The sequence below is a fragment of the Bufo gargarizans genome, chromosome 7 (assembly GCF_014858855.1).
Source record: "Bufo gargarizans isolate SCDJY-AF-19 chromosome 7, ASM1485885v1, whole genome shotgun sequence".
NCBI lineage: Eukaryota > Metazoa > Chordata > Amphibia > Anura > Bufonidae > Bufo > Bufo gargarizans.
Window position 1 is genome coordinate 57,441,888 of NC_058086.1, and position 1,153,433 is coordinate 58,595,320.

A 1,153,433-nucleotide genomic window follows, 5' to 3' on the forward strand; every position below is an offset into this window, starting at 1 on the left:
ATCCAACTCTGAACTGGATCTGAAAAGGTATTCCTTTTACAGCATTATTACTCTATAGGCTAAAAATTACTCCAGGGTGACTAGGTAATTGGGTGGCAATCTATTTTTGGCAAAAAAAATGGTCTTGTCAAGATGACAGTACCTGTGTATGCACAGATTTGTTATCCTCTGGGTTCAAAAAGAGCCTCAACATCTCCCATTGCCAGCACTGTCCCCGTAGAGTAGAGCTGTGGTCAACACTAGAAACATGACAGAGGAGAAGATTCCCTCCAGTATCATCACTCAAGGAACTGGCAGCCGTCCTGCTGGAGCAATCTGAAGCATTCCTCTTACAAATGCTCAGGATTTATTTTAGGCTGTTTTAGGACTCCCTTGTGCTCCTCACTTTCTATTATAATTTGCTCTGTATTCTGTTATGTGCAAGTATAAAGAATGGCCAATCAGTGACAATGATGAAGGTCCTAGTGGAGGGACCTTCAGCAGTTTAGCTGTCTTCTTAAATGATATCTTTAAAATGTTTGAGACTTTTCTACTGATGACCTATCCTCTGGAAAGGTCATAAGTATCTGATCTGTGGGGGTCTGACTCCCAAGACCCCCCGCCGATCATCTGTTTGAGAAGCCACCAGCACTTGCCGTAGCACCGCAGCCTTCTCCCTGCTCACCAAACACAGTGCTGTCCATTTGATAGCGGCTGTGCTTGGTATCAGAGCGCAGCCTGAATAACTTCAATGGGAATGAGCTTAATGAGCAGGGAGAAGGCTGTGGTGCTACGGCAAGTGCTGGTGGCTTCTCAAACAGCTGATCGGCAGGGTTACCAGGTGTCGGACCCCCACGATCAGACACTAATGTCCTATCCAGAGGATAGGTAATCGGTAATCAAGTCTTGGAAAACCCATTTAAGGCCTCTTTCACACTACAGTTTTTTGCGTTCCGTATACGGTCCGTTTTTTGCGTTCCGTATACGGTCCGTATACGGAACCATTCATTTCAATGGTTCCGCAAAAAAACTGAATGTGTTCCGTATGCATTCCGTTTCCGTATTTCCGTTTTTCCGTTCCGTTGAAAAGATAGAACATGTCCTATATTTGGCCGAGAATCACAGTCCGTGGCTCTATTCAAGTCAATGGGGCCGCAAAAAAAACGGAACACATACGGAAATGCATCCGTATGTCTTCCGTATCCGTTCCGTTTTTTGCGGAACCATCAATTGAAAATGTTATGCCCAGCCCAATTTTTAATATGAAATTACTGTATACTGTATTTGCCATACGGAAAAACGGAACGGAACAACGGAACGGAAACGGAACCACAACGGAAGCAAAAAACGGAACAACGGATCCGTGAAAAACGGAACGCAAAACACTGAATGCAACATACTGTAGTGTGAAAGAGGCCTAAGGGTGAGTTCACAGTGAGTACTTACAGATTTTCAGCTCTGTCATTCGCACTGAAATTCTTTGACAAAATAGAGTACAGTGGTAGTGAATGCGGCATTTCTGCCCTCTCCGTTGCAGAAATGCCACTATTTTCATAGCAGACTTTCATTCATTGCCATGAAATGAGTGAAATCCATGGCTCAATCCACACCAAAATCCACAATTAAATAAACATTTGAATGGGTTTTCTGAGATTCTGATATTGATTGGCCTATCCTCAGTATAGCTCATCAATATCAGATTGGCCAGGGTCTGACTCCGGGCACCACTGCAGATTATCTGTTTTAAGAGGCCAGTGAGGGCTGAGCCCTCTTCCGAGGCATCGACTTCATCGCTGACGTGGCCTAGGAATCACAGTCCTATTCAAGCGAAGGGGGCTCAGTTGCAAAACCAAACACAGCTGCTATACAATGTACGGCACTGTGCTTTGTAAGCTGTGAGGAGGCCACAGAGCTAACCGGAGCACTGCAACCTCTTCAAAGAGTTGATCGGCGGGGTGGCAGGTGTTGGAACCCCACCAATTCGATGTTGAAGACCTATCTTGAGGATTGGTTATCAATATCAAAATCAGAGCTGTGGAGTCGGAGTCGAGGAGTCGGAGCCAATTTTGGGTACCTGGAGTCTGAGTCGGCAAAAATGAACCGACTCCGACTCCTACAAAATTTAAATTGGAATAAAAAAAAAGCAAGTTTAAATGTCCCAATTCACAAAAAGTTATAATGAATTACTTCTCTACTGTAAGAATAAAGGCCAATGCATGCAGTGCGTCACGTTACCGCAAAACGAACACGTTAAGTGACCGTGAAGAAGCGTGCTTTTCATATGCTTCACTATATGGCACGCAACGCACAGTTAAGGAGAGCCAATACTTATACTTTCCATTGTGTTGTGTTCCGCTGTTACAGGGAACGCAACGCCCATGGTTAACCTAGCCTCACTGATAACTGATTAAGTAAATATGTTTTTTGCAGGACTAGACACTTGTATAAGACTGAAGCTGTAAACCATTTGAAAAACTGCTGTCATTCAGCTAAGGCTAAACTTGTAAACTCAGTTTGTTAGCTTAGACCCACACGTTCGCATTTTGCCTAACGGGATTGCGGACCCATTTATTTCCGGGTCAGCAATTCCGTTCCCGAAAAAAATAGAACATGTCCTATTCTTGTCCGCAATTGCGGACAAGAATAGGCATATTCTATTAGTACCGGCAATGTGCGGTCCGCAAAATGCGGAACGCACATTGCCGCTGTCTGTGTTTTGCGGATGTCTGAATGGACCCTTAAACTTTAAACATGACTATGGGATTCTATTAGGGAAATCATGTTTTACAATAAATGCCCCTTCCCCTGCCCCTTCCTGGATCCTCCCACTGCCCGATCTTCAGCAGAAGATCAGCACAGAAAGGAGAAGGCAGCAGCAGCAGCAGTACCATTTTTGAACTGGTAAAGTTCCTGTTCCTGATGTTTATGCCTGCTGCCAGGGCCGGCGCTTCCATAGAGGCAAGGGGGGCAATTGCCCCCGGGCCCCCGAGTCCTTAGGGGCCCCCCGCGCTGGCCCGCAACTAACTTTAGGCAGGGCCGGCGCTTCCATAGAGGCAAGGGGGGCTCTCTCCCTCCCCCCTGTGCTGCTGCTGCCGCCGCCTCCGCCAATAAGAAGAGGGATAGGAGGGGAGGGGCTGTGGCCACTGCGCCACCAATGAAGAAAACTGACCTGTAATACAAATACAGGAGGCGGGTGCCGGAATCAAATAGCCGACACCTCTATGACAGGGAGCGGCACCTGAGGGGTTAACTGCCGCTGATCGCAGCCCCCTATCATAGAGGTCGGGTGCCGGCTATTTCATTCTGGCACCCGCCTCCTGTATTTGTATTAACATTGTGTGCCCCCCCCCCAGTATAATAAACATTGAGTGCAACCCCCCCCCCCCAGTATAATAAACATTGGAGGAGCAGTGGGAAGTGCCAATGAGGGTTAAAAAAATATATATATATATTAACTCACCTCCTCCAATTGATCGCGCAGCTGCCGGTCTTCTGTTCTTTCTTCAGGACCTGTGGTGACGTCACTGAGCTAATCACATGGTCCATTACCATGGTGATGGATCATATGATGTACCATGTGATGACCACAGTGATGTCACCACAGGTCCTTTGACAGGTCCTAAAGAAAGAACAGGAGACCGGCATCTACGCGATCAATTGGAGGAGGTGAGTTAATTTTTTTTTTAACCCTCATTGGCACTGCCCACTGCACCACCACTGTTTATTATACTGGGGGGGGGGGGGGGTGCACTCAATGTTTGATATACTGGGGGGGGGGGGTGCTCTCAATGTTTGATATACTGGGGGGGTGCTCTCAATGTTTGATATACTGGGGGGGGGGGTGCTCTCAATGTTTGATATACTGTGGGGGGGTGCTCTCAATGTTTGATATACTGGGGGGGGCGCTCTCAATGTTTGATATACTGGGGGGGGGGGCGCTCTCAATGTTTGATATACTGGGGGGGCTCTCAATGTTTATTATACTGGGGGGGCGCTCTCAATGTTTATTATACTGGGGGGGCGCACTCAATGTTTGATATACTGGGGGGGCGCTCTCAATGTTTGATATACTGGGGGGGGGGCGCTCTCAATGTTTATTATACTGGGGGGCGCTCTCAATGTTTATTATACGGGGGGCGCATTCAATGTTTATTATACTGGGGGGCGCACTCACTGTTTATTATACTGGGGGGCGCACTCAATGTTTATTATACTGGGGGGGCGCACTCAATGTTTATTATACTGGGGGGCGCACTCAATGTTTATTATACTGGGGGGCGCACTCAATGTTTATTATACTGGGGGGGCGCACTCAATGTTTATTATACTGGGGGGGCGCACTCAATGTTTATTATACTGGGGGGCGCACTCAATGTTTATTATACTGGGGGGGCACACTCAGTGTTTGATATACTGGGGGGGGCGCTCTCAATGTTTATTATACTGGGGGGGGCGCTCTCAATGTTTATTATACTGGGGGGGCGTTCTCAATGTTTATTATACTGGGGGGCGCACTCAATGTTTATTATACTGGGGGGCGCACTCAATGTTTATTATACTGGGGGGGCGCACTCAATGTTTATTATACTGGGGGGCGCACTCAATGTTTATTATACTGGGGGGGCGCACTCAATGTTTATTATACTGGGGGGGCGCACTCAATGTTTATTATACTGGGGGGGCGCACTCAATGTTTATTATACTGGGGGGCGCACTCAATGTTTATTATACTGGGGGCGCGCACTCAATGTTTGATATACTGGGGGGGGGGCGCTCTCAATGTTTATTATACTGGGGGGGCGCTCTCAATGTTTATTATACTGGGGGGGGCGCTCTCAATGTTTATTATACTGGGGGGGGCGCTCTCAATGTTTATTATACTGGGGGGGCGCTCTCAATGTTTATTATACTGGGGGGGCGCTCTCAATGTTTATTATACTGGGGGGGCGCTCTCAATGTTTATTATACTGGGGGGGCGCACTCAATGTTTATTATACTGGGGGGCGCACTCAATGTTTATTATACTGGGGGGGCGCACTCAATGTTTATTATATTGACCTTCTACTTAGCATTCTGTATTCAGAATGCTATTATTTTCCCTTATAATCATGTTATAAGGGAAAATAACACAGTGAATAGACTTTCATCTTAGCAACCAAGCGTGAAAATCGCACCGCATCCGAACTTGCTTGCGGATACAGTGCGATTTTCATGCACTTCTATGGGGCCTGCGTTGCATGCAAACGCACAACATAGAGCATGTTGCGATTTTCACGCAACGCACAAGTGATGCGTGAAAATCACCGCTCATCTGCACAGCCCCATAGAAGTAAATGGGTCCGGATTCAGTGCGGGTGCAATGCGTTCACCTCACGCATTGCACCCGCGCAGAAATCTCACCCATGTGAAAGGGGCCTAAGCGTGAATAGGACAAGGGTTCCAGCCCCTAAGGGGGCTAATAGTAAGTAAAAATAAAACACAAACACTAAGGCTACTTTCACACTTGCGGCAGTGTGATCGGGCAAGCAGTTCCGTCGTCGTAACTGCCCGTTGGAGCCACCGATCTGGATGTGACTGAAAGCATTTATGAGATGCATCCGGATGCGGATCCGTCTCACAAATGCATTGCAAGAATGAATCCATCTCTCTGCTTGTCATGCGGACAGACGGATCCGTCTTGTATCGTTTTACACATTTTTACCGGCATGCACAGACCGGAAGGACTGATCCTGCATTCCGGTATTTTGAATGCCGGATCTGGCACTAATACATTCCTATGGGGAAAAATGCCGGATCCGTCCTTCAGGTAAGTCTTCAGTTTTTTTCGCCGGAGATAAAACCGTAGCATGCTGCGGTTTTATCTTTTGCCTGATCAGTCAAAATGACTGAACTGAAGACATCCTGATGCATCCTGAATGCATGGGGATATGACGGATCAGTTCTTTTCCGGTATAGAGCCCCTGTGACGGAACTCTATGCCGAAAAAGAAAAACGCTAGTGTGAAAGTACTCTAAAATATTACGTTTAAATCCCCCCTTTCCCAATTTTACATATAAAAATATATACAATAAATAAACATATTACATAGCGCTGCGTCCGAAAAGTCCAAACTATTAAATTATTAAAAAATATCTCCTATGCGGTGAGCATTCGCCATTTTTTAGTCACCTTGTCACCCCAAAAAATAGGATAGGACTGTTCAATTACGGGCCGAACGTTTCATAAAATGCAAAATGCACGTGGCTTTTTTGCGTGGTATTGAGTATCGCAATACTTTTTTATGGTGACGAAAGCGAATCAAAATTTTGGTATTGAAACAACCCTACACCGATCTGATCGGCGTAGCGTTGTCACGATACCAAAATTTTCATTCGGTTTCGATTTGGCGACTAAAAATTTTATTTGGCTCCTAAATATACAGTATACCTCTACACTGTGCCCCAAAATATACAGTATACCACTACACTGTGCCCCAAAATATACAGTATACCTCTACACTGTGCCCCACAATATACAGTATACCTCTACACTGTGCCCCACAATATACAGTATACCTCTACACTGTGCCACTCAATATACAGTATACCTCTACACTGTGCCACACAATATACAGTATACCTCTACACTGTGCCACACAATATACAGTATACCGCTACACTGTGCCACACAATATACAGTATACCTCTACACTGTGCCCCACAATATACAGAATACCGCTACACTGTGCCCCAAAATATACAGTATACCGCTACACTGTGCCCCAAAATATACAGTATACCGCTACACTGTGCCCCAAAATATACAGTTTCTTCTGTAAAAGTCATCGAGTGTCATGGGGAGGGGGGGCCCTTATTGTTTTTCGCCCCAGGGCCCCATTTCACCTAGAACCGGCCCTGCCTGCTGCTACTATCCAGCCACTTGATAAAAAAAATAAAAAAAAAACTTTTGTTTTCATTGTGTTTGTCTTTTGCTTAAACTGTTCAATACAGTACACTGTTGGCTTCCTAGCCAGTAGTTCTGTGGTAATGACATGTATGTTGCCTTTCTTTCCTTCAAGGAATGTATAAAAAACATTTGCATATTAAATACAGAGGAGTCGGAAGTACCAAAAACTTAGGAGTCGGAGTCAGAGTCGGAGTCGGAGCATTTATCTACCGACTCCACAGCCCTGATCAAAATCTCACAAAACCCCTTTAACAAAAGAGGCCTTTATTATGGATTTTGGTGCAGATTTTCATGAATGGGTCCGCAAATCCGGAGATGCGGAACGGAACCACGGAACAGAAGCACTACGGAGTCCTTTCGTGGGGTTTCGTTCCGTAAAAAGATAGAACTTGTCCTATCTTTTTGCAGAACGGACAGATCGCGGACCCTATTCAATTGAATGGGGTCGCGATCCGCATGTGGCTGGCCCACGGTCGGTGCCTGTGCACGAGCAGCACATGTTTGTGTGCAAGAGGCCTTAAAAAGGTTTTCAGGAATCCACAGAGATACCTTAGTTACAGAGAACACACCTGTAGGAGAAAATATGTAATATACCTGCCTTTCTGATGTTGTACAGATCATCCTCCCGTTCATGTGAAGCCCCCTCAATATCACATCCTGTAACAGGTTTCAGACCTGGACCATGCACGTTACATCACTTCAAGTGATATCCGGTCCATTCACTTCTGCTGTGGAAGAGCCCAGAACTATGCGCAGATGAGGTGGATTGAGGAGTTTGCGCATGCGCCAGAGACGGGAATAGTTCTGCCCCTATCCACAGAAGTGATGCCCCATCCATAGTCCATGCCAGAAACTTGGTAAAGAATATGATGATGGTGAAATTTCACAAGAGGAGCTTTACTTGACTGGGTTCCCGGGAGGACAATCCATGCAGTTGCAGAATGGTTAGTATATTACACATTTTCTCCTACAGGTATGTTCTGTGTAACCAACGTGGGTCCCAGAAAACCCCTTTAATATTCCATTTAGTTATTTTTGAGTTATTGAATAAAAGATTTGGGTGGCATCCACTAATGTCACCATTACCAGGTGAGAACAGTTCCAGTCGGTAATATTGATTACATGATGCAGTTGCTATTATTTCTGTTTCATGACAAGATGCAGCTGCTTACTTGGACTTCGGTGGAGAGAGCGTCACTCAAGAGCAGCCACATCTCTACTGACATCTATGGGGGAAAGCAGCCACGGTGAATGGAGATATGGAATGTGAACTGGGGCCAAAGTACTGGAAGCATGTTCCAAGGAAGCATGTCCATGGATTCCATAAAAGAACCTAGGGGTACAGGGAAACTCTTGTATACTACCGTACAATTGCAAGTGCCAGCAATGTCTTAGTGCAGTGTCCCACTACCCACGTGGGTACTGCAAAGTCGTAGTGTTATGTTTTGTATGCTTTATATAACCTGTTTTATGCTGCAGTGCATCTTTATGCATAATCCCTGCCTACAGATGTGTTAGATTCTATTACACTGAGCCTACCACTAGGGGGAGACAACACATCCCATATGTATAGCCCAGCTCAGGCCTAGTTAGGCAGTTCAGTTCAGTTTAGTCTTAGCTCTCAGTCTGGAGTCTTCAGCCCTGAGCTGAAGTGGTCCACATACTCAGAAGGATATTAATTCAGAAAGCACTAGAGAAATAGACACCCAAAGGGTTACGGCCATCGCTATACGTGACTTAGCACCTTTGGAGTTAAAAGTGAAGGATTTACCGGCCTCCGGCAGCCTCACTAACCTGCACTGAGATAACAGGGACCAGCGTAGAAGTCCTCTACCAGTAAGCATAAAACCTATATCATTAATAGCCTTAGAGACAGACATCATGTAACAGGTTGCCGAAGGCGCACTCGGTCTCCCATCAGCCGCAGATCTACTGCTTAGCTTCGGGAGCGAGGATCTGTGTTTGACCTCATTCCCAGGGCGGCTTTGCTAGCTGGGAGGCTCCCTGCTCCTAGGTCTGCCTTGAGCGCCGAGCTGATCACTCGGTGCTCGACTGGTCGGTCTGTCGGTCATGTGACGCTGGCCACGCCACATGATCCTCACTCCCCACTATAAATTCAGGCAGCCTGCTGGCCACAGGTTGCCTGTTAATTTAGGTTCATGGCAGTTGTTGGATACCTGTGTACTTACCTGATCCTGTTCCCTGACGATCCTTTGCCTGCTCCTCCTGTACTGCGCATCCTTCCTGGTATATTGACCTCGGCTTCCACCTGACTATTCTTTGCGGACTCCTTTGGTACCTTTCGACTCTCCTGGTATTTATGACCCCGGCTTCGCTGGACCTTTCTTTGCTTATCCCTCTGTACTGCGTTGTCCTCTTGGTTTTGACCCGGTCCGTTCACTATCCGTTATTTGTCTTGTCTGTCCTTCCCGCACGTATCCTAAGTTAGGGACTGCCGTCCAGTTGTCCCCTGTCATCAGGACTCGTGAGACAAGTAGGCGGGGCCAGGGGTGAGGTGGAACGCAGTGGTCACTATCCTCCCCCCTGTGTGTGTGTGTACGTGACCGTTACACATCACACCTGTAAGCAGTGGACCTCTTGCAGCTTTACCTCTGTCCATCTTAAAGAGACTGTATTTCCTATCTGGTTGTTCTATTAGAGACTGTTTATTACTTGGATGTAACCGTTATCAGGAGCAACGTTCAGTAAAAGTTATAAACTGGATTGCACCATCCTGGTCTTAGTCTCCAATTCCTCAGTTAACACTATAGTAAAAGGTTGTACCACCATAAAAGGTACTGGCGTCACGACTACAAGGGACCTTGCCATAGTACAAACCATCAAGGGCACCTCAAACCACCGGCTGGCCTGTGTTCCTTACACCAGAGTGTGCCCCAGAGAATCCTTGTGCTGTTCTCCTTTTCACTTATGCGAGCCTGCCCAGGGACGACATAGCTGTGAGTAACCAGAACTGTATTTACCTCAGCCCACCTAATGCTCACACCGTGACCTCACATATAATTCCCCTGTCGGTCTGGCATACTGCATAAAATAAATTGGCGTAGTCACAAACAGGATCCATTCCTTTGTTCCTTTAATGAACTGTGTGAACAGGATTTGCAAACCCCTGCGCCATTATAGACTGCCTATTGTGAATGAGCCCCGACTGTTGGACTGCTTTTCTTGGGCCAAAGAGCTGTTTAGGCTGATTAGAGACTGTCTGCATGTATTGCGCTACACTTCTACTACAAAACCGCATCTTTAAAACTGCCAAATTGTGGATTTTTCAAAAGTCAATAGCGCTGCTTGTGTAACATCCCAGAGTTATGTTATGAAACTCTTTTACCCCGCTACAACCTGTTAAGGGCATTAACATTGTCATCTTATGTAATTTCCTTACAGATTGTGCATTCAAATCCTTGTTAAATGTATATTGCTGTAATTTTCATGTTCACCAGCAGGTGGCAGCAATGTGTTCAGCAAGGACTTCGCTACAGTTTAGTGTTTCTGAACTGTAATAGTTCATTCCAGTTCAGCTCCCCCTCTATGAGCAGAAGTGGGCTGGCCCATGTCCTGCCTCATGGGGAGGAAAGGAAGTTAAGTTAGTGTGCCAGCCACCCCGGCTAGAGGAGGGCTGTGCGAGTAGGAGCTCCCAGATATAGGGATCCAAAGCCAGGATCTTGTCTCAGCTGAGACATTGATCATCATCCCAAGCCTGAGCCCTTCAGCCTCAGCTGGTAGAAGCAAGCAGACAAACTCCAGAACTCCAGGAAGAAGCATACTCTGTGAAGATTACTGTGAGTAGAGACCAGAGACCCCAGGAGAAGCCACATTCCTCCTCAGCTAGTCAGTCCCCAAGACAGCAGAAGATAGTCAGTGCAGATGCCAAATTCCTGCCACATTTTAGAGCTAACAAGCAGATGTCCTTTTCTTCTGCAAAAAGCTCCAGGCACATGATAGAGCAGAAGATATATTCCTGCCACACATTGCCAATACCTGCTGGGACCAAAGACTAATGCTGTATCTCGCTTGGATTAAAACTGCAACTAGTAAAGACGAGTTTGAACTTTACTCAAAGTCTGGATCTCAATTATTGCTGCAAATTCCTCAATTACTCCTACTAGCATCACACAAATTTTATTGCAAGTGAGCCAGGATCCAGGAGTCCAGCCGTACCCAGGTAGGAGACACCGTTGACACTATTGCCATTACCACACAGAGACATTACGCCACTCTGGCATTCCTAACCTGGTAAGTGAGTTATAACACCTTAAAGTGCCCTGTGACAGTACCCTGCGCACGCTGCAATTGGCTTCACGAACAAACAATAGATTATTATGCACATATCCTGACCCACTGCATAATTTGGCATCCGTGTAACCATACCACGGTCCTGCTCATTGCACTTGCTCTATTTGAATAGACTGTTTTGCTCTTAAAATGGCTGCCTAAAGGACTTGTAGTTTGCTGCGCCATCACAGAGCAGCCTGGCGGGAAAAACTAAGTTACACCCCCTCTCAGAGCAGAAAGATTTAGTGCACCGCCCCATATGAAAAAGAATGCCAGTCAGAGTGCCGCCTACTACTCCTGTAGCAGTCCGGAGAGGCCGAGCTGTATGCAAAGTGTAGCACCGCCCCTTCTGGCTGTGGATCGCGTTAAAGAGAGGTGCTGCACACGGGACGTGTGTGTGACGTACGCTCGCGGATCACGAGATCTGGCATGCATGCCTATAACAACCCCATTCAAAAACTGTATAAAGTCAAATTTAGCCTGCAGCATTTAAATAAACTGTCATTGCCATGTCTGCTCAGGAAGAAGCCGCGCAACCTGAAATCAGCAGATCCCCTGCAGCAGCCGCAGCTGGCTCTAGTGCACCACCAGCCGCTGCAGCAGCCAGCATGATGCCACTAACCATGCCCTACTACTTTGGGGCTCCTTGGTTCCCTCGATACTCTGGGGAAGCTCACACCCTAAGAGACTTTAAAGAGAAAATGTGTGCCTTGTTCAGGTTGTACCCTGTCTCTACAGAGCAGCAAATGGAAATACTCCTAGCGCAACTAGAGGGAGCCGCTCTCTGGGAGGTGAAGTCCTGGCCCAGCTCTGAAAGGAGAACACTGGGCCAGATATTCCAGAGACTCTACACCACCTTCGAACCCAAGACCGTGTACAAAGTCAAAATGAGGTTCTTCAGCAAGAAACAACAATCCGGTGGTTCACTCAGAGACTTTGCATTGTCTTTACAAGAAGCCCTTAGAGCTGTGGTTCAGGTAGGACCCCGTGAGGCAGAGAACCAAGACAAAACTTTGAAAGAACAATTCATTGAAGGTGTTAGCACTGACAACCTTAAAAGCCAGTTGAGAATATTAGCTGCACAACACCCTAGTGTCACCTTCCTGGATTTTAAAGAGCTAACCATTAGCATTCTGGAAAGAGTCCGCAGCCAGAACCTGCTAAAGTTGCAGAAACTCCTGTCCATACGCCTGCTACCGCTTCCAAATGTTGTCCGGCAGCCAGTCAGGCAGCTCAAACTCCGGTCCCTGATGCCGTAGCAGCCTTGACAGAACAGGTTAACTTCTTGACAAAAAGCCTGGAGAAGGTGTGTCAGAAATTAGAACAGTGGGAGAAGCCTTTATTATTGGAGGATGAGACACCCGTACAAAGAGAACTTTTCCCTCCTCACTACAAAGATATATATACCAGAGGTCCTGGCGGGCGCCCAAATGACCACTCCAACGCCCGCAGGCGACCTATTTGCACCTACTGTCATGTCAGGGCATATGGAAACAATGTGCTGGTGGTTAAAAGAGAAACCCTCGAGGCTAAGGACCGCCTCTCCAGATGTAAACCAGTAGGTTCACAAGATCCCAACTGGATGCCCAGATATGTAGGATCTCGTCTAGAAGTGGCAATCTGATTTAACGGAGTTTCCTTTGTCGCCCTACTGGACACCAGGTCTCAGGTCACTACCATCCAACGGCCTGCATTTGAAAAATACTGGGACCAGATTAGAACATCATTTTTTGGGGGGCGGAGCCTACAGCCGTGCTAAATGGCTGTGTGAAGACAGAGCTCCGTTGTAAAAGTGCCCTTACAGCCTGGATTTCAGCGTGATTTGGCCTAATCATGGTAAAGATCGGAGGATCTAAAGCAGGGGAAGCCGCTGCGCAAGCGAAACCTGCAATAACAAGCGGCGATATGGACAAGTTTATAAAAAAAGCTGCCGCTACCTACGCCAGCAGAGAAGCTAAGATGGCGCCGGCGTCTCCACATGCGGCCAGCAGAAGACAAGGAGAAGCCCTCCTCGGCGCTCAAGGAGGTGAGGATGACTCTGACACCCTCCCGATCTCCCGCTCTTACCTCAGAGACACTCTGACTGCTTCGCTGGCATCCGCGCTAGAACCACTCAGCAATGATATCGGCGCGATAAAACAAGATGTTCGTCATATAGGCCGCAGAGTGGAAGCTCTGGAAGAGACACAAACAGCCCTGTTAGACCATCAAACGGCAGTAGCACAAAAGTTGCAAGCGGTACAAATGAATCTGAACACAATCTATAGCTCCTTAGAAGATCAGGAGAACAGAGGCCGCCGCAACAACCTCCGCTTCAGAGGGATACCTGAAACGGTTGCCCAGAGAGATATCCCTAACACTATTGTACAGATATGCTCTTCCTTGTTGGGTCCTGATTCAGTTCATGAGATTTTGCTAGAAAGGGCTCACAGAGCCTTGAAACCCAAGCCTGTCCCCCCAGCACCTCCGAGAGATGTCATCTGCAAATTTTTGAGCTTCCTAGTAAAAGAAGCGGTACTAAATAAAGCCAGAGATATGCAAGCGGTGCAGTGGGATGGCCACGAGATCCTTGTCTTTCAGGACTTAGCCCAATCTACACTGAGGAAAAGGAGATCCCTTAAACCATTAACAGATTGGCTCAGGAGGAACAACACCATGTATAGATGGACTTTTCCCTTTGGCCTCACGTTTGTTTATGATGGCCGCAGGATGTCTATTTCTTCTTATCTGGATCTAGATGCAGTCTATGAACATCTGAACATTGCTCCACTGGATATCCAGCACTGGGACCCAGTTCAAGATTTATGCGGACTACCTGCTCTCCCTTCTATTGAAGCTTGGGACAAACAACATACACCCAAACAGCAAAGAAACAGAAGAGGAAACCAGAAAACCACCCCGAGAAGACTTCCTATTGGAGATTAGCAATCCACAAATATGCTGATGGTCATGAGGTTTCGTATTACTCGGACTCTCTCCACCTACTGTAATATCTCCCCTTCAGTATTTTCACCTATGTTCTATTTTCCTCCTTCTTGCTACTGATCTCTACGCTCCCTCCTTGGTCTGACCGGACCACTCTCTTGATATAAGGGCACTGAAACTAAAATGTTTTCTCCCCCCTACTTTACCTTTCCATCAGATTATTATTTCATTTTACTACCTTTATCCTACAGTTATGTTTCATTTTTTCTCTATTCCACCTGGTTATTATTTCTTTACCACATGATCTCTATGCTAAATGTGAAGCAGAAGAGAATGCGGTATTATTGTTACCGGTTACTAATGTTTATACTGTATATGTTGTCTTTATAGGTAGAGATTTTACTGACATTCCTATTATACCATATCATTATAGGATGATAGAAGGGATACTGATAACTTCATCCGGGAGGGCACATCTATACCCCTGGCTCCTAAGACTACTAGAACATATCAATAGAACTGGCATTCCTACATTTGAGGTAAATAGATGGCGGACTTAAATGTGGTCTCTTATAATGTCAAAGGATTTAATGCGCCCTCCAAGAGATGCCAGATTCTCTCCCTACTTAAAAAAAAAGATTGCTCAATCCTGTTGCTGCAGGAAACACATTTTAAATTCGACCGTTATCCTAATTTATCCCATTCAAAATTCCCGCTATGGTTCCACTGTGGTTCCAACTCCTCAGCGTCCAGGGGAGTTAGTGTGGGAATCAGGGGAGATGTGCCTTTCCAATTATGCTCTCAATTACATGACCCAGAAGGGCGTTACATTTTGGTTAAGGGCTATATTTCAAACCAAATCTACACGTTTATTAATATTTATGCCCCAAATACTAATCAACAGCAATGGTTTAAAAGTCTTGTCCCAATAATAGAGCCCTTTAAAGAAGGTATCACTGTATTGGGCGGAGACTTTAATCTGACCCTAGACCCCTTGATAGATACATCCTCCCATAAATCTGCCCTCTCCCACAAGGCTTTAGTTTCCATTAAAAAACAATTTCATAATTAGGACCTCATTGATGTCTGGAGAACCCTTAATCCAGAATCTAGGGATTACACCTTTTTCTCCCAGGTCCATGGCTCATATCACAGACTAGACCATATTATGATTTCCAGGTAACATATCCATCTGTGCTCTAAAGCGTGGATTGACTCTATTCACTTATCCGATCACTCCCCTATTCTAGTTAACATCTCCACACCTCAATTGTCTCCAAGGGCTTTTATATGGAGACTTAATGAACAACTCCTATCATCTAAAGAACAAATTCTAGGTATTCAGAAATACATGGAGGAATTTTTCACGCTTAACGCGCTTCCTGAAACTTCCCCCCATGTAGTCTGGGACACCCACAAGGCCTTCATAAGAGGTCAGTTCATCAAGGCAGGCTCGATACTTAAGAAGAAAAGGAAGGCACATATGGACTACCTCATGTTAGAAATCCGCAAATTAGAAACTCTTCATAAAAAGTCTTTGCAGGATTCCCAGCTCACCAGACTTAGCGAACTGAGAGCAGAACTGAAAAACTACCTAAACGCACAATCTGCTAAGCTTTTCTTACATTCTCAGTATAAATTCTTTGCTCATGGTGATAAAACATCTAGATTCATGATGAGTAGAATCAAAAAAAGAAGAGCCCACAACTATATACACAAAATTGTTAAGGCCGGAGGTGACCAAGCTTTGACTACTAAGGAGATAGCCCATCAATTCCATGAATACTATAAAGCCCTCTATAATATCCCTCAAACAAGCGGTGATACAGAATCCGTATCACCCCCTCCCTCAATTCAGCAATTCCTAGGTCAAATCCCCCTTCCTAGACTTAATGACTCCCAAAGAGGTAAACTTAGTTCTCCATTCACCTCGGAAGAGCTTTTGCTTACTATCAAACAGCTTCCCAAGAACAAAGCCCCTGGCCCAGATGGCCTCCCTGCCCTCTACTATCACACCTTTGGTGGAATTTTAGCCCCCCATCTGCTAAAGATTTGTAATTTGTCTTTGAAAGGCCTCCCTTTGTCCCCCGAAATGTCCACAGCGCATATCACCATTATCCCCAAAGAAGGATAAGACCCCTCCTCTTGCGCTAATTACCGCCCCATATCTCTCCTGAATCTGGACCTAAAATTATTAGCAAAAATGTTGGCCAACCGTTTATCCCCTCTACTTCCCTTGCTGGTACATAGAGACCAGACTGGCGTTGTTACTGGAAGAGAGGGCAAAGATAACTCAGCTAGATTGCTAAATGCTCTGTTTCACGCTAAGAAACACTCTACCCCCCTAGTCTTTCTCAGCACTGATGCTGAGAAAGCATTTGACCGGGTCAAATGGGATTATATGACTCTTACTTTAGGAAAATTTGGACTACCCCCAGAATTCGTTGACGCAATCCACTCAATGTACACCAGGGCCTCAGCAGCAGTGATAGTTAACAACTCCCTCTCCCTTCCCTTTCCTATTAAGAACGGAACGAGACAGGGCTGTCCCCTTTCCCCCTTTTTATTTGTTTTAGTTATGGAGCCCCTCCTACAGACTATCTGCCAGGAAAAGAAGATAGAAGGTATTAAGTTAGGGGGACAGGACCATAAGGTTGCCGCTTTTGCGGATGACCTTATGATTACTACAACAAACCCAGAGATATCTTTACCCATTATCTATAAGATACTGGAAACCTTCAGTCCGATCTCAAATTTTAAGATTAACTTAAAAAAATCCAATGTCTTAGCCGTTGGCATAAAACCATCAGTTAAATTAAAACTTGCTAGAATCTCCCCCTTCAACTGGGACACACCTTTTCTCACCTACATTGGCATCAAAATTTCCGATGATTTGGACAAGCTATTCTCCCTTAACTATACTCCTCTTCTTAAATCAATACAGGACCAATTAGCCACTTTACACTCTCCCTTTTTATCCTGGTTTGGCCGTAAGAATATGGTAATGTCCCTGGTCCTCCCCAGACTTAACTACCTACAACAGGTCCTCCCTGTTCCTATCCCAACAAACTATTATTCTACCCTCTCTAAGGCAATTAGAGTGTTTATTTGGAATAAAAAGAAACCAAGGATCTCGTTACCAACTCTTCAGAGACATAGATCAGATGGTGGAATAGGCCTCCCAAATCCGCTTATGTATAACAGAGCTATTCTCCTGACGAGAGTCCTTGATTGGTTCAGGCAACCTCCTCAAAAATCGTGGGTGGGCATGGAAGTTTCCCAATCTGGATACTCCTTTAGAAGCCTTTTAGTAGACACCTCTAGCTTCCCTTTTAAAAATATAATTGCTAGCCCCTCAGCTAAAGCTACTTTGGAAGCATGGAAATGGTTTCAAGCTTCCAATTTGGGCATTCCCATCCCCTCACCGATGGTACAGATAAGAGATGTACTTGACCTTGCCTCCAAGGATTTGAAACAACATATTCCAACGGCCCTCCGCCTTTCAACTACTCCCATCATCTCTCTATACACTGAATCAGGGATCCTATTGGAGGGAGATGCGTTCTATTCGGCTTTAAATGTCCCTCATACCAACCCTCTCATTATTTCGTTTTTGAAGAATAATATCAATAGACTCATACCTTATCACTCTCTATTAAGACCTCTTACGTGGTTTGAACATATGATCCAGACTCAATCCCCCCCTATCAAGCCTATCTCGCAAATTTACAAAAGGCTTAACTCACCTATTATGCCACTAAAACCAGCTTTCATAAACCTTTGGGAAAGAGACCTTGATTGCAGCTTTTCCTCGAAGGAATTAACTCGCATATTCATGACCCCCCCCACTCCTCCTCCCGTTGCGTAAGAATACAAGAGAACGGTTACAAAGTATTAACCAGGTGGTATAAGACCCCAGACATAACTTCCAGATATGGAGAGGGAAACTCGGACATCTGCTGGCGCTGTGGCCAAGCCAGAGGCACCTTCTACCATGTTTGGTGGTTATGCCCTAATATCTATAAATGGTGGGAAACAATATTCAAGAAATCTAATTTGATTTGTGGCTCAAAAGTTCCGCTGTCTCCCCTAGTTGCCCTCTTGGGTAACCCTGAAGGTGACAAACCCATCAAAATTCCCTTCCTCTTCAACAAGTTAATTATGGCTGCGCATCTGTTGGTTCCGCAGCTTTGGCTATCCCCAGATACCCCATCGGAGACCTCATGGATTACCAAAGTAGATGCTATTTACCGTTTTGAGGAGATTGCATCATGGGAAAACAGATCCCATCCTAGATTTAAAACCAATTGGGCGCAATGGGAAAGATATAGAAAATTTTAATTATTTGCCTTCTTGTCATTGAAACAATTCTTGTATCATCCTTTTATTATTTCAACAATTCCTTCCTGTCAGTAACTGCATACATGCATTCAATGTATGTGATATCTACCTATAATTGTATTTTGTAATTGTTTTTGTTTGACCTTGGTCGACTAATGTCCTATATTATACATATTGCTATGTATCACATTTTATTCATCAATAAAAAAGTTTTATAAATGAAAAAAAATAAAAATAAAAAAAATACTGGGACCAGAGCCAACTTATGCAACCACCAGAATCCTGGTTGGATCTTACAGCCAGCAACAGGAAACCCATGTCAATACATTGTTATTGGGAGCCAACTCTGCAAGTAGGAGAAACCACCCTACCTCGACAATGTATTATTGTTGTACAAGACAAAGGTGTTGTACAAGACAAAGGTGGCTCTTCAGTAGTCCTAGGAATGAATGTCCTTAGGAATTGTTACACCGAAATGCTTGAGGCATTACGTTAATCTATGCCTACTACTTCACCTGCCTCCAAAAGGGTCATACAACAGACCATCCGTGTGTTAAGCGCACAACAAAAATTCGCCAATGAGAAAGGGGAAATCTGCTGCGTCCGCATCCGAGGTAACCAACCTGTGCTCCTTAAACCAAATTCCGAGACACTCATATGGTGCCGTGATGCCCTGGGAATTCAAGGTCAAGACTACCAAGCCATGGTAGAGCCCTTTGCGCTAGATGATCATCCTCTAGTCAGAGCCGCAAGGAGCTTAGTGACTGTTTCCAAAGGTAAAGTGCCTGTCCGTCTCCTAAACTTGAATGATCACCACATTACCCTCACTAAACACTATCCTGTTACTCAGTTATTGCAAATTTCTTTCCAGGATGTCATCAGCGAGCGTGCAATTAAAGTAGAACAATCTGCGCAGCAGTACTCCCGAACATGCTCCGTCTGCATCTTGGTGGGAGGAACTCAACGTGGGAGACAGCTCTACGCCCAAAAACCAAATTGAAGGAGTTTTGAACATCGTGAAGGAACATCACCAAGCCTTCAGTAAGCACTCTACTGATTATGGGGAAGTCCGTGGAATTAAACACACTATCCCTACCAGATCTCACCCTCCAATAAAAGAAAGGTACCAGCCTATACCACCAACGATGTACCAATCTGTGAAACAAATGATCCGAGAGATAAAGGATTCCAATATTATCCAAGACAGCCATAGTCCATGGGCTGCGCCACTAGTTCTTGTCCGGAAAAAGGATGGTAACATCAGGTTCTGTGTGGACTACAGACAAATTAATCAAATCACCCACAAGGATGCCTATCCCTTGCCCAGAATTGAAGAATCCCTGACAGCACTGGGGTCATCAGCCTATTTCTCTACCCTTGATCTGACCAGTGGATACTGGCAGGTACCCATGGCTCCTGAAGACAGAGAGAAAACAGTTTTTTCCACCCCCATGGACCTATTCGAGTTTAATTAGATGCCCTTTGGACTTTGTAATGCACCAGGAACGTTTCAACGACTAATGGAACGCTGTTTAGGCCATAGAAACTTCGAGACTGTCCTACTCTGTCTGGATGATGTCATTATTTATTCCAAATCCTACAAAGACCACTTGAAACACCTTGCAGAAGTCTTCCAAGTCCTCATTAAACATGGACTTAAGATCAAAGCATCTAAGTGCCACCTGCTGAAGCCAGAAGTCAAGTACCTGGGACATGTTGTCAGTGTAGAAGGTGTTAAACCAGATCCGGAAAAGTTAGCCGCAGTCCAGAATTGGCCTACTCCTAAAGAAGGTGAGAAGTTTCCTTAGTTTTGCAGGGTACTACAGACGCTTCATCCCTCACTTCGCCCAGATTGCTGAGCCAATTCAGGAACTCCTAAGAGGACATCCAAAGAAGTATCAGAAGACTCAGATACCTGTGGAGTGGAATGAAGACAAGGAAATTGCCTTCCAACTCCTGAAAAAGAATCTGACCGAACCACCTGTCTTGGGATATCCAGATTACCAACAGCCATTCCATCTCTACAATGATGCCATCCAGAAAGGCCTGGGAGCTATTCTATCCCAAATGCAAGAAGGACGCGAAAGAGTGATTGCTTACGCTAGTAGATCCCAGAGAGGAGCTGAAAAGAATGACCGGAGCTACAGCTCTTTCAAGTTAGAGTTCCTCGCACTTGTGTGGGATGTCACCGAAAAATTTAAGGACTACCTAGCAGCAACTCCCTTCATAGCTTTCACAGATAACAACCCACTGGCGCATCTCAATATAGCCAAGCTAGGTGCCTTAGGACAAAGATGGGCCTCTAACTACAACTTCACAGTAAAATACAGAACGGGCAAGTCCAACGATAACGGGGATGCCTTATCTCGTCTGCCTACCAAGGAAGATCCTACTGCACACATAGATGTCTGGGAAGAAGTGGAGATGCCTAATTTCTACAAAAACTTAGCCCAACAAGACATCCTCTCCATCAGAAACAAAAGAGTCCTAAATCCCCATCTAGAGAACAATCTTAGAATCTCAAATTAAAAAGGAGAGATGGATCAAACTTCAGTCATAAAGTAGAGTAATCGGAGAGCTAAATGACTTCCTCACCAGTGGAAGAACACCTGAGAGAATCCGCAGGAGTGCAGACCCAGAACTGTTGAAGCTGTGGAGACACCGGAAATAACTCTTTCTGCAGAAGGGCCTACCATCGAGAAGAAGCCTGGATTCCGTTACCTATGACAGGGTATACCAAATCTGAATATCCCGCCGGGATGCAAGCATCATTCTTGAGATGTACCATGACAAATCAGGTCCGTAGACGATTCTATTGGATTGGAATGCAAGGAGACATTGAGAAGTGGTGTCGAGAGTGTTCCGCCCGTGCTGTTGGATGAGGTGAAAAGCATGACCAAAGAGCACCCTTACATTCTATTGTAAGCCTGACACCATTGGAGATCGTTGCAATTGACCACGTGAAGCTGGAACCAAGTCGCTCAGGCTACACATACGCTATGACCATCATTGACCACTACACCAAATTCGTTGCAGCCGTACCTGTTAAGGACTCAACCGCTAAAACAACTGCAGATGCCTTCTGGAAACATTTCCTGTTACAATACGGATGTCCAGAAAAAATTCTTACAGATCAGGGATCTGCATTTAAATCTCAACTCTTTAAAAAACTGTGTTCACTTCATTTTTGCTAGAAAATCAGAACGACAGCTTACCATCCCCAAGGTAATGGACTTTGTGAAAAGATGAACCAGACCCTAATAGAAATGCTTAGAGCTGTGCCACCTGCTACTAGGAATGATAGGTATACATCAACTGAGGTAGAAGAGTAGGCCAATCATAATACCATTCACTGTTCCACTGGGTATACACCTTACTACCTCATGTTTGGTCGATAAGGTGAACTTCCTGCTGATCATACTTTGGAGGTACAAGTGCCTAATGCCATCAATCTATTGCCAAAAACTGATTAGGTGAGCGAGCACCAAAGACGTCTAGTTGATGCACAAGAAATTGTTCACCACCGCCTGGAACATGCTCACAAAAGGCAGCAAAAAGATTATGACCAATCTGCCAAAGCAGAGCCTCTTGTAAATTGGTGATTATGTGTGGGTAAAGAACAATCATTGCACCAGCAAGTTGGACAGTAAGTGGGAAAGTGTCATGGAACCATGAACCAGACGTACAACAAGAGATAAGTGGAAATAAGAAGGCTTTATTGAAAATCAAGCTGTAAGCAAAAGTCCAAACGGATGGCTAAACCGAAGCAGGGTCTTGCGTAGACAGAGGTCAGGAACCAGAAGGGTAGTCAGACGAAGCCTGGATCAGGAACCAGCAGGGTAGTCAGACGAAGCCAGGATCAGGAACCAACGGGGTAGTCAGACGAGGCCAGGATCAGGAACCAGCAGGGTAGTCAGACGAAGCCAGGATCAGGAACCAACGGGGTAGTCAGACGAGGCCAGGATCAGGAACCAGAAGCAGCAGCAGTCTTAGAAGCATGTGAACACAGGAGGACCAAGCAAGGAACTGAAGCCACAGACCTCCTATATATATGAGCTAGACATCCAGCTCCTCCCAGTGGGAAGGAGAAGCCGCAGGGTGGGAGGCTACAAGAAACCCAGAAACCAGATGGCCGCCAGCACATGTCAAACGAAGGAGAACAGTAAGAAGGTAAGACCATGACAGTACCTCCCCCTCAAGGGCCCCTCCTCTGCGGAGTAAGGAACGGTTTCTGAGGGAAGCGTGCGTGGAAGGCTCGGAGCAAAGCAGGAGCATGGACATCTGCGGAGGGAACCCAGGAACGCTCCTCTGGACCATAACCACGCCAATGGACCAAAAACTGCAACCGACCGCGGACCAGGCGTGAGTCCAGGATATTGCTCACCTCATATTCCTCACGATTGCCCACTTGGACCGGACGGGGCCGAGGAACCGAGGAAGTGAAACGATTACACACCAATGGCTTCAACAGGGAGACATGAAACACGTTGGAGATCCGCATGCCAGGAGGAAGCGCAAGGGCATAGGCTACCGGGTTTACCCTGCGAAGCACTCGGAAGGGACCAACAAAGCGAGGCGCCAGCTTGGGACTGGGCACTCGAAGGTTGAGGTTGCGGGTGGACAACCATACACGGTCTCCGACCTGGTAGGAAGGAGCGGGCGCTCGTCTGCGATCAGCCTGGAGTCTCTGGCGCTGCGCAGAGACCTCAAGGGACCTCTGGATCTGTACCCAAGAAGCACGTAGGACGGAAAGGTGATCCTCCACAGCCGGAATATCCTGGGGAGAGAATACCTCCGGTAACACGGCAGGTTGGAACCCATAATTGGCCATGAAGGGAGACGTCCCAGAGGAAGAGTTCACCGCCGTGTTCCTGGCAAACTCAGCCCAAGGCAGGAGGTCAACCCAATTGTCTTGGTGATCGGAGACATAGCAACGAAGGAATTGCTCCAAGGCCTGATTGGATCGTTCTGCGGCCCCATTGGACTGAGGGTGGTAGGCCGAGGAGAAAGAGAGATGAATCCCCAACTGGGAGCAAACTGACTCCCCCGATCCGACACAATCTCCTTGGGCAAACCGTGCAACCGGAAGACCTCCCTGGCGAAAATCGTGGCCAACTCTTGTGCAGAGGGTAACTTCTTGAGAGGAACACAGTGGCACATTTTGGAAAACCGATCCACAATCATGAGAATGACCGTATGGCCTCGGGATGCAGGGAGGTCCACAATGAAATCCATCCCCAGGTGTGACCATGGGCGCTCCCCGGTGGCTATGGGTTGCAAAAGGCCCAACGGAAGGTGCCGAGGGGACTTACTCTGGGCACAAACGGAGCATGCCGCTACATATGCGGCGATGTCGGAACGTAGAGAAGGCCACCAGAACAGACGTGAAACAGCCCAGGACAGCTGATTCTTTCCAGGATGCCCCGCGGCCTTGGAGTTATGGTAGGTTCGCAACAACCGAATGCGCAACTCCTCAGGCACAAAACACCTGCCGTTGGGTCTCCCAGAGGGAGCACCAGATTGAGCCGCCAAAATCTGCTCACCCAGGGGAGAGGTCAGGCTGGTGCGAATGGCGGCCAGGATCTGATTCGGAGGTATGACCGAAGTCGGAATCGACTCCTCCCCGGACAGCTCGGAGTACTGCCGTGATAAGGCATCCGCTCTGATGTTCTTGGAACCGGGTAGGTAGGAGACCACGTAATTAAAACGTGACAAGAACAGAGCCCATCTGGCCTGACGTGGTGTCAATCTCTTGGCCTCAGAAAGGTAGGTCAGATTCTTGTGGTCCGTCAGGATGAGAACCGGAACCACCGAACCCTCGAGCAAGTGCCTCCATTCTTTAAGGGCCTGCACGATGGCCAATAACTCCCTGTCACCAATCTGATAGTTGCACTCCGCGGAAGACAGTTTCCGGGAGTAAAACCCAAAAGGAAGCAGAGGACCCTCTGGTGTTCTACGCTGAGACAGAAGGGCGCCTACTCCCGTCTCAGACGCATCCACCTCGAGGACAAAGGGCAACCCAGGGTTGGGATGCGACAGAATCGGAGCCAACACAAAGGCGGACTTTAGAGCCTCAAAAGCTCGGATGGCCTCGAGCGGCCAGACCTGGAAATTACTGCCCTTCCTGGTCAGATCCGTGAGAGGCTTGGCTAGCATAGAAAAGTCCCTGATGAACTTCCGATAATAATTGGCGAAGCCCAAAAAGCGCTGCAGGGCACGGAGACCACTGGGCTGGGGCCACTGTAAGACAGCCGAAACCTTCTCAGGATCCATGGAGAACCCCTCAGCGGAAATGATGTAACCTAAGAAGGTTACCTGGGATCGGTGAAATTCGCATTTCTCAAGCTTACCGAACAGCCTGTTCTCTCGTAACCGTTGCAACACTCGTCTGACATCCATAATGTGGGCCTCCATGGATTCAGAATATACCAAGATGTCATCCAAATAGACCACCACACACTGCTGCAACAGGTCACGGAAAACATCGTTGATGAATTCCTGGAAGACTGCGGGCGCATTGCACAACCCAAAGGGCATAACCAAGGATTCATAATGACCGGTCCTGGTGTTAAACGCGGTCTTCCACTCATCGCCCGCCTTGATCCTTACCAGGTTATATGCCGCCCTCAGGTCGAGTTTGGTAAAGACCGTGGCCCCTTTGAGGCGATCGAACAGCTCGGAAATCAAGGGTATCGGGTAAGCGTTCTTGATCGTGATGCGATTGAGACCCCTGTAATCGATGCAAGGCCTCAACTCACCGCCCTTCTTTTTCACAAAGAAAAATCCAGCCCCTGCCGGGGACGAGGATTTGCGAATGTGTCCGCGTGAAAGCGCCTCCCTCACGTACTCCTCCATGGCCTCATTCTCCGCTACCGACAGTGGATAGACTTTGCCACGAGGAGGAACGGCACCAGATTGTAACTCTATGGCACAATCGTATGGGCGGTGCGGAGGTAGGGCAACCGCGCGCACCTTATCGAATACATCCCGGTACTCTTCGTATTCAGGAGGCAACAGAGAGTCCGAGGAAGTACACAGCAACTTGACAGGCCCATGGATGCAACTAGCCCCACACTGCGGTGACCACGAGAGGATCTCGGCCGATCTCCAATCGAAAGTCGGATTATGCTTCTGGAGCCAGGGGTACCCCAAGACCACCGAGTAGTGTGGAGACGAAATCACCTGGAGACAGACCGACTCTCTGTGAACGGCACCAATGGCTATCCCCACTGGAAGGGTCTCATGAGTCACGTGTGGCGGCAGAAGGGGTCTGCCGTCTATCGCCTCAAGAGCCAGTGGGGAACCTCGAGGCTGCAGAGGAATGGAATTGGCGGCAGCAAACACACTATCAATGAACAAACCACCAGCACCAGAGTCCACCAACGCCTGGGTCGTCACCGAGCCCCCGACCCAGGAGAGGACAACAGTGATCAGTGGTTTGTCAACACGGGAAACCGGGGACGAGGAGACTCCACCCAAGATCTGCCCCCGACAGGATCTCAGGTGCGAGCGTTTCCCGGACGGTTCGGACATGCCAACCGAAAATGCCCACCGAGACCACAGTACATGCATCGGCCCTCGCGTCTCCGGAGTACCCTCTCCCCCTCGGACAGGCGAACAAACCCCAGCTGCATGGGTTCACCCCCAGACAAGTCATCCCCAGGAGGCGTGGGAGGAGAGGGAGGCACGGGTGGGACAGCAAACGTAGGCGCCAATCTGTTAGAAGACCTCCGCAGACTCTCCTTAAAGGAAGGTCTCTCCCTGAGTCTGGTGTCAATCAAAATCAGGAAAGAAATAAGAGACTCGAGCTCCACTGGTAGGTCCTTAGCTGCAACCTCATCCTTCAAGGCATCCGAGAGACCATGAGAGAAAGCAGCGACCAGAGCCTCATTATTCCAGCCCACCTCTGCTGCCAGGGTACGAAACTCAATGGCGTATTCAGCTACGGATCGTGAACCCTGTCTGATGGACATAAGGAGCTTCGCAGCAGAGGCAGCACGAGCCGGCACATCGAATACCTTCCGAAGAGAAGCAACAAAACCGGAAAACTCGGCAACCACCGGATTGTTGTTCTCCCATAAAGGGCTGGCCCAGGCCAAGGCCTTGTTCGAGAGCAGCGAGATCAAGAAGCCCACCTTTGATCTCTCAGTAGGAAAGGCATGTGGCAGCAACTCGAAATAAATGCCCACCTGGTTAAGGAAACCTCGGCACTGAGTTGGCTCTCCCCCAAAGCGCTGTGGAAGGGGGGCAGAACCGGTCATACCCCGAGACACCGCAGGCGCAGCAACAGGTGTCGGGGTAGACTCTGGCGCAACAACCGGAGCGGCAGTAGGAGCGGGCCCAGGAGCGACAACCGACCCATCGGCAACGGAAGCGAAATGAGCCGTGCGTTCAAGCAGGGTTTACAACGCCACAGCGAACCGACCCAACAGGTGATCCTGCTGATCAAGTCTGGCAACCAGCGTAGGTAGCGAGGATGGCCCTGTACCGTCAGAATTCATGGCTTGGTCCTAATGTAATGGAACCATGAACCAGACGTACAACAAGAGATAAGTGGAAATAAGAAGGCTTTATTGAAAATCAAGCTGTAAGCAAAAGTCCAAACGGATGGCTAAACCGAAGCAGGGTCTTGCGTAGACAGAGGTCAGGAACCAGAAGGGTAGTCAGACGAAGCCTGGATCAGGAACCAGCAGGGTAGTCAGACGAAGCCAGGATCAGGAACCAACGGGGTAGTCAGACGAGGCCAGGATCAGGAACCAGCAGGGTAGTCAGACGAAGCCAGGATCAGGAACCAACGGGGTAGTCAGACGAGGCCAGGATCAGGAACCAGAAGCAGCAGCAGTCTTAGAAGCATGTGAACACAGGAGGACCAAGCAAGGAACTGAAGCCACAGACCTCCTATATATATGAGCTAGACATCCAGCTCCTCCCAGTGGGAAGGAGAAGCCGCAGGGTGGGAGGCTACAAGAAACCCAGAAACCAGATGGCCGCCAGCACATGTCAAACGAAGGAGAACAGTAAGAAGGTAAGACCATGACAGAAAGAGACCCCTACATCGTTTGAGCTTTCCCCAATCCAGCAACTGACACCTATGAGATCACCAGAGAAAACAAATCGCCTCAAATAGTACATCGCAATCACTTGAAACTGTGTAACAAGGAGAACGATACTCCAGGAGGAATCCTTCCAGACGAGACTGTTGCAGAAGAACATTAGCCTCCAATTCAAGTGCCTGAACTACCAGTTAAGTATGTAAAACCTATGCAAACTGTTGAAAAACTAATGGCAGAAACAGATCCTCTAAAATGGTTTCTTACACCATGGTTAAACATTGCTGTGCCTGCTCCAGTCAGTCCAGTGTCACGTCAGCCAGTGGAACCACCTCAAGAAGAAGTTTTAGTAGTGCAAGAAACTACAGAAGTACCAAGTCCCCTTGAGCCAAGGCCAGAAGAAGGAACACCACTTTGCAGATTCAGTCGGATTACCAAGGGACAACCACCTGCCCGTTATAGGGAGTGTCTACTGCAAACCCAGAGGAGAATGCTTCCAGCCATCCCAGTTTAATGTGGATTACAATTTCGCTTCTTAGTGAAACTACAGAGCCAGAGTAAGAAACTTCTTGACTATGATTATTTTGCATTATGTGCCTGCCATACCCAATTTTATGCGCTATCTCAAAGACAATCCCTACAATTTGAGATTTACTTATTCGCAGGATAGGTTTCCGATAAATTTTCTCGATTTGACTCTCACGGGCATTCCCTGTTCGAATATACATACAACTACTTATCGAAAACCAGTCTCTGGGAATGCGATTCTGAGAGCCAATAGCCACCATCCCTTACATACTATTAAGTCTATTCCAGTAGGAGAGATGTTGCGTGCTAGAAGAAACTTGGATGATCAAGAGAGCTGAAAAAATAGTACAGACGAAAAGTCGTAAGACATTACTTTTTGGGGGAAATGTTAGAGCAGGGAAGAAAGGAAACAAAGCAGGAGCAAAAGATCGCACCAATCCACCTACTCTGGTTCTTACCTACAGTAATCAATTTCAGCAGGTCAAACGGGTAGTATCGGAATTCATATCGATTCTATATGACGATGATATTTTACATGGTTTCCTGCAGGATGGCTACAGGGTGGTAGCCAGATGGTCTCTCATGCTGGCTTCATCCCTGTCACCTTCATTATTCAAAACAGCTTTGAAAAGAACCCAGACCAATACATGGCTGAAATACACCGGGTTTACATGGTGGGGCAGTCATCTCTGTAAAACTTGCGGTTATGTTGTGCCCACCAAAATCTTCGAGGACCCAGAACATATTTTAACCTTTTCCATTAAATCCTATATAAATTGTAATACCACTGGGGTAATTTATGTTATCAGATGTACCTCCTTTATGTGGGAAGCAGCACAAGAAGGTTGAAGAATAGAATCCTCGAACATTTGAATTATGTCACAAATTCTTCCTATGTTAATATTTTGAATGCTGCCAGACACTTTGTTTCGATGCATAGTAGGAGCTTATGAACTTTTTCTGCCTTTGGAATCGAGCAAGTTTTTCCCTCTATTCGAGGGGGAGATTTCCAAAGGCGATTAATACAAAGGGAAGCCTTCTGGATTTTACGATAAAAAACAAGACATCCGAATGGTTTGAACTTAAGAAAGGAACTCATGTATCTCTATTAGGATTGGGTCCATTCCTGGTGTGCTTCTTCATATATATATATATATATATATATATATATATATCATATATTTAATTCCCATTGTGTTGTTTCACCCAGATCAGCAGTTATGAGGATACTTTTGCCATGCTTAATTTGCATTTTTCTGTTTTTAACATTGTGAATCACTATTCAGACCATGCGTTTTTTTCAGGAATTCGCATATTTTTTGTGTTTTTCATTAATGTCCCGTCCATTACTTAATTTTTCGGAGACTGGCACATTTTGATATTCCTGATATAGGAGTCTGAATAGTATATATCTCATGTGCACTCACTTGGTTTTAAAGATGTTAAACTTGCACTAATGTTAATTTCAGTTGTTCCTATTGGCTGTGTTTTGGGCGTGCTGCAATCAGCTCCTCCTAGCTCTCACCTGGAGGTGGGAGGAGAGATAGCAGCTAGCCTATATAAACATGGTGTCACGGACGGTGTACAGGAAACAAGGCAAAGCAACATGTATAAATGACTCGCTGGATCCAAAAGCTAAGGAACCAAGGGAGACCCCTGCAGAAGACCTGGCACTTTCCCTGGCTGCTCAGCCTATGCAAAGATCCTAATGGTGGAGGTTTGCATATCCACGAACCTTGACTATAAAGCCCTGAGCACCCTACAATAGTGAGGGGACACGACCACCGGCTCCCTACACAAGATACGGAGGGAGTCAGGGTCACCTGGGATCCAGCAAACAGAAAATAACAGATAAAGGTACAACACTTAGCTTTGTAGCAGACAGGAGAACAAGGTCAGCATGCACACACACTCCAGGAAGAAGTATAAGCCGCCCAGAAAAGCATTCTGGGGAGGAATATAAAGGGAAGCAATTAGTCCAACACATGACAGCTGAAAGAGGCTAACGAGAGGAGGAACTGAATACCACAACACAGAAACTCAAGGAGGAGGTTCTGAAAAGCCTCTGTCAGAGCTTCTCAGCTGTCTGGTTGTGACAGTACCCCTCCCTCTACGAGTGTACTCCGGACACTCAGAACCCACCTTCTCAGGATGGGACCTATGGAAAGCCCTGATGAGACGAGAGGCCTTAATGTCCGTCACTGGGACCCACATCCTCTCCTCAGGACCATACCCCTCCCAATGAACAAGGTACTGAAGAGAACCGCGGACAAGACGAGAATCCACAATCCTAGAGACCTGAAATTCAAGATTCCCATCAACCATAATCAGAGGAGGAGGCAAAGGCGAGGGTACAATGGGTTGAACATAAGGTTTCAATAAGGACTTATGAAAAACATTATGGATCTTCCAAGTCTGAGGAAGATCAAGACGGTATGCAACAGGATTGATGACAGACAGGATTTTGTAAGGCCCAATAAACCTAGGACCCAACTTCCAGGAGGGAACCTTCAATTTGATATTCTTGGTAGACAACCACACCAGATCACCAACATTCAGGTCCGGACCAAGCACACGTCTCTTATCTGCCACACGCTTATATCTCTCACTCATGCTCTTTAGATTATCCTGAATCTTTTGCCAAATAGATGACAAAGACGAGGAGAATCTGTCCTCATCAGGTAAACCAGAAGACCCCTCTCCCGAGAAAGTCCCAAACTGCGGATGAAACCCATATGCACCAAAAAATGGTGACTTATCAGAGGACTCCTGACGACGGTTATTGAAAGCAAACTCAGCAAGGGACAAAAAAGAACACCAATCCTCTTGATTCTCCGCCACAAAACAGCGCAGATATGTCTCCAGATTCTGATTGATGCGCTCTGTCTGGCCATTCGACTGCGGGTGGAAAGCAGAAGAGAATGACAACCGAACCCCCAAGCGAGAACAGAAAGCCTTCCAGAATCTGGAAACAAACTGCGTGCCCCTATCAGAGACTATGTCTGAAGGAATACCGTGCAATTTGACAATGTGATCAATAAATGCCTGCGCCAGCGTCTTAGCATTGGGCAAACCAGGAAAAGGGATGAAATGCACCATTTTGCTAAAACGGTCCACCACCACCAAAATCACAGTCTTCCCCGAGGAACGAGGCAGGTCCGTTATGAAGTCCATGGACAGATGTGTCCAAGGACGGGAAGGAATAGGTAAGGGAAGGAGAGGACCTGATGGCCGTGAATGAGGGACTTTGGCACGAGCGCAAGTCTCGCAGGCTGCCACAAAACCCTCAACCGACTTACGAAGCGCAGGCCACCAGAATCTCAGAGCGATGAGATCCAGTGTGGCTCTTACCCCCGGGTGCCCAGCAAGGACCGTATCGTGGTGTTCTTTAAAAATCTTGTGTCTTAAAGCGAGAGGCACAAACAACCTCCCAGGAGGACAAAGATCAGGAGCCTCTGACTGGGCTGCCTGCACCTCTGCCTCCAATTCAGGAAAAAGAGCAGAGACCACCACACCTTCAGCCAAAATGGGACCCGGGTCTTCAAAATTCCCGCCTCCCGGAAAACAACGTGACAGGGCATCTGCCTTCACATTCTTAACTCCAGGGCGGAACGTGACAACAAAATTAAACCTAGAAAAGAACAAAGACCATCTGGCCTGTCTCGGGTTCAGACGCTTGGCTGACTCCAAGTAGGCCAGATTTTTATGGTCAGTAAATACGGTAATAGGGTGTCTGGCTCCCTCTAGCCAATGGCGCCATTCCTCAAAAGCCAACTTGATGGCCAACAATTCCCTATCTCCCACATCGTAATTTCTCTCTGCGGAGGAGAGTTTTCTTGAGAAAAAGGCACACGGTCGCCAATTGGCAGGAGAGGAACCCTGAGACAAGACCGCCCCCACACCCACCTCAGAAGCATTAATCTCAACTATGAAGGGTAAAGAAACATCAGGTTGCACCAAGATGGGAGCGGAAGCAAAACTCTCCTTGATATCAGAAAAAGCCTTACGCGCCTCTACTGACCAAGAAGAAAAATCTACCCCCTCTCTGGTCATATCAGTGAGTGGTTTAACAATAGAAGAATAATTCAAAATGAACTTCCTGTAATAATTGGCAAAGCCCAAAAAACGTATCAGCGCCTTCTGATTCTCAGGAAGCTCCCACTCAAGCACAGCGCGGACCTTCTCGGGGTCCATGCGAAAACCAGAAGCGGAGAGAAGAAACCCCAGAAATTGAATTTCTGGAACCGCAAACACACATTTTTCCAGTTTCGCATATAATTTATTCTCCCGCAGGATGAGCAAGACCTGACGTAAATGTTCCTTATGAGTTTTGAAATCGGGAGAAAAAATCTAAATGTCATCCAAATACACCAATACAAATTTTTCCATCAAATGATAAAAAATGCTGTTCACGAAATGCTGAAAAACGGCTGGGGCATTCATCAAACCAAAAGGCATAACCAAATTTTCAAAATGGCCCTCAGGGGTTGTTGAGGAAGGGTTGAGACGTATGCATATATATCCATGCATGCCTGCAAACACGTGCGGGCATGTATGGTATATATGTGCATACATTAACCACAGCATCATGGGACGATGTGCGCAGATGTGCCCAGCATCTGCGCACGTCTGCCCATGGTGATCCCCAGGGGCTCATGGTGGCCCCTGTGGGAAATATGTGGTCCCTGGAAGCTGTGCCCCCTTATAATCCCCCTTATATTAGTATATATGTGTCCCCTTATAGTTAGTATATATTTCCTGTATGACCGTGTATATATTGGCCATGTATGGCAAGTGGGGACATATGCATGTCCCCTGTATGTGATGCCCCAGATATATGCGAGGGTGTGTGTATATATAGATATGTGTGTATGTATTTGCACACGTGTCTATGTATATACACTTATGTCAGTATGACAGTATGTATGTATGCTTATTGCTGCCCATTCATACCCCCGGTTCAATTCCAACTGTTATCAACAGAGTTGTTTAGAGTAAAACTTGTGCTGATAGCCTGTAGGATAACAGCTGATTAGCATCTAGTCCCCTTTTGTTCAGGCCTAAAGCAATCAGACACTTTGGCACCATTTGTGAGGGGACCTTCTAACCAGAGACATCAAAAACCACACTATGATGTCACATGCCTGAGGAAGGAGGAGGGGGCTGTTTTGGGGCTATAATAACCCAAACCGAACAGAGGCCTGGCTCCTTTTGCAACCAGACTAGATTCAGAGACACATGGGAGAGAGCGGCTCCATGATGACGGTCTGGAAGAGGCCTACTAACGCTGGAAGGATTAAGTATATCCCCTGACCCCCGACCGCTATATCTCTCACCCCTGGTCCTGTAACCCCTATATTTGTGTCCCTGATGTGCACCTTGGGCCCTGCCTTATAACCCTTGCCCCTTATGTGTACCCTGGGCCCTGATTACTGGACACCCTGACCCCCCAAACCCTTGCCTTATTGTATCCTTGTTTGTACCCCTGATCCCACTGGTCCCCCCCCCTCACTGTACACTTGCAGGGTATTTATCCCCTGCATTGCTGTACAATTATCCCCATTGTTAATACCCCAGCTCTCCTGCTGGTATTAACCTCAGCACTCACTGGCAAATAACCCTTGCAGTGCTGAATCTATACCCTCTTGGAACCCCGTAGGGACAGTATAGAGCTAGGCGGGTGGGTTGTTATACTTGTATGTGTGTATTGTATAGTTAGTTTGTGGGTGGAATTTGGGAACGTGTAGCGTAGTTTGAGTATTGTATATGTGGAGTACTGTGTATTTAGTGTTGTGTAATTACTGTATTGCGTGCTTGGTGTATTAAATACCGTTATATTTGTACCCTTTGTGTAGTGTATACTTGTTAGCGGTAGTGAGTAAGGACCATGCAGCTAGAATAGTAATCAGTGTAAAGCATAGCGAAAGTATTGTAATTGTTATCATATAAAGGTATAAATAGGTGGAGTCATCACTAGACGGCTCCTCCTATTTAGGAATATTAATTATCGATATTCGCATAATGTTGGTGATTAATATTCCCCCTTTACAGGGGTATTGAAGGCCGTCTTCCATTCGTCCCCTTCTCTGACCCTGACCAGGTTGTATGCCCCTCTTAGATCTAATTTGGAAAAGACTTTAGCCCCAACAACCTGGTTAAACAGGTCCGGGATCAGAGGAAGCGGATAAGGGTCACGAATTGTGATATTGTTCAGCTCCCTGAAATCCAGACAAGGTCTTAAAGAACCATCTTTTTTCTTAACAAAGAAAAAACCAGCGGCAACAGGTGACTTCGAGGGTCGTATGTGTCCCTTTCTCAGACTCTCAGAGATATAAGCACGCATAGCGATCCTCTCAGGTTGGGAAAGATTGTATAAACGAGATTTAGGCAGCTTGGCGTCTGAGATGAGATTAATAGGGCAATCGTACTCCCTGTGCGGGGGCAAATCCTGAACTCCACTCTCAGAGAAGACATCCGAAAATTCAGAGAGAAAAGATGGTACAGTCTTAGTAGCAACCTCAGAAACAGATGTCATGAGGCAATTCTCTCTGCAAAAGTCACTCCAACCATTTATTTGCCTCGCTTGCCAATCAATGGTGGGGTTATGCTTAGTGAGCCAGGGCAGCCCCAACACCAGAGGGGTAGGTAAACCTCTAAGGACGAAGCATGACACATCCTCAACATGAGCATCACTCACAATTAAACGGATATTGTGAACTATGCCCTTTAATGATTTTTGAGAAAGTGGAGCGGAATCGATGGCAAAAACAGGAATATCCTTTCCCAAAGTGCGCTCCTGGAAACCATGAGTTATCGCAAATTGATTATCAATGAGATTGACCGCTGCTCCACTATCCACAAAAATCTCACAAAAAATGTTCTTGCTCTCTAGCGCCACCCTAGCCGGCAGGACAAAACGGGAACTACAAGCAAATGGAAACCCTTCAATTTTCCGCCTCAACCCTGCCAATAGTAACAGACGGAACATTTTTAAAAGATTTTTTCCTGTTTGTTTCTTTATTACTCCCAGAAAACTGCCTGAATCTCCTAGAGGGACAAATATTTGCCAAATGATTTATACCTCCACAACAAAAACAAACCCTCCCATGCGAGCTAAATCTTCTATTGTCAGAAGCAATCAACCCCAGCTGCATGGGCTCCTGCTCAGAAGGGGCTGACGGCGACTGAGACCCCTGCGCACAGAATGGGACCGCTGCACTGTCCTGGGACTGAGTATGACAGGAAGGGGACATCTCTCCTCTCTCTCTAAGACGCCTGTCAATACGAATGGCCTGAGACATGGCAGAGTCCAAAGAAATAGGCCTCTCATGAAAGGCAAATGCATCTTTCAATCCCTCTGAAAGACCATGGCAAAATTGACTTCGGAGTGCAGCATCATTCCAACCAGTATCAACTGCCCATCTCCGAAATTCTGAGCAGTATATTTCTGCGGATTGTTTACCCTGGCATAATAGACGTAGTTTAGACTCAGCCAGAGCAATACGATCCGGATCATCATATATCTGACCCAGGGCTAAAAAGAATTCATCCACTGAACGGAGAGGCTGTGCCCCCTCCGGCAGCGAAAAGGCCCAGGACTGAGCGTTACCTCTGAGCAGCGATATAATGATCCCCACCCTCCGTTCCTCATCACCAGAGGAGTGGGGAAGAAGGCAAAAATGGAGTTTGCAAGCCTCTCTAAAACGCACAAAATTCTCACTACCCCCGGAGAACGTATCCGGGAGCGAGATCTTAGGCTCAGAACAAACTCCATGAACGCAAGCTGAACCGGTCGCTTGAAGCTGAGAAAAAGTCTTACGGAGATCAGCTACCTCCAATGAAAGACCCTGGAAGCGTTCAGCCAAAAGTGAAACCGGATCCATGCTTGAGACGGTTATGGCGGCTTATAATGTCACGGACGGTGTACAGGAAACATGGCAAAGCAACATGTATAAATGACTCGCTGGATCCAAAAGCTAAGGAACCAAGGGAGACCCCTGCAGAAGACCTGGCACTTTCCCTGGCTGCTCAGCCTATGCAAAGATCCTAATGGTGGAGGTTTGCATATCCACGAACCTTGACTATAAAGCCCTGAGCACCCTACAATAGTGAGGGGACACGACCACCGGCTCCCTACACAAGATACTGAGGGAGTCAGGGTCACCTGGGATCCAGCAAACAGAAAATAACAGATAAAGGTACAACACTTAGCTTTGTAGCAGACAGGAGAACAAGGTCAGCATGCACACACACTCTAGGAAGACGTATAAGCCGCCCAGAAAAGCATTCTGGGGAGGAATATAAAGGGAAGCAATTAGTCCAACACATGACAGCTGAAAGAGGCTAACGAGAGGAGGAACTGAATACCACAACACAGAAACTCAAGGAGGAGGTTCTGAAAAGCCTCTGTCAGAGCTTCTCAGCTGTCTGGTTGTGACACATGGGCAGTTTGATATCTGATCGGTTACGACTAAGAACATGTTTGTTCGAAATGCGTAGACGTTCATTTGGAACACTGAGGTGATGCTGTCACTGTATGGATTCGTACTATACTGAATAAAAGAACCCACGATATTTTCTAACTTCGATGCTGGATCCATTGCTTCATTTTTACTCCAATGACTCTCTACAGTTTTCTTTGTTTTGTTGTTGCAACGTTCAAGCCTGTGCCCAGAGAAAGACTCAAACGTACCTGAGCCTCTGTGTTGTTCATCATCTTTAAATCTCCTATGCTCAGGGAACTGACTCATGCTCTGTGAGCCTCCTGACTTTCATCTCTGTTTATTATTTCCCCATTACGGACTATCCTGGTTTATTACTATTCCGCTGTGCCATGTCAGCGCCCCTGTTCATCAGTTTCCAGAGGGAAGAAACAACGCCCCTTTTCACTTGTTTACTACCATTCTTGATGTTTGCCTGATATTTACATTTGTGCCTAACCAATTGCCTTTCAGTCTCAAGAAAAAAGTATTGTTATGGGTTATGGTACTGTTCTTCATGCCTACAGGATTGTTCTCTTTTTGTATCTTTCAGGAGACCTTTATCTTCGCGTCGAGGACGACATGGTTTAAACATGGGAGTATGCAGTGTCCCACTACCCACGTCGGTACTGCAAAGTCATAGTGTTATGTTTTGTATTCTTTATATAACCTGTTTTATGCTACAGTAAATATTTATGCATAATCCCTGCCTACAGATGTGTTAGATTCCATTGACCCAGTCTGGAGTCTTCAGCCCTGAGCTGAAGTGGTCCACATACTCAGAAGGATATTAATTCAGAAAGCACCAAAGAAATAGACACCCATAGGGCTATGGCCATCGCTATACGTGCCTTAGGACCTTTGGAGTTAAAAGTGAAGGATTTATCGGCCTCCGGCAGCCTCACTAACCTGCACTGGGATAACAGGCACCAGCGTAGAAGTCCTCTATCAGTAAGCATAATACTTATATAATTAATAGCCTGAGACACAGACATTACACCTGTAAGAAGTGGACCTCTTGCAGCCTTACCTCTGTCCATCTTAAAGAGACTGTATTTCCTATCTGGATGTACTAGAGACTGTTTTATACTTAGATGTTACCGTTATCAGGAGCAACGTTCAGTAAAAGTTATAAACTGGATTGCACCATCCTGGTCTCAGTCTCCAATTCCTCAGTTAACACTACAGTAAAAGGTTGTACCACCATAAAAGGTACTGATGTCACGACTACAAGGGACTGTGCCATAGGCACATTAATACAGACCATCAAGGGCACCTCGAACCACCATCTGGCCTGTGTCCTTTACACCAGAGTCTGCCCCAGAGAATTCCTGTGCCGTTCTCCTTTTCACTTATGCAGGCCTGCCCAGGGATGACATAACCGTGAGTAACCAGAACTGTATTTACCTCGGCCCCACCTAATGCTCACACTATGACCTCACGTATAACTCCCCTGTCGGGATGGCATACTGCATTAGGTGTTGCTTAGGTTTTTAAAGAAAGTCCATCACCACCAAGTTCACTTTCAATCTATGCACAATGCTTAGTAATGCTAGCTTCCCCATATTATGCCAATACCTTTAGCAGCCAGAAAACATTCCACAATCTTGAGAAAACTGGCTTTTAATTCATATGCAAATTCGCTCTCAAGAGTGCAAGGTTGGGCCTGAGCAGGATTCCAGTCCTTTTACCCTCCCAGGACTTCCCCTCTCTTGTTTGATTGACAGGGCCAGGTGTGATGACACCAGGGACACCTGGTTCTGTCAATTAAGCAAGAGAAATTGGTGCTGGAGGGGAAAAGGGCAGAACTATGGTACACCCAACCGCTCAGGCCTGTCTTTGGTGTCCTTGAGAGCTAATTTGCATTTGAATTGAAAGACATTTTTCTTAAGATCGCAGGATCTTTTCTGGCTTACTAAATTTAGGGGTATAATATGGGTGTAGTGGTTGGGTTTGGGGTGGCCCCAATACTACTCTGGGTCCTTCGGACACCACTGCGGTGTCACCACGTGTTCTTGCTCTCCGGAAGGGATGGTAAGACATAGTTCACCCCAATAATCCAGAGAGTCAAGGTTTGCAGTAAACCAGTGTGCTTCTTTACTGGAGAAACTCAAGTGCAAAACAATACAGACAAGACACTGAGCTGGCTTCTCCAGTTTCCTCCCTGGCAGAAGGTTTCGTGCTGAGGCCTGAGCTAGCTGTCCCTCTTTCTCTCTCAGAAGGCTGGTACCCTGATCAAAGGCTGGTGACCCAGGACCTTTGGCAGAGTATCACCATGTCAGCGTCTTCTTCTGGCTCATGTAGTTGCCTCCAGGTCATTTAACCTTCCTTATTTATAGTTGCTTCTCCCACTATGCTGTGCGGTTTATAGCTTCTGTGCTTGTGGATTGTCTGTGGTTGGATCTCGGCTGAGTTCCTGGTGCTTCCATAGCCTATTTGAAGTTGAGTCTGTCCTTTCCCTTTTGTATTTTGTTTGGGTTCTGTGTGTTGCATTTCCCTATTGTTTGTATTAGGCCTGAAGGAGACTCCTGTTCGTCCTTCCTTTTGGAGGGACAGGTAGTCTCATCCCTGCCATTAGTACCAGAGTCCTATAGAGCTAGATAGAACTCTAGGTATTCCTGCGTATGAACTCATCTACCTTTGGGGTCTGTTCATACTGATAGCCAACACCTCTCCTTCCAGGCACTGGATAGTGCCATTTCACATAGGTGTTACCTTCTAATTTAGGACACTGCGACTCTTTCATCCCAACTGCATCACAGTGTCTGATTAGGGCCTGCGAGCCGAAAACATTCACACACTGCTGATTAAATGAATGTACCGAGCAATAAACATACTGAGTAATAAAAGACAAAATCAAAGAACAAAAAAAATCTGCTGTGATTTATGTCCACTAGTGATTGGGGTATGAACCCTATACACAGCATACCAGATGGAAAGCGACAAAGTCTGTAATTAAGTATCATCCATACTGATAGTCAGGATTTTGGTTAGGGTTTTAACTAGGAGGTGTCCATCTTCCTTCCCTAGTTCTCACGTCTGATTTCCTGTTTCTCCCTTCCCTTCTATGCTTGGTGTGGTGTTTCCCTCCCACACCGAAGCGTGACATTATAAACCGCCTTAATCGTAATTTTTTGTTTGTTTGTGTGCAGCCATGGATCCTGTTGCTGCACTGGCAGGTCAGCTGCAAGGGCTGTCTTTGGAGGTAGCTGACATCCGCACGACCGTCTCGCAGATGCAGAGATCACAGACTGTTGGTCCTGGTGATAGTGGTGATGACCAGGCCTATCTGGAGCCTAAAGTTGCCCTCCCAGACAGATTCTCTGGGGGACGTCATAATTTCATTTTGTTTAGGGAGGCGTGCAAACTGTATTTTAGGCTACGTCCACACTCATCTGGGGATGAGAAACAGCGAGTTGGTGTGGTTATTTCCTTGCTTAAGGGGGATGCACAGTCATGGGCTTTTTCTCTGACGACAGGCTCGCAGTCTCTCTGGACGGTAGATAAATTTTTCAAAGCTTTGGGTCTTATCTATGAGGATCCAGATCGGACCTCTCTAGCCGAAACCAAGCTGTGCGGCCTTCGTAAGGGTGATTATTCCTCTGAGATTTATTACTCTGAGTTTAGGAGGTGGGCTACGGATACAGAGTGTAATGATCCTGCCCTCTGTAGCCAGTTTTGTCAAGGGTTATCAGAGAGGCTGAAGGACGCTTTGGCCTTTCATTAAACCCCCGTGTCTCTGGAGGCTGCTACGTCTCTGGCTATATGCATTGATAGATGCCTGATAGAGAGATCTAGGGGCCCCCACTTTCAGGACATACTATCACATGATGTGTCTTCCTCCTCTGACACTTTGGGTGAAGCTACTCGTGGGTTTATATCTGGGGACGAACCCATGTAATTAGAGGGAGCTACTCCTGGATCCTCTTTTAAGCATACTGGTAATAAGAAGGGAGTGTGTTTTTTAGCGGACAGAAGGAACATTTTAGCAGAGGATTTCCATACATTCCCACAGCAAAAAGAAAAAAGAGGGACATTTAATTCCCATCTGACTCTTGGAGGGGTGAGAGGAGAGTCAGAAAATGTGCATTTGTCTTTGACTGGTAGTACCCGATTTCTCCTGACTGCTGAGGTGGCGCTAGAGTAAAAAAAAACTGTCAGGACTGAGGTGTTTATCAACAGCGGGGTCGGGGTGAACCTGATTGATGCTCAGTTCGTCCGTATGCACGGATTGTCACTGAGTGCATTAGAAAAAAACATTTCCATTTTTGCTATTGATTCTGCACCTCTAACTCAGAAGTGTTTATCTCAAGTGGTGCATGATAAGAGTGGGTGACTTTCATCAAGAATTTATCTTGTGTTTTGTGTTGGAGGGTCTCCCTGCTCTGGTGGTTCTGGGTTTACCGTCGTTAAGCGAGCACAATTCCAACCATCGATTGGCAAGCTAGACAGATTCTGGAGTGAATTGCTTTGACAATTGTCTTAATACATATTTTTCTGTTTTAACTGCTAAGACATTACCCTCTTTTATATCTGATTTTGATTATGTATTTTCTGAGAGTGGATGCCAGGATTTACCTCCGCATCGGGAATATGATTGTCCTATCAACCTTATTCCCGGAGCTAAGTTGCCAAAATCTAGATTGTATAACCTTTCTGGACCTGAAAGACTGGCCATAAGAGAGTATATTGCCGAGAGTTTGTCTAAAGGACACATAGGACCTTCCAAGTTTCCAGTGGAAGCGGGGTTCTTTTTTGTTAAAATAAAGGATGGAGGTCTTCAGCCATGTCTGGATTTCCATGAACTCATTCGGATTACTGTCTGTGATCTTTACCCTCTTCCTTTGATTCCTGATTTGTTTAACCAGATTGTTAGTGCCAAGGTGTTCTCCAAGTTGGACTTAAGGGGGGCATATAATCTGATTAGGATCAAGGAAGGGGATGAATGGTAGATGGCTTTTAATACTCCTGAGGGGCACTTTGAGCACCAGGTCATGCCTTTTGTGTTGACCAATGCTCCTGCAGTTTTCCAGCATTTTGTGAATTACATTTTTCATAACCTTGTGGGGAGGTTTGTTGTCATGTATTTGAGTGAAATTCTAATTAATTCTCCAGATGTGGAGATACATCAGGATCACGTTAGACAGATGTTACAGATCCTAGAGATAAAAAATTGTACGCAAAATTAGAGAAGTGCGATTTTGCTGTCCACAGTATTGCAGGTTTTGGGCTACCTGCTGTCATCTTCGGGTTTTCTAATGGATCCAGAGAAAGTCTGTGCTGTATTGGACTGGGATCGACCCGAAAATCTGAAGGCTCTTATGCGGTTTTTGTGGTTCAAAAATTTATTCAGAACTATTTGACTAAGAAAGGGACAGGTGTTTCAGTGTGGTCTGATTCGGCGTTGCGAGCCTTTTCTGCGATTAAGAAATGCTTCTCTTCTGCCCCTATATTGATGCAGCCGGATGTATCATAACCTTTCATTGTGAAGTGTACGCATCCGAGTTAGGGGGAGGAGCAGTTTTATCGCAGGGCCCGTCACCTGGTAAATGGCGTCCATGTTTCTTTTTCTCTAAAAAAACTCTCTTCTGCAGAGAGAAATTATGATGTAGATAACAGAGTTATAAGTTGGCTTTTGAGGAATGGTGTCATTGGTTGGAAGGGGCGATTCATCTGATCACAGTGTTCACTGATGACTGAACCCGAGGCAGGCCAGATGGTCTTTGTTTTTCAGCATATTCAATTTCACTGTCACCTATCGTCCTGGTGTTAAGAACGTCAAGGCAGATGCCTTGTCACATAGTTTTCCTGGAGGTGGTGATTTTGAAAATTCGAGTCCTATACTGTCGGAAGAGGTGGTGATATCCGCTCTTTACCCTGACCTAGAGGTGAAGGTGTTAGAGGCCCAGGGAGATGCACCGGCTTCTTGTCCCTCTGGGAAACTGTTTGTGCCATCAGAATTGTATCAAAAGGTATTTGAGGAACATCACTGTACGGTTCTTACAGGAGACCCTGTGAGCAGATCCACTGCCGACCTCATCTCTCGTAGATTCTGGTGGCCAGGGTTGAGTAAGTGTGTTGAGGACTATGTGTCAGCCTGTAGTACCTGTACACATGCTAAGGTCACACATACTCGACCTTCCGGATCTCTACTTACGTTGCCCATCTCGTCCAGACCATGGACTCACTTATCCATGGATTTTATCACCGATCTACCTAATTCTTCAGGAAAGACAGTGATTCTGGTAGTAGTTGATCGCTTTAGTATAATGGTGCAATTTATAGCATTGCCGGGCCTACCTAATGCTAAAACATTTGCACAACTGTTTGTTGACAACATTGTGAAACTCCATGGCATTCCTTCTGACGTCGTCTCGGATCGTGGGGCAACTGTCCTTTTCTTTGGCTTTTCATCCTTAGTCGAATGGACAGAGCGCACTAATCAGAGTCTAGAGACTTACTTGAGATGTTTTGTCGCTGAGAACCAGGAGGAGTGGTCTTCATTTTTGTCTTTAGCAGAGTTTTCCATAAATAATCGTAGACAGGAGTCCACTGGGAAGTCACCGTTTTTTGGGGCATATGGGTCTCACCCGCAGTTTGGCCACATTTTCTGGTTCAGATATTTCTGAAATCCCTGAGAATGAAAGTTTTTCTTCATCATTGTCATCTATATGGCGGAAAATTCAAGATAACTTGATGAATATGGGCAACAAGTATAAACGTATGGCTGACAGCAAAACGTAAGAATGGTTCGGACCTAAGAGTGGGTGATTCTGTGTGGCTGTCCACAAGAAACATTAAGTTGAAGGTACCTTTTTGGAAGTTGGGTCCAAGGTTTATTGGTCCATATAAGATCACTGCCATTATTAATCCTGTAGCTTTTCGTCTTGAACTTCCTCAGGCCCTGAAAATTCATAATGTGTGGTAGTTTCGAATTCGTGATCGCCAAGATAATTGACTCTCGAGTTCTCTGTAGATCTCTTCAGTATGTTGTTTACTGGAAGGGTTATGGATCAGAGGAGAGGGTGTGGGTACAGGCATCTGATGTGAATGCCAGTCGTTTGGTGAAAGCTTTTCACATGTCTCACCCGGAGAAGGTCGGTCCTGGGTGCCTGGAGGTCACCCGTAGAAGGGGGGGTACTGTCACGGACGTACCGAGACATATGGACGTCCCGGCGACAGTGAGTGGCAGGAGATCTGTGAGACTGGCAACAAGTGGTTTGATCTGACAGGTTTTCCTTGTGGATCAATAGGTGTCTGTGTTGTTTCTGATAATGGCCACACCCCTTGCCTCCAGGTCTTGCTTATGTGGTCATTTAACCTTCCTTATTTATAGCTGCTTCTCTGAAAATGCTGTGCAGTTTATAGTTTCTGTGCTTGTGGATTGTTTGTGGTTGCATCTTGGCTGAGTTCTAGGTGCTTTCATAGCCTCTTTGAAGTTAAGTCTGTCCTTTCCCTTTTGTATTTTGTTTGGGTTCTGTGTGTTGCATTTCCCTATTGTTTGTATTAGGCCTGAAGGAGACTCCTGTTCGTCTTTTCTTTTGGAGGAACAGATAGTCTCGTCCCTGCCATTAGTACCAGGGTCCTAAAGGGCTAGATAGGACTCTAGGTATTCCTGCGTATGAACTCACCTACCTTTGGGGTCTGTTCATACTGGTAGTCAGTCAGGATTTTGGTTAGGGTTCTCACTAGGAGGTGCCCATATTCCTTCCCTAATTCTCAGGCCTGATTCCCTGTTTCCCCCTTCCCTCTTATGCTCGGTGTGGTGTTTCCCTCCCACACCGAAGCGTGACATACAATGTCTGACTATCCTAGACTTGTATAGAGCTTTAAGGCAAGCCTATGGTAATGCAGTTTTTCCAGACATAAACAAGTATTCAGACAAACAACAGAGCTAAACCAGACAGAAGGTCAGTGTGTCTGTTTGTTTTTCCTCCAAAACTTTGCATAATTAGAAAGACATAAAGTCTTTCAGTATTAGGCTAGGGGGACGGATCTATTTTCTATTGTGCCCGAGAAAACGTATCCGGCAACATTGACTTGCTATTGTGTGTCATGCCGGATCCATTTTACTCGCATACCATGATGGAAAGCTGCGGTTTGCTCTCTGGTATGGGAATGTAACCATATGGAACGGAGTGCATTTTGGAGCATTCAGTTCTGTCCAGTTCAGTTTTGTCCCCATTAACAATGAATGAGGACAATCCAAACGGAAGCATTTTTCTCCGGTATTGAGATCCCTAATACCGGAAAAGTTAAACGCAAGTGTGAAAGTAGCCTTAGCTGCCTGTGCAGTAAGCCTTTCCACAGTGGAGTGCAGCTAGAGTGTAATAACAATGCAAATGAAAAGAATATATTACAATAAACATGGAAATGCTCTTCAATATGAAACAGTATAATTGTAAACCATGCTCCTGTGCACTCCTACAAGGCCAGAACTGAGGATCAAGCTTCTACACGCAGCGTGATTCCCGTAATGGACTCGTTCATGTGAAACAACCCTTAATTGCTGAATGGTCTTTGTTTGCCCATCTTCTCTTTGAAGAAAAGTAAATGAACTACTAATTAGTAGCTATGTATTGTATCTGCCTTGAAAAAAAGTAAATGCTCCTCACAGATTGCAGTGCACTTGGACTTTATATGGACAGTCTAAAAAGAACCTTTACAGAAATACATATACTGTATACCAAATGTGAGTTCAGTGAGGAAGTATGTGGGATTTCCTTTAGGCCTCTCGAACTTCAACATTCCAAGCTTTTTACTCACCAGTTGTCTTAGAAACAGGTCCCTAAAGGTGTACGCTGGAGACCAGCAGCAAAATGCTTCATATCTTCGCTTTACCCTGCCAAGCTACCCATAGGAAGCCAGGCACAAGCATTCGCCATTAAAGGTCTGTAACTCTGACAGCGCTGTGTCCTTTAATGGCAAAACTGTTCAGACCACAAGTTATAAATCATTATGAGTCAGTGATATGTTACATCCAACCTTTGGAAGCTGCAAACACATATATACACCCAGGAACATGATACATTATATCAGCTATGTAACTGCAGCCGTGGATGAAGAAGGATACTGACAATTCTAGAAGCTAATGGTGGAGTAATTCTTAAAGGGAGTCTGTCACCAGGAAATGTCAATGCCTTATAGGGTAAGCTTAGCTGAATGTAATGATAGCGATCTGTTGCTTTCAGGGGCGGATGGGAATTTAAAGTGGCCCTGGAAAAAAGCAAAAAGTGGCCGCAACGTTGAGGGTGGGTCAAAATCGACAGAAGGTGGTTTCTCAGAATACCATCCCACAGAAGCAAATACACCAATGCGGCACAAAACACCTCTCCAGAAGCTGTCACTCTGTGGTGGCCAGCAATAGCTGCCACGGTCTGTCCTATCTTCCATTTGTCTCTAATATGGATATGGAGCAGGCTGCTTGGGAGGTGAGATGTTGGCCACAACACCAGGCCAGCCCTACCTTCAGCATGCTACTTGGACTTCCTCTAATAATGCCCCCTATTGTTCCCTTGTAGCATGTGCCCGGCCAACAGCAGTGAGGAGGGCTAGGGTAGCCCTATGGGCATCAGTCCACCGGGAAAATTCCCTGTAGGGTCTATGGCGGGTCCGCCTCTGGTTGCTGCATTCTACAGGATGGACCATTTATATGGATACACCTTAATATAATGGGAATGGTTGGTGATATTAACTTCCTGTTTGTGGCACATTAGTATATGTGAGGGGGGAAACTTTTCAAGATGGGTGGTGACCATGGTGGCCATTTTGAAGTTGGCCATTTTGAATCCAACTTTAGTTTTTTCAATAGGAAGAGGGTCATGTGACACATAAAACTTATTGGGAATTTCACAAGAAAAACAATGGTGTGCTTGGTTTTACCGTAACTTTATTATTTCATGAGTTATTTACAAGTTTCTGACCACTTATAAAATGTGTTCAATGTGCTGCCCATTGTGTTGGATTGTCAATGCAACCCTCTTCTCCCACTCTTCACACACTGATAGCAACACCGCAGGAGAAATGCTAGCACAGGCTTCCAGTATCCGTAGTTCCAGGTGCTGCATATGCTGTGAAGATACGAGATGTGCAGTACCTGAAACTACTGGATACTGGAAGCCATGTGCTAGCATTTCTCCTGCGGTGTTGCTATCAGTGTGTGAAGAGTGGGAGAAGAGGGTTGCATTGACAATCCAACACAATGGGCAGCACATTGAACACATTTTATAAGTGGTCAGAAACTTGTAAATAACTCATGAAAGAATAAAGTTACGTTAAAACCAGCACACTATTGTTTTATCTTGTGAAATTCCCAATAGTTTGATGTGTCACATGACCCTCTTCCTATTGAAAAAACAAAAGTTGGATTCAAAATGGCCGACTTCAAAATGGCCACCATGGTCACCACCAATCTTGAAAAGTTTCCCCCCTCACATATACTAATGTGCCACAAACAGAAAGTTAATATCACCAACCATTCCCATTTTATTAAGGTGTATCCATATAAATGGCCCACCCTGTAGAGAAAAAGGTATTATTAATCCATTTGCAAATGAGCATCTAAGTGCACTGAGGGCAGGCTCAAGCCACTCTGTGCACCCTTGCTTCTCCTGCTTTGTCTTTTAGCCAATCCCACCCCTTCTTGATTGACCTAGGCCAGAGTCCTGCAAAGTTATCTTGCCTGGCCCTGCTAAGACAACCTTCTAAATAGACAACACCGCACAAAATTCTAAAACATACAAGTGAATCTCGAAAAATTAGATTATCGTGCAAAAGTTAATTTATTTCAGTAATGCAACTTAAAAGGTGAAACTAATATATGAGATAGACTCATTACATGCAAGATATTTCAAGCCTTTATTTGTTATAATTTGGATGATAATGGCTCACAGTTTATGAAAACCCCAAATTCACAATCTCAGAAAATTAGAATATTGTGAAAAGCTAATTAATCCATAACACCTGCAAAGGGTTCCTGAGCCTTTAAATTGTCTCTCAGTCTGGTTCAGTAGAAATCACAATCATGGGAAAGACTGCTGACCTGACAGTTGTGCAGAAAACCATCATTGACACCCTCCATAAGGAGGGAAAGCCTCAAAAGGTAATTGCAAAAGAAGTTGGATGTTCCCAAAGTGCTGTATCAAAGCACATTAATAGAACGTTATGTGGAAGGGACAAGTGTGGAAGACAAAGGTGCACAAGCAGCAGGGGTGACCGCAACCTGAAGAGGATTGTCAGGAAAAGGCCATTCAAAAGTGTTGGGGACTTTCAACAAGGAGTGGACTGAGGCTGGAGTTAGTGCATCAAGAGCCACCGCACACAGACGGATCCTGGACATGGGCTTCAAATGTCGTCCACTGTGCTTCATTAAGTTCAGACTCTACGCAGCCAGTCTATTTTGGAGCACTTCATGATTCCTTCCGCAGATGAGCTTTATGGAGATGGTGACTTCATTTTCCAGCAGGACTTTGCACCTGCCCACACTGCCAAAAGTATGAAAACCTGGCTCAATGACCATGGGATTACTATGCTTGATTGGCTAGCAAACTCGCCTGACCCGAACCCCATAGAGAATCTATAGGGAATTACCAAGAGAAAAATGAGAGACATGAGATCCGAACAATGCAGAAGAGCTGAAGGCTGCTATTGAAGCATCCTGGTCTTCCATAACACCTCAGCAGTGCCATAGGCTGATAGCATCCACGCCATGCCGCATTAAGGCAGTAATTGATGCAAAAGGGGCCCAAACCAAGTACTAAGTACATATGCATAATTATACTTTTCAGAGGTCCTACATTTTTCTATTTAACATCCTTTTTTTTTTATTGATTTCATGTAATATTCTAATTTTCTGAGATTGTGAATTTGGGGTTTTCATAAACTGTAAGCCATAATCATCCAAATTATAACAAATAAAGGCTTGAAATATCTCAATTTGGATGTAATGAGTCTCATATATTATCTTCACCTTTTAAGTTGCATTACTGAAATAAATAAACTTTTGCACGATATTCTAATTTTTCGAGTTTCATCTCTATAGTCATCTTCCTTATTTCATGATTAAAATGCACAATATATTAAACTAGACCCATAATCACATAAATGTAGGAGAACACGTGGAAATAACGGTTTGCATCAAAATTTACATCTATTATATAATGCAATGGAAACCTGTCATAAACCTCAAAGTCAGGATACCAAAGTGTATAGAATGTAATCGGCAATGTAAAAATCGCATAATGCGAATTCGTAACGCGAAATACAGGCGTGGGTCACTTTGGCTACATTTTTCAAGCTGGTATAAGTTTCCTGAGACTGGAGAAAATGGTTGGCATGGCAGAACATTAGAATAGGTTTATATGCAGATAGAGTCAAGTGCTCCAATATATTCACGATTGCGCTAATCGGCAGGGATTAGAATATTTTTACGTGCAACTTCACATTTTAGCAGGTCTGACTACAGATTACTGATTGGTGCACTAAGTAATGTTGTGAACTTGACATTGCTTCCTTCTCATTGGCCCATAAGCAAGAAGCAGAGAGGAATCATGTGTTCAGATGGAAAAAAAATGCTGAATATTCGATATAACGAATATATAGCACTATATTCTAAATATTTGCGAATCCTCGAAGTGGCGATATTCGCGATAAAAATTTGCTATTCGAATATTACGTGCTCAACACTAATGGCAAACTGAGTGGGGCAGGGGTCCCACACAAAATTTTGCTATGGGATCCTATGAGATTTGTGCTCACCCCTGTTTCCAGTCAATGACTTCCCAAAAATGTCACTCATTTATTATCTGCATCGTATTTTATACATTGCTAACGATCTAGTGATGCTTGGTCAGCGTACAACAGTTTGACTGCAGACTTCCCTCCTGCTCTCCTTTATGCATCTACTGAATTACCATACATAAAACTAATTATCCCGAGATGTACTTCACGTATGCCCCGACTTCCCATTATTTCAGCCTTGCTCTTTGATGCCCGCATTCAACTGTCCTGCATGTGTCTCTTACGTCATCCAGTGTTTTATGTCTTCCTGACCAGCATTCTACATTTTTACGATTCCTGCCATTAGTCGGGCTTCAGCCTTAGCCTTTTCACTCTCTGTCCTCACATGCCCACTACCATTATAATAACTCCTACCCACCGACTCAATACTGTTCATAAAATAAGGGAGAAATCAATTAAACACGCCTGGTCACTTTACTTCGATGATGAAATTAATATTTTATTATATTCGTTAAAAGGCAAGTTACAGCATGTAATTGTCTCCTGTATAAATGTATATTATTAATGTAAAAACTGCCGTTCTACTCTATTGTCTTACATAGATTTATTTTTATTTTTTTACTATTATTTCTATGCTCGTCCTGTTGTGGAGGACCCCATTTTAATGCGTATAGATCTGCATTATTGTTGTTACGAAACTTGTTTAATAGTGATTACTAATATGCGGCCTCCTTGTTAGAAGAGGGATTGGACTCTAACAAAATTAAAGGGCATCTGTTAGCAAATATGTACCTATGACTGGCCCTTTAAAGCACTGTCAGTAGTTTCCATGCTAAACTTCTGACAGCACTAGCTAGAGGTTGGGGAGAGCAGAACAAACAAACCTTTTGTGGAGCTTTTATTATCAGGAGTAGTGGGAAGATGAAGTTTTATTCTGCCAGATTCTGCTCCTGCAAGTGCTCAGGACAAGGCTTCTAGAAGTGCTGTTTGCACTGAGCTGCTTCACATCTGGTCTCCTCTGCTCTGGTTGACAGCTATATCTTCCAACCAGGAGACCACTACAGGCATCATTCAGAGCAGAGAGGAGGGGCTGTGAAGCAGCTCAGGGCAGAGAAGACATCATAGCGAAGCTCTTTCTGAGGACTTGTAGGAGCAGCACGTGTCAGAATAAAATCTCATATTCACACTACTCCTGATATTAAAAGCTCCACAAAAGGTATGTTTGTACCGCCCTTTCCCCAGCCCCTGTCTAGTGCTGTCAGTAGTCTATCATAGTCAAAACTGGTTATAAATTGCCTCTATTACTGACAGTTTAAAAAAAAATATTTGGGAGCAGACAGGCTTATAAAAGAAAGAAAAAAGTGTAGCTCCCATTCTAAAGGTCGTCTGTTGCAGCACTGTTGGACTGGAAGTGATGACATCACATCCATTGTTCACGCGTCTGCTCCGCCAATCATTGGCCTTAGAAGTTACAAGACGTTCATACACAACTAACTGGATAAACAGTCACGTAGATGATGGACGTGACATATGTAACACCCTAAACCCAACCCTTTTTATCCAGACCTCAGATTTGAAATGTAGCCTAGACATAATATTACACTTAATTATGGTAGAAATTGCAGAGTTAAAAAGTTGCATGTAAAGTTTGTACCATGGTGGTCCAAAATAGTCCCAATTCTCTCTGTCATCTTAAATTTCATTGGAGTAAAATACGCAATTATTAGTAAATGTTAACATCCACGAAATGTTCCAAATAACAACAGGAATGGAAGCCTTGATGCAGGAACAGGAGCTTTCAAAAGGTGTTTCCTAGTTGTAACCTTTTTTGTTTTTCTGCATCTTCCTGTATCTTCAGTTACTGATCAGCACTGGATAAGACAAGTAGATCCGAGATGCCTGTTTAGTAGGGGGCTGGGGATTCAGGAGCAGCAAAGCTGAAGCAAACAGCATATATTAGATACTAGAGTTGAGCGAACACCTGGATGTTCGGGTTCGAGAAGTTCGGCCGAACTTCCCGAAAATGTTCGGGTTCGGGATCCGAACCCGATCCGAACTTCGTCCCGAACCCCATTGAAGTCAATGGGGACCCGAACTTTTCGGCACTAAAACGGCTGTAAAACAGCCCAGGAAAGGGCTAGAGGGCTGCAAAAGGCAGCAAAATGTAGGTAGATCCCCTGCAAACAAATGTGGATAGGGAAATGAATTAAAATAAAAATTAAATAAATAAAAATTAACCAAAATCAATTGGAGAGAGGTCCCATAGCAGAGAATCTGGCTTCCCGTCACCCACCACTGGAACAGTCCATTCTCAGATATTTAGGCCCCGGCACCCAGGCAGAGGAGAGAGGTCCCGTAACAGACAATCTGGCTTCATGTCAGCAGAGAATCAGTCTTCATGTCATAGCAGAGAATCAGGCTTCACGTCACCCACCACTGCAACAGTCCATTTTCATAAATTTAGGCCCAGCACCCAGGCAGATGAGAGAGGTCCCGTAACAGAGGATCTGGCTTCATGTCAGCAGAGAATCAGTCTTCATATCATAGCAGAGAATCAGGCTTCACGTCACCCACCACTGCAACAGTCCATTTTCATAAATTTAGGCCCAGCACCCAGGCAGAGGAGAGAGGTCCCGTAACAGACAATCTGGCTTCATGTCAGCAGAGAATCAGTCTTCATGTCATAGCAGAGAATCAGGCTTCACGTCACCCACCACTGTAAGAGTCCATTTTCATAAATTTAGGCCCAGCACCCAGGCAGAGGAGAGAGGTCCCGTAACAGACAATCTGGCTTCATGTCAGAAGAGAATTAGTCTGCATGTCATAGCAGAGAATCAGGCTTCACGTCAGCCACCAATGCAACAGTCCATTGTCAGATATTTAGGCCCAGCACCCAGGCAGAGGAGAGAGGTCTCGTAACAGAGGATCTGGCTTCATGTCAGCAGAGAATCAGTCTTCATATCATAGCAGAGAATCAGGCTTCACGTCACCCACCACTGCAACAGTCCATTTTCATAAATTTAGGCCCAGCACCCAGGCAGAGGAGAGAGGTCCCGTAACAGAGGATCTGGCTTCATGTCAGCAGAGAATCAGTCTGCACGTCATAGCAGAGAATCAGGCTTCACGTCACCCACCACTGCAACAGTCCATTGTCATAAATTTAGGCCCAGCACCCAGGCAGAGGAGAGAGGTCCCGTAACAGACAATCTGGCTTCATGTCAGCAGAGAATCAGTCTTCATGTCATAGCAGTGAATCAGTCTTCATGTCATAGCAGAGAATCAGGCTTCACGTCACCCACCACTGTAAGAGTCCATTTTCTTAAATTTAGGCCCAGCACCCAGGCAGAGGAGAGAGGTCCCGTAACAGACAATCTGGCTTCATGTCAGCAGAGAATCAGTCTTCATATCATAGCAGAGAATCAGGCTTCACGTCACCCACCACTGCAACAGTCCATTGGAATATATTGAGGCCCAGCACACAGGCAGAGGAGAGAGGTCCCGTAACAGAGGATCTGGCTTCATGTCAGCAGAGAATCAGTCTGCATGTCATAGCAGAAAATCAGGCTTCACGTCAGCCACCACTGCAACTCTAGGCTAGCTCTGGCCACGTGGACAATTTAGAGACCCAGAAGTTGAATGGGGCCGAACCATCAGTCAGTACGTGGAGGGGTGTGCACACGTACTGTTCCACCATGTTAGTGAAATGTTGCCTCCTGCTAACACGTTGTGTATCAGGTGGTGGTGCAGTTAGCTGTGGCGTGTTGACAAAAGTTTTCCACATCTCTGCCATGCTAACCCTGCCCTCAGAGGAGCTGGCCGTGACACAGCTGCCTTGGCGACCTCTTGCTCCTCCTCTGCCTTGGCCTTGGGCTTCCACTTGTTCCCCTGTGACATTTGGGAATGCTCTCAGTAGCGCGTCTACCAACGTGCGCTTGTACTCGCGCATCTTCCTATCACGCTCCAGTGCAGGAAGTAAGGGGGGCACATTGTCTTTGTAGCGTGGATCCAGCAGGGTGGCAACCCAGTAGTCCGCACAGGTTAAAATGTGGGCAACTCTGCTGTTGTTGCGCAGGCACTGCAGCATGTAGTTGCTCATGTGTGCCAGGCTGCCCAGGGGTAAGGACAAGCTGTCCTCTGTGGGAGGCGTATCGTCATTGTCCTGCCTTTCCCCCCAGCCACGCACCAGTGATGGACCCGAGCTGCGTTGGGTGCCACCCCGCTGTGACCATGCTTCATCCTCATCCACCTCCTCCTCATCCTCGTCCTCCTCGTCCTCCAGTAGTGGGCCCTGTCTGGCCACATTTGTACCTGGCCTCTGCTGTTGCCAAAAACCTCCCTCTGAGTCACTTCGAAGAGACTGGCCTGAAAGTGCTAAAAATGACCCCTCTTCCTCCTCCTCCTCCTCCTCCTCCTCCTGGGCTACCTCCTCTTCCATCATCGCCCTAAGTGTTTTCTCAAGGAGACATAGAAGTGGTATTGTAACGCTGATAACGGCGTCATCGCCACTGGCCATGTTGGTGGAGTACTCGAAACAGCGCAACAGGGCACACAGGTCTCGCATGGAGGCCCAGTCATTGGTAGTAAAGTGGTGCTGTTCTGTAGTGCGACTGACCCGTGCGTGCTGCAGCTGAAACTCCACTATGGCCTGCTGCTGCTCGCACAGTCTGTCCAGCATGTGCAAGGTGGAGTTCCACCTGGTGGGCACGTCGCATATGAGGCGGTGAGCGGGAAGGCCGAAGTTACGCTGTAGCGCAGACAGGCGAGCAGCGGCAGGATGTGAACGCCGGAAGCGCGAACAGACGGCCCGCACTTTATGCAGCAGCTCTGACATGTCGGGGTAGTTGTGAATGAACTTCTGCACCACCAAATTCAGCACATGCGCCAAGCAAGGGATGTGCGTCAAATTGGCTAGTCCCAGAGCTGCAACGAGATTTCGCCCATTATCACACACCACCAGGCCGGGCTTGAGGCTCACCGGCAGCAACCACTCGTCGGTCTGTTGTTCTATACCCCGCCACAACTCCTGTGCGGTGTGGGGCCTGTCCCCCAAACATATGAGTTTCAGAATGGCCTGCTGACGTTTACCCCGGGCTGTGCTGAAGTTGGTGGTGAAGGTGTGTGGCTGACTGGATGAGCAGGTGGAAGAAGAGGAGGAGGAAGCCGAGAAGGAGGAGGTGGCAACAGGAGGCAAAGAATGTTGCCCTGCGATCCTTGGCGGCGGAAGGACGTGCGCTAAACAGCTCTCCGCCTGGGGCCCAGCTGCCACTACATTTACCCAGTGTGCAGTTAGGGAGATATAGCGTCCCTGGCCGTGCTTACTGGTCCACGTATCTGTGGTTAGGTGGACCTTGCTACAGATGGCGTTGCACAGTGCACACTTGATTTTATCGGATACTTGGTTGTGCAGGGAAGGCACGGCTCTCTTGGAGAAGTAGTGGCGGCTGGGAACAACATACTGTGGGACAGCAAGCGACATGAGCTGTTTGAAGCTGTCTGTGTCCACCAGCCTAAATGACAGCATTTCATAGGCCAGTAGTTTAGAAATGCTGGCATTCAGGGCCAGGGATCGAGGGTGGCTAGGTGGGAATTTACGCTTTCTCTCAAATGTTTGTGAGATGGAGAGCTGAACGCTGCCGTGTGACATGGTTGAGGCGCTTGGTGACGGAGGTGGTGGTGGTGTTGGTGGTACATCCCCTGTTTGCTGGGCGGCAGGTGCCAACGTTCCTCCAGAGGCAGAGGAAGAGGCCGAGGCGGCAGCAGCAGAAGAGGCCGAGGCGGCAGCATCAGAAGAGGTAGCAGGGGGAGCCTGAGTGACTTCCTTGGTTTTAAGGTGTTTACTCCACTGCAGTTCATGCTTTGCATGCAGGTGCCTGGTCATGCAGGTTGTGCTCAGGTTCAGAACGTTAATGCCTCGCTTCAGGCTCTGATGGCACAGCGTGCAAACCACTCGGGTCTTGTCGTCAGCACATTGTTTGAAGAAGTGCCATGCCAGGGAACTCCTTGAAGCTACCTTTGGGGTGCTCGGTCCCAGATGGTGGCGGTCAGTAGCAGGCGGAGTCTCTTGGCGGCGGGTGTTCTGCTTTTGCCCACTGCTCCCTCTTTTTCTACGCTGTTGGCTCGGTCTCACCACTGCCTCTTCCTCCGAACTGTGAAAGTCAGTGGCACGACCTTCATTCCATGTGGGGTCTACGACCTCATCGTCCCCTGCATCGTCTTCCACCCAGTCTTGATCCCTGACCTCCTGTTCAGTCTGCACACTGCAGAAAGACGCAGCAGTTGGCACCTGTGTTTCGTCATCATCAGAGACATGCTGAGGTGGTATTCCCATGTCCTCATCATCAGGAAACATAAGTGGTTGTGCGTCAGTGCATTCTATGTCTTTCACCGCTGGGGAAGGGCTAGGTGGATGCCCTTGGGAAACCCTGCCAGCGGAGTCTTCAAACAGCATAAGAGACTGCTGCATAACTTGAGGCTGAGACAGTTTCCCTGGTATGCATGGGGGTGATGTGACAGACTGATGGGGTTGGTTTTCAGGCGCCATCTGTGCGCTTTCTGCAGAAGACTGGGTGGGAGATAATGTGAACGTGCTGGATCCACTGTCGGCCACCCAATTGACTAATGCCTGTACCTGCTCAGGCCTTACCATCCTTAGAACGGCATTGGGCCCCAACATATATCGCTGTAAATTCTGGCGGCTACTGGGACCTGAGGTAGTTGGTACACTAGGACGTGTGGATGTGGCAGAACGGCAACGTCCTCTCCCAGCACCAGAGGGTCCACTAACACCACCACGACCATGTCCACGTCCGCATCCCTTACTAGATGTTTTCCTCATTGTTATGGTTCACCACAACAACAAAAATATTATTTGGCCCAATGTATTGTATTAAAATTCAGCGGGATATAAATTTGAGGCCTAGTATTTAGGCGCTGGGTGACCGGTATGGATTTAGTGACAAAATTAGACTTGGAAATGCACAGTAGCGTGTGTGTGAAGTTATTCTGAATGACCCTATGTGCACCTTGAATATTATATACCCTTTTAGGGATAGATTTCAAATAGCTCTGATATAGCAGAAACCACTAAATTATGAAATTGCTAAATTGGGAATTGTATTTCAACCCAGAACAAAAAATATGCTTTGACGGACACTAAATAACTTGCCCAGCCACAACAGTACAGCGGTAACGACAGATGTAGCGGGATATAAATTTGAGGCCTAGTATTTAGGCGCTGGGTGACCGGTATGGATTTACTAACAGAATTAGACTTGGAAATGCACAGTAGCGTGTGTGTGAAGTTATTCTGAATGACCCTATGTGCACCTTGAATATTATATACCCTTTTAGGGATAGATTTCAAATAGCTCTGATATAGCAGAAACCACTAAATTATGAAATTGCTAAATTGGGAATTGTATTTCAACCCAGAACAAAAAATGTGCTTTGACGGACACTAAATAACTTGCCCATCCACAACAGGACAGCGGTAACGACAGATTTAGCGGGATATAAATTTGAGGCCTAGTATTTAGGCGCTGGGTGACCGGTATGGATTTAGTGACAGAATTAGACTTGGAAATGCACAGTAGCGTGTGTGTGAAGTTATTCTGAATGACCCTATGTGCACCTTGAATATTATATACCCTTTTAGGGATAGATTTCAAATAGCTCTGATATAGCAGAAACCACTAATTATGAAATTGCTAAATTGGGAATTGTATTTCAACCCTGAACAAAAAATGTGCTTTAACGGACACTAAATAACTTGCCCAGCCACAACAGTACAGCGGTAACGACAGATGTAGCGGGATATAAATTTGAGGCCTAGTATTTAGGCGCTGGGTGACCGGTATGGATTTACTAACAGAATTAGACTTGGAAATGCACAGTAGCGTGTGTGTGAAGTTATTCTGAATGACCCTATGTGCACCTTGAATATTATATACCCTTTTAGGGATAGATTTCAAATAGCTCTGATATAGCAGAAACCACTAAATTATGAAATTGCTAAATTGGGAATTGTATTTCAACCCAGAACAAAAAATGTGCTTTGACGGACACTAAATAACTTGCCCATCCACAACAGGACAGCGGTAACGACAGATTTAGCGGGATATAAATTTGAGGCCTAGTATTTAGGCGCTGGGTGACCGGTATGGATTTAGTGACAGAATTACACTTGGAAATGCACAGTAGCGTGTGTGTGAAGTTATTCTGAATGACCCTATGTGCACCTTGAATATTATATACCCTTTTAGGGATAGATTTCAAATAGCTCTGATATAGCAGAAACCACTAAATTATGAAATTGCTAAATTGGGAATTGTATTTCAACCCAGAACAAAAAATGTGCTTTGACGGACACTAAATAACTTGCCCATCCACAACAGTACAGCGGTAACGACAGATTTAGCGGGATATAAATTTGAGGCCTAGTATTTAGGCGCTGGGTGACCGGTATGGATTTAGTGACAGAATTAGACTTGGAAATGCACAGTAGCGTGTATGTGAAGTTATTCTGAATGACCCTATGTGCACCTTGAATATTATATACCCTTTTAGGGATAGATTTCAAATAGCTCTGATATAGCAGAAACCACTAAATTATGAAATTGCTAAATTGGGAATTGTATTTCAACCCTGAACAAAAAATGTGCTTTAACGGACACTAAATAACTTGCCCAGCCACAACAGTACAGCGGTAACGACAGATTTAGCGGGATATAAATTTGAGGCCTAGTATTTAGGCGCTGGGTGACCGGTATGGATTTAGTGACAGAATTAGACTTGGAAATGCACAGTAGCGTGTGTGTGAAGTTATTCTGAATGACCCTATGTGCACCTTGAATATTATATACCCTTTTAGGGATAGATTTCAAATAGCTCTGATATAGCAGAAACCACTAAATTATGAAATTGCTAAATTGGGAATTGTATTTCAACCCTGAACAAAAAATGTGCTTTAACGGACACTAAATAACTTGCCCATCCACAACAGGACAGCGGTAACGACAGATTTAGCGGGATAAAAATTTGAGGCCTAGTATTTAGGCGCTGGGTGACCGGTATGGATTTAGTGACAGAATTACACTTGGAAATGCACAGTAGCGTGTGTGTGAAGTTATTCTGAATGACCCTATGTGCACCTTGAATATTATATACCCTTTTAGGGATAGATTTCAAATAGCTCTGATATAGCAGAAACCACTAAATTATGAAATTGCTAAATTGGGAATTGTATTTCAACCCAGAACAAAAAATGTGCTTTGACGGACACTAAATAACTTGCCCATCCACAACAGTACAGCGGTAACGACAGATTTAGCGGGATATAAATTTGAGGCCTAGTATTTAGGCGCTGGGTGACCGGTATGGATTTAGTGACAGAATTAGACTTGGAAATGCACAGTAGCGTGTATGTGAAGTTATTCTGAATGACCCTATGTGCACCTTGAATATTATATACCCTTTTAGGGATAGATTTCAAATAGCTCTGATATAGCAGAAACCACTAAATTATGAAATTGCTAAATTGGGAATTGTATTTCAACCCTGAACAAAAAATGTGCTTTAACGGACACTAAATAACTTGCCCAGCCACAACAGTACAGCGGTAACGACAGATTTAGCGGGATATAAATTTGAGGCCTAGTATTTAGGCGCTGGGTGACCGGTATGGATTTAGTGACAGAATTAGACTTGGAAATGCACAGTAGCGTGTGTGAAGTTATTCTGAATGACCCTATGTGCACCTTGAATATTATATACCCTTTTAGGGATAGATTTCAAATAGCTCTGATATAGCAGAAACCACTAAATTATGAAATTGCTAAATTGGGAATTGTATTTCAACCCTGAACAAAAAATGTGCTTTAACGGACACTAAATAACTTGCCCAGCCACAACAGTACAGCGGTAATGACAGATTTAGCGGGATATAAATTTGAGGCCTAGTATTTAGGCGCTGGGTGACCGGTATGGATTTACTAACAGAATTAGACTTGGAAATGCACAGTAGCGTGTGTGTGAAGTTATTCTGAATGACCCTATGTGCACCTTGAATATTATATACCCTTTTAGGGATAGATTTCAAATAGCTCTGATATAGCAGAAACCACTAAATTATGAAATTGCTAAATTGGGAATTGTATTTCAACCCTGAACAAAAAATGTGCTATGACGGACACTAAATAACTTTCCCAGCCACAACAGTACAGCGGTAACGACAGATTTAGCGGGATATAAATTTGAGGCCTAGTATTTAGGCGCTGGATGACCGGTATGGATTTAGTGACAGAATTAGACTGGGATATGGCCAAAAAATAACCACACTATTGCTGGTTAAATGCACTTGGTGTGACAGCTTGACCAACCACACTACTGAGGGTTAAATGCACTTGGTGACGGGCGCAGCTTGCCCCTGATGTAGTATATGGCCAAAAAATTAACAGACTATTGCTGGTTAAATGCACTTGGTGTGATAGCTTGACCAACCACACTACTGAGGGTTAAATGCACTTGGTGACGGGCGCAGCTTGCCCCTGATGTAGTATATGGCCAAAAAATGAACAGACTATTGCTGGTTAAATGCACTTGGTGACGGGCGCAGCTTGCCCCTGATTTAGTATATGGCCAAAAAATTAACAGACTATTGCTGGTTAAATGCACTTGGTGTGACAGCTTCACCCTGATGTAGGCTTTAGCCAAAAAACAACCACACCATTGAGGGTTAAATGCACTTGGTGACAGGCGCAGCTTGCCCCTGATGTAGTATATGGCCAAAAATGAACAGACTATTGCTGGTTAAATGCACTTGGTGACGGGCGCAGCTTGCCCCTGATTTAGTATATGGCCAAAAAATTAACAGACTATTGCTGGTTAAATGCACTTGGTGTGACAGCTTCACCCTGATGTAGGCTTTAGCCAAAAAACAACCACACCATTGAGGGTTAAATGCACTTGGTGACAGGCGCAGCTTGCCCCTGATGTAGTATATGGCCAAAAAATGAACAGACTATTGCTGGTTAAATGCACTTGGTGACGGGCGCAGCTTGCCCCTGATTTAGTATATGGCCAAAAAATTAACAGACTATTGCTGGTTAAATGCACTTGGTGTGACAGCTTCACCCTGATGTAGGCTTTAGCCAAAAAACAACCACACCATTGAGGGTTAAATGCACTTGGTCGCAGCTTGGATGCACTTGGTCGCAGCACCGCACAAGACACAAAATGGCCGCCGATCACCCCAGAAAAAAGTGACTGACAAACGGTCTGGGCAGCCTAAAAACAGTGAGCAATTGAATTTCAGCAGCTCAGTGATGCACAGCTGCAGATCGATCGATTAATCAAGTCCTTTGGAGGAGTTAATCTGCCTAATCTCGCCCTACTGTCGCAGCCGCAACCTCTCCCTACGCTAATCAGAGCAGAGTGACGGGCGGCGCTATGTGACTCCAGCTTAAACACCGAACACCGAACCCGAACCCGGACTTTTACGAAAATGTCCGGGTTCGGGTCCGTGTCACGGACACCCCAAAATTCGGTACGAACCCGAACTATACAGTTCGAGTTCGCTCATCCCTATTAGATACCCCAATATTAATTTAAAAGGGATGTCTATTTAGAATGCGTCACCCAATCAGCTGGGGCGATCTGCTGCTTAAGTGACGCTCTCATCAACCCCAGCACGCAGCTGGTAGATGCTGAGTCTGGTCAGGCGTTTGTAGTATTACAGGGCAGCTGCTCATACATAATAGGACAGCATTTTATATCATATTAATATAATTCAGCCTGAAAAACTAGTTACTTTTGTAATATACTTTATGTCAAAGGTATCGCTAAAGGCTCATGGGTCCTGGTGCAAAAGTTCAGCTTGGCCACCCCTTCCCTCAGTGCTTTGTGGCAAGGGGCCGGGAAGCACATAGCCCTCCTGCAGCCTGAGGCAAAAATTTAAATGGAACCCCCCATGCTAAATTCTTGACCTAACCCCTTCCGTCCAACCAGAGGTGTAAATTGAAGATTCTGGGCCCCATTGCTAAATCTATAACAGAGGCCTCCCAGCATGTACTTTCTATAATACTGATGTCTTCTTATAAGGCACAAGGGTCTTTGGGCCCCCTCAGGCTCCTGGGCCCGGTAGCGACTCCTACCTCTGCACCCCCTATAGCTACGCCTCTGCTTTCTGTTAAAAAGAAGTGATATATTCTCTATGCTTTATTATAAAGGTCACTTTATAAAATATAAATAAATGTTCTCCGTTACGTTGTTCTTGACTTAATACTTGGCGCTGCTCCTCTCCGTGTGAAGTGGGCTCTATTCACATTAATCGTCAGTTTCTCTGTAAAGGTGATCGCTCTGCCGTACTCAACAAATATATCCGAAAATCATCAGACTATTGCAGCTTTTTTGATGCAGCTAAACATCAGAGTATCCAACCGGGATAGTCTTTCTCAAAACGATCCCTCTGGGGAAGTTAGAGGATTGCGCACATAGTGAAATACCACCTTATACAGTTGCAAGAACAAGTATGTGAACCCTTTGGAATGATATGGATTTCTGCACAAATTGGTCATAAAATGTGATCTGATCTTCATCTAAGTCACAACAATAGACAATCACAGTCTGCTTAAACTAATAACACACAAATAATTAAATGTTATCGTTTTTTTATTGAACACATCATGTAAACATTCACTGTGCAGGTGGAGAAAGTATGTGAACCCCTAGACTAATGACATCTCCAAGAGCTAATTGGAGTGAGGTGTCAGCCAACTGGAGTCCAATCAATGAGATGAGATTGGAGGTGTTGGTTAGGGCTGCCCTGCCCTATAAAAAGCACACACCAGTTCTGGGTTTGCTTTTCACAAGAAGCATTGCCTGATGTGAATGATGCCTCGCACAAAAGAGCTCTCAGAAGACCTACATCTAAGAATTGTTGACTTGCATAAAGCTGGAAAGGGTTATAAAAGTATCTCCAAAAGCCTTGCTGTTCATCAGTCCATGGAAAGACAAATTGTCTATAAATGGAGAAAGTTCAGAACTGCTGCTACTCTCCCTAGGAGTGGCCGTCCTGTAAAGATGACTGCAAGAGCACAGCGCAGACTGCTCAATGAGGTGAAGAAGAATCCTAGAGTGTCAGCTAAAGACTTACAAAAGTCTCTGGCATATGCTAACATCCCTGTTAGCGAATCTACGATACGTAAAACACTAAACAAGAATGGATTTCATGGGAGGATACCACAGAGGAAGCTACTGCTGTCCAAAAAAACCATTGCTGCACATTTACAGTTTGCACAAGAGCACCTGGATGTTCCACAGCAGTACTGGCAAAATATTCTGTGGACAGATGAAACCAAAGTTGAGTTGTTTGGAAGAAACACACAACACTATGTGTGGAGAAAAAGAGGCACAGCACACCAACATCAAAACCTCATCCCAACTGTGAAGTATGGTGGTGGGGGCATCATGGTTTGGGGCTGCTTTGCTGCGTCAGGGCCTAGACGGATTGCTATCATCAAAGGAAAAAGGAATTCCCAAGTTTATCAAGACATTTTGCAGGAGAACTTAAGGCCATCTGTCCACCAGCTGAAGCTCAACAGAAGATGGATGTTGCAACAGGACAATGACCCAAAGCATAGAAGTAAATCAACAACAGAATGGCTTAAACAGAAGAAAATACGCCTTCTGGAGTGGCCCAGTCAGAGTCCTGACCTCAACCCGATTGAGATGCTGTGGCATGACCTCAAGAGAGCGATTCACACCAGACATCCCAAGAATATTAGGGTTCACATACTTTTTCCACCTGCACTGTGAATGTTTACATGGTGTGTTAAAACATGGTAACATTTAATTCTTTGTGTGTTATTAGTTTAAGCAGACTGTGATTGTCTATTGTTGTGACTTAGATGAAGATCAGATCACATTTTATGACCAATTTGTGCAGAAATCCATATCATTTCAAAGGGTTCACATAATTTTTCTTGCGACTGTATATGGTCATAAAAAGGTTTATTATACTCACAAAGGAAGTATATCAACAAGCATTGAAATAAAATACATCCAGCCGTATAGATCTGCCCGACCTAGGTTTCACCTATTTGCTTCTTCAGGGGCGAGTATCCTGCCCTTCAAAGGGCATATATTTTATAGGTGTAGGACTTAACAGCTCCTCCCTGCATTTGTTGAGTATGGCAGCGCGATCACCTTTACAGAGAAACTGTTATTATAAAGGTGCCCCCTGGTGTTTAATCTATATAGTAATGTGCACATCCACCTACTGAGGTGGTCGCACATGCTCGTTTCCATCCATATCTAACGTTAGATGCTGTGACAATTACAGAAAGAGAGCTGCAGTTGAAAGAAAATGCCCCTAAGATAGGGAGAGCCGAAACAGACAGGACACACCCACTGAGAAAAGGCATGCCTCCTGAGAAAGTATACACCCCCGAAATGCCAGCCATCAGAGAATCTAGTGGAGCAATCAAAGCAATGAATGGGTAGTTTTCTGGATCCATGTGAGGTACAGGGCTGGTCCAAGCTTTGTTAGAACAGATTATTATGTGATCTTGTCTTATTTTTTAATTTTTTACATCAATCATGGCATAACCCCTTTAAGTTGGAAAGAATGGGAGAGTGGTTATTTTTTTCTGGATTATACAAATGGATACTAAGGGGGAAGGGGGGGGGGGGGTTGTGCACCTCTGGGATGTCAATTAGGACATATTGGCAGGGGTTGTGGTTGGCCTTTATGAGTCAACCTCTTTAATAATATCAGTAAACTTATGGATGGCTGAATTAGCGCCACCCCTGTTTTCTGTATCTCCTATAGGGTTTTATAAAGTGTAACTACGCACATATGGCCATTCTGGGCAGTCTTGTTTTGGGGATCTGTGAGGGTCCCAGTGGGTGGAATAAAGCATTGATGGCATAATATTCAGGGAACCATTGTGAGAATGTCCCTCGATTTACTGAACACAGTAGTTCGTTATCACCTTTTTCTTCACGCGGGTTTTATGGTGCCATTGGATCTGTTTCTGCGGCCTGTGACATATTAATAAAGCATGCTGCATTATTTGCCAGCGGGATCATAATATATAATATATTTATCATGATTGTCCTGGAACTCAGTAACAACAAGGCTTACTTGGCTAAAAACAACACTTGAGGATTGAGTTTAAGTGGATCAGGTCCTACAATGCAATGCTGTCTCCGGCCAGGTACACCTCCCCTGCTGCCAGCTCCCCCGGCCAATCACAATAAATATTGTGGCACGGCACATAGTTCGAGTCCAAGTGCTTCCAAGCTCAATACAATTAAACACATTTGCAAAATAAAACAAGAAATATTACAAAACGTTATATTGTGAAATATGAATATGCAAACCACACAGTATTGTTAATTTACGTACTGAGCCGGCTTTATAGCTGAGCACAGACCCCATTTAAAATGTATGCTTAACCCCGTAAGGACTCAGCCCTATTTCACCTTAAGGACTTGGCCATTTTTGGCAAATCTGACCAGTATCACTTTAAGTGCTGATAACTTTAAAACGCTTTGACTTACCCAGGCCGTTCTGAGACAGTTTTATCGTCACATATTGTACTTCATGACACTGCTAAAATTGGGTCAAAAAAATTCATTTTTATTTATAAAAAAATACCAAATTTGCCAAAAATTGCAAATTTCCAAGTTTCAATTTCTCTACTTCTATAATACATAGTAATACCTCCAATAATTGTTATTACTTTACATTCCCCATATGTCTACTTCATGTTTGGATCATTTAGGGAATGATATTTTATTTTTTGGGGATGTTACAAGGCTTAGAAGTTTAGAAGCAAATCTTGAAATTTTTCTGAAATTTTCAAAAACCCAATTTTTAGGGACCAGTTCAGGTCGGAAGTCACTTTGCGAGGCTTGGATAAAATAAACCACCCAAAAATGACCCCATTCTATAAACTACATCCCTCAAGGTATTCAAAACTGATTTTACAAACGTCGTTAACCCTTTAGGTGTTCCACAAGAATTAATGGAAAATAGAGATACAATTTCAAAATTTCACTTTTTTGGCAGATTTTCCATTTTTATAATTTTTTTCCAGTTACAAATCAAGGGTTAACAGCCAAACCAAACTCAATATTTATGGCCCTGATTCTGTAGTTTACAGAAACACCCCATATGTGGTCGTAAACTACTGAACGGGCACACGGCAGGGCGCAGAAGGAAAGGAATGCCATACGGTTTTTGGAAGGCAGATTTTGCTGGACTGTTTTTTTTTACACCATGTCCCATTTGAAGCCCCCCTGATGCAACCCTAGAGTAGAAACTCTATAAAAGTGCCCCCTCTAATAAACTACACCCCTCAAGGTATTCAAAACAGATTTTACAAACATTGTTAACCCTTTAGGTGTTCCACAAGAGTTATTGGCAAATTGAGATGAAATTTCAGAATTTAAATTTTTGGGCAAATTTTCCATTTTAATCCATTTTTCCCAGTAACAAAGCAAGGGTTAACAGCCAAACAAAACTCAATATTTATGGCCCTGATTCTGTAGTTTACAGAAACACCCCATATGTGGTTGTAAACTACTGAACGGGCACACGGCAGGTCGCAGAAGGAAAGGAATGCCATACGGTTTTTGGAAGGCAGATTTTCCTGGACTGGTTTTTGGGACACCATGTCCCATTTGAAGCCCCCCTGATGCACCCCTAGAGTAGAAACTCCAAAAAAGTGGCCCCATTTTAGAAACTATGGGATAGGGTGGCAGTATTGTTGGTATCTAGTTTAGGGTACATATGATTTTTGGTTGCTCTATATTACACTTTTTGTGAGGCAAGATAACAACAAGAAATAGCTGTTTTGGCACCGTTTTTATTTTTTGTTATTTACAACATTTATCTTACAGGTTAGATCATGTGATATATTTATAGACCTGGTTGTCACGGATGCGGCGATACCTAATATGTATCCTTTTTTTTTATTTATGTAAGTTTTACACAATGATTTTATTTTTGAAGCAAAAAAATCATGTTTTAGTGTTTCCATAGTCTGAGAGCCATAATTTTTTCAGTTTTTGGGTGATTACCTTGGTTGGGTATGATTTTTGTGGGATGAGATGACGGTTTTATTGGCACTATTTTGAGGTGCGTGTGACTTTTTGTTCTCTTGATATTACACTTTTTGTGATGTAAGGTGACAAAAAATTGTTTATTTAGCACAGTTTTTTTTTTTTTTTACGGTGTTCATATGAGGGGTTAGGTCATGTGATATTTTTATATATCCGGTCGATACGGACGCGGCGATACTCTAATATGTATACTTTTTTTTTATGTACGTTTTACACAATGATTTCATTTTTGAAGCAAAAAAAATCATGTTTTAGTGTTTCCATAGTCTGAGAGCCATAATTTTTTCTATTTTTGGGCGATTACCTTGGGTATGGTATGATTTTTGAGGGATGAGATGACGGTTTTATTGGCACTATTTTGGGGTGCATATGACTTTTTGATCGCTTGCTATTACACTTTTTGTGATGTAAGGTGACAAAAAATGGTTTATTTAGCACAGTTTTTATTTTTTATGGTGTTCATCTGAGGGGTTAGGTCATGTGATATTTTTATAGAGACGGTCGATACGGACGCGGCGATACCTAATATGTATACTTTTCTTTTAATTTATGTAAGTTTTACACAATAACAGCTTTTTTAAAACAAAAAAATGATGTTTTAGTGTCTCCATATTCTGAGCCATATATATTATTTTTTTTGGGCGATTGTCTCAGGTAGGGGCTCATTTTTTGCGGGATAAGGTGACGGTTAGATTGGCACTATTTTGGTGGGTAAACGCCTTTTTGATCGCTTGCTGTTGTACTTTTTGTGATGTAAGGTGACAAAAAAATGGTTTATTTAGCAGAGTTTTTATTTTTTAGGGTGTTCATCTGAGGGGTTAGGTCATGTGATATGTTTATAGAGCCGGTCGATACGGACGCGGCGATACCTAATATGTATACTTTCTTTTTTTTCCACTATTTTTGACCATTTTTTATAAACTTTATTTGGGGAAAATGACGTTTTTGTTTATTTTTACTTGAAACTTTTAATTTTTTGGGGGGAAAACTTTATTTTTTCAACTTTTTTTTCCCTTTATTTTTTGTCCCACTTTGGGACTTGAACTTTTGGGGGTCTAATCTTTTACAATGCATTCCAATACTTCTGTATTGGAATGCATTGGCTGTATGAGAAATACTGTGTGCATTACTCATACAGCTTCCGGGCTGTGAGATCCAGGGGGCTGGATCTCACAGGCTCGTCACCGGAAGGCAGCGCGATGCCTTCCTTAGACATCGCGCTGCCTTCCATGCCATCGGGTCCCCCCTACAGCCGCATGGGGACCCGATGGCACGCCCGATTGCCGCCGCAAACCGCAGGTAAAGCCGCAAACCGCAGATCTGAGTTGACCTGCGGTTTGCGGCGATCGCCGATACGGGGGAGTCACATGCCCCCCCGGCGTTGTGACAGAATGCCCGCTGAATGATTTCAGCGGGCATCCTGTCAAAATTAACCCCTGCCGCGCCACAATATTTTTTTAAACTTAGGATGTACGTCCTGAGTCCTTAAGGACTCGGGAAACAGGGCGTACCGGTACGCCCTAAGTCCTTAAGGGGTTAAAGGGGTTGGCCACTTTTTGTTTGTGGCAGGGGGTAGCTGTTACTCACAAGCCCCAGATCCAGCATGGTGGGCTGCTTCACACAAAACAAGCCCTGATGCAGCTATGTGAAGGTCCATAATGTTAAGTTGTTTTACGTGTTTCCTATAAATCTGTTGTACTGAAACATCTGTTTCTTACCCAGGAACCCTTCTTACTGGCTAAGCACCAGACCCCATTACACAGGCCATTAAAAAATTTTGTGTTAGAATACTAAGGCCGGATTCATATGGTGCAGAGCTGCTGCATTTTGCTACATACCTGTATTATGGAACATCTGTGGCGTGCGGCCCCCCCAGAGCCGAGCGGGTTCCAATGTTTAGGAATGCTGAGTGCTATGTTGTGTCTAATGTGTGTCACGGTGATCCCACCTGGACACTGTCACTCCCCAGGGTTAATCTCTGCAGAAACAAAGGAGTTGTAGTTGGTGGAATAAGTAGAGTCCAGGTAACGTTCAATGGTTTTACTTGAATAAACTTGTGTCATCCAAACAATACTTGATCTTTCTTTTGGCTCCAGCAGGCTAAGGGTAAACTGGCAGGTAAACTTGAATACTTTGCTTTATCACTCTGCTGTACTAATCTCTGGCTTCAGTTTGGTTACTGGACTTTCTAGCAGTTCTGATACCTTTGAGTGGGGTGCCTTTGGTTATTGACCCCCTCGTAATACTCTGTGAACTGCCTAGAGCCGGAGTGCTCTGCAAGATGCTTCCCTGGGGCTCCTGCAGCAGGAGTGGGAAACGCTCCTTTCACTGCACCATGTTTGGTCCCTTTTGACTCCAAAACTTAATTCCTGTTCTTACTGCAACTCCTCCTCTGGTAGTAAGTAAGACTAGCCATCTCTGCCAAAAGGGGGGAGAATGGAATGGTAAGTTCCACTCTATCTAAAGAGCTCTCTGCCAGATACACTGCCACCTGCTAGTCAACCAGGCACAGTGCATGAAATACAATACATAACAGTTACATAGCAATATTATTAATGCACAGTATCAGAGGACCTGAAATAAATACACAGATGACATTCCGTGCTAACCATTAGAGACAGTAGCTATGTGTAAGAATGGTAGTGCCCCCTCCTGGGTACTACATACCCAGACTCTGTGTGTTTCCTATTTTGTGCGTACGTTTTTACAGTATCAGGGATGCTCTGATTCTTTGATCTCTTGGACAGTGCCTAAGCTCCCATTGACAAAAGGGGGCCCAAATCCCAAAGGTTTGGATGGGTGTTACGGTTGGGGCTGTATCCGTGCACAGTCGGACACTGGCTGCACTGATTGGATGACATCCCCCAACTGATAACAACCTTCTGGACCTTCATTACAAACTGCTAGCAATTCATTCATAACCTTTAGCGGGAATAATAAAGGAAATACACAACATAGAGTTATAAGAATAGATGCTCCAGAATTATTTTACTAGTGTTGATCGAGCACCAAAGTGCTAGGGTGCTCTGGTAGAACACTTTGGGATGCTCGGGTGCTCTACAGAGCACCCGAGCACAATGGAAGTCAATGGGAGAACCCGAGCATTAAACCAGGCGCCCCCTGCTCTGAAGAGGGGAGGGTGCCGGGTCCCACTGAGGTCTATGCAGAAGATTGTTGTACAGTGGGGGAATCCCCCAGTGTGAGTCCGTGCTTAGGAGTCCCTGCTCTGACTCCATATATAGCTATGTCCATATATGGAGTCAGTGCTTGGGGAAACCCAGTGTAATTACTACAAACTACTATAAAGCTGAATGATAAACTGTGTTAGAAAAACCTCATAGTAGTTTCTATTATTCCTATACAGAAGAAGTATAATTTTATACTTAACTGTAGGTTAACATGCAGCTCTATAACGTAGTGGTTAAGATTCATGGCTCTAATGTAGAAGGATGTGAGTTAAAATACTGGCAGAAACTTTTCTAATTTAAATATATATATATGTTTTTAGCCTTAATATATTTACATATATTATTATATATTTAGAATATATAATATATTATAATATATGTAAATATATTATGGATAAATACATCAGTAGTAGTTTCCCACATATTATGCATTCATATATATCAGAAGTTTGAGTTATCTATCTATATATCTATATATATATATATATGTAGTAAAAAAAATAAATAAAAATATATATATATATATATATATAGAGAGAGAGAGAAAGACAATGCAACAGAACCCTGCAAATCAGATAAAGTACAATAATGCCATAATCACAAAAAATATTATAGTGCTAATGCTACGCTTATTTATAAAGTGAGATGCTTTGCAAATGCATTTTGTACAAAACCATCTGAGCCCGTCTGCCGTACGTCAAGGCGATCTCTGTAAGATGGGTCCTAACACTAAATACTACCTGTTATGCACCACAATGGTCGCCATAAAGTTCCGAAAGTGTTGGATCCACATGCATGGGTCCACTCTGCCTTTTACCATTTTTGGTGCCATAATGGACTCCATTACTCACAAGGGATGCAGGTACCAACATGCATGCCGAGCCCACTCCATACCTTTCCTTGTGCCAGACAGCTTCCAATGAATGTAGTAAGAGCAGGCTACAGCTTTATACTGAAACTAATTAAAATCAGCCTATGGGGCAGACAGGCTAATGGAGTATACTTTGAAAAACTGTCAAGGTAGGGAGGCTCAACACTTGAATGGACGGATAGCGGTGGGTTCACTGCTGACTGGGTCACCCACCCAGTTGGGAGTAAATAATGGATAAGAGAAAATAGCAGGCAACACCACCTTCTGGAAGAATGTGAAACACTGAAATGAAAATTCAACACTTTATTAGTGCAAGATATCACACAATATAAAACCATATATAAAATCACTTAGTATATAAAAATACAATATATGCAAATAAAGTCCATACAAATGAAGTAAAAAAAGGTGCATAAACTAAAATGTCACTAAAAAACCAAAGTTGGAGGTATTCAACGGTGGCACTCTCAATTAGTGCAGATTCTGATATATACAGTTTCCTGAGTTATGTTGCAGTAGTTGTATAGCAATATTCAGCTGTGATAGATAATAGAACATAGAAAAAAACAATCCACTTCTCTCATAAGTTGCCCATTAGCGTCTGCATAAATGGCTGCCAAACTGAATCAAGAGACTCTTACCACTCCGTGATGTTGGCTGCGTTGGTATATCAGCAAATTCGCTGGATGTTATACTTGCATGGAGCGGTGAACAGTGTGGTCACCAAGACGCTGGACGCTAGATGAGTGTGGTTTCGAGCGCACAACTTCCTTGCTTGAGGGGCGTGTTTCAAGTCAGGTGATCCTGATAAACAGGTCAGGTGGTTAGATCAGCTGATGTACTCGCCCAATCACGTGGTACACAGGTCCTTATACCATAGTAGGTATTACGAGTGTCCAGGTCCTATGTTGCAATATACTACTGCCGTAGGTATCTGTATTGACCAATAATTCTTTCTCCGCAGAAGTCCTTCTGTACTTTGGGTCCGGACCAGTACTGGATGTGGAAATTGTGTAGTCCGCTAGATGCGTTTCGAGGCTGCCTGCCTCTTCCTCAGTAGCTACAATAATCTGTATGCAGCAAAAATCTGTTTCCCAGATGGTGAGGTATAGAAGTTGGCACAGTGGCCAGGATAATACGAGTACCACCACACACAAACAGGGATAGTGCAGCCCTAAACTTCTCAGACCCACTATCCTTACCTACTTACATGGTCACCCTAGGCAGAAACCCCACAACTGGGTGGCAATACCTATGCTGAATTACATCAGTGGACAAGGAAGCACCAAAAATGGTAGAAGCAAACAAGAAAACCAAGACGCCAAACAGTCAGAAACCAAGAGATCAATACAATACTAAATCTGGCATAGTCAAAACCAGTCCAGATATTCACAAGCCAGAGGAGTCTTCAGCAATGCAACAAGGGAACAGCGGGGGAGTCAGAGGACAAGAAAGTCAATGGCATCTGCACACTCAGGAGCTGGCCTTTTATAGAGCACTGTTAATCACTAGCTGCTGGCTTCCCTGCAGGTCAGGCAGAGCTGAAAGTTGAGGATGATGATGCTCTGAAGCCCCAACATGCCCCTTCATCAGCCCAGAATTCTGACTCTAATCTGGGTCCCCGGCATCCGGATGCTGCTTCCATGCCAAGTCAGTGTGACACCTATCTTGCTAAAGTCTCTCCCAATAGAATCTCTTGCCGATAACTGTAATGGCAGTTATGGCTATAGTTACCACTGCAGGTACCTTAGAGGCACATCTAACCAGGTGACAGGTGTATTAACTGTATTCCCTCACAAGCAGCAAAGTCTGTATCGCTGTGGTTGAAGCTTACTTTGCTGACTCCTATGCTTGGCCATGTAGATTCTCAAAGTTCTTCTTTCTTTACCTCTTTTATGCTATATCAGAAGCAATAACTTGGACAGAGATCAGTTAGTCTATGTATGAGGCATGAGGAGAAGGAGCACATGAACTTGTTTCGCAGCATGCTCTATTTTGTGCGTTTTTCATGCAACACAGGCCCCACAGAAGTGAATGGGGCTGCGTGAAAATCGCAAGCATCCGCAACAAGTGTGGATGCGGTGCGATTTTCACACATAGTTGCTAGGAGATGATCGGGATGGGGACCCGATCATTATTATTTTCCCTTATAACATGGTTATAAGGGAAAATAATAGCATTCTTAATGCAGAATGCTTAGTAAAATAGGGTTGGAGGGGTTAAAAAAATAATAATAATAATTAAACTCACCTTAATCCACTTGTTTGCGCAGCCCAGCTTCTCTTATTTCTTCTTCTTTGCTGTGCAGGAGGAAAAGGACCTGTGGTGACATCACTGTGCTCATCACATGGTCCGTCACATGATCAGTGTAGTGATGTCATCAAAGGTCCTTTACCCAGGTCCTGAAGAAATAAAACAGACGAGAAACCGGGCTGCGCCAACAAGTTGATTAAGGTGAGTTCAAGTATTATTATTATTTTTTTTTTAACCCCTCCAGTGCTATATTATTAAGAATTCTGTATTAAGAATGCTATTATTTTCCCTCATAACCATGTTATAAGGGAAAATAATTACATCTACACAACCTTGAACCCAAACCTGAACTTCAGTGAAGAAGTTCGGGTCTGGGTACCACATTCAGTTTTATAATAAAAACTGAACAACGGAACGCAATCGCTGTCAAAACTGACTGAAATTGCGTACTTACTCGCGCGGGTTTGCCGCAATGCACCCGGGACGCATCCTGAGCCAAAACGTGATGCCCGTGTGAAAGAAGTCTAATGGCTGGCAATTCATCAGCATCAGCAGCCACCATAATACACTGCTCATTTAAGCTCTGGCTTACAGATTAGGGTCCTGAGTAGTAGACCCATGCTTTATGCTGTCCACATGTCTTAATAGTAGTCACAATTGTAGAATTTAATAACAATAGATTTTTTATGAAATATTTATGATCTGAACCATCTGCAAGGGCAAAGTCTTTTCCAAATATTTTTCCCTATTTGTGTTTTTAAGAAGATGGCTGAAATAATTCTCCCATGGCCAACTAAAGTAGAAAATCCATATATTACAAATGTTAGAACTTTTTCATAAGATCGTCTTTGAACAGATATTAACCATATTGCAAAATATCTTTATATTTCTTTTACTTGTTCTCCTAGATCCTAAAAAATTCTATTTCATAAAGCAAACATTAACCATTAAAATTAAATTATTCAATTCTAGCAACTGAACCCCCATTTTTAAACAGAAATCATCGACTCATCATTTCCATAATTCAAGTATCGCTCCAAGCACTTTAAAATCCAGTAAGCATGGGAGTCTCTTCCCACAGACATAAATTAGATTATCATTAAGGATTATAGAGTAAGTGAAAACAGTTAGCTGCCTCGACAGGGGATCTGATTGACAGGGAGGGGAAAACTCGTTGGCTTTTAAATCCTGGAAAAATAAAATTGGCTGCAGTTTATGTGACACCAATAATTGGACTTAATGCTATAGATGCTGTAAAGAAAAGTGGGTTTTAGAAAACCTTGTTGGTATTTTTTTAAGGTGTACTGAGTTGGAAAATAAGGAAGAAATGACTAAAGTCAAAAGAGTGATCTATTCCTCTAAATGTCTCAATAGATAAAGCAACAAAGTACATGATTGGGCCGACAGATAAGCTACAAATTCTCCGAGCTCGGGAGGATTTTGTCAGGTGGTTGAAAAATGATGGCCACAGGCAAGGAAAAAAGGCGTATGACAGTGTGTATGTCAATGAACATATCCTTTACATTGTCATATTTTTTGAGATTTGTCATCCTTCGAAGTTACAGGATCGGTAATGTCATCGCTACTTACAAAGTTACAGCCCCTACGGTGACAGATTTGCAGAATTTGCCATAATTTATCAGCTTTGGAGAACACAGTTCAGTATCATTAGGGATGACCCTGAACTACTCTTCACACCAGAGGTGAGATGCTGTTAATTTTACAGGAATCTGGTCTATTCATCAAAGATAGAGAGGTAATAGAGAAAATGTGACATTAATTCAAGATGCATACGCTTTTTCTTTAAATATGCCTTGGTAGGCTGGAAACTATTCTCCGTGATAACGGTACAGGTAATTTTAGGAAATTTTGCAACCCTAGGGCCGTGAGGTTGGTGTTAGGAGTATTCATTTTTCTTAAGTACGTCTTTGTCTTCGGGAATAGCAGATAGAAGTATTAGGTTGCTTCTCAGAATGATGTGTCGGGTTAAGTAGTAAAGTAGTAAGGTCAAGAACAGATGGAAAGATTTTGCAGGCAGCAATCATTTTCTCTGGACTGGTTATTGAATGGACATTGTGCTCTTTTATTTTATTCCTCTGTCAATATGACATATGGTATAAGTGAGACCAAGATAATAAGTATATCTCTTAATGGGTTATTTGGTTATGCATCCACAGGCCTACCTGAAATATATAACCACGAGTGGCCCAAAAGACTGTAATAAGCTGATTTCATGACATCATTTGCATAAACAACATATTTTCTGAGAAATGAATATCCCATTATTGTCTGAGTAAAAAGAGAATAAATTAGACCAATAATAATAATAGAATAAGGAACAAATATTAAAAAGATAGAGACAGGGTGGTGGAGAGATTGCAAGAATGAGTGCTCACCAAGGGCTGATGAGGTACCATATTTTTCACCCTATAAGACGCACCAGCCCATAAGACGCACCTAGGTTTTTGAGGAGGAATATAAGAAAAAAATATTTTGAACCAAAAGGTGTGCTTTTGGTGGGTTTTGAACTAATGGTGCTTTTTGGATGACACTATTATGGGGAATCTGTGGATGACACTGGTATGGGGTAAATATGTGAATGAGACAGTGTTATAGGGGCATCTGTGGATGGCACTGTTATGGGGGCATCTGTGGATGGCACTGTTATGGGAGCATCTGTGGATGACATGACACTGCTTTGGGGGATCTGTGGATGACACATATATAACATCTTATGCTATATGTCGTCCACAGATTCCCCCCCCCCCCCATAACAGTGTCCCTGTGTAGTGAATGACTCCCAAAACATGGGCCATCATCTGGTGCTGTAATGGCAGCGGGGCCCGTGCAGTCAATGTATTTTATTACACCGGGCCCCGCTCACTGTAGTAATCATATCTAACGTGTAGGCAATGTTAAAGTATAGAAATCCTCTGAAATCTAGCATGTAGCACTTACTAAACTCCCGTAGCAGGCAGGAGGCCGGGCGGCGGCAGCGTAACTCACTACGTCACGTGCCTGCTCCTCCCACTTTATGAATGAAGCCCGCTGATACACCGCCGACTGCGCTGTGCAGCAATGAGGACCATCTTCAGCAGTGTCCCAAAGCAGCACATGAAACAGCAGTGAAAGTAGTTGTCTGACCACTAAAACACATTTTAGTGGGGCCAGGAAAGTGGTTAAAAGCACTTGACCATAAAGCCTCTGCTGCTTGGAGCATTCACTTGAGTGTATGTGTAGTAACAGCATCCCCAGCGATAACAGCTGATCATAGTGGGTTTCTAAAGCTGGACCAGTGGTGGTGGTGGTGGGGGGGGGGGGGGGGGGGGTTGCAAACTAATTGCTCTCTACTCTAGTTCATGGAGTGAATATGAAAAAGTTGAGACAACTCCTTTAATTTTTTTCTCAGATATCTTACACAAGACATTGCATCAATCTGATTTGACATCAATTTTGTTTGACAAAATGTACAGTAAATTGTTTAGCATGAAGTCAGATGTGCTCCTTTATTGTTGCGTGAAGCGAAGCATCTGAAGCGGAATTCTGCCCAAAGTTTAGGAAAATTTTAATTCTAAACTAATCCTAATTTTCTTTGCGCTTCGCGGTAACAAATTAGTTTTCCCAAAATGGTGGCTGCACGTGAAAGTGAAAGTAAGTGTAGAAGAGACAAGCCCCGGAACGCTAGATCACCTATAATGCTGTGCAGCCACCCAATCTGCAGGTAGCCGCCCCCCTGTGATGTCACAGCTCGGCATAGCCCTATAAAACCTTGATCCTGCGTGGTCACTGGTATTTTCCTGTGAGCTGAGCATAGGGAAAGACGTGACAAGATGCTCGATCACTAGGGATAGTGTTGCTGCAAACTGCTAATTAACACAGAGTGTAGGACAATATTGGAGAGTTAGAGTGCAGGGACAGTGGAGGGAGAGCGTAACAGACTGCAGGCTTTGCTACAATTTATTACCATGTACATAACTGTGCAGTGCACCACAAGTCATGGCTAATCCTTTCTGTTAGCTGTATAGTTACTGTGCCATCAGTATTACAGGCCGGTCTAATTAATCACCATGTACGTAAGTGTGCCCTGCAGTGCACCAAGATTCATAGCTAATCTGTTGTGTTAGCTGTAGAGTTACTGCGTGTCTGTATTACAGGCAGGACTAATTTAATGTCGTGTACATAACTGTGCAGTGCACCAAAATTCATCATAGCTAATCCGTTCTGTTAGCTGTAGAGTTACTGTGCGTTAGTATCACATGCAGGTCTAATTTGTCGATGTGTACATACAGTGTCAGACTGGGGTGCCTAGGGCCCACCAGTAAAATTAATCTTTGGGGGCCCACCATATGGATACATTCACATATTACCTGCTCACACAGTAGCAGACAGCAGCAAGACGCTACCAGAGGATTGATTATGGAGGTCCTTGCAGGGACTTTGAGAAGGTGGGTCCTTGGCAAAAGAGGATACTGGCTGGCAGCCTCTGATCATGTTAATAAACTGGGTAGTTTCCTAAATAATCTACCCAGTTTTTTTTATATGAACATAGGCTGACTGACGTGCTGTACACTGCCTATCTATATGTAGTGCAGTAAGTCTACTGCATTATGTGCCAATTTTGCATGGGATGGGAAACTAGGGGCCCACCTTACTCAGGGGCCCACTGGGGGATTCAACTGTACCCCTGTGGACCAGTCCGAGCCTGTGTACATAAATATTCATAGATAATCTGTACAGTTACTGTGTGTCAGTATTACTGGCGGGTCTAATTTACCGCCGTGTACATAAATGTGCAATGCAACAAGAGTCATCATTAATCCGTTCTGTTAGTGATACTGTTGTTATACACTATGGCAAACAGACAGTTGCCTGGGCCCTCAAAAGGAACGAGCGGAGGCAAAAAAGTTGCTGTATCCATCAGAAGTAGCAGCGGAAGAAGTAGTGGTGGTAGCAGCTGCAGCAACAACCTAGAGCTGCCACTGTCATCCTGCAGTCGTGTTTCGACCAACAATCCAGCTGTACTGGAATGGTTGATTTGCTCTTCACAATCAGCTCAAGCTACAACAAATACACACAGCCAGGAATCGGCGGGTTCCTTTGACACCACGCTTAGTTGGCATGGCCCAGGAACTACCTCTATACTCTCACCTGTCCCGAAAGTGCCTCTTGCCTTTGCTGCTCCTTCTGTAAGGATATCCGCTCTGCTTTTCAGAGATGATGAGCTTTGTGTGGACAGTCAGCAGTTACAGGCCAGCACAGACTTGGAGGAGGGCTCCTTTAGGCGTGCAACTACTGAAGATGACAGTCGGGTGGGAGCACATGTTGTGGGAGGTCAGCGATGTGCACAAGAGAAAGGTGAGGGTAATAACAAGTGACTTGCAAACATATGTAGATGATGATGTAGCCAATCGCACGTAGGGCCAAGTGAAAAGGGGGCGAGGGTGGCAGTGTGCCCATGACACAGCCCATGAGACAGCAGGGTGGAAGCGTGTCTGGGAGACACCAGGGTGGAAGCAGTGGGAGATCTGGAGCCAAACGCAGGAGGGGTACATTGCCTGCTACACAGGAGACTACCTGTGAGGAACACACTGGCAGTGCATGGGTTCATAAAAGCAGTGGCAAACAGGCATCACGCATTGGTGGAGGGAAAATGCGATACTCGGCAGTGTGGAAATATTTCGCACACTCACTGTGCGATGTTAGCGTGGCACTATGCAGGATGTGTGGGCAGAAGGGATGCACGGCCAGGATGCTAATATTGGCACAACAGCCCTGCATCAACACATGCAGCGTCACCATAAAGTGACATGGGAAAACTGTGGCACTCATTTAGTCTTACAGCCTGATGCAGCAACTGCTGCAGCTCCCATCGGCCTGCACCCCCTCTGCAGCAGTCAGGGCTTGTCAATGTCAGCAGAAGGAAACTGTTGTTCCTTCCCATTGATTTCAATGTCCTCTATTGCTCCTGATGCCTCTCCTCCTACTCGTTACTTGTTTCGACAGCAATCGATCACTGAGGCCAATTCAAAAGAGATAACAGTATGCGTGCACTCATCCACTGGCGAAGATGCTCAACTTGCACCTGGCCAAGTTGCTGGTACTAAAGCCCCTCCTTTTCCATGTAATTAACTCAGCCTACATTACTTTTCCAAAAAAGCTGTACCAGCCCTGCACTCCTACATTGAGCAGAAGGTGGGACAGTCCTTGGGCCACTCTGTGTCTAGTGGAGTTCACTCCAGCGCTGACGTATGGATTTGTAACTATGGTCAAGGAAAATATATGTTGTTCCAGCCCAGTCACACCAGCAACATGGCCAGGTGACAGCAATGCCGCCTCTGCGTTGCAATTCTGGGATTTCTGCGCCAATGTCCTCCTCTGCCTCCTCATCCTCCACCTTGCCCTCACCTTCTCCTCTAGGCACAGTTCACAGTGGTCTTCTAACATATCACCTATGCAAAGCTAGGCGTTGTCATGCAGTTCTGCACCTGGTCAGCCTTGGCGAACTAAGCCACACTGTGGAGGAACTGCTCAACATCATCAATAAAGAAATCAAATGCTTTCTGTCTCCTCTCCAACTGGAGATAATAACCATGGTTACTAATAACTGCTGAATCAGGGAGGGTTGACCCATGCTCCTTGCATGGTGCCTGTCTTCAATCTCCTTGTCACCCGGTTGCTTAAGTCTTTCACTGGACTGCAAGAGCTGGTAAAAATATCCAGGAAACTGTGCATGTACTTCAGCCACTCTGATGCTCTTCCCCAACATCGCTTGATATGCAACGTTTCCACCCTTTGGAACTCTATGTTCCATATGTTAGACCACCTATAAGAGCAGAGGAAAGCAGTCAATGATTTTTTTATGCAGCAGACAGTTTTACTCCCAGTGTAATTTCCATCTTAGCCAGTGGCAGCTCATGTGTGACACGTGCCGTTTGCTCAGGCCCTTTGAGGAGGCCACTTTATTTGTCAGTCGGCAGAACTACAGGATGAATTATGTCATTCTAACCCTTCACATCCTGGAGAGGATGCTGAGAAATATGATTGGCGAGGAGACAGAAGACATGGCGCCTACATCTCATGGCCACCTAAACCCTGTGAAGGATGAACAGGCAGAGGAGGAGGACATAAATGCCCAGGAATTTTATACACATTTAGGTGGTTTATCTGTCCAAGGGACAGGAGAGAAGCAGGAGAAGCATGAGGAGCTGGAAGAAGACAATGCAGATGATCCTAACAAACCGTGGCAGTATGCAGTGGAGATGCAGGAAGAGAGGCCCTCCGAGTCCCTTGCGCAAATGGCCAGGGATGACTACTGACTATCCACATTGTTAGACCCTTGCTACAGGTCAAAAATCGGTGCATTTTTAGATCTTCTGAGAGGGGTGGACTACTTCAGAGACATGCTCTGTAGTTGGTTGGTCACTGCCTACTAGAGCCATCAGGTCTGACTTGGGGGACCCTCTGCGCTCACACTCCACTGCCATGACTGGTGGTTGTTGGGGGGGGGGCAGGAGCAACACCAGCTTCATAAGCAGCAAGTTGAGTCTGGAGTCTCTGATGACCATTCTTCAGATGCCTTCTGAAGAAACCACCCAGCAGCAGCATCCAGCAGAACCTCAACCTGGCCCGGCCAGTAGTGTGGCATCAGAGCAGGGGTACAGTTATCCCTAAGAGAACTCTCCTTTCCTCCCAAAATGTTGAGAAACTAACCTTCATAAGGATGAATCAGGCGTGGATCAACCAGGATTTCTAGACACCAGTGCCTGATGCAACAGAATAGATCAGGCATGCTCAACCTGTGGCCCTCCAGCTGTTGTAAAACTACAACTCCCAGCATGCCCGAACAGCCTACAGCTATCATCCTACAGCAGGGCATTGTGGGAGTTGTAGTTTTACAACAGCTGGAGGGCAGCAGGTTGAGCATGCCTGGAATAGATAATTCTACCACTAATGATCATACTGTAGTGTGCTGGAATATTGTGCAAAATGGGACATTACTTCTGGCCAAATGCTACTGCTACCATTGTGATGCTGCCAACAGTCTGCTGCCTCTACTGCCATTCCTACAATGGGGCTTCTTGGTCAACTAATATCTACAAGTTAAATTTTTAAAAGGATAGGCATGCCACCAGGCATCGGTATTACAGCTGTTTTTAGGTTTTGCTACTACTGTGATCTGCCACCATCTTGTGCTGTATGCCACTGCAGCTGCCCCACTCTGTCACGGGTCTATGACTGTCACTGCTACTGCCACTACTGCTGCTGCCACCCTCCCCACTCTGTCATGGGGCCACTATTGTTACAGATACTGCCACTACTGCTGTTGCCTCCACTCTGTCATGGGGCCACTACTTTATACAGTACTACTTTTTATGGAAATTTATTGGACACTTGGCCAGCAAACTAAGATTTGGCCCCCAAATTAGTTAAAAATACTGCATTATGCAGCTGTAACTTCCATTCATTCCCACTGAAATTAGGCCACCAAGTTGGAAGAATATGCTTTAGGGTGGGTTCACACCGGCGTTCCACTGGTTTTCAGCCCTGTGTCCTACAGATCTGCCTGCCTGATTAAAATGAAAACAAATGTTTCAGTTTTATTTAACCTACACTTCAATAGAGGACGGACGTCATTGTATTGACATCTGTTTGCTCCATTTCTGTTTGAAATCCGTTTTTGTGTCCCGAATGTAAAAAAAAACGCTGCTTTTAGGCAGATTGGCCTGGGTATACCTGATTTATAGTGATTCATGATGAATTAATTTGTAACAAATTGAATTTCTTGTTGAACTTTGGTGAAGCTGCCAAATCGATTTTTTCAAAATTTCAATAATCTCTACGTTCCTCAAAGCCAACCAAGGCCATTCTGCAGTTAAAACTCTCATATTTTCAGCTTGACTTCAAAGACAGAAATATAACTCATGTTCACACATACACACATCCGTATTTTCTCATGACATCAGGCACTGGAGAAGAATCAAACAGCTTCCATTGACCTAGGTCATCTAATATACTGTCAACTTCCATGTATGTTGGCTGTATCAGCCTTATAATAAGAGTAAAAGCCTCTTTACACAAGCCAACTCAGCAGTCAATTATCAGGAATTAATTAATTTAAAATAATTGCCTGCTAGTTACAGGAGGTGAGAGCTGCATTTACAAGCAGCAAGCATTGTTATGCCAGTAACAGTGTAGGCCCACTGTGCCAACCAACCGGTTGGACTTTGGGCTAGTCCTGAGGGCATTATCCTGGCAATCCCCTGGTTTTAACTTACCCTTATACAGGGATTTGTTCTTTACTACAGAGGAGCCACCATGGTGCTACCTCTTTGAATAGTCCTGGTGTACTTGGCTACTGACCTACGGGGATCAGAAACACTGATGTGTTGCACAGAGGGATCAGGCATTACATGTAGTCGGGAAATAGGCAGAGGTCAGTACTAGGATAGTTCATGCAAATCTGTGAAACAATGCAAAGATCAGAGCAGGTAGCACAGGATAAGTAGGGTAAACATGAATTTAAATAAGAGAAGAAAAGACACACAGAGGTGGTTTAATAGAGCAGGATCTCCACAACAATGGCCTGACAAAGTTTCTATTCCATTGATGCAACACATTGCCAAATAAAGCCTAATTTTTTTCACTGATCGATATGTGTACCATTGGATTTTACCCTCAGCTTGCAAGCACCCCTGCTTCTGTTTTCTAACTTAAGTAAGATGAACATGCACAGGTCAGGTCAGGTAGCAGAGAATCAGGATCCAGGATTAAGGCAGAGGTCGGTACATAGGCAGACACATGGATTATAGCTCTTTACAAACCCTAGAAAGCTAGAGAGACCTAACAAGATCTGTAGAGACCATTTGCTCAGGCAAGAAATGAAACAAACAGAACAGAATATATATCCCAGGCTGATTAGCAGTTGGTAACAGCCTTGCAGCAGCTCATGGAGCAAGAGGAGGTTAGCCCTTGCAGTTCTGCAACTGAGGTGAGATACAATGAACAATAGCCCTAATTCACACACAGGGAACAGGTGCCTGTATGCATGGGTCAGCTGTGGTCATGAACCACCAATGTACCAAGCAGGTTGTAATTACAGGGTTCATCTCTAGACTGTGGAGTTGGGATAACTGGATGTGTTAACAGTAAGGAAACATATTTCTTCTTCTCAGGAATGGTTAGACCCTTGTTTGTAAATCACTGACAATGCCATCTACAGAAAGCGATCTGTAAATGTGTGAATTTAGGCTTCCTTCCCGATTGTCAATAGACACAACTGGAGCCTGGAGCCCGATAAATAAAGCCCACAAAGACTATTACTCATGAAGACATTTAGCACAATCTTGACTGGAAGCCATCAACAAATCCTCGCTTTACAGATGACAAAACATCTACAAGACTTGCAATAGTTGAAGAAGATTGAATAGAGTTTTCTTGTCTATATGAGGATTTGTTTTCTTGTCTATATGAGGATTACGAATCCTGCAGCATATTATAGAGCAGGAGGAGCTGAGCAGATTGATATAAAGTTTTGTGGGAAACGATTCAGTATAACTTGTAATTTATTAATTTTAAATTCTTGTAATGAAGGATTTAGGAGTCCAGTGGGTGGAGTTATATAGCAATTGACAGCTATATGTGTGCTCACACAGGGAAGGCTATTAGTTGCTGAGTGACTCCACCTACTGGACTCATAGTCACAGAGTTGAAGGGATTTAAAGTAATATATTGTAAGTTTTATGGTATCTTTTCCCTCAAATGATATATTCAGCTCCTCCTGCTTTATAAACTGCTGCCTGCAGACCAGTTCAACATGATTAGAGTTGCAAGCAAAGATGATGAATGGTTGACCTTAAGACACCCATGGACATTAGCATATTTTCAGCTCTGACAGTCTAATGTGTAGGGAGAGCTCCTGACTATCCCCCGACAGATGATATCGAGGAGGAGAAGGATGGATTACCTGTCTGGGCTCCAGAGGTGCGATCCTCAGCCTCGTTTTCCCTACAGTGGGTGTGTGCTGAGGGAGATTAGCAGTGGGCTGATTGCTCAGCTGCTATATTACTGTGTGCTAGTGTTTCTGACTAATGGAGCTCTGAGTCATGGACCTATCAGGTTCTGATCCAGGGACTCTGTGCTCTATTTAAACCCCTTCCTGGCCATACACCAGTACCAGTGATATTCTCTGACTCACTAGCTATGTTCCTGGTTCCTTGTTCCTGTGATTATTGGATTGCTCGTTCCTCTGAAAACTCTCTGTTTTTCGTTTGGTACTGCGTTATCCATCTGGTTCTGATCTTGGCTTGTATTCTGACCACTCTCTGTCTCTCATTTGGTTCTGCATAGATTGTCTGGTTCTGACCCATTTACGTACGGCCCTGGTATTGTGTTTGTTTGTCTTTGTTGTTTGTCCGTCTCTGCAGTTAAATATCATAGGGACTGTCGACCAGTTGTGGTCTAGCTATCTAGGTCTTGCACTGGAAGTAGGTAGGGAAAGAGGGCTGGGTTCTAGCCTTAGGGCTCACTGTCCTTGTCTGTCCCTACCTACAGTAGTAACATTATCACTGGCCCAAAAAAAGACTTGGTATCTGCACTACTATGGACACCATGGCAGCTTTAGCCTCACAGATTGAGGGCATTGTTAAGTTGATGCAGGATTTAGCTGAGAGGGTCAAACAGCAGGAGTCTCGTGAGACCAGTCCCTTGCTTCTGCAACCCCATCACCGATGGATCCTAAGATTAAGCTCCCTGACCACTTCCCTGGCGATAGTAAGGGTTTTGCAACTTTTAAGGAAAGTTGCAAACTGTATTTTCTGTTGAGACCTCACTCCTTGGGAATCAAGGCACAGAGAGTCGGTATCATCATGTCTGTATTGCAAGGTGACCCCCAAGAGTGGGCATTTGAACTCCCACCTAATTCCCCTAAGCAGTATTCTGTAGACTGTTTTTTTTTCTGCCCCCGGTCTTCTGTATGATGAGTCTGACATGGCAACCTAAGCTGAAAGTCAGCTCCTCTCTTTTTGCCAAGGCAGACGACCTGTTGAAGAGCATTGGTCTGACTTTTACAGGTGGTGTGCTGCATCTGGCTGGAATGATCTGGTCCTTAGATCACAGTTCAGACTGGGCCTCTCATACACTCTGAGGGATCTGTTAGTTAGTCATCCAACCCCAGGGTCCTTAGATGAGGCGATGTCTCTAGCTATTCAACAAGATTATTGTTTAAGGGAACATACAATGTTCTGTCTCTGTCTGTCCTTTTCCCTTCCCTTCTGTCTCTCGTGTGGTGAAGGCTCCAGTGGAGTTCAAAGAGCCCATGCAAGTGGGTACCATGTCTTACCAGCAAAGGATGGAACACTGCTTCAAAAAGGGCCATTTCTTCTACTGCGGCAGTCCTACACATCTACTGTAATCCTGTCCAACTAAGCCGGAGGCGGAAAACTTAATGCGTCTGAGTGATAATCGGGGAGGTCAATCAGATGCACAGGTACCTATTTCCTGAAAAAATTGACAGGGTTCTATTGCCTGTAAATCTTTCTTCACAAGGAAGATTTGTTTCTGGCTAAGCTTGTGTGGATTTGCTTTGTAAATTATGATTTTGTGATTGCTTTGGTTCTTAAATTACTTAGGTGATCTGAACCAATTCCAGTATATGGGGTGGACACTACTCCTTTGACCGGAGGATTTATTGAGTATAGGATTCCAGATTTAGTAATTAAGGTTGGTTCTATTCATTCTGAGAGGTGTGCCTTATATGTCATGAAAGATTTGTCTGCTGATGTCGTCCTGGGATTACTGTGGTTGAGGTTACAAAGTCATGTCTTCAATTGGAGTACTGGAGAATTCGTAAAATGAATCAGAACCAGACAAGCAATGCGGTACTAAACGATACACAGAGAGTGGTCAGAAGACAACCTGAGATCAGAACCAGAGGGACAAAGCAGTACCAAACAAGAGACAGAGAGTGGTCAGAAGACAAACCGGGGTAAGAGGAACAAGCAATCCAATAAGCACAGGAACAAAGAACCAGGAACACAGCTAGTGAGTCAGAGACTATTATTGGCACTGGTGTATGGCCAGGAAGGGGTTTAAATAGATCGCCGAGTCCCTGGATCAGAACCTGATAGGTCCAAGTCTTGGTGTTCCATTAGTCAGAAACACTAGCACACAGTAATAGAGCAACTGAGCAATCAGCCTACTGCTTATCTTCACCAGCACACGCCCCCTGCAGGGAGAAACAGAGCATTACATCCTGCTGCTAAGGAAGTTGTTGCGTCACCAGGGCGCGTGGCTCCTTAGCTATCCGAGGATCGCACCGCTGGAGCCCAGACAGGTACGTTTCTTACGGTATTACAACTTAGCCACATGATGCAGTCCAGGAGTGCTGCTGTTTAGCGCATCTAGGTTTTTTACACTTTTCCTTTAACATGCCTGGCAAGGAGGTGGGACTTAGTGGAAAGTGAACAGATAAGTGTCCATCGCTGTACCACATTTATGATCCAGCCTGAGCCCTTTTATAAATCCTGTCTAAGCACCAGAACCAAACTCAGTACATATATACATTACCAGAATCAAACTAAGTACATATACAGTCATGTGAAAAAATTAGGACACCCTTTGAAAGCATGTGGTTTTTTGTAACATTTTTAATAAAAGGTTATTTCATCTCCGTTTCAACAATACAGAGAGATTAAAGTAATCCGACTAAACAAAGAAAACTGAAGAAAAGTCTTTTCAAGATCTTCTGTAAATGTCATTCTACAAAAATGCCTATTCTAACTGAGGAAAAAGATAGGACACCCTTGCCCCTAATAGCGAGTGTTACCTCCTTTGGCTGAAATAACTGCAGTGAGACGGTTCTTGTAGCCATCTACCAGTCTTCGACATCGGTCTGAGGAAATTTTACCCCACTCCTCAATGCAGAACTTTTTCAGCTGTGAGATGTTTGAGGGGTTTCTTGCACGTACAGCCCTTTTCAAGTCACCCCACAGCATCTCAATGGGATTCAAATCTGGACTTTGACTTGGCCATTCCAGGACTCTCCATTTCTTCTTTTTCAGCCAATCTTTGGTTGATTTACTAGTATGTTTTGGGTAATTGTCATGTTGCATGGTCCAGTTCCGCTTCAGCTTTAATTTTCTAACTGATGGTCTCACATGTTCTTCAAGCACCTTCTGATACACAGTAGAATTCATCGTGGATTCTATGATGGTGAGCTGACCAGGTCCTGCTGCAGCAAAGCAGCCCCAAACCATGACACTTCCACCTCCATGCTTCACAGTTGGTATGAGGTTCTTTTCTTGGAATGCTGTGTTTGGTTTACGCCAAACATGTCCTCTGCTGTTGTGTCCAAATAATTCAATTTTGGACTCATCTGTCCAAAGAACATTATTCCAGAAGTCCTGGTCTTTGTCAACTTTATCTCTGGCAAATGTCAGTCTGGCCTCAATGTTTCTCTTGGAAAGCAAAGGTTTCCTCCTTGCACACCTCCCATGCAAGTTAAACTTGTACAGTCTCTTTCTGATTGTAGAGGCATGTACTTCTACATCAACAGTAGCCAGAGCCTGCTGTAGTTCTCGAGATGACACTTTAGGGTTTTTGGAGACCTCTTTTAGCATCTTGCGGTCTGCTCTTGGGGTGAACTTGCTGGGGCGACCAGTCCTGGGCATGTTGGCAGTTGTTTTGAAAGCCCTCCACTTGTAGACTATCTTCCGGACAGTGGAATGGCTGATTTCAAAATCTTTTGAGATCTTTTTAAATCCCTTCCCAGACTCATAGGCTGCTACAATCTTTTTTCTGAAGTCCTCTGACAGCTCTTTTGCTCTCACCATGGTGCTCACTCTCACTTCAACAGTCAGGAGCACACCAAACTAAATGTCTGAGGTTTAAATAGGGCAAGCCTCATTCAACATGCAGAGTAACGATCTACTAATTATGTGCACCTGGTGTGATATACCTGTGTGAGATCTGAGCCAATTTAAGAGGGAATACATGTGAGGGTGTCCTATCTTTTTCCTCAGTTAGAATAGGCATTTTTGTAGAATGACATTTACAGAAGATCTTGAAAAGACTTTTCTTCAGTTTTCTTTGTTTAGTTGGATTACTTTAATCTCTCTGTATTGTTGAAACGGAGATGAAATAACCTTTTATTAAAAATGTTACAAAAAACCACATGCTTTCAAAGGGTGTCCTAATTTTTTCACATGACTGTATACAGTGCCAGAACCAAGCATACTACATATATGCAGCACCAGAACCAAGCTCATTACATAAGTACAGCACCAGAACCAAGCACAGCACATATATACAGCATCTGCTCAAAAACAACTTAATACAGCTATCATTTGCAAAGTCATGGTTTTAGTCCTTCCCATATCAATATGTAAAGTGTGACACTACAGGTCACAGTATGAACTGAACAGGTGTAAAGGTATACTGGGAGTCTGTAGTTTCACAAAAGAGAATGCTACCACCCATCATCACACTGTAGACCATACAAGTCACCCATCAGAGTTAGTGGATGAATAAACATTCACATTTAGTGACTTACAAGTGACGTCTTAGGAGTTATTCTCTTTCCTTTTCTTTCCATCTGGTTCAGACCATCATGTTGACTTCTCCTTGCCATGACTTGTCTCTGCAGAGTTTGCTGCCCGGATGCCTTCATCTTCTTGCTTTACCAACACATCTGCACCCTATATACTAACATAAATTTCTCTTAGTGCCACATGCTTATAACAACATACAATGTGCCGCCGAATGGTCATGTCACATACTATGCCCTCTGAAAATAAAGCACCACACACACAATGAGGATGCAGATACAACTGAAATTGACACATACTCAGGACGGGTCAAGGTATTTTGGTGCCCTAGGCAGATTAGACAAATTAATTTAACACTACCTTACTTGCTAAAAAAATATATTTTAAAACATTTTAATAGGTGCAGACACAGAATACAAAATATTTACTCCAGTCACTAACAACTGATGTTTCTCTGACTGGAGACATTCCCTTTGTTTCTCTCTTCCATTCGCCCCAGAATGCAATGAAATGTTCTCCCAAGGACTGCAGGGGTTAAGAGGCAGTAGTCACATCTGAGCCTATTGGCCCAAAGAACTCTGTTTGACGGAGGTCATGAGGCAGCTGCAGCCAGTCATTTCATAACATGACGGATGGGTGACATGTCACCGCTACGGCCAGTCATTGGCTGCAGTGGCCCAGTGACTTGTAAATCAGAAGTTGACACTAAGAACCCCGGGACCTGTAAAGCTGGTGGGGGAGTGATGGAACCAGAATTCAGAGGTGGGGATCAAGTAAGTAAAATTCCCACCGACTACTCAGAGGAGTCTGCAGAGGAGTCTGCAGAGAAGATCCCAAGGGGTGTTAAGAGATCCTAGTTGTAACCTTACATCACCACCTTGTCACTTTATAGTACCTGGACCACCACAGAGTTTCAGGTTAAGGTTGCAGGTAGCAACCTGTTGAGCTGAGTACTGCAGAGGTTAGAGGAAGCAGTGCTGGATGAAAATACTTGCAAATATCCATTCTGCCATGTTTATAATTAGTGTTGAGCACGGATATATGAATAGCGAATTTTTATCGCGAATATCGCCACTTTGGGAATTCACGAATGATTAGAGTATAGTGGTATATATTAGTTATATCGAAAATTAGCATTTTTTTTCCATATGAACACATAGAAACAAAGAAGCATAGAATGTGTCGGCAGATAAGAACCATTTGGCCCATCGAGTCTGCCCAATATACTGAATACTATGGATAGCCCCTGGCCCTATCTTATATGAAGGATGGCCTTATGCCTATCCCATGCACATGCTTAAACTCCTTCACTGTATTTGCAGCTACCACTTCTGCAGGAAGGCTATTCCATGCATCCACTACTCTCTCAGTAAAGTAATACTTCCTGAAATTACTTTTAAACCTTTGCCCCTCTAATTTAAAACTATGTCCTCTTGTAGCAGTTTTTCTTCTTTTAAATATTCTCTCCTCTTTTACCTTGTTGATTCCCTTTATGTATTTAAAAGTTTCTATCATATCCCCTCTGTCTCGTCTTTCTTCCAAGCTATACATGTTAAGGTCCTTTAATCTTTCCTGGTAAGTTTTATCCTGCAATCCATGTACTAGTTTAGTAGCTCTTCTCTGTACTCTCTCCAAAGTATCAATATCCTTCTGGAGATATGGTCTCCAGTACTGAGCACAATACTCCAAATGAGGTCTCACTAGTGCTCTGTAGAGCGGCATGAGCACCTCCCTCTTGCCAGATTTTTGACCATTCCTCTAGTTTTCCTAAATCCTTTTCCATTTGGTGTATCCCTCCAGGAACATCAACCCTGTTACAAATCTTTGTGTCATCAGCAAAAAGACACACCTTACCATCGAGGCCTTCCGCAATTTCGCTGATAAAGATATTAAACAATACGGGTCCCAGAACAGATCCCTGAGGTAACCACTGGTAACAAGTCCCCATGGTCTGAATATACTCCATTGACTACAACCCTCTGTTGTCTGTCCCTCAACCACTGCCTAATCCATTCAACAATATGGGAGTCCACACACAAAGAATGCAATTTATTGATAAGCCTTCTATGTGGGACAGTATCAAAAGCCTTACTAAAGTCTAGATAAGCGATGTCTACTGCACCTCCTCCATCTATTATTTTAGTCACCCAATCAAAAAAATCTATAAGATTAGTTTGAAATGATCTCCCTGAAGTAAACCCATGCTGTTTTTCATCTTTCAATCCATGGGATTTTAGATGTTCCACTATCCTCTCCTTAAAGGGAATCTGTCACTAGTTTTATGGTGTCCTAACTAAGGGCAACATAAATAAGTGACTGATTCGCTTAGCAAAATGCTGGGTCACTTTCTTTAATTGACCCAGTCAATCTGCCAACATCTTGTATTAAAAAGCTCCAGCTGATAATGATGAGTCCTGAATATTCATGAGCTTCTGACTCTCCCCGCCCACCTGCTGCTGAGTGACAGTATGTTTCCATAGGAATCAGCAGCAGGGGAGGGCAGGCGAGTAGCTGTAGCTCTGAATTAAATATACGCTGGACTCAATGACATCACACTGGACTCAAATCAGCTCATTAGCATGCGGCATCTTTGTGTGTATATTATGAGGTAACCATCGGTCACACCAGTAAGTGAATACATCTAAGGTACTTTTTAGTAGTTAATGATTGTATATAATTCGTTAGATTATAATCAAGTATACACATGACAGGTTCCCTTTAAGTATGGTTTCCATTAATTTCCCCACTATTGATGTCAGGCTTACTGGCCTATAGTTGCCCGATTCCTCCCTACTACCTTTCGTGTGAATGGGCAGAACATTTATTCATTTACAATCTTCTGGGACGACTCCTGTCACCAGTGATTGGTTAAATAAATCTATTAATGGTTTTTCTAGTTCACCACTGTGCTCTTTTAACATGATTCCTAACATAGTAACATAGTAACATAGTACATAAGGCCGAAAAAAGACATTTGTCCATCCAGTTCGGCCTGTTATCCTGCAAGTTGATCCAGAGGAAGGCAAAAAAAATAAAAACCCTGTGAGGTAGAAGCCAATTTTCTCCACTTTAGGGGAACATAAACTTCCTTCCCGACTCCAATCAGGCAATCAGAATTACTCCCTGGATCAACGACCCCTCTCTAGTAGCTGTAGCCTGTAATATTATTAAGCTCCAGAAATACGTCCAGGCCCCTCTTGAATTCCTTTATTGTACTCACCATCACCACCTTCTCAGACAGAGAGTTCCATAGTCTCACTGCTCTTACCGTAAAGAATCCTTTTCTATGTTTGTGTACAAACCTTCTTTCCTCCAGACGCAGAGGATGTCCCCTCGTCACAGTCACAGTCCTGGGGATAAATAGCTGATGGGAGTGATCTCTGTACTGACCCCTGATATATTTATACATATTAATTAGATCTCCCCTCAGTCGTCTTTTTTCTAAAGTGAATAACCCTAATTTTGATAATCTTTCAGGGTACTGTAGTTGCCCCATTCCAGTTATTACTTTAGATGCCCTCCTCTGGACCTTCTCCAGCTCTGCTATGTCTGCCTTGTTTACAGGAGCCCAGAACTGTACACAGTACTCCATGTGTGGTCTGACTAGCGATTTGTAAAGTGGTAGGACTATGTTCTTATCACGGGAATCTATGCCCCTTCTGATGCAACCCATTATCTTGTTGGCCTTGGCAGCAGCTGCCTGACACTGTTTTTTGCAGCTTAGTTTGCTGTTTATTAAAATTCCTAGATCCTTTTCCATGTCAGTGTTACCGAGTGTTTTACCATTTAGTATGTACGGGTGACTTGCATTTTTCCTTCCCATGTGCATAACTTTACATTTATCAGTGTTAAACCTCTCTGCTTCTTGCTTGTGGGCCAATGAGAAAGAAGCAATGTAAGTTCACAACAATACTTAATGCACCAATCAGTAATCTGTAGTCAGACCTGCTAAAATGTGAAGTTGCACGTAGTGCGAAAAAATATTCTAATCACTGCCGATTAGCGCAATCGCGAATATATTGGAGCACTCTATCTGCATATAAAGCTATTGTAATGTTCTGCCTTGCCAACCATTTTCTCCAGTCTCAGGAAACTTATACCAGCTTGAAAAATGTAGCCAAAGTGACCGACGCCTGTATTTCGCATTTCGAATTTGCATTATGCGATGTTTACATTGCCGATTTTTTACATTCAATAAAATAATCTCGAAATTTGAGAATATATGACGAATATTCTACAAAATATTCATGAAAAATCGCAAATTCAAATATAGCCCCTGCCGCTCACCACTATTTATAATTATGAGTATAATTGTATCAGTTTATTTTAGGTTTACTAGGTACAAGGCATGGTTTTCTCTGGGGCAAATCCAAGGTCATAAATCTCTGTACAAGCATGGAATTATGTTAGCAATGGGATCCTCATGACATCACACCTATACTTGTACTTTGCACAGTTCAATCATAAAGTAGTCCATTTAACCGGCTGCAATAAAGAGTCCATTAACTCATTAACTGTTCCTTTTTTGCCGACATGTTTATGTTGGATTGTCATGAAGACAATAGGCGGCAGCCCACAAATCAGCAGCAGCGGTTGCAAAAACTCGTTTGTCCAAATAATTTGCAAAAAAAAATCATGTCTTATCTGCAAGCAACATTGCACGTTCTATTTTTACTTCCATCACTATACTATTCTTTAATGTTTAGATCCGGACTTTGCACACAATGTTCAGCTACAAATATTACTTTACAACAAAAAAATACAGCGTTTCTAGCATCTTTTGTCTAGTGTATAAATATCCATGTTTTTCTAGGGTCACTTATCTCCCATGTAAGCTATTAGCTATGTCGTGACTCTTTTAAGAGCTTTGTGTACCTGCAATGATGAATAAAAGCTGGCAGAGTGCGTAGAGGAAGAAAAAGTGCCTGTATGTACAGCGGAGGATGCCGGCTCTGTTTATGATGCCTATGTTTCAAGAAATGTCTAAGGGAGAGTTCACATTACTTTTATTTTTTCGTTCTTCCGATCCATCTGAATAACAGGAAAAAAAATCCTGTGCATCAGTTATGTATGCACACTTGGCATCTGACCTCAGATGAAAATGACTAAAACAGACAAAATGTGGCCCTGGGCAAAATCAAAAGTGGGGCCACAGATCTTGTAAAAATGTACTAACAACACAGTTACATTCTGTCGATTCCGGCTCTCCTGTCACAGATTTACACCCCATAAAGCTCCTCACACAGATCTGCACCCTCATGGCCCCAGAATACGCCATATACCCCCTACTCTCAGAGGAATAAGTTCCCCTCCCTCACAAAATGCTACAGCAATGGAGTGGGTCATCATACAGCATGCACCCCAGGACTGCGCTGTACCTCCCTCACGCGGCCGCTCACAGGCATACATAGCCCCTCTCTCCCAAAGTACCCCCACGAGCTCCAGTGTCCGTGCAGAAAGAAGGCTCTGTCCTATACACATTTGGTCATGTGACCATTAACCCCTTTCCGACATCCGCCATAAATGTACGGCGCATGCCGGGTCTTTAAAGATGGTGCCTGCTCTGGAGGCCAATTTCCACAATCTGCAGTAATGCTGACCTGGACATTTAACCACTCAGATGCCGCTGTCAAATGTCCCCACAGCATCTGAGAGTGTTAGAAACCAGAAGCGAGGGCTTACTGTTCAGGCATTCTTTCCCCCAGTGGAGGTCGGAACAAAAAAAAAAGTGGAAAAAAAAAGGAAAAAAGTTTTAAAAATATATTAAAAAAATGACTAATTTGCATATTACAAAAAGCGAAAATGAAAGACAGAAACGAAGAATGAAGGGTACATCAAGAAAGAAGGTATTTTATTGTACATGGCAAAAGTTTTACTTTCATATTGGTAATCCATATGACAGATTTCCTTCAAAGGGTAACTGTCATATTTTTTTTATTTGCTAGCTTATTAGAGCTAGGCGTGTATACCTGAGTTAGTCTGTCAATGATTGTCAAAAGATCTGTAATTACCTTATAATAACTGCTATCATTAATATCCTCTGTCCCTTTCCTCTACTCCCATAAAAGACCGTTGCTAGGGCTTGTCTGTCTTCCTTTTAGTATAAACATAAGACCTGGCGGTCCTCCACACTGCATGGCTGCATTAGGCTTCGAAGGCGTTTCTCTCAGTAATCCAATTTGATTGGCTGGCAGGATGCTGCTGGCTACAGCAAGTGTGTATGGGAAGTGAGGGAAAGCAGTTTTGGCCTCAGAGAACTGGCAGAGGAACCATCTTGAGAAGGTCCTCATATTGTAAATGTTTAAACAGCCGTAACTAAGGGAAAAACACAAGTAAAACAGTGGTATGTGAAGAAACTAAAGATTGCTTTATGCATAATGCTGCTGCATATGCTAAAATAGATTTTTTGATTAAAACATGACAGTTACCCTTTAAGCATTTCTTACTGTTTTTCTTTGTAAAATGCATTATGCTGCCTTTTCCATTAACAAAGTGGGTGGGGGACATTCATGAACTTGGAATGGGGCTCTTTAAATTCTAGCTTTGCCCCCATTGGTATGGTCTATATCTTGTGCTGATGTACATTGTAGCCAAATCACTGAGGGAAAGTGTAGTCATCTTGAACAAATGGCTGACCAGTAGATATTTCTGTAAATAAGTATATGTCAGGGCAGGGACAAGGGATAGATAAAATGCTTGGCCGCCATTGATGAGGGAGAGAAATTTATTGGATACAAAGATTCAAGCTTTTAAAATCTTCACAATCAACTAGATGATGCGTCTGAATTTCTGATGACTCTGTAGGTATGGGTTCATCTTAAGTTTATTGCCAAGACAAATAATGATTGTCCATCTGATAACTGATCTTCAGGGACTGAGGTGTGGGAGTCCTTTTAAAACCTTGCCATGGGTACCAAGGAAAATATCCCCTGGCCTATCTTATTATGCAAAGAAATCAATATGTCCAAAGATTCAACCCCCTCAAATTTCTCCAAAGAAGAGATACATAAGGTTGTTCTGAGGTAGATCTGTGAGCCTGGAAAATAAATCCATCTTATATTGAATTTTGGAAGAAACATGTTGCTGCCAGTATTTATGAAGCTTTTAATCACCATCTGAAAATGTTATACTCACCATGATTGATGTTAATATCTAATTTCTGTTCTGCGTCATTCAAAGACCCTCTGTTCAGTAACAGCCTGAGGTCTCCTGCACACGGCCGTTGCCCGGCTGTGGCCGTATTGCGGCCCACAAACAGCGGGTCCGCAATATGCGGGCACCAGCCACGTGCTCCCCGCATCATGGATGCAGACCCATTCACTTGAATGGGTCCGCAATCTGGAGCTGTGATGCGGCACGGAGGCACGGAACCCCACGGAAGCACTACGGAGTGCTTCCGTGGGGTTTCTCTCCGTGTTTCCGCACCGCAAAAAATAGAACATGTTCTATTTTTTTTGCGGTGCGGACGGATCACGGACCCATTCCAGTTGAATTGATCAAGTTGCGGTTTCCCAATGCACTGAACGGCCTCTCAAAGGCCGTGTGCATGAGGCCTAAACTTGTTTTCTTTTATTTAAAAGGATTGCACAGAATTAGAAAAAATGTGGTAAAGGGGTAATGTTATTCATTCCAAACTACCCGCCCAAACCAGCACTGTTGGCTGCCGCCCCCGCTATGTCATTTAGGCGATGTAACTCTGCCCACATATGTCTCCTACAATGCCCCACATATGCCTCATCCAACACCGAGAAATCTAGCACAGGCACAGTACCGCGGATTGTCTGCGCGATGCATATGCTCCGAAAGGGAAACAGCTTCAAATGTGTCACTGGGCATGCACCGAGCCCAGTGATGTTTTTAGTAAGCTGTTCGCATCCGGCTGAGGGAGGAGGAGCGCGCTACTTGTAGACAGCTTGAGCCAGCAGCGTTGGATGAGGCATATGTGGAGCGTTGTAGGAGACATATGTGGGCGGAGTTACATTGCCTTAATTACGTAGTGGGGGGTGGTGGCAAACAGTGCTGGTGTGGGCGGGTAGTTCGGCCTTGGAGAGGCATGCTTGGGCTCTGATGGAAGGCGGACTGGGCACTGGAGGAGGGTGTTCCTGGGCACCGTAGAAAAATAATAACGCCCCTCTGGGCACCTAACTGAGTAATTTGCATCATTCAAAGAGTGGATTTACTTGAAAATTAAAAACAGAAGCGAAGAATGAAGGGTACATCAAGAAAGAAGGTATTTTATTGTACATGGCAATAGTTTTACTTTCATATTGGTAATCCATGTGACAGATTTCCTTTAAAATGTCCTTCTGGTTTGGCATATTCCTTGCAGTGTTGATTCAGAGAAGTCAAGAGAGAGAGAGAGAGAGTAAAAAAAATTTAAAAATAAAAATTCTAAATGGACACAGAGAGAATAGTGTAAGTCTATGAACCCTCAGAGTATCATACAGAAATTGTCAGGCTAATTGGAGGACTTTTGAATCAGGTACAATAAAATTGGGCCCCAACAAATCGGTTGACCAATTCAGCCGAATAAAACCAGAAGTGAATTTAGGAGATTCACTCATCTCTGCTCATGAAGTATTAACCAATGAACTGATTTCTTAGGGGAAAACATCCCTCCAAACTCAGTATGGCAATCAGAATAAATCCCTGGATTCTGGATCAATGACCTATCGGTATAAATTATTGGGCAGAGAGTTTTGTTATTGTGGGATGAATAACAGTACCATAGAGCAGTATCTTCTGGATAAAGGAGAAGCCATATAGTCGTCTTAGATAGTATAAAGCCATCACCATTGACTTTTCCACAAGTGATTATACCATCATAAATGTAAGTGGGCCTCCTCAGGTTTTGGACCCTATAGCAACTGCTATGGCCTCTCCAGCTATTGTGACGTCCATGACTACTAAGTGCCCTGTTTAGGTATTCTGTGGTTCAAATTCATTGGCTTTTAGAAGCATGTTAGTAATGGTAGATGAATGTCAGCTGAAGAGCCATGGATTTTTATGGTCTAATCTGTAGTATGCGCTAAGCCTGAGCTCATCCATGCAGCTGACCTCTAACTATTATGTGATATGTTTCAAGATAGGGTAGACAAATGGGATTTAAAGCACTCTGCACTTCAGACACCAGAGGTAGATGGACCATTTTAGTGTTTCATTTTATTGTTTCATCCAAACCAAAGAGTTATATAAGTTGCCCCATGTGGGCACAATTTCTACCCATGAGAACGAGAACTGAGTGAAGTTTAAATCTGCTTTATAAAAGCTCCTTTCTCTCCATCAATTAATTCTTCAGGGTTCTGTATAAATATGTTTCTTCCTCTTAAGTGCTCCGGAAACCTTTAATGGAAACTGCTAACTGCACAGTTTCACGTTAACTCTTGGATGGTTGGTCATACCTCCCTGGCATGAGATGAAATTAAGGACTTTAGTCACATAACGTCTTTCATTATGAATATTCATTGTAATGTATCTAGGAGCATCCCTCATCAATTAATGTGTAATTTTTAGAAGATTATTTTGGCAGGGAAGGAGTTGACGGAATTTTATGCCTTCTTCATTAAGTCTTTTAAAACATTTGATTAAAAGTATTCGCATTGAAGACATTTATCAAACTATCAGAACGGGTACTGGCCCTTTAGTGACATTGAAAATGTCACTTTGAATTTTTTCTCGGTGCCCTTTCTTCTCCCTGTTTAATGTGTCTTTGAGCTAATGGTATTGAAGGTTCTATGTTCTGTGAAGGAACAAGATAAATTAGGGGAGTGATTACATCACTCACATTAAGAAGGACATTTATCAAAGTTTCCTGCCTGCCAAACCAGACCAAAGAGATGTTCCTGAAACAAAGATTTGTCCTTTTGTCAAATCTGCCTTATACTTTGGTTTATTACATACCAAAAAGTCTAGTAATAATTGTCTTTTTCATCACTAGCCAACTCTGTTGAGAACTGTTTTCATGAAGTGGCTAAATTATTGATGTATGCTATCTTTAAATGGGAATTCAGGTTAAAATATAATAATTTATACTAAAGTTCATATGAAAATTGACGATGGCCATTGTCCTAACTCCATAAACCTTTGTCAATTGTCCTAACTACATTAACTTTGGTTGCATAGAGCTGTACATCTAGCACAGTATCTAGGATAAGACTAGCCCACCAGTACCTGAAGTCCCAAAGGTTCAGCAGAAGACTGCATTTGCAGAAGATCACTTGCTGCATAAGTCTATTTCTAATGAGTTGGTTTCCAATAGTAACAACTATACTTCAAGGCAATTCAATGTTGACTTACAGATGTTTGTGGAGAGTGAGCATTGGTACAGTTTTATTCTGGTGGTCCTGATTTACCCCAGTCAAAACTTGACAATACCTGACCTGTAGGTAGAATATGGTAAACCAATCAAAAAAACATTTTCCATATAGAAATATCTGTGACCAACCTCCTCATTAATCATCAATACTGATTTTTTTTATTTATTACCGTAATGGTTCTAAGCTTACTTTTTAAGATTTTATCCCAAATTCTCCATTTAAGAGAAAAAGACTTTTCACTGACTAAGTAGTCCTGCAAAGCATCTTGAACTTATAATTATTTTACATAACAGATACCAATTTCTGCTTGGAGAAGACATGGACCAACAATGTCACTAATGGATTTTTCTAAACCAGGGAACAGAGTCTAAAGGATTGTGCCTTCTTCATCTTCCTGCTAAAAGGTATGCACTTTCCCACAGGGAATCCACAGGTAACTAGTCCTGGGGTAATCTCCATTAGTAAGGTTGACGTATAGATAAGCAGGAGTTCCCAAATCATGGCATCAAGTCAGTAGGCAGGAATTGCAGCAATGGTGGAGGCAGGTGGAGTTCAGTCATAAACAGAGATTAGACAGAGTTCAGGTTAGCAGGCAAGAAAACAAGGGAAACAAGAAAGAAAGCTTGAGTCATAGCCAAAACAGCAGGAACAAACTCACACCGACACAGACTGGAAGAATATGGACCTTATTGTTCAGGTCCAAAGTGGTAGGGAGAAGATGGTTATAAGGTCTGGGACACACAGACATTGGTTGAAGTTGGGTGTCTGTGCATATCAGTGATTCAGGAACAAAGTGGTGCAGCATAGGAGGAGAGCGGAAAACCAAAGCAGAACTCGGAGAAGTGTTTTACATAAATAATGTGTAATAAATACAGAAATACCTTAAAAGAAATGAAGGATATACATGGATTCCCTTATCTCTTCAAGATAATCAGTATCTGATGAGTAGGATTCAATTTATGACACCCCTGCTGATCAGCTGCTGAAGAGGTTGTGATGCTCACTGGCCTGCTGTCATGCCCTGCCCTGTGAGTGATCTGAGAAGATCTGTCAGACTTGCGGCATGAGAGCCTATCTGACAAATTGCTTTGTTGTGGTGTTGGGCAGGATCCCATCTCCTCACAGGTTCTGCTCATTTGTTAGTTAGTGATGCTATTTATCTCCGCCTCTCACTATAGCCCTTGCGGTTTATAGTTTCTTCTGGATTTCTCTGCTGGTGCTTGGTGGATCTCCTGCTCCCAGTCCATCTTGAGATAAGTCCTCTTTTCTTGCCTTTTGTTGTATTTCCTGGCTAGGCCTCAGGAAGACACTGGTTTCTTCATCTCGTGCAAGGAACCGGTTGTCTTATCGCCTTCTCCCTAGCCAAGGGTTTGTTTCAGTTACAGCAGGTATTAGGTTCCAGTACATGAACACTTCTACCATTGGGATTTGTTCATGTGGTTGGCAGACAGGGAAAGGCTTAGGGTTTGTCAGATGGTGACCTTTCCCTGTTCCTTAGCTGTGGGGCCTAGCCGGGTGTTTTGTTACCTGTTGTTGTGTTTGGTTTGCTTTCCTTCCCTCACCTTCTGTGACAACTGCTTGCATCTTATCAAGCATAATGTTGTACACTATATAGTAGCTGCTCTTGGTATTGCAGCCCAAGCCTATTCACTTGAAAGGATCTAAGGTCCACATAGACCTTGAGAATGATGAACGTGGCATCAATAGCCCAGAAAAAGGCCACAGCACTCACTGGAACACTGCTGTCTCTTCAAACAGCTGATTGGTAGAGGTGCCAGGAGTAAGAACCCCCCCAATCTGATACTGATGAACTATCCCGAGGATAGTTCACCAGTATCAAACACTTGGAAAACTTATTTTAAAAAACGTTAAAAATTATATACATATGCAACAGGCTGTTCCCCCAGAGTGTTTAGGAATACCGAGTAGTATATTGTGGCCCTAATAGTTTGTGTCACAGTGCTCCTACCTGGATACTGTCGCTCCCCAGGGTTAAGCTAAGTGAGAAATGAGAGTGAAGTATCCTGTGACCCATTTTGCTGAGTAGGGTGTCTTCCCTCTCAGAGGCACTAAGTAATTTTATATATGAGGAGTTCGCTGTTCTCTAAGCTACTTTCCCAAAGCTCCTGCAGCAGTGAGGGGAAAACGCTCCCTCAACACACCATTCTGCTTCACTCTCTCGCTCCAACTCTCAACTCCGCCTCTCAACTCTCTCTCTTCCTGCAACTCTTCCTGGTAAGTTCCATTCTATATAAAGGTACACTGCCACCTGCTGGACAACCAGGCACATTACATAACTATAACAGTTTTTGCATATAGCAAAATAACACTTTGCTTGTGGTGGTACAGTTGGAGGTGCAAACCAATACAATGGCGACAAATAGGCTAGCAATAGGAATGTAGGAGTGGTAGTGTGCTTCTGGGCCACTACACACATATATATATATACACATATATCAGTAGTGAAAAGTCATAACTAGTGATGAGTGAAGTATTGAAAAATTAGATTTGACTGCTTTGCAAAAAAAATTGATTTGTGATTAATTACTTCCTCACGAAGCACATTTCTTTGTAAGTAGTGGGTGCAAGCTATTAGAAGCACTTTGGGAGTCTTTATCAATAATGGGGAACTACTGGAGGCACTTTGAGGGGAATTTTACTGCTGGGTCACTATGAGAGGGTTATCATTGTTACTATGGGGGACTTTATTACTACTACCAGGGAAAGCTATTGGGGGCTGTTAGAATTATTTGGCTCAATTTGGAGGGAACTACTGCTAACAGGGGCACTTGGGGGAGCTTTATTACTATTGGGGCACTATTACTAATGAGGGCACTCTGGGTGATAATCACTAGTGATAGTGGGACTTTGGTGAGCTGTTACTATAGGGGGCTATCCATATGGCACAGTTTTTTTTTTTTTTTTACAGTATAGAATTTGGCACAGTATTGAGGGTAGCAGCAGGATAACACTGTTGAGGCACCAGCAGCAGGAGGAGGATCATAGAAAAGTGAGGAACTTCAAATTTCTGTATGGCAAACTCTACAGAGAGAAGATGTGGCTGAAGGAATGTGGCTTTTTGAGGGCGTGGAATAGGGCCATGGTCTCTAAAAAGGGGTAGGGTCCGCAATTTTTTTGGGCTGTCTGATTTTTGTTACAGTTGTCCAGAACATTTTAAAAAGAAGGTTGGCAACCCTAATGCATGTGCTCTGTTCCTCCTGAACTATTTTGGTCTACTTGTTGTATATACTGCCTGTAAAGATGTGGGGATACAATCTAGAAAATAATGAAGTGGCTACACTTTGTGTATAAGCCTTGGACAGAGATTTACAGCCTACAAAGAACTATACACCACTTCAGAGAGATCCACTGTCCATGGTACTGAACAGCAGAGATCACAGCAGTGACCTGTGTGCAAGACATTTGAAGGCATGAAATCTTATATAACTTACCCCAAACCACAGACATAACTGGAGAAAAGTAATAAGGCTTCTGCTGTTTATGTGATAAGACCCCAAACAATGAGGATCTAGCCCATATGACCTGTGCTCTAACTGATAAGAAAAAAACCAACATGACGCTTATAATAATTGTCTCATGTTACCCTAAATAGACTGTAGCTATGTCTTGGTAACCCCTAATTAAGCCTTGGATCTCCAATGTAAATCTTAATATAAGATCTCAAAACTTGAAAATGCTACCAGAAGACCAGAAACTAGAAGATATTTCTTTAGACATTAAAGCGGGCTTTCCCCATCTGAGATGGCATGTCCATAAGAAATGTCATATATTTTTTTAAGTTGGAGTTCTGCTTTTTGGGATCCACATGTAACGGTAGAACATAGGTCCCCTGTACCCTGTATAGATACGCATGTGCTCAATAGTGTTGGGCATAAATATTCCAATCGCAAATTTTAATCGCGATTATCGCCACTTCGAGAATTCGCAAAGATTTAAAATATAGTGCTATATATTCATATTTGCGAATATTCTAGATTTTTTTCATCTGAACCCATGATCCCTCCCTGCTTCTTGCTTGTGGGCCAATGAGAAGGAAGCAATGTCTTTGTCTGAGCTTAGCAACATCCCTAAGAACCTCCCCAGCAGCCATTTTTTGCAGTTTTTTGCAGTTCTGAGAGAGACAGCAGTGTTATTACTGTGCTCTGTGCTTTACTGTTTAATTACATTAGATAGTTAGTTAGCTTATATAATACAGATAGTTAGTAGGAGATAGTCCGTGTAGGTTAGATAGTGATATAGTGGAGCTGTTCCAGTGCAGGGTGTTAGGCAGTGTGATAGGTTCTGCTGTCCATACATACATGCTACAGACATAGTGCTGTGATGTCTCAAGTTTATTACGATACATAGTGCACCAATCAGTAATATGTAGTCAGACCTGCTAAAATGTGAAGTTGCATGTATTGCACCAAAATATGCGCATCATTAATTGCCGATTTGCACAATCACGAATATATTGGAGCACTCTATTTGCATATAAAGCTATTGTAATGTTGTGCCGTGCCAACCATTTTCTCCAGTCTCAGGAAACTTCTAGCAGCTTGAAAAATATAGAAAAAGTGACCCACGCCTGTATTGTGCTCGCAATACTCGCATATTACATTGCCAATTTTCGCAATCAAGAAAATAATGGCGAATTCGCGAATTTAAGACAAATATTCGCCCAAATATTCACAAAATATCGCAAATTCTAATATTGCCCCTGCCGCTCATCACTACTGCTCAATTGGCAAGTATTAGACAAGGGTACAAATTATATGGATGCATTTAAAGGGGAATATTATAAGAAAATGACCTATTGTTTAAATCTCATTTTTATGCTAATCACATTTTGGGGGCTTTTTTGTGTTTTTTTTTTGTTTTCCTATCTATATATTTTTTTTTATTCTAAAATTGTACAATTTTTGCACTGGCCACTAGGCCTAAAAATATCTGGAGGCTTCCTGTAGCCATGTCATTATCATCACAGGCATAATTATAATGACAGATATCACCTCTTTATAAATAGCACAGGATCCACCATTCACGATAGATGATATTACAGCTTATCTACACCTCTGGACAGGTATCAGAGCATACCTAAAAAAAATTCCCCAAATTCCCCATAGAAGTCAAAATGGTCCACTGTAGTCTATTGTGTCTATGGCCTATCAGGCTGCCTTCAAAGAATAAAGAGTCTTCACATTATAGGCCTAGCGGCCAGTCTGAATATTGCATGATTTTAAGAATGTTTTAAAAATGCAGACAGGGAGATGGAGAATATTAAAATAAATCACCCAAAATTGTAAAAAAAAAAAAAACAATAGGACATTTTCTGATGACACATCCCCTTTTATTATTTCAAACAGTCTAAATATACAGTAATCTCACTCAACTTGGACACTAACATGAGAAGCAAACTGGAAGAAGATAATGAAGGATTCAAAGCTGGTGGTAAAAACTCTTTGACATGATCATAACTTGAAGGGGTTGTACTTTCTTAGTCCAGCATGGGTCAAGCTTCTCCAAATCCTGTCTATCAGCTGCCATCATATTGTAATTTTCACATATATAGGTGGGAATATTCCTGACTCTGAGGCAGCTCCCAGAAATAATGAACACAGAGATTTTGCAAAACTAAATTTGTCTTGTGTCTGTTTTTCATGTCACTGAGTTTCCCCACAAAGTTATAGTTTATTCCTATTGTTAGTCTAAATACTGACAAGCTCAACGAACACTAGAAGGTCCCTTTTTCTCTGCACAGTAGTGTAACTAAACCAGGCTCTGAGTCTGTGCATTCATGTGAATGGGGCAGCATTACCGCAGCTGCTGGTATTTCGTGTCCCGCTGTCCCCTTCTTACCGGTGGGTCCGGCTACCTCGTCTGCTCTGTCCCGCCACACATGTTGTTCCCTCTCTGCCGGCAAGTACTTTCCACCTGTATCGGTAGGGCGAGGTCAAAGGCACAGAACAGATGCAGATCTTTCCATTATACCTTACCTCTATGTAGGCTTCAATACTAGTTTTGGATCACCATAACTGATGGAAATAACTGATCAAGTAACTGAAGTGAGAACTTGGCCTAATATGAAAGTAGTTAGTAATCCTGCATTTATACTTCAATGCATTTTGCCCTCATGATATGTCCAGCTCATCACCTTGGTTAAATAGCAGATACCCCCAATAGTCAACTCTTATTAACGAGGAAACTGTGGGGAGACTGCATATTTCTCTCTTGAAATGTAGCATTACATGGTTTTGTTTTACATTGATCATGAAATACATGGTTACATTGAGTTGTCCACAGTGGGAGATGCTATTTGCAGTTGCTCTTTACTGTGACGAATAGAGAGGAGTCCCGAATGATGTCCACATATGTCCATATGTCTCTCCTAACAGAGCATACTTACCTAGTCCCCATGTTCTGGTCCTGCACCTTAGCTTCATTTCCACCATCTAGTATTCCCTGACTTGTTTTCTTTAAGCCGGGTATGGACATGGTCATATGCATCTGCAGCCAATTACTGGCTTCAGCGGTGATGTGTCCTCAAGTGGCACATTACTGCTTAACCAACATTAATTGTAAAATGGTAGTGGGTGTGGATCCACTGTACCAACTAACCAGTTTGACTTTGGGCTAGTCCTAAGGGTGTTATCCTGGCAATCCCCTTGTTTTCACCCTTTAACTCATATATATGGATCTGGCCTTCACTGCAGGGGGAGCCTTTAGACAGCTACCTCTTGGAATAGACCTGGCATAGTTGGCAGCTGACCTACCAGAGTCTGAGACACTGTTGCGAAGCACCAATGGGTCAGGCAATACTTGTAGTCTGTAAACAGTCAGAGGTCAGGGCAGGCAGAGCTTCTGCAATTCCGTATAAGTAATTTGAGATCAGGGCTGGCAGCTAAGAGTCAGTACAGTAGAAAGCCTAAGGTCAGGGCAGGCAGCGGAGTATCAGACTCGGTAAACAGGCACAAGTTGGGTACACAGGCAAACAATAAGAATATAATTTTTCAAATTCCAGCATTTTTAGCAGATTGGTTTGCAACTGCACACAGAGCAAGGGGAAGAGGGGAGTGGTGGTGATGGCAAAAATGGGAGTAGTAGTTCAATAAATAATGTTCCTAATAGAAGTAGCAGGGCACAGATGGACACAGGCCACTGATGTAAAAGTATCCCCACCATTATACACTATTTGATCCGGAAGACTTTAAGAACTTCTTTAACAGAATAAATATATTCAGCAGGTTTCGATGACCTTTCTTTGGGGCCAAAACCTTTTCATTGAACAAGGTAATATTACTTGTCCCTTACTTTCTTCATGTTCAATATACTGCTGACCTCAAACTCATTCTCAGCACTGACAGGAACAAGAGAATAAACAGAGGGTTCAGAGTAACAGTTCAGTACAAGAGGTCTGAGGAGGGACACATGAAAGGTATGGGGATGCAGAGAGATGGCAGTAGGCGGAGCGTGTAACAGACAGTGTTAAGACTTCAAAGGGCCCTAAGAACTGAGGAGTAGAGTTGAGCGAACACCTGGATGTTCGGGTTCGAGAAGTTCGGCCGAACATCCCGGAAATGTTCGGGTTCGGGATCCGAACCCGATCCGAACTTCGTCCCGAACCCGAACCCCATTGAAGTCAATGGGGACCCGAACTTTTCGGCACTAAAACGGCTGTAAAACAGCCCAGGAAAGGGCTAGAGGGCTGCAAAAGGCAGCAACATGTAGGTAAATCCCCTGCAAACAAATGTGGATAGGGAAATTAATTAAAATAAAAATTAAATAAATAAAAATTAACCAAAATCAATTGGAGAGAGGTTCCATAGCAGAGAATCTGGCTTCCCGTCACCCACCACTGGAACAGTCCATTCTCAGATATTTAGGCCCCGGCACCCAGGCAGAGGAGAGAGGTCCCGTAACAGAGAATCTGTCTTCATGTCAGCAGAGAATTAGTCTGCATGTCATAGCAGAGAATGAGGCTTCACGTCAGCCACCACTGCAACAGTCCATTGGCATATATTTAGGCCCAGCACACACACAGGCAGAGGAGAGAGGTCCCGTAACAGAGAATCTGGCTTCATGTCAGCAGAGAATCAGTCTGCATGTCATAGCAGAGAATGAGGCTTCACGTCAGCCACCACTGCAACAGTCCATTGGCATATATTTAGGCCCAGCACACACACAGGCAGAGGAGAGAGGTCCCGTAACAGAGAATCTGTCTTCATGTCAGCAGAGAATTAGTCTGCATGTCATAGCAGAGAATGAGGCTTCACGTCACCCACCACTGCAACAGTCCATTGGCATATATTTAGGCCTAGCACACAGGCAGAGCAGAGAGGTCCCGTAACAGACAATCTGGCTTCATGACAGCAGAGAATCAGTCTGCATGTCATAGCAGAGAATGAGGCTTCACGTCACCCACCACTGCAACAGTCCATTGGCATATATTTAGGCCTAGCACACAGGCAGAGCAGAGAGGTCCCGTAACAGACAATCTGGCTTCATGTCAGCAGAGAATCAGTCTGCATGTCATAGCAGAGAATGAGGCTTCACGTCACCCACCACTGCAACAGTCCATTGGCATATATTTAGGCCTAGCACACAGGCAGAGCAGAGAGGTCCCGTAACAGACAATCTGGCTTCATGACAGCAGAGAATCAGTCTGCATGTCATAGCAGAGAATGAGGCTTCACGTCACCCACCACTGCAACAGTCCATTGGCATATATTTAGGCCTAGCACACAGGCAGAGCAGAGAGGTCCCGTAACAGACAATCTGGCTTCATGTCAGCAGAGAATCAGTCTGCATGTCATAGCAGAGAATGAGGCTTCACGTCACCCACCACTGCAACAGTCCATTGGCATATATTTAGGCCTAGCACACAGGCAGAGCAGAGAGGTCCCGTAACAGACGATCTGGCTTCATGTCAGCAGAGAATCAGTCTGCATGTCATAGCAGAGAATCAGGCTTCACGTCAGCCACCACTGCAACAGTCCATTGTCATAAATTTAGGCCCAGCACCCAGGCAGAGGAGAGAGGTCCCGTAACAGACAATCTGGCTTCATGTCAGCAGAGAATCAGTCTGCATGTCATAGCAGAGAATGAGGCTTCACGTCACCCACCACTGCAACAGTCCATTGGCATATATTTAGGCCTAGCACACAGGCAGAGCAGAGAGGTCCCGTAACAGACGATCTGGCTTCATGTCAGCAGAGAATCAGTCTGCATGTCATAGCAGAGAATCAGGCTTCACGTCAGCCACCACTGCAACAGTCCATTGTCATAAATTTAGGCCCAGCACCCAGGCAGAGGAGAGAGGTCCCGTAACAGACAATCTGGCTTCATGTCAGCAGAGAATTAGTCTGCATGTCATAGCAGAGAATCAGGCTTCATGTCAGCCACCACTGCAACAGTCCATTGGCATATATTTAGGCCTAGCACACAGGCAGAGGAGAGGTTCATTCAACTTTGGGTAGCATCGCAATATAATGGTAAAATGAAAATAAAAATAGGATTGAATGAGGAAGTGCCCTGGAGTCCAATAATATATGGTTATGGGGAGGTAGTTAATGTCTAATCTGGACAAGGGACGGACAGGTCCTGTGGGATCCATGCCTGGTTCATTTTTATGAACGTCAGCTTGTCCACATTGGCTGTAGACAGGCGGCTGCGTTTGTCTGTAATGACGCCCCCTGCCGTGCTGAATACACGTTCAGACAAAACGCTGGCTGCCGGGCAGGCCAGCACCTCCAAGGCATAAAAGGCTAGCTCTGGCCACGTGGACAATTTAGAGACCCAGAAGTTGAATGGGGCCGAACCATCAGTCAGTACGTGGAGGGGTGTGCACACGTACTGTTCCACCATGTTAGTGAAATGTTGCCTCCTGCTAACACGTTGCGTATCAGGTGGTGGTGCAGTTAGCTGTGGCGTGTTGACAAAAGTTTTCCACATCTCTGCCATGCTAACCCTGCCCTCAGAGGAGCTGGCCGTGACACAGCTGCCTTGGCGACCTCTTGCTCCTCCTCTGCCTTGGCCTTGGGCTTCCACTTGTTCCCCTGTGACATTTGGGAATGCTCTCAGTAGCGCGTCTACCAACGTGCGCTTGTACTCGCGCATCTTCCTATCACGCTCCAGTGCAGGAAGTAAGGTGGGCACATTGTCTTTGTAGCGTGGATCCAGCAGGGTGGCAACCCAGTAGTCCGCACAGGTTAAAATGTGGGCAACTCTGCTGTCGTTGCGCAGGCACTGCAGCATGTAGTCGCTCATGTGTGCCAGGCTGCCCAGGGGTAAGGACAAGCTGTCCTCTGTGGGAGGCGTATCGTCATCGTCCTGCCTTTCCCCCCAGCCACGCACCAGTGATGGACCCGAGCTGCGTTGGGTGCCACCCCGCTGTGACCATGCTTCATCCTCATCCTCCTCCACCTCCTCCTCATCCTCGTCCTCCTCGTCCTCCAGTAGTGGGCCCTGGCTGGCCACATTTGTACCTGGCCTCTGCTGTTGCAAAAAACCTCCCTCTGAGTCACTTCGAAGAGACTGGCCTGAAAGTGCTAAAAATGACCCCTCTTCCTCATCCTCCTCCTCCTCCTCCTGGGCCACCTCCTGTTCCATCATCGCCCTAAGTGTTTTCTCAAGGAGACATAGAAGTGGTATTGTAACGCTGATAACGGTGTCATCGCCACTGGCCATGTTGGTGGAGTACTCGAAACAGCGCAACAGGGCACACAGGTCTCGCATGGAGGCCCAGTCATTGGTGGTGAAGTGGTGCTGTTCTGTAGTGCGACTGACCCGTGCGTGCTGCAGCTGAAACTCCACTATGGCCTGCTGCTGCTCGCACAGTCTGTCCAGCATGTGCAAGGTGGAGTTCCACCTGGTGGGCACGTCGCATATGAGGCGGTGAGCGGGAAGGCCGAAGTTACGCTGTAGCGCAGACAGGCGAGCAGCGGCAGGATGTGAACGCCGGAAGCGCGAACAGACGGCCCGCACTTTATGCAGCAGCTCTGACATGTCGGGGTAGTTGTGAATGAACTTCTGCACCACCAAATTCAGCACATGCGCCAAGCAAGGGATGTGCGTCAAATTGGCTAGTCCCAGAGCTGCAACGAGATTTCGCCCATTATCACACACCACCAGGCCGGGCTTGAGGCTCACCGGCAGCAACCACTCGTCGGTCTGTTGTTCAATACCCCGCCACAACTCCTGTGCGGTGTGGGGCCTGTCCCCCAAACATATGAGTTTCAGAATGGCCTGCTGACGTTTACCCCGGGCTGTGCTGAAGTTGGTGGTGAAGGTGTGTGGCTGACTGGATGAGCAGGTGGAAGAAGAGGAGGAGGAAGCCGAGAAGGAGGAGGTGGCAACAGGAGGCAAAGAATGTTGCCCTGCGATCCTTGGCGGCGGCAGGACGTGCGCCAAACAGCTCTCCGCCTGGGGCCCAGCTGCCACTACATTTACCCAGTGTGCAGTTAGGGAGATATAGCGTCCCTGGCCGTGCTTACTGGTCCACGTATCTGTGGTTAGGTGGACCTTGCTACAGATGGCGTTGCGCAGTGCACACTTGATTTTATCGGATACTTGGTTGTGCAGGGAAGGCACGGCTCTCTTGGAGAAGTAGTGCCGGCTGGGAACAACATACTGTGGGACAGCAAGCGACATGAGCTGTTTGAAGCTGTCTGTGTCCACCAGCCTAAATGACAGCATTTCATAGGCCAGTAGTTTAGAAATGCTGGCATTCAGGGCCAGGGATCGAGGGTGGCTAGGTGGGAATTTACGCTTTCTATCAAATGTTTGTGAGATGGAGAGCTGAACGCTGGCGTGTGACATGGTTGAGACGCTTGGTGACGGAGGTGGTGGTGGTGGTGTTGGTGGTACATCCCCTGTTTGCTGGGCGGCAGGTGCCAACGTTCCTCCAGAGGCGGAGGAAGAGGCCGAGGCGGCAGCAGCAGAATAGGCCGAGGCGGCAGCAGCAGAAGAGGTAGCAGGGGGAGCCTGAGTGACTTCCTTGGTTTTAAGGTGTTTACTCCACTGCAGTTCATGCTTTGCATGCAGGTGCCTGGTCATGCAGGTTGTGCTCAGGTTCAGAACGTTAATGCCTCGCTTCAGGCTCTGATGGCACAGCGTGCAAACCACTCGGGTCTTGTCGTCAGCACATTGTTTGAAGAAGTGCCATGCCAGGGAACTCCTTGAAGCTGCCTTTGGGGTGCTCGGTCCCAGATGGCGGCGGTCAGTAGCAGGCGGAGTCTCTTGGCGGCGGGTGTTCTGCTTTTGCCCACTGCTCCCTCTTTTGCTACGCTGTTGGCTCGGTCTCACCACTGCCTCTTCCTCCGAACTGTGAAAGTCAGTGGCACGACCTTCATTCCATGTGGGGTCTAGGACCTCATCGTCCCCTGCATCGTCTTCCACCCAGTCTTGATCCCTGACCTCCTGTTCAGTCTGCACACTGCAGAAAGACGCAGCAGTTGGCACCTGTGTTTCGTCATCATCAGAGACATGCTGAGGTGGTATTCCCATGTCCTCATCATCAGGAAACATAAGTGGTTGTGCGTCAGTGCATTCTATGTCTTTCACCGCTGGGGAAGGGCTAGGTGGATGCCCTTGGGAAACCCTGCCAGCGGAGTCTTCAAACAGCATAAGAGACTGCTGCATAACTTGAGGCTGAGACAGTTTCCCTGGTATGCATGGGGGTGATGTGACAGACTGATGGGGTTGGTTTTCAGGCGCCATCTGTGCGCTTTCTGCAGAAGACTGGGTGGGAGATAATGTGAACGTGCTGGATCCACTGTCGGCCACCCAATTGACTAATGCCTGTACCTGCTCAGGCCTTACCATCCTTAGAACGGCATTGGGCCCCACCATATATCGCTGTAAATTCTGGCGGCTACTGGGACCTGAGGTAGTTGGTACACTAGGACGTGTGGATGTGGCAGAACGGCCACGTCCTCTCCCAGCACCAGAGGGTCCACTAACACCACCACGACCATGTCCACGTCCGCGTCCCTTACTAGATGTTTTTCTCATTGTTATGGTTCACCACAACAACAAATATATTATTTGGCCCAATGTATTGTATTCAAATTCAGCGGGATATAAATTTGAGGCCTAGTATTTAGGCGCTGGGTGACCGGTATGGATTTAGTGACAGAATTAGACTTGGAAATGCACAGAAGCGTGTGTGTGAAGTTATTCTGAATGACCCAATGTGCACCTTGAATATTATATACCCTTTTTGGGATAGATTTCAAATAGCTCTGATATAGCAGGAACCACTAAATTATGAAATTGCTAAATTGGGAATTGTACTTCAACCCAGAACAAAAAATGTGCTTTGACGGGCACTAAATAACTTTCCCAGCTACAACAGTACAGCGGTAACGAGAGATTTAGAGGGATTTAAATTTGAGGCCTAGTATTTAGGCGCTGGGTGACAGGTATGGGTTTAGTGACAGAATTAGACTTGGAAATACACAGTAGCGGGTGTGTGTGAAGTTATTCTGAATGACCCAATGTGCACCTTCAATATTATATACCCTTTTTGGGATAGATTTCAAATAGCTCTGATATAGCAGAAACCACTAAATTATGAAATTGCTAAATTGGGAATTGTACTTCAACCCAGAACAAAAAATGTGCTTTGACGGACACTAAATATCTTGCCCAGCAACAACAGTACAGCGGTGGGTAACGAGAGATTTAGAGGGATTTAAATTTGAGGCCTAGTATTTAGGCGCTGGGTGACAGGTATGGGTTTAGTGACAGAATTAGACTTGGAAATACACAGTAGCGGGTGTGTGTGAAGTTATTCTGAATGACCCAATGTGCACCTTCAATATTATATACCCTTTTTGGGATAGATTTCAAATAGCTCTGATATAGCAGGAACCACTAAATTATGAAATTGCTAAATTGGGAATTGTACTTCAACCCAGAACAAAAAATGTGCTTTGACGGACACTAAATATCTTGCCCAGCAACAACAGTACAGTGGTGGGTAACGAGAGATTTAGAGGGATTTAAATTTGAGGCCTAGTATTTAGGCGCTGGGTCACCGGTATGGATTTAGTGACAGAATTAGACTTGGAAATGCACAGAAGCGTGTGTGTGAAGTTATTCTGAATGACCCTATGTGCACCTTCAATATTATATACCCTTTTAGGGATAGATTTCAAATAGCTCTGATATAGCAGAAACCACTAAATTATGAAATTGCTAAATTGGGAATTGTACTTCAACCCAGAACAAAAAATGTGCTTTGACGGACACTAAATATCTTGCCCAGCAACAACAGTACAGCGGTGGGTAACGAGAGATTTAGAGGGATTTAAATTTGAGGCCTAGTATTTAGGCGCTGGGTGACAGGTATGGGTTTAGTGACAGAATTAGACTTGGAAATACACAGTAGCGGGTGTGTGTGAAGTTATTCTGAATGACCCAATGTGCACCTTCAATATTATATACCCTTTTTGGGATAGATTTCAAATAGCTCTGATATAGCAGGAACCACTAAATTATGAAATTGCTAAATTGGGAATTGTACTTCAACCCAGAACAAAAAATGTGCTTTGACGGACACTAAATATCTTGCCCAGCAACAACAGTACAGCGGTGGGTAACGAGAGATTTAGAGGGATTTAAATTTGAGGCCTAGTATTTAGGCGCTGGGTCACCGGTATGGATTTAGTGACAGAATTAGACTTGGAAATGCACAGAAGCGTGTGTGTGAAGTTATTCTGAATGACCCTATGTGCACCTTCAATATTATATACCCTTTTAGGGATAGATTTCAAATAGCTCTGATATAGCAGAAACCACTAAATTATGAAATTGCTAAATTGGGAATTGTACTTCAACCCAGAACAAAAAATGTGCTTTGACGGACACTAAATATCTTGCCCAGCAACAACAGTACAGCGGTGGGTAACGAGAGATTTAGAGGGATTTAAATTTGAGGCCTAGTATTTAGGCGCTGGGTCACCGGTATGGATTTAGTGACAGAATTAGACTTGGAAATGCACAGAAGCGTGTGTGTGAAGTTATTCTGAATGACCCTATGTGCACCTTCAATATTATATACCCTTTTAGGGATAGATTTCAAATAGCTCTGATATAGCAGAAACCACTAAATTATGAAATTGCTAAATTGGGAATTGTACTTCAACCCAGAACAAAAAATGTGCTTTGACGGACACTAAATATCTTGCCCAGCAACAACAGTACAGTGGTGGGTAACGAGAGATTTAGAGGGATTTAAATTTGAGGCCTAGTATTTAGGCGCTGGGTCACCGGTATGGATTTAGTGACAGAATTAGACTTGGAAATGCACAGAAGCGTGTGTGTGAAGTTATTCTGAATGACCCTATGTGCACCTTCAATATTATATACCCTTTTAGGGATAGATTTCAAATAGCTCTGATATAGCAGAAACCACTAAATTATGAAATTGCTAAATTGGGAATTGTACTTCAACCCAGAACAAAAAATGTGCTTTGACGGACACTAAATATCTTGCCCAGCAACAACAGTACAGCGGTGGGTAACGAGAGATTTAGAGGGATTTAAATTTGAGGCCTAGTATTTAGGCGCTGGGTGACAGGTATGGGTTTAGTGACAGAATTAGACTTGGAAATACACAGTAGCGGGTGTGTGTGAAGTTATTCTGAATGACCCAATGTGCACCTTCAATATTATATACCCTTTTTGGGATAGATTTCAAATAGCTCTGATATAGCAGGAACCACTAAATTATGAAATTGCTAAATTGGGAATTGTATTTCAACCCAGAACAAGAAATGTGCTTGAACGGACACTAAATAACTCGCCCAGCTACAGCACTAGGGACAGATTTAGCTGGATATAAATTTGAGGCCTAGTATTTAGGCGCTGGGTGACCGGTATGGATTTAGTGACAGAATTAGACTGGGATATGGCCAAAAAATGAACAGACTATTGCTGGTTAAATGCACTTGGTGTGACAGCTTCACCCTGATGTAGGCTTTAGCCAAAAAACAACCACACCATTGAGGGTTAAATGCACTTGGTCGCAGCTTGTGCTGGCGCACCACAAGACACAAAATGGCCGCCGATCACCCCAGAAAAATGAGACTGACAAACGGTCTGGGCAGCCTAAAAACAGTGAGCAATTGAGGATCAGCAGCTCAATGATCCACAGCTGCAGATCGATCAGTTAATCAAGTCCTTTGGAGGAGTTAATCTGCCTAATCTCGCCCTACTGTCGCAGCCGCAACCTCTCCCTACGCTAATCAGAGCAGAGTGACGGGCGGCGCTATGTGACTCCAGCTTAAATAGAGGCTGGGTCACATGGTGCTCTGGCCAATCACAGCCATGCCAATAGTAGGCATGGCTGTGATGGCCTCTTGGGGCAAGTAGTATGACGCTTGTTGATTGGCTGCTTTGCAGCCTTTCAAAAAGCGCCAAGAAAGCGTCACAAAAGCGCGAAGAAAGCGACGAACACCGAACCCGAACCCGGACTTTTACGAAAATGTCCGGGTTCGGGTCCGTGTCACGGACACCCCAAAATTCGGTACGAACCCGAACTATACAGTTCGAGTTCGCTCATCCCTACTGAGGAGTGAATTGGAAAGTTGGCACCTTCAGATGGATATTTCTTGAGGATGACAAACCCTGTCTCCAGGAGAAAATTTTTTGAGGAACGCTTAGTTTCTTGTCTGCAAATCTGTTCATGAATGCAGAACCCTGGGTCAGGGAAGCTTTGGTTTCTTGGTCATGGCCAGTGGCGTAGCTATAGAGGGTGCAGAGGTAGCAGTCACTACCAGGCCCAGGAGCCTCAGGGGGACCCTTGTACTGCATAAGAAGACACTGGTATTATAAAAGTGCATGCTGGTCAAGTTACATGTCATGGCGAGGTGTGGGTAGATAACTCCACACTGACCACAAGAGGGAAGGAAAAAGGTACTAGGCCTGGAAACTAGGGGAAGGGAAAAAGGTCACCACCTTCCCAGCTTGAAAATAGTTAAAACTGGAAGTAGGCCAAGTAGGCCTAAAAAAAAAATTAAAAAAACTGTATCCACCATTCCTGGTAGTGGAAAACTGTCAGAAAATAACTCTGCTAAGGATTATCCCTCTACATAGTAACATAGTACATAAGGCCGAAAAAAGACATTTGTCCATCCAGTTCGGCCTGTTATCCTGCAAGTTGATCCAGAGGAAGGAAAAAAAAAAAACTGTGAGGTAGAAGCCAATTTTCCCCACTTTAGGGGAATAAAAAATTCCTTCCCGACTCCAATCAGGTGAGAAGAAAATAAATAAATCTGGAATATATACAGAAGATGTCACAGTGCAGTGTGGGTAGATAACTCCACACTGACCACAAGAGGGAAGGGAAAAGGTACTAGGCCTGGAAACTAGGGAAAGGGGAAAAGGTCACCACTTAGTGAATCTCTAAACCGAGCCCTGACTACTATAAGTATGAACAGACCTTGTTGGTAGGAATGTTCATGCGCTGGAACCTAGGGCCCTATCTGACCCTTAAGGGCCCTGGAAATAGTGTCAGGACAAGAGATGACCTGTTCCTTCCCAGCTGAAGGAACAGGAGACTCCCTTATGCCTAATACCAAAAGGTTGGGAAAACCACGAACAAGAAATAAGGAAAAGACACTTAACTCCAAAGTATACAGATGAGCAGGAACTCAGAGGAGAACCAGACACCAGCTCTTCACAACCAGGAAGGAGCTATCAACCGCATAGCATGATGGGTGAGGCCAGACTAAATAGAGGAGTTGGAATGACCACTTAAGCTACACCTGAGACCAAAGGTGTGGTCATACCCAGCAACAACACAGAAACAAGTGAACCCAGAGAGGCTGTCAGATCACATCACGTGCAGCTAGTCTCTTAGATCTTATGACCCTGTCACTGGAGAGACCGTGACAGTACCCCCCCTTCTACGGGTGGCCTCCTGACACCTAGGACCGACTTTATACAGATAAGCTCTGTGAAAGGCTTTTACCAGACGACTAGCATTAACGTCGGTCACTGGAACCCACATCCTCTCCTCTGGTCCGTAACCCCTCCAATAAACGAGATACTGGAGGGATCTACGGAGAATTCGGGAGTCAACTATCCTGGAGATCTGAAATTCCAGATTACCGTCCACCATGACAGGAGCAGAAGGCAAGGAGGACGGTTCAACAGGTTCGACACATCTTTTCAACAACGACTTATGGAAAACATTATGAATCTTCAAAGCCTGAGGAAGTTCAAGACGAAAGGCTATCGGGTAATAATGGCAGTGATCTTATATGGACCATAAACCTTGGACCCAACTTCCAAGAAGGTACTTTCAACTTAATTTTTCTTGTGGACAGCCACACAGAATCACCCACTCTCAGGTCTGGACCATTCATACGTCTCTTGTCAGCCATATGTTTATACTTGTTACCCTTTTTTTTTTGATTATTTTTGATTTTCTGCCAAATAGATAAAGAAGAGGAAAATCATTCCTCTTCAGGTATACCAGAAGTTTCAGTACCAGAAAATGTGCCAAATTGCAGGTGGAACCCATATGCCCCAAAAAACAGCGAATTATCAGTGGACTCCTGTGTACGGTTATTTATGGTAAACTTGGCTAAAGACAAAATTGAGGACCACTCCTCCTGGTTCTCCGAGACAAAACATCTCAAATATGTCTCCAGATTCTGGTTAGTACGTTCAGTCTGTCCACTCGACTGAGGATGAAAGGCCGAAGAGAAGGACAATTGTACTCCCAGACGAGTACAGAACGCCTTCCAGAATTTGGAAACAAACTGAGTCCCCCTATCAGACACCACATCAGAAGTAATACCATGTAATTTCACGATGTTATCGACAAACACTTGTGCCAGAGTTTTAGCATTAGGTAGACCTGGCAATGCTATAAAGTGTGCCATCTTACTAAAGCGATGAACAACCATCAAAATCACAGTTTTTCCTGAAGAATTAGGTAAATCTGTGATAAAATCCATGGATAAATGAGCCCAAGGTCGGGATGGGATTGGCAACGGAGGTAAAGATTCAGAAAGTCGAGTATGTGTCACCTTATCACGTGCACAAGTACTGCAAGCAGACACATAGTACTCAACACACCTATGCAACCCTGGCCACCAGAATCTACAAGAGATGAGATTGACAGTGGATCTGCTCCCAGGGTGTCCTGTGAGAACCGTACAGAGATGTTCCTCGAACACCTTGTGACGTAATTCATAAGGAACAAGCAACTTCCCCGGAGGACAAGAATCCGGTGCATGTCCCTGGGCCTCCAACACCTATGCCTCAAAGCATCAGCCTTGACGTTCTTAACCCCAGGGCGATAGGTGACAATGAAATTAAATCTGGTAAAAAACAACAACCATCTGGCCTGCCTTAAGATCAGTTGTTTAGCTGACTCCAGGTAAGCCAGATTTTTGTGATCAGTAAGCACAGTAATAGGATGAATTGCTCCTTTCAACCAATGACGCCACTCCTCAAAAGCCAACTTAATGGCCAGCAACTCTCTATTACCCACGTCATCATCTCTTTCTGCAGCCGAGAGTTTCTTAGAGAAGAATGCTCATGGGCACCATTTACTAGGTGAAGGACCCTGCGACAAGACTGCTCCTACCCCTATCTTGGATGCGTCAACTTCCACAATGAATGGCTGTGACACATCCAGTTGTACCAGTATAGGAGCAGAAGCAAAACATTTGTTCACCGCAGAAAAAGCTTGTAATGCCGCATCAGACCAGACTGGGACATCCAAACCTTTCCTAGTCATGTCCATTAAAGGTTTAACCACAGTCGAGTTAGTTCAAAATAATTTACGGTAGTAGTTGGTGAACCCCAAAAACCGCATAAGCGCTTTCAGATTTTTGGGTTGATTCCAGTCCAACAAAGCACAGATCTTCCCTGGATCCATACGAAAACCTGAAGATGAGAGTAGGTAACCCAGGAATTGCACTTCTTGAACTGCAAATACACACTTCTCCATCTTAGCATACAAAATTTAGGAAGAAGAAGGAGGAGACACTAGCTTTTCAAATGTAGGAGCCAATTTAAGAGATTTCTTCTCACAAACTGCCTCTTTGGCATGCTCCTGGAACTTAAGGAAGAGAGACCAAGGCCCTTAAAGTGGAAGGTATGTCTCAACCAGCCAGTCCTTCCTTTTTTTTACCATGACAATCCCTCCCAAAAGGCTGCTCCTAATGCTTAATTATACCAGGACAACTCTGAGACTAGGGTTTGGAACTGGATGGCATTTTGACCAACTGTGAGACTACTCTGACAGAGTTGCAGTAGAGAGGAGGCAGCAGATCAAGTTTGCCTAAGTTCCTACAAAAAACTCCTGGGATATCTTCAGGAATACTTGCAAATTACTAATGACCGGATTACCCCTCTCCTATAACGGGTTAGCCCAGGCTAGGGCTTCACCAGTCAGATGAGAGATCAAAAATGTCACCGCACTCATCTGCAAGTCAGGGCTGTAAAAAAAAGGTCAGTACGGTAGACAGCCTAAGGTCAGGGCAGGTAGTGGAGTATCAGAGTCGGTTAACAAGCAGAAGTTCGGTACACAGGCAGACTGTCATGGTCTTACCTTCTCACTGTTCTCCTTCGTTTGACATGTGCTGGCGGCCATCTTGGTTTCTGGGTTTCTTGTAGCCTCCCACCCTGCGGCTCCTCCTTCCCACTGGGAGGAGCTGGATGCCTAGCTCATATATATAGAAGGTCTGTGGCTTCAGTTCCTTGCTTGGTCCTCCTGTGTGCACATGCTTCAAAGACTGCTGCTGCTTCTGGTTCCTGATCCTGGCCTCGTCTGACTACCCCGTTGGTTCCCGATCCTGGCTTCGTCTGACTACCCCGTTGGTTCCTGATCCTGGCTACGTCTGACTACCCTCCTGGTTCCTGACCTCCGTCTACGCAAGACCCTGCTTCAGTTTAGCCATCCGTTTGGACTTTAGCTACGGCTTGATTTTCAATAAAGCCTTCTTATTCCACCTATCTCTGTTGTACGTCTGGTTCATGGTTCCATGACATTAGGACCAAGCCATGAATTCTGACGGTACAGGGCCATCCTCGCTACCTACGCTGGTTGCCAGACTTGATCAGCAGGATCACCTGTTGGGTCGGTTCGCTGTGGCGTTACAAACCCTGCTTGAACGCACGGCTCATTTAGCTTCCGTTGCCGATGGGTCGGTTGTCGCTCCTGGGCCCGCTCCTACTGCCGCTCCGGTTGTTGCGCCAGAGTCTACCCCGACACCTGTTGCTGCACCTGCGGTGTTTCGGGGTATGACCGGTTCTGCCCCCCTTCCACAGCGCTTTGGGGGAGAGCCAACTCAGTGCCGAGGTTTCCTTAACCAGGTGGCCATTTATTTCGAGTTGCTGCCACATGCCTTTCCTACTGAGAGATCAAAGGTGGGCTTCTTGATCTCGCTGCTCTCGGACAAGGCCTTGGCCTGGGCCAGCCCTTTATGGGAGAACAACAATCCGGTGGTTGCCGAGTTTTCCGGTTTTGTTGCTTCTCTTCGGAAGGTATTCGATGTGCCGGCTCGTGCTGCCTCTGCTGCGAAGCTCCTTATGTCCATCAGACAGGGTTCACGATCCGTAGCTGAATACGCCATTGAGTTTCGTACCCTGGCAGCAGAGGTGGGCTGGAATAATGAGGCTCTGGTCGCTGCTTTCTCTCATGGTCTCTCGGATGCCTTGAAGGATGAGATTGCAGCCAAGGACCTACCAGTGGAGCTCGAGTCCCTTATTTCTTTCCTGATTTTGATTGACACCAGACTCAGGGAGAGACCTTCCTTTAAGGAGAGCCTGCGGAGGCCTTCTAACAGATTGGCGCCTACGTTTGCTGTCCCACCCGTGCCTCCCTCTCCTCCCACGCCTCCTGGGGATGACTGGTCTGGGGGTCAACCCATGCAGCTGGGGGTTGCTCGCCTGTCCGAGGGGGAGAGGGTACTCCGGAGACGCGAGGGCCGATGCATGTACTGTGGTCTCGGTGGGCATTTTCGGTTGGCATGCCCGAACCGTCCGGGAAACGCTCGCACCTGAGATCCTGTCGGGGGCAGATCTTGGGTGGAGTCTCCTCGTCCCCGGTTTCCCGTGTTGACAAACCACTGATTACTGTTGTCCTCTCCTGGGTCGGGGGCTCGGTGACGACCCAGGCGTTGGTGGACTCTGGTGCTGGTGGCTTGTTCATTGATAGTGTGTTCGCCGCCGCCAATTCCATTCCTCTGCAGCCTCGAGGTTCCCCACTGGCTCTTGAGGCGATAGACGGCAGACCCCTTCTGCCGCCACACGTGACTCAGGAGACCCTTCCAGTGGGGATGGCCATTGGTGCCGTTCACAGAGAGTCGGTCTGTCTCCAGGTTATTTCGTCTCCACACTACTCGGTGGTCTTGGGGTACCCCTGGCTCCAGAAGCATAATCCGACTTTCGATTGGAGATCGGCCGAGATCCTCTCGTGGTCACCGCAGTGTGGGGCTAGTTGCATCCATGGGCCTGTCAAGTTGCTGTGTACTTCCTCGGACTCTCTGTTGCCTCCTGAATACGAGGAGTACCGGGATGTATTCGATAAGGTGCGTGCGGTTGCCCTACCTCCGCACCGCCCATACGATTGTGCCATAGAGTTACAATCTGGTGCCGTTCCTCCTCGTGGCAAAGTCTATCCACTGTCGGTAGCGGAGAATGAGGCCATGGAGGAGTACGTGAGGGAGGCGCTTTCACGCGGACACATTCGCAAATCCTCGTCCCCGGCAGGGGCTGGATTTTTCTTTGTGAAAAAGAAGGGCGGTGAGTTGAGGCCTTGCATCGACTACAGGGGTCTCAATCGCATCACGATCAAGAACGCTTACCCGATACCCTTGATTTCCGAGCTGTTCGATCGCCTCAAAGGGGCCACGGTCTTTACCAAACTCGACCTGAGGGCGGCATATAACCTGGTAAGGATCAAGGCGGGCGATGAGTGGAAGACCGCGTTTAACACCAGGACCGGTCATTATGAATCCTTGGTTATGCCCTTTGGGTTGTGCAATGCGCCCGCAGTCTTCCAGGAATTCATCAACGATGTTTTCCGTGACCTGTTGCAGCAGTGTGTGGTGGTCTATTTGGATGACATCTTGGTATATTCTGCATCCATGGAGGCCCACATTCTGGATGTCAGACGAGTGTTGCAACGCTTACGAGAGAACAAGCTGTTCGGTAAGCTTGAGAAATGCGAATTTCACCGATCCCAGGTAACCTTCTTAGGTTACATCATTTCCGCTGAGGGGTTCTCCATGGATCCTGAGAAGGTTTCGGCTGTCTTACAGTGGCCCCAGCCCAGTGGGCTTCGTGCCCTGCAGCGCTTTTTGGGCTTCGCCAATTATTATCGGAAGTTCATCAGGGACTTTTCCATGCTAGCCAAGCCTCTCACGGATCTGACCAGGAAGGGCAGTAATCCTCAGGTCTGGCCGCTCGAGGCCATCCGAGCTTTTGAGGCTCTAAAGTCCGCCTTTGTGTCGGCTCCGATTCTGTCGCATCCCAACCCTGGGTTGCCTTTTGTCCTCGAGGTGGACGCGTCTGAGACGGGAGTAGGCGCCCTCCTGTCTCAGCGTAGAACACCAGAGGGTCCTCTGCTTCCTTGTGGGTTTTACTCCCGGAAACTGTCTTCCGCGGAGTGCAACTATCAGATTGGTGACAGGGAGTTATTGGCCATCGTGCAGGCCCTTAAAGAATGGAGGCACTTGCTCGAGGGCTCGGTGGTTCCGGTTCTCATCCTGACGGACCACAAGAATCTGACCTACCTCTCTGAGGCCAAGAGATTGACACCACGTCAGGCCAGATGGGCTCTGTTCTTGTCACGTTTTAATTACGTGGTCTCCTACCTACCCGGCTCCAAGAACATCAGAGCGGATGCCTTATCACGGCAGTACTCCGAGCTGTCCGGGGAGGAGTCGATTCCGACTACGGTCATACCCCCGAATCAGATCCTGGCTGCTATTCGCACCAGCCTGACCTCTCCTCTGGGTGAGCAGATTTTGGCGGCTCAATCTGGTGCTCCCTCTGGGAGACCCAACGGCAGATGTTTTGTGCCTGAGGAGTTGCGCACTCGGTTGTTGCGAACCTACCATAACTCCAAGGCCGCGGGGCACCCTGGAAAGAATCAGCTGTCCTGGGCGGTTTCACGTCTGTTCTGGTGGCCTTCTCTACGTTCCGACATCGCCGCATATGTAGCGGCATGCTCCGTTTGTGCCCAGAGTAAGTCCCCTCGGCACCTTCCGTTGGGCCTTTTGCAACCCATAGCCACCGGGGAGCGTCCATGGTCACACCTGGGGATGGATTTCATTGTGGACCTTCCTGCATCCCGAGGCCATACGGTCATTCTCATGATTGTGGATCGGTTTTCCAAAATGTGCCACTGTGTTCCTCTCAAGAAGTTACCCTCTGCACAAGAGTTGGCCTCGATTTTTGCCAGGGAGGTCTTCCGGTTGCACGGTTTGCCCAAGGAGATTGTGTCGGATCGGGGGAGTCAGTTTGTGTCCAGGTTCTGGCGCGCCTTTTGCTCCCAGTTGGGGATTCATCTCTCTTTCTCCTCGGCCTACCACCCTCAGTCCAATGGGGCCGCAGAACGATCCAATCAGGCCTTGGAGCAATTCCTTCGTTGCTATGTCTCCGATCACCAAGACAATTGGGTTGACCTCCTGCCTTGGGCTGAGTTTGCCAGGAACACGGCGGTGAACTCTTCCTCTGGGACGTCTCCCTTCATGGCCAATTATGGGTTCCAACCTGCCGTGTTACCGGAGGTATTCTCTCCCCAGGATACTCCGGCTGTGGAGGATCACCTTTCCGTCCTACGTACTTCTTGGGTACAGATCCAGAGGTCCCTTGAGGTCTCTGCGCAACGCCAGAGACTCCAGGCTGATCGCAGACGAGCGCCCGCTCCTTCCTACCAGGTCGGAGACCGTGTATGGTTGTCCACCCGCAACCTCAACCTTCGAGTGCCCACTCCCAAGCTGGCGCCTCGCTTTGTTGGTCCCTTCCGAGTGCTTCACAGGGTAAACCCGGTAGCCTATGCCCTTGCGCTTCCTCCTGGCATGCGGATCTCCAACGTGTTTCATGTCTCCCTGTTGAAGCCATTGGTGTGTAATCGTTTCACTTCCTCGGTTCCTCGGCCCCGTCCGGTCCAAGTGGGCAATCGTGAGGAATATGAGGTGAGCAATATCCTGGACTCACGCCTGGTCCGCGGTCGGTTGCAGTTTTTGGTCCATTGGCGTGGTTATGGTCCAGAGGAGCGTTCCTGGGTTCCCTCCACAGATGTCCATGCTCCTGCGTTGCTCCGAGCCTTCCACGCACGCTTCCCTCTGAAACCGTTCCTTACTCCGCGGAGGAGGGGCCCTTGAGGGGGAGGTACTGTCATGGTCTTACCTTCTCACTGTTCTCCTTCGTTTGACATGTGCTGGCGGCCATCTTGGTTTCTGGGTTTCTTGTAGCCTCCCACCCTGCGGCTCCTCCTTCCCACTGGGAGGAGCTGGATGCCTAGCTCATATATATAGAAGGTCTGTGGCTTCAGTTCCTTGCTTGGTCCTCCTGTGTGCACATGCTTCAAAGACTGCTGCTGCTTCTGGTTCCTGATCCTGGCCTCGTCTGACTACCCCGTTGGTTCCCGATCCTGGCTTCGTCTGACTACCCCGTTGGTTCCTGATCCTGGCTACGTCTGACTACCCTCCTGGTTCCTGACCTCCGTCTACGCAAGACCCTGCTTCAGTTTAGCCATCCGTTTGGACTTTAGCTACGGCTTGATTTTCAATAAAGCCTTCTTATTCCACCTATCTCTGTTGTACGTCTGGTTCATGGTTCCATGACACAGACATTCAGATCAGTACACCTTCTCTGTTTAAACTAGTAAACTAGGACCCTAACCACAAGCAAGGAGTGAGATGCGAGTCCAACATTTATAGTAGATTAACAATTTGAAGCAGGCTGGAAACTGCACTGAGAACAAGGAAAGGAGGAGAGTGGTGGTAGTTGTAGTAGGTCAATAAATAATGTTCCTAATAGAAGTAGCAGGGCAGTGAGGGACACTGGCCACCGCTGTAACACATTGGCTGCAGTGGCACAGGTGACCATATCCATACCTGGCTGGAAGACAGCAAGCTGAGGTCCTAAAATGGTTGAACAGGACCCAAGGCACAGAACCAGACCATGGGAAGCAGGTAAGTATGGGTCTTTCACTAGATAATAAATGCCAGGGGGGGCAAAATCAAATTGTTTAAAAAAATCCCTTCTATATAATGTATATTTGTTTTATCTTCAAGGGCAACAAACAAAAGTATAAAAAAAAGACCGCAGAACAAATTGCTGAATCTACAACTGAAGCAATATAATATTTCCTTAATATGAAGCAGAGGGAGACGCAGCTCTTAGTAAATAACCCTAATATTTGACTCTGTTAGTCTTGGCTCAGGCTGTAGGGGTATCATAAAGAAACAAACCCCAGTAATTTTGTGGTTTTCAATTCACATTCTGAGGATATTTAGGGAGTACGGAGCTGATGTGCTTTTATACTGGGCTCGAACAGAGCAGTTCGTATTTCATGCGATGACAAAAGGGCTGCACAGATGAAAGCACAAAAGTCAATGTGGGTGCAATAACGGTAGCTGTCCAGGGTGCTAAAAAGTTCACCCATTGTCATCTGCAGTAAGCGAGAAGTAGGAAAGAATTGGATTCAATTTTACTAAGGAACCTTAATAACAGCAATGTAAGCCTGTTATAGTTCTTGTCAATGTTCAGGCACGAAAAGGTTAAGTTCCATCGTCTATTCCACCCCCACGTTCTCTCGAGGACGTTAACCTTGAATTCTTGATTATAACATTTGTGCCAAACCTTTGTTTTCTTTCTCCTGCAATTTTGCATTCTCTCTCTATTCTTTCTGTCTTGAGTTTATCCTGCAGGATATTGCCAAATCTGTGCCATATTTAATTTCATATTTGTTTTCTACATTCAGCTCCTTCCCTGGTTTAGAGCCATAAGAAAAAAAAAAAATCACCAATCCTGCCAAGCAACATTGTTTTCTGAAAGAAAAAAACCCTGGCTACGAAGACACCTCTCAGTTTTCCACCAATTCAGTGTTCTTGTTCTATAATTTTACATTTTGTAAAAAGCAGGAAAATATCATCTTTATTGAAATTAAGCCCATTGAGGAAATTTCAGGCAATATGCACTTCCCAAAGGTATAAAACTGACACTTTCTCTTGGTTGCCCTGTAGGTCGGGACAGATCCAAAAATGAAATGCGTGCTGTGTATTTTGCTTTATCTGGTCATAACCCTTGCAGCACCCTATGTAAACCACACCGCCAGCACAAGAAGGGAAATAAAAGTGGAAGACAGAAACCTTATTACATGATCAAGAACAGGTGTCACTTTTTCAGTCAGTTGGTCAGATACCAATTGGAAAAATCCAATAGATAGCAGCCAATTAAACAGATCAGGGCATTGTTTCAAAATCCACCCCTGCTGTAGGTCAATTCCTCAAAGTCATTTTATATTGATGGCTGATCCTCTGGATAGGCGATCAATATCTGATCCAACACCCCGCATCCACACTGATCAGTTGTTCTGCAGTGCAGAAGTTGGCACCAGGAGTGCACAGCGCCTTCCATTGTGTAATGGATGGAACTCTTGACTCTGCCAAGCATGCATAAGTTCTGAATGGAGAGAGAGGAGTAAGCCACTGATGGACACCTCTAACAGTGATTCATCTTCGTTGAGAGCAAAGGAATGGGACCTATTGAAACAAACCATGCCTGACCCTTCTTTTCACGGACATCTGCTGTTGGGGATGTTGGAACACCACCATACACATTAGATGGTCACCTAGTCTTGCCAAAATCAATGTTTCAACTGACGTTCAATTAACGTGTTTTTCTAGCTTTAGACCTCCTTCACAAATCCTTTTTTTCTGGTTGTTTTTAAATTATTTTTAACATTTTTGGCTCAATTTTTTTGCTATGGTTCTCAGCTTTTTATACATGAGTTTTTATGTTTTTTTATTTATACATCTGTAAGAATTTTTTTGTTTTGTTGTTTTTTTCTCTATACAGAAAAGTATGTAAATACGTAGGAAAAAATGACCGTTGCCGCCATAGGGGTCTTTTATTAAGACCGGCATTTTCCACACTGATTCTGCCTGCCCCACCGGAGGATGTGCCAGATTTATGTAGAGGCGCAAGCCTATCATTGATTTGGCGCATTCATCTGCCGGCCGTGCGACAGTGGCAGCCTCCTAGCTGCCGTGGATTTCTCTCTTTATTCACACTAGAAAGCTGGTGTGAAAAAAGATAAATGTGTCGAACCTGCTGCGATGCCCCCTTCCTGCCCTCTCCATGCCCCCTAATACACCAAAAATGCACAGCAAATAAGAATCATAAATGCAAAAATTGGCATAAGCGCCTTTATAAAAAAACTTTGTGTGCGCACAATCTTAGACCTCATGCACACGATCGTTATTTTGGTCCGCATCCGAGCCGCAGTTTTTGCGGCTTGGATGCGGACCCATTGACTTCAATAGGGCGGCAAAAGATGCGGACAGCACTCCGTGTGTTGTCCGCATCCGTTGCTCCGTTCCGTGGTCCGCAAAAAAAAATATAACCTTGTCCTATTCTTGTCCGTTTTTTGCAAATGGCGGAACGCACACGGACGCCATCCGTCTTTTTTAGGACCGAAAAACACACAACGGTCGTGTGCATGAGGCCTTAGACAGTTTTTCAGGCATTTTCAACTCTTGTAAAGATGCCTAAGGGAAAAATGGCTAAAAAAGTCATACCTGGAGCATGCTGTGTGTTGCCGAAAATAACAATCCTGATGATGCCACGATAAAAAACGGCTACTTCTGTAGTGAATTTAATAATTCACTATAGACTTAACATCAGATCTACTGAAAAAATGCTGTAAAAGAAAAAATGTTGCAAAAAATGCCCCCAAAAACTCAGCAAAAATGCCCTAAAAACAACTAATGGTGACACCAGCCTTATACATACCTTTTCTTCCTATGGATATTATTAAGCCTTGTGTGATCAGACACAAATCCAGTTTTATTTTGTCATCTGGGGATTTGTTTTTTGCTTTTGTGCCCTTTTTCATCATTATTTTCTTTTCCGCCTCCTTTACGTTTCTCTCCGTCTGTTCTCTGGACATTTTTTTTCTTTACATCTGCATTCATTGGTTTTCCCATCACCCAACCTCTCGTCCTACAGACTTGGCTTTCTTTTTTTTCCCGTTACTTTCACTGGCCCCCTCTCATTTATGTCCATGATTTGTTCTGCATAGCTCGGAGCCCAAAGAGACTTTATGGCTTCTGAGGTGGAGTCTGGGGTTTCAGATGTATTGAGCTGCCATGTTTTGCTATATTTTGTCCAATGCCTGGACTAAGTACTAAGCGATCATTAACTAAAACAGTCAACGTGATCCAGCCAAATAATAACTGTCCAAACACACAGGGCTCAGAATAGCTTTGAGGCGATAGTGAGGGTTTGACTGAGATTGAAATCGGCTGATAGTGTTTCTGTCACAACACAGGCAAAGCATACATTAACGTTTTGTAAAAATTCAGGCAACCTTCCTACTGAGGTCGACTGTTGACAGCACAGGGGGCTAAACACAGTAAAAATAGTATATTGCATTTATAAAATATCAACATAGTACAACCAAGTAAAATAATTCTACAGAAGGAACAAAAGGCTCTTTGTAGTGCCCTGGAGACAGGATACTGGAATATGGATGTTTGTGGGCATTCGCTCATATTGCTACTACGCAAACCCATCAAATTCCTACTTTATTGCAGTTTGAGGGGTTAACTTGCATTGTGATTTATGCTGTTGTGTGCACTTATACTTTTTTATATAGTTGAACTGCATTTTCTATGCTTATTATCATATATTCTGTTTGTTTGCGCTTCTATTGCACTATATCTATACTGCATGTGGAATGGGTTACTTGCACAGCCATCTAATACTGAGAGACTTAGGGACTTTCTTCCTATGCACTGAGAAGTTAGAAATCTTCCACAGTTACTATAAGAGACTATGCAAGGTGTTGAAGGGAAACATAGAGACACTGACATTTAGACTGTCTAGTTTAGCTGTGTTCTTTACGTCTTAAGACTTGTATTTACCTGGAAAAACTGCTTAGGGTGGGTTCACATCACATTTTAAGCCTCCCCCAAAAAAGGATACAAGAACGTAGCACACTACATTCTTGTAATCTGCACAGTACAGTAAAAAAAAAAAAAACTGTATATTTTTTTTTTTACAATGGAACTCTATGGTGAATGGATGCCACTGTATGGCATCAGTCTGAGGCATCTGTTTAACATATAAGTTTTTTTTTATACGTTAAAAGGATAGGAAAAATGTGATGTGAACCTACCCTTAGTCATTCCCGCGCTGACCATCCACATAAAACACTGAGGGAGATTTATCAAAACAGATGCTCTGGGAAATGTGCATTTTTGGTATAGCAGATGTATGATATTACTAGAATGGATGCCTTAATGCGGGCTATAAAACTTGAAAAGTGATGGCCTCCTTTATCTTATCTTCTATCCACGGCGTGCATAGCATGGGTCCAACACGGGGGTTTCAGCACACAGTGCTGCATTCGATTTACATTCAATGGTACAAGATGCAAAAGGTCCTTGTTGACAATGTTATCAGGTGCTGGAAGGAATCGGTGGGAATAGGTCCGTAGGTCTCTATTATCCATGATCTTTGAAAGATCCTATTCCAACAGTCAGTCCTCCCCCACCTAAGGCAGCTGCGGTCCTCGAGATTTGGGGACTACGTTTTCATGCATATATCACCTTCATATTAAAATTCCTCCTTCTATGGGATCTGACATTACCAATACAAGTCCAGCCGGCTCAGCCGGCTTCAACCCCCAATGATGTACCCACTGGGCCCGGACCAACACATTCACCCCCAGTCTTGCCAAAATCTCACCCTTTACTTTTTAGTAGTCAGCTGCTTGATCGTCCGGCAAGTCGAAATATACCAGCTGGGAATCGGATGCCAAGAATGGAGCGACGACCTCAGCCCACTGGTCACGGGGTAGCTTTTCCTTGATGGCAGCTTTCTCGTACATCGCCAGGTAGGTGTGAATGTAGTCTGCAGAGATCATCTTAGGACTGCTGTCCAGGCATCGTGGACGCTCCAGGTTGCTCCTGCTGTCTGCAAAGCAATCACGTGTTGTAGCAGCAACTGGTTAGTCTCCTGCTGCTGCTTATTAGCCTTGCATTGCTGCAGGTTTATCTCTCGCTGCTGCAGCTTAGCCTCCATGAGGGCCTTCACAACAGCCTCCATTTTGTTGTGGGGCACTGGTTATAATACAACTGGTTTAATGTACGACATACAACCGTGCCTGAAAAATGCAGAAACCAAAAATATCAGCATTCACGCCAGCCTCACTGCTCTTGCCCGCATCCTCCACCAATTGTGGGGACTCGCTCTGGTAGACAGGATTAGCGGACGCAGTATAGAGGCAAAAACAAGTTCTTTAGATCAAACTGTTCAGTGTTTAATTCACACTTTAGGCAAGTGACAAAACAAGCAGTCATATTCAAACAAAAAGTCACCTTGCGGTGTTGGTGATAGTTCACACCAGGCGCCAATTCTGCCTCAAAAATTCCTTGCTGATAGCAGCACCAACCTGTTTTCACGCCAAACAGGTAGCAAACCTTCATCCAGACACAAGGCTCCCAGATCCCAACACAGAGACATGACTTTTGAGCCCAGCTGCCTATGTAAGGACAGCCAGGTGCTGCCAAAACCCGAACCGGCATTTAAAATCCGGTCTGTTATTTGACCTCACCTGGCTGTAAATCAGCCCAGCAGCACATGCTGGGAGGAAAATACCTGTTTTCCCAGACCAAACCTCTCACTATGTCACAATAGTAATTAGATCTCCCCTCAGTCATCTTTTTTCTAAAGTGAATAACCCTAATGTTGATAATCTTTCAGGGTACTGTAGTCCCCACATTCCAGTTATTACTTTAGTTGCCCTCTTTCTGTACCCTCTCCAGCTCTACTATGTCTGCCTTGTTCACAGGAGCCCAGAACTGTACACAGTACTCCATGTGTGGTCTGACTAGTGATTTTTAAAGTGGTAGGACTACCCATTATCTAATTGGCCTTGGCAGCAGCTACCTGACACTGGTTTTTACAGCTTAGTTTGCTGTTCACTAAATTTCCTAGGTCCTTTTCCATGTCAGTGTTATCCAGTGTTTTACCATTTAGTATGTACGGGTGACTTGCAGTATTCCTTCCCATGTGCATAACCTTACATTTGTCAGTGTTAAACCTCATCTGCCACTTATCTGTCCAATCTATCCAGATCCATCTGTAGCAGTATACTGTCCTCTTCACTGTCAATTACTTAACACGGTTTAGTGTCATCTGCAAAAAAAAATATTTTACTGTGCAAGCCTTCTACAAGATCATTAATAAATATATTGAAGAGAATAGGGCCCAATACTGACCCCTGAGGTACTCCACTAGTGACAGTGACCCAATCTGAGTGTGTACCATTAATAACCACCCTCTGTTTTCTATCATTGAGCCAGTTACTTACCCACATACAGACATTTTCTCCCAGTCCAAGCATTCTCATTTTATATACTACCCTTTTATGCAGTACAGTGTCAAATGCTTTGGAGAAGTCCAGATATACGACATCCATTGATTCTAGAAGTCTAGAACTTACCTCCTCATAGAAACTGATTAAATTAGTTTGACATGACCGATCCCTCACGAAGCCATGCTGATATGGCGTTATTTGTTTATTTTCCTTGAGGTACTCCAAGTTTGCATCTCTTAGAAAACCTTCAAACAGTTTACCCACGAAAGATGTTAAATTTACCGGCCTATAGTTTCCGGGCTCTGTTTTTGGACCCTTTTTGAATATTGGCACTACATTTGCTATGCACCAATTCTGTGAAATACGACCTGTCAGTATAGAGTCCTTAAATATCCAAAATAAGGGTCTGGCTATGACATTACTTAATTATCTTAGGATACGGGGGTGTATGCCATCTGGTCCTGGAGATTTGTCTATTTTAATCTTTTTAAGATGCCGCTGAACTTCTTCCTGGATCAGACAGGTCACTTTTAATGGGGAATTTACTTTTACATTCTGCATTTCATCTGTTTATTTTCTTCAGTGAATACAGTGGAGAAAAAAATATTTTATAGCTTTCTTTCTCCTCATCTCTCTCTGAACTTTTTACCATTTATATAATTGAAAAACATTTAGGGTTAGTTTTTCTCTCTTTGGCAATTAATCTCTCGGTCTCTTGTTTGGCTGCTTTTATTAGTTTTTTACATATTCTATTTTTTTCCTTATAGTTTTTCAGTGCTTCCTCGCTACCCTCCTGTTTTAATGATTTAAATGCTTTCTTTTTGTCATTTATTGCTTTCTTTACAGTTCTATTTATCCACATTGTTTTTTTCTTGTTCCTTAACCTTTTATTCCCATAAGGTATGTACGTCTCACAATTAGATTTTAGGATGCTTTTAAAAATATAAAAATATCCAATTTTTGGCTGTATTTTTTATTTTTGAGGACTTTGTCCCAGTTAGTTAGGCCTGTGGCCTCTCTTAGTTGGCTAAATTGAGCTTTTTTGAAGTTTGGTATTTTTGTTCCTCCCTGAAGAAACGCTCTTTTGAATGATAATTGGAAGGTTATTACTTTATGGTCACTATTTCCCAGGTGTCCCCCTACCTGCATATCTGTTGTTCTGTCAGGTCTATTGGTTAATACTAAGTCCAGGATGGCCGTCCCTCTAGTCAGGTCCTGAACCAGTTGGGAAAGGTAATTGTCTTTGGTTATTGCCAAGAACCTGTTTCCTTTATGAGATATACAAGTTTCATATTCCCAGTCTATATCTGGGTAGTTGAAGTCCCCCATAATAACCACCTCATTATGATTTGCTGTCTCGTCCATCTCGTTTAGTAGCAGATATTTTGTGATTGTCCATATTGCCTCCTTTGCTGGCTGGATTCATTTCTATGCCTCTATGGTGCTGCTGAGATGGCTGTGTTTGTACACTATAGGAAAAATTACTATCCTATGTATCTAAAGTGGAGAAAATTGCCTTCCTCTGGATCAACTTGCGGGATAACAGGCCAAACTGGATGGACAAATGTCTTTTTTCGGCCTTATGTACTATGTTACTATGTTACTATCTGCACTCCATAGCCCCAGCCACCAGAGAGGCGGGTGCTTTTTCTTATAGTGTGCAAGCACGACCACCGCCGCTAGATTGCAGGCTGGTTGAAACCATGAAAATGAGCAGCGTATAATGTGATGGAAAAATGAATCCAGCCAGCAAAGGAGGCAATATGGACAATCACAATACATTAGTAAGTGCCTTGTATTAACTTTCTATACATGATAAATGCCATTTGCTGAAGTGATGCAACCAATTTACTAATCTCCCCTTCACAGCATTGTGACTGAATTGTTGGCTGATCTGTTCTTATAATGTTCCAAGCAATTGCTGTAGCTTTAAACAGGGTTTTCCGGAATTCGTATATTGATGACCTATCCTCAGGATAGATCATTAACATTTGATTGGTGGGGGGGTCTGACTCCTGGCGCCTCCATCAATCAACTGTTTAAAGAGGCTCTGGTGAGGGCTGAGACCCCTTCCTAGGCCAGTGATGTCACATTCATTGGTTACATGGCCTATGTGCAGCTCAGTAGCATTCAAGTGAATGGGCCTTGGCTGCAGTATCAAGAACGACCACTATACAATGTCACGGCAATGTGCTTGATATGCTGTAAGGAGGCTGCAGAGCTCACCTGAGCATCACAGCCTCCTCAAACAGCTGATCAGAGGCAGTGGCGGGAGCTAGCCCACCCACTAGATATTGGTGACCTATCCTGTGGATAGGTCATCAATATTGTACTCTTGGAAAACCCCTTCAAATAGTGCTCTGAGCAATACAAGATCCACCTAGACTCGGTAGTCTATCGTTTAAAGACTGTAAATCCATGTAATACCACAGACTTGGTCTCCCATATGCATGTCAACCCGTTTTCACCAAAGGGCAGAGTTATTACAGGGGGAAAGTTCTTTGAAGATGATGTCATGATTGTCGTTGTAAATTTCATAATGAGGCCCGGACACAAAAAGTGATTCTTCATACTTCTGATTCCAGACATGTTCCCGTCTTTTGCACATTACTGTTCAAAGCCTTCTCCCTGTCCCTTCAAACAGATTGATTAGTAATTAGCCCCTTGCTACACTCGAAAAAGCTTTTAGTCATGACAAGCCTGCATCGATCACCCACTTTGCATTTCCAAAGGGACACTTTGAACAAGGAGGACATACTGTACGTTGTCAGAGTGCTGTCAGAGACCCCATATATCAACGGCAAGAGAGCTTCTGCCGTACGTGAGCACACGCCACGCAGACCTTTCTTCGTCTTTGAACCTTATCGCCTTCAAAGAGTTTTTTTTTTACGATGGGGAAAGCATGACTTTAGTATGAATTGTAAAATGTCACCAATGGTGTTGAGCGAATCGAAGTCCACAAAGCGGACATCGATCCATATTTCAAGGAAAATACGTGAGCACACGCCACAGAGACTTTTCTTCGTCTTTGAACCTTATCGCCTTCGAAGAGTTTTTTTTTTATTGATGGGAAAGTGTGACTTTAGTATGAATTATGAAATGTCACTAATAGTGTTGAGCGAATCTAAGTCCACAAAGTGGCCCTCGATCCGAATTTCAGGAAAAATTTGATTTGCCGTAAAGCTTCGTGTTTGCGAATAGATTTTCCCTGAATAGCGGATACTTCTCTTAGCCATTTGAGTGCAAAGAGCCGACCGCTGCTATCTTGATTGTAGATCTCAAATTAAATTCTGTGAGCGGCGATGTATGACATCACCATGCTAGCCGACGGGCCGAGCGAGATTTCGCGCTAGATCTTCAATGAAGATGGAGACGACTGACTCTTCTCGATCAAATGGATGAGGTATGATTTAATTTATAATTTTTATTTTATTTTACACTGTGTTATTACTGTCAGATGCCGCAATCAGCTAAGAACGTGGCATCTGAGGGGTGCAATCGGCGCTCCCTGTCAATGCATCCACTACTTACAAAGTAATTCGTCACAAAGCAAATTTTTTTGTAAAATTCACCGAACCAGCTGAATCAAATTTTTTAATACTTTGCTCTTCTCTAGTCACTAACCTGGATTCATGGTGTTTACTAGCAGTTTGCAATGACTATGGATTAATGGCGTTTTTTTAAGCAGGTTATCTTTAAGTTGTGGGCTAAGGCTTACAAGGTCTCAACCAAATTTAACCCTCTTGTGACAGTCCTATACAATAAACAGGAAAGGTTGATCCACTGCAATGATGCACATTCACCCAAATTGTGCTGATCCCATCATTATTGGTACAAACCTGTGTCGCAGTCTCATTGCGTTGCTCGAAGTATATAATTCAATGGGGTCTTCCTGTCCAGCAGGGACAGATTGGCCATAGACCTTACAGGGAAATTTCACGGTGGACCAATGCCCAGGGGGGCCACTTGGGCTCTCCTTACGGCTGGCCAGTGGAAGTTCTTGAGGATGTGTTTTGTGCTGCTGCTGGCAGTATTTTGTGATGGACTGTGGTATTTGGCTCTGTTGGGGTGGTATTTGTGCCACAATATGGCATTGCTGGCTCTGTCTACTTGTGTTGATCCTGCCTTCTATCAATTTAGACCCGACTACAAAATGGGGCCACTTTTCGTATTTTTTCTAGGGCCACTTTAAGTTTCCAGTCCGCCCCTGCTGTCGAGGGCACTATACATCAGGTCATTCCACAGTCCTGAATAATGAGTCATTCTTTTCAGTGGCTTTCCCCCTTGAAGATGTCTACAGTATATACCAGGTGCGTAGCTAAAGGCTCATGGGCCCTGGTGCAAGAGTTCAGCTTGGGCCCCCATTCCCTCAGTGAATTGTGGCCAGGGGCAGGAAAGCACATAGCCAAATTTTTGACCTAACCCCTTCCCTCCAGCCAGAAGTGTAACTTGATTAGCATACACCCCCTATAGCTACACCCCTGGTATATACCCTAATGAGACTTATGGTCTTGGGTAGGTCTAATGGTACAAAGCCTTTTACCTTTTGCCCCAACTACAACTGTCATCAATGTCTACTCCTGTAGGATTACTTTTAGTGCACTCTTGCTTATATAATAGGGCACCACATTCCCATATACATGCAATAAGGAAAGTAGACCTGACAGCTCAGGGTGTTAGAAAAAAAAATTATGTATGATGTTAAGAAAATGTTTTTATGCTCTTTATATTTATTGCAGCTATGGGTGTCCTGGGTACCTGTGTGATTTGTGTGTGTGCTGTGTCCTTAATGTTTGTGTGGACATCAGTACTTGTGCACGGGTTCCAGTCAGCGTGTCTGTGGCAGGTAGGTGTAGTACTGGTTTAACTCACCTGCCATATCCATATGCTGTATATGTTTCCCCTCTCCTTGCTCCTTGGCCAGTGGAGACTCCTGTTCGTCCGTGTCTAGGAGGAACAGGTCGTCTTACCCTGCTCCTAGTCCAGGGATTTCCTGAGGGCTAGTAGGGACCCTAGGTTCCGGAGTATGAGCCCTCCTACCATCTGTGTTGGCTCATATGGTTAGGAGTCAGGGTCAGAATTAGGGACGCGCTAGGAGGTGATCTGCTCCCTGATCCTGTCGTCCTGGCCTAGCAGCTACCCTTATCCTATTGACATCGCAAGGTTGAGGGTTTCCCCCACTCTCACCCGTGACAATATTCTGTGGACAGATGAAACCAAAGTTGAGTTGTTTGGAAGAAACACACAACACTATGTGTGGAGAAAAAGAGGCACAACACACCAACATCAAATCCTCATCCCGACTGTGAAGTATGGTGGTGGGGGCATCATGGTTTGGGACAGCTTTGCTGCTTCAGGGCCTGGACGGATTGCTATCATCGAAGGAAAAATTAATTCCCAAGTTTATCGAGACATTTTGCAGGAGAACTTAAGGCCATCTGTCCACCAGCTGAAGCTCAACAGAAGATGGGTGTTGCAACAGGGCAACGACCCAAAGCATAGAAGTAAATCAACAACAGAATGGCTTAAACAGAAGAAAATATGTCTTCTGGAGTGGCTCAGTCAGAGTCCTTACCTCAACCCGATTGAGATGCTGTGGCATGACCTCAAGAAAGTGATTCACACCAGACATCCCAAGAATATTGCTGAACTGAAACAGTTCTGTAAAGAGGAATGGTCAAGAATTACTCCTGACTGTTGTGCACGTCTGATCTGCAACTACAGGAAACGTTTGGTTGAAGTTATTGCTGCCAAAAGAGGTTCAACCAGTTATTAAATCCAAGGGTTCACATACTTTTTCCACCTGCACTGTGAATGTTTACATGGTGTGTTCAATAAAAACATGGTAACATTTAACTCTTTGTGTGTTATTAGTTTAAGCAGACTGTGATTGTCTATTGTTGTGAATTAGATGAAGATCAGATCACATTTTATGACCAATTTGTGCAGCAATCCATATCATTCCAAAGGGTTCACATACATTTTCTTGCAACTGTATAGAGAAACTGGTATTTTGGCAAGTCCCTAATGACTCCATCTGTTCAGCAAGCAATGGGAGCAACTGGGCCAGCCGAAAATGGCATACAAGAGGAGACTAAATGGATAACTGGAACAGCAGTACCCCAGATATGGGGGTATCTGCAAACTTTGGGTTTGTATGGTAATTATGGTTTGTAATGTTTTTAACATGCTATGCATTGTTGCACCAGCAGATGGCGAATGAGTGGCACTGGGAATGCAGCTAACCACTCCAATCCCCCCTCTAAATAGGAGTTGACTGGTTCCTGTCAGGAGGTGGAGGAGTTAGCTTGGAGTGAGGGAACTTGTCCATCTGCTCCCGCTCCAAGGGCCCTAGGGACTAGAGATCCAGCTCATCTGTGAGGATCACTAGTCCAGGGAAACTGCAGGGTCCCAGGCTACAGAATACAAGCTACAGCATTTACAGTCAGCAGAGTGATCAGCACTACAGCTATACAGACTCTGCTGCAGGTGATGGGAAATGTGTTAAGACACCCATCACCACAGTTTGGGGCACACTAACAAGCCTGCATTTTACAAGTGGACACATATAGCCACAAGTGTCATCTTATTGCTGTTTGCAGGAGAATCAGGAGAGACAGAGAGACTTTTGGCGGCTAGTATACTCAGAGTGCCATCATTAGCCTCCATACCTCATCATCTGGGTAGAGAAAAGGGTACAAACTACTGCTCTATGTACTGTTGCTGTAATCTTGCAATTAGTAAAGAGAGATTTTTGTTCTTTTACCTGATTCTTTGCACCATCTTTTCACTGCACTGATTTCCAGGGAGTGACCGTCTTGACACAGCATCTCATCAGGGCCTCTACCACTCCTATCCTCAGCTTTGGCTCCCCCAGGGGCTCGCTGTAGAACTCCTTCCATCAAAGTCTAAAGGAGTCTTTTTTTACACTTGAACATGTGGGCACATCTCCATTTATGCAGCTGCTGTGGCTTTCACAACAGAAATCAGATGATCCCAATTTTCTTCAGAGGCAGGGCTCCCACCTATCAGACATGTATGATACCTCCTGTGGATTTGCCGCAACTGTCTAAGGGTAAGGCCACACGGTTAGGTTTTCTGAAGATGTTTTTGGAAGCTAAAACCAGGAGTGAATTGAAAAAAGAGGAGAAGTCCTTTATACTTTCTCTCCTTTTATGATCCACTCCTGGTTTTGGCTTCCAAAACTGCATCAGGAAACCTGATCATTTGGCCGTACCCTAAAATGGGAAACAGCCTTTAACCCATTTCAGCTTCTAATTCCTAGAGAGATTGCTCATTCCATATTAGATATTATTCCGTGTATTTCCATTTTATTGTGCCCTGAGAATATTTTACATAGTACAGAGTATGTGCGTCATGGCGTTTAAGTCACGTCAGATTGATTGGAGAGGGTTTTGCTTGATTTGTTGCAAAGCACGGCCTGTTTTAGATAAGTTTGGAATGTCTCATGGCCGATACTGTGTGTTATTCTTAGGAACTCCTGTTTGTTCAACTGCTAGTTCACAGGGGGATTGGAGTTTCCAGTGTACCTACTAGCTGGCGAAATCCCAGTATGATGTTTACGGAGCCCACATTAAAATCTAGTGAACTTCATAGAAGAAACAGCTGTGAGGTAGGAATTCTTCACATTCTTATATTATGTGAAGATCGGGGTTCAGGAAGAATGGGGGAAAATGGTTATATCTAGGGATGAGTGAATTTCATATTTTGAACTCCGAACTAGTTTGTGTTGTGGTATAAGCTGAATTGCGTTATGGATTCCGTTACCACGGACCATAACGCAATTCCATGACGGAATGCATAACGGAATGCCTTTAGAGGCATTCCGTTATTCATTCCGTCATAATAGAAATCTATGGCCTGCATAATGGATCCGTCCGGTTTCCGTCATGCAGGAGAGGCTGCCACCTACATAGAAATAGATTATGAATGCACATTGTACAGGACCTGGAAATAAATACATAGAATGACATTAGGTTAGCACGTTAGAGACAGTGGCGGGGTGCAAAGGTGATAATGCACTTCTGGGGAGTTACACACTGCGCACTGCGCAAACGCGACCACCATTCTATTTATGGGGCTGATGCTCGACTATTTTCAGCATTTCATTAGAAATAAATGGAGGGGGCCACACAAGCGCGGTCCGCTCTCCTTCACTTTCCAGATGCAGTTTTAGAAATAGCTGAGGTGGGATCCGCAGCTATCAGACAAGGGTGGCATATCCTAGCACTATGCCCCCAATGCTTGAGATGATACAACCCCTCTAACGACACAAGTTCAATGCGATAAAGAAGAGTACATCTATTGCTCCCTGCCACCGGGGAGAGGCAGCGTTCCTCAATGGAATTACTACCATTAACTCTAGAAGAGAATCTGCCCCATGGTTACATCACTTTGGTTCTGAGAACCTCTAGAAACATTTCTATGCATACGTGTGAATGACATTAGCAGAGCATTAGATATATATATATACCGCCTGTATTATTGGCATAGCAGCGCACGGCAGAACATGGAGAAAGGAGTTGTCGGCAATGATGGTATAGTACTTGCTTCACCTCTCCTGAAAAGATTATAATATCTAGTGTTGATCGAGCACCATAGTGCTCGGGGGCTTGGCCCGAACACATCGTGATGATCAGGTGCTCTCCCGAGCACCCAAGCACATTGGAAGTCAATGTGAGAACCCGAGCATTAAACCAGGCACCCCCTGCTCTGGAGGGTGCCTGGTTCATAGGAAAAGGTCAGAAATTGATGAAAACACCACCTAAATGGTTCGGAAACAGCATGGGGAGGATTTCTGGATGCATCTTGGACTCCCAGGTCGCTGCTAGGAACGATGTTGTCCGAGTAGTACGCCACTTTTACAGACTGACAATAATACGCACAAAACTGAAGATAAAATCAATTCTAGATGTAAAATTGTTAGGAAACATTCTTTCCTATATATTTACTTGTATATAAAGTGCAAGTAATGCCAGAAATTACAAGGAAGAGGCACTCCGATACAACCTGTATATCACATAAAGGAGGGCCTCGTTCACATTGTGATATAATTGTTCATGTAGTGGGACTCCTATACTCATAAAGCCTATGCACTAAGTGAAAGGGCTGCCCAAATTAACAAGGAATCGGCACTACAATACACCCTTTGTTACACATAAAGGAGGGCATCATACACAGTCTTAAAAAAGCCTCTAAAAGGTTGTAGGTGAGGGCCTGCAGGTGAGCTGACCCTCTAAAACATTATATGCGAGGGCCTCCAGGTGAGCTGACCCTGTAAAAGATTTTAGGTGCGGGCCTGCTGATGAGCTGACCCTGTATAAGATTTTAGATGTGGGCCTGCTGGTTAGCTGACCCTGTAAAAGATTTTAGGTGCGGGCCTGATGGTGAACTGACACTCTAAAAGGTTGTAGGTGGGGGCCTGCAGGTAAGCTGACCCTCTAAAACATTATATGCGGGGGCCTTCAGGTAAGCTGACCCTGTAAAAGATTGTAGGTGAAGGCCTGCTGGTGAGCTGACCCTCTAAAAAATTATATGCGAGGGCCTGCAGGTGAGCTGACCCTGTAAAACATTATATGTGAGGGCCTGCTGGTGAGCAGACCCTCTAAAAATTTATATGCAAGGACCTGCTGGTGAGCTGACCCTGTAAAACATTATATGCAAGGGCCTGCTGGTGAGCTGACCCTTTAAAAAATTATAGGCGAGGGCCTGCAGTTGAGCTGACCCTGTAAAAAATTATATGCGATTTTGCGAAGGGCATATATGTTAGGGCATTATATGCGATGAATAAGCATGTGTTGATATGATGGAAGAGGAGAAGGAGGATGAGAAAAGGAAGATTCAACCATATACCCTTGTTTGTGGTGTAAGGGGTGCATGGAAATACAGTATATTCAGTACATTATAAGCAACATATTTAAAATTCATTTATGTTCATCAGCTTTCCTCTGGTGGAGTCATGGTCAATCCAGGCCTTGTTCATTTTTATAAGAGTCAACCTGTCAGCATTTTCAGTTGACAGGCGGATACGCTTATCTGTTATAATGCCACCAGCAGCACTAAATACCTGCTCAGACAAAACGCTGGCGGCAGGGCAGGCCAGCACCTCAAAGGCGTAGAGTGCCAGTTTGTGCCACGTGTCCAGCTTGGACAGCCAGTAGTTGTAAGGCACTGAGGGATCATTGAGGACGCTGAACACGGTCTGCTATGTACTCCACCATCTTCCAAAATGTTTCCCTCCTTGTGACACTAGGCCACGCATCAGGGTGAGGGTGATGGCCGGGTTTTATGAAACTGTCCAAGGCTTTGGAGAGTGTCACCCTGCCTTTGTTGGAACTGCTGTGTGTTCCCCTTGTCTCCCCTCCTCGGTTGGCCAAGGAACGTGAGCGTTGTCAGATGGAAATTTTTGGAGCAATTTTTCAACAAGGATCTTCTGGTTTTGCACCGTTTTGCTCGTCCTCTCCACCAGAGGAATGAGAGATGAGAAGTTCTCTTTGTAGCGGAGGTCGAGAAGGGTGAACAACCAGTAATTCGTGTTGTCTAAAATGTGTATAACGCGCGGGTCACGGGAAAGGCAGCCTAACATGAAGTCAGTCCAAACAATAAATGTATTAGTCCAGTTCACCCAATTCTTCTGTGCACGGATCAAGCGAAGGCCGGCTCTTCACATAGGCAGAACAAGAAAAAGAAAAAGAAAAGGTTCCAGCACTGGGTAGATCAAACGTTATTGCGTTTTTATTCCAGTGTTCACATGACAGGTAAGACGCAGTGGACCTCACCTCCCTCCACCTCCCATCAGATCAACATGATCACCATGATCATAATTAAGAACCAGGAGGTTCAAAACATGTTGATCTGATAGGAGGTGGAGGGAGGTGAAGTCCACTAAGTCTTATTTGTCATTTGAACACTGGAATAAAGACGCAATAACGTTTGATCTACCCCGTGCTGGAACCTTTTCTTTTTTTTGCTATGCCCATGTCACGATCAGTTGGGGGGGGGGGGGGACTCCACACTGAACCCAGGAGGGAACAGTAACTGGGCCTGGAAACTAGGGAAGAAACAGGTCACCTCCTAGACAATCCTAATCCGGGCCCTGACTACCTATCAATATGAATAGGCCTTAAAGGTAGGAATATTCATAAGCAGGATACCTAAGCCCTGATTTCCCTATAAGGCCCTGGAATAAGTTTAGGACCAGAGACAACCCATTTCTCCCCAGATGGACGAATGGAAGTCTCTGTCTCAGGCCCAGATACAACAACAGGGAATATAACAAATAAAAACAGACGCGACACTTAACTTCTGTAGAGATGGAAGAACAGGAACACCAGAGAGGATCTCACACCAGCTCAGCCAAACCCAAATGAAACTATCAACTGCATAGTCAGAAGGGTGGGGTGAGACTATAAACGGTAGAAGTGATGACCACTGAGCAACAGCTGAGAAAAGGGGAGTGGTCATTAACCCTATCAACACTGAATTTAAGAGAAATCAAGGAGGCTGTTAGATTCCTCCACGCTCAGCCAATCTCCTTGATTTCCTTACATCAGTCACCTGAGGGATCGCAACAGCCTAACATGAAGTCAGCCATGTGTGCCAGAGTACCAACAGGCAAGACTTTGCTGTCATAATCAGGAGGATCACTCTCAATCTCCTCATCCTCTTCCTCCTCTTCTGCCCACCCATGCTGAATAGATGGAATTAAACTTCAATGGTTACTACCCTCTGTAGCGGAGGCAACCGTCTAACTCTTCCTCATCGTCCAATTCGCGTTGAGAAGATGAAATGAGGGTGGTCTGGCTATCACCCTGTCTAATGTCTTCCCCCATTTCCACCTCTTCCACATGCAAAGCATCGTCCGTAATTGTGAGCAGCAAGCGTTTAAGTAGACACAGAAGTGGGATGGTTACGCTGATAATAGCGTTATCGCCGCTCACCATCTGTGTTGATTCCTCAAAGTTTCTTAAAACCTCACAGAGGTCAGACATCCATGCCCACTCCTCTCGTGTGAATAGCGGAAGCTGACTGGAAAGGTGACGACCATGTTGCAGCTGGTATTCCACTACTGCCCTCTGCTGCTCACAAAGCCAGGCCAACATGTGGAACGTCGAGTTTCAGCTCGTGCTTACGGAGCACAACAGCCGGTGAGCTGGCAATTTCAAGCGCTGCTGCAGCGTTGACAGACCGGCTGAAGCTGTCGATGACTTGCGGAAATGTGCACACACGCGGCGCACCTTCACCAATAGCTCAGGCAAATTGGGGTAGGTTTTGAGAAACCACTGAACCACAAGTTTGAACACGTGGGCTAGGCTTGGGATGTGTCTGAGCTAGCCGAGCTCCAAAGCCGCCACCAAGTTACGGCCATTATCAGACACAACCATGCCTGGTTTTAGGTTGAGTGGCGAGAGCCACAGCTCAGTCTGGTCTCTTATCCCCTGCCACAGCTCTGCAGCGGTGTGCTGTTTGTCCCCTAAGCATATCAGCTTCAGCTCGGCCTGTTGCCGCTTCCCCAGGTGGAAGTGAAGGAGGAGGCAGAGGAGAAGTAGGGTTTGGAGCCACTAACGTAGGTGCTGGCGGAAACCCTGATTGATGTAGGGCCTGCAATGCTTGGTGTCGATAGCACCTGTGCCATCCCAGGGTACGACTCGCTCCCGGCCTCCACAACATATACCCAGTGTGCCGTCAGGGAAATGTAGCGTCCCTGGCCGAATGCACCTGTCCATGTGTCCGTGGTTAAGTGGACCTTCCCAGTAACTGCGTTGGTCAGGGCATGTGTAATGTGACGGGACACATGTTGGGGTAAGGCGGGCAAGCACACCTTGAAAAATAGTGGCGGCTGGGGACTGCTTATCGCGGGGCGGCCGCCGACATCAGGCTGTGAAAGTCCTCAGTGTCCATAAGCCTAAATTGCAACATTTCCAGGGCCAGTAATTTTGAAAGCTGCAAATTTAGTGCTATGGCCTGTGGGTGGCTGGGTATTTTTGCTTTCGTTCAAAGGCCTGGGGTAAGGACATTTAGATGCTGCGCTGGGACACAGAAGTGGATGTGGTCGCTGATGGTGCTTGCGAAGGTCCAGGTGCAGGGTGGGAGGCATCCGGGCCTACGTCTTGGACAGGGGATTGGCCAGCACGTAACACCAGGGAGGGGGAGGCAGTGGTGTGACCCGCAGACCCAGATTGTGGATCCAGGCGTTCGGCCACCTATTATGGTGCTTTGGTGCCATGCTCACTCCCCTGCTCATTTTTGTATGGCACAGGTTGCAAATTATAATTATTTTGTCGTCTGCACTTTCCTCAAAAAAGCGCCATACTGCGGAACACCTACCCCTTGGAAAAGGAGATTTCCGCAAGAGGGTGCTCCGTGGAACAATTGTGGGCCTGTTTGGTGTGGTCAGCCTTCTCCCTTTTGCCACACCACTGCCTCTTCCAGCCTGTTGCGGTGGTGCAGATCCCTCCCCCTCTGTACTGCTGTCCTCGCTCGGCTTTCCACCTTCCCAGGTTTGGTCAGTGACTTCATCGTCCACACCTCCTCTTCCACTTCCTCATTCTGATCATCCTCCTGATTTGTTGACCTAACCACAACCTCAGTGATTGCCAACTGTGTTTCATCTTCTTCATCAACCTTTTGAGACAGTAATTGCGGTTGACTCATTGGAAACTGTGTCTCATCATCATCTTCCTCATTAAACACCAATTGCCGTTCCCCACCGTCATGTTCTTGTGACTGTGGATGCTCAAGAGGTTAGGAATCAGGGCACAAGATCTCATGTCCCTCTTCAAGCGTGCTTGGCGAGAGGGCCATATCAAGTAATGGCGATGAAAAGAGGTCCTCGGAATATCCGAGTGTGGGATCACTTGTTTTGCCAGACTGTACATGGTGGGAGGAAGGAGGATCAGGGTGAGGATTGTGTTGACCAGACCCCTGGCTACTGAGACTGGACTTGGTGGAAGACAGGGTGGTGCTTAACCGACTAGAAGCATTATCTGCTGCAATCCAACCGACCACCTGCTCGCACTGGTCTGACTTCAAGAGTGGTGTCCTGCACCGCCCTGCAAACTGGGACATGAAGCTAGGTATCATTGATGATTGTTTTTCTTGTGTTTTGGCAGCAGGCACTGTTTCTCCGCGCCCAGGGCCATGGCCTCTGCGTGCATCATCAGCATCACGACCACTTCCCCGTCCCTTACTGCTCGCCTTCTTCATTTTAAAAAAAAAATTAAAAAAGGTATTTGTGATTATGAAACGTTTTACAGGACAGGTACCAGAGGTAATGTCACTGTACGCAGTGTCTACGGAAAAAAGCACACTGGATGTCACTGATATTTTAGAGATGCGCACACTTTAAACAGGAGATTTGGCGTGAATAATTTAACTGTCCGCAGCGGCCTATTACACAGTATTTAGTGCAGGATAGAGCTAAAAATATATATTGCTGCTGTCACACACAATAGTCCTTAAAAGGACTTTTGGGTCTCAGAAAAGTTTTTTGTATAAAAATCTTCCTATTACACTCCCTACACTGTCTATCCCTTCCTATGCACAGCTCTCCCTAACACTGAGCAATTTAGAGCTAAAAACATATATTGCTGCTGTCACACACAATAGTCCTTACAAGGACTTTTGGGTCTCTGAAACATTTTGGTACCAAAAAAATATTCAATTACACTCCCTACACTCTCTGTCTCTTCCTATGCTCGGCTCTCCCTGACTACAAATGAGCCGAACATGCGTCATCGAGTGCTATATAGCACCCGATGATGCGTTCCGGACAGCCAATCACTGTAATGCCAGTAGTCAACATGGCTACTGGCATTACAGTGAGGGCAGTACTTACCTGCACGTTTATTGGCTGCCTAGTCGCCTGTCACGGGTTAGTGTTTGATGAAGACAAGTAGATGTGAGTATGGCTCCTCGAGTGGAGTCATTTCTATTTCCTGTTCAGTGCAGCTCATTACAAGAGAGTACTATGAAGAGCAGGAATCAACGGTGCCAGCACGATGCTGGGCTTCAGCCTGTCTCACCTCAGATGGTTTCCTCAGTGACTCGGGCACCTAGAGAGGAGAGTCAACCAGCAGGCTCTAATACATTATAGTAATGAAATATACTGTACTGAACAGATGGATGAGGTTAGGGTTTTCTCCTGGATTTAGAAATGTATGACCAAATAGACACCACTTTTTAGTGTATATTTGGCGCAGATTTCGCTGCAAAAGTGATTTGCGGCAAAATCTGTGACTTCTTTCCCTTCCACGCCACGTACGCCAGTTCTACAAAAAGGGGCGCGGGTCGGGCGTTTCATTTATCAGTTTCTACGTCAGAAAATTATCTAAATCTACGCTAGCAAGGTACCTGCTGTAGATTTAAGGCTGTTGTACGCCGGCTGTGGACGTGCCTAAGTTATGTAGAGGCCGGCGCAGGGTCTAAAACGCCGGTCTTAATAAATGACCCCATATGTGCTTTACTTGAAGGTAAAACTATTGCTTAATGGCTAGGGCATTTCTGATGAAGTATCATTGCAAAATGCATGTAAAAAAAGTATTACACTTTCTACGTACATCATATTTTCCTCTCTTGTAGCTCCCCCTGCTGGCCAAAATTTTGGTCCACCTCTTACATTCAGTGGTGGACAAACATGCTCAGTGTCTTCCTTTTTCTCTTCTTCCTCACAGGTGAAGGGGTCCTGACACCTTTCATTGATATATCACTACTTCTAATCTAAATTCATAGAAATGAATAGCTATCTCTCTCTCTAGACCAGGCATCCTCAAACTGCGGCCCTCCAGCTGTTGTAAAACTACAACTGATACCTGTAGGCTGTCCGGGCATGCTGGGAGTTGTAGTTTTGCAACAGCTGGGGGCCGCAGTTTGAGGATGCCTGGTCTAGACAGTGGAGAAGGACATTTTGGGGTAAGCATGACATACTGTACTATAGCGCTATTTATTAGTGAAATCTCTGGGGCTGTTTGTGAAGCACTACTGTATTTTCTAAGGAAGGGGTTAATGAGTGGACTGCAGTGCACTTTTGGAAGATGCAGGTGCTTGACTGTCACATGGGAGCTGCTACACACCCACAGAAAGTGAAGAGACTGGGACTACAGATGGATGAGTAAAGATGCTAAAATAGGTGAAAATTACAGTGGAGAGCAGCTTTTTTGCACTGATATTGTCAAAATAATTCTGTGCTTTTCAAGATATAGGTTTATTTCTAGTGGATCTACATACATGTACATACAATTCATTCAGGAAATTCTTTCAAGGCTCCTTTTGTCATCTAAGAACAGATAATATCGGATTTTATTAAGTTAAAGGGGTTGTCCCATGAAAAAAAATATTCTACAGTTTTCAAACTGTTTGCTTGCGTAGAGGCCATCTTGATTGAAGATACTGCGTGAAATCTCGGTTGGTGATGTGATGATGTCATCGTGGCATCATACATCACCCTGTGGGATATTTTGCGTGGTTTCTGCCTTCAAGATTGCCGCGACGGCCTCTTTGTGCGCAAATGAATGAAGTGTGTATTTATTAACATTTTTACCGCCATTTCAGGAAAAATAAATTCGTTACCACGAAGAGCAAGGAGATTCGGCTTTGTTGGGAATTAAATTCTTCCTTAAATTCGGATTGAAGTCAATTAGTTTGGCTTCTATTCGCTCAACGCTAGTGTTTATCATACAAAAAGAAAGCCACTCACCGATTCTCCGTTCTAGCGATGAGGGTCCAGTCTCTTCTGCTTCTGGTCCCCTATGAACCGAATGTGCGATGTCTTCTCTGATGTCACTGCTGCAGCCGTTCCTTTGCCGGTGAATGGGCTTTTGGGAAAGGCACCAGCACTCAGGGAAAATGAAAAATGTTACTTTATTGCCAACATATTAAAAACATGAGTACGCACATCCCAAAGAACTGCATGAGCATTTTCACCCATGAATGGATTGTTAATCCGAGTTTGAATGCTGCGATTAAGATCCATTTATGGTTCAAAACGCGTGTCCAGGTTGCATGGAACTAAATGGCAAATGTCTACGGGATCAGTTTTAGGTTCGATGTCTGTTCTATTCATATCTACTTTAGTAAATACTTGTATTCCTCATAGGCTAATAATTCATCTTTTCTCATAACTTCGCAATGTGCCATTTCTCTGTTATTCCTCCTGGTAGGTGTTACCATTCCCCTTGTCCCTGAAACGGTCACCTCTCTTTTGACACTGTAGGAACGCGCCCTCAGTTGTCAATTTATTCACAGATTTCTTGGAGGAATAAGAGAGGGATGGGAAACCAACCCAAATTTCTATAAAAAGTCTGCGAGTATTTATTAAAATGGACAGGTTAGAAGAGCTTTTGGGCCCCCTGTAACCTCCCTCACACACATCTGAACCCTGCAGGTGAATGAGTCAATGGTTCCTCGGGCCAAGGCAAATTCTTTTCTGAATTTCTTTCTCCTTTCTGCGTTGCACATCCGCTCACAGACCTCAGAGCTCCAAGTGTCCAGCACGCCGTTCTGTGCGCGGTCTTCAGAGCCAAGTATATTCACCGCACTGCATTACACGCTGGCTGCTTCCACTTCACCACAATGAGAGGTGATCCCGGCCAATACAAGGCAGAAATATATCAGGGTTTTGTCACGGCCAAAACCTGCGCTCCTTCACAGCCGCGGAATTGTGCATTTCATTGCTTCAGAGAGTCACTGACAGCCGCATTGGCACTGAATCAGTTAAAGGATACATGTTATTATAGGTGCTTAGTAAGTACATAGCACACGGTCAATTACGGCCATGGACACCCGAACGGAGACCTTTCCGGTGTATTAGTCCATGGGCACAAGCTTCTTTTTCTAATGCCTAAAACCACTACTGCCCATGACCCCCACCTCCTCTATTCGAATCCTATCCAGATACGTTTCCCAGTGGTCTGGAGTCCTCCCCTCTATCCAGCCTGTGCTGGTGGAAGATCTGAGCCAGTACCCTGCAATGGGCCCCTAGCACTTGTTGGCAGAAATGAGTTGCTCTGATCAGCACAGATAGTACTTCAGAGAAAGAGAGAAAAAAAAAAAAATTGGTTGGGAGGGAGAAAGGGAAGAGTGAAAAGTGAGGGAGAGGAAAGAAAGGCATATATGTGAGCGAGAAGTAAGACAGTGAGAAGCGAAGCGAGGTGCCGTCACCAGCCAAGGATAGCAGAAAATGTAAGAGGGCGGATAAGCACAGGGGGAGAAGAATGGGCAATAACTGCAGAAGGTAAAGTGTCAGGGGAGTCAACAGTAAAGGTTACCGCACGGGAGAATGGGAGTAGTGAGTCTGATCATATGCACAATCGGGGCATGTTCCCACCTAACAGATACCCTGCCTGGCAGGAAAATCAGCAGCGTATTGCAGTAGTAAATAATCTCATCCACATGCTGCAGAGAGCAGGAATTGACAGGCGGTATGAATTTGAAATACACAGCGTGTCAATTTTTATGAAAACTTACTGGTTTTGCAGCTGATTTTTTCAGCAAATTCCACATCGACTGCAACTTACACTATATGGCGTCATGCACACGACCGTGGATCTGCAAAAAACGGAAGCCGCCCGTGTGTCTTCCGCAATTAGCGGAACGGGCGGCCCATTGTAGAAATGCCTATTCTTGTCCGCAAAACAGACAAGAATAGGACATGTTACATTTTTTTTACGGAACAGAGCAACAGAGGCGGACAGCACACGGAGTGCTGTCCGCATCTTTTGCGGCCCCATTGAAGTTAATGGGTCCGCATCCGAGACGCAAAAACTGCGGCTCGGATGCGGACCAAAACAACGGTCGTGTGCATGAGGCCAATGCCTGACAGCTATGCACCTGCCAGATGTCTTCATCACCTGTGTATCATTAGGTTCTCTTGATATCACCCCTAGGACATACAGTGGAGGTAAATATTAGGAATAAAACCCAAAATAACACCCAGCAACAAAAAATAAATAAATCATCTTACCCTCATGTTTATGTTTTTGGAAGGTTTTAAGCAAAGGATGCTGCAGGCGGTATACGTTTGGTAAATGCTGAGATAAGTTTAGGACTCTGTCCACATTAGTCATTTATATGTCCTGCTAGGGGTTCCGTTTTTATTGACGACAAGAATTGTGTCAAAAAATATCGGAGCCCTGATAGAAAACTATCATTAGGAGGCAATGGGATCTGCGGTAATACAAAAAACTGATCCTGTCGCTTTCAAGGATCGGAAGCCATGATGCTATTGATTGGGTTAGGGAATGTTTTTTGCTTGTTTCTTCACAAATATACAAATGTATGTTGTATTCCTATTGCTGGTACACATGTGCATACATCCGATTCTGACTCTCATGGTAAAAAAATTAAATAAATGATACCGTATTGTATACTACATTGTATATATTTTTTCCAAGATCCCATTATATTAAAAAGTTCATCTATCTATCTATCTATCTAACTATATACAGTATTTATCCACGGCAGCTACACCACGGGGTCTGTACAATCCACGAGTGGTATGGAGCTGTGATACTGGGCCAGATGGGACCCCACTGTGCATCCATATGCCTCAAATGGTATAAAAAGGTTTTATTCTGTATAGCTCTAACAAACAGAATTGTGATATGTTCCATTGGATGACATATTATAAGGCTACTGTACTGCCTACTCCCACTCTTCAGGCAGCACCGCCGGCGTCCGGTTGTCAGGGCTGACAGGCCGGGTGCTCGCTGTGCAGGAGCACCAGCATGTATGACGCACGCACTTCACTTCGCCAGGCCCGGCAGGTGAACAGGCAACGCAGCCTATTTAAACAGGCAACCTGCTGGCCACAGGTTGCCTGTGATTGATGTTCTTCTCCTGGATCCACTCACTATCCTTGCTTCTATGTATTTGACTACTGGATTCTTGACCTCTGATTTGGATCCTGACCTTGACCCTTGCCTGATGAGTTGGACCCTGACATTTCTCCTGATTTTGACCCTGGCTTGGTATCATATCTGATTTTCCTATTTCTAGTGTTCCTTGTCTGTTCTCAGGGTTCACTGCTCTCTACTGTGACAGGTACTCTCTCCTTGCAGTGTTGCTTCACAGGGCAATATCTCTGTAATACTGCACCATATGGAGCACCATACAGTGGAACATGGAGCGCCTATAGGTCTTGATGCTGAGTGCATCAAAGCTGTACAGTGCCTATAAAGACCCCATTCAATTCCAGATGTGCTCTATTGTGACTTCATACCAGGCAGTGCGGAGTTTCCATAATGGCATGTGTGAACTCCTGAGTTCCCTTTTACTTACACACTGCTGCTGGATGTGAACGAGGTCTATAGGGCAAGCTAATAAAACCGTAAAATGCTTTGAAGAAAAAGAACACATCAGATAACAAGTCCTTCCTAAAATCCACTCTGTCTTGTCAGCAGGCACTTGTCAGCTGGTGGCTCTAATCCAGTCAGGTTTTTATCACCTGGATGATTGATGTTTGCTATAGATCCATGTCTTAGATTATTGACTAGCACCAGACTTTAGAGGCGTAAATTGGATTTATGTTAAAAAAAGGATATATACGGTTGGCTTTGAGTGTTGGATAGCTTTATAGCCTCTACATTTTATTGACAACTCCACTAAAATCTTATTTCTCCTGGATTTCAAAATGGTCCATGTATTTTAGAAATAAAGATCTCAAAGGACAACCACCTACGACGTCTACATCCTCCAGCAAGAGCTTGGCTTGGCCAAGAATGCATTTGTTCTCAAAATGGAAAGAAAAGTAGGCCGCTTTCAGACATCTTTGGTGGTGACTTATGGGACATAAGAGAACAAAAGGATGGGTCATGTTAAAATCGAACTGCCTGATTATCTCCTTCGACCTCTGCCTTCAGTAAAAGTCGGGAAGCCCCTATACACATTAGATGTGCAGCATGCCAGACAAGGGAGGTATGGTGGAGTTTGTTTGGAGAGGATAGGAGTGGCGGCAGTAGCAGTGAGCATAGTTGTAGTCATCACAGTGGCTAATCACTCACCCGCACATGCAGTGGTTGGAGGGGCACAAGCCTTCTTACCCTCGGGGTACACCATGGGCTCTTGGGTGGTGGCTGGGGTTTCCCTAATATTAGGTGGATAATGTTAGGTGGATGCAAGGGCCGGCGGAAAGATTGTGGAGTCAATGACCAAAAATAACCATAGGCATGCAATATCTCTATCTATATTTTCTACATTGCCTTGTCTGTGGGATACAGTCCGAGATTTATATGGCTAGTCCATTTCAGAAGTGTGGCAGGTGCTGGAGGCAATCAACCCTTTCAACATGCAATAAAGTCTATTGCCATAAACAGCGTGGTTACCTTACTGTCTATCCAACAAAATTCTTCTCAGCCTTCTGTATGTATTCCAGACTTTCTTTCTTCACGAATTATCATCACAGTAAACATTTTAAAGTTGTGAACCTGAACTATAATGGTTATGTACACCTTTGGAGGCATTTTTTTCATGATTACGTTTTACTCATTTTGGGCTTAAAGCCATTTTTTTCAATGGATCTTTATTCAAAATATTCAGCCTTTCTGTCACAAAGGGTTAACAGTTTGTCTAGCTGTGTGACTGGTACTTTCACTTTGTGCTGGTCATCTAATAAACCTTATCTCTAAATTACTAATAGAGCATAAGCACTTATTTAAGCCACATTCTTATTAGTAACATAATAATTGATCTAAAATGAATGTTTAGGAGGTCAGATATCAGAGATAAGGAGCAGTAAGCTGAGCTGCCTGGCGGAGTGAAAATTTAGAGCCTGCTACTAGAAAATCCCAAGGCTGTACAGAGACAGGGGTTCAATTTTTTTTATAAAAAAAATAAAAAAATAACATTTGTAGCTCAAAATTATTACAATGCAAGAATTGCCCCCCCCCCCGCCCCCCCCCCCCCAGGTGTAAATAGCATTCAAAGTTTTTTTTTGAGACTTTAATACCGATGAGCTATCCTTGGTAAGCACGGAGAAGGCTGCGGCGCTCATAGGAGTGTCGGTACCTTCTCAAACAGCACAGACACTGCTTAGTTCACAGAGTATAGTCTCCTGGATAATATCAGTATCTCATCTTTGTATGCAAAGTTTTATGTAGGGGCTTTTAGCGTTTTAGTGATCCAGAGCCTTTTCATTCACTGAAAGCATACAGAGATCTTGCAAATGCTAAGGAATTGAATCAATAGAGGGACTGTATCATGCCCTGGCACTCTACAATTCTGTCTTCGCAAAGTTACAAAATAGGGCTTTTGTAAAATTTTGAGGAAACTTGCACAACATTTTTGTGACATTTTTCATTTTTACACCATTCAGTCCAGTTGTGAAAAGTGAGTGAGAAAGTAGGATCTCGCCATTCATTGCTCCAATTGCTCTGCTAGATTTATATCAAGCTGACTGCTCAGGGGGCTTATCCTTTCTGATGCAGGTCTCTCCTTATCACAGCTTAGGAGGTAGTTGAAGGATGGCACTGAGCATGTGTGTCCACCTCAGCAAGGAGGAACAGAGCTATAAGGAAAAGAATAAACAGCAGGTGGCGCTATACAGATCCATTTAATTGAATAACTCAGTGGCTATTCAAAATTTTTAATTACATGCAAATATAGTTGTATTCAGATCCCAGGTGCTGGCTAAAAATGTAGAATATTTTTCCTGGGACAACCTCTTTAATTTAACCCTTTCATGAGGCCTGAATGTCCAGGCAACTTTTAGTAATTTTGTGCATGTGGTGGTTTAGTGACCCTAGCTTTTTTTATTTGTTTGACTACCAAAATCATTTTTGCAATTTTTTTTTACTTGACTTTTTATTAGGATTTCTTTCCTTTTTTAGGTTTAATTTGGAGGAAAACTGATAACTATTATTATAAAGTATATATTTTTTTATTATAGCTTTTTATTTCTTAAATATTAAAACTGACACAAAAATTAATTGTTGCACTTTATTCTCTATTTTGTGACGATCGTTTTCATATATAACATGTATAAGTTTGAGCGAACGGGTTGACGTATCTGTTAGCGACTGCATGTTATTTATTTATTTTGAATTTTTTTGTATTTATTATTATTATTATTTATTTATTTATATATTTTTTTACTTATATGTAAAATTTTTTTTTGGGCACATAATATGTCCCCCAGGAGGTCATTAAATGACCTCTGGAGGACACTGCCTTTTTTTTCCCACTGTAACTGGGGCATCCACAGGAGTCCCAGTTATAGGCGAAAACAGCCTCCTTAAACCCTGTAGCTCTGCTCCTGCCCCTGCCCCAGACACCTCCGGCAGTCACGTGACTCCTGGGACTAACAGGAGTCACGTGCTCTCCCCCATGCACTCGTGCAGGTCTCTTCTGCACAGGAGAAGCGGTAATAAACCTCTCCTGTCCTCTTCTCAGGGTCCCTGCTGTGTATCACAGCCGGGACCCGATCTGCTCCTGCTAGAGTGCAGGAGCAGGAGCTTTAATCCAGCGCTAATCAGCCCTGAGATTAAAGCGCTGTCTGAACATTTATATACCTGCTATCTGCATAGGGCATGTGCAGATAGGACGTATATACCCAGTGGGCAGTAGGAAGGGGTTAAAAAAGATCCCCATTGCCATATATTAAGACTTTTCATAAGCAGAAATTCTCATATATTCTATTCAAAGCCTGTTCATCGGTTGCCTCTCGAAGATATATTTAGCTAGAGAACAAAATGTTCAGCCGTTTCTGAGCAACAAGGGTTACAAATCAGTCTGTTTGCAAGCTTTCACGGTCTGTTTCCTTTGAATCCTGTCATCTGAGGGCTCATTATAGCTCAATTCTTACCTAACTATGATAAGAGTACGGTTTAAATAAGTGTTTCTGAGGTCAGGAGATCAGAGATAGGAGCAACACAAGAGCCGTCAGATGACGGGATTCAAAGAGAACAGACTGTAAAGCTTGCAGACTGATGTTTAACCCTTGTAGCTCAGAAACAAACATTTAAAAAAATATTTTTTTAGCCCAAAAACTAGTAAAACGTGATCATAAAAATATTGCCCTGAAGGTGTCCATAGCCTTTAAGCCTGTGTGCCTGCAGACATAGGGAAATGTATATGCTGCGTGTATAGGAAATATCTGCCATTACTAGTCAATGGGCAGTTAGATGAATACTTGGGGAGAATTTCCTGGTGTGGACTGTGAACCTCACCTTGATCTTCTCCTAGGCATTATTTACTGGTGGTAATGCTCTCAGTAACAAATGCGTAAGCGGGATATCTACGCACGGGAGCTGTGGGAAAGGGGTTACATAAACTTATTGCAACATTTGGCATTTTGATTCTGGGAATGGAGGGTTATCAGATAAAAAGTGCTATTGGCAATCCATTATTGGCTGCTGGAACATGAACTTGGGATAGATAGAAAAGAAGTTTTCTGAATGATGTAATAATATTATATTGATAAAATGCTAAATAATAACTCCATAGTGGAAGGATAGTTTCCTGCTGACCAACGGTGTAACCATATTTCATAGGGCCCCATAGAAAAATAAGAAAATTAAGAAGAAAATTAAAACAGCAGCATACGTTGCAAGAATTAAAGGCATGTATAATAGCACGCTATATCTGAAAACTCACATCTTAGCAAAAAGTCACCATACTGTTATTCCACACAAGAAGTTATTGCATCTGATAGCCAGGATCCATGTTTTGCAGATCCATGATTTGAGGTCTTGTGCATGAGCCCTTATTCTGTAGCATGAAATTAACCCTTGCAGTGATCCACTGGATCACTGCAGGTGCGCTTACCATATCTATGAAATACTGTACCAGCGCTCTACTCTTGTTCTATCAACTCGTTCCAAACGCAAAGAAAATTTGTTTAAGAGTCATACGATAGTTGCATCCATAAGCAAGGGCTTGAACATAAACAGATTGACATGAATCAATGCAGTTTTGGATGAATTTATTCAATGCTTTTGACTCGCTGAAGTTCATTTTAAAGCTGCTTAGAGCTCTCAACCTTGTTAATTTTAAATAGAGATGATTAGGGATGGTATAGAAATACGAGGGGCTGGGGGTAGTATAACGGGTCATCCGTGAAAGTTAAGGATTTAAGTTCATTTTTTTTTAATTGCGATCAGATTTGTTGCAGAAATATATCCCATATATTGGAATGGGGCCGTTTCTGAGACGTATAGGTAGGTTTGTGATTTAAAAAAACTAAAACAAATTAAGATATATGGAATGATGTAGGACTTTCTGGAACTGAAATCTGCCATTGTGAACATACCCTGACATAAGTCCGAGCAACTGGACTGAAGATGTTTCCGCTAGTCATCTGGCAGGCTTTCTCAATTAGAATGACATCTAATTTAATTTTTACAAAAAATAAATAAATAAGGCAAAATGTACAGAAGAGTTTAATTTGGCTTTGCCCCATTGATGGTATATCCACATGCCCTGCCTTGCCTGGTGTAATGGGAGTTTTTGGACCCCTTTCTTCCCACCTATCAGATACAGATGTTTAAAGTTGGAAACCTTTATTAAAGGGGTTGTCCGAGCTTTTTCTATTGATGACCTATCCTCGGGGTAGGTCATCAATATCAGATCGGCGGGTGTCTGACTCCCGGGAACCCCCACCGATCAGCTGTATGAGGAGACGGCGTGCGTAGTGTGCGACTGCCGTCTCCCTTCTCTCTTCCTGTCCGCTGCTGCTGTCTATGGTCTTTGCCATAGACAACAGTGGAAAACAGAAAGAAAGAAGGGAGACGGTACGTGCGCACTACGCACGCTGTCTCATCATACAGCTGATCGGCGGGGGTGCCGGGTGTCGGACCCCCACTGATCTGATATTGATGACCTACCCCGAGGATAGGTCATCAATATTAACAGCCTGGAGAGCCCCTTTAAGGTTGGGTTCACACGGGCGAGATTTCCGCGCGGGTGCAATGCGGGAGGTGAACGCATTGCACCCGCACTAAATCCGGACCCATTCACTTCTATAGGGCTGTGCACATGAGCGGTAATTTTTACGCATCACGTGCGTTGCGTGAAAATCGCAGCATGCTCTATATTGTGCTTTTATCACGTAACGCAGGCCTCATAGAAGTGAATGGGGCTGCGTGAAAATCGCAAGCATCCGCAAGCAAGTGCGGATGCGATGCGATTTTCACGCATGGTTGCTAGGTAACAGTCTATTCACTGTATTATTTTCCCTTATAACATGGTTATAATGGAAAATAATAGCATTCTTTAATACAGAATGCTTAGTAGAAGGTCAATTGAGGGTTAAAAAATTAAAAAAAATTACTCACCTCCTCCTCTTGATCGCGTAATTGCCAATCTCTTCTTACTTCTTTAATCATGAGCTGCCGGCTAAAGGACCTGTGGTGATGTCACATCACATGGTCCAATCACACGGTGATGTACCATATGATTGGACCATGTGATGAGCTCAGTGACGTCACCACAGGTCCTGAAGAAAGAACAGGAGACCCGCAGCTACGCCGGTCTCCTCAATTGGAGGAGGTGAGTTAATTTTTTATTTTTTTTAACCCTCAATTGACCTTCTACTATTAAAGAATGCTATTATTTTCCCTTATAACCTTGTTATAAGGGAAAATAATTACATCTACACAAAATTGGTCCCAAACCTGAACTTCAGTGAAAAAGTTTGGGTCTGGGTACCACATTCAGTTTTTTATCACGCGCGTGCAAAACGCATTGCACCCGCGCGAGCGCGATAAAAACTGAACATCGGAATGCAATCGCAGTCAAAACTGACTGCAATTGGTTACCTACTCGCGTGGGTTTGCCGCAGTGCACCCTGGACGCATCCTGAGCCAAAAGGTGACGCCCGTGTGAACCCAGCCTGAGTCTTTATAATGGAAGGCCTCACAATGAACACAGTGTTGCTCCAGACAAAAGGAAAATGATGCTTCTTGTTGCAGAAGGATCATGTGTCTCTATGGTCTTTCCTTAAAATGACCCATAATTTAAAGAGGTTGTGTCACAATTATATTCTACATTTTTCAAACCAGCAACTGGATCTGAATACTTTTGTAATTGCATTTAAAGGGTTTCTACCACTTCAGTATGACCAAATTAGCTTTCAGACACTAGCGATCTGCTAGTGTCTGATCTCCATAACCATGCAATTCTTAGACCTTTGTGTGGAGCCGTTTCATTAAAAAACTAACTTTTATTCCTATGCAAATGAGCCTCTAGGTGCTATGGGGGCGTCTTTTCAGCACCTAGAGGCTCGGTCTACTCACACTGTATGCCCGCCCATCTCGTCTTGAATGCCTGCCTCCATCACAGCCATCGGACGAATTCTCGCGCCTGCGCCGTTCACTTCTGTCATCGGCGCAGGCGCAGTAAGTAAATGATACGCTCCTGGTGCCGGATTCTTCACTGCGCCTGCGCCGACTACGTCACAGTGAGGAAGCCGGCATCAGGAGAGCGGCCTTCACTCACTGCGCCTGTGCCGAAGACAGAAGTGAACGGCGCAGGCGCGTGAATTCGTCCGATGGCTGTGATGGAGGCAGGCATTCAAGACGAGATGGGCGGGCATACAGTGTGAGTAGACCGAGCCTCTAGGTGCTGAAAAGACGCCCCCATAGCACCTAGAGGCTCATTTGCATAGGAATAAAAGTTAGTTTTTTAATGAAACGGCTCCACACAAAGCTCTAAGAATTGCATGGTTATGGAGATCAGACACTAGCAGATCGCTAGTGTCTGAAAGCTAATTTGGTCATACTGAAGTGGTAGAAACCCTTTAATTAAAAATGTATTATAGCCAGTGAGCTATTCAATAAAATGTATCTGTATAGCGCCACCTGCTGTTTGTTCTTTTCCTTATTTTTTTGTCCGTCTCACTAAGCTGGCCGCACGTGCTCAGTTTAAATCTTTAACTGCCACCAGTCATATGTTATGTTAGCAGCTGTGGCAGTGACAGGGAGAGAGCTGCAGCAGAAAGGACATGCCTCCTGAGCTGCCAGGCTGAAGATTATCTAGCAGAGCAATCTGAGGAATGAATAGGGAGATCTTTGGATCTATGTGAGGTACAAGGCAGGTTCTAGCTTTGTTAGAAAGGTATTGCCATGTACTATTTTTGTGATGGCTAACCTCCGGCCAGGGGCGTAGCTATAGGGGGTGCAGAGGTAGCAGTCGCTACCGGGCCCAGGAGGCTGAGGGGGCCCAAAGACCCTTGTGCTGCATAAGAAGACACACAAAGCACTGAGGGAAGGGGGGCCCAAGCCTAAGTCTTGCACCAGGGCCCATGAGCCTTTAGCTACGCCGCTGCCTCCGGCACTCCAGCTGTGATAAAACTACAACTCCCAAGATCTACACTTGCTTGGCTTAGAACTCCATAGAAAATAATGGAGCATACTGAGAGTCGCAGTTTCACCACAGCTGGAGTGCTGGAGATTAGCCGTCACTGTACTATATGATCTCTCATTTTTATTTTTTACATCAAGTATGGCATAACCCCTTTAAGACTTCCAAGATTTAAAATGAGTATTTAGCAAGTTAAAGTGTACCTGTTAATTTTAATTTTATACGACTTTTAAGAATAAGCTGTTGTGTGTGTACATGAGGAATAACACTATTTCTGGCTATTATATGACTTGTACTTGGCATTCTTCACCAGTTTACCTCTCTGCTGACTGCATCCCTAATGGTCAGTTTTTCCTGAGCTCACCTCTAGAGGGTTGTAGACTTGCTGCTATAATGTGTCTCCCATATACCGCACACAGTGAAAAGGAGTTCCCGATCACCTGTCTCTCTGTAGCAGACCCTCAGGAGCAGCATGGACTGATGTTATTCAGCAGTACTAATTTTCCTTGGGGAGAAAGCACCTTAATCAGCGTGAGGAGGCTTATAGACTTATAGGCCATACAAGCTCTGCCTCTAATGCCACCAGATTTAAGGCAGCTATCCTATAAGTCAATATTCGACCCTTTAAATAGGCCCAGAGACATAACTTGGATCATAACTAAGCCAGCACCTCATCTGCAGACAGCTGTTTTGGGGTGATTGCCCCTCATCAGTGCAGAGCAGAGACTACTGGCTTAACTGGGTGAGAGGCCAGGTCAGGATTTGGGGTACCATCTCTCCTTGGGGACAAAGTGCCTTAATCAAGCCAGTATTGCTCTGCACTGATGAGAGGTGATCACAATGAAACAGCTGTCTGCAGATAAGGTGCTGGCTTATTTAATATCTGAGTCAAGTCTCAAGGCCTATTTAAAGGGTTGAAAATTAAGGTTTAGGATAGCTGCCTTACATATGGTGGCATTAGAGGCAGAGCTTGTAAAGAGCTCATTTGCACCTCTTTTTACTCTGCAGTACTAAGTAGTGATGAGCGGCATAGGCAATATTCGTTTTTGCAATATTTTGTGAATTTTTCTGCATAATATTCGCAATAAATTAGCAAATTCTAGAATTTGTGATCTCCAGTCATTATTTTCTCGATTGCGCAAATCTGCACTAAATTTTTGCGCAATACATGCAACTTCACATTTTATCAGGTCTGAGTAGATATTACTGATTGGTGCACTAAGTATTGTTGTGACATCACAGCACTATGTCTGTAGCATGTATGCATGAACAGCATAGAAACAGTAATTCCTATCACACTGCCTAACACCCTGCACTGGAACCTATCAGCTCTAACTATCTGTATTATATATATATGAGCAAACTAACTATATAATGTAATTGGATAAGAAATAGGACCCAGATGAAAGCACAGAGCACAGCAATGTCACTGCTCTCTCTCTCTCAGAACTGCAAAGAACAGCAGAAAATTGCTGCTAGGGAGGTTCTTATAGAGTAAGGGGTAGGCAACTTTCCTATTGGTTGCTAAGCTCTGACAAAGACATTGCAGCCTTCTCATTGGCCCACGAGCAAGAAGGGAGGTTACTGATGAAAAAAAATCTGTATATTCTACATCTTCGCAAATCCTCGTAGTGACGATATTCGCAATCAAAATTCACGATTAGAATATTCGCGATCAACACTAGTACTAAGCAATATAGCTGCGAATTCAGCCCTGGGCTGAGATAGTAAAACACCTGTTGGAAACTGCAGCATCTATTACTCTCTTTCTCTCTCTGTCTATCCTTCTCTCACTGCAGCTCCCCCCCCTTCCTCTATAGACTTCTGTGACCAGCAGCTGTAACCTGATGCCTCAGTGAATATGACAATCCGTCTTATCTCTGCCCCTCTCATGATGGATTTTACCAGCTTTGACAGTGAATAATCAATGCAGGAGGCTGGGGTATTTAGAAGTGGCCGATAAATGGAGGACAAGTAATTTTTCTCTTGTAAGATATATTACAAAGTTTCTTATAGTCTCTTGTACTACAGATTTATGCAAATATTTCTGAATAAAAAAAAATATGGAAAAATGAAGACCAGGTAACTGTTTATCAATGTCTATAAGGAGATTTAGGAATTCAGCACAATCTAGACCCTTTATGTTTTGCAAAAAAATGCACTGCTCTCCCCCAACACATTACACTGAAAGCCTAGCATTGAGATGGCGGTCATCTTGCTGTTATACAGGCTATCTATCATCTATTGTGTTGATGTCTGGATTACTTTCTATTGTCCGCTCCTTAAGAAACGAAGGTTATAAGGTCAATTATCTCATTGGAGAAATGAGGCAACCAAAAGCACTTGATCTTTAGGACCCTAGTTAAACATATTTCAAGGAAGCGGTCCTAGGTTAATGGCCGTATGACTGTCCTACGTCTGTTGACACTGCACAGTCTGCGACCGAACTCCAGGAATCCAGGAATAAGAGTTCCACACCAAGAAAAGTAACATCACCACGACATTTTGGCCTCCATCACCGGTGATGTAAGTACCTGGAAATCCTCCCATCAAAACGCAATTTAAGCAAATATTTGTTGAGTCCTTCGATGCGCCAGCGTCCTGCTAATCTAAATAGTGGTGAGCGAGAACCAGCTAATTGTTCATTTCGATATAATCCATTTTGAACATTGAAGGGCCAGACGTTAATAATCAAATAAATTCTGCATCTGCGGGAAGAAAGCAAAAAAGAATTTCCGAGATTGCACGACATCCGTCATCAACTAATATTTTATGAATGAACGTGGCGTTGATAGCTCCCATAAATAACGACCCGTTCATGGTGGTAAAAGGAGAGAAGGACGGGTCAGGGCGAGGGGAGGAAAGGGTGGATGGAGGAAGGGAAAAGAAAAGATAGGAGCTCGGAGGAGCAGAATGGGGATGTCAAAACGGAATTGCGAGATGGGAAAAACACTGAGATGTTTGAACATTTTTTGTTGTTCACTTTAAGCTGCCAAAATTTAAAGTGGAGAGTGGTGAGCTTGGGAATGAAAGAGAGAAAGGGGTGGAGAGTACGAGAGAGAGGGAGAGAGGGAGAGTGGAAGAGACAAGAGACTAAACAGCCTGTGATCTTGATGTGGAAATGATCAAACTTGTTATGAATGGATTAGTAGGAACAGCAGGAGAAGCTTTGCAGGAGGATAACCCTGTGCCAATCTAGGTAATATAAGCAACTGCAAGCCTAGGTAAGAGCATGCTGCTGCTGCTGCTTTTATGAATGAGGTGATGTCCTCCCACGCACGGCTGACTGTCTGTGTCTGTGAACTGATGACCCTGCATCTCTGTCCTAGCTAGTGCCCACCACCTTCTTCTGCTCTGCAACTCCTTTCGTAACACCCCCTTCCGACTTTGCGTCTCTATTCTTACCCTCGATGATTTGAGGGGCAGACTACAAGAACAAGTGTGGTCATGCCTCCCCTTTAGATTTATATTAGAGTGTGAGCTCTTTCACAAGACATGGTCCCTACTTCTCTGAGAAACCCGGCGCATAATCAATCACTTCTGAACTTCTGCGCCAAGATGGAATGGGCAAGCCTATGTGAATTGGCACCGGCTACAAAGCCAGATCTTAATCTTTATTCCACAAATATGAAGTGACCACTGTGTTTATCCTCTATTTTATTTCCATCAAACACATAATTGCTTTGCTTGAATATACTTTTTCTTCTCCTCTCTGTTTGTTTTAGCAACACCTCCATGTGTCTGTCTTTTCCACTATCTTTTTTTTTTCTCTCTCTTGCTCGTGTTTCTATATTTTTTTTCTTCTTCTTCTTCTTCTTCTTCTTCTCCAGCCGAATGAATAAAGTAGTACAGTATGTGCAAATGTAAATCAGAGCCCGGTGTGGGGGTCTGGAGAGGGGCATGGAGATTTTATTTTTGTACTTAACTGTGGTTTGTACTTAACTGTGGTTTGTTGCTCACAGGACAGGCAGGTGTGAAAACAGACATGTTCTCAGGGATTTCCACAAAAAAAAAGAAAAAAATTGCTATCATCAAAACAAGTCGTGAGTGAACGTAGTTTAATGTAGACTGAAGGAGAGAGGATTAGATCATCCTGATATGAAAAGCCCACCTGAATAGGGACCTGCTTCAGAGAGAGGGGGGTTTTATAGCGAGTAGGGAGGAGTCTGAAATTAAAAAAACAAAAGAAAAAAAAAATAGGAGATCCTATGAATAGGAGGAAGGGGAACAGAAAAAGGGGCTCCGGGAGGGGGCAGAGGGGAACACAAGAGAAAAAATGAGATAAAAGGACAGAAGGATCTGGTCGTAGAGGAGACAGGAGACCAAAACGAGAGAGCTTGCAAGACCAACCTAGCAGAAGTCTTCAGGTAGGTCACTTGCGTGCAGTAGGATGCTGTAACTAATACAAGCCCAGCAAAATGAGATGCATTGACTACTGAGTCATTTTCCAGATCAAGGCAAACAAGTATTGCTTATTCATTTGTATTCTGTCTGTACTGAGCTCATGGGTGTTCAGCAAACTGAAGGTGTTGAGAGTTTATCAATCAACTGAAAGAGACGTCTGAGAAATTCTGATGAAGGGTATGTAGAGAATATTCTTCAGTGATATGATCTTAGGATAATTAGTCATGTGTCATAGTTGTCTAGGATAAATGATAGATAAAGGGGAGGAGGGGAGATGTCTCTCACTGCTGGGCCCTGCTGAATGGATTTGACTTGAACTGCTTCTTTATCGGAGGACAGGTTGGGGAAATTGAGCTTCCGGACAGGACTTAGATAATATTAGATGCTTACCCTGCTCTACTCTAGTAAATAGATATAGGCTACCTGTCTTTACTTGGAAGACAATGTAGTAGAAAGTGCGCGGACAGGATCAGGCAAGTGACTTATAAGTTACCTGAGATGTTTTTAAGACTTTATTTAGTAGGCACCATAGGAGATGTAAGTAATTGTAAGATGTCTTTAAGACTTCTTTATCTAGGAGACACCACAGAGGACACATAGATGTAAGTGACTTATGTGATGTATTTTAGACTTTATTTATGAGGCACCATAGACGACAGGTGTATATAAGTGACATATAAGTTACCTGAAATGTCTTTAAGACTTTATCTAGGAACCACCATGAGGACAGGTGGATCTAAGTGACTTATAATTTACCTGAGATGCCTTTAAGACTTGATCTAGAAGGTATCAAAGAGGGCAGCTGGATCTCAGTGACTGGTAACCCATTCTGCTGTACAATAGTGACTTTGAGATCTCTGTGAGGACTTCTATGATATCATTTGTGGCTCCGCTCTGAACTAGTGAATTTGATAAAGTTGCCTGAGTACACGCTTCTTTACAGAGGAGAGGAGACAACATATTCATGGAATAGATGACATGGTGATTGAAGTAACTTTTCAGCAGGACAAATCATACAGTAATATATGGTAAGCTGTCCTGATTTATTCTTCTCACTGATGGTGTGGGAATCCCCTGAGATGTGCTTAGGAGTCTCTACTCAGGAAACAACATTATAGTGATGGCAGAGGGGACGGGTTTGATGTTGGTAACCTCAAAGCAAAGACATAGAGAGTATCGTAATATGTATTTTTATTATCTGACATGATCTTCAGCGTGTTTCTTAGCAGACCACCAGATTAGGAAATGCAGGATATACAGTTGCTGTGACCTGGAAAAATAGACATGTGTTCCACATTGCAGCGACTAAGGTTCTGTTCACCTCTGCAATGTTCATTTCGCTTACGAAAATGAGATGTCCCACGACAGACACCAAAGGCACCTGTCGGACCCCACTGACGTTGGACTGTTTTGTCCAGCATTCTTAATAGAATCTTCAATGGAGGCTCCTTTGCAAAGTCTTCCTGAGCTGAATTTTAAGAGTCTTATTTTCTTAATAAGGTTATCCTATGAAAAGTTTTTATCACATGTGCATAGAATTGGGCATAAATATCCCCAAGTTCTTGAGATCGTTGGGGGTACCAGCAGTTGGGCCCCGATCACCTATCCTGTTGGTAACCCCTTTAAGTGTAGATCTATGAATGTAATATGTAAGTGACTGTTATATATCAAATATGTGATATACTGTATAGGGGAACCCTAGCATAGACAATGTTAGAAGATGTATTTGTCCAGAACAGGGATCAGCAACCTCCTGCACTCCAGCTGTTGTGAAACTACAACTCCCATAATTCTTCATTCACTTTTATGGGTGTCCCGAATACACTAGGTGTGCGTGCTGGGAACTGGAGTGCAGAAGGATACTGACCCCTTGGTTACCAAACAGAACAGTTACTCTAGAGATGTGTTCTATAACCTGTGGTCTCCAGCTGCCAGTGCATGCTGGGAGCTGTAGTTTCATAACAGCCACAGGTTGGAGACCTCTGCTGTAAAGGATAGGACAATGCTACTGCATGTATTATAGCATGGGCACTAACTTATATGACGTTAGTGGAGAGGATACCAAAATTAATGCAGCAAATGAGTGCAGTGAACAGCTGTGAAATCATTCAGTAAAGTGTGAAGCAAATAGAAAAGCAATTATATAAGTAACAAGCAAGTTACATGAATACAAACAAAAACTGAGGATTGCCGATGAAACTGCTCAGAGTTTTATCTCAACTGCTGGAGCATCACAGCTCATGTCAGCTTCTCAGAGTTAGGGCTCATGCACAGAAACATATTTTTTTTCTGTCTGTTCTTTTTTTTGCGGTCCGTATGCGGAACCTATTCACTTCAATAGGGTCTGCAGAAAAAAAAACAAAAATACGGAAATGACTCCTTGTGCATTCTGTTTAGGTATGTCTGCATGAGTGTTCCTCCAAAAAGATAGGACTTTTGTCCGTTTTGCGGAGAAGGATAGGCATTGTTACAATGGGTCTGCAAAAAAAAATAACGCAGTATGGATGTAACACGGACGTCATGAGTATTTCTCCGGATGCGTGTTTTGCGGACTGCAAAATACATACAGTCATGTGAATGAGTCCTTAAAGGGACCCTGTCACCATGAAAATGCAGTGCAAGCTGCAGGCGGCATGTGTTATAGCGCAGGAGGACCTGAGCAGATTGATAGTAAAACTTGTATTTTCTTCATCTAAATCTCTGCTGCTTCTATGTTTAATAGTCTAATGGGTGGTCCTTCTGCACTGTATCTGGAGATAGCTGAGTGGGGACCGCCCACTGGACTCCTAAACCTAGAAAGGGCAGATATCAAGATTAAGAAAATACATGCTGTACTGAATCGTTTACCATAAACACACATATATACAGTACAGACCAAAAGTTTGGACACACCTTCTCATTCAAAGAGTTTTCTTTATTTTCATGACTATGAAAATTGTAGATTCACACTGAAGGCATCAAACTATGAATTAACACATGTGGAATTATATACATAACAAAAAAGTGTGAAACAACTGAAAATATGTCATATTCTAGGTTCTTCAAAGTAGCCACCTTTTGCTTTGATTACTGCTTTGCACACTCTTGGCATTCTCTTGATGAGCTTCAAGAGGTAGTCACCTGAAATGGTTTTCACTTCACAGGTGTGCCCTGTCAGGTTTAATAAGTGGGATTTCTTGCCTTATAAATGGGGTTGGGACCATCAGTTGCATTGAGGAGAAGTCAGGTGGATACACAGCTGATAGTCCTACTGAATAGACTGTTAGAATTTGTATTATGGCAAGAAAAAAGCAGCTAAGTAAAGAAAAACGAGTGGCCATCATTACTTTAATGTCAGTCAGTCAGTCCGAAAAATTGGGAAAACTTTGAAAGTAAGGGCTATTTGACCATGAAGGAGAGTGATGGGGTGCTGCGCCAGATGACCTGGCCTCCACAGTCACCGGACCTGAACCCATTCGAGATGGTTTGGGGTGAGCTGGACCGCAGAGTGAAGGCAAAAGGGCCAACAAGTGCTAAGCATCTCTGGGAACTCCTTCAAGACTGTTGGAAGACCATTTCAGGTGACTACCTCTTGAAGCTCATCAAGAGAATGCCAAAGCAGTAATCAAAGCAAAAGGTGGCTACTTTGAAGAACCTAGAATATTACATATTTTCAGTTGTTTCACATTTTTTGTTATGTATATAATTCCACATGTGTTAATTCATAGTTTTGATGCCTTCATAGTCATGAAAATAAAGAAAACTCTTTGAATGAGAAGGTGTGTCCAAACTTTTGGTCTGTACTGTATATATATATATATCTGCTCAGCTCTTCCTGCTCTGTAACATGCTGCCTACAGATTTGACTGCATTTTTATGGTGACAGGTTCCTCTTAAAGAATGGTTGATTTTAATGATAACATTAAGATGACTTTTGTTTTTAGGTATGTTATATATCATATCAGCAGCATGCCTTGGCTCTTATTTTCCTCTGCTTTTTATTGCAGTCTCAGTGCTCAATCACAAAAATAGATGTGCAATACAGTTTTTATTTTTAATAATTTGTTCCATTTTTGTTTCTGTTTTGTATTTGTTCTTGCTGTGTATTGTGCCCTGAGTTCAGTTTTTTTAAGAATTGGTAGGATTAAAGGGGTTGTCTCACTTCAGCAAACGGCGTTTATCATGTAGACAAAGTTAATACAAGCCACTTACTAATGTACTGTGATTCTCCATATTGCCTCTTTTCCTGGCTTCATTAATTTTTTCCATCTCGTTATAGACTTTTGGTTTTCTTGGTAACGACCACCCTGTAATCCAGAGGCGGTGATTGAGCTTGCACACCAGGGGTGTTGCTAGAGTCTCAAAAGATCCGGGGCCCAAGCCCCAATGTATATGGCCCAACTCTCTAAGTCAACCAACTGCCCCCCATCCTCCCCCACAAACACTAGCACTGAGGACATTTTACTCTACTTGCTATATAGCTATACAGCAGCACATACCTCTCACATCCCGTGACTCTCAGGTGACGTCTCCTCTGATGTAGATCTTCTCTGTCATCATCTTCTCCATTTAGTCCAGACACTTCTCTCAGCCGCCTCGTCTCTGCAGAGTGTGACACACAGACATCTTTAGCTTCCTCACTTTTCTGTACCCTCAAATACTATCTTGAAGAAAAATGAGTGCCATACAGATAATCTTCCCATAGTAATAGTGCTCCTCATAGTCACACTAATAGTAATTCCCTTCTAGAATGCCCTCATTAGTAATACTGCCCCCTACAGATCCTCCAACTGTGATAATGCTCCCAAGAGTGTCTCCAATTAGTAGAAGAGCCCTCCGGTATTAATAATGTCCTGTACAGATTTCCCAGTAGAAATAAGGCCCCTATATTGTTCCCCCAGTGGTAATAATGCTCTCTACAGACCCCTCACTAGTAATAAGGCGTCCCATAGAACTCTTAGTAGAAGTCATGTGGATCTATAACTCCCTCCTATAGAGTCCCCAGTAGTAATAAGAATGCTTAATGTCCCCTGGATTTAAAATGCCCCTACAGTCCCCCAGTATTTATATTGCCCACCTACTGTTATAATGCCTCTACAGTGCCCCCAGTATTTATATTGCCCCCTACTGTTATAATGCTCACCCTGAAGTGCCCCTAGTATTTATATTGCTCACTACTGTTATAATGCTCACCCTGAAGCACTCCCAGTATTTATACTATGCCGCTGTAGTTATATTTCCTCAGCCCCTCCACCATACAGTCTAATGTAAATAACATTATTTCCCTTCTCCACCATAAAGTGCCATGTAAATACCATCACACCATCTCTCCAAACCCCTCCAATATACAGTCCCATGTAAATAACATCCCTCTCTATCTACAGCCCCCTACAAAATACAGTCCCATGTAAATAACATTACACCATCTCTCCTGACAACTCCAATGTACAGTCCCACATAAATAACATTAACCCCTCAAATTTCAGTCCCATGTAAATAACATCACCCCCTCCCCAGCCGCCATCAACATACAGTCCCATGTAAATAACGTTACCCCCTCAAATTTCAGTCCCATGTAAATAACATCACTCTATACCCCAGACACCTTCAACATACAGTCCCATATAAATAAAATCACCCCAGCCACCTCCAACATGCAGTCCCATGTAAATAACAGAACCCCTCAACATTCAATCCCATGTAAATAATATCACTCCCTCCAACAGCCACCTTCAATATATAATCCTATGTAAATAACATCACCCTGCCCCAGCCACCTCCAACATGCATTCCCATGTAAATAACACCACCTTCTCAACTTTTAGTACCATGTAAATATCATCACTCCACCACACTGTCCAGTGTAAATAACTTCTTTCCCTTCAGCCCTAACATACAGTCCCAGGTAAATAACTTCAATGCCAAACATTGCTGTGCCTCTCACACTGAGTAATCAACCCCTTCACTTACCTCTCCTCATGTAGCAGACCTAACCACAGCTTCTTCCCAGGAATTCTCTTCACTGCTGAGCCGTCCTCTCCTGCACTGGTCACATTATGGTGACATCATGGCAGGTCCTTTTCAGCTACTGCATTTAGAACTGATCACATGGACTGTGATGTCATCACAGGTCCTTCTGCTTTTGCAGGGCATTAGATTCAATTGTTGTGGCAGGCGCAGCACTATGAAGTGCCTTTTGCGCTGTGGCATTAGAAGAATTCTGATATCTCTGACTTTTAGTCTAACCAGACTGTTTGTTACTCTGTAATTCCTCTGGCGCCGTTCTATGGAAACAGTAGGTTTAAAGAGCACACCAAATGCTTGAAATAACTTCTTTATTAACTTAAACTTTTCTTCATATAACACTGCCATCTCCGCAGCAGATAGTCCATGTACAAAACACGTGTTGCATAAAGATTCATAAAATGGTAGTATGCATAAGATGGTGGTTCAACTGTTCAATCTTGTCATTCAACATAAAATGGTGGATATATTTATCTCTTCCGTATTTGTACTCTCACTTTAAGTTATTTAAGCACTTTATGATTTCTATGAGAGGTATATCTGAGGTCTAACTAATAGCTCTACTTGTTCAACTTGGTTTGCAGTTTGCAGTATGCAGTTGCTTTGAGCAGTTTGTATGCAATTTGCAATTTGGTCGCAATTTGTTTGGATTGTATGATTGTATGGCTCAGTAGTTTGTTTGTATGCAATTGGTGGAACTGTAAGTAAACACACATATAGCTGGTTCAGTATACAGTTCTAATCACTATATTAACAGTATGAACATTATATAACTGTGTTAAATACCTATTTTGGCCTCTCTGCATCCAAAAAACACAACTCTTAGTGGAGTGAATCTCTGTTCAGCTTCTCTCCTCTGGTGTAATAGTTCCAGCAGCTCCTGCTAGGGGAATTTCCCACACAGGCTGTGTGTGAGACTGGCTGTGATTGGTCAAAACTCCTGCTGTGTGTGAGGCTGACTGTGATTGGTCTAGACTCCTGCCCAGCAACAACAGTTTAACTCTATGCTTTCTCTTGTTTCTGCTGTGTCATTGAGCTTACCTCACATCCATATAATGAATCTTAAGGCATACTATGTTTTCTGCTTCTGTGAATACAAAATATAACTATTATATGACATCCAAACATGAATTCACTGTAAATAACTCTGCTTTTGTCTTTAAAACACAAAGATAGGAACTGTATTAGGGTTATTGGCAGGTCTAGCTGTATAAACAGACAAGCTATATTAGCAACCTAGGACAGGTCTTAGCTGGCCAGCTACAATTGTATTGCCTTCCTGGGGACGGCAATACAATTGTATCTAGCTGACAGGCAGGACATTCGGGGCCTGGGACAAAACATTAGGGGCCCAGGCCCCGAATGTTTTAACCTAGCAACGCCCCTGTTGCACACTATAGGAAAAAGTGCCTTCCTCTCTGGTGACCGAGACTGAGGGAGCGAGCATAGGCACGCATGCGCAGCAGCTTCTGTCCTGCCCACCTTATATCTGCGCTGCAGCGGTAGTCGTAACCCCTGGAAACAAGCAGCTTGTAATGTGATGGAAAAATGAATCGACCAGCAAAGCAGGCAATATGGACAATTACAATACATTAGTAAGTGCCTTGTATTTGTCTATGAAATAAATGCCATTTGCTTAAGAGAGACATCCCCTTTAACTTCCCAGGTGCTTTTCTTTACAAATAAGTGTGCCAATCATATTGCAGCAAGCTGGAGCGAGGGCGAGGATAGGAGGAGTGTTAGTGGCTATGATGGCGGTAGTAGTACTCACAGTTCACGGTGTTAATATTCCCTCTGGCACTCCCTGGGCCATACACTTTCCTGAGGACACTCCCTGACCTTCTGGGGCTCTTGCCTGGTGGTAGTTAGAGTGCCCTTAATGGTAGGTAGTTGGTAGGGTGCAAGGAAGGAGGTCGGTGGACGGATGTGGAGTCAATAACCAGGCCCGTTGGTTGCAATAAATAGAGCCTGTCTTTGCTGAGTAGATGATAAGAGTTACATTACAATTAACAGCAATTGGCATAGTCCTGAGGTATATCACAGAGCTTACTTTTCCCCAATGTCTGTGTATGGCCTGCGGAAATGATAGCAGTAGTAGTCCCTAGGTCTCACTCTAAACACACTTTACCACTTTCCAAGATCACCACAGGCATGTTATTCCGTTCCCATAAACTCTCTCTGTAATTCCCAGGCTGAGGATTGCAGATCTTAAATCCCAGTGTCCAGTCCTTTTCAAAGTGTGGTGGTTGCAAGAGGCCTTTCCACAGCAGTAAAGTCTTTGTGCCTTAAACAAGCAGTACATTACTGCCTTTATCCTGCATGGCTTTGGGGTTCTACACCTTATATGAGTAGTCTGTTCTCTTTCTCTCAGCTGTAGTCTCTTGGTTAAGTAAATCCATGGCAGCTTTTCAGTCTGATGAATGGAGTCTTCCAGAGGAGGCTTCTCTCTGGGCCTACTTTGCAGGAGCTTGCACTTGTAGGTCTTATCTCTTGCTCTTCTCAGCTAAGACTATCTAACTAACCTGGGGGCGGACCAAGTCCATCGCCCTGGTAACCCAACCAGGTCTGCCAGTTAGTTAACCATTTTTTTTCCATACATTTCCATTATCTATACATGGTGCAAAAAAGTGCTGATGTGAGACAACCCCTTTAACCATTTGAGGTGCTCCTCTGGGACACTGCAATACTCCTGCTGTTACCATAGTCAATGAATGCAGTGGAGTGTGGATTAACATGTGGCTCTCCAGCTGTTCCTAAAAAATAACTCCCAGCATTCCCTGACTGCCGCAGACTGCATACTGGAATTTATTGTAGGTTTTTAGGCCTTTTTCTGTGTGTCTTTTTTAATGGCATTTTAATGCATTTTATAAATGTTTGCTCTTCTTCTTGTCATCGCGCTGCCTCAATGCCAGTGATCGTTATCTTCATTACTTCCCTCTCCACATTCCTTTCTTACCTTTTACCTATTATAACATGTTGGCAATTAAATGTATAACTGTCTTTCATTGAAGGAGAAGAAGAATGACGAAAAATTGAGAGGCCGTTCTCAAATTACCACAATATGTGCTTTAATAATTGTGATCACTGATTTATACACTAGATTATTGTCACACCTTCTCAGCATCACTTGGGAAGCGCTTAATGGGGTTGTACAGAAAAAAACATGGCTGTTTCCTTTCAGCGCCACACACATCCACAGGGTGTATCTGGTAGTGCAACTCAAATGTTAAAATAAAGGAAAATGTGGTTTAATGTACAGTAAAATCCCTTTAAACCAACATTAAAGGATGTTCTGTTTTATTTACAAATGAAAAGAACATACTGTACATATTATATATATATATATATATACAGTACAGACCAAAAGTTTGGACACACCTTCTCATTCAAAGAGTTTTCTTTATTTTCATGACTATGAAAATTGTAGATTCACACGGAAGGCATCAAAACTATGAATTAACACATGTGGAATTATATACATAACAAAAAAGTGTGAAACAACTGAAAATATGTCATATTCTAGGTTCTTCAAAGTAGCCACCTTTTGCTTTGATTACTGCTTTGCACACTCTTGGCATTCTCTTGATGAGTTTCAAGAGGTAGTCACCTGAAATGGTCTTCCAACAGTCTTGAAGGAGTTCCCAGAGATGCTTAACACTTGTTGGCCCTTTTGCCTTCACTCTGCGGTCAAGCTCACCCCAAGCCATCTCGATTGGGTTCAGTTCCGGTGACTGTGGAGGCCAGGTCATCTGGCGCAGCACCCCATCACTCTCCTTCATGGTCAAATAGCCCTTACACAGCCTGGAGGTGTGTTTGGGGTCATTGTCCTGTTGAAAAATAAATGATGGTCCAACTAAACGCAAACTGGATGGAATAGCCTGCCGCTGCAAGATGCTGTGGTAGCCATACTGGTTCAGTATGCCTTCACCTTTTCTGCGTCGCACAAAGACACGTGGTTGGAACCAAAGATCTCAAATTTGGACCTATCAGACCAAAGCACAGATTCCCACTGGTCTAATGTCCATTCCTTGTGTTCTTTAGCCCAAACAAGTCTCTTCTGCTTGTTGCCTGTCCTTAGCAGTGGTTTCCTAGCAGATATTCTACCATGAAGGCCTGATTCACACAGTCTCCTCTTAACAGTTGTTCTAGAGATGTGTCTGCTGCTAGAACTCTGTGTGGCATTGACCTGGTCTCTAATCTGAGCTGCTGTTAACCTGCGATTTCTGAGGCTGGTGACTCGGATGAACTTATCCTCCGCAGTAGAGGTGACTCTTGGTCTTCCTTTCCTGGGGCGGTCCGCATGTGAGCCAGTTTCTTTGTAGCGCTTGATGGTTTTTGTGACTGCACTTGGGGACACTTTCAAAGTTTTCCCAATTTTTCGGACTGACTGACCTTCATTTCTTAAAGTAATGATGGCCACTCATTTTTCTTTACTTAGCTGCTTTTTTCTTGCCATAATACAAATTCTAACAGTCTATTCAGTAGGACTATCAGCTGTGTATCCACCTGACTTCTCCACAACGCAACTGATGGTCCCAACCCCATTTATAAGGCAAGAAATGCCACTTATTAAACCTGACAGGGCACACCTGTGAAGTGAAAACCATTTCAGGTGACTACCTCTTGAAGCTCATCAATGAGTCATGAGAATGAGAAGGTGTGTCCTCTTACTTTGCCAAGGCCAGGAACCTCGTTGACACATACCTTCTGTCAACGACTGACCCTTGCGCCTTTCTACATACCTCTCCCCTTTGTTCAACCCTGAGGGGGTGAACATTTGTCAGACAGTGTATCTGGGACAGGGCATCCGTGTTTTCCTGTAAGCGGCCTGCCCTTTGTTCCACTGGGAACTTGAAGTTCTGTAATGACAAGAACCATCTGGTGACCCGAGCATTCCTCTCTTTGGCCTGGCTCATTCACTTGAGAGAGGAGTGGTCGGTGACCAGACGGAACTTTCTCCCCAACAGATAATAGCGGAGAGACTCGAGTGCCCATTTGATGGCCAGGCACTCTCTCTGCACTATACGGTACCTAGTCTCGGCTGGGGTGAATTTGCGGCTCAGGAAAACAATGGGATGTTACTCCCCATTGATTTCCGGAGAGAGTACAGCTCTGAGGCCTACTTCAGAGGCATCGGTCCACAAACTCCCTCTTGAAGTTGGGCGTCACCAAAACCGGTGACCCGCACAGGACCAACTTCAACGCGGAAAAAGCCTCTTCGGCTTGTCCATTCCAGTGGACCATCACCGACTTCTGTCCCTTCAAGAGCCCTGTCAACAGAGCCGCTAAAGTGGCAAAGTGGGGAACGAACCTCATATAATAGCCCACCATTCCCTGGAAGGACTTTACTTGCGTAGTAGTGACAGGTCTGGGCCAATTCCGGATCGCCTCTATTTTATTAACCTTGTGGTTTGATAACTCCCCGTCTAATGGTGTACCCCAGGTACTTAGTCTCCTTGAATCCGTATCGCGCATTTCTTTGGGTTAGCGGTCAGTCCAGCCTTCTTAAGGAAGTCCACTACAGCCTGAACTTTGGGTAGATGACTTTCCCAGTCGGTACTGTGTATGATGAAATCGTCCAGGTAACCCGACACGTACCGATGATGTGGACGAGGTACAATGTCCATAAGTCGTTGGAACGTGGCGGGAGCACCGTGCAGACTAAAGGGTAACACTTTATACTGATACAGCCCTTCAGATGTGACAAAGGCAGTTTTCTCTTTGGCGACCTCCGTTAAGGGCAGCTGCCAGTAGCCCTTCGTGAGGTCCAAAACAAAAAAAATATTGGGCTTGTCCTAACCTCTCGGTAAGCACATCTACCCGGGGCATGGGATATGCATCGAACTTGGAGATTTCATTTAGTTTGCAAAAATAGTTACAGAACCGTAACATTCCGTCCGGCTTAGGTATTAAGATTATCGGACTGGCCCTATTCACTTTTGGACCCCTCAATGACGTCTAGTTGTAGCATTAGCCGTACTTTGTCCGCGATGGCTTGTCGCCAAGCCTCAGGTACCCAGTATGGCTTTAACCAGACTTTTTCCTGAGGGTCAGTGACAATGTCATGCTGGATTATGGAAGTGCGTCCAGGGAGGTCCGAGAACACATCTGTGTTCCGACTAACTCCCTGGCTTCCTGAGCCTGTTTAGAGTAGAGGCTGTCAGCAATTTTCACTGTGGCAAATGCTGCTCTTGCATCAGACTGAGGAGCCTGAACCTTTTCTCCTACAAAACCTGGCCATGGGCTGTCTTCAGTAGAGGACTCCCTATCTTTCCATGGTTTTAGTAAATTCACATGGTACACCTATCCGGCTTTCGCTGCCCTGGCTGATGTATCTTGTAGTTTACCTCTCCCACTTTCTCGAGTACATAGTAGGGCCCCTGCCACCTAATTAGGAACTTACTGTCTACGGTTGGTACCAGAACCAAAACCCGATCACCTGGGTTAAAATTCCGGACCCGAGTCTGCCGATTATAGACTCTACTCTGGGCTCACTGTGCTGTCTCCATATGCTCCCTGACCAGAGGCAACACTGTCTCCATCCGTCCTTGCATCTGGGTGACGTACTCAATAACACTTTTGTGTGGTGTGGGTTGTTGTTCCCATGCTTCCTTGGCTATGTCCAACAGACCGCGAGGGTGTTTGCCATATAGCAGTTCGACGGGAGAGAACCCAGTAGAGGCCTGGGGAAACTCTTGCACTGCGAACATGAGATAGGGCAGAAGAACGTCCCAGTCCCTCCCATCCTTAGACACCACTCTTTTAAAAAATAATAATGTTTGATTAAATCTCTCTACCAGGCCATCCTGTTTATGGATGATACACGGATGTCCGTAGCTGTTTTATGTAGAGCAACTTACATAGTTTTCTCATCACCTTGGACATAAAAGGGGTCCCTTGGTCAGTCAGAACCTCTTTAGGTACACCCACTCGGGAAAACATCTCCATTAACTCCTTAGCTATGAGTTTGGCCGATGTATGTCGCAGGGACACCGCCTCCAGGTACCGAGTGGCATAGTCTAGGACGACGAAGATGTGTTGGGGCCCTCTAGTGGAATTTGGTACTGGGCCTATGAGATCCATAGCGATTCGCTCGAACGGAACCTCGATAATCGGGAGAGGTACCAGGGGACTACGGAATTGTGGCTGGGGCTATTTATCTGGCAGGTTGGGCAAGATTTACAAAACTCTTCTACCTCTCTGAACACACTGGGCCAGTAAAACTGCTGTAGTATCCGGTCCTGCGTTTTCTGCCACCCTAGATGACCCCAAAGAACATGTTGGTGGGCAAGCTCTAATACGAGCTTGCGATACGCCTTGGGCACCACCAGCTGTTCAATATGCTCACCCTGTAGTTGGTTTACCCGATACAGCATTTCCTGGTGACCGACAAAATGGGGAAACATCGACTCGGCCCCAGGTTTTTGTGGTTCACCATAAATTATTACTACATTCTCCCAGGCCCGGAATAATGTTGGGTCCCGGTGTTGTGCGGTTCTGAAATTTTCACTGGAGACATTGAGGTCTGCAAATTTAGGACCCAGTGACAAATACTCCACATCTCCCACCATTACACTCAGCAGGGTTGTCTCCCCCTCTTCCACCGAAGTGGTGGTCACCCCTACCGCTGGCCCTTCTGTCTCAGGTTCCCAGGGTTCTGGTTTCCCCCTTGAGTAAGGTCACTCTGCTGGGGTTACACCTGTCTCACGGGTATTGGTAACTTTCATATCAGGCCACAGTGCCGGGAAACCTGGGAAGTCTCTCCCAATTATAAGTTCATAATGTAAATTGGTAGCGACGGCCACCTTGTGAGTCCATACGCCGGCTACCGTGGACAGAGACACCAGGGCAGTGGGATAGTCCTTTAAGTCTCCATGGATGCACACGACCCTGACTTTTTGGCCAGTATACTCGGCGGGCAGCGCCAGGGCAGCTCTTATCAGGGACACCAGACTCCCTGAGTCCAGCAGAGCTACCGCAAGAGTGTCTCCCACTTCCACCTGGCACAGGTGGCTATTGTCTATACTTTCCGGGGTACCTGTTGCACACAGCTTCCTGGCATACAATGAGCGGCGGTAGCCATAGTTAGTATCCATGGGTTCGCCCCGATGGGGACAGTCGGCCCTTATGTGGCCAGGCTCCTGACACAACCAGCAGACCATTGGAGCTGGGTCTTCAGGGGGTACATCCCGGGCGGGTTTTCCTGGCACCAGCCGCCAGGTCTGGGGTGTAGATTTCTGGGGTTTGACTGCCCCCTCCCAAAAGAACCCCCCTTTAGATTCCTGGTAGCCTCATAGTGCTCCACCAGGTTGACCATCTCAAGATCATTACCAGGAGACACCTGGCCGATCCAGTGCTGGAGAGGGTATGGCAAAGCCCACCAGAAGACATGAGCCAACAGACAGTCCAGCATAGCAGTGGAACTCAGCACGTCAGGCTATAGCCATTTTTGCAACCGGTGTAACAGATCAAAATACTGAGGTCTCGCAGGTTCAGCTGGGTTAAACTCCCACTGATGCACCCACTGGGCCCGGAGCAACACATTTACCCCCAGTTTTGCCAGAATCTCACCCTTTACTGTCAGGTAATCGGCCACTTGATCATCCGGTAAATCGAAAAACAGCTGCTGGGGTCCGGATGCCAGGAACGGAGCGACGACCTCAGCCCATTGATCTTGGGGTAGCTTCTCCCTCACGGCCACCTTTTTGAACACTGCCAGATAGGTCTCGACGTCATCAGAGGGGGTAATCTTAGGGATGAATAATAAATGTCCCCATTCATCCTATCCTTAATACAGTGCAGTAGTCCTGTCCACTTCACAGAAAAGCACCCCCAAGCATGATGTTACCACCCCCATGCTTCACAGTAGGGATGGTGTTCTTGGGATGCAACTCAACCTTCTTATTCCTCCAAACACGACGAGTGAGGTTTAGACCAAAAAGTTCTACTTTGGTCTCATCTGACCACATTACTTTCTCACATGCCTCCTCTGGATCATCCAGATGGTCATTGGCAAACTTCAGACAGGCCTGGACGTGTGATGACTTGAGCAGGGGAAGCTTTCGTGCAATGCATGATTTGAAATCATGACGATGTACTGTTCTACCGACAGTGACCTTTGAAACTGGGGTCCCAGCTCTTCATGTCATTGACCAGCTCCTCCCTTGTAGTTCTGGGCTGATTCCTCACCTTTACCTTTCTTATCATCAGTGAAACCCCACGAGTTAAGATCTTGCATGGAGCCCCAGTCCAAGGGAGACTGACAGTCGTCTTTAGCCTCTTCCATTTTCTAACAATTGCTCCAACAGTTGATCTATTTTCACCAAGCTGCTTGGCAATTGCCCCATAGCCCTTTCCAGCATTGTGGAAGTCCACAATTTTGTCTCTGGTGTCTTTTGACAGCTCTTTGGTCTTGCCCATGGTAGTAGTTGGCGTCTGACTGTGGGGTGGACAGGGGTCTTTAACGTTAGATTAATGAGTGGAGTAGAGGTGGACTTTTTAAAGGCACAGTAACAGGTCTTTGGGAGCCAGAATTCTTGCTGTTTCTCAGGTGTTCAAATACTTATGTTCAGCAGTGCAAGACAAATAAAATACAATGTGATTTCCTGATTTTTTAAAAAAAATTCTGTCCCATTCAGTGGGAATGCACCTACGATGTGAATTTCAGACCCCTCCATGATTTCTAAGTGGGAGAACTTGCAAAATTGCAGGGTGTTCAAATACTTATGTTCCTCACTGTATATATATACAGTATATAGTTAAAAAAAAATATATATAAATATATGTACCATATTTTTGGACTTCAAGACGCCCCGGACTATAAGACGCTACTAGGATTTGGAGAAGGAAAATAAGCAAAAAATATTTTTCATCAGACCTCAGATCAGATTCCCAATCCTCACCAAACCCCCAAATCAAACCCCCATTCTTCATCAGACCCTAATATCAGACCCCTATTCTTCATCAGACCCCAAAATCAGACCTTCATTCTTCATCAGACCTCAGATCAGACCCTTATCAGACCCCCAAGCTCCATCAGCCTCAGATCAAACACTCAGACTCCCAGCTCATCTGCCTCAGATTAGACCCCCAAGCTCCATCAGCCTCAGATCAGACCCTCAGACCGCCCAAGATCCATCAGCCACAGATCAGACTCCCCAGCCTCCATCAGCCTCGAATCAGCCCCCCATCATACCCCCCAGCCTCCAATAGCCTCAGATCAGACCTCCATCAACATCACCTGCTCCGGATGGCACTGCCACTCACTCACCGATCCCTGGTCTTCTTCCGGACTGCACTGTGACCGGACATTGCACAGTGTCATGTCATAGTGCGAGCCTACGTGCACAACATCCTAATGCTGTACTGTCATCAGGACACAGTACAGAGCGGGGCCCAGAAGATGACCAGGGAGGGTGATTAGAGCCAGCGCAGGGCAGTGCTTCCTTCGCTGGTCCCCATGCCTCCCGCATGCTGAAAATGTATAATAGTAGAGGTCATTAGCATTTGGACTATAGGATGCACTACCACTTTTCCATCACTTTTTTTTTGGGGGGGGGGGGGGAGTGCGTCTTATAGTTTGAAAAATATGGCATTTTATATATATATATATATATAGAGAGAGAGAGAGTTTTTGTTGCATTGCATAACTTGCAATACCCAAACTTAACACAACAGGGCAGCAAGGAGAATTGCAAAATGTTTTTTCCCTAAAACACCAGCAGTTTTCAGCAGGTGTTAGCCTGTATTTTGTTCCTATTAGAAGTCGGCTGCCATAAACAGTAGTTCGCTGCAATCATCAAAATTCACTGCTGGCTAGGGCTGACCATGCAAGTTTAGTTGATTAAGGCAGGAACAGACAATTATCTAATGTGTATGTATTAACTCTGCTCAAGAGCAGATGTCGGAGGTCTGCTGTTCGTTTTAGTTCTTAGTGGTTACAAACCACTAGAAGAGTTTTCTGGCAGAGGCATAGTCCCCTCTCCCCTCACTGAACACACTTGAAAGCTCAGCTAAGTCAAGTGCATGTGTGTGTGGGGATTTAGGAAAGATGTAATGCATATGGTCACCCGCACTGAATCCGAACCCATTCACTTCTATGGGGCTGTGCACATGAGCGGTGATTTTCACGCATCACTTATGCGTTGCGTGAAAATCGCAGCATGCTCTATATTGTGCATTTTTCACGCAACGCAGGCCCCTTAGAAGTGAATGGGGCTGAGTGAAAATCGCAAGCATCCAAGGTGAGTTAATTATTATTTCGTTTTTAACCCTCAATTGACCCTCAATTCTGTATTAAAGAATGCTATTATTTTCCCTTATAACCATGTTATAAGGGAAAATAATAACATCTACACAGCACCAATCCCAAACCTGAACTTCAGTGAAGAAGTTCGGGTCTGGGTACCACAGTCGGTTTTTTATCATGCGCGTGCAAAACACATTGCACCCACGCGGATAAAAACTGAACAATGGAACGCAATCGCAGTCAAAACTGACTGCAATTGGGTACCTACTCGCTCGGGTTTGCCGCAGTACACCCGGAACGCATCCTGAACAAATCCGTCACGCCCGTGTGAACTCAGCCTAAGAGTTTTAGAGCATGCTTGTATAATGAATCCGTATTGTGCAAATCCCTAATATAGCACCCAAAGAAATGTGTGGGCCAATACTATGCCTCCAGTTTCATACAAAGACATGTAGGTTTTCCACTATGAATTCATGAGGACAGAAATGGCCCATCGCATGCCATATCCAAAGTATTCTTTCCTAGAGAGGCAAAATGTTGTGTAGCGCAGTGATACCATACTCATAGGAACTCTATGTTGGCATATAGACATTGTGCACATTTTCTTGATAAATTTAGCAGACTGAAAGAGATGTTCTTTATTATCATCATTTATTATTGCTAATACATAAGTGCTGATGCTACAGATAGTGATCGAGATAGAGTGATCATTTGTTTCTATTACAGCATTTTATGCATTAATTCCATTTCCTTACTAGATTTTCTCTTTTCATTTCCTATAGGAATTTGGAGCATAACAGGTTCATGAGAATATGGGAATCTGAAAAAAGTCTGAGGAAACGTAACATCCTGCAGGACCACCCACCCCACAGTCATCAGTACTGGTGCATTACTCCTAGCATCTTTCGCCTTTGACGGTTTTATAGCACTTGGCAAAAAGACCACCCACCTGCCCCACATTCATATGCAAGATCCCTATGCAAAATTTATCTATACTCTACTATATCACAGGCACTAAGTTAGCTGTCATCTTTGTCGCTATGCACAACACAGTGCTTTAGTACTTTTTGTTATGCATAACGTGTTAATTACCTGCTGTGTGTACATTGTGCATTTTATTGTATATAACTATCTCAGGTAAGGACTTTATCTTATTTTTCCTAGGAGTATTTATTATATGAGAACATTGAACCTTACCTTTAGTCCTACTGTGAATTTTGTCGTTGCTGCTTGTTTCGCTCAAGCTGCCGCTTGCTTTACATCCCCTTTAATCCCATTAGGCCTGTCTCATTTGCTTCTCTTTTTTGCACACACAAAAGAGAAAAGAGAAGAAGAAAACAATTACATAAATACATGGATCAGAGGTAGAGGAAGCGAAATTTTGCAAGAGAGCTGTATGTGAAGTTTGAATGGGGGAGAAATATGGATGTGGATAACATGTGTTAAACATATGTTAGCTACACGTGTCCACTCAACATCTGGCCCAGGAACATATGTTAGGAATCCATCAGGGGCTGTAACATCACATCTACATCAGGCTAAAATTTTCATCCCATAGCTCCTGCCCTACGCAAAAAAACTACTAGCTGCTGGAGCGAGAAAATGTCAAGACGAAACATGAGGAGAAGATGAAATGAAGGGTGAACATTGGACAATCACCAAACAGTTTATAATGAAGCCAAGGCATGAATGTCCAGCACAACAGAGGAACCAAGACCAGATTCTGCAACATGGAAGACATTCATGCTTTTATTGATACCGGCGAAGAAAAACACCAGAACCTAATAAAAGAGGCAGACATTGTGTAAACACATATGCACATTCCTATTCATTGAGGTTTTCGGTGGTCCTTGTGTGTTCCTCCATTGTAGTAGAGGTGTTTGGGTGGTGAGGACCAAGATGCGATGCTTGGAGATACTTTCTTTGACCTTTTTTTTATTGACTTGTTGGGGAAGGCCGCATAGAGAAGACCCCATTCTTAAATACAAGCGAGAACTGGTTTTAAGAGCTGAGCAATTGAGGTTACTGTCTATGAAAGATTCTTGTAGACTTGGTCAAGAAAGAAGAACCTTAGTTAATCTCCAGCTCCATCCTCATGAAGTGTACCCTAAACGAGAGTACCAGTTCAGGACAGTAGAGAAGAGTGTTGAATGCCTATCAGAAGATGGACCAGAGGACTGTAGCATAAAAAAGCAAAACAGAGGTGAAAGCAGAGGTACAATCACAGACACATCAGCTACATTAGAGGCCACCAATGACTGGAACATGATCCGCAATAACAAATACAGACACCTTTCAAAAAGGTCCAGCCGACTGTCCCCCAGGAGAAGCACTAAAAATACGCAGGAACATTTTGCTCCACTAAAATAAACAGAAGATATCCTAGAGATACAGAGTTAAGTAATATGCAAAGGATATTACCAAATTACTCTGCACCCTTTTCACTTCAAAAGAACAATCCTGTTGAAGGCTCCATTTACTTTTCTGGTGCACACAGCCGGTTGGTGTTAAATCCAGAAGCCGAGCAGCAAATACCTCGTGAAACTTTCACTGTAGAACTATGGGTGAAGCCAGAAGGAGGTCAAAATGGTCCAGCAGTCATAGCAAGTAAGATGTAATTCTTGTTTTAATAGTAATTAGTCTTTGCATGCAGTTTGGTTACCCTTCGATATTTGTACAAAGTCAAATATATATAGATGAAGTCCTATATTTTTCTCTATGTAGTCATAGATTGGACGAAGGAATTCCAGGACTGTTATCATAAACTGGGTGGGAATATTGCATTTTTTTAAGAAACTGAAGCCTATCTGTACATAGGTTGGTACTAGTATTGTAGATCATTGCAGGGGTATCCCAATCATATTAAAGGGGTTATCCAAGATTAAACTTCAGAGTCCAAACCTCTTCAGAGTGGCTGGACCCGCAGTGGATATTTTGGCTGCATCACTATACTGCTGCCTCGGAAGGTCGTGGGTCTCTGGGAATCAACATTCTGTTAACGGGTGTTGCATGACAGATGCAGCCAATCACCATCAAAGCAGTACCTGTCACCTGAGCCAGTAACTTGGTTGACAGGTCATCACTGCAGTCAGTGATTGGCTGCAGCAGTCACGTGATGACTGTCAATGGGATGTTGTTGATCCCTAGAGACCTTCGACCTGCGAAAGTGGCCATGGAGCAATGCCACCCGAAACCAGTGGCAGAGACTAGGTAAGTATGAAGCCTGCCATGTGTACAGTCACTCTGAAGAGGTCTGTTAAAAAACATTTTGATAAACTGTTTAAGTTGTCCCCTATCTACAGGGTAGGGGATAATTATTAGAACGGTAGGGTTCCTACCACTAGAACCCCCACCGTTCATGAGAATGAAACAAACGGAAATGAGTTGAACGGTTGGTCAGAAATGCACTCAGCCGCTCCATTCATTTCTAGAGAGTTCCAGAGATAGCTGAACACAGAGCTCGGTCCCCTCCTGTCCATTTTGTCTATGGCCCTAGTGATGCCTCTCACAGAACATGAAGTCTTGATATATTTTAGGCATAGCAAAGATATTTTTAATATATATTATATATAGTGACTTTGAAAATTATAAAGAAATCACCAAAAATGGTATCCTTTGGACAGGGGATAACTTTTTAACATGGCAAATCCCATTTAAGATGGTAAAATCCTCTAAATAGGCATTGCACGTTCAACAAACTTTGCATATATCAATCGTACAAGTAAATATAGGACATTTTGTATTACATCTTATTACAGAAAATGCCTTTTTCTCTAATTATGAGCCACTTCTTTCTCTATTTCCTGCCTCCCACACCAATAATTCAACCTCAATTTGAAGATGAAATCTGTCTTGAGACAACATGGACTCAATGAGGTCACAGAATAATCAGGTTACATGCTGTCCATTGAAGTATATGGGGAGGGGGAGGAGTAGGAGTGACATATTTAAGGAAGACAGAGGCACAAATGCACAAAAATTTTGCTGTTGTATGTAATAAGTGTTTTACTGTTTCACCCCAGTGATGGATTTACAGCTACACTGCTCATTACAGTATAATGTTTCAAATGCTGCTGCTTCTGATGATGAGGGGATAAGGCTCTCTTCTCTGTATGTTGTGTTTGGCAGACACCATAGCAGCTAGCCTACATGCACTAGCTCAGTTAAAACTGACAATTAGGGATAAAACCTACAAATGGGGAAACTGGTGAAACCTGTAAAAATCAAGTCATATCATGGTCAGATATAGTGTTAATCCTCATGTACAGCCACAACAGCTTATTTTGAAAAGTCACCTAAAACAAGGGGTATTTTTTTAACTCCAATGAAAAATTGCCCAGTTGTTACTTCCCAGATTGAATCACTGGTAGCTGGTATTTTGGAGGCACCAGAGGAGGAAATCCAAGTGACAGAAGCTGCTAGAGGCCTCCATAAGGTATGTGATCCCAAAAATTGATGCACGTGAACTTAATGCCACCAAAACTTGACCTATACGGATGTCAAAAACTCCATATACCATTTCTGCATTATCAGACAGATTCCACCATTCATTTATTTTTATTTGTGACAACTATTGTTTCTTTTCAGATTTGTTGTCACAGTTCTTCCCCAATACTATATACTGTTAGTACTGTATGAACATGATGGGATTTTGATGCAAAATACTTTTTCATGCACATTACTATGTGAAAATAATTATCTAATGGTAATCGGTGAAAAAAATCTATTTTTGATTATTATTATTAGTAGTATTAGCAATACTGTCACAGAAATTGACATTCTGTAAAAATAAAAATTTTAGCGCAAAGAGAGGCTCCAGCTCTAGATCACAGGGGTTTCAGATGCTTGATGAGGCATTTGAGTCCTGCTTCCCCCATCCACGGAAGTGATTGACAGTTCTCGCTCATATACAAACTCGTACAAGGGTGGTTATAACTAGAAGTTTTTAAATTCCTTTATGTATATTGGTCATTTTCAGTCAGAACATTTTTATTGAAATTTTTGGGTGGTTGTCTCAAAAAGGTTTTGTAAATGTTTTGTTTAGTGCCTGGTGTATAGAACGTCAAAAGATAATTTACTCATCATTACATCTTTGCTATACATGAAACAAAATGTAAAATTAGGTAAAGGATACCTGAAGAAGGAAAAAGCCCACATTCATTAAAGGGGTTGTGCAGTGGTATAATACTATCCTCAGGATAGGTCATTAATTTCAGATCAGCAGAGGTCTGATTCCTGGGACCCCTGATGATCAGCTGTTTGAAGGGGTCGCAGTGCTCATGCGAGTGTTACAGACTATTTAATTACACGCTGTTGTAGTTACACTGTACCTACTCTACAAGGGAGACGGTGTGCAGTTAAACTTTGACGAGGACACAGCACTTGCACGAGCGAGGGCAAGGGGCATAACTAGAAAAGACTGGGCCCCATAGCAAGTTTTTGAATGGGCCCAATCCCAAAACCACCACAACGCTCCCCCTGCCATGGCTATTCAAGACCGCTAACTCAGTAGTGATGTCCCCTTAGTACCACATTCCACCACTGAACGAAGCACATCCCGCTATTCCCAGCAGTGACTTCATAGGCAAAGGAGCTTATAGACTAAGGACAGGCCAGGGAATGATCCTCAACCCGTGTGCTTTTCTATTCAGCCTAGCAGGCGCAAAAACCTCCCAGGCTGTGAGCTCTGCGCTGCGATTGGACAGCGCTACAGCCAGGGAGAAGGAACGCCCAGGGTGAAACAGCGTAGACTCCTCCCTGGTTTACCGATAGTAGCAATTATCATACTGCGCGGGAGAAGGTAACGGGGCCATAGCGGGCGAACGGAGAGGCGCCCAGGGATAATAGTAAGTGCAGTGAGATCCCTGGTCTACATGTCCAGATAGTTATCTTACAATGTTCGGACTCATAAAAAAGGTCCTCTTTAAGTATGATGTTTTATGCGTCATTAAAAAAAAGTTTGTTGGAATGAATTGCATCAAATTTATAAAAAGGCACATTTCTCTTAATAAATTTGCCATATTTTGGACTGTCCTAAAGTCAGAAATGTAACCAAAATTGTGCAGTTTTCTAACTTTTCTATTGTTAAATATGTGAAAAAGTTTGAGACTCAGACCATCCCCAGTAATTCGCATTCAATTTTCATAACACATTTAAAAACTAATAAGTGTCAAGAAAAGTCGCACATTTTTGTACAAATATGGTGAGCCCCATGGTCTGTGACTTTTTAAAGCCCCAAAACAGGAAAAGCGATTTATAAATCCCCATAGTCTTTTCTTTTTATGCAAAAAAGAAACCTCCCAGTTACATGTATTATTCACCTTTATTCCACAAATTTACACTGAAAAGATTTTGATAATTTAAATTACTTTTTACATTGCTGTTGAGAAAGTTCTGGTATTTGCTTGGTCTTCAGATTTTCCTTAATAAGCTGCTGCCAGATCATCTTCATTGAGTTTAAGACAGAACTCTGATTAAAATATTTAATCAATCATGTTTCTCCATAGCAATTAGGATATAGACTTTTCTCAGAGCCTGAAGAGCCAGAGAGGTAACTTTAAGTATCCTCTGGCAAGAGCTCCATAGTCTCACTGCTCTTACAGTAAAGAATCTTATTTTATGCTGATAGTGAAACCTTCTATCCTATAGATGTTGACAATGTCCCCTTGTCATAGTTACTGGCCTAGTTATCTAACAAGAGCATTGGATAGATCTCTGTACGGTCCATTCATAAATCTGTACATTTTAATTAGATCTCCAAACACTAATTTTAGAGACCAAGAAATGTCTCCGTAATCCTAACGCTCAACAATTCTCAGATCTGAAATGTCGTTTTTCAAAGGTTAGTGCCCTTGTAGATATCTGTAGATATGACCAAATTGTCAAATTTGGAAATTCCACCACATTTTTCAAAAAGTTCTGTTTGTACCAAACCTGAATTTTGTGTGAGTCTATTCAGGGAATCAAGGAGAAAAAGACTTTTCTAGGTAATCACAACACTTTTGATTTGGGTTCTTCCTCAGAATATAATGGGGAAGGTTCACTGCCATTCCCTGGAAACCTCAGAGTATTATACATGAATTTTCAGGGCAATTGGGGCACTGTAGATTTGGACTGAATTAAATCTGATGGCTGATTCGATCGAATCCAATCCAACAAATTTGGGGAAATTGACTCATCTCTATAGGGTTTATAAAATAGTTTTTCCATACTGGATTTTGGATTGTATTACATGTAGACTTTACCCCCGATGCTGCATTAGAAGTCGAATGCTGATAGTGTCCTTGTATAGATGTGCACTTTATGGCGGATGTTCCAGCACTGACAAGCAAAGAGGAATGATTCATGTAAATTGCCCCATTCCCTCTATTATGGAAATTTTTGATGGGTAAAACACAAGTTAAATGTGTAAGGAATATATTCCTGATTTTCGGATGAGATGTGTTAAAAGGTGAGACAGCCATTGCCATCATCAGTCTCATCTGAGATCACACAAATGAGTTCCTTGGTACATCATTTTTATTCCAATTAGCTCTTTTACCTATTCTATGCATCATGTGGGCTTATAATTTATTTTTTTAGGACTTCTGCTGATTAAAACAAGGACATATCCATTGCTTCACAATGAATAATTCAGTAGCTATTGATCAAACTGCAAATGTTTCTGAGACATTTAATTCATAGGCTCGTGTACTTTCTTGCATGAAAGCTCTAGAGCAGCCGCATACAGCGCTTCGCATAGGTGGTAAGATGGTACTGCAGGCAAGGAATGCCTTTCCATCACTTTTGTTAAATGTACAGAGAGACTTTGATTAGACTGTGATAGGAAACTGCATCTCCCCATAGGGATAATGTCTGGGCAGGAGGTACATCTTCCAAATCCCATTTCAGTAAGCACGAAGGATAAGATGTGAGTTTTCTTTAGGGCTGTCACAAAATTATTATTATTTATAGGCACACTAAATTAGCTTTGGTCAAACCCCTGATTTTGGCAGGAATGGCCATCCATCTAATGTCTATGGTGGTGTCCCCAAAGGCAGATGTTGGGGAAAGAGGTTTGGTCATCATGAATATTTGCATACCTGATTATTCATGTCTTTGTTCTCGAGAGATAAAACTGTTTCCCTTACTCTTTAAGAACATGTACACACTCAGCCAACTCAAGCCATGCACCTGTATGGGGGGGAAGGGGGAGTCAGGAGGAATATCTGTCAGCCACATGAGTGTGTCTAATGTCAGTGTGTAATGTCAGTCTAATGTGTGTGGACCCCTCAAAGCCATGTTCATCACTGATCGCCACATCTGAGATGACTATTAAGGGCTGTCGGGGGTTAATCTGTTAAAAATAATTAAAAATACTCATCTTACCCATTTGATCATGAAGAGTCCGCCACGGCCATGTTGAATAAAGATCCAGCGTAAAATCTCGTGTGGTGCGTGATGATGGTGAGATTTCGCGTGGGATCTATAATCCAGATGGCCATGGCGTGAGTTGAGTATACATTTTTTTAAACCACCATTTTAGGGAAAATTGATTCACTACCACGAAACATGAGGAAATTTGGCTTTGCGGCGAATCTAATTTTCCCTGAAATTCAGATCGAAGTCCACTTTGTCAACTTCAATTCGCTCAACACTACTTGGGGGCCATGTTACAGATTTTGCGTTGGAGCCTAGGAGCATCAAGTTATGACTCTGCCCAAATAATTGTTGCTATAGGACATTCTCTTTCCCCCTGATTTCTCTCGATGCAAACCCAGACTCATGTTTGCCTGACTCTTCTTCTAAACTTTTTTTCTTCTAAAATGTCATATAGGCTTGTTGAGAGATCATATGGGAGGATGATTTGTGAGCCTTTGGAACTGTTTGGAAAAACCTACCACATAACACTCCTGATAGAGATCCTTTACAAGAAGTGGTGATTAAGCTCAAGCATGTCCCCTCTTGCTTATACATAAGCCACATGAACGTTTGGCACACTATCATAATAATGTAGTGAGGCAAACATTTGTAGGCTGTTCGAAGAATGGAGGGCGCTCTCGGTAAATGGTGTAGGTGTGCCAAACCAATTCTGCTGCAATTTTTTTTTTATGTCTTTGTATGTTAGAGGCTACTGAATACTATTGGATGGTATTGCAGTATCTGAAAAAAGTATTGGGACCACTTGGCATGCTCGTCGGTGCTTGTTGTGTTAGCTAAGGACGGGTTTGTGTTTGCCACTTGGAGCCCTGCTCTGTATTTCTATGCACTCTCTGCAAATTCCAAACCATAACATAAGGACCACAAATTGCTGAATGATACACATTCCACATATTTGTGAAAATATGTGTAAAAAATATTAGACTGTACTATTGTTATGAGGGTGATTATCTGCAAAAGTTCTGGCAATTTCAAGCCCAGGCTGCTGAGTCATAGGGGCTGCGGGCTGCAGTAAACCCATAATTTTCTGTAGGTAGGTTGTAGGGCTTCAAAACATTAAGAAACCTCAAGGCAGGTGCTAATTGACTTTGGAGATCGGTCAAACTGATTAGATGGCAAAATACTACAAGTTCAGCGATTTCTTTTCAGTTGTGGTCATTTGTACTCAGGCGGATCAGGTTGTAACGTAATATTTTTCAGTCTATTTCTATGTACAAGGAAAATTCTGATACCTAAGGCTGGGTTGACAAGTTGCGATTTTTATGCAAAGCAATTCACTCCAATCGTCTCTATGTATAATCACTGCGTATAAATGACTCACTATCTAATAAGTGCTGCCATTGGAATTAAAATCGGAGACAGTGGATTTGAAATATTCGTGTGGTCAGAAAAAACTCAAATGATGGCGATCACAGAACATTGGCATAGTAATGAATGTCCATAATACCGTATACTGTATTGTCTGCATTTTATTACTGCTGCTTCACCTAGACTGAAGACAGTTCAAGTTCTGTTGATGATACAAGTTCAATTTAATAGAGTTCTAGGAGATCTAAGTGACTTTAGGTAGCCCTAAAATGCATCCATATTACAGTCCTGTAAAACCTGTGTAGGATAAAGTAATATAGTTCAATGGAGATTTAGCGGTTGTCTGCTACAAGGAAAGCAACCTGTAGAATAGGGCACCTTACAGTGTCATTATGAGCTGCCTGCTCTGTAAGGTAGGATGCCACCAGATATAGTCACTATAAGATCAGAGGGTGCACAGATAGCATGTACACTCCATAGGGCTCTAAGTCCTCTCTTCCCAGATAAGGCTAGTTTCAGACTAACATCTGAGAGCTCTGGCAGGCTGTTCCGGTGGGGAACAGCCTGCCGGAGCTCTCTGGATCCAGCATTCCTGGAAGCTGTCTTAATGCCCGCCAGCCCCATTAAATATAATTGGGACCAGCGTAGATCCAGCAGCAACCTGGAAAATATGCCAAGAATTGGTCGGACTTAAACTACTGTTGGAACTGCCTGCCAGAACTCTCAAACGCTTGTGTGAGCCTAGCCTTAGACACATGGAAGATAGTAGGTTGCAGATCTTGCATTGGGATCTAGCTGATCGAATCCTAGCTGTTCAGCTGTGCATACAAAGTTGAGGAAAGAGCGTTCCTCTGTTCTAAAACTCTCTTTGTCTTCTATGGACATGCGCACTCAGTTTGGTCGAGCACGATTGTAGTAGGAATAGGGAAAAGAAAGAAAGATGCTGCCAGATACCTCTTGATTTTTTCTGAGGACAAAAGGATCGGGTATGTTGAAGCTGTCAGGGGCCATTTTTGAGGCCGGTCCTGCTAAAATTGGTGAGTTAGCCCAACATTTATCTGACGTATATGGTCAGCTGATGTGATGGTGCTACTTCCCTATAAGAAAAAGTGCAACACTAACATTATCTGTTGGAAGAGATTCAGGAGGCCAACAGAGACATTAGCCAACCCCACTGAAATGTGTTTCTAGTGTGAACCCCACTGAAATGTGTTTCTAGTGTGAACCCCACTGAAATGTGTTTCTAGTTTCTAGTGTGTTCTGCAGAGACATACATAAATTTTTTTGTAGACCAGAGCCTTGCCTCCTGAAGACCTCTATTGTGGACCACTGAAATAAACCTTAAAGCTGTGCTTTCTGAAGAAAAAATGGCCAACATGCTCCAAAGAGGTTCATCACATTATCATTTACATTACAGTGCCCATTGCATCTGTGAATTTGTTATCAAAGAGGTTTTCTGGGACTAGAATATTGATGTCCTATTCTCAAGATAGGTCCTCAATCTGATCGACGAGGATCCAATCCCCTGCACCCCATGATTAGCTGTTTGAAGAAGCGGCGATGCTCTGGTGAACTGTATGCATCTTCTGGAGCCAGTGACTTTGTCTTCTTCTGTCACAAGCAGGGCCGGCCTTAGGTGTTCAGGCGCCCTGTGCGAGCTAACCTTGTGGCGCCCCCCCCCCCCCAAAAAAAAAAACACTGCTTGTTGCTGGCATCATGGCATAGGCTGGCTGATAGGGATGAGCGAACTCGAACTGTATAGTTCGGGTTCGTACCGAATTTTGGGGTGTCCGTGACACGGACCCGAACCCGGACATTTTCGTAAAAGTCCGGGTTCGGGTTCGGTGTTCGTCGCTTTCTTCGCGCTTTTGTGACGCTTTCTTGGCGCTTTTTGAAAGGCTGCAAAGCAGCCAATCAACAAGCGTCATACTACTTGCCCCAAGAGGCCATCACAGCCATGCCTACTATTGGCATGGCTGTGATTGGCCAGAGCACCATGTGACCCAGCCTCTATTTAAGCTGGAGTCACATAGCGCCGCCCGTCACTCTGCTCTGATTAGCGTAGGGAGAGGTTGCGGCTGCGACAGTAGGGCGAGATTAGGCAGATTAACTCCTCCAAAGGACTTGATTAACTGATCGATCTGCAGCTGTGGATCATTGAGCTGCTGATCCTCAATTGCTCACTGTTTTTAGGCTGCACAGACCGTTTGTCAGTCTCATTTTTCTGGGGTGATCGGCGGCCATTTTGTGTCTTGTGGTGCGCCAGCACAAGCTGCGACCAAGTGCATTTAACCCTCAATGGTGTGGTTGTTTTTTGGCTAAAGCCTACATCAGGGTGAAGCTGTCACACCAAGTGCATTTAACCAGCAATAGTCTGTTCATTTTTTGGCCATATACAAAATCAGGGGCAAGCTGCGCCTGTCACCAAGTGCATTTAACCCTCAATGGTGTGGTTGTTTTTTGGCTAAAGCCTACATCAGGGTGAAGCTGTCACACCAAGTGCATTTAACCAGCAATAGTCTGTTCATTTTTTGGCCATATACAAAATCAGGGGCAAGCTGCGCCTGTCACCAAGTGCATTTAACCCTCAATGGTGTGGTTGTTTTTTGGCTAAAGCCTACATCAGGGTGAAGCTGTCACACCAAGTGCATTTAACCAGCAATAGTCTGTTCATTTTTTGGCCATATACAAAATCAGGGGCAAGCTGCGCCTGTCACCAAGTGCATTTAACCCTCAATGGTGTGGTTGTTTTTTGGCTAAAGCCTACATCAGGGTGAAGCTGTCACACCAAGTGCATTTTAACCAGCAATAGTCTGTTTATTTTTTGGCCATATCCCAGTCTAATTCTGTCACTAAATCAATACCGGTCACCCAGCGCCTAAATACTAGGCCTCAAATTTATATCCCGCTAAATCTGTCCTTAGTGCTGTAGCTGGGCGAGTTATTTAGTGTCCGTTCAAGCACATTTCTTGTTCTGGGTTGAAATACAATTCCCAATTTAGCAATTTCATAATTTAGTGGTTCCTGCTATATCAGAGCTATTTGAAATCTATCCCAAAAAGGGTATATAATATTGAAGGTGCACATTGGGTCATTCAGAATAACTTCACACACACCCGCTACTGTGTATTTCCAAGTCTAATTCTGTCACTAAACCCATACCTGTCACCCAGCGCCTAAATACTAGGCCTCAAATTTAAATCCCTCTAAATCTCTCGTTACCGCTGTACTGTTGTTGCTGGGCAAGATATTTAGTGTCCGTCAAAGCACATTTTTTGTTCTGGGTTGAAGTACAATTCCCAATTTAGCAATTTCATAATTTAGTGGTTTCTGCTATATCAGAGCTATTTGAAATCTATCCCTAAAAGGGTATATAATATTGAAGGTGCACATAGGGTCATTCAGAATAACTTCACACACACCGCTACTGTGCATTTCCAAGTCTAATTCTGTCACTAAATCCATACCGGTGACCCAGCGCCTAAATACTAGGCCTCAAATTTAAATCCCTCTAAATCTCTCGTTACCCACCGCTGTACTGTTGTTGCTGGGCAAGATATTTAGTGTCCGTCAAAGCACATTTTTTGTTCTGGGTTGAAGTACAATTCCCAATTTAGCAATTTCATAATTTAGTGGTTTCTGCTATATCAGAGCTATTTGAAATCTATCCCTAAAAGGGTATATAATATTGAAGGTGCACATAGGGTCATTCAGAATAACTTCACACACACGCTTCTGTGCATTTCCAAGTCTAATTCTGTCACTAAATCCATACCGGTGACCCAGCGCCTAAATACTAGGCCTCAAATTTAAATCCCTCTAAATCTCTCGTTACCCACCGCTGTACTGTTGTTGCTGGGCAAGATATTTAGTGTCCGTCAAAGCACATTTTTTGTTCTGGGTTGAAGTACAATTCCCAATTTAGCAATTTCATAATTTAGTGGTTTCTGCTATATCAGAGCTATTTGAAATCTATCCCTAAAAGGGTATATAATATTGAAGGTGCACATAGGGTCATTCAGAATAACTTCACACACACGCTTCTGTGCATTTCCAAGTCTAATTCTGTCACTAAATCCATACCGGTGACCCAGCGCCTAAATACTAGGCCTCAAATTTAAATCCCTCTAAATCTCTCGTTACCCACCGCTGTACTGTTGTTGCTGGGCAAGATATTTAGTGTCCGTCAAAGCACATTTTTTGTTCTGGGTTGAAGTACAATTCCCAATTTAGCAATTTCATAATTTAGTGGTTTCTGCTATATCAGAGCTATTTGAAATCTATCCCTAAAAGGGTATATAATATTGAAGGTGCACATAGGGTCATTCAGAATAACTTCACACACACCGCTTCTGTGCATTTCCAAGTCTAATTCTGTCACTAAATCCATACCGGTGACCCAGCGCCTAAATACTAGGCCTCAAATTTAAATCCCTCTAAATCTCTCGTTACCCACCGCTGTACTGTTGTTGCTGGGCAAGATATTTAGTGTCCGTCAAAGCACATTTTTTGTTCTGGGTTGAAGTACAATTCCCAATTTAGCAATTTCATAATTTAGTGGTTTCTGCTATATCAGAGCTATTTGAAATCTATCCCTAAAAGGGTATATAATATTGAAGGTGCACATAGGGTCATTCAGAATAACTTCACACACACGCTTCTGTGCATTTCCAAGTCTAATTCTGTCACTAAATCCATACCGGTGACCCAGCGCCTAAATACTAGGCCTCAAATTTAAATCCCTCTAAATCTCTCGTTACCCACCGCTGTACTGTTGTTGCTGGGCAAGATATTTAGTGTCCGTCAAAGCACATTTTTTGTTCTGGGTTGAAGTACAATTCCCAATTTAGCAATTTCATAATTTAGTGGTTTCTGCTATATCAGAGCTATTTGAAATCTATCCCTAAAAGGGTATATAATATTGAAGGTGCACATAGGGTCATTCAGAATAACTTCACACACACCGCTTCTGTGCATTTCCAAGTCTAATTCTGTCACTAAATCCATACCGGTGACCCAGCGCCTAAATACTAGGCCTCAAATTTAAATCCCTCTAAATCTCTCGTTACCCACCGCTGTACTGTTGTTGCTGGGCAAGATATTTAGTGTCCGTCAAAGCACATTTTTTGTTCTGGGTTGAAGTACAATTCCCAATTTAGCAATTTCATAATTTAGTGGTTTCTGCTATATCAGAGCTATTTGAAATCTATCCCTAAAAGGGTATATAATATTGAAGGTGCACATAGGGTCATTCAGAATAACTTCACACACACGCTTCTGTGCATTTCCAAGTCTAATTCTGTCACTAAATCCATACCGGTGACCCAGCGCCTAAATACTAGGCCTCAAATTTAAATCCCTCTAAATCTCTCGTTACCCACCGCTGTACTGTTGTTGCTGGGCAAGATATTTAGTGTCCGTCAAAGCACATTTTTTGTTCTGGGTTGAAGTACAATTCCCAATTTAGCAATTTCATAATTTAGTGGTTTCTGCTATATCAGAGCTATTTGAAATCTATCCCTAAAAGGGTATATAATATTGAAGGTGCACATAGGGTCATTCAGAATAACTTCACACACACCCGCTACTGTGTATTTCCAAGTCTAATTCTGTCACTAAACCCATACCTGTCACCCAGCGCCTAAATACTAGGCCTCAAATTTAAATCCCTCTAAATCTCTCGTTACCGCTGTCCTGTTGTAGCTGGGAAAGTTATTTAGTGCCCGTCAAAGCACATTTTTTGTTCTGGGTTGAAGTACAATTCCCAATTTAGCAATTTCATAATTTAGTGGTTCCTGCTATATCAGAGCTATTTGAAATCTATCCCAAAAAGGGTATATAATATTCAAGGTGCACATTGGGTCATTCAGAATAACTTCACACACACGCTTCTGTGCATTTCCAAGTCTAATTCTGTCACTAAATCCATACCGGTCACCCAGCGCCTAAATACTAGGCCTCAAATTTATATCCCGCTGAATTTGAATACAATACATTGGGCCAAATAATATATTTGTTGTTGTGGTGAACCATAACAATGAGAAAAACATCTAGTAAGGGACGCGGACGTGGACATGGTCGTGGTGGTGTTAGTGGACCCTCTGGTGCTGGGAGAGGACGTGGCCGTTCTGCCACATCCACACGTCCTAGTGTACCAACTACCTCAGGTCCCAGTAGCCGCCAGAATTTACAGCGATATATGGTGGGGCCCAATGCCGTTCTAAGGATGGTAAGGCCTGAGCAGGTACAGGCATTAGTCAATTGGGTGGCCGACAGTGGATCCAGCACGTTCACATTATCTCCCACCCAGTCTTCTGCAGAAAGCGCACAGATGGCGCCTGAAAACCAACCCCATCAGTCTGTCACATCACCCCCATGCATACCAGGGAAACTGTCTCAGCCTCAAGTTATGCAGCAGTCTCTTATGCTGTTTGAAGACTCCGCTGGCAGGGTTTCCCAAGGGCATCCACCTAGCCCTTCCCCAGCGGTGAAAGACATAGAATGCACTGACGCACAACCACTTATGTTTCCTGATGATGAGGACATGGGAATACCACCTCAGCATGTCTCTGATGATGACGAAACACAGGTGCCAACTGCTGCGTCTTTCTGCAGTGTGCAGACTGAACAGGAGGTCAGGGATCAAGACTGGGTGGAAGACGATGCAGGGGACGATGAGGTCCTAGACCCCACATGGAATGAAGGTCGTGCCACTGACTTTCACAGTTCGGAGGAAGAGGCAGTGGTGAGACCGAGCCAACAGCGTAGCAAAAGAGGGAGCAGTGGGCAAAAGCAGAACACCCGCCGCCAAGAGACTCCGCCTGCTACTGACCGCCGCCATCTGGGACCGAGCACCCCAAAGGCAGCTTCAAGGAGTTCCCTGGCATGGCACTTCTTCAAACAATGTGCTGACGACAAGACCCGAGTGGTTTGCACGCTGTGCCATCAGAGCCTGAAGCGAGGCATTAACGTTCTGAACCTGAGCACAACCTGCATGACCAGGCACCTGCATGCAAAGCATGAACTGCAGTGGAGTAAACACCTTAAAACCAAGGAAGTCACTCAGGCTCCCCCTGCTACCTCTTCTGCTGCTGCCGCCTCGGCCTATTCTGCTGCTGCCGCCTCGGCCTCTTCCTCCGCCTCTGGAGGAACGTTGGCACCTGCCGCCCAGCAAACAGGGGATGTACCACCAACACCACCACCACCACCTCCGTCACCAAGCGTCTCAACCATGTCACACGCCAGCGTTCAGCTCTCCATCTCACAAACATTTGATAGAAAGCGTAAATTCCCACCTAGCCACCCTCGATCCCTGGCCCTGAATGCCAGCATTTCTAAACTACTGGCCTATGAAATGCTGTCATTTAGGCTGGTGGACACAGACAGCTTCAAACAGCTCATGTCGCTTGCTGTCCCACAGTATGTTGTTCCCAGCCGGCACTACTTCTCCAAGAGAGCCGTGCCTTCCCTGCACAACCAAGTATCCGATAAAATCAAGTGTGCACTGCGCAACGCCATCTGTAGGCAAGGTCCACCTAACCACAGATACGTGGACCAGTAAGCACGGCCAGGGACGCTATATCTCCCTAACTGCACACTGGGTAAATGTAGTGGCAGCTGGGCCCCAGGCGGAGAGCTGTTTGGCGCACGTCCTTCCGCCGCCAAGGATCGCAGGGCAACATTCTTTGCCTCCTGTTGCCACCTCCTCCTTCTCGGCTTCCTCCTCCTCTTCTTCCACCTGCTCATCCAGTCAGCCACACACCTTCACCACCAACTTCAGCACAGCCCGGGGTAAACGTCAGCAGGCCATTCTGAAACTCATATGTTTGGGGGACAGGCCCCACACCGCACAGGAGTTGTGGCGGGGTATTGAACAACAGACCGACGAGTGGTTGCTGCCGGTGAGCCTCAAGCCCGGCCTGGTGGTGTGTGATAATGGGCGAAATCTCGTTGCAGCTCTGGGACTAGCCAATTTGACGCACATCCCTTGCTTGGCGCATGTGCTGAATTTGGTGGTGCAGAAGTTCATTCACAACTACCCCGACATGTCAGAGCTGCTGCATAAAGTGCGGGCCGTCTGTTCGCGCTTCCGGCGTTCACATCCTGCTGCTGCTCGCCTGTCTGCGCTACAGCGTAACTTCGGCCTTCCCGCTCACCGCCTCATATGCGACGTGCCCACCAGGTGGAACTCCACCTTGCACATGCTGGACAGACTGTGCGAGCAGCAGCAGGCCATAGTGGAGTTTCAGCTGCAGCACGCACGGGTCAGTCGCACTACAGAACAGCACCACTTCACCACCAATGACTGGGCCTCCATGCGAGACCTGTGTGCCCTGTTGCGCTGTTTCGAGTACTCCACCAACATGGCCAGTGGCGATGACACCGTTATCAGCGTTACAATACCACTTCTATGTCTCCTTGAGAAAACACTTAGGGCGATGATGGAAGAGGAGGTGGCCCAGGAGGAGGAGGAGGAGGAGGAGGAAGAGGGGTCATTTTTAGCACTTTCAGGCCAGTCTCTTCGAAGTGACTCAGAGGGAGGTTTTTGGCAACAGCAGAGGCCAGGTACAAATGTGGCCAGCCAGGGCCCACTACTGGAGGACGAGGAGGACGAGGATGAGGAGGAGGTGGAGGAGGATGAGGATGAAGCATGGTCACAGCGGGGTGGCACCCAACGCAGCTCGGGTCCATCACTGGTGCGTGGCTGGGGGGAAAGGCAGGACGATGACGATACGCCTCCCACAGAGGACAGCTTGTCCTTACCCCTGGGCAGCCTGGCACACATGAGCGACTACATGCTGCAGTGCCTGCGCAACGACAGCAGAGTTGCCCACATTTTAACCTGTGCGGACTACTGGGTTGCCACCCTGCTGGATCCACGCTACAAAGACAATGTGCCCACCTTACTTCCTGCACTGGAGCGTGATAGGAAGATGCGCGAGTACAAGCGCACGTTGGTAGACGCGCTACTGAGAGCATTCCCAAATGTCACAGGGGAACAAGTGGAAGCCCAAGGCCAAGGCAGAGGAGGAGCAAGAGGTCGCCAAGGCAGCTGTGTCACGGCCAGCTCCTCTGAGGGCAGGGTTAGCATGGCAGAGATGTGGAAAACTTTTGTCAACACGCCACAGCTAACTGCACCACCACCTGATACGCAACGTGTTAGCAGGAGGCAACATTTCACTAACATGGTGGAACAGTACGTGTGCACACCCCTCCACGTACTGACTGATGGTTCGGCCCCATTCAACTTCTGGGTCTCTAAATTGTCCACGTGGCCAGAGCTAGCCTTTTATGCCTTGGAGGTGCTGGCCTGCCCGGCAGCCAGCGTTTTGTCTGAACGTGTATTCAGCACGGCAGGGGGCGTCATTACAGACAAACGCAGCCGCCTGTCTACAGCCAATGTGGACAAGCTGACGTTCATAAAAATGAACCAGGCATGGATCCCACAGGACCTGTCCGTCCCTTGTCCAGATTAGACATTAACTACCTCCCCATAACCATATATTATTGGACTCCAGGGCACTTCCTCATTCAATCCTATTTTTATTTTCATTTTACCATTATATTGCGAGGCTACCCAAAGTTGAATGAACCTCTCCTCTGCCTGTGTGCTAGGCCTAAATATATGCCAATGGACTGTTGCAGTGGTGGCTGACATGAAGCCTGATTCTCTGCTATGACATGCAGACTAATTCTCTGCTGACATGAAGCCAGATTGTCTGTTACGGGACCTCTCTCCTCTGCCTGGGTGCTGGGCCTAAATTTATGACAATGGACTGTTGCAGTGGTGGCTGACGTGAAGCCTGATTCTCTGCTATGACATGCAGACTGATTCTCTGCTGACATGAAGCCAGATTGTCTGTTACGGGACCTCTCTGCTCTGCCTGTGTGCTAGGCCTAAATATATGCCAATGGACTGTTGCAGTGGTGGGTGACGTGAAGCCTCATTCTCTGCTATGACATGCAGACTGATTCTCTGCTGTCATGAAGCCAGATTGTCTGTTACGGGACCTCTCTGCTCTGCCTGTGTGCTAGGCCTAAATATATGCCAATGGACTGTTGCAGTGGTGGCTGACGTGAAGCCTCATTCTCTGCTATGACATGCAGACTGATTCTCTGCTGACATGAAGCCAGATTCTCTGTTACGGGACCTCTCTCCTCTGCCTGTGTGTGTGCTGGGCCTAAATATATGCCAATGGACTGTTGCAGTGGTGGCTGACGTGAAGCCTCATTCTCTGCTATGACATGCAGACTAATTCTCTGCTGACATGAAGACAGATTCTCTGTTACGGGACCTCTCTCCTCTGCCTGTGTGTGCTGGGCCTAAATATATGCCAATGGACTGTTGCAGTGGTGGCTGACGTGAAGCCTCATTCTCTGCTATGACATGCAGACTAATTCTCTGCTGACATGAAGACAGATTCTCTGTTACGGGACCTCTCTCCTCTGCCTGTGTGTGCTGGGCCTAAATATATGCCAATGGACTGTTGCAGTGGTGGGTGACGTGAAGCCTCATTCTCTGCTATGACATGCAGACTGATTCTCTGCTGACATGAAGCCAGATTCTCTGTTACGGGACCTCTCTCCTCTGCCTGTGTGTGTGCTGGGCCTAAATATATGCCAATGGACTGTTGCAGTGGTGGCTGACGTGAAGCCTCATTCTCTGCTATGACATGCAGACTAATTCTCTGCTGACATGAAGACAGATTCTCTGTTACGGGACCTCCCTCCTCTGCCTGGGTGCTGGGCCTAAATATATGCCAATGGACTGTTGCAGTGGTGGCTGACGTGAAGCCTCATTCTCTGCTATGACATGCAGACTAATTCTCTGCTGACATGAAGACAGATTCTCTGTTACGGGACCTCCCTCCTCTGCCTGGGTGCTGGGCCTAAATATATGCCAATGGACTGTTGCAGTGGTGGCTGACGTGAAGCCTCATTCTCTGCTATGACATGCAGACTGATTCTCTGCTGACATGAAGCCAGATTGTCTGTTACGGGACCTCTCTCCTCTGCCTGGGTGCTGGGTAGTGTTGAGCGCGAATATTCGAAAAGCAAATTTTTTTCGCGAATATCGCAACTTCGCGATTTCGCGAATATTTCGAATATAGTGCTATATATTCGTAAAAACGAATATTCGTTTTTTGTTTTTTCCCCCCCCCCCCACAAAATTACAGTACACATATAATTGATTGTTTCCCAAAGGTCCAACAGCTCAGATCTTACTCACATTGCCTAGAAAGTGATTGAGGCGCGAATCTTCGTAAGGCGATTTTATTAGCGCACATGCGAATATCGGCACGTCCCAGAACAGAGGCAAAGGGCTTTGCATTCATACATTAGTGAATTGAGTTGCGAATCTTCGTAAGGCGATTTTATTAGCGCACATGCGAATATCTACACTTGTCCCAGAACAGAGGCAAAGGGCTTTGCATTCATACATTAGTGATTGAATTGAGCTGCGAATCTTCGTAAGGCGATTTTATTAACGCAAATGCAAATATCTACACTTGTCCCCAGAACAGAGAGGCAAAGGCCTGTGCATTCATATAGTATAGCACCATATTCGCGAATACGTAGAACTTCGTAAAATTCGATTTACGAATATTCGTATTTTTTATTTTACTTTCCACCTTACAGATTACATTGATCTGTACTCTGTCAACTACTGTCATCACCCCCCACTGTATCTCGATTGATTCCCAAAAGTCTCACATTCCCTAGAAAGTGATTGAGGTGCGAATCTTCGTAAGGCGATTTTATTAGCGCACATGCGAATATCTACACTTGTCCCAGAACAGAGGCAAAGGGCATTGCATTCATACATTAGTGATTGAATTGAGTTGCGAATCTTCGTAAGGCGATTTCATTAGCGCACATGTGAATTTTGCATAGCATATGTATTATGCGATGCGAAAATTCGAATTATCGCATATGCGAAATAATAACGAATTTGAATAATCGCGAATATTTTACGAATATTCTTTCGAATATTCACAAAATTTCGCGAATTCGAATATGGGACATGCCGCTCAACACTAGTGCTGGGCCTAAATTTATGACAATGGACTGTTGCAGTGGTGGGTGACGTGAAGCCTGATTCTCTGCTATGACATGCAGACTGATTCTCTGCTGACATGAAGCCAGATTGTCTGTTACGGGACCTCTCTCCTCTGCCTGGGTGCTGGGCCTAAATATATGCCAATGGACTGTTGCAGTGGTGGCTGACGTGAAGCCTCATTCTCTGCTATGACATGCAGACTAATTCTCTGCTGACATGAAGACAGATTCTCTGTTACGGGACCTCTCTCCTCTGCCTGGGTGCCGGGGCCTAAATATCTGAGAATGGACTGTTCCAGTGGTGGGTGACGGGAAGCCAGATTCTCTGCTATGGAACCTCTCTCCAATTGATTTTGGTTAATTTTTATTTATTTAATTTTTATTTTAATTCATTTCCCTATCCACATTTGTTTGCAGGGGATTTACCTACATGTTGCTGCCTTTTGCAGCCCTCTAGCTCTTTCCTGGGCTGTTTTACAGCCTTTTTAGTGCCGAAAAGTTCGGGTCCCCATTGACTTCAATGGGGTTCGGGTTCGGGACGAAGTTCGGATCGGGTTCGGATCCCGAACCCGAACATTTCCGGGATGTTCGGCCGAACTTCTCGAACCCGAACATCCAGGTGTTCGCTCAACTCTACTGGCTGACTATCCAACCAAGTAGTTACCAGCCCGCACACCCCAAAGGCCGGTGTAATGTTATACTTCCCTACTTCGTGAGATCTCCCTACCCTCGTCACTTCCGGTCGCACCGGACATGACGTGAGGAGGTGTGCAGCGCCACGCAGGCGCACAACGACAGGTTAGGAAAATTTCACAGCAGAGTGCGCATGTGCCAGGAGCCTCGCCGGCGGTTAGGGTAGGGAAAAACTATGGGCCAGTGCGCAGGCGCAGTGATCGGATGGATGTTCTCAGCTGGACACCGGCCGACACTGCGCATGCACCGGGAGCCTCACCAGCGGTTAGGGAAGGGAAAAATTACGTACGGGCCAGTGCTTTTTCCCTACCCTAACCGCTGGTGAGGCTCCCAGCGCATGCGCAGTGTCGGCCGGTGTCCAGCTGAGAACATCCATCCGATCACCGCACCTGTGCACTGGCCCATAATTTTTCCCTACCCTAACCGCCGGCGAGGCTCCCAGCGCATGCGCACTCTGCTGTGAAATTTCCCTAACCCGTCGTTGTGCGCAGTGCGCCCCCCCCCAATATAATAAACATTGGTGGCGCAGTGCGCCCCTCCCAACACCCCAGTATGATAAACATTGGTGGCGCAGTGCGTCACCCCAACACCCCAGTATAATAAACATTGGTGGCGCAGTGCGCCCCCCCAACACCCCAGTATAATAAACATTGGTGGCGCAGTGCGCCCCCCCAATATAATAAACATTGGCGCAGTGCGCCCCCCCAATATAGCAAACATGAGCGCAGTGCGCCCCCCAATATAACAAACATGAGCGCAGTGCGCCCCCCCAATATAACAAACATGAGCGCAGTGCGCCCCCCAATATAATAAACATTGGTGGTTCATTCGGCCCCCCCAACACCCCAGTATAATAAACATTGGTGGCGCAGTGCGCCCCCCCCAATATAATAAACATTGGCGCAGTGCGCCCCCCCCAATATAGAAAACATGAGCGCAGTGCGCCCCCCAATATAACAAACATGAGCGCAGTGCGCCCCCCCAATATAACAAACATGAGCGCAGTGCGCCCCCCAATATAATAAACATTGGTGGTTCAATGTGCCCCCCCAACACCCCAGTATAATAAACATTGGTGGCGCAGTGCACCCCCCATATAATAAACATTGGTGGCGCAGTGGGCAGTGCCAATGAGGGTTAAAAAATAAAAAAATAATTAACTCACCTCCTCCAATTGATCGTCTCCTGTTCTTTCTTCAGAACCTGTCAAAGGACCTGTGGTGACATCACTGTGCTCATCACATGATGCATCACATGATCCATCACATGATCCATCACCATGGTAATGGGCCATGTGATGAGCTCAGTGACGTCACCACAGGTCCTGAAGAAACAGGAGACCGGCAGCTACCCGATCAACTGGAGGAGGTGAGTTAATTTTTTAAATTATTTTTTAACCCTCATTGGCACTTCCCACTGTGCCACCAACGTTTCTTATACTGGGGTGTTGGGGGGGGAGGGGGCCGCACTGTGCCACCAATGTTTCTTATACTGGGGTGTTGAGGGGGGGGGGGCGCACTATACCACCAACGTTTCTTATACAAATACAGGAGGCGGGTGCCGGAATCAAATAGCCGGCACCCGACCTCTGTGACAGGGAGCTGCGATCAGCTGCAGTTGAGTTAACCCTTCAGGTGCGGTACCTGAGGGGTTAACTGCCCTCAGGTACCGCACCTGAAGGGTTAACTCAACTGCAGCTGATCGCAGCTCCCTGTCACAGAGGTCGGGTGCCGGCTATTTGATTCCGGCACCCGCCTCCTGTATTTGTATTACAGGTCAGTTATCTTCATTGGTGGCGCAGTGGCCTCAGCCCCTCCCCTCCTCCTCCCATCTCTCTTCTTATTGGCAGCTGCGGGGGCAGCAGGCAGGTCAGACACAGGGGAGGAGGAACGAATCAGGTCAGACAGGGGAGGGCGAGATGGAGGGAGCGCCCCGAGGGAGAACACAAGTGCAGCCTCGCATGCCGCATATTACATTGCGAGCTGTCGGCCGCCCAGCGCCCCTGTTGCTATGGCGCCCTGTGCGGCCGCACAGCCCGCACACCCCAAAGGCCGGCCCTGGTCACAAGGCCCAGGTGCAGCTCAGGCCCCTTCAAGTAAATGGATCCGGGCTGAAATACCAAGCACAACCACTATACAATGAATGACGCTGAACCCTATTCAAACAGCTGATCGGTGGCAGTATTGGGGGTTGGAATCCCCCCAATCCGATATCAATATTTTACTCCCGGAAGACACCTTCTGCAGCACGCATGAACTACAGGTTGGTTAGTTCACCTTTTTTCATCATAAGAAAGGCTTTGGCTGTGAATGTGTCTCTGGTCGGTACAAACCGTCTCAGAACAGCTCTAAATATATAAAAGGCTTTTCTGCTCAATAGCACATAACACGCTAATAGCTGCCGAGGAGACTCCGGTTGGAGGTATCAAGTGTTTGCATGTCATAAAGTGGCTGCAGTTTGTCATTAACTCATTGAGCTATGTGGAAACAGCTCATCCTAATTCCCACTATCACAGAGCGAAGGCTATCTCAATGGCAGAACACAAGTTCTATCAATGACTTATTATTTCCGAATAAGGAAGCCTGAGATATGATCTAGGAACAATTTTTGAGCATGAGGGTCCATTGTTTAGGGTCTGTAGGTGTCCTCATTTTTTCAACATTGTAAGCCTGGTTATCCAGATTTGGAAAAACATTGCTGCTTTCTTCCAAAAACAGCAGCACAACTGTCCATGGCTTGTGCCTGGTGTTGCAGCTCAGCTCTGTTGAGTGATCGGTGCTGAGATGCATTACCATGCACAGCCTGTGGACAGGTTTGGTGCTATTTTTGAAAAAATAAAATAAATAAAATGTGGTCAATCCCTTTAAATTGGTTTGGAAAACTTCTTTGGAACAAACCTGTCTTAATCCAGTAATACAGTAACTACTGATTTCTGGTCATATTCAATTCTAAGCTTTTAATAGTGACTACTGTTTTCATACTTACCAATGGTTTAGTAAAATTGGGCCATATAAACCAAACCCTTGGGAATGTCGGCTAATGGGCGGGGTTACATTAGCCCATTTTTAACCTGGGACAGCCTGAATTTGCCAAGACTATCTCTGAAAATCAGGGAAAGTCCTGCCAAGAACCTTTGCGCCCCACAATCTGTGACTTTTCCCCGCACACATCAGGTCTAAAAAGTGTGCGTGATGTGAGCGGGGAAAGGGTGACGGACCGTCAGGCCCATCTCAGATACCATTTTCTATGCCTGGTTTAGGTGTAGCAAATGGTCTAAATGTAAAACTGCTCGGAAGCTGCCTGACATTGAGAAGCTGTGGTGGATCCGCCGAAGTTATGAAGAGGCCGGCGCCTGTTCATAACTCTGGCAGATCCACTGCCAGCTATAGGGGATATTAAGACCGCCATCTAAAATGCTGGTCTTAATAAATGACCCCTCGTGTATTTTACATTATATCGACATGTCAAAAGCTTTGATTTGTGGGTGTCAGGGAGTTGAGACCCCCTCTGATCACTCAAAACAAAGGAGCACAAGAAATCACCTTAGAGCTGTTCCCATTCAGCTTTGCTCAGCTTTGCTTTCTATGAATACATATAAAGCACTCTTGGCTCACCAAGATGCTGGGCGGACTGGAAACTTAAAGTGGCCCTGGGAAAAATCTAAAAGTGGCCTCAAAAGTGGCTTGTCCAAATTTACAGAAGGAGGGACAACACAAGTAGGCAGGGACAACAGAAGTAGGTGGGGCTAGCAATACCATAGTTCATTAAAAAATACCACCCTGGCAGCACCAAATACTACAGTGCAGCACAAAAGTCAATGGGTCTGCACTGCGATGCGGGGTGCGCATGGTCAGTGTCTGTATTTTGCAGGTCCATGGTTTTCAGGCCACAAAATGGACATGGCCATGTGAATACACCCTTAAAGGGCATCTGTCAGTGGATTTGTACCTATGACACTGGCTGACCTGTTACATGTGCGGTTGGCAGCTGAGGACATCTATGTTGGTCCCATGTTCATATGTGTCCGCATTGCTGAGAAAAATGATGTTTTAATATATGCAAATGAGCCTCTAGGAGCAACGGGGGCGTTACTATTACACCCAGAGGCACTGCTCCCTCTACAGCTGCTGCTAGTGATGAGCAAAGTTTTCAAAAATTCTATTCAGCTGCTGGTAACTCAATATTACCTAGTTTGTTTTGTTTTTCTTATTGCTAAATGACTATCTTGTATATACTGTAGTCGTAGTTTAACGAAAAAAGAAATGTTTAATATTCTTCAAAATATAGATCATCAGAAGTGCTCAGTATTCCCCCTGGACTGCCTGATTGTTGGACATGATGGACTAAATAAACTGCACTCTCTTTGGCTAGCTTTAACTTCTATTCTCCGAAGTTCTCCTCATTTGACCCAACTAATCTTTGTAGCTAATTCAAAACCCTGTTGGCCCTGGAATTATCAAGCGGTCCACAAGCAAAAGCACTTTAGTGGCCATCCAGAATACACTAGCTAATACGACTGGGCAAATCCTAAAACTAGGGCAGCCAGGAAACCTAAATATGACAGCTAGCCCCTAAACTTTCTGTTGTCCATACAGTGTCACCTGAATGATGTTTTTTGTCTACCCTATCTGTAGCATCAACTCTCATAAATGAGGCCCATTGTGGGTTGGCAGAAAATGCACTTCAACTGAAGTGATCTGAGCTTTTTACGCAAAATTCTAATTTTACTTTACAGCAGAAACATTTGGAGCAAAAGCACAATATTTGTCTAGTAATATTGCACGTTTGTTGACTCTGGATTGGCTGTTTTTTGCCAAAATTACATGAAAAAGTTGGATGACTTTGCAGTATTCTTGGACAGATAAATATGGAAACAGAGAATTTTGACAGCAGTGGTGATCCTATAATAAGGCGGACCGTGGTACTTGTCTCAGGTAGCAGCAAATTGTAGGGAATTAGCTTTAAGTACTTTTTCTTTTATTATTTGAACTAGCATTTTCCTCTTCGTAAATGGATAATTGATGGCACAACATGAAAATTGTGTTCTACACTGTAATGACGAGAAGCAATGGTCAGATTAGGCAGCGTTATAGCTTACAAACACACGCAGAACTCTTCAGGTCTACCACCCAACACTTTGCACTGTTAGAGAGGGGCACTTAGAGGTGTTGCCTACTTTGAACAACTTCTTACCATGGTGCCCATCATGCCCTGGTAAGACATTTGAAGGGAGAATGCATGTTCCATGACCACAAGGCTGATTCTTTGGCTCCGTTGAGGTCCCAGAGGCTAGAACCCCCACGGTCATTTTAAGAGATGCCCTATTGATAAGAAACTTTCATGGAAATCCACTTCAATATTTAATGCTTATCCTCAGGAAAGGTGATATTAGATTAGTGGTAGTTTAAGCACTGAGAGACCCTCACCAATTGGAGTTACAGGTGACCTAAGTCCCTTGTTCCTCTCCACTAGGGATGAGCTGGAAAAGGATATACTTAAGTCTGGTCTGTTCTTCCTCAATGTTTTGTGACTTCCTTGGATAATTGTCACAGTGACCTTGAATTAGTTGTGGCACAATGGTCATGCCAAGGAAGAGTTACCCCTGTTCTATGTCCTTGTGAGGCAACCCCTTCAAATGATATGTAGTAAACAGCCCCAAATAGTTGTGATCTCTACAGAAGGAATATTAGTATTTTCTGATAATGTCTTATCAGAAAATTATTTTGATAATGCTTTAATCAAGATTTTTATGTAAAAAATAAATAAGATTTTTTGATGATTTTTTTATTTTATGTCAATGTCACCATCTATATCTGCAGGGAACCTGTTATGTAACCGTCATCTAATATACTGCCATTATGTTACAGAAAAGAAGAATCTGGGCAAATCAATATTTTTGTGTAAAAAGATTCAGCTTTTAGTTTGCAACTGATTGAGAAATAAGGAAATGAACTAACAGCAGGTGGCGCTATACAGATACATTTTATTGAAAAGCTCAGTGGCAATATATAACACCTTTGTTTAAATAACGCAGAGTCTACCATTCTCACTGATCACAGCTCGCCTCCTCCCCCTCCCTGCACAATGACTGTGCAGGTCACTGCTACACTGCCCCATAGATGTCAATGATTGCCTATGGACTATGTGTCTACTGTAAAGCATATACATTTTAACAGCAGTTCTTGCAAGATGGCTACCACAAGTACGGGAAATGGAATTACAAAAGTTACAATCAGAAAATAAGAACAGATTAGAAAAAATGGAATATGCATCCCCATCTGGTTCTAATTAGTATTAAAAGTATTTTCTGAAATTCATAATCACTATTTTATCTCAGTTCTGAACACTGAGGCCTCTTTCACATGTCAGTGAATCACTGATGTGTGCTGTCTGTGTTCTCCATGGACAGCACACACCAACTATTGACTTTAATGTGTTTATTTACTCAGTCAGCGATTTTCAAAACCATTAAGAAGTGCACTGCTTTGGTCCGTGATGAGGACTGAACATATCCATTAACCACTATAGGTCCGTGAAGACCAGTGACACAACACGGAGGACATCAGTGTTCTGTCAGTGATTTTCACAGACCACTGATTGGAGATCTCTGGAAATTAATTTTCAGCCTTGCAGTTTATTAGAGATGAGCAATAAACAAAAAATGATTATTGAAAAAAGAAAATTAGCGAAGTTTTGAAAAATTCGATTCTGCAGCTTTGCCAAAGTTTGACAAGAAATTAGATTAGATTAGTTAAGAATTAATTTGTCACAAATTGCTAGATTAAAACCCCATTCAGCCGATGAATCAGTGGGACAGTTTTTAGTGACCACGTAAACAGAAGTGCACCCGACGTTAAAAACAGTAATACGCTAGTACCATATGGCCTTTTGGGTTTAAAAAATAAAATAAATCACTCACCTCATCCACTTGCTCGCGCAGAAGCAGTCCACTCCTCTCTTGATTGAAAAAGACCTGCGCTGAGTGTGATGACGTCACTGCGCGCTCCCAGCATGATCACGTGTTGACATCATCACGCTCAGTGCAGGTCCTTCAGCAGGTCTTTTTCAATGAAGAGAGGAACGGACTGCCTCTGTGCAAGCAAGTGGATAAGGTATTCCCCCCCCCTTCTTTCTAAGACAACTCCAAAAGCCATTTTAGTAAAAATGGTTTGTTACCACGAAGCACGAGGAAATTTGGCTTCGTACCAAATTCCACTTCGGATGCTTCGCTTCGCTCAGCCCTACAGTTTATATTGAAAACGGATGACACACGGAGGGCAAAAAATGGACACGCGGTCCAAACACGGATCCTTCACGGACATTAGGGATGAGAAAAGCTTACAAAACTTTGATTTGGCTGCTTCGTCGAATTTCATAAAGAAATTCTCTTTGTGACTAGGAGAGCATTTATTTGTAAGTAGCAGGCACATTGACAGGGAACGACGATTACGCCCCCCCCCCCCCCCCTGGTCATTGAACCCCTCAGATGCCGCGTTCATCACTGATGGCAGCATCTGAGATAAAACAAATTGGGCTTTCAGGGGTTAATCGGATAAAAACAACAACAATACTCATCTTATTATTTTGAGTGTGAAGAGGCCGCCGCAGCCATCTGGATTGAAGATCCTGCACCACCGGCCGGCGTTGCTGACGTCATACGTCACCGCGCACGAGATTTTGCAAAGGATTTTCAACCAAGACTGTCGCGGCTACCTCTTCACGCTCAAATGGATGAGGTGAGTATTTTTCTTTTTTTTACCGCCAATTCAGGAAAAAAATGTTTTGTCACCTCGAAACACAAGGACATTCGGCTTCGAGGTAACAAATCAATTTTCCCTGAAATTCGTATCGAAGTCCACTTTGGATACTTCTATTCGCTCAACACTAACGGACACCTTCAACGATGAACCACTGACCATCTCGTTACGGACGTGTAAAAGAGGCCGAACATAACACGGCTCTATGTATCTAAGTTCTAGTGCTGTTTAACCCTTAATTTCATAGCAGTACCCAACTTTAACCACTAGAGGGAATGATTGCTTTAAACATTTCTGTCTGAGAAATTAATATTTCCAGAAATTACCGTACATTTTTTTTTATGAAGAGGAAGCTCATATCGCCAGTAATGAAGCACAGTCTGCATTCTGGGACACTGGTATCTATTGCTTTGCTATGACCTTTTCACCAGTTCTAATTATGCATGAAAATTGACACAAGTCCCTAGCTTGTTAAGACATCACATTACTGCAGCTGCCAGCCGGCTCCTGTGGGTTTCCTGGTCTGAGGAAGTGGACATTTGGGGGAAGCTCTTGAAGATCTTGACATATTGTGACTTTCATTGTACAGGCAGTAATATTTGTCATTGTCTAACCTGTTCCAGGCTCATCAATAGGTGATGCTGCTATTTCAATATAGACCTCCAGGGGGCAGTATGAGTATTCTTTTTATTTTGTATTGATTGTATTTAGTGTTTTAAGGGTTTCTGCTGCTGAAGAGGAACTGTGACTTATGTCTGATGGGTATTAGGGCTCAGGATTTTCAATCAGGTCTGTAAGATACACAGTTTGTGTTGTGGTCATATGTGGCGTGCTGGGGAACCACTCAAAACACATTTTTTTAAGTAAATCACCAGATGAATGGAAAGCACAGTCTGAGAGGATGTCCCAGGTGGAGAGGGACAATGGGAGTCTCCTGTACCCAGCATGTATAGACTATAAAGCACCATAGGAGCCCAGGGAGGAATTCTAACCCAGGTTTTGGATACAAAATGTTACCCCATGGACATGACAGAGCTGTATGCAGGCAGAGGGCGCGCCTATAGTGCCTCATACAGTGCATTATGGAGATATTCTCCCCTAAAAGCAATGCCTCTAATGTGCAATACCTCTGTAATGAAGTATCTGGTGGAACATCTATCTATCTATCTATCTATCTATCTATCTATCATCTATCTATCTATCTGTCTATCATCTATCTATCTATCTATCTATCTATCGATCTATCTATTATCTATCTATCTATCTATCTATCTATCTATCTATCGTCTATCTATTATCTATCTATCTATCTATCGTCTATCTCCAGTATCTATCTATTATTGATCTGTTAATCTATCTATCTGTCTATTGATTTATCTCCTATCAATCTATCTGTCTAATATTTATTAGTAATCTATCTATCTAATATAGATCTATTTATCTCTCTCTCTCTTTCTCTCTCTCTCTATATATATATATATTATTTATCTATTCATTTATCCACTATCTGTCTATCTATTATCTATCTATCTATCTATTATATATCTGTCATATATATCAATATCTACCTGAAAAAATTACCTTTATTTCACGTAATGCAGGGTGACAACCAAATTTGGCTGCACAATCCAGCTCCGGGGAGTGTTGTCACCCAGCTTTCCCAGACTCCTAGGCCGATCTATGGAGAGACAGCCTTTGCTGTTGCAAGCGATTGTACTCCACAGGATTGAGATTACACATTGTAACACCGCCAGCACTTTGCGCAGTGTAAATATCATCCATAATAGATTAATAGGCTGGCTGGGATGAGCAATTTATTGGGCAGCTGACGCAGAATAAATTTTAACACCCAAATATTTAATTTATATTTTTGAGCTGAAGGAATTTGCAGCTGCCAGGGTGTGTTCTCTGCATGGCGGATACATTTTGTTTTCAAGAGGATAAATAGCTTACACCCCATGACTTCTATTCTCATGATATAGGTGTAATGTGGAGGAGGATCTGATCCCAGTCATGTGTGTGTCCTACTGCTAAACCATGTCCCAAACCACACCGCTCCCTTTAGATATCTATCTATCTATCTATCTATCTATCTATCTATCTATCTATCTATCTATCTATCTATCATCTATCTATCATCTATCTATCTATCTATCTATCTATCTATCTATCTATCTATCTATATTCCTAACTTCTATCTATCTATCTATCTATCTATATTCCTAACTTCTATCTATCTAGACAAAAGTAAGGAGTTAGCAGCACTTTGAAATGCCAGGTGCAAAGTCCTTGTATAGGATTCTGGATGAACAAATCCGCCAATTGCAGTAAAAGTAAGCACAGGGCAGCAGTCTGGACTTGGGTGGAGAAAAGTGGATCCTTTATTACACCAAATACAATGTTTCAGCTCACCTCAAGCCCTGACAAAGGCTCCATTGAGGTGAGCTGAAACATTTTTGGTGAAATAAAGGATCCACTTTTCTTCACCCAAGTCCAGACTGCTGCCCTGTGCTTACTATATCTATCTATGAAAAAAGACCGCAGCACTTCCAATTAGTGAAAAAATGTGAAATCCTTTATTCACCCACCCGTGGAAGTGCTGCATTTTTTTTTTTCATTTTAGTGATGGAACAGTGTACTGCTGGCACTCCTTCTCTTTATACTAAGGTGTGCTGCCCTGGGTGTGTTTGTGTATCTATCTATCTATCTATCTATCTATCTATCTATCATCTGTCTCTATCTATCTATCTATCTATCTATCTATCTATTATCTATCTATCTATCTATCTATCTATCTATCTATCTATCTACCATCTGTCTATTATCTATCTCTCTATCTATCTATCTATCATCTGTCTATCTACAGGTATCTATCTATCTATCTATCATCTGTCTATCTATCTATTATCTATCATCTGTCTATCTATCTATCTATCTATCTATCTATCTATCTATCTATCTATCTATCTATCTATTATCTATCATCTGTCTATCTATTATCTATCTATCTATCTATCTACCATCTGTCTATCTATCTATCTATCTATCTATCTATCTATCTATCTATCTATCTATCATATGTCTATCTATCTATTATCTATCATCTGTCTACCTATCTATCTATCTATCTATCTATCTAGCATCTATCTATCTATTATCTATCTATCTATCTATCTATCTATCTATCTACCATCTGTCTATCTATCTATCTATCTATCTATCTATCTAGCATCTATCTATCTATTATCTATCTATCTATCTAGCATCTATCTATCTATTATCTATCTATCTATCTATCTATCTATCTATCTACCATCTGTCTATCTATCTATCTATCTATCTATCTATCTATCTATCTATCTATTATCTATCTACCATCTGTCTATCTATCTATCTATCTATCTATCATCTGTCTATCTCTCTATCTTTTGTAGTTTGTATTTATCTGACTAAAGAATGCCTTGTGATCTCAGGTCTTAGATGCTTGAGATCAGTTTGAAAAATATAACTTGTGAAGTAAACGCCTGTGAACTATTTCCTTTCAGAATTTTTTTTTTCCTTTTGTTGTAGAAACATTCTGACAATATGTGTAATGATACATGATGATTCTATTCCTTGAGTCACTTGACTCCACACTGCCCCCTGTGCCCTACTGGTGTCTCCTTCACCATCTCATACCCAGCTCTATTTGACTGGTTGCTTCAGTGTTTGCTGCCCCCAGGTCAAATGATCCCTCCTCCCTGACATCAACATGTTTTCATGTCAGGAACGAAAGAAGGAGATTAGTGATACACCCAACCCCACCTCAAAAGTGGTCAGCCTTCATAAATGATACGTCACTAGTTGGAACACACATTGGCTAGTTCAGCCTCATCTAATGCCAATAAACACCTTTAAGGACATTTTATACAATACCCTGGAAATGTTGCTTATAAATAATGCCTAATTGGTATTAAAGGGGGCGTGCCACCATCAAATGATATAGTAATATAATTCCATACAAAAAAAACTAGTTAACTTTGTAATTTTCTTTCTGTTATAAAAATGCTCCAGTTGTGAGATATTTTGTTTACTTAATTTTAATGGCGCCCCCTGGTGTTTAATCTGTATAGTAATGTGCATGTCCAACTACCGAGGTGGTCGCACATGCTCAGTTCCATCCTTTAGCCGCCACTAGCTGCTGTGACAGTTACAGGGGAAGAGCACCAAAGGAAAAGGACATGGCCCCTGGGCTGTGATAGGGAGAGAGCTGCGGCCCCCCCAAGCTGCCCACCTGAAGAAAATGTAGCAGATCAAATGGCACAATGAAAGGGGAGATCTCTGCATCCATGTGAGGCACAGGGCTGGATCTAGCTTTGTTACAAAGATATTGTCATATACTATATGATGTCCGTTTTTCATTTGCTTTACATCAGTCGTGGCATAAATAGGAACAAGAAGACATTCCCAGTCTAATACACCTGACCAGCCAGAACTATTGGCACAGGAGGGATATTGCCCCAGTCTGGCCATTCCTTACCGACGTCTCATATTTACAAGTTGATAGGAGTAGTTTACTGACTGTTGACCATAATGTTCTTTACAGTTTTCTATTTTTCTTAAAATACATTCATGTACTTTATGACAGCTCCTAACACTACCATATGCATGGTTTAGCAAAAATCAAGATTCATCAGACCACGCAACATTTTTGACCTTCAGTTCTCCAATTTTGGTGAGCATCTTCCCACTGTTTCTGTTCCGAGCTGTCAGAAGTGGAATCCATTGAAGTCCACTACATCTGCACACTTATTCTGCATGGCAATATCATCACCCATAGTTAATTAAGCTGGCACATCCATCAGGTCAGCCTGACTGTGGATCTGGCATTCTCTCAGGTTTCACTACTTTCACACTCGCGTTTGGTGCGGATCCGTCATGGATCTGCACAAACGCATCCGTTCAGATAATACAACCACATGCATCCGTTTGTATTATCTTTAACATAGCCAAGACGGATCCGTCTTGAACACCATTGAAAGTCAATGGAGGACGGATCCGTTTTCTATTGTGTCATAGAAAACGGATCCGTCCCCATTGACTTACGTTGTGTGCCAGGACGGATCCATTTTGCTCAGTTTCGTCAGACGGACACCAAAACACTGCAAGCAGCCTCCAGAGCGGAATGGAGACGGAACGAAGGCAAACTGATGCATTCTGAGCGGATCCTTTTCCATTCAGAATGCATTAGGGCAAAACTGATCCGTGTTGGGCCGCTTTTGAGAGCCCTGAACGGATCTCACAAACGGAAAGCCAAAACGCCAGTCTGACAGTAGCCTAATTTATACTTGGCAGATTAGTGCTTTTTGCTGAGCTAGGATCTGTTTCTGTAGGCTTTCTGTCATGATCTGCTAAAAATTGATCTATTAGAAAGATCAGGATAAGAGGGCGTCATGACAGCAGAAATGTAAGCAATAGAAAATACCGTAAGTAAAATTATTTTAATCAAGACTTCCCCAGATCTTTTGGCTTGCAAGACATAAGCAAAATAGAGATGACTCTAATCATGAGAGTAGACCTCAGAGATTACAGATTTTCTAAATGTTTTAGCCTGTACCCCTTCTAGCCTTAGTTTCCTGTTCTTATATGGGGTTTTCCCATATGGGACATTTAATAGAAAACAATAGGGTATGCCATATATGTGAACGGAGAGCACACCGTGCTTGTTTGGCATTTTCTCCATTCACTGCTATGGAGCCCATTTTCAGAAGTCCTATAGTGATCAATGGATAGGTGGTGATAACGAACGTGGCTTTTGTCTTCGTTTAATGCCATGGGACTTCCAAAAATCAGCTATTTCCGGAAGTTCCATAGCAGTGAATGGAGAAGATGCAGCGCATGTACAGTGTGCTCTCTGTTTACTTCAGGGCCCTCGTTCTTGAGATAGGAAAAAATCCCAGAGGTAGGAACTGAATCTCTTGGATATTTATAACTTGTTCCATAAATGACCCAGACAGGACAAACGCTTAACCTAGAAATGAGTGCTTTCACTTTAAGCCTCTCTCTCTACTATTACTGCAGCCTACCCTCTGGCAGTGGATTGACTAGGTAATGGTGGTGATTTGATCTAACGTTCTTTATTATCAAAATATCTTTGCTATCTCAGAGTTCCTTAGATCCACCACCAGAAATCATTCTGAGGACCACTCTCCACTATCCAGAACGGTACATATGCTTTTTTACTTGCCTTACAATCTTTGATATTATATTAGCACACACGGAACATATCATCAATATGGTCTAACAAGCCATTTATGAGTTGGCTTCAAATTAAGGTCCAAATAGGGTTGTCTTCTACTGGTTCTTGGGGCAGGGCTGCTCAAACCAAAGGGAAAACTATGGCAGAATTAGCATAAAGTAATCCTGCTGGCTTGACCATGTAGCATCAATGTAGGCCGATGTCCACAGTTGCTAAATGGAGCTGATAGAGGTAGAGTGCCTATTACTTTAGAGAAGCATTATAGTATTACAATGCTCTAGATGTTACTGCTCCTGTCTTGTGAGGTTCCTGCTCTTTTCATCCCTGATGCCCTGCGAGCAGTGACCCATCCTCCTGTCTGGCAGCGCTCACAAGCTGCTCATCTGTAGATCCTTCAATCAGGTGTGATCTACCCCTGGAAGGTCCTGCACATAAGATAAGCCGGCAGCTAATGTGTGAATGTCCATGTCCTCTACACTGTCAGTAGTAAGGTTGTGTTTGCTGCCCATCTTCTTCGGTTTTGTAATTATCGTGTATATTAATCAGTGTGAAGTCAGTGGGAAGAGCTTGTACTATACTTAAGAGAAAAACATCTAATTAGTGGGAAGGTGATGTTCTATTACTTAGCCACAAAATGTATCACCCTCAAATTAGCTTTATTAATTTTCATAATTTCTGTACAATGACAGGGTTTTAGCTGTTCATGTCTTTAAGGATTAATAAAGAATGCGGCCGTTTTCCATGAATGGCTGTAAAAAATGCAAATATTCTCGTCTAATTACAGAGGATGTAGAACAGTGGTAGAAACATGGAAAGTATAACCTGGTTATGGTGGTCATACAGTCCTGCAACCCATAAAAGACATGTCCCGCCACATGTTCTATTTACAACAGATTTTTGTTTTAGGACACACTGTGGCATTTGTTATAGGACAAAAGATTACAGGCTTTGGATTGCGGGTTCACCATCCTTCCAATGACGGTGGAGACTATGCCATTGTGTTCTTTATTTTGTTGGGGTGACTGACTGTGAACATCTGTTAGACCTCCTTCTTTTCCTCTGAATAAATGTTACTGTGTAGTGCTGTAATGGCTCCAGATGGGGTGGGTGAGTGATTGAGATAAAATGACATGGCGGTGTTTTTGGCAAGTGTTGTGCATAGTAGCAGAGAGTGGCCATTGTTACTTACCCCTGGAACTGGGCGTCCTGCCAGGGAGGAAATAGAGATCCCTAATGAGCAACCCGAGGAAAGTGGTGGAGACGTCCAGTTGACCAAGCTTGAAGAGTAAGGAGTCCTCGGTAAATTGTGTAGTGAATGGGGTATGAGGTGTAAGGTCAAGGAAATGTTCCTGGAGAGGGATGGCACTGATGCGAACTACAGTGTATCTTGATAGGTGCCCCAACCTGTACCATTGACCCCAATCAGGTTATGCAGAGGGACAGACAAAGTGAAAGAGCTGCGACTGATAAAAGATGCTAGAGCACCTAATAACAAGCGCTATAGCCCAAGAAGGAGAGATGTTTAACGGTAGCGTTATTGGAAATTATAAGAAGACTGTATTGTTTATTTTAATGTTAGTAGCCTCCCACTTGGAAAGAATAAAACTATTTAAAGAAGTGTTCTGCAATATTCTTATAGGGTGCTCTTGCAGGTGACCTCCTCACCTACCACTTCTGAAGCTAACATAACATAATTATTGACCTTACCTAATTATGCCAGCAACACCCTCTAACAGAGCAGCACTATTTTTCACCAAAAAAGTGAACATTGTTCTGAGTTTCTTACTGGAGTTGGTGCTGTTCTAATGGCAGTTTTTCTTTTTGTTATATGTGATTTTTTTTAATGAAAATTTGCCAAATAGGAAGGTCAGACAGAACTTTCCTTGTGGACACTTTTGGTAGGATCGACTTCCTCTGTTTCCATTTTCAGGACTTCAGCATATCTGATCCTTAATTCCCATGGAACAAATGATCAACTTATTAGCCTCTCTCCAAAGAAATAAACATGTCTGTTCATCTATCTATCCACTCGCCTACCCATCCATCTACTGTATCTATGACTATATATAACATAGGAAGTCATAATGGAGTTTCAAGGGGCATGTAGGTGGATGTTAAAATATGCAAGTCTTTCAGGTAACAAACACCAATCTGAAGTGATAACACAAGCAAATAAATATTTCAGAATCTTATCTTTGCTTGTAAATTATCTCCGTTTTTTTTATATTTTCTTTTTCCCCACTTAATTTGTGAATTGCACTTGTCTGCCTATCCTAAGGTTGCGAAAACTTGTGTTTCTGTTTAATTATAAAGGGGTGGTGGTGTAGAATTGAAAAAAAAAAACACATTTAAAAAGTCAATCGTCATGCTGTAGTGATTGTCAAAATCAGCAAATTGAATAGCTTTTTTTTTTCCCCTGTTAATCGGGAAATGCACTTTTTACAATGTGTTGATTAGGTCCTTGAGAAACTAATGATACTATGAATCCTGGAGACTACCTGCAAGTTTATGATAATTACAATTCACAGTAAAGAAATCTCTTTTTCTTCAGTCATTGGGAGAATAATCAAAATGACTTTATTACCCTGCCTTCTCTTACTGGCCTTTTTAATACATTTTTGGGTGATGTTTTTAAATGTAAAATATAATCCTGAAACATTGTAGTTTTCACCCTCAATAGGCTAATGCTTACTGTTTTAGAGATCACTTCTCAGTAAACATCTCATTATTATCACAGGCTGGATTTCAATGGCAGACAACACCTTTATTTTAAAACTGGAAGCAGGTAACACAGTATTCAACATGGACAGCAGATAATGAACATAGCTCACCTCCTCCCCCTCCCTGCACAATGACCTCAGCACAGGTCACAGAGCATGCTCACAACATCCTCACAGGAGGTGTCTCCAAACTATGGCTTCCTATGTCCATTTAGCTGCTGTAAAATAAATCTTACTAATATTAGTGTCGATCGCAAATATTCTAATCGCTAATTTTTATTGCGAATATTGACACTTTGAGAATTTGCGAATATCTAGAATATAGTGCTATATCTTCGTAATCGCAAATATTCTAGTACCCATGATTAGGGATGAGCGAACTCGAACTGTATAGTTCGGGTTCGTACCGAATTTTGGGGTGTCCGTGACACGGACCCGAACCCGGACATTTTCGTAAAAGTCCGGGTTCGGGTTCGGTGTTCGTCGCTTTCTTGGCGCTTTTGTGACGCTTTCTTGGCGCTTTTTGAAAGGCTGCAAAGCAGCCAATCAACAAGCGTCATACTACTTGCCCCAAGAGGCCATCACAGCCATGCCTACTATTGGCATGGCTGTGATTGGCCAGAGCACCATGTGACCCAGCCTCTATTTAAGCTGGAGTCACATAGCGCCGCCCGTCACTCTGCTCTGATTAGCGTAGGGAGAGGTTGCGGCTGCGACAGTAGGGCGAGATTAGGCAGATTAACTCCTCCAAAGGACTTGATTAACTGATCGATCTGCAGCTGTGGATCATTGAGCTGCTGATCCTCAATTGCTCACTGTTTTTAGGCTGCCCAGACCGTTTGTCAGTCACATTTTTCTGGGGTGATCGGCGGCCATTTTGTGTCTTGTGGTGCGCCAGCACAAGCTGCGACCAAGTGCATTTAACCCTCAATGGTGTGGTTGTTTTTTGGCTAAAGCCTACATCAGGGTGAAGCTGTCACACCAAGTGCATTTAACCAGCAATAGTCTGTTCATTTTTTGGCCATATACAAAATCAGGGGCAAGCTGCGCCTGTCACCAAGTGCATTTAACCCTCAATGGTGTGGTTGTTTTCTGGCTAAAGCCTACATCAGGGTGAAGCTGTCACACCAAGTGCATTTAACCAGCAATAGTCTGTTTATTTTTTGGCCATATACTACATCAGGGGCAAGCTGCGCCCGTCACCAAGTGCATTTAACCCTCAGTAGTGTGGTTGGTCAAGCTGTGACACCAAGTGCATTTAACCAGCAATAGTCTGTTCATTTTTTGGCCATATACTACATCAGGGGCAAGCTGCGCCCGTCACCAAGTGCATTTAACCAGCAATAGTGTGGTTATTTTTTGGCCATATCCCAGTCTAATTCTGTCACTAAATCCATACCGGTCACCCAGCGCCTAAATACTAGGCCTCAAATTTATATCCCGCTAAATCTCTCGTTACCGCTGTCCTGTTGTAGCTGGGAAAGTTATTTAGTGTCCGTCAAAGCACATTTTTTGTTCTGGGTTGAAGTACAATTCCCAATTTAGCAATTTCATAATTTAGTGGTTTCTGCTATATCAGAGCTATTTGAAATCTATCCCTAAAAGGGTATATAATATTCAAGGTGCACATTGGGTCATTCAGAATAACTTCACACACACCCGCTACTGTGTATTTCCAAGTCTAATTCTGTCACTAAACCCATACCTGTCACCCAGCGCCTAAATACTAGGCCTCAAATTTATATCCTGCTAAATCTCTCGTTACCGCTGTACTGTTGTTGCTTGGAAAGATATTTAGTGTCCGTCAAAGCACATTTTTTGTTCTGGGTTGAAGTACAATTCCCAATTTAGCAATTTCATAATTTAGTGGTTTCTGCTATATCAGAGCTATTTGAAATCTATCCCTAAAAGGGTATATAATATTCAAGGTGCACATTGGGTCATTCAGAATAACTTCACACACACCCGCTACTGTGTATTTCCAAGTCTAATTCTGGCACTAAACCCATACCTGTCACCCAGCGCCTAAATACTAGGCCTCAAATTTATATCCCGCTAAATCTGTCCTTAGTGCTGTAGCTGGGCGAGTTATTTAGTGTCCGTTCAAGCACATTTCTTGTTCTGGGTTGAAATACAATTCCCAATTTAGCAATTTCATAATTTAGTGGTTTCTGCTATATCAGAGCTATTTGAAATCTATCCCTAAAAGGGTATATAATATTCAAGGTGCACATAGGGTCATTCAGAATAACTTCACACACCCGCTACTGTGCATTTCCAAATCTAATTCTGTCACTAAACCCATAGCTGTCACCCAGCGCCTAAATACTAGGCCTCAAATTTATATCCCGCTAAATCTCTCGTTACCGCTGTCCTGTTGTGGCTGGGAAAGTTATTTAGTGTCCGTCAAAGCACATTTTTTGTTCTGGGTTGAAATACAATTCCCAATTTAGCAATTTCATAATTTAGTCGTTTCTGCTATATCAGAGCTATTTGAAATCTATCCCTAAAAGGGTAGATCATATTGAAGGTGCACATAGGGTCATTCAGAATAACTTCACACACACGCTTCTGTGCATTTCCAAGTCTAATTCTGTCACTAAATCCATACCGGTCACCCAGCGCCTAAATACTAGGCCTCAAATTTATATCCCGCTGAATTTGAATACAATACATTGGGCCAAATAATATATTTGTTGTTGTGGTGAACCATAACAATGAGAAAAACATCTAGTAAGGGACGCGGACGTGGACATGGTCGTGGTGGTGTTAGTGGACCCTCTGGTGCTGGGAGAGGACGTGGCCGTTCTGCCACATCCACACGTCCTAGTGTACCAACTACCTCAGGTCCCAGTAGCCGCCAGAATTTACAGCGATATATGGTGGGGCCCAATGCCGTTCTAAGGATGGTAAGGCCTGAGCAGGTACAGGCATTAGTCAATTGGGTGGCCGACAGTGGATCCAGCACGTTCACATTATCTCCCACCCAGTCTTCTGCAGAAAGCGCACAGATGGCGCCTGAAAACCAACCCCATCAGTCTGTCACATCACCCCCATGCATACCAGGGAAACTGTCTCAGCCTCAAGTTATGCAGCAGTCTCTTATGCTGTTTGAAGACTCCGCTGGCAGGGTTTCCCAAGGGCATCCACCTAGCCCTTCCCCAGCGGTGAAAGACATAGAATGCACGGCAGGGGGCGTCATTACAGACAAACGCAGCCGCCTGTCTACAGCCAATGTGGACAAGCTGACGTTCATAAAAATGAACCAGGCATGGATCCCACAGGACCTGTCCGTCCCTTGTCCAGATTAGACATTAACTACCTCCCCATAACCATATATTATTGGACTCCAGGGCACTTCCTCATTCAATCCTATTTTTATTTTCATTTTACCATTATATTGCGATGCTACCCAAAGTTGAATGAACCTCTCCTCTGCCTGTGTGCTAGGCCTAAATATATGCCAATGGACTGTTGCAGTGGTGGCTGACATGAAGCCTGATTCTCTGCTATGACATGCAGACTAATTCTCTGCTGACATGAAGCCAGATTGTCTGTTACGGGACCTCTCTCCTCTGCCTGGGTGCTGGGCCTAAATTTATGACAATGGACTGTTGCAGTGGTGGCTGACGTGAAGCCTCATTCTCTGCTATGACATGCAGACTGATTCTCTGCTGTCATGAAGCCAGATTGTCTGTTACGGGACCTCTCTGCTCTGCCTGTGTGCTAGGCCTAAATATATGCCAATGGACTGTTGCAGTGGTGGGTGACGTGAAGCCTCATTCTCTGCTATGACATGCAGACTGATTCTCTGCTGACATGAAGCCAGATTGTCTGTTACGGGACCTCTCTGCTCTGCCTGTGTGCTAGGCCTAAATATATGCCAATGGACTGTTGCAGTGGTGGGTGACGTGAAGCCTCATTCTCTGCTATGACATGCAGACTGATTCTCTGCTGACATGAAGCCAGATTGTCTGTTACGGGACCTCTCTCCTCTGCCTGTGTGCTAGGCCTAAATATATGCCAATGGACTGTTGCAGTGGTGGGTGACGTGAAGCCTGATTCTCTGCTATGATATGAAGACTGATTCTCTGCTGACATGAAGCCAGATTGTCTGTTACGGGACCTTTCTCCTCTGCCTGGGTTCTGGGCCTAAATTTATGAAAATTGACTCTTACAGTGGTGGGTGACGTGAAGCCTGATTCTCTGCTATGATATGAAGACTGATTCTCTGCTGACATGAAGCCAGATTGTCTGTTACGGGACCTTTCTCCTCTGCCTGGGTTCTGGGCCTAAATTTATGAAAATTGACTCTTACAGTGGTGGGTGACGTGAAGCCTGAATATCTGCTATGATATGAAGACTGATTCTCTGCTGACATGAAGCCAGATTCTCTGTTACGGGACCTCTCTCCTCTGCCTGGGTGCTGGGCCTAAATTTATGACAATGGACTGTTGCAGTGGTGGCTGACGTGAAGCCTGATTCTCTGCTATGACATGCAGACTGATTCTCTGCTGACATGAAGCCAGATCCTCTGTTACGGGACCTCTCTCCTCTGCCTGTGTGTGTGCTGGGCATAAATATATGCCAATGGACTGTTGCAGTGGTGGCTGACGTGAAGCCTCATTCTCTGCTATGACATGCAGACTAATTCTCTGCTGACATGAAGCCAGATTGTCTGTTACGGGACCTTTCTCCTCTGCCTGGGTTCTGGGCCTAAATTTATGAAAATTGACTCTTACAGTGGTGGGTGACGTGAAGCCTGATTCTCTGCTATGATATGAAGACTGATTCTCTGCTGACATGAAGCCAGATTGTCTGTTACGGGACCTTTCTCCTCTGCCTGGGTTCTGGGCCTAAATTTATGAAAATTGACTCTTACAGTGGTGGGTGACGTGAAGCCTGAATATCTGCTATGATATGAAGACTGATTCTCTGCTGACATGAAGCCAGATTCTCTGTTACGGGACCTCTCTCCTCTGCCTGGGTGCTGGGCCTAAATTTATGACAATGGACTGTTGCAGTGGTGGCTGACGTGAAGCCTGATTCTCTGCTATGACATGCAGACTGATTCTCTGCTGACATGAAGCCAGATCCTCTGTTACGGGACCTCTCTCCTCTGCCTGTGTGTGTGCTGGGCATAAATATATGCCAATGGACTGTTGCAGTGGTGGCTGACGTGAAGCCTCATTCTCTGCTATGACATGCAGACTAATTCTCTGCTGACATGAAGCCAGATTCTCTGTTACGGGACCTCTCTCCTCTGCCTGTGTGTGTGCTGGGCCTAAATATATGCCAATGGACTGTTGCAGTGGTGGCTGACGTGAAGCCTCATTCTCTGCTATGACATGCAGACTGATTCTCTGCTGACATGAAGCCAGATTCTCTGTTACGGGACCTCTCTCCTCTGCCTGGGTGCTGGGTAGTGTTGAGCGCGAATATTCGAAAAGCAAATTTTTTTCGCGAATATCGCAACTTCGCGATTTCGCAAATATTTCGAATATAGTGCTATATATTCGTAAAAACGAATATTCGTTTTTTGTTTTTTCCCCCCCCCCCACAAAATTACAGTACACATATAATTGATTGTTTCCCAAAGGTCCAACAGCTCAGATCTTACTCACATTGCCTAGAAAGTGATTGAGGCGCGAATCTTCGTAAGGCGATTTTATTAGCGCACATGCGAATATCGGCACGTCCCAGAACAGAGGCAAAGGGCTTTGCATTCATACATTAGTGAATTGAGTTGCGAATCTTCGTAAGGCGATTTTATTAGCGCACATGCGAATATCTACACTTGTCCCAGAACAGAGGCAAAGGGCTTTGCATTCATACATTAGTGATTGAATTGAGCTGCGAATCTTCGTAAGGCGATTTTATTAACGCAAATGCAAATATCTACACTTGTCCCCAGAACAGAGAGGCAAAGGCCTGTGCATTCATATAGTATAGCACCATATTCGCGAATACGTAGAACTTCGTAAAATTCGATTTACGAATATTCGTATTTTTTATTTTACTTTCCACCTTACAGATTACATTGATCTGTACTCTGTCAACTACTGTCATCACCCCCCACTGTATCTCGATTGATTCCCAAAAGTCTCACATTCCCTAGAAAGTGATTGAGGTGCGAATCTTCGTAAGGCGATTTTATTAGCGCACATGCGAATATCTACACTTGTCCCAGAACAGAGGCAAAGGGCATTGCATTCATACATTAGTGATTGAATTGAGTTGCGAATCTTCGTAAGGCGATTTCATTAGCGCACATGTGAATTTTGCATAGCATATGTATTATGCGATGCGAAAATTCAAATTATCGCATATGCGAAATAATAACGAATTTGAATAATCGCGAATATTTTACGAATATTCTTTCGAATATTCACAAAATTTCGCGAATTCGAATATGGGACATACCGCTCAACACTAGTGCTGGGCCTAAATTTATGACAATGGACTGTTGCAGTGGTGGGTGACGTGAAGCCTGATTCTCTGCTATGACATGCAGACTGATTCTCTGCTGACATGAAGCCAGATTCTCTGTTACGGGACCTCTCTCCTCTGCCTGTGTGTGTGCTGGGCCTAAATATATGCCAATGGACTGTTGCAGTGGTGGCTGACGTGAAGCCTCATTCTCTGCTATGACATGCAGACTGATTCTCCGCTGACATGAAGCCAGATTCTCTGTTACGGGACCTCTCTCCTCTGCCTGTGTGTGTGCTGGGCCTAAATATATGCCAATGGACTGTTGCAGTGGTGGCTGACGTGAAGCCTCATTCTCTGCTATGACATGCAGACTAATTCTCTGCTGACATGAAGACAGATTCTCTGTTACGGGACCTCCCTCCTCTGCCTGGGTGCTGGGCCTAAATATATGCCAATGGACTGTTGCAGTGGTGGCTGACGTGAAGCCTCATTCTCTGCTATGACATGCAGACTAATTCTCTGCTGACATGAAGACAGATTCTCTGTTACGGGACCTCTCTCCTCTGCCTGGGTGCCGGGGCCTAAATATCTGAGAATGGACTGTTCCAGTGGTGGGTGACGGGAAGCCAGATTCTCTGCTATGGAACCTCTCTCCAATTGATTTTGGTTAATTTTTATTTATTTAATTTTTATTTTAATTCATTTCCCTATCCACATTTGTTTGCAGGGGATTTACCTACATGTTGCTGCCTTTTGCAGCCCTCTAGCTCTTTCCTGGGCTGTTTTACAGCCTTTTTAGTGCCGAAAAGTTCGGGTCCCCATTGACTTCAATGGGGTTCGGGTTCGGGACGAAGTTCGGATCGGGTTCGGATCCCGAACCCGAACATTTCCGGGATGTTCGGCCGAACTTCTCGAACCCGAACATCCAGGTGTTCGCTCAACTCTACCCATGATCCCTCACTGCTTCTTGCTTGTGGGCCAAGGAGAAGGCTGCAATATCTTTGACTTTAGGAGTAGTGTTGAATACGAATTTTCATATCGCAAATTTTCATTGCAAATTTTCCAATTGCCAATTTTCGCAATCAAGAAAATAATGACTGGAGATCACGAATTCTCTAATTCCCGAATATATGATGAATATTCCCCCAAATATTCGCGAAATATCGCAAATTCGAATATTGCCCCTGCCGCTCATCACTGACTATTAAAAGAACAGAGATGCGTCTCATGCAAGATGGCTACCCCATGATCATGTACAGAAAATAAAATTTTAAAAATTATGCATTCATAAAAATAGTAATCCTCAGTTTAAATAAGTAAAACCATAGGTGATACATTCCCTTTAACATGAATTTTAGTTCTTTACCAGTTCTCTCTTTTATTTCTTCTACAGGCATGTTTGACAATTGCTCACATGTGGCCAGTGACCGTGGCTGGTCTATTGGGATTCGCCCAGCTGTAGCAGATCTGAAGAGAGATGCACGTTTCTACTTTTCACTTCGAACTGACCGCTCTCAGAGTGCCACAGTATTGATGTCTCCACATCGCTACAAGCCTTGTACTTGGACTCATCTTGCTGCAATTTATGATGGACAACAGATTTTACTCTACATTGATGGAGCTCAGGTTTCCAGGGCCAAAGGTCTATTGGGTCCCCTCCATAGTCCCTTTATTTCCTTATGTAGATCCCTTATGCTTGGTGGAGACAACTCAGAAACTGGTAACTACTATCGGGGTCATCTTTTCTCCTTACGCCTGTGGTCCGAGGTTAGAACTCAACATCAGTTAAGATCAGAAGCTTTGAGAAGAACCTCTCAAACTTTTCCCCTAATTCAAAGTCACTCAATATTGTCCAGTCATATATGGAGTGTGTATAAGGATGGAGTTCATCCTGAAGTTATACCAGGGCTTATGCCAGAAAAAGAAACTATTTCCACAATTTCACTCCCTCCTTGTGGTAGAACAATTTGTGATTTGCCTGAAGTGATTACCGGGTATAGCAGGTCAGGAGTAAAATGGGAAAAAGTGGTCCATTACCGGGTGGTAAATGTGTGTGAAGATGATGGATCAAGACCATTGGTAAGCACTGATCAGATTCAGAGACAACATGAGGCCTTGTCCAATGCTTACAGTCCACATGGCATCCATTGGCAACTTAATGTAGTAGAGATTCGTAATTCCAGCTTGCGGAATCGAGTAGTATTGCCTGGATGTGAACCACGCAGAGTGGGCAATGATCATTGTGACTCTGAATGTAAACACCCACTTACTGGCTATGATGGTGGAGACTGTGGTTTCTTCAGGCCTTGTAGTTCCAGTAAGAAGGGTGATGGGGTGTGCCACCTTGAATGCAACACAGCAAGGGATGACTATGATGATGGAGACTGTTGTCCAAGCAAAGAATCTGGAAATAGTACAAAGACATGCTTTGATCCTGATTCAAGGGGAAGGTAAGGAATAATTATGAATTGTTACTCACAATGTATGCTCAAATAATTGGTCCAAAAATTACACAAAAGTACACAGAAATTATCTTAGCCATGGTAAGATAAAGACTTTGACGATCACAAGATCTAACTTCCAGATTTTAACTCAAACATTTGGTTGATATACTCATCTTAAATATATAGGATAAACCATTCATATGCATAAGGACGAGTGGAGAGGTAAAGCTGGCACAATGCCTTGTTAGGGGTAGCTCTGCTGAATGCAATTACAGTGAGAAACAGAAGTATTTGAACACCCTGCAATTTTGCAAGTTCTCCCAATCAGAAATCACGGAGTGGTCTGAAATTCACATTGTAGGTGCATTTCCACTCTGAAAGACAGGAGACAGTGGAAAGGGACAGGAGACATTAATGAAAGCTGTTATTATAAGGTAATTACAGATCTTTTGAAAATCATTGACAGACTAACTCAGGTATACATGCCTAGCTCTAATAAACTAGCAAATAAATAAAAAAAATATGACAGCTATCCTTTAAGTGCATAAATAGATGAACTATAGACCGTCCTGGATCACACTAGAACTGGGTGTGATTGTTGTATCACCTACTCAAACAGATCCTAAGACTGTGTACACACAGAGGGAGCAGGCTGTGTGTCTGGAGATCAGCGGGGTATGCGTATGGCGATAAATGCTCGACTAATCCCCCACACACAATACTCCAGCACTCAACGAAGTTGACAGGGTGTAGATGTCTAAGAAAAAAGACACTATCACTGAACCCTGAGCTGCTGCCCTAGGTACACCTATTTTTTGGATAATTTTTTGGGAGAAAATCTTTAAATAATAATACAAACAATAATTAACAATTTAAGATTTAAATGGGTTGTCTGGTCTTTTAATATTCATGACCTATCCTCGGGACAGGTCATCAATATCAGATCGGCGGGGGTCCAACACCCAGTACCCCCACCAATAAGCTCTACGAGGAGACGACACATGTAGTGCGCACGTGCCGTCTCCCGTTTCTCTTCCTATTCGCCGCTGCCTTGACATAGACAACATGTGGTGAGCAGGAAGAGTGAAGGGAGATGGCACGCGTGCACTGCGCGTGCTGTCTCCTCATAGAGCTTATTGGTGGGGGTACTGGGTGTTGGACCCCCGCCAATCTGATATAGATTACCTTTTAAAAGCCTGGACAACTCCTTTAAGAAAATTAAAACATACTGTATATGTACTTGTCCCTCACTTGTAGGACATTTTAGATAAAAAAATAAATAATCCTGCCATTGTCCTCTGTGTCAGATATTGATTGAAAGTCGTAGTGGAATGCCGTTACTTGATATGTTGCATTAGTAACGCAGCCCGTTCTTTGTTCCTGCCATACAGATAAAGATAAACATATACGCATAAAAGAGATATAAACAAACAATTTGAATTGCTAATTTACACATATTTTAACCGAATCTCAATCTTGCATGAAATGAATATACACTATATGACAAATACGCTGACGGTTAGTATTTTTTTCCTTTTGCCGGATGCTATTTCACTGATTTTTCCCATTTATTAAATTTAAGGCATTTATTAATTCAGCTGAACCAAGAAATAAATTAATCAAGTCAGCAATAGTTTTCGAGCCATTTGCAGTGAATTCAACAAGTTTGGAATAACAATGAGCCCATTGACTAGAAATGAGTTTAGGCAACCCATCGACTGGCAAATTGTTGATTTGTAATATTTTGGATCCTGGCAGCAGAATATACATTTATTAAAAATGTAATACTGGATCTTAATGGGGCTCTCTAAAAAATATCAAAATAGCTAGGAGACCATAAGTCCAGTGTTCTAATCTACTCAGTGTTAAGATATTTCTCTTCCATATGGACAAAGTAGCTACCTATGGTAGATTCCTACGGAAGGTTCTTGACAATATGTTAATAAACTAATATCCACACAGACGTCAGAGCCAAATTCCTCTGGTTCATCTTGCTAACGTCTTCTTCATGGTCACCGTGGCCCATGTATTTCTTGGCTGGTATGTTAACTACAAGTCCTAGCAACAAATTTAGCCTTCTTTACCTTTATTTGAAATATCTCATAATGAATGGCACAAGATGACAGCACAACACAGTAGCTCAGAAGTTCTTTTTTATAAGCTGGTCATCTCCTGCATTCATTTTGAAATCTCTTGGCCAAGCAGAAATGTGAGGAAGAACACATCTATTTATCAAGTTTTATCCACAGTCACAACCAATACCATCTTGCCATACAGCAGTTGTGGCCACCATGTAGGTACAAGTGTCAGTATCTCTTCCACCACTCTATGTTTTACAAAATTCTCACCTGCAGTGTATAGTTTGGGGTATTTTATATGGGTTCTGGAGACAGAACATGACACTTTTTAATTTCTCTGCCTGCTACAAAAGATGGTATCACAGAAAAGTATGGGTCAACCTCCCATATAGCTATACAAAGTATGGGTTTCCTGTATCTAGTAGAGAAAATTATTTTAAGGACTCATCTTCCATGTGAAATTTTAATTGTACCCACTGGTTTAAGAAAAAAATTATTGGGGAGCAAAGCACCTACATGATGCCCTCATTTTCATCTTTTTAGCTACAGATGTGTCAGTCCCTAGACTCTTCCACTGCCTTCCAAGATGGCTGCAACAGTTCTCAGACTGTCTGATGCACACTGTGCATGTTGTAGACCCCAACACTCACCGTCTTAAAAAAAAATGTGAAGGTTTATTCACCAGCCAACATGCTTGAGAAAGACTCTGTATAGTTGAAATGTTGAATAGTTAGTGAATAAACCTTCACATTTTTGAAGAGAGTGAGTGATGCGGTCAAGCCGGTCATCTATTCACTTCAAAGTTCGGCAGGAGCCAGTCAGACTTGACCTCAACACCGCTGGCACCGCCACCATATGAAACAATCTTAGTGAAGATTTGTGAGTAGTGCTGTCTATCCTTATCACTATAAAGTTACTTGGTAGCCCCTAGGCACTATCCACTGCCATTGGATTGACCAGCATTGCTCAAGTAAACAGTGCAGTTCTGGACAAGTAGGAAATGTCTTGGGCTATCAATTCCTTTTGTACATCAGATCTGGGAAGTGGTCTGGTCATCTTGGATGGCAGAAGAGGTGCCTGAGAATTAGGGAATCTCCAACTAGATAGATGAAACTCACATTGTAAGTTTTTGCTCATTCCCCTCGTTAATATGATTTTTAAATTAAACCAGAGGCATGTCTTTACACTCCGCTATAGTCTTTGCTACATACAATGTGACTAAGTCTAATAGGAGATTTTTTGAAAGCCATTAATAACAGATCCCAGTAGCAAATGGATGTTTCCAAAGTCAGCTCCAAGTGGGGTTGTCTTCTGCTGGCCTATAGTTATGTTAGAACCCAACAGAGACCCTCTTGTTAACTGGTGGACTGGCCTGACCATGAATTTTGGGGTCCTCATATGGATAAGGGACACATGTTTGAGCCTAATAGGACTATTTGAATCAGTAAAAGTAATAGAAAATTAGACATATCTATGCAGAAACTATCACTGAACAGTTAAACTCAGATCTTTCTCTTTTACATTTGTACAATCTGCTGCAAAGAGCTTCCAATATTTTATGGATATAATTAAAAATAAGGCTCTTTCCTACAGACATGAATTAATAATCTAGCGATAGAGCAGAGGCGGAATCCATGTAACTAAAGTACGCAGAGCTGAATTGATTTAAAGAACAGCTATGCTATTCTGAAATGTTTCTTTTGTTTGAAAATGCTATTTGAAATCCCATCTATGTGTTATAATTCTTATCCAACATCCTGGTAATGTCACAAGTATGCATCTAGTACTCAGTTTTCCAGGCTGGCAAAGGTGGCTCCATGAATAAAGTCTGCTGTTTGGTCCACAGGGTTGTGGTAAGATTAGGGTTTGGGTATGGTCCCAGCGCTCTCTCTTTCAATTCCCTGTAAGGAGCAAAACCAGCATCCAAAGGAATTTTGTAAAATAAAAAGAGTAATGAAAATCTGACCAAATACTAAAACCATTACAGTTCTTCTGACCCTATAGCAGACCTCCTGGAGCCACCTCACCTGGCATAGTCTTTAGGATAAAGCCAAGCAATGTGAAATGCTAAGCATTAAAAAGAAAACCCAAAGCCCCAAACCCAACATTAGGCAAACGGCCATTGTGATGTGTAATATATTGCTATTTTGTAACATGAATTTGGATAAATATTTAAACATTATGTAACACAATGGTAGGAATATGCAACGATAATGTTCTGCAAATTGAATCCAGTCCACAAAAGAAAGATATCTTTAGAACAATTGCTTATAAATCAAATACCTCTTTTCAAGGTCCAAAATTCTGAAAAGAAAACTACTTTCTAAGAAAAATAAGTTCCAGTTGAAGAATCTAGCAGTTTTGTTTTAGTTGTGTTCAATGGGTCATTCCCCATAGTGGATATGCCATAGTGGACATTCCATCAGTATAATATATTTCGGAGCTGCATTCACAATTCTGACAGGCTTCCACGTAAAAATCTTGAAATTCCTTTCTCACTGTCTTCCTGAAGATGCTTTGAAGATTTGTGCTCTGTCAATGCAGCTCTTGAATGTAATACAGATGGCAATTCAATGCAATCATTAAGTCAAAGCAAAAAAGGTAAAGCATTGTATCTACAAAGTTGTTCATTTTTTTTGTGTACATAATAGTTATATGCAAGGCTTTGTTCACGTCTGTGTTTGACATTCCATATTTGTGTTGCATAGGAACAGAAAATACAATTCAAGCCAGAGATGAATCATGATGGATATTAGGGAAAAAAGCAGTGCCCGATGGACTCCATTGACTTTAATAGGGTCCATCGGATGCCTGCCACTTTACTGGACAATATATATTTTACTATAAATGTGCAATGGATGCTCCTAATGGAACCTCTAATGCCTATGTGAATGAAAACTAAACTGTAAAACAAACCTGCCAGACGATTTCTGCTGTCCTACCAGAGGACAGGATATGATGGTTTATAACAGGGGTCAGCAGCCTCCGGCACTCCTGGTGTTGTGAAGCTACATCTCCTATCATGCACACTTTTGTGGCTGTTCTCTGAAAGGTAAAAGGAGCATGCTGGGAGTGGTAGTTTCACAACAGCTGGAGTGCGGAAGGTTGCTGATCCCTAGTTTATATCGTATTTATATGGCGGTTTTATTTGGTTTGGATCAGGATTTCTGAGAAAAAGGCAGATTAAAGGGGTTGTCTGAGTTATTTTTTTGTTCTTTCTATGTTCCTAACTAAGCAAATGTAACAGCTTTCCAATTAACTCACTTTATCTCCAGTGGCTGGTTTCTCAGATTTCACTGAGGGTCACATGACCTGTGATGTCAGCTTCTCTCCCTGCTCTGATAATGTTCAGTTTACAAGCCTGTAAACTAGAAGTCACTGTGCTGACCACGCCCCCTTCACTGTCGCCTGCTCTATCCTAGGATTCTTAACCCCTTCAGCTGCACACACTGGGTATCTGCAGCAGTGACAATTCTGGGCACAGGAGCTGACAGACTAGAGCGTTGCACAAGAAGGTAGGGGGAAGATCCTGTGTGTATTAGCAGTGTCATTATACAGCTGGGACTTGTAGTCCTACACATACAACATGCTGCTGATTCTCCCAGCAGGCAGACAGGTCACTCAGGGCAGCTCTTGTATTCACTTCCTTAGCAGTGTCATTATACAGCTGGGACTTGTAGTCCTATACATACAACAGGCAGACAGGTCACTCAGGGCAGCTCTTGTATCCACTCCCTTAGCAGTGTCATTATACAGCTGGGACTTGTAGTCCTACACATACAACATGCTGCTGATTCTCCCAGCAGGCAGACAGGTCACTCAGGACAGCTCTTGTATTCACTCCTTTAGCAGTGTCATTATACAGCTGGGACTTGTAGTCCTACACATACAACATGCTGCAGAGTCTTCCAGCAGGCAGACATGTCACTCAGGGCAGCTCTTGTATCCACTCCCTTAGCAGAGCAGGGGGAGGGAGGGGCAGAGATTGTTCTTATTGCATGTAAACAAAGGGCCACAAAAGAACCAGGGAAATGAGGAAATATATATATATTTTTTTTTGCATAAAACTTGCTTAGCTTAGTTATATATTGCTGCCCATCAGATTTTCAGTGCTATAAAAAAAAAATTCATAACTCGGACAACTCCTTTAAGGGTGCATTCAGACGACCGTATAAATAGGTCCGCATCCGTTCTGCAGTTTTGCGGAATAGTTGCAAGCCCATTCATTTCAATAAGCTTCAAAAGATGCGGATAGCACACCGTGGGCTGTCCATATCCATTGTTCCATTCCACGGCCCCGCAGAAAATATGGAGCATGTCCTATTCTTGTCTGCAACCGCTGACAAGAATAGGCATTCTCTATATAGTGCCGGCCATGTGCGGTCCGCAAAACACTTACAGTCATGTGAATGAACCCTAATCCTGACAGGACTCTTATGAGAGACAGCTAGAGTCCTGACAACCCCACCTCCAACAAGATGATTGACAGCTCTCCCTCTATCAATGTGTTTGTGCACAAAGGATGTCAATTATCCTTTGTGAGTGGGGTAATCTCACAGTCTTTCCTAGAAGTCCTGTCAAGATTATATCTACCTATATATCATAAAGCTCACCCGCTCCCCCCTCTGTAATATGCTGCTCTCCGATTGGGCAGCAAAAATAGCATGATAGGTTCACTTTAAGTTTACTAGTAGCTGATTTCTAAACCCCTTTTTTACAGTTCTATCTCAAAGCTGTGCCTCAATGGCTGCCATAAAACTGCCCATGTCCATTAAATGGAATCTGTACAGGGAGTGCAGAATTATTAGGCAAATGAGTATTTTGACCACATCATCCTCTTTATGCATGTTGTCTTACTCCAAGCTGTATAGGCTCGAAAGCCTACTACCAATTAAGCATATTAGGTGATGTGCATCTCTGTAATGAGAAGGGGTGTGGTCTAATGACATCAACACCCTATATCAGGTGTGCATAATTATTAGGCAACTTCCTTTCCTTTGGCAAAATGGGTCAAAAGAAGGACTTGACAGGCTCAGAAAAGTCAAAAATAGTGAGATATCTTGCAGAGGGATGCAGCACTCTTAAAATTGCAAAGCTTCTGAAGCGTGATCATCGAACAATCAAGCGTTTCATTCAAAATAGTCAACAGGGTCGCAAGAAGCGTGTGGAAAAACCAAGGCGCAAAATAACTGCCCATGAACTGAGAAAAGTCAAGCGTGCAGCTGCCAAGATGTCACTTGCCACCAGTTTGGCCATATTTCAGAGCTGCAACATCACTGGAGTGCCCAAAAGCACAAGGTGTGCAATACTCAGAGACATGGCCAAGGTAAGAAAGGCTGAAAGACGACCACCACTGAACAAGACACACAAGCTGAAACGTCAAGACTGGGCCAAGAAATATCTCAAGACTGATTTTTCTAAGGTTTTATGGACTGATGAAATGAGAGTGAGTCTTGATGGGCCAGATGGATGGGCCCGTGGCTGGATTGGTAAAGGGCAGAGAGCTCCAGTCCGACTCAGACGCCAGCAAGGTGGAGGTGGAGTACTGGTTTGGGCTGGTATCATCAAAGATGAGCTTGTGGGGCCTTTTCGGGTTGAGGATGGAGTCAAGCTCAACTCCCAGTCCTACTGCCAGTTTCTGGAAGACACCTTCTTCAAGCAGTGGTACAGGAAGAAGTCTGCATCCTTCAAGAAAAACATGATTTTCATGCAGGACAATGCTCCATCACACGCGTCCAAGTACTCCACAGCGTGGCTGGCAAGAAAGGGTATAAAAGAAGAAAAACTAATGACATGGCCTCCTTGTTCACCTGATCTGAACCCCATTTAGAACCTGTGGTCCATCATCAAATGTGAGATTTACAAGGAGGGAAAACAGTACACCTCTCTGAACAGTGTCTGGGAGGCTGTGGTTGCTGCTGCACGCAATGTTGATGGTGAACAGATCAAAACACTGACAGAATCCATGGATGGCAGGCTTTTGAGTGTCCTTGCAAAGAAAGGTGGCTATATTGGTCACTGATTTGTTTTTGTTTTGTTTTTGAATGTCAGAAATGTATATTTGTGAATGTTGAGATGTTATATTGGTTTCACTGGTAAAAATAAATAATTGAAATGGGTATATATTTGTTTTTTGTTAAGTTGCCTAATAATTATGCACAGTAATAGTCACCTGCACACACAGATATCCCCCTAAAATAGCTAAACTAAAAACAAACTAAAAACTACTTCCAGAAATATTCAGCTTTGATATTAATGAGTTTTTTGGGTTCATTGAGAACATGGTTGTTGTCCAATAATAAAATTAATCCTCAAAAATACAACTTGCCTAATAATTCTGCACTCCCTGTAGTAATACATGAGTAGTACAGAGTACAGATAAAGAGTCCAGATCACTATTTTTATTTTCCTGTTGCTGTCAGAACTTAAAGCTGCAGTGAAATACACAGTCCGGACTGCTGTGCTAACTATAATGGAGAGGACTCATGTGCGCATGCACAGCAGTCCTGACAATGTATTTCAGTGCAGCTCTGCGCGCTGACGGTGAGGGAACGGGGACAGTAGAAAAAAAAAAAATAGTAATCTGGACTCTTTATCTGCAGTACTACACATGTACTACTGCGGATAATGGTCCACAATCATGGTGACAGATTCCCTTTAAAGCGGTCTGTACTGCATAAGGAGGTCTTCAGTTTTTTTTGAACATGCAGTTTCACTGACGTGAGGAATTCCATCAACATTATATTACAGTTTCTGTTAATGCTGTTCTGTAATAATATATTCTGTACAGTAGTTCCAGAGATGGACTTCTCATTAAACCAAAGCATTGATCCAGAAAAATGCTTAATTTCAATTTTTTAAGGGTACAATTCTTCAGCCCCTCTAGGGGGTTCTACAATTTGGATCATGGGATGTAAATGAGCATTTTGATTAAATAACGCTTTCTGTAATGGTTACTCAATAGTGAACAGACCTTCATTCCAGCACTCAGCCTTCCGTTCCCTGGATGGCTGTATATGTCCTAATTGCATTGCTTTTCGCATCACATCACGGCATTCCTTTTGCTCTAATGCTTTCTTTTTAGCATATTTATTATTGAAAAATGACACTATATTGACTGTTCTGCTGGCTAACGTTGTTATCGCAATGACTTGATTTTATTTGAGAGATTGCCACTAGATCTTGTGATACTAATAAACAAGTTTCTTAATTGCAGACTAAATAAAACTGTTCTGTAGAGACAAGTTTTGTTTAATGATCGTTTGCTTCATCTTCTCTTTTGCATCCTAATAGGGCATATATGAGTGTAAAGGAACTGAGAGATGCCTTGCAGTTGAACAGCACTTTGTTCCTGAATATTTTCTTTGCTGGTTCTGCAGGGGAGGAGTTAGCTGGAGTTGCAACTTGGCCATGGGACAAAGATGCCCTTGGTGTTCAAGGCAAGTAATGCTCGTAATATCTACAAGCGGTTGAGAGTGATCTTTGCAAGTTTACTTTTAGTTGCATTGTACAATTTGCGGTTTTCATTGCACACAAAGAGCATACCATGAATAACATCACCTACTTTATTTCTGAGTCAACCGATATGAACTAGATCCTGCAAGTCATTGGCTTCAAATGGATTTTTCTTGTGCTGGAACTTTAGGATTTATTATTGTGTTGGAGCTTAAGTTCTCTGGAGGATCCTTTGCTTGGCCATCCCACTTGTAATAGAGCTAATCAAAAATTACCATCAGTCAATGGTCTGTGATGAGACAAGGCTGGCAACTCCATGTAACTTACTGTAGAACTAAAAAGCTGTCGGTAATTCAGTTAGAGGGGCATCACTACAATAAAGCAACTAGACCAGGCATGGCCAACCTGAGGCTCTCCAGCTGTTGTAAAACTACAACTCCCACCATGCCCTGCTGTACGCTGATAGCTGTAGACTGTCCGGGCATGATGGGAATTGTAGTTTTGTAACAGCTGGAGGGACTCAGGTTGGCCATCCCTGAACTAGACATTTGCACTTGATCATTTGAAGATGCTTCAGGTCAATTTTACTGGTGCCTTTTAAGTTCTCGGGGTATTAGGGTTTGGTATATTTTTCTTTGCTACTGACACATTTAGGGCATTTATTTTACTTAAAGCGGTTATGCACCTTTTAGATATTGATGACCTATCCTCTGGATAGATCATGAATATTAGATCATTGGGGATCTGACACCGGCTCCTCCACTGATGAGCTTTGTTTGGCAAGCTGGCATCAGTGGAAACACAACTGTGGATGAAGCTAGAAGCAGAAGACTCCATCCACTGTGTAGTGGGCATGTGAGCATACTCCAGTTCAACCCCTTTTCTGGTTCTGTCCACTTTTTCTTTTTTTTTCTTTTCTTTTTTTTTTTTTAACTGTCTACTTTTTTGTTACCAGTGCTATTGGATGGAGTCTTCTGGATAGAGTCTTCTGCCTCCAGCTCTGTCCATAGTTTTGTTTCCAATGCCGCCAGCTGCCACAAGCAACTTAGCAGTGGGGCTGCAAGGTATCGGATCCCCCACTGATCTCACACTGATGACCTTTCTGAAGAATAGGTCTTTAGTATGTAAAAGGTAGATAATTACATAAAATGCACATATTTGTGCCTGGAAAAAAATAAAAAAAGTTTATTTTTATCAAAAATGTTGTTCCATTTGTTTTCCTGCAACCTGTGCATAGTCTCCTACATTGCAGGCTGCTTAATCCTGTGTGAAATCTGTCTGTTGAGCACTCCGCTGGCTCAATTTGTAGCTGCTCTCTCAGAAGAGCAGAGAGAGAGGGACTATAGTTTGAGCCATCAGAAGGCTTGTTTCACAAGGTTACACACTGAACAGTACTGAGAAGCCTGTAATGTATGTGAATACAGTGTTGGCTGCAGAAGACAAATGGCTCAAAAATTTTAATGAAGCCAAATTATTTTTGGCCATAAAAATATGCATTTCTGTAAAAACAATGCCCCAAATGTAAGAAACCGCCTGGACCTTTTCCATATTGTGCATTCTTATGGTTGAGCTCATGCCATATGGTTTGTAATATTAAATGAAATGACAATTTAATCATAGTGTTTAAAGGCTATTTTTGTTCACACAAATAGAGCCTCCATTGTCTTCGTTACCAGTTATATATATTTGTTTGCTTTAAATCATGGTTTTGCTGGCTTCACGTCAGTGTATATATCAGTTTGCTAGTCTGGTGTGCATTACCAAGCCTTTCATCAGATGTTAATTTCGTTGGGCTCCTTCTTTTAAGTGCCAGACATATTAATTACATAGCAATCGCTTTATGCAACTTTGTTCCCTCTTATTTTAAATAAAAAGTAACAGAAACTTCTTGGCAGGAAAGATAACAGCCAAAACAAAACGCTGTTTCTTTAAGTAATGGGTAAATTTCATCCTATAATAAGTAATGGTTTTCTAAGTGCCTGCTGATTTATTTCTTTGTATTATTCAGTCTTCTTTTGGAAATGTCCCTATTTAAATTATAGACACGCTATTTAATTTCACACTTCTAAAAAAAAAGAAAAAGAAAAAGTAAAAAACACAGAGTCTTCTGTAATTACAGCTGGAAGGGAAGTTACTGGAATATGACCAGATCAGTGGACAATGTAGAGCCAATTTAATTACATCAAGAGGGATGGATGCTCGAGACATTAAGCATTTCATTGTGGTTAAAAGTCGCTTTGTATTGCACTAAATGACCATCAGGATGCTTCAAGTTTAAAGCGCATGAAGCTTCAATGTCATATGTAGTGTCCCTATCTATATTTATTAGAATACTGGTCAGTTCTAGCTTGCTCTGCAATTTGTGACTGTACTGTCAAGGGAAGAAGTTGCATACAGATTTTCTCATGGAGCTTTGTTCGTCTTCTGCTCTACTTTTTCTACTAAAAGTATCTTTTCATTTGTTTGTCATCTTTAGGATTTTCTTTTATAATGTGAATCCTTTCAAAAAGTTTTTGAGCGTAAAAAACCCCAATACGGTTGATTTGTTGATGGAATTTTTACACGTTTAGAGGGCAGTTTTAGAGGTTCATCGTTTACACGGACTACTCAAAGGAGTTGTCTCATTTCTGAAATTGATATCATATCGCTAAGATAGACCATGAATGTCGAATATGTGCGAGTCCCACCTCTGGGACCTAGTTCTGTCTTCAGAATGGGGCCCTCAAAGCAAACGTAGAGTTGCAAAGCACGCACCCGCCGTTCACTGCTTTGGGAGTACTAAAAACAGCAAAGACCCAGCCATCCCACAACTGTGAATGGAGAGGTGCCTGCGCTTGTGCACAGCTCTCTCCATTCACCGCTATGGGACTTTCAAAAATAGCTGAGCATGCTATTTCGAAACTCTGAAACATCCTATAGTGATGAATGGAGAGCATGCTGCACATGCTTGATATGCTCTCCTTGTTCTGGAGTTAGGAGCTGGTCCAAGAGGCGGGACCCGCTCCTATGTAACATTGATGGCATATCCAAGCGATATGTCACCAATGTGTGACATGAGACTTGCCCACTAGAGTAACAAAGGATCCTTCGTTGAAACTAGGAAGTGATACAGCAATGCTAAAAGCAAAAAGTCTAGCAGAAGACAATCGCATTTGTAGCAAATGGATTCATTCACATATAACTTATTATACCTTATTGATGATATGACCTGTGTGTAAAATGATAACAACAAAGGTTATAATGCAGTTAAATGGAGGTGCACATGTTCTTTATAGATGGAGGTGTGGCCACATTTTATGTGTTGTGCCTAAAGATTCCCAGTCTGACCCTGTGACCACCTATGTTTTTGGTCAGAATTGAAGGGAAATTGGATACATATTGATTCCATGTACAGGAACTCTTTATGGTATTGGCTGCCTTGGATAAAGCAGCGTGGGACAAACAGATCTTGTAACCATGTGGAGCTAATAAAAAAAAATGCACAGAAGCAAGTACATTTCTACTTGAACTTTCTCCATTCCAAAATTTGCCATTTGGACTTTACTTTCATGAAATATCTGAAAATTCAGCAGCTTGCCATTCAGAGACAGAGGACATATCACACTGAGCATTAACAGCATTATTCCAGTAAGCCTATGAACAGCAAAAGGGCAGAAGAAGGCTCCAAACCTGGAATAATGCAGAGTCTCTCGATAGACCACCATTTTGATGGAGAGACTGTGGTGGAGATTCATGGACTTCAAACTCTAGAACATTGTTTTGTAGCTAAAATCCATATCTCAGGAACTTGCAAATATGCAATGTTTATGTAATAATTTATATAATTTCTTTTTGCAGGGGGGATAGTCTTGAACCCATTTTATTACGGAATGCCAGGCCATAGCAACACAATGATTCACGAGGTGGGTCATGCCCTGGGCCTGTACCATGTGTTTAAAGGAGTCAGTGAACGTGAATCTTGTGATGACCCTTGCAGTGAAACTGAACCTTCCATGGTTACCGGAGACCTATGTGCGGACACAGCGCCAACACCAAAAAACAACTTTTGCCGAGATCCTGACCCAACAAATGACACCTGCGGACCAATGTCTTACACTGGAACTCCTTATAACAACTATATGAGCTACACGGGTGAGACTAGTGTCAATTTTTATTTCTCAGTATATTTGATGATATATGTGCACATTATGTAGATACTTCAGAGTCTAGTTTGGTGTTCATAGGTGAACATCATGATTGCTTCCTCTGCACTCCTATAGCCACAACCCTGTCTTGAGGACTCAGTTAAAGCATAGCTGCTTATTCATTTACAACATTTTTCCTACAGGTGCCTGCATCATCGCCTCTGGAAGGGGGCTCCAGTAATAGCCAATCCACATTGGCTTCCATTTACAGAAGAGGTTGTCAAGATTAAATATTCCCATCTTGACATCTAAGTTATAGCTGCAGAATATACCATAAATCTCCAGTAGGTGCGGGTCCCACCTTTTGGGCCACCAGGAATGAAGAGGTGATGATGATGCATGTCATCTCCATTCACTTTTGTGGGAGTTCTTTAAATATTTGAGAGCACTTTCACTCCTATAAAAGTGAATTGAGAGAGCCGTGCGTCCGTGATCACCTCTTCATTCCTAAAGCCCAAGAGGTGAAACCCGCACCTACTAGACATTTATTGGTGGAATATCATTAGGATACTCCAACAATGTCAGATAGGTACGTGTCCCACCTCTGGGACCCACATTTATCTCTAGAACAGGAGCCACATTTATTTATAGAATAGGACCCACAAAGGAAGTGGAGAGCAGCCTCCATTCATCTCTAAGGTACTGCCAAAAATAGCCGAGCACTGGTTTGGCTATCTCTGGCGGTCCCAGCGCTTGCGCTGTGTGCTCTCTATTTCGGTTCTATGGGATTTACGAAAATAAAAGTGAATGGAGAGCATGCCTCACATATGTGGTGCTCTGTCCTTCACATTTGGGGGCTCGTTCTGGAGATAGGTGCTGGTCCAAGACGGGACCCGCACCTATCTTACATTTGTGGCATATCCTAACGATATGTCAACAATGTCTAAGATGAGACAAACCCTTTAAGGCTCCATAGGAAAAAAGAAAGCCGCTACATTTTTCCAAGGTCACAGTTTCAGTTTCTTTTTCTTTAAACGAAATCCATAAGTGAAACATTCAAAATGTATAGGATGGTTAAAACGAATAGAGCTGACACTTTTATATAGTATATCATTGAACTATATGCCATTTTCATAGATTCAGTGACACATTATGTAATAAAAATGCTTTTATTACAGATTCCCATTAGTGATACACAACAAGCAATAATAGTTTTCATTACCTCACTGAGCTGTTTTAATTTGCCATGCTGTGTTATTTAGATTTTACTGAATCCAGGCTTTCTGCCACCCTAGTTTCTCTCCCTAAGTCTTATTTTTTGGGGCCAGAACAGTGTCCCTGCTGCGTTTTAGAATTGTATTTTGCATGGATGTATTCAATCAACGCTGTCGTTACGTGATGGAGGCCTTATATATGAAATATGTCAACATTATGGTCATGGCGTGAGCTCTATAAAAATGAAGCCATGAAATATAGACTTTGGAGCGTTGCACAGAAAAAAGCCTTGGGTTCCACATATGGTGTGCACACCACCAACTGTTCCTCCATGTCATATCATAATTCTTATCATCTACCTGCATGGTTGGTGGAAATGAACACATCATGGACATATTTCATGTGCTGACTGACCTAGTTAATATGAGTGAATTTGCTATAAATTTTTATGTTTTCCACATGCTCAAGGGAATCTATTATTTAAAAGGGTTTGTTGTGCACTAAACAATAAGGCCAATTGCTGCTGAGTTCTGAAACTTTGTAATGTACTCTCCAGGTCAGTTCAACTCCTGTAGCCAAGATCTTGGCATCTTCACTGCATGTGTGCTTGCTTATGCTAGCAAGTCTATACAGTGATGTCATGGACAAGCTGCTTGTGGGATCGGTGTTATCCCACTGGAAATAACGTGGGGGTTATAAACAAAGCAGGTTTACTTATGGGTCTTTCCTCTCTTGGACAAGCATTCACTGATCAGTAACTGTTCTCACAATAGCAATAATATTTCAGTCCTTAATTTCTCCATGTCAAGAGGACCAAATGCCCTCTAATGGGATTTGGAAAGTCGCCCATGCACTGCATCTGTTGGGAAGGGATTCCCAGACCATACATGGTGGCCCAGTTATGTGCAAAATCTACATAGGAACCATTACCATCTGGAAACAACAGTCTCTAATTCACATGTTTGGCACTACTTTTTCTCTAGGATGGAGTTTTGATGGCACAATACCCAGTCCCCATCTATTCTACCACTTTACAGACATTAGCATCTCACTTTCCCCAATGGAGCTCACAATCTAAGTTCACTATCAGTATGTCTTTTGGAGTGTAGGAGTGACCGGAGGAAACCCTTGCAAATGCAGAGAGAACAGACAAACTCCATGCCCTTGGTCGGATTCGAACCTTGGACCTCAGTGCGGCAAGGCACTAGTGCTAACCACCGAGCCACCGCGATGCACCATGTTTCCTATAAAAGGATACAAGGGTACTCCCCTGTGTGAAACCCAACAAAATTATGGTATCCACACCACAAGCATAAAGGCTTACCAGAAAGGGTTTTGCATCCCTGGGCACAACTCCAGACAACACATGTAGCTTCAAACCGGGGACAGCTGCCGCTCCACTCCTTGGAATTCAGTCGAATCCCACCAACAAATGCAGAGATAATGAGGGTAAAAATGCAGATAAAAATTAGCTCTTCTGTGTTAGCGAAAAAAAAAACACCATAAAACAATTAAAGCCATGTGCATGAGGAGATAAATAAATAGATAACAGTGCAACTCGTTCCAGTAGCGTACAGTTCTTTTCTCAAGCACATAAAACAGTATAAAAACTTCTGCAATAAATACCTCCAAGCAGGAAACAACATACTGAGATTAAAGGCAAGATAGGCACACCGATTAGCAAATCAAATGACATGAGATTTGTTCTGTGATGGACAGAATGGCCAATGAATCAAACTTGAAATGACATGCTAGAGTTGATGCCAATGTAGGCATGGGCACAGTCTATACCCGCTCACTTTATATGGTTATTGATAGGACATCTTATCACACAAAAGTAAAGGAATGCTCCCAGCTGCTGCACACTGTCCTGCATGCTGCAAAATTACAACACATTTTGGAACTGTAACAGAAATTGAAAGTGATGGCGAGCACTCAACACCTGGAACCAGTTAGTGATGCATAAAATTATTTATTAAATCACCATATAACAATATGACATATAACATATAAATGGACCATATAAACTAAAATACAATAAAGATGCCACTTAGGGAATGGTTAAATAGTAACAGTCTCTTCTGTTCAAGGCTGATAATTTAGCAAATGAGTTACACCGATGTGTTACAATGTCCCATGCGCATATAGCAACAGTCAATGAATTTAGCTGGCTCTTATGTACTGCTCCAATAACAGCCCAACAATAATGCAGATGGATTCAGCAATGTCCGCTACCACATAAGTAGGACTTGATATCCTTAGATGCCAATAATTTTATAGATATGCACCTTCCGTTGGTAAGCCTCACCGCATGAGGTATGAACTGATAGTGTTCCTACCTTCCTCTGGTTTCGAGGACGTCCAGCCGGACGTGTGCGGTGGATGGGCTGCGAGCGACTGTTCCGGCGTCTAGCTCGTGGTATCTGTGATCAGCTGTTCCCAGGTCTCGCGGGATTTCGTAAGTAGTATGTCCCTGGACTGTACAGCAGTAGTTGGAAGTTCTGTACTTAGCGTCTCAGGGATCTTGCTTCTTCCGCTAGTTAGATTGTTTGCATGGCCATGCGTCTGTTGCGGAGATGCTTCTGATACAGGTGTGCGGCCCAGACGCGTTTCGGGAACTCCTTCCCTTCGTCAGTGGTCATTTTGGAACTGGACCTGTTCTTTTGTCAGGTAATACATCTGATGGAAGAGGTCTGGCTCCAAAATACGCTGTAATTTCACACAATAAGGGCTCTTTCACGCGAATTATCAATCATGTTAATGCTCTGTGTCCGGAGCGGGATTTTGCATTCTTTCACGCAGCGGATTCCATGCACAGAACCAAGCATCTCAGGTGTTAGATCCTAAGGAATGCTTTGTTTCAGCAGCACCGCCTCGATGTCTGAAATGGTTCTCTACAATCTGTGAGGCCGTGCTATGGCAGCTGTCCTAACTTACACATTTTTTCTGGAGGAGCCGGACCTGTCACATAATGTTACATCATACTAAAACTTCTCTTCCCTAAGGTGCCAAAACATGGACATATCTAGACACCTTCTAAATCCCTCCCAAAGAGAGGCACAATGCTTTGCACCTAATATCTCTTGTGATATCAGCACAAGATTCCCAGGCAATGGTCCCTGAAATTGACATTGCCTCTTGTGAGCTGTTAACCACTTCAGCCCCGCTAGCTGAAACTCCCTTCAAGACAAGAGCACTTTTTACACTTCGGCACTACACTACTTTCACCGTTTATCGCTCGGTCATGCAACTTACCACCCAAATGAATTTTACCTCCTTTTCTTCTCACTAATAGAGCTTTCATTTGGTGGTATTTTATTGCTGCTGACATTTTTACTTTTTTTGTTATTAATCGAAATGTAACTGAATGAAATTTTTGCCCAGACAGTAGAAAAACCCCACAAATGACCCCATTTCGGAAAGTAGACACCCTAAGGTATTCCGTGAGGGGCACGGCGAGTTCCTAGAATTTTTTATTTTTTGTCACAAGTTAGCGGAAAATGATGATGATTTTTTATTTTTATTTTTTTCTTACAAAGTCTCATATTCCACTAACTTGCGACAAAAAATAAAAAATTCTAGGAACTCGCCATGCCCCTCACGGAATACCTTGGGGTGTCTTCTTTCCAAAATTGGGTCACTTGTGGCGTAGTTATACTGCCCTGGCAATTTAGGGGCCCAAATGTGTAAGAAGTACCTTGCAATCAAAATGTGTAAAAAATGGCCTGCGAAATCCGAAAGGTGCACTTTGGAATATGTGCCCCTTTGCCCACCTTGGCTGCAAAAAAGTGTCACACATCTGGTATCGCCGTACTCAGGAGAAGTTGGGGAATGTGTTTTGGGGTGTCATTTTACATATACCCATGCTGGGTGAGAGAAATATCTTGGCAAAAGACAACTTTTCCAATTTTTTTATACAAAGTTGGCATTTGACCAAGATATTTTTCTCACCCAGCATGGGTATATGTAAAATGACACCACAAAACACATTCCCCAACTTCTCCTGAGTACGGCGATACCAGATGTGTGACACTTTTTTGCAGCCAAGGTGGGTAAAGGGGCACATATTCCAAAGTGCACCTTTCGGATTTCGCAGGCCATTTTTTACACATTTTGATTGCAAGGTACTTCTTACACATTTGGGCCCCTAAATTGCCAGGGCAGTATAACTACGCCACAAGTGACCCCATTTTGGAAAGAAGACACCCCAAGGTATTCCGTGAGGGGCACGGCGAGTTCCTAGAATTTTTTATTTTTTGTCGCAAGTTAGTGGAATATGAGACTTTGTAAGGAAAAAAGAAAAAAAAAGAAAAATCATCATTTTCCGCTAACTTGTGACAAAAAATAAAAAATTCTAGGAACTCGCCGTGCCCCTCACGGAATACCTTGGGGTGTCTTCTTTCCAAAATGAGGTCACTTGTGGCGTAGTTATACTGCCCTGGCAATTTAGGGGCCCAAATGTGTAAGAAGTACCTTGCAATCAAAATGTGTAAAAAATGGCCTGCGAAATCCGAAAGGTGCACTTTGGAATATGTGCCCCTTTGCCCACCTTGGCTGCAAAAAAGTGTCACACATCTGGTATCGCCGTACTCAGGAGAAGTTGGGGAATGTGTTTTGGGGTGTCATTTTACATATAACCATGCTGGGTGAGAGAAATATCTTGGCAAAAGATAACTTTTCCCATTTTTTATACAAAGTTGGCAATTGACCAAGATATTTTTCTCACCCAGCATGGGTATATGTAAAATGACACCCCAAAACACATTGCCCAAATTCTCCTGAGTACGGCGATACCAGATGTGTCACACTTTTTTGCAGCCTAGATGCGCAAAGGGGCCCAAATTCCTTTTAGGAGGGCATTTTTAGACATTTGGATCCCAGACTTCTTCTCACACTTTCGGGCCCCTAAAAAGCCAGGGCAGTATAAATACCCCACATGTGACCCACTTTGGAAAGAAGACACCCCAAGGTATTCAATGAGGGGCCTGGCGAGTTCCTAGAATTTTTTATTTTTTGCATAAGTTAGCGGATATTGATTTTTTTTGTTTTTTTCTCACAAAGTCTCACTTTCGGCTAACTTAGGACAAAAATTTCAATCTTTCATGGACTCGCCATGCCCCTCACGAAATACCTTGGGGTGTCTTCTTTCCGACATGGGGTCACATGTGGGGTATTTATACTGCCCTGGCTTTTTAGGGGCCCTAAAGCGTGAGAAGAAGTCTGGAATATAAATGTTTACGCATTTGGATACCGTGAGGGGTATGGTGAGTTCATGTGAGATTTTATTTTTTGACACAAGTTAGTGGAATATGAGACTTAGTAAGAAAAAACAAAAACAAAAACAAACAAAAAATTTCCGCTAACTTGTGCCAAAAAAATGTCTGAATGGAGCCTTACAGGGGGGGGGGGGGGGGGTGATCAATGACAGCGGGGTGATCAATGACAGGGGGATGATCAATGACAGGGGGGTGATCACCCATATAGACTCCCGGATCACCCCCCTGTCATTGATCACCCCCCTGGTAAGGCTCCATTCAGACGTCCGTATAATTTTTACGGATCCATGGATCGGATCCGCAAAACACATGCGGACGTCTGAATGGAGCCTTACAGGGGGGTGATCAATGACAGGGGGGTGATCAATGACAGGGGGGTGATCACCCATATAGACTCCCTGATCACCCCCCTGTCATTGATCACCCCCCTGTAAGGCTCCATTCAGACGTCCGTATAATTTTTACGGATCCATGGATCGGATCCACAAAACACATGCGGACGTCTGAATGGAGCCTTACAGGGGGGTTATCAATGACAGGGGGTGATCAGGGTGATCACCCCCCTGTCACTGATCACCCCCCCTGTAAGGCTCCATTCAGACGTCCGTATGATTTTTACGGATCCATGGATACATGGATCGGATCCGCAAAACACATGCGGACGTCTGAATGGAGCCTTACAGGGGGGTTATCAATGACAGGGGGGTGATCAGGGAGTGTATATGGGTGATCACCCGCCTGTCATTGATCACCCCCCTGTAAGGCTCCATTCAGACGTCCGCATGTGTTTTGCGGATCCGATCCATGTATCCATGGATCCGTAAAAATCATGCGGACGTCTGAATGGAGCCTTACAGGGGGGTGATCAATGACAGGGGGGTGATCAATGACAGGGGGTGATCAGGGAGTGTATATGGGTGATCACCCGCCTGTCATTGATCACCCCCCTGTAAGGCTCCATTCAGACGTCCGCATGTGTTTTGCGGATCCGATCCATGTATCCATGGATCCGTAAAAATCATGCGGACGTCTGAATGGAGCCTTACAGGGGGGTGATCAATGACAGGGGGTGATCAGGGAGTGTATATGGGTGATCACCCGCCTGTCATTGATCACCCCCCTGTAAGGCTCCATTCAGACGTCCGCATGTGTTTTGCGGATCCGATCCATGTATCCATGGATCCGTAAAAATCATACGGATGTCTGAATGGAGCCTTACAGGGGGGTGATCAATGACAGGGGGGTGATCAATGACAGGGGGTGATCAGGGAGTGTATATGGGTGATCACCCGCCTGTCATTGATCACCCCCCTGTAAGGCTCCATTCAGACGTCCGCATGTGTTTTGCGGATCCGATCCATGTATCCGTGGATCCGTAAAAATCATACGGACGTCTGAACGGAGCCTGACAGGGGGGTGATCAATGACAGGGGGGTGATCAGGGAGTTTATATGGGGTGATCATGGGTGATCAGGGGTTCATAAAGGGTTAATAAGTGACCGGGGGGGGGGGTGTAGTGTAGTGTAGTGTTTGGTGCGACTTTACTGACCTACCTGTGTCCTCTGGTGGTCGATCCTAACAAAAGGGACCACCAGAGGACCAGGTAGGAGGTATATTAGACGCTGTTATGAAAACAGCGTCTAATATACCTGTTAGCGGTTAAAAAATTCGGATCTCCAGCCTGCCAGCGAGCGATCGCCGCTGGCAGGCTGGAGATCCACTCGCTTACCTTCAGTTCCTGTGAGCGCGCGCGCCTGTGTGCGCGCGTTCACAGGAAATCCCGGCCCTCGCGAGATGACGCATATATGCGTGACTCTGCGCAGGGCTGCCACCTCTGGACCGCACATCTGCGTTAGGCGGTCCGGAGGTGGTTAAACAGAATGGTGTGCTGGTTGTCACCCTAGCAACTACCAACAGGAGGTTTGTGTCAGGTGTAGCACCTGCAGGGTATGAATGCCACATATTGTCAAGGTGCAGTTCACCGTGCCGTGTGTTGCAGTGCAGGCTGCCTGCACGTCTTTTGCGTACTTGCTGCAGGTGATTCTGTGCAGGCTGGTTGCTTTTGGCTGTGTGCTGGCTGCGGTATCTGGTGTGAACATGCCCGTGTATGTGTGTACCCCTTTGACTGTGACTGTAGTTCTGTTCAGTGTTCCTTGTTGCCATGGGCAATGCCCATTTCTGTATCCCGTGTATGCCGGTTGCCATGGGCAATGCCAGGTTCTGTTCTTGTGTGTCCTGTTCTGAGCTCTGGTGCTGATGGGGTTAACTCCCATGTCTGCTGTGCCTTGGTGTGGTTTTGCAGGTGGACTTGTTCAGCACCTATTTCTCCCTGTGTTTCCTGTTCCTGGGGTTATTTCTGGTTTAGTTGTTCTGTCTATCAGTTTATCCTGTTCCGTTCTTGGTGTTGCTCCTTGCTGCTGACCCAAGGGGTCTTTCTATCAGTCCGTTTATATGGTTCCCCCTAAGTTTTCATTGTTGTATTCTGTTCCTTGTTTTGCCATGTCCTGTTCTGTCTGTATCTGCCCTGTATTTTGTTATTTGTTCCTTGCTAGCCTGTGCTAGCAGTGCTTAACTGCATCAGTTGTCATGTCTGTATTCCTGTAGAGCCTAGCAGAGCTTATCTGCGTCTGAGAGCCTCTGGAAGGGGGTCCCTGACTTCCCCGGATGGGGAACCACCATCCATGTGCAGCTCTGCCTGGGGCTGCTTAGTTTCTATCGCTTGTGGCGCAGGTAACTGCTTCTGCCTTTGTTATACCTTGCCTGTCTGTACCTGCATCTGTATCTGTATCGCTGTCTGTCTCTGCTGGTACCTTTGTTGGTATCTTCTGGTCTGCTGGTACCATTGTTGGTATCTTCTGGTCTGCTCGACCAGCTGCCGCTGACTCGGTTTACGCTCTGGAGTAGCCCCTGGCAACTACCGTGGCTCAAGTCTATCCTCACCACCAGAGGCTCTAGTGAAGACTTGATGTTGCTTAGTTATGCCCCTCCTCAGTATTGCCAGTCAGTGGCACAGTGGGTATATACCCGATGGTTCATTACACATATTACATGTATATTAATATAACTATAGGGTGGGCAGAAACTTTGTTGACCATGGTGCATCCTCTTGCACTTACATAGAGATGTATTCAGCTCACCCATGGAATACTGCTTGTAAGCTCTTGGCTCCAGGAGTGAATTGACTTAAGTAAAATATTACAGTGTTTATGTAATTAATCTAATTGGGTGTTGTTATCTCCACTTTTTGCCTTCACTACATTCCATAAATGAGACCTAGAATGATCCAGCAAACCTTTGGCTTATAGACACAGTGTAGATCAACAGATAAAACAGAATTGTGTTAAGATTTGTTGGTTATTGTTTTAAATGTTCTGCAAAATGTAAAGTTAATTCTAGAATTTAGACTTATGGTAATACTGGCTGTGTAACTTCATTATCTCTTCTATTTTCAATATCAGATGATGATTGTGCCAACAGCTTTACTCCAAATCAGGTAGCCCGCATGCGCTGTTACCTTGATCTCAAATATCAAGGATGGACTAGGTTGCCCAAGCCTTCACCTGTTCCTTTGGCCCCAAAAGTAATTAAACAGGGTCCAGACTTTCTCACCATTCAGTGGATGCCTCCTGTAAGTGGAGAACTGTATGAAAGGTAATTGAAATTCTACATAAGCCTCTTGCCAGTGGTATGGAACTTCTTCTCCAGCTGTCAGCAATCTTGCATTGTCCATAGGTCGTTTTCAGTATGATAGCTGTATTTACTTATCACCTTATATGTGATACATTGTATTACATAACCTCGGTTTTAGACAAGTTTTCTTTGTATTTGTATTAGTTTCTAGGCATTTTACTACAGTGTAATTTACTGCACTTCACATTAACACAAAGCACATAATAAAATGCACAGTCATTCAGTATGCATTAAATCATGGTTGGCACAGCTTGGGCAAAATAATGGCCTAGAATATAGAAAGAGGTAGCAGGACAAAGTCAAAATTATTTGTATAGAAAGATAACCTGTATGACAGATTCATTTATGATATATCACTAGAGGAAGGCTACTATTCCTTTTTGGATCTCTTACAATTATGGCAAAAATCCTGCATAATGGCATTAGTGAGGCCCAAGTATTTGAATGAAAGGGGAGCATGGCAACAAAGATGTTCCAAAATACATTGATGGCCACAGAATGAACAGGGACCCAATAGCAATGATCAAAGTAGGCTCTCCATTATAGGTTTTGTCACCCAGGACAATTATGGTTTTTGTTGCCTACTTAGCCTTTTCATGAACTCTGGGCGAAGTCCCAAGCATGTATCAATGCAGTTCACTTTGAGAAAGGAGACCTACACAAGTTCTTACTATCAATAGCAAAGGCAATGGGACCAACCAAGGCTGGGTCTTCTCTCTCCATTGGGTTCTTCCAAAGACAGCCACATGATCTGCCTATATGCTACAACAGGAGGCACAATGATAGTCACCTACCAAATCCTGTTCAATTGTCCCAACTTTGAACAGAAATAATGAATAATGGAGATAAGAATTTCATTTAGTGGCCTAATGTTAGTGCCATAAAGATCTAGTTTTAGCCTTTTTTAAGTTCTCAATTCTTTACACTTTACTTAATGGAGAATTTCTATTTTTTACAGGGACTCAAGATCTATTTGTGAGTTTTGCACAGTCGATGGATCTTTCTTACAATATGCACATCATGCCATTTCGCCACGTACCTGTGACATTTCTGGGTACTGGACTCCAGAAGAGGCAGTGGGTATGTATTCTGTACACTTTTACTATGCCACATTTCCAGTTCTAAATATGTGTCTATACAGTCATAGTAAGATCTTCTCTGAATAGAATTCATCATACCAATGTAGGGAAGCATAAAAAAATTGTGAATTCTAACATCTTACTACAGTAAGTTATTTTGACCCACTGTTACCCAACTCCATAATTTATTTGGGGGGTAATTTCATGAACAACCAAATGTGTAGCAGTATATAGTAGTGTGTAGAGAAGAGAGTTTAGCCTTGGAGGTGTCACATTGTTAAAAAAAAAATAAGAAGGAACAGATGGTTCTTACATAAGAATTGATTTCAGCCTTCTACTAAAACTGTACATTAAGTTATGGGCCATTATAAACTATCTCAACTTTCTGGCCTTAATTTTAGGATAGAAATTGTTGACAACCAGAAGCCGTTATGACACTGTGGTCTGCCAACTGTAGAAGCATTGGTCCACCTCATTTATAGTGGTCATCAACTTATCTTGTTGCTTGCCACTCTTGCAGGGTGATTGAACCATACAAAAACATTATTTTTAAGTAGCAGCAGATTATTTTCAAACAGCAGATGTAAAAAGACCCTTTTTGGCTCTTGGTTCAATCTTACTTTACTTGTTTTTTTCCTGAGTAAAGGGTGTTCTAATATTTCATACCAAGAACTTAGGGGATTACCCAAGGTACTATATCCTTTATACATCTTATGAAAACTGTTAGGTTATATCTCCAAGTCACCAAATGGAATACTTTGAGGGCTAAAGGTTTTCCCATACCTCAATACAAACAAGGGAATAATATTCTGTTAAATTTAATAGGATAGATTTCGAGGAATCCTGACTCATTGGGTGGCATGCAGACCAGTATACTTGATTCCCAATAAAATTTCCATTAAATATCACATTCGTTAGTATTCTGGTATTTCATGCTGCTTCGATCCTCTATTGTAGCTCATTTAGAGGATGACTGTTATTCTTAGTGTAATACTGGTGAGATAGGGTTCAATATAGATATAGAAGGCAGCTTGCCTCTCATCCAAAACTTGAGTACTGAGGTCAAGCAATGTACATAGAATGGCTGTGCAAAAACAGCGCGTGGACCCACTTCTGTCAACATACCTACGACTTATGTTTAAAGTAAAAAAAAAATATATTCTGTCTCTCTAGAAAATGGCCAGATAGTTTTAATTTATTTCCAAGCTAAAGACAGAATCCCTGGTGGTCTAATGGAAGTGAAAGAACGAATGGTAGTACCCATGGTGGTCTTGGGCAATGAATAGGTTAATGATAACATCCCTGGTGGTCTTGTAGTGAAGAGGTTAAAACTCACTGTAGCCAGTGTGCTGCCTTGCCCCTTACAGTCAGGGCTACATCAACTCTGATGGGAAGTAACCTTGGGGTAGTGAATGCATGTTTCTTTTTACAGCATAGTTGGCCATATTGTGGGTTTACAAAAGTCAGTTAGACCTCTCAGAATTGACCATCATCGATATAAACCTGGAAGACAATGAGCACCTCTGCATGTCTACAGCCCATGTGCCACCAGTGTATTTGCATTCTGAAGGTATCTCCAAGTGATAAATACAGCTAAATCAGACAAATGGCTTGCAGAGTAATGAGGGTAAAAGAAATACTGAGTTTGGTAGATATCTTTGCCTCAGTTCTTCTGTACCAAGGTAAATGATTTCAAATATTAGTTTAGATCAGCTAAAAAGTCCAATGTGCATACTATGGGTCTGAGATGTTTAAATAGGAGACTTATGTTCACAGAATTTTGTATTTTTTGTCCAGGCCCTCCTGATGTGGACCAGCCTTGCCAGCCAAGCCTACAGGCATGGAGTCCCGAAATTCATTTGCTTACCAATATGTCAGTTCCCTGTACTGAGCCTGATGGATGTATGCTGGAGCTCCATTTCTTAAAACCTGTTCGACCTCAGGCCCTCACAATATGGATAACGTACCTGTCCCCTAACTTACCTAACCCACTCTCAGACATTGAATTGGTAACAGAACAAAATGAATCTTTACACCTGGGTACTATGGAAGCCTTTTGTGATACTCCATTGACCATTAGACTGACCACTGATCAAAAAGTTTCAAGAGTCCGTGTATATACATTTGATGCAAGAATGGACATAGATGCAGTCCTCCTTGTGTCCATGCCTCATGATCCTCTTTGCTCATCCTGCAGACCTGTGAAATACAAAATAGTCAGAAACCCTCCTTTCCCAAGAGAGTCCCAAGTTAGACAGATCCAAACCCAGCTCGCCTTCACAGACAGGTGAGTAGAACTTATCTCTTAAATATAAATTGTTTGAATTTGTAAGGAGGAATACGGTATGCACTACATACTAAGAGAAGACGAGTATAATGAGTTGGGTCTTGTTGACATGTAAGGAAACAATTACTACTGCTACCATTATTTTTATCAGGTTTTTGCCTGCACAGTACAGACATAACAGGACATATGTACATAAGGACATATGTGCCATAGACTTATCTCGTTATGTGTACATGTTCGACATATACACTGGGGAAGCTCCCTGCATATATGCCAAATGTAGCCATAGGTCTCCTTTGACCCAGCAGAGGCCAAAAGAGTATCCCTTTGGCCTTCCCCAAGTTGGTATGTGCAGGCAAATATCTTGAAAAGAGGAGGAATGTTCCTGATTGATCTTATCCTCATATGTATGGATGGTGAAAACTGGACACAGACGTGCAGTCTGAACAGGTACCACAATGTTAGAAAACAAGGAACCAGTGGCAAATGTACTCAAACCGAGTCAAGCCGCACCTAAGCGGGGCCTCATTTTTATTCTTGCTATCGGATCCCACCCTCTATGTAAAAATAAACACATAGCAGTGACAACTCTATTCTTGTAGAATCATATTTTTGGGAATATTCATGCCTGCAGATGCCCTATTCCACCTCTAGTTAAATTTTTCACGTTGGCCACCATTTTCTTTGGTCATGTTGCCACTCGTCATTTGAGCTTCCAGTTAGACTTGCCTCTCCTACTTCAAATGTAATGCACAGGCATGCAAAGTTAATCTGTGCTGAAATACTCTGCCCTTTTGTTGATTTAGCTAAAATAGTTCATGCTGCTGTTCATTATTTCATTTTGGGCACAGTTTTAGCTACTTGATCTGCTGTACATCCATATGTGAACAGGTATGAAGGATGGTTGCATTAGGGGTCTGACCCAAGACATCCTTAGCCACTGAGGGTTAGCACATCAGACACTGTACGAAATGTAGAACATATAACAGTGATAAATGCCAGCCCATTATCAGACTGATGTGAGTGACTAATGCGTCTGTGAGTGAGGAATAGTGTAGGACACAGTGGGTGGGGATCTGTGATGAAGATAATAAGTCATTATCCTTGAAACTAATGAACCATACTGAATGTGGGTGGTATATTTTTTAAAATAAATGTTGTGATTGATTTCACTTTAAACTAGTGATTACATTTATTCCTAAATAATGTTCGAGCTGCAGACTGCAGATTGTATCTCCTAAAACAGAGCTCAATAAGACACCTTTTGGAAGTTAATGAAAATATATGTCAGTGGGTCAACTTTTAACGAAGCTTAAAGTTAAGGTTTACTTGTGGGGAACCAACAAGAATAGGTTGCATAAATATCAGTTCTCTGATGTGGTGGTAAAATAGGAACCACTCATTTTAGATGTGAGTTTGTTAAACTGACCATACCCTAGAGATTTTGGGTGTCAGAAAAGGCCAAGTTAGACAATTTTTTTTCCCAAATATTGGCGCCTTTTCATGACATAAATGTGTTTGACATATGCTGACCAATGGCAGATATCTGTCAAAAAGTGGATCTGTTATGTTGGATTTTTTCATTTGGTTCCTGTAGCAGAAAGGTCATACATGCCAAACAACAGATCTTCATCCCATCAGTTGTAGACTAGACTAAGCCAAAGATCACATCAGAGATCAATCAGTTTCCGTGAATTTCCTTTCAACTTTGTCATAAGTTAAAACTAAATTCATGAATCGATCTATGCAGTGATCTGTGGCTTAGTCTATGACATTGTTGTCATAGCTTAAGCCACAGATCACAGCAGATTGTTGCCCCAAACGTTAGCCATCACAACACTAACGATTTACGACAAGTCATTCAGTAAATGACCATTTGGAATCTCTAAAGTACAGTATGGCTGCCTTTAGTAGACGCAGTTCAGATCCTTATCCATCAGTAGGATGCAGGCTGACAATAATGGTAGTCAGTATTCTGTGAACAAATTACTGCAAACTGTATGGCTTGGAAACCGTGACAAGCTGGAACTCTCATGGCCAGTAGAGATGAGCGAATCAAATCCCACGAAGTGGAATTAGATCCGAATTTCAGGATAAAGTTGATTCATCTGGAAGCCGAATTTCCTTGTGCTTTTTGTTAGCAAATCAATTTAACCTGAAATAGTGTAAAAAACAAAAGAAACATACTTACCTCCTCCATTTGCTCGCGACGGACCGGCAGCCGCCATCTTGATTGAATACCTCGGCCCAAATCCCGTGCATAGTGACGAATGACATCACCGCCCCGGCCGGCATGATGACATAATCTTGCGCCGTGTGAGATTATGCGCCAGATCTTCAAGCAAGATATCAGCAAATGGAGGTGGTAAGTTTGATTAAAAAAAAAATTCTATGTTAATTTTACACAGTTTTTACACTCAGATGCTGCGATAAAGTATGAACGCAGCATCTGAGGGGTACAATGACAGGGAGCGGCGCTATCGCAGCTCCCTGTCATTGCACCCGCTACTTACAAAAAATGCAGTTCGTGACAAAGTAATTTCTCACAAATAGGGATGAGCGAACTCGAACTGTATAGTTCGGGTTCGTACCGAATTTTGGGGTGTCCGTGACACGGACCCGAACCCGGACATTTTCGTAAAAGTCCGGGTTCGGGTTCGGTGTTCGTCGCTTTCTTCGCGCTTTTGTGACGCTTTCTTGGCGCTTTTTGAAAGGCTGCAAAGCAGCCAATCAACAAGCGTCATACTACTTGCCCCAAGAGGCCATCACAGCCATGCCTACTATTGGCATGGCTGTGATTGGCCAGAGCACCATGTGACCCAGCCTCTATTTAAGCTGGAGTCACATAGCGCCGCCCGTCACTCTGCTCTGATTAGCGTAGGGAGAGGTTGCGGCTGCGACAGTAGGGCGAGATTAGGCAGATTAACTCCTCCAAAGGACTTGATTAACTGATCGATCTGCAGCTGTGGATCATTGAGCTGCTGATCCTCAATTGCTCACTGTTTTTAGGCTGCACAGACCGTTTGTCAGTCTCATTTTTCTGGGGTGATCGGCGGCCATTTTGTGTCTTGTGGTGCGCCAGCACAAGCTGCGACCAAGTGCATTTAACCCTCAATGGTGTGGTTGTTTTTTGGCTAAAGCCTACATCAGGGTGAAGCTGTCACACCAAGTGCATTTAACCAGCAATAGTCTGTTCATTTTTTGGCCATATACAAAATCAGGGGCAAGCTGCGCCTGTCACCAAGTGCATTTAACCCTCAATGGTGTGGTTGTTTTTTGGCTAAAGCCTACATCAGGGTGAAGCTGTCACACCAAGTGCATTTAACCAGCAATAGTCTGTTCATTTTTTGGCCATATACAAAATCAGGGGCAAGCTGCGCCTGTCACCAAGTGCATTTAACCCTCAATGGTGTGGTTGTTTTTTGGCTAAAGCCTACATCAGGGTGAAGCTGTCACACCAAGTGCATTTAACCAGCAATAGTCTGTTCATTTTTTGGCCATATACAAAATCAGGGGCAAGCTGCGCCTGTCACCAAGTGCATTTAACCCTCAATGGTGTGGTTGTTTTTTGGCTAAAGCCTACATCAGGGTGAAGCTGTCACACCAAGTGCATTTAACCAGCAATAGTCTGTTTATTTTTTGGCCATATCCCAGTCTAATTCTGTCACTAAATCCATACCGGTCACCCAGCGCCTAAATACTAGGCCTCAAATTTATATCCAGCTAAATCTGTCCCTAGTGCTGTAGCTGGGCGAGTTATTTAGTGTCCGTTCAAGCACATTTCTTGTTCTGGGTTGAAATACAATTCCCAATTTAGCAATTTCATAATTTAGTGGTTCCTGCTATATCAGAGCTATTTGAAATCTATCCCAAAAAGGGTATATAATATTGAAGGTGCACATTGGGTCATTCAGAATAACTTCACACACACCCGCTACTGTGTATTTCCAAGTCTAATTCTGTCACTAAACCCATACCTGTCACCCAGCGCCTAAATACTAGGCCTCAAATTTAAATCCCTCTAAATCTCTCGTTACCCACCGCTGTACTGTTGTTGCTGGGCAAGATATTTAGTGTCCGTCAAAGCACATTTTTTGTTCTGGGTTGAAGTACAATTCCCAATTTAGCAATTTCATAATTTAGTGGTTTCTGCTATATCAGAGCTATTTGAAATCTATCCCTAAAAGGGTATATAATATTGAAGGTGCACATAGGGTCATTCAGAATAACTTCACACACACGCTTCTGTGCATTTCCAAGTCTAATTCTGTCACTAAATCCATACCGGTGACCCAGCGCCTAAATACTAGGCCTCAAATTTAAATCCCTCTAAATCTCTCGTTACCCACCGCTGTACTGTTGATGCTGGGCAAGATATTTAGTGTCTGTCAAAGCACATTTTTTGTTCTGGGTTGAAGTACAATTCCCAATTTAGCAATTTCATAATTTAGTGGTTTCTGCTATATCAGAGCTATTTGAAATCTATCCCTAAAAGGGTATATAATATTGAAGGTGCACATAGGGTCATTCAGAATAACTTCACACACACGCTTCTGTGCATTTCCAAGTCTAATTCTGTCACTAAATCCATACCGGTGACCCAGCGCCTAAATACTAGGCCTCAAATTTAAATCCCTCTAAATCTCTCGTTACCCACCGCTGTACTGTTGTTGCTGGGCAAGATATTTAGTGTCCGTCAAAGCACATTTTTTGTTCTGGGTTGAAGTACAATTCCCAATTTAGCAATTTCATAATTTAGTGGTTTCTGCTATATCAGAGCTATTTGAAATCTATCCCTAAAAGGGTATATAATATTGAAGGTGCACATAGGGTCATTCAGAATAACTTCACACACACCCGCTACTGTGTATTTCCAAGTCTAATTCTGTCACTAAATCCATACCGGTGACCCAGCGCCTAAATACTAGGCCTCAAATTTAATTCCCTCTAAATCTCTCGTTACCCACCGCTGTACTGTTGTTGCTGGGCAAGATATTTAGTGTCCGTCAAAGCACATTTTTTGTTCTGGGTTGAAGTACAATTCCCAATTTAGCAATTTCATAATTTAGTGGTTTCTGCTATATCAGAGCTATTTGAAATCTATCCCTAAAAGGGTATATAATATTGAAGGTGCACATAGGGTCATTCAGAATAACTTCACACACACGCTTCTGTGCATTTCCAAGTCTAATTCTGTCACTAAATCCATACCGGTGACCCAGCGCCTAAATACTAGGCCTCAAATTTAAATCCCTCTAAATCTCTCGTTACCCACCGCTGTACTGTTGTTGCTGGGCAAGATATTTAGTGTCCGTCAAAGCACATTTTTTGTTCTGGGTTGAAGTACAATTCCCAATTTAGCAATTTCATAATTTAGTGGTTTCTGCTATATCAGAGCTATTTGAAATCTATCCCTAAAAGGGTATATAATATTGAAGGTGCACATAGGGTCATTCAGAATAACTTCACACACACCCGCTACTGTGTATTTCCAAGTCTAATTCTGTCACTAAATCCATACCGGTGACCCAGCGCCTAAATACTAGGCCTCAAATTTAATTCCCTCTAAATCTCTCGTTACCCACCGCTGTACTGTTGTTGCTGGGCAAGATATTTAGTGTCCGTCAAAGCACATTTTTTGTTCTGGGTTGAAGTACAATTCCCAATTTAGCAATTTCATAATTTAGTGGTTTCTGCTATATCAGAGCTATTTGAAATCTATCCCTAAAAGGGTATATAATATTGAAGGTGCACATAGGGTCATTCAGAATAACTTCACACACACCCGCTACTGTGTATTTCCAAGTCTAATTCTGTCACTAAATCCATACCGGTGACCCAGCGCCTAAATACTAGGCCTCAAATTTAAATCCCTCTAAATCTCTCGTTACCCACCGCTGTACTGTTGTTGCTGGGCAAGATATTTAGTGTCCGTCAAAGCACATTTTTTGTTCTGGGTTGAAGTACAATTCCCAATTTAGCAATTTCATAATTTAGTGGTTTCTGCTATATCAGAGCTATTTGAAATCTATCCCTAAAAGGGTATATAATATTGAAGGTGCACATAGGGTCATTCAGAATAACTTCACACACACCCGCTACTGTGTATTTCCAAGTCTAATTCTGTCACTAAATCCATACCGGTGACCCAGCGCCTAAATACTAGGCCTCAAATTTAATTCCCTCTAAATCTCTCGTTACCCACCGCTGTACTGTTGTTGCTGGGCAAGATATTTAGTGTCCGTCAAAGCACATTTTTTGTTCTGGGTTGAAGTACAATTCCCAATTTAGCAATTTCATAATTTAGTGGTTTCTGCTATATCAGAGCTATTTGAAATCTATCCCTAAAAGGGTATATAATATTGAAGGTGCACATAGGGTCATTCAGAATAACTTCACACACACGCTTCTGTGCATTTCCAAGTCTAATTCTGTCACTAAATCCATACCGGTGACCCAGCGCCTAAATACTAGGCCTCAAATTTAAATCCCTCTAAATCTCTCGTTACCCACCGCTGTACTGTTGTTGCTGGGCAAGATATTTAGTGTCCGTCAAAGCACATTTTTTGTTCTGGGTTGAAGTACAATTCCCAATTTAGCAATTTCATAATTTAGTGGTTTCTGCTATATCAGAGCTATTTGAAATCTATCCCTAAAAGGGTATATAATATTGAAGGTGCACATAGGGTCATTCAGAATAACTTCACACACACCCGCTACTGTGTATTTCCAAGTCTAATTCTGTCACTAAATCCATACCGGTGACCCAGCGCCTAAATACTAGGCCTCAAATTTAATTCCCTCTAAATCTCTCGTTACCCACCGCTGTACTGTTGTTGCTGGGCAAGATATTTAGTGTCCGTCAAAGCACATTTTTTGTTCTGGGTTGAAGTACAATTCCCAATTTAGCAATTTCATAATTTAGTGGTTTCTGCTATATCAGAGCTATTTGAAATCTATCCCTAAAAGGGTATATAATATTGAAGGTGCACATAGGGTCATTCAGAATAACTTCACACACACCCGCTACTGTGTATTTCCAAGTCTAATTCTGTCACTAAACCCATACCTGTCACCCAGCGCCTAAATACTAGGCCTCAAATTTAAATCCCTCTAAATCTCTCGTTACCGTTGTCCTGTTGTAGCTGGGAAAGTTATTTAGTGCCCGTCAAAGCACATTTTTTGTTCTGGGTTGAAGTACAATTCCCAATTTAGCAATTTCATAATTTAGTGGTTCCTGCTATATCAGAGCTATTTGAAATCTATCCCAAAAAGGGTATATAATATTCAAGGTGCACATTGGGTCATTCAGAATAACTTCACACACACGCTTCTGTGCATTTCCAAGTCTAATTCTGTCACTAAATCCATACCGGTCACCCAGCGCCTAAATACTAGGCCTCAAATTTATATCCCGCTGAATTTGAATACAATACATTGGGCCAAATAATATATTTGTTGTTGTGGTGAACCATAACAATGAGAAAAACATCTAGTAAGGGACGCGGACGTGGACATGGTCGTGGTGGTGTTAGTGGACCCTCTGGTGCTGGGAGAGGACGTGGCCGTTCTGCCACATCCACACGTCCTAGTGTACCAACTACCTCAGGTCCCAGTAGCCGCCAGAATTTACAGCGATATATGGTGGGGCCCAATGCCGTTCTAAGGATGGTAAGGCCTGAGCAGGTACAGGCATTAGTCAATTGGGTGGCCGACAGTGGATCCAGCACGTTCACATTATCTCCCACCCAGTCTTCTGCAGAAAGCGCACAGATGGCGCCTGAAAACCAACCCCATCAGTCTGTCACATCACCCCCATGCATACCAGGGAAACTGTCTCAGCCTCAAGTTATGCAGCAGTCTCTTATGCTGTTTGAAGACTCCGCTGGCAGGGTTTCCCAAGGGCATCCACCTAGCCCTTCCCCAGCGGTGAAAGACATAGAATGCACTGACGCACAACCACTTATGTTTCCTGATGATGAGGACATGGGAATACCACCTCAGCATGTCTCTGATGATGACGAAACACAGGTGCCAACTGCTGCGTCTTTCTGCAGTGTGCAGACTGAACAGGAGGTCAGGGATCAAGACTGGGTGGAAGACGATGCAGGGGACGATGAGGTCCTAGACCCCACATGGAATGAAGGTCGTGCCACTGACTTTCACAGTTCGGAGGAAGAGGCAGTGGTGAGACCGAGCCAACAGCGTAGCAAAAGAGGGAGCAGTGGGCAAAAGCAGAACACCCGCCGCCAAGAGACTCCGCCTGCTACTGACCGCCGCCATCTGGGACCGAGCACCCCAAAGGCAGCTTCAAGGAGTTCCCTGGCATGGCACTTCTTCAAACAATGTGCTGACGACAAGACCCGAGTGGTTTGCACGCTGTGCCATCAGAGCCTGAAGCGAGGCATTAACGTTCTGAACCTGAGCACAACCTGCATGACCAGGCACCTGCATGCAAAGCATGAACTGCAGTGGAGTAAACACCTTAAAACCAAGGAAGTCACTCAGGCTCCCCCTGCTACCTCTTCTGCTGCTGCCGCCTCGGCCTCTTCCTCCGCCTCTGGAGGAACGTTGGCACCTGCCGCCCAGCAAACAGGGGATGTACCACCAACACCACCACCACCACCTCCGTCACCAAGCGTCTCAACCATGTCACACGCCAGCGTTCAGCTCTCCATCTCACAAACATTTGATAGAAAGCGTAAATTCCCACCTAGCCACCCTCGATCCCTGGCCCTGAATGCCAGCATTTCTAAACTACTGGCCTATGAAATGCTGTCATTTAGGCTGGTGGACACAGACAGCTTCAAACAGCTCATGTCGCTTGCTGTCCCACAGTATGTTGTTCCCAGCCGCCACTACTTCTCCAAGAGAGCCGTGCCTTCCCTGCACAACCAAGTATCCGATAAAATCAAGTGTGCACTGCGCAACGCCATCTGTGGCAAGGTCCACCTAACCACAGATACGTGGACCAGTAAGCACGGCCAGGGACGCTATATCTCCCTAACTGCACACTGGGTAAATGTAGTGGCAGCTGGGCCCCAGGCGGAGAGCTGTTTGGCGCACGTCCTTCCGCCGCCAAGGATCGCAGGGCAACATTCTTTGCCTCCTGTTGCCACCTCCTCCTTCTCGGCTTCCTCCTCCTCTTCTTCCACCTGCTCATCCAGTCAGCCACACACCTTCACCACCAACTTCAGCACAGCCCGGGGTAAACGTCAGCAGGCCATTCTGAAACTCATATGTTTGGGGGACAGGCCCCACACCGCACAGGAGTTGTGGCGGGGTATTGAACAACAGACCGACGAGTGGTTGCTGCCGGTGAGCCTCAAGCCCGGCCTGGTGGTGTGTGATAATGGGCGAAATCTCGTTGCAGCTCTGGGACTAGCCGGTTTGACGCACATCCCTTGCTTGGCGCATGTGCTGAATTTGGTGGTGCAGAAGTTCATTCACAACTACCCCGACATGTCAGAGCTGCTGCATAAAGTGCGGGCCGTCTGTTCGCGCTTCCGGCGTTCACATCCTGCCGCTGCTCGCCTGTCTGCGCTACAGCGTAACTTCGGCCTTCCCGCTCACCGCCTCATATGCGACGTGCCCACCAGGTGGAACTCCACCTTGCACATGCTGGACAGACTGTGCGAGCAGCAGCAGGCCATAGTGGAGTTTCAGCTGCAGCACGCACGGGTCAGTCGCACTACAGAACAGCACCACTTCACCACCAATGACTGGGCCTCCATGCGAGACCTGTGTGCCCTGTTGCGCTGTTTCGAGTACTCCACCAACATGGCCAGTGGCGATGACACCGTTATCAGCGTTACAATACCACTTCTATGTCTCCTTGAGAAAACACTTAGGGCGATGATGGAACAGGAGGTGGCCCAGGAGGAGGAGGAGGAGGATGAGGAAGAGGGGTCATTTTTAGCACTTTCAGGCCAGTCTCTTCGAAGTGACTCAGAGGGAGGTTTTTTGCAACAGCAGAGGCCAGGTACAAATGTGGCCAGCCAGGGCCCACTACTGGAGGACGAGGAGGACGAGGATGAGGAGGAGGTGGAGGAGGATGAGGATGAAGCATGGTCACAGCGGGGTGGCACCCAACGCAGCTCGGGTCCATCACTGGTGCGTGGCTGGGGGGAAAGGCAGGACGATGACGATACGCCTCCCACAGAGGACAGCTTGTCCTTACCCCTGGGCAGCCTGGCACACATGAGCGACTACATGCTGCAGTGCCTGCGCAACGACAGCAGAGTTGCCCACATTTTAACCTGTGCGGACTACTGGGTTGCCACCCTGCTGGATCCACGCTACAAAGACAATGTGCCCACCTTACTTCCTGCACTGGAGCGTGATAGGAAGATGCGCGAGTACAAGCGCACGTTGGTAGACGCGCTACTGAGAGCATTCCCAAATGTCACAGGGGAACAAGTGGAAGCCCAAGGCCAAGGCAGAGGAGGAGCAAGAGGTCGCCAAGGCAGCTGTGTCACGGCCAGCTCCTCTGAGGGCAGGGTTAGCATGGCAGAGATGTGGAAAACTTTTGTCAACACGCCACAGCTAACTGCACCACCACCTGATACGCAACGTGTTAGCAGGAGGCAACATTTCACTAACATGGTGGAACAGTACGTGTGCACACCCCTCCACGTACTGACTGATGGTTCGGCCCCATTCAACTTCTGGGTCTCTAAATTGTCCACGTGGCCAGAGCTAGCCTTTTATGCCTTGGAGGTGCTGGCCTGCCCGGCAGCCAGCGTTTTGTCTGAACGTGTATTCAGCACGGCAGGGGGCGTCATTACAGACAAACGCAGCCGCCTGTCTACAGCCAATGTGGACAAGCTGACGTTCATAAAAATGAACCAGGCATGGATCCCACAGGACCTGTCCGTCCCTTGTCCAGATTAGACATTAACTACCTCCCCATAACCATATATTATTGGACTCCAGGGCACTTCCTCATTCAATCCTATTTTTATTTTCATTTTACCATTATATTGCGATGCTACCCAAAGTTGAATGAACCTCTCCTCTGCCTGTGTGCTAGGCCTAAATATATGCCAATGGACTGTTGCAGTGGTGGCTGACATGAAGCCTGATTCTCTGCTATGACATGCAGACTAATTCTCTGCTGACATGAAGCCAGATTGTCTGTTACGGGACCTCTCTCCTCTGCCTGGGTGCTGGGCCTAAATTTATGACAATGGACTGTTGCAGTGGTGGCTGACGTGAAGCCTGATTCTCTGCTATGACATGCAGACTGATTCTCTGCTGACATGAAGCCAGATCCTCTGTTACGGGACCTCTCTCCTCTGCCTGGGTGCTGGGCCTAAATTTATGAAAATGGACTGTTGCAGTGGTGGGTGACGTGAAGCCTGATTCTCTGCTATGATATGAAGACTGATTCTCTGCTGACATGAAGCCAGATTGTCTGTTACGGGACCTTTCTCCTCTGCCTGGGTTCTGGGCCTAAATTTATGAAAATTGACTCTTACAGTGGTGGGTGACGTGAAGCCTGATTCTCTGCTATGATATGAAGACTGATTCTCTGCTGACATGAAGCCAGATTGTCTGTTACGGGACCTTTCTCCTCTGCCTGGGTTCTGGGCCTAAATTTATGAAAATTGACTCTTACAGTGGTGGGTGACGTGAAGCCTGATTCTCTGCTATGATATGAAGACTGATTCTCTGCTGACATGAAGCCAGATTGTCTGTTACGGGACCTTTCTCCTCTGCCTGGGTTCTGGGCCTAAATTTATGAAAATTGACTCTTACAGTGGTGGGTGACGTGAAGCCTGATTCTCTGCTATGATATGAAGACTGATTCTCTGCTGACATGAAGCCAGATTGTCTGTTACGGGACCTTTCTCCTCTGCCTGGGTTCTGGGCCTAAATTTATGAAAATTGACTCTTACAGTGGTGGGTGACGTGAAGCCTGATTCTCTGCTATGATATGAAGACTGATTCTCTGCTGACATGAAGCCAGATTGTCTGTTACGGGACCTTTCTCCTCTGCCTGGGTTCTGGGCCTAAATTTATGAAAATTGACTCTTACAGTGGTGGGTGACGTGAAGCCTGATTCTCTGCTATGATATGAAGACTGATTCTCTGCTGACATGAAGCCAGATTCTCTGTTACGGGACCTCCCTCCTCTGCCTGGGTGCTGGGCCTAAATATATGCCAATGGACTGTTGCAGTGGTGGCTGACGTGAAGCCTCATTCTCTGCTATGACATGCAGACTAATTCTCTGCTGACATGAAGCCAGATTGTCTGTTACGGGACCTCCCTCCTCTGCCTGGGTGCTGGGCCTAAATATATGCCAATGGACTGTTGCAGTGGTGGCTGACGTGAAGCCTCATTCTCTGCTATGACATGCAGACTGATTCTCTGCTGACATGAAGCCAGATTCTCTGTTACGGGACCTCTCTCCTCTGCCTGTGTGTGTGCTGGGCCTAAATATATGCCAATGGACTGTTGCAGTGGTGGCTGACGTGAAGCCTCATTCTCTGCTATGACATGCAGACTAATTCTCTGCTGACATGAAGCCAGATTCTCTGTTACGGGACCTCTCTCCTCTGCCTGTGTGTGTGCTGGGCCTAAATATATGCCAATGGACTGTTGCAGTGGTGGCTGACGTGAAGCCTCATTCTCTGCTATGACATGCAGACTAATTCTCTGCTGACATGAAGACAGATTCTCTGTTACGGGACCTCCCTCCTCTGCCTGGGTGCTGGGCCTAAATATATGCCAATGGACTGTTGCAGTGGTGGCTGACGTGAAGCCTCATTCTCTGCTATGACATGCAGACTAATTCTCTGCTGACATGAAGACAGATTCTCTGTTACGGGACCTCCCTCCTCTGCCTGGGTGCTGGGCCTAAATATATGCCAATGGACTGTTGCAGTGGTGGCTGACGTGAAGCCTCATTCTCTGCTATGACATGCAGACTGATTCTCTGCTGACATGAAGCCAGATTGTCTGTTACGGGACCTCTCTCCTCTGCCTGGGTGCTGGGCCTAAATATATGCCAATGGACTGTTGCAGTGGTGGCTGACGTGAAGCCTCATTCTCTGCTATGACATGCAGACTAATTCTCTGCTGACATGAAGCCAGATTGTCTGTTACGGGACCTCTCTCCTCTGCCTGGGTGCCGGGGCCTAAATATCTGAGAATGGACTGTTCCAGTGGTGGGTGACGGGAAGCCAGATTCTCTGCTATGGAACCTCTCTCCAATTGATTTTGGTTAATTTTTATTTATTTAATTTTTATTTTAATTCATTTCCCTATCCACATTTGTTTGCAGGGGATTTACCTACATGTTGCTGCCTTTTGCAGCCCTCTAGCTCTTTCCTGGGCTGTTTTACAGCCTTTTTAGTGCCGAAAAGTTCGGGTCCCCATTGACTTCAATGGGGTTCGGGTTCGGGACGAAGTTCGGATCGGGTTCGGATCCCGAACCCGAACATTTCCGGGATGTTCGGCCGAACTTCTCGAACCCGAACATCCAGGTGTTCGCTCAACTCTACTCACAAAGCAAAATCAGCTGAATCAAACTTTTCAAAAATTCACTCATCTCTAATGGCCAGGCTGAAATTGGGCTACCAGAGGATCCTCTGTCTGTGTAGTCGGTGCACAGTGAAGGGTCCCAAAGATCCAGTAGAAGACAACCATATTTGGAGGTGATGCTGGAACCGGACACTTACGTCTAGGGTTCTTATAGGTTGAACATAACCTGTTAGATCTTGATAATATGACCTAAAGTGGACATGTAAATGTTCTGTTTAGATGGAGGAAGAGCCCTTAGAATCTTTTACTTGAATGATTTATTTTGCTATGAGAGTCTATAGGTGATGCATTACAACGTATGACTGGACAGTGGCATACATCTCTGATTTCCATCAGAGGTATGTTGGAAAATGCTTCCGAGATAAACCTCTGTTTGAAGGCTTAAACATGATGAGAATAGAGCCTTTGGATGTTTTGGAGTTTGGTTATTAGATTAATTGAATTTTGGCATGATGTTCCTTAAAAACGATGTACACCGTTGAAGGCAATTTTGGTTTTTGATTGAATTTTACAAATTTTTGGCTACAAATCATATTTTCAATTGGCCTTTATAAAAAATATTGAGCTGTTCTGTCACAAAAGTTTAACAGTTTTTGTAACTGTGTGAGTGGTACTTTCACTTTGTGTCGGTCATCTATTAAACCTTATCTCTAAACTACTATAAGGTCATAAACACATATTTAAGGCTTCGTTCACAATACCGTTCTGCCTTTCTGTTCTCCTGCTCCGTTTAGGAGCACAAGAACGGAAAGGACGGAGAAGGCACATAACTGAGCTGAACGGAGCCTAAGGACCCCATAGACCATAATGGGGTCCGTTATGTTTCCGTTCAGAAGATGATTTTGGAGCGGAGACAAAAGTTGTGCATGCTGGACTTTTGTCTCTGCTTCAAAATCATCTTCTGAGCGGAAACATAACGGACCCCATTATAGCCTATGGGGTCCTAAGGGCTCCGTTAGGCTCAGTTATGTGTCCTTTTCCGTCCTTTCCGTTATCCTGCTCCTAAACAGAGCAGGAGAACGGAACGAATGAACGGTGATGTGAACGAAGCCTAAGCCATATTCTTATTAATAAGATGAGAACTGAGCTATAATAAGTGTTTATAATGTCAGAGAACAGAGATACGAAGCCTGTCAGCTACCCAACTGACGAAAAGGAAAGAAAATCCAGAGGCTGCTACTAGAGCATCACAGCTCTGTACAGGAAAAAGGGCTCCATATTTTTTATAAAGACCATTTTTTGCTCAAAATGAGTATAATGCATTAGTAAAATAAATTGCCCACAAAGGTGTATATAACCTTTAAAGCAATGTCTTTCTGTTAACCAACATGTTCCTGTCCTCTTTCCAGGGAAGTGAAACTGGGTCAAAAATATCAATACCAGGTTCATGTGGTCGGCGAGACCTCAACAGGAGAGCCTTCTCCTGCACTGACACACATACATGGGGCTCCATTTTGTGGCGATGGCGATGTTAATGAGTAAGTAGTTTTATTATAACCTGACTGGTTTTAAGACGTGTATGTGCAAACAATAATACACCTCCATATACATACCTCTGAGGGCTGAGCTGTAAGGGTACAACCACACGGCTCAGTCGTGAGCTGTTTGGGGTCTGGCTGGCTGTGGTTGAGTACCACGTGGCCAATTAGATCTCTGCTGCTGCTTAGGCCACAGCTGCCTCTTATTTAACTAATAAAAACTTCACTTTAAACCAAAGGTGGCCATGCCCCGAACTACACACAATCGCGCTGTGTGGTCTCACTCTAGGAATATATTTTAAAACAATTCCAGCAAAACGTTTGTTCCTAAAAATTTTGTTTAACCTTTCCGGCTCCGAGTATAATTTAGAGATCATGACTGCAACCAATTTATCATGTACATTCTAATACATAAAATATGCAGACAGTTTTTTATATTGTATCTATATTAGTATTTTAAGCAGGCAATTAATAAAAAGGTTTTTAGCAGATTCATTGCAGTAGAGCTGCACACCTATTCATATTTGTCTAATCCTTCTGCAAGTCATTTACCTCTTGGCATTGAAGAGCAGCCAAACCTTTCGCATTCTCTTCAATTATTAGGCAGCATTAAAGAGTAGCATGACAATAAAGGATGTAGTGGCCTGACCTTCCTTTATTGCTGTTTTACTGGCAGAATTTATGTTACTGTATGCCTATAAATGCCTCAATAAACATATGCCAGAACTCTGTCTTCAAAAAGTCTCAAAATAGGGCTTTTGTGATGTTTTGAGGTCACTTGTCCAGTGGGATTAAAAGTGGGCGGAAAAGTGGGCATGATTACCCCTTAGCTATGTTAAGGAGAGTTCACATCTCCATTACATTTTTTATTCTTTTGATCCGTCAGAAGGAAACAGTATTTCTAGACGAAAGTGTTAGGTTTAAAGATGGGCCAAATTTAACAAACAACATTCGCCGCCCAAGGAAGACTCAACGAAAACTGACTCTAAATATTGCCCTCATCATAAGTTTCCCCTATAGTTAACAAATAATATATGCCATAGGGGAAAGTTAACTCCTATATTTATGGGGCCTCTATGGCCCTGTAAGAGGGCCAGAAACTTATGTGTGTGGCATATGACCATAACCCACTTGGTGGCAGGGCTGGCTGGGTCAGTCTATGCTTATCAACTAAATGCAGGGTATCTGGCTGAGGCCTACCAAAGTTACAGTCTATAGGCTGGACATGGTCCACCTAGTGCAGTCTCTTCTCCTGAAGTGAGCGCTCACACTAAAAGTCCTAAATATTGACAACAGTCAAGATCAGATCCACAGCATAGGCTGATCTTGGATCACTACTCTTCTTAGCAGCCTCAACTCAATCACAGAAGCTTCTCACTGCTCACTAGCTCAGGACAGGTGCACTATAGCTCTGCAGGCTTCAGTTAAACACTTGGATGAAGGGGTATCTTGAATTCCTCCCACCACACGGGTCACTTCTGGTCATTAAGCACTCTCCCCCTGGCAGACACAAGCTCACAGCAGTCCAGTTCAGGATGGGGGTTCAACTATTTGCAGAAGACACAAGGTCACTGCTTCCCTGTTGCCGTCAGGGCTATCAAAGTTCCATTGTACAAAACTATAGACGCGTCACTCTACTTTTCACACTACAAGGCCATTGTGTATCTCTTTCTACAGTCAATACAGTCACTCATGGGCTATTTCAGCTGGGCACCCTCTTCTCTGGGCTCAGCAGCAGCTCACCGGAGCCTTAAAGGCTCTCTCACTGCATCTGCAGGTATTCAGACTCGTGTATAGTCTCCTCATAGCTTGGTCTCCTCAGCTGCACATGCCCTGGCCTCCGACCCAAGCATACAACCAAACTCTCACTTCATGTGGCTTCAGCTACATAAAATTCTCTCTGCTGCAAATCCTTATATACAATGACAGAGTGACACCTAGTGTCCGGAGTGAGTAGTACTACAACAGACATTGAATTACATGTAAACAGGATAAAGCACAGCCTATTTTTTTTACCTAATACTCTACGTTATATATAATAAAAGGCACAGTATCTACATAAAAAATGCAAAGCAATAGTACATTCAGTATGCACACCATAACATGGCATGACATGACATTAGCCGCCAATTACTTTATTGTTGTATCTCAGTTCAAGGGAATAGTCTGTGTGTGTGTGGTTAATCAGTCCCTGTCAAATCACCCCCTTACAGACTGTCTCATAATTTCTGTTTTCGTCCATATTATGACTTTAGGGAGCTTGGAGAAGAATGTGATGATGGCGCGCTGCAAAATGGTGATGGCTGTTCTCAAAAGTGTCAACTGGAAGAAAATTATATTTGCAGAGGTGAGCACTGTGCGTACTTGCAGACAAACATTTTGTAAGTGCTAACTGCAATTATTTACATGGTGCTTTGTATCGGCAGGAAATCCGAGTCTTTGTTATGTACCCAATGAAGGTGGCGAGTTTCTTGATGACGGAATAGAAATGTCTGCTGATTGTGATGAGGTCACATCACAGGGATACAGTGGGCAGTGGGCTTCTCAGGCTGCTGCTTCCCATGAAGACCTGAATAATTGTCCAGTTTCTGCAGTGATTGGAAAACCCATCCAAAAGGTGACACTCCCTGCTGTAGAGTAAAATTACCTTAATCAGGGATATATTAGTCGAGAGTAGGTGTACAGAAGTACTTTTTTGTTAGGGTCCACTTACTTGGTTCTTCTATTGGGGAAACTCTGGCTGACTAAGGTAAGTCTAAAACCAGGCATGTGGGTTTAAAATGAGGCAACTGGGGTTCCTAATGGGATGACTTTACTTACTGTTGTTGTGAGGCACAAGGGGTTATTAAATTAATAGCCCCATGTGCCTCACAGTATAATGGTAAGCAGCCACATTAACTTTGCATTATTAACTGGCTATTTCGAGTCCCATGGGTATGATTCAGTGTTAGACTAGGGTTACATGGGCCCACCAGAGGAAATTATTCTTGAGGCCCAACCCCTAAATCATTATTAATGTCTAACAGGGTTTGAATAGTCACTAATGGGAAATCAAGAGGAAACTCCAAATTTTTTATTTTTTTTCCTGGACCTTCGTGTGGCCCACACTTCTGGTAATCTGGTGGACCAGTTTGACCCTGGGATGATGAGAGGCAGTCAATTGAGATGTATTTGGGTTACTAATGTGAGGCACGAGGGGTTACTAAATTAATGATGCCATATACTTTACATAGGTATTACTAATGAAGCCGATGAGGTTGCTAATGTGAAACACATGGAGGCACTAAATTAGTAACCCCAAGTATGTAAGAGTGTATCAGTTGATTTTAAACCATAGTAACTGCCCACGATTTGCTGCTCATTGTTGTGTTTCACCTGTATTTGTAATTTGGATGTGGTTACCAAGGTTCCGATAACGAATTCCCAGGAACTCCCGGTGAGCCGACTGTATCCACTCCTGCTCTGTGTAGGGGTCCCCGGCCTAAGGGTCCATTCACATATCCATAGTTTATTGCTGATCCGCAAATTGCGGATCCCCAATACACCCGGCCGGCACCCCCCATAGAACTGCCTATTCTTGTCCGCAATTGCGGAAAAGAATAGAACATGTTCTATTTTTTTGTGGAGCCGCGGCCCAGAAGTTCGGGGCCGCGCTCCGGAAATGTGGATGCGGAGTGTGCTCTCTGCATCCATTCCTGCCCCATTGAGAATGAATGGGTCCGCACCCGTTCCCAATATTGCGGAACGGATGCGGACCAATTTGCGGATGTGTGAATGGACCCTAACTCCATATATAGCTATTTGCATATTTAGAGTCATCCTTGGGTATCCCAAAACCCTGTTAGCATTCTGGAACACATGAAACAATAAATTGAGGCATACTCTACCATATTCAATATCGTGGAGGCACCGTATAGTGGCACACAGTGCCACAGTGCCTACCACTTCATAATACATGCCAGTGGGTCCTTCATGCTCTACCATACAGAGTTCTTGAATCTGGAAAATCCTGGCAGAAGCCATCACCCAGGAATTGCCCAATAACAAAATTTTCATGGACCTTAATCCATTTGTTCATTCATCTTAATATTGGGTTGGAATCACAGAATGTATTTTGCTTAAATTCTGGGTTTTGGCATTAATGTAGACACACCAAGCGGCACATAAAAGTTTGGCAAAAAGACGGCGGTAGAGGGTTGCTAATAAAGCCTTGAATCATCCAATGGCAAGAATGTTCATGACCTTAGGAAAATGGTCCAAACATCTGGTACGGTTGAAACCATACCATATATTACCAAAATTTTGCTGGACATAAATTTTTTTTGAAAATTGGAGAAAATAGTGCAGTATGATATGCATCACATTGGTCTTCACCATGCATGCTATGTAATGTAAAGGATCTTTTACACCTCAGTGAATTGCAGAGATATGCTGTCCGTGGTTTCCATGGACTGCTCATGTATCCATTTACTATATTGTATGTATTCACACATCACTGGTGTTCCATGGACCATGGGTCTGTGGTGACACTACGGAAGCATTCCCTATTTTTGTTGATTACAGATGCCTCGTGCAAATTATAGTCTATGAAAACCATGGACACCATTCAAATGCTAAAAATGTTTGATCCATGGTTTTCATGGATCATTGCTAGGAGATGCTCTGGAAATAAATTTTTGTAGTCTATTAGTGTCCATGAAACAAAGATGATACAAGGAGGGCAAAAAAGAGACACACGAGCCAAACACGGATCCTTCATGGACATGTTCACAGATGAACCACTGGCAAACTTGTCACAGATGTCATCAAGGAATTGAACTTAAGATTTTAAGGTCTAATGCTCAAGAGCCAAATTAAAAGATAAAATCCATACACCAGTGAGAAGGATTTAAATTAGTACAATATTTATCCTTAAAGTTACACAGCTTCCATGGAAAATATTTTCAAGCTGTCACAGGATGTAGAATCTTTCATCTTGTCCGAGATATTGGAATTGAATACGTTTCAGCATTCTGGTTCATTTGTGTAGGTTACCCATGGTGATGTTACTACTGCGATCTATAACATCTTTTATCAAATTACAGTAAATCCATTGGTGCCCAGCTGGGAGCTTCGAATGCTTTCATGTGTCCGCCAAACTTTCTTCATAGTCTGTGTTTTGTGACACGATTGATTTAATAGAACCATATTTGCTGCATACACTATATTGACCTCCAGGAGACATTTTCGACAGCTGCGGGTAAATGAAGCAATAATACCACTGATCGCGAAAAACTAAAGTGAAATAAATGAGTAGACACTGTGTAGATGCTGATTCTCCAAATCCAGACGTGCTGGCTTGTTTTTTATTAGTTAGACTGGTTCACTTTCAAGCTGTGTGTGTGCTAACAATTTATTTAGCGGCCATGCAGCATTTTTAGAGTTGTACTTTTCAAGGGCAGACAAAAGGATTATGTTCTACTTTCTATTGTAAAGGATATTAGTAGCAAATGATAAGGCAGGGCAGGAGCATAGCTATAGGGTGTATAGAGGTAAGAGTTGCACCCAGTTCCTGGTGCAACATAAGAACTAAATGGTACGACTGTAGAAGATCTGGCCAACAACTGTGGCTGGAAAAAAACAAAAAATTATAGCTTTTTGTGGTGTTATTGCTGTAGGCCCTCCGTTTCCATAACCTTTGCATTGCAAAAGTTGAAAGGAAAGTGGCAAAACTTGCAGTATAAATTGATTATTGAAATTAAATTCATGTTGTCAATAGCCTGCTTCATTTTTGTGTAGTACAGCATGGTGGCTAGTACATCTGGCTTGCAGCACTTGGGTCCTGGCTTTGAATCCCACTATGGGCAAAATCCATAAAGAATTTGCATGTTCTCCTTGTGTTTGCTTGGATTATCCTTCTGGTGCTTTGATTTCCTCCCACACTCTTAAAAACATACTGAGAGATGAATTTTGATTGTGTGCCTCTTATTTTATATTGAAGATGTAGCATGTAGAGTACTTTTTCTCACAGATTCATGCATAATTGTATATTCTTTTACTTGCCATAGGATAGAAGAACAGTATTTTCTTCTAGAATGTTTGCTTATAGGGGAGAATATGGTGCATCGTGTAGACGCCATATGGGTGAACACAATATTTGAACCTCAAGTGAAAGCCATAGACTAATCTAGCTTTAATTTCTGTTGGTCAATTAAAATAACAGTGTTTTGTGCTATTCTCTTTTAATTTAAAGGCCGTGGACACCTTTGCTTTGAATTTTTGTAATTGCTCATTTCCTTCCTGAAAACAAACTTAATTAACTTTCTATATTGTCTAAATTAAAAATGCCCTACATTTTGTTGCTGTAGTGTCTCTGTAACTGATTGTCCTGCTGCTTCTGGCAGAGCTACAACACACTGCTCCTGGCCATGTCAGCTCTCCCAGCTTTCCCCCTAACTTAACCCCTTAACACATAATGCTGTAAATGTACGGCATTATGCACAAGGGCTTGTACGCAATACTTTCCGACTGAATCTGGTGCTCTGAACGGCTACCATGACAGCTTGGGGCCTGCTGAAAGTTCCCAGGCCTATCATGGTATTCTGCCTGCAAATCTGTGTACCAGGCACAGATCAACAGGCAGAACAGCAGAATCCCATTCACCATAATAGATCTCTGTTATGGTGCACGGGTCAAGGGATCAAAAGATCCCAGTTACTACCCCCCTAAAGGGGATAAAAGTTATGTAAAAAAAATAAAAAAAATCACCCCTTTCATATTTTAGCATACCAAAATATACAAACAATAAAAAAAATTACATAACAGGTATCGCCGCGTCCAAAAATGTCTGAACTATTGCATAGTGAACACCGTAATGGAAAAAAAAACAATAAAACATGTGATTCACAACTTTCTAGTCACATTGTCCCCCCCCAAATACTTTCCGACTGAAGACCCTGCAGTGAAATCTGGTGCTCTGAACGGCTACCATGACAGCTTGGGGCCTGCTGAAAGTTCCCAGGCCTATCATGGTATTCTGCCTGAAAATCTGTACACCAGGCACAGCTCAACAGGCAGAACAGCAGAATCCCATTCACCATAATAGATCTCTTTTATGGTGCACGGGTCAAGGGATCAAAAGATCCCAGTTACTAGCCCCCTAAAGGGGCTAAAACCTATGTAAAAAAAAAAAACTTTCCTATTTTAGCATACAAAAATATACAAACAATAAAAAAATTTACATAACAGGTATCGCCGCGTCCAAAAATGTCTGAACTATTGCATAGTAAACACCGTAATGGAAAAAACAATAAAACATGCGATTCACAACTTTTTAGTCACATTGTCCCCCCCAAAAATTGAATAATAGTGATCAAAAAGTTGTATGCACCCCAAAAATACAAATAAAAACTACATTTCATCCCCCAAAAAACAAGCCCTCATACAGCTCAGTAGACAGGAATATAAAAAAGTTATAGTTGTATTTTTTTCAAAGATTTTTTTTATGTGATAAAACAAAATACGAACTATACAAAGTTGGTATCACTATAATTGTATTGACCCACAGAATAAGGCTGCCATGTCATTTTTAATTAATGTTGTAGTATCCAACCCAAAAATACAATGTGGAATTGTGTGTTGCTGTTTTTTCAATTTTACCTCACAAAGAATTGTTTTCCAGTTTTCCAATACAAGATTTGGCAAATGAAATAGTGACATTAAAATGTACATCTTGTCCTGCAAAAAATAAGCCCTCCTATGGCTATGTGATTGTAAAAAGTTTTGGGTATTGGAAATTGGGGAGGAAAAAAAACAAAGATGCAAAAACGAAAAAAAGCCCAGTCCCTAAGGCTATACACTCTATACATTTTTCGGTTGAACGTGCTGACACACTAACTTGTGCTGGACAAGGGAATGGGTTGGTGTATGAGGAAACCAGAAGGGGGATGGGAGAGATAGTCGACAGTTATTGAATGTGTATGGACAGCTTTTTCTCTTTACAGACAGCAGCAGGGATTGGGAGAGAATTTACATAAGCAGATCAAAGTGTGGAGAGGGAATAAAGCATCCAAGTCTTCACAGTAAAGATATAGAGAAACGCGCACACAAAGCAGTCTGCAGAGGGAGGGAAGGGGAAATCATTCACTCCTCAACACCAATTAGCATAAGGGAGAAAATATTTCACATGGGCAGTAGAAGGAGAAATCAGTTCAGGAATAAATCTGTGCTGATATATGAGAGCTAGTTGAGACAGCATCATCCTGAACATACAGACCTCTCCTCCACCACGTATAGTATTAGGCCTCATGCACACGACCATTCTGTTTTTTGCGGTCCGCAAAACATGGAAGCCGCTCTTGTGCCTTCCGCAATTTGCCGAACGGAACAGGCGGCCCATTGTAGAAATGCCTATTCTTGTCCGCAAAACGGACAAGAATAGGACATGTTATTATTTTTTTTGCGGAGCTACATAACGGAGCAACGGATGTGGACAGCACACGGAGTGAATGGGTCCGCATCCGAGCGGCAAAAACTGCGGCTCGGATGCGGACCAGAACAACGGTCATGTGCATGAGGACTTACTGAGAGGAACACGTTCATGTAAGGAGAAGAAGTTTTAAATATAAGTTAAATTATTTTTGGTTCTCTTGTCCATGAGATTTCTAAACGCCTCTGAGTTGTTTGTCTCTTTGGAAACCCACATGAAGGTAATTTACGAGCCTAAACAAAAACGACAAAAAAAAATTAAAAATCACAGATAAAGCATAACAACCGCTTATTACACACGACTTGTATATGTGACAGCTCTTAGTTTCTGTCAAAGGTTTTTCCATGTTTGCAGCACGTCTCCTCACTACATTTTAATGTGACTTCACAGTACATTGATTGAGTTCTTCTGAGGCAACCCACAGTTCGCAATGTTCTGTACAGCACCACAGACTGTCACTTTGTAGGCCATTAAATGGTGTATTTGCACAGGTACCCAAGGACCCAGGTGGAGAAATTATGTTGGATTAGGCTTCATGCATCATGACCGTATTTTGGGTCCGATCCACAATTTATGCATACTGCACACAAACCCACTCATTTGCAGATGATTGGCTACATATTTCTATGTAGAAGATGCAACATTTATGGCTTACATTCCATATATTGTAGAGGTCTATGTATAAGATTACATAGTATAAACTTTTACATTTCATTAACAGTGCATGTGCGAGATTATCATGGCCTTGCGAGATATGTGGCCATGTTTATCTGCCGACACATTAGGGAAATGTCTGTAGAAGGATGCTCCCTCACAGATGTAAATTTTTTCTGATGAACGATGAATCGATTTGCTCATCTCTAGTCCTCTGTTTGCAGTTGCCTCTGTTTCTGCATCTGTAGAACCTATCAATATTTTCAGATTTTTAGCAGCTTCATAAACATCCCCAAGTTGTCTAAAATTTGTGCTAGAAATGTTGCAAAATATATTTTTCTAATTCACACTGGCTCAAGTTGTATTATTCTAGTTATTTGGGTTTAGTAAATGAATATTTATTCTACGGAATCATTTAAAATACAAAATAACTCTGGTTGGTAAACATGTTTTGATGGATAATTTAGCACACTATGGTCCATCACTACATAATACAGCTCATTATGTGTTTAGATACTTTTGAAGTGTCCCCGAAAAAAAAAAAAAATGGAAACTATTGGCAACCGAGGTGGAAAAAAAGGAAGATTATTTTTCTAGACGTGTCTTGTATTTTGTTTGTAGAGTTGCCTGACGTTCGGTGAGATACCTGGAAATAAGAGGCTTTCATGGAATCCCTGCCATGTGCTTCCTGGACAGAATGTATGGTTGAAGGTAATATAACTATTCTAAATTGGAGTGAAAATTGTGTAATTTTTTTAAATGTGGATCTCATGTTTATATTTATAAAGTTACTAGCTGAAGGACCCGGCTTCGCTCAGGTATATTTAATCTATTTCATTTAATGTTTGTGTGTGTCATTAAAAGATATCGACAGTATCCACTATAACAGTGACATCTACAGCACCCCACCGCCTTAAAAGTGACCTCCACAGCCCCCCACCCCTTAACACTGACCCCCCCACAGTGCCCTGTCTCATTAAAATGGGACCTCCACATCAGCCCACCCCCTTAACTGAGACCTCCACGGCAGCATGCCCCTAGGGTGGCCAGAGGTCCAGTTTTAGGCTTTCAGACTCCCTGTCTTCAGTCTGGCACAGGGCCTGGACGGACACAGGGATGTCCTTTTGAACAGCTCACTCTCAGACAGCAGCACTGAACCTAGAAGTTGGTTTTTAACTTCATTTTTCAATCCCTGTCCGCTGAGGAGTGGGAGGATGTGTGGCCTAACTGCATCGGGGGCATGTTCTTTTGAACAGCTCACTCTAAGACAGCAGCACTGGGCTGTCATAAGTGTGAGCTGCAGGGAGAAAGTCACCCTCCTCCCCACCTCTGCAGCTGACAGAAGTTGATTTTCAACTTCATTTTTTCAATCCCTGTCAGCTGAGTTGGAGGGGGCGTTGCAAAACCAAATCAGAGGAGTGACTTAGTGGGACCTGGGGGCGGAGTTTTAAGTCCATCTTTTCAGGGTGGCCTGAATGGCCTCCTTACCTGCTCCTTGAACTGTGACCTCCACAGCACTCCGCTCCCTTAACAGTGTCATCCACAGTTATTAAAGAGGACCTTTCATGCGATTTTATTAGGAGAGATATACAGTACAGACCAAAAGTTTGGACACACCTTCTCATTCAAAGGGTTTTCTTTATTTTCATGACTATGAAAATTGTAGATTCACACTGAAGGCATCAAAACTATGAATTAACACATGTGGAATTATATACATAACAAAAAATTGTGAAGCAACTCAAAATATGTCATATTCTAGGTTCTTCAAAGTAGCCACCTTTTGCTTTGATTACTGCTTTGCACACTCTTGGCATTCTCTTGATGAGCTTCAAGAGGTAGTCACCTGAAATGGTCTTCCAACAGTCTTGAAGGAGTTCCCAGAGATGCTTAGCACTTGTTGGCCCTTTTGCCTTCACTCTGCGGTCCAGTTCACCCCAAACCATCTCGATTGGGTTAAGGTCCGGTGACTGTGGAGGCCAGGTCAGCTGGCGCAGCACCCCATCACTCTCCTTCATGGTCAAATAGCCCTTACACAGCCTGGAGGTGTGTTTGGGGTCATTGTCCTGTTGAAAAATAAATGATGGTCCAACTAAACGCAAACCGGATGGAATAGCATGCCGCTGCAAGATGCTGTGGTAGCCATGCTGGCTCAGTATGCCTTCAATTTTGAATAAATCTCCAACAGTGTCACCAGCAAAGCACCCCCACACCATCACACCTCCTCCTCCATGCTTCACGGTGGGAACCAGGCATGTAGAGTCCATCCATTCACCTTTTCTGCGTCGCACAAAGACACGGTGGTTGGAACCAAAGATCTCAAATTTGGACTCATCAGACCAAAGCACAGATTTCCACTGGTCTAATGTCCATTCCTTGTGTTCTTTAGCCCAAACAAGTCTCTTCTGCTTGTTGCCTGTCCTTAGCAGTGGTTTCCTAGAAGATATTCTACCATGAAGGCCTGATTCACACAGTCTCCTCTTAACAGTTGTTCTAGAGATGTGTCTGCTGCTAGAACTCTGTGTGGCATTGACCTGGTCTCTAATCTGAGCTGCTGTTAACCTGCGATTTCTGAGGCTGGTGACTCGGATGAACTTATCCTCTGCAGCAGAGGTGACTCTTGGTCTTCCTTTCCTGGGGAGGTCCGCATGTGAGCCAGTTTCTTTGTAGCGCTTGATGGTTTTTGTGACTGCACTTGGGGACACTTTCAAAGTTTTCCCCATTTTTCGGACTGACTGACCTTCATTTCTTAAAGTAATGATGGCCACTCGTTTTCCTTTACTTAGCTGCTTTTTTTCTTGCCATAATACAAATTCTAACAGTCTATTCAGTAGGGCTATCAGCTGTGTATCCACCTGACTTCTCCACAACGCAACTGATGGTCCCAACCCCATTTATAAGGCAAGAAATCCCACTTATTAAACCTGGCAGGGCACACCTGTGAAGTGAAAACCATTTCAGGTGACTACCTCTTGAAGCTCATCAAGAGAATGCCAAGAGTGTGCAAAGCAGTAATCAAAGCCAAAGGTGGCTACTTTGAAGAACCTAGAATATGACATATTTTCAGTTGTTTCACACTTTTTGTTATGTAAATAATTCCACATGTGTTAATTCATAGTTTTGATGCCTTCAGTGTGAATCTACAATTTTCATAGTCATGAAAATAAAGAAAACTCTTTGAATGAGAAGGTGTGTCCAAACTTTTGGTCTGTACTGTATATTAGTATGCTAATATAGGTTTTCTCTCCCTGGATGTGACACGCTGCACTGCGATAGGACAGCGCTACAGCCAGGGAGAAGGAGACACCCACGGAGAGTCAGTCTCCTCCTCATTGCTCCAATGCTCAGTATTAGCATACTGAGCAGGAGAAATCCGGCAGGGCACAGCGGGGCATAGGAGGCATATTTTAAAAAATCAAGCAGGGTGGCAGCAAGTACAGGTATATATCTACCTTAATAAAATTGCATGAAAGGTCCTCTTTAAGCCATGGCTTTACTTCGATAGCGATTATCCTGGTGACAGATTTCCTTTAAAGCTCTCCTACAGCAGTGAAGAAAAATGGCTGGGTTGTTATGGAAACCTGGAGTTAAACTGTGTATGTGGAGGCTAATGGCCTGCAAGCTTCTATTGGCTGATACAGGTCATGTGACCAAGCTTCTATTGGTTAATGTATTTTTGGGGGATATCTCAGGAACGGTATGTCCTAGAGAGCTGAGACCTGGTCTAAAATGTTCCCGGACACCTGATGTCCCTGTGTGCCAAATTTCGTGCTGATTCCTTTAGCGGACACACATACACACACACACACACACACACATACACTCAGCTTTATATATTAGATAGAATCTGGCTGAGCTATCCTTAGGATAGGTCATCAACAGTGATGCTTCGCTGAATTAAAAGAAAAAAAAAACACATTGTGACGAATTACTTTGTCACGAAGTACATTTCTTTGTAAGTATTGGGTGCATTGACAGAGAGCAGAGGTTGTGCATCTCCGTCATTGTACCCCTCAGATGCCGCATTCATACATGATCATGGCATCTGATATTAATAACAGAGTGTAAAATTAAAAAAATCAGACCACCACCGATCTGCTATTGATGACTAGTGACGAGCTAATCTTTGTGAACTTCAATCCGAATCTCAGGATAAATTTGATTCACCTCAAAGCCAAATTTCCCTGTGCTTTGCGATAGCAAATTGATTTAAACTGAAATAGTGTAAAAAAGATTAAAAAAATACTTACCTGATCCATTCGCTTGTGAGGGGCCGACCGCCGCCATCTTGCTAGGAGATCTGGTGCAAAATCTTGTGCGGCCCGCGATGACGTCATCACGCCGAATGGACGGGATGTCACCATGCACGGGATGTTGGTCGAGATCTTTAAGCAAGATGGCAGTGATCGGCCCATCGCGAGCAAATGGATCAGGTAAGTATTTTTTTTTGGGCTTTTTACACTTTTTCAGTTTGAATCAATTTGCTACTGCAAAGCACAGGGAAATATGGCTTTGCGGCAAATCAAATTTATCCTGAAGTTCGGATGCGAAGAGATTCACGTGTTTCTTGCAGTATGACAGATGGCACTTAACCTGGTATATGAATAGATTGTGATTTTACATGTGTTAACCATTACCATCTCACGCTCATATGTACTCACTCAGGTTAGCTTCGACAAACCCAGTCTTGCTGATTCATTCCTCGTTTACCTGTCTTCTGATGGCAACCTTCTTAACACTGCCCTGAAGGCCTCAGTCACTGCTCATATGACAGATGTGACAGGACAGAACCATTCACTTGGTAAGTAAAGTGAATAGACAGAATTATAATTTTTTTCAACAATGCAAAGCATAGGAGAAAATATGTTGTAAATTGAAATAAGGTAATTGATATTCAGTAAGAGTCTATTCACACGTTCCGCACATCGCCCGTACTCTCATGGAAAATGCCTTTTCTTGAATAGGACATTCTATTTTTTTGCAGAATGTAAGTGCGGATCAGCAAATGTGGATCCGGACAGCACATTCCAGCCCCGTTGAGAATGAATGGGTCTGCACCTGTTCTGCAAAATTTCGCAATTGATGCTGACTCATTTTGCGGATGTGTGAATGGACCCTAAGGCTAAGAATGGGATTCAGGTTGTCCATACCAATTTTTGAACCTTTTTCTGGCTTTAGTATTAATAAATAGTGTTGATCACGAATATTCGAATTGCGAATTTTAATCGCGAATATTGGCACTTCGAGAATTCACGAATATTTCGAATATCGCAAAATATATTCCTAATTGCGAATATTCGATTTTTGGGAAAATACCAGTTCATGCGATTTTTATATGCGAAAATTTGTATTTTCGCAATCAAGAAAATAATGCCTGGAGATCATGAATTCGCGAATTCTCGAATATATGACGAATATTCGCCCAAATATTCACGAAATATCGCGAATTCGAATATTGCCCCTGCTGCTCATCACTATTAATAAATCTGTCTAAAAGTTATATATTGCCCCACTTCAGATAGACCATTCAAACTTTTTCAACTTTTGGCAAGCAAAGATTAAAAAGGTAATTTTTTGTGCAGTATATTTTATTGTACTATTTTAAACCCTATGAAACTTCTTTTGCTCCATTTGCGACTTTTAAATGCCCAAAACAGACATGTAAGCATCCTTATAACTTTCCTTTCTTCAATGATCACTATTGTTTGCCATTAATGGCCACATCAGAGTTTGCAGGAGGGTTGGAGAGCACCTACTGCCATCATATATACTACAGAGATACCCAAGACCAACACCAGTTGTCATGGCGTGGGGCATCAATAGCTACCATGGCCATTTCCATGTAGTAATTGTGGATGGAACTTTGACCAGCGTTTGGTATGTCCATTGTGGAACCAGTCTCGCTGCCTTTTTTTTACTCATTTAGGAGAGCTGGTGTTCCAGTAAGATAATGTTTGCCCACACACTGCCTGAGCTACACAATGTTCTCTTCAGGGTATCTAACACCTACCCTGGCCAACTTCTCCAGAACTCTCCCCATCAAGAATGTCTGGGACTGCATGGGAATGACTGATCCTTAATGCAACAACCACCTTAACTGATCTCAGCTTCCATGTTGAGAGCTTGGAATGACACACCACAGGAGGACATGCATACATCCAGCATCTGTATGACCAGTATTATTGTGACCCTGTCTCAACATTTACCTTGCTGCAGAACCCAAAGTAAATGTTGCACCACTTGAGTTGTGTGGTCATTGAGCAAACACCACTAGCAGTTCATATTTTGTCATTCTCAACTAAATCACAACTTTTCAGGTGTTTTTTTTCTTCTTTTTTTTTTCACTTTACAATAATGTAGCGAGGATAAGTGAGTTTGAGTTATGAGACTCGCAGGATTTCCAGAATGAAAGGTGTGATTCTGGTTTTTCATGCACACACATGGTCCTGTCCATATGAAGTGCAGAAAACTAGCTAAAAGTACCTTAGAACCTTTCTTCCCTGGGTCAGTGGAGGTCCCAGTAGTTGCCTTCTGCCCTCGATCATAATATTTTGATATTTTATAACAATATACCTGTGACAGTTAGTGAGTGTGGAACCACTGCACCAACCAGGTTTGACTTTGGGCAGTCCCCTGGGATTACCCTTTAACCCCTATACAAGGATCTGGACTTCACTGCAGGGGAGCCACCATGCTGGTACCTCTTGGAGTAGTCCTGTGTGTGGTTGGCTGCAGACCCATAGGGGTCATAAACACTGGAGTAAAGCACCAAGGGATCAAGCATAACTAATTAGTAACAGGCCAAGATCAGGGCAGGCAGAATTCGTGTGAATCTGTGAAACAGTCGAAAGCTCATGACAGGCAGCACAGGGTCAGTATGGTGATCAGGCACAAGTCAGACAGAGGGTCAAAATTCGAGAATCAAGCAGAGCTCGGAACACAAGAAGACAAGCAGATTTATAGCACTTTTGCAGAATCTAGCAAGCTAGTAAACCTATTGCTCAGACACCCTCCCACAAGGGAGGATGCCTTAATTACTCTAGGTGGCTAGCTATTGGCTGATAAAGATTAGAGGGTGTGGCCCTTTAAGAGATGGGGAGCATGCATACCCTACTGACAGACATGAGAGGGGAGTCTAGCAAGCGCAGAACGCTGCGTGCGCGACAAAGAGGTGCATTGGACTTTGGAGGCTGGGTCCACTACAGGTGGGTACAGGAGGGTAAAGCTTTTGAAATGTCTGAACCACAAAATAACAAGAACTAGCTGGGTACGTAAAGCAGCACCCATGCCCGCCCAGGTGAGCGGAACAGCACGGGCCTCTGACATGACAATACCATTACAATTAGGTAAGTTAAGAATTAGTTAGGTTAAGGTACTCTAATTAATACCAGAATCAGCAAGTTATCCACTGGAAAAGGCATGACTGTTATGTCTTCCAGGTGATAATGTCCAAGTGCAGTAAAATTCTTGACCTTACATGGGATGCCTATTGTTGAAGTATGTTACAAAAGAAAGCACTCGCCTCACAGGAACACATTGTTCAAGTTCTTCCTTTGGCAGCAGCCTCTTCTCAGTGTCTTCTAAGAATGATAGTATAACAGACATTTAAGAACGCAGAATTCTTAGAAATTGTAGATGTTATGAGCATGAACAATCTGAACTAGAAGCCGAATGCTTTATTTAGCTATGCTTAGCTTATTATTGCAAACACAGTGAATTATAGGGATGATTTGGGCCACAGAAGTTTCTGCAGGTGCTAATATATAGTTAAATGTTCCTAAATAACCTTTTGTACTTGTATTCCCCATGAGATAACAATCTTGGAGCATCTTTTCTTATAACTCTTAATTGTGCTGTTCCTCTCCAAATCCTCCTGACTATAATTGACAAAGAGATATGAGCAATGAGCCCATGAGGAGTCAGAGAGGAGGATGGGAGTGGTAGTGTCTCTGGATGTCAACCAATCACAGCGGATGTCCTCACACTGTTGTTCCATAGAGCTGTGCAGTAAAAGAAGGGGGAACCTTTTCTTCCCTTGGGGCACACCGGAATTATGGGGCTCCTGCTTGATGGTGGTTTAGTTGCTCCCTAATGTTAGCTGTCTGGATAAGTGCAAGGCATGGTGTGGGAAGTGCAATGGCCGGTGTGTGGGATAAGGGTGCATTCACGCGACCGTAAGTGTTTTGTGGTTCGCAAATTGCATATCCGCAAAACACGGATAACGGCCGTGTGCGTTCCGCATTTGCGGACCCCACATGGCCAGCGCTATATAGAGAATGCCTATTCTTGTCCGCAACCGCAACCGCATTCATTGAAATGAAGTGAAGTGAACGCATTGCACCCGCACTGAATCCAGACCCATTCATTTCTATGGGGCTGTGCACATGAGCAGTGATTTTCACGTATCACTTGTGCGTTGCGTGAAAATCGCAGCAAGCTCTATTTGAAGTGAATGGCGCTGCGTGAAAATCGCAAGCATCCGCAAGCAAGTGCGGATGCGGTGCGATTTTCACGCACGGTTGCTAGGAGATGATCGGGATGGAGACCCGATCATTATTATTTTCCCTTATAACATGGTTATAAGGGAAAATAATAGCATTCTGAATACAGAATGCATAGTACAATAGGGCTGGAGGGGTTAAAAAAAAAAAAATAATTTAACTCACCTTAATCCACTTGGTCGCGCAGCCCGCCTTCTCTTCTGTCTTCATCTTTGCTGTGCACAGGAAAAGGACCTGTGATGACGTCACAGCGCTCATCACATGGTCCGTCACATGATCCATCACCATGGTAAAAGATCATGTGATGGACCATGTGATGAGTGCAGTGACGTCATCAAAGGTCCTATTCCTCAAAGAAGAAGACAGAAGAGATGCCGGCTGCGCGATCAAGTGGACTAAGGTGAGTTAAATTTTTTAACATTTTTTTTTAACCCCTCCAGCCCTATTGTACTGTGCATTCTGTATTCAGAATGCTATTATTTTCCCTTATAACCATGTTATAAGGGGAAATAATACAACCTACACAACCTTGAACCCAAACCTGAACTTCTGTGAAGAAGTTCGGGTCTGGGTACCACATTCTGTTTTTTATCACGCACGTGCAAAACACATTGCACCTGCGCGATAAAAACTGAACAACGGAACGTAATCGCAGTCAAAACTGACTGCAATTGGGTACGTACTAGCGCGGGTTTGCCGCAACGCATCCGGACCTTATCCGGACACGCTCATGTGAAAGAGGCCTTAGAGTTAGAAAACAAGGCCAGAGATAGAATAAATATCTGTCTTTAATATAGTGCAAAATGAGAGTTGTAGTACATCCATCTATAGCAGTTACAATTCCAACTGTACACAGATCAATTCTCTCCCACATAACAATGTATCGGTTTAGGCAAGGATGTGAGTTATGGCCCTCTTCCTTTCTTCTATCCTTGCTAAAGTATCTCTCAGTAGAATCTATAGTGACAATGTAGTGTCCCACTTCAGGTGAATGGGAACTCTCCAAAATTGTTTGTGCCATCCTATGTCATTTTGCACCATTTATTGTATTTTCCTTTGTCAATGCTGTTAAATTTCCATTTCAGGCTGGTTCAATTCATTACACATATCCACCTCTAGGTGTCACTTTAACACCATTTATATAGGTCAGACACAGGAGGTTAGGAGGAGACTAGGAATGAGGAGTTAGGAGGAGAGGAGACAGACTTGTCTCTGTCCTGTTCCTAGCCCAGGGGACCATACTACTGCAACTTTTGTAGTCCAAGACTAGGACATTAATCCTTTACTGTAATACCCCTTCCAGGGACCCTTCCGGGGTTTAAGAGAATAATTGCTGTATCTTGTGCAACCTTTTCAAATAATGGAGCAGAGAGTTTGCCTGCCATATTTTTGACAAAGTGCTGCTATACTTATTGCAAGGCTACAATTTACAAGTTTGGTTCAACTACTGCCTCTCTCATCATTCAACTCTAACTCCTAATTGCACCTTGCGGTGCTGGCATCACGAACACAGGGGCCCAGCCACCAAAGCATCCTAAGCATACCCATTACCATCAAGGGCACCTCAACTCTCACTCACTCACTACACCCCTGTGGCCCGGTCGTCGCAACAACAGTACTCTGGCAATCATGGCTAAAATGTCCACTGAAGGATATAGGGTTTTGAAGGCACGCCTGGTCAGGACATGTTCAAGTGTGAAGGGTGTCTTAACAGTGTAAAATATAAGAGTGAAACTGGATTGCACATCCTCAATACTATGCTTTTATCTAGTAACTGCTTCTCAGCATAATTAACATCGCTTCTCAGCGCAATTTATCGTATACCTACCCCTATGTTGCATGCTGTACATGAAGCATTAGTATACAATTTGATCAAAAAGAATAGGCCCACTCGCCACGACAAGGTGTCTTAACAGTGTCTGAATGGCTGTAGCAGCAGATAACTTTACTGACTCCTATGCTTAGCCATGCAGATTCCAAGTTTTCTGTCCTTTATCTTTCTCTCCTTTTCTTTCTGTAGATCTTGCAGAGATCTTTTAGTCTCGGTAGCTTTCTTGGGCTTCAAAAGAGGGAGCATAAGCAGCTTCCATCCTCTCTGAACTTTGTCAAATAAATGGAGTACCAGGGTGCACATGACAGCTGCCAATTTATTAATTCTCTATGGGATTGCTGCATATAGTTGCAGGGCCGGTGCAAGGATTTTTGCCGCCCTAGGCAAGATAAAATTTGCCGCCCCCCGCCTTATCAGATGATCTGCCCATGTTCCACCCCTTTCTCAGCTTTCAAATTAAAAGAACTGCTATGTTTCCCTTAGGGTTAATCCAGCTTCTTGTAGCTGTCTCTTTTTGCGGAACGGAATTGCGGACCCATACATTTCTATGGGGCCGCACGAGGTGCGGCCCCAATCCGGAATTGCGGACCCGGATCCGCAATTCCGATCCTGAAAAAATAGAACATGTCCTATTCTTGTCCGCAATAGCGGACAAGAATAGGCATATTCTTAGTGCCGGCAATGTGCGGTCCGCAAAATGCGGAACGCACATCGCCGCTGTCCGTGTTTTGTGCATCCGCAAAACACACACGGATGTGTGAATGGACCCTAAATGTGAGGTAAATTAGTTTCCAATGTAGTATTAATAACTAAACAATTACATAATAAACATATTGCATTGTCTACTTACCACCAGGACAATAAGATGAGCTGGTCTCTGGCTGCAGTCTGGCTCTTGGTCTGGCTCTGCGGACTCCCTTGTCACTCTCTTCTCCCCCCCCCCCCCTTCTCACTCTCTTCTCCCTCCCTCCCTTGTCACTCTCTTCTCCCCCCCTCCCTTGTCACTCTGTTCTCCCCCCCTCCCTTGTCACTCCCCCCCCTCCCTTGTCACTCTGTTCTTCCCCCCAACCTTGTCACCCTCTTCCCCCCACTCCCTCCTTTGTCACTCTCTCCCCCCTCCCTCCTTTGTCACTCTCTCCCCCCTGCTTGTCACTCTCATTCCCCCCTCCCTTGTCACTCTCATTATTCCCCCCTCCCTTGTCACTCTCATTATTCCCCCCCTCCCTTGTCACTCTCATTATCCCCCCCTTGTCACTCTCATTATTCCCCCCCTCCCTTGTCACTCTCATTATTCCCCCTCTCCCTTGTCACTCTCATTATCCCCCCCTCCCTTGTCACTCTCATTATTCCACCCCCCCTTGTCATTCTCATTATTCCACCCCCCCTTGTCATTCTCATTATTCCACCCCCCCTCTCTTGTCACTCTCATTATTTCCCCCCTCCCTTGTCACTCTCATTATTCCCCCCCTCCCTTGTCACTCTCATTATTTCCCCCCCTCCCTTGTCACTCTCATTATTCCCCCCTCCCTTGTCACTCTCATTATTCCACCCCCCTTGTCATTCTCATTATTCCACCCCCTCCCTTGTCACTCTCATTATTCCCCTCCTCTCTTGTCACTCTCATTATTCCACCCCCCTCCCTTGTCACTCTCATTATCCCCCCCTTGTCACTCTCATTATTCCCCCCCTTGTCACTCTCATTATTCCACCCCCCCCTACCTTGTCACTCTCATTATTCCCCCCTCCCTTGTCACTCTCATTATTCCACCACCCCCTCCCTTGTCACTCTCATTATTCCCCCCCTCCCTTGTCACTCTCATTATTCCACCCCCCCTTTGTCACTCTTATTATTCCACCCCCCTTTGTCACTCTCATTATTTCCCCCCCCCCCCCCCGTCACTCTCATTCTACCCCCACCTCTAGTGTAGCGTGGCCGAGCTCTGTTCGGTCCGCGGTACAGGAGCATTTGTTTCCTGTACCCGGCCGGACTGAAAGGAAGTGCACACTAAGTGAGCACTTCCTGTCAGTCCAGCCGGGTACAGGAAACAAAAGCTCCTGTACCACGGACCAGACAGAGCTCGGCCACGCTACATTAACAACAGCACAGAGCAGACACAGCAGGCAGGATTCTTTAGAGCGGCAAGTGCTCAGCTTCAGCCGATCAGGCGGCGCAGCATGAGGGACGCCGCCGGCCAGCCGGCCGAACTTATATAACCAACTTTTTTTTTTCTTTTTAACCCCTTAGTGACCAAGCCTGTTTGGGCCTTTATGACCAAGCGTTTTTCTTCCTTTTTTCATGGTCTCGTTCCAAGAGCTATAACTTTAAAAAAAAATTGTCTATATAGCTTTATGAGGGCTTGTTTTTTACGGGACAAGTTGTAGTTTTTAATGGCACCATTTTTGGGTACACATAACTTTTTGATTAACTTTTATTAACTCTTTCTGGGAGGGGGATGGGGAAAAATAGAAATACTGCCACTGCGTTTTTACATTATAAATTTTACGGCCTTCATTTTTCGGTATAAATAACATAATATCTTTATTCTCTGGGTCAGTACGATTACATTGATACTAAATACTTATAATTTTTTTTACGTTTTACTACTTTTCTTCCAATAAACCCCTTTTATTAACCAAAAAATGATTTTGCATTGCCACTTCACGAGACCCATAACTTTTTTTATTTTTTATATGGAGTTGTGTGAGGGCTTGATTTTTGAGGGACAACTTGTATTTTTCATTGGTATCATTTTGGAGTAAATGCCGCTTTTTGATCGCTTGTTATTACGTTTTTTTTCGGTGGAAACTAAGAATAAATTAGAAATTCTGTCTTTTTTTTTTTTTACGGCGTTCACCATAGGGGATAATTTATGTAATATTTATGTAGTCTGGGTCGTTACGGACGCGGCAATACCAAACATATGGGGGATATTTTCTTCTTGCAATTTTTTTCATTGAAAAGCGTATTTTCAATGGAAAAAAAAGCATATTTTTTTATTTTATGGAATTTTTTTATTTAATAAATGTGTTTTTTTTTCTATTTTTTTTACTACTTAAACGTCCCACAAGGGGACTATAATATACAGTATTTTGATTGCTTTTAAAATGTAATGCATTACATTTCAATAGCAATGCTATTCAAAGATTGACCAGCAGGCTGCGCCAAAGAGGTACAGCCTGCTGGAGATAACTGAAGACAGGCTCGGGGCCCTGATCTGAAGTGAGGTAAGCTTCACAACACATCAGCACCCCGCGATCGCATTTTCGGGGTGCTGATGGGAGACAAAGGGAGTCCGCTCCCTCTGTCACCACTTTACATTCAGCGGGCGCCATTGCGCCTGACATGTAAAGGGTTAAACAGCCCGGATCGGCACTTCTGCCGGTGAGGGCTGTGAGAGCCGGGTCCGCGCTCTCCGCTGCACGGGGGAGCCGTGCAGCGCTTAGACTGGGCCGCCGTAAAAACGCGGCGGCCCAGCCTAAGGCTCCTTAGTGACCGCCGTAAAAAGGCGTATGGGTGGTCACTAAGGGGTTAAACCGCAACGGGCGCCCCCTGCTAAATAGCGCCCTAGGCGACTGCCTAAGTCGCCTTACTGGTGGCGCCGGCCCTGTATAGTTGAGAACTGTACAAATAATGATTGAAAACTGAAGCAGGAGTTCTCCCTTATTGTATGGATGTTCACACAGTCTCTTGGCTGAACAGATAATATTACTAGCAAAGTGACAATAGGACAACTCATTGTCCACAGGATGGAACCGGAAGGCAGGTTCTTTTATCTCCCTTATAATTAGTTCTGTCTCACTCAGGCTGTATTTGCCACCATTTTCACAGGCACTCAGCAGTTCTGGATGCCGTGTTGCTTGACGGCCCCTCACTCTGTACTGATGTCCCAAGTTGACTATCTTCCCTCCGATTGCACAGTAGTCTCCCATCAGCTGTATCAGAAAGCAGCTTCTCAGAGGGCAGCACCTTTTCACTCTACTCACATGTGGACCAGGTCATAGCACACTATCCACCCCCTTTTGGTCCAGGCTAATTCTCATTTCCTGAGTGTAGGTGCATATGAACTCAGTCAGCATCCATGCTGTGCATTACAAGCATATCTTAAATTAGTATTTCCCAAATTTGTCGTAAGAAAACCCAATCGTTCATGTTTTGAGAATTTCTTCAGTGTTGCAAAAACATTTAATTAGTTTTACTTCATTAATAATTAGCACATGTGTTTTATCTTTGGGGAATCCTCTGGATATGGCCTGTTGGGGTTCCTTGAGGACAGGGATGGAAAAAAGTCTTCTAAATAAATAGTTATACTCAATGTTGATACAACTGATGATGGCACTTATGTATATTATGACTAGTGGTATGCCTACCATAAAAGAAGATCCTGCACTTCTTTGGGGTTGGAGCGTACTGAACTATTACTATTGTTTTCTTTGACAATAAATACAGTTAGGTCCATAAATATTGGGACATCGACACAATTCTAACATTTTTGGCTCTATACACCACCACAATGGATTTAAAATTAAAATAACTAGATGTGCTGTAACTGCAGACTGTCAGCTTTAATTTGAGGGTATTTACATCCAAATCAGGTGAATTACAACAGTTTGCATATGTGCCTCCTACTTGTTAAAGGGAGTCTTTCACCTAATCTGAGCGTTTTAGACCGCTCAGATCAGGTTATAGACTCTTTAACCCTCATTACGATCATACCTTTGTCTTATGTGTCCCTCGCCCAGATAATGAAAATAATACTTTTTAAACTTATGCAAATTACCTTCTGAAGGTGCCCAGGGGCGGTGTTACTGGGCGATGTGCCCAGAAAAACACACCTCCAGCCGGCGGACGTCACGAGCGGCACCAGAGGACGGCGGGCTGGGAACTGGCCCGCACCTGCGCACTGCTCTGCCCATTATGGGCAGAGGAACATCCTTTCATATTGCGCATGCGCCGGCCGGCTGTCTTTAGTTGGCCGGCGCATGCGCAATATGAAAAGCTGTTCATCTGCCCATAATGGGCAGAGCAGTGCGCAGGTGCGGGCCAGTTCCCAGCCCGCCGTCCTCTGGTGCCGCTCGTGACGTCCGCCGGCTGGAGGTGTGTTTTTCTGGGCACATCGCCCAGTAACGCCGCCCCTGGGTACCTTCAGAAGGTAATTTGCAAAAGTTTAAAAAGTATTATTTTCATTATCTGGGCGAGGGACACATAAGAGAAAGGTATGATCGTAATGAGGGTTAAAGAGTCTATAACCTGATCTGAGCGGTCTAAAACGCTCAGATTAGGTGAAAGACTCCCTTTAAGGGTCCAAAAGTAATGGGACAGAATAATAATCATAAATCAAACTTTCACTTTTTAATACTTGGTTGCAAATCCTTTGCAGTCAATTACAGCCTGAAGTCTGGAACGCATAGACATCCCCAGACGCTGGGTTTCATCCCTGGTGATGCTCTGCCAGGACCCTACTGCAACTGTCTTCAGTTCCTGCTTGTTCTTGGGGCATTTTCCCTTCAGTTTTGTCTTCAGCAAGTGAAATGCAGCTCAATCGGATTCAGATCAGGTGATTGACTTGGCCATTGCATAACATTCCACTTCTTTCCATTAAAAAAACTCTTTGGTTGCTTTTGCAGTATGCTCTGGGTCATTCTGAAGCATTTGGCTGAATAAAAAACTTTTGGTCCTTTAACAAGTGAGAGGCACATATGCCAACTGTTGTAATTCCTGCACCGTTCACCTGATTTGGATGTAAATACCCTCATATTAAAGCTGACAGTCTGCAGGTAAAGCACATCTTGTTTGTTTCATTTCAAATCCATTGTGGTGGTGTATAGAGCCCAAAATGTTAGAATTGTGTCGATGTCCCAATATTTATGGACCTGACTGTATGTGTTTACCCACAGTCGCCATTAGGGGGAGCTCACTGCATACTTATATACACAGTTTCCATTGAGTTTAAAGTGGTTGAGGTGAGTGGTTGACTACAGATTTTATGTGGATGGACTTCACTGTAGGAAAGTAAACTAAGAGTGGCAGGAACCACTGTAGAGACATCACTAGAGCAGCAGGGGATGTAACAGGTCAGTATTTTATTTTTGCATATTTCCTGCCATCAGACATTAACAGAATAAACCCATATGCAGTTAGCTCCCCCTAGTGGTGACTGCACACAGTCAGTATCTAATAATTTGTTAAATCAGAAAGACATTTCCCCTGTTCCTCTATAAAGATATATTATGAAATGGTGGGCATTAAAATGGGTCTATATGCTGTTTCTGTTATAGTAGCTCAGTCCTAAAATTACTACAATACAGTGCACATTTTACAAGAGGTTATTGGTTCCAGTGCAGTTAAATGGTTTCCTAACTGCTTATATTTCTAAATGTTAAGGCTGAGGATGTGCTCAGAAATACTGGAGTCAGTTCTGCTCTTCTCTGACCCGTCCATCATATCTAGTCTCCCTGTCCTGTGCGTGCAATTATTTATAATTTTTGCCTCTTGATGTCACACTGTCTTACATTACGGAAATGAAATCAATATCATGAGATTAAACTATCAATCATAGCGTAGCAGCATTTACTGAGCAGATGACATTATTTTTTATCATGTGCCTGATTCACCCAAATAAAGAATTAGAAATACAGAAATGGGATGAATGCTGGAAATGCAGGATGTATCCTTACAAAGTGAATCAATGACGATGATGATGCCCAGTTGTGAAAAGCCAGTTATATGGCTTGTTCTGGGAGACTTTCAAATTTGCAGTTTGACAGATAGGAACTGTTTTCTGAATGCAAGCTGTGTACAGTGATATTTTAGTATCTGGCAAACTAATAATTCAGAAGAGTCGAATAACCTGGAAATTTGTTTTACCAAATAGCAGTCATTTTTGCAGTAAAATTCCAAAAATTGCGGCAAAGATGCCACATGTGAGCATAACATGATAATCCCTAAACACAAAAAATGGGGGCAAACCTATCAAGTATCACAGAGTGCTGGCCCTGGTATCAATATGGAATAAGTATCCCAGCAAAAGAAGAAAGAAATGCCACACAGATGGGCCGCACATCTAATAAATATATAATTTATTGAAAAAGCACAAATTGTATACAATCATATTACCCACGTGCGGACCATGAATCTGTCCAGCACATAAACCTACACACTCCACATCTCCAATATAGATGTAAAAATATCGCCAAAATAAGGTGCAAAGTACATAAATATATCCTCAAAAGACGTATATGCACTGTCCTAATCCAATTAATAATGATGGTGTGCAGGAAGGAATTATCCCAATAAATGAGTCTACACATTCCATATAATAAAGGGTACTATGACATCAAAGAATATACATGCACCAAATACTTATCTATTGAAGAGTTAGGTGATCATAGTGTGCAGGAAGGGAAGTATCCCAACATGATAATCCCTGCTATAATCCATCCTGTCCTAATGGGCGTTGTCCGCAGGTCACCGCTTTTAGTTCTTAATAAAATAAATGCTACAGTGAAATTTCTTTAATTGGCATCAGTAGTCTTCAAATTTTTGCAGCACAAAGCTATGAAATTTTATAAAATCATAAAAAAAGACAGACATAACCAATAAAAAAATCACTATAATTAATAATTAAAAAAAGGTGTGTAAGAAATATCAGGATTAGTGATGAGCTAATTTGACTCGATTCAATTTGAACCAAATAAATTGGACCCAAAATGAATGTGCTTCAAATGCCACTAAAAGATTTGTCTCTCTCTCTAAAAATTCTCCTGAATCCAATCAGCAAAAATTCTGATACCATAGGGCAGGCATGTCCAAACTGCGGCCCTCCAGCTGTTGCAAAACTACAACTCCCAGCATGCACTAATAGCTGTAAGCTATCCAGGCATGCTGGGAGTTGTAGTTTTGCAACAGCTGGAGGGCCGCAGTTTGGACATGCCTGCCATAGGGCATTCTTCAGAATCAACTCGCTCATCTCTAATCAGGATGGTAGGGTGACAGAATTATGACAAAACTTAAAAACTTATGTAATGCATCATTTCACCTCTGGGGGCACTGTAGGGAAACTGGACGCTTACTGCAAATTTCCCCCACAGATTACAGGGAGCACTTCATGATCAGTTTATTGCCAAGGCACATTTCATAAACAAAAAGTGGACAATCCATTTAAAGGTCTTATAATGTTGGCGCTAACATCGATTTACATTATTGTACTGGTTGTATAATAAATGAGGATCAAACGAGGGAAAATGTAGCTGAAAAATTGGTGTTTCAAAAGTAATGGCAATTTATAGAGAGGTCTGTAGGATGTTCAATGCATATATTGAAAATGATCACTCAAAGCACTTCCCAAAGGTGGTGAAAGGGAGTGAATGCTCTGCAGGTATGCGAAAGTGCTCATACAGCATCACCGGAACAAAGGGACACGCTCTGCATGGAGGCCCTATTTCTGCCGCTGTAAAATGACCCTTTAGATTCAGAGATCGCCTACCGAGAGAAAATAACAGATTTATACATAAAACATAATAAGTTGCAAGGCAAAAGCTTCAATTACGGTATATGCATTCTGTTTTTCAAGCTTTTCATATTTTTTCCCATTGATGGCAATATTAATCTCAGCCTCATGTATCCTAAAGCTTCCTCCATTCAGATATAAACCTCAGCATGCATATTCCGTCACTTTGAAATCTGTGTATCAGATAGAACTACCGACTAAAGCCGTTATGGCGTCTGTGTTTTCCTAGGAACGCACCAACTTTCGTGTCAGGATAATCCTGTGGTTTTGAGATGTCCTAAAAACCCAATGTACAGAGTGACGTCGCTTACGTTGAAGTTCTCCTCCCCGCTCATCGGGGTGTATGGAGTGGCCCTTAGGTCTCCAGCTAGCCTTAGCGACCCACCTGGGGGGAGCAATCAGCAACCTAAAAGAAAGGATTGCAGGTAATTTGATGATTTATATGTTTATATATATATATATATATATATATATATATATATATATACAGTCATGTGAAAAAATTAGGACACCCTTTGAAAGCATGTGGTTTTTTGTAACATTTTTAATAAAAGGTTATTTCATCTCCGTTTCAACAATACAGAGAGATTAAAGTAATCCAACTAAACAAAGAAAACTGAAGAAAAGTCTTTTCAAGATCTTCTGTAAATGTCATTCTACAAAAATGCCTATTCTAACTGAGGAAAAAGATAGGACACCCTCACATGTATTCCCTCTTAAATTGGCTCAGATCTCACACAGGTATATCACACCAGGTGCACATAATTAGTAGATCGTTACTCTGCATGTTGAATGAGGCTTGCCCTATTTAAACCTCAGACATTTAGTTTGGTGTGCTCGTGACTGTTGAAGTGAGAGTGAGCACCATGGTGAGAGCAAAAGAGCTGTCAGAGGACTTCAGAAAAAAGATTGTAGCAGCCTATGAGTCTGGGAAGGGATTTAAAAAGATCTCAAAAGATTTTGAAATCAGCCATTCCACTGTCCGGAAGATAGTCTACAAGTGGAGGGCTTTCAAAACAACTGCCAACATGCCCAGGACTGGTCGCCCCAGCAAGTTCACCCCAAGAGCAGACCGCAAGATGCTAAAAGAGGTCTCCAAAAACCCTAAAGTGTCATCTCGAGAACTACAGCAGGCTCTGGCTACTGTTGATGTAGAAGTACATGCCTCTACAATCAGAAAGAGACTGTACAAGTTTAACTTGCATGGGAGGTGTGCAAGGAGGAAACCTTTGCTTTCCAAGAGAAACATCGAGGCCAGACTGACATCTGCCAGAGATAAAGTTGACAAAGACCAGGACTTCTGGAATAATGTTCTTTGGACAGATGAGTCCAAAATTGAATTATTTGGACACAACAGCAGAGGACATGTTTGGCGTAAACCAAACACAGCATTCCAAGAAAAGAACCTCATACCAACTGTGAAGCATGGAGGTGGAAGTGTCATGGTTTGGGGCTGCTTTGCTGCAGCAGGACCTGGTCAGCTCACCATCATAGAATCCACGATGAATTCTACTGTGTATCAGAAGGTGCTTGAAGAACATGTGAGACCATCAGTTAGAAAATTAAAGCTGAAGCGGAACTGGACCATGCAACATGACAATGACCCAAAACATACTAGTAAATCAACCAAAGATTGGCTGAAAAAGAAGAAATGGAGAGTCCTGGAATGGCCAAGTCAAAGTCCAGATTTGAATCCCATTGAGATGCTGTGGGGTGACTTGAAAAGGGCTGTACGTGCAAGAAACCCCTCAAACATCTCACAGCTGAAAAAGTTCTGCATTGAGGAGTGGGGTAAAATTTCCTCAGACCGATGTCGAAGACTGGTAGATGGCTACAAGAACCGTCTCACTGCAGTTATTTCAGCCAAAGGAGGTAACACTCGCTATTAGGGGCAAGGGTGTCCTATCTTTTTCCTCAGTTAGAATAGGCATTTTTGTAGAATGACATTTACAGAAGATCTTGAAAAGACTTTTCTTCAGTTTTCTTTGTTTAGTCGGATTACTTTAATCTCTCTGTATTGTTGAAACGGAGATGAAATAACCTTTTATTAAAAATGTTACAAAAAACCACATGCTTTCAAAGGGTGTCCTAATTTTTTCACATGACTGTATATATAAAACTCTGTTCATACTAGTGACGTCTTCTTAGAGGGTCTCTTTTAATTAAGCAATAACAAAATAATTTAGATCCAGGTTCTGGTTTGAAAAATTTGGAATATGTTTCATAACATAGATTAGTTATTAGGAATAAAATACCTTAGTCATGTCATTTATGGTGTCCATTTCTTTCACTAGCTCTTGCCTTGCTCTGCATGTGCGGCATGGGACCACCCAATGTTCCACAGATCTGGATGGAGAGACCCTGTGTTCAGTGATGTGTGATGAAGGCTATGTTCTTCATACAGTCAGTAAGACAGGACATAAAATCTTGAAGGTAAGAGAGAACCTCAGCCATGGTTCACTTGCAAGATGCAAAATATGACATTTGATAACTACTAGATTTCCATTAATGGGTAATTTGGGAAAATTTACTTTTTTATTCCTGAGGTCTATGGTGAAGCAGAGCATCAGCTTTTTGGTCCATTAATTATACTTCTTATCCATTTGTGTTGGCAACTCAATTTTATCCTTGGGACCCTGGACCTCATAGCAACCTTTAAAATTTGATCAGAGACTGGATCCAATGGAAAATGCTTCACAATGGTTTCTGAGATGCTGAGGCAAGACTTTAAATGGGGTGACCCAGTTTAAACAACAGCTATACCCAGGAGAAAGCTATAGGAAAAATGTTACATTACTAGGCGCCCGTCCAATTAAGTGAGTGACTATGTAATATCAGGTTTCACCAAGGTCTGAGGAGCAGGAGATGCTATTTTCACTGGAATTAATATGGCATAAGCAAATGGGTTTTTAGGATAGGGCAAAACATTGAAACAAGTTCTTCATGCACAAGTCATAATATAGATGGTCCAGCAAAGAGGAATGAACAAAAACTTCTCAACAGAAACTTCAAAGACTGATAGCATTGTGTTTGGTTGCAAGGTGGAATGATTGTTTAAAGAGACTCCAGTCAAGGGAATGTCTTTTCGGCTAGAGCTCTTTCTCTATCACAGCTCAGGAGGCAGCTCTGGTTACAAAAAACATACTTTTTTTTTTACAGTGGAACTCAGACTGTATGACATCAGTCTGAGGCATCCATTTAACGTATATATATTTTGTATGCGTTAAACGGATGAGAAAAACTTGACGTGAACCCAGCCTTAGAAGAATTGCTGCACCTCTGTGATTTCCGCAAAGGTTTAGGTTCCCTTAATATATCTTTATATTAAAAAGCTCAATGAAGCAGAGCTCCAAAGAAAAATTAAGTTAAACTGCTTGCACCTACTGTTAGATGAGAATTTGCAAATGCACTGTATACTGTTTATAAGTTGAATTTACTATACAAATTTAGTATTACAGGTTAAAGGTTAGCTTAAAGGTTATGAACCCCTTTAGGGACAATTTTTTTTATGATTATTTAACTCACTGTAGGTTAAAAAAAACCCATATTTATTGGTCTGGGTCAACAGTTTTTGTTCTACATGGTTAATTTTCAGTCTATCTGCAGAATATGTTGCTTTCAGTTTCACACTCTGATGACTCATTGTTTAGCCCTTCTTGTTTAGGGCATCTGTCAGCAGTTTTGTACCTATGAAACTGGATGACCTGTTACATGTGCACTTGGCAGCTGAAGGCATCTGTGTTGGTCCCATGTTTTGTGAAGTTTACATGTAATTAAGCCTCTAGAGACTCCCCTTTTCCTGCAACTGCCACACCCTCCCCACTTTGATTGACAGGGCCAGGTATGATCAACATTTTTACTGCCTGGCCTATCAATCAAAGTACAGAGGATGCAGCAGTTGCAGATAAAGCAGCGCCTCTAGGTGTGACGACAACGCCCCCGTTGCTCCTACAGGATCATTTGCATATATTTAACTTTCATTTTTCTCAGCAATGCGGGCACATATGAACATGGGACCAACACAGATGCCGTCAGTTGCCAAGCGCACATGCAACAGGTCAGCCAGTGTCATAGGTACAAAACTGCTGACAGATGCCCTTTAACTCAGAATGTTTTTTTAGATAAAGACCAGTGAAATGCAATCATTAATAAATTGCCCCCAAAGGTGTTTATACCCTTTAAATTTACCATGTAGGTAGATAAATATTTAAATATATGAAGTTTTCATAAACCATATTAGAAGCACTTATTGTTACATACATGTTCTCTCATTTAAATATTTCAATCAGGATGCTTCCTTAAAGTGCTTGGCCGGGGACTGGAATCTAAGTGTGACATGTGAGTTTTTGGATTGTGGACCTCCTCCTCCATCATTGGTATTCCATGCCAGTTTCTTCTGTCCAGATGGAACAGGCCTAGGAAATCGCTGCTTCTTCACTTGCCTTCCTCCTGGTAAATTCCAAGGTACATACCAATGGTTGCATTACATTAGTTCTAGTAATTAATTCTTGGGATGAGGGTGTAAACTGCCCGATTACATACACTAATCCAAGATTTTTCTAGGACTTAGTTAGCGGGTAAATTTGGTGAGCTGATGGAGTGGGGCTTAGTTTGGTGGTGGGGTAGAACTCAGTGGTGCCATGGGGTAAAGCTTAAGCAATGGAGGTCTCTGGGCATATCCCGGTTGAGGCCCCAGAAATACCAAATCCGCCTCTGTCTCCACCTAACCATCAGCGGAGACATTATAGTATTGGGGCAGAGTGAGGCACATGCCCACATGTACATGAAGCTTAAGGCAGCACAATTGTTTGAGGCTCTTCTATTTGTATAGTCCTATTTTTTCCTGGAATGGTCCTATTATTGACTCCCTGTATGGCCTTGGTATTTGAACCCTATGAACTTGATACTTTGTTCAATATCTTTTCAAGATAATATTATTGATAAGATATATTACCAATTTTGCTATTTTTATTTTATTTTGTAGTGAAAAGAAATATACATTTTGGGCTTTATTTTTTTAAGGGTCCCATTTCATTTTGTACATTCATTTTTGACTCTTCGACACAAATGTGACTTTAAAAAGCTCTAGAGAAGGGTCCATTGGATGTAATCTGGAGCTATGGTTACAACATCATTTTGCAGCCTGTGGATGGTACTTTTGTTATTAGTGTGTAAAAATATTTGATTGCTTTTTGAAAAATCTCTCCAGTGACAGTAATGGAATGCAGCATATAGTAGATGTTATGACAATATACTGCATCTAATCATTCACATTTCTGCAAAAACAATGGCAATTTATTTTACGAGATTCAAAACAACTATTTTCAGCCCTGGAGTTCTTGCCTTGTAATGATCACAAAGATCGGAATTACGCAGGTGACATTATCGTTAAGAATAATTTCCAGTAAACTCCAGGAGCACTAAATGTTGTTATTAGAGATGAGCGAATTTCAAAAAAATTACATTCGACCAGTTTGCCGAATTTTCCAAAAAAATTCAGTTTGATCGTAATTTATTTGTGGCAAATCGCGTTAGAAAACGGCTATTTCCTTGGCTCCAGAAAGCCTATATAGTGGTGTAGAACACTGTGCCTTGCAGTAACACACATAGGGAGTGCTGTGGTAGTGAAATAATACTGTGAGTCAGTATGACATGCAGATGACAGGAGTCGCTCTTAAAATCACTGCACACTTCACTTATTTGGGCAGTCACGGGGCCAAATAACTCAAGTATCAACTCAGCTTTACAGGTCAATGTTAGCGCCAGGTATAAAGAACAGCGCAGAGGCCCAAGATCCTACTATAGAGCTAAAGATTGCACTCCTTTTACACCAAATCACTGATTCCACATAGATTTCTACAGAACTTGTTCTATTAAATGCTTATATAAGTAGAGCCCCCCTAACAGAGTGGAGAGGGTGTCAGCAGTAAGTTTGTGTTGACGTCACTGATTATTTTGCCCTTCCTGTGATCCGTCAGAACAATAAACCCCAAAAAAAATTATCCTGTCTGTGGAGCATCCGCCTTCACTCAGTATTGCTAAAGCAAAAAAAACAAAAAAAAACAGGAGTGGGTCCAAAACAGAGATGACACATGAAAGGAATATTTGCATGTCTGAAGTTTTTTCTACCCACTCCTGCTTTTGGCTATCAAATCATAAGCCAATTCTGATGCAGAATTGGGACCATGTCATGCAGGCCTTACAGCTGTTACATAGACAGGATCCGTTGTGTGCCTCATTTTTCCTTCCTTCAGACAGATCAGAAGGGTCAAATAAATAATGATGTCAGCTAGGCCGAAAGGCAAAATAGTGGGCTAGTCATGAAGTTGGAAGGGTGGGAACAGCATGAGAAGTCCACAGAGTGGCCCTATGACATAGTGGTGAGGTGGAAGCATCAGGAGGAGGCCACAGAGTGGCACAATGACAGTGTGGAGGTGGCAGCAGCATCAGGAGGCCACAGAGTGGCACAATGACAAAGTGTGGAGGTGGTGGCAGCAGTAGCATCAGGAGGAGGCCACATGGTGACACAATGACAGTGTGTAGGTGGCAGCAGCAGCATCAGGAGGCCACAGAGTGGCACAATGACAGAGTTTGGAGGCGGCAGCAGAAGCATCAGGCCACAGGGTGGCACAATGACAGTGTGGAGTTGGCAGCAGCATCATGAGACCTGAGTGGTGAGGTGGCAGCAGCATCAGAAGACCACAGAGTGAACCGTTGACAGAGTGGGGAGGTGGTGGGTGGCAATCCTGGCTGAACCACACCTGATTCATCTTGACAAAGGTCAGTTTCTCAACATTTTTGGTGGACAGGTGAGTTCTTGGGGTAACTATGGCCCCCACCGTAATAAACACCGGCTCTGATGCCACACTACTGGCCAGACAGAACAGCTTTTCCAGGGCAAACTCTGCCAGTCGCGGCCACAATTCCAGTTTGGCTGCCCAGTAGTGTTGGACGAGCATCGCGTGTGCTCGAGCGCACGATGCTCGAGTCAGTGTATTTAAATCTAATTTAGCCTCTATTTATGAAAAGTTTCTGGCAGGATTCAAACTCACAACCTTCTACATTACAGCCAATAATGTTAACCATTACACTATATAGCTGCATATCCAGATACTTTAAAAAAAAAAAAGACTTCTGCAATTTTTTTTATAAATTGTAAAAAAAAATTAATTACTAATATATATATATTAGTAATTACAAATACATAATCATACTTCTGATATACAGTCCTGATCAAAAGTTTAAGACCACTTGAAAAATGGCAAAAAATCATGTTTAGTATGGCTGGATCTTAACAAGGTTCCAAGTAGAGCTTCAACATGCAACAAGAAAAAATGGGAGTGAGACAAAACATTGTTGGAGCATTCAATTTAATGAAAACAACAAATAAACTCAAAAAGGCAGTTTTTCAGCTGATCAAAAGTTTAGGACCACACCTCCCAAAAAAAAAATTAACCCCCCCAAAACAGAAATCCAGCTTCCAAACATGAACTCAGTAATGAGTAACTCCGCCGTTATTGTTTATCACTTCAAAAATTAGTTTCGTCATGCTTGATGCAAGCGTTTCCATGAGGTGAGTGGGAACATTTCTCCAAGTGGTGAAGACGGCCGCACAAAGGCCATCTACTGTCTGAAACTGTTGTCCATTTTTGTAAACTTCCCTTGCCATCCATCCCCAAAGGTTCTCAATTGGATTTAGATCAGAAGAACACGCAGGATGGGCCAAAAGAGTGATGTTATTCTCCTGGAAGAAGTCCCTTGTCCTGCGGGCATTGTGTACTGTAGCGTTGTCCAGTTGAAAAACCCAGTCGTTACCACACAGACGAGGGCCCTCAGTCATGAGGAATGCTCTCTGCAACATCTGGACATAGCCAGCAGCCGTTTGATGCCCCCTGCACTTCCTAAAGCTCCATTGTTCCACTTAAGGAAAAAGCACCCCAGACCATTATGGCGCCCCCTCTACTGTGGCGCGTAGAAAACATCTCAGGTTGGATCTGCTTGTCATGCCAGTAACATTGGAAACCATCAGGACCATCAAGGTTAATTTTTTTCTCATCAGAGAATAAAAATTTCTTCCACCTTTGAATGTCCCATGTTTGGTGCTCTCTTGCAAAGTCCAAACGAGCAGTTCTGTGGTGTTCAAGGAGACGAGGTCTTTGAAGACGTTTTTTGTTTTTGAAGCCCTTCAGTCTCAGATGCCGTCTGATGGTTATGGGGCTGCAGTCAGCACCAGTAAGGGCCTTAATTTGGGTCGAGGATCGTCCAGTGTCTTGACGGACAGCCAATTGGATCCTCCAGCTCAGTGCTGATAAAAATTTTTGGGGTCTTCCACTTGACTTTTTTGTTCCATAACCCTCAGGATCATTTCAGAAATTCCAAATGACTGTCTTACTGCGTCCCACCTCAGCAGCGATGGCGCACTGTGAGAGACCCTGCTTATGCAGTTAAACAACCCAACCACGTTCAAAAAGGGAGATTTTTTTTTGCCTTTGCCATCACAACGTGTGACTACCTGACAGAAAATGACAATGAATCCACATCTTTGCACAGATTTGGCCTTTTAAAGGCATGTGGTCCTAAAATTTGGATCAGCTGAAAAACAGCCAGTTTAATGGTTATTTTCAATTAATTGAATGCTCAAAAAATGTTTTGTCTCACTCTCATTTCTTCTTGTTGCATGTTGAAGCTCTACTTGAACCTTGTTAAGATCCAACAATGTAAAATATGATTTTTTTGCCATTTTTCAAGTGGTCTTAAACTTTTAATCAGGACTGTATATGAATGCATAATATGTGGGAAACTACTGCTGATGTTTTAGCCATAATATATTTACATATATTATAATATATTATATATTCAAAATATATAATAATATATGGAAATATATTGTGGCTAAAAATGTATATATATGTTTAAATTAAATTTAGCATCTATTTCTGGACAGATTCTAACTCACAACCTTCTACATTACAGCCCAGAATGTTAGCCACTACACTATAGAGCTGCATTGGCAGTTACTTAAAAAAAATATATATTATATATAACTTCTGCTCAATAGAAATACTTGCAACTTTTCTTTTTTTTTTTTTTTTTAAAGGTAACTAGCCATGCAGCTCTATAGTGTAGAAACTTTTCAGAAATAGAGGCTAAACTAGATTTAAATGCAATGGGTGTCCCCAAGCACTGACTCCATATATGGATATAGCTGTATATGGAGTCAGAGCAGAGACTCCTAAGCCGAACTAGAGTCCCAACACCCTCCCCTCTTCAGAGTAGGGGGTGCCTGGTTTAATTGACTTCCATTGTGCTCGGGTGCTCTACTCGAGCACCAGAGCACACAAGCACTTTGGTGCTCGACCATCACTACTGCCCAGTAGTCCAGTGAACCTTCAATGTGGAGTGGCAGGGTGCTGTTCAAGTATGCCACCACCTGCTGGTTCAGGTTCTGCTCCAGGTCTAGCTGCTGCTGCTGGTGAGTAGTTTCTTCACTAGGAGGGTGAAGAAAGCTGCTCATCAGCAACTCTAGACTCAGTTGCTGCTGATGGAGCTGGAACTGCTCTGACCCCCCCCACCCTACCACAGCAGCCATGGCAGAGGAATGTGAGTGCAGAGGGCCCCCCTGGTCAGACCTGTGAGAGGATGGACGATGGCGCAGATAGGCAGCGGCCAACTAACTACATAGGATGTCTCTATAGTAGTTCAGTGTGTCCTCCCTTTCAGTGGGTGTAAAAAAGGCCCCCATTTTGGACCGGTAGCGAGGGTCCAACAAGGTGGAGAGACAGAATTAGAATATTTGTTAGTAGTGTTGATTGCGAATTTTCGTAATGAGAATCAATGAAATCGTGAAAACTCAGATCCGAAGGTATATTGTAACCCTCAGCTGTTCCCATGGTCATGGGGACGCTTGTCGGGGAGGAGTAAGGAGTATGCCAAAGTGGAACAACTGTACAGATTTTAAAAAAAAGACGAATATTTTTTAAAACGAATATATTCGTTTTTTCGAATATTCGGAATATATTCAAAAACAAGAATATATAGTAGAACAACAAAGAGAATGGAGCTCAAAGTACCAAATAGTAAATGTTAAATTTGATTGTAGTATAACAAAACATGATTAAAATTACATACATGTGATGCCAGAGGACAGGAAAAAAAGCGAGCAGGGAAAGGGAAAGAACGGTGCCACCCTGGGAGGAACACACCGGTCAACAATACATAAATATATGGAGGTCAACGGGATGTACATGGTACAGTGACCAGCCCATGAGCCAAGTGTATATACATAATAGAAGGTGAGTCAGGGTCAGCTGCAAAAACCAAACACGGGCATGAAAAAAATATATGAAGCAAAGGGCTGTAAAGTAAGGGAAAAGTAAAAGATAAAAAGTAAACAGCATGCCACAATGAATCAAAGCCTGACGTGTAGAAAGAGTCCAGGTCAGAGAAGACCATAGGAGTGGGATTGCAGCCGAGACTCACCTAGAACAGACCAGGAGTGAAACAACCAGGGTGGCGCTACCCCAAGAATATATAGCAATATAGTGAATATATAAAAAAAACAAATATAGAGCAATTTAGCTGATATAGTGCTATAATCTTCTTTGTCTAATAGTTGTAATTTTTTTATCATCTGAAGTTCAGATTAGAATTAAATTACAACTATAAAAAAAAAGATAATAGCACTATATTAGCTAAATTGTTCTACATTAGTTTTTTTTCGAATATTCGCTATATTGCTATATATTCTTGTTTTAGAATATTATGAATATTTGAAAAAACAAATATATAGCACTATATCAAATATATTTGTTTTTTAGAATATTCGTCTTTTTTGACATCTGAAGTCATGATTCCTCCCTGCTTAAGTTACTTAGTTTTTTTCCAATCTGAACCTCAAATGAGAAAAAAATTACAACTATTAGACAAAGAAGATTATAGCACTATATTAGCTAAATTTCTCTATATTAGTTTTTTTTTTATATTCGCTATATTGCTATATATTGTTGTTTTTGAATATTACGAATATTCCAAAAAATGAATATATTAGTTTTTTAGAATATTTCGTCTTTTTTTAAAATCTGTACAGTTGTTCCACTTTGGCATACTCATCCCCAACAAGAGTTCCCGTCACCAAGAGAATGTCTAGGGGTTAGAATATACCATCGGATTTGAGTTTTCACGATCTTATTGATTCTCATTATGAAAATTCGCATTACAAAAATTCTCATTATGAAAATTTGCAATCAACACTACTCCTAAAGTCAAAGCTATTGCAGCCTTCTCATTGGCCCACAAGCAGGGAGGGATCATGTGTACTGATTAAAATAAAATCTCGAATATTCGAAATTACGAATATATATCACTATATTCTAAATGTTCGCGAATTCTCGAAGTGCCGATATTTGCGATAAAAATTTGCAATTTGAATATTCGTGATCAACACCGTGAGATCTAGGTGCAACGTCTCCAGTCCCCTAACCAGCTAGATTTACCATAATTTGTTTCAGGACGTGAAGCAGTGGAATGACGTTGTTCATCCCGTAGTCCTGGCGACTGACAAATAATGTGGCCTCCCCAAAGGGCCTGAGCACACAGCAGGTGTCACGCATGAGCTGCCACTGGCTGACATCGAAGTTACACAGGGGAGTACTCCTGTCCACTTGAATCATCAAGAAATCGTTTATGGCCTTTTTCTGTTCGCATAGTCAGTCCAACATATGGAGGGTGGAATTCCAACGGGTAAAAATATCGCATATCAGCCTATGTTGGGGGATGCTGTTCTGCCACTGCAGCTCAAGGAGGGTGTGCTTTGCGGTGTACGAGTGCCAAAAGTGCAGGAAACCACTTGACAACCAGATTAAACATGTGTGCAATGAAGGGCGCATGGCTCAGCCCTCCTTGTCGCAGCACCAAGACCATGTTCTTCTTGTTGTTGGTCACCATGGTTGCGATTTTGAGTTGTCATGGCGAAAGCCAGGATTCAATTTCTTGATGAAGGACACAGAGCAGTTCCTCCCCTGTGTGACTCCGTTCTCTCAGGCAAACGAGGTGCAGAACAGCGTGACACCGCCATGCCCTTCACATGTGGTATGCTGGAGGGGCACTGTGAATTGTCCCTGCAGTGAAAGCTGAGTACACGGTGGAGGATGAGTAGGCAGAGATGGACATTGTCTCATGACCAACAGCGTGAGAAGGTGGAGGCAGAAGCGGCGTCACCTGGCCAAGTTGCTGGTTTGGCTGTGCAGGAACCACATTTACCCAGTGGACCATAAAGGACATGTATTGTCCCTGACCGTAGTTACAGCTCCACAGGTCGGCTCTGCCGTGCACTTTGGCAGACACTGACAGGCTCAAGGACTGGCCCACCTTCTGTTCTACATATGTGTGCAGGGCTGGTACTGCCTTTTGACAAATAAATGATGGCTTGGGACGCTCCACCTCAGCTCGGCACAAGCCATCAGTTTTCTGAAAGGTGCAGAATCCACCACTTGGAAAGGTAGGGACTGCAACACCAGCAGCTTGGACAGGAGCACATTCAGCTTCTGTGCCGTTGGATGAGTGCACGCATACTGTTGTCTCTTGGCAATCGCTTCAGTGATCGACTGCTGACGAAATCACTGACGAGGAGTAGGAGGAGCAGCAGGAGCATCAGGACCAGCAGATGATGGGAAGGACAGACAGCTCCCTTCAGCTGAGGTGGTGGAGCCTTGACTGCCTGAAATCGGGTGCATGCCACTAGGTCATGCAGCGGTTGCTGCGGCAGGTTGAACCACCACATAGGAGCCACGGTTCTCCCAGGCCACTTTATGGTGACGCTGCATATGTTGACGCAGGGCCGTGGTGCTAACATTGGCACCCTGGTCAAACTTGACCTTCTGCCCACAAATTCTACAAATGTCCATATTCAACTCCTCCAGCGGCATACCAAAAAGTAGGTCATTTTACCCCAGAGTAGGTGATTTTACCCCCATCACTCCTCACTGACTGACTGCTACTGCCGCTGCTTCCATGAACCCCTGCACCAATACATTCCGGGCAGGTAGGCTCCTGCGAAGCGGGTGGTCTACCCCGGTCACGTTTGGCTCCCGACCTCCCACTGCTGCCACCCTGCTGACATCCGGCTATGCTAGCGACTTGCTGGCTCCACCGCTGCCTCATGAGCAAGCTGCTACCCTCTTCTTCCGATGATGATGAAGCCCCTAATTCACCCGGCTCCCAAGTGCGATGAGATACATCATCGAGTACTGTCTGCACATCACTGATGTCCTCCTCAACGGAGCCTGACCGATCGCAATACCAGCTCCCATGTCACTCTCCTCATGACTACTTGCCCGCCTACCGGAGGAAGCAGCGGATGTCTCCTCCAGATCTTGCTTGGGCAGTAGCTGCTGACTGTCCTCTAGTAGCTCGTCCTCGCTGTATAGTGGAGCTGAGCCCACAGCATATAATACTTCTGTGGCTGAGGAAACAGAAAAGGACAGAGGCAGGCTGAGGACAGATGAGGGCACAGGGCCTTCTCCCGGGCCATGCCAACTAAGGGTAGTGTCTGACGAATCCACCTACTCTTGGCTGGTGGTGTCTGATGTCACTTGGGACAAAGTGGATAACCGAGTCAACCATTCAAGAACCGCTGGGTTGCTGGTCAAGACACGACTGCTAGATGACGCTCAGGCTTCTCGCTGCATCTCCTGTTGCCACTCCCCCTTACTCTGCTGCGACTTCTGCCTGCGCCAGAAACATTTAGGCCTCTGCCACTCCCCTGGCACTTCTTTGTCTGACATACTGTTAGATCAAATAAATAAATAAAAAGGAAATTAAAACACCCAAAAAAGTTTGTAAGTTTCTCACTTCACCACACAACAGCTAATAAGCCCTTTTTTTCCACAAATACACACCAAAGAAGGCTTTAGAACATATAACTGCACAGCTGAACGGCAAATATATTTTTTTGTGCCACTAATACATGCCAAAAAGGGCTGTATTTTTCTCACTTTACCACACAACAGCTAATAAGCTCTTTTTCCCCCCACTAATACAGGCCAAAAAATGCTTTAGAACATATAACTTCACCGCACAAGGGCAAATAAGACATAGAAATATTTCCTTGTAATAAACCCTGTTAATGGCTGTATCAAACAGCACTTACACCCCAATAACAAGAACGGTTTGCTGGAATTACAGAGCTGTATATTCGCAATTTGGATCCGCAGTCAGTGCAGCAAGGTGTAATAGGATTGTTCCTATTACCCAGGCTGTAACCTCCCCTACTGAACCCTGTTCTGCTTCAATACTGTGGAATGATTCCTCCCTATCCTTTCCCTGAACTTCTATACAGCAAAATAAAAGTTTTAAAGTCTTTCCTTTCACTGTCCCTAGCGCCTGCTGACATCTCTCCCTGCACTAAGTACACTGGAAAATGGCTGAATCCAAGATGGCTGAGGCTATTTATAGGGCTGTGACATCACAGGGCTGGCTGCTAATTGGCTGCATGCATGGCATTGTGGATGATCCCTCGTTCCCAGAGTTTCTTGCTCCATGTCCTAACACATGCAGCAGCCATTTTAGTTTTCACGAAGCGTGAGGAAAGTCGGATACGGTGCGAATCGAAATTTTCCTGAAATTCGGATCGAATTCCACTTCGTGAACTTCGATTCGCTCATCTCTAGTTGTTATGCTTATTTTAATATAACTCACACATAAAAAAGAATTATTCAACTGCCTCTTCTAGAACCATGTAGGATGATTTAGAAAAAGACATCCAAGACACCACTGCTTCTATCTGGGTAATTTTTGGGGTCTTCCTCCTACTTTCCATATTGTTTATAGATCTACTGCTCTTAATAATTCTTAAAGGCTAAATCCGCCTTCACAACTAATTTACTTTTATTATTCCATTACACATACAATAAAAATTAAGCTATTTCGCCATAGTTAAAGGTTTATTATTGTTTCTACAGCTCCTTTGTAAAATTCTGTGTCCCTATGGTAACAGACAACCAACAAACCCTGTGTAGTCTGATCCTGAAATCATGCTTTTAATTAAAATTTAATGCAAAGTTACATTTTTTGTTGTAAATGGGCTATGCAATGAAAACTGTTTTATCATTTGTCCACAGGATAGGTAAGATATTGGATCATGGGGGGTCTGAATACTACCATCCATTCACTTCTGTGGAACTGATGGACCGCTTTCTCCATCAGCCACATAGAAGTGAATGAAATGGTGGACCAACATGCACACTGGGAAATTGGGAAGCCCTCATTGTTGGGAAGGCTGAGGACTCCAGTGGTCAGACAGGCTGCAATCCAATTTACAACATATCCTGTTGATAGAAACCCATGGGAGAAAAAGTTCTCCACGCAAAACTTTTTCTCCTATCTAAAATAAATGATCACTGACGGAACTGAGAAAAACAGATGCAAAATAAGCACAGTGGATGCTCAAAATGAGGGATCAGTAGAACAGAAAGCTAATGGGTGATCTGAATGTGGCCTTAGTCTATTATGGCATCACTGAACAAAAAAAAAAATAGTTTCTGTAACTGAATGAACAACTAATTGCACTTCTCTGGGTTGTAGGCGTGAGCCAATGGGTGACGTGCATGTGGGACGGCCATTGGTCTCTTCCCGAGGGCTACTGCAAGATTGAATGTGATGCTCCACCACCCATAGCCAATGGTAGACTGCTCACACCACGCTGCCATCTGGGTAACCATGATGTGGGGTCAATGTGCAGGTACAGATGTAAGCTGGGCTACCACGTAGCAGAAGTTTCAGAGAGACGGCCTAGGAGGTTTGTGATGAAACCGGTGCATAATTCTTTCATTTTTATGCTACTGTATTAGCAATTGCAATATGCGAATTACTGTCACAAATTATGAAATTGTATTCCTATGCTAAATATCTCTCACCTTCAGCTATCACATCAACACTCTTTGTTACAGCAATAGCTCCCGGTTCTTATCTTCTGTACCACCAACTGTTAGGACTCATGACAGAGAACACATTAACACGTACAGCATGAATATTTCTAAATCAGAACTTCCACTATATACTGATCTAAATAATTCATCATGTCCCCACCTCTCTAGCCTACATATGGTGTGTGATTTTTAGATCTACAGTAATTTATGCAGAATGTGGATTAAAATTGATGTGGATAGGTTATGTGTCCGATTGGTGAGGGTCTGACCGATGGGTCACAGTTGTGACGTATCGTTCAAGACGAAGACTGATGTGTCAAGGGACCAAGTTGCTTCCTGGTCCAGGGACTGGAAGCTGCTGGGAATGAAGCAGTAGTGGGACCAAGGACAGGCGAGAAGTGCTGTTTTTGTTAAGGGGCACAGGTTAGGACTATAGTTTTCTCAAAAGGCTGAACAACCCCTTTAAAGGCTATGGAGTTGGATACTTTTGGGGGGGCAATTTTTTTAAATCATTGCATTCTACTCATTTTGGACTAAAGAAAATTTTTATAATTGGTTTTTATTAAAAAGTTTCAACAGAGTTTCCTCTTTTTACCTTTACTACATCTGCTGACTGTTGCCTTCTGCTTCACAGTGAATCCATCAGAGAGTTGCTCTGACAGCTTATGAACACTCATTACTATAGCAAAATCAGTTTGGTCATAATTAAGAATAAATATTTCAGTGGCAAGGGTTTAGCCATCAGAACAGATCCCTGACAGATTCACTAGGAAGAATAAAGCAGCAACCTGCAGATGCAGTGAAAGCTATAGATGAAAAACTGTTAAAAACATTTAAAAACCAATTGAAAAACTGATTTGTGGACCAGAATGAGTAAAAAGCAATAATAGCTTTCACTTTCACTGCATCTGCAGGCTGTTCTTTTTTGCTTCACAGTAAATATGTCAAGGAGCTGCTCTGATGGCAGGATGGCAGGACCTGTAGCCATTATCTATGAACTCCTTATGGACATGCATATCAGCTTAATTATGAATAGAGATGGCCTTGCGGTTTGCCCGGCGGTCGTTTCACAGCGAACTTTGCGCTTTCACGATTCGCCGAACATGCGAATATATGGCGTTGTCCGCTGCGCCATATTCTTTTGCATTGCGCCAAACTTTGACACATGACACATCCATCAGATGGGACAGGACAGCCAATTGAGATGCTTCAGCACATAAACACACCCCCACCCTACCCGATCTGGCAGCCATTATGCATTCTGTGTTTTGCCAGTGTTGGGAGAGGTTGCTTTGTGGAGCAGGGACAGGCTGTTAGGGACACCAAATGCTAGCTAATAGGGCCACAAAAGTCTTTTTAAGGACTGGTATAGGTGTGCTATCGATAGGTGTGATATACTGAGGGGTGTGATATACTTCTAATATACTTTCTAACATACAAAGTATATTATACATTATAGTGCATTTCTATTGTGCAGCAGTTGTGTTTGGTTCTCTTGCAATACCACAGCTATATAGAGGGACAAGCACTATTGGAACAATTATTTGCAACGGGTGTGATATATCTTTTGCCCCCCAAAAAAGTGATTGAGGGGTGTGATATACCTGCTTCCACAAAATAGTGATTGACGGCTGCGATATACCTGTTGCCCGAAATAAAGAGGGTGGTGTGATATAACTGTTGTGGCAAAAATAATAATTGAGGGGTGTGATATACCTGTTTCCACAAAATACTGATTAAGGGGTTCGATATACTTGCTTCTACCAAATATTTGTACGAGGAGGTCACTGGATAATTTTTTTTACTGAAGGCTAGTACAGGCCCCAAACATTAGGCATTAACCTGACAGAAAAGAACTTGTGATTATGTGGCTGGAGGTACATTAGGCGGCCACTGGCAGTCACAAATATTTGTACTAGGAGGTCACTGGATACATTTTTTTACTGAAGGCTAGTACAGGCCCCAAATTCCAGGCATTAACTTGACAGAAAAGTACTTGTAATTATGTGGCTGGAGGTACATTAGGCAGTCACTGGATAAAATTTTACTGTATTCCAGTACAGGCCTCATAAATTCAGCATTCACCAGACAGAAAAGAACTTGTGATTATTTGGCTGGAGGTACATTAGGCAGTCACTGGATAAAAATTATACTGTAGGCCACTGGAGTACAGGCCCCAAAAATTAGGCATTCAATTGACAGAAAAGGCCTTTTATGCCGCTGTATATACATAACACAAGGACCATTCTTTGTTCTGGGTGGTGGAGGATATGTGTGGGTTGGCATGAAGAAATTCAATTACACGTGGTCGTTACAGGTGTTGTATTCCTCAGAGATCCATGCCTCATTAATTTTTATTCATGAGCTAGGCGAGTGCGCGTATGGGTCATGATCCCCCAGTACCAACACTAAATGGAGGGCATGAGGGTTAGCAGAATGCAGAATTTCCAGGACTTGGTGTGAGAGATGCTGCATTCTGCTGTTGTGGGCCCTGGCAGAGGAATTTCCACCCACAGCGAAACAGGTGCAGGTACCAATCCTACCACGCCTGCAAGAAGAGGGCGGTTTGTAGATGTGTTGGTCACTTCGGATATGAGATCATTTTTGCAGCCAACCCATCAACATCCGCCCTCTGGATCCAGCCTCAGAGAACGCCTAGACCGACAGGCGTCCTACTACATCGGGTTAACGGAATCCCTGGACTACTGGGTGTGCCGCCTTGACCTGTGGCCTAAGCTGGCACAATTTTCCATGGAACTCTTGGCTTGCCCCTCGTCGAGTGTCCTGTCCGAAAGGACGTTCAGCGCAGCAGGGGGGATCGTGACCGATACGCGCACTCGCCTAGCTCATGAATAAAAATGAATGAGGCATGGATCTCTGAGGAATACAACAACTGTGACGACCACATGTAATTGAATTTCCTCATGCCAGCCCTCACATATCCTCTACCACCCAGAACAAAGAATGGTTCTTGTGTTATGTATATACAGCGGCATAAAAGGCCTTTTCTGTCAATTGAATGCCAAATTTTTGGGGCTTCTACTCCAGTGGCCTACAGCAAATTTTTTATCCAGTGACTGCCTAATGTACCTCCAGCCACATAATCACAAGTTCATTTCTGGCAGGTGAATGCCTAATTTTTGGGACCTGTACTCCAGTGGTCAACAGTAAAAATTTTATCCCGTGACCGCCTAATGTACCTCCAGCCACATCATCACAAGTTCTTTTTTGTCAGGTGAATGCTGAATTTTTGGGGCCTGTACTGGTGGCCTACAGTATAATTTTATCCAGTGACCGCCTAATGTACCTCCAGCCACATAATCACAAGTTCTTTTCTGTCAGGTGAATGCCTAAATTTTGGGGCCTGTACTCTCTTGGCCAAACATAAAATCTTTCTAGGTTTCAGCAGGGCACATTTTTGAGAGTTTCCCTTTAAGATGCATAAAAATGTCCCCTGATTAAAATACATATTTTTTGTGGGAATTTTTGTCAATGTTCCCGATCTGGTATGTCACTGTACATGTTGTAGGACTATTTGTGCACTTCTAGTAAGTATTTGGTGGCTGCAAATATGACTCTGAAGGTTTTTCAGGTTCTCCTGGGATTATGACCAAACAGAGTTTGCTATAATATTGAGTGCTTATGAGCTGTTAGGAAAGTATAGATAAGAGATGCATATCAAGCTGTTGGAGCAACTCCCTGACGGATTCACTGTGAAGCAGAAGGCAACAGTCTGCAGAGGCAGTGAAAGAGAAAGCTATAGAGGAAAAACTGTTGAAAAGTTTTAATAAAAAATTGAAAATGTCTTTATTTTAGCCCCAAATCAGTAAGAATGGAATAATAAAAAAAAATGCCCCAAAGGTGATCATAGCCTTTAAGTATCTTATATCTCCTTTTTGTCTGCAAAGCTTCTCATGACATTTTCTATCATAAATACTTATCGTATTAAGAGATCTGCGGTCCTTCCTGTAATAAATATAATAAAAATTTTATTTCTACAGCCACAATACAAAGGTAAAAATCCATAATGAGTAGAGTCCTGGGAGTTACTTTCCACAATTTGGAACTTTAAGTGTTGTATTGTGGCTGGATGAAGGAGTGCAATACTTACTGTTTTATAGTATTTTATGTTGTTATTAGTAGAATACTGACTGCTTTAATGGAGATTTAGCAAAGCATTTTCAATCAGGGATGGTTTAAAATGTAGAACTTTAAAGACTTGAGGACCATTCTCACATTTTAGGCTGTTTTTACACAGTCAATATTTGATGAGTGATTTTCATCAGTGATTGTGAGCCAAAACCGGGAGTGGATCCTACACAAAAATAAGGTAAGGTTCTGAGTTTTTGACCCAAACCTGGTTTTGGCTCGAAATCACTTTTGGAAATAACTGAACAAACACTGACTGTGTCAAAAGCTACTTGCAGTTCATTCCTGGTTTCAGAGTTATATTTTTTAAGTCAAATACAGTAGCAGCAGACCCAGTTAGTAGAAAGAAAGTAAACATTTCTAAATGGTGGCAACATGAATTTTCCATTACTTGGCTAAGAGTTTTTTTTTCAGAGTGGGTTAAAAAATAAAGAAACCATACTTACCCTCACTGATCCCCCACCACTCCCGTTCCCACATCAGATTCTGGTGCACTAAGCTTATTAAATCTCCCCCTATTTTTTACAGCAGTGTTTTAGAGCAAACATAGGGGCAGATTTATTACTATTGGCTTAAAGAAAGATGATGCAAATGTCATTGATGTGAATGCTGTTTGATTTGGCACATCTTGATGCAAGTTAGATAGTTTTCTCTTCACGCTGCCTCTTGAGTGGTTTACTTTAGCTAGAATTTTGCGCAAAGAAATAGTACGACTTGAAAAACCATTCCCCCTTTGATAAACACTTTTGAAAAACATCTAGCAAGGTGCAAAAAGTGTCTAAAACATATAATAAATGTGTTATAAGGTATTTGTGCCAGTTTTTTAGCTGATTACAAAAATTCTGGCCTTAGACATTCTGCTGCATGGTTTTAAAATGACCTAGGTATGGGGGAAGTGTCTATTAGGCAGCCTCCCTCTGACTTTTTTCTGCTTGACTTCATTGACTGTCCGCTCTTTAAGGCCTCTCTCACACGACCGTGATGACATCTATCACAAGATAGTCAGTGGTTCATCCATGAAGATATCCGTGAATGTTCCCTGTTTGGTCAGTGTATCCATCTTTGCCCTCTGTGTGTCATCTTTATTGGACACTGCTAAGCTAAAAATTGGTTTCTAGAGCGTCCCCTACCAATGATCCAGTGAAAACCACAGATCAAACATGGGATGGCATCCTTGTTGTGTCTGTAATTTTGATGGACCCATAGAATATAATGTGAGTGAGGGATCAGTAATCACAGACAAAATAGGGCTTGCTTCCGTGGTGTCCATGAATACCCACTGATGTGTGAATGCACACATTAAGTCAATGGATACATGAGCGGTCCATTGAGACACTGATGCTTAAAAGAGGCCTTAGGCAGCATAAAACTGCTGACAGATTCTGCTGTGGTCAGGTTGTGCCCATTAGATAAAGGCTGGTTCTGTCAACAGTCTAATGTTTATGTCAGCAGTCTTACTGTCTCCTGATGTCTATAGAGGAAACAATGAAAGTCACGTGAGATGTCAAACTGGCCAATACTCCCTCCCCAAGAAAAGGGACAGGTAGCTCCTGACCATGTGTGGACTGGCCATAGATCCTACCAAGAATTTTACCGGTAGACTGATGCACAGAGGGCCACTCAAGCCCTCCTTTTGGCCACCAGCCAGGTACATAAATATCTAAAGCTCTGAGCATTAGTTAATGCAGGCAGTAGGTTCTGCTGTGGCAGTATTTTATGCTGCTCTGGGGTTTTTGGTTCTGCTGAGGCGATATTTTGTGCTGCACTATGGTATTGCTGGACCCACCTACTTCTGTTGTCCTACCTTCTGACAATTTGGACCCTCCTACAACATGGGGCCACTTTTAGGTTATTTTCATGGCCACTTTAAGTTCCCATTAGTGTTGAGCAAGCATGCTCGGCTGAACAGCAGTTCTGCTCGAGCATCGCTATGCTCGGCACATCACAGTGTTCGGCTAGATACTTTGTATGCTCGAGCACAATTGAACACAATGAAAATCAATGGGAGACATGAGCATTAACCAGGCATCCTCTGCTCTAAAGAAGAGAGGGTGTCTGGTTCACAGAAAAAGGTTAGAAATTGATGGACACACCACCGAAATGGTTTGGAAACAGCATGGGAAGGATGTCTGGATGCATCTTGGACTCCCATTACCTATGACATACAAAAGGCAACCACACAAAGGCTATATGCCAAAAGCCGGGTATGTGCAAGCCTATGACAAGACTATGAAACCAATAGATGGTGCTGTTCATGAGTAGTGTTGATCGCGAATATTGTAATTGCGAAATTTGTATTGCAAATTTTCCATGCAAATGGTGTTTCGGATGAAAAACAAGCAGATTCAGCTAATTTGCATATGCCCACAATTATGTAAATAAGTTTACATGACAAAACTGTATAGAACGGTTATTGAATATTATGTTAGGACGATCAGAAAACTTTTTGTCATCCCAATAATAATGTTCTAGGTGCGCAGGTCCACCCAAGCCATCCAACAGATATGAAGCAGAAGCAACTTTGAGGCTTACTGGCTCTCAGTCAGATAAGAGCTGGTTTTGAACGTCTCATAGTGCACAAGGACTGCCATTGTAAGGTGTGCTGACTGTATCTGTCTCATGGCATAGAATGTTGGCTTGCACATACCCAGCTTTGGGCATATAGCCTTTGTGTGGTTGTCTATTGTATGTCATAGGTAATAGGAATCAAATATGCATTCCAGATGTCCTCTCCATGCTGTTTCCAAACCATTTTGGTGGTGTTTCCATCAATTTCTAACCTTTTCTGCAAACCAGACCTCCTCTTCAGAGCAGGGGATGCCTGGTTTAATGCTCGGGTTCTCCCATTGTCTTACATTATACTAGAATATATATTCTACCGAGCACCCGAGTATCGCAATGTGTTCGGCCCTGAGCACTTTGGTGCTCGATCAACACTAGTTCCCAGTCCACCCCTGCTCCTGATTGACCGCTTTGGTGTATTGCACTACAGAATTACTTTGGGGCTACACTTCTGAATGATTTTTATATTGACTTCACAGGAAGTTCCTGAAAATTCACTGTCTGCAGACTGGACTCTGGGCAACTGGTCGATGTATTCCTGTCATGTGTGAACAATTGCCCCTAATCCTACGGGGAATGTATAACTGTACCCGTGGTGTGGAGGTGGACAGCAAGTGTACGTTGTACTGCAGATCTTACACAGTAAGGGTCACCAGATTTTTTTTGCCACTATATTTGTCAATGTATATACTGTCTGACTAAACAGAGTGTTCGTCCTCTGTAGGCCAGACATGGAAAGATACCGTTGTAATGCATCAACATTTTAGCAAAATTAGGGATTTGCACAGGACAACTAATAATTTATTTAGCCTGGTGCTGATTCTAATGAGCTTCTATCATTTCCAAGTTGCATATGCTAATACCTGATGATTATATTCAAAACCTCTGTGCCACTGATTTAAGCAGAACATAGAGACACCCACATGGTATCTCATTGGCATAGATATATTCTCACCACAAAGTGGCTGAAAATTCTTCTTCAAGCATGGATACACATATTATGACTTAAAGGGGTTGTGCAATAAAAAAAAGTTATACGACTAAAAATGTTTTTGAATAAAACAGGCAACATGCTAAATGTTCTCCCCTTTCTATTTGGGCCTCGACTCCCCTTTCTGTGCGATGGTCCTGTAAGATGAAGATTCTGCCACTCTTCATGTGACTTCTCCTGTCTGACAGAGCATCCTGGCATGCAGGGAGTTTAAAGGAGTTATCTGGGAGCAGGGGCATAACTACCATTACATCTTTGCCCTTACTTCTCTATGTATGCCACTGTCTTGGAGTAGAATTTTGACGACCTATCCTCTGGGTAGGTTATAAATATCTGATCGAATGAGGTCTGACACGTGCCATCCCCGCTGATCAGCTGTTTGAAGAGGCCGCGGTGCTCTTTAGAGTGCTGCGGCCTCCTCACAGCTTACCAAGCACAGCACCATGAAGTACTGTGGCTGTGCTTGGTATTTCAGTCAAGGCCGATTCACTGAGCTGCAAATAGGCTATGTGACGGATAAACAAAATGTCATCAGGAAAGGTCATCAGTATTCTACTCCTGGGAAAACTTTACCTCTAAGGGAAACAGAGTGGGGAATTCATGTGATCGGCAAACAAGATGTCTTACCGCAACATTGAAAGCTGGAATCTTCTTATCAAGTGATCGCTTGGCAGAAAGGGAAGTCTCCTTTGAAAAGAGAGAGTATTAAGTGAGTCACTTTTCTTATGAGGACTGTTTTAAAGCTGTATTTTTTTTATTAACTGCACAAAGCATTTAAGACTGATTGTGTTTTTGAGGAAATTTTGTAACACAGTCTGATTTATTTGAAACTAAACTCTCTTATACCAGATAATATACTGCATTAATATTTGGAGTGTATGGCACAGTTTTGTGCTCAATATGTGACAGAACTTATGTTGGCCACTATAGACCAGTATTACGTGGACACATTGCCTGGCTGTATTATTTGAACACTATATGAAAGTGTTATTTGGGTAGCATTGTGACAGTTCAAACTTTCTACCCTATATACCCTATTTACAGATGAGCAAAGTTCTCAAAAATTAGATTTGTCTGCGTCCCCAAATTTCACAAAGAAATTCGATTTTCTTTGTGAGTAGCGGGCGCAATGATCACGGCATATTTTAGGGGTTGATCTGTTAAAAGAAAAACTTAAAAATACTCACCTTATCCATTTGATTGTAAAGTGTCCGCCATGGCCATCTTGATTGAAGATCCAGCACGAAATCTTGCGTTGTGTGTGATGATGTCATCACACTGGCCAGCGTGGTGACATCATATGCCACTGTGCACAAGATTTTGCATGGGATCTTTAATCAAGATGGCTGTGGTGGACTTCAACCGGAAATGGATGAGGTGTGTATGATTTTTTTTTAAAATCACATTTTAGGGAAAATTGATTCGTTACCGTGCAGCACAAGGAAATTCAACTTCACGGCAAATCGAATTTTCCCTGAAATCAAATCAAATTCCTCTTTGTGAACTTCGATTTGCTCAACACTAACCCTAGTGCATCCCCTGCAAAGAGTTGTGGTAAAGTTGTCTATACGTCCTCTTACTGATGATGTAAGCACATTGTGATATTTATAATTTTTTTCACCTTTCACATTCAAAGTAAAAGTTAAATCTGCTGGTTCCATCTTGGAATCTATATGCACCTTATCTGCACTATATCTCTGGCCTAACAGCTTTATTCTGACTGCGTAAAAATAATTTGTTGAGCACTTGAAGAACCTAAGAATGAAGTGATGTAAATTGGTTTGTACATTCAGGACCTTAGACCAAAATGCTTAATGTGTTGTATAGTGAACTATTGTCAAGGCACGGCCACACATTCAAGTTTCTTGATGTGGTTTTGGAACCCGGAATCAGGAGTGTCTCATAAAAACATAGAAAGTATAAAGGACAGATATGACTTATCTTTTTTTAAATTCACTCCTGGTTTTGGCTTCCAAAACGGCATTAAAAAAACTTGACTGTGCGGCCGTAACCTTAGCCTTTGCACTATTTTAATCCAAAGGCAGAAGTGTGCCCAAATGGAAGGAAAAGTTTAACTAAAAAGATATATATTTTTTCTTTTGTATTCACCCCTGTGTTGGCTTTATAAAATTGCATGAATAACACTAAGGGTATGGCTACATGGTTGGTTTTCTGATGCAGTTTTGGAAGTCAAAATCAGGAGTTTTCATAAAACCAGGAGTGGATCATAAAAGTAGAGAAAGTATAAAGGACAGATATTAATTTACTCCTTGTTTTAGCTTCCACTGGCTGTGCCCTAGAAAAAACAAGTGGTCCTGTATTCATTGAGCATCTTTACGATTCTGGTTTGGGCAACCACTAAAAGCCCTAGTATTATCTTCTCAGTTGCTTGGCCAAACATGACCATGTGGTCTCATCAGAGGTACAGTACCTAAAGAGCTAATTAGACATAAGCGAATAGATTCTAAACTAATTGAATTTGACCTGAATTTTGTTAAAATTTTAGATGCATCTAAAAATTTGAGATGCATTTTCAGTGATTTGATTTGGAGAGAGAAAAATAATTAGAAAAAAATGAGTCCTAGGAAACCTCATAGTGTCATACACAAGTTTTCAGACTAATAGGACAATTTTCGATTTGGGCAGAATCAATTCCTACCTTGATCGAATCATGGATTAAACCAAATGAAACCCAAATCGAATTTTGAGTAATTCGCTCATTTCTATAGCTAATTTACCTTTTCTTTTGGTAAGACTCATGGTCCAATACATTATCCCATATAAATTAGCTGTCAAAGTCGACTCTGTAATATCTTTATATCTCTAGTAAAATTTATAGGATTTACAGGGGTCATTCCTAACCTTGAAGTTCAGTGTCAGGTGTGTGCAGTACAGCACAGCTATAATGTTATCCTTTTGCTGAGAAAACAACTTAGCTCTAATACACTGACACTATAACCCCAACCACGCAGCTAACTTAATATTCTCTGCTGTCTCTCGAGCAGTTTACGTTAAATAGGGCTGAGTTCTATGGCCCCTGGGTTTTTGCAATTCTGCAGGTGCGGAAAATAGAATAATACAAAACGTGTTATTTTCCCAAATTGCTCATCCAGCACAAACTATTCCATTTTTTTTCTTATTTGGAGAAGGGTACTTTGATCGAGTCTTCCATGTGCAGCATAATTTAAAAAATACCGGTGGCAAAAATGCAAGAGTGATATTTTGGTGCTCGGGTAATAGAACTAATTTTGATTGTGTGCAGATATAGTCACATTTCATTTTAACAGTGAAACATAATTAACACCTAATTAAGTTGATTATCTGTGACAGTGATGAGAGTGCTGGAATAAATTTGTTTTTCACACCTTTGCTAGAAGTGCTTAGTTCACAATGTGCTGAACGAGATTTTTAATTGAACTTTGTGTCCCTTGTCTGTTTTAAAACGATCAGTCATTTAAATCTTTTAAATTGCATTACAAGAGGTACGGATTCACAAAGGGAAGTCTATCACACGATTCAGCATATGGACCTTTCTTTTCTTTTTTTTTCATCAACTTGCAAACTAGCTTTTACTTTAGATCTTTTTCCTTTTATTTTTTCATGAAAGCAGTGGTTCACCTTACAATGACCTTCAACTACTGGCTAGTATGTTCACCACGACAACTTCTTGCTCAATGCATTTAATTCCATTGCCTCTTCACTTTAATGTTTGTTAAAGAGGATCTGTCATCAGGATAGATGAGAGAATGACAGTAAACAAATCAAATTCAACCCAAACTTTCCAAAGATTCAGGCAATATCCAAATCAGAATTTTTGGTGGTTCGATTAGGGTGAATGTCTTAAAATGGCATCAGCCATTTTTTAGATCAGAAGTGTAAGAAGGTACCTGGAATCATTGTGGATGGAAGGTATGTGTCACCAAGGTTCCTGGCCTCGGTGAAGTAAGAGCCGGTATTTTATGTGTCAACAGCAGCTATTGCTAATTGACACCTTGAGATTTAGCATGGCTGTCATAGCTGATCCAGGATGGCTCTTACTGGGAGTAGTCAAAGTGCTGGGTGGGTGACTACTCCCCATGTTTCAGGCTAGGTTTTGCAAGGCATAAGAACCAGCCAGCACTGCCAAGTGTGTGGATTTACCTCCCTCTGACAGTGGAGCTCAGGAGTCTGGGACTAGAGGTTTGAGCCGGGCTAGAGGACTCAGGGCCCTCTAAAGGTGAACAGGCCACCTATGGACTTGATAAGACTGAACTGCTAACAGAGTGTGAATCAAGGAGAAAAGGTGACTGTTATTGTTTAGGGACTTTCCTTGTGTGTGAGCAAACAGCAAGCCACCTGCGTTTTGTGATACACCTTATCTGCATTTTGTTATACACCAATGTGTGAAAAAACACTGCTGTTTGATTCAAGATCTGTGTACTTTGCCTCTATACTGCATCCGCTACTCCTAACTACTAGAGCGAATCCCCACAATTGGCGGAGGATGCGGGCAAACGCAGTGAGGCTGGCGTAAAGAATGATATGTTTTTGGGTTTGCATTTTTGGGCACAGTTGTATGTCGTATATCAAACCAGCTGTATTTAAACCTGTGCCCCACAACAAAATGGAGGCTGTTGTGAAGGCCCTCATGGAGGCTAATTTTCAGCAGCGAGAGACTAACCTGTACCAACCGGAGGCTAATAAGCAGCAGCAAGAGACGAACCAGTTGCTGCTACAACACGTGATGGCTTTGCAGACAGCAGGAGCAACCCCAAGCGTCCACGATGCCTGGAAAGCAGCCCGTGAGCGATCCCTAAGATGACGCCCGCAGACGACATCGAAACCTACCTGGCGATGTACAAGAAAGTGGCCACCAGGGAAAAGCTGCCCCAAGACCAGTGGGCTGAGGTTGTCGCTACTTTCCTGGCATCAGAGTCCCAGCGGGTTTATTTCGATTTGCTGGACGATCAAGTGGCCGACTGCCCAAAGGTAAAAGGTGGGATTTTGGAAAGGCTGGGGGTGAATGTGTTGGGCCGGGCCTAGCGGGTACATCAGTGGGGGTTTAACCCGGCTGAGCCTGTGAGACCCCAGTATTATGACTTACTCCACCTGTTGAAAAAATGCAGCCTGATGTGTTGAGTCCCATGGCTATGCTGGATAGACTATTGGCTGACATATTCTGGAGGGCGCTGACACACACTCTCCAGCACCAGATTGGCCAGGTATCTCCTGGAATTGCCTGGAAATGGTGGACCTGGTGGAACACTATGAGGCCATCAAGAATCTCAAGGTGGTTCTTTTGGGAGGAGGGCAGGCAAACTCCAGAATTTGCCACCCCAGGCCCTCCGATATGAGCCAATGAAACCCACCCGAGAGGTTCCCTCTATGGGCCGGACCCAGTTAATCTGCTGACGGTGTCAGGAACCTAGCCACACCAGGGCTGAGTGTCCTCATTGAGTTAAGCCCATGGACACTAATTGTGGTTACTGACAATCGCTATATGCTAGAAAACAGTGTGCCACAGCTACCCTGGAGGCTCTAGACCACTTGCCAGGTGGAAGTGGGAGACATTCAAGCGGAGGCGCTGCTGTTAATGGCTACCCTGGTGCGGTCCGCTGGGTATACTGGCCTGAAAGTTGGGGAGATGTAAATTCATGGAGACTTGAAAGACTATCCCACCGCTCTGGTGTCTCTAACCATGGTGGCCAGCAGGTGGACCCACGAAATGGCAGTCGCCACAAATATCCACTATGAACTCATAATAGGGAGAGAATTTCCAGGTTTCCCTGCCCTATGGCTGGTTGTGAGAGTTAAGGATACCCCTGAGACAGGAATAAGCCCAGGAGATTGGCCTTGTTCAGGGGGATGGCCATAACCCCGGGAACCTGAGGCCGAAGGGCCAGCAGTAGGGGTGACCGCCACTTCGGTGGAAGAGGGGGAGACAACCATGCATAGGGTAATGGTGGGAGATGTCGAGGAGTTGCCACCAGAATTTCGGTACAGCCCAACGCCGAGACCTAACCCTATCCTGGGCCTGGGGGAATGTGGTAATACTTGATGGCGTAGCCGAGTCGATGTTTCCCAGTTTTGTGGTCCACCAGAAAATGCAATATCTGGTAAACCAGCTGCGGAGTGAACGTATTGAATAGTTGGTGGTGCCCAGGGCCTATCAAAAACTCCTGTTAGAGTTAGCCCACCAACATGTTCTCGGGGGTCATCTGGGACTGCAGAAGACACAGGACTGGATACTACAATGGTTTTACTGGCCCAGTGTCTTTAGAGAGATGGATAACTTTTGTAAGTCTTGCCCGACCTGCCAAACCACTAGCCACCAGCACCTGTTCCGCAGTCGCTTAGTGCCACTCCCGATTATCGAGGTACCATTTTAGAGAATCGCTATGGATCTCGTAGGCCCAGTACCGAAGTCCGGTACTGGGCCCACGGGGCACCAACACATCTTGTTCATCCTGGACTACGCCACTCGGTACCCAGAGGCAGTGCCACTGCGACATACATCGGCCAAACTCATAGCAAAAGAGTTAATGGAGATGTTTTCCCGAGTGGGGATACCCAAAGAGGTTCTGTCTGACCAGGTGACTCCTTTTATGTCCAAGGTCATGTGGGAGCTCTGTAAGTTGCTTAATATCAAACAGATATGGACATCCGTCTATCACCTGCAAACTGACGGCCTAGTAGAAAGGTTTAATAAAACGTTAAAAACTATGTTAAAACGAGTAGTAGCTAAGGATGGAAAGGACTGGGACCTCCTTCTGCCCTATCTTATATTCGCAGTGCGAGATGTGCCCCCTGGCCTCTACTCGGTTCTTGCTGTCACGGTCCCTCAGGTGACTGATGTCAGGAAATCAAGGAACTTGGCTGAGAGTGGAGAAATCTAACAGCCTCCTTGATTTTTCTTGATTCAGGGTTGATACGGTTATTGACTACTTCCCTTTTCTCAGCTGTTGCTCAGTGGTCATCACTTCTACCCTTTATAGTCTGACTCTACCCTTCTGACTATGCGGTAGATAGCTTCATTTGGGTTTGGCTGAACTGGTGTGAGCTTGTCTCTGGTGTTCCTGCTCGTCCGTCTCTACAGAAGTTAAGCGTTGTGTTTGTTTGTGTTTGTTATATTCCCTGTTGTTTGTATGTGGGCCTGAGACAGAGATTTCCATTCATCCATCTGGGGAGAAATGGGTTGTCTCTGGTTCTAACCTTTTCCGGGGCGTATTAGGGATATAAAGGCCTAGGTATCCTGCACCTGCATATGAATATTCCTACCTTCAGGGTCTATTCATATTGATAGATAGTTAGGGCCCAGATTAGGGTTGTCTAGGAGGTGACCTGTTTCTTCCCTAGTTTCCAGGCCCAGTTACTGTTCCCCTTTCCTCCTGTGTTCAGTGTGGAGTTCCCCACCCCCACACTGATCCTGACACTTGCCCTTCGAAGTACTATATGGCAGACATTCACGTGGTCTGTTGGGCATAGCCAAAGAGGCGTGGGAGCAACAACCCACACCATATAAAAGTGTTGTTGAATACGTCACCTAGATGCAGGAACGTATGGAAACCATGTTGCCGCTGGTAAAGGAACATACGGAGGCAGCTCAGTGAGCTCAAAGTCGGGTGTATAATTGGACATTGTCACTGAGCCTCAGACCAAAATCCAGTTCAAACCATACTGGGTACCTGAGGCTCGGCGACAGGCCATCTCTGAGGAAGTACAACTAATGCTACAACTAGACGTTATTGAGCAGTCTAGAAGTGAGTGGGCCAGCCCTATAGTACTGATACCAAAACCAGACTGAACGTTGCAGTTTTGTAACGATTTTCGAAAATTAAACGAGGTATCTAAGTTAGATGCGTAACCCAAGCCCTGGATAGACCAGCTGATTGAGAGGTTAGGATAAGCCCGGTATTTTTCTGTTTTGGACCTCACCAAAGGATACTGGCAGGTACCCTTAACGGAGGCTACCAAAGAGAAAACGGCCTTCATCACACCGGAGGGGCTGTACCAGTATAAGATTTTACCCTTTGGTCTGCATAGCTACCCTGCCACTTTCCAAAGGCTAATGGAAATTGTGCTGCGACCACATCGTAGGTACGCTTCGGCTTACCTGGATGATATTGTCATCCACAGTACCGACTGGTAAAGTCACCTGCCCAAAATGCAGGCTGTCATAGACTCCCTTTGAAAAGCTGGACTTACTGCTAACAGGGTGTGAATTAACACCAAGGAGAAAAGGTGACTTTATTGTTTATGGACTTTCTTTGTGTGTGGGCAAACACCAAGCCACCTGCGTTTTGTGATACACCTTATCTGCATTTTGTTATACACCAATGTGTAAGTAAATACTGCTGTTTGATTAAAGAACTGTGTACTTTGCCTCTATACTGCATCCGCCAGTCCTAACTACCAGAGCAAATCCCCACAGAAGATAGGAAAGATGACTAAGGAGGATCCTATACTGTTTATATAGATAATATTATTCATCTGTAATATTACAACTAACCAATGGCTATGCAAGAAGTAAGGGACCTATTAGCAAAGCTATTTACTCAAAGTGGTCAACATTTAAAACTTAGTTGTTAAACCTATCAGTAGGCAATCAATATTACATTGCCTATGAGCAGTTTAGGGAAGCTGTGGCACTCACCTCGCAGCTTACCAAGCATAGCACCATCCATTGGATACCAGCTGTGCTTGGTATTGTAGCTCATCCCCAAACACCTGAATGGGACTGAGCTGGACCTAGGCCACGTGATCGATGAACGTGACATCACTTACCTAGGAATAGTTTATGGGAGCACCCCAATCTGAAAACCTAGAGAATAGGTCATTAATGTAAAAATTTCAGACAACCACTTTAACTTTTAATCTTATACTTAAAAAGTATTAGTGGTATACTAGTAGCAAGAGGAACACCCATGAAACAACATTTGGTAAATAATGAATGATAGACAAGGGGCAATGTTCAGGTGGTCACATAATCAATGAAAAAAAATATTTGAACCAAATCCCTTACCACCTTAGGCTTCTTCTGCCATGTAGTTGTTTGCAGGGGTGGATTGGGAAATTAAAGTGGCCCTGGTAAAAACTAAAAGTGGCCCCATATTGTAGGCTTGTCTAAATTGACGGAAGGCAGGGCCAACTTAATTAGGCCGGACCAGCAATACCATATTACAGCACAAAATACCACCTCTGCAGAGCCAAATATCACAGCGCAGCTTGATATACTGCTCTGGCAGAACCAAATACCACAATGCATCACAAAATAATGCCCAAGCAGCAAAAAAAATACCTCCCCAGAAGCTGCCCCTCTGTGGTGGACAGTGCTAGTTGCCATGTTCAGTTCTCCTACTGCAGTTACCTCAGGATGGCAACACGGTTGAATTCAAAAGCCAAGAGTGTCCCTGCGACCGCCAGCCAGGTGCAAAGTGCTTGACCCTGCTAGCATTAATTATTATTGCTTACCTGGTTGGGGGCCATGAGAAGGGCTCAGGTGGCCAACTGGGCATCTATGTAGGGTCTACAATCAGTCCAACTCTGCTTTTCAGTAATTTTCTTAATCCAGAATTCCAGATGTTCTGACAATGCTGTGGGGAAAGGCAGGTCCCTGTAAAGACCCTAGTTCTCTCTTTAAAAAAAACTGAGCACTCCCCACAGTAACTGCCTCTAGAATGCCCTATAACTTTAGTGCTCTGGGTTCGTAATCCATACAAAGGCCGTATGCCCTGGCACATGTTTACCTTGGCTATGGGTGAAATCTCCCTATGTAACGTCTCTGTGTCTTTCAGTCACCATTCATGGCCACCTCCTCAGGGGTCAAAAACACCTTGCTAACATAAGTAATAGAAATGGCAAGAGAACAATGGTGAGATACTGTAACAATGTCAAGTATTGTGCCTTGAACACATTTTCGAGAACACTATATACTCTGGACCATTTTTTACCATTTTCATAGAGTTCCAACCATTTTGTATGCTGGCATTATTTCTATGTTTCTGCTTTCTCTAAGTCTCTTATTGGAGTTTTTTTTTTAACTTTATTTTTTTCCACCTTCTGTTCCCAAAGTAATTACGTTTATTACACTATTGTAGCTCGACAGATTGACAATGCTGAGTGCTCTCTACATTAGATGAGATTCTGCGTATTATACTAAGATAATTAGATTCATGTTTCCTACATTCACTGGCAACCTTGATCTTTCATTTTCTAAGCTATTATAAATTGTCGTAGTCTAATATCTTAATCAAAGAATCAATTAATCAATGTGTTTTTAGTAACAGGACCACTGGCTAGCTTCCTTTAATCTACCTATTCGGCCCTGTCATATGCTGAGTGCCATCCTGTTATCCATAATGTATGTCATTGTCCTGTATTTGCAAGCACTTCTAGTATTTTTGCAGATCCTGTGGTTTTATTTTCCATGTCTATTATCAACACAAGCAGTGCAATGTACAGTACCAAGAGGGTGAATTACTCATGTAATCTGCTCTTTGGGTGTTACATTGCAGTGTAGAGGAAAGACGTCTCAATGTCCACTTGAGGGCACTTCAACATACAATATGGTGTAGAGTGCGCTGCTCAGTTGCAATTTAATTTTTTTATAATTAGAGCACAAAAATCAGCGAAACTCACGGTTGGTCTTTGCACAAATAGACAGTGTTAATACAAGAAATTATAATGGGACCAATTAAACACAGGACACAACCAAACTGATTTCACCTCTCAGTCTGTGTATCCCTCCGGCAGGGCATTGATTCCTGGCTACGTGTTTGGAATCCAGTAGGGATGCATTTAAACGATGTTCTATTTTATGTATTTACATCTTCATTGTGCGGTAGAAGAGAAGAGCGCTGTGCAGGGGAGGTGGTTAGATCATTCCAGGTATGTGAGTAAAATCCATAGAATATTGATGAGTGACAGATCACTGCGGAGTCATGTGGACTTTACACATCTATTTGTGCAGGAAGTGAAATTGCTTCCTGTTGCGAAAGTGTTTTTAATAAAACTTTCAAGCTGCCAGGAACCGCGTTCCCCTCGTATGGCTTATCATGCCATATTGATATTTGGCAGCTACACTGCCGAGTCTACTGAATGCCGCTGCTCGGCTCAATCGTCTCACTAAATGCTCTTCTCTGCCAGTTCTTGTAAGGCACATAGGAGATTAGCACCCTCAATGCACACCCTTAAAGGGGTTGTCCCACTTCAGCAAGTGGCATTTATCATGTAGCCAAAGTTAAATGTATTGTTACTGTCCATATTTCTTCCTTTGCTTCTGGCTTGATTCATTTTTCCATCACATTATACAATATCCAGGGGTTAGGACCACCCAGCAATCCAGGGGGGAAATGCGACTTTGTGTCATGCATAGCATGACACAGGGATTTTATCTAAAAGCGGTTATTCAGGATTTTGATATTGATGGTTTATCCTCGGGATACAGTGGTGCTTGAAAGTTTGCAAACCCTTCAGAATTATATATATATATACTGTATATATATATATATATATATATATATATACTGTATATATATATATATATATATATATGTAACATTTTCACACAAGTCCAAAAAGTTGATAAAGATAACCAAATCAAACAAATGAGCAATATATATTCGACTTCATTTACTAATTGAGGAAAATGTGAATGGCAAAATTGTGACCCTTTGCTTTCAGTATCTAATGTGACCTTCTTGTGCAGCAGTAACTGCAACTAAATGTTTCCAATAATTCTGGATTAGTCCTACCCTACACAATGGCTTAGAGGAATTTTAGCCCATTCCTTGGTGCAAAACAGCTTCAACTCTCTTATGTTGGTGGGATTTCTTCCACAAATTGCTTGCTTAAGGTCCTTCCACAACATTTCTATTGGATTAAGGTCGAGACTAGAGATGAGCAAAGTTCTTAAAAATTAGATTTGGCTACATAACCGAATTTTGCAAACAAATTGGCTTTGTGTGGCCTCTTCCCTTCCCCCCAGCTGACTGCTTTTCAGAGCAGCAACTATTTCCTTGCAATCCTGCCAAGCACACCGTTGTTGTTTAGTATTCTTCTGATGGTCATGAACATTAACATTAACTAATGTGCTAAAGGCCTTTAGGAACTTTATTGGTCAACCACTCCTGGTGAGGATAATAAAGGTCTTGAATTTCCTCCATTTGTACATATGTCTGACTGATTCTTTACAGATGGTTTTGTAACCTTTTCTAGTCTGATGAGCATCAACAACTCTTCTTCTGAGTTCCTCAGAAATCTCCTTTGTATGTGCAATTATACACTCCCACAAACATGTGTTGTGAAGATCAGAATTTGATAGATCCTAGTTATTTTAATATTACAGGTCACCCAACACACCTGATTGTTGCCCCATTGATTTAAAATACCTGACCCTAATTTCACCTTCAAAATATCCTCACATACTGTACTTTTACCACTCTTAGACATGGGACATTGGATAATTTTCCTCAATAAATAATCAAGTCTAATATTTTAAACTTATTTGTTTGATTTGGTTATCTTTATCTACTTTTGGGAGTTGTGTGAAAATCTGATGTAGTTTTAGGTCAAATGTATGCAGAAATATAGAAAATTCTGAAGGGTTTGCAAACTTTCAAACACCACTGTATCCTGTGGATAAGCCATCGATATCAAATTCCTGGATAACCCCTTTTGGATCGAATCCCTCTGTCATGCTCTGCCCCCACAGCCAGTAGTTATGACTAGTGATGAGCGGATCGAAGTCCACAAAGTGGACTTTGATCTGAATTTCAGAATAAATTTGATTCGCCGCAAAGCCGAATTCCCTCGTGTTTAGCATGTAGCAAATCGATTTAACCAGAAATATTGTAAAAAACTAACAAAAATAATACTTACCTAATCCATTTGTTTGCGATGGACAGCCTGGCACCATCTTGCTTGAAGATCTTAGCCGAAATCACATATGCGGTGATGTATGATGTCACCACGCCAGCTGGCGTAATGACCTCATCTTGGGCTGCACGCCAGACCTTCAAGCAAGGTAAGGCCTCATGCACACGTATTTTGCGGAACTAAACAGCTGGCCCCTAATAGAACAGTCCTATCCTTGTCCGTAATGTGGACAATAATAGGACATGTTCTATTTTTTTGCGGAACGGAAATACGGACATATGGAAACGGAATGCACACGGAGTAATGTTTTTTTTGCGGACCCATTTAAATGAATGGTTCCGGATACGGTCCGCCAAAAAAATGGAACGGACACGGAAATAAAATACGTTCGTGTGCATGAGGCCTTAAGGAAGCCAAATCAAATGTAATTTGGGTATTTTATTTTATTTTTTTCTGGAAAAACAATGATACACTTTCTAAATGAGGATGACCTGCTAATTGGAAGCTAATTTTCCTGAAGGTTGCATTTTGATCTTCTCGTGACAGGAAAGCAGTAGGTGGTTTGCGAAAGTGTAACAGCTTCAGATCACACTTCATTCAATGAGTCATTAAAAAAGCTTCGAGGTGGCAGTTTTAATCTCATGATGTAAATTATAAATAAGCATTATTGATATAAAATGATTGTAATGGAAATATAAACAGACATATTGGCCGAGCAATGAAGGTCAGCAGGAGGCTGGTGTATGCAGCGGGGCACGGTGATCTGCATCTCTCCGCTGTCTGACTGTCACATCTAGTGATGGCGTGTCTCTGACATGGACCACTTAATAACAGCAGGAGGGAGGTGTTCAAAAGGATATGATTTTAATATAACAGTTTTAGCACTCAAGTGTCACCACTGCTTGACATATCTGAACTGTGGGATAATTTAGTGCTGTTTTATCATCCTGTCAGCTGTAGGAAGTGGAGAGTCCTAGGAAACGATATTGATGTTTATACAGTTCAGCTTCTAGCGTTTGGCTTCGTAAATGATATTACGGGATAGAGGACATGGCAGCGGCGTAGTAGACTGCAATTTGGAGTCACATTTATACTTAGAATGCATAAGATGTATTAGTCAAGTGTAGGATTAAATATTCATATGGTGTGAAGATGGAAGTCACAATAAAGTAATACCGCCACACAGTGCATCACCGTACAATACTTAAATAATACTAGAATGCAAACCAAAGCTAATGCCGTTATAGAGTGCTAAAATAAAACAGATAAATAGGGCGATTAGTGCATGGAGTGCTCATAGAAATAATCGGGCACATTTATTAAGAATAGCATTTTAGACACCGGTCTTAATAAAGGCCCGTATATGGCGGTGGTCCGCCAAAGTTATGAAGAGGCGCCGGCCTCTCCATAACTTCGGCGCATCCAATGCCAGTTCTAAATGTAAGACAACTTTATTTTTCCATTTTGCAGTTGGTTGCGGACCAAAACAACGGTCGTGTGCATAAGTCCTAAGATGACTGTGTTTCAGAATGATAGCAATGAGGTAACTCAAGGGTTCCCTCTGGTCAGGGTCCTCATCTGTTGGCCCCAGTCAATTGCAGATAGCATCTCTTAAGCAACTTTCACATCAGTGTTTTCCTTTCTGATATTGAGATCCATCATAGGAACTTAAAATCGGAGGAAAACTTTTTAGTTTTGTCCCCATTCATTGTCAATGCGGACAAAGCTGAACTGAACGGAGTGCTCCAGAATGCATTCTGTTCCGTCTCATTGCGTTCCCATGACGTACAAAAAAGTGCTGCAAGCAGCGTTTTTGAGTGCGTCATGGGGTGCAGAGCAAGATGCATCCGGCATGACTCACAATGTAAGTCAATAATGCTGGATCTTGTTTCTCGGACACAAAAGAAAACGGATACGGCGCCCATTGAAATTATTACTGGCTTTCCTTACAGCCGATCATCGGGGGTCTATGAAAGGGGGACATTTTGTAATCTGCTTATTATCAAGGGACTCTTCCAACAAGTGGGAATTGCACTTGGGTTGGCCCATCTCAGACCATGATGGCATATTATTAGGATATTCTACTCCTCACAAGAAAGTGTAGAGGGTTGGCACTGCCCCAGACACTATTAGAGTCCAGATTAGCAAGGGCGCACACGATGGGGGGTCCTCAGCGGAGGAAAATAATATAGAGAAAGTCCAAACCATAAATATATAATCCATGGCACTCACCCCGTTCAATAGAAATTCCCTTGGAATTTCTAATGAATGGGGTGAGTGCCGTGGATTTTATCTTTATGGTTTGGATATTATTGGGATATGCCATCAATGTCAGATAGATGTGAGTCCCATTTCTAGGACTCATTCCTGTCTCCAGAACAGGGCCCTTAAAGTGAAAAGAGAGCAGCCACAAATGCACAGCCACCCTGTTCACTGCTATGGGAGTTCCGAAAATAGCCAAGGGCCAGCTCGCCTATTTCTGGCGGTCCCATAGCAGTGAATGGAGCGGGGGCTGCACTTGCATGGTCTGCTCTCTGTTCAAACCTTTGGGATTTCCAAAAAACAGCTGAGCGTGCTCGATAGCAATGAATGGGGAGCACGCTGTGTGCTTTCTTTCACTTCAGGGGCCCTGTTCTGGAGATAAGAGCAGGTCCCAGAGGTGGGACCCACACGTTTCTGACATTGATGACATATCCTAGCCCTCCAGTCTGCTGCAGTCATCCACAGATTTATTACCGCTGAGGAAGGTCCTACAGGGACCGAAACATCCAGAGTATATCTGAATCCTACAAAGCAATTTACATGGATCATATATTTGGATGTTTTATATTCACAATAAATTGACAATTTAATTGAAAGTTTCTTCCAGAATGGTGCGGATTCATCTTGAAATATTATATATAACTATTTAGTCCTTTGCAAGCACCTAACAATTCATAAGAGTGCAGACCTCAACCTTTAAAGGGGTTGTCTCACTTCAGCAAGTGTCATTTCTCATGTAGAAAAAGCTAATACAAGGCACTTGCTGTATTTTTCGCCTTATAAGATGCACGGACCATAAGACGCACCTAGATTCTAGAGGAGGACAATAAAAAAAAAATGTCATTAGACCTCAGGTCAGACCAGCAATCAGACCCCTAATATTAATCAGACCTCAGCTGACAGCCCCAATCAGACCCCCAGTGTTAATAAGACCCCAATAAGACCTCAGATCAGATCCCCAATGTAAATTACCCCCAATCAGACCTCAGATAAGAGCCCCATGCCTCTCATGAGCCTCAATTCCTCTCATCAGCCCCCATTATCAGCCCTTATGCCTCTCATCAGCCCCCATTATCAGCCATTATGCCTATCATGACCCCCATTGCCTCAGATCAGCACTTACCTCTCCTGCTCCTGGCCGCCGCCACTCCTCACCGCCAGTGATCTTCTTCCTCCTGCTGTCGGCTGTGCTGTGAACTGGCGCGCACAGCGTAAGGTCACAGAGCACCCTCACGCTCACGCTGTGAGCAGCCACTGCACAGCCGACAGCCAAGGACCAGCAAGCGGTGAGTACAGAGCCTTCACTGCTTCCTGGTCCTCCGTTACTAATGAGTGCCTCATAATGGATGTTGAAGAAGTATTCGCCCCGTAAGATGCAGGGGCATTTTTCCTCCTGCATCTTATGAGGCGAAAAATACGGTACTAATGTATTGTGATTGTCAATATTGCCTCCTTTGCTGGCTGGATTTATTTTTCCACCACATTATACACTGCTCTTTTCTATCGTTACGACAACCCTTCACTCCATCAGCAGTGGCCGTGCTTGCATACTATAGGACAAAGTCCCGGCCTATCTGGTGGCTCAGATCATGGGAGCTCACATAGGCTGGTGCTTTTTTCTATAGTGTGCAATCGCGGCCACCGCTGATGGATTGCAGGGTGGTCGTAACCATGGAAACGAGCAGTGTATAATGTGATGAAAAAATGAATCCACCCAGCAAAGGAGGCAATATGGAAAATAACAATACATTAGTAAGTGTCTTGTACTCACTTTGTCTACATGTTAAATGCTATTAGTTGAAGTGACACAACTCCTTTAATGTTATATCCTCGTTATATGCCATCAGGGTCCAAGAGCGAAAAAAAAACTTTAAGGAAACGGGAACAACTCATGTACAGCCCTTAAAAACTTCCTGTGTGGCTGCAGCTACTCTTGCAGGGGCTTAGATGGTAGATGCTTCCTTCTAGCAGTCCATAGAGAAAATGTTTAAGAAGGTGCCTCTAATGAAAATGCAACCCCCTCTTTTATCCAAGATATCATGGCACACGCTCCATCCCTGGCTCACTGTTCTTTCTCATATATACCTAACCTTCCTCCCTTTACCAACGTGAAGGGACTCAACTTTCACAACTTTTTAACCTGTTTTTATATTCCATAGGTATCTACAACTTGCAGTAAAGATGGCACCTGGACAGAGAAACTGAGCCTCTGCAAAGATCTAACAGGAACATGTCCTCCACCCCCAGAAGTTAACGGTATCCACTACGTGTGTGATCATGGACATACAATCGGTGAGGAGCTTTTTAGGTGATCGGACCGTACAGGGTAGACATTTACAGCTTCTCTTCATAACAAGTCTTGTGTTGTGATATTATTTTTAAAAAGTTGACTCATTTAGTATCACGGTCTTACATCTTTCTTGTGACATGCTGAGTGTGCGTCAGAGGGACTTCAGTTGCCAGAGCTTAAATCAAAGAATAACACGCCTTTGCAAATATGAATCACTACTTCTCCACTGTGCTTTTTATTATCAGGTTTGATATAAAACAAATTTTAAAAAATCATTTTTCTGATATCATCTTCCTGCAGGGGCTAACTGCACAGCCTATTGTAACTATCCATCAAATGACCCGGTAATTCTACCCAAGAACATGACTGCAGATTCTGTAGAACACTGGATGAATCCTACCAAGGTGCAGGTATGACGAGGATAACTGGCAGACTGACTATTCTCTTAGGGATCATTCACATTTTGCAGTCCACAAAATATGGATACCTGCCGTGTGCATTCTGCATTTTGCGGAAAGGAACATCCTGGCCTTTGTAGAACAGTCCTATCCTTGTCCATATAATGGACTAGAATAGGACATGTTCTATTTTTTTGCGGGGCCACGGAACGGACATACTGATGCAGACAGCACACTGTGTGTTGCCCGCATGTTTTGCAGCCACATTAAAGTGAATGGGTCCATATCCTTAAAGGGGTTCTCTGGGATTTTGATATTGATAACTAGGGTTGAGCTAATCAAAGTATCCAAAGTGGACTTCGAACCTAATTTCAGGAAAAACTTGATTTGCCGCAAAGCCAAATTTCCTCATACTTCGTGGTAATGAATGTTTTCTTCTTGAAATGGCGGTTAAAAAAAAAAAAACATACTAAATCTCGCGTGGGGTGACGTGTGATGAGATTTCACGTGGTGTCTTCAATCAAGATGGCAATTTTTTTTACTGGATTATCCCTGAAAGGCCTTAATTTTAATTTCAGATGCCACGATCAGTGATGAACGCAGCATCTGAGGGCTTCTATGATGGGGGGTGGCGCAATCCCTGTTCCCTGTCATTATGTCCGCTGCATACAAAGGAATGTGCTGTGTGACAAAGTAATTCTTCATGAATTTAATTTCTTTGTGAAGAATATCTAATGGCTGTGTTTGGAAAGCTGTGAGGAGGCTGTGGTACTCACCTCCTCAAACTGCTGGTCATCATTATCTACATCTTAGTAAACCACTTTAAGCAAACCAGCAGCATAGCTATTGGTGGTACAGAGGTAACAGTTGTATCTAACCCCTGGGGCTTGAGGATACCCAAAGGACACTCTGCCACATGAGAAGATAATAGTGTTCTTTAACATTTATTTATTGTCACATAGTAGGTGGGGACCCTGTTACAAATTTTGGATTGAGACCCAGGAGCTCCAAGCTATGCCTCTAAAAGCATTAAAGAGGATATGTCATGGGCCAGTCCTACTAGGGCATCTAGTAAATATTCTACTTAAACATTGCATGAACCTTTTCATATACTTTAGTCATCAATGAGGGCCAATTTAACTAGCATGCTCAACTGGTCAGCCAGTGCAGAAGCACCTACAGGCACTGAAATTAGGCCAGGTGAGGCGATCGCCTCAGGCAGCACCAGGAAGGGGCAAGAGGGGGGCAGCCGAAGGGCCTTAGACAATGAGCGCTTTAATTGTGGCAAAGGGGTTAGGTTAAGAAATTGGCATTGCGGGGGGGGGGGGGGGGGGGTTCTGTTTCATTTTCGCCTCAGGCAGCAGAAAGGCTAGGTGCACCCCTGCTCAGAAGCTCCCAAAAACAACTACACTGCCTGTCCCAAAAAAAAAGTCGCCACCTGGATTTAGCTAAGCAAATAGTTATGAGACTCCTATTGGATAATTACTGCATGGGCGATTATCTTCCAGCTTTCAATAAGTTATTTAACCCCAACTGGTGCAATGAATTTCTTCTTATTTATTAAAAAACCATGTCATAAGACACATCTTGTGGTCATGGAAACATGTTTGACTGTTTGAGTAGGGACAAATCATTGGCATGCATTAAGCAGAGAAAACATGTAAGGAGATTGCAGAAACCGCTAAAATTGGGTTAAAAACTGTCCAACGCATTATTAAAAACTGGAAGGATAGTGGGGACCCATCGTATTCGAGGAAGAAGTAGCGGTAAAAAAATCCTGAATGATCGTGATCGGCGATCACGTAAACGTTTGGTGAAATCAAATCGAAGAAAAACAACAGTAGAACTCAGGGCTATGTTTAATAGTGAAAGTAAGAGCATTTCCACACGCACAATGCAAAGGGAACTCAAGGGATTGGCACTGAACAGCTGTGTAGCCGTAAGAAAACCACTAATCAGTGAGGCAAACCAGAAAAAAAGGCTTCAATTTGCTAGGGAGCATAAAGATTGGACTCTGGAGCAATGGAAGAAGGTCATGTGGTCTGATGAGTCCAGATTTACCCTGTTCCAGAGTGATGGGAGCATCAGGGTAAGAAGAGAGGCAGATGAAGTGATGCCCCCATCATGCCTAGTGCCTCCTGTACAAGCCTGTGGAGGCAGTGCTATGATCTGGGGTTGCTGCAGTTGGTCAGGTCTAGGATCAGCAACAGTATGTGCTCCAAGAATGAGGTCAGCGACTACCTGAACCTACTGAACGACCAGGTTATTCCATCAATGGATTTATTCTTCCCTGATGGCACGGGCATATTCCAAGATGACAATGCCAGGATTCATCGGGCTCAAATTGTGAAAGAGTGGTTCAGGGAGCATGAGACATCATTTTCACACATGAATTGGCCACCACAGAGTCCAGACCTTAACCCCATTGAGAATCTTTGGGATGTGCTGGAGAAGACTTTTCACAGCAGTCAGACTCTACCATCATCAATGCAAGATCTTGGTGAAAAATTAAAACGCTGGATGGAAATAAATCTTGTGACATTGCAGAAGCTTATCGAAACAATGCCACAGCGAATGCGTGCCGTAATCAAAGCTAAAGGCTTTTTTTTGGGTGGCGACTTTTTTTTGTACAGGCAGTGTATAATGACTAGATAGCTCAAAAGGGATGGATGCAGAATGCACTATTTTATATTTCTACTTAATGGCATTTCCTGCAGTCAGACAGCAAAAGGTCGATGCACTAAAAAACATGGGAGTCCTATCGTTATATCACAGAACATAGGAGTTCTCAGTATGCATTAGCTTATAGCACTTGGAGGCTTACTGCTGGAGAATGCAAGTGAGTAAAAAAAAAAAAAGATGTATTCCCAACCTGTGTCTTTTGAGCTATCCAACCTTTTTGGTAGTTAAAAGGGTATTCTGTTTGATGTTTTCCCCTATCTACTGGATAGGGCATAACTATTAGATCAGTAAAGGTCCTACTGCTGGGACCGATCACGTGAATGAGGGCCCAGTATCCCCTTCAGCCTTCTAAAATGAATGGAGTGGCCGGCCGCACATGCATGTGGCTGCTCTATTCACTTGTATATGAATTCCGGAGATAGGTGAGCGCTGTACTTGGCGTCCTCCAAAATTCCCATAGAAATTAATGGAGTGGCCATGCACATGTGCGACCGGCGGTTCAGTTCATTTCAGAGGGGCCTGCAGTGGGAACAGAGCCCCCGGTCTCATGATCAGTGGGGTTCCCAGCATTAGGTCCCCCACCGATCTAAGGCCCCTTTCACACGGGCGAGTATTCCGCGCGGGTGCAATCTGTGAGTTAAACGCATTGCACCCGCATTGAATCCTGACCCATTCATTTCTATGGGGCTGTTCACATGAGCGGGGATTTTTACGCATCACTTGTGCGCTGCGTGAAAATCGCAGCATGGTCTATATTGTGCATTTTCCACGCAACGCAGTGAATGGGGCTGCGTGAAAATCACAAGCATCCACAAGCAAGTGCGGATGCGGTGCGATTTTCACGCACGGTTGCTAGGAGACGATCGGGATGGAGACCTGATCATTTTATTATTTTCCCTTATAACATGGTTATAAGGGAAAATAATAGCATTCTGAATACAGAATGCATAGTAAAATAGCGCTGGAGGGGTTAAAAAAATTTAAAAATACTTTAACTCACCTTAATCCACTTGCTCGCGTAGCCGGCATCTCTTCTGTCTCTTTCTTTGCTGATTGCAGTCAAAAGACCTGTGGTGACGTTACTCCGATCATCACATGATCCATCACATGATCCATCACCATGGTAAAAGATCATGTGACGGACCATGTGGTGACCGGAGTGACGTCACCACAGGTCCTTTGACTGCAATCAGCAAAGAAAGAGACAGAAGAGATGCCGGCTACGCGAGCAAGTGAATTAAGGTGAGTTAAAAAAATATATATTTTTTTTTAACCCCTCCAGCCCTGTTGTACTATGCATTCTGTATTCAGAATGCTATTATTTTCCCTTATAACAGAAAATAATACAATCTACAGAACACCGATCCCAAGCCCGAACTTCTGTGAAGAAGTTCGGGTTTGGGTACCAAACATGCCGATTTTTCTCACGCGTGTGCAAAATGCATTACAATGTTTTGCACTCGCACAGAAAAATTGTGCATGTTCCTGTAACGCACCCGCACCTTTTCCCGCAACGCCCGTGTGAAACCAGCCTAATAGTTATACCCGTATCCTGTAGATAGGGGATAACATCAAACAACCAGAATACTCCTTTAACTACCATAAAGGTTGGATAGCTCAAAAGACACAGGGGTTGGGAATACATCTTTTTTTTTTTTTTACTCTGTGGATAAAGGATAACAACTGGAACACCCCTTTAAGAGAGCTTTCCATGATGACAGATTCCATTTGTGTATGCCCAAATACGAATGATGTCCAAAATCTTGGTGAGTTACTGTGGAGATCTGGTTCTAAACAAAAATAGCTATAACCATTTGGTCCACATATAGAATATGGTACAGCTTCTTGGTGCATGAACACTCTTGGATTCTACAAATGAACAGAGAATGATCCTTTATTGTAGCCAACTTACCATTGAGCGTTTGTTGAACACAGTGCATTTCGTCAGGGTCACAAACTGTCCTTATATATCTAAAAACCCGTCATCCTACACTAAGCTGGTACCCCTGCTGGGCTGTACAAGGAAAGCCTGCCTTTTAGATACAAGGAGAGTTGGTAACAGTGTAAACTGGTTGCTATTTTTGAACATGACGGAGGGCACTATGTTCCCCGAAACATGTTGTTTTAAGCTTGCTACAATAAAGGATCATTCTCTGTTAACTTGTGAAATCCATGAGTGGTCTTCTCATGCCAAGAAGCGGTACCATTTTGTATAGATGAACTATTTACTCCTCTTGGAAAGTAGTTGTTTGTCTGGAGGTTGAGACCATCACCCTTATATGCGCTCTGTAGAGTTGTTCTTATGCTAGCACAACCACATAAGGTGAGCCTCTAATCTGCCAAGTGTGGGATTACCCTATGGTTTCATACTCTACCAATGGTTCCCTCCCCCCTTTTTTTTTTAGCCCAAGCATCAATATACAGTATAACTATTTGTAACTTTTATTCTCAGGATATCATGTGCACAGGAATTCTTCAGTGGTACCCAGATCCTTATACTTTGCACTGTATTCCATCATGTGAGGTAAGACTTCCATTGTTGTACAGTACCACCATTGCATAAATGCCAATGCATTCTTAATTTTACATGATGAAATATATAAATTTATCTTTTGAAGTTTTGTTTTTTTACCAATACAAATTTCACCTTAAAATGCAGAACATAGATCAGTTCATCAATACTTAAGCTATAATTACAATGATAGGTAGAGTTCTTGGTGGACTTTGTGATATCTGTAGCACTCTCACTTAGGGGCGGACTGGGAACTTAAAGTGGCCCTGGAAAAAATATTAAAAGTGGCCCCGTTTTGGAGTTGGATCCAATTGATGGTCCAATACCATATTGTGGCACATTATACCGCCCCAGCAGAGCCAAATACCACAGTCCATCACAAAATACTACCAGCAGCAGCACAAAATGCATCATCAAAAACTTCCACTGTCCGGCTGTGAATAGGGCTCAGGTGGTCCCCTGGGTATCGGCCCAACGGCAAATTTTCCTGTAAGGTCTATGGCCAATCCGCCCCTGCTCTAACTTGCAGAAAAGAGAGGGAACCCTAAATTGGGGGCAATAAAAACTGGGAGTTCAAGTAAGGGATTTCATGTTTTTTCACTTCAAACCATGGCTCATTGTGGAAAGGATTTTAAATAAAGAATGCTTTGATCTTGCCAACCACTGATAGTTTGCAGGTCAGGGGCGTAACGATCGCGGTCGCAGAGTCCTGGCGGGATGGGGGGGCCCGCATCCCCGCAACTGCTTTTAATAGCCAGTCGGGCTTGGGGCCTCTCTCTGCAATTTATTTTTATGCCTACCTGCACAGTGCGCACATTAAATAAGCCATACCCACCTACCCATAGCCTCTCCGGTGCTGCGCCACCAGCTGTGACAGCACGAGACCCGGCGCTGAGGTCACAGGTCTTGCGGGATCACATGGAGCCGCAGAGAGTATGACAAGATTGTACGGACAGACGGCCGGAGTGGAGTAGGTAAGTATTTTTATTTATTTATGTATGCACACACACCGGCTTCATACGTGGGGAGGTGGGGGCACCTGGCAGTGGCGGCAGTGTGGCACAGTGGCATGCCATACTTGAATTCAGAAAGAGGAACCCGCGCCGGCCATATGAGGGCAGGCCCACTGGCAGCAAATCCTTCATCATCATGAAATATATACAGAGAGGGGCAAAATCATGAAAAATATATAGAGAGCGGTATAATCATGAAATATATACAGAGAGGGGCAAAACCATAAAATATATACAGAGAGGGGCAAAAAAAATGAAATATATACAGAGAGGGGCAAAATCATGAAATATATACAGAGAGGGGCAAAATCATAAATTATATACAGAGATGGGCAAAAAACACCTACCTCTTCTATTTAATATTGCACTACAACGCATTCAAACCTATAGTGGGGGGGGGGGGAATTCAAAGTTTGCTCTGGGGCCCATAGAACTCTAGTTACGCCACTGTTGCAGATGGTATACAGATGAGAGGTATAAGATGCAGAAGCATGGGTATTCAAATCTGTGGGCAGGACAGAGTTGAGTACAGGTCCACAGTCACTGGTCAGCCATACAAATCATAGATCAGAAATCAAAGTCAATTAAAAGTAAAATATCACAAATAATGATTGTCGGCAGTGGTCAGATATAGGGCTCATTCAGACAGGTACAGACCCATTCATTTTAATGAAGCCGCAAAAAAAAGCATACAGCACACCATGTGCTATCCGCATCCATAGTTCCGCGGCCCACAAAAAAGATAAAGCATGTTCTATTCTTGTGCGCAATCGGACAAGAATAGGCATTTCTATCACAGGGTCCGCCATGTGCGGTCCGCAAAATGCGGAACGAACACAGCCGGTATGCCTGTTTTGAGGATTAACAATTTGCGGACCACAAAACACTTACGGTCGTCTGAATGAGCCCTTAAATAGGCAGACATGACCACTTTTTGATAAGCATTATTTTATTTGGTGCCTGCTAGCCCTCTAAAGTGTCTCTGTCACCGGGATCAACCCTATACAACCAGACATATAGCCTGGTAGGGTTGATGAAGGTGAGTAAATCTTTTGATTGTCAGTGCCAGGAGAAATTAACACTTTTATGTTTATGCAAATGAGCTACTGGAGCACCAGGAGGCAGGCTTATGTGGTTTAAGCACCACTCCAGGAACGCGTCTAGTGCTCCATCCTTATAAACACACCCTCTCCTTAGATTGACAGTGCTAGACACAAGTCTAGTGTTGATCTCTCGTACCTGTGTACTGGTTACCTAGCATGGCATGTGTGCACCATATCTTCTGCTGCTTGCCGGGCACCAAAGATGATTAGTGTGCACATGTGCCAGTGACCTCACGGGACCTGATAGTGAAGGCAACTGCAGATGAAGCTGACAGAGCCTCCACTTCCAGGTTCAGTGACAATATTTGGTCAGTTCAGACATTTTTCCTGTCATTCAACTTTCACCATGAAGACCAAATGTTATAACTATAGACATTACAGTGGTTATAAATTATGTTAAAGGGAATCTGTCACCAGAAAATTCACTGATAAACCAGGCACAATATCTTGTAGGGCTGGCTCGGCTTAATGTAATGATCCCTTTCACTTAGAGATCCCTAGTTTCATTTGGAGAAAACGTACCTTTAACCCATGCGCAACGGAGCAGTTAAAGGGGTATTCTCATCTGAGACAAGGGGGGCATATCGCTATGATATGTCCCCATTGTCTCATAGGTGTGGGTCCCATCTCTGGGACCCGCACCTATATCGAGAACTGAGCGGGAAAGGTGGTGGCTGGAAGACCCCGAGGGTCCAGCCATCACCAAGCGCTCTCCCCATAGTAGTAAATGGGAAAGCACCGCACTTGCACGGCCATAGCTCTCATTAATTTCTATGGGGGCGTCGGAAATAGCCGAGCCAGCGATTGGATATTTTCGGCGGCCCCATAGAAATGGATGAAGGGCTGCTGTGCATGCACAGTGTTCCCTCTACAACTTTCAGGGCTTCGTTCTCAATATAGGTACGGGTCCCACCTCTATCAGACAATGGGGGCATATCCTAGCGATTTGCCCCCATTGTCTGGAATAGGAATATCCCTTTAATTGCACTAAGCGTGGTTTCAAACCAGTCTGTGCACCCTTGCTTCTCCTGCTCCTTTTTATGCAAGTCCTGCCCTCTGCTTCCTGATTGAAAGGGCCATGCCAGATGACTGTGTATGCAGGGAGCTTACCCTGTCAATGAAGGAGAGGGAGGGGCTGGCAGAGGAAGCAGGAGGAGCAAAGGTCCACAGAGAGGCTTGGGCCCACCCTCAATGCCCTTAACTGCTCATTTGCATATCGATTAAAATGACTTTTTCTACAGAATGAAACAACTGATCGGTAAGTGAAAGGTATCATTAAATTCAGCAGAGCTAGCTCTATGCGGTTTAGTTCCTGGCTTATCAATGAATTTCCTGATAAAAGACTCCCTTTAAATGAATGCAGTGTAGCAATGCTAAATGTGAGCAAATACAATGATGGACTCAGCAGCAAACATCTACAGTGTAACTAGGTGAAGGGTATTTAGAGTGCAGTCTTCTCGTACAATATGTGGACAGTTTGCAGCTTAGCAGTGGTCAGTGGGTAAATTTGGAGTAAAAGATGCTGAGTAGAGATAAGTGAATTGAAATTGATGAAGTGGAATTCGATCCGAATTTCAGGAAAAATTCTATTCGCACCGAATCTGAATTTCCTTACTCTTCGTGGTAACGAATCGCATTTTTTCTCAAAATGTCTGCTGCACATGTTAGGACATGGAACGAGGGATCACCTACAATGCCATGCATGCAGCCATTCAGCAACCAGCCAGCCCTGTGATGTCACAGCCCCATAAATAGCCTCAGCCATCTTGGATTTAGCCATTTTCCAGTGTACTTAGTGCAGGGAGAGATGTCAGCAGGTCATGTCTTGACCAGCAACCCAGCAGTTCTTGAATGGTTGACTCGGTCATCCACTTCGTCCCAAGTGACATCAGACAACCCCAGCTAAGAGTTGGTAGGTTTTGTCAGACACAACCCTTAGTTGGCATGGCCCGGGAGAAGGCCCTGTGCCCTCACCTGTCCTCAACCTGCCTCTGTTCTTTTCTGTTCACTCAGCCAGAGAAGTATTATATGCTGTGGGCTCAGCTCCACTATACAACGAGGACGAGCTACTAGAGGACAGTCAGCAGCTAATGACAGTGTGGAGGTGGCAGCAGCAGCATCAGGAGACCTGAGTAGTGAGGTGGCAGCAGCGTCAGGAGACCACAGAGTGACCTGTTGACAGAGTGGGGAGGTGGGTGGCAATACCAGTATCAGCTGAAGATGGTGGGTGAAAGAAGTGGCACTTGGCAACAAATGTATGGCATCAGGCAGGTGGCAGCATCAGAATAGTAGCTGAGGCAGGTAGCCAGAAGAAACCGGTCTCTTTTGTCAAAGTGTTGGTGTGGCGCCATGGATGATCTAATCTGATGCATCAGGCATTGGTGGGTGGAAATCCTGGCTGATCTACGCCTGATTCATCTTGACAAAGGTCAATCTCTCCACATTTTGGATGAACAGGCGATTTCTTCTTGGGGTAACTATGGCCCCCCGCTGCACTTAACACCCATTGTGATGCCACACTACTGGCCGGGCAGGACAGCTTTTCCAGGGCAAACTCTGCCAGTTGCGGCCACAAATCTAGTTTGGCTGCCCAGTAGTCAAGGGGTCTTCAATGTGGGGTGGCAGGGTGCTGTCCAAATACAGGTATGCCACCACCTGCTGTTTCAGGTACTGCTCCAGGTCTAGCTGTTGCTGCTGCTGGTGAGTAGTTTCACTAGGCAGGTGAAGAAAGCTGCTCATTAGCGACTCAAGTTGCTGCTGATGGAGCTGGAACTGCTCCTACCCCCCCTTCCTGCCACAGCAGCCATGGCAGAGGAAAGTGAGCCCAGAGGGCCCCCCCGGTCAGACCTGTGAGAGGATGGACGATGGCGCAGGCCAACTGACTACATAGGATGTCTCTATATTAGTTCAGTTTGTCCTCCCTCTCAGCGGGTGTAAAAAAAGGCCCCCATTTTGGACTGGTAGCGAGGGCAAAAACTCACTGAAAAAAGTGGCCCAAATGGGTGAAAATGTTCCAAACCCATACACTGTAGCCAGGGCTGGTGCAAGGATTTTTGCCAACACAAGCGAAGCTACATTTTTGCGCCCCCCCCCTCCCCTCACAGCTCACCTGGCCCTGGTCCCGTCTGCAGCAGCTGGCTTCTCCTCTGTGTAGTCCTAGTATCTTCTCTCTGTTTCAGACAATCGCTGGTTTGAGGACCGTATTTTTCGCCCTCTAAGACACACCTAGGTTTTAGAGGAGGATAATAAGAAAAAAAATATTTTCAATTGCACCTCAGGTCAGAGCAGCAATCAGACCCCCAATGTTAATCAGACCTCAGATCAGATCCCCAATCAGACCGCCAATGTTAATCAGACCTCAATTCACAGCCCCAATCAGACCCCCAATGTTAATCAGACCCCTATGTCAGCCATTAGCCCCCCCATGTCAGACATCATGCCACCATCCATCATGCCCCCATGTAAGCCATCATGCCCCCATGTAAGCCATCAGCCCCCATGTAAGCCATCAGGCCCCCATGTCACATTTCTCCCCCTCTATGTCAAATCACCCCCTTGTCACATCAGCCCTCCATGTCACATTTCTCCCCCTCAATGTCACATTTTTCCACCCTCCCCCAGGGTGCGCCCTAAGGCAGCCGCTTGGTCTGCCTTATGGTAGCTCCGGCCCTGACTGTAGCGTGTCTATAACCGGGGGAGCAATTCCTCCGCATGCGGTCCTTAGACGACGGCAATCCCCAGCAAATAATGCGTACAATGGAGGATGCACCACAAGAACATCTTACACAAATTGATACATTGTGCAGATGAAAAACTATACATACACAATTCACTGCAAAAAATGCACCAAAATGATACGCAACTGACTACTAGCTAGATCTTTAGGCCGATGTTAAAAGCTGAGAACTTTGCCAATATCTTCCAGTCAGGAACATATCGGAGCCCCCCATGCACCACGTCACGGTGTCTTAGCACCCATGGAGTCCTACCACTAAACTGCCCGTGGTGTGTGAACAGGGTGTGAACAATACAATTAACTCACAGCCTGGCTCTCACATGCCTCCATAGTGGTATCACAAATGCATTGTGAGGTAAAATAAAGCTGTGAGCCGCACCCACAACAGACAATGTGACACAGAAGCTACCAGGTGAAAAAGAATGTTACCGACAAAATAAAGTGGCACATTCCATACACATAAGGACAAAAACTCACTGCAAAAAGTGGCCCAAACGGGTGAAAATGCCCCAAACCCATACACTGTAGCGTGTCTATAACCGGGGGAGCAATTCCTCCGCATGCGGTCCGCAGACGACGTCAATCCCCAGCAAATAATGCGTACAATGGAGGATGCAGGTGCGGACCGCATACACCACAAGAACATCTTACATAAAATGATACATTGTCCCTGAACGTAGTAAAAGCTCCACACGTCGGCGCTGCCGTGCACTTTGGCAGACTCAGACAGGCTCAAGGACTTGCCCACCTTCTGTTCTAGATACATGTGCAGGGCTGGTACTGTCTTTTTGGCAACGAAATGATGGCTTGGGACTCTCCACCTTGGTTTGGCAGAAGCCATCAGTTCTCTGAAAGGAGCAGAGTCCACAATTTGGAAAAGGAGGGTCTGCAGCACCATCACGCATACTGTTGTCTCTTGGCAATCGCTTTGGTGATCGATTGCTGACGGAATGACTGACGAGAAGTAGGAGGAGGAGCAGGAGCATCAAGACCAGCAGATGATGGGAAGGACAGACAGCTCCCTTTGGCTGAGGAGATGGAACCTTGACTGCCTGAAATCTGGTGCGTGCCACTGGTTGCTGTGGTAGGCTGGACCACCAGATTGGAGCCACGGTTTTCCCAGGCCACTTTATGGTGACGCTGAGTATGTTGACATAGGGCCGTGGTTCCAACATTGGCACCCTGGCCACGCTTTATCTTCTGCCCACAGATTCTACAAATGGTCACGTTCACCTCCTTCGGTGGCTTAACAAAAAATGGCCACACCGCCGAGTAGGTGATTTTAGCCCCAGCACTCCGCACTGACTGACTGCTACCGCCACTGCTTCCGTCAACCCCTGCACCACTACTTTCCGGGCAGGTAGGCTCCTGCGAAGTGGGTGGTCTACCTCAAGCACGTTTGGCTCTCGACCTCCCACTGCTGCCGCTCTGCTTACTGTCGGCAACGCTAGCGACTTGCTGGCTCTGCCGCTGCCTCAGGGGCAAGCTGCTACCCTCTTCTCCCGATGATGATGAAGCCCCTAATTCACCCGGCTCCCAAGTGCGATAAGCTACATCATCATCATCGAGTACTGTCTGCACGTCACTGATGTCCTCCTCAACAGTCTCTGGGTCAGGAACCTGACCGCTCACAAAACCAGATCCCACGCCACTCTCCTCATCACTACTTGACCGCCTACCGGAGGAAGCAGCGGATGTCTCCTCCATATCTTGGCTGGGCAGTAGCTGCTGACTGTCCACTAGTTGCTCTTCCTCACTGTATAGTGGAGCTGAGCCCACAGCATATAATACTTCTGTGGCTGAGGGAACAGATAAGGACAGAGGCAGGTTAAGGACAGGTGAGGACACAGGGCCTGCTCCCGGGCCATGCCAACTAAGGGTTGTGTCTGACGAACCCAACGACTCTTGGCTGGGGGTGTCTGATGTCACTTGGGATAAAGTGGATGACCGAGTCAACCATTCAAGAACTGCTGGGTTGCTGGTCAAGACTAGTGTTGGGCACAAATATTCGAATAGTGAAAATTCATCGCGAATATCGGCACTTCGAGAATTAGCGAATATTTAGAATATAGTGAAATATATTCGTAATTTCGAATATTCTAGATTTTTTTTTTTTTATCTCAACCCATGGAGAGAGCAGTGTTATTGCTGTGCTCTGTGCTTTCCACACTACATTAGATAGATAGTTAGATACCTTATATATATATATATATATATATGATACAGATAGTGGGAGATAGGCGGTGTAGGTTATATCCTGATATAGTGTAGCTGTTGCAGTGCAGTGTGTTAGGTAGTGTGAAAGGTTCTGCTGTCCATACATACATGCAGACCTGCTAAAATGTGAAGTTTCACATATTGCGCCAAAATATTTGCATCATTAGTGGCGATTAGCGCAATCGTGAATATATTGGAGCACTCTAACTGCATATAAAGCCATTTTTTATGTTCTGCCGTGCCAACCATTTTCTCCAGTCTGAGGAAACTTCTAGCAGCATGGAAAATGTTGCAAAAGTGACCCACGCCTGTATTGCGCGCACTTTATGCGAATATCACATTACTGATTTTCGCAATCAAGAAAATAATTATTGCCCCTGCCGCTCATCACTAGTCAAGACATGACCGCTAGATGACACCGGGAGCACAGGCCTCTCGATGCTACTCCTGCTGCCACGCCCCCTTACTCTGCTGCGACCTGTGCCTGCGCCAGAAACATTTAGGCCTCTGCCATTCCCCTGTGCAGTGCCTTGCACTTCTTTGTCATACTGTTAGATCAAAAAATGACAATTAGAAATAGTTAGCAGCTTCTCCTACTGTCTTAGAATATGGACTGGTGCACACCTCTCGGTATCCCCCCCCCTGACCCAATACCGAAGAAATCTGTATATGAAGAGTAGAAATGGAACGAGGGGCACTCAATAACTAGAGGCGTATGGATATCAATACAAACGAGCAGGTATTGAAAAATTTCACTCTTTACTTGTACTGTAAATGGCATATGACAAAACATAGGATCATACAGACATAAATCAATTAAACATCAAATCAATATAAATCCATAAAACATTAAAACAATGGAGCATAGGGCCCTCTATAGAGCCTCCTATCCTTGGTTCAAAGAAACCTCTATAGACCTTCGGATTCTTAATTCCTGCACAAAGAAAGGCTCCTACTATGTGGAGCATATATCGTGCTCATATATTGTGCAGTCTCTGTTACGTTTATATCAATTCCACATGGATCACGATCATTGTGTAGTGCACCAACTTTTTTGTAGATATATATGCGTATAGCACTATTTGAAACTTTGGCTTGTTGTCCTCACATACCGTCCTTTATAATTGAACGAACTGTAGTTAAGAGCTCTGGTTAAAGTTGCTCTAGTTGAATAAACTATAGTTCGGACCGTTCATACGAGATGTAGACAGTGCTCCGAACTATAGTTTATTCTACTAGAGCTCCTTTAACCAGAGCTCTTAACTACAGGTTGTTCAATTACGGTATGTGAGGACTGAACATTTTCCTCTCCAATCGGACGCAGTGGCCCCTTGTTTTTTGAGCGCATTTTACATGGAACAGCTTTTCACTGTATTTTTTGCATGGCCAATTTATATATTCGTATAGGTTAATCATGTCCCCCCTTGGACATCTCTTCTCAAGACTAAATAAATTAAATTCTTTTAATCTTTCTTCATAACTAAGACCCTCTATTCCCCTTATCAGTTTAGTCGCTCTCCTCTGTACTTTTTCCAGCTGTAGTGTGTCCTTCCTATGGACTGGTGCCCAGAACTGAACTGCATATTCCAGATGAGGCCGCCCCAACGCTTTGTAAAGTAGTAATATTACATCCCTGCCCCGCGAGTCCATGCCTCGTTTAATGCATGACAATATCCTAGTGGCCTTAGAAGCAGCTGATTGACATTGTATACTATAATTGAATCTACCATCTACAAAGACACCAAAATCCTTCTCTATAAGTGACTCTCCAAGTGTTACTAGAGATTGTTTTTATTGCATGTAAACAAAGAGCCAGAAAAGAACCAGGGAAATTAGGAAAAATATATATTTTTTTTGCATAAAACTTGCTTAGCTCAGTTATATATCAGATTTTCAGTGCTATATTATTTTTTTTCATAACTCGGACAACCCCTTTAACCCCTTCAGCTGCAAAGCTCTGCAGGCAGGGACAATTCTGGGCACTGGAGCTGATCTACTAGAGAGAGCATTACACAAGAAGGTAAGGGGAAGATCCTGTGTGTATTAGCAGTGTCATTATACAGCTGGGACATGTAGTCCTACACATACAACATGCTGCAGAGTCTCCCAGCACTCAGGGCAGCTCTTGTATTCACTCCCTTAGCAGTGTCATTATACAGCTGGGACTTGTAGTCCTACACATACAACATGCTGCAGAGTATCCCAGCAGGCAGACATGTCACTCAGGGCAGCACTTGTATTCACTCCCTTAGCAGAGCGGGGGGGGGGGGGGGGGGCAGAGATTGTTTTTATTGCATATAAACAAAGAGCCAGAAAAGAACCAGGGAAATTGGGATGCGCTGCATTAAGGTGCAGCGCATCCCAACCGTAGAGACTGTAACCGACCGAGAAGTCGGCCCAGTTCTCCATGAACCCAAACCCTTCCTTCCTGCACCAGCTTCTGAGCCACTTATTTAACTCCCTAAGATCCCGTTGTCTCTCTAGTGACGCTCGTGGCACTAGTATTATTTCTGAAAACACTACCTTGGAGGTCCTGGACTTGAGCTTCTCACCTAGTTCCCTAAAATCGTTTTTAAGGACCTTCCATCTCCTACTGAATTTGCTTTCCCCAGCCCCACCCAGCAATCTGTCAATCCGATCTGCAATATGCCTATCCAGAGCACCCGGCAGACAACACACTGTTCGGCATTCACGGTCTCTGCGATGGGTGGCACTGTCTGTCCGCCTAATAATAGAGTCCCCTACCACTAGCATCTGACTGACCTTTGCTGCACTCCTTTTCCCATCCTTCCTGCAGCGGTCATCCTCCTGGTTTCTAGGAGAAACGCCCTGCTGCAGTGTTGCTGGCCCTGGGCTTTCATCCCTAATATCAGCCAAACAGGCATGTTTACTAGGGCGTGCCAGCTCAGGCCTAGCCTCCCTAGCACTTTTCCCTCTACCCCTTCTTCCTACATTAACCCAACTGTTGATCTGATAGTCCTGATCTTTTCCTCCTTCTTCCACCTCCATTTCACTGACCACAGTCAGTTCCTGCACAGTGAGGTCTAAGCCTCTCTCCAGGTCTTATTTAGATCCAAGATCTGGGCTTCCAAATATTCAACATGATTGCATCTAGTGCAAATGTGTAAACCCTTGAAAGGCTCTTCAAGGTACGCATACATTGCACAGGGCAAAGTCCATGGAGCACATGTTTGAATAGGGATGAGCAGTAAAGAAGGAAAACAGTAAATATGAATAAGAATTAGAATTAGACCCTGTCTGCTATAGTTGGAGGACTAGCTAGAATCAAGCCAACAACACACAAGGAAATTCAAACCAAACTCTGGTTCTTTAAACTCCAGTTAATCAGCAGCCACTTGGTACAGCAAGCCTCCTGTAGAGAAAACTCTGGGAGAGTTCAGTGGTTTAATTTATAGCCCGTGGAAGCACAAGCCACTCTCCTTAACCAAGCAGAGAAAAAAACGGGGTTTAAATAGCAGTACTAAAATGCAAGTACTTACATTTCAAGGATCTCTGCTTCAAACCACCCTAAGCCACCTGCAATCATTTGTAAGAAATCACACTCAGCACCAGAAGTCTACTTAATCAGCAGCCACTTGGTACTTGCCTCATGTGAAGCAAAAACATATTCAAGTTAGTTATATAACGGACATTGGCATAAAGTCCAGACTTTTAGCTTTTATTTGAGGGTATCCACATTAAAATTGGATGAAGGGTTTAGGAGTTTCACCTCCTCTACATGTGGCACCCTGTTTTTAAAGGGACCAAAAGTAATTGGAGATTTGATTCAAAGACTGTTTCATGGGCAGGTGCGGGCAATTCCTTCATTATTTAATTCTAAATTAAGCACATAAAAGGCCTGGAGTTGATTTGAGGTGTGGTGCTTACATTTTGAAGATTTTTCTGAGAAGTAAACACGTGGTCAAAGGAGCTCTCCATGCAGGTGAAATAAGCCATCCTTCAACTGCGAAAACAGAAAAAACCTATCCGAGAAATTGCTACACTATTAGGAGTGGCAAAATCTACAGTTTGGTACATCCTGAGAAAGAAAGCACTGGTGACCTCAACAATGCAAAAAGACCACGGCGCCCAAGGAAGACAACAGTGGTGGATGATCGCAGAATAATTACCATGGTGAAGAGAAACCCCTTTACAACAGCCAACCAAGTGAACTATACTCTCCAGGATATAGGTGTATCAATATCCAAATCTACCATGAAGAGAAGACTGCATGAAAGTAAATACAGAGGGTTCACTGCACGGTCCAAGCCTCTCATAAGCCACAAGAATAAGAAGGCTAGATTGGACTTTGCTAAGAAAAATCTTAAAAAAACAGCACACTTCTGGAAAAAAATTATTTGGACAGATGAAACCAAGATCAAGCTCTACCAGAATGATAGAAATAAAAAAGTATGGCGAAGCACATGATCCATGCATACCACATCATCTGTAAAACATGGCGGAGACAGTGTGATGGCTTGGGCAATGGGCATGTATGCTGCCAGTGGCATCGGGTCCCTAGTGTCTTTTAATGATTTGACACAAGATAAAAGCAGTCGGATGAATTCTGGGGTTTTCAAAGACATACTGTGTGCTCAAATCCAGCCAAATGCAGCCAAACTGATTAGTCGGCATTTCATAATACAAATGGACAATGACCCAAAACATACAGCCAAAGCAACCCAGAAGTTTATTAAAGCAAAAAAGTGGAATAATCTTGAATGGCCAAGTCAGTTACCTGATCTGAACCCAATAGAGCATTTTACTTGTTAAAGACTAAACTTCAGACAGAAAGGCCCACAAACAAACAGCAACTGGAAAGCTCTGCAGTAAAGGCCTGGCAGAGCATTCAAAAGGAGGAAACACAGCATCTGAGTCCATGAGTTCAAGAATTTAGGCAGTCATTGCCAACAAAGGGTTTTCAACCAAGTATTAGAAATTAACATTTTATTTACAATTATTTGATTTGTCCAATTACTTTTGGGCCCCTTAAATGAAGGGATTGAGTTGAAAAAATGCTTAAGTTCCTCACATTTTTATGCAATCATTTTGTTCAACCCACTGAATTAAAGCTGAAAGTCTGAACTTCAACTGCATCTGAATTGTTTTGTTCGAGATCCATTGTGGGTAATGTACAGAACAAAATTTGAAAAAATGTTGTCTCTGTCCAAATATATATGGACCTAACTGTATAACTGCACCGCCGAACAGCAAATAATATATATTTTTTTGCCACTAATACATGCCATAAAGGGCTTTAGAACATATAACTGCACCACTGAATAGCAAATAAGCCCTTTCTTTTTACCACTTATACACGCCACAAAAGCCTTTAGAACATATAACTGCACTGCTGAACAGCAAATAATATTTTTTTTTTTGCCACTAATACACGCCAAAAAGTGCTTTAGAACATGTAACTGCACCGCTGAATGGCAAATATATATATTTTTGCCACTAATACACGCCAAAAAGGCTGTAATTTTCTCACTTCACCACACAACGGCAAATACTTTTTTTGTGTGCCACTAATACACGCCAAAAAGGGCTTTAGAACATATAACTGCACCGCTGAACGGCAAATAATATATATTTTTGTGCCACTAATACACGCCAAAAAGGACTTTTGAACGGCAAATAGGCCCTTATTTTTTTCCACTTATACATGCCACAAAAGGCTTTCGCAGTATTTTGTGCTGCACTGTGTTTTCGGTTCAGCTAAGGCAGTAAATTGCTCTGCAATATGGTATTACTGGCCCTGCTTATTTTGTTGGCCCTGCCTTATTATGTTGACATGCATTCTAACAGTTTGGACCTACTTACAAAATAGGACCACTTTTATGTTTTTCCCAGGGCCACTTTAGTTCCCAGTCTGTCCCTGACTTGCTGCATTTGTCCAAAAAAGTAAAAAAAAAACACATTAAATACTAATCTGGATTCCGTTATGGCTTTCCGTTATAAAATGGTTATAACGGAAAATAACGGAATCCATCAGATGGAAGTCAAAACGAAAGCCTTTAGAGGCATTCCGTTTTGATCCGTCTTAATATAAGTCTGTGGGGAATCCTAACGGATCCGTCTGGGTCCTGTTATGCAAGACGGAAAACAAAGTCCTGTCGACGAGATTATTTTCTCCGTTCTGCATAACGGAAACCAGATGGATCCGTTATGCTTCCCCATAGACTTCTATTAGGACGGAAAACAAAACGCAATGCCTTTTAAAGGCGTCCGTTTTGCATTCCGTCATATTAGAAGTCTATGGGCAGCATAACGGATCCATCCTTCCGTCTTATGGATTCTGTTATTTTAACCATTTTATAACGGAAAGCCGTAACGGAATCCAGAACACAGATGTGAACCCACCCTAATTATGCTTCGGTATACCATAGAAACACCTGACAAAATGTTTTAAAAACACTGAAGCAAACTTTGGCCATGACTGTACACCCTGCTGTTATTATACAATGCAGAATGGAAGTGTGTGGTTGTAACATTTTATTAAATAATTAAAGCAGTTAAAAATTCTAATTGGCTCATTATTTCTGCTACATAGTTTAATCAAGTTAATGACACTAATGTTAAAGCCGTAGGACATCCCTTTTTAGCAAGTAACTATAGGAAATACCACAATTAAAAATTGCTGGGTCTACAAGAAAATGTCTTCCTTTATAAGACACTCACATACGGATGCAATGTAGTATTATAGTAATCTCAGCCAATAATAATCCTCTCTACTAAAGACAGTTTACTGCCGTAGAAGAGAAAATTACTTTTTTTCCCCAAAAAATCATCAGCAGTTTTCCCTCGAACAATCCCCTCTAAGCCGACACATGCTCAGTCTGCTTCATTTGCATTAAATTTCTTTATAATATTTTTCATGTAGGATTTATGTTTTCTTAATTCAGACAAAATGAGATCATCGAAGAGTCTTTTGTTTTTGTGCTCTTGAAGCTGCTGAACTCCAAAAATCCTCTGTGCCGACAAAGATGAGACTTTCTGGCAGTAATACAGCTTTGAAAGTACGGAGCCATATGTCAGCTGAACTGACGGGTTTATAAGCACATGTTCTGGGATTTACTAAGTGTCAATGACTTCAGTGGCAATTTATTTCCAAATCAGGGTGTGATATCTCTCATTAGTGCCTGGTGAATCGGCTCCGTGGAGAGTGATTTACTTTTGCAAAGAGATCGAATGATCTTTGAAAAAGGAAATTAAACACAACCATCTTTTTTGAACATAAAATCTTGCAACATTTTCAGAGAATATAAATTCCCGGGAAATAGAGAATATTATGTGAGATTTAGATTGGGGGATCATTTGATTTTGACTTGTGCCATATATAATGTTTTATATTGAATTTTACGCAAGAGTAAGGGACATGTTAAAATACTTCAAATCATAATTATGGAACTTTATGTCTGGCTTCGCTCTCTGCTAAATGTCAGGTAGCCATCATGCTGGGCTGAGGTTGTCAAGTGGGACATAAGTTGCAGATGCCTGTCTAGGTAATATTGTTATTGATGGTGACTAATCAGACAACCAGCAATGCAAGTAGCAAATTCATTTATATAAAGTGCATACACGCAGGGAGATGGTCAACAAGTCAGTGCTAGGATCAAGGCTGTTGACGGAGATTGCCAGTGTTACCAGTGTCACTATCAGCCTGCTAGGTTTTGGGACTGAATTAAATCATGTTTTTACTGACCAACCATTAGAATAGTATAGGCTGCTAGGAACCTATTAAATGTGTTTCACTTGCATATAATAATGGGGTCCAGTCATTCAGCTAATTTGGACCATGTAGCCCTGCATATGAGGTCCCCAGGGGCGTAACTAGAGGTGACTGGGCCCCCCCCCCCCCCGGTGTAAACCCTGCGCCTTTGGCTAGTCACAATCTAGACCAGACTAGACTGCCATGCCATCCTTTTCCTATTATATACATACACACACACCCTATCTGTCATGTAGTGTCATTCTTTCTATCATACTGTTGTGGGGGCCATGTCAAAGTCTTAGGCCCCTTTCACACGGGCGAGTTTTCCGCGCAGGTGCAATGCGTCATGTGAACGCATTGCACCCGCACTGAATCCGGACCCATTCACTTCAATGGGGCTGTGTACATGATCAGTGATTTTCACGCATGACTTGTGCGTTGCGTAAAAATCGCAGCATGCTCTATATTCTGCGTTTTTCACGTAGCGCAGGCCCCACAGAGGTGAATGGGGCTGCTTGAAAATTGCATTGTATCCGCAAGCATTGCGGATGCAATGCGATTTTCGCGGATGTTTGCTAGGAGATGATAGGGGCCCGAACTTTATTATTTTCCCTTATAACATGGTTATAAGGGAAAATAATAGCATTCTTAATACAGAATGCTAAGTAACATGTGGCTTGAGGGGTTAAAAAATAATAATATAATTAATTATTCACCTCATCCACTTGATCACGCAGTCCGGCTCATCTTCTTTCAGGACCTGGCAGGAAAAGTACCTTTGGTGACGTCACCGCGCTCACAACGTGGTGAGCGTGGTGACGTCAGAGCAGATCCTGCTGAATGAATATAGAAATCTTCTATGTTCATTCAGCAGGACCTGCGCCGACGTCACCACGCTCACCACCAGGTTGCTAGGAGATATTGTTTGCAAACTTTTAGTTTTTTATCACGTGCATGAAAAATGCATCAAAACGCATTGCACCCGCGCAGAAAAAAACTGAACGCAATCGTAGACAAAACTGACTGAACTTGCTTGAAAAATGGTGCGAGTTTCACTGAATGCACCCTGAACGCATCTGGAGCAAACCCGTATCGTTTGTGTGAAAGGGGCCAGCCATTCCCGTATTGCGGACAGCATATGCGGATCAGCAATAAATGGGCACCCTTCCGTGTGCATTCCGCATCACGGATGCGGACCCATTCACTTCAATGGGTCCGCAAATCCAGAGATGCGGAAGGGTGCGAAACGGAATCACGGAACGGAATACTTTGTAAGCACTACGCAGGGCTTCCATTCCGCACTTCCGTTCCACCAAAAGATAGAACATGTCCTTTTTTGCAGAATTGTGCTTTCCTGGGTAATATACCCGGAGGGGTGAACATGACATCACACTACACTGTATGTACAGAACAGTATGACCCCTGCTGTAGCATAGGCGCCCATTCTATGTATTGCTGCAGGGCTGACATCGAATGTAGTCTGTCCCCATGGTCTGAGCCCCTGGTAACCAGTCGAGTAGCTAGAAATGACTGGGCCCCACAGCAAATTTTTAAATGGGCGGGCAGGCGTCATACAGTGGCATTTGATTCTTTAACATACATGTGTTTTTACTGGACTATGATGTACACGATACAAAAATGCAGTACTCCACGTTCTTGTATCCTGCACAATCCGGTAAAAAAAAAATTGATTATTTTTTATTTATTTTTTACAATGAAACTCTATGGTGAACGGATGTCACTGTCATGGCATCAGTATGAGGCATCTGAATACGTTTTTTTGTATACGTTAAACGGATGGGAAAAACGTGATGTGAACCCAGCCTTAAAGGGGGTTGTCTGGGTTCAGAGCTGAACCCGGACATCCCTCCATTTTCACCCCGGCAGCCCTCCTGACATGAGCATTGGAGTAGTTCATGCTCCGATGCTCTCCTTTGCCCTGCGCTAAATTGCACAGGGCAAAGGCATTTTTTTGGAGCTCTGGTGACGTGCCGGGGCTCTCCATGGGGCTGCCAGGAACCCCGGTGACGTCACCGGCACTGATGGGCGGGACTTGGCTCTGCCCTAGCCAGTAAAACGGCTAGGGCAGAGCTAAAGCCCGCCCCTCAGAGCCGGTGACGTCACTGAACACACTGCCGGGCGGAAATTTCCGCCTGGCAGTGTGTTATTGAAAACAAAAGAGCCTGTGCCCTGCGCGATTTAGCGCAAGGCAAAGGAGCGCATCGGAGCATAAGATGCTCCGATGCTAGCCTCAGGGGGGCTGTCTGGGTGAAAATAAGGGTATGTCCGGGTTCAGCTCTGAACCCGGACAACCCCTTTAAATGTGGGACAAAAATGTGATGTGAACTAGCGGTGCATTGTACAGTTGTGGAAAAAAACATACTCGCCTGCTCCCCGCCGCTCCGTGATCTTCCAGTCCCCATTCTGGCCTCATACTGGTGTCCCCAAGCTGCACATGGGCGCCCAGAGGAGTGTGGCATCAGATGGATAGGGGGCCTAGAGGGCAGGGCATCATATAAGTAGGGGGCCCACAGGACAGGACTGGGGGGGGGGGCTTCTGAAAGGACAGCAGATGAATGCAGCTGGGGGGGCTACATGAGATGCAGGACAGCTAGGGTTGGCAGGGATAAGCCTGGAATGTATGGGCTCCTGAGAGGGACAGGCACAGCATCTTCTTTCTGCAGCACTTCCTGTCACTATTCAGTCTCCCCTCTCCCTCCTGTTACTGCCGACTACACAGCAGTCTCTGTAGCAGAAGCTGGGCTGTACTAATAGTTAGGAGAGGGAGGGGAGACAGGATCTCCCTGTAGCGCACTGTACTGAGCCCTGGCTGCACTATTAAGCAGCCAGGCTCCTCTATTAATGGTCCGTGCTGATGGGCGGGGCTTAGCTCCCTGCTCTGCTCCGAGGACATTCTAAAGCAGCAGTGAAGTGAGTGTAGAGGGGGGTGTGGCCAGTCTGTTTACTACTGCTCCGGGCCCCTTGTCAGCCCGGGCCCCGAAGCAGCTGCTTCCCCTGCTTCCCTGGTAGGTACGCCACTGGAGGTCTCTAATGCTCTGCTTGGCAGCTTATTCTCCCTCAAAACCAGTGAATGACTTGTTCAACTGCTTCCATAGCTCTCATAGACTTTAATGGAGAAAGCCTATATGTTGCCACCACCAGATCCCTCAGCTTGCAGAATGCATGGGACCATCGTTCCTCTGAAAGGTGGGGGTCCAACGGATCAGGCATCTATGGCATATCCCATGTTCTAAGGTGGGAAAAACCCATGTAATGCTATCCATATTAGGAACTGTCATGAATTTGTATAGCCTATAGTTGGGAGTGGAATAACAAGAGCTAAGGTCAGGAAGGTAAGATCAGTCATAGTTTATTTTTGCAAAAGGCCATGTGACTTTGTAAGAGCCATTTATGCAGTTGACTATACATTTGGAAGTCACTAACAGGCAGTATGTCAGGAATCCACATGAAACACAAACTAACCGTGTGAGGCAAGAGGACTAAATCACAGGCAACTGTGGTCAGCGGTTGCCGCCTTCAGGAAGCAAATGACGCCAGTGCCGATCCTGATTGGTCCAGCGTCCATGATAGGCTGACCAGCTCCACCATCAGCAGGGCTGGTTGCTACAGAGAGAGTAACACTGGAGGCGTGGTAACGGCGTGTCCGGAACTTGTCGTGGGAACGAGGCTGGGTTAGTACATGACACTTAGCAGACACTTATGGATTATCCCATAAAAATTCCATGTGTTTAAAGTGGGAAACCCCTTTTAAGGTGGGTCTATAGTTACGTTTAGTATACTTAGAGGCCATCATTTGTATACTCTACGAAGACTTGAATGCTTTTCAAACTACTGAAACTTCTCACATTCTCCCAGAATATTTTATGTCGGCGAGTTAGCTATAATTCTCCTTTAGTACCCCACTAATTTCAATAAACACGTTTAATTGTAGAACGGGTGCTAAAAGATTTTTTGTTTGGAAATCACTGGTGTTCTAGCTGGTACAACCATATTTTTTCCATGTGTTGCCTCGAGCGCAATCAACTTTTTCCATTGCAAATGATCTTGTGTGAGCTGCATACAAATCTGATGTATTAACTTCATTAATGTTGTTTCTATTCCGATCTGTCCCTTCTAGTTGAAAACCTTTAATATCGGACTCTGTTCTGTGCAGAATACGATTTTTCAGTATTATAAATTTATAGATATTTACTGTATCTGCTGTACATATCCAAACTACACGGCCATGTTACTAGTTTATGAAGTTTTTATTGCCATTATATTATTTTATTATAGTATATGTGCACTTTTCAAGTACTTTGGCTATGCAGTCAACTGGCTATAGGCTGTGTGTCAGTATCCTATAACTCCAATCCCATGGGCAGATTATTGAGGAGGTGTATAGTTTTCTGGTAGGCACTAATGGCTTCCTTGCCCTTTGTTACTCTCAGTTTTAGGCGCTGAAAGGTTGCACTTGAGGTTTTTTCAAAGAAACAATGCCACTCATGCTATGTCAGGTTTTGCAGCTCTGCCTTTTTTAGGCTACTTTCACACTAGCGCTTGATCGGATCCGTTCTGAACGGATCCGATCATATTAATGCAGACGGAGGCTCCGTTCAGTACGGATCCGTCTGCATTAATAACTTAGAAAATTTTCTAAGTGCGAAAGATGCCTGATCGGATCCGTTCAGACTTTCAATGTAAAGTCAATGGGGGACGGATCCGCTTGAAGATTGAGCCATATGGTGACCTCTTCAAGCGGATCCGTTCCCATTGACTTACATTGTAAGTCTGGACGGATCCGCAAGCCTCCGCACGGCCAGGCGGACAGCTGAACGCTGCAAGCAGCGTTCAGCTGTCCGCCTGTCCGTGCGGAGGCGAGCGGAGCGGAGGCTGAACGCCGCCAGACTGATGCAGTCTGAGCGGATCCGCTCCATTCAGACTGCATCAGGGCTGGACGGAGGTGTTCGGGTCCGCTCGTGAGCCCCTTCAAACGGAGCTCACGAGCGGACCGAGGAACGCTAGTGTGAAACTAGCCTTAGTTGAATGGAGCTGAGCTGCAATATCAGACATATTATTGACAAGAGTGGCACTGTTTCTAGAAAAAAATAAAACAAGCCGTTTAATGCCGTTAGAGACCATATTAATCAATGTACTCTAAAAAGGGGAGGTGCACTTTAAAGGGATACAATTTTAGCAAATCTGCATGGATGAGTAAGAACCTACTGTAGATGTGTCCACCCTTACTTTTGCTAAAATTTGGTCAAGGACTCAAATTTTTCTTGAAACACATTCATTACAATATAGAGATGTGCTAGCACAGTGATGGCTAACCTCCGGCACTCCAGCTGTGGTGAAACTACGACTCCCAGCATGCTCCATTCATTTCTTTGGAGTTCTCAGAACAGCCAAGCAAGTGTGCATCTTGGGAATTGTAGTTTTACCACAGCTGGAGTGCCAGAGGTTAGCCATCACAGTGCTAGCATATCCTGGACAGGTTGCAATGCACAACACAACCACTAGGTGTCCGCACATGGACAAATATAGGATAGAGCTCTGATGACACAATATCACAAAGTCATGCTGGTTTGAAAAGATGGTCATCTCATAATATACTGAATATATATATATATCAAGACATGTCCAGCCAAGAGGAAAAGTAAGTAAGGAGAGACAGATCTGTATCATTGCCTCATGCAAGAGTTTCCTTAAAGGGGTATTCCAGCCTAAGGCATGCATTGCCCCTCTACTGGATAAGTGATAGATGCCAGGTCGGCAAGGAGTCCAACTCTGGAACCCAATTTCATTAGAACAGGCGATCCTAGTGTCCTAGCCACAAGACAACAGCCTGGAGGAGTTTGAACAGACTGACGATCATGCATGTGCCCTGTGCTCTATTTAAAGCCTATGGGACTGATTGAAAGTGCCTAGTCTTGTGGCTCAGTGGGATTGGTAAACATAGTCATACAGGTGATTGGTGTGGTGCCCAGTGGTCGACCGCCATGGAGAAAGCATTTACTGTATTACCCATCCAGTGGATAGATGATAAATATTTTAGGCTGAAATGGCCCTTTAATTAGGGAAAAAGAAATACCAATATTAGGCCTGTTTCTACCCAGCATGCTTGCCGACCAGATTTCTTTTACTTAGTAGTGCAGACAGTTGGGCCATGTATGTTTCATCCTTAATACCCCCTTTTGTAACTCCCTATAATTTGTCCTCTTTTGCTTAAAGGGCATCTTCCAGCATCAACCCTATTAAACCAGCCATAATGCCTGGTTGGGCTGACCCTTCTTATGAAAAATATATCTTTCTTCTCCTGATCCATAGCTGCCTTTTATAAATAAATTATTTTAAAATATGCAAATTAGGGATAGTTAAACCAAGTGATGAGCCTTAGCCATTGCTTATTTCTTCCTCTCTGCGTTCCCCTCCGCTTAACAGACAGGGCCAGGTATCCAAGTGGAGAAGAGAGTGTCCAGTGAAGCTGAGTGGAGGAGCTAAGGTGCAACCAGTGGCTACGGCCCACCCCTTGGTGCACTTATATCTAGTTAGAATAGTGTAAAAAAAAATATTAAATTTCCTAAGCGCATCAATGGATCAAGGGAAGAAAGGTATGATGCTTTTAATCAGCAGCACCCGCCCTATGAGGGATTATGGTTGGTTTAATTGGGTTGATCCTGCTGACAGATGCACTTTACAACTGACATGTGCCAGAAAAACTCTATTTACATACAGGTGAAACTCGAAAAGTTAGAATATCGTGCAAAGTTCATTTATTTCAGTAATGCAACTTAAAAGGTAAAACTAACATATGAGACCCATTACACGCAAAGCAAGATATTTCAGGCCTTTATTTGTTATAATTTGGATGATTATGGCTTACAGCTTATGAAACCCCAAAGTCACTAATTTGAGTTACCCTTTGCTCAGGGGGTATGGATTAATTAGCCGACTAGAGTCTGACACTTTGAGCCTAGACTATTGAACCTTTTCACAAAATACAAATTTTAAGCTGCATTACTGCAATTCCTTTTCATTTGCATTACTGAAATAAATGGACTTTTGCACGATATTCTAATTTTTGGAGTTTCACCTGTACTTATCTACAAACTATGCAACATGGTTTACGGAATATCATCTCCTATATGTTGACAAAAGCCGTTACAATTTGAGGTTTCTCTGGTATTGTCTCATTTTTGGACCAAAGACCTCTGTGAGGTCTCTGGAATACAATCTATTGTCCGCCTCTTGTTTAAACCAATGTTTTCCGCTGCAAAGTCTCCCCTTATCTCTATAAAAACAGATTGCAGCACGCAGAGCATTGGGTCTCACCGCATCCAGCATTTTACCTTCCCTTTGACAAGCAATTTGGATTTGCCTATTGTTTGTACACTATGTAAATGGCTGTGTTCAGTTCAGCATCTTCTTCTGTTACAGAAGGCGACATAACAGATGCTGAAGCTCTCACAATATCTCCCGTTTATCCACCTACACATCAGCAATGTATCTAACAGACAATGCATTTCATCTGAACAATTTTCTTCCAGCAATAGGAAAAAAAAATATTGTTCTCGCTCTACCCTTAGAGTCAAGGCTGTAAAGGTTACGTACTTTCTATTGATTTCCTTGGTGTATTGTGAGGACTGACTCTGTGTTTCTGTGTAGCCCTTTCAAGCAGATGACTGGTGTGACACAATTAATAACCGAGCGTATTGTCAGTATGACGGAGGGGACTGCTGTGCCTCCACTTTGTCCTCAAACAAGGTAAGGAAACAATTCCACTAGCAGGTCATATCCCATTCCACAATGTACCCTTTCTGTATGCACACAATTGCATCATTCTGGCGCCATCGCCATTCATCCGGTGTGAAATGGAAATCATTTTTTTCCCCGTTAGAGGTGTGAAGAATGGAGGTGGCTGCCTCTTGTGTTCCTGATATCAGCCACAGTTTTATAGTCAACAGTGTATAGAGTGAAGCCACCGTTTTTTGGGGTTGGGATGGTTTTCTGCAAATTATGTAAGTCATCCACACACCCTTAATAATGCTAATATAATACTAAGAATTCAGTGGACAAGTAAATCATCAGCAGGTTATTTTGTGCAATAAAACACCTGAATCCTGCACTTTGTTCAGCTGTTCTACGCTATATCAGCTTCATTTTACAATAATGCAACCATCATGCTAGATGGAGCTGTGTTTCATGATGAGGCTCATACAATGTTTCCGAATTGGTGGCTCATGAGCCACATGTGAGTCCCAGCCTCTTAGCCCGTGGTTCTTGCCAGAAATTTCTAGACAGTCTGTAAAAATGGCAGTATTTTTCCTGTGTCTGTGAAAAAAATAGATTTTTTTGAGGCTGGTGGTACTTGACTAGATTATTTTGGTGGTAATTATTATAATTTTACAGCTCAGAGTAAATGCTGGTAATGAGTTCTTATCAGTATATTGAGCTATAGATATGTATTACTTATAGTCTTTATCATTTATAATTGTTTTACAATTTGTCTGTAAAAAATATTGGCTGTCTCTGATTTTAGTAAAGTTGTCCACAAAAACCCTGGTTCTTGGGCTTTTTGGGTACTAAAGTGCATCAATGGCTGTAGAGACTTGCTAGGTAATATTGTTCTTTCAAAGGGATCTAGGACTTTCAGCCTATACCTGCACAAGATGGCTTACCAGTAAATTGCCTTACTATAACTGCTATACAAAAAGTTAGTGAATGGTTGTAATGAGATGAGCGAAAAAATTCTAAAAACAAATCAAATTCGAGAAAGTAATAAAAAGATAAAAACAGAGAATTACCAAGAGAGAAAATAATGGGTCCTAGGATAGCTCAAAGTTTCATGCACAAATGATTAGGCCAATTGGATCACTTTTGATTCTGGGTTGAATGGATTTGGACCTGAATCAAACCAGTTGACTGATTCAATCGAATGGAACCCTAATCACATATTTGCCGGTTCACTCATCTCTAGTTCAGTTGTAATTTTTACAGGGTGTCTGACCACATCATAGACAAAAGGAAGGTGAAGATGAGTGGGGCAGTTAAAGACCTGAGCACTGATCCTCCTAAGCAAACCAATGCAAATGATGCTCAACAGAAAATAAACCTGCCCGTCATGGTCAGGAGGCGGGGTAGGGCGAGGCTAAAGAGTGTCATCTGATTCATCTCTGTTGCAGTGCTAGTCTAGAGCAGTAAACGAGTTAATGCTAATGTTTCTGGTGGTCTAGGACAGTAAATGGGATGATGTCAGAATCAGTGGTGTTCCAGGACAGGGAAATGGGTAATGTCAACATCTCTACTAGGTCAGTGAAGTGGTTATTATAAGTATACCTGTTGGTCTTGGGCAGTGAGGAGGTTAATTCCAGTATATTAGGTGGTCTAGGGCAGTGAATAGGCTTAATGTATGGAACCTTGATGGTCTAAAACGGTGAAGGTTAATGTAAGTATTCCTACAGTTTATGGTGGATAATTCTAAGATCCATGATAGGAGGAAAGTGGAGGAGTCAATGGTGCATAGTGATGATTCAGCTTCCTGTTTTTTACCTGCACTAATCATAGAGATGAGAACAGGGAGGAGATAGAGAGGATTGTTCAGCATTATACTATATTTAGACTTACTTAGACCTATTGTTTCATGTTGCAGGGTCAAGTCATTCCTTTTGGGGCTGAGTGCGAAAAGGATGAGTGTACATGTCGTGATCCAGAAGCTGAGGAGAACAGATTTCAAAGAACTAACTGGCCAGCGCACCCTTCACCAGAGATTGGAGAGATGCCTCCATCGCCGACTTGAGAGACTTCTATAAAAAGGACAAATTTCATGGCTAACAGATGTGTCAGCTTGATTCCTATCAACAAACAGGGTCTTCACTACTAAGATATTTTAAGCAGATCATGAATCCAGATGACCTGGATAGAATATGAAAGAGGAAACAGAAGTTTGGAAACGTGTTCTCAGAATTATGGTCAAGATGTACGCACAGAAACTTTATGCTATCCTTACCTCCGTCTGTTATTTACCAAATGTAGACTGCTATTCTGGAGCACTTTTATTCATTGCATTCCATCATCTGCCCATTCAGTATAGACTGAGTTGTAATCAAAGGCAGATATCATACCGTACGTGTCTCAGTGTTTTGTCCAGTCATTTGCATGACCATCGTATGTTGTGTATATTGGATTTGTAATGGACTAGCAATTGTCAGTATCCCTGCAGTCCACAGTATTTTATAAGATTATAATATATTAATAAATACAAGGGTATTAACATATATCTGATGTTCGTAATATTTTAGTTCTTTACTATCATCTCACAATTGCATGTTAAGGAAAGTTTTTACCACTGCAGAAATTTCCTGTTTGGCAGTTTAAATTCCTGTGGTTAGCTTCTAGCAAATGTTTTTGGAAACCAGCACATGCACAGTAGGTGAACCAAACCCTGAAAAAACATAAATAACACAAATGCATTTAACCCAAAGTGTACACACAGCTACAGTATGTCTACAAAGTGTTCCCCAAAATGCTGTCATAGGTAGAGAGATCTTGCAGACAAACCACTTTTTCTTTTCCACACTCTTATCCATCTTTGGCTAGAGAACAGCTAGGTGAACATGCCTGATGTCACACACACACACACACTGAACAGGAGTGGTGTCGGGCTTAACCAGCCACACTGAAATGCCAACAGAAGAACTGCTTTCACTGCTATGGTTCCTGCCCTTGGTTCCCACAGTGACTTTCTCTCCCACTCCCTTGAGAACTACCATCTGCCTTCCAACCTTTTCAACTTGCTCATTCTACTTCAGGCAAATTAGTTTCCCTCTATTTACCCATTGAGACAGAGCTTAGCAGTTTAGAGACGTGTTGAAGGACCTTTAGAGACCGGTGTGATGTCACAATGTGGACGGAGCTCGCGTTCTGTGTGTGTGAGAGGTTAATGTTTCCCCTTTAGTCAAATACTAGGAGTTGTAGTTGTTTCCTAATTCTCACTCCTTGTAATGTCCCCTGATAGCCTATAATAACATCTTAGAAATGCTGGGAACTGTAGTTTTTTCCTCATATCCTTCTGAATGTAATGTCCACTGATGCCCCACAATAATGGTCTGAACATGCTGGCAGTTTTAGCTCTCTCTTCTTATACCCCGCACCATGTACTGTCCACTGATGCCCCATAATAACAGTCTAAACATGCTGGGAGTTGTAGTTCTCTCCTTTTATACTTCTCTTCTCCTTATATTTCTCTCCCTTTAATGGCCACTTATGCCCCATAATAATAGTCTGGATATGCTAGGAGTTGTAGTTCTCTCCTTATATTTCTCTCCCTTTAATAGCCACTTATGCCCCATAATAACAGTCTGGATATGCTAGGAGTTGTAGTTCTCTCCTTATATTTCTCCCCCTTTAATGGCCACTGATGCACCATAATAACCGCCTGTTAGAAGCCACCTTGTCGGTAGCAGATGGGCCAGACATATTTTTGATAAAAAATAAATAAAAATGTGTGCAAAGAGCTTAAGTTAAGCGGTTGTCTCATCATGGATAATGGGAGCATATCGCTAGAATATGCCCCCATTGTCTTATAGGTGTGGGTCCCAGTGGCTATATCGAGAATGGAGCCCCACAAGTGAAGGAGGGCGCATTGCTTGAGAGAACAATGCACTGTTTTTCTATTGTATTTTTTATGGTCTGCTATTGTGATATTTAACAAAACAAGAGCAAATAACATAGACACATAAGGAGATTATGTTACGTTTTGATGGTTTTTCTTTTTTTTTTTTTGGGATTCTGGCTTTAGTTCCCCTTTAAAGGGAAGTGAATGGTTGCTGAGCTAAAGCTCTATTGGACTGGCTAGAAACTGAATTTCGTTATTTTTTATGCCCAGATTTTCACTTGATTAAATTTCTAATGAGATTTTGCTCTATATAGTGATTTTTTTCTCTCTGGCTTACATGTGCTCATATTTATATAATCAACGCTAATAGTTTTTTTGTATCCTTTTAAGATAAGGCTACTTTCACACGACTTTTTTTTGCGGATCCAGTCATGGATATGCAAAAACGCTTCCGTTACAATAATACAACCGCATGTATCCATCATGAACGGATCAGGTTGTATTATGTCTTCTATAGCCAAGACAGATCCGTCATGAACGCTATTAAAAGTCAATGGGGGACTAATCCATTTTCTATTGTGTCAGAGAAAACAGATCCCGTCCCCATTGACTTACATTGTGTGTCAGGACGAAACTATCTCGCTCCGCATCCCAGGACGGACAGGCAGGCAGCGTTTTGGTGTCAGCCTTCAGAGCGGAATGGAGACTGATCAGAGGCAAACTGATGCATTCTGAGCGGATCCTTTTCCATTCAGAATGCATTAGGGCAAAACTGATCCGTTTTGGACCGCTTGTGATAGCCCATGACGGATCTCACAAACGGAAAGCCAAAACGCGAGTGTGAAAGTAGCCTAAGACATCTGCATCTGTACTCTTTACACTGAATATAGCTCTGACTGAGGGGAACCATTTTTTTTTTTTATAAATCCCTTTTGATTAATTTTCAAAATTTGCAATTGAAGTGTTAAATTTAAGTGTTTTTGAGGCTCATATTGATGACCTACTGTAGAATAGTGGGAAGGCTAACACCCAACAACCCCACAGATCAGCTGTTCCTTAAAGCCTCATGCATGGTAACTAGCACTTTAAATGAATCCATAAGCACAGAGCTGTTCAAAGTGTAGTGGCCATTGCTGGGGTACTATCTCCTAATTCAAATGAATGTAACCCAGCATGGCCACTACCCTTCTCGATCGATTTAAAGTGCTAGATCTAGCATGGGAAGACTGCAGGGAACAGCTGATCATTGGTGGTGCAGGGTGTCTGACCCCCACAGATCGGATATTGATGACCTGTTCTGAGGATAGGAGCCTAGAAAACCGCATTAATGTATAAATTAGAATCACATTTTTAACATATTGTTTTTGTCTTCCTTGCCATTTGGTGGGGTTTTCCACCTACCAGGTGCCATTTATAATGCCGATGTTTTCATATGTGCCATATCAGTTGTGTCCGGCCAGCTATATTAGGCCAGGAGATGGACACATGGACATATATGTGAACTGCACTTCAGTGCACAGTTCCGACGTCTATACACATGCAGCATTTTTCTGTCTGGAGCTATTTGGCATCCACAAAACTATGACATCAGTTCTTGCTTCAGTTCCCCTCTGACATTTTCTGCTTCACGCAGGAGGGGAACTGTACCGGATCGCTGGACATATGTGAAGGGGGCCCAACACAGCAGGACCACCTAATTGTTACACTCCTATGATTTCTAAATGGGTAACATTACTTATAACTAGGTTAAAACAATAAAAAAATATGCAAATAAAAATATGCATATCAAGTCAAACTGTTGGATAAAATGTACCAGACATAACTTCAAATTCTCTAATGATGTTGAAAACCGTAGCAAAGAAATTGAACAAGTTACATTGCTGAATAGACCAGACGTTTTTATTCCTTGGGTCTGTCATAAAGTACATGTTAATAAGATTTTGCATCTGTTGCACCAACAGGAGATCTTATCTGACTTATAGTCGTCATTTCACATTGTTGATCTTTCTACATCAAAGCCAAGCAATCATCCGTCCTATCAATTAGAGAGGAAAAATGCAGGTGTACAATATCTGACTAGACTAATAGATTCTCCGTGTTTGCTGATGTATCAGCGTTATCTCCAATAATCATCACTTTATGAGAAATACATCCCCACGTCCAAAGTAAAGTTGTTTCGGATTGCAAGTAAAACCATTACCTCAATGGGGAAAATATGAGCAGAAGAAAATCCTTAAAACAAGTGGAAAAAGTAGTGCATATAGATTGCTAAACAGTGTTTGTCCCCCAAATCCTCCTCCTCTTTGTTCTTTGTCCAAATTATTGTTTTTGTATATGTTCTTTGTCTCAGTTGTTGTGTGTTTTTTTATTATGATTGCAGTTATTTATTTTTGGCTAAAAATATTATTAAAAATATTGAGCCGTTTTGTCACAAAGGGCTAACTGTTTTTCTAGCTATGTGAATAGTACTTTTTTACTTTTACTTTGTGCCAGTCATCTAATAACCCTCATCTCTAAATTACTAAATGGTCATAAACACTTATTTAAGCCACATTTTTATCAGTAAGATAAGGATTGCGCTATAATGAGTGTTTATAAGGTCAAAGATCAGAAATAAGGAGCAGTCAGGTAAGCTGGCTGACTGAGCAGAGAGAAAATTCAGATCCTTCTACTAGAGAAACTCAGCCCTGTACAGATTATTTTTTTTAAAAATAAAGACCAATTGATAAAAAAATGATTTTTAACTCAAAATGAGTGCAATGCAATAATAATAATAATAATAATAATAATAATAATAATAATAAAAATTGCCCCCAAAGGTGTACGTAGCCTTTAATATCATATATCAATGCATTTCTGCATATTTTTATGGATGGCTGCTCTTACATTTTTATTAGATGTCCCATCCTTTCAGAATATATGTGTCCTCCCAATTATGTCTGTTCAGCAGTGGACATAATTGGTCCAATCCATGACCGAAACCCTATCCTGTAGGGGCTATTCACACGACTCTGGTTTCGGTCTGCGTGTAATCCGTGAAAAATGCTGAATAAAATGCATATGGCACACCATGTGCTTTCCACATCTGTATGTTTGTTCCGCTGCCCCGTAAAAGAAGAAAGAACATGTGATATTCTTGTCCATTTAGCGGACAAGAATAAATATTGTTCCAATGGGATCCACGAAAAGTGTGGGATGCACATGGGCCACATCCGTATAATACGGATCTGTGATTTGCAGACCACAAAAGGGATACGGTTGTGTGAATAGCCCTTATACTCATTCAGAGAGAAGAAACCCAACAAGATGTGAAGAAGGTCTTAAATAAAAGAGATAAAAAAATACACCATCTTCAAAAACTATCCAAATAGCAGACGCCTAAGCTATTGCACCAACTACCAAAATCCATGAAAACTCACTGACAAACATATTTTTTTAAAAAATATTGCACCAAGAAGGAAACCAAGAAGGAGTTGTTGGAATCAAATAAAACGTTCTATGTGTGAATGTAATAAAGGTTTATGTAAGTATTGTAATGTTAGAATCGGAAGGATAAATTTATTGGGTAAAGCAGTGCAATTGAAAGGAGGCTGTAGGGACCCTGTTGGGCCACCTCTAGCCTGGATACAATATGGTCGGGGCATGGAGGCATACAGGTTCCTTATGGTATCCTGTGGCACATTTGACCACAGATGTTGCAGTTGGCCCTGTAGATCCTGCACATCAGTAGATTGCAGTAGCTGGCATCCCTGCTGGTCCCATAAATGCTCAACTGGCAATAAATCTGGTAACTGGGCATTTGGGGGTGAGCAAATCGTGCTTCAGATCCAAGATCCGAAGTCAATTCATTCCCCAACTTAGTTTTAATGCTGTACGCTACCCTACTGGGCAGGTCAAAGAAGTGTCACAGTCTGGCAGAGGGGGAACTAACTCTGCTTAGGGAGAGAGCACCTTAATCTTAATCTGGCAGAGACATTCCTGGGAAACCCTTGCTATGTGTGAAGGAGCATTATCCTACTGAAAAATGCCAATTGGAAGCCCTGCCATGAGAGGTAACACATGTGGTCCCAGGATGCCCTGCACATGTTGCTGAGCTGTTAGTATCCCTCGTATCACTACTTGGGCTGACTGACTGTTGTATGTGATGGCTTCATAGATCATCACACCAGCAGTTGGGGCAGTGTGTCACCCCACAGCAAACGCAGAACTGAAGTGCGGATTGCATGTTTTTCAGCAATGTGACATTACTGTCTGAATGGGTTTTTTGTCCATGAGTGTACTTTTTATTAGTTTTTATTTCTATTATTCATGTGAAAATGGTTTCTTATGGAAGCAGTTATAAAAAAAGCATGAACTCATTATTGTTACATAAACACTGAAGAAGAAACCATTCTGCTGTTGTGGGTCTCCTGGAAGAAGTAGTTGGCCCCATTCTTTTCCCACATGAATTATGATATGTGAGCCTACACACAGCTCTGTCTCTACTTGGACATTAAAAATGAGTGATGGGAAGTGTTGTGTTAGAGCAACATCAGGAGGATGCTTTGATCCAGTAGGTTGAGGAACTACATCAATCTTCCCATTCAATGGTGAGCCATATAATTACAATAACAAATGAACATACGTGTGCTGTAGGGATGGGACTGAATGGTATTGGTTGGTCCTTTTAGGCATTGGTGACCCAAACATAATTCTGCATTGCATGGTCTTGAACCAATACCCCAGTCTGATTCATGTTCAGCTGCTATCATTAAACCGCCTTTCTACCTATACTACTATCATAATCTAGGACTATTTCCATTTTAAGAGGATAATGATGGTAGCAGTTATAAATTGTGAATGTTGAAAAAGACTGTGAAGTTTAAGCAAGTGATGACTTTATATTTGCATATGCAGTAGCATAGTAGTAATAGTAGGAGTAGGAGTATACTTTGTATGTATTTCCAAAATATGTCTGTGGGTGGCACTGTTTAGTTAAATATGCCCTGACTCAGCAGATGGAATTAGCTTTCCCCTCTGAGGGAGTAGCTATCTAGTTAATATTGCATCAGTTACTTCAGTTTAGCTCTGTTGGTGAAAAGGGCGGATGCTAGCCCAGCTCCAGGAGAAACATCATTCCTGCTGAGAGAACGCTGAAGGAGACTTTCATAGGCTGTCTAGGAACAACGTGTGTGTTAATAAGGTACTCACTGTTTATGGCCAATAGATACTTTGCAGCTTGTGGAAGGATTAACAGTTAACTGCACTTTTTCACACTTATATAATGTTTTGGCCATTTGACAATCTGCATCCCTCAGTCTGGGGATTGCAGAGCTGATTTTTGCATGAGGACCATTTGTATTTTTTGGCACCTACCACACTTTCTTGCAATGTTTATGGATGGTTTGCAGTCTGGGATGCCTAATACACTTTTGAGAGTTTTGGAAAAGTTGCAAAGTATTTATATTTACAGATGCCTATGCAGGCGTTGAACCTATCTTGTCCCAGGTGAAAATTTAATACTTCACTTTTATTGTTATTTAGGTTAAAATATGTGCTTTATACCTTTATTCAATTTTACTTAATGAACCAAATAATGTAAAAAGATAAAAAATACAGTAAACACTCAGTCCAAAGGGGCTTAATGAGGTATTTGCATTTACCGCTTTCCTGTGAAAATGGAGGGAGAGGATGTAGGTGGCAATAAATTATTAGATAGTTCTAGTTATCTTTACTTTACATTGCTCAAGTGTCAGTTGACATCTATGTATATAGAACCAAAATTTTGAGCACCCTATCTACAGATCATGTTGTTTTGAAAATAGAGGTTTTTCCACCTTACCAATTAGACTAAGAATGTATATTAGTTTGGTAGTTGACCTCATCATGGGGGTGTGGTTACAGTCGCAGGCAGATGACAGGTACTCATTGTACTGGGTGCAAAGTCTGTCAATCACATTACCCCCTATATAAACTTTCAGTCTGATAGGGTATTCATTGCTGCCCAAATCCCCTGAAGAAGCCAGTTATCTGGTGAAACATGTTGGGGGGCAGATTTAGTTTTTAAATCAGCGATCCACTCCACTGTCAGTTAGTTAGCAGTAGTCCGGACGGCCTACTTATCAAAGCTAGAGTAGTTTAGCAGTGTGATACGGTATTCAAACCGTGAATGTTATATACGCAGTGTGCACCACCAAAGGGATAGACAGAGGTCAGCTAACATATGGTATCATCCATGTGCTGTATTAGAAGTGGGAAGAGTGAGTTCAGCTCCCACAACTTAGCCTAGATGAAGGTGTCCCTGCAAGCGACATGGAGGCAGCCAACTGCCTATAAGTGACAGGGGTGAGAGATAGCGCACGTGCTCTCCCTCCTGACTCACTGAGCATCATTTGACCACGCAGTGGAGTGTTTACTGTATTTTTAATCTTTTTCCATTATTTGGTTCATTAAGTAAAATTGAATAAAGGTATAAAGCACGTATTTTAACCTAAATAACAATAAAAGTGAAGTATTAAATTTTCACCTGGGACAAGATAGGTTCAACGCCTGCATAGGCATCTATAAATAAACTATTTGATAAACCTTACCCAGGGTATGTCTCAAATATGAATAAAGTGTTTAGAAGGAACTCAGGCACTTCTACTCCTATTATCATCATTGTTGCCGTTTGTCTATATACCGCTATAGGGAAGATATTGCTCTGTGACTTACTGTCACAACCAGACAGCTGAGAAGCTCTGACAGAGGCCTTTCAGAACCTTCCCCTTGAGTTTCTTTGTTGTGGTATTCAGTTACTCATCTCGTTAGCCTCTCTCAGCTGTCATGTGTTGGACTAATAGCTTCCCTTTAAATTCCTCCCCAGAATGCTTTTCTGGGCGGCCTATACTTCTTCCTGGAGTGTGTGTGCATGCTCATCTGGTTCTCCTCTCTTCTACAAAGTTAAGTGTGGAACATTTATCTGTTATTTTCTGTTTGCTGGATCCCAGGTGACCCTGACTCCCTCCGTATCTTGTGTAGGGAGCCGGTGGTCGTGTCCCCTCACTATTGTAGGGTGCTCAGGGGTTATTAGTCAAGGTACGTGGATATGCAAACCTCCACCATTCGGATCTTTGCATAGGCTGAGCAGCCAGGGAGAGTGCCAGGTCTTCTGCAGGGGTCTCCCTTTTGTTCCTTAGCTTTTGGATCCAGCGACTCATTTATGCATGTTGTTTTGCCTTGTTTCCTGTACACCGTCCGTGACATTATAGGCCGCCTTAACCGTCTCAAGCATGGATCCGGTTTCACTTTTGGCTGAACGCCTTCACGGTCTTTCATTGGAGGTAGCTGATCTCCGCAGGACTTTTTCTCAGCTTCAAGTGACCGGTTCAGCTGGCGTTCATGGAGTTTGTTCTGAGCCTAAGATCTCGCTCCCGGATACGTTTTCCGGGGGTAGTGAGAATTTTGTGCGTTTTAGAGAGGCTTGCAAACTCCATTTTCGCCTTCTTGCCCATTCCTCTGGTGATGAGGAACGGAGGGTGGGGATCATTATATCGCTGCTCAGGGGTAACGCTCAGTCCTGGGCCTTTTCGCTGCCGGAGGGGGCACGGCCCCTCCGTTCAGTGGATGAATTCTTTTTAGCCCTGGGTCAGATATATGATGATTCGGATCGTATTGCTCTGGCTGAGTCTAGACTACGTCTATTATGCAAGGGTAAACAATCCGCAGAGATATACTGCTCAGAATTTCGGAGATGGGCAGCTGATACTGGTTGGAATGATGCTGCACTCCGAAGTCAATTTTCCCATGGTCTTTCAGAGGGATTGAAAGATGCATTTGCCTTTTATGAAAGGCCTATTTCTTTGGACTCTGCTATGTCTCAGGCCGTTCGTATTGACAGGCGTCTTAAAGAGAGAGGAGAGATCTCTCCTTCCTGTCATACTCGGTCCCAGGACTGTGCAGCGGTCCCATTCTCTGCGCAGGGGTCTCAGTCGCTGTCAGCCCCTTCTGAGCAGGAGCCCATGCAGCTGGGGTTGATTGCTTCTGACAATAGAAGATTCAGCCCGCATGGGAGGGTTTGTTTTTGTTGTGGAGGTATTATTCATTTGGCAAATATTTGTCCTTCTAGGAGATTCAGGCAGTTCTCTGGGAATAATAAAGAAACAAAGAGGAAAAAATCTTTAAAAAATGTTCCGTCTGTTACTATTGGCAGGGTTGAGGCGGAAATTGAAGGTTTTCCGTTTGCTTGCAGTTCCCGTTTTGTCCTGCTGGCTAGGGTGGCGCTAGAGAGCAAGAACATTTTTTGTGAGATTTTTGTGGATAGTGGAGCAGCGGTCAATCTCATTGATAATCAATTTGCGATAACTCATGGTTTCCAGGTGTGCACTTTGGGAAAGGATATTCCTATTTTTGCTATCGATTCCGCTCCACTTTCTCAGAAATCATTAAAGGGCATAGTTCACAATATCCGTTTAATTGTGAGTGATGCTCATGTTGAGGATGTGTCATGTTTCGTCCTTAGCGGTTTGCCTACCCCTCTGGTGTTGGGGCTGCCCTGGCTCACTAAGCATAACCCCACCATTGATTGGCAAGCGAGGCAAATAAATGGTTGGAGTGACTTTTGCAGAGAGAATTGCCTCATGACATCTGTTTCTGAGGTTGCTACTAAGACTGTACCATCTTTTCTCTCTGAATTTTCGGATGTCTTCTCTGAGAGTGGAGTTCAGGATTTGCCCCCGCACAGGGAGTACGATTGCCCTATTAATCTCATCCCAGACGCCAAGCTGCCTAAATCTCGTTTATACAATCTTTCCCAACCTGAGAGGATCGCTATGCATGCTTATATCTCTGAGAGTCTGAGAAAAGGACACATACGACCCTCGAAGTCACCTGTTTCTGCTGGTTTTTTCTTTGTTAAGAAAAAAGATGGTTCTTTAAGACCTTGTCTGGATTTCAGGGAGCTGAACAGTATCACAATTCGTGACCCTTATCAGCTTCCTCTGATCCCGGACCTGTTTAACCAGGTTGTTGGGGCTAAAGTCTTTTCCAAATTAGATCTAAGAGGGGCATACAACCTGGTCAGGGTCAGAGAAGGGGACGAATGGAAGACGGCCTTCAATACCCCTGAGGGCCATTTTGAAAATTTGGTTATGCCTTTTGGTTTGATGAATGCCCCAGCCGTTTTTCAGCATTTCGTGAACAGCATTTTTTATCATTTGATGGGAAAATTTGTATTGGTGTATTTGGATGACATTTTGATTTTTTCTCCCGATTTCAAAACTCATAAGGAACATTTACGTCAGGTCTTGCTCATCCTGCGGGAGAATAAATTATATGCGAAACTGGAAAAATGTGTGTTTGCGGTTCCAGAAATTCAATTTCTGGGGTTTCTTCTCTCCGCTTCTGGTTTTCGCATGGACCCCGAGAAGGTCCGCGCTGTGCTTGAGTGGGAGCTTCCTGAGAATCAGAAGGCGCTGATGCGTTTTTTGGGCTTTGCCAATTATTACAGGAAGTTTATTTTGAATTATTCCTCTATTGTTAAACCACTCACTGATATGACCAGAAAGGGGGTAGATTTTTCTTCTTGGTCAGTAGAGGCGCGTAAGGCTTTTTCTGATATCAAGGAGAGTTTTGCTTCCGCTCCCATCTTGGTGCAACCTGATGTTTCTTTACCCTTCATAGTTGAGGTTGATGCTTCTGAGGTGGGTGTGGGGGCGGTCTTGTCTCAGGGTTCCTCTCCTGCCAATTGGCGACCATGTGCCTTTTTCTCAAGAAAACTCTCCTCCGCAGAGAGAAATTACGATGTGGGAGATAGGGAATTGTTGGCCATCAAGTTGGCTTTTGAGGAATGGCGCCATTGGCTAGAGGGAGCCAGACACCCTATTACCGTATTTACTGACCATAAAAATCTGGCTTACTTGGAGTCAGCCAAGCGTCTGAACCCGAGACAGGCCAGATGGTCTTTGTTCTTTTCTAGGTTTAATTTTGTTGTCACGTTTCGCCCTGAAGTTAAGAATGTGAAGGCAGATGCCCTGTCACGTTGTTTTCCGGGAGGCGGGAATTTTGAAGACCCGGGTCCCATTTTGGCTGAAGGTGTGGTGGTCTCGGCTCTTTTTCCTGAATTGGAGGCAGAGGTGCAGGCAGCCCAGTCAGAGGCTCCTGATCTTTGTCCTCCTGGGAGGTTGTTTGTGCCTCTCGCTTTAAGACACAAGATTTTTAAAGAACACCACGATACGGTCCTTGCTGGGCACCCGGGGGTAAGAGCCACACTGGATCTCATCGCTCGGAGATTCTGGTGGCCTGCGCTTCGTAAGTCGGTTGAGGGTTTTGTGGCAGCCTGCGAGACTTGCGCTCGTGCCAAAGTCCCTCATTCACGGCCATCAGGTCCTCTCCTTCCCTTACCCATTCCTTCCCATCCTTGGACACATCTGTCCATGGACTTCATAACGGACCTGCCTCGTTCCTCGGGGAAGACTGTGATTCTGGTGGTGGTGGACCGTTTTAGCAAAATGGTGCATTTCATCCCTTTTCCTGGTTTGCCCAATGCTAAGACGCTGGCGCAGGCATTTATTGATCACATTGTCAAATTGCACGGTATTCCTTCAGACATAGTCTCTGATAGGGGCACGCAGTTTGTTTTCAGATTCTGGAAGGCTTTCTGTTCTCGCTTGGGGGTTCGGTTGTCATTCTCTTCTGCTTTCCACCCACAGTCGAATGGCCAGACAGAGCGCGTCAATCAGAATCTGGAGACATATCTGCGCTGTTTTGTGGCGGAGAATCAAGAGGATTGGTGTTCTTTTTTGTCCCTTGCTGAGTTTGCTTTAAATAACCGTCGTCAGGAGTCCTCTGATAAGTCACCATTTTTTGGTGCATATGGGTTTCATCCGCAGTTTGGGACTTTCTCGGGAGAGGGGTCTTCTGGTCTACCTGATGAGGACAGATTCTCCTCGTCTTTGTCATCTATTTGGCAAAAGATTCAGGATAATCTAAAGAGCATGAGTGAGAGATATAAGCGTGTGGCAGATAAAAGACGTGTGCTTGGTCCGGACCTGAATGTTGGTGATCTGGTGTGGTTGTCTACCAAGAATATCAAATTGAAGGTTCCCTCCTGGAAGTTGGGTCCTAGGTTTATTGGGCCTTACAAAATCCTGTCTGTCATCAATCCTGTTGCATACCGTCTTGATCTTCCTCAGACTTGGAAGATCCATAATGTTTTTCATAAGTCCTTATTGAAACCTTATGTTCAACCCATTGTACCCTCGCCTTTGCCTCCTCCTCCGATTATGGTTGATGGGAATTTTGAATTTCAGGTCTCTAGGATTGTGGATTCTCGTCTTGTCCGCGGTTCTCTTCAGTACCTTGTTCATTGGGAGGGGTATGGTCCTGAGGAGAGGATGTGGGTCCCAGTGACGGACATTAAGGCCTCTCGTCTTATCAGGGCTTTCCATAGGTCCCATCCTGAGAAGGTGGGTTCTGAGTGTCCGGAGTCCACTCGTAGAGGGAGGGGTACTGTCACAACCAGACAGCTGAGAAGCTCTGACAGAGGCCTTTCAGAACTTCCCCCTTGAGTTTCTTTGTTGTGGTATTCAGTTACTCATCTCGTTAGCCTCTCTCAGCTGTCATGTGTTGGACTAATTGCTTCCCTTTAAATTCCTCCCCAGAATGCTTTTCTGGGCGGCCTATACTTCTTCCTGGAGTGTGTGTGCATGCTCATCTGGTTCTCCTCTCTTCTACAAAGTTAAGTGTGGAACATTTATCTGTTATTTTCTGTTTGCTGGATCCCAGGTGACCCTGACTCCCTCCGTATCTTGTGTAGGGAGCCGGTGGTCGTGTCCCCTCACTATTGTAGGGTGCTCAGGGGTTATTAGTCAAGGTACGTGGATATGCAAACCTCCACCATTCGGATCTTTGCATAGGCTGAGCAGCCAGGGAAAGTGCCAGGTCTTCTGCAGGGGTCTCCCTTTTGCTCCTTAGCTTTTGGATCCAGCGACTCATTTATGCATGTTGTTTTGCCTTGTTTCCTGTACACCGTCCGTGACACTTACCTTGGATTTGTACCTTGATATCATAGAATATACTACAGTCCAACTCTTGTTCTGCACTTTGGTAAAGAAATACTTGTTCATTTCCTACTATTCATCTTGTTAAACACCTACATCTTCTGCCTTGCATCCACACCAAACTCACAACACCAAGGGCACCCCACGACCATCAGGCACGAGCCTCCACTTTAGAGTGTGCCCCAAGGGAGGAAAGGGTTCACCCTCCTATTACTTCCCTGGCCCTAGGGAGCATTGTTGTGAGGACTGCCACTGTAATTAATATTTGTAGCCGGAGCCAATGCCACTCTCATCCTCCTCTCTGCTTCTCCTGGGCTTGAGGCACATACATCTTCCATTGTCTGTCATAAAAAAATGTGAACTGTATAGTATATATTTTTCTTTTGGTATTCATTTTCGTTATTAAGTTCAGTTACGGTTAGGATAGCAGGATACCAACATACCTTGGACAAGCATATGTCAAAGGAACATTCCTTTAATGCACTTCTGGCCATTATATGGGCACATTAGGCAATACATCAGGAGACTTTCCTGCCATAAGTCGAGAGGGCACCATAACCACAGTGTGAATCAAACTTTAACCCAAATTCATCCCTGCTATGTTAGTAATATTTTTCCCATCCTGCAGTCATTAGGTGGTGAAATCGAACCTCCAGTGCAGCATCACCTGAGCTATTCATGAAGGTAGGGTACAATATTAATTGGGTATGATTTGCTAGTGCTGAAATCTAAGCTCAAAGAGTTGGGTACGATGAATTTAGGCATAGCTGCATTGCAGACCTCTAGCTTACAATGACTTTTTCAGAACATTAACTATTCATTTTGATGAAATGCAAAGTTATCCATGAACGACTTGTGCAAAGGGAAATATTTACATGATAACAGAGAATTATTCATCTGACTTAGTAATACTGTTTAGCAAAAACCCATATGTAGCTGATCTCGTCAAAAGAGAACAAGTAGTGTTGGGCGAGCATGCTCAGCCGAACACCATTTTGACTCGAGTCTCCTCCCGGCACGTTAGTTGGCTGCTGCGCAGCCAAAAAGCGTGCGGAGTAGTACTGGCACTCACTGTAATGCCAACGCCATGTTGGTTACTGGCATACAGTGATTGGCTGCCCCCGGAACGCGTCATCGGGTGCTCTATAACACCCGATGACACGTGGTTTGGCTCAGTCTTAGTCAGGGAGAGCTGTAGCAGAAGGGAGAGATAGTGTAGGGACAGGAATAGTTATTTTTTTTGGGCAGGGTTTAGTCTTGAAAGGTGTTAGAGACCCAAAAGTCCTTTTAAAGACTATTGTTTTTTCTGGCTGCAATATATATTATAAGCGCAACCTACACTAATTTGCATGCAATTGTTTGTCCGCTGCTGACAGTGACACAACCTCTGCTACATCTGTTGTGTTACATTTGCGCATCCTTAATATCTGTGACATTCAGTTTAATTTTTTTGCTGCTGGTGACAGTGACATTACCTGCGCTACATCTCCTGTATAACGTTTGCGTATCCTAAATATCTGTGACATTCAGTCTAATTTATTTGCACATACACTTACAAAACCTGCGCTTCTGTACGTGTGACATACTTGCAAGCATATATACCATTTAATATTCTCAAGGCGAGCAGTAAGGGACGGGGAAGTGGGCGTGCTGCTGATGGTGCACGCAGAGGCTGTGGCTCTGGGCGCGGTGAAACTGTGCCTGCTGCCAGAGCACAAGAAACACACTCATCCACTATGCCTAGCTTCATGTCCCAGTTTACAGGGCGGCGCAGGACACCACTCTCGAAGTCAGACCAGTGTGACCAGGTGGTTGGTTGGATTGCAACAGATAATGCTTCTAGTCGGTTAAGCATCACCCTGTCTTCCACAAAGTCCAGTCTCAGTAGCCAAGAGTCTGGTCAACAGAATCCTCACCCTGATCTTCCTTTCTCCCACCATAGAGAGTCTTGGCAAACAAGTGATTCCACACCCCACACTCAGATAATTAGAGGAACTCTTTTAATCGCCATTCCTTGATTTTGCTCTCTCGCCAAGCCCGCTTGAAAGGAGACATGAAAAGATCTTATGCAGCGATTCCCAAACTCTTGAGCATCCACAGTCAGAAAAAGTTGACAGTGGGGAACGGCAATTAGTGTTAGGTAGATGATGATGGTGAGACACAGTTGCCAATAAGTCAATGGCAATTAGTGTCTCAAGAGGTTCATGATGAGGATGAGACACAGTTGTCAATAAGTAAGGTTCTTGTTAGGTCAACAAGTCAGGAGGATGACCAGAGGAAGTGAAAGAGGAGGTGGTGGATGATAAAATCACTAACCCAACTTGGGAAGGTGGCAAGCCGAGTGAGGACAGCAGTACAGAAGGGGAGGGATCCGCAGCACTGCAACAGTCTGGAAGAGGCAGTGGGGTGGCAAAAGAGAAAAGGCGGGACACACCAAATAGGCCCGCAACTGTTCCCCGGAGCACCCCCCTTGCAGCAATCTCCCTTGCCAAGGGGTAGGTGTTCCACAGTCTGGTGCTTTTTTGAGTAAAGTGTAGACGATAAAAGAATTGTCATTTGCAACTTGTGCCGTACCAAAATGAGCAGGCGTGTGAACACTAGCAACTTTACCACCACCAGCATGATCTGCCACATGGCATCAAAGCACTGTAATAGGTGGACCGAACGCCTGGGTCAACAATAAGTTTCTGCGGGTCACATCACTGCCTCCTCTTCCCCGTGTTACGTTCGGGATAATCCCCTATCCAAGACGCAGGCCCGGATGCCTCCCGCCCTGCACCTGGACCTTCGCAAGCACCATCATCTAGCACATCCACTTCTGTGTCCCAGCGCAGCGTACAGATGCCAATACCTCAGGCCTTTGAACGAAAGCGCAAATACCCAGTCACCCATCCACAGGCCATAGCACTAAATGCGCACCTTTCCAAATTGCTGTCCGTATTTCCGTTCCGCAAAAAAATAGAACATGTCATTTAGGCTTGTGGACACTGAGGCTTTTTCGCAGCCTGATGGCAGTGGCCATTCCTCGTTACTCAGTCCCCAGCCGCCACTATTTTTCCCGGTGTGCCGTCCCCGCCTTACACCAGCATGTGTCTCATAACATCAACCATGCCCTGACCAACGCAGTTATTGGGAAGGTCCACTTAACGACTGACAAATAAACAAGTGCTTTTGGCAAGGGACGCTACATTTCTCTGATGGCACACTGGGTGAATGTTGTGAAGGTCGGGAGCGAGTCGTACCCTGGGATGGCACAGGTTCTAACAATGCCAAGGATTGCAGGCCCTACTTCCATCAGGATTTCTGCCACCACCTACATTAGTGGCTGCAACCCCCCCTTTTCCTCCTCCACCTCCTCCTCCACTTCCACCTCTGAATTCTCATCTTGCAGCACCAGTCAGCCATCAGTCAGCAGGGCCGTTTTTGCCACAGGGCAAAAGGGGCAGCTGCCCCGGGCCCAGTTGCTCCTGGGGGCCCAAGGGAGCTCCGTTTCCTGACTCCTATTCACTAGTCCAGGGGCGTTGCTAGGTTAAAACATTCGGGGCCTGGGATGTTTTGTCCCATGCCCCGAATGTCCTGCCTGCCTGCTAGATACAACTGTATTGCCGTACACAGAACGGCAATACAATTGAATCTTACACTGGGAAGAGCTGAAGGACCTGCGGTGACATCATAGGTCATGTGATCAGCAAAACAGGCTGTGATAGGATGACCTGGATGATGTCACCATCATGTGACCAGTGCAGGATTGGACCAGAGTGAAGAGGAGGAGCCTAATGCAGGACTGGAGAGGTAAGTGAAGGGAGAGGCAGAGCAATGCTGGGAGTTGTAGTTATTTAACTGGGATGAATGTTAGGGCTGAAGGGAGGGATGTTATTGACATAGAACTGTGTGCTTGAGGTGGCTGGGTGAGGAAGTGATGTTATTTACATGGGACTGTATTTTGAAAGTGGATTGTGGGGGGGAATGATGTTTATGTACATGGGACTTAAAGAGGACCTTTCACCTAAAAAAAAAAAGTAAACTAAGACTATAGCGTTACTTACATGCCCCCATGATTTCTTGAACGTTAATTCTTTTTTCATTCTGTGCCCCCGTTTGTCCGCTATGCCCCCCGGAATAATTCCCGCCGTCTATGCTAATGAGCCAGCCTCAAATGGGCTGGCTTTAAAAGTTCTCCCGGTCGTGATAGACGAAATCGCTCCAGTTCTCTGAAGTCTCGCGAGAACTGGAGCGTCTTCTCCCTGGCTAAGAGCGGAGCGCGCTGATTGGATGCGCTCCATGCCAGGGAGAAGATGGAAGGCACGACCGGGAGAACTTTTAAAGCCAGCCCATTTGAGGCTGGCTCATTAGCATAGACGGCGGGAATTATTCCGGGGGGCATAGCGGACAAACGGGGGCACAGAATGAAAAAATAATTAACGTTCAAGAAATCATGGGGGCATGTAAGTAACGCTATAGTCTTAGTTTACATTTTTTTTTTAGGTGAAAGGTCCTCTTTAATGTTTAGGCTACGTTCACACTGGCGTTTCTGGGTCCGCTTGTGAGATCCGTTTCAAGGCTCTCACAAGCAGCCCCAAATGCATCAGTTTAACCCCAATGCATTCTGAATGGATGCGGATCCATTCATAATGCATTTGTTCGGCTCCGTACGGTCCCCCGTTCCGTTTTGGAGGCGGACCACAAAATGCTGCAGGCAGCGCTTTTGTGTCCGCATGGCCTTGCGGAGCCAAACGGATCTGTCCTGACTTACAATGTAAGTCAATGGGGACGGATCCCATTGCATTGACATAAAAGAACAAATGCTGCAGAGCTGTGGCAGGGTATAAGGGTCCAGACTGAGCTGTGGCTCTCGCCACTCAACCTAGAACCAGGCATGGTTGTGTCTGATAATGGCCTTAACTTGTTGGCGGCTTTGGAGCTGTTCAATAAGGGCTTATGCACACTTATTCCGTGTCCGTTCTGGTTTTTTTTTGCGGAACCTATGCAGAACCATTCATTTCAATGGGTCTGCAAAAAAAAGGAAGTTACTCCTTGTGCATTCCATTTCCATATGTCCGTATTTCCGTTCCGCAAAAAAATAGAACATGTCCTATTATTGTCCGCATTACGGACAAGGATAGCACTCTTCTATTAGAGGCCAGCTGTTCCGTTCCACAAAATACGGAATGCACATGGACGTCATCCGTATTTTTTGCGGATCCATTTTTTGCGGACCGAAAAATACATACGGTCGTGTGCATGAGCCCTAAGGTGGGGGTCTAATTAACAGGATATGCTATAAATGTTTAAGTGGTGCAGGTCCAACCTTTGAGACCTGTTCTTATGTCAAGAACAGGGCCCCGCCATGACTGGTGACTGGATAATTCACTTCTCATACATGGCATCATCTACATTCCCTAGTACAGGACTTTCAAAATTAGCCCATTAAGTGGGCTTGGCTATTATAACTTATAGGTCCGTTGACAACAAATTGAGAAAGCTACGTGTGGGCGATGTGCTTTGCTTTCATAGTGGGTTTCGATTCTTGAAATAGTAGTTGGTCCCAGAGATATTACCCACACACCTATCAGAAATGTATGTGTATCCTTTCCATATGCCATAAATATCCAGAAGGGAATATGTCTTCAAATACTTCAAAAAGCTTAGAATATTTGGGAATTATGATCTATGTAGATGAATACGTTTCACTGAATATAATGCTATTATATCGCCAAGTTAGGACCAAAATCTCCATATGGGGTAGGTTTCCACTTTCCAGAGCAGACAGGATTGCTCTCATTAAAATGGTGATTTTGCCTCAGTTCTTATGTTACAACTGCTTGCCCAGTATGGATTAACAAAACTATTTTTAAGTTAATTGAATCTATTAAAAATAATCTGATCTGGGGTATGAATCAAGCAGGGTTTCCTATGGTTCTTGAAGGTAGGGGAGGTCTTTCCTTGGCCTTCATTCAAAGTTACTTCCTGGCAGCGCTGCTTCAAATGTTGAGTGTAGAGATAAAGGGGTTTTTGAGGGAATTGGTGAATAGATTAGAGGAGACATTTGAAAATGTACTTGAAGTATTGGAATCTGGAGAGTTATGTAAATTATTGTTGAATGAAAGTTGGCTGGCATTAAAAAGATTTTCATTTTTAGTTCCACTCCACTATGGAATATTTATTTAAAAGACTTTTGAACAATGCTAGACAGTTTTTATTGGAGGAAAAGGGGATTGGCTTATTGCACAGAGATTTTATGAAGAAGAAATATTTTTATCCGCATTCCTACCAAACAAATATGACACAGATTATATGGTTGCCTTTTTTATTATTATCAAGTATTTCATGCTTTCACTCATACATAGTAACATAGTATATAAGTGATGAGCGGCAGGGGCTATATTCGAATTCGCATTATTTCACGAATATTTGGGTGAATGTTCGTCATATATTCGCAAATTCAAGATTATTTTCTTGATTGTAAAAAATCTGCAATGTAATATTCGCGTAATGCGCGCGAAATACAGGCGTGGGTCACTTTTACTGCATTCTCCAAGCTGCTAGAAGTTTCCTGAGACTGGAGAAAATGGTTTGGCACTGCAGAACATTAAAAATAGCTTTATATGCAGTTAGAGTGCTCCAATATATTCGTGATTGCGCTGATTGGCACTAATGATGCAAATATTTTGGCGCAATATGTGAAACTTCACATTTTAGCTGGTCTGCATATATGTATGGATAGCAGAACCTATCACACTACCTAACACACTGCACTGGAACAGCTACACTATATCAGGATATAACCTATACTGACTATGTCCCTCTAACTATCTGTCTCTCTCAGAAATTTAAAAAACTGTAGAAAATTGCTGCTGGGGAGGTTCTTATATAGTAAGGGGTAGGCAACTTTCCTATTGGTTGCTAGGGATGTTGCTAAGCTCAGACAGACATTGAAGCCTTCTCATTGGCCCACAAGCAAGAAGGGAGGTTACTGATGAAAAAGTAATCTAGAATATTCAAAATTACGAATATATATCACTATATTCTAAATATTCCCGAATTCTCGAAGTGCCTGCTCCTGATGAAGGGGTCTCTTATACCCTGAAATGCGTAGAGCAAGATACCTTCACCCCACTCTGTGGTTTGAATAAAGACGATTGACAAGAGGCTCGACTGGACTGCTGTCATTCTGTGAGATCTTATAGGCGACCCAGGCGCAGGAGGTGATCTGGTGGGTGTTTTGAGTTTATCCCATCCGGTACCTCCTGGGTGAAGTGAGTTAAAATTGTTTTTAATATATTTATAATATGACATCATAGCCGCTATTTGAGCCTGTGAATATTTATGCTAGTAATTTTAATTTTAAACGCATGAAACTTGAATTTTAATAACTTATCAAAAAGCTAAAATGTTATTTTACATTCCTTATCCAAGGGATGGTGGCGCTGTGTAAAGGGGTGAAAAACATTTGTTTGTTCTACCTTTTGTGCCTATATCTTATCCATTAGGGGACCCCCCTGATGGTTTGTTTCCCCCTGGCAGCCTAATATCCCTCTAATACCAAAAATACGAAAATACATAACACCTTTTTGCCTTGGCTAATACATTTTTAGATCCCTCCTCTGGCGCCCTGCTGGATACTCTCGAACTTAATTTGGGAAGAATAGAGATTAACCCCCCCTTCCTTTTTTATCTCCTTTACCCCACGAATGGAGTCACACAGGGGAGGAACTGCTCCGTGTCCTCCATCAAGAAATCGAATCCTGGCTTTCTCCGTGACCACTCAAAATCGCAACCATGGTGACCGACAATGGGAAGAACATGGTGTTTGCACTGCGTCAAGGAGGGCTGAGCCATGCGCCCTGCATGGCACAAGTGTTCAATTTGGTTGTCAAGCAGTTCCTGAAGTCTTTCACCCATCTGCAAGACATCCTAAAATTGGCCAGGAGACTATGCATGCACTTCAGCCACTCATACACCGCAAAGCACACCCTCCTTGAGCTGCAGAGGCAGAACGGCATCGCACAGCATAGGCTGTTATGCCACTTTTCCACCCGTTGGAATTCCACCCTCCATATGTTGGACCGACTATATGAAAAGAGAAAGGCCATAAATGATTTCTTGATGATCCAAGCGGACAGCGTATTCCCCTGTTTAACTTCGATGTCAGCCAGTGGCAGCTCATGCGTGACACCTGCCGTTTGCTCAGGCCCTTTGAGGAGGCCATGTTATTTCTCAGTCGCCAGGACTACGGGATGAACAACGTCATTACACTGCTTAATGTCCTGGAACAGATGCTGGTAAAGGGGACTGGAGACGTGGGGCCTAGATCTCACAGCCACATGAGCCCTGTGGGGTCTGAACTGGAGGAGGAGAACATTGGAGCACAAGCAGTGTGTACCGAAATGGGTGGTTTTTATACACAGGTGACAGGAAAGGAGGAGCAGTCAGTGAAGCTACAGGGCGATGAGGAAGACACACCGTGGCAGTATGCAGTGGAGATGGAGGCAGGGAGTCCCTCCAAGTCACTTGCACAAATAGGCCGATGCATGCTCACTTGCTCGCGTAGCGACAGCCGAATTGTCAGCATTCGGCAGAGGGATGAATTGTGGCTCTCCACCTTTTTTACACCTGCTGAAAGGGAGGACAAACTGATCTACTATAGAGACACCCTATGTAGTCAGTTTGGCTGCACCATCGTCCATCCTCTCGCAGGTCTGACTGGGTGGGGAAGGGGTAGGAGCAGTTCCAGCTCCATCAGCAGCAACTTAAGACTAGAGTCGCTGATGAGCAGCTTTCTTCACCCGCCTAGTGAAGAAACTACTCACCACCAGCAGCAGCAGCAGCTAGACCTGGAACAGGACCTCAACCAGCAAGTGGTGGCATACTTAGACAGCATCCTGCCACCCGACATGGGCAGCGAAACTGGATTTGTGGCCGCAACTGGCAGAGTTTGCACTGGAAAAACTGTCCTGCCCGGCATGTAATGTGGCATCAGAGCGGGTGTTTAGTGCAGCAGGGGCCATAGTTCCCCCAAGAATAACTCGCCTGTCTACTCAAAATGTGAGGAGACTGACATTTGTCAAGAATCAGGCGTGGACCATTTTTCTCCAGAATTTCTTAGGTTTTTTCTATTGGTCCATTATTTTATTAAAAACAATTTTTTTAAAGTGATAGATTAGAGATGCATCGCATGGGGACGGAGGGTATGGGTGGGGTTGACTGGAAAGAGAATTGATAAGAAAGAGGGACAAGAGCTAATGATGGTATTCATTAATCATATATTTGTCTTAGTTTTCCTGTTCCTGAAATAAAAATTTTATAATTAAAGATAAATCAGGCGTGGATCAGCCAGGATTTCCACCCACCAATGCCTGATGCATCAGACTAGATCATCCATGGTGCAACACCAACACTTCGACAAAAGAGACCGGTTTCTTCTGGCTACCTGCCTTTGCCCCCTGATGCTGCTGCTGCCACCTCCACACTTTCATTGTGCCACCCTGTGGCCTCCTCCTAATGCTGCTGCCACCACCTCTACACTCTGTCATTGTGCCACCTTGTGGCCTCCTGATAATGCTGCTGCCACCTCCACCCTCTGTCATTGTGCCACCCTGTGGCCTCCTCCTGATGCTGCTGCTGCCACCTCCACACTCTGTCTTTGTGCCACTCTGTGGTCTCCTCATGGTGCTGCTGCCACCTCCACCCTGTGATTGTGCCACTCTGTGGCCTCCACCTGATGCTGCTGCTGCCGCCACCTCTACACTCTGTCATTGTGCCACTCTGTGGCCTCCTGAAGCTGCTGCCACCTCCACACTGTCATTGTGCCCCCTGTGGCCTCCTCCTGATGCTGCTGCTGCCACCGCCTCCACACTTTGTCATTGTGCCATTCTGTGCCCTCCTGATGCTGTTGCCACCACCTTCAGACTCTGTCATTAGGCCAATCTGTGGTCTCCTCATGCTGCCTCCACCTCACCACTATGTCATAGGGCCAATCTTCTGATCTGTCAGAAGGAAGGAGAAATTAGATGCACAATGGATCAGGTTCTGTAGACATCTATGTGGAATTAACTGCCGATGATGTAAAAGGAGTGTGCTTCTTCTTGATGCAAACATTGACCTATAAGGCTATTTGGTCAGTTTTGGCCCCGTAACTGCCCAAATAAGTGTACAGTGATTCTAAGAGCAACGCCTGTCATCTGCATGTCATACTGACTCACAGTATTGTTTCACTACCACAGCAGACTCCCTTTGCTTGTTACTGCAAGGCACAGTGTTCTACACCACTATAAATGCTGTCTGCAGCCAGGAAATAGGCTTTTTTTAATGTGATTCACCACAAATAAATTCAAATCGAACAGATTTTTTTTTTTTATTAGATGAACCGGCTGAATCAAATTTTTGAGAAATTCTCTCATCTCTACTCACAGCATACCAAGAACTAAGCAAAACGTTGTACATTGTATAGCGGTTATACTTGGTATTGCAGTCCAGGCCCATTGATTTGAATAGATCTGAGCTGAAAATAGCCCATGTAACCAGTGAATGTGATGTCACTGATTTAGGCCCCATGCACACTGCCGTGTTTCACAGCCGTGTGCGGGCCGTGGAACCGCGGCCTGGATCCCTCCTGAGAGCAGGAGCGCACGGCGTCACTGGTTGCTATGACGCCGTGCGCTCCCTGCTGCCGGCACAGTACAGTAATACACTGGTATAGATCATACCAGTGTATTACTGTATTGCGGCGGCAGCAGGGAGCGAACGGCGTCATAGCAACCAGTGACGCCGTGCGCTCCTGCTCTCAGGAGGGATCCAGGCCGCGGTTCCACGGCCCGCACACGGCTGTGAAACACGGCAGTGTGCATGGGGCCTTAGGTTGATGCTGCAACACTCCCCAGAGTGTCGCTACTACTTTAAACAGCTGATCGGCGGAGGTGCCAGATTTGTGCGCTCCAATGTTTATGTGAGACATAAATTCAGAATCTACAATAAAAAAAAGTGACATTTTTGGGAGGATTTTTTGCCGATTTAGTAGGTAACCACTGGATGACTTAATTTAATGTAATTCACCATTTATATTAGACCCTGGTACTTTAAAATCAATTTTGAAGAAAATACTCTTATTCTGTGGCAGGGTTCATACATCTAATGCAGAATTATTTAGCGATGCAGGCATTTTGAAATGAAATATTTTGAGCAATCAACACTAAGATTAATCTTCCAAACATAGTTGAGTTTGTTACACTGTTTAATCTATAAACCTTAGAAGTAAAGAAATAAAAGAGAATGTTTATTTTTTTGGTTGTTTTCTTGGGAAGATTAATCACTGCTAGGATTTCTTTTAATAAAAAAATCCCCTTGGAAAGTTGAGCGGGTAAGCACAATAAACAGAAATACAGTAAGGAAATATACTGAAAATAAAAGGCAATCAGAACAGTGGACCTCTATATGGAGATATTGGGTTAAAAGTTTTTTTTTGTGAGTTTGATATTGATATTCTGTCCTCAGGATAGGTCATCAATATCTGATCAGTTGAGGTCTGCAATCCAGCACACTCACTGATCAGCTATTTGAAGAGGCTCCTCACAGCTTATAAAGCACAGAACTGTACATTGTATGGCAGCTGTGCTTGGTACTATAGCTGAGACCTATTCACTTGAATGGGACTGAGCTGCGCCTAAATCATGCGACCAATGAACGTGACATCACTGGCCTAGGAAGAGGCTGCAATACTCACCGCAGTCGCAGCCTCTTCAAACAGCTGATTGGTGGTGGTTCCGAGAGTCAGACCTCCACCGATCAGATATCGGTCATCTATCCTGAGGATAGGCAATCAATATTAAAGGGGTTGTCTCACTTCAGCAAGTGGCATTTATCATGTAGAGAAAGGTAATAAAAGGCACTTACTAATGTATTGTGATTCTCCTTATTGCCTCCTTTGCTGGCTGGATTAATTTTTACCATTACATTACACATATTAAATGCTATTTGCTGAAGTGACAAAACCTCTTTAAACTTCCAGAAAACCCCATTAAAAGATTGGGTTTAGGAGGGGGGCGGGGTGAATGATGGAGGGGTAGAGTGAAGGATAATAATTGATTCATGCTGGAACGAGCATTAATACGAATACTCGTCCCCAACAAATGCCCCCATCCTCACCTGTAAAAGGGTATTTGCTACAGTGGAAATTTATTCAGAATGGCATTTATATGTCAGTCTTGATCTCCTGCACTGGGCTGAGATGTCTATATTATATTAAGGTGCCGGAGGCTCTTGATAAATTAGGTGCCCCTCTGGCAATGAGCTGGCAGAGATTTGGCTATACTTTATAGCAAAAGAAAATTATAATAAATTTGCTGGGGCAAAGATAGCCACTCTGCTAAGCTACGTCCATGCCATGCCCACTTTTTGGACAAGTTGTTAGCTTGGCGTGAAAGGGCAAAATGTCATAATTTTTTGCAAAAGAAAAGGGCTTTCCCAATAATTTGCAACATTTTTTGCGCAGGAGAGTTGGCATAGCAATTTTTCATAATAATTAATGGCAGAGAGGTAAAGTATTATCACTGACCAATGCATTGAACCTACCTCCTTGTAATGAATTAGACCACTGCCATACACCTCAATAGCCTGGGCATGTCAGTACATAATTTACCCAATGCATGTTTAAATATGTTTAATTGGAAATTACCCACGGAAGCATTACACAGTCACCAGTGCATGGAGAAAAAAAAACATTAACACAGTTGTCATTTTTGATGAATGATACACCAAAAATATTAATGGTGTCTCCATAGACTGTCATCCATCTGAAAAATGTCAATGTGTTTTAAAGGATACCTGTCGTATTTTTTTCTTGGACTATTGGATTGTGGTGATTAATATCTCCTTGATGGCCCTATTTCAACTTTTCACTGTGTATTTAATTACCCCTTAATTCCACAGTTTTGTTCCCTGTACTGCCCACTTTTACCTGTGCTTAAAATAAGGTTGCTAGGCAGGATCCGTCTATGTCTATGTGTTGGAGGACGCAGAAGCAGGCAGCCTGCAAGGTCAGATTACTGACAGCCAGGGACTGTAAGTAAATGATTAGAGCCAGGTCCTCCCCAGCAGCTGATAACAGTGCCTGGGCTGTGTGCACTTCTCCCTGTCCCTGCGCTTGGCAGACGCTCCCTCACTCAGCAGACTGGGACAATGCAGAGTTGGAGCAGCGCAGAGCAGGGAAGGGAGATCTGCCGTCTGCTCAGTGTATAAATGAAAGCAACATGTGGTAAGAGGACCCCTTTGTGCTGCAGGAGACTAACCCTTTAGGGGGAGGGCTCTGGTTACTGACACTTTTGGGGGGCTATTGTTACTGGCTAGTGAGGGCAGGCGGGATTAGCCTCAGGGGGAGGGCAGTGGCGGCCATCTTTACTGAATAGGGAAATTGCAGTTTTATGCCGACTAGTTGCTAAGGGCTAAATCTTATTAAATATGGGGTAAGTCAGTCTAATAGGAACTGATTCTGGAATATCATGTTATTACTAACTACATATTTGAAAATTTAAATTAGGGTCTAAATGTGACAGTTGTGCCAGGATCGGCTAGCTGAGAAGTACGTGCCTGTACCTACCTGAAGCAGTGGAGTTATGCCGGAACTGCTGTATTTTGAGGGTAGCCTGAAGGGGGCTACCCCAGTGTAGATTATGTGATGAAAGGGGAGGGTTGGGCGGGCAGACGTGCCGATGAAGGAGCAGCAGCAGCAGGTACCTCAGGCTGCCTCCTTTTAACCCTATGTGGCCCCGCCTCCCCTAGCACAAACCCAGCAATGTAAACATTGCTTAACACTTGTGCCAGGATCGGCTAGCTGAGAAGTACGTGCCTGTACCTACCTGAAGCAGTGGAGTTATGCCGGAACTGCTGTATTTTGAGGGTAGCCTGAAGGGGCCAAAAACCACACGGATGCAGGAAAGGTTAGGATCTGTGTATTCTGTGAAATTACAACAATAAATTATTGAAAGCAAGGGACATTTCCTGTTGAGGATCAGGCACATAACGAGCGTAGCATGCCGATTTCCACCTGCCCAACTTCTGAATGACGTGTGCCGGTACATTATTTTTGGAAGCTGCGGAGGCGGCACCTATGCGAAATGAATGCCCGGTGATGGGCTAACGGGTTGCCCCCTGACGAGGAGATCAATAACCGAACGTATCTGAGAAAAGACTGAATGTTCAAGGGGGACCCATCTAGCTGGAAGAGGGGGGCCTCCGCGGGCATGTCCCCGGTGTACTGCAACCATTCGCGTAGGATCGTTACTGGGCACCACCTGTTGTTGGTGGCGAAGTACATGACCGGCACGGATTCCCCAGGTCGGCCCGTCTTGCTGGAGTCCAAGCTGAGGATGAGATGAATACCGTCCCAAACCAGTTGGTTTCTCCGCAAGAATTTTTTGGATGATTTTACACACGTGAACTCACCTGGCCTGAGGAACCCGTAGAACGCCAGATACAATGCCGCCCTGACGAGTGAGCTGATGTAGTGTCCGAAGGGGTCGTTGGCCAGTGCGTCGGAGACTGTCCTCACCATGTTGCCGGTGAAAGGTTGCCTGGCAGGTCTTCTTTTGATGGCCTGTTTCTGGATGCCCCTCAGCAAGGATTTGACCGGATGGGCCGTGAACAGAGATGGTTGATCCGGGAACTGTACATACCAATGATGCTGTATGCCCGCGAGGTACAGCTTAATGGTGCTATAAGATAGCTTTAGCTGAGAGTGGCAAAAAGCTATAAACGCCAGCAGGTAAGTGATAGGACCCTCCCCGGCCGGAGGGTAAGAGATTTTGAACCTGTTGAACAACCGCCAGGCCGTCCTGTACGCCTTGCGTGTGTTGCTAGATAGAGAATCGGACATGATGTTCCTAGCCAACTGGAGAAATGGTGCTATTCCAACAACAGCTGGCCATGAGGCGGGGTTGGTGTTTGGGAACGATCTGCCTCTGGAAAGACCTGAAAGAAGAGGGGAAAGTTAAAGCGAGATAGAGCATCGGCTGCGACATTGCGTTGGCCACTTATGTGCGTGCATATGAAGTTGAAATTGTTTTGCAGAGCCAGCCACACCAGCTTTCGCACGAACGCCATGATGTGCCTGGAGGCTGACCTGCCCTTCATTAGAATGTTGGCGAGAGCCTCATTGTCGGTTAGGAACAGGACTGTCTGGTTGCTCCACTGAGCCCCCCACGTGACAGGCTGCTGCTACTATGGGATAAATCTCAAAGAGTGAGGAACTCCTTGAAAACCCTGCGATGCTGGTGACCTCTGCCGGCCATGATTGGGCGAACCAGTGAGTGCCGTGGATGGCTGCAAATCCAGCAGCGGGCGAGGCGTCTGTGTGGATCACTGGGGAATCACTGGATGCCACCGGGATGAACAGGGAAACCCCATTCCATTGGGAGAGAAAGTTGTCCCACATCACCAAGTCAGCGATGGCGTCTTGGTCCAGCTGGACTGGGCTGTCTTGGCAGGGTGCTAGCGGGAGGAGTGCCAGGAGCCTTGAAATGAAGGACCTGCCCTGCGGCATGATGCGCATGGCGAAATTCAACATTCCAAGGAGCGACTGAAGATCCGCCCTGGTGGTTACCCTCACTTGTGCCAGTCTGTGAACAACCGTCTTGATTCTGGCCAGCTTGTCCTGAGGAAGACTGGACTTCATGTCTACTGTGTTCAAGTGGATTCCTAGAAAGGTGATCTCCGTGCTGGGTCCCTCCACTTTGTGCGGGGCCAATGGAATTCTCAGGTCTGAAAATGCCGTGCGCAGGACTTGTAGGTCTTGAGGTACTTGATCCGGGGATTCTATTAGGAGAAAATCATCTAAGTAGTGGATGACGTGGTTTGCCCTGAAGGTGTTGGTCAAGATCCAATGCAGCGCGCTGGCCAGCTGGTCGAACAACCAGGGGCTGGACTTTGACCCGAAGGTCAGTTTACTGGCAAAATAATAAGCACCCTGCCATTTCATGCCATGCCACTGCCATAACTCAGGATGGATGGGAAGTAATTTGAAAGCATCAGGTGATGTCTGCTTTTGACAGCCAGGTGCCTCTGCCTAACCTGATTATGACCTGTATAGCTTCGTCTATAGATGCGTATCTCATGGTGAATTCTTCGGATGGAATCAGAGAGTTCAAGCTTGGTATGTGTAAAGAATGTGGGGCGGACAAATCATAGATTAGGCGTTTTTTATTATTAAATTTGCCGGTCACGATGCCTACTGGATTGACTCTCCAGCATGCGAAGGGAGGTTGGCTAAATGGTCCTATCAAGTATCCCCGGTCTAGCTCAGTGTGGATCAACTGGGTTACCGCCTCGGGGTCCCTGGCTGCGGACTGCAAATTGTCACACTCGAACGTGGTTTGAGGGAGTGCGAGAAGCCCTGTATGAAACCCGTGTGTCAATCCGTGGATGACAAACTGGACCCAGGCCGGGTGTGGATGTTCCGCCAATAATACCGCCAGCAGAGCCACGTTGACCACGCTTAGTCACGCTGGGCCTTGATTCCTTTGAGGGCATGCCGTGCGTGGATGGGCCCTAAAGCAAGTCGCACACAAGTGTAGCAACCTGCACTGGTTGTAGTGACAAATGGCGTAGTTATGGTTGTTACATATCTGGCTCCTGCCAAGGTATTTAATGGGACGACCTAACTTGTCTACCCCGGATTCTGGCTTGGTGTTGGATGGACCTGGGGCTGAGTAAGGTGGTGCCGGATCTGCTACGTGGCTTGTCTGAGAACACCAACCCGTGGTATGAGAGTACGAGTTGCAGACCGTGCAGGTCGGGGCTTTGAGCCCTGCAAAATGGTGGCAGAACAATTCTGTGTCTATATCCGACCAATCCAGCACGTGCTGACACTGGATGAGTGCAGCTGCTGCTTTGGCTGAGAAGGACCGATGATAGTCAAAGAATGCTGTGCCGCCATATTTGTAACCCAATTCCACCACCTTGTACATGTATAGATCCAGTTCAGCCCTCCTATGCGGGTTGACTGTGCAGATCACGTCCCGATATAAGCTGAACGCTAGAACGAATTCTGTGACGTTCAATTTCCTGTTAAGCCTAGCGTCCTTAGACTTCAGGATTACCGAGACCTCCCCACACGCAATGGTTCTATTGTCCGGGGCCTCATGTGTCGCAATAAGCAGGGACGCCAGGTTGACGTCTTTGCCCTCCAATATGTCCTGCCTTATACTGGCCGGAATGAAGTGGGACGGGGCGATTGAGGGAAAGTGGGATGACCCACCCGAAGCACCGGATGGCCCTGCCACAGGTTCCGCAGGTGTTGGTGTCGCTAATGCTGCCGCCGCCGACCTGGCTTCCACCGAATCCATTCTGGCTTGAAGGTCTGACATGGATGACGCCATATTGTTGATCACGGCGTGTAGTTGGGTTAGTGACGTCTGAATGGTACCCATGGAAACCTCGTCTTGACTCACTGGTGGTCCATCTGACATCAGAAGACGATATAACTCGGCTTTCCTTGCTGATGCTGGGAAGGGGATGCCTCTTCGGCGCAGCTCGGCGGACAACTTTGGGATGGTCCAGGAACGTAACGAGGGTCCCACGCTTCGCTCCGACTGGGTGTCCCCATTGTCTCGCGACGCGGAAGAGCCACCAGGAGTGAATTCTTGCGACATCTTCCTATTGGTTATTAATTGAGAGCGATTAGAACCCCCCTTTCCCGAGCTGCGAGTATGACCTTGTGCTCGAGTGCCTGGCCACTGCGGGAGCCTGACCGCCCTGCGGGTGGCCGGGGCGGACCAGCGTGCTACCGCCACCTGCGTGATCGCCCCCCGTAGTCTCCCGGGCTGTGAGGCCCGAAGACAGAACCAGCCCTGGCCCGTATTGGGATGTCCAGGTGGCACCTGTGGAGTGACCATGACTGAGAAGACGTCCTGGTACGTGTGCCTGTGGACGTGACAGGACTTCGTGCTGATGTGTGGAAGAGCGGTGGTGTGCCTGTAGGCGTGACAGGACTTTGACCAGCCTGTGGACGTGGAAGTTGTGTATGACAAGACTGCCTGTGGTCGTGACAGGACTTTATTGCGAGTCTGTGGACGTGACAAACGTTGAGATACGAACACCTGTAGTCGTGACAGGGTTTTTTTTTTTTTTTCCCCCTTTATTGAATGCCTGTAGTCGTGACAGGGTTTTTTTTTTTTTCTTTTTCTTTATCATCAACTGCCTGTAGTCGTGACAGGGTTTTTTTTTTTTTTTTTTATCAAATGCCTGTAGTCGTGACAGGATTGTATCGCAAGTCTGAAGACGTGACAGACGCGTTATGGATGCCCGTGGTCGTGACAGGACTTAAGTGAGTCTGAGGACGTGACAGACTTTTTTTTTTTTTTTTTTTTGTGGCCAACCCTCCACCGTGGACTTCACGCCGTGGATGACTGCCTGCTTGCGCTATGGCGGAACCTGATACATACCTTGTTTCCGTGTATGCCTATGGTGCCACCCGCCGTGACACGGACTGTAAAACATGGACATGGGTTTTATTTTTCCCTGGCCTTCTTACCCCCCCCCCCCCAAGGAGTGGCTGGCGACCGGGACTGCGAAGGCCGCCATCCCACCAGACCGTCGCCTGATGAGGACACGGCAAGTCGCATGTGACCTGATTGTGCGGTCGCCTGAACCTGGGGCGTGAATACTACGGCGGTATGAAGAGGTTGCTGAGGTACGTGTAGGATGAACAAAATGCATTTTGACAAGCACCAAAGCAGAACCCTCCCTGATGACATGCGTGGCGTGCCGGTGAACGTGACACTGTATTGCATCTGTGCAACCCTCCCCCCCTCCTTGCATTCATTTATTTATATATTTATTTCCAGTGTGTGGCTGAACCATGTGGTGCCCTTGCTTGCAGCCAGGGGGGGGTGCTGGACAACAGCCCTGGAGTTCAGCTTGCAGCAGCCTATGACGAGTGCCAGGTCTCTGGCTGCCGCTGAACCCCCCCCCCCCCCGACCGCGCCGCATGTGGCCACCAGGTGGCGCTGTGCAGAGCGAGCACCGCCGCCGGCCGTGCGGCCAGGAACGCGGTCTGCACTGCACCCATCAGCCGCCGGCTAGCAGAGCAGAGCGCGCCCGCCGGTGTTTGCCATCCCGCCCCCTCAGTGTCCTGAGACGTGCAGACGCCCCTGTCTTACTTGGAGTCGCGATGATGCGACCTGCACCAGCTGCTTTCCAGACCCGAACCTGACCCTGAACGACCCGGAAGTGCCTCAGACGTGCCGATGAAGGAGCAGCAGCAGCAGGTACCTCAGGCTGCCTCCTTTTAACCCTATGTGGCCCCGCCTCCCCTAGCACAAACCCAGCAATGTAAACATTGCTTAACACTTATCCTTTAATGTTCTAGTTCACATATGGATCGGTGATAACACTTTGACTTCCTTTCAGGTAGTGAACCCTTCCCACCATGGGACCACGTATATATGTATGTGACCACTGGCCTTAAAGGGCAACTGTCCTTTCAATGTATTTGTTACATAGTGGCAGGAAAGTGATTTTAAGCATTTGTGTACTGTAATATAACTTATTAGCGAAATCTGTTTATTTTTCTTACAAAACTGCACGTAAATAAAGATGACCAAATTAAATATTCACAAACTACTCCAAAATTTTCAAAAAGTTCTGATTTTAATGAAGCCAAATTTTGTGTGATTTGATTCACTAGAAATAAAGGATGTTGATGGCAGCTATTTGTAGCATACGGAGACAGACTTCTCAGCCTGCCTCTTATCTCCCTACCGCAGCCTCTTCCCCTCTACATGTGTCTTAACGATGTCTGACCTATTTCTGCCTGTCTAAGTTGTTGCCAGCAGTGATCTCTAGCAACTCTTTCTCTTTTCTTTGTTAGTTACTGAGCTCAGGGAAGAGAGAGGTGAATAGGGCTGCAGCAATCAGCGCTGACAATAAGTACACAGGGACATAGCACACTTGTCCCTGCAGAACCACCCCTCCTATCTATCCGATGCCAGATACATATTGGAAAAATAGGGAGAGGAGCAGGGCTGCAGCATTCAGTGCAAAAATGTTGTGTACTATGTTCCTGAAGACATACTGTCAGCACTGATTGCTCTAGTCAGGCTCCTTTTCCTATGTTCCCAGTGTGTCTCTGGTTAGCACTGGGAACATAGGAGAGGAGTGGTGCTGCATAAATATAAGTGCTAACAGTAAGCATACTATATTCCTATATGTTACTATATATTTACTGTCAGTGCTGATCGCTACAACCCTGTTATCTTTTCTCTTTCTTGCACTCACTAACTTACATACAAGCTCAGGAAAAAAGAGAAATGAGCATAGCTGCCAGCAATTAGCATTGGCATCAAGTCAGACAATACAAAACAAAGAGTAGTTCTCAGCTCATCGTTCTTGTTACAGAAGATCCATGTGCACAGCAAGTCAGAGAAACAGGCACTATTTAGCATAGCAAACAGAGAATCAGCACCAAAGGGGTCTTTTCTTCATAAAAAAAAAATAATGTTTTATTGACTATTTTAATGAAGGAGCAATAAAGCAGAATTTTCTCTGTTTGCTATACCAAGTCAGATAGGCAGGGAGGCACATGTGAAAAATATGGTAGGTCACACGTAAGGAGGAAAGGGTTGAGATAGGGAGATAAAAAGCTGGCCTGAAAAGCCTGCCTCAGTATTTACACAGTTAGAGGGACAATTTATTGTACATTCAATTTTCTAGTAACAAATAAGTAAAATTTCCTAATAAAATATAATACAGAAATGCATAAATGAATAGTGCAGATAAATATATGAAATGTTGTATATATCTTATTAAAATGCTTCTATCTGCTTTTATCAGCTTTGCTCTTTTTTGCCTTTAAAGGGGTTGTCTGAGTTCAGAGCTGAACCCGGACATACCTCCATTTTCCCCCCGGCAGCCCCCCTGACATGAGCATCGGAGCAGTTCATGCTCCGATGCTCTCCATTTCCCTGTGCAAAATCGCGCAGGGCAAAGGCATTTTTTGGAGATCCGATGACGTACCGGGGCTCTCCATGGAGCTGCCAGGAACCCTGGTGACGTCACCGGCACTGATTGGCGGCACTGTTGGGCCAGTAAACCGGCTAGGGCAGCGCTAAAGCCCGCCTATCAGAGCCGGTGACGTCACTGAACACCCTGCCGGGCGGAAGTTTCTGCCCGGCTGCGTGTTATTGAAAACAAAAGAGCCCGTGCCCTGCGCGATATAGTGCAGGGCAAGGCAGCGCATCGGAGCATGAGATGTGAAAATAAGGGTATCCCCGGGTTCAGCTCTGAACCCGGACAACCCCTTTAACATTAACCTCTATGCACAGAGCAGGGGAGAGAGGAGGCTGTTGGTCAAGAGACACACAAACTGCAGTTTCTTAGCTCTGCTACACTTAGCACTTTTGACACTACTATATCTAGTAGGTTGAGGATCTACCAGTGTTCAGAGTGAGGTAATGAAACACTTATTAGCTGGCAGCAGCTGCTTATCCCTCCTCCTTTCTCCATAGACTTTTGTGTGTAAAGCTGGAGAAGGAGACAGATGCCATTAAAGGGAACCTGTCATCAACTTTATGATTCCCATACAAACGGCAGCATAACGTAGAGACAGGTGAGTTGACTTCAGCGGTCTCTCATTTAAAAGTTAAAAGTAAGTGGTTGCCGAGAACCAACATGTCACGGAAGGTGTACAGGAAACAAGACAATGCAAAATGAATATATGACTCACTGGATCCAAAACTAAGGAACAAAAAGGGAGACCCCTGCATCAGACCTGGCTCTCTCCCTTACTGCTCAGCCTATGCAATAATCCCAATGGTGGATGATCGCATATCCTCGTACCTCGACTATATAACACCTGAACACCCTACAATAGTGAAGGGACACGACCACCGGCTCCCTACACTAGACACGGAGGGAGTCAGGGTCACCTGGGATCCAGCAAGCAGAAAATCACAAAAGAATGTACAACACTTAACTTGTAGAAGAACTGGGAAATAGGATCAGCATGCACACACACTCCAGGAAGCTGTATAAACCGCACACTAATGCATTATGGGGAGGAATTTAAAGGGATGCAATCAGTCCAACTACATGACAGCTGAGAGAGGCTAACGAGATGAGGAACTGAAAACCAAAAACAAAGAAAACTCAAGGAGGAGGTTCTGAAAGGCTTCTGTCAGAGCTTCTCAGCTGTCTGGTTGTGACACAACATTACAATTATTGCCGACTGGGCCTGGAAAAGAGTCCCGGCCACCTGAGAAGAGTCCTGGTTATTCATGACTTCCTGCTCTCCTGCTGATGACTGACAGTCTAATACCGAGTTTTCTCCCTTTCTCTCTAGCAGAGAACTGCCAATCATCAGCAGATGGAGGAGAGAAACCGGAGATTATGAATAACCAGGAACTCTTCTCAGGTAGATTTGACTCTTTTCAAGGTCCGGGCTGCAATGATTGTGATGCTGGTTCTCAGCAACCTCTCACTTTTATCTCATGAGTGACACATCGCTGAGATCAGCATTTCTGTCACTATTTTATGCTGCCCTCAGTGAGGTCAGCATAAAGTTGATAACAGTTTCCCTTTAAAGATGATGCTGAGTAAAGGGAAGAAGGAAGAAAGCAGCCTGAGAAGCCCCTGAGGAAACATAATTCTTTAATAAGATATATTACAAAGTTACTTTAATTTGGCTGTACTATTCATTTCTGAAAATGTGTTTATAACTGGAGGTACACTTTGAATTCCTGTCCCTACACAATATAACAAGTACATTGAATTGATAGTTACATTTTACAGATGTAATTAGTCGTGAGTAGAAATGTTGAAATTGGTCATGTGACGGAAAAAATAGCAATAGAAATATATAAATCACTAAAATAGCCTACGCAATTGGGGATGAAGGGAGTGGGAGGAGTAATGAGAGTATGAGTGCATTTTAATGTGTCTTCTAATCTTTTCAGTACGTGAGTTAGTACATAACAACCCACAATTGGCTATTCTGTCATAGAGCCTTCATTAAGATGTTTCCTCCTTTGTTTCATTATCCGACTCTAGAGCCCAAACGTCTTAAATTTTCTGCAAACAGTCATAAAGAGAGATGCAGTTTATTGCTTCTGAACAGGAAAATCCACCAGAGATTCGACTACTTCATCATTTTAAATATCCAAAAGAGCATGAAGTGTTCTGATATTTATTTACAGTTTATCGAATATACAGGGACTATCATACACTTTTATAGAGTATACATAAAACAATCAGGATCGTAGAAATGATATAATATGTCAACAATAAACATTAGGAACAATATCAGGCAGTCATTGAAGAACAGACCTAGCTGCAATTAGAGAAATTTAACATATTGTAAAAGATCTATGCTTAATTTTTTTCTCTCCAAAATAATGTCACTCTTATCCTTAGGTTGTGTCTGTCTACTTAAATAGGGCTGAGCTGCAACACTAGACGAAGAGCACAGACAGGAGAACCTCTGAAAAAATAAAGAAATAAAGCAGACCTTTTAGCTAATCCTGAAAAACACCTTTAAAACCACATTGCGAATAAAGGATCAACCGCCATCTGCTAGTTACCTGAACAGGATACAAAGAATTAAATTGGAAAACTTGTCAAGGTTTCCAGTGCTATCCCGCATGATCATCATATCCTCCAAGAGGAAGCTTTTATGTTCTGTCACATGGCATAGGACTTTGCAGAGGTTTGATGTTATCCATGGCAACCTGTCAAGCCTAATATTCTGAAATCTTAAACTTTAGCTCGAGCAGATAAAATTGTATTTTCTTAGATTGAGTTGTCATTTTTTGACTATTGCATCCAAGGCTGCTATCAGCTTTATTGTATAAAGACTGCAGATTCCTAATACTTTCCATTTTGAATATTCTTCTATGGGTTATAAAAGTCTTTATAGAAAGAAAAAATCTTCTTCTGCTTCTTCTTCTCCTATGGTACTTTTTATTTTATTCCACTTTTGGACTACATTAGTATAGGCCAATGGTGGCGAACCTATAGCAAGGGTGCCAGAGGCAGCACTCAGAGCCCTCTCTGTGGGCACTGGCACCATGGAAAAAGTCTATGGTGTACCAATATGTCTTATACTATTCCTGTCATTCATCAGCTTATGGCGCAATATGAACTGCACAGGCAGTGCATTGAATGTAGGCATTTATAGCTATAAGAGAAAGTACATGGAAGATATACTATATTGGACTGTAGTATTCAGGTTAAATCGCTGTGTTGGCACTTTGTGATAAATAAGTGGGTTTTGGGTTGCAGTTTGGGCACTTGATCTCTAAAAGGTTCACCATCACTGCTATAGGCTGATAAGAAGAAAGGAATCTTCTTCCAAAGGGCCATATCATCATAAACACAACACGACCCAAATACTATATCATTGTGTACCAAACCCAAAGTCCAAATAATTGAAAAACACCATTGGCAGTTTCAGATTGGGTTGTTCCTCACTGAGCCTCAAAAGCCCTTTCATGGCTCAGATCACATTTTAGCTGTAGGGGAATTACGGGAGTATTACGTTAAAAATGAACATGTACATTGAAGGGTCTGGTCTACTGTAGCAAAGTGGCCTCTTTGGCCTCTGTACTGGCTAATGGAGGACCCCCCCCTGACCTCCATATACCCCAATATAGTGTATCAAGAGGGGTTATATTCATAAGACATCTTTAAAGTATACAGTGCCTTAAAAAAGTATTTATACCCCTTGAGCTTTTCCACATTCCTTCACGTTACACCAACAAACTTTTTATTGTGATTTTATGTGATACAACACAAAGTAGCAAGAATGTGTGAAGTTTAATGAAAATGATACATGGTTTTGAAAAAATTAATAAATAAAAATCTGAAAAGTGTGGCACGCATTTGTTTTCATCCCCCTGTACTCTGATACCCCTAAATAAAATCCAGTGTGACCAATTGCCTTTAGAAGTCACCGAATTAGTAAATTGAGTCCACCTGTGTGTAATTTTTTTTAAATATAACTACGGCTGTTCTGTGATGACCTCAGAGGTTAGTTAGTGAACATTAGTGATCAAACAGCATCATGAAAGCCAAGGAACACCCAAGACAGGTCAGGGATAAAGTTGTGGAGAAGGTTATAAAAAATATCCCAAGCTCTGAACATCTTACAGAGCACTGTTAAATTCATCATCCAAAAATGGTAGAAGTATGGCACAACTGCAAACCTACCAAGACATGGTCGTCCACTTAAACTGACAGACCAGGCAAATAGATCACTAATTAGAGAAGCAGCCAAGAGATCCATGGTCAGAATCTGTTCTGACAACTATTAGTCATGTACTCCACAAATATGGCCATTATGGAAAAGTGGCAAGAAAAAAAGACATTTTTTAAAACAAGCCATAAGTTCTGTTTACAGTTTTCCGTAAGCCACGTATGGGAAGTATGTGAAAGAAGGTGTTCTGGTCAGATGAGTTGAAATTTTTGGCCAAAATACAAACCGCTATGTGTGGTGAAAAGCTAAAACTACACATCACCCTGAACACACACTCCCTATCGTGGAACATGGTGGTGGTAGCATCATGCTGTGGGTATCTTTTTCTTCAGCAAGGATATGGAAGCTGGTCATAGTTGATGGGAAGATGGATGGAGTTAAATACAGGGCAATCCTGGAGAATAACCTGGTAGAGGCTGCAAAAGATTTGAGATTGAGGCTGAGGTTCATCTTCCAGCAGGATAATGACCCTAAACATCCAGCAAGAGCTACAATGAATTGTTTTATATAAAAGGATATTCATGTGTTGGAATGGCCCAGTCACTGACAATCTGTGGCGAGACTTGAAAATTGCTGTTCACAGACGCTCTCCATCCAATCTGACTGAGCTCAAGTTATTTTGCAAAGAAGAATGGGCAAGAATTTCAGCCTTTAGATGTGCAAAGCTGGTAGAGACATCCCTGAAAAGACTTGCAGCTGTAATTGCAGCAAAATGTGGCCCTACAAAGCAGTGACTCCGGGGGCTGAATACAAAGGCATACTATATTTTCCAGATTTTTTCTATTAAAGATTTTCAAAACCATGTATCATTTTATTTTCAGTTTACACATTCTTGCTACTTTATGTTGGTCTATCACATAAAATTACAAATAAAATACTTTTACATTTGCAGGTGTAAAGTGAAAAATGTGGAAAAGTTCAAGGGGTATAAACACTCTTTTAAGGTACTTTAGGTTGGAAAAAAGATCTAATTTATTGTTAAAAGTTTTTTTTCTGGTTTGCATCATCTTCCTTTAAACATTTATACATTTATAATACATTCCTTTCACTTTTATTGCTCCTATCTTCCACTCAGGGCTTTGGTCACATAACCATGTCCATGCAACTTGTTTTTCCAGTGATGTGATGTCCCTGGGTGGGGCAGTGATAGGGGTGTGCCTATGTAAGTAGCTGGATGGGTAAGCTATATACTAGCTGGGTGTTTTTAGGAGTTGTGCTGGAGCTTTGGCAGAGAAAAGAGAAGTCCACCATGGGTTTGGTTGGAAATAGCAAGAGGAAGTGCTACATACAGGATGGAAACAAACCAGAGGGATTGGTTTACATGGTGAAAGTGTTCAGGAAAGTCTAAATTAAAGGGGTTATACAGGAAAGATATTTATGACATCCTCAGGGTAGGCCATCAGTATCAGATCCTCAGAGGTGCAACACTTGTGATCCCCGCTGATCAGGTGTTAGAAAAAGCCTTGAGTGCCTCCGCCTCTTCTTAGGCCAGTGACATTGCCATACATTGGTCACATGCCCTAGTTGCAGCTCAACCCCATTCAAGTCAATGTGGACTGAGCCTGCAATACCAAGCAATGCCACTATACGATGTACAGCGCTGTCCTTGGAAAGCTGCCGGGAGCCTGCATCACTCACCAGAGCTTTGGTGAGCTCCAGGCTCCCTGAAACAGCTGATTGGCGGGGATGCTGGGACTTGGACCTCCGTTGATGTGACAATGATGACCTATCCTGAGGATAGGTCATCACTATCTTTTCCAGGATAACACCTATAAAAAATTATGGGAATATGTACATGAGGTAAGCAACTGCATGAGCATATATGTTAAAATCCCTTTAAAGGGGTTGTCTAGTTTCAGAGCTGAACCTGGACATATCTCCATTTTGACCCCTCCGGCCCCGATGACATTGAGCATTTCATGCTCCGATTCTCTCCCTTGCTGTGCCCTGGATAATGTAGGGCAAGGATTTGTTTGCTTACATTTTTCACGGCTAGGTGGATGCTTCTGCCTAGCAGTGTTGCCGGTGACATCACCGGCACTGATGGGCGAGATTCAGAGCTGCCCCAGCCGTTTTACAGGCTAGGGCAGCGCTAAAGCCTGCACATCAGTGCCAGTGACGTCACTGGCAACACTGCTAGGTGGACACTTACAACTAATTTACCCCCACGGAGAGCCCTATACGTCATCAGATCTAAATTTAAAAAAAGCCTTTCAGCACAGAGCATCTGAGAATAAAATTAAATGCTCCAATGCTCATATCAGGGGAATGTCTGGGTGAAAACAGGGATATGTCTTTAAGATATTACTGATGGTGTACAATGAAAAAAAAAATTTGGGAGAGTGAGAAAGCAAGAGCATTTCAACTCAAAGTTTTTTTAAAAATCAAAATCCGTTCAATGCCTTGTTAGAAAGTCCAAATCATTTGTGAATCTTCCATATTTTTATAGTTGTATGGTTATATTTCACAGTCTGTGATTTTCATCCAATTATGGTTCGTGCTTCTTTCCAGCTACGATTACTCTGTAAAGTTTGGTACCTCCATTCACTTCTAAGTATTCTATCTACAAAAGCGCCCACTCTCTTTAGTAGTCAGCATCATAATTAGCATTCTACTACATTGACTTTAATTGGGTGCTATTTCAATTTGTTATAGGGGATCAAATATTTACTGCAAATTTGTCAAAACTAACTTCTGCCCATTTCGCTTCTAAAAAAGTTTGTTTTGGGATTAAAGTGAATATTTAATAGCATCTATATAGAGGGAAAATATGATTGCAAATGATCTTGCAATTTTCAGGCTTCTCCTAGTATGGACAAGAGACAAAAAAAGTCTGCTTCATTTTCTGTCAACATATGAAAGCTTTGCAATCTTCACAAATGCACCTAAAAGCTTCTTGAGCTGCCATTGCTTGGTATATATAGTTATTTCTACCTGACTAATGTGTGTAATCAGAGGTACACAAGAATTGTATTAGTGGTACTGAACTGTTCTTCTAGAGACGAAGGCGTAGATGCATCAATCTCTTTGGTTATTGTTTAGCATCATATGATGATATTATAGCTGTAAGTCTTCTCCTCTTTCTCTGACCCTTACCCAGTGCTTTCTCCAAACCTGCAAAATAATAGATGCCGAGCTATACTGATGAGAAGGCCATACTGTCCCCCCTTACCTTCCCCCAGGCAGTCGGGGCCAGAAGTGCTAATGGCACATCCTAATTTGTACCCCAACACCTTTTAGGGAATGCACTGAATCCACACAAAAGTCAGAGGATCAAGGGTGTTCCTTTAAGAAGTATTCTGGCTTCATGAAATTAATGACCTGTCCTCAGGATAGGATAGGTCATCAATTTCAGATTGGTGGATCTCTAGCTATCCACCCCCCCCCCGTCGATCAGCTGTTTGAAGGGGCCTTGGTGCAAGAGTCGTGAAAGAGCTGCATTCTCTTCAATGTTTACCTGCACGCTGTCTACATTGCCGTGTAATTACAACTGTTCATTCCATTCAATGGGAACAGGAAGCTGTAATTTCATAATGTAAACAGAGTAGACAGAGTGCAGGTAAACATTGAAGAGAACGCAGTTCTTTCACTAGCGCTGCAGCCACTTCAAACAGCTGATCAATAGGTGGGGTTGGTGCAGAATAGTGATGGACGAACATCAGCCGGGATGGTTCACGAACGCCGTCGTGCGAACGTGATCAAATGTTCGCACCTGCAAGTTCGCGGTGGGCCCCGTTCACTTTAATGGCGGGCGAACCTGAAAAACCTTCAGCTCATATTTTCAGCCAGCAAACACTTACTAGAAGTACACAAATTGTCCCACAACATGGACAGTGATATACCAGAGGGGGGGGTCATTGGCAAAAATTCCCACAAAAAATATGTATTTTAATCAGGGGCCTTTTTTATGCATCTTAAAGGGAAATTCTCAAAAATGTGCCCTGCTGGAGCCTAGAACGTTTTTATTTCCTATCGGTTTGATGTATACAAATGTGCAGCACTCCACGTTTTTGTATCCTGCAGAGTCTATTAAAAAAATGCATACGTTAACGTAAATTATTTTTCTGTCATGGAACTGTATGGTGAACGGACACCACTGTACGGCATCAGTCTGAGGCATCTGTTAACGCATACAATTTTGATATGCATTAAATGGATGGTAAAAATAGGATATAAACCCAGCCCTAGTGTCAGAATAAGCACCAGTACACAGCTGAGCGGCGAGGGGAAGCCGCTATGTACTGACAGAGCGCTAACTGGTCCTGGTGGCCAGGGATGAGGACTGTGTTTCCCAAGGATCATTTTCTACTAGGAAATACAGGGCAGTATAATACACTAGAATCTATATAATATAAAGATATTAGCCCTACCCCCGAATAATAATACAATTAGGTGATCATATATTATATAGAAATATGTCTATGTTAGGCATATTTCTGACACAGATTGTGGCGCAAAGGTCCTTAGCACCGCAATCTGCATATTTTTCCTGTTCATGCCAGGTCTAAAAAAGGATGGCGTGGGCAGGGAAAGGATACAGTTATGGCCATCTAGATATTGGATACCACCGCCACACATTGACCGGATAACACCTCTGTACAGTGACCGGATAACACCGCCATACCATGACCGGATAAAAGAGTATTAGAGGGCACAGTACGGAGAATGACTAGGGACACTGCACAGGGTGAGGTAAGGGGGAACAATGCAGGGTATGAGGGGGCACAGTACAGGGTGAGGAGCACAGTACAGGGTGGGGGCCCAGTCACATGACCCTGTGACATTAGGTCCTTATGGTGAATGTGGTTGATACCCCACGATAATGAGAGGCAGAGGAGTGAGACAAGGATGTGACAAGGCATTCACCTGACAGCAAAGAACTTTGGATTCTGTGGCTGGAGGTACATTAGACTGTCACAGGATAAATACTGTAACTGTCGTCCAGTACAGGCCCCAAAAATTAGGCAATAGGTATTACCTGACAGCAAAGAACTTTGGATTCTGTGGCTGGAGGTACATTTGGTGGTCACAGGATAAATATGTAACTGTCTGCTAGTACAGGCCCCAAAAATTAGGCATTCAACGGACATAAAAGGCCTTTTATGCCGCTGTATTTTCCGAAGACAGGGACCATGATTTGTTCTGGGTGGTGGTGGATATTTGTTATTATTTTTCTTAGAGCGTCCACATCTGCCGTTAACCCGATGTAGTCGGTCACCTGTCGGTCTAGGCGTTCCCTGAGGCTGGATCCGGAGGACAGCTGTCGATGGGTTGGCTGCTAGAATGATCTCATATCCAAAGTGACCAACATATCTTCAAATCGCCCTCTTCTTGCATGCGCAGAAGGATTGGTACCCGCAAATGTTTCTCTGTGAGTGGAAATTTCTCTGCCAGTGCCCGCAAAAGCAGAATGCAGCATTTCTCGAGGCCTGGAAGTGCTGCATTCTGACAGCCCTCTGTGATGGTGGTAACATTTCCACCATTTTGTGTTTGTACCGGGGGTCTAAGTACGTTGCCACCCAGTACTGGTCCTTGCCTTTTATGCTTTTTATACCGGGGTCCCTCTTCAAACACTGGAGCATGAAGGCCCCCATTTGCACTAAACAGGAAGCGATGGAGCACCGTGGCTCCTGCTCATCATCCAGGATAATGTCGTCCTCGTTCTCCTCCCCCCAGCCACGGACAACACCAGGGATCCCAGAAACATTTAAATCATGCTCTTCTTGCTCCTCCTCCGCCCTGGCACCATCCTCCTCTGACTCCTCTTCAGACTCCTGTTGTTTACTTGTCTCAGATGGAGTAGTCCCCCTTAGGAATTCATCAAGCATTGCGACTTCCTCATCTTCCTGCTCTTGCTCCTCGACGGCTTGATCAATGACACGACGCAATGCACGCTCCAGAAAGAAGGTGTAAGGTAAAAATAAAACAATCTCCCCAGAACCTGTCCTGCCGCAGAGTTCGTACAGGTAGTCGTTAACTGCATGTTTTTTCTGGAGCAGCCTATCAAGCATATACAAGATGGAGTTCCATTACGTCGGGCAGTCACAAATCAGATGTCTAACGGGCAGGTGGCGTCACCGCTGAATGTCAGCAAGGCGAGCAATGGCTGTGTAAGATCTTCTTAAATGGCCAGAGATTTTCCTCGCCTGCCACGTCCTGGACCCCGGGGTATTTGGCAACAAATCGCTGCTCGGCTAAGTTCAGGACGTGTGCCATGCACGGCACGTGTGTCATTTTGCCCTGTTTCAGCACGCTCAGCAGATTGGCACTGTTGTTGCACACCACTTTACCAACTGTCAAATTGAGCGGGGTTAGCCACTGAGTGGCCTATGACCGAAAAGCTGAAAGGAGTGCAGGACCGGTGTAAGTCTTGGCTTCCAGGCACAACAGACACAGCACAGCATGGCAACATCTCACCTGGCAAGTCAATTAGGTTCTGAGAGCTTGGGGGGGCGCAGCAGAAGAGACAGTAGCAGCGGAAAAGGAGGAGTCAGCCGAGGAGGAGAGGGAGGACAGAGTAGGAGGAGGAGAAGAAGAGGCAGGCTTGCATGCAATCCGTGGCGGTAACACCAAATCTACACGGGTGCCACGTGTTACATGCTTGACGGCCGTCAGAAGGTTCACCCAGTGGGCAGTAAAAGTTATGTACCTTCCCTGCCCTGTGTTGGCTAGACCACGTGTTTGTGGTCAGATGTATCTTGGCACCGACACTGTGTGCCAGAGATACATTCACTTGCCACTGAACATGGCCATATAGCTCTGGGATGCCCTTCTGGAAGACATTTTTCCTTCTGGGGAACTTCCATTGCGATGTTCCAATGGTCACAAATTTTCTAAAGGCCTCTGAGTCCACCAGTTTATATGGCACTAGTTGGCGGGCTAGCAGTTTCAACAAGCCAGCAGTCAGCCGTTGGGAAAGAGGGTTATCCGGCATCGTCATCTTTTTTCGCTCGAACATTTGGGGCAAAGAAGCCTGCCTTTTGCCAGATGAACGCGACAACGGCACAGTGGAAGGTGGAGTGGAGGACAACTTGGAGGAGAGAGGAGAAGGAGAAGAGGCAAGACAGGGAGTGCCGGGAGTGTGGCTTTGTGGGTTCTGACGGTGATGCTCTAACTGGGCTCGGTAATGGAAAGCCAGGTGCCTTCTTAAGGCGAACGTCCCTAGGTGAGTGTTGGGCTTTCCGTGACTTATGCGTTGACAGCACAGGCTGCAGATGGCAACACTATTGTCTGCAGCGGAAACGTTAAAAAAAGCCCACACTGCGGAGCCATGTGCTGGCATCCTGGGAGCGCTGAGATATGACCGTGCATGGTGGATGGCTCGTTCCAGATACATTAGCAGTCTGCTTTTTGCCTCCTGTGCAATGTAAGTTCTGCCTGATTCTCCTCCTTCTCTTCCCTATCTGCTGCTCCAACTCTCCCTCTGAACTCCCCTCCTCTTCCTCTCTTGTGGGCACGTGATGTTCATCGACACTTCATCATCGGATTCGTCACCTTCACCACCACTGACATTAGAGATCTCTGAGTAGGCAGCAACAGCGGGACCACTCTCCTTGGGCTGATCTGGGTACTGCCGTCAGACTGCTGGGTAGCGACCGTTGATGCCTCCTCTTCCTGATCCGATGCCAATAATGGCTGCGTATCGGTAAGGTCTTGTAAGGGATGGGAAAAAAATTCCTCTGACTCGAGGGGATATGGTGATGGTGTCTTTGGGGGTGCACACAGCAGAGAGTGAAGAGGGTGCAGATAGAGAGGATGAGGAGGGTGCAGAAGCGGAAGCCTGAGTGAGCAACTCAACCAAGTCTGGTGCGTCCTTTGACGTAATCGCACACACCTTCTGCAACTTCCCACTTAGGCTGTGGCCTGGTGCACCTGCCCGACCCCTACCACCCCTGCAGAACGGCCTGCCTCTTACTCTGCCTGTTATTTTTAAAATGACCCTGTGACAAAACTCCCTATAGAAGAGCAGTATTTGTGGAAGAAGGTATATCACACCCCTGCCTCAATCAGTTTTTTGGGGGGGCAACTGGTTAATCACACCAGTAGAAATTATTTCTTCAAATTTTTTATTTCGCTCTATGTAGATGCGGTAAGGCAGCAAAACCGCAAACAAATGCTGCACTACCTAAATGCACTATATAGAAAGTATATTATTGGTATATAACACCCCTGTCTCAATCAGTTTTTGGGGGGCAACTGGTAAATCACACTAGTAGAAATGATTTGTTCCAATAGCGTTTGGCACTTTGTGTAGCTGCAGTATCACAGCAGAACCACACACAACTGCTGCACAATACAATTGCACTATAATATACTTTCTATGTTAGAAAGTATATTATAAGTATATTACACCCCTCAGTATAGCACACCTATACCAGTCCTTAAAAGGACTTTTGTGGCCCTATTAGCTAGCGTTTTGTGTCCCTAATAGTCTGTCCCTGCTCCACACAGCAACCTCTCCCTACATTGGCAAAAGACTGAATGTAAAATGGCGGCCAGATCAGGTTTATTTATAAGGTAGGGGGTATGTCCATGTGCTGAAACGTCTCAATTGGCTGTCCTGTACTCCTTGATGGATGTGTCATGGGTCAAAGTTTTTCACAATGTAAAAGAATATGGCGGGCGCGAATATCGCCATATGTTCGGCCGTTCAGCGAACAGCGAATGAACAAAGTTCGCCGCGTAACGACCGCCGGGCGAACAGCAAGGCCATTTCTAGTGCAGAATAGGTCATCATAAAACCCCTTATTAACCACTTCAGCCCCGCTAGCTGAAACCCCCTTCATGACCAGAGCACTTTTTACACTTCGGCACTACACTACTTTCACCGTTTATCGCTCGGTCATGCAACTTACCACCCAAATGAATTTTACCTCCTTTTCTTCTCACTAATAGAGCTTTCATTGGGTGGTATTTTATTGCTGCTGACATTTTTACTTTTTTTGTTATTAATCGACATGTAACGATTTTTTTGCAAAAAAATGACATTTTTCACTTTCAGCTGTAAAATTTTGCAAAAAAAACGACATCCATATATAAATTTTTCACTAACTTTATAGTTCTACATGTCTTTGATAAAAAAAAAAATGTTTGGGCAAAAAAAAAATGGTTTGGGTAAAAGTTATAGCGTTTACAAACTATGGTACAAAAATGTGAATTTCCGCTTTTTGAAGCGGCTCTGACTTTCTGAGCACCTGTCATGATTCCTGAGGTTCTACAATGCCCAGACAGTAGAAAACCCCCATAAATGACCCCATTTCGGAAAGTAGACACCCTAAGGTATTCGCTGATGGGCATAGTGAGTTCATAGAACTTTTTATTTTTTGTCACAAGTTAGCGGAAAATGATGATGATTTTTTATTTTTATTTTTTTCTTACAAAGTCTCATATTCCACTAACTTGCGACAAAAAATAAAAAATTCTAGGAACTCGCCATGCCCCTCACGGAATACCTTGGGGTGTCTTCTTTCCAAAATGGGGTCACTTGTGGGGTAGTTATACTGCCCTGGCAATTTAGGGGCCCAAATGTGTGAGAAGAACTTTGCAATCGAAATGTGTAAAAAATGACCGGTGAAATCCGAAAGGTGCACTTTGGAATATGTGCCCCTTTGCCCACCTTGGCTGCAAAAAAGTGTCACACATCTGGTATCGCCGTACTCAGGAGAAGTTGGGGAATGTGTTTTGGGGTGTCATTTTACATATACCCATGCTGGGTGAGAAAAATATCTTGGTCAAATGCCAACTTTGTATAAAAAAATTGGAAAAGTTGTCTTTTGCCAAGATATTTCTCTCACCCAGCATGGGTATATGTAAAATGACACCCCAAAACACATTCCCCAACTTCTCCTGAGTACGGCGATACCACATGTGTGACACTTTTTTGCAGCCAAGGTGGGCAAAGGGGCACATATTCCAAAGTGCACCTTTCGGATTTCACCGGTCATTTTTTACACATTTCGATTGCAAAGTTCTTCTCACACATTTGGGCCCCTAAATTGCCAGGGCAGTATAACTACCCCACAAGTGACCCCATTTTGGAAAGAAGACACCCCAAGGTATTCCGTGAGGTGCACGGCGAGTTCCTAGAATTTTTTATTTTTTGTCGCAAGTTAGTGGAATACGAGACTTTGTAAGGAAAAAAGAAAAAAAAAGAAAACTCATCATTTTCCGCTAACTTGTGACAAAAAATAAAAAATTCTAGGAACTCGCCGTGCCCCTTACGGAATACCTTGGGGTGTCTTCTTTCCAAAATGGGGTCACTTGTGGCGTAGTTATACTGCCCTGGCAATTTAGGGGCCCAAATGTGTAAGAAGTACCTTGCAATCAAAATCTGTAAAAAAATGGCCTGTGAAATCCGAAAGGTGCTCTTTGGAATATGTGCCCCTTTGCCCACCTTGGCTGCAAAAAAGTGTGACACATCTGGTATCGCCGTACTCAGGAGAAGTTGGGGAATGTGTTTTGGGGTGTCATTTTACATATACCCATGCTGGGTGAGAGAAATATCTTGGCAAAAGATAACTTTTCCCATTTTTTTATACAAAGTTGGCATTTGACCAAGATATTTTTCTCACCCAGCATGGGTATATGTAAAATGACACCCCAAAACACATTCCCCAACTTCTCCTGAGTACGGCGATACCACATGTGTGACACTTTTTTGCAGCCTAGATGCGCAAAGGGGCCCAAATTCCTTTTAGGAGGGCATTTTTAGACATTTGGATCCCAGACTTCTTCTCACACTTTCGGGCCCCTAAAAAGCCAGGGCAGTATAAATACCCCACATGTGACCCCACTTTGGAAAGAAGACACCCCAAGGTATTCAATGAGGGGCCTGGCGAGTTCCTATAAATTTTTTTTTTTTTTGCATAAGTTAGCGGATATTGATTTTTTTTGTTTTTTTCTCACAAAGTCTGACTTTCCGCTAACTTAGGACAAAAATTTCAATCTTTCATGGACTCAATATGCCCATCACGGAATACCTTGGGGTGTCTTCTTTCCGAAATGGGGTCACATGTGGGGTATTTATACTGCCCTGGCTTTTTAGGGGCCCTAAAGCGTGAGAAGAAGTCTGGAATATAAATGTCTAAAAATGTTTACGCATTTGGATTCCGTGAGGGGTATGGTGAGTTCATGTGAGATTTTATTTTTTGACACAAGTTAGTGGAATATGAGACTTAGTAAGAAAAAACAAAAACAAAAACAAACAAAAAATTTCCGCTAACTTGGGCCAAAAAAATGTCTGAATGGAGCCTTACAGGGGGGGTGATCAATGACAGGGGGGTGATCACCCATATAGACTCCCTGATCACCCCCCTGTCATTGATCACCCCCCTGGTAAGGCTCCATTCAGACGTCCGTATAATTTTTACGGATCCATGGATCGGATCCGCAAAACACATGCGGACGTCTGAATGGAGCCTTACAGGGGGGTGATCAATGACAGGGGGGTGATCAATGACAGGGGGGTGATCACCCATATAGACTCCCTGATCACCCCCCTGTCACTGATCACCCCCCCCTGTAAGGCTCCATTCAGACGTCCGCATGATTTTTACGGATCCATAGATACATGGATCGGATCCACAAAACACATGCGGACGTCTGAATGGAGCCTTACAGAGGGGTTATCAATGACAGGGGGTGATCAGGGTGATCACCCCCCTGTCACTGATCACCCCCCCCTGTAAGGCTCCATTCAGACGTCCGCATGATTTTTACGGATCCATGGATACATGGATCGGATCCACAAAACACATGCGGACGTCTGAATGGAGCCTTACAGAGGGGTTATCAATGACAGGGGGTGATCAGGGTGATCACCCCCCTGTCACTGATCACCCCCCCTGTAAGGCTCCATTCAGACGTCCACATGATTTTTACGGATCCATGGATACATGGATCGGATCCACAAAACACATGCGGACGTCTGAATGGAGCCTTACAGAGGGGTTATCAATGACAGGGGGTGATCAGGGTGATCACCCCCCTGTCACTGATCACCCCCCCTGTAAGGCTCCATTCAGATGTCCGCATGATTTTTACGGATACATGGATCGGATCCACAAAACACATGCGGACGTCTGAATGGAGCCTTACAGGGGGGTTATCAATGACAGGGGGTGATCAGGGTGATCACCCCCCTATCACTGATCACCCCCCCCCTGTAAGGCTCCATTCAGATGTCCGCATGATTTTTACGGATCCATGGATACATGGATCGGATCCACAAAACACATGCGGACGTCTGAATGGAGCCTTACAGGGGGGTTATCAATGACAGGGGGTGATCAGGGTGATCACCCCCCTGTCACTGATCACCCCCCTTGTAAGGCTCCATTCAGATGTCCGCATGATTTTTACGTATCCATAGATACATGGATCGGATCCACAAAACACATGCGGACGTCTGAATGGAGCCTTACAGGGGGGTGATCAATGACAGGGGGGTGATCAGGGAGTGTATATGGGTGATCACCCGCCTGTCATTGATCACCCCCCTGTAAGGCTCCATTCAGACGTCCGCATGTGTTTTGCGGATCCGATCCATGTATCCATGGATCCGTAAAAATCATGCGGACGTCTGAATGGAGCCTTACAGGGGGGTGATCAATGACAGGGGGTGATCAATGACAGGGGGGTGATCAATGACAGGGGGTGATCAGGGAGTGTATATGGGTGATCACCCGCCTGTCATTGATCACCCCCCTGTAAGGCTCCATTCAGACGTCCGTATGCGTTTTGCGGATCCGATCCATGTATCCGTGGATCCGTAAAAATCATACGGACGTCTGAACGGAGCCTGACAGGGGGGTGATCAATGACAGGGGGGTGATCAATGACAGGGGGGTGATCAGGGAGTTTATATGGGGTGATTATGGGTGATCAGGGGTTCATAAAGGGTTAATAAGTGACGGGGGGGGTGTAGTGTAGTGTAGTGTTTGGTGCGACTTTACTGACCTACCTGTGTCCTCTGGTGGTCGATCCTAACAAAAGGGACCACCAGAGGACCAGGTAGGAGGTATATTAGACGCTGTTATGAAAACAGCGTCTAATATACCTGTTAGGGGTTAAAAAATTCGGATCTCCAGCCTGCCAGCGAGCGATCGCCGCTGGCAGGCTGGAGATCCACTCGCTTACCTTCCGTTCCTGTGAGCGCGCGCGCCTGTGTGCGCGCGTTCACAGGAAATCTCGCTTCTCGCGAGATGACGCGTATATGCGTCCAGGAGGAGTAAAGCAACCACCTCCCGGACGCATATCTGCGTACAGCAGTCGGGAGGTGGTTAATCACCCCAATATTTGTTGCTAAAGAGCAACTTGAATATATTTAGCTGCTACTTACCAAATTGGCAGTTGAATTACATAGTCTAAAGGATTCTATACAACGTAGTTACAAAGTTAAAACTTTCCTTTAATTACTGTATTTTAACAATGATGTTTAAATCCACATTGGTGGGGAAGAAGATTAAACACATTGAGATGAAAGGTAGCAACTTTCAAGGGGTGAAAAATGTACTTTGCCGTTTAGATCCTGAGGTCAGAGGGAGCCCAAAAGGTGCTATAGCATGAGATTGTAATTACATTGAAAAAGACTAGCTCGAATTATCTCATGACACCAGGAACCAAGCCAGGTTTCTGACTCTTTGGCTGAGTGTTAGTTCAGCTTCTTGTGTTTCTATCCTTGGTCCTGATATCTGTACTGCCTCCAGCCGCTTTGTTTCTGCTGGATCCTGTCTTTTCCTCCGGGTCTGTTCCTGGAGACCAATTCCTTGCTTTTACTCCTGGCTTTGACTTCTCTTTTGGAACTGCCTATGCTTTGCATCCTAGATTGAATCCATTGCTTTCTATGCTTCTGATTAGAGATTAGCAGAAGTTCTTAAAACTAATTTATTTGTAAGCAGTGGGTGCAATGATGGGGAACGTCATTGAACCCCCTCAGATGCCGAGTTCATCGTTGATCTTGGCATCTGTAATGATCAATGAGGGCTGTCAGGGGTTAATCTGTTTAAAAAATAAATAAATACTCACCTCATACATTTGATTGTGAAGAGCACACTTTGGCCATCTTTCTTGAATATCCATTGCAAAATCTTGTGTGGTGCGCGATGACGTCATCACACTGGCCGGCCGTGCCTGAGATTTCGCAGGGGATATTAATTGAAGATGGCCGCGAAGGACTCTTCGTGTACAAATGGATTAGATAAGTATGAATTTATTTTTGTTTTACCACCATTTTAGGGAAAATTGATTTGTTACCATGAAGCACAAGGAAATTTGGCTTTGTAGCGAATCGAATTTTCCCTGAAATTAGAATCGAAGTCCACTTTGTAAACTTCAGTTCACTGATCACTACTTCTGATCCCATCTCCTGGTCTCGACACTGACTCCTTGTCTCTTCGTCCTGGCTGTTGCCTTGTACCTGTTATGTTCCTTGCTGTGACTCACAGCTCCATCTGACCACACTCCAGTCCAGTCCTCCAGGCTCTGTTCCTGATTATGCTCCTGTTTTGTCCTCTGGCTTGTTGCAGTCTTGTCATAGTAACGTAGTACATTTGTCCATCCAGTTCAGCCTGTTATCCTGCAAGTTGATCCGGAGGAAGTCAAAACAAAACCTGTGAGGTAGAAGCCAATTTTCCCCACTTAAAGGGAACCTGTCACCGGGATTTTGTGCATAGAGTTGAGGACATGGGCTGCTAGATGGCCGCTAGCACATCCGCAATACCCAGTCCCCATAGCTCTGTGTGCTTTTATTGTGTAAAAAAACCTGATTTGATACATATGCAAATTACCCTGAGATGAGTCCTGTCCCTGACTCATCTCACATACAGGACTCATCTCAGGGTAATTTGCATATGTTTCAAATCGTTTTTTTTACACAATAAAAGCACACAGAGCTATGGGGACTGGGTATTGCGGATGTGCTAGCGGCCATCTAGCAGCCCATGTCCTCAGCTCTATACCCAAAATCCAGGTGACAGGTTCCCTTTAAGGGTAAAAAAAATTCCTTCACGACTCCAATCAGGCAATCAGAATAACTCCCTGGATCAATGACCCCTCTCTAGTAGTTATAGTCTGTAATATTATTACACTCCAGAAATACATCCAGGTCCTCTTCTATGTTTGTGTACAAACCTTCTTTCCTCCAGACGCAGAGGATGTCCCCTCATCACAGTCCTAGGGATAAATAGATGATGGGAGTGATCTCTGTACTGACCCCTGATATATTTATACATAGTTATCAGATCTGCCCTCAGTCGTCTTTTTTTGAAATTGAATAACCCTAATGTTAATAATCTTTCAGGGTACTGTAGTTGCCCCATTCCAGTTATTACTTTAGTTGCCCTCCTCTGGCCCCTCTCCGGCTCTGCTATGTCTGCCTTGTTCACAGAAGCCCGGTACTGTACACAGAACTCCATGTGTGGTCTGACCAGTGATTTGTAAAGTGGTAGGACTATGTTCTCATCACGGGCATCTATGCCCCTTTTGATGCAATTGTCAATTTCCTGAAGCTGACTCTTGGCTCCATACCAATCTGTTCAACAGTCTTGTGATTCCTGCTGCATTTAAATGGTCACAATTCTGTGGACTGCAAAACGGAGATCTTCCTGCAGCAAAATTCATACCTGGTGAGCAATAAGGGTCAAAACCAGGGGATGCCTTAGACTCTGTATTTCAGTCTAGACTGCAACATACCGGTTGGTTAACAACATTCCTTCTTCAAGCATGCCCTCTACAGTCATTTTACAAATGGTCTTTGTAATTCACCATGATGTTAATGAATTCTTATTTTTCAGTTTATATAATATAATTTGAAAGTAAATCATATTACAAATTCTGACTTTAGTCAATGGCATATATGTGTGAAAGAAATTAAGTGGTTAATGAACATGAATTGTGCTATTGGTACTTAATTGTCAAGTATTCTCAATTTTTGCGTTTTATGCGTAAGTGTCTTAGGTTTATATAAAATCCATGAAGAGCATACATTTTAGATTGAATTAGGAAATATAGTTTGTTGTTTTCTTAGTGTTCTGCTTTGTAACATTTGTAAGGAACTTTAGACACGGCGAATAGGTAACTGCTCAGAAAATAAACATTATGAAATATAGTGTGTGGGATAATGTTTAGATGTATTTTTCCATACCATTATGCTTTTGATTGGTTGCTTTAATAAATACTTGTGATTGGACGTATTAAAATTGATGGTTAAAGGGGGAGGAGGTTGTTAGACCCCCAATGTACCCCCAATGTACAACTAATAAAATTGACTCTATGGGTGTTGCCTGGCAGAGAATTCTTTAACCAGCAAAGTGCCTGGGTCTTTGATTCTTAGGTCGACCTCATCCCCTGGCACATGGGGAGAACTAGTTTGGGACTATTCCTAAATTGCACCGACATATGTTATAATCAGGAGTGGATAAAGACAGCAAAGGATGCCTAAGCAGGTACAATATACTGTAAGGGCCCCTTGCTCCCTAGTAGCTCATCATAGAGCTAGCCCCTGTCTATTCAACAATCCACTAGTAATTATAAGCAATACAATGGATCAGGTAAATCCGTTACATGCACTTTAATAGACTGGAGACATTATAAGGTGGTGGTGCCACCATCCTTACCTATTTGGCCCCTTTGAAGCTTAACATTTTGCACAAATAATATTTCTGACCGTGGTTATGATCTTTTGCATTGTACTTTGTGAGTTGAAACGGTTGCATTCTTGGCAAAAGCATAGCAGATTATTCCCATTTCTTAAATTTTTTCAGTTATAGTAATTTTAACTTTTATTTGGTTTTAATAAGCACTCTTGGCTTTGACTTAGAAATAGAAATGTTATCCCAAAGAACTCTTGACATGTATTATTACATATTAAGCAATAGTAAATCAAAGCCAACTGTACACTTTAAAAACCCTGAAGAAATTTCAACATTTATCCATGCTTGAGTATGAGAAAGGGTAGTTGCCTCATCTTTTGAAGGCTACTCATTGATTAGTCATACAACTCAAAGAATGACAGGACAGTCTTCTACAGTATAGGCATCACTCATGAAGTCCAAGATGTGATCTGGTTATTCACACTTTTTTTTAGTCCAGATTGTGGAAGATTGCGGACACCCTATGTCAGAAACACTGAGCTCTATCTAAAATCAGTATGACTTTTCAGAGTTTTCTTTGGAAGAAAACATGCACAGATTTAAACTTTGTTGTAGAGTTTGCACAGCCTCATGGCCGTTTGTGAGTCTGTGATTCTGCAGAGCTCAAAGCTTTACTGGATATGACTAAAGATGAGCGAACTTCTCAGAAATTCGATTTGGCCGGTTTGCCGAATTTTCAGAAAAAATGTACTTCGATCCGAATAATTTAGCGATATATTGCGATAAAAAATGGCTATTTAGAGCCTTTATAGGGGTGTAGAACACTGTGCCTTGCAGTAACACGCATAGGGAGTCTGCTGGGGTAGTGAAATAATACTGTCAGTCAGTATGACATGCAGATGACAGGCTCTTAGAATCACTGTACACTTCACTTATTTAGGCAGTCACGGGTCCAAAACTGACCAAATAACTAAAGTATTAACTCAGCCTTACAGGTCCATGTTAGTGTCAAGAAGAAGCGCACTCCTTTTACACCGTCGGCAGCTGATTCCACATAGATGTCTACAGAACCTGTTCTTTAAAACGCTTATACAAGTAGAGCCCCCATGACAGAGTGGAGAGGGTGTCAGCAGTAAGTTTGTGTTGAAATCACTGATTATTTTGCCCTTCCTCTGATCCATCAGAACAATAACCCCAAAAAATCGGATCCTGTCTGGGGAGCATAAGCCTTCACTTGGTGTCAGCATTTGGTCAGTAATCCATGAGTATTGGTAATGCCAAAAAAACAGGAGTGAATCTAAAACAGAGATGACACGTGAATGGAATATTTGCATGTCTTCTGTGTTTTGTACCCACTCCTGCTTTTGGCTACCAAATCATAAGCCAATTCTGATGCGACCATACAGGCCCTACAGCTGCTACACAGACAAGATCCATTGTGTGTCTCATTTTTCCTTCCTTCTGACCGATCAGAAGAAAGGTCAAATAAATGGTGATTTCAAGAAGGCCAAACAAGGACAATAGCAACCCCGTCATAAAGTGGGGCGGGTGGTAACAGCATGAGAAGTCCACAGAGTGGCCCTAAGACATAGTGGTGAGGTGGAAGCAGCATGAGGAGACCACGAAGTGGCACAATAACAGGGTTTGGAGGTGGCGGCAGAATCAGGAGGCCACAGAGTGGCACAATGACAAAGTGTGGAGGTGACAGCAGCAATATGATTAGGCCACAGAGTGGCACGGTGACATAGTGTAAATATGGCAGCATCAGGAGGCCACAGAGTGGCAAGGTGATGTAGTGTAGAGATGGCAGCAACAGCAGCAGCATGATACCACAGAGTGGCATGGTGACATATTGTGGACATAGCTGCATCAGGAGGCCACAGAGTGGCTCGGTGACATAGTGTGGAGATGGCAGCAAGAGCAGCATGATTCCACAGAGTGGCAAGGTGACATAGTGTGTACATGGAAGCATCAGGAGGCCACAAAGTGGCAAGGTGACATAGTATGGAGATGGCAGCAACAGTAGCATGATACCACAGAGTGGCAAGTTGACATAGTGTGGACATGGCAGCATCAGGAGGCCACAAAGTGGCTCGGTGACATAGTGTGGAGATGGCAGCAACAGCATGATACCACAGAGTGGCAAGGTGACATAGTGTGTACATTGAAGCATCAGGAGGCCACAAAGTGGCAAGGTGACATAGTATGGAGATGGCAGCAACAGTAGCATGATACCACAGAGTGGCAAGTTGACATAGTGTGGACATGGCAGCATCAGGAGGCCACAAAGTGGCTCGGTGACATAGTGTGGAGATGGCAGCAACAGCATGATACCACAGAGTGGCAAGGTGACATAGTGTGTACATGGCATCATCAGGATCAAATATGAACTTAGTCTATTTTTCTCTAGAAATATGGCAATAAACGCTTTTAGCGCAAATAACACCAAATGTGAACTGTGTCTATTTTTCTCTTATTGTAGTGAAATGTGACAAGAAATGCTTTTAGCGCAAATAACAACAAACATAAACTTAGTCTATTTTCTCTTTTTCTCTAGAAATATTGCAATAAATGTTTTTAGCGTAAATAACTCCAAATGTGAACTGCGTTTATTTTTCTTGTATTGTAGCAAAATATGACAAGAAACACTTTTAGTGCAAATAACACCAAATATGAACTAAGTCTATTTTTCTCTTTTTCTCTACAAAATATGGCAATAAATGCCTTTAGCGCAAATAACACCAAATGTGAACTTAGTCTATTTTGATCTTTTTCTCTTCAAATATGACATGAAACGCTTTTAGGGCAAATGTGAACTTTTAGGGCAAATGTGAACTGCGTCTGTTTTTCTCGTATTGTAGTGAAATATGACAAGAAACGCTTGTAGCGCAAATAGCAAATATGAACTTAGTCTATTTTTCTCTTTTTCTCTAGAAATATGGCAATAAACGCTTTTAGCGCAAATAACAACAAAAGTGACCTGCGTAAATATTTCTCGTATTGTATTGAAATAAGCCACTAAAGGATATTGGCTCAGTTAACAGCAAAAGTGACCTGCGTATATATTTATCTTTTTCCACAGATAAAAGCCACTAAAGGCTTTTCAACATAGTACTTTCACCCCAATAACTAATTGCTGGAATGACAGAGCTGTATTATGAGACTATCTGGATCCCCAACTAATGCTTACCTGCACTTGTAAATCGCTTTTTTTTCACAATGAGGATTTTCCTATGACTCTCCCTAGTATCTGCACACGTATCTCCCTGCCTGTGAAATTATTCCTCTCACTATCCTTTCCCTGCACTAGTGAATCGCTTTTTTCTTATTTTATTTTTACAATTAGTTTTTCTTTCACTCTTCCGAGCGCCTGCAAACACGTCTGTCCCTGAACAAAGTACAATAGTAAATGGCAGACTCTAAGATGGCCGCCATATTTATAGGGCTGTGACATCACCGCGCTGGCTGGCTGCTGATTGGCTGCATTCATGGCATTATGGGTCATCCCGTCTTCTCGAAGTTCTTTGCCCCATGTCCTCACACATGTAGCCGTCATTTTAGCCGCCATTGTATCCGGCTAGCCGCCATGTTAGGAAAAATTCTGATTCGTCACCACGAAGCGCAAGGAAATTCACATTCGTTCAGAATATAATTTTTTCTGAAATTCGGAATGAATTCAACTTTGTCAGCTTCAATTCGCTCATCTCTAGATATGACTCTTTGCTCTTTTTCATGCCCACTAGTAAATCCCCACCACCACCATAGTAAGCCATAATAATACATTATAATGAAGTAAGCAACCTAGTTTGTTATTGACTTCCATATGATTAAATAACATATGTATATTACAGCCAAAAGAACATGTTAACGTAAATATTTATTGCACATGCAATAGTCTTTGTTTTAAACTATTAAATAATTACAAGTCAAATAAATTCGGATCATTTAAAAATACACATTATTTTTACATCATGATCGATCTAAAATCAAATATTTGTTGTGAAAAGTCAAGAAACATCGAGATCTTATTTTTCTGCTGTTGAATATAATGCAAATTACAGGGGTTTAAAAAGAATAAGTTTAATAATAATTCAAGTTTATGACAGCAACGTTAGAAAATCCCCAAGCTTTCAATATACTTATTTTAGAGAATTGTCTTCATTACAGCACCATTGCACCAGGCCTATCCTTGGCTGTTGCTCTTTATTCCTGAATTTAAAGGGGTTGTCCATGCCAGTAGGAAAAAAAAAAAGCCAGAATGGCATAAAAAAAAGCTAAAACCAAAGAAGTGGCATTCACCTTTTTGATCCCATTCCTGTGGTTTCCAGGTCCCTACTGATGTCTAATTCCTGATCCCTCTGGAAGCACAGGTGGATGAAATAGTGTCCCGCCTCAACCAGTGATACGCTGAGCGGTAATTTCCTGCATGTTAAGAATTACCAGAAAGTAGAGACTAACTGGGAACCGGAAGTCAGAATGGTAGTGGCGGGGGAACCAAGAGGTGAGTATCTCTTTGCCATTCTGTCCCTTTTCTAAAAAAATGCATCAGCTGGACTTTAGTGACGTATTGTATGGATTACTTGTTATTGCAGTGGGCTGCGACTGGCCAGTGTGAATATGTTGTTTTAGATGACTCTACATCCCATCCAGGTTTAACTAGCTAAGGCTACTTTCACACTTGCGGCAGAGAGAGATTCGGCAAACAGTTCAGTCGCTGGAACTGCCTTCCGCATCAGGAAAAACGTATGCCAGGATCATGATCAGTCTTAAAAATGCCTGATCAGTAAAAAAAAATGCATTGAAATGCCGGATCCGTCTTTCAGGTGTCATCCGGCAAAACGGATCCGGCCTTTACTTTTTTCACCTTTTTTTCAGTCTGCGCTTGCGTAGACCGGAAGGACGGATCCGACATTCCGGTATTCTGAATGCCGGATCCGGCAGTAATACATTCCTATAGGAAAGGATTACGGATCCGGCATTCAAGCAAGTCTTCAGTTTTTTTTTGCCGGAGATAAAACCGTAGCATGCTACGGTTTTCTCTTTTGCCTGATCAGTCAAAATGACTGAACTGAAGAAATCCTGATGCATCCTGAACAGATTACTCTCCATTAAGAATGCATGGGGATATATCAGTTATTTTCCGGTATAGAGCCCCGGTGACGGAACTCTATGCCGGAAAAGAATAACGCTAGTGTGAAAGTACCCTAAGGTGGAGATAGGTGGACAGCTGATATACTAGGACAGAGACAAATGTATTGGTTAAGTATCTAAAACATGTTTGTATTTTTACATTTTGCAACCATAGATCTTAATTTTAGTTTTCTAAGAAATTTCACTTAGGTCCCATTCACATGGCATAATCTGGTGGAATTTTGCTGTGGACACCATGCCAAAATTCCTGGCAGCATGGTATCTGCATCCCAATGTTTTCAATGGGAGGCAGCGCTAGTGCCTGTTGATTTAAAACCATGACCATGCAAAGGAGGGACATGTCCCTTCTTGGTGCGGTGTGTGGACAGCTGGCATTTGAAGCTAGAGCAGATGTTTGCTAGTGGTTTCTACGGTGATATACGCAATGGATTTTGACAGCATTAAAATCAGCCATGTGAATGGGCCCTTAAAGGCTATGTACACCTTTGGAGGCCATTTTGCTCAGTTTTGGCTAAAAATCATATTTTCAATTGGCTTTTATTAAAAATATTGAGTCGTTCTGTCACAAAGGGTTAACTGTTTTTCTAACTATGTGAACCCATACTGTTCACTTTCACGTTGTTGCAGTCATCTAATAACCCTTATCTCTAAACTACTAAGAGGTCATAAACACTTATTTAAGCCACATTCTTATCAGTAACATAAGAACTGAGCTATAATGAGTGTTTATAATGTCAGAGAGCAGAGATAATGAGCCAGTCGGAAAGGTTGTTACTATAGAATCTCAGTTGTGTACACAAAATTGCCCCCACAAGGTCTACATAGCCTTTAATCTGTAAACTAAAAGTTGCAACAAATACTTAAAACAATCATGTGACTTTTCCTGACCAGGTGACTGCTAAGAAGCAGTTCTCTTATCACAGTGTAGTTCTCGGATGTAACACTCCTTTGGATTACCAACACAAAACAGTGGCCATAAAACAAGAAATATAAAAATTAACACAATAATCTGGAAAATTAAAACCGGGATTCTTAACCCGGCAGTTCTTAGCAAATTATTGTCTTCAAATGAGACATTGGGGATATACAATAATTTTGGAATTCTCTAATTTACAAATATTTGCAATTTGGAGCCACTGTCAGAAAGGAAAAAGGCAAATTCTGAAATTTGCCTAAACCTTGCATTGGTATGATTGAATGGCCAATTATGCTGGAACCCCAGTCTCTGAAGGCTCTATATGCTATAGGTGACTACAGATCCCTCTACAATGTATTGAGTACTGGCAGTGGTCATCACATACCCAACGAGGACCCCTACCAATTTAGGACAATTATTAACAGGGGTGATGATCAATTTTAATTCCAAATGCACTCACATTCCGTACTACATTACACATAATCAGATTTCAAAGCTCGATAGTCCAGAGTCAGCTATGATTTTGGGAGCCATAACTAGACACTGTTTCATTGAAAGATTTCCATGAGGAGTGTTATAGACAGGGAACCAATCACAATAAAATGTTTTTTTTTTTACAGTTTATACAATAAAGTATCATCTGATTGGCTGCTTGTAACAAACAGCCAGTTATCACATTTTCTCAGTAACGTCTATTGCCATGCTATATTTTAATGAAATATTATTCAAAAGAACATGTCCACAAGTAGAAATATTCAAAAACGAAGGTGGTTGGTTGACTGCTGGTTACATTTTGATACGACCTTGGTAAGCCAAACTGTGCCCAACAATTTACAGCCATGAAAGTACAGTGATTGATTGTCACACAGAACAATTATATTTCTGTGCAACAGATGCCATTCCCATGCTAAGGAGCACTTCTTATTAGGGCATAGGAATCTCTTATTTGCTTCCTTATGTGCCTGTGGAAATACATTTAAAGGACATTTCTTTTTAACCCAGAAATGATATGCCTTCTTCTTAGTGGCACCCTCAGTGACTCCCTACCTCCAGCCCCAACCGTGATTATGATGGATTTATAGTGGAACAGATCCTTACAGATTCTACTGACTTGGATCCATCAAATTTCCATTAGGCTTATGGGTTTTAGTTTTGTTTGTTTTTTACTTCAGAAGGCGGCAGATTATGCAATCCTTGCCACCAAAAAGTAATGCACACCCTACAAAATGAACTCTGTATGAACAAAGCCTAAGTTATACTAACATTTATGGTGAGAAACCAGATTTTTAGGCCTTGGAGACCCCTACATTGCAGTAGTTCTTACTTTTCAGGTAGTGAGCTGTCTTTAAAAGTAATAATGCAATCTTAGCAGAAAAAAAAAATATTTCAAAACAAAATCTGTGTATGAATAAGCCAGCAGAAATTTCACATAATTTGATTATTCCAATTCATTGACCAGAATATTGATTGTCAACTCTACTGTCAAGATCGTGTGTGTCATTTGGTCTGAATAGTGGATCTTTCTAGCACAGGATAGCATTCAATATTTTATAGACTTTATTTTTGAATTTCCAAAATTTATACATTTATGCTAAAATGTTTTTTATGAAGTGAGGTGTAAATCAGTGTTACAGCAGATGATAATGCTAGATTCTGTATACCCCCTTCACCCCTTTACTTCCTCACCCAAATAATTTAAGTCTATGAAGTATGTGTTTCCTGTGAGACTCTGCATTGCTGTTAATGACACATATTTGCTACAAAATAGTGCAAAGTACAAAATAAAATGACTAACTTTAGTTGTTTCTGGCAGGATGACCCAGTCTCATGATAACACTATCTTCAGAGAATTGCTTTTCTTACTAGACATCTATTGACAAGAAACTGCTGATCCCCATCTTGGTTCAACCCATGATGCTTCTGATGTACTCCTTAATGGCCCAAGGAAAAAGACTCTTCACATTTTATGGAACTACACAATTTTGCTGTATTGTTCCTACAAAACCAATGCACTATTTGATCTTTGAACCCAAAAGACCAGGAGTTAAAGTAAATCTCTACATTATATACATGACAATTTTAAAATTGTTAGAAATAAAAGTAATTTTTCCTGAATTATTGAAAATTAATAATATATGACTTTCAACTAAACAGTTGTACTCTTGAGATTGTCTTGTAGAACCATAAACCTTCTAAATACTTTTCATTATCAATGCAGCTTTCTTCTGTACTTTTGCATGGTGTGAAATGAATGAAATAAGAACATTGGGAAAGTGAGATGGATACATTTATACATTCCCCAACAAAATACAGAAGAAAAACTTAAGACGATGTAGTTCTTATTGAATTAGTTTAGGTAATCCACTAACATACCAAAGAGTATTTAATTAGTTCATGAATATTTTTGAAAAATAAGCTTGTCCACACGTAGTGCAATCTTATTATTCACTGTAAGCAATTGGGTAATCCTTGCTCCTTTGTACATGGGTAAATGGGTGGATGAATTTCTTTCAGACCTTAAAAGTTGAAGTCTTATGGCCTTCATGACAGTCAATAAGTTGACCCAATGAAGCAAGTCTGGTCAGCAAAGGGGAAGTTTAGACATTGAACTGATAGTATTCATATTTTATGATGAGTAATGAATGAACGTGATGCCTCGTTGATGTTTCAGCAGTGCTTGAAATTATGGTAAAAATAAAAATAAAAAATGGTGGGAGGCACTAGTAAGTTGAAATGACCATCAGCTGTTCGGATAGAAGATAGTAATTAAGTCATTGATTAGGGTAAAGTTATAGTAATCCAGACTGGAAATTTAAAGAGCATTTATTTTTTGAAGAGTGAAATCACCACTGACAGGAAATAGCATAAGGATGTCGTGATGGAGATGTAACAATGAGTGGGTCAATGGTTCGAAGGAAGAGACAAACAATAGATTCACAATTCCATGCATTAGCTCTAGAGATGTGCAAATAGATTCATTAAAATCAAAATTAGACCCAACATTTAAAAAAAAAATCTGCAGAATTTGGTTGAATCAGAATTTCTTCAGATTTGTTTGGCTAGAATTCTTTTTGAGAGAGAAATTTTTCCAGGCATTAACATGACTTTTGATTCGTACCTGAATTTGGCCAATTGGACAAATTGAACTGAAAATAATTTTAGGAAATTCACTCATCTCTAATTTGCTCTAAAAATGGAATTGTGTGGACAAAAGGGAAGCTTTCAATTATTCAAGCAGCACACTACAGTAGCTTCTTAATAGGTTTCACATTGGCTGAGTAAAAATATTAACATCTTAGCTTTAAGGTCCTGGTCTATTGAGATCAATAAAAAACATCAACTCATTTTGATAGAAAAAATAGTAAACTGTAAAAAAAATCCTTTCTCTCACGTGTCAAAAATGTTTAGTGTAAAAGGGACTTGGATGTTCTTCTTGGGGCAAAGCTCCTACTAAACCAGTCATTTCAGCTGGAAGACAATGATAAATAGACCAAACCTAGCCAGAATCAGGCACTATGTGATCAGCCCTGTTGCCTCTAGACTCTTTTCAAGCAAGCGCAAGAAGGAAAAACTCCAAAAAGTTTACTGAACACATGGACTCTCAATGTAGAATAATCCTTCATTATCACTTATAGATAAAGAATTGAAGGGGTTAATTTTGTATTTTAGAGATCAAGTTGGACATTCTTAACCAAGACAGATCACTGACTCATACTACAAATATACCATAGAAAAACATTGTATAATTTTCATTGGTTTTTAAATATTTTTTTACATTGCAAACCTCATGGCATAATGGGGTAAACATCTTCATGACATAGAGCCTGAGTTACATCATTGTTGCAACCATATAAGTATTATGTCCATAACATTGGGTGCAATACTGTAGGACATTACATGGTATACATCTAGGGGTTGGGGTTTCCGTTATTACCTTGCATTGTGTTTAGTGCACCATGACTGAGGGGGCCATGACATCTCTTGCCATGCTCATACATCCAGAAACTAACAGGTGGCAGTCATATGTTGTCCAGTTTAATTTCTGTTGTAAGGTCAGAACTTGACACAGGGCTATTTGATCAGCAAGTCTTTTTTTTTTTCTCCGTACAGTAACAAATTCAGCTTGCTTTTATATGAAGCACAATCAGTTCCTGAGTCCTGGTACCAGGTGATGCACCAGTGACGTTCAGTTGTCTTTGCTGTCTCCATAATCATTGCTCAACACTATAAGTACTTGTTCCTCACAGTTCTTCCTCAGGTCTCTACTCAGTTCAGTCCAGTTCACTGCATTAGGCTTGGGCTCACTGTAGCGACAGGCTAAGTAATGCAGGGAAGAGCGCCGTAGGCTGATTCTCGGCTCGCCAAGAAGAAAACTGCATCGTGGACTCAAGGCTTCTAGTTGAGATAAAACTAAGCCAGCTTTCCTGTAAAGGGACAATAAGTATGACAAATATTTCTTTGTACAGTACATTCAACATCTTAAAAGGAAACTGTCAGTAGATTCATGCTACTAAAACCACTTGCAGCATGTTATACTGACTGGCTCTTGCATTAAAAGAACTATATGCATTTAGAGAGAAACTTGTCAAACAAGTCTCAAACTAGGCAGGCAGAAGCTGAAAGGGGAGCTGCCTAGTGGATGATTCTTCATATGCCTAACTTTTTTGAAAACTATGCGGGCAATTTATTATTGTTGGTGAATTTTTGATAATGGCATACAGTAATAATAAATTTGGTGCAAGTGCAATATGGTTGGGCCTATTTCAGTAAAAGTATTTCTGGGGGATGACTGGGGTGGAGTTGTGACTTTTTGAGACTTTTTAAATAGTCACACTATAAATGTGTCACAAAAGTCACCAACTCTGAAATTTTGACCAAATCTTCAGTCCAAATCTGTAGGTGGCATTGAAAGGTGCAATGCTCAAAGATTTTATGCAAGTTACCCCAAAAAGTTGCAAAGTCTATACTAGCCAGAATTGTTGTGTGCAAGGTTTTTAGTTTTTTTCTGAAATACTGAACTGGTTAGGGTAGCATGAATCTACTGAAACTTTCCCTTTAATTAAAATTGATCAAAGGGATTGTGCCACAAAAATATATTCTACATTTTTCAAACTAGCCCCTGGATCTGAATAATTTTGTTATTGTATATTATAAAAAAATATATATATATAACCACTGAGCTATACAATAATTGTATATGTATAGCGCCACCTGCTGTTTGTTCTTTTCTTCTTTTTTTTTTGTCCACCTTACTGGGGTGGTTGCACATGCTCAGTTCAAATCTTCAACTGTCACTAAACATGACATGCCCCTCAACTACCAGCTTGAAATAAATCTAGCAGAGAAACTGGATCAGTGAATGTGAAGATCTCTGGATCCATGTGAGGTACAGGACTGGTTCTAGCTTTGTTAGAAATATAGTCATGTGCTATGTGATGTCTGATTTTAATTTTTTACATCAATCATGACATAAACAATCAAACAAGCACTGAGTGAAGTATATGAGTCAGTACTGGGTCAGCATAGGTAGTCTAGTATAAACATATTGGAAATGTATCTATGTCTTTCAGCATATTGCCCCATTATTAACAGGACACTATGGCTTTGCACAACAGTCTTAAAGGGGTTGTCCGTGTTATTTTTTTGTTCTTTCTGTGTTCCTAACTAGACAAATATAACAACTTTACAATTAACTCACTTTATCTGCAGTGTCTGGTTGATCAGATTTGACTAAGGGTCACATGACCTGTGATGTCAGCTTCTCTCCCTCCTCTGATAAAGTTTGTTTACAAGCCTGTAAACGAGATGTCACTGTGCTGACCATGCCCCCCTTCACTGCCGGGCTGTCTGCTCTCTCCTAAGATTCTTAACCCCTTCAGCTGAACAGACTTCGTAGCTGCAGGCAGTGAGGAGACAATGCTGGGCACTGAAGCTGACAGACTAGAGAGAGCATTGCAGAAGAAGGTAGGGGGAAGATCCTGTGTGTATTATCAGTGTCATTATACAGCTGGGACTTGTAGTTCTACACTTACAAGTTGCTGATGATTCTCCCAGCACTCAGGGCAGCTCTTGTATCCACTCCCTTAGCAGTGTCATTATACAGCTGGGACTTGTAGTCCTACACATACAACATGCTGCTGATTCTCCCAGCAGGCAGGCATGTCACTCAGGGCAGCTCTTGTATTCACTCCCTTTGCAGTGTCATTATACAGCTGGGACTTGTAGTCCTACACATACAACATGCTGCTGATTCTCCCAGCAGGCAGACATGTCACTCAGGGCAGCTCTTGTATCCACTCCCTTAGCAGAGCGGGGGGGGGGGGGGGGGCAGAGATTGTTTTTATTGCAAGTAAACAAAGGTCCAGAAGAGAACCAGGGAAATGAGGAAATATATATATATTTTTTGCATAAAACTTGCTTAGCTTAGTTATATATTGCTGCCCATCAGATTTTCAGTGCTATATATATTTTTTTCATAACTCGGACAACCCCTTTAATATTAAGGACATTAATTCTTCTAAGCCACTCTGTATACTATAGTATAAATATATTACAGGTCCCTATTCCCTACCACAACAGGAAATAACAACTACTATATTCCTGGGCTCTACAGCAGAAGTTGCCAAAGAACACTCCCTCTCTAATGTCACTTCCTATTGCTATTTGCCAGGAATGCCCAACCTGCATTCCTTGATAGCTGTAGGCTGTTAAGGCATGCTGGGAGTTGTAGTTTGCAACAGCTGGAGGGCCACAGGTTGGGCATTCCTGCTATTAGCTGAAACTTCACCACATTCTTTTCTACTCTACCTACCCCCTGTATGCGTTTAGAAAATAATACTGGTTTTAGGGTAGTAAAAGCGATCTGCTTCCTCATAACTAATTTATCCTGAACACAAACAAAACAGAAAGTGCCCGCTTTGCCAAATTAAGATAGTAAACTCATAAACACAAGCTTGACTATTAATCATAAAAGTACCTCGGTCCTAGTTCATCCTCACAACGCCAGGTAAACTCTCCGAAACTCTGGAAGTGCTGGTTGTAGTGGAACCGTACACGGTGCAGACTGGGGGACCCTAGTTCCAGCAAGGTATTGTACGCTGTCTGTTGCTCCTTCCCACTAGTATAACCATTGAAGAGGTTGTAGATTTTATCAGCCACCTCTAGGTTGACATAAACAAACACACAAGGGTTAAAAAAGTCAATAAAATCTACACAATTAATGGTGCATTGTCGAGAACTCGTTGCCACTGTAACGACCACATAGTAGACTACATTGAATCAGATTAGCCCTGCATTCTCACATTTTTTCTCCCTAACTCATTATTTTCTTAATGGCAGGACGTGAAAATACAAAAGAGAATATTCAGGAGAAGCATCGAGACAAAACAATAACCCATTTTAAATGTTCTCTATCATCTTTAACAGTTTATTAACTTCGGTCTTAATTATATTTAATTGGCTTGCCAAGGAAGCTAAACTGCAGAAGCTGCCGCAACAAATATCACTGAATATACAAAATGTAACAGTCGGGGCCATGTAACTGAACTTAGAACGTTCCTGTAATTTATTACATTGAATTAATTACAATTGTTAAGAAATTTGATCTCAATTTCTAGAATGTCTTTTTTTTTTCATTTAGCATTTGGCAGATTTCATGAGCCAGAACCAATTCTGGTCTGGCTATTCAAGCGTCTTTTTCTTTTTAATGCAATGTTGTGATACTGGAGATTTGAAATGAACGGAATTACTCAAGACGCTGGGGGCCTTTCAGAAGTCGTGGAGATGACTGTGCAGCCATCTTGGATAATAGAAGAGGAGACTAAGAATTAGCAGATCTGCAGCTAAAAAGATTAAAAAAAGAGGTCACAATTAGTGATGAGCGAATTTTATATTTTGAAGTTTGTGTGCGTGTTGTGGTATTTACTGAATTTCTGAAGGCATTCCGCTATGCATTCCGTCATGGAATTTTGTTATGGTCCGTGGTAACGGAATCCGTAACGCAATTCAGTAAATACCACAACATGAATCCGCACACGAACTTCAAAATATGAAATTCGCTCATCCCTAGTCACAATGCAACTGTTCTCTTCGTTCCCGGGTTAATGTGAATTTTTTCTTGAATAAGGCTACTTTTACATCAGAGTTGCATCGGCCGGTTTTGAGATTCGGCACAGGCTCTCAAAACTGCAACACAATGCTTCAGTTTAGTCCCCATTTATTGTCAATGGGGACAAAACTGAACAAACAGGAACGAAGTGCACCAGAATGCATTCCGTTCCGGTTTGTTGCGTTCCCATGCTGGACACCCCAAAAAAAATTTGTGTGCGGCATGGGAAACTGAACAAGCCAACACCAAAAACCATGCAAGTCACTGGTGCCGGATCAATTTTTTTCAGACATGAAACAACAGATCCGGCGCCTATTGACTTAAAATGGTTTTAATGCCGGATCCAGTTTAATACATTTTTATATAGTACAACTGAATCCATTCTGAACGGATGCAGCCAGTTGTATTATTATAACGGAACTGTTTTGCTGTGGTTTTCAGATCCCATGCCGGATCTCAAAACCGGAGACCAAAATCGCTGATGTGAAAGTAGCCTAAGGCCCCTTTCACACGGGCGAGAATTCCGTGCGGGTGCGATGCGTGAGGTGAACTTATTGCACCCGCACGGAATCCGGACCCATTCACTTCAATAGGGCTGTTCAGATAAGCAGTGATTTTCACGCATCACTTGTGCGTTGCATTAAAATCGCAGCATGTTCTATATTCCGCGTTTTTCACGCAACTCAGGCCCCATAGAAATGAATGGGGATGCGTGAAAATTGCAAGCATCCGCAAGAAAGTGCAGATGCGATGTGATTTTCACGCATGGTTGCTAAGGAGACGAGGGATGAGTTACCCGGGACCCCATTTACTTTATTATTTTCCATTATAACATGGTTATAATGGAAAATAATAGCGTTCTGTAATTCAGAATGCTAAGTAAAAGGTCCATTGCAGGGTTAAAAATAAAAATAAAATGTAACTTACCTCATCCACTTAATCGCGCAGCCCGGCTCGTCTTCTTTCTTCTTCTTCTTGCAGGACCTGGCTGGAAAAGGACCTTCGGTGACGTCATTGCGCTCACCACTTTTAATAATTGTGGTGCACTCCTGCAGGTCTGTGAGCCAGCAAGGGTGCACTGCCCACTCGCTTCTCTGATATACCTACTTTGTGAGTCATAAAATGTTGTGCAAGGGACAAACTTTGCAACTTTTTTGACTCCAGTTTTCTGGCATATAGGGTATGATAAATGTCCTCTAAGATTATATCATTTTGCGTGGTTTAAAGGTAGCCTTAAGTGGAATTTTTCCAAGTAGACAAAGACAGGTTGGACAGATAATTGGTCTTTTCAGGGTGGGAAAATCAGACTGTAGATGAGCGAATAATTGAAAAGTCTGATTCGGCTGATTCACCAAATTTTACCCAAAAAATCGCTTCGTGACAAATTACGTTGTCACAAAGCAGATTTTTTTGTAAGTAGCGGGTGCAATGACAGGGAGCTGCGATAGCGCCGCCCTCGTCATTGTACCCCTCAGTTCATACATTATCACGGCATCTGAGTGTAAAATTAACAATAAATTTTTTTTTAATCAAACTTACCGCCTCCATTTGCTCACGACCGGATGGCCACTGTCGCCTAGCTTAAAAAATCTGGAGCGAAATCTCACGTGGCGCGAGATTACGTCATATTACGCCAGCCGGCGTGGTCATGTCATACGTCACCACGCATGGGATTTCAGCTAAGATCTTCAATCAAGATGGAGGCTGACGGCCCGTCGCAAGCAAATGAAAGTGTTTTACACTATTTCAGGTTAAATCAATTCGCTGACACGAAGCGCAAGGAAATTCGGCTTCGAGGCGAATCGAATTTATCCTAAAATTCGGATTGAATTCCACAGCAGATTATATATGAATGTATGTGATTTATAGCTAGGCATTTAATATTGGAACTTTCATCAGACCATGGTTGAATATATGTTATTAAAGGGGTTTTCTGAGTTTCTGATATTGAAGATCTATACTCAGGATAGGTCATCAATATTAGTTTGGCTGTGGTAAGACACTTGAAATCCCTGCCAAACAGCCATTTGAAAAGGTCACAGCACTGCGGTGAGTGCCATGGACTCTTCCCTGGCCAGTGATGTCATGTTCATAGGTCACATGGCCTACTGCAGGAGCAGCTAAATCACATGCAAGTGAATGTGGCTGACTTGCAATACCAAGCATGGTAGCTATCTAATAGACTTCCCCATGCTTGGTAAGCTGCTAGGAGTTCCGCAACCTCCTTCAAGAGCTGATTGTCAGGGATCTCGGGTGTCAGACCCCCCCCCCCCCCTGCCAATCTGATAGTGATGACCTATCCTGAGGATAGCTCATCAGTTTCAGAATCTCAGAAAATCTCTGTAAAGCCACCTACAGTATGAATATGCAGACAAACTAACAAAGTGTTAGGCTGGGTTCACACCTGAGCGTCCTGACCTGAGCGCTGTGTATGCGCGATTCTCCGGCGTCTCACATACGCGGCTCCAGTAGTATGCGAACGCCCATTGTCGCGCGTTCCCGGAAGTCTATGTACGGGAACGCGCGACAAGACGCCCCAAAGTCGCTCATGTACTTTTTTGAGCGTCGGGCGTTTTACAGCGCGATCGTACGCGCTGTAAAACGCCCAGGTGTGAACCATTCCCATAGGGAATCATTAGTTTCTCCTTGTTGAGCGTTTTACAGCGCGTAGGAACGCGCTGTAAAACGCTCAGGTGTGAACCCAGCCTTAGGAAAAGGTAAAGCTAATTGCATTGTAATGGCAACAGCTAAATCTTAACCACCAGAACACAAGATTTTTGAACAGTACCATGAAGGGAACAGAAATAAGCACTTCCCAAAAGCCTCAGAAATAGACCACTGAATAAATTAACATTTTAAAGTCTCAGAGAGAAAATATAGTGCCAATTCTAAAAAGCCTCGGCCCTTGCATGAACAATAAAAAAAAGTCTGCCTTGTTACATGAATTTTTTAGTACTTTATGTAATCCTGATCTCCTTCTGAATGAACAGAAGAGGGAGGGTATGGACTAAAAAAAATCCAAAGTTAATCTCACTATAGTACGTGAATCAACTTTTTACTTCCTAGGGTTGTTTTATGGTTTGTGATGCATTTTGTATGTTCGTTTTTCTTTTGACAGTGTCTACCTATTCATTTATTTACAACACAGAGCATTTGGTTATGAAATATGCAGAAGATGGTAAGTGACTTATCTCAACTTTTACTCTGTCTTAGTACCAAATGGACAAACATGGATATAAAACAACCGAGCATATTGTCATCCAATACATACTGTACATATACTGACATTCCCTGAGGTGTCATTTTTGGATTTATATCTGAAAAGAACTCTTAAGTAGTGATGGCCTTGCGGTTCGCCCGGCGGTCGTTTTGCGACGAACTTTGCTCGTCCGCGGTTCGCCGAACGGGCAAACATATGGCGATGTCCGCCGGCTCTATATTCTTTTACATTGTGAAGAACTTTGACCCATGACACATCCATCAGGGAGTATAGGACAGCCAATTGAGACATTTCAGCACATGGACATACCCCCTACCTCACAAATAAACCCGATCTGGGCGCCATTTTACATTCAGTGTTTTGCCAGTGTAGGGAGAGGTTGCTGTGTGGAGCAGAGACAGACAGTTAGGGATACCAAACGCTAGCTAATAGGGCCACAAAAGTCCTTTTAAGCACTAGTATAGTTGTGCTATCGATAGGTGTGATATACTGAGGGGTGTGATATACCTATAATATACTTTCTAACATAGAAAGTATATTATAGTGCATTTGTATTGTGCAGCAGTTGTGTGCGGTTCTGCAGTGATACCGCAGCTAGATAGAGGGACAAACGCTATTGGAACAAATAATTTCTACTGGTGTGATATACTAGTTGCCCCCCAAAAACTGATTGAAGCAGCGGTGTTATATAAGAATAATATACTTTCTATATAGTGCATTTGGGTAGTGTAGCATTTGTTTGCGGTTTTGCTGCGTTACCTCAACTACAGATCATGACAAACGCCATTGGAACAAATAATTTCTACTGGGCTACAGTAAAATTGTTATTCAGTGACCGCATAATGTACCTTGAGCCACATAATCACAATTTCTTTTATGTCAGGTGAATGCCTAATATTTAAGGCCCGTACTCCTCTGGCCTAAAATAAAATGTCTCTAGGCTCCAGCAGGGCACATTTCTGAGAATTTCCCTTTAAGACACATAAAAATGTCCCCTGATTAAGATACATAGTTTTTGGTTGGAATTTTTGTCATTGATCCCCCTCTGGTATATCACCGTCCATGTTTTGGGACTATTTGTACACTTCTACTAAGTATTTGGTGGCTGCAAATATGAGCTGAAGGTTTTCAGGTTCGCCTGCCATTAAAGTGAATGGGGACCTCCGCGAACTTGTCGTTCGCAAACATTTAATCGCGTTCACGCGACCGTGAGCCGTCCCGGCCGATGTTCGTCCATCACTACTCTTAAGACTCTCCGTAATTTATTTAATTCTACATGCAAAACAAGCATATAGACAATACCTAAAATTGTATGTAGTCATAGGAAAGTATATAGCCAGAGGTGTACCTTGAAGGAAACTGGTAACACAGCCCCCCACCTACAATACACTATTTATAATGCTCATGTCTTTGGTGCCCAAGTGTGACTGCAATCTTGCATCCCCCATAGCCTTGCCCCTGGTTATAGCGCACAGCTATAGTGGACGAGTTACTCCATTGGTGTTGATCTGTGCTTTGGCAGCCAGGGATCTCAACCATACTTAAATCACGCCTCTACACTACCAGCAATGTGTGCTATTTCTATGTAAAATCTTGGCTATGAACTAACATTCACTGCGTTTGGTGATCATTTAACTATTTATAATTTTCCAATATCAGTGCACAAACATGTCCTTAAAGGGGTTCTGGAAAGTTCTAAAGCTATCTCCTGACTAGGGAAGGGGGAGGGGTTCTGACAGCTGTGAAAGATTGGGGTCCCATTGCCCCAAATAAATGGTGTGGTAGCTCATGCTTGACCACTGGTGCTCCATTAATTCTCAATGGACTTCAGTAGATTGCCAAATTCAGGTGTTGGCTATCACCAGCAATCCCATAGAAATTAATGGAGCCACAGTCACAGCCTGCCGCTTCATTCATTCCACAACCTTAGTGGTTGGACCTCATTGTTCAGATGGTTATTGTGCAGTGTCTGGGTTGAGGTGGTACCAATGCTACTCTGGGTCCTCATGACACCATTGAGGTGTCATCACGTATTGCTGCTCTCTGAAAGGAATGGTAAGGTATGGAGCACCCCAATGGGAAATAAGGCCAGAGAGTCAGGGTCTGCAGTTAACCAGTGTGCTTCTTTACTAGAGGAACTTATACGCTATGTACGTCTTCAGGGGCAATTTATTTTTGTCATTGCATTTTACTCATTTTGGGCTAAAAATCTTTTTTTCAATTGGTCTTTATTAAAAATATCAAGCTGTTCTGTCACAAAGGGTCAATTGTTTATCTAGCTGTTTGGATGGTACTTTCACTTTGTCAGGTTATCCCTTGTCTGTAAATTACTAAGAGGTCATAAACACTGATTTAAGCCACATTGTTATCAGTAAGATAAGAATTGAGCTATAATGAGTATTTATAAGCTCAGAGATCAGCTATAAGGTGCCCGTCAACTCCCAGCCTGATGGCGCAGGGAGAAAATTCTGAATTACTACTAGATAAACTCAAAGCTGTGCAACAGCTTCATATTTTAATAAAGACCTATTGAAAAAAAGATTTTTAGCTCAAAATGAGTGGAATGCAATAATAAAAAAATTGCCACCAATGTTGTACATAGCCTTTGAGTGCAAAACAATACAGGCAAGGCACTGTGAGCTGTCTTCCTCAGTCTCCTCCTGAGCAGAAGAATGTTTCATACTGAGGAAAGGCCTGCTGTCCTTCTCTTTCTCGGAAGGCTAGTATCCTGGCCAAAGGCTGGTAGCCCAAGGTCTGTGGCTCAGCATCCCTATCTCAGCATCTTCTTCTGGTCATTTAAGAAGTTCGAGTCTCTCCTACTAAGCACTGGTGCCTACCTGCAGACTGGTAGAGTATCTTCTACTTTGCACTAGTCCCTATCTGCAGACAACTAGGGGATTCTTTCCTTATATACAGTGTCTAGCTGAACTAGGATCTTCTAGTGGGAGAGGTGGAAGGGAGAAGCAAAGCCTAAAAAGAAAAGTTGTTACATAGGCTTGTATAGAGTTTCAGTACAAGTCTATTGGAATAAATAAGCCGTTTTTTTTTGAGATATAAACAAGTCTTAAGAGATAAATAGCTAAACTAGACAGAAGGTCAGCGTGTCAGATTTTTTTTCTCAATATAAGCTGGCTGTGCATTAATCCTTTGCACAGTGCAGTGCTGTTAAAGTGTAATAACAGCGCAAATGAACAGGATATATCACAATAAATCATACCGGATGAATGCATTTTAACAATATGAAGCAGTATAAGTGCCCATAACAGCCTAAATCACAGTGAAAATTAACCCTTCATAATGCAATAAAGTAGGGAGTTGATAGCTTTGCATGGTAACAATTAGTGCAACTATTTATAAATAGTCCAAAGTATTCTTGCTCGAGGGCACTACGATTGGAGATCATTTTTGAACCTGGCACAATTCCTTTAAAGGCAGACACATTTATGGGATTATGTAACATTTACTCATTTTGAGCTAAAATCTCCTTTCAATTGCTCATTATTATACATTTTCAATAGTTTTTCCTCTACAGCTTTCATTTCCAGTGTATCTGTGGACTGAATCTTCCTGCTTCACAGTGAATGCATCAGAGAGCTGCTCTGATGGCTTCTCTGTGGCCTTTATCAGTGCTTTCCTCATATAATGAGCTCATAAGTGCTTATTGTAGCTAACTTATTATTTTATGAGCTATATGAAATCGGGAAGCAATAGTCTGCAGAATGAAAGTAGAGTAAACGCTGTAGAGGAAAAAATGTTGAAATTTTTTAAATAAAAGCCAACTGAAAAAACAAAAACAAAACACAATTTAGCACAAATGTAGCAGAGTGCAATAATAAAAAATGCCCAAATAGGTCTGTATTATTTAAAGGTGTGCTGTCATCAGATATGTGAAAATATGAAATGTATAATAGCCATTTAATAACTGTATGTTTTATATATGTTTACCTTCTGAGAGCTGAAATAAAACCATTAATTATTTTTACCTTGATGTGGTAAAAGGGAATATGCATTTTGATCAAAACATATACTAAGTGCTAAGGATGAGCGAACTGGTTCATGAGTTGGTCTGAATTTCTCAAAAAACATTGTTTCTTAATTATATATATATATTGTCTAGCCCAGTGATGGTGAACCTTTTAGAGACCAAGTGCCCAAACTGCAACCAAATACCCACTTATTTATCGCAAAGTGCCAACACGGCAATTTAACCTGAATACCAATATACGTAGTATATCTTTCATGTACTTTATCATTTAGCTATAATAGCCTGCCTACATTCAGTGCGCTGCCTGTGCTGTGCATAGTGCGTCCTGTGCTGATGACTGACAGGAGAAGTCTAAAGCATATTGGTTCACCATAGATTATTTCCAGGGCGCAGGTGCCCACAGAGAGGGCTCCGAGTGCCGCCTCTGGCACCCGTGCCATAGGTTCGCCATCACTGGTCTAGGGGATACTCTTTCTCATTACGGAGAGAATCTAGTATGCAGAGTAAATGCGCACATTGTATGCCTATTGTAGGCCAGGTGATACCCCTATGTATTTCTGGGAAATGTTCACTTTATTTTTTTTGTATATTACCTGCAGCTATTTTAATTTTTCACATTCTTTGACAAATTATTTAAATAAATCCTTTCGTGCGGCATAAAATAACATTTACCTTGCGACTTTACGTCGTCCACCTCAGGGCAGGGCATTCGCACAGTGACATGACTCGGCTCAGAACGTCTGCCTGTGTTGTCAACTCCCCATAATGTGAACCTGATCAAGCCAGGAGACAATGCTATTTTAGAGTGATCAATGGACAAGACACGCTGCAAGCTTTCCTAAGTCAGGGAATAACAGGGGTTAATCTGCAAAAAGCTGTCTCTGATGAGGACCGCAAATTATATTACCTGCAACAGAGCGGAACCCCCGAGGCAGGGTGTAAAGCTTATCATACTTTGGCCAAACTAAGACCTCAACTAGAAAAGATATTACCAAAGCTGATTAAATGGGAGTAATATGAAAAGATTAATTTACCAAACCGGGGTTATTAACGGGCGCATAAGTCCTAAGGCAACAGCATGTCACCTGTTAAATAATATGGGGGACTATTAATAGCAAAATCTATTAACCTTTTTTTCCCACAATACTCCATAATAATTCACTTGACTGATTCACTTTACTAATGTTAAAGATGGTCAATTTAAATGAAAATAGAATCAGAGCACTTTAGCAGACAGAGTCTGACTCCATTATATCCCTGATAATCAAATAACAGTATGGAGCAGCGGGGGGGATAGCGCTCACGTGTAAGAAGTGTCAGACGCCAGGCAGCGGACCACGATCGATATAACGGTGGAATGTTTGTCGGGTACTTGGGCTGGCATCACACAGGGAGATTTTGCTCCTGAGATAATATCTTCCACGAAACTTAGAACAGTCTCTGATGATGGGGGAAAAAAAAGAAATGGGGAATTATTGTAACACTCAAAATACACAGTAAAAAATGCGCTGTAAGAAATGAGAAGAGACTTTTTACAGCTCACCTTCTGTATGGTGCCAGACGCATAGAAGATATGTGAAAAACACACTTTATGACCTTGTAAATCAACGGAAAAACTCCAGCATCCGATAAAAGACCGTAGAGACTTTATTGTGAGTCTTTGAAAAAAAATAGGGAAGGAAGTGGACACATGAAAGTCTAAGCTTTTCAGGTCTAACAAAAATGACCCTTATTTATGCCATGAGTAAGGTTCATTATTGTTAGACCTGAAAAGCTTAGACCTTCATGTCTCCACGTTTGGCTTAAAAAATGCACAATAAAGTCTCTACGGTCTTTTATTGGATGCTAGAGTTTCTCTGTTGGTTTCCAAGTGTAAAGGAAAGAACAGAACCTGTATTGTTCAGCTCAATAACCTACTTAAAATGAAATAGGTTACCTATAGTATGTGCCAGCTGATGCAGTACTTTCCTAAAAAATGGACCAAAAAAGGGGAAGAGTTTGCTTTAAAAGGGTTCTGCTAAGTCTTTGGGTGTGGCTTCCAAACATCCCATGATTTGGAATTCAAATGTTGATGTTTGGCTTACAATTTTTTTTTATAAATGTATTTTTTTGCTGGCGGTTCATGTATAAATTCAGTTATTTATGCAAATTGGCACTAGAGATGAGCAAATCAATGAAATTAATCAAATTCTACCAGAATTTTATAAAAAATGATTTTGCATCTGCATCCAAATTTTGGGTGACTGGATTCTGGCAAATTTGAGGTTTTGGAAAAAGAGAGAAAAAAATTTGAATAAAAAAATCATAATAGTGGCAGACAGGAGATAAAAATATGAATCCTAAGAGGTCTCAGTGTGTCCTACACACTTTTTCTGGCCAATTACAGCACTATCGATTTGAATAGAATCGGTTCCAACTTGAATTGAGTCAACAGATTTGGATGAATTGAACCCGAATCAAATTTTGAGCAATATGCTTATTATCACCTCTAATTGACACAATGCTTAAAACATTTGATTTGGTTTTCAATATGTACACTTTGGCCCACATTTACAAATGGTTTTGAACCGTTTTTGGCACAAATGTTTCTTAGACACATGAAACAGTTGCACCAAAAAGAATAGAGGTTTACAACATGCTCAACACTTTTCCAAGAAAAGGGGTTGTGTTTAAAGGAAAGTGGGGATGATTTAAAATGGGGCAAGTGAACAAAAAATGGGCAAAACTTTTGGTGCAAATATTTGGCGCAAACTAAGTTAACGCTAAAGGACACAAGTATCTTAAACTGCTCAAAATGTATTATACAGAATGATAAATTTGGCAAATTTTTTGACTGCCTGGTCCAAGTTTAGGCTTTTTAACATCAGACACTATTAGTAAATGTGGTCTGGCATTTCTTAAATGGAGTCTGTCACCAGTGTTTAATTTTAAACCAGGTACGATGCCTTGTAGTGCTAGCTTAGCTGTAATGATACCTTTCACTGTTGCTTCATTCAAGAGAAAAATAAATTTTAATCTATATGCAAATGTACAATTAAGTGCACTGAGGGTGGGTCCACGCTACTAAGTGCACCCTTGCTCCTCCCGCTTCTTCTGTTACTCCTGCTAGATTGACAATAAAAGCTATTTCCATGACACCGATTAAAAGCTCCTGCTAGAAAATTACATTTATTGCGAAAAAAACTCTTCTCACCGTCATCGTTACCTGCTTCCATTTTGGAATGGTCCAGTTTGTCAGTAACCTTCTCCTGGCTGATAAGATAATCTGCTATCCGTGCTCCGATGGGGGATTCATAATGCGTCCACTCAAGCACCAGGAGGGAACTGCTGGGCTCCTGCAGCATAGACAGATGCAGCCTGTGAGGACATAAAAGAGGGTTTTGAGAGCTGACGCCATAAAAGGCGTGTATCATTCACTGGGAACCAACGAGATCGTTAACGGGTTATATTACCATTAAGAAAAGTGATGATATGTCACTAGGACATGCCGTCAGTTTGTGAATGTTAAAGGATATCAACTGATGGGACCCTAGTGCTAAGAACAAAGGGGCACATTTATTAAGACCGGTGTTTTTGATGTCGGTCTTAATAAGTCCCTGCACTGGTGGTGGATCCGCTGGAGTTAAGAAGAGGCGTATGCACCGCCACTTCTAAATGTAAGACAGCTTCCTAGCTGTCTTATTTTAGGACCATTTTCAGGTGTACTAAATGGTAAATGAGAAGGGGCTGCCACCTATGTTTTTAGATATGTAGTGCTGCTTCATTTTGGATATTACCAGAATTCTTGTGCACATGTTATGTGCCACATTTATTAAGGGTGTATGAAACTTTTCAGCAAGTGGGAGATGCTTATCTGAAACTGAGTGGTTAAGCTTGAAAGGTGTGCTGCTTAAATGGATTGTCCCACGAAAAATATTCTACAGTTTTCAAACCAGCACCTGGATCTGAATACTTTTGTAATTGCATGTAATTAAAAATGTTGTATAGCTACAGCGTTAATCAATGACACGTATCTGCTTAGCGCCACTTAATTTCTTATTTCTTTGACCAGCTCATTAAGATGGTCGCACATCCTCAGTTTTATCTTTCAACTGCCTCCTGAGCTGATAGGGAGAGCATGGACACACCCTCTGAGCTGTAGCATAAAAGACACTCCCCCTGAGCTGTGATAGGTAGAGCTGAGACACGCCCCCTTAGCTGCAGCAGAAAAGAAACTACCCCTGAGCTGTCAGCTTGATATAAATCTAGCAGAGCAATGAATGTGGAGCTCTCTGGACCCATGTGAGGTACAGCGCTGGTTCTAGCTTTGTTAGAAAGAGATTGTCATGTACTATATGATGTCTGATTTTCATCTTTTACATTATTCATGGGAGAACCCCTTTAAGTTGCTACACTGTGCGCCAAAATTAAACAAAAAATTCTGGAGCAGAATTCTGGTGCAAAGTACGCCAACTAGATGATATACATTTACACCAGGCAGTCCAAAGACTGCATTTATCATCCAGCATCTGGTGCATCTTTGTCTCAATCTTCAATCCCTTTATAATCCAAATTTCCATATAGTTTATGTGAATGCTGATGACAATCTGGCGCCTGCGCTGCTGCTCCGAGTAGCCGCACAAGTGAAGAGGCGCAGCTTCGGCTACTGAATCAGTAAAAGTCCATGTGCTACTACACTTTCGGCCCAGGGGAGCGTCAGAGTGAGTAACTACTACCTCCATTATTGATACTACTACCTACCTCTCCAAACCTCTCCCGCCCTCTGAGCATACTGCTGTTAAAGGGAGACAGCTGTTGCACAAAGGGCATGACACTTGATAAAGGAAATGCCTCCTGCGCTATGACAGAGGGAGATAGCTGCTGCAGAAAGGACATGTCCCCTAACAAAGTACACCCCCCCTGGGCTGTCAGTTCCAACATTTGGAGAAATGAATGGGGAGATTTCTGCTACAGGGCTGGTTCTAGCTTTGTTAGAAGAAGGAGGTCATGGCTGATTTTCATATTTTTTTTTACATTAATCATGGGATAACCCCTTTAATCATAATGTGGCTTTCCCTTTAAAGAGCCCAGGTATACCATGTCCACATGCTGTCATGGGTGGGGTATAATGTCAGTACACACCTTCACTACATTGGTTATACTTGGATCAGCCAGAAGTCTCAGCACGTTCTAATATCTACAGAAAAAGAGCTTACCTATTACTCTGGTTACTTTCCATCTTTTTATTGACTTACCCTATTTGTAATGATTTGAGCTAATGAATCAGGGGCACAACCCTATAGATTGGATTATGGAGCTTCACAGCACATGAAACATACAGAGAGGAAACGCGCTGCACACGTCTTACAAAATTGGTTTAGCAAGCTGCGATCCATAACTTAATAAAAAGAAAATGATTACTCGTATCCCACAAAGCTCAGAGACGTGTGAAACAGAACATGAGACCGGGAACTGTGGAAACATAATTATCTATAAAATATGTTTTATTGCGTCATATAAAAGAGGAGACAGCTACAAACAATATCCTGTTAGGGAGACAGAAGCTGGGACTCTGCGCGGGCACCGAGGACGATCTGTGAAAGGTGATGGCGGAGGGAGAACAGCAGACAGTCAGCAATACATTTGCAAAAATTCCCAGTCCGGCCTTAAAGGAGTTTCTCGTTTTGAGATCCTAAGTAATCGGATGTTTTATGTTGCGGGAAGTTATTGTCGGGAGCTCATCTTCCTGCAGCCGCCTCTACAGGAGAAATGTAGCATCATCCATGTAAGGCCTCATGCACACGGCCGTTGTTTTAGGTCCGCATCCTAGCCGCAGTTTTTGTGGCTTGGATGCGGACCTATTCACTTCAATGGGGCCGCAAAAGATGCGGACAGCACTCTGTGTGCTGTCCGCATCCGTAGCTCCGTTTCGTGGTCCGCAAAAAAAATATAACCTGTCCTATTCTTGTCCACTCTTTGCGGACAAGAAAAGGCAGTGATATTAAAGACTGTCCGTGCCGTTCCGCAAATTGCGGAACGCACGCGGACGGCATCCGCGTTTTTCAGATCCGCGATTTGCGGACCTCAAAACACATAACGGTCGTGTGCATGTAGCCTAAGGCTACTTTCACACTCACGTTTTGTGCGGATCCGTCTTGTATCTACACAGACGGATCCTCACGAATAATGCAAACGCTTGTATCCATTAATAACGGATCCGTTTGCATTATTCATAAAAATAAAAAAAATCGGAGTCAAAACGGATCCGTCTTGACTTACATTGAAAGTCAATGGGGGATAGATCAGTTTTCAATTGCACCACATTGTGTCAATGAAAAAAGGATTCGTCCCCATTGACTTACATTGTAAGTCAGGACGGATCCGTTTGGTTCCGCATCGTCAGACTGACAGCAAAACGCTGCAAGCTGCGTTTTAGTGACCGTCTAAAAAAACGCAACGGAGACCAAACGACAGCCAAATTGATGCATTATGAACGGATCCTTATCCATTCAGAAGACATTGGGGCTGAACTGATCCGTTTTAGGGCCGCTTGTGAGAGCCATGAAACAGTGTGAAAGTAGCCTAATACATCGACGGACCGGCATAGGCAGGTTTAGCGTAGGAACCGCCTGAACCGAGACCACCTTGTCGCGTGGTAGGTGGGCTTAGATGTGTTTTAATTAAAATGTATTGACCAAGTGTCTAAGATTTTATCAATAGAGTGAGGGCTTAGTCCATATGTTATGCTTGCATCTACTATTATAGTGCATTGTTTTCTGTGATTGTATGAATGTAGCCATGTACATCCGCAATATTTATTATCATATCGTGCAGGATGTTTTACACTAGCGTTTACATTTTCCGGTATTGAGATCCGGCAGAGGATCTCAGTACTGGAGAAAAACACTTCAGTTTTGTCCCCATTCATTGTCAATGGGGACAAAACTGAACTGAACAGAACGGAATGCTCCAAAATGCATTCCATTCCGTTTGGTTGCGTTCCGATACCGGAGAGCAAACCGCAGCAAGCTTCTTCTTTCCGTCATGAGATGTGCAGCAAAACAGACACAATAGAAAACGGATCAGTTCTCGATTGACTTTGGTGTTCATGACGGATTGGTCATTGCTATGTTAAAGATAATACAACTGGATCCGTTCATAATGGATGTGTAACATCCCAGAGATGTCACTAAAACTCTGTCTCCCTGCTACATGATGTTAAGACATTACATTTTCCATTGTCTGGATTTCCTATGACTGTTTTATGTAAAATGCTGTAATTCTTCATGTACACCAGTAGGTGGCGGCAATGTATAGGCTGTCTATAGAACAGTTTAGTATATCTAGACCGGAATAGTCCATTCCAGTCTAGGCTCCCCTGTATGAGCAGAAGTGGGACGTTCCCATGTCCTGTATCATGAGGAGGAGTAGGGAGTCTAGTGAGTGTACCAGCCACCCCTGTTCGGGTAGGTTGTGTTGATAGGAGCTCCCAGAACAAGGGATCCCAACCCTGGATCCAACCTCGGCTGAGGTCAGGATCCATCTTCCCAGCCTGAGTCATCTTCCTCAGCTGGTTGACCAGAGAAGCAGCCATCTCCAGCATCCAGGAAGAAGCATACCCTGTGAGTCAAGCTGTGAGTACATTTCCCAAGTCCAGAAGAAGCCAAATTCCTCCTCAGCTATTCAGGCCCATACCAAGCAGAATACAGACAGAGCAGAAGATAGATACCTGCCAGATCTACTAGGCGTATGTACCAGAAGCAGAATAGATATAAATTCCTGCCACATATTGCCAAAACCTGCTGGAACCTAAATAGTAAAGCTGTAACTTGTACGGATTTAAAGCTGCCATTAAGTAAAGACGAGTTGGACGATATTTCCTGTCTGGATTTCAATTATTCCATCAAAACTCCTATTAACAACACTCAAATTTATTGCATGTGAGCCAGGCGTACCAAGGTAGGAGACACCGTTGACACTACACAGAGTCATTATCCCCCTCTGGCATTCCTCACCTGGTATGAGCTGTAACATCTTAAAGGGCCCTGCTATAGTACCTGCGCAAACTGCAATTGGCGTCACGAACTTATACACATATAAACTGACCCACTGCATAGCAACCCCACTGACCCAGTGTCCTGCTCATTGCAGATGCAGATGGTTGTATTATCAGTAATGGAAGCGTTTTTGCTGAACCCTGCCGGATCAGGCAAAAACGCAAGTGTGAAAGTAGCCTTATCTACACACAGAGGTAATATTTCCGTATTATTACAGGCAGGATTAGAATAATATAAAGCTACAGTAAAGGGATCTGTACAAACCAAGAAGTGGCGGCAATTATTAGGCTTAACGGCCAGTGCAAAAACGGCAGGATTTTTTGTTTTAGTTTTTATATAAAAAGTGACATGGAAAATAAAAAAAAAACATCAACAAAATTTTTAAAAAATATGTTAAACATAGAAAGTGATTTAAACAGCGGATCATTTTCTGATAACACATTGATAAATCACCCCCTAAATGTTCTCAATCGCCCTTGGATTCGAAGACAATTTGGTTCATTTTGCTCTAGATGAATTCATGGGGAAATTTTAAGGGTCCATATATCTAATTACATGTTATGCTTGAGAAGTATAAGAGAAGAAAGAAATATGAAGCCAATAAACATAATTCACACATGACAGAACAGATGAAAGTCTAGACTCTGAACCTTACACTGGTTGTGGTAGAGGAGCACATTTCGGAAGTCCGTCAACACCAAATGCTGTAGAGTCACATCGACACCAATCTTCAATCACATCACCACGGCCTGAGCACCAAAGAGAGCTGAGCACGGCTCCCTGCAGCAACTGAGAGACAGACAGACAGCTGAGCACGGACCCTAACGGCAAGATGGAAGCAATTAGGGAGTCCTATAGATCTTATATTGTAGCCCTCCAATTGGTAGCACTAGAGAGGTAGCTTTTGTCCTCCTGGATAAGAGCTTATTTAAAATTCCTTTTTCATAGAGAACCTTGCCTGGCCTATAAGATCCCCTATACTAACAACTTGGTGGTCTCCACTTAAAAAAACTCACATCAAAGGCCTATCACACAGCCAAACCAGTAGCCTGCTCTGCACTGATGAGGTGCAATAACCCAGAAATAGCTCTCGATGGATGGATGTCTTTTCTTATGGAAAATATTTGGTTTTGGTTTATATCGAAAGTCATACTCTAAGGCCTAATTAAAGGGGCAGATATTGACTTATAGGGTGGACATCCAACAGAAGGCACTAGGGAGGTAGATTCTATCCTCCCGGCTGATGGTAGATAATACTAGAAGAAGTTTATGGGGTTACTTCTTTGACATTAAGAGGATTGTCTGGTTGCTGTACAGCAGAAAGTGTAACAATAACCTGTTAAATTCAGCAGCCGGCACTCTGGTGGCCTCTGCTGATCTTTGTTCACTTTGTTGCAGAAATGTTGTGCCTTGAGGCCAGTGATTGGCTGAAGGGGTCAGGTGGATACACGACACAAGATCACTCCGACAAAGTAAACAAAAACTGACGGGTTAACCAGTTCCATTCTGTGGGGCTAATCCAAGTGTAGACACTTGCCATGGTTTACGCTAAGTGGAGACCCCTCTCTGTAATGTCTATATGACCTATTGGGGAATATGGACCAAGGTTGTCCCAATAGGACAACCTCAGTATTTGTCTTTAGGATAACTGCACACAATGAGGATTACGTGCATTGTCTCCATGCGGATTTTTGTGTGGAAAAAACACAGCCTTAGGGCTCATGCACACGGCCATTGCCCGGTCATTCTGTGCATTGGTCATCACAATTTGCGGTCTTCAATGCACGGGCAACATTCGTGCGGTGTGATGCAGACCCATTCAGCTTGAATCGGTCCATGATCCGTCCTTCCTGTTCACTGCTGATTTGCCATAGACAGCAGCGGTAACAGGAAGAGAGAAGGGAGACGGTGGGCGCGCACTGTGCACGCCATCTCCTTTACAGCTGATTGGCGGGGTTTCCCGGGTGTCGGACCCCCGCCAATCTGATATTGATGACTTATAAGATAGGTCATCAATAGTAAAAGCCCGGAGAACTCTTTTAAGATTTGTACTTGGCTGGCCTATACTTCTGTAGTTCCCCATAGATGTGTCCTGTATGACTCAATACCTCTTTTATTTAATAAGCGTGGTACTTAATCATTTATTACTGTTCCCTACATTGTGACATAAGTCACGCTAGTTCAACAATGTTTTTATATTTTATTCTACATTTATTACCGGTTCAAATACAAATTCTTGTTTTAAAGACATTCAGGTCATTACAAGAGTTTATTTTATATTTGATAATGTGCATACCCTACTGTGCATGAAGTCTTGTGCTTGCACAAAAGCAGCCAGCTGAACTGTGTGTGCGTGGGCTGCAAATCATTCTTTATTACAAATAAGAAGCTGATTTTGAGAAATTAAACATTCTCTGTATTACACATTATAATAAGGTCAAGAATAAAATCTATCCAAGGACATTAATAAAACAAGACTGAAAACTAAATTAAAAGTTGCTGCCTTGACAGTTTCCATATACAAATTGTATATTTGTATATATATTTTATTTTTTTTAGATTAAATTATAAATTATTCCTTTTGGTGAGTCGTCTTTTTTTTTTTTTTTTAAAATAAACTTTTAGAAATCAAGTGATAAAATATACTTAGCAGCTCTCTTACAAAACTATGATAGATACAGCCTTTGCTGTGGAAAACAGGAGATCTCTTTATTGAGAGAAATTCAGTTTACCAACCACCAACACTAGGGGGAGCTCAGTGCATACACATTTACATAACATTGGGCTCCACCTAGTGGTGGCTGCAGGGAATTTCAATTTCCTCATTGCTGCTCAGAAAATCAGTCAGCAGATCATCATCAGCCTTTGGAACAGCTTGTTGTAATAATGGATACACTATAGGGAATTTGTTCAGTTTAGGCTTTTCATTGCGCTCTCTTTGAGGCATCAAGTATAATATTCGCAATATGAGAGGAACTTACCTGCCGGGTAACATTGTTGCCTGTCACGAGGTCGTATATCGGAACTGCCTTTGTGACTTCTAGAAGAACAGGTTCAGGTGGAGCATCTGGGCTAGAAGTAACATGGCACAGCTGACAATAAGAGGAGCATCGTCCACGACTTTGACACTCCATACGTAAACCTTGAATCAGTCGCCTGGTGCCAGTATCAAGAAGACTGTTGATGTACTCAGGGAATGTCAGCACTTTAGGTTCTCTCTCTCGTTCCTCAGACTCATCCGATGGTGTATTACCTATGACATAAGAGTTTTTGGGAGATATTGACACAACTGACACAAGAAAAACGGATCCAGTATAAAAATGTTTCTGCATTTCTAAATGTCTGCGCATGCGCAGACCGAAAAGCCGGATCCGTTTTGCTGGAACACTTAATGCCGGATCTAATACACTTCAATTTTAATTGAACTGATGCATCCTGAACGGAATCCACTCTATTCAAAATGCATGAGGATAAAACTCAGTTTTTTTTAAAGTCTGTTCATAAACACATTCATCAGCATCAACTAAAGAAACCATGCATGGTCCATATTTCCCATTTGGGCCACCCAGTTGGGTCATAATGAGTATCTTATCCTTTATATTCTGAACGTGCACCAGGAATATAATGTAATAAAGTCAAATTTTAATGGGGTGAACATTATTAAAATTTGAAACCACCTTGTTTTCAGCGCTCAACACAACTAAAGAGTAACTAATCACACATGCAAACAATCTGCTGATGTTATAGTCACAAATGAGCCAGAGACAGATGCACAATATGGGAGCTTGTATTTTAAGATCTGTCTGTGTTGGAAACTGTAAGACGTGAGAGCTCTCACGGTTGGATGCTAGGATTGAGGCAGATATGACACCTTAGCGGTGCTGAGGCTAAATAACCACAAGATAAAGAAAGCAACACTTCGTATCTTGTTAACGATTACACAGCTTGCTCTGTACTTTGTTGTTTTTCTGTCTTTTTATGTGTGGAAATCTACAGTGTGAAGAGCAGACATTCTTGAGTTCGATCTGTGTAGAATTTGCCAAAAAACAAAACAAAAACACTAGAATAATTATATTTTATTTTCTATACTAATCATATGAATGTTCCTCATAACAGTAGATTCCATCTGGAGCCCTATAACTCATACTGAGCTCCCATAACAGTGCCATCGAGAGCACCCCCCTAAAGTGACATCCACTATTGCCCCCCATAAGTGACAGCCACAGCGTCTCCCATAACAGTTACATCCCTAGTGCCCCATAACAGCGATATCCACATTGCCCTCCATAACAGTGACATCCACATTGCCCTCCATAACAGTGACATCCACAGTGCTCCCATAACAGTGACATCCACAGTGCCCCCAAATGCCATCCACACTGTCCCCAGTGTCATCCACAGTGCCCTCCAAGTGCCATCCAGTGCCCCCCAAGTGCCATTCGGTGCTCCATGTGCAATTCAGTGCCCCCCATATGCTATTCAGTGCCCTCCAAGTGCCATTAAGTGCCCTAAGTACCTTATATGTATGATTTATTTTATATATTTCAGTTTTACAAAATAATATCATTTTTGAAACAAAAAAAAAATCATGTTTTAGTGTCTCCATAGTCTGAGAGCCATATTATTATTTTTTTTGAGCGATTGTCTTAGGTCGGGTATTATTTTTGCAGGATGAGATGACACTTGATTGGCACTATTTTGGGGTGCATATGATCTTTTGATTGCTTGCTATTACATTTGTTGTGATGTAAGGTGACCAAAAAATGGCTTTTTTGACACCATTTTTTTTTTTACGGTGTTCACCTGAGGGTTTAAGTCATGTGGTACTTTATAGAGCAGGTTGTTATGGATGCGGAGATACCTAATATGTTTATTTTTTTTTACATTTAACAGAATAAAAGCATTTTGAAATCATGTTTTAATGTCTCCATAGTTTGAGCCATGTTTTTTTATTTTTTTGGGCGAATGTCTTAGCTAGAAGCTCATTTTTTGAGGGATGAGGTCACGGTTAGATTGGTACTATTTTGGGGGGCATACGCATTTTTGATCGCTTGGTGTTTCACTTTTAGTGATGTAAGGTGACAAAAAAATGTTTTTTTTAGCACAGTTTTTATTAATTTTTTTTGACGGTGTTCATCTGAGGGGTTAGGTCATGTGATATTATTATAGAGCCGGTCGATTGGCTTCAAATTGAGGAGACCTATGTCAGACGTCGGTCCCTGCCAGCTATACTCGCAGCTTACAGTCTGAAGCATTTTCAACACAATTTGCCCTTGTTAACCATGCACGCCACAATGTTTATCTGGGCTCACCTTATAGATTCCATCAAACTCTTCCGCGTTCCAATGGATAACCTTCCTATTGTTGCGCTGGAATATCATATCCCAAACGTTTCTCTGGCAGTCTGGGTGGCCCGGGGAATTTAGCGTCTTGGGTGCCTATACGATAGATCTTTGCCAGTAGACTTTGTTTTTTGCACAACAAGTACCTACTCCCAAATAATCTGTTTTACCAGTTTCTTTAGATAAGGCACCTGTTGGGTTCTCTACCGCCGCGGCAGCACTGTCAGGAAAACAATCCTTACCTTGCCTTCTTTGCCGACTGCAAGTCCCCAAGACCTAAATTATCTTCCCGTTATGCTAGTATTTTACCCTATGTAACTGAGAGTAAACAGCCATTCATGCTGAGATGGGAACAAGAGTTTGGTATGGTGTTCTCTATGTGTGAATGGAGGGAGGCTCTTTATTGGCCCTTCAAAAGCTCTGAATGTATCAATCATGTGGAACAAGCGAGAAAGATCCAGTTAAGATGGCACCTAACCCCTAATAGATTGGCACGTTTGGTTCCCGGTTATTCCTCTCTTTGCTGGAGAGGATGCGGGGAAATTGGGACCTCACTCCATATGTGGTGGGCCTGCTCATTGGTTAGAGCCTTTTGGTATGATATAGGGGATACTATTAAATAAGTCACAGCAGGTCAATCTTTCCCTCTCTCCTGAGCTCTCAATTTCAGAAGTCCCCTTTGAATTTCGTTGTTCGGTTACCCATATACTGTACGCTGCTCGTAACATTATTGCCGGTCAGTGGAAACTGGCACAATCTCCTTCGTTAATTAAGGTCATGCAATCAGTTACACACATATGCACGGTGAAATGATCTTTGCGCCCACTTTACGCTCCAGAATTCGTGCTCATAATCAGTGGGTTCCCTGGTTATCCAGCCGCTTTGCTACGGCTTCTGCCTGACTGTCTCATGTAACCTCTACTGTGTATTTCTTTGTATCCAATGAGATTAGCTAGCACACGCACCTTGCTGTATCATCTCCTTGGTATTCTGCCTCTATTGTTATGCACTCTGATCGATGATATATGTTATATGATATGTGTGGTATGATATATGTTATATGATATCTGCTTAAGGACATTCTATCCTGCTAGCTTGCTGTTATATTTCTTGTTGAAATATTAATAAAAACTTATTGAACATTATAGAGCCGGTCGATACAGACACGACAATACTTAATATGTCTACTTTTATTTTACTTTATTTATTTTTTACTTTATTTTGGGAAAAGGACACTTTTTTTTATTTGAAACTTTGTTTATTATAAAAGACGCTGACAGTTGTCTAGGGGACCTGGCCCTCAGGCTGGATCTCCTAGGCTTCTGTAGCTGGCAGGCCCCGATGCCTCTGTAAGATTTGTCTCTGAGTGTAACATGCTGTACCAATATGAGTAAGCCTTCGTGTCTCCACCACTGGGCCCTCCACCTCTACTTTTGATGGAAAGAACAGCTCAACATATAGAGCTATTCTTCTCTTCAAAATTGTGGAACTCTTAGTGGAAACCCAACTGGCCTTAAGTCAATGTGGTCTCTCAGCTATGGCATTACATATAAAAGCTATGGCGAAGACGTGAATCGGGCCTTACACTGATGGCACCAGGAGAAAAGCAAGGCAAGAAGAATGATACGTTCCTGTGGCTTTGATGGAAATCAGTAGGAGCGGTACCAGGGTTTTTGGCAGTAGACTGAAACATTTGGGCACTATACCACCATAATCAGTGCAATGGGAGGCTATGCAGATTCCATATTTCATTTTTTCAATGCAATTTAGAAAATAAAACCTGAACCCTGATTAGTGGCTGTGGGCCATGAGGTCTTCTTGTCTGAGGCGGTTATGATTAATGAGATCCAGTATTTGCAAACCACCACGTAGAATCTATAATTGAGTCTTGCACTGCAGACTGTATTTTACTATCATGTCATTTGCTTAGTCATATTTCTCAGCCATCTATTCTGCTTATGGAAAAGTTCCTGAAATAAATGTGTGTAGTTGACTTTGTCAGTATCACTAAATCAGATCAGTTACATATTTGGAGAGAATTTACTGCCACAGCTAATAAGGAACAGATCTGTCTCTTAGACATCTCTTTAGTATGCACGGGAAGCTGTCTCTTACTGATGCTCAGAATAGGAATTGCATTGTACACATTGTGCTCCCAGACTGCTTCATCCATAGGGCTGCTTACAATAGTCACAGACAGAGCTTTGTCAATGGTGCCACATCATCTGATATCAGGATTAATGAGACAGGGCATCTCAGATACAGCTAAGTACAGACAATCCCAGAATGGCAGTCCATTACTGGCTCCTATATTGCAGTTCAGAGATTTATCCAGGGCGCCACTCCAGAGCATGAGCTCAGAGCTTTACATATTCTAAAGTGGAATGAATTCTTAGGTAATGTCAATGTGGAAGAAAAATGCAATGTATACAATGTATATCAAAAATATAGCCTCCACTTAATGCAAAAACTGAAGATACAACAGGCATCCTTAAAGCGGTTGTCCAATACTTTAATATTGATGGTCTATCTTCAGAATAAGCCATCAATATCTGATTGTCCAATACCCGCACACTAGCCAATGAAGTGTTCTGCAGTAGCTCGGCCAACAGAAGTAGTGCCGGCTCCATCAATTCATTGAGGTAAATGGGAACAGTGCTGCAGTTACCAGCTCTGTCCACTTAACAATGGATGGAGCTGTGCAGTTCCCGCTCCGACTTCCTGCAGCAGAGCTACTCCTTTGCAACTGATTGGCAGAGGTGCAGGGTGTTGGATGGGTCAGATATTGATGGCCTGAGATGTAAACCTCCATTGATCAGAAACGTATGGTCTACCCTGAAAATAGACCATCCATATAAAAAATACTGGACAACCCCTTCAATAGATATTCCAGTTTCAGCAAATAAATGTTACTTTTTGTATAATTGAAAATGTTACAATGTTGGAATGTAATTCTCTATCTATTATGTCTGGGATTAGGGATGAAAAAAGCGAGCTTCGGATCCTAGATCCAAAGTCGCTTCGCTGAAAACTCTGTTTTAATACTGTACAGCCTCCGAAGAGGCAAAGTGAGTTATTCCCAAAGTCTCACGAGACTTCGGTGAATAACTATGGTAATTGATTTTTAAACTGAAAAAACATTTTAAAACTTGGATCCGAATTTGGCTTTGGTTTTGAGGTACCAGTCCATACATTTAAATGCTGTACAAAGACGGATCTCCGTACAGCATTCAACCAAAGTTTTTAACAAAGCAACTTCGGATCTAAGATCCGAAGCTCGCTTCGTTCATCCCTATCTGGGATAATCGGCACACCCCCATGCACATAAGATAGTTAGCCAATCCAGCCAAAACAGGTGGGTTAGGCCTACTTTGTTCTTATGGTGATGAATAACCAACTTTATTGACACATATACAAATCAGCATAAAAAAATGGCCATCACAATAGTTTAAACCATGAAAAACAGCAAAGATGTGGTTGATAATGCCATGGTACCCCTTGAGGAAGCTGACCGCAAAATGCATGTCGGGGTCTCTCTGTGATGTGGCAGCCATCAGTCCCCCTGTGTCTCAATAATATGGGTCGGTATAAACTATCTTTTGCTTTTTTCATGTTGATCTCTAAATTATTTGGTATTTTCCAAGCATACTTCTTAGATTTTTTGGTTGACTTTACACATTTGCACTTGCACTTTATGAATCATGAAATTGATACCTATTGTAGGATTTTCCAAGACCTAGAGAATTGGAGATTGATACTTGAATCATCTTTACATTGTTGTGTACTTAGAAGATCATAGCATTATCAACCACATCTTTGCGGTTTTTAATGGTTTTTAACTATTGTGATGGTTATTTGTTTATGGTGATTTGTATATGTGTCAATAAAGTTAGTTATTTATACATATTTAGTATTTGTTGCTATTTGTGACTATACATCTTATGTAGGGATCATGTTTTTTTTGGATGTCTGCTAATATGAATATTGGTAATATGAAGGGATTTTTTTTTGGTCGGTTCTCATTGACTATGATGAGTCCTGCACCTGTGTGTCCATCACATTACCAGGGCAGATTTTTACTCACTGGAGTAAATAATGAAGGTTCCCATTGAATGAAGGAAAGCAGAGACCTGGAAAATCTGTAGGAATTGTTACTAATATCGTATTCAAAAATCTAAATTTTTCACTATACATGAAATAAAATGTATTTGCTGAAACACCTTTTTTGAAAATGTAGCAAAAGAAGAGGTAATGCCCATAGTAACCAACAAGATTGGTATAAGCCAACGCTCATCGAGCCAGTGAGGTGTGCCAACTGGACTTGATGTATGAGATATAACATCCCTAACTTGCAGACCCATATGAAGCAGGACTTACTTCGAACAAGTCCATTGGACGCTGTGTGATCAATCTGGTGACTGGCCAAAGTGGATAACTAAAAGGAATTGGTATTTTCAGGCTAGAAATGTATCTGCTAATATATTTGTGGTAGGGAATATTGTATATTGAATTAAAGGAAGGACAGCTTTTCGTGGTGGGTCTCAGTAATTGCTTCATCTTCTAGGAGGCTTTCTGAGGACAGGCACCCTGAATCAACATCAATTTACCATTGAGCCTCTAACTATCCTAGACCACCCAGAAATGTAAACTCTTTTACTACCCTAGGGTAGCATTAAATTTAATTAACCCTTTCACTATAGTAGACCAATGTATATTTTGAGATTATTACAAAAACTAAAAATGGCAAGTAGTGGAGACTTTGCTGCCCAGAGACCAATCTATATATTGTGGGGATTCGCTCTGGTAAACAGGATAAGCAGGACGCAGTATGGAGGCACCAACCAGTTTGTAAACCAAAAGTTCAGTGTCTATTCACACGTTAGAAAGTTCACAGAACAAAAAAACACTTTCAAGAAAAATAGTCACCTTGCAGTATTGGTGTCAGTTCACACCATGGGGCCTGTTCTGCCAACAAGAGTCCATCAGCAGGCTTTAGTTGGCCTGTTTCCCCTCACATGGGTCTCAGCCCTCCATCCTGGCACAAGCCTCAGATCCCAATACAGAGATCTCCTCTGCATGAACCCAGCTGTCTTTTAAAGAAAGCTAGGTGTTAACAAAACCCAGACCGGCACATAAAACCAGTCCAGGGGATTTTCTTGATTTTGTTACATAATTCCTCAGAGTTCGCCCCTGGAGTTCCTCAGTAGCCCCATACCGTTCGACCAGGTCCACCATCTCGAGGGCACTAGTAGGAGACATTTGGCCAACCCAGCGGTGGAGGGGTGGTGGCAATGCCCTCCAGAATTTGTCAACTACAATACGGTCCAGCATAGCAGTAGGACTCAGCACGTCAGGTGGTAGTCATTTTTGCAAGAGATGCAGCAAATTATCATACTGTAGTCTCGCTGGCTCAGCCAGGTTAAACTCCCACTGATGCACCCACTGGGCCCGGACCAACACATTCACCCCCAGTCTCGCCAGGATCTCACCATTGACCTTATAGTAGTCTGCAGCTTGCTTGTCCGGTAAATCAAAGTAAACCTGTTGGGGTCCTGACACCAGGAACGGAGCGATGACCTCAGCCCACTGGTCTCGGGGTAGACTCTCCCTCATGGCCACCTTCTCGAACACCGCCAGGTAGGTTTCAACGTCATCTGTCGGTGCCATCTTGGGGATCGCCTTGCAGACCGCCTTCCGGGCCTCTCTGAGATACTCCTGTCTTCTCTAAGGCCATCACGTGTTGCAGCAGCCGCTGGTTTGTTTTTTTGCTGTCGCTGATTAGCCTCTAGCAGTTGTCTGTTAGTCTCCTGCTGCTCCATGGCCTGTTGTTGCCTTAGGTTGGCCTGCACCAGCTGCTTCATCATCTCCTCCATCTTGTCCTGTGATGCTGGTTGCAACTTAGCAGGCTTAATCTAGGACATACAAAAGAGCCCGAAAAAAATATTTTGGCTTTACGCCAGCCTCACTGCGATTGCGCGTCCTCCACCAATTGTGGGGATTCACTCTGGTAAACAGGATAAGCGGACGCAGTATAGAGGCACCAACCAGTTTGTAAACCAAAAGTTCAGGGAGCTGACTATGGCAGCCAGGACTTCAGTAGTGTCCTGGCTGCCATGGTAACCAATCAGAGCGCCAGGATTACACAGCCGGGCTGCGATCAGAAACTGCCACTGCCACCAATGAGAGGAGGTGAGGGGACTCTGTAGCCACTGCCACCAATAAAGAGGAGGGGACCCTGTGGCCACTTCCACCAATGAGAAGGGGAGGGGACCTTGTGGCCGCTGCCACCAATGATTTTAATACTGGGGCGGTTGAGCGCACTGTGACACCAATGATTTTAATGGGATGGGTGGGGGGGTATATGGGCAGCACTGCACCACCAATGATTCTAATACTGGGGGGAGAGAGGCGCATTGCACCACCAATGATAATTAACCCTTAATTACAGGAGGCGGGTACTGGCAGAAGATCAGCAGCAGTTAACCCCTCAGGTGCCGCACCTGAGGGGTTAACTGCCGCTGATCGCAGCTCCCTGTCAGAAGCCGGGTGCCGGCTATGCGATTCTGCTGCCGGCACCTGCCTCCTGTATTATTATGTGTAAAAGACCACCTTATATGGGTCCAGACTTAGTTAAGTATTAGGCTACACAGAGCGGCGCCCAGGGATGTCCCTGCACTTACTATTATTTCTGGGCGCCGCTCCATTCACCCGCTGTGCCCCATTACTGTCTCCTGCTCCATATGCTAATTAATATCGGAGCAATGGGGAGGAGACAACAGCTTCTCTCCTGGGCGTTCCTTCTCCCTGCGCTGCGACTGGACAGCGCTACAGCCAGGGAGAAGGAACGCCCACTAGAGAAGCTGATGTCTCCTCCCCATTGCTCCGATAGTAATTAGCATATGGAGCAAGAGACAGTAATAGGGCACAGCGGGCAAACAGAGCGGCGCCCAGGAATAATAGTAGAGTAGAGTGCAGGGACATCCCTGGGCGCCAGCTCTGTGTAGCCTAATACTTAACTAAGTCCGGATCCAGGAAAAGTCCTATCATTGGTGGCGCAGTGCGCCCGCCTCTCCTCCGCCCCTCTCTCCGTTCATTGGTGGCAGCAGCAGCACAGGGGGGAGAGACTACTTCCTTCTCCCCTGTGCTGCTGAGAGAACATGAAGTGCGCCGACAGCAGTGCGCTCATGTTCGGAGGTACTAGACTGCGCAGCAGCGCCCAACAACCCTACCATCGATTTCAACGAAACTTAATATACACATCCCTGGATACCTGGAAAGAAATCTTGTGGGGGTCACAGCTCTCTAGGATGTACCGTTCCAGAAATATTCCCCAAAAATTACCTGCATTAGCCAATACAAGCTTGCAAGTCTTTCTCTTCATATCCCAACTGCCATACACATGGTCACATGTCCCTTATCAGCCAATAGAAGCTTGCAGGCCCTTAGTCTCCACATACACACAGTTTTACTCCAGGTTTCCATAACAACCCAGCCATTTTTCTTCACTTCTGTAGGTCAGCTTTAGGCTTGGGCTACAAAACGACATGTGTTGCGCGACAATAAATCGTACGACACATAGGGCACAACTACTCTGCTACATTGTGTCGCGCGATGACAATTTTTATAATGATAGTCTATGGTGTTGCTCTGCGACATGTGAAATCTTGAATGGATTTTTTGGAACTGTCGTGTCACAGTCGCAGCATGTCACATGTCACAGTGCAAAACTATAGCCTATCATTATAAAAATTGTTGAGACAAAATGTTGTGCAACACATGTCGCCGTGTAGCCCTAGCATTAAAGGGGCAGGGCGCTGTGGAGGTCACTGTTAAAGGGGCGTTTACTGTGTATGTTACTATTAAGGGGGCAGGCTGCTATGGAGGTCACTGTTAAAGGGACTGGACACTGTGGAGGTCACTGTTAAGGAGGCAGGGGCCACTATTAAAGAGGCAACTGCTGTGGAGGCCACTGTTAAGGCAGCAGGGTACTGTGAGGTCACTGTTAAGGTAGCGGGGTACTGTGGAGGTCACTGCTAAGGGGTGGGCCCCTGAGGAGGTCACTGTCAAGGGAGTAGGGTGCTGTGAAACTAACTGTTAAAAGGGTAGGATGCTGTGATGGTCAAAGTTAAGGGGATAGGCTGCTGTGTGTGAAGGTCCCATTTTTAAGTGGCGGGGCACTGTGGGGGGGTCAGTGTTAAAGGGATGGGGGACTGTGGAGTTCACTGTTAAAGGGGTGGGGTGCTGTAGAGGTCACTGTTATGGGGGATACTGTCGATATCTTTTAGCGACACACAAACATTAAATGAAATAGATGAAATATACCCGTGCAAAGCCTGGTCCTTCTGCTAGTTTTCAATAAAACCAAACTATTTAGGTTACAGAATTTACAGCAGTTATCTCTGTTTTTTTTTATATTGATGGCCTGATCGAATGGAGGTCTGATTCCAATCTCCACAAATCATCTGTTGAAGGGGCCGCTGTCCATTTTTTGGCTATATAGCACACAGGCGGCCATTTTGATTGAGACTAGCTCTAAAAGATCTATGCTTTGATGTTGTGTTCAGGAAATAAGGGATAGTTAGAGCATGTGCCTAGCTAGAGCTAGATTTTACAGTAAATTTAATTGGATTTGGAGATACATATTTTTTCAAAAATAAGCAGAATTATTTTGCTAAGGTTTAACCTATATGTCAACAAAATCTTAAGGGTGTAAATACTTTTAACCATTGTGGTGAAGTGTAGGGTAAAATCCTGGGGTGTATATCCCACCCAGGTTCCTCAACTGGGTGAGGTAAGTAAAATCCAGGAAGATGGTGCTGGTTTCAGAAAACGTAGTTCAAGGGCTGGATTTTATTTGGACATGGAAGTTAGGTTTGGTAATGGGACCTCCCCAGTTCACCCCCATTCCAGGGCATGTTTTCAGGTGTAGTCCAGTTGGTATGGTTAGGGGGAATTGAAGCACATCCCAGGCTGACAGTCTGGGGAGGAGTTATTCCTGGAAAAAGCCTAGGAAGCTTGGTGCCTTGCTGGCTAGTGAAGTATGATTCCCCACCTGTGACCTCAATAGGTGAGCTAGAAACAAATTTGCATTAGCTAGAGCCCAGACAGGCAGGAGTTTATTTTGTTTGGTTAATGTTTTGGTGATGCTGGAACCTCACCTTACCCAGTGAGTTATAACTGGGTTTACCTGTATATGCAGAAGTGCCAGTAAAATAAAGCATAGTTTGGACTTTAATCCTGTTGTCTGTGAAGGAATCTGTCATCGCCGCCCTGCTTGAGAGAGCAATCCCTTACACTATATATTATTTATTTCTCTGTTTCTCAATAAATTCAGTATAGTACATCTGACTATACCAGCATAGCTCCATACTGACTCTGTTCAATCATACATAGTTTGAATTATTAATACAACCTTTTTTCAAATTCAGTGCCGGGCGCCACTGTAGTTATTCACCTCTCAGTTGAAGCTTTCAATTCAATTTCCCTACAAGCACCTGCTACTAAGGCCAAGTTTCTGGGAAGTCAATTAACCTACCACTGTAAACAGCTGTTATGTGGCAAGCATAATATGTACTGCAAATCACTTGGGTTTTGTACATGGTGCCTCAATGGTCTGTCCAGTGCATGACAATCAGCATACTGAAACTCGACTAAAGTACTGAAAAATGTCTCCATAAACAAGAAATGTGTGCAGAAGAACAAAGAATTGTCTTTTTTTTTCTAACATCTCATTGGTTTAAAGAGGTTGTCCTGACTTCTTAAAAAAGATTGCCCAAGGCAGCAATTGTCATACCATAATAATAAAATATATACTCACCCATTTCATCATCCACTTCCAGGGTTGGCCCTCCAATTCTCCTCACTCGACTTTGGCTGCAGTGGTGATATGCCCATGATTGCAGTCAATAACTGGCTTAAGTGGTCTTGTGCTGAATACCCCAGAAGAATACTTACCAGCATTTTAGTTGGTAAAATCGGGGGCATATAAGCCCCACCCTAGGAATGTCCCAGCCCAGCCCAGAAACATCTATTTATGGATGGGATTTGCATTAGCGTTCGGCCAAGGACAGTGCAAATTTGCTGGGACTGTCTCTGAAAATCTGTCTCTGAAAATCAGGGACAGTCTCTGCAAATTCGTGACAGTTGGCAGCCATGCTGAAGCCATGATGTGGTGTCTGGGGTATATAGGCCAAGATAATAAAATCAAGGATGCAGTGCCAAGTAGGATCGGAGCAGCACTGGAAGCGGTGGTGGATGAGATAGGTAAGTAAATGTTCTTTTATCATTGTATGACAATTACTGGCTTTGGAGGATTTTTATAATAAGCTGGGCAACTTTTTCAATTGCACTTTTTTAAATTATTCATTGCATGTTTGCTTCAAGGTGTTATCCCATGATTAATGCAAAATATGTACCTATACCATATAATACACAACAGTCTTTTTACTGGCAAACTTAGAACCAGCCCTGTACCTCACATGGATCCAGAGATCTCTCATTCATTGCTTCAATTGTTCTGCTAGATTTATTTCAAAATGGCAGCTATGGGGGCGAGTGCTTTCTCAGAAGCATACCCTTCTGACTGTAGCTGAAAGATTGAACTGAGCATTCGCTTCCATCTCAGTGGGCAGGACAGAGAAAATAGAAAAAAAGCAAACAGGTGGAGCTATACATATAGATTTTATTGAATAACTCAATAGCTATACAAAAATTGTTATTACATAAAATTACGAGACTATTAAGATCCAGGTGTTGTTTTGAAAAATGTAGATTTTTTTTTTAGGACAACCCCTTTAAGATAAACCTCTTACATGTGAGGACAACGCAAAACCATGCAGGACAGGGGCGTAGCTATAGAGGGTGCACAGGTAGCAGTTGCTACCGGGCCCAGGAGCCTGAGGGGGCCCAAAGACCCTTGTGCCATATAAGAGGACACTGGTATTATAGAAAGTACATGCTGGTGAAGTTACACCTCTGGCTGAAGGAAAGGGGTTAGGTCAAGAATTTGGATGATGTGGGGGGGGGGGGGTTCAATTTTTGCCTCAGGTGGCATGAAGGCTATGTGTTTCCCTGTCCCTTGCCACAAAGTACTGGGGGAAGGGGGGCCCAAGCTGAACTCTTGCACCAGGGCCCATGAGCCTTTAGCTACGCCCCTGATGCAGGAGATACGTGTGTTGTATTATACAGCTAATCCAAGTGGCATATTTGTGCATGTAATTCTCTGGGTGTATAGGCACAAAAAGTCTGCTGGCACTGTTACGTGATTGGAATAATTTCATGAACACTACTATGTGACGGGCACAAGATTATGGTTAATTTGGGTAAAACAATGGTGTGGGCAGTTCTGGGTTGGCACTATTACAGTCCATGCTGACTATTTAGGCTGGAATCATTGGAAAATAGCTTCCAGGTGGAGTGGGGGTACTACTATGACTCTAGTGCTGTCATTCCATAGAACTGCTATGACCAGGATGGTGTTATGGTACAGCATACATGTGAAAGTAATCTGTGGCAGATGCCTCCATTGCTGAGTGATGAAGGTACTACTATTGTACATGAAACCCCAAATTGACTGCACCGGTCATGTACTGGCCACTTGTAAACAAGAACTGGGCTGCTGGAGCTTCTTCACTAGAAGGATTGCATAGGTGAGTATTGTTTTTTTGGGCATTTTATAACATTTACTGCTGCTATTTTTCAAAGGTTGGATGGCCCCTTTAATTGTAATAACCATTATTGTGATCACTGACCTCCAGCCTTCCCCAGAGAAGTAGACAATAAGAAGATTGAAGTTGACATCAAAGATCTGATTTACACTAGACGAGGCTGCCTCACTACACAAATGAATAATTCTTTTAGTGATTATTTAATTATAAATAGCATGATGAAATCTTCATTTACTACAGTCGATAAAATCAATGGTAGTTAGGCTTTGTTACTTTTTGACCAAGGCCAAAGTGCTTCAAGCTACACCCCTGTTGGTGACCATTGAAAATGGCAAAGTCTCTGTAAATCTGCACCAAGCTCTGTAGTTCTATTTTTTGCTTGTGAGGAGGCGAACAGATGAAGGGTTAGCACGCCTGGCCGGAAATGTCTCTTTTCCCTCGTTTGATCCTAACTATTATCTGTGGAGTACAACCACTGTTAAGATTGCAATTATTACTGGCCCCCTTGCTGTTTTTCATTATAGATAAGGACTCAGCTGAACAAATAGATACGTATCTTCAGAAGGCATCGAGAAGAACAAAAGAAACAATTAATGCTCCAGTAAAACCCAACAATTTGATATCTCTGTTAAACAAATCAGTTCACACAGCAAGGACAAAAATGACATTATGTGGCATGAAATAGAGCCTTATTTTTCTTAATCCTGTATTAAAGACTACATGCATGTTCTCAGCCATAGGCGTGACTCAAAGCTTCTGGGTCACAATGCCAGTATCCCCACCTACAATGTCTCTTTTATAACCATGATTCCTACCCAAATAGCATAGGTGGAAAGGAGGGAGACCGAAGACACCAGGGCCCAGGTACGACTGCTGCCTCTTCACCTCCTATAACTAAACCCAGCATAAGTCAATGTATTTAAAGGGGTTGTACGAGATCCTAAAAAAATCTAATTGAATTGTGTAAACCTCATCTACCCTTCTACAGAGCATAAAAGTCAATTTTTCGCAAGTCATCACTTCGATCTCCATGCTCCTGCTGCGCTTCATTGTTTACAACTAGAGTTGAGCGAACACCTGGATGTTCGGGTTCGAGAAGTTCGGCCGAACATCCCGGAAATGTTCGGGTTCGGGATCCGAACCCGATCCGAACTTCGTCCCGAACCCGAACCCCATTGAAGTCAATGGGGACCCGAACTTTTCGGCACTAAAAAGGCTGTAAAACAGCCCAGGAAAGAGCTAGAGGGCTGCAAAAGGCAGCAACATGTAGGTAAATCCCCTGCAAACAAATGTGGATAGGGAAATGAATTAAAATAAAAATTAAATAAATAAAAATTAACCAAAATCAATTGGAGAGAGGTTCCATAGCAGAGAATCTGGCTTCCCGTCACCCACCACTGGAACAGTCCATTCTCAGATATTTAGGCCCCGGCACCCAGGCAGAGGAGAGAGGTCCCGTAACAGAGAATCTGTCTTCATGTCAGCAGAGAATTAGTCTGCATGTCATAGCAGAGAATCAGGCTTCACGTCAGCCACCACTGCAACAGTCCATTGGCATATATTTAGGCCCAGCACCCAGGCAGAGGAGAGAGGTCCCGTAACAGACAATCTGGCTTCATGTCAGCAGAGAATCAGTCTGCATGTCATAGCAGAGAATGAGGCTTCACGTCAGCCACCACTGCAACAGTCCATTGGCATATATTTAGGCCCAGCACACACACAGGCAGAGGAGAGAGGTCCCGTAACAGAGGATCTGGCTTCATGTCAGCAGAGAATCAGTCTTCATATCATAGCAGAGAATCAGGCTTCACGTCACCCACCACTGTAAGAGTCAATTTTCATAAATTTAGGCCCAGAACCCAGGCAGAGGAGAAAGGTCCCGTAACAGACAATCTGGCTTCATGTCAGCAGAGAATCAGTCTTCATATCATAGCAGAGAATCAGGCTTCACGTCACCCACCACTGTAAGAGTCAATTTTCATAAATTTAGGCCCAGAACCCAGGCAGAGGAGAAAGGTCCCGTAACAGACAATCTGGCTTCATGTCAGCAGAGAATCAGTCTTCATATCATAGCAGAGAATCAGGCTTCACGTCACCCACCACTGTAAGAGTCAATTTTCATAAATTTAGGCCCAGAACCCAGGCAGAGGAGAAAGGTCCCGTAACAGACAATCTGGCTTCATGTCAGCAGAGAATCAGTCTTCATATCATAGCAGAGAATCAGGCTTCACGTCACCCACCACTGTAAGAGTCAATTTTCATAAATTTAGGCCCAGAACCCAGGCAGAGGAGAAAGGTCCCGTAACAGACAATCTGGCTTCATGTCAGCAGAGAATCAGTCTTCATATCATAGCAGAGAATCAGGCTTCACGTCACCCACCACTGCAACAGTCCATTGGCATATATTTAGGCCTAGCACACAGGCAGAGCAGAGAGGTCCCGTAACAGACAATCTGGCTTCATGTCAGCAGAGAATCAGTCTGCATGTCATAGCAGAGAATCAGGCTTCACGTCAGCCACCACTGCAACAGTCCATTGTCATAAATTTAGGCCCAGCACCCAGGCAGAGGAGAGAGGTCCCGTAACAGAGGATCTGGCTTCATGTCAGCAGAGAATGAGTCTGCATGTCATAGCAGAGAATGAGGCTTCACGTCAGCCACCACTGCAACAGTCCATTGTCATAAATTTAGGCCCAGCACCCAGGCAGAGGAGAGAGGTCCCGTAAAAGAGGATCTGGCTTCATGTCAGCAGAGAATCAGTCTGCATGTCATAGCAGAGAATGAGGCTTCACGTCAGCCACCACTGCAACAGTCCATTGTCATAAATTTAGGCCCAGCACCCAGGCAGAGGAGAGAGGTCCCGTAACAGACAATCTGGCTTCATGTCAGCAGAGAATTAGTCTGCATGTCATAGCAGAGAATGAGGCTTCACGTCAGCCACCACTGCAACAGTCCATTGGCATATATTTAGGCCCAGCACACACACAGGCAGAGGAGAGAGGTCCCGTAACAGAGGATCTAGCTTCATGTCAGCAGAGAATCAGTCTGCATGTCATAGCAGAGAATCAGGCTTCACGTCAGCCACCACTGCAACAGTCCATTGTCATAAATTTAGGCCCAGCACCCAGGCAGAGGAGAGAGGTCCCGTAACAGAGGATCTGGCTTCATGTCAGCAGAGAATGAGTCTGCATGTCATAGCAGAGAATGAGGCTTCACGTCAGCCACCACTGCAACAGTCCATTGTCATAAATTTAGGCCCAGCACCCAGGCAGAGGAGAGAGGTCCCGTAAAAGAGGATCTGGCTTCATGTCAGCAGAGAATCAGTCTGCATGTCATAGCAGAGAATGAGGCTTCACGTCAGCCACCACTGCAACAGTCCATTGTCATAAATTTAGGCCCAGCACCCAGGCAGAGGAGAGAGGTCCCGTAACAGACAATCTGGCTTCATGTCAGCAGAGAATTAGTCTGCATGTCATAGCAGAGAATGAGGCTTCACGTCAGCCACCACTGCAACAGTCCATTGGCATATATTTAGGCCTAGCACACAGGCAGAGGAGAGAGGTCCCGTAACAGACAATCTGGCTTCATGTCAGCAGAGAATCAGTCTGCATGTCATAGCAGAGAATGAGGCTTCACGTCACCCACCACTGCAACAGTCCATTGGCATATATTTAGGCCTAGCACACAGGCAGAGCAGAGAGGTCCCGTAACAGACAATCTGGCTTCATGTCAGCAGAGAATCAGTCTGCATGTCATAGCAGAGAATCAGGCTTCATGTCAGCCACCACTGCAACAGTCCATTGGCATATATTTAGGCCTAGCACACAGGCAGAGGAGAGGTTCATTCAACTTTGGGTAGCATCGCAATATAATGGTAAAATGAAAATAAAAATAGGATTGAATGAGGAAGTGCCCTGGAGTCCAATAATATATGGTTATGGGGAGGTAGTTAATGTCTAATCTGCACAAGGGATGGACAGGTCCTGTGGGATCCATGCCTGGTTCATTTTTATGAACGTCAGCTTGTCCACATTGGCTGTAGACAGGCGGCTGCGTTTGTCTGTAATGACGCCCCCTGCCGTGCTGAATACACGTTCAGACAAAACGCTGGCTGCCGGGCAGGCCAGCACCTCCAAGGCATAAAAGGCTAGCTCTGGCCACGTGGACAATTTAGAGACCCAGAAGTTGAATGGGGCCGAACCATCAGTCAGTACGTGGAGGGGTGTGCACACGTACTGTTCCACCATGTTAGTGAAATGTTGCCTCCTGCTAACACGTTGCGTATCAGGTGGTGGTGCAGTTAGCTGTGGCGTGTTGACAAAAGTTTTCCACATCTCTGCCATGCTAACCCTGCCCTCAGAGGAGCTGGCCGTGACACAGCTGCCTTGGCGACCTCTTGCTCCTCCTCTGCCTTGGCCTTGGGCTTCCACTTGTTCCCCTGTGACATTTGGGAATGCTCTCAGTAGCGCGTCTACCAACGTGCGCTTGTACTCGCGCATCTTCCTATCACGCTCCAGTGCAGGAAGTAAGGTGGGCACATTGTCTTTGTAGCGTGGATCCAGCAGGGTGGCAACCCAGTAGTCCGCACAGGTTAAAATGTGGGCAACTCTGCTGTCGTTGCGCAGGCACTGCAGCATGTAGTCGCTCATGTGTGCCAGGCTGCCCAGGGATAAGGACAAGCTGTCCTCTGTGGGAGGCGTATCGTCATCGTCCTGCCTTTCCCCCCAGCCACGCACCAGTGATGGACCCGAGCTGCGTTGGGTGCCACCCCGCTGTGACCATGCTTCATCCTCATCCTCCTCCACCTCCTCCTCATCCTCGTCCTCCTCGTCCTCCAGTAGTGGGCCCTGGCTGGCCACATTTGTACCTGGCCTCTGCTGTTGCCAAAAACCTCCCTCTGAGTCACTTCGAAGAGACTGGCCAGAAAGTGCTAAAAATGACCCCTCTTCCTCCTCCTCCTCCTCCTCCTGGGCCACCTCCTCTTCCATCATCGCCCTAAGTGTTTTCTCAAGGAGACATAGAAGTGGTATTGTAACGCTGATAACGGTGTCATCGCCACTGGCCATGTTGGTGGAGTACTCGAAACAGCGCAACAGGGCACACAGGTCTCGCATGGAGGCCCAGTCATTGGTGGTGAAGTGGTGCTGTTCTGTAGTGCGACTGACCCGTGCGTGCTGCAGCTGAAACTCCACTATGGCCTGCTGCTGCTCGCACAGTCTGTCCAGCATGTGCAAGGTGGAGTTCCACCTGGTGGGCACGTCGCATATGAGGCGGTGAGCGGGAAGGCCGAAGTTACGCTGTAGCGCAGACAGGCGAGCAGCAGCAGGATGTGAACGCCGGAAGCGCGAACAGACGGCCCGCACTTTATGCAGCAGCTCTGACATGTCGGGGTAGTTGTGAATGAACTTCTGCACCACCAAATTCAGCACATGCGCCAAGCAAGGGATGTGCGTCAAATTGGCTAGTCCCAGAGCTGCAACGAGATTTCGCCCATTATCACACACCACCAGGCCGGGCTTGAGGCTCACCGGCAGCAACCACTCGTCGGTCTGTTGTTCAATACCCCGCCACAACTCCTGTGCGGTGTGGGGCCTGTCCCCCAAACATATGAGTTTCAGAATGGCCTGCTGACGTTTACCCCGGGCTGTGCTGAAGTTGGTGGTGAAGGTGTGTGGCTGACTGGATGAGCAGGTGGAAGAAGAGGAGGAGGAAGCCGAGAAGGAGGAGGTGGCAACAGGAGGCAAAGAATGTTGCCCTGCGATCCTTGGCGGCGGAAGGACGTGCGCCAAACAGCTCTCCGCCTGGGGCCCAGCTGCCACTACATTTACCCAGTGTGCAGTTAGGGAGATATAGCGTCCCTGGCCGTGCTTACTGGTCCACGTATCTGTGGTTAGGTGGACCTTGCCACAGATGGCGTTGCGCAGTGCACACTTGATTTTATCGGATACTTGGTTGTGCAGGGAAGGCACGGCTCTCTTGGAGAAGTAGTGGCGGCTGGGAACAACATACTGTGGGACAGCAAGCGACATGAGCTGTTTGAAGCTGTCTGTGTCCACCAGCCTAAATGACAGCATTTCATAGGCCAGTAGTTTAGAAATGCTGGCATTCAGGGCCAGGGATCGAGGGTGGCTAGGTGGGAATTTACGCTTTCTATCAAATGTTTGTGAGATGGAGAGCTGAACGCTGGCGTGTGACATGGTTGAGACGCTTGGTGACGGAGGTGGTGGTGGTGGTGTTGGTGGTACATCCCCTGTTTGCTGGGCGGCAGGTGCCAACGTTCCTCCAGAGGCGGAGGAAGAGGCCGAGGCGGCAGCAGCAGAATAGGCCGAGGCGGCAGCAGCAGAAGAGGTAGCAGGGGGAGCCTGAGTGACTTCCTTGGTTTTAAGGTGTTTACTCCACTGCAGTTCATGCTTTGCATGCAGGTGCCTGGTCATGCAGGTTGTGCTCAGGTTCAGAACGTTAATGCCTCGCTTCAGGCTCTGATGGCACAGCGTGCAAACCACTCGGGTCTTGTCGTCAGCACATTGTTTGAAGAAGTGCCATGCCAGGGAACTCCTTGAAGCTGCCTTTGGGGTGCTCGGTCCCAGATGGCGGCGGTCAGTAGCAGGCGGAGTCTCTTGGCGGCGGGTGTTCTGCTTTTGCCCACTGCTCCCTCTTTTGCTACGCTGTTGGCTCGGTCTCACCACTGCCTCTTCCTCCGAACTGTGAAAGTCAGTGGCACGACCTTCATTCCATGTGGGGTCTAGGACCTCATCGTCCCCTGCATCGTCTTCCACCCAGTCTTGATCCCTGACCTCCTGTTCAGTCTGCACACTGCAGAAAGACGCAGCAGTTGGCACCTGTGTTTCGTCATCATCAGAGACATGCTGAGGTGGTATTCCCATGTCCTCATCATCAGGAAACATAAGTGGTTGTGCGTCAGTGCATTCTATGTCTTTCACCGCTGGGGAAGGGCTAGGTGGATGCCCTTGGGAAACCCTGCCAGCGGAGTCTTCAAACAGCATAAGAGACTGCTGCATAACTTGAGGCTGAGACAGTTTCCCTGGTATGCATGGGGGTGATGTGACAGACTGATGGGGTTGGTTTTCAGGCGCCATCTGTGCGCTTTCTGCAGAAGACTGGGTGGGAGATAATGTGAACGTGCTGGATCCACTGTCGGCCACCCAATTGACTAATGCCTGTACCTGCTCAGGCCTTACCATCCTTAGAACGGCATTGGGCCCCACCATATATCGCTGTAAATTCTGGCGGCTACTGGGACCTGAGGTAGTTGGTACACTAGGACGTGTGGATGTGGCAGAACGGCCACGTCCTCTCCCAGCACCAGAGGGTCCACTAACACCACCACGACCATGTCCACGTCCGCGTCCCTTACTAGATGTTTTTCTCATTGTTATGGTTCACCACAACAACAAATATATTATTTGGCCCAATGTATTGTATTCAAATTCAGCGGGATATAAATTTGAGGCCTAGTATTTAGGCGCTGGGTGACCGGTATGGATTTAGTGACAGAATTAGACTTGGAAATGCACAGAAGCGTGTGTGTGAAGTTATTCTGAATGACCCTATGTGCACCTTCAATATGATCTACCCTTTTAGGGATAGATTTCAAATAGCTCTGATATAGCAGAAACCACTAAATTATGAAATTGCTAAATTGGGAATTGTATTTCAACCCAGAACAAAAAATGTGCTTTGACGGACACTAAATATCTTGCCCAGCAACAACAGTACAGCGGTAACGAGAGATTTAGCAGGATATAAATTTGAGGCCTAGTATTTAGGCGCTGGGTGACAGGTATGGGTTTAGTGACAGAATTAGACTTGAAAATACACAGTAGCGGGTGTGTGTGAAGTTATTCTGAATGACCCAATGTGCACCTTGAATATTATATACCCTTTTAGGGATAGATTTCAAATAGCTCTGATATAGCAGAAACCACTAAATTATGAAATTGCTAAATTGGGAATTGTACTTCAACCCAGAACAAAAAATGTGCTTTGACGGACACTAAATAACTTTCCCAGCTACAACAGGACAGCGGTAACGAGAGATTTAGCAGGATATAAATTTGAGGCCTAGTATTTAGGCGCTGGGTGACAGGTATGGGTTTAGTGACAGAATTAGACTTGAAAATACACAGTAGCGGGTGTGTGTGAAGTTATTCTGAATGACCCAATGTGCACCTTGAATATTATATACCCTTTTAGGGATAGATTTCAAATAGCTCTGATATAGCAGAAACCACTAAATTATGAAATTGCTAAATTGGGAATTGTATTTCAACCCAGAACAAGAAATGTGCTTGAACGGACACTAAATAACTCGCCCAGCTACAGCACTAAGGACAGATTTAGCGGGATATAAATTTGAGGCCTAGTATTTAGGCGCTGGGTGACAGGTATGGGTTTAGTGACAGAATTAGACTTGAAAATACACAGTAGCGGGTGTGTGTGAAGTTATTCTGAATGACCCAATGTGCACCTTGAATATTATATACCCTTTTAGGGATAGATTTCAAATAGCTCTGATATAGCAGAAACCACTAAATTATGAAATTGCTAAATTGGGAATTGTACTTCAACCCAGAACAAAAAATGTGCTTTGACGGACACTAAATAACTTTCCCAGCTACAACAGGACAGCGGTAACGAGAGATTTAGCAGGATATAAATTTGAGGCCTAGTATTTAGGCGCTGGGTGACAGGTATGGGTTTAGTGACAGAATTAGACTTGAAAATACACAGTAGCGGGTGTGTGTGAAGTTATTCTGAATGACCCAATGTGCACCTTGAATATTATATACCCTTTTAGGGATAGATTTCAAATAGCTCTGATATAGCAGAAACCACTAAATTATGAAATTGCTAAATTGGGAATTGTATTTCAACCCAGAACAAGAAATGTGCTTGAACGGACACTAAATAACTCGCCCAGCTACAGCACTAAGGACAGATTTAGCGGGATATAAATTTGAGGCCTAGTATTTAGGCGCTGGGTGACAGGTATGGGTTTAGTGACAGAATTAGACTTGAAAATACACAGTAGCGGGTGTGTGTGAAGTTATTCTGAATGACCCTATGTGCACCTTCAATATGATCTACCCTTTTAGGGATAGATTTCAAATAGCTCTGATATAGCAGAAACCACTAAATTATGAAATTGCTAAATTGGGAATTGTATTTCAACCCAGAACAAAAAATGTGCTTTGACGGACACTAAATATCTTGCCCAGCAACAACAGTACAGCGGTAACGAGAGATTTAGCAGGATATAAATTTGAGGCCTAGTATTTAGGCGCTGGGTGACAGGTATGGGTTTAGTGACAGAATTAGACTTGGAAATACACAGTAGCGGGTGTGTGTGAAGTTATTCTGAATGACCCAATGTGCACCTTGAATATTATATACCCTTTTAGGGATAGATTTCAAATAGCTCTGATATAGCAGAAACCACTAAATTATGAAATTGCTAAATTGGGAATTGTACTTCAACCCAGAACAAAAAATGTGCTTTGACGGACACTAAATAACTTTCCCAGCTACAACAGGACAGCGGTAACGAGAGATTTAGCGGGATATAAATTTGAGGCCTAGTATTTAGGCGCTGGGTGACCGGTATGGATTTAGTGACAGAATTAGACTGGGATATGGCCAAAAAATAACCACACTATTGCTGGTTAAATGCACTTGGTGACGGGCGCAGCTTGCCCCTGATGTAGTATATGGCCAAAAAATGAACAGACTATTGCTGGTTAAATGCACTTGGTGTCACAGCTTGACCAACCACACTACTGAGGGTTAAATGCACTTGGTGACGGGCGCAGCTTGCCCCTGATGTAGTATATGGCCAAAAAATAAACAGACTATTGCTGGTTAAATGCACTTGGTGTGACAGCTTCACCCTGATGTAGGCTTTAGCCAGAAAACAACCACACCATTGAGGGTTAAATGCACTTGGTGACAGGCGCAGCTTGCCCCTGATTTTGTATATGGCCAAAAAATGAACAGACTATTGCTGGTTAAATGCACTTGGTGTGACAGCTTCACCCTGATGTAGGCTTTAGCCAAAAAACAACCACACCATTGAGGGTTAAATGCACTTGGTGACAGGCGCAGCTTGCCCCTGATTTTGTATATGGCCAAAAAATGAACAGACTATTGCTGGTTAAATGCACTTGGTGTGACAGCTTCACCCTGATGTAGGCTTTAGCCAAAAAACAACCACACCATTGAGGGTTAAATGCACTTGGTGACAGGCGCAGCTTGCCCCTGATTTTGTATATGGCCAAAAAATGAACAGACTATTGCTGGTTAAATGCACTTGGTGTGACAGCTTCACCCTGATGTAGGCTTTAGCCAAAAAACAACCACACCATTGAGGGTTAAATGCACTTGGTCGCAGCTTGTGCTGGCGCACCACAAGACACAAAATGGCCGCCGATCACCCCAGAAAAATGTGACTGACAAACGGTCTGGGCAGCCTAAAAACAGTGAGTGAGCATTTGAGTATCAGCAGCTCAATGATGCACAGCTGCAGATCGATCGATTAATCAAGTGAAGTCCTTTGGAGGAGTTAATCTGCCTAATCTCGCCCTACTGTCGCATCCGCAACCTCTCCCTACGCTAATCAGAGCAGAGTGACGGGCGGCGCTATGTGACTCCAGCTTAAATAGAGGCTGGGTCACATGGTGCTCTGGCCAATCACAGCCATGCCAATAGTAGGCATGGCTGTGACGGCCTCTTGGGGCAAGTAGTATGACGCTTGTTGATTGGCTGCTTTGCAGCCTTTCAAAAAGCGCCAAGAAAGCGTCACAAAAGCGCGAAGAAAGCGACGAACACCGAACCCGAACCCGGACTTTTACGAAAATGTCCGGGTTCGGGTCCGTGTCACGGACACCCCAAAATTCGGTACGAACCCGAACTATACAGTTCGAGTTCGCTCATCCCTATTTACAACCCAAACTTCTGGGTTGTGGGCGTAGATGATCTGCAACCAATGGCATATCGCTAATGGAGGCAGACCACACCGTCTAGTAATTTTTCCCCATTTTTATGACCGGACACAAAACCGCAACTTGCAGGAATGCTGCCGGAATGTAAGACGTCCTGATGCATCCTGAATGGGTCTCTTTACATTCAGAATGCATGAGAACTAAACAGATATTTTTTTTTTCCAGTATTGATGTCTTCTGCAGGATCTCAATTCTGGAAAACAACAACGCAAGTATGAAAGTAGCCTTAGACCTTATTGATGATACTGTATGTCCCATGAAATAGTTTAGTGTGCAATTAAAAGTGTATGTGTATGTTCTGCATAGATGGACGGAGCGCGCCCTGAAGCATTTTCTCTGGTGGGCCCAAGGGACTCCATTACGATACTGCATGTAACCAATGAAGAAATATGTATCATGCTATCCATCGCTGTACAGAAACATTTACCTGAAAGTAATAAACAATTCAATATATTTTCCACCACATAAACCAAGTGTTCGATACACAATCTAATTAACCACTAAAACAATATCATACTACCTTGACAGTATATTGAAAATCCATAACCGGTATACTAACTGTAGCTTTCAATCAATTCCCTTGTGACTGGTCCGACCGCTAGAGATAGGTCGGGGTTACACAATTACACTCAATGGTCTGCAAACATTTTTAGACATATCCAATAAAATTCCAATAATTCTCGCTATGTGGGCTAATTATTGATCGTTATGACTATTGCCAGCCACGGCAAATTGTTGCATTATACAGCAATGTAATGGCAAGATTCTGAAGACTGCCTTCCCATGCTGCAAAAATGGGAATGTGTAAACTTGCTATACTATTTGATGGGTGTGAGGTGAGTTATACTTTTTTAAAATAGATTTAAAGGGGTTGTCCAATGAAAAATATTCTACATTTTTAAACCAGCATCTACAGTAGATCCCAATACTTACGTAATTATATAGTATAGCCACTGATTTACTGACTGAATTTCTCTGTATAGCGCCACCTGCTGTTTGTCCCTTTTTCTAAATTCTGTGACCAGCCCACTGAGGCTGACATACATGCTCAGTTCCATCCTTTAACTGCCATCAGCTGCAGAAAAAAGGATAGGTTCCCCGAGCTGCCAGCTTGAAAAAAATCTACCAGATTAATTGCAGCAATGAATGGGCAGATCTCTGGATCCATGTCAGGTACAGAGCTGGTTGATGACTATATGATATCTGATTTTATTTTACATTACTAATGGGATAAACCCATTAAATATGGCTTAGGTAACAGCACACAATGAGGTGTTCATTGTCTAGGGATATGTTAGAGTGGCTTTAATTTCGCTTGGATTTTGGTACGTACTCTGCACCAAAATCACAGCTAAATCTATGTCCCATTTTTTCCAAATATATGTGGACATGAAGTCTAAATCAAGAAGGAACATGTCTCTTCTTCATGAGGAATCCCATGCGAAATACATGCAGAAAATGGATATTCGTATTCACATTAGCCCCACCGGTGGTTCATCCTCAGATTTCTACCCTGGTTTCCACAGCGAACACACATTGGATTCTTCTAAATTTTAATTTTCCCATTTGAACATACCCTAACTTAGTCATGATTTGGCTTGGTCTGCATTGTGTTTGTGATGCCCATTTAACATGTAGGCCACAAATGCTCCTGGTGTACATGATAAATGTGTCCATATGGTTACATTAAAGGGGTTTTCAAAGTGTTTTTTTACTGATGACCTATCCAGTTGTCGGACCCCCACCAATCAGCTGTTTGAGAAGGCACCGGCACTCACAGTAGGACTGCGGCTCTCTGCTCACCATGCATAGCACTGTACAATGTATAACGGCTGTGCTTGGAACCCAGCCCCATTCATTTCAATGGGGCAGAGCTGCGCCTGGGCCATGTGACCGATAAACGTGACGTCATGGGGCCTACGAAAAGCTGATCATCGGGGGTCTTTGGTGTTGGACCCCCACCAATCAGATACTGATGACATATACAAAGGATAGGCCATCAGTAAAGACACTTGGAAAACCCCTTTAGGCTACATTCACACAAACGTATTTTGTTTCCGTGTCCGTTCTGTTTGTTTTGAGGATAGCATGCGGATCCATTCATTTCAATGGTGCTTTCCGCATCCATATGTCCATTCTGTAGCCCTTCAAAAAAGATAGAACATGTCCTATTCTTGTCCATTTTGCTGACAAGGATAGGCATTGTTACAATGGATCCGCAAAAAGAACAGATGCCATACGGAACGTCATCTTTTTTTGGGGGGGTCCGCAAAACACATACGGTCATGTGAATGTAGCCTTAATGAGATGTTGGCCAAAAGAGTGTCTTTTTGGTTTCTGTCTGGCCTGTAAATGTTAGTATACTACTAAAGAAAGGGGATGACATAGCGTCGCAGCTAATGCTATTTCATTCAGTGGTATCTAGTAAAAGACATATACTGTATGTGAAATGTATACTTTTTTTTAAGACAATGGGGCCAAATGCACCTAGCACCTATGGGGCAGAGGTCTCTGCTAAAAGTATACATCAGGAATCTCCAGTGAAGTAACTGTCTATATATGAATGTTTATCTCTGGAGCCTCCTTAGGTAGAGATAAAAAGCAACTCAAGTTCAGGAAAGAGTATCTGTATTGTGGAAGGGTGCATGGGGGTCAAACTGTGGGCCAGAGCCAGAGGGAGAAACTCCAGACAAAGCACACTCACATCTGATAGGAGGAGAAGGGCTACGGTGAGTGAGGGGAAACATGGAGCTTAGAATTGAAGGATAGCAGGGTGCTGCTATGGGGGGGAAGGGGAAGGTTTGTATAGGCCAATACAGTGGGATACATTGCAGCTTCACATTTTAGCTATACACTACGTGCAGAATTATTAGGCAAATGAGTATTTTGACCACATCATCCTCTTTATGCATGTTGTCTTACTCCAAGCTGTATAGGCTCGAAAGCCTACTACCAATTAAGCATATTAGGTGATGTGCATCTCTGTAATGAGAAGGGGTGTTGTCTAATGACATCAACACCCTATATCAGGTGTGCATAATTATTAGGCAACTTCCTTTCCTTTGGCAAAATGGGTCAAAAAAAAGAATTGACAGGCTCAGAAAAGTCAAAAATAGTGAGATATCTTGCAGAGGGATGCAGCACTCTTAAAATTGCAAAGCTTCTGAAGCGTGATCATCGAACAATCAAGCGTTTCATTCAAAATAGTCAACAGGGTCGCAAGAAGCGTGTGGAAAAACCAAGGCGCAAAATAACTGCCCATGAACTGAGAAAAGTCAAGCGTGCAGCTGCCAAGATGCCACTTGCCACCAGTTTGGCCATATTTCAGAGCTGCAACATCACTGGAGTGCCCAAAAGCACAAGGTGTGCAATACTCAGAGACATGGCCAAGGTAAGAAAGGCTGAAAGACGACCACCACTGAACAAGACACACAAGCTACAAAGTCAATACTGGGCCAAGAAATATCTCAAGACTGATTTTTCTAAGGTTTTATGGACTGATGAAATGAGAGTGAGTCTTGATGGGCCAGATGGCTGGATTGGTAAAGGGCAGAGAGCTCCAGTCCGACTCAGACGCCAGCAAGGTGGAGGTGGAGTACTGGTTTGGGCTGGTATCATCAAAGATGAGCTTGTGGGGCCTTTTTGGGTTCAGGATGGAGTCAAGCTCAACTCCCAGTCCTACTGCCAGTTTCTGGAAGACACCTTCTTCAAGCAGTGGTACAGGAAGAAGTCTGCATCCTTCAAGAAAAACATGATTTTCATGCAGGACAATGCTCCATCACACGCATCCAAGTACTCCACAACGTGGCTGGCAAGAAAGGGTATAAAAGAAGAAAATCGAATGACATGGCCTCCTTGTTCACCTGATCTGAACCCCATTGAGAACCTGTGGTCCATCATCAAATGTGAGATTTACAAGGAGGGAAAACAGTACACCTCTCTGAACAGTGTCTGGGAGGCTGTGGTTGCTGCTGCACGCAATGTTGATGGTGAACAGATCAAAACACTGACAGAATCCATGGATGGCAGGCTTTTGAGTGTCCTTGCAAAGAAAGGTGGCTATATTGGTCACTGATTTGTTTTTGTTTTGTTTTTGAATGTCAGAAATGTATATTTGTGAATGTTGAGATGTTATATTGGTTTCACTGGTAAAATAAAATAATTGAAATGGGTATATATTTGTTTTTTGTTAAGTTGCCTAATAATTATGTACAGTAATAGTCACCTGCACACTAATATCCCCCTAAAATGGCTAAAACTAAAAACAAACTAAAAACTACTTCCAAAAATATTCAGTTTTGATATTAATGAGTTTTTTGGGTTCATTGAGAACATGGTTGCTGTTCAATAATAAAATTAATCCTCAAAAATACAACTTGCCTAATAATTCTGCACTCCCTGTATGTCAGATGGATAGCTGTCACCATCAATTTTGGAGTCTAGTCATTTTGCACAAAAATAGAAAGCCTTTCACACAATCTACAAGTGAAAGAGACAGTGGTTGAGGGTTGAAAATGGGGGAGATCAAGACTGATGTTCCCATACTCCAGTCTTGATCTCCTGTGCACTGGAGAAGATGTATTTTAATAACTTAGGTTCATCTCTGCAACTCAGTGTGCCAGAAATTCAAATCTACTCCAGTCAGGGGTGTAGACTTAACTTATGCCACTTTCTGACCCAAGATATAGTAAATCTGTCAGACCATGATAGGTCAGGCCCTTCCATTAAGCCTCTGCCATTTTCTGAGAAGCTCAAAAAGTCAGAAATTATATTGGCAATATGGTGTGCACCAAATTTCCAAAGTTTTTTTTACCACACAATAGTGGCTTAAAATTTTAATATAGTCCCCATATGTTTCTACAGTTGTACTGGGTTGGTTAATGTAGTTTGTAAGCTTTCTGAAGAGTTGAGCAATCAGGTTGCTTTTGAAAGTTTGATAGGTGAGAGACTATGTTTTGGATGTTGAGTTTAAGACTTTGGAGGATGCAGTGGAGAAATGTTAGAGATGATGATGTGAGGATAAGACGAGAGAAGAACAGAAAAGTTCTTATGAGGACCGGTCATTACAATTAGGTAGGAAAGAAGAGAAGTAGAGATTTACGAAGGAGACAGGTTGTCGACAGCTTTGTACCATTATCAGTATTTTGATATGTATTGTTGGGCGATGGATGGAAAATTAAGGTTAGAGAAAGGCAGGAGGTTAGAGAAATGAGGAATTAACTAGACAGTAAAGGTGAGGTACAAAAGTGTTAGAGGAAAGGCTACAGAGAAGTTAGTATATCTCTTACCTTTGCTTATATCTTCAAATTCAAGCCAGAGTTGTCTTTGCACTTGCCGGTTGGGATACCAGATAGAGCAGGTTTCCTCAAACCCATATACCGCCTCCTGAATGTAATGGTTCCCAAACTGTTCTAACAAAGGCTTGAATTCTAGTCGGGACGTAGCTCCATCAAGAGCATGAAGGGCATGAGTGAAGGCTGATGGAAAAACAATGTTTAAAAGAAAACATCATTAAAGTACAATAAAAGCTACATTAAAATGTATGATAAGTGATAAAATTGTCTCTCTGTTGCAGAACCCCTCCACAATATAATTAGAAGAGCTTTGCCAAAAGTCACTAACACCTTTAGGAGTATTTGCCATTTAACCTTGTTATACAAATCCAGTACAGTCAATAATAAACTGCTATACTTAGGACTAGCTTAATCCCCGAGTAACAGATTTGTCCTTAGTCAGACCTTTCAATGTCTGCTCACTATGCAGAAATATCAGTCACCTGGGAAGTTTTACATAGGTCATCTGATCTCAACTAATTCAAGTCAATTTTAGAGTTATCTTTGACAAAAGAGGAGTACACGTTTTAAATTGACCTGAGGAACAAGTCATTCTGATGATTGATTCAGTTGGTTCTAAGGACTTCTGTGTATTGAATGATACCTATATTTTAGCTGAATCCTTTAACAATAAGGAAGTCATTAGGTGTTCCCCTGCTGGGCCTCCATAGATCTGCTGGTACCTGAGGGGGGACTTGGCATTAAGTGTTCATTTTTGGAGCTTGTGGCGGGTGTGAATGTGTGAGTGTTTGTGAGTTACATCTATGAAGTCAAAGACATTGGGTTGCGAAGAGGGCATAAATATGTGTTAACGTTACTGACCAGTCTTATGAAAAATATCCTGTTCTCGATGTACAAGCTAATGTCGCGATGCGTTTGAGTGACTTTGGTTTTGAGGCTTATTGTTAGTCCCTTTTTGTCTTGAAAAATAAAAGTAAAGACTTTTAAAAAAAAAAGTGTTCAGTTTTCCTGCAGCACCACCACAGAGGGAGTAAAGCACAGTACTCATTCAAATCAATGAGATGTCTATAAAATTCTGGGCAGGACAAGTCCTCCAGATCTTTGTACCTGCTCTCCACTCTTGCCAGTTGAGGATACTGAACAGAGTATATGTAAATGGATTTTGTAAACAATACAACTTCTTTAAGAGAGTACAGCTTTTCAGCTCTGTCGTCAGTCATTTGGACCCCTACCATTAGTCCATTAAAACTGCTCTCCTATTACACAAGGAGAGCAGCAATCATCGGAATTTCATATTCTATTTATCTACTATATATATGAGAGAGACACACACACACACACACACTTGCATTTTTGGTCTGATTTGCAGATTTCTTTCAAAAGCCCACCCAAACCAAAAATGCTCCAATTGCCCTGAAAGTTGGAGACAGAGCGTAGTATGTCACTCTGGCAATATGTATGCATTTTCTGGGGTAGTACTCTTTCTGATTTTGGAGAATGCTTAGTATATGGAGTATGTCTGCTGAGTAGAGATGAGCTAAGTTTTGAAAAATTCAATTTGGCCACTTTGCCGAACTTCTACGAGAAATTCAATTAGTTACGAATTACTTTGTCACAAATCACTTTCCATTGTAAGGAGTGGGCGCAATGATGGTGAACACCGGTTATGCCGCCACCTGTCAATTAACCCCTCAGATGCTATGTTTAACGCTGATCGCAGCATCTGTGCCACTCAGCGTATCCTATATTTGATGAAAAATTGTTACCACGAATCGCAGGGTAATTTGGCTTTGTGGCGAATCTAATTTTTTCTGAAATTGGAATTGAAGTCCACTTTGAATACCTCAATTCGCTCAACACTAGTGCTGAGTATTGTAGACCAGGCAACAAAACTATGGGTTTTTGAGAAAGATATTCAAATGTTATTCAAAATAGCTTTTTAGCCTGTCATGCATGCCAGCAGAAGTAAGATGTGTTAAGTTTCATGCAGAAACCCAGAGGAGTGTTGACTGGCTTGGAATACTCCTCATGCATACTCTCTTTAATAAGAAATAGTACCCGAGCCAAAGCTTCTCAGACAGCCAAGCAAATCTTCTTTACTCAGCTCTGTTAAAGAGCTGGGTTCATAGTATGACATGCTCAGTTTTCCTTTAGTTTTGGAAAGGAGAGTAGCCTGCATGTCTCTTTCCCGGAGAAGAATGACAGTATGTGGGGACACAAGCACAGCAATTGACAAAAAAATCTTAATATGAAAAAGCACTGATTGAAAAGTGTGAGCCTATCATCGGGGAAAAATCTGGTTATGAAAAAGCACAGATTGAACAGTTTGAGGCTACCATCAAAAACACCCTGGGAAAAAAAATAGGGTAAAGTTTAGTCTCTCTCAACAAATCACAAAAATTTGGGGTTCGTTAGAATCTGTTCTTTTTCGGAAATTGGGGATGAATTTCAAACCATCAGATTTGATTCGCTCATCCTTAATTATATCCTATGGTACCCTCTGTACATCTTACAACCCAAGCTTTTACCTTAGACTGTGTTCGCATTTGCGATGGAGATATTGTTAAGAGCCTCCATTAAATATGCTGAGAAAAGTAGCTCAGCATTCTGTGTTCTTTTTTGGTAAAATACCAGACACCATGGAGCACCCATAGTAAGTCAATGGGCTTGGTTGGGCACCATTGTTTTTTGTCATGTGAAATATCGATCAGTGCATTTAAGTGAGATTTTCTGCTGGTATGACGAAAATCTGAATTCTGCAGGTTGAGAACCTAGATTAGATTGGTCCCTGAAAATTCAAGATTACATATGTGTTTGGAACTTCTCTGGAAACCTAAGGGACCACTGAGAATTTCCTGCAGGTGTACAGAAGCTTTACAGTACATTACTGTGATACCTCCTGGGATCTTCTAGTCCTTAATGATGCTGATAAGATTGTTTGGATGGAATTTGTATTACTCGCTCGGTATATTTGCAGTATGTAAAAATGATACAACTGACCTTTTCCAACAACATTCTGACACTTTGAAATAAAGCAAGCAAGGAAAGGTTTGACACAAACTGCAATTTTACTGTGTGATCTGATTTGTAAATTATTTCTGAAGGAGAATCCAATAAATGGGAAAAATAAATGTGATATGTTAGGCTTCTTTCACATCTGCGGCTGTGCTCTCCAGCAGGATGTTCTGGCATAGAATGGCGGGAATCGGCTGTACAACAAAAATGTTGCTTGCAGCTGTTTTTGTCCGGCTAATTTTCAACATATTTATAGATGGGGTCAATGGGGTCCTGCGAACAGGCAGCAATATCCGGCAATTCCAGATTCTAAGAACTCCGTCAGGCTGTTCTCTGCCGGAACAGCCTGCCAGATAGCGCTGCCGCAGATGTGAAACTAGCCGTACCTTTGAGTGTCTGAAGATCATATGTTCACAATCAACAGTAGATGAAACCCAGAGCAGATAGATGCACTAAGAAAAAATTATGAATGATCTCTTCTCAAAGATTTTCAAAATGTTCCAAGAAACAAATAACTGTTATACAGCAAGAAAAAAAAAAAATATACAGGGCTTATTATATTAAAATATAATTTCCTTTTTTTCTCATTTATTATTTTCTCATTGTATTTTTTTTTTTATTTGTTCTGTACATGATCATGGGGGCAGCCATATTGCCTGACCTGCTATTAACAGCACTATGCTTTATACCTGTAGGCTGTTAATTGATGTCTATGGGGGACGTGCATGATGCTTTTTCAATACATTGCATGTTTCAACAGATCCATATTAGTACCCTATTAAGCCCATAAAAGTCAATGGGGAAGATTTATCCAGCGTGGTGTAAAGTAGAACTGGCTCAGTTGCCCATAGCAACCAATCAGATTTCACCTTTCATTTTCCAATAGAGCCAGTTCTGCTTTACACTAGTTTAGTAAATCTCCTCCAATATGTTGAATTTTAAAATGCATGTTCCATATTTGAATAGTTGACATGAGCATATTTGTTTCAGTTTTTTACATAATTAAAGGTATTTTTTCACTTAAAGGGAATCTGTCACCAGAATCATCACCATTAAACTAAAACTATTGTCTTGTAGCACTTACTACCTCCTTTCCAGATGTGCTTTTTTTGCCCCTTGCTGCTTGGTTTCTATGCAAATGAGCTAGTAAGGTGCCCAGGAACACCCCCATTGAGTGCCCAGGCCCGCCCTCCAGCAGAGCCCAAGCACGCCTCTCCTCGACTCATACTCTACGCCCCCAGCAGCGCCGTTGCCCCCCCCCCACTATATCACTAACAGCAGAGAAACCCGCCCACCCTTGCCTTCAGTGTCACTGACAAATCTCAACGCGATCTTCCAGCAGAGGATGAAACCGTCCCTGTGCTCGGCGCATGCCCAGTGAAACATTTGAGGCTGATGCCCTCAGTTCCGAACACTGCCTGCGCCTCCACTCTTCCGGTTCAACTGAGGGAATTTAAACAAATGGCAAATATTATATAGCGAAAGTTAATACAAGGCACTAACTAATGTATTGTGATTGTCCATACTGCTTCCTTTGCTGGCTTGTTTCATTTTTCCATCACTTCGCATCACTGAAAATGTTCATTGATGTCAATAGAACAGTTTTCTAGACATGATGTGTGACCTGGGCAAAGGTCATTTTGTGCAGGGAAGAGGGTAGACAGACTGTGATATCATCTATTGTGAATGAAGGATCCTGTGTTATCTATATATAAATGTCACCGCGGACAGGTGAATCTGCTTTTTTATGCTCAGAGGCACAGGTCCAGACAAGAGGGGTTGTCGATAGTGTTGATCGAGCACCAAAGTGCTTGGGTGCTCTGGTGCTCGAGTAGAACACTTTGGGGTGCTTGGGTGCTCTACAGAGCATTAAAACACAATGGAAGTCAATGGGAGAACTAGAGAATTAAACCAGGCACCCCCTGCTCTGAAGAGGGGAGGATGTCTGGTTCATAGGAAAAGGTCAGAAATTGATGCAAACATCACTGAAATGGTTCGGGAACAGCATGGGGAGGATGTCTGGATGCATCTTGGACTCCCAGGTCGCTGCTGGGAAGGATGTTGTCCGAGTAGTACGCCACTTTTACAGACTGACAATAATACGCACAAAACTGAAGATAAAATTGATTTTAGAGGAAAAATTGTTAGAAAACATTCTTTCCTGTATATTTATTTGTATATAAAGTGCAAGTGCTGCCAAAAATTACAAGGAAGAGGCACTCCAATACAACCTGTATATCACATAAAGGAGGGCCTCATTCACATTGTGGTACAATTGTTTAGGTAGTGGGACCCCTACACTCATAAAGCCTAAGCACTAAGTGAAAGGGCTGCCAAAAATTATTACACATAAAAGAGGGCATCATACACACCCTTGGAAAATTATGATTGATGGCCTGCTGGTGACCCTCAAAAACATTAGGAGCAAGTGCCTGCTGGTGACCCTCTAAAACATTAGGGACGAGGGCCTTCTGCTGATCTAACCATCCACACTGAAAAGATGAAATAAACCTGCTATGGATACTACCCTCTGTAGCGGAGGCAACCGTCTCCTGCTCCTCCTCCTGAGAGTGGTCTGGCTCTCACCCTGTGTACTGTCTTCCCCCATTTCCACCTCTTCCATATGCAAAGTGTCCACCTTCATTGTGAGCGATGGTTACGCTGACAATAGTAGTGTGACTTCAAGAGTGGTGTCCTGCACCGCACTGCAAACTGGGATATGAAGCTAGGTATTGTGGATGAATATGTTTTTTGTGCTCTGGCAGCAGGCACAGTTTCACCACGCCCAGGGCCATGGCCTCTGCGTGCACCATCAGCAGCACGGCCACTTCCATGTCCCTTACTGCTCGCCTTGAGCATATTAAATGGTATATATGCTTGCAAGTATGTCACACGTACAGTAGCGCAGGTTTTGTAAGTGTATACTCAAATAAATTACACTGAATGTCACAGATATTTAGGATGCGCAAATGTTATACAGGAGATGTAGCGCAGGTAATGTCGTTGTCACCAGGGCCGTCTTTAATCTTGATTGGACCCTGGGCAAAAATTTACTTGGGCCCCCTGGATCCCGCCTTCCCACACCTTAGCAGGCAATCACGGCCTCCACCACAACACACACACAAAAAATGCACACACCTGGTAGAGTACAGTGATATAAATACTTCCAGTTCTGAAGACTCCAGCGGCTCAGGATCAGTGCTCTGGGCAGCTGGGCTCAGGCTAGAAGTGGGCACCGCTCTGCAGGAAGGAGACCAGGGCTCGGCTCACCCTAGCGTTACAGTGCACCCCAGCACCCCACAGTATGCAGTATAGCACCCTATAGTATACAGCACCCCACAGTATGCAGTATAGCACCCTATAGTATACAGCAACCCACAGTATGCAGTGTAGCACCCTATAGTATACAGCACCTCACACTATGCAGTAGAGCACCCCACACTATACAGTATACAACACCTCACAGTATACAGTAGAGCAGTATAGCACCCCACAATATACAGCACCTCACAGTATACAGCACCCCAAACTATACACTATACAGCACCCCAGACTATACAGCCCCCCACACTATACAGTACAACAGTATTGCACTCCTCAATATACAGCACCCACAGTATACAGCACCTCACGGTATACAGCACCCCAAACTATACAGAATACCGCACCTCACAGTATACAGTACCCCAAAATATACAGCACCCCACAATATACAGTATACAGCACCCCATAGTATACAGTAGCTTACAGTATATTAGCATTACAGCCCCTGTCACCTTTTCCTGTTGTAATCTTCTCAAAAAAGCTCCACAATTATGGGAAACTTCTCCTGCAGCAACACTCCTGGTAGACAGTACCTGTGATGACCTCATAGCCATGTGACCAGTAATATTGCTAGGTTACTGGTCACATGGTGATGATGTCATCTATGGTCCTAGAAAATCACAGCTCTCACAGTACGCTGCCTGGAGTGTAGCTGATAGCCTGATACTCGGGGCAGTGGCCAGCAGGGCTCAAGAGGCAGCTGCCCCCCAGGAGCAACTGGGCCTGGGGCAGCTGCCCCTTTTGCCCCTTGTTAAAGACGGCCCTGGCTATCACCAGCGGCTAAGAAAAAATTACAATGAATGTCACAGATATTTAGGATGCACAAACGTTATACAGAAGATGTAGCGCAAGTAATGTCGCTGTCACCAGCGGCTAAGAAAAAATTACACTGAATATCACAGATATTTAGGATACGCCAAAAGTTATACAGGAGATGTAGCGCAGTAATGTCACTGTCAGCAGCGGCCAAACAATTGCGCTGAATGTCACAGATATTTAGGATGCGCAAATGTAACACAACAGATGTAGCAGAGGTTGTGTCACTGTCAGCAGTGGCCAAACAATTGCACACAATTTAGCGCAGGTTGCGCTAATAATACTATATATTGCAGCCAGATAAAACAATAGTCCTTCAAAGGACTTTTGGGTCTCTAACAACTTTCAATAGTAAACAATTCCTGTCGCTACACTATCTGTCCCTTCTGCTGCAGTTCTCCCTCTTTAAGACTGATCTGAACCACGTGTCATCAGGTGCTATATAGCACCCGATTACGTGTTTTGGCCAGCCAATCACTGTAATGCCAGTAACCAACACGGCTAGAGCTTTACAGTGAGGGCCAGCACTTCCGCACATGTTTATTGACTGTGTAGCAGCCAACAAACATGCGGGGAGGAGACTCGAGCCCGCGATGCTCGAGTCAAAATGGTGTTTGGCAGAGCATGCTCGCCCAACACTAGTTGTCGACTCCAGCGCCATACAACCTTTCAATTTTTTTACATTTTTTTTTGCATTTTTATAATGTTGCCTAAAGGAATTGTCTCACGTCAGCAATTTGCATTTATCAGACAAAGACAAAGACAAAGTTAATACAAGGCAATTACTAATGTATTGTGATTGTCCATATTGCCTCCTTTGCTGGCTTTATTCATTTTTCCATCACATTATACACTTCTTTTTTCCATGGGTTACGACCACCAAACAATCCAGCAACAGTGGCCGTGCTTGCATACTTTAGGAAAAAATGCTGACAGTCCCATGGTCCTGGTCACCAGAGAAACTGGCACTTTTTTCCATAGTGTGCAAGCATGGCCACTGTTGCTGAATTGCAAAGTGGTCATAACCCCTGGAAACAAGCAGTATATAATGCGATGGGAAAAAAATTAAAGAGGCTGTCTAGCCTTAAAGTTGGCAACCCCTGTCATCCTGACCTGCGTCCATTAGCATAAAAAAAGCTGACTCACCTGTCAATGGTAACATTGATTTATACATAACACAGGATCCTTCATTCACAATAGATGATATTACAGCCTATTTACCCTCTTCTCTGCACAATGACCTTTGCCCAGGTCACACATCATGTCTAGGAAACTCTTCCATAGACATCAAAGGAAGCAACATTTGAATGAGAAAGTTGATTCTCCCTATAGTGGATACTAAGTGTAGTCGGGCACGTTATATATCTATACTGTTAGCAGCAGTATAATATACAGAATTATAGCTTTTTAAGAAAATCTACAGTTTTTATTTTTATAGAATTAAATTTGTTAAAAAGGCACAGAAAAGGCAACTCATATAAGCCTTTCAAGAATTGACTTTGTTTCCATTTATTTTGGTACAAACAACTCATTAAGGCTTCTACAAAAGTTGTATCTGTAGAAAAATAAGGCTAACATGTTTTCTTACTCGTATAAATATGTTACCATTGATCAGCCCTTTTCTTCGTGATATTTTTCCTTTCCCGCATCCAGGAACATAAGGTCAATTTTAATGAGTGGGATTACTGCATCAAATAACTCACGTCCTCATCAAGAAGTCTTAGCAGGCCAGGTTACATGACATACGCAGGCAGGGCTGAACCAATTAGCGGCTTTGACATTTTCACTCACTGATTGTGGTTTTAGGATTACTCTATCAGGAATGCATTATTTTTATATCTTGTGAAATAATATTCAAATTGGTCAAGGTATGATGAACTTTCACCAAACACAAAGCCTCAGCTCCGGCAGGTCAGCTGTGGTCACCGCAGAGGAATCATTATTTATTCCTGAGCTATCACTCTACTCTCACGGACATATCGACAATTTCTCAGAAGAATGCTGAGTAAGCTCCGCACCTTATCCTAAAGATCCCATGCCAATGTAACTCTGCCGGCTACAAAAATTTTGATGGTAGTGTTCCGTTAAAATGATCAGTATTATTGTCCTAAGGTCCCTTTACATGGGACAATTATTGGGGGGGATTATCTGGAATGAAAGTTTGTACGAACGCTCGTTCCTGATAATCGGCCCATTCATTGGGTGGAAACATGATGAGTTTTCCAAAATCATCATCAGTAGATTGTGCTGTGTGAACAGGGATCTGCCCAAAAGCAACAATTCTATATGGGGAAGAGTGATCATAAAAGTGATCGCTCCTCCTCATACAGAGGAGATGAATGCTGCATGTAAATGCTGTTCTCACCCACTCTGATGAACAGAACATCATTGGGGATGAATGGTCTGTTCCTGATAAATGCCATGTAAATGGGCCTTTCAAAAAATCCTGAGGGACAGTATCATTCTATCAGTTTTAGAATATACTGTAAATGTGTTGACTGATGTGTTTATAGAGACAGTGATGATTTTAGCCTACTTTCTGCCCGAGATATGTAATGATGCAGGTGGATGGCGATCTTCATGGATAATATATAAGGGAAAACCACAGCAATCTAAGATGGTCTATAAGCTCCTCTATCTTATAGTCTAACAGCTCTTATACCAGGAAGCCTTTTAGTTAGCTGACACACTGATATTGTGCCACTCCCCATAGCGGTCAACTGCTCTATTATGGCGTTGGTACACAGATTGCGGTTGTGTTTTGGCTTGGGTGACTCTCTGTTTGCCTCTCTGCACCATCCTTGCTCCCTGGTTTAGGCAGTACTCATTTGGTGGATGGCACTTCCTGTCTTGCTCTACAGACACTCCTGCTGCCACTTCTCTCTGGAATATACTGCCTGGCTTCTTCCTATCCAGACTGAAACAACTTTCCTAGCAGTCTCCTAAACTTTGGTTCTATCCCCCTCTACCACACATTGTATTTATACAGCATTAAGATATAGTTCCAGTCCCTTCATGAACAGCGAGGGTAGCAGTTGTTACCTTCAGAAAGCAAAATGATGGGTCCTCTCCCCCAAAAGGAAGTAAAAATGGAAAAGAGAAATGGGTACATCCTGTGGACAATATTTCTGCCTCCCAGAGAACACTTTGGTCTATTATCTAAAACATTATGGTTATAATCTCTAGATGCTACTACTAATCTTGAAAGTAGTACCAGCTTCTAATTATTAACAGCTTCCCAGTAGTCTATACATGCCATGATCATTGCAATGCCCATAGGTCCATCGCCGACCTCAAGCACTACACATCTGTCTCATACTTCTCCTCCACTGTACACAGGCCCACATAAAAGATCTCATAAGCTATCAAATAAGCGTTTTCTCCTTTTTCTTCTGATCGCTGACATTTTTACATGGGCCAATGAAGGGTTCATATGAATAATTGTTAAAGGGAATCTGTCACCTGCTTTTAGCATTTTAAGCTGGCACCATCGCTATGTTGACTAAAGTACCTTATTTCCAGCAGTCTTCTTTTTACTTATTTTCGTTTGGTAGTTTTGATATAAAAGCGATTTTTATGTTATGCTAATTAGGGTCCAAGGTGCCCAGAGGGGGCGTTTTTTTCACTCTCCGGTGCCCAGTGACGCCCCCCTGCAGTGCCCAAGAACGCCTCCTGATCATCAAAACACCTCCCACAGCCAGGCAAACGGTTCCGCCCCCCCCCTCCCTGCGTCATAGTCTACCTTATAGAAATGCCCCGTCCTTCTTCCTGTCTGCGGCCAGAAAACTTGTGCAGGCGCAGTACGGCCTGCGGCCTGCGCCCTCGCGATCATCAACGTCCTGAGGGCAACAGCCTCATAAGTCTCACTAGGCATGCGCCGAGCCCAGTGATGTGACCTGAGCGCTGTTGCCCTCAGGACGTTGATGATCGTACTGTGCCTGCGCGAGTTTTCTGGCCGCAGACAGGAGGAAGGACGGGGCATTTCTATAAGGTAGATTCATGACGTGGGGAGGGGGCGGAACCGTTTGCCGGGCTGTGGGAGGTGTTTTGATGATCAGGAGGCGTTCTTGGGCACTGCAGGGGGGCGTCACTGGGCACCGGAGAGTGAAAAAAACGCCCCCTCTGGGCACCTTGGACCCTAATTAGCATAACATAAAAATCGCTTTTATATCAAAACTACCAAACGAAAATAAGTAAAAAGAAGACTGCTGGAAATAAGGTACTTTAGTCAACATAGCGATGGTGCCAGCTTAAAATGCTAAAAGCAGGTGACAGATTTCCTTTAAAAGCTCACCTTACCTCATGGATACTCCAACCTGCTGATTATAAATGGATAAATATCTTTCATAAACTAACATTCAGTGAAAGACTTTTCAACAGTCGGCCATGTACATGAGCCATGGATAGAATATTTTTTTTCTCTTTAGCCCATTACTACCCTAGGCTATTGATTTTTTTTCATATTTTGTATCAGACAGGATATGGGGAGAATGTATCATTCATTAAACTGTCCGCAACATGTGCTGAGCCCAAAGATTTTAATCTATTGCTATACGGATTAATTGACTACACAGAGCTTAATGCTGTGATTGGAGATGGAGGCTATGATGAAGGCTTTACCTTGGGAGACAGTTGGTTGGTTGAGCCGAACATGATACATAACGGATCGTACGGTCCAGTGCTGAATTAAAGGATAACCAGTGACCTCACTGAAGTTGACCATGCCTGTAATGAAGAAAATATGATATGTTTAAAATATATTTGCCATGCATAGGTTTACATTTTTATTTTCTTGATTATCAGCAATGTCATTCAGTTACTACTACTTTATTGTCGGACAAAGTAACAAGTCACAAGTGCGCTATCTATATTATGTCGGTGTCCCATGTCCGTCACACCATCGCTCTCTCTCGCAGTCACAGCCACCATTCTGTTCACCTGCTCTGTCACTGCTGAGTGCTCTGGTCCTGCAAACGCCCTCCTCCTATCTGGCAGGCAGGTTGCCGGAATGCTTCCCTGCTCTCTTGGCTGTGCAGGATGTTGTCTGTCTCTTGGTGCTTGGCTCTCCATTGCCTGTCGGGTGAGCACACCGTAATGATTGTGCATTAGCCTATGAGAGACCTTGCTAAGGGTTATAGGCATCCTTAACCAGTGGTGGGTGCCTAAGCAATAGGTTCCTAGCTTGCTACAGTAGTTCCTGTAAAGGTGTGTTGCATTAATTTGTCTGCTTGTGTACTGACTTCTGCCCAGCTCCTGACCTTTCTCTGCCTGGCCTGTGCCTGACCTCTGTATTGACTTTCTGCTGCCTGCCCCAACCTGGGACTGTTTTTTTGGATTGCTGTTACTCTTCCTGCCCTGACCTCCGCCTGTCCCTGGCTAGGGTTTTGCCTTGGTTCAGCAGTCTACTACTGAACAGAGACTACTCCAAGAGTTAACAGCCTGGTGGTTCTTCTCCAGCAGAGATCCCTGTACAGGGGTTAAAACCAGGGACTGCCAGGATAACGCTTTTAGGAATAGGGAAAAGTCGGATCTGCTGGTTGTGTGGGTCCACATCAACTGCTGTAAATATCTATCTATCTATCTCATATCTATCTATCTATCTATCTATCTATCTATTTCTACTGTCCTTCTGTGTATTTCTATGTAAATGATAGATACACTGTTAATTGTTAATCAGACAGTACATCCATGGGATCTAATAGACATTAGATTGCTAGACTTTCTCTGTTGTACTTGGACATTAAAAAGTATATAAAATATGTGAATTAGGGCACAGTAACATTAAGGAAGAAAATAATAAAAAAAAGGTACTTGTTTTTAATGATAGAAATCTTATATATTATTTTCTTTGTTCAGTCTTATGCTTTTTTGTCCTGTGAAGCTCCATCAAATATAGCAGATCTGTGCTATACCGGATTAACGGACTTTCTGGAATTTCGGATGCCATTTTAAAAGAATTTCACAGATTTCAAAATAAAGAATTCTTTCTTTCTTTCTACTAACTATCTATCTATCTCCTATCTATCTATCTATCTATCTATCTATCTATCATTGTTTCCATCTTCTCTATCATCTAAATAAGGATAGATAGATGATTGATAGATAGGAACATAGATAGTAGATAGATAGATAAATAAAGAGATAGATAGATAGATAGAGATAAATAGATAGTAGATAGATAGATAGATAGATAGAGCAGCTAAAGATGGAAGAACAGTAATTTTCAGCAGCACAGTTTATGCATGACAACGGAAGCGTGCCAGTCCACTGTCATCCCCTGAATCATAGAAATAAGCAAATAAATCAAGGACCTTGACAAGAAGACGGGGATAATGCGCACTATCAAATAACAGGAGACTAAACAATGTTTAATTTAGAAATTGCAAGTCACTGTACATGACTGCAACAAAATGAAATGTCGGAAATTCAGAGAAATGATGGATGAAGGCTGCGATAATATTTATATACCTGCCCAGGAAAGTTCTGGTTTTCATAGACCTTAATCTGTGTTTATCATCATCATATGTGTAAAGATTGACAGGTTGATGCAGCAAGAATAAAAAGTGTGGAATATAAAGGAGGAAGATGAACGAGAAGTACATATAGCGTAAGAGTCCTACATAGACTTTGAAGAAACCAACATGAAAAAATGCAATACTCATAGCCGTGTAAAATTACCTAGAATATATTGGCTGCATGTTTAATTGAGGACCTTGGGAGATGTGTTAGATTGTTAGAGACCCAAATTAAGACCTGAGAGAAGCTTATAAGACAGTTACATAGGTGAGATTCATGTGGGTGAAGAACATTTATAGGAACTTGAAGATGGTTAAAGGGGTTGGCCACTTTCTGGCTACTTGTGACCAATGTGTAGGTATGATGACTATATGGCACTTACTAATATAGTCTTTGTGGATATTCTCTGCTGTTTGCTATATTTCTTAAGCCATACCTCCTTGTTGGAAAGTCTTCTGTGCTGTCTGCATAAAGGTCCTGTCCATAAGATGGCCGCTGATGGAGGTTCATGTGACCAGACACATCACTCTTCTATTCAAACACACCACACCTGCACTAAACTCCCAACAGAACAAGTGCATACGGCAGGTACAGTGTATTTTAATGGTGGCGACATCACATGGAGGTGATTTGCCTGGTCACATGACCCTACATCAGCAGCCATCTTATGGACAGGACCTTTGTGTGGACGGCACAAAAGACCTTATGAAATATAGAAAGTGGTGCAGAATATCAATAAAGACTATATTAGTAAGTCCCATAGATTCATCTTACATTGGTCAACAGTTGTCAGAAAGTGGCCAACCCCTTTAAGTTGAGAAATCCACGTAGTAAAAGCCTAAGGCCTCCTGCACATGACCGTATGGCTTTTTCAGTGTTTTGCGGTCCATTTTAAATGGATCCGTTCTTCCGTTTTTTGTTTTAGTAGTGTTTCCGTTCCGTTTTGCCGTTTTTCCATTCGGTTTCAGTTTTTTTGCGGATCGCAAATGAAAACGGAAGCATGGCATATACAGTATACAGTAAAAATTGGGCTGGGCATAAAACTTTCAATAGATGGTTCAGCAAAAACGGAATGGATACGGAAGACATACGTATCCGTTCCGTTTTTTTACAGCCCCATTGACTTAAATGGAGCCACGGAACGTGATTTGCAGGCAATAATAGGACATGTTCTATCTTTGAACGGAACGGAAAAACAGAAATACGGGAACAGAATACATACGGAGTACATTCCGTTTTTTTTTGCGGACCCATTGAAATGAATGGTTCTGTATACGCAAAACACGGACCATAATTGGAAAAAAGTGCAGGAGGCCTAAATCCTGTTATTCTCTGATTAACGGACAAGGATAGTACTGTTCTATCAGGGGCCAGCTGTTCCGTTCCACAAAAAACGAAATGCACACGGATGTCATCCGTATGTTTTGCGGATCCGTTTTTTTACCGACAGCAAAATACTGGAAAAACCATACGGTCTTGTGCAAGTGTCCACACAGTCTGGTTTTGCATGTAGTATTAGAATCCAAAATCAGAAAAGGATAGATCGTATAATGGATAGACACGACTTCTCCTCTTTTTTAAATTCATTCCTGATCTTGGCTTCCAAAATTGTCCTGCAGAAACCTGACCTTGTGGCCGTACCCTAAGGCTTATTTTTTAGGGAGTTTTGCAGCGCCTGCTTTTTGTACACGCCTAGTAAAGCATGAGGCACAATAAACCTATCCATAGCCCTCAGTTTACCCGACAAAGGCCAAAGGAGTGTCCCTTTGGCCTCTATAGGGCTGGTATATAACGGTATAAATATTTATTTTGCCATGTGGAACAGTGCAATTTGCTGCATTATTCCATATAGAGTCATGAAAGGAAAAATTATGGGACCCAGGGATATACAGACAGAGGTGATGGGTGCTACTGTATGCTTATACATTGACATCCATTGGAGGTGTATGTCGGGCTATCCTTTAGATGTATACTGCTGATGAACACAGCAAAACACAAGTCCAAGGTTGACTGCAGGTAATCCCAATATCTTACTCCTCACAGAGGCACAGCTAGGGGCAGGCTATCAGGCCATCTGTCCCCTGGGTGATGGGTTTAAGGGGTAGTCAACAAACCTATTTTTTCCCCAGGTGAAGGAAAGTCTAGCCTCTACTCTACCGTATGTACTCACATGGGTTCTGAAAGCCAGAAGTTGTTTGGAGTTTTTTTTTGGTGGAGTTGCTTTTGCTATCCCTATGACTGCCTAGATATTGCACTTAAAGGAGTTACATTGTTTTAGAAAAACATGGCTGTTTTCTTCCAGACACAGCCAGTGGACAATAGTCAAGATTTGCAAAAAAATTCATGCAAATTATGATTATTGCTACACAATTTTAATGTTTACATGTCTGTCGAGGAGCATCTCATGTTCATTAGGTTGCTTGAATTCCCATCCCATCTGTTTATTAAATTAATGCAGCAGAGGTGTAACTCCAGGAACATCTGGGCCCTAAAGCCTGACGGGTCCTCTGCCCCCACAAGAACACCAGTATTAGAAATGGCACCTGGTGGGTAGGTTGGGGGTCCTGTGACAGAGTTTGCATTACAGCCAAAAAGCTTCAACTTATACCTTTTCACGGCAGCAAGACACCCTGTAAACTGTAGATTTGATTTCATTTTTTTCCTTAATGACATTTACCTTTACTTTTTGCCTCACAAGTAGGGATGAGCGAACCCGAACTGTATAGTTCGGGTTCGTACCGAATTTTGGGGTGTCCGTGACACGGACCCGAACCCGGACATTTTCATAAAAGTCCGGGTTCGGGTTCGGTGTTCGTCGCTTTCTTGGCGCTTTTTGAAAGGCTGCAAAGCAGCCAATCAACAAGCGTCATACTACTTGCCCCAAGAGGCCGTCACAGCCATGCCTACTATTGGCATGGCTATGATTGGCCAGAGCACCATGTGACCCAGCCTCTATTTAAGCTGGAGTCACATAGCGCCGCCCGTCACTCTGCTCTGATCAGCATAGGGAGAGGTTGCAGCTGCGACGTTAGGGCGAGATTAGGCAGTGATTAACTCCTCCAAAAGACTTCATTCAGAGATCGATCTGCAGCTGTGGATGATTGAACTGCTGCTATTGAATTGCTCACTGTTTTTAGGCTGCCCAGAGCGTTTTTCAGTCACTTTTTTCTGGGGTGATCGGCGGCCATTTTGTGTCTTGTGGTGTGCCAGCACAAGCTGCCACCAAGTGCATTTAACCCTCAATGGTGTGGTTGTTTTTTGGCTAAATCCTACATCAGGGTCAAGCTGTCACACCAAGTGCATTTAACCAGCAATAGTGTGGTTATTTTTTGGCCATATACTACATCAGGGGCAAGCTGAGCCTGTCACCAAGTGCATTTAACCCTCAATGGTGTGGTTGTTTTTTGGCTAAATCCTACATCAGGGTCAAGCTGTCACACCAAGTGCATTTAACCAGCAATAGTGTGGTTATTTTTTGGCCATATACTACATCAGGGGCAAGCTGAGCCTGTCACCAAGTGCATTTAACCCTCAATGGTGTGGTTGTTTTTTGGCTAAATCCTACATCAGGGTCAAGCTGTCACACCAAGTGCATTTAACCATCAATAGTCTGGTTATTTTTTGGCCATATACTACATCAGGGGCAAGCTGAGCCTGTCACCAAGTGCATTTAACCCTCAATAGTGTGGTTGGTCAAGCTGTCACACCAAGTGCATTTAACCATCAATAGTGTGGTTATTTTTTGGCCATATCCCAGTCTAATTCTGTCAGTAAACGTATACCTGTCACCCAGCGCCTAAATAATAGGCCTCAAATTTATATCCAGCTAAATCTGTCGTTACTGCTGTGGCTGGTCAAGTTATTTAGTGTCCGTCAAAGCACAGTTTTTGTTCTGGGTTGAAATACAATTCCCAATTTAGCAATTTCCTAATTTAGTGGTTTCTGCTGTATCAGAGCTATTTTAAATCTATCCCTAAAAGGGTATATAAGATTCAAGGTGCACATAGGGTCATTCTGAATAACTTCACACACACGCTACTGTGCATTTCCAAGTCTAATTCTGTCAGTAAACCTATACCTGTCACCCAGCGCCTAAATACTAGGCCTCAAATTTATATCCAGCTAAATCTGTCGTTACTGCTGTGGCTGGTCAAGTTATTTAGTGTCCGTCAAAGCACATTTTTTGTTCTGGGTTGAAATACAATTCCCAATTTAGCAATTTCCTAATTTAGTGGTTTCTGCTGTATCAGAGCTATTTTAAATCTATCCCTAAAAGGGTATATAAGATTCAAGGTGCACATAGGGTCATTCTGAATAACTTCACACACACGCTACTGTGCATTTCCAAGTCTAATTCTGTCAGTAAACCTATACCTGTCACCCAGCGCCTAAATACTAGGCCTCAAATTTATATCCAGCTAAATCTGTCGTTACTGCTGTACTGCTGTGGCTGGTCAAGTTATTTAGTGTCCGTCAAAGCACATTTTTTGTTCTGGGTTGAAATACAATTCCCAATTTAGCAATTTCCTAATTTAGTGGTTTCTGCTGTATCAGAGCTATTTTAAATCTATCCCTAAAAGGGTATATAAGATTCAAGGTGCACATAGGGTCATTCTGAATAACTTCACACACACGCTACTGTGCATTTCCAAGTCTAATTCTGTCAGTAAACCTATACCTGTCACCCAGCGCCTAAATAATAGGCCTCAAATTTATATCCAGCTAAATCTGTCGTTACTGCTGTGCCTGTATTAGTGTAATACGGTACCTAAATAGATAGCCAGATAGTGTTAGGTGTCTGTAAAAAAAGGCCTGAATTTGAATTCAATACATTGGGCCAAATAATATTTTTCTTATTGTGGTGAACGGTAACAATGAGGAAAACATCTAGTAAGGGACGCGGACGCGGACATGGTCGTGGTGGTGTTAGTGGACCCTCTGGTGCTGGGAGAGGACGTGGCCGTTCTGCCACAGCCACACGTCCTAGTGTACCAACTACCTCAGGTCCCAGTAGCCGCCATAATTTACAGCGATATTTGGTGGGGCCCAATGCCGTTCTAAGGATGGTAAGGCCTGAGCAGGTACAGGCATTAGTCAATTGGGTGGCCGACAGTGGATCCAGCACGTTCACATTATCTCCCACCCAGTCTTCTGCAGAAAGCGCACAGATGGCGCCTGAAAACCAAGCCCATCAGTCTGTCACATCACCCCCATGCATACCAGGGAAACTGTCTGAGCCGCAAGTTATGCAGCAGTCTCTTATGCTGTTTGAAGACTCCGCTGGCAGGGTTTCCCAAGGGCATCCACCTAGCCCTTCCCCAGCGGTGGAAGACATAGAATGCACTGACGCACAACCACTTATGTTTCCTGATGATGAGGACATGGGAATACCACCTCAGCATGTCTCTGATGATGACGAAACACAGGTGCCAACTGCTGCGTCTTTCTGCAGTGTGCAGACTGAACAGGAGGTCAGGGATCAAGACTGGGTGGAAGACGATGCAGGGGACGATGAGGTCCTAGACCCCACATGGAATGAAGGTCGTGCCACTGACTTTCACAGTTCGGAGGAAGAGGCAGTGGTGAGACCGAGCCAACAGCGTAGCAAAAGAGGGAGCAGTGGGCAAAAGCAGAACACCCGCCGCCAAGAGACTCCGCCTGCTACTGACCGCCGCCATCTGGGACCGAGCACCCCAAAGGCAGCTTCAAGGAGTTCCCTGGCATGGCACTTCTTCAAACAATGTGCTGACGACAAGACCCGAGTGGTTTGCACGCTGTGCCATCAGAGCCTGAAGCGAGGCATTAACGTTCTGAACCTTAGCACAACCTGCATGACCAGGCACCTGCATGCAAAGCATGAACTGCAGTGGAGTAAACACCTTAAAAACAAGGAAGTCACTCAGGCTCCCCCTGCTACCTCTTATGCTGCTGCCGCCTCGGCCTCTTCTGCTGCTGCCGCCTCGGCCTCTTCTGCTGCTGCCGCCTCGGCCTCTTCCTCCGCCTCTGGAGGAACGTTGGCACCTGCCGCCCAGCAAACAGGGATGTACCACCAACACCACCACCTCCGTCACCAAGCATCTCAACCATGTCACACGGCAGCGTTCAGCTCTCCATCTCACAAACATTTGAGAGAAAGCGTAAATTCCCACCTAGCCACCCTCGATCCCTGGCCCTGAATGCCAGCATTTCTAAACTACTGGCCTATGAAATGCTGTCATTTAGGCTGGTGGACACAGACAGCTTCAAACAGCTCATGTCGCTTGCTGTCCCACAGTATGTTGTTCCTAGCCGGCACTACTTCTCCAAGAGAGCCGTGCCTTCCCTGCACAACCAAGTATCCGATAAAATCAAGTGTGCACTGCGCAACGCCATCTGTGGCAAGGTCCACCTAACCACAGATACGTGGACCAGTAAGCACGGCCAGGGACGCTATATCTCCCTAACTGCACACTGGGTAAATGTAGTGGCAGCTGGGCCCCAGGCGGAGAGCTGTTTGGCGCACGTCCTTCCGCCGCCAAGGATCGCAGGGCAAGATTCTTTGCCTCCTGTTGCCACCTCCTCCTACTCAGCTTCCTCCTCCTCTTCTTCCACCTGCTCATCCAGTCAGCCACACACCTTCACCACCAACTTCAGCACAGCCCGGGGTAAACGTCAGCAGGCCATTCTGAAACTCATATGTTTGGGGGACAGGCCCCACACCGCACAGGAGTTGTGGCGGGGTATAGAACAACAGACCGACGAGTGGTTGCTGCCGGTGAGCCTCAAGCCCGGCCTGGTGGTGTGCGATAATGGGCGAAATCTCGTTGCAGCTCTGGGACTAGCCGGTTTGACGCACATCCCTTGCTTGGCGCATGTGCTGAATTTGGTGGTGCAGAAGTTCATTCACAACTACCCCGACATGTCAGAGCTGCTGCATAAAGTGCGGGCCGTCTGTTCGCGCTTCCGGCGTTCACATCCTGCCGCTGCTCGCCTGTCTGCGCTACAGCGTAACTTCGGCCTTCCCGCTCACCGCCTCATATGCGACGTGCCCACCAGGTGGAACTCCACCTTGCACATGCTGGACAGACTGTGCGAGCAGCAGCAGGCCATAGTGGAGTTTCAGCTGCAGCACGCACGGGTCAGTCGCACTACGGAACAGCACCACTTCACCACCAATGACTGGGCCTCCATGCGAGACCTGTGTGCCCTGTTGCGCTGTTTCGAGTACTCCACCAACATGGCCAGTGGCGATGACGCCGTTATCAGCGTTACAATACCACTTCTATGTCTCCTTGAGAAAACACTTAGGGCGATGATGGAAGAGGAGGTGGCCCAGGAGGAGGAGGAGGAAGAGGGGTCATTTTTAGCACTTTCAGGCCAGTCTCTTCGAAGTGACTCAGAGGGAGGTTTTTTGCAACAGCAGAGGCCAGGTACAAATGTGGCCAGCCAGGGCCCACTACTGGAGGACGAGGAGGACGAGGATGAGGAGGAGGTGGAGGAGGATGAGGATGAAGCATGGTCACAGCGGGGTGGCACCCAACGCAGCTCGGGCCCATCACTGGTGCGTGGCTGGGGGGAAAGGCAGGACGATGACGATACGCCTCCCACAGAGGACAGCTTGTCCTTACCCCTGGGCAGCCTGGCACACATGAGCGACTACATGCTGCAGTGCCTGCGCAACGACAGCAGAGTTGCCCACATTTTAACGTGTGCGGACTACTGGGTTGCCACCCTGCTGGATCCACGGTACAAAGACAATGTGCCCACCTTACTTCCTGCACTGGAGCGTGATAGGAAGATGCGCGAGTACAAGCGCACGTTGGTAGACGCGCTACTGAGAGCATTCCCAAATGTCACAGGGGAACAAGTGGAAGCCCAAGGCCAAGGCAGAGGAGGAGCAAGAGGTCGCCAAGGCAGCTGTGTCACGGCCAGCTCCTCTGAGGGCAGGGTTAGCATGGCAGAGATGTGGAAAAGTTTTGTCAACACGCCACAGCTAACTGCACCACCACCTGATACGCAACGTGTTAGCAGGAGGCAACATTTCACTAACATGGTGGAACAGTACGTGTGCACACCCCTCCACGTACTGACTGATGGTTCGGCCCCATTCAACTTCTGGGTCTCTAAATTGTCCACGTGGCCAGAGCTAGCCTTTTATGCCTTGGAGGTGCTGGCCTGCCCGGCGGCCAGCGTTTTGTCTGAACGTGTATTCAGCACGGCAGGGGGGCGTCATTACAGACAAACTGCAGCCGCCTGTCTACAGCCAATGTGGACAAGCTGACGTTCATAAAAATGAACCAGGCATGGATCCCACAGGACCTGTCCATCCCTTGTGCAGATTAGACATTAACTACCTCCCCTTAACCATATATTATTGTACTCCAGGGCACTTCCTCATTCAATCCTATTTTTATTTTCATTTTACCATTATATTGCGAGGCTACCCAAAGTTGAATGAACCTCTCCTCTGTCTGGGTGCCGGGGCCTAAATATATGCCAATGGACTGTTCCAATGTTGGGTGACGTGAAGCCTGATTCTCTGCTATGACATGCAGACTAATTCTCTGCTGACATGAAGCCAGATCTCTGTTACGGGACCTCTCTCCTCTGCCTGGGTGCTGGGCCTAAATATATGACAATGGACTGTTGCAGTGGTGGCTGACGTGAAGCCTGATTCTCTGCTATGACATGCAGACTGATTCTCTGCTGACATGAAGCCAGATTCTCTGTTACGGGACCTCTCTCCTCTGCCTGGGTGCTGGGCCTAAATATATGACAATGGACTGTTGCAGTGGTGGCTGACGTGAAGCCTGATTCTCTGCTATGACATGCAGACTGATTCTCTGCTGACATGAAGCCAGATTGCTCTGTTACGGGACCTCTCTCCTCTGCCTGGGTGCTGGGCCTAAATATATGACAATGGACTGTTGCAGTGGTGGCTGACGTGAAGCCTGATTCTCTGCTATGACATGCAGACTGATTCTCTGCTGACATGAAGCCAGATTCTCTGTTACGGGACCTCTCTCCTCTGCCTGGGTGCTGGGCCTAAATATATGACAATGGACTGTTGCAGTGGTGGCTGACGTGAAGCCTGATTCTCTGCTATGACATGCAGACTGATTCTCTGCTGACATGAAGCCAGATTCTCTGTTACGGGACCTCTCTCCTCTGCCTGGGTGCTGGGCCTAAATATATGACAATGGACTGTTACAGTGGTGGGTGACGTGAAGCCTGATTCTCTGCTATGACATGCAGACTGATTCTCTGCTGACATGAAGCCAGATTCTCTGTTACGGGACCTCTCTCCTCTGCCTGGGTGCTGGGCCTAAATATATGACAATGGACTGTTACAGTGGTGGGTGACGTGAAGCCTGATTCTCTGCTATGACATGCAGACTGATTCTCTGCTGACATGAAGCCAGATTCTCTGTTACGGGACCTCTCTCCTCTGCCTGGGTGCTGGGCCTAAATATATGACAATGGACTGTTACAGTGGTGGCTGACGTGAAGCCTGATTCTCTGCTATGACATGCAGACTGATTCTCTGCTGACATGAAGCCAGATCCTCTGTTACGGGACCTCTCTCCTCTGCCTGGGTGCTGGGCCTAAATATATGACAATGGACTGTTACAGTGGTGGCTGACGTGAAGCCTGATTCTCTGCTATGACATGCAGACTGATTCTCTGCTGACATGAAGCCAGATTCTCTGTTACAGGACCTCTCTCCTCTGCCTGGGTGCTGGGCCTAAATATATGACAATGGACTGTTACAGTGGTGGGTGACGTGAAGCCTGATTCTCTGCTATGACATGCAGACTGATTCTCTGCTGACATGAAGCCAGATCCTCTGTTACGGGACCTCTCTCCTCTGCCTGGGTGCCTGGGCCTAAATATATGCCAATGGACTGTTCCAATGTTGGGTGACGTGAAGCCTGATTCTCTGCTATGACATGCAGACTGATTCTCTGCTGACATGAAGCCAGATCCTCTGTTACGGGACCTCTCTCCTCTGCCTGGGTGCCTGGGCCTAAATATATGCCAATGGACTGTTCCAATGTTGGGTGACGTGAAGCCTGATTCTCTGCTATGACATGCAGACTGATTCTCTGCTGACATGAAGCCAGATTCTCTGTTACGGGACCTCTCTCCTCTGCCTGGGTGCCTGGGCCTAAATATATGCCAAAGGACTGTTGCAGTGGTGGCTGACGTGAAGCCTGATTCTCTGCTATGGGACCTCTCTCCAATTGATATTAGTTAATTTTTAATTTTTATTTTATTTTTTTATTCATTTCCCTATCCACATTTGTTTGCAGGGGATTTACCTACATGTTGCTGCCTTTTGCAGCCTTCTAGCTCTTTCCTGGGCTGTTTTACAGCCTTTTTAGTGCCGAAAAGTTCGGGTCCCCATTGACTTCAATGGGGTTCGGGTTCGGGACGAAGTTCGGATCGGGTTCGGATCCCGAACCCGAACATTTCCGGGAAGTTCGGCCAAACTTCTCGAACCCGAACATCCAGGTGTCCGCTCAACTCTACTCACAAGCAATGCATCTGAGCATATAAGGAACACACAGATTTATTTAAGCGATGTAAAGGAAAACTGGCTTAGTTGCCCATGGCAACCAATCATATTTCACCTTTCATTTTCCAAAGCAACTCTGAATAATGAAAGGTCCGATCTGATTGGTTGCTATGGGCAACTAAGGTTTTCCTTTACACCACTTTTGATAAATCTCCCCCTTTCTCTCATAAAGTGCCTTCCTTAAAAGGTATAAAAAATAAATCAGCTATAAAAGATAAATGTGGTAGGGGGTGCCTCTAGGTCTGGAAAGGAGCGTCCATTTCAATTAGTGGTTTGAAGATGTTGCGGCACTCCAGTGAGCGATGTGGCCTCTTCCTAGGCCTCATCGGTCTCATGGCCTATCTGCTGTTTAGTCCAATTCTAGTGATTATGACTTGTCTGCAACACAAAGCACAGCCATTATACAAAGTACGGGCTGTGCTTGGTATTGATGTTTGGAGGCTGCAGCTCTCACCAGAGCACCAGAATTCCTAACAGCTTATGGGAGTTGGGCCCCCACTGATAAGATATTGATGACCTAACCTGAGGATAGGCCATCAATGTTGAACTCCCAGAAAACCCCTTTAAGCTGGCAATAAGTGTGAGACTATTTTTAGGTCCCGCTAAATATAGTGAAATCTACTGAAAATCTATGCTACTAAAATGAGCTGTAGAACTGGCTTATTTGCCCATAGCAACCAATCAGAGTCCACCTTTTAATTTGGAAAGGTCCTTTGGAAAATGGATGGTGGCATACGATTGGTGGCTATGGGCAACTAATCCAGTTCTACTTTAGTTTGATAAATTACCCCAATCAGGGGCGCACAGATAGGGGAGTCCAACAGGTCTGGACCCTCCCTAGAAGCAGTCATATTTATTTTTTTTCAGTCAGGGCCGCACCGCCGATAGCCTTAGGCAGCGCTGCCCTGGATCTAAGTGACGGCGGGCAGTAGGTGATGAGTGCTTCCATTGTGCTGTGGCGGGGCAGGGGAGAAAGAGGCGGCACGATGACGTCATTATCATTGCACTGTCTGAGCCAGGCAGCATACAGCGTGGGACACAGCCCGAAGAGGTTTGCATCACATAGCTGACAGCCGCACAGAGGTAATTGTTAGTGTTTTGTTGTTTTTTGAGATTGCACAATATAGCAAAGAAGAACCATGGGGGCATCTAGGGGAATATTTTTTACTGCCACGTTATAGCAGGCACCTGGTGGCTCTAAAAGGGCATTTCTTACTGGCCCATTTTTTGGGGTGTCACTAATGGGGCATCTGGGGACATTTCTTACTGGCACATTATGGTGGGGCAATATGGAGGAGAGGAGCACTATAGGGACATCTGGTGGCTGTAAAGAGGCATATTTTTTTACTGGCACATTTTGGGGGCACTATGGAATCTGGTGGCACTAAGGAGGCATTTTTTACTGGCACATTATGGGAGGCACTATAGGGGAGAGCGGCACTATGGGGCATCTGGTGGCACCATAGGGACATTATTTACTGGCACATTATGGTGTCACTATGCTCGCATTTGGTGGCACAAAGGGGCATTTTTTTACTGGCACATTATGGGGGGACTATGGGGGCAATTGGTGGCACTGAAGGGGCATTTTTAATGGCACTTTCTGGGGGAATGGAGCACTTTGGAGGCATCTGGTGGCACTAAGAAGGGGCATTTTGGGGGAGAGGAGCACAATGAAAGCATGTGCTGTGGGCACTAAGATGGGGTATTTTATACTGGCACATCAAGGGGGCACTATGGGAAAAGGGGGAGAGGAGCACTATGGGGGCATTTACTGGGGCACTCTATGGGGGGTATTTTATACTGGGCACATTATCTCAACTGCAGCACTAAGAGGAGATATTATATCATATTATAAGGAGAATTATTACTATTAGTGGGTATTATGGTGGGCTTTACTACTACTGGGGGGCTATGGGGAACATGATTACTAGTATGGGCACTATGGGGGCATTATTACTACTAAGTGTGCTCTGGCAGATAATTATTTCTATTGGTGCGATTTTTAGAAGCTATTACAGCTTAGCAGAATTATTTTTGGGGGACATTATGTTTATTCTATTAGTTTCAGGTTTACTATTTACTGGGCATAGTCATTTTTAGAGAACTGTGTGCCAATAATTGTTGAAGTGGACACTATCTGTGTGGTACTAGTATTTTCAGGGGGACTGGTTTTGCAGTATAGTATTGGGGAGCACAGTATTGGGCGTGGCAGGGATGAAATGTTCAGAAGATGTAAATATTATAGAAAAGTGGGAAACTAATGTTGTTTGTCAATCTCTGCAGACATGAGAGATGGCTAAAAAAAATCATCATGGCAGTCTGGTCTGAATGGAGAAGATGAGGAAAGAGAACTTCTACATCAACGGTGACATCACTGGATGTAGGAGGTATGTGGTGCTATGTAGGAAAGAAGATGCTCCCGCTCCTCCCCTTTTCATTTGCAGAAGGAGGATTCAGAGCTTGGCAGCTATAAGCATGGAGGTGGGTGCAAATGGGGCAGGGGCTTTGGCCTGGTGAGGACGGCCGAGGGGGGCAGCAAGCCACGGGCGGGTGGCAGATGGTAGGGGGAACCACAGGCCGCAAGCAGGATCCAGGAAGGGAGGAGAGGGGAGGAGCTTCCTGGCTGTAGTTTGCTGTTGTCTATTGTATAATGTGAAGCAAGCAGTGCAGCCAGGACAGGTCCTCCCCTCTCCATATGATGTGTAGAGCCAGGCTCCTCCACCTGGACCTGCACACCTTAAATATTGTTGCAGCTCCTCCTCCACTCTTTTTTTGGCACCTTCAGGACTAGGAGGGAGGTAGTGAAGCTGCAACAGCTCCTGCCAATGAGCTACATGGTGGGCAGTATGTGAAACAGAACTGGATGGCAAGTCCAGTCACAGGGAGGGAAGAAGAAGAGTTTGAATACAGTAGCTTTAAGTCAGGCCCTGAGTATTAAGTACAGTGCGTCTATGTAGGATGAGGGTGAGACCAGTGGCGTACCGCCAATATAGGCAGACCACGCCGTTTCTATGGGGCCCGCAGCTCAGAGGGGCCCGGAGCGCACGGAAGGCCCCGCCCACTCTGTTTATTTTAGCCAGCAGTAGACTAGTACAGTACTAGTACAAACACACACTGTGGGCGGCGCAGGCCAGCAGCACTTGACTTTGATCGGCGGCCGCCCATCCCCCCGCCCCCGTGTCTTGTATTATCCTGCTCACCTTGCCTCACTGCTTGAACTTGATTCTCCCGCCCCCGGCCAGCCTGAAGGTGTGTTCTAGTTTTCACTCTGGCCAATCAGCGCAAGTCAGCAGCACAAAGAGGCAGCTGCTGATTGGCCAGTGTTTGCGGGCAGCAGGGGCGGGCACCGGTCATACTTACACAGTCACATTCATTCTCTGTCTGACCTGAGCGACTGGAGTGAAGTAGGCTGCACACTGCATCGATCCCAGCCTGACTGAACACGGTTGGTGCCGGTCTCGTCGACCTTAGTAAGGCTACTTTCACACTAGCGTTCATGGGTCAGTTCGTGAGCTCTGTTTGAAGGAGCTCACGAGCGGACCCAAACGCCTCCGTCCAGCCCTGATGCAGTCTGAATGGAGCGGATCCGCTCAGACTGCATCAGTCTGGCGGCGTTCAGCCTCCGCTCCGCTCGCCTCCGCACGGACAGGCGGACAGCTGAACGCTGCTTCCAGCGTTCAGCTGTCCGCCTGGCCGTGCGGATCCGTTCAGACTTACAATGTAAGTCAATGGGAACGAATCCGCTTGAAGATGTCACCATATGGCTCAATCTTCAAGCGGATCCGTCCCCCATTGACTTTACATTGAAAGTCTGAACGGATCCGCTCAGGCTGCTTTCACACTTAGAATTTTTTCTAAGTTATTAATGCAGACGGATGCGTACTGAACGGAGCCTCCGTCTGCATTAATATGATCGGATCCGTTCAGAACGGATCCGATCAAGCGCAAGTGTGAAAGTAGCCTAAGTAGAGGAGGCTACAGGCCTGGTGCAGCAGTGACTGTTAGTGTAATAATTAGTCTGCAATGTGTAGGGAGCTGTACACTGTGGTCTCTGGGTGGTATATAGATCTATAGTACCTATCATTGGCCTAGTACTGTCAGTACAAGCCACAAAGGCTATTAGTAATGGGACAATGAGAGGCAGAGAATAAAACCCCATTAAATTACCACATTTCCCCCATAGACATATGCTTTAAGTTCTAAGGGGGGTTCAGTCTCAATATTTTATACTTGGGGGAGGGGGGGGCCCACTTTTTATTTTTTTTGCTATGGGGCCCCATGATTTCTATGTACGCCCCTGGGTGAGACTCTTACCTTCATCCTCCACATTATAATTTCAGCTGTACAGTGTTTGTTGGGAGTGGCCTATTAAATGATGGGCAAGGCCAACCATTTTGGGCGGCGCTCTATGCGCATCGCATTTTTTATCCTCGAGCCCCCCTACACAACATTTCTGGGTGCTCCCCTGATCCCAATAATCTTTGTGCATGAGTTGTTGCTATGTGCAGGAACCTTCAACCATGGCAATGAGCATCTTATACCTTTGAAAGTTTGTTGCACTGTTAATTATTTTCAATGAGATTAAGCCACTGAAGTATCTCCCGTCAGAACAAAGGATTGTTCTTTCCCATAAAATCTGCCATCCAAAGGCTGTTTTACTCATAGGCCAAACAATGCACCTGCCCTAGGTTCTCTGTCCTATGTTTCCCTCTATAAGTAGGTCCTTTACTACCATTTTAAACTGTACTCGTATAGTCTGGGTGCGAACACAGTTAAAACCTATGATGGGACAGTAAGCCATCAGCTCCCTCCCCGACTATTCAATGGTATGGGCAACAGACTACTTTTCCAAGAATGTTTTGAAGGTGTATTCACCTGTACCCCAAGTAAAGCCTGCAATTGGTTAGCATGGCAGAGAAATGCCTCCTGACCCCACCACCTGGCTGAAGTTAACAGCAGTGGGCAGCCAAAGAGGGAGGCAGATGGTGAGGAGAAACCTTGGGTCTCCAGGAGCAATTGGAGGGAAGGAAAGAGTAATATGTGAAGGAACATAGGAGCAAATGTCAACAGAACCTTGCTATGTGGAGCATCATGGAGGCACAATTACTATATGGGGCACTACTTCTGTTTGTACACCATTAGGGCACTATTACTGTCCAGAGCATCATCTGTTTGTCCTTATTATTTTTGGGGACATAATCTGGCCCTATTAATTTGGAATCCAAATCTGTGTGGCATTATTATTTATTTCTGAATTACGGAAGGTAAAATAGTGGGGCAACAATGGGCACAGCATTGAGCCATAGCAGTAGCAGTAAGAAAGGATAGTTTATATAGTGGGTGCGGAATAGTTGAAAACCGTGCTTAAAAATTGGAAGATAATGCTTGAGGGGGGAGGGGGCACTCATGAAACCTTTGCTTTGAGCTCATTAATGTGTTAAAATTACATTGTTGCCTTTGGGGAAGGGTTATAGTGCATTTAGATGCTGCTGGGACCAACCAACTGTTGGGAAGGAAGTGTTCCTCCATGACAATCAGCTACTTGTTAATTTGAGGTGAAGCGATCACCTCCACAGTATGAGGATGAGCAATGGCTGCTGCTATCATTTGTTCCCATACAAAATCATTGCTCATGGGCAGCAGAGTCCTGTTTAGACACCACGATCTGCTGCCTGGGAACGATGATTGAGGTGTCTGTGCCTCAGATGATTGTTTTGCTTGTTCATTAGGTCATCTGGGACACCTTTTGATGGGCAGATTATTAGGAATAAGCATTCGTACAAACATTCATTCCCAATAATCGGCCTGAACATCAGCCCGTGTAAATCCAGCTTTAAGAAACCCACCTACACTGATGGTAACCTGGTTTCAACTAAATCTGTAGGTTTGGACAACATTTCATCTAATATGTATGGGCACATTTACTTTTATTCAGGTGTATTTTGGATTGTTCAACCCTCTGAAATATCCAACTCAAAGAGTCTTTCTTTGCACTAGCCTGTCTTCATTTGTCCTCACCTTGCTAGGTACATTGCCAGCTATTATCTACGCCTAAGCATAAAGTGATAACAAATTATATATAATTTATAGTACCTACCCTGCCACCAGACATGAGATTTATTCACTACATGATATAGAGTGTCAGACACAAAGACCAGCGAGAGACGATTGTTAACTTTATGATGATCATTGTGAGGCTAAATGCAAAGAACTGTGAAATTACCCCTTGCAGCACAAATAAGATTAGGAACTTGTATCCATTAATTTAGGTCTTAATTGATCAAAATCATCAAATTGAGCCACTATGCAAAGTTGTGATATCGCATAATCCATCTGAAAACTGGTATGTATCAAATGGCACTAGAATTATGATTATCACAGTACATAATCCGATTTAGGTAATGCTGTCCCAGAACACATCAATACAATATCATTTTTTCTATTCCATTTCCATTGTTTAGAGGTAAAAGAAGGAGAGCATACTAATAACCACCTGAAAAAGACCCTTCATCCATCTAAACCTCCCACAAACATGGAAGTGATGATTGATACATAAATCATATTAAGAGCTTTTTCTGTGATTGTGTAGAGGAATACAAAGAAAATAATGTATCTACTATTATTTTAATTTTTTTGTGTGTTGGAAGAATCCCCTGAAAGTTGATCACTGGGGGTTACACTGTAGTGACCCCCAGTGATTCCATGTCATCTGTAGGGGTATTTGGGATTAGGCTGGGGCTACATGGCAATTTTTGCCATGACAAGCATTGTCTGGCCAAGCATTGTTGTACAGCACCGCAGCCATCAAACTGAATGGGGTCACATGAAGACTTATTTTTTGGGATTCTGGGGTAGCGGCAATGTGCAGGCCACATTGCAACCCCAGTCACATGTGAGGCTGCATTGCTATACAGTGATCTTCAGTTCAATTGGTATCACGGCCATAATCTCCACGTTGCCCCAGCCTTACATTGTGTCTATATAAATGAAAAGGGTTTTCCGAGATTTTTTTTTTTTACTGATGACCTCTCCTCCTGTAAGTACCACTGCCTTCTCCTCACAGCTTACCAAGCACAGCGTCGTACATTGTATAGCGGCTGAGCTTGGTATCATGCTCAGCCCCATTCACCTGAATGGGGCTGAGCTGCTCCTAGGCCATCTGACACTTAAACGTGTCATCACTTGCCCTAAGAAAAGCTGAGATAAGGCCACAGCGCTACTGCAAGTGCCGGTGCCTTCTCAAACAGCCGATCGGCAGGGTACCGGGTGTTAGACCCCAACATATCAGATACTGATGACCTATCCTGAGGATAAGTCATCTCATCAGTATACATTTTAAAAACTCCTTTAATGTCTTGCCCATGTATGGTTGTGTTGGGATCATGGGAAAGAGTAGTTCTTTGTACTCACTCACCATTCTGGTTAAATGAAGGACCTCTCAAATTATGGACTCCCTTCCAAAGCAAACAACCCATTTAAATTATACCATGCCCAAGGTCTTCACCTGTTTCTATGGTTTCTTCTGGAGTATGACTACTATCACTGAATTGTAAGAAAAATGTGATTCCTCTAAAGTTGATTTTCAGCCAAACACTCATTTTCCCAACAGCTGTTCCTAACAAACTCCCCCTTACATGTTCATGCTTGTTTTAGCTAAAAGTGCAAGATACCTTTTGTGGAGGCGTAACGTCATTAAGAACGAAGGAATAGCTACAGTATATTTAAATTCAAGATGCCTGATCCTTTTTGCCCTGACCTATGCGAAGCAACGTCGACTGAACAATTCACACATATTAGATGGTCAACCAGTCGTGCAGTGGCACCATCCAATGTGAATGTAATGTTTATGGCCATATTAAGACAAGGACTGTTAACTACATGGGGCAGATAAATGAGTATGGTCTTCTGGAAAATAAGCTGAAAGATGGCAACAATTGGTAGAGAATAATGTACTGTAGGTAGATCTGTAACAACTATATAACAATTGTGTGATTTTAGGTAAAAGTGCCAAGGTTTCTGTAACTCTCATTTCAAATGAGACAAAGATGCACAATTAAACTCTTCACAAATATCATTGTGAGGACTCATGTTCTTGCAATTGGCAGGGGTCCCAGGCATTGAATTAACCAGCCCCACCAACAAGACCTGGCATACTGTTTGAATTTGTGTATCAGTTATGGAAATTCAGATACTTCTTTGTAGATAATACTGATATGTTGCACTGTCGGTCCATGCCAGCCACCATCACTTGCTTGGGCATGGCTGCTGAATGCTCCTCTGGTTGCCTGCTCTACCTCCCTGGTGCCCCATGCCCACTGGCATTCCTCTGCTCCTTCTCGGCGGCCAGGCTAGAACTGCTCTGTCCTCTTCTTACAGTCTGGGGCCTGCTTCCTGATGGCTATGCCTCTCATGTCCCATAGGGTGTGCATGCTCTTTGGCTCTTACAGGGCCAGCGTGCACACACCTTAATCTAACACAGCTGGCCACCCTAGGATATTTAAGGCACCTTCTCTGTGGGAAGATACCTGAGCAATATGTTCTAGTACTCTAGTGTCCTGCAAAGGTGTGCTATTATCTTGTTCGTCTGCCCATGTACTGACTTCTGCCTTATCTCTGGACTTGACACTTCACTGCCTGACCTGACATCTGCCTGATCTCTGTATTGACTATGAGATACCAGCCCTGACATTGGACTGTTTATTGGATTGCACATACTCAGACTTCCATCACCTTGGCCTGTCCCTTCATACAGTTCTGACTAACCCCTGTCAATGTAGTCCAATGTGAGCATAGCATCCAATGTGATAATGATGTCCAATGTAGTCCAATGTGGGCATGATGACCAATGTAGTCTAAAGTAGGGATGATGTCCAATGTAGTCCAGTATTAGCATGATGTCCAATGAATTCCAATGTAAGCATGAAGTCCAATGTGAGCATGACGTCAAAAGTAGTCCAATGTGAGCATGATGCCCAATTCAGGCACACTGCTATTGGTAGAATGAATGCTTTTACTTTTTTGAAACATTGTCTCTTCATTCCTGACCTATTTTTTGATTAATTAGGCTGCAGATGATGTGGTTTCCTAAATCAAAAAGTCATAAACGGTGTGGCCACAGGTCCTCTCTGCTATGACAAAAGTAAGATTTCACTCTCTTTCTTGATGAATTATTTAAAGCTGGCCATATGCATTGTCATATTCAATTTTGGCGAAACCGGCTGCTCATGTAATGTCTGTTTGCATCTCCATTATATCCTGATGGGATAAGTCAGGAAAAGAAGGATTGGGCAGTTGGATTCTAAAATGTCTGTTCCTTTTGTTGTCAAAAGAGATAAACCATCATCAGAGGTATTTTATGCCCCTCTCCTTGTGACCGGCGTGTATATGTATGTGAGGTTGGAAAAAAATGCAATTGGCTGACTGAAATTTTACTGCCAGCTTTCTTATATGTATATATATAAATGTAAAACGGGAAAATTAGCTCTTAAAGACAGCAGGAAGCTTGGATCATATAAAGTGTAGTTGACGGAGCAATATAAGGGGCAACTTACGCTATATTAAGGGGCATTAGATGGCACATCGACTTACCAACTTCCTGGATCACTTATCCCCTTCAGGGTATGTTGGTCTTGTCTCCCAGGTTTAAGATGGTGATCCAATGGATGGAACATTAGTGGCCCATAAGCTGTTCTCCAGATGCACTACAGTTCAAAGGTTTATTCATCAAACATCTTGTATGTCTAATACCCCCTGAAATGTGTCATAAATACTTTTTATTCTACTAAGTGTTACGTCCAATAAATACACCTTTGAACTATAGTTGAAGGACTTTTTATGAACCGCTAAGGTTTTATCCATTGACCACCAAACGCTAGCTAATAGGGCCACAAAAGTCCTTTTAAGGACTGGTATGTGTGCTATCGATAGGTGTGATATACTGAGAGGTGTGATCTACTTATAATACACTTTATAACATAGATAGTATATTATAGTGCATTTGTATTGTGCATCAGTTGTGTGCGGTTCCGCTGTGATACCGCAGCTATATAGAGGGACAAACACTATTGGAACAACTAATTGTAACGGGTGTGATATACCTGTTGCAAAAAAAAAACAGATTGAGCTTTTTGATATACCTATAATATACTTTCTAACATAGAAAGTATATTATAGTGCATTTGTATTGTGCAGCAGTTGTGTGCGGTTCTGCTGCGATACCGCTGCTATATAGAGGGACAAGCGCTATTGGAACAACTATTTGCAATGAGTGTGATATACCTGTTGCCCAAAAAGAAACTGATTCAGGGGTTTGATATATCTTCTGCCACAAAATACTGATTGAGGGCTGTGATATATCTGCTTTTGCAAAATACTGATTAAGGGGTTTGATATACCTGCTTCCACAAAATACTGTTTGGGAGCTGCAATATACCTGCTTCCACAAAATACTGTTAAAGGGGTTTTATATACCTGCTTCCACAAAATACTGATTGAGAGCTGCAATATACCTGCTTCCACAAAATACTGATTAAGAGATTTGATATAACTGCTTCCACAAAATACTGATTGAGGGCTGCAATATACCTGTTGCCCCAAATAAACAGGGTGGTGTGATATAACTGTTTCCGCAAAATACTGATTAAAGGGTTCGATATACCTGCTTCCAGCAAATATTGATTGAGGGGTGCGATATAACTGCTTCCACAAAATACTGATTAAGGGGTTTGATAAACCTGCTTCAATAAAATACTGATTGAGGGCTGCAATATACCTGCTTCCAAAAAATGATTAAGGGGTTTGATATCCCTGCTTCCACAAAATACTGATTGAGGGCTGCGATATGCCTGCTTCCATAAATACTGATTAAGGAGTTTGATATACCTGTTTCCACCAAATATTTATTGAGGTCTGCGATATACTTGCTTCCACAAAATACTGATTGAGGGCTGCGATATATCTGCTTTCGCAAAATACTTTTTAAGGGGTTTTATATACCTGCTTCCACAAAATACTGATTGAGAGCTGCAATATACCTGCTTCCACAAAATACTGATTAAGGGGTTTGATATACCTGCTTCCACAAAATACTGATTAAGGGCTGCAATATATCTGCTTCCACAAATACTGCTCTTCTCTAGGGACTTAGGCACAGGGTCATTTTGAAAGTGATAGGCAGAGTAAGAGGCAGGCCGTTCCGCAGGGGTGGTAGGATTGGGCAGGTGTACCAGGCCGGAATCTAAGTGGGAAGTTGGAGAAGGCGCATGCGATTACGTCAAAGGGCGCACCAGAGTTGTTTAAGTGGCTCACTCACCCTTCCGCTTCTGCACCCTCCTCATCCTCTGTATCTGCACCCTCCTCACTCTCTGCTGTGTGCACCCCCAAATACACCACCACCACCATAGCCCCTCCACTCGAGTCAGAGGAATTACCGATGCGCAGCCATTCTTGACATCGGATGAGAAAGATGAGGTAGCAACGGCCGCCACCCATCGGTCTGACGACAGTACCCAGATCAGCCCAAGGAGGGTGGTCCCTGCTGTTGCTGCCTACTCCGAGACCTCAAATGTTAGTGGTAGTGAAGGTGACGATGATGACGTGTCAAATGGACATCACATAGGTGCCCACAAGAGAGGAAGAGGAGGGGAGTTCAGAGGGAGAAACAGAGCAGCAGAGAGGGAGGAGAAGGAGGAGAAGCAGGCAGAGCTCGCAGGGCACAGGAGGCAAAAATCAGACTGCAAATGTATCTGGAGTGAGCCATCCACCATGTGCAGTCATTTCTGGCTCTCCTAGGACGCCGGCACATGGCTCCGCAGTGTGGGCTCTTTTTAACGTGTCAGCTGTTGACAATAGTGTTGCCATCTGAAGCCTGTGCTGTCAATGCATAAGTCGAGGTAAGCCCAACACTCACCTAGGGACGACCGCCTTAAGAAGGCACCTGGCCTCCCATCACCGAGCCCAGTGGGAGCAACTTCGTCAGAACCCACAAAGCCACACTCCCGGCGCTCCACGTCCTGCCTCTTCTCCTTCTCCTCTCTCCTCCCATTTGTCCTTCACTCCACCCTCCACAGTGCGGTCGTCACGTTTATCTGGCACAAGGCTTCCGTGGCCCAAATGTTCAAGCTTAAAAAGTTGATGATGCCGGATAACCCTCTTTCCCAACAGCTGACGCTGGCTTGTCGGAACTGCTAGCCCACCAACTACTGCCATAAAGACTGGTGTACTCGGAGGCTTTTAGAAAATTTGTGGTCATTAGCACACCACAATGGAAGGTCCCCGGAAGGAAATATTTCTCCCAGAAGGGCATCCCAGAGCTGTATGGCCACATTCAGCGGCAAGTGAATATATCTCTGGCACACAGTGTAGGTGCCAAGATACATCTGACCACAGACACGTGGTCTAGCAAACACGGGCAGGGAAGGTACATAACTTTTACTGCCCACTAGGTGAACCTTCTGACGGCCGTCAAGCATGTAACCCATGGCTCCCATCTAGATTTGGTGCCATCAGTGACATCATACCTTACGACTTCCTTCTGAAGCGTGCATTGCATCGTGTCATTGATCGAGTAGGAGCAGGGAGATGTCGCAATGCTGAATGAATTCCCTAGGGGGGCTACTCCATCTGAGACAAGTCAGCAGGAGTCTGAAGAGGAGTCAGAGAAGGATGGTGGCTGGGGGGAGGAGGAGGAGGAGCAAGAAAAGCAGGCTTTGAGAGGGACTTTAAACTTTTTGGGCATCCCTGGTGTTGTCCGTGGCTGGGGGGAGGAGACCGAGGACTACATTCTCCTGGGCGATGAGCAGGAGCCAGGGCGCTCCACCACTTCCAATTTAGTGCAAATGAGGGCCTTCATGCTCCAGTGTTTGAAGAGGGACCCCCGTATAAAAAGCACAAAGGGCAAGGACCAGTACTGAGTGGCAATGTACTTAGACCCCTGGTACAAACACGAAATGGCGGACATGTTACCAGCATCATATAGGGCTGTCAGAATGCAGCATTTCAAGGCCTTGCTGTGTGAGATGCTGCATTTTGCTGTTGCGGGCGCTGGCAGAGAAATTTCCACCCACAGCGAAACAGGTGCGGGTACCAATCCTAACGCGCCTGCAAGAAGAGAGCGGTTTGAAGATGTGTTGGTTACTTTGGATATTAGATCATTTTTGCAGCCAACACATCAACAGCCGCCCTTCAGATCCAGCCTCAGGGAACGCCTAGACTGACAGGTGTCCGGCTACATCAGGTTAACGGCCGATGTGGACGCTCTGAGAAGCAAGGAACCTTTGGACTACTGGGTGTGCAGGCTTGACCTGTGGCCAGAGCTGGCACAATTTGCCATGGAACTCTTGGCTTGCCCCTCATCGAGTGTCCTGTCCGATAGCACGTTCAGCGCAACAGAGGGGATTGTGACCGATAAGCGCACTCGCCTAGCTCACGACAGTGTGGACTACCTAACATTTCTAAAAATGAATGTGCCATGGATCTCGGAGGAATGCAACACTTGTGACAACCTCGTGTAATTGAATTTCCTCATGCCAGCTCACACATATCGGCCACTACCCAGAACAAAGAATGGTCCTTGTCTTATGTATATACAGCGGCATAAAAGGCCTTTTCTGTCAGGTGAATGCCTAATTTTTGGGGCCTGTACTAGCCGACACTAAAATTTTTAAGCGAGTGACCGCCTAATATACCTCCAGCCAAATAATCACAAGTTCTTTTCTGTCAGGTGAATTCTTAATTTTTGGGGCCTGTACTCCCATGGCCTAAAATAATATTTTTCTAGGCTCCAGCAGGGCACATTTTTGAAAGTTTCCTTTTAAGATGCATAAAAATGGCCCCTGATTAAAATACATATTTTTTGTGGGAATTTTTGCCAATGATCCCCCTCTGGTATATTACTGTCAATGTTGTGGGACTATTTGTGCACTTCTAGTAAGTATTTGGTGGCTGCAAATATGACCTGAAGTTTTTTCAGGTTCGCCTGCCATTAAAGTCAATAGGGCCCACCGCGAACGCGCGGTTCGCGAACACTTGATCGCAAACGCGCGTTAGTGAACCGTCCCGGACGATGTTCGCCCATCACTACCGATGATATTAATTAGCATATCTGGCGCCAAAATAAAACAGGGGGCATAGCGGATGATGAAATAAAATAACAAGATGGTATCTGCTGAACCTGGACTATAGTATGATGTATTGCTTTTATAAAGAAAAAACTGGTGAAAGGTCCTCTTTAAAGGACAACTGATAGGTTCAGAGCTTTCATGAGCAAAGAGGGATGTGGTAAGGTTTGGCAAGGGCACGGCCTCCACTACGTATAAGCACAGTCAGCAAACCTTCCGGAGCCAAAACATTCTTGCTATCCTTTTATCATATTAATAGAAGGTTAACCTCATCTGTTTAAGTCATGTTACCAATTTACATAAAAGGAAGATAATGTATGTGTGCATAAGGTTATGGCGTGAGCTAAAGAGAAGAATGCAGACAGCTCCGGTAATAGGTGAGTGGAGAGTAATGACAGATTCAGTTTATCTATGAAAGCTGCTAATTAGACAGGGTTCATACAATATCGGAGCGCTGGCTACGCAGCATATGTTAGAGTGGGATAAGAAGGTGTCTAAGAAAAGCGTAATGGTTCGATAATGTCACCGTGCTGATTAGTAATGACTTCAATTGGAATCGTCTGCCTGTGAAATTCTGAGACTGAATATTTTGACTTTAACTGTTTGCAAGCAAAGCTCCTCAGCTGTCTTATTCCAATAAATGTAAGGCTGCAGAACAGAGGAAAAAAGTGGATACTGGAATTTCTCTGCCCCAGTAGACACTGATTAAAAATAGTCATTGGTACATACAGAATTTAAGGGGTATTCCTATCTCACACATTGATGACATATCACTGGGATATGCCATCAATGTCAGATATGTATGTGCAGGTCCCACCTCTGGGACCCACTCCTATCTCTAGAAGGGGGCCAGCAAACTGAAGGAGAGCACATGAGCATGCGTGGTGCACTCTCATTCCCTTTTATGAGAGTTCCAAAAATAACCAAATGACCATGCTCAGCTATTTTTGGAAGTCTCATAGTGGTGAATGGACAGTGCACCAAGCATGCACAGCCATCTCTCCATTCACCTCCATGGGGCTACCAGAAATAGTCGATATCTGGCTCTGTTACTTTCAGAACTCACATAGCGGTGACCGGAGGGTGACCATGCTTGTGCGATATGCTCTCCTTCACTTCAGGGGGCCCGGTCTGGAGATAGAAACTGGTCCCAGCGGTGGGATCTGCACCTATCTGATAATGATGCCATAACTTAGTGATATGCCATCAATGTCTGAGGTTGGAATACCCCTTCAAGGTTTTAAGTATGTAGACAAACAGATCTAGTCTAAATTTTTTGTAGAATAATTGAGGGTAGCGCCTTTTTTAGACGGAACATGCCCATCTACCTGAGGCTTCTGAGCAGAATACGTATGTAGCTGGTTCCTACACTGCCCTGAATATTGTAGGCTTAGGTAAGTACAAAGAGAGGCAGTATACTAGTGCTAGGGACCCATCTGCAGAAGCCACCTTGACGCCTGGTAGATGGGCCTGACATATGTTTGATCGAATATGTGAGCTTCCATGGACTCACTTATAGTCGGTATTGTACCACTTTTATTTAGAATGACCCCCATTTCTTAGCTCTATTGTTTGTATGTATAATGGTGTGCAGCCATTTTCTTTTTTATGACACACAAATCACCATTTTAAATTCTTCTAAATTTAAAACCGTAGATTCATTAGAATTTTCCCGTGTAGATTGTAAGCTTTTCTGGGCAGAGGTCATTTCCCTCTTTGTACCAATCTGTTAATAAGTTAACGCTTATTGTACTTCTCTTTTTTATATTATGTATGTATACCCTCTCTTAGAAATACAGTGCCATAAAGCACCTTAGTGACCACCCATACACATTTTTACGGCTCCTAGTCTAAGCATGGCATGAATTTCCTGTGCAGTTGAGAGCGGGGGCTTGGTCGGGCTCCTGCTGTAACAGTTCGGACTGGCAGAAGCGCCGATCCAGGCCGTTTAACCTCTCAGATGCCACGGTCAATAGCAACTGCAGCATTTAAGTGGTTTAGAAGGAGGGAACTCCCTTTTTTTTCCGACCAGTACCCAGCGAATAAGAACATGGGGAGCCCTTTCATGGCTGTCTGGCCCTAATGAAGACCCCAGGCCTGCCTGTAGTGTATACCTATTAGGCCGCACCTCTGTGGCGCAGGCTGCTGGTATCTGTCAGTATAGCATTGACAGCATAATAAATTGTACTCAGACTGAACAGTCTGATTTGCCATTATAACGTCATAATATCAGATGATATCACACTTAGTAGAAATCGATGAAACTTCACCCCCAAGTGATAATGAAGTCCACATTGAGGGGGCGTGGAAATTCAATTAAGTTACTGACCTGTCAGAAAATCAGGGTCAGGAATCGGCTCTGAGATCTCTTCATGGCATTGGGTTTCTGAGGGTATGGTGGATACAATGAGACCATCTGGTAGCTGATGTTCCAGTCCACGGGCAAAATTATTCTGTCTACAATAGAAGCATATATATATTATTTAGGAGTCATGGAAACAAATTACCTACTGCATCATATATTATAGTGGTTTATACGTTGTTACGTTCTTATTGAAAATATAAAAATGTAACAATTTTAGACTAGGCTTTCTTGGCATTGATCTGTAACAAATTCACAGCTGAAACTTGGATTTCTGCCTCATTCCTTAATCACATGCTCTGCCTTTGGAATCCAAGTAGAATCCTTAACATGTGAACATGACTTTAGATAATAGGCAAAAAGAAAGGATTAATTTTGGACCCGTTAAAGAAGTATCATCTATCCAGTCACTGTGATTGAGGGCATAGACATTGATGAGACAAGCCGAATGGCTGCTATGAGGCCCATGGAGATGAGGGACAGTTCAGGTTGGAGCAGTCTCCATTTCCTTAGGTTGTGGGAACTTGCACAGAGCCACCTCAACCTAGAGTAACTTCCACTTTACCATAAAAGTGAGTGCAAGGGAGCAACTCTGCCTGATACAGATCTGTTGTCCAGGAAAGGAAAGGAAAAGGCAAATTTGAAATGGAATGTGTAATCAGAAAATGATCAGTTTTTATGTTAAACATTTTTTTTAGAATTTTTAATTTTAATTTTCCATCTCCCTATCCATATGTTAAAAAAATATCTAAAATCCCGCAGTTTCACGCTGGCCATTAGATCTAATAATATGTTTAGCTGTCCTATTCTGTACAGCTAACTTTTCAGCAGTCATCTTATTATCATCACATGAGGTATTGCTTCTGTATAACAGAGGATCCACCATTCACAAGAGGCAATATCACAGTTTATTTGATCCCTCCTGACCTCTGCACAGGTCACAGATCATGCCTTGAAATCTCTCCCATATAAGTCAATGAGGTCCCCTCCTGTTCATTGTGTCTATGGCCCATATGGCTGACTTCAAAAGATAGAAAGTCTTAACACATTTTAGGCTTTGTGTGATTATTGCAGGGTTGTCTACCTTTTTTTTAAATACAGATAGTGACATGGATTAATAAAAATAAATTAAAATGTTTTTAACATAAAAATGTGATTTAAACAATAGGCCATTTTCTGATGGCATATTCCCCTTGAAGCCCTCTGGTTGCTCTCAAGCCATGGTAGCATGAACCAGTTATAGCCATAGTCTAATAAATTTAGGGTATGTTGTGCAGGACATTAATAAAAAAAAATAATAGCAGCAAGATAAGTCTCATTCATATTTGTCTTCTCTCAAGATGCTCAAAAGGGTTGGCCACTTTCTGGTTACCGTTGACCAATGTGTTTGTAAGATGTCTATATGGCACTTACTACTATAGCCTTTGTTGAAAGTCAGTGACATATTTTGTATTTCATAAGGTATATCACCCTTTTTAAAAAGGTATTTTGTGCTGTACACACAGAGGTATTGTCCATAAAATGGCTACTAATGGAAGGTCATGTGACCAGGCAAATCACCTTCTCCATTCAATTACACTGGCACCTGCCATCTGCACTTGCACCATTGGGAGTTTAGTGCAGTGTGTCTGAATGGAGGAGGCAGAGTGATGTCTCTGGTCACATGACCCTCCCTCAATGGTCATTTTTTAGAAAAGACCTCTTTGCGGACAACACAGAAGATTTACCTAACAGGGGGACATGGCTTATAAAATATAGAAACCGGCATAGAATATCAACAAAGGCTATATAAGGGCAATATAGTCATTGTACATTCATACTAGTCACAAGTAGCCAGAAAGTGGTCAAACTCTTTTATGGCAGCTTCTGAGTTATACAGTGGATCTGGAGGTGCTAGTTCTTCTGGTGGAGAGACCCTTGTAGGCATAAGGACTCTTATAGGCCATGGAATGCTTCTTTGGGAAAGGGGTGCAAGTTATCTCTCTTTTCAAAAAAAGAAAAGAAAAGAAAGTGAGACACATTTTTTGGAAAGAAGGTTAATTTACATATTATTTATACAGTGAAACCTCATTGAGATGGATCAGCCAAAATTGAATTAAAAGTGGACTTCTGAGGAGGCTGGTCTTCTCAAGCCAAGTTGGCATAGGTGGAAAGGAAATCTTTTAAAAGAAATCTGATTTTGATAAAGGTTTATATAATCTTTTGGAGAGGTTTCACTGTATTTTATTCTGGGAAAATCTAGATTGTGGTTATCCTGCCATTTCCTCATCCCTTTTTCTCATCCTTTTTTTTATATTGATGGTCTTCCACTTTCCAAAAAAAAAACTCCCTTTAGTGTCATAGGAACTAGTACGCTTGCTGTCTAACAAATGTCTGCCATTGCCCAACTTTGTTATTGTGGCGCCTTATCAAACAATAGGGGGGCCCAAATGAAATATATACAGAGTGAGGGGGGCCCAAATGAAATATATACAGAGTGAATGGGGAGGCAAATGAAATATATACAGAGTGAGGGGGGCCCAAATGAAATATATACAGAGTGAGGGGGGCCCAAATGAAATATATACAGAGTGAGGGGGGCCCAAATGAAATATATACAAAGTAAGGGGGGCCCAAATGAAATATATACAGAGTGAGGGGGGCCCAAATGAAATATATACAAAGTGAGGGGGGCCCAAATGAAATATATACAGAGTGAGGGGGGCCCAAATGAAATATATACAGAGTGAGGGGGGGGGCCCAAATAAAATCTATATAGAGTGAAAGGGGAGGCAAATAAAATATATACAGAGTGAGTGGGGCCAAATTAAATATATACAGGTAATGTAGTGGGTGGGATAATGAGAGTGGGGGGGGGGAGGGGGGCCCCAATCCAACGTTTGACCTGGGGCCCATAGAACTCTAGTTAAGCCTCATGCACACGTCCGTTGAACATGGACCGTGAGATACCGGCCTGGATTCCTGCTGAGTGCAGGAGTGCACGGCGTCATTGGTTGCTATGATGCCGCGCGCTTCATGCCGCCGCTGCTGTACAGTAATACACTCGTATGATCTAAACGAGTGTATTACTGCACAGCGGCGGCATGAAGCGCACGGCATCATAGCAACCAATGACGCCGTGCACTCCTGCACTCAGCAGGAATCCAGGCCGGTATCTCACGGTCCATGTTCCACGGACGTGTGCATGAGGCTTTACGCTACAGAACACAACGATCTTTACTGGAGTATGAGAAAACCCTAAAATTGACATATACATGAGTGCCAGGCACAGATGATCCTTCACATATTTGAAAGATTTATACCATTGAGTAATGCGTTTCGGGGGTGAACCCCTTCTTCAGACAGGGAATTGGCCATGAGACAAATGTTGCAGCCTAGTAGCCCCAGCCTTACACCATCTCTGGTGGAAAGTGAAGTTGAGACATTTCATGAATGGTACACTGCTCTTACAGATTGCCCAACAGAAATGTCCCTGTATGTCTATGTAGATACACCTCGTCATAATAAATATATTTATTGATTTATGTTTGGTCTGATAATGAGCATTGCCTATGCAGAAATAGTTTTCATTGAGGGTTGGCATCAAAAGATGTAATAGTTATAGTCCCATCCATAGAAATCGCCTCCTGAATTCATGGGCAGCGCTTGCGCAGATGACACTTTATTTTCACCCAGCCGGCCGCTCATTGCAGTCCTGAACGCGCACGCTGCCACGCATGCGCAAGGCTTATTTCTTCAGTGACGCGTCTCATACAGAGCCTTTGCGCATGCGCAAACAATAGATTTATGCATCAGTGTACAGCTTTTTTTTATAAAGAATTTAACTAAATAAGTTTTATTCACCTAAATGATCCTTTCAGCAGCTGGCCTGGTGATATCTCTTTGGTTTGATTGTTGTAACCATAAAAGAGCTCCCCAAATAGTGTCTGGTTCATTGGCACCTCGGGACTTTCCCCACAATGAGCTCCGCCTGGACAGGATTCTGTGACCAGATGACATGACAATCCATCTGGGCCCAGTTTATAGTCTTCAATACAGCTGAAAGAGAACACAATATTGGTCAAGTCAATAATAGATTCCACACTCTGAACTAGAGACTTAATCATTTCTCATTCATCAGCAGATCTGTCTCCTCTTTGTTGCATCAGGATTAGTGAACTGCAATGCAGGAAAGCAACTCTGTAATTGCAGGGTGCCTTCCACCAGACAGCACAGGAACCCTGGCCTGACCTTAATGCCAATTAAAGCAGAATATAGTCAAATAAAATCCATACAATAAATAAAAGTAAACTTGACATTCACACATAAGGTGCATTGTTAGAGTAAAGCCAGTGGGGGCAACTATTTTTGGCTAATGAGGATATAGTCTATCAATTATCTTCTCCTTTTATATTTCTTTTAGGCCTCATGCACACGACCATTGTTTTGGTCCGCATCCGAGCTGCAGTTTTTGAGGCTTGGGTGAGGATCCATTCACTTCAATCCCTTGCTCTATTCCGTGGTCCTCAAAAAAAAAAATAACCTGTCCTATTCTTGTCCATATTGCGGACAAAATAGGCAGTTATATCAATGGCTGTCCGTGCCATTCCGCAAATTACGGAATAGACGCCATCCGTGTTTTGCAGAACCGAAATTTGAGGACCGCAAAACACACAACGGTCGTGTGCATGAGGCCTTAGGAAAATGATACGGTCATAATTTTTTCAAATGAAGATCTTTTGAAGAAAATCAGCATCTTCAAACCAACATCTAAAAAATTAAAAGACTCTTCTCATTAATTCACCAGGAGGTAAATGTGGCCAATGTGCAATGTACCTAAAGTAGGCTGGGGCTACATGGCCGTCTTGGCCATGACAACGCTGCTAGAATTTTTTGTGCAACTTGCGAATTGTGTTGGATCCCATTTCTTTCAATGTCTGCATTGCTACACAACCAGTGAAGGAACGGTCACGGGTCTTGCAGGATGACGTGATGAGGGTACGGGACGTGTTCGCAACTGGCTGCAAGTGAGACGGACGACCGAACATGGAACAGAGCAGAGGTAAGTATTTTATTTTTATGCATGCACACTCCGTGCGCCATACTGGGGGCACCTGGCACTATGAATTTAATTTAGAAAGTAGGACCCGCGCCGGCCATATAAGAGGGGGCCACAAACAATAAAATTTATACAGAGTGAGAGGGGAGCAGGGGGCTGCCAATCATTCAATTATATACAGGGGCAAAATTAAACATATATAGTCTGAGTGAGGGGGGCCCAAATGAAATATATACAGAGTGAGGGGGGCCCAAATGAAATATATACAGAGTAAGGGGGGCCCAAATGAAATATATACAGAGTGAATGGGGAGGCAAATGAAATATATACAGAGTGAGGGGGGCCCAAATGAAATATATACAGAGTGAATGGGGAGGCAAATGAAATATATACAGAGTGAGGGGGGCCCAAATGAAATATATACAGAGTGAATGGGGAGGCAAATGAAATATATACAGAGTGAGGGGGGCCCAAATGAAATATATACAGAGTGAGGGGGGCCCAAATGAAATATATACAGAGTGAATGGGGAGGCAAATGAAATATATACAGAGTGAGGGGGGCCCAAATGAAATATATACAGAGTGAGGGGGGCCCAAATGAAATATATACAGAGTGAGGGGGGCCCAAATGAAATATATACAAAGTAAGGGGGGCCCAAATGAAATATATACAGAGTGAGGGGGGCCCAAATGAAATATATACAAAGTGAGGGGGGCCCAAATGAAATATATACAGAGTGAGGGGGGCCCAAATGAAATATATACAGAGTGAGGGGGGGGCCCAAATAAAATCTATATAGAGTGAAAGGGGAGGCAAATAAAATATATACAGAGTGAGTGGGGCCAAATTAAATATATACAGGTAATGTAGTGGGTGGGATAATGAGAGTGGGGGTGGGGAGGGGGGCCCCAATCCAACGTTTGACCTGGGGCCCATAGAACTCTAGTTAAGCCTCATGCACACGTCCGTTGAACATGGACCGTGAGATACCGGCCTGGATTCCTGCTGAGTGCAGGAGTGCACGGCGTCATTGGTTGCTATGATGCCGCGCGCTTCATGCCGCCGCTGCTGTACAGTAATACACTCGTATGATCTAAACGAGTGTATTACTGCACAGCGGCGGCATGAAGCGCACGGCATCATAGCAACCAATGACGCCGTGCACTCCTGCACTCAGCAGGAATCCAGGCCGGTATCTCACGGTCCATGTTCCACGGACGTGTGCATGAGGCTTTACGCTACAGAACACAACGATCTTTACTGGAGTATGAGAAAACCCTAAAATTGACATATACATGAGTGCCAGGCACAGATGATCCTTCACATATTTGAAAGATTTATACCATTGAGTAATGCGTTTCGGGGGTGAACCCCTTCTTCAGACAGGGAATTGGCCATGAGACAAATGTTGCAGCCTAGTAGCCCCAGCCTTACACCATCTCTGGTGGAAAGTGAAGTTGAGACATTTCATGAATGGTACACTGCTCTTACAGATTGCCCAACAGAAATGTCCCTGTATGTCTTTGTAGATACACCTCGTCATAATAAATATATTTATTGATTTATGTTTGGTCTGATAATGAGCATTGCCTATGCAGAAATAGTTTTCATTGAGGGTTGGCATCAAAAGATGTAATAGTTATAGTCCCATCCATAGAAATCGCCTCCTGAATTCATGGGCAGCGCTTGCGCAGATGACACTTTATTTTCACCCAGCCGGCCACTCATTGCAGTCCTGAACGCGCACGCTGCCACGCATGCGCAAGGCTTATTTCTTCAGTGACGCGTCTCATACAGAGCCTTTGCGCATGCGCGGCAGCGTGAGCTCTCAGTACTGTAATGAGCGGCCGGCTGGGTGAAAAAAAAAATGTCTTGTGCGCAAGCGCAGTCCAGGGATTCGGGAGAGGAGCAGTGGCCATAGGAGACACATGAAAGAGCACACAAGGAGTGTGATGTCAGAAAGAGGCGTGGCAAGGCTTCACTCAAACTGCCCAGCCTTAGGCCTCTTTCACACGACCGATTTTTTTTTTTTTCGTTTTGCGGGCCGTTTTTTGCGTTCCGTATACGGTCCGTATACGGAACCATTCATTTCAATGGTTCCGCAAAAAAAAAGGAATGTACTCTGTATGCATTCCGTTTCCGTATTTCCGTTTTTCCGTTCCGTTAAAAGATAGAACATGTCCTATTATTGCCCGCAAATCACGTTCCATGGCTCCATTCAAGTCAATGGGTCCTCAAAAAAAAAACATGCATCCGTATGTCTTCCGTATCCGTTCCGTTTTTTGCGGAGCCATCTACTGAAAATGTTATGCCCAGCCCAATATTTTCTATGAAATTACTGTATACTGCATACGCCATACGGAAAAACGGAACGGAAGCGGAAACACAACGGAAACAAAAAAACGGAACAACGGATCCGTTTAAAACAGACCGCAAAACACTGAAAAAGCCATACGGTCGTGTGAAAGAGGCCTAAGAAGCATGAATCCAGGAAGTGAACAGAAGAGCTGGCTGCAGGTGAGGACGAAATAGCAAGATGGGAAAACCCCTTTAAAATCCAATCTGTAAAGGAATTTAAAAAGTTGTGTATTTGAGAATTCAGCTCCGAGATCTGCTGCCTGAAAGGCTTCAAGGCAAAAATGAAGATGTGCTCTCATCGGAATCACTGTGTACTGGTGCAGTATATGCAAAGGTGAATCTTCATCAGCTGAAATGCTTTTCGTTTGCAAGACAATTAAAAGCGCCTCTTAACAGATGATTTTGCTGTGATGGAAAAACAGAGGACATGGCGCAGCAGAAACAATGAAAGGTTGCTGATATTAATAGCATTACCCAATTATCTAATTTCAGCAATTATGTTACACTGATACTTGCTGTGTACACAGTGGTCTTGTTTACCATCACTAGTACAGAGGACACGTGCAGCTGGAAACAAGCGATACATTGTGCTTGTAGACAAAAAGGAATGTTAACCCCTTAAGCATGCCGCCTATTATGCACTTCAGGACGCAGCGTTTTATTCGTTTTGTCATTTCCGAATACCCAAAAAGCCATAACTTTTTTATTTTTTTCATCAACATGGCTTTGTTTTAGTGGGATAACTTGCAGTTTTCATTGGTGCCATTTTGCAGTACATAAACTTTTTGATCACTTCAATGATCATTAGCATTTGGGCACATGATGCTTTTCAACTCCACCCTTGCCACTGGGGAGCGTCAGGGGCGTGATGTGGTGCCCCCACACATTTATTTTCATTGATGCTAGTTTAGTGGCCTAAATGATGACTGGAATCTACTCCAGGGGGCTACTGGCACATGATAGGGGGGCACTCTGACTACTGGCACATGATGGTGGGGGGGGGGCTCTTATTACTGGCACATGATTGGGGGGCATCTATGGGGGCTCTTACTACTGGCACATGATTTGGGGCATCTATGGGGGCACATCTTACTGGCACATGATTGGGAGGCATCTATTGGGGCACTTATTACTGGCACATTATTGGGTGGCACTATAGGGGCATCTGCTGAGGCTAAAAATAAGGGGTATTTTATATGGGGGGGCTCTGTATAGGGGCATTTTATACTGGGACACATCATGGTGGGTACTATGGGGAAGGGGGGAGAGGAGCACTATGGGGTCATCTACGGGGGGCACTGAGAAGGGGTATTTTATATTGGCACATTATGGGAACATTGGCTCAACTGGGGGCATTACAAGGGGTATGTTTTGCACATTATAAAGATAATTATTTCTACTGGGGGAAATTATGGTGGGCTTTATTACTCCCCGATGGTATGACCCCCTAGTAGCAGCACCAGCCTCTCCCTGCTCTGCGACCCCACTGCCCCTTCTCCAAATCCGTATTATGAAATCATTCTCATTAGGATAAAACACATCAGCTCCACCGAGCCCTCGGCCAAAGTGTGGCAGTGGTGTCCGAGATCCCCAAGGGTCAAGCCAAGTAATTGTAAGTTTTCATGTGGAGTATGTTTATGTTATACACATATAGCATACACTGTGCCACACAATATACAGTATACCTCTACACTATGCCACACAATATACAGTATACTGCTACACTGTGCCACACAATATACAGTATACCTCTACACTGTGCCACACAATATACAGTATACCGCTACACTGTGCCACACAATATACAGTATACCTCTACACTGTGCCCCACAATATACCGTATACCTCTACACTGTGCCCCACAATATACAGTATACCTCTACACTGTGCCACACAATATACAGTATACCTCTACACTGTGCCACACAATATACAGTATACCTCTACACTGTGCCACACAATATACAGTATACCGCTACACTGTGCCACACAATATACAGTATACCTCTACACTGTGCCACACAATATACAGTATACCGCTACACTGTGCCACACAATATACAGTATACCTCTACACTGTGCCCCACAATATACAGTATACCTCTACACTGTGCCACACAATATACAGTATACCTCTACACTGTGTAGGGGTTATACTGTTTATTGTACAGCATGGCACAGAGGTTATATTGTCCGGGATGGTGTAACCTCCATACCGTTTATGTACAGTATACAGTAATCCGCCTTGCCATCTATGCTTTGAATCTGGTTTTATATGTTACTTGTTTTTTGTACATTTACTTGCGTGTGCTAGTTGAGACCTGCTGTGATTGCGTTTTAGTTAGTTATTAAATGCTAACATGACAGTTTTTTGGTTTTGCACATTAATGATCATTGTATTTCATGACTACTCTTCTAAGGGTATTGCCTTCCTTTATACTGCAGTTCTCTGTACCACTCTGCCTGCGACTTTTAGCAGTTTAAGCAGTAATTTATAATTTTCTTTTGCTCTCAATAAATCTTGTGTTAAGCATAAAAAATAAAATATATGGTGAGACGGTTGCAAGTACTCTCCTGATATGATTTCATCGAGCAGTTTTGATGGGGGGGGGGGGGAGTTTTTTTGACACTCGCCAAATAATATAACTATTCAGAGGCAAAATACGACCACCACTTACAATGTGCCAAGGATGTTTTTATCTTAGTTTTTTATCTTTTTTCTGTGATTTTTGTTTAGTTTGTAGTATATGCTTGAGGGAGTGGCACCTTCAAGTATGAATGCGCTGCTATTGCATCCTGGGAGTAGCATTCTTTTGCACTTTTGCCCTTCCTATCAAACAGACCACCTTGATTAGGTTATACATATAGGTGTGCTTGCTCCTCCTCTCATTGGTTGCTGGATGAACATAGAGGTGACTAGGAGTAGCACACCATATGTGCGGGGTCTGCGCTCCTGAACATAGAAGCCCAATGGCATAGGTAGGTTTAGCGTAGGACCTGCCTAACTGAGACCACCTTGGCGGGGGTAGGTGGGCACAGATGTTTTTTGATCAAAATATATTGGCTAAGAGTCTCAGATTGTATTATATCAGAATGAGGGCTTAGTCTATATATAATGATTGCATTATTATTATTATTTTTTATGTGATTTTTTTCCAATTATAACCTTAGCATCTTCCCATTTTTAAATTATGGGTCATTTGTAGAGATGATCGAGTCACTAAAAATTCGATTTGGATGTGATTTGGTGGAATTAAAAGTGATCCAATTGGCCTGAAATTGTGTGTATAACACTGTGAGGTCTTATATTTTTGTCTCTTTTCTCTCTCTCTCTTTCTTATTTCATTTTTTCTATATTAACTTTATTTTATTTCTCTTATCTCTCATTCACTCAAATGAAATTATCAAAAGTTCCCAAAATTTGGAGTGCCACCTGTAGTCAAAAGCTACTGTTGAGAGGTCCAATCTTCACTTACAGATTTTACATTATTATATAATGTCAACCATTTATGCAGATCTTACCCACAAACCATTAAGATGTTATACATCTCTAGGTCATCTGGAAAGGGGACTTCCTTTTGAAGGCACAGCTGTTCACAACCTCCATTGAAGCCGTCTGAGCAGTCAACTCCGACCTGCCGATTGTAGCAGCCAGACATATCTTTCATAGGACTAAGTCCTGGCGGGCACTGTAAAGACAAAAGATTAATGCACCAGACCTTCATTGTAATCACCACCGTTTTATGGTTGTCCTGGAATCTGATTTTATCCTGCCAATGATCTTCTACATCCATTTATTCCAAAGCTTTTTGATTCCTTTCTACATTTCGACAGTGCATTATTAAAAATGAAGCATTTCTTATTTATTTACGGGTTGTTCTCCGAAATATAATTTTTTTTTTATCAAGTGTCTGACAGCTGATTTGCCTGCTGGAGAAGTTCACATCTTTTCTCTTCATTTTTAAAAGTTCAGTTTATGGAATACAAACCTCTTTTTAGTAGAAGCAGTGACACTGCGGCTGAAGAAGATAAGGTTACTAAGCAATATTGGAGACTTGAACAAAACCTCAAAAACAAGTTGGTCTATGTGCTGTCGTAAATGATCAGAGCACATGGAAACTGAGCCAATGATCAAGTAGACAAGAATAAATCTGAAATCAAAACCAAAAACTCAGGTTTGACAGATTAGTGTCATGGCTCCTTTGAACTAGATGGATGATAAATCTGAAGAGCTTGACTGAGACATTAAGACGTCAGTCTTCTGTTTTAGAAATGAATACAAAATAATGGTTTAGCATCAGGAAGAAAGTTTCTGGAGGCATAAAAGCTTTTCTGAACATTCATGGACTACTCTAATGAGAGGCCATCAATATAAACTTGGTGGAGGTCCATCTCTTGGCACACCTGCCAATCAGCAGTTTGAAGGGGCTGCAGTAGTTGTGCAATCTGTGGGGCTGCCAAGTGTTAGACCCCCACCAGCCAAATCAGATGATGTCCTATCCTGAGGATAATCTATTAACCCCCTTTAACCCCTTGAATACCTGATTTTGTTTTCTCTCTTTTTGTGCTTTCATTCTTCTTCCCTATCTTCCAGGACCCATAACTTAATTTTTTTTCCCATTCATTCTGTATATTTTTCTGTTCCCCCTTGTTTTTTGTGGGACACGTTGTACTTTCTTATACCACCACTTAATTTGGCATGTAGTAGAAAGCGTGGAAAACATTCCAAATGGGGTAGAATTGGAAAAAAAAATACAATTATGCCACAGTTTTACAGGGTTTGTCTCTATACCATTCCTTATGAGGAAAATCTGACCTGTGCTCTTCATTGTCTGGGTCAGTATGATTACAACAATACCACATTTATATGGTTTTTCTTGTGTTTTTTTGCTGAAAAAACTATATATTTTCATCGCTGTATTCTGACCCCCTTAACTTTTTATAATTATGTCTACAGAGTTGAGTAGGGGCTAACTTTTTGCGGGATGATCTGTATTTTTTATTGATACCATTTTGAAGTGTTTGTGACTTTTTTTTATCACATTTTATAAAAAGTTTTTGTTAAGTGAAGCAATGATAAAATGGCCAGTCGGCCTTTTTGATGTTTTTTTTTTCTGTAACGCTACTCACTGTACAGGATAGATATTTTTATATTTTAATAGTACGGGAGTTTTTAGATGGTGTACAGTGATACTCATGATCATTTATTTATTTATTATTTATTTTATTTCTGGGGAAAGCGGGGTGATTTAAATTTTATATATTTCTATATTTTTATATATTTCAAAACTTTTTAAAAACCTTTTAAACTTTTATTTCATATTCTGCTCTTGAAAAATGAAAGCTGTAATGTTATTGGTTGCTGTAGGAAACAAAAGCGGTTTGTTTTTTAGACAGAGTTCATAAATGTGCCCAATATGTATAACCAAACATTGACTGTCGCTTCTGGAGCCACAGTTAACCTAGTTATGAAATGGGAATCATGATGACTATGAACGAGCGAATAGCAAGCTTGATCCTTGCATGGCAGCCCATAGCATTCATATAGTTGTCAACAGTCCTGTTATAAAGGCGGAGCTAACCGCAAAGGGGCACGGGAGGGTTTTGTGTAAATTTACACCAAACTATATAGTTTATGGGAGTAACCTGGGTGTTTTGGGATTGGACAGCCCAGGGGCAATGCTTAAAGGACATCTATCAGCAAATTTGTACCTATGAAACGGGCTGACCTGTTATATGTGTGCTTGGCAGCGGAAGGCATCTGTGTTGGTCCAATAGTCATATATGCCTGCATTGCTGAGAAAAATTACATTTTAATATATGCAAAACAACCTCTAGGACCAACGGGGGCGTTACCATTACACCTAGCGACTCTGCTTTCTCTGCAACTGCCGCGCCCTCTGCACTTTGATTGACAGGACCAGATGTGATGACGTCTACACTGCCTGGCCAGTGCAGAGGGTGCAGCAGAGAGAGCTGAGCCTCTAGGTGTAACGGCAACGCCCCCGTTGCTCCTAGAGGCTCATTTGCATATATGAAAACATATTTTTTCTCAGCAATGCGGGCACGTATGCACTTGGGATCAACACAGATGCCTTCAGCTGCCAAGTGCACAGGTCAGACAGTGTCATAGGTGCAAATCTGCTGACAGATGCCCTTTAAAGTGTAAAATATTTTTATAATATACTTCATTAGGGAAAGATGTTTCTTTGTACTGTAAAGCAGGGTGTAAAGAGTCTTCTTAGCAAAGCTCTAACAGCATCGCTTAAGGAGAGTCTGTCTTCAGTCTTCAATTCTACTGCGCGCTGAAGACTCTTGTGTGTATCGTACAGAGGCTTCCAGCCTGCCTCTTGTCTCTCCGACATTTAATTCACTGATAACAAAAGCCAAGGACAACATATTGAATTTGTGAATGACTCCTAATGGTGGATGTATTAGGAATGGCATGATATTTCTTCAAAAGTTTATAATGGATGGACCATCTCTATTGATGACATCGAAGAAATTAGGAACATTTATACCCACAGTTATTTCCCAACACATACCTTCGGTACGGCTGAGTTTAGTTTTTTGAGTTTGGATACATTAGATACACCTTTGGAATTAAACACAAAGACAACTTTGATATTGGGCCAATGCCTAGTCAGCAGATAACACTTTTAACTTTCATTGTGATCTGTTATCCTTTATATTGGCCAACTGAGCATAAACGAGCACAATGCATCCATGGGCTTTTATTAGATATCATGGCTTACCCACGCTATATCAGTGCATACATCATATACATGCTCCCTCTATAGCTCTCATCAGGGTAAACCAAGCATTAAATTGCCATTTAGTAGCATCTAATGACCAGTGAACACAATTTGCTGATGTCGCCCCAGAAGAGCATTAAGCTTCCAGCACTTTCACATCCAACTCTCACTTCAAATTAATTATTTATACCTGTCCTCCGTCCCTATGATTTCAACCTATTACTTTGGCTTCCGTATATTCACAGCAGTTTACATTAAAAGCAAATTGAACTTGAATGATAACATTAGTGACATCCATGAGATGGCACCCCCTCAACATCCAGACTGTAGGGCACCAGGATTGTACTTTTACATAGCCCTCAATGGATGCCCAAGGGGTGTGCCCATATATGAAGCTCTGCTGTCATTATTTCAGGACATCACTTTAAGTCCCACTGTATGACAATCCTAAGGGCTCATGCACACGACCATATGTATTTTGCAATTAGCAAAAAACGTATCCACAAAAAATACGGATGACGTCCGTGTGCATTCCGTATTTTGCAGAACGGAACAGCTGGGCCCTAATAGAACAGTCCTCTCCTTGTCTGTAATGCGGACAATAATAGGACATGTTCTATTTTTTTTGCAGACCGTCATACGGACATACGGAAATGGAATGCACACGTTCTGCTTTTTTTTTTTGCAGACCCATTGCAAAAAAAATGGAACAAACATGGAAAGAAAATACGTTCGTGTGCATGAGCCCAAAATGTGATGTCAGTAGGTTACTTATTCTTGTTTTTATAGCACATTTTCAATTGCAAGTGGCCATCTTAGGCCTCATGCACACGACCGTTGTTGTGTTCCGTGTCCGTTGTTCCGTATTTCGTGATTTTCTGCGGACCCATTGACTTTCAATGGGTCAGTGGAAAACTCGGCTAATGCACTGTTTGTCATCCGCATCCGTGATCCGTGTTTCCAGTCCGTGAAAAAAATATGACCTGTCCTATTTTTTTCACGGACAACGGTTCGCGGACCCATTCAAGTCAATGGGTCCGTGAAAAAACACGGATGCACACAAGTACTCTTCTTGTCAATCTTCTGACACTTTGGTGATCCCCTGGAATGACCAGAGCAGTCAAATAAATGATATATAGCATGTGATTATTGCAGGAAGTAAGACCATTATTATTATTATTATTATTATTATTATTTCAGCCCCATTCCCTGCTCTTGGCTACATTTTTCTTTAAATCCCAGAAACCCCTTTTAATCAGCTCTAAGCCAGAGGGAAGAAGGCACATCAAGAAGTTAGCTATTGACTTATAGCTATGACTTTGGGTACAATAGATAAGGTAGCTGACTCCAATAGGTGACACTAGAAAGACAAGAAGAAGGCTCATTAAAGGATTGGACACTGACTTGTAGGATAGCTACCTCCAATAAGAGGTAAAAGAGAGACAGCTTTCTTCTTTATGGAGGAGAGCTAACTTGCATACCCTTTTTTCCCCCAGTGAGCACCACATAGCCTATATGACGTCTTATGCCAATTTTGGTTTCTGCAAAGGTAAATATTACCTGCCAAAAGTTACCATTTAAATCTAACCTGAATTTGTCTCATGTAATTTAGTATATCACCCATATAATTCTGTATCTTACTGTACCTCTGTATCCCTTATCGCTAGGGTATGCCCCCATTGTCTGATAAGTGTGGGTCCCACCGCTGGGACCCGCACCTATATCAAGAACGGAGTGGGGAGCGCTGTGGCTGGACAACCCCATATTTCCCGGGGTCCGTCCACCACCAAGTGCTAATCCCTGCCTCTCCCATAGAAGTGAATGGGAGCATGCTGCGCATGCGCGGCCCATGCTCCCATCCATTTCTATGGGGCAGACGGCAATAGAAATGAATGGAGAGCGACTGCGCATGCGCAGTGCGCTCTCCTTAACTTTGAGGGTTCCATTCTCAATATAGGTGCGGACCCGCACCTTTAAGACAATGGGGGCATATCCTAGCGATATGCCCCCATTGTCTGAGATGAGAAAAACCCTTTAAAGGAGTTGTCCAGGTTCAGAGCTGAACCTAAACATATCCCCATCTTTACCCCTCCGGAGCCCTCATTTGAACTATCTGCAGACCCCTCATTTTGCTCTCCCTTGCCCTGCGCTGTATTGTGCAGGGCAAGGGCTGTTTTGTTTACTTTGGTACACTGCTAGGCGAAGGCTTCAGCCCAGCTGTGTTGCCGGTGACGTCACCGGCTCTGATGAGCAGGCTTTAGAGCTGCCCTAGCCGTTTTACAGGCCAGGGCAGCACTAAAGCCCGCCCATCAGTGCCGGTGATGTCACCGGCAACACTGCTGGGCGGAAGCATTCACCTAGCAGTCCCTAATGGAGAGCCCGGTACGTCACAGGATCCCCCAAAAATTGCCTTTGCCCTGTGCGATTCATTTCCTGCTCTGATGCTCACATCAGGGGGGCCAAAGGAGTAAAGATGGGGATATGTCTGGGTTCAGCTCTGAACCCGGATGTCCCCTTTAAATATCATATGAAGGCATATATGAATCCAGCCACTTTATGGAATGCTGTACATGGAGGTATTCTTTTAAATACCATGCTGCATGGGGCCATCCTCGGTGGCACATGGAGTGCCCATGGGTCCGTACAACGGAGCCACAAGGGATCGCTGTACCAACATACAGTACAACCTCCTAAACACAATCCTGCCATGTGCATCAGGCCTAAGGGATCCGCAATATACGGACACTGGCAATGTGCATTACGCAGTTTGCGGACCGCACATCCCCGGCACTATAATAGAAAATGCTTAATCTTGTCCGCAATTGCAGACAAGAATAGGACATGTTCTATTTTTTTGCGGAAACGGAAGCACGGATGCGGAAGCGTAAATCCGCAAATGCGGATGCGGACATCACATTCCGGCCCCATTGAAAATGAATGGGTCTGCACCCGTTCCTGCAAAATTGCGGAACGGATGCGGACCCATTTTGCGGACGTGTGAATGGACCCTTCGATGAATGAGCAGCAGTGATGATTCTCCTTCTTCTGCCCTTTGCACGTTATCTATTACTCACCAGCTTTTTGGTCAGCACAGCTTCCCGGGGCATGCGTTAACAGGGGCCCGTACGGGGCCATGAGGTAAATAGAGGCGCAGTGGAGCTTCGACCACTTTATTGCAGCGCGGTTTTAAAGCCTAGTGTGATTATTATGTTAAATTGTTAGCAAGGTCAGATCTTGCTTAAAAAAGACACGTACTTCATATGATGCCAAGTCTATAATACCTATTGATTGATGTGTTCCAGCTCAATAAAAAGCGAATGTTTCCTTGCTATCAATGTGTGAGTGTTGCTTTTTCTCTCTCTCCACACCTGACTTTTATTCCGCTGGCATATCTTTTCTTGCCATCATTTGTAAGTTGCACGCCGGGCTCTTTTATATTTGCCTGCCACGCAATCCTTCATTTCTAAATATACTTCTCTCTTCTCTCCTGGCGTCTTTCTTACAATACTCATTCTCACCTCCCTTCCCCTGTTATCCTGTTCTCGGTTTCACAATCACGGTCTGCTTGTGATTCAGCTTCTCTTGTTAACACATCTGCTCCCCTCAGAGGGGAACAAAATACCACTGGCGCCTTTTCTTTCTGCATGTGCCTGTTTTTGATAGCGCAGGTGTGCCAAGGTGTTACATACTAAATAAGGGGACGTGTGATCACAAGTCCCCCCTTCCCCGGCCCACCGGTGTCTGCGGAGAACGGCAGGCGCTACATTTTACCTGAAGTATGGCGCACGACAATGGTTGAGTGGCCTTATTTACGGAGACAAGCGTATGTTGCACTGTTAATTTGTATCAACATTGTTGATGTGAATTGTAACAATGTTTAGTTTTGTGTTTCCGCTGCTTTTGTTTCTGTAACATGGGAATTGACTAACTATGAAGGTGGCTCTGAAGGATCTCGCTGTATTTAGGATTGATCATTCGTGTTTTCATTGGACTTTCATACAGGACTGTTCTCCTTCCACTGACCCAGATTATTTCACGGTGGGAATAGTATATCACAGTGCTCGATTGGTGATATTAACTTTCAACTTGGTTTAACGGCGAAACTGCTGAATAGGATTGAGTAGCAACATCAAGTTTTTTTTTACCAAGTAATGTACACCGTGAAGTTGTCATGACATTTCTTCTTCTTGAAAGATGAAATATTGCACTCGCTTATCTATTTATTCCTATTTCTGCAAGGAGTTTGTAGGTTCTCCCCGTGTTTGCGTGGGTTTCCTTTGGCTTCTCCGGTTTCCTCCCACACTCCAAAGACATACTGATAGGGAACTTAGATCCTGAGCCCCATTGCGGACAGTGTGATGCTAATGTCTGTAACTAGAGATGGCCTTGCGGTTCGCCCCGCGGTTGTTTCGCGGCGAACTTTGCGTGTTCGCGATTCGCCGCGAACATATGGAGATAGTCGCGCCCGCCATATTCTTTTACATTGTGAAGAACTTTGACCCATGACACATCCATCAGGTGGTACAAAACAGCCAATCGAGACGTTTCAGCACATGGGCATACCCCCTACCTTATAAATAGACCCGATCTGGCCGCCATTTTACATTCAGTGTTTTGCCAGTGTAGGGAGAGGTTGCTGTGTGGAGCAGGGACAGGCTGTTAGGGGCACCAAACGCTAGCTAATAGGGCCACAAATGTCCTTTTAAGGACTAGTATAGGTGTGCTATCGATAGGTGTGATACACAGAGGGGTGCGATATACTTATAATATACTTTTATAATGAGTCAAAAACACATAGATCTATATAGTGATCACCTGGAAGTCAAGGGCCTTAGGGGCTAGGGGCTTACTAGGACCATTTTAATATAGGGTAAGGTTCCGGACGGGGTCGCTCTTATCAGGGGCGGGTGGTCTGTAGTTAGGCTATCAGGGCCAGAATAGCACCCCCCTGTAGGGCAATATCAGGGACAGTTCTTTGCCCACCCTGTCCTTCAATACCACATCATCATCTAGCCCAGGGATGGATGTTTTTTGCTTTCCCTCCGGGATTCATCGGATGTGCACTGGAACCCCCCGGATTGTGGTAGGACATATGGTTTCTGATTTGGTGCCGCCGAGCACCTTATTTAGTGCTGCCGAGCACTTGTTATTGCCGACCACATCTATGCTTTTTGCTGAACTTTAATAATTAAATTTATTTTCTTTTTGAGGGATATCTTTTCCATTCACACGTCCACAAAATGGGTCCTCATCCGTTCCACAATTTTGCGGAACGGGTGCAGACCCATTCATTTTCAATGGGGCTGGAATGTGCTGCTATTAAAATGAATTGAACCCGCCGGGAAAACTTGCAGTTCGCGAACATTTGATCACGTTTGAGCGATCGCGTTCGCGAACAGTCCCGGCAGATGTTCGTCCATCACTATCTGTAACGCGCTGCGGAATATGTCAGCGCTATATAAGTGCATAAAATAAATTCATCTTTTCCTACAGTTCTCTCCCCCTCAGTTTTATGCTTCTATATGTGGAACAGGGAATATGCCCCCTTCCTTTCGTTCCAATTATCGGTTGAACTCCACCAGTGTAGCATTCATAGCATTGCAAAAAGTGAGAGAAAGTCCGAATAGAATAAGGGTGTGACCCGCGCGGTGCAGCTGGCCACAGGCAGCCAGGCAACTCCCACCCATGGCAGACAATGGTCAATGCGGCTATCGGTTGCTACAAGTGGGTGTGACTTGCCGGCCAGATGCACCTTGGCGGTGCAACCTAAAACATCACACAGTCTTTACCAGAATTGTGAATAGATGAGAATTTAACCCTAAGGGCGCATTCACACGACCGTATTTATGGGTCCGCATCGGTTCCGCAATGTCCGTGTGCTGTCCACATCCGTACTTCCGTTCCGCGGCCCCCCAAAGAAGAAAGAGCATGTCCTATTTTTGTCCACAATTTCGGACAATAGGCATTTCTATCATAGGGCTGTGTGTGTTCCGCTTTTTACGGCCCATAAAACATATACGGCCGTGGGAATGTATCCTTCCGCCTTCTAACACTGCATAATTTTTTAGATCCAATAGTCTGTGCTGATTACTTTATTAAAAAGTAATTATTATTTTTAGTACTTATTATGTCATATTGACATATCTGAAGATTTGATTGGTGGGGGCCTGAGAGCACAGACCCCTACCGATAGTGAAAACAATGGAGCAGAAGCTTTCAGCCGAGCTCTGTGCCCTTTCATTACTCATCAGCTCTGCTCGGTTCTTCTCAGAAAGGATAGTGAGCGGTGTATGGATTCACAGACTTTCTATGAGCCTTTATTCTGCCCACTCTGGTCTCCAAGGAAAAACAAAGGGAGTATATTCAATATGAATCTGACATGATGTCATATTAGAGAATGTACCGTACACCTACACAAAGCCATGTCTGAAAACGTATGCATTGGGACATTTTTACAGAAAATCTTTCTAAAGATAGCATTTGCAGAAGTGCTGAGATTTACATTACCTAACAGGTTGTATGCTAAGAGTAAACCACAAAAAGACATATAAAATCTTTTAAAAAAACTAATTGTGCAGCCTTAAAATAAAATAAAAAGATAATAATTGACAAATTCTGGATACAATATCCAACTTCTTGGCCTGTATCATTACTAGAGAATATTTGGCATTCTGACACTTTGTATTCACATATTTCTTACCTATAGCTCCAGCCATAAAACTTCAATCATACTAAAGTGACATATTTAATTACGATATATTCACTCCTGGGTAATTTATGTAAAAAAGAAACACATTTAATATGAAAAGTAAGTGAGTATTCAGTTCTCATTCATTCCAGCTGCCATAATGCATATACACCCTGCTGTACTAACTATACGGACAATACTGCGAGGATACGTCTACAATGTGGCCGCCCTCAGGGAAAATGAAGAAAATAAAGAAATTGCTACAATAGTTAAACAAAAAGATCAGACATATAATTTTCTGCATCTAATTAATGAAACATAGTTTAAATACATGATACATTCTCCTTAAATCGTTAGGTGCACAACTATGGCAGACACACAGCTATAGACCCTGTGTGCTCTAGGAATTGTTAGGCAACTTTTATATAAGTTACTCATTGACTATCCCGGTGGCTATGTGCTATACGGGGTGAATGGGTTTGTCATGGTTTTTGTCTAGTATTAAAGCTCATCCTCAGGACTCATGCACATGACCGGATGTATTTTGCAGTCCGCAAAACGCTGATCCACAAAAAATACGGATGACGTCCATGTGTAGTCCATATTTTGTGGAATGGAACAGCATGCCATAATAGTACAGTCCTATCGTTGTCTTTTTTGCGGAACAGACATACATACATGGAATGCACATGGAGTCATTTCGTGTTGTTTTTTGGTTCCGCATACGGGATGCAAAAAAAATGGAAACAAAATATGTTGGTGTGCCTGATCCCTCATTCAAATGAACAGCAGATGGACAACACTGGTGCTCTTATTGTATATAAAAAAAAATCTATTTTAACACCTGCAAAGTTATCACAGTTCCATGGTGTTAATACTTGGCATCATCCACAGCGGGTGTCACTGTCAGCTATTTATTACAGCTGATACTCTGCTGCAATGGCTGGGACTGAAGATAACTGTGATCTCAGCAGTTTAACACCCTGGATACAGCAGTCAACAGTGACTGTGGCGTCTTGCCCCTGTGTTATAACTACATGGTTTCTATGGGCTTCTACGGCATCTGGAGGCTTAATGAACCACTCTCAGGTATGTTATCTTTGTACTCCTATTAGGCCACGTCACGGATGTTACACTGTGATACATTATATTATATAATATATATGATATGATATAGTCTTAGTGAGGTTGAAAAAAGTAAAAACTCAAAGTGTTAAAAAATATTTTAAAAAATAATTGGCATCACCACAATTGTATCCATTGCATCATTTAGCCTACACAATGAAAGCTGTAAAAAAAAGTGATCAAAAAGTCATACTGTATGTACCCCAAAAATAATACTGATGAAACTACATATGTCCTAGGGGATGTAACACTGGGAGAGTCACTTATAGAGAAGTATTTGGGTGTCCTTGTAGATGGTAGATTAAATAACAGCATACAATGTCAATCAGATAATTCTAAGGCCACCAGGATATTGTCATGCATTAAACGAGGCATGGACTCGCGGGGCAGGGATGTGATATTACCACTTTACAAAGCGTTGGTGCGGCTTCATATGGAATATGCAGTTCAGTTCTGGGCACCAGTCCATAGAAAGGATGCACTGCAGCTGGAAAAAGTGCAGAGGAGAGCGACTAATCTGATAAGGGGCCTGGAGGGTCTAAAGATTCAAATAATTGAATTTATTTAGACTTGAGAAGAGATGTCTAAGGGGGGGACATGATTAACCTACACAAATATATAAATATATAAAAGACAAGGGGGCACTGCCTCCGACTGGAGAAGAAAAAGTTCAGTCTCCAGAAGCGTCAAAGCTTCTTTACTTTAAGAATGTAAGAATTTACTGAGGAATAGACTTCCTCAGGACGAGGACACAGCAGGAACAGTGGACGGTTTTAAAAAGGGTTTAGATTAATTCTTAAAAGTAAATTACATTAATGCTTAAAATGTGTAGAAATCTTAGTCTCACTTCCTTCTGAGATTCGCATCCCGACCTATCCCTTGGTTGAACTTTATGGACTTTTTTCAACCATATTAACTATGTAACTACATCTCCGCCCACAAAAAAAGGTTAACATACAAGTCCATTAGCTGAAAAATTAAAAAAGGTACGGCTGTCAGAGGAAGGGGGCGGGTTTGAAGTCGCATTATGAAATTCAGTTATAGGTTCCGTTATAACAGAATTTTAGGACAGAATGCAAAACAGAAGCCTTTAAGAGGCATTCTGTTTTGCTCCGTCCTAATACATGTCTATGGCTACAAATAACGATTCCGTTTTGTTCCGTCATACAGTACATGATGAAAAAAATAGTCCTGTTGACTGACTTAAATGACACCTGAAATCTGGGTCAGTTCTTAGCCAACATAACTTTAGGTGTCCCACTTCTAGTACGATCCTATTAGGAGATCCCCACCACCTCTCCATTGAAGTAAATGAAGTGTGAGATGGCATAAAAACACGAATTGAGGGCATCCCGCTATTTTTATTTATCTGCTCTTTTAGAGGATAAAAAGAACAGAAATAACAGAAGTGCCGAATAGGGACATAAATGCATGCAGGACTGTTTTGTCTTTTCTTTTTCATGGAATCTGCTAGAGATGAGCGAATTTTAAAAAAATGTGATTCACCAAATTTTTCAGGGGAAAATTTGGTTAGATTAGAATATATTAACGGCGAATTACGTTGAAAAACGGCTATTTCCTGGTTGCTGAAAGCCTTTATAGTGGTGTAGAACACTGTGCCTTGTAGTAACACGCATAGGGAGTCTGCTGAGTCAGTATGACATGCAGATGACAGGCGTCGCTCTTAGAATCACTGCACACTTCATTTATTTGGGCAGTCACAGGGCCAAAACTGACCAAATAACTGAAGTATCAACTCAGCCTTACAGGTCGATGTTAGTCAAGAAGAAGCGCACTCCTTTTACACCCTAGTCAGCTGATTCCACATAGATGTCTACAGAACCTGTTCTATTAAACGCTTATACAAGTAGAGCCCCCCACACAGTGGAGAGGGTGTCAGCAGTAAGTTTGTGTTGATGTCACTGATTAATTTTCCCTATTCTCCGATCTGTCAGAACAATTACCTAGAAAAAACTGATCCTGTTTGTGGAGCATACGCCTTGTGGGGATGTGCTCGTGGTAGGCTACTGGTAGCGGCGGCAGTATTGAGGCAATCACAGACAGTCTTTGTGATAGACCGTGACTTTATTCACATCAAAGGCATAACAGGCAATGTGCAGACCACACAGGTGCATATCCACATAGTGCATAGAACAAAAGTCCTTCCATAGCAAAATAAACAGCAGGTTTGAGTCACCTTATTTCTGGACAGACCACACCGGTCCTGCAGGCTTCTAGGCTACCTGCCTTTGTCTCCCTCAGGCCAGAGCCCCTTCGGCTAGTAGCACCACAGGTCCCAGGGCTATCCTTCAGTTTGTGCTGCACCCAGTCTCTCCTTGACCAGCACTGACTCTGTCCGTCAAAATCTCCAGCACAGCAAGACACACCCCACCTTCAGCAGGCTGGGTTCTTTAAAGGCCCAGCTCCACCAAAAACCTGGGCTGGCCGTGGGCAACAGGCACCCACCCTGCTCTTTACTTGTTCCCAGTAAGAACCGGCCCGGACGTGCTGCGCCAGCAGCATTCGCCGCTGTAACCGCAATGATCCGGTTCTTACTCCACCGAGGCTAGGACCTCTGGTGGCATGTATCGCCTGTCCATTATTATCCCGGTGACTCTCCTACAGCCTTCACTCGGTCAGCATTTGCTCAATAATCCATTAGTGTTGCTAAAGGCAAAAGAAAAGGAGAGGATCCTAAACAGAGATGACACGTGAATGGAATATTTGCATGTCTTCTGTGTTTTCTACCGACTCCTGCTTTTAGCTAACAAATTATAAGCCAATACTGATGGGGCCATACAGGCCTTACAGCTGCTACACAGACAGGTTTCGTTGTGCGTCTCATTTTTCTTTCCTTTTCATAGATCAGAAGAAGTGTCAAATAAATGATGAAGTCAGCCAAGCCGCAAGCCAAAATAGTGGACCAGTCGTGAAGTGGGGAGGGTGGGAACAGCATGAGAAGTCGACAGAGTGGACCTATGACATAGTGGTGAGGTGAAAGCAGCATTAGGAGACCATAGAGTGGCCCAATGACAGGGTCTGGAGGTGGCAGCAGCATGAGTAGGCTACAGAGTGGCAAGGTGACATAATGTGGAGGTGGGTGGCAATACCAGTACCCGCTGAAGATGGTGGGTGAAAGAAGGAGCACTTGGCATCAGATGTGTAGCATCAGGCGGGTAACAGCATCAGAATAGTAGCTGAGGCAGGTAGCCAGAAGAAACCGGTATCTTTTGTCAAATTGTTGGTGTAGCACCATGGATGATCTAATCTGATGCATCAGGCATTGGTGGGTGGAAATCCTGGATCCACGCCTTATCCATCCGTATGCAGTGTCCCACTATGTGCTATATGTGGGCACTTTAAACTCTTGCTAAATGTCATATCAAATGTATTGTGGTATCATGCTGTAATTCCCTTTAACAGGCTGGCAGTGTCATTTACCTTTATTCACCCCAAGCTGGGGGGTGTAAAGTTAGTGTGTCTGATGCTAATGAAGAGATGAGGAAGTTAAAGGAGGATGTGGAAATTTGTATTTCCACCAAAATAATTCCCAAAAAGATTTTAACGCATATAAGTGCAGCGCTTAATCCAGAATACAAGATATTTTTGTCCACCAAAATAATTCAAAAAAGATTTTACCGCATATAAGTGCAGCTCTTAATGCTGAATACAAGATTTTTTTCCACCAAAATAATAAAAAAATTTACTGCATATAACTGCAGCGCTTAATGCTGAATACAATTTTTTTCCACCAAAATAAATCACACAAGATTTTACCACATATAACAGCATCGCTGAATACAAGCTCCTGGGAAGGTCATGGAGTGTCCCGGTAATCCGGCATCTATTCGCTCCGCTGAAGGATTATTTTGAAAGTGTATAGAAGCCACACAGGGATTTATCATAGAGACATCATGGAGATTTTACCACATATAACTGCAGTGCTGAACGCTGAATACCATATTGTCTTCCCACCAAAAGATTTTAAAGCATATAAGTGCAGCACTGAACGCTGAATAAAATTTATTTTTCCATCAAAATACTTCAAGTAAAGATTTTGCCACATATAACGGAGCACGAAGATGGAAAGGGTCTTCGGATTCCCCCCGCACTATACGGACGTCTCAGAAATGAACCGCTGCTCCTGACAGCAGCTCCTGAGAAGGTCATGGAGCATCCCGGTCATCCGGCATCTATTCTCTCCGTTAAAGGATTATTTTGAAAGTGTGTAGAAGCCACACCAGGCACCCACACTGCAGATTTATCGTGGAGACATCATGGAGATTTAACCACATATAACCGCAGTGCTGACCGCTGAATACAGTTAGTTTTTCGACCAAAATACTTCAATAAAGATTTTACCACATATAACAGCCGCACTGACTGACTACTACCGCCGCTACTTCCATGAACCCCTGCTACTTCCCTTGTAGGTAGGCTGCTGCGAAGCAGGTGCTCTACCCCGGGCACGTTTGGCTCCCGACCTTCCACTGCTGCCACCTTGCTGAATCCCAGCCATGCTTTCAACACATATAACCGCCAACGGGAAATGAGAATGTATTTTTTTGTTTGTACTGAAATAGGCCACTAAACGCTTTCAACACATCTAACCGCCGCCGACGTGAACTGAGAATGCATTTTTCTGTTTATACTGAAATAGGCCACTAAACGCTTTCAACACATCTAACCGCCGCCGACGTAAACTGAGAATTTATTTTTCTGTTTGTACTGAAATAGGCCACTAAACGCTTTCAACACATATAACCGCCGCCGATGTGAACTGAGAATTTCTTTTTCTGTTTGTACTGAAATAGGCCACTAAACGCTTTCAACACATATAACCGCTGCCGACATGAACTGAGAATGTATTTTTCTGTTTGTACTGAAATAGGCCACTAAACGCTTTCAACATATCTAGCAGCCACCGGCGTGAACTGAGAATGTATTTTTCTTTTTGTACTGTATGCACTTGTAAATCACTTTACCATTAATGTCCCTAGCCCCTTCTGACGTCTCTCCCTGCACTAAGATGCTGTGAAATTATTCCATCCTATCTTTCCCTGCACTTATAAATCCTTTTTTCAGTTTTTTTTTTAAACATAGAGGGTTTTCCAATAGCTGTCCCTGGTGCCTTCTGTCCCTACACTCTGAACACTGGAAAATGTCAGAATCTAAAATGGCTGCCATATTTATAGGGATGTGATATCACAGGGCTGACTGGCTGCCGATTCGCTGAATGCAGGCATGTCAATTTGGGTGATCCCACCTTCCCAGAGTTCCTTGCCACATGTCCTGAGTCCTCACACGTGTAGCCGGCATTTTAGGAAAATGACCACGAAACGCGTTAGAAATTTCACATTTGTTGCGAATCAAAGTTTTCCTGAAATTTGGATTGAATTCCACTTTGTCAGCTTTGATTCGCTCATCTCTAGAATCTGCAACAGAGGCCCCACACGGAGCCTCCAACTCAGATGCGAACTCGCCCTAAGTGAGAGGTAGAACCCGCAACTATCAAGCTTTGATGACATGTCTTGTGGCTATGCCATAAATGCATATGATGTGATCCTTTCAAACACATTTTCTAGTAACTAAGGTTATATCTGGTCTAAATATCCATATGAATATATTCTGCATATTAGTTATGTCAAATATTTTACTTTTATGAGTTCGCACAAGACATTTTTTAAACTAGAAATTGTGCTTTTCCATGTATAAAAGATACAAAGCAAACAATAAATAGGTCAATTTAAGAAGGAACAGGAATGTCCAGAAAATCCATTAGCTGATTCTAAAATGACCTGATATCACAGCCCGAAATGACCAAGTAGATACAGACAATCATGTAATAAAATTTTGGACAAGAGGTTACCTCTAAGCTATTACAGTCATAAAAACTTTGAGCTGCTTTCCATTCTAGCAGTGGGAGAAGTCTGGTGATTATGATTCATAAAGGAATCACTGCAGAGGTAGTCTGGATGTTTAATGTCTATTAAACAGTGTAATATGTACCACAGTACCCGATTACTCCTGGTGCATGCCTTATGACCCAGTTAACTGAACCAGATGACTGTGATGTATTAAAGCCATTAGAAGCCACATATTGTGGAAGAGTTTGCAAATCTCTAAGTTCCTAACCCCTCCAATGTCATACGGTCCACGGGAAATTGCTCAGATATATATTACAGACCCCCTTCGGTGGAAGTGAACGGGTTAAGGTTATGAGTCTTCTGACTTTTTTAGGTCTATTATTTTCACACTGACTCAAATAATTCCCATGATGCTTAGAGACAACACTTTGAAATGTTATCAGGGCACATTCCACTTCATTCAATTCAGAAACACAAAAATGATTCTATACTGCCCTACAATTACATTCTCTCATTTTAGTACACTTTTATGCCTGCTACATTGCTTGAATTGTTTCAGTTAACCAATCACTGCTAGCAAGAGGAAAGAGAATTATTTGTAGGTGTAACTTGTAAAAAAAAATTCATTACAATGTTCAATTTATTTTTGAACAAAAAGGAAGCCCACCAGGAGAGAAAAATGATGAGAAGATCTCCCCAACTACAACATTAACTAAAGCTTAAAAGGACCAGAGGTAGTGCAATCTAAAACTTAACGTTTAATAAATACTACAATAAAAGGATGCAAACATTACACAAAGTGGCAAGTGTGTACACACCACAATCGTGTCACAAACAAAATTCATAAAATGCAATTGATATTGCCATAGGGGACCATACATATATGGTCACACCCACACAAGTTGGTAGCACATTTCCCAAAATAAGGTATGTATTCCACACAAGAAAAGGAACAGTCTTACGAGTGGATGGGGGTCATCTGGATGTCGTCTTGTGGTTCCAGAGATCAATCTTATGTGTGGGCAGCGTCCAGGTGAGACTCACTGTCCCTAGAAAGCCCTGTCAAGCCTAGAATTCCCTATGGCCTGACCCAGGGCAACCCGTCCAAAGCCTGACCCTACAATATTAGAGACCCTGGACGTCCCTGCCTATGGGTACTGACTAGATGTAGACCCCTAGGGCAAGAGTGAACCCTACGCGTTTCGTCTGTAGTTAAACAAAGCCCCAGACTCACAGGGGATAAAGAGCTTGAAGAGAGAGTTAGACCACCTGGGACTGGTGTGTACTAAGAACACCCCCACTCTCTCATTAAGGTATCAAGAAGATGGTATCTGATGTACAGAGCTGAAATGGACCTAAAAGTACAGGGATGTAGACCTGAAGGGGGTAAACTAAAGCGTATGGCTACTCAGGAGATGCCCCGATCGGTTATTCAGAAGGTCCAGTAGTCCAAGATTCAGCAAAGGGGAATGGCGTGTGGCCCGTCCTCAACACGTGTAGTGTGTCCCACACTCCAGACTTGGATGCAGACAGATCCTCTTTCTCCAGACGGACCTGGGACTTGGACTGCGATCAGCCTCCTTCAACTGCAACTCCGGCCACTCCTGACGCCTGGATGCGACCGGATTCTGTTCTCTAGACCCTCTGTCTCTCTCCAAAGATGTCTGCTGCTATGATTCCTGCTACTTCTTCAGACCGAGAGAGTCTCCACCTACAATTGAATATTCAAATACTTGTGATCTGTTTAGCTGTGTGGGGAAACAGCGGCCTCTTGTGGCAAACAACAGAATAACAGTCCTGGATTTAATTTAAACAGTGTTCATGTAATAAGAGCTGTTTCTCAATCTCACAGACTTCCTCATTTTCTGGCCAGACAAGTGATCCGGCTCTGAGACCATGGAGGAGGAAAAGAGACCTGATCATGCAGGAGGAGAGATCCCGGCGCCGGTACTGGGTTGCCTTGGAGTGGGTAAGTGCCCAACATTTGACATGATACTGAAATATGGTTATTTTGTTCTCTAGACAAGGCCTAAGAAAGTTTTGGCCAAGAGAAAGAATAAAGAATGCGCATTGTGTAGATGTTCCTCATATGATAAGAAGCTGTGCCAGCAGTGTACAGAGAAAACGGTGGCGGAAAAATATTGAAGAATATTAAATCACTCATCAGATCTGAAGTGAAGGTTTCTCTAAAGTCATGTAGGCGCCAAAAGATATCAGTAGAAGACTGGAGGTCAGAGGTGGATTCTTCAGCTAATAGTAAAGAGGTATTAGAAACATATGACTCAGAGAATTCCTCTTCCTCAGAAGATGAGATGGAGGGTAGACTGTTGTTTCCGGTTAAAGACACTGACAAGTTATTAAAGGCTTTTTGTTCCACTCTGGACTTAGAAGATGTTAAAGATAATAAATCGGGGGTTGATTCAGTGTTTGAGGGCCTTGAGGAGAAAAGGCATAAATATTTCCCGTTGCATAAAAGTGTGTTAGGCCTCATTGACTGGGAGTGAAAGAAACCGGATAAGAAAGCCTTCATTACCAAAGGATTTAAAAGGAAGTATCCCTTTGAGGGAGAACCTTCTTCTTCTTGGGATAAAGCTCCAAAGATTGATGTCGCCATATCCAAGAACTCAAAAAGGTCTTCTCTCCCTTTCGAGGATATGGGGTTCCTGAGCGACCCATTAGATAAGAAGGTTGAATCCTGTTTAAAAAGCACCTGGGAGGCTACGACCTCCGCATTTAGACCAACTATTGCTGCCATTGTTACAGCCAGATCCTTGGGCATTTGGTTGCAGTGGTTGGAATGTCAAATTAGAGAGAAGTGTCCAAGGAAGCAGATTTTAGCCTCTTTACCTACGCTACAGAAAGCTGCTGATTTCATTGCAGATGCCTCTGTGGATTCAGTCAAGCTGGTTGCACGGGCTTCCTCCCTGTCCAATTCTGCCCGCTAAGCTCTTTAGCTAAATAATTGGAGAGGTGGGGATTTGTCCTCTAAGAGATTGTGCAGCATTCCTTGTCAGGGTCAGTTTTTGTTTTGTCCGGAGTTAGATTCCTTCCTAGAAAAGGCTGAGGATAAGAAAAAGAGGTTTCCAGGATTTTCTCCTTGTGCTTCCTCAACTCCCTTTTCCAGATCCAGAAGTCTGTTTCATTCATCAGCTAGATTTCGGGGTAGGGGACAATATAACGATAAAAACTAGAACCCTAGATCCAAAGAGTCTGGGGGAAAGGGCTTCCTGTTTAGAGGTTCCTCCTCCCAGCCTAAAAAAACATCTCAGCAATGACGCGAGGAGTTCGATGGGAGGAAGACTGAAGTCTTTCTTTACCACATGGGAAAAGGTGGCAGGAGATTGGGTGAGGCAGCTCATAGGAGAACATTTAAAGTTAGATTTTTGTGCAAGTCCTCCCCAAAAGTAGTAGTCACAAAGACTCAAGGGTCTTCAATTATAGAGTTGGAAGTGGTAAAACAGAAAAAGGGGAATTAATACCAGTCCAAGTGGCAGAACAGGGGAAAGGGTTCTACTCTCCGCTGTTTCTGGTAAAGAAATCAGACAACTCCTTTAGCACAATTATAAATCTGAAACAACTAAACAAGTACCTTCTCTTCAAGAAATTCAAGATGGAGACAGTAAAATCAACAGTTCCTCTTCTGTATCCCAGATGTCTTGGATTTGAAAGACTCATATTACCACATCCCCATTTATCCGGGTGTATCAACAGTTCCTCAGTGACTGTAGAGGGAAGTATTCGTCACCTTGAATTTCAGGCTCTTCCTTTTGGCTTCTCTATGGCCCCCAGAATAATTACAAAGGTTGTAGCAGAAGTAGCCTAGTGAAAAGAGAACATCCTATTCTTGCCCTAGCTGGATGATTTTCTAATCATAGCAAGCTCTCAGCAGAATTGTGTGATGGCAGTTCAAAGGGTGAAGAAAATTTTGGAGGATTTAGGGTGGATTATTAATCTCAAAGTCCAGAAAGGTGCCAGGGACTTGTCAGGTGTTTCTGGGTCTTCTCCTGGACTCGGTGGCGCAGAGAGTATCCCTGACCGAGGAGAAGATATTACGCATCCATGCAAAGCCGCAAATGTTTCATTCTGTCCAGAATTTCATGGTCCGGAAAGTTATGTAGGTTCTGGGGTCACTAAACTCCTGTATTCCGGTGGTAGAATGGGCCTAATTTCATACTCGACAGCTACAGAAAGAAATACTCCTATCACTAAGAAAGACTGGGGGATCTTTGGACTCAAAGATAGTAATCTCCAAGAAAACATTAGAAGATCTGTCCTGGTGGGAATCTGAGTCAGGGGATTCCTTGGAGTTACCCCGATCCAGTAGTGATAACAGATGCCAGCCCTTGGGGATGGGAGGCTATTTTTTTAAGATAAAATCATTCAGGGTCAGTGGTCTCCGATGCAGAAAGCATTCTCCTTAAACAGGAAAGAGCTGCTAGCCATAAGATTGCCTCTGAAGACAGCATTACCCTTTACTCATCTAAAACATGTCAGGATAATACTTGACAACCAGTCTGCGGTAGCTTACATAAATGATCAAGGGGGGACCAAATCTGTTTCCCTCATGAGGGAAGCAGATCAGTTGTTCCAGTCTTCTTTCGGCACTCCACATAAGGGGCTAGGAGAACTTCCAGGCGGATTTCCTGAGCCATCGTCAGTTGAGACAAGGGGAATGGCCCCTGAACCTTTCAGTCTCAGAGATAATCAGTCTCTGGGGAAATCCCTCAATAGATCTCTTTGCCACCAGACAGAACAGAATACAGACATTTTGTTCTCTGAACCTAAAAGAATTCCCAGATGGGGTGGATGCTTTTCTTCAGAAATGTAATTACCCCTTAGGCTATACCTTTCCTTCATTCCAGATCATTCCTCTAGCCCTCAAAAAGATCAGGGACGAGGGTGCAAGAGTAATTATGATAGCCCCCTTCTGGCCAAGGAGGTCATGGTTTTCTCTCCTGAGTTCTATGTCAGTCTCAGATCCTTAGATCCTTCCGGAGATCCTGGACCTTCTAGTGCAGGGACCAGTATGTCATCCAAATGTCAGGGGTCTGCACCTTTAGGCCTGGAATTTGAGAGGTCAATACTAATTAGACAATGGTTTTCGGAAGCTCTAGTGTCTACTTTACTAAGAAGTAGGAAAGCTGTGACAATTTCTATCTATACAAGGATTTGGAAGAAGTTCTTAGATTTTTCAGGGATAGAGGCAGACTCTTTGCCCTGTGAGTTTTCAGTCCTATAAATTCTGGAGTTTTTCCAGAAGGGGTTGTTCATGGTGTTCGCTAAGAGCACCCTTAAAGTACAGGTTTTGGCCCTTTCTGCACTCGGGGGGAAAATTTTTGCTATTGACCCTTGGGTAATAAGATTCTTCAAAGCGGTAAACAGAATCGTCCCAGTGAAAGTGCCCAGTTTTCCCCCTTGGGATCTAAACCTAGTGTTAAATGCATTAACTAGGGAGCCCTTTGAGCCATTGACATCCTGTTCAGTGAAGCTTCTTACCGTTAAACTAGCCCTGTTGGTAGCACTAACCTCTGCAAGAAGGGTTAGCGAAATTCAAGTTATCTCAATAACCCTCCTTTTATTTCCATTCTAGAGGATAGGGTTAGTCTTAGAACAGGCCCAAAGTTTTTTTTTACCAAAGGTTCCTTCCAAGTGTAACAGGCTCCAATAAATTGTTTTTCTGTCTTTTTGTGCTGATCCCAAGACCCAGGAAGAAAGGGTTTTCCACTACCTGGATGTGATGAGAAGTCTTATGCGTTATCTTGAGGTTACGAATGATTGGAGGAGGTCCTCTGCCTTGTTTGTTCTTTTTTCTGGCATAAATAAGGGTAAGGTAGCCTCAGAAAGTTCCCTAGCCAGGTGGATTAGGGCAGTTATTTCTCTGGCTTACTCCCTTTCTGGAAGTTCTCCTCCTCTATCTCTGAAGGCACATTCTACTCATGCAGTTTCTACCTCCTTGGCTGAGAGGGCTAATGTCTCTATTGATCAAATCTGTAGGGCTGTCACACGGTCTTCTTCTCTTCTTCTTCTACTTTCTACTGTCAGTATCTGCTTCAACTGAATCCTGTCTCTGATCTTCTGTTTGGGCAGAAAGTTCTGGAAGTTGTTTACCACCCTTAAGGAAGGGGGTTCTCTGTAATCTCTCTCTGTGGTGCTGTTGTGGGGGAAGGAAAAAATGATGATTAAACTCACTGGTAATCGACAGTTTTCCAGACCCCGTGACAGCACCCTTCCTTATTTACTCCCCGGTGTTCACAGTTTCTGGTTAAATTGCACAAGGTGTAGCAAAAAATAAAATAAATAATAATATATATAAAAAAAGTTATTGCATAAATTAACCTAGGTTGGAGTCTCTCTCATGCTCTGTAAACCACTGAGGTGGGAGAGAGGCTCCACTTTTTTATTCTGCAAGTTTCCTGTCCCTGGAGGCGGATCCTCTCTCTGTGGTGCTGTCGTGGGGTCGGAAAAATCTGATTACCGGTGAATGTAATCATCATTTTCCTTTCTCACCCACAACTTCAGCATCGCCCCTAACTAGAGATGAGCGAATTTCATATTTTGAAATTCGTTCACGCTTCGTTTGGTAATAAAAGCAGAATTGCCTTCTGGATTTCGTTACCATGGACCATAACGCAATTCTACGACGGAATGCATAACGGAATGCCTTTAGAGGCATTCCATTATTCATTTAGTCATAATAGAAGTCTATGGGCTGCAAAACGGATCCGTTCCATTTCCGTTATGCAGGGGAGTCTTCTCCTGCACAATGGAAATGGGACGAATCCATTATGCAGGCCATAGACTTCCATTATGATGGAATGAATAACGGAATGCCTCTAAAGGCATTCCGTTATGCATTCCATCATAGAATTGCGTTATCTCTACCCCTAACAACGCTCAGCTAGTTAATAGCTCCTTCCACCCAGTTAGTTATACTAACGCTCACCTCTCACTGTCTCTGTTGCTGCTTTGACACGCCCATGAACATGACATCACAGGAAATAAGAAAGAGATGCATTGACATGGTCTTGTGATCACAGCCCAGAATGGAAGACAATAGCAATAAAGATAAAATAAATACCTTACAAAATTACAGCGACCTTCATAAATTATTATTTTAAGGGATGTTGATGCAAACCATAAAACCCCTTTAAGATCTATATTGCCTGATCTTCGTGTGACTTTGTTGGTCTCTTCCAGATACTCCAGCTTCCTACTACAATACTGATAGTAGATATGAGCAGTTTTGAAAAATTCGATTCGGCAGCTTTGTTCTGAATTAATTTTTCACAAGTCGCAATAAATCAGGTATACCCAGGCCAATCTGCCTAATCATGTTCTTCCCACTTGGTGGTCCAATCTCAGTATGAAGGCTTGGAAGTTAAATTGCGCGGAGAGTGCCGTGAAAGTGCAAGGAGAACGTTCTGAACTATAGGATCTACTACATTTTATTGCCAAGAAAATAAATGTGCAATGCACCAATATTAAAGTAGTAGCCCCATGACATAAGTGGGGAGGGTGGCAGCAGCAGCAGTGACAGTAGCAGTGACAGTAGCGGCCCCGTCACAGAGAGGGGAGGGTGGCAGAAGCAGCAGCAGTGGCAGTAACAGTGACAGTAGTGGCCCAATGACAAAGTGGGGAAGGGGGCAGCAGTGGCATACAGCACAAGATGGTGGCATATCACAGTAGTAGCAGAACCCAACAACAGCAGTGTGATAGCAAGGACCCATGGTATGTATATGCTTGTAAAAATGTAACATGTACATATCAGTAGGCCAAGAAGCCCCATTGTAGGAATGACATTAGAGGCAGCAGGTAGGTGGCATCAGATGGGTGGCAGCACTGGGATATTGTGTAAAATGGGCCGTTACTTCTTTAATCATTAGTAGCAGAATGATCTATTCTATTGCATCAGGCACAGGTGTCTGGAAATCCTGGTTCATTCATGTCTGATTCACTTAGGGGCAACTATGCCCCTACCGCACTGAACACCCGCTCTGAGGCCACACTACTGGCTGTAATATGCAAAATAATGTAATAATAATAACTCCAATAATGTGGAGCGCCAGTTATGGGTCTTCAACACAGTGAAAGCCAGATATCCCTCAAAGGAAGGAAAACCGAGCAAAGGAGTGTCCCCATTATAGAGATCACCCAATCCACCAGATTAAGTGGCTCCTATGTCAAGATCCTGCTCTTTTACAATCTTTAAGGATGTGACGGGGAAAACCTAAGCCAGTTATCCATCCACAGACCGCTGTTTCGGGGTGTTGCCATCAGTGTGGAGTAGGATTCTGGCTAACCGGGAGCAATGCCTTGGAGACTACTTAAACAAAACAATGACTGATCTTAGGGAGACCAGCTACAGAAAACACTGTGGAGCCTCATTTAAGAGTCTCGACACAGCAATCCAAAGTGCAAAGCTCCCTGGGAAACAGTAATATGCAAAATAATTGTGGAGCCCCAGTTATGGGTCTTCAACACAGTGAAAGCCAGATATCCCTCAAAGGAAGGAAAATCGAGCGAAAGGGGCCACTTAATATGCTGGATTTGGTGATCTCTGTAATGGGGACACCCCTTTGCTCAGGTTTACTCAGGTTAACTTCCTTTGAGGGATATCTGGCTTTCACTGTGTTGAAGACCCATAACTGGGGCTCCACAATTATTTTGCATATTACTGTTTCCCAGGGAGCTTTGCACTTTGGATTGCTGTGTCGAGACTCTTAAATGAGGCTCCACAGTGTTTTCTACACTACTGGCTGGGCAGGTAAAGCATGCGGCCACACTTCAATTTTGCATGCCTAGTAGTCCAGGTGATCTTGGATCATGGGTGATAGGGTGCAGTCCAAATATGCCACCACCTGCTGGTTGAGGTTCTGCTGGATGGTTTCTTCAGAAGGAGGCAGAAGAAAACTGTGCATCAGAGACTCCAGACTTAAGTTCTTGCTGATGGAGATGGTGCTGCTCCCCCCCCCCCCCCCTATAGTAGTCCATTTTTTGCATCCCTCTCAGAAGGCCTAAAAAAGTGTCCCCATTTTTGACCAGCAGCGAGGGTCTAACAATAAAGATAGCCAGAAGGCATCCCTCTACCGAATCCTGACAATGCGGCTGTCACTACACAAACAAGAAACCATGCATCCGGCCATTTAAGCAAGGGACTCTGAGGGACTCCCAGCCTACATCTCCACTGCATACTGCCACGGTCTGTCAGGCTCACGTTTGTCATCATCCTCATGCTCCTCCTGCTCCTCTCCTGTTGCTTGGGTAGATAAACCACTAAGTTTTGTATAAAATTGCTGGGCGTTTATGGCCTTCTCCTCGGCCTTATCCCCCTCCTTCTCCTCTGCCAGTTCATCCTCCTAAGGGCACAGGTGGCCATGAGATGAAAGCGCCACATCTTCTGTCCCCTAGCCAATCAGTTTTCTCAGTATTCCTTTCAGGATGTGAAGAAGTGGAATGACATCATTTATCTGGTAGTTCTGCCGACTGACAAATAAAGTGTCACATGTCACACATGAGCTGCCACTGGATAACTTGGAAGTTACACCGGATAGTAGAACTGTCTGCCTGCTGCATTAAGAAATCGTTGACCGTCTTCCTCTGCTCATACAGGGGTCTAAGATATGGAACGAGGAGTTCCAACTGGTCGAAACATTGCATTTTTCATGCAAAGTGCAATGGACATTTTTAACAGCTCTTGCAGTTTAGTGGAAGGCTTTAGGAACCGGGTGACAACAAGATTAAAGACGTGAGCATGGGTCAGCCCTCCCTGAAGCAGTGCAGACAAAATGTTCTTCCCATTAGTAACAATGGTTCCTATCTCTAGTCAGCGAGGAGACAGCAAGTGTTCGATTTCTTGGTTGATGATGCCGAGCAGTTCTTACCCGGTATGGCTCCGTTCACCAAGGCTGTCCAGGTGCAGAACCATGTGACAACACCTAGCTTTGCATAGGTGATATGTTGGAGAACCAGTGTGAACTGTGTCTAGAGGGGAGGGTGAGGATAAGGTGGAGGATGAGGAGGCAGAGAAGTATATTGACTCAGAAATCCAAGCATTACAACATGGAGGCGGCATTGCCATCACCCAGCCAAGTTGCTGGTGTGCTTGGGCCGGAAGCACATTTACCCAGTGGGCGGTGAGCGACATATATTGTCCTTGACCATAGTTACAACTCAATATGTCAGCGTTGGAGTGAACTCTACCAGACACAGAAAGGACCAAGGGCTGGCCCACCTTCTGCTGAAAATATGTGTGCAGGACTGGTACAGCTTATGTTGAAAAAAATGTCAGCTTGGGACTCTCTACCTTGGGTGGGAAGAAGCCATCAGTTCTCTGAAAGGGGAAACAGAGGGACTGTAGTACCATAAACTTGGCCAGGTGCACGGTCAGCTTCTGTGCTGTTGGATGAGTGCACGCATACTGTTGTCTTTTTGCAATTGCCTGGGTGAACTGAGGATCAACTTTTTGCTCTTCTCCCACAACAGTTCTAAGTGAGCAAGTGACAGTAGCAGAGCTAAACAGACTGTAGGACTCACTATAGGAGTTGGTTGCTTGATGAACTCAGGAGCAATATTCCCTCTAAGCCTCTGTAGCTAGTGAGAGCAGTTAGGGACTTTCGGCCCCTTCTAATCTGGGAAATACAAAAACTGCCTTAAATAAATATTAACATAAAGTGCCAGGGGCGGAACTACTGCTGCAGCAGCTGTTGTGGGGCCCACAGTGGCAGGGGGGCCAGGCAGTAATGGATGTCTGTCAACCATTTCAGCCCGGGCTACATTCCCCGGCCTTAGCTCTCCCCATCAGTCATGATGCAATGACATCATCACACCTACTGGGCTGAGTAAAAGAGTGCACAGGCCAAGGATCATTCCCCAGCATGTGCTCATCGAGGGAACAGGGCTAAGTTAGTATTAATTTTAATTTAAATTTTATTAATACCACAAGGGTTTCACTAATGTAAGTTAGCACTAAGAGGGGGCACTACAGTGTCGGGGCAATAAGGGGATAAAACTACTGTCAAGGGGGCACTAAGTGGGCATAACTACTGTGTGAGGGCACTAACATGGCATTCTACTGTGTGGAGGCACTAAGGGGGCATAAATATTGAGTGAGTAGAGGTTGTCTGGCGAGCGTGGGAAGTCTTGACTAGCCACGGAAGGGGTTGTTGTGGGGAAGTTGCTCATGGATGGTGGAGAGGCTCATTCAAAAATTTGCTTTGGGGCTCAGGCTTTTTAAGTTACACCCTTGTACCATGCCCTCTTAATAAACTATAAGGCAGTTAGATATACAGGGTCACATAGCATCCAGGTAAATAGCCTGGCATCCCATAACTCCATCGATCAGACACTAGAACGGGAAACCATACAGTGGATGGAGGGCTGTGTCTAATGTGTAGATTCGAGTACTGGAATACTGAATGAGCCTGCCGAGTGGATGGAACCTTCTGCTTCTGGCTCCATCCACTGTCTATTTTCCAGCCCTGGTAGCTGCTGAAACAGCTTATCAATGGAGGTGCACACTGATCTAATACATTATTGATAACTAGTGTTGAGTGAACCAAAGTGTCCCAAGTGGACTTCAGGGAATTTCTGTGAAAATTTGATTTGCTGCGAAGCTGAATTTCCTCGTGCTTCATGGTAGCAAATCGATTTTCCCTGAAATGGGGTAAAAAATAAATAAAAATTATACTCACCTCATCTGTTTGAGCGTGAAGAGCCCGGGGCCGCCATCTTGATCGAAGATCTCGCACAAAATTTTGTGTGCGGTGACGTGATAATGTCATCAAGCGTTGCGTGAGATTTCCCGCTGGATCTTTAATCAAGATGGTGGCGACGGGCTCTTCGCGATCAAATGGATGAGGTAAGTATAATTTTTTTTTTTTATTATAGACCTTAATATTAATGTCTGAAGGGTGCAATGACGGAGAGCGGCTCAATCGCAAAGCAAATCACGTAATCACGTAATTCATCACAAAGCTAATTTTTTTGTAAAATTCAGCGAAGCAGCCAAATTGAATTTTCGAATTTCTAATTTTCAAGAACTCCGCTCAACATTATTGATAACCTGTCTAGAAAGATTGTAGACCTTATGCCATAATACTCGCGCACACATCCGCTATTATGATGCATGGATGAATAATATCACTGAGAGATGCGGGAAGTTTTTTTTTTTTCTTGCCCATTCGTATCATCTGATCAACAACAAAAACATTTTGGGTTAACTTTGAAATGCAAATACCCATTTCCAATATGGCACCTAGCTGGAGTTCAACAATGATGATATCTGAAGACTCCAGGGCCTATAACATATTTCCCACCTATCCTGCAATTTTATTTACTTAGACAATATGGTTGTTGATTCACAACACTGCTGTCATTATGTGCAAGAGGCGTGCTCCTCACTTTGCTCTTCATTCCACGTAAAATGTTTTCTAGTCCTAGAATCATCAGTGTGAACATACGGGGAAACAGCACTCACATGCAATTGAAATAGGTTGCCCAGAACTCGAAAAAAGACTCAGTTTTTTTTCTAAAAATAGTGACATAGTGTATGGAATTACAGCTCAGGCTCATTCCTGGTCACAATACCAGGACCAGCCATTAGTACTATTTCTGGGAAAAACAAAACTTTCATCGAATTCTGGAAAATCCTTTGAATCTCAAGTCTGACATTTTCCTGGATTCCGGGTCACAATACCAGGACCAGCCATTGGGCAAGATTACTACTATTTCTGGGAAAAACAAAACTTTTATCGAAATCTGGAAAATCATTTGAATCTCAAGTCTGACATTTTCCTGGATTCCGGGTCACAATACTAGGACCAGATATTGGGCAAGATTAGTACTGTTTCTGTGAAAAACAAAACTTTTATCGAATTCTGGAAAATCCTTTGAATCTCAAGTCTGACATTTTCCTGGATTCCGGGTCACAATACCAGGACCAGCCATTGGGCAAGATTAGTACTGTTTCTGTGAAATACAAAACTTTTATCGAATTCTGGAAAATCCTTTGAATCTCAAGTCTGACGTTTTCCTGGAAAATCCTATCATTTATCTTACTGAAAAGCTGTCTATCTGCAGTGCTAAATTAAATAAATCACCTATATTTATTTTTACTAATTTTAACCAGATGATACATATTTGTTTCTATTTTTATTTTCTGATTGTAAACTTTTTTTTTACTCTACTTTCTGTATATGATGATGGGGCAGCCATCTTACCTAAGCTGCAATTCAGCATTCAGAGATATGTTTTCCAGCAGCCACGGGCACCCTAGGAACCTGTAGTCTGCAGATGACTCACTGGCTTTTATGGGAGAGTGTTGTGGGCATGCTCTGTGAACAGCATTCCTGCTAAGCTGCGCCGCCATAGTATCTTCCACTCAGAGCCTCTGTAGGCCCAGTCACTGCCGATGACTTCTTCTTTTATCTGTGGTGTTACATAGGACTGCAGATGTTTACTACATTATCTGTACTCATAAAGTGATCAATGTTATCTGTTGTGTTACATAGGACTGCAGATAATGTCTACTACATTATTTGTACTCAGAGCTATTGCTGTGTTATCTATAGTGTTACACAGGACTGCAGGTGGTATCTACTACATTAGCTCTACTCAGAGAGCTATCACTGTCATCTTTGGTGTTACATAGGACTGTAGATTATATGTACTACATATCGTGCACTAAGAGAGTTATCACTGTGTTATCTGTGGTGTTACACAGGACTGCAGGTGATATGTACTACATTATCTGTACTCAAATACTTATCGCTGTGTTATCTGTGGTGTTGCATAGGACTGCAGGTGATCTGTACTACATTATCTGTACTTAGAGAGTTAGCACTGTGTTATTTGTGGTGTTGCATAGGACTGCAGGTGATAGGTACTACATTATCTGTGCTCACAGAGTATTCACTGTGTATCTGTGGTATTACATAGGACTATAGGTAATATATACTACATTATCTGTACTCAGAGTTATCAGTGTGTTATCTGTGATGTTACATAGGACTGCAGATAACATCTACTACATTAGTTGTACTCAGAGAGTTATATTGGTGTCAACGGTGGTGTTACATAGGACTGCAGGTAACATATACAACATTATCTGTACTCTAAGAACCATCCATGTGTTATCTGTGCTTTTACATAGGACTGCAGGTAACAACTACTACATTATCATTAGTTCTGTTTGGTGCAATCTTTATGTGTTTTCGGCTAGGGTTACGCACGAACTTGGAGGCAATAGCTGTCGTATGACCAAGGATCACAATGTAGCAGTGCAGCCATAAAAATGAATGGGACTGCAGCGTGACTCACAGTTTGCTGCCACCCCAGAATTGCAAAAAAAAAAAAAAATCCAGCCCTGCTGTTTTATCTTGTCTTATTTACTACGATAGATTTGCTCTTTGACCAATATAACGATTGCCCAGCTTTGATGGAGCATTGCTCGGCTCTAATTTCACTCCGCTCAGAAGCTGCTTAGGCTTAGAGGGAACACTGTGTAGGGAGGGGGAGGAGGTAAGCTGTGACCATCACCTGAATGTTGCATCATCCTCTTCAGAGGTGTTTTCTCCCATTGTAATCTGGTCCATAATGATAATGAGATGACTGCTGAAAAGTGCTCTCGATAGAACAGGAAGTGTCAACCTACTGTATGGCTTAGTGGCCAGAGTGAGTACTGCAAGATTTCAGGATGTTTTTAACACAGATAGTTTGGGAGCATTTACTCATTAGGGAGTTGTGCATAGATAGGGACAGGATCTGGACGGGGTCACCCCTTTCGGGGCGGGTGCTCTGTGTTAGATAGGTAGGGTACTGTAGTCCCTTCCCAACTTTTATAGGGTTTATTTAGGGATAGGTGGCTTCTGAGACTACGCTACAGTCCCTGTACATTAAGATGCCGCACTAACACATCTCAGCCTGGGACTACCTTTCCGAAACTGTGTACGGAATCCTGTCCAACCCATCCGGATCCTCTAAGAAATACACTGCAGGATCCGGTAAGATCTAACCATTTCTAATTTGATAATTGCTCAAGGTAACAATATGTGAATACTACAAGTATTTTAAATCTATGGTGTAACCGCCGTTCTCCCTCTATATACCTCGGTGCAGTGTGGTTTTTAACCTGAGTTATTTTTTATCTTTTAGTTAAAGGTCCATTAAAGATTGTTTTATATAATTCCTCTTAATTTGCTGGGTGGGCAGTATTTAACACAGATAGTTACACTGAACATTTAAAAAAATAACCAAATGTACTTCATTTAACACAAAAAATTGATTCAACCAAATAAGTCATCTTCTGATTATGTATGCCCCTTTAAATTCAGGCTTATTGAAGACAATACCCTGCATTGATTTCCAGAATACGGAGTTTAATTGACTTTAGATTTAGCGTCCCTTTAAAGTTAATGAATACAAGCAGCTGAACTTACCACACAGCCACTGGAATCCAACTTGCGGTCCGAAACACATCGGAAGTTCTTGCTGCAGCCCCCGTTCCCTTTGGTGCAATCCCGGACTGGTCCAAAGGAGTCTAGCAGAATCTCAAGGTTATCGAAGGAGGAGGAGGTCATAAGCTCCTCTCTGTGGGCAAAGCAAACAATAGGGAAGGAGGCAGGGAGTAGGATGATAGATAGGAAGAGACAGGGAGGAAATCCATCAAATCAAGGAAAGCTAGAAAAAAAGGCTGCATTTCAGCGCAAGGGGCAAGAGGGGGGTCAGGACGAGGGGGAAATAGATTAAGAAAAAAAAAGGAAGGATTGAGACAGAGGCAAAAAAAAGTGAGAGATGTGTTGGTGAGGACATACAAATCATCGGGCACAAATGCTGCCTCTGTAAGATAGTCACTGTTTATGAGAGCGAGCTACAAAGCGTGCATTCAATATATAGCCATTATTTAGCAGAACAACGTGTCCCTGATACAAGCGGGCGCATTAATCAGAGTGCGGAGAGAGGTTCTGCTCAGTGACATTACATCTCCCCGGTGTATCCCCACGCACTCACCTGACCTCAACAGCATCCTCCATAACGCTCATGTCTGTTTTACACTTGGCTGATGGATTAATGGCCAGTTCAGCAGGGGGTATGACAAAGCTCTTGCTGAGAGGAAGCCACATACCTTCTCCCAATGTATAAGTAAATCTGTGTGAAAAGAAAGGAATGTCTTAAAATTGGCTAATCAAAGGGTCTGCTCAAAAAAATATTTAAATGGGTTTTCTGGGGTTAAAGGAAATATGGAATCAGAAAATGTGATGTTTTTAAAATCATGTTTTTATGTTTAAAGGGATTCTGTCAGCAAGATTTTCTATATGGAGCTGTTCATATCATCCTCTGTCTCCATTATCTAATTAAAAATATACTAGTTTTACCCCCACCTGTCCTTTTATCTCCGCTTATCTCGTAGCCAAGTGCCGCCCCACTGCTAATTATGCACTACTCTCATCTCCGATGGTGCGCCGTAATCTTGCGCATGCGCACTAAATCCCTCAGGGAACGAAGCGCACATGCACCAGCTGTGCGCGAGATTACGGCGCACCATCGGCGATGAGAGTAGTGCATAATTAGCAGTGGGGCGGCGCTGGGCTACGAGATAAGGGGCGCGGCTGGGTACAAACACCCGGAGGGACAGCCCCTTAGGCACGTTAGTAAGGTAATTAGCATATTAATAAAACTGATTTTTATCAAAAATTAAAGGACAGGTGGGGGTAAAACTAGTATATTTTTAACCACCTCAGCTCCCCTAGCTTAAACCCCTTAATGACCAGACCACTTTTTACAATTCTGTACTACACTACTTTCACGGCTTATTGCTCGGTCATACAACTTACCACCCAAATGAATTGTACCTCCTTTTCTTCTCACTAATAAATCTTTCATTTGGTGGTATTTCATTGCTCCTGACATTTTAACTTTTTTCATATTAATCGAAATTGACCGAAATTTTGGCAAAACAATTACATTTTTCACTTTCAGTTGTAAAATTTTTCAAATAAAACTATATTTCTATATAATTTTTTTCCTAAATTTATTGTTCTACATGTCTTTTATAAAAAAAAATACAATAAGTGTATATTTATTGTTTTAGGTAAAAGTTATAGCATTTACAAACTATGGTGCAAAAAAATTAATTTACGCACTTTGACTTTCTGAGCACCTGTCATGTTTTCTGAGGTTCTACAATGCCCAGACAGTAGAAACACCCCACAAATGACCCCATTTCGGAAAGTAGACACCCATAGGGTATTCGCTGATGGGCATAGTGAGTTCATGGAAGTTTTTATTTTTTGTCACAAGTTAGCGGAAAATGATTATTTTTTCTTTTTTTCTTACAAAGTCTCATATTCCACTAACTTGACAAAAAAATAAAATTTTACATGAACTCACCATACCCCTCACGGAATACCTTGGGGTGTTTTCTTTCCAAAATGGGGTCACTTGTGGGTATTTATACTGCCCTTGCATTTTAGGGGCCCTAAAGCGTGAGAACTAGTTTGGAATCCAAATGCGTAAAAAATGCCCTGTGAAATCCTAAAAGTACTCATTGGAATTTGGGCCCCTTTGCGCACCTAGGCTGCAAAAAAGTGTCACACATGTGGTATCCCCGTACTCAGAAGAAGTAGGGCAATGTGTTTTGGGGTGTATTTTCACATATACCCATGCTAGGTGAGATAAATATCTCTGTAAAAGACAACTTTTCCCATTTTTTTATACAAAGTTGTCATTTTACAGAGATATTTTTCTCACCCAGCATGGGTATATGTAAAAAGACACCCCAAAACACATTGCCCTACTTCTCCTGAGTACGGCGATACCACATGTGTGACACTTTTTTTTGCAGCCTAGGTGCGCAAAGTGGCCCAAATTCCAATGAGTACCTTTTAGGAGGGCATTTTTAGGCATTTGAAATCCAAACTACTTCTCACGCTTTAGGGCCCCTAAAATGCCAGGGCAGTATAAATACCCCACAAGTGACCCCATTTTGGAAAGAAGACACCCCAAGGTATTCTGTGAGGCGCATGGCGAGTTCATCAAAGTTTTTTTTTTTGGCACAAGTTAGCGGAAAATGTTTTTTTTTTTCTTACAAAGTCTCATATTCCACTAACTTGTGACAAAAAATACAATATTACATGAACTCGCCATGCCCCTCATGGAATACCTTACGGTGTCTTCTTTTCAAAATGGGGTCACATGTGGGGTATTTATACTGCCCTGGCATTTTAGGGGCTCTAAAGCGTGAGACGAAGTCTGGAATCCAAATGTCTAAAAATGCCCTCCTAAAAGGTACTCATTGGAATTTGGGCCCCTTTGCGCACCTAGGCTGCAAAAAAGTGTCACACATGTGGTATCACCGAAATCAGGAGAAGTAGAGCAATGTGTTTTGGGGTGTATTTTTACATATACCCATACTGTGTGTGAGAAATATCTCTGTAAATAACAACTTTTTAATTTTTTTATACAAAGTTGTCAATTTACTGAGATATTTCTCTCACCCAGCATGGGTATATGTAAAAATACACCCCAAACCACATTGCCCTACTTCTTCTGAGTACGGCGATACCACATGTGTCACACTTTTTTGCAGCCAAGATGCGCAAAGGGGCCCAAATTCCAATGAGTACCTTTAGGATTTCACAGGGCATTTTTATTCATTTGGATTCTGTGAGGGGTATGGCGAGTTCATGTGAGATTTAATTTTTTGTAACAAGTTAGTGGAATATGAGACTTTGTAAGAAAAAATAAATAAATAAATCAATTTCCGCTAACTAAAAAATCTTCTATGAACTCGCCATGCCCCTCAAAAGTGTTCTTTATAGCGCAGCAGCGATTTTACAGTGTTTTTGCAGTGATCAGAAAAGAAAAAATTCTGTCGTCACTGCGGTGGGGCGGACTGAACGCAAGTGTGTGCACGAGATCAGGCCTGATCGGGCGAACACTGCGTTTTTTGTAGAGCCTGTAGAACATGTCCTATTCTTGTCCGCAATTGTGGACAAGAAAAGGCATTTTCTATATAGTTCTGGCAATTTGAAAGCACATTGCCGGTGTCCGTGTTTTGCGGATCCGTGGATCCGCGGATCCGCAAAACACATACGGCCGTCTGAATGGAGCCTTACAGGGTGGTGATCAATGACAGGGGGGTGATCAGGGAGTCTATATGGGGTGATCAGGGGTTAATAAGGGGTTAATAAATGACAGGGGGGAGGGTGTAGTGCAGTGTGGTGATTGGTGCTACTTACAGAGCTGCCTGTGTCCTCTGGTGGTCGATCCAAGCAAAAAGGACCACCAGAGGACCAGGTAGAAGGTATATTAGATGCTGTTAACAAAACAGCGTCTAATATACCTTTTTGGAGTTAAAAAAATAGCATCTACAGCCTGCTAGCGAATGATCGCCGCTGGCAGGCTGTAGATCAACTCGTTTACCTCACGATTCTGCGAACGCGCGCTCCTGTGAGCGCGCGTTCACAGGAAATCTCGCGTCTCACCTCCAGGAGGAATAAACCGGCCGCCCGCAGGACACATCCCTGCGTTAGGCGGTCGGGAGGCGGTTAATTAGATAGATGGAGACTGAGAGGATGATATGAACAGCTCCATATCGAAAATCTTGCTGACAGAATCCTTTAATAAACTGTATTTTTAAACAATTTTTCATTAAATAATTTTTTTTTTTTAAAACCATAAAATCATGCCATTTTTGCACTGGCCACTAAGCCTACTAATAGGCTCCACTTTTTGGTCTGTACTGAACGCTTTACTGCAGTTATCTGTCTTATCTATACACGGAGGTGATATCATTACAGGCAGGATTCGAATGACAGATAAGACCAGATCCACCATTCACAATGGGTGATTGTCAAATCTTATCTATTCTTTCCTTGTACAATGACCTATGCACAGGGCACGCCTAGAAAACTCTCCCATAGAAGTCAATGAGGTCCCCTCCTGACCATTGTGTTTATGGCCCATGGGGCTGCCGTAAAGCAATATTCTTAATGCATTTTAAATGCTGTGAAAAACAGCTCAGACAAGATGGCAGCCACATAAACGTGGTTCAGGAAATTGAATTAAAAAAATCTGTCATCAGAAAATAAAAAGAGATTAGAAAAAATGAGATGTGTTACTAACAGGTTTTAACTAGCAGAAAAAAGATTTGGCGAGAAATTTCCTTTACATATTGATAAATTAACTTTATGATAGGTCACCAATATCAGATTAGTGGGAGTCCGACCCCCGGTGCCCCTATTTGAAGAGGAGTAGCGCTGTGGCCTCTTCACGGCAAACCAAGCACAGCACCATACATTGTATAGTGGTTGTGTATGGTATTGCAGTTCCAATCCCTTTGACTTGAAAGGGACTGAATTGCAGAAAAGCCATGTGACCGATGGATATGACATCACAGACTGAGGAAGAGGTTGCAGCACTTGCATGAATATCATGGCACCTTAAAACAGATGATCCAGAGTTGACCGCCACCAATGTGATATTGATGACCTGTCCGAAGGATAGGTAATCAAGAATCAACTCCTTGAAAACCCCATATATAAATCCTTATATACCATACATCTGTAAATGAACTGCAGACTCACTATTCACGGATAACTATACAGGGATCATTTATACAAGTGTCATACAGACAGTGGCGTACCAAGGGGGGGCGGGGGGGCGGCCCGCCCCGGGTGCCACTCACAAGGGGGGTGCCATGACGGAGTCACCCCTTCATCCACTGCTGCATGGTGGCTGTAGCGCCCTGCGACGGGGAGGAGCACTGCGGGATGTGGCGGTCACTCAGGCGGACGCTCTCCCGTCTGTTCTCCGGCTTCTGTGAGTCTTGTCCGCGCTGCGTGCCGGCTTTCTTAATATAACCAGCCAATAGCAGAGGCGGAATGCTCCGGGAAGCTGCGCTGATTGGTGGAGGTAGGAGAAGGGGCGGGGTCGCCTCCGGCAGCCGTTGACAGGGTGTTACAGGCTGGAGCTTGGGAATGGAGGGGGAGGAGGTGGCAGGGGCGGGGCCGAGAAGGGGATCGACCATTCACTACAGGAGAAGGGGGTCATTCACTACAAGAGTAGGTGGATAGTGACTACAGAAGGAGGGATCATTCACTACAGGAGGAGGGGGTCATTTATTACAGGAGGAGGGGGTCATTCACTACAGGAGGAGGGGGTCATTTACTACAGGAGGAGGGGGTCATCACTACAGGAGGAGGGGGTCATCACTACAGGAGGAGGGGGTCATTCACTACAGGAGGAGGGGGTCATTTACGGAAGGATCCATTACCAGCGGTCGGACGGAGCCTGAGGTATCATCAAAATGTGAGTAAATAATTGTGTAATTAAGGGGTGTGTGTGTGCGTAATTAAGTGGGGGTTTGTAATTAAGGGGGGGGGGTGTAATTAAGGGATGTGTGTGTGTAATTAAGGGAGGGGTAAGGTGGGGAGGGAGGGTTTGTAATTAAGGGGGGGTGTAATTAAGGGAGGAGGTGTAATTAAGGGGAGAAGAGAGGGGGTGTAATTAAGGGTGTGTGCGTGTAATTAAGGGGGGTGTAATTAAGGTGGGGAGGGAGGGGGTGTAATTAAGGGGGGGGTGTTATTAAGGGAGGGGGTGTAATTAACCACTTCAGCCCCGCTAGGTGAAACCCCCTTCATGACCAGAGCACTTTTTACACTTCGGCACTACACTCCTTTCACCGTTTATCGCTCGGTCATGCAACTTACCACCCAAATTAATTTTACCTCCATTTCTTCTCACTAATGGAGCTTTCATTTGGTGGTATTTTATTGCTGCTGACATTTTTACTTTTTTGTTATTAATCAAAATGTAACGATTTTTTTGCAAAAAAATGACATTTTTCACTTTCAGCTGTAAAATTTTGCAAAAAAAACGACATCCATATATAAATTTTTCGCCAAATTTATTGTTCTACATGTCTTTGATAAAAAAAAAAATGTTTGGGCAAAAAAAAAAAATGGTTTGGGTAAAAGTTATAGGCTTATAGCATTTACAAACTATGGTACAAAAATGTGAATTTCCGCTTTTTGAAGCAGCTCTGACTTTCTGAGCACCTGTCATGATTCCTGAGGTTCTACAATGCCCAGACAGTAGAAAACCCCCACAAATGACCCCATTTCGGAAAGTAGACACCCTAAGGTATTCGCTGATGGGCATAGTGAGTTCATAGAACTTTTTATTTTTTGTCACAAGTTAGCGGAAAATGATGATGATTTATTTATTTTATTTTTTTCTTACAAAGTCTCATATTCCACTAACTTGCGACAAAAAAAAAAAAATTCTAGGAACTCACCATGCCCCTCACAGAATACCTTGGGGTGTTTTCTTTCCAAAATGGGGTCACTTGTGGGGTAGTTATACTGCCCTGGCAATTTAGGGGCCCAAATGTGTGAGAAGAACTTTGCAATCAAAATGTGTAAAAAATGACAGGTGAAATCCAAAAGGTGCACTTTGGAATATGTGCCCCTTTGCCCACCTTGGCAGCAAAAAAGTGTCACACATCTGGTATCGCCGTACTCAGGAGAAGTTGGGGAATGTGTTTTGGGGTGTCATTTTACATATACCCATGCTGGGTGAGAAAAATATCTTGGCAAAAGACAACTTTGTATAAAAAAATGTGGAAAGTTGTCTTTTGCCAAGATATTTCTCTCATCCAGCATGGGTATATGTAAAATGACACCACAAAACACATTCCCCAACTTCTCCTGAGTACGGCGATACCAGATGTGTCACACTTTTTTGCTGCCAAGGTGGGCAAAGGGGCACATATTCCAACGTGCACCTTTCAAATTTTGCAGGCCATTTTTTACACATTTTGATTGCAAGGTACTTCTCACACATTTGGGCCCCTAAATTGCCAGGGCAGTATAACTACGCCACAAGTGACCCCATTTTGGAAAGAAGACACCCCAAGGTATTCCGTGAGGGGCATGGCGAGTTCCTAGAATTTTTTTTTTTTTGTCACAAGTTAGCGTAAATTATGATTTATTTTTTTTTCTCTTTTTTCCTTACAAAGTCTCATATTCCACTAACTTGCGACAAAAAATAAAAAATTCTAGGAACTCTCCATGCCCCTCACGGAATACCTTGGGGTGTCTTCTTTCCAAAATGGGGTCACTTGTGGCGTAGTTATACTGCCCTGGCAATTTAGGGGCCCAAATGTGTGAGAAGTACCTTGCAATCAAAATGTGTAAAAAATGGCCTGCAAAATCTGAAAGGTGCACTTTGGAATATGTGCCCCTTTGCCCACCTTGGCTGCAAAAAAGTGTCACACATCTGGTATCGCCGTACTCAGGAGAAGTTGGGGAATGTGTTTTTGGGTGTCATTTTACATATACCCATGCTGGGTGAGAGAAATATCTTGGCAAAAGACAACTTTTCCCATTTTTTTATACAAAGTTGGCATTTGACCAAGATGTTTATCTCACCCAGCATGGGTATATGTAAAATGACACCCCAAAACACATTCCCCAACTTCTCCTGAGTACGGCGATACCAGATGTGTCACACTTTTTTGCAGCCTAGATGCGCAAAGGTGCCCAAATTCCTTTTAGGAGGGCATTTTTAGACATTTGGATCCCAGGCTTCTTCTCACGCTTTAGGGCCCCTAAAAAGCCAGCGCAGTATAAATACCCCACATTTGACCCCACTTTGGAAAGAAGACACCCCAAGGTATCCAATGAGGGGCCTGGCAAGTTCATAGAAATTTTTTTTTTTCGCATAAGTTAGCGGAAATTGATTATTTTTTTTTTTTCTCACAAAGTCTCACTTTCCGCTAACTTAGGACAAAAATTTAAATCTTTCATGGACTCAATATGCCCCTCAGCAAATACCTTGGGGTGTCTTCTTTCCAAAATGGGGTCAGTTGTGGGGTGTTTGTACTGCCCTGGCATTTGAGGGTCTCCGCAATCATTACATGTATGGCCAGCATTAGGAGTTTCTGCTATTCTCCTTATATTGAGCATACAGGTAATGAGATTTTTTTTTCCGTTCAGCCTCTGGGCTGAAAGAAAAAAATGAACGGCACAGATTTCTTCATTCGCATCGATCAATGTGGATGAAAAAATCTCTGCCAAAAAAAAAAAAATGGAGGGGAAAGGCGTCTGCCAGGACATAGGAGCTCCGCCCTACATCCATACCCACTTAGCTCGTATGCCCTGGCAAACCAGATTTCTCCATTCACATCAATCGATGTGGATGAATAAATCATTGCCGGTATTTTTTTTTTTTTTTTTTATATATATATACAAAGTGTTTGCCAAAGCATAGGAACGCCGCCTCCTCCTCAGCTCGTATGCCTTGGCAAACGTATCTGTCACTGCAGAGGAGAAAATCCCGTCTTGCAGCGCCGCATACACCGACTTGCGTGTAATCTGACAGCAGCGCAATGCTTCTGTCAGAATGCACATCGGTGCTGCAGCTAATCGATCGGTTGGTCCACCTGGAAGGTAAAAAGACAAAAAAAAAAAAAAAGGAAAAACCAGGCCGCAACGCAATAATTTTATTAACTTTGCAACAGAACATGTAACTTTAACTTTTTAACTGAACATTAACCTTTTTGCTTACTGGTGTTTTTTTTTTTGTTTTTTTACCTTTATAAAACAAACCTCTCCTTCCCCATGGGTGAATGTGCAAAGCGCAAATCGCCCAAAGATGTGGCGACGTGCGTTATGCACTTTGTCCCATGTGAAAGGAGACGTTTGCAGCAGCAGTGAGTGAATGGGCCCTAATAGCCCTGTGTGCCTATCCTGGTGAGATGATCCCTATGCTAATAGTGTACCTGTGAGTGGTACTTCCGGAAACACTCTCCAAAGCATAGGGCAGGGTGGTCAGGACAGTCAGGACAGAAATAGCGGGTGTCACGCCTTATTCCACTCCTGCTACAGACACGACATCTTTTTCGGGGTGACGGTTGGGTTGAGGTACCAGGAACGACATTGGGGAAATGTCGCTCGTGTAGACGGCTAACTACACTGGTGGATGGGGCCACGGAACCTCCTGGGTACAGGAGGTTCTCGATGATCTCTTCCTGAAATTTGAGGAAGGATTCAGTTCTCCCAGCCTTACTGTAGAGAACAAAACTATTGTACAGAGCCAATTGAATTAAATATACAGACACCTTCTTATACCAGCGTCTGGTTCTGCGGGAAACTAAATACGGAGACAACATCTGGTCATTGAAGTCCACCCCTCCCATGTGGAGGTTATAGTCGTGGACTGAGAGGGGCTTTTCAATGACACGGGTTGCTCGCTCAATTTGTATTGTCGTGTCTGCGTGAATGGAGGAGAGCATGTAAACGTCACGCTTGTCTCTCCATTTCACCGCGAGCAGTTCTTCGTTACACAGTGCGGCCCTCTGCCCCCTTGCAAGACGGGTGGTAACGAGCCGTTGGGGGAAGCCCGCGCGACTAGTTCGCGCGGTACCACAGGCGCCAATCCGTTCTAGAAACAAATGCCTAAAGAGGGCCACACTTGTGTAAAAATTGTCCACATAAAGATGGTACCCCTTGCCGAATAAGGGTGACACCAAGTCCCAAACTGTCTTCCCACTGCTCCCCAGGTAGTCAGGGCAACCGACCGGCTCCAGGGTCTGATCTTTTCCCTCATAGATCCGAAATTTGTGGGTATAGCCTGTGGCCCTTTCACAGAGCTTATACAATTTGACCCCATACCGGGCGCGTTTGCTTGGGATGTATTGTTTGAAGCCAAGGCCCCCGGTAAAATGTATCAGGGACTCGTCTACGCAGATGTTTTGCTCTGGGGTATAAATATCTGCAAATTTCTTGTTGAAATGGTCTATGAGGGGCCGAATTTTGTGGAGCCGGTCAAAAGCAGGGTGGCCCCTGGGACGGGAGGCGGTGTTGTCACTAAAGTGCAGGAAACGCAGGATGGCCTCAAAACGTGCCCTGGACATAGCAGCAGAGAACATGGGCATGTGATGAATCGGGTTCGTGGACCAATATGACCGCAATTCATGCTTTTTTGTCAGGCCCATGTTGAGGAGGAGGCCCAGAAAAGTTTTAATTTCGGAAACTTGGACTGGTTTCCACCGGAAAGGCTGGGCATAAAAGCTTCCCGGGTTAGCGGTGATAAATTGTGTGGCATATCTGTTTGTTTCGGCCACAACTATGTCTAAAAGCTCCGCAGTCAAGAACAGCTCAAAAAATCCCAGGGCCGAACCGATCTGAGCTGTCTCAACCCGAACTCCAGACTGGGCAGTGAAAGGGAAAACTACAGGTGCGGCTGAAGTTGGGGACTGCCAATCAGGGTTTGCCAGCACCTCTGGGATTCTAGGGGCTCTACGGGCACGTCTTTGCGGTGGCTGCGACGGGGTCACTACTGCACGTGCCACCGTACCAGCTTCAACTGCCCTTCTGGTGCTCGCTACTTCACCAGGTTGTACGGCAGTGCTGGTACTAGGTCCAGGGAGGGCTGGGCTGCTGGTGTATGCCTCACCACGTAATCCGACAGCACCAGCCCCACTCTGCTGCTCTCGAAGCGGATCCTGCGCAACCTGTGGTCTAGCGACACGGGGCCGGGTACGCCTGGTGGTATCAGGGACCTCAGCCTCCTCGTCCGAACTTTGGGTCAGAGAGCCACTGCTTTCTACAGGTTCGTATTCTGACCCGCTGGATTCATCAGATGAGGGTTCCCACTCCTCATCCGACTGGGTCAGAAGCCTGTAGGCCTCTTCAGAGGAATACCCCCTGTTAGACATGTGGGCAACTAAATTTAGGGGTATTCCCTGAGACTACCCAAGAAAAAAAAAGCAAGCCTGTCTTACAAAGGGGAGGCTAGCGAAGTACCGGAGGCCGCTGCGGTTGATAAAAAATATCAAAACTGATTTTTTTATCGCCGCAGTGCGTGTAAAGTGATTGTGCAGTGAACCAAAAAAAAATTTTTTTTTGTCACTGCGGTGGGGCGGGTGTGGGCGAACGCACGTGTGGGCGACCGATCAGGCCTGATCGGGCAAACACTGCGTTTTGGGTGGAGGGAGAACTAAAGTGACGCTAGTACTATTATAGATCTGACCGTGATCAGTTTTGATCACTTCCAGATACTATAAAAGTACAAATGCTGATTAGCGATACGCTAATCAGCGAATAACGGACTGCGGTGCGGTGGGCTGGGCGCTAACCGATCCCTAAACTACCTAACCAAGGTGCCTAAACTATACTGAAACCTAATGGTCAATACCAGTGAAAAAAAAAAGTGACAGTTTGCACTGATCACTTTTTTCTTTTCACTTGTGATTGACAGGGGTGATCAAAGGGGTGATCAAAGGGTTAATTGGGGTTCAGGGGGGTGATCAGGGGCTATAGTGTAGTGTTTGGTGTACTCACTGTGTAAGCCTGCTCCTCTGCTGGATCCAACCGACGAAAAGAACCAGCAGAGGAGCAGGCAGCCATATAACAGATCATATTTACAAATATGATCTGTTATCTGGCTTCTGATTGGATTTTTTAAAAATCAGCAACCTGCCATCCAATGATCACGGCTGGCAGGTTGCTGACGAAATACTCCTGAACGAAATGTCGGTGCGAACTGCGCATGCGCGGGCGCAAATTTGCGTCATCTCGCGTCTCGCGAGATGACGCGTATATGCGTGACTGTGCGCAGCGCTGCCGCCTCCGGACCGCACATCTGCGTTAGGCGGTCCGGAGGTGGTTAAGGTGGGGAGGGAGAGGGGGTGATTTGTAATAAATATTATTGAAAACTTTCTTGGGCGGGCGGGGGAGGGGGGGGGGGGTGCCAAACAAAGGGTTCGCCCCGGGTGCCAAATGCTCTAGGTACGCCCCTGCATACAGATCCATACTACAACATGTAGTGCAAAGACAATATTACAGGCCTCTAAATAGCTCTACCATTTCTTTGTAATACCTCTATATGAAGGAAAGCATAGTAAGGCTCCACAGAAGGCTATGGAGAAGAATTGCTACATAAATCTAAGGCTACATTCACACGACCGTACTGTATGAATGAGTCTGCATCCTTTCCGCAATTCTGTGGAACGAATGTGGACCCATGCTGTCTGCATCCATAGTTCCGTTCCGCGGCCACGCAAAAAAGATAGAGCATGTCCTCTTGTTCACAATTATGGACAAGAATAGGCATTTTCTATGGTAGCGGCGGCCGTGTGCGGTCTGCAAATTGCTGAACGCACACGGACCAGTATCCGTGTTTTGCGGATCTGCAATTTGCAAAACACTACGGTCATGTGAATGTAGCCTAATAGACAAAAATGGTAACTTGCTCCATCAGATGCCTTAGTAAGGATTTATTGTTCTGATGAATGACAACCCCACCGTATGGCAAGTCTTGTAGGAGCTCCTGGTGCTGCCTTACATGCACATGGTTCTGACTTGCCAAATGACAAGCTCCACTCTTCTGCAAAATCAGCACTCATACAGGTGAAACTCGAAGAATTAGAATATCGTGCAAAAGTCCATTTATTTCAGTAATGCAAATTAAAAGGAATTGCATTAATGCAGCTTAAAATTAGAATTTTTTCTGAAAAGGTTCAATATTCTAGGCTCAAAGTGTCAGACTCTAGTCGGCTAATTAATCCATACCCCCTGAGCAAAGGGGACCTGAGATTGTGATTTTGGGATTTTCATAAGCTTTAAGCCATAATCATCCAATTTATAACACATAAAGGCCTGAAATATCTCGCTTTGCATTTAATGAGTCTCATATGTTAGTTTCACCTTTTAAGTTGCATTACTGAAATAAATAACCTTTGCACAATATTCTAATTTTTTTAGTTTCACCGTTATATTGGCAATACAAAAAAAAACTGTCCTTGACCCATTATCTTTACTTACTTTGAGCAGTGAGTGTATGCAGTAGACCAGTTTTTCCCAACCCGTGTGCCTCCAGCTGTTGCAAAACTACAACTCCCAGCATGCCCGGACAGCATTTGGCTTGAGTTGTAGTTTTGTAACAGCTGGAGGCACACTGGTTGGGACCATAGACCTGTGTATAAACTGCATAGTCTTGTGATACACAGACTCACATAGAAACCTCAATGCTAAGTAAAATTTCCTCCTCCTCTAATCTTTATTACCACCAAAGTTTAGATTATTAACTTCCACGGGTTCGCTCAACCCTATTTGCCACCAAAAAAAGAAAATTTGTGGACCTTTTTTAATGAAAAAAAATAAAAAATCAGGCAGTGCAATGGGTTATTAAACAGGCTGTTTGTTACCACCGGCTAACATCTGTTCACCCATAATCATATACGTCACTGTCACTTTGACATTATTAATGCTGTCATGGCATTAAATTAGCTTCAAAGGGTCTCGATACAATCCTCCCCAGAGTGTCACATATGACTTTTCAGAACCACTGGAGCACTTTCGATTAAGACCAAATTTACTTGGCCTGAATCAAATCTGATGGCCGATAAGACTGAATCGGATCCAAAGTGAATTTTGGGAAATTTGCTCCTCTCTAGTCTCACAACTCCGATATGGGTCAGTGAACATTTCCAAACTATAAGTTCCTGTGGTCCATGTGGTTGTTGTAACTCATATCTCTTAATGCTGTCAACATGTTCTACCCCTATAATAAAAAAAATGTACAAAACGATAAACGCAGATTAGAAAAAAGGAATATGTATCAATATCTTGTTTTAATTAGTAAAATATACTGATAGCACATTCCCTTCCTGTAGCAAGGGGAATACTCAGGGGTAGAGATAAAACCAATAAAAAATAGAATATGTACTGCAGTGTTCACATTGTTGTATTCAATCCACACAATGCTCAACTGGATTCAATGTTTTATGTCATGATTTTCCCGTAGGAGAACATTTTAGAAATAATACAGACAAATTCTGTAAATTGAAAAGAAATTCTGAAATATCTTGTGACATGAAAGGATTCATTGGGGAGTACACTGGACCTTGAGGTCGTGACTATTAAGCTAGTCATTGGTGTCTGTCAGACTGTGGGACATTACAAATGAAGGTGAGGGCCAAATGTGACTGTGAGAGATGCTTCTCAGTTGATAGTAGATACTGTCAAGGTCACAGGCTGAGGTTATAACCACAATGCCAACATATCACAGACCTATATCCGAAGAATAATGTGCCATAAAGTAGAGTTGTTGCCCCTGTTGTCACTTTTTGGAGAAAAGCCATAAGATAGTAATGACTTGACTAGACCCAATGGGCAATGCCTCCTTGGACAGTTCTTTTCTGCATTATTTTTCATAAATATCTCCATCTTGGTTTACTTTACTTAAACATCTTCAATTAATCATTAACAAGATTTAAAGTCTTATACCATACCTAATATCTTGTCTGCTGGCTGCTCCCCTAGAACCAGATCAAATCCTCTCTGGAACATGGTGTATGGCCAGGGGCTTCATGAAAAGACAATACATGTATAAGTAAGACAAAGTAAGACAAAAATGTCCTATAATTGAAACTTATCACCTATTCAGGATATAGGTAAGTGACTGATTGCTTAGCGTCCAACTGGCGGTCAGTAGATTTCTCCGTAAAATAGCACCACTATTAAGTGTGGACTGTGTCAGGTGGATGTTTGTCACCTATAGCAAATTTACATGATGTTCTGCTATTTTGAATGAATGAACCCTGGGCAAGGTCTAACACTTTGCTTACCCAGCCCATTCTCTAGCTCTATACCAACTGAAATAGGCAAGAAAGAACCCAACAGGTATGGTAAGTTTCACAACCTCTTCGAAAAAATCTAGGAATTTTGAATGGGGGGGGGGGGAGAGAGGTATCTACATGAGAAATATAAACATGGAGGGAATTTTGTTTTGCAGTACCTACCCTTGGTTAGTTCCCCATTCATTCCGTATACAGAGGTTCTTGTGCACTGGATCCCTCATATAACCTTCATGACATAAACACTCTCCTGAAAGTAGAAAGGAAAGCTCCGTCTCATGCATCTATCATGAGCTCTGCATCTCCTAGGAATATTTAGCCATTAACATCGCACTAGCAGACTATAAGTGAATATTCCAAGCATATTTTTTAACAGAAAACTAATGGATGGCTTTTAGGATATATATTTTTTAAATCACTCCAGGTATTTTGCTCTCTGTCATGGCTCCTCACATTCCTTCTTTGGTCTTTTAGCACAACAAGCAGCCTTGCTTGATTGTCTCAGTCAGACCATCCCTGCGACCAGAGATGGTCTGTGCATGCCAGAGCTAATATCCTATGTGCTGACCAATGTTTTTTTTTAATAATTTTTATTCATTTACAAAAACACACATAGACAAGAAAATTACAAATAAAAACAACTATTTTTTCAGCCTATTCCCCCCCCCCCCTTTGCCTAATCCCATTCCCACCCAACCCTGAGAGAGAGGGGGGAAAAAATATTAGCTCTCTATCTTACTATTCAGCCAAAAATCCCGTAATCTAAAAAAAAATCCTTCTTACCCCTATTATTATAGTTTATATTATCAACCAAACTCCTCTATTCTATTACAGAGGGTGGATCTTTATCTATCCATTTCTTCAATACAAGAAGTCTTGCTTGAAACAGCAACCTACAAATTATCTGTTTATCCATTTTTGAAACCCGCAGATGAATCGTACCCCCTAATACACAAGCCAATGGGTCATCCTTTATATGTACTCCTTTAATTTTTTTTTAATAATAGACGCAATCTCCGAACAATATCTAAACAACTTGGGTCATCTCCATATTAAATGAAAAAGACCTGTGTGTATTATACCACATCTGTGGCATTCATCTGTTGGTTTTAAACCCATACTTTTTCTATAATATTGAACTATTGAAAAATAAAAAAATGTTTTCTGAGTTTGCAACAAATTACACTTTCTGCCTAAAGCGTCCATTTAAGAAAGATTTAAACATGTGGATAAGTTGCAAACAAATAATGTTCCAGAACAGTCTATTGTTTGATGTTCTGCTATATTGATTGGAATTAGGAAACATGAACATTATGTAATTTATTTGACCTGGATTAAGTTTTGTTAGTATAAAGCTCTATACTAATGGCAAGTCAAAGATATGTTACCTGTCTCTGGGTCACATAAGTGCTCACAAGGGTCCAGAATTCTTTTGGCACAAAGGTCTAGGGCCCAGGGACCACTGGAGTTCATCTGTGAGAAGAGAACTACCTGTGCAGGGTTCAGCCAATCACTGGCATCTAACTGGCTGCCTTCCAGGAGGATAAAACGGCTTCCTAAATGTAACAGAGAAAATATAGGTTACATGCCATACTGCATATTACACTAGGACTTGAGAAAGGCGATATTGTTGAGCCGAAACGTCGCTTCTTTCCACATGGGTGAATACAAGGTTTTTTCTTTTTCACTATTGGAGTGCTGCTCGTTTTTTATCTTTTGTATTGTGGGGCTGTGCTGCTTCCCTGTTTGGGCATTGCACCCACTTTCTTGTGGGACGGTGCTGCCGATTTTTTTAATATTTTTTGCATATTACACTATATATACTCACAATTATCACATGGAATGAATTGATACGTGCAAAATATCAAGTTTTAAAATGTACTGTTTAGTCCTATTGAAACACTCCTTGTCTTGTTGGTAGTATAATTCTTCATCTGTCTTATTAGGCTACTTTCACACCAGCAATTTTGCTGGATCCATCATGGATTAGCAAAAACGCTTCCGTCACGATAATACAACCGTCTGCATCCTTTATGAACTGATCCAGTTGTATTATCTTTAACATAGCCAAGACGGATGCGTCATGAACACCTTCTGTTGTGTCAGAGAAAACTGATCAGTGTCCACTGACTTACATTGTGTGTTAGGACGAATCCATCTTGCTCCGCACCACATCGCGGACAGAACAACGCTGCTTGCAGTATTATTCTGTCCGCAATGAGGACGCAACCAAACGGAACGGAGTGCATTCTGTTTAGTTTAGTTCAGTTTTTTTTCCCCATTGACAATGAATGGGGACAAAACGGAATTGTTTTCCCCTGATATTGAGATCCTATGACGGATCTCAATAACGGAACGGGAAAGCGCAAATGTGAAAGTAGCGTTAGTGGTACTGCAGTATATTTATGGTTAAAGTAGATTGACCAAGTATTTTGTTTACACATTTACAAGATGGTGAAAGTGGTTAGAATGTCATGAAATTACATCTTTGTTTGATAGAGGTCAAAAAATAATAAGAAATTTGACCCAACTTTTTGAAAAAATTCTGATTTGATAGATTCCTTTGGGTAGAAACTGGGAGAGTGAGAATTCCCAGATGTTTAAACCACTTTCTATTCAGGTAGAATTGATTTGTTCCGAAGTGGAATTTCTTGGCTGGTTCAGACAAATCGGACCGAAACGTATTGTCATTCATCTCAACTGAAAACAGATGAACTATAGATGGCCAGAATGAAGAGCAGCCACATAATGCTGTTTATGGGGGCCTTTATGGATTTCATTTTTTACACCGACAGATATTTTTTTGCAATTAGGGCTCTTTATCATTTCCTTAGCCTTGTCAACACCCACTCAGCATTAGGCCTCCTGCACACGACCATTGTGTGCACCCGTGGCCGTTGTCCCGTTTAACGTGTTTTTCTGCGGTCCCATTGACTTTCAATGGGTCCGTGGAAAAATCGGAAACTGCACCGTTTGGCAGCCGCGTCCGTGATCCGTGTTTCCTGGCCGTGAAAAAAATATGACCTGTCCTATTTTTTTCACGGCCAACGGTTCACGGACCCATTCAAGTCAATGGGTCCGTGAAAATCACGGATGCACACAAGATTGGCATCCGTGTCAGTGATCCGTGTCCGTGATCCGTGTCCGTTTTTTCCTATCATTTCAATGGCAAACTTGACTTTTATTCATTTTTCATGTCCGTGGATCCTCCAATAATCACGGCAGACCCACAGAAGAAAAAACGGGCACGGATCACGGTACAACGGAACCACGTTTTGCGGGACGTTAAAAAATACTGTCGTGTGCAGGAGGCCTTATAAAGACAATTTCCCTTGAAGAATATCCTCACCATCAGCGATGAGATGCTCTGGAACATGAAGTGTAATCCTAACAATCAAAGGACAACTGATATGTGAAGAACAAACCAAGCCGATAATACAGCTGGTGATACTGAGGAGGGTCAAAGTCATCTTGTTGACAGGACTGCGTGGTGATCCGACTGCTGAAATAAAGGGAAGCATAGTATTAATAGGAGCATCTACCCAACAACTCAAACTATATGATATGTAACCTAGAAAGCTAAAATATGAAAGCTTAAAGAAGAAGCAACATCTTGTGGAAGGAAACAATGCAAGCTACTATTCACTGACTAGAAACCATCAAAAACTGATACAGAAAATATGTTGGAAAAACGTTTTATATGCTTAAATCGGGATATGGCTTTAATAATAGTAATAACAAGCATAAAACTGTTCAATTACTATTGCTTCTCTCATTGATGTGTTACAATATTTTTTACTCATTGTTCATTTCTGTCTCAATCAATTGCTTCTCTAAAATCATCAAGATTCAGAGTTAAAAAGTTGGAACGAACAAAGTTGTATGGCACTTTAAAGGGAAACTGTCACATTAAAACTTCAATTCGATCAGCAGGCAGTATGCTATGGAGCAGGAGGAGCTGAGCAGATTGATATTTGGTTTTATGGGAAAATACTCAGTATAAGGCCTCATGCACACGACAGTATTTTTTTGCGGTCAGCAAAAAGGGGTTCCGTTGTTCCGTGATCCGTGTCCGTTTTTGTTTCCGTGTGTAATCCTTTATTTTTGGAGGATCTCCAGACATGAAGAAAAGTAAAAAAAAAAATCTAAGTCAAGTTTGCCTTGAAAATGATAGGAAAAAAACGGACACGGATCACGGACGCGGATGACAATCTTGTGTGCCTCCATGTTTTTTCACGGACCCATTGACTTGAATGGGTTCGCGAACCGTTGTCCGTCAAAAAAATAGGACAGGTCTTATTTTTTTGACAGGACAGGAAACACGGATCACGGACGCGGATGACTAACGGTGCATTTTCCGAGTTTTCAATGGACCCATTGAAAGTCAATGGGTCCGCAGAAAATCACGGAAAACGGAACAACGGACACGGATGCACACAACGGTCATGTGCATGAGGCCTAAGGCTATATGCACATGACTGTAGGTGTGTTTTGCGGTCCGCAAATCGCGGATCTGCAAAACACGGATGGCAGTCCGTGCGCGTTCTGCAATTTGCGGAACGTCACGGACAGCCTTTAATAAAACTGCCTATTCTTGTCCGCAAAGCGCGGACAAGAATATGACATGTTATATTTTTTTTGCAGGGCCACGGAACGGAGCAACTCCGTGTGCTGTCCGCATCTTTTGCAGCCCCATTGAAGTGAATCGGTCCGCATCAGAGCCGCTAAAACTGCGGCTCGGATGCAGAGCAAAACAACGGCCAGAGCAAAACAACGGCCGTGTGCATGAGGCCTAACTAGTAGTCATTGTTCCGTATCTGAAGTTTTTTTCTCAGATTTAAGTCCTCTTCTGTTGCGATATTCCACAAAACTTATCCATATGATTTCAATATGCGATCCGTTTTTTTGCGGATCGGAAACAGAAACAGTAACTTATTAATCACCAAACACATGAGCAATATAGGCTGGGCATAGCATTTCTACAGTATAGAAGCAAAAAATACGGATGAAATAAGGATGACATACGGATGTGTTCCATGTGCGTTCCGTAATTTTTGAGGACCCATTGACTTGAATGGGGCCTCGGACCGTGATTTGCGGACAGTAGTAGGACATGCACAACTTTTTTGCGGAACGAAAATATGGAAATACAGAAACGGAATTGATCCATTGAAGTGAATGGTTTTGCATACGATCTGCAAAAAAAAAACAGAACGGAAGAGGAAAGAAAATACGTTCGTGTCCATGAGGCCTTTCCGTTTCCGTTCTGTTTCTTTGCGTTCTGTAAACAGAACCATTTATTTATGGATCCGAAAAAAAACAGAAGGTACTCCGTATGACTTCCGTTTCCGTATTTCTGTTTTTCCATTTTGTTCAAAGATAGAACATGTCCTAATATTGTTCGCATAACGGACAAGGATAGTACTGTTCTATCAGGGGCCAGCTGTTCCGTTCAGCAAAAAACGGAATGCACACGGACATCATCCGTATTTTTTGCGGATTCATCCAAAAGCCATACGGTCATGTGCATGAGGCCTAACTATCATGTTTTCATTAAAAAAAATATTTTTATCATATGTTACGGCAACATTATGGATAAATCAATCTTTAGTTTCTTCACATACCACTGTTTTCCTTGAGCTTTTCTCTTAGTTAATAGTGATGAGCGGCAGGGGCTATATTAGAATTTGCGATATTTCACAAATATTTGGGCCAATATTTGTCATATATTTGTGAATTCTAGATTATTTCTTGATTGCGAAAAATCGGCAATGTAATATTTGCGTAATGCGCGCAAAGTACAGGCGTGGGTCACTCTTGCTACATTTTTCAAGCTGCTAGAAGTTTCCTGAGAATGGAGAAAATGGTTGGCACGGCAGAACATTAAAAATGGCTTTATATGCAGCTCGAGTGCTCAAATATATTCACGATTGCGCTAATCGGCACTAATGATGCAAATATTTTCACGCAATACGTGAAACTTCACATTTTAGCAGGTCTGCATGTTGTATGTATGGACAGCAGAACCTATCACACTACCTAACACACTGCACGGCAACAGCTACACTATATCAGGATATAACCTATACTGACTATCTACCACTAACTATCTGTATTATATATATACTGTAAGCTATCTAACTATCTATCTAATGTAGTGTGGAAAGCACAGAGCACAGCAATGACACTGCTGTCTCTCTCAGAACTTTAAAGAACTGTAGAAAATGGGGAGGTTCTTATATAGTAAGGGGTAGGCAGCTTTCCTATTGGTTGCTAGGGATGTTGCTAAGCTCAAAGACATTGCAGCCTTCTCATTGGCCCACAAGCAAGAAGGGAGGTTACTGATGAAAAGAAAATCTAGAATATTCGAAATTCCGAATATATATTGCTGCGAATTCTCGAAGTGCCGATATTCTCGATTAATATTTGCGATTTGAATATTCGTGCCCAACACTATTAGTTAAGGCTGTTTTAAACCCTAAAATATGAGGATATTCTGAAGATGGCTGCTGTACCAGTACTTTGAGGCCAAAACCGCCTTCCCTCACTTCCTATTCACACTTGCTTTAGCCTGCAGCTTCCCGCCAGCCAATCAGATTGGATTAGTGAGAGAGACACACCTCCTCACTCTGAAGCCTAATACAGGCATGCAGTGTGGAAGACCGCCTCTCTGTCTTCTGTTTACACTAAAGGGAAGACAGACAAGCCCTAGAAACGGTCTTTTAAGGGACCAGTGGAAAGGGACATTAATGAAAGCTGTCATCAGGGGCGGATTGGCCATAGACCTTACAGGGAAATTTCCCGGTGGGCCGATGCCGAGGGGGCCACCTGGGCTCTCCTCAGGGCTGGCCAGTGGGAGTTTTGGGAGATATATGTTGTGCTGCTGGCGGCAGTATTTTGTGATGGAGTGTGGTATTTGGCTCTGTTGGGGTGGTATAATGTGCCACAATATGGTGTTTCTGGCCCTGCCTTCCATCAATGTGGACCCGACTACAAAACAGGGCCACTTTTAGTATTTTTTCCAGGGCCATTTTAAGTTCCCAGTCCACCCCTGGCTGTTATTATAAGGTAATTACAGACCTTTTGGCAATCATTGAAAGACTAACTCAGGTATAAATGCCTAGCTCTAATAAACTAGTAAATAAATAAAAAAAATATGACAGTTACACTTTATCTGTTCAGCTCCCTCAGCTTTTTAACCTGTTGCCTGCAGATCAAATTGAATTTTCAACGTGACAGGTTCCTTTAAATTTAAGGGTCTTCCAGATACTGTAAAAGTCTTTATGGTGGAATGTAACAATCAGGGGGTTGGAGTCTAAAAGGCTCTAAAAGGTCACACTATATAATTAGAGATGAGCGAATTTCTCAAAAATTTGGTGCGATCCGAGTTTATTTGTGGCGAATCGTGTTAAAAAACAGCTATTTCCTGGATGCAGAGAGCCTTTACAGTAATGTTGAACACTGTGCCTTGCAGTAACACGCATAGGGAGTCTGCTGTGGTAGTGAAACAATACAGTGAGTCTGTATGACATGCAGATGACAGGCGTCGCTCTTAGAATCACTTCACACTTCACTTATTTGGGCAGTCACGGGGCCAAAACTGACACACTCCTTTTACACCGTCAGCAGCTGATTCCACATAGATGTCTACAGAACCTGTTCTATTAAACGCTTATAAAAGTAGAGCCCCCCCGACAGAGTGGAGAGGGTGTCAGCATTAAGTTTGTGTTGATGTCACTGATTATTTTGCCCTTCCTCTCATTCATCAGAACAATAACCCCAAAAAAACAGATCCTGTCTGTGGAGCATCCGCCTTCACTCGGTCAGCATTTGGTCAGTAATCCATCAGTATTGCTAAAGCACAAAAAAACAGGAGTGGATCAAAAACAGAGTTGACAGGTGAATGGAATATTTGCATGTCTTCTGTGTTTTGCACCCAATCCTGCTTTTGGCTATCAAATCATAAGCCAATTCTTATGCAAAATAGGGACCATATCATGCAGGCTTTACAGCTGTTACATAGACAGGATCCGTTGTGCATCTAATTTTTCCTTTCTTCTGACAGATCAGAAGAATGGTCAAATAAATGATGATGTCAGCCAGGCCGAAAGGCAAAATAGTGGCCCAGTAATGAAATGGGGAGGGTGGGAGCGTGGGAGCAGCATGAGAAGTCCACAAAGTGGCCCATTGACATAGTGGTGAGGTGGAATCAGCATGAGGAGATCTCAGAGTGGCCCAATGACAGTGTGGAGTTGGCAGCAGCATCAGGAGGCAACAGAGTGGCAAAATGACAGAGTGTGGCATGGCAGCATCATCAGGAGGAGGCAACAGAGTGGTAAAATTACAGTGTGGAGGAGGCAGCGGCATCAGGAGGTGACAGGGTGGCACAATGACAATGTCGAGGTGGCAGCTGCAGCAGCAGCAGCATGAGGAGACCACAGAGTGGCACAATGACAGAGTGTGGAGGTAGAAGAAGCAGCAGCATCAGGAAGACGCCACAGGGTGGCAGAGTGTGGAGGTGGCATCACCATCATCAGGAGGCCACAGAGTGGCACAATGACAGAGTGTTGAGGTGGCAGCAGCATCAGGAGGAGGCCACAGGGTGGCACAATGACAGTGTGAAGGTGGCAGCAGCAGCAGCATGAGGAGACCACAGAGTGGCACAATGACAATGTGCAGAGTTGGCAGCATCATCATGAGACCACAGAGTGGCAAGTTGACATAGTGTGGAGGTGGCAGCAGCATCAGGAGACCACAGAGTGTCAAGGTGACGGTGTAGAGGTGGCAGAAGCATCAGGAGACCACAGAGTGGCAAGGTGACACAGTGTAGAGGTGACAGCAGCATCAGGAGACCACAGAGTGGCAAGGTAACATAGTGTGGAGGTGGCAGCAGCATCAGGAGACCACAGAGTGGCAAGGTGACATAGTGGGGAGGTGGGTTGCAATACCAGTACAAGCTAAAGATGGTGGGTGAAAGAAGGAGCACTTGGCATCAGATGTGTGGCATCAGGCAGGTGGCAGCATCATAATAGTAGCTGAGGCAGGTAGCCAGAATAAATCGGTCTCTTTTTTTCAAAGTGTTGGTGTGGCACCATGGATGACCTAGTCTGATGCATCGGGCATTGGTGGGTGGAAATCCTGGCTGATCCACGCCTGAGTCATCTTGACAGAGGTCAGTCTCTCCACATTTTGGGTGGACAAGCGAATTCTTCTTGGGGTAACTATGGCACCCGCCGCACTAAGCACCCACTCTGATGCCACACTACTGGTCCGGGCAGGACAGCTTTTCCAGGGCAAACTCTGCCAGTTGTGACCACAAATCCAGTTTAGGCTGCCCAGTAGTCCAGCGAATATTCAAGGTGGGGTGGCAGGGTGCTGTCCAAGTATGCCACCACCTGCTGGTTCAGGTTCTGCTCTAGGTCTAGCTCCTGCTGCTCAGTAGTTTCTTCACTAGGCGGGTGAAGAAAGCTGCTCATCAGCGACTCTAGACTCAAGTTGCCCCCCCCGGTCAGACCTGCGAGAGGATGGAGGATGGCGCAGATAGGCAGCAGCCAACTCACATAGGATGTCTCTATAGTAGTTTCCGTTTGTCCTCCCTCTCAGCAGGTGTAAAAATGCCCTCATTTTGGACCGGTAGCGAGGGTCCAACAAGGTGGATAGCCAGAAGTCATCCCTCTGCCAAATGGTGACAATTCGGCTTTCACTACGCAAGCAAGCGAGCACGCATTGGACCATTTGTACAAGTGAGTCGGAGTGACTCCCTGCCTTCCATCTCCACTGCATACTGCCACGGTGTGTCTGGGTCCTCTGCCTCATCTTCCTTATCTCCCTGTAGCTCCTCTGGCTGCTCCTGCTCCTCCTTTCCTGTGACCTGTGTAGAAAAATCACCCATTTCGCTATACATTGCTTGTGCTCCAATGTCCTCCTCCTCCTCCAGTTCATCCCCCACAGGGCTCATGTGGCCGTAAGATCTAGTCCCCTGACCAGCCATATTTACCAGCATCTGTTCCAGGACATGAAGCAGTGGAATAACATCGCTCATCTCGTAGTCCTGGTGACTGACAAATAACGTGGCCTCCTCAATAGGGCCTGAGCAAACTGCAGGTGTTACGTATGAGCGTAAACTGGGAGTACACACAGGAGTACTCCTATCTGCTTGGATCATCAAGAAATCGTTTATGGCCTTCCTCTGTTCGTATAGTCTGTCCAACATATGGAGGGTGGAATTCCAACGGGTGGAAATGTCGCATATCAGCCTATGTTGGGAATGCAGTTCTGCCACTGCAGCTCAAGGACTGTGTGCTTTGCGGTGTAAGAGGGGCTGTAGTGTATGCAAAGTCTCCTGGCCATTTTTAGGATGTTTTGCAGATGGGTGGAAGACTTCAGTATCCACTTGACAACCAGATTGAACACATGTGCCATGCATAGCTCAGCCCTCCTTGACTCAGCGCCAACACCATGTTCTTCCCGTTGTTTGTCACCATGGTTCTGATCTTGAGTTGTCACGGAGAAAGCCAGGATTCAATTTCTTGATGAAGGACACGGAGCAGTTCCTCCTCTGTGTGACCTTGTTCGCCCAGGCAAACGAGGTGCAGAACAGCGTGACACCGCAGTGCCCTGCACATGTGGTATGCTGGAGTGGCATTGTGAATTGTCCCTGCAGTGGAGGCTGAGGACATGGTGGAGGATGAGGAGGATGAGGCGGACACTGTCGCAGGACCAACGGCGTGAGAACGTGGAGGCAGAAGCGGCGTCACCTGGCCAAGTTGCTGGTGTGCCTGTACAGGAACCACATTCATCCAGTGGGCCGTAAAGGACATGTATTGTCCCTGACCGTATTTACAGCTCCACGTGTCAGCGCTGCCATGCACTTTGGCAGACACCGACAGGCTCAAGTACTAGCCCACCTTCTGTTCTACATTTGTGTGCAAGGCTGGTACTGCCTTTTTGAAAAATAAATGACGGCTTGGGACTCTCCACCTCGGTTCGGCACAAGCCATCAGTTCTCTGGAAGGTGCAGAGTCCACCACTTGGAAAGGGAGGGACTGCAGCACCAGCAACGTGGACAGGATCACATTAAGCTTCTGCGCCGTTGGATGAGTGCATACATACTGTTGTCTCTTGGCAATCGCTTCGGTGATCTATTGATGACAGAATGACTGACGAGGAGTAGGAGAAGGAGCAGGAGCATCAGGACCAGCAGATGATGGGAAGGACAGACAGCTCCCTTCGGCTGAGGTGGTGGAACCTTGACTGCCTGAAATCGGGTGCGTGCCACTGGGTGATGCAGCGGTTTCTGCGGCAGGCTGGACCACCACATCGGAGCCACGGTTCTCCCAGGCCACTTTATGGTGACGCTGCATATGTTGACGCAGGGCCGTGGTGCCAACATTGGCACCCTGGCCACCCTTCACCTTCTGCCCACAGATTCTACAAATAGCCATGTTAACCTCCTCCGACAGCTTAACAAAAAACTGCCACACCGCCGAGTAGGTGATTTTACCCCCAACACTCCGCACTGACTGACTGCTACCACCGCTGCTTCCGTGAACCGTTGCACGGCTACTTTCCAGGCAGGAAGGCTCCTGTGAAGTGGGTGGTCTACCCCAGGAACGTTTGGCTCCCACTGCTGCCACCCTGCTGACTCCCGGCCACACTACCAACTTGCTGGTTCCGCCGTTACCTCATGCGTAAGCTGACCACCCTTATTTCCCGATGATGATAAAGCCCCTAATTCACCCAGCTCCCAATGTCCTATCAGCTACATTATAATCATTGAGTACTGTCTGCACGTCACTGATGTCCTCCTCAACGTTCTCTGGGTCAGGAGCCTGACCGCTTGCAAAACCAGCTCCCTGCGCCACTCTCCTCATCACTACGTGCCCGCCTACCAGAGGAAGCAGCAGATGTCTCCTCCACATCTTGGCTCGCCAGTAGCTGCTGACTGTCCTCTAGTAGCTCGTCCTCGCTGTTTAGTGGAGCTGAGCGCACAGCATGTAATACTTCTCTGGCTGAGGTAATAGAAAACGACAGAGGCAGGTTGAGGACAGGTGGGGATATAGGGCCAGCCTCCGGGCCATGCCAACTAAGGGTTGTGTCTGACGAACCTACCGACTCTTGGCTAGGGGGTGTCTGATGTCACTTGGGACTGAAGTTTATGACCAAGTCAACCATTCAAGAACCGCTGGTTTGTTGGTCAAGACACAACCGCTAGATGACATCGGGAGCTCGGGCCTCTCGCTGCGACTCCTGCTGCCACGCCCCCCTACTCTGCTGTGACCTGTGCCTGCACCAGAAACATTAAGGCCTCTGCCACTCCCCTGTGCATGACCTGGCACTTCTCTTGTCTGACATACTGTTAGATCAAATAAGTAAATAAAAAGGAAATTAAAACACCCCCAAAAAGGCTGCAATTTTGTCACTTCTCCGCACAATGGCTAATAAACCTTTTTTTCCCACTAATACATGCCAAAGAAGACTTTAGAAAATATAACTGCACCGCTGAACGGCAAATAATATATATTTTTTGCCACTAATACACGCCAAAAAAGGGTTGTGATTTTTGCACTTCACCACACAATGGCTAATAGTAAGCCCTTTTTTTCCCACTAATACAAGCCAAAAAATGCTTTAGAACATATAACTGCACCGCACAAGGGCAAATAAGACGTAGAAATATTTCCTTGTAATAAACCCTGTTAATGGCTGTATCAAACAGCACTTGCACCCTAATAACAAAAACTGTTTGCTGGAATTACAGAGCTGTATAATGGCAATTTGGATCCGCAGTTAGTACAGCAAGGTGTAATAGGATTGTTCCTATTACCCAGGCTGTAAACTCCCCTACTGAACCCTGTTCTGCTTCAATACTGTGGAATGATTCCTCCCTATCATTTCCTTGAACTTCTATACAGCAAAATAAAAGTTTTAAAGTCTTTTCTACCACTGTCCCTAGCGCCTGCTAACGTCTCTCCTTGCACTAAGTACACTGGAAAATGGCTGAATCCAAGATGGCTGAGGCTATTTATAGGGCTGTGATGTCACAGGGCTGTTTGGCGGCTGCATGCATGGCATTGTGGGTTATCCCTTATTTCCAATGTCCCAACATGTGCAGCATTCATTTTAGGAAAAAATGTGATTCGTTACCAAGTGCGTGAGGAAATTCGGATTCGGTGGGAATATAATTTTTTCCTGAAATTCAGATCAAATTCCACTTCGTCATATATAATCTATAAATCACTGACCTCGGCTGCGTCTCCGACTCCGAGAAGGGTCTGTATAGAAGGTTAGCTGAGTTTCACTATCCATCTCCCCTCCACAGTCTCCTTCGGGGTTCAGAAAGGCTGAGCCTGCTGTAAGATATAAGTCAATGTCTTTTGATAAGCAAAATGAATATAGGACAGCATAGGACGGAGAGTGCAGGATCAATGAAATAATCTGATGAAATACAAAATAAACTCTCACAAACATATTCCACCGCTTGAGGGACTGGCAACAAATTGCAAAACGACATACTTCCAAAGTCTCTGGCCGTCAAGAGATTAACAGAAGCACAAAAGAATATGTCAAGAAATCTAAGAAGCTGGTAGCCTTTGCCTCTTCATTTGCTGTCCCCTGCTGCATCTGATTTTAAGAACAGTGGCAGGGGTCACTCTTGGATGTTGACCCACAGGCAATTGGAGGATAGCCATTGGCTACCTGTTGAAATGTTAATACAGCAGAAATTGCTCTTATTAGCACATCCAGATTTTCCATCTTAATTATTCTCAATTCAAGGGCGACAGAAGGACAACACACCACAGCAGTAGCAATCACAGGACCGAATTACTGTCGCTTTGAAACTACAAAGAACCTTTTAATCTAGGGTAAATTATAGAGTGATTTAGCTAAACATGTATTGTTCCAGCATAAAGGCACATATTGCTAATGTCAGAGAGTGAGGAATGTTAATAATAATAATAATAATAATAACGGAACACAGCTCCATTTACTGTATTTTTCTTATGCAGTGCCTGGGAATAAAAATAGCTAAAGCAGATTTTGTACAATGGAGATGGTATCTGATTTTCAAAGACCTTGTGAAAGCCACAGTAGGATCTGGTCCATTGTATTGGTTACTGGACCACCTTAGCCCCATGTTTTCTAGTATTTATTCTTGTTTCTATATGATTAAATTAAGACTCCTCGTTTGCCATCTCAGCCTGTCCAGCTTCAAAATCCTTGAGCAATCTCTGTTATTGTGAGATAGATGTTTATATGAGCCTAATATATATTGTTTGTACCAAAGTAAGAGCAGCTCTACGTTTGGACTCATAGCGGGGGAGCTCGAACAGGATACTCCATTCAATATTGTCCATATGCCTCAACAACAAATATGGAAATCGGTTGTCTTAGGAAGTCAATCCCTTTGACTTTTAACCCGTAGTGACCCACTGTTATTGCTGGCATTTAGCTTTTGGTATTAGACATTTGAAGTATTATATGGGGACCTTCAAATGGATGTACAACTAAGTAAAGTAAAACTTTACTTTAGGTGACCAACCATACTTGCATTGAAAAGTGGTCTTCTAGGTGGTGGTCTTCAGGGGCAGACTGGCCATAGACCCTACAGGGAAACTTCCCGGTGGGTCGATGTTCAGGGATCTGTCTGAGCCCTCTTCATGGCCATCAGCCAAGTAAGGAATTATCTGATGCTCCCTTCCTGATTTAAACTCTATTGCCATCCTGAAGTAACTGGAGTAGGAGGACAGAATATGGCAGATATCACGCACAGAGTGGTAGTTTTTGGGGAGGTATTTTGTGCTGCTGGGGCTAAATTTTGTGATGCACAGTGGTATTTGGCTCTGTGCAGTAATATGGAATCTATGGCCCCAACTATTTGTGTTGGCCCTGCCTTTGGACCCAACAAAAAAATGGGGCAATTTTTAGTTTTTTCCAGGACGACTTTAAGTTCCTAATCCATCCCTAGTGGTCTTAACAAAGAAGGTCACAGGATATATAACATATAGTGGAACAGAACATCTGTCACTTAAATCTGGATAAAGGTGGTTTTCTCAAAAAGTTGATTTCTTGAGACATTTCATTGTATTGTATTAGTGGGATGGAAACTGGGATTATCAATTACAATAATCCATTTAGTTAAGCCATAAGTGAAAGACTGATGGGCACTTTTGCTCTCAGTTGATGTTATAAATGGAAGTCATAATGAAGATGTGAACAGTGTCTGAAGAAAACTATTGAATTTAGGTAGAATCTGTTATACTAAAATGTTGGAGTTTCTTAGATTCTGTTGACACTAGCATTATGGATTCTGTTCATAATGGAGCCATGACAGATCCCAGCACATTTTGATGGATCCCAATGACCTGTAATAGGACCATCAAGGTTGTGTTGGAGCTGCAAACTACACCATTCTAGATGTTCACCAATATGGTACTCCTGGAGGAAAATGAATAACGCAAATTTGAACAAAGCCTTAGATGAGCAATTATTGTCCAGAGGATTTAATGTTCTAAAGAGAGTGGTTAAGTAAAAAGAACCCCGATAAGAAGAATATTGCATTAATGCAAGCACAAAATTATGCACAGGATATAGGGTGAGAAGTGATTTAGTAACGGTATAAGTTGAGCATGGGTTTTTCAGCTGGACATGAGAGGATTTAATTAGATTTTTAATATGTCCACTAATATGCCAAGACATCAGACACTTCTTAGACACTAAACATTCAGGGGAGGGGGAGGTTGAAGATATTATGGTGTGGTCAATTGCTATAGAAAATCTGCAAGAAAGATGGTGGGAAAATGATTAATTCAGTTTGGGCTAGAGATTTAATTTGAGATAATTGGAAGACATCCAGGAAGAGATGGATTTAAGGCAATTTGCAATAAAATAAGAAGATATGATGCAAGTGGAAATATACATTAATGTATCATCAGCATATAGATGGTGATTTAAACTGTACGAGTTGATTAGTTTGCCTAAGGAGTATATGGAGAGCAAAAGGGGGCCAAGGACATAACTTAGATATAATCTGAATGATAGATGTAGGGAGTAAAGAAAGATTTTATATTTGACAAAAAAAAGTAAAGGCAAAATAGACACGTTACAAAAGTGAAGCCACAAAGACCATATAAACCCCAAAAAGTGAGCATGAATGTGAATGAAAATTGCCCATATAGGCCATATACATAGCAGGAAGCATAGGGAATGTTACAATGGCCACCTGCAGTTGTTTCGGCTTATGCAAGTGCTGCTCATAGATCATCTCATCATGACTATCACAAGCTTCATTTGAGACCTTGTATGAGAAAGAAAGGTGGTTCTCATTTAAGAAATTTTGGGGAGATGCAAAATTTTTGTTGGCGTTACATTGGAAATGTTGACTATATATATGTAAGAGTCCTGAAATGCCTGTGGAGTATAGAGACTGCTCTGATACCTATTGGAGTTGCATGAACATTGCAACTGGGTTTGAGCGAATGGGGTTCTGATTTCCGAACCCGATTAGTTTGAAAACTTTGTTTACCATATCTCTTCCATTGTGTCCTAAAATGTATGGGCTCCCCAGAGGCCTGGAAAATCTTGCTGCTTTGTCTCGTGTCTATGATGTTACACTTTGGTAATGCACATAAATTACTGTTCCAAAATCTGAAGCTGAATTCAGCTTCATTAATGACATTTTGAAACAGTAATTTAAATAATTTATGTGCGCAAAACCGAAGTGTAACGTCACAGATGTGAGACGAAGCAAGTCTTGCGTCATTTGCAGCAAGATTTTACAGGCCTCAGTGGAGCCCATACATTTTAGTGCCTAATTGTGACCATCAAGCTCTGTGTGTAACCATCAAGTTTGTGCCCTCTGTGAGAGACAGTAATGATTGCAAGATTGCATGTTCAATTACCCTAGGGAATTCCCCTAAGTTCCAGTGTAAAAAGTAAAAAAAAAAAAAAGTTTAAAAGAAACCAATTAAAATATAAAAATTTCTAATCACTTCCCTTTTCCAATTTTACATATAAAAATAAATAAACAATAAAAAAATTAAACATAGACATCACTGCATGCCAAAATGACCAAATTATTAAAATCGAAAAATATTTTTCCTGTGCGGTGAATGCCGGAATTGCAAAAAAATAAATAAAAAATACAATTCTCAATTTTTTGGTCACCTTGTCCCGCCCATTTAAAAAAAAAAAAAAAGTGATCAAAAAGAACCACATACCCCCAAATGGTATTAAAAACTGCAGTTTTCCACACAAAAAACACCGTAGTCAGAAATATAAAAAAGGTATGGTTATCACAATATGGTGATTTTTTTATGTAGTAAAACAAATTAAAAGCTACTCAAATTTGATATTGGCACAGAATAAGGACATCATGTTGTTTGCAGCGCATAGTGAACGCCGTTATACCACAACCCACAAAACCATGGTGAAATTGTGTTTTTTTTTTTCAATTTCACCCCATAAAGAATTTTTTTCCACTTTTTCCAACACAAGATATGGTAACTTAAATGATACAATTAAAAATACCAATTTGCCACCCCTAAAAAATAGGCCCTTATATGGCTGTATAAAATGGAAAATGTTAACAGTTATGGCTTTTTGAATTGGACAAAAAATGTAAATGCAAAAAATGTAAATGGTTTCTGTCCTTACTGGGTTAAACTCCCAGAAAACCCCTTTATTTCAGGTTGTAAGATTTAGATAAAGATACAGTTCGTTTTATAGCTTCATCTGGGCATAACCTGCTTTACGAGCCATAATCTTGGACACCAAGTTGTACAACGTGCAAAATGGTTTTCAACGTTATTAGAATCTGAATCGGATGCTGCATGAATTAGGTGTTATATACATTATAGGAAAAGACTGATACCATAATGTGATAATGATATAATGGTGAAAAGAATAGTTCCTACAATTATTACACCTCTAATTTATCTGTAGGTGTCAAAGCTATTAGAACTAATCAGAAAAAAGCATTCTGTGATTACCTAATAGCTATTACCGTATCTACTTTTTAGTTTATTATATTTTCCAGTTTTTTTCATTTATAAAGTGGGTTTTCTTTGTAGATAGCTTTGTGTGACTCTTCTACATCTGCAGATAACTTTGTAGGACTCTCTCTCAAGTCCCCCTCTATGAATGGAGTAGTGGTTGAGCACAGCTCACCACCTCCAGTACCTGCAATCGGGGGAGATACACATATATCCTGTCCGGATGGGTTGCAACAATGTATCAGTGAAGGTAAAATGTATCAGTCTAGCTGTTTAGCTCACAGAGCTAGTAAGTTATTAACATTGAGAATAATGAAAGGGCATCTGTCAGCAGATTTGTACCTATGAAACTGCATATATAAAAACTTCATTTTTCTCAGCAATGCGGGCAAAAATGAACATGGGACCAACACAGATGCCTTCAGCTGCCAAGTGCACATATAACAGGTCAATCAGTTTAATAGGGACAAATCTGCTGACAGATGCCCTTTAAAGTGCATGTCCAGTCTTGAGTTCAAAAATGATATAGAAGTGAAAACCCATAGGTAATGTATATTTGACATTTATTTTTCTTATCCCTTGCTGTTTGTCTGCTTTTTTAGCTGAGGTCCATTAGAGCTGTGATCTGTGACTACAGTTTAGCTACAGTGGCCTACGGGGAGTGTCATGTGGTCTGAGACACACCTCCTGTATCATCATTGGTTCAGGCTGCTGTTCTATACTTCCTTCCCTGCTGCTTCGCCTCTTCTGATTGGCTGCTGTGTACTGTATAAACACAAGGCCATCAAAGGCTCAACAGAAACTCAGAGCATGGAGGCATGATTTCTATTACAGCAAAGTCAGAATATATATTATGATTAGAGATGAGCGAAGTTATGAAAAATTCTATTCGGCTGCTTTACTGAATTTCACAAAGAAATTTGATTTGTGATTAATTACTTTGTCGCAAAGCGCATCTCTTTGCATGTAGCAGGTGCAATGATGGGGAATGGCGATCACGCCGCCCCCGTCATTAAACCCCTCGTTTATCGCTGATCGCGGCACATGAGGCTACCCTTTAGGCCTTTCAGGGGTTAATCAGAGTGAAAAAATAAAAAAATAAAACTCATCTTATCCATTTTCTCGCATAGAGACCGCCGTGGTCATCTTGATTGAAGACACCGCACAAAATCTCGCACGGTGACGTGATGACGTCATCGCGCTGGCCAGCGCACCGGTGTGATGATGTCATACGTCACCCCGTGCAAGATTTTGCACAGTATCTTCAATCTTCGCAGGCAAATGGATGATCTGAGTATGTAACTTTTAGTTTTTTTAACGCCATTTCAAAGAAAATTGATTCGTTACCACGAAGCACAAAGAAAATTCGGCTTTGCGGCAAATCTTGAAATTCAGATCGAAGTTAGTTTGACTTTGATTCAGTAATTACGAATTATGATTATAAATTGCTGTGAGAGAAAGAAGAATATCAGATATCACCCACACATATAATCAAGGAAATCAGGAAGTAAGGGCAATTTTGAAAAATTTACATTACACCCTTTATTAGTGTACGCATTTGTACTAACCGTGCCTTTTATTTGACTGCCTTTGTCACAATGTCCCTACAATATGATGCATTTGCAAGAGCAGGTCATAGATAAAAAGTTTAGTATTCACACCCTTTAGGTAGAATTTTCATTTGCTGTAAAACTACTTGAAATCTGAGGACTAGTTCCAAAAATTGCTCTCGTCCCAGTGCTGAGAACAGCAATGTTTTACTCATCAATTACAGCACTTAAATATAAGTGTTTGGTGACAGAAGGTTAATAACCCTTTTATAATAAGATATAGCTGTGTGGCATAGGGATAATTCTACCCTTACACAATTGATTCATTTACATTTAAAAAGCTAATGATGCTGCTTATTGCCAATTGATATATGAGGCATGCAAGGGTAAAAAAAAACTATATACCACGAAACTTATTATGAAAATATCTTTTTTGTAGATGACATTCAATACTCCTGAGCGAAAATAACCTTGAATAGCTAATAATGGTAGAGGCAACTTGAAGGGCCCAGTGATCCTTCCCTCTCTACTTCTCAGAAAATAAAGTATAACTATATAGGACTTAAAGGGTTATTCTTACTAGAGATGAGCAAAACTTGAAAATGAACGGAGGATCCAGGTCATGAGTAAGGATCAGCATTAGGAGATCTGAAACATGTAGACCTGGTTCCTATGTTGGATTTTAATTTTTATATATATATATTTTTTTGGAATAAAGAACGTCACTTTTTGGAAGCTGGATCCTCCGTTCATTTTCAAGTTTCACCATTGTGTGCTTGGTTCCCAGTGCCTTTATTAGTAGTGATATCGGGTGGGCGCAGCCTCGGACTTTCTCTGTTGTGTTTTTCGAGATGAGCAAAGTTTAGAAAAATTTTATTCAGCTGCTTCGCTGCCTTTTTGTAAGTAGCTGGTGCAATGACAGGGAGCTGCGATTAGCGCTGCCCCTTGTCATTGTACCGCTCGGATGACACGTTCATACATGACTGTCGCATCTGAGTGCAGAAAAAATAAATCATATTTACTGCCTCCATTGGCTCGAGACAGGCCAGCCACCGCCATCTTGCTTGAAGATTTGGCATGAAATCTCGGCCGGCCCGAGATGACGTTGTCACGCCGGCCGGTGTGGTGACCTCTTACATCACCGCGCACAGGATTTTGGACGAGATCTTCAAGCAAGATGTCTGTGGCCAGCTGTCACAAGCAAATGGAGGAGGTAGGTATGATTTTTTGTTTTTGTTTTTTACACTATTTCAGGTTATATAGATTTGCTACCACAAAGCACGAGGAAATTCGGCTTCGCGGCAAATCGAATTTATCCTGAAATTCGGATCGAATTCCATTTTGTTGGATTTGATTTGCTCAACTCTAATTCCTACCTTACATATTTGTGGCATATCTTCAGGATCCTCCGACCATTGTTCTACCTGGTGAAGCAGCATTTTGGCCACCACATGGAGTATCAATATCTCTATATAATTCTATAGAAGCCGCAGGAACGGGTGAGCATAACTCCCATAGAAGTGAATTTAGAAAGCTGCACATATGTAAGGTTTTGAAAAAAAAAAATTTGGTAACTTCGTCGTAGTTCGCCAAGAACTACTTTAGCAGCCTGGCATTTTAAAATGGCACCCGCTGGTGCGTGCACTGGGCATATTGGCCGCCGGGTGTCTGCTGTTTTAAAGAGCAGACACCTAGCACTAATGTCTGTCACCGGCAGTAATGCCGGTCACAGACTTTTAACTCTTCAGATGCAGTGGTGACCTGGCTCCCCCTGATCGGGATCGGGGGGGCCGTAGCGTGTATGCAGCAGCCCCTGTCCTCCTATGTGATGGTACCAGAGATGGTACACAGCATTGAGGTGGGAAAACCTTTCTCAAAGCAATAAAATTGAGGGATCGACAAGAGGGATGACCATTATCCCATGTCGATCCCTCCATAAGGTCTGGGAACCTAGTAGCATTTTGCTTTTACATTTTTTAGGGTTAAGACAAGATGGCTGAATGGCTCAGCAAGAAATTAGAATGCTTTCTATTACAGCCTCCTCACTTGGTGGGGTAGGGTTTGAGGAACCCCCATTGGGATAGGGGTGGGTTCAGAGGTGAGACCAGAACCTAAGAGAATATTATGGCACACCCTCTGAAAATTTCCTAATTGTCTAAAATGGGCATGAGCCTTTCCTTATCGTGTTTGATGTTAGTGCTGACAGAATTTTTGCATAACATCAAACATCAAAAATCTGTTTAGGAAGCTTATGTAGCCAAAGCCAAAAGCAGCTACAATGACTACCTCTCTTTCGATTAACCTGCAGTCAATGCCTGACATGGACAACTCCCAGAAGAACAAAAGCTGTCTTTGTAGTATCACCTGTTGAGCAGTTACCCTATAAGTCAATGTCTGGCTCTTGAAACAAGTCTTGGGGTTGAAACCAAAACTATTTCATGACAGCCATGTGCAGAGAGCTGCTTCTAAATTTTTGTCTATCATTAGTGCAGTCACATGGCCTAGGAAGAGGCTGCCGTGCTCACAGAGGTGGACATCCAAAAATCTTCTATTGATGACCAATCCTGAGGATATCCTGTTAAATAACCATTTGATAACCAGAAAATCAAGTACCATAGATGTAATATGCCACAAAACACACATTATTTAGGTATATAGTTCTTGAATGTAGTCAGTAGCAAATCTCCAGGTATTTAGTCTACTTTTTAAATAATTGGAGATATTTTGCCTGGTTTGAATCTTGGTGAAGAAAGAGAAAGTGACATCTCTGCACTCCCTCTAAATTCGATAAAAGAAAGTTAGAAACAAGGAGACCACCCAGTGCACAGCTACCCCTGCTGAGACTAGACAGAAGAAAGCAAAGTCCTCAGGCTTGACTTGTAGAATTCATAACAAATTGAGCCTTAGGATTCTGCTCCACTTTCCAACTCTGCGCTGAATGGTATGTGACTATTTGAAAAAAAATACATCAAACTAGCTGGAGCGTGTTTTGTTAGGTTTTCCATGCGCTGGATCATAATTCACAAATAAAATATTTAAGTGGATTTGACTAGGCCCGAAGCTTACTTTTATTACTGGTGGTGACCTCCCCGGTTGCCTGTGGATACTCAGTTTGAGGGATAGAAGAAATGACAGCTGGAATGTTTATAAGATCACACAACCTGAGCATTTCAGGAGATTGATTCTCCGACTTTGAAGGAGGAAACAACTTTTCTACTTGTATAATAAACTTAGGGCTCATGCACACAAACGTATTTTCTTTCCGCTTCCGTTCCTTTTTTTGCAGACCGTATGCAGAATCATTCACTTCAATGGGTCCACAAAAACAACGGAAAGTACTCTGTGTGCATTCCGTTTCCATATTTCCGTTCCGCAAAAAAGTAGTGCATGTCCTATTATTATCCACAAATCACGGTCCGAGGCCCCATTCAAGTCAATGGGTCCTCAAAAAATACGAAACACACACGAAACACATCCGTATGTCATCCTTATTTCATCCGTATTTTGCGGATCCATACTGTAGAAATGCTATGCCCAGCCTATAATGCTGATGATTAATAAGTTACTGTTTCTGTTTCCGATCTGCAAAAAACTGATCGCATACGGAAATCATACGGATATGTTTTGTAGGAATAACGGAACCGAAGAGGACTTAAATCAGAGGAAATAAAACCTCAGATACGGAACAACGGATCCGTGAAAAACGGACCGCAAAACAACAATGGTCGTGTGCATGAGACCTTAGTGAGAAAAAGAGAAGGTGTAGACAAAGGCTCATGTTCAATGGAACAAAATAGGTCTGCCTGGGCCCTTCCCTCACCCTCTGCCACTTACCACCAAAATCATACCCTGTTTACATTTTAATTTAAACACTTTATAACCAAGCAATTTTCATTATTTTTTTAATTTTTTATTCCCTGCCTTCCTGTAGCCATACATTTATTTCTTAAGGGACATGTTGTACTTTTGAATGGCACCATTTTATACGGGGCTGTGTGAGGTTTCATTTTTTGCAGACGTATCTGTAGTTTTTTTATTGAAACTAAGTTGTGTACTGTATATCATTTTTTATTCAAAAATTTTTGAGAAGTGAAGTGATGAAAAAATGGTGAATCACAGTATGGGATAGATACATTTATATTTTAATAGCACAGACATTTTGGTATTTATTTTTTATTCTTTGTTTATTTTTATTTTTAATTTGGGGAAAAGGGGTCGTTTTATATATATATATATATATATATATATATATATATATAAAAATAGAAAGCACCGCAGCACATCCGTTGGTGAAAATAGTGGATCTTTATTCACCCAGGCGACGTTTCAGTCCGCTTACTGGGACCTTTCTCAAGCCTTGAGAAAGGTCCCAGTAAGCGGACTGAAACGTCGCCTGGGTGAATAAAGATCCACTATTTTCACCAACGGATGTGCTGCGGTGCTTTCTATTTTTGCATTACACACCTTGGTTAGGTGGTTTTACCGCTGGCACCCGATCCTCTATTACTAGGAGTGCTGCCCTGAATTATCGTTTTATATATATATATATATATATATATATATATATATATATATATTATTTTTTTTCACTTTTATTAAAGTCTCCCTAGGGGATTACTATCCTCCTGTGTATGGAGTCCAGTCCATAGGAACATCTCTGTAAAAGGCCTAGTATCCTTCAGAAGGCCTGAGGCTGCCACAGAAACTGAACGGCTCCCTCAATCTCCATTGGCCATGGCATATGAGGGTTAAATGTCTATGATTTGCATTATAGGGGTTATAAAAAAAATGACTGCAGAGAAGACCGACAGTGGAGCATGTGCACTTCTGCTTCATTAAAAGTCCATAAGATTAGTGAAGGCAACCAAGCATTGTGGAGGTTGGGACCCGCATTCTAGTGATTGGTGGGGGTCTGAGTAGTGGGGCCTCAAATGATCAGACATATATCACTTATTCCTTGTGGGAATTACATTTTAAAAGAGTAGCATGATCATTAATATGCATATTAAGGGGGATAGGGACTGAGGATGCTGAGGTAGTATTTGTACCTAGGTCCCTCTGCCACATCAAATGCAACAATATTGTATATGGGACATTGTATATTTGTAGAGTAGCTGTTGCTGATTTTGCATTTGGGCCATTAGACCAGTTCTGCCAACTGTCCCGAATTTCTGGACAGTCTGTAAAAATAGGTGACTTTTTTCCTGTGTCCTTGAAAAAAAATAGATGTGTCAAGGCTGGTAGTACTTGACTAGATCCTTTTGGTGGTAATTATCATCATTTTACAGCTCACAGTAAGTGCTGGTAATGAGGTTGTATCAGTACATTGAGAGAAATTGGATGAACAAAAGCTCAAAATCTATTTAGGCTTTAGAAACACTCCGATATCAATAAGGGAGTGTCATTATATAAAAACATAACCTTTAATGTTATAATGCAAAATAAGTGACCCACTGTGATACACAGACGAACATTTATTGAGGGACCTACAATGATCCCTAAATGCTGGTAGAATAAACAAACCTGCTCCACCTATTGAAAGATGTGAGCAGTCTTACCAGACCCTTGTAGACAATGGAATCAGCCAGGAAGGATATCCAAGAGGTATGGAGTATAGACCACACGGGAAGTCGCAATCTTACTTGGTATCTGTATAGTAACTGCAGACCTATGCCCTGTATGACCCTACCAATGAGGGAGGGGGCTATTTTACTTCTGCTTGTCTATACAGAGCACCCGCCCCGAAAGGGGCAACCCCGTCCGGATACCTATCCCTACCTTGAACCTGATCCCTAAGTCTACTAAAGTAGCCAGTGAAAGCAATTCCAATAACCTCCCGACGTGGCACGTTTCTGTCGTGTTGACTCTTCAGGGGGGTATTTTTTTTGTACCTACCCTCCTGAAGAGTCGACATTTTTCACGCAGGCCGTATTCATGCAGGCCGTATTCATTTCTATGGAGTCCGCACAATATTGAACATGCTGAGATTTTTCCTGAACGCAAAGATGATCCTCGAAAAATGCTATGCGTTCTCTACACTCATCGCATCCTGACAGAAAACTCACTCGTGTGAAAGAGACTAAAGATGAACAAATTTTGTAAAAATTTAATTTGCCGGTTCCCCAAATTTTTCGGGAAAAATTTGTTTTGATACGAATATTTGCGGCAAATTACGTAAAAAACAGCTATTTCCTGGCTGCTGAGAGCCTTTATAGTGGTGTAGAAAACTGTGCCTTGTAGTAACACGCATAGGGAGTCTGCTGTGGTAGTAAACTAATACTGTAAGTCCATATGACATGCAGATGACAGGCGTCGCTCTTAGAATCACAGAATACTTCACTTATTAGGGCAGTCACGGGGCCAAAACTGACCAAATAAATCAAGTATGAACTCAGCCTTACAGGTAGATGTTACCACCAAGAAGAGGCGCACTCCTTTTACACCACCGCCAGCTGATTCAACATAGATGTTATCAGATCCTGTTCTATTAAACTCTTATAAAAGTAGAGCCCCCCCAGACAGAGTGGAGAGGGTGTCAGCAGTAAGTTTGTGTTGACGTCACTGATTAATTTGCCCTTCCTCTGATCCATCAGAACAAGTACCCACAAAAAACGGATCCTGTCTTTGGAGCATACGCCTTCACTCGGTCAGCATTTGCTCAATAATGCATCAGTATTGCTAATGCCCAAAAAAAACAGGAGTGGATCTAAAACAGAGATGACACGTAAATGTAATATTTGCATGTCTTCTGTGTTTTGTACCCACTTCTGCTTTTGGCTACCAAATCATAAGCCAATTCTGATGCAAAATAGGGACCACGTCATGCAGGCCGTACAGCTGTTACATAGACATGATCCGTTGTGCGTCTAATTTTTCCTTCCTTCTGACAGATCAGAAGAATGGTCAAATAAATGATGATGTCAGCCAGACCGAAAGGCAAAATAGTGGCCCAGTCATGAAGTGGGGAGAGTGGGAACAGCATGAGGAGACCAAAGAGTGGCCCAATGACAGGGTCTGGAGGTTTCGGAAGCATCAGGAGGCAACATAGTGGCACAATGACAGTGTGGAGGTGGCGGCAGCATCAGGAGGCCACAGAGTGGCCCAATGACAGAGCGTGGAGGTGGCAGCAGCATCAGGAGACCACAGAGTGGCAAAATGACTGGAGGTGGCAGCAGCAGCAGTAGCAGAATCAGGAGAAGTCCACCGAGAGGCACAATGACAGAGTGTGGAGGTGGAAGCAGTATGAAGAGGCCACCGAGTGGCACAAAGACAGAGTCTGGAAGTGACAGCAATATGAGGAGGCCACCGAGTCGCACAATAACAGAATCTGGAGGTGGCGGCGCCAGCAGAATCAGGAGGAGGCCATGGGGTGGCTGGAGGTGGCGGCAGCATCAGGAGACCACAGAGTGGCATGGTGACATAGTGTGGAGGTAGTGGCAGTATCAGGAGGCCACAGAGTGGCAAAGTGAGATAGTGTAGAGGTGGCAGCAGCATGAGGAGGCAACAGAGTGGCACAACGACGAAAGATTGCGGAGGTGGCACCAGCATGAGGAGGCCACAGAGTGGCACAATAACAGAATCTGGAGGTGGTGGCGGCAGCAGCATCAGGAGGGGGCCACATGGTGGCACAGCGACAGAACGTGGAGGTAGCGGCGGCAGCAGCATCAGGAGGAGGCCACAGGGTGGCACAATGACCGAGTTTGGAGGTGGCAGCAGCATCAGGAGACTACAAAGTGGCAAGGTGACATAGTGTGAAGGTGGCGGCATCAGGAGGCCACTGAGTGGCAAGGTAACATAGTGCGGAGGTAGCGGCAGCATCAGGAGACCACAGAGTGGAAAGGTGAGATAGTGTGGAGGTGGCAGCAGCATGAGTAGGCCACAGAATGAGGAGGCTACAGAGTGGCACGATGACGAGAGAATGTGGAGGTGGCAGCAGTATGAGGAGGCCACAAAGTGGCCACTTCATCTATTTATTTATTTATAGGGAATATGGGACAGAACAGAAGGTTAAAATTTCTCAACTTTATAAAGTGTTGCTTAAAACACGATTTAATAATACACGTTCTCCGGCACAAAAGGCTTGGCAAATTGATTGTCCATGAATTTCCCTCGAAGATTGGGATAATATATTGGCGAATTTAAGTTTACTTTCTTATAATTTTTATTAAGTTTTGGTTCAATTTAATATTCAATATTTAAGAAATGTAATATTAAAAATTAAGTGTTGCCTAAGGGCTCTTTCACACTTGCGTTCTTCTGTTCCGGCATAGAGTTCCTTCGTCTGGGCTCTATGCCGGAAGAATCCTGATCAGGATTATCCCCATGCATTCTGAATGGAGAGAAATCCGTTCAGGATGCATCAGGATGTCTTCAGTTCCGTACCGGAAAGTTTTTTGGCTGGAGAAAATACTGCAGCATGCTGCGCTTTTTTCTCCGCCCAAAAATCCTGAAGACTTGCCGCAAGGTCGGATCCGGAATTAATGCCCATTGAAAGGCATTGATCCGGATCCGGCCTTAAGCTAAACGTCGTTTCGTCGCATTACCGGATCCGATGTTTAACTTTTTCTGAATGGTTACCATGGCTGCCAGGACGCTAAAGTCCTGTTTGCCATGGTAAAGTGTAGTGGGGAGCGGGGGAGCAGTATACTTACCGTCCGTGCGGCTCCCGGGGCGCTCCAGAGTGACGTCAGGGCGCCCCACGCGCATGGATGACGTGATCGCATGGACACGTCATCCATGCGCATGGGGCGCTCTGACGTCATTCTGGAGCGCCCCGGGAGCCGCACGGACGGTAAGTATACTGCTCCCCCGCTCCCCACTACTACTATGGCAACCAGGACTTTAATAGCGTCCTGGCTGCCATAGTAACACTGAACGCCTTTCAGTTCACTTGCGTTTTTCCGGATCCGGCATGTAATTCCGGCAAATGGAGTACGGACGGATCCGGACAACACAAGTGTGAAAGAGTCCTAAGACAGGAGAGAATCGGCCAGTCTTCAGTTTATTCAACAACATGGTTACGATGGAGAAAGCATTCCAAAAAACTATTTCTCTCCACCTGGAGACGAATCCTGTCAAGATTGATGCAATTGTGGTATTGGCTGCTCATTGACACAGATACTTCTGGCCTATAGTAGCTCCAGACAATGAGAAGACAAAGCGTCAAGATAGCTTTCAGCCTGGAAGAGTCACAAAGTTCATCAAGATACGTCACTAAAGATTTTACTGCATATAACCGCAGCGCTGACCGCTGAATAAATTTAGTTTTTCGACCAAAATACTTCAATAAAGATTTTACCACATATAACCGCAGCGCTGACTGACTGTTACCGCCGCTACTTCCATGAACCCCTTCATCACTACTTCCCGGGCAGGTAGGCTGCTGCGAAGCAGGTGCTTTACCCCGGGCATGTTTGGCTCCTGACCTCCCTGCTGGCTCCCAGCCATACTTTCAACACATATAACCGCCAACGTGAACTGAGAATAGATTTTTCTTTTTGTACTGAAATAGGCCACTAAACGCTTTTGCCAAAAATAACTGCACCAGTGAAGTGCGTATATTTTTTATTTCTATAAAATAGGCCACTAAACACTTTTGCCACAAATTTGTGTACTCTTTCAACACATATAACTGCAGAAGTGAACTGCGTATATATTTTTCTTGTTTGAATATAAGCCACTAAAGGCTTTTCAACATAGCACTGGCACCCTAAGAACAAATTGCTGGAATGACAGAGCTGTATAATGGCTATTTGGATCCCTAAATAATCCTTCCCTGCACTTGTAAATCGCTTTCCTAACACTGTCCCTAGCGCCTTCTGACGTCTCTCCCTGCACTAAGATACTGTGAAATGATTCCTCCCTATCCTTTCCCTGCACTTATAAATCGTTTTTTCCGGGTTTTTTTCACAATGAGGTTTTTCCAATTGCTGTCCCTAGCACCTTATCACGTCTGTCCCTGCACTCAGAACGCTTGAAAATGTCAGACTCTAAGATGGCCGCTGTATTTATAGGGCTGTAACATCACAGGGCTGGCTGGCTGCTGATTGGCTGCATGCATGGCATTATGGGTCAGCCCGCCTTCCAAGAGTTCCTTGCCCCATGTCCTCACATGTGTAGCCGCCATTTTAGGAAAAATTGTGATTCGTTACCACGAAGAGCAAGGAAATTCTCATTCGTTGCGAATCAAATTTTTCCTGAAATTCCGGTCTAATTCCGGTCAAATTCCACTTTGTCTGATTCGATTCACTTATCTCTAAAGAGGCCTTAGAGTTCAGACAAAAAATAAATCTAAAAGGGAATGTGTCCTCAGAAAATATCATATTGTTTAGATCATGTTAAACATATTTTAATGAATATTTGATGGTTATTTTTACTTTTCCATGTCATTTATCTATAGTTAACATATATATATATATATATATATATATATATATAAAATCCTGCAGTTTTTGCCCTGGCCACTAGGCCTAATAATAGACACCATTTCTTGGTCTGTAAAGGTAACTTTTCAGCAGTCATCTCATCATCACATGCAGGATTAAAATGACAGATGCAAGACGCCTGCCTCCATAATCATGTTCAGGAAAGAGAATATCTACAAAAAAAAATCAGATCATAAAAAAAGGATACATGTGATTATCTGGTTTTGACTGGCAAAAAAAAAAAATATAGGTGACTGCCCTTTAAGTTCCTCTATGCTATTTTGTGGCCCCCAGGGCTACTGATGGTGGGGTATGCCCCAAGCTATATATGTCCAGTTAAATTTGGTGAAATCCTTAAAGCTGTCATCTTTCATCAAACAATAAAGAGCAAAATCTTGTGTTAAAAGGTCAAAGAACTTGTTGCTCTACAATAGAAGCAACGCTCGCCATTTGCTATTATGTTCGGTGTAGATCACAGTATATAGCTGAGCGGCGAATACATACATGGGGGGAATCCAGAAGCAATGCAATATTAGTTTCTATAAATGTGTGCATTTCTCTAAGCTCAGATATTGCCGTGGGAAGCAGAAGATTATATCTCTGCTAAAGTAATTAAATAGCAAGAAATGTAAAAAGTTACTTCAAGCAATACAATGGAAAATAATGCATTGCAAAAACTTTAATCTAGAGTCAAGCTATAGGCAAACTTTAGGGTATGGGGTAGTCTGCCTTTTCCAAATATTTCGGATTATCCAGTGTCTGCACTTAGTCACCAGAACTAGGATCAGAATTTCTATTTTCCCCAGGTTCAAATGTGCAAACAAACCACCGGCTCTACAGAATCTGCAGTAAGTTCTGCAATTTAAGCATTCAACCACTAAAATATACAGTCATGAGAAAAACAAACTACCCTCTTTGAATTCTTTGAAGTTTTTTACATATCAGGTTATAATAAAAGACATCTAGGGGCACTTTTATTATTTATTAATAAAGCTCTGCGCTGGTGGTGGATCGCTGAAGTTATGTAGAAGCGCCGGCCTCTACATAATTTCGGCATATCCACCGCTGCTTCTAGATGTAAGACAGCTTCCTTGCTGTCTTACATATAGACCAAACAGGCATAGAAAATGGTAAATGAGGCGGGCCTACGGGCACATCTCATTCCCTGTCTCCATCCCCCGTTCCCTGCAGGATTTACATCAGGCCAGGGGAAGACTGGGAAGTTAAATTGGCCCTGGAAAAAAAAGCTATAAGTGGTCCCAATTTTGTAGGTTGAGAGGGTGGGACATCACAACTAGATGGGGCCAATACAAGTTGGCAGGGTCAGTAATACCATCTCACAGAACCTACTACCACAGTGTAGCACAAAATACTTCCCCAGAAGCTGTCCCTCTGTGGTGGGGATCAATAGATGCCATGTTCTGTCCTCCTCAAATTGTCTCTAATGGATATTGAGCAGGGGGTTTAAGAAGTGAGATGTGGGCCGCAAAACTAAGCCAGCCCTACCCTTAGCAAGCTGACTGGACTTACTCTAATAATGACTCCTATAGCATCCCCAGTAGTATGTAACCGGCCAACGGTAGTAAGGAGGGTTCGGGTTACCCTATGGGCATCAGCCCACCGGGAAAATTGCCTGTAAGCTCTGTGGCCAGTCCACTCCTGCATCTGGCACTGCATGGGAATGGTCACATGCGCCTCCGAAGCCAATTACTGACTTCAGCAGTGATGTGCCACTTGTGGCCACGTCACACCTGAAGCCAGTTATTGGCTGCAGCAGAACATCTGACCATGCCCATGCAGATCTGAATGTAAACACTGCGGGGACTGCAACATGGACACAGAGGAGGCAGCGAGGAGGACTGGATTTGCGGGCAGCAGGGAAGCATGAATACTCTGTTTAGGGATGCAAGCTGCTGGCTAACAACTCATTATTCCCAGATAAGCTCTTTAACATTTGGTAAATATAACCTCAGATGAACAGCAATACATGACAGATTACAAATTGTCATTATTTATTTAACAAAAACTAGCCAAAATGCAAAAGCTATGTGTGAAAAATTAAGTACAAATTAAGAGGGCACATAGCAGCCAGGTGCTGTAAATCAAATGCTCCTCATTAATTGACCATCAGGAAGTATGACCAGTGCTATGAAAGCAGACGTTTTGGCAGTTTGTGGGTCTGGAAAATTCTGGTGTTTGTCAACACAATGCCAAAGAGGAAAAACATCAGCAATGATCTTAATAAATTAATTATTGCTGCCCATCAATCTGGGAAGGACTGTATGGCCATTTCCAAACAATTTGTAGTTCATCATTCTACAGTGATTGTATGTAGACAATAGAAGTAGGTATATGACCTTGCCTTAAAGGGAATATAATCACCTATATTTTTTTTTACTAACCAGATACTAAAATGTATTGAGAAAAATGTATGAAGAGAAATTGTTAAAAGGGTATTCCCATCACAGACAATGGGGGCATATTGCTAGGATATGTCCCCACTGTCTGATAGGTACAGGATAGAGCGGGGAGAGCAGTGGCTGGAGGAACACGGGTTTCCTGGGGTCCGGCCACCGCCAAGCGCTCTCCCCATACAAGTGAAGGGAGCGCACCACGCTTGCGCAGCCACCGCTCCCTTTTATTTCAATGGGGCTGACGGAAATAGCCGAGCCAGCGCTTGGTTATTTCCGTCAGCCCCATAGAAATGAATAGAGGGCGGCTGCGCATGCGCAGTGCGCCCTTCACCACCTTTCCCCTCTCCGTTCTCAGTGTAGGTGACCGAACCTGGGACCCGGACCTGTTAGACAATGGGGTCAAATCCTAGCGATATGCTCCTATTGTCTGTGATGGGACAACCCCTTTAAGTCAGTTTTTTAGGAGTCTATGATGCCATACTTTTCACAAAATGTGTCGAAAGTTGGAAGAAGTTTGATAAATGTAATAGGTCTTTACACCTTACATGTCTGTCTTGAGTTGACAGCACCACCCATTTACTGAAATAAGAGTGCGACAATTTTTTGCCACTTTTTAAAAAGTAGCATTTGATAAATCTGGCTTAACTCGTCTCAACTGTGCAGCCATGTTCACTTTCCAACCCACTTTTCAAAACTGGAGTTAGTGGTGCAAAATTTTGGGCAAATGAGCCCAAAAAAGTCTCAAAGCCTTTCGGCAAAATGATCATCCCATAGTTTTTTTTTTATTATTGTTTTTTTTACTTTTATTCTATTTTCTGTACATGGTTATAGGGTGTTGCTTTTAACAGCATTCAGATTAGGCTACTTTCACATTAGCGTTTTCAATTCCGCTATTGAGATCAGTCATAGGATCTCAATAGCGGAAGAAAACGCGTTAGTTTTGTCCCTATTCATTCTCAGTGGGGACAGAACTGAACGAAACGGAGTTCATCAAAATTTATTCCGTTCCGCTTGGTTGCGCTTCCATCTCAGACAGAGTAACGCTGCAAGCAGCATTTTTCTGTCTGCAATGTGGTGCGGGTCACACAATGTAAGTCAATGGGGACGGATCCGTTTTCTCTGACACAATAGAAAATGGATGTGTCCCCCATTGACTTTCAATGGTGTTCATGACAAATCCGTCATGGTTATACAAGACATTATACAACCGGATCCGTTCATGGCGACTGCGTGCAGTTGTATTATTGTAACGGAAGCGTTTTCTCAGATCCACGACGGATCCTCAAAAAACGCTAGTGCGAAAGTAGCCTTAGCTATAGAGCAGCCACATGGAACATAGGAATCTATAGTCTGGAGATGACTTCTTGACTTCTAGAAGGCTTCGTTCACATCACCGTTCAGCCTTTCCTTTCTCCTGCTTCGTTTAGGAGGAGGAGAACGGAAAGGACGGATTCGGCACATAACTGAGCCGAACGGAACATTTATTTTTTATTAAATTGTTATTTTCTCTCATCTTGGAATGACATTTTGGGACTTTGGAATGAAATTATATAGACTAAAGTTACAATGGTTTCACTCTGCAGTGGAACCGATTAATATTGCAACTTGAGGGACCCTTGTATTTACTAAAAACAGACTTGTTAGAAGAGAAGGCCCTTCAGCATGGTCTTGTTATACACTATGACAGTATCTGCAAGCAGACAATGGATATTTACAAACAAAACATTTATTTAGTTTTAAATTATTCAGGTTTTCTTTGCAAAAACCTATAAATATATTCACGGAGCAGCTTTATATGAATCGTATGCACCTTACAACGGAGGATTACGTGTGTTCTGTGCCCTGAAAGGCAACATCTACGCTCTAATTCCAACAGGCATTTCCTATTTTTTCTTCTTTTTTTTGGGCAGAAGGCAAACCAATTAAAGGGCACCAAGCTGGGATAATGCTAGCCTCTCCCCCACAACCCTTGGCAAGATATTCATTCTCTAGAGAGAGATTAACATTTATAAAGAGCTTTCTATAAATACAAAAAATACATATTCCTCTCCTGCGATAATCATTCATTAAAAGGGTAAAACAGCTTGTGTCATTGATATCACTAATACTGACAGGCAGAAGAAAACATCACTCCAAGTGGAGTCTCCGTCGTTCTTAGGCCCCTTTCACACGGGCGAGTATTCCGAGCGGATCCAATGCGTGAGGTGAATGCATTGCACCCGCACGAATCCTGACCCATTCATTTCTATGGGGTTGTGCACATGAGCGGGGATTTTCACGCATTACTTGTGCGTTGCATGAAAATCGCAGCATGCTCTATATTCTGCGTTTTTCACGCAACGCAGGCCCCATAGAAGTGAATGGGGCCATGTGAAAATCGCAAGCATCCGCAAGCAAGTGCGGATGCGGTGCGATTTTCACGCATGGTTGCTAGGTGACGATCGGGCTGGGGACCCGATCTGTATTATTTTCCCTTATAACATGATTATAAGGGAAAATAATAGCATTCTGAATACAGAATGCAAAGTAAAATAGTGATGGAGGAGTTAAAAAAAAAAATATATTAACTCACCGAGTCTACTTGATCGCGTAGTTGCGGATCTCTGTCTTCTTCTGTAATGTTGAGCTGCCGGCTAAGGACCTGTGGTGACGTCACATCACATGATCCAATCACATGGTCCCTCACCATGGTGATGAACCATGTGATTGGACCATAGTGACATCATCACAGGTCTTTTGCCAGGTCCTGAAGATAGAACAGAGACCGGCAGCTATGGAGCAGGTAAGTAAAAAAAAAATTTTTTAACCCCTCCATCCCTAATTTACTTTGCATTCTGTATTAAGAATGCTATTATTTTCCCTTATAACCATGTTCTTCAGGACCTGGCAAAAGAGTGAGGGACCATGTGATTGGATCATGTGATGAGACGTCACCACTGGTCCTTAGCCGGCAGCTCAACATTACAGAAGAAGACAGAGATCCGCAACTACGCGATCAGGTGGACTCGGTGAGTTAATTTTTTTTATTTTTAACCCCTCCATCACTATTTTACTTTGCATTCTGTATTCAGAATGCTATTATTTTCCCTTATAACCATGTTATAAAGAAAATAATACAGATCGGGTCCCCATCCCGATAGTCTCCTAGCAACCATGCGTGAAAATCGCACCGCATCCGCATTTGCTTGCGGATGCTTGCGATTTTCACGTGGCCCCATTCACTTCTATAGGGCCTGCGTTGCGTGAAAAACGCTGAATATAGAGCATGCTGCGATTTTCACGCAACGCACAAGTGATGCGTGAAAATCACAGCTCATGTGCACAGCCCCATAGAAATGAATGGGTCAGGATTCAGTGCGGGTGCAATGCGTTCACCTCACGCATCGCATCCGCGCGGAAATCTCGCCCGTGTGAAAGGGGCCTTAGGGTACGGCCACATGTTCAGGTTTCTGCAAGCAGTTTTGTAAACCAAAAAAAGAGAAATGGTATCAGCCCTTTAAACATTTTCTTCTTTTATGATCCACTCCTGACTTTGGCTTTCAAAACCGTATTAGGAAACCTGACCGTGTGGCCGGACCCTTACAATTCAAAATGCTAATTCTTTCTTGTTCCTTTCTGCCACTGAGTATACTGGAAGGGCTGTAACGCCAACATCTACATCTACTGGGGATTACTGTGAGTAGGATGTGAGTAGGATGTGGCTATATTGAATGTTCTACTGCAGAGGGGGCCTCATGAATAGAATCCTTATTAATTGTACACATTTTATAACTAGTCTGTACTGGATCGGCAATGGGGGGGGGGTCTGTGGATGGCACTGTTATGGGGTGGGTGGGTGGGGGTCTGTGGATGGCACTGTTATGAGGTGGGGGGGTCTGTGGATGGCACTGTTATGGGGTGGGGGGTCTGTGGATGGCACTGTTATGGGGTGGGGGGTCTGTGGATGGAACTGTTATGGGGTGGGGGGTCTGTGGATGGCACTGTTATGGGGTGGGGAGGTCTGTGGATGGCACTGTTTTGGGGTGGGGGGTCTGTGGATGGCACTGTTATGGGGTGGGGGGTCTGTGGATGGCACTGTTATGGGGTGGGGGGTCTGTGGATGGCACTGTTATGGGGTGGGGGGGTCTGTGGATGGCACTGTTATGGGGTGGGGGGTCTGTGGATGGCACTGTTATGGGGTGGGGGGGTCTGTGGATGGCACTGTTATGGGGTGGGGGGGTATGTGGATGGCACTGTTATGGGGTGGGGGGTCTGTGGATGGCACTGTTATGGGGTGGGGGGGGTCTGTGGATGGCACTGTTATGGGGTGGGGGGGGTCTGTGGATGGCACTGTTATAGGATGGGGGGGTCTGTGGATGGCACTGTTATAGGATGGGGGATCTGTGGATGCCATCCCCAGATCCCCCATTAACAGTGCCATCCCCATCTGGGGGGTTTCTTTGCTGGGCTGGACTTTTATAGCCCCCCCAAATTTTACTTGCATCCCTGTTCTCTAAAGGGGCGGTTTTAGGGGGCGGTCCTAGGGGTGGGCAGATCCCCCATAAGTGTCACCCACAGATCCCCCATAAGTGTCACCCACAGATCCCCCACAGATCCCCCATAAGTCTGATACAACCGGCCCTTTGAGGATGACCAAACTGCTGATGCGGCCCCCGATGAATTTGAGTTTGACACCCCTGCTTTATAAGATAACTATCAGGATGATGTATGCAGTACTATCTGGATACTGAGTACAATAGATATGGGGACACTTTATACACCCCATATCTAGTGCCTGTATATGCTGTTACATGCATGCTGTGTATACTATTTATCTGGGTGCTGTATGACACCATTTATCTGGACTCTGTACAGAATGCTTTATAAGACAAATTATTGCGATGTCGTGTGCAATATTTATCTGGATGCTGAGTACGCTAGATATCTGGACACAATACACGCTCTTTATCTGGTGGCTATATACACTTACATGTATGCTGTACATACTATTTACCTAGTCCCTGCATGCATTATTTATACGAATGCTGTATGGCTACTGTCACACTGGCGTTTTGGTTTCCGTTTGTGAGATCCGTTCAGGGATCTCACAAGCGGTCCAAAACGGATCAGTTTTGCCCTTAATGCATTCAAAATGGATAAGGATCCACTCAGAATGCATCAGTTTGCCTCCGTTCCACCTCCATTCTGCTTTGGAGGCTGCTTGCAGCGTTTTCGTTTCCGTCTAATGAAACTGAGCCAAACTGATCCGTCCTGACACACAATGTAAGTCAATGGGGACGGATCCGTTTTCACTGACACAATCTGGCACAATAGAAAACTGATCCGTCCCCCATTGACTTTCAGTGGTGTTCATGACGGATCCGTTTTGGCTATGTTAAAGATAATACAAACGGATCCGTTCTGAAGGGATGCAGACGGTTGAATTATCTGAACGGATGCGTCTGTGCAGATCCATGACGGATCCGCACCAAACACGAGTGTGAAAGTAGATGGACTTCATGTGTAGTTTATATCTGAAGCTGTAAGAGACAGGTTATCAGGATACTATATGCACTGTTCATCTGGATACTGAGTACATGAGATATCTGTATACACTCCTTATCTGGCGGCTACATAAACTTTTACTTGGATGCTGCATATTCTATTTATCTAGTCACTGCAGCCATTATTTACAGTATATGAGTGTTGCCTGGCAATCTAGATTATCCATGTAAGGGTGGGTTCACACTAGCGTTATAACGGAACATAACGGAATCCATAGACTTGCATTATGACAGAATGCAAAACGGATGCCTTTAAAAGGCATTCCGTTTGTTCTCCGTCCAAATAGAAGTCTATGGGAATCAAAATGGATCAGTCTGGTTCCCGTTATGCAAGACAGAAGACAAAGTCCTGTCGACAGGACTTTGTTTTCAGTCCTGCATAACGGGACCCAGACGGATCTGTTATGTTTTCCCATAGACTTCTACGTATTAGGACGGAGAAAAACTGAATGCCTCTTAAAGGCTTCGTTTTGCATTCCACTCTTTGTATTCCGTTATGTTCCGTTATAGCCCTGTTATAATGGAAAGCCATAACAGACTCCATAACGCTAGTGGGAACCCACCCTAATGTGTATTTGCTTTCTGTATCTTTCTTCACCTGCTCGCAGCCCACGCAGTGTTCAAGGGTGCGACCACAGGGTCAGGTTTCCCAATTAAGTTTTTGAAGCCAAAATCAGAAGTGGATCATCGAAACAGAGAAAGTATGAAGGAGAAATACGACTTCTCCTCTTTTTTGAATTCACTCCTGGTTTTGGCTGCATGCAGAATCCTGACTGTGTAGTCGTACCCTTACAATCAATGATCCCTACCAGTGTTGAGTGAAATTTACAAAAATTTGATTCGGCTCCTTCGCCAAACTTCACAAAGAAGCAATTCATCACGAAGCGCATTTCTTTGTAAGTAGCCGATGCAATGATGCGGAATGGCAATTGCACCGCCCACATCATTTAAACCCTCAGACATCTGAAAAATGAGGGCTTTCGGGGATTAATCAGTTAAAAAAAATATAAAATAATACTTCACCTTATCCATTTGAGCTCGAAGAGGCCACCACGGCAATCTTGATTGAAAATCCCGCGTGAAAACTTGGTTTGCTTGACACTGGCCGGTGATACGTCACCGCGCACAATATTTTGCGTGGGATCGTCAATCAAGATTGCCGCAGCAGCCTCTTCACGCTCAAATGGAGGAGGTGACTATGTATTTTTTGGGGCTTTTATCGCCATTTTAGGGAAAATTGATTCATTCGCACAAATCAAATTTTCCCTGAAATTTGGATCGAAGTCCACTTCGGATACTTCGATTCGCTCAACCCTAATCCCTTCTGTTGGATTAGCTCACTATGCAGAGGGCAGAATCTAGGTTCTCCAAGCGGCAATGTACCAGATAATACTAACAAAGGCACACAAACTAGATTGAAATAAACATTGTTTATTAATGCAATCTTACGCACAAGAACAAGTGGGTGACCCCTTATAAAAGTCTCCTCTTACGGGGTAGAACCGGTCAAGTAGCACATATATTGTAGACACTTGAACACGTACAAAGCACTATATAGACGTATTATATGGAAATGCACACAGATCTTTTTAGACTATGACTAATATGTCTTGCACTCACACAAATTTTCTCCTGCACTTAACTCCACATATGTGGTGAAACCATTTAGCAAAAACAGGCATTTACGCAATCGGAGAACTACATCCACGCAGACTCTCTCACACGCGGGCACCTCGCGACTTGCTGTTGATTCGTTTATGCTGGCTGGAAGCGCCATGGGACAGCAGGGTAGTGGGATGGTGGTTGGGGTCCCCTGGATTGTTCGAGATCATGCTTTCCTTGTACTTGCTCATCAGAGACATCTTGGCGTTATCGCCTCCTGAAGAGGCAGAATTCAAAGCAAAGACTGAAAGACAAGAACAAAGAAATCCAAATTTTTACCGCCTGCGTGTGATATATTGACATAGGCGCGCACATTTACTCAAGGACATCTGAAATACAGCATAACATAATGTATGACTACGGCACAAGAATACATGCAGGTAAACTCAATGGGGCTCCAAGAGACTGTCAACCCAGCAGGTAGTAATTACAATAAACTCACAGAAAGGCCTCATCAGATATGCAAAGGAACAGTAATGAAATAAGGTATGGAAGGTGTCAGAGGATCCAAGATGTTACCGCAAAACTACATTTTGCTAGGGGGAATCTCACCGTTAGGAAAATGATTTTCTTACAAAATGTATCAAGGCCACAAGTAAAGACTAAAATATAAAGTAACCATGGAAAATCATAGCAAACACAAGACCTTTAATTGTCCTCTTCTGTCAAGACAAGACACATCTTTACAGTTCCTTGCCCAGAGCCCATCAGTCTAGTTATGATGCCATTCAAACCCAGTCCCTGGGCACTTCAGCTATTCAGGAATATGGGAAAAGAGGGATGACAGATTGCCCCTTTATAGGAGCTAGAATATTGATTGTGACCCATATTTTGCAGAATCGGGTACTACTACTAAAAATTATAGGCACTTCCTATAGCTCACTTCCAAGCCATCTTTGTAGTGCTACCTACAGGAGGGAGCTACCCTACAGTCAAAGGGGGTCATTTATCAATACCGGTATTTTCTATGCCAGACTTGATATCCTCTGCGCCATTGTAAGATGTTCTTAATTTATGACGAAGTGCATAAATTGAGGGCATCCCCTGGCAGTCCGTGCACTTACATTGAAGCCTACACCAGCTCATATCTGGCGTAGATTTCAGTCACCATTTACACCATGATGTATGATGATAAATCTATTTGGCCCAATGCACGTGCCTACACTCTTCCCAACATCACACCCCCTATTTTGAAAGTGAGAAAGGCAATGTAAAAAAAAATCATTTCTGCCACTTTTTGGAAAGTGGTGACTTTCCATACCAGTTTTCTGGCTTAGGAGGACAATAAATTACCCCCAATCATTAACTTTTAAAAAGCCTTGCAGCAGAACTAAGGATATTGGCTAAAGCAAGCGCTTTGTTCAAAAGAAAACCCATCTGCTGAGAGCTCTTTTAAGTTTCTTGCTCCTCATCCGTACAGGGTGGTTGGTTGGGTGAGAGGTCTTTGTTGGAGTTCTTGGTCGGTAGTGTTTCTCCTTGCAGAGAGCACCCGAGCTGTTGAAGAGCCATGCAATGCTTAATGGGAAAAAGAATATGCAGATTAGCAAGATTTGGCTATTGTGTAGCTACCTCCACCAGGTGGCGCTGCAGAGACAGCTTTCTTTCTCTTGGAAGTGAGCTATTTTGCATCTTCCCGTGGCCTTTAAGACTCTGGTAGGATAAACAGAACTTAAGACTTAAAACTTTCCTTAATAGAAGGAATTTAAAATTTTTAGTGAGAAATACAATTTAAGTACTTTTTGAATGGGGCCTATTTAAAATCTGATAGAGAGATAGAAAACCCTGATATAAAGTTATAATTATCATTTCTGCTCTGTTAACATGCCAGAAATGTTTTATTTTTCTCCTAATAATATCCTGTCGGGAGGTAACTAGTGTTGAGCGCAAATATTTGAATCGCAAATTTTAATCGTGAATATCAACACTTCGCTAATATTTAGAATATAGTGCTATATATTCATATTCGCGAATAGTGTTGAATATTCTAATCGCAAATTTATCGCAAATCTATTACGTTGCCTATTTTTTTGCAATCAAGTTAACAGTGACCGGAGATCACAAATTCTCGAATATGCAAATTTATGACGAATATTCGGCCAACAACTTGCAAAATATTGCAAATTTGAATATTGCCTATGCCGCTCATCACTAGCGGTAACAAGATGCCTTAGCCGTCTGCAGAATATTCTGCCTGTGCCCCATGGACATTAGAGCAACCATATATTGTATAAACAATTAGAGATGAGTAAATGGATTTGGTGTGAATTGAATTTGTTACAAATTTCCTAAAAGAATTTGGATTTCAGGGAATCTGACATTTTTGGGATTTGTCTCCGCAAATCGCTAGAAATGGCAACCACCATTTTACAGAACAGAAGACAAAGAAGAAGGCATGTGCCATCAAAAAGGAGATATTTGACAGGGCTATGCGTGATGCTGATGATGTTTTCACTGCCTGACCCTGTCAAATCAAAGTGCAGAGGGCGTAGCAGTTGCAGAGAGAGCAGAGCCTCTAGGTGTAATGGTAACGCCCCCGTTGCTCCTAGAGGCTCATTTGCACATGCTTAAACATCACTTTTCTCAGCAATGCGGACACATATGAACATGGGACCAACACAGATGTCTTCAGCTGCCAAGCACACATGTAACAAGTCAACCAGTGTCATAGGAACAAAACTGCTGACAGATGCCCTTTAAAAGAGGAACTTTCCTTTTACTACATGCATGTAATGCAATAAAACACTGGTGTAACACATGATAAATATTTTACTGCTCCATCTTAATCCTCATTTGTAAATGGACAGAAGGGCTGAATGACAATTGCATGAGATCTGCAGGTAAAAGGGATAGCATTAAAAAAAAGTAAGCATTTATTTTCTGAGTTCGGAGCTGAGCGGCGTGATGAATGGCTGCACGAGACAATAGAGCGGCTGCTCAAGGTTACCGAGCTGCTGCGGAAAGTAATTCCCTTTGCACTGTCTTGTCATTTAGATCTTGACAGAAGTGAAAAATCTAAAAGACTCGAAATGCAAAAGAGAAGGTGAGCAGCATCTGTCCTCTCCTCCTCTCCTAATGACTACAATAAACTGACGCTTTATCAGTCTGATATCGCAGAGGGGGCGGCCTAATGGCGTCGTTTACCTGACAATGAGCGCTGCTCACGATCGTTTCTATCTGTGCATGGAAATGGAGACTATAAAATGCATCATACTGAAGATGGACGTAATGTAGGACTTTAGAGAGTAACTAACTCTTACAAACAAATATACTGTAACTTGAAGTCCTTGAGTTGTCCTTAAAGGGGATCTGTCACCAGGTATCTGCAGAAAGCCTAAAGTTGAGAGAGACCCTGATTCCAGCACTAGGTCACCTATCTGGCAGGTGCAGGGCAGCCAGTCAATGGAGTCCTCAGTATGTATGAGCTGCCAGCTATCCCTGCCAACCCACCACTGATTGACAGCTTTCTCCCTGTCTATGAGCGGTGGGAGGGCAGGGGGAGCGCTGCAATGAGGGTCATGGCTGTCCTAAAAGAGGGCAGCAGAAATCTGGTGACACATTCCCTTTAAAAATACTTTTTTAGAACGGAAGCTGATTGCACCCTGAAAAGTTTTTCAACACTGTAAAATACTTTGTGTATGAATTTTTCATGCCACTCAAGATCTCTTCTTGATATAATTGAATTAGAACCTTCATTGTATACTTCAGAGTAATGAAAATTTGACCTGGTCATGGGGTAATCACGTAAGGCCTCGTTCACATGACCGTTTCTCCTTTCCATTCTCCGACTCCGTTGAGGAGCAGGAGAACGGAAAGGATGGATTCTGCAGATAACTGAGACCTAACTGAGCGTAACAGAGCCTAAAGACCCCATAGACTATAATGGGGTCCGTTCGGTGTCCGCTCAGAACATGATTTTTGAGCAGAGACGAAAGCAGGACTTTCATCTCCGCTCAAAAATCATGTTCTGAGCGGACACCGAATGGACCCCATTATAGTCTATGGGGTCTTTAGGCTCCGTTACGCTCAGTTAGGTCTCAGTTATCTGCAGAATCCGTCCTTTCCGTTTTTTTTGCTCCTCAACAGAGCCGGAGAATGGAAAGGAGAAACGGTCATGTGAACGAGGCCTAAGTATGCTGTTCGTTACATGTGAATTATTGTTGTAGCAGTCTGTGCCCATTCACGGACAGCAAGCAGAGATCTTTACAAAATTACATTTTTCTGATCAGTAGGGTCTGAAATCTGGGACCTCCACTAATCCTCACCATTAATAGAAACTTAAAGGGTTTCTGTCATGAGAAATAACGTTATGTAGCTGACTGACATTAGCGATGTGTTAATGTCGGCAGTACATAACAGTACGCTTTATAACTCCCTGCCTTCCGCTGCTCTCTTAAAATAAAGACTTTTAAAACATGCTAATAAGCCTCTAGGTGCTATCAGGGCGTTGCTTTAGCACCTAGAGGCTCGGTCTATGCACCCTTTGGCACGCCCAGGTCCAGTTGATTGACTTTCGAGTTCTCCTCAGTGTCCCGTAAATTCCGCGTCTGCGCCGTCCCTTTTAGTATTCGGCGCAGGCGCAGTGAGTAAAGGATGTGCTCCTGCTGCCGGCTTCCTTTCTTTTGGCCAGGCGCAGTTAGGAAGTCGGCAGCAGGAGCATGTCCTTCACTGCCTGTGCCGAATACTAAAAGGGATTTACGGGACACTGCTGTTTGCTCTTTTCCTTGTTCTCTATCCTCCTCAGTAACATCTCTGAGGTGGACGCACATGCTCAGTTCCATCAATCACTGTCACTAGCGTCAACTACGGATAAAAGTTGTGAAAGTTACAGGTAGAAAGCTGCAGCAGAAAGGACACACCACCATGAGAAAGGGCACACCTCTTGAGTTATAGGGAGAGAGCTGCATCAGAAACAACACATCCCTTGATCTTCCAGCCTGAAATAAATCTAGCAGAGCAATGAATGGGCAGATCTCTGGATCCATGTACAGGCCTGGTTCTAGCTTTGTTAGAAAGAGGTTGTCGTGTGCTATATGATGTCTGATTTTCATGTTTTACATTCATTTTGGGATAAGCACTTTAAAGTCTATGTAAACCTTTGGGGGCAATTTATTTTATTGCATTGCATTCATTTTAAGCTAAAAATTATTTTTCACATTGATGTATTGAAAATGTGGAGTCTATTTTTCTGTACGAAGCTGAGATGCTCTAGTAGCACCCTTTGGATTTTCTGTCTTTTCAGTCAGACCAGGAGCTGATGGACTCCTCATCTCTGTTTTCCGACCTCCTAAACACTCATTATAGCTCAGTTCTTATCTTATTGATAAGAATGTGGCTTGAAAAAGTGTTTATGACCTCTCAGTAGTTTAGAGATAAGGGTTATTAGATGACCGGCACAAAGTAAAAGTGAAAGTACCAATCAAACAGCTAGAAAAAACACAGTTAAGCCTTTGTGACAGAACAGCTCAATATTTTAGTAAAATGCAATCATAAAAAAAAATTGTCTCCGAAAGTATACATAGCCTTTAAGTCATGCTACCCTTTTTCCTGTATAGCACCACTCTGGTCTACCAAGTCCCATTTACTTGCATGGAGCTGAGCTGTAGCTCCATTTAGGCTGAGAAGAGCTTGGTAAGACCCTGCAGCATCAATATTTGATATTACTAAACTTTCGTCGTACTAACCCAATGGATTGACATTTGACTGTGGGTAAGGCTATAGCTCACTGGGGAGGGAGAGGGGAGTTGCACGTGCCTATGGAGTTCCATTAGGGGCACCATCGAGCCAGCCTGACTTACAATATTTATATAATGAGCTAGGACTGGCCTCCATGAAGAGAAATCTAGGTAACTTACCAATCACTAGAGCTGTCATCGGCAGGACCCCTTGAGCAAGCCCCACATACAATCAACCGGAAAAAGTGCTACCTATTATTACACATAAGACACAATATAGAAAGCAACATAGTAAAATAATTTATAAGGCTGAAAAAAGACATTTGTCCATCCAGTTCGGCCTGTTATCCTGCAAGTTGATCCAGAGGAAGGCAAAAAAAAACTGAGGTAGAAGCCAAAGTATTTCAGATTACTGTGTTATTAGACTACGGCAAGCTTCTATCATATAAACCACTGAAAGGTTTGGAAAACTAGATTGAGGAAACAATGCAAAATAAATAGGTTGTAGATGTGCCTTTTGTTCCCTGGAACAGTTCTGGATTCTGCAAGTCTGCAACATACCGCACTATAACACACTGTAGCAGATCATTCCCAGAGCTTTTCCTAAGAATAACTTTTATAATTACTTCTCATCTTCTTATCATCACTCCAGGGTCCCGTTCCCCTAACGAATGGAGCGGCAGGTCACGCTTACGCACTGCCGCTCCATGCAATCTCTGTGGGACTGCAGGAAATAGCTAAGTGCTGTATCTTCAACAATCCCAAGGAGCAACATCAAGCAAGTGTGACCTTCTGCTCCAGTCATTCGGGGAAAAGAGACCCCTATCCTCGGGATTGGTGCAGATTCCAGCAGTCAGACCCCTAAAGTGCCTTTCCTCATTACTGTGAATAGGGGATAAGTTAAAAACTTAGCACAACCCCTTGTTGGATTCTATAGGTCTAAGCAAGTAAGAATAATTTGAAAAGAACATGTGAGACTTTATATGTAAATTTTCAATGTAGACTGCGCAAAAATGTCGTTTGCATGCATTTATCCATATAGATTAACTTGATATGTGCATAGATTTCTATCACATCCATACAGCATCCTAGGCTATGAGATCTGTACTCTGGATCCATAAAACCATGAGCAATCCCAGCAATGCTAAGCAAGTCCAGGATAGGGTTAAAAGTCTTGATCCCATAGGTAGGGCTCTTGATTAAAGGGAACCTGTCATGTTCTGGCCTGCAGGCAGCATGTTATAGAGCAGGAAAAGCTGAGCAGGTTGATATATAGTTTTATGGGAAAAGGTATGAATTCATACAAATCCTTGCTATTGTATGCCTAAAATGGTTCTGCACTTTATTTAAACTGATGATCTATCCTCTGGATAGATCATCAGCATCTGGTTCGTGAGGGTCTGACACCCGGGACCCCTGCTGATCAGCTGTTTGAGAAGGCAGCGGTTCTCCAGCAGCACCATGGCCTTCTCACTGTTTACAGCAGGCCCAGTGATGTCACTACTTGTATCAACAGGCATGGGCGGGGCTAATCTCCATTCAAAGGAACGAAGCTTAGCCACGCCCAGGCAAGTTTATACTAGTCGTGACGTCACTGGGCCGGCGGTAAACAGCGAGAAGGTCGTGGCGCTGCTGGAGCGCCGCAGCCTTCTCAAACAGCCGACACCCGGGACCCCAGCCGATCAGATGCTGATGATCTATCCAGGAGATAATAGATCATCAGTTTAAACAAAGTGCAGAACCCCTTTAAGAGTCCTGGACACCTAAGCATAGAAAGAGCAGAGATTTAAATGAAAGAAAAATAAAATTTTTAGACTCTTTTTCTTCAAAACAATAGATCAATTTGCTCAGCTCCTCCTGATCTATAACCTGCTATCAGCATATTCATGCATGATATGTTCACTTGAAGAGAAAATTGAGGCCAAGAACTATGAACATACATTGAATTTGCGCCTTAACAGCAGGCTAAACAATATAGTAGCATTATGTTGCCAATTGCACCTGAGGGAATTTTGAATGCCCCTAACACAAATCTCAGCTGAATTAAAAGTACTTTCTCTTTGTTTTCTGATCCCACAGGTTGTTAATTGGGTGGGACTCTTGATTAACCCCTTAGGGACTCATGACGTACCGGTACGGCATGTTTCCCGAGTCCTTAAGGACCCATGATGTACCGGTACGTCATGGCTTTAAAATGCGATTGCGGCGCCGCGGGGGTTAATCGGTATAGGATGCCGGCTGAAATCATTCAGCCGGCATCCTGTCACAACGCCAGGGGGGGTCATGTGACCCCCCCATATCGGCGATCGCAGAAAACCGCAGGTCAATTTAGACCTGCGGTTTGCTGCGTTTCCGGTCCATTCGGGTCTCCGGTGACCCGATGAACCGGAAAAAGACTGCGATCGGTGGCGTGATTACACACCACAAATCGCAGTACGAAGATTTAAAGAGGCGGTGCTGGCCCTGGTGCTGAATGCTGCCGTCCAGGGTGCTGATTGGTGCAAGGGAGAGAGGCACGAGATTCAAACTTCCTGCGCTCCTCTCTCCCCTCCTCTTCCTGTTCTGCACGAGCACCCGGCAGCACCGTCCAGCACCAGCTCCTGAGTCCCCCCTAATCGGCATCCATCACCCTCCTGCACCCATCGCCCTCCAGGTAGGTTAGGGTCAGTGAGGGTCAGGCACCGTTAGGCAGGGATAGAAGGGAAAAGTTAGTTAGGAAAAAAAAAAGAAATGCACTTTTATTCTAAACTTTTTTTGTTTCAGCTTTCAGACCCTAGACCCCTCCTGCCACTTCCAGATTCCCACAGTGTGGTTTACTGAAATTGACTTTTTTTTTTTTTTTTCAGTAGCCCATTTGTGAATCTGATGGTGGAGCAGACGAACCTGTACGCCCAACAGTTCGTTGCTCAGCACCCGGGCTCATTTTTGGCTAGACCCGGTGGCTGGACGCCAGTCAGTGCAGCCGAGATGAGGACATTTTGGGGCCTCGTGCTGCACATGGGTCTAGTGCAAAAACCCAGTGTCAGGCAATACTGGAGTGGGGACGTCCTCTACCAGACCCCACTCTACAGTATGGTCATGACACGTTCCCGATTTGAGGCCATCCGGAAATGTCTGCATTATTCCGATAATGCAGCACGTCCCCCCCGAGGTGATCCTGCCTATGACCGTCTGTATAAGATACAGCCGGTCATCGATCACTTCGGGGCCAAATTTGAGCAGCCCTACGTCCTGGAAGGGAGGTTGCGGTTGATGAGTCTCTCGTTGCGTTCAAGGGGAGACTCAGTTTCCGCCAATACATTCCCACAAAGCGAGCGAGGTATGGCGTGAAGCTATGCAAAATTTGTGAGAGTACCTCAGGGTACACTTACAAATTTCATGTGTACGAGGGGCGAGATTGCTGTATTCAACCCCCAGAATGTCCCCCCACTCTGGGTGTTAGCGGGAAACTCGTGTGGGACCTTATGTACCCACTGCTAGATAAGGGTTACCACCTTTACGTGGATAACTTTTATACTAGCATTCCCTTGTTCAGGTCCCTTGCCGCCAGATCCACGTTCGCTTGTAAGACCGTGCAGAAAAATCAACGAGGCCTTCCTGCCCACCCCCTCCAGGTACCTATCCCCAGGGGTGAGACCCGTGCCCTTACCAGTGGAAACCTGTTGCTGGTCAGGTATAAGGGCAAGAGGGATATCCTTATGCTGTCCACAATCCTCTGTGCGAGGTACCGCGGCAACGGTCCTTAAGCCCGATTGTATCGTCGACTACAATCGGTATATGGGAGGAGTTGATCTCTCTGATCAAGTCCTCAAGCCATATAATGCCAATGCGCAAAACCCGGGCATGGTACAAAAAAGTTGCGGTCTACTTGGTACAGGTTGCCTTGTACAACTCTTTTGTACTATCCCGAAGCGCTGGCAGCACAGGGACATTCCTCTAATTCTATGAGGCAGTCAAAGACCTGATCTTTTCAGACCGGGAAAGAGCAGGCCGGAGTACCTCGGGAAATGGAGGCGCCTGGATCGTCCCTGGCCAACATTTTCCAGGTGTGGTCCCCCATACTGGAAAGAAGGGACAAACCCAAAAAATATGCAGAGTGTGTCACAAGAGGGGGATATGGAAGAACACCACCACTCAGTGTGACGCTTGCCCCGATCATCTGGGCCTCTGCGTTATCGATTGCTTCAGGGAGTATCACACTTCCATGGAGTACTAAATTTTATAAACCCCAACAGTCCCCTAGAGAACATAAAAAACTATGGCTCTCAGAATTTGGAGACACGGAAACAATTTTTTTTCCCCAAAAAAATATTAGTTTTAGTGCAGGCATCCCCAAACTGCGGCCCTCCAGATGTTGTAAAACTATAACTCCCAGCATGCACAGACAACCTACAGCCATCAGCAGGGCATGGTGGGAATTGTAGTTTTACAACATCTGGAGGGCCGCAGTTTTAGGATGCCTGCTTAGTGTCTCCAAAGTCTGAGAGCCATACATATTGGGCAACGTCGCGTCTGTAAAAATAACATTTAACCCAATCCCCCCGGATCAACAGCGTTAAAAATAAATTTAAAAAAGTGTAAAAAAAAAGCCATTTTTTGTCACCTAACATCAGAAAAAGTTTTTTTTTAGTGCCTATAAAACCGCCATCTCATCCCGCAAAAAATGAGCCCCTACATTAGATAGACGCCCAACAAAAAAAAAAAAAAACTGTAGCTTCCAGTAAAATATTTTTTTTGGGTTCCTAAAATGATAATATAGTGTAAAATCTAAAGATATTTTTAAATGTAGACATATTAGGTATCGCCATGTCCGTAAGAATCTGCCCTATAAAAATAACATTTGACCAAACCCCTCGGATGAACAGCGTAAAAAATATAAAATAAAAACGGTGCCAAAATTTTGGGGCAAAATTTCCATTTGAATCCTTTTTTCCGGTAATAAAGCAAGGGTTAACAGCCAAACAAAACTAAATATTTATTGCTCTGATTCTGTAGTTTGCAGAAACCCCATATGTGGTCGTAAATGGCTATATAGCCACACGGCAGGGCATAGAACGAAGGGAACTCCATATGGTTTCTGGAAGGCAGATTTTGATGGACTGTTTTTTTTTTTACACCATGTCCCATTAGAAGCCCCCCCTGATGTAGCCTAGACTAGAAACTCCAAAAAATGGATCCCATCTAAGAAACTACACCCCTCAAGGTATTCAAAAGTTACTTTACAAACTTTGTTAACCCTTTAGGTGTTCCACAAAACTAAATAGCGAATGTAGAAACAATTTTAGAATTTACATTTTTTGTTACCTTGCCTCAAAAAAGTGTAATAAAGAGCAACCAAAAATCATATTTACCCTAAATAGTCCCAAAAAAACAACCACCGTATCCTGTAGTTTCCTAGATGGGGTCACTTTTATGGAGTTTCTACTCTAGGGGTGCATGAGGGGGCTTGAAATGGTACATGGTGTAAATAAACCAGTCCAGCAAAATCTGCCTTCCAAAAACCATATGGCGTTCCCCTTCTTCTATGTCCTGCCGTTTAGCTAAATAGTAGTTTACGACCACATATGGGGTGTTTCTGCAAAACTACAGAATCAGGGCAACCCATTTTGAGTTTTGTTTGGATGTTAACCCATTTTTTCCAGTAATAAAGTAAGGGTTAAAATGGAGAATGTTCCAAAAAATAGAAATTTCTAAATTGTTTCTCCATCTGCCATTAACTTTTGTGGAACACCTAAAGGGTTAACAAAATTTGTAAACCCAGTTTTGAATACCTTGAGGGGTGTACTTTCTTAGATGGAGTCACTTTTTAGAAATTTCTATTCTAGGGTGCAATGGGGGGCTTCAAATGGGACATGGTATAAACAAAACCAGTCCTGCAAAATCTGCCTTGCAAAACCCATATGGTGTTCCCCTCCTTCTATGTCCTCCCGTTTGGCCAAACAGTAGTTTACGACCACATATGGGGTGTTTCTGAAAACTACAGAATCAGGGCAACCCATATTGAGTTTTGTTTGGCAGTTAACCCTTGTTTTTTTCCTGTAAAAAATTGATTATATTGGAAAATTTTCCAAAAAATCTAAATTCTTACACTTTATGTCCATTTGCCATGAAGTCTTGTGGAAGACCTAAAGGGTTAACAAAGTTTGCAAAAACAGTTTTGAATACCTTGAGGGGTGCAGTTTCTAGAATGGGGTCATTTTTGAATGGTTTCTATTATGTAAGCCTCACAAAGTGACTTCAAACCTGAACTGGTCCATAAAAAGTGGGCTTTGGAAATTTTCTGAAAAACATCCCCAAAAGATAAAATATCATTCCCAAAATGATACAAACATGAAGTAGACATATGGGGAATGTAAAGTCATCACAATTTTTGGGGGTATTACTATGTATTACAGAAGTAGAGAAACTAAAACTTTGAAATTTGCTAATTTTTCCAAATTATTTGTAAATATGGTATTTATTTATGCAAAAAAAATTAACTTTTTTGACCCAATTTTAGCAGTGTCGTGAAGTACAATATGTGACAAAAAAACTATCTCAGAACGGCCTGGGTAAGTCAAAGCGTTTTAAAGTTATCAGCACTTAAAGTGACACTGGTCAGATTTGCAAAAAATGGCCAAGTCCTTAAGGTGAAATATGGCCTTAAGGGGTTAAAGGGGACCTGTCATGCTCTGGTTTGCAGACAGCATGTTATAGAGCAGGAAGAGTTTAGCAGATTGATATATAGTTTTATGGGAAAAGTAAGAAATTTATACTAATCCTTGTTTTTTTTTTTTATACTTAGGGAGTCCTGGACACCTAAGCATAGAAAAAGCTGAAATTTAAATGGAAGGAAAATGCAAGTTATAGTGAATCACTTTCCACAAAACTACATATCAATTTGATCAGCTACTCCTGATCTATAACCTGCTCCCTGCATATTCAGCATAATAGCTTCCCTTAAAGTCTATGTCCACCTTTGGGGGCTATTGTTTGTATGATAGCATTTTACTCATTTTGGGCTAAAAGTAATTTTTTTTCTATTGGTCTTTAGTAAAAGTATTGATATGTTCTGTCACAAAGGGTTAACTGCTTATCTAGCTATGTAAATCGTACTTTTTACTTTGTGCAGGTCATCTAATAAACCTTATCTCTAAATTACTGAAGGTCCATAAACATAATTTTAAGCCACATTCTTTTCAGTAAGATAACAATTCAGCTATAAAGAGTGTTTACAAGGTCAGAGATAAGGAGCCCATCAGCTGAGCTGCCTGAAGGAACAGAGTGAAAATTCAGAGCATGCTACTAGAGAAACTCAAGGCTGTACAGAAATCAACATTTTTTATAAAGTTATTTAATAACCAATTGAAAAGGTGTACATAGCCTTTAAAGAACCTGAAAACAACTGAGACTAAGAACTACACAGGGATTGAACTCTCTTAGTTGCTCCTTAGCAGCAGGCAAATTTCACCCACATTTTGTGTAACCACTATAGCAGCTATAGTTGCTACTTGCACCTGAGGGAATTGTGAATGCCCCTAACACGTCTCTGCTGAACTAAAAGTGCCTTCTCTTTGTTTTCTGATAACATTTATTTTATAGAAGCAAACATAACATTGCATTGCCCTTAAGTATTTCTATATAATAGAGTATATTGTAATATTGTGGGCTTGTTATTTTTAGTGTTGTGTGCGAATATTCAAATTAGAAATTTTTATCGCAAATATCGGCGCTTCGAGAATTCGCAAATATTTTGAATATAGTGATACATATTCATTTTTTTGAATATTCGTCATTTTTTTCCACCTGAAGTCATGATTCCTCCCTGCTTAAGTTGCTTGACAAGCAACTTAAGCAGGGAGGAATCATAACTTCATATGGAAAAAAGTTACGAATATTCTAAAAAACTATTATATAGCACTATATTCTATAGTGCTATATATTCGTTTTTGACCCACGCCAGTATTGATCGCATTACGTGATCATTACCTTGCCGATTTTTGAGTAAAAAAAAAGAATGTAGAATATAACAAATACTCGAATTCACGAATATTCTACAAAATATTCGCGAAATATCACGAATTCGAATATGACCCCTGCTGCTCATTACTAGTTATTTTAAGGCAGAAAACCGCTATTCACTAATCAGACATTCATTCACACCAAATTACAGTCGATTCTAGCAGTGCTGGCAGCCTGCAGTCCATAACTGTACAGTAAGTAGGTGGAGAAAGTAGGAGGAATGGGTACAAAGTAATATTTCACAGAAATCCTGTCTGTTTCAACTACTGGACTGAAAGCTTTCTCCGCTGTCCTGAAAAATGCTACTTACCGGTTATTGTGCTGAACAGCTCTTTTATCGAGACATAATACATAGGGAGTAAGTTTCAGTCGCCCATACATCCCATACCGAGGAGACTGTACAGCAGCCGATGTGGATTACACTATTGCCTTTTATAGGGACCAGTTTTAAGATCAGACGCAGCCTATGGACAAGTGTGACGCTGGTTCTGGGTAAAAAAAACACCCTTCACTGTTTGACACCAAAACACAGTCTTTCAATTACTATTCCCTACATTTGATTTGCCCTTCTCAGGTTCTACCTCCTTCACTTTCTTAATTTGTTCCACATTGTCATCTGAACTTTCTCCATTCTGACTTCAGTCTTTGTTCAGTTGCCCAAACTGTTCATTAAGGCTCCGTTATATGGGCCAACACAGCAGGCAATTATCAGGAACGATCCATTCATTCTCAATAATTGCTAATCAGAGGAGGTGAGAACTAGTGATGAGCGGCAGGGGTCATATTCGAATTCGCCATATTTTGCGACTATTTCATCAAATATTCATCGAATATTCGCGAATTAGAATATTCATTAGGAGTAGTGTTAATTGCAAATTTTCGTAATGCAAATTTTTGTAATTCGAATTTTCATAATTCGAATTTTCGTAATAAGAATCAATGACATTGTGAAAACTCAGATCCGATGGTATATTCTAACCCCCAGGCGTTCCCATGGCGATGGGGACGCTTGTCGGGGAGGAGTATGCCAAAGTGGAACAACTGTAAAGATTAAAAAAAATTAACAAATATAATAGTTTTTTTGAATATTCGTAATAATCTAAAACTAAAATATATAGCAATATAGCGAATATTCGGAAAAAAAACGAATGTAGAACAATTTAGCTAATATAGTGCTATAATCTTTTTTGTAATAGTTGTAATTTTTTTCCAATATTAGACAAAGAAGATTATAGCACTATATTAGCTATATTGCTATATATTTGTTTTTTAGAATATTCGTAATCTATTTTCACACTTGCGGCAGTGTGATCTGGAACTGCCCGCCGGATATGTCGATCTGGATGTGACTAAAGGCATTTGTGAGACGCATCCGGATGCGGATCCGTCTCACAAATGCATTGCAAGAACGGATCAGTCTCTCCGCTTGTCATGCGGACCGACGGATCCGTCTTGTATCTCGTATGACTGAACTGAAGACATCCTGATGCATCCTGAGCGGATTGCTCTCCATTCAGAATGCATGGGGATATGCCTGATCAGTTCTTTTCTGGTATAGAGCCCCCAGGACGGAACTCTATGCCGGAAAAGAAAAACACTAGTGTGAAAGTACCCTAAAACACGAATATATAGCGAAATATTATATTACGAAAATTCGCAATCAACACTACTCCTAAAGTCAAAGATATTGCAGCCTTCTCATTGGCCCACAATCTCGAATATTCGCTATATTGCTATATATTCTTGTTTTAGAATATTACGAATATTCTAAAAAACGAATATATAGCACTATATCGAATATATTAGTTTTTTTTAAATATTCGTCTTTTTTTCTTTTATCTGTACAGTTGTTCCACTTTGGCATACTCCTCCCCGACACGCGTCCCCGTCACCATGGGAATGCCTGGGGGTTAGAATATACCATCGGATCTGAGTTTTCACAATCTCTTTGATCCTCCTTACAAAAATTTGCTTTACGAAAAATCTCATTATGAAAATTCTCAATTAATACTACTCCTAAAGTCAAAGATATTGCAGCCTTCTCATTGGCCCACAAGCTAGAAGCAGGGAGGGATCATGTGTATTAATTTAAAAAAAATCTTGAATATTCGAAATTACGAATATATATCACTATATTCTAAATATTCGCTAATTCTCGAAGTGCCGATATTTGCAATAAAAATTCACAATTCGTGATCAACACTAGTGAGAACTACATTTACATGCAGCTCTGCTGTAGAGGGACAAGGGATCACTACTGGGATCGCTCATGCCCATAGGAAATCATTGTTTCTGGGCAGCAGATCCCTGTTTAAACAGCACAATTTGCTGCCATGCATTTACCCGATGAAGAAGCGTTTGCTCGATCATTGGGTGACTGGCAAAACCTTTACACCGGCTGACCTGTTGCATGTGCGCTTGGCAGCTGAAGACATCTGTGTTGGTACCATGTTCATATGTGCCGCATTGCTGAGAAAAATTATGGTTTAACCCCTTAGTGACCACCAATCTGCCTTTTTACGGCGGTCAGTAAAGGGACCTTAGGTTGGGCTGCCGCCTTTTGACAGCGGCCCACTCTAAGTGCTTGCCATCCATTTCAGAGACATATCTAATTTTTCTCTTTGATTCCTATGAAGCTCAAAATAAAAAAGTTCCATCACATGCCATATCATACAGACATATATAATGCTTCTAGTGGACAATACCGTTGTGAATTGGTACCACATGGCGGCATCCAGAGTCCTTATGGCTTCATAGTATAGAGCCATAGGGACTCTGTGTGTGGTCATACAGCTCTGTGTACTCTGGTGTGGATACAGATCCTTACATAAGGTGACCTATTTGAAATTTAAAGGGGTTGTCCGGGTTCAGAGCTGAACCCGGACATACCCTTATTTTCACCCCGGCAGCCCTCCTGAGCCTGGCATCGGAGCATCTCATGCTCCGATGCGCTCCCGTGCCCTGCGCTAGATCGCGCAGGGCACAGGCTCTTGTGTTTTCAATAACACACTGCCGGGCGGTAACTTCCGCCCAGCAGTGTGTTCGGTGACGTCACCGGCTCTGAGGGGCGGGCTTTAGCTCTGCCCTAGCCGTTTTACTGGCTAGGGCAGAGCCAAATCCCGCCCATCAGTGCCGGTGACGTCACCGGGCTGCCTGTCAGCCCCATAGAGAGCCCGGTATGTCACCGGAACTCAGAAAAATGCCTTTGCCCTGCGCGATTTAGCGCAGGGCAAAGGAGAGCATCGGAGCATGAGCTGCTCCAATACTCATGTCAGGGGGGCTGCCGGGGTGAAAATGGAGGGATGTCCAGGTTCAGCTCTGAACCTGGACAACCCCTTTAAATGATTCTACAATCTTTTTAAAATATGCTTTTGATCCTGTCCACCCACTGCTTAAGAAAATGCTTGAATTTCCTCTAAAAGAAAAAAATAAATAAATTTTCCTTCTTTCTGAAAAAAGTATCCGGCTGCTATTCATGACTGACAAGCCTTATGTGTGATAAAATCAAGGATTATATTTAAAAAAAAAGATCACCACCTCATTCACCTAGTTTTTCTCCATTTTTCTAAAGCCTAGATATGTGTGCACTGCACAAGTACCTGAGATATTAGCAGGTTCAAATTGACTGATGCAAGCAATTACAAGTGTGATGCTATTTTCTGGCATTAACACCTGTATATGTCGATGACGGGGGTACGCTTAGGACTCATTATCACTTCATTTGCATCTCATCAAGGCTAACATCTGGTATTTCTAAGACTCAGCTCTCACCTCGTGGTGCATGGTACATGGCAGTCTCAGTAATTGGGAGACTATACTTATATACATCCTGCAAGGCATTATCCACATAAATCTGATTAATATTGTATGGAGATACATTCAAGATGTAGATTGAATTACTGGAGAACACAGATGTACAATATGTACAGTAATAGTTGAGTACTGATCTGTCTATTTACTCAGATGTCACTGTATACAGAAGATTAATCTGTCCTTGAATTCCGTTGCAAGAAAAAGTAAGGCTATGTTCACATCTCAGATGTGTACTCCAGTAGTCTGTTCCCACAGAAGAACGGACCACCACAATACACCGTATCTGACACCACTGCACACTACTGGGCACTATAATGGGATCTAATGGGTTTCTACCAAATGCCACTGCATGCCTTTCTCCAGCAGAAAGCAAGCATTTATGCCGGAAACCCCCCGGATCCCTGTCAGATTCAATTGTAGTCAATGGGGGTCAGGCGGTGCCTGGCAGTGTCTGCCTATGCTAGATATGGTGTATGCTGGTAGTCTGTTCCTCTGCTGGAAAAGACTACCAGTGTACACATCAGAGATGTGAATGTAGCCTTGGTAAACCCTTTGACGTTACCAAGATTTCGGCATTGATTACTAATTAAAATGTGGGCCCATTGTTATATGGAAAAACACAAAAATAGTTGTACTGTTCATGTCTATTATTAAGCACATAGAGCCAACATCCCAGATGATGGATAAAAAATAGATGAACCTCTGTGCAAATTACTTTTCCAAGAGCTAATTGCAAAAGGTGTTTCAATTAAGGAGATAAGATTGGAAGTTTGGGTTTTGCAAGTGCTTTGCCCATAAAGGCACACAAAGACTAGTTACCGACAAATCTTTTCTCCTCGATAAAGATTGGAAAGTTTGCCAAGATATAGACCACATCATAAGACATGTTATAAAGGTACATGAAGTTTAGAAAGTGTACAAAAACATCACTAAAGACATGGGTGTAGATCAATCCACAGTTAGAGAAATTATCTACTAATGGAGAAAATTCAGGACCGTTGCTAGTCTCCCTAGGAGTGGGTATCTTAAGATAACTCCAAGAGCAACATGAGAAATCCTGAAAGAGGTGGGAAAAAAAACCAAGAGTGATAGCCAAATACGTGCAAAAGACTCTACAAGCTGCAAAAAACTGTTTATGTATCCACTATCAGAAAAACACTGATAAAGAATGATGTTTATGTAAGGACGCTACAAAGGAAGCAACTACTGTCAAAACCCAACTGGATGTTCCACAGTCCTTCTGAAAAAATGGTCTATGGACAGATGACACAAATGTGCAACTCTACTTTTGGAGACAAAATAACACAACTCACCAACACTGAGAATTCATCCCAGCTGTGAAGCATGGTGGAGGGAGGATCTTGATTTGTAACTGCTTTCCAATGAGCAAATGAGATGAACAAAGCATTTCAGGCAAGTTACAGAGATGGAGACCCACACATAGTAAGTCTCTGAGTGAGACATGCAAGCAAATTCTCCTCTCAAAAACACAAGAATTCTGAGTGTCTCAAGAGAAAACTGCCCTGGCTGGGTGGCTTGAGGCTGCTCTTGGGGGTTCTCTTGCTCATTATGCATCATTAGGCATCAAATAGGCTTAGAGTTATTTTCTTTTTAGAAGAGAAACTAATTTGAATATCTTCCCCAGAAACCTAAAGTTATACAAATTAGCTTTCCTTTCAAAAAGAATAGAACACTAAGCCTATCTGATGCCTGCAGATATAAGATATGCTAATATGGGTATATTTTCCCCAGAAACCCAGAACATTGTTCATCATGCATACTATGTTGTCTCTATAATGAGAAAGAGTTTTCCCAGACTCTGGCAAAAGTCTCTCAAATGTTTTTTTTGAGCTGGTGTGAGACACTCATTTTTCTTGTCTTTTTGGAAGGAGGACTGTTTTGCACATCTCTCCAAGACCAACATTTTCTGGGGATATTTAGAGATTTGAATTGCATGTTTCTTTTTCTTTCTCTAGTCTTCTTGGACTCATATTTACTCTTTGATTCTTTTCAGAAAAATTGAGTCGTAGGTGACCAGAGACTGTTACATGATAAATTTTTGGAGCAATTTGAGTATGTGTGATTTGGGTACAATCCATTCCAACCCGAGTTGAATTTTTTGAAAAGTTTGTCTAATCCGACAAACGGATTTCAAGATATTTGTTTATCTCTACTTAGCAATTATGGAGGGAACAATGAATTCTAAGTGCAGTAAAACATGAGAATGTAAGGAGAACAGTCTATGACCTCAAGCTAGAGAGAAGTTGGATGATGCAACAAGAAAATGACCCAAATCACACAAGGGGGAGGGGTTCACATTAGCATTTTCAATTCCGTTATAATGTGCTTATAACTGAAAGTAACGGAATTGTGAGATGGAGTTTTAATCTGAATCCTTTTAGAGGCATTCCATTTTGATCCCTTAAAATAGAATTTTATGGCCAAAAATAACGGTTCTGTCTGGTTTCTGTTATCTTGGGGGGAAAAAAGCCCTGTCTCACAATTCCTTTATTTTCCGTTATAAGCATGTTATAACGGAAAGCTATCAGGGAATTGAAAACACTGATGTGTCCTCCCCCCCAAATTGGCTAAATAATGGCTGAAAATGGTTGTACTGTGGATGCTCACCCAGCGTGCTTAGTAAAATACATGAATGGTACAACAACTGCTTGTGTTATTAGATTATTTATATAGTGTTTTTTATAATTGTGAAATAGGTAACCAATCAGACCACATTTTATTAGTTACTAATGCTGAAATCCAGTTAATTACAAGGGGTTCACTTACTTTTCTTGCACCTGTAAATTAAGAATTAAGGGCTCAATCATCCCTTAGTTCCCTTAGACCCATTGATGTTCATAGTCCTCACCCAGTATGCTTTCACTAAAACAGAACAGAGCTATGGCGACCCAATGCACCCTTGACTTTCGTCCTAACAATTTGGGTTTTTCAGCAATATTGGGTATTCAAACAGGGGTGCAGAGCTAGCAGCCGGCCCAGGAGACGGAGGGGCCCAACGACCCCTGTGATCCATAAGAAGAAACTGGTATTATAGAAAGTGCACGCAGGTTACACCTCTGGCTGCAGGGAAGGGGTTACGTCAAGAAATTTGGCACGGGGGGGGGGGGGTGCAATTTCAATTTTTGCTTCAGGCAGTACGAAGGCTATGTGCTTCCCTGCCCCTCGCCACAAAGCACTGAGAAAAGTGGGTCCCAAGTATCTTGCACCAGGGCCCACGAGCCTTTAGCTACGTCCCTGGTATCAAATATGTATTTATATGTAGATATTCATGCAGAAGCCAAACAAAGCCGCTGATGCCCAATGCAAAATCTGTAATACTACTTCTTAGGCTACTTTCACACTGCCGTTTCTGGGTCCGCCTGTGAGATTTGTTTCAGGGCTCTCACAAGCGGCCCCAAACGGATCAGTTTAGCCCCAATGCATTCTGAATGGATAAGGATCCGTTCAGAATGCATCAGTTTGGCTCCGTTCCGACTCCATTCCGCTCTGGAGGCAGACACCAAAAAGCTGCTCGCATAGTTTTGGTGTCCGCCTGGCGGTGCGGAGCCAAACGGATTACAATGTAAGTCAATGGGGACGGATCAGTTTTCACTGACACAAATATGGTGCAATTGTAAACGGATCCGTCCCCCATTGACTTTCAATGTAAGTCAGGATCCATTTGACTTACTTTTAGACTTTGTCTTTTTACTTTGTTATGCAGACGGATCCGTACTGAACGGATACCAGTGTTTGCATTTATAGGTGCGGATCCGTCTGTGCAGATACCAGACGGATCCGCACCTAACGCAGGTGTGAAAGTAGCCTTACCTACAACTTGCCTTTTATAACACTGATGTCTTCTTATGGGACAGAGATATTTGGGCCCCTAGGCTGCAGAGCTAACAGTTTTGTGTTCCCTGTTGCAATGCAGTTTCTACACTGTAGCAATCAATAGCTGTTAATTCTTTGATACATACTATACCCCCCTCCTAAGTAAGTATTTGCATAAGGCCTCATGCACATGACCGTTGTGTGTTTTGTTGTCCGCAAACCGCGGATCCGCAAAACATGGATGGCGTCCGTGTGCGTTCCGCAAATTTGCGGAACGGCACGGACAAGTCTTTAATATAACTGACTAATCTTGTCCGCAAAGCGCGGACAAGAATAGGACATGTTATTTTTTTTCGCGGACCACGAAACGGAGCAAAAATTAATCCCCAAATTAATGGAAAAAAAATTCTGACAGCCTATATAACATGATAATCTATATCTAAGGGTACTTTCACACTTGCGTTGTTTGATTCCGGCAGGCAGTTCCGTTGCCTGCACTGCCTGCCTGATCAGGCAAACTGTATGTAAACGTATGTCATTTTTTCAGACTAATCAGGATCCTTGCATTGCAATACCGGATCCGTTTTTCCAGTGTCATCAGGCAAAACGGATCCGGTATTTATTTTTTTCTCATTTTTAAAGGTCTGCCTTCAGATGACCCCAAAGATAAAAGTCTATGGGGGTCAGATCGGGAGACCTTGGGGGCCATTCAACTGGCCCACGACGACCAATCCACTTTCCAGGAAACTGTTCATCTAGGAATGCTCGGACCTGACACCCATAATGTGGTGGTGCACCATCTTGCTGGAAAAACTCAGGAAACGTGGCCGATCTGACCCCCTTAGACTTTTATCTTTGGGGTCATCTGAAGGCAATTGTCTATGCTGTGAAGATACGACATGTGCAGCACCTGAAACTACGGATACTGGAAGCCTGTGCTAGCATTTCTCCTGCGGTGTTGCTATCAGTGTGTGAAGAGTGGGAGAAGAGGGTTGCATTGACAATCCAACACAATGGGCAGCACATTGAACACATTTTATAAGTGGTCAGAAACTTGTATATAACTCATGAAAGAATAAAGTTACGTTAAAACTAAGCACACCATTGTTTTTCTTGTGAAATTCCCAATAAGTTTGATGTGTCACATGACCCTCTTCCTATTGAAAACACAAAAGTTGGATTCAAAATGGCCGACTTCAAAATGGCCACCATGTTCACCACCCATCTTGAAAAGTTTCCCCCCCCACATATACTAATGTGCCACAAACAGGAAGTTAATATCACCAACCATTCCCATTTTATTAAGGTGTATCCATATAAATGGCCCACCCTGTAGTTTCTCATACTGAATTATATAAAAATAACATTTAATAATGGCTGAATCGCTTTAGTTTATATTATACAATGTTCATGCTCTATTATCATTAATATTCTGAGTTATTAGTATTCTATGTCATGTTTTTTGCAGATTTCATAGAAGTCTCACTTTCACTGATGCTGCTCGCTCATTTTAGTTCCTTCATGTCAATGCCTGTCATGGGGGGGCGTAGCTACGTGGCTATAAAGGAAGCAAAGGAATCGGCTGCTTCGGGGCTGGAACTCAGGAGGGGCCCACCCAGGAGGAGCAATGGAAGATTTTATTGTCAGTGCCCCTTTAACAGTATTATACAATGTACTGTATGTGCTGTGACATGACATACAGTCTATACTTGTAGGAAATGGACGTAGCGGCTGCAGAGAAGTGGGGGTTGCACAGAAGGAGGTTGCAAGTAACCTGATAGAAGTGGGGCATTAAAAAATTTGCTGTGGGGCCTAGTCATTTCTAGTTATGCCATGGGCTGTCATATAATACTACATTGCTTTATGTATGGCTGTCTTATTCTGCACACATAGCTGGGTCACCTTTAGTTTTAAAAGGGGTTGTCTTCATGAGACATCCCATTTTGGCGGCCTTTGCTGAGATAAATGTGAACTTTAAGGCTTCTGATCAGCTAACATGATGGTCCTGCAGGTATGGGATGAAGATTCATACAGCTGTCTCCAGTTCTGCACATAAACCCTGATGATAAATATTACTTTGAAGATACCAACCCTGCTTTTTTCTCTCTGGAATCATATTTATAGCGCTGTGATATGAAGATTGTCAATAACACTGATAGAACCTTCTGCCGTCAAACAATCTAAAGGAAGTGTAATATATATATTTTTAGACTTTTTCATTGTTTTCTATTTTTTTTCTAAGTATTGATGGAACTTCAGGCTGAAGAATTGCACATATAATGATGCCTCTGGGGCATGTATTTTAAGTAGAATGAGGAGCACTTTGGCGGAAAAAGCGCTGCTCTAGATAGAGAAAAAAAATCTACTGCTTTTACAGGAGTGGAAAAAGCACAAAAAAGCAGCACACACTTATCCATCCAAAAAGTGTTTTGGAAAACAGCATGGCTTCCATTATTCTAAGTATTTCTTAACAGCAAAGTTTACAGGTGACAAAGCACGCCTAGCAAGGATGGTACTAAATGGCAAATCCTTTCTTCGTTCTCTTAAAAGACCAAGGTAAAAAACATTTCTAAAATGTCAAGTAGCAAAATATATATTTCTACAAAATAGCCTTAAAGAGCACCAATCAGCAGGATTAACCCCTAATAAAACTAGGCAAACTGCTTGGTAGGATGTTGTCCTGCTGATTAAAATGTCTTGTGAAAATTGGTTGTTTATTGGTCCGATAGGCAGGGCCAACATTGGAAATCTGAGAAGCTGAGGTGCACTAAGGGACTAACCTCCACCCCTCAGTCCACTGAAGTCCTCATTTGCATAAAGAATGAAAGTCCTTTTTTATCGGGAACACCACAACCGATTTTTTACGAGACACGTTTTACTTTAATCAACAGGAACAACTCTACCAGCCGGTTTAACAAGGATGATCCTGCTGGTTTTTAACCCCTTAGTGACCAGCCTGTTTTGGGCCTTACTGACCAAGACATTTTTTCCCCCCATTTTTTCATTGTTGCCTTCTAAGAGCTATACTTTTTTTATTTATCAGTATATGTATCCATATGGGAGCTTTTTTTTTGAGGGATAAGATGTAATTTTTAACTGTGGCATTTTGGGGTACGCATACCTTACTGATTAACGTCTATTAACTGTTTCCAAGCTAGTGATAGGAAAAACAGAAATACTGCCATTGAGTTTTTACGTTATAAATTTTGTGGCGTTCATTTTACGGCATAAATAACATGATAGTATTATTCTCTGGGTCAGTATGATTACAGTGATACCAAATACATATAGCTTTTTTACGTTTTACTACTTTTGTGCAATAAAACACAATTTCAAAAAAAAAAAAAGCAAATGTTTTTATTTTTCTTCCTCTGGAGCTGTGTGAAGGCTTGATTTTTCCAAGCTGACTTATAGATTTCATTAGTATCGTTTTGGGATACATAACACTTTTTGATTGCTTTCTATTCTGTTCTTTTTGTGTGACTAAGCAAAAAGCAGCAATTCTGGCTTTTTTAAGGCATTGAGTGAACGGGATAAATTGCACGATAATTTTTTAGTGTAGTTTTGCAATTTTTCCAATGAAAAGCATTTTTCAATGGAAAAAAGTGTATTTTTTATTGGAATTTTTTTAGTTAATAAATGTTTTATTTTATTTTTTTAACCATTTAATAGTCCCACAAGGGGACTATAATAGGCAATATTTTGATTGCTTATAAAATACAATGCACTATTCTGACAGTGCTATACCGACACTTACCAACAAGCAGCTCCAGAGAAGTGCAGCCTGCTGGAAAAAAACTGGAGGCAGGTTTGGGGCCCACAATAGGTCCCAGCCTGCTGTACTGACATCAGATAGGAGACAGAGGGAGTCGGCTCCTTCTGTAAGAACTTATATTAAGTGGGCCCCATTGCATGAAAGGGGTTAAATAGCCAGAATCTGTGCTCCTGCCTGTCCAGGCCATTAGAACAGAAGCGCAGCTCTCATGTAAGAGCCGAGCCCCTGCTCTCCAGTGCATGGGAGGCCCATACAGCGTTTAGACTGGGCCGCCTTGAAAGGTTGTTGGTTCAAGCCTCAAGGTTCCCTAGTAATTGCTAAAAACCATGGTCAACTTTAATTTAAGGGCAATTTTTGTTTATCATTGCATTTTACTCAGTTTGGACTAAAATCATTTTTTTAAAATATTCTGTATTTAAAAATAATTAATTAAAATACAGCTTTTCCTCTACAGCTTTTACTTTTACAACATCTACAGAATATTGCTATCTGCCTCACAATGAATCTGTCAAGCAGCTGCTTTGACGGCTTGATGTGGAGTCCTTATCTCTGAACTTTTGACAGCTCATAAACAGTCATTCTAGTTATTTTATTTTTTTATCAAACTGCTAAGAATACAGCTTACATGAGTGTTTTAGGAAAGTGTCAGGGGTTTAGAGATAAGGGCATTGAGCCATCAGAGTAGACTATAAAACAGAAAACAAGATACATGTAGTCTACAGATAAAAAAGTAGACTGTATAAAAAAAACTGTTGATTTTTTTTTTTTTTATAGAGATCAACTGAACAAAATTATTTTTAGCCCAAAATGAGTAAAATGCAATGAAAAAAACTGCCCCAAAAATGTCCATAGCCTTTAAAGGGGTTTCTGGTGCATGGAGCACCCCCTCCTCTTCAAACAGCTGATCGGTGGGGGTGCCAGGTGTTGGACCCCTGCCAATCAGATACTGATGCCCTATCCTGATGATAGGTCATCCATATATGGCAGGACAACCCCTTTAAAGGGGCATGCACATCATTACAAAGAAGTGGCCATGACATTTGATGGTCCAGTGGTCACTGCTTTTTACAAAATGCTTGTGCTGCCACGGGGCCAAAGGCAGCAGCAGTATTTGCCCTATGTATAAAAGAGCCCCACTGGGGAAACCTAGTAACTCAAGGTATAGAGATAATGCTGAATTTAAAAGGTGAGTACATTATACATTTTTTTTTAACATTGTGAGCCACTTAAAACTCTTTTGACTATACAAGCTCTGGTAAAATCTCTCAACACGTTCTGCTTATGGCAAACAATGATTCTGTATGGGGACGAGCGAGGGCATTATCGATCGCTCCTCCCCATACTGTGGAGGAGATCAGTGCATGTAAATGTAGTGGTCTCCTTCACCGATGAGCATTTACTTGCTGGGAAGAAACAATAACTTTCCGACGATCACCTGCTAAATTGTCCCATGTAAAGGAACCCTAAGGCTCTGCCAACTGTCAATGATGATATGGCTAAAAGCCATAAGAGTCCAGAGAATTATGGCACTCCACAAGAAGTGATATGCAGTGAAGAACATCTTTATTCCAAGTATCTTTCTTCACTGCATAAGGCCTCATGGACATGACCGTTCTGTTTTTTGCGGTCCGCAAATTGCGAATCTGCAAAACACGGAAGCAGCCCGTGTGCCTTCCGCAATTTGTGGAACGGAACAGGTGGCCCATTGTAGAAATACCTATTCTTGTCCGCAAAACGGACAAGAATAGGACATGTTATATTTTTTTTGCGGGGCTACGGAACGGAGCAACGGATGCGGATAGCACACGGAATGCTGTCTGCATCTTTTGCGACCCATTGAAGTGCGGCTCGGATGAGGACCAGAGCAATGGTCGTTTGCATGAGGCCTAAGAGTTCTTGTGGAGTGCCATAAATCTCTGTACACCGTCAAGTCCTTTATTGCCACCCACAGTGGGTAGCTGAGTGCTGGCCTCCTTCCCTGAAACTTTGGATATAAGCAGAGACTAGCTGCCTTTTCTCTGGCAATATAACCATCTGCTAGCCACAACTGAGACTCATAGACATAGACACAAAACCAAAGACAAGCCATCAAATCTCAGCGCATGGGATTTGATGACTCGTGGTTTAATGCAACGTTCCCTGTCATTGAAAACACACCAGGAGTGAGGTCCATGGTGTTCTTATCATTGCATCCATGAAGGGAGTCCAGAGTACGGGACACATGGCTGCCAAAATCTTCCCCACCATTCATGCACTCCCGCTGGAGATGATGACGCAGCTCAGTGACATCGTATTCATAACCATCAAGGATAGGGGTTTCACGGATCCCAAGCGTGCCACCGGGATGGGTGGATTGTCCACGCGCATTCCGGAGACTCTCTCGTCCATGGCCACCTCCAATAAGCACTGAAGGGATGTAATGGATCTCATTGGCGGCTTCCGCACTTGCACTCTTCTGGGGCTGGGGTGCACGTCTCCTCTTGCACCAGCGTCGTCTAGTATATAAAATAAGGAGAAGGCACAGGATGCACAGCAGGAGGGCAATCATTCCACCCTATGACAATGTGGAGAAAGAGAAAAAAAAACATGGAGAAGAATTACATTACGAAATAAATAAATCCAATGCAAACAACCTAGGTAGAGACAAACACAATAACCGAATGCTTAAAATCATGTTTTGCATAATATAGGCATATGGAAATCTTTTGATATCCGGAAAGAATGAAACTGAATAATAGAAGATCAGGTAATGTCTGCTTGTTCGAGAAATATTATCATATCACTTTATTTGTGTATTAGATGTTAAATTAGTTCCCTGGAATAGCCAAACAATTCTCTAGCCGCGATCTAGTGGGTGTTTACATTACATTAACAATGGGAGCATTTTCTGGTACATCTGCAAGGAGAGAAGCTGCTTAGATTATAGCAGCACATTTCATATTCTGCTGCCGTACATCATATTTCATTCCCTTCCCTTTAAAATGAAAATTCAAGTTTGGACATGCACATCTAAAAATCAATTTTGGAAAAAGTCTATCTTTCTGGAGTGCAGCTAACATGACAAAGGCGGCTGTGTGCACCAAAATAAGATATTAGCTCCTGTTTATATACCCTGCAGAAGCAAATATCCAATCATGTTAACTTCTTCAGGTGAATAATGGTGCAAATTGACTGCAAATGATTTAACCCTGCTATAAATAGGAGAACTTAGATCTACAATAAGGTAACGTAGTAACGTAGCGGATAAGGTTAAAAAAAAAGACACAGGTCTCTCAAGTCCAACCTATAATCTAGTAAACAGAATAAATGTCTGGATCAACGTCCCACCTCCAGAACTCTAGTAACCATTACTTGTAGCATTATGGAAGTCATATATTAAGACAAGCGCTTTAGATGCTGGTCTTAATAACCCCATGCATTGGCCATGGATCTGCTAAAGTTATGAAGGTGGTGGCCTCTACATATCTTTGACACATCCACCACCGATCTAAATCTACGCCAGCTTCCTTGCTGGATTCAATTTAGACCATTTTCTACTACTAAAACGGGTGTAGAAAATGATAAATGAGACGGGTCTGCCAACCGACCCCTTCCACGCCCACACCACAGCCCCTTTTTTAGACCTTTGCGGCGTAATCTTCACCAGAAATACGCCGATAATAGGCACACTTCTGTTTGTAAATGACACCCTATAGTTTTAAGAATAGGAGACAGGCACCTGTTGAATTTGTAGAATGAATCAACTATCACAACATCCTGTGGCATGGAGTCCCCATAGTCTGACTGCTCTTACAGTAAAGAATCCTTGGCTGTGTTAATGATGAACCCTCCTTTCCTCTAGATGACAAATCCACTTTTAATGGTTACAAATCTAGGTGTAATATGTGCACTAGAAAAAATCTCTATATTTACGATTTATATATTTGTACAAGAAGTCTTTTTTCCAAACTGAATAACCCCAAGATGGGAAACCTCTCTTGGTACTAAAAGCCAACCATTACCTTGCTTGCTCTCCTCTACACCCGTTGCGTCCTTCTTGTACACAGGTGCCCAAAATTGTGTATAGTATGTCATGTGTGATCTGATTAGTGATTTGTATAAAGTCAAAACGATGTTCTTTACCCCCCTTTCTAACCAGTCACATTTTAATTTTTTTAGTACCTGATCCTTGAAAACCATCATTTTTTTTTCTGTTCAATTATGAAACTAATTTTTGCACCTTTTCCCAGTGATAGATGAGGCTTAATTTTTGTTATTTTTATTTTAGTATTTTGTTGTTTTTATCTTTTATAAGCAGTCTATTTTTCATGTTTTTATTTATTTATTAAGGTGCAACTAAAATATTTGTTCAATTATGTTCCCTTTCTATAGTGTTCATTTTGATATATGGAATGTATGGGTTATGGTCTCCATGGGTGAAGCCTGGTGTGTGTGGTGGAGTATTTTATTGTATTTATTTATTTATTTTGTGTTTGTTGTTTATTTATTTTGTATTTTACACCTTGTGCCCCCCATAAGTTCATACATTTACATTTAATGTTGCATTATTACTTATTTATTGCTGATTTCTCCTATAACTGGGGCTGACATATTAGCAACAGTTGCAGGGGAAATTTAACACCCAGAAATATTGTACAAGGCTGCACAGCCTCACTGTAGAACTGATCTGGGTCCGCTAAGACTCCCATTCCCTACCGATCACATGACCACTGGGAGTGGGGCAATGGCGCTTCCTGATGTCTATGCCTTGCAGTTGTTGATCGCTATATATACAGTGATGGGGAAGGCAGGGACACTGAGAAATATTTATGATTAGAAATGTCTGTGCAGAGATATGTGCTGACCACCCAGTCATATATAGTCAATAGTTAGCCAGCAAGCGTTTAATAGGCATATTACACAAGACCGTAGTAGCATGGGAGTAACTATAAAGTAGTATCAGTGGGGTATGTGCACAGGTTGTGGATACACCTTGACCCTGGAGCCTGAGAAGGTGCAAAAGGTTCATGTGTCCCTATGGGGAGGCCAGTATTGCGTGATTGCATTGGTGCCTGATGCAGATTTTTGCATTGGAAGCATCAAGTTACGCCTCTGGGCTGCAATGTAGTTAACAGCCATTGAGGGAACATTAGCCAAGCTTGTTTTCTTTGTTCCTCTGTGATCTAAGCAGCTATAAATGCTGCTGATTAGGAATCTGATTTAGGATTTGTTATAAAAAAAAACAAAAAAAAAAACGGTTTCACATCTGACCCACAGCAAGCAGTAGCCCAATTCTTAAGAAGCAATGATCTGATAGGGATTGGCATGGTTTATGCTCAGACATAGCTATTTTTAGTGCATTAAGCTCCAAATTCAAAGTCATTTTGTTCGTTTAATTAAAAATAAGATATCATTTAATTGCGTAGAAGAAATTGTAAAGGATTGCTATAAAATGGGTTTCTGAGCTCTGGCGCTGTCCACCGGGGGTGGTGCTGAAAGCGCTCTCTCTCTCTATGATAAGTGGATGTTTAAAAATTGTTTACACCAATATAATGTTTCCATAATTATATTCTTCCTACAAATAGGTTTCTGTGCTGTCAGCAGTAATGGCTGGGTAGTCTGGGATGAAATGGGCTGCTTTCATTTCAAAAGAAAATTATAGCTAAAATAGAGGTTGTTCCTGTATAATAATATAGTAGGGAGAGGAAGAGGGGAGGGGTGGATATGCAAGGAAAGTGAGGAGGATGAGATACTTTGTGCATTTGGAAATGATATGAGGAAAGGATGTAATGAGGAAAATATGCCGGGGAGCTCAGCGCATGGCGAGTTATGGCATTGATGGAGTTAATAAAAAGTGACAATGATGGGTGCTCAATTGCTTATGTGCCCTTGGTGTTCTGTAGTCGATACACTGCTATGCCTTTACACACACAAGTGGAATGAGAGTGAAGAAAATTGATCCATTTGCTGCACATTATAATTTAGTGTCCTCTACGGCACTCAAGAAAGACAACATCAAGAGCATGCAACCCATGAAGCACTTTAGGCCCCCTCTTCTCTTCCAAACTCTACATCACCCTTTGTATTCCTCCTGCGGTTCTACTTTAGTCTACCTAGGATAAGCCATTGCTCGTCTTACTGGAAGCTTTCATACATATTTCGGAAACTAATGACAGCCAACAAGATAAGGGGATAAAGTGAGGCCATGTTGTGCTCTTAGTGGTTCCAGTAGGACATAGGACATCAATAGCTTAAGTGCTCCTCTGCCACTGTCTGTTACAGCTCATGAGATCACTGATCTACGCACAGTAGGAGGTCAATAAGGATTGCACTATGCATGATGTGCCTGGACTGTTCACATCAAGTAAGAAAAAGGTTGTAACGTGCTTGTTGCGTTGGTGCGGCTTTCAGCATAACATGTGTGCCATGCAAGGAATCAGTTATAGTTCATATTTTGAGAAAAGCTTTGAGCCCCCCTGGGTCTTCTCTCGGGCTGCATTCAGTGATAGTGCATTTGTAACAGACATTGAAAGATGAAAGGCATGTACGAAAGAACACGGTTGTATGGGACATGGAGTTTTGGAGTTGTATGGAGTGGTGGCATGGGAATAGATGAGATATCTGGTAAGAAACTGAGGGTCAATCAAGGTACAGATGTAGCAGGGTTAACACTCAAACTCTTAACTGAAATTTCTTAACTCATCGCGTTATCTTGAAACAAAAGCCATTGAAAAGCAATTGAAGGTGTTTGCTTAACGCATTTAGTTTAAATAACACATCTCATAAAGCATGAGTGTTAACTCTACGACATCTGTATTTCACTAACTTAAAGAGAATGTGTCATCAGAAAATAACCTATTGTGTACAAGTAAATTATGTTTTTAAATAATTTTTGGTGATGTTATTTTTAATTTTTCATGTTATCTATACTTAAACAAAAACAACATACAATCCTGCATTTTTTTACACTGGCCACTAAGCCTAATAATAGTTGCCACTTCTTGGTCTGTACAGTTATCTGCTTATCTGTCATTCTAATCCTGCCTGTAATATCACCTTTGTGTATTAGATAAGGCAGGTTCTGCCATTCGCAATAGGGGATTGCCAAAGCTTATCTATTCTTTCCCTGTACAAAGCATGCCCTCCCATAGAAGTCAATGAGGTCCCCTCCAGAATATTGTGTCTATGGCCCATGGGGCTGCCGTAAAGCAATTTTCTTAATGCTCTCTAAATACTATTAAACACAGCTCAAGCAAGATGGCTGCCCCCTGTAATTATGTTCAGGAATAAAAAATAAATAAAAAAATCTACAATCCGAAAATAAAACCAGATTTAAAAAAGGAGATGTGTTGCTATCTGGTTTTAATTGGTAGATAAAAATTTTGGTCACACATTTCCTTTAAGTGTTCACAGTAACACTAATTTTGACCATGGGTGCCTAAGCTTTTGCATGCCACTGTACTTATAACATCTCTGAAGACAATATGCCCTTTGTGCTTACACAGGAGAGCAAAGTCTGGACTGGCGGTCAGATTGCGGATCACACGTTGCTAGAGCCCATAATGAAAGGCTTTACAGATGCAGCCAAGCTAAACTTGATGGTTAACGCGTTAAGTAAAAAATGAACTCTTTCAAGCTGTTGCAATGGCTTTTGGCACAAGATGGCACAAGATAACACCGTGATGCGTTATCAGCTCGGCTATCTAGTTTTAACTGATAGAAAAAAAATATGGGACATAGAAACATAGAAACATAGAATGTGTCGGCAGATAAGAACCATTTGGCCCATCTAGTCTGCCCAATATATCTGAATCCTATGAATAGTCCCTGGCTCTATCTTATATGAAGGATAGCCTTATGCCTATCCCATGCACATTTCCTTTAAAGATTACAAGGTGGTAAGTTTTGCATTGCAAGAATGTTTCCGTACGAGAGTTTTGAGCTCGTGAACTAAACACTGTAGAATAGTTTGCAGACTTTCATGGGGAAAAAACACAAACATAAAAGACCAAGAGTCGCAAACTAGACAACCCAGGCAGCCGCAAATTGATGCATGTTGATTTTGGAGGCACGCCCACAAGCATTTGTTCGATTTTTGGACCTGAGACGGTGTACAGTGAAGAACTTGTTAAAAATAAAAATTAAAGACATTCCTGCTCGTTATAATTTTTTGGCCGCTATAATGACAGATTTAGTCTAGGGCAAAAAGTTAGCATTAATAAGACATAAAGTAGAATCACCCATTAAAATGTATAAACTTTACGCTCAGACTTGTTTTTGCTGAAATGTAAAATGTAGAAATTACATTTGGGGGTAAAATAAGTAACATTTGTGTATTGGTTTTCATGTATATAAGTTCACCGCATTTACCACTAGTGATGAGCGGCAGGGGTCATATTCGAATTCGCGATATTTCGCGAATATTTTTTAGAATATTCGTCGAATATTCGAAAATTCGAAAATTCGCGATTTTTTTTTGAAAAAAACAAAACGACAAGGTAATGATTGTGTAATATGCGAATTTTCGTAATTCGAATTTTCGGATTTGAATTTTTATTGCGAATTTTTCAACTTTAAGACAAAGAGGATTATAGCACTATATTAGCTAAATTGCTCTATATTTGATTTTTTTTTATATTCGCTATATTGCTATAACAGTTTTTTCGAATATTCGTAATATATAGCAATATAGCGAATATTCGAAAAAACGAATATAGAGCAATTTAGCTAATATAGTGCTATAATCTTTTTTTTATAGTTGTAATTTTTTTCCAATCTGAACTTCAGATGAGAAAAAAATTACAACTATTAGACAAAGAAGATTATAGCACTATATTAGCTAAATTGCTCTATATTCGTTTTTTTCGAATAATCGCTATATTGCTATAACTTCGTTTTTTCGAAAATTTGTAATATTCTAAAACAAGAATATATAGCAATATAGCGAATATTCGAAAAAACGAATATAGAGCAATTTAGCTAATATAGTGCTATAATCTTCTTTGTCTTAAAGTTGAAAAATTCGCAATAAAAATTCGAATCCGAAAATTCGAATTACGAAAATTAGTATATTACACAATCATTACCTTGCCAATTTTTTTAAGAAAAAAAAATCGTGCATTTTCGAATATGACCCCTGCCGCTCATCACTACTCCTAAAGTCAAGTATATTGCAGCCTTCTTATTGGACCACAAGCTAGAAGCAGGAAGGGATCATGTGTACTGATTTACAAAAAAAATAAAAATCTGAAAGAAAAAAAAAATCAAAAAAAAAAAAATTATATTCGAAATTGCGAATATATAAATATATTAGAAATATTTGCGAATTTTCGAAGTACCTATATTCGCGATAAAAATTCGAAATTCGAATATTCGTGATCAACGCTATTTACCACAACCAACAATAAAAGGGAGCTCAATTCTGCAAATAAGCCTAGACGCACACTACCGTATCCGTTTTGTGGTTTGCAAAATATGGACATTAATGCAACTTTTACACTCCCTTCACTAGAACTGACTATCCTTGTCCGTTTTTTTTTTTTTTTTTTGCAGACCTATAGAAATGAAGGGGTCCTTGTGTCATCTGCAAAAAATGAAGATCAGATGCGGCCGAGTGCATGAGACCTAAGGCCAATGCTTTCTGTCATAAACAAAGTGATCATATAAATTCGTTACTACATTACTAGGGATGAGCTAATTGATTTTGACAAAATATTTGCGAAATATCACAAATTCGAATATGACCCCTGCCGCTCATCACTAGTATGTAGTTCATGGAGAAGAAATGGTATATAAAAGCAGAATTTTCATTCAAATGCATATCCCTGTAACAAGAAGCCCTGTCATCTTCTCTGAGTTTTCTTTGGCTCTTGTTTACTCTGCAGTTGAAGTGACTTAAAGTTTTATGTTTGGATTTTTCTTCTGCCAAAAATATAATGTAAATGTGAGGGCCTCATGTGAGCAAGTGTGTGATGGCCACATTTCCCCTCTTAACAACTGTCTGACCCTGTCACTTTGTTGGCTGAGCCTCAAACACTCAACCCATCAACACAATTCTAGCATTTGCCTTTTATTTTGACATTTTGCAGAAAAAAGTGGACTTGATGGACCAGGAAACATTACGACCTCTCAAGACAGGCAGTATGTCAAAGGAGCCGAAAGCCAGTGTATTAAAATTTCAGAGAGTTTGCTAGTACTTTTCTTCGAGCAGATTCCAGTAAAAATATATTTTAAAAGGAGAAATGGAAACATTTGATTCCTTAAAGTCATAGGGAGCAGAAGTCGAAAAGGCTGGTTGATGCGGGCGGGCGGCTTCGGGAAATGTCACCATAACAGGTGATTTTTCGGCAGTTTAAGATCCTAAGGCAGGGTATTATTTTGCACAGATAAATGTCAGCTGGATAAAATCTTTCCCATTTACTAATGTATGTGATGCTGTTGATCCATATGCAATTTGAACAGAAGTGTAGAAATTTAATTAAAAAAGTCTAGTTTTTAGATTTGAAAGATTTTTTAAAAATTAGGCAAAGGCATTTTCACACATGTTCGGTTTTTTTGTAGTGTGTATAGCAGCATCTGTTAAAGGGGTTTTCAGGGACTTGTTTGAAATTGTTTGAGCTATCCTAAGGAAAGGTCATCAATATCAAGGAAGGTCATGGACAGAAGAGTCTGTCCACTGCACCAGCGTACTGCAGGTCAGTTACCATGCAATTGAATGAGAGCTAAGCCGCAGTATTCTGGTGCCACCACTACACAGTGCATTAGTGGGGGTGCTGGGTGTCGGACCCATACCAATCTAATATTGATGACCTATCCTAATGATAGATCATCAGTATCTTTCCTGGAAAACCCCTTTAACTAAAGGCAACATTTTTAAAGGGTTCAGCTCTGAACCTGGACATATCCCCATTGTCACCTCTCTGGCCCTCCTGATATGAGTATCAGAGCATTTCATGCATTTCACCGATGATCTCCTTTGCCCTGTGCAATGTACCGGGCTCTCCTTAGGGACTGCTAGGCGGAGGCTTCCACCCAGCAGTGAGCCCGGTGACATCACCGGCACTAATGAGCACGCTTTAGTGCTGCCTTAATCTGTAAAATGGCAGCACTAAAGCCGGACCATCAGAGCAAGTGACATCACCAGCAACGCTCCTGAGCAGAAGTGTTTTTCTATGGCAGTAAGGTGGTAAAATGGCTAATGGAGAAAAAGAAAAGTTAGATTGAAGTGTTTACTAAGATCTGTGTGGCTAGCAGCTCATGTTTTCTAAGTTGATTTTGTATTGTAATATTTAGCGAAAGGAATTACTTTTCATATTTATTTCCAAAACTCATTAAATCCTTAAATTCACTCAATCAATAAATCAATATAGATTAAGCTGGCCAGTCCTGCTCATTTGTAAAACAAGGCATGGCATGGACCATCCCTGTTTGCATTTAAAGTACTGTATGAAACCATCTTAACCTGTATTCTGTACTTTGTCAGTAATGGATTATGTGTGACAATCCACACAAAGAATTGGGCTGATAGAATTTTTAAAACAAATTTAAAATAAAATACTAAATGGCATTTAAAGGTTACAGCGGACAACAAGGGTGAGGGGGTGGCTATCTTTCTGCAAATTCTTTTAAAGGGATTTTCCAATTTGCATAAAAATACTTAAAAAGAATCATTTATGAAGCTAATATTGTAGTGCATTTCTTTTACCTTCATTGCTCCTATCTCCCCTTCTATGTCCATCTTCCTTATTTCCTGTGATGTTATGTCCATGGGTGGGGCAGTGACATGAGTGCCTATGTAACTAACTGGGTGGAAGGAGCTATAGACTAGCTGGACATTGTTAGGGGAAGTTAAAGGAGAAGTGCATTATGGGTTTGGTTGTATATAGGAACAGGAAGTGCTACATACAGGATGGAAACAATCCAGAGGGATTGGTTTACATGGCGAAACGGGCCAGGAGAGTCCAAATTGAAGAAAGGTGGGAAAAGAATGGGAAAGATATACATGAGGTGAGCAACTACATGAACTTATCTGTTAAAAACCATAGTAAACCCAGAAGATCTCTTAGGGACTCCAATTTCCTGCGATACAAATTCTATACATTATGACGATATTCATGCATAACTCTTAACAGGCTTCAACTCACAACTCCACATATTGCGTAGACACATATTGTAGAAATAACTCCCAAGAAAATATTGCACAAAACTTGTTTTTTTCTGGTCATTACAATCAACTGAACTTGGGATATGTCAAGACAAAAAAGGTAAGGAAGGAAGTTTTGCAGTTTCTTCTTGATTTATAGGTGGACATTATAGTGTCAAAATGTCTTTTTTTTAAGTCCTGGCAAGTCACTCTGAGGTCTCTCATGGCATTTTTCATAGAATTATAGTTGGTTAATAAAATTAGTAGGGCAGGGGGGTTAGTTCATTTATACATAGCTTCTGATTTACCTATTTCCTCTTTGGCAAATCATGTTAGTTTAAGTAAGTCAAAAGGAAAGTGTTATCCCAATAGAAGTTAATGGAGCCTGAAGACTAGATGGTAGATATTTTGCTGGTTATATTAGCTCTTTATCATCTCTATATTGGGACCTTATCTTATCACTAGTATGGACATTGAGTGTACTGTAACAGATATATCTCTTGACAGTATTTTCCGGAATACCTGATAATGATCTTCTTCATTCCAAGAGGTTTATTTTTGAAGCACGGAGAATGTTTTACAGTGATGTAGTCAATCATGTTGCTCAATTGCTAAAAGAATACGATGTGGGCAAATGTATTTTAAGCAAAAACATTTTTGTTTTAAATGTAATCTTTTAAATTTTCAAAATAGCAAAAAAGGAGAATAGCCCAAAGCAAAAGTTTGCATGGTTAGTATTTAGTAGCACTCCCTCTTGCAAGTATCACAGCTTGTAAACACTTTTTGTAGCCTGCCAAGAGTCTTTCAATTCTTGTTTGAGGGATTTTCATCCATTCTTCCTTGCAAAAGTCTTCCAGTTCTGTGAGATTCCTGGGCCGTCTTGCATGTACTTCTCTTTTGAGGTCTATCCACAGATTTTCAATGATGTTCAGCTCGGGGGACTGTGAGCGCCATGGTAAAATCTTTAACTTGAGCCTTTTGAAGTAGTCTATTGTGGATTTTGAGGCATGTTTCGGATAATTATCCATCCTCATTTAAACTTCAGCTTCATTACAGTTGGTGTTATGTTTGCTTCCAGAATTTGCTGGAATTTCATTGAATCCATTCTTCCCTCTACTCGTGAAATGTTCCCCGTTCTATTGGCTACAACATAAACCCAAAGAGTTGTGGCTAAAGAGTTCTATTTTAAGATCATAGTTCCACAGGATTTGTTTTAAAAATGCATCAGGCTTGTTTAGACGTTCTTTTGCAGGCTTCTGATGGTCACATTTTTGGGAGAATGCAGGAGAGGTTTTCTTCTGATGACTCTTCTATAAAAGGACATATTTGCGCAGATGTCGCTAAACAGTAGAACAATGTTCCACAACTCCAGATTCTGCTAAATCTTCTGGAAGATCTTTTGCAGTCAAGCGGGGATTCTAATTTTGCCTTTCGAGCAATCCTACAAGCAGCTGTCTGTGAAATTTTCTTGCTCTTCCAGACGTTCTCTTAACCTCCACAGTTCTTGTCAACTTCCACTTCTTAATTACATTTAAAACTGCGGAAATAGCAACCTGAAATTACCTCAAAAGGTGCAAGTTGAAGGTTTTGCCATGGCCCTCACAGTCCCCTGATCTGAACATCATTGAACATCTGTGGAAAGACCTTAAAAAAGCAGTGCATGCAAGACAGCCCAGGAATCTCACAGAACTGAAAGACTTTGGCAATGAAGAATGGATGAAAATTCTTCGAACAAGAATTGAAAGACTCTTGGCTAACTACAAAAAGCGACTACAAGCCGGGATGGGTGCTTGTAGGTACTAACCATGCAGGATGCTCAAAGGTTTGCTTCAGGCCCTTTCCTTTTTTATTTTAAAAAAGGTAAAAGATGAAAAAAAAGTTTTTGCTTAAAATACAAAATAAATTTGCCATATTTAACTGTATGCCTTTTGGAGATCATTTCATCTTCAACTTGCTAATTGTTCACAGTCACAGTAATTACTAAACATTCCACTGCTATTACAGTGGTATTGATTGAGTGGGATTTTGGGTTTGATGCTTGCCTCTAAACTACAAAATCAAACCTAAAAAAATAATCAAAGTTTATTATCTAGGTGTCAAAATGTTTTGATTAAAGAGGACCTACTAGTGAAATACAATGCAATCAGCAGGCAACTTGTTATAGAGCAGACGGAGCAGAGCAGGTTGATATATAGATTTATGAAAGAATACTTTATTCTTTATGAAGCTGAGAGCTGCAGCACACTCAGGGGCAGGACCTAGCCTCGGTGCACCTTAGTCCCCCAGCTTCCCAGTGCTGGCCATACCCCTTGGTTCACTGAAGCCTTATTTACGTAAGGAATGCAAGTTCTTTTTTCTCAGGAATGCCACAACCGATTTTCACAAGATGGTAATAAGGTAATGAGATTGATCATGATGACAGGTGCACTTTAAAACTGTTTTTCAGGATTTCCAAGTGCTTAAAGGGGCTGTCTCATCATGGACAATGGGGGCATATCACTAGGATATGCCCCCATTGTCTTATAGGTGTGGGTCCCACCGCTGGGACCCACACCTATATCGAGAATGGAGCCCCACAAGGTGGTGGCTGGATGACTCCAGTCCAGCCACTACCAAGCCGGCTCTTCATAGAAGTGAATGGGAGCGTACCACGCATGCGCGGCCCCCGCTCCCATTCATTTCTATGGGGCCGACGGAAATAGCCTAGCCAGCAACGTGGGACCCGCACCTATAAGACAATGGGGGCATATGCTAGCCATATGCCCCCATTGTCCATGATGAGACAACCCCTTTAAGAACACTCATAAAAAAATAAGCCACTTCTTAATTGCTTATGGTGAGTTTTGCCCAAGGAAAATAATTTTTCAAGCATACACCCCAAGACCCAAGTAGAACGTTTGTTGAAAAGTATTTCTATTTAGCCATTTGCTACTGCCAAAGTGCTAAGACTTAATTTTTCCCCATTAAGATGCATTAATATTCTACAAAGAAGGGAATGGGACAAAGTGACATAATATTATTCTAAGCAAACAAAGACTTAGTCCCAAAGACAGTGGGGTTGAGAGAGACAAAGTGAGCGGCATTCACTAATATAAGGACCTGGAGACATGTTGACAGCTCATTGCTTCTGTCCTAATTATTCACATAATATATTAAGATGTGAGCTGGGAGTGTGATGGATGGTAGGGGAAAGAGAATGTGGAGAGGGGAATTCAGACAGCTTGTTATCAAAATTAATTATCCAAGAAATAAATATCCACTGAGATCACCTAGAAGAGAGTGACGGGGGGATCTTCCAGTTTCAGAAGGAATAAGAAAAGTCACTTGGAAACCCCTAGGCTCTGACCTCTTCTGTAAATGACAATACTCGATGTCCCAATTTATTATATGCAAGAGAGTCTACAGGGCATGCATCCATCATACACTTCACTGTTAGAAGATTATTGAAGATTATTAATGTCATTAGTGCCTTCGCCCACTCGGAGAAAATGCCGCAATGACTTTAGATGAGGACTGTGGAAGTTGGGAGACTGGCGGTGACTATAAACAGCACACAAAAATAATAAAATTATAAATATATGCTGTGTATAAATGTATACATTAAATAGAAGCTTAACTATGACTATTGCAGTTATCGCTAGAAGGCTGTTCATTTTTCTGAGGACTCCTCTTTATGACATCCAAGTGCCCTTATAGGACAGGACATGGGTTGTCCTGATGGGACAATTGCTTTAATTTTTGTATTAAACATTGCCAGAATTTTTAAATAATTATTCCACTTAATTATGTAAGTATGATAAGTCAGCATTTGAAGTAGCCAATGAAAAAATTGTAAAAATAATTATTACCTCCACACATACACCTCCCATCGCACATATGTACTGCCACCCCATTTACTCTCTATGGGACTGATAAAGACAGTAGATCATGGTGTTCAGTAGAGATGAGCGAATTTCTCAAAAATTCGATTCAGCCGGTTCGCCGAATTTTCAGAAAAAGTTTGCTTCGTCCGAATATATCCGCGATGAATCGTGATAAAAAACTGCTATTTCCGGGCTGCATAGAGCCTTTATTCTGGTGTAGAACACTGTGCCTTGCAGTAACACACATGGGGAGTGTGCTGGGGTAGTGAAATAATACTGTGAGTCCGTATGACATGCAGATGACAGACATCGCTATTAGAATCACTGCACACTTTAGTTATTCGGTCAGTTTTGGCCCTGTGACTGACCAAATAGGTAAAGTACAAACCGGATTCCCAAAAAGTTGGGACACTATACAAATCGTGAATAAAAACTGAATGCAATGATGTGGAGGTGCCAACTTCTAATATTTTATTCAGAATAGAACACAAATCACGGAACAAAAGTTTAAACTGAGAAAATGTACAATTTTAAGGGAAAAATATGTTGAATCAGAATTTCATGGTGTCAACAAATCCCCAAAAAGTTGGGACAAGGCCATTTCCACCACTGTGTGGCATCTCCCCTTCTACTTACAACACTCAACAGACGTCTGGGGACCGAGGAGACCAGTTTCTCAAGTTTAGAAATAGGAATGCTCTCCCATTCTTATCTAAAACAGGCCTCTAACTGTTCAATCGACTTGGGCCTTCTTTGTTGTACCTTCCTCTTTATGATGCGCCAAATGTTCTCTATAGGTGAAAGATCTGGACTGCAGACTGGCCATTTCAGTACCCGGATCCTTCTTCTACGCAGCCATGATGTTGTGATTGATGCAGAATGTGGTCTGGCATTATCTTGTTGAAAAATGCAGGGTCTTCCCTGAAAGAGATGACCTCTGGATGGGAGCATATGTTGTTCTAGAACCTGAATATATTTTTCTGCATTGATGGTGCCTTTCCAGACATGCAAGCTGCCCATGCCACACGCACTCATGCAACCCCATACCATCAGAGATGCAGGCTTCTGAACTGAGCGTTGATAACAACTTGGGTTGTCCTTGTCCTCTTTGGTCTGAATGACATGGTGTCACAGATTTCCAAAAAGAACTTCGAATCGTGACTCGTCTGACCACAGAACAGTCTTCCATTTTGCCACACTCCATTTTAAATGATCCCTGGCCCAGTGAAAACGCCTGAGCTTGTGGATCTTGCTTAGAAATGGCTTCTTCTTTGCACTGTAGAGTTTCAGCTGGCAATGGCGGATGGCACGGTGGATTGTGTTCACTGACAATGGTTTCTGGAAGTAATCCTGAGCCCATTATGTGATTTCCTTTACAGTAGCATTCCTGTTTGTGGTGCAGTGTCGTTTAAGGGCCCGGAGGTCACGGGCATCCAGTATGGTTTTATGGCCTTGACCCTTACGCACAGAGATTGTTCCAGATTCTCTGAATCTTCGGATGATGTTATGCACAGTTGATGATGATAGATGCAAAGTCTTTGCATGTTTTCGCTGGGTAACACCTTTCTAATATTGCTCCACTATCTTTCTGCGCAACATTGTGGGAATTGGTGATCCTCTATCCATCTTGGCTTCTGAGAGACACTGCCACTCTGAGAAGCTCTTTTTATACCCAATCATGTTGCCAATTGACCTAATTAGTGTTAAATGGTCTTCCAGCTCTTCGTTATGCTCAAATTTACTTTTTCCAGCCTCTTATTGCTACTTGTCCCAACTTTTTGGGGATTTGTTGACACCGTGAAAATTTGAATCAACGTTTTTTTCCTTTAAAATGATACATTTACTCGGATTAAACGTTTGATCTGTCATCTACGTTCTATTACAAATAAAATATTGAAATTTGCCATCTCCACATCATTGCATTCAGTTTTTATTCACAATCTGTTTAGTGTCCCAACTTTTTGGGAATCCGGTTTGTATGAACTCAGCCTTACAGGTGGATGTTAGTCCCAAGAAGAAGCACACTTTTTTTACAGCCTCATCATGATTCCACATACAGTACAGACCAAAAGTTTGGACACACCTTCTCATTCAAATAGTTTTCTTTATTTTCATGACTATGAAAATTGTAGATTCACACTGAAGGCATCAAAACTATGAATTAACACATGTGGAATTATATACATAACCAAAAAGTGTGAAACAACTGAAAATATGTCATATTCTAGGTTCTTCAAAGAAGCCACCTTTTGCTTTGATTACTGCTTTGCACACTCTTGGCATTCTCTTGATGAGCTTCAAGAGGTAGTCGCCTGAAATGGTTTTCACTTCACAGGTGGGCCCTGTCAGGTTTAATAAGTGGTATTTCTTGCCTTATAAATTGGGTTGGGACCATCAGTTGTGTTGTGAAGAAGTCAGGTGGATTCACAGCTGATAGTCCTACTGAATAGACTGTAAGAATTTGTATTATGGCAAGAAAAAAGCAGCTAAGTAAAGAAAAACTAGTGGCCATCGTTACTTTAAGAAATTAAGGTCAGTCAGTCCGAAAAATTGGGAAAACTTTGAAAGTGTCCCCAAGTGCAGTCACAAAAACCATCAGGCGCTACAAAGAAACTGGCTCACATGCGGACCGCCCCAGGAAAGGAAGACCAAGAGTCACCTCTGCTACAGAGGATGAGTTCATCCGAGTCACCAGCCTCAGAAATCGCAGGTTAACAGCAGCTCAGATTAGAGACCAGGTCAATGCCACACAGAGTTCTAGCAGCAGACACATCTCTAGAACAACTGTTAACAGGAGACTGTGTGAATCAGGCCTTCATGGTAGAATATCTGCTAGGAAACCACTGCTAAGGACAGACGACAAGCAGAAGAGACTTGTTTGGGCTAAAGAACACAATAAATGGACATTAGACCAGTGGAAATCTGTGCTTTGGTCTGATGAGTCCAAATTTGAGATCTTTGGTTCCAACCACCGTGTCTTTGTGCGACGCATAAAAGGTGTACGGATGGACTCTACATGCCTGGTTCCCACCGTGAAGCATGGAAGAGGAGGTGTGATGGTGTGGGGGTGCTTTGCTGGTGACACTGTTGGGGATTTATTCAAAATTGAAGGCATACTGAACCAGCATGGCTACCACAGCATCTTGCAGCAGCATGCTATTCCATCTGGTTTGCGTTTAGTTGGACCATCATTTATTTTTCAACAGGACAATGACCCCAAACACACCCTCAGGCTGTGTAAGGGCTATCTGACCATGAAGGAGAGTGATGGGGTGCTGCGCCAGATGACCTGGCCTCCACAGTCACTGGACCTGAACCCAATCGAGATGGTTTGGGGTGAGCTGGACCGCAGAGTTAAGGCAAAAGGGCCAACAAGTACTAAGCATCTCTGGGAACTCCTTCAAGACTGTTGGAAGACCATTTCAGGTGACTACCTCTTGAAGCTCATCAAGAGAATGCCAAGTAATGCAAAGCAGTAATCAAAGCAAAAGGTGGGTACTTAGAAGAACCTAGACAATGACATATTTTCAGTTGTTTCACACTTTTGTGTTATGTACAGTACAGACCAAAATTTTGGACACACCTTCTCATTCAAAGAGTTTTCTTTATTTTCATGACTATGAAAATTGTAGATTCACACTCAATGCATCAAAACTATGAATTAACACATGTGGAATTATATACATAACAAAAAAGTGTGAAACAACTGAAAATATGTCATATTCTAGGTTCTTCAAAGAAAAATAAAGGTGGCTACATTAAAGAACCTAGAATATGACATATTTTCAGTTGTTTCACACTTTTTTGTTATGTATATAATTCCACGTGTGTTAATTCATAGTTTTGATGCCTTCAGTGTGAATCTACAATTTTCATAGTCATGAAAATAAAGAAAACTCTTTGAATGAGAAGGTGTGTCCAAAATTTTGGTCTGTACTGTAGATGTCTACAGAATCTGTTCTATTAAACGCTTATACAAGTAGAGCCCCCCGACAGAGTGGAGAGGGTGTCAGTAGTAAGTTTGTGTTGAAATCACAGATTATTTTGCCCTTCCTCTGATCCGTCAGAACAATAACCCCCAAAAAACGGATCCTGTCTGTGGAGCATATGCCTTCACTCGGTCAGCATTTGCTCAGTAATCCATGAGTATTAGTAATGCAAAAAAAAAAAGGAATTGATCTAAAACAGAGATGACATGTGAATGGAATATTTGCATGTCTTCTGTGTTTTGTACCCACTCCTGCTTTTGGCTACCAAATCATAAGCCAATTCTGATGCGATCAGACAGGCCTTACAGCTGCTACACAGACAGGATCGATCCGTTGTACGTCTCATTTTTCCTTTCTTCTGACCGATCAGAAGAAAGGTCAAATAAATGTTGATTTCAAGAAGGCCAAACAAGGACAATAGCAACCCCATCATAGAGTGGGGAGGGTGGTAACAGCATGAGAAGTCCAAAGAGTGGCCCTATGATATAGTGGTGAGGTGGAAGCAGCATGAGGAGACCACTAAGTGGCACAATGACAGGGTCTGGAGGTGGCGGCAGCATCAGGAGGCTACAGAGTGGCACAATGACAAAGTGTGGAGGTGACAGTAGCAGTATGATTAGGCCACAGAGTGGGACAGTGACATAATGTGGAGATGGCAGCATCAGGAAGCCACAGAGTGGCAAGGTGACATAATGTGGAGATTGTGCCGGCATACATACATAATTCCTCTGGGTAGCCATCTTATATGCTTCTGGCATATGTATAAAAAACTGTGAACTCTCATCTTCCCGAAGCCTGGGTCACCTATGATATAGATGGACACTTTTATTACCACTACTCTTTGAGGCCGGCTATAAAAGGTCATAAAGGCTCTACCAGGCCCAGCTCATCCTGTTCTTTAAGATAAGATCAGCTCGCTGTAAAGCCTGGCTGGAGCGTGACGTCATTAATTTCCAGGTCTGGTTTGAGGAGAGCTAATAGCCCTTAATTAGCTCTGGGCATAAAACCAGTCCACTTTCATATTTCATTTATGAATCAACTTATGCCCTTTCTGACACCAGATCCAGGCTCTATAGAGTATTGTGGTTAATTGGGTATCAAATATGACTAGAGGATGTGATTCCGTAGCTGACCTATGGGTGGTAGAAGAACTACAGGTCCCAGCATTACCGTGTGTGGTCTCATTCTGTATGTAAATAAATAAGGATCGCAAATATGTATTCTGTATAAAAATATGCCGATGTATCAAGGAGATACGAGCTTAAGTATAATCCTCATTGTAGGAACTGAACTTTGATGGGGTCATGAAACACTTGGAGGCCAATCCCTAAGTTTCACAGTCACTCTGCTGCCATTGCCTGACAGGAGTAAGTCTCCTGCCCATGGGAGAGTTCATAAAAATCCATGCACAAGGACAGAGGAGAGAGACCCATGGAACATCACCAGACACTTAATTGGACATTGACGGCATATCCCTGTATCAGAAGAACTTTGAGGGTCTCCCCTGATACATACTGAAAAGGGGTTTGCAAGGATTCAAAAAGGACATATGAACGACCATCTGAAACCCTCCAGAGAAACTAAGTATTCTTTCATCTTTTTCCCTTTCATTTGAACTGTTGTGATTATTTATATTGTTATTATTATTCTGTAGAGTTATAGTCATTTTCATTAGATTTGTATGCACTGCTTTTTACCTCTTATTAAAGATTATAAAATCTAAATAGCCAGGTCTTCCATATTCTAAGCTGCTGAACAACGTACCTTGCCTTTGAAGAGACGTTACCAGGTAGTTAGTTAAATTGCATTTAGGAATTGTAGCTGGGGGTGATTGACTGCGGTTGGTCAGTAAGTGATATCCGGTTCATCCACTGATCTGTGTGATAGTGAATGACCCGGATAGTCGGCTCGTGGACCGGGAACCCACGTGGTGGCAGTTACCGAAGTGTAGTGGGGGGTGTTAGCCGAATGGTAATACCCCGGTCACGTGAGGTCTCTGTGTGTGCGCAGACTCCGTCACAGACCACTACGTCACAGCTGTGGGATCCGGAGCGATCGGATCCATAGTTCGTGACAGAGATGGCATCAACAGCATCATGATACCAACGAGTGGCAAGGTTACATAGTATGGACATGGCAGCATCAGGAGGCCACAAAGTGGCACGGTGATATAGTGTGGAGATGGCAGCATCAGGAGGCCACAGAGTGGCATGGTGACATAGAGTGGACATGGCAGCAGCAGCATGACACCACAGAGTGGCACGGTGACAGTGTGGAGATGGAAGATCTAATCTGATGCATCAGGCATTGGTGGGTGGAAATCCTGGCTGATCCACGCCTGATTCATCTTGACAAAAGTAAGTCTCTACACATTTTGGATGAACAGAGTTCTTCTTGGGGTAACTATGGCCCCTGCTGCACTAAACACCCGCTCTGATGCCACACTACTGGCCAGGCAGGACAGCTTTTCCAGGGCAAACTCGACCAGTTGCGGCCACAAATCCAGTTTGGCTGCCCAGTATTCCAGCGGATCTTCTATGATGGCTGGCAGGGTGCTGTCAAAGTATGCCACCACCTGCTGGTTCAGGTCCTGCTCCAGGTCTACCTGCTGCTGCAGGTGAGTAGTTTCTTCACTATGCGGGTGAAGAAATCTGCTCATCAGCGACTCTACACTCAGGCTGCTGGTGCTGCTGTCACTTGCTATAAAGTCAAAGTTCCAGCCAACCAATCAAGAACCGCTGGGTTGCTGGTCAAGACACGACCGCTAGCTGACATGTGGACCTAAGGCCTCGGGAAGAAACTCCTGCTGCCACGCCCCCTTACTCTGCTGTGACCTGTGCCTGCACCAGAATCATTTACGCCTCTGACACAACATTTCCAGGCCCAGTAATTTGGAAAGTTGCGCATTTAGTGCTATGGCCTGTGGGTGGGTGGGTGGGTGGCTGGGCATTTATGTTGGCGGTCAAATGCCTGGGGTAAGGACATTTGTACACTGCGCTGGGACATGGAAGTGGATGTGGTCGCTGATGGTGCTTGTGAAGGTCCAGGTGCAGAGTGGGATGCATCTGGGCAGGTGCCTTCGACAGGGGATTGGCCAGCACGTAACACAGGGGAAGAGGAGGCAGTGGTGTGACCCACAGACACAGATTGTGGACCCAGGCATTCTTCCCACTTATTACGGTGCTTGTATGCCATGTGGCGGATCATGCTGGTGCTGGTGTTCACGCCCCGGCTCATTTTCATATGGCACAGGTTGCAAACTACTATTCTTTTGTCGTCCACACTTTCCTCAAAAAACCGCCAGACTGCGGAACATCTACCCCCTGGCAAGGGAAATTTCTGCATGGGGTTGCTCCGTGAAACAGTTTCAGGCTGGTGTGGCCTGCCTTCACACTTTTGCCACCCCACTGCCTCTTCCTGCCTGTTGCGGTGCTGAAGATCCCTCCCCCTCTGTACTGCTGTCCTTGCTCGGCTTTCCACCTTCCTAGGTTGGGTCAGTGACTTTATCGTCCACCACCTCCTCTTATGCTGATCATCCTCCTGATTTGTTGACCTAACCACAACCTCAGTAATTGACAACTGTGTCTCATCCTCTTCATCAACCTCTTCAGACAGTAATTGCGGTAGACTCATTGACAACTGTGTCTCATCATCATCCACCTCATTACACACTAATTGCCGTTCCACACCGTCATGTTCTTGTGACTGTGGATGTTCAAGAGGTTGGGAATCAGGGCACAAGTTCTCATGTCCATCTTCAAGCGTGCTTGGCGAGAGGGCCAAATCAAGTAATGGAAAGAGGCGATGAAAAGAGGTCCTCGGAATATCCAAGTGTGGGATCACTTGTTTGGCCACACTGTAAATGGTGGGAGGAAGGAGGATCAGGGTGAGTATTGTGTTGACCAGACTCATGGCTACTGAGACTGGACTTGGTGGAAGACAGGGTGGTGCTTAACCGACTGGAAGCATTATCTGCTGTAATCCAACCGACCACCTGGTTGCACTGGTCTGACTTCAAGAGTGGTGTCCTGCGCCACCCTGCAAACTGGAACATGAAGCTAGGTATCGTTGATGATTGTTTTCTTGTGCTCTGGCACCATGCACAGTTTCTCTGCGCCCAGGGCCACAGCCTCTGCGTGCACCATCAGCATCACAGACACTTCCCCGTCCCCTACTGCTCATCTTCTTCATTTTAAATGTGATATATGCTTGAAGGTATGTCACACGTACAGTAGCGTAGGATTTGGAAATGTATGTGCAAAAAAATTTACAAAGGTATTTGTGATGAGGAAAAGTTACAGGACAGGTACCACAGGTAATGTCACAGTTCGCAGTGTCTATGGAAAAAGTGTACTGGATAATGCGCACACTTCAAAGAGGAGATGTGGCGCAGATAATTTAAGTGCTCGCAGCGGACACCGTCAATGGAAATAGTGCATTGGATGTCACTGATATTTTAGGGATGCGTACACTTTAAACATGAGATGTGGCGCGGATAATTTAAGTGTCCGTCATAATAGAAGTCTATGGTAATCATAACGGATCCATCTGTTTCCCATTATGCAAGACGGAAAACAAAGTCCTGTCGACAGAACTTTTTTTTCCATTCTGCATAACGGATCCGTTATGATTCCCATAAACTTCTATTATGATGGAAAGCAAAACGGAATGCCTTTTAAAGGCTTCCATTTTGCATTCCGTCATAATACAAGTCTATAGGCAGCATGACGGATCTGTCCTGGTTTCCGTTATGCATGACTGGACTCCTGCATAATGGAAACCAGGACGGATCCGTTATGCTGCCCATAGACTTGTATTATGAAGTATCAAAATAGAATGCCTCTTAAAGGCTTCCTTTTTGACTTCCGTCTTATGGATTATTTTTCGTTATAACCATGTTTTAACGGAAAACAAAAACGGAATCCCTAACGGTGATGTGAACCCGCCCTAAGCTAGCATCATGAATAGATTGCATTTTAAGCACTGGGTAGTACTTTTGGCCTATGTATTTTTTTTTATTAGTAGTAACTTTTTTTAAAATAGCATTTTGCTTAAATACCTTTTATTAGTATAAATACACATTTTTAGACACCGAAGGTTCTCAGTGTCATTGCATTCACCCTAAATCCTATTCTAACAACTTTTTCCAGTAGCTGCTTCCTGGCTAGGGCAATAACCTCGCCTCAACCTGTCCAATATATTACACCACCATTCTGTGAACAGGATTATGATATTAACTACTTCTGTAATAAGGCAATGTTCTTCATTCAAGTGTCAGGTAGACTCCCCCCCCCCCCCGAGGATGACTGTTCTCATAAAATGAGTGGTTTTTAATTCATTAGTTGTATCCTGCTGCAGACGTGTGTCAGGATACAGACTGCCAGGCACCCAATTAAAGTGGCAAATCTGGATAATTGCTATTGTTTGAATATCTCCTCTTGGAAGATAAAGACGGGGCCTCAACATTGCATTCAGCGGAATGTACATTTCAGGTGGGATAAAAGAGAAGAAGATTATAATTGTCTTCTTCTCACAGTTCCGACTGTTAACTGGGGCTAACTCCGCGTCTCATTAGGCAAAATCTAACAGGAACACCTAAAAGGACGTTGTGCGCATGAAATATGACTGGCATAGCTTGATCTGGGACGGCTTATGGAGAAGAGTGGGAAGCGGCTCTATCTTTCATCTCAAGTCAGCTGAAATGTTAGCTATCTATAAATACTAAAAAGCACAGAGAGAGGCTGGCAGGAGAGGTTCAAAGAGAAGCCGGTAATGACTGACTGGTGAGGAGATGTTCTCCTGCTTGTTTGTTGCATTGTCTAAAGATTTCTTAACAATCTTGCATAGAAAAAAATTCTGATTGTATTTGGTTTCCCACTTTTTTGGTCTTTTTTGGTTTAGTTTACGTGTTCGTGTCCTACAAAATGTAACCCCATCCAAAATGAATAATGGTTGTCCAACGGTAATTTATGAGGAAGACACACTTTGCTCAAAATCTACAGCTGGTCTAAATCAGGGGTGCACAACTTTTTTGATCCAAGGGCCACATTGTCAAGTACGATTAAACTTCAAGGGGTATTAAAATCTGAAACAGATATATGGGGCCAGATTTATCATTAGACTTACATCTTACTCCACTTTTACGTATGTCCAAAGTCACTTTTGGATGAGTCAGATTTATTAATGGTACTTTAATACTGTGATAAATGTGGTTTGACGGTAGCAGTTTATCCTTCAGTAAGCGGCTTTACAAAAGTCGCACGTCTTTGCAAAAAAGTTGCATGTTCTATTAAAAAGTCGCATAAGATAAGCATGGTCCTCACTAGAGTGAAATTGCACAATTTTTTGCGACTATTTTAAATTGTCGCAATAGTAAATCTTTCTAGAGATTCATTTACATAAGAAAACATGGCAGCTTTCAGAAAACTGGCAAGCATAGCGCAGAGCCAATAAAAGTCGCAACATTTTGCGCAGTTCTATCGATTGCGCAAAAATTTGTGAGTTTTTCACTCCATTATTTTGACTTGAGCTAATGATAAATCTGGCCCATAGGCTGTGTATGTCACAAATGACAGGTGGGGGTTCAACTCCTAGAACTTAAACTTTTTGAGACAATGGGGGTACCATTCTCTCTCAGTCAGCACTTTACAGAGGAAGAGTCGTGTTGACTACACAAAAGCTTTGCTATCTCCATTGTAGCCCCTATTCTAGATTTAGGGAGTAATGTACAGTATGCATCCCATCCATAGATTAATCATATGAACAGCACATACATGGACAGTCCTATGGGATGTCTGGCCTTTTCAGTGTTTTGCGGTCTGTTTTTCACGGATCCGTTGTTCCGTTTTTTTGTTTCCGTTGTGTTTCCGTTTCCGTTCCGTCTTTCCATATGGCATATACAGTATACAGATATTACATAGAAAAAATTGGGCTGGACATAACATTTTCAATAGATGGTTCCACAAAAACGGAACGGATACAGAAGACATGCGGATGCGTTTACGTATGTGTTCCATTTGTTTTGCGGACCTATTGACTTGAATGGAGCCACGGAATGTGATTTGTGGGCAATAATAGGACATGTTCTATCTTTCAACGGAACGGAAATAAGGAAACAGAATGCATACGGAGTACATTCCGTTTTTTTTGCGGAATCATTGAAATAAATAGTTCTGTATACTGAACGCAAAAAAAGGCCCGTAAACGGAAAAAAATTTAATGGTTGTGTGAAAGAGGCCTAACAGATATAGGAGAGTATTACTTTTTTATTTTATTAATACTATAAGGCCTCATGCACACGACCGTTGTGTGCATCCGTGGCCGTTGTGCCGTTTTCAGTTTTTTTTCGCGGACCCATTGACTTTCAATGGGTCCGTGGAAAAATCGGAAAATGCACCGTTTGGCAGCCGCATCCGTGATCCGTGTTTCCTGGCCGTGAAAAAAATATGACCTGTCCTATTTTTTTCACGGCCAACGGTTCACGGACCCATTCAAGTCAATGGGTCCGTGAAAAATCACGGATGCACACAATATTGTCATCCGCGTCCGTGATCTGTGTCCGTGATCCGTGTCCGTTTTTTCCTATCATTTCAATGGCAAACTTGACTTTGATTTTTTTTTCAATTTTCATGTCCGTGGATCCTCCAAAAAACAAGGAAGACCCACGGAGGAAAAAACGGTCACGGATCACGGACCTACGGACCCCGTTTTTGCAGACCTTAAAAAAAAACGGTCGTGTGCATGAGGCCTAAGGGCTTCACGACTGTAGGGGGGCACTAAACGGGCAGCACTACAGTAATTAGTGCACTAAGAGGGAATAACTACAGTTTAGGGACAGTAAGGCCTCTTTCACACGAGCGTGATGGATTGGTTCTGGATGCATTCAGAGTGCGATCAGTAAAACTCACACCATTTTGATGCGTTTTTCACGTGCCTGATAAAAAAACTGAAGGTTTACAAACAACATCTCTTAGCAACCGTGGATGCAATGCGTTTTTCACTGAAACCCCATTCACTTTTATGGGGCCAGGGCTTAATGAAACACACAGAATATAGAACATTATACGTTTTTCACGCAACGCAGAAGTGATGCGTGAAAAAAAAACGCATTGAAATTAATGGGTCAGGATTCACTGCACGTGCTGTGTGTTCACGTCATGCATTGCACCCACGCCGAAAACTTGCTTGTGTGAAAGGGGTCTAAGGAGGAGATATACAGTTTGGGGGCACTAAGGGGACATAACTACTGTGTAGGGCAGTAAGGGCACCACTAACTGGATACTGTAAAGTAAATTCTTACCTCCTCCTGTACAGAACTAGTAAGTGTATCATTTTCAGATTTTTTTACATGATGGGGTGGATGGGGGGGTGGATTCTATGGCCAGTGTGGGCTGTATTGACTAGCCTCGGGAAGGGGGTTGTGGGGAAGCTCCTTGGGAGGGGCCTGTTCAAAAATTTGCTATGGGGCCCAGTATTTTCTAGTTCTGCCCCTGTCTATGTAATTTAGGACAGGTCCTCAAGAGTGAGAGAAAAGGCTCTCTACTTTGATACTCTGGCCACCAGATGAGGATCCTAAACAGGAAATTGCCACCCTCTTCTGCCCCCATCAACTAGGGATTCTCCAGATGGGTATAAGAAAATGGGTTTTCTAAACTAGGGAACTCATTTAAGTCCACAAATCCTCTTCTCATGATATTATAATAAAAGGGTTCCTTGCCTTCTTTGGTTGTCCTCCCTCTATCTACAGTACGTCACAATAAAGTGGCTCTTAATGTTCTACAAGAACATATTCTGACCTGCAGCATCATTACATGATGTTAGTCAGAATTGTTGGCAACCGATAGGCAGGAAGACAGCTAAAATAGGTCTCTAATTTGGGTACAAGCTCTCCATAATCATCTAAATGCAACAGGAATAAAATAATAATATTGGTGTTAATTACACCTACAGTATACTGGATTTTATCTATAGTAGGTTCCGAATTGAATTAAACTCGAAGATGTTGTCCCATGAGGACAACCCCTTTTCAAAAAGAGGCCAGCAATCGGATGTTATCACAGGATACACAGTTTCTCTACAGCAGCACCTCTATGGCGTCCATATACCCAAGAAGTGCATATGGACAGGGCAAGGGTTGTCCTGATGGTGCTCCTAACATGAAACAGGTACAATGTCTTCCGTAGATCTGACTGATTTTACATCTGCTTCACTTCTCTCCATAAAAGTCTGTCTTTAGAAATGAATAAATATGTGTTACGACTGGAAATTACTGGTCACACCCATCCCCTCAATTTATCATGCACGATATATGGGGGATGTCACTTAGCAAAGTTACTTAGCATTGAACTGACATCTCAAGATCAGAGACCTGATCAACCTTTTTTATGGATATCCAGACTTTTATCACAGTTGACCTATTGCAGTATTCTTACATCATCCAGCTGCATTCTGAGTCTATAAGTATTGCACCAAGTTCCACTGACACTAAAGACCCAGCACTCCTTCACAAAGTTGGCATTAGACACTTAGGGGCACATTTATTAGGAAGGGCATTTTGGACGCTGGTCTCAATAAAGCCCCATAGCTGGCGGTGGATCCGCTGAAGCTATCAAGAGGCGCCAGCCTCTGCATAACTTCGGGGCATCCAGTGCCAGTTCTAAATGTAAGGCCTCTTTCACACGGGCGAGATTTCCGTGCGGGTGCCATGCGTGAGGTGAACGCATTGCACCCGCACTGAATCCGGACCCATTCATTTCTATGGGCCTGTGCACATGAGCGGTGATTTTCACATATCACTTGTGCACTGCGTGAAAATCGCAGCAAGCTCTATTTTGTGTGTTTTCCACGCAACGCAGGCCCCATAGAAGTGAATAGGGCTGCGTGAAAATCTCAAGCATCCGCAAGCAAGTGCGGATGCGGTGCGATTTTCATGCACGGTTGCTAGGAGACAATCGGGATGGGGACCCGATCTTTATTAATTTCCCTTATAACATGGTTATAAGGGAAAATAATAGCATTCTGAATACAGAATGCATAGTACAATAGGGCTGGAGGGGTTAAAAAAAAATAAAAAATATTTTACCTCACCTTAATCCACTTGTTCGCGCAGCCAGCATCTCTTCTGTCTTTTTCTGTGATGAAAAGGACCTTTGATGACGTCACTACGTTCATCACATGGTCAGTCACATGATCTTTTACCATGGTGATGTATCATGTGACGGACCATGTGATGAGCGTAGTGACGTCATCAAAGGTCCTTTTCATCACAGAAAAAGACAGAAGAGATGCCGGCTGCCCGAACAAGTGTATTAAGGTGAGTTAAAATATATATATATTTTTTTAACCCCTCCAGCCCTATTTTACTATGCATTCTGTATTCAGAATGCTATTATTTTCCCTTATAACCATGTTATAAGGGGAAATAATAACATCTACACAACCTTGAACCCAAACCTAAACTTCTGTGAAGAAGTTTGGTTTGGGTACCACAGTCGGTTTTTTATCACGCGCGTGCAAAACACATTGCACCCGCACGATAAAACTGAACGCAATTACAGTCAAAATTGCGTACCTACTCGCGTGAGTTTGCCGCAATGCGCCGGGACGCATCCGGACCTAATCTGGACACGCTCGTGTGAAAGAGGCTAAGGCAGCTTCTGCGCTGTCTTAGATTTAGACCATTTTCTACACCTAAAGCAGGCATAGAAAATGATGAATGAGACGGGCCTGCTGGCCCATCCCCTTCCCACACCACACCCACTATTTTAGACCTGGCGTGAGCAGGGCGAATTTGCAGATAGCGGCTATCTGTCCCTGAAATACTCCTAATTTAGGTGTTATCACAACCGGCGTGCCGATCACATACGTGACGCAAAGGGTGGGAAAAGGGAAGGCCCTGTCCAAGGGAGAGGGAAAGGTGGTGACCCCTAACTCACCTTGAGGCTGGCACCTGACTGCCCTGACGTCCCTAGACGGGTTCCTCACCCGTACGCCAATCACATGCCTAAACCCTGGCTTTCCCTAATATGAGCCCTAGGTAGTGAATAGGGCGGTGGGAACACTAGTCCGCACCACTAACACTAAAGGAAAACACCAAGAAGAGGACAGACAATACAGACAAACATATAATCCCAGGTGGGCGACAACAGGAGACAACAAAAAGCCCAACAGGGATCCGGAGGATAACACTCTGGAACAACAACCAGGATTCACAGCTCCAGTGGGTCAGTATAGAAGTCCAGGCAGGAAGCTCTATATCTGGCAACCAGAGAAGTGGGAGAGGGGAATATAAGGAGGTTGGGAGTGACAGACAAGGAACAGCTGAGGAGAAGAAGCTACGGATCCCTGAGTGAGACAAAAAGGATTGCAAGGCAAACACAGAAAGCTATCATTAAGAAGCAGCATGATCTTTAGACATAGAGCGCGCAGCCACCCGCTGCGACTTCCTGACCCCGGGTATAACGGAGTCAGACGTGGCTCTTAACACCCTCGTGACAGGTGTGTTTCAGATTAGTAAATGACCCCCTTGGTTCTTGCACCAACTCTCTCAACATTTATAACATAGAATGTGTCCAGGGTCACATGACAAGTGTAGGTCAAGTGTCTGGCTCCATACTTTAACTCTGGAGGCACTACACAACAATGGACCATACCATTCATGTACAGAGGCAGGGATTCAGCTCATTGTTCTATCCTCTTCCAGGGGTGTAGCTATAGGGAATGCAGAGGTAGCTGTCACTACCGGGCCCAGGAGCCTGAGGGGGCCCAAAGACCCTTGTGGTGTATAAGAAGACACCAGTATTATAGAAAGTGCATGCTGGTCAAGTTACACCTCTGGCTCAAGGGGGTGGCGTTTCAAATTTTGCCTCGGGCAACACGAAGGCTATGCGCTTGCTGCCCCTGGCCACAAAGCACTGAGGGGGGCCCCAAGCTGAACTCTTGCACCAGGGCCCATGAGCCATTAGCTACGCCCCTGTCCTCTTCATATACTTGAATTAAAGTGGTATTATACCTACTATAAATGAAAAAATAGAAGCTCTTTGCGCACATTTTTGATAAAACGTGTATTGGGCACAACATACGTTTGATCAAAAATTTGAGCAAAGAGCTGCTATTTTTTCATTTATAGTAGGTATAATACCACTTTAATTTAGAATGATCCCCATTTCTCAGTTCTATTGTTTGCATGTGAAATATTGTGCAGCCATGCTTTTATTAGTGACCATGAATGTGCTAGTCTAAATTTTCTTGTAGTAACTCTTCATATACTTGTCATCATCACCAATGCCTGTCCCCACTGAATTACAAGAAGTCCCCAGGAAATGTACTGTCAAACCAGGCACAATATCTTGTAGGGGTAACTCAGCTGACGGTAATGATACCTTTCAATTAGTGATCCGTTACTTCATACTTGAAGGAAAAGTACTTTTAGGGCTCGTGCACACAAACTTATTTTCTTTCCGCTTCCATTCCTTTTTTTTTTTTTACAGAACCATTCACTTCAATGGGTCTGCAAAAACAACGGAAGGTATTCCGTGTGCATTCCGTTTACGTTCCGCAAAAAAGTAGTGCATGCCCTATTATTGTCCGCAAATCACGGTCCGAGGCCCCTTTCAAATCAATGGGTCCCCAAAAAATACGGAACACATCCGTATGTCATCTGTATTTCATCCGTATTTTGCGGATCCATACTGTATAAAATGCTTTGCCCAGCCTATATTGCTCATGTGTTTGGTGATTAATAAGTTACTGTTTCTGTTTCCAATCCGCAAAAAAAGTATCAAATACGGAAACCATACGGATATGTTTTGTGCAATAACGGAGCGGAAGAGGACTTAAATCAGAGAAAAAAAAACCTCAGATGCGGAACAATGGATCCGTGAAAAACGGACTGCAAAACAACAATGGTCGTGTGCATGAGCCCTTAGGGTCCATTCACACGTCTGTAGTGTATTGCGGATCCACAAATACACCAGGCCGGCAACCCCCATAGAACTGCCTATTCTTGTCCGCGATTGCGGACAAGAGTAGGACATGTTCGGGTCTGCGCTCCGGAAATGCGGATGCGAAGCGCACATAGTGTGCTCTCCGCATCCATTCCTGCCCCATTGAGAATGAATGGGTCCGCACCCGTTCCCGATATTGCGTAACGGATGCGGACCCATTTGCGGACGTGTGAATGGACCCTAAATCCGTATGCAGATGAGCAGTTAAGTGCACTGAGGGCAGACCCAGGCCATTCTGTGCACCCTTGCTCCTCTTGCTTCCTCCACCAGCTCCTGCCCCTCGTTTTTGATTTACAGGGTCAGGCTCCTGCATAGTCATCATTCTTGGCGAGGGAGGGGCTGGTAGAGCAAGCAGGGGACGTAAGGTTGCACAAGGTGGTTGGGACCCACCCTTGGTGCACTTAGCTACTCATGTGCATATGGATTAAAAGTACTTTTCCTGCAGAATGAAAGAACAGGTCACTAAGTGAAAGGTGTCATCACTTTCAGCTGAGCTAGCTCTAACACAGCTTTCTGCCCGGTTTATCAGTGAATGTCCTTTTAATGTCAGCAAATCCCCTCTAATGAGTTTGTCTAGAATAGGATATGTTGGATTTCAGCATGCCCGATTCCTTGGTTCTTTCAGGAGTTAACTCACTGCCATACGGGGGATAAGAGTTGGCTGGTTGTTCCAATAATATCTGTCTTGTCTGCATGACCCACAGGGAAGGCTGTGGACACCTTTTGGGTATTTTTCTATTTTATTGCATGTATTTTTTGATCAACTTTGATCTGATTGCAATTGAGCTTAAATCAGCATCAGGAGATCACAGGAGCCACTGAACGGTCCGAACGATAGATTTCACACTGAATAGTATTCTGCAGCCTGCTTTGCATTGAAATACACACAGGCTGTAGGGCAAAGTGGGCTCAGAATTTTAACTAACTGCAAATCTTATTTTAAACCCAAAATAGAAAAAAGTAGAATCATTTCAAGAAATTTTCCTAAAAGGTGCCCATAGCCTTTAAAGGGCTTTTGTCACCCCCCAAAAGTCATATATTTTTTTTTATTAAAATCCTTATACTGCAATTTTTCTATATATAGTGCTCTTACCCTTTCGGTTGGCTAGTTTCTTTAAAAACGGCACTTTTATAATATGTAAATTACCTCTCTACCAGCAAGTAGGGCGGTTACTTGCTGGTAGCCGCCGCATCCTCCTTTCAAAAAAACGCCCCCTCTTGCTGCTGATTGACAGGGCCAGCGAGCGTTCTCCTCCTCCGGCTGGCCCTGTCTGCAATTCAAATCCCGCGCCTGCACCTCATTCGGCGCAGGCGCCCTGAGAGAAGGACACTCGCTTCCTCAGCACTTCCTCAGTGTGCCTGCGACGATGACGTCCTCTCTTTCGGGTTTAGAGGTGATGTCATCGGCGCAGGCGCACTGAGGGAGTGCTGAGGAAGCGAGCGTCCTTCTCTCAGAGCGCCTGCGCCGAATGAGGTGCAGGCGCGGGATTTGAATTGCAGACAGGGCCAGTCGGAGGAGGAGAGCGCTCGCTGGCCCTGTCAATCAGCAGGAGGAGGGGGCGTTTTTTGAAAGGAGGATGCGGCGGCTAGAAGCAAGTAACCGCCCTACTTGCTGGTAGAGAGGTCATTTACATATTATAAAAGTGCCATTTTTAAAGAAACTAGCCAACAGAAAAGGGTAAGAGCACTATATATAGAAAAATCTCAGTATAAGGATTTTAATTAGCCTAAAAAAAAAAAAATTACTTTTGGGGGTGACAGAAGCCCTTTAAAAATGACAGGCCTTCTTCTCTTCACATGTAAGCTATTATAGTCATAAAAAAAAAAAATATATATATTATGTTTTCAGTGCATTCATATTTCCCATATGCCCCTTTGTTGAATTAAAATGATAATTCAGTAAAATAAAAAAAAAGGAATTGTTTGGGATAAAAAGCCTCTCAGGTGAAAAGAATAAGTCCTGGGGCCTCCATGCATTTTCCAGAACACACTGGACATCAGAGGAAGCCATATAATAAATAATGTATAAGCGGAACAAACAAGGAGCACTTTACATTCTTCCTAAGAGTCAAAGCCAGAAGCAGAATACTGAAGATAAGGTGAAAAAAAAACTAAATAATACACACAAATGCTTTATAAAGCCAACACTGTGATGCAAGATCGATTTTGAACTGTCACAAAGTTATAAATGGCCTAAAAGTGAAGGCAGCTTAGATATTATGCTTCATATCTGTAAGGCTGGTTTGACATGGTCATAATATAGCTGCATTTTATTGTCTGTAGATAACAATCGACACGAGGGCACCCTTCTGAACCGAACATAGAGTCACAAAAAGGAGTTTGGGGTGTAAAGGATGTAATGCACCCAGACACTAAAACACATCTGTATTAGGCCTTATGCACACGACCGTGGTGTGTTTTGCGGTCCGCAAATCACGGATTTGCAAAACACGGACGGCGTCCGTGCACGTTACGCAGATTGCGGAACGGCACAGACAGCCTTCAATATAAATGCCTATTCTTGTCCGCAAAGCACGGACAAGAATATGACATGTTATATTTTTTTAGCGGGGCCACAGAACGGAGCAACAGATGCAGACAACACACAGAGTGCAGTCCGCATCTTTTGCGGCCTCATTGAAGTGAATAGGTCCGCATACGAGCCGCCAAAAAAGTGGCTCGGATGCGGACCAAAACAACGGCCGTGTGCATGAGGCCTTACAGTCATATTTATTAACTACTTGCATTTCCCATGTAAAAACAATTTTGGAGCATCTATTCTTATTACTCTATGACGTGTCATTCCTTAATTATTCCTGCTAGAAATGATGAATAAATTACCATCAGTTTGCAATGAAGGCCCAGCTTGGTGTTACCCGTTGGGGGGTGTCCTTGCACATTCTGATATTATCCAATCAGTACTGCCAGTGTCAGAGTCACGCCCTGCCCTGTGGGTGTTCTGAGGAGATCTGTCAGAGTTGCTGCACGTGACTCGATCTGACAGTTTGTTTTGTTGTGGGTTTGAACTGAATCCCACCTCCTCCCAGGTGTTGTTCTTTAGGTAATTGATGAGGCTATTTATTCCTCCCTATAGCCTTTGCGGGTTATAGTTCTGCCTTGTGTGAGCTCTGGAAGTTTGGTGGATCGTCTGCTCCAACACATCTCTAGAGAAGTCATTTTCCCTTTTGTGTCTGTTTTTACAAGTTTTTACAGTTGTTGAAGGAGCTGGGTGTCTCTTTCCTTCTTCCCTACAGCTGAGGGTTTGGTCCAGTGTGTTATAGTTTTAGGTTCGTGGGCATGTGCATATCTACCATCGAGACATGCACATGGGCATAGCAGCTTAGGGAAAGTGTTTTAGGGATTGCTAGGAGGTGACCCCTTTGTTCCCTAGCATTTGGGGCCTAGTCAGTTGTTTTGTTTGCCTTGTTGTGTTCTGTTTCCTTCCTTTATCTTACCTACTGTGCTGGTCAGATGTGCAGGGACACATCCCAGACTGGTGACAACCATCTGGACCTTCACTGGAAACTGCTAACAATCTGTTCATAAATTCTAGCAGAAATAATAACGGAAAGGCACAACATAGAGTCATAAGAATAGATGCTCCAGGATTGTTATTACATAGGAAATGCAATTAGTTACTAAAACAGACATGTCAGGAGAGGTGACTTCTCTTTAAGGATGTTGAAATTTTGATAAGTGACACTGACTTACCATGACTGAAATGTGCAGTATCCGTAATTCCTCTTCAGCTGCCTCGCCTTGAGGTTCTTCGGTGGCTTCCTGACCTGGCAAGTTTGATGAGCCATCCTGGTGATGAATATGGAAAAGAAGAGTCCCATTTTCAAGCCACTGCTGTCTCCAGCGAACAAGTGGGATATCATCTGTGTTTCCCGCAATTTCTGGAATAAAATACATCATAATTTGTAACTATTTTATTATTTTTGTATTTATTATCTATTATTTTATTACTTTGTACTATAATTTTTACATTTGTTGAGCTATAATGCTGTCATATTCCACGTTTTACAGACATTATCTAGTCAAAAATGGAAGAGAATAAGGTATCAAACAAATTAGTCATAGTGTTTTTGGGCATTCGGGTCATCACCTTTTTCACATTCGGAGTGCTGCCTATTCTTTGGATATACTATACTACAGGAAAGGTTGTCCACCTTTCCAGAAGATTTAGCACCCTAACTACCCGTACTTTTTTCCACTGTGCTGCTGTTACTTTTTTTATTTTTTTTTCTAAAAGTAGCCATATACCTGCAGTAGCTGTCAGGCCTGTAATATGGGCGCAGAGATGAGCTTATATCAGGCTTGCGTGAAATTGTCCTTAGAATTCTACTTTGCTTCTTGGAAGTGTTTGATCTTCAGAAACTGCACACTTTGGTAATGTGCTCTCTGCAGGAGACCTAAGCAGCATAACATGCAACATGAGCCATTCCCAGCGTCCCCCTCTCTATTCCATTTACACCAAAATATATATTTTTAAATTTAATTGCATGTCTGTTTGCATATTCCTGTTCCTCTGATATGCTTCCTAGAAATATAGGAACAAATTGACAACTGAGTGTTACCAATTTCTTAGTCAAAATGGCGTGTCCTCGCATAGTCTGTTACTAGCAGTCATTGCTGATTGGGCAATGTCATCATTTGTAGAGATAGCCCCCACCCCCAAATGGTAACACCTAGATGTCAACTTATTCATAAATTGCTAAGAGGAATACTCAAGAAATAGCACAACCTAGAGTTGTATGAAAATGCAATCCAGAATTGTCATACTACGGGGAATACAAGTGTTTACGAAGGGCTCATGCACACGACCATATGTATTTTGCATTCCTCAAAAAATACGGATGATGTCCGTGTGCATTCTGTATTTTGCGGAAGGGAACAGCTGGCCCCTAATAAAACAGTACTATCCTTGTCCGTAATACGGACAATAATAGGACATGTTCTATTTTTTTGCGGAAGGGAAATACGGACATACGGAAACGGAATGCACACAGAATAACTTCTGTTTTTTTTTTTTGCAGACCCATTGAAATGAAAGGTTCCGCACACGATCCGCAAAAAAACCCGGAACGGACACAGAAAAAAAATACGTTTGTGTGCATGAGCCCTAAGGAAGACAGGAGAGCTGACAGATCTTTCATATAGAGGAGCAAATCGCTTAAAATGTGATTCAGGTTCAATTTTGGGCCAGTTTGGTCAACTGATTTGACTTGGGTCCAAATAGATTCTACATGAATAAAAAGAGCTTCGATTATCCTAAAAATGTGTGTCTCACTGAGGTCTCCTAGATCTCAACTTTTTTCTTCCCTTTTTTATTTATTTATTTCTTTGTCTTTCAGTATATACAGTATTTATTTATTTATTATTGAAATTTTTTTTCCATCTGTAACATGGACAGAGTTTTCTGAACTTCTCAATTGTTATTTTGCATGCAGCAATCACCTCCTCTGTGTGAGAACCAGCGATCGCTACTGTGATCACTCTTCCCCACAGAGAATCATTGGGGCACATTTATTAAGACTGGTGTTTTAGACTCCAGTCTTAATAAGATCTATAGCTGGCGGTAGATCCTCCGGAGTTATGAAGAGGTGCCGGCCTCTACATAACTTCAGCGCATCCACCACGGTTTCTAAATGTAAGACATCTTCCTAGCTGTCTTACATTTAGACCATTTTCTACACCTAAGGCCTCATGCACACGATCGTTTTCCGGGTCCGCGGTTTGCAGAAAACGGCGCGGTCGTGTGCATGTAGCCTAAATCAGCCATAGAAAATGATAAATTAGATGCCGCCCTTCTCTGCCCACGCCAAGCCCCCTTTTGTAGACCTGGCATGAGCAGGGAAGAAGTCGCAGATTGTGCCGCACCATGGCTTGCGACAGAATCTGCGCCAGATAAACGTCACAAAAGTGGCGTCTATCTGGTCATGAATAAACCCCATTGTTTCTAGGCAGTCGGTCTCTTCACGTACGATCTGCTGCCCAGAAATGATATTTGTGAACTAGTGATGAGCAAAGTTATCAATTCAATTAAATAATTTGATTTGGCTGCTTCACCGAATTTCACAAAGAAATTAGATTCGTTACGAATTACTTCGTCATGAATTCCATTCCATTGTATGTAGTGGGCGCAATGATAGGGAATGGCGATCACGCCGCCCATCGTCATTGAACCCCTCAGATGCCACGTTTATCGCTGATCGTGGCATCTAACATTAAAATCATGGCCTTTTAGGGGTTATTTAGGGTAAAAAAATCATTCTCACCTTATCCATTTGCTCGTGGACAGGTTGTTGCAGCCATCTTGATTGAAAAAACTGCGCCAAATCTTGCGCAAGATTTCTTCAATCAAAACAGCTGCGACAGCCTCTCCGCGAGCAAATGGATAAGGTGAATTTTTTTTTTTACTGAGATGTCCCCAAAAATTATTAGTTACCATGAAGCGCAAGGAAATTTGGCTTCATGGCGAATCAAATTCTAAAATTCGGATCAAAGTCGATTCTTTTGACTTCGATTCTCTCATCTCTAGCGACCACATCAGCGATGCTTCCACCCAATGAGTGTTCATTGGGTGATTAGGGTACTTATAGTTATATGCTTTAAAATGGTCCTGTGAGAGGACTAAGGCCTTATTCGCACAGTCAGTGTTTGGTCAGTGATTTCCATCAGTGATTTTGAGTAGGGATGAGCGAACTCGAACTGTATAGTTCGGGTTCGTACCGAATTTTGGGGTGTCCGTGACACGGACCCGAACCCGGACATTTTCGTAAAAGTCCGGGTTCGGGTTCGGTGTTCGTCGCTTTCTTCGCGCTTTTGTGACGCTTTCTTGGCGCTTTTTGAAAGGCTGCAAAGCAGCCAATCAACAAGCGTCATACTACTTGCCCCAAGAGGCCATCACAGCCATGCCTACTATTGGCATGGCTGTGATTGGCCAGAGCACCATGTGACCCAGCCTCTATTTAAGCTGGAGTCACATAGCGCCGCCCGTCACTCTGCTCTGATTAGCGTAGGGAGAGGTTGCGGCTGCGACAGTAGGGCGAGATTAGGCAGATTAACTCCTCCAAAGGACTTGATTAACTGATCGATCTGCAGCTGTGGATCATTGAGCTGCTGATCCTCAATTGCTCACTGTTTTTAGGCTGCCCAGACCGTTTGTCAGTCACATTTTTCTGGGGTGATCGGCGGCCATTTTGTGTCTTGTGGTGCGCCAGCACAAGCTGCGACCAAGTGCATTTAACCCTCAATGGTGTGGTTGTTTTTTGGCTAAAGCCTACATCAGGGTGAAGCTGTCACACCAAGTGCATTTAACCAGCAATAGTCTGTTCATTTTTTGGCCATATACAAAATCAGGGGCAAGCTGCGCCTGTCACCAAGTGCATTTAACCCTCAATGGTGTGGTTGTTTTTTGGCTAAAGCCTACATCAGGGTGAAGCTGTCACACCAAGTGCATTTAACCAGCAATAGTCTGTTCATTTTTTGGCCATATACTAAATCAGGGGCAAGCTGCGCCTGTCACCAAGTGCATTTAACCCTCAATGGTGTGGTTGTTTTTTGGCTAAAGCCTACATCAGGGTGAAGCTGTCACACCAAGTGCATTTAACCAGCAATAGTCTGTTTATTTTTTGGCCATATCCCAGTCTAATTCTGTCACTAAATCCATACCGGTCACCCAGCGCCTAAATACTAGGCCTCAAATTTATATCCCGCTAAATCTGTCCTTAGTGCTGTAGCTGGGCGAGTTATTTAGTGTCCGTTCAAGCACATTTCTTGTTCTGGGTTGAAATACAATTCCCAATTTAGCAATTTCATAATTTAGTGGTTTCTGCTATATCAGAGCTATTTGAAATCTATCCCTAAAAGGGTATATAATATTCAAGGTGCACATTGGGTCATTCAGAATAACTTCACACACACCCGCTACTGTGTATTTCCAAGTCTAATTCTGGCACTAAACCCATACCTGTCACCCAGCGCCTAAATACTAGGCCTCAAATTTATATCCCGCTAAATCTGTCCCTAGTGCTGTAGCTGGGCGAGTTATTTAGTGTCCGTTCAAGCACATTTCTTGTTCTGGGTTGAAATACAATTCCCAATTTAGCAATTTCATAATTTAGTGGTTTCTGCTATATCAGAGCTATTTGAAATCTATCCCTAAAAGGGTATATAATATTCAAGGTGCACATTGGGTCATTCAGAATAACTTCACACACACCCGCTACTGTGTATTTCCAAGTCTAATTCTGGCACTAAACCCATACCTGTCACCCAGCGCCTAAATACTAGGCCTCAAATTTATATCCCGCTAAATCTGTCCCTAGTGCTGTAGCTGGGCGAGTTATTTAGTGTCCGTTCAAGCACATTTCTTGTTCTGGGTTGAAATACAATTCCCAATTTAGCAATTTCATAATTTAGTGGTTTCTGCTATATCAGAGCTATTTGAAATCTATCCCTAAAAGGGTATATAATATTCAAGGTGCACATTGGGTCATTCAGAATAACTTCACACACACGCTTCTGTGCATTTCCAAGTCTAATTCTGTCACTAAATCCATACCGGTCACCCAGCGCCTAAATACTAGGCCTCAAATTTATATCCCGCTGAATTTGAATACAATACATTGGGCCAAATAATATATTTGTTGTTGTGGTGAACCATAACAATGAGAAAAACATCTAGTAAGGGACGCGGACGTGGACATGGTCGTGGTGGTGTTAGTGGACCCTCTGGTGCTGGGAGAGGACGTGGCCGTTCTGCCACATCCACACGTCCTAGTGTACCAACTACCTCAGGTCCCAGTAGCCGCCAGAATTTACAGCGATATATGGTGGGGCCCAATGCCGTTCTAAGGATGGTAAGGCCTGAGCAGGTACAGGCATTAGTCAATTGGGTGGCCGACAGTGGATCCAGCACGTTCACATTATCTCCCACCCAGTCTTCTGCAGAAAGCGCACAGATGGCGCCTGAAAACCAACCCCATCAGTCTGTCACATCACCCCCATGCATACCAGGGAAACTGTCTCAGCCTCAAGTTATGCAGCAGTCTCTTATGCTGTTTGAAGACTCCGCTGGCAGGGTTTCCCAAGGGCATCCACCTAGCCCTTCCCCAGCGGTGAAAGACATAGAATGCACTGACGCACAACCACTTATGTTTCCTGATGATGAGGACATGGGAATACCACCTCAGCATGTCTCTGATGATGACGAAACACAGGTGCCAACTGCTGCGTCTTTCTGCAGTGTGCAGACTGAACAGGAGGTCAGGGATCAAGACTGGGTGGAAGACGATGCAGGGGACGATGAGGTCCTAGACCCCACATGGAATGAAGGTCGTGCCACTGACTTTCACAGTTCGGAGGAAGAGGCAGTGGTGAGACCGAGCCAACAGCGTAGCAAAAGAGGGAGCAGTGGGCAAAAGCAGAACACCCGCCGCCAAGAGACTCCGCCTGCTACTGACCGCCGCCATCTGGGACCGAGCACCCCAAAGGCAGCTTCAAGGAGTTCCCTGGCATGGCACTTCTTCAAACAATGTGCTGACGACAAGACCCGAGTGGTTTGCACGCTGTGCCATCAGAGCCTGAAGCGAGGCATTAACGTTCTGAACCTGAGCACAACCTGCATGACCAGGCACCTGCATGCAAAGCATGAACTGCAGTGGAGTAAACACCTTAAAACCAAGGAAGTCACTCAGGCTCCCCCTGCTACCTCTTCTGCTGCTGCCGCCTCGGCCTATTCTGCTGCTGCCGCCTCGGCCTCTTCCTCCGCCTCTGGAGGAACGTTGGCACCTGCCGCCCAGCAAACAGGGGATGTACCACCAACACCACCACCACCACCTCCGTCACCAAGCGTCTCAACCATGTCACACGCCAGCGTTCAGCTCTCCATCTCACAAACATTTGATAGAAAGCGTAAATTCCCACCTAGCCACCCTCGATCCCTGGCCCTGAATGCCAGCATTTCTAAACTACTGGCCTATGAAATGCTGTCATTTAGGCTGGTGGACACAGACAGCTTCAAACAGCTCATGTCGCTTGCTGTCCCACAGTATGTTGTTCCCAGCCGGCACTACTTCTCCAAGAGAGCCGTGCCTTCCCTGCACAACCAAGTATCCGATAAAATCAAGTGTGCACTGCGCAACGCCATCTGTGGCAAGGTCCACCTAACCACAGATACGTGGACCAGTAAGCACGGCCAGGGACGCTATATCTCCCTAACTGCACACTGGGTAAATGTAGTGGCAGCTGGGCCCCAGGCGGAGAGCTGTTTGGCGCACGTCCTTCCGCCGCCAAGGATCGCAGGGCAACATTCTTTGCCTCCTGTTGCCACCTCCTCCTTCTCGGCTTCCTCCTCCTCTTCTTCCACCTGCTCATCCAGTCAGCCACACACCTTCACCACCAACTTCAGCACAGCCCGGGGTAAACGTCAGCAGGCCATTCTGAAACTCATATGTTTGGGGGACAGGCCCCACACCGCACAGGAGTTGTGGCGGGGTATAGAACAACAGACCGACGAGTGGTTGCTGCCGGTGAGCCTCAAGCCCGGCCTGGTGGTGTGTGATAATGGGCGAAATCTCGTTGCAGCTCTGGGACTAGCCAATTTGACGCACATCCCTTGCTTGGCGCATGTGCTGAATTTGGTGGTGCAGAAGTTCATTCACAACTACCCCGACATGTCAGAGCTGCTGCATAAAGTGCGGGCCGTCTGTTCGCGCTTCCGGCGTTCACATCCTACTCCTGCTCGCCTGTCTGCGCTACAGCGTAACTTCGGCCTTCCCGCTCACCGCCTCATATGCGACGTGCCCACCAGGTGGAACTCCACCTTGCACATGCTGGACAGACTGTGCGAGCAGCAGCAGGCCATAGTGGAGTTTCAGCTGCAGCACGCACGGGTCAGTCGCACTACAGAACAGCACCACTTCACCACCAATGACTGGGCCTCCATGCGAGACCTGTGTGCCCTGTTGCGCTGTTTCGAGTACTCCACCAACATGGCCAGTGGCGATGACACCGTTATCAGCGTTACAATACCACTTCTATGTCTCCTTGAGAAAACACTTAGGGCGATGATGGAAGAGGAGGTGGCCCAGGAGGAGGAGGAGGAGGAGGAAGAGGGGTCATTTTTAGCACTTTCAGGCCAGTCTCTTCGAAGTGACTCAGAGGGAGGTTTTTGGCAACAGCAGAGGCCAGGTACAAATGTGGCCAGCCAGGGCCCACTACTGGAGGACGAGGAGGACGAGGATGAGGAGGAGGTGGAGGAGGATGAGGATGAAGCATGGTCACAGCGGGGTGGCACCCAACGCAGCTCGGGTCCATCACTGGTGCGTGGCTGGGGGGAAAGGCAGGACGATGACGATACGCCTCCCACAGAGGACAGCTTGTCCTTACCCCTGGGCAGCCTGGCACACATGAGCGACTACATGCTGCAGTGCCTGCGCAACGACAGCAGAGTTGCCCACATTTTAACCTGTGCGGACTACTGGGTTGCCACCCTGCTGGATCCACGCTACAAAGACAATGTGCCCACCTTACTTCCTGCACTGGAGCGTGATAGGAAGATGCGCGAGTACAAGCGCACGTTGGTAGACGCGCTACTGAGAGCATTCCCAAATGTCACAGGGGAACAAGTGGAAGCCCAAGGCCAAGGCAGAGGAGGAGCAAGAGGTCGCCAAGGCAGCTGTGTCACGGCCAGCTCCTCTGAGGGCAGGGTTAGCATGGCAGAGATGTGGAAAACTTTTGTCAACACGCCACAGCTAACTGCACCACCACCTGATACGCAACGTGTTAGCAGGAGGCAACATTTCACTAACATGGTGGAACAGTACGTGTGCACACCCCTCCACGTACTGACTGATGGTTCGGCCCCATTCAACTTCTGGGTCTCTAAATTGTCCACGTGGCCAGAGCTAGCCTTTTATGCCTTGGAGGTGCTGGCCTGCCCGGCAGCCAGCGTTTTGTCTGAACGTGTATTCAGCACGGCAGGGGGCGTCATTACAGACAAACGCAGCCGCCTGTCTACAGCCAATGTGGACAAGCTGACGTTCATAAAAATGAACCAGGCATGGATCCCACAGGGCCTGTCCGTCCCTTGTCCAGATTAGACATTAACTACCTCCCCATAACCATATATTATTGGACTCCAGGGCACTTCCTCATTCAATCCTATTTTTATTTTCATTTTACCATTATATTGCGAGGCTACCCAAAGTTGAATGAACCTCTCCTCTGCCTGTGTTCTAGGCCTAAATATATGCCAATGGACTGTTGCAGTGGTGGGTGACGTGAAGCCTCATTCTCTGCTATGACATGCAGACTAATTCTCTGCTGACATGAAGACAGATTCTCTGTTACGGGACCTCCCTCCTCTGCCTGGGTGCTGGGCCTAAATATATGCCAATGGACTGTTGCAGTGGTGGGTGACGTGAAGCCTGATTCTCTGCTATGACATGCAGACTAATTCTCTGCTGACATGAAGACAGATTCTCTGTTACGGGACCTCTCTCCTCTGCCTGTGTGTGTGCTGGGCCTAAATATATGCCAATGGACTGTTGCAGTGGTGGCTGACGTGAAGCCTCATTCTCTGCTATGACATGCAGACTAATTCTCTGCTGACATGAAGCCAGATTGTCTGTTACGGGACCTCTCTCCTCTGCCTGTGTGTGTGCTGGGCCTAAATATATGCCAATGGACTGTTGCAGTGGTGGCTGACGTGAAGCCTCATTCTCTGCTATGACATGCAGACTAATTCTCTGCTGACATGAAGACAGATTCTCTGTTACGGGACCTCTCTCCTCTGCCTGTGTGTGTGCTGGGCCTAAATATATGCCAATGGACTGTTGCAGTGGTGGCTAACGTGAAGCCTCATTCTCTGCTATGACATGCAGACTGATTCTCTGCTGACATGAAGCCAGATTCTCTGTTACGGGACCTCTCTCCTCTGCCTGTGTGTGTGCTGGGCCTAAATATATGCCAATGGACTGTTGCAGTGGTGGCTGACGTGAAGCCTCATTCTCTGCTATGACATGCAGACTAATTCTCTGCTGACATGAAGACAGATTCTCTGTTACGGGACCTCCCTCCTCTGCCTGGGTGCTGGGCCTAAATATATGCCAATGGACTGTTGCAGTGGTGGCTGACGTGAAGCCTCATTCTCTGCTATGACATGCAGACTAATTCTCTGCTGACATGAAGACAGATTCTCTGTTACGGGACCTCCCTCCTCTGCCTGGGTGCTGGGCCTAAATATATGCCAATGGACTGTTGCAGTGGTGGCTGACGTGAAGCCTCATTCTCTGCTATGACATGCAGACTAATTCTCTGCTGACATGAAGACAGATTCTCTGTTACGGGACCTCCCTCCTCTGCCTGGGTGCTGGGCCTAAATATATGCCAATGGACTGTTGCAGTGGTGGGTGACGTGAAGCCTCATTCTCTGCTATGACATGCAGACTGATTCTCTGCTGACATGAAGCCAGATTGTCTGTTACGGGACCTCCCTCCTCTGCCTGGGTGCTGGGCCTAAATATATGCCAATGGACTGTTGCAGTGGTGGCTGACGTGAAGCCTCATTCTCTGCTATGACATGCAGACTAATTCTCTGCTGACATGAAGACAGATTCTCTGTTACGGGACCTCCCTCCTCTGCCTGGGTGCTGGGCCTAAATATATGCCAATGGACTGTTGCAGTGGTGGCTGACGTGAAGCCTCATTCTCTGCTATGACATGCAGACTAATTCTCTGCTGACATGAAGACAGATTCTCTGTTACGGGACCTCCCTCCTCTGCCTGGGTGCTGGGCCTAAATATATGCCAATGGACTGTTGCAGTGGTGGGTGACGTGAAGCCTCATTCTCTGCTATGACATGCAGACTGATTCTCTGCTGACATGAAGCCAGATTGTCTGTTACGGGACCTCTCTCCTCTGCCTGTGTGCTAGGCCTAAATATATGCCAATGGACTGTTGCAGTGGTGGCTGACGTGAAGCCTCATTCTCTGCTATGACATGCAGACTGATTCTCTGCTGACATGAAGCCAGATCGTCTGTTACGGGACCTCTCTGCTCTGCCTGTGTGCTAGGCCTAAATATATGCCAATGGACTGTTGCAGTGGTGGGTGACGTGAAGCCTCATTCTCTGCTATGACATGCAGACTGATTCTCTGCTGTCATGAAGCCAGATTGTCTGTTACGGGACCTCTCTGCTCTGCCTGTGTGCTAGGCCTAAATATATGCCAATGGACTGTTGCAGTGGTGGGTGACGTGAAGCCTCATTCTCTGCTATGACATGCAGACTGATTCTCTGCTGACATGAAGCCAGATTGTCTGTTACGGGACCTCTCTCCTCTGCCTGTGTGCTAGGCCTAAATATATGCCAATGGACTGTTGCAGTGGTGGCTGACGTGAAGCCTCATTCTCTGCTATGACATGCAGACTAATTCTCTGCTGACATGAAGCCAGATTGTCTGTTACGGGACCTCTCTCCTCTGCCTGGGTGCTGGGCCTAAATTTATGACAATGGACTGTTGCAGTGGTGGCTGACGTGAAGCCTGATTCTCTGCTATGACATGCAGACTGATTCTCTGCTGACATGAAGCCAGATCCTCTGTTACGGGACCTCTCTCCTCTGCCTGTGTGTGTGCTGGGCCTAAATATATGCCAATGGACTGTTGCAGTGGTGGCTGACGTGAAGCCTCATTCTCTGCTATGACATGCAGACTGATTCTCTGCTGACATGAAGCCAGATTCTCTGTTACGGGACCTCTCTCCTCTGCCTGTGTGTGTGCTGGGCCTAAATATATGCCAATGGACTGTTGCAGTGGTGGCTGACGTGAAGCCTCATTCTCTGCTATGACATGCAGACTAATTCTCTGCTGACATGAAGACAGATTCTCTGTTACGGGACCTCCCTCCTCTGCCTGGGTGCTGGGCCTAAATATATGCCAATGGACTGTTGCAGTGGTGGCTGACGTGAAGCCTCATTCTCTGCTATGACATGCAGACTAATTCTCTGCTGACATGAAGACAGATTCTCTGTTACGGGACCTCTCTCCTCTGCCTGGGTGCCGGGGCCTAAATATCTGAGAATGGACTGTTCCAGTGGTGGGTGACGGGAAGCCAGATTCTCTGCTATGGAACCTCTCTCCAATTGATTTTGGTTAATTTTTATTTATTTAATTTTTATTTTAATTCATTTCCCTATCCACATTTGTTTGCAGGGGATTTACCTACATGTTGCTGCCTTTTGCAGCCCTCTAGCTCTTTCCTGGGCTGTTTTACAGCCTTTTTAGTGCCGAAAAGTTCGGGTCCCCATTGACTTCAATGGGGTTCGGGTTCGGGACGAAGTTCGGATCGGGTTCGGATCCCGAACCCGAACATTTCCGGGATGTTCGGCCGAACTTCTCGAACCCGAACATCCAGGTGTTCGCTCAACTCTAATTTTGAGCCAAAACCAAGTGCGGGTCCAAAACACAGAACAGGTGCAGATCTTTCCCTTCTACCTTATGTCTGTGTAGGATCCACTCCTGGTTGTGGCAGAAATCACTGATGGAAATCACTGACCAAACACTGACTGTGTGAATGAAGCCTCAACATTGCGTCTGTTCCCATTGGTTTAGTGTAGATAGATATGAGATAGATATTTAATAGATAGAAGATATATATATATATATATATATATATATATATATACTGTATATGAGATATATAATAGATAATAGATAGATATTAGATAGATAATTCTTTTAAAATAATAAAAGGAGATAGATAGATATGAAATAGATAGAAGATAGATATATTGATAGATATGAAATAGATATAAGATAGATATATAGATATAAGATATATATATATATATATATATATAATAGATAGATAGATAATAGATGCAAAGATAGATGATAGATAGATAGATATATAATAGATGGAAAGATATTAGATAGATAATTATTTTAAAATAATAAAAGGAGATTAAATATTATAAATATTTCTGCATTTAATTTTCCCTCCTGCTGTAAACCTTAATAACTCTTGAATATTCCTCTTCACGCTGAGTGACACAAAGAAAATAAAAATGAACAGTTTTGCTCTGGGTAAATTCCGAACTGAATGTATCAAGAATGCAATTGTTATACATTAGTAAAATGTAGAAATGTTTGTGTTTCCCAGCATCTGGCGCACTGACTGACACTCCGCCTAATTGATCGTGTGCATTATTATCATACAGAGTAAACGGTTTCCGCTCTACCAGAGTCTCACAGATAAATTGCTTTAAAACTGTGGACAATTATAAGCCAGGAGTTATGGAAAAAAATAAGGTAAAATAATAATAAGTGCTAAATGATTGCCCCTGGCTTGCTCCAGGAGAGGAGAGCGCAGCGCCTGGTGACAGCGCCTATTGTTCACTGTGTCCGGTAGACAAGGTTAAAGAGCAACAGTTTCTTCTCAGGTGACAAGATCCCGAGGGACCCATTATGACAACGTTCAGTATGAATATCCTGTATGGGTGCAACCAAAACACAGTCCAAACTGGTTATTACTGGTTTTCTCAGTTTTTTTATTTGATAATAATGCCGATAACCAGTATAGGTGTTTATATTTAGGCTTCAGCTTCGGATCATAATTAGTTCAAAAATGTCTTTTTTTTTTATGCTGATTCCGTACAACATTAAAATGTATTGGCTCTGGGTAGGCAAACTTCGTATCGCCCGAAGTTGGCGCAAGACTTTGGTGAATGACTACGGTATTCCTGTCCAGCCAGTACCAAAGCCCAATTCGGATTCTTATGTTAAAGTCTTTTTAAATACGCAGATAGGAATACTGAAGTCATTCACCGAAGTCTCGTGCAACTTTGGCGACACGAAGCTTACCTACACGGAGCCAATACATTTTAATGCTGTGCGGAAACAGCATTAAAAACAACGTTTTTGAACTAATCGACTTTGGGTCTTCGATCCGAAGCTCAATTCGCTGAAGCCCATTTATTTTACTAGTATTCGTTTCAATATGGTGAACCCAGCTTTAGGCCTCATGCACACGACCTTTTTTTTTAAGGTCCGCAAAAACGGGGTCTGTAGGTCCGTGATCCGTGACCGTTTTTTCGTCCGTGGGTCTTCCTTGTTTTTTGGAGGATCCACGGACATGAAAATTGAAAAAAAAAATCTAAGTCAAGTTTGCCATTGAAATGATAGGAAAAAACGGACACGGACACGGATCACGGACGCGGATGACAATCTTGTGTGCATCCGTGATTTTTCAGGGACCCATTGACTTGAATGGGTCCGTGAACCATTGGCCGTGAAAAAAATAGGACAGGTCTTATTTTTTTCAAGGCCAGGAAACACGGATCACGGATGCGGCTGCCAAACGGTGCATTTTCCGATTTTTCCACGGACCCATTGAAAGTCAATGGGTCCGCGAAAAAAAACGGAAAGCGGCACAACGTCCACGGATGCACACAACGGTCATGTGCATGAGGCCTTAGGCTACTTTCACACTAGCATTCGAACGGATCCGTCTGCATTATAACTTCGAAAAATTTTCTAAGTGTGAAAGTAGCCTGAGCGGATCCGTTCAGACTTTACATTGAAAGTCAATGGGGGACGGATCCGCTTGAAGATTGAGCCATATGGTGTCATCTTCAAGCGGATCCGTCCCCATTGACTTACATTATAAGTCTGGACGGATCCGCTCGCCTCCGCACGGCCAGGCGGACACCCGAACGCTGCTTGCAGCGTTCAGGTGTCCGCTCACTGAGCGGAGCGGAGGCTGAGCGCTGGCAGGCGGATGCATTCTCAGTGGATCCGCCTCCACTGAGAATGCATTAGGGCCAGACGGCTGCGTTCAGGGCCGCTTGTGAGCCCCTTTAAACGGAGCTCACGAGCGGACACCTGAACACAGGTGTGAAAGTAGCCTTAAAGGGGTTTTCTGAGATTTTAATACTGATGACCTGTCCTCTGGATAGGTAATCAGTATCTGATTGGTGGGGGTCCGACACCCGGGAACCCCACCGATTAGATGTTTCAGAAGACAGCGGCGCTCCTGTGAGTGCCATGGCCTTCTCGCAGCTTTTCCTTGACCAGTGACAACACCTTCATCGCTCACATGGCCTAGGCACAGCTCTGCCCTCTAGAAGTGTCTGGGGCTGAGCGCGATACCAAGCACAGCCACTATACAATGTACGGCGCTGTGCTTGGTGAGCTGACAAAAGGCTGTGCCGCTCACAGGAGCGCCGGTGCCTTCTCAAACAGCTGGTCCTCAGGGGTCCTGGGTGTCTGACTCCCACCGATCAGATATTGATGACCTATTCGGAGGATAGGTTATCAGTATATAAATCTCAGAAAACCCTTTTAAAGAGGATCTTCGTCTCTTGTGTCTGTTTTAGTAAATAAATATGTCCCCATAATACAACAAATCTTCAACATATTTTCCTATAATGCTACGTTGTACCATTCCTCTGTTATTCCTACTAGAAAAGTATTTTTTAAAAGACGACTGGCAGTTATCCATTGGAGGCAGGCTCGGACTGGCCCACAGGGGTACAGGGGGATCCCCCGGTGGGCCCCTGAGCAAGGTGGGCCCCTAGTCTCCCACCCCCTGGCACATGACACATTAGACTTACTGCACTACATGCATATATTTAATGTACAGCATCTCAGCCAGCCTATGTTTATATAAAGAACTTGTTAGATTATTTATTATATTTGAATGTATCCATACGGTGGGCCCCTGAAATACATTTTACAGGTGGGCCCTAGGTACCCCAGTCCGACACTGATTGGAGGCATATCCTTACCTGTTTTAAAACTGTCCAATCAGAGCTGACAGTTTCAGACTGTTTAGGGCTCATGCACACGACAGTATTTTGCGTTCAGTATGCTGGCCGTTTTTTGAGTTCATTATACGGTACATATACTGAACCATTCATTTCAATGGTTCAGCAAAAAAAAACTAAAGTGTCTCCGTGTGCATTCCGTTTCAGTATTTCCATATTACCGTACCGTGAAAAGATAGAACGCGTCCTATTCTTGTCCGCAAATCACGGTGCTTGGCTCCATTCAAGTCAATGGGTCCTGCAAAAAAAACGGAACACATACGGAAATGCATCCGCATGTCTTCCGTATCTGTTCCGTTTTTGCTGAACCATCTATTGAAAATGTTATGCCCAGCCCAATTTTTTCTATGTAATTACTGTATATGCCATACGCAAAAACGGAACCTAAAAACGGAAAAAAAAACAGAAACACAACGAAAACAAAAAACGGAACAACGGATCCGTAAAAAACGGACCATAAAACACTAAAAAAGCCATACGGTCGTGTGCATGAGCCCTTAGGCAGATGCCTCTTTGACAAGATGAACGGTTAACTTAACATCCACTTGTCAATTTATGTATAACTTTCTAGGGGGAATAGTAGAAAAACTGGCATAGGAATTCAAAGATTTACTAAAACAGACATGTCAGGAGCGGTGACACGTCCTCTTTATAAGACACACGGGGTAATTTATCAAACTGGAGTAAAGTAGAACTGCCTTAGTTGCTCATAGCAACCAATCAGATTCCACCTTTCATTTTCCAAAGGAGCTGTCAAAAATGAAAGGTGGAATCTGATTGGTTGCTATGGGCAACTAAGGCAGTTCTACTTTAGGGCCCTTTCACACTTGCGTTGTCCGGATCCGGCGTGTACTCCACTTGCCGGAATTACACGCCGGATCCGGAAAAACGCAAGTGTACTGAAAGCATTTGAAGACGGAGCCGTCTTCAAAATGCGTTCAGTGTTACTATAGCACCCAGGACGCTATTAAAGTCCTGGTTGCCATAGTAGGAGTGGGGAGCGGGGGAGCGGTATACTTACAGTCCGTGTGGCTCCCGGGGCGCTCCAGAGTGACGTCAGAGCGCCCCGTGCGCATGGATGACGTGTTCCATGTGATCACGTGATCCATGCGCCTGGGGCGCCCTGACGTCACTCTGGAGCGCCCGGGAAGCCGCACGGACGGTAAGTATGCTGCTCCCCGCTACACTTTACCATGGCTGCCAGGACTTTAGCGTCCCGGCAGCCATGGTAACCATTCAGAAAAAGCTAAACGTCGGGTCCGGCAATGCGCCGAAACGACGTTTACCTTTCAATGGGCATTAATTCCGGATCCGGCCTTGCGGAAAGTCTTCAGGATTTTTGGCCGGAGCAAAAAGCGCAGCATGCTGCGGTATTTTCTCCGGCCAAAAAAGTTCCGTTCCTGAACTGAAGACATCCTGATGCATCCTGAACGGATTTCTCTCCATTCAGAATGCATTAGGATAATCCTGATCAGGATTCTTCCGGCATAGAGCCCTGACGACGGAACTCTATGCCGGATCCGGACAACGCAGGTGTGAAAGAGCCCTTACACCAGTTTGATAAATCTCCCCCACTGTTACCAGCATACTCACTATGACATTAGTTTAATCATTTAGTAAATGGGAATAAAAAAATAAAATCTAGATGGGGAATTAACAATGAATCATTTATGTAATAAAATTCTTTGGGATTTTCTTAAAGGGATTTTCGCATCTGAGACAATAGGGGCATATTGCTAGGATATGCCCCTATTGGTACCCGCACCTACCTCCTAAACGGAGCCCCGAAAGTGGCGGAGGGCGCACTGCTCATGAGAAGCCGTCCTCCATTCATTTCTATGGGGCCGCTGGCTGGGCTATTTCTGTTAGGCCTGTAGAAGGGTAATGGGAACAGTGGCCGGTCATGGCCTGGTGCGCTCCCATTCACTCCTATGGGGAGAGCGCTTGGTGGTGGCCGGACCCAGGGTCCTCCAGCCACCACTTTGGCCCGCTCCATTCTAGATATAGGTGGCACCTGCACCTATCAGACAATGGGGCATATCCTAGTGATATGCCCCCATTGTATCAGATGACACAGCCCCTTTAAAGGGTTTCTGTCACCAGTATTAACCCTATTAAACCGACTGACATTAGCGATGTGCTAATGTCAGCAAACCCTAACTAGCCTATGCTAATGGACGCGCCCCTTACTGCACAATTTTAACTTTTATTATATGCTAATTAACCTCTAGGAGCGGGAGGGGGGGGGCGCGTTGAACTTGCTCCTATAGGCTCCATTCGCCCACCTCTTTCAACGCCCATGTAAACTTGATTGACAGGGCTAGGCCAGCGTTGCTCTCCTCCTGCCGGCAAAAATCTTGCTCCCCCAACCCCCCCCCCCCCCCCCCCGCTCCTAGAGGCTAATTAGCATATAATAAATGTTAAAATTGCCTCTTTTTCAGTAGTGCAGCCTGGGTACTTCTGTTAATGCTCTACAGGTAGGAGGAGTCCTCCTCCACCATAACTCCTGGTATGTCCGACCCTTATTAGTCATTTATTTCAGCCACCCCGGCCAGCAGGGGGCCCCCCTGATTTATTGGACAGCAAGCATTTGCTTGGTTTGCATGATGGTAAATTCCCTCACTGTTCACAACCTCCCATCCCACTGCGTAATGTCCAAATTTTGACTTTACTACAACTGACAGGTTCGGCTCTGCTACATCTGTAGCTTTAAATTTACAAATCTAGTTACAGTGGGGCTCTTTCAGCAAGATAACATTACCACTCCGTATTATAAGTCGCCGAGGCCCGGGACCGTAACAACATCTCATTCATTTTCATGAACACGAGGATGATTGCTGCCATTATACAAACGAACAGCTCTCCCATCGAGATACGCGAAGATCTCTGAAACGTCTGATCAAAAAATTGGACACAGATGCGCAGGTAAAGCGAGCATAAAATAAGGGAGCGACGGAGAAGTTCTACCTTATAGATTTCCTTTTTACATTTCATTTTGATATATTAGTTTTTGTATTATTCGCTGCGGGGGAAATATTATTAAAGATTTCAAAACAGAAGCTCTAATCATTTTTTCAGAAGCACAAGAGGCTTCCTGGGAAAATATTAAACCAAAAAAAAATCTAAAAAAAAATTACGGTAGTTTAAAAAAAAAAGTGGGAAAAGCAGAGGGTAACATTTTTGATATTTGATTTTTATTTTTTTACTGAGAGGTAATTTGACATCTTTGAGCCGGAGTTACGATGATCTTTGCTTTGATGCGCACCTCAATTATCAGAAGCAGCCACGTGTACTTACACAGGAAGGGCTTGTGTCACTTCGGCAATAGCATTTATCATGTAGAGAAAGTTAATACAAGGCACTTACTAATGTATTGTTATAATCCATATTGCCTCCCTTGCTGGCTGGATTCATTTTTCCATCGCATTATACACTGCTCGTTTCCATGGTTACGACCACCCTGCAATCCAGTAGCGGAGGTCGTGCTTGCACACTATAGGAAAAACCACAGCCTTTGGCCTCATGCACACGACAGTATTTTCTCACGGTCCGCAAAAACGGGGTCCGTAGGTCCGTGATCCGTGACCGTTTTTTCGTCCGTGGGTCTTCCTTGTTTTTTGGAGGATCCACGGACATGAAAAATTAAAAAAAAATCTAAGTCAAGTTTGCCATTGAAATGATAGGAAAAAACGGACACGGATCACGGACACGGATCACGGACACGGATGACAATCTTGTGTGCATCCGTGATTTTTCACGGACCCATTGACTTGAATGGGTCCGTGAACCGTTGGCCGTGAAAAAAATAGGACAGGTCCTATTTTTTTCACGGCCAGGAAACACGGATCACGGATGCGGCTGCCAAACGGTGCATTTTCCGATTTTTCCACGGACCCATTGAAAGTCGGAAAAAAACGGAAAAAAAAAACGGAAAACGGCACAACGGCCACGGATGCACACAACGGTCGTGTGCATGAGGCCTTTGTGAGCTGCTATGGTCCAGGCTAGAGATGAGCGAATGGAATCCAACGAAGTGGAATTCGATCCGAATTTCTGTATAAATTGGATTTGCCGCAAAGCCGAATTTCCTCGTGCTTCATGGTAGCAAATGGATTTACCTTGAAATAATGTAAAAAACAAAAAAAAGTTCATACTTACCTCCTCCATTTGCTCGCGACGGGCCGGCAACCGCCATCTTGATTGAAGATCACGAACGTAATCCCGTGCTTGGTGACGGCGTGACCACTTAATCTTGGGCCACACGAGATTTTGCGCAAGATCTTCAAGCAAGATGGCGGCGGCCGGACCCTCACGAGCAAATGGAGGCGGTAATTTGATCTAATTTTTTTTTTTACTGTTAATTTTAAACTGTAATATTACTCTCAGCAAACTGTCATTGCACCCGCTACTTACAGAAAAAATGCGCTTCATGACAAAGCAATTTTTTTTTTTTTATTCTGCGAAGCAGCTGAATCGAATTTTGCAAAACTTCGCTCATCTCTAGTCCAGGCCATAAGAGGGGTCGGCGCTTTTTTCTATAGTGTGCAAGCACGACCACCACTGCTGGATTGCAGGGTGCTTGTAACCATGGAAACAAACAGTGTATAATGTGATAGAAAAACTAATCCAGCCAGCAAAGGAGGCAACATGGAGAATCACAATACATTGGTAAGTGCCTTGTATTAACCTCCTCTACATAAGGCCTCATGCACACGACCATATGGCTTTTTCAGTATTTTGCGGTCCACAAAAAATGGATCCGCAAAAAACACGGATGACGGCCGTGTGCATTCTGTTTTTTGCAGAACGGAACAGCTGGCCCCTAATAGAACAGTACTATCCCTGTCCGTTATGAGGACAATAATAGGACATGTTCTATCTTTAAACGGAACGGAAAAATGGAAATACGGAAACAGAAGGCATACGGAGTTCATTGAAATGAACGGTTCCGTATATGGAACGCAAAAAACGTAACGTAAACAAAAAGCTTGATGCTGTCAAGTTTTTCATTTTTTAACATAAAAAAATAAAATAAATAAATAAAAAGGATAATAAACAATAACATAAAAAAAAGCATTTAAAATTAAAAAGTTAATTCAGTTCAGTTAAAAAAAATGAATTAAAAAGCAAATTTAGGTGAAATTACTAAACCCAGTCGTTGTTGTTGTTGTTGTAATCCAGAGCTGGATAAGATTGAGCCATGAAACTAAGGGCTCAGGCACACAAACGTATTTTCCTTTCCGTGTCCGTTAAATTTTTTTGCGGACCGCATGCGAAACCATTCACTTTAAAGGGGTTGTCCAAGTTATATTTATTGATGACCTATCCTCAGGATAGGTCATCAATATCAGATCGGAGGGGGTCCGACACCGTTCTAGCCGTTGCATCTGCAGTGGTGAGCAGGTCATCAATAAATATAACTTGGACAACCCCTTTAATGGGTCTGCAAAAACAATGGAAATGAGTCAGTTTGCGTTTCCGCAAAAAAGAAGTGCATGTCCTATTATTGTCCGCAAATCACGGTCCGTGGCTCCATTCAAGTCAATGGGTCCGCAAAAAATACGGAATGCATACGGAACACATCCACATGTCATCCGTATTTTGGGCATCCATGCCCGCTTTGCCCATGTGTTTACTGTTTACAAACATTACAGTACATTACAGTAATGACAACAAGCTTCTTGCTTTCGTTTGCGTTCCGCAAAAAAAACAGATCGCATACGGAAACCATACGGATATGTTCTGTGGCAGAACGGAATGGGGATGCGGCCACAAAACAGAAAAAAAAAAACCCTCAGCTATGGAACAACAGATCCGTTAAAAACGGACCGCAAAACTACAACGGTCGTGTGCATGAGCCCTATGATATTAGTAAAGCCATGGGGGACACAATCCTATCTCCCAAACCAAGACTGTGATTAATGACTCCTGCTCATTCCGAAGATCATTGGACCCGGAGGTTGCAATCGTAGTGACCTACAGCCACTCGCCCCCAATTGCTAAATTCTCCAGTTCCGGTAGACAAGTAAGAGAATGATATGAGAGACCACATCTATCCCGATAAGTGCTCCCGGCGGGAGGGGGGGGGGGGGGGGGCACTGACAATGTGGAATCATTGGAGGGGATACAAGTCTGTACTAAAAACGGAAAGTGCAATCCAAGGAGATTGACAATAAAAGCGCAGCAAGGAATTTAATGAAGTGTTGTCACCAACTTTCTAAAGGAATCCTAATTATTACAGATGATGTGTCACCTGTTAGAAGACGCTTTGATTAGTCTTTCATCATCATCTATAAAAAGACTTGTTTAGTTGGCTTTTTTTCTTTTATATTATCTGAAACGTTCTGCTTAGTATCGTCCAGTCGGGGCCACACAATAAAGAGCTTTCATCTTTCTGCTCTCGTGACATCTGTTCTGTAAATAATTGTATTCGCACAATAGAAAAGTTCCTCTGTTATTCCTACTAAAAATGTAAAAATAAATAGACCATTTTAGTGTTACCAGCAGGGGGTGCATCTCTACACAATCTGATATTGTCCAGTCGGTGCTGTCATTAGGGCTCATGCACACAAACATATCTTCTTTCTGTGTCCGTTCCGTTTTTTTTTTTGCCGGTTACGCTAAAAAAAAAATGTTACTCCGTGTGCATTCAGGTTCCGTATGTCCGTTTAGCAAAAAGATAGAACATGTCCTATTATTGTCCGCTTTACAGACAAGGATAGTACTGTTCCATTAGGGGCCAGCTGTTCCGTTTTGTAAATAACTGAATGATGGACGTCATCCGTATTTTTGGCGGATACATATTTTTTGTGGGCCGCAAAATACATACGGCCGTGTGGATGAGCCCTTAGACTGTGTAGGGACATGACACTTTTACAGGTTACGTGTGTGTGTGTGTGTATGTGTGTGTATGTATGTGTGTGTATGTATGTGTGTGTATGTGTGTGTATGTATGTGTGTGTATGTATGTGTGTGTATGTGTGTGTATGTATGTGTGTGTATGTATGTGTGTGTATGTGTGTGTATGTATGTATGTGTGTGTGTATGTGTGTATGTGTGTATGTGTGTGTGTGTATGTGTATGTATGTGTGTGTATGTGTATGTATGTGTGTATGTATGTATGTGTATATGTGTATGTGTGTGTGTGTATGTGTGTGTGTGTATGTGTGTGTGTGTGTGTGTATGTGTGTATGTGTGTGTGTATGTATGTGTGTGTGTGTGTGTGTATGTGTATGTATGTGTGTGTGTGTATGTGTATGTTTGTGTGTGTGTGTGTATGTGTATGTATGTGTATGTGTGTGTGTGTATGTGTGTGTGTGTATGTGTATGTGTGTGTGTATGTGTGTATGTGTGTGTATGTATGTGTGTGTGTGTATGTGTATGAATGTGTGTGTGTGTATGTGTATGTATGTGTGTGTGTGTATGTGTATGTATGTGTGTGTATGTGTATGTGTGGTGGGGGTTGTCCAAACACAGACTGACACTGTCCAACAAGTGCTGGCAGGGTCAGACCTCTTTAGCCTCATGCACACGACCGTTGTTCTGCTCCGCATCCGAGCCGCAGGTTTTGCGGCTCGGGTGCGGACCTATTCACTTCAATGGGGCCGCAAAAGATGCGGACAGCACTCCGTGTGCTGTCCGCATCCGTTGCTCCGTTCCGTGGCCCCGCAAAAAATACATAACCTGTCCTATTCTTGTCTGTTTTGCGGACAAGAAAAGGCATTTCTACAATGGGCCGCCTGTTCCGTTCTGCAAATTGCGGCACACGGGCGGCTTCCGGGTTTTGCAGATACGCAATTTGCGGACCGCAAAAAACAGAACGGTCGTGTGCATGAGGCCTTAGGGACATGTCAGTTTGATAAGAAGCAGTGGCGTACCTACCATATAGGCAGACCACGCAGCTGCTATGGGGCCCTTGAGGAAGAGGGGCCCAGTGGAGGGGAATCCCTGCCCCTGTCCATCTTCTGAACTGTCTACCGTCTCCTAGCCCCACCTCTAGCTCCGCCTCCCGCCTGCTAGCTCCGCCTCCCGCCTGATTCCTCTGGTTTGCCACAACCCCACCAGTAATGAAGTAAGTGACCTGAGGACAGTGCAGAGGTGTATGTGTGTGGGGGAGGGGGGGTCATTCAGCTTTCCCAGGCTATTCCTCTACACATATGCCATTCAGAACAGGAGGAAAGCTGGGTGTCACTACATACATGATGTAATGTGACTCAGCTTTCCTGATGTCCTGCATGGCACAAGGGCAGAGGCAGGAGAGGATATGAGGGGAGGTGGGAGCTGTGTTACTCAACTTGCTCAGACTGTTCTCATGTCTCTCCACATGTGCCAGGCAGGACAGCAGAAAAGCTGGGTGCTGTTACATCATGCAATGTCACTCAGATTTCCTGCAAGGCATAATAAGAACATGGAAAGGCAGGGGGAGGGGGTCACCCAGCTTTCCCAGAGACTCCTGCCTCTGCACATGTGCCATGCAGGATAGCGGGTAATGTCAGTGTCCCCCAGCTGCATGACACAGGGGATGGGGGAAGGGGGGAAGGGGGGCACTCACTTCCTCACACTTTTCTCATGTCTCTGCGCATGTGCCATGCTGGACAGCAGGAAAGTTGGGTGGTATTATATCATGTAATGCCCCAGATTCTTGTCAATATATGCTGAACACCGCCGGAACCTACCAGATCCCTTTCACTATAAGGCCCCTTTCACACGAGCGAGTTTTCCGCGTGGGTGCAATGCGTGACGTGAACGCACAGCACCCGCACTGAATCCTGACCCATTCATTTCAATGGGTCTGTGTACATGAGCGTTGTTTTTCACGCATCAGTTCTGCGTTGTGTGAAAATCGCAGCATGTTCTATATTCTGCGTTTTTCACGCAGCCCTGGCCCCCATAGAAGTGAATGGGGCTGCGTGAAAAACGCATTGCATCTGGAAGCAAGTGCAGGTGCGATGCGTTTTTCACTGATGGTTGCTAAGAGATGTTGTTTGTAAACCTTCAGTTTTTTATCACGTGCGTGAAAAACGCATCAAAACGCATTGCACCCGCGCGGAAAAAACTGAACAACTGAATGCAATCGCAGACAAAACTGACTGAACTTGCTTGCAAAATGGTGCGAGTTTCACTGAACGCACTCTGAACGCATCCTGAGCCAATCCGTCACGCTCGTGTGAAAGAGGCCTAATGGGTCTGTTGGGTTCCAGTGTGAGTACTGCTGCAGGAGGTGGGGCAGGGGAGAAGGTAGGGAGGGTAGTGGGAGGAGCCATGGCGCATAATGGGAGGGACTAGGAACGGGCATGGGGGCCCAATCTAAATTCTTCCTATGGGGCCCAATGATTTCTATGTACGCCCCTGATAAGAAGGATGGTAAATTGACCATTTATTCACCTTATATGTGTACGTTGGTTCGTTCCTCTGGTATTCCTACTAGAAATGCATGAATAAATTGACAACTATCTGTTACCGGTGGGGACTGTGTCCCTACAGAGTCTGACACTCTCCAATCAGCGCTATCAGGGTCAGACTGAATAAGGACATGCCACTTTGACGAGGAGGATGGTAAATTGACAATTTTTTCATCTAATATGTCTAAGGCCCCCTGCACACGAACGTGTGCTTCGCGTTGCCGCGTTTGCGGATCCACAATACACGTGTGCCGTTCCGTGGGCATTCCGCATCACGGATGCGGACCCATTCACTTGAGGGTGCGGAACGGAAGCACGGATCGGAACCCTACGGAAGCACTAGGGAGTCCTTCCATGGGGTTTCGTCCCGTACTTCCGTTCCGCAAAAAAATAGAACATGTCCTATCTTTTTGCGATCCGCAGACTGTGTTTGTGCATTGCAGCCCGCATTTTGCGGGCCACAGCACGACCACGGGGTGCACACATTTGTGTGCAGGGGGTGTAAGTTGGTTTGTTCCTCTGGTATTCCTACTATAAATCTGACACTGTCCAATCAGAGCCGTCAGGGTCAGACTGTGTAGGAAAATGCCACTTTGACAAGGATGGTGGTATATTGTCCATTTATTCATATATTTCTAGGAGGAATAACAGAGAAACAGCACAATGCAGCTATCCAAGACAAGATGCTCCAGAATTGTTATTTGATAGAGAATACAGGTATTTACTGAAATAGACGTGTCAGGAGAACGGACAGATCTTCTTCAGGGCGAATTCACATGAAGCGGATTTTCTGTCGAGCTTTATCAGTCAGATATCTGCAGCATATTGCAGCGGCAACAACATGTTAACCAAACTTGCTGAAACTGACCTGCGGTGTAGGGGTTTCTACATACATTTTTTTCCACAGTTTTTCAAAGTGGATTCCACCCAGCGCAATGCAAAATCAGTGACAAATTCTGCAGGCGAATCGAGAAAAATGCAAAATACGGATACGGTCCGTGTGCATCCCGCACTTTTCGCACGCTACATTGTAAAGATGCCTATTCTTTTCCGCATAACAGACCAGAATGGGACATGTTCTATCATTTGTGGCCGCACGGATGCAGGCGGCGCAGGGATGACACCCGTGAGCCGTCTGCCTTTTTTTGCGACCCCATAAAAATGAAAGGGTCCGCGTTAAATCCAGAAAAAACGCAGGTCGGGTGCGGACCAAAAATATGGCTGTGTGCATGAGGCCTTACTATGTGGTGTTTGATCCAAGGTTTTGCTCAGTTACGCTTTTCGAGGGGAAGGATAAAGCATGTTTTATTGCATCTCTGCAGCTTTTGTAGGTTGCGAGCCGCTTTCAATCTACAACCCTGCAGAGCAAAAGGGAAAAAGCAATGATATAACCAATAGTGATGAGCGGCATAGGCAATATTCAAATTCACGATATTTCATAAATTTTTTGGCTGAATATTTGCCATAAATTAGAGAATTTGTCATCTCCAGTCATCGTTTACTTGAATGCGAAAATTGGCAATGTAATATATTCGCGATAAATTCGCGATTAGAATATTCAACACTATTCGCGAATACGAATATATAGCACTATATTCTAAATATTCACGAATTCTCGAAGTGGCGATATTCGTGATTAAAATTCACAATTAAAATTTTCGCGCTCAACACTAATAACCAAGTGATATGGCATATGGCTAGTGTTAACCGCCAGGGAGTTTAGAGCTTCCAAGCTTACGTACTTCCACATCATCCCTGGTCCCTTTGATACATAATAGTATTTAGCGCTGCCCCCACCGCTGGGGAGCCACTTGAGCCCAGGATGGGGAACACAACAACCTTATCTTATCCCGCAGCATCAGTATTGCTACAGACATGAGTTTTGCTGCAGCTTTCAACCTTTGTATTGCACAGCAATGTATTTCCGCAGCATATACCCTATGCTGTGGTTCGGAAAATCCGTAGTTTGCCCTAAATTGTGCGCTAGAATACATTTTTATGGAAGTACTTTGTTGCAGAATCCATGAAGAAATTCTGTAACAAATCCTCCACATCTGAATGTTTGCTTAGGCTACTTTCACACTTGCGGCAGAGGATTCCGGCAGGCAGTTCCATTGTTCTGACACAAACGGATGCATTTGTGAGACAGATCTGGATGCATTGCAATACAATTTTTTTCGCGGACCCATTGAAATGAATGGTTCCGCATACGGACCATATACAGAACGCAAAAAAGGCCTGCATATACGGAACGCAAAAAAGGCCAATAAACGGAAAAATAAATGGTTGTGTGCATGAGGCCTAAAACCGATCAGTTTTTTTCCGGTATTGAGCCCCTAGGACAGAACTCAATACCGGAAAACGAAAATGCTAGTGTGAAAGAGGCCTTAGGCTAAATGCACAGCATCAGGATTGCGTGCAGATTTGTGAGCGGAAAATCCACACCGTATGTCACATATATTGTATTCTATGAGAATTTCACACTCTCATGTACACGGTGCTGATGTTTTCAGTGCGGATTTTGACCTGTGGTGCGAATTTTTAAATCGTCAGCATGTCAATTTATTTTGTTTTTCCTGATCGGAATTTCTCTATTCACTTCAATGGGGAGAGTAAAATCTGTAAGCAGAAAATCCACATCAAATCTGCATGAAAACCTGCACGCGAGTCTGCACCAATGGATGCAGATTGTCTGCACGGATTTCCCTGCAAAAACGTGTGCGTTTCAGTGCGGATTCGCCACACATAGGGCACATAAACGTGGCAGTGTAATGCAGATGTTCCACGTAGATGTGTTACACGCAGATTTTGTTGCAGCTTTGGTTGGATTTTGACGTGCATTCGCTCCTTTTCTTGCAAAGGTTAGAAACCGCACTAAAAATCCACATCCACGTTTGGCATGTCAGTTTTCTCATACACAATTTCCGCTCTGTTACATTCTCTACTTACCTGGTACTGTCTTAGGTCTTATGCACACGACCGTGTCTGTATTGTGGCCAGCAAACCACGGATCCACAAAGCATAGATACCTTCCGTGTGCAACCCGGATTTTTCTCACTTCCATATAGACAAGAATAGGACATGTTCTATAATTTGCAGAATGGACATACGGATGCGGACAGCACACAGGTAAAATCCATGTGCTGTTCCTTTTTTTGTGGACCCACATAAATGAAAGGTTCCGTGTGCAATCCGCAAAAAAATGAGGATCGGACACGGAAGCAAAATACGTAAAATGCCCCATGAGCATGTAGCATTACTTACATCAGAAGAGAATAGCTCCTACCGTGGCGCTTGCCTTTTTATGTGCCCCGAGTACGGTAATGCTACTGGATAGACATGTTCTGCCATAGGTCTTGTGCCGGAACTACACAGCTCCGTCCAATGTATAGTGGAATTTAAGTTAGCGGGGTCAGAACTACAGCTCGGGCATGGTCACGCGGTCAGGTTTTCCAATGCAGTTTTGGAAACCAAAACCTTTTATGATCCACTCCTGATTTTGCCTATAAAAACTACATCCGGAAACCTGACTGTGTGGCAGTGCCCTTACGGACTCCGTCCACCGGCCAGTAGATGGAGCTGTGTACTTTAATATACTTCTAGTGATCAGATGATCAGCAGGGGGTGCAGAATGTCAAACCCCTGCCGATCAGATATTGATGGCCTATCCTGAGAACAATGCATGTAGGGCTCATGCACACAGCTGTAGTTACATTGTGGACCTGAAAAACACGGATACCAGACATTAGGAATAAGCAAACCCATTTAAGTTCGGGTTCGCCGGGTTCGGCCGAACTTCAGGTCAAAGTTCAGGTTCGGGACCCGAACTTGACCCTGAACCCGGGCACCATTGAAGTCAATGGGGACCAGAACTTCACTATATTATTTTCCGTTATAACATGGTTATAACAGAAAATAATAACATTCTTAAGGCTACTTTCACACTAGCGTTCGGGCGGATCCGTTCTGAACGGATCCGCTCATATTAATGCAGACGGAGGCTCCGTTCAGTACGGATCCGTCTGCATTAATAACTTTAAAAAAATTCGCAAGTGCGCAAGTGCGAAAGTAGCCTGCGCGGATCCGTTCAGACTTTCAATGTAAAGTCAATGGGGGACGGATCCGCTTGAAGATTGAGCCACATTGTGGCATCTTCAAACGGATCCGTCCCCATTGACTTACATTGAAAGTCTGGACGGATCCGCACGGATCCGCACGCCTCCGAACGGCCAGGCGGACACCCGAACGCTGCAAGCAGCGTTCAGCTGTCCGCCTGTCCGTGCGGAGGCGAGCGGAGCGGAGGCTGAACGCCGCCAGACTGATGCAGTCTGAGCGGATCCGCCTCCATTCAGACTGCATCAGGGCTGGACGGCTGCGTTCGGGTCCGCTCGTGAGCTCCTTCAAACGGAGCTCACGAACGGAAACCCGAACGCTAGTGTGAAAGTAGCCTAAGACAGAATGCTAAATAAAATAGCCATTGAGGGGTTAAAAATAATAAAAAATAACTCACCTCATCCACTTGATCGCGCAGCCGGTATCCTCTTCTTTCTGCAGGACCTGCAAAAGGACCTGCGATGACGTCACTGCACTCACCACGTGGTAAGTGCGGTGACGTCACCGCAGGTCCTTCTATCTTCATTCAGCAGGACCTGCAATGACGTCACTGCACTCACCACGTGGTAAGCGCGGTGACGTCATTGCAGGTCCTTTTGCAGGTCCTGCAGAAAGAAGAAAGAAAAGGATACCGGCTGCGCGATCAAGAGAATGATTTATTTATTTATTTATTTTTTAACCCCTCAATGGCCATTTTATTTAGCATTCTGTCTTAAGAATGCTATTATTTTCCGTTATAACCATGTTATAATAGAAAATAATAAAATCACCCGAACCTTAACTTCAGTAAAAAAAAGTCTGGGCTCAGAGGTCCGGGCACCCGAACTCGCAAAGTTCGGTAAAAACCCAAACTTTGCAGTTTGGGTTCGCTCAACCCTACCAGACATGTGTTCCGCATTTTGCAGAACGGAACATCCGGCCCTCTACAGAACTGTCCTATCCTTGTCCGTAATACAGACGTGAATAGGACAGGTTCTAGTTGTTTTGCTGGGCCACAGAACAGACATACGGATGCAGACAGCACACAGAGTGCTGTCTGCATCTTTTGTGGCCTCACTGAAGTGAATGGGTCCGTATCCAACCCGCAAAAAATGCAGATCAGATGCAGACAGAAACCACGGTCCTGTGCATGATTCACTTAAAAATTTAAAAGCAGGAATCATAAATCATAAATTGCACTGCAAAACTCAAAAAGCCAAAGCAAAAAAAAAAAAAAGGGCTATTCTCTTTCTACTAAATGGGCATCAAATGACCTAATTTATGACAGTTGCAACCAAATCAATTTGAATAAAAAAATTGATTTATGTAACAATACTAAAAAGTATCAAACCATAATTTATGATCACAAAAGTATTTATTAAAACATAATGAAACAATGTTGCTAAAATCAAGTTTCATGCAAAATATCCTCTTTCTTTCCCACCTGGGAACCAGACTTACAAAGTCTATTGCTCCACCTTAAAATCTCTCATTTTCCTCTTGTGCTGTAAATTAGATGTCACACTTTCCAGTGTAACAGGTGCTGATTTCTATAGAGCCCTCTCGCACACAGTGCGCCCTGAGCAGGGTCAAGGTGTCTCTCCATCCGGCTGCGCGCCACAATTAATTATTTTGCTACCGAAGGCCCTGATCTGTTCGACCTTTCCAGAAATGCTGCTTTTTGGAGTGAAACCACAGCAAATTAAGCTCCATAACTTTATCTTTTTCTTTTCTGCATAATTTTATTTTATTTTAACAATTCATGTACGATCGCTTCTGTAACTCTGCATTGAAGAGCGCAAGCCAAAGAGTTTAGTTTATTGAATTCCAAAATGATAAAACCTATTAATACTTAGAGGTAAATGCGGCAATCAGACCCAAGCAAAAGGCTCGCTTTTTACAATAATAAATACTTTACAAAATTAGACAAAAAGGCATTTTTTTTTAAGAAACAGTGCCACAGTTGTGCGTAGGGAGTGTCTGGTATTGCACCTTATCTGAATGAGGTTGAACTGCAGTACCAGACATAGACTAAGACCAAGAATGGTGCTGACACTTCTATATAACCCCTTTAATGAGGACCTATCACACGTCTTGACTGTTTTTATGAATACTTGTCAATTCTGGAATATTTGTATTCCTCTGTATTGTGAAAATAGTCAATTTTCTTTCTAAATATTTCTAATTTATTTGACAACTAATTGTAGTGTGTGTGTCCCTGCACAGCCCAATACTGTCCAATCAGTGCTACCTGTGTAGGGACATCCACTTAAGTAATGGTAACACCCTGCTTACATTTTCAGGAGGAATAACAGGGGAAAGGAACAGCACAGGATCATAAGTAGCATTGAGTGAATCGAACTGAATTTCAGGATAAATTTGATTCGCCGCAAAGCCAGATTTCCTCGTGCATTGTGGTAGTGAATTGATATAACCTAAAATAGTGTAAAAAACTAAAATAAAAATCATACTTACCTCATCCATTTGATTGCAACAGACCGGTGGATACCATCTTGCTTGAAGATCTTCCATAAAATCCTGTGCGTGGTGGCATATGAAGTCACCACGCCGGCGTAATTACGTTGTTTCGGGCTGCGCAAGTTTTCGGCCAGATCTTTAAGCAAGATGGCGACATTGGTCCGTTGTGAGCAAAGTAGGCATGATTTCTTTTTTATTTTTTTTATTTTTTATTGTACACTCTGTGATATATATATATACACAGCGCTGGACGTAATTATTCATACCCCAGGCAAATTTTGACTTAAAGTTACTTTTATTCAACCAGCAAGAAATTTTTTGATGGGAAATGACATAGGTGTTTCCCAAAAGATAATAAGACGATGTACAAGAGGCATTATTGTGGAAAAAAAACATTTCTCAGCTTTTTATTTATATTTGAGCACAAAATACAAGATGTTCCACACTGTGGAAAATCTCAGAGGACGTGGTCGGAAGCCGAAAGTGACACCTGTGCTGGCCAGGAGGACAGTTAGAGAGGTGAAAAAAGAAACCAAGGATCACCACCAAGGCCATCCTGGTGACTCTGGGCTCTGCTGGTGGCAATGTCTCAAGGCAGACAATCCAACGGACATTGCACACTGCAGACCAAGTAGGACGCCACTTCTCCAGATAAGCCATACAAAAGCTCGCTTGGCCTTTGCAAAAGCTCATCTGGACAAAGAAGACGACTTCTGGTCCTCTGAGTTATGGTCAGATGAAACAAAAAATTAATTGTTTGGTCACAATGATGTTTCCTTCATTTGTCATAAAAAAGGAGAAGCCTTCAACCCAAAGAACATCATCCCCACTGTCAAACATGGTGGTGGGAACCTAATGCTTTGGGGGTGTTTTTCAGCCAATGGACCAGGGAACCTAATCACAGTAAAAGGCACCATGAAAAAAGAGTAATACAGGAGGATTCTCAACGACAACATCGGGCAGTCTGCAGAGAAACTTGGCCTTGGGCACCAGTGGACATTTCAGCAGGACAATGACCCAGAACACACTGCAAAAATGGTGAAGAAATGGTTAGCAGACAACAACATTAACGTTTTGGAGAGGCCCAGCCAGAGTCCAGACTTGAATCCAATTGAGAATCTGTGGAGGGAGCTAAAGATCAGGGTGATGGCAAGAAGACCCTCCAACCTGAAAGATTTGGAGCTCATTGCTAAAGATGAATGGGCAAAAATACCTGTGGAGACATGCAAAAACCTGATCTGCAATTATAGGATGCGTTTGATTGCTGTAATAGCCAATAAAGGCTTTTCTATTGATTATTGAGAAGTAGAGTTGAGCGAACACCTGGATGTTCGGGTTCGAGAAGTTCGGCCGAACATCCCGGAAATGTTCGGGTTCGGGATCCGAACCCGATCCGAACTTCGTCCCGAACCCGAACCCCATTGAAGTCAATGGGGACCCGAACTTTTCGGCACTAAAAAGGCTGTAAAACAGCCCAGGAAAGAGCTAGAGGGCTGCAAAAGGCAGCAACATGTAGGTAAATCCCCTGCAAACAAATGTGGATAGGGAAATGAATTAAAATAAAAATTAAATAAATAAAAATTAACCAAAATCAATTGGAGAGAGGTTCCATAGCAGAGAATCTGGCTTCCCGTCACCCACCACTGGAACAGTCCATTCTCAGATATTTAGGCCCCGGCACCCAGGCAGAGGAGAGAGGTCCCGTAACAGAGAATCTGTCTTCATGTCAGCAGAGAATCAGTCTGCATGTCATAGCAGAGAATGAGGCTTCACGTCAGCCACCACTGCAACAGTCCATTGGCATATATTTAGGCCCAGCACACACACAGGCAGAGGAGAGAGGTCCCGTAACAGAGAATCAGGCTTCACGTCAGCCACCACTGCAACAGTCCATTGGCATATATTTAGGCCCAGCACCCAGGCAGAGGAGGGAGGTCCCGTAACAGAGAATCTGTCTTCATGTCAGCAGAGAATTAGTCTGCATGTCATAGCAGAGAATGAGGCTTCACGTCAGCCACCACTGCAACAGTCCATTGGCATATATTTAGGCCCAGCACCCAGGCAGAGCAGAGAGGTCCCGTAACAGACGATCTGGCTTCATGTCAGCAGAGAATTAGTCTGCATGTCATAGCAGAGAATGAGGCTTCACGTCAGCCACCACTGCAACAGTCCATTGGCATATATTTAGGCCCAGCACACACACAGGCAGAGGAGAGAGGTCCCGTAACAGAGAATCTGGCTTCATGTCAGCAGAGAATCAGTCTGCATGTCATAGCAGAGAATGAGGCTTCACGTCAGCCACCACTGCAACAGTCCATTGGCATATATTTAGGCCCAGCACACACACAGGCAGAGGAGAGAGGTCCCGTAACAGAGGATCTGGCTTCATGTCAGCAGAGAATCAGTCTGCATGTCATAGCAGAGAATCAGGCTTCACGTCAGCCACCACTGCAACAGTCCATTGTCATAAATTTAGGCCCAGCACCCAGGCAGAGGAGAGAGGTCCCGTAACAGACAATCTGGCTTCATGTCAGCAGAGAATTAGTCTGCATGTCATAGCAGAGAATGAGGCTTCACGTCAGCCACCACTGCAACAGTCCATTGGCATATATTTAGGCCTAGCACACAGGCAGAGGAGAGAGGTCCCGTAACAGACAATCTGGCTTCATGTCAGCAGAGAATCAGTCTGCATGTCATAGCAGAGAATGAGGCTTCACGTCACCCACCACTGCAACAGTCCATTGGCATATATTTAGGCCTAGCACACAGGCAGAGCAGAGAGGTCCCGTAACAGACAATCTGGCTTCATGACAGCAGAGAATCAGTCTGCATGTCATAGCAGAGAATCAGGCTTCACGTCAGCCACCACTGCAACAGTCCATTGTCATAAATTTAGGCCCAGCACCCAGGCAGAGGAGAGAGGTCCCGTAACAGAGGATCTGGCTTCATGTCAGCAGAGAATCAGTCTGCATGTCATAGCAGAGAATCAGGCTTCACGTCAGCCACCACTGCAACAGTCCATTGTCATAAATTTAGGCCCAGCACCCAGGCAGAGGAGAGAGGTCCCGTAACAGACAATCTGGCTTCATGTCAGCAGAGAATTAGTCTGCATGTCATAGCAGAGAATGAGGCTTCACGTCACCCAACACTGCAACAGTCCATTGGCATATATTTAGGCCTAGCACACAGGCAGAGCAGAGAGGTCCCGTAACAGACAATCTGGCTTCATGACAGCAGAGAATCAGTCTGCATGTCATAGCAGAGAATGAGGCTTCACGTCACCCACCACTGCAACAGTCCATTGGCATATATTTAGGCCTAGCACACAGGCAGAGCAGAGAGGTCCCGTAACAGACAATCTGGCTTCATGTCAGCAGAGAATCAGTCTGCATGTCATAGCAGAGAATCAGGCTTCACGTCAGCCACCACTGCAACAGTCCATTGTCATAAATTTAGGCCCAGCACCCAGGCAGAGGAGAGAGGTCCCGTAACAGACAATCTGGCTTCATGTCAGCAGAGAATTAGTCTGCATGTCATAGCAGAGAATGAGGCTTCACGTCAGCCACCACTGCAACAGTCCATTGGCATATATTTAGGCCTAGCACACAGGCAGAGGAGAGAGGTCCCGTAACAGACAATCTGGCTTCATGTCAGCAGAGAATCAGTCTGCATGTCATAGCAGAGAATGAGGCTTCACGTCACCCACCACTGCAACAGTCCATTGGCATATATTTAGGCCTAGCACACAGGCAGAGCAGAGAGGTCCCGTAACAGACAATCTGGCTTCATGACAGCAGAGAATCAGTCTGCATGTCATAGCAGAGAATGAGGCTTCACGTCACCCACCACTGCAACAGTCCATTGGCATATATTTAGGCCTAGCACACAGGCAGAGCAGAGAGGTCCCGTAACAGACAATCTGGCTTCATGTCAGCAGAGAATCAGTCTGCATGTCATAGCAGAGAATCAGGCTTCACGTCAGCCACCACTGCAACAGTCCATTGTCATAAATTTAGGCCCAGCACCCAGGCAGAGGAGAGAGGTCCCGTAACAGACAATCTGGCTTCATGTCAGCAGAGAATTAGTCTGCATGTCATAGCAGAGAATGAGGCTTCACGTCAGCCACCACTGCAACAGTCCATTGGCATATATTTAGGCCTAGCACACAGGCAGAGGAGAGAGGTCCCGTAACAGACAATCTGGCTTCATGTCAGCAGAGAATCAGTCTGCATGTCATAGCAGAGAATGAGGCTTCACGTCACCCACCACTGCAACAGTCCATTGGCATATATTTAGGCCTAGCACACAGGCAGAGCAGAGAGGTCCCGTAACAGACAATCTGGCTTCATGACAGCAGAGAATCAGTCTGCATGTCATAGCAGAGAATGAGGCTTCACGTCACCCACCACTGCAACAGTCCATTGGCATATATTTAGGCCTAGCACACAGGCAGAGCAGAGAGGTCCCGTAACAGACAATCTGGCTTCATGTCAGCAGAGAATCAGTCTGCATGTCATAGCAGAGAATCAGGCTTCACGTCAGCCACCACTGCAACAGTCCATTGTCATAAATTTAGGCCCAGCACCCAGGCAGAGGAGAGAGGTCCCGTAACAGACAATCTGGCTTCATGTCAGCAGAGAATTAGTCTGCATGTCATAGCAGAGAATGAGGCTTCACGTCAGCCACCACTGCAACAGTCCATTGGCATATATTTAGGCCTAGCACACAGGCAGAGGAGAGAGGTCCCGTAACAGACAATCTGGCTTCATGTCAGCAGAGAATCAGTCTGCATGTCATAGCAGAGAATCAGGCTTCACGTCAGCCACCACTGCAACAGTCCATTGTCATAAATTTAGGCCCAGCACCCAGGCAGAGGAGAGAGGTCCCGTAACAGACAATCTGGCTTCATGTCAGCAGAGAATTAGTCTGCATGTCATAGCAGAGAATCAGGCTTCATGTCAGCCACCACTGCAACAGTCCATTGGCATATATTTAGGCCTAGCACACAGGCAGAGGAGAGGTTCATTCAACTTTGGGTAGCCTCGCAATATAATGGTAAAATGAAAATAAAAATAGGATTGAATGAGGAAGTGCCCTGGAGTCCAATAATATATGGTTATGGGGAGGTAGTTAATGTCTAATCTGGACAAGGGACGGACAGGTCCTGTGGGATCCATGCCTGGTTCATTTTTATGAACGTCAGCTTGTCCACATTGGCTGTAGACAGGCGGCTGCGTTTGTCTGTAATGACGCCCCCTGCCGTGCTGAATACACGTTCAGACAAAACGCTGGCTGCCGGGCAGGCCAGCACCTCCAAGGCATAAAAGGCTAGCTCTGGCCACGTGGACAATTTAGAGACCCAGAAGTTGAATGGGGCCGAACCATCAGTCAGTACGTGGAGGGGTGTGCACACGTACTGTTCCACCATGTTAGTGAAATGTTGCCTCCTGCTAACACGTTGCGTATCAGGTGGTGGTGCAGTTAGCTGTGGCGTGTTGACAAAAGTTTTCCACATCTCTGCCATGCTAACCCTGCCCTCAGAGGAGCTGGCCGTGACACAGCTGCCTTGGCGACCTCTTGCTCCTCCTCTGCCTTGGCCTTGGGCTTCCACTTGTTCCCCTGTGACATTTGGGAATGCTCTCAGTAGCGCGTCTACCAACGTGCGCTTGTACTCGCGCATCTTCCTATCACGCTCCAGTGCAGGAAGTAAGGTGGGCACATTGTCTTTGTAGCGTGGATCCAGCAGGGTGGCAACCCAGTAGTCCGCACAGGTTAAAATGTGGGCAACTCTGCTGTCGTTGCGCAGGCACTGCAGCATGTAGTCACTCATGTGTGCCAGGCTGCCCAGGGTTAAGGACAAGCTGTCCTCTGTGGGAGGCGTATCGTCATCGTCCTGCCTTTCCCCCCAGCCACGCACCAGTGATGGACCCGAGCTGCGTTGGGTGCCACCCCGCTGTGACCATGCTTCATCCTCATCCTCCTCCACCTCCTCCTCATCCTCGTCCTCCTCGTCCTCCAGTAGTGGGCCCTGGCTGGCCACATTTGTACCTGGCCTCTGCTGTTGCCAAAAACCTCCCTCTGAGTCACTTCGAAGAGACTGGCCTGAAAGTGCTAAAAATGACCCCTCTTCCTCCTCCTCCTCCTCCTCCTGGGCCACCTCCTCTTCCATCATCGCCCTAAGTGTTTTCTCAAGGAGACATAGAAGTGGTATTGTAACGCTGATAACGGTGTCATCGCCACTGGCCATGTTGGTGGAGTACTCGAAACAGCGCAACAGGTCACACAGGTCTCGCATGGAGGCCCAGTCATTGGTGGTGAAGTGGTGCTGTTCTGTAGTGCGACTGACCCGTGCGTGCTGCAGCTGAAACTCCACTATGGCCTGCTGCTGCTCGCACAGTCTGTCCAGCATGTGCAAGGTGGAGTTCCACCTGGTGGGCACGTCGCATATGAGGCGGTGAGCGGGAAGGCCGAAGTTACGCTGTAGCGCAGACAGGCGAGCAGCAGCAGGATGTGAACGCCGGAAGCGCGAACAGACGGCCCGCACTTTATGCAGCAGCTCTGACATGTCGGGGTAGTTGTGAATGAACTTCTGCACCACCAAATTCAGCACATGCGCCAAGCAAGGGATGTGCGTCAAATTGGCTAGTCCCAGAGCTGCAACGAGATTTCGCCCATTATCACACACCACCAGGCCGGGCTTGAGGCTCACCGGCAGCAACCACTCGTCGGTCTGTTGTTCTATACCCCGCCACAACTCCTGTGCGGTGTGGGGCCTGTCCCCCAAACATATGAGTTTCAGAATGGCCTGCTGACGTTTACCCCGGGCTGTGCTGAAGTTGGTGGTGAAGGTGTGTGGCTGACTGGATGAGCAGGTGGAAGAAGAGGAGGAGGAAGCCGAGAAGGAGGAGGTGGCAACAGGAGGCAAAGAATGTTGCCCTGCGATCCTTGGCGGCGGAAGGACGTGCGCCAAACAGCTCTCCGCCTGGGGCCCAGCTGCCACTACATTTACCCAGTGTGCAGTTAGGGAGATATAGCGTCCCTGGCCGTGCTTACTGGTCCACGTATCTGTGGTTAGGTGGACCTTGCCACAGATGGCGTTGCGCAGTGCACACTTGATTTTATCGGATACTTGGTTGTGCAGGGAAGGCACGGCTCTCTTGGAGAAGTAGTTCCGGCTGGGAACAACATACTGTGGGACAGCAAGCGACATGAGCTGTTTGAAGCTGTCTGTGTCCACCAGCCTAAATGACAGCATTTCATAGGCCAGTAGTTTAGAAATGCTGGCATTCAGGGCCAGGGATCGAGGGTGGCTAGGTGGGAATTTACGCTTTCTATCAAATGTTTGTGAGATGGAGAGCTGAACGCTGGCGTGTGACATGGTTGAGACGCTTGGTGACGGAGGTGGTGGTGGTGGTGTTGGTGGTACATCCCCTGTTTGCTGGGCGGCAGGTGCCAACGTTCCTCCAGAGGCGGAGGAAGAGGCCGAGGCGGCAGCAGCAGAATAGGCCGAGGCGGCAGCAGCAGAAGAGGTAGCAGGGGGAGCCTGAGTGACTTCCTTGGTTTTAAGGTGTTTACTCCACTGCAGTTCATGCTTTGCATGCAGGTGCCTGGTCATGCAGGTTGTGCTCAGGTTCAGAACGTTAATGCCTCGCTTCAGGCTCTGATGGCACAGCGTGCAAACCACTCGGGTCTTGTCGTCAGCACATTGTTTGAAGAAGTGCCATGCCAGGGAACTCCTTGAAGCTGCCTTTGGGGTGCTCGGTCCCAGATGGCGGCGGTCAGTAGCAGGCGGAGTCTCTTGGCGGCGGGTGTTCTGCTTTTGCCCACTGCTCCCTCTTTTGCTACGCTGTTGGCTCGGTCTCACCACTGCCTCTTCCTCCGAACTGTGAAAGTCAGTGGCACGACCTTCATTCCATGTGGGGTCTAGGACCTCATCGTCCCCTGCATCGTCTTCCACCCAGTCTTGATCCCTGACCTCCTGTTCAGTCTGCACACTGCAGAAAGACGCAGCAGTTGGCACCTGTGTTTCGTCATCATCAGAGACATGCTGAGGTGGTATTCCCATGTCCTCATCATCAGGAAACATAAGTGGTTGTGCGTCAGTGCATTCTATGTCTTTCACCGCTGGGGAAGGGCTAGGTGGATGCCCTTGGGAAACCCTGCCAGCGGAGTCTTCAAACAGCATAAGAGACTGCTGCATAACTTGAGGCTGAGACAGTTTCCCTGGTATGCATGGGGGTGATGTGACAGACTGATGGGGTTGGTTTTCAGGCGCCATCTGTGCGCTTTCTGCAGAAGACTGGGTGGGAGATAATGTGAACGTGCTGGATCCACTGTCGGCCACCCAATTGACTAATGCCTGTACCTGCTCAGGCCTTACCATCCTTAGAACGGCATTGGGCCCCACCATATATCGCTGTAAATTCTGGCGGCTACTGGGACCTGAGGTAGTTGGTACACTAGGACGTGTGGATGTGGCAGAACGGCCACGTCCTCTCCCAGCACCAGAGGGTCCACTAACACCACCACGACCATGTCCACGTCCGCGTCCCTTACTAGATGTTTTTCTCATTGTTATGGTTCACCACAACAACAAATATATTATTTGGCCCAATGTATTGTATTCAAATTCAGCGGGATATAAATTTGAGGCCTAGTATTTAGGCGCTGGGTGACCGGTATGGATTTAGTGACAGAATTAGACTTGGAAATGCACAGAAGCGTGTGTGTGTGAAGTTATTCTGAATGACCCAATGTGCACCTTGAATATTATATACCCTTTTAGGGATAGATTTCAAATAGCTCTGATATAGCAGAAACCACTAAATTATGAAATTGCTAAATTGGGAATTGTATTTCAACCCAGAACAAGAAATGTGCTTGAACGGACACTAAATAACTCGCCCAGCTACAGCACTAAGGACAGATTTAGCTGGATATAAATTTGAGGCCTAGTATTTAGGCGCTGGGTGACAGGTATGGGTTTAGTGACAGAATTAGACTTGGAAATGCACAGTAGCGGGTGTGTGAAGTTATTCTGAATGTCCCTATGTGCACCTTCAATATGATCTACCCTTTTAGGGATAGATTTCAAATAGCTCTGATATAGCAGAAACCACTAAATTATGAAATTGCTAAATTGGGAATTGTATTTCAACCCAGAACAAGAAATGTGCTTGAACGGACACTAAATAACTCGCCCAGCTACAGCACTAACGACAGATTTAGCTGGATATGAATTTGAGGCCTAGTATTTAGGCGCTGGGTGACAGGTATGGGTTTAGTGACAGAATTAGACTTGGAAATACACAGTAGCGGGTGTGTGTGAAGTTATTCTGAATGACCCAATGTGCACCTTGAATATTATATACCCTTTTAGGGATAGATTTCAAATAGCTCTGATATAGCAGAAACCACTAAATTATGAAATTGCTAAATTGGGAATTGTATTTCAACCCAGAACAAGAAATGTGCTTGAACGGACACTAAATAACTCGCCCAGCTACAGCACTAAGGACAGATTTAGCTGGATATGAATTTGAGGCCTAGTATTTAGGCGCTGGGTGACAGGTATGGGTTTAGTGACAGAATTAGACTTGGAAATACACAGTAGCGGGTGTGTGTGAAGTTATTCTGAATGACCCAATGTGCACCTTGAATATTATATACCCTTTTAGGGATAGATTTCAAATAGCTCTGATATAGCAGAAACCACTAAATTATGAAATTGCTAAATTGGGAATTGTATTTCAACCCAGAACAAGAAATGTGCTTGAACGGACACTAAATAACTCGCCCAGCTACAGCACTAAGGACAGATTTAGCTGGATATAAATTTGAGGCCTAGTATTTAGGCGCTGGGTGACAGGTATGGGTTTAGTGACAGAATTAGACTTGGAAATGCACAGTAGCGGGTGTGTGTGAAGTTATTCTGAATGACCCTATGTGCACCTTGAATATTATATACCCTTTTAGGGATAGATTTCAAATAGCTCTGATACAGCAGAAACCACTAAATTTTTAAATTGCTAAATTGGGAATTGTATTTCAACCCAGAACAAAAAATGTGCTTTGACGGACACTAAATAACTTTCCCAGCCACAACAGGACAGCGGTAACGAGAGATTTAGCGGGATATAAATTTGAGGCCTAGTATTTAGGCGCTGGGTGACCGGTATGGATTTAGTGACAGAATTAGACTGGGATATGGCCAAAAAATAACCACACTATTGCTGGTTAAATGCACTTGGTGATGGGCGCAGCTTGCCCCTGATGTAGTATATGGCCAAAAAATGAACAGACTATTGCTGGTTAAATGCACTTGGTGACGGGCGCAGCTTGCCCCTGATTTAGTATATGGCCAAAAAATGAACAGACTATTGCTGGTTAAATGCACTTGGTGTGATAGCTTGACCAACCACACTACTGAGGGTTAAATGCACTTAGTGACGGGCGCAGCTTGCCCCTGATGTAGTATATGGCCAAAAAATAAACAGACTATTGCTGGTTAAATGCACTTGGTGTGACAGCTTCACCCTGATGTAGGCTTTAGCCAAAAAACAACCACACCATTGAGGGTTAAATGCACTTGGTCGCAGCTTGTGCTGGCGCACCACAAGACACAAAATGGCCGCCGATCACCCCAGAAAAATGTGACTGACAAACGGTCTGGGCAGCCTAAAAACAGTGAGCAATTGAGGATCAGCAGCTCAATGATCCACAGCTGCAGATCGATCAGTTAATCAAGTCCTTTGGAGGAGTTAATCTGCCTAATCTCGCCCTACTGTCGCAGCCGCAACCTCTCCCTACGCTAATCAGAGCAGAGTGACGGGCGGCGCTATGTGACTCCAGCTTAAATAGAGGCTGGGTCACATGGTGCTCTGGCCAATCACAGCCATGCCAATAGTAGGCATGGCTGTGATGGCCTCTTGGGGCAAGTAGTATGACGCTTGTTGATTGGCTGCTTTGCAGCCTTTCAAAAAGCGCCAAGAAAGCGTCACAAAAGCGCGAAGAAAGCGACGAACACCGAACCCGAACCCGGACTTTTACGAAAATGTCCGGGTTCGGGTCCGTGTCACGGACACCCCAAAATTCGGTACGAACCCGAACTATACAGTTCGAGTTCGCTCATCCCTATTGAGAAGGGTATGAATCATTTTGGACTGGACACTTTTTGCTCAAATGTAAATAAAAGCTGAGAATTTTTTCCCCCCCCACAATAACGCCTCTTCTACATCGTCTTATTATCTTTTGGGAGACACCCATGTCATTTCCCGTCAAAAAATTACTTGCTGGCTGAATAAAAGTAACTTTAAGTCAAAATTTGCCTGGGGTATGAATAATTATGGGCAGCACTGTATATATATCAGATGCTGCAATCAGCTATGGATACAGCACCTAAGAGGTGCAATGACAGGGGGAGGCAATGGCCGTTCTCTGTCATTGCACTCACTACTTACAAAAAAATTTGCTTTGTGACAAAGTAATTTGTCACAAAGCAAATTTTGGGGTAAAATCAGCAAAGCAGCCGAATCAAACTTTTGGATAATTCGCTCATCTCTAATCATAAGAAAAGTTGTCATTGGCTGCTCCCCCCCGACACCAGATGTTTTCATCCGTGCATGGGGAGAAGGGCAGCGGCAGTGCGAGGACCATGAGCCGCGCAAAGAGCCGGGACCCAGGTAAGTATATTCAGTGTGGGGGGCCGGCATATTGGGGGGCTTTTTCTAGGATTGGATCATCCCTTTAAGGTAAATACAAGCATTTAATAAAATAGACACATTAGGAGAACAGACCGACTTTTCTAAAAGTAAACGGCAACTGGAGATTTTTAATAAGGGCATTTTGGTAACATTAGTGTTCATTTTTTTAAGCCAAAATCAGGAGTGGATCATAAAAGGAGAGAAAGGACAACTATGACTTCTCTTTCTTGAATTCACTCCTGATTTTGGATTCCAAAAATGCCTGCAGTTTCCCTGACGTGTGGCCCTGCCTTTTCTACCCCAGGGGTAACATTTGGTAGCTGAGAACCAAGACGAGTGTTTGTCCTTTGTGATTGGACTTGATGTTTTTAAATGTTGCAGTAAAATGCATTTGGCCATATAGTCAGGAACTTTGCCATGAAGCTTTGTTTCAGAACCCATTTTCTTTGGACAGTGTTTGATTATTTTAATATAATTTTTGGGGATTGTTATTGGAAATATTGGAACAATCTCTAGAAACACTTTGTATAACAAACTGGCTAATGGCATGCTGAGCAATTCTCTACCATACAGTTATAATGTTTGACCTGGAATGACTCTAAGGCCTCATGCAGATGGCCGTGGTTTTGGCCTGCATCCGATCCACATTTATTGCAGATTGGATGCGAACCCATTCACTTCAATGGGGCCACAAAAGATATGTCTGTTGCGCGGTCCCAGAAAAAAATAAAATAAAAATAGAACATGCCCTATTCTTGTCCATTTTTCTAAAGAGGGCAGAACGTATCGTTCGCAAAATGCAGATCACACACTCTATAATCTGTGTTTTGCAATTTCAAAATCAGCTATAGCCGTGTGCATGGGGCCTAATTCTGAAAATAAAGAGCAGGATGCCCAGACAAATGGTTCCCCCGAATGGACATTCGTCACTTTCATCACTCCAAGCAAAACTAATACATTATGCTGCTATTTAAAGACCTGTAGAAGGGAGTTCACCTGTGTCACGGATCGCCCCTTCAGGACCTCTACTAGGGATAACACAGTGACCAACATTTACCACTACTGTCAGACAGTCTTCAAATTTGCCAGATTTGTCACAGTGACTGGTGCTACCTGATAGATCCAGCACATCGTCAGACAGTTTATGTCTCAGTTTACACCACATTTTTGGTGACTATTTTACTCCAAAAACATGCGCCAAAATGTTGGCACATTTTTGGCATGTGGCCCCTGTTTTACGCCAAACTATATTCTGATAAACCACGCCCTTTGTTGGTCGAGTTGCAAAATGTGTCTGAAAGTTTCTAAAACACACAGGCTTTGATTTATCAAGACCAGTGCTATGTCATGAATTAAATGTCCCCTCCGGTAGTCTGTGCGCCAATCAGAAATGTTCCCCAGTTCATTGCTGGTGTCCCTTTAAGTCATTGTTTCTGGCGTAAATTATGATAAATGTGCCTGCCCATACTCCACCCTCATCATGCCCCCTTTTCAGAAACTGGTGATGGCGGGGTAAAAGCACCAGTTGAGACTAGATTTAGTCACAATGGTTTTCAAAAAGTCACAAAATCGCATTACGCCAAAGGCACAGTGTAGCGGAATAATGATTTCCGTCCTTAATGTTTTGCAAAGCATGTGCGCCAGTTTTTTTTCGGCCACTTTAATTAATCTTCCCCAAAGTATCAATTTAGCATGGAGTTTTCCTATGTAAGCGAGCCTATAGACTGCAGGTCCGCTGACAGGTAAAAACTATAAAAACATGAAGCACAACAGCACAAGTATATACATACTCAATGACATTGTCATGGCAACCAGAATGAAAACATAATACATTTTTGCAAAATAAGAAAAAGGTTTATATTACTCATCACCCTCTCAGATATAGGATGCAGTTAGTGATCGCTATGGACGATGGAACGGGGGCAGAAAATTTAATTTGGCCTCATTCTAAGTTTTACTGTTCATAGTTACCCCTGGTGTGTGTGCATTGTCCCTTCTGTGAGCTTTTACAATAAAGGGGTTGTCTGAGATTTCAGTATAGATAGCCTATCTTCAGGATATGTCCGACACCTGGCTATCAGCTTTGACGAGGCTGCGGTGTTACGATGAGTGATGTGTCCTCTTCCTAGGCCAGTGATGTCACGTTCATCGGTCACATGGCCTAGGTGCAGCTCAAACCCATTCAAGTGAATGGGGCTGAGCTGCAATAACAAGCATGGACGGCGCTGTGCTCAGTAAGCTGTGAGGAGCTGTGAGGATCCTGGGCGTCGGACCCTGCTGATCTGATATTGATGGCTTATCTTGAGGATAGATCCCAGTGCTTAAATCAATCATAACGCTTCAATGTTCTGAATTGCAGTGGAGGTGGCCCCGTTAGGGTACGGCCACACGGTCAGGTTTCCTGATGCAGTTTTGGAAGCCAAAATCAGGAGTGGATCATAACAAGAGAGAAAGTATAAAGGACAGATACAACTTCTCCTCTTTTTTGAGTTCACTCCTTGCTTTGGCTTCCAAAACTGCATGCAGAAGCCTGAACGTGTGGCCGTACACATATAAGTTTTACTATGAAAGCCTATAGTTACTTGCTGAACCCTTGAATGATTCTAATAGCCTACCCTCAATCTATATACAACAAGTGCATGCTAACATTAAATTTCATCATAAACTTTGTCACTATTGCAGTTTAAGAGCAGGTTTTCTATTTAATGCCTGTTACGTCATTCAGTATTTTATCCTCTTCATACCCAGTATGATAATGTCTGGAAGTAAAGGAGTTAAATCATCTCTAACACAGCCCCTTATATGAAGCTTAGATGTGGATCCTAGATCTACCTCCAGCTGAGTCTAGTGAGTTTCAGCAAGTAGAGGAAGAGTGGGGAGGCAGCTCTATATACTCCATTCCTCATAAGACTGAACTAAAGCTACAGAGACACGCCGATCTCTGGATGATCTACAGAGAGGAAGAAAGAAAGCGGCAAGAAGGTTCAGAAATCTGCATGGCTAAGCATTAAAGTCAGGTATCTTGCTACCTAAGCTATTTAGACTTTACTGCGGTGAGAGGAATACTATTAAAACACCCTTCACACTTGGGCATGACATAGCCAGTCGTTTCTCTAAAACCTGTATGCCTAATGCTACTTTCACACTCGCATTTTGTTCAGATAATACAACCGTCTGCATCCGTTCAGAACAGATCAGTTTGTATTATCTTTAACATAGCCGAGACGGATCCGTCTTGAAGACCATTGAAAGTCAATAGAAGATGGATCCATTTTCTATTGTGCCAGATTGTGTCAGTGAAAATGCATCCGTCCCCATTGACTTACATTGTGTGCCGTTTGGCTCGGTTTCATCAGACGGACACCAAAACGCTGCAGGCAGCGTTTTGGTGTCCGTCTCCAAAGCAGAATGGAGACGGAACGGAGGCAAACTGATGCATTCTGAGCGGATCCTTTTCTATTCAGAATGCATTAGAATGCAAACTGATCCTTTTTGGACCGCTTGTGAGCGCACTGAACGGACCCCACAAACGGAAAGCCAAAACGCGAGTGTGAAAGTAGCCTAAGTTGTGAATTACAGGCACAATTGCAAAGTTAAGATTGCCAGCCATAGATTATGCCAGAAGAGACTTTAAAAAACATAGAGAGGAAAGAGTACAATAACTTCCGTCCTTGCTCAAATCCATGCAAAATCATCTGGGGAGATTTACACTGTATATTGTGGGAACTGTGTTTTTGCTATCGTTTGAAGGGACTACAACTCCTAAAAGCGATGTTTATTCTTCTATCTGTGGCCAGTTACTGACTCCTGCACCATACACCGGCCATTGCACTCTACGTGCCCTGCCTTGCACCCATACAAGCACTCAACATCATGTAAACCTCAACTACCATCAGGCAGCAGCCTCAGAACCAGGGTGTGCTCTGGGGGGAGAAAGGGTGCCCCCTCCTTTCACTGCAAGGCCCGAGGGAGCAACGGTGTGAGGCAAGTCACCATGATTGATTGTAACAGCCAAAGCCACTACCACTCCCATCCTTCACTCCCGCTCCTCCAGTGCACACACAGGATATATCAATAGAGTCAAAAACCCAAGTGGCAAGTGGTTGACCAAAGTCTGTTCCTTTGAGGGCCATTATGGTGAGGATCTTCTGGACCTCTGTAGGGTCACTGCATCATTTAATTTTTTTAATATATAAACTTTAGAGGAATGTAGAACTGCTTTAAACCTTTCAAAGATACAAATAAATCAGAGTTCTAATAAATTCCATCTTCAGTCTCAAATGCTCAGCCAAATATGTTAATAACGGATCTGTCATGGCATACTTGAAATGAGACAGTGCCCTGCAAATTATTCATACAAGGAGTAAAGGGTATGTTCTGCAGACTCGGAACTCTGAGTTTCTGAACGATACAAGATTAGATTGATTATGTTCAGTTCCTGTAAGGGAAAAAAGTGTTGTTGAACCCCTGGCTGACCTGCTACTTCTCGAGATCTGCGGGTGGATTTATATACGCAAATGACATTGTCATCTCATGTCCTCATCTCTCATGTTTGAGTACCAATTTTTTAAAGAATTGCGCTGCAGGCAGAGAAGGGTTTTGGGTAACTGTAGAGTGATTGCTGTAGAATATGTAAAGAGGGGAGTCATTGCCTTGTTTATGTCACGCAGACACAATTCGAGTATTCTGCCGCTCGCCTCCGTCAATGAGGCACTCGCGCACACATTCAGATGCAATGGAATTATTCCGTAGGTTCTTGTAGTATACGCTGCCCTCACTCCACTGTGAAATGCTTCTCTATTTAAAGTGATGATAATGGGAACTAAAGAGTTTCTTCCAGCATTCACCAGTCAAGAGCAATTACACTCCGGACACAATCCTACCGGGGTTTATTCGGTGCTGAGGAAATGAAATGAGACATCCAATGGTATCTAGGCGCACCGTTCGACCCCATTGTAACAATTAAGAAGAAAAGCAATAAAAAGAAATGTAAACACATTTCGGGTCATTTATCACAGCAAATAATCTAAAATAGACAGAGTAGCATGTGTTTCTGGATAAGAAATCTATGTCAACCAAGTGTTGATATCATTTTGCTGACAATCATCTGCAAAATATTGCCCCAGATTAACTATGTGTCTGCGTCTAGAATCTGTCGAAAAAAGTGGAGCAAATTAGCAAAATTTTGGTGCTATTTGACGCAAATATGTTTTTTCTCCGTTTTTTTCAAACTTGATCGACAAGAGGGTGGGACTTATCAGGAAAAGGTGGGGCTCAGAAGGAAAGGATCTAAAATTGCATAACAATGCTGGGGTAAAACTCTGTCTCAAGCAGAGAAAAGTGTCTATCCTTGCCTCAGATTTATCCTCCAGCCTGCATGAGACCCTGTGATAAATCTGATCAGTTTTATCCTAATGCATTCTGAATGGAGAGCAATCCGTTCAGGATGTCTTTAGTTCAGTCTTTTTGCATTTTTAGGACGGAGATAATACCGCAGCATGCGTCCAAAATTCCTGAACACTTGCCGGAATTTCCCATTGACATGCATTAATGCCAGATCTGGCCCTGAGTGTTCCGGCAAAACGGATCCGGTATTGCGGTCTGCGCATGCTCAGACCGAACAAAATGTTAACAAAATAAATGCCAGATCCATTTTTCCGGATCACACCAGAGAGACGGATCCGGCATTTCAATGCATTTGTCATACGGATCAGGATCCTTATCCGTCTGACAAATGCCATCAGTTTGCATACGTTATGACGGATCCGGCAGGCAGTTTCGGCGACGGAACTGCCTGCCGGAATCCTCTGCCGCAAGTGTGAAAGTTCCCTAAAAGAAAATTAAGATTGAAGAAAAATAAGGAAATAACTAAGATAGATAAAACAAGTTCTTACCAGTGTTGAGCGTGAATATTTAAATCGCAAATTTCAATCGCGAATATCGCCACTTTGAGAATTTGCAAATAATTAGAATATAGTGCTATATATTTGTATTCAAGAATAGTGTTGATTGCGAATATTCTAATCGCGAATTTATCGCGAATATCGGCATTTAGCAGCATCCCTAGCAACCAATAGGAAATTTGCCTACCCCTTAATGTTGATCGCGAATATATACTAATCGCAAATATATTACATTGCCGCTTTTTACAATCAAGTAAATAATGACTGGAGATCACAAATTCTCAAATTTGCTAATTTATGGCGAATAGTCGGCCAAAATTTGCAAAATATTGCTAATTCTAATATTGCTTATGCCACTCATCATTAGTTCTTACATATAACAGTCAGGAATTGCAACTAATACAGCTATTTTACCAGAGAAATGACCTTATTGGTTGGATCTGACTCAAACGCATTGTATGTTGAGTTTAGTTTCAACTTACGATGGCCCAGAAAAGATCATTGTATGTTGAAAATATTGTATCCTGAGGCCATTGTATCTTGAGGGATTAGTGTACTTGTATTTATGGGACACAATGGCGTAACTAGAAATGACTGGGCCCCACCGTAAATTTTTAAATGGTACCCCCCACCCCAGCAACTCTGTGCACACCCTGCTCCTGTGCAACCCCCACTTTTGCGTCTAGTCAAGATCACTCTTTCAGATGAGGCCCGGCAGCCACTCCGTCCATTTCCTACAGTGTCTCTGTATATATAATATATAATGTTATGTTATAATATAGTTGACGGGGCCTTGACAATAAAATCTTTTAGTCTTCCTCCTGGATGGGCCCCTTCTGAGTTGGGGCCCCAAAGCACCTGCTTCTTCTGCTTCCCCTATAGCTACGCCCCAGGTAGGACATATAGAGTTATCTACTCTGAGCTTCCAGAACTGCAATGTAGACTGACACACACAGGTAGAGCAGTCTGAACATAAATACTCTTTAGCTAAAGGCAAAAACCTGTAGTTGTCATTAGAGCTTGTCATTAGGCATCTATTATCTAACTTTAAAGGGGTTGTCCCGAGTGCCCCCTACCTGCGTGACACTGTCTAGAGTCCAGAATGGACAGCTACGAAAAAGCAGAGGCTCTCACTGCAGAGAACCACATTCGTCCATGTATTAGATGGATGACCAATCATTGCAATACTACATTTCGCCTGTAGTGGCCACTGCAGGGTAAGTCAGCTATTCGTTGGAAGTCACAGGAGCTGAATCGGCTGCGATCAACTGATTAAAAAGGGGTGTCTATGATAAGACAAATATTTTAAATGAATTATTTGACACAAAAAGGCTGTAATTAATGTAATATGTTCCAAAGAACAAGTCCCCCAAATCAGTATTCCTGTTAAACTATGTTAAGAGCAGCCCCAATATGTACAGATAACCGCTGCATACATTATATGGGCATCTCTCAATGTCATTTAAAAAAAATCTTCTGTTAACATAGAATCTGCTGGGTCTGCGATGGTGTAAATTTCCCCCGGATACAACACACCCAGCAAATTGAAGAAACTCGATTAAAGAGATGCTTGCGTTTGATGCAGAGGTAAGCAGGAAAGCGGAATATGTTTTTTTTGTGTGGCTGCGCAATAGGAGACATTCATGCGGGATTTAATAAATAGATAAACCATCGAAAAATCATGAAATTATTTTTTCCCCCTCTGCAGGCCCATGAATAATCTTCATTTTAGGTAGAGGCCTGGTGATAATGTATCATGTAGATAAATGAAATTGTGTTTGGGAAACCATGAAGAAAACAGTCTTTTATATATGTAGCAGACATTATAAGCAGCGAGAGTGTCAAATGAAGCTAAAAAATTACTGTCTTGGGGGAAAGAGAGATGTTTAAGAGATTTTCAGATTTAATATTTCAGTACAGTGTGCTTGAATTACCAGAGGGCAAATTCTCCCGCGCTGCGCTCAGTGTTACAGAGTATGCTTCCCGATGTCTGGTGGATTCAGAAGAAGTTAGGAAAGATATGTCCAATGTTGGCGGAATTTGAAGTCCAGTTGTCTCGAGATGGTGCACATGATTGTGTCCATAAAGGGTTAACTTAGATGGTGCTTAGAGGGTCCTCAGTATTTTTCACGGAAATGTATTGTCTTGGGCAGTGCAGAGTAATGCCTCATTCACACAGTCAGTGTTCGGTCAGTGATTTCCATCAGTGATTTTGAGCCAAAACCAGGTGCGGCTCTAAACACAGAACAGGTGCAGATCTTTCTCTTATACCTTATGTCTGTGGAGACTCCACTCCTGGTTTTGGCTCACAACCACTGATGGACATCACTGACCAAAACACTTGTAACGCTCCAACGGATGTGGACCTGCTGTGCCACTTACCGGTTTGGCTTTGGGCCAAACTTGGGAGCGGAATCTAAGTGTTCCCCTGGTTTTCTCCCTTTATCCCTCTCCAAGATGCGGAAGCTGGTCTTAGCTGCAGGAGTAGTCCCGGTTAAGTGGCAGCTGGCCGAGAACTGGGGAGACAGGCAGGTGGAGCGAGCTGACACTGGATGGAAGGAGTGCAGCAGCAGAGTCAGATGAAGCAGAGCTGAGTTAGTGATTCAGCAGATCTGGAGCTGTTAGAACAGCAGTGCTGAATAGCTCAGGTGCAGCAGGTGAAACAAGCTGAACAGCAGACAGAGATGTGGTCGACAATCTGAATCATACACTTGAGAGCAGCGAGGTACAGGAGGATCAGGCAGAGAAAACTACAATATTGCTCAGGCATCACAGGAAGGTGGGGGGGGGGGGGAGGGAAAGCACCCTTATAAAGGTGGTGCCTGGCTGGGATTGGAGAGAAGGCGGAATCAGGGGCGTGCATGAACCCTTAAAGAAACAGGACGCGTGCGGCTCATACAAGGTGCAACTGAAACTGTAGTCGCCCGCAGGAAAGTGGGCCCGGAGCCTGCAGCGGAGAAGAGGAGCCTTGTGTGCAGTTCGACTGAGGAACATAGCAGGATGCGCTGCACGCTGGCGGCTGCCAGCTGCCATTGTTACAACACTGATGTGTGAATGAGGCTTAAGTCTGTGTTCACACAGTCAGTGTTTGATCGAAATCTCTGATCTGGATCTAAGGCCTCTTTCATACATCAATGAGTTGGGACATGTGCTGTCCGTGTTCTCCGTGCACAGTACACATACCCATTGAGTTTAATATTTTTATTCACTCAAAACTGATTTTCTGCTGTGATTCAGTGGAACTTAAAGGGGTTATCCCATGGTTAATGTAAAAAATTAAAATCAGACCTCATATAGTACATGACGATCTCACATGGATCCAGAGATCTCCCCATTCATTGCTCTAATTGTTCTGCTAGATTAATATCAAGGGGAGCGTCCTTTCTGCTGCAGCTGTCTCCCTATCACAGCTCAGGAGGCAATTGAGCATGTGCGGCCATCTCAGTGAGCTGGACAAAGAAATAAGAAAACAAACAGCAGGTGGCGCTCTACAGATAGATTTTATTGAATAACTCAGTGGTTATACTAAGTTTTAAATTACATCCTGTTGCAAAAGTATTCAGATTCAGGTGCTGGTTTGAAAACTGGAGAGTATTTTTCATGGTATAAATGCCCTTAAAGGGGTTGTCCGGGTTCAGAGCTGATCCCGGACATCCCTCCATTTTCACCCAGGCAGCGCCCCTGACTTGAGCATCGAAGCAGTTCATGCTCCGATGCTTTCCTTTGCCCTGCCGCCAGGAAGCCTGGTGACGTCACCGGCATTGATGGGGCGGGCTTTAGCGCTGCCCTAGCTATTAAAACGACTAGGGCAGCACTAAAGCACGCCAATCACAGCCGGTGACGTCGCCGAACACACTGCCGGGCGGAAGCTTCCACCCGGCAGTGTGTTGTAAACAAAAATGCCTTTCCCCTGCGTGATCTAGCACAGGGCAAAGGAGAGCATGAACTGCTCCGATGATCAAGTCAGGGGGGCTGTCATGGTGAAATGATGAATGTGTCCGCGTTCAGCTCTGAACCCGGACAACCCCTTTAAGTGAAACTTCACGAATGAACCAGTGACCATCTTGTCACAGATGTCATCACGGATGTGTGAAAGAGGCCTTAGGGATTCCTCGTCAGGAATACTCTTCCAGGGTACATTAGGACCACTTGTAAAACAGTTATGTACATACATAGTTATATTTAGAGATGAGCGCCATTTTACTGGGGTTTTAACAGTGTTCAAAAGCACCAGGGAGGAAGAAGAAGCCCTGTCACATGACTCAGACAGGAACTGGGGGGAAGGTTTGCCCTGATTGGCTCAGATGCTTACAGGCAGCCCTCTGAACCAATCAGTGTGGACTAAGGAAGAAAGGTGCCTGCAAACAGCTAGAGGATGGTCATTGTGTGCATAGCCTTTGACCAGAGAGGTCCATCTCTGCAGGAGGAAAATTAACAATCATTTAGGGAGCCATTATCTAGTGCTAGGGGATACATTAGGGAGACATTAGGGCTTGTAGTACTAAGGAGAAGAATTGGGTAGTGGGTATTTTAGCAGGAAGGGAAAGTTCAGGGAAAGTTTAGGGATAACTTAGGGACAAGAGCTGCCTAGCTGGGCAGTGAAGAGCTGGGGCTGGCTGGTCCTTGCTGTGCACCCTATAGTAACCACAGTTTATATAAGTGAGTGCACTTAAACAATACATAGTGTTCTGTCATCATCAGGCAGGAGGAAATTGCACTCAGTTGCGGCCAAGCACTAACCGCAGTTTGCGGGGCAACGATAAAAGTAGATACAGGTACGCCTTCGCTCTGGCAGTTAATACTGCGACTGTGAGCATCTGGCCACATAAAGGTCAAATTTTTTGAGGCTTGGTCCCTCATCCATCATCATTATTATTATTTTTTAATAACAGCTTGTGTGTTTAAACTCTAGCTGCCTTTGATATGGGACAATTGTTAGAAGCTTTGAAATAGGAAAAAGCATAAAATGCGCCATGGCACAAAGTGTTTTTCAACACACCGCTTTTTAATGCCTTTAAACACGCCTTTATCCAAGGCTATGTGTGTCAGTGACACTCTGACATGATTTTCTACTGCTGTCATTCATCCCATAGCTTAGGGAGGGCGGACGGGAAAGGGAAAATGAAAAAAAAATTTAAAAAAATATTAACAAAACGAGATTGGAGCTTTTCATGAAAAATCAGGATTTTAGAGGACCAGAGGGGGTTATATACCAATTTACTGGGGAATTGGTGCAACTTTGGTTTACATGTAGTGTTGCATAGAGCCTGTCCTGGCCGATACTGTACCCGATGTTATACTGACTTACTAAGGCTAAAGGGAATAACTCATTATGTCCGCAGCTGTTTCGGGGTGCTTGTCCCACGTCAGTACAGAATAGGATTCTGGCTGGCTGAGTGCAATGCCTTGAATGCAGCTTAGACTGCATGCTGAATACCATGGCGTAATTCTGGTCTCCTTAAGGAGATTCAGCAACCCGCCCAAGCCGCACTCTAGGCAACGCACTCAGCCAGCCAGAGTCCTACTCTGTACTGATGAGGGGCAAGCACCCCTGAACCAGCTCTCTGTAGATGGCTATCTGGCTTGGCTATCTGGCTTGGCTACATTCCCTTGTCAAATCCCAAGTCTGATTTTGACTTATAGGGAGCCACTTCCAAGAGTTGCTGCTGGCAAGATGGTTCTCTTCCTTGGGAGATATCTCTTAGCATATCCATAGGTACTTGATAAGGAATGATAAAGAAAAAGAGTGCATCAGGCATGAATTCATTATTTATGTAAAAATTGTAGAAATTAATTGATATCTGCCCTGGTAAAACTTTTTTCATCTGGTGTCAATAATAAATCAATAAGCAAGTGCCTTTTCTCTCAAAAAGGTGGTAACTCTATCAGGAAGAGAGCCTTACTGCATGACACATTCTCGGTAGGAGAGAGAAAATTTGTCTTATGTTTTCCTTTGAAAAACACACTCCCTGCTGATCATCTGTGTTGTGAATCCCTTTATCTTTCGTGCAGTTACTCAAAATTACCCTTTAGGAATTGTATGAATGCAAATCTACGGAAATAGTAGAGCTAGAGTCTGTGTTTGAGGTATGTAGGCCATGATATTTCCTAACACATCCTTTCTGGAATTAAATCAAAATTCACATTTCAAACATCACTGGTGAATTCCGGAAAGGGAAGGAAACTTTTGATCATTTTTTCATCAGATTGCTATAATAGGCAACATGGCACTACTGTAATATGTCAATCGGATCCAACCTTTTTTTTCGTACCGCAGTAGCTGGAAATTACTGATTGATCAAATGACCTTATTTCTATTGAACAGCAAAGCCTACATGACAATTTGCCAGATCTATTGCTTGAACACAACATTCATCGAGCACAATGGAGAACATAGCAAAAAATAAGACACATGTTACCCCATCCGTTTGTATTCTAACAGTAGGGGAGATTATGCAGTGAAAGAAGAGGGGTAGCATTTCATTGGTTACCATTTCCTTAAATTTTTTTGTGCTGTTGGGGTTTGTCTACATCCAATGAATTTGGACACTATGTGGTGCAATTATTTAGGCACAATATCAGGATATTAGTTACACTCTGTAAAAAATGATATATTTTAAGCACTCAAGATGATTGTTATTTGAGCACCCTATGGCCATTTTATGTGTTCACTATATGGTACTGTTATGAAGGTACTGTATTCAGTAGGGTATGACATTGCTATCTGTATCCTTTAAAAAAAGAGAAGACCACTACACATGTTTTTCTCACGGGCCTGGCCATAAACAAAGCTTCTGCCCAACTGTTGTATGGCCATCTGACAACCAACTGCCCCCTTGAAAGGAGAATAGCTATAACCACTGATTGGCCTGCCTCTGTGTCCTCATCTGCTAAACGCTATGGACACTTTTGGCATAAAAAAGTTATTTTTACATATATTGGTGGTTACTTTTGAGTTTAAAAAAAGAAAAAATTACACAAAGTTTCAGTATTTCAATCTTAATTTATTTATACGTTTTCACATCTTCTGATATTCAGTTCTAACCAGTTCCTAATATCAGACTTTTCTTATGTGGATGTATCCATTTTAGTAATACCTGGTGGATATAAGATCTGTGTGTCTAGGATGCTGCTGCCTTCCCTCTGCAAACTGTGTTGCCTGCACTTTACCTCCCTATCTGCAGCAAGTGCAAGCTTTCCTCATTGGATTCTCGTCCTTCTCTCCACACTCTGAACTTCTCTGTATAATCTCCTCCTCCTCCCTGCTGTTACAGTATCTTTAACAGAAATAGAAAGGGGGAGTGCAGAAAGAATGGTCAGAAAAAGGAAAAGTGCTCCTAACTGATTTATGTCAGGTTCAGCAGCACCACCAGCTAGGTGGAGCACTTACACATACTCGGCAGAAGGGAAATGGTGGGAAATTGTAATGAAGACTATTTCAAAATTTTCCTGATTTTGCAAAAAATCAGCAAAGGTGTCTGTAAGCCTTTAAACCATGCACATATACCTCAGGCCCCATATTTTTACAAAATAGTACCCCTCTGCTTTTCTGCTTTTCTATTCTTTGATTACCGAGAAAGAGATTTATTAAGACCAACGTTTTATATTCTGGTCTTAATCTGTGCGTAACTGTGTCACAGTTATGAAAAGGAGAATGATTAATTGTGACTCATCTTGGGACGCCCAAGGACCAGAACTGAAATCTACTTCCACCAGGAGCTTGAGTAGATTTCAGGTTTAATATGCGCCACATGTTGTTAAATGTGGCAGGGCACTCAGGTTTCACCCCTTATGCTTCTCCCACTTTTTACAAAGTGGCGATAGTGTCAGAAAGGGGGAAAAAGTCACTAATTTTGGCACAAACCAGAACTTGTGCCAAAATGTGCAACCTTCTATGCCAGAAAACTGGAATAGGAGCCTAATAAAAAAATGTCTTATATAATATGCCATTTTTCTATCCTAATATTTCTTCAAACTTTAGGTATAAGTTACTTTTTTCACTATGATAAATAGGTTGTAATATTACCAGAAAAGTGTAGTAGTTTGTCTGAAACTTGGATTGTATTCCAATGTTTATCAGATTTAAGCTACCCATGCTGACCTTGCTTCTGGGTCTTGCAATCCCTGTACAATCTTATCTTGGTGATTTTCACGGTTAAATTTCTATTGATGCAGGTCAGGACAGTAGGAAAACAGAATTATGATTGAAAAGATAAAGTGTTGGCTCCACTGCAATTAGAGCTAAGAAATGGACAGTAATGCGGAATAAGATACTGCACAGGCTAGGAGGTGCTGGAGATGTAGACAGCGTACATGTCTCCCGTTCCCTTCCCTCGCCATAGATGTGATGTTATCAATACCTATTTAAATGAATAGTGGATAGACGCCGATAATAGCAAAGCGTCCAAGCAAAAGCTGCATTATGATAATGGAAAACTTTAAGCAAAATAATCTATGTAGTCCATCAACCATCTCATCCAGGACCTTTAGGATTTATTCAATTTTAATGTTCATAAGGAAGTAGCATTTAAAATTTGTCACAACAAAAGTTCTTCTGTATTAACATTGAAAAAAGTCATGCTTTGGTCAACTAAAAATATAAAATAGAGCAAAATTAAATCTTTATATTGGACTGTACAATGGTAACTCTACACATTTCAAATGGTACCTAGAGATGAGCAAATTTCTTAAAATTCAATTTTGGTTCAGTTCGGCTTAATTATTTGGGTTGATTTAGAAATTTAAATTTTTTATCACGAATATCAGCACTTCGAGAATTTGCGAAGATCTATAATATAGTGCTATTTCTTCGTAATTGTGACTATTCTAGCTTTTTTTTTTCATCAGTACCCTCACTGTTTCTTGCTTGTGGGACAATGAGAAGGCTGCAATATCTTTGTCTGAGCTTAGCAACATCCCTAGCAACCAATAGGAAAATTGCCTACCCCTTACTATATAGGAAACTCCCCAGCAGCCATTTTCTGCATTTTTTTTTTTGCAGTTCTGAGAGAGTGCAGTGTGATTGCTATGCTCTGTGCTTTGCTGAGTTATCTGGATCCATATTCAATTACATTAGTTAGCTCATATATATAATACAGATAGTTAGTGGCAGATAGTCAGTGTAGGTTAGATAGTGATATAGTGTAGGGTGTTAGGTAGTGTGAGAGGAATTCCTGTGCTGTGATAGAGATTAGTTTCTTTGTCTTTAAAAAAAAGTCATTTGCTGTCTGTTTTTCTGTGCTGTGATAGGGATTACTGTGCTGTGATAGGGATTAGTGTGCTGTGATAGGAGTTATTGTGCTATGATAGGGATTAGTGTATATGTCTTTCATCTTTGAAAAAAAAAGTCATTTGCTGTCTGTTTTTCTGAATCCCTATTTTTTTTTGCCCCATTGTCCCAAACCCAATAAAGTCATCCCAAAGTCCCTCCTTATTTTCTTTGTATAGTTTTTTGGGCTGTAAGTCCATTTTTTGCTGATCATGAGCGGCCGTGGGTGTGGCAGCAGCCGTTGTCGTGGTAAGGAAGTTGGTTCCAGTGCTGAACTGCTACCTATAAAGATATTGTTCTGCCATGCATGAGAAATGTCATCAAAAACAGTGCTGTAATGTAAAATTACTTACAGTGATCAGGATTTCTTCCTCACAGTCACAAAAATTTCTGCCAACCATTTTCTCCAGTCTCAGGAAACTTCTAGCAGCTTGAAATATGTAGCAAAAGTGAGCCATAGCTGTATTGTGTGTGCAATACGCGCATATTACATTGCAGATTTTCGCAATCAAGACAATAATGACTGGAGATAATGAATTCTAGAATTTGTGAATTTGTGGCAAATATTAGGCCAAAAATGTGCAAAATATCGCGAAAACAAATATTACCTATGCTGGTTGCTTTTACGAAGAATCACAACTAGGATTATATTTAGGGGCTGTTCAGGCAGGTTTTCTTTCAGACTGAATTTGACTAAAAGATGTTGGCCAGCAGTGTAGACACCACCTCCCCATGTTTTACAGATGGCTTCGCTGTGGTTCCTGAAGACACTGTTTATTGTAATTAGAGAAGAGCTAAGTATTGGAAAATTTGATTCTGCTGCTTTATCGCAAAGCGCATTTCTTTGTAAGAAGTGGCTGCAATTACAGGGAGTGGCAGATGCGCCATCCCCAGTCATTGTAGCCCTCAGATGCGGCATTCATGCATGATTGCTGGATCTGATGTACATAACACAGAAGTAAAATAAAATAAAAATCATACTTACCTGATCCATTTGCTCGCGACGAGCCAGCAATTGCCATCTTGCTTGAAGATCTGGAGTGACCAGAGATGCTGTCATCACACTGGCTGGCGTGGTGATGTCATACATCACTACACACGGGATATTGGATGAAATCTTCAAGCAAGATGGCGGTGGCCTGCCCATTTAGAGCAAATGGAGCAGGTAGGTAATTTTTAGTTTTTGTTTATTGCATTATTTAAGGTTAAATTGATTGGGTACCACGAAGCACAAGGAAATTTGGCTTTGAGGCTCAAATCTATCCTGAAATTTCAATCGAAGCCCACTACACTCAACAATAATTGAAATCTCTTGGCTCAGTAGGAACTGTAGGAGAGTCCCCGGAATAATAATGGATGGACGATACGTGCCACCAGAGGTCCTGGCCTCGGTGGAGTAAGAACCGGATCATTGCGGTTACAGCCGCGAATGCTGCTGGCGCAGCGTGTCCGGGACGGTTCTTACTGGGAACAGGTAAAGAGCTGTGGAGGTTTTTGGTGGAGCTGGGCCTTTAAAGAACCCAGCCTGCTGAAGATGGGAGTGGGGTGTGTCTTGCTGTGCTGGAGATTTCCACAGACAGAGTCAGTGCTGGTGAAGGAGAGTCTGGGCGCAGCACACATTGAAGGATAGCCTGTGGTGCTACGAGCCGAAGGGGCTCTGGCCTGAGGGAGGCAAAGGCAGGTAGCTTACAAGCCTGCAGAACTGCTGTGGTCTGTCCAAAACAAGGTGACTCAAACCTGCTGTTTATTTTCTATGGAAGGACTTTTGTTCTATGCACTATGTGGATATGCACCTGTGTGGTCTGCACATTGCCTGTTATGCCTTTGGTGTGAATAAAGTCATGGTGTATCACAAAGACTGTCTGTGATTGCCTCAATACTGCCGCCGCTACCGTAGCCTACCACGAGCACATCCCCACAGAACCCATTCCAAATTAAAGGATCATTCCAAATAAAACATGTATGAAAATAAGCTTTCTTCTAGAAGAAAGACAAATAAAGCCATAGATAACTTGTTAAGTAAGTAGATAAAGACTAACAGGGAATCTTCCCATGGGTGCCTTTCAAAAGCCACTTGAATTATTTCTGGAGAAGGGCTCATTTGAGTATCTTTTTACATGAATCATTGCCTATAAGACTCCCTATAGCAACTGGAGCAGCTCTACAATATTCCTCAATAGCTAAGTAAAACCTGTACACTGTGTTATTCCTAATGCAGGGTGTCACGGTGGGGAGTGGTGGGAAATTCCACACTGTACAATGTAGGTTGGAGGGATATGCAACTAGGCCTGTAAGCAGTTATAAAGGGATCAGGTCACCTTCTAACACATCCCTAAATCCTAGCCCTGACCTCCTAACTGAACCCTAATGGTGGGAGGGCTCATACCTGGAACCTCGGGCCCTACTAACCCTAGAGATACCTGGTGATAATGTCAGGGCTAGGAGACGACTTGTTTATTCACAACATGGATGTACCGGAGTCTCCAGCAGGCCTAGCAATAAGAAAGGAGCAGACAGTAGCATAAACCAGATTGGCAGGTAATCACCCAGCGCAAACAACACACACTGGAACAACAGTACTGACCTGCCACAACAACTGGATGAAAAAACAACTGCTACTGACTAGTGGTTCCCCCTCTGAGTAACCCAGGATCCCCCTCATCGGAGACACAACACACAGGGATACGCCTTGCATAAATGCTGGACGAACACCAAAAGACCAGACATGAAACTACAACAAGACGTACACCACACCCTGAACATAAACCCACACCAAACATCAACACAGATAAGGAACATGAAGGATACATAAGGGATGACAATCTATGTCCAACAAGGTGGCCCTCAAACTGGACAGATGGTAAGGTCCAGGATCGCAGCATAACTCCAGCTCTACAATAAGCTGAAGTCCCACTAACCTCAGGCTCCAAGCCCATGTACTATAAGAGCCCACACTCAGCTCCACCTTGCTCACACTTTAACCCCATACCCACCAGAATGGGAAGGGACAACAAGCTTAAAGGGAAGTGTGTAAACATACTAAAAACTGCACGTTGCCACCGGCAATAAGCATGTGCAGCTAAAGTGTCAGGGTCCACTACCACCAGACAGTAACACATGGCCTGGGGATCGTGGTGTCTGACACAGGGATTCTCTACGGTGTTTGCTGAATCCCTAAATCATGCTCTACTGATCTGTGCCAAGAACCATTTTTTCTTACAGTGAATATATTACAATGTTAGATGACATGTAGTTGTTCTACCCATATTAACAGTATGGATTCTGAAGATCCAGCTTGGTGCATGGACATTAGAAAAATATTTGACAGATCAATAGAAAATAATTTCCAAACCCTGCCTGGATTATTGCCCCATACAAAACATCTAATGTTGACCTGTACAGAGGTACTGTCCTTTACCAGTAGAGGTCCTAGCCTGTATGCTGCTTTGCATGAACCTTAGTATAGGAATACATTTGGAAAGAAACATAAAAAAACACCCTAAAAAATACTGTATTTAAAACGCCTATACAAAGAGCACATGGATTTTCTGGAGCCAAGTTTCCTCACCGTTAAATGTATTTTTCGGTGTTCTGTAGCACAATTGTGCTGAATTGAGAAAAGTCATTAGAAATCTCTATGCTAGAAGGTGATAGCAGCCATTAGAGAACAGAAGCAGATCTCAGAGGTGACTGACAAAGCAAGTGAGAAGAAGCTGCTATTGAAAATGTTATTATTTTACCTTAGATTTTCCATTTTGCTTTATTTTACCCAAGACTTTAATTATGTAAAGACAATTGAGGTCACAAATGACATCTATCAAGAGAATAAAAGTACAAATGTGAAATTTGATTTAATATATATCATTTATTTTAACTCATATTTAAAAATATGACAAATGGTATCTCCATTTGCCATACAGTGCAATGTTCTCTACAAAAATGGTCATGCACATTAGAGAAATATTAGGCAAACCCATTGATTTCGCCTGGATCTAATGAATATGAGGGTGTCTGTCCTACTGACAAATGTCAGTTAAAAAACAATGTCTATTGTCAAGCCTTCATCATAGAGTCTGTCAGTGACTTACTCCCTTCTCCTGATGGAGCAGTTGGGAGGGATAGCTGCTGGTCAAGCAAGCCTTTGGTCAATAGCGATCTAAAGTGAGCAGCCAGCTTAAGAAACCATTTCACTATAGAAAAAGGTTGACTGTAAAGAATGTTAATGGGAAGAAAAGAACTGGGGGAATTTATAAATGGTGTCCTAAAATGCATAATTCTAAGTAAAAAGCAAAAATTGTGCAAACTGTGCTAAATATGTGTATGTGTATATATATATATATATATATATATATATATACATACTGCCTGTCCAAAAGAAAAGTCTCCACAAAAAAAAAAAAAAAAAAGGTCACACACTCGAATATTTCGTTGAACCGCCTTTAGCTTTGATTACAGCACACATTCGCTGTGGCATTGTTTCAATAAGGTTCTGCAATATCACAAGATTTATTTTCATCCAGTGTTGCATGAATTTTTCACCAAGATCTTGCCTTGATGATGGTAGAGTCTGACTGCTGCACAAAACCTTCTCCAGCACATCCCAAAGATTCTCAATGGGGTTAAGGTCTGGACTCTGTGGTGGCCAATTCATGTGTGACAATGATGTCTCATGCTCCCTGAACCACTCTTTCACAATTTGAGCCCAATGAATCCTGGCATTGTCATCTTGAAATATGCCTGTGCCATCAGGAAATAAAAAATCCATTGATGGAACAACCTGGTCATTCAGTATCTTCAGGTAGTCGCTGACCTCATTCTTGGAGCACATACTGTTGCTGAACCTAGACCTGACCAACTGCAGCAACCCCAGATCATAGCACTGCCCCCCACAGGCTTGTACAGGAGGCACTAGGCATGATGGGTGCATCACTTCATCTGCCTCTCTTCTTACCCTGATGTGCCCATCACTCTGGAACAGGGTAAATCAGGACTCATCAGACCACATGACCTTCTTCCATTGCTCCAGAGTCCAATCTTTATTCTCCCTAGAAAATTGATGGCTTTTTTTTCTGGTTTGCCTCACTGATTAGTGGTTTTCTTACGGCTACACAGCTGTTAAGTCCCAATCCCTTGAGTTCCCTTTGCATTGTGCGTGTGGAAATGCTCTTCCTTTCACTAAAAGGGAACCTGTCACCAGTTTTATGTTGTCCTAACTAAGGGCAACATAAAGAAGTGACTGATTCTCTTAGCAAAATGCTGGGTCACTTTCTTTCATTGACCCAGTCAATCTGCCAACATCTTGTATTGAAAAGCTCCAGCTGATAATGATGAGTCATGAATATTTATGAGCTCCTGACACTCCTCGCCTACCTGCTGCTGATTGACAGTTTTTTTCCATATGAATCAGCAGCAGGTGGGCAGGGGAGTGGCTATAGCTCTGAATTAAAAATACGCTGGACTCACTGACATCACACTGGACTCAAATCAGCTCATTAGCATACGGCATGTGGCATCTTTGTGTGTATATTATGAGATAACCATTTGTCACACCAGTAAGTGAATACATCTAAGGTACTTTTTAGTCGTTAATGATTGTATATAATTAGTTACATTATAATCAAATATCTACATGACAAGTTCCCTTTAAACATATTCCTGAGTTCTACTGTTGTTTTTCTTCGATTTGATTTCACCAAATGTTTAGGTGATCCTCATCATTGAGGATTTTTTTCCCGCCACATTTCTTCCTTGAATACGATGGGTCCCCACTATCCTTCTATCCTTCCAGTTTTTAATAATGCGTTGGACAGTTTTTAACCCAATTTTAGTAGTTTCTGCAATCTTCTTAGATGTTTTCTCTGCTTGATGCATGCCAATGGTTTGACCCTTCTCAAACAGACTAACATCTTTTCACGACCACTATATGTGTCTTTCGACATGGTTGTTTAAGAAATGAGAAGCAACTCATTGCACCAGTTGGGGTTAATTAAACTATTGCCAACTGAAAGATAATCGCCCATGCAGTAATTATCCAATAGGAGGCTCATAACTATTTGCTTAGTGTTTTTTTGGACAGGCAATGTGTGTATATATATATATATATATATATATAAAATGATGCAGAATAATAACTTAATACATTTGTATTAACTAGAGATGGGCAAATCCATTCTACAAATTTTGTAGATTTAATTTGGAAAAATTGAGGAGAAGAGCGATGGATAGACCTTACTGAACCAAATTGGACAGCTGGATTGGTAGAAATACACTCAAATCGAATTGTAAGAAAACTACTCATCTCAGTCAGCTACTTACTATATTTTCCTCACTATCTGCTCCTATGACCTCTTTTTTTCAGATGCATCTCCCTTGGATATTTTGAATAAGAATTTAGAACAGAATACAATTTATTTATTATTATTATTTTTCAGTTATTTATATATTTATATTTATTTATTTATTATTATTATTATTCTTTTTATCATCTAAGGGTCCATTCACGCATCCTCAATATGGGTCCACATCCGTTCCGCAATTTTACGGAACGTGTGAAGACCTATTTATTTTCAATAGGGCCGCAAAAGATGCGAACAGCACACAGTGTGCTCCGCATCCGCATTTCCGCTCCGCGGCCCCACAAAAAATAGAACATGTACTATTCTTGTCCGCAGACATGGACAAGAAAAGGCATTTCTATTATAGTGCCGGCCATGTGCGGTCTGCAAAATGTGGAACGCACATGGCCAGTGTCCGTGTTTTGCGGATCTGCAATTTGCAGACCGCAAAACACTTGTGGACGTGGGAATGGACCCTAAGGCTGTGTTGACATCATGTTTTTGCCCCACGTTTAATGTATACATATGATGTATACTTTAAACAGATTTCTCAGATGAATGCCATACATTTCAACCCATCACCATAGAATTCCATTGTAAAAAAAAAGTATATGTTAATGCATGTTTTTTTGCTAAATTCTGCAGAGGAAGCAAGGCGAAACGCATGTCGTGGTGGTTGCTTCCTGCAGGTTTTGGTGAGTTCCTGATCTCCCTACATGTATATACACTAATGTTTTGACTATGTGTGTCTGGTGGCTAACTAAGTGGATGTTTTATAGATTGGATTATGTTCCTCCTTGTCCATGTGATTTATTTACACGAGGTTTGGGCATCTCATAAGGAGAATATATATTTTTGTAAAAGTAGGCTGTGGATTAAATATTATTGCCAAGTTTGGCTTGGGTTTTTTATTTTGCATATTTATATCCATAGCAGAGTCAGTATAGCTGACCTAGTTAACCTGCATGGGAGTTCATTTCTGTCATAGCACTTTATGCATTTGCTGCTATATTTTAATATGATGTTTGATTTATGTTGTATGTATTTCTATTAATAAAATGCAATTACATTACAATAAAAAGTATGTGAACCCTTTGGAATGAAATGGATTTCTGCACAAATTGGTCATAAAATGTGATCTGATCTTCATCTAAGTCACAACAATAGACAATCACAGTCTGCTTAAACTAATAACACACAAAGAATTAAATGTTACTGTTTTATTAAATGTTATGTTTTTATTAAACACCCCATGTAAACATTCACAGTGCAGGTGGAAAAAGTATGTGAACCCTTGGATTTAATAACTGGTTGAACCTCCTTTGGCAGCAATAACTTCAACCAAACGTTTCCTGTAATTGCAGATCAGACGTGCACAACGGTCAGGAGTAATTCTTGACCATTCCTCTTTATGGAACTGTTTCAGTTCAGCAATATTCTTGGGATGTCTGGTGTGAATCGCTTTCTTGAGGTCATGCCACAGCATCTCAATCGGGTTGAGGTCAGGACTCTGACTGGGTCACTCCAGAAGGCGTATTTTATTCTGTTTAAGCCATTCTGTTGTTGATTTACTTCTATGCTTTCGGTCGTTGTCCTGTTGCAACACTCATCTTCTGTTGAGCTTCAGCTGGTGAACAGATGGCCTTAAGTTCTCCTGCAAAATGTCTTGATAAACTTGGGATGTAATTTTTCCTTCGATGATAGCAATCCGTCCAGGCTCTGACGCAGCAAAGCAGCCCCAAACTATGATGCTCCCACCACCATACTTCACAGCTGGGATGAGGTTTTGATGTCGGTGTACTGTGCCTCTTTTTTTCCACATATAGTGTTGTGTGTTTCTTCCAAACAACTCAACTTTGGTTTCATCTGTCCACAGAATATTTTGCCAGTACTGCTGTGGAACATCCAGGTGCTCTTGTGCAAACTGTAAACGTGCAGCAATGTTTTTTTTGGACAGCAGTGGCTTCCTCTGTGGTATCCTCCCATATAATCCATTGTTGTTTAGTGTTTTATGTTTCGTAGATTCGTTAACAGGGATGTTAGCATATGTCAGAGACTTTTGTAAGTCTTTAGCTGACACTCTAGGATTCTTCTTCACCTCATTGAGCAGTCTGCGCTGTGCTCTTGCAGTCATCTTTACAGGACGGCCACTCCTAGGGAGAGTAGCAGCAGTGCTGAACTTTCTCCATTTATACACAATTTGTCTTACTGTGGACTGATGAACAGCAAGGCTTTTGGAGATACTTTTATAAACCTTTCCAGCTTTATGCAAGTCAACAATTCTTAACCGTAGGTCTTCTGAGAGCTCTTTTGTGCAAGGCATCATTTACATCAGGCAATGCTTCTTGTGAAAAGCAAACCCAGAACTGGTGTGTGTTTTTTATAGGGCAGGGCAGCTGTAACCAACACCTCCAATCTCATCTCATTGATTGGACTCCAGTTGGCTGACACCTCACTCCAATTAACTCTTGGAGATGTCATTAGTCTAGGGGTTCACATACTTTTTCCACCTGCACTGTGAATGTTTACATGGTGTGTTCAATAAAAACATGGTAACATTTAATTATTTGTGTGTTATTAGTTTAAGCAGACTGTGATTGTCTATTGTTGTGACTTAGATGAAGATCAGATCACATTTAAAAACAATTTGTGCAGAAATTCATATCATTCCAAAGGGTTCACATACTTTCTCTTGCAACTGTATATGTGTGTTGGTGATTGTTTGGTGATTCTGCAAAATGGTAAAAAATTGGAGGTCATTTATAAATCTGAAATACACCTAAATCAGGAGTATTTCACACTTTGGTTGCGACACAATCTACAGCTTCTCTCCGCTTATGGCAGGTCTAAAATTGAGGGTGTGGTGTGGGTGGGGAAGGGGACGGGCCGGCAGGCCCCTCTCATTTACCATTTTCTAAGCCTGATTTAGGCATAGAAAAAGGTTTATTGTAAGACAGCTATAGGGGTTAATAAGACCGGTGTCTAAAACACCGGTATTAGTAAATGTGCCCCATAGTGTACTACACTAATGCATCCTTTTTTCCCCCTAACCATATGTTAAATGTAGAACAAAAACGTAAAGTGAACAGCCCTAGAAAGGAAATTTGTCACCCAAAAATTCATTTTTAAACCAGGTACAATGCTTTGCAGGCTCACAAGCGTCTGAGAACACAATACTCACAAAAGTCTATGAACTCTACTATTTTTATGTGCATATGCGCCACTTTTTTTCTTGTGGGCACTAAATTAATCTGGAAAGATACTAATAATGATAAACAATTTTGTGTTTAAAGAAGCCTATCAGCAAGTCTCTGTTTGATTTGGTTTAAATGCTGTACAGGGCGTATTGCCCTCAAAGCAGAGGACAGTATCTGTCAAGCATGTTGTTCTCTCCTGGCTGACAGCCACTTTAGCTGAAGAGTCATGCATGGAAGCAGCTGTCCAGGATGTGTCTACTGTAAGCTTAATGAGGAAACTCCAAAGTGCTTGTATTAAAAGAATTTATTGTGAGAGGCAGAACATGCCTAAACATCATCGCTGCTTGAAGTACAGTAGGATTTTTCATAAGCATAAAATATATATTAAGATGGATCTTAAAGTGAATGTCCACCGTTTAGCCCAACATCCTTTTTAGGTACAACAGTCTGCTAATCAGTTTCAGTCCTCTTATCAGCTGGAGCTTCATTATTCTGATTCAGAGATCCAAACCCATTGCATAGTCCTAATAAAACGGTAGATTAAAAATTAAAAAAATAGAGCCATTACTCACCTCACTGATTCCCTGCCACTGCTGCTACTCTGGGCCCCACTGCTCTCCACTTCCTGTTCCCAGCTCAATGCACAGGAAATAGCAGGAAATTCTAGCTCAGTCAATCACTCGCCGTAGCTGTGCCCCACTTCAGATAGTTATTGGCCGAACAGGTATCTCCAGTCATTTCCCACGTGTTGAGCCGGGAGAAGGAAGTTGAGAGCGGTGGGGATTAGAGCAATATTACAACGGAAGTGGCGAGGGATCCATGAGAAGAGCAATGCTTCTTTTTTATTTTCTTAATCTATTCTGCCCATTTTTTTAAATACACTTTTACCTGGAAAAAACTCTGTAACCCTCTTTACGTTACAATAAAATTGGAAAAACTAACTTTTTTTCATTGTAGATTTTGAACATGTCTCAAATAAATATAGTTGGCAAACAATTCTGGAAGGGCATTTTAAAGGGCATCTGTCAGCAGATTTGTACCTATTAAATTGGCTAATCTGTTACATGTGGCAGCTTAAGGCATCTGTGTTGGTCCCATGTTCATATGTGTCCGCATTGCTGAAAAAAATGAAATTTTAATATATGCAAATGAGCCTCTAGGAGCAACGGGGGCGTTTCCTTTACACCTAGAGGCTCTGGTCTCTCTGGAACTGCCTCACCCTCTGATTGAGGGATTTACACTGCTTGGCCCTGTCAATCAAAGTGCAGACAGTGCGGCATTTGCAGAGAGAGCAGAGCCTCTAGGTGTAACAGTAACGCCCCTGTTGCTCCTAGAGACTCATTTGCATATATTAAAACTTCATTTTTCTCAGAATGCGGGCTCATATGAACATGGGACAAACACAGATGTCTTCAGCTGCCAAGCGCACGTGTAACAGGTCATCAGCATGGAGTATGTTCGCATGGGTTTCCTCTGGTTTCCTCCCACCCTCCATACTGATAGGGACCTTAGATTGTGAGCCCCATTGGGGACAGTGTGATGATAATGTCTGTAAAATGCTGCGGAATATGTCACCACTATACAAGTGAGTATAATAAATAAATAATGGGAAATGCTAGCTTTAGCAATCCATTTGGTTTGGTTGCCACGAGATTCTGCAGCGTCCAGATAAACTGCAAACCATTGGATTTTCTATCTCTGCCTATTTATACAGTCCCGGTTACTGATGACTTGATATCTGGGCCATTGAGATTAATTTGCTCTCTGGTAAAGAAAACAGAAGCCTGCAAGCCCCCGGTTCCTGCTCCTCATTACTGTTTGAAATGATTGTGGAAAGCAATGTTTCAAACAGCGTTGGAGACAAATAGTTGTTATGACCGGATAAAGGATCAGCAGTGCAATGTGTATGGTGTTGGGGGCAAGAGAGGATTGAAACAAGAACTGGAGAGGATAGGAGATAAGGTTAACGAGAAGAGCTGAGGGAAAGTATAGGAAGAGGCAGAGAGAGGAGATTAAGAGCACTGGGATAGAGAGATGTAATCAGAGGTGAAGAGCTAGCACACTGAGACACACGCTACTAAAAACCAATAGGATGTGGCGAAAGGAAAACAGCTTTATGTAAAAGGAGGCAGAAAGGAAAGAACAGTGAAATGAGCCTGAATGGCAGAATTTAATGGGATTTCAGAGTTTAGAGACAGTGCGGCAATCCATTTGTGCAGGGTTTATGTTGTGTTTTATGAACTTACTTCTATCTTTGTTTCATGTTTTTAGTCTTCCTGCTTTTGTCTTTTTCTTTCATTTCATATTTTATGGATCTGTTATATATATTTTTCCCGTGCAAGGAAATCGAGAGGCATTATTTGCTGAAATGCAATTTTCTGAATCCTTTTATCCGTGTCCTGGGTTAGAGGTTTGTGGACCATTAAAGGAACTCTCTGACTTCTGTATATTAATATAAGGCTCATTTGCTTTAGTATATATGTCGCAATTACTATCATGATTATCTTTGTTTTTCTCACTGGTGTTTTTTTGACCTGTAGCTTAAAGTAAAGGTCCACTTTTTAACACCATGACATTGCTATATACAAAGCTCCAGTTCCCCTGTAGACCTAAAGAGGGTTTGTCCACAGGGTTAGGTAAGAGTTCCGTTATGGATTCCGTTACCGGATCCAGGCGGTTTCCGTTATGCAGGAGTCCTGTCCTGCATAACGGAAACCGTCCGGATCCGTTATGCTGTCCATAGACTTCTATTATGACGGAATGCAAAATGGAATGCCTCTTAAAGGATTTCATGGTGCATTCCGTCATAGAATTCCATCATAGTCAAATTCTTACATAACCTAAATGCCGAACCCGAACTTGAAAAACACAAGTTCACTCATCCCTACTTGTCCAATCTCCTGAAGTGTCTGTTTTAAAAAAGACTTTTTCCCATAAAGCAACAATTCTGGAGCATTTTTTTTTTGTAGAAAGCTACAATGTGTTTTCATTTGTTATTCTGCCTAACAAATTGGCAACTGGGTCTTACCATTCCCCTTCTCAAATGGGTGCTTCCACACACATTCTAATACTTTCACTGAATGCACAGTGTCAAACTGTGTAAAGACGCCCCCCCCCCCAACTGGTAACTTCCAAGTGTAAGTTTATTTCATATATTTATAAGAGAAATATGAGAGGGACAACACAATGCAGCATTATAAGAAAAGATGCTCTAGAATTGTTATTTGATGAGGAGTACGGTTATTTACTAAGAAATGTCTGAGGTGGTGACAGCTCCTTCTTAAATGTTAAACTTTTGCAGCTTGCAGCCACCACTAGAGGGAGCTCATCAACGTCATACACATTGAACTGTACAATAACACAGAATGCAGTAAGCTCCTAATCTCCCACTGGCTGCACACAAAAATAATGCTATATGTTATTTAGCAAAGAGTTTTGGGGCTATTTATATTGAAGAAGGTTTGCATTCACTTTAATCTTGTTGTATGGAGTTGGGCTTGTTCCTACAAGAAGCAGACAATAAAAACAAACAAAGTTGCAGTTTAAAGCATGGAAAAGAGAGCTGCTAGATTTCAGACTTTAGAGTCCCATTAGACAAAAAGGTGGAAGCACTAGAAAGCAATAGGGATAAATCCAGTAATTAAAAGTCCATGAATGTCACATCACTGGAAGGTACTGGGAAGAAGGTATGCAAATGAGCTCTTAGCAAGCTCTGCTGCTGATGCTTCCAGATGTAATATAATGTAAGTCAATGTTCGACCCTTTATACAGGCCTTGAGACGTTACTTGGATAATAAACAAGCCAGAACCTCATCTGCAGACGGCTGTTTCATGGCCATTGCCCCTCATCAGTGCAGAGCAGAGAGTACTGGCTTAAGTGGCCTAGGTCAGGACTATCTCTCCTTATCGAGAGTACCTTTATCGGCGTGAGGAGGCTTATAGGCAATACATGCTCCTCTGGAATTCTGGGAAGACAAAATGCAAATTAGCTCTTTGCCAGCTCTGCCTTTGATGCCTCCAGATGTAAGGCAGCTATCCTATAAATCAATGTTCAACCCTGAGACATGACTTGGATCATAACTAAACCAGCACCTTATCTGAAGACAGCTGTTTCAGAGTGATTGCCCCTCATCAGTGCAGATCAGAGAGTACTGGCTTAAATAGGTTAGAGGCCTAGCCTCCTAACACCGATAAAGGTGCTCTCTATAAGGAGAGATAGTACCTCTAAGTCTTGACCTAGGCTTCTCACCCAGTTAAGCCCGTACTCTCTGCTCTGCACTGATGAGAGGCAATCACCCCGAAACAGCTGTCTGCAGATGAGGTGCTGGTTTATCCAAGTCATGTCTAAATGCCTATTTTAAGGGTCGAACATTGAATTATAGGATAGCTGCCTTACATCTGGTGACATTGGAAGGAGAGACTGCTAACAGCTCAATGGCATGCATTCTTCCCAGAATTCCAGAGGAGCATGCATGGCCTATAGGCCTCTGCAGGCCGATTAAAGCGGTCTCCATAAGGAGAGATAGTAACCCCCAAGTAAAAGGTACTTCTGTAATGTAATGTTTTTAAAACAAGGATTAGATTTTTTTTAGATATCATTTTTTTAAGTTGCTCTTTGTATTCTACTTCCTGTCCTGGCTCTTTAACTTCCCCCCATTGTTTGGACTTTTAGCAGACAGTCTCCTTTAACTCACTCAGACCATTAACTGCAACCAGAGAGGGAATGGGGGTGAGTGACTCTATTAGAGAATCACACATTAGGCTACTTTCACACTGGCGTTTTGGTTTCCATTGTGAGATCCGTTCAGGGCTCTCACAAGCGGTCCAAAACGGATCAGTTTTTCCCTTAATGCCTTCTGAATGGATAAGGATCCGCTCAGAATGCATCAGTTTGCCTCCATTCTGCCTTCATTCCACTTTTGGAGGCGGACAACCAAAACGCTGTTTGCAGCGTTTTGCTGTCCGTCTGACGAAACTGCTGTCCTGACACACAATGTAAGTCAATGGGGACGGATCCGTTTTCCCTGACACAATATGGCACAATAGAAAACGGATCCGTCCCCCATTGACTTTCAATGGTTTTCAAGACTGATCCGTTTTGGCTATGTTACAGATAATACAAACGGAGTTCTGATTAATGCGGTTGTATCATCTGAACAAATGCGTTTGTGCAGATCCATGACGGATCTGCACCAAACGCGAGTGTGAAAGTAGCCTAACTCTGATAAGGTCAATGCTTTTCTGTGGGCATCATTATCTTGTCCAATCAGGAGAACAACAGATCTGTCATTCTGGTATTCTAATTCAATGAATCTACTATTTTACTAATGGCTTATCTATCTACAGTATATAGATTTTTTTCTCTCTGTGCTGACTGCTACCAAACAGTGTTTTGTATAGTACTCTCAAAATGAAAAGGAAAAACAGCTAAATTTTTTTATTTTATTATTCTATGAATATTGAGTATAACAAAAAATAGAAGAGTCCCTTTAAATACTACAATTTTTTCAAACAGCGGACTCAGTTTGCCTGCATGCGAACATGATGGGCTAACTTTAAATATATATTTTTTTCTATTTATGCTCATTAAAATTCGTATAGGTCATTCTGTGCATGGAGATCACTAATTTCTGTACTTACTTACATTTATTAATTGGATTGAGAGCAGTTACACTGTGACTCCCACAGAGCTAAAATTAAAGTCAATTATAGACTTCAAGGGGACAGTGAATTATCATGAAAAATGACTTTATAAAGCACTTACTTAAAAAAAAAAAAGTCTAAAACATGCGAACAGCTGCGTTATAGAAGTCAGTTACACAAAAAACATACTGGTACAAGAACCATCTCACATTAATTGAAATATGGACTTTGATTGAGACATACTGCAACCTAATAGAATTACCATCCATTAAGTTAGTAGTCAGAGTGTAAGATTATATTGTTCTTCAAGGAATCGTTTCTATTATGTCTTAAAGGCTGTGAACACTTTTTGGGGCAATTTTTTAAGATTGCTTTTTACTCATTTTGGACTTAAAATCATTTTTTTTCAATTGGTCTTTTGTTCAAACTTTTCAGCAGTTTTTGTCCTACTGGGTTAATTTTCAGTCTGTCTGTAGTTTCTGTTTTACAAAGAGTCTCGTCATGTTGCTGCTGTGACGACAGGATCTGTAGCCCTTATTTCTGAACTTTTACCAGCTCATAAACGCTTGATATAGTTTAACTCTTAACAAACTGAAAAGTAACATGACGATATGTCATGACTATGTGTAATATGAAAACTGACAGTCTGAAGAAAGACTGAACCCTGCAGGACAAAAACTGCTGGACATTTTTTAATAAAGACCAAATGGCAAAAAAAAAAATTTTGCCCAAAATAAGTAAAACACTAACATAAATTGCCCCCGAAGGTGTTTATATCCTTTAGGCTCCATTCACACGTCCGCAATTTCGTTCCGCATTTTGTGGAACGGAATTGCGGACCCATTCATTCCTATGGGGCAGTACGACGTGCTGCCCGGACACGGAATTGCGGGTCCGCACTTCCGTTCCTGCAAAAAAATAGAACATGTCCTATTCTTGTCCGCAATTGCGGACAAGAACAGGCATATTCTATTAGTGCCGGCAATGTGCGGTCCGTAAAATGCGGAACGCACATTGCCGCTTTCCGTGTTTTGCGGATCCGCGGCTCCGTGGAACCGCAAAACACGTTGCGGACGTATGAATGGAGCCTTAAAGTGAGTCTGTACTCCAAAATGGCTAGCATATGAATAAACTAGCTGTAGAATTTGCCAACATGGACCCCCAAAAGAAAATTTTAGTAGCATGATGACCAAGGATGTGACTATCTATGCACCAATTGTTACTTATGTACAAGGCTATATTACTGCTCCACAATGCAGTGCCCATTTACTGTTACTGTTGCATTTACATAGGAACAGAGACTTGTTGTTTTTTCTCATAGATTTATATGGGATCTCTAAGATAAAAATTGTTCCATCACATACCATAGTATAGAGGCATTCTTGAATAATGTGTCTCATAGAAGCCCCACATGGTGGCAGAAGCAGTGCCTATGACTAGATAATACAGAGCCATAGTGACTCCACATATGCTTTGTGAACGTGACTTTACCATGTACACACATGGCTGTGCCCAGATAGAAACGTATCTCCTATAGGCGATAAATATCTTGTTGTTGGAGGTCTGATGACTCCCATATGAATAGAGCAGCAAGTCAAGCATGCTGATACTCAAATCATTCACTCTATAGGATTGCCAAAGATAGCCAAGGACTCTTGGTGCTCCCACCTATCAGTAGTTTTTACAGGCTAGGGCAGCGCTAAAGACCGCCCATCAGAGCAGGTGACGTCACTGGGATCACTGTTAGGCGAAAACCTCTGCCTAGCAGTGTCCAAATGTAAACAAGCAGCCCTTGCTTTGTGTGATGCAGCGCAGGGCAAGGGGGAGCATCGGGCATAAAAAGCTCAGATGCTTCACTCATTGATGGTGAATATTGGGTTAAACCCCTTTAATTATTATATTACCTTCTATATTCCTTGTAATGTAGTGAGTTATAGATAGTTAACATATACAAAACCATTGTTCCGTGTCAGATGACCACCAGACTATATTCCAGAGTGGTTAACTCACAGGACATGCATACTCCACACTGGACATCCTTAGGAGGAGGCGCTGTAGGGTATAAACCTTTTTGCACAAAGAAAAATAACTCAGTTCCCATAAGAACATCATCTAGGTAAGGTGTTATAAGCCACTGTCTCTCTCTTGTATTACCATGGGGCATTGGCCATGTGCTACGTAGGTAACGTGGCAACGGGAGCTCCCCCATTGTGTTGCAGGCCAGGTGATTGATTATTATTCACCTTTATTACTCTGTATGTGATTTTTTTTCTCCCTCTCTCTAGATATATTTATTCAGTAAATATTTTTATCAGCCTGCGGAAGCTTATTTATTCTCAAATCTTGAAATTCATGTTAAAACAAGGGTATTGCAGCTTCATCCTGTTCACTTGCTCCTTGAACTCAAAGTCATTATAACTTGACCATAAAAGTGACCACACTAATGAGATGGCAAGTCTCATGTTTTCTGCCTGCCAGGTCCAGTAGTTAAAGCCTTTTGCAGCACTATAAGACATTATTGACAACTTCCTGGGGAACAAAGCATTTACTTCTTGTAATTATAAATTGATGTTAACAAGCCGCAGTCATAGGATTGGAGCTTAACAATGGTCCTGCATCATTAAGATTGCATCATTGATTGACAGGACACAATTCAGTTACTCCAGAAGAATTTACAAGACTTAAAGGGGTTGTCCTAAGTAAATAAAAAAGCGGGGAGCAGGATTAAATGTCATAAAATTACATAAGAGTCCTACACACATACCCTGCTGCTTCGTACTCCGGTGCTGCACTGCTGATGCCATCTGCCTGGTTGCAGTGGTGGCAACTTCAGGTCACCATGCAGTCAATCACTGGCCTTAGCCGTATATTGGATGTGACTTCTGAGACCAATGATTGACTGCACTGGTGATGTGTGTATGGGCTGCAGCCATAAAAACAAACACTAGAAGGGAGGAACAGAGCACAATGCTGGAAGCAGTAGGGGAGAAGAGCGGCGAGTAGGGACTTTTTTTGGGCTATTTTATGACATTTATGCTCCTGCCCTAGCTTTTATCTTTGGCAACCTCTTTAAAAGAGAATTCCAACTGAGTGTTAAAAAGATTATGTTTAAACATTGATGATAATAGATTGCTATATATTTTCCTTAGCGATAGTTGCTCGTTAGCTCTGCCCCCTTAGAATACAGCTATGCTATGTGGCATTGTTAACTGTGTCAACAGGCCAGATTTTGGCAGGATGGTCCCCTGATCCTGGCCAAAAGGGGTGGAGTTTATGAAAATGTACTCCAAAAGTAGACTGATGGAGGAAGTACCTAATTTATGAGGTGCATCTTCCGGCAGCTTAGAGGATATTATAGACCGTTGTAAAATGCTGGTTTATGATAAATCCCCCCCCACCCACCCCTCTTAGGTGGCCAGTTTGCATCCAGGAAAATGACAATGAGTCCATCTAGTGTGATCATATAGTAAATATCCCTGCTACTGGGTTATTAAATACTTGTCTGGGTAACAGCACCAGTAAATGGGTAAGGGCTATTATGGAGGGTCAATTTACCCAAGTATGGTCTCAAACGAAGTATGGGATGGATATATTTTCTACTTTGCTATTCTCCATGTCACTGATTCATCCACCCAAACCTTCTTGCCTTTTAATAGAACCCCTTATATCTCTGATCCAGGTCCATGACTAAGTAGTCTATAGAAAAGAATGTGGTCCACCAATAATCTAGACAATGCAGATGATGGAAATGGTTTGAGGCAAAGTGTGAAGTGCACATTTTACAGGCTTATGTACGAGGAATCACACACGCCAGCGCCAAGATAAAAAACATAGAACGTTGACACAAAACAGAGATAAAATTCTGCTCTAATCTAAAATTCTACTTACAGGGAAATTTACTTATTGATCCCAGCTGCTAATCCGGTTTGTAGAATGGAATGTAATACAAATATGGAAGTGACCTTCAGACATTGAGCAAACTCTAAATGATTGTCAGATTGACTGGAGATGCTCTGACCTTGAAGCAAAGGCAAAACTGTTCTGTTTACCACCTAGTGCAATATATCAAAATAACGTATATTCGATTGAGCTCCACTTGAATATGAGTGAGACTATAATGTCGGTCACGACAGGCCCTATTGAAGAACACAGCCTAGATCCACATGGATCTTGAAATGCTTAATTACAAAGAACAATAGCTAGTAATTAGCTAGATAACAAGGGTGTACAGGTTTTAGACCTCTTATCTAGAAACTTGTTATGGAGTACTTCTTGAAATGGAAATAATTCACTGTGTTCTGAGAAGTATACATAGCTGACTAATCACCGTGTTAAGCCCTACAAAATTATATTGCCTGACGTCAATTATAGTGTTGGGTGCGAATATCCGAATCGCGAATATTAACCGCGAATATCGGCACTTCAAGAATTCGCAAATATTTAGAATATAGTGATATATATTGGTAATTTTGAATATTCTAGATTTTTTTCTCATCAGTAACCTCCCTTCTTGCTTGTGGGCCAATGAGAAGGCTGCAATGTCTTTGTCTGAGCTTATCAACATCCCTAGCAACCAATAGGAAAGCTGCCTCCCCCTTACTATATAAGAACCTCATTTCTACAGTTTTTTAAAGTTCTGAGAGAGAGAGAGCAGTGTCATTGCTGTGCTCTGTGCTTTCCACTCATTACATTAGATAGATAGTTAGATAGCTTATATATATATATATATAATACAGATAGTTAGTGGGAGATAGTCAGTGTAGGTTATATCCTGATATAGTGTAGCTGTTGCAGTGCAGGGTGTTAGGCAGTGTGATAGGTTCTGCTGTCCATACTTACATGCTACAGACACAGTGCTGTGATGTCACAACAATACTTAGTGCACCAATCAGTAATATGTAGTCAGACCTGCTTAAATGTGAAGTTTCACATATCACGCCAAAATATGTGCATCATTAGTGCCGATTAGCTCAATTGAGAATATATTGGAGCACTCTATCTGCATATAAAGCCGTTTTTAATGTTCTGCCGTGCCAACCATTTTCTCCAGTCTCAGGAAACTTCTAGCAGCTTAGGAAATGTAGCAAAAGTGACCCACACCTGTATTTCGCATGCATTACGCAAATTTTACATTGCCGATTTTTTGCAATCAAGAAAATAATCTCGAATTCGCAAATATATGACGAATATTCACCCAAATATTCTTGAAATATTGTGAGTTCAAATATAGCCCCTGCTGCTCATCACTAGTCATTCTTTTTTGTACATGCAGTTTTCCATATTTTATCTAATCTGAATTTCCTAGATATAGTTCTCAGTAGACATGAAAAATCTGATTGTAAACAAATTGGAGTCAACCCAAATTTAGTAAAAAATTTTGTTGCATCCGAATCTGGGTGAATTTTGGTGAGAGAAAAAATAATAATTACAATAATATTGAAAAGCTTGAGACAAGAGATAGAAACAATATAAGCCCTAGGAGACTTCGGAGTGTGATATGCAAATTTTCAGATCAACTGGAGCACTTTCGAATTGGGTAGAACCGATTCAGGCCCAAATTAAATTAGTTGACCAGTACATCCAAATAGAATTCAAATAGAACTCCGAGAGCTGTTTCTTAGCTGTTTCTCTGCCCCACTTGATGTGCTGCTCCTCTTGGCCCATGCTGGATTAATAAAATTTAGTGTTGACACATTAGCGCACTATACTCAGACGCTACAGCAAACTTGATGGCAGGGCACAGGCATAATGCTAGGATTACATAATGGCAATTCTTTTCAAAACCAACATGATGTATACATTCACTGCAGTGATAAATGGCACATGTGCAAGATTTGCTGAAATATGACGGTCGACCTCAGCTTCTGTCAATCACAGAGAATGAGCAAGGATCGGCACTGGCATTTTACATACTGAAGACTCCTGAGCTAGTGGAAATCATAGAGATAACTCTTAGGGGATTCAGAAGGAGCTTCACTTGCAGTGTTACTGTTAGTGTTGAGTGAATTTTTTAAAAATTCGATTTGGCTTCACAAAGAAATCTGCTTTGCTACAAATTATTTTGTTTGCATTTCTTTGTAAGTAGCCGGTGCAATGATAAGGAACAGCAATTGAACCACCCATCCCCGAAAGTAGCATATGAGAATAATAGTGAGTGCTTTCAGGGGTTAATCAGTTAAAAAAAACAAAAAAAAACGTACCTTATCCATTTGAGCGCAAAGAGGCCACCATAGCCATCTTAATTAAAGACCCCGCACAAAATCTCACGGGGTGCGTGATGACGTCATCATGCTGGCCGACCGTGCACGAGATTGCATGCAGGAACTTCACGCAAGATGGCCACGGTGACCTCTTTGTGCTTAAATGGATGAGATGAGTATGTTTTTTACTGCCATTTCAGGGAAAATTGATTAGTTACCACAAAGCATGAGGAAATTAAGCTTTGCGACAAATCAAATTTTCCCTAAAATTCAGATCGAAGTCCACTTTGGATACTCCGATTCACTTAACCCTAGTTACTGTGAAACATAGCAAGTGAGTAGATACTGACCTAGTAATCAAGACCGGCGTGTGCTATGCTGGTTGAGACGCAGCGTGCACTATCGGAGAAGATATGTCATTTATGATGAGACACAGGCCTTGTCTTACATTACGTGTCTCCTCTGGCAGTCCATGCAGCTTGGAGCTGCCATAGATTTAAGTCATTACTTACGCCAGGATCTAGTGTAAATAATGATGGATGTGCCAGGGCCTATGGCCCCCGCCAACACCCCACCCTCACCACGTCCCCTTTTCAGAAACTGGCAAGAGTGGCATAACCTATTTCCAGTTGCAGGTAGAAAATTTACAATGGCATTTAAAAAGTCTCAAAATCCAGGTTTTGTGACCTTTTATACGCTAAAAAAGGTGTAGGGGGAATAATAAATCCACCTATAGTTTTTAAATATTTTCAATGGCGGTACCATCCATATAGCAGTTATAGTAGCTAGGGGTATTTTAAGCTGGTCACAGACCCTCAGCCTGTTCTTCTTTTAGCCTTTTTAGGGGCCAGGAGCCAATCACAGCGAGAAACTTTTCAATTTCTCAACTGTGCAGACATAAGCGGGACAGAATATATACTCGGAGAATATGGCTCATGATCAGGATTACATAATCAAATAGGATTGACATATCAGCTTGTATTACTACCTAGACCATATCCTAAAGATTTATGTACGTTTTCATAAATACATTTTTTCTAGCCTGGTGCTCTAAGATGGGATCTGCCAAAAAATGCTAAATGTTTCCAGTTTGACATAATGACATAGCACCTGGTGAATCCAGATGATGATTACAGATTAGAAAATGGGTGAGATATACATCATGTAGGCTTTACCTTTGGTAGATAAAATCCATATTCCGACTTCATCAACCACCTACAGGCAGACGTGGCCATCTTCACCTCGAATATTCTAATTACCATCCCCATATCCCGCATTTAATGACTGCAGATTATCCATCTCCACCATTTTTCATAGTTACACAGTGTTATGAAATTAATCTACTTTTACTAGTCTATAAATCACGCCAACTGATTGGAGATAAAGAGAATTTCATCCAGCTTTGCGGGGTTAACTCTTGAAGACATTTATCAGTTGCCGGATGAAATTTATAGCCATGGATCCATATAGCAGGGATTCGTCACTGTTGGATGAATTAGGCTCTTAGAAAAACACTGCTCCGAATAGATGTTTATCTCATGTGCGATAAATATCCCATATTGTTATATGTGCCACTAAATCTTTCGGCATTATAGATATATGGCTCTCTTCTTGCTAAAACAACACCCCTGCCAGCAGTTTCCACTGAAATGTAAAACATCATTTTATGGGAAAATAATTTAAAAGTAACACCAGGATTGTGAAAGAGACAAAACTTGAAATATAGAAGCAGCACCCATAAAACGTGTCTTATCTGAATGTAAGTGATTTTATGGAAAACTATTTATTTTTGCCTTCATGGGGTGTAGAATTATTGAAGTTTTTATGCAAATGTTTTTGTGCTACTTTTAGAGTCATTGACATTTGAATAGCCCTTGTGATTCTTGGCTAGAACATAGCTCTAACATTAAATTACTACTGTAGATAAATGAAAATGTGATACAAAAATATCAAATAAAGCAAGAAAAGTGAAAACAGTAAAAACAAATAATAAATAAAGCTAATTTAATGTAAATACAGAAAAGGCAACTTTTCCCTTTAAAATGTACCTTTCATTAAATACTTGTGATTGACCTGCCATAGTGACTTCTGAGTAGTTTTTGATAGGTGGGTGCTGGGTGCTGACTCCTCTATCGATAATTGAAATGAAGGGTCAGAAGGGCCTAGCTCAACCCTGAGCCCCTTCAGATCTTCTCAGCTCTCATCGGAGAGAGAGCAGAGGGGTGTATAGGCTAATAATTTATGAGTCCATACCCTGCTCTGCCTGCTCTTCTAGGTGAGCAGAGGTGACCAGAGCTGAAGAGGTACAGCTCTTAACTGAGCCATTCTGCCCCTTCGTTTAAAGCATTCACTGGCGGTCTCAGCACCAGAATACCCACTGATCAATGCCCATCGCAGACATTTAACCCTTCATATGCCATGGTCAAATGGTGCCATTAGAAAGTACAAGTCTTCATACAACTATGTGAGCGAAAAAAAAAAAAATCATGGCTCTGGAAAGGACAAGAGTAATCTTAAAATGAAAAGATCCTCCTGGGCTCAAGGGGTTAAAGGATGCCGAGGACCATCAATCTCTACTTAAGGGGGTTGTCTGGGTTTATAGCTAAACCCGCTGAACCCCATTTTCACCCAGGAAGGTCCTCTGATATGAACATTGGGGCATTTCATGCTCTGATGCACTCCCTTGCCCTGCGTTATACCTTGCAGGGAAAGGGCTGTTTGTTTATATTTTTTACACTGCTAGGCAGAAGCTTCCACCTAGCAGTGTTCCTGGTGACATCACCGACACTGATGTCCTGGCCTAGCTGTTTTACAGGCTAGGGCAGGGCTAAAGCCCGCCCACTAGTGCCGGTGACGTCAGGCCCACTGGTAGGTGGAAGCCTCCATCTAGCCTTATCCTTGGAAAGCCCGGTACGTCACCTGTTCTCCAGTAAAAGCCTTTGTCCTGCGTGATTCAGCACAGGGCAAAGGAGAGCATCAGAGCATGAAATGCTCCAATGCTCATGTGACAGGGGCTGCCTGGGTAAAAATGTGTATATGTCCAGGTTAAGCTCTGAACCCGGACAACCCCTTTAACTAATGTTAAGTTAGAGTAGCACAACCCCTGCTCTCTATGCATTATCCCCTCTTTTGTTACTCATCCACATTTTATCTCCCAGTTTTTGCCCACGTCTTCCCAACTTGTCCCAGGACCTGGAGCCATCTTCCCTAACTGTCTTAGAGGATGGTCCCTCCCTGCCCTATTTCCTCTCCAGTAGCTATTTTAATAATTGTCTGCATCCAAAGCACAGAGACTGGCAGAGGGCCCCGTACAACAAATGTATTAGGGCCCCTTTTTCAAATGCTAGGTGGTAGCCATAAACAATTAAAACGTTTTTCTACATAAGGTTATTGTTTTCACCATCCAATCGTAAATTGAATACATGGATGAGATTGGATATGATCTAATAGCTTTCTTCGAGACAGCACGGGATGGCTTTTATTGTTTATTATTATTATGACTGATGGCCGTACTGCCCTTCTGAGCCATGTGCAGCGGTACAGGTTGCACATTTGATGTGTCGACATCTGTTCGACCACCTCGGTTACATCTTTAAGGGCTCTTTCACACCTGCGTTCTTTTCTTTCGGCATAGAGTTCCGTCGTCGGGGCTCTATGCCGGAAGAATCCTGATCAGGATTATGCTAATGCATTCTGAATGGAGTGAAATCCGTTCAGGATGCATCAGGATGTCTTCAGTTCCGGAACGGAACGTTTTTTGGCCGGAGAAAATACCGCAGCATGCTGCGCTTTTTGCTCCGGCCAAAAATCCTTAAGACTTGCCGCAAGGCTGGATCCGGAATTAATGCCCATTGAAAGGCATTGATCCGGATCCGGCCTTAAGCTAAACGTCGTTTCGGCGCATTGCTGGATCCGACGTTTAGCTTTTTCTGAATGGTTACCATGGCTGCCGGGACGCTAAAGTCGTAGTAGCGGGGAGCGGGGGAGCAGCATACTTACCATCCGTGCGGCTCCAGGGGCGCTCCAGAGTGACGTCAGGGCGCCCCACGCGCATGGATCATGTGATCGCATGGCACGTCATCCATGCGCATGGGGCGCTCTGACGTCACTCTGGAGCGCCCCGGGAGCAGCGCGGACTGTAAGTATACCGCTCCCCTGCTCCCCGCTCCTACTATGGCAACCAAGACTTTAATAGCGCCCTGGCTGCTATAGTAACACTGAAAGCATTTTGAAGACGGATCCGTCTTCAAATGCTTTCAGTACACTTGCCTTTTTCCGGATCCGGCGTGTAATTCCGGCAAGTGGAGTACACGCCGGATCCGGACAACGCAAGTGTGAAAGAGGCCTAAGATGGGTAGACTCTATAGTCACTGAGACAGGAACCAAGTCATTTGATGCATAGATCCAGACAGGGAGGCATTATTTGAAGGACAAGGTGGCATCACACAGGATTAGAGATGAGTGAAGGATTGGAAAATTTGATTTGGCTGTTTCGCCGAATTTTATAAAAAAAATTGCTTTGTGATTAATTACTTCATCACGAAGCGCATTTCTTTGTAAGTAATGGGTGAAATGATAGCGAGTGGATATTGCACCGCCCCCCCATCATTGTACCCCTCAGATGTTGCGTTCATAGCTGATCACGGCATCTGATAAAAAGATCCAGTGCGAAATCTTGCGCGGCCTGTGATGACATCAACACGTTGGCTGGTGTGGTGACGTCATACATTACCGTGCACAGGATTTAATGCAGGATCTTCAAGCAAGATGGCGGCGACCAGCTCTTCGCGCTCAAATGGATGAGGTAAGTATGATTTGTTTTTTTTAACGCCATTTAGGGAAAAACTATTCTCTACCATGGAGCATGAGGAAATTCCGCCTTGCGGCAAATAACATTTTCCCTAAAATTCAAATCGAAGTCCACTTCATGGACTTTGATTTGCTCAACACTACACAGGAGAATGACTACTACTTGTTGAATCTGGTACAGAAGTTGTTTCCTTCCTAAACTTTGGCTTCGAACAAAGTTTAAATTTTTTATATCTACGTCTGTCAGTAGATGCAAATTCCAAGCCTTGAATTTGTTATTTTGCAATAAGTTCATGTTGACCACGGCTACAAACAGAATGTATTAGATGGAAGCTATAAGAAGTATCTTTCAGTATGATACAGCTGAAAAGACGAAAGGGAGAGTGGAGAAGAGGATGCCCTCGGCAGACTGTAAAGGATGAGGCAGGATGCAGCAAGAAATTAAAGATAAAATGCAGCCGGTCGTTGAGGACACGAGATCTTTGAAGGACAGGAACCAGACTTTATTCAAAATGAAGAATTTTATGGGGTATAGTGCTTCAAAAACAGAGCTAAAGGAAAGTCTGATAAGCCTCGCTGATGCCTTCTGAATGGCTTGAAGATTTTCGAGTTCAGTGGCAGGAAGGCCAGAGAAGGATTTATTTGTGATAGATCAGATGAAAGTGCCGATCTCAGAATTGATGAATAAGCAGGACAATTCTTCAAGAGCGGCAATGTAGGAAGATTGAGGAATGAAATATTACACGCGACCAATGTGCTTCACTGAGTGGGATGACTGTTATTTTAAATGGCACAAGAGATCTAGGGGCATCTGAAGAATGATAAATTCATTTTTGACACGTTATTTTTCAGAAAGCAGTGGATCGTCAAGCCTGAAATGTCACAATGAGAACCTGTAGCCTTTTGTCAGAGGAACGTTAGCTTATATTGTTAAAAATGATTCATGTTAGAAGTTAATTAAAGCTCTTGAGCAGTATTCTCATTGAACGTGACCAGGATAAATGCTACCTTTTGAAATGCTGAAGATGAGTACTTTAATAGACTTTTTAGTTTTTCCAATTTTTTTTCTTGAGTAGTTGTTGTAGATTTAATGTGTTATCCAATAGAAAATGAAATGGAAAAAAAAAAGAAAATGCACTATTCTTCCTTATTTTTATAAATTATGCGCATATATGAAACTTTGTAATAAAGATGTGTTCATGTGTTTTCCACAAATTTCATTAAGGGCTGCAATTTGTCAAACCACAAATGCAATACATTATTGTGACATTTTAGGCTGCAATTCATATCACAACCACTGGGTGGACACATATAGAGACATAAAGCATAAAGAACTCCCCACTGAGCATAGCAAAATCATGTTTTTTTTCTTCAAAGACATTTTGCACCATACATCTTAGGATATGTCAAGATGATCTTTGATGTTTCTACATTTCAACAGTCTATATAGATGTGTCCTTCCTTACCATCCCTCTTGGCTGTACATGTCCTGATCTTTGGGCCACAAGACGACTAAGTTTTCAAAACAATGGGAGTCATTTATTACGACATCCTATGCCAAAAACTGCAGACAAAAAGTCACAATTCCGTGGTTTACAACTTTTTGAACACTACTGCACCAAAATTTTGGCACACGTGGAATTCGTACAATGCCCTTGCGGCTTTCTGAAAAGGGGGAGTGTCAGGGGGGAGGCAGGGGTGTGGGGTGGGTGAGTAACTCATCCTTGGCACATACATTATCATTTACACCAGTTTACTGGAGTAACTGGAATGGCTCTTGAAAGCTGGTGTAGATTTCAGTCTAGGTGCATGGACTGCCAAAGGATACACCTAATCTATGACAAGGCCAGCGCCTCCAAATAAATCAACCTTGACCTTTGGCAAAGCAGGGGATATCAAATGCCAGCATTTATGACTCCTCACCCCTAATATTATTTTGACACATTTTGTTTTGCGTTTTCTATCCTATACTTGTCTATGTGCGGCCACCTAGTGACCGTTTTGTGGATTGCACCCTGTCCCATGACTTACAAGCATGTCAAGGTATTACTGTATATTGAATTGATTTTGTGTGAGAAATTGGAGTCCTTAGCCAAATCTACTGTAAATCTGTCTAGTGTACAATGATAAATACCATAGAGCTGTTAGGGCTAACCTCCTGCACTCCAGCTGTAGTAAAACTACGACTCCCAAGATGTACACTTTCTTAGATGTTCTCAGAACTCCAAAGAAATGAATGGAGGATGCTGTGAGTCGTAGTTTCACCACATCTGTAGTGCTGGAGGTTAGCCGTCACTGCCATAGAGGAAGGAGGGGAAGAGGGAGATGCTGCTGCAGTTACTCTTACTTGTCTTTTCTTAACCTTTATTCACACATCAGTGTTCCGGTCAGTGATTTCCATCAGTGATTGTGAGCCAAAACCAGGACTGGAGCCTCCACAGACATCAGGTATAAGGGAAAGATCTGCAGCTGTTCTGTGTTTAGAGCTGCACCTGGTTTTGGCTCAAAATCACTGATGGAAATCACTGACCGAACACTGAAGTGTAAATGAGGCTTTACACTGGGAGCACAGAGCAGGCAATAGAAAAGAAGGGTATCAGATTGGTTGGTGAACATTCTGGCTCTACCTAATCTTTGGCCACCAACCGATTTATCGGAAATTTGTCCACATTTATTTATTTTATGCACTTATATAGCGCTGACATATTCCACAGCGCTTTACAGAAAATACCATCAAGCTATCCCCAATGGGGCTCACAATCTAAGGTCCCCATCACTATGTCTTTGGAGTATATGCCCTAATAAACATATAAGGGGTCATTTATTATCTTTTTTACTTCACTATTTGGCGTATTTATGTCGCCGATTTTGTCACAAAGGTGTTTGGCAGCAAAATCTGCTACTTTTCCCTGCTCATCCCACTTTTGAAAAGTAAAAAAAAAAAAGGGGTAATCAAGAAGGTGGGTGGGCAGGCCTGTCTCATTCATCATTTTCCATGCAAGTTTTTGGCATGGAAAATAATCTTAATCTACATCAGCAGGGGAGCTGGCATAGATTAAAGCAGGCAACCTCCGGCACTCCAGCTGTTGTGAAACTACAGCTCCCAGCATGCATCCTTGCTCTGCTCTTCTAAGAACTCTCATAGAAATGAATGCAGCATGCTGGGAATTGTAGTTTCACAACAGTTGGAGCGCCGAAGGTTGCTGATCCCTGGATTAAAGTTATGTAGAGGCCGCACCTTGGCGCTACCACTGGAAGCACACATGGATTAAGACCAGTCTTAATAAATGTCCCCCATAGTGTATATATGACTTAGAGAGATCCTTCTCTGTGAGTGGAGAATAGCTCTGTAAGCTGGACAGATGGGTGGTCTTTTGAATGGCCACCATGCAATTATGTATTTCCCCTCCAGTGGCCACTGCAAAGGAAACATCTGGATGGCATCAACTTCCTTGAGCAACATCAGATGTTTGCCAGGGGTGACACGAGGCAGTGGCTTCAATCTAAAAGGAGTTGTCTAGGACAAGGCAGATTTAATGGGCATGCATTCTACTGTGGTCCAGAATCACTGGTATCAGTAGGGTCTAATGGAAATTGTCTCATGTTATTGTTGCACTGAAAATTTTCTGTCAAAATTCATTTTTCATATAGATTAAATTTGACGGCGTCATTCAAGGTCACCCAGATAAGGGACAGCAAATCTATATGAACCTGCTAACATCTGTTTAGCAGATCCCTGTCACGGATGTAATTGGGGAGTACACCAAAAGACAACAAGAAGGAAGGGTAAATGACACTTGGCCTCACCGCTAGGGAAGGAAAAGGGTCACCACCTATAAAACCCTGCTTCTGGCCCTAACTCCTATCCGTATGGGCACCTCTTGATGGTAGAGATGCCCATACACAGGAACCTAGAAAACCCTGGTGACCCTTGGATGCCCTAAAGGTAATGACAGGGCAGAGACAGCCCGTTCCTTCCCTGGTGAAGGAACTAGCGTCTCGCTAAGGCCTAGTAAACAATCAGGGGCGGGAATACAAAACACAACAAGCGGGACACTTAACTTCTAAGGATGATGGATGAATAGGACTTCAACACGAACCACAGGATGAACAGGACTCCAACCTGAACAGGAGGTGTGGACATACCAGCAACACACAGACAAAGTGAAACCGAAAGAGGCTGTCAGATCACTAATGTGTAGATAATCTTTCAGACCTTCTGAGACCTGTCACAGATGTGACAATCCCAATGAGCTGAATGTCCACTGAGCCATCTGAGAAATCCGAGGCTTGTTAATTTCCGATGTGTTCTGCAAGTGGATTTGTTGCAGATTTTCAATGGGGAAAGTCAAAATCCACAATAAAATCGACAAGCGACCTATTGTCCTGTATTTAGCTGCAATTTACGGTAAAATTAATGATTGATTCATGCTGCTAATTCATCTTAACATGTGAGCTTACTTCTGCATATGCATAATGTAGAAGATAGATAGATAGATAGATAGATATTATATATGACTGTATACATTGTATTGATATTTTTGCATACAAATATCATCAAATTCCAAAGGAAATAATACCATTGCATAATAAAAGATGACACTTAAGTAACCAAAGGCACATAGATTACCATGGAAATTACAGCACATTACCCTTATGTATCTTTGTGTTATATTTTAGTCTGCCAGGGGTACAGAAAAAGTATAAGAAAGATGAGGTTCTTCATAACCGCATTAAAAAAATTGAAGTGGATGCTAAGTGAAAACTGGGCACTGCACCAATACTCAAGAGATGGCCATCAACAGCCTAAGGCCTCTTTCACACTACCGTTTTTTTTCTGTTTTTGCAAAAAAAAACTGAATGTGTTCCGTATGCATTCCGTGTCCGTATTTCCGTTTTTCCGTTCCGTTGAAAGATAGAACATGTCCTATATTTGGCCGCAAATCACGGTCCGTGGCTCCATTCAAGTCAATGGGTCCGCAAAAAAAACGGAACACATACGGAAATGCATCCGTATGTCTTCCATATCCGTTCCGTTTTTTGCAGAACCATCTATTGAAAATGTTATGCCCAGACCAATTTTTTCTATGTAATTACTGTATACTGTATATGCCATACGGAAAAACGGAACGGAACAACGGAACGGAAACGGCACCACAACTGAAGCAAAAAACGGAACAACGGATCCGTGAAAAACTGACCGCAAAACACTGAAATGGACATACTGTAGTGTGAAAGAGGCCTAAAGCTAAGGGGACACAACAAGAACATGGGTCTGATAAACCTACAATATTCATCCAGGCATATCTATCTTTCTTTCTATCTGTCTATCATCTATCTATCTATCTATCTATATATCATCTTTCTTTCTTTCTTTCTTTCTTTCTTTCTATCTGTCTATCATCTATCTATCTATCTATCTATCTATCTATCTATCTATCTGTCATCTTTCTATATCTATCTATCTATCTATCTATCTATCTATCTAGCATCTACCTGCTAGAATCTCCTGTCTAACAATCATTTGTGTTGACCGATTCTTAAAGGGTTAATCAATATCTTGCATATTGCAAATAGTCAAACATTTCCTCCACTGGTTCCTTCATCAAAGGGAATGACTCAGAGGATGTGGGAAGACGGCATTAATAGGTTTTACAAACTTAATTGAAAAGAATAGGATACAAGCAAGCGGGAGACAAATGTACTTCAGTCTTATTTATCCATCAGCGTTTGGCTCTCTGGGGGGGCCTGTGTAATAAGGCATAAAAAAATTGGTTTTTATTTTTAAATGGTTGTTAAGAGATGCAATTTTCATCTTTGCGGGCTGCTAGTCACGGTCTGTGGTCATAAGATGATCTGCAATCGAGAGCATTAGTTCATTAGACTATGCGCTTCCCATAACGCCGCGCGGCATCACCTAATTACTCTTACTTAACACAATAACCTATAGAGGGTAGGGATGAACTTCGCCGGACTTAACCTTAACCCCTGGATTTCTGGAGAGAAGTGAATCCCCCCCCCCCCCCCTCCAATATCTAGCATCGACTGCGACCTTCTGATTACGTTCCTGCTGAGCGCATCTAATGAAAGGAGATTCTGTGAAATTGTTCTTGCTACATCCTGAGCAGTTTGTATTATCTCGCTCCTATAAGAACTCATCGGGTTTTAGCCTTGCCTAAGGCGTAAAAACGCCATCAAGCCTTTTTGCCTTCTAAGTCCACTTTTTTTATTATTATTACTATTTCTTTATTAGATGGTGGCGAGTCAAAGAATCCATCCATATATAAAGTTGTTAGCGCCACAGAAGCGATGCAGGCGAATCCATAGATCAGGGTTTCGAAATATCCATAATGTTTATGGCCCTGGGAAGCTTCTGGGAGGATAAGCCTATATGTCAGAGTGGAGCAATATGGGAAGTATTTATAATGCACGGACTGCCGGAGACAAGCCTACGTCTAGGAGCGCGGCACAAGGTACAGTGTTTATGGCGCCATTGGGAGGCTCAGGATATAAATTTGGATCTCGGTGTTAAGCGATCCGCCTGGTGTTTTGTAACATAGATAGAAGCGCTGAGGATTAAACTGTACATCATGTCTTGGGTGAGCATTTCATAAAGTCTAGCTCCCACGGTGATCGTGGTGGGGACAGGTGCTCCGTGACAGAGCTCGATTGGAAAAGACAGTGGCAGTGAGATGGAAGCATGAAGTGGACATGTGTCAGCTCGGTTAGAGTGATGCAGTAAAAGAAGTGCCCTATGGAGTGCTAAGTCCAGTCAAAGCTGTCACGTCCATTAGTAGAAAATCTGAATCTGAGGAGTCCAACCCTGACAACTCTCACACACCCTTCTTACCCTCAAAAGGTCCTGCAGGGCATGGGAATATTGTGTTCTTGCATTGCTATGTTTTCTTATTTTTTTACAGTACATGTCACTATGGCGCAGAGAAATATGTATTGCCATGTCTTCTAGTCATTTGTGTGCTATTTGGTCTTGACAAAAAAAACAACAAAAAAACAATGTCGTCCCCCAATGGCAAGACCCTACATGGAGATGACCTTGGACAGCTCCCTAACCTTGCCACACTTGACAGTAAAGTGTGATTGTATTTTTTTTAGGTTTGTGAAATGTTCTATCCTTACTGTAACAACTACAAACTGTGGAAATATATATATATATATATATATATATATATATATATATATTCAAGTTAAAGGGGTTATCCAATTATTCATATAAAAAATGAAAATCAGACATCACATAGTACATGACAATCTCTAACAAAGCTAGAACCAGCCCTGTACCTCACATGGATCCAGAGATCTCCACATTCATTGCTCCAATTGCTCTGCTAGTTTTATTTCAAGCTGGCAGCTCAGTGGGCGTGTTCTTTCCCTTTTGCTGCAGCTGGTGGCAGTTGAAGCATAGAACTGAGCATGTGCGTCCACCTCACTAAGGTGGACAGAGAAATTTGAAAAATGACAAACAGCAGATGGCGCTATACAGATAGACTTCATTGAATATATCAGCTATAGCTGTAATATAACTATAATAGATTTTTAGTCACATGAAGTTATAAAAGTATTCAGATCTAGGTGCTGTTTTGAAAAATATTGAATATTGTTTGTGGGGCAATCCCTTTTAAGTTCCCACAGACACATTCATTCCTGGCCTTCAATTTGCTTAGAATACTTGCAAATATATTACTTTCTTTGCGGTTCACCATATTTGTCTACTCTAGTGCAGAGCTCCCCAAACTTTACTTACTGTAGAGCTATCTTTGAATATAACTGTATTGAGACACAATGATCTTAAAGTGACACATTCATACATCATATATTAATGACCTCTAGATAAAGACTGTAGGTAGTTTTTTAAATAGCAAATGGATGTATGGTTTCCAAGATATATATATATATATATATATATATATATATATATTTATATCATTTCATGTATTTATTGTCCTAATTGTTTTAACCTCCTGTCATCTGTCATGCTGGACATTGAAAACGACTGAAAATCTTGCTCAACACTTCTTGTCAGACCATTAATAGGACCAGGGAGGAGTGAGGGATGGTGACTCAATTAGAGTGCCATACCTTCTTAATGATATCCCAGTATATTGACTAGTCAGGGCTTCTCAAAATATATTAATCACTCCACTGCTTCTTTGTTTGAAGATTTATCTAGGTCCAGGGTTGGTTTGGCGCATCAGAGTACCAGAAAATCCTCTGGTGGGCCTAGGCTCTGATACCATAAGGGATCCCAAAGATTTAGGAGAAACAAGCCTATATGGCTGCTTTTGGGGCCAATTGCTTGCCACTAGGGTCTACATCTTTGATTCAAAACCTATTAGACATAATATAGGGGTTAGGCCTCAAGGATCATAAACTTTGGTGGGCCCAAGAAACCCCAGTCCAACACTGTCTAGATCTACCAAGAGAACAATAGAGATGCATTTCTGTCATGTCCTTCCAGTCCTCCTTCTACTATTGCAGATAGTACCTTATGTAGAAACCCTTCCCTGCTCAGCAGAGTCACAAACTGAGATTAGGTCTAGTAAGCTCAGCTATTTTTGGAAGTAAGTGAATGGAAAGCACAACACACATTTGCGGACCCCTCTCTATTCACTGTTATAGGCCTGGCGGAAACAGCTCAGCCAGCACGCAGCTATTTTCACAATCAGTGATGAGCGGCAGGGGCAATATTCTAATTTGCGATATTTTGTGAATTTTTTGGCAAATATTCGTCATATATTAGCGAATTCGAAAATTTGTGAATTTGTGATCCCCAGTCATTATTTTCTAGATTGCAAAAATCGTCAATCGGAAAATTCACGATAAAAATTTGCGATACGAAAACTCGCGATCAACACTCCTAAAGTCAAAGATATTTTAGCCTTCTCATTGGCTCACAAGCAAGAAGCAGTAAGGGATCATGGGTACTGCTGAAAAAAATTTAGAATATTCACGATTACAAAGTTATAGCACTATATTCTAGATATTCGCAATAAAAATTAGCGATTAGAATATTCACGATCAACACTATTCACAGTCCCCATATAGGTAAACAGAGGATGGCAGCACATGTATGGCTGCTTTCTCTTCACTTCGGGGGTTCCGTTCTGGAGAAAGGAGTGGGTCCTTAAAGTGGGACCTGCACCTATCTGACATCGATGGCCAGGGGCGGATTGGGAACTTAAAGTGGCCCAAGAAAAAATACTAAAATTATTTTGATACTGGTGCCAAATTTCATTAAAATCCCCAGTTGTACTTGGGTAAAATAGTATTTAGGAGACAGATATGAAACAACCTATAACATTTTGAGCCTTTGGAGATCTAATTTAGGGCAATCTGAGTTCCACTTTCTGGAGGACATTTATTTTAAAAGGATTTTTATGTCACTTTTGAGTCTGGATTGTCTTAATTTGTGCCACATTTCTCAAGTGGTGTTTGAAAAATCTGGTGTCTTTAAATTCGTCTTAAAATGTTACTTCTCTTTTTGTGCCACCCAGCATTTTAGTGCAATTGCAACTTTTTGGAAAAGTCACAATTCTTAAATCTGGCTAAAACTTGCATGCCTGCCAACCACTCTTACTTTCCCACCTAGTTAAGCACCACTAAAATTTGTGACTTTTTTAGGTGAGAAAACTGGCAAGTAGAGGCGAAGTGAATCAATTCTGAAATATAATCCAAATTTGTAGCAAAATTCTTGTGTGATGCAATTCGGAAGAATCGAGGATAGGGGAGAGAAAGCAAGAAAGAAACGTTTTCCAGGCAATCAGAACACTTTTGATTAGGTTTTATTAGATTTTATTCGGATCCAAATCGAATTAGGCAGGTGATGACGGCTGAATTGGACTAGAATCGAATTTTAGGAAATTACCCTGTGATTTTGAAATGTCGTATGACGAATATGTTGAGTGCACTTTATGAATACTGCGCACATAAATCATACTTAAGGATCATAGAACTAGTCGTGGAATGCAAACAGATTGTGAAATTATAATTAGTTGAAACAAGAGAAATGTATATAAGAAAAGATGTGTTATAACGGGAATTTAACATTTATCATTCTGCAGAATTGGAACAAAATGATAACAGGAATGATTTCAAGTAGATTATTTGTATGAGATTTTATTCCACATGACCTGGAAATGTCAGATTTGTGCACAGTTTCACATCTTTAGCAGATGTTTTTCAAGTACACATTTAGGTATACAGTAAATGTTGAAAAAACACTATTTACGTGCAAAATGTGTCAGAAACACATTTGTGCGCTAAAAATATGCTTGGAAGGTGAGGAAAGTAGAAAAAAAGCATATGTTACTCTTTGGTCTGTAGTGGGCGTACGAAGATCTTGCATATAGAGATGGGAACTGGTTTATGTGATTAAGGCTTCATGCACACAGCCGTTTCCTGGCTGTGCCCGTATTGCGGCCCACAAACAGTGGGTCCACAATATACAGGCACCAGCCGTGTGCACACCGTATCATGGATCAAGTATCACCGTATCCAGAAGGAGCGGTGTGGAATGGAGGCACGGAACCCCACAGAAGCACTAAGGAGTGCTTCTTTAGTTTTCTCTCCGTGCCTCCGCACTGAAAAAAAATAGAATATGTCATTTTTTTTTGCGGCACGGACGGATCACGGACCCATTCAAATTGAATAGGTTTGGATCCATTTGCACGGATGGTGTCCAAGTTTTGAGGGCCGCAAATTGCAGTCCCCAATGTATGCAATGTCCAGAACACGTTTGTGTGCATGAGGCCTAAGGCAAGTAGTGAAAGTGCGTAGGGTGGCTAAATAAAAACAACAGTTGTCTATTGTTACTACAGCTCAATCCTATTTAAGTAAATACAGTATGGTTAAACCTCTCCAAAAGTCCACCTCTTTGAGAAGACCACCGCCTTGGCCAGAGCACATTTCCTGTGACATATTTTCAGTTTCATCACATATTATGCATCTACTTTGAGAAGACCATCCCCCTAGAAGACTATGCAAGAACCGGCCCAATCAATGAAGAAGGAGAAAGGGGGGGGCTGGAAGAAGAATAAGGAGGAGCAAGGGTGCACAGAGTAGCTTGGGCCCACCTTCAGTGCCCTTAACTGCTCATTTCCATATGGATTGAAAGTACTTTTTCTCCAAAATGAAGCAATAGATCGCTATGTGAAAGATATCATTACATTTAGCTGAGCTAGCCCTACAAGATATTGCAGGAAATTTATAAATTTTGGTGCAATTTGCTCCATAGCTAACTTTTAGGGGCAGTCTAAAAGAAAAACTGTTGCCCATAGCAACCAATAACAGCATAGCTTTCATTTTGACAGTAGTTGTAAAATTTTCCACCAATTGCTAATTTTTACACCATTTGGTGGGAGAAGAGCAGGAATATTGACTATGGCCAGGTCTGCAGCAACCTGGAACTTTTTTTTAACAAAAAGTTGCAATTTTGCCTATAGAGTGCAACTTTTCATGAGTTCATGCTTGTCTGGGGGTATGCTTACAACATCACCTATATTAGCACCCTTTCTTTAAAAACACATTCATAAATGTTACAGTCCTAACGCCACTTTACCTACCACACCCACTTTTCTTGGCAGATTTCGCTTTTGGCATGAATCCTTATTTTTTGGAGTGAATACTAATGTACTCATGTGCAACAAATTGGAGCAATTTTTTTGGCACAGATTGATAAATCTCCATCATTGTGCCTGGTTTCACAGGGAATTTCCTGGTGACAAATTCCCTTTAACCATTCCTCCTTTGGCCCCGTTCTAAAACCTCTTCTCCATTCTTCTTAAAAAAGCAGCCTTGCCTAAAATGTTCCACTATTTTCACTAACCAAAGTATAAAGTGACTCCACCTGAAACGATTGTTTACATATAATTTTGGAGCATTTTTTGTAACTTTTTTGGGCGCAGATTGATCGATAATTCTCCCCCCATTGTGTCTGGTTTCACAGGGAATTTTCTGGTGACAGATTCCCTTGACCTATTCCTCCTTTGGACTGTTCTAAAACCTCTCCTGTGTTCTTCTTAAAAAATACAGCCTTTCCTAAAATTTGCTGATATTTCCTCTAAATAAAGAGTAAAGCGACTGCACCTGAAATGGTTGGTTACGTGTAATTTTAGAGCATTTTGCGTAACTTTTTTTTGGGTGCAGATTGATCGATAACTCTCCCCCGTTTGTGTCTGGTCTCACAGGGAATTCCCCTGAGCAATGACTCCTTTCTCCCTGTTCTAAAACCTCTTTTCTTTTCTTCTTAAAAAAGTAGCAGTTGCCTAAAAAATTTGCTGACATTTGCTCTAACCAAAGCCTAAAACGACTGCACCTGAAACGGTTATTTACTTGTAATTTTGGTGCATTTTATGTTACTTTTTTTGGTGCAGATTTAATATTCTTTCCAAAAAATTGGCAATCCAGGCACGCTGAACTATTAAAAATCATTATTTATTGAAAAAATCCATTAAAAAAGAAATAACATAACACAGAGCCCTAGTCATGTAATATTATAAGTCTCCCCCCGTTGTGCCTGGTTTCACAGTGAATTTCCTGGTGACAGACTCCCTTTAACAATTCCTCCTTTGGGCCTGTTCTAAAACCTCTTCTCTGTTCTTAAAAAATACAGCCCTGACTAAAATTTGCTGTTATTTCCTCTAACTATAAAGCATAAGGCAGCTCCACCTGAAATGGTTGTTTTACATGTAATTTTGGTGCATTTTGAGTTACTTTTTTTAATGCAGATTTATAGTTCTTTCCCAAAAAATCGGGAAAAGATTTCCGGCACTCAAGCTGAACTATTAAAAATCATTATTTATTGAAAAAATCCATTAAAAAAGAAATAACATGACACAGTGCCCTAGTCATGTAATAAAATAATATAATTCTCCCCCCGTTGTGCCTGGTTTCACAGTAAATTTCCTGGTGACAGACTCCCTTTAACGATACCTCCTTTGGGCCTGTTCTAAAACCTCTCCTCTGCTCTTCTTAAAATGTAGCCTTGCCTAAAATGTGCTGCTAGCGTTAAGCGACTGCACCTGAAATGGTCCCAGCGCATCCAGATATATGTCCACAGTAACTCAATGCCTTATAAATTATTAGCGTCGTTAGTAAAAAATATATTATAGTCACGCTCTAACTGTAGCTTTGCGTATTGATACGTGTTATAACTCAGTCCTCGCTGGACATTTTAATGCATTTTAATTAACATAGGTAAGCTAGGTATTCTATTAAGTGCGCTATCTCGACTGTGTATGGGTTTTTATCAGTAACTCGGAGTTTACCACCAGGCAGGAAACAAAGCGCCGTGAATCATTTCCAAAACCTAAATTGTAAACACGCAGCATAAAGAGCAATTACTAATACATTAGCAGTCAGTCATAAAGCATCGCTGACTTGTGTTCTACAGCATGTGAATGACTACAGTCTGAAATATGTTTTGTTTCTTTTAGCTGTAATGCTTTGATTGCTTTATCTATACTTTAATGGAAAAACGCATTATTTAGATTAGCATGAACGCAGCATTTTGCCGTTTTTAAAAGGAATCTATCACACAATTGTTTCATACATCGTAGCAGTGTCGTCTAATGCAAGGTTATTGCAATTACGTGTCATTTTTATGTTTTGTCTTTATGCTTTACTATCTACCTGGAAGTACTAATTATAGCGATGCATTATGTCTTGGAAAAAAATATACCATTTTCTTTGCTCATTAAACTTGCAACATTGAAATTCTATTTTTTTAAATGGTAATATTCCTGGTAATGTGAAAAGTAAGCCGCTATTAGGTTTAGATACAGATTTAATTTTATTGAGGCGGCCTAATTACTTTTGGGTTAATTAGCTTTTGCGTTATAGAAGTTAAAATCCTCCCTTTAATCATGTGGCATTACATGCAAACATCTATGTGTTATTGCTTTTGAAGTAATAATACTATGCTATACTTTGAGAAGATTATTTTTCCCATCCCCTCATGGTTCCTCTGATATCTTCTGACAGAAATAGCGGAAAGACCTTGCGAGTAAAGGCCCCTTTACACTGGCCGAACACAATAATCACTAGCAAGCATTCGTAGGACTTCTCGTTAGCGATGATCTGCCGGTGTAAAGGTGCCGCCGATTACCCGATGAACGAGGGAAACGCTTGTTCATCAGGTAATAAGATTATTTGCTGTTGCCTAAATCATTGCTTCTGTATGGGGACATGTGATGGCATTCGTGATCTCTCCTGTAAATTTAGCATTCTCCTCCACTGACGAGCAGACGATTGCCAGAAAGAAATACTTGCTGGGAAGGGATTGAGCAATATAAAAAGACCTTAATGTGCAACCTCAATATTTTCAGAAAGTTGTATTCCTATCTGGGACATTGATAGAATATAGCTAGGATATGCCATCAATGTCAGATAGGGGCAGGTCCCACCTCTGGGACCTTCTCCTATCCCTGGAATGGTGCCTCCAAAGTGCAGTGATAGCAGCAGCATATGAAAATTAATGCCAGCCTGTTAGGCCAGTTTCACACTGCCGGCAGTAGTTCCAGCAGGCTGTTCTGGCAGAGAACAGCCTGCCAGATCGCTCTGGATCCAGCATTACCAGAGGCCTCACTGACTACCGCCGACAGTGTGAAACAAGCCTTAATATTAAACATTACATATAATAATCATAACATAATAATGTTACATTATCACTTAGTGGTTCCCCAGAGGCTGACATCAGGATGTGGGTACAATTTGCTGGATGTACCCTATTCAAATTTTGTCTCATCACCAATTATGTGGGCTAGGAATAAAAATTAAGCAACAGCCTGTGCAAGAGCGTATCCGGAATGTCTCCTCCATTCAGTGCATTTCCAACCCAATTTCTACTTTCAGGACATTGGGGAGAATTAATTATCGCACCCTGCATACAAAAAATCTGGCTTCAAAAAGTTGCAACATAGGACTTCATGACTTTTTGGGCTTACTTGCGCAAAACTTTTTTTTAGCATTTTATATACCAATCACATCCAGACTGCAATGACTCCAGAAAAGTAGATGGGGAAGTGGCCAATATCAACTATGTTAAGGAGTTTCACTCCAGTAAAGGGGGTGGTGTACAATTAAACTGGAGTAACGTTTCCAGACAAGTGTTAGGGTTAAAAATGCACCATATTTAACAAAACATGCAACTATTGATAAATTTGGCACAGAGTACACCAACACAGGATCAAGCAAAAGCTGACTTCAAATATTAGCCTCTTCTCCACTATATCTTCATTGTGTAGACCATTTTAACAGATGGTAAAGCATTACACCATGATAAAGGGTTAATCACGCTGAATGCACACAATGATATCTCCATGCCACTATGGAGCCTCTAGATGTGTTATTTCTGTGCCTGTAGCTTAGTCGACCCCCCGCTAGTCACGTTAACACATGCCAAGAAGGTGGCACTCTACCCCCTGCTTTGTAATCTTCCTTGGATGGTGTTTCAGGACCTTGCTACTAGCGCTTTTAAAGAACCGTGAACTCCTGGAATATTTTCAATCTAAGGCCCCTTGCAGACAGGGCAATATGGATTAGGCCCGGATGCGTTGCGGATGCATTCAGTGAAAAATGTGCGATTTCGCATGCAAGTTTATTCAGTTTTGTATGCGATCGCGTTCAGTTGTTCGGTTTTTATCGCAGTGCGTGCAATGCAATTTAATGCGTTTTGCACGTGAGTGATTAAAAACTGAATGTTTACAAACAACATCTCTTAGCAACCATCCGTCAAAAACACATCGCATCTGCACTTGCTTGCGGATGCGATTTTCATGCAGCCCCATTCAATTCTATGGAGTGAGCGTTGCATGAAAAATGCAGAATATAGAACATGCTGCGATTTTCACGCGACGTACGAGTGATATGTGAAAACCAACGCTCATGTACACAGACCCATTGAAATTAATGGGTCCGGATTCAGTGCGGGCACAATGCATTCGCATCACGCATTGCACCCGCGCGGAAAACTCGCTCGTGTGAAAGAGGCCTAACATTCACTTTTGTTTGAGGCCACCAATGGCTAATAAATAATACCGCAACTGAGTGACTGGTTTTAGGATTGTCATCTAACTAAAAAGGACAATTTACTTACTGTACAGGTGGATAAGGGCATTTGTCTGCAGTGGGTAGAAGAAACCAGTTATTCTTAGTTCTGTACTAATAATTGATGCCATTATGGGATATTACATCAATATGTGATTGGTATTCTATTAGGTATTAGTATTGGTATGCTGTAGATATTGCATTTGTGTGTTGCTTACTGAACAGTCGTATTCTAATCGCGAATTTTTATCGTGAATATTGGCACCTCCAGAATTCGAGAATATCTAGAATATAGTGCTATATCTTCTAGATTTTTTTTTCATCAGTACCCATGATCTCTCACTGCTTCTTGCTTGTGGGCCAATGAGAAGGCTCCGATATCTTTGACTTAAGGAGTTGTGTTGATCGTGAATTTTCGTATCGCAAATTTTTATCGATTGCTGATTTTTGCAATAAAATAATGACTGGAGATCACAAATTTTAGAATTTATGGCCAATATTAGGCCAAAAATTTGGGATATATCACGATTACGAATATTGCCTCTTCTGCTCATCACTAGTGGTCACATGTCCCTGTGGTGAGACGCCACCACCGTAGCAAGAAGTTCAGAATGGCAGGGGGCCAGGCAGCCTTGAAAGAGGAGTGCTTAAGCATTGGAGAGTATACCTTTTTCTTGTTTCCAACATCCTAGCCCATTTTTTAAGTATTTTTCCCTGGAAAACTTGTATTTTGAGAATTAAAGACGATAATTTGTCTTATCATTAAGAATTATAGTAATAGATGGCAAGAAATAAACAATATTGAGTGACAGACTCTATTCTATTTGCCAGAAATTGTATCAGACTTGCTTCAAAATACTCTTGGCCACTAATCGAATACAACTGAGATTGTAAATCTTAGCCTTCTGCTTCCACTCGGCCCATTGTTTAACTTCCAGCTATAGGTGATCACTGGAGGTGCCAGGTATCTGATCGGTGTGGATCCAACTCTCGGTAACTCTGCCAATCGCCTGTTTTTAAGAGTCCTCGGCACTTCAGTGAGTTCTACCACCTGGATAGTACACTAAGTGCAGCGCCGTAGATTCTTGATATTGCAGCCCAGACCCATTCCCTTGAATAGGACTGAGCCTCACATAGGCCTTGTGACTGATGAAAGTGAAATCACTGGACTAGGAAGAGGCTGCAGCGCTCACCGAAGTGCATGACCTCTTCAAACAGCTGATTGGTGGAGGTGGGGCAAGTCTTAGATCCGCAGCACTTATGAACAGGTGCAGGCCTCTTCATAACTTTGGTGGATCCTCCGCCAGTTCTAAATGTAAGATATCTTCTTTGCTGTCTTACATTTAGACCCTTTTCTACGCCTGAAACAGGCCCACAATTTTAGACCTGGAGTGAGCAGACAGAAGTCACCTCAAATAGTATTTCAGCTTCATAAATGATGACCTAGATGGTTAAAAATTTAAAAAACAATTCCCATATGTCTTGCCTGTGTTTATACATACATTACTCTGTTTTTAGACAGCCATCTGTCATGATCTGTGTGTAGAATCTCCCATTGAGTTATCTACTCTGCCAAGTGCATCACAATTGACATATTTGGCCTCACCTTTCTCTGTCACATCCATAGAATTCCTCTGCAATTCACTAACCATGTGTAGTGGTCCACTAAGTCCTTCTATCAGGTGTCATTCTCTGCTAGAACGTACAGCTTCTTCTCTCGGCCCTCATTATAACCTTCACGAGCTAAGACAGCTAAATCTATCTTGCTCTTTCGCCTTTTACTATTTCAATGGTCTCCTCTTATCAACCGTCTTTGCTTTCCCTCCTTGGTTAATACTTAGTCACTTATAGGAACAATTGAAGCTGATCATTGTATCTTAAGGACTATCTGTCACGGACGTTCCCATGGCAGGTACCAGGAGAATCAGAGAGACTGGCAACACGTGGGTTAAATTGACAAGTTCACTGTAGATCTTATTGTGTCTGTGTTTTGGTGAATGCCACACCCCTTGCTCAGATGTTGCTTGTTGGTAAACTACCTCTCCCATAAGTAGCCGCTTCTCACTCTTGGAGGTGCGGTTTATAGATTTTCTTCCTGCCTTCTATCTAGCTGGTCGGTTGTACTCTGTGGTGCTTCTGGAGTTGCCAGTTTTCTGCTTTCAGATAAGTCTTGTTTGTTCTTATTGTATTGTGCTTGTTATATTCCCTGTTTGTATCTGGGCCTGAGATAAAGACTTCCATTCGTCCATCTGGGGAGTAATAGGTTGTCTCTAGTCCTAACCTTATTCCAGGGCCTTATAGAGTTTTAAGGGCCTAGGTATACTGCATATGATAGATTCTCGGGTTGTAGTGATAATTTTACTTTGGTTTAGGGAAGCGTGCAAATGGTACTTTAAGCTGTGTCCACACTCATCTGGGGACAAGAACCAGAGAGTAGGGTGTGATTATTTCGTTGCTTAAAGGGGACGCCCAGTCTTGGGCTTCTTTCTCTGCCGACCGGATCATAGTCTCTCCAATCAATAGATGCATTTTTCGGAGCTTTAGGTCTCATCTATGATGATCCGGACCGAGCCTCCTTGGCTGGGACTGTAGTACGTGGCCTGCGTCAGGGAGAGCGTTCGGCTAAGATCTATTGTTCCGAATTTAGGAGGTGGGCTACGGATATTTAGTGGAACGAACCAGCTCTCTGTAGCCAGTTTTATCAGGGATTATCTGAGAGGCTCAGTGCGCCTGCGCCGATGACATCACCGAAAAAGAAGACGTCATCGGCGCAGGCGCACTGAGGGAGTGCTGAGGAGGCGAGCCTCCTTCTCTCAGAGCGCCTGCGCCGAATCAAGACGGGCGCGCGATTTTTGAAATGCAGACTGGGCCAGCCGGAGGAGGAGATCGCTGCTGGCCCTGTCAATCAACAGGAGGAGGGGGGCGTTTTTTTGCGGCTGCTACCAGCAAGTAGCCGCCCTACTTGCTGGTAGACAGGTAATTTGCATATTATAAAAGTATGTTTTTTGCATTATCTACTGAACGAAAATGATTATTAACATAATGTATAGATATATCGCAGTATAGGGATTATAAGTACCCCCCCCCAAAAAAAAAAGAGTTTAGTGGGGTGACAGAAGCCCTTTAAGAATTATTCGACAATAGTAAAACCCTTTATGGATATGACTAAGAAAGGGACGGGTGTCTCTGTATGGTCTGATTCAGTGTTGCAAGCCTTTTCTGCGATGGAGGAATGCTTCTCTTCTGCTCCCATATTGGTGCAGCCAGATGTATCACAACCTTTCATTGTGGAAGTGAAAATGTCCGAGGTGGGGGTAGGAGCAGTTTGGTCACAGGGCCCATCAGCCCATCACCTGGTAAATGGCGACCATGTGCATTTTTTTTTTTAAACGATCCCCCGCTGAGAAAAATTATGATGTTGCTGGCCATTAAATTGGCTTTTGAGGAATGGCGTCATTGGTAGGAAGCGGCGATTCATCCGATCACGGTATTCACTGATTACAAAAATCTGGCTTATCTCGAGTCGGCGGAAATGACTGAACCCAAGACAAGCCAGATGGGCCTTGTTTTTCACCACATTCAATTTCACTGTCACTTATAAGTCCTAGGATTAAAAATGTCAAGGCAGACGCCTTGTCACATAGTTTTCCTGGAGGTGGTGATTTTAAAACCTGAGTCCCATACTGTCTAAAGGGGTGGTGATATCCGCCCTCTACCCTGACCTTTAGGTGAAGGTGTTAGAGGCTCAGGGAGACGCACCGGACTCGTGTCCCTCGGGGAAAACTATTTGTGCCACCGAAACTGCATCACAAGGTGTTGGAGGAACATCATTGTATGGTTCTTACAGGACATCCTGGGAGTTGGTTTACTGCTAACCTCATATCTCAACCCCAGAGGAAGGTCTCCACCGAAACGCGCATCGGGGTGTTTGGTCTTCCTGTGGAGATATCATTCATATTTACTGTATGTGACTATTTACACCTCTATTTTAGTTTACTATGTGTACCATCTGTGAGCCACTTAGCGGGGCAGGGATGCAATTTTTGTTGTTTACATAGGGTTTGCTCATGCACTTTACTTATATGGCACTTTGCACTTTATTATTCATATTGCTCATTTTATAGACTCATCCTTACATCCTCTTTCCAGGCTCCTCTTTAGTCACACTTTTTATTTATATCTCCCAGAGTTGTACCGGTACTTTCGATTTTGATATGTCAGTCATTTCATATTATATGTCTTTTTAATATGTACTTCAATAAAAAATATATTTTTAGAGCTAATTAGTCTCAGTGTTTTCCAGTATTTCTGAGTTAGCTTTGCTAGAGGGGCTCATGCCATTTATTGCTTTACGCATTCCTTATGTAACCTCTCTTTGGTTTAACCTCATAACTCATGGATTCTGGTAGCCGGGGTGGCGTAAATGTGTGAATAACTATGTGTACTGCCTGTACTGCCAAGGTGGCACATACTCGACCTTCTGGATCTTTTCTTCCGTTACCCATTCTGTCCAGACCATGGACCCATGTATCCATGGACTTTATCACTGATCTACTTAATTCTTGAGGAAGGACATTTATTCTGGTGGTAGTTGATCGCTTTAGTAAAATGGTACATTTTATTGCATTACCAGGCCTACCTAATGCTAAAACCCTTGCACAGGTATTTGTTGACAACATTGTGAAACTCTATGGTATTCCCTCTGACATGGTCTCAGTTTGTTTCCAGGTTCTGGAAGATTTCTGTACTCGTCTGGGAATTCAACTGTCCTTTTCTTCGGCTTTTCATCCTCAGTCGAACAGACAGACAGAGCGCACTATTCAGAGTCTAGAGACTTACTTGAGATGTTTTGTATCTGAGAACCAGGAGGAGTGGTCTTCTTTTTTGTCTTTGGCAGAGTTTGCCATAAACAATTGTAGTCAGGAGTCCACTGGTGAGTTGACCTTTTTTGGGGCCTATGGGTTTCACCTGCAGTTCAACACATTTTCTGGTTCTAATACTTCTGGGACCCCTGAGGAAGAACATTTTTCGTCATCATTGTCACCGATATCGCAAAAAATTCAAAATAAATTGAAAAATATGGGCAGCAAATATAAACGTGTGGCTGACAGGAAACGTATGAATGGTCCGGACCTAAGTGTAGGTGATTCTGTGTGGCTGTCCACAAGAAACATAAGTTGAAGGTACCTTCCTGGAAGTTGGGTCAAAGGTTTATCAGCCCATATAAGATCACGGCCATTATTAATCCTGCATCTTTTTGTCTTGAGCTTCCTCAGGCCCTGAGAATTCATAATGTGTTCCATAGGTCTTTGTTGAAAAAATATGTGGAACCTTTACAGCCCTTTTCCTTGCCACCCACTCTGGTCATGGTGGACGGTAACTTGGAATTCTAGATCGCGAAAATAGTTGACTCTCGAGTTCTCCGTGGATCCCTTCAAAATCTTGTCCCCTGGAGAGGTTATGGACCAGAGGAGAGGGTGTGGGTGCCGGCATCCGTTGTTAATGCCAATCATTTAGCAAATGCCTTTCATAGATCTCACCCGGATAAGGTCGGTCCTGGGTGCCCGGAGCTCATCTGTAGAAGGGGGGTTACTGTCACGGACGTTCCCATGGCAGGTACCAGGGAGATCAGAGAGACTGGCAACACGTGGGTTAAATTGACAAGTTCCTTATGGATCTTATTGTGTCTGTGTTTTGGTGAATGCCAAACCCCTTGCTTCAGGTGTTGCTTGCTGGTGTCGCTTCTCACTCTTGGAGGTGCGGTTTATAGATTTTCTTCCTGTCTTATTACTAGCTGGTCGGTTGTACTCTGTGGTGCTTCTGTAGTTGCCAGTTTTCTACTTTAAGCTAAGTCTTGTCTTTTCTTATTGTATTGTGTTTGTTATTTTATCTGTTGTTTGTATCTGGGCCTGAGACAGAGACTTCCATTCGTCCATCTGGGGAGGAATGGGTTGTCTCTGGTCCTAACCTCATTCCAGGGCCTTATAGGGAAATAAACTCCTAGGTATCATGCATATGAATATTCCTACCTTCAAGGTCTATTCATATTGATTGGTAGTTAGGGCCCGGATTAGGGTTGTTTAGGAGGTGACCTGTTCCTTCCCTAGTTTCCAGGCCCAGTTACTGTTCCCCTTTTCTTCTGTGTTCAGTGTGGAGTTCCCCCCCCCCCCCACACTGACTGTTACACTATCACTTTCAACTCCAAGCCTGGCCATACACCTTTAATAGCTGCCATCTAAGAGGTTCTTCCTATGGCCTCCCTACCAGACACATGAACACTCAAATCAACCTTCTCTGCATGTGGTCTCAATGGGGACAATACAGTAAGCCACTGCCAGGCACCTCTAGGGAAGGCTGATCTCTTCCATGAGATCCAACATGCCCAATTGCTTCTTTCCCTCAATGGCACATTCCCTATACACATAAGGTAATTGTCACGACCTTTGGTGTGCGCTGTGACACTTATGCCACGCTTGCTGTTGCCTGTGGCAACGTGTTGCTGTTTCAGCATGCGGGGGCAGTGTCACGGCCTTTGTGGTGTGTACCGTGACATTGGTTGCCTTGCACGTTGTTGCCTGCGGCAACAGTGTAGCTTTTGATGCTGGTGTGTGCACTTCCCCTTTCAGTTGTTTCCTCCTCTGTCAGGTTAACCCCTCCAGCACTGGAGGGGCTCATTTGCGAGATGAACTAGCCCCTTTAATTGAATGCTGTGGATTTCCACTGTGCATTTCATTTTTCTGCACAGGGTTAAATTCATGGCTAATATGCATGACTACACTGAAGATTTAGCTAATTTTAAAGCTATTACGAGAAGACCTCAATATTTGTAATAGGTAATCAAGTCTGGAACAGGTATGGGGAGATGGGTATGGCAGAGGGGCTCTTGGGTCCTTCAAGCATCAGGGTCCAGGTGTTATTATGCTATCACCAGGCATAAAGAGTAATTTGCAAGACAAGCATAAGCTAAAGATGATAATATTACCCACAAATCACTATATTTATTTAGAAACAGGATATGTGGCTACTTGGAAGAACTTAGACACAGTAAGATGTGGTTCCTTTATGGCGGACAGGTGGTCTTAGAGAGGATGGAGTGGGAGGGGGGATAGTTTCTTTGAAGGGTTCATATTGTGGGAACATATTTATTGTTTCATTCTTTATTATGTACAAATGAATGTATTGTAAAACTTGGTAAAATACAATAAAGAAGAAATAAATAAAAAACAACAGGATATGAAGATAACCTTAATAATAAAAACACATTAAATATAGTACTAACTAAATGCTACTGTAAAAATATTTAAGAAAATGACAAAAACTTATGAAAAAACACCTTGAACTAGAAAACTGACGTAACTCTACTGTATGAATATCTGAGAAAATAACTAAAAAGGTATTAAAAAAACACATTGTACTACAGAACTAGCCAAATGCTACTGTAACAATATTTAAGAAATAACTAGAAAAAAAGTATAAAAAACTAATTTAACTAGAAAACTTATTAAATGATATTGTAAGAATCTTTAAAATACAGATTGAACTAGAGCACTAGCCAAACACTAATGTAAGAATATATCCGAAAACACCCCCCAAAAAGTCTAAGTGTAAATAAAGCAGCGAGTGCAACACAAAGGACAATCAAAAACAGATTTGCTTTCCTCTCATACCTGATGGACAGCTGGGTTTGACAGACTAAAACTGATTGAGTTCCCCTGGGGATAGTTCCCTATCACCGCCGAGCTGTTTGCTGGGAAGTTAAGCAAGACTCTGATTTAATTAGAAGTCACATTGATGGACAGCATGAAATAGAAAAAGAAAAAAACTCCATGATTTTACAAATCCTTTAACCATATCCTTTATCTGCATACGGAATTTCTGCCACAACAGTACTGAAATTGAAATGTAATACATATAAACATATAATAAATAGACATTATTTGGTATATGAATATTGTAATGTATAAGAAATTACTAAAAAAAATTACCCCATGCAAAACAGGAACAAGAGACATGACAAGAGGGATCAGCAACTCTTAAGGCCATAAGAGGTACAGAGTTGTAATTCCAATGTATGGGCTCGTACTGTACCGGTTTGATTTCATACTAGGGGGATATTCACATAACCGTATTGTCCGACTGTCTCCAATCCATATGCGGACCCATTTATTTCAATGGGGCCGCAAAAAAATCAGTTTCTCTCCCATGACCCAGCAAAAAATATAGAACATGTCCTATTCTTGTCCTTTTTGTGGACAAGAATAGGCATTGTTACAAGGGGGCCAGTGAAAAGTGCGGGATGCACACGGTCCGCATCCGTATTTAGCGGATCCACACAACGGAAATGGCTGTGTGAATAGCCTCTAAAGAATATAGAGGGGCGGAGTCTGTCTGGCTCCACATGAATGAAAAACATGGCATGCAACAGCAGACTCCATATTTGCAGAGCTTTTCTCCATTTTCCAACACATCCAGTGTAGTAGGCGGTGTATCTCACCTTTGGTCCGCTGCTTTTTGTTTACTTTGTTTTTAGCGGTAATCAGTGTTGGTCAAATGAAAGTATCCGAAGTGGAATTGAATCCGGTTTTAGGAAAAATTTGATTTGCTGCAAAGCCTAATTTCCTCGTACTTCGTGGTAATGAATCAATTTTCCCCTGAAATGGCAGGGTAAAAAAACCATACTCACCTCATCTATTTGTGTGCGAAGAGGTCGCCGCGATCTTGACTGAAGATTCCTTGGTGACTTATCACGTCACCATGCCGGCCAGAGTGATGGCGTTGTGACGTCATCACACAAGATTTCGGGCGGTGTCTTCAATCTAGATGGCCACGGCGGCCTCTATGTGATCAAATGAATAAGGTGAGTATACCTATTATTATTTTTTTTTACTGGATTAACTGCTGAAAGCCCTCAATGTTAATCTCAGATGATCCTGACCCAGAAGCACAAGCTTTTGGGGTTTAGCACTCTCAAATGCCATGGTCACATTTGACCACGGCATCCGAGTAGTTAAATGTCCGTGGTCGGTATTACCACATTAGCAGCAGGTGTCTGCTATATGAAACAGCAGGCACCAGGTAGCTATGCTGCTCGTTCCGCTGCAGAGCGGGCGCCATCTTTAATGACTCGACATCCTGCCGTATATCCACAGCAGATGTCGAGTAGGGGTTAAATAAATTATTCTTGCTTGTTGATATCTATGTATGACTATGATTTGGGTGCAAAAACTCTGTATAAAACGTTTTTTCTTGTGTAGGAGACTTCCTTCTATTTTTGCATAGACTAGTGCAGTAATTCCGAGAGTTTTGCAGCTGCAAACTAGACATATAATTAGCGCACCAATAGTTATAGTAGGTTTTACTATTTGTCAGAATTGTAGCTTCTGTACTTCTCCGGCAAGCTCTAAAATAATCAGGCAGCCCTGACGGCACGTGAAATATGAAAGAAGCTTTGTCCGGTTGACAGTAAACATCTTTATCTTTAAGATAAACTCCACTGCACACAAGGACATAATTACTATAATTCCTAGGACGGTGGAGAAACTCTGGATGCACAAGAACATAGCGTCTGAATGATAGTTCTACATAACAAATGCCGCTACACCCCTCTGTCACAAACATAGTGGATTTTGTTAAAGAGGTAAGAGCCTAAGAATACAGCTTGAGGCCTCATGCACACAACAGATGTTTTTCTCGGACCTCCGTTCCGTTTTTTTTTTGCGGATAGGATGGGGACCCATTCATTTCAATGGGTCAGCAAAAAAATGCTGATAGTTCATATGTTTGTGTTCCGCGTCCGTCTTTCCCTTCAGCAAAAAAAATAGTGCATGTCCTACTTTTTTCACATTTGCGGACAAGGATAGGCATTTATTACAAGAAATCTGTGGGAAAAAACGGATCCTCAAAAAAAAAACGTATGCCGCATCAGTTTTTTTTAGCGGACGCACAATTTTCGGATGCAAAAAACAACTGTTTGAGAGTGGGAGAAGAGGGTTGCATTGACAATCCAACACAATGGGCAGCACATTAAACACATTTTATAAGTGGTCAGAAACTTGTAAATAACTCATGAAAGAATAAAGTTACGTTAAAACCAAGCACAAATTCCCAATAAGTTTGATGTGTCACATGACCCTCTTCCTATTGAAAAAACAAAAGTTGGATTCAAAATGGCCAACTTCAAAATGGCCACCATGGTCACCACCCATCTTGAAAAGTTCCCCCCCCCCCCTCACATATACTAATGTGCCACAAACAGGAAGTTAATATCACCAACCATTCCCATTTTATTAAGGTGTATCCATATAAATGGCCCACCCTGTAAATACACTCAGACAGAAGGGCACCTCCCCAGCAGGGGTTCAGAAGATAAAGAAAATCATAAGCTATAACTCATCTCTAGTACAACTCGCCTACTAATTATCTATCATTCCGGGACCCCTACACAGGTCATATTTGGGATCAGAACGATCGACCTGATGAAATATGTGTTATTAAAACATGCGGGGGCTCGAATATCCATTAGTGTGGACAGGAAGACATGTTTTATTAATATTTTATGCTTGTCAGCCGAGTGATAGAGGTGGAGCACTCACCCATAATGAAGGCCTTCCCAGAAGGCTGGGCCGAGAATGGGAGGGAGCGGTAATTTGTGTTGGTCAAATCAAAGTATCCGAAGTGGAATTAAATACCTCTTTAGAAGGGGGATAAAAATGTGGGATTTGGAACCTTTCAATGACACAATTTGGGGATCCGATCAACATTGGGTTGTGTTCTACGTTCTCCTGTCCCCTAAACCAGAACAGACTCTGATCACATAATTCGTTGAGTAGCAAGAACCTTTCTGCTTTTTATCCTTTTGTTTTTATAACTCTTTTGTGCACGTTTATGTGCACGTTCTTATTTTTATTTTATTTTTATACCTAAGTGTTGAACTCTTTTTGGTACATTAAAGCGCATCTTTAATTGTTTTGCCTTGTGCTCTGAATGAGCTCAGTAGCCTTCATTTTTAAGTGTATGAGTGCAGTTTGCATCACCGTTTATTTGATATAAGTGTGGCCTGTGCTACTGTGAGCCTGCTTGCGAGTGGGCACTGTGGGGTTTTCTATGAGCCCCTAATTATTGGTGTAGTAATTTAAATGTCATAGATGGTGGAAGTGTGTTGGGGTGCATGAAAGGCTGTGTTGGGGTGTGATCTAGGTTCAATCTGAGGTCTGTGTGTAGGGGCGTGAGAGAATGAGTGATGGAAATAGATTGGCCCTTGGCAGTCACACCCAAGTCACCTGACAGGGCGGTTACCGTACGTGACACCCACTTTTTACCCACATTTTAAAACTGGAGTGAGTGCTGTAAAATTGCAAAAAAATCGTAACATTTTTGTACACAAGTGCAAAAAGTTGCAAAACCCCTATTTTGCGACTTTTGGAAGCCAGAATTTTGAAGTGAAAGAATGATAAATCAGGGCCTCATTTTCTGCCTTGCTGTTTGCCCTTTTCTGCCACATTAAAGAACAACCAGAGTCTTTTTTTTTTTGCAATATTAATGATATGTCTTCAGGAATTCTGCATCTAAGATTTCTTCTTCAAAAACTGTCCGCTAGTTCTAAGCTGTTAGTGAGTCAATCAGACCTGCAGCCCATTCACAGCAGGACTCCATTATGCATAGGCACTAAAGAGACACATAATAAGTGTAGTCTCTGTGAACCTCAGCTTGTTAATGGTTTCTTTTTACACTACTCAGACTAGAGAACAATCTGTAAAATAAGTATAGAGAGTAAAAAGTAATGAAAATATGTAATAAACATGCTAGATTTGCTTAAAGGGGTTTTCTGGGACATAGCGGTCTCCATAAACCCACCTCAATTGCACATAACACATCTGTTGAAGAAAGTTTGTAATATACTTACAGTTCCGAAGTTGCATGGATCTGCATCTTGGAAACCCAGTCACGTTACGCTCCTCTTCTAAAACTCCTGCTTGCTTCCTTCCTTTACCAGGTTTCTGGCCTGGGCAATGGGTGGGACTTCACTTCCAATGTGGGGAGGGAGAGGAAACTGGCCTTGTCCATAGTGGAAATGATGTCCTGTCCATAGCCCAGGCTAGAAACCTGTTTAAGGACTTGACATCAGTGGAAACTTGATATTCAGAAAAGGATTGCTACATGACCAGGTCTCCCCCAGGCCTATTAACCCATCTTCAAAAAGGTACCTTTAGTATATTACAAACTCTCTCTGACAAGTATATTATCAAGGTGGCAGGACCCTGCTGAGTCTGGAAAACCAATTTGTAGTCAACAAATATTCAACAGCCAATGTTATATTTCTCATACACTTTAGATGTATGTCGGCCAAACACGCCAACACATGTGAATGGGGGCCTCTGAACAGCAGATGTTGGGTGGGAAGCCACAGGCAGTTGCATTTCAACTGCCCTGTCCTTTTGTTCTCTGGGTAATAAGTAACGACCCAGAGGAGTGTGGAAGCGGACTCTACCCCTCTTCCTACTAAGAATATTTGTAAACATGTGTATGAGAGGATCAGAAAAGAAGTACTGACTCGAAATTTCAATGCAAATATGCAACTATGACAAAAGATCTAGGAACTACAACATTCTGAGATCCCAGCCTGCAGTGTCTGACCCAGAATCACTGGGCAAAATAACCTCTTTTCTTAGTGCAGTTCCTCCTGTGGAAAGCTGATCATGGGGCCTCTAGCTACATGAGCCCTTAAGATAAACAGTTAGCAGTAAGGACAGATATAATTTATTGCCCAGTTTATCATTTTGTCCTACATGCTACAGTGGTAAGATCTATATGGGATGTCCATATTCTTCCTTTGATTAACTCAATATACTCTAACAGGGTTAAGGAATCTATTATGCACCAATCCTTTAAAACTTAAAGGTGAATTAAGTTTGCCTAAAAAATCAAGGGGAAAAAGTTATTTTGTTCACATTATGAAAATATATAGTAGACCAAGCAGTGAAGGTTAGGGTTGAAGGTAAAGTCAAATCAAAATTTATACTGTGACTCTCTATCAGTGTTTAGTATGTTAAACAAATTTGAAAAGTCCTCTTCTACGTTCACATGTCCGCTAGAGATGGTCAAGAGGTATTTGTCTGGCTGAAACTCGGCATTTAAGTCTGAAAGTGGCCGGATCACATGCCGGATTCTATTATAGTCAAAAGGGATCCAGTGATGATATGTTGTATCCTGGCGATGCCAGCTCCAATAAACTCCGTCAGGCTGTTCTCTGCCGGAACAGTCAGCCGGAAACGTTCATCAGAGATGTGAATGTAGCTTATCTTGACGATGAATCTGATGAGCACCATGATGCTCGACGTAATTACAAGCTCCAGATGGAATATACCTTGAGTTATTGTACAAACGATGAGGCTAATTGTTCCGCCTTTGCCACTCATCAAAATGTTCCGTTTGGAGGCAGCCACTCATTTCCAACAGTGGTTTGCAATAATGAAGTGCGACAAACTGGCACTTGCGGCGTGTAAATACAATACCATAAATCAAACTCAGTGTGCACTGCCACATGGAGCACTCGATGAGACAACATAGACAACGAGTAGACTGCCTCCACCTGATCTTTATTTCCTGTCATTGAAAATGAAGGTCTTGTAAGACATTATCTACTCTTCAGTGAGAATGATAAATCGTCGGCTGATTAAATCCGTTTTAATCTCGCTATAATGTAACATTATTGGAGTGCCAGATTCCGTAGCTAAGCAGTAGGGAAGCAGAACAGATGTCTTTGACATGATCGAGTATGGAATGGGTGAACCTTGTAATAGCGCTGATTTTTAACTCTATGCTCACCTTTACAGACGCTCGAGGAGGGAAAGTGAATTATCGAATGGATACATAATTATAGTTAAAATTTAGCGACCACCTGTCCCCATAATACAACCGCCTCTATTTCTACACAGAACATCTTAGATTGTAACAGTGGAAAATTAAAGCTCTTCCAACCAACACAAAAATGTATTTATATATACAGTGTATAATATATATATATATATATATATATATATACACTGCCAGTCCCCCCCAAAAAAAGTCACCACTTGGATTTAACTAAGCAAATATTTAGGAGCCTCCTGTTGGATAATTACTGCATGGGCGATTATCTTTCAGCTGGCAACAAGTTATTTAACCCCAACTGGTGCAATGAGTTGCTTCTCATTTCTTAACCAACCATGTCGAAAGACACATCTCGTGGTCGTGGAAAAGATGTTAGTCTGTTTGAGAAGGGTCAAATCATTGGCATGCATCAAGCCGAGAAAACATCTAAGGAGATTGCAGAAACTACTAAAATTGGGTTAAGAACTGTCCAACGCATTATTAAAAACTGGAAGGATAGTGGGGACCCATCGTATTCGAGGAAGAAATGTGGCGGGAAAAAAATCCTGAATAATCGTGATCGGCGATCACTTAAACGTTTGATGAAATCAAATCAAAGAAAAACAACAGTAGAACTCAGGGCTATGTTTAATAGTGAAAGTAAGAGCATTTCCACACGCACAATGCGAAGGGAACTCAAGGGATTGGGACTGAACAGCTGTGTAGCCGTAAGAAAACCACTAATCAGTGAGGCAAATACCCCAAAAAGGCTTTAATTTGCTAGGGAGCATAAAGATTGGACTCTGGAGCAACGGAAGAAGGTCATGTGGTCTGATGAGTATAGATTTACCCTGTTCCATAGTGATGGGCGCATCAGGGTAAGAAGAGAGGCAGATTAAGTGATGCACCCATCATGCCTAGTGCCTACTGTACAAGCCTGTGGGGGCAGTGCTATGGGGAGTCCAGACCTTAACGCCATTGAGAATCTTTGGGATGTGCTGGAGAAGGCTTTGCGCAGCGGTCAGACTCTTCCATCATCAATGCAAGAGCTTGGTGAAAAATTATTGCAACACTGGATGGAAATAAATCTTGTGACATTGCAGAAGCTTACCGAAACAATGCCACAGCGAATGTGTTCCGTAATCAAAGCTAAAGGCGGCCCAACAAAATATTTTTGGTGGCGACTTTTTTTGGGGACGGGCAGTGTATATATATATATATATATATATATACAGTATATCTATAACAATTTTGGATATCCTATATCAATTACACATCACTGTGGGTGTATGGAGGAAGTCATTAACTTACTTTCACACTTGCGTTGTTGTTTTCCGGTATTGAGATCTGGCAGAGGATCTCAATACCGGAAATAAAAAAACTTTTCCGTTTAGTTGCCATGCATTCTGAATGAAAAGAGATTTGTTCCGGATGCATCAGGGTGTCTTCCGTTCAGTCAGCATTCCGATCATAAAAACGGAAAAAAATTGATCCGTCACTGAAAACAATTTAAGTAAATGGAGTCCATTTTTTAGGATCCGTCACCAATTGACTTTCAATGTATTTATTGATGGAACCGTCTTTTTTTTATTTTTTTTTATTTCATTCAACTGCATCCTAACGGAATGGATGCATCTTGATGTGCAAAATCACATGAATCAAAGTGCAGAGGGAGCGACAATTGCAGAGAGCAGAGACTCTAGGTGTAACGACAACTCCCCCGTTGCTCCTAGAGGCTCATTTGCATATATTCAAACATCATTTTTCTCAGCAATGCGGGCACATATGAACATGGGACCAACACAGATGCCTTCAGCTGCCAAGCACACATGCAACAGGCCAGCACATGTGACAGGTGCTCTTTAAAGGACCTTAGCTGCCATACAATCCAGTGACAAGACACCTACCTTAAGTTTGCTTGTTGCCATACTTCTCAGTAAAGAGAATGAAAGCAATTTTCTTTTTCTGGAAAAAAGTTAACTTTTTTTTTTTATAGCCTTATAGACAAGCCTGCTAAAATGCCAAATCTAGCAGAGCACCTCAAGAAAGTGTCCTTAAGTACTGCAATTCTAGCACAAGATTGTAGCTTCTACACCTAGCTTCCTATTTCTACCTGACAACCCTGTCACTTGTCACATGATTAAGAACTGTTATATACTTACAGCTCAATGGGTGCTGAAAGGACTTCTGAGAGAAGTCTCCAAGAAAGCCAAGTGACCATGTAAGGATTGCTATTGAGAATGTTATGTACAGTCTAGTGTAATGAATCAGAAATACTTTTCCCTTAGTTGTAAAAATTGGTAGACATTAACAATTTTAAAGGGCACCAGCCAGCAGGATCAACCCCATTATACCAGACATATTTCCCGGAGAGGATGATTCTGCAGAATTCGGATTTGTCAGACTAGGAATTTTTTTTTGTTATTCGATTCAGGAGAATCAAGGAGAGAGCAAAAAGGAGGGGGCGGGAGAGTGATAGAGAGAAATAGAAAGAGATGTCTTCACACCCAGCAAGTCAACCAGATGAAGGGGACCTGAGTATCCTACAGTCAGTCATAGTGGATTTCCTCACACCATTGCTCCCTAGGTTCGTGCAGTGAGAAGAGAGCACACCTTTTCTTACCTTGGGGCACATCCTGGTTCTGGTGCTCCTGCCTGATGGTAGTTGGGATGCCTGTGATGTTATGTGTTTGCAAGAGTGCAAGACAGGGGGTGCAGAGTGCAATGGCCAGCGTATGATGCAGGAGTCAGAAAATCAGGCCAGTGGTAGAAGAATAAAAGTATCTCTTTACTCATGTGCCAAATCAGAGTTGTAGTACATCCAACTATTGCAGTCAGACTTACCACTGTACACAATACAATTCTATCCCAGATATTATAGCTTTATCTTGCTAAAGTCTCTCTCAGTAGAATATATGGCAGACCATAGCACTCTGACAATGGGGGCTGTAGGGCTCCACTGTGGACTACAGGTTTTTGAAGGAACATCTGGCCAGAACATGTCCAAGTGTGAAGGGTGTCTTAACAGTGTCCTCTACAGCAGCAAAGTCTGAATGGCTTTAGTAACAGGTTACCTTGATGATTTCAGTGGTGGCCATGCAGATTCCAAATTCTTCTTTACCTTCCTCTCTTTCTGTAGATTTTGCAGAGATCTATTAGTCTTTTGAAGCTTTCTGAGGGACCCTGAGGTAACAGCTAACTGTCTCCTACAACTTCAGTCTAGACTGGCTAACTAAGCTGGAGGTGGATCTTGGATCCACACCCAACCTCCTGCAAAGGGCTGAACAAGAAGTATTAACCATGATTATGCCATCTGTGCACAGTTATGCTGGGTATAATATACTGTATAATATAACAAAACATATGACATAACATTATATTAAATAAAATTAAATAACAAACCATTTACAGATATCCATAATCTGGGATACTGCAGGAGGATCTGCTATTGGTATCCAGCTCGGTGCCTACTGCCATACAGACTAAGGCGTCATGCACATGGCCATTAGTGATGGACGAACATCGGCTGGGACGTTTCGCGATCAAATGTTCGCGAACCACAAGTGGCGGGCCCCATTCACTTTAATAGCAGGATGGCAAGCGAACCTGAAAAACCTTCAGGTCATATTTGCAGCCACCAAATGCTTACTAGAAGTGCACAAATAGTCCCACAACATGGACAACATGACATACCAGAGGGGGATCAATCGCAAAAATTCCCACAATAAATATGTATTTTAATCAGGGGCCATTTTTATGCGTCTTAAAGGGAAACTCTCAAAAATGTGCCCTGCTGAAGCCTAGAACATTTTTATTTTAGGCCACGGGAATATGGGCCCCAAAAATTAGGCATTTATCTGACAGAAAAGAACAAGTGATTATGTGGCTGGAGGTATATTAGACAGTCAGTGGATAACAATTTTACTGTAGGCCAGTGGAGTACAGGCCCCAAACATTAGGCATTCACCAGACAGAAAATAATTGATTATGTGGCTGGAGGTATATTAGGCGGTCAGTGGATAACAATTTTACTGCAGGCCAGTGGAGTACAGGCCCCAAACATTAGGCATTCACAAGACAGAAAATAACAAGTGATTATGTGGCTGGAGGTATATTAGAAGGTCAGTGGGTAACAATTTTACTGTAGGCCAGTACAGGCCCAAAAAATTTGGCATTTTCCTGACAGAAAAGAACTAGTGATTATGTGTCTGGAGGTACATTAGGCGGTCACTGGATAAAACTGTAGGCCACTGGAGTAGAGGCCCCAAAAATTAGGCATTCACCTGACAGAAAAGGCATTTTATGCTGCTGTATATACATAAGACAAGGACCATTCTTTGTTCTGGGTGATGGCGGATATGTGTGGGCTGGCATGAGGAAATTCAATTACACATGGTCGTTACAGGTGTTGAATTCCTCTGAGATCCATGCCTCATTAATTTTTTGAAATGTGAGGTAGTCCACACTGTCGGGAGCTAGGACTAGTGCGCTTATCTGTCACGATCCCCCCTGCTGCGCTGAACGTCCTTCCAGACAGGACACTCGACAAGGGGCAAGCCAATAGATCCATGGAAAATTGTGCCAGCTATGGCCACAGGTCAAGCCTGCACACCCAGTAGTCCAGTGGTTCCTCGCTTCTCAGAGCATCAGCATTGGCCTTTAACCCGATGTAATCGGACACCTGTTGGTCTAGGCGTTCCCCGAGGCTGGATCCGGCGGGTGGCTCTCGATGGGTTGGATGCAAGAATGATGTAATTTCTGAAGTGACCATCTTCAAACTGCCCTCTTCTTGCAGACGTGATAGGATTGGTACTTACACCTGTTTCGCTGTGGGTGGAAATTCCTCTGCCAGTGCCCGCAACAGCAGAATGCAGCATCTCTTGCAGCAAGGCCTGGAAATGCTGCATTCTGACAGCCCTCTGTGATGCTGGTAACATGTCCTCTATTTTGTGTTTGGACCAGGGATCTAAGTACATTGCCACCCAGTACTTGTCCTTGCCCTTTACTGTATGCTTTTTATACCCTCTTCAAACACTGGAGCATGAAGGCCCCCATTTGCACTAAATGGGAAGCACCCTGGCTCCTGCTCATCGCCCAGGAGAATGTCGTCCTCAGTCTCCTCCCCCCAGCCACGGACAACACCAGGGATCCCCAAAAAGTTTAAAGTTCCCCTCGAAGCCTGCTCTTCTTGCTCCTCCTTCTCCTGCTCAGCCACCATCCTCCTCTGACTCCTCTTCAGACTCCTGCTGACTTGTCTCAGATGGAGTAGCCCCCCCTGGGAATTAAAACTTCCTCATCTTCCAGCTCCTCCTCCTCGACGGCTTGATCAATGACACAACGCAATGCACGCTCCAGAAAGAAGGCGTAAGGTACGATGTCACTGATGGTGCCCTGGCTGCAACTGACCAGTTTAGTGATCTCATCAAATGGCCACAGAAGTCTGCATGTGTGGTGCATGAGCAGCCACTGGCGCGGTGAAAAGAAACCAAGCTCCTCAGAACCTGTCCTGCTGCAGAGTTCGTACAGGTAGTTCTTTTAAAAATGATTTTTATTAAGTTTTCATATTCAAAACAAATACATAGATGTTATAACATTAAATGTAATTACAGCGCTAATAAGAACATGTTATGAATATCAGTAGTTTACAGTATTAAATTATATTGATTAATAATATTCATGTAATATTCATGTACAGGTAGTTATTGACGGCATGTTGCTGCTGGAGCAGCCTATCAAGCATATACAAGGTGGAGTTCCAGCGCGTAGGGCTGTCACAAATCAGACGTCTGACGGGCAGGTGTAGTCGCCGCTGAATGTCAGCAAGGCGAGCCATGGCCGTGTAAGATCTTCTAAAATGGCCAGAGATTTTCCTGGCCTGCCGCAGGACGTCCTGGACCACAGGGTATTTGGAAACGAATTGCTGCATGACTAAGTTCAGGACGTGTGCCATGCTCGGCATGTGTGTCATTTGCCCTGTTTCAGAGCGCTTAGCAGATTGGCACCGTTGTCGCACACCACTTTACCAACTGTCAAATTGAGCTGGGTTAGCCACTGATTGGCCTGGGACCGCAAAGCTGAAAGCAGTGCAGGACCGGTGTGGCTCTTGGCTTCCAGGCACAACAGCCGCAGCACAGCATGACAACGTCTCACCGGGCATGTCAAATAGGTTCTGAGGAGCTTGGGGGGTGCAGCGGAAGAGGCAGTAGCAGTGGAAATGGAGGAGTCAGCCGAGGAGGAGACAGAGGATGGAGTAGGAGGAGGAGAAGAAGAGGCAGTTCTGAATGCAATCCGTGGCAGTAACAGCAAATCCACATGGGTGACACGGATTACATGCTTGACGGCCATCAGAAGGTTCACCTAGTGGGCAGTAAAAGTGATGTACCTTCCCTGCCCGTGTTTGCTATACCACGTGTTTGTGGTCAGAAGTATCTTGGCACCGACACTGTGTGCCAGAGATATATTCAGTTGCCGCTGAACATGGCCATATAGCTCTGGGATGCCCTTCTGGGAGAAATATTTCCTTCCAGGCACCTTCCATTGCGGTGTGCCAATGGCCACAAATTTTCTAAAGCCCTCCGAGTTCACCAGTTTATATGGCACTAGTTAGCGGGCTAGCAGTTCCGACAAGCCAGTGGTCAGCCATTGGGCAAGAGGGTTTTCTGGCGTCATCAACTTTTTATGCTCGAACATTTGGGCCATGGAAGCTTGCCTTCTGCCAGATGGACGTGACGATGGCACGGTGGAAGGAGGAGTGGAGTACAAATGGGAGGAGAGAGGAGAAGGAGAAGAAGCAGGACGTTGAGCACCAGGAGTGTGGCTTTGTGGGTTCTAACGCCGTTGCTTCCACTGGGCTCAGTTATGCGAGGCCAGGTGCCTTCTTAAGGCGGTCGTCCCTAGGTGAGTGTTGGGCTTACCACGTTTTATGCGTTGACAGCACAGGCTGCAAATGGTAACACTATTGTCAGCAGCTGACATGTTAAAAAAAGACGACACTGCGGAGCCATGTGCCAGCGTCCCGGGAGTGCCAGATGTGACCGTGCATGGTGGATAGACCGCTCATGGTGGATAGCTCACTCCAGATACATTTGGAGTCTGCTTTTTGCCTTTGGAGCACTGCGAGTTCTGCCTGCTTCTTCTCCTTCTCTTCCCTATCTGCTGCTCCGTCTCTCCCTCTGAACTCCCCTCCTCTTCCTCTCTTGTGGGCACCCACGTGACATCCATCGACACGTCATCATCGTCACCTTCACCACCACTGACATTAGAGATCTCGGAGTAGCCAGCAACAGCGGGGACCACCCTCCTTGGGCTAATCTGCGTACTGTCGTCAGACCGCTGGGTGATGGCCGTTCCTACCTCCTCTTCCTCATCCGATGCCAAGAATGGCTGCGCATTGGTAAGGTCTGGGAATGGATGGGAATATAATTCCTCTGACTCAAGTGGAGGGGCTATGGTGGTGGTGTCTTTGGGGGTGCACACAGCAGAGAGTGAAGAGGGTGCAGATACAGAGGATGAGGAGGGGGCAAAAGCGGAAGTCTGAAAAAACCACTCAACCAACTCCGGTGCGTCCTTTGACGTAATCTCACACACCTTCTCCAACTTCCCACTTAGGCTCCGGCCTGGTGCAACTGCCGGACCCCTACCTCCCCTGCGGAACGGCCTGCCTCTTCCTCTGCCTGTCATTTTCAAAATGACGCTATGCCAAAGTCCCTAGAGAAGAGCAGTATTTGTGGAAGCAGGTATATCGCAGGCCTCAATCAGTATTTGGTGGAAGCTGCTATATCGCACCTCTCAATCAGTATTTTGTGGAAGTAGTTATATTAAACCCCTTAATCAGTATTTTGTGGAAGCAGGTATATTGCACCCCTAAATCTGTATTTTGTGGATGCAGGTATATCAAACCCCTTAATCAGTTTTTTGTGGAAGCAGGTATATCGCACCCCTCAATCAGTATTTTGCGGAAGCAGGTATATCGCACCCCTCAATCATTATTTTGTGGAAGCAGGTATATAGAGCCCCTTAATCAGCATTTTGTAGAAGCAGGTATATCGCACCTCTCAATCAGTATTTTGTGGAAAAAGGTATATAGAACACCTAAATCTATATTTTGTGGAAGCAGGTATATCGCACTCCTCAATCAGTATTTTGTAGAAGCAGGTATATCGCACCACTCAATCAGTATTTTGTGGAAACAGGTATTTAGAACCCCTGAATCAATATTTGGTGGAAGCAGGTATATTGCACCCCTCAATCAGTATTCTGTGGAAGCAGGTATATCAAACCCCTTAATCAGTATTTTGTGGAAGCAGGTGTATGTCAGTATTTTGTGGAAGCAGGTGTATGGCACCCCTCAATCAATTTTTTGGGGGCAACAGATATATCACACCTGTTGCAAATAGTTGTTTCAATAACGCTTGTCCCTCTATATACCTGCGTTATTGCAGCAGAACCGCACACAACTGCAGCATAATACAAATGCACTACAATATACTTTCTATGTTAGAAAGTATATTATAGGTATATCACACCCCTCAATCAGTTTTTTGGGGGCAAAAGGTATATCACACCAGTTGCAATTAGTTATCCCATTAGCGTTTGTCCCTCTATATAGCTGCGGTATCGCAGCAGAACCGCACACAACTGCTGCACAATACAAATGCACTATAATATACTTTCTATGTTAGAAAGAATATTATAAGTATATCACAAGTATATTACACCTATCGATAGCACACCTATACCAGTCCTTAAAAGGACTTTTGTGACCCTATTAGCTAGCGTTTGGTGTCCCTAACAGTCTGTCCCTGCTCCACAAAGCAACCTCTCCCTACACTGGCAAAACACAGAATATAAAATGGCTGCCAGATCATGTTCTGTTATAGGGTGGGGGTATGTCCATGTGCTGAAACGTCTCAATTGGCTGTCCTGTCCCACCTGATGGATGTGTCATGGGTCAAAGTTCGGCGCAATGCAAAAGAATATGGCGCATGCGAACATTGCCATATATACGCATGATTGGCGAATCGCAAACGAGCAAAGTTCATCACCGGGCGAACTGCAAGACCATCTCTAATGGCCATGTCCATAATTTTCGGACAACAGATGCATAAAATACTGGTACATTCCATGTGAATTCCAAAAGAACTATTCTTGTTCACAATGGACAAGAATAAGACATATTCGGTGCTTTACAGAATAGCCACATGAATCTGCAAAAATATAGGTGTGCATGGTCCCATAGAAATGAATGGGTCAGTGTGTGAAAAATACACATTAGTCTAAAGTTGATCAGAACCATAACAACCATTTGTTGGGTGAAATTTAGCAACAAATTAGTGTTTTAGCCGACGAATTATAGACCATTATATTCTAAAGAAGAACATTTTTAACATTTTCATTGAACTGTCAAAAAAAAAAAACATCATTTGTGGATGTAAGATCTTTCCTTTAAAAAAACGTTCCTAAAATCCTGAAGACTTGCCGCAAGGCCGGATCCGGAATTAATGCCCATTGAAAGGCATTGATCCGGATCCGGCCTTAAGCTAAACGTCGTTTCGGCGCATTGCCGGATCCGACGTTTAGCTTTTTCTGAATGGTTACCATGGCTGCCGGGACACTAAAGTCCTGGCAGCCATGGTAAAGTGTAGCGGGGAGCGGGGGAGCAGCATACTTACCGTCCGTGCGGCTCCCGGGGTGCTCCAGAGTGACGTCAGGGACGCCCCACGCGCATGGATGACGTGATCACATGGCACGTCATCCATGCGCATGGGGCGCTCTGACGTCACTCTGGAACGCCCTCGGAGCCGCATGGACTGTAAGTATACCGCTCCCCCGCTCCCCGCTGCTACTATGGCAACCAGGACTTTAATAGCGTCCTGGGTGCCATAGTAACACTGAAAGCATTTTGAAGACGGATCCGTCTTCAAATGCTTTCAGTACACTTGCGTTTTTCCGGATCCGGCGTGTAATTCCGGCAAGTGGAGTACACGCCGGATCCGGACAACGCAAGTGTGAAAGAGGCCTAATAGAATGATTTGCCCCTCTTTTGGCTTTGTTCCCCTCTTGGTTTTTGACGTACAAGTACTGATACAAAATACTGACCAAAATTCTACAGTGTGAAAGTATCCTTAATTTAAATGTAACAAAATGATTCCAAATTGCAAAGACCCTCTAACTATTTAAATGCAATATTTATTATAAATATGAAAATACTTATTTACCAGCGCTAATTACTATGTTATATATTTTCAAAAAGGGAACATGTCTTTCCTCTCCAGATATCCCAATGACCCATTATTTCATGTGGAAGTATTTCATCATGGGTCTTTTGATTTTATAGTGACCACATGTTTTCCACTCGACTGCGTTGCTGCAGAACTCTCCCTAGAATGTGGTAATCTCTGAATTGCAGTTGCTATGGACACTATTTGATGTCGGAATAAGCAGTTTACACCTCCACTTCATGCAAACAAAACTGTTCCACTGGATTTATGATAAGGAGGACACAAAGAACTCCACTTGACTATTTATTTCGTCCGGTCATTTTGCACTTCAACATATTGCAATTTACCATTTACAATGATAACAAAAATGAATTAGTTTTCCATAATGTAATCTTCCATGGCCGCCCAACTGTTAATGTTATTGGCAACAGATGATAGAGACACTTACTGAATGCACCTCTACAGCATGTGGTTATAACACCTATAATATGTCACAGAAACCCATCAGGAAAATGCAAGCGATTAAAATATGTGTGATAAATTGATCAAACTGTGCAAAATATTAAGGTAAAATATAGATTTTATATGAGAGGGACAAATAGATATGAAAGATAGATGGACAGATAGATAGCTAGACAAACCAACAGATAGATAATGGATAGATAGATAGATAGATAGATAGATAGATAGATAGATAGATACTGTATAATCACAAAAGACGAGGCAGCACTCCAAATTTGGTGAATAGGTGAGGACCCGTTTATTTCCAAGGCAACGTTTCAGCCCAGCACAATGAGGCCTTTGTCAAGCGATACAGACAACCAACACACAGATCGACTGAAGGATAGATAGATAGATAATGATATAGATAGATAGATAGATAGATAGATACAGTCAGGTCCATAAATATTGGGACATCAACACAATTCTAGCATTTTTGGCTATATACACCACTAAAATAGATTTGAAATGAAACAAACAAGATGTGCTTTAACTGCAAACTTTCAGCTTTATTTTGAAGGTATTTACATCCAAATCCAGTGAACGGTGCAGGAATTACAACAGTTTCCATATGTGCCTCCCACTTGTTAATGGGCCAAAAGTAATGGAACAGAATAATAATCATAAACCAAACTTTCACTTTTTAATACTTAGTTGCAAATCCTTTGCAGCCAATTACAGCCTGAAGTTTGGAACGCATAGACATCACCAGACGCTGGGTTTCATCCCTGGTGATACTCTGCCAGGCCTCTACTGCAACTGTCTTCAGTTCCTCCTTGTTCTTGGGGCATTTTCCCTTTAGTTTTGTCTTCAGCAAGTGAAATGCATGCTCAATCAGATTTAGGTCAGGTGATTGACTTGGCCATTGCATAACATTCCACTTCTTTCCCTTAAAAAACTCTTTGGTTGCTTTTGCAGTATGCTTTGTGTCATTGTCCATCTGCACTGTGAAGCGCCGTCCAATGCGTTCTGAAGCATTTGGCTGAATATGAGCAGATAATATTGCCCGAAACACTTCATAACTCATCCTGCTGCTTTTGTCAGCAGTCACATCATCAATAAATACAAGAGAACCAGTTCCATTGGCGGCCATACATGCCCACACCATGACACTACCACCACCATGCTTCACTGATGAGGTGGTATGATTAGGATCATGAGCAGTTCCTTTCCTTCTCCATAATCTTCTCTTCCCATCACTCTGGTACAAGTTGATCTTGGTCTTATCTGTCCATAGGATGTTGTTCCAGAACTGTGAAGGCTTTTTTAGATGTCGTTTGGCAAACTCTAATCTGGTCTTTCTGTTTTTGAGGTCCCCCAATGGTTTACATCTTGTGGTGAACCCTCTGTATTTACTCTGGGGAGGTCTTCTCTTCATTGTTGACTTTGACACACAGACACCTACCTCCTGGAGAGTGTTCTTGATCTGGCCAACTGTTGTGAAGGGTGTTTTCTTCACCAGGGAAATAATTTTTCGGTCATCCACCACAGTTGTTTTCCATGGTCTTCCGGGTCTTTTGGTGTTGCTGAGCTCACCGGTGCATTCCTTCATTTTAAGAATGTTCCAAACAGTTGTTTTGGCCACGCCTAATGTTTTTGCAATCTCTCTGATGATTTTGTTTTGTTTTTTTCAGCCTAATGATGGCTTGCTTCACTGATAGTGACAGCTCTTTGGATCTAATCTTGAGAGTTGACAGCAACAGATTCCAAATGAAAATAGCACACTTGAAATAAACTCTGGACCTTTTATCTGCTCATTGTAATTGGGATAATGATGGAATAACTCAAACCTGGCCATGGAACAGCTGAGAAGCCAATTGTCCCATTACTTTTGGCCCCTTAACAAGTGGGAGGCACATATGCAAACTGTTGTAATTCCTACACCGTTCACCTGATTTAGAAGGAAATACCCTCAAATTAAAGCTAACAGTCTGCAGTTAAAGCACATCTTGTCCGTTTCATGTTAAAACCATTGTGGTGGTGTATAGAGCCAAAAATGTTAGAATTGTGTTGATGTCCCAATATTAATGGACCTGACTGTAGATAGATAGACCAACACACAGATTGACAGATGGATAAATAGATAGATAGATAATGATAGAAATAGTAGATAGATAAACCAACACACAGATCGACAGATGGATAGATAGATAATGATAGATAATGATAGATACAGTAGATAGATAGATAGATAGTGGTGTGCTGCTACTTCTAATTCTACATATATATAATAGCCATGGTAGCTTGCATCTTTTAACTTATCCACCTGGAGGTGCTGTTCATTTTTTGTTTATTTCTATGTATATAGGGGAACAGGCATCTTCTGCAGGAACCTAGCACTCTCGGCCACCTGCCTGGTGCTTTTAATCAGGACGGCAATACCATTGAATATAATGCCCTGCAAGAGCTGAAGGACCTGTGATGACCTCACAGGTCATGTGATCAGTTCTAAATGCAGTAGTTGAAAAGGACCTGGGATGATGTAGGAGAGGACGGCTCATCAGTGAAGAGAAGCCCTGGGAAGAGGCTGAGGGGAGATCTGCTACATGAGGAGAGGTAAGTGAAGATTACTCAGTGTGAGAGGCAGAGCAATGTTGGGAGTTGTAGTTATTTAACTGGGACTGTATGTTAGGGCTGAAGGGAGTGATGTTAATTACATGGGACTGAAATTTGGAAGTGGCTGGGGTAGGGTGATGTTATTTACATGGGACTGTATGTTAAGGGGTAATGTCATTTATATGGGACTGCATGTTGGAGGTGGCTGGAGAGAGGGTGATTTTATTTACATGGAACTGTATGTTGAAGGTGTCTGGGGGAGGGAGTGATGTTATTTATATGGCACTGAATATTGAGGAGGTGATGTTATTCATATGGGACTGAATATTGAGGAGGTGATGCTATTTACACGGGACTGTATGTTGAAGGCAGCTGGGGAGGGGGTGATGTTATTTACATGGGACTGTATTTTGAAGGGGGCTGTAGATAGAGAGGGATATTATTTACATGGAACTGTATATTAGAGGGGCTGGAGAGATGGTGTGATTGTATTTATATGGGACTCTATGGCGGAGGGAGGGAAATAGTGTTATTTGCATGGGACTGTATGGCGAAGGTGCTAAAAAATTATAATTTCTGAGGACACTTAACGGAGGAATATAACTACAGGGGGCACTGCAGGCGGCATTATAAATACTTCAGGGCGAGCATTATAACAGTAGGGGGCAGTATAAATACTGGGGGCACTGTGGGGGCATTTTAAATCCAGGGGACATTAGGCGTTCTTATTACTACTGGGGGCTCTATAGGAGGGATCCGCATTATTTCTACTAAGAGCACTATGGGGGCCTTATTACTACTGAGGGGTCTGTAGATTACCACTGGGGGAATAATAGGGGGGCCTTATTTCTACTGGGCGCTCTGTGAGGGTATTATTAATACTAGAGGGCTCTTCTACTAATGGAGCATTATCACGGTTGGGGGCACTATAGGGAGGTAGTATTACTAATAAGAGCATTCTAGAAGGGAATTACTATTGGTGGGACTATGAGGAGTACTGTTACTATGGGGGGCACACATTTTTCTTCAGGATAGTATTTTGGGTACAGAAAAGTAAGGAAGCTAAGATGTCTGTACGGACCGAATGGAGAAGGTGATGACAGAGAAGATCTACATCAGAGGAGATGTCACCAGGGAGGCCCTGGATGTGACAAGTATGTGCTGCTGTATAGCAAGTACAGAAAAATGTCTTCAGTGCTAGTGTTTGCAGAAGGGGGGGGGGGGGGGACACACACACACACGGTTGTTAAAATTAGAGCATTGGGCCATATGCATTGGTGCTTGGGCCCCAGATCTTTTGAGAACCTAGCAACGCTCCTGGATGGCACTTTAAAAAATTGTACATTGTATACTACATATTTGTACCCATTGCCTGGCACGGTATATAAATTCTAATTAGATTGGGCTTTATTGTTACAGAATAAGCTACATCAAAGTCATAAATTATACGGTGAAGTGAATATTGTAAAAGTAAATGAATTCAGTAAAAACAAGCAGAACATTCCTTATTCAGTTCCAGATATAATAAGGAGAGGGAAGCGGTATTAAAGCCTATTAATAACTGTCCATTCAGTACTGCACTTCAAACCTTAGATTTTTAAGGGAAAATATTTTTCAGCCCTATCTCCCTATGATAATATGAATGCATAGGACAAGATAAAATAAATGACAACGCAGTCAGCTTTTCAAAAAGGACATTGCCATACATACGGTTTTAAGCCCAGAGTGTGGTCCGGAGACTGCTGTGTTCTACATACCCTTGAATTAAAGTGCACAGCAGCTGTCAGATGGTTCTGTACTCTTACTGTGACCTGAAATGAAAGGATTCAGTTACCTGCCCCTATCTAACACTTAGCTCAAACTGTGCACTGTCTAAATAATCACTGTGGCATATATAGCTATTATGACCAATGACGCCCAGAGAACGTCGGAAAAAAACAAAATTCGTTTAACTTTTCTATAATATTTTAAGTCGCCTTGACTAATTCCAGTGAGGTAAGAATGCCAAGAAGGTATGAGCCCATAGCTAAATCAAAATAGGTCCATAATCAGCCATACCAACACCATAATATCCATCTCGCTGGATTGTTCCGTAACCACGCCCAACTGGGAAGATCCCACCGGTTAATACATACATTTGCTGAACATTCACTCCCCAAAAGGCAACCTTTAATTACAGTCTTCATCAACTCCATCTTGTATTACAAAATTGCAAAACTGTTGGGGTGTTTTGCATTGTTTTGCATTCTTCCATAAAGAATTAGATGTCAGGTGAGAGACCACAACATCCTACCAGAAAGGGACTTTAAGAAAGTCCTGCAAAATAAAGCCTCATGGGATTGTTTTCTGCTCAACCTTTACAGGGGTATTTCTGCCTGGTAAAAAAAAAAGGTTACTGATCCACTAGATAGCTGATAAATGCTAGATTAGTGTGTGTCTAACTTCTTGTCCCTCATTTTTCTAAGCCGCCAGACCATGACTTGAAGGAGTTGGAATAGAGCTGCCACTCCATTTAAAGTCTATGACATTGATGGGAACAGCTGTTCACACCAAACTAGCATTTATCACCCATCCAGGAGGCAGGTGATAAATTGTTCAGGTGAGAGAACCCCTTTCGGATGCCCATTATCATCCAACTGGAGGAGCACATGGTAGTCTCCGAGACCACCATTGGCAAAATTTAAGTTCGAATAAAGAGGTTGCCTAGTTTAGAAAACTGAAGAAGCAATTCCATTAGCAATTCTGAATTAATAGAGAAGAATCCACAACTATTAGCTAGAGAATAGAGTGACTACAAAGAGTGTCTCTTGCTCTGGAGGACCTGGAATTTCGATGTATTATATGTAAAGTCCATACACTTCAATGAGAACTATATAATTATTTCACCTGTTGATGGTGCTATAGAGAACCTCAAAACTTTATGATCGTTTTCCCCACAAATTAGAACAGATCACTGAGAACCCTATGGTCATCTGATTATCAGGAACCCTTTTAATAAAAACATTCTCCAAAGTAGAAAGCCCATTAAAAGGGAGACTGTCAGCTAGTTTATACATATCAAACCAATCATAGTGGCTGGTAGTACTTGAAGACACTATTTAAAAAAGTGCGTTTGTTTTGGTAATTTGTTGTTGCTTTCAGAAGAAAAAGCTAATATGCCAATGAGCTGTCTAAGGCACCAAGGGTTGGCCCTAGCCCCTCAGTACACCCTTTGCCCCTCCCTGTGTTCAGAAGGCTTTTTCTTTTCTTATTTGATTAACAGGGTCAGGCATGGTAATCTCATACCACAAATTCTGCACATGCACATTATGGCATTTGGTTTCCAGTGATGAGCAGCAGGGGCAATATTTGAATTTGCGATAATTCGCAAATCTCTGGTCATTATTTTCTTGATTGCGAAAATCGGCAATTGGAAAATTTGCGATAAAATTCACAATATGAAAATTTGCGATCAACACTACTCCTATAGGCAACTTTCTTATTGGTTGCTAGGGATGTTACTAAGTGCCGATATTCGCAATAAATTTGCGATAAATACGAATATATAATAAATACGAATATATAGCACTATATTCTAAATATTCACATATTCTCAAAGTGGCGATATTCGCTATTAACATTTGCGATTCGAATATTCGCGCTCAACACTACTGGTTTCTGCCTGGAAGAAAAGAACTGTACCTTACATGTGCTGAAATTGTGGCGCACGGTGCAGGCACAAGATTATGCCATGATTAATATCTTTCTGATTGAAACGCGTCAGCCTTAAATGTACACTGGATTTGTGGAGATTAGTGTTGATCGAGCACCAAAGTGCTTGGGTGTTCTGGTGCTCGAGTAGAACATATTCACAATGGAAGTCACCGAGCATTAAACCAGACACCCCTGCTCTGAAGAGAGGAGGGTGCCGGGTCCCACTGAGGTCTATGCAGAAGATCGCTGTACAGTGATGGAATCCCCCAGTGTGAGTATGCGGCTCAGGAGTCCCTGTTCTGATTCCATTTATAGCATGTCCATATATTGAATAAGTGCTTGGGGACACCCAGTGTATTTAAATTTAACTTAGCCTTTATTTCTGAAAAGCTTCTGCTGGGATTTGAACTCACAACCTTCTACATTAGAGTCAAGGAACTTAACCACTCAGCTATACAGCTGAATGATATACTGTGTCAGAAAAACCCTTATAGTAGTTTTTCATGTAGTAAGTATTTCTATACAGCAGAAGTATCAGTTTATATTTAACTGCAGGTTAACATGTAGCTCTATAGCGTAGTGGTTAAGGTTCTTGGCTCTAATGTAGAAGGTTGTGAGTTCAAATTGCGGAAGAAACTTTCCAAAAATAGAGGCAGCCAAGTTGTTCATATGCTGTAAGCATGTTGTCTACTAATTCCTCATAGTTTGCAGCTCGTCTGTTCCCAAGGAAGTTCTGCACTACTAGCACAAATGCATCCCAAGCTGCAAGACGAACTCGCTTTGTCAGATTCTTGTGCTGATCATAAGTAGTGTATTTGCCACATATGTAGCCAAAATTGTCTGGATCGTTAACACATTTGCGTTTATCCATATTAAGTTTCAAAACTGATAGCACTATAACAGATCACTTTATAAAAATCTGTCCAGCTTGCCTTATATACTTACTGCTGACATCAGCCTGAGTGTGTCCGAACAGGTCTGGACATGTCCATTGGAATATCTCCAATATAATACATTAATATTATAACTGAATAGGCTTTACATGTATGACTTAACCCTTTAAGGACCTCCGACGCACATGTACGGCGGAAGTCCGATCCCCAAACATGGCGCCTGCTCGCACATGCAAAGGGCACCATAGCCGCCGGGTTTCTCCTATTTTAAATAGCAGAGATCCGCCGCACATGTATGCGATCAGCCATAAGGCTGATCGCATAATTTTTTCCTTTCAAATGCCGTGGTCAAATGTGACCACGGCATCTGCGCAGTCCGGAAGCGGAAGTCACGCACTTCTGCTCCGGTAACAGCGTTCCCCGGGTGAGATCGGGGAACCTATTACATTGATCTAATAGGCTGAAGCCTCAAGCAGGCTTCGATGCCTATTAGATGACTATACCAATACAGGCCAGTAGGTGGCAGCATTGTATTGGTATAGTGCAAATTAAGTGTTCAATGGTGTCTATATAGACATCAATGAACACAAGGTGACTTAAAAAGAAGTAAAAGAAAAGTAAAAGAAAAGTTTTTGCAAATATAAAAAAAACTAATAAAAAAAAAAAAAAGTTTAAATCCTTAAAATAAAAATACTTAAATAAAATAAATAAACATCATGGCCATCGCCGCGTGCGAAAATTAAATTAAAATATAACAATATTAATGGCATACGGCAAATGGCGTAACAGGAAAAAAAAAAAAAACAGCCAATTTGCCTTTTTTTTTTCTTCAACTACCGAACAATCTTTTATAAAAAGTGATCAAAAAGTCGCACACACTTCAAATTGGTATCACTTAAAATAACTGATTGTCTCGCAAAAAATTAGCCCCCACACAGCCCCGTACACAGAACTACAAAAAAGTTATAGGGGTCAGAATATGGTTGTAAAAACAAAATAATTTTTCCTCAAAGGTTTTAATTTTTTTTTCAGTGTTAAAACACAAGACAAATTGTGGTATCATTGTAACCGTACTGACCTGGAGAATGAAGATAACAGGTCAATTTTACCGCATAGCGTACAGTGTAAAAAAAAAAAAAAAAAACTTTATCAGAATTGCGTTTTTTCCCAACTCTACTCCATTTGGAATTTTTTTCCTGCTTCCATCCACCTAAACTACAAGCACCATGACTAAGGCCGTGATCAAGGTCTAGTGTTGACCGAAACATTGGCCAGTGGCTAAATATTATTCTCTGGATGGATAAAAAAGTTTAAAAAAAAAAAAGCTTTCCAATAAATAAGCATTTAACGAAACAGCAACTAGAGTGCCGTGGTTTTCTTTTCAATACAATAGAAGATAACATCTCTGCACAGATAACATAGGATCTACTATTTTCAATAGATGATGGTCAAAGCTTATCTACTCATCCTCCCTTTACAATGACGGCTGCGCATGTCACAGAGAATGCCTAGAAAGCTCTACCATAGAAGCCATTGAGGTTCCCTCTAGTCTATTGAGTCTATGGCACATGGTGGCTGCTGTTAAGCATATCTTGAAATGCTGTTAACAACAGCTCAGCCAAGATGACTGCCCTTATAATCATATACAGCAAATAGAATAAAAAAAAATAATAAAAAATCAACCATTATAAAATAAAAACAAACTTAAAAAAGGCTATGTGCCACTATCTGGTTTTAACTATTAGAAAAAAGTCTAGGAGACACATTACTTTCAAGAAAATAATTAAATATATTTGAATGCTAATTGCACTATGAGTGTTAGGAGCATCCAACATTCGAGCTCGAATAATCCTCCTTCACGACAAGTTCTTCTACTTGCCGTGTTTTTTGTCATTCTCGTGAAAGCCATTATTTTTGTAAAACTTAAATAAAGCGTCGGCTGTTTACGAAGTTGTAAATGCTCTTCTGGCGCTGGGACCTACTGACTCATTACAACCGTGTCGAGGCAAAAGAGGTTAATCAGAAAAGCTGTAGAAAAAAAAACAAAAAACAAAAAAAAAAAAAATCTCGGTCTATTTCTATCCTGCTTTCCTAATTTAGCTCGAGCTGACAGTCTAAGCCACATTGGAGCCGAGGAATGAGATGCAATATGCAGTAACCATGGCTACCCAAAAAGTAGTTAAGGAGACCTGCGTGGATCAGCAGAAATCCCAGCGAGACACGCTGCTGGTTCTGCCTCTTTTCTCTGAAAGCTGGGAGAAGCATGTTGGAAAATGTAATTATTTCCTTCCAATTTCATCCTGCGTCACCTAACGCTTATTTACAGAATTAACCGTTCCCACATCTGCATCGTCACATCTGTTTTGCAGCCCGTGCCAACAAAATGTTCTCCTGCTCGTATTAAATCATGTCAAGGTGACACATTGTGGCATCCTTCTTCCGAGGTCCATAGGAAGCCTTCCAGCCCTACGGGCTTCAACACAAACTGTGGCCTACCGTTATTTTACCGATTGAGAGCCGGCAAATATTTACATGTTTCAAATAAATCCAGGTCAACAGAGCGATAATGAGCGAGTCAATACCCGCCGCAGCTTTCTGCCACTTTGTCAACAAGTTTGATGTATCGGAGAATGCTAGAAGAAGCTGAAAATCTTTAAGGTAATGCTGACTGGTTTTTGAATACAAAATAAAGCTTTGGTGCGGAAGCCTCTCTCTTGTCTCACTGTACTGGCACGGGATGCTAGGCCGGGCACGGCCAGTCTGCCGCTATAGGCGCTGAACTGCTTTATGCAAACTGCAAATGAGAAGAGAGGGGGATTATAGAGCAGGGAAGGAACTGCATTCAGCGTTAGGAAAATTTGTGTATGTTTTTGACTCTAATGCCGACAGCAGCCTTGCTTAAATCACCAGAGTAAATTCAGAATTGAGACAAATGCATTTTCCATGTAATACATTTTCTATGCTCAGAAAAACAGGGTTATTGGAGGGAGATGCTGAATGTAAGCAGATACAATATTTAATAGCATTGAAAAGACTCCAAGGTTGATGGTGTGCAGGGGAAACAATGCTCCTAGAATGCACAGATTTCAGAAAAACAACCATTCATTCTATATATAGATACTGTGGAAGTAAAGTTTCACAGAAATATTAGTCCACTACAAAAACAATTCAAGCGCTCACTTTTTATTGCTATTTTGTATCGCTCCAAACTATCTGTATTGAAAAATGAATTAATTTGCTTAAAGAGACAAGTACATGAATTTTTATCCCATATTGACAGCCTATATATGAATATTCTATGTACAGAGATTAGAGAATTGCTTTGATTTGGGTTCTACCTGAATTGAAAGGGCTCCAACTGGAATGAAGATTTGTGTAGGACTCTTTGAGGTCTCCTAGTACTGATACTATCTAACTATCAGTGGCATAGCTAGAAATGACTGGGCCCCACAGCAAATTTTTGAATGAGGCCCCCCTCCCCTAGTAATTTTTTCGCAACCCCTTCCTTTTTATGCCACCCCCATTCCTGTGGCTAGTAAAGATCGCTCTCTCCGACCAGGCCCGGCAGCTGTTCCATCTGTTTTCTACACTGTCTATACTGTCACTGTATATAATTTCATTGTGTAATACTGTTGAGGGAGCCCTGACAAAATCTTGTAGTCCTCCTCCTCCTGGGTGGGCCCCTTCTGGGTCAGGGCCCCAAAGCAGCCGCTTCCTCTGCTTCCCCTATAGCTACGCCCCTGCTATCTATCTATGTCTGTCCATCCATCCATCTATTTTTCCTCTTTCTCTTTCTTACCAAAATTTGCTCAAATCGAATCACCAAAAATTCGGATGCAACTCAAGCTTTTACAAAGTTTAGAATTGATTTACTCATCTCTAGTAGTGATGAGCGGCAGGGGCAATATTCGAATTTGCGATATTTCGCAAATATTTGGGCGAATATTCGCTATATATTTGGGAATGCACGAATTCGTGATCTCCAAGCATTATTTTCTTGATTGCGAAAAAATTCGCATACAAATTCGCATAAACTGGTATTTAAAAAAAAATCTAATATTCGCGATTACGAATATATTTTGCGATATTCTAAATATTTGCAAATTTTCGAAGTGCCGATATTCGCGATTAAAATTCGCAATTCGAATATTCGTGATCAACACTAATCTCTAGCTATATAATGTTTTTTTTATTTAAATATAATTTATTGAGTTTTTAACAATAAGACATAGACGTAGATATCTTACATCAAGCATTCCCATGAGCAGTCCTATCATATTTAAAGAGGACCGGTCACCGCTCCTGACCTGCCTGTTTTAATAGCCACATGCATTCTCCATGTGATAACAATTCTGGAGCTTCTAGTCTTATGACAAGTTGGAGGTGTAACTGCACAGTCTGAAAAAGCCAGCACTACTTGGACAGTGTGAGTATGCGCAGGGACACCCCCCCCCCAACTGGTTACCACCCCTCTGTACACTTACCTCAGACCAATATCATCAAATGGATTAAATCTGCCTTTTCAGCCCCACATCTAGCACATTTATCATCCGATCTGTAACCCATCCTATGCATCGTCTTTGGTGTTCTGTGATACCCTATGTGTCTCGCTAACAGCAACTTTATGAAACACCACCGCCCATTGCTCCTCAGTCAATTCTAGAATATCGGTCTTCCACTTGGCATATAACAGGATTTGGTGTTTTTTTAAGATATGCATAAAATACATAAACCCTGCAGTTTTGCACTGGCTAATAAGCTTAATAAGTCACCCTGTTCTGTAGAGATCACTTTTTAGCAGTCATCTCATTATTATCACGGATAGGATTACAAAGGAAGATCACACCTCTGTATAGATTGCACCGAATTTACTATTCCCAAGTGAGATGGTTACAACTTATCTACTGCCCCTCACTGCACAATGACCTCTACACAGGTCTAGAAAGCTCTCTCATAGAAGTCAAAGAATTCCCCTCCAGTCTATGGCCCATGCTGGCTGCTGTAAAGCACATCTTTAATGCTGTTAACAACAGCTCAAGCAAGATGGCTGCCCCTATAATTTTTCCTAGATAAATAAAATTCAAATCAATGATCAGAAGATCAAAACAGATTAGAAAAAAATTTGCATGACTATTTGGTTCCAATTGGCAGAAAAAAATATAGGTGATGCTTATTAGATAACTAAAATATAATCAGAAGGGGGTGTAGGTGCACCTTAAGCCCAGTGGCCCAGAATAATAATAATAATAATACAAAAAAACTGCTATGATATAATATAGTTGGGGGGGGGGGGGTTGTCTCTGGTACAGGTTTTGCATCAGGGTCTTTTCGAGTTAGAGCTTGGAATATCACCATCTATTAACGTCTATTTTTAGATGCATCATTTGCATTAAAAAGATCTCTTCTTACACAGAAAATGTGCCATTCCTTCATTTATTATTTTTCTTCTGAAATCATATTGGCTTTCAAGATGCACATTAATTTCAACAACCTTTCTTAAAACATGAATGTGCCCAATTCTGAAAAATTTCACAGCAACTAGCTCAGTCACTTGATGTAGCAAATTTGATCAAATTAATTTGCAAAATTCAATTTGCCTAGTTCACCCTAGCGAGACTGAGCGACTAGATGTGAATTTGCCACAATGGAATCAAACCTGCTTTATTTATTAGATGTTTGATGGATTTTCTACCTGAGCGCATAGTTGTCTGTTTAAAGCGACAGTATAAACTCACGACACCAGGCAAGGAAACTGCACATCTAATCACCAGGAGAGGCTAAGCCGATTAACATACTGTAAAAGTCAATACTCGGCGGTAGGTTCCTACTGGCCAGTAATTTACTGTATGTGCATTTCATGACCAATTGTTCCCCCTGAAATATAAATGATCTAATAATTGGATCGTACTAGAACATGGAGAATTAAAATTCCTCACTGATGCCCAAAAATCTGTGTAGGCTACTGTTGTAAACAGCCTGTTCTTGGACAGTAAAGCCTCGATATCAGGGTTTATTAGGGATTTCGTTTTTTTTAATGTTCGGGGGTATGTTACAAAATTAAAATGTATTAAGCAGGTACAGGCTATTTTCCAAAGCCATCTTTTCCTACAAGACTAATTTCCTCATCTTTATTAGCCAGAGTCAAATGGGGCTACAAACAGATTATTTTGTTCTGGAGGACTTGGTATGTCCGTGTTTTAAATGGATGGCCCATAGGATCTCTGCAATGCCTTGTTTGCCCTATGGTGGCGCTGCAGCAGAACTGAGCTCTAGTTGCCGTGTCCCATGCAAATTATATATGATTACTGGGGTTACTGGCAACACACCATTCTGTGATTAATGTTCTTTTAAGAGTATAAGGCATTGTCTAGAAAGAGCAAATAAGTCCTATATACATTTTTCTTTTCTTTTTTTCTATGTGGCCTTGCAGCTTAGATTTCAGGCCCAGCTCCTTCAACACTGACACTGTTAAACTGACATTATATGCTATTGTTGGTCTCAAATTGCTGCTAAGTTTCGCCTTTCCTTTCCTCCTCTTTTCCTTCCATTCTTCTTCCCTTCGTTCCTTCCCCTCTTCCTCCTTTCCTCCTTTTTTCTTGCTTCCCCTCTTCCTCCTTTCCTTCCCTCCTTTTTATTTTCTTACCCTTCTCCTCTTCCTCCTTTCCATCCCTCATTTTTTCCCCATTTCTTTCCCCTTTCCCCCTTCTTTCCTTCCCTTCTCAATTCCTCATCCTTCCTTCCCTTTTCCTTTCCTTCTCCTTCCTTCTTTCCTTCCTTCCCTCCTTCCTTTCTTTCTTTCTTTCTTTCATTTATAATGAATTTCTTATTTATGTCACATCATATTTAGATTAATGGTCTCCAAGGGTAAGGCATCAGTTTGTCAGTGAACATAGATCAGCCATCTGCATAGCTTTGGAAATGACTCTTCAATAAAGAACAGAAGGAGTCTCCAAGTGCGAGACACTTAGCTAAATGTCAGCACAGTCTAAAGACATGTGAATTTCGACTACGTAGCATGTGTCAAGGAAAACTGCAAAAAGTGACAGCGAAAAGTGCCTCAAGCACAAGATGTGCTGGATCTACAAAAACTCCAAGTGTTGGCTCTGATATTGTGGTATCATCTAGACTATGTTGGACAGCTTCCCATACATCCCTTTGTGGTTTGTAAACTTGTTGCATTACTAAATTATTATGATAGCTTTATTCTTTATCTTTGTTTAGCCTATTATAACAGATTTAGATGATTATTGGATTGTATGGGACATTGACTTGTCAACCAGACAGATAAGTTTCTTTTTGGCACCAGCTATTGTCTGACCCCATTATTCTGGAAACTATTCATGTATGATAAGAGACTATTATAGAATCTGTGTCCTTGTTTAACGTTGTTAGGAACTAAGAGTGAATTTAGAGAAACATGGCATCATAAAAGTTGCAATGAATTCTTTATATATAGCACGCCAGGTTCCTCATCTTCTTTCTATCTCCCAAATGTTTAAAAAATAATGCAAAGATGTCTCGTTTTTTTATTATTGCTGCAAACCTAACTGGAGACCTATAAATTTATTCTAGTCTGCTGTTTCACATCCAGGCTTCAGAGATAATATACAAGAGAAATTATATTATTTTGCATGGCAAAATAAAATACTTTTAAGCTTTTCAAGACCCTTTACAACCCCTCCTCCTCCTAAAAATATGAAATGGCATTTCTAGGCAAACTAAATCCCATAGATAATAGATATTGGTTGGCAACCACTAAAGTTCACCATTACAGTAGCCATGGAGGCTAAATTCCAGCTTTTTAATATGTTGTGCAGCAATATTCTCCTTACTCTATCAATCCTATTGTCATATATGTTTTAATGGTACTGTTCCTTTAATAATTGTGGTATGGGTAGTAGTTCACTAGGCTAGGGCGTTGGACCAGCCTGACACTGAGCCACTGGCTACTCAATCCTTAAAGGGAATGTGTCATCAGAAAATGACCTATTGTTTAAATCACGTTTTTATGTTTAACATATTTTTAAATGATTTTGACAATGCTATTTTTATTTTCTGTGTCAATATATCAAAATTAAAATCCTGAATTTTTGCACTGGCCACTAAGCCTAATAATAGGCAGCATCTCATGGTCTGTACAGATCACTTTACAGCAGTTACCTGCTCAACTGTCATTCTAATCTATGGCCCATGTGGCTGCTGTAAAGTCATTTTCTTAATGCTTTCTAAATGCTGTTAAGAACATCTCAGGCAAGATGGCCACCCCCATAATCATGTTCAGAATATAAATAATAATAATAAATAATTTTGCAATAAAAAATTAAAACAGATTAGAAATAAAGCATATTTGTTGCGATCTGGTTTTAACTGACAGATAACATTTTTGGTGACATAATTCCTTTAAGAGCCACTTGAAATAACTCTTTGAATGGACATTATCATGAACATTTTTTTTACCGCATTAATAAAAATGAATTAATAAACTTAGAGTTGTCATACTGTCATCCCAATTCCATACCTACTATTATAATGAAGATTATGTTTCAGATAACATCTTCCCCACACAATAGCAGTAAACTACAATGGATTGCCTATCTACAGTTACAAGAACAAGTATGTGAACCCTTTGGAATGATATGGATTTCTGCACAAATTGGTCATAAAATGTGATCTGATCTTCATCTAAGTCACCATGTTTTTATTGAGCACACCATGTAAGCATTCACAGTGCAGGTGGAAAAAGTATGTGAACCCCTAGACTAATAACATCTCCAAGATCTAATTGAAGTGAGGTGTCAGCCAACTGGAGTCCAATCAATGAGATGAGATTGGAGGTGTTGGTTACAGCTGCCCTGCCCTATAAAAAACACACACCAGTTATGGGTTTGCTTTTCACAAGAAGCATTGCCTGATGTGAATGATGCCTTGCACACAAGAGCTCTCAGAAGACCTACAATTAAGAATTGTTGACTTTTATAAAGTTGGAAAGGGTTATAAAAGTATCTTCAAAAGCCTTGCTGTTCATCAGTCCACAGTAAGACAAATTGTCTATAAATGGAGAAAGTTCAGCACTGCTGCTACTGTCCCTAGGAGTGGCCATCCTGTAAAGATGACTGCAAGAGCACAGCGCAGACTGCTCAATGAGGTGAAGAAGAATCCCAAAGTGTCAGCTAAAGACTTACAAAAGTCTCTGGCATATGCTAACATCCCTGTTAGCGAATCTACGATACGTAAAACACTAAACAATAATGGATTTCATGGGAGGATACCACAGAGGAAGCCACTGCTGTCCATAAAACACATTGCTGCGCGTTTACAGTTTCCACAAGAGCACCTGGATGTTCCACAGCAGTACTGGCAAAATATTCTGTGGACAGATGAAACCAAAGTTGAGTTATTTGGAAGAAGCACACAATACGATGTGTGGAGAAAAAGAGGCACAGCACACCAACATCAAAACCTCATCCCAACTCAACTGTGAACTATAGTGGGGGGATCATGGTTTGGGGCTGTTTTGCTGCGTCAGAGCCTGGACGGATTGCTATTATCGAAGGAAAAATGAATTCCCAAGTTTATCAAGACATTTTGCAGGAGAACTTAAGGCCATCTGTCCAGCAGCTGAAGCGCAACAGAAGATGGGTGTTGCAACAGGACAACGACCCAAAGCATAGAAGTAAATCAACAACAGAATGGCTTAAACAGAAGAAAATACGTCTTCTGGAGTGGCCCAGTCAGAATCCTGACCCGATTGAGATGCTGTGACATGACCTCAAGAAAGCAATTCACACCAGACATCCCAAAAATATTGCTGAACTGAAACAGTTCTGTAAAGAGGGATGGTCAAGAATTACTCCTGACCGTTGGAGGAGGTTCAACCAGTTATTAAATCCAAGGGTTCACATACTTTTTCCACCTGCACTGTGAATGTTTACATGGTGTGTTCAATAAAAACATGGTAACATTTAATTCTTTGTGTGTTATTAGTTTAAGCAGACTGTGATTGTCTTTTGTTGTGACTTAGATGAAGATAAGATCACATTTTATGACCAATTTGTGCAGAAATCCATATCATTCCAAAGGGTTCACATACTTTTCTTGCAACTGTATATAGGATGTGTCATTATTTGTGCTGACTCTTATAGAAGTATAATATTGGCCTTTATTTTTCAGTACTGCATAAATGAAAAAAGCCAAAAATTGTAATAGAAAAATGTTTTCGATGAACAGTGAGTTTAAAAGAGATACCCCTTTCTGATGGTTGCCATTTAAGACAGTACAATCATTTAGTTAACATTTGAAGAGATGCAAACAAGATTTGCTAATGTCTATTCTCCATCAGCCGCTGTTCCTAACCTTTACTGCTTGCCACTGTCTCCGTCTCCTAGTCCATCATGTTGACGCTAGGATTCATGTTTTTCATTAGGCAATAACATCTGAGTGCACACGCGGCCTTCCCCTGCATCTGTTACTCTCCTTATCTGCTAAAACTATCGCTTAATTGATGATGATTTAATAAAAATAACATTTAATTTCATAGAAGGAGTCAACTCGGTTCCAAGTTTCTTTGTCATCTCTCATCTGCCTTGATAAACAGGTCCCATCAGTAGCGTACTACAAATATAGGCAGACCACGCAGCTGTTATGGGGCCCAGAGCACAAGGATAGCCCACCAACTTTTCTTCTGTTCCGGGCCCTGCTTTCTTCCCCTATGCTCAGTCAAGGCCCCAGAGTGGGGAATTTCCTGGCTTAGGAGTCCCTAATCTGACTCCATATATGGATGTGTCCATATATGGAGTCAGTGTTATAAACATGAAAGGGGTATTCCCAAGCATGGTCACTATGATTGGGGGAACACCCTGTGTCTATAAGTCTAATTTAGATTCTATTTTTGAAATGTTTCTGTGAGGATTCGATATCACAACCATTTACATTAAAGACCAGAACCTTAACCACTGGGCTATAGAGAAACTTCTATAAGGTTTTTAATACAAGATAAACTTCTATGACAGTGGTTAAGTTTCTTACCTTTAATGTAGATGGTTGTAAGGTCAAATCCCCACAGAAATGTTTTAAAAATAGAGTCTAAATAAAACTTAAATACACAGGACTCACTTCATAAAAAAATATTTTTTCTTTTCATCACGATATTCTGACCCTCATAACTTTTTTATAGTTATGTCTACGGAGATTTTTGGGGGCTAATTTTTTGTGAGATGATCTGTCATTTTTGACAATACCATTTTGGGGTGTGTGTGACTTAATCACTTTTTATTCAATTATCTTGGGTGAGAAAGTGATGATAAAAACGTGAATCAGCCTTTTTTTTATATTTTTCTGTTACGCCATTCACCATCACCATATGGTCTAACTTTTTGTAATATTTTAATAGTATGGGCGTTTTTACATGCGGCAATGTCCATAATGCTATTTCTTTTGTTTATTTTTATTTTGGGGAATGGGGGTGATTTTCATTTTATTTTATTTTTTTATATTTTCAAAACTTAGTTTTTTTACATTTTTTTTTTACCTTTTGTTAGGTTACTTTTCTATACCGACTAAATTGCTCCATTAGTCGGTATAGAAATCACTATATCACAGTTCAGTGCTGCTACCTAGTGGCCTTAACTGGGATATACTAACAATGAGCCTGGAAGCCTAGTACAGGCTGTGGCTTATTCATAGAACATGGTGCTTTTCCGGATCTCCGCTGGGGGAAAGTGTGCCTGAAAAGGAATTCCACACTTCCTGTTTTTAACACTCTCAGATGCAGTGAGTGAGGGGAACTCATTGCTGTGAGGGGAGGGGGTATGTGGTGTATTCTGGGACCATAAGAGTGAAGAACTGTTGCATTTTTGGGGACATCATAGGGGTTGGATGAACCTTTTAACCATTAAGATACTAGAGTTTTTTTCATTTTTGCATTTTAATTTTTCTTCTCTATCTTCCTAGAGCCATAACTTTTTATTTTTCCGTTCATATATCCATATGAGGGCTTATTTTTTACAGTATAAGTTGTACATTAATATAGCATACAATGTAGTGGGAAGCAGGCCAAAAATTCCAAATGGGGTGGAATTGAAAAAATAAAATAAAAAATTCCTCCACCGTTTTACGGGTTTTGTTCCTACGGTGTTCCCTTTGAAGCAAAACTGACTTGTGCCCTTCATTCTCTGGGTCAGTAGGAATACAATGGGGGGGTGTCAGGTGCGGAGCCAGGGCAGGTGGTGGGATGGGACAGTGTGGGTAGTGGGCGGAGTCAGGGGGCCCAATGCAGATTCTTGCTATGGGGCCCAATGATTTCTATGTACGCCCCTGGGTCCAACAATATGTTCTTGAAAGAAAAAAAGAAAGAAAAAACTTAAATTGCTATTAAAAGTACAAAGTTAAGATTCATGATGAATTCCCAAGAGCAGAATGACCTCTACTAAGGACAGCCCTTACTTACACTAACGGAGTAAAATATTGATGAATCATTTGAGGATATTGATGACCTATCTTCGGGATAGGTCTTCAATATCTGATTGGTGTGAATCCAACTCGAGGTGCAGCAAGAAGATGGGAATGGTAGTGGCTCTGATGAGTTTTTTTGTCATGGTGTTCTCCCTCAGGTCATTGCTCCCTGTGGTTCGGTACAGGTAAAAGGTGATGTAAAAGGATCACGTAAATACAGTCAGGTCCATAAATATTGGGACATCGACACAATTCTAACATTTTTGTCTCTATACACCACCACAATGGATTTGAAATGACACTAACAAGATGTGCTTTACCTGCAGACTGTCAGCTTTAATTTGATGGATTAAGTAATGGAATGGCAGTGAAAAGTATGCCATGCACCCTTCCTGTTTTTGTATTGACTTTAAACACGTTTACTTGTTTTGTATGGTGGATTGTGTGTGTGTCTGGGGTGGAAGGTGTTTGTTTGGAAATCCATGGTGTTAAATTGATGGTAGTGGGGGATTTATTGGGGTTATTGTCCCTCCCAATTTGTGCAAATTATTGGTTGATATGAGCTTCTGCTGGATGGTGTAGGATATGGATGAAATCAATAGGCGGGGGGAGTGAAAATGTTTTTACTTTTGGCTTTGTTAGCTACTGTTGATTCTAGACTGGATTGGAGGAGTAGGACTGGGCAAATATGAGTCATGGGACAGTCTCTACAATCATGCTGCAAATTTCCCATTCCTTACATTTGCCAAGTCATAGACTTGCAAGAAGGGCTGCCAATTGTTTGTAAACTTTTTAGGAAAAAATTAAAATATGGGTTGGCATCCCTGCCTGCAATCATTAGTGACCTGCAAATTCCACCACAACCTATGCAGAGCTGTGTTTTATATGCATTTTAACCTACAGGGTTTACATGAATGCACATCTGATTTTGACAAAAGATTACCAAAAGGATGCCAGTACATTAGGGCAGAATGGAGATGTCATAATATTTTTAGAGCCCAACATTATAAAATAAATAAGTTGAGGGCAATACCACAACAAAAATAAGGCAGGACTAAAAGTTATGCACATTGGTCAATTTTTCATGGAGTGTTATAACCTATCGCTTCCTGCAGATGTCACTGTTGCTCCAGCCATATGATTATGCAAATTGTAATCTATTAAGACTCATATTTCAAATGGTACAATATGTCAAGCTAATAATGAAAACATGCTTTTCATATGGACTTTCCTTTAAATTAAAAATGTAGTTCAATGAAATAAAAATCTATGGATATTTAGAAAATTCCCTTCCATATATATAAACTGTGATTATGATATAGAAAAAATAGGGCCTTCAAGCCTTGGCTCCCAATGCAACAGCTTACACCTGAGGCTTGTATATACGATCATGGTAAGTAAAGTCTATGATTGTCCAAACCAGATGACCCTGAGATGCTGTATAATTTAGCATAAGCAAGAACTGCCTTAAAGAAAGATCAATAATTTCTTGGCTATAAAAAACCTGAATTTACAGTACGTGTGACATGAACATAAAGCAACGGCAATGTAAAATTTTGGATGAAAGAATAAGCATCAAGATCCAAATTCGAAAACTTGACAACTACTGTGCAGTTTATAGCTCAAGTGATCTACAATGGCAGCAAGAAACACGGAGCACTGGTCCTTGGGGATAGTGAAACGGTCAGGAATGGACACAATATACTAACAAGCTTTGTGAGATATAGCATATGATGGTAGTGTGCTCTATGTACTCCTGATTATCCATTTACCAGCTGTCCCTATATTACTTTTGACTATTAACAACCTCTGACTACTACATAGCGCCTGGGAAATGGACCTAAGCTGTCTTAAATCAAAAAGTCCCATTGAAAGTGGGAAGGTATCACCCAGTTGACAATTTTTCATACATTTCCAGGAGGAATTGCAGGGAAATAGTACAATATGGTACAGAGCAATAAGAACAGGTGTTCCAGAATTGTTATTTAATGGAGAATTCAAGTATTTACCAAAACAGGACTTGCCAGGGGATCTGGTGGCTCCTCGTTAATGGAATGGGACTTTCCAGTATCATACATTAGGTAAAGTATTTTAGTTTTTTTCCCAGCTGCATTTTTTTTTATTCACATTAGTTCTCACCTTTTAGTTTGTTGGGACTGGGATACCTATTGTACATTGGTTACTTTATTTTACATATGTAATGATTATAGTTTATTAGAAAATATTTTTCTTTTTGGTGAATTTTATTATATTTTTTGCTTTTATTCACACGTTGAACTGGAGCAACAAAGGATGGGAGGATTTTCCAGTGGGTCCAGGACCTGACATTATAATAGATCAAGCCTCGTTATCCATGGGTCTAACAGAGTTTCTGAAGCAATTTAATGGGACATGAACCTGTTCTGTATAGCTGGTTGGTGGCCCCTTGGTCTTATCTCCTCAAGTGGATTCAAAATAGTCCAGACCAACCCTGCAGAATTGACAGCATCTCTATTCCTTTATGACCAATTCTATAAAAACATATTCTGTTATTTCCTTCTCCTATAAATTTTAAATTAGTGGTGTAGAAGTGGGAGGCATTTGCTTCCCAAGTCACATTTCATCATTTAGTGCTAAAGTTTGTGAAGAAGCTATGACTTTTTTTTTATTTCTTACTCTTATTATTGCGGATCTTTTGCATTTTGTGCTTTTAAGCATTTTATTTGTTTATTTTATTTTTTATTTATTTTGTTTTTATTAAAATCAATTTTATTTATATTTATTTATATTATTTTTGTTTTATTTATTGTGTTGTCAATTTTCATTATCAGTATCAGAAGATACTCTCCTATTTCATTTACTTAATTTGTGAATTAAACTGTTATTTCCATCTTCAACCTCATCCCTGGGATATCATATCAGTTCATCATCAGTCAGGGTCCCAACTATGGGACCTTCACCTGCTTAATGCGAAGTCTCCTTCAATGTTTCCCTGCACAGTGGCTCTCTCCCAGCCACCCGATGTGGAGGGAACTGATGCATGATCTTATTCACTTAAATGGGGCCATGATGCAGCTTCCTGCACAGTGGCACTAGACAAGCGCGGTTACAACAATTAAAAAAGAATCATCACTTTTTAACCCTTTAAAGAGGACCTTTCACTCGTATACAAACTAAAAACTAACTCTATCTGTGGGCAGAGCGGCGCCCAGGGGTCCCCCTGCACTTACTAGTATGCCTGGGCGCCGCTCCGTTCGCCCGGTATAGGCTCCGGTGTCTCAGCTCCGTCTGTTGTATTGGACAGATTTTTTGTAGTAGGCGTGTCCCTTGCTGCAGTGCTGGCCAATCGCAGCACACAGCTCATAGACTGGCTATGAGCTGTGCGCTGCGATTGGCCAGTGCTGCAGCAAGGGACACGCCTCCTACAAAAAATCTGTCCAATACAACAGACGGAGCTGAGACACCGGAGCCTATACCGGGCGAACGGAGCGGCGCCCAGGCATACTAGTAAGTGCAGGGGGACCCCTGGGCGCCGCTCTGCCCACAGATAGAGTTAGTTTTTAGTTTGTATACGAGTGAAAGGTCCTCTTTAATGGCATTGTTATAAGAAACATCTGTTTATCTTTTTGCCTCCCCCAAAATAAATAAATAAATTAAAAATGCTGCTTTATCTGCATGTCTATTACCAGGTAAATGTACTGTACATTTGGCCAATGTAGGAAGGAAGAAAATATTCTGAGCCAACAGCTGTCATACATTCATTCTAATAAAGCAAATCTAATGACTTTTTAATGAACCATGTCTTGCTCTATGTACACTTCAGACTGAGCTATGACTCCTACCTCTCGCCTCCATTTAGAGATTCTAATGTCCAGGAATCTCTCCATTCTCTGCCACTTTGATATCTGTATTATATTCCAATCTCCCACATGTTCTGATGCTTGAATAATTCTACTATAAATTACCATACACACAATTAACTGATCTGAGATACCAAAAACCTCCAAGGACCAAAATCAGTAAGACTCAATTGAAGTCTAAGGGACCGTTAACAGAATGAATACATTAACAATAATAATTTTGTCCCCATGGCAACACACTATTAATGAGAATAAAAACAATTAGTGATATCTTAACTACTAAAATTTAGGAAGGCTTTCAAAGTCAGAGGTACAAAACAGCTGTTCATCGGCCTTCATGCTGTGAAAATGGAAGAGACTCAGAAACATCTGATGTGTGTGCACTTGGTTGCTTTCTGTACAAAACCACCGACTAATATTCCAATAATCTGAACATATCTATATGTAAAACATGACATGGACCATTAGCAAGCACACAAGCGGAAACTATTACTGCTTCCAAACATTCAATTTAGTTTTTCATTTCATAAAAAGTTAAAAATATAAAAATAAAATTGTGGGATCCTCTTAATTCATCAAACATGTCCAAAAATCCCCCCCCCCCCCCAAAAAAAAAAACAACACATACAGTAGTGTAAGCGCTGGGAGGTGTGTATATCCCACCCAGATACCTCAGCTGGGTGAGATAACTGAAATCCAGAAAGCTGCAATGGTTTCAGCAAAGTGTAGTTTGCTGAGACAGTTTTGTCTAGATGTTGTTCTGGGCTGGATTTCATGTGGAATGGGGGATAGGTTTGGTAGTGGGATCTGCCAGTCCACACCCTTCGACTACATGTATTGTATTTTACCGGATGTGATCACAGGTGAGTCTTTTTGCTGTAATCAAGGAGGGATAAAACAACCCTCTATGTATGACTTGGCAGGACAAAGGCTGAGGAAGCCTGAGAGGCTCTATGTGGTCTCAGCCAGAAGGGCTGAGGGGCCACAAGGCTTTGTAAAGCCTCAAGTTTCGGGGGCCCAGCGACACCTTCAGAAAGAGGGTCGCACGGTCAGAGTCGGGAGGACTTCTGGACCATCTCCCCCCAAGGGTGCTGGTGTGGTCACAGCCTGGAGGAAGCCGGATCTAATCCCGTGTGTGAACAGTGCTCTATAGGTAAGGTAGAGACAACACGTGTATTAGGTAGAGCCCAGATGGGCAGGTGTTTTATTTTTTATGTTTATATGTGTGATGGTGCTGAAGTGCCAAAATAAGGCACCTTTTGGACTTGAATCCCGCTGTCAGAGTAGAAGTCTGTGATTGCGAACCCCTGAGAGAGAGCGATCCCTTACAATAGATATTAATTATAATAGATGACAATAAGTTAAAGAATAACCAACAGTGAGCTTCTTGGTATCTGTAACAATAATCATTTGAATGGGATATATTTTTGGTGTTGAAAGGGTTGTCGCTTGAATGTGTGAACCTCACTAGAGACAGATGGGGACGCAATAATATTACGGTTGGGAAAGGTTAGAGACAAGGAGGCAGTACTATCTATTTTTTTATAATTTAAATGATGGTAGTACTATGTGTACCTACATTATTTATAGAGGATTTGAAAGCTGTAATTAGAGATGAGTGAATCGAAGCTGACGAAAGGAAGTCTGGGAAGGCGGGATCACCCATATTGACATGCATGCAGAAAATCATCAGCCAGCCAGCCCTGTGGTGTCACAGTCCTATAAATACGGCAGCCATCTTAGATTCTGCCATTCACCAGTGTACTTAGTGCAGGGAAAAACGTGTCTGAAGGCGCTAGGGATAGTAATAGAAAAATCGTCATTGTAAAAAAAAACGATTTACAAGTCCAGGAAAAGATTATTCGAGGTGTAGGGAGGAATAATTTCACAGCATTTCTGTTGCACAGGGTTCATTCTGGGAGATAACAGCCTGGGTAATAGGAACATTCCTATTAGACCTTGTAGCACTGACTGGGCACCCAAATTGCCATTATACAGCTCTGTAATTCCAGCAAACCATTCTTATTAGGGTGCAACATAAGGAAATAATCCAGCGGCACTCAACCGATGTTTTCATTTACTTTATTCACCATGGGTCAGGAGCAGACACCATACAGTGCAACCAAACAAACAGTAAGCGGCGATGACCGTTTCACGCACAAAGCGCTTCCTCTGGCCACAGCTCCGAAGAGATTGACCAGTCTAATTGAGAGACGCCTGTCATCTGCATGTCATACGGACTCACAGTATTTTTTCACTACCAAAGCAGACTCCCTATGCGTGTTACTGCAAGGTACAGTGTTCTACACCACTTTAAAGGCTGTCTGCAGCCAGGAAATAGCCGTTTTTTTAAACAAATTTGCCGCAAATTTATTCGGATAGAACCTAATTTTTCCAAAACAGTTTGGCTGTAATATTTGCATTTATATCATTTATAGGTAGGAAGTATTATCTGTACCTACATTATTTATAGAGAGATCTGGAGACAGTACTAACTGTATTTATATCATTTATAGGAAGGCAGTACTATCTGTACTTACATTATTTATATAGAGATATGGAGACAGTACTATCTGCATTTATATTATTTATAAGAAGGTAGTACTATCTGTTCCTACATAATTTAAAGAGAGATATGGAGACAATACTATCTGTATTTATATAAGTTATATTAAGGTAGTACTATCTGTTCCTACATAATTTATAGAGAGATCTGGAGACAGTACTATCTGTTTTTATTTCATTTAAACATAGGCAGTACTATTTGTACCTACATTATTTATATCGAAACATATGGAGGCAGTAATATTATTTATAGGAAAGCATTCATTTCTGTGGCTATATTATTTGTAGGGAAAGACATCAGAGCAATAAAATCTGTGCCTACATTGTTTACAAGGAAAAGCAGGGAGATAGTCCTGTCTCTATCTATATCATTCTTTGAGGGGTTGTCCAACTAAAATAAAGAAAAATAATAAACAATTGACATGCAGGAATGTTGGTTAAAGAAAAGACAACACCTTTTGAAATTCCCAACATTCAAGCATCTCCTGCCTATGCTATTTCCAAAGAGACCAGGAGTGATGATGTTCCATTCCTATTCATATGACCACTGCAGCCAATCACTGACCTAAGCGGTCATGTGTGCAAGAACAGTATGTGACTGCTGAGGTCAGTGATTGGCTACAGTGACCATGTGAACACAGGAGATCATCACTTCTGGTGAATAGAGAGGCACAGTGCTTTATGGCAGGACTCAAAAGGTGTGATTTATTTTTTTATACCTTTTCTGGTCTGTCATTAATATTCTTTTATTTAGGTCAGACAAGACCTTACAGAGGTATTCCAGTTTAAAAGAGTACATTCATTTAATTAGAGAATATGATGTTGAACAATTTTCTATTTTACATCTATTTAAAATGTTGCTTACTGACCTTTATTATATCCATACAATAGCCTCTGCCTAAAAGAAAACAAAAATAGTACAGCCTATTTTAGTCTTGAAAAATGTAACTGTAGGAGAGCTGGAAAGAACTAAACATGGTGTCAGTCATGCAAGCCGTCATGTGACCCTGACAAGTATCATGTGACCGGGCTTTCAGTTAACTCCCCAGTTATCAAATTAATAGTAGTGTATTGAGAAGCAGAACATATGCAGTATATACAGTACTACTACCTGCAGCAGCACCTCAGCATGTCCGTCAATGTCTGTGTAGAGACAGATGTGTGTTGTGTTTTTTTTTTAAACACCACATTTTATTATTAACATGAAAACATCACCTAGAGACAGGCAGTCATTCTACAAATCACCTAAAGACAGGCAGCCATGTTAATACGCACAGTAATGTAGTTACTATGATAACTACAATAAAAATAAATAAATAAAATTAATACAACACAATCCTATTTACTTATCACATGGATGTACCCTGTGTGCTCCCCCCCCCCCCCCCACTTGAACTGTTGAGGGAAGCGTACATACCTGCTTCCTGCCTGTTGGTTTTCCGCTCTTTCGGTCAGAGATCACATGTGTCTGTGCAGCCAATGATAGGCTGTGGCAGGAATGCGACCCGTACGAAGACCCATGTCACTGGGTCACGTGCTGCTTGGGGGAAACGTTACCACTGCGGATTGTCACTGGCTGCACAGGCACACGTGACCCCTGTCTGTACTACAGGTTGACAAGTGGAAACTGGAGGGCATGGACCTTAGGAGCCTGAACCAAGCAGCGGGGAGTAGGTAAGTATGCTTCCCTCCATAAGTCTAGTGGGGAGCAGAAGCTGCCCAAATTTTTTTTTTTTTTAAGCAATGTTGGAATATGTGTGGTTAACCCTTATAGTTACCTTCTTATGTACTGAAATAATATATATGAGGACACAATGGGGGAATTCTCCTTTACTGTCAATCAATTTAAAATTATCTCTAGGGACTCCGTTCTGCAAATCAGCCCTACGGTATCTTTGTCTACGTTCCTTCCAATACTCTCCATTCGTATGCATATTCTTCATTTCAGCGCATAATTATTAGCTAGGCACCTGTGTTTGTTAGAAGTTTTATGGAGTGTGATACATTTGCCAGTGAAGTACAGATTGACAATTTTGTTTTCCGAGGTCCCTCCTGGTTTTTAACACTGGAAGTATTAAAATGGAAATTTTCGCAGAGTGTAATTTCGGAGAATTCGCTCTTGACATGCTTGAATTAGCAGGACTAGATGGATTACAGATTTATAAGTGCTTTGTTGCATATTTTTTTATCCAGAGGACATTGAATATTTTTATGTACTCAGAAAATGTTTTGTCGGAGCTGTATCAAGATGCCCAGATTTATTTATTTATTTTTTACATAAAATGTATTTTATAGAGGAAAGAGACACATATTTTCAGAGAAAGAGAGCCAAAAGTAGGTCATGGTAATCATTTAAAGTAGAAATTCACCTTTGTTGAAATATATAAGGGATAAGTAAAACAGGATGCATTTTATATAACGGTTTTGCTCTCTGTGTCCTCTGTGGTTCTCCAAATAAATCATATAAAAGGACTGAATAAAAAAACAATAATAGGCTGGTGTCACACATAGGTTTTTATGGCAAGTTTTTGACCTAAAGTCAGGAGCGAATCAAGAAGGAAGAAGACGTGTAAGTCTTTCTTTTATTTTGATCCTTAATTTTCCAACCCAATTCTGTAAATATGGAATCGGGCCCCACCCACCATGACTTGCCTTGAGTAGCCAGTTGAGAAAGGCTTATGATAATGTTGGCCTCCATAATGCACAAGGATAATGCACACAGTAGTGTCACAGTACAAGCACTCCTAACAAAGTATGCACTCCTAACTGGTGTTGAGCGAATCGAACTACACGAACTCCGGAATTTCCCCGTGCTTTGTGGTAGCGAATCGATTTTCCCTGAATGGCGGTAAAAAATAAATAAATAACACTTACCTCTTCCGTTTGAGTCCGAAGAGCCGCCCCGCTGTCATCTTGATAAAAGATCTTGCACGAAATACCGTGCGCGATGACGTATGGCGTCTCCACACCAGCTGACGTGATGACATTATCACGGGCCACGCAGGATTTTGCGCTAGATATTTCAATCAAGATGATGGCGGCCGACACTTCGCGATCAAATTGCTGAGGTGAGTATGATTTATAATTTTTACAAAAATTTTACACTGTATTATTACTGTCAGATGCCGCAATCAGCTATGAACGTGGCATCTGAGGGGTACAATGACGGGGAGCATCGCAATAACTATTCCCTGTCATTATACCCACTACTTACAAAGAGATGGACTTCGTGGCACAGTAATTATTTTTTGGTAAAATTCGGCGAAGCAGCCAAATCAAATTTTTCAATGCTTTGCTCATCACTACTCCTAACTAACCTGTCTATCACATAGGCTGATTTTAATTAGTGCACGTATAAAGCTGTAGCCTGCTCTTCCTGCATTTATTGGAGGCCATTTGGCAGCAAGAGAGGTAAAAAAATGTGGAACCTGCATTCTCTAATGGAGACCATTATGGTAGTATTTAGCAAAGGTTCCTGTTGTAAAGAGATCACCTTGCCGGGGCAGACAGCAACAAATGATTTAGTAGAAAATGTATTTGCCAAGAATCTCTCATGTATATAATGAGCGTAGTGTTAGCACTAGTATATTTTCTATAGGGAGTATAGTTTGCAGAATGCTGTTGCTTTGTTTGTTTTTTAATTTCAAGCATAATCCACGCAGTGATGTCACAGAACAAGCATAATGCACACAGTCAAGCCATAGTACAAAAATATTGAGCACAGTGATGTCACAGTACAAACATAATGCAAACAGCAACGTCACAGTACAACGATAATGCACACAGTGATGCTACAGTACAGGGACAGTGCGCACAACAATGTCACTGTGAAGTTACAGCACAGGGATATTGTTGACAGTGATGTCACAGCAAAGGAATCATCTACTCCTAGCATAGGAAAGGTTACTGTGTACTGTACCTGTGACCTCACAGCATAGGAAAAAAATATTCAATGATGTCACAAGCAGATATAAGGAAAACATAATGTCCCAGTGCAGGGATAATGGAAACAGTAAAGCTACAGGGGAGGGATAATGCACTCAGCAGAGGTAGTCCTCCTCACTGACTGCCCCTCATGTCTGGGTAGAAATTGCCTCCTTTGTTGGGCCCCGTAGCATCTATTATGCCTGCTACCCTGTTGGTTAGGGTGGGTTCACACTAGCTTTAGGGATTCCGTTATGGCTTTCCGTTATAACATGGTTATAACGGAAAATAACGGAATCCATAAGACGGAAGGACAGATCCGTTCTTCTGCCCATAGACTTGTATTATGACGGAATGCAAAATGGAAGCCTTTAAAAGGCATTCCATTTGCTTTCAGTCCTCATAGAAGTCTATGGGAATCAAAACGGATCCGTCTGGGTCCCATTATGCAAAACGGAAAACAAAGTCCTGTCGACAGGACTTTGTTTTCCGTCTTGCATAATGGGGACCCAGACTCATCCGTTATGCTGTCCCATAGACTTCTATTAGGACGGAAAGCAAACGGAATGCCTTTAAAAAGGCTTTCGTTTTGCATTCTGTCGGGGCATTCCGTTATTTTCCGTTATAACCATGTCAAATGGAAAGCCATAACGGAATCCCTAACGCTAGTGTGAACCCACCCTTACACACATGGTGTTCACATAATGTTACACTTATAAGTGCAGAAAAAGATTATTCAAGGTGTAGGGAAAGGATAGGGATGAATCATTCCACAGCATTCATGTAGAACAGGGTTCTTGGATTCTGCCATTTTCCAGTGAACTCAGTGTAGGGAGAGACGTCAGCGGGCGCTAGGGACAGTGCTAGGAAAGACTTCATTGTGCTAAAAAAGTGATTTACAATTTCAGGGAAAGATTATTCAAGGTGTAGGGAAAGGATAGGAAGGAATCATTCCACAGCATTCATGTAGAACAGGGTTCAGTAGGGGAGTTTACAGCCTGGGTAATAGGAACAATCCTATCACACCTTGCTGCACTGACTGGGGACTCCATTTCCATTATACAGCTCTGTAATTCCAGCAAAGCGTTCTTGTTATTGCGGTGCAAGCGCTGTGTGATACAGCAATTAACAGGGTTTATTACAAGGAAATATTTATACGTCTTATTTGTCCTTGTGCGGTGCAGTTATATGTTCTAAAGCATTTTTGGCTTGTATTAGTGGGAAAAAAGGGCTTATTAGCCGTTATGTGGTAAAGTGCGAAAATGACAGCCCTTTTTGTTGTGTGTTAGTGGAAAAAGAAAAATATAGTTGCTGATCAGCGGTGCAGTTATTTGTTCTAAAGCCCTTTTGTGGCCTGTATTAGTGGGAGGAAAAAAGGGCTTATTAGCCGTTGTGTGGTGAAGTGAGAAAATTACAGACATTTTTAGGGTGTTTTAATTTCCTTTTTATTTATTTATTTGATCTAACAATATGTCAGACAGAGACGTGCGAGGCCCTGCACAGGGGAGTGGCAGAGGCCTAAATGTTTCTGGTGTCTTCCTTCGTGGCAGCAGGAGTCGCAGCGAGAGGCCTGAGCTCCCGGTGTAATCTAGCAGGTCGTGTCTTGACCCGCAACCCAGCGGTTCTTGAATGGTTGACTCGTCAGCTCTGTTTTGGATCCACTCCTGTTTTTTTGGGCATTAGCAATACTGATGGATTACTGACCAAATGCTGACCGGGTGAAGGCGTCAACAGACAGGATACGTTTTTTGGGGGTTATTGTTCTGAGGGATCAGAGGAAGGGCGAAATAATCAGTGACGTCAACACAAACTTACTGCTGACACCCTCTCCACTCTGTCAGGAAAGGCTCTACTTGTGTAAGCGTTTAATAGAACAGATTCTGTAGACATCTATGTGGAATCAGCTGACGAGGGAGTAAAAGGAGTGCGCTTCTTCTTGACGCTAACATCTACCCGTAAGGCTGAGTTCATACGTGAGTTATTTGGTCAGTTTTGGCCCCGTGACTGCCCAAATAAGTTAAGTATGGAGTGATTCTAAGAGCGACGCCTGTCATATAGATGTCATACTGACTCACAGTATTGTTTCACTACCACAGCAGACTCTTTATGCGTGTTACTGCAAGGCGCAGTGTTCTACACCACTATAAAGGCTCTCAGCAGCCCGGAAGTAGCCATTTTTTACGAAATTCACCGCAAATAATATCGGAGCTAAACAAATTTTTTCCCAAAAAATTCTGCGAATTTAAATTTTGAAAAATTCACTGATCTCTAGTAATTACCACCAATCTGGCTATAGCCTCTGCATGTGGTGGAAAGACTGTAAGCTACAAGCTGCCTACCATAACCAGAGGAGGGCTGGCAGGCGTAGTCCTGGGGGGCAAATCCCATCAAGTGGCCCATTTTTAGCCCCGCCCATTATTAAAAGCCCCTCCTACATATAATAGGCCACTCCCAACAAACACTATTGTCACGGAATGTGTACAGGTAACAAGGCAAAGCAACATGTATAAACGACTCGCTGGATCCAAAAACTAAGGAACCAAGGGAGACCCCTGCAGAAGACCTGGCACTTTCCCTGGCTGCTCAGCCTATGCAAAGATCCTAATGGTGGAGGTTTGCATATCCACGAACCTTGACTATAAAGCCCTGAGCACCCTACTATAGTGAGGGGACACGACCACCGGCTCCCTACACAAGACACGGAGGGAGTCAGGGTCATCTGGGATCCAGCAAACAGATATAAACATATAAAAGTACACTTAGCTTAGAAGCAAAGAGGAGGACAGATCAGCGTGCACACACACTCCAGGAGGAAATATAAGCCGCCCAGAAAAGCATTCTGAGGAGGCATTTAAAGGGAAGCAATTAAGACATGACAGCTGAGAGAGGCTGACGAGAGGAGGAGCTGAATACCACAACACAGAAATTCAAGGAGGAGGTTCTGAAAGGCCTCTGTCAGAGCTTCTCAGCTGTCTGGTTGTGACAGTACCCCTCCCTCTACGAGTGGACTCCGGACACTCAGAGCCCACCTTCTCAGGATGGGACCTATGGAATGCCCTGATGAGACGAGAGGCCTTAATGTCCGTCACTGGGACCCACATCCTCTCCTCAGGACCATACCCCTCCCACTGAACAAGGTACTGAAGAGAACCGCGGACAAGACGAGAATCCACAATCCTAGAGACCTGGAATTCAAGATTCCCATCAACCATAATCAGAGGAGGAGGCAAAGGCGAGGGTACAATGGGTTGAACATAAGGTTTCAATAAGGACTTATGAAAAACATTATGGATCTTCCAAGTCTGAGGAAGATCAAGACGGTATGCAACAGGATTGATGACAGACAAGATTTTGTAAGGCCCAATAAACCTAGGACCCAACTTCCAGGAGGGAACCTTCAATTTGATATTCTTGGTAGACAACCACACCAGATCACCAACATTCAGGTCCGGACCAAGCACACGTCTCTTATCAGCCACACGCTTATATCTCTCACTCATGCTCTTTAGATTCTCTTGAATCTTTTGCCAAATAGATGACAAAGACGAGGAGAATCTGTCCTCATCAGGTAAACCAGAAGACCCCTCTCCCGAGAAAGTCCCAAACTGTGGATGAAACCCATATGCACCAAAAAATGGTGACTTATCAGAGGACTCCTGACGACGGTTATTTAAAGCAAACTCAGCAAGGGACAAAAAAGAACACCAATCCTCTTGATTCTCCGCCACAAAACAACGCAGATATGTCTCCAGATTCTGATTGACGCGCTCTGTCTGGCCATTCGACTGCGGGTGGAAAGCAGAAGAGAATGACAACCGAACCCCCAAGCGAGAACAGAAAGCCTTCCAGAATCTGGAAACAAACTGCGTGCCCCTATCAGAGACTATGTCTGAAGGAATACCGTGCAACTTGACAATGTGATCAACAAATGCCTGCGCCAGCGTCTTAGCATTGGGCAAACCAGGAAAAGGGATGAAATGCACCATTTTGCTAAAACGGTCCACCACCACCAGAATCACAGTCTTCCCCGAGGAACGAGGCAGGTCCGTGATAAAGTCCATGGACAGATGTGTCCAAGGACGGGAAGGAATGGGTAAGGGAAGGAGAGGACCTGATGGCCGTGAATGAGGGACCTTGGCACGAGCGCAAGTCTCGCAGGCTGCCACAAAACCCTCAACCGACTTACGAAGCGCAGGCCACCAGAATCTCCGAGCGATGAGATCCAGTGTGGCTCTTACCCCCGGGTGCCCAGCAAGGACCGTATCGTGGTGTTCTTTAAAAATCTTGTGTCTTAAAGCGAGAGGCACAAACAACCTCCCAGGAGGACAAAGATCAGGAGCCTCTGACTGGGCTGCCTGCACCTCTGCCTCCAATTCAGGAAAAAGAGCAGAGACCACCACACCTTCAGCCAAAATGGGACCCGGGTCTTCAAAATTCCCGCCTCCCGGAAAACAACGTGACAGGGCATCTGCCTTCACATTCTTAACTCCAGGGCGGAACGTGACAACAAAATTAAACCTAGAAAAGAACAACGACCATCTGGCCTGTCTCGGGTTCAGACGCTTGGCTGACTCCAAGTAGGCCAGATTTTTATGGTCAGTAAATACGGTAATAGGGTGTCTGGCCCCCTCTAGCCAATGGCGCCATTCCTCAAAAGCCAACTTGATGGCCAACAATTCCCTATCTCCCACATCGTAATTTCTCTCTGCGGAGGAGAGTTTTCTTGAGAAAAAGGCACACGGTCGCCAATTGGCAGGAGAGGAACCCTGAGACAAGACCGCCCCCACACCCACCTCAGAAGCATCAACCTCAACTATGAAGGTTAATGAAACATCAGGTTGCACCAAGATGGGAGCGGAAGCAAAACTCTCCTTGATATCAGAAAAGGCCTTACGCGCCTCTACCGACCAAGAAGAAAAATCTACCCCCTTTCTGGTCATATCAGTGAGTGGTTTAACAATAGAAGAATAATTCAAAATGAACTTCCTGTAATAATTGGCAAAGCCCAAAAAACGCATCAGCGCCTTTTGATTCTCAGGAAGCTCCCACTCAAGCACAGCGCGGACCTTCTCGGGGTCCATGCGAAAACCAGAAGCGGAGAGAAGAAACCCCAGAAATTGAATTTCTGGAACCGCAAACACACATTTTTCCAGTTTCGCATATAGTTTATTCTCCCGCAGGATGAGCAAGACCTGACGTAAATGTTCCTTATGAGTTTTGAAATCGGGAGAAAAAATCAAAATGTCATCCAAATACACCAATACAAATTTTCCCATCAAATGATAAAAAATGCTGTTCACGAAATGCTGAAAAACGGCTGGGGCATTCATCAACCCAAAAGGCATAACTAAATTCTCAAAATGGCCCTCAGGGGTATTGAAGGCCGTCTTCCATTCGTCCCCTTCTCTGACCCTGACCAGGTTGTATGCCCCTCTTAAATCTAATTTGGAAAAGACTTTAGCCCCAACAACCTGGTTAAACAGGTCCGGGATCAGAGGAAGCGGATAAGGGTCACGAATTGTGATATTGTTCAGCTCCCTGAAATCCAGACAAGGTCTTAAAGAACCATCTTTTTTCTTAACAAAGAAAAAACCAGCGGCAACAGGTGACTTTGAGGGTCGTATGTGTCCCTTTCTCAGACTCTCAGAGATATAAGTACGCATAGCGATCCTCTCAGGTTGGGAAAGATTGTATAAACGAGATTTAGGCAGCTTGGCGTCTGGGATGAGATTAATAGGGCAATCGTACTCCCTGTGCGGGGGCAAATCCTGAACTCCACTCTCAGAGAAGACATCCGAAAATTCAGAGAGAAAAGATGGTACAGTCTTAGTAGCAACCTCAGAAACAGATGTCGTGAGGCAATTCTCTCTGCAAAAGTCACTCCAACCATTTATTTGCCTTGCTTGCCAATCAATGGTGGGGTTATGTTTAGTGAGCCAGGGTAGCCCCAACACTAGAGGAGTCGGCAAACCGCTAAGGACGAAACATGACACATCCTCAACATGAGCATCACTCACAATTAAACGGATATTGTGAACTATGCCCTTTAATGACTTCTGAGAAAGTGGAGCGGAATCGATAGAAAACACAGGAATATCCTTTCTCAAAGCGCACACCTGGAAACCATGAGTTATCGCAAAGTGATTATCAATGAGATTAACCGCTGCTCCACTATCCACAAAAATCTCACAAAAAATGTTCCTGCTCTCTAGCGCCACCCTAGCCGGCAGGACAAAACGGGAACTACAAGCAAACGGAAAATCTTCAATTTCCGCCTCCATCCTGCCAATAGTAACAGACGGAACATTTTTCAAAGATTTTTTCCTCTTTGTTTCTTTATTATACCCAGAGAACTGCCTGAATCTCCTAGAGGGACAAATATTTGCCAAATGATTAATACCTCCACAACAAAAACAAACCCTCTCATGCGGGCTGAATCTTCTATTGTCAGAAGCAATCAACCCCAGCTGCATGGGCTCCTGCTCAGAAGGGGCTGACAGCGACTGAGACCCCTGCGCAGAGAATGGGACCGCTGCACAGTCCTGGGACCGAGTATGACAGGAAGGAGAGATCTCTCCTCTCTCTCTAAGACGCCTGTCAATACGAACGGCCTGAGACATAGCAGAGTCCAAAGAAATAGGCCTTTCATGAAAGGCAAATGCATCTTTCAATCCCTCTGAAAGACCATGGCAAAATTGACTTCGGAGTGCAGCATCATTCCAACCAGTATCAGCTGCCCAACTCCGAAATTCTGAGCAGTATATTTCTGCGGATTGTTTACCCTGGCATAGGAGACGTAGTCTAGACTCCGCCAGAGCAATACGATCCGGATCATCATATATCTGACCCAGGGCTAAAAAGAATTCATCCACTGAACGGAGAGGCCGTGCCCCCTCCGGCAGCGAAAAGGCCCAGGACTGAGCGTTACCCCTGAGCAGCGATATAATGATCCCCACCCTCCGTTCCTCATCACCAGAAGAATGGGGAAGAAGGCGAAAATGGAGTTTGCAAGCCTCTCTAAAACGCACAAAATTCTCACTACCCCCGGAGAACGTATCCGGGAGCGAGATCTTAGGCTCAGAACAAGCTCCATGAACGCAAGCTGAACCGGTCACTTGAAGCTGAGACAAAGTCTTACGGAGGTCAGCTACCTCCAATGAAAGACCCTGGAAGCGTTCAGCCAAAAGTGAAACCGGATCCATGCTTAAGACGGTTTTGGCGGCTTATAATGTCACGGAATGTGTACAGGTAACAAGGCAAAGCAACATGTATAAACGACTCGCTGGATCCAAAAACTAAGGAACCAAGGGAGACCCCTGCAGAAGACCTGGCACTTTCCCTGGCTGCTCAGCCTATGCAAAGATCCTAATGGTGGAGGTTTGCATATCCACGAACCTTGACTATAAAGCCCTGAGCACCCTACTATAGTGAGGGGACACGACCACCGGCTCCCTACACAAGACACGGAGGGAGTCAGGGTCATCTGGGATCCAGCAAACAGATATAAACATATAAAAGTACACTTAGCTTAGAAGCAAAGAGGAGGACAGATCAGCGTGCACACACACTCCAGGAGGAAATATAAGCCGCCCAGAAAAGCATTCTGAGGAGGCATTTAAAGGGAAGCAATTAAGACATGACAGCTGAGAGAGGCTGACGAGAGGAGGAGCTGAATACCACAACACAGAAATTCAAGGAGGAGGTTCTGAAAGGCCTCTGTCAGAGCTTCTCAGCTGTCTGGTTGTGACAACTATACAGCTGACATTCTATTGTTGAGGCCTGTCTCTACACATCATATGGAGAGGGGAGGCCTGTCCTGGCTGCACTGCCTGCTTCACATTATACTATAAACAGCAGGCTACAGCCAGGAAGCTCCTCCGCTCTCCTCCCTCCCCAGATCCTGCTCAAGGCCTGTGGTTCCCCCCACCATCTGCCTGCTGCCCCCTTTGGCCGTCCTCACCCAGCTCTGAATCCTCCTTCTGTAAATGGCAGGGGGAGGAGCCGGAGCATCTCCTCTCCTACATAGCGCCTCATACCTCTTACATCCAGTGATGTCACCTTTGTTGTAGACGTTCTCTTTCCTCATTTTCTCCATTCAGACCAGGCCGCCATGATGATTTTTCAGCCATCTCCAGTCTCTGCAGAGATTGACAAACAGACGTTAGTTTCAAACATTTCCATCATCTTCACATCTTCTGAACACCCTTTCCTGCCACCCCCAATACTATACTGCAGAGAAAGTCCCCCTGGAAATACTACTACCACACAGATAGTGCTGCCCCCAATACTATACTGCAGAAACAGCCCTCCTGGAAATACTACTACCACACAGATAGTGCCCCCTTCAACAATTATTGGCACACAGTGCTCTAAAAAATAACTGCCCCCAGACACTAATAGTATAAAGATAGTGTCCCCCCAAATTAATTGTGCTAAGCTGACACTGTGCCAGGGTGCCCCCAAAAGTAACAGTGCTCCCCAAAATACAACTAATAGAAATAATTCTCTGCCAGAGCACACTTAGTAGTAATAATGCCCCTATAGTGTCCATACTAGTGATCATGTTCCTCATAGTCCCCCAGTAGTAGTAAAGCTCCGCATAATACCCTTAGTTTTAATATTTCTCCCTATAATATGACAGTACATTAAATACCCCCGCCTAGTGCCCGCATTTGAGCTAATGTCCCAATAATGTATGCCAGTATAAAATACCTCTATCTAGTGCCCCAGTAAATGCCCTCATAGTGCTCCTCTCCCCCTTCCCCATAGTGTCATAATATGCCAGTAAAAAATGCCCCTTTTTAGTGCCCCCAGCAGATGCCCCTATAGTGCTCCTTTCCCCCATAATGTGCCAGTAAAAAATGCCCCTTCTTAGTGCCAACAGATGCCCCAATAGTGCTCCACTCCCCCATAGTGCCCTCAAATAATGCCCCATAGTTACGCTCTCCCCTATAGTGCCTCCCATAATGTGCCAGTGAAAAATGCCCCCTTAGTGCCACCAGATGCCAGAGTGCCCCCATAATGTGCCAATAAAAAAAGGCCCCTTTAGAGCCCCCACTTCCCCATAGTGGCCCCAAATAATGCCCCTATAGTGCCAACAGATGACCCATAGTGCCGCTCTCCCCTATAGTGCCCCCAAAATGTGTCAATTAAAAAAAGCCCCTTTAGAGCCCCCAAAGTGCTCCTCTCCCCCATGGTGCCCCCCCATAATGAGCTAGTAAGAAATGCCCCCATAGTGCCCCCCCAAATGGGTAAGAAATAAATGCCCCCAGAGTGCCACCCCCCAAAAAAATGGGTCTGTAAGAAATGCCAGATGCCCCCATAGTGCCAGCTCCCCCCGCAAAAAAACCCCCCACTAATACTTACCTTCATCAGCAGTGGTGCGATGCAGGCCTCTTCCGGTCTGTGTCCCCCGCTGTGTGCTGCCCGGCTCAGGCGGTGATGATGTCTACAGATGAATATGGAGATGAGTGCTTCCACAATTGAAGCACTCATCTCCTAATGCCCCCCCACCGCTGCTGGCAATTAGAAGCAGGGCCGCGCCGCCTGTGGTGATCGGCGGTGCGGCCCTGAGGAATAAAAAAATAATTATTTGTTTACGACGGCCCAGTGGCCATTTTTAACATGCTTTAAGTTGGCCTGGGGGGCAATTGCCTCCCTGCCCCCCTTCCCAGCCCTCCCCTGACCACAACCAAAGGACAGGAAGGGCCCCCTGTTCAGAGATTGTATTCCTCTGAGGATACTGTGGACATCATATACTTATATATCTGATAATAAAATAAGTGCATCCCATTAGGCCTGGAAAAAGAGAGATTCACCAATCGGATTGAGAGAGAAGCTAGCTTCCATATACAACCTTTGGGAATTACTTGAGTCAACTGTAAAGACTGCGAATGTGAATAGTGCTTTTCTGGATCACCTATTGACCAGCTTCAGTAAAGTGCTGTGGATCTGTTGTATCAAAACTGTTTTTGTTATTATACCGCACCACAATACAGTTTAATCCATCACTTTTACTGCAACGGACCCCAAGGGGACGACGGCCTGAGGTAGGACACTGTGACCCCTACAACTTCCATTCGCACCACCACTCCCATCCTCCAAACCCCATCCCACGAGGGGCTCACTGAATACGTGCCAGAAATGTAACCGGTGCCTACTTTGAATGTAACAATAGCAATGGATGGGCAGTTGGTTACCCATAGAAATGCAAGTAAAACTGCTGAGTGCACTCAAAATTGTTCAGCTCTGCCACATCTTTACACCAAGAAGCATGTATATGATTCAGCTGACTTAAGAAGCCTCCATTTTGATAGCTGCTTCTGTTCTGTAAAATGGCGAATAGTGAAGCATTAGAAGGTGTTCACACCTTAAACTGCCAATATGAGAAGAACAGCTTTTACAGACAAAGTAAGCGCAATATACGCCGGGATGTAATGGGACACAGAGGGGAAATGTTAGTCATAGACGTGAAGAGAATCAGAACTATACCATTCAATGCATTCTCTGCAGCACTTGCAGCTTCTCCCCGCTTGATGTGTGTACGATCTTATTTATTCCGAGCCAACAATGCCTCACAATCTCCAACGTAGCAAAGAAAAGGAAAGCACAATAAGTGATGATACAGACAGTGGGAGCGTGTGTCTCGGCAGTAAAGAAAAATGAAATTGTCTGGATGGGCCGAGAGAGGTGGGCAGAATACAAAGGATGAGATAATAAACTTCCTAATCCATAGTGGGAGGAGAGTGTCAGCTTGTAGACAAGAACATGCGGTATAAAAATGTCATTGCTTATCTATTCTTATATTTCGAGAGCAGAACTAAGATATTTGGGCTGGATCTGATCTCCATGTAGCCTCCAAGAACTTCTGCAGTATTTACGTCGCAGTAGTTGGCCCCTGAACACCATCATCACAACCTTCTTCTTCCAAATGCTTGGCAGTAGGGTACTATCTCATCGTTAGGACTGTCGCTGCTGCCTTTCTTGGCATACAAGCTAGAACATATGTGAAGGAAAGTTGCAAAGTAGTAATAAAAGGTGACAACATAAAGGGCCAAATTGGATGGTTCATTATAGGGCTGAAACATCAGGTTATTTGGTTGCCAGTGGTTTTAGTCAAGAACCAATGTTATCTGCTATCTGGTTCCATCAGATTTGGAATTGCTTTCTGGGATGCATTGCTTGGCTGGCTATAATGGGCATATAAACTAGTAATGACCACAAATAAAATATACTTTCATGCACTTTTATTTTAGATGAAAAAGGACTTTGCGTAGCTGGCCCCTATGTTTAATATCCAGGTATAGATCCATGTTTTGATCCACTTCTGAAGAACTTTTTAGATATTTTTTGAACCTGGAGAAGATATTGTGACTAATAAGTTAAAAGGGTTGGTCAATCCCATGACATTTTAAAACATCTACTTACAATGGTGCAAAGTAATAAAATAAGTTATACTTTATCACTAGGCTGCCACCCAGATTCAGATAATTTCATGTTCTTCAGGCTCCAGTGATGACCCATTGAAGAAACCTCTGAAAGCTACATATTGCCAATCACTGGCTGCAGGGCTCACATGTCATGTCAACCTGTCATCACTGGAGCAGAAAGAACACAGGCAGGTGAAGGACCAGAGAAGCATTGGGGTGGCAGAGGAGTGCAAACATGAGTATCCATGAGTATAAAGCTTAGCCTGCTCCTCTCCACTCACTGGAAGCCCATGGCATGAATACAATCCTAGGGGAAAAAATGCTAGATCCGGCATTCAAGCAAGTCTTCAGTTTTTTTCGCCGGAGATAAAACAGTAGCATGCTACGGTTTTCTCTTTTGCCTGATCAGTCAAAATGACTGAACTGAAGACATCCTGATGCATCCTGAACGGATTACTCTCCATTCAGAATACATGGGGATAATCCTGATCAGTTCTTTTCCAGTATAGAGCCCCTGTGACGGAACTCTATGCCGGAAAAGAAAAACGCTAATGTGAAAGTAGCCTAAGGTACTTTCACACTAGCGTTTTTCTTTTCCGGCGCTGAGTTCCGTCCTAGAGGCTCAAATCCGGAAAAGAACTGATCAGTTTTATCCTAATGCATTCTGAATGGAGAGTCCGTCCCTCAGGATGCATCAGGATGTCTTCTGTTCAGTCTTTTTGACTGATCAGGCTTTTCAGAAAAACGTAGCATGCAGTATTTTTACCTCCGGCCAAAAAGCCTGAACACTTTGACTGAACGCCTGATCAGGCTTTTTTCCCATTGACTTGCATTAACGCCGGATCCGGCCCCGTGTGTTCAGTCAAAACGGATCCGGCTTTTGCATGTTAAACCCGAAAAATGTGAAAAAAATGTTAAAGTCCATAAATGGCGGATCCGTTTTTTCCAATGCATTTTTCCATTGTGATCGAAAGCCTGATCAGGATTCAAATGTAATCCGTTTTCACATGTTTTTCCGGATCCGGCGGGCAGTTCCAGTGTCGGAATTGAACGCCGGATTAAAACAACGCTAGTGTGAAAGTAGCCTAACATATGCGTCAGGAGCGAACAGTAAGTAAAATGGAGCCAACCTATCCTAGCCCCCTGCCCCCTCCATTTGAATTGACAGTATACACAAGGCTTACCTTTATGATACCTTTAGAGCCTGAGTATCTAAAACTCCAGTATAAGTCTTTATGGATACTCCCCTGGGGAGAATTCATGAAAATGCTCAATAAATATCCTAAAAGAATACATTATTTACAATAATTCTTGAAAACAATAGCTGATAATAAAACAAACAAAGAAAATGTAACATCCACTGCATAATACAAGGATTAATCAGTACAGTCAATGCTAGGAAAGTCATTTCCAAATGTGGAAATCCTGAGAGAGTCTGTCCCTGGAGGGTAGGAATGAAAACTACGTATTGACTTTTTCGGTTTTCAACCTAAATGTTCTTTCACACATTTCTAACCAAATCTTGTCCTTTTCGGTTAAAGGGATTCTGCGAGAATTAAGAAAATAAAATTCAGCTAAAGTTCTTATCATCTGTATTTAGGATCATAATCCCTGACAAGCAAAGCAGAGAGGAGGATGAGGCAGCTCTTTAGCTCAGTGTTGGGAAGTAACTTGTCCTGCTGTGTGATTAGGACAGGTTTCATGTGTACTAATAGGACGGAGGCCATTTTATTTCTCATATTGATTGCTCCCTGGACAAAACGAGCCATTATAACTAATGAAAGGTATTTGGGAATATATTTATAATAAAGTAATATTTAAGTATTCTCATTTTCTTAATTCCGGAAGACCCCTTTACGTTGTGAAATATTCTATTTAGCTTATGGCTGAAAAGTTGGGTGACAATCAATATGGCCACCATTACAACTACAGATGACATAGGTGTTGTCTCCCGGCCTTTATCTTGAATGGTAAATTTTAAATCTTCTGTTCCCGCATCCTTACAAACAAAATATTTTATGCAATGTTTATTCACTCCTAGGCCAAAATCATATAAAATATATACGCCCATGCAAAAACATGCATCATTTCCAACAATGTTTTTATCACATTGAAATCAATGGTACACACATTGGACAGCTGATTTAAAGGGCATCTCTTGTCAAATCAATTCCACATGTACATACATAGTGCCCTCACTGCGCTCCACATCTTGCTCTTGTCCTGACCAATTACTAGCTAAGTTGGGTCATCTCGACAGCCATTGACAGCAATTGAGCTGCATTCCTAGCCATTTCCTTCCCTGTCGAGAAAAGGATCAAGAGGTGGCCATTGTTGGAAAGGCAGAGTATTGGCAAGGTTAGACCAAGAAGCATCGGTCCAGATTTACTAATGTGTCTACCTCTAAAATTTAAAAGTCTAAAAAGTGGTACAAATTGGAACAATTTAGTAAAACTAGGGTTTCCAATTTCTGACTTGCTAGAAAAGGCAGTGAGGCTCAGTGGGAAGGGTTAGGGCTTCACTGGAAAGAGGCCAGGCCTAAGATGAGCCAATTTGTGCCAAAATTGCTCCACAATTCTGCTATAAAAATCGTTCTCAAAGTAAGTCAACTAATAGTTGGCACCGAGCAATGCAAAAAAGTTTCCGTCTCTGCACCAGATCATCATCCAACCTGAGATCCTGTGATAGATCTGGTGCATGTCTAGACAGCTTCTCGAAGTTAATTCCATCTATAGGATTAATAAATCTAGGCCAATGTTTCAGTTGTGCTAGAATATTCCTTCAATGACATCATTAAATGAGTTGTTCACTTTGGAAAATCCCTACTTAATTGAAGTCTTCTTGCTGAAACACCAAACAAACCCATGATCTCTTGGAAAACCTGATGCTTAGTGTTTAGTTTCCCCACCACAGGGGAAATGAAGCATTACACAGTGTACATTCAACTCAATAGGTCATACATGCAACTCAGGAAAGGACAGTTCCTCCAGAGTGAGAGAGACGCTATATGTAACCGTTCTCCTAATTTTCTAATAGATGAGGATTGTTACCGGGGGACCGCCACCTACTAACTCCGATTTTTTGTTGTAAGAAAATATATGACAATCCCTTTAGCGTGACCTGTAGAAAGTTTATCTGGCAACCGTCTGTCAAGGTGAACTGCTCTGCTGCAGACAGAAATCCCATTAAGGTATATTTATTAATCTAATTGCATTGAAAAGAATAGAGTTCATCCTACCATTTTTTTAGACATTTGTAAACTGTCAGAAGAAAGGGGAATGGCGTGTACTATGTGTGACTTTGTGACCAAAATATTCAGCTATGTTGCTGAATGTAGCGCTGAAGGTTACCTACTGGTATACTATTTGGTGGTAGGCTACTTTTAATAAACATGCACATTTGGGACATTCTTCACCCCTGTTGCTTTAGGGTATTTGGAAAAATTCCATCAAAGCACTAATATGCAGCTCTCAGAATCAATCAGGATAGGTCCTCAATATCTGATCGGGATAGGGGGTCTGACACCTGGGCCGATCAGCTGTTTGTTCCTGTTCATTACACTATGGATTGTCTCCTGTGGAGTAGTGTAATTACAAAGACTTGCTCCATTAAAGTGAATGGAGAGAGTACTTGTCATTACACTGCATTTCTGAGACGATGCACAGTGTAATAAAGAGGAATTGGCGCTCGCATGGGGCACCTCCTGCTCTTCAAATAGCTGATCGGTGATCGGCGGGGGTGAGGGGTGTCGGAGCTAAGCCGATCAGATATTGATGACCTATCCTGACGATAGGTCATCGATATATATCACTGCAAAACCCCTTTAAACATATTTTTTTTATCAAAATTTTTTTATGTCACTATACTTACATTTTTTTTAATATAATCCTGCAATTTTCACACTGACCCCTAGGCCTAATAATAGTTCATGATTTCCTGTTCTGTACAGGTAACTAGTAGCTCTTATCGTTTTCATCACAATCAGAATTACAATGACAAATAACACAGGATTCAACATTCACAATAGGTGATATCACAGCTTAGACTACTTTCACACTTGCGGTAGAGTGATCCGGCAAGCAGATCCGGCAAAACGTATGCCAACTGATGGCATTTGTAAGACTGATCCTCCCTAGGGCTCTGGTCATGAGTCTGCCCTATCTGGTGAGAAATTATTGAACCCTGGGTTTGGACAGCTACGTACGCTCCAGTGTGGATGACATGTACACAGTCCTAATCTCCCCTAGACATGACCTAATACACTGGCATGAAGAAATAACAGCCTGGAAGATAATCAACAAGCCAAGTGAGGCTCACCTAACACACCAATGGAATCTGCATGCCGGGATGGCGTTACCCCGACCCGCGTTTTGGCGTGCCTTCGTACGAGGGTAATGCAGTTGCTTGTTGCTTATCTTCCAGGCTGTTATTTCTTTATGTCAGTGTATTAGGTCATTCAATAAGAAACAGGACCGCCACTCCTTGCGATGCAATAGTAGTTTCTTTATTCGCCACTCATGAAAAAAGTGGGCGCGCGTTTCGACACATGCAAGTGCCTTTGTCAAACACAGTTGAGCAGCAAGGTGTATTAGGTCACGTCTAGGGAAGATCCACAATCCTTTTTGTGTGAGGACCTTTGTATTTTTGGATTTTTCCGCCAATTGCCTGTCCATTTTTGTCCTACCCTTGTTATTTATGCTGTGGGCTCACCTCATTATTTATGAATATGTTATGTACTTGACTTTAGGATTTTTGACTATATGTATTCTACCTTTATTCCAGTGATCTGTACTATGCCGGGATGTTTTTTTTTCTCTGTCCCCTTCCCCCTTTTTTAATGGCAACATATACTATATTTATTATGTAACAATAAAGTATTTTTCTCAATTGGTTGTTTATGAGCTCTAGTTCTTTTAGTTTATAGTTAGTCTGAAAAATACCTGATCAATCAGAAAAATACATTTAAATGCCGGATCCGTCTTTCCGATATCATCCGCCACTAATAAATTCCTATGGAAAAAAATGCCGGATCCGGCATTCAGGCAAGTGTTCAGTTTTTTGGGCCGGAGATAAAACTGTAGCATGCTGCGGTTTTATCTCCATCCTGATCAGTCAAAAAGACTGAACTGAAGACATCCTGATGCATCCTGAACGGATTACTCTCCATTCAGAATGCATGGGGATAAAACTGTATGGAAATCTATGCTGAAAAAGAAAAACACTAGTGTGAAAGTACCCTTATCTTCTCCCTTCTGACCTCTGGACAGGTCACAGAGAATGTCTAGAAAACTCTTTGATAAAAGTCAATGAGGTCAGCTCCGGTCCATTGTGTCTATGGCCAGGGGTGTAGCTATAGGGGGTGCAGAGGTAGCAGTCACTACTGGGCCCAGGAGCCTGAGGGGGCCAAAGACCCTTGTGCTGCATAAGAAGACACTGGTATTATAGAAAGTGCGTGCTGGTCAACTTACACCTCTGGCAGGAGGGTAGGGGTTAGGTCAAGAATTTGGCATGGGGATGGGGGATGGCGTTTCAATTTTTGCCTCAGGCAGCATAAAGGCTCCCCTGCCCCTGGCCACAAAGCACTGAGGGAAGGGGGGCCCAAGCTGAACTCTTGCACCAGGGCCCATGAACCTTTAGCTACGCCCCTGTCTATGGCCCATGTATTTGCTCTCAAAAGACAGGAAGTCTTAAATGGGTTGTCTCATTGAAGTAAATGGCATTTATATATATAATGACATGGGAAAAAAAACTAAAAATTCGAAAAAAAAACATGCTTAACAATTTCATGATGACACAATCTTTTTAACAGGGGAACAAACAGAACACTTACATAGTGCCCTCCTTTTTAGAACTTCAGCTGTAAACCTTCCAATTCCCGGGCTCCTCTTTTGTAATCCAAGATGGCCGCCCTACTTCTCTTGACTACCAGGTGCAAACTGTGCATTTGGTCGCCCAAGACACTCCTTTGTCCAGGTCTGCTCTTGGTTTGGCCAGCACTCTCCATGTGAGTAGTGCCGGACGATCTTGGACTACCAAATGCTCAGTATGCATCAGTTGGTCTGAGAAGCGGTGCGGCCATCTTGGACGGCAGAAGATCAGCCCAGAAATTTACGTATCTGCCGCTGGATATATGAAAAGGAGGGCACCATGTAATTGTTCTGTTTGTTCAACAGATAATGTGATTTTTTTTCTTCTTTAACCGGAGGGTCCCTTTAATATGGCTGAACACTGATGATTTGTACTAGGCGATTTTCACAAACTACCTGGAAAATCATTTTCCTCGACACGGCTTCCTGAGCACTGCAGATTTTTAGCAAAACATCTGCATTGGAACGAAATGAGGATCAATTTGCAAATGTTCTTAATGATTTAATGACTTTGGTAAAAAGAACGATGGGTGATTTATTTTGTAACTGATATAAAAGCATTCAGGCTACATTAGGTAAATGCTGATTAACACAAAGGTTATTTGGGTTATTATAAGAGGAAACGGATAGTGCCGCTCCTCCTAGACTCTGCTGCAGTGTATGAATGGGGGATTGCAATTCCGTAACATAGCAATTCCATAATACGCTATCATTGCTCCATCCACACATTGCCTCCTGGCAGCTGCAGATGACAGATGACATCCTGTACTTGGCTAATTGGCTTCTTGATTACAAACATAAAATTGGCTGTCTGTAGTCAGAGGTAGAAGCAGCGGATCTGAATTTACCAGAGAACCATGAGAACAGGAAGAAACTTTTCAGGACTTTTTGGTTATTGGGCTTATTTTACACATGGGGGTAATTTCTTTAAGCCCCGTACGCTGTTCTACTGGCACAAAAAAAGACACATGAAAATTTTCTTTTGCACAAAATTTGGGTGGCTTTTATACGTCAGATTTATCAAATGCAACATTCAAAAAAAGTCACAAAAAAATTGTCTAATCTCACTCCTTTGGGGGAATTCACACACTGTGTCTGTTTTGTGGATACCCGCCATGTGCATCCCGCATTTTCCCCTTCCACAGATCCTGCACTATGTTACAAATGATTATTCTTGGCATTATTCTTGTCCACAAAACAAAAAAGAATAGGAAATGTTCTGTATATTTTTGTATTAAAATGAATGGGCACGGGTGCAATACGAAAAAAATGTTAATCGGATGCACACCAAAAATATGGTCGTGTGAATACACCCTTAGGGCTCATGTGCATGACCGTTGGATGTTTTGTGTCCGCAAATAATAACACATGTTAGGACATGTTCCTTTTTTTGCGGAATGGCCATGCCGACATGGATTGTACACAGAGCTTTTTTTTTTTTTTTTGCGGTCCCATTGAAGAGAATTGTTCCGCATACATGTTGCATAAAAATCGGATACGGAATAAAAATAACTTTTGTGTGCATGGATCCTTAGTAGGAGACATAAAAGTGGAGTAATGTCTCTAGGCGGAAGCGTCATTTTTAATAATGAGCCAAATTTTTCAAATGAGTTACATTTGATCATTTTAAAAAACTACGGCAACTCAAGCAAAACTGTCTCCCATTGTTGTTTCTTCTAGTTTTTTGGCCTTGTAAAAATGCGCCATGAAATTTGTGTGTTTTTTACACTGGCTTTTTTGTGACTTTTTTGGGTGACACATGCATTTTTTCCAGATATTTTTATTCCTCCCCAATAGAAACGTCTACTGGAAACAGCTTAAAAATATGTCTTACACAGATCATGCTGTGTTTTCAAATAAAAAGCTATTAAATCCCATGCCTTGATGCATATGCCTATATGTCAGCTATAGAAGCATAGGGTAAGGAGGACTACTTTGAAAGGGAAACCTTTTGGCCTATTATCTACCTGTGCAGCTCTGAAATCTGTAACGCCTGTGAAAGTGCATTTTGTGTATCAACCAGTCCATGCATGCTAAGAACTGTCCTGATCTGTTTGCATTTGAATTCTTTCATAAAGAATTGTTCTGCTGCACAACTGCCTCGTCATTGCTTCCCAACACTACTATTGCACTGCAGGACAACTTAGATCTGTCCTTGCACCTCAAAACTTTCAACACCAAGGGCACCTCCACCATTATCAGGCAGGAGAACCACAGAACCGGAGTGTGCCGCGAAGGCAGGAACAGGTACCCCCTTCCCACCACTGCACAATGCCCAGGGAGTGTCAGAACCGTGAGTACAACTACTACTACTACACCCATCCGGCCACTCATTTACACACATGTTCCTGCGGCCTGATCATTGCACATCTGTACGGTAGCCAGTCAGCACTCATTCTTATGATAATCTGCTATGCACCACCTTCCAGCTGAGACGCACAGAGCAGGAAAAAATGGGTTACTGAAAAAAAAAAAAAAAAAGGAGAGAATATTATCCACCTCTCTATGGAGGCTCCCCAGGGCAAAACTCAACTAGCTCCTAAAAATACAGTGCTATCAAACACAATCACCGAAAGGAAGGCCTGCCAGAATCCCAGCATATGTGCGCTTTATACCTGCAGAATGGGCACTATTGTAAAATATACATCTTTTTAAAATGTTGCATTTTTCCATTCAGTGGTAAATTCCCTTGAATTCTTACTTATTTATGCTGCATAATTAGCTTTTAACAGCAAACACTTTACCTGGCACACGGCATCTAGAGGATACCCAGAGCAGAGGAGAGAGAATGCATCATATTATGCAATACATTTAAGTATGCAAATGAAATGAGGACATAAAATGAAATGAGAGGGGTGAATGACATGAACGGATCCAGCTGGTTTGGCTGTACGAAAATATGAGCGGTTGCCAGTGATTGCGCGTTACAAATCAGGTGCATTGCTCTGTGAATGTGCATGTTTCTGTTTTATTTATTTTTCTATTTCTATTTTGCTAAACTTTAACAGTTCTGTTTCTCTGCATTTTTTTAATTTTTTTGCAACAGTGTTTTTTGCAGCATTTTTTTTTTTTAAGTGACGTAGCTGGAAGTCTATGGGCAATATAAAACACAGGAGACACACTTGTCTTTTTGCTACTGCCATTTTTGTTCATTAGTTGGCAGGGGGAGTGTTGTCTTTCTGGCTTCTTTTCAAAAACACACCATTGTACATCTTTTATTTCAGAAGTTTAGGGGAAAAATGCTATGAATAAGCACTAGTAGAATAAACGGAGGCAGAAAATACGTGGAGGCAATATACTAACGCCAGTCTTAGTATAAAGTCCCCACAGACCTCTTAATAAATTTGGTGCATTTCCAGGCAATCTGTGTGGCAGGCATTCAAATCTTCACCAGCTATGAGATGGCATAGATATGAACTATCATTTCTGGTGTAAATGATAGTAAATCTGTTGGGGAGTGGGGGCGCAGCTCTGTAATTTTCGTCACTCCCATACAAATAATGGAGGGCAGGCTCAATTTTAGAGATCACTGGGGGTCCAAAAGGTGGGACCCACAGCTATCCGACATTGGAGGCTAAAGATGACTGAAGTTTTGAAAAAACTTGATTCAGCAACTGCCGAAATTCGCCAAGAAATAAATTTGTCACAAATTTCTATAAATCAGGTATATCTTAGGACACTCTGCCTTAGGTTACGGCTATATGGAGCAGCCGTGCAGCAGCGATGGACATGGAGACTTTGGAGGATGATTTGGAAGAATTATCCCTAAAGATATTATTGGATGGTATTGGTTGGCACGCTGGCAGCGGAATAATAAAGGCTTCCATCTTATTGGTATTGTATTACATTTACGGCTGATTTAGGAATAAGTAAATGTAGGAATAAATTAAACTGATGCAGAATAACTCTCCCTGCAGTCTCCCTGCACTCTCCCTGCACTCTCCCTGCACTCTCCCTGCACTCTCTCCCTCCAATTTATTCATTTTCAGCAAAATTCTCCCTAGCAATTGCCACGTCTCTCCCTATGCTCAGCTTACAGGACAATGGCGGAGACCGCGCACGATGAGGGATTTATAGGGCTGTGACATCACAGGGGATGGCTATCTGCAGATTGTCTGACTGCGCGGCATTATGGATGATCTTGCGTTCCTGGGCTTGTCTCCCCTACACTTAGTTTCGCTTTGTAGCACTTTGTAACAAATATCATCCCTATCGCTGTGGAAAAAATAATTGGGCACAAATTGCAATGTGGTGCCCATTTAAATCTTAGGTATGCCAATTCTTTCTGTGGGTTTTCACAGCAAATTTCATCTTTGGGGGAAATCCACAGGAAATGTGCAACAAAGCTAGCATGCTGGACGCTACACCACTGCCCTTTTTGGTGCAGTTGGAGGGGATCCCAATTTCGGGACAGTGAGGACATATCCTTTCAAAATGACATAATTGTCTCTAGTGAGAACAGAGATTTGAAGATATCTGGTCCCTGAAAAAGATCCGCGATGGCTGACGTGAAAACTGTCTATTTGCGCACATCTCGTCCAAATGAATTAGACACAAACAGTAATCCAATCTCCATGGAAGTGTTTCATCCCTAAGGACAAGGGTGTATAAACAATATCATTTTTCAGATCAATACTGGAAACCACATTTTACCAGACAGTATAACAGCGTCAACACTAGAGGATTTCTCTACGCCTGGGATTGTAAGCATGACGCTCTTCTTAAAGGGGAACCTTTCCCATTTATTATACGGTCCGTTCTGTGGGTAGCATGTTATAGAGGAGATTGATATATAGTCTTATGGAAAATGTTTCAGTATAACTTGTCATTCGTTCATTTTCATTCTTGCTAATTCTGAAGTCTAGTGGGTTGTCCTAAGCTATGCATACTTATACAAGGGAAGCTGATTGGACCACCCACTGGACTCCGAAGACCAGAATGAGCAAGAACTTAAGGGAATAAAATACAACTTTTGCTGCATCTTTTCCCACAAACTGATATATCAATCTGCATCAGTATGCCCTGCTATGTTACATGATGCCCTCAGATCAGACTGCATGCTCAACGTGACAGGCTCCCTTTAAGTCCTCCTAACATATTAGATTACTTTTGATGGACTTCTTCTATTTTGATCATCTGATCTGATGCTTAGAAAGAACTTGCAACCTCTGGTGTATATTCTTGGTAGGAAACTAAACTGAAAGGTTTGATTTTCCTGAAATACTGTAAGCGACTTCATAGATGTCTGGCAGCAACTAACCCCTCAGTCCTCCGTAGGGATTGCTATGCATGTCTGTATGAGCTGAGTGTGTATGGATTACACGAGATCTCTCAACCAACATTTACGGCCTTTTTAATGTAAGTACTTGTAGCAATGTTTGATTTTTGTTTCCATTACCTGTATAGATCCTTAGTAAAATATATCCAATCGATATCTAACAATATTTTTTAAAGAGTTTGACCCACGAAAAATATTCAACATTTTTTTTAAACCAGCACCTGGATCTAAATACTTTTGCAATTGCATGTAATAAAAAATCCAGGATGACCACTTTATACTACAGTTATTCACTGATAGAGCGCCACCTGCTGTTTGCTCGTTTTCTAATTTATCTGTCCAACTCACTGTGGACACACATGCTCAGTTCTATCCTTCAAGTGCTACCAGCCATATCTACTGTTAGAGATAAGCAAAATATTGAAAACGTCGATTTGCCTCATTTGCTGAATAATTAAAAAAAAATGTAGCTTCATGATGAATTATTCCGTCACAAAGCGCATTTCTTTGTAAATAGTGGGTGCAATGACAGGGAGCGTTGATTGTGCCCCCCGTCATTGCACCCCTTTAGATGCTGCCTTCATAGCTGATCACGGCTTCTGACAGCAATATTACGGTGTAATTAAAAATTTTTATAAAATCATACTTACCTTATCCATTTAAGAACCAGACGCCGCCATCTTGATTGAAGATCTAACGCAAAATCTCGCGTGGCCCGTGATGACATCATCACGTCAGCTGGCGTGGTGACATCATACATCACTAGACACAGGATTTCATGCAAGATCTTCAATTAAGGTGGCTGCGGCCGGCTCTTCGCTCTCAAACTGATCATTTAAAAAAAATGTTACCTCTATTCAGGGAAAATCGATTTGTTACCAGGAAGCATGAGGAAATTCGGCTTCACGGCGAATCAAATTTTCCCTGAAATCGCTCAACACTAGTGTGACAGTTATTAGAAGAGAGCTGCAGCAGAAAGGACATACTGCTGAGAAAGAACCCACAGAGCTGTGATAGGGAGAGAGCTGCACTGGAAAGGACATGCCCCTGAGAAGAGACCCGCACCATGAGCTGTGATGTAGAGAGAGCTGGAGCAAAAAGGACAACTTGAAATAAATCTAGCAGAGCAATTGGAGCAATGAATGGGGAGATCTCTGGATCCATGTGAGCTACAGGGCTGGTTCTTTTTAGAGAATGTCATGTACTACATGATTGTTTCATGATGTTCCCTTTTTTTTTACATTAATCATTGGATAACACCTTTAAGATATGAATGATGCAAGATATGTTGTTAACTACAAATGATAATCTAGCTGTGAAAATACAATCTCAACTCTTGACACTGCAGAAAGGGAAATCCGGATGTGGGAGATGAATTCCCAGAATGATGCAACTTCACTACCTATGTGTGTAATTATTTCCTGTGTACAGTCCCTGCTCATATTACCAATAAACAATAGAGAGGGTGGTGAGATCACACTAGGCACTAAACTTTAAACTTTATATGCTTAGGTGTATGGTAGATAAAATGAATGCAATATCACTTGGCAAAGGAATTGTAAAACATTTTGTGCATCAATTTGACTAATCTTCCATTGGTTCGACTGTTACACATAAAAAACAGAGACAAAAAAAAAACATAGAAGAGAAGTGACTCTATGGAAAAGGTTAAAACTGGACCCCCAATATGAAGCCAGGTTTTGCCACTCATCACAGAACAGTGTAGGTTCCCATCTGTAGAAGCCACCTTGCCGTTGGTAGATGGGACCGACACAACATAAAAGTACAGCTGTGAGACTCATTTTTCCAGGTAACACTGTATTCTGACTTCAGAAGAAAATGCCTTTTAACCACTTTAGCCCCGCTAGGTGAAACCCCCTTCATGACCAGAGCACTTTTTACACTTCGGCACTACACTCCTTTCACCGTTTATCGCTCGGTCATGCAACTTACCACCCAAATGAATTTTACCTCCTTTTCTTCTCACTAATGGAGCTTTCATTTGGTGGTATTTTATTGCTGCTGACATTTTTACTTTTTTTGTTATTAATCAAAATGTAACGATTTTTTTGCAAAAAAATGACATTTTTCACTTTCAGCTGTAAAATTTTGCAAAAAAAACGACATCCATATATAAATTTTTCGCCAAATTTATTGTTATACATGTCTTTGATAAAAAAAAAATGTTTGGGCAAAAAAAAAATGGTTTGGGTAAAAGTTATAGCATTTACAAACTATGGTACAAAAATGTGAATTTCCGCTTTTTGAAACAGCTCTGACTTTCTGAGCACCTGTCATGATTCCTGAGGTTCTACAATGCCCAAACAGTAGAAAAACCCCACAAATGACCCCATTTCGGAAAGTAGACACCCTAAGGTATTCGCTGATGGGCATAGTGAGTTCATAGAACTTTTTATTTTTTGTCACAAGTTAGCGGAAAATGATGATGATTTTTTATTTTTTATTTTTTCTTACAAAGTCTCATATTCCACTAACTTGCGACAAAAAATAAAAAATTCTAGGAACTCGCCATGCCCCTCACGGAATACCTTGGGGTGTCTTCTTTCCAAAATGGGGTCACTTGTGGTGTAGTTATACTGCCCTGGCAATTTAGGGGCCCAAATGTGTGAGAAGAACTTTGCAATCAAAATGTGTAAAAAATGACCGGTGAAATCCAAAAGGTGCACTTTGGAATATGTGCCCCTTTGCCCACCTTGGCTGCAAAAAAGTGTCACACATCTGGTATCGCCGTACTCAGGAGAAGTTGGGGAATGTGTTTTGGGGTGCCATTTTACATATAACTATGCTGGGTGAGAGAAATATCTTGGCAAAAGACAACTTTTCCTATTTTTTTATACAAAGTTGGCATTTGACCAAGATATTTTTCTCACCCAGCATGGGTATATGTAAAATGACACCCCAAAACACATTCCCCAACTTCTCCTGAGTACGGCGATACCAGATGTGTGACACTTTTTTGCAGCCTAGATGCGCAAAGGGGCCCAAATTCCTTTTAGGAGGGCATTTTTAGACATTTGGATCCCAGACTTCTTCTCACACTTTCGGGCCCCTAAAAAGCCAGGGCAGTATAAATACCCCACATGTGACCCCACTTTGGAAAGAAGACACCCCAAGGTATTCAATGAGGGGCCTGGCGAGTTCCTAGAAATTTTTTATTTTTTGCATAAGTTAGCGGAAATTGATTTTTTTGGTTTTTTTCTCACAAAGTCTCACTTTCCGCTAACTTAGGACAAAAATTTCAATCTTTCATGGACTCAATATGCCCCTCACGGAATACCTTGGGGTGTCTTCTTTCCGAAATGGGGTCACATGTGGGGTATTTATACTGCCCTGGCTTTTTAGGGGCCCTAAAGCGTGAGAAGAAGTCTGGAATATAAATGTCTAAAAATGTTTACGCATTTGGATTCCGTGAGGGGTATGGTGAGTTCATGGGAGATTTTATTTTTTGACACAAGTTAGTAGAATATGAGACTTAGTAAGAAAAAACAAAAACAAACAAAAAATTTCCGCTAACTTGTGCCAAAAAAAATGTCTGAATGGAGCCTTACAGGGGGGGGTGATCAATGACAGGGGGGGTGATCAATGACAGGGGGGTGATCAATGACAGGGGGGTGATCAATGACAGGGGGGTAATCACCCATATAGACTCCCGGATCACCCCCCTGTCATTGATCACGCCCCTGGTAAGGCTCCATTCAGACGTCCGTATAATTTTTACGGATCCATGGATCGGATCCGCAAAACACATGCGGACGTCTGAATGGAGCCTTACAGGGGGGGTTATCAATGACAGGGGGTGATCAGGGTGATCAGGGTGATCACCCCCCTGTCACTGATCACCCCCCCTGTAAGGCTCCATTCAGACATCCGTATGATTTTTTACGGATCCATGGATACATGGATCGGATCCACAAAAGACATGCGGACGTCTGAATGGAGCCTTACAGGGGGGTTATCAATGACAGGGGGTGATCAGGGTGATCACCCCCCTGTCACTGATCACCCCCCCTGTAAGGCTCCATTCAGACATCCGCATGATTTTTTACGGATCCATGGATACATGGATCGGATCCACAAAAGACATGCGGACGTCTGAATGGAGCCTTACAGGGGGGTTATCAATGACAGGGGGTGATCAGGGTGATCAGGGTGATCACCCCCCTGTCACTGATCACCCCCCCTGTAAGGCTCCATTCAGACATCCGCATGATTTTTTACGGATCCATGGATACATGGATCGGATCCACAAAAGACATGCGGACGTCTGAATGGAGCCTTACAGGGGGGTTATCAATGACAGGGGGTGATCAGGGTGATCACCCCCCTGTCACTGATCACCCCCCCTGTAAGGCTCCATTCAGACACTAGCATGATTTTTTACGGATCCATGGATACATGGATCGGATCCACAAAAGACATGCGGACGTCTGAATGGAGCCTTACAGGGGGGTTATCAATGACAGGGGGTGATCAGGGTGATCACCCCCCTGTCACTGATCACCCCCCCTGTAAGGCTCCATTCAGACATCCGCATGATTTTTTACGGATCCATGGATACATGGATCGGATCCACAAAAGACATGCGGACGTCTGAATGGAGCCTTACAGGGGGGTTAGAAATGACAGGGGGTGATCAGGGTGATCACCCCCCCTGTAAGGCTCCATTCAGACATCCGCATGATTTTTTACGGATCCATGGATACATGGATCGGATCCACAAAAGACATGCGGACGTCTGAATGGAGCCTTACAGGGGGGTTATCAATGACAGGGGGTGATCAGGGTGATCAGGGTGATCACCCCCCTGTCACTGATCACCCCCCCTGTAAGGCTCCATTCAGACATCCGCATGATTTTTTACGGATCCATGGATACATGGATCGGATCCACAAAACACATGCGGACGTCTGAATGGAGCCTTACAGGGGGGTGATCAGGGAGTGTATATGGGTGATCACCCGCCTGTCATTGATCACCCCCCTGTAAGGCTCCATTCAGACGTCCGCATGTGTTTTGCGGATCCGATCCATGTATCCATGGATCCGTAAAAAACATGCGGACGTCTGAATGGAGCCTTACAGGGGGGTGATCAATGACAGGGGGGTGATCAATGACAGGGGGTGATCAGGGAGTGTATATGGGTGATCACCCGCCTGTCATGCTCCATTTAGACGTCCGTATGCGTTTTGCGGATCCGATCCATGTATCCATGGATCCGTAAAAATCATGCGGACGTCTGAATGGAGCCTTACAGGGGGGTGATCAATGACAGGGGGGTGATCAATGACAGGGGGTGATCAGGGAGTGTATATGGGTGATCACCCGCCTGTCATTGATCACCCCCCTGTAAGGCTCCATTTAGACGTCCGTATGCGTTTTGCGGATCCGATCCATGTATCCATGGATCCGTAAAAATCATGCGGACGTCTGAATGGAGCCTTACAGGGGGGTGATCAATGACAGGGGGGTGATCAATGACAGGGGGTGATCAGGGAGTGTATATGGGTGATCACCCGCCTGTCATTGATCACCCCCCTGTAAGGCTCCATTTAGACGTCCGTATGCGTTTTGCGGATCCGATCCATGTATCCGTGGATCCGTAAAAATCATACGGACGTCTGAACGGAGCCTGACAGGGGGGTGATCAATGACAGGGCGGTGATCAATGACAGGGGGGTGATCAGGGAGTTTATATGGGGTGATCATGGGTGATCAGGGGTTTATAAGGGGTTAATAAGTGACGGGGGGGGTGTAGTGTAGTGTGGTGTTTGGTGCGACTGTACTGAGCTACCTGAGTCCTCTGGTGGTCGATCCTAACAAAAGGGACCACCAGAGGACCAGGTAGGAGGTATATTAGACGCTGTTATGAAAACAGCGTCTAATATACCTGTTAGGGGTTAAAAAATTCGGATCTCCAGCCTGCCAGCGAACGATCGCCGCTGGCATGCTGGAGATCCACTCGCTTACCTTCCGTTCCTGTGAGCGCGCGCGCCTGTGTGCGCGCGTTCACAGGAAATCTCGCGTCTCGCGAGATGACGCATATATGCGTGACTGTGCGCCAGCCTGCCACCTCCGGAACGCACATGTGCGTTAGGCGGTCCGGAGGTGGTTAAATAAATGGTTAAACACTTTTCTGGATTTCACATATACGATACGTTAGGCAGTATTGCGCCATGAAAATTGTACTTTGTAATCATTCACAATATTCTGTTCATTTTCAGCAATGGATAATTTCTTTAGAAGACTTTATTTGATCAGTGTGTAAGAGAAAAGCAAGGAGATGGAAAGTTTCCACTTATCTATAATAGCAAAGACCTGACATCTAATGATTACACTCAGCGACATCTTGGAGGGTCTAGTTTGAATCTTAATGTAAGTTGCCAGTGTCTTTGTGCAGCGACCGGGTCTGCAGGGGCGACACGTGAGATGATGGTGGGCTGATGGGGTTAGTAGTTAATTTAATCACGGTTAGCAGAGCCTCCCTGGGTCGGCGTGCAGTGATGGTGAGGACAGCACTAAATCATCCGGGGCACTATCTATTGAAGGAAACACCAGCCAGATGGAAGTTGAGGTGCCCTTGATGGTATAGGTGTTTAAGGTGCTTTGGTGACTGATCTGTAGTTTCATGGGAACATTTTCAGTATAATTTATTTTTCATGCATTTATATTCCAGGTCATCTTGGGCTTTGAAGTCAAGGAGGGCGGTCCTATCAAAGCCACTTTTGTCTAATTCTGTACCAACTATCGGTTGGCTTTGTTTAAGAAAGAATTTTGAGCCAGAATTGTTGCACAATATTGGTGCAAAATGGCTCAATCTTTGGCCACCTAATACCCTTTCCTGCAAAGTCACATCCATTTTCCATTAAAGTGTAACTGTCATTCTTTACTTTTGTAATGTATAGAGGCAGTGATACTGACTTTAATTTTGAGCCTTAGCAACGCTCCTCTGTCTTCTGTTTACATAACAGTGGAGATTTGCTAACACTGACTGTGCAGGGTCTGCTCTTCTGAATGTAGATGCCCAATGGCATAGGTAGATTTAGAGTAGGACCTGCCTGACTGAGACCACCTTGGCGCGGGTAGGCGGGAACAAATGTGTTTTGATCAAAATATATTGGCTGAGAGCCTCAGATTTTATCATATCAGAGTGAGGTCTTAGTCCATATATATTGCTTGCATCTATTATGCTAGTGCATTTTTTTCAGTGATTTTTTTTTTTTGTTAAACTTGAATTCTCTCTCCTTTATGGATGAGATGCAAAAACTTTCTAAAACACTAGAGGCCAGAATTATCATATAGGTGACTCAAAAAGTCGCAAACTGCATGTGTTTCCGCTTGACTTGCCACTTTCTGAAACAAGGGGCATGATGAGGGTGGGGCCGATATTTATCATCTTCTATTTCAGTTTTCTGGTATAGAAGAGCACTGAAACTACACAAGCCACAGATTTCAGTTCATGCGCACGGACTGCCTGATGCTGTGCCTAATTTATGATGCGGCGTACGCTAGGCTAAGGCTACTTTCACATCTGCGTTCGGTGTGGATCCGCACCGATAATGCAAACGCTTGTATCCATTCAGAACGGATCTGCTTGCATTATTCTTAAAAAAAAAAAGGCTAAGTCAAAAAGGATCCGTCCTGACTTACATTGAAAGTCAATGGGGAACAGATCCGTTTTCAATTGCACCATATTGTGTCAGTGAAAACGGATCCGTCCCCATTGACTTACATTGTAAGTCAGGACGGATCCGTTTGTGCAGCGTTTTGGTGTCCGCCTCAAAAGTGGAATGGAGACCAAACGCAGCCAAACCAATGCATTCTGAACGGATCCTTATACATTCAGAATGCATTGGGGCTGAACTGATCTGTTTTGGGCTGCTTGTGAGAGCCCTGAAACGGATCTCACAAGCGGATTCAGAAACGCCAGTGTGAAGGTAGCCTAAGATGACCAGACGTGCTGCCGGATGGCGGCACCTGATTGGTGATGTATTGGCGATAAATGCAGTATTCTGTAGACTACTAAGCTCTAAAGAATCCACTACCACCATAAGCCGTTGTGTTTCTTCACTTGGTCTAGTCATGAAAAAAAAAGTACATCCTGAATACAAAATTGTTGGCTAATAGGTTGCTATTATATAAATGAAGGATAATTGTGCAGCGGTTCGGAACTCGAAATTCTTGATCATACTCAAGATTTTCCCTTTTTACTCCGGTGGCGTTATTTAAAAGGCTTATCTACAAAAGCCAGATTTAATGGTCCGACATTACACGGTCCCGCTATCCGTGGGACATTATGTTACTGACGAGTAAAATCCCATACACATGTATGAAGCATCCTACAAATCCTCAAAGCGTGGAAAATCCACAGTACACGGAGAGCGGGGACTGTTGCTGGTGGTAATTGGCTGCTTATTACAGGTATATTATGTGTTAATCTTATTGTTTCTAATAAAACAGAGCCGCGGATTAGTTCAAAAGTATTTACATAGGCTGCGTTTTCTTGCCAGAATGTCTGCTGCTTTAAGTATAATTTGGCATAACTGTTGGCCTAATGCTTCTAAGTTTTGTGCTGTAATTACATCTCCGAGATGCAAAGTATGTCACCAACATAATCTCCAAGGAATTTTTTCGTCAATACAGAAATATGCTGAGACTCAAGCACCGGAGAGTCAGCGACTGAACGAGGACAGCAAGGTGGGGAAGGAGAAGGGCTTATGATATTCATGGGTGGGAAACTTGTAACACCTCATTATAGATGGACGGTTGCCATAGCAACACTAAGTCAAAGAGAATGGTGCATAAAATCACCTGCATTCCCACCAGGGAAGTTCTACAGAAGTCATCTATGAAGTAAGCTTGGCCATTGCAAGTGCTCATAATTTATATTTCAGGTCTGATCCTGCATGCTCACGAGAAGAAGCTTCAGGAATTCTCCACCTAAGGCTACTTTCACACTTGCGTTGTTAATTCCGGTATTGAGATCCGGCAGAGGATTTCAATACCAGAATTAAACAGATCAGTTTTGATTTTGCACCAGGATGCAACTGTTCCGTTAGGATGTTGTGGTGGGAAATCAAAAAGAAAAAAAATACGGATCTGTCACTAAATTCTGAAGGCACTCCTAGGACAGACAGTGAGAGTCCTGATGAACCATTACAGAGTTTAGACAAACTGATACAATCATCCTGGTTAGGTGGAATAATCAGGACTCTCAATGCCTCTCCTAGGAGTGCCTTCAGAATTTACTCTACTTTTCACTCAGAAATCCTACCCCAAATCCTATAAATATATACATATATAATTGAGTTAGAGTTGCAGGTGGCCTCACCACTAGAATACCCGCTGTCAACTAAAACAAGGGTCCATTCAACCTCCTTGAATGGAGCAGCAGTTGAGCATATGTGCTGCAACCTCTATACTTCTATGAAACTAACGTGAGCAGACAATGGTGACATGTCCAGGAGCCATTCAATTTAAACCCATCTTCACTGGAGTTGTCCAAGTTACAACTTGGGGCTTCCATTCTAGAGACAGATAGGGGGGACCAATGATCAAACATGTATCATCCATACAATGGATATGTAATAAATCTTCAAGGCATATGTATGAAAGTGATTACTGATATTACTGGCTGTTACTATCACTAGCTCTTCGTGTTTTTGGCTGGATATTGCCACCAATCCTACCGAGGATAGTGCCACACGTGTCCACAGGCTATGTGTGGTATTGCAGCTCAATTTCATTGACTTCGATACATCTAGGCTATAATGACAGACATACAGTACCCTTTGGACAGGTGTGGCACTGTTATTAGTTAGTAAGAAGTCGTTACAGATGAGTGAATCACTCAAAATCCAATTCTGGTTCAATTAGGTCTAATTGTTTTGACTGATTCCATCCAGGTGCAAGTCATTTCTACCTGAATTGAAAGTGCTTCAACTGGGTTAAAAATTACTTATTTTTTCTCTTGCCTCTCACTTTTTATTTTTATCTCTTTCTCTCTTCTCTCCCCAAAAATTTGTCTCAGATCTCCTAGGACATATATTTTTTTCTGTCTTTTTTTCAAATGCTTTCCCTCTCTCCTCCCAGAAATGAATCTAAATTGAATCACCAAAAATTTAAATTCAGATGGGACTCAAATTTTTTCAAAATCCTGGTCGAATTTGATTAGTTTAGAACTGATCCGCTTGTCTCTAGCACCCCCTGTTCTTCTACATATTTGGATATTTCTCTTTGCTGCGTTAACAGCCACCATTTTTAGTGAGCATTGCTCCCTCATACTGATGCCAAGTTACAGAGGCTTGATTTTACTGGCGTGGATTCAGATGCCAGCTGTTAGAGGAACTGGGAAAAACATGCCCAAATCTCCCACATCCTAGAAATGTGCTTGACGTGTTTTAAAATGCATTTTAAGTGTGAGATCATGCCTCACTAATAATGGATATGTGAAAAATACCAATTATAACCCAGATGGGTGCACTGTATTCATGAGCAACCAAACCTCTACGTAGATAATTATTTAGAAACTATACCCTCTCTGCTCTTTAATCCAAATGTTCAGATTAGTGGAAAAAAGGTCTTCAACATTCTTGTAATCAGCCTTTGCCAGCCGGGAAACTTTGCTGGTACAAAAGGACGGCGAAACAGATTTAAGAAGCTAATACCCTGCTGTGAATTTCATCTCTTGTGTCGTTTCCATTTCTGTTTGTGTCTATAGTCACTTTCAGTACATGTTTGCTTTCGTGCTGGAAGTTCTGAACATTTGCCGTCTTGCATTTAAGGACCATAAGAGCAAAAGAAAAGTTTGCTTGCATAAAGTAGTTTATAATGAAACTTACCAGTAAACGTTCTTACTCCAGTCTTAGGAAGACTTAAAAAAAAAATCTGTTGGCAGAAGATGTCATCAATTTATCAAGAAGTGTATGACATCAACTGAGATCTACTCCAGCCAGGCCAGGAGCTGGAGTAGATTTCTGGTGTAAATGTGCGCCAGTTTTCTGGCTCTCACGTTGTAAAACGAGTCAGGTCACGGTGGTCCTGCCAACAGTCTATATTACTATATTCTCCTGCCCGTGCTATGCCCAACTTTTTAGAAAAGTGGCAATAACTGGTGATGGAGAAAGCGAAAGAAAAAAAGTCGCAACTTTTGTTGTAAACTGGCATTGGTGACAAAATTTGTTTCTATGCCAGAAAACAGGTGTAGAACTATAATTAATGACCCCAGTAGTGTACATGCTGCCACTGCCAGTGTCCTCAATATTGGCACCATATACAGTAAGCAAAGACAGCCACAAATACATTCAAGTAATATATTTTTATGCCATTAAAATGATATGAGATAGTGTCATTCTAGTATATGGGCAGTGTCTTGTGTAGAACTGCAGACTCGTCCACTTGCATAGGACTGACCAGATAAAACCAGGCACAGCCCGTGGACAAAACAGGCACTGTTTCAACTTTTATACTGCCTTTTATTTGTCCTTTGTGCCCTTTTCAATTGCCAGCCATTGGCATCCCAGATTTTCTGGATGGGGAACAAGTCTGAAGACATTGCAGATCAAGGTAGTATATTTAGGCCACACAGGCAGTAGCATGAGCAACATGTAGCCTGGCATCCTGTTGATAAGCAGCTCCCTGGGACACTTTGGAGAAATGGCCGTACCACTGCTTATACGACCAACTCAATGTAACGCCAAGCTGTTAGTGTACCTGAAAAGAAGACTAGAGGGGTCTGGCTACCATATATTATGAAATCGCACACCATAATCCTGTGAGTAGGATTGGTGTGATGTTCCCTTGTGAGGGCCTCTTTATGTTGTGGCACATGTGGTCTTCAGACCAATCTGAGATTGTCATGTCCTATATGGTGTCTGGTTTTCATTTTTTACATTTATCACGGCATAACTCCTTTAATTACATGCACATGAATCATTGAGATCAACTCATTAACATACTTAATGGGGACCTGTCTGATCATCTCATGACCAAAGTAGTTTTTGAGACTTGGAAGTAAATCCCGAATCTTCCAATTCAATGACTATAAATAGAGATCTTGAAAACATTGAAGAATTGATAAAATTCCCTTTTTGTTTTCCTTATTGAAAAACACACTATATTTATTAAAAATGAAAACCGCCTAACTGGACTGAACTGTCAATCATCTTTCTTCATCTGTCAACTTCAATCAGAGGTGGCAACGCTCTTACAGATGGAAAGGTTGCACATTAAGCTTGTCTGATGTTGAGGGAAGGGAGCATAGAACCACAGACTAAGACATTGTGGACCTTGTGCTCACAACCATATGTTTCATCTATGTGCTACCCGCATTTTTTGCAAATAGCACACTGACTCGTTCATTTCTATGGGGTCATGCACACATTCATATTTTTTAAAGGTTCTGTTTGGCCATTTTGAAAATTATAGAACATGTCCTATTCTGGTCTATATATGAACATAACCATATGCATGTAGCCTTATGAATGATAGTGGACAGAGCAAAGACCCCTTGCAATACAGTACTCTAACTGAAGCGGGTCATAGCTAAAGGGGGTGTACAGGTACTAGCAGGGGTGCACTTAGCCTTTCTGCTGCCTGAGGCGAAAACTGAAAAGATGCCCCCCCATGCCAATTTCTTAACCTAACTCCTTTGCCACAATGAAAGCGCTCATTGCCCATGGCCCTTCCGCTGCCCCTCTCTTGTCTCTACCTGGTGCTGCCTGAGGCGATCACCTCACCTGGCCTCATTGATGGTGCCCCCCTGGGTACTAGTCACAATTGGGCCCTGGGGGTCCAAAAAGGCTGCATACCAAGAGACCTGTATTACAAAAGGCTGATGGTAATTAGGTGGTCATGTTACAGATTGGGACCCTTGGCTTTGAGTTACTACTCTGAACGGAAGAGCTTCTCTTTATCACACCAGACGAAACAAAGCGAAACAAACAAAAGAGTGAACGCATCTCCTTTTTTTCTCCAAAAGCAAATTTCCGCGGTAGGAAAAAAAAGCAGACTCTTCAATAAAATAGAAACAGTTACATCTGAAGTGTTGCAGCACAAATCTGAAAGGACACAATTTACAAAGTGCCTAAGGTTAATCAAGAATAAATTTGTTTTGTTTTCAGTCAAATCAATTACCACAGATGGGATCTCTAACTGATCTATGTAGAAATGGAACAAGAATAGTAATGAGATAAGTAATAGGGTTTTCTCTCTACATGGTCAGATCTGTTTCTTAGGTGACAAGATTGGAGCTAGTCGGCAGAATGTGAATCGCCGAAGCGGGTTAAAAGGGAAGACATTAAATATTAGTCTTTTGTGGGCTGCAATTTGTCTGCCATCAGGTTTGATTTTATTTTCTCCCATCTTGACGGATGTAAAATGCATATACATTCAGGGCTATAGGATTTTTGTTTGTGTCAGCTAAATGCAAAAGCCAGTGCCACACTTTAAAGAAGAGCAGCCCGCCAGAGGTATGAGGAGCAATGTGTACTTATTCAGCAGGTTGGATACAAGCGAAAATGCTTTTCATAAAAAAATAAATGTAAAACTTTTATTTTGAAAAAAGCAAACTTAAAGTCAGACTTCTATTTAGGTCTTTAATGACTAAACCCCTTTCTAGTGTCTCTCGTGAGGCTGGGTTGACCTGAGGGTCTTGATTAAAATGCACAACTCAGCAACACACAGCGGAGGTATCTGCTTTATAGTCTGAGCCAATAGTCAAGACAATGCAGTGGGCTAGAAGAAGACACATCAATGAGAGAACATAACACCAGGTAAAGGTTCTGCTTCCCAGTGGGTTAATGTCTGGTTGGATTATTCAGTGGGCACACAGATTGGTGGTGACTCACGAAAGCCCTTTTCCAGCTTCATAATAAAATGTCTTTACCTGCCCGGAGTACCCCAAATCCTGCATATTTTGCCCCGTATGCATGTTCTTCACGTCAGCGCTGTTACACTTTGCCTTCAGTTTGTGAGTTCATTTTTTATTTAAGGCTTTTCCAGCCTTATCTCGACCCTGTATGTGATATCTACCACTCCTGAATCTGCTATATTTGAACTCGTGAAGACTTTTGGATTTTTTTGTCTACACTGATTTGCTAGACTTCTGTATGTGCATCTGCACTGTGTGAACTGTTTCCGGTAGTACCAATAAGTATGGTGTTTCTAACTTCGGTGGAGTATGCCTCAGGAGTGGCACATAGGGTATAGGCTTATGAACCTTTTCCCCAGTGGTGTTGCTATTGCCCATGTTAGTTGATAACACCAGGAGTGGTGTTCCTGGATATCATCCTACAGAAGGAAGTGTCAGTCAGAAGCTGTCATTGTTCTGGTGCCCTGGTTGACTTGATGGTGGACATTTCAACACCATAAGCATTGTGCAGCAGTGTCTGTTGGTGGGAATGAGGTGAGTCCATAAAGGGCCATGTATTTGTGCACAGAAAGATGCACGTGAGACAAACCTGTTAAGTGACAGCCTAGTCAGCTGGAGGGCTGAATCAGAATAAAGGAATGACTGAGGCCTGTGGAGGTCTGAAGCTTAAAGGGGTTATCCGGGAATTTTATTGATGGCCTATCCTCTAGATAGGTCATCCATATCACATCGATGGGGATCCCAGATGTCAGACCCCCACAAATCAGCTGTTAGAAGAGGCCTATCCTTTTCCTAGGCCATGTAACATCACCATACATCAGTCACATGGTCTAGTTGCAGCTCAGCCCCATTCAAGTCAATGGGGCCGAGGTGCATTACCAAGTACAGCTGCTATACAATGTATGGTGATGTGCTTGGAAATCTGCTGGGAGCCGACTGCGCTAACCAGAGCTCTTGTGAGTGTGATAGCACCCTGAAACAGTTGATTGGCGAGGGTGCTGGTATCACCAATGTGATAATGAGAATAGGTCATCAATTCCTTGGAAACCCCTTTAAATTTGTGCTTTGTGGCATGGTAATGGTTAGAAAAATGAGTCCTGGATCTTGAAGCAAAAGAGGAATCCCTCCTGACAGAGAGAGATAGAGAGGCTGGTGAGTCTGCGTATTGTCCCCAAGCATCTCAATAGCCTAAAGTACAGATGTTGCCACCATTATTTTGACTAGCTTAATGCAACATAAACACATTATAGTAATACAACAAATTGCATTAAAGTGACCAACCTGGAGCGACTGGTGTTAAAATACCTACTCGTTATCTGTATAGACTCCCCTCCTCGACATGGTAAATGATATATGTTTACAGCTCGGATACTTATATGAAGAGCATTTACTGTGAACTGTAAAATGATGATTATTGCTAGAGATGATTGTGGTATTATAACATTTGATTTGCCTGCTTCGCCTAATCTTCCCCAAAAAATTGCTTCCTGACGAATTAGAAGTGGCGCCACCCCCCTTCATTGTACCCCTTAGATGCCTTATTCATAGCTGATAGTAATAACAGAGTGTAAAATAAAGAAATTCTATCATACTTTTCTCATCCATTTGCTCGAGAAGAGATGGCCACCACTATCTTGATTGAAGATCCAGCGCAAAATCACGTCGGCCGGCGTGTTGATGTCATATATCACTGCGCACTAGATTTTGTGTGAGATCTTCAATCAAGATAGTGATGGTCAACCCATTGTGAGCAAATGGATGAGGTAAGTTTTACTTGTATTAGTTTTTTACCGCCATTCAGGGAAAATCGATTCGCTACCACGAAGAGCGAGAAAGTTCGGCTTTGCGTCTTACCAAATTTTTCCTGAAATTTAGATCGAACCAACACTAATTATTGCATTTCACAAGTTCTTCCCCAAAAAAAAATAAAAAATACATACAATACACATCAAAAAGTTTCGCTGGCAGTGGAAAAAAAAGTCAATTTTTATTGATTGTTTAGGAATTTACGGACTGCTGGCAACCTTGGCTACTGGGTCAGGACTGTTGCAGATTGATACATTCTTTTTAAGAAATGACTCCGCAGTAATAAGTAAACTCTTCTTCTACTCATGAAGATTAAAACCAGCCGTTCACAGTTCCTTTCAGCGTCACTGAGTAATGATCTGTATGCACCAAGCTTTCATGTCTCTGAACATTTGCTACTAAACCTTCCAATCTTTACCTTCATCCCAGTTTTCTTCACTTATTTGTCACCTTTTTCCCTCTCTTACCCAGCAACAAGCTTGTTAACTGTTTCCAATGACAACCGGCAGCATTATAAATGCAGCTCTGGACTATAAGGCAGGCTATAACTCAGGATCGGTGCCATGCATTTACAAAGTTATTGAAAAGTTTTATTTATTAATTGGATATATTAAAATCATGTTCGAAAACACGTGCTTTAACACATATACTGATATACTTCACCACTCCTGTGGTTAAATTAAATACACAGTTGCAGCAATATTTAAATTGACACTTAAAGGGGTTCTGCACTTTCATTTAACTGATGATCTATCCTCTGGATAGATCATCAGCTTCTGATCGGCGGGGGTCAGACACCCGGGAACCCCGCCAATCAGCAGTTTGAGAAGGCAGCGGTTCTCCATCAGCGCCGCGGCCTTCTGACCGTTTACCGCCGGGCCGCCCGCCCACTGACATCACGACTAGTATCAACTAGCGTGGGCCGGGCTAAGCTCCATTCAAGTGAACAGAGCTTAGCCCCGCCCACGCTAGTTGACACTAGTCGTGACGTCAGTGGGCGGGCGGTCCGGCGGTAAACAGTGAGAAGGCCGTGGCGCTGCTGGAGTGCCGCTGCCTTCTCAAACAGCTGATCGGCGGGGGTCCCGGGTGTCAGACCCCGCCGATCAGAAGCTGAGGATCTATCCAGAGGATAGATCATCAGTTAAATGAAAGTGCAGAACCCCTTTAACATGGCAAAAGCCTCTAAAAAAGTGGAGGTAAAAATTGTGTAACTGTATTTCTGATGTCTCAAGTGTCAAGTAAGAACAAACGAACTGTTTAAAGGGGTTGCCTGGGCTACATATATTGATGACCCATCCTCAAAGGGGGTCCAACAGCTGGTACCTTCATCAATCAGCTGTTTCAGAAAACCATGGTGCCAGAAACTATACGGTCTATGGAGCTCAAAGCAGACAGCTGCTTCTGTAATGCCAGCTATGGAAACTACACAGTGTACAGATCCTTCTGCTTCCACCCTGTACACTGTATAGTTTCCGGTGCTACGGCTGCCTGAAGTAGCTGAAGAAGGAGTGATGGGCGCCTGACCCCCACCGATCTGATATTAATGACTTATCCTGAGAATAGATCATCAATACCTTTAGCCCAGAGAACCCCTTTAACGAGTCATTGTACTTTTCACACAATTTCATTTCATTTAATAGAGAATGGTGTAACTAGCAAACTTCTAAATCCCTTAATTAAAAAATATACCTGCATCCACCTGAAAAAAACTTGTAAAGTCATGATCACTAGGGCACTAGGGGTCTTAAGCCCACTGCCTGTTGTCAGACAAGATCTGTGCCAAGTAACGGAGACACAGAAGACATCTAAGAGGAAGTGGGGCATGTAAGAGCTAGCTAAGGTCCTGAGCCTGATAAAAGAACTGCTTCTACACTGCTTCTGGACATCATAGAAGCCTCAAGTCTTTATGTAAGTATGATATCTCCCTCCTTATCTGTTCTTTGAGATCGGGAGCTAAAATAAAACATAGTAGGAAGTAAAAGAAAAGATGTCAAAGCAGTACAGTGCTGGCAGATTCCACAGTTTTCTCCCTGATTCTGAGAGAAATGCATCTAGCTGTGTAGCTAAAGCAGAGAAAAAATATGGCAGAAAGATACATTAGGGAAGATCAGACATAACTGTCCCTTCCCAGTTATGATTTTACAAAGAAGCGCGGTCATTATGCAAACTTTTTTTTTTTTAAACTCAGGTACGGTTTAAGGGCTTGATTAATCAAACTGGTATAAAGGAAAACTGGCTCAGTTTCTCATACAAACTAATCAGATTTCACGTTTCATTTTCCAAAAGAGCTCTAAAAAATGAAAGGTGGAATCTGATTACTTAGCATGTTTTCTTTTACACCAGTTTTGATAAATGCCCCCCCTAGGTCTTTAGATATAAAAACACATCAGCGTAAGTTAGTTTGGTTCTTATCCATATCTATCCAGTGGGTTAGAAAAATGTAGACGGCAGATAAAAGGGCAATTTGACTGCAGGATCAGACTACACATGTTTTTTTTTTTGTCTGCTACCCTGGAGATGCATAGGTCTGCCATGCAGCTGTAAAAAAAATAAAAAAATAATCAAGACTATATACGAAATTACTTCTTTTCATGTACTGAAGCAATAAACCAAATGGTTATGATGGGTTGCACAGTCTTTAACGAATATTGTTTCAGCACAGATCAAATAACAGAAAAGAGTAAAGTAAAGTTATTGCTGGTTTTGAGGATTAGTTCAATATGCCTTACCCAGGGCTACATTCACAATTACTGATCATCTTCACTTGAGTTGTTTGTCGCTCGCCACCTTCCGCAAGTAGACACTACAGCCCGAAGCTATGGGAGCTGGAATGTCTTATATGAATATTTTTTCTGGAGAATATATTTAATGTGTTCATGAATTAAACCATGACATCCACTGTTTTCCATGTTCTAAAAATGCAAGCAAAAATGAATAAAACATGCAGAACTTTCACTTCATCTGCTCCTGATGGCAATTTCCACTCTCGTCTCTTCCATGTATCTCCTCCACTCCCTCGGCCTGTTTTCATCCGTGCTGTATGTCACTCTTTCTTGACATAGTACCGTCACTTTCCATTCGCCTGATCATTTTATCTTTCCCCTCCTCCTCTTTTCTTTTCATCGCTCCTGTCACTCTCTGTCCTACAGCTACATCTACCCTCTGCCATCTCCTGTCACCTAATCCTTGTTTGTCCAAACAACGTTATGAAGACTGCGTAATACAAGGTTTCCAGCTAAAAAAAGTATTTTTGGTTTGAATTAAGGCAGGCGAGTCTCGTCAGCCTTCTATAAGATTGTGTTCTTATCTGAAGATCTATCAAGAAGCAACATTCCAGATACGAACTTGGAGCTCAAACAAGAAAAGATGGGTGAAGGCTTTGATACATCGGCAAAGTTCTCCCCGGAATCCATGCCACCAGTAAATAAAACATAATGGCTGACCTAGTGAACATGTTCTGTGCTGCTTTGTTTCTGTGAGAGTTTCTACCTTCAATCGCACCTAAGCAATGGCTTGAGGAGCATCATTGTCTTATTGGTTGCGTAAGGGTCAAGCACAACACATACAAACTGAGACCAGAACTACTGAATACTTGCAAACTTTTTAATTGATGACATCTTTTTAATACTTCTGTAATAGATGAGGTTTTCACATACTATACAAATATGATTCTACAAAAATATCAATTTCTAATATTTGCATGCTACCCAATATACTTCATTATAATCCTCATTTTGATTCCATGTTCAAGATTTCCCTTGGGAACTTGTTCTAGATATTTTGCCAATGTACAAAGAGGAAAGCTCCAGTACCAAGCATCAGCTCCAGACTGCAATCCAAGATTTATACATGTACCAGAAATATTTAAAAAAAAATCAAATACATGCTCCATTATAGCTTGGCTTACATGTTTCAGACCTTCGTTTTTTGCAATGACTGACAAGGGGCATGGCTTAGTTAAAACAGTGCAGCTAATGGAAAAGGGGGAACTGCCTAGGTAAAAAATAATTTGCACCAAAATCTCTGCTGTAGAAATCTGAAAGAAAGTAAGACAGCTTAAAGTTGTCTTAAACATTTAGATGAGCACTCTACAGATGTGCCAAATTTTTCATACAACCTGATCCTCTGAGATAATTTAAACGCATTTAAGGTAAGGAGACCAGTAATTAGAGAAGCAACCAAGAGGCCCTCCTCTGGAGCAGCTGCAGAGATCCACAGCTCAGGTGGGAGAATCTGTCCACAGGACAACTTTGAGGTATGTACTCCACAAATCTGGCCTTTATGGAAGAGTGGCAAGAAGAAAGACAATTTTTGAAAGCTAGCCATAAGAATAAGAATTTGCAGTTTGCCACAAGCCATGTAGGTGACACAGAAAACATGTGGAAGAAGGTGCTCTGGTTAGATGAGACCAAAGTTTAACTTTTTGGCATAAATGCAGAACACAAGGTGTGGCGAAAAACTAACAATGCACATCACCCTGATCACACCATCCCCATTGTGAAACATGGTGGTGATGACATCATGCTGTGGGGAGGCTTTTATTTAGCAGAGGCAGGGAAGCTGGTCAGAGGTGATGGGTTGATGAATGGGGCTAAATGCAGGACAATCCTGGAGTAAAACCTGGTAGAGACTGCAAAAGACTTGAGACTGGGGCAAAAGTTCACCTTCTAGCAGGACAACAACCCCAAACATACAACCAGAGCTACAATGGAATGGTTTAGATCCAGGCATATTTATGTGTTAGAATGGCCCAGAAAGTCCAAACCTAAATCCCACTGAGAATCTGAAAACTGAAAACTGCTGCTCTCCATCCAATCTGACTGAGCTTGAGCTATTTTGCAAAAAATTGGCATTTCAGCCTCTAGATGTGCAAAGCTGGTAGAGACATACCACAAAAGACGAGTATCTGTAATTGCAGGGAAAGGTGGTCCTAAAAAGTACTCATTATGTGGGGAACACACTGAATACAAATGCACGCCACAATTTCCAGATTTTTTTTTATAAACATTTTGAAAACCATGTATCATTTTATTTTCACTTCACACATACTTTCTACTTTGTGTTGGTCTATCACATAAAATCCCAATAAAATACATTTAAGTTTGAGGGTAAAACAGTAAAAAAAAATGTGGACAAGTTTAAGGAGTATGAATACTTTTCAAGGCACTGTACATATCACTTCCTATATAGCCTGTATTAAGCATCTATAAGTAATGACTCTTTCCTATAGCTGCAGTCTTATTTTTCCCCTTACCATATTTACACCTACAGTATATACAGTCATTAATTCTTGAGCTGGACATCATCTAATGATTTCATGAAGCCGTTTCCATGAGATGTTGTGTAGCCCTGGATAGACATTAGCCTTGTTTGCTTCTAATAGAAAGATGAAAAAATGGAACAATCTTCACTTCTTCCGCTGCTCCGCCATGGGCAGGCAATAGCAAATGAACCCACTCACAGACGCAGCACTTCTCTGATTTTAGGCATTACTGTAACTCTCATACCTATTTGTAATAATTAATAGGTCCACTTAGCTATAGTAATTATCTAACCTTTCTCATTCACGCAGATTAACTTCTAGATTATGCCAAACTAGATGACAATAGCAATCGTGCCTAATTAGGACATGCCTCCTCCAAAACGTCTGTCAATAATACTAATTTTACGACATGAGAAATATCCTCTGTCTTACTAAACACCCACCATAAACTTCTAGATTCCAGATCCTCTTGTACATTTTCTATCCATCCACATACTTCCTCTCAGATTCCACCTGTTCCTTAATTCACAGACGCACAATACATTTCAACAAAGTACTTGCTGACTAAACCTCTCTCAGGTCCAGTTCTCCTCATGCCAGGAAAGCTCCCGATGTTCCTGCTAACCATTGGCTTGGAAATACAAAAAGACCAGCAGGCTGGATCTGTGTGGCACATCCAGTGCACGGAACCTGCCCCAACAACATGATGAATCCAAGCAATAAAGTATTGATCCAGCACCAGGATAAAAGCAACTTGATAAATCACATTAAAAAAAATCCTGTACCACACTGCAAGCTACCGCCAACTCATTTCGATGATACAATTGATCTTACTCATATTTTGTTGCTTACATGCTAACCATCACCTAAGTCTTCCATGGCTAGACTGAGGACAAAAGAGTGACTCTTCATAACCACCTGATAGCAGCCAATTTATCTGCTCATGGTATTGATTTTCTTTCCTGTACGTCATTAGACTCATTACTAGGAAAAAGCCAATTTTTTTTTAATTTGGAAATTCAATTTTTTTTAAATGGTCTGATTCTAATAAACCCTAACTTTGTGACTAAAAAGAGACAAGACAGCTAAAGAGCGTGAAAGAGAGAGAAGATAAAAGCACTTCCAATTTGGGTCAAATTTATTTGCACCCACTTGGATTGGACAGCAGATTCTGTCGAATCGGACTGGAATCAAATTTAAGATTTTTGCTCATCTCTAGTCATTACCCCATGTAGTGTTCATTTTTTCCTTATTAGCTTGTCAGAGGAGAGAAAGACAATGTGACTATTGGACATTACCTATTTGCTAAATTTGTCAAGGTTCATACTGTCAATCAGATTGGGGCCACCATTAGCTGAGGTTTATCCTTCTTATTTGTGCTCTATCTGCAAAAATATCTAGTTTTAAGGAAATTTGTTTTGTGGTTGCAGTCTATAGTTCTAGGCTTTTGCTCCCTTAGGCTCCATTCACATGTCCGAAAGTGTTGTCCGCACCCGTTACGCAATTGTGCGGAATGGGTGTGGACCCATTCATTCTCTGTGGGGACTGAATGGATGTGGAGAGCACACTATGTGCTCTCTGCATCCACATTTAGGAGCGCGGGCCCTATCTTTCGGTCTGCAGCTATGGAAAAATATAGAGCATGTCCTATTCTTGTCCGCAATTGCAGACAAGAATAGGCATTTCTATGGGGGTGTCAGCCGGGTGTATTGTGGATCCGCAATGCACTACGGACGTGTGAATGGACACTTAGGCTTCTTTCACATTAACATTATTAGTTCTGGCAGGCTGCTCCGGCAGAACACCCTGCTGGAGCTCTCTGGATCCATTATTGCCAGATGTTACCATAGTGCCTGCCGGCACCATTGACTATCTGGGTGCTACTGGGCAAATAGGCTGGGATTCGCCTGGACAAAAACCAATGCAAGTCAGGTATTGGCCGGGAACCTCTGCTGGACCTTATTATAGTCAACATCCAGCAATGTTGGACCCAAAGAGCCCAGGCATGGTGTTCTCTGCCACAACAGTCTGCCGGAACTAATGATGCTAATGTAAAGCCAGCCTTACTCGACATCAAGGTACTCACACTTTTCATATGCTAAATCTGCCATACATGAAAGTATGCAATATAGAAAGAATGTACAGAAGATTATGTAAGGGAAGATGTACCCCCTACTGTATCTTATTATATCCAGCCCTGTGGATGTTGAAGTACTGCTGGGACTAAATATGCCATGACCAGAGCCCTCCATGCATCTTCTGTTGTATCAAGTGACCTTCATTTGCACGTTCCAGCAGGGCACACTCTGAATGTCGCAAATTACTTTCTGATTGTGCAATGCAATTTACAATATAAGACAAACCAGCAACATAAAAGACAAACATAATCTGAAGCTAAAAATACGGAGATGTTCAGTCACAGCCAATTTATTCCCAGGGTCTTCTACCTGAGGAGGCAGATTTACATGAATGGAGCATGCAGCAGCCTCGAGTTAGTATTCACAATGTAATAAATGAGGCATGGTGTCTTGATAATATACAGGGAGTGCAGAATTATTAGGCAAGTTGTATTTTTGAGGATTAATTTTATTATTGAACAACAACCATGTTCTCAATGAACCCAAAAAACTCATTAATATCAAAGCTCAATATTTTTGGAAGTAGTTTTTAGTTTGTTTTTAGTTTTAGCTATTTTAGGGGGATATCTGTGTGTGCAGGTGACTATTACTGTGCATAATTATTAGGCAACTTAACAAAAAACAAATATATACCCATTTCAATTATTTATTTTTACCAGTGAAACCAATATAACATCTCAACATTCACAAATATACATTTCTGACATTCAAAAACAAAACAAAAACAAATCAGTGACCAATATAGCCACCTTTCTTTGCAAGGACACTCAAAAGCCTGCCATCCATGGATTCTGTCAGTGTTTTGATCTGTTCACCATCAACATTGCGTGCAGCAGCAACCACAGCCTCCCAGACACTGTTCAGAGAGGTGTACTGTTTTCCCTCCTTGTAAATCTCACATTTGATGATGGACCACAGGTTCTCAATGGGGTTCAGATCAGGTGAACAAGGAGGCCATGTCATTAGATTTTCTTCTTTTATACCCTTTCTTGCCAGCCACGCTGTGGAGTACTTGGACGTGTGTGATGGAGCATTGTCCTGCATGAAAATCATGTTTTTCTTGAAGGATGCAGACTTCTTCCTGTACCACTGCTTGAAGATGGTGTCTTCCAGAAACTGGCAGTAGTACTGGGAGTTGAGCTTGACTCCATCCTCAACCCGAAAAGGCCCCACAAGCTCATCTTTGATGATACCAGCCCAAACCAGTACTCCACCTCCACCTTGCTGGCGTCTGAGTCGGACTGGAGCTCTCTGCCCTTTACCAATCCAGCCACGGGCCCATCCATCTGGCCCATCAAGACTCACTCTCATTTCATCAGTCCATAAAACCTTAGAAAAATCAGTCTTGAGATATTTCTTGGCCCAGTCTTGACGTTTCAGCTTGTGTGTCTTGTTCAGTGGTGGTCGTCTTTCAGCCTTTCTTACCTTGGCCATGTCTCTGAGTATTGCACACCTTGTGCTTTTGGGCACTCCAGTGATGTTGCAGCTCTGAAATATGGCCAAACTGGTGGCAAGTGGCATCTTGGCAGCTGCACGCTTGACTTTTCTCAGTTCATAAGCAGTTATTTTGCGCCTTGGTTTTTCCACACGCTTCTTGCGACCCTGTTGACTATTTTGAATGAAAAGCTTGATTGTTCGATGATCACGCTTCAGAAGCTTTGCAATTTTAAGAGTGCTGCATCCCTCTGCAGATATCTCACTATTTTTGACTTTTATGAGCCTGTCAAGTCCTTCTTTTGACCCATTTTGCCAAAGGAAAGGAAGTTGCCTAATAATTATGCACACCTGATATAGGGTGTTGATGTCATTAGACCACACCCCTTCTCATTACAGAGATGCACATCACCTAATATGCTTAATTGGTAGTAGGCTTTCGAGCCTATACAGCTTGGAGTAAGACAACATGCATAAAGAGGATGATGTGGTCAAAATACTCATTTGCCTAATAATTCTGCACTCCCTGTACTGTGTTTTGGGGGTGGGGGTGGGGGCTAACTATGGACTTTGTAAAGGCACAAGGTCATCATAGAAAATTCAATTAAGAGCTTCTATGGAACCGAGTGTCACAAAAACGAAGCAGAAACCATAATAATAACACCCACTACATGCACTTAAAATACAAAACATGTCAAATTAATTACAATTCCTGGTTACAGCAAGATTACTTAGAAAATAAAGTCCCATTAAATACTGTATTGAATCTTTGTAACAAAATTATGTGCAGCCGATTATAATTGTTCTACAGTTCATTTACATATTGTAATTAATTTAGATCTGAATTCAAGTGTCTTTTGTACATGAAGTATCTAGACTCAAAATCTCACTGGTGTGGGCAGCCTGTACGGTCAGATATCACATAGTCCAAATTCTAAGCTTGAAGCTTGGAATCTTAAAGAGCACCTGCCATCAGGATCAACCCTATTAAACCAGCCATATCATCTGGTAGGGTTTATCCTGCCGATTAAAATGATATGTGTCTTGTGAAAATCGGCAAATGTGTTCCAGAGAAAAAGGAACTTTATTCTTTATGCCAGTGAGGACTTTAAGTGTCGAGGGGCGTGGCCAGCCCTGGAAAGCTGAGGAGGAGCTGAGATGCAGTGAGGGACTTAGCCCCGCCCCTTGGTGCACTGAAGTTCTCATTCATATAAAGAGTAAAAGCCATTTTTTTCAGGGTCGCCGAAACCAATTTTTACAAGACTGGTATCGTTTTAATCAGCAAGATCAAGCCTACTGCAGTGTGTCTAGTTTAATAGGGTTGATCCTGCTGAATGCGCTCTTTAATGCAGTCATGCCATGACTGAGAACTTGAGCACATGATTGATGTTACCCTGCACCTCAAGGGAAATAAGAAGTCATTACTGACCACGTAATGTATGAATTCATGTATATGCTGATGAAATGATGAAGAGGAGAAGCATGGGCATAAATAATACATAAACAGAAATACAAACCCAGTAATGAGGTCGGAAAACTGGAACTCCACTAAATGAACATGTCACCTGCGATGCAGTTGGGGAATTGGGTTAAATGCTAACATATACCCCAATGAGTATTTACAGCAACATGACTGCAAATAGGTTAAAATTCATTTGACCATGCTACATTTCTCCAGAGCATAACCACACAATCTGATGTTACGCTGTCTACTGTCATCCTATAGAGACTGCCGTAGACGCACAGAAGATGTCACTTTTATAACCTAGAACAAGCTTTTATTAGGATCATCTGAGCTTCGATGTGTAAAACCTAAGGAAATGATGGAAAAGCTTTCTATGCAAACGGTTTTATAAGTTCATGGTACCTGGTTGGACGACTATATACGTAACACAAGTGATATCATGACTGCTAGTATTGAATGAATCCAACAAATTGACTTTAATCCGAATTTGATTCGACATGAAGCCGAATACCCTAGCGCTTTGTGGTAACGAAAACATTTTGACCTGAAATGGCAGTAAAAAAAACTAATCTCATCCCTTTGTGTGCGAAGAGGCTGTCGTGGCCATCTTGATTGAAGATACCGTACAAAATCTCGGGGGGGGGGGGGGGGGTGGGGGTTGGGGGTGACGTATGACGTCACCGTGCCCAGCCAGCGTGATGACGTTCAAATCAAGATGGCCTCAAAGGTGAGGTGAGGAAAAGGTGAGTATTTTTTATTTTTTTATCATTACATCATTGCGCTCGCTACATACAAAGAAACAGCCAAATCGAATTTTTCAGAACTTCGCTCATCTCTAACGGCTGCCATTCCTATCTGTCACAATCAGTGTTAGGGCTCATGCACAGATCCACAAAAAATACGGATGACGTCCGTATGCATTCCGTATTTTGTGGAACGGAACAGCTGGCCCCTAATAGAACAGTTCTACCCTTGTTCGTAATGTGGCACAATAATAGGACATGTTCTATTTTTTGGCGGACGGGACATACAGACATACGTAAATGGAATGCACATGGAGTAACTTCAGGTTTTTTTTTTTAGGACTTATCAAAATGATTGGTTCTACATACAGTTCCCAATACTGAACGTAGGGAAAAAAAAAAAATTTGTGTACATGAACCCTTAGACTGGAGTTTCTTGGGCCCATCAAAATGTTCTTTTTGCCCGATGACATATGGTGTTCTACCAGTATCTGAGGTCTGGTTTACATTACTGCAATGACTTCCTCAGCTTATCAATAGACGCGGCCTGACTTATTGATGTACTGGTTAAAATAATGAAAGGATAGTAGGGAATATTATTTATAACAGTCCATGTTCAAAGACGCAAAACGCATTAACCAGTCAAAGGATTGAAAAGAATTTCACAGAACAACTACCAGTTGAGTAAGCCGCTTCAGTTGTTGAATACTGCTAATAGCCCACACGGATAGATCAATCAAAGTGACTGCGCCCGTGATTGATTTACTGGTGCTCAGGCTGAAATCTCCTTAAAGTGACCAGGACAGTGGAGTCCTGTTAAAGGAAATTAATTTAAGATAATCGGGGGAAACGTTAATGTGGTAAGTCAAAAACGTATAAAATACAACACATTACAATGTGCTACAGTATCCATGGCTGTTACATACTATAGATACAGTAGCAATTATACTATCTTCAGAAATTATAGGACGAAAGCCTTAGTACTGGAGCTAAATATGGGAATGCTCTCATAGATCGCTGTAACTTTCATTGATAACATCCATCCAAGGCAGGTGTACGTGCCTGCAGGACACTTTCATTTAGGATATTGATGAGCTTCCTAGTTCCTGGGCCTCTGACCTCTCTGACATAGATGGGATTAGCATGTCACAAGATGACAAATTCACTCTGACACATCATTATACAGTGTATACACAGGAGTTAGCCCATGGAAGAGGTTGTTTGAGACTGTTAATGGTGAAGGACCCAGTGAATAAGTCCATTTTGATCCATGTCCCTGGCTATAAATAAATGTGCATGTTACACAGAGACTTTCTAGGTGTAAATTTACAGTTTTACAGCCTTAGGTCAGAAGAATACTTTGGGTTGCATGCAAATCCAGTGGACTACGGCTGTCATAGCTAGGTCTGGGAAACATGGAGACTTTTTGTAGCGCTAATGATTGATTTTTACTATCATCATGTGTCATCTGGAGTCAATAAGGTTGCATTTAACTGTACGTAGTATAAACTTTAACGGTAGCTCGATAGTTAAAATCAATACTTAGCACAATAAAACATCTCTGTGTAGCACAGGCCTAAGGGTATGGCCAGAGGGTCAGGTTTCCTAATGCAGTTTTGGAAGCCCAAATTAGGATAGTATCGTAAAGGGAGAAAAAGTATAAAAGACAGGTATGACTTCTCCTTTTTTTTACAATTCACTCCTGGTTTTGGCTTCCAAAACTGCATCAGCAAACCTGACCGTGTGGCCGTACCTTAAAAACAGGCCAGGGTAAATCCAAGCCAAACCGTGAAGATCAGCCTTACGCTAAAGCTGGTCATACACATGCCATATGTTACTACTGTATGTTACTTTAGACTGAGGTGTTTACATTTTCAAACTTTGAAGTAACAAAAGGCAGTTTTTATGGCGCTAACGCCATGAAAGTCCTTTCAAACCATGTCTACCACCAACAGTAATGCCTGGTGGAAGAACGGTAAAAAATTGGGAATATATTCACGAACTCTAATAAGGCTGCATTCCAGCGACATTGAAAGAAATGGCCATGAAAATGGCCACTTTTAAACCATTTTTCCATCCATTTTCTGTCCATCTGTCCATTTTTAACTGACATTTTGAATTCAATTGGCTTTTTTTTTTTAAATCCCAACCTATGTGGTAACCTCAGTATTATTAATCAGTGATGGTCAGTTCGCAGTGTTCGCCAGCAAACACATGCGGGCTGCCATTTTAACTCACCCGTCCGGTGATCCACAGGTAAGCCCTTACCTGTGCCTGTGCCGGGAGCCGGTCTGAAATCAAATGTGGTCACCGGGAGCAGGCAGTTCCGAGAACAGCCGCCGGGGGCCTTCATCGGGGATGTTCTCGGAACTGCTGCTCCCGGTGACCGCATTTGATTTCAGACCGGCTCCCGGCACAGGCACAGGTAAGGGCTTACCTCACCTAATCCATATGGACACACAGGGACTCCTTACTGGATGTAGCAGGAAATGACCTGTGCTCCCAGTGCGATGACATAATCATACCAGGAGTGCGGGTCCTTTCCTTTTACGTATCAGTGAGGAGTGAAAGTCCTCTTCACTGGGAGAGGAAGGTCATTTACTGCTGCATCCAGAGAAGGGAACATGTCCCTGCACGTTCTAGTAGATAAAGTGAGTATTCATTTTTATTTTAACCCATGAAAGGCCTTTTGCACCCATTTTTAATGGCTGTTAGACAGGGGCACTCCTGTCTAAGTGGCCGTTAAATACAGTCCCATTGATTTCAATGGGGTCCGTTTGGTTGTGAAACTGGACAAAAGAACACGTCCTATTTTCGGATGGCCGCTATTCACTGGTCGTTAAAAAAAACGCCATGTGAATAGCACCAGTGACTACAATTACTTAAACAGCCATCACAGTGAAATTTTTACTGTTCATATGATTGTAGACTTAGTGCAAATAAATGAATCCACCCATTGGAAAAGTGATGTCACATACCCTGGCATACCCTGCCGCTATGTCCTTTTTTATGACAATTCTCCAACCACAATCCAATTTTTACTGTCATAGTTAAACATAGTAATTTATTGTCCAAGGCTATAAAATAGGAGCAGAAGACAAGAGCAAGCGATGGGCAGGTTGGAGTAGTAATCTAGCGCAGGTCAGTCACCCGCCAGTAAAACCTTTCACTTACAAGACAAAATAAATCATAAAATAAGGAGAAATTTTAGCCGTAACAAAAGAGAAAAACTTAGGTCAAAACTGCTGAAGCTTGTCCCCGGCAATTAGATGCCTAGCACTAGAATGCTTTTATTATACAGTAAACTTGATAAATCCCACAAGTGTCTGCCCTAAGCACATTACCATAAAACACTACTTATTTCTAGGTGTCCAGCCCATTGTAATGTTAAAAGGATGAGCAAAAGCTTTCTCCCTTCAGTAAGCAGGATGGATTATTCATGTCAACTACAGATAGTTCAAAATCCCAGTGTAATCACCTGGATTATAAAGGCCTGATGGGAAAATGTGCAGCTTGCAAATAAAAAACCTTGTTCTCCACCAGTTTATACAGTTACAGCAAAGACGTTAATAAAGTAACAAAACCACAAACAAGGCTTATAAAAACAGCAGCCCAAGTCAGCTATATTCCAGTGGTCATAAATTACCTATGTAGGCTGCTTCTTCTAAACTTCCAACACCCTTGTGAGTAGCATTGCCAGTGGCGTAACTAGAAATGACCGGGCCCCACAGCAAATTTTTGAGCGGGGCCCCCTCCCCCAGCAACTTCTTCGCAACTTCCTTACTCCTATGCAACCCCCATTCCTGAGGCTAGAGGCTAGTCAAGATTGCGCTCTCAGACAGAGGCCCGGCCGCCTCTCCGTCCGTTTTCCTACAAGGTCACACTATATATTATGTCATTTTAAAATACTGATGAGGGGGTCCTGACAATAACATCTTTTAGTCCTCCTCCTGGGTGGGCCCCTTCTGAGTTTGGGCCCCAAAGTAGCCGCTTCCTCTGCTTCCCCTATAGCTATGCCCCTGAGCATTACAGTGAAACATATATAGAAAATCAGGAAAGAGTCAAGGAGTAGACAGATGCCTAAAGCAGAACTGGCCAACTTACACATATATACTTTTCCTCAGGGAAATTCTCTATAAAGCAGGCACAATGCTTTGCAAGGCTAGCTCGGCTAAATGTAATGAATGATACCTTTTAACTTAGCAATACGGAGAGTCAATCTGGAGAAAAAAAGCACTTTTAATCCACATGCAAATGGGTTGTCTCATCTCAGACAATGGGGGCATATCGCTAGTATATGCCCCCATTGTCTTATAGATGCGTGTCCCACTGCTGGGCCGCGCAATATGGTGGCTGGAGGACTCTGCCCACCGCGCATGACCGGCCACCGCTCCTATTCACTTCTATGGGCCTGACAGAAATAGCCAAGCCAGTGCTCAGCTATTTTCACCAGCCCGATAGAAAATTAGTGGAGGGCGGCTACGCATGCGCAGTGTGCCCTCCAACACTTTCGGGGCTCCGTTCTCGATATAGGTGCAGGTTCCCGCCTATCAGACAACGGGGGCATATCCTAACGATATGCCCCCACTGTCTGAGATGAAACAACCCCTTTAATTGCTCATTTGCATGTGAATGAAATGTGCGCAAGTCACTCTATACAGCCATGCTCCTCCTGCTCCCTCTTCCAGCCCCTCCAGCATCTTCTTGATTGACAGGACCAGGCAAGATGACTATGTAGAAACCTGGCCCTATCAATGGAGAAGCAAAGGGAGGGACTAGCAGAGGAAGCAGGGGGAGCAAGCGTGCACAGAGTGGCTTGGGCCCACCTTCTGTGCACTTAACTGCTCATTTGCATATGGATTAAAAGTGCTTTTTTTTCCAGATTGACTCAACAGATGGCTAAGTGAAAGGTATCATTACATTCAGCCGAGCTAGCCCTATAAGTCAATGGGGAGAATTTAAGCCCAGCCCACTCACCACCCTTTCTGCGCCCTCTTTTTGGGAAAGTGGTGAAGGCAGCAGAGAAACGCTACTTGCTGTAAGTGGTGTTTAAAAAGTCACAAACACTGGGCCTGAGTTAGGGCTCTCTCACACCTGCGCTCTTTTCTTCCGGCATAGAGTTCCGTCGTCGGGGCTCTATGCCGGAAGAATCCTGATCAGTTTTATCCTAATGCATTCTGAATGGAGTGAAATCCATTCAGGATGCATCAGGATGTCTTCAGTTCCGGAACAAAATGCTGCGCTTTTTGCTCCGGCCAAAAATCTTGAAGACTTGCCGCAAGGCCGGATCCGGAATGAATGCCCATTTAAAGGCATTGATCCGGATCCGGCCTTAAGCTAAACGTCGTTTCGGCGCATTGCCGGATCCGACGTTTAGCTTTTTCTGAATGGTTACCATGGCTGCCGGGATGCTAAAGTCCTGGCAGCCATGGTAAAGTGTAGCGGGGAGCGGGGGAGCAGTATACTTACCGTCCGTGCGGCTCCCGGGGCGCTCCAGAGTGACGTCATCCATGCACATGGGGCGCTCTGACGTCATTCTGGAGCGCCCCGGGAGCCGCGCGGACTGTAAGTATACTGCTCCCCCGCTACCCGCTCCTACTATGGCAACCAGGACTTTAATAGCGTCCTGGGTGCCATAGTAACACTGAAAGCATTTTGAAGACGGATCCGTCTTCAAATGCTTTCAGTACACTTGCGTTTTTCCGGATCCGGCGTGTAATTCCGGCAAGTGGAGTACACGCCGGATCCGGACAACGCAAGTGTGAAAGAGGCCTTATCAGGAAGTTTTGTCAGTTTTCTTGTGTGAAAAAGTTGCATTTTTTTGTTGTTGTAAGTAGCATTTATCTGCCGCCTTTGCCGGTTTCCCAAAAACAGGGGTGGGGTGAGAGCGGGGAGGGGCCGGGACCAGTAGGCCCACCATATTTATCATCTTTTAGATCAGTTTTCCAGCATAAAAGAATAATGGAATCTACGCCAGCCTAAATATTAGTATAGGCGCACGGACTTGCGGGATGCTGCACCTAATGATGAGACCCATATTCTGTATGAACATACCCATTCTTGCAGTGCATGCAAAAATACAAAACTAACAGGTGCTCCTTCCCTTAGACCCCCAAGGGCTTGTACTATATCTCCCAGAATGCAATTGTCACTCTTCGTCTCCACAACAAGTGACTGATTTAGACCATCGCCTGTGCTGGAGCTGACTTGCTGTATTAAATCACGCTCCTTCAGCTATAACTCAGAAAGCCTAGTTTGTGACATAGCGGGTCGTAATGACATGATTTGCTCCATCAAGCTGCACAGGTTATTGCAACACACATATATATAGTAATTATTGCCACCAGATGTTCACTGAAATGATATAAAGATTTCAGCATATTTCATTCAATCTAACAAATCACTCCCCAGAACAAATCATGAGCAATCAGCTAAGCTCTAAACATGAGCAAGCTCTGGGTTCTCTCAGAGTTTAGGTGGAATATTTCGGAATAGGAAACTCTAGCACAAATATAGACCGTGCATAAGCCCGAGCAATGTGCTTTTAATCATTGGTTCTGCTCCTCTAATCTGGTATTTGTTGGCAAAATCTGATGTAAAGCTGCATAAAGCTTTCATATTGTTTCTCTTAAAGCCAAGTAAGCCATTCTGATAGATTAACAACACATTTTTATTTGTGCTTTTTGTGTAGTGCAATAAAATACCCAAAACATGAACAAAATCTTAAAGGGAACCTGTCACCGGGACTTTGTGTATAGAGCTGAGGACATGCGTTGCTAGATGGCCGCTAGCACATCGGCAATACCCAGTCCCCATAGCTCTGTGTGCTTTTATTGTGTAATTTTTTTTTTTTTATACATATGTAGACTAACCTGAGATGAGTCCTGTCCCTAAGATGAGTCTAGCGTGAAGGAGCCCAGCACCGCCCCGCATCCTCCGAATCTCCTCCTTGCTCCCCGACGTCAGAAAGCTAGAGCGCCGTAATCTCGCGATGTGCGAGCTAGAGCATGTCCTCATAGTGTTCCTTGCCCTATGCTGGCATCAGCCTCAGGGAAGAAACTGCGCATGTGCTAGCTCGCGCATCGCGAGGTTACCGCGCTTTAGCTTTCTGACGTCGGGGAGCAAGGAGGAGATTCTGAGGATGCGGGGCGGTGCTGGACTCATCTCAGGGACAGGATTCATCTCAGGTTAAGGCCTCATGCACACGACCGTTGTTGTGTTCCGTTCCGCAAAATGGGGTTCCGTTGTTCCATGATCCGTTTCCGTTTTTGTTTCCGTGTGTCTTCCTTTATTTTTGGAGGATCTCCAGACATGAAGGAAAGTAAAAAAAAATCTAAGTCAAGTTTGCCATGCAAATGATAGGAAAAAAACGGACGTGGACGCGCGGATGCAGATGACAATCTTGTGTGCCTCCGCGTTTTTTCACGGTCCCATTGACTTGAATGGGTCCGCCAACCATTTTCCGTGAAAAAAATAGGACGGGTTATATTTTTTTGACGGACTGGAACCACGGATCACGGACGCGGATGACAAACGGTGCATTAGCCGAGTTTTCAACTGACCCATTGAAAGTCAATGGATCTGCAGAAGATCACGAAAAACGGAACAACGGACACGGAATAAAACAACGGTCGTGTGCATGAGGCCTAAATAGCATATGGATCAAATCTTTTTTTTACACAATAAGAGCATACAGAGCTATGGGGACTGGGTATTGCGGATGTGCTAGCGGCCATCTAGCAAACCATGTCCTCAGCTCTATACACAAAATCCCGGTGACAGGTTCCCTTTAAAGGCAAATTCTTGTGCAGTGCAAGTAAATTGCTTTAAAGGGGTTGTCCGAGCTTTTTAATATTAATGACTTATCCTCAGGATAGATAATCAATATCAAATTGGAGGGGGTCCAACACCCGGCACCCCCGCCAATCAGCTATATGGGAAGATGGCACGCACAGTGCCCACGTGCCATCTCCCTTCTCTCTTCCTGTCCGCTGCTGTATGTCTATGGGACAGCTGATCGGCGGGGGTGCCGGGTGTCTCCACTGATCTGATATAGATGACCTATCCTGATGTTAGTAATAACAAAGAAGGACCAGCACTCACATGTAGCGTCTTGCAAAGTATTTCTTTATTGCCACATATTCATTCTGTGACGCGTTTCGACACAATCCGTGTCTTTATCAAACAGTAAAGACTCAGAATACAAACATGCCTAAATAGCCCGCCCAAAAACCTCATGATGACGTCCCGTAGCCGTGGCGACCAGATAAACTATCACGACCGGCGTGCCGATCACATACGTGACGCAAAGGGAGGGAAAAGGGAAGGCCCTGTCCAAGGGAGAGGGAAAGGTGGTGACCCCTAACTCACCTTGAGGCTGGCACCTGACTGCCCTGACGTCCCTAGACGGTTCCTCACCCGTACGCCGATCACGTGCCTAAACCCTGGCTTTCCCTAAGATGAGCCCTAGATAGTGAATAGGGCGGTGGGAACACTAGTCCGCACCACTAACACTAAAGGAAAACACCAAGGAGAGGACAGACAATACAGACAAAAAACATAATCCCAGGTGGGCGACAACAGAAGACGACAAAAAGCCCAACAGGGATCCGGAGGGAAGCACTCTGGAACAACAACCAGGATTCACAGCTCCAGTGGGTCAGTATAGGAGTCCAGGCAGGAAGCTCTATATCTGGCAACCAGAGAAGTGTGAGAGGGGAATATAAGGAGGTTGGGAGTGACAGACAAGAATCAGCTGAGGAGAAGAAGCTACGGATCCCTGAGTGAGACAAAAAGGATTGCAAGGCAAACACAGAAAGCTATCATTAAGAAGCAGCATGATCTTTAGACATAGAGCGCGCAGCCACCCGCTGCGACTTCCTGACCCCGGGTATAACGGAGTCAGACGTGGCTCTTGACACCCTCGTGACATAAACATTCTCATTAAGAAAAAAAGAAAGGAGAAAAACTGAAAAAAGCAAAAACATCCAGGAGGATCAATTGGATTTCTTAATGTTCCAAGTAATGTCCATGTATGTGATACAGTTTATATTGCTTCAACTCCCCTGTTAGAAACAATGATGTAGGTTAAAGATATACCAAACATTAATGTAAAAAAGAAAAAGAAAAAAATATCGCGATTGAGACCCCTCGGATCCAAAGTTTGAAGCCGATGGATCCAAAAAGCTGCACGCTTCATTAACATTTTGGTCCTGTCTCTGCCGCGACGTGGTTGTGACACACTCTCAATAATCTGAAAACGCAACTGAGCAATTGTATGTTTTTTTTGGGTGGAAACGGTAGGGTATAGGTAAGAATAATTACCTGTCCTAATAGTAGATTTGTGTTTACAAAATCTATCCTTCATGCGGGTGGACGTCTCACCCACATACAACAAGCCGCACAGACATTTAAGGATGTAAATGACAAATTTACTATCGCATGTGAAGAAACCGCGTATTGGTATTTGCTCTCCTGTGTGTGGATGGGTCAGGTGAGTGGCCTTAATGGCGCTGGAACAATCAATAAACACGGAAAGGTACCTGTTATAGAGGTGGAGAAGACACTCTGTTTTATTTCCACTCTACTACTCCCAATATCAGCCCGGATAATCTTGTCCCTAATTCCCAATACCAGAGAATAACACGGATAGCGAGCGATCCTGTCATTCGTGAAACCAGATTGAATGAAATGCCACTACAGCCACTATTGATGGAGTACAAATGCTGCCATAGATTTTGCATGAAGAGACTTGAAACATATAAAGAGTAGTGTTGAGCACGAATATTCGAATAGTGAATTTTTATCCCGAATATCGCCACTTCGAGAATTTGCAAATATTTAGAATATAGTGCTATATATTCATTATATCCAATATTCAGCATTTTTTTCCATCTGAACACGTGATTCCTCTCTGCTTTTTGCTTGTGAGCCAATAAGAAGGAAGCAATGTCAAGTTCACAACAATGCTTAGTGCACCAATCAGTAATCTGTAGTCAGACCTGCTAAAATGTGAAGTTGCACAAAAGTTGAAAAAATATTCTAATCACTGCCGATTAGCGCAATCGTGAATATATTGGAGCACTTGACTCTATCTGCATCTAAAGCTATTCTAATGTTCTGCCATGCCAACTTGAAAAATGTACCCAAAGTGACCCACGCCTGTGTTTCGCGTTACGAATTTGCATTACGCAATTTTTACATTGCCAATTTTTTGCATTCAATAAAATAATCTCAAATTCTCTTAATTCGCGAATATATGACAAATATTCTACAAAATATTTGTGAAATATAGCGAATTCGAATATAGCCCCTGCCGCTCATCAATAATAAAGAGGGGAGATGGCCATAACATCCATCATTGCCTAAATCCTCACATCGTTATCTGGGAAGAATTGCATTATGTGCAGTTGGAACTGTGTTTTGCTATCGTTGGAAGTACAGCTCCTATTTTGCACTTCAGTAAAGATAAATTTTTATTCTGCTACATCTTGCATGGTTACTGACTCCTCCATCATACACCACTGCACTTTGCATGCCCTGCTTTGCGCCCATACAAGCACTCAACATCATGGGCACCCCAACTACCATCGGGCAGGAACTCCAACATCAGGGTGTGCTGCAGTGCATGGTCCTTAGAAGCAATGGTGTTAGGAATGCCATTGTGATTGACTGTAAAACCCAAGAGCCAATACAACTCCCATCCTCCACTCCTGCTCCTAATAGGCTGCTGGACAACCATAACAGTCTCAGTTTAAAGCATCCTGATGTACTTGTATATCATAGTGATGGAAGTAGCTGAGCACAAGTCATCACCTACTGGAGGGTTACTGTGATTGACAGCTGCACTCCGGTACTAACCGCCAGGATAGAAGAACATTGATTTCAGCCATTTAACGCCTAAATACAGCAATCAATACTGATCTCGGTGCTTTGGAAAAGCGAAAGTTTCCTTTGTGACCCTGGTATTCAGTTGTCAGACCTAACAGTTTTATATGGTTAGCCTGTGGCCTAACAAATGTACACACCATAGGTCAGTCCTAACAGGCGACTCAGGCTTTTTTATTCTAGGTAAAACCCCTCTGGTCCTCAGGGCCAAACATGTCGGTAATTCAGATTATCTAGAGGTCAACCATAGAAGAATATGCTCATTCAGACATGTTTGCATATAACTGTTTGCAGAAGATCTCTGTGTCCCTATATCTGTACAATGAATGGCACATGCAGTTTTTTCTGTAATATTTGATGTAGATTTTTTTTTATTTCAATCTTTTTTATTGGTTTTTAACAAAATAAACATAAACACACATTATTATTGTATCATTCGACAACTGTCACAAGGGTGCCAAGAGCCACGTCTGACTCCGTTATACCCGGGGTCAGGAAGTCGCAGCGGGTGGCTGCGCGCTCTATGTCTAAAGATCGCGCTGTTACTCAATGGTAGCTTTCTGTGTTTGTCTTGCAATCCTTTTTGTCTCACTCAGGGATCCGTAGCTTCTTTTCCGCAGCTGTTTCTTGTCCGGAACTCCCAACCTCCTTATATTCTCCTCTCCCACTTCTCTGGTTGCCAGATATGGAGCTTCCTGCCTGGACTTCTATGCTGACCCATTGGAGCTGAGTCGCTGTTATTCCTGGTTGTTGTACCAGAGCATTACCCTCCGGATCCCTGCTGGTTGTTTGTTGTCGCCCACCTGGGACTATATGTTTCGTCAGTATTGTCTGTCCTCTCCCTGGTGTTTTCCTTTAGTGTTAGTCGTGCGGACTAGTGTTCCCACCGCCCTATTCACTACTTAGGGCTCATCTTAGGGAAAGCCAGGGTTTAGGCACGTGATCGGCGTACGGGTGAGAAACCCGTCGAGGGACGTCAGGGCAGTCAGGTGCCAGCCTCTAGGTGAGTTATGGGTCACCATCTTTCCCTCTCCCTTGGACAGGGCCTTCCTTTTCCCTCCCTTTGCGTCACGTATGTGATGGGCACGCCGGTCGTGATAACAACAAGACATATATGTACCAGCACGTAGGAAAAACATATTATCCAGTCTATTATAAATGACAATAGGCAAGTTAAATATCTTGTCTTGACCATGATACTACAATTGGTACATATCTGTAAGTAGCATTGTGATAGAGAGACTACAGTAGTCAGAAAATTAAAAGAAAAATGAGGTAAAAAAGAAAACGTTAGGGGATCTTCTGCTCTATCTAGATGAATCAAGGCATTGGGTGTGAGGGTTCGCTACGGTTTGAATACTAGGCCCTAGAGGGGAAAACAGTAGCCATGTTTCCAACTGTTTTACAAACTTATTGTATCTGGGATTTCTGTGCGCTACTAATATTTCAAACATGCAGGTGGTATGCACCCTGTTGAGAATTTCAGCTATAGAGGGAATAGTGATACTCTTCCAGTGTTTGGTAATGTCTAATTTTGTAGCTAGGAACAGGTGGACAATAGGGATTCTGTATGGAGCTAGTATATCTTGCATTCCCATAAAGAATAGCGCCCAGAACACCGATCTCTCAATGTGTATCCCGCTAAATCGTAAGGCGAGATGAAAAACTCCGGACCACAGTGAGTTTAGCATCGGACATGACCACAGAATGTGTAGCAATGTCCCCTTTTCTCCACAGTTACGCCAGCATAGTGTGGGCACATTTGAGTACATGTGGCTAAGCCTGTCGGGTGTGTAGTACCGGCGAAGGCATGTTTTAATTGCAGCCTTACAGTGTGTATTGCATTGGAAAGTGGAGGAGAGTAAACAAAATGAGGTGATCCAGCTTTCAGCTGGTATTGTTGTTTTGCGCTCCCTATTCCATCCCAAGAACGGAGTGTTTTTTGGGAAGACTTGTTTGGTACCTAAGGCCATATATAAGGGCCGCATCTTTTGCTTACTAGTCTCGTATTGAGGGTTTGACTATAATTAAAATAGAGTCTTATACGCTATCACCTGATATGGGTTCTTATGTTGCAGTATCTATAAAATCCGTTCTTGGGATATCGAACTCAGTTCGTAGAGTATCAAATGGTTTCAAGCGGCCTTCTGATTGTCACTGGGAAATAAAACTAACACCTTTGTTCCTCCAGGTAGACAAATCTACATCAGGGACAGAGTCAGACTGGGGTGCCTAGGGCCCACCAGTAAAATTTATTTTGGGGGCCCACCGTACAGGTTCATTCAAATATTACCTGCTCACGCAACAGCAAGATGCTACCAGATGATTTAATATGGGGGTCCCTGCAGTAACTTTGAGAAGGTAGGTCCTGGGGAAAAGAGGACACTGGTAGCTTTCCTCTATACCTAGAAGTCATCTCAGCTCTGATCATGTCTATAATAATAAACTGGGGAGTTTCTGTAATAATCTATCAAGTTTTTTACATGAACATAGGCTGGTTTAGGTGCTGTACATTGAATATATGCATGTAGTGCAGTAAGTCTACTGTGTTATGTGCCACTTGTGCAGAGGGTGGGAGACTAGGGGCCCACTGGGGGATTCACCTGTACCCTTGTGGGCCTGTCCGAGCCTGATCAGGGAGATCTAGTTCTAGTAGTTGGATAGGTGCTACCTGTGCTAAGGAGAAGTTTTCCAATGGTGTATCGATGCCTCCACTAAGGAAGGTAACAGACTGAAGTTCTTGGGGTGGCTTCTCAAGCCATTGATTAATAGAACCCGTAAATCACAGGTCTTTGCCAGAGTACGTTTAATGTCCATCCAGGGTGTTTTGTTTTTTGTCAACCACCAGATGTTGAATCTGGGTAGCTAGAAAATAATCTGCTAAATTCGGTATGCCAAGGCCTCCCACTTTTTTATGTCTTGAAAGGGTTGTTGCCGATATTCTAGCTTTTGTCCCTGCCCATATGAATTGGTTCAGAATTCCTTGTGACTTAACAAAAAAGACCGGGGTACTTTGATAGGGACTGTCCTAAATAGAAACAGCAGCTTTGGAAGGATTAGCATTTGACATGTAGCAATTCTGCCTAGCCAGGATATCTCAAATTTTGCATACTGGGCCACACCGGCTCAGATGACCTCCAAGAGCGGTAGGTAATTATACTTGTACAACTGGGATAACGAGGTCGTAAGTTGAATACCTAAGTACTTAAGTGTTTGTGTTTGCCAGGCCAAAGAAAAGGTAGAGCCTAGATGTTCCAATGCAAGATCATTCATATTGAAGGCCATTATCTGCGACTTTGTTTCATTCATCTTATAAAATAATATCCTCCCAAAATCTGCAATTATGGACAGGGCCGTATGGAGCTAAGTTTCTGGGTTAGAGAATGTCAGGAAGACATAATCAGCATATAATGGAATACGGTGTTGCATGTCGCCTATGTCTATACCCTGTATATCTGAGTGGTTTTGGATCGCCTGGGCCAGTGGCTCCATAGCAATTACGAAGATAAACAGCGGCAACGGATACCCTTGACGGGTCACGTTGGTGATCAGAATTCGTCCGACATAGCTCAGTTTATAAACACCCTGGCTGTCGGAGAGGAATACAGTGCCTTGATTGCTAAGATATAAGGCTCACCGAGCCCCATATGACTCAGAACCGAGAAGGCGATTGACCAACAACTTCTCAGTGTCTAGGGTGACCAGCACTGCCTCCGTCCTCAGTCTTTCAATATAATCTATGAGGTTTAAGGCTCTCCTAGTGTTATCAGTGATTTGTGTCACAGCTGTGTCATGGTCTGGTGTAGTGGACCATGACACTTTTGCCGTGCATGCTTGTTGCTGGTGGCAACATGTGGTTGTTTTGCATGTTTTGACACTTCCCCTTTAAGTTGTGTGTCCCTTCCCATCCTGGTGTGTTCGGGGTTAAGATGTGTGCTTGGTGGAGATGGGTGTGGCCTCTGGCTCTTTTATACTGTGTTGTGAGCCTGAAGGTCAGTTTGTTGTTTGCCTGCATATGTGTAGGAGCTCTGCTCCTTTTTGGATGTCTTTCTTACCTGTGTGAGGGCATCCTAGTTGGACATTGTTTGTCTCCCTTGTCTCCTTTCCCCTCCTCGCCTGTTATGTTGTTTGGTGTGGTTCATGTTGGGGTTTAGTTGTCTATGTCATGTCTGGTGTTCCATGTCAGGTCGGTTTGGTGTTGTGATCTGCATGGATGTTAGATATTTTCCCCAGTCTGTTGTTGTACCATAAGCCTGTATGCAGCGCTGCCTGGAGCTTCCATGCATCTGGTGTTCGCACGAAGGTCAGGGTAGATGTTTGGCGCTAGTCTTTCCATCTCTGCTGTGGCAGGTAAGTGTTGGTTGTTGTTAGTGTTCTGTTGTTGCACTGTGTACTTACCTGCCTTCCAGTTGCTGCTTATGGTCTTTTCCCTTCTGTTACTAGGCCGCTAGAGACTCTGGTTTGTCTGTTTCCTTGAGGAACCGGTTGTCTCCTATCCCTGACCCCTATGCAAGGGACCGTTAGGGTCAGTAGGATCCAGGTTCGAGTGTATGAGCTCTCCCACCTTCAGGGGGCACTCATACGGTCAGGAGATCAGGGTCAGGATTAGGGCGGCTATAGGAGGTGACCTGCACCCTATCCCTGTTTTGTGGCCTAGTATCAGTTCCATTTATACGGTGGGGGGTTTCCCCCACTCCCCATCGTGAAAATTTGTCTGCCTTTCACAAAACCCACCTGGTCTTTCCTTATCAGCAAGGGGAGTACTTGTGACAGTCTCAGAACAAGGGCCTTGGCATATATTTTCAGGTCAGTGTTGAGCAATGAGATCGACCTGAAATTTTGAGGTCTGTATGATGGTTTGTCTGGTTTGGGCAATGCTATAATTGTAGCAGCTAGCATTTCTTTAGGGAAGGATCCGTCTTTAAAGGCCTGATTTAAAATAGAAAGTATAGGTTGGAGGAGGAGATCAGAAGGATTTATAATAGATGTTAGCCAGTCCATCTGGGCCGGGGGATTTTCTTTGGGCAAAGATCTAATGATAGTTAGCAACTCCTCAGAGGTTAGGGGGGGATAGTTTATCACTTTGGTAGTGTTGGTGTTGGTAGTTTGGTGTTGGTAGTTTTAAAGTGGAGAGATAATTGTTAATTTGCAAGATGGGGGCTTCCTGTACCAGACCCAAGGATCCCAGGTTGTATAGGGATTTATAGTATTTAGTGATGAACGAGCATGCTCGGCCGAACACCAGTTTGGCTTGAGCATCTCGATGCTTGGCACATTTCTGTATTCGGCCGAATACTGCATGTTCTCAAGCGCAATGCTCGAGTCTCCGCCCGCATGTTTCTGCAGTGTAACGTGTGTGCTGAAAATTTTTATCTGTGACATACAGTGTACTTTTTTGCGTAGACGCTGCGGACAGTGACATTACCGGTGGTACATTTCCTGTATAACGTTTCCTCATCCCAAACACCTGTGACATTCCTTGTAACTTTTTATTATCCGCTAGTGACAGCATTGACATTATCTGCGGGATCTCTCCTGTGTGACGTTTCCACATCCCAAATACCTTTTTAAATTTGTTTGCGCATACACTTCCAAATCCTACGCTACTGTACGTGTGACAGACTTTCAATTATATATAACATTTAATATGAATAAGGCGAGTAGTAAGGGACGGGGCAGTGGCCGTGATGCTGATGGCGCACGCAGAGGCCGTGGCTCTGGGCGCGGTGAAACGGTGCCTGCTGCCAGAGCACAAGAAAAACAATCATCCACGATACCTAGCTTCATGTCCCAGTTTGCAGGGAGGCGCAGGACACCACTCTTGAAGTCAGACCAGTGCGACCAGGTGGTCGGTTGGATTGCAGCAGATAATGCTTCCCGTCGGTTAAGCACCACGTTGTCTTCCACTAAGTTGTCTCAGTAGCCAAGAGTCTGCTCAACCTAATCCTCACCCTGATCCTCTTTCCTCCCACCATGGAGTCTGGGCAAACAACTGATCCCACACTCGGATATCCCGAGGTGCTCTTTTCAGCGCCATTCCTTGATTTGGCCCTCTCGCCAAGTACGCTTGAAGAGGAACAGATCTTGTGCCCTGGTTCCCAAACTCTTGAGCATCCACAATCACAAGAAGATGACGGTGGGGAACGGCAATTACAGTTTAATGAGTTGGATGATGATGAGACACAGTTGCCAATAACTCAACAGCAATTACTGTCTCAAGAGGTTGATGAAGAGAATGAGACACAGTTGTCAATCACTGAGGTAGTGGTTATGTCAACAAGTCAGGAGTATGATCAGAGTGAGGAAGTGGAAGAGGAGGTGGTGGACGATGAAGTCACTCACCCAACCTGGGAAGGTGGAAAGCCGAGAGAAGACAGCAGTACAGAGGGGGAGGGATCTGTACTGCTTGCGGAAATCTCCCTTCCAATGGGTAGGTGTTTCGCAGTCTGGCGCTTTTTTGAGGAAAGTTCGGACGATAAAAGAATTGTAATTTTCAACCTGTGCCATACAAAAATGAGCAGTGGCATGAACACTAGCAACCTCACCACCACCAGCATGATCCTCCACATAGCATCAAAGCACTGTAATAGGTGGGCCAAATGCCTGGGTCCACAATCTGTGTCTGCCGGTGACACCACTGCCTCCTCTTCCCTGTGTTACGTGCTGGTCAATCCCCTGTCCAAGACACAGGCCTGGATGCCTCCCTCCCTGCACCTGGACCTTCGCAAGCAACAACAGCGACCACATTAACTTCTCTGTCCCAGCGCAGCGTCCAAATGTCCTTACCCCAGTCATCAACAGCTTCAGCCGGTCTGTCAACGCTGCTGCAGCCCTTGAAATTGACAGCTCACCATGAGCACGTGCTGGAACTCGACGTTCCACATGTTAGCCAGGTTTTGTGAGCAGCATAGGGCAGTTTTGGAATACCAGCTGCAACATGGTTGTCGCCTTTCCAGTCAGCTTCTGCTTTTCACAAGCGAGGAGTGGGCATGGATGTCTGACCTCTGTGAGGTTTGAAGAAACTTTGAGGAATAAACACAGATGGTGAGCGACGATAAAGCTATTATCAGCGTCACCATCCCACTTATGTGCCTACTCAAACGCTCTCTGCTTACAATTAAGGACAATGCTTTGCATGTGGAAGAGGTGGAAATGGGGGAAGACATTGCACAGGGTGATAGCCAGACCACCCTCAGTTAAAAATGAACAAGGCCTGGATTGACCATGGCTTCTCGACTCCACCAGAGGAAAGCTGATGAACATAAAGGCACTTTAAATGTATTGTTTATAATGTACTGAATACACTGTATTCCCATGTAAACTCTTACACCACAAACAAGGGTTTATGGTGGAATCTTCCTTTTCCATCATATCAACATGCTTATTCGTCACATATAATGCCCTCGCATATATGCCCTTCGTATATAATGTTTTACAGGGTCAGCTCACCAGCAGGCCCTCGCATATAATTTTTTACTGGGTCAGCTCACCAGCAGGCCCTCACCTACAATGTTTTACAGGGTCAGCTCACAAGAAGGCCCTCACATATAATTTTTTAGAGGGTCAGCTCACCAGCTGGCCTTCACCTACAATCTTTTACAGGGTCAGCTCACCGTAAGTACATTGCATATAATTTTTTAGAGGGTCAGCTCCCCAGCAGACCTTTGCATCAAATTTTTTTACAGGCTCAGCTCACACGCAGGCCTTTACCTACAATGTTTTACATTGTCAGCTCACCGAAAGGCCGTTGCATATAATTTTTTTAGAGGGTCAGCTCACCAGCAGGCCCTCACCTACAATGTTTTACAGGGTCAGCTCACCAGCACACCCTTGCATATAATGTTTTACAGGGTCAGCTCACCAGCAGGCCCTCACATATAATTTTCTACAGGGTCAGCTCACCAGCAGTCCTTCACCTACAATCTTTTACAGGGTCAGCTCACCTGAAGGCCCTCGCATATAATTTTTTAGAAGGTCAGCTCACCTGAAGGCCCTCACCTTCAACATTTTAGAGGGTCAGTCACCAGCAGGCCCACACCATAAATCTTTTACAGGGTCAGCTCCCCAGCAGGCCCGCACCATAAATCTTTTACAGGGTCAGCCCACCAGCAAGCTCTCGCATATAATGTTTGACAGGGTCAGCTCACCAGCAGGCCCTCGCATGTAATTTTTTAGAGGGTCAGCTCACTAGCAGGCCTTCACCTACAATTTTTTCCAGGGTCAGCTCACCTGAAGGCCTTCGCATATAATGCTTTAGAGGGTCAGCTCACCTGCAGACCCTCACCTACAACCTTTTAGAGGGTCAGCTCACCTGCAGGCCATCGCATATAATTTTTTACAAGGTCAAATCACCAGCAGGCCCTTACCTACAATCTTTTACATGGTCAGCTCACCAACAGGCCCGCACATAAAATATTTTACAGGGTCAGCTCACCTGCAGGCCCGCACCTAAAATCTTTTACAGTGTCAGCTCACCTGCAGGCACACACCTAAAATATTTTACAGGGTCAGCTCACTTGCAGGCCCTCACCTAATTATACCTAATAGGTAATTTGTGCGCATGCTGCCTTGCTTGGATGTGGTAGCCGTAGCCGTTTCTCAGGTTCCCTCTCCGGAATCAAACCCTGATTCCCCCTTTCCCTTGATCACTGTGGTTGGCGCTGAAAATAACATCGAAAGTTAATAGGGCAGACATCCGAATGGATCGTTGCCATCATGGGGATGTGCGATCGGCCCCAGCTTATCTAGAGTCACCAAAGCAGCAGCAGGCCCTCGCCCATAATATTTTAGATTGCCAGATCAGCAGGAGCTTGCTCCAAATGTTTTTGAAGGTCACCAGTATGATCCTCTCCTTTATGTGTAACACAGGGTGTATTGGAGTGCAGGTTCCTTGTAATTTTTGGCAGCCCTTTCACTTAGTAAAAATTTGCCTATCCGAAAGAGATGTACATTGTTACTTCTCCCAGAGTACTGCACAGATTGGAAATACAAATTAAATGTGGGGGCAGTAACGTAACAGTAACGTTACTGTCCCCCCATTTAATTTGCCTTTCACTTATTGCATAGTTTTTTTGAGTGTAGGAGTCCCACTACATGAACAGTTGTACCACAATGTGAATGAGGCCCTCCTCTATGTGATATACAGGTTGTATCGGAGTGCCTCTTCCTTGTAATTTTTGGCAGCACTTGCACTTTATATACAAGTAAATGTACAGGACAGAATGTTTTCTAACAATTTTTCATCTAAAATCGATTTTATCTTTGGTTTTGTGCGTATTATTGTCTGTCTGTAAAAGTGGCATACTACTCGGACAACATTGTTCCCAGCAGCAACCTGGGAGTCCAAGATGCATCCAGATATCCTCCCCATGCTGTTCCCGAACCATTTTGGTGGTGTTTACATCAATTTCTGACCTATTTCTATGAACCAGGCACCCTCCCCTCTGCAGAGTGGGGGTGCCTGGTTTAATGCTTGGGTTCTCCCATTGACTTCCATTGTGCTCGGGTGCTTGGTAGAGGACCCGAGCATCCCGATGTGTTCGGCCCGAGCCCTCGAGCCCCCGAGCACTATGGTGCTCGATCAACACTAATAGTATTCCATAAACTAGTTGGAGATAGCCTTGGGGTTGCACACTTTATGTCCTGTGGTGGGATGGAATAAATATGGGATTCTATCTTTGGCATTCCTATGTTTATTACATCTGGCTAATTGCTTCCCCGTTCTTGGATTTGACTGAGGTGAAATGTTTCTCATGGCGGAGAAGAAGGCACCCCCTAAGCTGCAATCTAAGATGTGCAATCTGAGTGGTGCGGGCATGGTCTAAGTTGGCCTTTTTCAGTGCTTCAAGGTAGCAATCTGTGCCAAAATGGACTGTATTTTGAGTTCTCTCTCTCTTTTTTAGCCTGTGCCCCTGTTTGATGAAAATGGGCATTCCATAGGCTGTAAGGGTTAGTCACCGAGCTAGTACTGTGTTCAAAGTATTTCAATATAGCCATGTGGAGTTTAGAGTGTGATGAGGGGTGTGAAATCAAGTAAAGATTGCATCTCCACGTAGTGTCCCGAGAACTGTGAGTCACGGATAGTGACAGGGAAATGGTGGCATGGTCCGACCATTTTGTCAGCTCTATAGCGGACTCTGAAGCCAAATGGATGAGGGAGCGGCCAATGAGAAACATATTGATACAGGAGTACGTGTGGTGAACAGAAGAGAAAAATGGATAATCCTTTTCCCCACTATAATACAACCTCCTAATGTCATATAGCTCCTACTGGTGGAGCAAAGGATATATCGAGTGTTCTCTGCGTCTGCTGGGGGCGGTGGAGTCTAGTGATATATCTGCTATGGTGTTAAAGTCACCACAAATGATATGTTGGCCCTGGTTTCACCTTCGAGACTTTTTCTAACACTTTATGTAAGAACCGCATTTGGTGCATAAATGGACACTATCGTGTAACTGACATTGTTGATTTTACATATCAGGATTATGTATCTCCCGTGCCTATCTATAATTTATTTATCAAGATGAAAAGCCACTGTATCCTTGACTGCTATCATGACTCCCCTTTGTTTCTTAGAAAAATTAGCTTGCATAATATGTGGGTATAGGCCATATTTAATGCAGTGTTTGTCCTTTTCTATAACATGCGTCTCCTGTATGCATAACACATCCGCCTTCAATTCATTAGCCTCTGCCCACATATATGAATGCTTTTGTGGGCTATTTAGGCATGTAACAGTCAAAGATAAGAGTTTAATAACCATTGTAAATAGTAATACGGCTAGGTTGATCTGCAGAACCCAAATGGCATAGGGGGGATGAACCCTCAGGTTTAGCGAGTATAGAGCAGAGTAAAGCAATTATGGTTACTGAACGTGTGATGAAAGAACAACCAAACAACAGAAAACAGAACATATAGCTAAACAACATAGCAAATCCTTATCTGAGGATGAGAGAAGAAGAAGTCCAGAATAAAGTTCCGGATTTCAGCGGTCTGGGACGAGAAAGTCCGGTCAGGTGTCAAGATCTAGGTGCACGATCTGGGACAAGAAAGTCCTTTCAGGTGTCAAGATCTAGGTGCATCTGTCCGGCACCCATTGCCACTGTCCTTTCAATGCTTGGTTCCTCGACCTGCTGTGACTCTATGTGACTCTATGTCCAGACGATTCAGTGAGGCCCTAGGCGATTCCACTTCAGGAGCTATACGGATGTTCCAGGTGTCCAGCAAGCGGCGCCAGGTTCTACTGAAGAGATGTTCTGCTGAGTGTCATTCCGGGTAATCAGAAGTTTTACTGAAAACCGCCATCTGTATGCTTTTTGGTGGTCTCTAAGGGCTGCAGTTATTAGGGTGAATGACCTTGGCAAAGGTTCACCTCTGACAGGTCCGCATATAGGACAGATTGATATGGGGAGGGGAGCTCGGTTTTCTTGTGAGCTGTTTCCATCAGTTTCTCTTTTATGCGATAAAAATGTATACGGACCAGGGTGTCTCTAGGCATCGTGTCAGGTAAATGGCACGGTGTGTTTAATCCTGTTGATAATAACATCATGTGTAGAAGCCGTTGGGAGTGGAGTTTTAATAAGCCCTTGTAAATAGCTAGACAGTTCTGCTGTGACCTCCTCGGGATGCCTCAGAATTTAATGTTATTACGCCTGGACAGGTCTTCCAGATCGTTATGAGCGTCCACCAGGTTATTATGGGAGCTAACAAAGTCCCCCATCTTGGTTTCAACATGGTATACCCTGTGGTCGAGGTCAGAGACCGACGCTTGGATAGGGGATAGTAGCGAGGCAATGTCTCTGCTTTTCAGGGCACTGAGTTGAAAAGGAAGATGGCAGCGAGCCTTCAAGGGAGGCCAAGCGGTGTGTGGCTGTTCGGGGGGATTCCACACCTGTTCCCCATTTCGGAGAACTGCTTGTGGCACTCAGAGATAAGAGGAATGGTGTGGTAAGTTGAGACTGTGGCGGGGGGCCTGTCTGCATCTTTTGCTGCCTCATTAAAATGAATGGGTCTGCACCCTTTCTGCAAAATTGGTACAGACCCATTCATATCCTTGTCCTAGTTACCTGCTTCTGATCTTATGATAGCCGAAATAATCTAGTTCTGTGCTGGAAAAAAAGGCAGAATATCAGATAGAAGACAGATAAAGGGGTTGTCCACTTTTGTCTATTGATGACCTATCCTCAAGGTCATCAATAGTGGCTCCTTCCTATGCAGTTGAACAGACAGAGCTATCCCATAGCCATAAAGTGGTACGCCATACTTATAATTACACCTGCTCACCACCGCAGTTGCTGCGTTGAGCAGGTAAACCAGCAATTGTACAAGCGCAGACTTCTCTTCAAACAGATGTGCCAGGATACACCCCCCAACCAATCAGATATTGTTGACCTATCCTAAGGATAGGTCATTAATAGTAAAAAGCGGACAACTGCATATACTCATGTGCTATATAGATTTGCCTGCTTATTAGCATCGACACTGACTTGGCTGAGTTTATCATTTTGACTTCAGGAACCTTAAATTGTACTGAGAATACTAAGAAAAAGTACATCATCCTGAGATCTATAACATATGATCCGAAACTCTTTTTATATTATTGGGGGAGGCGCTAAGAGGCAATGAAGATAATAGAGCACATTAGAAGAGTAAGTGCCTCATTAAAGAACACTCAAGATCTAATGTACCTGCATAAATGTCAGGAGTAAGGAAGGACGTCTGAAGACTGGAAAGTAACTTGTACAAATAGACGATCATTTTTTATACATGAGGAACAAACCAGTAAAAGTTAAGACGCAGTGCATTAAAAACAAAAATAGTGATTACTAGCAAAAAGCAAAGCCGCCAGGAGTGGTAAAAATGGAAGCATCGGCTGCTAAAAGTCTCTACCAATATAGATAACTGTTAGTAATACTTCTAGTGCTTCCCTTAAGGATTCGACTGAAATGCCTGCTAAGGGAAACAAGCCAAATGTGAACCCTGCGATATGAGCGGGGATTTAAAAAATTTGCGTCCTGTGATTGTCATGATATTGGGTTAGGTTAAATAAGAACCTCCGGCAACATATGCCAGTGAAATGAATCTATTTGATAATAGACAGGTCGGTCATCCATGATAAAGGGTTACAATGGATTATCTGATAGACTCGTCATGAATGCGGATGAGCGAACCTGAACCTGGGTTTGGGTACTGAAGGAATTCCGTTATGAATTCTGTCATAACGGAATCTAACGGAATTCAATGATGGAATGCAAGGCATTCCATTTTGATCCATCATAATAGAAGTGTATGACCAAGCATAATGGAACCATCTGGTTTCCGTTATCCAGGACTTTGTCTTCCGTCCTGCATAACGGAAACAAGACGCTTCAGTTATGCTTGGCCATACACTTTTATTATAATGGTTCAAAACAGAATGCCTCTTAAAGGCATTCCGTTTTGTATTCTGTCACGAATTCCGTTAAATTCCATAACGGAATTCCTTCAACACCCGAACCCGAACCTGAAAAGGTCAGGTTCGCTCATCCCTAGTCATAAAACCTAAAGGTACATTTACAATACACAGGACAATTTAGCAGGCGATTGTGGGGAAAGAAGTGTTCCTTCCCGACAAGCGCCTGCTCATCAGTGAAGTAGACTGCAGCATTTACTGGCAACAATCTCCTCCACAGTATGAGGAATAGCGACCTTCATTCATCCCCATACGTAATCATTGTTTGTCATCAGCTGAGACTATTTAGACAGCACGAACTGCTACTGGCAAACGATAATTTTGGTGTAAGCACACACTAGCATATTACCCAAGGAATTTGTATTTTGCTTGTTCATTAAGTAATTGGTGGCACCTTTACACTGCCACATAATCGTTCTTTTGAACACTCGTTAAGATTATCTGGCGAATCTCAACCTGTGTAAAGGGGCCTTTACAACAGTTTCCAACAGTTTACTGAAGCCAGACCTCCACTGATCTCTTATTGTTAACTTGTCTTGGGAATAGGTCAATACTTAATTCTTGGTAAATCTTTTAAAATTGTGGCTTCAGAAGAGACATCAACGGCCAATCAGTAGGCTAAACCACCAATGTTCAATTGGAGGGGTTTTGACCAATGCGACCTTTGAAGATTGCAAGAACAAAGTGGCAACATCTTCTGATAGCTTAATTTGGCCAACCATGCAGTCTCTGAGGAAAACTGAGCAGAGCCAGCACAATATGAAGTGACACAGACCTTCCTAGCACTCATACCACTTCATTATGGTTTCAGAAGGCTCCGGGGCTACACACCAACACAACTGGATATGAAACCCAACATGCTCCAGCAAAGGTCATTCACCAGCTGTTATCTCACATAGGGAAAAATGGTTTTCCTACATTGTCTTTCTTGCACTTTCCCTTTGGCTTAATTTATTTACTCCAGTCACACTTGTTCTTTATGCTGGACAAAGATCCATTGTGGTAATCTGTGTTCCCCGAGGATGGAAAAAGGAAAGACAGTGGAGCAGAACACCTAAACTATAGAGATAGATAGAAATACTTTTTACACAATGGATTTTGAGGATATGGCGTAAGAATTTCATCAGAAAAGTTAAGGCGTTCTGCACTCTTCTCTTCACCTTTTCCAGGAAAAATTTCCCCCTTAATTGCCCCCCATTTTGTTTGCACACATTCTTATATTACGAGATTACGAGTAAAAAGGAATGACTCAGTTGTAAGTGGCAGAGAAATTGTTCTTTTGTCAAATTTGACAAGATAATGTCGGTAAACAGTACACATTAAACCAAACCTATAACTCTATGACAGAGGTAAAAACAAGGGGGGGGGGATTTATCACTGTGGGTTAGTTTTTAGACTGGAGCTGCTATGTGCATCTGAAGCAAGTTTATGAAAATGGCTCACGGTAATAACAAATTTAGTGCAAGTGCAATACGTCTGGGGGGTGCCTGCCATGGAGTTGCAACTTTTTGATCTACAACAAATCTCACTCCACTTGGATGGCACAGGCAACCAAATGTATATAAATAAAGTTTGGCGCAATAGCAGCTGTCCATCAACAATTGCATTATTTTTACGACAAAAAACTGGTGTAACCCCTTTGATAAGTGTCCTTCATAATTTATTTCACATAGAAGTTGTTTCTCCCCTTGTAGACTATAAAAATATGCTATATGCTTGTATGCTTCCTTGTATAGAACTAGATTTAACATTACAAAAGTTCCACTTGATTCATTATTATTTTAGATACTTAGCACAAAAAGGATGGATTCACATTTTAGAGAATCAATAAAGGGGAGATTGACGAGATTATTGTAATACTCACTACTGTATATGCCTGTGTACAAAAAACTGTTAAATACAATAGGTACAGTGTTGCCCATAATTATTAATACCCCTGGCAAATTTTGACTTAAAGTTACTTTTATTCAACCAGCAAGTAATTTTTGGGCGGGAAATGACATAGGTGTCTCCCAAAAGATAATAAAACAATGTACAAGAGGCATTATTGTGGAAAAAAAAACATTCCTCAGCTTTTATTTACATTTGAGCAAAAAGTGTCCAGTTGGCGTAAAAAAGGAGAAGCCTTCAACCCAAGGAACACCATTACCACTGTCAAACATGGTGGTGGGAACCTAATGCTTTGGGGGTGTTTTTCAGCCAATGGACCAGGGAACCTAATCACAGTTAACTCTCAATGACAACATCAGGCAGTCTGCAGAGAAACTTGACCTTGGTAACCAGTGGACATTTCAGCATGACAATGACCCAAAACACACAGCAAAAGTGGTGAAGAAATGGTTAGCAGACAACAACATTAACTTTTTGGAGAGGCCCAGCCAGAGTCCAGACTTGAATCCAATTGAGAATCTGTGGAGGGAGCTTAAGATCAGGGTGATGGCAAGAAGACCCTCCAACCTGAAAGATTTGGAGCTCATTGCTAAAGATGAATGGGCAAAAATACCTGTGGAGACCTGCAAAAAGCTGGTCTGCAATTATAGGAAGCGTTTGATTGCTGTAATAGCCAATAAAGGCTTTTCTATTGATTATTGAGAAGGGTATGAATAATTTTGGACTGAACACTTTTTGCTCAAATGTAAATAAAAGCTGAGAAATGTTTTTTTTTCCACAAAAATGCCTCTTGTACATCGTCTTAAGATCTTTTGGGAGATACCTATGTCATTTCCCGTCAAAAAATACTTGCTGGTTGAATTAAAGTAACTTTAAGTCAAAATTTGCCAGGGGTATGAATAATTATGGGCAGCACTGTATTAAACACATGCAAAACAGAACATGATTTTCAACTGGAGAGATCCATTGTTTGCTGTGTCCTTCAAAACTGTACCTGGAAATTTGAAGGTCACAGGAAAATACTGCTTTATTATGTTGAAAAATATACCAGCATGCAACAGAAATGTACCTCACTGACGAAATCTACATGGTCACTACCTATTAATGTACTTTTGGCAATACTTACAAAAATAGGGTCCCTGGCTGTCTCTCATAGTGGAGGACCTGATATTCGGCTACCCAATTGCGGTCCTTAAAGGGTTTGTCCAGCAGTTTTCAAAATTACCCAGGGTAAAGACAAACAAAAAAGATTTTTAAAGGTGTTCTCCGGCTTTTAATATTGATGACCTATCCTTAGGATAGGTCATCAATATCAGATTGGTGGCGGTCCGACGCCCGGCACCCCTGCCGATCATCTGTATAAAAGGAACGAGCTCAGTGTGTACGTACCGTCTCCCGTCTCTCTTCCTGTTCGCTTCTGCTTTGCCATAGAAGGCAGTGATGATCAGGAAGAGAGAAGGGAGATGGCACGTGCACACTGAGAGCACCGTCTCCTCACACAGCTGATCGGGATGGGTGCCAGTTGTCGGACCCCCGCCGATCTGATATTGATGACCTATCCTGACCCTTTAATGACCTTCTAAAAGTCTCTCAGTTTCAGTGCTGCAGGTCTGGTCCCAGAGCTTTCCGTCCACGTCAGACTGTAACTGATGACATGGCATCCATTATTCATGTGACAGCTCAGCCAATCACTGGCCTCATTGGTCAAGTGCAATTCATGCACACCTGAGGCCATTGACTGGTTGAGTGGTCAAGTTAATGTTGGACAGAACGTCAGCACTTCTGGTCCTATAGGTACCTGAAGCCTGAGAACCATGCTCTTTTGCCTGTCTGCTCCCAAATTTTTGTATATCTGCTGCTGAACCGAGCACCTGTCTGCTCCCCAGATCATTTTAAAAATTGTTGGACAACACCTTAAACTACTTAAAGGTAACAATAAAAAACTATATTGGGTAGGAAACTCCAGGGTCACTAGATATACCGTATATTTTTTTTAAAATCATGGATTCAAAAGCTGATAAAGAACATGCTTAAAAAATACCCAGTTCACATAGGCTGACAATTGGATGGGATTAGAATTAAGAGCACAGCTGGAACTTCTAATCACAACCAGATAAACACTCATTGCAGAATTTCTATAATAACAATCTTAGTGAGTTAAACTATTCGAAAAATTCAACTAAAACCATTTAAAAAACCTGGTTGAATTGCTCTTACAAATTAATGAGATGTTTGTTGTTTCTTAACTATCTAGAAAACTTAGTTGAAATATTATTTGTTGTCTTTCTTTCCACTTACACCAGGTCACTGGTGAGGGGCAGCTGGTAACATGGGGGGTTAAATGTGGCCCTTTCTTTCTTGTGTGCTTTTTGTTTACTGCCTGTGTACTACATCATCCATAGACCCCATAAACTAAATCTTATTAAAAGTTTTACTCTCTGACGTCTGTCACCCTTGAGTTTTAAAATTATAGGCCTTAAAGGATTTTCTGAAAGTCTTTTACTGATGACCTATCCTCCGTGATTGATCAAGTATATCACAAATTTATGCAATGTGGATGATGATTAGTGTTGAGCGTGAATATTTGAATCGCGAATTTTAATTGCAAATATCGCCACTTTGAGAATTCGCTAATCTTTAGAATATAATGCTACATATTCGTATTCACGAATAGTGTTGAATATTCTAATCGCTAATTTATCGCAAATATATTTTATTGCTGATTTTCGCAATCAAGTAAACAATGACTGGAGATCACAAATTCTTGAATTTGCGAATTTATGGCGAAATATCGCTAATTTGAATATTGCCTATGCCGCTCATCACTAATGATGATCGTCAACAGTTAGTTGAGTGCCCTCCTAAAACTAATAGTTGTTTCCATACATTATACTTATTCGGCAGAGCGTGTGCCATGGAGTGAGCACCTTGACCATTTCTGTCCAGTTGGGTAGAGCCCAATATGTATGTTCATATTATCTAATGTAAGTCAATGGTGACGGACCAGTTTTTTTAAGAGCCTAAAAGACTGGATCTGTCTCCCTTTGACTTTCAATGCATTTAGTGCTGTATCCGTTTTAATTTCATACAACTGCACCCTGCTGGATCTCAATACCGGAATTAACAATGCAAGTGTGAAAGTAGACTTAGTGCGTGGTAAATTTATGATTTGGATTGTTAAATGTGTCTAAATCTGAGATGGTGTTTTGAAAAGTGCTGATGGGAAAATGTGACATTACCATGTTCCACAACTTTTTAGACCACCTTAGAGCTGGTATAGTTTTTGTACAAAATATGCACCAAAAATTGTCTATGACTGCAACAGACGAAGGTACAAAGTGGACACAGATGAAAATCTGATGCAAAAGTTGTCTTCAAAAAACCTCATGTCTAGCATGTCAAATAAAGAAAATTGTGGCGCCTACACAATATTTATCACAGTAAGCATGCGCCACAAATTCCGGTACAAATCAAGGAACAATCCAGACGCAATGAGAAAGATAGATTTCCCCCAACTGTGCCATGTTCGATACCATATATCAAAAGCAACACTTCGAGAAGAGAAGATTTCTATTACTCAGCGTCGTACGGACACCATGCCGTCTGCATGAGACCTTCATCTGCCTTTAACAAAAATGGCCCTATTGATAAAATCAGCAGGAAATCACGGTTTTGCATTTTCTGAGTTCAATGTAGATTTGCAAAATGAAGGCTTAGATGACATAGATTGTAAGGATGGAAAAAAGTTAAAAAAACTAAAGAAAACGCTCCACTATTATTTTTGTACTGTGTTGGCTCAGAAGATGTCAAAAACAAAACCTCTGGGAGATGCCAATTTATACATGCCTCCTGCATTGTGTACTAAAATCTGATTTACCTGTGGGACCAGATAACTAAACAAATATATAGAAATGTACTGGAGATGAGAAAAGGGGGGAGTTGCAGGCGAGGTAGGGCCTACTTTATTCCAACACCTCTTGGCACAATACCACAACCGAAGAGGTGCGCCAAGAGGTCTCGGAACAAAGTAGGCTACACTTCACTGCAACTCCCCCCTTTTTCTCATCTCCATTATTTATACTCCCCCGGAGGGATGGCTACCTCTCGAAGTGAGGAATCGGACGACATCAGCAGCACCGACCATTTTCATTTACACGCCTTCACTAGTTTGGTGCCTATGGTTGCACAACACAAAAAGGTGAGCATAATCATCCAAATCTACACTTAAGAGTTTACGCTTATTACCCTATGAGTCCCTTTTTATTTTTGCCATTTATAGAAATGTATCCTGATAGTGTTTATTTTTCCAAATTAAAATTTGGGCCAGATTGTAGGTGGAAAAAAAGAGAGGGCAAACTCACTTCCGGATTGAATGGCAGGAGGAGAGAGTTGTTATACTTCAAGGAATGGAATGATGTGCCTGTTAGTGATGTGTATAAGCCATGACAGGGCCTGAAGTGGCACTGTCTGCAAACTGTGCTCTTCATTAGGAAGAATACCGACATAGATAAAGGCTGAGAATTTCACTCTCGCTGTTTAGCTGAAGCCCTGTGGATATAATTATGCTGCCAGGAGAGGCTGTCTCACCCTCAGCTTAAGTGGTACTGTATCTCTATTGTTATTTTTGTCTATTTTTGCACAAGTGCTATAAGACATCTCATACCTATAGAGCAGTAATATGTCAACTCTGCAAATTGCTATGAATAGGAAACATGATATAATAGTCAAAATACTGAATATGTTTCCAATGCCAATGTCTTATATATACATACAATAGAGGCAGGCTAACCTGCCACCATGGGATCTCAGCTCAGGGTGATCTTCTTAGGACTACTTATCCCAACAAGAGTAAAGGTCCCTTTATCCCAACATTTGGGGCAATTATCGGAAAGAAGTGCTCGTAGGAATGCTCGTTCCTGATAATTGCCCTGTTTAAAAGTGCCACTGATCACCAGACGAATGAGCAAATGCTAATTCATTGGGTGCAGCAGTTATGGTCCACTCCCAATAATTGCCTGCCCGGTCAGCCCATGTAAAGGGGCCTTACATCTTGTCAAGGATATATGCCATATGTGATGGGAACAGAGCCTAAAAGAAAAGGGAAAATCAGTCAGCACCAGAAGAGGAACTTTTTTCCCCTTTTTTTTAAATATCTCTACTCCTTTTCTTTCATTCATTTTAAGTGAGAAATTATAGCAAAAAGTAAAGGTGCCTACACTTATAAGATACATTTTGGCTGAACCCGGGACTAGACGGTCATCTAATCTGTATGGAGCTCTCTTGATTTCCATTGAGGGCAGATGTAAGGAGAAAGAAGAATTAGCCCATTGGATTTCAATAGGAATGCTCATTTTGTTCATGGGGAAAATAAGGTTGCACATACACATTCAATAACTGCTATCATTTGACATCTATTTCTCCTGGTTTCCCCATACACATACATGTTCGGATTGGCGGAACATGTATGTGTATACTATAAGGAAAACTGAGAAAACCTCCCGCCAAATACTTTTGGCGTCAATTTAGCTCCCAGGAGAACAAAAAGATTGGAAAAAAATATTCATTTTGCCCAATCCGTGTCCCCCCAACATCATCTGTGTCATAGTGTGTCGGCAGAACCCCTCATTCTCTGCAAATTCAGGCAACAAAAGACTAATATGTATGGTCAGCTTTAGAGGTATCTGGCACCTTGTTACCTACCCCACCCTTTATTAAGAAGTAACTAGACAATACCTGTACATTTTGAGGACATCTAAAATGTCCTAAACTTCAAATAGCATCCCAGAGCATATGTGAGCCAATGAAAGAAATGCAAAGAGCCATATAGGACTCAAATAAGATGGACTGTTCAAAAATATGGATCCGTATTTCATAATTCCAGCTTCGATTGACTATAGTATAATGAAGAAAGGAAAATGCACCATTGCCATTTTGAACCAACTCTCTTCTTTGCATTGACTCTCAAATACAAAACTTTCCTAATTGTAAAAAATTTATGGCACCATCTGCTATGGCCGTGAGCTGAATATTATCTTCAATTTTTATTTATAAGAAATTGATCATTTTTTTCTTAGGTCTTTATTTTTAATTACATAATACTAAGTAAATGTCACATAGAAAAAATGTCATAAAAACAATCAAGCAGCTATATATAGAAGTAGACACATGATTTTGAATAATTTATGAAGGAAGTAGATTATAATGTCATTACATGGCTTAATATTCTGAGCAGAAGCTATTTCTGCCCTCAAAGACTGTCTCTATTCCATGCTTCTTTCAACTGCTTTTATCTTACTTTAGAAGAAAAAGCTAATTTACATAGACACTCAGTGATTTACCATGCTTAAAAATGTAGGCCAAGTGTACCTGTAGGCAGCACACATGTATGATTGCCGAGCTTCTGTTTCATAAATGTCTGCTAAATGCAGAGCGCAAAGAATCTGGCTAGACTTGATACATATTACCTTTGACCCGTAAAAAAGCTAGGCTTGATCCCAGTTTAAGGTAGTCCGTGCCAGTATTTACTCTGCATTTCTAGATGCAATGGGGAGAACTAAAGGAGTAATATGTTCCACTGGGATGTTGCAGACACTTTGTAGTGCAAACTGTTACTTTTAGCGGTTCATAACCATATTGGTTACTATTACAAAGTGGAATTTGAGCCAAATTTCAGGGAAAATTCCTAGTCCTACGTCGTAGCGAATCGATTTTCCCTGAATGGAGGTAAATATTTTTTTTTTATAATACCAAACTCATCCACGATGGGCCGGCACCCGCCATCTTGATTGAAGACCTCACATGAAATCCAATGCACAGTGATGTATGATGTTTCCACGCCGACCATCATGATGACGTGGTCGCGGGCCGCGCAAGAGGTAAGTATCATTTTATCTTATTATTTTTTTACATTTATTTTACACTGTAATATCGATGTTAGATGCCGCCATCTGCTATGAACGCGGTATCTGAGGAGTACAATGGCGCAAACGCCGCTCCCTGTCATTGCACCCAATACGTACAAAGAAATGCACTTCAATACTCTCATCGCTAGTTACAGTCTCTGGAAGAGGGGCTCAAGCTTGATGGTTTTCTCACACTTGATTGGTAGAACCACTTGGCTCTTATTTTTTTTTAAGTACCTGAAAATGTTAAAAATAAAAAGGAGAAGCATTACCCGTCTTTACCAATTCCTCACTGCTGCCATTAAAGGTTTGCTCCGGGCCCTGCTGGTCTCCAGTTCGAGGTCCTGTTGTGATGTGCCAGGAAAGAGAAGCTCAGCCAATCATTGGCATTATCAGTAACCCACCTCAGTCCGTGTCTGGCTGAGCGGACATTTTCTTGTTGAGCTGTGACCAGAAAGTGGGCAGCAGCTGGGACCAGATCAGTGGCGTACAGCAGTGGCGGAGGCATCAGGGGAAGTGAGTAAAGCTTTAAAAATTTTTTTACCACTTCTGACTATTTAAAAAATAATACAGTATATTTCCCTGGGAAACCAATTTAACTGGAAAATACTACACAAAGTAGAACTTCACAGTAACTTCATTTGACTTTTGGTGCCTTTTGCAACTACAAAAGGCTATTTTTTGGTTTAGCCTCAACTGGTTTATTTAGCTTGTAGACATGATCCTTTACTTCCCCCATTCAAAGCACACTTCCTCTCACAGTCGGAGTCTCTGCTTGGCCTTTGACCAAGCTATAGGGAAACCAATCCTGATATGATGCTGAACTTATACCAATGATTCGAGACAAAATGCACCTACTGAATCTCTTGCAACAGTTTCTCATTCTTACCAGCTTCTTCGGCTCTCTCTTAATTCCTGAGTAACCCCTCTGAGTGTTTCCAGTTCCAGGACCCATCTCACTTTTTCTCTCTTATACCATACTCATACAGTGGTTCCCTGGTGATTCCTTTAGGAGGAGCAGATCCCAGTGTAATCATGTAAGGGGGCAACTGTAGATTACTTGTAGCAACCTTCTTATATTGTAAGTATAAGCAAGTAAATTCTGAAATGTGTAAAGGTTACTTGACCCTAAACATTTAGCCTTTCATAACCCACATAATTTAGCATGCAAGCAGTAAGGACTGTGCAACTGAGGGGATCCACAACTACTTCTTCACCCCACACAGATATTGGGAACCAGTGGGTGAGGGCCTCCTACGTTACATTATTGGTATAATGTATTACCTTTCTCCTCAATGATAACTGCTGACACATAGCTACTCAAATGCTAATTTCATATTACACCAATCCTGGCTCTGTAGCCCAAAACGCCCATTAGGAGGCACCGAGATGGCCTGCATCATTATTATGATAGCAAATTTGTTTCAGTTTATTAGATTCTTTGACAAAAATTCCAGCCACATTTTCTTCCCCTATTAAGTCACTATTAAGCTGGTCATACACATTCATTTGCTATTGATCAAATGATTGTTCACCTGACGGCTATCTTTTCCAACCTTCTCCTAACTTCTCGACTCAGTTTGGCAGAGTGTTCATGTGTTGTCAATGAGGAAGCAGACACTTCTGGAGACATCTTACCTTCAAGGAGACCAAAAGGATAAGTGCAAACGTCAGTGTGCTCAATCCTTCTCTCCCCGACATCATCTGTCAGGGAGAGTCAGGAGTTCCAGAAACACGTTAGATGGCCTGTGGAACCTCTCAGTCAATATGACAATACACTAATGTGATAGGAGGCCTTTATTCCAAAACTTATCATTCAAATTCCAAGGTGTTAACGATTCTAAGTCTTTTGTATTCACCAATTCCAATGTATGCTGTTAATTTAAAGTGCCAATGAGTTGTCAAAAAACTTTTGTTATGCCATAGCGATATATCAAAGATTTAGATTATTCTGAGTGGTGAGAAAAACATTGATCGCTAGAGCGAGGAAAGAGAACTGATTGCATAGCGCACTCTCTCTGCTCGATCTCACAGTAGGAAATGGAATCGAGACAGACCCATAAACTTCTGCAGATATGCGGGCGCCTCGCTCTCCTCGTTCTAGCGACTAGTGTTGTTCTCAGTGCTCAGACAATCACAGATTAAAACCTTTGCTGTTGCTGACTCTTTATGCTATACTTCATATGGGTAATTCATATAATTTATTTTTATTCATGACATTGTTGTGATTCATGGGAATCTCATAGATACCATTGGATATTTTGTAGCAGAGAACGAAAACATCAAAATGAAGCAAATTATGACAGTTAATATTTCTACCCTCTCGTGGGTGGAAAGAACTCAATGAAAATGAGTGAAAGTGAAATGACTTATTAATAAGCCAATTCAAATAACTATTAAACTTCTCATGGACATTTCAGTCCTGGCTTGTAATGAAGTAGAGGACTTTCTATACTTGTGATTTCAGAGCACAAAATCAATGCAATTTGTATTCTCCTTAATTATGTTGACTCACTAGACAACAGCCTTAGATGACCTCTGAAGATGATGTTTCTCATCCAAACAGTCATAGCTAGGCTTTTCTTCACCTGGGGCAAATATACAGTTGACTTTTCTATCCCTGTATCTAAATAACCTGACCAAGGAGAAGTGGTCATTTGTTGCCCAACTGGTACCCACCACCTGTTGCACATGCCACACCAAACCACCACTTACAGAATATGCCCCAAGGCAACAGACCAAGAATCTTCCTGACTTGAATTAAACCTATTCCTATCAAGCACAGACATGTTGCCTAAACTCAAAAGGACTTTGTAAGGTGAAGAGATGAAAATATGAAAGCAGAGATTTTTTCAAAGAGTACTGTATGTACATGGTGGCAGCTTGGTGTCTTTTCCTTCAATAAATAGGGGGTCATTTATTAATACCGACGTTTTAGACGCCGGTCTTAATAACCCTTATATCTGGCGGTGGATCCGCCTAAGTTATGAAGAGGCGCTGGTAGAAAATGATTAATTATTTTTTATACCCTTCTACAGGAGCTGTCAGAACTTCAAAAACTTTCCTGCCACATAGGCAAGAACCTAAAGCAAATGCTTAGAAGACAAGTAATTCAATATCCCCAATCCCACTTATTAGTTCATGGTTATTTTGGCTAATTACAGGACAATTAAAGTCTGCTTGTCAGCTGATAGGCCGATATGCAGAGTATGCTGGTCAACTACATGACAAGTAGGATTAAGACTCTTCTGATCTACGTAGACTCTTTTGCATATCTGTAGTAAAGTTTCTTTGAACTGCAAATGTGACTGTAGAAAAAGTTTTGCCAAACATTTACATGTTTTATATACTGTATATAATATATTTACTACAGAATTAGAATTTCAATGGCCTAAGTAATATAAAGCATATGTCCACTTCATATTCCAGTATACCTATTAATCTAGAGCAGGCATGCTCAACCTGTGGCCCTCCAGCTGTTGCAAAAGTACAACTCCCAGCATGCCCGAACAGCCTACAGCTATCAGCCTACAGCAGGGCATTGTGGGAGTTGTAGTTTTACAAAAGTTGGGGGGTCGCAGGTTGAGCATGCCTGATCTAGAGTCTTCAGTTACTTAGTCTTAGATCTTAGTCACAGTTGGTATTACGGTCTAGAGCTGAATTCACAACTCTGTAAATTTCAGAGCAAAAATTTCCCACCATTCCTTTCTGGATCAGCATCTAATTGAAGTGGGTATAATGACAAGCTTTAATTTCCAATGACAAAAAAAGCAGAAGTGAACATAATTACTTGCATTCCCAAAGTAATAACAATTCTGGAGAATCTACTCTTATGACTGTATGTTGTGCCATCCCCCTATTATTCCTCTTAGATGTTTATGGAATGAATTACCAACAGACTGAAAGGAAGGTCTATTTTTGTGTTACCAGTTGGGGGGGGGGGGGGGGTGTCCCTGCACAGTCTGACACCGCTAGCACTGACTGGACATGGCCTAGTTTTATTTTTTGTTTTTCCTTCCCAGCCTTCATTTTTTTTCTTTTTCTGTTAACATAGCCATATAATGGTCATATAATGGCTTACTTTCTGCATGGCAAGTTCTATATTTTAACAACACTTTATTTTCCATAGCTTGTATTGGAAAGTGGTGGAAAAAAAGGACAATTCTTACATTTGTTTTCATTTTGTTTTCATGCCGTTCACTGTGCTCTAAAAATGAGGACAACCAAATTATTTAAGAAATTATATTGTTTTTTTTATGTTTTACAACATAATTTTTTTTTGTCTACAGAGCTGTGTGAGTGCTTGTTTTTAAGAGGTGAACTGTAGGTTTTAATGGTAGCATTTTGGGGAGTAAATATGACTTTTGGATCACTTTTTAGTTTACCAAAAATGTTGAATCATGCTTTAGTATTTTTTTCTGTTAGAGTGTACACCATGCAGACAAAATATGTTTTATATGATAATAGCTCAGACATTTTAAGATGTAACAAATCTTGTTATGTTTATTTTTCATTGTTTATTTTTCGGAGTAAAATTGATAAAGGGGATTGTTAAAATGTATTATTTTTGTTATTTCCATTTTTAATGAAAATGTTTAGTCCCCTTAGGGGACTTGAACATGCTGTCTTCTTTATTGCTTGTCCCATAGACCTCAATAGAATACTATTGTGGTGTATGAGATTCTGAGAGGCTGAACGAGGAGCTGTACCTCATGCACGGCTTTTCAGGCAGTTAGCCATGACAGCTGTTAGAACTATCCCAAGGTTCCAAGCTCTTATGGCAACAGGTCGAAGCCCAGTGATTTTGCCACAGGTGCTCCAGTCAGGAGAAAGAGGTGCATCCCCTTGTGCCTAACCCCACAGATGCTGCAATTGCTATTGATCATGGCATCAGAAGAGTTAAATGACTGGGTTCGGTATCATCGCCAATCTCAGTCATTGCGGCCAGCTGCCAGCTGTAATAGGCAACCAGCACTGTTCACTCCATGTTCTTTACACTTCACCATGACATAACTGTACATCAACGTGTAAAGATTAAGACTGTGCAAGGAAACAACCCCAACTGGTAACACCCAACTGGACCTTTATTGAAGACAGCTGGCAACTTTTAGGAATAAAGAAGTATATCATAACATAGAGATATGAGAATCGATGCTTCATAATTGTTATTACATGAGGGAATGCAAGTAGTTACTTAGACATGTCAGGAGAGGGGACAGCTCATCTTTAAGAAGTCTATACCACAGTTACGCTGCGTTCACACTTGAGCATACGGGATGGAGCGCTCTGTATGCGCGATTGTATGCACATTTACAATCGCGGCTCCGGAACAAGCAAACGCCCATTTTTGTGCGTTCCCGGAAGTCTATGTACGGGAACGCGCGACAAGACGCCCCAAAAAAGCTCCTGAACTTCTTGGGGCGTTGGGCGTTTTACAGCGCGATCGTACGCGCTGTAAAACACCCAGGTGAGAACCATGCCAATAGGGAAGCATTGGTTTCTCTTTGTAGAGCATTTTACAGCGTTTAGGAACGCGCTGTAAAACGCTCAGGTGTGAACCCAGCCTTATGGAACTGACAGCATAGGGCCACGCTCTATGTTCAGCAGTTCATCACAATGCAAGATAGAGGAAAACTGGGTCAATGTCTGTTAAATTATCTTTATATTTACCTGGTCATGTTAATCAATGAAGGATGACATTTAAAATGTTACTATAGGACCTAAATGTCCTTAGCTCTTTGTATCCATTATTACCCAATAATCAATACAGTATGGATCTGTAACCCCATCATAGATACTGATTGTTGTGTCCAAATGTTTTGAGAAGTTAGAGTTCTATTTAGGAAAGCTCCATGTCAGTAGAAAAGTATCATGGTATTTCAGCTCCCACATGGGATTACCACCCAGCTTTCGGAATTACAGAAATAGCTAAGCCGCCCAGTAACTGCAGCTGTAGGTACCCTGATCCTGTATTGCTCAGAGTGGCCTTTCAAAAAAATTGTTGTTACATGCAACTCTGCCGATCCCTCGCCGCTCCCATTTAGTCCCTCGTAGGGCTCCAGCCTCCAGGTGCTTGCTCAGCCAATAACTGACTGAGGAGAGTCAACACAGAGACCAGAGGACACCCAGTGATCAACAAATGGGGGTGGCAGGGCAATTAGAAGAGGAAAGAGTGACTTTTTTTAGGCTACTCTAAGCCCTAAAAGGACATCTGTCAGCAGATTTGTACCTATGACATTGACTGACCTGTTACATGTGCGCTTGGCAGCTGAAGACATCTGTGTTGGTCCCATGTTTATATGTGCCCGCATTGCTGATAAAAATTAGGTTTTAATATATGCAAATGAGCCTCTAGGAGCAATGGAGGCGTAGCCATTGCACCTAGAGGCTCTGCTCTCTCTACAACTGCTATGCCCTCTCCACTTTGATTGACAGGGCCAGGCAGTGTAAATGTGATCATGCCTGGCCCTGACTTCTCCTAAAGTCAATCAAAGTGCAGAGGGTGTGGCAGTTGAAGAGACAGCCACTGCCCCCATTTCTTCTAGATTCTAATTTGTATATATTAAACTTTATTTTTCTTAGCAATGCGGAAACATATGAACACGGGACCAAGTGCACATACAACAGATCAGCCAGGTTCATAGGTACAAATCTGCTGACAGAGGCCCTTTAAGGAGGAAGAAAACATCAGCAGGGCAACCCTTTATGTCTACAGGAAATATAATGGTGGGAGCCTTAGGTCATGTGTGTTCACACAAGACCTATGTGCATGGAGTCTGTACAAGGACCTATGTGGTCCTATGTATCCACAGGAAAATACCAATTGGTGTCCAATGGAGTATGTACCAGTTTTTATCGGTCAGATTCATATTACGTTAGACAGGAAAAAACCTCCATATCAAATTATAGCCCATGGGGAACAGTAGAGCCCCATTGATTTTTATGGGTGCTGGCAGTTGTACGGAGCCACATAACGTCAGATTGCAACCAACATCCAAGTAACCCAAAATAGACTGCTAAGTTAAGTTATGCAGGAGGACAACTTGTTTAGACTGGGCCAACCTATTTTTTAGAAAGAGAAAATCTTGAAATGTTTAAGACATAAAGTTTTTAATAGCTTTCCCTCTAACGATCTCATAACTTTATGACCCTTTTGGAAGTCACCCACCTGAATCACTTAGAGTCCAAGGAGAACACATCTCTGACAAATGCATCCCTGTCCAAAAAAGTTATGTTCTGAGTAATAGCAAGCGCACTTCTGAGCCATCTCGTCATGAATGAGTGAGATATTTGGCCCATGTTCAAAGCGACCTAAGTCATTAATTGATCCTTACAGATGAAAAGAAATGCATTAGTCGCAGAGTAAGACACATATACTTCAGCCAGCATTCACTTTGTTGATGGCAAGGTCTGCCACGTAACCTCCATCCTGCCATCATTGTGCCCACAGAGGACAGATTTGAGGATAAAAAGATGCGTGACTATCTTAAGTGGACATCTTTCTTCTACTTTCCCTCCTTCTGACCTTTCGACCAAGTGCTTACATCAATGGTCCCAATTTAACAAGCATGCCTGCGGCCAAATCTGATAGAGCTCAGGACTTGGTTATAGAGGAACCTTTAATCTCTAAAGTGCCAGACTGCTCTTCTACAAAGACGTGAATGTACAGTACGGGGCATCTGCATGCTATCTCCTATTTGTTTTTATCAGTTGTGAAATAGCAGTAGAGGCAGGGAGCAGGCTCACAGCAGAGATGTCATAGGCATGCATTAGTACATTGCAATAAACAGTACGGCTCTGCAATGAGGATGACTTTTACAGTGTAATCTATCCACTATTTGCATCCTGCAGGCCCTTGTGGAGCACAGCACCTGCAGACTGTATATTCATGATGAATGACCCTCTGCAACAGACAACGCAGGTTTATTTCAGGAACGTATCATGTGCTACAATGCAGGTTGCACTCACCCAACACAAAGTAAGGCAGTTCCGTGTTCTCCAAATCATCAGCTACTGCGATCTCCCCGGGGAAGTCGTTCCGGACGGAGAAGAGAAGCTTGGGCTCGGAGGCAGAGGGGCTGTGCATGATGCTGAGGTCGTTCTCTCGGAGAAAAGGGAGAGCTGAGACTGTGATGCTCTTCATTTTACACTCAAGCTCCCTGGATGAATCCTCATCTCCGCCACTTCTCGATATGAACAGGAAACCGGCTAGCAGCACCCAGAAAGCACCGGCAGGAGCCATCTTTAGTCTTCCAACACTTCCTAATGTCTCCTAGCTGCAGGCTGAGAGAAAATCTACAGTATCTCCACACAGGCAGGGTAACTATCAATGACCTCACATACAGTAGGCACTTCCCTTACACCAGCTACCGGTACACACGCAACGGTAGAGCCAACCTACAGTGAGCTAGGGTTAAAAGAGTGTCGAAAGATCCAACAACTGGCCATGTACACACGCATGCCTGACTACTTTGCAGATGTGAAGTCAATTCTCTCCCCACCATCAATCATCTGTATGACACTCAACGTAGGAAGACAACACTTGCCATTTGCTTTTGTGTCGGCATGTGCAAACCCCTCTGATTATTCATCATGTCCCTGGAAGTACACAACCGTACACCGTATTCCCACAGAGCACTCATAAAGCACAACGCTACAATCCTTCACTGCAGGCACACAACACACCGACACACGTATTCCTCCTACCTGACAGCTGCTGTCACCCTTTACTGCAGAAATTCCCTCAGTACCTGTGCATGTCCACAAGCTCTCCCTTTAACTCCTCTCTCTATGCACCTACAAGCAAAGCATCACGATGCACAGTTACACACACTAAGCCACATCTGCCTATCACCTCTGCCCATCTGTCTTCCTTTATATTTCTTCCCTCCTCTCCCTTGTTCTTCCCCTCCCTCCCCGTGCCTTTCTTCTTTGCTTCCCGTCTCAGTCTCTCTCTCTCTCTTGCTAGGGTGAAGGAAAGAAAGCCCTGTTTTTGTTTCTTTTTTTTTTTCCCAGGGCACAGCTACAAGAAGCTGCTCAGTGCAATGAAGACCCTGAGCCCGGCTGTGATTTCTTTTGTCTGTAGGCAGTGGGGATTGGAGGGAGATGAAAGAAGGATGAGATAGAAGAGAGGTGGAAGGAGGGGATGGATGGGAGAGGGAGGGATGGATGGAGCGCGCTTCCACTGAATAGATGCAGCATAATCCTGCCTTCTGCAAGTACTGCTGAAATCCAAGTGTTAAAGGTGGAAATTGCTGGACACCCGGATGCCCTGTTGTAATAAACAAAGCATTGAACTTTAATATCCTTTTCACTTCCATCATATTCGAGTTCACTGTTATTCCAATACTATTTGTCATTGGTCGCTCTGAGCAGCGATTTACAAAATCCCAAAGCATCATAATAACTTTCTCATTGGTGACCGGTATAATTTAATTTGATGTAGATTATAACTACACTATAGACTGACACAAGATATCCCAATATTTATTATAGTGTATAACATAATATTTACTATAATCTCATCTATTATTATATAATTTACCATAATATAACAGAAAAAAGACAGAAATCTAATTCATAGAATAGTTTACAACATATAGCAGGGTACAATACTATTTGACATACTATTAAAGTTGGGTGAGCATGCTCGGCCGGACACCATTTTCACTCGAGCATCACGATGCTCGGCACAACGTGGTGTTCGGCCGAACACCGCGTGTGCTCGAGCGTGATGCTTGAGTCTCCTCCCCGCACGTATGTTGGCTGCTACGCAGCCAATAAACGTGCGGGGAAGTACTGGCCCTCACTGTAATGCCGTAGCCATGTTGGTTACTGGCATTACAGTGATTGGCTGCAGCTAATACGTGCGGGGAGGAGACTCAAGCATCACGCTCGAGCACACGCAGTGTTCGACCGAACACCACGTTGTGCCGAGCATCGTGATGCTCGAGTGAAAATGGTGTCCGGCCGAGCATGCTCGCCCAACTTTAATAACGCGTCATTGGGTGCCGTGGTTCAGCTCAGTCTTAGTCAGGGCGAGCTGCAGCAGAAGGGTCAGATAGTGTAGGGACAGGAATTGTTTAGTGTTGAAAAGGTGTTAGAGAACCAAAAGTCTGTTTAAGGTCTATTGTTTTATCTGGCTGCAATATATATTATTAGCGCAACCTGCACTAAATTGCGTGCAATTGTTTGGCCGCTGCTGAAAGTGACACAACCTCTGCTACATCTGTCGAGTTACATTAGCGCATCCTAAATATCTGTGACATTCAGTCAAATTTTTTCGCTGCTGGTGACAGCGACATTCCTTGCGCTACATCTCCTGTATTACGTATGCACATCCTAAATATCAGTGACATTCAGTCAAATTTTTTCGCCGCTGGTGACAGCGACATTACCTGCGCTACATCTCCTGTATAATGTTTGCGCATCCTAAATATCTGTGACATTCAGTCTAATTGTTTTGCAATTGGTGACAGCGACATTACCTGCGCTACATCTCCTGTATAACATTTGTGCGTCTTAAATATCTGTGACATTCACTCAAATATTTTTGCTACTGGTGATAGCGACATTACCTGCTCTACATCTTTTGTATAACGTTTGCACATGCTAAATATCTGTGACATTCAGTCAAAATGTATTGCCGCTGGTGACAGCGACAATAACTGCGCTACATTTCCTGTATAATCGCAAAAACACAAATGCAATCGCACTTTGCAACCAGCACTCTGCCCTGCCTTTATGCTGGATGTTGAATAAGGCATTGGTGTACATTTTGGCCAAAGCGTAATAAGCCACTCACCATGTCAAGGTCGCCTTCATGAGTGGTCCCTAATAGAGTTGAGCGAACACCTGGATGTTCGGGTTCGAGAAGTTCGGCCGAACATCCCGGAAATGTTCGGGTTCGGGATCCGAACCCGATCCGAACTTCGTCCCGAACCCGAACCCCATTGAAGTCAATGGGGACCCGAACTTTTCGGCACTAAAAAGGCTGTAAAACAGCCCAGGAAAGAGCTAGAGGGCTGCAAAAGGCAGCAACATGTAGGTAAATCCCCTGCAAACAAATGTGGATAGGGAAATGAATTAAAATAAAAATTAAATAAATAAAAATTAACCAAAATCAATTGGAGAGAGGTTCCATAGCAGAGAATCTGGCTTCCCGTCACCCACCACTGGAACAGTCCATTCTCAGATATTTAGGCCCCGGCACCCAGGCAGAGGAGAGAGGTCCCGTAACAGACAATCTGGCTTCATGTCAGCAGAGAATCAGTCTGCATGTCATAGCAGAGAATCAGGCTTCACGTCACCCACCACTGCAACAGTCCATTGTCATAAATTTAGGCCCAGCACTAGTGTTGAGCGGCATGTCCCATATTCGAATTCGCGAAATTTTGTGAATATTCGAAAGAATATTCGTAAAATATTCGCGATTATTCAAATTCGTTATTATTTCGCATATGCGATAATTCGAATTATCGCATAATACATATGCTATGCAAAATTCACATGTGCGCTAATGAAATCGCCTTACGAAGATTCGCAACTCAATTCAATCACTAATGTATGAATGCAATGCCCTTTGCCTCTGTTCTGGGACAAGTGTAGATATTCGCATGTGCGCTAATAAAATCGCCTTACGAAGATTCGCAACTCAATTCACTAATGTATGAATGCAAAGCCCTTTGCCTCTGTTCTGGGACGTGCCGATATTCGCATGTGCGCTAATAAAATCGCCTTACGAAGATTCGCGCCTCAATCACTTTCTAGGCAATGTGAGTAAGATCTGAGCTGTTGGACCTTTGGGAAACAATCAATTATATGTGTACTGTAATTTTGTGGGGGGGGGGGGGGGAAACAAAAAACGAATATTCGTTTTTACGAATATATAGCACTATATTCGAAATATTCGCGAAATCGCGAAGTTGCGATATTCGCGAAAAAAATTTGCTTTTCGAATATTCGCGCTCAACACTACCCAGCACCCAGGCAGAGGAGAGAGGTCCCGTAACAGAGAATCTGGCTTCATGTCAGCAGAGAATCAGTCTTCATATCATAGCAGAGAATCAGGCTTCACGTCACCCACCACTGTAAGAGTCAATTTTCATAAATTTAGGCCCAGAACCCAGGCAGAGGAGAAAGGTCCCGTAACAGACAATCTGGCTTCATGTCAGCAGAGAATCAGTCTTCATATCATAGCAGAGAATCAGGCTTCACGTCACCCACCACTGCAACAGTCAATTGTCATAAATTTAGGCCCAGCACCCAGGCAGAGGAGAGAGCTCCCGTAACAGAGGATCTGGCTTCATGTCAGCAGAGAATCAGTCTGCATGTCATAGCAGAGAATGAGGCTTCACGTCACCCACCACTGCAACAGTCAATTGTCATAAATTTAGGCCCAGCACCCAGGCAGAGGAGAGAGCTCCCGTAACAGAGGATCTGGCTTCATGTCAGCAGAGAATCAGTCTGCATGTCATAGCAGAGAATGAGGCTTCACGTCACCCACCACTGCAACAGTCCATTGGCATATATTTAGGCCTAGCACACAGGCAGAGCAGAGAGGTCCCGTAACAGACAATCTGGCTTCATGTCAGCAGAGAATTAGTCTGCATGTCATAGCAGAGAATGAGGCTTCACGTCACCCACCACTGCAACAGTCCATTGGCATATATTTAGGCCTAGCACACAGGCAGAGCAGAGAGGTCCCGTAACAGACAATCTGGCTTCATGTCAGCAGAGAATCAGTCTGCATGTCATAGCAGAGAATGAGGCTTCACGTCACCCACCACTGCAACAGTCCATTGGCATATATTTAGGCCTAGCACACAGGCAGAGCAGAGAGGTCCCGTAACAGACAATCTGGCTTCATGTCAGCAGAGAATCAGTCTGCATGTCATAGCAGAGAATGAGGCTTCACGTCACCCACCACTGCAACAGTCCATTGGCATATATTTAGGCCTAGCACACAGGCAGAGCAGAGAGGTCCCGTAACAGACAATCTGGCTTCATGACAGCAGAGAATTAGTCTGCATGTCATAGCAGAGAATGAGGCTTCACGTCAGCCACCACTGCAACAGTCCATTGGCATATATTTAGGCCCAGCACCCAGGCAGAGGAGAGAGGTCCCGTAACAGACAATCTGGCTTCATGTCAGCAGAGAATTAGTCTGCATGTCATAGCAGAGAATCAGGCTTCACGTCAGCCACCACTGCAACAGTCCATTGTCATAAATTTAGGCCCAGCACCCAGGCAGAGGAGAGAGGTCCCGTAACAGACAATCTGGCTTCATGTCAGCAGAGAATTAGTCTGCATGTCATAGCAGAGAATGAGGCTTCACGTCAGCCACCACTGCAACAGTCCATTGGCATATATTTAGGCCTAGCACACAGGCAGAGCAGAGAGGTCCCGTAACAGACAATCTGGCTTCATGACAGCAGAGAATCAGTCTGCATGTCATAGCAGAGAATCAGGCTTCACGTCAGCCACCACTGCAACAGTCCATTGTCATAAATTTAGGCCCAGCACCCAGGCAGAGGAGAGAGGTCCCGTAACAGACAATCTGGCTTCATGTCAGCAGAGAATTAGTCTGCATGTCATAGCAGAGAATGAGGCTTCACGTCAGCCACCACTGCAACAGTCCATTGGCATATATTTAGGCCTAGCACACAGGCAGAGCAGAGAGGTCCCGTAACAGACAATCTGGCTTCATGACAGCAGAGAATCAGTCTGCATGTCATAGCAGAGAATCAGGCTTCACGTCAGCCACCACTGCAACAGTCCATTGTCATAAATTTAGGCCCAGCACCCAGGCAGAGGAGAGAGGTCCCGTAACAGAGAATCTGGCTTCATGTCAGCAGAGAATCAGTCTTCATATCATAGCAGAGAATCAGGCTTCACGTCACCCACCACTGTAAGAGTCAATTTTCATAAATTTAGGCCCAGAACCCAGGCAGAGGAGAAAGGTCCCGTAACAGACAATCTGGCTTCATGTCAGCAGAGAATCAGTCTTCATATCATAGCAGAGAATCAGGCTTCACGTCACCCACCACTGCAACAGTCAATTTTCATAAATTTAGGCCCAGAACCCAGGCAGAGGAGAAAGGTCCCGTAACAGACAATCTGGCTTCATGTCAGCAGAGAATCAGTCTTCATATCATAGCAGAGAATCAGGCTTCACGTCACCCACCACTGCAACAGTCAATTTTCATAAATTTAGGCCCAGAACCCAGGCAGAGGAGAAAGGTCCCGTAACAGACAATCTGGCTTCATGTCAGCAGAGAATCAGTCTTCATATCATAGCAGAGAATCAGGCTTCACGTCACCCACCACTGCAACAGTCAATTTTCATAAATTTAGGCCCAGCACCCAGGCAGAGGAGAGAGGTCCCGTAACAGAGGATCTGGCTTCATGTCAGCAGAGAATCAGTCTGCATGTCATAGCAGAGAATCAGGCTTCACGTCACCCACCACTGCAACAGTCAATTGTCATAAATTTAGGCCCAGCACCCAGGCAGAGGAGAGAGCTCCCGTAACAGAGGATCTGGCTTCATGTCAGCAGAGAATCAGTCTGCATGTCATAGCAGAGAATGAGGCTTCACGTCACCCACCACTGCAACAGTCCATTGGCATATATTTAGGCCTAGCACACAGGCAGAGGAGAGGTTCATTCAACTTTGGGTAGCCTCGCAATATAATGGTAAAATGAAAATAAAAATAGGATTGAATGAGGAAGTGCCCTGGAGTCCAATAATATATGGTTATGGGGAGGTAGTTAATGTCTAATCTGGACAAGGGACGGACAGGTCCTGTGGGATCCATGCCTGGTTCATTTTTATGAACGTCAGCTTGTCCACATTGGCTGTAGACAGGCGGCTGCGTTTGTCTGTAATGACGCCCCCTGCCGTGCTGAATACACGTTCAGACAAAACGCTGGCTGCCGGGCAGGCCAGCACCTCCAAGGCATAAAAGGCTAGCTCTGGCCACGTGGACAATTTAGAGACCCAGAAGTTGAATGGGGCCGAACCATCAGTCAGTACGTGGAGGGGTGTGCACACGTACTGTTCCACCATGTTAGTGAAATGTTGCCTCCTGCTAACACGTTGCGTATCAGGTGGTGGTGCAGTTAGCTGTGGCGTGTTGACAAAAGTTTTCCACATCTCTGCCATGCTAACCCTGCCCTCAGAGGAGCTGGCCGTGACACAGCTGCCTTGGCGACCTCTTGCTCCTCCTCTGCCTTGGCCTTGGGCTTCCACTTGTTCCCCTGTGACATTTGGGAATGCTCTCAGTAGCGCGTCTACCAACGTGCGCTTGTACTCGCGCATCTTCCTATCACGCTCCAGTGCAGGAAGTAAGGTGGGCACATTGTCTTTGTAGCGTGGATCCAGCAGGGTGGCAACCCAGTAGTCCGCACAGGTTAAAATGTGGGCAACTCTGCTGTCGTTGCGCAGGCACTGCAGCATGTAGTCGCTCATGTGTGCCAGGCTGCCCAGGGGTAAGGACAAGCTGTCCTCTGTGGGAGGCGTATCGTCATCGTCCTGCCTTTCCCCCCAGCCACGCACCAGTGATGGACCCGAGCTGCGTTGGGTGCCACCCCGCTGTGACCATGCTTCATCCTCATCCTCCTCCACCTCCTCCTCATCCTCGTCCTCCTCGTCCTCCAGTAGTGGGCCCTGGCTGGCCACATTTGTACCTGGCCTCTGCTGTTGCAAAAAACCTCCCTCTGAGTCACTTCGAAGAGACTGGCCTGAAAGTGCTAAAAATGACCCCTCTTCCTCATCCTCCTCCTCCTCCTCCTGGGCCACCTCCTGTTCCATCATCGCCCTAAGTGTTTTCTCAAGGAGACATAGAAGTGGTATTGTAACGCTGATAACGGTGTCATCGCCACTGGCCATGTTGGTGGAGTACTCGAAACAGCGCAACAGGGCACACAGGTCTCGCATGGAGGCCCAGTCATTGGTGGTGAAGTGGTGCTGTTCTGTAGTGCGACTGACCCGTGCGTGCTGCAGCTGAAACTCCACTATGGCCTGCTGCTGCTCGCACAGTCTGTCCAGCATGTGCAAGGTGGAGTTCCACCTGGTGGGCACGTCGCATATGAGGCGGTGAGCGGGAAGGCCGAAGTTACGCTGTAGCGCAGACAGGCGAGCAGCGGCAGGATGTGAACGCCGGAAGCGCGAACAGACGGCCCGCACTTTATGCAGCAGCTCTGACATGTCGGGGTAGTTGTGAATGAACTTCTGCACCACCAAATTCAGCACATGCGCCAAGCAAGGGATGTGCGTCAAATTGGCTAGTCCCAGAGCTGCAACGAGATTTCGCCCATTATCACACACCACCAGGCCGGGCTTGAGGCTCACCGGCAGCAACCACTCGTCGGTCTGTTGTTCAATACCCCGCCACAACTCCTGTGCGGTGTGGGGCCTGTCCCCCAAACATATGAGTTTCAGAATGGCCTGCTGACGTTTACCCCGGGCTGTGCTGAAGTTGGTGGTGAAGGTGTGTGGCTGACTGGATGAGCAGGTGGAAGAAGAGGAGGAGGAAGCCGAGAAGGAGGAGGTGGCAACAGGAGGCAAAGAATGTTGCCCTGCGATCCTTGGCGGCGGCAGGACGTGCGCCAAACAGCTCTCCGCCTGGGGCCCAGCTGCCACTACATTTACCCAGTGTGCAGTTAGGGAGATATAGCGTCCCTGGCCGTGCTTACTGGTCCACGTATCTGTGGTTAGGTGGACCTTGCTACAGATGGCGTTGCGCAGTGCACACTTGATTTTATCGGATACTTGGTTGTGCAGGGAAGGCACGGCTCTCTTGGAGAAGTAGTGCCGGCTGGGAACAACATACTGTGGGACAGCAAGCGACATGAGCTGTTTGAAGCTGTCTGTGTCCACCAGCCTAAATGACAGCATTTCATAGGCCAGTAGTTTAGAAATGCTGGCATTCAGGGCCAGGGATCGAGGGTGGCTAGGTGGGAATTTACGCTTTCTATCAAATGTTTGTGAGATGGAGAGCTGAACGCTGGCGTGTGACATGGTTGAGACGCTTGGTGACGGAGGTGGTGGTGGTGGTGTTGGTGGTACATCCCCTGTTTGCTGGGCGGCAGGTGCCAACGTTCCTCCAGAGGCGGAGGAAGAGGCCGAGGCGGCAGCAGCAGAATAGGCCGAGGCGGCAGCAGCAGAAGAGGTAGCAGGGGGAGCCTGAGTGACTTCCTTGGTTTTAAGGTGTTTACTCCACTGCAGTTCATGCTTTGCATGCAGGTGCCTGGTCATGCAGGTTGTGCTCAGGTTCAGAACGTTAATGCCTCGCTTCAGGCTCTGATGGCACAGCGTGCAAACCACTCGGGTCTTGTCGTCAGCACATTGTTTGAAGAAGTGCCATGCCAGGGAACTCCTTGAAGCTGCCTTTGGGGTGCTCGGTCCCAGATGGCGGCGGTCAGTAGCAGGCGGAGTCTCTTGGCGGCGGGTGTTCTGCTTTTGCCCACTGCTCCCTCTTTTGCTACGCTGTTGGCTCGGTCTCACCACTGCCTCTTCCTCCGAACTGTGAAAGTCAGTGGCACGACCTTCATTCCATGTGGGGTCTAGGACCTCATCGTCCCCTGCATCGTCTTCCACCCAGTCTTGATCCCTGACCTCCTGTTCAGTCTGCACACTGCAGAAAGACGCAGCAGTTGGCACCTGTGTTTCGTCATCATCAGAGACATGCTGAGGTGGTATTCCCATGTCCTCATCATCAGGAAACATAAGTGGTTGTGCGTCAGTGCATTCTATGTCTTTCACCGCTGGGGAAGGGCTAGGTGGATGCCCTTGGGAAACCCTGCCAGCGGAGTCTTCAAACAGCATAAGAGACTGCTGCATAACTTGAGGCTGAGACAGTTTCCCTGGTATGCATGGGGGTGATGTGACAGACTGATGGGGTTGGTTTTCAGGCGCCATCTGTGCGCTTTCTGCAGAAGACTGGGTGGGAGATAATGTGAACGTGCTGGATCCACTGTCGGCCACCCAATTGACTAATGCCTGTACCTGCTCAGGCCTTACCATCCTTAGAACGGCATTGGGCCCCACCATATATCGCTGTAAATTCTGGCGGCTACTGGGACCTGAGGTAGTTGGTACACTAGGACGTGTGGATGTGGCAGAACGGCCACGTCCTCTCCCAGCACCAGAGGGTCCACTAACACCACCACGACCATGTCCACGTCCGCGTCCCTTACTAGATGTTTTTCTCATTGTTATGGTTCACCACAACAACAAATATATTATTTGGCCCAATGTATTGTATTCAAATTCAGCGGGATATAAATTTGAGGCCTAGTATTTAGGCGCTGGGTGACCGGTATGGATTTAGTGACAGAATTAGACTTGGAAATGCACAGAAGCGTGTGTGTGAAGTTATTCTGAATGACCCTATGTGCACCTTCAATATTATATACCCTTTTAGGGATAGATTTCAAATAGCTCTGATATAGCAGAAACCACTAAATTATGAAATTGCTAAATTGGGAATTGTACTTCAACCCAGAACAAAAAATGTGCTTTGACGGACACTAAATATCTTGCCCAGCAACAACAGTACACCGGTGGGTAACGAGAGATTTAGAGGGAATTAAATTTGAGGCCTAGTATTTAGGCGCTGGGTCACCGGTATGGATTTAGTGACAGAATTAGACTTGGAAATGCACAGAAGCGTGTGTGTGAAGTTATTCTGAATGACCCTATGTGCACCTTCAATATTATATACCCTTTTAGGGATAGATTTCAAATAGCTCTGATATAGCAGAAACCACTAAATTATGAAATTGCTAAATTGGGAATTGTACTTCAACCCAGAACAAAAAATGTGCTTTGACGGACACTAAATATCTTGCCCAGCAACAACAGTACAGCGGTGGGTAACGAGAGATTTAGAGGTATTTAAATTTGAGGCCTAGTATTTAGGCGCTGGGTCACCGGTATGGATTTAGTGACAGAATTAGACTTGGAAATGCACAGAAGCGTGTGTGTGAAGTTATTCTGAATGACCCTATGTGCACCTTCAATATTATATACCCTTTTAGGGATAGATTTCAAATAGCTCTGATATAGCAGAAACCACTAAATTATGAAATTGCTAAATTGGGAATTGTACTTCAACCCAGAACAAAAAATGTGCTTTGACGGACACTAAATATCTTGCCCAGCAACAACAGTACAGCGGTGGGTAACGAGAGATTTAGAGGGATTTAAATTTGAGGCCTAGTATTTAGGCGCTGGGTCACCGGTATGGATTTAGTGACAGAATTAGACTTGGAAATGCACAGAAGCGTGTGTGTGAAGTTATTCTGAATGACCCTATGTGCACCTTCAATATTATATACCCTTTTAGGGATAGATTTCAAATAGCTCTGATATAGCAGAAACCACTAAATTATGAAATTGCTAAATTGGGAATTGTACTTCAACCCAGAACAAAAAATGTGCTTTGACGGACACTAAATATCTTGCCCAGCAACAACAGTACAGTGGTGGGTAACGAGAGATTTAGAGGGATTTAAATTTGAGGCCTAGTATTTAGGCGCTGGGTCACCGGTATGGATTTAGTGACAGAATTAGACTTGGAAATGCACAGAAGCGTGTGTGTGAAGTTATTCTGAATGACCCTATGTGCACCTTCAATATTATATACCCTTTTAGGGATAGATTTCAAATAGCTCTGATATAGCAGAAACCACTAAATTATGAAATTGCTAAATTGGGAATTGTACTTCAACCCAGAACAAAAAATGTGCTTTGACGGACACTAAATATCTTGCCCAGCAACAACAGTACAGCGGTGGGTAACGAGAGATTTAGAGGGAATTAAATTTGAGGCCTAGTATTTAGGCGCTGGGTCACCGGTATGGATTTAGTGACAGAATTAGACTTGGAAATGCACAGAAGCGTGTGTGTGAAGTTATTCTGAATGACCCTATGTGCACCTTCAATATTATATACCCTTTTAGGGATAGATTTCAAATAGCTCTGATATAGCAGAAACCACTAAATTATGAAATTGCTAAATTGGGAATTGTACTTCAACCCAGAACAAAAAATGTGCTTTGACGGACACTAAATATCTTGCCCAGCAACAACAGTACAGCGGTGGGTAACGAGAGATTTAGAGGGATTTAAATTTGAGGCCTAGTATTTAGGCGCTGGGTCACCGGTATGGATTTAGTGACAGAATTAGACTTGGAAATACACAGTAGCGGGTGTGTGTGAAGTTATTCTGAATGACCCTATGTGCACCTTCAATATTATATACCCTTTTAGGGATAGATTTCAAATAGCTCTGATATAGCAGAAACCACTAAATTATGAAATTGCTAAATTGGGAATTGTACTTCAACCCAGAACAAAAAATGTGCTTTGACGGACACTAAATATCTTGCCCAGCAACAACAGTACAGCGGTGGGTAACGAGAGATTTAGAGGGAATTAAATTTGAGGCCTAGTATTTAGGCGCTGGGTCACCGGTATGGATTTAGTGACAGAATTAGACTTGGAAATACACAGTAGCGGGTGTGTGTGAAGTTATTCTGAATGACCCTATGTGCACCTTCAATATTATATACCCTTTTTGGGATAGATTTCAAATAGCTCTGATATAGCAGGAACCACTAAATTATGAAATTGCTAAATTGGGAATTGTACTTCAACCCAGAACAAAAAATGTGCTTTGACGGGCACTAAATAACTTTCCCAGCTACAACAGGACAACGGTAACGAGAGATTTAGAGGGATTTAAATTTGAGGCCTAGTATTTAGGCGCTGGGTGACAGGTATGGGTTTAGTGACAGAATTAGACTTGGAAATACACAGTAGCGGGTGTGTGTGAAGTTATTCTGAATGACCCTATGTGCACCTTCAATATTATATACCCTTTTTGGGATAGATTTCAAATAGCTCTGATATAGCAGAAACCACTAAATTATGAAATTGCTAAATTGGGAATTGTACTTCAACCCAGAACAAAAAATGTGCTTTGACGGACACTAAATATCTTGCCCAGCAACAACAGTACAGCGGTGGGTAACGAGAGATTTAGAGGGAATTAAATTTGAGGCCTAGTATTTAGGCGCTGGGTGACAGGTATGGGTTTAGTGACAGAATTAGACTTGGAAATACACAGTAGCGGGTGTGTGTGAAGTTATTCTGAATGACCCTATGTGCACCTTCAATATTATATACCCTTTTTGGGATAGATTTCAAAGAGCTCTGATATAGCAGGAACCACTAAATTATGAAATTGCTAAATTGGGAATTGTATTTCAACCCAGAACAAGAAATGTGCTTGAACGGACACTAAATAACTCGCCCAGCTACAGCACTAGGGACAGATTTAGCTGGATATAAATTTGAGGCCTAGTATTTAGGCGCTGGGTGACCGGTATGGATTTAGTGACAGAATTAGACTGGGATATGGCCAAAAAATGAACAGACTATTGCTGGTTAAATGCACTTGGTGTGACAGCTTCACCCTGATGTAGGCTTTAGCCAAAAAACAACCACACCATTGAGGGTTAAATGCACTTGGTGACAGGCGCAGCTTGCCCCTGATTTTGTATATGGCCAAAAAATGAACAGACTATTGCTGGTTAAATGCACTTGGTGTGACAGCTTCACCCTGATGTAGGCTTTAGCCAAAAAACAACCACACCATTGAGGGTTAAATGCACTTGGTGACAGGCGCAGCTTGCCCCTGATTTTGTATATGGCCAAAAAATGAACAGACTATTGCTGGTTAAATGCACTTGGTGTGACAGCTTCACCCTGATGTAGGCTTTAGCCAAAAAACAACCACACCATTGAGGGTTAAATGCACTTGGTGACAGGCGCAGCTTGCCCCTGATTTTGTATATGGCCAAAAAATGAACAGACTATTGCTGGTTAAATGCACTTGGTGTGACAGCTTCACCCTGATGTAGGCTTTAGCCAAAAAACAACCACACCATTGAGGGTTAAATGCACTTGGTCGCAGCTTGTGCTGGCGCACCACAAGACACAAAATGGCCGCCGATCACCCCAGAAAAATGAGACTGACAAACGGTCTGTGCAGCCTAAAAACAGTGAGCAATTGAGGATCAGCAGCTCAATGATCCACAGCTGCAGATCGATCAGTTAATCAAGTCCTTTGGAGGAGTTAATCTGCCTAATCTCGCCCTACTGTCGCAGCCGCAACCTCTCCCTACGCTAATCAGAGCAGAGTGACGGGCGGCGCTATGTGACTCCAGCTTAAATAGAGGCTGGGTCACATGGTGCTCTGGCCAATCACAGCCATGCCAATAGTAGGCATGGCTGTGATGGCCTCTTGGGGCAAGTAGTATGACGCTTGTTGATTGGCTGCTTTGCAGCCTTTCAAAAAGCGCCAAGAAAGCGTCACAAAAGCGCCAAGAAAGCGACGAACACCGAACCCGAACCCGGACTTTTACGAAAATGTCCGGGTTCGGGTCCGTGTCACGGACACCCCAAAATTCGGTACGAACCCGAACTATACAGTTCGAGTTCGCTCATCCCTAGTCCCTAACACTAGTTCCTACCTGTTATGGGCCATGACAGCCACACAAAGTCCAGGGAGTGTAGGTACAGCATGCACGCCAAGCACACTCTGCTTTTAACCCCGTCCGGTGCCATTACAGCTTTCATCGGATCCAGGGATGCAAGTACCAACATGCATGCTGAGCCCACTATATACTTCTCCTGGAGCCAAATGGCTACTGGTAGGTGCTATGTAAGCAGACTCAGTTTTATACTGACTTTAAAACCAGCCTCCAGGGCATACTAACTGGTCAGGTGTGCATGACTGCTTGGAGATCGCCACCCCTCCAATATATACTACAAAGAAAAAATATGGGGGATTCAGCCCGCACAACCCTATGCCTTATTCAACATCCAGCATAAAGGCAGGGCAGAGTGCTGGTTGCAGAGTGCGACTGCATTTGTGTTTTTGCGTTTGTATCTGTATTTCGCCATAGCTATCTGCACCTGCATAGGGTTGTGCGGGCTGAATCCCCCATATTTTTTCTTTGTAGTATATATTGGAGGCGTGGCAATCTCCAAGCAGTCATGCACACCTGACCAGTTAGTATGCCCTGGAGGCTGGTTTTAAAGTCAGTATAAAACTGAGTCTTCTTACATAGCACCTACCAGTAGCCATTTGGCTCCAGGAGAAGTATATAGTGGGCTCAGCATGCATGTTGGTACTTGCATCCCTGGATCCGATGAAAGCTGTAATGGCATCGGACGGGGTTAAAAGCAGAGTGTGCTTGGCGTGCATGCTGTACCTACACTCCTTGGACTTTGTGTGGCTGTCATGGCCCATAACAGGTAGGAACTAGTGTTAGGGACCACTCATGAAGGCGACCTTGACGTGGTGAGTGGCTTATTACGCTTTGGCCAAAATGTACACCAATGCCTTATTCAACATCCAGCATAAAGGCAGGGCAGAGTGCTGGTTGCAGAGTGTGATTGCATTTGTGTTTTTGCGTTTGTATCTGTATTTCGCCATAGCAATCTGCACCTACATAGGGTTGTGCGGGCTGAATCTCCCATATTTCCTGTATAATGTTTGCACATCCTAAATATCTTCAGTCTAATTTATTTGTGCATACACTTACAAAACCTGCGCTACTGTACGTGTGACATACTTGCAAGCATATATACCATTTAGTATGCTCAAGGCGAGCAGTAAGGGACGAGGAAGTGGCCATGCTGCTGATGGTGCATGCAGAGGCTGTGGCCCTTGGCACGGTGAAACTGTGCCTGCTGCCAGAGCACAAGAAACACACTCATCCACAATACCTAGCTTAATTTCTCAGTTTGCAGGGCGGCACAGGACACCACTCTCGAAGTGACACCAGTGCGACCAGGTGGTCGGTTGGCTTGCAGCAGATAATGCTTCCAGTCGTTTAAGCATCACCCTATCTTCCACAAAGTCCAGTCTTGGTAGCCAAGAGTCTGGTCAACAGAATCCTCACCCTGATCCTCCTTCCTCCCACCATGGAGAGTCTTGGCAAACAAATGATCGCTCACTTGGATATTCCAGGGAGCTCTTGTCAGTGCCATTCCTTGATTTGGACCTCTCGACAAGCCCGCTTGAAGAGAGAGACATGAGGATATCTTGTGCACTGATTCCCAAACTCTTTGTCAATTCTCTTTTTATTGTAAAGCAGAGAGTTGCATACCACAGCTGATTAAAATGATTTACAATTAGGTTACAATTCTTTCTCGACAATTAAGAAGCATAGTACACAATATATGTTCCAATTACAATGCTTAGGTCCAAAGTGTGTAGACGGACAAGGGATACATATAACAGCATAAATTCGACATCAATCCATTGCAGTAAGCCGAGCATGTGGTTGCAATAGACATTGGTATAATAACAATAAAATATGCTAACGTGAGAGTGTAGGGGGGAGAGGGAATGGGGTAGCTAAAAATAGGGAGGGGGATTGGGAAGGGATAGGAGGGGGTGTGTCAGGTATGGTCTGTTCATGACACCAATCTGAACTTAGAGAACTGAAAAAGGTGGGCACTGATGGCGGTTAGGAATGAGTGGAAAGCTATTCTAGCCTTACGAAAGCACCTCAAATACCTAGGCGCTAGATAGTTCCTGACATCATGGTTTGTACACTATAATTCACTTGTTACTAGGGTTCGTGTGTAAAGGCTGCCAGTTCGACTGATCATGTCTGAACAGGAACCAAGGTGTCCAAAGCTTCATGTAACTACTGTGGTCCCTGGCCTCCCAACTCGCTAGCTCCTCCATAAGGCATATTTGATCCACTTTGGTTAGCCAAGAGTCCACAGTAGGAGGTTCAGTACACAGCCACTTCTGCGGGATGAGCAGCCTGGCCGCCTGTAGCAAATGAGTGGTAAGACATTTTTTCGAGGGTGAGAACGTAGAAGTTGGGAGCCACAAAAGCACCAGAGTGGGAGGCAAAGAGGCACAGATATGTGTTATTTTTGGGATTGTTAATAAGACACCGTCCCAAAATGGGCGGATCTACGTGCAAAACCCAAAAATATGCGATAGAGTGCCCGTGTCTTCGTGGCATCTCCAGCATCTGTCAGTCTGCCTCATGCCTCTGATGAACATTTGTTTTGGGGTCTGATACCATTGTGTGAGGACTTTGTATGAGTGTTCTTGTATTCTAGTGCATCTAGAGAAGCCATGGGAGTGCGTGTGAATGCGCAGTATTTTAGTTTCAGTCATTTCTACATTTAGCTCAGCAGCCCAGTGTCTCAAATATTGTGGCACTCCAGGGGAATGGGGATTAACCAAGGACAGGTAGCACATGGAGACTAGTTTGCTTGGAATGGCGTCAAAGGTCAAAAGTTTTTCAAACCAGGTCAGAACAGGTTTATGTTTCCTACTATCTATTAATGGCTTGCTAATGGAGTTAAACTCACTCAGCTCCATGAAGTTGCATGAGTTAATAAGGAGATGAAGCGGGTGTTGGTCAGAAAGTCCCCCTGAGGTCACCCCTAGAAACTCCGCTGCTGTGTATTTGCGCAGTTTAATCCAGGTCGGGGCCACTTGTGTTGTATTTGGGCGAATCGTGAAAGGGAGAAGGTCCGCTAGCATAGAAGGGGAGGGGTTATTTAAAAGTCTCAGTTTGTTATGAAGCTGTTTAATTGACCGAGGCTGTTCCTCTTAGCAAAACTTGAGATCTAAGGTTGGAGGAGTTTAGGCCCCACAAACCCACCCTTTGGACATAAGAGAGTTGTGCCAGTTCTATTTCATTTCCCCAGTTTTGGTAACTGGGGACATGGAGCTGGATTCATCTTTTTAGGTGTATAGCTTGATAGTATAAATCTACATCTGGTAACCCAAAACCTCCCATGTTCCTCTTTTGTATTAATCTGCTGTGGGCTAACCTAGCACTCCTACCTCCCCACAAGAATGTGCTGAATAGCCGTTTAACTTGAGAGAAGAAGGACAAGGGAAAAAGATAGGTAACATCTGTAGCACATATAGAATCTTTTTTCCTGCCCATCCACGAGACATACGGGGATCCTAAGGGAATGGAGTTGGCGTTGAACGTCTTTCAACAGAGGTTCATGATTCAGGTGGTAGATTTGATCTAGGCTAGCAGGTAGTTTAATCCCTAAGTACGAGAGATGGAAATTTTGCCAAATGAACGGTGTCTTTAAGCAAGGAAATCACCTTGTTTGGGGCTAAGACATTCATAGCCTCCGATTTCGTGTAGTTCACTTTAAAATTAGATAGTCTCCCATATTGTTCAAAGAGGGATAGAAGATGCGGAAAGGCCTCAACAGGGTTTGTAAGCATAACCAGAAGGTAGTCTGCATAAGCGGCATTTATGAATTCAGGAGAATTCTCTTTAAGTTGTATTCCTCTTATGCCAGGGTGTTCTTTGATGGCTTGTAACAGCGTCTCCATGACCATAACATACAGGGTAGGTGACAGGGGACATCCCTGACGAGTCCCGTTTGTAATCGGAATGGTTGGGACAGCGTGCCATTCACCCGTATACGGGCACTAGGTTCATGGTAAAGGGACATAATGGCCGTTTGGAATTGTTCTGATATGCCGAATTTATGCAGAGTTTTCCTCATGTAGTTCCAGCTCACTCTGTCAAAGGCCTTTTCCGCATCCACACGCAGCAAAGCTAATGAAGCACCAATTTTCTTGACCAACTGCATGGCCGAGATTACTCTACAAGAGTTTTGGTTGCCCTCACGCCCTGGCACGAACCCAGCCTGATCAGGGTCAATCAGTTTCAGCATGAGGGGGCCGAGGCGGGTAGCTAACAACTTTGCCCAAATTTTTATATCCACATTAAGAAGCGAAATCGGTCTGTAGCTGCCACACTGATTAGGGTCTTTCCCTGCTTTTGGGAGAATTGTGACCGTCGCCTCTAGAGATTGTTTTTGAAGTGTGGAGCCCTTCAAAAGGGAGTTACACCATGCAGACAGATGTGGGGTTAAAATAGTTGAAAACTTTTTGATATAGCCAACTGGGAACCCATCTGGGCCTGGGCATTTCCCCATTGGCATAGAGTTAAGGATTCTCGTCACTTCTTCTATTGTGACCGGAGCTAGCAGTGTTTCCCTATCCCCCTCATCTAAGTGTGGCAAATTAAGATTCTGCAAAAACCCATCAGTGGCTCTCTCTATTTCAGCATCCGTGTCATTATCCTGAAAACTAAGGCCGTACAGCTGGCTATAAAACTGTTGGAATTCTTTTGAAATATCTGAGGTTTTGTGCACTAGATGTCCGTCTTTCGTGTTAATCCCTGATATATAGGAGGAGTCCTTTTTCTGGTTGATAAGTGAAGACATGAGTCTTGTACCTTTGTCTCCATGGGCATAGAGAACCTTACGGCATCATGACCAGGGCATGATCGGATACCATCATGGGATCTATGGTGGACCTCTCCACTATGTCAATATGGTTACTAGAGATAAAGATATAGTCTAGCCTTTTATATACTTTATGGGGGGCTGAAAAGAATGTGTAATCACAGTCTGTAGGGTGAGTCAAGCGCCATGTGTCTACCAAGTGGGTGTCCTGAAATGTGCTTGTTTATTCTACCTAAAACAGTCAGTTGTAAGGATTGATCCGAGGCGTCCAGAAGAGGGTTCAACGTAACGTTGAGGTCCCGCCTACTAACCAGACTCCTTCAACAAATGAGGACAGATTCGAAAGTGTAGTAGCTAACCAAGGGCCCTGACCTCTGTTAGGGCTGTATAGACTTGCCAAGGCCACTAAAACAGTCCCCAGTTTCCCTTTCACAAAAACATAACGACCCTCTGGATCCGTTAAGGATGCAATGAGGGTGAAGGGTATCAGTTTAGAAATGGCAATTCCTGCCCCCCTGGATGCTTTAGCCTGGGCACTGATGAACCAATGCTGAAAGTATGACTGAGAGATTTTGGACAACTGGAGTAAGCACAAAAGGTAAGATGTAAGCCCCCAGCAAGGCCAATGACACAAAACAAAACATAATAAGCAACGTCTCTGGGGGCCTATTTTTCAAGAAAAGAGCATACAACCTTTGGAGGATGTTCAGGTGTTTTTAGATTTAGACCCTTGCTTCTTTCTCAGTGGAACTTTAGACCATCTGGAGCTCTCTTGAAGCTCCGGAAGCGGGATACCAGTCTCAGCCGAGGGCAGCAATAATGGAATGTCCTGTGGAATTGCGTTCAGGAGCTCCCAAGCTGCCGGTAAGTTGTTGGGGGTCCGGATCGTGCATCTCTTGCCCTCTCTTGTGCACGTGAGGCCGAATGGAAACAGCCACTTGAAAGGGGTTTTGTTCAAATGTAAAATCCTTCTCTTGTTGAGGGAGCCAAATCTTGAAACATCAATATCTTAGCCCCGCCGTGGTGCAAGTCCCCGTGATCTCTAGCCGCTTTGAAGAGTGCTGCGGTATCTATATATCTTATATCTTAGTAGGCCGCAGACCACGTCTCGCAGGGGGTCGCCGTCTTTTGGTTTAGGGCGCAAGGAGCAGTAAATGCGCTCAATAGTGATGGTGGATGCCCTGTCTGTTCCCAACAGGGTGGTAAAGATGTTGGATGCCGCCTCAGGCAACTCCTCGTGGAGCACTGTTTCCGGTAGGCCTCTGAGGCGTACGTTCTTATCCGGTTCTCCTGATCCTCAATCAAGGCATATGCATGGTCCAAAGAGGAGAGGCTTAGTCCAGTATGGCCCCTTGTGTGTTCTCAAGCCTCTCAACTCAATGTCTGATATGTTTAATGTCACTTTTAATCTCCGTGAGCTCTTGTAGCACCGGAATCAAAGCTGAAGACAGTGCTTGCTGTAGGAACCTCTTAGAAATGGGTTCTAGGGTATCATTTTGCGATCCCAGTGAGCCCTCAGTGAGCGTTCTGTTGGCTCTTTCAGCACCTTCTGACCCCTCATCAGGGTCCGGCAGCACCATTTTGGTTTGTTCGTATGCCAGAGCTTCAGCTTTCTTGTTGAAGTATTTCTCCATGTCTGAGGCTCCCCGATCTTGTTTGTGGCGCCCAGGCTTGTCTTTAGGCAAATATCTTTCCCCATGTTTCTACCGTTAGGTTGCGAAATAAACCACTTTGCAGAGTTGTGGAGAGGAGAGCTCTCCCACATGCGGCCGGTCAGGATTGCGGTAAGGCTCCGCCCTGATTCCCAAACTCTTTAGCATCCATAGTCAAAAGAAGATGACGGTGGGGAACGGTAATTAGTGTTTCACGAAGTGGATGATGATGATGAGACGCAGTTTTAAATAAGTGAGGTTCTTGTTACTGTAGGTCAACAAGTCAGGAGGATGACCAGAGTGAGGAAGTGGAAGAGGAGGTGGTGGACGATGAAATCACTGACCCAACCTGGGAAGGTCGCAAGCCGAGCGAGGACAGCAGTACAGAGAGGGAGGGATCCACAGCACTGCAAAAGGCTGGAAGTGGCAGTGGGGTGGCAAATGGGAGAAGGCGGGCCACACCAAATAGGTCCGCAACTGTTCCCCGGAGCACACCCTTGCGGCAATTTAACTTGCCAAGGGGTAGGTGTTCCGCAGTCTGGCGCTTTTTGGAGGAAAATAATTGTCATTTGCAACCTGTTCTGTACAAAAATGAGCAGGGGCGTGAATACTAGCAACCTCACCACCACTAGCATGATCCGCCACATGTCATCAAAGCACCCTAATAGATGGGCCAAACGCCTGGGTCCACAATCAGTGTCTGCGGGTCACACCACTGCCTCCTCTTCCCTTGTGTTACGTGCTAGCCAATGCCCTGTCCAAGACACAGGCCAGGAAGCCTCCCGCCTTGCACCTGGACCTTTACAAACATCAGCTAGCACATCCACTTCTGTGTCCCAGTGCAGCGTACAGATGTCCATATCCCAGGCCTTTGAACGAAAGTGCAAATACCCAGCCACCCACCCACTGGCCATAGCACTAAATGCGCACCTTTCGAAATTGCTGGCACTGGAACTGTTGCCATTTAGGCTTGTGGACACTGAGGGTTGTCCCTCGTTTCTCAGTCCCCAGCCACCACTATTTTTCACGGTGTGCCGTCTCTGCCTTACACCAGGATGTGTGCCCTGACCAATGCAGTTATTGGGAAGGTCCACTTAACGACTGACACATGGACAAGTGCTTTTTGCCAGGGATGCTACATTTCCCTGACGGCACACTGGGTTAACGTTGTGGAGGCTGTGAGCGAGTCGTACCCTGGGATGGCACAGGTGCTACCTACGCCAAGGATTGCGGGCTCTACTTCCATCAGTATTTCCGCCACCACCTACATTAGTAGCTCCAACCCCCCCCCCTCCTTCTCCTTCTCCACCTCCTCCTCCACTTCCACCTCCGAATTCTCATCTTTCAGCACCAGTCAGCCATCAGTCAGTAGCTGGAAGTATTGTAGCACTGCAGTGGGGAAGCGTCAACAGGCCATGCTGAAACTAATTTGCTAAGGTGACTAACAGCACACTGCTGCAAAACTGTGGCAGGGTATAAGGGACCAGACTGAGCGTGGCTCTCGCCACTCAACCTACAACCAGGCATGGTTGTCTCTGATAATGGACATAACTTGGTGGCGGCTTTGGAGCTCGGCAAGCTCATACACATAACATGCCTAGCCCACGTGTTCAACTTAGTGGTTTTTTAAAACCTAATCCAATTTGCCTGAGCTACTGGTGAAGGTCCGCCATGTGTGTGCCCATTTCCGAAAGTCATCTATAGCTGCCGCCGGTCTGGCAACGCTACACCAGCACTTGCAATTGCCAGCATCGCCGACTGTTGTGCGACATGAGCACGCGCTGGAACTCCACATTCCACATGTTTGCCAGGCTTTGTGAGCAGCTGCAACAAGGATCGTAGCCTTTCCAGTCAGCTTCCGCTCTTCACAAGTGGGCGAGTGGGCATGAATGTCTGACCTCTGTGAGTTTTTACGCAACTTTGAGGAATCAACACAAATGGTGAGCGGTGATGCCGCTATTATCAGCGTAACCATCCAACTTCTGTGTCTACTCAAACGCTCGCTGCTCACAAAGAAGGTGGACGCTTTGCATGTGAAATAGGTGGAAATGGGGGAAGACAGTACACAGGGCGATAGCCACACCACTCTCCGTTTGTCTTTTTAGGGCGATTGGATGATGATGATGAGGAGGAGGAACAGGAGACAGTTCCCTTCGTCAGTGATGGTAGTACCCATAGCAGGTTTATTTCATTTGTTCAGGTTGGATGGGCCGAAGAGGAAGAAGAGGATGAGGAGATTGAGAGTCATTCTACTGATGAGGACAGCGAAGTCTTGTCTGTTGGGACTCTGGCACACATGGCTGACTTTATGTTATGCTGCCTTTCCCGTGATACTCGCTTTATACGCATTTTGGCCAATACTGATTACTGGTTGTTCACCATTTTTGACCCCCGCTACAAAGAGAACTTCTCATCTCTCATTCTTGTGGTGGAGAGGGCTAGCAAAATGGTGCAGTACCAGAAGGTCCTTGTGGAAAAATTGCTCCAAAAATTTCCAGCTGACAATGCTGGCGGCAGAGTACGTAGTTCCTTGGAAAGCCAAAGAGGGGAGACGAGGGGAACACACAGCAGTTCCAACAGAGGCGGGGCAACACTCTCCAAGGCCTGGGACAGTTTCATGACACCCCACCAGCACCCTCACCCTGATGCGCAGCCTAGTGTAAAAGTTTTAGAAGATGTTGAAGGAGTACGTAGCAGACCGTCCACAGTGATCCCTCTGTGCCTTACAACTATTGGGTGTCCAAGCTGGTCACGTGGCATGAACTGGCACTCTACACCTTGGAGGTGCTGGCCTGCCCTGCTGCCAGCATTTTGTCAGAGCAGGTATTTAGTGCTGTTGGGGGCATAATAACTCTTAAGGGCATCCGCCTGTCAACTGAAAATGCTGATAGGCTGACTCTTATAAAAATTTACAAGGCCTGGATTGCCCCTGACTTCTCTACTCCACCAGAGGAAAGCGGCTGAACATAAAGGCACTTTAAATGTGTGTCACCGCCGGCTCTGGTAGAGATCTTAGAAGTTCAGATAGACGGAAGACTCAGGAGTCGATCTGATAGATCTCTATTGTTTCATTGTTGCTGACAGGTTTCCACCCCTTCGCAAGGTGTTGCTCATTATCAGTAAGGTGGCCCCTTTATATGTTCCGCCTTTCACTGGTTTCCCTGCGGCTAATAGTTCTTCTGAGGAGTGCTCTGCTTGTGTGGTGATTCTCCTGTTCCATTTGCTTCTCAAGCTGAGTCCTTTACCTTTTCTTGTTGTGTCTGTCCTGACTAGGCCTCAGGGAGACACTGGCTTCTTCAGGTTGGAAGGAGCTGGTTGCCTCTTTCCCTGTTCCCTAAGCTGAGGGTTTGGTGCAGTGTGTCAGCAGTCTTAGGTTCCCGTGCATGTGTATTTCTACCTTTGAGACTTGCACATGTGGTTAGCAGCTTAGGGAGAAAGTCAGGGTTCGCTAGGAGGTGACCTCTTTATTCCCTAGGCTTGGGGCCTAGTCTGTAGTTGTTTTGTTGTTGTTCCCTTTGGTTCTCTTTCCTTCCCTGTACTACCCGTGACAATGTGGCTTTTATGGTGTATTTAATACACTGTATTCCCATGCACCCCTTCTACCACAAAAAAGGGTATATGGTTCAATCTTTCTTTTCTCGTCCTCCTCCTCCATCATATCAACATGCTATTTAGGCTGCCCTCTCTTCTAATTTTTTAGATGGTCAGCTCAGCAGCAGATCATCACCCCTAATGCTTTAGATGGTCAGCTCAGCAGCAGATCATCACCCCTAATGCTTTAGATGGTCAGCTCAGCAGCAGACCCTCACCCCTAATGTTTTTGAGGGTCAGATCAGCAGCAGGCCCTCGCCCCTAATGTTTTAGAGGGTCAGCTCAGCAGCAGACCCTCACCCCTAATGTTTTAGAGGGTCACCAGCAGCCCCTTGCCCATAATGTTTTAGATGGTCAGCTCAGCAGCAGATCCTCACCCCTTATGTTTCAGAGGGATAGCTCAGCAGCAGGCCCTCTCCCCTAATGTTTTAGAGGGTCACCAGCAGGCCTTTGCCCATCATGTTTTAGAGGGTCAGCTCAGCAGCAGACCCTCACCTCTAATGTTTTAGATGATCAGATAAGCAGCAGGCCCTCGCCCCTAATGTTTTAGAGGGTCACCAGCGGGCCTTTGCTCCTAATGTTTTTGAGGGTCACCAGCAGGCCATAAATCATAATTTTTCAAGCGTGTGTATGATGCCCTCCTTTATGTGTAATAAATGGTGTATTGGATTGCCGGTTCCTTGAAATTTTTTGCAGCCCTTTCACTTAGTGCATAGGCTTTATGAGTGTAGGCGTCCCACTACCTGAACAATTGTACCACAATGTGAATGAGGCCCTCATTTATGTGATATACAGGTTGTATCGGAGTGCCCCTTACTTGTAATTTTTGGCAGCACTTGCACTTTTTATACAAGTAAAGATATAGGAAAGAATGTTTCCTAACAATTTTTCCTCTAAAATCAAATTTATCTTCGGTTTTGTGCGTGATATTGTCAGTCTTGTTCCCAGCAGCGACCTGGGACTCCAAGATGCATCCAAACATCCTCCCCATGCTGTTTCCGAACCATTTCAGTGGTGTTTCCATCATATTCTTACCTTTTTCTATGAACCAGACATCCTCCCCACTTCAGAGCAGGGGGTGCCTGGTTTAATGCTCGGGTTCTCCCATTGACCTCAATTGTGCTCTGGTGCTCTGTAGCGCACCCAAGCATCCCAAAGTGTTCTACTCGAGCACCCGAGCACTTTGGTGCTTGATCAACACTACATACTATAGCATAATAAACACATCACAAATCACATATACAATAATTATTTATATAATACAATATAACATGATTTGGCATACTACAACATATAATACATATTGCAAAATATAATACAGAATACATGATTTGGCATACTATAACATAATACATAGTATAGTATAGTAGTATAGTATATGGTATAATATAATATGATTTGGCATGCTGTAATATAATACAAAATAGCATATAATATGATTTGGCCTACTATAATATATGATACATAGTATATTATAATATATAATAATATAATATACTGTATAATTTGGCATACTATAACATATAATGCATATTATATGATATAGTGATTTGACCTACTATACTAATGCATCATAGAATGTAAGACAAAAGTATAGACGTCCCCTTTTAACTTTTGTAATTTGTCAAAAATTGATTCCAATGTGTGAAAGTATTAACTGTGGAGGGGGGGAGGGGCTGCATTATTTGGTGGAAAAAACATTAAATTCTAGCCACAACTGATGACCCTCTTCCCATATGGAAAACCTGACCTGAATTCAATATGGTAGAGTTCAAAATGGCACCTGAAAACTATTTTCCACCAAATAATGCAGCCTACCGCCCATTAATGTTTTCAAACATTAGAAATAGTGATGGGCAGCAGGGGTCATATTCGAATTTGCGATATTTCGCTAATATTTCGTAGAATATTCGCGAATTTGAATATTCGTTAGGAGTAGTGTTGATTGCAAATTTTCGGAATACGGGCACATATGAACATGGGACCAACACAAATGTCTTCAGCTGCCAAGTGCACATCTAACAGGTCAGCCAGTGTCAGGTAAAAATCTGCTGACAGATGCCCTTTAAAAATGACAGGTGATAGGTAAAGGCCCTCTCCCTAATATTTTAGAGGGTCAGCTCAGCAGCAGCCCCTCACCTTCAAGCAACTACCTGCCCAAAATCTTGTTATAAATATTTGTTACCTCCCCACAAAGAGCTGATAAGAAATACCTATGAGGGGGTACCCCCTACAACATTGCAGTATATAACACCAGATAGCACTTACCCCCGACTGACCCACCACCCAGTCATGTCAGACACAAATGGATCAATCCACAGGAGACCAACACCACTTCCTATGCTTTTGGACCCAATATAGTATATTGCCCACAGTCATGGGACCCCCTTAGTTGATTTAACCACAAAAAACACTAAAACATAAAAAATACAAAAAATGTGAATCCTAAATAAAACGCTAAAAGAAACGCTACATAAACGCACAAATTAAGCCACAAAATGGGGAAATAACATACAAAACTTTCTAAGACATCAATACATCACTAGAAACATCTTTGACTTCTATTTTTACCTTTATCTTCAGGCCATCTTTTTTTATATTCCTATACTCCAACTTATACACTTAATCCTCCATATGAGATCAACAGTATCATTTTGGACTGAAATATGTTTATGGGTCACGGGACTTCCACCACTATAATGACTCCCAAAAAAAGAAAAAGAAAAAATTGCACTAAAAAAATATTGCATTCAAAATAATCGCAATATCAAGACTCTCTTAATTAAAGGGAAATATGTTCATGTGTTACGGGAGTGACCCTCACCACTATATGAACCCCCAGAATAAAGGAGAATAAATCGCATCCAGAAAAAAATTGCATCAAAAAAATTGCATCAGAAAAAACACATCCGAAAAAACACATTCAAAATAACCGCAACATCTTGATTAAAGGGAAATCAAAAGCCCATTCGATACCCACACTAGACTACGTAATCCGTTTTAACATGTCTCAAAAAGAACATTTTCATAAACAACAAAATGAAAAAAGTCGTTCTCTGAACAAAATCCACCCTGGAATTTGGAAGTTGTCGGGTGTCAGTATAAAAATCCTGGGAGATCTGAACAGATTACCACTGATGAAGAAGTCAGCTCAAGACTTCGAAACGCATTTGGGAACTCTGTACAGAGAGAAACATTCTACATTGCTTCGGAAGCGCTTCCAGCAGAGAAGGATCTCACAGGAACATTTACCCGATCGTGAACGCCAGAAGCCCGCGCATTATCAGCGCGCATACAGGACCTTACACGTGGGACGCCGTCCAGAGGAAGGCCCGCCCGACCCTGCAGAACGTACACTCACTCCAACATCGGCCACAGTCTTTGCAAGGAGGAGACCGGGTACAAGCAAGACGTACAGCAGACATCAAGTAAGGTAATACGGGTCAGTACTTCAAAATCGGGTGGGACGCCACCCGATCCTGGCCCTACATTTTTTAGAATTTTTATACCATCTGAATTTTTGTACCATTAAAAATTTTTTACTATCCAAATTTTTATACTATCCGAATTGTTGTACCATTCAAACTTCTGTACCACACGAAGTCTGCAGTACTGCTCACCATTATAGTACACCTTCTGCTGTATGAATCCGCCGGGACACACCTCTGGCAGTCATTAGATACTGCAACAAAGTGACCAGAAACTTACTATTAGCAAACAGTGACACCCAGTGGGATCTTTACCTATTATTGCCAGCTACCCCACAGGGCAACTTAAAGGGTCACTCTGCTTTTTATTTTGGTTTTTACTCTGCTTTTACCCTAATTATTACCTCATCATAATTCCTTTTTAGATGTATACCATCATACCGTGCGACTTTTAGTTTCCATTTGCACATTGCACCCACCCCTACTTGTCCATTTTTATAGCATCATTAAAATCCAGTTTTTTTCCATATATTTGAGTGTCGGTCTATACTTTCATTTGCATTTCATTCCTTCTGACTGGGTGAGTCAGATCAGACCCAGAGCACCTCACATATTGCACTAACAGGTGAGCCACCCCTTCTCCTCAGCTGTGATAGGTAAAGGCACCTCTAAAATAATAGCACAGGGCCAGAATATGCAAAATGGCAACTTGTAGGACCGTATTTTACTAGCTATTCATTTATATGCGAAGGCAGAATTGACTTGTCTAGTGTGAGATGCTTAGAAAACGGATTTGAATTGGTCTATGAAGTATCGATGAAGCAGACATTTTTTTTAATGTAATTTCTTCCAGTCGTAAGAACAGAAAGCGAAGTAATACGCTACAAATAATTTCCGGTTCCCTAGACAACCTAGAAAGGTAGATAGAGAAAAAAGACCACCGTCAGCGTTGTCAACAAAGAGATGGACATGAAAGTGAAGTTCGAAGGCTTTTTTGGTCTCAAGTAATGATGTGTTTCATGACTACTTGCCCCCTCTTCAGATAAAGGATAGATGTGGTCCTATCGATCAGAGGAAGAGGCAAATATCCCTGAACCATGTAATTTCTTCATAATAAAGGCTTTGAACTTCACTTTGATGTCCATCTCTTTGGTGACAGTGCTACTAGTCACCTTTTTCCTTCATCTTCAATGCTGACTTACACTACAAGAGCTTTGCGAATCTCACAAAATCTTGCATGAAGCCCAAAAGTCACCAAATATTGCTACGTATGTATACCAAGTGACAGCAGCAGTCTCTTATCTGGGACTGTATGGTACATGGCCCAAGGGACTCACAAGAAGGTCCAGGTACTGTAAAGGAACTTCTCTCACAAGAAGGTGAAGGTAATGAATACATACTCTTCATGTAAAGGACAGCACTCACTTGTCTATACAGCAAAGTGTAATCTTTAGGTTTTTCAGAATCAGAATGCAACAGAATATAAGAAAGTGACAGTAAAAGAAGATTCACACCAAGTTTTTGGAGGAGGTTTTGAAAATGATCTTCCTGCAAGTTTTTATGCCAAAACCAGAAATGGGTGCAGCAGGAAGGGTCCTTCTTTTTTTTTTCCTATTTCTTTTGAATCCACTTCTGGCTTTGGCAGAAAAACCTGCATGAAAATCTGCCTCAAAACCTCCTCCAAAACACTCAACTAAGTGGCAGTCCACTGCCTGTTGTCAGGCAAGATCGGTCCCTGCTAACAGAGGCTCAGAAGACGACTCACAGGAAATGGAGGTATGTCAGAGATAGCTGAGATTGTGAGCCTGATAAAAGAACTGCTTCTAGACATCTCTGGAGCTAAGTGCGATTTATCCCTCCTTATCAGTTTTCTGAGCTCTATAGAAGAAAATAAGCATAGTAGGAAGTAAGGGAAGTGAGGTCACTGAATTTAGTGCTGGCAGAAGGGAGACAACCGCTGCTTCTGAATGAAATGTGTCTAACTGTGCAGCTGAAACAGGTAATAATATGGCTGAAAGAGACTTTATGGAAGCCCCAAAAAACACCAGCTTCTTCACAATTATGATTGTACAAAGGATCGCAGCCATTAAACATACTTTTTTTGAAAACTCGGGTACACCTTATCTCAAAGAATTTTTACTGGATAAATGCGGCCTTTCATATACACTAGGTGAACAAAGGGGAAAAGTATTTTGTTCAGAAATGCAGCACACGAAGAGATGCATCTTTCTCTTTTCAATTCTAGCAAGATATAGCAGACTACAGTACACCACCAATACTGATGTTTAGGCAGCCCACCCAGTTTGGGCAATTTCAAGGTATGAAAATATCAGCCAGTGATTGTTCCACTATACGGTAAGCCATCACATACTTACATCTTCATCTAGATACCAACACAGTAGTTTCCTCCTGCCAACATTTCACGCAAAGTCCAAAGAAGAACAGAGTAATTTTGCTAATACATGTCACTACACATGCACACCAAATATGTGGCTTTTTGGGTGCTTTTGAGTCCTGCTCGTCTGTTTCCAAAAAGTGGGTGTTGAGCTGGCTGTGTGTAGCCAGGTATAATCTATGCCAAGAGACTGGAGCAGATGATACCTAAAATTTATACCAGCTTCTTATCTGGCTTAGATTTCAGTTCTGGCACACAGACTTGCACAGATGAGCCTTAGTTATTACGAGATGTGCACTTCTTAATAATTGTGGTGCATCTTACACCAGAGGAGGCTAGATGAAGACTGGTACGTTAAACGCCGGTCTTAATAAATATCCCCCATGGCGGCCACTCAATCTCACACTTAGAGGCTGCACCTGAAAAGGTTTTCATACAGCGATGCCCAGTGCTTGGAATCACATTTTATTGTTTTGGGATTTCACTCCCCTGAAGGTAATTCGCATTTTATTTTATTCTTTCAAAGCGCGTGTCGATAGTGACAGAGTCCGAAAAACAGAATGATTTTCTTCACGTGGATAGAAGGATTTCCCCGGGCACATGTTGAAATATAATGTCATGTCTTCAGTGTCCCATATCCACCAATATTTCTTGCACCTCAAATGAAAACAATTTCATATTGTCCATTTAAACGCACAACCCACAGGAGCACAAAGCGAATTCGCCCAAACTGCACCACAGAGGAAAACACATTGGAATTACTCAGTAAGCAGTCTGGGCTCGATCGTTGAGGTGTAGGGGGGTTTGCAGCTATGTGGTTCTTTTCTCTAAAATTAAGAATTCCGCATGGAAAATTGAGCTTGGCTTGCATGTAAATCACACTTTGAATGCATTGCACAGGCGTCCCATGGCTTTGTTTTGTATAGAGCCATAATAGAGGTGCCATAGAGGTCCATAATACATCTAGGGCTCCTCTGCAAGCCTCCAATTTTATACAAAGCCATGAAGAAATATTCAATATTCTATTTAAAACTTATTATAAAATCCTGGATTTTATTTAACTCTGGCAAGAACATTTTCTATCAGTAATATGAAAAATGGAAGAATACAAATCCAGCATTTTAGAGGGTTGTCCTATCTGGGACATTTATGGTACATCGATAGGATATGCTACAAATGTCAAGTAGGTGCGGCTCCCACCTCTGAGACCCACTCTCATCTCACGGACAGGGCACCGCCGTTAATGGAAAGTTGGCTGTGCATGCACAGCTTCATTCACCGTTATGGGTCTTCTTAAAATGTCCGATTGCTGGTTCAGATATTTTCCAAAGTCTCACAGCAGTGAATGGGAGGGCTGCTGTGCATGCACAGCTTGCAGTCCATTCATTGCAATGGGACTTTTGAAAATAGCTGTACACACTCACTCTGTTATTTTTGTAAATCTCATAGCAATAAATGGAGAGCAGGTCCGTGAGGTAGGACCAGCACTGATTGAACATTTGTGGCATATCCTATTAATATGCTATAATATCCCTTTAAAGCTGCAGTCCATGTGTTTAATACTGATCACCAATTCCCTGATTGGTCATCCATATCAGATAGGTCCAGACACCTGACATCCACACCAATAGGCTGTTTGAGAGGACCGCAGCGCTACTGTGACCGCTGTGGCCTCCTTTCAGATTACTAAGTACAGCACCGTACATTGGATAGCGGCTGTGCTTGGTATTTCAGCTCAGGCCCATTCACTTGAATGGGACTGAGCTGTGCCTAGGCCATGTGACCGATAAATGTGGCGTTACAGGCCTAGGAAGAGGAAGCAGCACTCACCTGAGTCCCGTCGGCTCTTCAAATAGCTGATCGGGTGAAGGGGGGTGCCAAGAGGGAGCCATCTGCCCCCCACAGATCAGATATTGATGACCTATCCTAGGAATAGGTCATCAATATTAAACACTAGTGTTAAGCGCGAATATTCGAATTGCAAATTTTTATTGCGAATATCGCCACTTCGAGAATTTGCGAATATTTAAATATATAGTGCTATATATTCGTATTTGCGAATATTCGAATCGCAAATTTATCGTAAATTTATCGTAATTATCGGCATTTAATAATATCCCTAGCAACCAATAGAAAAGTTGCCTACCCCTTAGTGTTGATTGCGAATATTCTAATCGTAAATTTTTATTGTGGATATATTACATTGCCAATTTTTCGCAATCAAGAAAATTATGACTGGAGATCACAAATCCTCAAATTTGCGAATTGCGAGCTGTGCATATACTGTGGGTGGAAGAGCTGTGCATATACTGTATACTGTGAGTGGAGGAGCCGTGCATATACTGTATACTGTGGGTGGAAGAGCTGTGCAGATACTGTATACTGTGGGTGGAGTAGCTGTGTATACACTGTATACTGTGGGTGGAAGAGCTGTGCATATACTGTATACTGTGGGTGGAAGAGCTGTGCATATACTGTATACTGTGGGTGGAAGAGCTGTGCATATACTGTATACTGTGGGTGGAGGAGCTATGAATATACTGTGGGTGGAGGAGCTGTGCATATACTGTATACTGTGGGTGGAGGAGCTGTGCATATACTGTATACTGTGAGTGGAGGAGCTGTGCATATACTGTATACTGTGAGTGGAGGAGCCGTGCATATACTGTATACTGTGGGTGGAGGAGCTGTGCACGTATACTGTGGGTGGAGGAGCTGTGCATATACTGTATACTGTGGGTGGAGGAGCTGTGCATATACTGTATACTGTGGGTGGAGGAGCTGTGCACATACTGTATACTGTGGGTGGAGGAGCTGTGCATATACTGTATACTGTGGGTGGAGGAGCTGTGCATATACTGTATACTGTGGGTGGAGGAGCTGTGCATATACTGTATACTGTGGGTGGAGGAGCTGTGCATACACTGTATACTGAGGGTGGAGGAGCTGTGCATATACTGTATACTGTAGGTGGAGGAGGTGTGCATATACTGTATACTGTGAGTGGAGGAGCTGTGCATATACTGTATACTGTGAGTGGAGGAGCCGTGCATATACTGTATACTGTGGGTGGTGGAGCTGTGCATATACTGTATACTGTGGGTGGAGGAGCTGTGCATATACTGTATACTGTGGGTGGAGGAGCTGTGCATATACTGTATACTGTGGGTGGAGGAGATGTGCATACACTGTATACTGAAAGTGGAGGAACTGTGCATATACTGTATACTGTGGGTGGAGGAGCTGTGCATATACTGTATACTGTGGGTGGAGGAGCTGTGCATATACTGTATACTGTGGGTGGAGGAGCTGTGCATATACTGTATACTGTGGGTGGAGGAGCTGTGCATATACTGTGAGTGGAGGAGCTGTGCATATACTGTATACTGTGAGTGGAGGAGCCGTGCATATACTGTATACTGTGGGTGGAGGAGCTGTGCAGATACTGTATACTGTGGGGGGAGGAGCTGTGCATATACTGTATATTGTGGGTGGAGGAGCTGTGCATATACTGTATACTGTGGGTGGAGGAGCTGTGCATATACTGTATACTGTGGGTGGAGGAGCTGTGCATACACTGTATACTGAGGGTGGAGGAGCTGTGCATATACTGTATATTGTGGGTGGAGTAGCTGTGCATATACTGTATACTGTGGGTGGAGGAGCTGTGCATATACTGTATACTGTGGGTGCAGGAGCTGTGCATATACTGTATACTGTGGGTGGAGGAGCTGTGCATATACTGTATATTGTGGGTGGAGGAGCTGTGCATATACTGTATACTGTGGGTGGAGGAGCTGTGCAGATACTGTATACTGTGGGTGGAGGAGCTGTGCATATACTGTATATTGTGGGTGGAGGAGCTGTGCATATACTGTATACTGTGGGTGGTGGAGCTGTGCATATACTGTATACTGTGGGTGGAGGAGCTGTGCAGATACTGTATACTGTGGGGGGAGGAGCTGTGCATATACTGTATATTGTGGGTGGAGGAGCTGTGCATATACTGTATACTGTGGGTGGAGGAGCTGTGCATATACTGTATACTGTGGGTGGAGGAGCTGTGCAGATACTGTATACTGTGGGTGGAGGAGCTGTGCAGATACTGTATACTGTGGGGGGAGGAGCTGTGCATATACTGTATATTGTGGGTGGAGGAGCTGTGCATATACTGTATACTGTGGGTGGAGGAGCTGTGCATATACTGTATACTGTGGGTGGAGGAGCTGTGCATACACTGTATACTGTGGGTGGAGGAGCTGTGCATATACTGTATACTGTGGGTGGAGGAGCTGTGCATATACTGTATACTGTGGGTGGAGGAGCTGTGCATATACTGTATATTGTGGGTGGAGGAGCTGTGCACATATACTGTATACTGTGGGTGGAGGAGCTGTGCATACACTGTATACTGTGGGTGGAGGAGCTATGAATATACTGTGGGTGGAGGAGCTATGGATATACTGTATACTGTGGGTGGAGGAGCTGTGCACATATACTGTATACTGTGGGTGGAGGAGCTGTGCATATACTGGATGCTGTGGGTGGAGGAGCTATGGATATACTGTATACTGTGGGTGGAGGAGCTATGGATATACTGTATACTGTGGGTGGAGGAGCTATGGATATACTGTATACTGTGGGTGGGGAAGCGGTGCATATACTGTAGGTAGAGGAGCTGTGCATATACTGTATACTGTGGGTGAAGGAGCTGTGCATACACTGTATACTATGGGTGAAGGAGCTGTGCACATATACTGTATACTGTGGGTGAAGGAGCTGTGTATATACTGTATACTGTGGGTGGAGGAGCTATGGACATACTGTATACTGTGGGTGGAGTAGCTGTGTATACACTGTATACTGTGGGTGGAGGAGCTGTGCATATACTGTATACTGTGGGTGGAGGAGCAGGGGTGTAACTACCATAGCGGCAGACCAGACTATGGATATACTGTATACTGTGGGTGGAGGAGCTATGGACATACTGTGGGTGGAGGAGCTGTGCACATATACTGTATACTGTGAGTGGAGGAGCTGTGCATATACTGTATACTGTGGGTGGAGGAGCTGTGCATATACTGTATACTGTGGGTGGAGGAGCTGTGCACATATACTGTATACTGTGAGTGGAGGAGCTGTGCATATACTGTATACTGTGAGTGGAGGAGCTGTGCATATACTGTATACTGTGGGTGGAGGAGCTGTGCACATATACTGTATACTGTGAGTGGAGGAGCTGTGCATATACTGTATACTGTGGGTGGAGGAGCGGTGCATATACTGTATACTGTGGGTGGAGGAGCAGGGGTGTAACTACCATAGCGGCAGACCAGACTATGGATATACTGTATACTGTGGGTGGAGGAGCTATGGACATACTGTGGGTGGAGGAGCTGTGCACATATACTGTATACTGTGAGTGGAGGAGCTGTGCATATACTGTATACTGTGGGTGGAGGAGCTGTGCATATACTGTATACTGTGAGTGGAGGAGCTGTGCATATACTGTATACTGTGGGTGGAGGAGCTGTGCACATATACTGTATACTGTGAGTGGAGGAGCTGTGCATATACTGTATACTGTGGGTGGAGGAGCGGTGCATATACTGTATACTGTGGGCATAGGCGTGCGCACGGGGTGTGCCGGGGGTGCCTGGGCACACCCTAATCATCACCTCCTCGCTGCACTGCCATCTGCCAACTCCTGATGCGATCCTTCACTAGTGGTCTGAAGCCTATAAGACAGTAGAGCGCTAGAATGGATTTGCTCTAGGGAGGTAAGATGTCGGGAAAGAGGCGGAGTCTCGTCATGCAGTGGGCGGGGCCTCAAGATATGCAGGATATTGGAGAGAGGTACTCTAGGCTAGTCTGTGGAGGAGAAGAGTGACTGTTATATGGACTTGGGGGGCTTTTTGCAGGGGCTGAAGGGAGGAGGAATAATCATTGTACACTGGAGACTGTTAGAGGGGTCTGAAGAGAGGGGGGTGAAGTGATATTATTTACATGGGACTGTATGCTAGAGAGGCTAAAGGCAGAGAGAGTGATGTATTTTACTAGTGTTGATCACGAATATTCGAATTTCGAATTTTTATCGCGAATATAGGTACTTCGAAAATTCGCGAATATTTCGAATATTTTTTTTTTTTTTTAATCAGTACACATGATCCCTTTCCTGCTTCTAGCTTGTGGGCCAATAAGAAGGCTGCAATATACTTGACTTTAGGAGTAGTGATGAGCGGCAGGGGTCATATTCGAAAATGCACAATTTATTTTTCTTGAAAAAATCGGCAAGGTAATGATTGTGTAATATGCGAATTTTCGTAATTCGAATTTTCGGATTCGAATTTTTATTGCGAATTTTTCAACTTTTAGACAAAGAAGATTATAGCACTATATTAGCTAAATTGCTCTATATTCGTTTTTTTCGAATATTCGCTATATTGCTATATATTCTTGTTTTAGAATATTACAAATATTCGAAAAAACGAAGTTATAGCAATATAGCGAATATTAAAAAAAAAACGAATATATAGCAATTTAGCTAATATAATGCTATAATCTTCTTTGTCTAATAGTTGTAATTTTTTTCTCATCTGAAGTTCAGATTGGAAAAAAATTACAACTATAAAAAAAAAGATTATAGCACTATATTAGCTAAATTGCTCTATATTAGTTTTTTTCGAATATTCGCTATATTGCTATATATTACGAATATTCGAAAAAACTGTTATAGCAATATAGCGAATATTCAAAAAATCGAATATAGAGCAATTTAGCTAATATAGTGCTATAATCTTCTTTGTCTAATAGTTGTAAGTTGAAAAATTCGCAATAAAAATTCGAATCCGAAAATTCGAATTACGAAAATTCGCATATTACACAATCATTACCTTGCCGATTTTTTTTTTTTTTTTTTCAAGAAAAAAAAATCGCGAATTTTCGCATTTTCGAATATTCGACGAATATTCTAAAAAATATTCGCGAAATATCGCGAATTCGAATATGATCCCTGCCGCTCATCACTATATTTTACATGGGACTGTATGCTGGAGGGGCTGAAGGCAGGAGAGGTGATATTATTTTACATGGGGACTGTATGCTGGAAGGGCTGAAGGCCGGGGGAGGTTTGTATTTTACATGGGACTGTATTTTTGAGGGGCTGAAGGCGGGGCGTGATGTATTTTACATGGGACTGTATGCTGAAGGAGCTCAAGGCAGGCAGCGAAGAGAGGAAGGGTGATATTATTTACATGGGACTGTATATTGGAGGGGCTGAAGGCAAGGAGTGATGTATTTTACATGGGACTGTATGCTGGAGGGGCTGAAGAGCGCCATAATTATTACTATTCGGGTCCATTCACACGTCCGTAGTGTTTTGCGGATCCGCAATACACCCGGCCGGCACCCCCATAGAACAGCCTATTTTTGTCCACAGCTGCGGACAAGAATAGCACATGTTCTATTTTTTTCCAGAGCCACGGACCGGAAGTTGGGCAGGCCGCTCCGGAAATGCGGATGCGAAGAGCACACTGTGTGCTTTCCGCATCCATTCCGTCCCCATAGAGAATGCATGGGCCCGCACCCATTCCACACAATTGCGGAATGGATGCAGACACATTTTGCGGACGTGTGAATGGAGCCTAATACAGAGGGGGCCATTATAATATTAAAGGGAACCTGTCCCCAGGATTTTGTGCATAGAGCTGGGGACATGGGCTGCTAGATGGCCACTAGCACATCCGCAATACCCAGTCCCCAGAGCTCTCTGCACTTTTATTGTGTTAAAAAACTGTTTTGATCCATATGCAAATGACCGGATATGTGTCCTGTATCCGGAGATGAGTCAAGCGGAAAGGAGCCCAGCACCGCCCCGCGTCCTCCAAATCTCCTCCTTGCTGGCTGACGTCACAGAGCTGGAGCGCCGAAATCTCGCGATGCGCGAGCTAGCGCATGCGCAGTGTCGGCATCATGTTCATTCTCTGTACTGGCATCAGCACAGGGAACGCGAGATTTCGGCGCTCCAGCTCTGTGGCCATCTAGCAGCCCCTGTCCCCAGCTCTATGCACAAAATCCTGGGGACAGGTTCCCTTTAAGAATAATAATAACACAGAGGGGCCAGTATATATTATAATTACACAGAGGGCATTATACTTCTGGGCACTGCGGGTGGGGGAGGTCTGTTATCTGAGGATGATAGTAAAGTGAGGAATCTAACCATTTTTCTGTGAAACTCTGCAGAGTCGCGGCTGAAAGAAGGTATCATGGCGGTCTTATGTCCGAATGAAGACGTTGAGGAAGGTCTACATGACAGGAGATGTCACTGGAGGTAACAGGTATGTGCTGCTGTACTCTACTGTATAGTGTGTACCATTATATGTAATGCCCATCCACATATCTGTTTAGGGGGGGGGGGGTGGCTATAGGATTTGGCCCACACTGCCGAAGCCTGCCCCCCGACTTCAGGTCACACTGTACGTGTTCTGAATTCTGGGGCCTCACACCCATCTACTACATTATCTGTACTCACAGAGTTACCACTGTGTTATCTGTGGTATTACATAGGACTGCAGGTGACATCTGCTACATTATCTGTACTCAGTTATCACTGTGTTATCTGTGGTGTTTCATAGGACTGTAGGTGACAGGTACTGCATTATTTGTAAAAAGGGGCGTGTTCACAGGTTGGGGGGGGCAATACTCGGCTTGCCCCGGGTGCTGGCAACCCACGCTACGCCACTGGAACTCTGCCCTGTATGTTCCCTGCTGCTTGCTACCCCTCCTCAATTACACCTCTGTATAATGTACCCTGATACCCCTCAGTTATATGATACCGTATAACTGAGGGGTATCAGGGTAAATTACAGGGGGTAATATAACTGAAGGATCAGGGTAAATTATACAGGGGGTAAAACTAAGGGGTATTAGGGGTACATTATTATACAGGGGTAATATAACTGAGGAGGGCTATTTCAGGCGACATGATTAAGGGGTAATATAACTGATATAATATAAGTTATATTACCCCTGTATAATGTCCCTGATAGCCCTCCTCAGTTATATTACTCCTGTATAATTTACTCTGATAGCCCTTAGTTATATTACCCCTGTATAATAATATACCCTGATACCCCTTAGTGTATTTGTGTGTGTGTGTGTGTGTATATATATATATACATACATACACACGCGCGCTAGGCGTGTGTTTGTGCTTTAGGGTGCACACCCTAATGCAATAGGCTGCGCACGCCTATGACTGTGGGTGGAGGAGCGGTGCATTTATACTGTGGGTGGGAGAGCTGTTTATATGCTGTGGGTGGGGGCGCTGTGCATATAGACTATGAGTGGAGGAGCTCAGTTTTGAGGAGGGGGGTTGGGGTGGACATATGCCTTGGGCTCGTGCCCCTGATGTTTTAAGACCCTTGAACATGACTGAATAAATAGTTTCCGTACACAGGCTCTTCTCGTATACTGTATGTAAAGAGGTACAAGCTTCTTTACCACTGCACAGTGTCAGTGGAGGAGGCTCCAAACTTCTAGCAGCTTATTGCATGGCTGTATCTTCTCACAACTGGAAGTTCAATCCCGAGTTAGGAATAGTAATGACTAGAGATAGCCTTGCGGTTCGCCTGGAGGGCGTTTCACGGCGAACTTTGCGTGTTTGCGATTCGCAAAACATGGAAACATATTGAGAAATTCGCGCCCGCCATATTCTTTTACTTTGTGAAGAACTTTGACCCATGACACATCCATCAGGTGGTACAGGACAGACAATTTAGACATTTCAGCACATGGACATACCCCCTACCTTATAAATAAACCTGATCTGGGCGCCATTTTACATTCAGTTATTTGCCAGTGTAGGGAGAGGTTGCTGTGTGGAGCAGGGACAGGCTGTTAGGGACGCCAAACGCTAGCTAATAGGGCGAGAAAAGTCCTTTTAAGGACTGGTATAGGTGTGCTAGCGATAGGTGTGATATACTGAGGGGTGTAATATGCTTATAATATACTTTTATAATGAGTCAAAAACACATAGATCTATATACTGATCACCTGGAAGTCAGGGGCCTAGGGGCTAGGGGCTCACTAGGGCCATTTTTATATAGGGCAAGGTTCCGGACGGGGTCACTATTATCAGGGTGGGTGGTCTGTGGTTAGGCTATCAGGGCCAGAATAGCTCCCCCCCCTGTAGGGCAACATCAGGGACAGTTCTTTGCCCACCCTGTCCTTCAATACCACATCATCATCTAGCCCAGGGATGGATGTTTTTTGCTTTCCCTCTGGGATTCATGGATGTGCACTGGAACCCCCCGGATTGTGGTAGGACATATGGTTTCTGATTTAGTGCTGCCGAGCACCTGATTTAGTGCCGCCGAGCACTTGTTATTGCCGACCACATCTATGCTTTTTGCTTAACTTTAACAATTTAATTTATTTTCATTTTGAGGGATATCTTTTCCATTCACACGTCCGCAAAATGGGTCTGCATCCGTTCCACAATTTTGCGGAACGGGTGCAGACCCATTCATTTTCAATGAGGCCGGAATGTGCTGTCTGCATCCGCATTTGCGGATCCGCACTTCCGCATCCGTGCTTCCTTTTCTGCAAAAAAATAGAACATGTCCTATTCTTGTCCACAATTGCAGACAAGATTAGGCGTTTTCTATCATAGTGCCGGCGATGTGCGGTCCGCAAACTGCGGAACGCACATTGCTGGTGTCCGTGTTTTTGCGGATCCGCAAAACACTTACGGACGTGTGAATGGACCCTCATAGTAACATTATTAAAGGTTACGTTTTATCTTCATGTATATTCTAATGGATTGCCTTCCTTGTACAATGTTATAATATACTTTCTATGTTAGACAGTATATTATAGTGCATTTGTATTGTGCGGCAGTTTTGTGCGGTTCTGCTGCGATACCGCAGCTATATAGAGGGACAAGCGTTATTGGGACAAATAATTTCTACTGGTGTGATATGCCAGTCGCCCCCCAATAAAACTGATTGAAGCGGGGTGTTATATACCAATATACTTTCTTTATAGTGCATTAGGGTACTGTATAGTGCATTTGCGAATGCAGGTACGCGGAAATTATATTGTGATATTTTGCATTGAAAGAACTTATGAATGGAGATCGCAAATTTGAATAATACATCTGGTATGTCACTGTCCATGTTGTGGGACTATTTGTGCACTTCTAGTAATTATTTCTTGGCTGCAAATATGAGCTAAAGGTTTTTCAGGCTCGTCTGCCATTAAAATGAACGGGACCCGCCACAAACCTGCGGTTTGCGAACATTTAATCATGCTTGCGCGATCGCGTTCGCGAACCTTCCTGGCAAATGTTCGTCCATCACTAGTGATGAGCAGCAGGGGCTATATTCGAATTTGCAATATTTCAAGAATATTTGGGTGAATATTTGTCATATATTCGCGAATTCGAGATTATTTTCTTGATTGCAAAAAATTGGCAATGTAATATTCGCATGATGCGTGCAAAATACAGGTGTGGGTCTCTTTTGCTACATTTTCCAAGCTGCCAGAAGTTTCCTGAGACTGTAGAAAATGGTTGGCATAACATTAAAAATGGCTTTATATGCAGTTAGAGTGCTCCAATATATTCACGATTGCGCTAATCGTCACTAATGATGCAAATATTTTGGCGCAATACGTGAAACTTCACATTTTAGCAGGTCTGCATGTACAGTATAGACCAAAAGTTTGGACACACCTTCTCATTCAAAGAGTTTTCTTTATTTTCATGACTATGAAAATTGTAGATTCACACAATTGAAGGCATCAAAACTATGAATTAACACATGTGGAATTATATACATAACAAAAAAGTATGAAACAACTGAAAATATGTCATATTCTAGGTTCTTCAAAGTAGCCACCTTTTGCTTTGATTACTGCTTTGCACACTCTTGGCATTCTCTTGATGAGCTTCAAGAGGTAGTCACCTGAAATGGTCTTCCAACAGTCTTGAAGGAGTTTCCAGAGATGCTTAGCACTTGTTGGCCCTTTTGCCTTCACTCTGCGGTCCAGCTCACCCCAAACCATTTCAATTGGGTTCAGGTCCGGTGACTGTGGAGGCCAGGTCATCTGGCGCAGCACCCCATCACTCTCCTTCATGGTCAAATAGCCCTTACACAGCCTGGAGGTGTGTTTGGGGGTCATTGTCCTGTTGAAAAATAAATGATGGTCCAACTAAACGCAAACCGGATGGAATAGCATGCCGCTGCAAGATGCTGTGGTAGCCATGCTGGTTCAGTATGCCTTCAATTTTGAATAAATCGCCAACAGTGTCACCAGAAAAGCACCCCTACACCATCACACCTCCTCCTCCATGCTTCACGGTGGGAACCAGGCATGTAGAGTCCATCCGTTCACTTTTTCTGCGTCGCAGAAAGACACGGTGGTTGGAACCAAAGATCTCAAATTTTGACTCATCAGACCAAAGCACAGATTTCCACTGGTCTAATGTCCATTCCTTGTGTTCTTTAGCCCAAACAAGTCTCTTCTGCTTGTTGCCTGTCCTTAGCAGTGGTTTCCTAGCAGATATTCTACAATGAAGGCCTGATTCACACAGTCTCCTCTTAACAGTTGTTCTAGAGATGTGTCTGCTGCTAGAACTCTGTGTGGCATTGACCTGGTCTCTAATCTGAGCTGCTGTTAACCTGCGATTTCTGAGGCTGGTGACTCGGATGAACTTATCCTCCGCAGCAGAGGTCTTCCTTTCCTAGGGCGGTCCACATGTGAGCCAGTTTCTTTGTAGCGCTTGATGGTTTTTGTGACTGCACTTGGGGACACTTTCAAAGTTTTCCCAACTTTCCGGACTGACTGACCTTCATTTCTTAAAGTAATGATGGCCACTCGTTTTTCTTTACTTAGCTTTTTTTTTCTTGCCATAATGCAAATTCTAACAGTCTATTCAGTAGGACTATCAGCTGTGTATCCACCTGACTTCTCCACAACGCAACTGATGGTCCCAACCCCATTTATAAGGCAAGAAATCCCACTTATTAAACCTGACAGTGCACACCTGTGAAGTGAAAACCATTTCAGGTGACTACCTCTTGAAGCTCATCAAGAGAATGCCAAGAGTGTGCAAAGCAGTAATCAAAGCAAAAGGTGGCTACTTTGAAGAACCTAGAAGATTACATATTTTCAGTTGTTTCACACTTTTTTGTTATGTATATAATTCCACATGTGTTAATTCATAGTTTTGATGCCTTCAGTGTGAATCAACAATTTTCATAGTCATGAAAATAAAGAAAACTCTTTGAATGAGAAGGTGTGTCCAAACTTTTGGTCTGCACTGTATGTATGGATAGCAGAACCTATCACACTACCTAACACACTGCACTGCAACAGCTACACTATATTAGGATATAACCTACACCGACTATCTCCCACTAACTATCTGTATAATATATATATAAGCTATCTAACTATCTATCTAATGTAATGAGTGGATAGCACAGAGCACAGAAATGACACTGCTATCTCTCTCAGAACTTAAAAAATGGCTGCTGGGAACGTTCTTATGTAGTAAGGGGTCGGCAACTTTCCTATTGGTTGCTAGGGATGTTGCTAAGCTCAGACAAAGACATTGCAGCCTTCTCATTGGCCCACAAGCAAGAAGGGAGGTTACTGATTGTAACATCGCGGAGTATGTTACCAAACTCTTTTTCCCTACTACCACATGTTAAGTGTATGTATTTTGTCATCTTGTATAATCTATTGTCATTATTGTTATTATATGCATTTTCTAGGCCTGTTTTATATATATTATGCTGTAATTTCCATGTGCACCAGCAGGTGGCAGCAGTATGTAGCAGGACCTTAGCCAGTTTAGTATTGCTAGACTGGAATATTTCATTCCAGTTTAGTTCCCCCCTCTGTGAGCAGAAGTGGGCCGCTCCCATGTCCTGTCTCATGGGGGGAGAAGGAAGTTTAGTGAGTGTACCAGCCACCCCTGCTTGGGGAAGGCTGTGTTAGTAGGAGCTCCCAGAAAATAGGGATCCCTAATCAGGACCCTGTGTCGGTTGAGACCAGAGGACATTCCCAGCCTGAGCCATCAGCCTCAGCAGGTTGACAAGCAAGCAGCCATCTCCAGCCTCTAGGAAGAAGTATTCACTGTGAGCATAATTGTGAGTACATATCCAGAGACCAGGAGAAGCCAAATTCCTCCTCAGCTAGTCAGACCCATATCAAGCAGAAGACAGACAGAGCAGAAGATAGATTCCTGCCATATTCTCCAGGCATATGATAAGAAGCAGAAGAGATATTGATCCCTGCCACATATTGCCAATACCTGCTGGGACCCAAGACTAAAGCTGTATCTCATGTGGATTTATGCTGCCACTCAGTAAAGACAAGTTGAATTATTTTACAAGTCTGGATCTCATTCATTGCTACCAAGTTCCTCAATTACTCCTACTAGCAACACTCAATTTATTGCAAGTGAGCCAGGATCCAGGAGTCCAGCCGTACCCAAGTAGGAGACACCGTTGACATTACACAGAGACACTATCCCCACTCTGGCATTCCTCACCTGGTACGTGAGTTATTGCATCTTAAAGGGCCCTGCCACAGTACCCTGCACACATTGCAATTGGCGTCACAAACGAACCATAGACTTATATACATCTATCCCGACCCACTGCATAGTTGGTCACCGTACCACACCCCGGCTCATTGCACTGATGAAAACAAAATCTTAAATATTCAAAATTAAGAATATATATCACTATATTCTAAATATTTGTATCTATGGTGTGGCTCCTATACAGTATGGCACTACTACAACTCTAACAACATGGCACTATACAAATCACTAGCTCCATGTCGGTTGGGCACTGGCTGGGCACATGAGCAAGGAATCTCTAGTTTCCCCTCTTACACTATCATCACAATTAGAGATAAGCGAATCGAAGTTGACGAAGTGGAATTCGATCAGAATTTCAGTAAAAATTTGTTTCACACAGAATCCGAATTTCCTCACGCTTTGTGGTAACAATTCGCATTTAACGATGCTGCACGTGTTAGGACATAGAGCAAGGAACTCTGGGAACAAAGGATCACCCACAATGCCATGCATGCTGCCAATCAGTAGCCATCCAGCCCTGTGATGTCACAGCCCTATAAATAGCCTCAGCCTTCCTGGATTCAGCCATTTTCTAGTGTACTTAGTGCAGGGAGAGATGTCAGTAGGCGCTAGGGACAGAGCTAGGAAAAACTTTAAAACTTCTAATTTGCTGTATAGAAGTTCAGGGAAAGGATAAGGAGGAATCATTCCACAGTATTGAAGCAGAACAGGGTTCAGTAGAGGAGTTTACAGCCTGGGTAATAGGAACAATCCTATTACACCTTGCTGCACTGACTGGAGATCCAAATTGCCATTATACAGCTCTGTAATACCAGCAAACCTTTCTTGTTATTGGGGTGTAAGTGCTGCTTGATACAGCCATTAACAGGGTTTACTATGAGGAAATATTTCTACGTCTTATTTGCCCTTGTGCGGTGCAGTTATATGTTCTAAAGCATTTTTTGGCTTGTATTAGTTGGAAAAAAAGACTTATGGTGAAGTAAGAAAATTACAGCCCTTTTTGGCGTTTATTAGTGGCAAAAAATATATCTTATTTGCCGTTCAGCGGTGCAGTTATATGTTCTTAAGCCCTTTTTTGCGTGTATTAGTAGCACAAAAAAAAGTTTTTGCCGTTGTGTGGTGAAGTGAGAAAATTACAGCTCTTTTTGGCATGTATTAATGGCAAAAAAATATATATTTGCAGTTCAGCGGTGCAGTTTTATGTTCTACAGCACTTTTTGGCATGTATTAGTGGCACAAAAAAAGTATTTGCCGTTGTGTGGTGAAGTGAGAAAATTACAGGCCTTTTTAGCGTGTATTAGTGGCAAAAAAATATATATTTGCAGTTCAGCGGTGCAGTTATATGTTCTAAAGCCCTTTTTGGCATATATTAGTGGCAAAAAGTATCTATATTTGCCGTTCAGCGGTGCAGTAAAATGTTTTAAAGCACTTTTTTGCGTGTATTAGTGGCATAAAAAAGTATTTGCTGTTCAGCGGTGCAGTTATATGTTCTAAAGCCCTTTTCGGCGTGTATTAGTAGCAAAAAAATATATATTATTTGCCGTTCTGAGGGCAGTTATATCTTCTAAAGCCTTTTGTGGCGTGTATAAGTGGAAACAAGTAAGGGCCTTTTTCCCGTTCAGCGGTGCAGTTATATGTAGTAAAAGCTTTTGTTGGCTTGCATTAGTTCCAAAAAAAAAAATATTATTTGCTGTTCAGTGTTGCAGTTATATGTTCTAAAGCCCTTTTTGGCATGTATTAGTGGCACAAAAAAAATATTTGCCGTTGTGTGGTGAAGTGAGAAAATGAAAGCCCTTTTTAGCGTGTATTAGTGGCAAAAAAATATGCATTTGCCGTTCAGCGATGCAGTTATATGTTCTAAAGCCTTTTTTTGCGTGTATTAGTGGCACAAAAAAGTATCTGCCGTTGTGTGGTGAAGTAAGAAAATTACAGCCCTTTTTGCCGTGTATTAGTGGCAAAAAAATATATATTATTTGCCGTTCAGCGGTGCAGTTATATGTTCTAAAGCCTTTTTTGGAATGTATTAGTGGCACAAAAAAAAGTATTTGCCGTTGTGTGTTGAAGTGAGAAAATTACAGGCCTATTTAGCGTGTATTAGTGGCAAAAAAGTATACATTTTCTGTTCAGCATTGCAGTTATATGTACTAAAGCCCTTTTTGGCATGTATTAGTGGCAAAAAAAATATATTTTCCATTAAGCGGTACAGTTACATGTTCTAAAGCCCTTTTTGGTGTGTACTGTATTAGTGGCAAAAAAATATATATTTGCCATTCAGTGGTGCAGCTATATGTTCTAAAGCACATTTTTTGCATGTATTAGTGGCACAAATAAGTATCTGCCGTTGTGTGGTGAGGTAAGAAAATTACAGCCCTTTTTGCCGTGTATTAGTGGCAAAAAATATATATATTTACTGTTCAGAGGTGCAGTTACAGTGAGGAACAGAAGTATTTGAACACCCTGTGTTTTTGCAAGTTCTCCCACTTAGTAATCATGGAGGGAGTCTGAAATTCACATTGTAGGTGCATTCCCACTCTGAGAGACAGAATGAAAAAATAATAATAATCTGGAAATCAAATTGTATGATTTTTTATAACATATACCGAGATAGCTCAAGTCTGAGTGCATATTATTAGGTGAAAATGGCACTCAGACTACACGAATACAATAAAATCGACATGGAGCCAAAGTCTTTAATTTCACGAACAGGCTCCATGGCATAGCTATCTGGGTACCCTCACATAACATACAATACAATTTTAAAGACAGATGGTTCTGTCACACACCTCAAAACCCCACATATCCCCATAATGTATACATCCATGGATAGCTCTGATCTGGGTTAACAACATATCCAAAAATCACCCAGATCCGAGCAGGGGTTCCCGAATTCCATGGAAGTCACATTTGGCCCGACCGCAAGCATGGCTTTCCTGCCCAAAACAGTTCCACAGATTTAGGCCTCATGCACACGACCATTTTTTTTAAGGTCCGCAAAAACGCGGTCCGTAGGTCCGTGATCTGTGACCGTTTTTTCGTCCATGGGTCTTCCTTGATTTTTGGAGGATCCACGGACATGAAAAATGAAAAAAAAATCTAAGTCAAGTTTGCCATTGAAATGATAGGAAAAAACGGACACGGATCACGGACACGGATCACGGACGCGGATGACAATCTTGTGTGCATCCGTGATTTTTCACGGACCCATTGACTTGAATGGGTCCGTGAACCATTGGCCGTGAAAAAAATAGGACAGGTCATATTTTTTTCACAGCCAGGAAACATGAATCACGGATGCGGCTGCCAAACAGTGCATTTTCCGATTTTTCCACTGACCCATTGAGAGTCAATGGGTCCGCGAAAAAAAAATTAATACGGCACAACGGCCACGGATGCACACAACGGTCGTGTGCATGAGGCCTTAAGCTGTGCAGCCGGACTATCTTCTCCTTCAAAGTTAGTATGGGCCATAATCCTGAGGCAAGAGGCTGGCAAACAGGCCCCTCCAAAACCCAGTGGCGAGGTTGGTTTCGCCACACACTGTATATGGCAATATGGAGGTGACAGACTCCCTTTAACTAAGTAGCAGGATATCTAAAGCGGCGCCCAGGGATCTTCCTGCACTTACTATTATTCCTGTGCGCCGCTCCGTTCACCCGCTGTGGCCCCCGTTACATTCTCCCGTGGTGTATGCTAATTACTACTATCGGAACACCAGGGAGGAGACTTCAGCTTTTCTCCCTGGGCGTTCCTTCTCTCTGGCTGTAGCGCTGTCCAATCAGAGCGTCACAGCTAGGGAGAAAAAATAAAATCACCATCTCCCTGGCTGTGACGCTCTGCACTGCGATTGGACAGTGCTACAGCCAGGGAGAAGGAACGCCCAGGGAGAGAAGCTGATGTCTCCTCCCTGGTGTTCCGATGCTATTACTTAGCATACAGCGTGGAAAACGATAATGCGGGCCACAGCGAGCGAATGGAGCGGCGCCCAGATATAATAGTAAGTGCAAGGAGTTCATAAAGTATGGACCCATGAAAGGTCCTCTTACAGATACAGGAGGCGGGTGCAGCACCTGAGGGGTTAACTGCCGCTGATCGCAGCTCCCTGTCAGAGGTCGGGTGCCGGCTATGTGATTCTGCCGCACCTGGCTCCTGTATCTGTATTAAAGGTTAATTATCATTGGTGGCGCAGTGCACTCCCCCCCAGTATTAAAAACATTGGTTGCGCAGTGCACCCCCCACCAGTATAAAAATCATTGGTGGCAGTGGCCACAGGGTCCTCTCCCCTCCTCCTCATTGGTGGCAGTGGCAGCTTCTGATCGGAGCCCCACAAGTATAATCCTGGGGCTCCGATCGGTTACTATGGCAGCCAGGACGCTACTGAAGCCCTGACTGCCATGGTAAGCTCCCTGCTGCTGTGTGTACTATGCCCAGGGCAGCAGGGACGGTGTAAAGTCCTATTCACCCTAATAGAGCTCTATTAGGGTGAATAGGACAAGGGATGAAAATATCCCAGGTGCTAGCCCATAAGGGGGGAAATAGTTATTGAATAAAAAAAAAAAAAAAACACACCAAAATATTACGTATAAATCACCCCCTTATCCAATTATTAATGACAAAAAAATATATTATTTTCTGTTCTGCGTTGCAGTTATATGTTTTAAAGCCTTTTGTGGCTTATATACAGTAAGTGGAAAAAAGTAAGGGCCTATTTGCCGTTCAGCGGTGCAGTTATATGTTCTAAAGCCCTTTTTGGTGTGTATTAGTGCCAAAAAATATATATGATTTGATGTTCTGTGGTGGAGTTATATCTTCGAAAGCTTTTTGTGTCAGGTATAAGTGGAAAAAAGTAAGGGCCTATTTGCCATTTAGTGGCACAGTTATATGTTCTAAAGCCTTTTGTTGTGTGTATTAGTGGAAAAAGAGTGGTAAGGAGAAGAGGGTGGCAGCTTGCTCGTGAGGCAGCGGCGGAGCCAGCAAGTTGCTAGTGTATCCGAGGGTCTGCAGGGTGGCAGCAGTGGGAGGTCGGGAGCCAAACATGCCCGGGGTAGACCACCAGCTTCGCAGAAGCCTACTTGCCCAGAAAATAGTGGTGCAGGGGTTCATGGAAGCAGCGGCGGTAGCAGTCAGTCAGTGTGGAGTGTTGGGGATAAAATCACCTACTCGGCAGTGTGGCAGTTTTTTGTTAAGCCGCCAGAGGTGAATATGGCCATTTGTAGAATCTGTGGGCAGAAGGTGAAGCGTGGCCAAGGTTCCAATGTTGGCACCATGGCCCTGCATCAACATATGCAGCATCACCATAGGGTGGCCTGGGAGAACCGTTGCTCCGATGTGGTGGTCCAGCCTGCCGCAGCAACTGCTGCATCACCCAGTGGCACGCACCCGATTTCAGGCAGTCAAGGCTCCACCACCTCAGCCGTAGGGAGCTGTCTGTCCTTTCCATCATCTGCTGGTCCTGTTGCTACTGCTCCTTGTCAGTCATTCCGTCAGCAATCGATCACCAAAGAGATTGCCAAGAGACAACAGTATGTGCGCACTCATCCAATGGCGCAGAAGCTGAATGTGCTCCTGCAGTCCTTCCCTTTCCAAGTGGTGGACTCTGCACTTTTCAGAGTACAGATGGCTTGTGCCGAGCTGAGGTGGAGAGTCCAAAGCCGTCATTTATTTGCCAAAAAGGCAGTACCAGCCCTGCACACACATGTAGAACAGAAGGTGGGCCTGTCCTTGAGCCTGTTGGTGTCTGCCACAGTGCACGACAGCGCCGATGTATGGAGCTATAACTACAGTCAGGGACAATAAATGTACTTTACGGCCCACTGGGTGAATGTGGTTCCTGCACAGCCACACCAGCAACTTGGCAAGGTGACCCCGCTTCTGCCTCCATGTTCTCACACCTTTGGTCCTGCGACAATGTCCGCCTCTGTCTCCTCATTCTCCACCATGTCCTCAGCCTCCACTGCAGGGACAATTCAGTGCCCCTCCAGCATACCACATGTGCAGGGCACGGCGGTGTCATGCTGTACTGCACCTCGTTTCCCTGGGCGAACGGAGTCACACAGGGGAGGAATTGCTCAATGTCCTTCATCAAGAAATCAAATCCTGGCTTTCTCGGTGACAACTCAAAATCGGAACCATGGTGATGGACAACAGGAAGAATATGGTTTTGGTGCTGCATCAAGGAGGGCTGAGCCATGTGCCCTGCATGGCACACGTGTTCAATCTGGTTGTCAAGCGGTTCCTGAAGTCTTCCACCCATCTGCAAGACATCCTAAAAATGGGCAGGAAACTTTGCATGCACTTCAGCCACTCGTACACCGCAAAGCACACCCTCCTTAAGCTGCAGTGGCAGAATGGCATCCCCCAACATAGGCTGACATGCGACGTTTACACCTGTTGGAATTTTAACCTCCATATGTTGGATCGACTATATGAACAGAGAAAGGCCATAAACTATTTCTTGATGATCCAAGCAGACAGGAATACTCCCCTGTTTAACTTCGATGTCATCCAGTGGCAGCTCATGCGTGACACCTGCTGTTTGCTCAGGCCCTTTGAGGAGGCCACATTATTTGTCAGTCTTCAGGACTACGGGATGAACGATGTCATTCCACTACTTCATGTCCTGGAACAGATGCTGGTAAATCTAGCTGGTCAGGTTATTGGAGAAGTGGCGCCTAGATCTCCCATACACATGAGCCCAGTGGGGGCTGAACTGAAGGAGGTGGAGGAAAATGGAGCACAAGCAATGTGTAGCGAAATGGGTGGTTGTTACACACAGGTGACAAGAGAGAAGGAGCAGCCAGAGGAGCTACAGGGCGATTAGGAAGATGAGGCAGAGGACCCAGACACACCATGGCAGTATGGAGTGGAGTCCCTCCGAGTCACTTGCACAAATGGCCCGATGCATGCTCACTTGCTTGCGTAGTGAAAGCTGAATTGTCGGCAGAGGGATGACTTCTGGCTCTCCACCTTGTTCGTCCCTCGCTACCGGTCCAAAATGGGGGCCTTTTTTACACCCGCTGAGAGGGAGGACAAACTGAACTACTATAGAGACATCCTATGTAGTCAGTTGTCCGCTGCCTATCTGTGCCATCATCAATCCTCTCGCAGGTCTGACCGGGGGGGGGGAGTCCCTCTGGGCTCACGTTCCTCTGCCATGGCTGCTGTGGGAGGGTGGGGGGGGGGGGGGTGTAGGAGCAGTTCCAGCTCCATCAACAGCAACTTTAGTCTAGAGTTGCTAATGAGCAGCTTTCTTCACCCGCCTAGTGAAGAAACTACTCACCAGCAGCAGCTAGACCTGGAACAGGACCTGAACTAGCAGGTGGTGGCATACTTGGACAGCACTCTGCCACCCCACATGGAAGATCTGCTGGACTACTGGGAAGCAACACTGGATTTGTGGCCACAACTGGCAGAGTTTTCCCTGGAAATACTGTCCTGCCCGGTCAGTAGTGTGGCATCAGAGCGGGAGTTTAGGGCAGTGGGGGCCATAGTTGCCCCAAGAAGAACTCGTCTGTGTAGAGACTGACCTTTGTCAAGATGAATCAGGCGTGGATCAGCCAGGATTTCCACCCACCAATGCCTGATGCAACAGACTACATCATCCATGGTGCCACACCAACTGTCATGGATAGAGTCACAGGAATCAAGATAGAGCGGAGGTGCACCCCCTGAGCTGCCACCCGGTCCCCTATCCCTGCCTACTTGCACCACCCGCCCTAGGTGACGGAGCGCAGCTGGGCGACAGTCCCTAACCTACTAAGTGCAAGAAGATAGAAAGAGACAGCAGGGAAGAGGACAGCCACTGAGAAGTTACAATAAGCGGACAAGAGGTAGAACAAAAACGGAAGGCGAGGCGGGTCAACTAGCCGAGGTCAGTCCAGTAGGTCACGTCAGAACAAGGGAAGAGGCAAAGACAAATCCATAAACAAGCCGAAGTCAAAATCCGAGAGGTAGCGTCAAGGTACAGGGAGCAGGCAGAAGAGGTGTCAAGAGGCGGATCGAGGTTCAATTCCAGAGGTAGCTAAATAACAATAAAGTACACAGCTTATAGGATGAAAATCACAGGCAACCTGTAGCCAGCAGGCCGTCTGTATTTATAGTGGGGAGTGAGGGTCATGTGACGTGGCCAGCGTGACATGACCGACAGACAGACAAGTCGAGCACCGAGTGATCAGCTCGGCGCTCAAGGCAGACCTAGGAGCAGGGAGCCTCCCAGCTAGCAAAGCCGCCCTGGGAATGAGGCCAAACACAGATCCTCGCTCCCGAAGCTGAGCAGCAGGTCTGCAGCTGATGGGAGACCGAGTGTGCCTTCGGCGCCCCGTTACACCAACACTTTGAAAAAAAGAAACAGGTTTCTTCTGGCTACCTGCCTCAGCTACTATTCTGATGCTTCCACCCGCATGATGCCACACATCTGATACCAAGTGCTCCTTATTTCACCCACCATCTTCAGCTGATACTGGTATTGCCACCCACCTTCCCACTAGGTCACCTTGCCACTCTATGGTCTCCTGATGCTGCTGCCACCTCCACACTATGTCACCTTGCCAGTCTGTGGTCTCCAGATGCTGCTGCCACCTCCACACTATGTCATCTTGCCACTCTATGATCTCCTGATGCTGCTGCTACCTCAATACTATGTCACCTTGCCACTCTATAGCCTCCTGATGCTGCCACCTCCACACTTTGTCATTGTGCCACTCTGTGGTCTCCTCATGCTGCTGCTCCCACAACGGATCCTTTCTATGTAACAGCTGTAAGGCCTGCATGACATGGACCCTATTTTGCATCTGAATTGGCTTATGATTTGGTAGCCAAAAGCAGGAGTGGGTACAAAGCACAGAAGACATGCAAATATTCCATTCACGTATCATCTGTTTTGGATCTACTCCTGTTTTTTTTGGCTTTAGCAATACTGATGGATTACTGACCAAATGCTGACCGAGTGAAGGCGGATGCTCCACAGACAGGATCCGTTTTTGGGGGTTTATTGTCTTTCACACTATAGTAGGATCTTGGGCCTCTGCATGGTTCTTTATACCTGGCGCTAACATTGACCTAAAGGCTGAGTTCACACTTGAGTTATTTTGTCAGTTTTGGCCCAGTAACTGCACAAATAAATGAAATGTGCAGTGATTCTAAGAGTGTCATCTATATGTCATACTGACTCATAGTATTGTTTAACTACCACAGCAGACTCCCTATGCGTGTTACTGCAAGGCACAGTGTTCTACACCACTATAAAGGCTGTCTGCAGCCAGGAAATATAAGTTTTTAACCCGATTCACCGCAAATAAATTTGGATCAAACCAAATTTTGGGGGGAAATTTGGCGAACCAGCCGAATTGGATTTTTAAGAAATTCGCTCATCACAAAATAGGGCCAGACATCTGCAATACCAGGCATGGCTTCTACTTAGTACAGAGCAAGGTACAGAGCTGTGCCTAGTATGCAATGATGGGATGCAGCGTTTGCTGGTCCCTTCATTCAGCTAATCAGCTGAGATGTTGAAAGTGAGAATCCCAATTGTGACCGCTGAGACTCCTATATATTACAGGAGGAAAGAGCTGCATTTACAGACAATGATCCCCTCCACTAAATGAGGATGAATGGTGGCTTCTGCCATTGCCTGTCCTCATGCAAATTCATTGTTTCAGGCAATTATCGTGAAGGACATTTTATTAATTCTTCCGGTGATCAACTGCACATATACACTGGCCAATTTTTCAAAATGAGGGTTTGTAGTAATGTAACGTACATTCCAAGTAATTGGGCAAATATTTGCTGCGTAAATCCATCATAAGACTGGAATCTGAAAGTAAAAGACCCCCTGTGTCTTCACAGATTTCGGAAGGGAATTAAAAAAAGTAACCCTTGGCAATCCCAGAATTAAAAAAAAGTTATTATTTCGCTTACAGTCTTACGGTGTCCTCACATTGAAAATTTTCTAGCCTTCTTTGTATAATGTCATTGAGTTAGTACAGTGGGAATCTTGGAATTGCTCATTTGTGTACAAACCTGGAATCTGTGGTCCACGCTGAGGAAATTTTCATTATCAACATAAGCCTTTGCAGGGGTCAAGTCCTGGGAAAAAAAGTGTGGGAACTCACCCAAGATCCACTGCAACCCCCCCCCCCCCTCCTCAAAAAAAAAAAAAAAAGCACAGAAAATCTAGCACGCTGTAATTTGTGTAGCTGCGGACTGAGCCAAATGTACACATTGTGATCAAAACACAATATCATAGTGCCATCCTCTCCCCCTGTCCCCTAATGTGCCAGTATCAAGTTCCTCTCTCCTACCCCCTTCATGTGCCAGTATCATGGCGCCAATAGCCCGCCTCCCCCGTGGCAGTAAAGTAACAGTCTGGTATTTAAAAAAAAAAAAAAAAACACTTTTTAGAAATGTTTGTCATGGGATTCGAACTCATGACCCCTACACATCAGAGGCAAGGCATATGCCCTCACAGCTATGAAAGCTGTCTAGCTAATAACTTAAAAAAAAAAATATAAGACTTCTACTGTAGGTAACTTTGCCCACTGTGTATGGATGTAGCAGAGCTGGGTGTGTTGGGGCAGCTGTCATGTGTATGGTTGTACACTAGGTATCAGTACACTAGGTATCAGTAGGAGTCTTAAAAAAAAAAAAACACTTTTAGAAAAGTTTGTCCTGGGATTCGAACTCATAACCTCTACACATCAGAGGCAAGGCATTTACCCCCACAGCCATGAAAGCTGTCTAGGTAGTTACTTAAAAAAAAAAAAATAAGACTTCTACTTATACCTAGTGTACTGATACCTAGTGTACAACCATACACATGACAGCTGCCCCAACACACCCAGCTCTGCTACATCCATACACAGTGGACAGCTGTCATGTGTATGGTTGTACACTAGGTATCAGTACACTAGGTATAAGTAGAAGTCTTATATTTTTTTTTTTAAGCAACTACCTAGACAGCATTCATGGCTGTGAGGGTAAATGCCTTGCCTCTGATGTGTAGAGGTCGTGAGTTCGAATCCCAGGGACAAACTTTTCTTAATGATGAACTTCTAAATGATCTCCTATGTGTCAGCTGCGAAGTGACTGAACATACTCGCAGCGTATTAGGCCGACAGAAGAAGTGAAGGAGATGATGTCAGTAGGGGGCGGGGCGCCATGAGAGGAGTCACAGACAGCAGCAGCACCGCACAGACAGCTGTGAAGCCGCTTAGCCTGCCCTGCACAGTGCGCTTCATCCGCGTTCTCCTGGCTTGAGGCTTGTAAAGGGAACGGCGTTCCTGCCATGAAAAAAGTGCAGGAACGCCGTTCCCACGCGTTCCCCCTCCACTCGACCCCTGAGCCTTTGATATCCATACATACTGAACTGTATCTAATACTTTAGTACTGCTCACCCGTTTTTACTGACAATTGTGTTTCCTGAGGTTTCCAGTTGCAGTACAAGTGGGTATTTAATAAATTGTATTAATTAATATTCTTGAATATCCCTATTCTTGCATTGTCCTTTGCCCAGTTATTGTTCTCACTACCATACATCTTTGGTAATTTCATGTTTTATGAACTTTTCAACTGGCTATAAACAGTGGATTTTTTCCCTGTGCTAATTTCCTCTAAATCTAATAAAGAAAAATCTTAAATAAACGCACTGATTAAATCAAGACTTTCCTGCAGTAAAATCAATCTACAAAATATTTCCAACATTGTGATTGAATAATAAACCATTAAACTCATATTATTAGTCCACTAGCCTGTCTCAAACAGGCAAATTCTTTTTGCTAAGCAACTTTTTTTCAAAGAATAGTATATTACTGGAAAATTCCCTAATTTGCTCAAGATAGAGTGTTAGATGACATCTTCAATGCAATATTGCCTTAAAATGTGCCTAAATTTTCAAAAATATTTTTGCATAATGGCTGTGTTTCTTAGTACAATCATAATTGTAAAGGAGCAGTTATGTTTGGGCTTCCCTAAAGTCTCTTTCAGCCATATTATTCCGTGTTTCAGCTGCACAGCTAGATTCATTTCACTCAGAAGCAGTGTCTACCTTCTGTTGAATCTGCCAGTACTGTATGCAGTGGCCTCACTTCCCTTACTTCCCACTATGTTTGTTTTCTTCTAGGGAGCTCAGACAGCTGATAAGGATGGATAAATCCCACTTACAGAAAAGCAGGAGGCCTCTATGATGTTCATAATCAGTTTAGAAGCAAATCTTTTATCAGGCTCAGGATCTCAACTAGCATTAACACTTCCCCACTTCTTCTAAGTCTCTATTACCAGGGATGCATCTTGCCTGAGTACAGGCAGTGGACTGCAACTTAGATGGAAATGAGACCCCTAGTGGCCATGACTTTACAGTCTTTTTCAGGTGAATGCATGCATATTTATTTAAGGAAGTGATATAGAAATAAATCTACATCTACAGAGTATTAGTAATATATCTAATGCATATGACAGAGCTGTGTGTAGGAGGCTCCACTGCAGCACACCAAGTCTCCTCAGTGCACAGTGCCGTCATATGGTGCTTTGTGCAGTTCTATACCGTACAGTGTGTCAGAGATAAATGTGGCTTCTAAAGGAAAATACTCTTTCAGATGCCAAGCTATAAGATGAAGAATATAACTTAGAAAGGCAGCCTTAAAGGGTTTTCCTCTGAGCAATCCCTTTTTTATAGACAAGTCTCTTAATGATAAGAAGATCACAGAGAGTCCTTATAATGGGACCCCTCGTGACCACCTGTAATCTGTGGTGCTGCACAGAAAAGATACACTTTCTGACAAATTTCCCCATAGATTACAGCAGAAGACTGGGCGTCCAGCAGCAGTACACATTTCATTAGTTTCATTGCTGGGGCGTCCTTTGAAATGAAAAAAGAATAGCTCAGAATGCACAATACCATTAAAGGGGTTCTATAAGATTTTACTAAAAAAGTAGTTTTTTTTAATAGAGACAGTGCACTTAGAATTTTAGAGGTATGTGAGCTGCAATACCAGACACAACCAGTGGACAACAGTGGCGCTGCGGAAAAAAAGCAGTCATTTGTTTTAATTTCATGCAACCCCTTTACATGTCTGTTTGTTTGTTTTTGTTACTTTTAGGAATCACGGCTGAGCATAACACTTTCTATTATTTCTATTGTGTCGTTTTATATGCGCCGTTCTTTATTTTGTTAGGTTAATAGACTTAATCTGCACAAAAAATTCATTGCTTTCAGCCATTTATTATTAAACAGTTGTCTTGTATGAACACTGCGTCATTGTTTAGTTATAGGGTTAGGATTCCTTTAATGATTTTGCAGACCCCAGATTTTGTCCACCTCTCTACATTCTCATGGTATAACAATCTTTTCAATTTTGTACTTCTATTGTCTCCTTCTATTGTGATTATCTTTTATCTCTTTTAGTTTTAATTGCATGCGGCAAAGACAATCCCTCTGTGTTTCTTCATGAATCTTGGAACAATACAGCAATAATCATCAAATTTAATATGTCTTTTATGCTTTGTTGTATATCTAAAATATGAAACACAGCCTAAACAACTCTCATGACCTTTAAAGGGGCGATAGATAGATAGATAGATAGATAGATGAATGATAGATATGAGATAGATAGATAAATAGATAGATATATATGAGATAGATAGAGTTAGGTCCATATATATTTGGACAGAGACAACATTCTTCTAAGTTTTGTTCTGTACATTACCCACAATGGATTTTGAACAAAACAATTCAGATGCAGTTGAAGTTCAGACTTTCAGCTTTAATTCAGTGGGTTGAACAAAATCATTGCATAAAAATGTGAGGAACTAAATCATTTTTTAAACTCAATTCCTTCATTTCAGGGGCTCAAATGTAATTGGACAAATCAAATAATTGTAAATAAAATGTTAATTTCTAATACTTGGTTGAAAACCCTTTGTTGGCAATGACTGCCTGAAGTCTTGAACTCATGGACATCACCAGACGCTGTGTTTCCTCCTTTTGAATGCTCTGCCAGGCCTTTACTGCAGAGCTTTCCAGTTGCTGTTTGTTTGTGGCCTGTCTGTCTTAGTCTTTAACAAGTGAAATGCTCTATTGGGTTCAGATCAGGTAACTGACTTGGCCATTCAAGAATATTCCACTTCTTTGCTTTAATAAACTTCTGGGTCGCTTTGGCTGTATGTTTTGGGTCATTGTCCATCTGTATTATGAAACGCCGACCAATCAGATTCCCTGCATTTAGCTGGATTTGAGCACATGATATGTCTCTGAAAGCCCCAAAATTCATCCGGCTGCCTTTGTCCTGTGTCAAATCATCCATAAACACTAGGGACCCAGTGCCACCGGCAGCCATGCATGCCCAAGCCATCACACTGCCTCCGCCGTGTTTTACAGATAATGTGGTATGCTTTGGATCATGAGCTGTACCATGCCTTCACCATACTTTTTTATTTCCATCATTCTGGTAGAGGTTGATCTTGGTTTCATCCAAAGAATGTTCTTACAGAAGTGTGCTGTTTTTTTAAGATGTTTTTTTAGCAAAGTCCAATCTAGCCTTCTTATTCTTGAGGCTTATGAGAGGCTTGCACCGTGCAGTGAACCCTCTGTATTTAGTTTCATGCATTCTTCTCTTTATGGTATCTATCCTGGAGAGTGTTGTTCACTTGGTTGGCTGTTGTGAAGGGGTTTCTCTTCACCATGGTAATTTTTCTGCAATCATTCACAATTGTTGTCTTCCTTGGGCATCCAGGTCTTTTTGCATTGTTGAGGTCACCAGTGCTTTCTTTCTGTCAGGATGTACCAAACTGTAGATTTTGCCACTCCTAATAGTGTAGCAATTTCTCGGATGGGTTCTTTCTGTTTTCACAGATCAAGGATGGCTTGTTTTACCTGCATGGAGAGCTCCTTTGACCGCATGTTTACTTCTCAGCAAAATCTGCAAAATGCAAGCAGCACACTCTCAAATCAACTCCAGGCCTTTTTTGTGCTTAATTGAGAATGAAATAAAGAAGGAATTGCCCACACCTGCCCATGAAACAGCCTTTGAGTCAATTGTCCAAATACTTTTGGTCCCTTTAAAAACAGGGTGCCACATGTAAAGGAGCTGAAACTCCTAAACCCTTCATCCAATTTTAATGTGGATACCCTCAAATGAAAGCTAAAAGTCTGGACTCTATGTCCATAATATAACTATAAGTTGAATATGTTTTAGTAAACAGGTAAAAAACACACATTTGTGTCAGTGTCCAAATATATATGGACCTAACTGTAGATAGATAGATAGAAGATATAAAGATATAAATATGAGATAAATAGATAGAGTAAAATTGTACACTGAAACATATTTTTCTGTTACTATATCTGTCTGATTGGTTGTACTATATTTTTTCTATTCTGTACAAGATAGTGGGGACATTGTCTTGTCTGACCTGTTGCCCAGCTACATAGACTTAGGGCTCATGCACACCACTGTTGGCTGTTTTCCGGCCTGCAAAACACGGATATAGACCGTGTGCGTTCCGCATTTTTGAGGAACGGAACGTCTGGCCCATAATAGAAAAGAATAGAGAAGAACAGGACATGTTCTATATTTTTGCGGTTATAACGGAACGGACATTCGGATGAGAACAGCACACAGTGTGATGTCCGCATTTTTGGTGGCCTTATTGAAGTGAATGTGTCTGCATCTGACCAGCAAAAAATGTGGAACGGATACAGACAAAAAATATGTTCGTATGCATGAGCCCTTATACTCACTGATAAAAAACAAATAACACATCTAGATAGAAATGTTGGACTGCTGCAAAACTCAGCATGCAGTTATTTCTCAGTGGATATGTCAATGACTACAGGCGTGGTCTAATTAGTACTGTGTTATGCCACAATAGAGCATAAAAGTGATTCCCCCACTGCCCTATAAAAAAAGCTCTCAGGGGCTACTTTTAGGTAGTGTGTCTCTTGGTGAGAGATCGTTGACTGCTAGACATGCCTCTACCAGGGACGTAGCTAAAGGCTCATGGGACCTGGTCCAAGAGTTCAGTTTGGGCGCCCATCCCCTCAGTGCTTAGTGACAAGGGGCAGGGGTGCTCCTAGCCTTTCTGCTGCCTGAGGCAAAAATTGAAACAGCACCCCCCTCATGCCAAATTCTAAACCTATTCCCTTCCAGCTCCACTTTTAAAGATATACTTGGAAAACAAATACAGAGCTGCAAAACATACAATGTACTACGACACCACATACCTCTTATATCATGTGATGTCCATTCAGACCAGACCGCCATGATGATTTCTTTTGGCCCTTTCTCGTCTCTGCACAGTTTGACACACAGACATCTTAGTTTCCTACTTTTTCCTTCTTCCTCACATTCTGAACACCCCATAAAGCCACCCCTTATATCGTGCCCAGTGGGCTCCCTAATATTATACTGAAGAAACAGTCCCCCTGAAAATACTAGTACCACACAGCTAGTGCCCCCTTCAATAATTATTGCCACACAGTGCCCTAATAAATGCCCTAAAAATAGGGTAAACATAATGTCCCCCAAAAATAATTGTGCTAGGCTGATAGTGTTCCAGGGTGCCCACCACAGTAATAATGCTCCCCAAAGTCCCTCCAATAGTAATAATTATTTGCCAGAGTGCATAGTTTTAACAGTGCCCCTAATAGTAATAATGTCCCTATAGTGCCAATACTAGTAATTATGTTCCCCATAGTCCCCCAGTAGTAATAATTTTCCTTATAATGTGTGCCAGTAGAAAAATACACCTTAGACTACTTTCACACCTGCGTTAGGTGCGGAACCGTCTGGTATCTGCACAGACGGATCCGCTCCTATAATGCAAACGATGGTATCCGTTCAGAACGGATCCGTCTGCATTACCATGAACAAAAAAATGTTCATGATAATACAAACGGATCCATTTTTACTTCCATTGAAAGTCAATGGGGGACCGATCCGTTTTCAATTGCACCATATTGTGTCAGTGAAAATGGATCCATCCCCATTGACTTACATTGTAGGTCAGGACTGATCCGTTTGGCTCCGCATTGTCAGGCGGATATCAAAACGCTGCAAGCAGTTTTTTGGTGTCCGCCTCCAGAGCGGAACGGAGGCAAACTGATGCATTCTGAACGGATCCTTATCTATTCAGAATGCATTGGGACTGAACTGATCCGTTTTGGACCACTTGTGAGAGCCCTGAAACGGATCTCACAAGCGGACCCAGAAACGCCAGTGTGAAAATAGCCTTAGGGCTGTTTCACACAAGCGGATGCCGTGCGTGACATCTGCTCCGTGAAAGAGTGCCAAGACCCGATGCAGACTGCAGAGGCACGGAGCATTCACATGACTGATAATGCTCCGTGCCTCTCTGTGACCTCTTTACTACGAAATCACAGTGAGATTAAGTTGCAGTCTGCATCGGGTCTTGGCACTCTTTCACGGAGCGGATGTCACGCACGGCATCCGCTCGTGTGAAACAGCCCTTAGTGTGTTCCAGTACACAAATATCGCCTTATAACATGTGCCAATACAAAAATACCTTCTTATAATGTGTGCCAGTACAAAAAAAACCTTACATACCCCTTACACCTCAGATGAGACCCCCATATCAGACCTCAAATCAGACCCCTATATCAGATCTTCAGATCAGACCACCATATCAGACCCCAAATTAGAACCCCACATCAGACCTCAGATGAGACCCCCTTTAGACCTCCATGTCAGACCCCCATTTCAGACCTCAGATCAGACCCTCTTTAGACCTCCATGTCAGACCCCCATATCAGACCCCAGATCAGAGCCCCTTTTAAACTCCATGTCAGATCCCCATATCAGACCTCAGATCAGACCTCTTTTAGACCTCCATGTTAGACCCCCATCAGACCTCAGATCAGACCCAAAATAAATACAGTAAATTCACTTACCTCTCCTGCTGAGCCGCTGCTTTTCCGATTCTGGCTGTCTCTGCTGCAGTCGCGCTCCCTGATCTTCTCCAGGCCTGCATCACCTGACTGCGTACATCAGGTCATAGTGCACTGAGACCAGGAGAAGACTAGAGAGGGTGAGTAAATCTCTAGCAGTGTCTCACTTCCTAGCCTCCTGCATACTAGTGAGTGCTTCCATAATGGAAGTGGTCACTAGTATTTGCTTTATACACTCACCTAAAGAATTATTAGGAACACCTGTTCTATTTCTCATTAATGCGATTATCTAGTCAACCAATCACATGGCAGTTGCTTCAATGCATGTAGGGTTGTGGTCCTGGTCAAGACAATCTCCTGAACTCCAAACTGAATGTCAGAATGGGAAAGAAAGGTGGGCTACAACAGCAGAAGACCCCACCGGGTACCACTCATCTCCACTACAAGTAGGAAAAAGAGGCTACAATTTGCACGAGCTCACCAAAATTGGAATGTTGAAGACTGGAAAAATGTTGCCTGGTCTGATGAGTCTCGATTTCTGTTGAGACATTCAAATGGTAGAGTCCGAATTTGGCGTAAACAGAATGAGAACATGTATCCATCATGCCTTGTTACCACTGTGCAGGCTGGTGGTGGTGGTGTAATGGTGTGGGGGATGTTTTCTGGGCACACTTTTGTCCCCTTAGTGCCAATTGGCCATCGTTTAAATGCCACGGGCTACCTGAGCATTGTTTCTGACCATGTCCATCCCTTCATGACCACCATGTACTCATCCTCTGATGGCTACTTCCAGCAGGATAATGCACATGTCACAAAGCTTGAACCATTTCAAATTGGTTTCTTGAACATGACAATGAGTTCACTGTACTAAAATGGCCCCCACAGTCACCAGATCTCAACCCAATAGAGCATCTTTGGAATGTGGTGGAACGGGAGCTTCGTGCCCTGGATGTGCATCCCTCAAATCTCCATCAACTGCAAGATGCTATCCTATCAATATGGGCCAACATTTCTAAAGAATGCTATCAGCACCTTGTTGAATCAATGCCACGTAGAATTAAAGCAGTTCTGAAGGCAAAAGGGGGTCCAACACCGTATCAGTATGGTGTTCGTAATAATTCTTTAGGTGAGTGTAAGACACACTGCCTCTTATAAAGAGAATAATCTGGTATTTGGCAATGCTCCAGTGTCTTAGGGGCCTGGTTGCAATTGTGATCATTTCGACCACCAATAGCTACTCCACTGGCTTCTACAATGCACTCTATATCTGAGCCTTAGTTCCTCATCTTGTAGCAGTGCCTGTAAAACTGTATTTTACTAATCACTCTGCTGTCTTGTTATACAGATGCCTTCTTGAAGCTGCATTTTGCTGGTTTCTCTCTGGAGTTTTGGTCTCACCGGAGAAGGATAACTTGTAGGAGCTCTGGCATGTGCTTCATTCTCTCACAGTAGCTACACATAAACACCCCCTCCTGGCAGGAAGTGGGACCAGCTCACTCATACCAAGTGAGGAGGAGCAGGGTGGTTAGACCTGTTCCTAGCAACCTTTGCCAGCCATACCACTTTTTACTGGTACTCACGGCCATAAAATACGTAACATTATACAATACATAACTATATACTTTTACTTTTACAGAAACACCCGTGATCTGGAGTACTGTACTTGTTGAACATATTTGTCGCCAATCGAACATTTATGGGACCAGCTGGGACACAAGCTTCAGGAGCCTATGAGTGTGTAGGATCTGAAGCCTCAGCTACAACATCTGAGGGTAAATGTGCTGCAGGACACCATATGGAACCTGTATATCTCCATGCCCAACCATATCTCATCTTATATCTAGGCTAGATGCCAACCCAACAGGGTGCTAGAGCCTTATTTCAATTGTACAATTTTTCTAAATAAACTTAATCTTTTGCTGTAATCACTTACATATATCTTTAAAATAATGAAGGGGCAACCCCACTTAAAATATGATTAGGGATGAGCGAACCCGAACTGTATAGTTCGGGTTCGTACCGAATTTTGGGGTGTCCGTGACACGGACCCGAACCCGAACATTTTCGTAAAAGTCCGGGTTCGGGTTCGGTGTTCGTCGCTTTCTTGGCGCTTTTTGAAAGGCTGCAAAGCAGCCAATCAACAAGCGTCATACTACTTGCCCCAAGAGGCCATCACAGCCATGCCTACTATTGGCATGGCTGTGATTGGCCAGTGCAGCATGTGACCCAGCCTCTATTTAAGCTGGAGTCACGTAGCACCGCCCGTCACTCTGCTCTGATCAGTGTAGGGAGAGGTTGCAGCTGCGACGTTAGGGCGAGATTAGGCAGTGATTAACTCCTCCAAAAGACTTCATTCAGTGATCGATCTGCAGCTGTGGATCATTGAACTGCTGCTATTCAATTGCTCACTGTTTTTAGGCTGCCCAGAGCGTTTTTCATTCACTTTTTTCTGGGGTGATCGGCGGACATTTTGTGTCTTGTGGTGCGCCAGCACAAGCTGCCACCAAGTACATTTAACCCTCAATAGTGTGGTTATTTTTTGGCTATATCCTACATCAGGGTCAAGCTGTCACACCAAGTGCATTTAACCATCAATAGTGTGGTTATTTTTTGGCCATATACTACATCAGAGGCAAGCTGTCACCAAGTGCATTTAACCCTCAATAGTGTGGTTGTTTTTTGGCTATATCCTACATCGGTCAAGCTGTCACACCAAGTGCATTTAACCATCAATAGTGTGGTTATTTTTTGGCCATATACTACATCAGGGGCAAGCTGAGCCTGTCACCAAGTGCATTTAACCCTCAATAGTGTGGTTGTTTTTTGGCTATATCCTACATCAGGGTCAAGCTGTCACACCAAGTGCATTTAACCATCAATAGTGTGGTTATTTTTTAACCATATCCCAGTCTAATTCTGTCTGTAAACGTATACCTGTCACCCAGCGCCTAAATAATAGGCCTCAAATTTATAGTCAGATAAATCTGTGGTTATTGCTGTAGCTGGGCAAGTTATTTAGTGTCCGTCAAAGCACAGTTTTTTTTCTGGGTTGAAATACAATTCCCAATTTAGCAATTTCCTAATTTAGTGGTTTCTGCTGTATCAGACCTACTTTAAATCTATCCCTAAAAGAGTATATTAGATTCAAGGTGCTGATAGGGTCATTCTCAATAACTTCACACACACGCTACTGTGCATATCCAAGTCTAATTCTGTCCGTAAACTTATACCTGTCACCCAGCGCCTAAATACTAGGCCTCAAATTTATAGTCAGCTAAATCTGTGGTTAGTGCTGTGGCTGGTCAAGTTATTTAGTGTCCGTCAAAGCACAGTTTTTGTTCTGGGTTGAAATACAATTCCCAATTTAGCAATTTCCTAATTTTGTGGTTTCTGCTGTATCAGACCTACTTTAAATCTATCCCTAAAAGGGTATATTAGATTCAAGGTGCTGATAGGGTCATTCTCAATAACTTCACACACACGCTACTGTGCATATCCAAGTCTAATTCTGTCCGTAAACTTATACCTGTCACCCAGCGCCTAAATAATAGGCCTCAAATTTATAGTCAGCTAAATCTGTGGTTATTGCTGTAGCTGGGCAAGTTATTTAGTGTCCGTCAAAGCACAGTTTTTGTTCTGGGTTGAAATACAATTCCCAATTTAGCAATTTCCTAATTTAGTGGTTTCTGCTGTATCAGACCTACTTTAAATCTATCCCTAAAAGGGTATATAAAATTCACGGTGCAGATAGGGTTATTCTCAATAACTTCACACACACGCTATTGCGCAATTCCAAGTCTAATTCTGTCTGTAAACATATACCTGTCATCCAGCGCCTAAATACTAGGCCTCAAATTTATATTCAGCTAAATCTGTCGTTACTGCTGTGCCTTTATTAGTGTAATACGGTACCTAAATAGATAGCCAGATAGTGTTAGGTGTCTGTAAAAAAAAGGCCTGAATTTGAATTCAATACATTGGGCCAAATAATATTTTTCTTATTGTGGTGAACGGTAACAATGAGGAAAACATCTAGTAAGGGACGCGGACGCGGACATGGTCGTGGTGGTGTTAGAGGACCCTCTGGTGCTGGGAGAGGACGTGGCCGTTCTGCCACAGCCACACGTCCTAGTGTACCAACTACCTCAGGTCCCAGTAGCCGCCATAATTTACAGCGATATTTGGTGGGGCCCAATGCCGTTCTAAGGATGGTAAGGCCTGAGCAGGTACAGGCATTAGTCAATTGGGTGGCCGACAGTGGATCCAGCACGTTCACATTATCTCCCACCCAGTCTTCTGCAGAAAGCGCACAGATGGCGCCTGAAAACCAAGCCCATCAGTCTGTCACATCACCCCCATGCATACCAGGGAAACTGTCTGAGCCTCAAGTTATGCAGCAGTCTCTTATGCTGTTTGAAGACTCCGCTGGCAGGGTTTCCCAAGGGCATCCACCTAGCCCTTCCCCAGCGGTGGAAGACATAGAATGCACTGACGCACAACCACTTATGTTTCCTGATGATGAGGACATGGGAATACCACCTCAGCATGTCTCTGATGATGACGAAACACAGGTGCCAACTGCTGCGTCTTTCTGCAGTGTGCAGACTGAACAGGAGGTCAGGGATCAAGACTGGGTGGAAGACGATGCAGGGGACGATGAGGTCCTAGACCCCACATGGAATGAAGGTCGTGCCACTGACTTTCACAGTTCGGAGGAAGAGGCAGTGGTGAGACCGAGTCAACAGCGTAGCAAAAGAGGGAGCAGTGGGCAAAAGCAGAACACCCGCCGCCAAGAGACTCTGCCTGCTACTGACCGCCGCCATCTGGGACCGAGCACCCCAAAGGCAGCTTCAAGGAGTTCCCTGGCATGGCACTTCTTCAAACAATGTGCTGACGACAAGACCGGAGTGGTTTGCACGCTGTGCCATCAGAGCCTGAAGCGAGGCATTAACGTTCTGAACCTTAGCACAACCTGCATGACCAGGCACCTGCATGCAAAGCATGAACTGCAGTGGAGTAAACACCTTAAAAACAAGGAAGTCACTCAGGCTCCCTCTGCTACCTCTTCTGCTGCTGCCGCCTCGGCCTCTTCTGCTGCTGCCGCCTCGGCCTCTTCTGCTGCTGCCGCCTCGGCCTCTTCCTCCGCCTCTGGAGGAACGTTGGCACCTGCCGCCCAGCAAACAGGGGATGTACCACCAACACCACCACCTCCGTCACCAAGCATCTCAACCATGTCACACAGCAGCGTTCAGCTCTCCATCTCACAAACATTTGAGAGAAAGCGTAAATTCCCACCTAGCCACCCTCGATCCCTGGCCCTGAATGCCAGCATTTCTAAACTACTGACCTATGAAATGCTGTCATTTAGGCTGGTGGACACAGACAGCTTCAAACAGCTCATGTCGCTTGCTGTCCCACAGTATGTTGTTCCCAGCCGGCACTACTTCTCCAAGAGAGCCGTGCCATCCCTGCATAGCCAAGTATCCGATAAAATCAAGTGTGCACTGCGCAACGCCATCTGTGGCAAGGTCCACCTAACCACAGATACGTGGACCAGTAAGCACGGCCAGGGACGCTATATCTCCCTAACTGCACACTAGGTAAATGTAGTGGCGGCTGGGCCCCAGGCGGAGAGCTGTTTGGCGCACGTCCTTCCGCCGCCAAGGATCGCAGGGCAACATTCTTTGCCTCCTGTTGCCACCTCCTCCTACTCAGCTTCCTCCTCCTCCTCTTATTCCACCTGCTCATCCAGTCAGCCACACACCTTCACCACCAACTTCAGCACAGCCCAGGGTAAACGTCAGCAGGCCATTCTGAAACTCATATGTTTGGGGGACAGACCCCACACCGCACAGTAGTTGTGGCGTGGTATAGAACAACAGACCGACGAGTGGTTGCTGCCGGTGAGCCTCAAGCCCGGCCTGGTGGTGTGCGATAATGGGCGAAATCTCGTTGCAGCTCTGGGACTAGCCGGTTTGACGCACATCCCTTGCTTGGCGCATGTGCTGAATTTGGTGGTGCAGAAGTTCATTCACAACTACCCCGACATGTCAGAGCTGCTGCATAAAGTGCGGGCCGTCTGTTCGCGCTTCCGGCGTTCACATCCTGCCGCTGCCCGCCTGTCTGCGCTACAGCGTAACTTCGGCCTTCCCGCTCACCGCCTTCATATGCGACGTGCCCACCAGGTGGAACTCCACCTTGCACATGCTGGACAGACTGTGCGAGAAGCAGCAGGCCATAGTGGAGTTTCAGCTGCAGCACGCACGGGTCAGTCGCACTGCGGAACAGCACCACTTCACCACCAATGACTGGGCCTCCATGCGAGACCTGTGTGCCCTGTTGCGCTGTTTCGAGTACTCCACCAACATGGCCAGTGGCGATGACGCCGTTATCAGCGTTACAATACCACTTCTATGTCTCCTTGAGAAAACACTTAGGGCGATGATGGAAGAGGAGGTGGCCCAGGAGGAGGAGGAGGAAGAGGGGTAATTTTTAGCACTTTCAGGCCAGTCTCTTAGAAGTGACTCAGAGGGAGTTTTTTTGCAACAGCAGAGGCCAGGTACAAATGTGGCCAGCCATGGCCCACTACTGGAGGACGAGGATGAGGAGGAGGTGGAGGAGGATGAGGATGAAGCATGGTCACAGCAGGGTGGCACCCAACGCAGCTCGGGCCCATCACTGGTGCGTAGCTGGGGGGAAACGCAGGACGATGACGATACGCCTCCCACAGAGGACAGCTTGTCCTTACCTCTGGGCAGCCTGGCACACATGAGCGACTACATGCTGCAGTGCCTGCGCAACGACAGCAGAGTTGCCCACATTTTAACGTGTGCGGACTACTGGGTTGCCACCCTGCTGGATCCACGGTACAAAGACAATGTGCCCACCTTACTTCCTGCACTGAAGCGTGATAGGAAGATGCGCGAGTACAAGCGCACGTTGGTAGACGCGCTACTGAGAGCATTCCCAAATGTCACAGGGGAACAAGTGGAAGCCCAAGGCCAAGGCAGAGTAGGAGCAAGAGGTCGCCAAGGCAGCTGTATCACGGCCAGCTCCTCTGAGGGCAGGGTTAGCATGGCAGAGATGTGGAAAACTTTTGTCAACACGCCACAGCTAACTGCACCACCACCTGATACGCAACGTGTTAGCAGGAGGCAACATTTCACTAACATGGTGGAACAGTACGTGTGCACACCCCTCCACGTACTGACTGATGGTTCGGCCCCATTCAACTTCTGGGTCTCTAAATTGTCCACGTGGCCAGAGCTAGCCTTTTATGCCTTGGAGGTGCTGGCCTGCCCGGCGGCCAGCGTTTTGTCTGAACGTGTATTCAGCACGGCAGGGGGAGTCATTACAGACAAACGCAGCCGCCTGTCTACAGCCAATGTGGACAAGCTGACGTTCATAAAAATGAACCAGGCATGGATCCCACAGGACCTGTCCATCCCTTGTGCAGATTAGACATTAACTACCTCCCCTTAACCATATATTATTGTACTCCAGGGCACTTCCTCATTCAATCCTATTTTTATTTTCATTTTACCATTATATTGCGGGGCAACCCAAAGTTGAATGAACCTCTCCTCTGTCTGGGTGCCGGGGCCTAAATATCTGACAATGGACTGTTCCAGTGTTGGGTGACGTGAAGCCTGATTCTCTGCTATGACATGAAGACTGTTTCTCTGCTGACATGAAGCCAGATTCTCTGTTACGGGACCTCTCTCCTCTGCCTGGGTGCCGGGGCCTAAATTTATGACAATGGACTGTTACAGTGGTGGCTGACGTGAAGCATGATTCTCTGCTATGATATGAAGACTGATTCTCTGCTGACATGAAGCCAGATTCTCTGTTACGGGACCTCTCTCCGCTGCCTGGGTGCCGGGACCTAAATTTATGACAATGGACTGTTACAGTGGTGGCTGACGTGAAGCATGATTCTCTGCTATGATATGAAGACTGATTCTCTGCTGACATGAAGCCAGATTCTCTGTTACAGGACCTCTCTCCTCTGCCTGGGTGCCGGGGCCTAAATTTATGACAATGGACTGTTACAGTGGTGGGTGACGTGCAGCCTAATTCTCTGCTATGACATGCAGACTGATTCTCTGCTGACATGAAGCCAGATTCTCTGTTACGGGACCTCTCTCCTCTGCCTGGGTGCCTAGGCCTAAATATCTGACAATGGACTGTTCCAGTGTTGGGTGACGTAAAGCATGATTCTCTGCTATGACATGAAGACTGATTCTCTGCTGACATGAAGCCAGATTCTCTGTTACGGGACCTCTCTCCTCTGCCTGGGTGCTGGGGCCTAAATTTATGACAATGGACTGTTACAGTGGTGGGTGACGTGAAGCATGATTCTCTGCTATGACATGCAGACTGATTCTCTGCTGACATGAAGCCAGATTCTCTGTTACGGGACCTCTCTCCTCTGCCTGGGTGCCGGGGCCTAAATTTATGACAATGGACTGTTACAGTGGTTGGTGACGTGAAGCATGATTCTCTGCTGTGACATGCAGACTGATTCTCTGCTGACATGAAGCCAGATTCTCTGTTACGGGACCTCTCTCCTCTGCCTGGGTGCCGGGGCCTAAATATATGACACTGGACTGTTACAGTGGTGGGTGACGTGAAGCCTGATTCTATGCTATAACATGCAGACTGATTCTCTGCTGACATGAAGCCAGATTCTCTGTTACGGGACCTCTCTCCTCTGCCTGGGTGCCTGGGCCTAAATATCTGACAATGGACTGTTCCAGTGTTGGGTGACGTGAAGCATGGTTCTCTGCTATGATATGCAGACTGATTCTCTGCTGACATGAAGCCAGATTCTCTGTTACGGGACCTCTCTCTTCTGCCTGGGTGCCGGGGCCTAAATATATGACAATGGACTGTTACAGTGGTGGGTGACGTGAAGCCAGATTCTCTGTTATGGGACCTCTCTCCAATTGATATTGGTTAATTTTTATTTATTTTATTTATATTTTTATTCATTTCCCTATCCACATTTGTTTGCAGGGGATTTACCTACATGTTGCTGCCTTTTGCAGCCCTCTAGCCCTTTCCTGGGCTGTTTTACAGCCTTTTTAGTGCCGAAAAGTTCTGGTCCCCATTGACTTCAATGGGGTTCGGGTTCGGGACGAAGTTCGGATCCCGAACCCGAACATTTCCGGGAAGTTCGGCCGAACTTCTCGAACCCGAACATCCAGGTGTTTGCTCAACTCTAAATATGATTTGACAAATTCCACTCATTTTATACCGAAACAACTTAAAAAAAAAAACTATTGGGTTAAAATTTTTAGCTCGTCGGATGTAATAAAAAACAAGTTTATAAAACTAAGTTGGGAATATTACTGAGCTTTTTTCAACACTGTTTTTATTTGTGAGTCAGATAATATCTCAATCATTGTTGACATTTTTCCTCTACTTTCATTCGTGAGGCAGCTGTCAAAAAGACCAGTCTTAACTGGTGTCTCCTACCTTATAACTATCTATACTTTTGTGCTACATCTTTAGTGAGTCTCATGTCATTTTCTTCCACTGCTGCAATTCATGGAATCTTTGAGGATTTTGAAGTCAGTATAAACTCTACATTGCAGCCCGCAATCTTCAGAAGGCAAAGTGTATTCTTGTATCTGTACTAAACACTGTTATTACTCTGGCCCTCATCTTCCATGCATTCTGAATCAACTTCAAGCTTCTTACAGTTTCGGGATGGGATTTTTTTCTCCTACACAGTCAAAAAGTAAGTAGATGATATTGGGTCATGGAGCAAAACTTTGACCACCAAATAATCATTAAAATATGTAATATTTGTTTTACAGGGGGTAGATACTCAACTAGGTTTAGTAAAAGTACAGCCACATGGTCAGGTTTCCAGATGCAGTTTAGGAAGCCAAAATCAGGAGTGGATCATAAAAGGAGTGAAAGTATAAAGGCCAGATATGACTTCTTTTCTTTTGTGAATTCACTCCTGGTCTTCCAAAACTGCATGCAGAAACTCAACTGTGTGGCCTTACCCTTAACGTCCACTCACCAGGGGTGTATCTAAAGGCTCATGGACCCTGATGCAAAAGTTAAGCTTGTCCAGACCCCTATTAGACTTTCAAACCCCCAATCAGACCCCCATTAGACCTCCAGACCCCCATTAGAATTTCAGACCCCCTATCAGACCCCTATATCAGACCTCAGACCAGTCTTCCAGACTCCCATTAGACCTCTCAGATCCTCTATATCAGACCTCAGACCAGACTTCAAAATAAAGTAGCTTATCTCTCTTTCTTCCCTGCCACTCTCCAGGTGGTCTCCCAGGCTTCTCAGGGCCTGCGCTGCACAATAACCTGACTGCCCGCAGCGCCAGGTCACAGTGCGCTCTGTTTATCCTAATGCTGTAGGCAGACAGGACACAGTAGTGCAGGCCCCGGGAAGAGCAAGCAGGGAGGAGGGGTAAGTACAGTGCTCGCAGCGCTTCACTACCCTGCCTCCTGCATACTAGTTCCATACTATTAAGGAACCGCTCACTAGTAGTGTTGATCAAGCACCAAAGTGCTCGGGCGCTCTACAGAGCACCCGAGCACAATGGAAGTCAATAGAGAAACCGAGCATTAAACCAGGCACCCCTTGCTCTGAAGAGGAGATGGTGTCAGGTCCCATCTGAGGTCTATGCAGAAGATCGCTGTATAGTGAGGGAATTCCCCAGTGTGAGCCCGTATCATTTCATATTTCAATGCAGTATAACATGTAGCTGCATAGTGTAGTGGTTAAAGTTCTTGGCTCTAATGGAGAAGGATGTGAGTTCAATTCCCAGAAGAAAATAGAGATAAAATGTATATATTTTATATATTTTTTTGTAATTGTAAAAAATGTATGGCACAAAATAAATGTGTCAGGGGCGCCAAAGGCCAAAGGCGCACTCAGTCTCCCATCAGCCGCAGACCTGCTGCTTTGTTTCGACAGTGAGGATCTGTGTTTGGCCTCGTTCCCAGGACGGCTTTGCTAGCTGGGAGGCTCCCTGCTCCTAGGTCTGCCTTGAGAGCTGAGCTGATCACTCTGTGCTCGACTTGTCTGTCGGTCGGTCATGTGACGCTGGCCACGTCAAATGACCCTCAGACCCCACTATAAATACAAGCAGCCTGCTGGTCACAGGTTGCCTGTTCATTCTATGTTCCTGGCTATTTGTTGGACTACTGAATACTCACCTGGTCCTGTTCCCTGACGATCCTTTGCCTGCTCCTCCCGTACTGCGCATCCCTCTTGGTATTGTGACCTCAGTTCCCACCTGACTACTCTTTGCGGACTCCTCTGGTACTTCTTTACTCTCCTGGTATTTGACCCCGGCTTCTCCTGACCATTCTTTGCTTAACCCTTTGTACTCCGTAGCTCTCTTGGTTCTGACCCAGTCCGTTCACGTTCCATATTTTGTCTTGTCTGTCTTCCCTGCACATATCCTAAGTAAGGGACTGTCATTCAGTTGTCCCCTGTCATCAGGACTCGTGAGGCAAGTAGGCAGGGCCAGGGGTGAGGGTGGAGCGCAGTGGTCACTATCCTTCCCCCTGTGTGTGTGTGTGGACGTGACCGTTACAGATTAACAGGCCCAATAACCACTGTATCATGAATCTTCTTATTACCCTGACTGACCATGTCTCTAACCTGACACAGATTGTGCAGGAGCTAGGAGAGAAACTCAGTTTTTTGTGTTAGGGCAAGGTTCTTCCACTACTCAGCCCTCCAGTCCACATTTTGAGCCCCAGATCAAGCTCCCAGAACCCTTTTCTGGAGACCGGAAGAGGTTTCTCTCCTTTAAGGATATTTGCAAACTCTACTTTCGTTTGCGCCCGTGTCCTCCGGTCCCGAGAGCTAACGCGTGGGTATTATCATTTCTCTACTACAGGGTGATCCCCAGGACTGGGCATTCTCGTTACCTCCTGGGGCCAGTTGTCTAACTTTTGTGGAGTTTTTTTTTCAGGCCCTGGGTACCCTCTATGACGAACCAGACAGGGTCCTGGTAGCCGAGATGACTCTTGGTGCACTGGTTCAGGGCCATCTCCCTGCGGAGGAGTATTGCACCCAATTCAGACGGTGGTGTGTCCCCTCAGGATGGAATGAACCAGCCCTGAAGAGTCAGTTTACTTCCGGTCTGTCTGATAATTTAAAAGATCTATTAGTCAGTTATCAAATTCCAGAGACCTTAGAGGAGATGATGACCCTAGTTGTCCGACTTGACCGACGAGTTAGAGAGGATGACAAGAATGACAGTTCTGTTCTCAGATGGTATTCCAGCCAGAGGCTTTTTCCAGGGACAACACTGAGGTCTCCACAGAGGAACACATGCAGGTTGGCATGACCCGGAGTAATCTTCGTCGCAGATGCGGAGAGTGCTTTTACTGTGGAGATCCTGACCATTGGATCAACAAGTGTCCTAAGAGGGTCCTCTCTGACAAGTCTCCTAAGGCAAGACAACCTAAAGACCAGGTACATCCTGATTTTTCTAAATGTAAGCTTTTGGTACCCAGAACAATTTTTCTGGGGGTTATTAATTGGCCGGGTAAGTCCTTTATTGATTCCGGTCCAGCGGCCAGCTTTATTGACTTTGAATATGCTAGTAAATTGGGTATTCCAATGTTTGCTTTACCTACACCTATCCATGTCATGGCTATTGATGCTACTCCCCTGATTGGTGTTATGGTGAGGTCATGTACCTCTGAAATTTCTCTAACCGTGGGTGTGTGCCACTCAGAGATGTTCTCTTTTAGTCCTGGAGAACCTACCGGTTGAGGTGATACTAGGGTTGCCTTGGCTCCGTTTACATAACCCCACAATAGATGGTCCAAAGGAGAGTTGGTGAAATGGGGACCTAAGTGTGACTCATGCTTATCCGTGGTCCAGGCTGGGGTTTCAGTAAGGTCTAATACATTACCCCCAGTTATTAAGGAATATTCTGATGTATTCTCATCCACTAGTCCAGAGGTTCTACCCCCCCATAGACCTTATGATTGCGCAATAGAGCTAATAGAGGGTGCCAAATTTCCTAAAGGACGAATTAATAATTTTTCTAAGCCCGAACGCAAGGCTATGGAAGATTGTATTAAGGAGAGCCTTGCTAAATGGCATATTAGACCTTCAGTCTCTCCTGTGGAAGCAGGGTTTTTCTTTGTTAAGAAGAAGGATGGTGGTCTTAGGCCTTGTATTGATTACCGGAGATTAAATAAAATCACTGTCCAAAATAGAAACTCTCTCCTATTGATTCCGGATTTATTTAACCAGGTTCTGGGGACAACCTGGTTTTCCAAGATTAACCTGAAAGGGGCATACAATCTAATCCGAATCAAGGAGGGAGACGAATGGGAGACAGCGTTAAATACTCTGATAGGACACTTTGAATATCATGTGATGCCTTTTGGACACAGCAATGCCCCAGCTGTGTTCCAAAACCTAATGAACTATATTCTTAGAAAGTTCTTAGGTAACTTTATTATTGTCTATCTAGACAACATTTTGATATTCTCTCCTGATTTCGAATCTCATGTGTCTCATCTCAAACAAGTATTAGAGGTTTTGAGGGAGAAATTTAGCCTCTATTTTTGAAAAGTTTCTGCCAGGATTTGAACTCTCAACCTTCTACATTAGAGCAAAGAACCTTAACCACTATGCTATACATCTACATTTTAATCTACAGTGAAATATGAAATGATACTTCTGCTGTATACGAATACCTGCTACATGACAAACTACTATGAGGTTTTTCTGACACAGTTTATCATTCAGCTTTATAGCTGAGTGGTTAAAGTCCTTGCCTCTAATGTAGAAGGTTGTGAGTTCAAATTCTGGCAATTTTCTGAAATAGAGGCTAAATTGGATTTAAATACACTGACTCGAGCATCGCAAACGAGATATTCAGCTGAGCATGCTCGCTCAACACTACTCACTAGTATTAGGGCTTGTTCACATGATCGTGCCGTTTTTTTGCAATTTACGGAACAGGAGGCCTATTATAGAAATGCCTATTCTTGTCCGCAAAACGGACAAGAATAGGACAGGACTCATAATTTTTGCAGGGCCACGGAACGGAGCAACGGATGCGGACAGCACACAGAGTCCGTATCTTTTGCGGAGCCTTTGAAATGAATGGTTCCATATACGGACCGCATGCGGAACGCAGAAAACGGCCCGTATACGGAACGCCAAATACGTTTGTGTGAACAAGCCCTTACATTTATAAAATACACTGCATCTTTTAAAGGAAAATATACAGCACCACTGGCAAGGGGGCCCCCTGTCCTAATATAAGGACATTATGCTACAGCCCCTGTTCCATTCTTGGCTGCAGACCTGCTATAATAGATTTATTGGATGATAAACATACAATACTTTTAAAATAAAATAAGTTTAAAGTTTTGAAACAGCCAAGACAAAGTCCTGAACCTAATCCAATAAAAAGTGAGCGGTTCATGGGAGGAAACTCACCTGCAAGTGCTTTTATCTCAATGAGCTGGACAAAGAATTTAGAAAAAGAGCAAACGGATCTATACAGATAGATTTCAGCAGCTAAACTAGATGTTTAATTACATGCAATTACAAAAGTATTTAGATCCAGGTGCTGTTTTGAAAAATGTAGATTATGTTTTGCAGGACAACCCCTTTAAATATACTTTTTGTCTGTTAACCTATATCATGGACTTATCACTGGTAAATATTTGCCTATAGACAGCTATGTTTACATTGTTAGTTTGCATGAAATTTTTTTTTAAAAAAACTGTGAAGTATGAGCTAAACATGGTGTGACTAGAGCCTAAACTAAAATATGCTATCACCACCCCATATATGTGATTATCTTCTTTCAAAAACAACAGCTTCCCATGAAACCAAACAAGATTCGGCTGCCTGAGAATCTGAGCATCCAGATTTAATCTAATTTACTGTATGTGGTTTAATTGGATATTAATTTGGAACCCTGATGAGAGGATAATTTGTATTTATTAGGATCAAGCAGCCCAATAAATTGGAGAAAGATTCCGGGTACTGAGCAACAAATGCCTTATGTAATGTCAGGAAATGCATCAAGCCTCTTGTTTTACTCCCATACCAGCTACAGTATGTACTGTGCAACCAGAGCTATGAGCACCACAATAATAAATATATAGCATTTAATATTATTGTCACGAACCAGCAGGTGTGAACCCACTGTGCCACGTGACCAACCTCCTATAAGGGCATTGTCTAAGAGAACTCCTCATTCTTCACAGTACCCCTAAAGGTGGGGATAGGGTTTCCCGAGGGGAACACCAGGTCGCTACCTCTTGAGGTGGATTGGCACACAAAGCACCTGGTCCAGGTAGACCAGGGGATACCAGAGCAAGGTACCAGAGGTACAGTCGTGGTCAACAGGCTAAGCTTAACCAGGAGCGACAGTGCAGGAGCGGAGGATTAGGCAGAGACAAAGTCAAACAAGCAATGGGTCAGGGCAGGCGGCACAGGTAAAGGTCAGTCAATCCGGGTCAGCAACAGGGGAGTCAAGGTAAAACAGGCAAGGATCAAAAAGGCAGCAGAGTCCAGAATCCAAGCACGGGTCATGAATGCAGGAACACAGGCACAAACAACAGCAACCTTTGCAGGACACAAGGATCTTTGATGCTCAAGCATCTGGGAAGAGGGCTGGACCACTTATAAAGGTGCAGGATAGCTGGGATTGGCCGCACATGTGCAAAACCTTTAAATCACAGGACGTGTGTCAGACCTTAACAAGGTGCTACAGGGAACAGTCTGGAAGGCATGCTGTGTACAGGGTTAAACGGAAACCAATGATCTGATACCAGGAAGGACGGTATCTGTAAGGACAGAGCCCAGGGCCGTGGCAGTGAATGGGAAGACACTGGCAACTGATCACCGCTGCTACCCGACCCTCAATTCAGCCAGACGCGGACAATGACGGAGGTGGCCAGGGAGGACAGTGCTCAGCCGAGGTGGTGAGTAGGGGAACATCGGTGGTCAGCATCCACCATTACAACTAAAGAGTACTAGAGATGAGCAAATTTCTTTAATTGGTTTGAGGTCCAATTTGCACACATAGTAGAGATGAATGAACCTTTTATGATTTGGTTCGGACACAAATTGGTATGGAGAGAGAAAGGGCTTTTATCCTGAAAGAGCTAGTTGCAGATGTGAGGCTGGCTTAGCTATGTTTCTAGCTATGCTACTGTATGAAAGTCTGTTTAGAATGCTGAGCAATGACTGGAATTAATTAATAAAAACAGGCAGTAGTAAAATATAACTTTTAAAATGATACCTAAAATTGTGAGCCCACAATCCTGTTCATAGACACCACTACCAATGGGCAAGTACCACCATTAGTCCCTACCATAAAGGTATATTATTGCCTGAAAAAGGAGCGAGGGGTAAACTAACATGAAGAGGCAAACGCTTTTTTCCAGATAGTCTACACAGATAGTGAATTGCTTCAATATTGCACACGTTCAGGTTGTTTTCTTCCCCAAACGGCGGGGGAAACCGCTGTATTCCACCGACCAGAACTGCTCTGCTGTGTCACCGTCTGGTCTGTGTATGTATATATAGCAGAGAGAAACAACCAACAGCAAACACAGGGTAGGTTATACCACTAATGATGAAGGGTGCAAAGAAACCTATATAAGTGCTCAAGTGGAAAGATATTTGTAGATGTATGTGTCCCAAATGACTGGAATGCTATGCTGTAGTTGTGAAACACTCAACTGTTGTTAATTGTTTTTGGAAAGAAACCTGTTTTCCACATGTGGGTCTCTCTCTGAATTGCAAAATATTTGGGTTTGTTAGAATCCAGTTTTGGAGGGATGATTTCCATATTATAGTATGATTTCCATATTAATAGAATTGATCTCTCTCTCTCTCTCTGAAATTCGCCTGAAACTCACACAAAACTATGTTTCATTAGAATCTGATGTTTTTGGGAAATATTTCCTGAATCAGATTCATTCAGACTCGATTTACCCATCCTTGATACTCATTATGGATATGCTATGTATTTTACACCGCAGATTTTTGTGCGGCATCATTTTACAGTGCAGGCAAAGTGGATGATGATATGTTTCTCTTTGCAGTCCAAATCATAAAATCCATGGAAAACCTGCAGCAAAATCCACAATAGATCCGCATGTTACTATGTGTGGATTTGCTGCAGATTCATTGAAGATTTTACTGCTGAAATGTATTCCTGTCTGCCTGTACCCTTATAGCATTACAATGACCCCCCCACACACATACAAAAATCATTAATTAAATGAATAAAACAATTAGACAGACTGGACAGCTGTACAAGAGAGCCGGCCTAATTATGTATATTTATAGTTTATTGGTTTCAATTAAGATTTGCAGAATGAGCTTTTGAGACCAAGGATTGGACTGTTGCGGAGACGATTTTTATTATCATTACTAAAAGGGTCTGAGCATTAAGAATAGTGAGATCATACTGACATGCTTCTAAGGCAGGAGGTGATGGCCAAATCATTATATAGATTCACAAATGGATTGGCTACCTGTCTCATGAAAAGCTTTATGAGAGGACACTAATGAGTAGTTGATCCAAAAAATTGATCTATTTCCATGGATGGGGTCAAGTCGAATGTGTTTCCTTATTTTTACCACAGCAACACTAATTGGCAAATCGCATTCTGGGCTTTGTTTGCCTCTTCTGGATCATGACTGCTAGCTCTTAATCATATAATTAATGGGCATGTGTTCTCAAGAGCCAAGTAATGTGTCTTTGTGTCTTGGTGTCCATCGTCAGTCCTCATTCTCATATGTGTTAAAATCCATATTCCCAAAATATGATGGTCATTGTATACCACATTAAACATAAATACCTATTAAAAGCCTAAGTGAAGAAATGGACAGGTAAAGAAAAATGGATGCACACAGATATATAATCAATATCTTTATGAATGCATCCTAGATAAGTTTGCCATCACTGTCTAAAAACACATAAAATTCACTCAAATAAGCATCAACGTGGTCGTCCTAGTTGGGTGCAACATATAAGAGTATTTAATGGTTCAAATCAAAGGGAAACCTTTGTGTTATTCAGTCTCAGTTCTCTTAGTGGGAAGAAAATGTTGGTACAAAATGTAGAAGTTAATAACATTGAAAAAGCATATTATAAGGCAGTCATTATAACCCAACATAGAGTCCATGAAAACAACACCAATTTGGATGTAACATTGTGACTAGAGATGAGCAAATCAAATGTACAGAATCCTATTATTATAAATGTGGATTCTACAGATTCAGAATTTCATGGGATGGATTCGGGAGAAATTTTGTAGAGAGAGGGATAGAGAGAAGAATAAGAGAAGGAGAACAAAAGGACAGAGATAGGGAAATAGAAGAATAGCAAGGAGAAAGACGAGAGGGAGAAAGAAGGGAGAGGAGAGAGATGGAGAGATAGGGAGAGATGCAGATAGAGAGAGGAGAGAGAGAGGTAGGTAGAGGGAAAGAAAGGAGGGAGAAGAACAGAGAGAGGGAGCAAGAGAGAGGAGAGAACCCTAGAATGTCATTCACTTCAGGGTAATTAGTGCACTTTAGATTTTGATCAAATTGATTAGGGTCTGGACTGAATTAGTGTTAATCGCAAATATTCTAATCTCAAATTTTTATCGCGAATATCGGCACTTTGAGAATTCGCGAAGATCTAGAATATAGTGCTATCTTTTTGCAATAGTGAATATTCTAGATTATTTTTCATCAGTACCCTTCTTGCTTCTTGCTTGTGGGCCAATGAGAAGGCTGCAATGTCTTGTCTGAGCTTAGCAACATCCCTAGCAAACAATAGGAAAGTTGCCTACCCCTGACTATATGGGAAACTCCCCAGCAGCCATTTTCTGCTGTTTTTTGCAGTTCTGAGAGAGACAGCAGTGACATTGCTGTGCTCTGTGCTTTACTGAGTCATCTGGATCCTTATTCAATTACATTAGATAGTTAGTTAGCTCATATATATAATACAGATAGATAGTTAGTGGAAGATAGTCAGTGTAGGTTAGATAGTGATATAGTGTAGCTGATAGGTTCCAGTGCAGAGTGTTAGGTAGTGTGATAGGAATTACTGTACTGTGCATTTTCTCCAGTCTCACGAAACTTCTAACAGCTTTAAAAATGTAGCAAAAGTGAGCCACACCTGAATTGCACGCTCAATACACGCATATTACATGGCCGATTTTTTCAATCAAGAAAATAATGGCTGGAGATCACAAATTCTCCAATTTTCTAATTTATGGCGAATATTAGGCCACAAATTTGCAAAATATCGCGAAAACAAATATTGCCTATGCTGCTCATCACTAAACTGAATCACACAATTCGGTTGTGCCAAACACAAATTGAATTCCTTGAATTTTTTTAAATTACTAATTGTGATCAAGACCTAGTAGAAATGATTGGTACCCCAGGCTCCGGTGCACATCTTACTGTCAACTTTCTCAAGGGGTACTGTTTTCATATATTTTTTTTGTCTTATTTGGGTTCACACGTGTGTTCTCTGCAGTATGTCTTTTGCTCTAAAACTGATAAAGAATGGCTGAAAAACTGATTCAAATTGATACTACTTTCCAAACAAATTTCCCTCTATTTTTTTTACATTTTCAGCTGTGTTCACCCTATTGATCCAGAATCCTAACAAACTAAATGAATCATTATGAATATTGTAAAATTACTGATCGATGAACATTAGTGTTGAGCGAATCCAAGCATCCAAAGTGGAATTCGATCCAAAGTTTAGGATAAATTTGATTCGCCATGAATCTGAATTTTCTTGCGACTCATGGTAACAAATCAGATTTTTTTCTTAAATGGCTGCTGCATTTGTTACAAAGTGAAAGTAAGAATCCCGGGAACGCGAGATAGTCCATAATGCTGTGCAGCCAGCCAATCAGCAGATAGCCATCCCCTGTGATGTCACAGATTTATAAAAAGCATCATCCTACGCGGTTTCTGCCATTTCATTATGAGCTGAGCTTAGGGAAAGACATGACAAGCGCTTATGCGCTAGGGACAGTGTTGCAGAAAGCTTTTAATTGGATATGGAGAGTGCAGGGAAAGTGCATGGACAGTGTAGGGAGATCGTAGGGAGAGTTTGTAGACACTATAGGGAAAGCATAGTGAGACAGCAGGGACAGTGCAGATTGAATATAATCGCAGTGAGCATCTTGGTCACCTGCTCCAACAGTCCCAGTTAATATTTTAATTTATACATAGAATTACTGTGTACAGTATTAAAGAGCGCTGTAATATATCGCTGCCTGTATCTTGTTTGCCTGCTCCCACAATATGGGACCTGCTGTGTCTATGGCGAGCAGAAAGAGAGAAGGTAGACAGCACGTGCACACTTCACGCTCCTTCCCTTCAAATTGCTGATCGGCAGGTGTTAATCTGATATTGATGACATATCCTGAGATTAGGTAATTAATATAAAAATCCCAGAGAACCCCTTTAAAGTGTGGAGTAATATATTGACGTCTGCATCTTGTTGAAACGTCGGTACATTTGCATTTAATGTATAGAATTACTGTGCCTCAGTATTAAAGTGCAGTGCAATATACCCTAGTCTGCATCTTGTTGAACCACTGGCACATTTGCAGTTAATGTATAGAATTACTGTGCCTTAGTATTAAAGTGCAGTGTAATATGTCGCAGTCTGCATCTTGTTGAACCGCTGGCACATTTGCAGTTAATCTGTAACATTACTGATACAGTTACTTTACACTATGTACGCTAACAGACAGTTGCCAGGGCTCTCCAAAAGGAATAGGCAGTGGCGAAAATGTTGCTGTAGCTGACACAAGTAGCAGCAGATGAAGGGGTGGTGGTAGCAGCAGCCACAGCAACAGGTCAGAGCTGTCATTGTCATTCAGTGGTCATGTTTTGACCAACAATCCAGCTGTACTAGAATGGTTGACTCCATCTTCAACATTACCTCAGGTGACAACAGATTACACACAGCCAGGAATCATTGGCATGGCCCAGGAACTGCCTATGTGCCCTCACCTGTCCTGAATCTGCCTCTTGCTTTTGCTGCTCCTTCTGCTAGCCAAATAATGTATGCCGCCGGCTCTGCTCCACTTGTCAGCGGCGATTAACTTTTTGAGGAAAATCAGCACAGACTTGGAGGAGAGGTCCGCTGTGGACTCCTCTATGTGGGCAACTAGCGATGATAACAGTTGGTGGGAGCACATATTGCAAGAGGTCAGTGACATGAGCAAAAGACAAGTGACGGTGACATTAGTTAGGTACAAACCGATGTAGATGACGATGTAGTCAATACCACCTGGGAGCGGGGTGAAGAGGGGGCCCAGTCATCATCAGAAGGCGATAGTGGCAGCAGGCTGCCTGTGAGACAGCAGGGTAAAAGCATGCCTGTTAGACAGCAGGCTGGAACTCCAGCCAAATGTGGGAGGGGTACACCGTCTGCTACTCAGGAGACTACCTGTGAGATACCCACTAGCAGTGCACAGGTTCATAAAAGGGGCAGCAGGCAGGCATCAGGCAATGGTGGAGGGAAAATGTCAAACTCAACAGTGTGGGAATTTTTCAGCAAGTCACTGGTGGATGTCAGCATGGCAGTACGCAGGATATGTGGACAGAAAGTGAGGTGTGGCCAGGGTGCTAATGTGGGCACGACAGCCTTGTGTCAACACATGGAGCATCACCATAAACTGGCGTGGGAAAACCATGCCATTCATTTACTGTTACAGCCTGATGCAACAACCAATGCATTTCTCACGACCCGCACCCTCTCTCCAGCAGTCAAGGCTTGCCAACGTCAGCAGAAGGAAACTGTCATTCCTTCCCATCGAATTAAATGTCATCTATAGCTCCTGATGCTCCTCTTCCTCTTACTCCTCATCACTTGTTTCGACAGTCATCGATCACAGTACGCGTGCACTCATCCAACGGCACAGAAGCTGAATGTGTTCCTATAAAAGTTGCTGGTTCTACAGTCACTCCCTTTCCATGTAGTTTGACATTTCAGAGAACTGGTGGCTTGTGCCCAGCCGAGGTGAAGAGTCCCAAGCTGACAAAACCTACATTGAGCAGAAGGTGGATTAGTCCTTGGAGTTGCAACTATGGTCAAGGACAATATACGTCAATCACAGCCCACTGGGTAAATGTGGTTCCGGACTAGCACACCAGCAACTTGGCCAGGTGATGGCAATGCTGCCTCCGCGTTGTAATGCTGGGATTTCTGCACCAATGTCCTCCTCTGCCTTCTCAACCTCCACCTTGTCCTCACCCTCCACTGTAGAAACACTTCACAGTGGCCCTCCAGCATATCACCTATGCAAAGCTAGGCGTTGTCACGTGGTTCTGAACCTGGTCTGCCTAGGTGAATGGAACCACACCGGGGAGGAACTGCTAAGCGTCATCAATAAAGAAATCAAACATTGGCTGTCTCCTCACCAACTGGAGATAGGAACCATGGTTACTGATAATGGGAAGAACATTTTGTCTGCGCTGCGTCAAGGAGGGATGACCTATATGCCCTGCATGGGTCACGTCTTCAATCTCATTGTCACTTGATTCCTCAAGTCTTCCACTAAACTGCAAGAGCTGTTAGAAATGTCCAGTAAACTTCGAATGCACTTCAGCCACTCTTATCATGCAAAACACGACCTCCTTGAGCTGAATGGGAAGGATGCACACATGTGCAATCACCCTCTCCGGTCATTTCAGGGGAGCAGCAGGGGGCCTGCTTTGGTAATTGGTGGGGCCCCTGCTGTAGGACCCCCACCGATCTAATAGTTATCCCCTATCCTGTAGATAGGGGATAACGTTTACTCACCGGAATACCACTTTAATTTGTTAAATGCATTGTTGGAGCAAGCCTCAAATGGACACTTGAAGGACTACTGTATTTGGCACACAAAAATCTCTTCTGCACTAGACAATAAAAGCAGACAAAATGCTAATAATAATGATAATAATAATAAAATTTGATTTGTATTCAAAAGTTAATTCACAGATGTAATATGTTTTGCACAATTATTTAATTTGATTAGATTTGTGTGCATTTTTTAAGCAATTTAGATCCTGTAACAGGATCCAAAATCTGACATGTGAGAGACTCCATAGGGTATACCAGTACATTCGTGTAAAGTAATGCATAATAGGATTATGAAAAATATTCATAGTTTTTTGTAAGCGTCTATTCCTCTTTTTAAAAAAACATACATATTCGGATATTGTACACAGCCGGCAGTTCCTGCAATCCTTCATATTGATTGCACATTCTTGAAGAATATATATATTTTTTACTCATGTCATGGCTGCAGAAAGATGGAGTATTGCAAATCAATGGCACAATCTTATTTTAGACTATTGCAAATTGGTAGATGATAGATTGGATCAGGTCATGTCATGTGAAAGACTGACAGCTATTGTAAATGACAGATTATAGCAATTTCACCCAACCTGAGAACTCTGCCTCTAACGTAATGTAACCCTTCAGTACCTCTTTACTCGTCCCAGTCTGTGAAATTCTCCTATCTTACGATTTGGCTTTAAGGCTCCGGGGTCAGTTACATCTACTGTAAGTGCACTCTTTCCAAAATCATTATAATGTGTAGAAAAAGTATTTTCTACACTTGCAGACCTGCTACTGAAACTATGTCATTGAAAAATGTGTTATCCCTAGAGCTGCACGTTGTCATTGAGAATAAGATTTTAAAGTGAACTTTGTCCCTTGATCGTTTTTTTTTAAATATGTCTGAAATTCTATGCATTTTAATTTTTCTATATATTCTTCTAGTAGTCAGAGCAACCACTAGGGGGACCTTTTGCTGATACTTCCAGTTCTCTAAGGATCACTTTTCTGCTTCTGCTGCATGTACACTAATGGCAGGGTCAGCAGTCATCTCATTATCAGAGGAGAAGATTAAAATGAAAGGTCACACCTTTGTTTAAAAGCTGGAGGCAGATAACATAGGATTACACGGTAGGCATCTCAGCTTCTTCTCTTCCCCCTGTCTACTCAAGTATTCTGAAACATGACAGAGCATGCATACAACACTCCCATTGAAGTCAATGCATCATTTTCTGACTTTTTCATGTCTGTGTATCAGAAAAATAGAAATACTCAGGGGTGGATTGGGAACTTAAAGTGGCCCTGGAAAAAATACTAAAAGTGACCCCTGTTTTGTAGTTGCGTCCAAATTGATGGAAGGCAGGGCCAGAAATAGCATTTTGTGGCACATTATATTACCCTAACAGAGCCAAATATCACAGTCCATCAAAAAATACTGCCAGCAGCACAAAATACATTCCCAAAAACTTTCACTGGCTGGCCATGAGGAGGGCCCAGGCGCCCCCCTGGGCATCGGCCCACCAGGAAATTTCCCTGTTAGGTCTTTGGTCAATCCGCCCCTGGAAATTCTGGTGGGTCATGTTCCCAAGGTTCTGGGTGCCAGAAGGTACCAAGAAACCTCTTTTCATTTGGTTCAGTTGAAGAACTTCATACATAAATTCCCATAACCATTATGCCCTCATTCTGATGCCCTTCCTGCTTATTTGCACACACAGCGACTCAGGCAGTGAGGCACATGAATAATAGGCCCCAATACCAAAGATAAAAATGGAGCCCCCATTAAGATACCCACAACCTATGACAATAACATGGTGTTTGGTTTCCCCCTACATGCTTTTTTTTACCACCCTTGGGTATTTTGTCCACCATTTACTTGCTATCAATGAGGATTCACAGAGTTCTACATCAGTACTTGGTAGCAAAAGGGACAACATCAACCAGGTCTTCTCATTGCAAAGGGCCCTTTGCTGTATAGTCTGCCTGCATGGTAAGTATATTGCCAACTTCAGAAAGTTTAGGAGCGCTGACATTTTTCTGAGTGCGTGGAAATGCCATATTTCATGCACCTCCTTTAGTTAGGTATCCAGCCGCTTTTGTACTACAGACCACTCTCTTTTCTATGGTGCCCTTCCCTCTCAATTCACTTTGGAAGCTGTGTGTAATGATTCAGAACTCTATCACCACATATGCAGTGCACAGCGAGCCCATGCTCAGAGGCTCTACTAGTTCCAGGGTTCAGGATGCCGAGCGGAGGTATGGCTATGAGGGGTGTCATGGTGCACCGAGGTTAGGCCCCATAGCGGCTACACGGAAAGTGTGTAATTGGTAAGAACTGACATGAGTAAGGTAACTTTGATGCAAGATTGAGTTGATTTACTCGATACTGGCATGAACGAGTAGCAGCTCATACAGAATGACAGTAGCTCTTGGCCCCAGCAGGTTTTAGGGTGTACTGGCAAGTGAACTTGGTTCTTTCCTCTAGTAAGTGCTGTGCTGAACCCTCCCTCTTTTCTGGTATCTTGTAAGGGGCCTCTTTCAACTAGGCTATATGCCACTGATAGCAGCCTCAGTATCCAGTGGCCTTCTGGCCACACTTTGATAGACTGCCGTGCCTCAGTTGCAACTTTTACAACCCCTGGGTCAGGGCTGACTTGACTCTGGCTGCAGATTGCCTGCTATGCTCTTTGTCAGGCTTCCAGGCCATGACTGCACTGCACTACTTCTCTAGGCTCTGGCTAGGACCAAAACTCAAAATCAACAACTCACAACAGGCAAGACACCCCTCCCCTTGGATGATCTGGGCGATCCCACTCCTCCAAGTAAGGTGAGTGAATGGAATGGTTAGTTCCATTCTACCTGTAGCTCACTACCAGACACACTGCCATCTGCTGGTAAACCAGGCACAGTGCATGAAATACAAGTTTTTTTATTTCACACTTATATATTTAAACATAAGCATAGCCTTAACAAATAGGCTTAAACAAACAAACCCTGCTCGGCTGAGCAAGTACCTAATACAACAAGACAGTCCCTGACTATACGTGGGACCGGCTACCCGGCCCACAGGTGCAAATGGAAAGTATTGGGTGGCACATGCAATACCTTCTGTAGTTCAGCAGTCAGCTTCTCCAGGTATGGCCACACTGCTCAGCTCTACACTGAGCTTTAAATTAGACCCTAATGACCCTCAGCTGTGGGCTATGGAAGCCCAGGACCGAAGCCCGGGTGGAGTGAGCGTCCCACTGCCAACCTCACTCACTCCAGTTTAAACAGGTCCCAGTATGTATTTTACAATCTGTCTATGTTAGCTATGGCCAACATAGACAAAACAGGCTATCAACGCTGCTTATCCTGTGTCTGGGTTAACCTTTTGGTTCCCAGAGACACACCTAACGCTTACCACACAGTTTAACTGTTTCAATGGCAGATATCGGTTCTCTGCCCTTCTCACAAGTGGTAAAGTTATCTGAAGTTCCCCTTTACTTACACCAACCATCCATTGCAGCTGCTTCCATGCTACATATTGTACACCTTTGGATTATAATTAGTGACGGTTGTATCGCTCAAAATTCGATTTGGCTGAATCGGTAAATCAATATGACTTGCAATATGAGTGCAAAATGATTCTACCTGAATTGCATGTGCTCCCCTTGGTCTGAAAATGCTTGTATGACACTGTGAGCTCTGCGTTTTCACAGACCATTGGTAGGAGATGCTCTGGAAACCAATTTTTAGCCTGGCAGGGTCCGTGGAATATGCGGAGGGCAAAAAATGGACACACGAACCAAACACAGATCCTTCATAGATACACCACTGACCATCCTTGTCACGGATATCAACACAGATGTGTGAAAGAAGCCTAAGAAGTTTAGGTTTCCAAAAACACGCGTTCACCGCACCATTCGAAATGACTGCTGCAAAAGCCTTTGTGATATAAAATACAATGCTGAGCACAACATTGAAGATCAAAGAACCTTCCCTTTACCGTAAATTGGGAAACACAGGATAACCTGGTGCAGAAAGCAACTTCAGACACAGTTCATCGGTACAGTTACGCGGCGAACAATTTGTGCAGCACATTATGCATTTTATTCACTCCTCCAGAAAGAGCTAAAAAGCTACTTCTCTACTAAAGAATTTTGTGAATTGTGAAATGTCTCCTTTCACCGGCAGTCTAATACAATTTGATCATGATATCCATTTCATCTCCCAGCACTCATAATAAATTGAAAAAGGGATAATCACAGTGTTACACCCATTTTTCATCTTTTCACAGCAAGGCAGTAAAATGACTCTTTTTTTTTTCATAGAAAGACTAGGTGATAAAATTAAGGAGCGCATAGACACACAGACAAAGAGCAGCTCAGCCGATGCTAACACCTGCTGGGACACGGAATGTTAAAAATGGAAGTCTGAGCCAGGGGAACAGTAATACACTGCCTTGGACACGACATATTAAGTGTCAAAAGAAATGCACATCTTCTTCCGGTTAAATGGGTTGTCTGAGTGTTTAATACTGATTATCTATCCTCAAGATTGGTCATCAGTAGAGTTGCCACGTTTCCCAACAAAAAAATACCAGCCACGTGGTTAGAAGGTGTTGCTTAACCACTTCAGCCCCGCTAGGTGAAACCCCCTTCATGACCAGAGCACTTTTTACACTTCTGCACTACACTCCTTTCACCGTTTATCGCTCGGTCATGCAACTTACCACCCAAATGAATTTTACCTCCTTTTCTTCTCACTAATGGAGCTTTCATTTGGTGGTATTTTATTGCTGCTGACATTTTTACTTTTTTTGTTATTAATCAAAATGTAACGATTTTTTTGCAAAAAAATGACATTTTTCACTTTCAGCTGTAAAATTTTGCAAAAAAAACGACATCCATATATAAATTTTTCAGCCAAATTTATTGTTCTACATGTCTTTGATAAAAAAAAAATGTTTGGGCAAAAAAAAAAAATGGTTTGGGTAAAAGTTATAGCATTTACAAACTATGGTACAAAAATGTGAATTTCCGCTTTTTGAAACAGCTCTGACTTTCTGAGCACCTGTCATGATTCCTGAGGTTCTACAATGCCCAGACAATAGAAAACCCCAACAAATGACCCCATTTCGGAAAGTAGACACCCTAAGGTATTCGCTGATGGGCATAGTGAGTTCATAGAACTTTTTATTTTTTGTCACAAGTTAGCGGAATATGATGATGATTTTATTTATTTATTTTTTTCTTACAAAGTCTCATATTCCACTAACTTGCGACAAAAAATAAAAAATTCTAGGAACTCGCCATGCCCCTCACGGAATACCTTGGGGTGTCTTCTTTCCAAAATGGGGTCACTTGTGGCGTAGTTATACTGCCCTGGCAATTTAGGGGCCCAAATGTGTGAGAAGAACTTTGCAATCAAAATGTGTAAAAAATGACCGGTGAAATCCAAAAGGTGCACTTTGGAATATGTGCCCCTTTGCCCACCTTGGCAGCAAAAAAGTGTCACACATCTGGTATCGTCGTACTCAGGAGAAGTTGGGGAATGTGTTTTGGGGTGTCATTTTACATATACCCATGCTGGGTGAGAAAAATATCTTGGTCAAATGCCAACTTTGTATAAAAAAATGGGAAAAGTTGTCTTTTGCCAAGATATTTCTCTCATCCAGCATGGGTATATGTAAAATGACACCCCAAAACACATTCCCCAACTTCTCCTGAGTACGGCGATACCAGATGTGTGACACTTTTTTGCTGCCAAGGTGGGCAAAGGGGCACATATTCCAAAGTGCACCTTTTGGATTTCACCGGTCATTTTTTACACATTTTGATTGCAAAGTTCTTCTCACACATTTGGGCCCCTAAATTGCCAGGGCAGTATAACTACGCCACAAGTGACCCCATTTTGGAAAGAAGACACCCCAAGGTATTCCGTGAGGGGCATGGCGAGTTCCTAGAATCTTTTATTTTTTGTCGCAAGTTAGTGGAATATGAGACTTTGTAAGGAAAAAAAAAAAATAATAAAAATCATCATTTTCCGCTAACTTGTGACAAAAAATAAAAATTCTAGGAACTCGCCATGCCCCTCACGGAATACCTTGGGGTGTCTTCTTTCCAAAATGGGGTCACTTGTGGCGTAGTTATACTGCCCTGGCAATTTAGGGGCCCTAATGTGTGGTAAGTACCTTGCAATCAAAATCTGTAAAAAATGGCCTGTGAAATCCGAAAGGTGCACTTTGGAATATGCGCCCCTTTGCCCACCTTGGCTGCAAAAAAGTGTCACACATCTGGTATTGCCGTACTCAGGAGAAGTTGGGGAATGTGTTTTGGGGTGCCATTTTACATATAACCATGCTGGGTGAGAGAAATATCTTGGCAAAAGACAACTTTTCCTATTTTTTTATACAAAGTTGGCATTTGACCAAGATATTTTTCTCACCCAGCATGGGTATATGTAAAATGACACCCCAAAACACATTCCCCAACTTCTCCTGAGTACGGCGATACCAGATGTGTGACACTTTTTTGCAGCCTAGATGCGCAAAGGGGCCCAAATTCCTTTTAGGAGGGCATTTTTAGACATTTGGATCCCAGACTTCTTCTCACACTTTCGGGCCCCTAAAAAGCCAGGGCAGTATAAATACCCCACATGTGACCCCACTTTGGAAAGAAGACACCACAAGGTATTCAATGAGGGGCCTGGCGAGTTCCTAGAAATTTTTTATTTTTTGCATAAGTTAGCGGAAATTGATTTTATTTATTTTTTTCTCACAAAGTCTCACTTTCCGCTAACTTAGGACAAAAATTTCAATCTTTCATGGACTCAATATGCCCCTCAGCGAATACCTTGGGGTGTCTTCTTTCCGAAATGGGGTCACATGTGGGGTATTTATACTGCCCTGGCTTTTTAGGAGCCCTAAAGCGTGAGAAGAAGTCTGGAATATAAATGTCTAAAAATGTTTACGCATTTGGATTCCGTGAGGGGTATGGTGAGTTCATGTGAGATTTTATTTTTTGACACAAGTTAGTGGAATATGAGACTTAGAAAGAAAAAACAAAAACAAAAACAAACAAAAAATTTCCGCTAACTTGTGCCAAAAAAAATGTCTGAATGGAGCCTTACAGGGGGGGGGTGATCAATGACAGGGGGATGATCAATGACAGGGGGGTGATCAATGACAGGGGGGTAATCACCCATATAGACTCCTGGATCACCCCCCTGTCATTGATCACCCCCCTGATAAGGCTCCATTCAGACGTCCGTATAATTTTTACGGATCCATGGATCGGATCCGCAAAACACATGCGGACGTCTGAATGGAGCCTTACAGGGGGGTTATCAATGACAGGGGGTGATCAGGGTGATCACCCCCCTGTCACTGATCACCCCCCCCTGTAAGGCTCCATTCAGATGTCCGCATGATTTTTACGGATCCATGGATACATGGATCGGATCCACAAAACACATGCGGACGTCTGAATGGAGCCTTACAGGGGGGTTATCAATGACAGGGGGTGATCAGGGTGATCACCCCCCTGTCACTGATCACCCCCCCTGTAAGGCTCCATTCAGACATCCGCATGATTTTTTACGGATCCATGGATACATGGATCGGATCCACAAAACACATGCGGACGTCTGAATGGAGCCTTACAGGGGGGTTATCAATGACAGGGGGTGATCAGGGTGATCACCCCCCTGTCACTGATCACCCCCCCTGTAAGGCTCCATTCAGACATCCGCATGATTTTTTACAGATCCATGGATACATGGATCGGATCCACAAAACACATGCGGACGTCTGAATGGAGCCTTACAGGGGGGTTATCAATGACAGGGGGTGATCAGGGTGATCAGGGTGATCACCCCCCTGTCACTGATCACCCCCCCCTGTAAGGCTCCATTCAGACATCCGCATGATTTTTTACGGATCCATGGATACATGGATCGGATCCACAAAACACATGCGGACGTCTGAATGGAGCCTTACAGGGGGGTTATCAATGACAGGGGGTGATCAGGGTGATCACCCCCCTGTCACTGATCACCCCCCCTGTAAGGCTCCATTCAGACATCCGCATGATTTTTTATGGATACATGGATCGGATCCACAAAACACATGCGGACGTCTGAATGGAGCCTTACAGGGGGGTGATCAATGACAGGGGGGTGATCAGGGAGTGTATATGGGTGATCACCCGCCTGTCATTGATCACCCCCTGTAAGGTTCCATTTAGACGTCCGCATGTGTTTTGCGGATCCGATCCATGTATCCATGGATCCGTAAAAATTATGCGGACGTCTGAATGGAGCCTTACAGGGGGGTGATCAATGACAGGGGGGTGATCAATGACAGGGGGTGATCAGGGAGTGTATATGGGTGATCACCCGCCTGTCATTGATCACCCCCCTGTAAGGCTCCATTTAGACGTCCGTATGCGTTTTGCGGATCCGATCCATGTATCCGTGGATCCGTAAAATCATACGGACGTCTGAACGGAGCCTGACAGGGGGTGATCAATGACAGGGCGGTGATCAATGACAGGGGGGTGATCAGGGAGTTTATATGGGGTGATCATGGGTGATCAGGGGTTTATAAGGGGTTAATAAGTGACGGGGGGGGGGGTGTAGTGTAGTGTGGTGTTTGGTGCGACTGTACTGACCTACCTGAGTCCTCTGGTGGTCGATCCTAACAAAAGGGACCACCAGAGGACCAGGTAGGAGGTATATTAGACGCTGTTATGAAAACAGCGTCTAATATACCTGTTAGGGGTTAAAAAATTCGGATCTCCAGCCTGCCAGCGAGCGATCGCCGCTGGCAGGCTGGAGATCCACTCGCTTACCTTCCGTTCCTGTGAGCGCGCGCGCCTGTGTGCGCGCGTTCACAGGAAATCTCGCGTCTCGCGAGATGACGCATATATGCGTGACTGTGCGCAGGGCTGCCACCTCCGGAACGCGAATCTGCGTTAGGCGGTCCGGAGGTGGTTAAAGAGGTTGTCCGGTCCCAAAATCAAAATTCTTTTTATGTGCTCCTAACACCCCTCACCATCCATACATATGCCCCCAATACCTGTTTTTCATGTCTGAGCTTTCCTTCCTCCATGAAAGACATCAGATTATCCTGGCAGATCTGTTTACTTCTTGTTTTGTTGAATTCATAACTTTATTGACACACAAATCTGGCTGCACTGCACATAGATGAGTCACAGGCTGGCCACGCCCCCCACACTGCTCTGTCTGTCTGTCACGCTTCTGGGATAGCAGAGAAGGGCTATTATGGCAAATTACATCCTTGCACTACCCTGTGCCCAATCTGGAATAGGGGAAAGCTTCTATATGGGCACTTTCTGCTTATACTCACACAGGACTGTAGGCATCAGCCCTCACTGCGGCACTACTGCCAGAGCTTCTGCAGCAATCTCCATAGCCACGTCCCAGGGGCGGGGCATACATGGCTCTCAGCAAGCTGGGGAAGAAGATGGAGGCCAGCGCTTCCACTTGCAGAAGGCGGTGACATCATTAGTGACGATCCGTCTCCTGCTCAAGCCAGGAAGAGAGGACCGGAAGACAAGAGGACAGACTATTCCGGAAGCAAAGAAAATACATCTGGAGGGACCACGTGATCAGGAGGCATATCTCAGGAATGGCTGCACTTTGGAAGGTAAGTATCTGGTAACTTATCTTTCCTCCACAGGTTTGATTTTTTTTTATGCAAAAGAAGGTTAATCCCGGAGAACCCCTTTAATATGGGGTGTTAAGTTGCTATGTCATAATGTGGCTCCTAGTATTAATAATGCCCTCATTAGTGCCCCCCAGTAATATTAATGCCTCCATTAGTGCCCCCCAGTAATATTAATGCCTCAATTAGCGCCCCCCAGAATTAATATTGCCACCATTACTTCCCCCAGTAATATTAATGCCCCCAGTAGTATTTATGCCCCCATTAGTGCCCCCCAGAATAATTCCGCCAGTAATATTAATGCCCCAGTTAGTGCCTCACAGAATTAATAATGCCCCTATTAGCACCTTCCAGAATTAATAGTGCCCCCTTACTGCCCCAAGTAATAGTAATGCCCCCATTAGTGCCAGCAGTAATAGTGGTGCCCCCTTTAGTGTCCCCCAGAATTAATCATGTCCACATTAGTGCTCCCAGTAATAATAAATGCCAGAATTAGTGCCTCCCACTGGGAAGGCCCCCCCCCCCCTGCAGGGGGTACAGTATAAATACAAGTTCTGATTAATAAAGAGAGAGTCTTTTTGCAACCTTCATCACGTTTCGGCTGATGTTTGGGTACCTGTGATGTGTGTGGGATTGATACCGCTGAGATTGCTGGCTGTTATACCTTGGGAATCTACCGAACAAGCAACCAAACGAAGGGCTATACTCACTGCGTGCTTTTCCGTTTGGGTAAACCAGACGAACCAGACGCTACTACTACGGGGTTCGTTACAACCCCCCCAACTGGTTACCACCCCTATATACCCTTACTGCAGACTGCTAGCAATTTATTCATAACTTCTAGTAGAAATAATAAAGGAATGGCACAACATAGAGTCACAAAAATAGATGCTCCAGAATTTTTATTACACGGGGAATGCATGAAGATATTAAAACAGGCAGGTCAGGAGTGGTGAAAGGTCCTCTTCAAGTCCATTCCTAAAGAGTGCAGAAAAAGGTCCAAGAATGTCCTAAAAAAGCCATGTTTGGGTAAGTTTTTCATAAGCCCCACCACTTTTGTGGTCAAGTTCACAGAATTGTCTCAGCAAAATCAGCTCTGTTGGCAAGTATGAGTGAAGTGCAGCAGGAGAGGCAGTTTTGACAGAATAGAATCTTTGCTGGACTCAGATATGTAATTTGAAGCTCAGCAGTCAAGTGGAGCATAATTGCTGCTACCAAAAAAGTCTTAGTGGGAAGGATTGGATCGGCAGCGCTAGAAGCAACAGGGGATGAAAAAATGTCAGTAAACAATTTTTTTGTTTTTTTTTTTATCATAACTGGCTCTTTGGTGAACACTATTTTTTAACCCCGGTAGGCTACTTTCATACAACAGCCTGCCAGAGTTCTCTGGATACGGCATAGCCGAATAGTGCCACGTACCTGCCAGACGTCATTGATTATAATGGGAACTGGCAGAGATCCAGCTGTTCCCTGGCATAAATGCCGGGATTTTGCTAGACAAAAACCATTGCATGCCGAGATTTTTGATGATAGCATTTATACATTATAGTCAATGGGTCCTGTGGGCACACAGCACCATCTGGCTATGCTGCATCTGTAATGTCCCGGAGTGCCCTTATCTTTGGCACCTTGCTACCATCTTCTATGTGCTAATGTAAAACATCTATTGTATTTTATGTCATCGCCTAATAATGTGCATATTCATTCATGTAACTGTTTATGTTCATGCAATTACCTGGTCCACCAGCAGATGGCGGCGGCAATTGACAGAGATAGTTTATCTGGAGAGGAACCTTCTGGTTCCTCCCAGCCCTCTTTAGAGAGGGAGGAGTTTAGTTAGTGAGTGAGTTAGTTGAGAGAAGCCCATGTATGGCGAAGGAGCAGGCTCTTGTCCCTCCTGGACAAGCCTGCAAGAAGTCAGTCTACCCTAACCCCTCGTGGGTAGAGGTTGTGTGAGGAGTCTTGTCTGACAACCCCTGCTAAGGGAAGGCAACAGGTCCTACGTCAGCCTTATCACTAGAGGTTGGGCACATTCAAGCTGAAGCTAGAGCTTGAGATACTCCAAAGCCAGGACAAGAAGTTCCTAGGATTAAAGATAAAGTAAGATACAGACTACAGCTAACCTAAGTTCCATCAGAAGATGAAGAGTTTCTTATTTATCCAGCCAAAGCATAGCAGAGATTGTTGCATAGAAGTATTTGTCTGCCAGAGTTAAGCCAATACCTGCTGATGACCAATATACCATTTGAAAGCTGTTTGAATTACCAATTTATGCCAAGTAAAAGCAACTGTTCAACGTTACTACAAAGTCTGGACTCCATTTATTGTACCCATTCCCCATCCAAGTTCACCTACCCTTTTACACTGCTCCGAACCATACCACATCTGGGATCCACACATATCCAGGTAGGAACACCGTGACACGTGTATATAACATCTACAGAGACTGTAGGCCACCCTGCACCACTCTGGCAATCCTACCCTGGGTACCAACATTACCATCTACAAAAGGGAGCCTTGTGCTTCCGCTGCTTAACCGCAGCTGGCATCACTTTTACTTGCTCTATAAGAGGGACATATTTAGCAGAACCCTCCTAAGGGGCAAGGGATACCCCATGGGCGGCCTTGTGGGCCCGAGGTCATCATCTAGAGAACTCAGAACTATTCTCTACTGGAACAGCCTGCTGGGTTGCTGTACCACATGTGTGAAACCAGTACAACATACTAAATCATCAATAATGATGAAACTAATGTGTGACAATATATAAGAAAACCAAATAGACAAAGGGACACACATATAAGAAAATCCCAAATTTTTATTAAGTAATTGACATTACAAAAGACATAAAAATAATAATAAGATTAGCAGCAGTAATGCAGACAAGCGATACGACAAGCAGCTCATTTGCCGAATAGAGGGTATACCTGATCCTAATATAGGGGGAACATAAATGCCTGCAAAAGCAGGCAATATTGAAGCAGTCCCCACTTAACTATAAAAAATCCCTGTTAGATGTATAAGACTACACTAATATGAGCAGTAATGAGGGCCAGCTAAAAAGCACCTCCAACAGAAAGCCCATAGGCAGTATAACAACAAACATTAGTAGTAATAACAAGCATGTAAAATCAGCAACATATTACCAAAGATAAATGGGATCACAAGAGGATCAGGCCCTTCAAGAAGCGGAGCGAAACGTATGTCGGGGTGCGCTCTTTGTCAAATCCAACTTGAGATGATGGGCTCGAAGAAGACCAGTGCAGACTCTTAAGAAGACCAGGGAGCGGTGAGTGAGTGGAAGGGCTGTCTGGGGGCAAGAAAGGTACGTCTTTTTGTTGGGTTTGATCTGAAGTCTGATGGGGATCTGAGGCTGATGGGAGACTGATCTGAGGCTGATAGAGGTTGGGGGGAGGAGTCCGATCTGAGGCTAATGATGTCTGATCTGAAGCTCATGGGGGATTGATCTCAGGCTGATGGGGGTCTGATTTTAGGATGATGGGAGTCTGATCTGAGGTTGATAGGGGTCTGATCTGAGTCTGATGGGGGTCTAATCTGAGGCTGATGGGGGTCTAATCTGAGGCTGATGGAGGTTGGGGGGTTTAATCTGAGGCTGATGAAGCTTGGGGTCTGAGGGTCTGATATGAGATCGATGAAGAATGGGGGTCTGATTTGGGGATCTGATGAGGATTGGGGGTGTGAGGTTTGATTAAAAATATTTCTTTTTTTCTTATTTTCCTCTTCCAAATCCTAGGTGCGTCTTATAGTCCGAAAAATATGATACATCCTTAAAAGGACACTTCCAGCAAAATAACATATTAACAATTTGTATGTGAGTACTGTTTTCAACCTTTTTTTTTTTTATAAAAAAAAACTGGTGGGTGGTTTTCTAGATATTGAAGTTAATCCTTGTATTCTACTTTCTGTTTGTATGGACTTTTAGCACAGCAAACAGCCTTACTTAACAGTGTAATTACACTGCATCAATGAACAGACAATTATTGAGAAGGTAGCATTCCTTCCCCAGGGGTGCACCTAGAATTTCTGCTGCCTGAGGCAAAAACTGAACCGGTGCCCCCCCCCCCCCCTTCAAATGCCAATTTCTTAACCTAACCCCTTTGCCACAATAAAAGGGCTCATTGCCCATGGCCCTTCTGCTGCCGCCCTCTTGCCCCTACCTGGTGCTGCCTGAGGCAATCGCCTCACCTGGCCTCATTAGTGGTGCACCGCCGTCCTTCACGATAATTGCCTGCTTGTCAGTGGACGTGAAGATCTGCATTTACATGCAGCGATCACCTCCACTGTATGAGAATGAGCAATGGCTACTACTATATCACTCATCCTGATACAAATTCTTTGTTTCTGTCACTGTTTATACAGAATGATCTGTTGCTCAAAAACTATGAATGAAAGATTAATTAACATGATGAACAAGCATTTTGCTCACTCAATGGGTGATCTGCCCAACCTTTACATTGGCTGATTATCTGCCTAATCTGACTAATCTGCCCAGCAATCGAGCAGTGTAAACCTACCACAACTATCTTAGTCAGACCATCACAGTGACCAGAGAGAGTCCACCTGTATTGACTCAATGCGTCACACATTACACTAGTCAATGCAATGTTCTTCTGTCTGCATCTTTATCTAGTCCTATCAAGAGAACAACAGAGCTGCCAGACTGTTATCCCAATCCTACATCTACTTTCATAATGAGGATTAGCTTTCACATAAGATCTTCCCCTCACAGCAGCAGTAAACTGACCATGGATTTTCTACAGTATCTACAGGTGAAACTAGAAAAATTTGAATATCGTGCAAAGTTCATTTATTTCAGTAATGCAACTTAAAAGGTGAAACTAACACATGAGACTCATTACATGCAAAGCGAGATATTTCAAGTAGGGATGAGCGAACTCGAACTGTATAGTTCGGGTTCGTACCGAATTTTGGGGTGTCCGTGACACGGACCCGAACCCGGACATTTTCGTAAAAGTCCGGGTTCGGGTTCGGTGTTCGTCGCTTTCTTCGCGCTTTTGTGACGCTTTCTTGGCGCTTTTTGAAAGGCTGCAAAGCAGCCAATCAACAAGCGTCATACTACTTGCCCCAAGAGGCCATCACAGCCATGCCTACTATTGGCATGGCTGTGATTGGCCAGAGCACCATGTGACCCAGCCTCTATTTAAGCTGGAGTCACATAGCGCCGCCCGTCACTCTGCTCTGATTAGCGTAGGGAGAGGTTGCGGCTGCGACAGTAGGGCGAGATTAGGCAGATTAACTCCTCCAAAGGACTTGATTAACTGATCGATCTGCAGCTGTGGATCATTGAGCTGCTGATCCTCAATTGCTCACTGTTTTTAGGCTGCACAGACCGTTTGTCAGTCTCATTTTTCTGGGGTGATCGGCGGCCATTTTGTGTCTTGTGGTGCGCCAGCACAAGCTGCGACCAAGTGCATTTAACCCTCAATGGTGTGGTTGTTTTTTGGCTAAAGCCTACATCAGGGTGAAGCTGTCACACCAAGTGCATTTAACCAGCAATAGTCTGTTCATTTTTTGGCCATATACAAAATCAGGGGCAAGCTGCGCCTGTCACCAAGTGCATTTAACCCTCAATGGTGTGGTTGTTTTTTGGCTAAAGCCTACATCAGGGTGAAGCTGTCACACCAAGTGCATTTAACCAGCAATAGTCTGTTCATTTTTTGGCCATATACAAAATCAGGGGCAAGCTGCGCCTGTCACCAAGTGCATTTAACCCTCAATGGTGTGGTTGTTTTTTGGCTAAAGCCTACATCAGGGTGAAGCTGTCACACCAAGTGCATTTAACCAGCAATAGTCTGTTCATTTTTTGGCCATATACAAAATCAGGGGCAAGCTGCGCCTGTCACCAAGTGCATTTAACCCTCAATGGTGTGGTTGTTTTTTGGCTAAAGCCTACATCAGGGTGAAGCTGTCACACCAAGTGCATTTAACCAGCAATAGTCTGTTCATTTTTTGGCCATATCCCAGTCTAATTCTGTCACTAAATCCATACCGGTCACCCAGCGCCTAAATACTAGGCCTCAAATTTATATCCAGCTAAATCTGTCCCTAGTGCTGTAGCTGGGCGAGTTATTTAGTGTCCGTTCAAGCACATTTCTTGTTCTGGGTTGAAATACAATTCTCAATTTAGCAATTTCATAATTTAGTGGTTCCTGCTATATCAGAGCTCTTTGAAATCTATCCCAAAAAGGGTATATAATATTGAAGGTGCACATAGGGTCATTCAGAGTAACTTCACACACACCCGCTACTGTGTATTTCCAAGTCTAATTCTGTCACTAAATCCATACCGGTGACCCAGCGCCTAAATACTAGGCCTCAAATTTAATTCCCTCTAAATCTCTCGTTACCCACCGCTGTACTGTTGTTGCTGGGCAAGATATTTAGTGTCCGTCAAAGCACATTTTTTGTTCTGGGTTGAAGTACAATTCCCAATTTAGCAATTTCATAATTTAGTGGTTTCTGCTATATCAGAGCTATTTGAAATCTATCCCAAAAAGGGTATATAATATTGAAGGTGCACATAGGGTCATTCAGAATAACTTCACACACACCCGCTACTGTGTATTTCCAAGTCTAATTCTGTCACTAAACCCATACCTGTCACCCAGCGCCTAAATACTAGGCCTCAAATTTAAATCCCTCTAAATCTCTCGTTACCGTTGTCCTGTTGTAGCTGGGAAAGTTATTTAGTGCCCGTCAAAGCACATTTTTTGTTCTGGGTTGAAGTACAATTCCCAATTTAGCAATTTCATAATTTAGTGGTTCCTGCTATATCAGAGCTATTTGAAATCTATCCCAAAAAGGGTATATAATATTGAAGGTGCACATAGGGTCATTCAGAATAACTTCACACACACCCGCTACTGTGTATTTCCAAGTCTAATTCTGTCACTAAATCCATACCGGTGACCCAGCGCCTAAATACTAGGCCTCAAATTTAATTCCCTCTAAATCTCTCGTTACCCACCGCTGTACTGTTGTTGCTGGGCAAGATATTTAGTGTCCGTCAAAGCACATTTTTTGTTCTGGGTTGAAGTACAATTCCCAATTTAGCAATTTCATAATTTAGTGGTTTCTGCTATATCAGAGCTATTTGAAATCTATCCCTAAAAGGGTATATAATATTGAAGGTGCACATAGGGTCATTCAGAATAACTTCACACACACCCGCTACTGTGTATTTCCAAGTCTAATTCTGTCACTAAATCCATACCGGTGACCCAGCGCCTAAATACTAGGCCTCAAATTTAATTCCCTCTAAATCTCTCGTTACCCACCGGTGTACTGTTGTTGCTGGGCAAGATATTTAGTGTCCGTCAAAGCACATTTTTTGTTCTGGGTTGAAGTACAATTCCCAATTTAGCAATTTCATAATTTAGTGGTTTCTGCTATATCAGAGCTATTTGAAATCTATCCCTAAAAGGGTATATAATATTGAAGGTGCACATAGGGTCATTCAGAATAACTTCACACACCCGCTTCTGTGCATTTCCAAGTCTAATTCTGTCACTAAATCCATACCGGTGACCCAGCGCCTAAATACTAGGCCTCAAATTTAAATCCCTCTAAATCTCTCGTTACCCACCACTGTACTGTTGTTGCTGGGCAAGATATTTAGTGTCCGTCAAAGCACATTTTTTGTTCTGGGTTGAAGTACAATTCCCAATTTAGCAATTTCATAATTTAGTGGTTTCTGCTATATCAGAGCTATTTGAAATCTATCCCTAAAAGGGTATATAATATTGAAGGTGCACATAGGGTCATTCAGAATAACTTCACACACACCCGCTACTGTGTATTTCCAAGTCTAATTCTGTCACTAAATCCATACCGGTGACCCAGCGCCTAAATACTAGGCCTCAAATTTAATTCCCTCTAAATCTCTCGTTACCCACCGGTGTACTGTTGTTGCTGGGCAAGATATTTAGTGTCCGTCAAAGCACATTTTTTGTTCTGGGTTGAAGTACAATTCCCAATTTAGCAATTTCATAATTTAGTGGTTTCTGCTATATCAGAGCTATTTGAAATCTATCCCTAAAAGGGTATATAATATTGAAGGTGCACATAGGGTCATTCAGAATAACTTCACACACACGCTTCTGTGCATTTCCAAGTCTAATTCTGTCACTAAATCCATACCGGTGACCCAGCGCCTAAATACTAGGCCTCAAATTTAAATCCCTCTAAATCTCTCGTTACCCACCACTGTACTGTTGTTGCTGGGCAAGATATTTAGTGTCCGTCAAAGCACATTTTTTGTTCTGGGTTGAAGTACAATTCCCAATTTAGCAATTTCATAATTTAGTGGTTTCTGCTATATCAGAGCTATTTGAAATCTATCCCTAAAAGGGTATATAATATTGAAGGTGCACATAGGGTCATTCAGAATAACTTCACACACACGCTTCTGTGCATTTCCAAGTCTAATTCTGTCACTAAATCCATACCGGTGACCCAGCGCCTAAATACTAGGCCTCAAATTTAAATCCCTCTAAATCTCTCGTTACCCACCGCTGTACTGTTGTTGCTGGGCAAGATATTTAGTGTCCGTCAAAGCACATTTTTTGTTCTGGGTTGAAGTACAATTCCCAATTTAGCAATTTCATAATTTAGTGGTTTCTGCTATATCAGAGCTATTTGAAATCTATCCCTAAAAGGGTATATAATATTGAAGGTGCACATAGGGTCATTCAGAATAACTTCACACACACCCGCTTCTGTGCATTTCCAAGTCTAATTCTGTCACTAAATCCATACCGGTGACCCAGCGCCTAAATACTAGGCCTCAAATTTAATTCCCTCTAAATCTCTCGTTACCCACCGCTGTACTGTTGTTGCTGGGCAAGATATTTAGTGTCCGTCAAAGCACATTTTTTGTTCTGGGTTGAAGTACAATTCCCAATTTAGCAATTTCATAATTTAGTGGTTTCTGCTATATCAGAGCTATTTGAAATCTATCCCTAAAAGGGTATATAATATTGAAGGTGCACATAGGGTCATTCAGAATAACTTCACACACACGCTTCTGTGCATTTCCAAGTCTAATTCTGTCACTAAATCCATACCGGTCACCCAGCGCCTAAATACTAGGCCTCAAATTTATATCCCGCTGAATTTGAATACAATACATTGGGCCAAATAATATATTTGTTGTTGTGGTGAACCATAACAATGAGAAAAACATCTAGTAAGGGACGCGGACGTGGACATGGTCGTGGTGGTGTTAGTGGACCCTCTGGTGCTGGGAGAGGACGTGGCCGTTCTGCCACATCCACACGTCCTAGTGTACCAACTACCTCAGGTCCCAGTAGCCGCCAGAATTTACAGCGATATATGGTGGGGCCCAATGCCGTTCTAAGGATGGTAAGGCCTGAGCAGGTACAGGCATTAGTCAATTGGGTGGCCGACAGTGGATCCAGCACGTTCACATTATCTCCCACCCAGTCTTCTGCAGAAAGCGCACAGATGGCGCCTGAAAACCAACCCCATCAGTCTGTCACATCACCCCCATGCATACCAGGGAAACTGTCTCAGCCTCAAGTTATGCAGCAGTCTCTTATGCTGTTTGAAGACTCCGCTGGCAGGGTTTCCCAAGGGCATCCACCTAGCCCTTCCCCAGCGGTGAAAGACATAGAATGCACTGACGCACAACCACTTATGTTTCCTGATGATGAGGACATGGGAATACCACCTCAGCATGTCTCTGATGATGACGAAACACAGGTGCCAACTGCTGCGTCTTTCTGCAGTGTGCAGACTGAACAGGAGGTCAGGGATCAAGACTGGGTGGAAGACGATGCAGGGGACGATGAGGTCCTAGACCCCACATGGAATGAAGGTCGTGCCACTGACTTTCACAGTTCGGAGGAAGAGGCAGTGGTGAGACCGAGCCAACAGCGTAGCAAAAGAGGGAGCAGTGGGCAAAAGCAGAACACCCGCCGCCAAGAGACTCCGCCTGCTACTGACCGCCGCCATCTGGGACCGAGCACCCCAAAGGCAGCTTCAAGGAGTTCCCTGGCATGGCACTTCTTCAAACAATGTGCTGACGACAAGACCCGAGTGGTTTGCACGCTGTGCCATCAGAGCCTGAAGCGAGGCATTAACGTTCTGAACCTGAGCACAACCTGCATGACCAGGCACCTGCATGCAAAGCATGAACTGCAGTGGAGTAAACACCTTAAAACCAAGGAAGTCACTCAGGCTCCCCCTGCTACCTCTTCTGCTGCTGCCGCCTCGGCCTATTCTGCTGCTGCCGCCTCGGCCTCTTCCTCCGCCTCTGGAGGAACGTTGGCACCTGCCGCCCAGCAAACAGGGGATGTACCACCAACACCACCACCACCACCTCCGTCACCAAGCGTCTCAACCATGTCACACGCCAGCGTTCAGCTCTCCATCTCACAAACATTTGATAGAAAGCGTAAATTCCCACCTAGCCACCCTCGATCCCTGGCCCTGAATGCCAGCATTTCTAAACTACTGGCCTATGAAATGCTGTCATTTAGGCTGGTGGACACAGACAGCTTCAAACAGCTCATGTCGCTTGCTGTCCCACAGTATGTTGTTCCCAGCCGGCACTACTTCTCCAAGAGAGCCGTGCCTTCCCTGCACAACCAAGTATCCGATAAAATCAAGTGTGCACTGCGCAACGCCATCTGTAGCAAGGTCCACCTAACCACAGATACGTGGACCAGTAAGCACGGCCAGGGACGCTATATCTCCCTAACTGCACACTGGGTAAATGTAGTGGCAGCTGGGCCCCAGGCGGAGAGCTGTTTGGCGCACGTCCTGCCGCCGCCAAGGATCGCAGGGCAACATTCTTTGCCTCCTGTTGCCACCTCCTCCTTCTCGGCTTCCTCCTCCTCTTCTTCCACCTGCTCATCCAGTCAGCCACACACCTTCACCACCAACTTCAGCACAGCCCGGGGTAAACGTCAGCAGGCCATTCTGAAACTCATATGTTTGGGGGACAGGCCCCACACCGCACAGGAGTTGTGGCGGGGTATTGAACAACAGACCGACGAGTGGTTGCTGCCGGTGAGCCTCAAGCCCGGCCTGGTGGTGTGTGATAATGGGCGAAATCTCGTTGCAGCTCTGGGACTAGCCAATTTGACGCACATCCCTTGCTTGGCGCATGTGCTGAATTTGGTGGTGCAGAAGTTCATTCACAACTACCCCGACATGTCAGAGCTGCTGCATAAAGTGCGGGCCGTCTGTTCGCGCTTCCGGCGTTCACATCCTGCCGCTGCTCGCCTGTCTGCGCTACAGCGTAACTTCGGCCTTCCCGCTCACCGCCTCATATGCGACGTGCCCACCAGGTGGAACTCCACCTTGCACATGCTGGACAGACTGTGCGAGCAGCAGCAGGCCATAGTGGAGTTTCAGCTGCAGCACGCACGGGTCAGTCGCACTACAGAACAGCACCACTTCACCACCAATGACTGGGCCTCCATGCGAGACCTGTGTGCCCTGTTGCGCTGTTTCGAGTACTCCACCAACATGGCCAGTGGCGATGACACCGTTATCAGCGTTACAATACCACTTCTATGTCTCCTTGAGAAAACACTTAGGGCGATGATGGAACAGGAGGTGGCCCAGGAGGAGGAGGAGGAGGATGAGGAAGAGGGGTCATTTTTAGCACTTTCAGGCCAGTCTCTTCGAAGTGACTCAGAGGGAGGTTTTTTGCAACAGCAGAGGCCAGGTACAAATGTGGCCAGCCAGGGCCCACTACTGGAGGACGAGGAGGACGAGGATGAGGAGGAGGTGGAGGAGGATGAGGATGAAGCATGGTCACAGCGGGGTGGCACCCAACGCAGCTCGGGTCCATCACTGGTGCGTGGCTGGGGGGAAAGGCAGGACGATGACGATACGCCTCCCACAGAGGACAGCTTGTCCTTACCCCTGGGCAGCCTGGCACACATGAGCGACTACATGCTGCAGTGCCTGCGCAACGACAGCAGAGTTGCCCACATTTTAACCTGTGCGGACTACTGGGTTGCCACCCTGCTGGATCCACGCTACAAAGACAATGTGCCCACCTTACTTCCTGCACTGGAGCGTGATAGGAAGATGCGCGAGTACAAGCGCACGTTGGTAGACGCGCTACTGAGAGCATTCCCAAATGTCACAGGGGAACAAGTGGAAGCCCAAGGCCAAGGCAGAGGAGGAGCAAGAGGTCGCCAAGGCAGCTGTGTCACGGCCAGCTCCTCTGAGGGCAGGGTTAGCATGGCAGAGATGTGGAAAACTTTTGTCAACACGCCACAGCTAACTGCACCACCACCTGATACGCAACGTGTTAGCAGGAGGCAACATTTCACTAACATGGTGGAACAGTACGTGTGCACACCCCTCCACGTACTGACTGATGGTTCGGCCCCATTCAACTTCTGGGTCTCTAAATTGTCCACGTGGCCAGAGCTAGCCTTTTATGCCTTGGAGGTGCTGGCCTGCCCGGCAGCCAGCGTTTTGTCTGAACGTGTATTCAGCACGGCAGGGGGCGTCATTACAGACAAACGCAGCCGCCTGTCTACAGCCAATGTGGACAAGCTGACGTTCATAAAAATGAACCAGGCATGGATCCCACAGGACCTGTCCGTCCCTTGTCCAGATTAGACATTAACTACCTCCCCATAACCATATATTATTGGACTCCAGGGCACTTCCTCATTCAATCCTATTTTTATTTTCATTTTACCATTATATTGCGATGCTACCCAAAGTTGAATGAACCTCTCCTCTGCCTGTGTGCTAGGCCTAAATATATGCCAATGGACTGTTGCAGTGGTGGCTGACATGAAGCCTGATTCTCTGCTATGACATGCAGACTAATTCTCTGCTGACATGAAGCCAGATTGTCTGTTACGGGACCTCTCTCCTCTGCCTGGGTGCTGGGCCTAAATTTATGACCATGGACTGTTGCAGTGGTGGCTGACGTGAAGCCTGATTCTCTGCTATGACATGCAGACTGATTCTCTGCTGACATGAAGCCAGATCGTCTGTTACGGGACCTCTCTGCTCTGCCTGTGTGCTAGGCCTAAATATATGCCAATGGACTGTTGCAGTGGTGGGTGACGTGAAGCCTCATTCTCTGCTATGACATGCAGACTGATTCTCTGCTGACATGAAGCCAGATTGTCTGTTACGGGACCTCTCTGCTCTGCCTGTGTGCTAGGCCTAAATATATGCCAATGGACTGTTGCAGTGGTGGGTGACGTGAAGCCTCATTCTCTGCTATGACATGCAGACTGATTCTCTGCTGACATGAAGCCAGATCCTCTGTTACGGGAGCTCTCTCCTCTGCCTGGGTGCTGGGCCTAAATTTATGACAATTGACTGTTGCAGTGGTGGGTGACGTGAAGCCTGATTCTCTGCTATGATATGAAGACTGATTCTCTGCTGACATGAAGCCAGATTGTCTGTTACGGGACCTTTCTCCTCTGCCTGGGTTCTGGGCCTAAATTTATGAAAATTGACTCTTACAGTGGTGGGTGACGTGAAGCCTGATTCTCTGCTATGATATGAAGACTGATTCTCTGCTGACATGAAGCCAGATTCTCTGTTACGGGACCTCTCTCCTCTGCCTGGGTGCTGGGCCTAAATTTATGACAATGGACTGTTGCAGTGGTGGCTGACGTGAAGCCTGATTCTCTGCTATGACATGCAGACTGATTCTCTGCTGTCATGAAGCCAGATTGTCTGTTACGGGACCTCTCTGCTCTGCCTGTGTGCTAGGCCTAAATATATGCCAATGGACTGTTGCAGTGGTGGCTGACGTGAAGCCTCATTCTCTGCTATGACATGCAGACTGATTCTCTGCTGTCATGAAGCCAGATTGTCTGTTACGGGACCTCTCTGCTCTGCCTGTGTGCTAGGCCTAAATATATGCCAATGGACTGTTGCAGTGGTGGGTGACGTGAAGCCTCATTCTCTGCTATGACATGCAGACTGATTCTCTGCTGTCATGAAGCCAGATTGTCTGTTACGGGACCTCTCTGCTCTGCCTGTGTGCTAGGCCTAAATATATGCCAATGGACTGTTGCAGTGGTGGGTGACGTGAAGCCTCATTCTCTGCTATGACATGCAGACTGATTCTCTGCTGACATGAAGCCAGATTGTCTGTTACGGGACCTCTCTGCTCTGCCTGTGTGCTAGGCCTAAATATATGCCAATGGACTGTTGCAGTGGTGGGTGACGTGAAGCCTCATTCTCTGCTATGACATGCAGACTGATTCTCTGCTGACATGAAGCCAGATTGTCTGTTACGGGACCTCTCTGCTCTGCCTGTGTGCTAGGCCTAAATATATGCCAATGGACTGTTGCAGTGGTGGGTGACGTGAAGCCTCATTCTCTGCTATGACATGCAGACTGATTCTCTGCTGACATGAAGCCAGATTGTCTGTTACGGGACCTCTCTGCTCTGCCTGTGTGCTAGGCCTAAATATATGCCAATGGACTGTTGCAGTGGTGGGTGACGTGAAGCCTCATTCTCTGCTATGACATGCAGACTGATTCTCTGCTGACATGAAGCCAGATTGTCTGTTACGGGACCTCTCTGCTCTGCCTGTGTGCTAGGCCTAAATATATGCCAATGGACTGTTGCAGTGGTGGGTGACGTGAAGCCTCATTCTCTGCTATGACATGCAGACTGATTCTCTGCTGACATGAAGCCAGATCCTCTGTTACGGGAGCTCTCTCCTCTGCCTGGGTGCTGGGCCTAAATTTATGACAATTGACTGTTGCAGTGGTGGGTGACGTGAAGCCTGATTCTCTGCTATGATATGAAGACTGATTCTCTGCTGACATGAAGCCAGATTGTCTGTTACGGGACCTTTCTCCTCTGCCTGGGTTCTGGGCCTAAATTTATGAAAATTGACTCTTACAGTGGTGGGTGACGTGAAGCCTGATTCTCTGCTATGATATGAAGACTGATTCTCTGCTGACATGAAGCCAGATTCTCTGTTACGGGACCTCTCTCCTCTGCCTGGGTGCTGGGTAGTGTTGAGCGCGAATATTCGAAAAGCAAATTTTTTTCGCGAATATCGCAACTTCGCGATTTCGCGAATATTTCGAATATAGTGCTATATATTCGTAAAAACGAATATTCGTTTTTTGTTTCCCCCCCCCCCCCCCACAAAATTACAGTACACATATAATTGATTGTTTCCCAAAGGTCCAACAGCTCAGATCTTACTCACATTGCCTAGAAAGTGATTGAGGCGCGAATCTTCGTAAGGCGATTTTATTAGCGCACATGCGAATATCGGCACGTCCCAGAACAGAGGCAAAGGGCTTTGCATTCATACATTAGTGAATTGAGTTGCGAATCTTCGTAAGGCGATTTTATTAGCGCACATGCGAATATCTACACTTGTCCCAGAACAGAGGCAAAGGGCTTTGCATTCATACATTAGTGATTGAATTGAGCTGCGAATCTTCGTAAGGCGATTTTATTAACGCAAATGCAAATATCTACACTTGTCCCCAGAACAGAGAGGCAAAGGCCTGTGCATTCATATAGTATAGCACCATATTCGCGAATACGTAGAACTTCGTAAAAGTCGATTTACGAATATTCGTATTTTTTATTTTACTTTCCACCTTACAGATTACATTGATCTGTACTCTGTCAACTACTGTCATCACCCCCCACTGTATCTCGATTGATTCCCAAAAGTCTCACATTCCCTAGAAAGTGATTGAGGTGCGAATCTTCGTAAGGCGATTTTATTAGCGCACATGCGAATATCTACACTTGTCCCAGAACAGAGGCAAAGGGCATTGCATTCATACATTAGTGATTGAATTGAGTTGCGAATCTTCGTAAGGCGATTTCATTAGCGCACATGTGAATTTTGCATAGCATATGTATTATGCGATAATTCGAATTATCGCATATGCGAAATAATAACGAATTTGAATAATCGCGAATATTTTACGAATATTCTTTCGAATATTCACAAAATTTCGCGAATTCGAATATGGGACATGCCGCTCAACACTAGTGCTGGGCCTAAATTTATGACAATGGACTGTTGCAGTGGTGGGTGACGTGAAGCCTGATTCTCTGCTATGACATGCAGACTGATTCTCTGCTGACATGAAGCCAGATTGTCTGTTACGGGACCTCTCTCCTCTGCCTGGGTGCTGGGCCTAAATATATGCCAATGGACTGTTGCAGTGGTGGCTGACGTGAAGCCTCATTCTCTGCTATGACATGCAGACTAATTCTCTGCTGACATGAAGACAGATTCTCTGTTACGGGACCTCTCTCCTCTGCCTGGGTGCCGGGGCCTAAATATCTGAGAATGGACTGTTCCAGTGGTGGCTGACGTGAAGCCTCATTCTCTGCTATGACATGCAGACTAATTCTCTGCTGACATGAAGACAGATTCTCTGTTACGGGACCTCCCTCCTCTGCCTGGGTGCTGGGCCTAAATATATGCCAATGGACTGTTGCAGTGGTGGCTGACGTGAAGCCTCATTCTCTGCTATGACATGCAGACTAATTCTCTGCTGACATGAAGACAGATTCTCTGTTACGGGACCTCCCTCCTCTGCCTGGGTGCTGGGCCTAAATATATGCCAATGGACTGTTGCAGTGGTGGCTGACGTGAAGCCTCATTCTCTGCTATGACATGCAGACTGATTCTCTGCTGACATGAAGCCAGATTCTCTGTTACGGGACCTCTCTCCTCTGCCTGTGTGTGTGCTGGGCCTAAATATATGCCAATGGACTGTTGCAGTGGTGGCTGACGTGAAGCCTCATTCTCTGCTATGACATGCAGACTGATTCTCTGCTGACATGAAGCCAGATTCTCTGTTACGGGACCTCTCTCCTCTGCCTGTGTGTGTGCTGGGCCTAAATATATGCCAATGGACTGTTGCAGTGGTGGCTGACGTGAAGCCTCATTCTCTGCTATGACATGCAGACTAATTCTCTGCTGACATGAAGACAGATTCTCTGTTACGGGACCTCCCTCCTCTGCCTGGGTGCTGGGCCTAAATATATGCCAATGGACTGTTGCAGTGGTGGCTGACGTGAAGCCTCATTCTCTGCTATGACATGCAGACTGATTCTCTGCTGACATGAAGCCAGATTCTCTGTTACGGGACCTCTCTCCTCTGCCTGTGTGTGTGCTGGGCCTAAATATATGCCAATGGACTGTTGCAGTGGTGGCTGACGTGAAGCCTCATTCTCTGCTATGACATGCAGACTGATTCTCTGCTGACATGAAGCCAGATTCTCTGTTACGGGACCTCTCTCCTCTGCCTGTGTGTGTGCTGGGCCTAAATATATGCCAATGGACTGTTGCAGTGGTGGCTGACGTGAAGCCTCATTCTCTGCTATGACATGCAGACTAATTCTCTGCTGACATGAAGACAGATTCTCTGTTACGGGACCTCCCTCCTCTGCCTGGGTGCTGGGCCTAAATATATGCCAATGGACTGTTGCAGTGGTGGCTGACGTGAAGCCTCATTCTCTGCTATGACATGCAGACTAATTCTCTGCTGACATGAAGACAGATTCTCTGTTACGGGACCTCTCTCCTCTGCCTGGGTGCCGGGGCCTAAATATCTGAGAATGGACTGTTCCAGTGGTGGGTGACGGGAAGCCAGATTCTCTGCTATGGAACCTCTCTCCAATTGATTTTGGTTAATTTTTATTTATTTAATTTTTATTTTAATTCATTTCCCTATCCACATTTGTTTGCAGGGGATTTACCTACATGTTGCTGCCTTTTGCAGCCCTCTAGCTCTTTCCTGGGCTGTTTTACAGCCTTTTTAGTGCCGAAAAGTTCGGGTCCCCATTGACTTCAATGGGGTTCGGGTTCGGGACGAAGTTCGGATCGGGTTCGGATCCCGAACCCGAACATTTCCGGGATGTTCGGCCGAACTTCTCGAACCCGAACATCCAGGTGTTCGCTCAACTCTAATTTCAAGCCTTTATTTGTTATAATTTGGAATATTATGGCTTACAGCTTATGAAACCCCAAAGTCACAATTTTGAGGTACCCTTTGCTCAGGGGGTATGGATTAATTAGCTAACCAAATACTTTGAGCCTAAAATATTGAACCCTTTCACAAAATTCTAATTTTAAGCTGCATTAATGCAATTCCTTTTAATTTGCATTACTGAAATAAATGGACTTTTGGATATGTATATAAAAAAAGAAGAAAAGAAGGATGTGGTTACCAAACTACACAAAGATGTACAACAGGTGGAAAGGAACCAGAGGCGCCAAAGAAAATGGACTAAAATAAAGAGATGGTAGATAATAGATGATACTAGTAAAGAAGGCAGCCTAAGATAGTGTTAGCAATGCTATACACTTAATGGAGAAATGGATCAAGGATGGGCCGTATGTGCCCGAAATGCCCACCAAGGGAGTCTCAAGACAGCCTTACCCTCACCACAAAAGAGAAAACAATAAACAAAATTCAGCGCCACTCTTAGTAATCAATGTTATTATTGATGTTATAGGCCCATATGTGGGCTCCCGGGTAAATAATAAATCTCACGTGCATATATTAGTAATATATTGGCGTACTAAAAACACAATATATTAACAATATTTAAGAAGATATCATAGCACGCATACCCAGAATCTGTGTTACTTTATAATATAAACTCACTAGGTAATAGATCAATTAAAAATCACGATTGAAATTTTTGAAATTTAAATAAAAATAAAAATCAAGATGAGTAAAATCCTGATGCACTCACTTCACAGGATTTTGTTTATTGTTTTCTCTTTTGTGGTGAGGGTAAGGCCGTCTTGAGATTCCCTTGGTGGGCGTTTTGGGCACATACGGCCCATCCTTGATCCATTTCTCCATAAATGGACTTTTGCACGATATTCAAATTTTTCGAGTTTCACCTGTATATAGGAAGTCTTATCATTTATGTTGACTTTTACAGAAGGACCACATTTTGTATTTAGATCTCAGTGGCGTAGTATAGCCGTAAAGAAAAGGAATATCAGCCAATGTGAATACTGAGTTTAAAAAATTCCCTTTATCCCTAAAAGGGCACAAAATTATAGCCTTTGTCCACAATTTGCCATATTTCTTAATCTAGTGCTATGGAGCTGCATTTAGCTAAGCTGCACAGATTGAGAAGTGACAGGGCTTTGCATATACAAGTGTATGTTACATGAAACCATGAAGGCCACAAAAGATAATGATCTAGCAGGTGTCCTCAGCCTTGTTGTCCTGGAACGTAATGCTCGGTACTTGTTAAGCTTTTGTGAGACCTATGGCATCTATTTCGACAGAATGTCAGTTAGTTAGAAATTTCTGCTAAAGAGGGCACGAGGAGTCTCAGCTTACGAATTCATTGTTCTTCACCACACGTTTTTTTTCTAGGTCACACAGAGTTCTCCTGGTGCCGTCATTATCTCATCCATTGATAGATTGTGTACATGTCATTAACGAAGCCTTAATAACCATCTGACCACAGCTGATGTTATAACTACAGATGAGCGAATTTCATATTTTGAAATTTGTTCACACTTCGTTAGGTGATAAAAGGTGAATTGCGTTATGGATTCCGTTATCACGGACCATAACGCAATTCTATGACGGAATGCACAACAGAATGCCTTTAGAGACATTCCGCTATTCATTCCGTCATAATAGAAGTCTATGGGCTTCAAAACGGATCCGTCTCGTTTCCGTTATGCAGGGTAGTCCTCTCCTGCATAACGGAAATGGGACGGATCCGTTTTGCAGACCCCACAGTGTGGCTGGTTGCGTGCAGCCAAGCCACATCCACCTACCACAGCTAATGGTAGCACAAGTTTACCATAAAATCTTACTTCCATTGTCTGCCACAGGTTGGCCCACTGGCACCTGCAGCACAGAATAGTTTTTTTGTGATATTTGCAAAAATGTTTTTCACCTGTGATCACTTATTATTTTTTTTTGGGGGGGGGGGATTTTTGGGGAATTCTCTCCCTCTTTCTCTCTCTCTCTCTCTCTCTCTCTGTCTTCCTTAGAATCAAAATGCTAAGTTCTCAAGAAATTCTGATTCTGAAGTGTCAGAATTTTTCAAAAAAATTGTATCGAATTTTGATTCTGAAGAATGGATTCACTCATCTCGAGTCAATGGCCAATCTGTCAATGACTGTAGCGGCGTTCCACTGTGTGGTGGTACCTATCAGGGGTTATACAGTATAAAAGGTATCAACAGCAGCATAGCTGTAAGGCCTCATGCACACGACCGTTGTGTGCATCCGTGGCCATTGTGCCATTTTCCGTTTTTTTTCGCGAACCCATTGACTTTCAATGGGTCTGTGGAAAAATCGGAAAATGCACCGTTTTGCAGCCGAGGCCGTGATCCGTGTATCCTGTCCATCAAAAAAATATGACCTTTCCTATTTTTTTGACGGACAACGGTTCACGGACCCATTCAAGTCAATGGGTCCGTGAAAGAACGTGGATGCACACAAGATTGGCATCCGTGTCCGTGATCCGTGGCCGTAGGTTGCTTTCATACAGACGGATCCGAAGATCCGTCTGCATAAAAGCTTTTTCTGATCTAAGTTTTCACTTCGTGAAAACTCAGATCCGACAGTATATTCTAACACAGAAGCGTTCCCATGGTGATGGGGACGCTTCTAGTTAGAATGTAAACTTTGTACAAGACTGCCCCCTGCTGCCTGGCAGCACCCGATCTCTTACAGGGGGATATGATAGCACAATTAACCCCTTCAGGTGCGGCACCTGAAGGGGTTAATTGCACTATCATATTCCCCTGTAAGAGATCAGGGCTGCCAGGCAGCAGGGGGCAGACCCCCCCCCTCCCCAGTTTGAATATCGTTGGTGGCACAGTGTGCGCCCCCCATCGGGCCCCCCCTTCCTCCCTCTAATGTTAGAAATCGTTGGTGGCACAGTGTGCGCCCACCATCGCCTCCCCCCCTTCCCTCCCTCTATTGTAATAAATCGTTGGTGGCACAGTGTGCCCCCACCATCGCCCCCCCCTCCCACTGCAGTAGCGTCCTGGTTGCCATGGTTACCGATCGGAGCCCCAGCGATTAAACTGGGACTCCGATCGGAACTCCGCTGCCACCAATGATGGGGGGGGGGGAATGGGAGGCCGCACACTGCCACCAATGTTGTTACTGCTATAGAGGGAGGGGGGGCCGATGGTGGTTGGCACACTGTGCCACCAACGATTTAATACAATAGAGGGAGGGGGGGCGATGGTGGGCGCACACTGTGCCACCAACGATTTATTACAATAGAGGGAGGGAGGGGGGGTGATGGTGGGTGCACACTGTGCCACCAACGATTTCTAACATTAGAGGGAGGAAGGGGGGGCCCGATGGGGGGCGCACACTGTGCCACCAACGATATTCAAACTGGGGAGGGGGGGTCTGCCCCCTGCTGCCTGGTAGCCCTGATCTCTTACAGGGGAATATGATAGTACAATTAACCCCTTTAGGTGCCGCACCTGAAGGGGTTAATTGTGCTATCATATCCCCCTGTAAGAGATCGGGTGCTGCCAGGCAGCAGGGGGCAGTCTTGTGCAAAGTTTGTAGTGTATTCTAACCTGAAGCGTCCCCATCACCATGGGAACGCCTCTGTGTTAGAATATACTGTCGGATCTGAGGTTCACGAAGTAGCTCATATCCGACAGTATATTCTAACATAGAGGCGTTCCCATGGTGATGGGGACGCTTCAAGTTAAAATACACCATCGTATTGGAGAAAACTCCAATCCAATGGTATAAAAGAACTCCAGACTTTACATTGAAAGTCAATGGGGACGGATCCATTTGAAATGGCACCATATTGTGTCAACATCAAATGGATCCGTCCCCATTGACTTGCATTGTAATTTAGGACGGATCCGTTTGGCTCCGCACGGCCAGGCGGACACCAAAACGACTTTTTTTTCATGTCCGTGGATCCTCCAAAAATCAAGGAAGACCCACGGACGAAAAAACGGTCACGGATCACGGACCCACGGACCCCGTTTTTGTGGACCGTGAAAAAAAAACTGTCGTGTGCATGAGGCCTAAGGCTGGAAGTGGCCTGGAGAGTTCTCCTTGCTGCGATCTCATGCATGTCATATGCCTCCCTGATGCAGAAATATCAGTGGCTACAATTCTGCTTATGAAGCGCCTCCTTGAAAGGGGTTGTCATCTCACTGTTGCTGAGGTGAGATGAGAATAAGTCTCGATAACCAGGTCGGTGGGAAACAGTGGAGCGGCCTGGCACTCACTGATTCAATAGCTCTTATTGCGGTGCATGGAGGCTACTGAAACAGCATAGCACAGCAAGCTATCTTGCTAAAACATTCCATCGAATTGAAAAAAGTGCACGGGTCTAGCTTTGAGCCTTGACCAAATATTCCCAAATTATGTGAAATGAATGTACTGGTCCCTTGCTGGGGATCAAAGGGAATAAAACTTAGCGTTTAATAAGGATGTAATAAAATAAATGGCACAAAAAAGGGATACAAAAAATAGATAGACAAGCCCAGATGGGCCAAAGACAATTGCACGAATATGCACCAGTATAAGTATGGAAAGTTCTCACCCGGATGGTTTGATGGACGGACAGGTCTGTGTGGAAGGAACCTGGTTGGCGATGCCACAGGGGAGAAGTCCGATTCTTGGAGGGTGCTGGTCACTGGAGCGCGTGCATTAAGGATGGTACCAAGATGTGCTGGACGGTAGGTGAGGTCGAGAGTAATAGTCCCTGGTGTATCCCTAGTGAGGGGAAAGGGGGGCTAGTAGACCCTGCCTACCTATACGGAGTTCTTGCTCCGCAAGGAGCGACCCCGTCCGGATACCTAACCCTAGTACGGGCCGGTGTCCCTATTGAGCCCTAGAGATGTCCCGACGTGTCACGTTTCCGTTTTAGAAAAACTCATCAGGGGACGTAAAAAAGTAAAGGGTAACAGGCAGAGTAGTGCCTGAAAAAAGAGCAATATTAGCAGCTAGACCAGCTAAAGGGGCTAGCTGCAGGTGTGGGAGCTAAGTCGGTGAGCCAGGGTGATGGCTAGTGGACGCTATAGAACGGTCCAGTGGGGCCTATTCAAGCTCCAGGTACGATGGCCAGGCCAGTGGGACCGGACAACAGAAAGAAAATCCTATCAACAGGACCGTGAGTGCTAGCTAGCCAGTGGGCTGTCAAAGCACATGGACAAAAAACGCTAAAAAAGCGCGTGATGCGGTCACTGTGAGGCCCAAATCAGAGGGTGTGAGGTCAGGGGCTGTCGGCACTGTTTACCTCCGATGTGCCATTTAAATGTAGGCGAGCGCCGCGCGCTCATTACCAAGGCCCGCCCCCCCGAACCTGTCACGTGGAGACCGGTAAGGCTGCGTCCTGTTAACAGGTGTCCTGCGTGCCATGGAACGCAGCGTCGGACGGCGCGTGCGTTCCACAGGCCACCACAGGGGCCGCACAGATGGAGCTGTGCGCAGCGCCGAGGGCGGAGACAGGTGGAGCGCAAGCGTCATATGCCGACGCCGGGATGGCACGCAAGGAAGTAGGAGGGGCGAATAAATAAGAGCCTGGGAGCGGGCAGGGTGCCTAGCAACTAGACGCCGCATTAAGACATACGGCGAACAAGTTGCTAGAACAAGAGGCCAGCGTGTCAGCGGTCTCATTTTATGAAGCAAAAACAAAAACAGTTTATGCTAATTACATCAGAGCTTCTTAGGGAGGATGATCGTGAGCAAATGAACCCAGCTGCTATGACAGGGGGCCGGCGATGAGGCCAGGAGATAGAGGTGACATGAGGTATAACGATTCGGTATAATCGATTGAAATGAAGTAGTTTTGATTAAATTAAATTAAATTAAATCCAGAAGTGATGGGACAAGATAGTGCCATCAAATGGTCACAGAAAACAGCTAAAATTAAGCTGTTCATTAAGCCCCAACGGTGTCATGGATTTAAGATAATAGATCCAGCGGAGTTCACGCTGGAGGATCGCCCGGTCCCAGTCACCTCCACGACGTGGAGGGACGACCCGGTCAATGCCCATGAAGGACACATGGGCAGTGCCATTATGATGAATGCGGATGTGGTTGGCTATTGGTGTGTCTTTGCTCTTGGATATATCATTGAGGTGTTCACCCACCCGCCTGCGAAACTCTCGGATAGTCTTACCGACATATTCCTTACCGCATTCACAGGCGAGGCGGTAAATCACCCCCCGGGTCCTGCAATTGATGAAGTGGTTAATGGTGTAGACTTTACCGGTGTTATTACTGCGGAAGGTCCTACCTGTTTGCAAATGACTGCATGCAATGCACCCACTACATCTGTAGCAGCCTTTGATGTTTGACTGCAACCATGCAGTACCCGAGGGTACAGGCGGTATAAATTCGCTTGAGACCAACCTGTCGCGGAGGTTACGACCCCTGCGATAGGTGATGTTAGGGTGTGGTCCCAAGACCTCTCTGAGGTCTGGATCCATCATGAGGACACCCCAATTTTTGCATAGAATATTGCGAACTTCAGGTGCTGCACGGTCGAAAGTCCTAATCATACGGATGAGGTTCCCCGTATGTTCCTGGTGAGGTTTAGGAGTTAGGAGATCTGTGCGATCTGCCTGCAATGCTGCTCTGAAGGCTAGTCGCAACACCCTGTCCGGGTATCCTCGCTGAAGGAATCTTGATCGTAAGTCAGCTGCCTGTTTGATAAAATCCTTTTTGGAAGAGCAATTTCTCCTGAGGCGGAGATACTGACCTTTTGGGATGCCTTTCTTAAGTGGGAGCGGGTGGCTGCTTTCCCACCTAAGCAAATTGTTGGTTGAACTAGGCTTCCTGTAAACTGTCGTGGTCAGTTCTCCCTCCTCAGTTTTAGAAATAAGGACATCCAAAAATGGCAGATGAGTGGTATTATTTTCGCTGGTAAAACGGAGGCCTATATTGTTGACATTAAGGGCCTTCACCAGAGAACAAAAAGCGACTTCATCACTATTCCAGATGATAAAAATGTCGTCGATGTATCGCGCCCACAGTCCCACAGGATCTAATAGTACGGACCCGGTATCCGTAAAAATCAGGGTCTCTTCCCACCAGCCCAGGAACAGGTTGGCATACGAGGGGGCGCATGGGCTCCCCATCGCGGTGCCCCTGAGCTGGTGGTAGATCCTGCCGCTAAAAGAGAACACGTTATGAGTAAGCGTGAACTCCAATAAACGGAGAATAAACAGACTGTGGGCGCGATACTGACGACCTCGGCTACTCAGGAAATGTTCAACAGCCTTGAGGCCTAGTGAATGTGGAATACTGGAGTAAAGGGCCTCCACATCTATACTGGCCAATAGACTATTCGCCTCAGTGTAGATGCCCTCCAGCCGCTTCAAAAGATCTGTCGTGTCACGAGTGTAGGATGGAAGGGTGGTCACAAACGGAGCCAGAATTTTATCCACGTAGATCCCTGTATTTTGGCAGAGATTGTCCATTACCATAAGGATGACTTAATTATCGTCGCTCGTAAGTTGCCACGCTCCTCAGATAGATTTTTTGAAAATTCAACAGGAGAGGAAACAGTGCCTGAACTGGGTATCCAATGAAATTTTCTCTCAGACGTCGCCTGCACTTTGTTGACCTTGCGAAGGTTTACAACCGAGGGCGAGTCCTTCGACCTTAAAATGTAACCAGATTACAAAATGACACGTATATGCGATCCATCCTGTATAGAAGTGTTTGCTGGAAAATGGTATCACACCAGGCCGAAAGAAATTAAGACCTCCACACTGCTCTAATGTTGAGTGCCAGGCACAGTGATCTGATCTCTGAGAATTGAAAGCCCACGTAATTAAACCCTTCGGAAAACGGGGGGCAACACGGTGGTCCTGGGCAGGGGTCAGTACAGCGCAATGTGGAGTCTCTATTAAACGATCCTTCCACCTATGAGGTGTTACCTCGAGATCCCTCTAATGAATTTAGATCAGAACTCAATCTATCTAGAGGAGGCGAAGTTGGCAAACCTTATCTCCGACGATGAATTTAAGTTTCTGTTTCCCCCGTGTCCCCGCATGGCAACGTTCTATTGCCTTCCTAAACTACACAAGGGCGTTAACCCACTCAAGGGACGACCTATAGTCTCAGGGGTGGACAATCTCTGCCAAAATACAGGGATCTACGTGGATAAAATTCTGGCTCCGTTTGTGACCACCCTTCCATCCTACACTCGTGACACGACAGATCTTTTGAAGCGGCTGGAGGGCATCTACACTGAGGCGAATAGTCTATTGGCCAGTATAGATGTGGAGGCCCTTTACTCCAGTATTCCACATTCACTAGGCCTCAAGGCTGTTGAACATTTCCTGAGTAGCCGAGGTCGTCAGTATCGCGCCCACAGTCTGTTTATTCTCCGTTTATTGGAGTTCACGCTTACTCATAACGTGTTCTCTTTTAGCGGCAGGATCTACCACCAGCTCAGGGGCACCGCGATGGGGAGCCCATGCGCCCCCTCGTATGCCAACCTGTTCCTGGGCTGGTGGGAAGAGACCCTGATTTTTACGGATACCGGGTCCGTACTATTAGATCCTGTGGGACTGTGGGCGCGATACATCGACGACATTTTTATCATCTGGAATAGTGATGAAGTCGCTTTTTGTTCTCTGGTGAAGGCCCTTAATGTCAACAATATAGGCCTCCGTTTTACCAGCGAAAATAATACCACTCATCTGCCATTTTTGGATGTCCTTATTTCTAAAACTGAGGAGGGAGAACTGACCACGACAGTTTACAGGAAGCCTAGTTCAACCAACAATTTGCTTAGGTGGGAAAGCAGCCACCCGCTCCCACTTAAGAAAGGCATCCCAAAAGGTCAGTATCTCCGCCTCAGGAGAAATTGCTCTTCCAAAAAGGATTTTATCAAACAGGCAGCTGACTTACGATCAAGATTCCTTCAGCGAGGATACCCGGACAGGGTGTTGCGACTAGCCTTCAGAGCAGCATTGCAGGCAGATCGCACAGATCTCCTAACTCCTAAACCTCACCAGGAACATACGGGGAACCTCATCCGTATGATTAGGACTTTCGACCGTGCAGCACCTGAAGTTCGCAATATTCTATGCAAAAATTGGGGTGTCCTCATGATGGATCCAGACCTCAGAGAGGTCTTGGGACCACACCCTAACATCACCTATCGCAGGGGTCGTAACCTCCGCGACAGGTTGGTCTCAAGCGAATTTATACCGCCTGTACCCTCGGGTACTGCATGGTTGCAGTCAAACATCAAAGGCTGCTACAGATGTAGTGGGTGCATTGCATGCAGTCATTTGCAAACAGGTAGGACCTTCCGCAGTAATAACACCGGTAAAGTCTACACCATTAACCACTTCATCAATTGCAGGACCCGGGGGGTGATTTACCGCCTCGCCTGTGAATGCGGTAAGGAATATGTCGGTAAGACTATCCGAGAGTTTCGCAGGCGGGTGGGTGAACACCTCAATGATATATCCAAGAGCAAAGACACACCAATAGCCAACCACATCCGCATTCATCATAATGGCACTGCCCATGTGTCCTTCATGGGCATTGACCGGGTCGTCCCTCCACGTCGTGGAGGTGACTGGGACCGGGCGATCCTCCAGCGTGAACTCCGCTGGATCTATTATCTTAAATCCATGACACCGTTGGGGCTTAATGAACAGCTTAATTTTAGCTGTTTTCTGTGACCATTTGATGGCACTATCTTGTCCCATCACTTCTGGATTTAATTTAATTTAATTTAATCAAAACTACTTCATTTCAATCGATTATACCGAATCGTTATACCTCATGTCACCTCTATCTCCTGGCCTCATCGCCGGCCCCCTGTCATAGCAGCTGGGTTCATTTGCTCACGATCATCCTCCCTAAGAAGCTCTGATGTAATTAGCATAAACTGTTTTTGTTTTTGCTTCATAAAATGAGACCGCTGACACGCTGGCCTCTTGTTCTAGCAACTTGTTCGCCGTATGTCTTAATGCGGCGTCTAGTTGCTAGGCACCCTGCCCGCTCCCAGGCTCTTATTCATTCGCCCCTCCTACTTCCTTGCGTGCCATCCCGGCGTCGGCATATGACGCTTGCGCTCCACCTGTCTCCGCCCTCGGCGCTGCGCACAGCTCCATCTGTGCGGCCCCTGTGGTGGCCTGTGGAAGCGCACGCGCCGTCCGACGCTGCGTTCCATGGCACGCAGGACACCTGTTAACAGGACGCAGCCTTACCGGTCTCCACGTGACAGGTTCGGGGGGGCGGGCCTTGGTAATGAGCGCGCGGCGCTCGCCTACATTTAAATGGCACATCGGAGGTAAACAGTGCCGACAGCCCCTGACCTCACACCCTCTGATTTGGGCCTCACAGTGACCGCATCACGCGCTTTTTTAGCGTTTTTTGTCCATGTGCTTTGACAGCCCACTGGCTAGCTAGCACTCACGGTCCTGTTGATAGGATTTTCTTTCTGTTGTCCGGTCCCACTGGCCTGGCCATCGTACCTGGAGCTTGAATTAGGCCCCACTGGACCGTTCTATAGCGTCCACTAGCCATCACCCTGGCTCACCGACTTAGCTCCCACACCTGCAGCTAGCCCCTTTAGCTGGTCTAGCTGCTAATATTGCTCTTTTTTCAGGCACTACTCTGCCTGTTACCCTTTACTTTTTTACGTCCCCTGATGAGTTTTTCTAAAACGGAAACGTGACACGTCGGGACATCTCTAGGGCTCAATAGGGACACCGGCCCGTACTAGGGTTAGGTATCCGGACGGGGTCGCTCCTTGCGGAGCAAGAACTCCGTATAGGTAGGCAGGGTCTACTAGCCCCCCTTTCCCCTCACTAGGGATACACCAGGGACTATTACTCTCGACCTCACCTACCGTCCAGCACATCTTGGTACCATCCTTAATGCACGCGCTCCAGTGACCAGCACCCTCCTAGAATCGGACTTCTCCCCTGTGGCATCGCCAACCAGGTTCCTTCCACACAGACCTGTCCGTCCATCAAACCATCCGGGTGAGAACTTTCCATACTTATACTGGTGCATATTCGTGCAATTGTCTTTGGCCCATCTGGGCTTGTCTATCTATTTTTTGTATCCCTTTTTTGTGCCATTTATTTTATTACATCCTTATTAAACGCTAAGTTTTATTCCCTTTGATCCCCAGCAAGGGACCAGTACATTCATAAAACATTCCATCATTTTCACTTTCGCTGTGCAGGTTGAGTGTCCATATCATCAGCCATGGCAGCAGCACCAGAAGCTCCAGCTGTCAGAACTCAAGCAATCAACCCCTACCCTGGGTTCTTTGTGAGAAAACCCCATAAAGAGATAGTTCATCTGATCTGTGGTCCAACTTCCGCCAATCCCAGTCAGCTGTTTGAAGAGGCTACTTTGCTCCGTCCGAGGCCTCTTCCTAGGCCATATGTCATCACATTTATCCGTCACATGGCCTAGGCGCAGCTCAGTCCCATTCAAGTGAATGGGCCCGGGCTGTAATACCAAGCACGGCCACTATACAATGGACAACGTTGTGCTTGTAGGCTACGAGGAGACCGCAGCAATCGCCAGAGCTCTAGTGATGAGCGGCAGGCGCAATATTCAAATTTGTGATATTTTGCGAATATTTGGGCATATATTCGCGAATTCAAGAATTCGTTATCTCCAGTCATTATTTTATTGTTTGCGGAAATCGGCAATTGAAAAATTAGCAATAAAAATTAGCATTATGAAAATTCGCCAATCAACACTACTCCTAAAGTCAAACATATTGCAGCCTTCTCATTGGGCCACAGGCTAGAAGCAGGGAGGGATCATGTGTACTGTTTAAATAAATCTAGAATATTCGAAATTACGAATATATATCACTATATTCTAAGTATTCGCAAGTTCTCGAAGTGCCGATATTCACGATAAAAATTTGCAATATTCATGATCAACACTAGTGAGCTCCTCGGTTTTCTCAAATAGCTGATTGGCTGAAATGCCGGGAGTTAGAACCCTGCCCCTCTCATTTTGATGACCTATCCTGAGTATAAGCCATCAATATGAAAATCCTGGAACTTGTGTAACTTGAATTTATTAAATTTACTGTGGTTTATTGATTACGGGTTGCTCTTTGTAGATTCTCTCTGTTCCAGATAACTGATGATGGCCTAAATGAACGGCCCTCATGTATTACCTCAAAATTCCCTAATCGGGTGTTTGAAAAAGGTTTCCAAAGCAGACAAGAAATGCAAACTCTAGTCGGAAATGCACACCCTGGCGTGCATGAGGCCTAAATCTGTCCAAGTAAATGTCCAATGTTTCCAAATTCTCATCCACACATTAAATTTTAATGGTAGGGTGCCATATGCCTTGACTACAATATCCTCCATCGTATAGTTGCATTGGTATCAATAACGATCAATCTACCGGTTGTATTTCCTCCTGTTAGATTCTAACTTTTGGCAGGAGATAAAAAAGGCAGAAACTTTGCAGTGACCCTGTAATCTTCTCTAGAGCATGGGATATACATGCATAAGATCTAATGTAAGACATGTAACACTCTCTCCTTTATTTTTAATGAAAGTGGCTTTTACGAGACTTATATACTGACGAGCTATCATCTGGATAGGTCGTCAGTATCTGATTGGTGGGGTATGACACCCAGGACCACTTCCAATCAGCGGTTTGAGAAGGCACCAACGCTCTATGAAAATAACGCGTTTCCAATTTTAGCATTGCCTCCTGGGTGTCCTGAACTGACCTAGCCACCCCTCTATCAGAGCCCATACTGTGATGTATTCCTATACATCAGTGCCCAAAAGAGTTTGTATAAAAGTATATTAACCATATATTAGAACTGTATCCGTACAGTATTGCCAGTCCTAATAATGTCCACACAGATATAGTAGCCATAAATTACTGTCCATTCGGCCTCATCATGCCCATAGCGCCAATAAAATTTGAATTCCCATAAGGTTGGAGGCTATACTTTACACTGACAGCCATTGGGAAGTTCTTGGGCATTGCCAGGCCTCATGCAGAAGGATATACTTGGGACCAGATATATGGTAATGAATTTCAATGAGGTCATGTATACCTTTGCTGATATAGGGCAGTGGTGGCTAACCTCCGGCACTCCAGGTGTGGTGAAACTACGACTCCCAGCATGCTCCATTCATTTTTATGGAGTTCTGAGAACAGCCAAGCAAGGGTGCATCTTGGTATTGGCAGTTTTACCACAGCTGGAGTGCGAGAGGTTAGCCATCACAGATATAGGGAGATTGTGTTCTGATGAAGAGTCTGCATAACAGTATCCCCAGCCTGTTGCATCGGATAGCCTATACATATACTGTAGATATGTAGGTTTTTACAAATATGCTGGACTGAAGTCTCCATAGGCAGTACGTTCTGTACCCAGGGCCGCACTGCCAATTAGGCAGCGTGGCTCCTGATCTAAGTGGGGGCGGTGGCATTGCATCGCTTAAAGTGCCATGGATGTAAGTATGTGTGTTTATTTTTTTTATTTGACACCCTGCAGTTTGGTCAACTTGAGGAAGTGGGAAAGGAGCACTATGGGGGCATCTACTGGGGAGATAATATAGTGAAGTTTATTCTGGCACAGACTATGAGGACATCTACTGAGGAGACAATAAAAGTGAAGTTTATTCTGGCATAGACCATGGGGGCACTATATAGGGGAATTTTTTATTCTGGCACAGATTGTGGAGGGGCACTCTGGGGGCACTTTATAGGGGGATTTTTATTCTGGCACAAATTATGGGGGCACTACATAGGGGAATTTTATTCTGTCATAGATTGTGGGGGGCACTATGGGGAAGCTGGAGAGGAACACTATGGGGTCATATATTGGGGGCACATTATAAGGGAATTTTATACTGACAAACATTGTAGGGGAACTATGGGGACATTATCTCTATGGGGGGGGCACTAAGAGGGAGTATTTTTGTACTGGCACTCACAAGGGGGCATTGGCGCATGTTATGGGGGCAGTATGGGGACAATGGATATACTGGGGAAACTAAGAGGTTTTTTTATGTACTGGCACACAGTAGGCGCATTGGCACACGTTGTGGAGGCTCTATGGGGAAATCGGTTCTACTAGGCCATTTTTTTTGTACTCGCACACAACAGGGGCATTTTTTGATGTACTAGCACACATTATGGGGACATTAATTTGTACTGGCACACATTATGGGACATTATTTTGTACTGGCACACATTATAAGGGGCATTTATATGCTGTTCCTTTTTGTGCAGTATAGTATTGGGGAGCACAGCGGGCACAGTACTGGGGGTGACAGGATGGGGTGTTCGGAACGTGGGGAGGACGATGGAAAAGTAGGAAACTAACATGTCTGTTAATCTCTGCAGAGATGAGACACGGCTGAAAGAAATCATCATGGTGGTCTGGTCTGAAAGGAGAATATGAGGAGAATATCTGCATCTGAGGAGACATCGCTGGTAAGGGGGCGCTGTATTACCCTGTATGTTCTGTAGTGCTGTATTTAATGTCAGGAGGGAAGAGGTTAGGTTGAGAATGACGCATGGAGGAGGGGGGGGGGGTGCTGTTTCAATTTTCGCCTCAGGCAGCAGAAAGGCTAGGTGCACCCCTGTCTGTACCCTTAAAAGAAGGGACATTGTTGACACATCGACAAGACACCATTGAAATCATCAACCTTGACCGTTTTGACTTGTCATGGATATGTTACTAACATAACCAAAGTACGTTTCCCCCCCAGCAAAATCTCCTCTCAGTCTCTACATCTCGCTCTTAAAGGGAATCAGACATGAAATATGAAAACGCCGGCTGACTTTTGCAGAAAGGCTTATATGCTACGCGGCACTGATAGAAAATTCAACTGGGCCCTGGCTCAGCTGTAAAAGATGCAACTTTGCATCTTTGTTCTGCGATTGAAAATCTCCATATTGGCTTCTTTCCTTTTTCTTGGCTCCCTTCCTCGTCTTCTTTAAGTTGGGTCTGAGACTCCGTTCTGTGCGGCAGGTCAGCAGTCTGAGAATGCGCTTGCTAATTTCTATGCAGCTCCAAAGAGCAGCAGATTTCTAAAGCATCACTCCAATCAGGGAGAGGGCAAGAAAGGGACAATATGACAATTTGCAATCACTGAAGAGTTACTGTGTCTTACAGCCAAACCAGGACCTCTGTGAATTAGTTATCCGTGCTGCATGGTATATCTCCATATGAAAGGTAACAGGTCATCTTTATTCTTGGAACCGAATCCCCGCAGCTGTGTCTCAGCTCTATCCCCCCCCCCCCTCCTCGTTCTCTATCTTTCATGCAGCTTCTAACCCCCGCAGCATTCATATACACAATGTAGTTTTCTATACGATCCACTTTGATATATCGCTATTCCGCTGGGCTCATTTGACTTACATTTTTAATTGAGTCATTTTTCTCTTTTATATGAAGTGTGATGTTAATTCTTTCTTATTATCGATCGACTGGTTACATTACTTACGGTATTCAGCGGATTACAAGACACCGCTTTGCTGAACAAGCAGTAGGGAAAGTGTCCAAAGGTGGCAAGAGGGAAGACATCTCTTGGAAAACTGCTGGAACTTGGGACGCAACTTTGTCTCAAGCTGATCATTTCTTTTACATGGCAAGTGGAGAGTATCAATGACTGGTTATAGGGGACACTCTGTGGGGGAAGGGCTTTATGAAGTCAATATTGATGTGTCTACATTGGCTTAATTTGCCGCAATTAATAATAATTTGGTGCATCTTTAAACATGACATTTTTGTCTACAGATGTCACTCCAGCCTTTTTAACCCCACCTATCGAATGACGTACGATTCTTTCTTTTTGCAATTTTTTGAAAGAAAAAAAAGTTGCAGGTAATAAATCTGGCGGGCACCTACTCAACGCAGCCAACAAAGTTCACTTTTTCACCTATCACTTTTTAAAAGTAGCTAGAGCATTGTAAGAATGCAAAATGCTGCACCATCTTTGCTTAGACATGACGTTCACCAAAAATGGTGACTTTTTGACGCCAGTTTTCTGGCATAAATGTAATGAAATATTTCCCCCATAAATACTGTACCTACATTTATGTGAATGCACCTAGACTTTGGCACAAATAAGAACAATTTAGCACATTTTTAAGGGCATCTCGTTTTAGAAAAATCCTCTATGACTAGATCACTTGAGGGCATGGCTTAACTGAAAAGGGTGGGGCTAAATAAAAAGAGGGCATGGTCTGAGGTGCAACATTTTGCAACATAATTGCACCTCAGTTCTGGCATAAAATTCTGTCACGAAGCAAGCCAAGCCATACTTGGCATAAAGTTAGATGAAAGTGTCTAGCCGAGCACCAAGTTGATGACCCAGCCGGAGCCAATGAGAGAAATTTGTTGCCTGTCTAGACAGCTTTTCTAAGGGTGTATTAACATGCAACTTATTGCTCCTATTTTTGGGGTTTTGGGTTCTAAACGAACAGAATATTGCACACCGTTTGTTCAATTTGTGACACTTAGAGATGAGCAAAGTTTAGGAAAATTTGATTTGGCTGCTTTGCCGAATTTTCCCCCAAAATTTGCTTTGTGATTAATTACTTTGTCACTGAAGCGCATTTTTCTGTACGTAGCAGGTGCAGTGACAGGGGGCTACGATAGCGCGGCTCCCCATAATTTTACCCCTCAGATGCCGCATTCATACATGATCACTGCATCCGAGATAAATAATACAGTTTAAAATTAACAGGAAATCTAATTAAATTATACTTACTGCCTCCATTTGCTCGGGCTGGCCGCTGCCATCTTGCTTGAAGATCCTGCGCAAAATATCGTGCGGCCTGAGAAAACGTCTCACGCCGGCCGACATGGTGATGTCATACGCCACCATGCACAAGATTTCCGCCGAGATCTTCAATCAAGATTGCGGAGCCCTGGCCCATCGCGAGCAAATGGAGGAGGTAAGTATGATGTTTTTTACACTATTTCAGGTTAAATCGATTCGCTACCACGAAGCACAAGGAGATTCGCCTTCGAGGCGAATCGAATTCATCCTGAAATTCAAGTCGAATTCCAGTTCATTGGATTCGCTTATCTCTAGTTACACTAAATACCTATGGATTTTTCATTCTAAAGTCTAATCATGCTACAAAGGTTCTGTCAGTCAACAGGGGACTGGAGTAACTTGTGATTTTTTTTGTAACTTGTAAAAAGTTGCAATAATAAAGAGATGAATATATCAACATGAATGTGCTGTCATTAAAAGAAAAAATATTGAATATACACATTTTTGCCAAAAGTAGCAACCATCTATTGAATGGAGAAACATTATAGCTGAGATGTGGAAATGGAGCCAATAGTTTTTAACTTTTAAAGGTGGTTTTACTGAATTACAGTAACTCGTAAAATTGATGAACATGATGGCATTCTGCTTCTTGGCTATCTACAGGGCAGAAGGTTACCTGCATGAAAAGGACACGGCGAGTCTGTGAACTGGACGTACAGAAGATGGAGAAAGAAAATGGAAGTTGACAAAATGAATGAGATTCTAAGGAAGAGGGTAAAGGTGAGATGAGGAGACTAGGATGCGATATAGTAGGAGTGGGCTGTGTTACAAATGAAGAAAAGGAGGCAGTGAGATATGACATGTTAGGTTGTTGTCATTGTACCCTATATTATCACATGCCAAACAATTTTTGGTTGTATCCGATACACAGTGTCAGTATATTTTTTTGTAAAAAAAAAAAAAGAGTTTGCTGGTATGCAGATTTTCAAAGTGGTCAAAACAAGCTAATGGGTATTTATTACTACTTTACTTTTCATGTCCTTCATATACAGTAGTGAAGGTACAGGCATATACTGCCTTCAAGCCTCATGCACACAACCCTGTCTGTATTTCGGTCCACAAACGTGCAAAATCATCACTCAAGATGGTGGTGGATGGCTCTTGAGTGAGGTATGTTTTTTTTTTTTTGTTTTTTTTACACCATTTCAGGGAAAATCAATTGGTTAACACCAAGCACGAGGAAATTCAGCTTCACAGCTTCTGATTGAATTCCACTTCGATGAGTTTGATTCGCTCAACACTGAAGACAACCATCCATCCACCAGCCCCTAGCTTTGCACCCCCAAAACACTTCTCCAGTGAGAACATCCTAAGGGTCCATTTACACGCTCGTGTGTGTTTTGCGGATCCACAAAATACGGACATCGGCGATGTGCGTTCTGCATTTTGCGGACCGCACATCGCCGGCACTTAATAGAAAATGCCTAATCTTGTTGGCAATTACGGACAAGAATAGGACATGTTCTATTTTTTTCGGGAATGGAATTGCGGACTTGGAAGTGCGGATAGAAATGAATGGGTCCGCAATTCCGTTTCGCAAAATGCAGAACAGAATTGCGGACATGTGAATGGACCCTAACTAACACCAGGCAGGAGTCCCAAACCCAGGAAGTGCCCAGAGGGAAGAAAGAGTAGGGCCTCTGCTAACTGCGCACATGGTCTAGGTAGAGCTGGAGGAAGAGAGACTACAACCACCACTAGGTACACCACCACTCCTATCCTCTTCTTTTGGGGGAGGACCCAAAAAATCTAATTTATGAACATATTTATAATAGTTGTACAGGTTATGATAAACATTAATTATCTAGTCATTTCAAGACAGTCCACGAAAGTGATCCAAGAGGTTTGCAATTAGTGAAACGAGATTGGGGAGGAGGCAATTATACAGCCAGAATGTCTCAGCTTGAATCAAAAAGTATCTTTTATTTTGATACTATTATCCTGTTAGGGTTGAATGCGGAGGTTGAAATATTTAGGTTCTTATAAAGTATTTGGAGACTTTGAACTATTTCAAGTTGCTGGCGGAGTGAATTTGCCTCATGCCTGTTTGCTGTCAGGCTGATCACCAGCACAGGAACTGACCGGTGGCAGCTTTTCTCCTCTTAATGCTTTATTTTCCCATTGGTCCAATACATGCAATTATATGTTTTGATCTATATTTGATATATAATATACAGTGTCAAACTGGGGTGCCTAGGGCCCACCATAAAACTACATGCAAGTCTTATCTACTCCCACATGGTTGATTATGGGGCCCCTGCAGTGATTACCCATTTTTTTTATATGAAAAAAGGTTGGTTGAGATGCCATATGTTGCCTATCTACATTTGGTGCAGTCAGTCTACTGTGCCATGGGCCACTTGTGCAGGGGGCAGAAAACTAGGGGCCCACCAGTGGATTCCCCTATTCCCCCGTGGGCCAGTCAAAGCCTGTCTATTTATACAATATATTTTTGATTTATATGCCTTTTATACTGAAGACCTATCCTCTGAATAGGTCAAAAGTGTGTGATCGGTGGGGGTCCTTTGCCAATCAGCTTTTTGAGAAGGCATCAACACTCAAAGTAGAGCCACTGCCTTCTCTCAGATCTCCAAGCACAACACTGTCCATTTTATAGTGGCAGCTCAGCCCAATTCACTTCAATGAGGCTGAGCTGCGCCTAGGCCATCTGACCAATGAATGTGATGTCACATAGCCTAAGTAAATCTTCAAGAAGGTTGTGGTGCTACTGCAAGCGTCAGTACCTTCTCAAATTGAAGAGATGCTGATGATCTATGAATGAATTAGTAGCAGTTTGCAATAAAGGTCCAGAAGGATGTTACCAGTTGGAGGGTGTCCCTGCATAGTCTGACTCTAGCCAACTAGTGCTGGCAGTGTTAGACTGCAGGGACATGCCCCCAATTGATTACACTCATCTGGATAACAACTCTGGAGGTTGTCTGCTTTCTTGTCATCCAGCTGAGGCTGCAGGGCTCAGTCTGGGAATATGATCAATGTCTCAGCCGAGACAAGATCCTGGCTTTCTTCCCTATGTAGCGGGACTCCTGAACTCTATCACACAGCCTTCCCCAACAGGGATGGCTGGCACACTCTCTTAACTTCCTTCTTCTCCAATGCTGAAGGATGTGGGAACAGTCCACACCTCCACGGGCGGGCGGGAGCTAAGCTGGAATGACCCATTCCAGCCTAGATACACTAAACTGTAAATAGTTCCTTACCAATCCGTTGCTGCCACCTGCTGGTGAACATGGAAAATTACAAGGAAATTTACATTTAACATAGTTTTAAATGCACAGTTGTGAAAACATGAGCAAAATCATATCAGATGACAAGGTAAAGGCTCTTAGGAGATAGTAGCGGGGTAGAGGCCTGTAGTAACACAACTCTGGGGTGTTACACATAGAGAAGTAAGGTCCCCATAGCAAGGATCAAACTAGGCCCCGCCACATTTTTTCCACTGCCTTATTTGCTAAAAGTTGTTCCCTTAGAGCAGGGATGGCCAACCTGTGGCTCTCCAGCTGTTGCAAAACTACAACTCCCAGCATGCCCATACAGCCTAAAGCTATCAGCCTACAGCAGGGCATGGTGGGAATTGTAGTTTTACAACAGCTGGAGAGCTGCAGGTTGGCCAGCCCTGCTTTAGAGGGTAGAGTGCTGATCAAGTTTTCACCTCCAGTAGAGGAGGGGATGATCCCAACTGGGCCCCCCTTGCCTTGGGCCCCATAGCAGTCGCATGGGCTGCCGCTAGGGTAGTTATGCCCCTGGTGACAGGTCCTTTTTAATTATATGGGGCTGTGTCAATAATACACACAGCCTATGGACATGCGTGTCTCCTTTTTTACTCTGATACAGCTCCTTTAAAAACGTCATAAACTGGGAAATGGGAGGTTTATTTTTTATTTTATCAATACATTTAGACTGATTATAATCTATAAACACATTAAACATAAGATGCGGTCACTTATTTAGTGTCTGGACCTAGCTTTTTATGATGTGGCTCTGCGGAGGTAGTGATGCATGTATGAACAAACTGGAGCCCAATCTTACTGGTTGAAAAACGCTATCCACAAACCCAGCAAAGGGTCTTGTCTCTACATAGCATTGAAAAAAACAATAGCTGATCTTAGGGAGACCAGATACAAAAAACACAGTAGAGATTTTTTCTGAGTCTCAACACAGCAATCCAAAGTGCAAAGCGTCCTGGAAAACAGTAATATGCAAAATAACTGTGGAGCCCCAGTTATGGGTCTTCAACACCATGAAAGCCAGATATACCTCAAAAGAAGGAAAACCAAGCAAAGGGGTGTCCCCATTTACGGAGATCACCAGATCCACTATATTAAGTGGCCCCTATGTTAAGCTCTTTTACAAGCCTTTAGGATGTGACAGGGGAAGACCTAAGCTAGATATTCATCCACAGACAGCTTGTTGCCCCTCATCGGTGTGAAGTAGGATTCAGGCTTATCGGGAGCAATGCCTTGGAGACTACTCAAACAAAACAATAGCTGATCTTAGGGAGACCAACTACAAAAACACAGTGGAGGTTCATTTAAGAGTCTGAACACCGCAATCCAAAGTACAAAGCTCCCTAGGAAACAGTTATATGCTAAATAACCATGGAGCCCCAGTTATGGGTCTTCAACACAGAGAAAGCCAGATATCCCTCCAGGAAAGGAAAACCAAGCAAAGGGGTGTCCCCATGTTTTGTTTGAGTAGTTTCCAAGGCATTTTTCCCTATTAGTCAGAATCCTACTCCACACTGATGAGAGGCAATACCCCGAAACAGCTTTCTGTGGATGGGTAACTGGCTTAGGTCTTCCCCTGTCACATCCTTAAGGCTTGTAAAAGAGCTGGATCTTGACATACAGTAGGGGCTACTTACTATGGTGGAGCTGGTGATCGTTATAATAGGGACACCCCTTTGCTTGGTTTTCCTTCCCTAGAGGGATATCTGACTTTCACTGTGTTGAAGACCCATAACTGGGGCTGCACGGTTATTTTGCATAATACATGGCATTGAGGGACACCATTTATATTTTTTAGCAGGTTTCGATGGACACGTCCAGTTTTTTCCTCCTCTTTATGATTTAAAGTTTTAAGGTAACTTTTTTAATTAAGCAGTGGTACATTTTAATTATGGAGCTGGAAACACAAAGTCTATGCACAAAGTGCGACTTTTACTAACATTAGGGTTTCTGTATAGGGACTTTCTTCTCAGCAGTGGTTCTTTCAATTATACAACAAACGTGCTCTGCATTAAGCTTCATACCATTCTGCGCTTAATTATTAGTGCTGAAGATTGGAAACTGTAAGCAGGTCAGGGAATATAGGCAAAAAGAGGCACAATTCAATCTCCGTATTTAATACCACTCTATAGGTATAGAATGCGCAGTACAGTACATGATTTCAGTAGGCTTTTATATATAGGATTTCACCACACAGTACCGACTCTTAGCAGTGGATCACTAGGCTTGCATGGAGGTGCGAGAATGAGTGTGACTTGCGGGGCATATTGACCATCAACATTCCCAGCGCACCTTGTGACCCCCGATTTCTCCCACGGTTACGCCTATCTCAGCGGTGGACCACATAGAATTGCTGATGTCGAGGACCTACTTTCCATCTAGCAGTAGCACTAAGCAAGTATCCATGACCTTATTATAGATGTCTTTATTGTACAAGACTATGGTCTATTCCATCTGTCCATCAGCAATGGCGAACCCTACAGAAATAGCAACATTAGGATCCAACATTTGGACATTTTAAGCTCCAGCCGTCTTTGCACCCAAAAAATTGCCTCCATGTAACAAATAAAGAAATATAGAGGGTGGTCCCTCAGGGGAGAAAAGGTGCAATGGCACCCACCCCCAAAACTGCTCCGTAATTTAGAACTATATGAAACAAAGGGGGCAGTAACGTATTAAAACCTAACTTTTATTGTCAAAAATTAAGATCCCAGAATTGGGAGAGAGAACCCCTTACAGACTAACAATACAGACAACTGCAGGGAACCTGGTGTAACAGGTCACCTTTTTGGTCAAGTCTGCATTACCGCCTCTAGGCCGGGGCGGAAGTAGGACTGATGGACCAATAAACATAAACGAAATTAAGACCACGGCGGTGTGCCAGAGGTCTATAGACATGCCAATAGGCAAAAGAAAAAGGGTGGGTCTTACCGGTGGTGGACGATCAGAACCTTCTAGTTCAGTACCCAAGCAGAGGATGTTCTCACGCCTGAATACGTCCTCCAGTGGGTGGCTACTTTATTCAGGAGGGCCACAGGGAAAGTCTGTCCATGTTTATGCTCTACTTAGCCCATTATGCCCTAAAGTAAACCTCCTAACACGGGGTCCTATACCCGCAAGGGGTGGCCCCGTCCGGAACCTAACCCTAAATAAATGACCCTAAGTGACCCTGTCGAGGACAGGGAAAGTACCCCTATTAGGGGCAAGGAAAGTAACCCAGGGTTAGGGGCCGGACGGGGCCACCCCTTGCGGGTATAGGACCCCGTGTTAGGAGGTTTACTTTAGGGCATAATAGGCCAAGTAGGGCATAAACAGGGACAGACTTTCCCTGTGGCCCTCCTGCATAAAGTAACCACCCACTGGATGACGTATTCAGGCGTGAGAACATCCTCTGCTTGGGTACTGAACTAGAAGGTTCTGATCGTCCACCACGGGTAAGACCCACCCTTTTTCTTTTGCCTATTGGCATGTCTATAGACCTCTGGCACACCGCCGTGGTCTTAATTTCGTTTATGTTTATTGGTCCATCAGTCCTACTTCCGCCCCGGCCTAGAGGCGGTAATGCAGACTTGACCAAAAAGGTGACCTGTTACACCAGGTTCCCTGCAGTTGTCTGTATTGTTAGTCTGTATGGGGTTCTCTCTCCCAATTCTGGGATCTTAATTTTTGACAATAAAAGTTAGGTTTTAATACGTTACTGCCCCCTTTGTTTCATATAGTTCTAAATTACGGAGCAGTTTTGGGGGTGGGTGCCATTGCACCTTTTCTCCCCTGAGGGACCACCCTCTATATTTCTTTATTTGTTACATGGAGGCAATTTTTTGGGTGCAAAGACGGCTGGAGCTTAAAATGTCCAAATGTTGGATCCTAATGTTGCTATTTCTGTAGGGTTCGCCATTGCTGATGGACAGATGGAATAGACCATAGTCTTGTACAATAAAGACATCTATAATAAGGTCATGGATACTTGCTTAGTGCTACTGCTAGATGGAAAGTAGGTCCTCGACATCAGCAATTCTATGTGGTCCACCGCTGAGATAGGCGTAACCGTGGGACGATCAGAACCTTCTAGTTCAGTACCCAAGCAGAGGATGTTCTCACGCCTGAATACGTCATCCAGTGGGTGGTTACTTTATGCAGGAGGGCCACAGGGAAAGTCTGTCCCTGTTTATGCCCTACTTGGCCTATTATGCCCTAAAGTAAACCTCCTAACACGGGGTCCTATCACCGCAAGGGGTGGCCCCGTCCGGCCCCTAACCCTGGGTTACTTTCCTTGCCCCTAATAGGGGTACTTTCCCTGTCCTCGACAGGGTCACTTAGGGTCATTTATTTAGGGTTAGGTTCCGGACGGGGCCACCCCTTGCGGGTATAGGACCCCGTGTTAGGAGGTTTACTTTAGGGCATAATGGGCTAAGTAGAGCATAAACATGGACAGACTTTCCCTGTGGCCCTCCTGAATAAAGTAGCCACCCACTGGAGGACGTATTCAGGCGTGAGAACACCCTCTGCTTGGGTACTGAACTAGAAGGTTCTGATCGTCCACCACCGGTAAGACCCACCCTTTTTCTTTTGCCTATTGGCATGTCTATAGACCTCTGGCACACCGTTGTTTATGTTTATTTGTCCATCAGTCCTACTTCCGCCCTGCCCAGAGGCGGTAATGCGGACTTGACCAAAAAGGTGACCTGTTACCCCAGGTTCCCTGCCGTTGTCTGTATTGTTTGTCTGTAAGGGGTTCTCTCTCCCAATTCTGGGATCTTAATTTTTGACAATAAAAGTTAGGTTTTAATACGTTACTGCCCCCTTTGTTTCATATACTCCATGTAACAAATCATGCATTAATGTTCTTTCAGATCACTGTTATATCTAGCATCCATGCAAAACAATAATCGTTTTCATAAAAAAAAATAAAAAATTAAATGACAAGCCATAGATATTAATTCTTGTGTTTTCCAGTTATTCCACCCAGCACCTGCATTATATTACATGTTTTTGCCTTTCCTCGATTCTTTGTTTATCCCTTTCTATGCGAAATGTTATAGGAACCTCTCAGAAATATTTTACTCGTAACACGAAAGATAATGCAGGCTTTAATTAGCGCCAAATACAACACTTACGCCATTTTTGATACATTAGGACCACTATGTTAAAGTTCGCCACCTGGTGGCAAAACTATTAATTGCAGTTTGTGTTTCAAGGAAAGTTGTTTTTTTGCATCGTTTTATATTAAACCATTGCCATATAGGAAGAAAACAATTGTGGGTGTCATCTGTTAGGCTGCTGTTAGTCATGTCCCTTTTTTACGTCTTGATCTGAGCATGTTCACACTTTGTATCCGTCCATGGAATAGGCAGCCTGGAGCTGAAAACCAGACGTGTTTTAATACTGCCTTGTCGTGATCTCAATCTTGACTTTTCGCACAGTAAATTTGTCAATATGTGAATAATTATTTCATTAGCACCTTGTAACATGCAGTGATATAAAGGGAGAGGTTTTGTTATAGGAATGCAGAGGCACACTTGGACAGCATCAGAGGACGAGGAGAAAGTTAAGAAGAATTTCATGGCATACAAGGGAAGAGATAAAAGATTTATATTGCCCTATATGCTGGAGGCATATTGCCTAATAAACATTTTTATCACCAAAACAGCATGTTATGAAATTTTCAATTTTTTTGTCTTTTCTTTATGTCTTTTGCACTTTTTGCTTTTTATTATTTATGCCTGGTGTTCTGCCACTTGAATGTGAAACGGTCCCATTAAAGGGGAGCAACGGCAAGACATATTTTTTTTCCTGTAAATTTATGGCCACATATTTTGCATCAACGTATGTGATCCCTTTCTATGCATTGTTAATCATCCAGCTTGAGGGGTGATGTTACTCTGCCCTATCGCCAAATGAAGGTGATTATGCAAGTTATTATGTCACAGTAACTATCTGGAACTTGGCCAAATTTTACAGAGTGCATGGTGCAAACATGACTTTCATATGCAATAAAGATCCCCTCAAATAGTTTTTTAGAGCTTAGGTCTCATGCACCTGACCGTGTCCATATTGCAGTCTCCAACTGCAGCAGACAGGGTCTAAATTCTAACTCATATTTACTGTTTTCCTTATTTAAATGTTCATCCCCATTTAAACATGTGCTCCATGGACAATGCCCTGTGCAATGTATGTGCCTTGAAGAGCTGTTCGAGGGTGAATACATTTGCACTAGATGCAATCATGTTGCATATTTGGAAGCCCAGAGTTTCGATATAAATAAGCAACTTGAAATACTTAGGGGGATTACAGACCTGGAGAGAGGCTTAGACCTCACTGTGCAGGCGCTGACTGGGGTCAGTGAAATGGAGGTGAGAGGAGGAGGAAAAGATCAGGAATATCAGGTGAGCAGTTGGGTTAATGTAAGAAGAAGGGGTAGAGGGAAAAGTGCCAGGGAGGCTAGTCCTGAGCTGGAACACCCTGGTAAATATGTCTGTTTGACTGATATTAGGGATGAAAGCCCAGGGTCAGCATCACTGCAGCAGGGCGTTTCTCCTAGCAAAGAGGAGGTCGCCCCCTGCAGGGAAGATGGGAAAAGGAGTGCAGTAAAGGTCAGACAGATGCTGGTGGTAGGGGACTCTATTATTGGGAGGACAGACAGGGTAATCTGTCGCTGAGACCATGAATGCCAAACAGTGTGCTGTCTTTCGGGTGCTAGGGTTCGGCATATTGCGGATCAGATTGACAAATTGCTGGGTGGGGCTGGGGAGGACCCGGCGGTCATGGTACACATTGGCACCAATGATAAAGTCAGGGGGAGATGGAAGGTCCTTAAAAATGATTTTAGGGAACTAGGAGAGAAGCTCAAGTCCAGGACCTCCAGGGTAGTGTTTTCAGAAATAATACTAGTGCCATGAATGTCACCAGAGAGACAACGGGAGCTTAGGGAGTTAAATAAGTGTCTCAGAAGCTGGTGCAGAAAGGAAGGGTTTGGGTTCATAGAGAACTGGGCCGACTTCACAGTCGGTTACAGGCTCTACAGTAGGGACGGGCTGCACCTTAATGGGGAGGGTGCAACTGCCCTGGGGGAAAAATGGTTAGACGACTGGAGGAGCTTTTAAACTAGGATCTGGGGGAAATATCATACTAATAAGGGGGTAGATAGAGAGTGGGATATAGGAGGGGACAGTGGGGATTTATTGTGGGCTGGGGTTAGTGAGGAAAGTAGGGAGAAGACTGGGCAGAACTATACACCTATAAAAAATAGAGCTGCTGGTAACAAGAACCTGTTACATACAAACATCAACCAAGGTAACACAAAAATCCCAGATATTCACTTTACAGGTAACAGTAATTTCAAATTTCTTTTCACAAATGCCAGAAGCCTAGCTAGCAAAATGGGGGAGCTGGAGGCTATGGTGCTAGAAGAACACATAGATATAGTTGGTGTGGCTGAGACATGGTTGGACTCTTCACATGACTGGGCTGTTAATATTAAGGGTTTTACACTATTTAGGGAAGACAGGGTCAATAGAAAAGGTGGTGGTGTGTGCCTGTATGTGAGGAGTGATCTGAAGACAAGTGTGAAAGAGGCAATTGTGGGTGAGGGTGGAGAGGATGTTGAAACCTTATGGGTGGCAGTTTAAAGGGATATAAACACTGCAAAAATAATACTTGGTGTAATCTATAGACCCCCCTAACATCACAGAGGAGATAGAAACGCAACGGTATAACCAAATAGAGCGGGCGGCACAGGCAGGTACATTGGTCATAATGGGAGATTTTAACTTCCCAGACATTGACTGGGGTCGTGATTCTGCCTCAACCGCAAAGGGAAGAAAATTCCTCAACTTGCTGCAGGACCACTTTATGGACCAGTTTGTAGAAGCTCCCACTAAGGCAATGCTCTGTTGGATCTGGTAATCTCTAATGATCCAGAACTTGTTGGAAATGTTACTGCTCGAGAAACACTAGGTAATAGTGACCACAATATAATTATATTCCCCCTAAACTATAAGAGGCAAACTCTGTCAGGCAGAGCAAAGACACAAAATTTCTAAAAGGCAAATTTCCCTGGCTTGAGTGCAGCATTTCAGGCCATAGACTGGGAGCAGCTACTGTCACATAATAATACTGAGGATAAATGGGAGAGCTTTAAATCCACATTGAGCAATTGCACACAAAAAATGTATTCCTTTAGGTAACAAGTATAAATGGCTAAAATTAAGCCCCCCATGGCTTACAACTTTAAAAAGGGCAATAAAAGACAAAAAAGGGCATTTGAAAAAATACTAATCTGAGGCGTCAGCTGTAGCGTTTGAAGATTACAAAGGGTTTAATAAAATCTGTAAAAAGGAGATAAAATTTGCAAAAAAAGAAAACGAACAGCAGGTAGCAAAAGAGAGCAAAACAAATCCCCCAAAATTCTTTAAATATATAAATGCTAAAAAACCTAGGTCTGAGCAGGTATGGTAGGTCCACTAAATAACGGGAAAGGGGGGTGGGTAGTCACTAAAGATAAGGAAAAGGCAGAGTTACAAATAGTTTTTTTAGCTTTAGTATATACAAAAGAGAAAGGAGCTGATATCTGTGGTGTCGGGGCTGTTAGTACATCCAGTGATATACTCAATTGGCTAACTGTAGACAGGGCCGGCGCTACCATAAGGCAGACCAAGCGGCTGCCTTAGGGCGCGCCCTGCGCAGGGCGGAAGAACGGAAGAATGAATGAATGCCGTTTTTTTTTTTTTTTTTTTTTTTGCACTTGCTTGTGCTGCAGCGCCGCCACCGTCAGTGAACCTGCCCGCCCCCAGCCTGCGTGTGCCGGCCGGCAGCCGCGGCGCTCGTCATAGTCAGGGCAACATTACCACCCGTCCCCAGCCTGCGTGCGTCGGCCGGCGGCGCTCATCGTAGTCAGGGCAACAGTACACAACACAGTCACCTGCAGAGGGGGCGTGACTGGTGTGAGAGCGGCACGGCGGCGGCGGGTAGCGCAGGTACCATAGGCGAGGCTCGAGCTAACTGATTGTGTCTGAGTCAGACACAGGCAGCCGCGCCCGCCAGTAAGATGAGAGCAGATGATTCAGACGCACACTGGCCCTCTGGCCCTCTGGCAGCCAGCAGCAGCAGGAGACGTGGTCAGGACAGGACAGGTCAGGACTTGTTAGGGTAGGCGTAGGTCTGAATTGAATTTTTAATGCTATTTTATAAAGAGTCACACCAGTTTAAAATTAATTCAAAATGATGAGATGAGCGCCCATGAGCAAAAAGCGCTAGGCTAGCGCACACACTGACTAGCGCCAGAGCAGAGGCGCTCAGGCTTAGCATGGCATCAATGATGTGTTTAAAAAAATTAATTACAAAACAATCATTAATATTGGGGGGGTCACACACCCCGCCCCCCCCCCTAATATTAATTATTGTTGTTTTGTAATTAATTTTTTTAAACACATCATTGATGCCATGCTAAGCCTGAGCGCCTCTGCTCTGGCGCTAGTTTGTGTGACCGTGACATGATGGAGGGAGGGCAGGGGGGACAATGTAAATGTCTGTACTCTGAGTATGCCACTGTATGTGACATGGGAATGGGGCCAGGCCGCCAGGAAGGGTCGGCCGGGGGGGGGGGAATGATGTTCCATGGGGGGGTAAAATGTGACACAATAGGGGGTAATGATGTGATCATGGATGGGGCCAGAGCCGTCCGTCAGGGGGGGGATTAAGTGCCATGGGGGGGGAGAAATGTGACACAATAGCCTATTGTGTGTCACATTTCTCCCCCCCATGGCACATCATTCCCACCCCTCCCGCCCGGTCGGCCCTGGCCCCGGCCCCATCCATGATCACATCATTACCCCCTATTGTCAATAGGGGGTAATGATGTGATCAGGATGGGGCCAGGGCCGTCTGGGCGGGGGTTAATGATGTGATCATGGATGGGGCGCGGGAAAGGGGGGGGGGGGCGCTAAAATGTAGCTTCGCTTGTGTTGGCAAAAATCCTTGCACCGGCCCTGACTGTAGATATGGTCCAAGATAAGTTAAATAGGGTAAATATGGACAAGGTCCAGATGGATTACACACAAGAGTGCTTAAAGAGCTCAGTTCAGTCATTGCTGTGCCCCTGTTTATAATTTTTAAAGATTCTCTAGGTTCTGGTACAGTGCCAAGTGATTAGCGCAAGGCAAACATGGTGCCCATATTCAAAAAAGGATCTAGGTCCTTCACAGGTAATTATGGACCGTTAGTGTAACTTCTGTTGTGGGAAAAATGTTTAAAAAACTCTTAAGGGACTATATACAGGAGTATGTGACTGTAAATAATATTATAAGTGATAACCAACATGGGTTTACCAAGGACAGAAGTTGTCAGACTAACCTGATATGTTTTTATCAGGAGGTGAGTAGTAGCCTGGACAGAGGGGCGTCTGTGGATGTAGTGTTTCTGGATTTTGCAAAGGCTTTTGATACTGTCCCTCATAGACATTTGCAGTGCTGCCCATAATTATTCATACCCCTGGCAAATTTACTTTTATTCAAAATGTACTTTTATTTAATCAGCAAGTAATTTTTTTACGGGAAATGACATAGGTGTCTCCCAAAAGATAATAATACGATGTACAAGAGGCGTTATGGTGGAAACAAAACATTTCTCAGCTTTTATTTGCATTTGAGCAAAAGGTGTCCAGTCCAAAATTATTCATACCCTTCTCAATAATCAATAGAAAGCCTTTATTGGCTAATACAGCAATCAAACACTTCCTATAATTGCAGACCAGCTTTTTGCATGTCTGCACAGGTATTTTGCCCATTCATCTTCAGCAATGAGCTCCAAATCTTTCAGGTTGGAGGGTCTTCTTGCCATCACCCTGATCTTTAGCTCCCTCCACAGATTCTAAATTGGATTCAAGTCTGGACTCTGGCTGGGCCACTCCAAAACGTTAATGTTGTTGTCTGCTAACCATTTCTTCACCACTTTTGCTGTGTGTTTTGGGTCAGTGTCATGCTGAAATGTCCACTGGTGCCCAAGGCCAAGTTTCTCTGCAGACTGCCTGATGTTGTCGTTGAGAATCCTCATGTATTGCTCTTTTTTCATGGTGTCGTTTGCTGATTAGGTTCCCTGGTCCATTGGCTGAAAAACACCCCCAAAGCATTAGGTTCCGAATACCATGTTTGACAGTGGGAATGGTGTTCTTTGGGTTGAAGGCTTCTCCTTTTTTTTGACAAATGAAGGAAACATCATTGTGACCAAACAATTCAATCTTTGTTTCATTTGACCATAACACAGAAGACCAGAAGTCTTCTTCTTTGTCCAGATGAGCTTTTGCAAAGGCCAAGTGATCTTTTGTGTGGCTTATCTGGAGAAGTGGCGTCCTCCTTGGTCTGCATTGTGCAGTGTCCGTTGGATTGTTTGCCTTGAGACATTGCCACCAGCAGAGCCCAGATTCACCAGGATGGTCTTGGTGGTGATCCTTGGATTCTTTTTCAACTCTCTAACTATCCTCCTGGCCAGCACAGGTGTCACTTTCCGGCCATGTCCTCTGAGATTTTCCACAGCCCGGAACATCTTGTATTTTTTGCTCAAATGTAAATAAAAGCTGAGAAATGTTTTTTTTTTCCACAATAATGCCTCTTGTACATCGTCTTGTTATCTTTTGGGAGACACTTATGTCACTTCCCGTCAAAAAATTACTTGCTGGTTGAATAAAAGTAACTTTAAGTCAAAATTTGCCAGGGATATGAATAATTATGGGCAGCACTGTAATAGGTAAAGTAAGGTCTATAGGCTTGGAAAGTATAGTTTGTTATTTGATTAAAAACTGGCTGAAGGACTGTGTCCAGAGAGTTGTGGTCAATGATTCCTATTCAGAATGGTCCCAGGTTATAAGTGGTGACCCCAAGGTTCAGTGCTGAGCCCTTTATTACTTTATTTATTTATTTATTTATTAATGATATCGAGGACAAGATTAATAGCACCATTTCTATTTTTGAAGTTGACACTAAGCTGTGTAGAACTGTACGGTCTATGGAAGATGTCCACAAACTACAAGTTGACTTGAACACTCTGAGTAATTGGGCATCAACTTGGCAAATGAGGTTCAATGTGGATAAATGTAAAGTTATGCATCTTAGTAGTTATAATCTCCGTGCTTGATATGTCCTAGGTGATGTAACACTGGGAGAGTCACTTATAGAGAAAGATTTGAGTGTCCTTGTAGATGGTAGATTAAATAACAGAATACAATGTCAATCATCTGCTTCTAAGGCCACCAGGATATTGTCATGCATTAAACGAGGCATGGACTCACGGGGGAGGGATGAAATATTACTACTTTACAAAGCATTGGTGCTGCTTCATATGGAATATGCAGTTCAGTTCTGGGCACCAGTCCATAGAAAGGACGCACTGCAGCTGGAAAAAGTACAGAGGAGAGCAACTAAACTGATAAGCGGCATGGAGGGTCTTAGTTATGAAGAAAGATTAAAAGAATTGAATTTATTTAGTCTTGAGAAGAGACTTCTAAGGGGGGACATGATTAACCTATACAAATATATAAATGGGCTGTACAAAAAATACAGTGAAAAACTTCCATGTAAAATGTGCTCAAAAGACAAGAGGGCACTGCCTCCGACTGGAGAAGAAAAAGTTCAGTCTCCGGAAGCGTCAAAGCTTCTTTACTGTAAGAACTGTGAAGCTGTGGAATAGACTTCATCAGGACATGGTCACAGCAGGAACAGTGGACAGTTTTAAAAAGGGTTTAGATGAATTCTTAAAAGTAAACAACATTAATGCTTATGAAAACGTGTAGAAATCTGAGTCTCACTTCCTTCTGGGATTGGCATCCCCACCTATCCCTTGGCTGAACTTGATGGACCTATGTCTTTTTTCAACCGTATTAACTATGTAACTATGTAACTACTACTGGGGAACACAAAGGGGAGCATCATTTATAATAGGGGCAAAAAAGACAGCATGATTTATACTCGGGGTCACAAAAGGAAATATAATTTATACTAGGTGTACAAAGAGGAGCATAATTTATACTGGGGTGGCACAAAGGCGAACATAATTTATCTTGGGGGCACTATCTATACTTGGGGTACTACATGGGGGGCATTATATATTATGAGTTACTAAAGGGGTTGGAGTTTAAAAAAAGAACTATGATAGTCACCCATTTTTAATGGCCATTAAAAATGGAAAAATGGATAGAAAATCGATGTACACACTGATGCAAAGTAGTCATGAAAAACTGACAGTGTGGATATAGCCCTCAATAGGCATTTTCAAGACTGACACATTCTACTACCTTAAAGGGGTTGTCTCACTTCAGCTAATGGCATATATCATGTGGATAAAATTAATACAAGACACTTGTGATTGTCCATATTGCCTTCTTTGCTGGCTTGGTTCATTTTTCCATCACACTATACACTGCTCGTGTCCAGGGTTTATGCCCACCACTTCAGCGCAGAATTAACTTTCTCTATATAATAAATGCAATTTGCGGAATTGAGATAACCCCTTTAATTTTCTGCAAAAAATAATTGAAAATGAAATTGGTGGTTAACTTTTCCTTGTTTGTCAAAGGAAGAAAATCCATAGCAACCATTCGAATGTATTTACTTTGATAAATCCGCCACATATCACGCTAATTAAAAGAAAGATCCCTACTGGTTACTTTGTGTTTTCTTCTAATTGACAAACAAGAAACTAATTGTCCTGATTTCGCTCCATTTCATAGTTTACATCATGTTAATGTAAAATCCTCTGGGTATAAAGTGAGAAAATGTACTTACAGACAGCTTTTTTGACCTCACCGGATCTTGATAGTATGAGGCTTCTAGCTACTAATGAGTCTTCAGACCAAGCACATGTCCTCACCCCTACTCTCTAGATGCAATGCAGTATAATCACTCTTCTCCCCCTGGGACTGCAGGCTCTGAACATGCCTGGTCTCCAGATACTATTGCTTGGATGTGTATTTTCTTAGCAATATGCAGTGAAGAATTTTTTGGTCAGCTGTCTGAATACACTTACAGAATTGAAGCAATCAAACAAGACTGCTAAGTAAACACCATAAATTTCTTGTTGGCAGAGGGCAATTTTGGAGGTCACTGAACTTTTTTGCAGGACAGCAGGGGTCACTGAGATACACAAAATGTCTTCAGTCCATGAACTTTTGTAACTTTTTATGTGTTTTCTGTGTACATTACAAAACAAAAGTTCACAAAAGAAAACTAAGCAGAAAAAGTTTAACCTTGTACAAATAATTTTACAGTATAACAGCATAAACAGCAATTCATTAAAGCAGTGACTTGTCTCCAAGGGGTAAGTGACTTGTCTCCAAGGGGTCAGCTGTGATGTGCTGCTTGGAGACAGGTCAATGCTGAAGCATTCACCTGACAGAGAAGAACAAGTGATTATGTGGCTGGAGGTATATTAGACGGTCAATGGATATCAATTTTACTGCAGGCCAGTGGACTACATGCCCCAAAAATTATTAATTTACCGTAGAGAAAAGAACAATTGATAATGTGGCTGGAGGTACATTAGGTGGTCACCGTATAACAATTTTACTGTTGGCCAGTTAGATTACAGGCCCCAAAAATTATGCATTCACCGTACATAAAAGATCAAGTGATTATGTGGCTGGAGGTAGATTACACGGTCATTGGATATCAATTTTACTGCAGACCAGTGGACTACAGGCCCCAAACATTATGCATTCACCGTACAGAAAATATCAAGTAATTAGGTGGCTGGAGGTATTTTAGATGGTCAATGGATATCAATTTTACTGCGGGCCAGAGGACTACAGGCCCCAAAAATTATTAATTCACCGTACAGAAAAGAACAATTGATAATGTAGCTGTGTCACGGAAGGTGTTGCAGAAAGCTGGAACTTATAAATAAGCATCCGACTGGCTTGATCCCAAACTAAGGAGCATATGGGTGAGCCCTACAAAACCCCTAGAGCTCTCCCTGACTGCTATGCCCATGCAAAGGTCTTTATGGTAGATGATTGCATGTCCACGTACCTCATACTATGTGACACCTGAAAACCCTATAATAGTGAGGGGACACAACCACTGGCTCCCTGCACTTAATACAGACGGAGTCAGGGTCACCTAGAATCAAGCCAGCAAGGAAACACAAATAAAGGAAACAGACTTATCTGAGGAATCAGCAAAGGCAGCATCCAGCAGTGAACACAATCCAAGAAGAAGTATAAATCGCAAAGTGAGGCAGTATGGGAGGGAATATAAAGGGAGACAATTAGTGTAAATAGGTGACAGCTGGGAGAAGGAAAGGAGATGACAAAGTGAAACCAAAACAACGAACTTCATGCAGGTAGAGAAGAACATCTAACAGACCTTCTCACAGAAGTGGCGGTGACAGGCTGGAGATACATTAGGCGGTCACTGTATAAAAATGTTACTGTTGGCTAGTTAGATTACAAGCCCAAAAAAATTATTCATTTACCGGACAGAAAACATCAAGTGATTATGTGGCTGGAGGTACATTAGGCGGTCATTGGATATCAATTGTAATGCAGACCAGTGGAGTACAGGCCCTAAACATTAGGCATTCTCTGGACAGTAAAGATCAAGTGATTATGTGGCTGGAGGTATATTAGACGGTCATTGGATATCAATTTTACTGCAGGCCAGTACAAATATAAATATAAAATTGAATTAAAAACATGGCCAATGAAAACCCCAAATGAAAATAGTTGAAATTCGATAACACGTGATCGTCACAGTTGGTGAATTCCTCTGTGGCCCCAAACATTAGGCATTCACCGGACAGAAAAAGCCTTTTATGCCACTGTATTTACATAAGACAGGGACCATTCTTTGTTCTGGGTGGTGGCGGATATGTGTGGGCTTGCATAAGGAAATTCAATTAAACGTGATAAAAAGTCACAGGTGTTGAATTCCTCCGAGATCCATGCCTCATTAATTTTTAGAAATGTGAGGTAGTCCACACTTTCGTGAGCTAGGTGAGTGCGCTTATCGGTCACGATCCCCTCTGCTGCGCTGAACGTCCTTTCGGACAGGAAACTCGACGAGGGGCAAGCTAAGAGTTCCATGGCAAATTTTGCCAGCTCTAGCTCAATCCTGCACACCCAGTAGTCAAGTGGTTCCTCACTTCTCAGAGCGTCCACATAGGCCGTTAACTCGATGCAGTTGGACACCTGTCTGTCTAGGCATTCCCTGAGGCTGGATCCGGAGGGCGGCTGTCGATGGGTTGGTTGCAAGAATGATCTCATATCCGAAGTGACCAACACATCTTCAAACCGCCTTCTTCTTGCACACGTTGTAGGATTGGTACCCGCAACTGTTTCTCTGTGGGTAGAAATTCCTCTGCCAACGCCTGCAACAGCAGAATGCAGCATCTCTCAAAGCAAGGCCTGGAAATGCTGCATTCTGACAGTCCTCTGTGATGCTGGTAACATGTCCACCATTTTGTGTTTGTACCAGAGTCTAAGTGCGTTGCCACCCAGTACTGGTCCTTGCACTTTATGCTTTTTATACGGGGTTCACTCTTCAAACATGAGCATAAAGGCCCCCATTTGCACAAAATTGGAATCGGTAGAGCGGCCTGGCTTCTGCTCATCGCCCAGGAGAATGTTGTCCTCGGTCTCCTTCCCCCAGCCACGGATGACACCATTGATCCCAGAAAAGTTTAAAGCCTGCTCTTCTAGCTCCTCCTCCTACTCCTCCCCCCAGGCACCATCCTCCTCTGACTCCTTGTTCAGACTCCTGCTGACTTGTCTCAGATGGAGTAGCCCCCCCCTCAGAATTCATTCAGCATTGCAACTTCCTCATCTTCCTGCTCCTGCTTCTCGACGGCTTGATCAATGACATGACCAGAAAGAAGCTCCAGAAAGAAGGCATAAGGTACGATGTCACTGATCGCGCCATGGCTGCGACTGACCAGTTTGGTGATCTCATAAAATGGCCACAGAAATGAGCAGCCACTGGTGCGGTAAAAAAAAAACAAGCTCTATAGAATGTAACATTGTGAGGCAGTTCGAAGACCCTCATATGCTTTAGATGATAGGTAAGTCCTGCTAAAATCGTCAGATTTGGCAAACATACATTAAATATTTAGGGCCAGCTTTATGGTCCTAGTAGCCTACACCCACCGATGAATGTTTTATGACATGTCTTATTAAAGGGGTTGTGCAGGCTGTATATGTTGATGACCTATTCTCCGTGATTGGTTTGAGTTTGAATTAGATCTACAGCAGTTTTTTTAGGAGATTAAGATTGAAAGCATTCTTCTCTATGACAAATACCGTAAATGTTGGGTCCAATAGGAATGATGAAAAGGGTGAACTGTCATGTAAATTGTATGGGTTGAGGAATAAAAGTAGCTTTTCAACTCCACAAAATAATCATGCGGTGGAAATGTATATTGATATTGTGAAAAGGAATAGACAGCAAGTGAAAGGAGTGAGTACTTGTGTTTACTTTACACCTCCGAGACTTCCGAGACAATGGACAGTGTAATAAATAGGAAGCAGTGCTCGAATGAAGCGCCGCCTCCGCTTAAAAAAGGTGATCAGCGAGAGTGTCAATTAGACCCACAAACTATTCACATTAGTATAACATTATGGATGGAAATTATTAATGGAACTCTATTGCTAATAGGATCTGTGAACAGTAACCAGCCTGCTTGTACATACTTTAGTTTTTGCTAAGCAACACACATAGCTTAAGTGTGTTTTTGTATTAAGATTATAATTTACTTTGTAGTACATGTGGCACAGCATGCCATCTACATCACACTGGAAAGTGGACACCACCTAATAACCTTTACTACCAGCATTCATGAGTAGGAAGAGAATAATTCTTTAGATATTTAATATTTTCTATACATAAGTGATTTCACAGATAAGACACGTTTCCCAGGTTTAAAACTGATGAACATTGAAAATGAACATATTTTCAAGACGTGTGGAAATCATAGAGAAGGACTTCAGGCCACAGGCTGCTGTGGATGTGAATATACAATATGCCAATAAAAGGAGACAAACGCGACTGAGTTGAAGGTGAGTTCCTGTATGTGGACAGATCAAAGCTAAGCTATAAGTAGGTGCAGACTATTGATTAGCCCTGAAAGAGAGGAGATCATATGCGTCAATGGGGACTTAAAAAGAACAAGAGGGAAGTCATTGGTTTTTCTACATTTAGACCGGATGGTGGAGAAAATCATTAGTCATGAGTCTTCAGTATTTAAATCAGCTCAGACTTTCCATGCTTCAATGGAGTAATAAGCATTTCTAAAAGGGATTGGATGAGGGTGTTAGTCCTACCGGGAAATGAGCACCTCCAGTCCAAAATGATAGACAGTTCCCCTCAGAATGATATGCTGTTAAAGTAACTAAGATTGACCAGGGCTTGTCAATCAGAAAGACCCAATGTGGTCATGTAAAATGAATGAGAAGCTTCAAATACAATTAATATTAACATTACTGGTAAGTAAACAATCCTAAGCAAAAGAGCAAGAAACAGAATTTTTTATGAAGATCTATTTTAGCTTTGGAGTTCTCATCTGTCATGGATTTTGAGTTCTCTTATCGATGGGTGATTTTTTCATCTCACTTATCGGCACTCCCGGCTAAAAAATCAGACTATGGGACAGACAGGTTAGTTAGGAGGGGGCTGATTTTAATTAGTACAAGTATAAAGCTGTAGCCTGCTCTCCCTGCATTGATTGGAGGCCATTTGGCACCAGAAGAGGTATAGAGTGGGCTCAGCATGCATGTGTAACTTGCATTCCCTAAATTTAATGGAGGTCAGTATGGCACCAGCGAAGGCAGTATTTAGTGTATGTTCCTGTCCTAAAGAGATCGCCTTGTCGCTGGCGGACAGGCACAAATGATTTTGTACAATATGTATTCGCCAAGAATCTTACATTTATAACATAGCGCTAGCATTAGTACATTTTCTATAGTAAGTATAGCACAATTGTATTTACTTGATTATTTGCGTTTGCAGACTGCTGTTTCTTTGTGTTTGTTTTTTTAACAGCAATCATGCCGCATTATACCATAAAACATTCATCATATAAACTGTCATGTAAATAATTTCCTTCTATTCCAGCATTATCCCAATAGGTTAAGCTAAAGTCTTGATGAAACTGATTTATTATCCAGTCTGACTGAATATCAATAAACAATTTCCATTTTTTAAAGGTTTTGTTTTTGCCGCTGTTCAGTTTGATGCACGTGGTTTTCTACAGATACGGTTCTTTGGTCATTTCCTAGAAGTGCTTGTCTAAATATAGAAAATGTCTGTCATCCCCCAATCATCGTCTGATGATCCCAATACCTTAGATTTTTTGTTGATTTAGTAGAAACCTTCAGGATAAACCAATGGCCATCTAGGCATTTCTTTCAGGTTGGCCCATTGAAATGTATCCATATGATGGGTAGTAAATTTATGATCTCCCTGGCCTAAGTTCTGATCATGAGAACAGGGGTCAAGTGTCCCCCATTTGCGTTAAGCTGTGGTCACCCATGCACTTTGATTGTACATTAAAATCCCATGTCACTGACATAGATAGCCCTGTACTTGGCTATCTCCATTAATCCCTTAGAGATGGAGTGAAATCACAGAACTAGTTTAGTACAGTTTGAAATTGGATTGAAAACTGGTTGAAGGAACATGTCCAGAGAGTTGTGGTCAATGACTAGTATTCAGAATGGTCCCGGTTTATAAGTGGTTTACCCCAAGGTTCAGTGCTGGGTCCTTTATTTATTTATTAATGATATTGAGGATGGGATTAATAGCACAATTTCTATTTTTTCAGATGACACTAAACTGTGTAGTATTGGGCAGTCTATGGAAGATGTCCATAAACTACAAGCTGACTTGAACACTCTGAATGATTGGGCAATCAACTTGGCAAATGAGGTTCAATGTGGATGAATGTAAAGTTATTCATCTCGGTAGTATTAATCTCTATGCATCATATGTCCTAGGGGATGTAACACTGGGAGAGTCTCTTACAGAGAAGGATTTGGGTGTTTTTGTAGATGGTAGATTAAATAACAGAATACAATGTCAGCTGCTTATAAGGCACCAGGATATTGTCATGCATTAGACGAGGCATGGACTCGTGGGGCAGGGATGTAATATTACCACTTTGCAAAGCATTTGTGCTGCCTCATATGGAATATGCAGTTCAGTTCTGGGCACCAGTCCATAGAAAGGTTGCCCTGGAGCTTAAAAAAGTGCATAGGAGAGCGACTAAACTGATAAGGGGCATGGAGGGTCCAAGTTATAAAGAAAGATTAAAAGAGTTAAATTTATTTAGTCTTGAAAAGAGACGTCTAAGTGGGGACATGATTATACATGTCCCCCCTAGACGTTATACACCCAAAGCTATTAAAAGAGCTCAGCGGTGAACTAGCAAAACCATTAACAGATTTATTTAACCAATCACTGGCAACAGGAGTCGTCCCAGAAGATTGGAAATTAGCAAATGTTGTGCCAATTCACAAGAAAGGTAGTAGGGAGGAATTGGGCAACTATAGGCCAGTAAGCCTGACATCAATAGTGGGGAAAATAATGGAAACCATACTTAAGGAGAGGATTGTGGAACATCTAAAATCCCATAGATTGAAAGATGAAAAACAGCATGGGTTTACTTCAGGGAGATCATGTCAAACTAATCTTATTGATTTTTTTGATTGGGTGACTAAAATAATAGATGGCTGAGGTGCAATAGACATCGCTTATCTAGACTTAAGTAAGGCTTTTGATACTGTCCCACATAGAAGGCTTATCAATAAAGTGCAGCCATTGGGCTTGGACTCCCATATTGTTGAATGGATTAGGCAGTGGCTGAGGGACAGACAACAGAGGGTTGTAGTCAATGGAGTATATTCAGACCAGTGTCTCGTTACCAGTGGGGTACCTCAGGGATCTGTTCTGGGACCCGTATTGTTTAATAACTTTATCAGCGAAATTGCAGAAGGCCTCGATGGTAAGGTGTGTCTTTTTGCTGATGACACAAAGATTTGTAACAGGGTTGATGTTCCTGGAGGGATACACCAAATGGAAAAGGACTTAGGAAAACTAGAGGAATGGTCAAAAATCTGGCAACTAAAATTAAATGTTGATAAGTGCAAGATAATGCACCTGGGGTGTAAAAACCCAAGAGCAGAATATAAAATCAGTGATAGAGTCCTAACCTCAGTATCTGAGGAAAGGGATTTAGGGATCATTATTTCAGAAAACTTAAAGGTAGGCAGACAATGTCACAGAGCAGCAGGAAATGCTAGCAGAATGCTTGGGTGTATAGCAAGAGGAATTACCAGTAGAAAGAGGGAGGCGCTCATGCCGCTCTACAGAGCACTAGTGAGACCTCATCTGGAGGATTGTGCTCAGTACTGGAGACCATATCTCCAGAAGGATATTGGTACTTTGGAGAGAGTATAGAGAAGAGCTACTAAACTGGTACATGGATTGCAGGATAAAACATACCAGGAAAGACTAAAGGACCTTAACATGTATAGCTTGGAAGAAAGATGAGACAGAGGGGATATGATAGAAACACATTTAAATACATAAAGGGAATCAAAAAGGTAAAAGAGGAGAGAATATTTAAAAGAAGAAAAACTGCTACAAGAGGACATAGTTTTAAATTAGAGGGGCAAAGGTTTAAAAGTAATATCAGGAAGTATTACTTTACTGAGAGAGTAGTGGATGCATGGGATAGCCTTCCTGCAGAAGTGGTAGCTGCAAATACAGTGAAGGAGTTTAAGCATGCATGGGATAGGCATAAGGCCATCCTTCATATAAGATAGGGCCAGGGGCTATCTATAGTATTCAGTATATTGGGCAGACTAGATGGGCCAAATGGTTCTTATCTGCCGACACATTCTATGTTTCTATGTTTCTACACAAATATATAAATGGGCCATACAAAAAATACGATGAAAAACTGTTCCATGTAAAATGCCCTCAATAGACAAGGGGGCGCTGCCTCCAACTGGAGAAGAAAAAGTTCAGTCTCCAGAAGCGTCAAAGCTTCTTTACTGTAAGTACTGTGAATCTGTGAAATAGACTTCCTCAGGACGTGGTCACAGCAGGAAAAGTGGACAGTTTTAAAAAGGGTTTAGATTAATTCTTAAAAGTAAATGACTTTAATGCTTATGAAAATGTGTAGAAATCTGAGTCTCACTTCCTTCTGGGATTCGCGTCCCCACCTATCCCTTGGCTGAACTTGATGGACTTATATCTTTTTTCAAACATATTAACTGTGTAACTGTAGGGTGCATACATAACTACCACTCTATAGGGGGCATGAGGCTGCTTGTTTTTTTTAAATAGTGGGAAACCCAGCCTCCCAGCTCAATCATACATTTATCACCTGTCCTGTTATTTTTTTTATGGGCCAACCCTTTTGAGGCAATGTATATGGATCTAAAGTGAAAATTGGTGGTTCCAAAATGCAAAAAAATAATAAACTGTTTAATATATTCACCATAATACCTGTCAATAGCTTCCACTTCTTCAGTCTTATCTGACCTTCAGAGGCCAAATTTACTCCATCGGACACAACACAGGTAAATAGTGATTGGCAAAGCACCGAGGAGCTGAAACAGATTGGCCAATTAGGTAACATATTAATATATTGATTTTTTTTCTCTTATGGGTCAATCAAGGTCAATTATTGTATCTCTGAAAGATTTAATTGCTCCAATAAAGGGGTTCTCTAAATTTTTCATACCCATTTCCTATTCTCTGAAAGGTTATCAGTATGTGATCAGTAAGGATCCGATTTCCGGCACCCCTGTTGATATACCATTTTGAGAGGCCGTGGTGCTCTGGTCAACTGTCATGTCCTCGAAGTTTACCAAATACAGTGCTATACATAGGATAGCAGCTGTGCTTAGTATTGCAACTCAGCCCTATTCACTTCAATGGGACTGCGTTGCACCTAGTCTATGTACCGATGAACAGGATGTCACCAGCCTTGGAAGAAGCCGCACCACACATGGACCACTGCTATATTTTCAAACAGCTGATCTGTAGGGTTGCTGGGAGTCAGACCACAACAGATCAGAAACTGATGACCTATCCTAAGGATAGGGTAGGACCCTGACCTATGAACTATCCTAAGGAAAAGAATAGGTCATCAAAATTAAACATTCAGACAACCTCTTTAACACTCTTTATCAGAGAAAACGATGTGACCAAAAGTTGAGAGCGTCTTATTGCAAGCTACGTATATTACAGTACGGTTAAAAAAAAAAAAAACACCAAGTCTGCACTGGGCTTAAGGGGCAATTTCTCATTCATCTATTGTATTGTGTGGGTTGGTTCGATTGACAGATTATTCTGATAAAAATCACCTCTCTCCATAAATAAAGCTGGCATAAAGAAATCTCATTGATCTGAATGGTTCCTGCGCACGGTGCCTGCTGCCTGACAACCACATTGCGCCTCCACATCCAGAAGAAAAGGAGACTTTAAAAATCAATAGGTGCACACATAAATTCTTATATCTCTGCTTATGTGCGAGAGACATCATGTAAATCATGGGGACTGACAATAAAATATTCAAAAGAAGAAAACTCCAATTCACAACGTAAAGAAATTGCGTGTTTTTCTGCTATAATAGTTCTACACGTTTGCAGACTCCATAAATAATTAACAATGTCACTTACTTACAACATACAAGTAACACCCCTCGAGGCAGAAAACGCTGGCGAATATATCAGCGAGCAGGAAGAGTTTGATATCCACTGAGCTGCATCAGATGCTAATCGAGTCTTACATCTCAAGTTGTTAAGAGGTAAAAGGGTGCTCACCGAAGTGATAATAGCTTTTGGATACATAAAAACACATGAACATAAAACAACAAGTACTGTATTAATAAAAGTTTTTACAGGTCTGGGATAATGTTTGGGATCATTTTACTGTTGCCTGAATCAATGGCGTATTAACTGGTGTTGGGTAAAGTTTTGAAAACTTCGATTCGGCTGCTTCGCCGAATTTCACAAAGAAATTAGCTTTGTGACGAATTACTTCGTCACGAAGCGCATTTCTTTGTAAGTAGCGGGTGCAATGACGGGGAACGGCATCTGATGTAAAAATGAAGGCTTTTCAGGGGTTTAAAAAAACTGTATAAGGAAAATTGGCACTGATAACGCTTAAAGAGCGATGTAGACAGATTGATGGATAAAAATATTAATTTATTAATTATCAATATCGATAATATAGGAAAGGGTTGGGTTTAGAGGGTAATATTCAGCAATGATTGGTAATAATAACCACTTTCGTAAAAATTGAATGAAAAAAAGGAAATAATAAATAATAATAATAATAATAATAAAATATACAATGCAGGAGTGGGAGTGCAAATGGAGCAATGCGGTGGTCATATAGCGGTAATTTCCACCTTCAAAAGTTTGTTGGCACTCTGGTGGGAAGATACCCCTTGTGAACAGTTCGTAGATGGGTGGAGACGCAGTAAAAAATGTTAAAATATATAAAATATAGGTAAGGCAAAATATATGCAGTACTTCCCGGGATTGCTGGCCGGTCACTGTTGGTGGTAGTGAAAAAATTAAAAAGAAAAAAAGAGGGGGGTGGTGTACCAGTCGGGTGCTGTGCCCAGTGTGGCATCCCACGCGGTGAGAAGGGCTGGACCCTGACTGTGGTTTAGCTTCTTTGTAAGGTACGAGTGTCTCGGCTGCTAAAACGTCCTTACTGTGCTCTGTGATGGCCGTTCGGGTTCTTCGGCGTCCCACGTGGGTGTGACGTCACTTGTATGGCGTCTCACGTGTCCTCACTTCGTCCGGTTCGTGAACGCTGTATAGCGGTCTTTTCGATCAAATAGTCGGGTAGAGTCGATTGAATGGAAGCGCTTCCAGTATGGTATGTTTAGCGGGTTTCACTACGTTCATCACATGGTCCGTCACATGATCCATCACCATGGTGATTGATCATGTGACTAACCATATGATGAGCGTAGTGACGTCATCAAAGGTCCTATTCCTCACAGAACAAGACAGAAGAGATGCCGGCTGCGCGAACAAGTGGATTAAGGTGAGTTAAATATTTATTCTTTTTTTTAACCCCTCCAGTCCTATTTTAATATGCATTGTGTATTCAGAATGCTATTTTCCCTTATAACCATGTTATAAGGGAAAATAATACAATCTACACAACCTTGAACCCAAACCTATACTTCTGTGAAGAAGTTCGGGTCTGGGTACCACAGTCAGTTTTTTATCACGCGCATGCAAAACGCATTGCACACGCGCGATAAAAACTGAGCAACGGAACGCAATCGGAGTCAAAACTGACTGCAATTGCGTACCTACTCACGCGGGTTTGCCGCAATGCACCGGGACGTATCCGGACCTAATCCGGACACGCTATAATGAGTCTGTTGGAACCCAACAGATCCATTATAGTGAATGGGATCTGGTAGGTTCCGGCGGTGTTCATCATATATTGACAAGAATCTGGGGCATTACATGATATAATACCACCCAACTTTCCTGCTGTCCAGCATGGCACATGCATATGAGAAAAGACATGAGAAAAGTGTGAGGAAGTGAGTGCCCCCTTCCCCCATCGCCTATGTCATGCAGGGCAGCTGGGAGACACTGACATTACCCGCTATCCTGCATGACACATGTGCAGAGGCAGGAGTCTCTGGGAAAGCTGGGTGAACCCCTCCCCCCTGCCTTTCCATGTTCTTATTATCTGCATTTATGCCTTGCAGGATAGCAGGAAATCTGAGTGACATTGCATGATGTAATAGCACCCAGCTTTTCTGCTGTCCTGCCTGGTACATGTGGAGAGACATGAGAACAGTCTGAGAAAGCTGAGTAACACAGCTCCAACCTCCCCTCATATCCTCTCCTGCCTCTGCCCTTGTGCCATGCAGGACATCAGGAAAGCTGAGTCACATTACATAATGTCGTGACACCCAGCTTTCCTCCTGTTCTGAATGGCATATGTGCAGAGGAATAGCCTGGGAAAGCTGAGTGACCCCCCCCTCCCCCACACACATACAGCTCTGCACTGTCCTCAGGTCACTTACTTCATTACTGGTGGGGTTGTGGCAAACCAGAGGAATCAGGCGGGAGGCGGGAGGCGGAGCTAGCAGGCGGGAGATGGAGCCAGGAGGTGGGGCTAGGAGGTGGGAGGTGGGGCTAGCAGACGGGAGACAGTTAGGAAGATAGAGGGGTGCGGGGACTCTCCTCCACTGTGGACCCCCCTTCCTCACGGGCCCCATAGCAGCTGCCTGGTCTGTCTATATGGTAGGTATGCCACTGGGTTGATCATGCTGACAGGGCCACTTTAAGAATTATAGGGGCCACTGTGCTCTTGGGAACCTTCAGTGCAACAGACAGTTTTTGCACTTTTCTCCAGATCTGTGCTTCTACTCAATCCTGTTTCTGAGCTCTACAGGCAGTTCTCTCCTACTCGTAGCTTGGTTTTTGCTCTGATATGCATTGTCAGCTGTAAGACCTTATATACAGAGGGTTGTCTTTCCAAATCATGTGCAATGATCTGAATTTAGCACAGGTGGACTCCAATCTAGGTGTAGAAACATCTCTTCTGGCCCTTTTTAAAACATTTTTTCTCCCCAGAACATCACTTTATTATGCAAAATTGTAACAATAAGGACTGATAACAGTTTCCAATAAGGATGGGGTCATTTTCCATTGGTCTAAACTGTAAAGCAGTCAGATATATTTAAAAGGGTTATCCAAGACAATAAAAAGCCTCCCCATATGTTAAGGCCCCTCACACTGAATATACTTACTGGTCCCCGCACCACCGAAGCTGCTTCTCCCCGTGTGCGGATCAAAACATCCAGTGTCGTGGATGACGCTAGGGAGGCTCGTCCCCATACCCTGCCTGCCATTGGCTGCTCCCGGATGTTTTCATCCGCGCACGGGGAGAAGCAGCAGCGGCGGTGCGGGGAGCAGGAAGCCAGGTAGGTATATTCAGTTTGAGGAGCCTGGGCATATAGGGGAGCTTGGATAATCCCTTTAAGATATCAGTCCAAACCCTACGGTCAGATTTTATCATTACATGGATGTCCATGTAAGGACGGGTTTACATCAGTATTATGAATTCTGTTATTACTTCCGTTATGCAGGACGAACTGTCAACAGGATTTTATTTTCTGTCCTGGATAACGGAAGTCAGCAGATCCGTTATGCTAGACCATAGACCTCTATTACGATAGATCAAAACGGAATGCCTCCAAAGGTTTCAGTTTTGAATTTCGTTTCACGAATTCCATTATTTTCAGTTATTATAACCATGTTATAACGGAAAGCTAAATGAAGTTCTTAAATTTCACCAATATAAATATTGCCTGTAATATATATATACTCTATAGATTGTGTGGGACCATGTACATAAATCTAATAAAACCCGAGTAATAGTGATATTTATACACGTACTGTATGTATATATAAGCAGTAGGGCTATAAATTAATGACGAGGCTTGGGTATGGAGATTATGAAAAGCGTAGGTTTATTAATCATTCAACGTTGGAGCCCCACTTGGGCGCTGACCTTTTCATTTTTCTATGCTGCATCCCATGGTTGAAGCACTGGGGCATCTCTAAATGCTGCAATTCTGCGAACATAGGTATGAATATGCATGACGCTCACCTATTTCTCTTCAGGGGATCTCAGCAATGATTTTGAGAGGGACAAGCACCGCTGGCTATAGCTAGAGCTCTGAGGAGCGTGGGTGAATATACAGCAGGAGAAATATTAAAGTATTAAACTCACAAAGGTACATAGCTTTAATAATGTAGACCCTGGCCTCTACAGGATGTCCAGTTCAATTGCCTCTGTATTCATTTTCTATATTCATAAGTATATGGAGCAAAGTGCTAAACATTGGTTGTGTTCTCATGTACAGAACAAGAACAGTATAGCCATAATTATATGTGCGCCGGTATGAAACAGTTTCTGTAATCTGTGTTCAAGAAAATGTTCATCTACTCTACGCAGTACCCCGGAGCAGGGGGCATCTGCAAACGGTTTGTTAGGAAATGTGTTGTAATGCCACGTATTGTTATGTTATGTATTATACCCAGCATTGCTGTGCACAAATGGCACACCCAGGGTTAATAACCGTGGCTTGGCCCTTTGCAGGAGGTTGGTTGGGGATCTAGTATCTCCCCCCAGCTCGGTTAGTCAGTGTATAAGGAGAGTTCAGAAAAAAAGGAAGCAGTGCCTCAAGTTCTTTCTTCTTAGGCACAGAAAGTTCCAGAGACTAAATGATCTCTGTGGAAATTACTGCAAGATCTTTGAATGCAAGAGAGAAAGACAAGGAGGAAAACAGAAGAACTTAAAGGGCTTCTGTCACCCCACTAAACTGTTTTTTTGTTTTTGTTTTTTTGTGTGTACTAACAATCCCTATACTGCGATTTATCCATACATAATGTGATTAATCATTTTGGTTCAGTAGATTTTGCTAAAAACATACTTTTATAATATGTAAATTACCTGTCTACCAGCAAGTAGGGCGGCTACTTGCTGGTAGCAGCCACATCCTCCTATCATAATGACGCCCCCTCCGCATGTCGATTGACAGGGCCAGGGAACGGAATCGTTCTCTGCTGGCCCTGTCTGTTTGCATTCAAAATCTGGCGCCTGCACTGCGGCCGTACCTGTCTTCAATCGGCGCAGGCGCACTGAGAGGCGGCCGCTCGCTCGGCCGCTCCATCCTCAATGCGCCTGTGCCGGGTGTAGATGTGACGTCATCGGCACAGGCGCATTGAGGATGGAGCGGCTGAGCGAGGCTCCAGATTTTGAATGCAAACAGACAGGGCCAGCAGAGAACGATCCCGTTCCCTGGCCCTGTCAATCAACATGTGGAGGGGGCGTCATTATGATAGGAGGATGAGGCTGCTACAGGTAATTTACATATTATAAAAGTACGTTTCTACTGAATCAAAATGATTAATCACATTATGTATGGATCAATTGCAATATAGGGATTATAAGTACACAAAAAAAAAAACTGTTTAGTGGGGTGACAGAAGCCCTTTAAGGTAATCTGCAACTACAGCTATTCAAACCTTACTGCTGTGAGGGACACCATTGAAACACTCTCCAAACTTTAACATATCCTGGCAAGATTTCTTCAAAACCATGTATCCCGCACAGGGACGTGGCTTAAAGCTCATGGGCCCTGGTGCAAGAGTTCAGCTTGGGCCCTCCTTCCCTCAGTGCTTGTTGGGAAGGGGCAGGGGAGCCCGTAACCTTCCTGCTGCCTGAGGCAAACCTTGAAAGGGCACCCCCTCATGCCCAATTCTTGACCTAACCCCTTCCCGCCAGCCAGAGGTGTAAATTGACCAGCATGCACTTTCTATAATACCAGTGTCTTATGCACCACAAGGGTCTTTGGGCCCCTCAGGCTCCTGGGTCCGGTAGCGATTGCTACCTCTGCACCCCCTATAGCTACGCCCCTGATCCCGCAGTGGACACTACAGCCATTATTGCAAAAATATTGCCTGCTATAGATTCCACTGATAGAGACTTTAGCAAGATAGAGAGGAAAGAGGGACAAAACTCCCATCCTTGCATTAATCCAAACACCGCTATTTGGGAGAGAACTGCACTGTGTACAATTGGAACTGTGACTGCTATAGTTGGATGAACTACAACTCCCATTTTGCATGTGAGTAAAGAGAGACGTTAATTCTTTTTACCAGTGGCGCCTGGTTTTCTAACTCCTAGATCATATGCTGGCCATTGCACTTAACATGACCCGCCTTGCACCTATACAGACCCTAACAGCAGAGGCACCTCAGCTACCATCAGGCAGGAGAATCCAGGACCAGGATGTTCCCTGAGAGAAGAAAAGGTAGACCCCCTTTTCACCACACTGCCCTAGGGAGCAATGGTATGAGGAAAACCACTATAACTGATTGTGACATCTAGAGCCACTACCACTCCTATTCTCCATGGTCTTTGCATATACATCAAAGGCTTAAAGATCCTGGGCCCCAATTCAACGCACTGAATTGGAAATGAGTGAATCGATTTGTAAGAATCTATTCAGCTCATGAAGCAGTGCTCTGCACCTGTGCCTGGGTGGCCGAGAAGCCAAGGATACTCACTCTGTCACTTGATTGACAGGGCCAGACATCTGGCCCAGCCCTGATGCTATCACACTGGAACCGCTGTTCAGAGTAGAGGCACAAACACAGAGGATCTCCTTCTGCTACGGGAGCAGCGACTGTTCAGGCTCTGCAGCCTGGAAGTGTAGTGGTGCATGTGCAGTCGCTGCTCCAGCAGCAGAAGCAGAGCCTCTGCACTTATGCTGCTACTCGAAGCAGCAGAACAGGTACAAGATTTGCTGTCAATAAGGTGGCTGAGGGAGCATCCTCGGCTTTGGAAGGTGGCCGGGGGAGCATCCTCGGCTTTGGGGCCACCCATGTCGCAGGTGCAGAACTCTGTTTGATGAGATTAATCAATTCTTGCAATTCGATTTGCTAATTTCTATACTGTATGTACCAGGATCGACGCTGGCTATTTATAATACTGGTGTCTTCTTACATGGCAGTAGAGTCTATAAGCCTCTTCAGGCATCAGCGAGTGTTTCTACTAACTTTGCACCCCCTGTAGCTATACCCCTCAAGTAGGGATTGCGTACAAGGTTCATGTTTGGGTTATCTAAGAATTCCATTATGGATTCCGCTACCACGGACCATACCTTATGGTCCCAGGTAGCGAAATCCAAAACTGAATTCTTAGATAACCCAAACCTGAACCTTGTACGCCGAACTTGAAAACACAAGTTCGCTCATCCCTACCCTCAAGTACACTGAGAATTATTTTTCTTATGGTACAGTACCTCATCCAACCAGGGTTTGAATTAGATGGACCGGTGTCTTTTTTAAACCTACAGTATGTAACCACTTAGGGTACTTTCACACTAGCGTTTTTCTTTTCCGGCACTGAGTTCCGTCATAGGGGCTCAATACCGGAGAAGAACTGATCAGTTTTATCCCCGTGCATTCTGAATGGAGAGCAATCCGTTCAGGATGCATCAGGATGTCTTCAGTTCAGTCTTTTTGTATTTTCAGGACGGAGATAATACCGCAGCATGCTACGGTTTTATCTCCGTCCAAAATTCCGGAACACTTGCCGGAATGCCGTATCCGGCATTAATTTACATTGAAATGTATTAGTGCCTGATGCGGCATTAAAAATACTCTTCATGCTGGCAGACCATGTCACTGTTATGGGACCCGCAATATTTTTCATCAGTCACCACTAGGGGGAGATCAGTGCAAAAGAGATTTTACAGCTTCCATTCAGTTCAATGGTACCTGGAAAAAATTCACAGAGCACCCTTTAGTGGTGGTTGCGGGCTGACAATTTTTTCATGTAATGGGTAAAAGGAATGAGGAAGATTTATAGCAGGAGGGGGAGAGTTATCAATAGACTTATTTTAGCTGTCTAGTACAAATACAGTGAGACGTGTAGCATGAGCACCATATTGTAAAGCACTTGTTTCACTTTTTCCAACATACTGTGGGAAAAAGCAGAGCGTGCCTTTTTTTTAAACAATTTTGGTGCACATTGTTGTTACATTTAAGCCATGTTCCTTTATTGCAAACTACCCTTTCCTCTAAGCCTTGTCCCCTAGTGGGGCACAAAAAGTGACCAAAACACATACGGTACATGTCAGGTACTCCAATTTCTTGCTGCACATTGAGCAAGAATTCAGGAGTATTTAGCTTATTAACTGTTCCCCAAAGTATATTAAAATGTTTAATTCCATTTCCATAATACAATACCATGTATAAAATGCAGTAGAATATGGTGCAGCGTACGGATGCATCAGCTGCCTGACAGGAGCTCCACACGGTACCATATTTTTCTTTGTTCGCATATGTTTTTCTACATGTGAACTTATTCTTTATGATATTTTTAGCAGAAACGCCCCTAAACCATACACCTATAGAACAATATGCAAGTTTCTTATGGATCCTTATACACAGATCAAGCTTTTCAGTTTCCATTGCTTTCTATGTTAGGAAAATCTCTATGCAGATGCATACAAAATAATACAAGCATCACACATAATTACAGAAACCTCCATAAGATAATATTAGCGCTGTTTTAGATTCATACTGTTTGATACTTGAACATCTGGGGAAATCCACAACCCGTATGTTCAGTGTGCCCCTGAGAATTTTTATTCTCAATGTATCATGCTTCTAAAATTTCATTTGGTCAGACATAATGGTGTTGGTAATAAAGATGCAAGGAATATCATTCCAGCTGCTCATTTTTGGGGTGTATCGGACAGATAATTTGTTATTATGACCATCCTAATTTCATTTTATTTGTCGTATTGATTGCGCTAGCCTTCCCTTTATTTTCTATCATATCATATGGACTTTAATAGCCCCAAGGCTGGCCCTTTAATAGCACCCCGATACCTGATTTTTATTATAGATATAACCACAGCTCAATAACGTGTAAATGAACCTATACATGCTGATCTTATCCCACAAAATTTGACATTATCTATTGCATGCAATAAGGCGCTGAAGAGCAGAGTCATAGTAATGAGGTGTTATGTAGGCAATGAGGTCCCCGGAGCACATTTACTGAATAGTAAAATGGTAATACATCTAGATTAGCGTGATATTGTTGAAAGGCTAAAATTCAGCAATTTCATGCAGCTGGTCAAATCAGAAAGAACAGGCAGGAATTAGTGTTGGGCGAGCATACTCGGCTGAACACTAGTTCGGCTCGAGCATCGTGATGCTCGGCACATCGCGGTGTTCGGCGGAATACCACGTGTGCTCAAGCGCGATGCTCGAGTCTCCTCCCCGCGCGTTTTTTTGCTGCTACGCAGCCAATAAACGTGCAGGTAAGTACCACCATTTACTGTAATGCTGTAGCCATGCTGGCATTGCAGTGATTGGCTGGCTCGAAACGCGTAATAGGCTGCTATATAGCACCAGATGAAACGCGTTCGGCTCAGTATTAGTCAGGGAGAGCTGGAGAGCAGAAGGGAGAGGTAGTGTAGGGATTGAAATATCAATATTTTAGTTTTTATACTTGTTATAGACCCAAAAGTCCCAATATATATTTTTAGCGCAACCTGCGCTAAATAGCTTGCAATTGTTTGGCCGCTGCACACAGCGACATCTCCTGTCTAACGTGTGCGCAGCCTAAAAATATCTGTGACATCCAGTGTACTTTTTCCGTAGACAGTGTCCGCTGCTGACAGTTACATTATCTGCGCTACATCTCCTGTATAACGTTTGCGTATCCGAAATATCAGTGACATTCAGTGTAATGTTTCTGCTGCTGGTGGCAGCGACATTATCTGCACTACATCTCCTGTGTAACGTGTGCGCAGCCTAAAAATATCTGTGACATCCAGTGTACTTTTTCTGTAGACGGTGTCCGCTGCGGACAGTTACATTACCTGCGCTACATCTTCAGTATAACGTTTGCCCATCCTAAATATCAGTGACATTAATTCAGTGTAATTTTTTATTAGGCGGTGGTGACAGCGACATTACTTGCCCTATACCTCCTGTTTAACGTGTGCACATTCTAAAAATATCTGTGACATTCTGTGTACTTTATTTGTGCATACAGTTACAAAACCTGCGCTACTGTACGTATGACATACTTGCAAGCAAATATAATATTTAATATGCCCAAGGCGAGCAGTAAGGGATCGGCAAGTGGCCATGCTGCTGATGGTGCACGCAGAGGCCATGGGCCTGGGCACGGTGAAACTGTGCCTGCTGCCAGAGCACAAGAAACACACTCATCCTGTCACGGCGGACGTGCACTCAGTATAACAGATACCGCACCAACCAGGCTCTGGACGAGAGACAGGGGAAGGGTCACCTCCTAGCTAATCCCTGACCTCTTTCCCTGCACTGCTCAGCCCACATGCAGACCTTGAAGGTAGGTGTGATGTGTCCTCCAGCCTGGGCTGACAAAACCCTGAATTCCCTGAGATGGTGAAGTAGGGAAATAGGAGCAGCCTGCTCGCACAGAACCTGGATGGGATAGATGACACAAACGACCAAACTAGAAATGACACTTATCTTCCAGAGCAGGAACAGACAGCCAACCTTCCCTCCAAGCTTCCCAGACCACAATGATTAGTATAATCCGCTCAGAGCACTTAGCTGGAGGCCATTTAAACTAATGACTCCACCCAGTTCACCTGATGAGAGGCGGATCCAGCACGGCACCAAAACAAACACTAAACTCGTGCTGCTATCCTGGCCGACCTCCGCACATCGTCAGAGTGGGGCATGACACATCCACGATACCTAGCTTCATGTCCCAGTTTGCAGGGCGGCACAGGACACCACTCTCGAAGTCAGACCAGTGCTACCAGGTGGTCGGTTGGATTGCAGCAGATAATGCTTCCAGTCGGTTTAGCACCACCCTGTCTTCCACGAAGTCCAGTCTCTGTAGCCAAGAGTCTGGTCAACAGAATCCTCAACCTGATATTCCTTCCACCCACCATGGAGAGTCTTGGCAAACAAGTGATCCTACACCCAGATATTCCAAAGAGCTGTTTTCATCGCCATTCCCGCTTGAAGAGGGACATTCCATTCAGCTTCTGCTCTTCACAAGCAACGAGTGGGCATTAATGTCTGACCTCTGTGAGGTTTTAAGAAACTTTGAGGAATCAACACAGATGGTGAGCGGCGATAACGCTATTATCAGCGTAACCATCGCACTTCTGTATCTATTCAAATGCTCGCTGCTCACAATTAAGGCAGACGCTTTGCATGTGGAAGAGGTGGAAATGGGGGAAGAAAATACACAGGGTGATAGCCAGACCACCATCAGTTTCGTCTTCTCAGCGCAAATTGGATGATGAGGAGCAGGAGGAGGAGCAGGAGATGGTTGCCTCCGCTACAAAGAGTAGTACCCATAGTAGTTTTATTCCATCTGTTCAGCGTGAATGGGTAGAAGAGGAGGAAGAGGATGAGGAGATTAAGAGTCATCCTCCTGATGAGGACGGCAAAGTCTTGTCTGTTGGGACTCTGGCACACATGGCTGACTTTATGTTAGGCTGCCTTTCTCATGACCCCCGCGTTGTACGCATTTTGGCCAACACCGATTACTGGTTGTTTACCCTTCTCGACCCCTGCTGCAAAGAGAACTTCTCATCTCTCATTCCTGGGGTGGAGAGGACTAGTGGTGCAATACTCCAACAGAGGAAGGCGGCTGAACATAAAGGCACTTTAAATGTGGCTTTTATAGTGTATTGAATACACTGTATTCCCATGCACCCCTTCCACCACAAAAAAAAAGTATATGGTTCAATCTTCCTTTTTTCGTCCTCCTCCTCCTCCATCATATAAACATGCTTATTAGGCTGCCCTCACTTCTAATGTTTTAGATGGTCAGCTTAGCAGAAAGCCCTCACTCATAATGTTTTAGAGGGTCACCAGAAGGCCCTCATCCATAATGTTTTTCACCAGCAGGCCCTCAACCATAATGTTTTAGAGGGTCAGCTCGGCAGCAGGCCCTTGCCCACAAAATTATTTAAATGATCAGCTTGGCAGCAGGCCCTCGCCCCCACAACATTTTTTAGATGGTCAGCTCAGCAGCAGGCCCTCACCCCTAATGTTTTAGATGGTGAGATCAGCAGCAGGCCCTCGTACCTAATGTTTTAGAGGGTTACCAGCAGGCTCTTGCTCCTAATGTTTTTGAGGGTCACCAGCAGGTCATCAATCATAATTTTGATGTCCTCCTTTATGTGTCATAAAGGGTGTATTGGAGTGTCAGTTTCTTGTTTTGGAAGCCCTTTCCCTTAGTGCATAGGCTTTATAAGTGTACTAGTCCCACTACCTGAACAATTGTACCACAATGTGAATGAGGCCCTCCATTATGTGATATACAGGTTGTATCGGAGTTCCTCTTCCTTGAAATTTTTGGCAGCACTTGCACTTTATATACAAGTAAATATACAGAAAAGAATGTTTCCTAACAATTTTTCCTCTAAAATAGATTTTATCTTCGGTTTGGTGCGCATTATTGTCAGTCTGTAAAAGTGGAGTACTACTCGGACAACATAGTTCCCAGCAGCGACCTGGGAGTCCAAGATGCATCCCGAGGTGTTCTACTTGAGCACCCGAGCACTTTGGTGCTCGTGCTCGACCAACACTAGCAGGAATTAAGAAAAATTATAATATTTGTAGTCATGTAAGGCAATGCACAGCAGCTAATCATTTAAATGGTTTAGGCCTTCATCTTTAGGTGTGAAACTGCAAAATTCAGCATACTGTATTTGGTTTGGAATAGAGATGAGCAGACATTTTGAAATTAAGCTTGTTTCAGGTTCTCCAAATAAAAAATGTAATTAAATTGTACCCAAAGCAAAGTTGCACAGAGAAAGAGTTAAGGCTACACGGCAACACTGGTCGCGCGACCATCGTGGCCAGATTTGCTGAGGAGCGGTGAGCCTATAGAAATTAATGGGATCACCACGCTTATCTCAAGACATTCAACACTGCTGGATTTCTTGTGATGGGTCTAGTGTTCCCATTTATTTCCACTCAGCGAATCTGGCTGTGAGGGTTGCCATACGACTAGTGTCGCCATGTAGCCCTAGTCTTAGGTTTGTTAGAATCTAAACTTTTTGAGAAATTTAGGACTAAGGGTCCATTCACACACCCGTATGTGTTTTGCAGGTCCACAGATACGCAAAACACGGACACCGGCAATGTGTGTTACGAATTTTGTGGACCGCACATCGCCGGCACTATAATAGAAAATGCCTAATCTTGTCCGCAATTTCTGACAAGAATAGGACATCTTCTATTTTTTTCGGGAACGGAATTGCGGACCCGGAAATGCGGATCCGAACAGCACATCGTGTGGCCCCATAAAAATGAATGGGTCCGCAATTCCATTCCGCAAAATGCGGAACAGAATTGGGGACGTGTGAATGGACCCTAATTCTGCTTTCATAGAATTTATTTGCTCATCCTTAGTTAAGAATAACAACATGGGCTCCACCATGAGCTCCATCTTGGATTAGTATCACCAGTCGCCCCTCTTTCCTAATGTGCTCATGACCTTTCACTCATTTTACTCTCAGTAGTGTCAATCATCATCCCTGTCAGCTACATATATTTTTTCCATTTGTGGACTAAATGTAGAAAACCCCATCCATCTCTTTCTTTTCCATCTTGGCTCACTATCAGCAAAGTTCTTACTGCTGTATATGACCGACACTGCATCTTTTCTCTTTTATAACTGAGTCTCTGGGGTCAGTCATGTTCACTAAAAGTTTATGAACAGAAACAGGCTTTTTATTAATGGTTAAAGTTTAAGTTAGTACAGGGGTTACTGGTCCATCAAGTCCAAACTATAATCCTACAGTGTTTATCCAGAAGAAGGTGAAAAGGCTATTGTCCCATATTAAGGGGGGGGGGGGGGGAATTCCTGACTACAAATATGGCAATCAGAAAAAACGTCCTATCTCCAGAAATCTGATGACCATAACATGTGGTACTATTACTTTCCAGAAAAGCATCCACGCCCCTCTTGAACTTGTTAAATAAATCAACCATCCCAACATCTAGTGGCAGAAAGCTGCAAAGTCTCACTGCTCTTACAGCAAAGAATCCCTGCCTGTAATAGTTGTGAAGCCTTCTTTTCTCTAGAAGTAGATGTCCTCTTGTCATGGTTAAAGCGACATTTCCATCAGAAAGGGGTATTTTTTAATTAATCTCAATATTAATATAATTTTTGGCTGTTTTTTCATTTTGGCAGTACTGTAAAGGAAATACTAAATATTGTCTTTGTGTAGCAGTCAGTACGAATGATAAGGCAACTTATATAGATAGATAATCCATTGTCAGGTTACTGCTGCTGTGAGAGGAAGATATAATCCTCATGATGATAGTAGTTATAGAATTAGGATAACACTATGCCGGCGGTATTGTTCTCTTGATAGGTCTAGTTAAAAATGGCTGCAGAAGAACATTGTATTGGTTAGTGTAACCCATAATATACGCCTCAATGTCAGTCTTACAGGAATAAATAGAGAAGTAACGAACTTCCTGTCATGTGTCAGATGGAAATCAGAGTGCTGGTCACATGACACAGCTGAGGATCAGAAGGGAGGGGATCACTCACAAATACAGTGAAATACAGGTGAGAGAAGAAAACTTTTTTTGGGGAGTGGTAGTTTAACTGAGACTGTCTGAAATGTCATATGTACAAACGAATAGGAAGCTAAAGAGACAGTAAAGGAAGTAAAATACATCGAGTGATTTCAAAAATGATATCCTGAAACCGTAAATAAATAAAAATACATACAATATTCACATATAGATTTTTAACTGGGTTGCCCGTAAAAATTTTCTACATTATTAAAACCAGTACCTGGATCTGAATATTTTTGTAATTGCATATAATTTAATGTTTAGTATACACACTTAGCTAAGGTTGCATTACACGTACAGATTATCTGACCAATGTATGTCCAATCAGACTAACAGTCTAATAGTATATGACTAGAGTTGAGCGAACACCTGGATGTTCGGGTTCGAGAAGTTCGGCCGAACATCCCGGAAATGTTCGGGTTCGGGATCCGAACCCGATCCGAACTTCGTCCCGAACCCGAACCCCATTGAAGTCAATGGGGACCCGAACTTTTCGGCACTAAAAAGGCTGTAAAACAGCCCAGGAAAGAGCTAGAGGGCTGCAAAAGGCAGCAACATGTAGGTAAATCCCCTGCAAACAAATGTGGATAGGGAAATGAATTAAAATAAAAATTAAATAAATAAAAATTAACCAAAATCAATTGGAGAGAGGTTCCATAGCAGAGAATCTGGCTTCCCGTCACCCACCACTGGAACAGTCCATTCTCAGATATTTAGGCCCCGGCACCCAGGCAGAGGAGAGAGGTCCCGTAACAGAGAATCTGTCTTCATGTCAGCAGAGAATTAGTCTGCATGTCATAGCAGAGAATGAGGCTTCACGTCAGCCACCACTGCAACAGTCCATTGGCATATATTTAGGCCCAGCACACACAGGCAGAGGAGAGAGGTCCCGTAACAGAGAATCTGGCTTCATGTCAGCAGAGAATCAGTCTGCATGTCATAGCAGAGAATCAGGCTTCACGTCAGCCACCACTGCAACAGTCCATTGTCATAAATTTAGGCCCAGCACCCAGGCAGAGGAGAGAGGTCCCGTAACAGAGAATCTGGCTTCATGTCAGCAGAGAATCAGTCTTCATATCATAGCAGAGAATCAGGCTTCACGTCACCCACCACTGTAAGAGTCAATTTTCATAAATTTAGGCCCAGAACCCAGGCAGAGGAGAAAGGTCCCGTAACAGACAATCTGGCTTCATGTCAGCAGAGAATCAGTCTTCATATCATAGCAGAGAATCAGGCTTCACGTCACCCACCACTGTAAGAGTCAATTTTCATAAATTTAGGCCCAGAACCCAGGCAGAGGAGAAAGGTCCCGTAACAGACAATCTGGCTTCATGTCAGCAGAGAATCAGTCTTCATATCATAGCAGAGAATCAGGCTTCACGTCACCCACCACTGTAAGAGTCAATTTTCATAAATTTAGGCCCAGAACCCAGGCAGAGGAGAAAGGTCCCGTAACAGACAATCTGGCTTCATGTCAGCAGAGAATCAGTCTTCATATCATAGCAGAGAATCAGGCTTCACGTCACCCACCACTGTAAGAGTCAATTTTCATAAATTTAGGCCCAGAACCCAGGCAGAGGAGAAAGGTCCCGTAACAGACAATCTGGCTTCATGTCAGCAGAGAATCAGTCTGCATATCATAGCAGAGAATCAGGCTTCACGTCACCCACCACTGTAACAGTCCATTTTCATAAATTTAGGCCCAGAACCCAGGCAGAGGAGAGAGGTCCCGTAACAGACAATCTGGCTTCATGACAGCAGAGAATCAGTCTGCATGTCATAGCAGAGAATCAGGCTTCACGTCAGCCACCACTGCAACAGTCCATTGTCATAAATTTAGGCCCAGCACCCAGGCAGAGGAGAGAGGTCCCGTAACAGACAATCTGGCTTCATGTCAGCAGAGAATTAGTCTGCATGTCATAGCAGAGAATCAGGCTTCATGTCAGCCACCACTGCAACAGTCCATTGGCATATATTTAGGCCTAGCACACAGGCAGAGGAGAGGTTCATTCAACTTTGGGTAGCATCGCAATATAATGGTAAAATGAAAATAAAAATAGGATTGAATGAGGAAGTGCCCTGGAGTCCAATAATATATGGTTATGGGGAGGTAGTTAATGTCTAATCTGGACAAGGGACGGACAGGTCCTGTGGGATCCATGCCTGGTTCATTTTTATGAACGTCAGCTTGTCCACATTGGCTGTAGACAGGCGGCTGCGTTTGTCTGTAATGACGCCCCCTGCCGTGCTGAATACACGTTCAGACAAAACGCTGGCTGCCGGGCAGGCCAGCACCTCCAAGGCATAAAAGGCTAGCTCTGGCCACGTGGACAATTTAGAGACCCAGAAGTTGAATGGGGCCGAACCATCAGTCAGTACGTGGAGGGGTGTGCACACGTACTGTTCCACCATGTTAGTGAAATGTTGCCTCCTGCTAACACGTTGCGTATCAGGTGGTGGTGCAGTTAGCTGTGGCGTGTTGACAAAAGTTTTCCACATCTCTGCCATGCTAACCCTGCCCTCAGAGGAGCTGGCCGTGACACAGCTGCCTTGGCGACCTCTTGCTCCTCCTCTGCCTTGGCCTTGGGCTTCCACTTGTTCCCCTGTGACATTTGGGAATGCTCTCAGTAGCGCGTCTACCAACGTGCGCTTGTACTCGCGCATCTTCCTATCACGCTCCAGTGCAGGAAGTAAGGTGGGCACATTGTCTTTGTAGCGTGGATCCAGCAGGGTGGCAACCCAGTAGTCCGCACAGGTTAAAATGTGGGCAACTCTGCTGTCGTTGCGCAGGCACTGCAGCATGTAGTCGCTCATGTGTGCCAGGCTGCCCAGGGGTAAGGACAAGCTGTCCTCTGTGGGAGGCGTATCGTCATCGTCCTGCCTTTCCCCCCAGCCACGCACCAGTGATGGACCCGAGCTGCGTTGGGTGCCACCCCGCTGTGACCATGCTTCATCCTCATCCTCCTCCACCTCCTCCTCATCCTCGTCCTCCTCGTCCTCCAGTAGTGGGCCCTGGCTGGCCACATTTGTACCTGGCCTCTGCTGTTGCAAAAAACCTCCCTCTGAGTCACTTCGAAGAGACTGGCCTGAAAGTGCTAAAAATGACCCCTCTTCCTCATCCTCCTCCTCCTCCTCCTGGGCCACCTCCTGTTCCATCATCGCCCTAAGTGTTTTCTCAAGGAGACATAGAAGTGGTATTGTAACGCTGATAACGGTGTCATCGCCACTGGCCATGTTGGTGGAGTACTCGAAACAGCGCAACAGGGCACACAGGTCTCGCATGGAGGCCCAGTCATTGGTGGTGAAGTGGTGCTGTTCTGTAGTGCGACTGACCCGTGCGTGCTGCAGCTGAAACTCCACTATGGCCTGCTGCTGCTCGCACAGTCTGTCCAGCATGTGCAAGGTGGAGTTCCACCTGGTGGGCACGTCGCATATGAGGCGGTGAGCGGGAAGGCCGAAGTTACGCTGTAGCGCAGACAGGCGAGCAGCGGCAGGATGTGAACGCCGGAAGCGCGAACAGACGGCCCGCACTTTATGCAGCAGCTCTGACATGTCGGGGTAGTTGTGAATGAACTTCTGCACCACCAAATTCAGCACATGCGCCAAGCAAGGGATGTGCGTCAAATTGGCTAGTCCCAGAGCTGCAACGAGATTTCGCCCATTATCACACACCACCAGGCCGGGCTTGAGGCTCACCGGCAGCAACCACTCGTCGGTCTGTTGTTCAATACCCCGCCACAACTCCTGTGCGGTGTGGGGCCTGTCCCCCAAACATATGAGTTTCAGAATGGCCTGCTGACGTTTACCCCGGGCTGTGCTGAAGTTGGTGGTGAAGGTGTGTGGCTGACTGGATGAGCAGGTGGAAGAAGAGGAGGAGGAAGCCGAGAAGGAGGAGGTGGCAACAGGAGGCAAAGAATGTTGCCCTGCGATCCTTGGCGGCGGCAGGACGTGCGCCAAACAGCTCTCCGCCTGGGGCCCAGCTGCCACTACATTTACCCAGTGTGCAGTTAGGGAGATATAGCGTCCCTGGCCGTGCTTACTGGTCCACGTATCTGTGGTTAGGTGGACCTTGCTACAGATGGCGTTGCGCAGTGCACACTTGATTTTATCGGATACTTGGTTGTGCAGGGAAGGCACGGCTCTCTTGGAGAAGTAGTGCCGGCTGGGAACAACATACTGTGGGACAGCAAGCGACATGAGCTGTTTGAAGCTGTCTGTGTCCACCAGCCTAAATGACAGCATTTCATAGGCCAGTAGTTTAGAAATGCTGGCATTCAGGGCCAGGGATCGAGGGTGGCTAGGTGGGAATTTACGCTTTCTATCAAATGTTTGTGAGATGGAGAGCTGAACGCTGGCGTGTGACATGGTTGAGACGCTTGGTGACGGAGGTGGTGGTGGTGGTGTTGGTGGTACATCCCCTGTTTGCTGGGCGGCAGGTGCCAACGTTCCTCCAGAGGCGGAGGAAGAGGCCGAGGCGGCAGCAGCAGAATAGGCCGAGGCGGCAGCAGCAGAAGAGGTAGCAGGGGGAGCCTGAGTGACTTCCTTGGTTTTAAGGTGTTTACTCCACTGCAGTTCATGCTTTGCATGCAGGTGCCTGGTCATGCAGGTTGTGCTCAGGTTCAGAACGTTAATGCCTCGCTTCAGGCTCTGATGGCACAGCGTGCAAACCACTCGGGTCTTGTCGTCAGCACATTGTTTGAAGAAGTGCCATGCCAGGGAACTCCTTGAAGCTGCCTTTGGGGTGCTCGGTCCCAGATGGCGGCGGTCAGTAGCAGGCGGAGTCTCTTGGCGGCGGGTGTTCTGCTTTTGCCCACTGCTCCCTCTTTTGCTACGCTGTTGGCTCGGTCTCACCACTGCCTCTTCCTCCGAACTGTGAAAGTCAGTGGCACGACCTTCATTCCATGTGGGGTCTAGGACCTCATCGTCCCCTGCATCGTCTTCCACCCAGTCTTGATCCCTGACCTCCTGTTCAGTCTGCACACTGCAGAAAGACGCAGCAGTTGGCACCTGTGTTTCGTCATCATCAGAGACATGCTGAGGTGGTATTCCCATGTCCTCATCATCAGGAAACATAAGTGGTTGTGCGTCAGTGCATTCTATGTCTTTCACCGCTGGGGAAGGGCTAGGTGGATGCCCTTGGGAAACCCTGCCAGCGGAGTCTTCAAACAGCATAAGAGACTGCTGCATAACTTGAGGCTGAGACAGTTTCCCTGGTATGCATGGGGGTGATGTGACAGACTGATGGGGTTGGTTTTCAGGCGCCATCTGTGCGCTTTCTGCAGAAGACTGGGTGGGAGATAATGTGAACGTGCTGGATCCACTGTCGGCCACCCAATTGACTAATGCCTGTACCTGCTCAGGCCTTACCATCCTTAGAACGGCATTGGGCCCCACCATATATCGCTGTAAATTCTGGCGGCTACTGGGACCTGAGGTAGTTGGTACACTAGGACGTGTGGATGTGGCAGAACGGCCACGTCCTCTCCCAGCACCAGAGGGTCCACTAACACCACCACGACCATGTCCACGTCCGCGTCCCTTACTAGATGTTTTTCTCATTGTTATGGTTCACCACAACAACAAATATATTATTTGGCCCAATGTATTGTATTCAAATTCAGCGGGATATAAATTTGAGGCCTAGTATTTAGGCGCTGGGTGACCGGTATGGATTTAGTGACAGAATTAGACTTGGAAATGCACAGAAGCGTGTGTGTGAAGTTATTCTGAATGACCCAATGTGCACCTTGAATATTATATACCCTTTTTGGGATAGATTTCAAATAGCTCTGATATAGCAGGAACCACTAAATTATGAAATTGCTAAATTGGGAATTGTACTTCAACCCAGAACAAAAAATGTGCTTTGACGGGCACTAAATAACTTTCCCAGCTACAACAGGACAGCGGTAACGAGAGATTTAGAGGGATTTAAATTTGAGGCCTAGTATTTAGGCGCTGGGTCACCGGTATGGATTTAGTGACAGAATTAGACTTGGAAATGCACAGTAAGCGGTGTGTGTGAAGTTATTCTGAATGACCCTATGTGCACCTTCAATATTATATACCCTTTTAGGGATAGATTTCAAATAGCTCTGATATAGCAGAAACCACTAAATTATGAAATTGCTAAATTGGGAATTGTACTTCAACCCAGAACAAAAAATGTGCTTTGACGGACACTAAATATCTTGCCCAGCAACAACAGTACAGCGGTGGGTAACGAGAGATTTAGAGGGATTTAAATTTGAGGCCTAGTATTTAGGCGCTGGGTCACCGGTATGGATTTAGTGACAGAATTAGACTTGGAAATGCACAGAAGCGTGTGTGTGAAGTTATTCTGAATGACCCTATGTGCACCTTCAATATTATATACCCTTTTAGGGATAGATTTCAAATAGCTCTGATATAGCAGAAACCACTAAATTATGAAATTGCTAAATTGGGAATTGTACTTCAACCCAGAACAAAAAATGTGCTTTGACGGACACTAAATATCTTGCCCAGCAACAACAGTACAGCGGTGGGTAACGAGAGATTTAGAGGGATTTAAATTTGAGGCCTAGTATTTAGGCGCTGGGTCACCGGTATGGATTTAGTGACAGAATTAGACTTGGAAATGCACAGAAGCGTGTGTGTGAAGTTATTCTGAATGACCCTATGTGCACCTTCAATATTATATACCCTTTTAGGGATAGATTTCAAATAGCTCTGATATAGCAGAAACCACTAAATTATGAAATTGCTAAATTGGGAATTGTACTTCAACCCAGAACAAAAAATGTGCTTTGACGGACACTAAATATCTTGCCCAGCAACAACAGTACAGCGGTGGGTAACGAGAGATTTAGAGGGATTTAAATTTGAGGCCTAGTATTTAGGCGCTGGGTCACCGGTATGGATTTAGTGACAGAATTAGACTTGGAAATGCACAGAAGCGTGTGTGTGAAGTTATTCTGAATGACCCTATGTGCACCTTCAATATTATATACCCTTTTAGGGATAGATTTCAAATAGCTCTGATATAGCAGAAACCACTAAATTATGAAATTGCTAAATTGGGAATTGTACTTCAACCCAGAACAAAAAATGTGCTTTGACGGACACTAAATATCTTGCCCAGCAACAACAGTACAGCGGTGGTAACGAGAGATTTAGAGGGATTTAAATTTGAGGCCTAGTATTTAGGCGCTGGGTCACAGGTATGGATTTAGTGACAGAATTAGACTTGGAAATGCACAGAAGCGTGTGTGTGAAGTTATTCTGAATGACCCTATGTGCACCTTCAATATTATATACCCTTTTAGGGATAGATTTCAAATAGCTCTGATATAGCAGAAACCACTAAATTATGAAATTGCTAAATTGGGAATTGTACTTCAACCCAGAACAAAAAATGTGCTTTGACGGACACTAAATATCTTGCCCAGCAACAACAGTACAGCGGGGTAACGAGAGATTTAGAGGGATTTAAATTTGAGGCCTAGTATTTAGGCGCTGGGTGACAGGTATGGGATTTAGTGACAGAATTAGACTTGGAAATACACAGTAGCGGGTGTGTGTGAAGTTATTCTGAATGACCCTATGTGCACCTTCAATATTATATACCCTTTTAGGGATAGATTTCAAATAGCTCTGATATAGCAGAAACCACTAAATTATGAAATTGCTAAATTGGGAATTGTACTTCAACCCAGAACAAAAAATGTGCTTTGACGGACACTAAATATCTTGCCCAGCAACAACAGTACAGCGGGGTAACGAGAGATTTAGAGGGATTAAATTTGAGGCCTAGTATTTAGGCGCTGGGTCACCGGTATGGATTTAGTGACAGAATTAGACTTGGAAATGCACAGAAGCGTGTGTGTGAAGTTATTCTGAATGACCCTATGTGCACCTTCAATATTATATACCCTTTTAGGGATAGATTTCAAATAGCTCTGATATAGCAGAAACCACTAAATTATGAAATTGCTAAATTGGGAATTGTACTTCAACCCAGAACAAAAAATGTGCTTTGACGGACACTAAATATCTTGCCCAGCAACAACAGTACAGCGGTGGGTAACGAGAGATTTAGAGGGATTTAAATTTGAGGCCTAGTATTTAGGCGCTGGGTCACCGGTATGGATTTAGTGACAGAATTAGACTTGGAAATGCACAGAAGCGTGTGTGTGAAGTTATTCTGAATGACCCTATGTGCACCTTCAATATTATATACCCTTTTAGGGATAGATTTCAAATAGCTCTGATATAGCAGAAACCACTAAATTATGAAATTGCTAAATTGGGAATTGTACTTCAACCCAGAACAAAAAATGTGCTTTGACGGACACTAAATATCTTGCCCAGCAACAACAGTACAGCGGTGGGTAACGAGAGATTTAGAGGGATTTAAATTTGAGGCCTAGTATTTAGGCGCTGGGTCACCGGTATGGATTTAGTGACAGAATTAGACTTGGAAATGCACAGAAGCGTGTGTGTGAAGTTATTCTGAATGACCCAATGTGCACCTTCAATATTATATACCCTTTTAGGGATAGATTTCAAATAGCTCTGATATAGCAGAAACCACTAAATTATGAAATTGCTAAATTGGGAATTGTACTTCAACCCAGAACAAAAAATGTGCTTTGACGGACACTAAATATCTTGCCCAGCAACAACAGTACAGCGGTAACGAGAGATTTAGAGGGATTTAAATTTGAGGCCTAGTATTTAGGCGCTGGGTGACAGGTATGGGTTTAGTGACAGAATTAGACTTGGAAATACACAGTAGCGGGTGTGTGTGAAGTTATTCTGAATGACCCAATGTGCACCTTCAATATTATATACCCTTTTAGGGATAGATTCCAAATAGCTCTGATATAGCAGGAACCACTAAATTATGAAATTGCTAAATTGGGAATTGTACTTCAACCCAGAACAAAAAATGTGCTTTGACGGACACTAAATATCTTGCCCAGCAACAACAGTACAGCGGTAACGAGAGATTTAGAGGGATTTAAATTTGAGGCCTAGTATTTAGGCGCTGGGTGACAGGTATGGGTTTAGTGACAGAATTAGACTTGGAAATACACAGTAGCGGGTGTGTGTGAAGTTATTCTGAATGACCCAATGTGCACCTTCAATATTATATACCCTTTTTGGGATAGATTTCAAATAGCTCTGATATAGCAGGAACCACTAAATTATGAAATTGCTAAATTGGGAATTGTATTTCAACCCAGAACAAGAAATGTGCTTGAACGGACACTAAATAACTCGCCCAGCTACAGCACTAGGGACAGATTTAGCTGGATATAAATTTGAGGCCTAGTATTTAGGCGCTGGGTGACCGGTATGGATTTAGTGACAGAATTAGACTGGGATATGGCCAAAAAATAAACAGACTATTGCTGGTTAAATGCACTTGGTGTGACAGCTTCACCCTGATGTAGGCTTTAGCCAAAAAACAACCACACCATTGAGGGTTAAATGCACTTGGTGACAGGCGCAGCTTGCCCCTGATTTTGTATATGGCCAAAAAATGAACAGACTATTGCTGGTTAAATGCACTTGGTGTGACAGCTTCACCCTGATGTAGGCTTTAGCCAAAAAACAACCACACCATTGAGGGTTAAATGCACTTGGTGACAGGCGCAGCTTGCCCCTGATTTTGTATATGGCCAAAAAATGAACAGACTATTGCTGGTTAAATGCACTTGGTGTCACAGCTTCACCCTGATGTAGGCTTTAGCCAAAAAACAACCACACCATTGAGGGTTAAATGCACTTGGTGACAGGCGCAGCTTGCCCCTGATTTTGTATATGGCCAAAAAATGAACAGACTATTGCTGGTTAAATGCACTTGGTGTGACAGCTTCACCCTGATGTAGGCTTTAGCCAAAAAACAACCACACCATTGAGGGTTAAATGCACTTGGTCGCAGCTTGTGCTGGCGCACCACAAGACACAAAATGGCCGCCGATCACCCCAGAAAAATGAGACTGACAAACGGTCTGTGCAGCCTAAAAACAGTGAGCAATTGAGGATCAGCAGCTCAATGATCCACAGCTGCAGATCGATCAGTTAATCAAGTCCTTTGGAGGAGTTAATCTGCCTAATCTCGCCCTACTGTCGCAGCCGCAACCTCTCCCTACGCTAATCAGAGCAGAGTGACGGGCGGCGCTATGTGACTCCAGCTTAAATAGAGGCTGGGTCACATGGTGCTCTGGCCAATCACAGCCATGCCAATAGTAGGCATGGCTGTGATGGCCTCTTGGGGCAAGTAGTATGACGCTTGTTGATTGGCTGCTTTGCAGCCTTTCAAAAAGCGCCAAGAAAGCGTCACAAAAGCGCCAAGAAAGCGACGAACACCGAACCCGAACCCGGACTTTTACGAAAATGTCCGGGTTCGGGTCCGTGTCACGGACACCCCAAAATTCGGTACGAACCCGAACTATACAGTTCGAGTTCGCTCATCCCTATATATGACAAAAGATCTGCGTGTGTAAACGGCCATCTGACCAATGATTGGTCAGAAAATCTGTCTGTATAACGCCACCTACTCTGTGCTCTTTTTTAATTTCTCTGTCCTGCTCACTGAGGTGGACACCCATGCTCAATTCCATCCTTCAACTGCCACCAGCTGCAGCAGAAAGGGTATGCCCCTGAGAAAGTTCACTCCCCCTAAGCTGCCAGATATAAATCTAGCAGAGCACTGAAAGCGGAGATCTCTGGATCCATGTGAGGTACAGGACTGTCTTCTGACATGCACTATGTGATATCTTTTTTTTTTTTTTTTTACATGAATCATGGGCTAATCCCCTTTAATATGGGATAAAACAATTGATGTACGTGTCCTTTTAATATTTAAGTAGATACAAGTTATGGATCTGAGTGATGGTCAGTCCACAGTATGGTGGGCAATATACAATTGTATTATGCACTGTATTAGAGATGGTGTTTTTACATAAGGTGCTATATAACATATCATATCCCTTCATAGAAGCATTTCTAGGGTCTGTCTACTGTAGAATATGAAACTTTACGGCATGCAATGTATAGAAAATGCACATTGAGCATTCAGAGATTCTAAAGGAAATGTAGATATCTAGAATAAAACTGGTTCTACATCTCGTCCATAAGAACAACATACAAGTCGAAGGTGAATTATATCTAAATTAAAATTTCAGAACGTAACTTTTTAGCACCTCTCTCACCATGTGTTGCCGGATATGGTTTTCCAGCTGAAAATTTTCAATGTCAAAACTCAACGAAGGTAAATTTGCACTTTAAATAGTCCAGATCATGCCACCTTACCAACTAACGAGACACGCTCATTTCATTTCATTGAAGCAGTGTTAAAGGGTGATTAAGCACTTGTCTACAGCATAATGTTAATCTCATGATATAGCTAATTGCTGCCTCTGGAGTAGCGCTGGATCCTTGCCCTTCCCCCTCCCATGTCTCTTCCTCGGATCAACAATGGGTTCATTAAGGAGAAATTTAGTTTGATTAAACCACGTTTTTTTTACAGTCTTAATAACTGTGAGTCATATACATCTGGTCATAAGTATCTTCTAGTGTACCCTAATGTCCCAATCAAAAAGTCTTTCGGAAACTTCATATAAATCAGTCAGAAAAAGAAGTCATGGAAAATTCTGAAGTGAGCGTTTTATATGTTGTATAGATAAAGCTGATATAAAATACAATTTTAATATAGAATATTTGTCCTCAGGTTCAAGCTGGACAATAGATGGGTTATATGGCTTTGAAGCAAATATTAGACCCACCATGAGATACAGGGGCATAAAAAGAAAAAGCTGGGCCCCATAGCATGGACCCTCCTCCCCAGCAATTCTATCTCATCTACCTCACCACCCATGGCTAGTCAAGACTGCCCCCACCCAGAGTTTATTTTACAGTATGCCGTCCAGTCCCTGCAAGGTCATTTTAGTCCTGAGATCTTTAAGGGCCCTGGCCTCATGCACTAGAACCCACACACAATGCAGCCAAGGCCATACCGCCCAACTTTTGAAAGGTCCAAGGAGAGAAAACAAGGAGGGGCCAAGCAATATCTATACCAAGAACCACAACACATGAAATAAACGGACCAATCCGAGGACTCCTCCAAGCAACTTCCCTTAATCTCAACCTCTTGTAACTCTAGGTTGGTGAAAAGGAGCATTGACAGCTAGGGACAGCCCCAGCGGGGTTGATACAATTATGCTTATATTTTCAGGTATTTAGCGAAATGAGGCTTTAAAGGGGTTTTCCAGACTCCAGACACTGATGGCCTATCCTCAGGATAGGTCATCTATATCAGATCGGCGAGGGTCCGACACCCGGCATCACCCGGCAGTGATCAGCTGTTTCCTACAGCTACGCACTTTGAATGGAGCCAGAAGCACAGCTCCGTTCACAGTGTAGTGGCTGTGCCGAATTACTGAAGGTTATCCCCATTCATTGGAGACTGTAGTGAACAGCTAATGGGTGGGGGTGTAAATTCTCAGACCCCCACAGATTTTATATTGATAATCTATCCTCGGAATAGGTCATGCCACAAGTATCTGAAGCCTGGAAACCCCCTTTAAGGGTCCATTCACACGTCCGTTTTTTCTTTCCTGATCTGTTCCTTTTTTTGCGGAACAGATCAGGACCAGATCTGGACCCATTCATTTTCAATGGGTCCTGGAAAAAATCGGACTGCACAATGTGTGCTGTCTGTTTCCGTTGTTCCGTTCCGCATGTCAGTTTAAATATAAAACATGTCCTATTCTTTTCCACAAAATTCGGATCCTGGTACAATACAAAGTCAATGGATCCGCAAAAAACGGAAGACATTCGGATGTCATTCCGTATGTCATCCGTTTTATGCGGAATCCGTTCCTGGAAACACATAACAAATTTATTTATTTTTTTCAATTTTTTTTCAAAGAAATCCAAACAACTTTATTTGATTATTGAAATGTATACATGGTTCCGTTTTTTGCGGATCCGCAAAAAACGGATGACATACGGATGACATACGGAAACATTTTCAGGAACAACGGATCCGCAAAAAATGGACCGAAAATCAGGATATAGGAAAATACTGACGTGTGAATGTCGCCTAATTCTTAACTTGAAGGACAGTTCTTTGATACAAAAATATTCTTAAAGTGCTATTACACGTAATGCTCACCCATTTACCGCTAATTGTCGCTCTGCACCTATACTTACAACTTGAAATAATGACAGGTCCAGGAGCAGCCCGGCAATTAGAGGTAACTGCGTGCGCGTTCCGTGTCCTCAAACCCACGTGTTATAGCACCTAACAATCTTTTGTCCTCAATCATCAGGAATAACAAGGCTTTATTATTGTTATGATGGGGACAGTATTTCCCATTCTCATGTAGGAAATTATATCCACTTGTGAGGCTCAGGCTTCCCAATAACTAACTATCTGGACTGGACATCATCACCATGATCACTCCATGTACACCCAGCCTTCGAGCTCATTAGTGCTCGTATTTCTGTATATTGAGCCGATTACCTAATAAAGAAAATAATCTTGGAAATACGTGAAAAAGTCAATCATCCGCACAATGAACTTTACCCTTGGCCTTCAAAAATGATGCAGGTTATAGCATATGTTCCTGACAGCTATACAATGCTATTTATTACAATAACAATGTATTTTTTATTTTTTTTTTGCAAAGTATTCTATATGGTAAAGTCTATACGTGCTAACTTAAAGGTAAGCGGTCACATTGTACATGCAGTCCGATCTGCAGGCAGTATGGTTTAGAGCAAATGGAGCTGAACAGACTGATAGCATTCATTATAAGTACTGTTGGAGTGAGCGAAGTTTTTAAAAACGTAGATTCGGCTGCTTCGCCGAACTTTTACAAGAACTTTGATTCGTTACGAAGTGCTTCATCATGACTCGCATTCCATTGTATGTAGTAGGCACAATGACAGGGAATGGTGATTGCGCCCCCCTCCGTCATTGAACCCTCTCAAATGCCACGTTGAACTGATTGGGGCATCTGAGCGTTACATTGAAGATTTTCAGGGGCTAATCAGAGGTTAACAAAAAAAATACATCCTCACCTAATCCATTTAATCATGGAGAGGCCGTCACACCCTTTTTTTTTTGCTGCCATTTCAGGAATAATTGATTCGTTACCACGAAGCGCAAGGAGATTTGCTGCCTGAAATTTGAAACAAAGTCCACTTCGGATGCTTCGATTCGCTCAGCAGTAATTATAATTCATGCTTTCATTTAAATTTCTTTTATGGTGTCCAGTGGGAAGTCCGAATTGACAGCTATCTGTATACAGGATGGGCGTCATACACTGAAATGGCTCGCCCGCTGGACTCCTCAGCCTTAGGCCTCATGCACACGACCGTTGTTTTATTCCGTGTCCGTTGTTCTGTTTTTCGTGATTTTCTGCGGACCCATTGACTTTCAATGGGTCCGTTGAAAACTCGGCTAATGCACCGTTTGTCATCCGCGTCCGTGATCCGTGGTTCCAATCTGTCAAATAAATATAACCTGTCCTATTTTTTTCACGGAAAACGGTTCGCGAACCCATTCAAGTCAATGGGAACATGAAAAAACGCGGAGGCACACAAGATTGTCATCCGCGTCCGCGTCCGTTTTTTTCCTATCATTTGCATGGCAAACTTGACTTAGACTTTTTTTTACTTTCCTTTTATGTCTGGTGATCCTCCAAAAATAAAGGAAGCAACACGGAAACAAAAACGGACACTGAACACGGAACAACGGAACCACATCTTGCGGACCGATAAAAACAACTGTCGTGTGCATTAAGCCTTAAAAGGAATTTAAATAAATGAAATACAAGTTATACTGAATCTTTTCCTATAAAGCTATTAATTAGTCTGCTCAGCTCCTCCTGCTCTATAACATGCAGCCTAGAGATCAGACGCCATGTTCTACAGGACAAGTTCCCTTAAATTCTATTTAAGGATCCGATACCGATTATCACTGGAGGACTAATTCACCTGTGTTGCGGTTTTACATCCTGAAGTATGAACTTCTCAATATTCCCAAAGAGTAAACTGGGTGAGATTACTCTATATTCAGCTGTAAAAGGGCCATATATTTTTTATTCTGCTATCATTCATCTTTACGCTGAGGCCTTTTTAGCCTGTAGATGAAATTGTTGTGAGAACTGGCTGTTCTGGAAGAATATGTTGCCACTTTTTTATAGATCTTTACAACTTCTTGAGTTTCTTGGCAACATCGTCTTAAAGAGGAGCTGTAACCTCTCCTGACATGTCTGTTTTAGTAACTATGGGGGTCATTCATCAAACAGAAATATGCCTAAATTAGTCGTATTTCTGGCGCAGATTGCTACGCAAAGGTCCTTTGCGCTGCAATTGTGACTTCTCCCCGCTTACGCCAGGTCTAAAAAATGGGGCACAGCGTGGGCAGGGAAGGGGACGGACCAGGAGGCCTGTCCCATTTTCTACGCCAGCTGTTTTAGGCGTAGAAAATGGTCTAAATGTCAGACAGCTGGGCAGGTGTCTTACGTTTAGAAGTGGAGGAGTGACCCTAATGATATGTGTCACTGTGTACTCCCTCAGGCCGTTGCTCCCTGGGTCAGTGTAGTGAAGGAGGGGCACCCTTTATTCCCTCGGGGAATCATGCCTGATGGTAGTTTGGGGGTGCCCTTGACATTAAATGTCTGTGTGGCCGCAAGACAGAAAGACAGAGCTTGAAAATGATGCATTGGTCAATGTATGGTATTAGGAGAGTCCGTAATGAAGCCAGATTTTACGTAACAAAAATTCGTCTTTACACCAAATAGGAGTTATAGTACATCCGGCAATTATTGTCAGTACACAGTGTAAATTCTACCCAGCTAATCAAGCATGAGCTAAGCAGATGTTTATAGTAATGGCCCTCAAATTACTCTTTCTCTTACAACAGTCTCTAATATTGGGATCTCTGGCTAGCAACTGCAATCTGTCCACAATGCGCATGCTGGCATGTGGTTACAATAATACAACTGGCCAAATCGTACTGGAAGTGTGCAGGGTGTCTGAACTCATTATCCCTCCACTCCAGCAGGTCCTGAAAATGCTGTACACTGATCACCTTGTTGACTAAAATGTTGTAGATCTTGAATCCACTAAACTAGGGGGCATTAGGTGTCTTAACTAGTGATGGCCTTTTGGTTCGCCCGGTGGTCGGTTTGTGGCGAACTTTGCTTGTTCGCGATTGGCAAAACATGCAAACATATGGTGATATTCGCACCCGCAATATTCTTTTACATTGTGAAGAACTTTGACCCATGACACATCCATCAGGTAGTACAGGACAGCCAATTAAAACGTTTCAGCACATAGATATACCCCCTACCTTATAAATAGACCTGATCTGGCTGCCATTTTGCATTCAGTCTTTTGTCAGTGTAGGGAAAGGTTGCTGTGTGGAGCAGGGACAGTTTGGGGCAAACACGCTATCAAATAGGTCCACAAAAGTCATTTTAAGGACTGGTATAGGTGTGCTATTGATAGGTGGGCAGTACAGAGGGGTGTAATACACTTATAATATACTTTCTAACATAGAAAGCATATTATAGCGGATTTGTATTGTGCAGCCGTGGTGAGCGGTTCTGCAGCGATACTGCAGCTATACAGAGTGCCAAACGCAATTAGAAAAAATAATTATAACTGGCGTAAAATACCAGTCGCCCCCCAAAAAAACTGACAGAAGCGGGGTGTTATATACCAATAATATACTTTCTATATAGTGCATTTGGGTACTGCAGCATTTGTTTGCGGTTTTGCTGCGTTCCCTCTGCTACACACAGTGACAAACAGTATTGGAAAAAATAATTATCACTGGTGTGCGCGTACGCAAAAATTATATTGCCGATATTTCGCTTGAAAAAAATAATGAATGGAGATCACAAATTCGAATAATACATCTGGTATGTCACTGTCCATGTTGTGGGACTATTTGTGCACTTCTAGTAATTATTTCTTGGCTGCAAATATGAGCCGAAGGTTTTTCAGGTTCGCCTGCCATTAAAATTAATGGGACCCGCCGCAAACTTGCGGTTCGCGAACATTTGATCAAATTCGCGAACCGTCCCGGCAGATGTTCGTACATCACTAGTCTTAACACCAAGCAGCAGCAAAGTCTGTAATTTATCACACTGGTTAACTTTCTGACTCTCACTCAGTAGCCATGAAGATTCTCCAATTCTTCTCTCTCTCCATGATAGTAGCGGAGGACACACAGGGTTAGTTTCAGGAAGCATTGAAGGTGAATGTTTCAGAAGAGGAGCACATACTGTTTGCCTCCTGCCACCTCCAGGCCCGTCCTCACACTACCTACTCCTAGCACAAGTAGAATCTTCTCCTGGAACTATGGCAAGGGGCAGCTCACACCCCAAGCTCCAGAGAGTGCTGGGCCGAGATAGTTACCTCTGGCCATGCCAGGTCTCATGATTAAGCATACTGGGTGTGTCAAATAACATAGCAGTGTATAGAAACATAGAATGTGTTGGCAGATAAGAACCATTTGGCCATCTAGTCTGCCCAATATACTGAATACTATGGATAGCCCCTGGCCCTATCTTATATGAAGGATGGCCTTTTGCCTATCCCATGCATGCTTGAACTCCTTCACTGTATTTGCAGCTACCACTTCTGCAGGAAGGCTATTCCATGCATCCACTACTAACATAACATTACAGTGCAGTACATTACCTACCAATTGCAGAATCTACCACTATCCACTGGGGTACTGCATATACATTGTGGGAGATTTATAAAATTAGAGGAAATTAAACAGGACAACAGCACAATTATCGCGTACTTTGTAAGAACCTGGATATGACAACATTTTCATGTTTCCACTTTTTTGTAATGTTTAGTTCACTGTGTATTTTTTTACTAGCTTGATGTTCAGTGGAATCTACAATTTCTAGTATGCAAAAACAAAGAAAACTCATGTTGAAGAGCCAGTGTTCTGTGCCAAAAATAGGGTTGCCAAGATGACTGTAACTCCACATATGAGTAGTGAGGCAGGCGAGGGGTGAGAAGGGCACATGCTTCTGGCACAGAGGTTGAGGAATGCCCTGGGCAATTCAGTTTACAGGTGAAGCGGGAACGGTCTTCTCGCCGGCTCCACCGTTCAGCTGAGTCTGTGGCGCTCCCTTAAATCCTGCCTATCATCCTGCTGGGCTTTGTAGTAGAAGTTGTGCAGGCCCGGATTCAAGCATTCTGCCACAGCCAAGTGGCGTGGATGTGTGTGTGACCACACTGCTGGGGAATGCTGGATGTGCCCAATCATCGGGAATATATTTCTGTTTTTATTTTATTAATGGAGCTGGAGGGGGCACTACTAAAAGGGGCAAAATGTTGGCGCTACTGCTGTGAGGGGGTACAATGTGGACATTTCTAATGTGAGGGGGTCAATGTGGGAATAACTACTGTGAGGAGGCACAATGTGGACATTTCTAATGTAAAAGAGGTACAATGTGGCTATAGCTACTGTGAGGGAGACACAAGGTGGGCTAAGGGTACTTTCACACTAGCGTTATTCTTTGCCGTCATTGACTTCCGTCCTAGGGGCTCTATACCGGAAAATAACTGATCAGGCATATCCCCATGCATTCTGAATGGAGAGCAATCCGTTCAGGATGCATCAGGATGTCTTCAGTCCATTTTTTTTTTTACTTTTCAGGACGGAGATAATACCGCAGCATGTTGCGGCTTTATCTCCGTCCAAAATTCCGGAACACTTGATCCGGAATTTTTCCCCATTGAAATGCATTAATGCCGGATCCGGCCCAAGTGTTCCGGCAAAATGGATCAGTTTTTGCGGTCTGTGCATGCTCAAACTGCAAAAACTGTAAAAAAAAATAAACGCCGGATCCGTTTTTCCAGATGACACTGGAGAGACGGATCCGGCATTTTAATGCATTTGTCAGATGGATCAGGATTCTGATCCGTCTGACAAATGCCATCAGTTTGCATACGTTTTTAAGGATCCGGCAGGCAGTTCCGGGGACGGAACTGCCTGCTGGAATCCTCTGCCGCAAGTGTGAAACACCCTTACTACAGTGAGGGGGCACAATGTGTGCATTACTGCTGTAAAGAAGGCACAATGTATGCATTATTACTGTGAGGGGGCACAACATGGATATTACTACTGTGAGGGGGCACAATGCGGATATTACTACTGTGAGGGGACACAACATGGATATTACTACTGTGAGGGGACACAACATGGATATTACTACTGTGAGGGGACACAACATGGATATTACTACTGTGAGGGGGCACAATGTGGATATTACTACAGTGAGGGGGCACAATGTGTATATCTCTACTGTGAGAGAAGCACAATGTGGGAATAACTTATGTGAAAGAGATACAATCTGGCCATAGCTACTGTGAGGGATGCACAAGATGGGCTAACTACAGTGAGGGGGCACAATGTGTGCATTACTACTGTAAAGAAGGCACAATGTATGCATTATTACTGTGAGGGGGCACAACATGCATATTACTACTGTGAGGGGGCACAATGCGGATATTACTACTGTGAGGTGACACAACATGGATATTACTACTGTGAGGGGGCACAATGTGTATATCTCTACTGTGAGGGGGAACAATGCGGATATTACTACTGTGAGGGGGTACAATGTGGACATTTGTACTGTGAAGGGGCACAATGTGAAAGCAATACTGTAGACTAACCCTATTATACCATTGAGATGGCTTGGTCTTACAGGGCCAGCACAGCACCCCCTGCTGGTGATTTCACAGGGACAGTCACCATCCCCTGTTTATATGATTATTCTTTTTGTTCTATCACCACAGTGACCTTGTACCGGTTCCTGCAGACATGATGACGACGCACCAACGAAACTCTGGATTCGGTAGGACCAGTTGGTTCTTTCATTTATCAAAAGGTGTATTGGTACCACTGTGTTCCCTGTGATATATTTTATCAAGTGTACATATTGGGGGTCATTTAAAAAGACAGGCTTTTTACGCTGATCTTTGTTACCCCCTTTGCACTGACGGAGGATTAGGCTAATTTATAAATTAGGCGCACCTCTGCATTAGCGCCGAGTCAATGAGCCTCAGCACAGGCACGAGTATACAGGGCTAGACGAGATGTCTAGCCCTGTCAATCACATCCAAGAGGGGAGTGCCCAGGAGTGCACCTAGCCTTTCTGCTTCCTGAGGCAAAAACTGAAACAGTGCCCCCCAATGCCAATTTCTTAACCTAACCCCTTCCGTTTAGCTCATGGCCCTTTGCCCCCCCTCTTGCCCCTTACCTAGTGCTGCCTGAGGCTATCTCCTCACTTGTCCTTATTTGTGGTGCACCCCTAGGAATCCCTAGAGGAGATGGGCATTTCGGTAGCGGTGCTCCAAGTCTTTTGGACAGCCCCTTGGTGCTGGAAAGAACTAATTTGTATAACAATAATATTAATAATAAAGAAGAAGATATCTCTGAACATTTCTAATAACTAAGGTATTCCTTAAATCATAGATAATAAAAGATGGTTCCAACACTCATAATATAGTTGTGTTGCTCTTTCCTTTATTTCGTGGTAACCAAATAACACATAGGGACAAATCCTTTAACTTCAGAACAGTTGACACGTTTCGAACAGAAAGTTCTGGTTTAATAGGGTTGATTCATATCGACAGATGCTCTTTAAAAATAATGACTAAATACTGACAATGTGATAGTGGCCTTATTTTCATATTCAGGAGAGAAAATATTGTAATTATTTTATAATCCTTTTTTTTAATCAATCAATAAATAATTTCCCGAAATCAAAATCAACTTTGTCCCCATCGCCAGTTATAAACTTGCGTTCAACTTTAGCTTCCTCTCTTATGCATATTTTGTGTACTGTCATGTATGATTTATTGTTCTCAGAGTGCAGACCAACGGGATCTTTCGCCGTGGCATTTATGTGCCCCAAGGGGAAAAGCTTTCTTCTTGTATGTATGTGTAGTGAACATGGTCTAAATGGAGATGACTGGGGACCTGAAGACTGAAATAAATCTGCATGTTCAGAGAGGCAGATGTGAATTGAACTAGTTTTTTTTTTCTCATTACGAACTGTGTTTAAAAGTCCATGTGCTAGTTTAAGCTGAGAGCTACCGCTGAATCCCTGGGCTTATATCACCTCCTTGTGCCTCTTAGCATTCTCACAAAAAAATATACAGCATTCTGGAGCTTCCTACACCTGGCTGTCAAACGTGACAGATGGCAACGCTTTGCTACGAGTATAATTCTTACAGGAAAAACAACCTTATCGCCCAATGGCATCAGCGTGCCTCCGAAGGTAATAATTGTTGTAACAACCTCCTCTTCTAAACATAAATATAAAGTTTCAGCAAAACACGGATTCTAATAAGGACCCCAGCGTCGATACTCATTCTTCCCTCTCAAGTATGATCATATAAAATTGATAGGAAACGCTGCAGCAAGTTCTGACATGGTTTATGAAACATTATCCCTACATTCTAAAAAAATCACGAGAGAGAAAAACATACGACTGAAAATAAAATTTAAATTCCTGACAACTGGAATATTTTTACGTTCCGTCTGATTGGAATAAAAAATGTATAAAGCTTCTGTCGAATTCAAAAAATTCTTATCCGCAGGGACGATGATGATGTAACAGCCATGGCTATAGAATAATAGTTATAATCAATGCTAACATTTTATATTCTCGTTCTGCATGGTTGAGCACACAATCTTTCCGATACAGGTCACTGCCATGTAGAAATGACAGTCTAATTTTTTGGGTGCCTTGGGCCTATGGAGATAAACGACTAGTTTGAGACTGGAAGCAGCCAAAAGAAGGAAATTAAAACATGTAGAGCCGATACTACAGAGTGCTATTCTGTATGGCCTTTTGTTAGCAATTAGGTAGAGGCTTATACCCTACCGAGTTATAAATATAAGGTATACAATGTGACCATGACTGTAGGACGTGGGGGTGGACGGGGGGGATGGAAGAACAGGTTTCTCCGGCAACTGATCAATTCTAAGTAAAAAGGAAAGGAATGATTTGAACTACTTAGAGGTGAACTTATTAAATTAGTTGCAAAGATGAAAAAGAAAAAAATTGTTGACCAAATGGGGTTGAACCTTGTAAGAACTATGCTATTACCCAGCAGATGAAGAAAGAATTATTACAATTAGAGGAAATCTGTCTGTAAGAGAATGAATCATCACAGCTCTAATGCGCTTTCACCTAAGGAGTAATTACAGTTATTAAAATGCTTGCTTTCTTAGAGTGTCTCCTCATAGCCACAATGCTCCATCTTCTACAAAATATCGCAGCATTAATAATCTTTCTTATAAGGGAGAAAAAAAATCCTGTATCTGCAACGTTCCCCAAAGAAATAATTCTCGTTATTTGAGAACTTCCCTCGTGAGCTGAAAATCTCCAAGCCTCAATGATAGTCTTAGCAGTAGAAATAATAACTGGGATACAAGTTATATGGGAATGTCTCCCTATGGTGGAAATGTTCTCTCTTCCCCACTTATAACAACATCTCCTCGAGGCCCCAATGTTCTATGAAAAAAAAATATAATTTCAAATATATAACAAGCGAGCTCCTAATAAAATCCCTCGTATAATGGGATCCTTTCTTAAGAAATGATCTAAAGATACTGAGCCGTATTAAATTGGCTTTGTGGAGCTCCAGTGTGCTTTTGTCTTACAAGGTTTTGCTAATAAGAGCATGACCTTGGAGATCCAAAACATCCTTGGGCTAGAGGGTGAGCCCATTTATATAGGGCAAAACAAGACATGTTTTCCAGTCTTGGGAAATACAGCCTCTCCGGGACATAATTGAAGCTACATTGAAGACGTGTTTATGGCCCTGAATATGGTCATTTGTGAGCTCAGTCTTCTGAAAAAGACAACATGAATTGTGTGTGGTAAGGAGAAGTTTGATGAGTTGTGACTGCATCAGTCCTGAAACAAGGCTCAGGTGGCAAATGTCCACTAGGAACAGAGTGTCTTAGTTTACATTAGAATTTTTTTTTTTTTACTTTTTTAGACTTAACAAGACTTAGGTGTTTAAAATGCTTACTAGACTATGATAAAAGATCTATACTAGAGATAACATACAGAGTAAGTAACAGCTACAAAGCCACAAACAAATGAGACAGGAGCCTATCGGTCAGTTCCAAACATGGCACCTTGCCGACACGACACCCATATGATACAAAGAGAGGTAGTGGTAGCAAGACACATAATACTCTCATAATGTTCTTAATGGCTCTAAGCTCCTTTTTACATAGCTAGATGCTTTCTAGCCTCCTGGCTCCTCCAAAAGGTATTCAGTGTTGCTTAAATACATGAATTTGAAAGGTTTAAGAATTAATAAGCTTACGCAGGCTAAGTGAATAAATATATTTACTAAATGTGATTAAATATGAAGTAAAACAGACAAATCACATACAGCGTAGTAAAAAGTAAATATAGTAATAATCACCTGTCTTACACATACAATATCAAGGGGTGACTCTAAGTCCACCATGTTGTAGCACATGTGCAACGGGGACCTCCCCCAGAGCCCAACTATATAACGCTTCCCAGGTGTAGGAAATGCTGAGTGGTGTAATGGTGCGGCCCAAATGTCTCTTTATGTGTGTCACAGTGCTGCTACCTGGATACCACTGGAACCCAGGCTTTGGCTCCGAAGCAATAAATAGGGGGAATAATGAAGTTCAATGGCAGCTTTACTTGAATAAACATTTCTCCAAAATGGTTTACAGGCTTTGTCTTGGTTCCAGCAGGTGTTAGCCTTAAACTGCCAGGTAAACTTAACTCGGCTATATCTTTCTCTCAACTCTGCTGTACTGACAAGCTAAGGCAACTTTCACACTCGCAGTTTTGGCTTTCTGTTTGTGAGATCTGTCATGGGCTCTCACACGCGGTCCAAAATGGATCCGTTTTGCCCTAATGCATTCTGAATGGAAAAGGATCTGCTCAGAATGCATCAGTTTGCCTCTGATCAGTCTCCATTCCGCTCTGGAGGCGGACACTAAAACGTTGCCTGCAGCGTTTTGCTGTACGTTTGACGAAACTGAGCCAAACAGATCCGTCCTGGCACACAATGTAAGTCAATAAGGATGGATCAGTTTTCTCTGGCACAATAGAAAACAGATCCGTCTCCCTTTCACTTTCAATGGAGTTCATGACAGATCCGTCTTGGCCATGCTACAGATAATACAAACAGATCTGTTCATGACGAATACATGCGGTTGCATTATTGCTCGGGTGGCGTATGGTGTCACCATGCTGGCGCATTGGCCGGGCGTGGTCATGTAAATAGTGATGATGTCACTATGCCCGTCCAGCATGATGACATCACCGTGCAAGATTTCGCTCTGTGTCTTCAATCAAGATGGCTGCGACGGCCTCTACACAAGCAAATGGATAAGGTGAGTTTTTTTTTCACTCTGATTAACCCCTGAAAGGCCTACATTTTAGCTTAAGATCTGCCGTTCCCCGTCATTGCACCCGCTACTTACAAAGGAATGCACTTTGTCACAAAGTAATTAGTCAGAAATCAAATTTCTTTGTGAAATTCGGTGTAGCAGCCAAATCAAATTTTTCATAACTGCGCTAATCTCTACTAATCACAATCCTAAGTGCAAGTTTCAGAGTCTCTTTTCGGTGGTTGTAGGAAAGTCCATAACCTCGTCAGTGGGAAGAGCTTTGACATTGGGACTACCTCCCGTCACTGGTTTGCAGGTCGTGCACAGTCATCATCCCTGCTGGTTGTTTGGTGTACTGCAGGAGGTCTTGGGCAGCCGTAGTGTGTGCAGTAAGGACTTTTTTCAACATGGCAAACAAGCGGTTAAAGTTCTTGTCTAGTGGTAGGTCAGTTACCGAAAGCTGTGTCTTACCACACCAGGTAATTAATTTGGGCAGCCCTTTGACACTTCTGAGGTTGTCAGTTCTGGCTCTGCTAAGCAGATACAGACTGCAGTTCACAATAAATGCAGTTCAGATTTTTACTCAGTCCAGGATTACTCAGTCCTTGGCAGGGTGAGCTGTTTCTGGGATGAATTTGGTTTTCTCTCCACCCCTGCATCAGATGGATCAAACAAATAAAATAAAAAATCATTGTAAGTCTTGTTGGTCCAACACTGTATTAATATCAACTTTTAATGGTACCATAGAGGTCCTCTGCCACAGCAAAATAAATAGTGTTGATCGAGCATGTGTAGCACCCTAGAGTTGTGTTACAAAACTCTTTTACCCCGCTACAACCTGTTAATGTATTTACTTTGTCATCTAATGTAATTTAATATCATATTCTCACAAATGTGCATTCAAATCCTTGTTAAATGTATTTGCTGTAATTTCTATGTTCACCAGCAGGTGGCAGCAATGCGTTAGCAGGGACCTAGCTACAGTTTAGTGTATTTTAACTGGAATAGTTCATTCCAGTTCACTCCCCCTTCTGTGAGCAGAGTGGACTATGCCCACATCCTGCCTCATGGGGAGAGAAGGAAGTTATAGTTAGTGTGCCAGCCACCCCTGCTTGGGGAAGGCTGTGTGTGTAGGAGTTCCCAGATATAGGGATCCAAAACCAGGATCTTGTCTCGGCTGAGACAATCGATCATCATCCCCAGCCTGAGCCTTGCAGCCTCAGCTGGAAGAAGCAAGCAGACACCTCCAGTTCCAGGAAGAACCATACCCTGTAAACCTAACTGTGAGTACCGTCAAGAGACCCAGGAGAAGCCATATTCCTCCTCAGCTAGTCAGTCCCCAGACAGCAGAAGATAGTCAGTGCAGAAGCCAAATTCCTGCCACATTACAGAGCTATTAAGCAGACGTCCTTTTCCTGCAAAAGCTCCAGGCACATGATAGAGCAGAAGATAATTTCCTGCCACACATTGCCAATACCTGCTGGGACCAAAGACTAATGCTGTACCTTGCTTGGATGAAAGCTACTCTAAGTAAAGACAAGTTTGAACTTTACCCAAGGTCTTTATCTCAATTTCTGCTGCAAAATCTCTCTATTACTCCTACTAGCACCACACTCAATTTATTGCAAGTGAGCCAGGATCCAGGAGTCCAGCCATACCCAGGTAGGAGACACCATTGACACTATTGCCACTATCACACAGAGACATTACACCACTCTGGCATTCCTAACCTGGTACGTGAGTTACAACACCATAAAGGTCCCTGCAACAGTACCCTGCGCACGCTTCAATTGGCGTCACAAACAAACTATAGACTATTATACCCATATCCTGACCCACTGCATATTTTGGCGTCAGAATGCATACCCCGGTCCAGCTCTATTGCACATGCTCGGCCCAAGCATCTCGATGCTCGGCACATGGCGGTATTCGGTCGAATACCACATGTTTGAGCACAATGCTCGAGTCTCCTCCCCGTATGTTTGTTGGCTGCTTTTGCAGCCAATAATCATGCATGTCAGTACTGCCCTTCACTGTAATGCCGTAGCCATGTTGGTTACTGGCATTACAGTGATTGGCTGGCTAGAATGCGTCATCGGGTGTTATATATAGTTAGAGAGAGCTGTGCTGAAGAAGGGAAAGATAGTGTAGGGAGTGAAAAAATGTTTTGGGTAAGTTGAAAAACGTGTCAGAGACCTAAAAGTCCTATTAAGGACTATTGTTGTGTGTGGCAGCAGCAATATATATTTTTAGCGCAACCTGCGCTAAATTGCTATAACTTTATAGACCCAAAAGTCCTTTTAACCACCTCAACTCCCCTAGCTTAAACCCCTTAATGACCAGACCACTTTTTACAATTCTGCACCACACTACTTTCACGGTTTATTGCTCGGTCATACAACTTACCACCCAAATTAATTTTACCTCCTTTTCTTCTCACTAATAGAGCTTACATCCACTTCTGTTTCCCAGTGCAGCGTACAAATGTCCTTACCTTAAGGAATTTGAACGCAAATGCAAATACCCAGCCACCCACCCATAGGCCATAGCACTAAATGCGCAACTTTCAAAATTACTGGCCCTGGAAATGTTGCCATTTAGGCGTGTGGACACTGAGGCCTTCAGCAGACTGATGTCGGCTGCAGTCACTCGTTACACAGTCCCCAGCTGCCACTATTTTTCACAGTCCCCAGCATGTGTCCCGTAACATCACCCGTGACCTGACCAACGCAGTTACTGGGAAGGTCCACTTAACCACTGACACATGGACAAGTGCTTTCAACCAGGGACTCTACATTTCCTCGACGGCACACTGGGTGAACGTTGTGGAGGTCGGGAGCGAGTCGCACTCTGGGATGGCACAGGTGCTACCGACGGCAAGGATTGCGGGCCCTAAATCCTTCAGGGTTTCCGCCAGTACCTACGTTAGTGGCTCCAACCCCCACTTCTCCTCCCCCTCGCCTCCACTTCCACCTCCTAATTATCCTCGTGCAGCACCAGTCAGCCACCAGCCGGTAGCTGGAAGCAGTGTAGCACTGTAGTGGGTAAGCATCAACAGGCCGTGCTGAAGCTGATATGCTTAGGGGACAAACAGCACACCGCCGCAGAGCTGTTGCAGGGGATAAGAGACCAGACTGAGCTGTGGCTTTCACCTCTCAACCTACAACCTTGCATAGTTGTGTGTGATAATGGCTGTAACTTGGTGGCGGCTTTGGACCTCGGCAAGCTCACACACATCCCATGACTAGCCCACGTCTTTAACCTAGTGATTTAGCGGTTTCTCAAAACCTACCCCAATTTGTCTGAGCTACTGGTGAAGGTGCGCCACATGTGTGCCCATTTCCGCAAGTCATCGACAGCTTCCGCCGGTCTGTCAATGCTGCAACAGCGTTTACAATTGCCAGCTTACCGACTGTTGTGCGACGTAAGCACGCGCTGGAACTCGACATTCCACATGTTGGCCAGGCTTTGTGAGCAGCAGAGGGCAGTAGTGGAATACCAGCTGCAACATGGTCATCGCCTTTCCAGTCAGCTTCCGCTCTTCACAAGCGAGGAGTGGGCATGGATGTCTGACCTCTGTGAGGTTTTAAGAAACTTTGAGGAATCAACACAGATGGTGAGCGATGATAACGCTATTATCAGCGTCACCATCCCACTTCTGTGTCTACTTAAACGCTCGCTGCTCACAATTAAGGATGACGCTTTGCATGTGGAAGAGGTGGAAATGGGGGAAGACATTACACAGGGTGATAGCGCGACCACCCTCAGTTCGTCTTCTCAGCGCAAATTGGATGATGAGGTGGAGAAGGAGCAGCATGAGATGGTTGCCTCCGCTACAGAGGGTAGTACCCATAGAAGTTTAATTCCATCTGTTCAGTGTGGATGGGCAGAAGAGGAGGAAGAGGATGAGGAGATTGAGAGTCACACTCCTGATGAAGACAGCGAAGTCTTGCCTGTTGGGACTCTGACACACATGCCTGACTTTATGTTAGGCTGCTTTTCCCGTGACCCACGCGTTTTACGCATTTTGAACAACACCGAGTACTGGTTGTTCACCATTCTCGACCCCCGCTACAAAGAAAACTTCTCATCTCTCATTCCTGTGGTGGAGAGGACGAACAAAATGGTGCAATACCAGAAGGTCCTTGTGGAAAAATTGCTCCAAAAATTTCCAGCTGACAACGCTAGCAGCAGAGTACATAGTTCCCTGGGCAACCGAGGAGGGAAGACGAGGGGAACACACAGCAGTTCCAACAGAGGCAGGGCAACACTCTCCAAAGCCTGGGACAGTTTCATGACACCCCGCCAGCACCCTCACCCTGATGCGTGGCCTAGTGTCACAAGGATGGAAACATTTTAGAAGATGATGAAGGAGTACATAGCAGACTGTGTCAGCGTCCTCAATGATCCCTGAGTGCCTTACAACTACAGGGTGTCCAAGCTGGACACTTGGCACGAACTGGCGCTCTAAGCCTTTGAGGTGCTGGCCTGCCCTGCCACCAGCATTTTGTGAGAGCGGTTATTTAGGGCTGCTGGGGGCATGATAACTGATAAGCGCATCAACTGAAAATGCTGACAGGTTGACTCTTAAAAAAAAAATGAACAAGGCCTGGATTGCCCCTTTACTTCTGTACTCCACCAGAGGAAAGCGGCTGAACATAAAGGCACTTTAAATGTGTTTTTTATAATGTACTGAATACACTGTATTCCCATGCACCCCTTCCACCACAAAAAAGGGAATATGGTTTAATCTTCCTTTTATCATCCTACTCCTCCTCTTCCATCATGTTTATTAGTCTGCCCTCGCTCCTAATGTTGTAGAGGGTCAACTCACCTGCAGGCCTTCACCTACAATCTTTTAGAGGGTCAGCTCACCTGCAGGCCCTGGCATGTAATATTTTAGAGGGTCAGCTCACCAGCAGGCCCTCACCTACAATCTTTTAGAGGGTCAGCTAACCTGCAGGCCCTTGCATATAATGTTTTAGAGGGTCAGCTCACCGGCAGGCCTTCACATACAATCTTTTAGCAGGTCATCTCACCAGCAGTCCCTCGCATATAATGTTTTTGAGGGTCAGCTCACCAGCTCACCAGAAGGGCCTCAACCATAATGTTTTACAGGGTCAGCTCACCAGAAGGCCCTCACTTACAATCTTTTAGAGGGTCAGCTCACCAGCAGGACCTACCTACAATCTTTTAGAGGGTCAGCTCACCTGCAGGCCCTTGCATGTAATGTTTTAGAGGGTCAGCTCACCAGCAGGCCCTTACCTACAATCCTTTAGAGGGTCATCTCACCTGCAGGCATTCAACCATAATGTTTTACAGGGTCAGCTCACCAGCAGGCCCCCACCTATAATATTTTAGAGGGTCAGCTCACCAGCAGGCCCACGTATATAATGTTTTTGAGGGTCAGCTCACCAGCAGACCCTCAACCATAATGTTTTACAGGGTCATCTCACTAGCAGGCCTTCGCCCATAATTTTTTCAATGGTTAGCTAAGCAGCAGGCACTCACCCATAATTTTTTCAATGCTCTGATCAGCAGCAGGCACTCGCCCCTAATGTTTTAGAGAGTCAGCTCTGCAGCAGACCCTCACCCCTTAATGTTTTAGATGGTCAGCTCAGCAGCAGCAGGCCCTCGCCCATAATGTTTTAGATGGTCACCAGCAGGCCCTTGCTCCTAATGTTTTTGAGGGTTACCAGCAGGCCATCAATCATAATTTTTCAAGGGTGTATGATGCCCTCCTTTATGTGTAATAAAGGGTGTATTGGAGTGCCGGTTCCTTGTAATTTTTGGAAGCCCTTTCACTTTATATACAAGTAAATATACAGGAAAGAATGTTTCCTAACAATTTTCCCTCTAAAATCGACTTTATCTTCAGTTTTGTGCGTATTATAGTCAGTCTGTAAAAGTGGCGTACTACTCGGACAACATTGTTCCCAGCAGCGACCTGGGAGTCCAAGATGCATCCAGACATCCTCCCCATGCTGTCCCCGGACCATTTCTGTGGTGTTTCCATCAATTTCTGACCTTTTCCCATGAACCAGACACCCTCCCCTCTTCAGAGCAGGGGGTGCCTGGTTTAATACTCGGGTTCTCCCATTGATTTCCATTGTGCTCGTGTCCCGAGGTGTTCGACTCGAGCACCCAAACATGATCAACACTAAAAATAAACTTTGCTAAATACTATACCTAGTCTAATTATCCCTGTATTAAAGGGGTTGTATCATCTCACCATTACTAAGGTGAGATGAGACACAGTCCTGACCACCTCCAGGCCGGGAAACAAGAGTGCTCTCCGGTGCTCTGTTGTTTCAGGAGCTCTCATTGCCGTTCATGAGAGCTACTGAAACAGCGTAGCACAGCAAACTATGCTGTTTCTCAGTTAGGAAAATACCATATTCATCTGTTTCAGTAGCTCTCATGCACGACAATGAGATCTACTGAAACAGCAGAGCGCCGGAGCACACTCTTGTTTCCCGACTTGGAGGTGGTCAGGACTAGTGATGAGCGGCAGGGGCTATATTCGAATTTGCGATATTTCACCAATGTTTGGGTGAATATTCATCATATATTTGCAATTTTGCAAATTCGAGATTATTTCTTGATTAAGAAAAATCGGCAATGTAATATTCACGTAATGTGTGCGAAATACAGGCGTGGGTCACTCTTGCTACATTTTCCAAGCTGCTAGAAGTTTCCTGAGACTGGAGAAAATGGCTGGCATGGCACAACATTCAAAATGTACTCCAATATATTTGCGATTGCACTAATGATGCGAATAGTTTGGCGCAATACGTGAAACTTCACATTTTAGCAGGTCTGCATGTATGTATGGACAGCAGAACCTATCACACTGCCTAACACCCTGCACTGCAACAGCAACACTATATCAGGATATAACCTACACTGACTATCTCCCACTAACTATCTGTATTGTACACTCACCTGAAGAATTATTAGGAACACCATACTAATACGGTGTTGGACCCCCTTTTGCCTTCAGAACTGCCTTAATTCTACGTGGCATTGATTTAACAAGGTGCTGATAGCATTCTTTAAAAATGTTGGCCTATATTGATAGGATAGCATCTTGCAGTTGATGGAGATTTGGGGGATGCACATCCAGGGCACGAAGCTCCCGTTCCAACACATCCCAAAGATGCTCTATTGGGTTGAGATCTGGTGACTGTGGGGGCCATTTTAGTACAGTGAACTCATTGTCATGTTCAAGAAACCAATTTGAAATGATTCGAGCTTTGTGACATGGTGCATTATCCTGCTGGAAGTAGCCATCAGAGGATGGGTATATGGTGGTCATGAAGGGATGGACATGGTCAGAAACAATGCTTAGGTAGCCCGTGGCATTTAAACAATGGCCAATTGGCACTAAGGGGCCTAAAGTGTGCCCAGAAAACATCCCCTATACCATTACACCACCACCACCAGCCTGCACAGTGGTAACAAGGCATGATGGATACATGTTCTCATTCTGTTTACGCCAAATTCGGACTCAACACATGGCTCATCAGACCAGGCAACATTTTTCCAGTCTTCAACAGTCCAATTTTGGTGAGCTCGTGCAAATTGTAGCCTCTTTTTCCTATTTGTAGTGGAGATGAGTGGTACCCGGTGGGGTCTTCTGCTGTTGTAGCCCATCCGCCTCAAGGTTGTGCGTGTTGTGGCTTTACAAATGCTTTGCTGCATACCTCGGTTGTAACGAGTGTTTATTTCAGTCAACGTTGCTCTTCTATCAGCTTGAATCAGTCGACCCATTCTCCTCTGACCTCTAGCATCAACAAGGCATTTTCGCCCACAGGACTGCCGCAGACTGGATGTTTTTCCCTTTTCACACCATTCTTTGTAAACCCTAGAAATGGTTGTGCGTGAAAATCCCAGTAACTGAGCAGATTGTGAAATACTCAGACCGGCCCGTCTGGCACCAACAACCATGCCACGCTCAAAATTGCTTAAATCACCTTTCTTTCCCATTCTGACATTCAGTTTGGAGTTCAGGAGATTGTCTTGACCAGGACCACAACCCGACATGCATTGAAGCAACTGCCATGTGATTGGTTGACTAGATAATCGCATTAATGAGAAATAGAACAGGTGTTCCTAATAATTCTTTAGGTGAGTGTATATATATAAGCTATCTAACTATCTATCTAATGTTGTGTGGAAAGCACAGAGCACAGCAATGACACTGCTGTCGCTCTCAGAACTTTATAAAACTGTAGAAAATTGCTGCTGGGGAGGTTCTTATATAGTAAGGGGTAGGCAACTTTCCTATTGGTTGCTAGGGATGTTGATAAGCTCAGACAAAGACATTGCAGCCTTCTCATTGGCCCACAAGCAAGAAAGGAGGTTACTGATGAAAAATAAAGTCTAGAATATTCGAAATTACGAATATATATCACTATATTCTAAATATTAGCGATTTCTCGAAGTGCCGATATTTGCGATTAATATTCGTGATTCGAATATTCGCGCCCAAAACTAGTCAGGACTCTGTCTCATCTCACCTTACATGTGTCATTAAATATTGGACTTAATGTGTACTAACACTTCAAACCCAACTTATATATAGAGCAATTTATCTTCATAATCAATGATGTTCAATTGTTTTCGATGGCCTTTGTCACAAGATAACACTATAACATAACATGTATCAAAATAATTTTTTGTTCTATGACATTCATATATTCATAATCGATTGTAATTAGAGATGAGCGAAGTATTAAAAAATTTGATTCAGCTGCTTTGCCGAATAAAAAAAAAAAATTTGCTTCGTGACGAATTGCTTTGTCAAGAAGCGCATTTCTTTGTAAGTAGTGGGTGCAACATGATAGTGCCATTCCCCGTCATTGTACCCCTCAGATGCCTTATTTATACATGATCGCGGCATTTGATAGTAGTATCGGGTGTAAAATAACAATGCGCTTAAAATTGCAAAACAAAAAAAAATATCTCCCCCATATGTTTAGTCAATAATGATATCATGTAAATGATCCCCTATGTTGAATGCCTTAAAAAAATAAATAAAGAATGTATTCTCAGTTGCCACCAAAAGAACTTAATAACAAGCGATCAAAAAGCGTAATATACTACAAAATTATACCAAAGAAAACTACAAGTCGTCCTGCAAAAATCAAGCCCTTACACAACTCCATAAAAAAAAAAGTTGTGTCTTGGGAAGTGGCGATGCAAAAATATTTTCTTCCTTTTAAAAAATGAGATATTATTGCACAAAAGTAGTAAAATGCAAATGCACCAATGTATTTGGTATCGCTGTAATCGTACGGACCCAGAGAATAAAGATATTATGTTATTTATGCTGAAAAATGTACGCTGTAAATACTCAGTGGCAGTATTGCTGTTTTTTCCCTCCCAGAAAAAGTTAACAAAAGTTACTCAGAAAGTTATGTGTACCCAGCCGTGGCGCCATTAAAACTATAACTTGTCCTGGAAAAAACAAGCCCTCATACAGCTATATAGACAAAAAAGTAAAAAAGTTATAGCTCTTGGAAGCCAACGATGAAAAAAGGAAGAAAAACGTTTCATCAGTAAGGCCCAACACAGACTAGTCACTAAGGAGTTAAATCACACTTACCCTCATCCATTTGCTTGCGACTGGCCAACCGCCATCTTGATTGAAGATCTAGCGCAAAATCTCACACAGCCCATGATGATGATTATGTGGTGACGTCATACATCAGTGAGCACAGAATTCCGTGCAAGATCTTGAAGCAAGATGGCAGTGGCCAGCTGATTAATTTTTTTTACACTATTTCAGGGAAAATCGATTCGCTACAACAAAGCATAAGGGAATTCGCCTTTGCAGTGAATCGAATTTTCCGTTATGTCAATTTTCCATGAAGGCATACCCTGGAACACATAAAACTTCTCTTCTTTCATAGGGGTGTCTTGTATTGAGAGATGGGCAAAAGAGATGTCTCTCTGTCTGTGACTAGTGTTGAGCGCGAATATTCGAGTAGCAAATTTTTATCGTGAATATCGCCACTTCCAGAATTCACGAATATTTAGAATATAGTGCTATATATTCGTTATATCGAATACTCAACATTTTTTTCCCATCTGAACACATGATTCCTCTCTGCTTCTTGCTTGTGGGCCAATGAGAAGGAAGGAATGTCAAGTTCACAACAATACATAGTGCACCGAATCAGTAATCTGTAGTCAGACCTGCTAAAATGTGAAGTTGCACGTAGTGCGAAAAAATATTCTAATCGCTGCTGATTAGCGCAATTGCGAATATATTGGAGCACTCGACTTTATCTGCATATAAAGCTATTGTAATGTTCTGTCATGCCAACCATTTTCTCCAGTCTCAGGAAACTTATACCAGCTTGAAAAATGTAGCCTAAGTGACCCAGGTCTGTATTTCACGTTACGAATTCGGATTACGCGATTTTAACATTGCTGATTTTTCACATTCAATAAAATAATCTTGAATTCTCGAATTTGTGAATATATGATGAATATTCTACAAAATATTTGTGAAATATCGCATATTCTAATATTGCCCCTGCCGCTCATCACTATCTGTGACATCCACCCTTTCCTCCTCCCTCCTTTGTAGGTCATCTAAGTCCACCCTTTCCGGTCGGACAGTGCAATCCTCCCTCTTTTAGTCAGTCTACTCTTAACCATTCATGAAGACAGATCTCTGGCGTTATATGAACATTCAACATATAACAGTCAACGTGTACCAATAAACATAGAAACAAACAAACCTGACAATACAGACATGAACACATGAAACGTTTCCTTCACACTTTGTGCTCAATACAATAAAAAATTAAAAAATCTCCCAAGAAAAAATTTATATCCCCAATGCCCATAATAAAAAAAAAACAAAGGTTGTTCTCAACCTTCTTATTTCATACACCTTCACATTTTTATTCCTTGCTGCAGCATCATATATTGTCACACTGGCATTTTGGTTTCCGTTTGTGAGATCCGTTCAGGGCTCTCACACGCGGTCCAAAACGGATCAGTTTTGCCCTTAATGCATTCTGAATGGATAAGGATCCGCTCAGAATGTATCAGTTTGTCTCCGAACCGTCTCCATTCTGCTTTGGAGGCTGCTTACAGCGTTTTCGTGTCCGTCTGACGAAACTGAGCCAAAAGGATCCGTCCTGATACACCATGTAAGCCAATGGGGACGGATCCGTTTTCACTGGCACAATAGAAAACAGATTCGTCCTCCGTTGACTTTCAATGGTGTTCAAGACGGATCCGTCTTGGCTACGTTAAAGATAATACAAACGTATCCATTCTGAACGGATGTGTTTGTGCAGATCCATGACGGACCCTCACCAAATGCGAGTGTGAAAGTAGCCTAAACATATCCTTATTGTTGGAGTACAGCCTTCGCACACAGCTCTGCTGAGCATCCATCAAATTCTTCCCCGCTACGACTTCACACAAGCATCACAATAGCAACTCAAAGCCACAAACATTCACATACCGATGAAAGCTTCAAATAAGACAGCATACTGCAAAAAATTTTTGTTAAAGCTGAAACATGTAATCATTTTATATGCCACACGGCTCTTACGCAATTGGTGGTGCACAAATATAATATTTTTTCTTTAAGCCTGGGTTCACACATGACAGCTGCTTGGGAAAAAAAAAGAATTAAAAATTATTAAATAATTTTCACTCTTCTGTGTCTTGTAAAAAATAATTGCATATAACTTACTAAAACACATCAATAACATTTGAACAATCTCAGACTCTATTTGTCTTACTCCTCTGTCAACTACTCATTCCTCTCCCCTCCGCCTCTACATATTCTTCAGCAGTCAGCCCCCCTTTCCTGCCTCTTATCTCACAAGCATTCATCCAGCTTTTCTGGGACAGGGGGGGACACAGAGCTATACAAAAGTGGAAGAGGATGATACCATAAAATACCACTACATATCTATGTATGTCTATGTCAATTAGGCCTCATGCACACGGCCGTTGTGCGGCCATTCTGTGCATTGGGGGCCGCAATTGCGGTCTCCAATGCACGGGCAACATCCGTGCAGCGGGCCGGACCCATTCAACTTGAATGGGTCCGTGGTATGTCCATGTGGAACCATGGAAAGAAACACCACGGAAGAACTCCGTAGTGCTTCCAGTGTTCCGTTCCGTGACTTCGTTCCACATCTCTGGAATTGCAGACCCTTTTAAGTGAACGGGTCCGCATCCGTGAGGCGGGGTGCACACGGCCGGCGGCCGTGGATTCCTGACCCGCCGTTTGCGGGCCGCAATACGGTCGCGGCCACCCAACGGATGTGTGCATGATGCCTTAAGCAAAGAACAAGCCAGACACAGCTACTCTTGTTTAAAGGTAAAGGCCTCAGGCACACGACTGTTGTTGTGTTCTGTTCCGCAAAATGGGGTTCCGTTGTTCCATGATTCATTTTTGTTTCCTTTATTTTTGGAGGATCACCAGACATGAAGGAAAGTAAAAAAAAGTCTAAGTCAAGTTTACCATGCAAATTATAGGGAAAAAAACGGACGCGGATGACAATGTTGTGTGCCTCTGCGTTTTTTCACTGACCCATTGACTTAAATGGGTCCGCAAACTGTTTTCCGTGAAAAAACAGGTTATATTTTTTTGACAGACTGGAACCACGGATCACGGACACGGATGACAAACTGTGCATTAGCCAAGTTTTCAATGGACCCATTGAAAGTCAATGGGTCCGCAGAAAATCACGAAAAACAGAACAACGGACACAGAATAAAACAACGGTCGTGTGCATGAGGCCAAAAGGAATTTTTTTATTACATATACCAGGATACATACTGTAATCTTTCTCAGATAGTTATTTTCAATAATCTCTAAGTTCTTTAACCCAGAACTATTAAAGGTACATATTTCTAACATCTTCATATTCGTAGTGCTCACCGCGCATCTATTGGCACACACTAGGTACAAGTCTTATTCATTATAAACAATCTCTAACACACACAAAATTAGGGTAACAAAGACTTGTTTTACTTCTAGCTGCTATCTTGACACTGCACTCTTTTCAGACTCATCAGAAACCCCCTCAACATCACAGGAGGTCTGCTATTCACAATTTGCAAGTCCTGACGATTCAAATTCTTACAGTTTTTCACTAGAATCCTGCTTAGTTCTACAACTCCACAATAACCTTGCTAGAGTCTACCAAGCCTACTACAGCCCCACTCACAGCTTGTAGCAGATTCTCACAACTCGTGCAACTATTAATAATCCACCCACACAATATTACTAGAGATCAGCAAATTTTGCAAAAATTTGATTCGGTCTGTTCGCCAAATTTTTTAAAAAAATTTGTTTGGATCCAAATTTATTAGCGGAGAATCGCTTTAAAAAACGGCTTTTTTCTGGCTGCAGAGAGCCTTCCTAGTGGTGTAGAACACTGTGCCTTGCAGTAACACGCATAGGTAGTCTGCTGGGGTAGTGAAAGACCAAGAGTCTTCCTTTCAGTTGCTTCACACATTTTTGTTATGTATATAATTCCACATGTGTTAATTCATAGTTTTGATGCCTTCAGTGTGAATCTTTGTAATGTTTAGCATTACAAAGACAGGGGTACAAAGGGCTCCCCTGCTTTTGTATGCCGTGGACCTTTGGCGCTGTAATTACAGCGCCGTAGATTTGCAATCACTTCACAGGCGGGAGGATCAATGTCATATCACCGTGCCAGCCCACGTGGACTTTCCTGCAGGCGTGAGCACCGACGGATTTAAATAGTCCGGCGGCTCTGCGCTCTGCAGTTGAGGCGAGCAGCCCCCCCTGAGAAGCCAGACTCTACCCCAAGACAACAAGCAAGTGGGAGTTAACCCCTGGAGGATGAGCATAGAAGCGAGGATCATCCCCTGAGAACGAGTATTAACCCCTGGAAATGAGCTGGCTGAGTAACAGTTTACCCCCCCCTAGACCAACGAGCATTATCCCTATCATTAACCCCTGCAATATCATTAACCCCTTCATATACCCTGCATTGAACCCTATACCACCAACTATTACATTAATCCCTGCAATGCCCTGCATTTACCCCTGCATTGTGCCCTGATATTATTAACCCTTTCCTTATACTCATACATTCACCATTAATTAACTCCTGCTGCCCTGATATTCCCACTGTCACCAATCATTAACCCCTGCAATCCCTGGTGACCCTACTATATTTACCCCCTGCTATCCCTGCACATTCCTTGATCTCTGGCCTGCATTAACCCTTGCAGTTCATCATCATCCTGGATTGTATTTTAACCCCTTGTTTTGCCCATAGGGACAGTGTCTAGCCAGGTGGGTAGGAGCTGCTGCTATTTATGTGTGTATGTAAGTGTGATATTTAGTTTGTGGGGTGGAATTGTAATTGTGTATTGTGTTGTGTTAGCGTAGTTTAGGTGTATTGTAGTGTTACTGTATTGCGGTGTATGTCTATATGTATATTTATTTATAACCATTGCTATTAATTTTATATAGATATAGCAAATATAATAGATTGTAAATGTTAATAAATTCCTTAATTGTTCAAAACACAGTTTATGGTCATTTGTAGTCACCGCGGTAATATAGCGCATGTAGTTAAAGAGGTAGAGACAAAAGGAAGGTAGTTAGTATTTATAGCATAAATAGGCGGAGTCATCACTAGATGACTCACGCCCATTAATGAATATGAATTATTGATATTAACACAAAATATGAATAATGTAATATTTTCCTTTAACAACTCTCACAACACAAGTGTGCAGGATGCAAGTAAAGTTACTTCAGACTTCAGGAGAGCGACAAGGTACCATTAACCAACTAAATTACAAGATATTAAATCGGAAAGAACCACTTAAATACCTTACTAAACAATTTTTTTTTTTTTAAGTTAACTAGTGGAAAAGATTGATATTGGGGATATCATGTAATATCAACAACAGAAACTATTATAGAATGTGTAGGCTTGCTATTGTTTAATGCTGACATGGACATCTCTTGTTGAGACATCATGTAATTATGGTTTTATTAAAGAAAGTTTATTCATTATATAGTGAAAAGTAAAAAAATGTTTTAATATATTTTCAGATTAATTTTTCACATTTTATAAGATATCCACTTGCTAGTGTACAGTATATTAAGCAAAACCTGCAATTTTTTCTTAAACCTCTGCTCTTTCTGAACTTAAGAATGTCCCCATGTCAGTGACAGACATCTATTTCTGTATGCACATGCATAAAATGCTATCAATAACTGATAAGATCACCCATATACAACTATCAGGGACTGACAGCTATATCTGTAGACACACTTACACAAAAAATGGTATCCATCACTGATAACACCGCCCCGCGTACAGCTATCTCTGTATACACACTTACACAGAGAATACTGTCAATCACTGATAACAACTCCCTGTGTACAGATATCAGTGATTAACATCTATTTCTGTATACACACTTACACAGAGAATGCTATCAATAACTGATAGCTATTAGTGACTGACAGCTATCTCTTTATACACACTTACACAGGGAATGCTGTCAATCACTGACTACACCTCCCCCTTTTACAACTATCAGTGACTGACAGCTATCTCTGTATACACACTTACACAGAGAATGTTATGATGGTGAACTCACTAAACTAATTTCTGGAGAGAGACAAGTCGTTGATCCAGGGAATTATTCTGATGCCTGGAGTCGGGAAGATTTTTTTTCTCATAAAATGAGAAAAATTAGCTTATACCTCACAGTTTTTTTTTCCTGCCTCTGGATCAACTTTGCATAATAACAGGCTGAACTGAATGAACATGTGTTTTTTTTAGCCTATATTACTAGCTCTTGAAAGATAGGACTTGGTTTACAATTTAATATGCTCCAATGGATAGTGTTGGCGAATCTGAATGGGGAACTCTACCGTTCCTCTTTCAGCCCTTTGTAGGCCCACAACTATCATTTGCATAACAAAAAGACCTAAATAGAACAGATTCATTGTGTAACTTCTTTATCCCTCCCATTCATCACCCTGTACCTTCTGGCAAAGCAATTAGCAAGTGTCAGGGCTCAATAAATGTGTTGACATTAGAGTCAGTAATAAGGTTCTTAGAGAAACACTTGATGATATTTTTGGAACAAGCTTAATAGTTTTGACTTTTTAGCTACATTGGGAAATGTGGGTGGTGAGTTTTCAGTATGAACTAATGGGGATGTTATAAAATCTCTAGTAATGAGCATATCTTATTGCATTCAGTGCATTCTATAGACAGAAAGACTAGAGGTCACCTAGACCTACTGTATATTATGGGGTGATCATTTAGGGCAGTAAGATTTGGCAAAGATTGAAGAAGTTGTAAGCCAAAAAAGGTAAGAAGCATTGTGAATAAATGTACGTGGTTGGAAATTATATATATATATATGTTAATTCCATTAGTTATGAACTGAAATTTTATTTGAATTGTGCTTCATTCTCCAAATGAATTGAAAGGACATTAAACATACAAATGAATGAGGAAACATTTAGTTTAATGGGAATCTGAAGAGCACAGGGGTCTAACGCTTCTTAGCGTCACAGCCAGGGAGAAGGTGAGTTTTTTTTTTCTCCTTGGCTGTCACGTTCTGCGCTGCGATTGGACAGCGCTACAGCCAGGGAGAAGGAACGCCCAGGCAGAGAAGCTGATGTCTCCTCCCTGGTGTTCCGATGCTAGTGATTAGCATACAGCGTGGGACAAGGTAACGGGGGCCAGAGCAGCGCAACAGAGCGGCGCCCAGAAATAATGGTAAGTGCAGGGACATCCCCAATGTATGCCCTAAATGTCCTGCTACTTACTTAATCAAGTCTGGACCCATGAAAGGTCCTCTTTAAAACCCTATTCAGCCTATTAAATCAACCTTGTTTAATGGCCGTCAAAAACGAGTGGACTGGCTCTGCACAAGCAAGTGGATGAGATGAGTACATTTTTTTTTCCATTCTTTCTAAGACAATTCCAGCCGCCGTTCTAGAAAAAACTATTAGTTACCACGAGGTAGGAAATGGTGAATCAAAATTTTCCCACAACACTACAGACAATCATACTGTTCATTGATCTTTACAGGAGAAGAAAAAAAATTATGAATTTTTGTGAGAGAGAAATAACAAGCTGTACGTTTTGTCTTTATTGCTGTCAAATTGATTAAACATGAGTCAATCAAGCACAAATTTCTTCCAAAATAGTTAATAATACAATTCATAGGCTATAATCAAACTGCGAAGATACTTTATGAAATTATAGTCATTTTTTCATTTGCTTGAGAATGGAAATGTATTACTGTTATTTTACACGGCTGATGATCTACAATGTTCATGCCATGTATCAAGAGACTACTGCAGAAATACAAAAGTGTGGTTTTTGAAGTCATAGTTATTAATACATTTAGTTGAGAGATTAATATGAGACATAGGGGGTCATTTATTGAGACTGGAGTTTTAGACGCCGGTCTTAATATCCCCTATAGCTGGCAGTGGATCCGTCGGAGGTAAGTAGAGTCGCCGGCCTCCACATAACTTTGGCGCATTCACCGCCAGTCTAAATGTAAGCCAGTTTCCTTGCTGTTTTACATTTGGATCATTTTCTATGCCTAAAACAGCAGTTCTAGAGCATCTATTTATTATGACTGTATGATGTGCCATTCCTTTATTATTACTGCTAGGAGTTATGAATGAATTACTATCAGTTTGTAGCGAAGGTCCATATGGGTGTTCCCAATTAGGGGAGTGTACCTGTACAGTCTGACACTATCCAATCAGTGCTGCCAGTGTCAGGCTATGCGGGGACACACCTCCAGTTGGTAACACCCATCAGGACTTTTGTTGCAAACTGCTAGAAATTAATCTATAACTTCTAGCAGGAATAATAAATGAACTACACAAGATACAGTAAAAAAATAAATGTTCCAGAAATGTTATTGCATGAGGAATGCAAGTAGCAACTAAATATGTCAGGGGAGATTACAGATCCTCTTTAAACTGCCAAGGGGGAATGTATCATGAGGGGGATATTTGAAGTCAGCTTTGCATTGGAATAATTTATGCCACATTTATCAAATGTCCCATGTTTGATAAATGTGTCTTATCCTTAGACCTCACACCTTTGTCTAGAGAAGCCACTCCAGTTTTCCTAATTCACCCTCCTCCTGGAGTGAGAATTCAACTTTTTTGTGGAGTAAAAAGTGAGTGGAGTAAAAATGCAAAAAGTTGCAGAGTTTTGTGCAAGCAAGTGCAAAAAAGTAGAAAAATTTTGCGCAATCTCTTAAATTATGCGCAAGTTAGTGCAAAAAGTCGTAAAAGACCCTTTTTTGCAACTTTTTTATGTCCGAATTCTGTAGTGAAGGTATGATGGTGCATACAGTACCAAACAGCACCTACTGTATGTACTGAATGCTCTGCACATGTAGACTAAAGGGGTTAACCCTCATATTGCCCCTTTAACCCCTTAAGGACCCTGGGATTTTCCATTTTTGCGTTTTCATTTTTCACTCCCTTCTCATAGTCCCTAACTTTTTTATTTTTCCCTTCACATAGCCTTATGAGGGCTTATTTTTTGCAGGACAAGTTGTACTTTCTAATGGTACTATTTACAGTTGCATACCATTTAGTAGGAAGCGGGGAAAAAAATCCAAACGGGGTAGAATTGGGAAAAAACACAATTCTGATAAAGGTTTTTATAATTTTTTTTACACTGTACCTTATGCGGTAAAATTGACCTGTTATCTTCATTCTCTAGGGCAGTACAGTTACAACGATACCACACTTGTATAATTTTTTTTTGCGTTTTAATACTTAAATTTTTTTTTTAACCTTTGAGGAAATGTCTTTTTTTTATAACCATATTCTGACCCATATAACTTTTTTGTAGTTATGTGTACAGGGCTGCGTGAGGGCAATTTTTTTTGTGGGATGATCTGTGTGTGCGAATTTTTGATAACTCTTTATAAAAAATTTATTGGGTAGTTAAAGTGACAAAAAATGGGAAACTGTCAGTTTTTTTTTTTTTCCCGTTTCACCATTTGCCATATTCCATTAATATTGTTATAATTTAATAGTATGGGCATTTTCGCATGCGGAGATGCCCATGATGTTTATTTTTTTATTGTTTAAGCATTTTTATTTTAAGGAAAGGTGATTTGAACTTTTTTTTTTATATTTGCAAAAACTTTTTTTTTTTCTTTTTTTAAGTCACCTTGGGTGAACATAACTGGCAATCATTAGATTGCCTATTGTGTTCATTGATGTCTATATAGACACCATTAAACACTTCATTTGCACTATACTAATACAATGCTGCCACCAAGTGGCCTATATTGGTATAGTCATCTAATAGGCACCGAAGCCTGCTTGAGGCTTCAGCCTATTAAATCAATGTAACAGGTTCCCCAATCACAGCCGGGGAATGATGTTACCTGGAGCAGAAGTGCGCGACTTCCACTTCCGGACTGCGCAGATGCCGTGGTCACATTTGACCACGGCATCTGAAGGGGAAAATGTATGTGATCAGCCTTATGGCTGATTGCATACATGTGCTGCAGGTCTCTGCTATTTAAAATAGCAGAAACCCGGCGGCTATAGCGCCCGCTGCACGTGCGAGCAGGTGCCATGTTTGGTGACCGGACTTCCACTGTACATGTACGGCGGAGGTCCTTAAAAGGTAAAGGTACATATTTGTTTCCCTTCAAGAGTTTTTTGAGTCTTGTTTCTTGTGATCCCAGGGATACCATATACTTGTTTGGGCAATTGTGCAGCCATTGTATTGTACATGCCTAGCAGGCCTGCCTTACACGGCGATCCTACCAGACCATGCCCGCATCTATGGGCAACATGAAACCGTTTCCTTGATGAAAGCTTGTGGGAGGAGGAGGGGATGCCGAACATCCATGCTAGCTCCCACAGAGTTTAACACTGACATACTGGCAAGGGTGGAGGCACTAAGGGCTAGAGAGGAGGCAGGAGAGGTTATAAAAGGGCAGAGTTGGCACCAGAGTTGAGAGTGTGGCCATGACTTTATATGGTTCCTGAAGGACCTGCTGAGAGTGTGTCGGAGCAGTTGGCCTGCATAATGCCACCATGAGATATGCCAAAATGTGAAGAGCCAAAGTGTAGCTGCAGTGAAAGAAAGACAGTGAGCTAGTGAGAGACTTTGGAAACCATTGGGTCAGTGTGGTTGGTAGATGTTCCAGACCGGATTTGGAGTCACCCATGGATAATGAAAGAGTGGTAGCCTAGAGGCCTACATAATGGCCTGCTGAGTGAGTAAGCTGTTGGGCAAATAAATGCTCTGCTCAGATACAATTTCAAATATTAGTGAGTTGTAAGATTAGGTACAAGTGTTGCATTATGTTCTTCAAGCAAATGCTAACCTATGTTTAAGTTGAAATTATAATGCCTATACTACTATTGTTACCAGACAGATTGAGTTACAGTGCCCGCTATCTAAAATGGGATTCGACTGCCACTGTGTTACCCACATGGTGGCTTGGGACCGTACTCCTGAATGCTCAGTCAGGATATTATATTACTTTGTACACACTCATAGGTAGTCAGGCATCCATGAAAGGCACCATGAGAGTTGAGAAGGTGTTGTTCAGACATTTCTTTTTGGTTGCACTTAAAGGTCTCAAGAGTATAACTGTGCAGGTTCCTTGTGTGACTTTATCATCAAAATGGTTGATCCAATGATTTAGGAAAAGAAAAAAATCACACACTCATAGGTGAAGTATACATGGCTATTTTCCACACACAACTTCCAGGAGTTCATTTGCTATCCATGCAAGGCCTGCTGCAACCACTTCTACCTGATGAGTCGTATTACTCCACTTATGCTCCACATAAGTCCATCATCACCTAGAGATTATTACGGTTATTGGAGCAATTGAGATATTAATATTGGAGGGCAATATAAAGGACAGGGCAATCAGTCTGCAATAAAACATAATGACTTGTATGATATTCAGGGCACTTTGTGTTGATAAATGTAATTGATATTGAAGATGATAAGATATTATGCTGTTATTGTGCAATTTAGTTGTGCAGACTAGTTAAGGGCCTGTTCACACAGATACTATTCATAGGTGCAATTTGTCATAGAAGCTTATTTTGAGTTTGCATTGACATAGAATACACTTATAATAAATATGTTGTTATTTCAATCTGCAGAAGACCTACTGTAGTGATTTGATGGATCCTAAGGGACCAAGGAGACATTTACTTTTGAAAAACTCTTTGAAATCCGGGATTTGGGGTCAAATGACTCCCCCCATTGAGTCCCTCTAATACCTATATACTTAGGGCCCACCAGTAAAATTCATTCTGAGCGCTCACTGTAACGTTACATGCATGAACTAACTGCCCACACTACCTAGTTTTTTATATGAACATAGGGCAATGTACTGTGTAGAATCTCAGCCAGCCCATCTATATGTCCATCTACTGTGCCATGTGCTTTCCTTGCTCAGGAGCCCACCCAGGGATTCACCTGTTACCTTGTAGGCCAGTCTGAGCCTCAGTGGTCTCTGCTTATTTTTCCTTGGTGTCTTCATATACAACTACAGGATGCAAGGGGTATGCCAAAGGGGCCCAGTATGTTTTGGTCCCTGGAGGTCCCAGTTGTTA

General features: G+C 43.5%; 2 protein-coding genes across 3 annotated transcripts; one reads left to right on the plus strand and one right to left on the minus strand.

The window, feature by feature from the left end:
- The first annotated feature begins 162,566 nt into the window (after positions 1–162,566).
- On the plus strand, positions 162,567–372,051 carry PAPPA2 (pappalysin 2). Its single transcript, XM_044301283.1, has 23 exons — positions 162,567–162,695; positions 181,909–183,733; positions 228,146–229,202; positions 238,568–238,713; positions 242,567–242,860; positions 252,803–252,995; positions 253,993–254,114; positions 255,911–256,400; positions 271,299–271,427; positions 273,683–273,774; positions 273,854–274,044; positions 281,170–281,259; positions 285,214–285,349; positions 299,617–299,812; positions 301,682–301,820; positions 303,677–303,851; positions 314,967–315,180; positions 322,501–322,663; positions 340,289–340,421; positions 340,720–340,829; positions 345,952–346,023; positions 369,463–369,561; positions 371,447–372,051. The coding sequence occupies exons 2-23, from the start codon at positions 183,532–183,534 to the stop codon at positions 371,591–371,593; spliced, it is 4,590 nt and encodes a 1,529-aa protein (XP_044157218.1). The 5' UTR covers positions 162,567–162,695; positions 181,909–183,531; the 3' UTR covers positions 371,594–372,051.
- Positions 372,052–437,445: 65,394 nt separating this feature from the next.
- On the minus strand, positions 437,446–936,527 carry ASTN1 (astrotactin 1). 2 transcript variants are annotated; one of them, XM_044301692.1, is made up of 23 exons: positions 935,656–936,527; positions 690,543–690,730; positions 656,012–656,408; positions 628,830–628,976; positions 602,418–602,525; positions 592,523–592,672; positions 590,562–590,729; positions 589,339–589,423; positions 588,831–588,902; positions 574,539–574,679; positions 573,968–574,118; positions 541,621–541,787; positions 534,543–534,737; positions 530,667–530,794; positions 501,764–501,868; positions 489,983–490,171; positions 459,651–459,922; positions 457,325–457,458; positions 451,839–451,990; positions 449,938–450,073; positions 449,306–449,406; positions 440,298–440,481; positions 437,446–437,745 (listed from the first exon to the last, which is right to left on the minus strand). In XM_044301692.1, exons 1-23 carry the CDS (start codon positions 935,927–935,929, stop codon positions 437,508–437,510), a joined length of 3,882 nt encoding a protein of 1,293 aa, XP_044157627.1. In that variant the 5' UTR covers positions 935,930–936,527; the 3' UTR covers positions 437,446–437,507. The 2 variants fall into 2 exon arrangements, with proteins under 2 accessions (XP_044157627.1, XP_044157626.1); XM_044301691.1 differs by having other exon boundaries at positions 589,339–589,446; positions 590,555–590,729.
- Positions 936,528–1,153,433: the final 216,906 nt, after the last annotated feature.

Coding starts and splice junctions, on each gene's coding strand:
- PAPPA2 (XM_044301283.1), top strand. CDS start 183,532: ATGCAAAGGATATTACCAAATTACTCTGCACCCTTTTCACTTCAAAAG. Junction 274,045..281,169: donor TTGGAAAACCCATCCAAAAG/GTGACACTCCCT, acceptor TTTTGTTTGTAG/AGTTGCCTGACGTTCGGTGA. Junction 340,830..345,951: donor TGAATCCTACCAAGGTGCAG/GTATGACGAGGA, acceptor TTTTATTCTCAG/GATATCATGTGCACAGGAAT.
- ASTN1 (XM_044301691.1), bottom strand. CDS start 935,929: ATGGCTCCTGCCGGTGCTTTCTGGGTGCTGCTAGCCGGTTTCCTGTTC. Junction 656,409..690,542: donor TACTGCACATTTCAGTCATG/GTAAGTCAGTGT, acceptor ACATTGTCATAG/GGTGGAATGATTGCCCTCCT. Junction 589,447..590,554: donor GACCCAGAGACAGGTAACAT/ATCTTTGACTTG, acceptor GATGCATGAGAC/GGAGCTTTCCTTTCTACTTT.